Source organism: Vidua macroura, chromosome 4 (assembly GCF_024509145.1).
Source record: "Vidua macroura isolate BioBank_ID:100142 chromosome 4, ASM2450914v1, whole genome shotgun sequence".
Taxonomy (NCBI): domain Eukaryota; kingdom Metazoa; phylum Chordata; class Aves; order Passeriformes; family Viduidae; genus Vidua; species Vidua macroura.
In genome coordinates this window covers 18,413,405-19,566,837 of record NC_071574.1, presented here as the reverse complement: position 1 = coordinate 19,566,837, position 1,153,433 = coordinate 18,413,405, and the positions used below count along the sequence as shown (strand labels likewise).

The window sequence follows — 1,153,433 nt, the reverse complement described above, 5'->3', positions numbered from 1 at the left end:
ATTCTCTTTCAGAAAGTAAGAATTTGAGGAGGGTTTTTTTTGTTGTCGTTGAACCTGAATGCATATACTGTCCATTTTCAATTTGTAAACCTCTGGAAAGCCTGCACAGTCCTCTGGCTCTGGCTGGAAATAGTAGGTCGTGCACACTTCTTCCTCAAGTCCACCTTTGTTCTGTGCCCTCCAGAGAGGGAGAAGCACTGCCTCAGAAAGAGACATGGGAGATTCTGTGGGCGCAGACCTGGTAACAAGACCCCTACAGACCTCTACCAATTTGAGATTCTCCATCAGTTCAAGTCCCTTCTGCTTATTCAAGGCTAAAGTATTAGCAGAATGGTACAGAAAAAGTTAATTTTCCATTTGCTTATGTCACCAGTGATATCATAGTCCTGGCACACAAGTATCTCTGTACTGTAAAACACTCCACAGAATCAGAACATTCCTAGATGTCTGATGATAGACAAAAAGGCCCAACTTTGTAAAGAGTCAAACACTAAAAGGAGATTCTTCTGGAAGGCAATTTTGTCTTTCCCTAGCTTGTCCAATCAATCTCACCCAATCTTCCAAACCATGTCTGAGCTATTGAATATATTTCTGTGCTGTAAACATGGGACAAAGTCAGTGTAAAAATCTAGCCATCAAGTTAGCTAGACTGAAATATTTTTCTGCATTTTGTGTTGACTGGAATGAGAAAGAATTTATTTTTGGAGTACCAGATCACAGAAATAAATTTCTAAAACAAAACTCCTGCAAAACACAATTATTATTCAACTCATTTTAACAATTTGATAAATGCAGTGCAATGACTTCTGTTAGCTATTCTCCCAGCCAAGGTCTACTACATCATTAAATATTATTGAGTTGGGTCTGCCATTTTACTTGAAATTATGCGCCTGGCATTTTAGTCTATGCCCATAAATGCTGGAAATGTCAGTTATATAAGCATCCATCTTTTCCACTACTGTCTCCCATCAAACATTAATGGTAGGAGCTTTAATCCATTCTATACAGTCCCAGATATCTACATTTGCTAGGAAAGGAACTGTAACAGAGTGCACTGACAACTCACAGTAAGTAATTATTCTCAGAAATATCTCAGTAAACTCAATTTGCTCCCAGAAGTCTTTTAAATTATATCTCGTTAGAGTGCAATGTTTTTTTTCAAATGACAAGGTCACACAGAAAAGCAAAACTCTATTTTATCTTTATCAGAGCTTACTCCCCCCACCATAAAACTGTTATAACACATAATTCCAACCAGATAGAGATATTGTGTTTTACTGTTGGAGCTCAGGAAAGCCATAAAGCAAGCAGAATTGTTGTTTACAGTCACAATAAATTTGGAATATCGTATAGCATTCTAGGTGAGGCAAACACATCTACTGATGTCAGCTGAGAGGGAAGAAGTATTTTTTTATTATTGTTTTTTGAACTTTACTGGTAAAATAAATTTATTTTGGAGTTACACTAAAAAAATTTTCATGAATCAGAAAAGATTCATCTGAAGCTATATTAATATAGCAGAACATACACTTTATCTCATCACCCTACTTATCTGCCTTAGTGACTTTACAGCAAGAGGTTATAGAAAAGCAACACGGATTATGTAGTTGACCAACACTTCTAATTTTATTACAAGTCTGGATAGTTAGCATTCTTTCTTATAATCCCAGTATGAAGCCATGTAATTAGGAAAGTAAAAAAAAGATTACGCCACAAAAGTGGCAATATGATCACATTTTTTGTGGGTACTAAAGTTGCATCTTGTATTAATAGAGATTTCAATTTAACCGAAGTAGAAGCAGCCAAGCAGACTCTTCATTAAGTACATCCTTAATTTTGTTCCCATTTGAAAAACTATGCCCTTAAATGAATACACGCTTTTATTCTTAAATCCAAGTTATCTGGAACATTAAAAGAGTGCACCAAATTGAAACCGAGCAGCACTGGTGCATCTGAGCAAGTAACTACCTCCAAAGAAATTCTCCAAGGAATTTCTCCAAGGAGAATATCAGAGGATAAGAGTCTGCCAACACAGAAAACGCACAGCCCAGTTTGAGAGCCACTACACAGGGGATGGGATACACCATCCTTCTGCAAGCATGGGTAAGCCCAAGTCTTTCCAGAAATGTACCTAAATGAACACACTTATAGCAGAAGTCAGAAAACCAGAAATAATATTGGAAGAATAGATGTTCGCATAGTAGGGGTTTTTTAGTCCTTTTTGTTCATGAGTACATTTTACAGGAGTCATTTGGGAGAGCCTTGCAGGAAATTTAATGGGAATAGTAGAAAGACTGTCATAACAGTCAAGAAATATTCTAAGCAGCAGCTCCGATTCTATAAACTTCACCATCTTGCATTTTAATTATTTCCATTTTTTTACAATGACAATCACAGGCTGAGAATTACAAAAGGATACCTCCAACAGACAAGCCCATCCTTCCCACATAGTTTACCTTCTCCAAGCTCTACCAACAGAAATAGAAGCCAGTTTCTGACAAGGGATCTTCTAATGTTATATTTCCTTGCATTGCTAAGTCAAGACAACATATAAGGCAAACACAAAAATTAATGCCTAAAAGTACAGACCACAAAGCTATAAGTTTAGCTTGATACTGGATTAGAAGGGCTGAAAAACCTTCTTCAAAGGTTTTTGAGAATGAGAACATTAAATTAGTCAATTAATTCGCACCAATTTGATGGAAAGTGAAATGTGAGCTTTCTAAACACACCACAACTCCACTGTGTGGTCAGTAACAAGAGCTCAGGCAAAAAAAGCACCCAATATCAGTCCTTCAGGCTCTCAGTGGGCTTTCTGAACCTGGGTTTTGCTGCTCAGTTTCTGACAGCTATAAACCTATACCTCCCCAAAAGGGGAGGGTGCAAGGACTCGAATAAAATTTTGCTGACATGCCATGACTGCCTCTTGCTGCTATGATGGCATCTGTTGATATTTGCTACAGCTAGTAAGATAGAACCTTATCCTGTTTCCGCAGAGCTAGTAGTAGCTGAAATACAGGAGGGTCTGTGTATACAGGGGAGGGTGGAAGGAGTCAGCAGAGAATTAAAACTCTGTCTGAAATGTATTGTTTTAGAGGTCTTAAGGGAATAGAAGGGTGCTCACTTGGATGATACAGCTCTATCTGTTGAGAAATCTTTTCAGAGGGGTTCTCTGGACATGTTATGCCAGTGAGAATTGTGAAATCCTTTTTGAATAGGACAATGAGGGAGTCAGAAGCTGGGGTGAGAAAACAATTTCTCCTCTCCCAATATTTCTTTGATCTTCACTAAGGATTCATGTCGATGAAGAAACTTGTGGATGCAAAGCCTCCAGGTTTTAAGGGATGTATGTCCACACTCTAAAAATATCCTATGAGGCACCCGAAGGCAGCTGCTTGGGCACAAAGCAGAAATCACAGTGGAATAAAGCATCTTTCCTCTTCTGAACTATCTCTGTACATCAGGGCATAGAATTAGACTTGAGATTTTCTGTCCTTCAATCCCTCACACATGACAGTGTCTATGGATCACTTGGTGCAACAGTAAAAGTCATCCAAGACAAAAAAAGTTAGACAGAATAGAAAATTAAAAATTGCCACCAGAGAATATATAGATATAAGGTCATTTCCTACATCCTTATACTATTTAGTCTATAATTTGCATTATCAGCAAATACTGTTCCAATCTCATCTCTTTTCAGCTCTTCTATGTAGAACAGCATTAACAGAGTAAATTAATTAATTTAATTAATTTTAACAATGTCTGACCAAGCTACCCTGCTCATAGCTTCTCAGTTGCTGAACTCTGTGCTGACAACTCAGCAATGATTCAGACTGTTCAATAAAACCTGAAATAGGTCAAATCTGCCACTGATCTGTATCAGGTAACTTCATGAATTGAAGTTTACATCCCTGCAGATGTGGTCCACCTGACTTCATGAAGAGACCTGTGTCTTTTTATTCCAGACATAAATTTGGCTATCAGCAATAGGGGTGCTTTGATCCATATCAGCTAGGAGTTTGATCCCATGACTGCAAAAGACCTGAGCTAATTTATGTCACTGGAGTAAACTGGGGCAAACTCCTTTACCTGTAAAACCATAGTCTGAGCTCCCTCTTTCTCTAGCATCAAACGTTTCAAAATCAACTGAATTCTCTTCTTCATTTTTTATTATTTAGCCCAGTTCTTTATATAATACTCACAAAATGCTGATATATTTTAAGAAGGTTAGAACTAACCGATAAAAACGTTAAACAAACATAATTGGAAACCAGATTTATCTCTTTGTGTAGAAATATGCCTTGTGATTGCATTCGTTCAAGTTTTTTGCTGAGTTTTGACTTTTAGCTGAGACCTTCATTTTGTCTTGCCCCAAACAAAATCAGAATTTTTCAAAGCCAAAATGAAAACAACACATTCAAGCTCTGCACAATGACTTTAACTTGAGGAGGACAGACGCTTTCACAAAACCCACAGTTTTCTGTAGAAAAGCACTAGGATGGAAAATTTTCAGCCAGCCCTTCCAAATAACTGCATCCTTTCCTTCTGACATTTTTACCTGGTTGGTAACGCTTCACTCCACAGTGAATCCCATTGATTTTCTCTGAGTGAAGCAATGTCTGTGCAGTCAGTACTGCCAGACAGTGATGCCTGAGCCATACCACCCTAGGAGGACAGTCAAGTGATGCCAGCCTCTACAGACTCAGGAGGTAGGAGTTCCTCTTGGTTTCTTCCCTGCTTTCTAAAATTGAAGACGTACGGTTAGTAGCTCACCACTGCCTTAATTTATCCAAGCAGAAAGAGCATTTCTAGTGCTTCTAAGATTCTTCAGCTTATCAGACACATCATTCCTGTTGCAGCAAGGTAGAAAAATTATAAAAGAAAGAAAGAAAGGCCTCATAAAATCAAGCCTGCTCTGTTAGATCAGTGGCTAGCCTGTCAAGCTAGCACTTTGCAAGTTGCCATGTGAAAGCAATCCTGGTGTGAACAGTTTGTTAACAATCTATTCCTGGGTGCAAACAACTAGCACCTGCGTAAACATTAAATCATCCCATGAGACTCAGTAAAGAAAATATGTAAACAATTTAAGAATAGAGAGATTTGATGGACAACTAAAATACCTTTTACTAACCAATAGAGTAATTGATAAGAAAGCTACTAACCGATTGGAGTCACACATGAGGTCTGTAAAACTGTATAAAAACGAGTTATGTGAGTAAAGGGTTTTTTCCTGCATGAAGAAAATGGAGTCTAGTGTGATTTATTCTGACACATTCCTACCTCTGCAGGCTGTAATTTGAACTCAGAATAATGAGAGTAATAATGAAAAAGAGATATGTGTTTCAATTTGCTTTTTCTTTGAACTGAATTTATAATCAGCAGATTATCCAGAGGTCTTGGAGGATCTTCTCTGAGAATATCCAGAGGATGGTAGTCTCTGTCTCCTTACATTTTAAAGATTTCTAGATCTTTGTAAATCCTTAAGTGGTCAAAATCAACACTGAATACGTACTCTAAGAACTTTGAGTTAGTTCTGGCCAAGGTTGTTAGACTTGGAGCAGGACTCAGTGGGTAAAATATTATGCATTCTGCTCAGTTTAAGAGATCATCCTAGTCCCTTCTGCTTTAACAATGTACAAATCTGTGCAGTGAGCAGCAGAATGTAATCAAGCTTTGGCTACCCTTTCTCATTCTCCTAGTTGCATATTTTATTGCAATCCTACAGAGATATTAAAAAAAAAAAAACCAAAAACCATCATAACAGCAAGCCTGAAATCAATATGATTAGATGAAAAGCAAATGAAACAAACCAAATTACCAAAGCTGCTGCTTTTCCCCCCATTTTTTACCTTTTCATTACTCCTGTTCTTTTTATTGTATAGATTCCAATTCAGAGTTTTCAGAACCATCAGAAAACTGAAACTATCCTACTATGCACAAAGCTGTGCCACAAAAATCTAGGCTCTGCTGTTGCTATATCCCACTCTCAGACGTCCCTGCACAAATAAGTCTTTCAACAGAGCATTTTGTTGTCCTTTTGCCATTCTCACTGTGAAAAATCCCTCTAGGCTTTCACCAAACTGATGGATGATCAGAATTTTTGTGGGGCACTGATAACAACCAAACACAGTGAGTATTTCACGATGCAGTTTTGACTGTGGCTTGTATTTCACAAGTGCATGGAGAAAGATCACAGCCAGCTTGTTGCCCCTTTTCACCTCTCTGCATTAGTCAGACAAATCACTATCTTCATGACCATGTGGTGGAGGAAATTTGACACAGCCTGCAGCAGGGTTAGCTGCTGTGACTCAAACTGGTACGGGGAAAAGCTGCAATGGGATTATTTTCCCCCTGATTTTCCACTAACCAGCAGTGTCAGAGTCAGAGCAGTGGTCGGCGAGCGCCCATGTAATCACTTTCAAAGAAATCACATGGACTTTTACTAAACTCAGAGAAAAGTCTGTTGACTCCTACAAAACTTAATCCAGATTACATCCTACTACAGTAACGGGATGCCGACCTATAAACCACTACAAATGAAGTTGAACTTGTGCACTTTGTGTTGCTATAGCTAAGAATAGGTTATCACGACTTTAATGACCAATAGGACACATAAAACACTGTAAATTTTAAAGAGAATGATATAGCCAGTCTTTACCCTTTTAAATAATCTGCATCTTGACTAGCTGTCCAGTCTATTTTCTCCTTGCCAGTTATATTGAGGGGCCATAAACAGAAGGGAATGAGAATAGCCAGTAAATTAAAGTGCAGGCAACTGAAAAGGTCAAAGTAGTGTGCTTTATTATTGTCTGTCTCTGAGTACATGGCATGGCAAAATTCATACATCAGTCTTTCAAGAAAATAGAAACAATGAGAAATCAACCAACACGCATTGGCTATACTAAAAATTATGGGATTAAACCCAATTTTGTCTCAAAATATCTGAAGATATCAAGAAAAAAAAATCTTTTCTCTCTACTGCCTTAACTGATAGGAACTCAGAGAGGGACTAAACAATGAAAGCTTGCCTCTGTTTCAGCAGTACTGCTGAAAAAAGTGAGATTGCACCCTCAGCTGCAGGTTGCTTACTTTTTTCGTGTACGTCCTGCCATGTATCAGCATCAAGACACAGATCCACAGCTCTGAGTGAGTCTGTAGTTGTTAATGGCTTTATTGCATTCAGTTTCAACCAGTGGAGGAAAATACTAGATCTCAAATGGGATCTCTTGGCTTTCTGGCCTGTGCATCTCAGGAGTACCTGGCTTGGCCAGCACTGGTCTTTGAAAGCTGCATTAAGCCAGTTGTCATAACACACAGCACACAGGACACTTTGGTACCATTATCTGGGTAAAAAATGATTGCCCTTACTGAGAACAGCCTGTCTGCTTTTAGTCCCTCAAAGTGCAGCTGCAGAAGGACATTTTCCTTTAATTACACAAGCAAATAATTAGGAAAGGGGCTGGCCAGATGAAGTGTATTTCCAGGAATCTGTTAATTTTGAATGTTACTGTGAGTATAAGTATAGAAAATGAATTAGAGGGAGTTGGTAGTTTTGAAACATGTTATTTGTGATCAAGTCCACCAAACACTAATGAGACACAATGTCTTGCCTGCAGCACAGGCTGATATATTTTTTGTCATGTAATTATATATTAACGTGGCAGAACATACTTTCTACAATGATTTTCTTTCCACTTATCTATCTACCTATCAAGGGGGAGTGGGCTAGCAATTTGCAAAAAAAAACTGTCTTTAAACAATGATAAAAAATAAGTAGTGTCTGGTCTTACCATTTCTCTTAAAAACCTGACTAAATTTCAAGCTCACTAGTTTTTCCTAAAGTATGGTATGGAAGCTGCTTTCATGGCTGCTGGATTCATCACCACCATAATTTTGCTCTCTTACAGAATCAAAAACTGCTGTGTTTTCATGCTGCAACCACAAGTCTTGTGGTCAGAAAATGGGACCACTCTTGTGAGCATTCAAGGGTGTGAAATGGCCAGACAAGACACCTGTGTCTGGTGAAGCAAATTAGTAATGCTTACTTCTCACCAGATTTCAAAGAGGAGGGCGTGTAAGTCCTCAGACACACCACAGTGTCTCTTCCTTCACTTGGAGGAAAAAAGGCACATGCGATTTTTATGATGTTGTTAAAAACATGGTCTTTTGTCATACTTTGTTCAGATGCAGAGATAATTTCACCAAATTCTAGTCCCTATACAATGGTTTCCCCTCTCAGTTATTGCTGTTACAGATAATGAAATATCACTCAATAGCACAGTTCTGCACTAAGCCTTACTGAAAATGAATTAGCAATCTTGTCTCAAGATTAAAAATTTGGGGGTTTAGCTCAGGACAAAAGTTGTCTGTGGGACACACAATCCAAACCTGAGGGAGACACATCAGAAAGATAAAGCAGCACATAGATTTCTAGGGTTAGGAATGTAAATCCATTACATATCATGTCAGAAGTCAACCAGACTTTCCTGTAGTCCCATCGCAAAAAATCTCCTCCAGCATGGGTCAAGTGGGCCCTATTATCCTCAAAAGTGCATCCAACAGGGAATACATTTATGAAGCTGCAGTATATTTTCTGGAGATTTTCACAAGTTTCCCTTTGTCCTCAGCCGTTATCTCCACATTATGTGGAGTATGACAGTTCCCAGAAAGGATGCATCCCTTTACATCCAGCATTTGATCTACAGCAGAGATACAAAACCATACAGACTAGCACAGGCGGGATAAGGTGAATAGCAAGAAAAATGTAGTTTTTGGGAAAAGGTACCAAAAGGTATTTTTTATATCTCTTTTATATCTTAAAAAAACTTCTCCACACATTCCATAATAATAAATAAGGATCACAGATAAAAATATGAACTCTGGGTAATGCGTGCTATTTTTTTCTATAACTTATTAGCACATACACTGTGATTATGCTAAGAACACACCTATGTAACTTTTTGTGATGAGGAATAACTATTCCTTCATAAAATTCTAGGTAAATTATGTCTTTGCAACCTCTTATCTGAATCACACCTGAATATAAACTGTGGTTTTCTTCCTATTAGATAAAAGATAGTCTGGACTGATCATTACTCTAGGATCTGCCACTGGCTGGCCCCTGGTAAAAACACTGGCCTTGCCACTCACCCTTGTGAAAGCCAGTCCTTTGCCTCTTTGCTCAAACAAATGCTCTTTCCAAACATCCCTTCTCTCCTTCTGTCTGAAATTTCAATGCCTTGAACAGCCAACAGGGCTTTGCTGAAGCTGCTGGTTACCTGTCCAAACAAATGAAAATAATTATCATAGCATGGTTTAGATAGGAAAGGACCTTAAAGATCACCCAGTTCCAACTCTCCTGCCATGGGCAGGGATACCTTTCACTAGAGCAGGGTGCCCAGAGCCCCATCCAGCCTGGCTTTGAGCACTTCCATGCATGGGGCATCTACAGCTTCTTTGGGCAACCTGGTGCAGTGTCTCACCACCCTTACAGTAAAGGATTTATTCCTCATATCCAATCCAAATCTCCCTTCTTTGAGTCTAAAAACATTATCCCTCATCCACTGTATTCTGAATAAGTGACCATCTGCAGCTTTCCTGTAGACCTCCTTTAAGTACTATAGGGTCTTCCCAGAGCCTTCTCCAGCACTATCTGTTGAGAAATCTTTTCAGAGGGGTTCACTGGACATGTTATGCCAGTAAGAATTTTGAAATCCTCTTTAAACAGGACAATAAATAACTCTAACTCTCAGCCTTTCCTCACAGCGTTGGTGCTCCAGCACCCTGATCATTTTTGTGGCCCTCCTCTGCACCTTTTCTAACAGGTCCATGTCATTCTTAGGCTTGGGAACCCCAGAGCTGGATGCAGCACTGCAGGTGGGGTCTCACCAGAGAAGTAGAAGGGCAGAACCAGGTCTCTCAACCTGCTGGCCACGCTGCTTTTAATGCAGCTCAAAATGCAGATGGCTTTTTAGGCCCTGAGTGCACATTGCCAGTTAATATTCAGTCTTTCATCTACAGATTATCATTGTTAATAATTAATCATACATTAATTATTTTTGTTATCAATATTTCATTATGCTGCTGAGGAAGGACATAGTGAGTAATATAAAGTCAGGGCCTGTCACAACTGTTGCATACATTTTCTTCTTTTAGTTTGAATTCTAGCAGGGTAATAAGGTGATAGGAGTAAGTGGTATTCCTAAATAAGTGATGAATCAACAACTTCCATTGGGTAGAATGTGCCCAGCTCTTTCCTTACCTATTTATGACCTATAAAATTTGCTTTATTCCCCTGTATGAAAAGGATCAGCTCACAACCTCTCTTCTTTTTGGTTGAAGATTGACAGGAGATCATTGAAGGCTGTGAACCAATAGGTTACAGAAAGAGAAAATCTGATGGGAAATTCTCCCAGCCTTAACTGGGTGGAATACAAATTCAATTCTATACCAGCAATTAAAGCTTTAATTTTATCCCTTTGAAATCCTTCACTTGGTATTTGTCAGAGATTTGCAGAAAGTTACCTTCTTTGGACTGAGCAGATTATCAGAGGCTGCTAGAAAGAGACAGAACTTAGAGCATTGCTTCCAACAGAACTTTCTACTCTTTTCCAATTGAGTTTCTTGTCAGTCTGTGTCTCGTATTTATCTTCTTTTTCTGCTTATTCAAGCTGCCATACTTATGACTGAAAATACTAGGAAGGCTTTGGTCTAATCAAAGTAAATCCCCTTTTCAATCTCCTTTGCATAGGCAGTTGTTCATCAGTAGAGAGCAGAGCTAGGGGAACGTGGCTGAGGAAGAAGCAAAGAAAATGTGTTTCCACTGGCTCTCAGGAAGCTGGTTTGTTATCAATATATTGTGTCCCACTGCAAGAGGCTGCCCCATTGCTCACAAGCAGTTTGTCCTTGCTGGTTGTAATCTAAATACTTAAACATCCTTATTGAAGAGCCATTGCTGTATATACGTTTTCCGTCTGGGGCACCCATGGGGTTCTTTAGAAGACAACAGGTGAGAAACAAGCATGCTGCAAAATGCTTCTGTTCCTGATCAGGGAGGTGCCACTGCTCCAAGTACCAGCTGAATAATGAGGATTGCAAGGACACACAGCAGGCAGGCAGGCACTTCCCAGAGCCTGCAAGCTGATGCATTTACAGACACATCCTGAAGATGTGTCCCTTCATGAATGAAAATTGGGTAAAATAGCCACAGTTACTCAAGAGAAATGAAAACTATTAATCTTGCTTTTATATTTTTAAGATTTTTTTTCAACAGGTTCTGGTGTTGGCAAGAAGCAAGGCTTTTCCTACTGTGGTTGGTGGCAGAATTTCACAGGCATTTGTGAGTCTCTTCTGTAGTCCTCAGAAAAGAAGAACCAGTCTCACAAAGGTTTCTGCTTAATTGGAATCAGGTCAAAACTTTCCCTTTCTAGGTCAAACACTATTTTCTAATTCCAGATGTGAGATGCAAACAGTGCAATACCTCTGACAGCACAGACTAGTTCAAATAAAGGACAAAGCAGAGACTTGATCCCATACCCCTACACACACTGTCACTACAGAAGGAACAGTAACTTACTGCACATAACTATGCAGCAAAAAATTAGCAGTAAAAAACTTGAGCAAATCCAAAACCTGTCCACAAAGCGTTTCAGTTTTAATGACAAGAATCTGTTTTGACAAATTCTCTATCATAAAAAAAACGTGTCTGATAGAGCCGAGGCAGCAAAGCTGCTGTGTTTTTCATCATCTGAGATGTTCCCCTTCTGAAAAGCACATCTGCTGAGATAAAGGGATAATTCTGTCATGTTGGTATCTTACAACAAAGACCTATGTGAAAATTTTCCATCAAAACCGATAAGGCAAACTGGGATTTTGATTAAATAGGAAAAAACCACAATTTTCCACTAGAAGAAAAATCACCCAAACCAAACAGAAAACTTCTCAGGAGCTTTGCTACTGCAGTGCTTCAAAATAAAATAAATTCCTTCTCCTCCCTGGAATCCCACTCTACCCTGTTGGCCAAGCATCCTAGTTGATCTGTCCACCTCACAGATTAGGGATTATCCCTTGGACCTCTCTCCAAGGGATAATCACTGAAAAAGTACTTCAGAGAAGGTTGAAGAATGGAAGCATGGAAGAAGAGGGATGTACAACTTCAGGAAGACATAAGCAAAAAAGCAAACATAGGGGTTCATCAGCTTAATGTTTACTAGCATCATTCTAGATGTGTTCAGAGATCATTGCAAAACTAATTCATCTCTTATCCCTGCTCTAGTTATTTGAAAGTTGTGAGTAGAATATGTAGTGGAAAAAGTATTTCAAGCATGAGAAAAATGAATTGATAAGGATATATAGGGCTTGCGGTAGATTTTTATATGTTCCTGCCTTGAAGTTGGATTCATTTATGTGTTCCTACCTGACTTGCAAGCAGATTACTGCACTTTTCTTTGCTTGGTCATCTATTCAGGCTGAACTGAGTGCCAATTCTCCTCCTCAGTCCTGCATTCCTGCATCACCTACTTCTTGTATGGGCCAGTATCCTCCAAGAAACACTCCCTTGTGAAAAGTAGCGTCATCCTGGCATTCTCCACCTAAATCAGGGATTAACAGGGAATATTATTCCTCACCAAGACCTCACAAAATATTGTAAAAAGACATGGGTTCATCTAAGCTTGTACGTAAGGAGCCTGACTCTGGTGCTGATGCAAAGAATTATGTCTGTCAGCACTTTCAAGGGGATGCTAATCCACCTGATGACCAATCGAGCATACCAGGCAGGGGACAAGGCACAAACCTGGGGGGAAAAGTTAATTACCTCTCTGCTTCTGCCCCCTGTGCAGATGATGTTTGTAGTCAGCACCATTCTCTTACACTCTGGCTGTCTTTATCTCATTGCTTTCTCAGCCCAGGAACTGCAGACACTGCATAAAAAAGCTCAGTGAATTATACGTTTTGCATTTTTTTATATTTAAATGAGATTCATGTTTAAATCAGACTTTGGAGAGAGGTTCAAGGTTAAGTTTTTTTTAATCCAAATGTGGCTCTTCCATCCTTAATTTCAATCAGCAAAGATACCTCTGTTCTGCATTTTCTGACAGTTCTGGCTTTATCTTCACCAGCTGCTGAGTTGCTTTGGACATACTTAGCCTTTTCTCAGCTAAGAAAGTCAGCCTAAAACAGAAAAACCAAAAACACCAAAACAACAACAACAACAAAAACAAACAAACAAACAAAACAACAACCCCCCCAAAAAAACCCACAAAAACAAACAAACAAACAAACAAAAAACAAAACAAAAACAAAAACAAAAAAAAACCCAACAACAAAAAAGGGAAGATATAGGAAACAGACAGGTGGGACAATGCTGATCTGGAACCTTTTTCTACCCCAGCCACTGATGCAAGGTCAGCCCATTCTGAGAAAACAGCTGTCAAATACCATGTTGGGGGCAGCTCTGCCATTAACTCTTTCCTGACTAAAGTCACTCTGCCCACTGGACGTGCTCTGCTGCATTAACCAAGCCCGCTACTGCCCTCAATCCCACGCTAGTCTGGGGTGTGACACCTCTGCATCCATGTGCCACCAGCAAGGATAGGGAGGTAAAGCCACACAATCCAACTGTACTTTTATGCTTGCTGGCAACCCTTTTAATTTGCCCTAATTTCCCCAGTAAGCCTAATGAGAGTATTTTGTTAGAAAAAGGCAGAAACCCAACCATCTTTCTCTGAAATGAAGAAGCCAGAAATGGTAAACAAAGGATGCCTCCCATGCCCATGGAAACCACCAAGACAAGCTGCACATACAGGAATGCTCTGGACACAGATTCCCTAACTCCAGGCCCTTATATCCACTGCTGTGATGAAGGCATGCCACAGCAGGGAAAGTGCGGTGAGGTGCTGCATGCACCAAAGCCCTTGGATTTGGTTCAGCAAGGGAATAGATTTGCTTTTGACTGCAAATCAGGCTATCTCCTTCATCCTCAGTTTCTCTCCTGTCTGAGAAAACCTAATATTCTCGAAAATCAAAGGAGAATTATTCCAAAATCTTGAAAACTCCAACTATATGGCACTGTCACAGGTCCAGATTGCTGCTATGGCACATGAAGGACAGTGAGGTAGTTCAAGACAGCCAGCATGGCTTCAGCAAGGGCAAGTCCTGCCTGACCATAGTAGTGGCCTTCTGTGATGGAGTGACTCCGTCGGGACAGGGTAAGAGCTACTGATGTCATCTCTATGGACTTCTGTGATGCCTTTGACATGACTCCCCCACCACATTCGTCTCTGTAAATTGAAAAGAAAGGGATTTGATGGGTGGACTGTTAGATGGATAAGGAATTGGTCAGATGGTGGCATCCAAAGGGCAGAAGTCAACCACCATCCATGACAAGTAGTGTCCTTCAGGGACACTGGGACTGGCACTATTCAGGATCATCAGTGACACAGTGAGGTCAAGTGTACGCTCACAAAGTTTGCAGACAACATTGAGCTGAGTGGACGAACAGCTGAAGGATGGAAAAGATATTATAAAAGAAAGGCCTTATAAAATCAGGCCTTGCTCTGCTGAATTACCAACAGGCTTGTAAGTTCCCATAAGGAGAAATTAGTGGAATGAAAAACAGTTAACATAAAAACTATTCTTGTAGAAACAAGACCTACAAAGACAAGCACAAAACACCTGCAAAACCAAGAAATCTGTCCCATGAGAATCACTGTGTAAACATATCTAGAGAGAGAAAATTTGAAAGACATATTCAATAGCCCTTACCAGCCAATAAACTGAGTTTCACTGTATTGCTGACCAATGAGGTTTAACACCATGCCTTCTGATATTTCCTATAAATATGAATAATGTGAATAAAGAATTAGCTTTTTCTATGTGAAGAAACTAAGTCCTGACTGCTTATTAATGCAACAGAATGCCATCCAAAGGGACCTGGACAAAACCAAGAAGTGGGTCCATGAGAATGTCATGGGGTTTAACAAAGCCAGATTCAAGGTCTTGAAGCTGAGTTGGGGAAATCCCAAATATCATGGGGTGGGGGATGAAGAGATCCAGAGGAGTCCTGCCAAGAAGGACTCAGGGGTATTGGGGGATAAGAGGCTGAACCTGATCTGGCAATGGGCATTCACAGCCCTGAAAACCAGATATGTCCTGGATGATGTCCTGCATCCAAAGCAACGTGGGCAGCAGGGGAGGAAGGGGATTCTGCCCCTCTGCTCTGCTCTGCTCTGCTCTGCTCTGCTCTGGTGAGATCCCACCTGCAGAGCTGCATCAGCTCTGGGGTCCCACCACAGGAAGGAAATGGACCATTGAAATAGTCCAGAAGAGAGACACCAAAATGATCAGAATGATGAAGCACCTCTCCTATGAAGACACTGAGAAAATTGGTACTGTTCAGCCTGGAGAAGAGAAGGCTTTGGGGTGACCTAATTATGGTCTTCCAGTACCTGATGGGAGCCTACAAGAAAGATGGAGAGGGACTTTTTGTGACAGCATGCAGTGACAGGACAGGGGGGGAATGGATTCAAACTGAGGAAGGATAAATTCAGATTAGATATGAGATTTTTTACAATGAGGGTGGTGAAACACTGGCACAGGTTGCCCAGAGAGATGATGTATATCCCATTGCTGGACACATTCAAGGTCAGGTAGGATGGGACTCTGAGCAACAAGACCCTGTTGAAGATGTCCCTGCTCATTGGGAGGCTGGAACTAGATGACCTAAAAGGGTCCTTTCCAACCCAAACCATTCTGTGACTCTTCTGCAGAGACAGTCCTGGCTCAGCCCTCAGAGGAGGGGAGCTCGTGGCCACATGAGTTTGGTAGGTTATGGGAGCATAAACAACAAGGAATTCACCTATGAATTAAACTACTGTAATAATGGATTTCCTCTTAGGTGGGGTTGAGTTTAGTCCAGCAAAATGACATTGCATAAGACTTAAGTATTTAGACTGAAAAATGTGAATATCTGTACTATAATAAAGAAGCAATTTGCGTGAAGGGAAATTGCATTATGCTTATTCAAAGTCAAATTTATTTCTTCCCTTTCTTGTTAAGGATCTAATTTTTAAAATCCCAGCCTCAGGTCAGGGTTATACTTATAGGGCTAACTTCATATTTGGCAGTGCAGAATTCAAAATTCTTACAAAATTCCTTGCTTTAGTCAATCAACAGCCTAAGCCCCCTACTTGGGCCAAGAATTTTTTTTTTTTTTTTAATTAAAAAATAGCCAGAGGGCACGGAAGGCTTAAATTACTTGCATAGAGAAAAATAATTCTCTAAGAAACTTATTAGGAGATATGGCTTGAGAGCAACAGAAGCCCTTCAGACTAAACAGAAGTTTAATTTTTTTAAGATAATGAAGAGGAGGAGATATAATCTGGAGAGTTTTCTTCAGCTCATTTTGGACTGTCATTTTCTGCCCTGAAGCCATAGTTGAGTTACCTCTGAGGAGATCAAGAGAGAGTGGCTTTGGGGGAAGAGCCAGTCACTTAGCAGAATGGGGGAAGGACTTGTCTGTGTGGATCTAGACCAGTGTGGGCTTGTCCAAAATGTGCAAACCTTCGATTCAAGTCAGTTCCAAAAATAGAACCCAATGGTAGCTACAGCACATTGGCTTGCACATCAGCTGGCATTTTTATGACACATATATTGTTAGTTGGCATAAAGCACCTGCAAGCTCAAATACAAACAAGAGTGGCAAACAACCTCCTCTGCTCCCTAAAAAAATAAAAGGGAAAAAATCAAAATCCCAGAATCACACATGCCTTTTGGATTCCCAGAGCTGCACAGCCCTGAGGACCTGTAGTCCCCATTGCCTGAAAGCACAGTGACCACAGGCTTCAGCAGCCTATCTGCCTGTCCTAGAGGTAGATGCAAAAGGCCTGTGCCATCTGAACTCAGACAGATTAGAGCCAAAGAAGACCATGATTATAATTTTTATCTGGTAAATTGGGAGTCAACAGCACCAGATTGTGTTGAGTCAGCTGAAGCCAAGGGCATTTCAATCATAGTCTACATTTACAAGGGACTGCATTTACAAGTGAGTAACAAAGTCTACATTTACAAGGGAGTTGGGGAGTGCATAACTTTCCCTGGCTAAGCTGGTATGCATTTCCAGCAAGACAGGCTTTGACAGACAGGCTGTTCTGCAAATTCTGCAGTTTCTCTTAGGGAAGCATCAGAATATGGCATACTCTACTCCACTCCTCCCTCTCTTAATTTCTTCCTGATATCCCTCATTTTCATGTAAATGATGCAGAATCCTCTTGCACTTCACACAGTAGTAGCAACACCGAAAAAAAAAAAAAAAAAGAAATGGCAGATTAGGCTCAGAATTATCCCTCCTTTGAGAGGCAATGACCGCATAATAGTGTTACACTCTAGTTAGGCTTAAAAGCAAAGCACGAATTAGAGAGCAGATCATTTCAGTGACCAGACACGAGGCTTAAATGACTGTGAATTTCATGCAAAAATATGGATATGCTCATTTAAATACTAACAAGCTGTTGTCTTGGCCTATCTGCAGAATAGCAAAGGGATAGATGAAGTCTCAAACAGCAGCTGTGACTTTTGAACTACTCTTCTGCAAATAAATGAGGGAGACAGTAAGTGGGACAGATCAGCCTGATATGGGTAATACTGAATAGAAAACATAATGTCACACAGAAGGAAGTATTTCTCCCTCATCACCAGGACAGTAATTTGTCTTCCCTATTTTCTAAACGAGGACTTTCCTAGCTTTATGGAAAGAGCCCTGGGCAGCTCTCTGGGCATAGATGAAGACTAAGGAGCACCTATCACTCCAAATCCTGACCCTTGTTTTGCTAAGGAGTATGAAGCAATTCAGCTAAGTTGAACAGTGAGCAAAGCAAAAGGGAATTAAAATTTTGTGTTGAAACTGTTGCATATGCCTTAGACCTTGTGACACTAATAGATTAGAGCAGAGTCTCTCTATCTTTGTCAATGTGTGGCTTTTGGCTTATCTGCTCACAGGTGATCGATCCTGGATCAACAGCAGGTAAGTTGCCCCAGGCCAAGAGCACAGGCTGCAGTCCCCGGCTGTGAACATTTCCTTCCCACCCCAGCACGTTGGAACTGAGCACCAAACAGAGATTGAAGACAGCAAGGAGCTCACAAGCTAGGGTAAGCACTTACAGGTTGTGACTTTACCTGGATCTCACAGCCCTGCCCTGGATCAGGAACCAGTGTTGCCAGCTCAGAGAAGATAGAGTTGATCCAGACTGTGGACTGTTGACAGTTGACACTTCTATTCCATTCCTTTTGGACTTGCCCAGTTACAGAGAGCAGCATCGTGTGGAGGGCAGCGATGGCTGAAATAAAAGTCTTGACTTCACTAGGTGTAATGTAGCTTGGCACAACAAACAAGAGAAAGAAGCCTTCACTGTGACCCTACCAGGACTTGTGTCCCCTGGCCAGCCTTGCCAGAATGGATGATTTACACTGGAGATAAGCACAAGTAAAGTAGCCCATTAGAAGAAGATGACAGCTACCTAATTCCTTAACTGAGTTCATGTTTTGTGCCACTTGCACAGCCAGTCATCTGGGAGATGGCAGCAGAAAGTTGGGTGATGGCAATCTTTAAATCTCTCTTCCAGGTGAAACTGCCACCACAGCAGCAATGGTTTATGCTGGAACATTAAACTTCACACGGTGAGAGAGGAGCTGCACCACAAGCTCCATTCAAAAGCAGCTGTAAGAAGCTGTCACCTCTTTATTGTTAGTTACCAGCTCTGATCTTGCCCAGATGACCTTAACATTCACCAATGTATCAAAAATAATATAGATGTGACCTGGCAAGTTTGATCCCGTGACTGCCAAAGCTGGATTCTCCCTCCACACCTCCTATTGCTAACAACCTCTGGGATATAAAGAGCATTTTCAATGGCTCAAAGAAGCTTTTTCAATACAGAAAAAAAGAAAAAGAATTTCTCAAGCTGAACACAGAAATCCTGCAATGTGCTGAAATGTCTTTCATTTATATGTATTTTTTAACTATGGCCTTTAGCCATCTAACAGACCCTGTACAGATAGGTAAGTGTTACCCTTTCCAGACAGACACCTTGCCATCTCTCAAGCTCTCTGCGCAGTCTCCAGATCTTGCCTTTTTAAGGCCTTGAACCTGCTAGATAGTGGAAATGAAACCAAGCCCATCTCCAAAAGCACAGGGCAGCCCCTTGTACAAGATGAGGCAGAAAATGTGCTGGCAGCAACCACTTTAGAGACCCATGGCACACACCTTATCAGTTAGAGAAGAAAATTATATATTCTGCTGGGTTAATTAGGAGATTAAGAGAAGGAAATGCAGTCATGTTTCCCTGCTTGTTTAAAGGAGTGGAAGCTGGAGAGGGAATTTAATGTGGGGTTTCACTACAAGAGATAAAAAGTGACAAGGACATAATAAATATAACACCTTCTGCCTGAGTTGCCGGGGATACAGCATCTAGGAAAGAAAGACAGAGTGGGTGAAGTACAAACCAGTCCCAATTCTCACAGCAATCATTGCCACCAGAATGCATTCATGTTGTGCCATTTTCCATCTTGTTATAATCTTTGTCACAAGAATAAGGTTATTGGACAAGAAGGGCTTTTCCACATAGGGTTTAGCAGTATTGCTGCCGTTTCCTTCATCTTTTCAATATTCTGTAACTGATCGGTTTGCCATCTCAATTTTCCCTTGTTTACAGCCTCTGTACCTTGCAGCTGACCAGACAATTCAAGTAGATAAAGGACCACTGAAAAATCCCTGCCTTGTAGCACTCTTTACTGCCAGAGTAATCAAAGATCGGGGGTCACATATTTCAGCTGGTGTAAATAGGTGTAGCTTCAATTATGCCAGTTGGGTTTATGCCCTGCTATGAGCCTTGAGCAAGCAAAGTCCATTCTGCAGTCTTTTGAGTAGATCTACAGAAATGATAAAATAAAGTTTAAGTTTACATAAAAAGATACGGAGTTACAATGCCTCGTTCTTTGTGTATGGCACTTTTGGTGAAATAAAAAATTCTAAATAGATTCTACCTTAAAAAATTACAAATAATAAAGAGGAAAATCTTTAAGAGTTAAATTCTTTCCAACAGTTCCTGAATTCAGCTTTGCCTATACTGGAAGCAGAGTTCTGAACCTCTTCTTGGCAGTGCTGAGTGCTCTGCAAAGGCACAGAATTCTAAGCTACTTGTTAAAACCTGCCACACCTTAATGCTGCCATCCCATCTACTTCACTGGGCCTTTGAAGTACTCCTTTGGTCTGCAATTCCGTTTTCCTCCTGTAAAAATGAAACAATGGTATTTTTTCCATCTGGTTTACCTACACGTGGAATTCTTAAGGCAGAGGCTCCAAACTCCAGCATGCCTAATGTAACAGGCAAGTAATTTCAGACTTGCCCCATCGCAGCCTGAAACCACTGCCCACTACTAGTGGCAGAAGTTGTTAAAGAAGCTTCTCCTTTCAGGAGCCAACACTGACAGAGCCCCTGTGGCAGCACAAACTGCATCCCCCCTGCTGTGTGTGGAGCACCACATGGATATCAGTGTCCTGTGGAAGCAGCTCTGCCCAAACACATTTGTACAGGGAGGGCTCTTGCATGTCGCATCCTCACCAAAATTGCCACCACAAGCCCCATGCACCTCTTGGGCAGTGAGAATGTCATTTGTGCCCAGAGAGCAAGGGATCCAGAAGCTGCCCTCAAGCTCAAACCTGCCAGCTGATGTTGCAATTATCAGGCAGCCTGCAAAGACTGTATGGAAATTTATAGCAAAATAAGTAACTGGGGAGAGCAAAGCACTCCCCGAATGGGTGAGACACTTCTGCATTGATTACATCCAGTACGGACCCAGAACAGCAAAGGTCAGCACAGAGCTGCTCTATAGAGGCCGCTTATTTTGTCACTCTGCAGAAAATTGTTTTCTCTTTCCAGTCCTACAACAAAGTATTAAAAGGGTTACACTGTGTAGACATACAGCATACTTTCCAGCACACAGGATAAAGCATAAATGCTCAAAAAATTACAATATCTTTGAACCTTCCTGATCAATCTGAGTGAACTACACACATCACTTAAAGTTTACAATATGCTTCCTGACATCAAAGGAGGTGGGGGGGGGGGGGAATGCATAGCCTGTTTTTTAATCAGGCTGATCAGAAGTACTGCTGTGACATCTCCTCTATGGAGTTTCAATAATTCAGTGATTTTCTTTTAAATTGCAGTATTTTGTATATTTTAATCTCATTTTATTTGGCTGCCTTTGAATTTGTTTCCAGGGAACTCCTGTGTTAGATTCCTGCTGTTATTTTTTTGGTGGTGGTGGTTTGGCATTTTAGGTTTTTAATGTTCATAACAAACTTGAACTGGGAATGATGTGGTGTCATATTAGTAAAATCAATTACTTGAAGGAGATTCAAAAACAGAAGAATTATCCCCAAAAATCACCTTGTATCACCTGATCTGAATTATTATGGACTGATTTATCTCCCTCTGGAGTTAATTTTCAGATAATTTTCTTTATGCCTAACCAGCTCATATCCATTGAATAGAGGCATATAATTTAGGATCAGGGCAAAGACTTGCCAGAAAAAAAGCTGCTTTGCTTTCTTCATCTACAATGACTTAGTAAGAGGGGAAGCCCTTGATTTAGAGAGCTTATTTATTACATATATTTACCTCTTGTAGATCAATTTATCTGCCTTGATATCAGCTGGGCTATGCTGCTTTTCATAAAATCATGGAATGGTTGTGTTGGAAGGGACATTAAAGATCATCTCGTTCCAACCCCCTGCCATGAGCAGGGACACCTTCCACTAGACCAGATTGCTCAGAGTTATCCAACCTGGTCTTGGACATCTCTAGGGATGAGGCATCCATAACTTCCCTGGACAACCTGTTCCACTGCCTCACCATTCTCACATCAAATATTTTCTTTCCACTATCCAGTGTGAACCTACTATCTTTTAGTTGGAATCCATTTCCCCTTGTCCAGTTACTACATGCTCTTGTAAAATGTCCCTCCCTATCTTTTCTGTAGGCTACCTTCATCAGTTAAAATTCAGTCCCTGGATTTTCCTTTAATTTCCTAACAATTTCAGTAAAGTGCAAATTATGCTAGAATACAAAAGTAGCACAGCCTCTCTTCTAACCCTGTGCAGCAAGCAGAGGTCACTAGGTAAGCTTTTTCTTCTTTGCTTTCTGAATTTTGATTGTGGTTATTTCACAGCCTGGGTCTAATTTCCAACACTAATTTATAATGAAATCTCTGTATTTTGCTTAGCTCCTGGCTTTATATTTCTTGCTTGCTGGGTTGCACTGGATGTTGTTAGCTGGCTCCCTGCTGAGAAACTCCACATAATTGCAAAAAAAAAAAAAAAAATTGCAGTACCCTTCCCCAAAGAGTTTCCAGGTAGAGTTAGCTAGCAACTTGTTTGCCTCAAAATTCAATGCCATTTCTTATTTTTACCTCATCTTTTTTAACACAGAGAACAAGCCAAATGCCCAGACCTTAGTACCTAAAGAATACCTAAAATTTGCAATAATCAAGGACCTCATTATAAAAAGAGAGTTGGCTAAGTTTGGCATCAGAGCAGCTTGCTGGAATAGCCCTAAAGGCAACAGGATGTATGATGGTGATATTCAGAAGGACCATAAGCCATTAGATACAGTCAACAGTCAAGCAAGCTGACTGCATGAGGCACCCAGACACTTCCATGCAATCTCCCACCAAGAGTTCCCTGTGTTTTGGTTCATTTGCTAACACATAGGCTGGAGCCAAACCCCTTCCCCAGCTCAGTTTTCTGTGGGCGCTAGGAGCAGCCAAAATGCAGGCAGCAAGGTCCTTTCTGCAAGCTGGGAGCTATTTGCTGCAAGAAACAATATGACAAGATGTCTCCAAACCAAGGGCATTTTCAACATCAGCCCTTCAAGCTTCACTTAAATGCAGCAAGTGCAAGCCCAGCCATCACCGAAAAACAGAAGCCAGACAGGAGTAGCAATGTCACTGCCTAACCAGGGATGAGATATCCCCTTCACCAGCCTCTGCAGCGTGACAGGGCTGCAAGGCAACCAGGAACACTCAGCAGAGCACACAGCCACCTCCATGTCACTTGTTCCATCTCTATCACTCCTTCATGGTTTTAAGTTTAATGGATCATTGCTGGAGTTCCAGCCTAGCAATCCTTGCATCTGCTAGCCAATGGAATTATTCCCACAAGCCTGGGAATTATTCCCACAAGCCTGGCTGCAAGATCCTGCCTTTCGCTCTAGCCTGGCATCACCATTATGCTGGGTTTGATTTATGGTTAATATTCCTGTCACACTACAGGCCTTTGACACTCAAACCACATTACACAATTCCACCTACTGCTGCCAATAACAAGCATTGAAGTTTCAGATCCCAGCAGTTTGATATGTGAAGCTGAAGAATAGTTAGATTATCACCAGTTATGCAGACAGCACATTTGACAGAATTGCAATGATGTTTTCAGCTGTCAGTTATTGCAGCTACAGTGTGGAAACCACAAAAGGAGTGAATACACTGAATATGCACTGTGAAGACATTGACTTTGGAAGAGGCAGGCTTCTGGATAAATACTTTTTATAACATAATTGTGGCAACTCAAAATCATCACTTGTTTTATCTTGGCAGAGAGGTGGTTTTCCACATGCAAATTAATTATGGTAAGCTTGTCTCAAATCAATGTTAAGAGACATAGTGGGCACGATCGTTTTCAGCAGTGATTCTGTGCTGTAGCAAACTCCCATATGACAAATGTCTATAGTACTACAGCTCACCTCTGCAGGCAACAGGTGTAACTGAACTGCAATATCTGGTTGATTAAAAGAAATAAATCTTTTCCCATTTAAAAGATTTGCCGATATAAAGCAAAATCAAAGTTACAGAAGTCAACATTTCAACTAATATGGACACATCTGCAATTTCTCAAGACAGGCAATCCACATCACTGATCTCTTAAAAATTATGGTTTAAGTTGATTATTTTTGGGGCAGGGGGAGAGGAGAGGCTCATGCTGCACATAGATTTACTCTGATTATTTTAATGAAAGGGTAATACAGAAGCTTTAAAAGACACACATTATCCTCATTAATAAATTCTTTGAAAATAGCATCATTTCTTTGAATACTACATTTAGACACAACCCACAGTTTGTTTGCCCATACTACAAAATAAATAACATTTATTTTTTATTGCTAGCCACACACATAACACTTGTTGGTAGGTTCCTATTTCACTGAACTGTCAAATGTACCCAACTATTACTTTAATGTAATTTTTTCCACTTCTCTAATAAAACTTGGAACAAACATGCAAACAACAGTAGTACAGGGGAGTTACAAGGACACAGAAAGCTTCCCCTGGGTGCTCTGCTCCCATAAAATTATTCTTCAACTATTTAAAAAACTGGAGTGTACTTTATTTGAATATGTACCAGGCTGAGTATGGGAAGCTGTATTTAACTTCTGGTGTTACTGAAGACACAAATACAGATATTTGTCTTTGGTCCTGAAGAAAATTGGAGCATTTCAGCACAGACAATAGAAGAGCCAGAGAACTGCAATATCTGATAAGTATTTCCCCCCCGCCCGCCCTGCTACTAATCCTGCAGCACAAAAGAGTTCTCCTGAGTTAGGCATAACCAAACATTAGCACAAGCATCCAGAGTGGCTGTGGGATTTTATTTCTTGGAAAAACTCAAAACTCATCTGGACAGGACTCAAGAAACCCACATTATATGACCTACCTTGAACAAAGGGTCAGACCAGAGACCTCCAGAGACCACTTTCAAATTACATTATGCCCAAATTTCAGGAAGATTTTGAACTCAAGAAGGCTCTCTGCTACCACTTCCATGAATGCTGGAGAATCACAAATCATCCCCATCCCACAGTGAGCAGTCCAAGACAGGTAGATAAACAGCCTGTGCATTACTCTTCCTGAGACATGTTTTCCCCTGTGAGGAAGTGCTCTGATTTGCTTCAGATACTCAGGAACAGAACCTTATAGAAAAGGCCCATAACCAGCATTATCTCACTTGTGCTATTTGCTCACCACAGTGTGGATTTTAGATTAGGACACTTCATAAAGGTGAATTTCTAGTATCATCCAAAACTAATAACATTTTTGTTTGTTTGTTTGTTTGTTTGTTTGTTTAATTTGGGAATTATTGCATGCATTTCCTTAGCTGCTGCAAAGAGATTTTTGCAAGGAAGAAAAAAGAGGCAAGCTACTTTTTCAGGCAGCATTTCAGGTTTTTTTCCAAGATTTTTTTTTTTTTAGTGCAGTCATCAGAAAAAAGTCCGCTAATTTTATCACAGAAGAAGAGAGCTTCTTGGGGCACAGTAATATAAACCAATGTTTGGGATTTTAGGTTTTGTACTAACGGCTCTGCCACCCACAGCATTTTGACCAGCAGGCCCTGGGCTTGTGCTGCTGCTCATGTGACTCCATCAATAGCACACATAGTTGGAGGTTTGTACAGTGGGGATTTAACTCTTAAAAAATAAAACCAAAAAACCAAACGAGAAGTTGATGTTCCTATTGATATTGAAAACAACATGAAGAGCAAACATGCTAATAGCACAGGCAGACAGGTGTGCAGCACAAAGAATAAAAAGTGCAGCCCACTGTTGAGCAATGTGTATTCAAGATTTATTGATTCTATCTTCCACCAAATGAGAAATAAGTGAAGCAAATCAAAGCATAAGCTAAACGGAGCAGAGCAATGTGAGACCTGTGCAGGATGAGCAGCTCTGTGCCCACCGCCTGAGGCAATCTGCTGCGGAAGGATAACTGCCAATGCTAATCAGATGATGGGTTCCCCTTCCCATTAGGCATTCTGCTAACTCTACAGATAAGCATTCACTCTCCTATGGTTCCTTTAGGAATGCCAACTTGGGAGGCAGCCCTGCTTCCCTTCTACATTTCAATGTTTTTGTTATTCCTCGGTCTCAAGTGCAGTCCTGGAGATGCTGACACCACCACCACTCCCCACTCCATGGTACTGAGCACTAGCCAGCCTGCAGCAATGCACTGCCAGCCTTCCGAATGCTGCCAAATATCTTGCCCTTTTGAGAAAAATATAGGATCTTGCAGAGCATGGGCTGTCAAAAAAGTGTTTGCTGATCCCTGAATGGGTATAAGACTAAGTTACAGCAGGGATAGTAGAGTATGCAGTGGTCAGAAAGGTACAATTACTTCTTTGACAGGCTAAGAACCTTTCCTGTGCTCAGACCTCAAAAAGTCTTCAGGCAGCTTTAGCTGGTCACATGCATTTTTGTTTTATCCAGCACTACGACATTAAAAAAAAAACCAAAACCAAACAACACCAAAAAGACAAAACAACACCACAACAGACAGTGGAAGAAACACAATTGTAGACTGTACCAGTTTCAAGGCCATGAATCTCCCAGCTCATCTTATTCAAAAGTAAATACAGTATGGCTTTCTGGCAAGGAAAAGAGAGAAATGCTCTCTTTGGGACATCTCATGGGACCACAGAGCAGGAAAACACAAGACAGATTTTCCCCATGTTTGATGTTGCCAGCTGAATGGCTGGGCTGGCTTAAAGATCCCAAGCTCTTGGAAGTCAGTGGTTTCCCTAAGGCTTTGAATACATCCCGGGAACTGATATGTAAAATAATGGTCCTATGAGGGGAATGATGTACAGAGTAAAAAAAAAAAAACAAAACCTTCTGCATACTGAATAGGATTGATTCGTTCTGGTATGTGCTCGATGATCTGCTAACAAAAAAAAACTGTGTGCTTGTGTTTATATTCTCTATTGAAGAAGATATATTCCAGAATGAGTAATGTTATTCAACTGCCGAGTCAGACATGCCACTCACCATGTCAGATATATCACATACAAGCTCTGACACATTGCCTGCTAAATGAGACAGATTAGCTCTTCTTCTGAAGACATCAGCCTTTAACTGGCTATATTAACAACTGGGTCAGACAGGCAGCATGCTCAAAGTTACCACCTACAGATTCACAGAGATAATTTAGTAAGCTGTATCTTCACAGAGTGCCTTTCCCACCACGATCTAAAATGAAGTAAGCTGATGTAATTTGCCTACCTGGAATCAAACTCATTGCTGTGCAACAGGCTCTAATGGAGAATATATCACTTTTGGAGATTTGGCTTTCTGGGGACACACTCAGTGTATGACTGGGTGAAGTCACTGTCAGAAAATATTATGGTCTACAGTAGTTGCACAGTAATAGTATTTTTAATTTTTTCAGCAATGCTGATTATTACTGTTCAAACAAAGGAGACACCAGCCAAACTGCTCAAGTAACTGGAACCAGGGATTCAGCACTGTAAGAGCAGAAGTACTCTCTCTAGCATAAGAGACCCAGTATCAGCTTTTTGTATCAGAGACATCTCTGGAAAATTTATCAAGCAAGCAAACAAAAAAATTGCCCCCAGGCCAAGCAGAGCTCAGTGACTTGGTCACTGCTGATGCCTATACTATAGGGTATAAACATGTGTTTAAATACCTATTTCCTTAGAGCTCAGCCTCAGACTTAGTTGGTGCTTTAGTTCTTTAGGGAGCACAAAATTACCCACTACATGAGATGGCCTGGGGTTGATTTATTGCTGATATTAGCTTTTTGTGAGTGCGATAAGGGGGATTATAGGATATTATTCCCCATTTACCTTTACACCCATTTCCAGCAGAGCCACTGCAAATACGCCTTGGGAAGCAGGCAGAACAGAGAGACTAGGGATGAATAGGCTACCCAGCACTTGCATTTTTCAGTTCTGCATGATTACAGATGTTCGTCTCCTTTTTTGTGCTTATCTAATATTAACCACCTAAAAAAAAGGCTTTCTTTGCTTCCCAAGCCACGAGCTGAAATTAACAGGTACTGCCATGTAAACAGGGAATAAGGGATTTGTACTTTTACATTTTACTTTTATCCAGTTCAAACCATCCAAGAATCTAAACTCTTCATGGAAATACCTGCCAGGTGACACCCACTTGATCCATGCCAGCACACTTCCCTTCTTATGGCACCAGGAACAGGTCATACCTACGCAAACAGTCCCACATTCTGTTGGCTGTTGTTTTGTGAGGAGCAGGAGAAAGAACTGTTCCTTATCATCCCCCCCAGCAGGAAGCAACAGAGTTGTAACACCTGGGAACTAAGTCACAGTCCTCAGCACAACCAGGGCATTGTTTTGCTCTTGCAAAAACAATGAAGCATAACTGTATCTGCTATGCATTAACACAATACTGATCATACTGGAAACCATCAAGGGGCTCAGCTGAAAGATGCTGAAAAAGAAACTGTATGTTCATTCTAAGGAAAACAATCAAATACATGCTTTTCGAGGAGGCTACAGTCCTTGCTAAAACTTTCAGGGTTAGCACCAGGGATAGGACTATTCAAGAAAAGACTGCACCAATGCTGATGGACCCATTTCACTGTCAACCCTGCTGTTTAGAGGGGGCCTACTCCAGTCACCCCATCTCATGTCAGCAAAGCTCTTGTAGGTCACACACAGGACCACCCATGCTTGTTGCCACTGTCTGCATCTCATCAATTAATGATCATCTGAGTTAATCAAGTGCAAATAAAAAGTTGCAAAATGGTCAGATCTGGAAACTATCTATGCCAATTGCTCCCACAGAAAAGCATGGGAGCAGGGAGAGGTTAAGCCCTTCAGTGCCTCTGTTTATTCAACTGCTTAATAGAAGCTGAGCTCCATGGAAAATCTCATTCATGGTCTATAGTTTAATCTTGTCCATTTATTTCCTTTCAGCAAGTAATATTTCTTTTGTTATTTTAATCTAGTCTTTGGGGTTTAGTCTTTTACATTAATTTTAATATTCACTCTATAGAAACAAACTGGTATGTCAACTGTTTAAGCACGTGGGGTTCCAGCTAGAGAGGTTTAAAGCCGAGGTTTCTCTAAAACACAGAACCCTGAATAGAGGCATAGTAAAAGCCACACAGGTGAAGTGAGAGAATGCAAGTGATGATGACAGCACAGTTTTGTGATGAGGCCAAACATTACTAACACAAATAGCACTTGCAACTGCAGCAAAAAAAACAACTGTATTCTGCTTTTCTTTTCGTTGGTTTTGTGATATTTGGTTTCTTCCTCCTAACAGCAGCACAGTTATAAAACTTCCAAAAATTCATTTTAACACCTCTTCCTTCCCAGAATGGCAGTGCAGACAACACCAAAGTTTTTCCAGCAACCTTACTCTGGAAATAAGTGACTTCTATGGATCCCTGGCATTCAGCCAGTGTCAAACCATGACACCTGGTCACTAGCCCCATTTCTCTTGCCTGCAGAATCATCCAGAACCATCTACCCATTTTTGTTACAAATGTTGGAGAAGGAATCTCTAGAAATGGAGACAGTACAAAAAGGGATGGCCAAGGTGCCATTACCTCTTTTAGCACCACTGCTTTTTCAGTCGAACTACTTATAATGGGTCAACTTTCATGGCCCTAATAGTGGAAAACTCCATAATCTTCCTACTGCAGAATTTAGCTGTAATTTTTTACATTTCTCAGGCACAAAAGACTTTATTTGCTTCTCCTCTAGAAGATGCAGATGATGCTTACAGTTCTGCATCTTCCTAAAGAGTTGCATAGCCTACTGCCAAAATGAGAAAACTCCTTCAATCCCAAATACAAAATTGCTGGCATTCCCACACTGCCCAAGAAGCAGTGACTATAAATATTTTGCTTGGGTTTCACCATATATATTAGGAATGAACTGCAGGTCAAATAGTCTAGCAATTCACTTGCTAGCTTAGCAGCTTGAGGTTCTGCCTCAGGGCCTTTCACACCAGCAGCTATTAATTACAAAGAAATGTCACCTGTGCTGGTCATTATCGTTAATTATGGAATTCCTTTATTTGGTATCCCTGTGTTAAAAGCTTTTCCTATCACACTCCTTGCCCCACCACTCAGGACCTGGTTACTGTGATCATCACACTCCTAATGCACTGTAGAGTCTTAGTTTTCAAAAAGCCAGACTGCTACAATTTTATCTGCACTGGCTGCAGTAACACCGACTAGACAAAGGGCTAAACTTCTGGCCATTGCTGTCTTGCACTCTCTCATTTTACAGAGTTACCTGGGATTCAGGCTGCCCACAATCTTGATGTCTGTGGATTCAGAACTGTTCACCTGAGCCCATTGGGGGCAGATGAGAACTTAGTATCTGTGTAAAACACAGGATAGATGAATCCTGTAAAACACAGGATTCATGCAAGACTTTTCCTCAAACAGCAAGGGCAGCTTGAAAAGAAAGGAAAAGGGCAGTAAATCTTCAATGTTCAGAGCAAGCTACCTACATTTCATGGAGAAAAGTTTTTTATTCCATATGACCTGTGAGCTGCCTAATGTGCTGTGCTAGTGCTGTGCTTGTGCTTACAACACAAGCAGACAAGGGCTGAAGCAAAAAATGGGATGAAGTGCACTTTCCACGAGTGAATAAAAGCTGGAAACAATGTCAGGGTACCACAGAGCCCTGATGCATACAACTACCACAGTAACTGATATTTGTTTAAAATTTGAAGGTTTCCATTAAGCCAGTAAGGCCCAAAAGACCATCACATTTCCTTACTTAAAGACAATTTTGGTTTATAGTTTTCAGCTCACCCAGATGTAAGATTTTAAAGCTCTTCTCACTCCTGAGCCATTTCTCCACAACACTTCTGCAGGAAGGGAACCAAAGTGGCTGCTACTCAGCAACACCTGCATATGCCATAAAGCAAAAAATATCTTCCCAGTTCCAGCAAGAATTGCTGTAAGATGCAACTATCCTTGCAGAAAGTTATCCCTAATTGCCCCTGGAGGACACACTCACTACCCCTTAGGTATCAGTCAGCAATTTAAATCCTAAGTCCTTATTTCATAAAAACTTCATTTGTCCTGGAATCTGTAGTTTCTTTAGGAAAAACATTCAGGAAACATGTCTCTTCATAAATCCAGCCTAAAAAGTCCCTGTGAGCTAATATGATTGCACACTGTAGCAAATAATTTCTAATAATTTATGTATATTGTGACATATGATTATAACAGCCAAGGAGTTATCTTGAAAACTATCTGAAATGTAAGTTCAGCATGCCTTTCACTTCTTGAAAGTTTTATGTGTTCTATTACTGTGGGGTTGGACTCAACAGGCTAAATAAAACTTCCTCTTGCTTGTCCAAACTGATACATAAAATAACACAGGGGAAATAAGCATTTCTTTTCTACACAGCAGTACACACAAAATTTTTTTACTGAAAAAAAAAAGAGCTACAGCAGTCAAGCCTCTGGGTCATTCTCGTCTCTGTGAAAAGACTAGTTAAAAGTATATGTTAATGTTCCCTGCCAGTTTTTCTTCTCTTAGCCCTCTTCCTTCCAGGGCTTTCATTATGTTCCCCCTTCTATGTAGTTTTAAAAGGTTTGCTTGTTTGACAATTTTGCTGAAGGCAATTATGTTACTTGCTTTCTCCTGAGCTCAATATACAACAGCAGAAGTGGTACACTGTACATATGGTTAAGATCTGTTTTAAAAACACTTGCAGATTGCTATCAAATCTTGCTGTGTGGCTTGTCATTTGTGTTTTGCAGATTCTGTGAAGAAGCTCTAACACTCTGCTATGGGATAGTCTCTTGTTTGAAACTGAAGAGATGAAGTTTCTATTGTTCAGCAGAAGAGATGGTTCTGTATTAAACTGAAACAAGAAAAACATATTTAGAAACAAGTAAGGAAAATACACATCTTGGGATGACAGCACAGCTTCATGTGCTTCCTTAAGTGCTCATGAGTCAAGACTATTCACCTTTCTGATGAGAAAACCTTTCTTATTTTCAGTTTTTAATTACAAAAAAGGCATACTAAAGGTCATAAGGGGCTTCATCTCCAGGGCACTCCCCTCTGTGCATAACAGTTTGACATTCACCTGCTATTACCAGACTGCAGTACAAATCCTGCCGCAGGATTCAGCTGCTGTGTCTAAACCCAGCCATTTTACCTGCTTTGGAGTTATCAAAGCCAACATACAATTACACAAACAAAAGAGTTTCTGACACTTCTGAGTTCTTTCATTGAGCACATCTCTCTAGCATGTGGATCCCCTGGTGTACAGTCATACAGCTGAGCTCAAACTTCAGGTTTTCTCGTTAGTGGGGCACTGATAAGGTTTGAATCCTCTACTCGACCTAATATTTTCAGAAAGCAGGGAGAAACTCAGCATGGCCAAGACTCCTCTCTAAAATTAGGTTGAAATCAGCTAATAAGTTAAAATATTACCAAGGTGGAGCTATAATAGGGGATGGATTAATGAGACAGCAGTGCTGTGACTTCAAAATGAGTCACACTCTCCCTTTGCTGCTGTCCTATTGCCAACCCAAGTAACACTTCAAGGAGAGATTCTCTTTCTCAGCCACCATCTCAAAATAACCATTCTACTGGGGAAAAAAACACTGTGCCTACTATATAAACACATCTTCTTTGCACCTTTTTGGGAAAATGTAGTCAGTCAGAACCTTGGCATCACCATCATCCATTATAATCTTACAGGTGGGAATGTGAAACAGACATCCCCACCTCACAAAAAACGTGGGTGAATTCAAGAGAATTGAAGGAAATACAAGAACCTAAATTGCTTAAATTCAGAGAGTTTGAAATTATAAATTTAAGGGCACATTAGCTTAGTTTTTGTGTCATTTTTTGCTTATTTTAAACATTTTCTTTGTCAAACTGGCTTTCCCTATCAAGGGAATATAAAATTATATGCAAGTCATTTAGGTACACAATATATATTACCACAACATAAAGGGACATTTTGAAAGCTGAAATTGGAAGAACTCTTCAAGAAAAAGCCAGCTTTGGGAAAGTTATTTCTATGCATCACTGCCAAGTTTAAGTAATATAGTAATGACATGGGACTGGACACATAAAACACCATCTGGATAATTAAAATATACACAAAGGTGGTATGTAGACAAGTAACATCTGAATGGTAACATAGTAAAATGGCAAAAAAATTTAACCCTTCATGGAGATACTGATCTCAGAGACGTGTTACAGAAGAGTAGGGAAGTCAACTTCTCTAAGACTTGCACCAGGTGCAGGTCATACCAACATTTTAGCTGCAATTCTGCAGTGCATTTAATGCTTATGTAACTTAAAGCATAAGCTCTGTGCCTGTAAATCCTTAAATTCACATATAATACACTTAAGTGCTTTTCTTTACTTCAAACAAGTGTGCTGCTGTCTCTCCTATCACTTGTAAATCACAATGCATTTTCCTTGTCTCTTTACATCACTGTATATGTAGACTCACATATGTAGTCTTAGTGGAAGTCGGCCTTGCAAATCAAATGTGCAACATGGCCCTAACATTATAAAATCAGGAACAGAATTATTACAGTTGATAAAATTTTTTGTCAAGTTCCTAATAACTCAGTTCTCCATCCCAGACTGATCAGAAGGTGGCAGTATTTCAAAACATTATTTTCAGTTTTACCAGCGGGGCATTTATTTTTTAATTGACTACTTGTTCATAATGAATTTTATTATTCCTAACATTTAAAAGTCAAGAGCTGTAACTTCTAGTGGCTGAGGTGAGTGGAAGCAGTAACATGCATTAGGCTGCAATTTTAAAGATAATCTGGTGAATCCATTAATACGGGGAGACATAGAAGGCTGCATTTGCTTTCTAACTACTTTTATTTGCCATAAAATATTCATTAGATGCTTTTATAAAAACGACCACTCCTATGAAAGATGATATAAGAATTTCCAAGGTGTCCAAAGTTTGTTCTTGTTTCCATGCAGTGCCTAAATTCAACAATGTGTGGGGAATATTTTGGGGAAATATTTTGCCTGATTTGTACCCTGTACCTTCTAGATTGATATGAACTATCCCCTTGCACACTTCAAACTGCCACCCTTTGTTTTAACAACAATCACACACATTGTAAACTGCTCTTCCTGCTCTTGTGTTTGAGCTGCCACTGCTTTGTCTTCTACCATGGTACAACCCAAAGTGAATTTTAGCAGCCACCACCCTTTAGCACCTCTCACTTTACATCCACAGGAAAATTCACATTCTGCAGACATTCACTGAACAGCTTCATAGCAAATCTAACTGTGGCTTGAAGCTCCAAATAACAGCTCTGGATCACCCAGTTAGTGCATTCAGCAAAGGCACTGCAAACAAGGTGTGAGTCTACAGTCTGGCTTTCCCACATGCCTTCGTGTTCCCACAGTGAAGCTGTCTCATCAAATTAAAAAGAAGGTAAGAGAGAACAGGAAGTCTGCCTTCACCTGGCAAGTAAATCAGCAAAAGTTCTTCTAGAAATGAAAAGGATGACAGAAGAATCTGCCTCCAACGATATTGTTCCATTATTTAGTTCTGCTCACTTTTAACATGGTTTTGTCCATTAACTCTAGAAATACCATTCCAGAGTACAAAGGAGAGGGGGTAGAAGTTACAGACTAAAATACAGTTGCTCTGCTTTCTTTGTTATCTTTCTATCTGCACAACTACAGGAATTATCCAGAAAAGAGGAAACATTTTGTTGGTGATTTGTTGAGCCTACTTGCTGTGTCAAATCATCTGTGCCAAGATATTTAAGGAAATTAAATACCATAAAAACCACTCATGAGACTAAAACACAGTGAAAATTTCCAAGCCAACAAAATAGTTCAGCAAGCTGAAGTAAGGACTAGGAATACTACAGTATTCCTAAATCAGCCTCAGATCGCCATAGACTTGAACTAATATTCCCCAGTGTTCCTGGAGGAGTCTGTTTGGATTTACAAAAGCTGTTTAAAATAATAGAAACAAATAATATTATGAGTTGGAAGGGACTCACAAGGATCATCCAAGTCCAACTCATGGCCTTGCACAGAACAGCCCCAAGAATCACACCATGTGCCTGAGAGCATTCAATTTCAATGAATACAGATTGTCAGCTTCCCTTGAATAACACTGATCAAACTGACTATATCTAACATTTTGGGCTTACCTGGAACAACAACTTCAAATACTGGATGCTGGATATAGTTTAAATTTTACTCACATTGAATCAATGCAAACTAGAGATATTTAGTGGATTTACTCAATGGGTACAGCAAGACAACTAAAAGGAAGTTCCATCCACCTCTATTTTGATAAGGGAAAATTAGGCAGGGAGTCATGGAGTTAAAAATGTTGAATGATTTACATCCCCAAATAACAAGAGAAGAAAATGTATTTCTGTTTCTATTTCTTCAGAGCAATTAAGGCTGCCAGCTGCCTGGGCACAAAAACCCAAGAAAGCCCACTATCTCCTGCTAACGTTTTGTTATAGTCACTGCCTGACAATCATTTTTGTCAAAGAGCCATGTTCTGCAAACACTTGTCAGTGGTCTCCACTGTCTTGCTTTGCTCCTGTGGTGAAGCATGAAGTGAAACAGCAATGCAGGAGTATTACCACAGTTGCTTTCTCTTCTCTGACAATAGCCAGGCTTCTTTGGAAGGACCTCCGTGTTGGCAGGCTGCTTTTCATTACAACAAGTCAGCCAGTTTTGGATATCACATGCAGCTGAAAAATTGTGAGTAAACTACCACTACTTGCAGTAGGAACTGAAAAGGCTTTGACTTGCAGAAGAGAATATCACAGGCCAGCAAGAAATTCTCTTTTATTTAGATGGACTGGAGAGAAAATGAGGGTTCATGCCCTTAAATTGCAGTGATCTTTTGTTCTGTTATCTTCTTGTACAAAAGTGGGAGAGCCAAACACATTTCATTTGTACTCAGAGATGAGAGTTACCCTCGTGCTCAGTTATACTGGACAAAGCTCTATTGAATTGTCCAGGACAAAAGCAGTTTGTATGAAGCACACATTCCCCTTACAATGCCACCTGGTTTCTGAGGGACAACATTTGCAAGTACTTAAGCATCACTTTGCTTAGTGCTGCAGTGTTTAACCGTGGAGGAGCTCGACTCTTACTTGAACAGGGAAGTCAGGCATACAAGATTCAAAGCCCTGCTTGTTCTTGCCATTGCTTAGAGATTTTCTGTGCGGCCAAGGGCACACAGCAGTTCACCACCTCTTTCCATGTGCCAAGTCAGCTGGGTCTGCACCCACAGGAATCCCCAAAGCTCTACAGACACACCTTTAGGAACCCAAATTATTTAAAATCTGCCTCTAAATGTTTAAAGAAAACAAATCTTGTTAGGGGTGATGTGATGACAAAAGCCAGATGTGTTTGGAAAAGCCTTTTAGTTTCACAAGCATTCTACTTCATGCCCAGGGAGGAGTTAAAGTCCTCTCTGTAGAGTAGTTGATGCTAGAGTGAGTTTTCCTCCCACTGGTTCCCAACACACTCATTTTCCAGAGAGGGATGTTTTTGCATTGGCATGATGCAGATTGGAAGAAAGCAGCTCTTCAGTGGCTGTGCCAGGCGAGGCGCTGCCACACACAGCTTGACTGTGTTGATACTAAATGCTCTGATTCTCCTCCTAAATAACAGTGCTAAATTAAACAGCAAGGTGAAGTCTCTCATTACAAAAGGAGGTAGGGAGCATGAGGCATCTTACTGGGTGGGCTTTCCTATTTGCACCCCTTTCTGTTTTTCCGGGTTTCAGTTTTAAAATGGGTTATATTTTGCCTGCAGCAATTTCTTTTAATAACTGCAATTACTCTCTTCCATTGTTGTGACTCTTACAAGCAAATTAGGGAAATTCAAAGGCAATTTTCATGATTGTTTGTTGTCAGGGGCTTATGAATGGCTCTTCTGTTTCACTGGGATGTTTCATTAAATAAATAATGAGTGTGGCACAAGAGTCATAAACAGTCAGATAGGGATCAGTTAGTTTTAGGGACAGATGCCACTTGGTGCTTGGGTGAGCATGCAGGAGACACAGCAGGACTCCCTCCAGCTACATCTATTTAACAGCTTCCATGTTTAAGAAAGGGCAATTTTGCTCTCCTCACATGCAACTCTGCATCTTTAAAGATCTCATTTTGCACGTTTCTCACACCCTACCCAGAAATCCATGAAAAGAGGGGGTAGTGTTGGGAGGTTTCACATCCCCTCTTCTCTCAGTGCTTGCATAGCAGGCAGAGAGAAGTTGCAGGCCACAGCAAAGGGCAACCTGAATAAATAACACCAGGACTTTGTGCCATACTGTGTGGGAAATAACATTCACAATGTGAGCTTACAACAACAGCAAGACTACATTCCTGGAAAAAGTCCAAAGTCAAAGCCACCAAAAAAGACTCAAGCAACCATTTATCCTGCTCAAAATATGCAAATATGTCACTAAGTGGCATTCATCAATGACAGAGGATCAAGAACACATGCCAAATCATTTCAAGTTCAATCTGGCTGGATGAAAGTGAATGTACAAGGCAAACTTAAGCTAATAACTTCTAAATGTTCCCCCATCTCTGAGTTTTTTAGCATAAAACAGGACTAATTCCCACTGCCATTAATATGCATATATTTCTCTGCTAGATCACTAGCAGAGGTATAAAAGACAAGCCTAATGTTTTAGCCTGGTTTACTTTTTTAAACCTCTGATCAACTGCAATCATATCTAGAGAAGTGGGAAAAATCTCAGTCTAAGTTACATTAAAGTAAATTGGATTCAATAAATCCAGCATTGTGCTGATGTCCTAGTGGACTGTAGAGGCTCAACAGCATCAGGTATCTTTATAAATTTTCCCAGTGGGCACTCATAATTAGCCTTGAGTCAGGCATCTGCATGATCCTGAACTTAAATCAGTTTTTGCTGAATTACTGTACTACATACTTTTTAATGTTGATGAATGAAATGAACAGGGCTAATGCCTTTATTAATGTTCAGCTCTTTATTAAAAAGATCAGCTGGGCAGGGGGCTCGACACAGAGCTCGTCCCCACGGTCATAGCTTTCCCAGGCAGCTGAAAGGAAGGAGGCGTGCAGAGTCTGTCACTGAAGTCCAGAGCAGCAGCTGTCCCTTCTTCTTTCCTTATGGCACACCAGCGGCCAGAGGATGAGGAGGCGTGGCGTGCAGTCTGTTGCTGAAGTCCAAAACAACAGCTGTCCCTGCTCCTTCCGTGGTGGCAGCACCAGGGCTCTCTCTCTCTCTCTCTGTCTCCCTGCTTCTCACAGCCTAACATAGTCTGTTCTTTCTTAGGTGATGGCGACAGTTAAAAGTCAATCAGGGGATGTGTTTCCCTCTTCCTCAGCTAGGGCATTTGTCTAGACTCCTTTACTGTGTCAGTTTTTGGTTTATGGTCCTTTTTATTTCCTAAAAATACTCCCATGACCCTAAGGGGTTTTTATTTGCATGTTAGTCCCAGAATGGCAGTGTGGAGGGGTGGGAGGCCAGTTATCTCCAGGTAGTTTAGAGGAAACAAACAGAGCAATTAGCTAATTAGCATTTCAATATCGGTACTTAGCTAGAGATAGTAGTTTTTTTAGTGTTGCCATGGGAACTAAGAAGGCCCTGCCCACATCTCTGGGGAACACCTGGAAACTGTTCATTACAATGAAGGCAGAGAAAGGAGAAGTCTCAGCAAAATACCTATTACCTGGCTAACAATTCATATGCAGAATCTTCTCTGCTTATCTAATATCATTTGTGCAACATAGATTTTGTGCAACCCACCTTGGCTACAGACAGAAATCAAACCATTCGCCTCCTGAATAACTCAGTAGGGAGAAAGTCAGAGAGTGCTACAATATCTATCAAACCCTGTGTTCATAAAGTGCTCTGAAGAGGTCCTGATTCATAGACACAGATTGGCAACCCATATAATGGGAGATCTCTGGGAGAGAGAGAGCTTCTTCTCAGAGATCTATGCTTATGAGAATTTCTAAAAGCCCAGAGGCAAAAAACTAGCTCTGACAGAAGGAAATTAGCAAAACTCTCCTCCATCTTATCGCAAGGCAACTTGAGCCTAGTTCTGGAAATATTAATCTAGTCTCAGCAGCTCTTGTCACATAAAGACTATGGACCATAATCTAAATAACCACTTTTTATAACTTTTACTCAAGTATTCAGAATTATATTTATTTAGTGCCTTTGCAAGAGGCAACCATGCCCAGCTTGGTTCATAAACTTGTTCAGCCTCATGTTCTCCTGAACTCTCCAAGACTAAGAAAAATTTGCTTTTCACACATTGGAAATAAAGGTAGAAGTTCTGCTCAGAAAATAGCTATATATGTGCTCACTCAAAATAGTATGTAGGCTACTGATATCTCTACAAAAACAAAGAACATTTGTACAAAAAGTAAAACTGATCTTGTGACTCCTGGATTTTAGCTATGACGGTTTGAATCCCTCCTTGTAGCAGTATCTCATCACATCTTTTCATACTCCAAAGACCACAGAGACCCTACTGCTCACAGACTGAATGGGTAAAAGAGCCCTTTGCAACCTCTCTCTTCCACACAGCCATGCCAAGAGAAAGGTGATTTTTCGTCAGGGATCCTTAAACTTTCTGCCACAAAATTTCCAGCCCTGTCATTTGCTTTGAGATTATTCCCTATTTCTCTGTATTATGAAAAAAAATGAAGAAGAAAATAAGAAAGTGAAAGAAAGCGAACTGGTTCTGCATTTATTCAGATTTTTTTTCCCTAAAAACCTAAGCCTACATGAAGCAGAATAGAAAACCCTAGGCAAAAAAAAAAAAAAAAAAAAAAAAGTCAGTAAATCTACCCAGGAACATTTAGACCATTCCATAGCTTTGTTTTCTTACTCTCTGGTAAACTGAATTTATAAATTGAACTGAAGGCATAAAAATAGTCAATGCTTTCTAGAGCCATTATTGGAAACACCGAATGACAAACAACTCTATTAGTAGACAAAACCTGCAAGTCTTAACTGTGTAGCCTTCTGCATTCTTATGCTGGCTTTCCCATCCCTGGTCAATAGAAGCTTAGTTTATGATAATTTAAAAGAATTACACTGTTTACTGTAAGGAATCATAAACAGTGGTAGAACAGATAGAAAAAATAGGGCTATAGAGCGAAGGAAAAATAATGATTGTAGGCAGCCTGGACATAACCCTTCTTTACTACAAATGAGATTGTTGCCCGTTAAGCACAATTTTAAATAGCATGTGCTTTCCATCCCAATATGTAACATTTGAACTACTAAAGTGATGTTTTCAATACAGAGCTTTATCTAGCAAAGGGTCTGATCCAAAGCCACTTTATGTAAGAAAATTTTCCTGCTGATTGGAACAAATGAAGCCATGAAACAAGGACAACCACTACAAGTAGACAGAAAACTAAGAGGAGATATAACAGTGGTAATCATCTACATAAAAGGTTGAAGGAAAAAGGAAGGGGGAAATCTATTCTCCCCTTCCAAGGTAGACAAGATAAAAAAAGCAGGCTTAAGTTACAAAAAAACCCCTACATTTCACAAGAAAGAAAAGACAACAACTTGTTAGCAGTAGAGCACTGGACTTTGCAACAAGATCAAGCAGTGGTCTCTTTCCCTACCTTCAGAACTGCTACCAGACAGCTCTGAGGAGTGGCTGAGGAACATCTGGCTCTGCTTGGGCACTGAAAGATCCCTATCTGCCTCAGTTCTGGCAATTCTTCCACTATTGCAAATTGCAGCAGTTGGTTGCAGGATGAGAACCCCCAAATCCTTCCATGGTCATGAGTACCTAAACCTCCTCTGTTTTGCAGGGAAAGATGTGGGAGATAATGCAGTTACTAGCATCGCTCTTATCCTGGAGTGTAGGAAGAGGATGATCATTATGGATAGGTACTGGAATCTGAGACAAGTGGGATCCTTGCCACCCCTGCAGCTCCCCCACTACACCCATTGCTGTTTCTGGTAAAGTACACACATGCACACACACACATATATACATTGTAGAAAAAGCTGTGGGCTTAAAATGGACATTTGGCTAACAGAAAATGAAACAGGCAGCAACATATTCAACAGTATTTAGGAGATTTAGAGGCCTAATTCTGACTAGAAATGAGGCAGTCACTGCACAGTGCTGCTTCTGAAAACAAGACCTGTATCTCAGGTGACATAGGAACCCTTACAAATCCTATTGCAAATTTAAACTAAAATAAGAGCCAGTATACTGCCATTCACAAGGAAATTTTACGTCTCTTTTTACAGTCCTACTTGTCATTTGGGTGCCAAACATATATATTTCATAAAGAGTTGATAAAGAGTTAATGTGCATATTAGTATATAGTAAATCAGTTGTTACAGAGTCCAGCCATTTTGCAGGTTGCTTCCAAGTTTGGCCTGCAGCCATCTATGGCACCTTCAGCTGATGAGCTAATAACCTCTGTAATACACACCATCCACTACTTGAGCCACCTATGCTTTCAATCTATCATTTATTACCTTTTCTAAACTATAGATAGACCCTTAATATAAAGAATGACCATTTTATGTTTGCTTGCCTGAATATATACGAGCACTCAGCCACATCATTAAAATAATTTTACTGCTAAGGCATACCTAATATTCCAAACAGATAGAGCAGAATTTAAATTAGGAGGGGAGAATGAGATGGTGATTCCTTACAGAAAGGTTTGGAGATGTGACAGGAAAGAAGAAAATGGATTTGTACAAAATAACAAGTCCATAAAAATGTGAACTTTATTGGAAAATTTTCTGAGCTTTGACAGACTCTCAGTTTGCTTTTAGCTTTAATTATGGTTTTGCATTATCCTTGCAATTTCTGTGCTCTCCTGACCATGGGAGCAAAAGTACTGAAATACCACCACTAACATATGAGGTGTTTTTATGTCAATGCCAAAGCTTAAAAAAAGTCAGGTTTCTATTCCAGAAGAAAGTACATGCTACCTACAATTCTAAACTGCATCAGATCAGGGAGAACAGGTAATTAAGGCAACTGAGAACAAAAGAGGAAGAAGAAGGTTATGTTAAGAATCCTAACCAAATACATGCATCTACCTTTAATTTTGTTAAGGCTTAGGTCTGGAGTCATGGAATAGGAGAGGAAAGCTGGCTTTGTTTTCTACAAAGATATCTCTCATTTCATGATTAGAAAGAGGTCCAAATCCGTGACTCAAAGGAAATAGAAACAGTTCGATGTCCTCAGTGCTTTAAAATGGCTTTCCTCAAACATGGTGCATAAATATTTGGGTGGACAAGCTTGGCAAACAAGCACAGAGATATGAGAACATGGGAGGGTACTACTGCTCAGAGAAAAAAAGGACCCTATTTTTGAGTCTCCCTTCACCTACCTCAACATAAATAGTCCTTCATTGCAGCTGGGATATTACCCCTTATTCATGACACTTTTCACTTAAATTCAGCTTTATGCTAAACAAACACTGCATTTGTCCCCAGCATTTACAGAAAGATTTTCATCTTACCTGAAGACCAGTCCACAAAATTCCTTTTGTTGGGTGGCATAGTGGGGGTGGGCATCCAGTTATCCTCTCGTGGGGAAAGTGAAGCTCTCTCCTTTCACCTCTGGCAGTCTTGGTGGGAAACTCAGTTCTGGCAATTTAACTTACTCTCTTCCATGACCCCCCACCCCTTGCAGCTGGAGAAGTGCCAAGCCTGAAAAAAAAAAAAAAAAAAGACAAAAGAGATTATTCTGAGAAGGTGAGAGACACAGGAGCTACCTTGGAAGCCCTTGGTGGGGGCTTGCACGCCAACTATGAGATTTGACAGAATCTCCCCTTTGCCCTTCAGTTTACCACCTGCTCTGCTCTTCAATTCTTTTGCAAAACACAAAGTTGTGAAACTTCAGAAATTAAATCCATGCAATGAGATTTTCTTGCCTCCTTTTTCACAAAGCTGTCAAAATAATGATGTATTCATGGTGTTTTACTTGATGTGTGAAATTTCCAGCTCACAGATATGAATCAAAGCATTCTGTGCTATTTATCCTCTCAAAAGGATTTTGAGCTGCTTTCTTTTAATAGATAGAAACTATAATTTTAGAAGGTAGGTAGTGAAATTTCTCTTTACACTTGAATGGACAGCTCAAGGTGATAAAGGAAGTGCTTGGGAAGCACAGCAAGCAAAAATGTTTTATGTCCTGTTACACCACAGCCATTTCACATCTTGCCTGATTTAAGGGAGAATTTGAGGTGGAAGAATGCAGAGGATATGTGCATACAGCCATGTATATCCAGCTTTGCTCTCCTCTGGGAGATGCACACTAATTGCAACATCACAATTCAGAGCAGGGAAGTGGCAAGTCTGTGCTGTTATTTTGTGTCTCTGTCTCAGACAGACGTGGCACCACAAGCTCAGCTGTGCTGCCCAGATTTACTGCAGTGAAGCAGCCACCTTCTTCAAGGCAGTGGCTTTGGGATACCTTTAACTCACAGGCAGATATTAAGCAAAAAATACTTTAGCAAAATCAGTTCAGCCTGACTTGGTTAGTAAAAGATCCATTTCTGTTCCTCAATGACCTTTAAAACACATCAAAAACCATTTAAGAGTTACAATGGCTTTGTATGGAAAACACACTATTTCTTAATTTATTTATGTCAGATTAGAATGTGAAAACATCAGGCCAGGCATACAAAATGCATGATGAATTGCAAAGTCAGGCCAAAGTTCCCAGCTGAGTAAACTGGTGCAGCCACTTTGACTTTTTGGATTTGGATGGATTTATAGTCAGCTCAAGACCAAACCATATTGCCACAGAGATTAGAAGCCATGGGAATGCTTTTCTTTTTGCATTTACTCTTCTGCTTGAGCTTATCACCACTGTCAAACACATGTGGGACTTGTGCAATGCAGGTGTCATTTAAACAGCATTTCCTAACACTCAGATGAAGGTGGACTGAACCAGGTTTTGGGACCTCTCTACTGTGGATTTGTATTACAGGACTGAATAATCAAACAAATTAAAATGTACTCAGAACCTATAGAAATCAATCAAGAAGCTTCTTTGTTGGGCAGCATTTTTTTTTAAATGTCTTTTATATAATTTAGACTTACTGAGCTTCAGTAATGACATAAAAGCCTACAGCATTAATGATTTTAAAAATACCTGTCATGTGACTTTTCTACAAACTACTCATAAATGTAAATATTTTTTCAAATGTGCAATTCTTATCCACAATTTATTTTCTATTCCAGAAAAATCTTTTAACACAGCTGCAGAAGATACAATGCTTTTTCTTGAGATTTCAAACCTCCTGAGCAACCAATTATGTTGATTGAAAATTGGTTGTTTCCTTCACCAATTTCCCACCAATCAGGACAACATCACTGCACAGGTTCCTAATCAGGATTTGTTCAGGTGGATACAAAAAGGTTTATGAGGTCTTCTCTTAGATTACTTTGCGCTATTCTTTAGGATAAGAGGCTTGACTTTCAAAACAAAATAAATCAGCTCATAAGAACAAATTATATAGGAGTGATATAGAGGAAAAAAAGTAATTCCACTTACAGGAATAGTTACTGAGGATGGAATCTTCTACAGAGCATCTCCTTAGTGCAATCTTTTACAGAACAGTCCTGTAAAACTGAAAACAAAAAAAAAAAAACTTCATAGAACTTCTCAGTCATATCCTTTGAGAACTAAATTCTACCTATAGAATTTTACACAAAACAGAAACATACCCATTTATTTCCCCTAATTGACTCTGTTGGCTTTGTATTAAATTAATTAGGACCTTAATGAATGTAATGAAAATCTTATGTATTTCCTTCCTGTCTTCAGAGGCTTGACTTTAGCAAAAAAAAACTAGCATAACATTTCACTTCAGACACAAGGGAAACTACTGAAATGACTGTTCAGCTTTTACCCGAATTTGTTGGTGCTCTTTAAAATGCCAATGCTGACGGCTATTTTTCTTTCATAAAAGATGGGGCAAATATCTTGACATGTTTCTGGAACTAGTAAGCAGCTCCCAGGCATGCCTACAGCAGCAGATGAAGTTAATTCCATGCCTGTCATCAGACCTTGCAAAATTGGTTGTCATGTGCTGAAGCAAGTTATGGCATCTGCAGGGCATTGTCCTGCTGGAGATTGTGTCTGGCAGCAATGCGACATGAGACACACTGGGAATTACCCCCAGTCTGCACCTCACAAGCTTTTCAGTCCCTCCCTTTCTGCAGCTCCTAGTATAGACCCTTTAGTATATTCACAGCCCATATGACCTTGACATTTTTGGAGGTTCAGTTCTCCAAGTATTCCCTCTCTACCAAGATTAAGGTCCAGGCACTGAGTTTAGCAGTCTGCCATTTTCTGGTGGTATTGACTGCAAAAGACTCGATTGTTTTTCACTCTTTCACCTCTCTTTAAAACTACCCAAAACCAGCAGTAAACTTTGACAGGACAGGAATTACTGACTCCTTCTTGGAAGACACTGTACTTAAATGAACATGGAGAAGATTCCTTATAATGAAGATTTCCGCAGTAGAAAATCTATTTATTTATTAAGCAAATTGTCTATTAAAAATTTTCCATAGGAACACTTTAATGATGAAGTGCTTTGATTCATGCAGTGCATTTTTTATAAGATATTCTCATATTTGATACTGGTCTTTCTCTACACTTTCTGTGTCTAGTCAGGCTGTTGCATGTTCTTTTTTTTTTTTTTTTCTTTTTTTCTTTTTTTCTCAACTTTAATTAACTTGGCAATCCTTTTTTTTTTTTCTTGTTATGAAATGTGTTCCTTTCCCGTGAAAGCTGATTAACAAAATACAACTTGAGAAGTTAAAGACATAATCTAAGAAGAAGATCACAGGTATGAAAAGTATCCAGACAAGTACACACACACTGACAGAAAATTTAAAAAAAGATTAAAGAAAGTATTTATTATCCCTTGGATGCCAGGTATTATAGTTAAAGTACCAACAGCATAACTGGCCTCTGGTTATCAATGGGACTGCAGCTTGTTCTCCTCATTTTAAGCATATTTATCAGACAATTCTTTATTCAGTGCTGAGAAGCAAGGTATGAATAAATGTATGGATGTACATCAGTGCAAGCATGTCAACACTAAATCATTTTCAGCATGAAAGAAATAGTATAGCCACAGAGCCATCCCCTGCTTTGGTTGGCATGACAAATTTTGAAAGACTGAATTTCAGGGCTTAATAAGAAAAGAGAAACAGTGAGAGAATAAAGGATAAAAAAAAGGAAAAAAAAACCACCTCCAAACCCAGTAATTCTCCCTCTCTGTAGAAGCAGCTTCATGATCATGCATTTTCTAACCACATGAACACCTCCCCAGGAGCAACGAGTACATATGCCTTCTTTTCTTTTTTTCAGCTGGAACATTTTGAGACTCATATTAAGAACATGACCCTAAAGCTGTCAGTTGACTCCTTCCACCCAGCACAGTCCCAATGCTCTGCAGATTTACAGAGGCTATCACTGCAAGCTTACACTGTTGATTAGTAGGGACAATTTAGGCTGATAATCTTACTTCATTGCATTCGTAAGGATTGAGTCATGGGGGTCTTTTCATCTGCTTTTCATTTCCAAGAACCTGAGAAATTTTACCACATTCAGTGACTTAATAGATTATGTGGCTCAGAACTACATTCCACAACAGCAGAGTACCCTGGAGATACACTCACTTGTCATAATATATAAAGCTTCTTCCAAATCCATTGTGCATGGCTTTACACTGTTCACTGCAGGCCTTGAAGGAAGAAAAGACTCTTTTCTTGTCTCATTGCTCCCATGATGACATTTGAAAGCCAGCAAATGAAATATTGGAAAGGAGTCTTGGAGTTCTGTTATATATTTGTTTTTCTCTAAGAAACAGAGTGGAAAATGGCTTCACAGGAAGTTACATCAGAGCAGAATTATGAATGCTATTTACAGAATACCCTAGGCATTAATATTTGACTTGTGCAGGTATGCTTGCTAGAAAAGAAAGGTACACATCTCTTGTACAATGTTAATCAATACAACATCCCAAGATATGAAATTGCAGAGTCAGACACCTGTGCAGAAATAAAGAGAAGCTCAGCTACCAAGTTCAACTGCAATGAGAAACAGATCCCTTACAGCCTGGCTGGCCAGCTCTTGTGCCTCAGCATCAGGCACTCACATAGGTTTCAAATCATCTGTAAGCAGGTAAGCAGTACTAGTATCCATAGTCTCTTTTCAGGGAAAAGAAATTAGTGTAGATTTTTCTCCTTGGCCACTTGAGTTTTCATCAGTCTTGTTTTTTTTGGCCACATCATTAGAAAATTCAAAAAGAACATTTTTAAGAAGATAATTTCTTTGGAAGTGAAATGAAAGAAACAGCTCTTTCCCATGTGTTTTCACACATATTAAGCACACAAAATTGGGGATGTTGTCTTTGTCTTTTTTGGTTTTATTACTATAAATATAAAGAAATGAAAACGCCCTATCTAGCAGCAGCAAGAAATTTCTGAGTGCTGTTACTGCTGCAAGAAACCTCCTTCACTTATGACTGAATGATAGATTTAACCTCCATATATGGTAATGCAGAAGCTGAGTGACATTTTCATTTTATATCTGGGAAATTTGACAAGAGAGGCTCAAGCTAGTCTGCATATTTTCTAAATGTACTTAACTTGGCCATTTCAAGAATGCAAAATTCCCCTTATCTTTTGTATTTCAGAGAGCATCTCATGTGAATCCCCAGTATTAAAGCCTGCTCCTCCTTTCTCTGTGAATGCAGCCATTAATATTATATGACAGTAGTGGTTAGGAACACACAGGGGAATTAATGTCACTCAGGTGATGTTATTGCCTGAACACTGTTTCACTTTTCAACACTCAACGTGCAATCTCTGCTTTTTCATGTTTTCACCTCCATTCATGTATGGTGCATATGTGTGCATAAGTCTGATACTATAAAAGTATAAACTGAACTCTCCTCCCAACCCAAAACCCTGCTATGTGGGATCACACTGACATTGATATGCACAGCTGGATGACCGGAATACAGACTGCCATGAGAATAACACTGAATAGCCAAAACCACAAGTGATACCCAAGAATTTAAGGTGTCGCACCCCTGCTCAGTGGTTGGCAGTATGACAGCCCTCCTCATCTTCTCCAAGTTAATTAAAATACCAAGACATGGAATAAAGGACACAAGCAGGAAACCAAGAGCGGCAGTTTGTCCTGTTGCACACTCAGCTCAGATGTCAACTGGCAATGTAATGGTGAGGTCTCCAAGAAACCTCACCATCTCCTGCCTCTGTATGACTCTAAAATGTCTCTGAAAAATATGATTTGCCCCCTGGTCGTCAGTCAAGGGAAGATATTTTGAAAGCAGGCTGTAGGCTTGGCAGGACTAATTCTGAAACAACAGATGAGCAGCCCTCTGTTCTCAGCCAAGCCATAGACACTTACTTTGGTCAGGGCCTTACATAATCTCACCTTCTTACACACACCCCAAAACCAGTTGCCATGCTTCTGCCTCTCAGAGTCACTCCCAGTTGTGAACCTAACCAGAAAACACTTTGGTTCTCAGATACCAGCTAGAGGTATTTCCATCCCCATATATGTGTTACACACCATCATCTACCAAACTAAGGGCCACCATCACTGAGTGTTTATGAAAACACCCTTAGTTGTAGAACTTGTAATTCGAAAAACGTCATTCTAAAATATTACAACATACATAAAGAGTACTTGTGGCAGCAGCTCTCTGGCCACAGAGAGCAGGCACAGACTTTCCCAGGCATTTTCCTGGGGAAGGCTGTGAGAAGATCAGAGAAAAGAATGAGAAACAATTCTTATCTCCACTTGTTGCACCTGCTGTTGTGCACACATGGCATGTGTTGTGGAGATTTGTTTACCAAAGGGTGATTTCTTAACTGGAAACTGGATGGTGTTTGGATTGATTGACTGTTATGGTTGGATACTGGCGCAATGCTAGCGTTTCCATGAAAATGCACTTTTTTTAAATAAATGCTGTGAGATGTTATCAGGAACAGAGCAGAGCAGGCTCAAGCTTAATAATAAAGAAAAAAAAAAAACTTTATTAAACTACTACTAATACAGAAAACACATAAACTAAATCTAGGATGAAGACCTTTTAAACTACCCCTCCTCCTCCTAATTCTAAAAACACTTAGCTATGAAACATTACCTGGGATTCTTGATCAAATTACTACTCTTCAGGTAATCTATACTCAAACTATCAAGGGAGAGAGAAGTCTCTCTTGTACCACAGACCCCTAGGAAACACAGCTGCCCCCTGTGTTTCCCTGTCACACATGGCAACTGCCCGGAAAAAAAAATCTGCCAGTGTGACACTCTCCATTCTATGGCACAGTGCTCTCACCACCGTGCATGGACAGACTGCTCATAGGGCTCCTTTAAGGATGCTTTGCCACAGACCTAAAGATACAACAGTTCAGTTTCTCATCCTGGGACTACAGTCCCCCCCATTTTCCCCTGGGGCCGAGGGGTCCAAAAACAGGACTCATCTTCTTCCTGAAGACAGAGGGTATCACCATTCCTTCTTTAGCTTTCTTCGTTTCTCGCCATTCCTGTGCTGTTCGAAGCTGAAACAGGTCTCCCTGGGTCACTACTGCATCTCTCTAAAATGCAGTCTCCATTGTAAGAGATTTTGGTTCAGTCTATGGCTAACAAGAAAAGTCTAGCCAAAGCTACTTCATCATCTCTTCTCACCTAAATATTTCTTCTTCTAACATCTCAGTTCCCGGACTATCTCTCTTCTACTACAAATCAAGGAGGAGTAATACTTTTAAAAAGCCGTCATTTCTTGGAAAGGGTTAAAAGTTCAGACTCCCTGGACGGCTGATATCTCAGTCCAGTGTTCCACCTCTTACGCTGGCCGTCCCCCCCCCCGCCTTCTCCTTCTCCTCTGCCGGCAGATTTCCAGGTGCCGCCAGGCTCTTTGTCTTTTTCCCTCTTGGGGGGGGGGGGGCAAAGGCATCTCTGCTTCTCTCTACTCTTCCGTCCACAGGAGCTGGCTTGGTTCTAGACCCTCAGCCCTTCGGCCTACCCGGACAAGGCCGCGTGGCTTCCCCTCCCCCACCCAGCCTGAGGCCGGGCAGGGGAGGTCTGCACTCTCTGACGACCGGAACCAAAAGAGACAGTTTTCCTGGGAGTTCTTGCTTTTAACCCCCTGTGTTCTCAGAGGCGTGTCCATACTTTCAGTGGTCACTCTAGGTGCCAATATCCAAACCTGACCACTGATTGGTTTGACCCAACTTCCTGGAAAAAATTCACTTCCATGTCAAACTACGACACTCTACCCTTCGCCTCTGAGAACACACATTTCTAAAATTATTATCAAAATTACATTCAACACACTTCTACATAAAACAATAACCTATACTAACCCTCTACTTCTATATTGGCACCATAACCTAATACATGCTTTGCTCTTATTCTTTTTGATCCCATCTCACAGCTCTCATCTTATCTTCATCTCATCCTGCCTAGAATTCGATTCCCGGTCAGGGAACCAAAAATGTCATGGTTGGATACTGGCGCAATGCTAGCGTCTCCATGAAAATGCACTTTTTTTAAATAAATGCTGTGAGATGTTATCAGGAACAGAGCAGAGCAGGCTCAAGCTTAATAACAAAGAAAAAAAACAACTTTATTAAACTACTACTAATACAGAAAACACATAAACTAAATCTAGGATGAAGACCTTTTAAACCACCCCTCCTCCTCCTAATTCTAAAAACACTTAGCTATGAAACATTACCCGGGATTCTTGATCAAATTACCACCCTTCAGGTAATCTATACTCAAACTATCAAGGGAGAGAGAAGTCTCTCTTGTACCACAGACCCCCAGGAAACACAGCTGCCCCCCTGTGTTTCCCTGTCACACATGGCAACTGCCCGGAAAAAAAAATCTGCCAGTGTGACACTCTCCATTCTATGGCACAGTGCTCTCACCACCGTGCATGGACAGACTGCTCATAAGGCTCCTTTAAGGATGCTTTGCCACAGACCTAAAGATACAACAGTTCAGTTTCTCATCCTGGGACTACAGTCCCCCCCATTTTCCCCTGGGGCCGAAGGGTCCAAAAACAGGACTCATCTTCTTCCTGAAGACAGAGGGTATCACCATTCCTTCTTTAGCTTTCTTCGTTTCTCGCCATTCCTGTACTGTTCGAAGCTGAAACAGGTCTCCCTGGGTCACTACTGCATCTCTTTAAAATGCAGTCTCCATTGTAAGAGATTTTGGTTCAGTCTATGGCTAACAAGAAAAGTCTAGCCAAAGCTACTTCATCATCTCTTCTCACCTAAATATTTCTTCTTCTAACATCTCAGTTCCCGGACTATCTCTCTTCTACTACAAATCAAGGAAGAGTAATACTTTTAAAAAGCCCTCATTTCTTAGAAAGGGTTAAAAGTTCAGACTCCCTGGACAGCTGATATCTCAGTCCAGTGTTCCACCTCTTACGCTGGCCGTCCTCCCCCCCGCCTTCTCCTTCTCCTCTGCCGGCAGATTTCCAGGTGCCGCCAGGCTCTTTGTCTTTTTCCCTCTTAGAGGAGGGGGGCAAAGGCATCTCTGCTTCTCTCTACTCTTCCGTCCACAAGAGCTAGCTTAGTTCTAGACCCTCAGCCCTTCAGCCTACCCGGACAAGGCCGCGTAGCTTCCCCTCCCCCACCCAGCCTGAGGCCGGGCAGGGGAGATCTGCACTCTCTAACGACCAGAACCAAAAGAGACAGTTTTCCTGAGAGTTCTTGCTTTTAACCCCCTGTGTTCTCAGAGGCGTGTCCATACTTTCAGTGGTCACTCTAAGTGCCAATATCCAAACCTGACCACTGATTAGTTTGACCCAACTTCCTAGAAAAAATTCACTTCCATGTCAAACTACGACATTGACCAATTAGGTTAAAGCTGTATTGGACTGACTGTAAGGGTTACTGGGTTTCTTATTAAGTATAGTATAATATAGTATAAGATAAAATAATAAAGCAATTGATCAGCCTTCTGCAATCATGGAGTCAATGCTAATTATTACCTGGCTGGGGGCCTGCAGCGACAAGTACTCAATTAAAGAAAAAACCTATAAATGTAGTAATTTGTCACAATACTCATATTTTAATTGGATTCATTAGGGGTTTGTAAGTAACCTGAGAAGCAAAACACTTAAAAATTTGAGGATTACTTTTCCAGAAATCAATTAATTAGGGGAAAAATAAAAATGCTGTATGGAAACCTTCAAGCCAGCAGACCAGTGGACTGTACAAAGGCACCACCATGCTCCATCTCCAGCACACTGTTACAACCTGTGCCACAATTCCATGGGTGCATTGGTTTCCACACACGGAAACATACACCTGAGCTAAACATCAACGTGCACAACACACAAACTGTACAAACACACATGAGAGCACACCCACAAACACACAGAAGTTCCCTCTCTCCTATTTTCCTCCTCTAGTATGTATTTTCAGAGAGAGCACTGGTATACATGTGCAATGTGTATGACATGGTGACATTTGCTTCTAACAGCATGAGACTTTTGTTCTCATTTTGCTTACCTGTCACTTCCTCTTAATCATGCAACTGATGCAGTTATAACCTAATACAACTAGAAGGCACTGCCAAATGCTTAATAATTTGCAGACTTCCCTTCCTTCATTGCAGTCTTGGAGTGCAAGTGGCGCAGAAGAAGCATGCTTGAACTCGACCTGGACAGCTGCTGGAATAATGGCTCAAAAATTAACACCAACTAAAAAAAAGTGTTGAAGGCAAACTTTTGGCATGTGTCCTTTATTCCTTTGCAGATTTCAAGTATCTTCTTAAGAAAATTAATGTAAATAGAGTAGACTAAAATGTAAAGATCAGAAAAAAAGCACAAAATTGAGTATAAACAAACTCCTTTTGTACAGTGTGTTCACAGATGAAAAAGACTTATTTGTTGTTAAGATAATTTTGAGGTTCTAAGTAATGTTCAAACAGGAATAAACACAGATCAGTGTGGTTACTGTATTGTCTTTAGCTCTGCATCAAATCATTTCCCAGTATGATTGAGCCAAGCAATGGCAAACAAAAAATCCTGTTATTTCAAACTCACTTGCACTTCATTTAGTCCAGAAAATTATAAGCAGCTCAGTTGCTTCTGATTAAAATACACCATAATCAAAGCTGTTCCCAAAAATATTAGTTTGAAATTTTTCAAGTCTGAAACTGCCACATAAGCACCCAGTTCTACACCTGAAAAATGTCTGGAAAGCTGTGGCCCCCCAGTGCCAGTGACAATAGCTGTCCCATAAGCCCCTTGCAGGTGGCCTTCCCAGGCGACACACCAAACCTAATACCATAATAGGGCCATTCTTATGCTATGAGCCTGCCAGTGGATGATAAAGCACAGGGACTCTCCATACCTTTTTCCAAGCTTTTTGTTTCCTTTCTACAGGTAATGAGGATACCGGTGACAAATTCAGAACCTGCTTCCAGTAGCAAGGAAATGTCACAGAAAGTCCTTTGAGTGGTATCCTGAGAGCATTCTTCTACCCCAATCCATTGCCTGTACAATGAGCTTGGGCACAGAGTAAGAGATGCCTCACAGAGGCTATGATCCCATGGGAGAATGAAAGTAAGGCCAGATGTCTAGAAGAGTCAGGATAGGTACAATAGAGTACACTCCAAAAGTGTCTATTCACTTATGAATGTTACTAGGCACATCACTGCATTTAAATATAATCTCAGTTCCCTAGTCAAAGCTGGATGTCAATTTTTCTTCTCCCAGGAAGCCAGACCTCTTCAAAGCAAGGAATCAAGCATGTGGCACCATGCAGTCAGGGACCCTGCAGCAATGGAGGCTGCAGGGTGACTCAGGTAACCCAAGCACTTGGTTAAATTTCTCTCTTTTTTTTTTTTTTTTTTTTTTTTTTTTTTTTTTTTTTTTTTTTTTTTTTCCTACATTCCTACAGTTTGAGTTTCCAGTAGAAGAGTATCAATGGCCACATCTGAAACACCTCTTCGGTATGCTAAATGATGGACAGCTGGAGGGGACACAGCTAACTCCAAAGTAAAAGGTTAAAAGTGCCATTACACCTATCAGTCATGTCCATACACAATTGCTGATATCAATCTCCACTGAAGAGTGGCTGCAGAGGACCACAGGCAACATTTCCAGCTGCAGCTGGTACCGTCAGCCTTGTCTTGATTGCTGCAAGAGCTTTAGGAAGGCAGTTAGTACAACTGCATAAAGCTGACTGCTTATGTCATTTTATCAGCTTTAAAATGTGGTTAGGATAACTAATCACACTAACAAGGTAAATAAATATATGGAAGATTGATCAGACTTTCACAAAAAATGTGTGTGCCTCCTCCACAGACACGCCATCATCAGGCAGTTTGAGAAGGATCAAACACAGCTACTGCCCTTCTGCCATGAACCTTGGCAAAAAAAGGATCAAAATACTTCCTTATAAGCAAAGTCTCTTTGGTTTACTTTCCACTGTTGTTTTATCCTCCTTTGCCATGCTCTCTTTTATGGTCCTTTACTTTTCAATTAGAAATACATCCTGTTCCAAGCAGAAGGACAAGACACAAGTCCCACCAGACAAGACACAAAGCCCAGAGCGTAGCAGCAAGGCACGACAACGGCAGTGCTGGAGTGCTGGTGACTGGAAGCCAGACATGGGCTCAGACTTGGGCCAGAAATGCAGTGTGTCTCAACCCAGCCAGTGTTTAACTTTCACCTGGCCCTTTGTGTTTTGGACAAATTTTGCTTCTTATGCTGATAGTGGTTATGGGACTCTGAGCAAAACCAAATAAGTAGCTAGATGGTTTCCCTGTTAATAAACCTGACTCTTTTTTCTTGCTATTCTGATGCCACCTGAACACAGGCATGGTTATAAATCACAGGGAAATGTGCTATTAATCAAGGAGCAAGGATGTTCTACATGAAGAATGGCCATGCACAGGTAGAGCAGTCTCTTGTTTTATTTGTAGCTTCTTCTTCATAAAGAGGGCAAGCAAAAGGAGAAACTCAGAGTGGGTGAGTCCTAAATCCCAGCCCCAGACTTTTCTAGTTTTCTCTCTCTAGCACAGAAATGGAGCACACAGGAGCACTTTTCCCACCAGTGACAGGTGTCACTGACCAGTAGCTCTTACATCTGATTAAGGGTAGAGGTGTACAGTGATTCACACCTACCTGGAAGGCCCTTTTACATGGTCCTATTGACATAAAGGACTGTGGTTCATTCAAAAGCAAAGCTGTAAGAAGAGTAATCTCTGAAAGACAGATTTCTCTTCAAGTCTTTAAATGCTTTGTATATATGTGTGTGCATCACATGTGATGCATTTACTCTACATTTACTTGCAAGCACTTTTCTTTTTAAAATATGTTTTAAAAAAAACCATTAGTGGTAGTTTAGATGAGAACTTTGAAGCTACCAAGGCATTTTAATGGCAAAGCCATCTTCTGCAACTTACTTTATATCACTCTCTAAATACACCTTTCTATTTTGTTGTCAATTATTTCCTTCTGCTTCTTTGAAGATGAGTAAATGGCTTTGGTGATTTATTCCCAAAGGCATTTATAAAACCTGTCCTGGTAATAAACAACAAAACAGGTATTTTCTGATGTCAGCAAATGCTTATACTTATGAAAGGCCCAGGAATATATTTTCCAATTTTCTATTCAGAAGTATTAAAAACTATACTATTATTTTTATTTCACAGAATTATTTCTACAATATCTAATGTTTAGATGTCTGTCAAACAACTGAAAGTTAATTTTTCATTTCTTGATTGGGAAAGCATTTCGCACTCAGTTCAAATATATTCACATGGCTGTGACATAATTTTTATATTAATCCTTGCAACTGCTTCTGAATACACTTTTTGTCTCCTCTCTCGACAACGAAGCCAGAATATGGTTACATGATAAATTTTCTTGGCATTCACCTTTAAATCTTTCTGAGCAAATTCTAATAAAGCTATTTGTTATGAGGTACTTTACTTTGCAAGACATTTCATATCTAGTTGTATATATTTCTGAGACTGGCCAAAAAATCTGAAGCCTCATATGGATCTTTTAAGATAAACTCAGTGATAGTCTAATTCAATAAATATTTAGCCTGTAGTAATTTTTTTTTGCAGATTCTCTCTGCTATGGGAAGATTATATTCAGAAAACTGTTAAAATATGACTGACATTTCAAAGAATCCTTAAAAATATATTCATCTATATTAACTGCATCACATTAAGACCAGAAATGAGCTCATGGCAAGTGGCAAATTCACCATCCTCTACAACAAACAATTACAGGAGTGTGGAGCATATACAGAAAATCACATACCCTACAGCAAAGCAGGATATTAGATTTTCCTGGTTATAAGTAAGCCATCAGCTGGCTTATGGCTACACTATTTATGAGTTATGCTGTCTTTCAAGATACAGCTCACATTTTGCTTAATGCCAATGACACATTCAATTTAAATCAAGATATAGCAGAGAAAAAAGCTGCCCCTAATAAATGACTCAAGTATTTAATTTTTTTGGGGGGGGGTGGGGGGAGTGGTACTTCTTATTCTGAGTATGGGGAATTTAAAGGCATTTCAGAATCTTTGATTTCATACATCTGAGATTTCTTTACTTAGGGTGCAGGAAAATCACATCACTGTAAATCTCTCAAGATGAACTATCAGATCTGCAAGCAGCCAGGGGAATTATTTATTTTTAAAACAGGGATGATTATTGCTGATATCTGTGCTACAACAGTGGAAAAAATATTTAGGAATGTGCTCACTTGTAGCACTCTCATTACCTCTCCATCTGTGTTCCTGGTCCACCAGACTCAAGGCTTGTCACCAGCCCATCTAAAGGACACTAGACTAGAAAAGAGTGATATCAAAAATAATCAGTACTGCCTGGTTTAAGAAGAGACTACAGATACAGACAGCTGAGCTTGGAGGGAAGATGGCAGAGGGGTATTTTAACAGAGGTCTGTAAGATCAAGAAGATGAGTATGAAGCTGCTTTTGTTTGCTGCTTTTCTTATCAGCCAGATGGAGGCATCCAGGGAAATGACAATGCAGCAGGTCCAAAAGAAACAAGAGGTACTCCTTGCATACAGCAAAATAGGATATTACAAAAGCTGAAAAACAAGTGAATTTAAAAATGGATTAGCCAAATTTCTGGAGTCCAGGTTGCTTAGGTACTAGTAAACACATTGGCCCAGTTGTAATCCCTGCTCTAGGCAGACCCTTCACTAGAGACTGTCAAAAGCTGGGAAAATGTCCAAGAGGTGGGTCATTCATAACATGCTCTGCTTGTTAAATTCCCTCCCTGAGCATTTGCAAGGGGACCTTGCTTTTAGGTTTTTCTGTGCTCTCAATGTGCTCCAGGTAGTCTGCTGGGGTGGAGTCATAAACTGAGATATGCATCTGTCCTCCTTGCTCATACCTTTAGTGCTTTCCATAACAAACACTATTTTTGAATCTGCTTTAAGGAAGCAACTGGCCCTACTTCTGTGCAAACCATTCTCACACTTGTGCTTTTAGTTATTAAAGTAAAAAATCCATGGAAATACACTGCCTTTATGAGCCCAAGAGTCAAGAAACTGTCCAGTGGCCTATTGCTAAAGTCACAGCTGTGCTAAACCAAACCTGAAAGATGCTGCAAGAAAAGAAACTCTGGCTCAAATTTGGTGAAATTCATGTGATCTGATGAAATTACCATAACATTCCCAATGAACTTCAGCATACAAATTAAAAGGAAAAAAAAACAAGTAAGGAATACAAAAGAAGACATTTTCAGTGTTTTTGTTGTCATTGAGATTTGTCATAATTACACTCTAAATTCAAAGTAGACAATAGGCAGAAGTCTTCCACTTTGTATCAAGACTGAATCAAAAAGCCATCCAGATTTTTTTTTATAATGTTACAAATCTCTTTCAAAGTTTTAAGCACTGTGTGCCTATCAGCCATCTGCTAGTGTTGGATAGGATGAGTAGGCAAATAAATATTTTAGTGGAAATTCAATTAGTGGCTTGCTTTACCCAAGCAAAATAAAATCTCTTCATAATACTATGAAATACAGCCCGTTGCAATGGGCAATGAGCAAATACTTGTACTTAAGGGACTGTGGCTCAATTCCATTATCTGCCAGAAAAAAAGCTCCTGCTACTGCAAAGGAAGGAAACACACCAAAAAAAGAAAAAAATAAAAAGAAAAAAAAAGTCATTGTCAAAACCCCAAAGAAGGAAAGAAAGAAAGACAGTTGCAAAGCAAGAGTGCAAAGCTGGTTACAGTCCTAGAGCTGACAGCTTGCCTTAGAAGTGAAAGGAGATTCCAAACATTACCTTGAAGGAATAATACATGATTACAAACACATCAAAAGCCCAATCTGCTGGAAAGGAGAGAATAAAGATAATCAAAATAGTCTGAAAAATGCATTTTCTAAAAGCAACCATGAAATAAGTCCATTGGTAAGCTATTCCAATATATCTACCAGGCACTTAGTGGAGTACATTAGTCAAAGAAACACATTCACAAAAGAATATAGGTAAGAAGAGGTCAAACCTTAAATCAGTGCCAGTACATTGACTTTGGAGGAAGATCACCGTTATTTATCATGATGAGGGCTGACCCAGAAAAGCTCAGTAATAGCTGAGGAATTCCCAGTAATTCCCAGGAATCCTGACTCCATAAAAATGAAAAAGATCAGGTATTGCCTATAGAAAATATGTGTTCAAGAGCACAGGGCACACATGGAAACCACCCACGCCATCAGGCATATGCAGCATGCAAAGGGAGCACTGGCTCAGGAAGATGCACCAACACAAAACATCCACTTGTGTGCACGTAACACATACCGGGGATGCAGCTCACACCATTGGATTCTGTGTGAAAATTGACAGCTGCACATGTGTGCTTCCCATATTCTCCAATGCCTGCACTGACAGGCATTTTCCACAGACAATACATTCACTTTAAGCCTACTCATCTAATGCCTTCTTCTTTCTGTTGCCCTTTGCAGATCTTCAGACAGGGTACAGACCTGAAAAGAGATGGAGATAACTGGAAGACTACTGCCAATGTTTCATATGGGAAAAATGGATATGATCAGCTACTTCCACCTCTGTACCCACAATGTCATCCTAGCAGTGTTATATTCCACTAGAAATCACCTTTTCCTTACATGCACCAAAGCAGCTTGAAAGAAAAGGCTTGCTAAGCTAGTCACTGTTCTCTTAGCTCTTTCTGTACTTCCATGCAGGTCAGCAAGTCTCAGCCACTAACAATTTCACGTAAGCTGGTAGTTACCATATATTTTTTGTGACAAGAAAACTGAAAAGAAGACAGGATATCCATAACTGAGAGCTGCTCTCACTTGAAAGGCACCCCTCTCTCCTGGTAAAACAGATATCGAGCACATCTTGTGACAAAATTCATCTGTGTCACTTCTCTAATAAAAATACAACAGTTGCACAGTTCATTTTACAGCACAATTGATAAATCCGTAGAAATATTTCCTTCAGAGCTAATGGTGCCACACAAAAGTTCTCCAAACTTTTCCAAGAGAAAGTGCTGATGCTACCCTATCTGCTCAAGGAGAGGACTAAACAAGTTTGCCAATAAACCTGGACAACCCAAAGAAAAATCCAGCATCAGACAAGAACCTTAAGGAAGCTTTAACCAAGTGCATGTGCTTGCTGGACCTAGTGGGAATCTCGGTCTAGTTCCTGGCTCTGCTGTAAAATTCCTTTGTGACGTTGGTTAAGTTCCCTTAGCAAGCTGTCTTCTCAGTTGGTAATGAGACACTGAAATAGGAGGCTGAATGTCTATTGTGACATAGTCTTGCTTGCAAAGCAGGGAAGAAGAATGAGAAAATGTTTTCTGCCTGGAGTATCCAACCATGAACTATCCCTTGCAATGTGCAGCACAGAAAACATGTTGAGGCTTTGATGCTGGTCATGGTCCACTGACTGTATTTTAATACAAACAATAATGAGCAAAAAACATTTTTCAAAGAATCTTTTTCTGGCTGAGTGTAAAAATTACAAATGCAGTAGACAAACCCTCCATGTTCTTTAAACAGAACTATAAAATTACTTTGAAGTAGGAGAGAATGGTTTATTATTTCAAAGTGGTGCAGCCTTAAACACTGGTAAAATATTCCCCATATTTCCCCTCATTCTCTATACAATGGTAACGAATGTCATAAATCTCATTTTAATTCTAGTGGTATGTACACATAAAAAGGGCTATATTCATTCTGAAACCACAAAAGATTGCTCTGAATGAATCTCAGGCTAAATATATTTATATGCAGTGATAAAGCCTTATTCTACATTAAAATCACTCTGACAGTTTATGAATTCAAGGCTTCACCAATGTAAATAAAAGAAAGTCCAGTTATGATAAAAATGGAATTGAAAATAGAACAATGATGGAATAAAACTTTGAGGTAAATTAAAGACTCGATAAAAGTCTTCCATCCTCAATGAAAGGTACAGTGACAGCAGTGAGATTCTAAGTCACTTCATGTGGCTACATTTCCTAAGAAACTTTTTAAATGAATTATCCTTTGAGAGGACAGTCAAGCACACACACATAAGAAAAGATTATATTAAAGAGGAAGGTGACACGGTGTTGCTTTTTAGTATCGCTGCTCATGGTCTTTTCTGTATGATTCCTACTAAACAAAAGAGCCACACTACTCGAATCTCTTTGAGCTCTGAAAGCTGCTGGTGTGATCCTAACAAGCTCAGCTGACAGTGGCAGGCTGCCAAGGATGCTTCGCCAGCAACACAGCCCATGGTGAGAAGGGCTTTGAGATCTCAGCAGGCTGCCTTTCTCCTTTTCCCTTAGCCCATCCCCTAAGCCCTAAAGTGCATAGGATAGAAAATCACACCAAGTCACACTGACACTGAGGCTGAAGCATTGCCAAGCAGCCCCTGCATGCAGCTTGAAGTTCCAGCCTTTCCCAGGCACAATTCTTTTCTACTCTGTATGCCACAGCAATGTATTTCCACTTCCAGTGCTTTGACCCAGCCCTTACTCACTTCTGTAGCTGCATCTTCCCTTATAATGAGTCTTAACTGATCCATTGCTGGGTGTCTTCAGCTGATCACCTCAGACATCCCTGTACTTAGACAGTTTCCCTCCCTTCTCTTTTCCCCTACCAGTCACATTTCAGCTCCATTTCTTCACTTCTCTCTGCCCTATCCAGCCTCATGATCCAGGCTGCTGTTCTAGCCCCTTCTTCAACTGTGACCACTGCACAGGTTTTGGACTCCAGCTCTCCTTTATTTCTCTTTCAGTAGAAAACCCCTTCCTACACACTCTTATTCCCACTGGAAAAACATAAATCCCCTAGACTCACATAGGACAGAGGAAAGATTATAGTGTTCCCCAGAGCTTGGGCTAATCCACATCTGGTCCTTCCCAAGAAACACCTGCCTACACACAGAGGACAGGGGAAGGGAACTCCCTACTCCCAAATCTGGTATATTCTTCTGCACTTTGGGAAGAGAAGAGATGGCACAATAGAAAAAAGATTTCTTTTGGAAAATAAAAGACCTAAAAACTTCAGAGTAGCCCAGTGAATAAATCATTAACACTCTGTGATGCCCTCATTCCAGGTGAATTCCCAAGTTATGATTTTTTTTGGCCTAAATTTTTTTTTTTTTTGCCTTCAACTACACTTTAATAATCTATAAAAAATTAAACTCTAACAAGAAAAAATGACCAGAATAATGAAAATCAGGTGACCACAGCTGGAACCAAGATCTCTTCACCACATGTACTGGTACCAACGAAACACTTTATTTTTTTTATTTTTTTTTTTTTTTTTTTTTTTTTTTTTTTTTAGGAAAAAAATCCCTTCCTACTTAAAAAGCCAATGAAATCAACATGCTTCTAGAAAAAAAAAAAAAAAAACCCAAAAAAAAAACCAAAAAAGAAAAACCAAAAAAAATAAACCCCAGAATTGTCTGTGACACACAGGCCAGAGCTGGAAGGAGGGAGCTGGATTTTATTTTCTGTTTCCTTTATAAACACTGCATCATCTCCAGGTAAGAGCAAGAAAAGTGGGTGGGAGAAAGAAGTCAAAAATGAAGACAAAGAACTGTAAGAACAATGCAAAAGCAGGCAGATAAAGGGAAAGAGGAGAGGAGCAAGACAGAAAATCCATCTTGCCAGAAACAAACATTTCTTATCAGTTACAGGAAAGTGGTACCTCTGCAAAATCCAATTTCAAATGTCAGAAAAGAAGTGATAGAGAAGGAATGAATCACCTACATAAAGGTACAAGTTCCTTAATGATTGAAATTCAACACTGGGAGGTGCAGAGAAGTCTGAAGGACATGAGGTTTTGAAATGAAGATGGGGATAGCATTAGGAATGGGAAACCTTTCATCACTTGAGGTAAGGTAGTGAGTAGACTGAGCAGCTGTGAAGCTCCATTCATACCTCCCCAGGTCACGCAACTGTAGTCTGACTGCCAGTGACACTCTCAAGTATTTTTACACACAAGAAGCAGGTTAGTGACCTCAGATTAACACTAAATGAAGTTTCACCTTGCTGGTTTAGAAAAGCCAACACCTATTCCTCCTGTTGCTTTAACAGGTATATCTACTTGGCAATGTCATATTTCAGGGGATCTGGATTCAGCTCATACCCTGTACCTGGTCTCTGAAAGGAGATAAGCCTCATAATTAGGTTCTAATTAAGGCCCTTAAAAATTGGTACTTAAGGGCTTCCCTAAGGCTAGGATTCCATTTCAATATTTTCAGGTTCTTGCTTGTGCACAATGAATTGTAGCTGTATAGAGAATACACCACTACCCGAAAAGGGATGAATATTAATAGGGAAGAGAGTAAAAGAGAGACAGCCTAACAATAGTCACTGAAATCCTTTGTTACATATACCCAAGGCAGGGAAAGTAGACCTTCTCTGGTGAACTCTACATACAAGAAAAACAAATATCAGAAAATATCAGCTCAGAGAATCAGTGGCATACAGTAACCATAACCATCAAATAATAAATAGAACTTAATACACAATTTATGCAATAACAGAGGTTGTGTTTTAGGTTTTTTTTAACAAAAATAAATAAGACTGCAATTTTATGTCTCATATTTGAATCTAGATTAGGAAAGCAAGGTATATTGAATGGAAATACCCCTTACAGAATCAATCTGTATGAAGGTTTTAAGAGAGCAGGTAACAGTTACTTGGGACACAGCTACACAGCTTCTCAACCAGCTATAAGACCAAAGTATCACCATGTAAGAGAGATGAAGGCTTTACTGCCTACACTTCAAAACTCATAACAGCAACAGTGTGCAGTTTGCTTTTTTTACCCCCTTAAACTAGTTGGGTTTTTTTTCCTTGAAATAAGCAAAACACCAGAAAAATCTACATGTGGCAAAAATCCATGTCACCACAGCACAGAGCGCTGAATGGCAGCAAACTGGCTGCCTGCCATTCAGAATAAATGCATGCACCATCTGCAAGATGCTGGAATATCTCTTCTGGCCTAATTTTTGGAAGATGAGTAAAAAAAGGGACAGCACAACTTGGAACAAACTCTTTGTCCTGTCCAAGTGGGATTTTGCCCACGGGGAAATTCTGTGCTCAGCAACACAAAAAAACTTCTGGCTGCTCGACAGACACCAGCAAGGCAGTGTTACAAAGATTACAGCCAACTGTGCCCCTTAAGTGCTAGGCCATCATGTAACACACTTTCTCTATGTTATTTAAAGCATACACAAAACACAACTAACACAGAGCTTTTTGAGATACTGATGAAGTAGCATTTGTTCCTTTCAAAGCTTCTTTGACAAGACAACAATACTTCATGATGGGGAGGCTGTCACTATGAGATCATAGCTTTCCAGAAGTGTAAAACTCCCATTTCTGAAACTGCAGACCTGTCACATACCAGACTTGAAATTTCATGGCAGTTTATGTTTTGGTGGTTTTTTTTTTTGGTGGTTTTTTTTTCTTTTTTTTTTTTAATTCATTATTTTTATTTTGTTTTAAGGAACAGAGTTCTGTTCTTCCTTTGCTAAATCCAACCCAAGATTTAAAAAACGTATGTTTTTCACTTAAGACCCAAGGCTCTGCCTATTGTGAGTTTTAATGAATAAAGCAGATGTTTTTCTGCTAGGCTGACAGGGGTTCATTATTTTCAGGGCTTTTAAACAGGAAGAAGAACACCACTAAAACAAAACAAGCAATATTTTAAGTTACCCATATATGTAAAATGTTAGAGTGAGCTTAAAAAAGTTGTATCTCCTTGGGTCAGACTGGAATAATCAGGGAATTTAAGCTGTGAATTGTCACCAATTTGGATGAATTTCTCCTACTCAAAATTACCATAGTGCTTGCAATTTTACTTGCAGTGGGACTAAAACTCTGCAGTGGCAGTGGATTAATTTACATCAGGAGAACGCTCACTCTCACTGTGGATATAAGCAGCTGCCATTCATAATCTAGGGGAAGTGCCCACACTTGACAGGAGACAGAAGGCAGGGGTTTTTCTCAGGAAACACAGCTTTATGTAATACATTTGATGTCCTATTTTTCAGTCTCCAATCTTGCCAGCAAGTGACAGGAATCATAATAATGTGTGACAAATTACCAGAACAGAATGTGGGCTTTGCTGAGTGCTATGACACAATAAACAGGTTACTTTTAACACTGTAGTTTTAATATTAACCTAAACAAACTTATTTAAAAACACTTCCCATCCCTGTCAGTAGCTTAGTCCTCAGTCTTCATACCCCTTCTTGATACCTGCAGGACGCAGTGCAGCTGGTGGTTTACCAAAGCATTAGCTGGGTGATTTATGCTTGCATCAAAACTCTGTTTTACATATAGCTTCCCATGTGACAATTATCAGATTAGGTGAGCCAAAGGAAGCACTGGCAAAGGAATTCCCTTCAAGAGGATGCCAAAACAGAGCATGGGCATTTACCTTCTAATACATGTCCTTCCTACAGAACTCCAATCAGAGCTCTGGAGAAAATTACCCAAACAAAAGTCAAGGAAGGTCTCAGTGATTTAGCCTTGAAACAGAATTCTACACATCACAGATGAGGGAATAAGTCCTGCCTTGGATCAGTCACTGTGGTAGAATTTTCCACTAACACAATGGCAAGTGAGTAGCATCAAAGATAGTGAGGTGTTTGGTGGAAAAACCACGTTGCTGCAGCAAGAGAATGAAGTCCTATGAATTTCTTAGCTCTGATGCTGACTATAGCCCAAGATATTAGTTCTCTAAAGGTGCCTTGAACTGCTTACAAAGTCAAAGAAACTTGGCCCAAGAGCTACTACTGCTGCTACTTTGCCAATAACAATGACTATTTTCTAGTATGAGTGCAGTCCTGCAGTTCAGGTTTCCAAATCCCCCAATCAGTGAATTTCTAAACAATACCATAATCCCCTGAGAGTGCCTGCAGGAGCAAATATTTGAATACTTTGAAGTAGAAAATTTCTCTTTATCCACTTTCTAAAGCTTTCTAAGGAAAAAAAAATGGTTTGGCAATCTGTGACTGAGGAAAGCATTTTGCCTCTGGCTAATCCAGTTTAGAGAAAAGATGGACTCTTTCTGATCCTAACTTCTCCCATGGATTTGTTACACTAGTTTTTTATTTTCTTCCACTTTGGCAGAGTGCAACTCTAGAATTATTCTTTAGGTTACTGATAAGTTAACTTCTCCCTCTTCTCATTGACTGACTGTAGCTAATGGCTCTCTAATCATTTTAAAGACACCCCTTGTCATAGTGAATGCTGTCATAAAGAATTGTCCCAGGATTTTTTTCTACTGGGAAGTGAAATTATAACCTAGAGGGATGATTAAATCTTCTCTCTTCCTAGATAGCTTAAGGTAATACCATAAAGAGATCCCTAAGCAAGATATCTGTTCAACCTTTCAGCGTAACTAAAGCAGCACTTATTTTACTCAATGGTTCCAGAAAAGTAACATATTTCTCTTAGGAGGTCTCTGTGGATTTCTTGTCTTCATTACAATACTTGTCTGAAATTATTCCAGGGTGCCACAAGTACAGGACTGAGCACACAGAATTCCTGGGGATCAACTCAGAAGCTGTAACACAGGGCAGAATGACTGAGGGAGATTTAGCTCCTGTATAAATTAGCTAGCCTAGGCCCCTTTAGGTAGGGATGGAGACATGGGCCAAGCTTAGGATGAACTCTCATCCAGTCCTAGCTTAGGGTGAACTTCCTTCTGGAAGAGTCTTTCTCTGTTTTTGGTGGTTTTTTTTGTTTGTTTGTTTGTTTGTTTGTTTGGGTTTTTTTGTGTTTTTTGTTGTTGTTGTTGTTGGGTTTGTTTTTTTTTTTTGTTTGTTTGTCTTTTTGCTTTTTTGTTTTTTGTTTTTTTTTTTGTCACACAGAGTGCACACGGGGTTAGACAAAGCACACACCTCACAGAACTAATCTTAAACTAGAGAGATCGTCATTTTACAACCCAGCTAGATTGTAGAGCCAATGATTGGCTTAGCCAAGAAACTGCATTCACGAGAGATGAAAGCAGAGATAAGCAGCATGAACAAGAGCAGCAAGGGACCTTTGTATTAATTAAAAAGCTCTGTGTGTTTCAAAACCAGCAATCTTCTTTTTGGAGGGGTGTACTAACAGTACATTAGCTGGAACTGGACTTCAGTACTTCTACCCTCTGCTGTTTTAGTCTTCAGTCTCTAAGAAGCTTGGTTTAAGAATCAAAATTGCAAATGTTTTATTCCTACATTCAGAGAAACTTTAAAATAGAATAAGCATCTTCATAATAACAATTTGCAGACAGTATTCAATGTGAATGTCAGGGACAATCTAAATGTCAGGGAGCGAAAATATAATAAACTCATCTTTACAGGGAGAGAAGGAAGTGGAGAGACACAAGATCAAAATATGAGTCAGTTGGAATGGCAGATATTCAGAAAATGTCAATTATTTTTCTCAGGAAATATTAAGTATGTAGACTTTTTCTACTCATGTGGGGGTTGGTGGCTTTAGGGAGAGGAGTTGGGTTTGCTTTCCTCAAATTAGGAGTTTCCTTCATTTTGGAGTAGACAAAAACTGAAAGAGCTTGCAATTTTTGAAAACTGGAAAACCAAAAGGGTGGCAAGAAAATCACTCCCATAGATGGACAGTTTTTCTGACTGCTTGGGGGTGGGGAAGTCACTAAAACAACCTTTGTGAGAAATAAGTGGAGCAACTTCATGAGGGTAGAATTTGAGGAAAATTAACACTTCTATCCTTAATAAAAAAAAAAAAAGAAAGAAACAATAGTGAAAGACCTTGGAAGGACAATAGCAAGAGCCTAGATAGAGAAATAACAGTGGGTTTGTGGGTCAAAGTATTGGCCTTAATTTCTCATGTGCTTTTCAGTGACACATCTAGAAAGAGACAGAATTAGAATGTGTTAATAAGGGTTTGTATCTGACACCTTGGAGAAGGCATTCCACTGCCACAGTGGATATTAGATACAGACTCGAAGAAATTCTTATGTATAAGAAAAACTTCAGCCTTCTATTCAGGAAAAATGTAAACATCAAATACTGCCCATAAAACCCCAGAAGTTTAAATAAGAAAGATTTCAGTCAGGGGTGGGAAGGGAATTAAGGAAGAAACAGAGAAAGAAAAATCAAGATCAGTTTTCGGTTTGGTGGGATTTGTTGTAATAATTCCAAAGCTTCCTGCAATAGGCTTTATCAAAATACAGGATTTTAGCAGGAAATTTCCTACCAACTGAAGTGTGATCAAAGATAAGCTCCATTTTACAGATAAAGTCCACATTAACAAAACAGTCAGCAGAGATTGTGAAACCAGAGGCTATGCACATGAGTGATGGAGGGAACTGGTTTTGAACTTTCGAAAGGAAATAATGAGCAAAAGCTCTCAGATGAAATTGAGACAACCAATGTAAAAACTAAGCTCCAGAGAAAACATATTGATAGTGAGCTGAGACACTTTTGTTTTCTCCAACTTGATAGCCCCAGATGAGCATGTCTTGGTGATTTCCAAAGTCCACATTGAGAACATGACCTGCTAGCAACTAGCAGGCTCAACTACACCTTTTAATCTGTTAAGAACTGCTTCAAGACCTCCAGTTAAGCTGTGGATGATCCATCACGTGGTGCATGTGACCCTGCAAAGAAAAAGACTTAAGAAGCACTATATGGAGAGAACAATCCTACACTAAGAGAGGTGAAGGATGGCGCAGTCAATAAATCCTTTTCCTCTGTAACTTCTGTAATTAAGTAGAACACATTGCTCATTCTTATAATTCAAACATAATCCTGCTGTTGTCTTGACTGTACAGGATTTGCAGATTCTAACTCTTTTAATGACAATGCACCAAAGAAAGCTTTTTCCTTTGCTTTCACAGACAAATCCAGAATCCACATGAGGAGGGAAAGAATCCAGTGGTGTATGAGGGGTTTTGGCCTTATAATTATCTTTCCAATTCTAGCATATTCCTTTATTTGAGTTTTAGTTAAACAGCTTTAAAGACAGAGATAATGTAGAGGGGAGGAAGGAGGAGGATGGAGGAAAGGAGAACAAACTGCATTTTCTGCTGCAGAGAGAGATGCAGGAAACTGTCTAATGCCATGAAGTTTCACTAACTCCAATATTTACTTGCAGAGATGCATGCATCTGATGGAAAGTAGGGATAAAACCAGAGAATGGCAATAGTCTTCCTTTTGCTGATGAGTATTTACTAGTTATAGCCTTTGCTAACACACGTTTGTAGTATCCAAGCAAAGCCCTGAAAACATACCTACTATCACATCGATGGTTCTCCTGAACTTATTTTGTCTAACTCTTCAAGACCAGGATGAGTTCTGTCCTTTCCTCTTCTCCCTAACTTTCAAAAGTGTCAAGTAAACCTAAGCCTTTGTTGTTTTGAGGATTTTAATAGTCAGGCTTCCTATGTCACATAGCTCTGGGATTCCCACAGCAGCAGCTTCTACAGAAGTCTGCCCAGCTCCATGAACTGCTTCCTACTCTAAATCATTGTAGCATCACCGACTGGGGATGAAGAGGAAGAAAAGGTCTTTCTTAGTCATCCTGAAGCATGAGAAATGCCAGAAACAGTGTGTGTGTGTGAGATTGACCAAGAAATGTTAAACACCAATATGCTTTAACACCTTCCTGCAGGTGTGTCTCACTACACAGACAGAAATTGTAAGATCTGTTTACTGGGAATTCCACTTATAGGATAGCCTGTCTTTGATAGCGCCCATCATCCACAGTCAAAAGAGAAGATTGTCATCATGCTTATCTATGCTCTAGTGGAAGTGTAGAAATAATGACTTTCCCTTTATATTTTCCTTCTATACCACAGAGATGGCAAATCTTCTCCTTAGTGAGAGCCAACAGTTCCTTCTAACACCTTTGGCCAACCACATTTTAATGCCCCTGATTGTATAGATCTGCTACAGCTTAGAAAACTAAATGGTTATAGGCCATATACAACTGGATGGCAGGCTGCTCCTGGGGCACAGACCAGGAATTCTCCATCTCTGCTGATTTGTAAGGCAGCTGAGGTCTTGCTGTAATGGAAAACACTGTTTTAATTCTAAAAAGCATCAATAGAAAATGAAAGATTTGATACTTTTGAGAACAGAGCACTCTCCACCTGCTACCACCAAGGAGTTTGCTCACTCAGGTTCAGTTGTTTAGCAGCTGCACAAACATCTTAAGTAAAATGTATGGCATTATCTTTTCTTTTGAAAGTTGGCTTAATCTGATCAATAAACTATCACAGTTATGATTCACAGAAAAAAAAAAAATCTCTTGAGGCAATATCACAAAGCGATAGGTTCTTTTAAGATCTTATCCCAGATTCTCCATGACTTCATGTAAATGCAGGCTGAAGGCAAATACTGATGCCACTAAAAATGCTTTAGACAGTCAGTGATCCTTCCACTTGAAAGACAGATGCAAAGAGTTTCTGCTTAGAGAGGGCTAAAGTGCTTAAGTCTTATTAGGGAGCCTCCAACTTTAGCTAACTTGGCTTGAGACAGCTGTAAGCACTTTTTGGAAGCACTGAGAAAGTGGCTAACTGTGGAAGGAGAAACATGTCTCCTATTGTGATGGCTCTGCAGCCAGTAGCCTGTGAGGTAGAAATTCTTACTACTCCAAAAAGGGTTTCCCTTGGGAGCATCAGTGCCCTCAAGCTTGAGAGGAGCAGGACTTTTGCTCCACTTCCACTACAAGCCAGCACCTGGCAGTAATTCTTGTAAAGACTGCTGAAATAACATTTGGGAGGCTCTGGAAAAATGCACAGAGTTGAGAAAACACCTGTTTCTTTAGCACAGATGGTACTAAAAGAAAAAGGGATCTTGCATTGTTGCTTTTTCCAATGGTTGCACAAAAAGCCTCCAAGTCCACTGCTCTGAGCCTTATTTTTCTGTTTCTCAGTGCAGAGTAAATGGAGTACTCCTCATGCAATGCCACTGCACGAACTCATGAGTCATCTTCTGAAGACATCAAGACATTTTATGTGCTGACTGCAGCCTAAACTTAATTTTCCTTCTCTTGTGCCAGCTGCTGATTCCAAATCTCCATAGTCACAGAAGGTAGTAACTCATCTGAATCTTCTCCTATAGGAGTCACACACAGCCATGGAGCACAGAGGACTAATCCTAGTTTTCCCACCCAACACTGCTTTTACCCATTTCCTCCCTGCCAGCTCAAGAAATCACACCTGGAGACAAGAGATTACAAACTCTCCATACATGTAATACTCTTGTTGTGTGTTGGTACAGCACCTAACACCTCAGACCTCAGCTGGTATTCTTTCACTGTAACTACTACTCAAAGTTTGGCTGATGGACTGCAGAAAACTGAAAGCTACTTTCTCTTCACCTGAAAATATCCTAAGTCCCATGCAAAAGAGGGACAGATATATTTGTTTATCTACACAAGCAAGGACTTTAAATTCAAAGAAAGTGACAGTAACTCAGATAATACACAACCACCATCCAAAATTATGTGTTGTGTTACTGCCATTACTCTTTCACTAATCTGTAATATGCAGAAACTGTGAATTTAATGAACTTCATAATTATTTTGTTCTCAAAATTCCTTCCTTTTTGGTAATGACATTATTTCAAATGATATTTTTTACACTGTGTCCCTAGTCAATCATGTCAATTCCCTGAAAGATGTACCTCTAGTGAAATAGTAAAACCCAGAGAGAGGATGAGAAGTTGATTTATCTCAAGGACTTTGCACCTTAAATAGTCAGTAAAATATTAAACATCCCTATCAATAACAAGTGGACTGTATTATAAGCTTCCTCATAACTAGAGTTCTTAGGAACAAATTGACATTTTCCTGAAATGCTGTCAAGAATTTCATTTAATCCTTTTTATAGCAGTGACCATCAATCTATCTTAATGTTTGTTGGGGAGAAAATAATTGTCTTTTCTTTTTGGGAATGGTATTTCATTATCAGCACTAGGATAAATAACTACAATTCAAAGCAAAATAAGATGAAAATATCCCTGTATTTTTTTTTCCATTTGTTTCTTTTCTTCTTCTTGTTTAATTTCATGATGAAAAAAATTATAATTAAATTAAGCTTGATTCTTATTGAAATGCGCATCTTAAAGCAAAAGCAGAGAAATTACTTTCTTTTTCAAAGTTGTTATATCCCAATTGATCTTCCACACATTGGCATTATTATCTGATTGTGAAGATATATGCATTTATCAAAAGCTAGAGCCATCTGTCTCAATTCTATGTAATTTCATTACATATTCATAATTTATGTAGTCTGACTATGTGACATGAGATCCTACTGACTAGCAATTCTATACTTATTATCATTTCATACTGTATTTGGATGGACACAAGGCTGTTGACTTCCATTAATCTACTTTTGATGTAAAAATCATCATCTTGGGATAAGCCTCAGAGCTCCTGCATAATCAGGCCACTCTACTGCCTAAGTATAGAGGCACTAACATTTTTATAAAAAAGCCTGCAGCATTTATTCCTTTCACAACATGCAGATGCCTGCAGATGTGTCGGGGGTATGGAAGTATAAATCCCAGCAGACCAGCACACCTGAGTGTGCAGGCACACACTGCCCAAAGGTGACCGTCACTCTGCCAAGCATGAATGTGGAGGCAGGCAGGAGTTAATGGATGCAAGGAGAGATTTTCTAACTTCGGTCACAGTTGCTGGAAGGTCCAGCACAATCAGAGAATAGGGGCTGAATCAACCCACTGAAAAGTCAAAGGTGCTTAACTTCAGTCTATTAGTAATGCCAAACTGCTTGGTCATTTTGGAATGGGCTTTGCACAACCTGTTGTCTGGGCAACAATATTTTGGAAGCTTGGCAATGTAACCTGCCATCTTCTTAACCTTTCTAGTCATATAATGCAGACATTCCTTTTGCTCCACACATCCTTCGAAGTGGAGAGACATGCTGTGAGCCAGGCTCTCCCTGGGCACAAACAGCTGGCACCAGCTGATAGCCGGGATTGCACATGCTTCCCTGCTCATCTGCTTACACTGAAACAAAGAGATGACAGAGAACCAAGGCAGTTCATTATTCACATGGACCTGAACTTGGATTTTGAAAATTAGGTAAATTGATGGTAACCAATGCACAGGCAATTATTTGTCTACTCCACATGAATTTACTTTGACTGTATCCAATTCCAGGTTGTCAGCTATTTCTGTGAATGTTGTAGTCAGCAAACTACCAAGCAAGAGTATGTGCTTAAACACACAGCTATTGCAGAATACTAAGTTAGGATTTGGTTTTGTGAAGATGAATATTCTCTGGAAATCTCATTTTAGAAAGAATCAGACTCATCCTATCTGGAAAAACAAAGATAGGCTATGATTTGTCTGTCAAAAGGATGTATATCAAAACATATCTCAAACTGCACGTTAGGCTCACTTGAAATTTATGAAGCATCCACAGGGATGGTAAGAGACAAGATTTTATTCCCAATAGCTAACTCTCAGCTCTGCTGCTTCTCAGAAATTGGTTTTCATTGCTGTTTTCCCATCAGTTAAATGGGGATGAGAGCACTCACCTTCATCTGCAAATTGCTCTGATCTCTACCAGACAAAAAAGTCCTGTATCACAAATCAGCAGCAGTAACAGCCAGCTCAGTTACAGGAGTGACGAAGACTGATTAACTCATGAGCAGGAAAAAAGGGCTGCAGTTGACAAATGCACCTTGTCACTAACCAGAGGTCTGCTTGAGCAGTTCAGTGCACTGAGAAGGAGCCTAAATTCCCAGGACAGCTGTTGAACCCACTGGCCAAATACTTGTGCTGGATGCAGGGATTTGCACATAGAAAGAGAGTGCATAAGTTCACATGTGGTAAATTCATATCCCAGTTGATGTAGCCTCACCATCTTCATGCACAGATCTCATGCTGCAAGCTTCTTACCCAAGGAATCAGAATATTTTAAGTTAAAAGGCATCCACCAGGATCATCTAAGTCAAATTCTTGGCCCTGCACAGATCAGCCCCAAAAATCATACCAAGTGTCTTGAGGCATTATCCAAGTACTTCTTGGACTCTGTCAGGATGCTGCTGCAACCAGTTCCCTGGGGTGCCTGTTCCAATGCCCAACCACCCTCTGCGTGAAGAAGCTTCTCCTAATATCCAACCTAAACTTCCCCTGGCACAACTTCAGGCCATTCCCTCAGGTGCTGTCACTGGTCACCACAGAGAAGAGATCAGTCCCCTCTCCTTTGCCTCTTTCCAAGGCAGCACAGCATATTGTAATATGTGGAAATCAGGACCAGGAAAATCTAAGTGATGCTGACAAGAGTGATGGCCCCTGCTCCCAAACCACAATGTGGGAAGTCACATTTCAGCCCCCTGAAAGCATTAGGTCAGCAGTGAAAGTGAATTCCCATCACCACCTATACTAGATGGATCCAAAAACTAGGACTTGGGTCCCATGGAGAAGCATTACCTGATCAGCGATAAGTTGGCTGCATGTGATGGCATGTGATCTGACTTGATATGAAGCAGTATGACATGTCTGATCCCAGAGCTCAGTCGGAGAAGACAGAGCTACAGGGTGAAAACCAGCACCACATCCAAAGCAAATGGATTATTCCTGTGGGAAGCAGTGCAAGGCTGCGTACAGTCCTCAAGATCTAAACCTGCTAATACATCTTCACATGTCAAGGGTCTCAGGGCTCTCTAGATCTACAGCAGCACTGCCAAGAGACCTCAGCTTTGCATTCAGCTCTGGCAGCAGAGCAGACTATGCCAGCTTGGGGCTTCTGAGCACCACAATGCACTGTGCAGCCTAAAAATGCTGTAAATCACTTGGATGCTTTGGATGGGTAAGAGTTTTCTCACCCACAATCTTTCTAAAACTACCTTCCTGACCACTGGAAGCCATTAAACACTCCATTACATCTCAAATTAACTGTAACAGTGTGTTCAAGTGCTGATTTGGATAACTAAAGTACTTTTCCTTTCCTTACTGTGTAGGGAGAATGTTCCTTTCTGTGTTTTCTCAGTCTGATGCAGGTCCACTGAATGGCCGTATTCTTCCAAATAATGCTTGCCTTTACCTCAGCTCTTTAGGTAAATTTTCATGACTGAGCAATTTCTCCTCTGCTCAGGAGGGGCTCTGCTATCTTTGCTAAGTACTTCACAGTTCTGACTGTGAACAAAGCATATTTTAACATTTAAATTATTTAACTCAATGATCTGGTTCAATTCAGTTTATCCCACTTGTGCCTGTGATTACACACTGCATATAAAATGTCCTTCCTATACCAAAGTCAGAGATACTGGCAATGAACCCTCCTGTAACTCTGAGGTTTTGTCACATGTCGGTCAGAAGCAGGACGGGAACATGTGCCAAGCACCATCAAGAAGCTGGTAATTTCTAACTGCAGCTGCTACCTGTTGTCTTCAATTTACTTGCAACCCAAAGATTTCTTTTTCTCCTTTGTCAAGTGTGCCTGTTAGTTCTGATAATTATAGTGAATACTTCCTAAAAATTAAGCCACCTACACAAATCTGTCCCCAAAATAAGTGGTGGAAGTACATTATAACATCTCCCTGTCACTTCATGGGTATCTGTATCATCACTAGATTTATGTTCTAATGCTACATTATTACCTATTACCATAGTTGTTAAAACCTTACTTTTCATGCTAATGAAAATGATGAAAGACAGGGGGTTTGACATAAATACTGTAATAAGAACCATATTAATGTGACAGACGATTGCTCCTCTGTGACAGACTATGAAATCCTGTGCAAGAGTTACAGAAGGCTCATTTACATGTCTGCTCATCTGTCTTTCCCTACAGTCAAGCAAGGGACTCATGTTCAACACTGGAACAGAATGAGAATCATAAGATAGCAAAAAGGCACAAATGGTCATCCTAAAAAGAAATTCATCCCAAGGCATATTCTCCCTTTCTCAGGTGACCATAAGCACAAAATGTAAATTACAGGACCTAAGGTCAGACACCTAAGACCTCTTTTGAGGCATGTAATTACACTCCTCCAGGCAAAACTTCCAAAATTTAGGACAGAAGCAGCACTACAGGTGAAATGGGATTTGTGCTCCTAATTCTGTTTCGAAGTTGCAGCATTTTTCTTTCACTAATTTGACACAAGTGCTACTACCTCCCAGTTGTGCTACCACTCCAATTCTTTCCACAGCTTCACAGGCTGCAGATGTGTTCTCCTACTGAGGAATATTTGCTTACTATCCTCAGAGAGAGAGCTGGGTAACAGGCAGAAAGGGAGCCAAGGTAGTTTTATATTCCCAAGCACAGATGATCAGGAGAAGGGCACTGAAAGGCAAAGTGCAACCATTCACTGGCCATCTGCCTCCTGGAGCACTGGGTTTAGTCACAGAACACACACAACAATCATCATGTTATACACCAGTGGCTCCCTTTTTGCTGATCACACTCTAGCTTTTGGTCAGTTGTATCCCCACACTGATTTCAACCCAACCATTTACTTGGATTAGAAGATTATAGTTTTATTCCAACTCACACTGCTCCAGATCTGCTGACGCCACAGCAACTGTGACAATGGTGCTAAATTCACACTACTCCATCAGGAGACAACAATTCTCCCTATCCGTTCAAAAAACACCAAAATCCTACACAAAAGTTCAACACCCCATAAATTAAAGAAAATAATAATCCAGACTTGTTTCTATTTGCTGTCCACTTCTGAAACATTTTAGTTACAGAAATACTTCTTTTTCTAGAGCCTATTTGCAAAGAAAATAGCAATCACATAGATAATTTATTATTAAAACCCTCATTTACTGATAACATGCAGACAAATATTGCTTTCCCCATTTTTAACAAAGTAAACATGGTATCTGTTAGAGGAACGCTCTGAAGGCTCTTTGTCTTTTTCACATCTTTGCTGTCTCTCTATTCCCTCTTGCTTAATTTGGATTACCTTTTTTCAAACTTGACCATATTAGCATACTTTTCTACACTTCAAATGTTTGTTCTTTGGCCCTCCTTGAGCAAGTGGCTAGGAGTGATTTCTAATTAATTTTGAAAGGAGAATTTACTATTTTTCTCAGTGAGGGAAGTAAATAGGAAAAAAAAATTAAAAAAAGTTTTCTTTCATCCTTTTCTAATCCTTGAAAAAAGAAATGAAGTGAAATTTCTAGGGCTGATTGTGGCATCACCTCTCACTCTACAGTTTCACACATTTTGCTTTAGCAGCAGTTCAAAAGATCACCATCCTACATCTGATGCCTTCTGCTCACTGCAAATGTCTGCAGTACAGCAAGAAGTTAAAAACATTAAAATATTGCAGCACACAGGAACCCCCCAGACCCCATAAAATCCACACTAGCATGCTTAAGCTGAAAGATCATCAAAGAAAATTCCCACATTCCATTTTCTATGAGTATGTAAAAATTTAACATGATCAGTTAAAGATGAAATTTAAGCTTTTCTAGTTTTCATCTAGTTTCACCAAATGTGTCTGTATTTCAAAGCTTTCCTCTGCATGGTGGCAGGTCTGAAATTTCAATGTGAAAAGGGGCAAAGGCAAGATATTTAGCAATAAACTAGCATCCTCTGAGGTTCTAGCAAAACCCTTAAAAATGTCATGGGAGTTATGAGATGCTATACAGTGGTAAACATTGAGAGACAGAAACTGGCCCCAAAACTGTCAGAAAAAAATATGTTTTTTCTGTATGGCTTACTAGCACAATCTGCATGAAATCACATGAAATCAGAGAGGTAGGAAAGCCTAATACCAAGGGCCTGGTCTTTACTCCAAGTATGCAGCAACTCTGTCATGAAACAAGAATGGAAACTGAGCTATGATTACAGGAATCTGCGTGCTCAAGAACACCCTCACATTTTGGTCACCCAGCTCATTCTGCAGTGTTTAACCCATCACGTCATGTGCCCTGCACAAGGAGTCGCATTGCCCATGTTAAATATTGTATTTGTGTGGCACCTTTGTTTCCAGTCTATTTTTTATGAGTACAGAAGATACTGTCTTTCATGTCATGAGCTTCCCTTCTCTGTGGGATGCTGCAAAGTCAGCAAGCCTTGATAAAGCTGTGAAGTAGGGACCTTTGCATGACTGCAGGGTTAGTTTGGGACTCCTGACTCTTGTGCACTGGGGAACGGAGCCCTGACAATGATTTATTTGTCAGTGCACTACACTGACAGCCAAATCAGCCAGGGAGCAAGTAAGAAATAAAAGGGTAGCGGGACAATATTTGAGTTTGAAATTGTTCTGAAAATTCCTCATAAAAAAATCAATTACAACAACAACAACAACAAAAAAATATTGTGTAGTGGCTAAGGCTAGGTACACTGGCCTACAGCAAGGAGCAAAGTCATTTATCGTCAAGACAGTGATCACAGACAAAAATAGGAGTGCCCTTTCTTTTTCCCCACTTGAAAATCATAAGCAAATTGAGTTGCTAATTTGATTTCACAACTTTCAAGAAAATACTTCAATTATTGGCCCTGTAAGTTTGTGATACCAATTTTCAAGCAGCTTCCAAGACTCCCTTCTCAGACAAATTCTGAGTCATGAGTTTTAAATTGCAACTCAAAAAAAACCAAAACAAAACCAAACAAAAAAAACCCCAAACAAATAAAACCCCAACCCCCTCAACAAAACCCAACTGAAAAATAACTTCAGAAAACAGCAGAGAGGAAAACTGAGGTCACAGCAGACTAAAGCTCAGCTGCTCTGAAATATTTAAGAAAGCACTTTCTCAATTTTCAACCAGTCTGTGAGCCAACAACCCTTTCTGGGAAGGTACTGACTGCTCTTTCAGACACAGGTCTGACTCTATGCTTATACAGATGGGGAAATAATGGCTGCTAGCACCTTCTGGAAAATTAGCAATAAAAAAAAAAACAACTTGTCTTTGTGGGGGAAGCAACACAGGCAATGTGAGTGATTGGAGACTTCACCTCTAAATGTCTTTTTGGTGTTTTCAGCCTTGCTGCTGAACCAAGCCCATGAAGGATGTTTCTGCTCCAGTCAGCACATTGCACATCTCTGCCAAGCCCCTTAACCCCTGCTGCAAAACCCCTGCTTACGGTCTGGAGATCTGTAGAAGGAAACAGAACTCTGACTAATGATTTTCTCATTTTTAAAGCAAAATATGAGTTCTCAAAAACTAATAATACTTACTAGGAGCTTTACGCTATTTAACTTATAATAAAAGTTGTCTTAATTTTCAAGCAAAAGACTTATAATGTGTAACTCAATGCAGCAAGTTATATTTCTCATTAACAGTTCTTCGTAAGGCAAAAGTTCAAACACCAACAGGCATTGATGCCTTGTGAAGGCTGACCTAGAACAGAGACTAGGCAGTTAAAGAATAAAGAAGGTATTTATTAAGAAGCCTCAATAGATACACCTTGAGCAGCACAAGAGCCCAGCCAGGGCTACACCCAAGATGAACCCAAAATGGTCACAAAATGGATGACTGGTCACAAGGTCTCTCACTTTTATAAGTTCTGGTCCATTAGCATATTGGAGTTAATTGTCCAGTTACAGCTTTAGCCTATGAAGTCCCATCCTTCTTGTTTTTCTCTCTTCAGCCCACTGTTGTTTATGCTCTTGGGCCTGAAATTTGGATAATTTGTCCTTGGTCCCCAGCTAGAGAAGGAATTGTTTTGTCTCCCTACCCTGTGAAGAGAGCTTACCATCCCCTCATATGAACTGCACACTAAAGCAGCACAGAATCTGGAAAATATAAAAGCTAAAACCTGAGGCATCAGCATGACCCTGTGTTTATCCTTCCAAAGTGCAGGACCTTAAGGCAGGAGTGACCCATTCAAGAACCTTAAATGAGGGTTTGCCCTAAAAAATAGTCACATATAATCAGGATCTTCTTATTCAACAGATAGGCTCACCTCATGCATTCAGACACACCTGCTCATTTCCTTATGAAAAACTGACTTTTTATCACTATTCTTTGACAACTATTGGAACAACTCCCTGGGAATGAACTACGTAGTCTTTCCTGGAATCACACAAATCCTTTGTATTTTTCTATCCATCCCCATTCTGCCAACTATAAGCATTCTAAAATTACAAGTTAGACTGTAAAATTAGGAAACTTGCTTCACAAAAAAACCCCAAAAAACAGTGAAACAAAAAATCCACACAACAACAACCTCAACAAAAAGCAAATAAAGATCAATCCAAATTTTAAAGGTGCTGAGAAAAGAAAGAAGCAAAGAAGTAAAGTCCTTCTTTCTTACATTTTTTTTCCCTTTTTTTAAATCTTTATGGTCAATATAAGGGATTTCCAAGCATCTCTTTTGGGGGCTACAGATTTTGTTGAAGTGATTCAGAAAGACAAGAAAATGGATAATAATTCTTACAGATTTTATGATGGAAAAACCATGATATATCCATAAGAGATGGGAACACCATTCTCAGAGCAGTGGGTCCCCAAAGAGGCCTGATTTGCTGATCCTGAAGCTATATGTGAGTATGGCACTAAACAAGTAACTTTCAAAGCACAGGCACCTTTTGTAAAGGAAACCTGCTCCTGTGACGTGACCTACGAAAACTCATGAGCTAAGATAACTCTTCAAGGTAAAGGACCTGCTCTGGTATTTCCCAGCTACGAAATTTCCAGCCTTAAATGATGCTGCAGGAACAATCAGGTCTGAACACAGCATTCCACCAAAACACAGTGCCTAAAATAATAGTCCAGACATTATACACCCAGCAGACCATGGAGAAGAAACAGCATCTCCACAGGGTCTACTGGCTTTCAAGTGGCATCTGAATACTTTCCTTCCTGCTGTGAACAGAAGACCTGGAAAGAAAGCAAGGTGGGATGGCTCCAAGCCTCATTGCCCTATAAAAGCAATTTGTAGTAAAATCTACTGAAATAAACACAGCCAGGAGCTTACCTTTTAGAGCAGATTTTTTCTGTGCATGGAAATACTGTAATATAAACTTTTTTGATGTGAAAACTCTTTATATAAAATTGCAATGTTTATATCCAGGTCATGACAGAATAATGGTTTTGACTAAAATAGTTACAGTAAATTTTTACACTACAAAATGTTCTACATATCAAAAGAACTGTAAGTTTCTTCCCTGTCATAATTGTGAATGTCAGCGTGGAAGCTAATAAGCAAGCAATCTGAACAGATGTGGTGTTGATGGGAATCTGCTCATTCTACAATTTCACATTGTGCTATCATAAGTCAGCTGGGAGTCTAAAGAAACAGCCTTAAAGCTGAAATTCCTTCAGCATGCTGGTGTATGGCATGTGGGATGTACAGTTCTTGTGTCACATTTCTCTCTTTTTTCTTTTTCTTTAAATAGCAAAGTGTTCATAATATGTAAACACACACACACACAGAGAAAAGCCCAAAGATGCAAAGCTTTGATGAGCAATATGAAATAATTTCTGTCCAAAGGAACAATGAGCAATTTCAGGCACCCTCACATAAAAATGGGAAAAAAAAAGTGTAATCCTACAGAGTAGAAATATGGAAATATCTCATTTACTGGTGAAATAACTGCAACAGTACTCTTTCCAGGCAGCAACAGAGCTTTCACATGACACTTCAGAATTTTAATAAAGACAAGCATAGCTAACCTGCACAATTATTTACATTACATGTACCTAGACATTCCAACAGACAGTCTGATTGTCCAGTGCTGTCACTACAAAAATACGGGACATGAACTTGCTACACTCTGATAAATGTGGCCACAATGCTGGAAAATTTGGAAAATTCCAGAAAAGTGATTACTTGCCAGTATTCTTAGGTGGGCACTGCATTGATGGGAGTTTACAACTACCAAACAAGCAGAGATGGCATAGACGTGGTGCTCACCTCATTTCTAATTATTAGGGCATTTTGGTGACCTGTCTCATTTGCTTCCAGTAAGCTGGAGGGAGATAAATAGAAACAGACTTCAAAAAACCTCAGAATATCAAAATCACTGTTAAATTATTCACTGTATCAAATGAGACGGAGTGTCAGAATAAAATCTGTGAAAACTGTACTTTGGTTTGTAAAACCTTATTATTGTAGGGTTAAGGAGGAATTCTCCATCTTAACATTTAATTAAAATTAATGGGAAATGTTTAATTAAATTAAGAAACATGAGAAAATTCCCTTACACAACAAGATTTGTGATTACAGTGTTGCAGTAAGCCTAAACAAGGTTTAACATACTGTAGGGCATGCAGGACCAAAGCCTCTGGACTATTTTTAACATGTTACAGAACATTGGTAATTACAAATAGGAAGTGCTAATATACTCATGCCAGGTTCACATGGGGTATCTCATCAAATAATAACTGAACAGCTTCCGCTACTACAGGGTGATGCTCACTCAGTTTTGGGAAAGTACACACCTACATGATCAGCATCTGGATTCAGACTTGGGAGACTGGAATTTCTTGATAGTAAGACCAAGAGAGCAGGCTTACCATTATTATGAAGAAAACAAATCCAAAGAGAGAGTCCACCAGCTTCCCAACACTCAGGTCCATCTCTTACAACTATGAAGGTTCTATATTTCAACTTTATGATTTCCTACAGTGAAGACTATATGTGCATTAGAGGCAAAAATGCCTAATATCTGTGAGATGGAAAGGAAATTGTGAAATGTTTGTAAAGCAGCTTAAGACCCAAAATCTAAAGGAGTTATTAAAGTACCCATAAAAAACCCTAAGCAAGCACATTATAAACGGATGGGTATATAACAAAATCAACAGTAAACAGAAAATTTACAAATAAAAAGGCTTGACCAAAAATTCCTTGTATTCCCCTTGGGTCAAGTAGGTAAGTTTCCCCTGATACAAACTGATACAGCCTCACTAACATTACAGCTTTCTGTCCTCAAGTCCTGTGGATTCCATACAGACCCAATGTCATCTCATCTTCACCCTGGCACATGCTGAAATCACCTGGAAGCCACTAATTTCTGTGATGACCAAAACCACCATGAAGTAAAAAACCCAGCCCAACCAAAATATATATCTGAAACCTAAGCAAAACATTTACCCGGATAAATATACATTTAGAACAGAAATTATCAAACACTTTTATCCCACTGAAACACTGTACAAACGAGTGCTCTACAAACTAGGAAAGTATTGCCAAACAAAGCTATAGCTATGAATCTCTTGGTCTGTTAAGGGCAATCATTCACCTCTCCTTTCACCAGAATTCTGCCTTCTCTGTCATTTCACAAGGACTCATAAATCACCATAACCTCAAGCAAAAGCCCTACTGGACTAAATGCAAAGATAACAAAAGGAAGAGCATTTTAATGAGACCCATAATTATGCTGTAGTGTAAAATTCCTGAAAATTCTTTCAATTTTTTTTTTCATTCCCTCATCATCCTCCTGTGGTCTCTTTGGGGTTTGGATTTGGTGTTTTCGGCTGCTTCCCCTAAATAGTCTGATGGAAGGGCCTCCCAGCTCTGGGAACTATCTTCTTTGATACAGGAATTTATTTAGCACCACTTCCTCAGCACGAAGTGCTAAAGGCAGCTGACAGTGCATGAAGGCACCTAACTCAAATGGAAAAAACTCCAAGAAGATGAGTTCCTGTCAGTTCCTTTTGCATGGATAAATAGAAGTGAAGCATGTGGAATATCTGAAGACAGAAAAAAAAATTTAAAGTGTGTTTGATTATCTAGTTCTGTCTTCTTTTTCCACCTCCTTCTCCGATTTTCTACCTACTTGTTGTTTTTTTTTTTTCTTCAATGCAGTATGTAAATGAAAGAGATGTTAAACCAGTAAGGCTATATTCAGCTTTCAAAAGTACTTCATTTAAAAAGTGGAAGATTGTTTTTGCAGGGCAAAAATATCTGTCATCTTTAAACAAGAATTTGCAATCTTCATCTCTGGTTAAAACCTTAAACTGAAGAGTTACTTGAATGTACAATAAGCAGGTACAGTTATTTTGTAACAATAAGAAGAGGGAGAATTATATTTAATGCCTGACTCTAGCAAAAAGATCCTAAAGTAGCACAATCTTCTGCAGAATTACAACAGTTGCGGCACAAACTCTGCTACTCAAAAGAACCGATTTGCTTTCTTAGTTTTTAAATAAAAACGTAATAATTTGTGTTCTTCACCTGGACAGAGTCTGTAGTCTTCAATCTTTTGTCCTCACTCTAGACCACACTCAAACCGGAGGAAAAGTAAAAATGCCTCTTGAACTTGGGACAATAGGGTATCATGACATGTTGTCATGGTTTACATGACATGTAAAGCAGAACAAGTTTTCCACAGGTTTCCACAGCACAGACCTGAGCTTGCTGCCATCGGTTTTGGCAGACTTCTCTTTGACTCATGCATTCCACTATCACATTTTGTGACTTGTAACATTCCCTCCCACCAAAACATAAACAGTCATGAGTGCAAGAATTGTGTGCAATAAATGTTCAGCCTCCATGTCCGTCCTGCCTTTGGTGCCCACATGCCCTAGCTAAATGTTAGATTTGAGACACTGTGCCAAAACTTATGGAACTGATAAATTATTCTACTGAAACAGCATAAGACAGCCTTAATGGTTCAGGATACCTTTGGGGCACTGTGCTGGCTAGAAAATCATGACCCAGTCTTAGCTTTTAACTCATTTCAAATCATCTCCCCTGCATTAGTGAGTTTAAAATGTACTTATTATTCCAGCTATAACCAAGGAGAATTGCTGCTACTTCTTGTCACACAAACACTAAAGTCTAAGTCATGGTGGAGTCTAGTCCAAACACAGCCCTATTAAAAATGCTCTTATTTCTATTATCTTTAATAGGGATCAGATTTATAGAAGGGTGGGGTCTTGTCTCATGGCAGTGTGGGGCTTCTGAAAAGACAGGAGAAAGCAGCAGCATCTTTGTAAAAGGAGAGGTCTGTGCCTTGCCTCATAAAACCTTGGGCTTCTAAAGCATTAACTTTCTTTGACAGTATATTTCCGGTTTGCGCAGCTTTAAGCTTAACTGTCTGTCATAAAATTATATAAATCTGATTGCCCCTGTCACAGCCAGATCTGCTTTAGCTCTCAAGGCTTCCCATAAATGATGTTACTTATCCTTTAGAGATGGAAGTGGTGCACTGGCAGTACAACCAGCATCTCATTATGGAGCCTGATACAGCTCATGCCAGCTTTGCACAGCGCAACATTCGCTTGGGAGCACAATTACAGCGCAAAAGGCAGAAACAGATACCCAGAACTCAGGGGAGTGGACCTGTGTGTGGTCAGGAACCATGGAAAGCAGAGGGGAGAGATTGCTGAAAGGCCCAATTTAACCAGACAATTGTCACGGTAAACCCAAAACAGCTCCATTTGCTTAAAAGGGGCAAATTCCTGGAGAGGGATCAGCTGGACCAAAGCAGATTCCCATGGTGACCATGATACAAATCATGGCCTTTCCAGCTGCTGGGCCTAGAGAAGACTTCCACATGTTGGCTGGCACAATTTCTGCTCTTCAGCAGGATCAGATTGATGGAATATTTGTCTTCCCGGTGAAGTCAAGGCATGCTCAAGCACATACATACATCACACTAGGAGTGCCTCCCCCTTTTTTACAATGTTTTGCTCTCTATTGGCAGCTCTTGGATACAGGAACCACTCAGTACCTGGCCCTTCACTTCCTTCCCCATTCTCTTCACAAAAATAGAGCAGGGATCCAAGAAGGTCCAGTTAACTCTTCTGTCTCTGAGCCAAATGTTCATACATTCTCACAGAAAAGGTCTCCAGCAGTGAACAGCCTTGTTTGTGTTATAAAGTCAGAGTCAAGAGGGGAAAAATAACAAGACAAGATCTACAGTAGATTCATGAAGAATTTTCCATTTGTTTCACGAAAACGTACAAATGCTTCAATTCAGGTTCAAATTATTTCTTTTTTCTCCAATGAGATCTTAGGTCCTGTTGCACATTTACATTTTGACAGCCTTTAATTAAAGAACCAGATGTTACATTTCTACAGAGTCTCAAATATTACCTTATGTAGGCCCCACAAATTAAAAAAATCTTGATAAAAATCTGATTGAGTGACATGCATAGGCAGAATGATTACATGCAAGACTTTTTGACTGATGAATCTGTTTGAATTTGTTTTGACATTTGCCTTGTCAGAGGGGTTGTCACATAGGAGAAGAGTCCTTTAAACAAACCAGAAAGTGAGGAGAATTGCCACACTGGTAAACATTCTACGAAAGTTTCTTCCTAGGAATAAAAATAATGTTAGCTTTTATTACATGTTGTGTTTTTTAGCATAATTTTCCATCTTTGAGAAATGACTTGGGTATAAAATAAAACTGCAAATTTGCTACACTCGAGATTTTACTCTCACAAACTGCTCTGCTTTAAGCCGTATCTGCTGAAACCTCTATTTTCCACATGCCTCAGAAGTACTGCAAGGTATTACTGTACTGGTTCTGAGGGCTGTAAGTGCTCAAAAAAGGTTAAGGTCCCCCAGTGACAAGAAATACCACATGAATTCTCCACATGCTGTCAGAGCATCTACTAAAACCAATTAGGTCACTACTCAATTTCTCAATTTTTTCTTTAAGATGAGAGAAAAAAAATATAACCCCTAAAAGTTTCCCATATTATTCCAATAAAGCCAACTCTTTTAGCATATAAACCCAGTAAAATTATTGGAATGATGCCTGTCAACAAAACCTTTATATTAAAACAAGGATAAATAACATCAAGATGGTATGGAGTTGAGAAAATGTTTCATCTCAAGATGACTCTACTCATTTTGAACAGGTTCTTGGACTCATTTTAGGCTGTATTTAATACTGTAAGTCCTAGTGCATTTGAGTGTAATAACACTGAAACCTTGATTGTTATCTGCATCTCATTTCCCCACCTTAATTTAGGGCTAAAAATAATAGTTTAGAGCTTTAACAGCTAAAATATTTCCCCATTAGCAAAAAGCTAATTCCTGAGCTCATTCTAGGGGCAATTAAGCTGGAAAAGCAATTAAGGTTTCAGAAATCCCTGACAGTAGGAAAGGCTCAACCCAATATCCACAAGTACATGAAAACAAAACATATTTTAAGGTTATTAGAAGAAAATGGCCTCAGACTGTGGCCAAGAGCTCACAAAAGCAGATTTATTAATAGCCTTGCTGTGGGAAGCGTGTTTCCACCTCAGGTGTCATGTAGGTCCTGGAAAGCAAACTGTCAGCTCAATGCAGAGATAGCCCATGCCACAAGGTCAGCTGAGGAAATTTCCTGCTCGAGAGCAGCCCTCTAAAAGGTCTGTGTGTTGCCTAGACCATCCATTGAGTTCAAGTTGTGCAACCTGCCCAAGAGCACCTATCCTTTCACAATGCCGCCCTACAGAGGTTCCCTTCTTCAAAAGACCTTTCTAATGGCAGAAGCTTTTGGTCCTCAGACCCATCATCATCACCAGCTAAGCTACATCATGTGAAAATTTTGGGGTTTTGCCAGTTCCTCTCATTCTTCCTTACTCACGTGCTCCTTTCCCCCAAGTAGGATGAGATAGGAGGGCCTGGGAAGAAGACTGGAACAGAAATGAGGGGGGTTTATGTCAGAAAAGTCAGCTGTGTTCCAACAATCATCTGCATGATCTAAGAGGTGGGGGGCAGAAATATGACGTTTACGGGAAAGTCCTTGGGCACCTCACACAAAAAAACCTATTTTTTCCCCCTGAATTTCCCAACACCTATACACAAAGTAATTGACCTTCAACCTCATATAAACTTCCTCACCAGTCAGACTGAAATAAATTTGAAGGCTGGAGTCAGTTAAACCCCCTTTCCATGGAGCTTGCATTCAGCCTGAACTTTCAAGGTAAACTGAGATGGCCACATGAATGAGCTTTCTTGAAAGAGTGTCAGTATTTCCCATTAGCAGTCAGACTAAGAAAACAGTGAAATATGCTCCACTCAGCACTTTTGCCCTTTTGTAGTAGGTTCCAGCCAGCCCCTGGAAGGGCAGATACAAACACCAACAAATCAAAACCAGAAAGAGGAGAGTAGTTTTGGACTTCAGCTGCAAGTGGTGGAAGTGTTACAAAGCACAGGCTACAGAGGCATGTAGGATCAAGAATTCCTCATAAGGAATTCTTGACATGTCACAAAAACAAAGACAGGAAGTGTATTGCAACCCAAATCACTTAGCAGTTCAGAAAAACCAAGTGTGTGTAAGAAAAGAAAAATACTTGCAAGAGGGGTGGTTGGTTTTAGTGGTTTGTTTCTTTGGGTTTTTTAATCAACAGCAAAAGCCCCAAATCCCAAAACCCTTGCTGTTGGTGTCAGTATTTGCTGGTGGTTCTCTCTGACCAGAACCTGACTCAAGCCAACCAGTGTTTTTCCTGGATGCCAAGCTGCAGCAATTTTCACATTGCTGATGCCATAGTTCCCTTATTGGCTCCAAGACTGATAATGGCCCCTCCAGAACTAGGTAGTTATCATCTAAAAATAATCATCCCCAGCATGCATCCATGAATCAAGCCATGTTACACACATGGCAGAGAAGGGAGATACCATCTGTGAACCCAAGCCAGTTTATGCCAGCTGAACCTCCAATACAACTGCAATTCCCTGTCTCAAAACATGACACCCTGTACTGCAGGGTTTCCTTTGCAGCACTCATTATAAACAGTATTTAAAAACAGAAGAGAAAAGCTTATAGCCTAGATGATAGTATATAACAAATTAGTTGTGCTTTTCATCTTCTTGTTATATCTTTTCTAATTCAGGAATCTTTGCTCCTGGCACTGTTGCATACAGATTTAAAACGTTCAAACACATGCACATGCCATCTCTCCTCATCTTGTTTTCAGCTAAACTGCAGCTTTCCCATACCTATTAGCCTCAGAAATACAGTCAGCAGGAAGGCACCTCCATGCTCTCCTCACAGGAATAAAGATGTTTGGACAGCTCCTGGGTGTGCATGGGTGACCAAAAAGTGCAGATCATGTTGTCAGTTCTTGCTCAAGTCGGGTTCCATAGAAATTACTTGAATGAAGACGCCAGCCTGCTTGGCAAGGATAATAAAATTGATGAATAATGATACATCTTCCATGATAGCAGTTTCATTCACTGAACAGATTTGACAGTACAGTGAGGTTATTGTGCATTATTTTTAGTACTGGAAATCAATAGCACTATTGTCCTTTTCAGTTCAATTTGATTTAGATGAAGCTCAGTGTGCAGAGAATAATGAGGAACACTGCCTCATATTAAATGGAAGCAGAAATCATGTTCTTAGCAGGGTGTGTTTTATGATAAGGTGATTGTTCTGTGAACAGCTTCTTATTTCAATATTTTGGATGTTTAAATAGAGTGTGTGCTCAAGACAGATGGAAATCTTCTAGAAAATATATTTCCCCTGCACAAAGATGACAAACTCTTCTGTGAGGAGAGCTACTGTCAATATGGTTCTCAAAGGCTTCCTGTGGAGAGGATGGACACTGAACTCATGAGGGAGGAAGACTCCACTGGAGAATAATTGTGTGATGTGAGCATCTTTCCTTGCTTGAGTTTGAGTTCCTTGTTCTAGCAATGGCTTGAGCCTGGGGCTTCCATCATGGGAATGGGTACCCCAGTCTATCCTAGTGCCTCATTCTCAGTGAAGAACTTTGGAAACCTGTCGTTTTATCTTACTGAAGAATGGATTTTTTCACATAATCTCTTAAATGTCAAACATTTTTGCAAGGCAGAAAAACTGCTTTCTCCTAATCAAGGGAAGCAACAAGACAAATTTTCCTTAGAGAGCTCTGTCAGAGGACTTCAGTTTTCATCTGTTGATGCAAGCAGCTAAAAAGGTCACAGTTCCTCCCTCCACAAAAAAATGCAAGTTGCCTCCTTTGCTCTCCTGAACAAAATAGATACAGTGTCTTTGTATGGTAACGCTGGGTGACAAATTGCCCAATCACGCCTGGATTTTCCCAAGTGCTAGAAGATTTACTTGCCTCCTACTCAGGCTTTGGTCCTGCCATCTTTTGAAACTGCACCTGTCCTGTACAAAATTCTGCTCTGCATGAAAAATAGATGAATGAGAGGCCTCCTGGTGATGATTACATTGATACGGCTCCTATTACATTAGATATATTTATTAAATTAATTAAATGACAATAATAACCCCCTGCCCTGGTGTGCATTCCTTTAGAGCTGATTTCTTAGGTAGCTTTCCTGATTTCCTGAAATTATTTCCTAGGTAGCTTCTCTACCTGAGTTTATAAAGATCCAAGGGAGCCTGCTGACATCTGAGGACATGTGGAAGGGTGGCAGGACATGCAATGCTTCTGTCAGAAGCTAGCTGAATGTGAGATACCATGCCACTTAAACAGGGTCACTCAACAATTTGCATTGACCTGCTCTGTCCATGCAGCCCAATCAAGCAGCGAGAGATTATTCTAGTCCATAAGCTCTGCCAAAGAGTGCATGAGATGAGGGGATTTCCACAGACATTGAAAAAGCTGGAAAAGGAATAAAAGCTGTAGCCAGAGCTAAAACTAGGCTGGCACCTTGCATTCAGGGCTCACCTGGCAGTGATTCAGCATAAGCTGCAGCACTCACTTCTTGGGTTAAGCAAACAGACAATAAAGACCCCTTGTGCCAGTAGATGGCACTCAGTTAATTAATGACCTTCCCAGACTTATGAGCCAATTCTGCAGTATTCTGTACAATTTCTGCAGTTAATACAGAGCCTGCAGTTCTTTCTGTCTGCTCTGTGGAAGAAGCAGCATTTTGTTGACAGAAGACACTCAGCTCCATCCCTAGACCCTTTGCTTAACATGCGAGTGAAGTTCAGCTCCTCTCTGTACTGTCCTAACCTGTGCTGGTTGATGCTCATCCCACCCATCTGCAACCCACTCCTAGGCACAGGCAGGAGGAGAATTCCCTGCTAACCAGCCACCCCCTCCCCACATATCCACATATTCATCTGCAGCACATAACTGATGCAGGACCATTTTGTCCTGAAGACAAACAGAAGGGTGTGTAGGTTGGACTTGAGGAAGAAGTTGTACAATTACTGTTCACAGAAGAAGGTGACAACTTGCAGAATAACTCTCTTCTAGACAAAAAAAAACAAACAAAAAAACAAACAAAAAACAAACAAACAAACAAACAAACAAACAAAAAAGTCTGAAGAAGATCTTGCTTCTAAGAGCAAAGCAAGGTGCTGTAAGTTTTGAGTTACACATGGCCACCATTCAACACCAGCAGACCTGGAAACCTCCATCTCTCTTTTGCAAGAACCCCAGCCCCACACACCAGCAGTGCAACATCTTGGCAAGGCACTTTCTTACTGGACCAAGCATGAGCTACAACAAGATTTCAGTTCTGTCACACAGATTCAGAACAAAACAGCTGATCCTTTTGAAAACATGACACAAAGCCAGAGTTCTTCACTTAAAAAAAAAAAAAAAAAGCTTTGCAACAGATATTCTGTTCAATAAAATTGTCTGTTCTACCAAGGCTTTTCTCAGACAGCACACTGTTGAAGGACAACTTCATGGCAATTTTAATTCACAGGGACATTGTACCTGCAACGTTATTATATTCTTGCTGACATCATCCTAATTAAGACCACTTTTTCCCTCCTAAGAGGCAGCCTTGTCTATGGGCACCACTGGATACCTTCAAACAGAAGGCATTTCCTCTGAAAGCAGCATTTCTGTGTCACAAAACAGCAGATATCTCACTTGTTACACCACCTTTCTCCTTTGGATTAGAAAGTAGCAAAGGATCCTCCTTCACTTTGATCCTGTTTTGCCATAATATCATGCTTTACTTTTGTGTTAAGTATGTAGGACAGGAAAAAAAAAATCAAAAGGAAGAATGAAAGAAGGCTCTTGAAAAATAGGACACCATGAGTGCCTCCACTGGAGTGAATATAAACTAGACACCCAGAAGCAAGAGGGGGTGACACTTTCCACATGCTCATGCTTTTTTTTTTTTTTTTTTTTTTTTTTTTTTTTTTTTGGTTATCCCAATAAATAGCCTCACTTTGATGTCCTTCCCAAGCTGAGGTTCCCAATAGCAGACTACAAGCTGCATCCCATCAATTATGACAGCTAAATTCTCCTTTAAGGAATATTCACAGAACACAACTCAGGGCACACAGAGCTGAAATTCCAGGCCTGTCAAGAAAGGATGAGACAATTTATTGATTTCTCAGTTTGGAAAAAGCCAGCCCCCAGCCAGAAAGCTGATTTTTCTCATCAGACACTGATAATACACACTTCTGGTAGCTATAAAGCTTTCAAGTAATGGGGCTTCAGGCTGCATTACCAATCAAAATCCATTAAATGGTATACTTAATATAGCATAAAAAATATATAGGCATTCAAATGAAGTTTAATAAAATCTAACCCACTCGGAGTAACTGAAATTCTGCTAAAGCTTTACTAGAGCTTGAATTTATTCAATCCAAGTCAGTGAAAAGCTACAAACAACGTTGTTTAGAGCAGGAATGAAGAACATTTTCCATTAGACAGCAGGTGCCTATTCGAATTTTCTACTCCTCTGAATATATGATTTATGATGGGAGTGACAGATTCAAAATCTGGTCTGGAGAGTGACTGCTGTACAGGAATTCCACTTAGGGGAAGTAACTTCAAATTCTAAGTACTGGCAAAGGCTCTCCCCCTCCCTCAGTCTTCCTTCTGTGCATGTGTAAAATGCCTTCTAATGAGCACAGATTAGATCACAAGCTGAGCATGTCAACAGCAAAATTGTTGTGAAAAGGCAAATGTCTAAGACAGAAAAAGGAGGCAAGTCTCTGTGGTGCAAAACCTTGTCCTTCTTCCCTGCTCTGCACTAGTTTTAGCACTGTCTATTTTAGGAGCCATAATGCAAAAAAGCTCATCACCAATATCAAGCAATACAAAATAAGTTACTTAAAAAGAGTTAGAAAACTTGCATAGAAATATACATCTCTGCAGATATTTTAGTAAAAAGCTATTTTTTCACATGCATTTTTCCATAAGCATGAGCATAAAAATGATAAGCCAAAAATTCAGACATTTTATACACAAATGTGAGCTCATTTAAAAAAAATATATTTAAAACCTCTGCAGCTTCCCATAAGAACACAAGTACTTGAGCATACAGAAAAAGACAAATATTAATGGAACATCACTATGAAATATTGCAGTGGACCGTGCTGCTGTTAAAAAAACAAAGAGCTGGCAAATACAAAGATAACTGCTTCTGGTGTCCAAATAAGAACTTTGGATTCCAGTGTCCATTTCTGGATAAGTTGCTTCTTTCTCCTGTGTAACTGTGTGGCTTCATCTTTGAGGTACATGAGGGCAGAGGCTTTGTAAACACAAGAGAACACAAACCCCAGGTGTTTTTACAATTGCTTCTGCAGCTGTGCAAGCTGCACAGAAGTGGTTGGTCAAACCTCAAATTCTGGAGCAGTTTCAACCTTATTTCCTCTAAGAGTTGCTTTTCACCTCTTACTTGCTATTGATTTTGAGTGACCTCAGTGTCCATTTGTGAAAGAGCAATAATGCCTCTCATCCCACACCCATTTGAAATGGCTGATATCAGCAGGCTTTATACAGCTGTAAAGGAGGTACATTGCTGGGAGCTTTTATTTGTGGATTTGTACAGTCAACCAAGTGGCTTTTTATGGCTTCATAATGCCCCTCTCAAAAATTATTTGGGACTGCTTGGCTGTAAAGACACACATGCTAAAAAGCAGGGCAATTTGTATAGACCTCTATGCCCTCTCAGAGTGATTTGACAGTGCCTGGGTACAGCACACAGCTGTTACTGAGAAAATGGACCTTGTTGGTGAAGCTGACTGCATCCTGGTTTTAGGAACCCCTTAACCACCCCTAAGGTATAACTGGGTAAAGATACCTCTGTCCTCTCAGTAGCATTGTATTTGGTCTTCCACTGCCAAACAGTACCCTCTTTCCCTGCCTTCCCTCCGTTTTCCAAGCAGCACCAAGCTGAGAGGGGCTGTTCTGCCACCCACAGCTTGCCCATCGACCCTGCTAAGGCAGCAACAGGGCAGCTCTAGCCAAGCAGCTTCAGAAGAAGGAATCTGGGGCTTCTGGTGGTTTAACACCAGCTGGCAACAAAGTACCACACAGCTGATTGCTTACTCTCCCTTCATGCACGCTGGTGGAGAGGAGAATCGGAAAGAAAAGGTAAATCTTATGGGGTGAGAAGAAAAACTTTCACCAGGACTCCAGGGAATGTCTCCCATAAATTCTCCCCTGACACTCTACCCACAATGGAAGCAACATATAGGAGGGATACCCCCTTTAAGTAGCTTGTAGGAGCACAATGAACTAGGGTTTTGGTTAAATATGGTTTAAATTTAATGAAATGTTTCTATTCCCTGCCTTTACTTGTTGTACAACACTGGCCCTAAATCCATACAAGTTACCCCACATGGGCAGTTCTGAAAATGTTCTGTTTGCTAAATGGCTTATTTCCCTTGTCCCACTACAGAGTTTCTGGTACAGACACGCTTTTTCTCTTAGTAGGCCAGGCCAAAAGGCTTGGATAGTAAGTTTGTCTCAGAAACCACTGACTTGCAATCTTCTTTGCTGAAGGTTATTGAATGCAATGTCCATGCTGCAAAATTTGACAGATGAAACCTGTTATGTTGACTTTTTAAAATTAGTTTTCTAGAAGAGGTTGAGCAAGCAAAGAGGCACTTAAATTAGCACTTCACTGAGCTAATACACTACATTTTTACCAAGGTAATTAAAGACAGAACAATCTGACAATCACATTAAGGTCATGAGCAAAATCAAATCAATACATCAAGAAGTTCAAGTGATAAAATTATCAACAGATCAGGATGTAAAATTTAACAACACATACTGGCAGTAAATGCTAAATTTTTTGTTCAAACTTTCTTTTGGAAAAGGGCATAAAAATTTTTCTTCCTAGTTTGAAACCTCAACTCTACTTTCAGCATAATGTTCACTGACCTGACTGAGGAAAAGCACAGATGGATGGATTCTTATGTCCTGCAACATGACTTCAACGTTAGTTCTGGTCTAATGTTCTTGCAAGCAGCTTTAAGCAAGCACCAAGTTTTAGACACTTTTCTGCCTCCTCTCATTCCCTGACCTGATTCCAGGAAGTGTTTTGGAGTGCTGCATCCTTGTGCATGGACTCTCCTTTAATTCTAGCAAAGCCAAGAGAAATGCCTTGTTTCATTAAACTCATCTAGACAATTTCAAAGAACATCAGTGATAAAAGAATGACCATAGTCTGACTTCTATTATGTTTATCTCAGAACAATTTCTCTCTACCTTAACAACTGATTTCTCGTCCTGTCCTTACACCTGGCCTGCTAGACATATGTCCATGACTAAATTATGCTTTGGATAATATCTAGGAGGAGCTCTCTTAAGTACAGCCCTTTATGCTGGGAGTTCTGTAACCCCCTACCCAATCTCTCCTCTCTTCTTCCCTAAGGGATGAAGATAATTTTAAGGATACAGGCTACATTCATTTAACCTTCTTCTGATGCATGTGATAGACTGTCCATTTTTTCCAATAAAAGTGAAGGATAATTATTTTCTTCTTGGGTACCACAACAAAGGACTTTAAACCACACACAGTGAAGTTTCCAAACAAAGGGTATGATAGCTTATGAGTAACCACAGAAGTAAAAGTAAAACCTTGCTAGCAATGAAAGCTTTGATTTATTAATTTTACTCCTCGCTTGCCTGTGCATCACTGAAATGATTTTCATGACGTTCCTTCTTTTCTCAGAAGAAGCAACAAGAAGCCTTGCAACCACCACTTGGCCCTGCAGTACTGATACCTTGCACCACTGCTGCCATAAAGGTACTCACTGCCTTGCACCAACTCGAGCTGCCAAGTCAGGACACCCAAGAAGACACTCTGAAAATGAAAGGGATAGACTTCTGCAGCTACTTTCTTGTGATAAGGAAGAAAGAGGGACCACAGAAGAGCATGTTGATGAAGGAGGCGTTTGTCTGCCCTGGTCATTTTGGTCCCCTTCTTATAACCCATGATTAACAAATAAGGTACAAAGCTGTTTGGAAGTAGTTCACAGAAGAAATAATAGATTAGCTAAGACCAGTATGCCCACAAGTCTACCATCTTGTGTCTGATAAAGACTAGTCACAAGATACTCAGAGGAAAGTGAAGAAATACTGCTGTAGACAAGTTTGGCTAAATTTATATTCTATAAAAACCCTCCTTTTTATTCCAAGTTATTTGTTTAACCTTGAGTCTTCCATGATTAATTCTGCACTGCTTATAAACTTTTCATTTTTAGGACTCAAAAAATCTTCTCCTTTCCCAGCACTTTTTTTAAGTCTACAACAGCTTAAAGTCTGGTGCAGATCAGAATGTACTCCTTATTCTTAAACTAACTCACCCATAATGCAGGTAAACCCCTGCATTCACAGTGGAAGCCACTATCTCAGAATACTTATATTCTTAAGTCACTTTCTGAGTAGTGTGCTCTTTCCTGAATGCATTAGCACACAGAAAACTGGTAGTTGACTTACATTGTTTGTCATGCAGACATTGCTGTCTGCTACAAATATGCTACAAATTATCAACATTCCTGACTTCTCAATAAAAAATGAGGAATTAATCCGATGAATACCAAGTTTGGTTCGTGTCATGATGCTCATGGTGTTATGATCCATCATATGAAAGATTAAACAGAGTATGCTATGAATCAGATTCATTTCAGTCAGTGATCATGATGCAAATCTTTTCACTGAATAACTGTCTTCTTCCTGGGCTACAGTGGCTTTCTGTGCTTGCATCTACTTGCTCTGGTCACGGTTACATGTCCTGTTTCAGATCACATCACAACTAGCTGTGTAGCTGCCAGACAAAGCAAGTGCTATACACCTCCCATTGACTACAGAAATAACTGTTCCTTTCATCAAATCAAACTCAGGGGCTACAGATATTAACCCTGCAAGTGTCCAGCAGAAATATTTTTAATTTAAGGTGGGACAGGATCATAAATAATTCACAAGGAGTTATGACTTTATATTATCTGAGTAATATATCTGGGGGAAAGGACTAGAATCAGTGGTGTGGGTTATTCCCCTCTGAGATCTGCAATAAATTTCTTACATTATAATCTGTTATGAAAAATATTCTGGTTGTCACGCTCCATACACTGGAGACATTCTAAGTGGCCTGCCACTGTCTCCCCATTGGATGATAACACTGTCCAAATTTCTCATCATTTCACACTTTCACTCCATAGCTGTGTGCTTGTTACAGCCTGCCGCTATAAAAGTGATTTTTAATGGAAAAGATCTGACAGAAACTTTATGCTTTCTTGACAAAATTTTTATTGGGCTGAATACTGGAATATTACTGACGTAGTTTTGGGCAGGCAGCTATGAACTGGGGAATTGCTCTGGGAAGAAGGTGTGGAGAAAGCTTTTATTACTATCCTTATATCCCTGAAATGAAATGTCCTCAGAGCAGAGGAAGGAACTTGAATGCTGCTATCAGAGAATGCTATGATCCCCTGGGGCTTATCACCACTTGCATTATCAGGAAGAAGGAAAGTCACATATTTTTTCTCCAGAATTATAACACCCCCCAAAATCTCATGACCCTTTATCACCATAATACATAAATGCCTCCCAGTCTTGTAGTCACCCCAGCTGACACTTTCAAAGTGGGAAATGGGCAGAGACTAAAGAGTCCTGAACACATGGGCACACTCCTTGCCCTCTCCCTAATAAATGTGGTATTCAGGCCCTGTTGCATCTCCTTGCCCTCAGCCACCTGGGGTTCCAGTGCAGGGCTAAATCTCATCCTGTAACTATGCAAACTGAAGCCAAGTGTGAAGCCAGGCAGCACAAACTCTAAATTACTGACAACCAAAATCCCCTCCACATCTTTGTCCTCTCTCCCCATTGCTGCATGTCCTTGTACAGTTCTTTGTTCTGACAGAATTGTTTTGGAACACCAAAGATGAGAAAAGACAAGAAGAGGAAAAAAAAAAAAAACCAGAAGCTGTAGGGTTGTAGCAGTCATTGGTTAAGTTGCTCAAAACAAGCAAGTAAACAGCAGCATCTAAAAGCAAGCAAGTTTAATTGCAGTCAAACTAGGTAACAAACCTCAAGTAACAAACCTCAGAGAGTTAAGCATTCCTAATCATAGTCCAACCTTCAGAAGTCCTGACTAACTCTTGCTGACTTCTGAGAAGTAGGACATTTACTTAGTTTCACCGGGAAAAATGTAATGTCGAAGTCTAACATTCAGATGCAGCCCAAAGATGTTAGGTCTGGATTTGTGGAAGTATTTAAGGGCTTAAAGATGAAGATACAGACAGCAGCAGAATTTTGAAAAATGCCTAAGTACCACATATTATGAAAAATCCTCTGAAAATCACACTAGCTAGATATCTCTATCTTGAAGCTTCTAATACTGAAATGACCAAAGTTCACAGTCCCTCAATACTCTCTTACAAATACTGCTGAAAATCTGGCCTTTAAGTAGCCCAGGGCTTTTTAAAAGACTTAGAGAGTTTGATTCAGACACTGAGAAGGATTTACATGGCTATAGGACATGTAGGTACTTTGCTGTCTTAAATCTGGCCCTTGGTGTACATATTGCTCTTTTCCTGTATTTTTAATAGTTGTGCATTTCTGTAGCTACAAATGATATAAAAATGCCAATGCTACTTTATCAGGCATTTGTAAGCTGAAAAAAAACCCTGATAAACACTTAAAAGAGCCTTTTGATAAAGCCAGATTGACAGTAATTGAAATTGTGTGCTTAATCAAAAGTACTGCATAAAGCAGCAGACTGTATAGAGGCCTTTCACTGTTCAATAAGTATATGTTGACCTAGTAGAAATCAGTATCTATTGAAATAAAGATTAATTAAAATTTATAAGCAGAATTTACAAGAGTGAGCTATCCCTCAAGGGGCTACCTACTTATGTGAAAAGTATCTTTCACCAGTAGAAATATTTCAGAAATTTCAGCTAAGAAATGAAGAGCATGCATCTATCCCTTAATTCAGAATATGACTTTTTGGTCTAAAGACTTCTAACATATCTCCTGAGACTGGCAAAGACTCACACTCCCTGCAACATCATTGGCTCAGCTTTGCAGGGTAAGGATGACCCATGGGCATTCGATTCCCTCCATGCAGCTCAAATAGCAAGAGGACAGTACAAATTTACTTGAGGAACCTCAGCACAGCTTCCAAAAGAACAAACCAAAAAAAAAAAAAAAAAAAAAAAAAACAACCCCACCCAAAAGAAAGTAAAACAAACAAACAAAAAAACCACCAAAACTCCAAACAAAACAAAACAAAACAACAACAAAAAAATAAAAACTACCCACCCACTTGCTAAATCATTATTTCTCTATTACGCACTGGCACAAGCCTGTGTACCTCACATGCTTGCCATACTGTGGGTTACAGTAACATAGAACTGCTGGCAGGTACTAGAGGCACTTTGTCAGTCAAGCTACTGATTTACTATATTCAGTACCTACAAGTAAACAGGGCTGTGTTACTGCATTAAAGGATATTTAAAATGAAATTCTCTACTGCACACTGCCCACTGAAAGAACTGAATACTTAAGGCTGGCTCTTGATGCTCATAGTACCCCTAAAAGCTGTGACAGCAACACACTATTTACCTTGTCCAGACTAAAGCCCTGCTCACTGGAACAGCAGGGAAAATCAAGAAGAGATGTAGCAGCAGCTGATCATGTCTGAAAAGCCTTCACTCTGTGATAGTCTTGTTACAGCACTCACTGGGTGTCAAGCCTCTTTGCTGTGAGTTAGTGGTGTGAGGTTTTATGGATACAAGCAGACCAGTCAGGCAGCAGTCACTTGGACACCTGTCACCAGGAGCCCAAAGTGGTGAAAGCCCAAGGCCCAGCTTTACTTTCCTGACAAGCTGTGTCACAACAGTTGCTTCATGCTGCCAGCTTTTATATATCACAGGCAGGTCTGTCTGGAAAACAAAAATTCTATTTCATCACAAACACTCAGGCTCTGGCATTTTGTTCTGTTGCACAAACAAGAGGATATGAAGAACATTCATGAAAAAAATCTGAAGCAACATACAAACTAAACATGTTTTTCCAGAATAGTCAAAGCAACTTCCTGGGATACGAAAGACAAAGAAGAAAAACACACAGCCCTACAAATGCAGCTGAAAGCAGCCCTGCTGACTGTCCACAAGCCATTGAATCAGTCACTTTGTCCCCATCAGTGTTTAAGTATCCATTGTGTCCATGAAGAAAAAACCCAGCAAGACAGACTGCAATAAAGTTTTAAAAAATTTCAAGTCCCTGTTCCAAATTAGTAAGCAGATCTTTACGCTTGACAGCTGTGGGTAAGAATGCCAAGTAACTAGCTGTGCAGAGAAGCCTCTTTTCTCTTACTGGCTCTGGCCAGATACATCATAGTGGATCTGGTCTCGAAAAAATTCTGATTCAGAGTCTCATCAACCCCTTGGATTTGAGAGAGGATTTTCTCCTCTTCTAAACTCCAACTGGAACTATTAAGAAATGTCACTTAATAGACTCAGAAGCAGTGAGGAAGAGAAACCAAGGCCAGCAAAAATCTCAGCAGCTATATAAAAAGCAAAAGAACAGCAATTCAAAGTAATTTATGTTTTCATTTATTATCATAGTACCTTTCTGTACTCAGAGGGAGATTGAAAATAAATGGCATGCTCAAGTGAAATACAGAATGGATCAAGTTTTTGTGTTGTGAATATAAAATTGTGTCTGCTTTAAAGTACTCTAAAACTTCAGATGAAATTCTGTTTACATTTTCACATGAAGATCCTGCTACAATGGCAAGAGATATGCACTTTGGAGATCAGAGAAGACAGTTCTAGGGTGATTTACTTGAAATTAGTTGACTCACCCCTCACCAATCAACCTACAGCCAGTCTACTGGCTGAGAAGTTAGGTACATTAGAGAGTTCTGTTCTGATGGGCTTAAGCTACAAAGCACCAAGCTGTAGAACCCCGTCTTAATTCACAGATGGATCAAAAACTGCTTAAAAACATGGAAGCAACTACATAGATTTAGACCAAACACCCTACTCAGACTTCCACCTCTGACAACAGCCTGTGGGATGATTAAGAATGCAGATGTGGTCACTTTGTTTAAGAGAGTTTTCTCCTAATAATGGCCATGTACAGTTTAAAAATCTTCTCATTAGGAGGTTACAGCATAGTAAACTATGCTGTTTAGTGGTAACATATTTACATAAATTTCTCTAATTTCAGCTCCATAGCATCCTGAGGCATCAAGGTTCATATAGCATAATTATAACCTGGTATAGAGAACGCCTTTCTCTTATTTGGTTTTGTCATTTCTCTTCCCAGCTAGTGAGTTGTAGTCAAGTCAGTCTTTTCTGAAGGCATTCAGAATTTCATGGAGCTTTTTACCACCTGGTCAGCCAGGTTAATACACTAATTGAAGTTATTTGTGCATGTTTCACAGGCTAAAGTCAACTTCACCTAAATAGCAGTTTGACTGTCAAAGAGTGAAAGGACTGAGTGATGTGGATGGGTGACCTCTGCAGACCTTTAGCTATGGGACAGCTCCTTTGTGACTAAGGAAGACGCTTGAGACAGCAGGGCTTAGTGTGAAGGGGCAAAAAGTCTCACACTGATTTCCCCCTGCTTTACAGCTTCTGTATTTGTGGCCCACGCTATGGAAAATGTGATCTCTCTCTTCCTCCTCCTCCTCCTCCTCTACTGGTTGGCTGAGTCACTCATTATCCTGTTTCTGCTTCAGAATAACAGCCTTTGTCTTTTCATGGCTTGCAAATGCCCTGAAATGCCTTCTGCTGTTGAATTAAGAGAGGTGAGTCTAAAACAGGCTGAATTTGATGGCCCTCCAAGGCCTCTGCAAGAGCCATTTGGTGGGAAAGTTGACAGGTTTTCAGAGATAATGGTGATAAATGCAATGACAATTTGTGTACATGGAGCTGAGTCACCTGCTGGCCATTTTCGTTTACTACTGCTCAACAACCATTTTCTAGAGTTGCTGAGTGTTGTGTTGTTGGAAGGTTTAGTACATGTCATCATGCCTTGAACTCCTGGGCCAGGCTTTGTACTGTGATAAGAAAAGGAACAGCTCAGAAACAACCAACACAGGCCAACAAATTGAGTCTATAATGCTCCCAGGAGAAATTATCCCATACTGAGCTCTGGACTACTGTGACATGACACCTACTGAGATCCCAAAAGACACCATTTTGGAGGATCTGTGTCCTTCTGCCACAACCTTCTATGCATGAAGTCCACAGGAAGGATTAACAATCCCTAAAACACCAATCATTAGCAGATAAAAACTATAGACTGCTTGACTTGTGTACAATAACCCTTAAAACCATGCTTAAAGGGATACAAGACACACTTTGCTCCTTAAACCCCTGCAATTTTCAGGGCAAGTCTTGCCCCAGTACATATGAAATACCACTAAGATTTTAACTTAATCTTCCCAGGTAACTTCATACACTTCCTCTCTCCAACTCTCCTCCACACCCTGCTCTCCTTCTCACCCAAAAAATGTTCTCTAAAAGTTTATTTTCTTAGTACAAATAACTACTCTTTAAACACATCACAGTTTTAAGCACAGAGCCTCACTGCAAGGTCTAAATAGATGTAAATGGAAAGAGCAGGGAAGCAAGTTGGGGAGGTAGGCCTGCAGTAGGCTGGCAACCCCTATGCACCACCCCTGAGCCATACAGAATTTATTGACTTGGGAATAAAGATCTGGTTACTCTACCATTATACATAGCTAGCTGTGACCATTGTCAGGACACAGGAATACAGGAAAAGGTACCTATTCTCAGGAGTGAAGAGAAAACTGTCATTCAGAATCACTTTATTAATAAACCCAGAACACCTATAAATGTTCTTTTTACTCCTATTCAAAATTTGGGTTCTGTTTCACAGGAGAAAGAAGCAGAAAACAGAGTGTGACAGCACAGACTAACTTTCACCTATCCCACATTGCAGCAAAGGTTACTTTCCTCAATTTCCATTTCAGAAGGCATCCACAGGACCAGCTGAGCTTACTGCCTCATTGTGACCCTGAGATGCTGTGGCTGATTTAAGAAAATGAGAATGATGTGTCTGTGTGCAGCAGATCAATAGCAGAACCAAGAGCTCAGACCGCTGCCTCCAAATCCTAGCAAAAAACCACTGGCATTCTCAATGGTTTTTCCCCCTTTGTGTTTTTGCAGAGTTGTAAAGTCCTTGCACTGATTCACATCCATCTGTATTTAGGTGGTTTTTGCCAGTGACAACTATTTGTGTTCCCAACCACAATGCTTTGCACTGAAGAAGGTATCTCTGGAGCTTTTTATATGATGAATCAAAATCCACCCTCATACCTCTACCAGGTAACACTGACTGGAAAGTAAACCTGGTATTATGATATGCTTGATGTGTTTGTTTTTATAAAGTCCACACAGACATACATGGTAAATGACAAAGAAAAACTATTTTCCCCCTGTTTTCTGCCAGGTAAGCAAGACTTCCCTCTTCCTTAGTAAATAAGTTATGTTATGATCAGCATGGGAAATGCATATACGAGTTTTATAGCTTTGGTGATTTACTTCCAAATCTTTTGTTATTAAAGTATTCACTGCAAGATAGAATGGTTAATATTTTTGTTTGATATGCTTGCTTTGTCTAAATTAAAGAACAATTTGTTGATTACAATTTCAAACTCTGCAAGTGAAACTTCACACTCCTGCAAATACATCTCCAGTTGTTACATAAATATGTATGTTTCACATGCCATACATAAAATAACTAGACATTCTGTAGAAAAAATAATCAGACGGTTCATAACTGAGAACACAGTCCAAAATAAGACTAAATTACTGATATAGTTAAATAGACCTATCAATTATATTAAAACTTACTGAACCCACCTGTGCACGAGCAATTCTTGAAATTAGATTAATTTCAGAAGTATTCTAAATTAAGTTGCTTTAAGGGAGCAAGGCAGGTCACTGTCACTATCAGTTGGAAATAGTAGCCTGAACTGCCGTTCTGCTGGCAAGAAAGCTAAAAGTAGCAGATCCTACAGGGCGGATCCTATCCTCTGCTGTCCAGAAGAAAAGGTCTACCTCATGCCCTTGTCTTGTCACAACACCCTACACAGAAGATCTATCCCCTGGCAGATGTCAAAAGAAATTTCATCCCCATGCTCAGGCTCTGACCCTACAATGAACTTTCCTTACCTGTATCAAGTCCTCCATCACCAGATGCTGGCTGGGAATGATATTTTAATGGGATCTGAGCCCCTCTGTATGACAAACTGTCTTTCAAACTGTTACATGATAAATATCATTCTCAGTGCTCTGGATCACATTCCTTAAATTACATGACAAAACCGAGCAGCATGGAAGGAAGATGGTCATAACTGTCAATATATGCGTGTACAATTGATTCAATCCTACTGCTTTTTAAAATTTCTTGTTCTGATGGGAAGGACAGGAACCTGAAACTATAAACATCTGTTTGTCTTGATGAAACAGAGATTTTTAGGGTTAAGTTAACAAAATGAATTAAGCATTTATAATTTAGCTTGTAAAGTTATGTGTTGAATTTTAACCTTTTACTTAAGAAACCTCTGCCTGGTACAAAGGGCATAGGAAAATGCAAATTTCTGAAGCTTCTTGCATAAAGAACAATACCAGAAGAGGCAAAGAACTCAGATAAAGAAGCTCCTCTGTCTCCAAGCCTATCAAGACTGACAGACGTACTCAGATAAGCACCAAAAGACCAAAAGCGCACGCACAGAGAGGAAAAGTTCAAAAGTTCAATCATGAGGAAGACCACAATCTTCAGCCTCAGGACCACCAAGAGACCCCCGTACGACCACCACAGCAAACCACGTGTGCCCAGAAGGGCGTGGACTTATTTAGCATGAGAGGCGAGGACAGGCGGGGCAAGGGGTTGAATATGCATGGCAAAGTTGTGCAATGTATTGCATATGGAACATCTTTGAGAATAAAAGTGTGGGTCAGACTGAGGCTCGGGGCACAAGTTTTGGAGAGCTATCTCACTTGTGCCGGGTGCTGACATACATACCCACTTCATAACTACCCCAGGTTATGGAGTCTATCTATTTATTCCGCGTATCGCTTCATTGCATGACTACACATATGGGGGAAAAACCCAAGAGATATCAGAACCAATTCTTATTTGGGTAGTGGGATAATGTACATTAAAAGGCCTCTGTTTTAAATCCTTTCGTTTCATGGATGACATTCATGGTTTGGACCATAATTAGACTGGAATTGCAGCTCTGCTCCCCTTACTATTCACTCACCAGCATTTGCTGTGGTTGCATTCACATTCATTTTCTACTCCCTCTTTATGGATACTTCTGGCAAGTGAATTTCCTGGCAAGGATATTATGGAAGCAGCAAGTTTTAATTTAACATCAGAGAAACACAGACAGAAAGTGTATTTTAAACTCATAAACACTAACTATGCATAGCAGAAACTTGCTTTAAAGAACTACTCTCATTATACTCTGGACTCAGTAAAGTGCTGAGGAACATACCTGTAAGCATTTTATGAAGTCCCTTTGAGTTCTCTGATTTAGTATTTTCCTGAACTGGAACCTCCATCTGGGGAGAGAAACAATACCTTGCTGTAAGTGATGTGCCTAATAAAAATGAATCAGCACAGCTCGTATTTTGATTGCCAATTACTTGCAATCAGCTGCTTAGAAAAACTCACAGGGAAATGCTTAGAAATATTCATTAAAAATATTTGTGAAGATTTTCAAGTTTATACCAGAAAGAATATCTATAAATAATTTCAACTGAATATAGGAAAGAAAATTTAGAATTGTTGCCAAATCAGCCATGAGGTGAGAATTCAGATACTTTATTAGTTTCTATTCCATCGGTGATTTACTTAGCTCTTACTGTAAGGCTATACAAACTAAAAATTCACCTTGCTGTTTGAATCTCTAACACTACAATTAATACCACTGGCTAGTTTTGGAATATGTTACAATAAAATATTTTATTTGAATATATCTATATTCACCATCAAAAAACTTAATTAAGCCTCAGTTAGAACTGCTACTCAGAATTGAAGTTAGGCAGAATGTATCATAAATACTGAAGGAAAAATTAAGCCTATAAAAAGCATGGCAAGTAATAGAAAGGGAAGCAAGATAAATATTCAAAGCCATTTCCATTTCATGCACACTTCTGAATAACTATGAGAGTGGAAAGTACCAAAAATGCTAAAACAGCCATTAAAAAATAACTCTGACCCTTAAATCTGGCCCTCAATCAAGCTGAAAGAACACGCTTACACAGCATTTTTATTATGAGAGGATATTTAAAAGGTTCAGAGACAGAAACATTCAAGTTACAGTGAAAGATGAGCAGCTTTGCAAACCTAATTCTCTTTTGGGTCCTAAAAAATTTCCCCTGCTTCTTGAGAAGCTGGATAAAAGATTAAGCACAAATTAAAAGTTAAGTTGACCAGTTGTTCCAGACACCTCTTTTTCAAACAGCATTTGTAAAGTAATTGAAGCTATTAAGGGAAAATTTCTTATTTCATAAGAATTGTTTCAATTATTTTGATGAAGGATTAGAGGAAATGGAGCATCTTCATGGACTTTCTAAAGTCTGAAAAATAGGAGATTTTTTCTTTCATGGAAAATGAGTACCACTCTGCTCAGGGATACTGGATGATCTGTTAAAAACACTGTCTAAGCAAACAGCTGCTAGAAGTGTGTTTTGTTCAGTGGTCTTTCCATGTGAAAGTCACCCCATCAGCTAAACTGGCAGCCTGGGCTTCCCATCTGCTTTTGCTGATTGAGCAACGCTTACAAAACCACCTCACTTGCATCCAGCTGTGAAGATTTTAGCTGACCTTAAGGGCATATCTCCTTTCTCTCAAAGTTACTAACAGAGATCAGCCCATCACCTATTCACCATCGATGGACAGAGAGGAGTAATTTGGTAAATGCAGGGATGGGAGCTGTATCACTGCTTCGTAAGGGATTTATCCAATGGATGCGTAAGGAGGGGTTATGTTCAGGTGTCTCTAGTTCAATCACAGAGTAGAAGTGAGCAGAAAGATTTTAAAACAAAAAGGTTTTATTGCTGACACTAAATCTTGCCATTGTCTGCTAAATGTAGCAGGTCACAGCACATTACATTTTCTTGTCATGCCAAAACCATGGTCAAATTCAAGGAATATTTTACCACAAAAGTAAAAAAGATTTTCACTGCTGCTCCTAGTGACTTTCTAATTGTTGTCTTAGAGTTTGGCACCAGTTATTCTTCTATTATTTCTTTCCTAAGAGTAAAATATCATTTGTATTAAATAGGTGACAAAAATGTTAACTTCTTTTAAGGAGGAGAATGAAATTAGGAAGAAGGAGAGTTGGATAATGGCTGTATTATTCATGGGAATACATACCCAATTTATATAGTGTTGCTGGTATGCAATCTAAATTTGCTGTAACTCCAATTAAGCCCATTTAAGTAATGAAAAAAACTGCTCTACTGTGTCTGGTTATTACTGTGTCTGTTTTACATATCAGAAAGAAAAGCCATATTCCTAAATGGTATGGTCATTTTATAACAATTACTAGCAAAACTTTCCAAGGTGTAAAAGTCCTTCCAAACAGTATTATTTCTAGATCCTATGATCAGATTTCTAAGTACTGGACTGAAGCTTTGGGCAAAAATATCACAGATAAATTAAAGCTGCATGAAAGTATTTAGCTGTCTGTCTGGAGAAGATGGATTTTTTATCCACATTAACTAGCCCCCAAGACAGAACTTCCTGCAAAGAATCAAGTCTGCATGTGTCCCTATATTGGAAATCCATAAAATCAGGTAACAGCTTTGAAAAACTTAGGCATTTGAAGCCCTTTAGAAAATACAGAATAAGTAAAAAAATCACTTCAAGTTTTTGTAACAGGATTTAAAATGAGGTTAAACAAACTCAGTTCAAGACAAGAAATACCACATACTGGGAACCAGTTTTGGAAAAGGGGTAACCTGTGTGGTTTTGAAAGACGGTATGAGGACAGTAAAAAAATCATTAAATGATATATTAAGTCAATGTTTGCTTCTGCATTTTAACCAGTGGAAAGCAGACAACTCCCATGCTTATCACCACAATCAAGTGGCATAAGCCTGCGCAAGATGGGGTCCAATCTCATCAAGGACACAGAAGGACTGAAAAAAGAACTGCAGAAAGAGTGATAAGGGACTCTGCAAGTAACTCTCCATGAAGCTAATGACTCCAACCATGTAGGAACTCAAGCAGCTGTTAATTTGTATTAGCAGTATTCACTCACACCAGCATTTGCAACTCTATGTTCAATCCATTAGTTCTTTGCTAAGTCTTATGCAATTAATTCTCTTTCACTTTCTCAGCTTCTTATCCCTAGAACTACCTTTAGCAGGCCATTTCTCCTCTTCCTAGCTAGCAATAGATAAAGTAAATCTATTGAGTACAGTTAATGATAACTTTTTGGAAAGCATGAAACTTTCTCTACCAAATATATCACAACAGTAAATGTGACAACCAGCAAGCAGGGGAAGAGAGAAGCTAAAGAAAGAATTGATGCAGTGGGAGCTAGTTATGCAAAGAGTTGGGATCTTCCCACCTGCATGCCTTGTCCATTTGACTCTGCTTAGACAGCCCAAGTCCCTCCAGAAGGATTAAAGGAAAGGGAGGTTATTTGAGGGTCACTGCTGACACACTGCTTGCCCTTATATTTCTCAGGGAAATGAAGTCATCAAAACTAGAGAGGCACAGGCATATACATTCCTCATTGATCAAGACTTGATATTTCCTGGTCAGTACTTTTCTTTGGTGGTACAGTAATTTCCAGACACTGAATTTGTTAAGCAGCAAGTAAGAACAACTTTTGCATCCTCGGATTGGGTTTTAGGGGTTCTTATTTGTGTTAGCTAGCCGAGTCCTGTGTACCCCTGTGTATTCCCCCCGCCCCGTGGCTTCTGGCCCCATGCTGCCTGCCATTGGATTTCCCCCCCACCCTGCCACTCCTGTAACCACTCCCCCGTCCGGCCCCGGGAACCCCCGTGTCCGCCGCCCCATCCCCACGATCCTACTCAGCCCAAGGCTCGGTGTCTGCCCCTGTGGTTCACTGGTTGGTCGCTGTCCTACGTCATCATCGCGGCACCCGTACGGATCGGGGGGGCGGCATCTGCCCTCCCTATCACATCCCCTATATCATCCTGCTCCCTCCCGGGTCCTGGTGCCATTTCTCCCATGTGGAGTGGGAAGCCCGAGTCGCTACCCCCCCACCGCAGCTCTCAGCGACAATAAAGCCTTCCTGCCTTCCTCGTGGGTGATCTGGACATTCCTTCCCTCTTCATCTCGGACCCTCACGCGGGCGACCGAACCCAGCAGACCCCAACCGGTGTGCCCGTGCCAGCAGCACGCGGGAGAGAAGCGGTGGACCCGGAAGTCCGGGGGAAGGTGGCGCTGGAGGGCGTTGGAGTTGCCCCGGACCCGGGAGAAAGAGTGTGACGTTGCAAGCAACTATCTTTGAGTTTTGGTGGCACGAAAGATGACCTTGGTGCTTCACATTCGGTTATCAAAAAGAAATGAGGCAGGCCAAAGAAGGGGAAAAAAATCCCCCAACATACCAGATCATATTAGAAAAGACTCTACAGGACCACATCTAGATATAAAGAAACTGGGGAGCCAAGAGAGCAAAAATGTATATGCTATATTTTTCTAGACCTTCTAGTGCACAGAAAGGCTCAAGTTGTTAGGTCAGTTTTCAGTCTTACCCACTGTCCTCAGAAAAGTGTGTCCTCACACAAGGAACATATATGTTTCTGGCTTCCTGATTAAGATCCCTTTCCTGTACTTCAAACCCTCCCTGTCATAAATAATTTAGCTTCATTTTTCTCTTGTCCTCTTCAATTAATGCTTGTATATGCATGCAATTCAATTTTTTTATTACTTAAGTAGGGAATTATGAAAAAGGAGCTTTTAAAAATCAGAGCCAGTGTTCTTAGGCATGATCTTCCACTGGCCAGGTCCCACAGCCTTCAGTTTGTTTTTATTGGAGCAAGGGCCACCTCCAAAGTATTGATGTTTAGCTGTGCATGGAGGGGGATTGCTCTAGCCTTCCTTACAGACACCCAGGCTGGCAGGCTGATACAGGCAGCAACATCAGGCATGCCCCTCCAAAGAGGGATTCATGAAAAAATCCAGCTCCTCTCCACCACCTTCCTCACCCTGCCCACACAGTGTTGCCCAGTAAGTCAGGAAATACAGTACCCAGTAACAGACCATGGGCTTTGTGTTGAGGTTGCCAGGTCACAGGACAGAGGTACCTCTGGCTTGGTTTTTTGGAATGAATCTTCACTTTTTTATCTAGAGGATGACAGAACAATAATTTTTATGGAAATTAGAGGGGACAGAGAGCCAGTTTAGAAGAGGATGGGATGACAAATATGGATACAGTCCATCAAGAATCTGATCATCTTACAACAAGGTCAAATGCCCAAATGTACCAGTTTCTGAGCATGAAGCTGGGACATGACAGCTAAGAAGGGTGGTCACAGGCAATACATGAGCATGGGTGATAAAGTTCTGGAATGGTGTGCCCAGGGAGGTGGTGGAGTCACCATCCCTGGATGTGTTTAAGAAAAGACTGGATGTGGCGCTTGGTGCCACGGTTTAGTTGAGGTGTTAAGGCATGGTTTGGACTCGGTGATCATGAAGGTCTCTTCCAAGCTAGTCATTCTGTGAATTCTGCGAATAAGACCAAAAATATCTGAAATTTTAATGCCCAGTGCCACAACCATGTGCCAAGAATCTAAATGCCACTCCTTGCTCACCTAAGATATTTAACCTTTGCTCCTCCTTCAGCTAGGCTCCAGGCCTGCCAGCAGCATGGCTATGACTGAGACTGCTTCCATCATCAGCTCTGGGCTAAGTCACTGTTAGCAAAATGCCACAGCAGGACAGATGAGAATACAAGCTTAAAAATATGGTGCTGCAGTCAAGTGGTCACTGCAATTGCAGCTGCCAGAGGAAACAGGTTTAAAACAAAAGTGTCACAATTACGTGGCCATCAGATGCCTTATTTTGTGCACATAGGCATCAAACACTTCAGTGGGTACCTTAAAGAATTAATTAATAAAATTCTGCTCATATTGCCACACCTCCAAGCATCCCCAGTCGTTCCCCAGATATTGCTAGCCAAGAAAAATGAAAGGTAGGGATGACTGAAGTAAAAAGGGAAAAAATCCTAGTTATATATTAAATATTGATTAAAACTCACACTCTAGTAGTACAGGAGTGAAAGTTAAGGTCACTCAAGCTGTTAAGAAATGTGATTATCTCACATTTGTGCCAAGAAAACTTTAAACTAAGCAACACTACTTTGTAGACTATTAAAGTGAGTTCAAGAATCGGATACACATGTACATCACAAGATGAATGGATTATAAATAGACTTTTAAGATGGCAATAAAATCATTCATTACACTTCTAAAATGAAAAGATGGAGTGAAAAAAGCAACCAATGTAATAATTGCTATGAATATCCACAGCTGGCAAGCAGCTGGATTTCAAATGGGCTTTCTTTCCCAAATGCCAAGAGCACTTAATTCATTGCTGTGACTGCCTTTGTGAATTATGACTTCTGCAAACACTGTCTATTAGGGTGATATACACAGACCCTGCACATTCTGTGAGCAGCACACTGTATTAATCTGTGGAATAGCAAAACAGAGGGGATGGCTATGACCTACATCATCAGAGCCATCTCTACAAGAAAAACATTGACAAAAACATTTCATCAAAGATAAGCCCACTTCTGGAACAGTTCTTCTGGAAATTAAGTTGTTTGAAACAAAAGGTGACCTGTAGTAAAATTAAGACCCTGCACTCACGCTTTGGGAAAAAATACCTTATTTGTGAAGTCTGTGATTCTGCTTCATACAACAGTCACACACACAAGCCCAAATTCCCACTTGACCAAAGAGAACAGGATTAACTCAAACCAGAAAAGCCTCAATAATTTACAGTGATGTTTTCTCTCCTTGCATTAAATGTCTTTTTACACCTACTGCTATAAGTATTAATCAGTGTCTGTAAATGTGAGTGATACCCAAAATGTATCATCTTCCTTCCTTAATAGCACAAAATAAGCTCCATGTATCTGCTGGCAAAGGTCAATCTTGCAGCAGCAGGTATGATATCCCCAGGAGCTGAGTTCCACTGAGTGTTCTGGATAAGCCACAGAACAGATTGCTTTGGGCACCTCCAGAGCTAAGAGGTCTTCAGAGTCATCTGCCACAAATAACATCACAATAGTGCTGCTGCGGCTGCAGTGCTCTAAGAACACAGGAGCATGATCAAGTTTGCAATTACAGATCTCAAGATCTATGTCTATACTTTCCAATAAAGCTCCCCTATTCTTTTTCTGCTGTGAAGGAAAATAGATTTAGCTGGCCCTGCACTGCATCAGTGCAAAGATTAGAGGAACTCTTGCCATTCCTTGTTGCATCCCGGAGTTTGGGTTTAGATTAGGGTTTTTAATTTATGTTAAAATAAGTCAAGTTCTGTAATCCCGCGTTTCCCCCGCGTTGTTCCCCCCCGTGGTTTCTGCCCCCATGCTGCCTGCTGCCGGCTCTTACCCCTGTGCTGCTCCTGTAACCACCCTGCCGTCCGGCCCCGGGAAACCCCGTGCTGCCCACACGATCCTGCTCAGCCCGCTCTGGCTCGGTGCCCGCCCCTGCGGGGTTCTCTGGTTGGTTGCGGTTGCTGGCGTCACTGCCACGGCAGCCGCCCCTATTGGGCGGCAGGCCGTGGATCCTCTCGCCCCGCCCCTCTATAAAGCCCTATCCCGCCGGCAGTCAGACGCCATTTTCTCCCATGCGAGTGCCGGGAGCGGTCGCGTCTTTCCATCGAACCGCGCCATACGTGACCAATAAACCGTTCCTGCCAAGCACGGAGTAAATGGACAAATTCCTTCCTCTTTGCCGGATCCCTAGCGCACGGTAACAGCGGTTGGCCAGCCCACGCGCCCGAGACACGGAGCCGTGTCCGGGAACCCGCGGCAGCAAACCCCGGCAGCACGTGGAAGCTACGCCACAGCCGGGCTCCCAAGAGCCGCGTGCGGCCGGGGAGAGCAAAAACCCACGCCGCAATTGGCGCCCGAACGTGGGGCCGAGGCCAGCGCTGAGCTGATTGCGTGGACGGAGGTTCACCGCGGAGCTCCAGGAACAGCGCCGGGAGCCGCCGCCGCCGGCCAGGGGCCGCGCTGCCGCCAAGGGGGGAGCGCCGCCGCCAAGCCAGAGCGGGCAGCGATCCGCGCCAGACCACAGCTCCGTGCCGGACGGAAACCGAGAGCAGGGGCTCTCCAAAGTACGTCAGTGAAGTCTCCGTCGCCCACGAGGGACCAGACAGTGTGTCCCGCGTGGGACAGGAAGTGCAAACTTTCGCAGCCAGGAGGGCAGAAGAAAGAACACTTCCCGGGACTCCCGGACCCTGGTGGCAGCTTTTCTTTGCAGAGACTTCAGTCTGGTAAGTATTAGTCGTGGAAACGTGTCCAGCTAATACGGGGAGGGCTGGCCGTGTTCCCGAGGTTGGGACGTGCGGCGCGCAGCACGAACGGCAGCCGCTGGAGTCGCCTGCGTTTTTTTTGCTTTTTTTTCTCTTTTTTACTGCCCCAGGGGTGAGGTGGTTTGGGTGGAAGAAGCATGGGGACCGTGCTATCTGCCCAACAAAAGGAATTTTATTCCCAAGTTAAAGAAATCCTTTTGGTGAAGGGCCCCTACCCAAAAAATTTAGTGAAGAAATTTGTCCGGTGGTTGTTCTTTGCTTTCCCCCGTCTGTCTACCGAGGACGCGCGCAAACCAGAATTTTGGGAGCAAGTGGGAAAAAGGCTAGCAGAGGGGATCGGTAGGGATCCCTCCATAGAAGACTGCTTCCCTAAATTCCATTTGTTGATCACAGATGTAGTAAAATCAGACCCCGCGCGAAACTCGGTTGGGGAAAGGAAAGAACCATCCGGAAAATCTGTTACTCCCTCTGAATCTGTTTCCCCATCCCCTTCTCCTACCCCTTCTTCCCCTAACCTGGGTGGGCGAGGGGGGGCACCCCGTCAGTCTGAGACGCAGGGCAGCTCCACAAATGTGGACCGTGCGCCTGGCTCCCCCAAGCCACCCCGGCGTCCCCGCCTTAGCGAGATCGGTCGATTCGCTGAGGCCACGACCCTAAACCCCTTTTCCAATCCCTTTTTCCCAGTTGAAAATCCCAGTTTCGGCGCTACCCCGAGCAGTTCTGTTTCTTTAAACCCCTTTCTTTGTCCCCCTGAGGAGGCCGAGGCCACGTGGTCGATCTCTTTGTCTTCCCAAGATGGAGGGCGGCCACATGGCAGGGTCTCTTCTTCCCACAACCCCTTTCTGTTCTTTGTTCCTGGTGTCCCCGCCTTTGACCCAACCCCCACCTGCCTCCCTGTGGGCATGGGCGCCGCCCCCTCGGGAGTTCAGGTTACTCCCTCACCCATTGTTCTCCCTCGAATGGGTGTTCCCTCCAGTCCTTTGCATGTCGTCCCTGCTGAGTCATCGACTCCGCCCTCCTCCACCGGGGAGAGCTCTGCCATCTCCACCCCGCTGCCTGAGGGAGGCAGCCCCCGTCCTATTGCCCGTACCCTGTCCCCATCTTCCCATGGGTCCCGGAGATCCGGGCGGGAGGGAAGAGGGGGGAGGGAGGAGCGGGAACCCCTATCCCCATCTTCCCATGGGCCCCGGAGAGCCGGGCGGGAGGGAAGAGGAGAGGGGCGGGGACGGGAACCCCTACCTCCAAGTTCCCATGGGCCCCAGATGTCTGGGCGGGAGGGAAAAGGAGAGGGGGGGGAATCGGAGCCCCTGCCTCTGCAGTCCCAGGGTTCCCGGAGACCCGGGAGGGAGGGAAGCAGGGGGATGTGGGTTTCTGAGCATTTTCCAGATTCCGTGGAATGGGTCGAGCCGACAGATGAGAGGCATGTAGAGGGACCAGAGGTTCAGGACAAGTTTGTCCTGGAAGCGGCATCCATGAACACTGCTGCCTTGGATGCCGTGCCTCCAAAGAACGCTGGTCCGAAGCAGCCTCCAGCAAGACACCAGTGCTTCCACTGCAATCAGAGAGGACATTTTGTGGTTCAATGTCCGTTTCTGGGCAGGGCACCCCCAGGGACAGTGGGAGGGGGGAGAGGGGGGGAGGGAGATCCCATTCTCCCAAAAAACTGAAGGAACAACGCGCACCTGCCTCGCGTGAAGATAAAAGTAAGGCAGGCCACAGCACCTTAAGGGGAGCTGTGAGTTATCAAGTAACTGTGCAGGTGGTAGTTCAGAACATCGGGGTGCCTTTGAGCGTGGCAGATGACCCCACCAATCGGGGGGTTGCATCAAACCGCAGGCGACGCAAAAGAAAAAGGACCCTACAATCTCCTTAAAAAAATGTTTTTCCCCAAAGCCCCAGTCTGTGTGTGTCCCAAATCCCCATGTTTGTAATAAAGTTGTCCCAGTTTCCCTATCCCTAAACACCCTGAAAAGAACCAACCCCAGCACCATCTCCAGGCCCTCTCCACCTGCGTAGCAGTCACCGCAGTTGCAGCAGCAGGAGAAGCTGGGAGAAGAGGTCACCGCTTGAGAGACTGAATCAACACCACTGCTTTCTTTTTATATTTTATTAAGCGGGGAGATGTTGCATCCCGGAGTTTGGGTTTAGATTAGGGTTTTTAATTTATGTTAAAATAAGTCAAGTTCTGTAATCCCGCGTTTCCCCCGCGTTGTTCCCCCCCGCGGTTTCTGCCCCCATGTTGCCTGCTGCCGGCTCTTACCCCTGTGCTGCTCCTGTAACCACCCTGCCGTCCGGCCCCGGGAAACCCCGTGCTGCCCACACGATCCCGCTCAGCCCGCTCTGGCTCGGTGCCCGCCCCTGCGGGGTTCTCTGGTTGGTTGCGGTTGCTGGCGTCACTGCCACGGCAGCCGCCCCTATTGGGCGGCAGGCCGTGGATCCTCTCGCCCCGCCCCTCTATAAAGCCCTATCCCGCCGGCAGTCAGACGCCATTTTCTCCCATGCGAGTGCCGGGAGCGGTCGCGTCTTTCCATCGAACCGCGCCATACGTGACCAATAAACCGTTCCTGCCAAGCACGGAGTAAATGGACAAATTCCTTCCTCTTTGCCGGATCCCTAGCGCACGGTAACAGCGGTTGGCCAGCCCACGCGCCCGAGACACGGAGCCGTGTCCGGGAACCCGCGGCAGCAAACCCCGGCAGCACGTGGAAGCTACGCCACAGCCGGGCTCCCAAGAGCCGCGTGCGGCCGGGGAGAGCAAAAACCCACGCCGCAATTCCTTCCAGTCCTAATTTCTGTGAATCTCTAACTTTGAAACCACAACACAGAATACAGCCTTAACATTCCAAGAGGAGGAGCATTTAATCAGGAGTAGGATTCAGAGGTTCTAAGGAAAAAGCAGCCCAGATCAAATTACACCCTCCTACTACACAAAGTCCCTGTGGGCTGATGCAGGAAAGTTACTGTGGTTGCTGAGATGATAACTGAAGGGCAGGGCAGGCACAGGCTGTGCCTGTATTATTTCATCAGCCACAGCAGAACTTGGGCATCTGTGTTCCACTGCAAACACCAGTGACAGAAGCAGCTGCCTTAAAAGCTCTATTTAAAAATAGACCATGTGGACACATTTGTAGTGTGGCAGCATAGTATTTTCAGGAAAGATACCAAATATAAAGCTATCTTTGAAGAATAATAAGTGCCCCAAATTAAAAGGAGTAAAGTGAGTGAGGCATCTTATGAAATCAGAGCCTGAGTTTATATTTATTCAAGACACTAAAAAAATCCATTTTTTTGATTGCTACAATCTGCCCTAAACCAAATAATTTGGGGCTTGTCAGTACAACCTCCTAACTAGTGTAACAGTTCACCTAACTAAATATTAATTTACCATCACTATATTCAACTGGGAATCTTTGACCCAAACCTACCGAGTGAAATTACTGTCATTTCAATAAAGAATTCCATCCCTGCAGGTACTGAGCACACAGAGACAGACTCAGATAGAAGCAGAGAGTGTACTTTTCATTGTAGAAACAGAAGAGCCTTGTAGCATTGCCTGTGGTACTTACATATTCATTAGCACTGTACTAGGGTGCCCTGTGCTCTTCTGCTTTTTCCTTGCAGGACTGTAGCTCATATCCCCATACAACACAGGCAGGCTGACTAGCTCACGTTCACATGAGAGCACTGCCTGAGTGTGAAGCTAAACCTGCATTTCCAAATTGCAGACATGCCTGCTAATTCTGGCTAGCTTCCTTCCTTGGTAACATGTTTGTGTAAAGCTTTGTCACTGAGTTGGTGTGGTGATGGGAATTGCTGCAGTGTTTACATATACCTTGGGCTATCACAGTTCCCTGTCTGGCCATCAATCCATTCTCCTGGATAAGAAATGGTTTAATATCTGTTCTGCAGCAGAGATAAAAGCTCCCAAATAATCAGAATGGAAATGCTTCCATGAGCACAAGAACTACTCTAAACTACCCAGAGAAGAAGGAAACACTTCCTGTAGAATGCAAGACTCAAGGACTGAGCATTGAAAGTAAAACAAGAAAGACAAGTGAATTTAAATTTGTTTGGCATCTCAGAGCTAAGGAAGAGAGGCAACAGGCTCCCAGACAGCATGAGCCATTTGAGGCCAGTTGGAGAGCACTAACACCACACTGTTACAGTCACTTCTGGATGCATTGCTTTCCCTCAAGGTCAGCTTGCATATGGCTCACCCTCTTCCCAAGCCACCTTCCCCAGGATGTAATCACAGCCTCACAGGATTCAAACTTCCTGAGTCAGAGGTACATATATTAGCCCCATAAATTTCTCCAGTTGTTTCTTTAAAAATCACATAAACTTTCAGCATTTACATTGAGACAAGAGTCCCATGGGAACCTGAGTAAGATATTCCATATTAGATATGAGAATCATGGCAAGAGGAGGGAGTTTTATTTTTATGTAACCTAATTTGTAGCCTCCATATTGCAAACAAAGCCTTAAAGATGTTACTACAAAGGCTAATTAATGAGCTTTAAAAGAATTCATGTATTCTCTATGGTAAAATATTATTCTTAGCTAATTTTTAGGGTTTTTTTTTTTTAGTTTTAGACCAAAATTACTCCAATTTTCCAGTTTCTAGCATGATACTAGGCAGACAGAGAGCCTTTGTTCCTAATACTGCTTCTTAACTCTGCTCGTCCCAGTTTGTACCCTGTGGTATGTGGTAGTAAGAATGGAGAAACCAATTCAAAGCTGAAAATACATCAAAAGCCATATACAGCCACAGGATAGACAGAAATCAACAGAGTCCAAAAACTAGCATTTCTACTGTTAGAATTTGTATTAAAATACAAGTCCTCTGGGCTTCACCTGGGTGCCCAGCCTGTCCAGGGGAAAACCCTCAGAGGACTGGTCCGCGGGGAGGATGTGGCGGGACCCGGATAGCTCCACCGTAAGGACAAGAGGGCTCCGAAGTGGCTTTATTCCTAGAGGCTTTATTTCAGGAGCGTCGCAGGAACAGGGGGGTGAAACGGGGGGCACAAACTCTCCAGAAGGGAGCCAGCTCCGGAAGCCCCGAGGAAAGGCGGGGCTGGGTATTAAGGGCAAAGGAGTAGGAGTGGTTAGGGTACAGAACAGCCAACGGGCAACGGGTAAAGGGGGGGAAAACAGAGTGGGGTGACATACAGAGAACTAATCGGGGTACAGAGGAGGAGTGGTATTCTAACAGGAGCCAATGGGGGTAACAGAATAACTGAACTTTCTGGAACTGGGGAGTATGCTAAACATTGATTGACAGCTCTTCTGGGGTGGAGAGCAGCAGCTGATTTCTAAACTGTTGCTACCTCCCAAGGGAGAGCAGGAACCCCTCCCACAACTCCCCCTTTCTGATTTATTAAAAAAACATTCCCCAAGTTCCTCGTTAACATTTTCTTAAAGATAGTTAAGGCTACAGAAATTAAGAAAATAATAATCAAAACCCAAATTAAACCTTTAACGATTGGCACGGCCCACCCAGGAACACCCCACTGGGAGAAGGTCTTGTTCACCGCATCCACAGCCCTGGTTTCAGTCTTTAAGTCTTTGACTAACGCCTGGATCCGCTGGATGTTGGCTTGGATGGATGTGCTCTTCGATGTCAGATTGAAGCAGCACATCCCTTCAAAGTCCTCGCAGCTATGGCCGTGGGCGAGCAGCAGAAAATCGATGGCCGCTCTGTTCTGTAAGGTGGCGTGCCTGGTGGTCTCTTCCTCTGCCAAGAGGTCTGATAATGCGGCAGACGTAGCATTGGCCTGCTTACTCATCCAACACCCCAGGTGAGAAATCTCACCGAGGGCTTTTGCTGCCGCGTACCATGGTAGAAAAATAGAAGCGGCAACCCTCTTTCCCTCACTCCAATCATAAATTTCGGAATCGCAATTTGGGTCAAATTCACCATACGATCGCTTTTTGCGTGCCAATTGACTTTCCTTCTTCCAATCCAGAATTTGGGTTTTATTGGGGGTTAGCATCGTAAGCTTGCCAAGGCTACAGGGACCCCCTTTGGTATTGGAGGGGATCCCAGCCCACGCCCTGTCCCCACAGATGAGAAACACACCCCGAGGGAGCTCCTTAGGGAATGGGTAGGACTTGGACAACACAGGGCTTGTGTAATTGCACCACTCATTGATGTATTTTCTATTTGCTGGTGTTACGTCTTTGATGTTTTGCCCTGGTTTTGTTTGTGGGGCCTTAGTATAAAACCGAATACAAAAGTGGACCCTTGTGGACCCCAGTAGGTCCAATTCCTGGGGTTCCTGTGGTGCTTGTGGTAGTGTCTTCATCCAACTCATCCAGGAGTCCGCCGGGTTGAGTTTCATCCCCGTGAACGGAAAATCATTTTGGGACAGGGGGACTCCCACCAGGCATGTAGACAACGGATTGTCTACACTGCCCATGGCCATGCAAAGCTGTTTTTGTCCTATAGACTTTGCCAGCGTGACCCAGACGTTTTCCTTGGGCTGTGGCACGAGCCAGCTTCCTGCCAGGTGGAGCCATAAGATGGTGACGAAGGCAGCTGCAGGAAGCCGGTCGCTGCGGGGTGTTCTGGCTGATGTAATTGTCATCTGGGTGGTCGGTAATCTAATAACTGGAACATACAAAAAGAAGTAAGACCAAGGGTCCCCTCAAATCCCCATCCTCCCCCGTTTAAATTAACATTGAAACAGAAAAATGTGGGGTCAGGTGTGAGGGTAAGGGGGGCGAGGAAAGTGGTAGGACGGGAAAGGGTAAGGAATGGTTGGGGATGGGGTCAGGGGGAAAACTGTCCAAGCTGGTGGGAAGTATCGATTAGTTATCAGAGTCCTTGTGGCGGTGTCGATGGGTCTGCTTCCCTTCCTTTTCCTCCGACTCCAGGCGACGGTGGTATCCGCTGGAGCTGTCGTCTCGGGGGAGTGGTCCGGGGGGTGGCTTTCCTTCACGATGTCTTCCCGGTATGGTTTTATAAACTTGCCTGGGATCCACCTGGGGCCCTGTTCTGTGGAGACACAGCCATACCCTCTCCCCCACGTTATCAGCAGGTATGGACCTTTGATGTTCCTGGATTCAGGGTCTTTAACGAGCACTGGTGGTCTTTCTTTCAATTGTGACCTGGTGTTATTGTGAAAGTGGCGTAGTATCGGGGGGTTTGGCTTGCGGTCCGAACAGTTCATGAAATTGAGAACATATAGGGCTTTGCACAACATCTCTACAGGGCTTGTGGTGAGGGCCGAATCATTCTGCTGCTCTAGTAGTTTTTTAATTTCTTGATGTTTTCTCTCCACGATTGATTGTCCTGTAGGGTTGTGTGGGATACCTGTAATATGGTCAATGCCCCATTGTTGCACGAATTCCATGAATTGTTTGGACACAAACCCTGGTCCATTATCTGTTCTGATAGTTTTAGGGACACCCAAGGTGGAGAAAGCCATGTATAAGTGTTTGATGATATCCTTTGTTTTTTCCCCCATGTGGGTGGAGGCAAACACTGCCCCCGAGAACGTATCCACAGACACACGGATGTACTTCAGCCGCCCAAAGGAGGGAAAGTGTGTTATGTCTGTCTGCCAGGTTTCCAATGCCCCCAATCCCCGAGGGTTAACCCCCGTCGCTAAGGATGGTAAGGCGTGGGATTGGCAATTGGGGCATGTGGCTAAGATGGCCCGCGCCTGCTCCTTGGAGATTTTAAACTGACGGCAAAGTGACGGAGCATTCTGGTGGAAAAAGGCGTGGCTCATCTTAGCCTGCATGTGGACATCTGGCAAGGTGGGTCTTAGAACTGTAGGGTTTACAGAGGTGGAGGTGGCCAGCATCGCCAGGGCGTCTGCTCTCCGGTTTCCCTCAGTGATGTCACCTGGCAGGTCTGTGTGTGACCTAACATGCAGAATGTGATACAGTTGCTTCCAGTGTGAGATAAGCCAAATGAGTTTCGAGAGCAAGCTGTACAATGTTTTGTTGTGAATGTCTTTGAGCAGGGCATGTTCAGACCTTTCTGCTATCCCGGCCACATATGCTGAATCAGTGACGAGATTGAAAGGTTGTTGAAATTTTTTGAAGGCTCTCACGACCGCTGCAAGCTCAGTGATCTGGGGGGAACCCTGAACTATTTGGACGTCAGACTCCCACTTCTGACTATCCGGGTCCTTCCAGGTGATGACCGACTTGTGGGATCTACCTGACCCATCGGTGAACACTGTGAGAGCACCTTTCAATGGAATCTTACTTTTGAAAGATTTTGGGGCCAAATACAAGGTGTCTTTAAAAAGTTTGTGTTTGGGATAATATATTAAAATTTGACCAGGATAGCTGTCTACCGAAATCTGTAAATTTTCATTTGTTTGTAAGAGGAAATCCAATTGGTCCAAATTTAATGGTAAGTAGATGCATGCTGGGTCACACCCTGCGAGGGTCCGGAGGCGCTGGCGGGCCTTAATAATAAGTTTTGCCATCAATTCCGTAAAAGGTGTCACTGTTTTTGCGGGCTGGTGTGGGAGGAACAACCACTTTATGATTAAGAGTGAGTCCTTCTGGCTGTCGTCCCACTGGAATAAGAGGGCATGTAAGTTCGGGGACTTACCTAAGATGGCACAGTTGATGGGGAGGGACCGCATGACCCGATGTGCCTGGCGGGACTTGATGGCAGCCGCGACTCTCTCCAGGGCCTCACGGGCATCCGGGGTGAGGTGGCGTGGGGATGCCAGGTCGCCGTCGCCTTTCAGCAGTTGGAACAGCGGTGACAGCTCCTCTGTGGTGAGTCCTAGGAGAGGTCGGATCCACGTGATGGTGCCGCAGAGCTGCTGCAAGTCCCGTAGGGTTTGAGGGTTGTCCTTGATGGTGAGGGACTGGGGCGCGATGGTTCTTCCCGTGATTAGGAAGCCCAAATATTTCCAGGGGGATGACAGCTGGATCTTCTCCTCCGCAATTTGGAATCCTGAGTCCTTGATGGTCTTTATTGTCTTTTCCAAGGCCACTTTCAAGTAGGTCGCGTCAGCAGCGCAAATTAAAATGTCGTCCATGTAGTGCAAAAAGATTGCCTCAGGAAAGAGGGGACGGACCGGGAAAAGGACCTGAGCCACAAAAGTTTGGCAGAGCACAGGGGAATTTTTCAATCCCTGGGGCAGAGTGGTCCACTGATAGCGCTTATATGGCTCTCCTCGGTTGATGGAGGGAACCGAGAAGGCAAATCTGGGAGCATCTCCGGGATACAAAGGGATGTTAAAGAAGCAATCCTTGATATCAAGGATTGGAGAGGGAAGGCCTGGTTGCAAGGGGCCCATATCTTCGAGGACATCATTAAGCCTGCGTAGGTCTTGGAGCAGGCGCCACCTGTCTTTGCCAGGTTTCTTAATCACAAAGACAGGTGTGTTCCAGGGGCTGGTGGAAGGCATTAAATGCCCCAGGCGCACCTGCTCCTCCACAAGTTCATTGAGCGCCTTTAATTTTTCAGATGGTAAGGGCCACAGGTCCACCCACACCGGTGTGTCTGTTTTCCAATTGAGCGGTGGGGAGGTGCGCTCCGCAGTGGCCCAGACTAAAAATCCCACGCAGGACTAGGGATGTCAAGTCGGGCACCCCACTGGGACAAAACGTCCCTACCTAACAATTTGATATTGGAAGCTACCACAAAAGGCCTAATTGTGGCAACTTGACCCTCCGGCCCCTCCACACATACCAGATGTTTGCTCCGGCGGGAATTGACAGCACCTCCCACGCCGGAGATTGTGCCACAAGGGGACACCAGCTCCCAGTCGCGAGGCCACTCTGCCTGGGGAATGATGGTAACATCCGCGCCGGTGTCTGCCATCAGGTCTAGTGAGATGGACTTTCCCTGTAAAACAAAAGAAGTCTTAATAATAGGTCTCTGTCTGCTTACGTTTTGCACAAGAAAGGCCGAAGAGTCCAAATCCAAAGAAAGGTCTGTTGAAAGGTCCATGCCGGTGTCTTCTGTGTGGACATGCAAGATGTAGCAAAGGGCTAAAGCAGACCCCTTAGGCAAGGAGAATGGAGGCTGGTAACATACCACGGAGACGGTGAGCTCTGTCCCCGGCTCGAAGTAGACGACCTCTGGGATGATGGTGAGGTCATCCGGCGTGTTGGCGGTGTCTCCTAACAGCAAGACAGTGGTGGGGTAGTCACAGTAGGGCGGTGGCAGGAATCCTGCCGGGACGCGAACCAAGTCCTCATCTGGAAACATGACGTGAAGGCTGGTCCGGAGGACTTGGCGACAGGCGCAGTTCAGTTGCCTGGTTCTTCTGAGGAGCCGGAGCCCGTCCTTTTGGCTGCGGACATCCGGAGAAGTGTACTGCTGGGGCCGTGGTTCTCCGGGAGAGATACCAGCCTCGGGTGCTGGGATGGGCCATTTGGTGTCATGGCGCGGCCCATCACCGCGCTCTGCCTTCCGTTTCCCGGCCGATGGAAGCGGGGATTCCTGTATGTTGGTCTCGGGGAGGGGTTCTAAGCGTGGTAAGACCTATCTGGCGGCCAGTGTGGGCAGTTCGCTCGGACGTGGCCCAACTGGCCACAGCCGAAACAGCGAGTGTTCATCAGGTCTACCATCGCCTCCCCCACCCCTTTGCTCACCGCAAATGCCACTGTCTGCTCCATCGAAGTCGCCTTGGTGCACGCCTCTACCATCTTAGCGATGGTAGGCTCCGGATCCTGGGGAAGAGCCCTCAGGATCTTCTTGGTCTCCGGGTTGGCACTGGTCAGGGCCATCTTTCGCAGAAGTTCTTCTCGGGCCTCGACGTTCTCAATCTGCCTGTCGATGGCCTCCTTTAACCTGTCCACAAACTTGATAAAAGTTTCATCAGGGCCTTGAAGAACTGATGAAAAGTTTTGGAGAGGGGTGGTACCATCGGGGATTTTCAGCAGTGCCTCCTTCCCAGCGTCCCTTATGTCACTTAACAAGTTCTCGGGAAGGAGAATTTGGTCCTCAGGTCTGCTAAATTCCCCCTCCCCTGCCAAAGCTTCAAGTCCCTCTGCGCCGTCTCCTAACACCTCCCTGAGATCATACTTTGTTAGGAGAGGCTTAATCAATTTTTTCCAATGTATCTCCCACAGAAGGAATTCTGTGGGGGACAGCAGGGCCTTCGCTATATAGTGAAGGTCGTGTTGTACAAGGCAATGTCCCGAAAAGGTAAGGTCTAAAACATTTTTAAAGAAGGGAGAATTTCTCCCATAATCCTTGGCCGCTCTCCTCAACTCCTTCACTTCCACGTATGGTAACTGTTCCCACCTCGGCTCTTTTCCCCTCTTATGCACAACTGGTGCCGCAAATGGACCTAGATCCCTTGCGAGATCTAGGTCCCCATCCTTGATGGCCTCGGCCCGGATCCGGGCCCAGCCCTCCCCCGGCTTGGTTGTGGGCCGGGGGTTGTCACTGTCCTCATCCTCTTCCGAGGATGAGGCAGGACGGGCTAGGGCGCGGAGCCTCTCCCTTGCCGGTGGGTCCCGGTGCCGGGAGACCCTGCAGGCCAAGATGGCCTGCTTCCGGCTGGGCCTCTTTTCGGTTCCGGTGGCGTGGGAACCGGGGGTGGCATGATAGGGGGGCATGGCCTGACCCACCCACCAGGGGCGTGGCCTTCCGGCAGGCCTGTCCCACCCACCAGGGGCCCACCCAGGGGCGTGGTCAAGGAGGCAGGATGGGAGGGTCCCAACGTCACAGAGATCGACGCGTGTTGGGGGGTGGGACCCGACGTGGGGGCGGCAACCGACGGAGCGGGCGGAGATGTTACAGTGGCGGGAACCCGAGGGGGTGAGGAGGAGGCGCCCTTTTGTGCTGTGTGGCGACCGGCCACGAGGCCGTCGCCATTTTGAGGTATTAAAACAGCATTGGAACAGCCATGACAACTGAGGATAGAACTGGGGTCAGGGACTCGTGGAACAAGGGAGTGGGTAGCGCTCGTGCTGGGGTGGCCAGTCCCAACACAAGGAGAGGACAGGGTGGGATGGGAGGCAGCAGGGAGACGGCAGCAACCTTGTGCCTCATTCTGGCAGGATCTGTCTCCCGATCCATCCTTAGGGGAAGTGGGGTTAGGAGCGGCGGGGGCGGAATGAGGGGTAGGAGAACTGGGACCCAAACTTTCCCCTTTTGATTTAACTAAATTAAAAATGGAATCATAAATTGGAAAAAATCTCCCCACTTTAAAATTCCCCGTAACCTGAACATCATAAATGTAACGTCCAACTTTCCCCCAAAATGAAACAGAAAAGACATCGTCCATGGAGATGTCCGGAAAGTGTTCGAAAATAAATTTAACAAAAGATTTTAAAACCCCTTTTTTAAATGAGACATTCCCCAACACAAGGGCGGACTTAACTTGGATATAAAACTCCCGTCGTGCAGGGGAAAGGCGGTTGCCCATTTTTCCCGCTGCAAGAGAGATCCCCGGCCAAAGCAAAAGGAGAAAAGAAAAGAAAAGCCTGCGTCGGTTGCTCGCCTCGAGCAGCGAAACTCACCAACACCGGGACGCAGCGAAAAGAAGAAAGCTGTGGCGGGGCGGTGGAGTGCTGCCGATCTCGTGAAATCCGGCGCTTCCCCCGAAGCTGCAGGGTCGGATATCCACGAGTTGTCAGCAGCGCCAGGAGGCAAAAGCCTTCTAACAATCGAAGTACAGCTGCCCCTGGAAGCGGCGGCAAACGGCGCTTGAAGTCCCGGAGCGCGGGGTCACGGATCCGGACGCTCACGGGAGACGCTCCTTGGTGACCAGGGCAGTGGTCGCCGTGTTCGGGCGCCACTTGTATTAAAATACAAGTCCTCCGGGCTTCACCCGGGTGCCCAGCCTGTCCGGGGGAAAACCCTCAGAGGACTGGTCCGCGGGGAGGATGTGGCGGGACCCGGATAGCTCCACCGTAAGGACGAGAGGGCTCCGAAGTGGCTTTATTCCTAGAGGCTTTATTTCAGGAGCGTCGCAGGAACAGGGGGGTGAAACGGGGGGCACAAACTCTCCAGAAGGGAGCCAGCTCCGGAAGCCCCGGGGAAAGGCGGGGCTGGGTATTAAGGGCAAAGGAGTAGGAGTGGTTAGGGTACAGAACAGCCAACGGGCAACGGGTAAAGGGGGGAGACAGAGTGGGGTGACATACAGAGAACTAATCGGGGTACAGAGGAGGAGTGGTATTCTAACAGGAGCCAATGGGGGTAACAGAATAACTGAACTTTCTGGAACTGGGGAGTATGCTAAACATTGATTGACAGCTCTTCTGGGGTGGAGAGCAGCAGCTGATTTCTAAACTGTTGCTGCCTCCCAAGGGAGAGCAGGAACCCCTCCCACAAGAATTTTCTTCAATCTTAACTTTATTTGGAAATCTTACTGAAACCTAAGTATGAAGCACAGTCTGCAACTCTGTAAGACAGAGCTGTATTTCACAGTAACTTTTTTCCTATTAGTCACTAAGTTCTTTTTCATCTACATAATTTTTACAGCATTCCTTTTTTTTTAGCCTCAAAAGCTGACCTTAAAAGTGACAAAAACACCTGCTCCGGCACTTAAAGGCCACAAATTTAGGTATTTTCTCTTCATGAATTTGGCATTAAAACGGTTCCCTCTGCTTACATACTATATGTCAGCAAACAGAAAAATAGAAGAAAAACACATATATTTTTATGCCTCTTTTATATCCTTTTCACAACTGAATTTCTTAGAGGCTAGGAAATCTAGGAGCCAAGCAAATCAATGTTATGACACAGACCTTTCAACAAAAGACAGTTTGAACTTACCCTTCAGGCTCAGACACATTTTTTAATTTCCCTGCTGGAGAAAACTCAAGACTGACCATTCATATGTTAGAAAAGACAGACTGTGATCTCCTGATGTACTTTAAGCTGACAGGGCACACGCATGCAGCAAGGTGTGAGGTACAGGTAAGCAGCTGAATAGCTCTCTGGTTGCTTGCTCGGGTTTGGATTTTATTTTAAAGAGAAAAAATGCTCCATCAGCACAATTTTAGTCTCAGGGCCTTGCAACAGCAGCAGCCCAAATTATGGGTGTGTGAGCTTTTCTCTGATTGTTTTTTGTTTGTTTGTTTGTTTGGTTTTTTGCTTGTTTGTTTGTTATTTTAAGGAAAACAAGCCCATTAGAACAGCTGATAGAAATTAGCACCATGGCAAGTTCACAGTGGAAAGTCCAAGTTGGTAAAGCAAATTCAACCTGACAAGGGAACCAATAAATGATCCAGGGAAAGGTATTTTCTCAGCTACAAGAAGAAATGCAATGCTATGTTTGGAGCATTTTGCTGGTTAATGAGACAGATGAAGTGTGGTGAAGCTTTTGCTAGGCTGAAAGTTTTAATTTCTTGATTCCTGGTAATTCACTACCCATAAACACCATCCTTTGCATGGAACCTAAACTGTCAAAATGTCATTGAGATGGCTGACTTATTTGGGCAAGCCTCAAGCAAGGGAACCCTGTCTGGCTGGAGACTGTGGTCCTTCTAGAAACCCTTAACCATTCTGTTCTTTTAGAAAGAGCAAAAATATCCTAAATAAACACCCTGTATGTAAAATTCTGCTCAAGGAAAGGATAAACTGTGAGTGAGAGATATTAGACATATTGCTTAATACAGCATTGGAGAATGTTAATGTATATAGGACTTGGGAAGGAATATGTACAGGATACAAAGAGAAGCATATGACTGTTCAGAACACCTGATGATATTCTTAAGGGCACTTCAGCACTGTATAGATTATAGAGGCTCTTTTCACCTGAGCCTCCCACTAATAGATTATTCTATGCCAGAAAGAAGGGGGACACACTATGAACACTGCCAAACATTCCACACCTAAGCCAGCATATTTATAAATTTAGACTCCCTGGGCTTCCTACACAGTCAATAAAGAGAGATTTCTGCAAAAAACAAAACAGACTGTTTGCCAAGTTCCCTTTACAGTCAATGGAGAAAAATTAACCTAATTTGTGCACAAGAAAACTAAACTAGTTGCATTAAACCAAGAGGTTTAATGCAGTTAAACACTCCGCAGTTCAACACACAAGCAACTGTTTGAGCATACACATCTGGGAAGACAAGAAATGAGCTCAAATATTTCCAAACAGCAGGACAGAACATGGTCCAAGGTAGACATGTCAAAATATAGTGGTACCAGGACTTCCAACTTTTGTCTGCTAGGGCTGTACTTCCAGGAGAAAGTCCATAGTACATCCAAGAAAGCTAAACAGGGCAAAATAATCTGCATATCCTTTAAGATTTATGAGGATTGCCTCTAACACATGGTGTGAAGACAAAAGTAGAGATGACTGCAGAGAAAACATTTGTCTTCTATGTTGCAAGCTTGTCCATTCTGAATATTAAATATGGATAGCTGAGCTCAGCTTTTATTAAGCAACCTGCAGGACATCTGCCTAGTTTTTTTTAGCATATTTAACCTTCCTTAATGCTGCAGATTTGGAAAGGAAAATCATGTTATCACTGTGCTCAACTACATTCATGTCCTGTCAGAATCAAGATTTAACTATCTTCAACACATACTCAGTTGCTCCACTTGGCTGTATCAGTTACATTTCATCAACTCACACTTGCAAATGTCTTTGGGCAGAGACTTTGATCCTCATCATGGACACAGTGGTACCCAAATGGGACACATAGCTCCTCATTTTAAGGGAAATTAATCACCAAACGAAAACAGAAGTGGTTTCCAGACTCAAAAGGCAGTCCATAATTTGTTGGGGCATTGTTCTCAGAGGTGCATAAATAAATTAAAAATACATCAGTTTTAAAGGAGAAAAGTTAAATTTAAACCTTTAGCCCCCATAGGACTCCTGGAAAAAGACAGGTAGTAACATCTAGCAAGTCACACCAGAGCAGTCAGTCCGAGGAGCACTATATGATGAAGAGCAGATAAGAAGATCGAGTTCCTGGCCACATCAATCAATGGTTTTGTAGGACCCAAACAGAGAATAGAACAAAGTCCCCCAAATCAACAAGCAAAATGAGAGGAAATAAAACTCAGGAGGTAAAAAAAAACCAAAATGCCACCTTAAACCTTCTCTTAGTTCCAATTTGAAGCCAGTTTTGCAATAAAGGGACTGAAATTACCTAGAAACATTAGGTAGACTTTGGATTTAACAAAGAAGAAAATGAAAGTAAAGATTGGTCTGGAAAAGGGTGCATTGCACTGAGGAGGTCTCAGCTATTATCAGAACTTCACTAATGGCAGATATGTGATCTCCCCCCCATCCATTTCCTTTTCTGGTTTTTGTCTTCTTCAGATGATTAGTTATTAGCTAATTTTTTTTCTCCAAGACTGGTTTTGTGTTTTTTCTAAATAAACAAAGCAATATGCACTAGGGTGCCCTATTTCCTTGCAGACTACCTACCCTACCTTAATAAACTGATTATATATTCATATTAATGAGAATCTGTTTTATCTGCCTGTAATTGCTGCACTATGGGCCATGGCCCATTCCTAATGTCACCTACGCTGAATTAATAAAGCAGATATTCTCAGGTTTCAAAGTAAGAACTTCAAAGGTGAGAAAGTAAAAGCATGATTTTGTTAATGTAATCAGGAAACTGCACTGGAAACAAGGGAAACATAAATTATGTAAATCTGTGAGTTTATTTTGCATTGTTAAATGAGAAACTGTAGACTGTAGAGCTTTCTAGAATCAGCTGGACTGTTACTCAACTGAATATAAGCAGAACAAAGTCCTAGCAGCTTAAGAAGCTGTGCTTTAGGAATCAAAAGAGAATTTCAGAATCAAAGGAGAGGAAAATCCTTCCTGCAGTTGGTTTACCTTTTTTTTGTCTGCTTAAAAAAAAAAAAAAGTAATATGAACAAATGGCACAAATTGATAATGACTGACACGTGAAATGAAAAAAAAAAAAAAACAAACAAAAACAACCAAAAAAAAACCAAAAAAACCCCCCAAAAAAACCAAAAAAAAACCAGGAACAGAAAACTGCCATGTGTTGTTGATGAGTTGAATAGGGGCATTTCAAGAAATGAGATCTCCAACCAGAGCAGAGGGTTGCTAAAGATCAGCATTACCTGAAAAATTCTAATTCTGCATCATAAATAATAGTAAGACTATTTTCTGCAAAGAATTTGACCATGAAGAGTTGTTGCTTTATATGCAAGACAATCTCGTCTCCTTATCCTAACTTTGGAGTTAACAGTCTACTTGCAATAGGCAGATACTCATTCCAGTTTGCCAGTTTAAGCAGGAAGCAACATTTGCCTTGTTTTTGGTAACGACTTAAACCTCAAACATTGCACTTCTCCAGAGGTAAGTGTAGCAGCCAAACTGCACCTCAATTTTTAAGGAAGCCAGGGGAAGTTCAGCAGTTCCTACTTTGTTCCCACTCTGTCTATGATTCAGTACTCCAGTTACAGAGACTTCTTTCCTCAGATGAATCTTTCTTCGCTGCTTTCTTGATGCCTGCAGGGTGCTTCTTCCAACAATCTTCTGACATTCATTACTCCTCGAAAGATATTCATCCAAACACAAAGCCTTCAGTTCTTAGCAATTCCTACAAAGGCACCCACAAGATTCTCTGAGCATCATATGGGTGACCAGCAGCCCATGGCCTTTGGTTCATGTACTGGCATTTTGGGGTGTGGTCTCTTCTTTCCTTCATGGTGCTTTGACTGGAAGCCACTGAAGCCATTGCAAGCTCCTAGGGAGGGAGATCTGGGATACCTAATACAATTTCTATACAATACCTAATACAAATTCTCAAGCACTGGCTTTACTGCCAGACAGAAACATGCCCGCTGGTTTCCCTTCATTGCTCACTCTTGCTTGCAGACTCAAGGTTAAACACCTTGCAAAGTGTGTGATTGCTCAGAACAGCAAAAGCTTTTATTGGACTTTTCCTCTTTTGTAGCTTATGGCATTTTCTGTTGTCTGGATTACAAACGTGTTTTTGAACCAGGGAAGGTCCACAGGGATAGAGGTTTCTGGCAGTGCTCACACATTTTCTTATTGCTTTATAGTGATACATGGGTTTTGGCAGGGCCAGAAGGTACTTGAACTTTTTCAAATGTTGTGTCTAAAGGCACCATATTTGAGAATATGATTTATATGCAAGTGTCCTATTAGGAGTCCACAATGTGGGCAGCTTCTGTCATTCTGTCCTTTCTCTTAATATCTGCCAACTTTTCAAATGCATTCAGAAAATTGAAATAACTACATTGCACACAAAAATCCATTACAGCCTCCTCCTGCCTGTAAGAATGTGGTGAAGGTAGCAGAATTCAATTAAAGTTTCTAGTGCACTTTACCAGGAGGGCAATTTTGATGTAATCATAGACAAAATCAGATAGGAAGGTTGTCATAATGGCATCAAAGACATGCAGAGACAACACAGCTAAAGGAGGATCTCTGCTGTGCACTCCAGATCTAAAATACATTTCAAGCTACCCCTGAAGGCCTCTGCTTTGACCTATTACCCAGATAAAGCCAACCTCGACAGCAGGAGGAAATATTCTACCCAGAGTCTGGCGTTTTAGATGCTTTGTCATAAACAAAAGGAAATCAAAGACAGATTTTTGTTTTAGATTTTCCCATAAGATTCTCTGAATGAATATCATGATTCTGATGTTAAAGATTTTAATTAAAGTACTATAAATTAAAATCTAACATTTGTGCTAAATCTCATTAAAAATATGAGGTTGCCCTTTGTCCTCCCTACTACCTCTTCCTGTAGCCACTGCCAGAGGAGATAAGAAGTATCCCTGGAAATTTTTTTCCCCTGCATCGACATGTAAAATATCTCTTCAGGTCTTTTCAGGGACTTCTGCAGATTCAGGGATAGCAAGATCAGAGCCACATACAAATGATTTACACAATTAAACATGACTTTCAAAGAGAGGCTAAAACACCATGCTGATTTACTGATTATTTTCATAAGCAAAAGGTCAGAGGTAGACGGGATTTTTTTTTTTCCCAAAACACAAGGGCAAAACATAGACGGATTTCAAAGAATGCCAGTTGCTAGGGATGTTGCATCCCCTGATAATCTTGCCTCACCACATGAGGAGTGTTTGGGACTGAAGGTCCACAGATAAAACACCTACACGCATATAAAGATGTGTAAGAGCTGTGCACCAGCAGAATGATTTCCCACAGGATTTTTACCTACGCATTAATTTGATTTCACCTTCCCAGGTGCCATAAATGTTACCAAGGTCCCCTGCACAAGGAGGAGATCAAAGACATGCCTGCTATAGCAGAGAGAAGATAGCCCTGGAGAAACACCCAGAGTACCCCAAATGAGCAAGAAGAGCACAGTGGGCTCATGTCCCACTCTGTGTGCTGTTGGCTATGAGAGCTCTTGGCCAGTTTATCTATCTGTTATATCAGCATAGCAGAGTTCAGATTTTTCTAGAAACTTTTAAACGATTCAATTGTTGTGGGGAAGACAAGAGAGGGACCAAGATGGATTTTTTTTATAAAATCATGAAATGGTTTGGAAAGGGACCTCTAAAGGTCATCTAGACCAACCCACCCATAGTAGAGCAGGGACATCTTCAACCAGATCAGTTTCTTAAGAGACTTATCCAGCTCAACCTCAAATGCTTCCAGGGATGAAGCATCTACAATCTCTCTGAGCAATCTGTTCCTGTGTTTTATCACACACGTCATAAAAAATAATTTCCTTACATCTAATCTACATCTACATTCTTCTAGTCTATAATATTACCCCATGTCTTATTGCAACAGGCCCTACTAAAAAGTTTGTCTCCGTTTTTCTTACAAGCCCTCTTTAGGTACTGGAGAGTTGCTATGAGGTGTTCCCAGAGCCCTCTCTTCTCCAGGCCAAACAACTTCAACTCCCAGCCTGTCTTCAGAGGAGACGTGCTCCAGCCCTCTGACCAATTTTGTGGCCCTGCTCCAAGAGGTCACATCTTTCTTGTACTAAGTACCACAGAGTCAGGTGTAGTACTCCAGGTGGGGTAGAGAGGCAGAATCCCCTTCCTCACCCTGCTGGCCACTCTGCTTTTGATGCAACCCAGCATATGACATCCACTGAATAGTATATACATCAAATCTCTCCAGTTTAGAGAGAAGGTTGATAATACTCTATTTCTTGCCCTCAGGTTCTGGAGCAGCAAGAATTTATAAGAATTCTTTTTAGAAGTATCAGAGACACTATGCAGCCCATCTGTTCAGAGGATAAATATAACACACTGAGTGAGGCCAAAGGTCTGTTTCAGCCAATATCCTCACACTGACCACTACCAAAAGCAGATGTCAAGGTGAAAGGGCAAGAACGGATCAGTCATATTTGGTACTTCCCCCAACTGAGAAAACTTGCTTGGACTCTGGGGAACCACTTGTCTCCTGCATGAATTCATTCAGTCTTCCAGAGAAACCATGACATTTTTAGTACTCATAGCATCCTTTTACAAAGGCTTCTAGGGCATAATTAAATCTCACATGAAAACTATATTTGTGCCTTTAGAACCTGGACCAGAGGTCCTGTCATCTTTCCTATACCACTCAATGTTGTTCCCTACCATAATACTCCCAACAACACCTCATCAGGCCCTGACCATTCTCTGAAACCTTTCCAAGTTGCATCATGTTCTTTTTCAGATGAAAGGACCAGAATCACAAAGAGATTTCAAAATGCAAGCCACAGTTTTGTACAGTATCATGATTTTATTTTCCTTTCTATTCTACTTTTAATAATGCCAATACTGCTGGGCTTTTTGACTTCTTCTGAGCTGATGTGTTCAGGGAACTCTGCCATAAGCTCAGATCTGCCTTCCAGAAATGTAATGGCCAGTCCAGAACTCATCATATAATATGTGAAACTAGGATTGTTTTCCCTCCACACATCACTTAACTTTTATCTATGCGTAATTTGATCTGCCCATCTACTGCCCAGCCACTGAGTCTTATAAGGTCCGTCCATAAATTTCAGTAAGCCATCTTTACTATTTTGAATAATGTTTATTGATAGCACTAAATATATCCTTAATAACAATTCTCCCCTTTTCCATTTCATTTATGAATATATTGAGAATGAATAGATGAATATAAATGAGTATCAGCACCGATCCCAGCACAAACCCTTTGGACCTCCACTGGAAATTTTTTACTACTGTAAAAAAAAAAACCACAGAGTCCTATTTCCTTCTTATAACTTTTAAAAGTTACACAGTAAAAAAAAAAAACAAACCAAAAAAAAACAAAAAAAAAAAAACAAACCAAAAAAAACAAAACAAAAAAAAAAAAACAAAAAAAAAACAAAAAAAAAAAAAAAAAACAAAACAAAAAAAAAAAAAAAAAACAAAAAAAAAAACCAAAAAGCCAGGCTCAATAGAAGCCTTTATCTTAAGAGGAGTTAAAGGAAGATTTCCATTTATCAAAACATTTCAGCAAGGCAAAAGTTTACATTGACTAAGGCACAAAAGCCCAATAATCAGTCTGACCCTCCTCTTCCTCTCCCATATCAGAATGAATGTCAACAGAGCTAGAGTAGATAGAGTTCCAGCTGTGTAAATGTCTAGGGTTCGGGAGATTTTCCTGACAATCCATGATTTACAGTCATTATGATCAACCTTCTCCTGCTACCTAATTGTTATGGTCATTTCACACAGAAAACATGTTATTTTCCATACTCACACAACAACAGTCATCTCTACATGACACCAAACAGCTAAACAGAGTGGGAAGCTGACATCCATCCCCCTCCTCTCCCATGTGCCAGGAGCCATCTCAAAAAAGTGTCTCAGCCTCAGCAACAACAGCACTCAAATTGGTTGGCATTGGAGTGGGTTTTATGCAACCTGGTCTAGTGGAAGCAGTCCCTGCCCATAGCAGGAGGGTTGGAACTACATGGTCTTCAAGGTCTCTTCCATTCCTAACCATTCTGTGATTCTATGAGATGATAACAAGCACCTATTTAATACCAAATTTGAAGGAAACCCTGAAGAATCTCCATGCTGTAAGCAGCAACAGCAGCAACACAGACAACTGTAATTAAAACAATGTGCCTGGGTGACAGTGAGAGCAGTTCAGTGCAGTGCAGTGTGGTTGTAGCCAGCAGCACCACTGAAAGAGAAGCCAGAGAATGATCAGGGTGATTTTATGGAAGGTGAATGCCAGGAACTGTCCTGCAGTCATGAGCAAGATCACAAATTCCCCTGTAACATCCATCCTGAGGTGCATACCAGCTATCAGCACAAGACTGTAAGTATGAGGACTGCATTACTATGTTGTGTTTCTGGCTGTGCCAACCACACCCCAACCCAAAGGCCTGTGTATCATGTTACAGTCAGTAGAGAAGCATGCAAACCTTGTATTTTACCAATTTCAACACAAAACATCTTTCCTTCTTATTGCCCTTCATCACAAAGTAAAAAAGAAATACAAATAAGTTTAAAAAGTTATGTTTGAGATGGATATGTGTGGCTTCAATTTTGTAACCAAAATCTGAAAAAAATGCTGATTGAAATTCCCCTGCACTTGTTTACTCTGAAGAAATTGGGTTCAATTGTCCTCTTGCTGACACTACTCTGAAGTGTCAAGTAACTCTGTTAAAGTCAATGGAGCTATACTTAAATATATCCTCTGGGAACAAATTAGACCTGTGATTTTCATAGCGTGCAAATTTCCAATCTACTTCTACATGATTAATCACATTTTTAACATCTGCGGATAATTTTTTTCTTCCCAAACTAACCATCCTTGCACTGGCCATTGCTACCCTTTCACAAACACCATTTAGACAAATATTCACACCTACAGTGCATCAGCGTGGGAGGCGAGATATCACAGGCTCCATGGAACCGAATTTCCTGAATCTTTAAACTCTGAAAATCTTACACTGAAAAAATCATGTATTAAATGAATGAAAAGTAACAGCAGTTCTCCTAAGGTTCTTTCCCAACCCATCACTATCAGATTTTAATTTATAAGAAGGAAAACCAGAAAATTTCAAGGCAAGCATCAAAACTGTAATTAAGAGGAAATGCTTTGGTTATTTATAGCTGACTATTCCCATTTAGTAGCCTATACTAATTTACTTTTTATTACATCAATCTCTTTTTTGTTAGGAAATAAAAGAGAAAGTTAATCTTAGCATTAATCCTATCAGATACTGGGGAGGGGAATAGTTATAATAACTGTATCTCTGAAAATGGAAATAATATTCAACACAACCAGGGGAATACATTCATCAAATTAAAGATTACTGGCTACCTTCAGCATGGCAAGTGCCTATATTTAGTTGCCATTATGTGCTTATGTTGTGCAATCTTGGTAAAGCATTGAAGAAAGCTTTGTTTTGATTAGAACACTCTTTTAAAGTCTGCATAATCTACCACTATAGTTTGCACCAGTCACTTGAAAAATATTCAAGCACAAACCACAAAATTCCATAATTTTTTTCTCTTTCCCCTAAAAGAAATAACTACACTGTAATTCTTCCCCTCTCCATTTATAGTCTTTCTCCCACCAGACAGCTAACAGCCACATCTGTCCTTTAGGAAAAAAAAAAAAAAAAAGAAAAGGCAGAAGGCTGTCTTAGAGTATCTTCACACACCTTTCCTCTTATTTCCCCCCTCTCTCCAAAGGCAGCAGAAGAAAAATAAATATGCCTGAGATTAATTCTTATCACCAACCCTGCAGGGCTGTCATTTTAGGAGTTCCTGAAGCTATTTCTTCTGGCTCTTCCACCTGCAGACTCTGGGGGTGGCAATAAGGAAAAAGAAAAAATGCCAAAGGCTTATTCACCAAACAGCAATTAAATATGAAGTGGCAGTGCCAGCCATTGCTTGCAGCACCTGGCAGCAAAAACTGAGACGGCAGCAGGACAGAGGTTTGCTTTCCATCTCCTGATTGCTCTCTACAAGCCTTTTGGAGAGAGACAGAAGACTGAACAGTAGCTGGTACCTTAACCCCTTCTTTCTAGCTCTATATGCCCTCTTCTTGGCTTTCTCCTCCCTCTCCCCCTCCTCTGGTTCTTGCTGTCCATGGCTTTCCCTGCTCATGCAGGAAATCTCCTCCCATAAGGCTAGAGCAGGCACTGATGTCCTTCCATGGACTGCCAGGCTGTACCAGCTCCACTCCAGGCCTGGGATCATCTTATGTGCTTGGGGAACCTCAGCAGGAGGCTGGAGATCCTTCTGTTGAAGGCAAAAGCCAGCCTGACACATCTGTCACAGCGATGCTTTTCATAGCTGCCCTAATCCTTTGCCACTAGAGCCCATCTGTAGGCCTGTGTTTCTGTCCTAGGCAAAGGAGGTAAGAGAGGATACATCTTGCACAACTTTTCCCAAGCATCAGGATATGCAGCTCTGACACTTAAAAAAATGCCCAGAAACTCTTAAATCCCTTAGTAACACTGCTTGACTTCAAGAGCAAAAACCAAGAAAAAAACCCCTAAGTCAGAGCTAAAGGAAGCCAGGCAGGGTTCAACAGAGATCCTGTGAACTGATGTCACAGCATTTCACTCAGTCCCAGACAACGCCTCTCCAACCTCCCAACACCAGAGGTTCCCAGCACTACAGAAGAATCTTCCTGCTGGCTGCTGCTGTGAGCCTGCATGGGCTAAATGCTCTGCAGTAGTAGTGGTATGTGAGGAGGAGCAAGAGGTTCCCACTTCACTCTTGAAGCAGGCTAAAGGGGTCTGAGGTTTCATTTAGTCATCAGCAAACTCCTGAGTGTTATATACTGCAGGGGACAAGAAAATGAAATGGTTAATTTTTGAATAAACCCAAAATGAGGAATTGAGTCTATCTGTGTTGGGCATTTCTGGTGAGAAGGGAAGACAGGGGTGTGGGAGGGCAGAGGAGAGAGAGGGGACAACATGGGTGTCACTCAACAACATCTGTTTCTTCTCCACCTGTCTAGTAAGCAGGACTGCCTGCTATTCCTTGGCAATATTCTGAAACCCCTTTGCGTGCATCCAGGAGGAAGCACGCAGTAAAGGAAGGCAGGGCTCAGGGCAAGAGCTGGGCATGGGAGCAAGACTAAACCACAAGGGGGAAGCTCCAATGGAAATTTTCCTGCAAACAGATCCAGATGTCAGCCCTCCTCAGGTACCAAACATCAAATTAGGGTCAAGTACATAAATAACAGCCACCCTCCCGAGATTTCTCTCAGCAGCAAGATGAATTTCCAGTTGCTGTCATTACTTTGCTGCTGCATCTGAGCAGGAAAGTCAGGTTTTAAACCAACTCTGGCTCCTAATCAGAGGGAAAAAAAACCTGCCACGTGAAGCAATTATATTTCACTTTGAGAGTGTGTATTTTTTTTCAGCATTACCAGAACTGGAAAATCAAGATTGAAAGTTATCTTAAATAAAGTCTATGCCAAAGTATTTTTATATTTTCCATAGTTTCAAAAACATATGGGTAGCTCATATGCCACTTGAGAAAGGTTAAATGAATAGGGGACTTTGAAACACCTCAAATTTCTTCCATTTCATCTCATCTCCTTTATCATCATTTCTGCAATGATTCCAAAATCCCCCTGACATTCAGAAAGTGCTCAAAAGGGCAAGAAATGTTTTAAGACATCACTCCTTGAAAATCAATTGAAACCAAGTGAACAAATGCCTTGTTTTAGCCTGGAGAGTTGTTCAGAAATGTTCCTGGCCACAACTCTGCTTACAGATTTATAATTCAGTGCATTCCCAAGAATGAGCATAAGCAGCTGCTGACATGAGATTAGTCAGGCTCACATCTCTGCTTCTCATTCCAATGGTATCACTTGGCCATGACCCCTAGGATAGATGTGACAGCCTACATTCAGCCAAACAATCCAGGCCTGCAGATGATCTGAAGGACCAGATCCTCTGAAACTCATTAGCCAGAAGACACTATCTTGACACTGTCTTTTTTCCCCATGCAATTTCTGACAACCCTTGTGCTATCGCAGATACTTCAGAGAAGCAGAATACCTCAATATCTCATTTTTGAGACAACTTGAATACAATTCAGCTTCTAAATAAAATCTCCCATGTCACTCAATAGAAACAAATGTGGTGAAGAGAAAGGAGGAACAAAAAAAAAAGCCACACAAAACCCACCACAGTGAAAAAATGACAGCAGAGATGTGGTCGCTTCCAGGAAGGTACAAGCAGCAAAACATATGCAACCATTCCAGATTGCAAAAAATGTGTTCTTGTTTCACATATTAGATTTAAAATTGAAAGTTTAAAAAAAAGGACTGAATGCAGATTATGGAGTTTAACAATCTGAGCTAACAGCTAAACAACTAAAAATCACATGCATCTGTCATCAATTCATTAAAATAAGCTATAACAGCCAAGCATTTCCTAATCAGGTAATTAGTACCCTCTAATGCAATTAAGTTTACACAGCCGGCTAGCATAATTAAAAGACACCACTGCAACAGAACCATTATCACAGAATAAGTGTCTTTTGTCTGATTTTTATTTTTCTTTTGAAAGCTCTAGCCAAAATTGAATGTCCAAGGGAAACATGTAGATTCCATTTAAATGCTAGATGCATTTCCATGGGACATCAGAGGTTATTCTCAGAGTGGAAAAAGAAAAAAATCATCCAAGTGATACAGGAATATTATAAAACTTTATTATAATCATGCTGTTCTACAGTTTTGTTGAGGCTGTTGGCTGAATTTACCATCTAACTGACTGCTCTCCAAAGAGCTGGCATCTGCTCTTAGACCCCACACCAGGGAAAGTCTTACAGTGCTAGGAGCCAGCTCAGGGACAATTTATGGAGCAGCTCCTTGAGGTGTGGGACCTGCAAGCACAGGAGCTCTGTGTGTCCAGCTAGAGAGCAGACATCGTGGACATCACACTGAGGGCTAAAATTTAGCAGCAATAATCTCCCCACAGTATCAGCATACAGGAGAAAGCAGGCAGCTTCTGCCACTTGAACTCATGGAATACCCCTTTACTCAGTTCCTGAACTGGGAAGCTCTACTGGGATTTACAATAAACAGGCAATTCTGTACACAGCCTTTGGGCTGATCAAAGTTTCAGGTCCCACAGTTTTGTGTTCCTGACTCTCACATTCCCACTGCTTCCACTCTAGCAGATCCTTGCAAATACAATCCACTGCTTTGCACTGCCCCCCTCAGCCTGGGCTGCAATCAGATTCACAAGCCCAGTTGGCTCTTGTTCTAGTGATTAGTTCTGGATTATATTTCTCCTTCTGTACAGGGAGAACATCTCTATTTTAAGACTTGTGTTCCTCTCAGAGGTTGTTTCATGGTGCATCAGGACAACCCACTTACTTCTGACTGACTAAATGAGGAGAAAAACCCTCAAAAAAGCAAACATGAAAGGCTGCATATTCTACAGAAAGTTTTCTTTGAAAGTCAGATCCTGCAAGGTCCCCAGGCAAACTGAATATTTGTATTCAAGTCTACAACAGCAGGTCATGAAACAGCCTCAACCTCTTTCACAAAGTAGTTTTTTTTTTTTAAGGGTCTATTCCTGAACCTAAAATCATTTGCCTACACCTAGAGAGCTAGTAAACCAAATATTTGGGGAGATGGATCCCATCCTACCTACTAATGTCAGAAAGTAAACTGACCCATCTTGCAAGCCTTTTGCCCAGAATCTCTCTAGAGATGGGCCTGTAAGGTGCAGTAATTTCTGCTGAATATGGAAGCCAAGATGCCTAGCTAGAATAGATGCCACGCTTGCTGGCATGGCTCTTAGGTGACTTGCACACTCTGCTTCAATACAGAAGGATGTGAAGACTGAATTAGAGCAGGTGGACAGAAGCACCCTTGCTGCAGAAGAACATCCGTGAACTTGTAGAGGTATCTTTGCCCTGTGACAAATGAGCATTATTTTCCTATTGACTATTTGTGAAAAACATTTACATAATTTTTACACTGTAGAACTATCAGGGTTTATTTATATCCCCCAAGACCTGAATCAGGTCCAGCTGCCACCCATGATAGTGCAATTTAAAGCTGTGGAATACTGTGCAATGCAAAAGGAAATAAAATGGACCTTGGTAAAATGCAGTGCTCAAAAGGAACCACAACAGCTGTAAATGTGCTTGGAACAAGGAGAACCTGTGAATAATCCCTTTTTTAGCATTTTTAAGTCACTCAAACTCAAATGAGGTAGAGCTGGGCCAGACTTATGAAAAATATCATATTTTGTATCTGTTTTGTCCCCTATGTAGCCAAAACACTAAAAAGAAAATATTTCCACCAAGGAAATGTTTGCATTGGATTCACAGCAAGAGATAGGACCAGAGTTAAACTGACGACAACATCTGCAATGATTTAAATTTAAACTGAAATAAACCAAATTAAGCCACACAAGGGCCACCACTCAATAGCTTTCACATAGCTTCTCTTGTACGGCACTTGAAAAGCTGAAGGATCAAAAGAGCAAGATAGGTCTTGTGAACTCTGACACATACAAAGACCTTATTCAAAAGGCTGCCCACATGGAGGAGCTCTCAAAAGTCACTAAACTTGCCTGTCTTTCCTTCCTTGTAGAATTCTAGCTAGACTTGGGAAACCTCAATGACAACAGGATAATCCTGTTTTTCACCAGGAGAAAATATAATTACTACTTACTTTTTTTGTATAATTCAGAGGCCTTATGAATGGTGGGAAATGAGCATACGGATGTAAAACAGCCACTCAAATATTTTTCCGTATCATATTATCTCTGATTAATACAGGAGAGATACAAATCAAGAGCAAAGCTCCCGTGATTAGCAGGAGGGACAGCATGCTTCCGTTAGCTCTGGTGTCTCTTACCACATGTGCTGGTTCTGAGTGAGGAGAAAAGAGTCACTCCCATTACAGCAGCTGAACAGCTGGCATTGTTCTTGCTAGAAGGGGTTCATTTAGGGACCAGCATCTGAATATAGCCCTGGGGGCCATGTGGCTTTCTGAACCTCCTTTGGTGGGGCTAGTACACTTCTGAGAAAAAACCCAACCTCCCCCCTCCCTGCCCCAACCTAAAAAAACCCAGAGCTGCCATAACTACTGGGGTAGTTAAAAGCAGCAGGACCCTAATGAGAGTTAATTTCATTCACTTTGTTCTGGCTTCATTAGCAAGTGTGTAGAAGGATGGCAATAAGCCAACAACTTTTCAAGCTGTGTACCTGTCTGTAAATCTTCTTCTTCTCTCCAGGAGCAGGCCTCTCCACTTAAGACAACTTTCTGTCCTTGTGCTCCATTAGAACAGATTTGTTGGACAACAGGAGCTGTGGGGAGCCTTACCCAGCCTGCTTTGCAGCCTCCTAGATCTTTTGGAGATTAGCACACAGGGAGCCAATAGAACCAGACAAGCAGATCTCTTGCTGACATCCCTTCTACCTGCTTTCTCAGACTAGAGAATCCCCTCACCACCATCTCTCCAGCCAACTTGATTTTAACTCTTCAAACTGTCTATTTAGGATCTATCTTGAGGTGTGGAAGGGACAGAACACTACTGCTGGCTTCCTTTAGTCCTGGTGTATGTCAGCTCCATCTTTCCTGCAAGCAACTGAATCATGATTTAGGCAGGCATTCCTCCGCTGGAAGAAAATTCCAAGTAGTCAGAATTTATAAGTCTCAAGAAGCCAAGAGTGCTAGTTAAAATGAGCAGGGGGCACAATCTGCATTATTTCTTTATCTGTGGAGGTTTTTCCTAGGCTTCTTCACCTGAAACTGTGATAGTTTGAAAGAATGTGCATATTGCATCTGGCCGAGTGAGTAATAGAGACCTTCCTCTACCAAGCTCTCAGCTCTACAGGAGCTGATGCACACCTTATGGAAAAGAGCCAACCTCTATTCAGAGAATACATGAAAAGATTCCAGGGGAAAAAAGGCAGCTAAGAAAGAGAGGAGGAAAAGCTGCCCCCTACCCAAAAGGGAATGTATGCTTTCTTCCCATTTCCTGCCTGCAAAGGGAACACAGGGGATCTTTAAGCTGCTTTTCTCCTTTCACCTATCTTTCCATTGACCTCCTTAGGACCAACAAGAGGGTGCAGCAGCCCTTCCATTATGCCTCAACACAGTGATTTTCTGAACCATTATTTCCCAGATGGGTTTCCTCAATTTGCAGCCTGATGCACATGGCAATGGTGTTTTACACTTTTCCATGCTGCTGGAGCAGTGGCATTTACTTCTCTTTCCAATTACCTCTTTCTGCTAAGCAGCATTCTCCAAGCCTTAAATGGTATAACCTTCATCGAATAAAGAGCATTTTGAAGTCCAGCTCCTGATTCCTCCAAAGCATACAACAGCTAATGTTGCTGCCCGAATTCTAATATTGATCTTCTCCCTCTAGCTAAATTTGTAAATAAGAGACTGCAAATTCAAGATTTTAACAGATGGAAATAATTCCTCTGCATTTTTGTACTTGTTTTCCTATCTTTTCTCTCATCTAGCAAAGCATCTGACAAGGAATTTTTTTTAAGTATTTCTTGCTTCATCTCAGCATGTGGCAAACTTTGAAGAAACAGCTGAAGTTTCATGTGAGAAAATGTAAGCAATGTTTCAAACACATATTGTGTCAACACCTTCCTCTGTCTCAGTAAACCTGGGCTAAGGCACTCAATGCAAATCATCTCTCAAGCTGCTGAAAGAACTTTAATATGTTGACTGCAGTGCAGGCTTCCTCAGATTCGTAAATACAGATTTGTTATGCTTTGTTTTACTGCGTGCTTCAGAGAGAGCGTGCCCACACGCCTGCCAAATAAATACTACTGCTTCCTCTTGTACAAACATTGAGAGATTAAAATTAATTTTGTTTCACCCCAAAGGATCACAGACGCCTGAATGACTGATTAGCCTCTTCACATTCAAATCCATTTTATATTCAAATAAAAATAAAGTAGCTCTAAAATCTCATGGAAGCAGGATCTTTCACCTATAGGGAGATTTTGCTGCTCTATCTCTCCCCATCAGGCTGGTGATCATAAAGTTCCTGACCATATGTAGCTCTTTTGTTCTAACAAGATGGCTTGACAAATCCAATCATATTTACACGAGTGTGTGTGACCCACAACATTCACAGGAAACAGTTCTCAGGTCAGAGACAGGGAAAAGCTGCAAGAGCAATCAGGCAAGGTTAGGAGAAAAGCACAGACTCAGTTTTGCTGTGTGTTTTAAGCTTGAACTGGACTCAGCAAAGAGTTAAATTTGATTTCTAAGTCCCATCCAGGCTTCCTTTACAGCAGACTGGTAGAATGTGTTGCATTATAAACAAACTTCGGCAGCAAGCCTTGAGCCCCTGCAGGCTGCCCTCCTAATAACAAGTAGTCTGTGAACTTCCCAGCCTGCTTTCCTGCAGCGTGCTCCCATCCAGATCCTCCAGTGCCTAATTAAAGTAGCTGAGCTCCTGCTGCCCTCTTTTCCACTGTGGAGACATCAATTTGGAAGTCATTCTCTTCCACCACATCACGAGCTCTCACTTATGCTTCCAGAACATTCATTTTCCAATCTGTGCCCTTCAGCTAACTTTGGATCTAAGTGGCAAGCAAATTCAAGCGCTCCTGAGGGAGCAGGGAGTCAAACAGCCTGTGCAGCCACATGAGCTCTGTATCTTTGGGAAACTGCTCCTAAGTGTGGCTCAGGGACCTGCTGCCATTCAGAAGGGAGACTTGTCTTCCCTCATCCTGCCTGCACGCTTTGTCAGACCTGTCGCACTTTCTGATTTCACAGCAGCCTGTGTCCCTGCTGTATTTCTAGTATTTCTCCAGGTTTGCTGAAAAGCAGGGAGCAGGCAGGCCCATGTCTGCTCATGGTACCAGGCTCTGAATGAATCATTTTAGCAAGGATGGTCTTGTATGGTACAGGCCTTACAGGAGCAGACAGACACACACTGCCATGTGGTCAGCAGCTGGGAAGGTATCATGGCTTGCTCCAAGAAATATTCCTTTCTTTTTGCAACCAATCTAGTCTGTTTTACCACCTCTAGTCTGAGTTGGAGAAACCAGTCAGTGTCACCATGACTCCTCCACCTCCTGGATGACATTACAGCCAGCTAGCTCCTAAGGGCTGGATCTGACAGTGGCAAGAAAATGCTACCAGTGCTTTTGGGAAATGGTGTGGCTCATAATTTTCAGAAGAATTTTTGCATGTCACCTATAGCTTCTGTATGTGCAGAAGTCATCTTAAGGCATTTTCAAACTAAAGAATTCATAGTTTAGCAGCCCCTTTTTCATAGAAATGCTCTGTCTGGGCCCACAATTTAGGGTGGGCACAATTTCCAAAAGAGAGCTTAAACACTATTTTTCAAGTTTTTCCCTTTGTGGCAAATTCTCCTCTTCTCACTAAGCCTGAAAATTTACCTGCAGAGGAATGAAATCTACTGCACATACTCAGGTTGAAATCTTACTCCAGACCAGATAGGGAAATACAGCTGCAAGCCTCAGAGTAGATTCCTCTGTCAGTTTCTGGATTAGATTTATTAAATTATGACTTAGGGTCTCAAACTAATGAACTGTTGTGATATATTTAAAAGGGTATTTTTGCAATGGCATAACTTCAAATCCCAAAACGTGCCAAAAAACAGAAGACTGCTATGCCACAGCATAGAGTGACAGAAGATTATCAACTTGACTTGCTTTGTTCTTTCCCCCAGTGGGGGGGATTCCACATAGCGCCATGTGGTATCCATTTAATAAGTTAACAGACAGGAGTACAAAGGGTTTTGATTGAGCTACCTGTAATTGAAAGGATGTGCCTCTAACTCTGTGGTTCAGTGCTGCCTAGCTGCTTTATTGCAGCTAGCAGAAAAGCTCCCTTTGATTTTAATGGGACCTAGCATGACACTGATGCTGTACAAATCTCTTCCTAGATCTTGTAATATGGTGATTGCAAATCATATAAAATCTGCAGATCCAGTATGAGAGAAACTGCACTACATAAGGTAGCCTTTTATTACATATGTTTACAATACCGAAGTATTAGTATCATGTTTTCAGTCCAGGAGTTTCTGTTAACCTAAGTTATATGACACAAAATCATTATTTAGAAATCACACAGCAATTTGACATGGGTAGGAGGGGGCTCAGTGTCTGCCTAATGGTCCCAAACAGCATGAACAAGAATTGATGAATAGGAATCGTTAGCTTATTATTTACACAGCATTTCTCAAAACACCAAAGAACTCTACCAACTAAATGAAGACAGCAAACTATAATACAAGGAAAGGGAAAAATAACAAGTTTTAAAAATAAATTGAAATTATTCAGAGAAATCTCAATCCTGCTGCCTGCAGAGAACACCAATTACTACTGGTTTGCACGCACACAGCACACACATTCTTGTCCTAAAACAAAACATGCCTCCCTCTGCCATCTTCCTCAGCTAATGCCTTATTCCGTAACACCCCAGAACGTTCAAAATTATGGGCACACTGACTTGCATTACTGCACAGGAATTCAGGCTCCAAAAGAGAGATTTGCTTCATACAGTGATCTCAATGCTCTGAAGGAAGAAACATTCAGAAGAAGCAAGCAGTGTCAATGATTTTAAGAAAAAAATTTAAAAACCCACAAACTTCTTTTAGCATAATGCATCCCCCACCCAATGAATCAGAGAAATCTGAAATCAAAAAGAGGCACAACATTAGCTTCCTGTTTTGGACTACAGTGTACAAGTTTATAAACCTGTATTGCAGGAAAAATATTTCCAGCTGAATTCAGGAGTTGGAGTCTTGGTGTAAAACTGAAAAACAAAAAGAAAAAAAAAGCCAGTCTATGTGCCAGGCTGGCAGGGACTGTCACAGCAGGGAGAAATGTCATTGTCCCAGCTCCATTCTAAGCAGCATAGGGGCATCCAACACACCAGAGCTCAGCTGCCTGACTGGACCTCTGTTCTCAGCTACCTGCTACCCAGCCCTCCAGAGGCAAGATCTACTTGGGTCACCTGCCCCAAAACAGTTGCAATGGCACCTTGCAAGTAGGGCATGTAGGTGTCTTATCCTTGGATGCTTTGTGGCAGGGGAGATGAATGCACAACCTGAGTTTTATGTCAGAGGAACAATAGGGAGAAGCAAAAAAAACCCCTGATAAGCAATTCAGCAGATGCAGAAGGATGGTCTCCCTGCCAGAAAGAGGAGATACCCAGCAATGCCTCCCACAACAGGTACCTGGCCCTGAGGTGGAAGCCAGAATCTGAGCAAGAGAAAGAAACAAGCAAAGCTGTGAAAGCTGCTCTAATCTCAAATAGTTTGCCTCCTAGCAAGGGCTTAGCTAGTAATTGATTTTTTTTTTGGCTGAATAACTGGACTGGAAACCTCTGAAAATGTTGGTAGGTGAAAGCATGTGCAGAAAGAAGCTGATCCTAAAAAAAAAAAAAAATAAATTTGTTTTGCACTAAAAATATTTCTCCTCAAGAGTTAATGTAAAAAGCAAGAAACTGTTGTGCTTCATCCCAAACTTGCCTTGTTTACTTTTTAAATTAAAAGCTAAACAAATGAAACCTTAAGCTGAAATGAAAATATTGTGAAACACAACAGCATAATCTTTTGTTTTGAAAATATTCAAATCATGTGGGGATTTTTTTTTTCTATTTGTGTTTGCATTTCTGTTTCTGATAGTACAGAAATGCCGGGATTTTCAAAAATTAAACTGCCTGAAACACTTGTTTTGTAGCTTTAGTTTACTTAATGCAGCATCAAGTATAACAGGTAGATGGTGTGAGACACCCCAAAGAGCCTGAGTGATGAAGGTACATGGTCAGAAACCCTCCAGGCTCCCTCATGCTGAGACACCTCTCCAGTGCAAAACTCCCTGTGCCTTCACTCATGCTGATTGCAGTAACTAAGGCAGCACTAGGGCAGCAATAGCAGTGGCAAAACAAATGATCAGTACAGGGGAGAATTTTCATTTCAGGTAAAGCCTGGAGCATCTAAATAGAGCTCAGCATGTGCTTTGTGTTTGCAGTCTTAGTACAACTGCCATTCTGATTTCTCATAAATAGTCTAAGCGCTCGCTTTCTCAGAAATGTATCAAAGGCTGTAAAAGAAGGTGCTAGAACATTTAACTGCCAGGGCCCAGGCAAACCAGTATCATTACAGTGTCTCCAGTATCATTACAAAAGTCTCCTGGGGGATAGGTTGGACATAAAAATTCAGTTGGATCATTAGGAGCCGATGATTTAACCGAGAAAGCAGTGTAAGTCTCAAAGTTGGCAACAGAAAGGCATAAACTGAGTTGGAGGAATTATTTAATGACTAGTAGACCAATAAGGGAGGTATTTCATTGCACTGTAAGATACTCCACATCATAAGAAAACTGCAATTTATAAAATATGAATTGTTAGGGTTTTTCTACCCTGCAGCTAATTCTGGTCACGTCAATGGCCTAAAAATCTTAAGACAAACAAGCATGAACCGAAGTCAGAGGAGGCCAAAAGCCCTGAGAATTGAGCCTCGCTGGTACCATTCAGAGCAGAAGACTTTGCGGCCTGTGTAAGTTCTCTGTAATTTTAAACATATGGGAACTTCTTTGCCCCCTGTATAACCTGAGGATGTAGAGGATACCAGTGTCAGGTGCCTGAAGGCTGCATTCAAGTCCTCAGAGTCACTGGGATGAAATATTGTGCCTTGACTCACCCAGAATCTCGTATCTCACTCATCTGCATCCCAGGACATCTGCTCCAATTTCTTGTCCAAGTTGTGCTGCACACACACCTCGGCAAGCTGGGCCCTGAGTTGGTGCCATGCAGATGTGCAGCCTGGGCTGCCACACCTCTTGCCCTGGGCTTCAGGAGATAGGAAGCCCCTGCACTACACTTCCTCAACTTGCCCATCCCTATGCATGGAGAAAACTGGCACTGCTTCAGAGCACTGATGGGAAATGTGAATGAGGTACAGGCTATACCTAGTGCATCACACTTAGCACATTTAATTAAGACAAAATAATAAAAGCTGCCTTTTTCTTAGACAGATGCAGAAAATATATGCTCAGTCAGCTCCCAGTGGCTTTCAATGTGAATATAAGCCCAAATGTCACTTTAAGCCTTTGAGAATGGCACCTCAGAAAAAAATCAGGTATGCAAACACACAAAAAGGCCAAATAAACAAACACACACCAACCCCTCATTATTTTTTTCTCCCACCTATCTATGTACCAAAGATTTTCAGGACACAGTAGCATTTTCAGATCCTGTCCTTTTTTACTCTGGTCCAGAGAAGCGAAGAAAAGGACAGTCCCAGTGGCAAGAGTTCCTGAGTGGTAAGACAGTGAAGAATTCCCTTGTTGCTCACACCACAGAATGAAAGAAGGATGCCACAAGAAATGAGAGCATGTTTGGTCATGAGAGTCAAGTAGCCCAATTTGGCTACAAAAGAATCACACTGGAGTACTTGGTTTTGAAGCTCTATGGTGATTTCTTATTGTCTGTGATGCTGTTAGTCTTTTCCATGGCCCTTTTTGAGCCAGGTCACCCTCTGCATGTACATTCTTGACTCACAGCAATGGGAGGCACATTGAGGTAGATAAATGTCATGTAGATAAATGGTGTGAAGGGGAAGTTTTAAAAATGGCCAGGATTGGTGCACTGAGTCCTCTTGAAGTCACTCTGAATTTCAGAATCAGCTTTGAAGGGAGATGAGTGAATTCAAAATGGGAAATGGTACTCTGAGAAGAAATTTCAGACACAGTACTGTCAGACTGCAAAGAAGTAGAATACAGTCACTTCTGAGCTATTACATTTTTCCTCCTGTCCTCATGAGGGAGGATTCTTGGGAGAGAATAAATTGTTCCTAAGACCTTAATGGGAAAAACCCAAACAATACTCTTTGCAAAACATGTTTGCTTCATACTCTTTCAGCCATGCAAACATTTAATGAGTTTTGTGAAGTCTTCATTCCTGGCATTTTGAGGCTACCAGATGCAGTCTTGGTAATTGAACCATGACTTAGATTCCCAGAAATCTATATTAAAATGGGAAGCACGTGAGCACTAGAGAGACTAGTAATGTGAATAAGCGTACAGAGCACAAAATTATCAAAGTACTACCACCAATATGCATGTGACAAATATAGATCTTGGGAGATTAGATAGGAGTATCTCTATTGCTCATAGGAGCATTGATGGTGACAAGTCTAAATGGAAAGGCTCATTTCCTACATGGTCTTTTGTGCTAAATGTGTGTGTTTTACTATTTCAGTCAGTACTTGCTCTTCCTAGAACTAAACTTTTTTATTTGGGAGCTTAAAACATCATTAATGACAGTATGGTTTTAATTCTCTGCAGACTGAGATGATACTTGCTACCATTCAAAACACAAATGAGCTAAATTCAGAAACAAATATTATGGGCATTTGTTTTTACAATAACAATGAAGATCTTGCTATGTGCCTACCTGAAAAAATGTGTTCTTCTGGGATGGACTTCCTGGATGTTTACAGCTTTGAAGGTGGGCATGCTTCTGTCCAACATTGATTGAGAGGTGCATTCTGCCAGGGAACTTTCCTGTTTGTTGCAATGGAAATTGTTATCAAATGACTTCCAGTTAAAATAAAGTATTGAAAACATTTATTTTTAATATATTTAAACAAGGATAGGAGAAAAAGAAGTTTTTGAAAAATAATGTTTTCTGTAAAACATTTAGTGGTACTCCTGTTCACTCAAAACAGTCTAAACTGCAAAGATTGTTTTAGAGTAAATAAATGCTTAAATTCATTGTTATGATTTTGTTTACTGACGTTGAAATGTCTTGTAGTTCATAGGAATAACTTATTAACATTTGGAACAATAATTTGCTGCCTTCCTTAAAAATCTCAAAAAAAAAATCTTTAAAACAAACATTAGGGTTTTTAAGTACATTCAATGACAGTAAAACTCCATCTTCTGCTGGAAAATATATTTAAGAAATGAAATGCACCTGTTCATTTAGACTGTTATTTGATCTCCACTTGGAAAATTAAAATGTCACTGCTGCCTCAGAAAGGCATGTATTGCTATTATCACACATTAGGACTGAGTTAGTATCCCAAAACTCCCAGTGAGGACCAGACCATACTATAGACAATTGTGTTAAAACACAAAATTGTACATAATTCAAGTACAAATTTTATGGTAATTTACTGCTATTTTTTTTCCTGTGCTACAATGTCCACAGGTTTCTTATGTTTGTTAGGTTTGTGTGACCAAGGGAAAATCTAAATTAAGTAAATACCTAACTGGAGTAAAAATCTCTCGACTCAGCAGTTGTTTCCTGTGTACCTGAGCTACTATATTGTATTGTATTTTTTTTTTTTCTTAAAACAACATTAAAAGGGACTTGCTAGTTTTTTCTAAATAATCTAATGGAAATGGGTTCTAGTTTTGGCTGGGCTAGAGTTAATTTCTTCACAGTACTTGTTGTGGGCCTGTGTTTGGGATTTGTGCTGGAAATAATGTCAATAATTCAGGGGTATTTTGGTCACTGCTGAGCAACTCTTGCACAGCATCAAGGCCTCTTCTGCCTCTCACCCCACTCCACCAGGGAGGAGGCTGAGGGTGCATAAGGAGCTGGGAGGGGAACACAGCCAGGACAGCTGATCCCAGCTGACCCAAGGGATATTTAATCTCATATGGCATCTTGCTCAACACATAAATTGGTAGAAGGAGGAAAGGACATTTGGAGTGATGGCGTTTTCCTTCCCACAGCTATTACACGTGATGGAACCATACTCTCCTGGAGATGGCTGAACACCTCCCTGCACATGAGATGAGGTGAATGAATTCCATGCTTTATGTGTGCAGCTTTTGCTTTACCTACTAAATTGCCTTTATCTCAACCCAAGTGAGATTTTCTCACTTTTACTCTTCTGATTCTCTCCCTCATCCCACTGGAGTAGGAGGCAGTGTGCAAGCAGATGTGTGGAGTTTGGTTGCCAGCTAGGGTTAAACCACAACAAAAAGTCTTTAAAATCATATGAAATCTCACAAATAAGGAACACTTCAGTTGTTATTAAAATGACACTCCAGGATCTGGAGCATCAGAGAAAACAGCTAATGATTTAGTTTTTCCTTATCATGGTCTGACTCTGTTTTATGGTCTGGTTTTACAATTAATTAGTGAATGTGCTTGAATGAAAGGAAAAGCACTTTCCCTTCCATGTCTGCTGGATGCAGCCAACAAGCACCTGGATGTTCCAGATTTTGAAAGATTTTTTTACCTTATAACAAAGGCATTGATTTAATTTGGGCTGGATTTTCACAGATATGTATCTACAGCAAGATTGAGAGGTGCCTTGTACAAAACTCCTCCAGCTACTCCAGACAGAGGGCATTGCTGCCTGGGCAGGCTGTGGTACAAGAGTAAGCTCCATCACTCTGGTACAAAGTGCCTGGTGTAGTCTCTCTCTGACTGACCTAAGAAAAGTTAGTCTCAAGAGATGAAAGGTTTTGCTGCCTTCCTGCTTTTCTATGCTATATTTTTTAGCATATTATACAGGGAAACTTTCAATTGGCTTTCACCATTCTCCTTTGGTGTTTGTTAGAGTTTTCTAATAAATAATATATTCTGTCTCTGTTTGCCCTAGAATTTTTTTCTTTCTTTTCTTTTATTTTTCTTTTAAATTTTGGAGTGAGGGGAGAGTGAGGTGTGTGTCTGTAGTGCCTGGTATTCTCATTTTCTTTTGCTTTAGAAAAACTGAGCACAAAGAACAAAACATTATTACTGTAGTCAATTCCTTCAGTGTAGTTATTACAGCCATATTTGCAGTTCTGATAGCAAATTCATTGTTTTTGCTGCAAGGAAAGATCAGGCCTTGCTGGAGTGAGATTGTTGTTGTTCCTGCTGCTACATATTGGTACAGTGTGATTTTTATTAACAAGGAAGAAAAATGGGCTTGGAGCATTCCAATGACCAGACTGAAAGGAACACAAGCTGAAATATATTTTATTGTAATAGTATTGGCCTGACTCAGTGTTGCTTACCTACATTGTGTTAATATGCATGCAGCAGGTGAACTTGAAATGGAAGCACAAACATCCCTCCTTCCTGTTAAACTTTTCATACTTTCCACTGCAGTTTTAACCTAGGATAACCACTTTGCAACCGAGGAAAAAAAGAACCAAATAAACCCCACATGAATAACCAACACATCTACAAAACAAAATCTAAGGGCCTCTGTGTTCTCTGTCGACTCTTGCCGCACTCTCTGCCTTTCTCTAGCAATTGCAGAGATCTCTGACCAAATCCAAAAGGATGCACACCTTCCCTAGCTCCCTGCCATCTATAAGGACTTCACAATTGCCTGTCTCAAATCCTTTTAGGACTATGGAAGGGTTTTGCTGTGAAATAAGCACAGAATGGAGGGCAGGTTGGCCTGGCTTTAGGCCTAGCTTGGGCTGGCTGGCACATCCCGGGCAATGCATCCGACAAGGATTCTCATTGTGGCAAACTGCGTGCAGGGGCCACTGCCCATGGACATATCAGCAGTCAAACAAGGCACCCCAAGTTATGAGACAGATGGCATCGTCTGCCACCAAAACCCCCCACCTGCCTCCTCTGAATAAGAGTCCTATCCTGGGCCTAGGGGAAGAGGAATGAATCACTGCAAAGAACCCACAAGGAAAGACACCTCAGTTACCATGCTGAAGTCAGCTCCAACAGGGTGGAAGGCAATTCCAGCAGCGGAAGATTGCTCACGACCCACCAACTCAAAGAAATCCAGTGACCCAAAAGAACTGGAAGACTAAGCATGGGACTATTTAGCATTAGAAGCAAGAGAATAATTTTACCAATAAAATAAGAGAACTGTACATCGTTAACTCCCTTGTTTGCTAAGAGGTATAAATAGTGAAATGTTCTTGGCGACCTCAGGACTCTCACCACTGAGAAGCCCAGGGTGAAGAAGGACCAACAGGATGTCACTGGATCTGTGGGTGGTGAATACCTTCTGCTTTATCTCTGTCTCTCTGTGTCTCTGCTTCTCTCTCCCCTGCCTGTTTTCTATTTCTTTCTATTTTTCTCTCTCACATTTTATTGTTAAATAAAATCTCTGTACTACTGACTTTGGCATATGTTCTTGTTTGCACCTTTATTTGGGTAGAGACGTCTCTCAACAATCAAATCACTTTACTCTCAACTCCAGATATTCCTCTCTATATTCTTGCAGAAATCATAATCCATTTGCCCTGCTGAAATTTAAACACACAATGCTTGCAGAATTAAGACAAAAAATACCTCAAGCTGTGTGACAGAAAGAATCATAACCACAACTGATGTGCAAAGAGACTATCTCATGTTCTCACGTTCAAATTTGCCACAATTTGCTCATGCCTGTCAATCTTGTTTTGATTAGAACAGCTTCCAGGGCAGTCCCCGAAGCATTTGTAAATTAATCCTTCAAACAAACAAATATCTCACTGATGCCAGTAGTCCAGTTAAGTCCATTTCTCCTCTGTGGAAATCTCTGTAAGCTCTGAAACAACCAAAAGCCATGGCAACTCAGACAAGACACACATGAAATGTCTTTTTCAAGCTGTTTTGGGACTGAACAAAGGATCAGATAGATAATAACCTTTTAGAGAGTTAATCAAAAAACAGACTAGGAAGCACCCGATCAGGGAAGATTAATTGGGTTATATCCAGATTATACAGCTGATGCTAGGGAGAAATGAATTGTGCTGACACGTGTGCTAGGAACATTCCTCCTGCCCTTCCTTGAGCAACAACACAGACAACTCTTAAAAATATTTCTGCAGAGGTTTCTACAGAGTTGGATCTGCAGGTCTGAGTATGAGGAGGGTGCTGTAAAAAAAATTTAATAATCCAACTTTTTCATGAAACTCTGTTCTGGAGCAAACCATAAAAGCAGAAACAGTGAGGTGCAGTCCTTGACAGATTAGAGCTGATCACAACATTTGAGGAGCAGAAGATTTGAGACCTCACCTGGAACTACATCAAAGAACTCTGTGACCATGAAAAAGGACTCAGCACAATTACCCTATTCTGTAATTTAGTTTAAAATAAAATCAACTATTTGACTGGGGCCTAGTCCAGGAGATGCCTCAGGTTGGTTGCTGCCTACCCCTTCTGCCCAAACCCTTTCCCTGGCAGGTGAACTTGTGCTGTTGCAGACTTTCAGAGTGGTCCCAGACAGCACAGAGAGGCACAGGATTAGGTTATTGTGCCCAAGATAATTGCTCATGCACCAGAACATGGTGTAAATAACAAAAAAACCATGCCACCAAGTTACTTCTTTTCAAGCAACTCAGGAGCTTTGCTCATGGTTCTGAAATCCATTCCAAATGCCAGGCAGACTTTTAAGGCACTTATACCCCTCATTGGACACCACTCCTGATGCATATTCAGAACTGATCTTGAAAAACAAGCTAAAGCTTATACCAGATGTGAGCCTAGATATTTGCACATTCAGACTGGAAGTTCTGAAACCACAATATGAGCTGAACAAACGGTCACATTTAAAAGTCTTGTCTTCTACATATTCTGTCTTTGATACTAGACATTCCATAAATAGAGAATAGAGTCATATGCACGCACCTTGTAAACTATAGAGGAAAGAAAGTATTAGAGAAAGACACATCCTGTATCTCTGATCCAGTCCACCATTCACAGAGCTGTTTTTGTCCTTAAGTAACTTTGAAAACCCCAGCCTTGGTCTCTACCACAAGCTCACAAATTCCAAGTAACCTGTAAAAACAGCATACAGAAAGAACAATGGGATATAAGCAGTGACAGGACATGAAAAGCATGTGGGGCACACGTCTGAGAAAGGATGGTCTAATGTTCTAATACATTATTCTACCTTGTAAAAACTATATAGTAAATTGAGCATTTGTGCTAAACAACTAAGAAACCATGCACTACCCTAACAAAAAGGCCATCAACGTGGCAGTAATTTAGGCTGCCTAGGGAGGAATACTTTGTACTTGTCATATTTTAGAGCATGCAATTAGCTTTCAGATTGGCTGAAAACATATTTTGCTGGAGGTTGAGGAAAATCATGTATCAAGTGATCCTCAAAATGCAGCATTTACATGTTTATACAGTATCTTGGCTAGAATGGGTAAATGATAGAAATTTGTATACATCAGGTAGGAGAGAAAAAGCCTGTTTGATATACAGAAATTCGGAACACCCTCAAGATTGCAACCCAAAGCATGCCATTGATGCAGACATAGCAAGCATGTAAGTAGCAACAAAAAAAATCCATGGGGATATTGTGAAGGAAATCTGAAAATGCCAAGTTTTTTTTATTATTGTTACTATTCAGTCTCCTAAGCCTTCAAGTGACTGACAAAATTTAATCCCTTAATTAAATTAGATTAGGTGTTACAACTAATTTGGAAAATACAATCATATTAGCCTGTCAGAAGCATGGGGTTTATTGTTGGCCAGAGGACTCACAGTGAAGGAACCTTGCTTTGCCGGAATTACACAGGGTCTGCAAAGTGCCAACACAGACTGTATTTCAGACTTCAACACATCAGAGTAGAACACAGACCCAGCACCCTGTCCAGGGCAAGTTCTCATCCCACCACAGGATCTTGTAGTATATCTTCAAGTGCTCAAAAATCATGGCTGCTGATTCTCTGGAAACTATTTTCCACAAAATACTGTTTCTATTTTGTTGACTCAAAGCCTAAAACTCAAGGAAATTTGAGTGAAGTAGAAGCTCCCTAGGAACTTGAAATTGATTAGCAAAATGGATTTTCCGGTTCCCTCTAATTCCAATCACAAAACAAACACGAGGATTTCTATTGAGCAATTAAAATAATATTGGACAGGGAGGAAGGTGTCCACAAATTCTTCCTGGTATTGATTATTGTTCAGAAAAGTATTCTTTGTCAAAAGCCCCAAATCCTCAATGAATTGTTTTTGATTCACCAACATTTCAGTGTCTGCCAGACACTTCAAACTTAAGAAATCAACACTTTCCAGTAAAATTTCATTTTTCTGTGGAGATTCTGATTCCCCAGAATTACAGATGTTTTTGTGAGAAAACATTATGAAATGGCTCTTTGATGCCGATCAAAGAAAATTGATTGGTGGATATTTCTTACTGAGACCACTAACAGAAACACTATCAAAATCCATTCCAACAGCTTCAGACACAGCAGAGAGACCAAGAGCTAAATAAGTAGACCACGAGATTCCCCATTTTCCTTTTGCAGATTGCTGCATGGCACAGCAGTTCTTTTGTCCTCGCTTGCACAGTCCACTTTGCCTCTGTTGTTTGTGTGAAAGCAGGGAGTGAACCTGCAGGTCTGTTGTTCCAGTTTTCTCTGTGAGGAGGAAATTGTTTTACAGTGCCATAGAGTCTGCAGTGTTAATTTTATGTCTGCTATCTACACTCCACTCCTGTCAGTTAAAACAATGACTGACCTTGATAACTAAAATATGTTGGTGAAAGTAACATGTCTCAATCAATGACCTCAAACAGAGCCCTGGCAAGAGGTAATTCATATGTATAACAGACTAAAGGGGTAGAAAAAATAATGGCATAAACTTCAAAGTTGTTCCTTTTAAGCTCCATTCCAAAATAGCACATTGATGTGCCTCAGAGATGTAGTGATTAGATTATCACTAGAGAATATGGTATTAGTTTGGGGAGTTGTGCAGACATTATTATTTCTTTTATGACAGCAGTTAAGGAGTTCAAATCATGCACTGTGAGGCTTGAAATGGTGATTATACAGAAAGAAGGAAGAAGAAAAATCCCCGCCCAGGGAGTTTACATTCTAAATTATTCTCAGATACACTAATTATTAGGTTGCCTGACATTTAATCAATCATAGAACAATTTAAAAGCTTGACAGAAACTAAATATCTGCCTTTGATTTAGTATGAGCCGATCTCTAGCAGGAAAAACTTAAAACTGAATAAACTAATTATTATTCCCATTACCTCATCCTGAGTGACTCTCTGGGATGATAAAGCCATCTTATTGGACTTAGAGCTGAGAAATAGACTACTAAGGCATAAAGTTCTCCAGATGGATGCTTTTGGGGAATTAGTTGAATAAGAGAGATTTAATCCATCCAAAAGTCAGTATACTTAAGCACATGATGAACATAAAAAATTCTCTGCTAATCCAAAGTGACAGGTACTAATAGGGTACTTAGTAGATTAATAGTTAGCAAGCTGTGTTTGGGACCATGCTGTTTATTTCTATCATATGCTTAAACGAATGAAGAAAATAAACCCAGTCCCTTAAGCACATTTAATTCAAGTGGGCAAAAATGCATGATTTTACATCTAAGCAGGCAATTGAACCTGTAAGTTTATCTTTAAGATGCCATATTCCTTCCAGCTCTTGGGAGAAAGTGTCATAAACCAACTCTGGAAGAACTTTCTAATCACTGCATGTGGGGGTTTGCTGGTTTTCATTGTACTACCTTTTGTCAAAGGGAATTTCTCAGCTTTAGGGCACTGTCTTTTCAGGTCTTAATTAATACTGTGCACAGGTGCCTTGCAGGATAATCACAGTAAATCACACAAAGGGTTATGAGTCTCTGAAGGACTGTTATTAAAGACAGTCACATCACAAAGCAATAGGCTAGAAGGATGAAACTGTCACACACTACCCATTTTGGTTGGGGCTTCTCATATCTTCAATCTTTCCTTCTACAGAAGGAATCAAATTTATTTAACCAGAGGCTCAACCCTTTAAAAAAATGGGGAGATGGACAAAAATGCCTGAAAAGACTCTGTCTCACTTACACTCTTCTATGACTCTTTCTCACTAACACACTTCTATGACACTGTAAACAGTGCACTTGATGAACAGAAGACATTCCTCATACTCCTACAGTATTTTTGCAATTACAGTTTGGATGAAAATAGTGTTAGAGTCCAAAAACCACCCTCTGAAATCCCCCAAGTTGCCAGGTTGGCACCAGAAGTTGCAAGGGACTGGTGAGTAAAATGTAAAGGCAATGGTACTCTCTGTGGTTAAGAAAGAACCATCCCTCCTTTTCTCTGACTGCACATTAGGGTTCCAAATCTAAGAACCTTCACAACTTATAGTGCATGCTTTCATATGGTCCTGCACTACAGAAAATATTCAGTATGGCAATTTCTCCAAAACTGACAGTCTGCTAGCACTGCAGCTTCAGAGACTCCTCCAAAAAGACTGAGCCAGATATTGCAAGATCTTCCACATTTAAAGAACTAAATCAGGCTTCCCCTGTTGTTGGAAGAAGATTTAATAGGAGGATGCTCAGTGCATCTCAGTGTGCTCTTGGGAAACTGCAAGGATCAGTCTCTTGAGGCTGCTCTGCTCCCTGGCAGGCTGCTCTGAACAGCTCTACAAATCCTTGGGAAAAAAAGGAAACTAACAACTTTAATTTTCTCTAGGTACCATTTCAGGTCTTCTGTTCTCAAAGGAGATTTTTCCTCCTGCTAAGAAACTTTGTCCTTGAAATCAAACTAACAGATTTTCCATGCAGTGGGAATTCCTGTTTCAGCACACTCTAAGCAGTACTAATGCAGTAACACCAGAGGCTGCACAGAAGACTGAAAGAAAGAAATGCCAATGATGATAAAAACAACTACCAAAAAATTTCGCCCTCAAAATCTGTCATTGTAAGCAGAAGCAACATTTGTAGCAACACACCAAAAGTTTAGCTACCCCAATTTTCTGTATCCAGAAGTGGTGAGCAGAAGATATATAAAAGGGAAAATGCATGAATTTGTTAATAATTTAAAATGTTTTCATTTACTCCAAAGAAACTGAAATGTAAGTAGTAAAGGCCTTGTCTACATTTGAATTGCTTCCGCTTCTGTGGTTCTCTCACACTTATGCAACCATTGCATGCTGCCAAGGGGTACATTTTTAAGTCATAGAATCATTTAGGTTTGAAAAGACCTGTAAGATCACTGAGTCCGAATAAATATGCTGAGATGGAAATCACAAATTTACAAAAAATCTCTACGCAAGATGCTTCCTAAAAGTAGAAAAGGCATAATTGGTTTGCCAAGGGTCATGCTAGAGATACAGGATAGATTAAGGAATTAAACATTTTTTCTTAGGTACTATTATGCTGCATTGACTGACAAATCATGTTTCCTTTTCAGTCATAATGGCAAAGTGAGGTACAGAACCATAAACAAGAACAGTGGAATGTGATCACACTGTCATGAAAGGGAGCATGAGGATGAAAACATCTTGACTTCTGTCAACAGAAGCAAAACAACAGTAAACTAACAAGGAAACAAGGAAGCATTAACAAGTCAGGTATGCCATGCTTTCCTGGGCTTGGGTTTTTCAGGTGTTTATAAACTAGACACTGCATAAACTAAAAAAGCAACAAAACAAAACCAAAAAACTACCTCTGAATATCTGCCAGATTCATAATATGGAAGCAAACAATTCTCTTTGCTTATGTTGAGAAAACAGAGGATGTAAGTAAATAGGCAGAAAATGTTTTAAGACAGTGTCATCAGAGTTCAGGCATGAGCAAGAGGAAAGAAAGCACAGTTCCTAGATCAGAAAAACAAAATTCTCACTGTACAGAGCTACAGTGGTCTAAAAGTATAATAAAACAAAACACAGTTGAGTTTTCATCAACTAATATTAGCATACCAGAAAAGAAAAGCTACTCAGGAAAGCTTTTCTATTTGCTGGCCATACAGCTGAAAGAAAGTAGTAAGAATTACTAGTCAAAGGCAAAGCAAACTGTCAAAAACCTCAAAGATAAAAAAACAAAACAAAACAAAACAAAACAAAACAAAAAAAAAACCCCAAAAAAACCAAACCCAAACAAACACCCCCCCCCCAAAAAAAAAAAAAAAAAAAAAAACAAACAATCCCAAAACCCCCAATCATCTGTGACTATGAAGGAAAGGTCTATGATTTCCTTTTTTCAGTAGATACCATATTTTAATCATCATTTCAGGAGAATCCCAAATCTTGGCAATTTGTATACTTAGTTCATGGAGCAGAAGTAAAGACACTATACTGTTAAGGAGGTTTTAGCAGAACTACACCCAGGTATTTATAATCAACAGACTTTAGTCTCTGGAAGCAAAAACTGTCACTGCAGCAGAAGATGCAAAATTCCATCTCTGCAATAGATTTCAATCTCCATGTGTCTCAAATATTTCTCCCTACAATGAAAACCATGATAATTTAATCCAGTGCTCAGTGTTTAAAAGCTAAGCTGTCGAAAGGCACCTTTTCTCAACTTGAAAGGTTAGATTTTCTTTTGAAAAGGTTCTACATTTTCATCAGTGAGCAAGAGCCCCCCAAACAAAAATTTACTTACAGAATGTATTAACAGGGAGTTTCCAGGTAGAACTATAACAAATTCCAAGCACACCCTTTAAAATTTATCATTTTCTGCTGCCTCATGCTCAGGTGCACACCACTAATCAAACACAAAAACCTGCTTTTGCAATTTCTGGCTAATAATCATATTCTAGCAATCTACTTCTTGTGCAGGTAGGCAAACAGAATGGGGATGCAGAGATGCCCAGGACAGTCTGACAAACAGAAAGGTTTCTATAAACAGGTAGTTGCTGGTTTGTTTTTTTTTTTTTTCGTTTCATGATACATAAAAGGATCTTGCCAAAAGTCTTGACAAAGTCTTGCCAAAATTAAGGTAGCCTGTTTTGTAAATCACACCTTCTAGAGTCCTAAGTGTGAACAGTCCTACTCCACATAGAGGCATTCATCACAAAATATTTGGAAGGATAAATTCTGCAATTGGGAGAGGTATTTATATTTGCAGATCTAATCTTAGTGCAGCTGTTTTGTAAGACTTTTCCTACTTTTTACTCTTGCTTCCTAAATTGTTTAATGGAAGAAGAGTCTTTCCTTTCCCTGCCTAAGTGATACACTATGTTTTATTTATCTAAACACACAGGAAACAAGCACACCACCTTTGCTAGAAGATCAAACTTGCCCTCTTCCTTCCAAAAAGGTATTTGGTGAAGGGACACAGTATCAGTATCACACCACTACAAAGGAAACCATCAAGCACCGTTCTTCCTCAATGATAATCTACTCAACCAAAGACTATACACTAATTAGGAAGAATTAAATATGTTCTAAAGAAACTTGGTCCAAACTGCCAACTAAGTGCAACCTGAGCTTATTATGATTTTCACAAAACCAGGAAAAATTGGTTTCAATAAGCTTTATTCACCTTAACAGTCCTTTTTCTGTTTTGAGTTCTGGCCAGAGATGAGAAACAAAGCAGCAAAAATGCTATTAAAGGGGCAAAATGCTGTTCTTGCTGAATTTATAATACACAAAGGGTACATTACCTCAATCACTCTAATTTTCAAAATGACCAGTCTCTACCAGGTCATACCAACCTTCTCTCTAATTCTAATTTCTCTTAATTTAGGGAAAGCTCTGAGATAAATCATCAAGCTGTAGCTCCAAGGCTCCTTCTAAGAGGTTTTAAATGTGGGAAGACAAAGAAGAAAGTTGTTCTAGTACTTCTTGATTGCTTTTTAAAGCAATTTAAAAGCATTGAATGGTCTCTATTACCAATTCCCACAATGAGTAAAGCACTGGAGCTACAGCTCTACTTTCCATTCTTTGGGCAAGGGAGACGATGTTAAAAGAGTGATTGGGCATCCCTCACCCTAAAGGCATTAGGCAATGCTAACACCTCTTCTATGGAAATTAATGTAGCAGCAGTCTGCTTAGAAAGCTGAGAGACCAAGCATATCTTTGTGTTTTAAGTCTATAGAAATCAGGAGCTCATAAGATCTGCCACCCTGAGTAAAAGAATTTCACTCACTGAACCAAGAAATGCTACTGCAAAAGAAGAAAACAAAACAAAAAAACCCTACACGTTGATCTGAGAGGTTTTTCCCTTGAAGAATCTTTTCTTATCCTTCCATAAATCCTGTTGCTGAAAATCCTCGTGCCTCAAGCTTGCTCCTTTTACCAACAGGGATTTCTACAACATCAACTTCTAGTCTCTCCTTGGATAGTGGCAGACTTGTGCCTTGATAGAATTTTTCTATTTCATCTCCACAGTACAATTCCAGCTGGCAAAGCTTTCAACTAGCCATAATCACAGCTCTGCCAGCTGAGCATGACACTGTTTTCCTCTCTGTCTGGAAAAGCTGGTAATGGACCAGAAAAAGGATTGGTGCAAAATAGACCAAATCCCAGCATAAAGAAATAGCAAACATTAATTAGATCAGAACAGCTTAAATGTTCTTTTTACCAGACTGTAAATTTGTGCATAAATTGATTTATTACAGTTTGTTGAGGAAAAGTTCAATTGCTATGTGTTCAATCAACCTTGGATGGTCAATTGTTATTATCTTATATTTCACTTCATTGTTGTCTGTTACACTATTTGAATTGTCTTCAAAATGAAACACATCTAATAAAATGTCTAAAGCCATCCAAACACAAATACTACCAGAAAAATAAAACAAACAACCCAAAGAGTTTCAGGTTAAAACAGCCTGAGAATCATAGCTGCATGAATCCCATAATAGGATCTGAAGTTAAAGAATTATAAGACACATGTTCTGGGACCTAGGTCCCCATCAGATCACTTACACAACAGGATATAAGAATCATGAAGATCATGCAGCTACCCCAGTTACTGAAAAGTTGAAGGGGTTGTAAGATCTCCATTGTCATTCCTTAAAGGGATCCACTTGTGTAATTGTTTGCAGTAAAATCTAGGATCACTTCTTTCTATCTTTAGATGTTTTTGTGCAGAAGAGATAAAAAGAACTTCCTTCCCAAACAAAAACAAATGGTGATATCATCTTTCTATAGGTGATAAATTATTGATGTCACAAATACATTTCCTAAGAGTTTTTGCCATTTTTCAGTGCTTAATTTGTGAGAATTTGTGCTTAATTTGTGAGGATATGTCAAAAAATGAAACACTTACAAATCTTTGATGAGTTCTAGGTTCATCCCCAGAAAATCGGAAATGTCCCACTGGCTAAAACCCACGATTTTTTTGTGTTTCACAAAACATTTTACATTCCTAACACCAATCTTATGCAGACTCTGCAAGTCAAAAAGCAACACTGTGAATTTAAATAGCCCTGGAATGATTGTTACTTTTTTTTAATTGCTGTTGCACAGCTGGAAACCTTACCAAGGTCACCTCAGTAAAATTATACAAGTGACTGACAAGAAAAACAGAGAGAGCTAACTACAATAACTTAAGAAAAAAAAAAAAACAACTCACCCTGAGTAATCTCAATTAAGTATCTCAATCTACTGGAGGTACTTAACATAGCAACAGACTTGAGGAACTCAGAAGACAGAAAAACAACACGGTCTGAGGGGAGAAACTCAACACAATAGAAATTGGCAGGTGATACCAGCTTCATTAGGGAAACAGCTAATTTGGATTCAAGTGTCATAGTAATGAAACTATCCTCCAAAACCTCAGTCAGTAACTCCAGTAAGGTTTGTACAGAACTTTCTAACCTGGAAATTTTGCAGTTTGACTCATTTCAAAGCTCTACATTGACTTTCTAATGATTTCCTTCTGTAAGAGCATGCCATGAAGAGACAAAGGCAGAAAAAAAAATCTAATGCAGAATTTAAGTGAACTTTTTTTACTTCACTGTAACTGCATTTCCTTGTAGTAGTGGCAACACAATGCTTCCCAGTGCAAAAAGGGATTTAAATGTACTAGAGAAAATGAACATTTATACCCACACTGAAAGATAACTTACTTTTTCTCATGAACCAAATACAAAACAGCACTGTTCATTAAAAAGCAATTCCTTAAAAGCTGAAGGCTTGAAGGACACTGAGTGCAAATGTTACATGCCCTAAGCACAGCTATTGAGTGGCAGGTGTGGAGCTGCCAAACATGCATACAGTAAGCCAGCATTTTTGTTTCAGTGAAGAGACCCACAGTTTGGGCTCTGGATAATCCTGAATCTCACAATAGGGTTGTTCTACACATGCTAGATGCATATTGCTCTCCCCTTAAGCACCCCCTAAAGTAAGTGCAAGTCTTTGCTCTTAACTCAGTGACACAGTGGCTAAGGCTGTGGGGCTCAACTCTTTGTAAACAGCTCTAGGACTCTGGTAATAAGAACAGAACTTGAAAGCCCATTGTAGATTGATAAAAGCACATTAGGCATTTGATAATACAAATGCTACCCCATAGTTCTATACTGTGTCTCTCCTTCCACTGGGGTTATATGATGATTATTATTAGGAAAATAAAGTCTCATCTCTGAAACAGAATGTGTCCAAACAGGCTGTTATGATGAACCTTCCACTGCCAAAAGAACCAGGAAAAAGGTGAATCATTTCTTCAAATTCACATACTATATATCAGACAGGAACATATGAAAAATACATGTATCATTGCTGTGAAGAAGACTTTGTTGTGTGCCGTGGTTTAAAAAAGAGCTAGTTTCATCCAACCTAACTTCTTGCTTTTCCATTCAGTTTCATCACTGACTTGAGCACAATTCAAAAAGAGCCATACTTATCTTTGAATTCAGAGCAAAGACTGCTCTGTCTGGAAGTCCTACTGCTCCAGCACAAGTGTGCCTTTCTTACAACACATATATTCAGTTCACGTATCTTATTTATTCGTTTGTTACTCTCTCCTGTTTTGACCCTTATTGCTCTCTGGGAGCACCAAATGTACTTGCAAGAGAAAATAAGTTTCCACAAGAAAGGCAGCAGCAGCTCTGGGTTTCTAGGTCCCTGACAGAGAATTTAAACGCACCTGAATCAGATGTCTAGTGAATTTTATAACAAATGGAATGAAACTGTTCATGTTCATTCCTTCCTGCTGAAATACAGGTCTAATTTAAAAATAGGACCAGCCTGATCTTTGGATCATCAGGGTTGTTTAGAGGAAGCCTCCCTTGCCCTTCTTTAATTTTTTTGTCTCCCTCTGAAAGTTACTTACAATCAAAACAATAAACAAGTAAAACTCCATTACTCTGGTCTCACTCAAAAAAATCAGAGGGAAGAAAGGCAATGAGAAACCCAAGTCTTTGGTGAGACTGAAATTCCTCAACAATTTCCCAATTTCTCAACAGTAACTGACAGCTAAGAACAAGCATTCAGTGACATTTGGAAAATAACCTGATTCAACTTCACAAACCAACCAGTTTTGCAGCCTACCATTTAAAGCCTGTTGAAGTCAGTGGGATCTAGCTGGATTAGTGGAAGACATTGAAGTCTCACATGAGATTAGTTTTTCTTTATTTTGCAGTTCCATAAACACTCAGGAAGCAACTTCTCTGATCCATGCAACACACATGCCTTATAAAGGGGTGTTGGTCTCTTTTCCCAATTAATAAGTAGCAGGATGAGAGGAAATGGCCTCAAGCTGCACCAGGGAAAGTTTAGTTTAGCTATTGGGAAAAATATCTTCAGTCACCATCCCTGGAGGTATTTAAGACATGTAGATGTGACACTTGGAGGCATGGTTTAGTGATGGACTTGGCACTGTTAGGTTTATAGTTGGACTCAGGGACCTAAAGGATCTTTTCCAACCTGAATGATTCCATGGTAACAGACTGAGCCAACTGCCTGACACCCCTTTTACACTATTTTTCAAAGAGCTCTTTCAGAGCTTGCCCTTCCTTTCTGAAGGGGCTCTTTTCACTGATGGGGAGCACCCTGAGAACGACACGGCTCATCATGCTACTCACAGGCATGGCCAGCATGCCACGTCAGGTTGATTTTGCTCTGTGAAGCTCAACTCCAGCCTCCTAAGACCTACTGGGGAGTGCTTCTCTTCAGGATTTGGCACTGTCACAGCTCTGGAAGCCAGGACTTGCAGCAGTATCTATGCCACCAAAGGAAACAGCGAGCCCTAGCACAGACACAGAACCATCTAAAGAGTGCAGCTATTGGAATGGTTTGGGCATGGATTTGGCCAGGCCAGTTGGAATTGTGCCAGATAGTGTCAGGATGCAAGTAAGGCATTATCAGCACCTGTTGGTGGGTTTGATGAGGCTGTCCAATACAGTGAAAGAGGAAGATTTAGCAAACCATGAACTGAGCCATGCCCCTCAGCTTTACTTTTATGCCTGGGGAGTACACACCAGCCCAGTTTACTTGATAAGAGAGACAGAAAATTGGCACAGTTGGCTGTTGCAAATTTTCACCCAATACCCTAGGTGTGAGCAGAAGCCCAAGAAAGGGGTCTGAAGTCATCACTGCTACAGCTGCTGTTCATAATTCTGCACCAATAGAGTGCAGAATCCCTTGCTGGGATGGACCTAGTCTTCCACAAATGTTGCCATATAAGTGGGGTTTCTCCATGGCATTTCTCCATGGTCTGCTGCAGTCTGAGCTGACTGCAGTCACCCAGCTTTCTCATGCACTGGATCTTTGCGCAGATCTGGACAGCAGCCTGGGGAGAAATTGTGTTCTGCCCTCACTGTCATATGGTAGGGAGCAGCCAGCTGCAACCCAGAAGCCTCCCAATCCTGGTGAAGTCAAGGTCTCAGGCATTTCCTAAGGCAAGTGGGAGTCTATGAAACACGCTGAGACATTTTGCTGCCTCTGCCCAGAGCCCTGAATGCTGAGACCACAGCTCTGCAGTCAGCTCTAGCTCATCTCTTCATCTTACAGATCGTCCCAGCCAGCACACTCTGCCACAGCAATAGCAGGGCCCACGAGCATTCCTGACCAGTGTTCATTTTTCTTCAGAAAGATGCTGGAGCATAAACATCATTCAACATGAGCAGACTTTTCTTTCCTTTCCATAAAGAGGCATTTAGCTAGGCTTGGCAGAGGGAGGTAAGCCTCTGGGAAGACATTATCCTGACAGCAAACACTGGTGACTGGCTTTGTGTGCCTGTATGTGTGTATTTGGCAGACTCTGGATGCTAAATAAATATGGATTATTAATAAAGTGCTAGCTGGAGATGGAAAATAAGATTGAATGCTTTGTCTTCCAAGAGCTGTTTCGGGATCTTAGGGGGGAAATAAAGAACTAAGACAATGGAAAATGGAGAGCCACAGGGGAAGAAATGGGGTGGAGAAGGGAATTCAATAAAGAGGAAAATAGCAACAAGGAGGAGGCAGTAAATTTGGTTGGTTGTAAAAGAGGTTTAAGCAAAAAAAGGGGTAACAAAATAGCACTGGTATAAACAAAATGTCAAACACCTCTTGCCCCGCTGTGATTCAAAACAAGATATGAAAACACACTACATTGGCCAAGAGCACTTGTGAGAAACTGGAGAAGGAACAAGAGACAAGCAAATAATCTGAAAGGGAAAAAAGAAAATGCGAGAAAGCTGGGCAAAATGTGCCCAGAGAAGGAGCCCCCAAAACACAGAGGTGCTTTAAAGTGCTGCAGGACTCTATAGAAATGAGATGAGCCCCTGAAGGGCTCTGCTCCTGCCTTCACCCCATTGACATCCTACTCATCACAACCACGGGTTTCAACTTCTCTTCTGTGCCCCAAGTCAATGCCTGTACTTGGGAGACAAGTGCCAGCAGGTTTTCCTATCACTTTGCCATTTTTATGACCTAGTCTAACTCACATACTGCACATGTTTTGGAACCACGTCATCTCTCCTAGGAGCTAACCACACCATGGTTACTTCTGTGGAAGTGCTGTAGTGTCATACAGTCACACTGCAATAACCTAACTTTGCAAATTTCTAATAAAAGCATTTAGTACTACAACAATCCTTAAACTTAGACTACATGGATTTTAGCCAAACAAATATTTACATTTTATATTTCTTAATTAACAACAGGGCTACTTTTCTGGATCATCACATGACAAACTGTTACATCTATCTTTACATAGGTGTAATTTTTTTTTTTTTTGCCAAGCAACAAAGCACTTCATTAATTAGGTCTCTTGGGCCTAGTTTTCTTCTACTTGTGCTACAATAATCCTAAAGCTGTCATACAATTAATAAAGCCTACAGCTCAGAGTTACTGTCATATTTTTGAGCACAGCTATAGAGTGCTTCAAATTTGGCTGCTTAGACTTAATGGTCCCAGTGAGCAATCTTAATTTTGGAGACAGCATCTACAACTCTCCTGGTTTCAGTGGCTGGTTTGCAGACATAAGTAATAGAGAATCTGGATCATTTACATTCTTTTTATGTAGGAGTGGAGACCCTTACCTCCTAGGGCTCCTGAAGCCTAACCTGCAGCTATTTCTTTAATTCTCACCACCATAACTCACAAAAAAAACTTTTTTTTTTTTTTTTTTTTTTTGAAAAGCACATCGTATTAGGTTTCAGCTTAACTCATGCAGGTTTTGGTCTATCACCTTTGTTCTTTAAGATGAGATAGAGACTGAAACAATCTTTCAAGACAATGGCATCAGAAAAAGACCACATTGTAAAATAAACCTATTAATACCACATGACTCAATGCACGCATTACATAGGTGGGCTCACTGCCTCATTTTGCAGAAATCCACACATGCTGCCTCAAAGAACACTAATCCAATGTGCCATGAAAAACTTATCTACACATGCACACGTAGGCCAGGATGTGTGGAATGCCATGTTCTTGCTTCATAAACCTAGGTCAGCTGTGTTTGTGTGTCAGGGAGATGCCACAAACCTATGTCAACCATCAGAATTCAAACTACTCACTGCCACCAAGCAAAGATGAAGGGTATAAAAACTTAAAAGGAAACCTTCCTACTGTCAGCCTTACTCTGGAGCACTCTTACCAGCAGGGTCTTAGTGAAAAACTGTTCACAGTCCAGCAAGTCCTGTTCAGACAGAGAGAATGTATTATTCCTTTACCTTCCCCCTCACAGCAAGGAATGCATGATAGCCCTGTAAGGACAACTCAAAATGAGGCCCTTCTTAAGTGGCTTTCAGCCTTAGGTCTCATTTAAGCACTCATTTCTACCCCCATAACTGATGTTTTCTTCTTCTTAGGTATGGGACCTTTTCATGAAAGCATGATTTAATTTTTCAAGCACTGTATGATGCAGTATGTACTTCATGGCTCTTAATTTGAAACATATTAGCAGGTGCTTATAGTAGGTTTTTGGAGAAATATGAGCTGATTTTACAGACTTATGTGAATTTGTATATAGTTCGATAAATACGTCAGCTGAAATAAAATGTACTAATAAGGCAAGTCTTCATTATCCCATGCCAGCTAATGAGGTGGTCATTTGTATTTCCAATTAGTTATGTCTATTTATGACTTAGAAATCAGTCTTATGCATAACAATTCTGTTTGAAATGACATCAAAAGCCTGAAATTAAGGCATTGCTGCACACAGTGTGAAGGCAACAATGACAATTCTGTTTTGTTTTATTATTCAAAGAAAGAATTTCCAAGAAAAATGCCACTGGAGGTTAAAACACTATTAGAGATGTCTAGCATACAAAAAGCTCAATTCTGTGAACGCTAAACAAGGGGCTCTGCAAAAATAACTGTTAGCTGCAGAACTGATTTCAATCTTTCAGGCAAAACACTTGAAATATCTTTGCACAAAAAAACCAAAATGCATTGACAAAGGATCTCTTCTGCAAGCTTACTTACAGTTCTGTCCTTTGTCCAACACAAAGACAATTTCTCTCTTCAACAGACAAGGAAAGAATAGCTCAAAGCTCATGAAACTGAAAAAAAAAAAGTCCGTCCCCTCTTCTCAATTAAATATCAGTGTACTTTAGCATCACTACATATAAATATTTTTGAGCCCCTCTTATAAGTAGCATGAAGGATTGACGCTAGTCTTTGTGCAACAGCTTTCCCTTCCTTAGCCCCTTTTCTCTAGAGTAATCTGTATTTCTTAATGGGTGAAGGAAGTGACCATTGCAGTTTAGAAAGCCACATGGTGAGTGAGTAACAGCCTACTCACTCACTATGTTCCTGCAGGTGCTTTTCCTTGGTGGCCCCCTCTTGTTTTTTAGGGCAGCAGGAAGAGGACAATATCTCCTGTTTTTCTCTATTTCTGCTGGTTTGCTCTCCAGGAAGGGAAGGAAGTCTTTTATGTGTATTTCTCCAACCCAGCATGGGCAGCAGAGCTCTGCTATCCTGCAAAGTCGAGGCCGCAGCAGTCTGGGGCAACAGGGGTGAGTGTGGAGTTCCCTAACCCACCACCCTGCTGAGCACTCCCTACTTGCACTCCTGAACAGAGCTAAGGGCACACACACCAAGTGAAGGGCCTGAGCCAGGCAGGCAGCCACTCTTGCTGGCAGGACAAGTTCTGCTGCAGAAAAGGGATTATTCACATGAGCACAGACTGCTCCTGTGACACAGAGCGTGCAAAGGGAAGAACTGTGTGAGACCACTGTGCACGTCACACGCAGCCATTCTCAATCACCCTCACACCTGAGGACATGCTGCTGCCATCACCAAAATCTGTTTTCACTTCAGGCATTTAATGTTACACTCTTCCTGCCAAACAGTGCCTGCAGCCTAGGGATGAGATCCACTTCCTTCTCTTCCCTTTTTTTTTTTTTTTTTTTTTTGGTTTTGTTTTGTTTTGTTTTGTTTTTGTTTTGTTTTGTTTTTGTTTTGTTTTGTTTTTTTTTTTTTGTTTTGTTTTGTTTTGTTTTGTTTTGTTTTTTTAATTAATCTGGTTACTGGCAAAGGCATGCATAACCCACAGAGTGACAGGAAAGGAAAAAATTAAGAAGATTGCTGAAGAACCCCAAGACACCCTTCTTCCAGGTATTCCACCTCAAATTTCATCAACTTTGGAGCAGATGCTGCCTGCAGTGGAGAGCAAATCTTCAGATAATTCATGGCTGGGGATTTCTAGCTGCCACTGCTTGTCACCACATTGCTCAGAGGAGCTTATAAGCTTGCTGAAGGCAATAAATAGCTTCCTAAACCCTGTTCATTCATATAGTTTCTACTTTGGTAGCATGAAAGAATCTGCAGCCAACACAATGCAAACAGAACAAAATTTTCTCTACACTTTAGCAAAAGAGTTTTCGGTGTTGGAATTCAAAATGTATACCAAAGGTGAAAAGGCTTGATAGTTGCTCAAAAGGATTCCCTGTCTGGAATAGAGTTAGATTTGTTTGTCAAATCCATGCTCCCTAATATGCTGTGGCCTAACACTGTTCTTACCCAGCACTGTTGTTTCCTTGTAACATGTCTTGAGTTTAAAAATCTCTACCTATGCCAGTGAAGGAAGCCTGGCTTGACAGAGAAAAGCTGGTGACAGGCTCATGCAAGAGAGTCCTGCATGGCACAGAAACCTCAGCCCAGCTAAATGCTATGTCCAGGCTCCTCAGAGCACACCTGTCCACAGGGTTTACTCATGCAGACAACACACAGGAGACCAGAAATCAAGGGCAGTGGCAGAAACACAGTCATGCTGAGTGATCCCCTTGGTGGATGGGAGACCCTGTGAGAATGATCCTTTGAAAAAAACAAAAAGCCCCTGGCCCAAAACAGCTATCAAGCTTATTTCTTTCCATATCTCAGGGATCTGATCCAAAGCAACTGGTGGAGCCAAGTAAACCAGCTGCCTTTGAAAAGGGGTATTATTTCAAATCCCTTGGGGAAAAATATGTTCATCCCCTTAATACTGATCTCAGTAGGCAACCACAAGTGTAACTGTTTCTGCTTATTCCTCCCCATTCCTACAGATATATTGAAGCCTTTACAAGCAAGTAGGTTCTCTCTACTCATGGGAATATTCAGGTTAAGAAACATGTCTCACAAAAGAAGGTTAAGCATGAGAAGCAGAGGAATAGCAGCACCTCAAAACATTATTCCTGGAAGAAGAGCATAGGCTGTATATAGGCTCTGCATGAAGCTGTAGCTCAGAGTACAGAAAATCTTGGGAATACAAAGACAATCTGTTTGAACCCAGTCAGAAGCTAGAGCAGACACAAAGGCCAGGCTTTCCTACCAGCACTATAAAAACCTCAGTCTGTGTGCAGGACTCTTTTAAATGCAAAATATTAGCTAAAACATTATAGCAACATTTATTTTCTCTGTACCTTCAATCAGCTATCAGAGCTTAATTCTTTTACCTCAGTCTTCTCTGTAGCAAAATGACAGCCTTCCTTCCCTAATCTTGTATTAGGAATCTGCTACCCTTAAACGATCTCTGAGCCCACCACAAACATCCCACAGCCACTTTCTACCTTCATTTTCTCCTCTCTGCTTCTCTGTTCAACCTCTCTGCCCTGGGCCATAGCAGCTTATCAGGACTAGCCCTCTCTACTCCTAACAGCACAACAATGCAGTTTGCTGAAGTCTGTACCTGTGTGCCACCTATCTTTCTGCTCTGACTAAGGAATCAGCTTCTCTAAACCGCTGCCTGGGCTTCTGACAGCAAACATCTCGCTGGATCTCTGCCATATTAGCTTCCCATGAGAATATTGGATGCACCAAAAATGTTGGATGCAAGTAACAGTATGTGACCTCTGAGGCGGTGCCTGTGTGGTATTATCAGAGGGATGGTACTACTGCTTACTGTGCCAACAAATATGTCATTCAACAAAGACTCAGCAGAACAGTCTGCCAAGTACACCCACTCTCAGAACAACACCACCAGTACTTTGTGCAAGAGATTAGATAAATTGAAAAGAGTGCTTTTACTTCATGTGCTTCCTATCTCAGTCTCTGGGCTTATATCTGTATTATCTGATTAAGTGACTGTTAAATAACCCAGGCTGCCAATATAGGCTCAGGAAAACTATTTATCTTGATCTGGAAGTGTTGAAGTAATCTCCAAATATGAATTTCAACAATGAAGAGCATTATTCAAGGCATAAATGAAGCTCTGTACTAAATCAAATCTAGTTACATCTGATAATGTAAAAAAGAAAAAATACTTGAAAGGAAGATGCAGCAAACTCTCTTGCATATTGTCTCTTCTTTGCAGTACTCAAAGCCGGTAACAAAACTCAGTCCAGTCCATGTTACGAATGAGGGAAAACAATTATAAGAAAAGGGAAAAGGTTTGTGAGCAGGAAAAGGAATTAGATCACCTGAACCACCCCAAATCAGTTGTTTTCTCCACCTAGGAAGATCAAGTCTCTAAATGCCACATCTTCTTCCAATGCAGGCAGGGAGAGGAAAAATCCCCAAACTCTCCTTAAGAATATGAAAAAAATCTTCAGAACATAAGTTAAAATATTCGTATTACTCATAAAAATGCAATTTCCTTTGAAAGAGCATGAAATGATACAACACTACTAAAATATTAATGGGGCACTAATCTGGAAAACAGTTTCATTAGGAGAAAACAGCATTCATGGGAAAAAAGTGTTTCTTCTTATTGCTCATTCTGAAAGGAACTGGAAGCACAGCTGAACAACTGGTTTTGAACATATTTGCTCCACAACTAGCCCTAAGTCTCTGCCTGCAAAGACATGGGAAAGCATTTGTTCTGTTTGTGAAAGCAGGGTGAGGCTTTCATCCACACATTTTGGCAATGGTCTCTGGTTATATAATCATTTCCATATGCTTATCACATCTGAACAAGAGCAAAACATCATGGTACCAACTGCCTCCGTTTACATCATGATTTAGTCTTACATTTGGGTTTTTTGGTGAGGATGTTTGTCAGGGGCAAGTGAATGCTTTTCAAAGTACCTTCCACTCTCTAACACCAAAATCAAAGCCATTGCCAGTAGGAAAGGGAAAAACCTGGATCCATTAATTAAAAAAAGGTCAGAGCAGCATGAACAGAATCCTGGATAATATAGAAGGAACTGGCAGTTACACCAATGTTTGCAGTGGTCTGACATATCTCATGGTAAGACTTTGTTTTCAGTTACTTACAGCGTTGCCAAATTAACTGGTTGGCCAGCAATTTCCTTTACTAGGTGTCTACCCCAGACTGGGAATTTTTTGTTTTGTTTTTCTTGGGAATGAGGCTTCAGAGAAAAGAAAACCTATTCCACTGTTTCTAAAAGTTGGAAACATTTTATTACAAACTCCACATTTGTTTCTTTTGAAAATAAATAAGCAAATCAGATTTGAACAACTTTCTGACTGAGCAGCAAGGCTGTAGAACTGGACATCACAATTTTGTGGTCGTAGTTCTGAAGATAAGAAGTTTTAATTGATGTCACAGGAAAAAAAGATCCTGTGAAGTAGCATACTTGGTTGAGGCTTACAGAAATTCAGCAACATCTTTTACTTTTCACCCAGCATTCATCATTGCCCTATGGAATTTTTGTATTTTATAGTGCTATAAATAATCATAATAAACAAAGCTAAGGAAATGACACATGAACACACTTTTGAGTTAAGCACTCAAAATCTAAACAGTGCAACTTTAAGCTTCTTAATGCAACCTTGTTAAGGCCCTTTTATGACACCACCTTTGCTGTACAAGGTAATAATACAGCTAATTTCTGTTCTCTAGGACTTCTGAGAGCACCACGGGCAATGTTTGCTACTGTGGCAAACACTGAGGACTGCAGTTAACCCATACGTCAGGCTTTAGGAAACAGCAGGAGCTTTAAGGACTACAGCTCAATGCCAACACAATAGCTCAGGCCCAGAAATAGTCTTTTCAAACCACCCCAAAACAAATCCTTTCCTTTTGATTTTTCCCTTAATAAAATATTAACCTAAAAGTCAAGAAAAGACTTTGATTCTTGGCACAAATAAACACAGAATTATGATTGTCCAGACACTGAAGAGCTGAGTGTAAAAGTCAAAGCATACCCACCCAGGAGCAGAGAAATGTTCCTGCACTGTGTAGCTTGGATCTGGCTGGTGACCACAGATGGAATGCTCAGGTAATTTGGCTGTGTCAAAGCAGGCAGAGGACAAAAAGGAGTGTCTCAGTTACTGCAAACATTGGTGTTGCCACTTCACTCAGAAGACTCCTCAAAACATTTTTTTAATCTAAATCTAAATTATATCACCCACCCACCACCCTAGATTAATTTCAGATGCCCAGAAAAACAGATCACAATGCACAAAACTGATAAATTATTTTTTATGCAAAGCTGGTGAAATTGAGAATGACAACCATTTCCTAGGCCTAGGCAACATCATTAGACTTCTGATATGGAAATGCCCAGTTGATCCTCTATTCAGCTCAGGCTGACAGAAGCTTCAAGGAACACTTAAAGGGCTGAATCAGCTCAAACATGTGGAGAAGTTCATGTTTTCTCCAGCTCCCATCCAGCTGGGAGAGCCACAGCAGCAAGAGGTACTTTCCCAAGACTGAGCACACCTGGATGTGAAAATAAGTAGCAGCAATCAGACACAGCCACAAATGAGTTCCCTTCCTGTGTTCTGCTCTGTTAACACCACTAGCAAATTTTTTTGGAAATGATTAGAAGTGTTTGCAAAATGTTTTACACCTAATGGCATGCATCTCCTGCAGCTGTCTTTACAGGAAGAAATAAACATACAACCAAAATCTTCTTCATCAGTCTCTCTGAGAAAGCATTTTTCCAGTCTGAAAGGGGAAAAGCATTTTGTCACTGGAACACATTTTCTGTTTTCAGGCACTCCTAAGACAGCTCTCAGCACTGCACATAAAGAAGCAGGCTGAATCCAGCATTGCTGGTGCTGTGAACTAAGCAAACATTTTGGGGATTTTCATTTCTACCAAGCAAAACCACTTAATTATGGCAGCAGAGGTAATGAAGAAAAGAAAGCCCATTGTCAGAAGGCTGAAATTTACTCAACTGGAGTCCACACCTGCACCGTAAAAATTCCAACAATCTGCAAATTGAGAGGGTTGTTAAGTCAATACTAGAAAAAAACACAGGTGTAGAAAAAAAGAGAGACAAGCCTTACAGAAGTTACTTATTTATGTGAGAGAACAGCCCTGTTCCAGAAAGCTGACCAGCCAAACAAACCTGGTGATAGAGGGAAGAAGTGCTTTGCTCAAGGTAAGTGCTCCAGCCAGTGGCAGAAGAGTGACCCTGGGGCTTTTAGCTCCCAGTGGCAGAAGAGTGACCCTGGGGCTTTTAGCTCCCAAATCAGTGATGCTTCTATCAAATCATATCCAGAGAAGAGGACTAGAGCAATAGTTTGTACACTGCCTGCTTGTATAATCTACTGGAAAAGGTCTTGTATATTATGTATGATTGAAATGTATCCATATACAACAAGTACTGTCTGAGAGGTCCATCAGCACCCATTTGCACAGCCAATGCACTCCTGGGAGTTGTGATGCTTACTGGGGCTCATATCAGGGACATCTCCAAGAAACTGGAGGATTACAGAGTGATGGGTGAGGGACTCTGCATCACAGTGGGGGCTTTTTTATCAATCCTCCCAATCAGAGGGAAGGGGCTTCAAAGGGCCAGTCAAATCTAGCAAGTAACAAATGGATATAGGACAGATGCCACAGCTGGGGGCTCAGCCATGGGACTTGGTTGGAGAAACCTGGCCTGTTAGGGGCTGATGAGGTCCCCATGTGTCAGAGAAGGGAAAGAGCATCTTTTTTCATAGGCCTGCCCAGATGATGAGGAGGCTTTTAAACTGCAGTTGCTGAGGAAACTGAACTTCATCCCATCCCACTCCTGTGACAGTGAAAGATGCCCAGAGCATGGAGACGGATCACAGGTCAGCAGGAGAGCACCTGAGGCAAAGCACTTTGGGATTTCAGCAGCTCCAGCCAGTGAGTTGGCCTCATCCAAGTCCCAACTTACATGTCTCTATGCAAATGCATTTAGCATAGGGAATAAACATAAAGGGTTAGAGATGTGTGCACACTTGCAGGACTGTGGCATCATGGAGACATGGTGGGAGCCTCCTATGACTGGATTGTTGGAATAAAAGATTATGGGCTCTTTAGGAAGGACAGGCAGAGGAGACAAGGAGGGAGTGTTGTCCTCTGTGTCAATGACCAACTGAAGTGCATGGAATTCTACCTGGGGATGGAATAGGGGCTGACCAAGATCTTGTGGGTCAGGACTAAAGGGAGGGCAGGGACAGGTGACATTGTGGTGAGGAGCTGCTTCAGGCCACCCACTCAGGAAGACTTAGCAGATGAATCCTTTACAGACAGAGAAGAGCAGCCTCATGTTCACCAGCCCAGGTCCTCCTGGGGTACTTCAGCCACCTGGATATCTGCTGGAAGGCCAATGCAGCAGGGCATAAGCAATCCATGATGTTCCTGGATGCATTGAAGATAAATTCCCTGTCCAAGTGACAGAAAAACTAACAAGGTGCAAAACCTGGTCACAATCATGGTCACAAGTATACCATGTTTAAATAAGAGCCAAAACAGCTGAACCAAAGCAGCATGAGTAAACATGGATGGAAGGAATTCAGTGAGAGCTGTGTCCTGTTTGACAGTGAATTCCCATACACATCAATGCACATGTTGACTGTTTAGTTTTGGAAGAAATCTGCTACAGAAAGAGGAAGAAAATCAAAAAGTAGTGACACTCAAATTCAGAACTTTCCTTCCTGACCTAGGTACCATAAGCCAAGGTAGATTTGTGTCGTGGTTTGGCATTGCGCCAGTGTCCAACCATGACATTTTGGGAGCCAAGCAACAGAGACCAGAACCTCTCACAAAGGGTCTTACAATAGGATGAACTGATGCATCCTTAACATCTCCGAATGCTTAAAAGTCTGGTCCTTCAAATAAATACAGCAATGAAACTGCACATGTCCTTATTGAAATTAAACACATGCTATACTTTAGGGAAATGAGGGTGCTGGAAGAGGTTAATACACATCTGTCAGTAGTCAGAGTGTTGTGACTCCTTAGCTACAAAGGCAGATACCTGCCTCTTGTACAGTCAGCCTAAAGTATGTTCAGTGTACCTGAAAAGCCTCAAGTTCCCACATGATAAGCCAGGCACAGGTCAAGCCCAGCATGATTAATGAAAAGAAAATCTGCAGCTCTTCCCTGACTGGTTAAACATCAGTCTTCAAAGCCCTATGCTTTCTACCACTGTGTTAGGTCCATAAAATAACCACAATTAGACAATACAGATGTGAATAGCTAAATAGCACCATTCCAGGTAAAAAGAAATGCACATATTTGGTGGAAGAAGTGAAGCCTGAGTTACAGGTACTCAACAGCTACTGCTGCACCCTTACAAAGGAGTAAAACAAGCACCTTCCATTTTGTAGTAGGTGACAAAGTTAGATCTCAAATCCCAGAAGTTTATTGGGAACTGGAAGAAACTTCATTAATGTCTACATATCCTGGAAAGGCCAGGAGCTCTGGCAGGGACTTGTGGTGCTTCTCAAGTCCCTTCCAAGGTGATGCTTTTTTTGACTGTACTTTGTTTATTATTGGCTGACAATGGCAAGGGAAGAATCAGCTGGGTCTGCCTTGTTTTACACAGAGGAACACTATGATCTCCCATGATGATATTTGAGGGGCTTTCCTGTACTATTCCTTATTCCTACACTTCCAAATTATCCTGTCTCAAATGTGCCAGGCTCCTAAATTAAACCCTTTAAGGAGATTATGGAGACAGAAACTACATTCAGACCCTTGCCCTCTTTCAGAAACCTTATTAAATGGATGAAACTTACTTCCTTCTCATCTGTGATGGCAATAGTAGAGAATTTTACACTATTAGTTCAACATTTCAAAACCTTTTAAAACCTTTTCCTTTCTTTTTTTTTTCCCAAAGCAGATATTATCACAAAATCATACTCTAAAACATTACTCCATTTTTCTACTATGGTTGAAGAAAGGTAATTTTTAATTAAAATGTGCATTAAAAAAAAAAAAATCTCTAAGCTTGTCATATCCAGAAAACTTCACATTAAGGGGGGAAAGCTGAAAAAGACTATTTCTGCCAGAGCATGGAAACAGTGTTAAGGCTTCCCTCCTTAACACTGGTGCATGTGAAAATAGAACCAAAAATCAGAGCTTTCCTGACCTATTTAAACTATATAAATGCCCTTATTTTCTGTTATGGAAACAAATTACCATTCTCGCTGATGTCTGGAGAACTTATATGGAGAATTCATTGTTAAATCGTTTTATGAACAATATTCAACTCTTTTAGGGCTTCATGTAAGAAAGAGTTTCAAGACTTAACATTCCACAGAGACTCCTCTACTTTTAAACTATCCATGATTTTAAGTTCCATATTGTTGCATCCCGGAGTTTGGGTTTAGATTAGGGTTTTTAATTTATGTTAAAATAAGTCAAGTTCTGTAATCCCGCGTTTCCCCCATGTTGTTCCCGCCCACGGTTTCTGGCCCCATGTTGCCTGTTGCCGGACCTTACCCCTGTGCCGCTCCTGTAACCACTCTGCCGTCCGGCCCCGGGAAACCCCGTGCTAGCCACACGATCCCGCTCAGCCCGCGGCTCGGTGCCCGCCCCTGCGGGGTTCTCTGGTTGGTCGCTGTTGCTGGCGTCACCGCCACGGCAGCCACCCCTATTGGCTGGCAGGCCGTGGATCCTCTCGCCCCGCCCCTCCATAAAGCCCTATCCCGCCGGCAGTCAGACGCCATTTTCTCCCATGCGAGTGCCGGGAGCGGTCGTGTCTTTCCATCGAACCGCGCCACGTGACCAATAAACCGTTCCTGCCAAGCACGGAGTAAATGGACAAATTCCTTCCTCTTTGCCGGGTCCCTAGCGCACAGTAACAGCGGCTGGCCAGCCCACGCACCCGAGACACGGAGCCGTGTCCGGGAAGCCGCGGCAGCAAACCCCGGCAGCACGTGGAAGCTACGCCACAGCCGGGCTCCCAAGAGCCGCGTGCAGCCGGGGAGAGCAAAAACCCACGCCGCACATATAATTAATGTTTCTTCATTTCAAGTCAGTTACTAACATGAAAGGTAATTTGTGAAATTAGGCACTCCATTAAAAGCACTGTTTTTTCTTATCTCTCCCAGGATATCAATACTAAATTCACAGTCAAATGTTCTTTCCTTTGTATTTTGATAAAAGACTCTATTGACCCTAATAGATTATTTTGGAAGAACTATGTAGTAATGGTTCAGTTCGATGCTACTTTTTTCTCTAAATATTCAGTTCCCCCAGACAAACTTACAGAAATAAAGACATTGGAAAAAAAGCCTCAGCAAAGCACACAACAGAGGATCACTTAAATGTTACTTGAACAAAGACAATTAAACAAAAAAAAAAATTCAGGGGTTTCCCACCACAGTAAAAAATAAGTATTTTCCATAAAACATTCCTTTTGTTACTGCAGGTTTCATCGTTGTGGATTGTCTGAGTGACAAGGAGGATACTGCAGAGCTCCAGAGAAACAAATCAATAGTCCAATCCCCAGCAGATACAGGTTCCATGTGCCTCAGGTAGGGATACTGAATTCTCCAAATTAGGACAGAGCTGAAATTTTCTGCAAGAGCTTCATGGGCTTAAAGCACCAGGTGTTCAGAAACACTCCATAGTGTTTCTGAAGCAGAACACTCTTGTACAGAGAGATAGGGTATTTCAAATTTCAGCTTTTTCCCAGCCAGGATAAGTCTTTGCATAATGATTTCCATTTTTCTGCTTTATAGATGAAGCTGTGAGCAGTATCTTAGCACACTGGGAAAAAAATGCTTCAAGTAAAGCATTTGACCTTCAGTTACTCATTTTCTTTCAGTAAGTTTTAGGTTTAGAGAATATAAATATTCTTTAAACTCATATAAGCATATTGAGAGAGACTATAAAGGCTGTATTCTGAACCCTGCTCTCTGTGAGGTCTGCTGTCCCTGGAGGGACTTTAACTCTTTGGCATCTAATATCACCAAAAACTGCTAGTTTTCTGTGTACTGCCTTATAAACTGACCAAACCAGGCACAAGAAAGAACACTTGCTGACACATAATGACTAATTCTTACACTTGGTTATTTACAATCACATTTTCCACTGAAGATTTAAGCAGATTGATGGTTGACTCTATTGGTTGCAATAAGGTGTATTACAGGAGTTTCAACAAAATTCAGTAAATAAGTTTGCATCCAATATTCATCTCCTTTTTTGTTTTGAAGTATTGAGTATTGGATCAGCCCTGGCACTAATGGCAAAGCTACCTTTATAAAACCTGACAAGACACACAAATTATTCAGGAAAGTGGATTCCATTTTCAGGTATGACTTAAATTACCTTTCAAGGTAAATTTAAGCACAATGTGAGTAAACATCTAATAAGAATGGGGTTTTTTCCAAGGATGCAAGGAGTTAAAATATAGGAAAATTTTCAAGCCTCAGATGAATGTTTAGACACCTCTGAAATGCTAAAAAACAACTGTTCAGAGTCCAGATTTCTCTAGAGAAAATTGCTCTAAGTCTTTCAGTTTCATTTTCCACCCAAACTGTCAGATTATCAAGAAGACTCCCAGGAAGGTCTTTCCTATCCCTGCATTATCCTGTGCTATGACTGACAACCTAGGCAACAGAATACAAAGTACTCTAAGGTGACACCTAACTGGCTCTAAAGAAGTCAAAATACAGGAACAGATAAGGCAAATGCTACTCCAGGGGGTGAAAAAAGAGAGTACCCAAATAGGTGGAAAGCTCCTGACCTCAGCAGCAGCAGCAAGGCCACAGCAAAAACACTCAGCACAGTTTAGAAAGGATATGGACGCAGCAGGAGAAGGCCTGAGGAGAACAATAAAAATTAGGTATGAAACAGATGAGGAAAGTCTGCAAGGATATACATGTCTAGGCCACTGCTGAGATGTTGCTAAATACACAAAAGGTTGCTGCAAAGGAAATGACCTATTCACCACAACCCTGAGAGAAAGGTCAAGAAGCCACTGCAGAGATGCATCAAGCCCTAGGGAAAATACAGCATCAATAAGTAAATTAAAACTCTTCAATAGCCAGACTTTGAGCTGGGGGAGTTTAGAAGGCTGGTTCAGACATTCATATATGTGTACAATGGCAGAAGGAGTGTTGAGGAGACTAGGAACAGGAGAGAGAGCATGCATGTGAGAAGAGAGACCCAAAGAGCCAGCACTGCAAGGATCCAGCAAATCAGGGCCGGACTCCTGTTCTATAACATTTTCTGCATGCAAAAAGCACAGCTTAGACAATAAAGTTTCACTGGATTGTGTAAGCAAATCCACTCAAAAAATCAAACCATAAAAACCAATGAAACCCCCTTTTTTATATAGCACCGTCCCCACACTAATACAATTGAGATTTACAGTCCTACTGAGCATCCCTCATTATTAAAAAGGGTTTTCTAGTTGTGACCACATCTTGTTTGTTCTGTTAAATATTTAACCTTTGACAGCATTTAAACTGCAGGAGCTTTTTGAATTTTTCAAGTTCAGAGTGAAACTGAATTGTTCTGGTGGAACACAAATAATCAGCTCAGGAAAAGGTGTCACAGAGAATGCACAGTCCTATTTACCATCCCTTCTTTGAATAGCCACCTCATTTAATAACATCAGATTTGGCATTTCCTAGTTATAAGTATTGTGCATACAGTCATATGCAACATTTCAGTACTGGTCACTCCATCATTGGGCACGGCCCTGTAACCTTCCTGTTTGCCTACTTTATTGCAGTTCTACTGTTCAACAGTGCTGCTAGTTTTTAAATCCATTATGTTAAGGTCTTCCTAGCAAAATCTTGCTATTAACCAGTCATTTTCCACAATTTCTGTACCGTAAATAAAGTAGCAAACTGTCCATTAAATATGATATTGCTGTTTCCCGTCTTTTATTTGGCAATTTTCCCACTTTTTGCTAACACCATCAGGCTAGTTAGAAAATGAAGGTATGTGTTTCAATCTGTAGTCCTTCAGTTGAGGAAGGCTGATTTGTGACAGTCAGCTCTTAACTGTGACTTGATAAATTCAAACCAAAGGACCTGCCTGTAAGAGATGGTGAAAGCAATCCACTGTCAAACACATATGAAACCAGTGCAATGGGGACAAAACACTCCATGGATGCAGGAGCAGATATTTGGACTTCTCCAGGTGAAAAACTACCTTGTAGTTACGGACACTTTATCAAGATACAGCCTTGAATGGAAATAGTGCATCTGACATATGCACATAGAGAAACCAGAATTTATTTTGGAGAATATAGTTCGAACATCTAGATGTTAGTTCTGCCAGCCAAAGCCCTGAGATAGTCAAGCCACTAAGTACATAAAACCTGAGTTAAAAAACAGCAGCTCATGCTCAGTGACCATAGTTCTCTTCCTTTTTCATTCCTTCATTCCCACTGGGGGCAGCTTTCCCACCATGGTAACAAACATAAATCTTGCATGTCCCAGTGGCTGAAATGCTTAGGCATGTCCTCTCAAACCATTTGGTATCATAACGTTAAGGAAGAATCATCAGATGATGTAATAATCACCCAGACCTTTTCAAGGAGTGCAGAATTTTAATACATTGATATACAAATGAGTAGTACAGGCATACAGAAAACATTTTGAAGATCATAGGGCATAAATACTCGTACACTAATAAACACATGCTGTAATTTAGTTAGATGACACATGGGCATTTCAGAATCTAGTTTTCAGCAATGGTAGTGCTATTCACATTGATATAATGGATGCAATATTCCCCATAAACTGAGACATCCAGAAAGAATAATGATTAATTAAAGCAATGCTCTGAATCATGCTCAGGACAGACACACAGATCACTTTCATTGCATATAACCTCCTCCGTAAAAAAATTCAAAAAATTAAGAAAAAAAAAATTAAAAGTTTCCAAACTTAGCCTATTGAGAGACACAAAAAAGTGCATCCAAGCTTTGGGCTCCTCAGCATAGGAAGGACATGGACCTGTTGAAGAGAGTCCAGGTGAGGCCACTAAAATTATTAGATGGATGGAGCACCACTCCGAGAAGGAAAGGCTGAGACAATTTGGATTGTTCAGCTTAGAAAAGAGAAGGCTTCAGACTGACCTATTTGCAGTCTTCCAGTACCTGAAGGGAACCTACAAGAAAGATGGAGAGTGAACACTTAAAAGGGCATACAGTGACAGGACAAGGGGGAATGGCTTCAAACTGAAAGTGAGGGTTTAGATCAGATATTAAATTCTTTACTACAAGGATGATGAGGTAAATGAACAGGTTGCCTGGGAAAGTTATGGATTCCCCATCCCTGGATGCATTCAAAGCTAGGTTGGATGGGGCTACGAGCAACCTGGTTTAGTGTAAGGTGTCCCTGTCCACAGCAGAGGAGTTGGAACTAGATAATCTTTAAGGACCCTTCCAACCCAAACCATTCTATGATTTTGTGATTCACTTGCAATGTCAAAGTGGTCACATCAACCAAGTACAGTTCCCAGATTTCAAGCCTTAGTGATAAGAAAAAGTGACATAGTGAAAACTCAGGAGCTTCATGTAACATTGAGTATGATATTTAAAGGTAATATTTATTTTCCTTTCTTGCTCTTAAAATAAGCCTTTCACTGAATTAAGAACTACAGCTACAAGCCAGATGTATTTTCTTCATTAACATATTTTTTTTTCCATTGATAGAAAAAACACAGGACTTTACTTTCAGTTGTTATTTTTTCCTTACACAAAATCATGCCTGGAGAAACAATTCAATCACTGCATCATTGTATAGGGGTGTTACTTTTATTAAAAGATTTCTCAGAAGTCTGGTAACATTTATTGTTTAAGGGTCATTCCTTTACATGCAAAGTGCATTAATCGCCTACTCCAACTTCATCATGTTCCGGAAAATCACAGCTGGGTAAAATACTCAGCTGCTAAAGCTCTTTTATAACAAGATGTTAATTACTTTATTGTGTTGAGGGGTGAAAGCTTAATTATTATGGATTTGTAACCCCCCATTTGGCAATTTAGAACAGAATTTGTAGTATTTCTTTCAATCATCAGGGAGTCAGGCTATGCCATACACTAGGGCAGAAAGGCAGAATCCTTTTGGAAGGCATGTAGAAGTAGAAAAATCATACAGAAACAGAGTAGTCTCCAGTACTCCTTTCCTGCCTCTCACAAAACCCATACGGAATGTGGATGCACATTTTGGATTACACTCTCCATAAACATAAGTAGCTTGTTTTTACTGACTTAAGAGAGTAGTGGGAATTTATATCCACTCCATGTCTGAGCCAAATAAGAGTATTGAATGCTACCTGTATTTATCCATTCTACAGTGTTCTCCCTTCACCTATTTAAACATCCTCTATGCAAACACAGTAGCAAACTACCTTATTCCCAAGAAGCCACTTCTTTACTTCTTTTTCACTTCTCTTGGCAGATCCATTAGTGATCAAGCAGAGTTTACCCATTATTCACTGGAGGGTCTCAAGGGAGTGGTGTTCTGTGTGATAATTCCATATATAAATCCTGACAAATGAACTCTGGATGAAGCCATGGCTGCTTTCTTACTGGATTTACTATAATCCTTATAGTATTATAGTATGCTGTCTTCTTCATGTGTTTAATATAAAACTGACCTTTCAACATAAGGACATTAGAAATATAAGGAGGGGAAAAAATCTTAAAAATGAACACAGTGCATAATGTTGCTGTTTGGATTTCAAGTGAAGAATTTACATGCAAGTCATACATTACTGAACAATAATAATAATAAAAAAGACTACTGGCCATACTGTTTGCATTTTTGCTTTGTTTATTTTTTGCTGCACACCCTCAACAATCTGTTTCCCAATTGACCACAAGGCTTAAGATTTGGCCAACAGGGTGACCTAAGGTTTGGCAACACTGCTGCTTCAGAGACCTGTGAAAGGTACAGTGTCACATCCACGTAGCCTAGAAATGCCAAAAATACTTAGTATTACTTTTTACACCTGTTAACTGTGTAAACATTTTTGCAATCAATGCTAAGTTGCCCACATGTAATCTTACTCTTATTAGCTGTTTTACTGCCTCCAAGGGGTTCTGTTCCTCCACATTGTATTAAAATACAAGTCCTCCGGGCTTTACCCGGCTGCCCAGCCTGTCCGGGGGAAAACCCTCAGAGGACTGGTCCGTGGGGAGGATGTGGCGGGACCCGGATAGCTCCACCGTAAGGACGAGAGGGCTCCGAAGTGGCTTTATTCCTAGAGGCTTTATTTCAGGAGCGTCGCAGGAACAGGAGGGTGAAACAGGGGACACGAACTCTCCAGAAGGGAGCGAATTCTGGAAGCCCCGAGGAAAGGTGGGGCTGGGTATTAAGGGCAAAGAAGTGGGAGTGGTTAGGGTACAAGACAGCCAACGGGCAACGGGTAAAGGGGGGGAAAACAGAGTGGGGTGACATACAGAGAACTAATCGGGGTACAGAGGAGGAGTGGTATTCTAACAGGAGCCAATGGGGGTAACAGAATAACTGAACTTTCTGGAACTGGGGAGTATGCTAAACATTGATGGACAGCTCTTCTGGGGTGGAGAGCAGCAGCTGATTTCTAAACTGTTGCTGCCTCCCAAGGGAGAGCAGGAACCCCTCCCACAACTCCCCCTTTCTGATTTATTGAAAAACATTCCCCAAGTTCCTCGTTAACATTTTCTTAAAGATAGTTAAGGCTACAGAAATTAAGAAAATAATAATCAAAACCCAAATTAAACCTTTAACGATTGGCACGGCCCACCCAGGAACACCCCACTGGGAGAAGGTCTTGTTCACCACATCCACAGCCCTGGTTTCAGTCTTTAAGTCTTTGACTAACGCCTGGATCCGCTGGATGTTGGCTTGGATGGATGTGCTCTTCGATGTCAGATTGAAGCAGCACATCCCTTCAAAGTCCTCGCAGCTATGGCCATGGGCGAGAAAATCGATGGCCGCTCTGTTCTGTAGACAACGGATTGTCTACACTGCCCATGGCCATGCAAAGCTGTTCTTGTCCTATAGACTTTGCCAGCGTGACCCAGACGTTTTCCTTGGGCTGTGGCACAAGCCAGCTTCCTGCCAGGTGGAGCCATAAGATGGTGACGAAGGCAGCTGCAGGAAGCCGGTCACTGCAGGGTGTTCTGGCTGATGTAATTGCCATCTGGGTGGTCAGTAATCTAGTAACTCGAACATACAAAAAGAAGTAAGACCAAGGGTCCCCTCAAATCCCCATCCTCCCCCGTTTAAATTAACATTGAAACAGAAAAATGTGGGGTCAGGTGTGAGGGTAAGGGGGGCGAGGAAAGTGGTAGGACGGGAAAGGGTAAGGAATGGTTGGGGATGGGGTCAGGGGGAAAACTGTCCAAGCTGGTGGGAAGTATCGATTAGTTATCAGAGTCCTTGTGGCGGTGTCGATGGGTCTGCTTCCCTTCCTTTTCCTCCAACTCCAGGCGACGGTGGTATCCGCTGGAGCTGTCGTCTCGGGGGAGTGGTCCGGGGGGTGGCTTTCCTTCACGATGTCTTCCCGGTATGGTTTTATAAACTTGCCTGGGATCCACCTGGGGCCCTGTTCTGTGGAGACACAGCCATACCCTCTCCCCCACGTTATCAGCAGGTATGGACCTTTGATGTTCCTGGACTCAAGGTCTTTAACGAGCACTGGTGGTCTTTCTTTCAACTGCGACCTGGTGTTATTGTGAAAGTGGCGTAGTATCGGGGGGTTTGGCTCGCGGTCCGAACAGTTCATGAAATTGAGAACATATAGGGCTTTGCACAACATCTCTACAGGGCTTTTGGTAAGGGCCGAATCATTCTGCTGCTCTAATAATTTTTTGATTTCTTGATGTTTTCTCTCCACGATTGATTGCCCTGTAGGGTTGTGTGGGATACCTGTAATATGGTCAATGCCCCATTGTTGCACGAATTCCATGAATTGTTTGGACACAAACCCTGGTCCATTGTCTGTTTTGATCGTTTTAGGGACACCCAAGGTGGAGAAAGCCATGTATAAGTGTTTGATGATATCCTTTGTTTTTTCCCCTGTGTGGGTGGAGGCAAACACTGCCCCCGAGAACGTGTCTACAGACACATGGATGTACTTCAGCCGCCCAAAGGAGGGAAAGTGTGTTATGTCTGTTTGCCAGGTTTCCAATGCCCCCAGTCCCTGAGGGTTAACCCCCGTCGCTAAGGATGGTAAGGCGTGGGATTGGCAATTGGGGCACGTGGCTAAGATGGCCCGCGCCTGCTCCTTGGAGATTTTAAACTGACGGCAAAGTGACGGAGCATTCTGGTGGAAAAAGGCGTGGCTCATCTTAGCCTGCATGTGGACATCTGGCAAGGTGGGTCTTAGAACTGTAGGGTTTACAGAGGTGGAGGTGGCCAGCATCACCAGGGCGTCTGCTCTCCGGTTTCCCTCAGTGATGTCACCTGGCAGGTCTGTGTGTGACCTAACATGCAGAATGTGATACGGTTGCTTCCGGTGTGAGATAAGCCAAATGAGTTTTGAGAGCAAGCTGTACAATACTTTGTTGTGAATTTCTTTGAGCAGGGCATGTTCAGACCTTTCTGCTATCCCGGCCACATATGCCGAATCAGTGACGAGATTGAAAGGTTGTTGAAATTTTTTGAAGGCTCTTACGACCGCTGCAAGCTCAGTGATCTGGGGGGAACCCTGAACTATTTGGATGTCAGACTCCCACTTCTGACTGTCTGGGTCCTTCCAGGTGATCACCGACTTGTGGGATCTACCTGACCCATCGGTGAACACCGTGAGAGCACCTTTCAATGGAATCTTACTTTTGAAAGATTTTGGGGCCAAATACAAGGTGTCTTTAAAAAGTTTGTGTTTGGGATAATGTATTAAAATTTGACCAGGATAGCTGTCTACCGAAATCTGTAAATTTTCATTTGTTTGTAAGAGGAAATCCAATTGGTCCAAATTTAATGGTAAGTAGATGCATGCTGGGTCACACCCTGCGAGGGTCCGGAGGCGCTGGCGGGCCTTAATAATAAGTTTTGCCATCAATTCCGGAAAAGGTGTCACTGTTTTTGCGGGCTGATGTGGGAGGAACAACCACTCGATGATCAGGAGTGAGTCCCTCTGGCTGTTGTCCCACTGGAATAAGAGGGAATGTAAGTTCGGGGACTTACCTAAGATGGCACAGTGGATGGGGAGGGACTGCACGACCCGATGTGCCTGGCGGGACTTGATGGCAGCTGTGACTCTCTCCAGGGCCTCACGGGCATCCGGGGTGAGATGGCGTGGGGATGCCAGGTTGCCGTCGCCTTTCAGCAGCTGGAACAGCGGTGACAGCTCCTCTGTGGTGAGTCCTAGGAGCAGTCAGATCCACGTGATGGTGCCGCAGAGCTGCTGCAAGTCCCGCAGGGTTTGAGGGTTGTCCTTGATGGTGAGGGACTGGGACGCGACGGTTCTTCCCGTGATTAGGAAGCCCAAATATTTCCAGGGGGATGACAGCTGGATCTTCTCCTTCGCAATTTGAAATCCTGAGTCCTTGATGGTCTTTATTGTCTTTTCCAAGGCCGCTTACAAGTAGGTCGCATCAGCGGCACAAATTAAAATGTCGTCCATGTAGTGCAAAAAGATTGCCTCGGGAAAGAAGCGACGGACCGGGGAAAGGACCTGAGCCACAAAAGTTTGGCAGAGCACAGGAGAATTTTGTAATCCCTGGGGCAGAGTGGTCCACTCACTGATAGCGCTTATATGGCTCTCCTCGGTTGATGGAGGGAACCGAGAAGGCAAATCTGGGAGCATCTCCGGGATACAAAGGGATGTTAAAGAAGCAATCCTTGATATCAAGGATTGCAAGCTGCCAATCCCGGGGCAGCATGGAGGGAGAGGGAAGGCCTGGTTGCGAGGGGCCCATATCTTTGAGGACATAATTAACCCTGTGTAGGTCTTGGAGCAGGCGCCACCTGTCTTTGCCAGGTTTCTTAATCACAAAGACAGGTGTGTTCCACGGGCTGGTGGAAGGTACTAAATGCCCCAGGCACACCTGCTCCTCCACAAGTTCATTGAGCGCCTTTAATTTTTCAGATGGTAAGGGCCACAGGTCCACCCACACCGGTGTGTCTGTTTTCCAATTGAGCGGTGGGGAGGTGCGCTCCGCAGTGGCCCAGACTAAAAATCCCACGCAGGACTAGGGATGTCAAGTCGGGCACCCCACTGGGACAAAACGTCCCTACCTAACAATTTGATGTTGGAAGCTACCACAAAAGGCCTAATTGTGGCAACTTGACCCTCCGGCCCCTCCACACATACCAGATGTTTGCTCCGGCAGGAATTGACAGCACCTCCCACGCCGGAGATTGTGCCACAAGGGGACACCAGCTCCCAGTCGCGAGGCCACTCTGCCTGAGGAATGATGGTAACATCCGCGCCGGTGTCTGCCATCAGGTCTAGTGAGATGGACTTTCCCTGTAAAACAAAAGAAGTCTTAATAATAGGTCTCTGTCTGCTTACGTTTTGCACAAGAAAGGCCGAAGAGTCCAAATCCAAAGAAAGGTCCGTTGAAAGGTCCATGCCGGTGTCTTCTGTGTGGACATGCAAGATGTAGCAAAGGGCTAAAGGAGACCCCTTAGGCAAGGAGAATGGAGGCTGGTAACATACCACGGAGACGGTGAGCTCTGTCCCCGGCTCGAAGTAGACGACCTCTGGGATGATGGTGAGGTCATCCGGCGTGTTGGCGGTGTCTCCTAACAGCAAGACAGTGGTGGGGTAGTCACAGTAGGGCGGTGGCAGGAATCCCGCCGGGACGCGAACCAAGTCCTCATCTGGAAACATGACGTGAAGGCTGGTCCGGAGGACTTGGCGACGGGCGCAGTTCAGTTGCCTGGTTCTTCTGAGGAACCGGAGCCCATCCTCCTGGCTGCGGACGTCCGGAGAAGTGTACTGCTGGGGCCGTGGTTCTCCGGGAGAGATGGCAGCCCCGGGCGCTGGGACGGGCCATTTGGTGTCATGGCGCGGCCCATCACCGGGCTCTGCCTTCCGTTTCCCAGCCGATGGAAGCGGGGATTCCTGTATGTTAGTCTCGGGGAGGGGTTGTAAGGGTGGTAAGACCTATCTGGCGGCCAGTGTGGGCAGTTCGCTTGGATGTGGCCCAACTGGCCACAGCCGAAACAGCGAGTGTTCATCAGGTCTACCATCGCCTCCCCCACCCCTTTGCTCACTGCAAATGCCACTGTCTGCTCCATCGAAGTCGCCTTGGTGCACGCCTCTACCATCTTAGCGATGGTAGGCTCCGGATCCTGGGGAAGAGCTCTCAGGATCTTCTTGGTCTCCGGGTTGGCATTGGTCAGGGCCATCTTTCGCAGAAGTTCTTCTCGGGCCTCGACGTTCTCAATCTGCCTGTCGATGGCCTCCTTTAACCTGTCCAAAAACTTGATAAAAGTTTCATCAGGGCCTTGAAGAACTGATGAAAAGTTTTGGAGAGGGGTGGTACCATCGGGGATTTTCAGCAGTGCCTCCTTCCCAGCGTCCCTTATGTCACTTAACAAATTCTCGGGAAGGAGGATTTGGTCCTCAGGTCTGCTAAATTCCCCCTCCCCTGCCAAAGCTTCAAGTCCCTCCTCACCGTCTCCTAACACCTCCCTGAGATCATACTTTGTTAGGAGAGGCTTAATCAATTTTTTCCAATGTATCTCCCACAGAAGGATTTCTGTGGGGGACAGCAGGGCTTTCGCTATATAGCAAAGGTCGTGTTGTACAAGGGAATGTCCCGAAAAGGTAAGGTCTAAAACATTTTTAAAGAAGGGAGAATTTCTCCTATAATCCTTTGCGGCTCTCCTCAACTCCTTCACTTCCACGTATGGTAACTGTTCCCACCTCGGCTCTTTTCCCCTCTTATGCACAACTGGTGCCGCAAATGGACCTAGATCCCTTGCGAGATCTAGGTCCCCATCCTTAATGGCCTCGGCCCGGATCCGGGCCCAGCCCTCCCCCGACTTGGTTGTGGGCCAGGGGTTGTCACTGTCCTCATCCTCTTCCGAGGATGAGGCAGGACGGGCTAGGGCGCGGAGCCTCTCCCTTGCCGGTGGGTCCCGGGAGACCCTGCAGGCCAAGATGGCCTGCTTCCGGCTGGGCCTCCTTTCGGTTCTGGCAGCGTGGGAACCAGAAGCGGCAGGAGGAAGGGCGTGGCCTGACCCACCCACCAGGGGCGTGGCCTTCCGGCAGGCCTGTCCCACCCACCAGGGGCCCACCCAGGGGCGTGGTCAAGGAGGCAGGATGGGAGGGTCCCAACGTCACCGAAATTGACGCGTGTTGGGGGGCGGGACCCGACGTGGGGGCGGCAACCGACGGAGCGGGTGGAGATGTTACAGTGGCGGGAACCCGAGGGGGTGAGGAGGAGGCGCCCTTTTGTGCTGTGTGGCGACCGGCCACGAGGCCGTCGCCATTTTGAGGTATTAAAACAGCATTGGAACAGCCATGACAACTGAGGATAGAACTGGGGTCAGGGACTCGTGGAACAAGGGAGTGGGTAGGGCTCGTGCTGGGGTGGCCAGTCCCAACACAAGGAGAGGACAGGGTGGGACGGGAGGCAGCAGGGAGACGGCAGCAACCTTGTGCCTCATTCTGGCAGGATCTGTCTCCCGATCCATCCTTAGGGGAAGTGGGGTTAGGAGCGGCGGGCGCGGAATGAGGGGTAGGAGAACTGGGACCCAAACTTTCCCCTTTTGATTTAACTAAATTAAAAATGGAATCATAAATTGGAAAAAATCTCCCCACTTTAAAATTCCCCGTAACCTGAACATCATAAATGTAACGTCCAACTTTCCCCCAAAACGAAACAGAAAAGACATCGTCCATGGAGACGTCAGGAAAATGTTCAAAAATAAATTTAACAAAATATTTTAAAACCCCTTTTTTAAATGAAACATTCCCCAACACAAGGGCAGACTTAACTTGGATATAAAACTCCCATTGTGCAGGGGAAAGGCGGTTGCCCATTTTTCCCGCTGCAAGAGAGATCCCCGGCCAAAGCAAAAGGAGAAAAGAAAAGCCTGCGTCGGCTGCTCGCCTCGAGCAGCGAAACTCACCAACACCGGGACGCAGCGAAAAGAAGAAAGCTGTGGCGGGGCGGTGGAGTGCTGCCGATCTCGTGAAATCCGGCGCTTCCCCCGAAGCTGCAGGGTCGGATATCCACGAGTTGTCAGCAGCGCCAGGAGGCAAAAGCCTTCTAACAATCGAAGTACAGCTGCCCCTGGAAGCGGCGGCAAACGGCGCTTGAAATCCCGGAGCGCGGGGTCACGGATCCGGACGCTCACGGGAGACGCTCCTCGGTGACCAGGGCAGTGGTCGCCGTGTTCGGGACACCACTTGTATTAAAATACAAGTCCTCCGGGCTTCACCCGGGTGCCCAGCCTGTCCGGGGGAAAACCCTCAGAGGACTGGTCCGCGGGGAGGATGTGGCGGGACCCGGATAGCTCCACCGTAAGGACGAGAGGGCTCCGAAGTGGCTTTATTCCTAGAGACTTTATTTCAGGAGCGTCGCAGGAACAGGAGGGTGAAACGGGGGACACGAACTCTCCAGAAGGGAGCGAATTCTGGAAGCCCCGAGGAAAGGTGGGGCTGGGTATTAAGGGCTGTCGTGGTTTGACATAGAAGTGAATTTTTTCTAGGAAGTTGGGTCAAACCAATCAGTGGTCAGGTTTAGATATTAGCACCTGGAGTGACTACTGAAAGTATAGACACGCTTTTGAGAACACAGGGGGTTAAAAGCAAGAACTCCCAGGAGAACTCTCTCTTTTGGTTCCGGTCGTCAGAGAGTGCAGACCTCCCCTGCCCGGCCTTGGCCTGGGTGGGGGAGGGGAAGCCACGCGGCCTTGTCTGGGTAGGCCGAGGGGCTGGGGGTCTGGAGCCAAGCCAGCTTCTGTGGACGGAAGGGTAGAGAGAAGTGGAGATGCCTTTGCCCCCCCCCCCCCAAAGAGGGAAAGAGACAGAGAGCCTGGCGGCACCTGGAAATCTGCCGGCAAAGGAGAAGGAGAAGGAGAAGGGGGGGGAATGCCCAGCGTGGGAGGCGGAACGCTGAACTGAGATATCAGCCGTCCAGGGAGTCTGAACTTTTAACCCTTTCCAGGAAATGAGGGCTTTTTAAAAGTATTACTCCTCCTTGATTCGTAGTGGAAGAGAGATAGTCCGGGAACTGAGATGTTAGAAGAAGAAATATTTAGGTGGGAAGAGATGATGAAGTAGCTTTGGCTGGACTTTTCTTGTTAGCCATGGACTGAACCAAAATCTCCTGCAATGAAGACTGCATTTTAGGGAGATGCAGTGGTGACCCAGGGAGACCTGTTTCAGCTTCGAACAGCACAAGAATGGCGAGAAACGAAGAGAGCTGAAGAGGGAATGGTGATACCCTCTGTCTTCGGGAAGAAGATGAGTCCTGTTTTTAGACCCCTCGGCCCCAGGGGAAAATGGGGGGGACTGTAGTCCCAGGATGAGAAACTGAACTGTTGTATCTTTGGGTCTGTAGCAAAGCATCCTTAAAAGAGCCCTATGAGCAGTCTGTCCATGCACAGTGGTAAGAGCACTGTGACATGAAATAGAGAGTGTCACACTAGCAGATTTTTTCCGGGCGGTTGCCATGTGTGACAGAGAAACACAGGGGGGCAACTGTGTTTCCTGGGGGTCTGTGGTACAAGAGAGACTTCTCTCTCCCTTGATAGTTTGAGTATAGATTACCTGAAGGGTGGTAATTTGATCAAGAATCCCAGGTGATGTTTCATGGCTGGGTGTTTTTAGAATTAAGAGGAAGAGGAGTAGTTTAAAAGGTCTTCATCCTGGATTTAGTTTATGTGTTTTCTGTATTAGTAGTAGTTTAATAAATTTTTTTTTCCTTTGTTATTAAGCTTAGGCCTGCTCTGCTCTGTTCCTGATAACATCTCACAGCATTTATTTAGAAAAGGTGCATTTTCATGGGGACGCTGGCATTGCGCCAGTGTCCAACCATGACAAGGGCAAAGAAGTGGGAGTGGTTAGGGTACAAGACAGCCAACGGGCAACGGGTAAAGGGGGGGAGACAGAGTGGGGTGACATACAGAGAACTAATCGGGGTACAGAGGAGGAGTGGTATTCTAACAGGAGCCAATGGGGGTAACAGAATAACTGAACTTTCTGGAACTGGGGAGTATGCTAAACATTGATGGACAGCTCTTCTGGGGTGGAGAGCAGCAGCTGATTTCTAAACTGTTGCTGCCTCCCAAGGGAGAGCAGGAACCCCTCCCACACCACATGGGGAAGGTAAATTCCACTTTCAAATGATGACCAGGGACAGAATATAGATGCCACCCCATGCAGATAGGGTAGCATTATTTCCTGTTATCTGCAGCTGTGCAATTTCAGCCCCCAAAAAGTCCTTGGTATGATGAGTAGGCAGGAGACTTTTTTTTCATACACTGAATTAACTTCAGCAAAAGGGGCCAAATTATATAAAATCAGGACTGAATATCTTCCTCATTTTTCGCTGAAAGGATTTAACACAGGTTCCTATCATTCTCTGGAGAGACTAATGAACCTCATTGTTAGGAAATCTTTCTTGACATTTTCTTTAATTCTCTTTCAGCCTATTTGTATGAGTTACTTTGCCTCAGCACAGCCCAAAAAGCAATTCTTGACCTTTCCTCCACATTAAACTCTTTAATTTCATTTCAGAAACACTTTTTCAGAGGCAAATTGACCTCTGGCAAACATACGCACACACAGAATCAAACCTAAAAGCCAAACACAAATCATTTCAGTTGAAAGCAGAATCTGTGCCTGACTGTAGGTTCAGACCATCAAGCCTCTATCCTCACCAACAGCACAGGTTCTTTGAGGAACCATGACCCTTTCTCACCTGGCAGCATCCTGGAGGGGTGGGGGGATGGTATATGGAGGGTGGATTTGCAGAAGAAAACAGAAGGGTGAGTGACCTGTACAGCAACATCCATTTAATGGATGTATGAATGACTTGTTCAGGACTGCAATAAGGATGCACACACAAATCCTTTGAAAAACAAGATACTTAACCATACCAAATACATTTTGTTTGAGAAAGCAGTCAGATGGAATAACTCCAAACTGCTAAAATGAGCATCATAGCTTATAGCTCAGAACTATGCACCTGGATTATTTAGCTAAAAGGCAGCTGTGTGGAGTCACAAATGGACAGACCTGATCAGAATAGCTGTGTCATCCCAACCAGCACAGAAAGAATTAACATCTGCAAAATGAGAATTGGTCCCTTACTTTTTATGGGTTCCTTTTCCTTGAGTCTTTTGTCCTTTCCTTGTAAGGGACAATCTATCAGGTTTATTTCATGCCAAATAGAGCATTATGAGCTATATCATGAGACAGCAAGTGCAGCATAACAACCACTTCTGAGCATGACCTTTCTCATATAGGTACAATTTATAATGTATATACAATTTAAGAAAGTTTTCTGGAACTCATACTTCAGAAAGCAAAGGTGAAAAGCGTCACCATGGATAGCAACTCGGCTACTTTTAAAGAATATATTTTCTGTGATAGATCTATTCTACCTTAACTAAACCCTGTGCAAGCTCCAGTTATACCAAGTCCATGCGTTCCTTTCATTAAACATTTTTATTTTAAAATATTCTTCTTTCCCTAGTACTCTCCCCTCAAACCATCAATATTTCAGGATGAAGACTGTATTTTTGTTGTATATTTAGATATAGTGCTTGCAAAAAGGCATCCTTGTCACACATCTCCTTTACAGTACAAAAAAACAAGCAGTGAAAAACCTCATAGCTTTACATTTGTTGCTATTCTTCAGTCCTCTACCTAGATAAAGCACCTGTTTTGAGGCATTATCTGAAAACTCTTTTTTAATGAGCTTTCTCATTTCTATTTAAAAGCTAAATACTAGCTTGGTGATTTATTTTTCCCTGTGTTAGTTTGCATGTGTGTGTGTGGTGGGGGAGTTTATGTGGAAAAATGGCCACTGAATAATTCTGCCTCCAAATACTGAAAGTTTATAATTTGAAGTTGAATCCATGCTTTACTTGGGACTATATAAATTTTTTCTCCCTTAACACTCAGCAGAGTAGTTGCTCCCCATACTTATTAACCAAGACAAAAAATGCTGTCTTGCTATCATTCCCTGTGTATTCCATGAAGGTTTCCATTACCGTGGCATTTCTTCCCCTACAGGCTCTTCAATCTATGTATCTCACAGATACTTTGACTAGCTGGTACAATGGTTTTGCAGGAGTTTCTTTCCATTCTCAGGAGAAATTTAATCCATAAGGATACTTCTTGATAGTTCGCTTTCCTTAACATGCAACTTCAGTTCCAAAGAATTACCTGCTCTATCATTTCTATAGACCTTATACCTAAAGATAGCAGTGTCCCATTTTTTAAAATATTCCACCAACTTTCCAGAAGAGCTGTTATATCAGTTCCTTTAATTATAACAGATACTTCCTAGTCTTCTCAGGTAGGCCACATATATTTGAGGTCCTGTTGGTTATGTCTCCGTGTCCTGATAAATTGAGACTTCACCTTTTTAAACTTTTTGTTATTCTTTCTCTTATTCTTACCAACTTGTGTCCTAGTTTTGTCCAGAAACTTGAACTTCTCCTTGAAAGATGCTTCTCCCCTCAACAAGTCTACACTTAGCTTTTCCTTGCCTTTGGTTTTAAAACTGTCTTAAATTTTTTTTTTTTTTTAATTTCCATTTCAAGCACTGCCTGGCTGGCTCTGCATTGGCTCTCTCCCTTTGTATGGCCTCTATCCATTCCAATTTTTCCTAGTTTTCTAATGGATATGATATCCTATCCCTATACTATTCTCCTTTGAGCCATGACCTGATATTCCCCAGCTCCATCTGTCTCTGCACATGACACAGGCAGCATGTGAGGGAATGCTGTCTCATAGACTCCTGTTTCAAATCTACTACCTAAAATCATACTATGACATGCAATAATTCATCATTTCCTTCCATACAATGGAGACACACAGGAAGCTCAACTCGTGGCTCCACTACAATGTGACCTAAAATCTGTACCTGCCATGTTCTCACACATATCCGGTGAGTCCTTACACAGCTCACAGTGGCATTAAACACCCTGCTGCATGCATCCCTCATAGATTCCCAGTTCAATGACTTATCTCCTTCCAACAGCTGAGATATGTCCCTGGGTGTGTGTCCATAGCCCATGGTAATGTCAGACCATCATCCTGAGCTGTGGCTACTCGGGCAATCTTTCTTCCTGCTCACCTGGCTCCCTTCTTTTCTGAATTTATTCATTGCCACCAGCACAGAAATGCTCCATGATGCCTTCAGGTCTCCTTCACATGTTTCTCAGATTCTCTGAATTTCTTTTGTTCATCTCAGCTAAATCAGAAATACTCTGAAGGCCATGAGCTGCTGAGCACTACTTAATGTTAATCCCATCTACCAACAAGGCAGGTTCCATTCAGGATTGTAGCAGTCACCCAATGCCCTGAATGAACCAAACTCATCAGTATTTCTTCATAAAGTAGCTTTACTGCAACTAGACATGGAAAAGCTCAATTCATCCACTTCATCTTTCATTAGATATCCTTGTGATGCCTTAGGTTTTAGCTTCTATATTTTTCAGATTCTGTGCTGCTTTAGAGTGAAGTTCTGAGCTTCATATTAAGGGATTGTAAGCTCTCTTCACAGAGTAGGTAGAAAAAACAATTCCTTTTCTAGCTTGGGACCAAGGACAACCAATCCAAATTTCAAGCCCAAGAGCATAAACAACAGTAGAATGAAGAGAGAAAAACAAGAAGGATGGGACTTCATGGGCTAAAGCTGTAATTGGACAATTAACTCCAATATGCAAATGGACCAGAACCTATAAAAGTGAGAGACCTTGTGACAGGTCATCCATTTTGTGACCATTTTGGGTGTAGCCCTGGCTGGGCTCTTTTGCTGCCCAAGGTGTATCCATTGAGGCTTTTTAATAAATATCTACTTTATTCTTTAACTCTGTCTAGCCTCTGTTTTAGGTTGGCTTTCTCAGGACATCACTTGTCAGGTGTTACTTCTAAGCTCCTAATGAAGATGATGTTGCTTCTCCATATGCCATCAGTCCTGTTCCCTGCTCACAGGATATTATTATTTTAAGGGTGTAGCTGCCCTTTCTGAGACAGTCACTCTGAGGGGATGTCACATGGCCTTAAAAACAGGAATGAATTGAAAATTTCTGAGATACATTTGTGGTCTCCACAGCAACAGAGTAATGAAATCAGTGCCCCCTATGTTATTTCAAAAAGACACAAATATTGCTTGAATAATATGAGTCTGTAGAAGCACCCATCACAAGTTTGTTTGGTTTGAAATCAATGCTCCCTTGGCCTCCTTTCTTCAAGATAATTAGTCTTACCAATAATACCAAAAACTCAACCTTCCTCCTTTGCCTGTTTGGCTTAACTGCTCTATTCAGACTCTCAGGTATGAATGGAGTTCTTCTATAAATCATAACATGCACAAGTGATACAAGCCCCTTGTAAATCAGTCAGAATTCTCCAAAGAAGAGAGAGTTTTGAGGTCTGGCTCATTTCTGCTAATATTTTCGAACACACAAAAACAGTAGCATTTGAAATTATATCAGAAATCACATAATGAGTAAGGTTAAATTAAAAGAGAAACTTTTAAGGGAAATGCGGGCTGGGATTCTTATGACAGACAAATATCAGTTTTCACCAGACAGGTGTTTGATGAATTTTTTACCTTATCTGCTAAAAACATAAAATTAACTGTTCTGCAGAAGACTGAGCATAAAAAACTATACATGATTATTATACCTGAGATGTTAGCTAAAGTGAGAGATGGAATCAAAACATAGGGGTCTTAAAAAGGAACTATTTTTTGTCATATTTGAACGTATTTTGGATGGATAGATGCAATTGATATAATTTACCTGAAAGGGAAAATCAGCTTTCAGAAATTTGGAATTCTTGCCATTTTGGTTTCTCAGGTTGGCCAATGAAAACAAAAACAAAAACAAAAACAAACAAACAAACAAACAAAACCCACAAAAAAACAAGAGAACAAAACAAAGAAAAAAAAAAAAGGGACTCAAAAATCAATAGTCCTTCTATCAACACTGACCTTAAACACCAAAGCCATGTCAATAGTAGGACCGCAGGCATGGTGTGCAAGTAAGCTGGTATATTTAAAAGTTAGTATACACCAAAAGTCTTTGTATGCAAGGAGGAACACTTCTACAATTACCCCTTTCAGGCATCAATATCACTGCTGCAGGGCCTTACTATCTCTCCTTTCCAAAATCACAATCACCTACTTTAGATCAGTGCAATTAGCACCAGATGTTCATTTACACCTTCAGAGATCCAGGTTTGTAAACTGAATACTTCTGTGCTATGATAATGTCATTTTAACACCCTTAGCAAGCTTCTGGTTTTCTTCACCTCCCTATTTTAAAATCTGCTGATAATTGTAATCCAAAAATATTAAACTCAGAGCTCTAGAATTAACTTCAATCTTCAATGTTAATTGTTGGTGTGACCCAGGTTCCTTAAGGCAGGTGATCATCATCACAACACATCCTAGATACCAAAAACATCTACTCACAGCTGAAAAATATAAGACAGATCTGGGAGACCTGCTTCTTTCTGGGTAGGAAAACCTATTCAGATAAAATAAACTCTGTCTGTTACATATGTCAAACACTTCTCTGCAATCTTGCATAATCATAAGGCTGAATCATATTAATTTTTCAAGTTACAAGAAGCTGAAACCTCAGTACAATGCCAGGGGCAGATATTTTTTTGGCAGAAGACACGAGTGTTACATTTCCAGATTTCCTACAGGCTGAGTCCTGGTGTGCTCCAGCACTTCTGAGCGTTTTAGGATAAACTATTTCTTTCTGTAGGTTTCTAGGCTGAGTGTTTCAGACACCTTTTAGTGGAAACTGAGGATGTTGTCTCACACTGCCTCAGAAGGTGTTTTCATATAATTTAAGGAACCAATTAAGACACTTCTCAGTTGCTTTGTTGGGGATTTTTAAGTTTAGTTTTTACCCTTAATTTTTTTTAAAGTCTCTTCCAAAAGCTCATTTCCCCTACCTCTTCAGACATCCTGTGACACAGAAAGTAACTCAGAGCTGTCTCATGGGTTAACTCTACAGAGGTTAATGCTGGGTAGTACAGAGTAGACACGGACCCTTTTTGGTCCCTGTCAAGTCTAAAATTATTGACAAAACCCAAGGTCCCTTAGTGGGGGCCATGAGGAACAGTTCACAACATGTATTTCTCAAATCAGCATATGAAATTACAGGCATTTGATGAAAGCTTTAGGACATAAAAAGCAACCTTACTGATCTCACAAAACCAGCAACTTCAAGCTTCACATCATATTCCAAGCACCTCATATACAGAAGAGGAGTTTTTAAAACAGTTTGCACACAGTCATTACAAGACTCCCTCATGCTTTGTATTGAGAGGTGTGACTGGGATGGACATTAAGATGAGCCTGAGAACATCTCACTACACAGAATGTTCACCTCCCTTGATTTGATTCAAACTACCTCTGAAAGAATCAAAAGTGAGTTCACTCAGACATGGATAGCAAACAAGGCATTCTCAAAAAAATAAGCAAGCTGAAGGAGCTCTCTAAAGAGCCCCAAGAATTACCTACCTGGAAAGTCAGTCACCAAATTAGATATTTGCAGAACTGGGCACTTCTACTTGAGAAAGGCTACACAAAACATACAAAAGAAGAAGAGGGATGATGATGCACAGCTCTCTTTCAAAGGTATGAAACCACATAGCTAAAGAGTAATGTAGAGGCTTTCACTAAGAATAATGGGTCATGCTACAGTAGTGAAAATGTCAGTTGAAAACTAATGCTATGAAATAATTTCATAAAGGAAACAAGAAACAAGTTTCCTGACTGGCACACCTAAAATTAGACCACATTAAACTTTACAAAGGGATTGTCTCCTCAAACAAGCTCAGCACCCAAGAGCTCCCAGCTGATATTCTGGAAAGCCACAAAAGCCAAGTGTGAAAATGTTGGCACTTTTTAATTACTCTCAGCAGGGACTGCATTGTGCAGGCTGACCCCAAAGATAACTATCCAGCCCACACAAAATTCACTTCTCCTGCCAGTGTTTTACCCCTAAAATGAAAAACAAAACCCTCAGTGAATTTTGTGATCGCGCTGTTTCTTTTTCCCATCAAGATGTTGACTAAGCTTGATTAAGAAGAATCAAATTGTGTATGATGGAAAAAAAAAACAACCTGCTATAGTTTTAGATTGACTTTGCAATAACCTGTTCAGTTTGAAGATGATAATGTTGAATTAGATAATTACATTACACTGAAAGCATTATTATTACCGAAAATATCTTCTCTAGAGCAGCCAGTCCTGTCAGTATGTATACCTGTTATTTTAAGGTTTAAACCAGTGGTGAACACAAAGATGCACCTTCTCAATGAGTTGTTCAGATGCATCAGTCATTGCCTTTGTGGGTCTGCACACAGAGGCAAAGGAACATGAGATAGAATATTATTGTAGCAAACTGTCTCAAAGGTTTGATAAAAATATCAGGAAAGGGTTAAACCATGAGCACTGAGTCCTATGCCTAGCCTCTAGCAGCAGCTAATGCCAGGCTTCTCAGAACAAAATGCAAGGAAATTTTTTGGATGGACATATGATGGCATCTTCCCAGCTTTGAACGATACCTGTTGTAGAAGTTCTTTCCCTCTTCCAAAAGCCTTGTTTACTATTATCTTTTACCAGCACACAACATAGTATCCCTGTAAAATCCGAGTTTGTCTTTAATTCTGTTAAAAATTTCACCTATCAGCTTTTTGACAAAATTAGTTTCGTAAGTGAAATAAAAAGAAATTACTGTCTTTATACAGGGTTCTGCCATGTTTGTTATGATGGCTTCCTGTGTCAAAAATTCTGCTGGCCTATCCACAACTTTATAACAGAGAAAGACAAGTCTTTCCTGGAGTAGGTAAATCCTCTCTGGATTTACCCTCTGGATAAATCTCCCGATGCTGGAGGCTTTTCAGCAGTCAGCTCTTAGGCTGCCACATATCATCTTCCTGGCACAATGACAAGCCTATGACAAGAAGAAATTCATCTATGATACTCATTTTGGGGGCTTTTTAATCTTTGAAAGCAAAAGGCTTAGAGTGAGCAGTTTCTGAATTTCCTAGGCTTTTTTCAGGTAGATATTTCCAAAGATGGGAAAGTGAGGTATGTTCGTGGAGAACCAACCCTGTGATGCTGGACCACAGGAAGGTTGTAACAACCTGCTACTTTGCATTTATTAAGAGCACTTTTATCACACACACACTAATGAAAAAAGGCAGAAAGGCCAGGCACTCTTCAGATAAATAGCTAGTAATTTCAAATAACAAACCAAAGAAACAATTAAAAGGCTTTGGCAATAAAAGCTTAACAGATGATGCACTGACAAACCACTACAATTACAAAACATATTTTCAGTTAATATGGTTAGTATAATGTACTTTTCAAGCATTAATGTAATACCAAGGTGGCTGTAAATCACTTTATCAATTATTGAACCATAATAAAATATTTATAAATGGGCTCTTATTATCAAATGCAACTGTGATACTTTTAAACTGTGGCAAATGTAAGGGAATGTTCTTATCTTTTTCTTAACAGAAACTTGTGGAGTGTTAATAAATGGCATTGCTTTAAATCATGCTTTGCTTGCTTTGCATCTTCAGTAGTTCTGCATTAGTGGAATAATACAACTGAACACTGATTCCATTTTTCCACAGTCTGTGCAATAAAACAACTCATTTATTGATGTGAATTAGAGCCATCATGTATAAAGAGTCTAACTGGTTTAAGAGGTTTCTTCCATGAAGACAACTGTGACTGCGTACATTGCACAAAATTGTCGAATGATCTTCTATGAACTCTTTTTTGTCATGTTACAGTAAGAACTGGCCTTAAACCATGCATTTTTATTTAATTTTGGGGCAATCATCAGAACGAAAAGAGCATTTTTAATTAAATGTGTGTCTGAAGCTAAATCCAGTTTCCAGAAAAGCCAAGTGTTTGGCAAATAGCACCCTGAAAAACCTTAGGGGGTCCAGGGTGCTTCCCTCAGCCTATCTGACCAGCACCTGACAAAAAAAATCCCAAAGCAAGAATACAAAATACACAGGGTAAATCTGGACCTTCATTCCAAAAAGGAAACTTTGACCAGAAGTCTGTCTCCCAAAAAGTATTTTCAAAAGCTCTACTTAAATTCCAATAAAAAACAAAATCATTTTTGAAGCCTTGAGAGTCAGCACCACTGTCCAGCTACAGTAAAAACGATTATCAAGAGAAAATGATAATAATAGCAGTTAATCAGATGTCTCCTGAGTCCCTGAATGGAAATCACATACTTGCTTTTTAATGTTACAAGGTTAAAATTTTGAAGATATTCTTTTACAGCATAAGATGAAGAAAGCAGACCGGTTGGTATTACATTGCCCTTGATGCTGCCAATTGCAGAACAAAAGTGAACTACATTACCAAGTTGTACTCTTCCAAGCAAAAATTACTGTAGGTTTTAATAGGAATCTGCTGGTGTTTTCAGCACGAGGGGTGTGACAGGGGCTTTAGTTATCCTGCTCTCAGGCCAAGGAAACCATATTTTGGTTCATAAAGAGGGTATGCAAGGAAAGGGGGCTCAGGTGCCCAGTGATACAACAGGTAAGGAGCCACTCTAGAGATGCAGGTCTGACAAACATCCGCAGTCATTGACAGGCTACCGAGGCACACAGCCACACACATTCTTCTTGTGAGGGTGACTCCTTTAGCCAAAGTTCAAATACTAACTGCAAGGTGACACCATCAGAAAAGGTGTTGCTGAGAACTACCTCTGCTGATGCCACTACAGCCACAAAATTGCAGCTGTCAGAGCGCTTCTGAGCTTAAACCACCTAATCACATTCTGATTGCATAGTCCAAACATCATCTACAAACACTGAAGTGCTGCAGACAGCGCTGTTGTACTTCATAGAACAAATTGCTAAATACAGGTCTACTTGATAGGGCCAAATCACTATATTAGAAAAGCCTGCGTTACACTCCTCCTGCCCTCCCAAATGCCAGATGAAAAGCACGGTCCTCTCTCACAAAGGCTCAGGAAGCTCTCTGAAACATGGGGCAGACATTGTCTCTAATTTATGCCCATTTGGCTTATCAAAAAAGGAGAGCAGTAATTTTACTGAGTGCTGGTCATTTTTTTCAATGTTTCCTTCAAAGCATAAAACCTTGGAAAACCACAGCTGAGGTAAGAAGACATACCTGAGGTTGTCTGCTGCAGAGAAATGCTGCTTTTGAGCTACTGACAGCAAGGTTCCTCAACCCACTGCATCAGCAACCAGTTCTCAGCACCTGACAACTGAGCTCAGGGAGGGTCACAACAGGGCAGCGTGCAGGAAAGCTCCCTCTGGAAGAGAACAGCAGGCTGCCAGCAGTCTCTGAGCCAGCCAACAGGAGGGGTTACAGACGTGCATTTGTCCTGCAGCTCCCCACTCAGCACAGACGCAACTGGGAGCCTCTCTCCAGTACTCTGTCAAGTGATTCCTTTCTGAAGGCCTTCCCTGGCTCTATTTGCCATGACCAACCTGAGCAAAAGCCTTGGGCTGGGAGAGGTGACAGCACTGTCACTGTAAGCTCTTCCCTGCAGGGAGAGCAGCAGCACATCACAAAGCCTGCAGGAGAAGAGCACTTGGATGAAGGGAAGCCTGTTCAAGCATGACCAGAACAGCCTAGTCGTGGCAGGATTGCCCAGCCCGTTTTGCCTGCCAGCTTCTGGAAGGGTGTCACATCTGCTGGGTATGTCACACATTTGGGAGTACACAGACCTTATGAGTAAAGTAAACCTCCTGTTTTTTGTCCTTTGGAAAGGCTTCCCTTAATCTGTTTCAATCTCCTGTCAAAGAATCACATTTTTAAGTGTGCTAAGCAAGGCAAGCACAGAAAATACGTTTATGGTCACTTCATTTTGCCTCTTAAACACTGGGGCTAACTCAATTATCCTTCATTTTTGTTGCTAGACAAAAACATGCTTTTCAGAACACCCATTATCCTTACATCAAATTATATGTGTGATAACAAACTAACCATGTTCCTAAGGTAAGTTTTTCCAATAGTTAGGAATCTTTGCATGTAAAATTTCTAAATGTATTTAGCTTTGGTGTCCAGCCACTGAACTGTCATATTTAGACAGCACTTTCAAAACATGCAGTAATGAAATAACTTTGTTTCCACTGAAATTAATCCAGAAGCAGTATGATCACACATCTGTATAAATTACTCCTTCTCCCAGTCTGTACTTACACCTGGGATTGCTCCAACCCAGATGCAGCACTATGGAACTTCTTGAGGTTCTTGTGGGACCACTTCTTGAGGTCAGGTCCCTCTGAACAGCATCCCTTCCCTCTGTTGTGTCAACAGTTATAGTAAAACAAATCAGTGCCATTCTGCCCTCATGCACTAAATGGTAAAATCTTAAGTTTTCAGGTAATTTCACAAGAGCTGCAGCTTCTCTGCAGTGGCACAGCAGCCTCAGGGTGGGAGGAATAATAGCCAGGGACAGCAAGACAAGTGTAATACCTGTACATTACAAGTGCAGATGTGCCCTGTCACTCTGCATAACAACTTTCAGTCAAGCAACCTGACAGCTGAGTAGTTCCCAAAACAGTCCAAATCACCAATGTTCAATGCCTGCTCAGTTACAATAAATGTGCTGAAGACATTGAAGTGTCACTGTCATTCTGCATACAGAGGGTCTTGCAGCTGAAACAGATGCTTCCAAGACATGTTTTCAGTTACTGCCATCTCCCTTGTCATTGTTTGCCCTTGCCAGCAAAGGGTGTTTGGGAGAGGTGCTGATAACCTGTCAGAGAATGTCATGCTGCTCAGTGAGAGATTAACCCACCCCATAATCTTTTCATAGTTAACTTGCTGCTGCAGTGTCTTCAAGCTTGTTGTGGGAGGGAAAAAAATCCAAAACAGAATGGGCAGAGAGCATACTGACTACCACTACAAGGTAGTGGTATCCACACAACCTTTAGCTTGCATCAAGGAGATTCCCTTTAAAAGCTGAAGACTTAGAAAATTACTACCCTTGCAGTTCATCTCCTTTTTATTTGGGTTTGCTTGTTTGTTTTTTTAATTAAACCTTTGGACTGAAATCCATTTTTTTTTTCCTAATACAGTATTGTTGTTTCACAAGCATCACAAAAATAACTTGTCTGTAATTTCCTAAGTGGAACAAAGAATCCTTTATTTTCCTTTAACCACTTCTGCAAGCTTTGTTAAAGAACTCATTACAGAAACACTTCTGAATGAATGACAGGACCTAATAACATTCTTCATCTACTAGCAATACATGAGTGGGAATAATATTACTTAATTTTTCTGCAATAGTAGAGCACCTCTGCCACAAAGTTATGCTAACTCAGCCTAGTCTCCTCTTCCCTGGTTATTACAGTGACACTTTGAATGCAGATCTTAAATAAACCTAACAATTATCTACTGTTTACCTAACAATAGCTACATGATAGGCATGTTATACAGTAAAGATTTTGCATACTTTGCAGAACAGTCCCTGCTTCACTAGACAATTATTAAGTTAGAAAAGGGGCCCTATGTATTTAATGAAAGTACATCAAGGAAAAAACTGATCAAGTTTGGTATTAAAATGATCCCAGCCTAGTGGTTTTTAATTTTCTGCTTCTACTTTTTTTTTTTCCTAGCAGCTAAAATCAGAAATTTTTCTTTGTTGGAACCATTTTTGAAAGTTAAAGAGTTATTGCATTGCCTCAAATGCCTGAAGTTTAGAAAAAAACACCAACAAAAAGCATAAGTTTAAAAATAAATCATTTGGAAACCACTGGTGCTTCAAACAAGCTTTAACTCACAATCTGGGAAGGTAGAGCCTTGGTCACATTTCATTTTCAGTAAAACCTATGTAAAAATGTTCTGTCATGGACAGCTCCTGATGAGGGAGGCATGTGGAAGTGCAAAGGCTCTGCTGCATCCAAACTGATTCTGCGCAGTGATACTTAAATCCAATGTTTCAGCTAAAAAAATTAACTTGCTGTGGAAAATAAATCATCTCACTTCCTAAAGAACATACATTTCTAAGAGAGAAAAAATGTGCTATACTTCCCATGCTTCAAATATTCAGTAATGTTTTAAGTACATAAACAAAGCTTTTTAGAATGCCAGTATTGAAGGCATATTTTCCTTGCTCAGAGTAATCCCATTCCTTGTCTGTTCATGTTGTGATAAGTCTAAACTGCTCTAAGTTAATCACTGTGCCATATTTATAAGCCTTGGGTTGGAAAGTCTATAATAACCCTTTGAAAAAGAACTTCCATAATACATGCAAGTTACTACATAATGGGAAAGAAGCTTTGATTTCCCATATTTTTCCCAGCCTTTCCCAGAATACCATTTTCTCCTCATTAACAAGTTTTTATCCAATTCACCTCACCTTCTTCCCTTGACACATTCATCCTGTTTCATTAGGTATCTGCTACCTTCATGTTTTATAAGATAATGACACAAAATAACACTTTACAGAGAGATAGAAAAAGTACTTCCATGAATGAAGAAACCAAAATAACATCTGTAGCAACCCAATGTCCCATACAAATAACAAGAGGCTGGCCACTTTGAATGTTAACCAAGCTAAATCTGTCCACCTCAACTGGCCATTTTTTTTTCTTTTTTACTCTCTCTTACCTATGTGAGGTATGACAGGATGTTCATTAAAAACACAGAAACGCTGATATTCAGATACTGATATGGCACAGTCACAGGGTGGATCAAACATTCAGACATTCAAAGTTTGCAACAGAACACTGTTATGGAAACTTTGATAGATACATTAAAGACCACATTCAAAATATTCACCATTTCTTGTGGATCACAGTCATGGATGTTATCCATGTCCAAGCCCTCCTACTGTCACTAAGCTGACTGATCCTTAGACCCTTCCATCCAGGTCTTGCTGAATCTCTGAAATGCCAAGTAAGTACTTTTATTAACCTGGCTTTATTCCTTGAACTATCACCAGCACCTGGAAATCAGGAAAGCTGTAACATAAGTAAATCTACACTAAAACTCTTATTATATTCAAATGTCTTATTCATAAAGCTTTATAGTGCATTCCAAAACCTTCAGATCACACAAAAAGACTGTTCAGAGTTCTTCAAGCTGTCCTTCAGCCATGCTGCCACTCTGAAGGGTTAGAGGTGTTTCAAATAAACAGTGTGTAATTGTCAACCATCAAAATAGTTATTAAATTGGTTTATGAAGAAAGGAGCCTTGAGACCATGCAGCTTTGCTTTAGTGTTAAAACCAAGCCTGCATGAATACAGATTTCTTCATAGAAAACAGCATGTTACTGGAAAGGAAACAAATAGCTAACACACCATAAAGACTCATACTCCATTGTCCCTGCTTGGATTGTGCCTCACAGCTGGAGAGCAGTCTTGTGGAATAAAGATAATTGTCTACCAGCAAAGAAATAAGATACATACAGGCAGCATCCACTAAATATCTAACTGTTGATTTCTCTTTCTCTCACCATGCAAAATCAGAATGTAATTCATCAATTCACTTTTGTGTTCGAAAATGGTGACAGAGAAGAAGAGAAAGTGGGACTGTATGGAAAGTCATGTACATATTAAGTGGGTATTAACCTTTGAAAACTCGAGGTACTTTTGTTTTTAAAAAGCTGTGAATTCTGAACACAAATTACTGGAAGTAAAGCAGTGCCAGCTCAAGAGGGCATATCTACGCTGTGGTCATTTCACAGCCATTTTCTCACAACCTGAAGCAAACATTCTGTTTCCACAGCTGTTAAACTACAACCTGCCTGTTAAGAGAACTTTCCTGTCTGAGCATTCAGGATCCACTCTGTCAGTCACCTTCCCATCACCAGAGACTGTCACTACTGGGACCGAGGCCCCTTTACCATGAAAGGCTCCAGTGATAGGTGCCCTGCTTGACTCCCTGCACTCCTCACACACACGCACAGTCAGGCAGGTTTACTTACTCTTTGTTAATGGGTCAGTGACAGGTCATGGCCCCTTGCCACAGGCTCCAGTCACTTCCTGATATCCTCAGGACAACTTGCAGCTTGCACTCCAGCTGCACACTGAGCTACCTGCACGATGTGTATTCCACAACAAGGCCCCAGCCTAAGGAACTATGCCACTCAGAAATGTAGAGCCCTGGACATATGTAGGTCAGCTGGGGACAGTGGGGACAGAAGACTCTGTGTATCTTAGGGCTGTGATGCTATTAGAGGTTACAAAAGGTGAGTCCAAGAAAAGATGCCCTGTGGGTATTCTCAGCTCAGTCAGAGAGAAAGAGAAAAGTTTTCTAACCAGGCGACAGCCTGGGAAACAGTTGGGAAAGAATGTAAATAATTCTCTAATCTATCTTGTTATTCACATTGTTTATAGATATGTTCTGCTAATGTACGTCATTCACTGCCCACCAATGGTGTGACATGTTTTTACTCTAAGACCAATGAAATTAGTCTTCTCGATGCTCTCTATATATAGAGCGGTACATTTGAAATAAAGGAGAGAGCTCATTTTCTTAGCCTTCTGATCTGGAGTTCTCTGTTCCTGTCCTGCTCAACAGCGTCAATGCCCTACAAGAGAAAGCAGGAAAACATGACATTTAAGAACAAAACAAAAATCCTCTCTTGTAAAGTCCACATAGACTATATTAAATATTTCAGTAATTCCTCACTGCAGTATGGGCCTTGTCACTGTCTTTGTTCTTAACATTTATCCTGTTCCAATCAGGAATATAAATATAGATAACTGAGAAGGAAGTTAAACATCTGGTCTTCCTTTAAGATATTATCACTCAGGATGCATAGCAATTTCTAATGCTGCAAGACCTTTGTGATCTGAGCTTTAAGCTCTTAGCTTTTCTAGCTATTTTCACTATTTAGCTTTTCTAGCCACATGCTCCTCATCACCAGAGAATCCAAGCACTCTACAACACTAAAGCAAATATAGTCCCAATATTATTTTGAAGCAGAGACCTCTAAATATCCTTCTAGAGTAACTGCCACATTGTGCATTTCATTGTGGCACCACCCCCCTCGACATTACCTTCAGAGAGTCTGCCTTGCTGACAGTATGAATAGTACCTATGCTTTGCAAAATACCTCAGTGCTGCTATTCCTAGGCCTATGTAAATCTCTAGGTCTTGTTTCCAGAGATGCAGATTTTACCTCACATATCAGGGCCTCATGGCTCTAGGTCTCTACTAGCTCCTTCCACCTTCATTTCCAATAAGGGTTTGAAATGCAAATGGCATGCAACACTCTGTCCTACACCTTGACCACTGCAGCAGCACTTCAGAATCACTTTTAAATCTATTTAGTGTAAAGGGCTGATGAAATGGTTTAATATCTCCTGTTTTATGGGGCCATGCAGCACAGAATACACACTTAAGAGACATCCTGACCTCCCACAGAAAGAAATAAACCCAGTCACTGAATCTACACCAAGGCAGTCAGTGGAACACATTGCCCTAAGTCTCCTGTCCAAAATCACATAGACAGATGCGCTAGCCACAAGCACATCTCCAGACCTTCCAAGATGCCGCTCCTATTCAGAGATGCTAAAGCATCTCATGGAAGCATTCCCTCCAGGTATCATCCTTCTCTAATGTGCAGCTTTCATCTCCCTGACAGTTGAGAGTGTCTCTGTAACACAGATAAAAGTGACAAGGTCACCCAGGCCTTGATGTGAATCCTGTAATGAGGCATAGGGATGGCAGTATGTTTTCTTAAGGCTATTTAAGAAATGGAGACTGTAATCAATTATTGTCAGCTCTGGAAATGAGGCTGATACAGAAGATGAAAGAAAACTGATAGAGAAGCACAAAGATTTCAAAATTCTTTGAAATAGTTTCATTAGAAGATTTTTTCTTTTTTTTTTACTCCCATAATAACACTGAAATTCCAAAGACTACTTGTTTAAAGACAAGATGTCAGCTTTGATAAGAGATTTGTTTGGACATTCAGAAGTAAGGATACTTGCAAGCAACCAAAACCAAAGCAGCAACTTTCCACAGCAGGAATAAAAGAAAAACATAAATAAAAGAAAGGGCTGCAGGCAACTGGGCATCAGTAAGATATAAAGAAAATTTATTGCCATGCTTTTAAGATATGCACCTTAGTAAAAAAAAAGGCAATGAAACAATCCCAAGAGAAATCTGCTATAAATTCTTTTGACATGTATACAAAAAACAAACAAACAAACAAAAAAAAAAAAAAAAAAAAAATCTTAATCAAGGAAGGAAAAATGCCAGGGAGGATTCCACCATGACTAAATCCCAAGTACTCCTCCTCTTTGGAGTATATCCCTTTTTTGTTGTGATGGTTAAGTAAAAATGGAGTTCAATTGAAAGGGGGGGAAAAAAAGCTCTCCAGAGGTTTTGTTAATTTGCAAAGCTCTCTCTAAATTGGCCTGTGATCTCACAGTAGGTTTATATTAATGTACATTCAAAATGCAGAACTTGTGATGATGCAAAAGTATTAATTTCAGACTATTTCCCAATACTGCTTAGCAGTGAAAACAAATAAGAAACAAGAAAAAAAATATTCTATGGTTTTGCTACAATCCAAGTTCTTAAGCAGGCACAAACTTAGCAAGGCAGTGGAGCTGAACCCATTTAAACTGTCTTAACCTCAGCTCCTCATACACATCTTAGCCAGTGCAATTGCAAGTGAACATTTCAAAGTGGCATTAAAAAGGAAGCACATTTCTGTGGTAAAGCCAGTCTGAACAAGGCAATAGAATTCCTGATTAACACTCCTTTGAAAGAGGTGTTGAGGATTCCCAGACCATATCCAGGATAGAAGGTAGCATTCACTAATTAGGCCAACTCTTTTCCTGAAACATAAACATTTCAGGACATCAAGGAACTCACAGAATTTTGAAGGAGTGTTTTGAAGCACCAAAGTTTACAGATGCTATCAAACAGAAACATTTTTCCCATATAATTCCTTTTGCAAACACAGAAAACTGAGCATTTTGATCCACTAAATTTCCATGTACAAGCTGAACTTGGGAAACTGTACCAGGACAATAGGCTCTGGGAAGTGCAAGATAAAATACAGCTTCATTCTCCTTGATGGTAAAGGCTTCACTTTGCTGTGGTCTAAGCACGTGTCACAGTCCAATGAGGAGCCTGACTTTTTGTTGTTGAGCCAATAGGCAATTTTTTTCCCAGAATATTTTGGTAAGCAAACTGACTGTAAGCAGCTCTGGTCACTCAGCTGTCAAACAAAGCCTCCTGTGATGCTCCTCTCAGAAATGACAGAGTCCATTTTGGAGATGAAACCAGTGCTTAATTTTATCTGCAGTCTCAACACATCTGTCTTGGACTGAGCAGTCCAAACTTAGCACTCTGGAGAATAAAGTCTCAGGATGATCAACAAGGAGAAAGTCAGACAGGTGTGCCATGTTTAATGAAAAGGCAAATCGCAAACAACAAATTTTGGAAAATTCTTGATCACAGGTACCCTATTATAACTACTCTCCAATAGCCCTCAAGCATTTAATTCTCTCAGGTTCCTTGAAAAATTACAAAAGCCCAAAAATCCTACTCTTTTATTCCCTCAAAATGTGATAAGTTCCATGACTGATTGCAGCTGGGCGAAACACAGACCTGCAGGAAGTGACAGCTCCTCCCTGCTAGCAGCAAAACTGTGTGAACTGAAAGTTCTTCAACAAACTGCAAAACCTGTTGGGAACTAAGGGTGAGTTTGTGTGTGCTTAGCCCAGACTGATCCTGAGCTCTCATCCCTACTTGGCTGATTAAACACATCTAGACCCTTCACAGCTACTTTAGCTTCACCAGGGTAGAGTGAATAAAACCTAGATAGTCACTATATTTTAATGCATAAGGTTTTGAGAATAAAACACAGCACAGAGCTTCTTTATTTTGGGGTGCACTAACAAGCAAACACAATTTCCTTTTATAAAGCCTTTGCAATGGAAGAAGAAAGTTACAATACATCAGTTAAACTGAGAAAGAAACATTCCTTGTTTACTGTAGGAAGAAACAGGATTAATGTGTTCTAACTCATGATGTCAAAAGGGAAAATTCATAATTCATAAATTCCTATAAAAATTATCATCCCATGATAGCTGTTAGCTTACAGATGACAAGCCTTATTGCTCAAAACCCTCCTGAAATAAGACATTAAGTTGATATTTAGATCCAAATCTGTCCTGTTTTGCATGCACTGTTTTATACATTAAATAACTAGTTTGGCTGCCAGTCTTCTCCCAAGGATGGTCTTTGCTGTTCACAGAATGTCACACCTTTTTTTCATATAAATACCATGTAATTTTTATTTATGTTTGTTTTCACAGACATTCTTTTCTCTATTACAGCTGCTATGCATTATATACTCAGCCTTTCTTGTTGGATCAATCAATATTTTATTTACAAGAAAAATGCCTTATTTAGAGTGTGGGAGAAGCAATATGTTTGCTGAAACATCAGTGCATAAATAAACTGCTGAAGAAGCCACCTGAATAGGAAATTTTTCACTATGGAATGCTGTTCCATGAGGAGTGCAACTGGTGTTGTAACCAAATTCACTGGATGAGCATGACTTCACATAACTGCATCTGCCTTAGGGACCTCCAAGCCTGTATCATAAGCAGTGAAAATCCATCTGCTCCAACTAAAAGCATGCAGCAACCAGCATGAAGAGCTACCTTGGCATTTTCCCTACAGCTCTGAAGGAAATAGTCTACCTGCCCTAAGACCCTCTTGAATTTAGGTATCGTCTGTCCTGTATACAAACAGCATGGATGGTTTTGAAAGGGTCATTTTTGTTCCGATAAAAGTTGTTTTTGTGACAAGGTGTTCATGATGGGGACTTGGGGGTAGGGGGAAGATCAATATAGAAAAGAAGGAGGAGAAAGTAAAAGAGTAAAAGAAAAGGGTCAAGAGCTATTTCCTAGACCAGCAGGTAGCTTAGCTGATGACACATTCCCTTTCATAAGGCAGTAGGAAAACTCCTACAAATTATGTGCTATGACAGCATGTAACTTTCCTTTCCATACGCCATACAATTACTTTACTTCTTTTAGCACTCCAGAAGACTCATTAGTTTGGGCTTGAAACATTCTTTGGAGCTTGTGAAACTTCTCATCAAAAGAATTTTCAAAGACAGTACCTTCCAGGTGTCAATTCAAATCCATCTCATCAGAAATATTCCAGTCAGATTTAATTCTGCTACCTTATAGTGCCGGGAAGACATGATGTAGACATTACTGAAATCAATTATGCAAGATTAAAGAGTCTACTTATTGCCTAGTTTCTCCTTCCCATAAAGGTCCTTTGTCGGAAATCAGGTTACTTCCAACTCATTTTTGTAAGCTGGAGAGATGGAGTTCTTTAAAATTCTCACTACCAGAACTTTTGTCTAGCATTTGGCCCATTTTTTTTTGTGGTTCTTTCCTGCATCTTCTCCAATTTTTTTTGCCGATTTTCATGGTACGTATTTATATATATTATGTACATATTCATATTTAAATGAGAACTTTAAAAGAATCTGTTATTAGGGAAATTGAACAAGGTTTATGTTTAGGTAATTGTAATTAGTGAAGAACCTTGCATTATGTGTAGCTTGACTTAAGCCTTCCAATGTACTGCACTGCAGTGCATTTCTCATCATACAAGTACATCCCTCCATGTTTTCCAATGTTTACTCACTGTGTTTTATTAGCTAGCACAGAAGCTCTTGACACCTTTTTAGACACAGCTTTGAATAATGTGAATAGTTTACATTCGAGGATCTACTTCCTCCAGATTTTAATGTGTTTGGGTTTTAAGTCCTGTTCTATTTTTTTCAAATGTAGCATATCTTCATATTTGTGTTCAGACTAAGTGCTGGGAATCCCGTTTCAAGTATTTATCAGAAACTGTGACATAGAAAAAACTATGCTCTGTTTCTTAAACCAGTGTTTGCCTATTCCATAGCCCTAGTTTTCACATCAGGACAAGACTTTCCAGAACACACACTTTTCCTAATCATAGGATTCTGTTTGCAAGTAGCTGGATGAACAGGATTATAATGAAATATTTAAGGAACCATAAAAGTGCTGATGAATAGTGCCATTTCCCCCACTGAACTACTACAGGCAAACACAGTTTTTCATGCACACGTTCCCCTGCTGTCTGGGGGTGGCAGCAGATCAGGAGAAGGAACAAGGATGCTTTTTCTACACTTAGCATAACAGGAAAGCTCCCTGGATTCTCTAGTTGTTACAAGTAATAGCATAAAAATCCAACATTGCTTTACAATATCTCAGCCTCTCTTAGAAGCGAGCAATTTAACAAGAAGTGATGTTACTGTCTCCTTCATAAAGCATTTTCTGATATCAAGGGGCAAGACATAATTGAATAATGAGCTGTATTACATAGGATGTGTCACCTGTGCAATTCTGTAGCCTGGTCTCAAGAACTGAGCTCTTTTTTGTTTGAGAAAGTAGTAAACCATGAACAAGCAAGAATGAGTGGAAGATGAGTTTGATGATGATATTCTGCAGGAAATGGAGTTAGCAGCATCTGAAAGTACCCACCAGTGAATCCCACTGCCTCTGCTCCCCAGATTTCAGGCAGAACAGTAAGATGAGCTTGTAGAGGTAACCTCATTTCACTTGCTAAAAATATTTGCAAAAATACTGATTGAAATTTTTCAGAGCTTCAGGTTCCTATTTCTGCTTCTCTACTACAAGCAATATGTTTCCCTTCTTGATGATTTGATAAAAGGCTCTAATCCTGGTGGGAGTTTCAAATTTGCCAATGGAATAGAATATTCACACATGCAGTTTTGTTATTCTTGTTGGCTGCCCTGTCTACGCTATTCTGTGAACACTGTGTGAGATCTCCAGAACTGATCTAACAGCAGTTTGTCTTTGGAAACAGCAATGATATTAAAAATTTTGATCATTAGGATGCCAAATGTTTTTTAGGCAATTTTGGATGCTCCCTGTGCCAACATGTAAAAGGAGCACTGCTCAGTAGAACATGTATTCAGCTAGGAATATAAGCCTGAGTAACAATAGAATGTCTAGGACTTGGGAGGGGGACGAGCCTCTGCAGGATGGTGTGCAGAGGGCCATCACCGTGCCAGAAACCTGTGTAGATGTCACTTGAAATTTGAGGACACTGGGACCTGGACTCTTTCTATAGAATATCAGGTGCTTAGTTAAAACCACTTAAATGAGAATCAGTGCAGATAAAGAGCAAAAATGGTGTGCTAAATGACCCTCTGAAATGGCCAAAAAGAAACAGGACACCAAAAGCAGTTCAGCTTTCTCTCTGTTAATGGAAGGATGAGCAGAGCAATGCAGAAGTGCTCCCACTGCTAGCTAAAGCACTCCCGGTTAAGAATGCAGCAACGGATAAGCCTCAGCTCACTGCCCTATCTTCCAGGGACAACTTGGTGAGAGACAATGCCCTGCTGCAGCCTGGCTACCTCAAGGCATCGACATCATATTTACCACATGGGCACAGAGGACTTAAGCAGCAGGGTCTATATAGCTCAAAAGCATCAGCCTCAGAGCTCAGGGGAAAAATAAAGGATCAAGATATTCATGGAAAGATTTCTATTCTTAGAATAACCTCAGTATATGATAGAGGTTCAATGGATTTTTCTTTTCCACAGCTCAGGAACTGAGACTCTGTGAAGGATTCCATTAGACAATGCCTTCTCATTTTCTCCAGTGCTGCAGTAAATGGCTGTGAGAAAATTAAACTCAAATGATAAGTTCCTCTTCCGGGCTTAACTCTGTGGAAGGCCATATCTTCTTAGGAAAAGGAAGCCTCTCTGACATCCACAGCCAGAAGTGTTAGCATCTTTCTTCCCTCATTCATAAGATAAAGAGCCCTACAACCTCTAAATGCATTGCAAATGGACTTCACTGTTTATGCTTTATCTTTATGGTTGGAGGAGAATGCAGGCCACAGCATCTTGGTGAAATGACCTTTAAAATCATCTTATGCTGCAGTGGAAAGAGGCAAGATGCCCCTAAGCAAAGCTGAGAATACTCTGGCTCAACCTCTAAAAGTTCACTGTTGCAGAGGGAATAGAGGGCAAGAAGGAGTGCAGAAATTTGCAGGGAAGCTGGGAAAAATCTACTGATCTGTCAGGATGTTTGAGATGGGCTCCCCACTACAATATAAAATACAATGGGGGATGTTTTGAGTGTGCTTGGGTTGAGAATATAACTTTTTTCACAGAAGGTGAAGAAACTTCAGACAGAACTGTTTGTTCACCAAAGCATTTTTCAGGCAGCCAAATCCAGGAATTTAAATCCCCCTGAAATTGGAAAAGGACTGACTATATCTCCCAGCAGCCTAGCAAGTACTGTGCACATGAAACCCTGAGGGAAGCTAGGAAGGATCTAAGAGGACTAGGTGTGAAACAAGGACAGTTTTTTGAAGTGGGTCAGTCCTGGATGTGAGATTCACAGCTACACTTCCCTGAAGTCCTTAGGGGGAAAAAAAGCCAATACTTAAAGAGGCAGCATCTTTGGTGCTTGCATTCAGCCGGCAGCCTTTTGTAATGATGTTTTTGGGCTCTTATCCCTGAATTACTGTGAAGTTTTGCCTTCAGCACCTAAACATATTAAGAGGCTGTTTCTGTGACACAAGGCAGCTCAAGGCTCCATGAAGGACATCAGGACTTCAGAGTGCTTGGTGCAGAGATCTCTTTTTAAAATAGGAGAGAGGCTTCTATAAATAGCCCTGGGCAATCAGAAAGCTTTGGCCATTACATATGTTCTCTATACTAAGTCCTCAGCAAAGGTTTCAATCAGCATAAACCAAGATTCAATAAAGGGTTGAATCAAAGGCCTAGCCCTATAAACAGTCAATTTTGTGCCATGAAAGATGACATTTATTGAACTGCTATTTCTGTCCAAGCAATCCTATGGTGCTTGAATTTTAATCCATTCCTCAACGGATGATTGGAGCAAGCATAAAATAAAATGTCTGAATAAACCAGAAATATCAGTCATCAAATCTGTTGTCAAGGTTTCTTGCAGCCAGTGCAACCACAATAAAGCTGAGGGTTAAGTCAAAGCACACTGGAAATTTACTGCAGCCAAGCCATTTGTAAGCAGTGTTCTCTCATAATGCCTCAGGTTTCTTTTTCACCTTACAGAGGACGGTTCCAGAGCATTATTGCAGTGGCATAGACTTTGTTCCCTTTGTCACTGTAAAGCTCCATTTGTAACAAGCAAGCTTAGAGTCTCTGAGACCATTTTCTACTGAGAGTTGTCTGGCATTTTCAATTTCCTATGGAGATGTGATCAAATCAACAGAGGTTGCCTATAGCATCTTTTTCTCCAATTGGCTCTGAGAGGGCTGCAAAAAATATGTAATACATAGCAATCATGGCACAAAAAAATCAGTGACTGAAATATTTGCAGCTCTCAACAACTTGCAGTATTCAACAACCTCTCAACTACAGTGCATCCGCATTATCTGTCATGCAGAAACATTGCACACTCACTGCATATGTCCTTTATACTCTACTTTATCCAGCTTTAGGGTCTGTTCATGGGTTATTCATGCAACTCCACCAAAAGCACAGACCTATCAAGCTTTCAGAGTGGGACAGATTTCTAAAGATGTCTCTCCAGGGTCTGTGGAAAATCCTGCTCCAACTGCTGTGACTCAGTAGCTGCTAGGAATTAGCACTTGTGAGCAGGGGTCTGTTTGCAATGGAGGAGGCCAGGAGCAGTCAAAAGATAGGCCCAGATATTGCATCTTGCTTTCTCACCCTGAGCCAAAGAATGACTATCCTCAGGATGCTCGTTGTAGTCTCCTGTAATGGTGCATACAAATCAAACTCAAGTGACCCATCCCTCTCTCCTGAAACCTACTCCAGACACACAGGTTACTGGAAAGCATGAGTACATCTGATGTGCTTAACAGTGCCAGCTAAACCATGTCCAGGCACATCCTCAGGGAGAACTGTCAGAGAAACTCTTTGCTACATCATTCTCATGTGCTATTTCAGGGCCCAACAGAGTCCTGGAGAGAGCAGTGCCTGCACAAAAGGCTCTGCTACAAAAAGGATGCCATAGCCTCCCTCCCCTTCCCCCAAAACTGAAAGGAAACAGACCCAGCAGTATCTACTGGTCTGGACAAGCCCAGCAGAAGTAGCTGCCTGAACAACATACAAAATGGCACCAACCAATCTTTTCCAGCTGTGCAGCAGGGTAAGAAAGTAATGATCCCATTTCAGGAATACAACAGCAGTTATGCACTTGACATCAGTGACATATCAGACCCTTGAATTTAAAAGGCAGCACCAATTGCAGACCCCTTCAGTGTATCATTAACAACCTGGAAATTATTCATCTACTTAATTGCAAGTGTAGCTTGGTATCTGAGGACAGGATTTGATCATTAATATTTGACAAGCACAGACTTGTTCATTATTATGTTTTGGAGTCAAATTGAAGTGTTGAAAATGGATGGGCAGCTCTTAAGCCATCTCTAGCATGGCCTAAGGGAGTTGTTTTTTACCCTCCAATCTTAATGTCCTATCTCCAGCTCTTATCCTGGAACAGCACCCCTGTGTTAATCTAGTGCAAGATCAATATTCCAGCATTCATTCTCAGAAATGTTCTTGCTTATCACCTGACACTCCACCCCAGAAAAACCCCAAACAAACCGACCCAAAAAAGAAAAGCCCAAATCACCCACAACAAACCAGCAATGGCCAGTTGAACTCTGCTATCAACACTATCTGCTAGGATAAACACAATTCAATTTTCAAGCTCCAGCAGGTATGAAAATTCAGTACTGATATGAAATGAGATTAAAATTCAGTGCTACATTGATTTGTATTAATGAAGAATCAGTTAACAGGAAAATATCAAAGCAATCAATTGTTAGTGTGTCTTTATGGGATCAGCCTTATATAAATCTTGTGGAAAAGGTCACAACAGACCAGCAATGAATACCCTGTAGCTTGTGATGTTCATTCAGAAATCCAAAGCAGCAAAGAAGAACCATAGGCAAGGAAAATCTACAAGTGAACTTTTGAAGTCTCCAAGTAGGCAGTGTTATCAGGGGAAGAACAAGTTAGGATTTGATTTTCTGGGAAACAACCAATTTTCATATTGAAAAAGTTTTTATTTCAAATAAGAGAAACAAAATTGAGTTCTGAAGCTATATTGCATAAGTCAGAGGTAGACCTAGGACCCAAATATTAAGACAGTATTAAAAGAAGACTTTGCTTTTCAAAAAACCATCAAAAGGTGGTATAAATATGATTTTTATCTTCTTTCTTTTTAATGTAATGGCCACCTGACTTCCCAGTTGCTTGAAAGAACCATTACTTCCTGCATTTTTTATCCCTTTATTATTTTACTGGACGACATGGCTGCACACATAATTAAGGATTTAAAGAATGAATAGATATTAGCATTATGTAAATCATCATCATTTTCCATTAATGGGAACTGGTGGTAACTGCCTGTGAATCACAAGCATTAGAAGTCACACAGACTTATACATTTTTTTAAATTTGAAACTATATGCCTATTATAAATTACAATCAAAGCAGCTCTTTTGACTACCCTTAGATTGTTCCCAAGTCAATCTGTTGCACATCTGTTAGCTAAACTTTATGTCCAAGGCCTTTAAAAAAATATGGAATATATTAATATCTTGAATTAGGAGCGCAGAGTGCTCAAACGGTGATTATCCTAACCAAAATTAAAACCTCCAAGTTAACATTATGTATGTCTATTCAAATTACACTTAGCTAAGGTCAGTTATGAAAAACAATTGCCATCTCACCACTTACTACTTTCATCTGTCTTTTTTAATAAACTCATTACCAAGCTATAATTGGAGCAGTTCACTTAGGCCAGGTCCGGACAGCATTGCTTTTCTTAATTCTTCTTGCTCTGCCTATTTCCACTGTGGCTTGGGGCTTATTGCACTGACACTCCAAATAATTAATTCAACAACCAGGCAAGACAACAAAGTCTATTCTGGATGGTACACTGCACGGTTCTCTTGTTCTACATAAATACATTTTAATACCAGTGTCAATAAAATATATAAATCAGCAGCAAAGGCTAGTAGGACAGCCTTATACATCACCTTGGAGCACTCAAGAGTCAGCAATGAGGTTCACTGTGCAGCCATCCACATGACTGAGATATTAATGACAAATGTTCTTCAGCTACGTTTCTTGTAACATAATTTCTTTTCACAGTTCATGCAAAGAGACCAGAAAATCCGTTGCTAAAAAGACTGGACTGTTGATGAAAAGAGGATTTGGAGGACCCGCTCTAAAACTGGAAGCTAGGCACCTCATCTACTCTGTCTCTTTGGCTTCTCCCAGCACAACAGTGCTCCTGTTCTGTAGGATAAGACTGGCTGTGGAGAAGTCTTTTGGGAGAAGTTCCATGTTCCAGCTACACATGTTTATAGACCCTTCAGTGGACACACTAATATTACTCTGCTTAGAGCTCCTTCATGTCTCTCAGTATATTTTGTCCCTGCTACTCTTCCTCCCCATTAGTCTATTTTTCAAACATCAAAAACCAAGATTTGAATATTTCCAAAAATACCCACTTCCTGAATATCAGATTATGAAATTAATTTGCTGTTAAAAGAAATTATATCAGTCAACAAGTAGACACATAGCAAAAGACTTGCCCAACCTGTGTTTTTACTGAGAAATGAAACAGAAAGTAAATATTAGCTTGGAGTGCTATGGCAAGGGTAACTTGGCTGTATTGTCCATGATATGTAATGCCTGGCTGAAGACTGATATGAAAAGACAATTGAGATAACATTACATGTTCAATGGCATATATGATATATGTCAGTTCCTCAAATCTTATCTCAGATCTGCTCTGATAAAGCAGGACAGCATTTTGAAATCAGAGCCATGAGAACCATTACGACAGCACTGAACTGTATTACTTGCTGAAACAAACTCCTTGCCCATCAACTCAGCAACTCAGTACTACTACTAGTAGTACTACAGGTCGGCTTTACACCTGTGGCAGATGGACTTGTCTACATGACATCAGAAAAAGAAATATCACCCAGAGAAGTTAACAAGTTGAGCTAAGAAAAAGCAGACATTAGATGCTGGCTCCTAATTTAGGCTGCTGCTTCTCCTGACAGAACTCCCATACCTGATGCACAACAAAACACCAAAGACAAGTTATGCAGTCATGCTCCAAATGTTACATGGGGTTGAGTGCCAATAATGTGCTAATTCTAATTGGAAATATCAAAACAAACATTTGCAAAATGTCATTCAATGAGCCAGTGTTCCATAAGCCCCTACTGCGAGTTAGGATCTAGACAGTTAAGCCATTCCAACTTAGTTTCATTTGTCCTGCTTAAGTGAAATTGTCACATTAGTGACTTTCAGCAGAAAACAAAAGGAGACAGATGGTAATTGATAACTTTAGACTTACAAAAAAACCCAAACGGAGAATTTAGTGGTTTATTCAAAACATAGGTAAGCCACTTTAATTATTAAAGCCCAGAAGATATGACTGAAGGACAATCTATAGTGTAGTCTGTCACATTTCCAGATTCCACATAAAGAGGCTTATCCCCTTTCTCCCTTTTGTAAACCTTTCAGACTCTTGTCCATAAGGACAGTGAGACTGAGCTCGGTGTGTTTAATGTTTCCTTTACCCAACACATATATACTCAATACTGATGGTAGAATGTATCTGCTCCCGCCCCATAAAGAACACTTACAATAACTTCCACCAGTCCAGAAAAAGACCCTCTAGGGATGGGACACCCTTGCCCATTTTATTTCAGAAATGGACTGTCTTTTTCTCAACAGAAATTCTGCTAAGAGAACAACTGCAGTTCTCACTTGTCTGCAAACTTGTAGAGTGAGAAAGAAAAAGAAGTCTTTGGCTTCCACAAGATGCAAGTATTTTAAGTGTCACTGAATCCATGCCAGAACACAGCTCCAAGGTGGTCTTTGGCTGAAAGAGGAGCAAGATCAATAAGTGGCCAGTCCTTTCATAACAGTACTCTTCAGATTGGCCATTGCCCTTGGCACTGGTGCCAAATGAAAAAGAGAATCAGCCCTCTCCAAAACAAATCCAAAGTCTGTTTCAGCTCCAGATAAAATCTCATTATCAGCATGGTCAGACACATGTAGGCAGTATGGAAAGTTCCACTTCTGCAAAGAGCTAATGGATCTGCCCTGAAGGTCTCCTGAGGGAAGAGCTGTTATGAGAACTGGTAATAGTCACAACTACATCACTTAGAGGGTTCCAGAACTTCTGTTTCTGGATCTGGAATTAACCCAGGACAGCAGAAATGGAAAAAGGAGTGTTAATAAACCTGTCATCAATATGAGATGCATTACTGAGACCAGGAGGCCCACACCAGCAGTAAGGGCCATCCTCCCCAGCATCATACAACTAAATTGACCTTTCCACACATACAAGTTAGGCCGCAAAAACTACAGCACACAGCAGAAAGAGAGCAAAAGAAGTCAAAACTACCTACCAATGTTAAGAACTCTGAAGTAGCAGGGGCGTTGTTAAATGAAAATGCTTGGGCAATCTTGGCAAGCAGACACAGATACCACTATACAGAGGAAAGAAAGCAAGTTTGGACTGGCATTCAGCTGAGACATTCCCAATATTGCATGGGACTAATAATTTTCTGTATGAATTTTTATTATTCCCTCAGAGTCATGGAAGGAATAAATATGAGGTTTCATTTCACTTTAATGATTTCCAGAACGAGGCTCTGAAGAGAAAGTCAGAAAGCAAAAATTAGTGTTTAGTTATCTCTTGTAGTCTGCTCTGTGATACTGCTTCTGAAGCGATACGCAGAATAAATAGACTCCACAACCTGGGATAGTTATGAAGTGGGTATGTATGTCAGCACCTGGCACAAGTGAGATAGCGCTCCAAAACTTGTGCCCCGAGCCTCAGTCTGACCGGCACCTTTATTCTCAAAGATGTTCCATATGCAATACATTGCACAACTTTGCCATGCATATTCAACCGCTGGCCCCGCCTGTCCTTGCCTCTCATGCTAAATAAGTCCACGCCCTTCTGGGCACATGTGGTTTGCTGTGGTGGTCGTACGGGGGGTCTCTCGGTGGTCCTGAGGCTGAAGATTGTGGTCTTCCTCATGGCTGAACTTTTGAACTTTTCCTCCCTGTGCGTGCGCTTTTGGTCCTTTGGTGCTTATCTGAGTACGTCTGTCAGTCTTGATAGGCTTGGAGACAGAGGAGCTTCTTTATCTGGGTTCTTTGCTTCTTCTGGTATTGTTCTTTATGCAAGAAGCTTCAGAAATTTGCATTTTCCTATGCCCTTTGTACCAGGCAGAGGTTTCTTAATTAAAGGTTAAAATTCAATACATAACTCTACAAGCTAAATTATAAATGCTTAATTCATTTTGTTAACTTAACCCTAAAAATCTCTGTTTCACTTCTAATCACCAGTCCTGGGTGAGGAGTTCTCTGAGCTGTGTCATCAGCCTGGAGATGGAAAGGGCCTGCCCCACATGTAATCTGTTAGGTAGGCAATGGACAGGCAACAAAACCCAAGGGAACAAACTTGTCAGCAACTTTTGGTGGATTGAGCACACCATGCGGGATACTTACATCACCTTAGGCTGCTGCTTCTCCTGACAGAACTCCCATACCTGATGTACAACAAAACACCAAAGACAAGTTTCATTAAGAGCCCTGGATAAGTAGAATGGGAAAGACAATAGTATTTAGGTGCCTTCAGAGCAATAAAATCAGGATATAGCTAAACCAGATTTTTCTTTACACTGCCCAGGTACTGCAAAACTACTAAGACCAGCTTAAGTCCAGACTGCAAAGATAACATTAAGTTCATGGCTTTAAATACGCCTATCGTGACTATTGATGAGATCAGAAAATGCTTTATGATGGATGAATGCTTATCAGTGCATCCCTAGACAGTACACAATCAGGCAAATAATTAGCTTCAGTCCTCCCCGTTGAATGTGTACCAGTGATGAGTGAAGACTTCATAGAAACAAAGTGAAGTCCCTTAACAGCTGTGAGAAAACCTCAGCTGGTGACAGAGAGCACCACTCAATGTCTTTTACATTTAGGCCAGCTTAAACCCAGGGCCTTTGAAGATGAACAAGTAGATTTTAAAAATTAATTCATTTCACACAGAAATATTCAGATTACTTTTCCTCTAATGCCACCGAGTCCAAAGTCTGAGTCATTCCCCATAGTCCAGGAATCTCTGGGACAATTTTCAGGCTCTGAAAGATCACAGAGATTGGAGGATATGACAGACTAAGAAGAAGGTGAAAACAAGAGCACCCCTCTCTTCCCATTTCAGTACTTTCCCCTCCCCTGCCGTTCCCTCCGGCAGGGGCATGAAAACAATGAGTGTGGCACTAGTAGCACTCAAGGAAAGCTCATTGCACTAATGGCTGCCTTTTCCACAAGCCAGCAACATAGAATTTGATCTGAAGGATGTAACACATCATTGGAGGGTTTGGGGGTTTTTTTTGACTGAGTTGAGAGAAACAAATGAGCAGGTCATGTATTCAATCTCTCAGACAACATAGGAATGCCTCATTTGCTATAAAAGTCCAAAACAGTGACCTGGTTAAAGGCTAAGTGTTTTTCTAAAGGTGAAACACTGACAAAAGCAAAACATCATTTATTTTTAATTAATACCAGAATGGTATTTGATTCTTCTCTAAGCACAGCACAAGCACAGTACTATTCCTGTACCTGCTTGTCTCTAGCAAAAAGGTATCACTGCCTTCAAGTAGAAATCTAGTGATCTGGAAAGTGTTCTGCAGGCAACAGGCTGAGCAACACTGCAGAGTCACGGCTGATGGAGGAGCCCATTGTCACCTTCCCAACCATCTCAATTCCCCAGGGTGAGCTAAGCACAAGAGTGGCAACAAAATCCTTCCATGTGCTTAACAAAGAGCTTTTCCAGCTTTGCTCCAAGGCCATCTCTGTGGCAGCTGTATGAGAGATGGGGCCAAGCGGCTAAGAAGCCGCATCCCATACTGGGGAGAGGGCTGCCAGGCTCTCACATCCCAGCTGTGTAGATGCTCTAGCACTAAACACAGAAGCAGTGAAACAGAGATTTTTAGAGTTAAGTTGCTGAGCCGTGGGGGCTTGTAGCCATTCGGCACGAAGCTCGGATAGCTGGTACATCTGAGGGTCCACCAGAAGAACAGGAGGGACACTCGGGCTGCTGAAATCCTGCTCGTTTATTGAAGGGTCGCAGAAGGGGCAGACAGGGAGACAACGAGCAGAAGGGAGGCAGATTCCAAGAGCCCCGAGGGGTGGGGTGAGGATTCTTTTAACTGCGTAAGGGTAGGAGGGTTTAGCATACGAGGGTACAATCGGGAAAAGGCTAAAGGGAGGGGAAATATAACATTAACCAGTGGGGAAATGGGAAAGGAGTGTTCTTGGTGGAGGAACCAAAGGGGAAACATGGAACAGAGAAGATTCTAGGCTAAGGGGCAGACTTGAACAATAACTGACAGGACAGGGGGAGGGTACAATTCTCTTACAAAAGGGGGTGGAGAACTCATACAACTGCTGTTTCCCATGGCAACCCTAGACTGCCTTCCCCAACCCCTCCTCCTACATCTCCCCCGTTTTTATTTATTAAATAAGCACTTCCCAACGTTTTAAGCAACATATGTCTAAACAAAAATAAAGCAAGCGAGATAATGAACATTATCAGAAAGATCCAAAAGAGTCCCCTGAGGATGATAGCAACCCACCCTGGGACACCCCACTGAGATAGCAGTTTATTCACAGGGTCTACAGTCAAGGTCTCAGTCTTGATGTTGTCAACTTGCTCTCGGATCCACTGGATATTAGCTTGGATGGATGTGCTCTTTTATGCCAGATTGAAGCAGCACATTCCTTCGAAGTCCTCAGAGCCGTGGCCATGGGCGAGCAGTAAGAAGTCAATAGCAGCCCTATTTTGCAGTGTGGCGTGCCTGGTGACTTCTTCGTCCGCTAGCAAGCCAGAAAGGGCAGCGGACGTGGCATTGGCCTGCTTACTGAGCCACACTCGAGGTGAGAAAGCTCACTGAGGGCCTTTGCTGCGGCATACCACGGTAAAAATATGGATACCGCAACTCTCTTCGTCTTTCCCCAATTGTAAATTTTTGAATCACAATTTTCGTCGAATTGGTTATAGGATCTCTTTTTGCGAGCCAATTTATTTTTGTTTTTCCAATTTAAAATTTGGGTTTTGTTCGGTGTCAGTGTGGTAAGCTGGCCAAGGCTGCAGGGGCCTCCCTGGATTTGGGAGGGAATCCCTGCCCACACCCTGTCGCCGCAGATGAGAAAACCCCCCCTGGGGAGCACCCTGGGAACTGAGGAGGACCTAGATATGATGGTCGAGGTGTAATTGCACCAATTTGCTGCATGGTATCTCCGATCGTGGGGAGATACATCATGTCTTTTTACTTCTTGGGTACCAGCGGGGTGGAGTTTAGCCATTTGATCCCAGTCTTTCTGGGAGGGCTGGTACCTAAACCTGACACAATATGTTGCCTGAGAGGAGCCCAGTAGGTCCAATTCTTGGGGCTCCTGTGGTGCATGTGGCAGAATCCTCGTCCACTCATCCTAGGTGTCCACAGGATTAGGTTTTTTTCCTGCATATGGATAGTCATTTGGCGACAGGGGGACTCCTACCAGGCACGTGGATAACGGATTGTCCACACTTCCCATGGCCATGCAGAAGTTGTCCTGCTGCAAGGACTTCGCCAGCGTGACCCATATGTTTTCTCTCAGCTGTGGGACTATCCAGCTCCTGACCGGTGACAGCCAGATGATGGCGATCAGGAGCATCAGATGTTTCAGAGGTGTCCTCAAGGCGGCAGTCATCCTCAGCGTCTTGTGATAAAAGAAAGCATAACTGGAATGATAAATTTTCCTCAGTGGTCCCTCCCCAACCTCCCCCGTTTTTATTTATTAAATAAGCACTAAATAAAATTAGAGAAAAGGGATAAGGATTGAGGGAAAGGGGCGGTTAGGGGAAAGGAAAGGGCACAGGGGGCGATGGGGTAATTGGGTACGTAGAGTTCAGCGGGGGAAAGTATCTCCGGGTAATCATGACACGTGTGACGATATTGGGAGGAACGGTCTTTCTTCTCCTCCTCTTCCAGGCAGTGGAAACTCCGTCCAGCAATGAGGTGTTCTCGGTGGTTTGCACCAAGGACACGTTGTCTTGCTGAGCTGGCACCTCTACGAAGGGCTTGACATATTTCCCCAGAATCCATATTGGTCCTTTATCTGTAGAAACACAGGCATACCCTCTCCCCCAGGTTATTAGAGGGAAAGGGCCCTGGATAGCTTTGCATTCCAGGTCCTTTATCAAGACTTGTGGCCTCTCGGCGAGTTGCGCTCTGGTGTTATTGTGAAAATGGCGGATAATAGGAGGGTCAGGCTCCCTTTCTGAGCAGTTTAAAAAATTCAGGACATACAGGGCCTTACATAACCTTTCGGCTGGGCTCACTGTATTGTCCGGGTTATGTTGTTGTTCAAGGAGCCTTTTTAGATTTCTATGGGCCCTCTCTATTATCGCCTGTCCTGTAGGATTGTGGGGAATTCCGGTGGTATGGGAAATTCCCCACTGTTGCGCAAACTCACCGAAGCGCTTTGACGCATAGCATGGGCCATTATCAGTTTTTATGTGAGATGGGACTCCCAACATAGAGAATGCCATGAAAAGATGTTTAATGGCATCCCTGTTTTTTTCGCCTGCATGGACGGAGGCAAACACTGCGCCAGAAAACGTGTCAATCGAGGCATGTATGTATTTCATCCGGCCAAACGGCTCGAAGTGTTTTACATCTGTCTGCCATATCTCTAGCGCTCCCAATCCTCGGGGATTTGTCCCTGTAATGAGGGAAGGGAGAGCGAAAGATTGGCAGCTCGGGCAGGTAGAAACAATGGCTCTTGCCTGTGCTATCGAGATCTTAAATTGTCGCACAAGAGCTGGGGCATTCTGATGGTAAAATGCATGGCTGAGCTACGCTTGCCGGAGTATGTCTGGTAACGTGGTTGAAGTGGTTGCAGATATTTGTGTTGACATGGCTAGGAGGTCCGTGTTCCGATTACCCTCAGTGATCTCTCTGGGTAAATCGGTGTGTGCCCTTACCTGCATGATATGATAAGGTTGCTCTCTATGGGAAAGTAGCTAAATGAGATCAGAGAGTAAACTGTATAAATTTTTGTTTGAAGCTTCTTTGAGGAGGGCACCTTCGGCCTTTTCTGCTACCCCAGCGACATAGGCCGAATCAGTGACCACATTCAGAGGCTGTTGAAATTTTTTGAATGCTCTCACGACTGCGGCAAGTTCCGCGATCTGGGGGGAACCCTTAACCAGTTGGATGTCAGACTCCCACTTCTGACTGTCCGGGTCCTTCCAAGTGATCACCGATTTGTGGGATCTGCCCGACCCATCAGTGAACACCGTGAGAGCACCTGTAATTGGTGTTTTACTTTTAAACATTCTTGGGGCCAAATGCAAGGTATCCTTAAACAATTTATGCTTAGGATAGTGAACCGAAATTTGTCTGGGGAAGCTGTCCAAAGCAATGAGCAAATTTTCATTAGTTTGCAACAACGAGTCCAATTGATCTAATGTAACAGGTAAGTAAATGCACGCAGGGTCACACCCCGCGAGCGTTCGGAGGCAGTGTCGTGCCTTCATTATTAAAGTGGCTAGCAATTCTGCAGGGGTTGTGATTGTCCTAGAGGGCTGGTGTGGTAGAAAGAACCACTCTAAGATGACCAGGGGATCAAATGCTCTGTTATCCCACTGGAAGAGAAGTCCATGGAGGTGGGGGCACTTACCCAACACCGCGAAGTTCATGGGAAGGGTCCGGACCACGCGGTGTGCCTGGCGAGACTTCAGAGCAGCAGCAACCCGTCCCAGGGCTTCCCGTGCAGCAGGTGTCAGCTCGCGCAGTGAGGCGAGGTCTCCGTCGCCTCGAAGCAGACAGAAGAGGGGTGACAGCTCCTCCGTCGTCAGTCCCAGGAGAGGGCGGATCCAGGTGATCGTTCCGCACAGCTGCTGAAGGTCTCGCAGAGTCCTCGGATCCTCGTTGATGGTCAATGTCTGTGGCGTCACTGTCCTTCCCGTGATGAGGAATCCGAGGTACCTCCATGGTGCTGAGAGTTGGATCTTCTCTTCCGCTATCTGGAGTCCTGCAGCTTTGATAGCCTTAATAGTCTTGTCCAGTGTTGCCTTTAGGTATGTCGAGTCGGAAGCACAAACTAGCACATCATCCATGTAATGCAGGATGATGGCCTCAGGGAAAAGCCGGCGCACAGGTGATAAAATCTGCGCTACAAAAGTCTGACAGAGCACAGGGGAATTTTTCATCCCCTGAGGCAGGGATGTCCAATGATATCTTTTAAAAGGTTCAGCCCTATTCAATGATGGTACAGAAAAGGCGAACCTGGGAGCATTCCCGGGGTAGAGCGGAATGTTAAAAAAGCACTCTTTGATGTCTATCACTGCTAGCTGCCAGTCTCCGGGGAGCATAGAAGGTGATGGAAGGCCTGGTTGAATGGGGCCCATATCTTCTATCACATTATTAACCCTTTGCAGGTCTTGGAGCAGGCGCCACCTGTCTGTGCCAGGTTTTCTAATTACAAAGACAGGGCTATTCCAAGGGCTGGTAGAAGGTGTTAAATGCCCAAGTTTCACCTGCTCCTCTACTAATTTATGAAGCGCACTCAATTTTTCTGATGGAAGGGGCCACTGATCCACCCAGACTGGTGCGTTGGTTTTCCAGGTCAGGGGTTGGGGAAGTGCGCTCTGCAGTGGCCCACACTAAAAATCCCACGAAGGGCTAGGGATGTCGAGGTGGGCTCCTCATTGGGATAAAACATCCCTTCCTAATAATGTTTGAAGAGACAACAAAAGGTCTCACCGTTGCCAATTGTCCTTCCGGACCTTCCACGCATACAAGATGCCTACTTCTCAGAGAGTGGACCACTCCGCCCACACCAGAGATCCTGCCGCAAGGGGGCACAAATTCCCAGTCGCTGGGCCACCTCGCCTGGGGGATGATGGTCACGTCAGCTCCTGTGTCTGCCATGAGCCGCATCTGCACCGACTTTCCCTGGAAAGAAAGTTTGGCATCAATTAATGGTCTTTCTTTACATACATTTTGGGTGAAGAAAACATGTCTCTCTGTGTCCGGGTCATCGTGGGTGTCCAGTACGTAAAGCAAAGCAAAAGGATCTCCTTTCCTTAAAGTAAATGGCGGGTGGTTACAAATGACGGAGACGGTGATCTCCTCTCCTGGTGGAAAACACACTACCTCAGGTAAGATGGTGATTTCATTCGGCGTGTTGAAGGAATCTTCTAAGATGAGCATGGTGGTGTCCCGGCAGTCGTGGAGGGGGCCCAGGAGCCCAGCAGGAGGTCCTCATCCTGGAGAGAGATGGTGACGCTGCTGCGGAGGACCCGACTATTGCCCTGATTTAGGGTACCTGTCTGGGGGAAGAGGCGGAGTCCGTCCTCGTGGCTGCGCTGAATGCTGGACTTGGCCGCGCGGCCACTCATCCTCCCTGATGGTCGGGAGGCTGGGATGCTGAGAAGGGCCACTTGATGTCATCGCGCAGCCCCTCCTCACACTTCGCCTCCAGTTTCCCGCTGGCTGGTACTCTTGTCGCTGTAGATGAAACTGGTGATCTTGATAAAATGGGTTCCTAGGATATGGTCTTGGGGGGGGCAAGATAGGTTGTTGAATCTGTGGCCAGTTGCGACAGTTCACCTGGATGTGACCCAGCTGACCACAGTTAAAACAGCGCGTATTTTGTAAGTTTATCATGGCCTCTCCCACCCCTTTGCTGACAGCCAGGGCCACCGTGTGCTCCATTGACATTGCCTTTGTGCAAGCCTCCACCATCTGAGAGATGGTGCGCTCGGGGTCCTGAGGTAGTGCACGGAGAATCTTTTTTGTTTCCGAATTAGAATTAGAAATGGCCATCTTTCATAGAAACTCTGCACGAGCTTCTACGTTGTCTATTTGTCTCTCAATGGCCTCTTTCAGTCTATCAACAAAAGTAATAAAAGTCTCCTCAGGCCCTTGCATGATGGAAGAAAAGTTTTGGAGGGGGGTCTTACCGTCCGGTATCTTCAGGAGTGCCTCCTTTCCCGCTGTTGCTATGTCCTGAAGCAGCTCCTGTGCTAGTAGAATTTGGTCCTCCGGACTGCTGAACTCCCCTTCTCCAGCAAGGGCCTCCATTGCCTCGTCCCCCTCTCCCACCACCTCTGCGAGATCATACTTGCGCAGGAGTGGTTTCAACAGTTTTTTCCAATGAATCTCCCAGAGGTCGCATTCGGTGGGAGAAAACAGTGCCTTAGCAATATACCTTAAATCATGGGGGACTAGCAAACGTCCAGCAAATGTTAAGTCCAGCACATTTTTAAAGAAAGGTGAGTTTCTGCCGTAATCTTTGGCGGCCTTCCTTAACTCCTTCACCTCAGCGTATGGAATTTGCTCCCACTTTGGCTCCCTCCCCCGCCGGAGGATGACCAGTGCCGCAAAGCTGCCCAAGTCCCACGCCAATTCCAAATCCCCATCCTTAACTGCCTCCTCTCTGATCTTTGCCCAACCCCCCCCCGACTTGTTGGTAGGCCGGGGGCTGCCACTTTCCTCTTCCTCTTCCGAGGATGAAGCAGGCCGGGTTAGGGCACGGTGCCTCTCCCTGGCCGGTGGGTCCCGGAGACAGTGGGTCCGGCAGGCCAGGATGGCCTGCTTCCGGCCAGGCCTCCTCCTGGTTCCGGTAGCGTGGGAACCAGCAGTGGCAGGAGAGGAGGAGGCGTGTCCCGACCCACCCACCGGGGTGTGACTTTCTGGTGGGGGGGTTCCCGCCCACGGGGGCTGGGCCCACCTGGGGGCTGATCCCAGCCACAGGGGGCCCACCCAGGGGTGTGGTCAGAGGGAAGGAGGGGATGGGTCCCGACGCAGGGGCGGCACTCGACGGAGGCGGGGGAGGAGGTGGGGGCAAGACGGTGGGAATTTTCTGGGGTGAAGGAGAAGGAGGGGCACCATCTTGGGGCTGGTCTTTTTTCGCCATGAGGCAGGCACCATTTTGTCCCATTTGTTCAGTTAAGTCCACTAAAGAGCAACAGGGTTTCAAACTAGGATTAGGGTCTCTGGGGTGGAGGGAACAGGAATGATGTGTGTTGGGGTAGCCAGTCCCAACACACGAATGGGACAGGGAGGATCGGGAAGCAGCAGAGAGACGGCAGCAGCTCTGTGCTGATGTATGGCAGGATCTGTCTCCCAATTCACCCTTAGGGGAAGAGGGAATAGGATTGGGGGGGGAGGAACACGAGGTAGGTGAACTGGGGACCCAACTCTCCCCCTTCTTTTTTAACAAATTAAGAATGGAATGAAAAAGCGGAAAAAAACGACCGACTGAAATCCTCCCCTGAACTTGTAAATCGTAAATCTTTCTCCCAACTCTTCCCCAGAAATCAGGCACCAAAACATCTTCCCGTGTAGTAGCAGGAAAATGTTCGAAAATAAATTTAACAAAAGGCTTTAAATCTCTCTTATTAAAAGAAATGTTCCCTAAAACAAGGTGGGACTTAACTTGGATATAAAACTCCCATTGAGCTGGAGACAGGCGGTTGCCCATTATATCAGGTCTCACAGCTAAATCGCCCTCTTCGAAAAGGAAAATAAACCAAAAAAACAAAAAAGGGAGGTGAAGCCTGGTCAGGCGTAAGAAAAAGCGAGATAAGCATACCTCTGAAGGACTCAGGCATAAAACGGGGACATCGAAGAGGGGTCTGGTGGAACTTCTGCTGGTCCGAGGGCATTGCCGCTGCCGCGCAGCTCGAAGGTCCATCGGTTATCAGCAGAACCCAGGAGACAGAAGCCTTCCAGACTGAAAGGGCTACCGTCTCTGGAACTGGTCCCAAACACCGCTTGCAATCCTGGAGAAGGCTGGTCACAGAGCAGGCAATCTCCAGGAGACGGTCAAGGACTGGACTCGCTGGTGTGGTCCCTGTTTGGGCGCCAATTGCCGAGCCGTGGGGGCTTGTAGCCACTCTGCACGAAGCTCGGATAGCTGGTACATCTGAGGGTCCACCAGAAGAACAGGAGGGACACTCGGGCTGCTGAAATCCTGCTCGTTTATTGAAGGGTCGCAGAAGGGGCAGACAGGGAGACAATGAGCAGAAGGGAGGCAGATTCCAAGAGCCTCGAGGGGCGCGGTGAGGATTCTTTTAACTGCGTAAGGGTAGGAGGGTTTAGCATACGAGGGTACAATCGGGAAAAGGCTAAAGGGAGGGGAAATATAACATTAACCAGTGGGGAAATGGGAAAGGAGTGTTCTTGGTGGAGGAACCAAAGGGGAAACATGGAACAGAGAAGATTCTAGGCTAAGGGGCAGACTTGAACAATAACTGACAGGACAGGGGGAGGGTACAATTCTCTTACAAAAGGGGGTGGAGAACTCATACAACTGCTGTTTCCCATGGCAACCCTAGACTGCCTTCCCCAACCCCTCCTCCTACATTAAGTTAACAAAATGAATTAAGCATTTATAATTTAGCTTGTAGAGTTATGTATTGAATTTTAACCTTTAATTAAGAAACCTCTGCCTGGTACAAAGGGCATAGGAAAATGCAAATTTCTGAAGCTTCTTGCATAAAGAACAATACCAGAAGAAGCAAAGAACCCAGATAAAGAAGCTCCTCTGTCTCCAAGCCTATCAAGACTGACAGACGTACTCAGATAAGCACCAAAGGACCAAAAGCGCACGCACAGGGAGGAAAAGTTCAAAAGTTCAGCCATGAGGAAGACCACAATCTTCAGCCTCAGGACCACCAAGAGACCCCCCGTACGACCACCACAGCAAACCATGTGTGCCCAGAAGGGCGTGGACTTATTTAGCATGAGAGGCAAGGACAGGCGGGGCCAGCGGTTGAATATGCATGGCAAAGTTGTGCAATGTATTGCATATGGAACATCTTTGAGAATAAAGGTGCCGGTCAGACTGAGGCTCGGGGCACAAGTTTTGGAGAACTATCTCACTTGTGCCAGGTGCTGACATACATACCCACTTCATAACTATCCCAGGTTGTGGAGTCTATTTATTTATTCCGCGTATCGCTTCAGCAGGACCCATAAGCCAGCAATTTGCATTTGTCTAAGATTAATCAATTCTGACAAGAGATGCCAAAAATGCATATTTAAAATAACCAGCTGCCCAAATCTGCAGGAACACTTGCAGGATGGGTACATCCCACACTCAGTCTCTTGTTAGGGCTGGTTCAGAATTTGGGTCTCTCTAACCCCAAGCCAGTCCATCCTAGTGTGTGACATTCAACATCTGGCTAAATTTTGACAGCCCTAAATTTCAGAAACATTTGTCCCTCAAAAACTTAGATAAAGTAGATAAACTAATGAAACAAAGTAATATTTTCAGCAAATCAACATTTTCTATTTCACTAAATATATCCCAGACTGCTCAAACTGTGAGACTGTCTTCAAATGCTGCTTATATCTCCTTGGGAGAAATATCTTTTAATATTCTTTTCATAAAGCAACAGATTGTGACTTGGACCTTGAAACCCTGCAGCAGGGCTGAAAAACATAGGTATTTAATATGGATGTATACACATATGCTTAAAGCTCTACCTGAAATTCAGACTCAACCAGGTGATGCTCAAAATTACTTTTTATAAGTTTAAGTATTAGAGAATAAAAGAGGTAATTCACTGCACTATACTGTATATTGGCCACAATGCTGATAAAAATCACAATGCCATTTAAAAGGGGTCATTTTCCTTCTGTTCTCAGCATTCTTACAAAGAAAATCTTATATGCAGGTTTTGATCTATATATCACCTAAAATCAGCCATAGCTTGCTGTTCCTTCTTATTAAGAAAATACTGTAGTGAAACTCGGCATTCTTAAGACAGAATATAATTTTTTTGAGAAGTGCAACGTCTTGAAATCTCACAGAACCTTCCCATTTGTGAGCATGAAACAGGGGACATTTCATGTCCCACGATGCATGGAAGAACAGTCTAATCTGAATTGCTACTCTTTCTGTGACAATTTGCTTGCATTCAGACAATATTATTTCCCTGATCTGTGTCAGGCCACATGAATACATGAAATAAGCAGAAACAGACAACATCTCACATAAATATTGCAGCCACAACCTGATTAAAGGTGTCCCAGACACATATTTGTCACTGGTTGCATTCAATTTTAAACATTTTTCCCCTAAACAAACCTCGTCTCTTCTTCTCTCTCCTCTTCTTTAATTAAAACTTCTCTTTAATATAATCTTCAGATGCACCAAGGAGTACTCCTCTCTGGTATTTTATTGTCAAGCAATGATCTACTCTTGGTGGTTTCCCAGATCTCTTGCCAATGTAACCATGGAGACCTTGCCAGCTGCTGCAACATCTTGTGGAATTTTGTCTCTCTTACTAGCTTCCCCCATGGCAAAATCGTTATCCAAAACTGACTGCAGGATTTTATTTATTTTTGAAACACTCACAAGCTTGCATGCTCATTGTGCCAACAGCTGGATATGTTGCTCATTATTAAATAGCAGTATTTGCTATTTATGTAATAAGAGCATGCAGAGGAAATGCACAGATGTTATCAGGGAAATGCCTATATTCTAAAGTATCCAAGGGGTAAGACTCCATTTCATGAGACGCCCCATTTTCATAAAATAATACCCAAAAATAAAAATGCTCAATTAGCTGAAACAAAATGCTGTCTACATCCACTTTCAGATGATGTCAGAGCACAGCCTCTGAATGAGAACAACATGATCTCTTGAGTCAAAGGTTACAGAAGCATTGCCAGACCTACACTTAGCTGGCACGCCTACAACCATAAAAACAGGTCCTGCTACCACCACCTCTTTCCAGCGTTCTTCATTCAGTGAAGGTCAGAAGGAAAAATCAAGCAGGATGGCAAGAGGAAATAAAGTTGAGGAAAGGAGAAAAAGCACCACCACTCATTCTCTTAGACATTAACTCTCATGCTTTTCCTCTCTTTCTGTTACAGATGTCTCACCAAGAGTCTGATCCCATTACAAGACAAAGAAAGAGAAGAAACGAAGGGGAAGAGTGAAAGGACTAGACAAGGAGAAGAAGTTTCTTTCTGCTCACCTACTGTTCCACAGTAAGGGCATCTCCCCAAACCAGGCGGAATCTTTTGCAACACTTCTATAAACCAATAGCTAAAAGTACAGTGAAGAGTGAAACTTTAAACATTCCAGCAGAAGCTAGTCTGATCTTTGCTTGCATGATGGACAACAACATCTGCCCTTTTCTCTGGTGCTGAAGTTACCAGTTACTGCCAACACCAGGAGCAGAAACCAAATTTGGATTTTTTGCTGCTGTTATCTTAGCCCCTTAAGAGGCATTTATTTCTAATTCCTTTCAAGAAACATGATCATACTTCAAGAACAAGAATCCCTGCAGTGTTAGCCCATTCCACCCATTTTGTGTTCTTTTTCAATTTTTAATTTGAACAAAGGCTTCAAAAGTATTCTTCTTCTCAAACACCCCTAGGAAAAAGTAAAGCAAAAAAGCAATACTGACTGATTTTGCCTTAATTGACCCTTTACATTTCAAGCACTGCAATGATCTTTTTTTGGCTTTTCCTATTGCACTTATAAACTAGAGGTAGCAACTATTTTTAACAGGCATTGAAAAAGAACAGAAAAAAGCACCTGCCCCCAAAACTCACTATAAAACATCCTTACCTACATCTAATAGCATCTCTCCCCAGCTTGGCATATTTTCATATACCATCCAGGGGAAATAATCCCTCTGGCCTGTGGTTTGAGAGCCAGGAGAACACAGATATCTTCAGATCCACTTAAAACACTTCAGAGAGACAGTGACAGGAAAGGGACAAAGCATTCCAAACACTCTTAATCAGTCTGTGGTAAATGGCAAACTTTTCTGGCATTGCTGTGCCCATGGATATTGACAGAAAACAAGGGAAGAGGAGACTTGCGTGGAGTGTAAGGAAAAGACCTGTCAACAAGTGTTGGTAGCCTGAAGAGCCTGTCGGGAAATCTTAGTGTTTGGAAAAAGCTGAAGGCAATTCCACCTAGGTGAGACCAAAACCAACCAGTTTTCTGCCAGCATTTCCAGTCAGTTATGTCACAGAATCTGCTGAAATTGAAAAACACTACTGCTAGTTCAAGACACTCCAGCTTTTACATATTGTTTCTTGCTAGATATTCCCCCATTCCCACATGGTTTTAGGCAGAATATAAAGTGCACAGCTTCTGGGGCCTTTATAGCAAGGAGGAGCTTCTTCTATATTGTGCTGTCCAGTGGATGGCACTGTCACTTGACAGCCCAAAAACATAGGGCTGGGTACCTTTTACAGGTAGTGGAACATTTTCCAGAGCCCTAGTTTTACTTTCAGAGTTCATGAAGATACCTAGTTACTGTCAGTTTTATGTGATAAGTTTAGAATCTATTCTAATGCAAGATATAGAGTGTTCACACTGTACTAACATGCTGCAGTGATGTAGAGCTGTCCAACTGAAATCAACCTTTGCTCTACTTCAAAGCTCTCAGAGAAAGCTGAAGTATACCTGTTAAGTGCATAGCAGCTTGTTAAGCATGGGCAATCTTTGCTGAAGTAGCTCTCTGCTTGCATTTTACGAAGATATCCATGTCAGTCAAGAAGGAAGAAGGGGAACGCTACACCTATTTTTAAGGCTCACAAGGAAAAGATGCTAAAAAACAGCAGCTCAGAAAGTTCCACCTCTCTACCAGCCTAGCCTATTTCACTAATTTTTTAGTGAAAAACTTTGACAGTGGTGGTATGAACAGGCCCCTCATGCAGATTGATTAGTGGACTACAGCAGTAGCCTCAAATTTTTCCTTCTTCCCTCAAACCCTCCCCATTCCAGCCTAAGAGCTGTCAAAGGGTCTGGTCAGAAACAGAAGCCATGAATGATCCTCACCTACCATAAACATTATACCAAATGAAGTTATTTAATTACTTTGATGAGAATTCCTTTGCATTTCATTACTATAGACACATTTCCTTTAGATTTTAACTTGGCCTGATCTAAAAGTTCTATGAAGGCGAACACATTCATCAGTGTTTGGTGACCATTCACAGCAGATATTCAAAGGAGAAACAACTTATGCAGAGATGCATTAGCCATGAAAGCTCTATGACAGGGAGTGGGGTATCAGACAGAAAACCTAAAAAACTGAGACTCCTAGGAGAGTACACAGCACCTTAAAATCACTGATGTGTTTTTAGCATAGAGGGCAAAAGCCATACTTCCACTATAAAAGCAAACAAACACACACATGAAAAAAGCAAACAAAACCAATAATACAACATACCAACAGGTCCTCTAAACGCTCTCAGACTGGGACAGTTAATTTTCTACTACACCAGCTTATTTTTAGAAGGACAGTAAAGCAAGCCACAATTTTCACATTTCAGCAAAGGTAAACGCTTCATTTAAACTCACCCTACTAATTCCTGAGAAGACTAAAAACCACTCTGGCATTGCTGAGATTTTTAGTGGCATTCACTAGCTTAAATTAAGAACATCCTGTCTTCTCCACAGCAACACCCACCTACCCCCACACTCGTGTCAGCAACGGGAAGAAGCCATTCTACTTTGAGAGCTGGTGTAAATGGGCTTCTCACAGTGCTCATCAGCAGCCTGCAGGGACTGCTAATCCCAACAACTTCAGCGAGCACAAAGTGAGCACAAAGCCCACTGCTTGTGAAAACCTTGCCTCGTCCAAGTACATGCAAAACTGCTCATTGTAATTAGGATAAACCAGCAACTTTCACATTTCCCATATCTCCTAGGAGTGGCCCCTACCAGTCACAAATGTAGCGCAACCTGGGAACTTTTTCTCATCAGTTCATATAATCCACAGAGCACAATTTGAGCTCAAATAATCAAACCAGAATTAAGTTAACATGTTAAATCTGGTGGGGTTTTGCAATGAAAAAAATCAATTGAAAGTGAAAACATCAATTGGGTCATGTCAAAATGTTTAGAAATGTGTTTGAGCAGAAGATGAAAAAAAAAATCAGAAGAATTTGAGAGAAATAACTTACATTTTCAAAGACATTTTGTTTCAAACCTCCTTTCATTTCATTTTTAAAGATAAAAAAGTAATTTAATTTTAGGTTGTCCTAAGACAAAATGCAGTTTCTCCTGAAAACAATAGCCCCTTCTATTCAATTCAGTTTCTTTTTAAATGGGTGCAGATATGACAACAAAAGAAACTGTCTGGTTTTCTTCCCCCAGCATCAATAGGAAGAGAATGTGTCAAGTATGCCAAGGCCATCTGAGCTTTCTTTAGTTAAAGTGTAGCTATGTAAAACATATTTCCAACATATAATATTTTTATTTGCAACAGATGATAAAGTATTAATCAGACTTCAGGAAGAAATGCAGAGCTGAGCTCCAGATCAAAATCTATCCTGAAAGAATTAGCACACTCTCCTTCAGCAAACTTTTGATTTCCCATCCCTTTGGAGCGCGTATTCTCCAAGTGTTTATTGCTGAATTCACAGCAAATGAACCCCTCATGCGTTCTGTCCAACTTCCAATCTTACTTTCTACCTGCAAGCTTTCCCCAAGTGTTCACTAGCTCTAAACACTACAGCACTTGAGTTTAATGGCACTCCAGCTTACAAAACTCTTTGTGGTCATTAAGACAAAATGACTCAATTAATTCAGAAACTCAAGAGCATTCAGCTGAACTGATATTAAACCTCAAAAATACATGAGCCAAAGTCCATTTAGGAAAAAAGAAGGCAAAAATGAGTAATAAGAAATAGGCACAATTCAGTTTTAATCTAACTAACGCAGCTTAAGAAGAAAGCACTCTAATGAAGCACTTAATGACTAGTTAAAATTATTTTAACAATTGATGAGTTCAGAGAGAATTCAAAAGATAATTTCCCATCAAAAGCCATATGTAAAGTCCCACCTCTACCTATTAAATCCAAGAGTTTGGGTTGAGTTACTCTGCAAAGCCACATCACAGAAAAAAGAAGAGCAAGCAGTCTAGAGAAAGATAGCATTCTGCATTTTATATGTTTATGCACACACAATATGCAAACAGAATTGCTTTCATAGAGGCATAAAATTATCAGACCAGATATTAAGCCCAGTTCTTCTCAAGCATCACCAGAAGACTTACCAGGTTAAGCATGGCCCAGCATAGAAATTAATCCAGACTGCCCCTCCTTCCTATCCAGATCTCAAAAGCCAGAAAATTTTTCCCAACATGGTATATAAAACTTTTAAGTACATAAAAATTTTAAGTAGAATGTGACATAGAATTAAAAAGGAACAAGAATCACTAAAATCCTTGTAATAGCACAGACTTTGTCAGATGGAAACACTAAAATAATTCTAGAAATGAACCAGGATTCACATTACAGAGAAATCTTGCAACCAATTTCAATTTGAACTTATAGCACCCTGGGGCTTTTTGAGCATGCATAAGACAAATAAGGTGTCTACTCCGACCTCTTTTCCAGGTAATGCCAATATGCAAATCTTTCCAGGAATGAGGTGGGGTGAGGGAACCCCTGCACTTTAACAGTACTTCATATATTTGGCTGCAGCATACTCAAAATAATCAGTCAATTTCTGCAAGTAAACTCAGACCCTTTCATTCAGGTCTGAGCCCTGAGCAAAATATTGACTACCTCCTCCTGTACACATTTTCGTCTCTCCTGTTCCTCCAGTAGCTTAAAAAAGTGAAATGATGAGAGGTCAGAGGTTTACCCATACCTACTTGGTGCAGTGGATTAGTAAGTGCAATACCTGTTTCCATAGCAATGGAGAAATCTGACCAGCACTACAGCTCACCCTTGGTGTCCTATCCCCAATGCCTTGCTTCTCATTCACAGCCAGATGAGCTGCAGCTGGTTTTCAGCAGGAGCAGAGGTCACTCACCCGAGATTTTCAGCATGGGCCACTGCTCCACCAGAGCTGCTGAGAATGCAAGTCCTACCTGGTGGCTCCAAATTTATTTCCATCAGCCTAAAAGAAGGTGAACTTGTTCCTCAGGCCCAACATATGCCCTTTTTGCATGTTGCTGGTAACCTATTCTCTTTTGTGTTTCTCCTAAAAGGCAGGCAATTCCTCCAATCCTCAAGCACAACCCTTCTCCCTCTAACTCTAGTCATGTTATAAAGAGTGTAAGTCTTCTTTCTGATAACCACAGGGCCTGGAGTTTTGCTGAAGGTGGTTAGCTCAGCTCTGCTTAGGCAAGCATCCAAGAATCTGGACTCTAGGTATCATAAAGTAGGCCATGAGCTCATGTGTTTGAATTAGAAATATGTTCTATTACTTCACAGTATGAGAAATGCTGCTCAGCACTTCAGCTTTTCATCTAAACTGGCCGCACTAAAGCGGCAGCTCTGATACCCGATTCTCAGCAAGATAATTCTTTTACAGATGTTTTCATGGCAAAGTGATTTCCCTCGTGTTTCACTCCAGTTACACTCAGCATTGTTAATTTATTTTTCCTTCTACAAGGCAATAAACTGTTGCACATTTTCCCTGGAAGGGAGAGATATTAGTGATTTATTTTGCATAACAGCAAATACCAACCTCTGATACCAACCATTGATACAGATGAGCAAAACTACTGCAGAATCTTGGAGGTATCAACAGGGCAAATTGCAAAATATCACTAGCTTGTCACATGACAATAGCATTCTCTGCCTTAACTTACATCTTTGGTACCTTCAGAGCAATTTACTTGCACAGTGTAAGTACTTAAGCTGTATCTTTACAGAAACCATGATGTTTAATGTTTCATGATTGCCAGCTGTCTGGAATTGAGACTGAAAATATCCAAGTTACAGTAGCTATTCATAGAATAATTCCATGAGAAATAGGATTTGCCATGGTTGCAGCATACAGGCACCAAGGACATGAAAAGCACTAGCGGAGAAGAAATCTTCTCCCAAGCATCATTACAGAAAGCCAAGGCTTTCCAGGGTCTTAAAAGACAACAGGAAAAATGGTTTTCCAGAGGACCTTTCACTTCAGACAAGGCAAACTGCATAGAAGAAAAGCACTCTTCACTAACTGACCAGAAAAGCATCTATTTAAAGTTCAGACATTTCTGGTATCCCACAGAAGAGTGAAACTCTGCATCCCCTTCAAAATCCCCATATTTACTCCAGGTACTGAACAGATGAGGTAATAAGAGGAACTGGGGAGGAGGGACTGATTTAAATTGTGCTTGCTGCTAAGATAGGGTCCCTTCTCAACAGTAGTCAGGTCCTTTAATTATTTATAATTATGTGGAATTGCTGTTCTAGAACAGCACACAGAACTAAAGATGTGGGACCAGTCCATATGCTCTGTGGGAGGAAGTCACTTGAAATGTTTGTAATGTAATGACACAGGGTTAATTCTTTGGATTCACAGAGTCATCCTAGGCCTGCTAGAAACCAGCCAAGAAGGAAATACAACAGCTGCAGATGAAATATTTCCTGGCAAGTGCATGGTAATGGGCTTCTCTCCTGTATGCCTGCACTCAGAGGACAGGCGTACAGCACAGACACAGGCTGCTGTGCCCTGCTTTTCAGATAACAAAAACACAGGGGATAGGGAGGATTTCATAACTAATCACTTAAAAATGTCTAAAGTACTTCTTTGAAAATTTGTCATAAATAAGATAGAGAGATAGAGAGGGAAGTTTCTGGTGTAGGAGTATAATACAAGCAAGACTATTTCTTCCAGACTTTTCTGATGATTTGCAATAAGAAAATAAAATAACAACAGCAAGAAAAGTGAGAGCAAAGACAACAGATGACTGAATCCACATCATTAATCTGACAACATTTACCTTTTTGTCAAACTATTTTGTTCCCAAAATCTAACAAAAAATTCCAATACCTCACAAATTTAATTTCCCAGAAAAATGATTTTTCAAATAGAGTATTTCACCACTAAACCAAAACATTGTATTCTGCAAAAGATGGCAAAGATGAAATTACTGATCTGTTCAAACAGAGATTGTAGAGTTATAGTGTGGAATTCAGTACCTGAAAGCAGTAAGATGTCTGAATTCATCAGGAAAACTCATGGCAAAGTCAGATGATCTTTAGACCATCTATTTGAGAAGTCACGTAGGCTTCATCTGGGCAAGATGTTCTGACTCAATCTAATTCTTGTTTCTTTAATGCTAGAATCACAGTCTCCCACGTATGTCCCCTGGAGCTTCAGCATAATCAAAAAAAGTTGTAAAATGTCTGCATCTTGGAAATTAAAGTCACTAATACCAGCATGTCACATAAAAGAAGCAGGGAAATCACAAAATTGGCCTTTTTTGCCTCTCCAGTTTTATAAAACAAATACTTCGAAAATGCATACTTTTTTGTAAAGGTACCAGTACAAAGACACTGCTTTCTGTTTATACACAGTGAGCCAAAGAAGTTGATGCTCTCATTATAATGTGTTATTTTCTTGCTCCATGCCCTAAGGAATAGAAAAGTATACAATCACACTGTCCCTACTACACTAAATAAGTTTTCAGTCCATATTAAACAACACCTGAGGGAGGTTTCAGAGAGACACAGATCTGCCGGAGCATAGGAAGGCCCTGAAGAGGGATCTGCATAGACTGGATCAACGGGACAAGGCCAACTGTACAAGGTTCAACAAGGTCAGGTGCTGGATCCTCCACTTGGGTTTCATTCAATGCTAAAGGCTGGGACGTGTGGCTGGAAAACTGCCAAGAAATAAAGGACCTGGAGGTGCTTTTTGACAGTCACTGAACATGGGCCAGTGTGTGCTCAGGTGGCCAAGAAGGCAAACATAATCCTGGACTGTATCAGCAATAGCGTGTCCAGCAGGACCAGTGATTGTGTCCCTGTACTCAGCACTGGTGAGGCCACACCTAAAATCCTGTGTTCAGCTCTGGGCTTCTCACTACAAGTAGGACATTAAGGTGCCGGAGAGAGTCCAGAGAAGGGCAAAAGAGCTGGGGAAATATCTGGAGCACAAGGCTTAAGAGAAGTGGCTGAGGGAGCTGGGGTTAGCCTGGAGAAAAGGAGGCTCAGGGGTGACCTTATCGCTCTCTACAACTGCCTGAGAGGGGAGTGTAGGGAAGCGGAGTGGGTCACTTCTCCCAAGTAACAAGTGACAGGACAAGAGGAAAGGGCCTCAAGTTGCTCATGGGAAGGTTTAAATTGGATATTGGGAAAAATTTCTTCACTGAAAGGGTCATCAAGCACTGGAACAGGCTGCCCAGGGAAGTAGTTGATTCACCATCCCTTGAGGTATTTAAAAAGCTGTGTAGACTTAGGGACACCACTTAGTGGTGGACTGATTGTGCTAGGTTAATGATTGGACTTGATGATCTTAGAGGTAATTTTCAATCTAATCAGTAGTATGGTTCTATGATTATTGGGTTTTGCGGGCTTGAATTATTTAAGCAATCTGCATGAACATCTCAAATATTCAATCTCCAGCTTCCACTTAAGATACCTAGAAGACAGATGACATCCTTTAAAGCTGAGTTCTACCCCAAACCAAGGGCACTATGAACATAAAATTCTGTCCCACAGTGTCCCCAGACAGATTAAGGATTCTGTGCTATCAGCACTTCACAAAACAGTACTGAAGGAGACAAGTAATGTCTAGGTCTATAAATTTCCTGGTTAAAGAGAGAAATGAGAGTAAAAAAGAACAAGATAAGTGAGCAAGCTCAGAGATTTAGCAGTGGAAGAGGGCAGAACTTCTGCCTCAGAGATTTACCATGAAGAGCATGGTGCATATCATAACTATGTACCAGAGCCATCATCTCTATCAAAACTGTACCAGAAACAGCTTATCCTCAGAGAATCTTGGAGAAGTAACATTTTGTGCAAAAGAAGTAGACCAGGTGTTCCAAATGCCCATGAATTGCATTTAAGGTTACCTTTCACTGCAATTCCCTGGTAATTTCTTTGCACTGTAGGAACTATGATAACTCAGAGTTCACTGAATTTTTATGATGCCACAGCTGAGTCATGAGAGGAAGACTTACAAGTAGTGGGAACACATTCAAGCAGTTATTAGCTGTCTGGGAGAAAACTTGATCAATAAGAAGATACGATATTAAGAGGATTCCCTCTGTTCTGTTCCACTGCTCCTTGTTCACTTGATCCACCACCATTTTACGTTGCTACTTGCTACTTACGTTGATACTAGCAGCGCTATTGCTGTTTGTTCAATACAGTATTTAAGCAACATGCAGTATTTCAACACATCTGACCATTTCATGCTTTTTCTAGGGTTTGCCTACTTTTACTTTTGGTAAAAGTAAACCAAAAGCAAGACTACTATCTTTTGTTATCATGGGTTCTGATGAAATCAGAATCAGCTTTAATAAACTCTGTGAAAGGCAACCAGCAGGCTCAATAACTCATAAGTAAATAAAAAGGACACTTTCCACCAAGTTTTCACATTTTTTCCCTTCTAATAATATTTTTTCCTTTGAAAAGAAAAAGGGCATGGACAGGGAGCCTGAGAACAATGTGCCTTCTTTTAATTCATGAATGCTTGTCAAACTGTGTGCTATCCTAGTAAACCCTGCTGTGCTTTGTGTACCCAAGATTTGCAGGATAATCTGGGATGGAACATTCACTATATGAAATATCAACATCTCTGCCTTGGAGATTGGGGTGTTACGTAGGTATCTGCAGCATTCTAGAAGAATCAAGTTTATTATTCTACATTAAACTCCCTGTGACCACCTCAAAGACTGCAGCTCTTCCCTCTTCCTCTTAAAAGCTTTTTCTTATGAGTACGACCTGTATGAAAGTTTAAAGCATTACTTCAAGTTTCTCCTAAAGCATTCCCACAAAATTCAGTGCAGCTGAGTCATCTCATAGCCTAGACAAAATGGCCTGTACTGATGAAGAGAACAAGGTCCGTAGCAAGCTCTGAAGCCAAGAGCACCAAAAAGCCTCTTCCTCCTGCTTTGCATACTATAATACATTTGAAAAACAAACAAACACAAACCAACAGCAGCAGCAAAACCACCCAAAAAGCCACAAAACCACCCCCCACACCACTGAACTCTTGTCTTGCACACATTCAGTTGCACAACACAGTCCCTGAGGAGATGCTAATTCAATAGCTGGCTCGATACCGCCTTAAAAGCATGGCATGGAGCCAAAGAACATAAATTCTGTCTCCAGGTTTAGTGCTATGCTGACATGGTTGTACTGCCTCCAGACTTGGCGATAGGTCTGTCAAATCTAACTCCTTATTTCTGCTTCACAACTTGTGCACAGAGAAGGTATGTCCAGCATCTGCCAACACACAGTCACACCAGTTTGATTTTACTTCTGGTGAAATATTTCATTGTTCAATCAAGTGGGTGCAAAAAAGAAAGTGTGTGTCTAAGTGCAGTTCACAAATCAGCTCAAGTACATGTCTTCCAAGCTGGAATGAGCCAATTTTGACCAAAATTCATGGGCAGACACTCTCCTCTGAGACATGACTACATTAAAGAGATATGTAGATCCCAGGACTCCTGCATCTCAGCTTTCTTCCCCTTTCCTTTTGCTCCAGTGAGGTTATTATTTCCTGATGGCTTATAGCAGAAATAAATCTCCCCACTGGGTAACTAGAAAAGTACAGTCACAGACTCCATTAATCTTCTTTTCCCACCCTATGCACTTTTCAGCAGAGCCCTTCGTAATCTGTACAGCTCATGCAGAATCACAGAATCAACAAGGTTGGAAGACACTCTCAAGATCATCCAGTCAAGCCATAAACCTAAAGCTATCAAAATCACCCCTGAAACATATCCCTGAGTGCCACATCCAGGCCCCTCCTGAACACTTCCAGAGACAGTGACTCCACCAGTTCCCTGAGTAATTTATTCTAGTGCCTAAACACTCTTCCAGTGATTTTTTCCCCCATAAAATCTAATCCAAACTTCTCCTGGCAGAATACAAATATGGAAGCGAGTTTCTCACCCTGTAACCCAATTCACAGCGCAGCTCTGGCTGACCTGATGCACTTAACACCAAAGTTTATCAACACGTCTGTGAATCCTAAATAATAGAACAAAAATCAGAAGGTTGCCCTCATACTACTGAACACAAAGAATCTCCTTGATTGCAGGGCAGAATATTTTGCTCTAATTTCAATTCTACATTCAGTTACATGATGAAAGAAAGGGCTGAATGCTAACTCTGCCCTGACTGTGCACCCAGATCACAACAGCTTCTTCAGCCAGCACTGCTTTTGAGTCTCACACAAAGGATAGAAAGGAATGGTGATCTGTAGCTGCCACTTACCTGACAGTTCATACCTGCATTTGCCTTGCTGGTAATCTCAACTACACCTGCTCCCTGGGGCTGAGAGCCTCTCTGCCATACACAGACATAATCTAACCTGCAGCAGTCCTCATCTCCACAAATAACTTGGGGAAACTGCAGTTCCAGAACAGCTTGGGAAAGGCACTCCACAGAAACATGGGTAGTCTTGTGATCTTTAATATTTGCACCGAAGACCAAGCTCCTGGAATTCAGTTCCATGGGAATCTGAGCTTTTCCCAAAAAGGAAACTGCTAGTCTGCCTTTTTGCAGGGAATTCTTGAAGACATATTCTGAAGCTTGAAATGTCAGAGAAATTATAAATAAATAAATGGTTTGGAGTAGGATCATTTTTTAGCAGGTTAGTATGTTGTATCAGTCATCTACTTTGTATTCTGTAAGAGGAGAGAATAAAGAAATAATGTGTTTGATCAAATATTGGGAAACTCTAACTAAACAGGTATATTAGAAACAAGGAGTGCCTCCAGAAATGCAACATAATGCCACGTGCAGCCCTGCCACATCCTGTACACTCCAGCAAAGCTCAGGAGCTGGTCTGGGAGCATTGTCACTTAGGCACCGTGTAACAGATGAGTGCTATGTACCAGGGCTCCCAGAAGGCAAAGACAGTAAGACTGGGTATTATTAGTACAAAAAAAAAAGAAACAGCCTTCTTTGAAAAATGTGCCTCTCCCCTACTCAGCAATCAAGGCATGAGTGTAGCGTGAGTTTATCTGAGTTATTTGGTTTGGTTTTTTCATTTTGTTTGGGGATTTTTTGGCAGGGGGTGCTTAGGTATTTGCTTGGATTTGGAGTTTTGGGGTTTTTTGTTTGGGTTTGTTTTTTTGGGTTTTTTTTTTTTTGTTTTGTTTTTTTTTGTTTTTTTTTTTTTTAGAGAGATGGTGAACTGCATTTTAAGATCCAATTACACTTTTGCAAAATTCTGCCTACATTATTGCTACCTTCTCTGCTTCAGTATTCCTTTAACTATGGAAAAATATCTTGGCAACTCAGTGAGCTGGAGTTCATGATTTATAACCCATGTTTGGCAATTATGGGATCCATCCCCAGTTCAAGTGTTTCAGCTCATTTCTAGAGCCAACAGGTGCCAGCAGCTGGAATTTCAGAGCCATTTGAGCCATATTTAGTCTAGCAGTTAAAAGAAGTTAATTCTTCTGAGTTCATTCAACAAACTGATAAAAGCCATCCTGAATTTTCATAAATACCTAGATTATGAATTTCACTGAAGTATGGATTAAGCTGCCAAAAAAATTCGTTTCCCAGTCTGAAAAAGGTGGTTTCCCCCACCTTTAAAATTAAAATAAACTAAATATATATATATATAAATAGAAATTAAGTATATATATATATATATATATCTAAATTATTTTACTGCCCTACGGTGATGTTTTATAAAGCACAGAAAATCAGGAAAACCAGAATTTTACTGCAAATTAATTGTGACTCAATTTTCCTTTTTAAGAAGTTCTGGTTTTGATGCAGAACTGACTTTTGAGCTAAAACCTGCTCAAAAGAACATAGTGCTATATCATCTCCATTCTTCTGTGTCAAAGAAACTGAAAGTTGTACTTGAAAAGGACAATGAAGACAATGAAGAGTTAAAAATATGCACCATTTACTGAGAAAAAGTGTAGAATTTCAGTAGAGAATAAAGTATAATTGCTAGGCATTGATAAATTGTGTAAGAAACACTATTGATGATTCATACCAGTAGAACTTGCTGCTAAATAAACTCTGACCTTGATACTCAAGAGACCCACTTAGAACATCCTGCAAGACAATGATATATTTCTCCACACTAACCTTTGTTAGTAGTCTGCCTCTTCAGCTCCTTGAAACAAGCTAGTTCCAATTAAAGAGGAGAAGTGGAACTGTTTCATACATTTGTTTTAGTGACAGGACACACAGGGGTTATGATGTCATAGTGCCAAGAATATTGGGCAAGAAAAGCTGGGTTTGGGTTTTCTTTAAATTTCAGATATATATTATTGCAACACTGCAAAAAGTACTTCCTTCTTTATGGGAAAAAAAAAAAAAAAAGAATTAGAGCTATTAAAAGGAGGGAGAGGGAGAGAAAACAGCATTAGAAGCTAAAGCTTAGAGCTGAAAGGAGGCAGTTGTGGCCACTTTCCTAATCACCTCTCACCATGCAGAAACAGGGACATTATTTCACTTTCCACAGTTCAGTTTCTGAACTAAAATGTGGAGAGAACACAAAATTTCTCTGAATTCCAGCTTGTTAGGTCTTACCATCTGCATGGGGAATTCACATACAACATAGTTTGGATCTATCCCACCCAAAGGGCAACTCCCAGTAAAGGAAGAGTCACCAGAGAAGACCACCACGAGATAGCAGAATCTTCACAGACAACTCAAAGAGAAAACTGAAGTCCCTCCTGATGAAGGCAAGACAGACACTGGGGAAAATGAGAACAGAAAAAGACCAGCACATTTTGGATGCTGACCTGAACTCGGAAGTGGAGTGAATCAAAATTTTGAAGGAGCATCTGCAGCACACAGGAGAAAAGACTCAACACAGCTCCTCAACTGGCTCTTCCTAATGGCATTATTTTCCCACAGAATATTGAAGACTCATGTCCAAACAGCACCAGCAGTACAAGTAGAAACCATTATTTGCCAGTGTGGGGACTGAGGAGTGAACAATTTAATTGACTCATCCATGTCATTCTGCTGCAAACACTGTTCACCACAGAACACATATCCAGCAAGTGCTTGAGAGCCCCACCAAACACATCCCAGAACACTTGACAGCACCAAAGCAAACCAAAGCTTTCCCAGCAGTCTTTTTACAGACCTTTAGTACAAAGCACCAAAAGCCACACCATTGACAACAGAACAGGAGAGGTGCAGCGTGGCATCTATAGCCTGTGTCACTTTTCCTTTGCAACAGGAAAATTAATCCATAAAAGTCTTATTAGATGTATTTAAGATTCTTTGTTTGTTTCTGAGACAATCTCAGAAGACAGACAAGACTTACAGTGGGGGAAAAAAGTGAAGACTTTTAGACACACTTCATTGTCCCTGGATCTGTGTAGCAGGGAGAAAGGTGGAGGTATGGAATCTGCACTCCAGCATGTAAACTTCATCTCTGATGAACAGAGACTCCATCCTTTGAGGAAGAAGTTCCTGAGGAAGGAAGCTGTGAAACACAGCCTTTTATCCTAGAGCTTCAGGCAGTTTTAGGATCAGGATGCAAAGAACAGCCAGGATGGAGTTGCTTAGTGTCAAGCAGGGAGTCCACACAGCAAGTAGAGGACAGAGGCAATCCAGTCATGGAAGTGAACAGCTAGGAAAGTATGCCATGGTACAGTTTGCCAAAGGAATTGAAACACAGAGGGAGGCAGGAACAAGGGAAGAAGCAACAGTGATGGAAGCAGATGGGATATAGGGGATGTTTCATAGGGTAGCATGAGAGACATTAACATGTTTGAAAGCAAAGGGAAAAGACAATGTCTGATGCAGAGAAGCACTGAAGGGATGTAGGAAACAGCATGGCTGGTGAGGAGAGGGAACAAGCAGAGTCGAGGGATTTGCTTTCATCTCCACATATGCTGAAAGGAAGTCTCAAAACATTTAGTTTTTCCTGAGAGGGAAACTTTGTTCTCCTATCACATCCAAAAGGGAAAGCAAGCCTGGTGAGGAGTCAGTTCTGAACTTCCCCAGTGTGCAAGGCAATCTGCTTCAGGCTGACTTCCCTTTGTTTTTAAAGCCTGAGCAGCATCCTGCTATGCCCATGACTATCAAATAATGATGACAGAATCAAATCACAAATTAAAGAACGAAAAAATCCCTTGTGTTATGGCATTTCCTTTATGAGTAATTGGTGCTTGCAAATGAGGACTACTTGCCGTATTCCCAATACACAGGCAGTCATTAGCATTTCTGGTTCTTGCCTCAGTTGCAGTTAAACTGAAGCAGGAAAAAACTCAGCCATGGGAAGAAGTGATGAAGTTAACTGACAACTGTTTTCGTTACCTGGCTATTTACTTTTTAAGATTGGTCCTGCTTGCCAGGTGCCATTAAAAATAAATTTCAGGTATTCAGGATGGATTCCCCAGTAACTCTATTTGTTTAAGTGAATTAAATGAAACTCTTTTTCTCCTGCAAACATTCAAAAGGTGATGAAAAGGCCAAAAAACATTGATTGCTTGTTTTACATATAGAGGTATAGCATGCATAAACAATAACTAGCAGTAAATAAAAATATCTTCCTGGCTGCATAGCAAAAGTAATTTTAGCCAGTTGAATACTAAATCTCTTTCCTCCACCTCACAAGTTTTGCTTTTGTTAAGGACACTGCAGGAAATTTCATTATGAAATGAAGTTGGTAAATGAAACTTCAGCTACTAGTTTCTGTAGAAGAGAGCCACTGACCCCTTCAAACCCAAAGGCTCTTATTACAGACACTAATTGTTGCTCTTTCCTACTTTCCAGCTCTGCTGTGCCATTATCAGAAATTAATTCGCCTCATTTGTCACTAGCCCTTCTCAGAACAGACTTTTATACATTGCTGATGGTTCAAAAACTGCTGCAGTAGGTTTCCACAGTGACTTTTATGTCTTTAAAAGAAAAAGTGCACTTGAGGAGGAGTACATATAATGCACAAAACCTACTATTAAGCATAGGTTTTTGGGTAATCTTCCACATATTTTAAGGGATTGTGCATTTTCCATTTCACTTCATAATAATCTTCAAATCTTACAAGCTCATGGGTTTTGCACTCAGATGTATTAAAGGGAATAGACTTCCTTATGTTTCAAGTCTAGAAACAAGGCAAGGACCAAAGGAATCTCTAGCTCTTAGGAAACCATGCCTTGTTGAAACTCCATGTTCAGTTTGAGATGCAATATTACAAGATGCCCATTTTTCAATTGGGCATACAATATGTTTCTATTTCCACAATATTGTTACTTCCAGTACATATCACTCTGTATAATTTTGTCCATGAAAATTTCCTGAAAAACTGCTGGGAGTAGTCCAAATGAGTGTGGGAGAAAGGTTGAAAATGCATGTTCCTTTGAAGAATTTTAACCAGAATGCAGGACTTTCAAAACCATAGGCCTGATCTGTAATAAAACCAAAACATCTCACTAGTTGCATCACCTTGGTAGTGGTAAAGACAAACACCACCACACATATACAAATATCGTTCAAATAAAATAAATGGCAAAAAATAGTACATTTTGTTCTGAATTCATCCTTAACTCCACCTTCAAATTAAAGAATTCTGTAGGCCAGAAACTGTGAGACATGGACTACATTAATTTTTTTCAGAAAGGTGCCACAGTATTAGCATTAGCTATATCCAGACCAGCAAGTTCCAAACCTTCCCAAGTACCTGCTTTATATCCCTAATGCAGTCTCCAGTGTCCTTGGCTAAAGTACAACATCCCTACAGCAACTTTAACATATTGCCACAATACTCTATGCACCTCAGCTGCTTAATGTCATAAATTAATATTAAATAAGTGTTGGACATACTCATACCATATAAAGTGGGCAAAAGTGTCAAAAAATGGAGACAAAATTATCTTTCATGTCATATCCTTGCATGTACATAAAGCAAGCAAGTTTGCTAACACAAACCAAGCAGACTGCAGAAATGAAAACTATTTCAGATAATCAGTAAGATACAAAGAAACTTCTACTTTGACAATAACATAATTACAGTATCCTGCCTAAAAGGGTCTGCACAAAGCAGCAGATGCAGGAGTCATTGTGATCCCAAGGAAATACTTTGAAGGGGAGATTTTTCTCATATTAGTCTATCACTTTGCAATAAAAATGCAACACCTTTGAGGCAATGCATATCTTAGTACTTTCTATTTTGGGGGAATATTAACAGAGTGCTGGACCTCTTAGAGAGTTAATTTAATACAACATAAAAATTATTATACTCACAACAATAAGAACCTATGGAGATGAAATAATGAGGCACGATGCAGTGAATTACAGACATTACATTAATAGTGTTGACATTATTTGTGATAATACTGTAACATGCATTTCACAACATCATGCCCTAGTTTATTACAATAGAGAAGTGAATCTAATAAAAGCAAATCAGCTCTCACTGGACCTGAAAATATTTTTCATTCTCCAAAGGAGATCTTTAATCCTTCAAATCTTCTCTTTAAGGCTAGATCAAAATTGCTGTTAGGAAAGTTGGCCAAAACAGTGTTGACAGCTGAGGAAACATTAGGGGCTGGAGTTGGAAAGTAGAGATACTTGCTGGCTTTCTATTTCTTTTTAAGCTGGGTTTAAGCCTGAGTTGAAAACAACCTTCTCCCTTACAGAAAAATAAGATGTCCACATGAGCTCCAGTTTCATGCACACACAGGCAGGGCTGAGAATTTGTGCTCCCTCTGTATCAATTCTAAAAAGGTCTGCTGCCATCTCTCAAAGCTGCTTGCCCTTCACCCAGGGACCCCAAAAGTCCTGGAAAAAAAAAAAAAAAAAACAACAACTAAACAGCTCCAGAGAAGCTGGGTAATTTCTTTTCTACATCTGCTTTCTTCCTAAACCATAAAACACAGAGAAGGCAGCATGGCCAGTAACAACAAACAAGAACATTAATCTGCAATCTCAGAGAGTTTTGAAGTGGCTTTGTAGAAAAAGGTCAGCCCCTAGTGATACTGCTCTTACATCCCTACTAACGAAGCCATACATATCAATTTGGTAATGTTTGTCCCAGAAGGACAAGCCAGACTCATGGGGACCAGGTTTCACTGCAGCTGGAGCTTTTACTACCAGAGACAAGGGAGTACTCAAATAGATAAATGCCCTTCTATTACAAATCTCTTTCCTTTTTGGACACAGTCTCAAAAACAGTGATATGAAAAATTTAATCCATATGTAGCTATGGAAACAGTGGTATATTATTTCTTTCCATAGCAAGAAACAGCACAAGGGCAGAGAAGAACACAATAACATGGTCATGAGCAAACCTGCATTTAGAAAGAAGGCAGGATTTGGTCCCCCAGTTGCCCTGCTCCTCTGGAGACATGGTACAAGGCCAACACAACAGAATGAAATACATCTACTCTCCTTGCATCTCTGATTAGAACAGAGATGGGGGAAGGGGGAGGAAAGAAGGAAAAAGTACATCTAGAAAAAGTAAATGAAGTTAGAAACAGATGCAGCATGGCCTGGTGGACTTTCTTTGTCAAGCATACTCACTTGTGTTTTCTGACTAAGCCAATTTATTTTTATTCATTACAGAAAGAACAGAGAGGACTTCACAATTATTCACTAGATACAGACGTGGAATAAATTGATCTTTCCACATCATATCACTTCAGACTTAAAATACAGAGAGATATGTGATTAAATCAGTATTCTGAAAGGAGACAACACTCTCTAATAGCTGGCTTTAATAATCATAATTTTGCAACCCACTGTGCTTTGAGCATAGGAATGATTTAGCCACGTCAGAGACAATTACTCACAGGAAGAAGGTAGGCATTAGTATATCACAGTCTTTTTTCAGCTGTGGAAACTGAGGCCAAGGGTTTACTGGCAGCATTTACAAAAGAAAGAGGCACTTAAACACTACGATGCCCCTCACTTTCAGTTTACTCTTACAAGATTAAATGTCTTCTGAAACAAAGGATTTTAGAAAACCAAGCCTAATAACCAAATTTCTGTAAGGATGATTGAAATCACTCAAGATTCAGGGAGTCATCTGAAAGGTAGCAACTTCTTTAGCTGTCTAGTACTACCAGGTACGCTGGTAGTACTAGACAGGTACACTGGTAGTAAAGGTAACACATCTGTTACCTTTAACAACACACCTGACCCTACGACCAGGTTTGCCCATGCTTTTAAAAACATTACTCTTTCTCTGTCTCATTTGCAAGACACCTTGCCAGGCAGCCCTGCACACACAACGTTTAGATATCTGGAGGTTCCTGTTGGTGAGGCTCTCTAGTGTCAACACAAAGAGATATGTACAGCCTGAAAGCTCAGTTCCTTTCTTCCACACAAGTTTTTGTCCCTCAGTCTTGACTCTGAACACATCTTAGGTATGCAAACCAAACAGCTAAAAGAAAAACATCTACTCCACACCTGGAGTAGACACCAGCTGTGTCATATGCAAGGTTTGAGAGAGAAGGCGGCAAGGAAGATACCATCCTGGAGGTTAAAGAGCAACACAATATAACAGGGACTGTAACTCTCAGGTGATGATCTCTACACCAGCACATCACACTTCCCAAACACCTGCAGAGCAGGAATGACTGCATATTCCCCTCCTCTGGCAGTGTCTTGCCCTGTAGTGCTCAGGGACCTTGCTATTCTAATGGTAATATCTACATGATATACAAGCACTTCTTTTTCCCTAAATACCTTGTGAGCACAACACTCTCTGAGCAACAACCAAATCCTGGAGGTCTGTGGTTGCCAGAGGAACATGCCAGAGATGCCTGTCCTCCCTGTGTCTAGCCAAGATGTCATATTACTTAACTCACAGCAGCTGCTGAGAGAGGTCTTGCTAGGCACTTTTCTTGATTAACCAACAAACTCCCTCCTAGAGGCATCTGAAGTAGGAGCACTGTCTGTGAACTGAAACTGGATTTATCTGCCTTTCATTTTTTGTCCCTTATCTCCACTTAAATTATGCATTCCAGTCTGGAGGTGCACCCACAGAGGCTAATCTCCTACTGGTTCCTTTGCTAGGCAGCTCAGACCCTATCTCCAGTTTTAATAACTATCAGCATTTGACATTTGCAGATCAGGATGTAAATAGATTTAATGACAGTAGCACCAGAGCAGGTAGATTCCAGAACAGAAATAGCATTACCAGAAAATCTATCTGAAACTTTCTATAAAGCCAACAAAATGAACAACAAAAGTCAGAAAAGCCTGAAAAGATTCTAAAACTGGGCATCTTTACTACACACCACACTGTAAAAAACCTTCATTATCTTCCATGGGGAAATGTATTAGTAAGAAACAGTTACATCTAGTTTAACTATAACACAGGAAAGCAAACACTTTTTTGCTTTGTCCTTTAATCCTGAGCTCAGAACTGCATTTTTTTGCAATGCAGTTTACTTGGGAGAATTTTGGGTTAGGATGCACAGGACCCCAGTTCTCTCCCTGCTTGGGGCCCAGTGTAATGCTTGCCTCGATGTTAAACACTTCCTTGGTCTCTTGTTTCTCTAGTATGGCCTTCCTCTTTATCTTTTAACAAGTACCACGATAAAAGCTTTAAGGGTTTAAGACAGGTTATTTTGAAAATGCCAATGTTAGGATGATCCTGCTGAGACATGCTGAAATTACAATGAGGAGGACATGGCAGCCAGTTCAGAATTCAGGCACAAATAGCAATGACAGTACTATGAGCTAATCATATAATTGTATTGTTCAGTAGTTAACCCCAGCTTTCAGGTTTCAGATATTCTTGGACAGGGTGCCTGTCTTCCCTAGATATGAGCATCTGGAGAATTAGAAGGGAGGCAGGGGTCAGCTGTGCCAAAAAGTGGGGGAGCCACAGGGAATATCTTCAGGGATGTGCAATTGCCAACAAACAATTTACCAGTATGAGAAGAGGTTGGTGTCTGCAAGCAAGCAGTAGCAGACAAGAACAAGCAATAGAATCACATTTTCAAAATGAAGTATCAATCACAAAACATAATCTCCAAATTACCTATCTTGTCAGTCCAGTTTGATCCTGTATGCGTTCAATTTTTAATAGTGCAGCTAAGTTTCCTATACATCCAAAAACTATATATGTATTCCCTGACTTTACAGCTGAAATTGTTTGAGGTGTTCTGGTGCCTGGTAGTAAATGAAAGCAGCAAATGTTCTGTAATCTCTGCAGCAGTGAAAGATCTCACTGAAGGAACCTGCTGCTATGTCATGGACATTTGCAATAATCACATTTAGGAAGGGAATGTGACACCACTTGTTCAGTGTGATTGAGCTGTTGCAGAGGTTCGTGCTAGCTAATTAATCACCAGGACTGCTGAAGGGGAAGAATCATTTCCAGACAGATTTCAAAGCATAGCTGGAATAAGCCTGAGAACTTCTTGTGCTTTCCCAGTATGTGTGCAGAAAGCAGCAAATTGTGAGGCTGGCATTGATCCTTGGTGATCAGCAGTGGGCTAACAGTGAGGCACTATTCTGCTGGAGCTGAAAACCCCACCCCAACACTGAATAAACAATATTCTGCTGTGAATTTCCTCTGCAAAAAGAAAAATCAAGATGGAAAAATCATAGTAAATATCACACTCTGAAGTACAGTGACAGGTAATATGTGCAGTATTTAAAATATTTCAAAATTCACTGCTCTTTTTAAAGACCCTGGGTTTTTTTGTTCTCCTTAAGAAATGCATGGATTGACAGCTTCCTGTCATTAGTTTAGATAAGGTCTTGTTTTGCTATCATTAACAATTAGGTGTGATGAGTACATTAAAAAAATCTTCCAAAACACTTTTCAGTTCTTAAGGCTCTGATCCTATGAAGCTGTATTCACATGAATGATGGTAAGCTTACAAACAGTGCTTCTCTGTGCAGCAGAAACCTCAGTAATCCAGTTTTCAATATATTTCTATAGGGCAAAAATACTCTTCTTCTCAGATGACTGAAATTCTGCTCTGTAGGGGTTTTGAAGTGCAAAAACTGAGTGTGTTTTCATCAATGCAGTAACAACAAAGCAGGGAAAACACTGTATCAAAGAGGAAAAGAGAAAAAATGCTTTCTAGAAAGGATAAACAGCCAAGCAACAAGAGTCTGACACCAGCTCCTATCTTTGCTCAGCAAGCTGTGTGCACACCTACAGCCCTCAAAAGGCTGGACTGCTTGGAACTTGTTCCATCATCTTGCAAATCCAGAAGGAAGTTCTCCTATTGAATTAAGTGGACAGCAGATTAGATTTAGCACTTAGTAGACTACTTATTCCATACTCCATGAGACACCTGCTACATTGAACCACAATTTGCCAAATCTAGTAAGTGTCAATAGAGATGCAAAAAAGTAGACCAATTGCCAAAACTTTGGGACTCTGATAGAAATATCTTTATTGTGATTCCAGGAAGACTTTCCTGATTAGTCCCAGTGTACACATATGTTCTGAGACTCTCAGTCCTCCTTTCCCCTGGCTGTTACTGCATTCACAGACTTCCTCTGAATTTCCCTTCTGGCAGTTCTACTTAAGAACACAGAAATTTTGATTTTTTTTCTTAGATCAAAATTTCCTATGACATCCCAGTGTGGAACTTTTCTCTTCCCAGATGACCACTGCTGCTTCAAAACAGACTACAAATTTTGATTATGGAAACAACATGTCTGCTTTTCAAAAAACATGACAGTGTTTTCTCAAAGAGGTTGACCCTGTTTTGGAGCACATCAATTGTAATCTTTTTATTAAACCACAGCACAAATATCTCAAGGTTTATATTCTCTTTTGGATTTAAAATACTCTACCAAATTGGAAATAGGAAGATGGGGCTGAGGCGGGAGGAGGAAGTCCCTATTCTGTTGCTCTTCCCTCTTTCTCTTCCTTCCCTCACTATCCTGGGGTGAGGACAATTTACCCTAAACCAAGACAAATATCTACGATACACTATTCTGTACCATTCTCCAAGTAAGGACCATGAATACCTGTTTTCTCCTGAAGGCTCCAGGTAGAAATTAACATGCCAAAAGATATATTTACCTGAAGGCTAACTCCAAGGAATCATTCTCTCCCAAGGAAACAGTCAAGAATGTGACTGTCCCAAAAGGCATCATTACATGCTTCAGTAACTTTCTTACACTGAGGTTTGAAGGATATAATCTTTAAAAATTCTCATGCCCACATCTAAGTCATTTTCCTAACTGGCAAAAGATATTTGCTATTTCAGTATGTATTGTATTCCATACCAGGTTAAGCTGGATTCTTTCTGAAGAATTCTTTCTTTTCCCCAAAAAAGCATAGATTTCCTTCATCCAGGCATACTGATACTCGAGTTATTGATCTAACTCAGATGAAGCAGGATCTCCTCACCCCACATGAATCAATCCCTTCATCAGCTACCAGCAATTGCAGGGAGGAGGATGGGAGACACTCCTTGATTTCATTCACAGACTCCTCTCTGGGTACAAGGGGATTATTTTGCACCAGACTTAGGTGCAATGGAAGACATCACATGGGATTCAACTCTCAAACCATCTGTATGAATTAAAACAATGCATGGGAAGAGTTTCTGTTCTAGTTCCTTAACCCTACTCCAGCAAAAGGCAATTATTTCAAGTGTAATCCACCTTTGGGAGGAAGAGGAGGATTATCCATGTTGCAATGCACAGACAAGGAGACTGAGGTAATGGAACATTCTATTTGGTTTCCACCAAAAAAACTGTAGCATAAGAAAGCACCTCTCCCCAAGAGCAATCCGTGAAATTTATTTAAGATGCATTTGAGAATGGTTACAATCATATTTCTGAGCCTCCTACCAGTGGCAGCTATCAGGATGAAATAGCATCAGTGACACGAACAGCATGACAGCATTATATAAGAGATTATGAAGCTGTTTCAAACCTGCTTTGATACAGCATTAACAATCAGCAGGAAAAACTTTGTTTAATATTTCAACAACATGTTTAAAAGTTAAACACTTTCATTCCTCTGATGGTGCAAAAGCCTGAGTAGTACAGACACAGGAAAAGAAGGAGACATTTCAAGTCTTTTGCCTACAGTGTAGGACTATGACAGAAATCTTGTAAAAAACCATCCTTGCATCCCAACAAGATGGCTAGCATCAGCAGGAGACCTGATTTGCACCCATTTCCAATGCATTTCCTTATGGGCCCACACTGTTTTCCCTTTCATTCTCATGACTTGAAAATAAAAGTTTGGGTCTAGGCAAAGAGAAGAAATTTTATAAACCCCAAATAGGGACAGGGAACCTGTCTCTAGGCTCTGATATCTTCTGAGTCTGGGGCCCAACCATGGACAAAATTTATTTCCTTGAGAACCTGCAGCTCTCATATGAGAAGGACTTACTCTCCCACCTCAGGAAAATCTGCAAGACAGTAAGAGGGTAAGGCATCATATTAAGCCCTGGGGAAGATGGGAATTGAAACATATTGGAGGCAAATCAGTCAGCTCCTTGCTTGGAGACTGTGAAACCATAAATCAGTCTGGGTGAAAGTGAGAGTACCATCATTCCTTTTAATGATTCCCTTTCTCCACAGGCACACTGGCAATTCAGGGCAAATATTTAATTCCCTTATGATGTTAGAAATTCTTCCAAATAACCTCTGCATTTCTTTTAACTCAAGGCATGCTTCCTGTTCCAAACAACTCCTTTTCTTTTCCAGCTGTTCTGTGCTTTCAAAATGAAAGCACAAAAATACTCTGAAAACACAGACAGACTTTTAGAGGAGTAATGGTGGAAGTAATGAGGCTTAGATGGAAGCTATGAGTCATGGCAGTGCTCCACATAATTTCCTACAAATGCCAGATATGATGAGAACAGTTATTTCTGGCTGTCATATCCGCAGCCTCATCCAATGTGTGAGTGATGGTGAAGAGTATCCTCATGGTATCTTTCAATCAACAGGTTTTTTTTTGCCCCATCATCTCTTTGGACTGATCCCCTCATTCTAGATGATAAGTAGATAGTCTCTCAGTATTTTAACCATATGAAAGGCAGTATCTATTTCAAAATGGTGTCAGACATTTTTAAACACCCTGATAAACTGTATCACATTCTGAAACCATTACACTTGACTTCCTTTCCAGAATTTCATAATAAAGTGAGAGTAACATACAGATTAATCTGTGGAATTTTTCTGCTACTGTGGGTGAATAATAATAAACCAATGAATTTACTCTATCAGTAAAGTTATACCACTGTCAGGACGTATTATCATCTTGGGATTCAAAAGATCTTTCAGGTCCATTAAAATATTTAACATATCTGAAAAATTGTTTCTCTCCTTGGCATAAATCTGGCAAAGTAAATTCATAATATTAACATGAAGTGCACTGAATTTGTTTTATTACTGTTACTGCTGGAATTGTGATTACTAGAACAGAGATCTACCTCCTGTAGAAAAGGTCACAGGTCTGAAGTCTAGATCCTGGTGGGGATTAAGGAACACCACTGCAAGTATTTCCCTGTCATTTACTCATTGAAACACAGCCTCATCTTTTCAAATGTAGGTGTCATACTTTATTCTTGCAGTCTATTAATCAAAATCATCAGTCACAAAACCACAATCACATTATTGTACAATTAACCAAGTTTAGATAATTAGGGTAATGACTGCTGTATTATTTGGGTATTGTTACTGCAAGGAGATATGTGAACAGTCAATTTCCTACTGAATGCTTAATACATTTCTAAGAGGCTGTTTATGCAGTTTTTGATGGCACACTAAATCATCCAGTATTTAACTGTGGCACAAAGATTGATTCAGCTATGCAGTGGGAGTAGAACAACTGAATCCAACCAATAGCTGAAAAATGTGTAAGTTAAGCTATAAGGCTGCCATGCTAGACCTTAAAAGAATATGGAATCTTTTCCTATAAAACTAAGATCTAACAGGGTAAAGCCACTTGCTGGATCTAGGTAATGAGTCATGGCCAGGATTTTGATGTGCTTCTATTTTCTTTCTTTCTTTCTCTCCCATCCCAGTCTGTCCATTTTGGGATACCTTTTATTTTCCACAAACGAAGCTTTTGAAAACATGCCAAGTAAGGCACAGGTAACTGTTAAAATATTATTTTTTAAAAAAAGTAACTTCTGTGTTATTTGACACTTCCTATAAATCATGCCAGTGCCTTCAGCTACCTCTATCTCAGGTGTGTAGTTGGAGGCAGCAAAGATGGCACCAGGTCTATACTCCTCCACAAGGACAATGCCTATGTGGCACTTCACAAAAAGGAAACCCTCTCTGTGCAGAAAGGGCATCACTTGGATACAGTCCCACACTGCACCCTGCCCCAGCCTGGCATCCAAGTAGGGACACATGTATCCCAGCATGATGCTTTGCGTTGGGCTCAACACACTGTAATTGCCATCACACAGGTTCTACTCAGCTCCAGGTAAAACTTGAGCAGAAATCAATTATGCCTTTGTCATGCCACATCAGCAGGCAAAATGGGTGGTTTCAATCTCCCTCACTGCCTTGCTGGTCAAGATGATTTTGCTGCCTTCCACCACCTGTGTCTCTCTACACCTTGTCTTGATATGACAGGAGCATCAGCCCAGACACTCAGCTAGAAGCCTTCAACTTCTTCCATCTTTCCATCCTGATTGTATTAGGATCTCAATGCCTCAATAATTTCCAAAAAAAAAAGTTTTGCTTTCCCCTACTTCACAAAAGCACATAGTGACAGGAAGAGGCGTAATGGCTTCAAACTGAAAGTGAGTAGGTTTAGATTAGTTATTAGGAGGAAGTTCTTTACTGTGAGGGTAGTGAGGCACTGGAACAGGTTTCCCAGGATGTTGTGTTTGCCCCATCACTGAAAGTCTTCAAGGCTGGATAGAACTCTAAACAACCTGGTCTAGTGAGAGTTGTCTCTGCCCATGACCTAGATGATTTTTAAGGTCCCTTCCAACCCAAACCTTTCCAACATTCTATGATCCTAATGAAGAAAGTGCAAGCCCTTAATCAGAATTAAGGAAATCCTGATGCAGCAGTGTTCTGTGCATATCACAATGTTTATGTGCTGCAGAAAAACATCACAATTCACTTGTACAAGGGCCACATCCTGAGAGATATTTAGATACCAAATTGTTGTCTATTTATCAAGTGACTAAATATCTGGAAAAATATACCTACCCCTAACTGCCAGGGCATAGATACTAAGCTGTACAGCTAGCATTCCTACTGATTTCACTAGGAGCTCTGTATAGTGAAACCTTGCCTCCTCCATTGGCACATTTTGTATTTCTATCCTAGGGAGCTGAATTGAAAGTGTCACTCATCCCCTGCTACAGAAAAACTTTAACACTCTAGGTTTAGAGAATGCACAGAGAGAGTCAGTAATTATTTATTCATTTATGTATCTTTTATTTTTCATCCTTTGATTTCTGAGAATAACCAGCTAGATTTCCTGGCACAATAATTATAAATACTTCATGATAGTGTATGGATGTAAAAATTCTATTTGAAGTTTTGATGAGAGTCTGTGATGAAATGTTGGCGCATTGTTTTACTCATCTAGGGACTTCGATGCTACAGTAATTTTCAGAACATAAAACTTCTGCATTTATACATTACTTCCCACTTCCCTCATTACTTATCATTCATTTTTCCAGCTTGGAGTGTCATCTCCCAGCAGATAATTCCACCAATGTTTTTAATGTGGCACATACTCTTAAAAACTAGACGGAATAGAGCCAGACAAGGGGACATATACTTGGCAAGAATGCACGCATATGAAAGCTTATTGCAGCACTAGAAACATCAAGCAAATGACAAGCTGAAAGTTACCTGTACCCTCGACATGCAGAGAATGCTGTACAGTGCAGGAGGGAAATGTAGCCTGCTCTGTACACAGCTCCACAGAGGAAAAGAAAAGCAATTTCCAAGACTAAACTGCTGTTTAGCCCTGAAAATCACCACAAAGGTCTATACTTTTGTTTCCTACATTTTCCTCTCTAGTTTCTAGAGGCTGGATGACAGGGTTCTTAAATACGTGACACCAAAAATCTGAAACAAAGTACTTTTTTTAAGTTGCAGCTGCTGAAATAGAACTATAAAGTTATCAGCAATGCAAGGCTGGTTTTCAGTTCTGAAATTCAAGTTGGAGAAGCTTGGGCTGTGGCTGCAACTGGAGTCTATCACCTCCCCTGCACAGATCTTGCAAAAGGCATGCAAGAATATTGAGAAGAAAACTCATCCTAAAGGAGCACCTTGGACGAGAAAATTACAGCAAAACAGTGGAAACCCAACAGCCTGGCAAATGCCATACGGAGCAAGCTACAGAACACAAGAGGGAAAAACATACACAGAATATAAACTCCTTTTGTCACTGAAAAATGCATGCAGCAATTAACTCTGCTGAAAAACTTGTAATTCAAAGATAAAAAAGACTCAGGTTTTAGTCATGAGCCCTCTGACACAGCTGAGAAATATATCAGAGACAAGATAGAGCAAGATAGTGCTTAGCAGATGCAGCACAGGAAGAAAGCAGCAGAAATCAGATGGGCAAGGACATCAGGGTCAGAAAAATCAGCCAAATCTGGCCCTACTGCTCTTCAAGTACAGCTTCAGCTGAACCAGGATGAGAGGTGACTTCCCTACAAAACAGGAAAACCATGTACTGGCTTGCACAGAGTCACCCATCTTGTTTCAGAAACAGCCTTTTGAAGAGATGGTGCTGAAGCCTGAGGTGAAGTGAAAAGTTCAAAAGCAGTCTCTATGTGGCTTTTCTTTCCCATTCCATACTAACACCCAATTATCAGGCCACTAAAAATTTGCAAATCACACAAGCAAAAGGCTTGAAGTAGGGATGCAGAAGGATCAGGAATATGGGCCTCTGAAGTAGTTCAATCAAAAGCATTGGCAGCAATGAGCTGCAGTAAAAGAAAATGTTACCTTAAACAAGGGCAATGACAACATGGATTTCAGGAAAAGAAAAAATCCTCAGTTTTACTTCATCCCTTCAAAAATCACATCACCAATTCTGAGGCAGAGACCAAAGTGTATGTGTAACTAACTTTATCTTTCTTCCCACAGTTACAGATTTTACTACAATTGTCACCTAAACTTAGTAGTTAATTTTTGCATTTTACTCAATGCTTGTGATTTTTTTACAATGCTGGAACTTTCAAATCCACAGAAAGAGATAGTGTACAACCAATACAGAAACTTTCATCAGAAAGGTACCTAAATTTGCCAGAGTTAGGGAAGAAAGATGGCAAGAAACAGCTTTGCTCACTTCACAAATTATTCTCTCTTTCTGCTTCTTCCCAGAACTGATCTACCTCAAATGTGCTTTTTAGGCTTGACTCAAGAAAACATTTCCATCACTTTTAAATTAAAATAATAAAAAGAGTTCTTCCTTTGAAGTCTTCATTAGCATGCATTATATCAATTTCCAGCCTAGCAGTGACACTGACACTTTTAGATTTTCATTATGAATGTCAGACTCAGAAAGAACTAAAAACCACAATGAATTGACTCAATTTGAAAACACTCTTTAAAAATAAAAGACAGAGAAATTCTGATGAGAATGGTGAAAAAAACAGCCAAATCTTGATGGGAGAAAGTGCTATGCAGAATGGAAAAAGGGAAAGCCTTATTAAAAACCTTTAAAATCATACAGTTGGTTGCAATTCAGTTGCTTTCTGTCTAAGTCATGAAAAGTAAACCCTCAATCCCATATGCATCGAGAGTGGAAAAATCAGAGGCACTTTTCCGTATAAAGCACTTGATTCACTGAACCTTTACATAATTCACTGAAAGTACAGAGGATATCCAGAGAAATGTCACTCAAGATATTTTCCAGTGCCCCATTTGTAAAAAAGCCCTTATATGGGATTATGTAAATTATGTTAATATGAACACACTCTTATGTATGGACACAAACCTGTGCCATTTCTGAGGCGCACATACTCTGCCACATTTTTTATTTCATGAAGAACACAAAAACACGACTGCCAAGTTTTCAAGTTATCAAAACTACAAATGAGCTTTTTCCATTTGATCATTAATAAAAAAATAGAAACGGTAATAAAAAATAGAAATGGTAATGGAGTATATGCTACTTTCAGCCCATTTAAAAATACCTTTTACTTGATGCATTATGTTTTTATATATCCCAGTCAAATTAAGCAGAGTCTGGCAACTGCATATGGCAATCTGATTAATGCCATAATATGATTTATGTGCTTCATTTTAGTACATTGGGTCGTTCTGATTTTTTAAACATATTCCTACAGATGTGAATGAGCACCACATTAAATTCTGTCTCAGACAAAAATCTCCCATTGAGATTGAAATGGCTGAACATTTTCATTTAATGGGGATTGCTTAAGGGACTTGAGTCAGATATTTTTTAAAGGCAGCCCAACTGCCATCTAAAGGAATTTTCAGAAAAGGCAATACTAACAAATATCAGACATTTTAAAGACACTAAATAGACATTAAACTGTGCATGCAGACACATGAAACCTACAGAGGATCCAGATATTTTCAGACTTGTCAGTCTTCTGGGGTTACACCAATTTGTTCCAAAGTCCACTGGCATCAGTTTATCCCAGCTGAGATTTTGATACAGGCCCCAGTGCATTTTCACATTTGCATGAGCAACAGAACCAAAGACCATGTATTCCAGACAAAGATGAGATTCCAAATCAGCACTGAGATCAGCTAGCAAAGGCATAGAGGCAGAACCACAGCCTCACTCTATTTCTTCCCCTTACGGCAGGTACTAATAACACAAGATGATCGACTGGATCAAGCATCCTTCTTTATCCCTCAACCACTTTCAGCTACTGCTTGTACTACACACATGTAGGAACCTGTCAGGATGAAATTAAATACCTCTTTATACTGCTGAGTTCTTGGAATGTTAAGAGAAGTAATTACTTGGAGTAATGTAACTATTTTTTACTATGAGATTCTGTCTAGAATATTTTTAAAAATTTGTTAATTACTACCATTTTTAACAAGTCCACAAAACTGAATGAGAAGTCCTTACCTTCTAGTCCTTACCTTGGAGTTTTCAGCTGGCCCTAAGACTCCTTCTTCTCATGCTGAATGGTAAACTGAATTTAGCCATTACTGAGAGCTTTGAAAATCCAGCTCACTAGTTACTACTTGAATCCAAATACTTTCCCATTACAATAGTTTCAGAAATAACATGGGAAATTAAGATAAAAAGAGAGTAGGAATGAATAATCAAAATATTTGTTAGAATTCTGAAAATTTTCAACAAACCTCTATAACCAGGGGATGGAGGGAGATAACAGGCTAAAAATGCATCTAGACCATTCTCTTGACATTTTTTATTTTATAAATACACATTTTGTTCAATTTCAGATATTTCTGTTTTAAAGAATGAGCATGTCATGTTATCTTTTACACTATCCCTGCAAAAGCTTCTTGTTTTATCTCTTCTCCTTGTAGTTTTATAAATGTTTAGGCCTATCTGATATAAAGACAACTCAATTCATTAACCTTAATTATAAGGGATTGGAATCAAGAATTAATTTATTGCTTAAGTGTACACAGTAATTATTACTGATGTTAAAAGGGATATTTAATCACTAAGAGGCTCCTATTGAATTATTGCTGGCAGCATTGGCACCAGATTACCAAAACTGTGTCTTCAAGGTTCATCAGGATCACGCAGACATATGGGATTTTTTCATCTCTTTATTTTTACATTTTTCACTTTCCCTTGTTTTGTGAGCCAACAGAAATTTTGGCTCCTTGCTGCTGAGATGCCACTGCCAGCCATCAGCAAAACCATCCCTCTCTCCTTTAACTGTTTAAATTGTATCTGAACTGGTTTCCCAATTCATTCCCTATCATTAAAAAAATTCTTTATTATTCCTATTTTTCTGTTCAATGCCTTCTCCTCTAAAAAACTCAACACATGAAATAGTCAAAGCAATACAATCTTCTCTCCAGTATATGTTATTTTGGAATGACTGGTAAAAGTTGTGATCTCTTGCTTATTAGACATATCTGGGTTAATTAAAGGATCAAGAGACTCTCTGTATCAGGAAGCACAACAGAAAGTTATTACAGCTGCTGAAAGCAACATGTGCAATGTCTCAGCAAGATCAAAATTTTGGACTGTTGAGCAAGTAAGAGCTTACTCTGACACTTTGCAGTGAGGATCATCTGTCAGGAATCCACATTTCACCCTTTTATTACCTTTCCTCTGTCATAACAGGAAGTAGCATCTTAGAAATTAGATAAAAATTTCTAAGCAATTAGCAAGCAGCAATTAGAAATAAGATAATAATTTCTTCCACACCTTGGAACTTCTTAAGTGTTTATAACAAGACCATTATGATATTGCCTTTTTTTGTCTTATGAGAGTGATGTAATATATATCCATTTCAAAAGGCATACATGAACAGAACTTCACATATCCTATTCTATCTTGTCTAATTTTAAGTTGGTGGAGCTTTCTACCTAATAGATACACAAAGTTGTTAAGTCCAATAAAGCAGTCTTGTTTTTGTAAGGTCTTGCTCTAAAAAGAAAACCCAGTCAATCCTGAAATCAGAATGTGTAGCAATATTCTAATGCAAAGCTAGAAATGTGCATCATTCTTATGTAATGTAGAATTAAGGGTGAGGGTATTTAGGGAGCATGTTCTTACAGCAGGAAATGCTCCAGGTCACTATTCCTCTATTAAGTTATAGAAACAGTTAAAAAACAAGAATGATTCTTTTACTCACCTGTTCATCATAAACTCATTGGACTGGTAGCAAGCTGTCTAAAATATGTTATAACAAATAATGGTAAGCCACTTTACAGGCATAAGTATTATACAGCATTTACAGATTGTTTTCCCTATGAACAAGATGTTGCTTAGTTGCTTTATTAAAAAAAAATCCAAAAAATATAAAGGGAAAGTAATTCTCAAAAAATTAGTTTTTAACATTTATGAAAAATCAAAAAAATAGTATTTTTTCATTTACATATATAAGGAGTTCAATGCCAAACTAAATCTTGTTTTTCTTATTATTCTTTAAATTCTTCTAAAAGCTCTGTTCTATTAAGATCATTTTAAAATGAAAAAAAAAAATCCTGATTAATGCAAGCAACTAAGATATTTCTAAACTCTTTCCTTCATTTTATTTCTATCAGCTTAGCTCTCTAGCCAGCTCAGAACATATCCCTTCCCTTTTGGGGAAGTAGAAATACTAGATTATTGCAATCAGAAGCAGGAGATCTAGGAGAAAAACCCTAAAAGCCAGATTCTCAGTCTCATTTCCCTTTCCCTGCAGACTGAGCTCTTGTGTATTTTTTCTGGTTTTCCTGCAGATGCATGGCACAGTTTCTCAGGAGACCATGAAATGGCTAAAGCCATGCCTGTGCCAGCCACAGGAGGAGACTGGTCAGCTCTTACGGGAGTAAGACAAAATGGAAGCCCAAGCCAACTATTCCTGCTTCTGGTATCAGAAACATTGTTTGTAGAGGCTATAACTGATCTCTTCTCCCACTCAAAATCGGATCCAGTTTGCTCCTACTCCATCCTGGCTTTGTCATGGGCCAGTAGCATGATTTTCCCAAAATTTAGAATAAGCAAGGAAGGCAGTGCAAAGGTTTTGGCAATTCTCTGGCCAGAGCCAGCCCTTCCTCCCTGCACTTTTGCTGAACTTGAACAAATATCAAGCTTAAGTGCCTGGCTATGAACATGATATGTCTTTGGCAGACAAGTTATTTTTCTTCAGTCTTCTGGAAATTAAGCAGAGCTTTTTTATTTAGCCTAATGAAGATATGCCAAATCCGAAACAAAAATATTACTCTGGGGCAAATAAAAAACCCTAATTGCTCATAAAATGGCTTCTTGCAAATAAATAAATAAATTTTAAAGAGAGAAAAAAGAAAAAAAAATAATCCAGTGGATTCCTTCTTTCTATGTTTTATGGGAAACTAAGCAAGTCAGTAAATCTCAGTAGGAAGCAGAAATCTCCATTAGAAATCACAGAGGGTAAGAAACTCTCTGCTGCAGGGAGTTTGTCACAAAGCCTTCCAAGCTTAGGAACCAGCATGTTTATGGTATTCCAGTATTTGCTAACATGCCTCAAAGTCTGTAGAGGTATATTATAAAATTGTGCTTCTCTATACCTGTGTTTTCTACTGCAGCAGTACTAATAGAAGAGAACTATTAGTAGACAAAAAATATGAGATCACCACCAGTCTACTATTATTCTACAATTCTTATAACTGGTTGTTATCAAGGTGTGTATTTCCTACACACTACACAGCCAGTCTGTCATTTCTCAGAATGCTTTTTGGGAAAACACACACTGGCAAGGCAGTCCTAATGGATCACCTCACAGAGGTGATCTTTTTCTACCTATCTATGCTCACTCCTAGTCAGACTCTGTGTGTGCTAACTTGTGTCCAGATGCAAACAGTTGACATTGCTTTGAGAATTCCTTTCATCAGATCTGAATTTCACCTGTAATAAAATCCAGGAGAACACAAAGATGCCCTAAAGCTTCACAATAGCACACTTGGAAAAGAGAAGTTGCATCCCATTAAGTATGGCTTGTGTCACTATGCATTGACATGAGAGCCACATGACCTTCAAGTGCACGTTACCTATAAACACATAAAAATTCAGGAAATGCACAGTGTCTAAGATTAGGAAGCCAAAAGAAGGTGATCACCACATCTCCTTCATCTGATCTTTTTTCATTCCACCAATCATGGGCCCCACCTCCTAAGTGCCAGACAAGCTCATGACATTTGTCAGATCCTTAGCAGCTACTTTATAAAGTTTAGAGACTTCATCCACATTAACATCCACAGTTAAGTTGAGCTGGTGCTTAATTACATTCCCTGCCAAAACAATGTCTGCCTTATTCCTAGCTTCTGGCTAGTTTGTGTTCTGCAGAAACATGTAAACTTCAAATTAGTTTTTTTTTTTGTTGTTGCCAAGTTTTTTTGTCTTCCATACGTGAATGAATAAAATGCATTCATTTCACTTGCAAAATGGTTCCTATTGGGATAATAAAATCTCTATATCAGCTGACATGGTGACCTGTAATTCCAGTGCTGAATTGGACACCCTGGATGAGGAAAACATTCAAAAGAAAAGAAGCAGCCAAGTTGTGGGGAGGGAAAATAATTTAACAAAGTGATTTGATAAAAACTGCAAGTGAAATAATTTTTGCACAGGTCCTAGTGACTTGGAAATAAGTTTGATTAATTATCTTCACTTGCCAATATTTTTGCAGAAAGTGTAAAGCATGTGCATAAAGTGTACATATTTTATATAAATGCACATACTTGGCTATATAAATGCCGTCTTTGTCCCCCACTTAAGAATGAAGGCGATAGCATCATCCAATCAAAGGAAGAAGCAAGAGCAGTTCAAGGGGAGAATTATTTTTATTGTAAATTTCCAGAGGGAATTAGCCAATTTTCTGTATTATGATGGAATCAGCATATTGTAGATTGAACCTGTAGATAATGTCAAAGCAGAAGAGATGCTTTCAGCTTTATGTGCCTGCTGAATCTCAAACACAAAGGGTTGCCATACTTCTGTTTGCTCTGCAGTTTTCTCATCAATGTGCACATTATTGGACCTTACTGTGGTTGCAATGAATACTTCAGCCTAGCTGATGAAAGAAGTGAAAAATACCCCTTGGATCTCATGTGATTCAGAACTTGGCAATGACTGCCCCTCACTTCACTGCATGTGTGATGGTGAAAGAACAGGAAGGAAATGAGATCATGGTCATATTCAAAGAATTTTTTGAGCATGGATATATGCCATGCTGTTTAAAATATTCAGAAAGTCTTTTATTATTATTATTGCTATCCTACAATCTAATGCTGAATATGATTACTTCATACAGAAAAGAAGTTGGCAGGGAACCGACATAAAAATAAGGGAAATACTGAATATATAGGAAAAGCAAGAGAGCTCATAACCTTCAAATCCTGCTTCCCTATTTTCAATTAGCATACACATTTTAATATGTCTCATGCAATGCTCAGGAAAATTACACAGTGCCCTTCTGGATATATTTTATTGAAATTGGTGGGTTCAGTCCTAGATGTAATGAAATAGGCATTAGAAATGATATTTCACTCTTCAGGTTTGAATTAATTTTTAGAAAAGCAGGTGTGAATGAATAGGGAAGAGGATGGTACAGAACTACTCACACAGCGATCACCTAAAACTAGCATACAGGTAAATTTGGTTTCACTGCAGAAAGGGGATGCCTCCTAGTTTCCTACTGGAGTTCCTCCTATTTCTAGCTGTTGTCCTGGTTTCTTAAGAAGCAGATATGGCAGACCACCGCAGCTGCTAGTCTTGAGGGCACTGAGATAGGTCCAGTTTTGTAGGGCTGGAAACAGCATGATGCATTTTACATCCAGGAGGCTTAAAAAAAAAAAAAAAAAAAAAAAAAAAGAAGGTTAATAAAATTGAGCAGCCCCAGCAGCTACCTGTTAAGTACTACCCCCAAGACTCAGGTGTTACAGCTGTCTAGAACCAATTCTACCTTCTAATTTCAACTCTGGTACGACACACACACACCACCAAAGCCTCCTTATTTAATCTTCAGTGTGGAGTGAATCTGTAATTACTCTTGAATATTTCAGTCATTAATTATCTTGATCATTCAAAATGAAACATTGCTTTCAACTTTTCATTACTGCATGTTGTTGTTCCTTTGCTTGAAGGCTGGACACCTGTTACTGTATTTCTCAAACATTAAAAAACACATTACTAGACTGTGATCAGACTAATCCAGGTTTTCTTTGAGGAAATATAATTCATAACCAAGCATGTTTTTAAATAATAGCTTGATTTTCAGGTCTTCAGTTATTTTCCTCACAGTTCTCCTCAATTTTCTCACTGATTCTTTAGATATCAACATGAAAATCAAAGATGCATTCCACCAGTAGTCCTTAACAGCAACAAAGCACACTATAAACCTTGCACCCCTGTGGTAAAATTGATCTTTATACACTTGGAATTCATATAAGTATCTTGACTCATAAGCACTGTAGGGCACCCATCATTCAGTATCCCATTCATAAACCATCAGAGTGCCTAGCTACTTTCTGGAGATCTGATGTCCTAGGACAGAGCCCCCACTCATGCATGTACAGGGAACATTCTGTGCCTTTTCACAAAATTGTGCTTGAATGTACAATGTTTGCAGATCTGGAATAAGCTGCACGCAGACTGCTATGATTTCCACATCTTTTTTATTTGCTATTCCTTTAGCCTTAATGTCATCTCTAGATTTTATCAGTAAGGATTTTAGCTTTGTTTGATGAAAATGTCATACAGGCAGAGCCAAGGACTAACTCATCCAAGCCCCTACCCAACAATCTTAGATTTACACTTTCATTATAAGTTGTTTAATATCGACCATATTGATAATACTTATTTCTGCTTCTTAAGTTAAATGTCATGCAATACCATGTCTCTACTACATCTTTTCTGTAAAGTAGATATAGAAACACTTTTCTGCTTTTCAGAGATATGAAAGTCTCTACTGAAGCACTTTGATACTGTGACATTAACAGGCAACAAAGAAATGCAGATATCTGCTTTAAAACCATGACCATTCAAGTTTCTCACAGGAAAGTAAGTGTTGAAAAGCATTTACTGCCTTAGCACAAGACTTTATTGGTGGGAAAGCAGAAGAGATCACTATTTCTGAAAAGTCAGCCGCAAGAGTTTCTGTAAAGACAGAGTCCTGAAATGGGAGAGACCAAGAACTGAAGGTAGGGTTCACTGGTGAAAAAGCAGGCAAAGACCTTGTCATGTCAAAGTGCAAATACTGGGGGAGAAATATAAATATCTGGAAGGCTGGGGCTTAAAAATAGGTGTGAATGCAGCAGGCCTATACTAAGCAGCAGTGATAATTTTTCAGACTGGAAACAAAATTGTTCTTCAGGTCCTGGATTCTTGAAGGCATGCTTTCCAGTATGCCCTAGTTTGTCCAACTGCGGAAAAATAAGCATCAATTCAAATCCCTTGGTGTTACTGCCTGCTGAAACCAAGTCTTTCTACTGTAACCTGCAGAAAGAGTCCTTAACAAAATGCACAGTCTAAAGCTGTATGGATGAAGTTTCAAAACTGCTCAGCACCTCACAGCTCCCTTTGTTCTCCATGGGGGAGCTCTTCTCCCTTGTTCTGAGCGAGAGCAGCTATGAGCACTTCCAAAAGACAAGCCCACAATCTCAAAACCCCTTCAGTCTGCAGGATCAAAAATAACTTCTGCAATACATGTGAATTACAGTGAAAGGAGTGCAATTCACACCAAAGCTGTGTAAATAATTTATTCATTTATTTTTTTTTGTGTTGCCTCTTAAGCAAAATAACAAGGCAGTTTTAATACCCAGAAATAAATTGCAATAAACAAAAGTAATACCTGAGACTACAATAATAGAAATAACTAAAAAAAAAAAATTTAAAGCCTTTTTTTTTTTTCTGAAATACAGTGCATAAGCTTGCAGAATTGTTTCAAGCATAGCAGTTGTTTACTCAAAGAAGTGATTACCATAAAAAGGCAGGGGCATTTCTGACATCTGAGGGATTGTGCAGTGTCCTGTCCCTGTAACAAAGACACATAAGAAAATTCTTGCAGTCTCCCTCATCAGCAGCATCAAGAAGTCATGCATCATGATAGCAATATAATTGGAAAGAAAACACAGGCCCTTGTATGCACCCATTAGTGCTCTGTCCACTAATAAATCAATAATTCTGAGAGGGCATCATCTCCTTGAAGGTTCAGAAAGGCAGAGAGACAAGACAGCAAAGCACCTTAGAAGAACGTCTAGAGTTATCTTTATCCTCTGCAAAAGCACGTCCAGGCTTTTCCTACAGTATCTCTGCTACCTGAGACTCTCCATCATACCCAGGCAATACAAACTCTTACCAGTCTTATTGTAATGGTGTTTCACCTAACACATCTTATCTAAATCATCCTTTTTGAAGTTCAGCCTTATCACTGCTTGTCCAATCAGTGCAGCAGCCTTTCATAAACCTGCAAACAGTTACAGCTCTCCTTGATTTTCCCTTCACAGGGAAGCCCTTTCCCTTCACCAGTGGCAGAATATTCCTTCTTCACAGTGAAACAGAAGAACTATGAAATGAAACAGCAGAAGATGCAGTAGGTAGGACAAGGGTTTTGCTCCTCTAGGTCCTGTGATGAATGTGCTTTCTTTGTGTACAGAACTGAGTACTCAGGTACTAGTACTCATCTAGTATTTCTAGACATCATTTTAACAAAAAAGCCCCAAACTATAGGTTGGTGTTTCATCCTAGCTGGAGAATTGTGACCGGCCTCAACCGGCTGAAAATGCTGTTTAGCTTGTGATATACGCAGGTGCCACTCTCACACAGTGCTTACAAAAAGACAGAACCAATATTTACTTAGGAAACTGGGGTTTTTCTTGCTTGGTTCCCTCCACAAATTCCAATATAGTCAGTTTCTATCTAAAATTTTCAAGCTAGAAACATTACACAACAATAAAATTGGGCGGTGAGGGATGTAGTGGGGGTGTAGAGGAGACAATTAGTTCATGAATCCACTGTATAATAAGCAAGGTATGTGAATAAGCATGCTAATCCTTTCCTGGATTTCTTTTGCAGGAACTCAGCACCAGCCTATGCAAATGCACTGTAATTATTCTTCTAGTCTACAAAGAGCTCAGGTGTCAGTATCTGGTAGAAAACCCACAGAGCAGGTAGCTGTGATTTTTCTCTTTTGACATGCTCCTTTTTGCTGAGGATTTTTTTTTAATTGGAAATTTCTCTGGTGCGGGAAAAATGTTTTAATCAGGCATCAATCTTTAACTTAAAGATATAAAGTAAAAAAAAAAGAATTGTGACACTAAAGTACTTTGACATGATAAATTTCCAAATAGGACCATTCAGGGAGAATTTATGAGGAAATATTTATATATTTAATACCTTTTTTAAAAATTAAATAATATGTCTTCTGAACATCTTGCTTTTCCTTCTCACCTAGCAAAATAATCTATGGCATATTGTCTGCACATTGTCTCTTATCTTGCTATGTGGGTAAGGAGAGTTATGATTTTAAAGACAGTTTCTAGGTGAATTTCCAAAAACAAAAAAAAAGAAGGGAAAAAAGAATATATCAGTTACCCTCATAATCAGGTCTGTAAAAGACAAGTACATAGATTGCACTGTATTGCATGAGACAATCTTGCTTTGGGCAAGCAATCATGCTTGACATTCACAGCTCTTCTTCTATATCCAGCCTGTTCCTTAAAATCACTTTGCAAATGGGGTTTTCCAGAGTAATTTATGGCAAGTGGCTCACAGTCAATTCTGGATGTTTTGGAAAATTCCTCCAGCACCACCCATATCTTCATCAATCATAAAGAGACTTTCAGAATCTGCTGCTCTCCCTACTTGTTCTGCAGTGTCTCTGCCATGGCTAACAAATTTAGGTTTTCCTGTGGCTGCCAAGATACAACTTCACCTTTCCCCACAGTACTTGGGCTCAGGGAAATCCTTTCAGCAATATGTGTAAAGACAGGCGGCCATACAGAAGAAGAGGCAAAACCATGTGATTTTGTTTTCCACCTTCGATACAGCCCGAATGTTTGTTTGACACATGGAATGGCTAGAATATTAAATATGCTCCAACAGCATTTTGAATTTTGGGATGAAAGTATCTGATTACCATAAAAACAAACGGGCTCTGGAGCTCCTCAGGCTGTGATCCTGATAAGAGAGCTGCTGCTCTAAGAAAGCCAGACTACTCTCATAAACTGGATTTTATCAATTCACTTTTTTTGATAAATTAATTTGATTTTTCTTTTTCATAATAGATGAGATCATGGAAGTGACCTGAAGCTGAACAACAATGATAAAAGTGCAGTCATCTGTTGACAGAAGCTGACCATGGCTGAGAAAAATGTAGAAGTGCCAAGTACCAGCGCTGCTATCCCCTTTTTATGCTGTTTTAGTGCCATTACACATTTCCTACAGCAGATGACAGAAGCTGGAGCTAATCCAAAGAAGCACCACCCAGGCCAATGGACATGACCTTCACATCCCTGGTTGAACTAAAATAAGGGTGAACAAAGGCAATGAAACCACATTCCTGGACAGGTCCTTCCAAGTGCTCCTGCCCCTCTGTCCCTACCTTTTATCCCTTTCCACCTCTCATCCAGCATCAAGCTCAACAAGCAGCCTAAGCACAGCTGGAGTGCGCGAGCACCACTGAGGTACAAGGAATAACACGAGCACAGAAAGCTACAAGGAGCAACTGAGGGCTGGCAGAAGGAAATGCACCTCAGGAAAAGAGCTCTACTGTTACTCATTAGAATGGCACAAGCCAAACAGAGGTTGCATGCAGCTCAGGACTAACACAGGGAATGCACAGTGATCTTCAGAAGGAAATTGTCAGTCTAGAAGACACCACAACGTTCTAGTTGTATAGCAAATCCATGAATTTAAACAGTAAATCTGGAGATGAAATACCAAAGCACACCTCTGTATCTTTGGAGTTCATTTACACAGTCTGCCTTTGAAGTTCTAGAGCCAGACTTCAAAGATATACGAATGCAAAAATCCTATTCCTACTTGGGCAATTTTTAGAATTTTACCTTGTGACAATTAAATGAAATCTAGGTTTTGTGATTCTCTGGAGCCCCTTTTTAGAGGCAGTATTTCCAAAGCATTTAAGTAATTTAAGAATTTGGATAACTTAAGGTAAATAGCTTTTGGCAGAACTAGGAGGGTTACAAAGCTTAGATTCCGTTTGAAAAACCCACCATCTCCACACAGCAATCTGTTTTGATCACTATCAACAATTTTCTATTGTTAAATTGCCTTGTCAAAAGTAACAAAGTAACTAGCTTTGCAGACAAGGCACCGCACATATCAATCATTTCAAATTGCTGTGCTAATGTTTCTGCTCAATCTGTGTAACTGATATCGGCATAAATGTTTCTCTGTTTGTAAGGACAGGGTAACCAGTGCCAGGAAATCATAAATGTTTGTGAAGAAAGATACACAGATACCCAGGGGTTGAAGTTAAACCTGATGAGATTTGACACATTGACACAGCAGAGAGCTGAGAATATTTTCCCTAACATTTGTCTATTTGTTCATAAGAAATACAGCAGCAGCTCTGTTTGCAGATGTGCTTAATTTATTTAACTTTCTTCACCTGTGATAGAAACTTACAGAAAGTTCTTATTTGGAATAATGAGCAGATGAAATAAGTCAGCATGGAATAAAGCTGTAAACAGTGCTCAATTCTCAGATAACATGTAAATGCAAAAGGAGAGAGTGATCAAGTTCTTATGAAGCTGAGCAAATGCATTATTCAGTTATCTGTTATTTAATTCACCCTCTATTTTTCCTCACCTCTTCCCAGCAACTGCTGGAGCCAACAGTTAATTTTGATACACATTCCCTCCAGACAGAGGACCACCTGACTGCTGTCAGATAGAACTATCCTGTCCGAGACATTTAGAAACTTCCCATTAGGAACCAAGGAGATGTCACCAAAAGCCAGCTAAGTTCATCCACTTTGGATGTGTTTTGCACTAAGAGAGAACTCCGTCAGCCACAGAAAGAGCCCTGTTGGCTTAGATGATGTGACCAATACTGGGAGAGATCAGTTTGACTCTTGGTGGCTGAATGTGCTCCCTGGTTCCTGCAGTATCAGATGGGAACATCTGCTGCCACCATAGCAGAAAACTGATGGGTCAATTCCTAGGGCAAGGAAGAAAGGAGCATGTCTTTTCCTGTATTACAGCTCTTCTCCAGCTGATCTTCAACATGCCTCAATATGAGTCTGGAGTGTACACAGGGAGAAAATTACCTCTGCAGTGCTTCACTTATCCTGAAAGTTGTTAAAACTCCCTACTACTTTGACTGCATCTAAAATCAGTGTACCACTTGCATTGATAATGTTTTTTTTTGTGTGTGCTTTCACAGTAGAAGTATCAGCTCACATAAAGAACAACACTTTAGTTCAGTCAGTCTTGTTATAGTCCAATTTTCCAATGCATCAGAATATAATCACCAAACCTAATGACTTAATCTAACTTGCAATCTAACGCTAAACCATGCCATATTTCAGAAGACTCAGCTCTTCCACAGTAGTTTTACCCTGTGCCACAAGCCCAGGGTGTATCTCAGCAAGGCAGTAAAGGTGCATGCTTCTAACCAGTACATGCACCCTTCTCCTCCCATCCACTAATCAAACTAACAGAAGAGAACCTTTGCAGACCATCTCCTGGAAAATAAAGACATACTTCAATAAGTATGCCTGTGATGAATGAGGCCTTGGGGGATTCCCACATCCTATTAAACTTCTGTAGCTTATATGGAAAAAAATGTATAAAGGGCAAACACATATATGAACAAAGTTATAGAAGCTATTCAGGCAGGTTTCCATATATCTGAGTTATTACTATGCATTAATGGTTTTTAGTATTATTGCCCATTTCAAGTTGCAGCACAGTACTTACATTGTAATCACTTGCCTGTAAAATATGCCATGGGACAAATCACCACATTTGACCAAAATCAGCCGTGCTGTGTTTCAGAGAGCAACATGTAATTACAAAGAAGGGGCGTCAAGGACTCCAAACTTGTCAGGTTGATTTTACTATGGGCACAGGCAGCTGGCCATGCCAAAGATGCAGGCCTTATACACAAGGCAAAACAGATGGAACTGAGACACAAAAATATCCTCCTCAAACCCTAATCAGAAATTTTTCTGGATCAAGTCAATTCTCCCAGAAATTTGAATGTGACAGCAGAATCAAAGCCTGATTTTAGTCCCTCCTTTGGTTGTTTTAAGGGAGATAATTCTTAACAGTAGATCAGTAACTACTGTACAGAGAGGCATATGCTGACACTCTGGACACAGCAGAAGGGCTGGAAAACCTGGTTTCAAGGAAAGAGGAAGTAATTGCATGAGCTTTAAGATTTCCATCCAATATTGAAGGGGTTGCACTCAGAATTCAAGCCTTGTCACAAACACCTACTACTCAGGTTTGGGTACTTCAGAAACACTCCACTCAGAATATCTAAAATTAGTAGGAATAAATACAGAATGACTATAAAGCTACTATACAGTGCAGTAATATAAAGCAGGCATGCTTAAGCAACAGTTTAGGAAGACTGGCTTGCTGCCCACTGTTTTTACAGTGAAAAACACATAACTTGCTTCACCCATAAAGTGAGCCAACAAAACTCCAAATTTTGAACTATTCAGACAAAACCATCACTCAGAGAGCTGCAAGAAGCATCTTCTCACTGACCCACACACAATGAAATTAACTCCATTTTAATCCCAAGAAGAATTAAATTCTATAAAAACACCACATTCCAAGTAGTGTAGCCTCTTGTGTCCCCTGTCAAAGTCCTACTGATAAGCCTAGAGCCTCAAATGTTTCAACTTTTCTTTCTGACCTAGTAACAGTTACCAAATACCCAATACTTAGTGATTTTTTTTAATAGGACATTCAGCTGAGGAAGTCAAACAGCATAATCTTGACTTTCAAAAGGAATGAAAAACATCTTTAAGATGTTTCTATGGAGAAAAATAATTTTTTATGTACCTAGAGACCTGTGCCTTGCCAGTAGATCCTCCCTGCAAGTGGCACCAAGAGAAAGTGAGGATGCTTGGGTATGCCACAGTGCATAAATCACTAAGAAGGGATTTCAAAACTTATGGAGGGAGAACTGAAGCAGTTAAACACTAAGTACTTGCTGTTAAAATGAGAAAGATATTGGCAGTAGGACTTTTGGGCTCAGGTGTTAGGCAGGAATCCACAACTTCATTAGGAGTAAACCTGAAAGAAAAGTTAATATTTTCACCTTCTCTGCTGATATAAATGCTCCCTTTTGCATTTGATTATGTACAATTACAAGTGGTTTTCTTTCCTAATTATCCTTACAAAACACTTTTGCAGGATGCTTTCTTTGGCATTGTTTGATATTTGAATATCACTTTTCCATTTTTCTTCTTCTGTTCAGTCTATATTATTTGATTAGATGAGCATCTTTATGGAGTGTTCTCTGAAACTGTTTCTTCCTCCCTGGCTTTTCTCAGCACTTTCGAGTACAATATATAACAAAGTAAAGGGAAAGGGAGCTATTGATTATAACAGTATAACCACCAATACCATCTCCATAAAGAAGAGATGATAACAAACTGACCAAAGGTCAAAACTGACCTTAGAGGGTCTGTGCCATGCCAAAGCGTGTCCACACATGCAAGGGGTAGAGGGCACACACTGTTCACTTGCAGATTTACCAGTTATGCTGCTATGGAAATCAGCAGAAAATCCCAGGCAGCAGCCTAAGAAAGGAGAAAGAGATAAAATTCAGGCAGAATGAATAAACTAAAAATATCTGGAGTGTTGGTGCTAGGTACCATTTTGTTCTTTCCTTCTTTGATCCTGTTTCAGGAAGCTGAATGTGCACTGCCATTATCCACCTGAAAATATTCCTCCCTAAAACCTGAAGTACTATGGATATCTTGGGAGAAGCAGGAAGAAAGAAGTCTAGAAAAGACATGCTGCTTTATTTTACGCCTCAGAGCACATAAGGTTATGCAACCCCTGATGCACCGAAAGCACTACTCCTTTCACATCAGCTGTAAAAACTGCTGACCGCTCAGCACTATAATCCAGGCAACGAGTCACACTGAATTGACAAAAACCTGCTGGAAAATGGTACTTATAGCTTTTTATTTACTGGGCTAAATCCAAATGCATGCAAACCTTTGTAGCAACATACCTCAAACCCAGCAGCGCTACATCAGCCAACCACTCCTTTTTATGAGACCAACAGCATTTTCAACTAATAAACGTGGAATCCTGGAACCAAACAAGGTTAGTACTTGCACAGCAGGCAGCTCAGGGTGGTGGAATTAACTCCGCAGCAAAGTCAGCGTGTGAGCCTACCAAGAGGTGGCACTGGAAGGACATTTTATGGAAGGAGCCAGGCAAACTTCTGCTCCATGGAAGGATGTTGAGAATCAGCTGGCACAAACAGAACCTCAGGAACAGCCCGTGGTTCATCTCTTTCAACAGGCAGCCTTTCTACCTTGTTCTACAACTTCATCACACTAAGCCTACTTGCAGAGAATAATACATCCCCCCCTCCCAAAATAAACATCAAGACTGTTTTCCTGTTTTTATACACTGCTGAGAATGAATTGAAAATAATAAAGCCACTAGCAAAACGTTCACGTGTAATTCAAAGCTGCTACCAACTTTATGACCCTCTGCAAATTTGTGACAATTTCAAAAACCACCAGGAAGAGCAGACTTGGTTTTAGAGAACTTAAATCTACTAAACATGGGGATACACATCTCCCATGGAAAAATGCTAGCAATCCACAAATAGAATAGAAAATTGCTAATCATGGTATTAGAAGAGTACCTGTAATATTACATAGGGTACAGCACTCATGCTTGTAGAGCATATTTTCACACATATCTATGCACAAATGTATAAATACATTATGTAAATTCAATTTTAGACACTTTCCCAGTGAAACACTTTAATAATACACATAATAATATGGGTAGTAGTCCTGGAATAATATATTGGATATTTGTATTCTGTGGGAAGTTTCAGAGTCAAATCTTTCTTACCAGCAGGTAAAGAACAGCTCTCATTTTACTCTTCCTATCTATCCTTCCTTGAATTCTCCACCAAAGGGAAACAACAATTTCTGGTCAGCCTGGTTTTGTTTGTTTTTACCCATTCCAACAAACCAATTTATCACAACATATTGAAGGTTGAGTGGATTTATGCACACTTTAGTTCATTATTAAGTAATGACCTGCTGCAGTTAATGTACTCATAAGTAAATCTAGGTGTGTACATTTACATGACTGGAGTCTAAAATTAGATTACTCAAGGCAAAAATTTGGCTAGGTACAATCTAATTGTTTGTAATATTTTCTGCATATAAAGCATTTGAATTATTTTGAGTAGTTTATTTCTGAATAACGGTTTTGTGTGCCGACTTGTGTGCAGCGACCCAATCAGTCCCCAGACATATTATAAGATGGAAGTAAAAAGGACTTATTTTAGCTGACATTTCACATAAGCTTGGTCATTCTGTTTCATTGGGAAAAGCTGTAACAGCAGTTACAAAGGTTTACCAAATATTGTACAACTCTGGAATCTTTAGGTCCCTGCAGAGGTTTACAATTCATCACAGCCAAGAATTACTAGATATTTTATTTGAGAATACTACCATGACATAATTGCAATGGCACAGTTTTGAGCTGACATAAGTGCATAATAATTTACATCTAAGTTGCTAAAGTGCACTTAATTCTGGTTTACAGTCATTAGGAAGCAACAGCTTGGATTGATTACCTGGGGAAATTGAGATTTACTTGTTTGGTTTTTCCCTTCCAATAGACATCACAGTTAAAAGAAAAGTTAAGACCCAGTGCAAAAAGATTAAAATCCTCATAAGTATTTGTATGTCAAGCAGCTGAAAACTCACATTTCTTTTGCCTTTATGAAGGCAAAAAAATATATCTGCAAAAAAAGTTGAATTCACCAATTTGTTCCAACAAAATGTTATCAGAGTCTGTCACATTTCAATTACCTGTGTAATCAAATCATAAATGAAAATCACACAGCATTCAAAATACCTCTAATGTTCCAAGTCAAAATATATTCTTTATAGAGAGAGGTAACTCACATCATTATGCTTCAAATTGATAATCACAAGCAGTACCTATAATTAGATATAACTAATGCAATTTAAGGAAGAGAAAACTAATATTTAAAGCTAAACACTGAAAGTAATCTTGTTGCCTTCCAGTCAGTTACCAAGCAGAAAATGCACTGTCTCAGTAATTTATTATTAGAAACATCAGACTCTTAATCTATTCTAAGGACTTAGCCTTATATTTAAGGTAGTATTTCCCAGCTGTATTTCAAAACAACAAGCTTGCTTGATGCTTGCTGAAATAAAAAGCACAGAACTCCTCCACTATTACTATAAATGGATGAACCAGAAGAGGTGGAGTAGGAGCCAGTTGAAGACCACTGCAGTATAACTAATCAACAGGATCTCATTTTAGCTGTCTACACATAAACAAACAAACAAAAAAGAAGGATTAATTTTAAAGAAAAGTATAACCTTTGTGAAGTGACAGGCATTACAGAACCAAAAAAACATTTGGCATATTTTCAGCTAATGCATCTTAGAATCCCCAATTAATTGTTGCACCATGCAAATGACAGGACTCACAAATGTGCAGGCAACATTCCATGACAATGCCCATCTCCAAGTTTTGGGATTCTTCTCTAGCATTCTCAAATGATCATTTTACACAATTAGGCCTTTACCCACCCACAGTTTTCCTTCCTACAGCAGGCACTATAGGTCCCACTACCTTCTTGCTGACCTCATCTTATGTATTTATCCACCCAACAGGCTTCTATAGATAACAGTACCACATGTTAACACATGTTAACTGTGGAGACTCATACCACAGCCTCTTTCCCTTCAAATAACTCTAGGGTGAGCACATGCTTTATGGTCCCCTTGGCTGAAATATCAGGCAGAGATATCTCCAAGTAACTACTCAAGTAGGAGGACGGGCAGAACTTCCCCACCACTAGGACAACAGTAACAGCATCTACTAAGTGTTAAAGTTTCCTCCTCCCCTTAGCCACCTCCCAAACCCTGCAGAATTCCCTCCTTGCCCTCTCTCAGCCATGCTAGGAATAATAGCTGAACAAGTAATCGCTCTGTTCTCCTCTGAGCAGCAGCTGCTGTTGCTACTCCCTGCTGCCTCCCAAGGGCTTTTCTATCTGGTAACAAAACACAACACATAACCCAAGGCAACAAGGCAAATAGAGCTACCTCAAACTGCAGTTCTCTGAAACAGCAGTACATGAAATTTCACCATAACCTCAAGAAGTGAGTGTGCTTTCCCCAACACACAATTTAGTTTCAGTAACATAGAAGAGCCTCACTGATGCTTTGTACACATTTGCAATGTGGTATTTTTCTCATTTATTGCTAGATGATGGTTACACTATTTCCCTTCCCACACTCTAGGAATCATCATCCCTGTCAAGTTGCCCAGGGACAGAGAGAAGTCACATAAAAATCATGTACCACTAGTTACCATGACAAAAGGAGCCTAAGAGGGAAGCAGAAGGAAGTTGGTACCATTCTTCAGACTTATCCTGGGAAACCTTAAAAAGGACCAGAACTTAGACTGGATTCAGAAGACTGAAAAAACAGTACTATGTTATCAACGCACAAGAAGAGGGTCTTGTCATGCTGGCACCATAAGAGGTCTGTTCTCTAGAGCTAAGCTTCTCCAGCTCAGGGACAAGGGAAGCCTCCCGTACAATCTCCCAGACTACTTGCTGTGCTGTTACATGCATTGCTGGCTGGTGGGCCTGAGGTACTGTGGTTTCCAAGGTGATTTGTGGGCTGAAGGCCTTGCATGTACAAGCAGGAATACCAGTCATTTAAGCTTGCCTTATTTGTCTCAGTTTCCAAGTCCTGAAATACACACCCACGATGCAACAGCACTTCATATTGAGCATGAGTCATTCATCTGTAGGAAAATGGTCCAAGATCACTTCTACAGAGGCCATTAAACAGCATCTTCCATAAAGTAACTCACCAGCATGACTAATTGACACTTTTGACATCACACTTGATGCCTAGTTTTGTCATTGCTTAAAATAGCAACAACATTCTGAGTAGTATGTTCACAATCTTTATTTAATGACCAGTATGGCATGCAGAGCCCTCTTCCCACACAGTAAGAAGTGGAAGAAAAAAGTTTTATTACAAAGAGGACTGTCATATGAACAGTAGTGAGCTCTTGTAAATACACAGAGCTCACTTTAAAAAACAGTTCTACATCACCAAGGGAAAAAACTATGCTTTTCCACACAGAACTCCACAGTCTGTAAAATTTTACAGGAAAGAATACTACTATGTGGATGTTTAATTTCTTCCTTTACACAAAGTACCCAAAAGAAGACTGTTTTAAAGAAGCAATCTGGATTTGGCAGCAGGACAAACCATTCAGTTAGAAATCCTTCCTATTGCACCTACATGGTGTGATCCAGTATCCAGGTTAAGGTATTTTCTGAAGGTGCTTAGCATTCCCTTTTTTACTCTGCAAGACTATACACCTGACAATACAAAAAGGAAAATAGCTGCGGTGACAGCAGCAATTCTGCAACCTTTACTGTAATCCGAGCTTCAGCAATTTTCCTCAACTGACCCACAATTTCACATAGTGCCATCAGCAGCTCTGAGTAAACACCACTGCCCGCTGCCAGGCCCAAATCTAAAGCCTGCCAAGTCACAGAGTCCCAGAAGCATTTAGGTTGGAAAAGACCTCCAAGATCATCCAGTTCAACCTTTGACCGATCACCACCTTGTCACCAGACTATTACACTGAGTGCTACATCCATCCATTTCTTGAACACCTCCACCACCGCCCTGGGCAGTCTGTTCCAACCCTTAGCAACCTCTCCATGAAGGAATTCTTTCTGAATTGAAGTGTGAGCCTGTGTCATGCAGAGTTTTAAGAGAAGAGAAGCTGACAAACAAGAGCATGTACATTTGTGTTCACATGTGCATACACACACATGTTTGAGACCTACAGATGTTGAGACGTACAGATTCACCCCCTGTGCTGTAACTGCAATGTTAGCCTTGGGCAAAGTGGATCGCAAAGTCATGCATGTGAAAATCTATTGAAAGCTCAAAAAGATATCTTTAGTCCTCTCCTGTTTAAAGGCATCTAAAGGTTACACATTAAGTAAAAGTTCTTGTTTCTACTAATGTACCAAGAATGTTCAGAAGAGGAGAATACAAGAATGCCTTGCCACCTGAAACTGGGCTTGCATAAGGACCAAGGTATACCATTAAGCCCCTCAATACCTCCCAGTTCCACTGATTCCATGTGTCCCTGTGGCGGGAGGTCACACAGATCTAAGCAGGTACTGAGGAAGACAACTCAGCATCCATCAACAGCTTTTCTGCTGGACTGGATTCAATCCCATGAACAGTGAGGCAAGAAACACAAGAACACATAGGTACAGCCCCAAGCTGAAAATTCCATTTGTCTTCTACCAGAGAAAAAACCAAAACAAAACCACAAAGCAGCACTATGCACATACATATCATTTAAGAGATGGCCACGGAGATATGAAAAAAATTAGGCATCACACACTGATATGAGGAATGTAACCAGATCACTGTTCAGTAAGGAAATACAATTTTCTTTTATATAAATGGGGTGCAGAGGAACAACCATGGAAATATCCTCTGGGAAAAAAAATATAAACTGACATGAAAGACGAAAAAAACTGCTGAGGATTATTATTGCTCTGATACTTAATTTGGTGGTGTTAACACTGAAGTTCTTAGGAACTGCAACTTGTCAAACTTTAATACACTTTGTCAATCTTGTGAACAAACCAACCTTAATCTAACTGAAGGTCACCACTGAAAAAACCGACCTAAAACCAGAGATTGCAGAAAGAAGACCAGCCAGATGTGGAGAAATTAGCGTTATGCTTTTATAGCTCCCATGTTGATGAGTCAACAGCTGATGTTGAGTTTTATTGGACACACCATTGGTTTGTTAATAGCAGCAGTCATAAAAACCCTAATGAAGCCCCATGAGCACCCTGGCCACACAAAATCTTGTATTCTTGTGTCAGCACCTCGGAAAAAAAATCACATCTTTCCTCTATGATCTCCCATTTAATTATTATTTTGCTGCTGGGTTCCCATTTTGTTTTCTTCCACCTGTCACTATCCTTCACTCCAGTATTCTGACATCTTGAACTGTCAAGAGTCAATTGTGTAAAAGCTCTCAGACTTGATTGTCAAAATACTGAAACAATTTTCCTGTGTTTATCTTCTTTGCTCTGAGTGTTTGCAGTAAGCCTGCTTCCAGAATCAATGTTTGTGTTTTAGAGGCTATAGTATTAGCTAGAAATTTTCAGAGTGCAATCCTAGTGGTATTACAAACTATGAAGCAAGAACAAAAGAAATAGAGAGCTTTTTATAGCCATTTTTTGCTATGCAACATAGGAACAAATACTTCTTTTTCTCTCTCTCTCTCTGAGACAGTTAATTTAAAAAGCATCAGAAATTGCTTGCTTTTCTTGTTCAACAGGCAGGTTTGTAAACTGGACAGTGGCAATTCTTGTTAAATGGAAACAGTCTCAACACAGTACAGACTAGTTCACAGTCATGATGGCTGGGTAACAGCCACATACTCCATGATTTATGTTAATTTTAGCAAAGCCTCAGTGGTGTCAGGCCCTAAACCACAGCATGGGGTTGCAAAATGCACTTAAGACGTTCCTGCCTCCTGAAGAAATCTAATAATTAAATCAGTTCATGCTTATCTGTTAGTGTGGAGGTAGAATAGTGTTTGCATTGACCTTCTCAGCTGGTTCATCAAATCCAGCCTTCTGCCACTGTAAACACAGTGGCATTAAGTGATTCAGCTCCATTTAGAAGTGGTTTGGCAAGCATGTTGTCCCCTTTACACACATATATTCACTGGGAAGCCGTTTTAAAAGCTCACTCCCCTCCCTCTGCTATATCAAAATTTCCACCAGTTTCCAGTCTAAGCTAAATTTTTAGGCATTGATGGGCTTTTCTCCCACTATCAGCTGCTGTCATAGGACCTGAGTGGTTAATTTCTTTCCCCAGCATTTAACTCCTGCTATTTAGATAATTTTTTGTCTCCATATCATAATATTGTTGGTTAGAAAGTCACTTTTTCTAGTTGCCTAAAATGAGGACATTCTTTCCTTCCAGCCTCCTTGTCCTTGTTCAGGAATCCACCTTCCTTGATCAAGAGACCAGCATAGTGCGGGTGCACACACTTCCCACATCACCCCTTTCTCCTATGTTTCTTCTGTAATTATATCATTTTTTGAAGAAAATAAATGGTACACTGGTGGAAAAGAAACAGTCCTCAATTGTGGAACATACTGTGCAATTCCTACTGATCACTGATGATCTTTCTCTTCACCAACCCTTCCCATACATAACTAGTGTAAAGAACTTTAGGCTTATCATTTTGGGACAAAAGTGTCTTGATTAAGGCTTTTGGATTAGAAGTGAAGAAAGGGCTGGGAGTGAATTCCTGAAAGAAAGCAAAAGAAGATTTGCATTTTTAAAAAGAAAAAAAGAAGCATCTTGAAAAATCTCCTTTGAAACCACTTTCACTTGGTTTGCACATGGATTCATGCTGAATCTTGTTCCAGAGCTGTCTCTGCACAAACAAGGCAGTGTACACGTGGACTCAACAGTACAAATGTGCCTTTTCTTTGCATAGCAGAACTGAACTCAAGTAATGGATAAGCACAGATAGGTTGAGTTCAAACCAGGGAGATAAATCAGAGCATGGATATAATCCAAGTTGTCTAAGTTACGTAATTTGTGATCACTTTATTAGAAAAGTATTGTTATCTGCAGTTGACTTCTCTGAAACCACAGCCCCCAGCACAGGATATAATGTTAGCTGCTTCAACCCATACCTGAGAAAACCACATAAGAAGGTCTGACTGCCTTTTTTTTTTTTTTTATCTATCAAAATTAAAGTGGATGTGTGAAATGCTCTTTTTCTCCATACGAGCAATTTAACTCCAGAATGCAGGAACCCTTAAGGTACTCCTCATTTATCCACTGACACCACAGCAAAATTTTGAACTGATGTCTCACAGAGACTAGAAACTGAATACTATTTACACTGTACAGGCACAGGTTCACAAGCCCTATACTTTGTCTTTAAAGCAAGCACTCAATTTATCCAGAACTATGGAGTGTGCAGTTTCACACATCTATCAGCCAGAGTACAGGCTGCAGTGAAGTGCTGCGTTTTCTGAGATAGGAACATTTTGATGAACACTGTACGAGTGACTAGTGGGATCACCTATGTGTCCAAACAGGATGTATAGCACTCCAACACACATCTCATCCTTAAGGGCAATCACAGAGCATGGAGGGAGCTCAACAAGTCACTGCTCCCACTCCTACATGGCAAACAGCACAAGTGCTTAATATATTTTGTTACATTGTATCGTGAAGGTGAATACAATATCATTATTCTTGCCTATTTTCAGAACTCTCCCTTGCATCTAATTTACCTTTTCAGAAAAGAAAGGAATCTTCCTTCCCTAAGGGTGACTGAGAATGCTCTGTAAAAAAGGATGATGAGAGACCAAACAGTAAAGAAGAGAGAAAGTTTGACTGTGGCATGCAGTACAATTTCATGTACATCCGGTAAGGATCTCAGTGCACTGTTCTGTCCTTAGCAAAACAAAGCCATAAGGACCAGAATCTTCACTTATTATGTCCTTTCGAAAAAAAAAGCCAATCAGAGAAGTGCAGGATATGTCCAACCTAGAGACATGATAAAATAGGGTGGGCTCTGTCCCTCTTTGTATGCAGTGTACTCAACTCTTCTGCCAGAGCATGTGGGCAGCATACTTTCAGTGCTTAAGGTGAAGAAGTTTTTCCTAATATCAAGCTAAGATCTCTATTGCTTCCAATTAGATTAATTATTTCTTGGCTTAACCTCAAAAAAAGGTTCATTTTTCATTGTTCATTGGCCTTCTCTCATGAGTTTTTTATGCACGGGAAGAGATTTTTTTTAGATTAAACAAGCAGCTTTCTCTTCTTAAAGGTAGCACTTACAGCTTATAATTCTTGGTAAAAATGATAAGGAATCACCATGGGACTCTAAAGATGAATCTCCACACTCTCAGGAATACCTAAACCAGTAACACAAACAGGTTCACACTTTTGTCAAGTAGAGCAGAATAACTACAACTACCTCTCACACTTGACATTAACCACTCCTGTTTAAATTCCAGAATGTTAACAACTCTATTTCCTGCAGTGGCATCACCTTGTTACCTCTAGTGTGTATGCAAATAAAGAGATGGTTCTCTCCCCTCACTCCATATCCCAAACAGTTTTAAGATTCAAAGGGATCACATGTGTCTGAACAGAAAACAAATGTCTGAATGCCTTTAAGTTCAGACCCTCTCCATGACTTCAGGTAATTGTTTTGTACCACTCATCAATTTACACATGCAAAAAACAAAGCAAGAGCTTCTTTATAAAAGGAGATCTAGGAAGAGCATGGCAAAAATTGATGGTGTGACTGCACTTAAATGAAATTTTTAGCAAGGAGTGCTGTAACAATTCCTTCAAATTACCTATATCTGACCACTCCTTAATACTCGTCAGACAAGATCCAGAGCTAGCAGATAAGTTCACTTGGCTATTTCTTACATTTACTATGTGTCCACAGAATCAGGAAAAATATGTTCCAATAACTAAATGAGTTCTCTAAACCCAGTTCACTTGCCTGTCTGAAATCAAAATAAGTCTTCACAACCTCCATGTTTGCAAACTAATGAGCTCCTTGCAACTTCAGTCCCTTCTTCTATTGTTGTAATGATTTCTCTGTGGGCTCCATTTAGAGAGCATCAAGGTAGCTGTGTGAAATAGCCAGCATTCATGCTAGAGAAAAGCTACATCCATTTATTCTGCTGAGAACAAGTAAATTGGGTGAGAAGGTGTCAAGTGGTGAAAAATCGTCCACAGGAGTTTCTCCTTACTTTGAAGAATGCATTAGATATTTGATCTAGGTTTTTAAAAAACAATGAGATTTTTTTTTAATATCAGAACTATACACATTCTTCATTTAGACACAAGACATATAATCCAAGTATTTGAATGAAATGACATCAGTTCTCAGTAACAAACCAGATTCAATAACCTGAAAGGCTCTGCCCTGTCACCCTTTAGAGCTAGGTGAACAACTGTGGAAAATAACCCTGGAAAACAGCCCTACCCCAATTACAGTCCAAACCTGAATTAATCCACTAACAATTTAGCAGCTGGGGTTGCCTCAGAGCAGGGACCAGGGTGCTCTGAGTTTAATGCAGTTCAAAAGGCAGGATGTTCTGGCAGCAGGAGCTGTTAGATACCAGAAGATGACCTTTTCCCAGTCATAACTTTTCCAACTTCCTATCTCAACAGCAGAAGCACTACAGAAAGCTGAAGCCCAACTATACAGCAAACTGTGGCCCTGGATTCTGAGAGGCTGAGCAACACCCACATCCAAGTCCACTCATTTGTTTTATGAGGGAAGAGACAACATTCAATCCCCACAAGTGACAGCTTTTCAAGCTTCTGTCTTTGTGACATTTCTGTGAAACAACTGAGAACTGATATCCCTTTTTCATAAGGGGCAAATGACACACACACACAAAAAACCTTGTTCATGTGTTAGGATCAAGAAGATATAGAAGCTTAATAGTATGACTGGTACATTTAAAAGCCTATGTGCAACATAAAAAGCAAAGATTGTTACATTTAAAAACCTTTGTGGAACATAAAAATCAAAGGTTCTCACATGCTGTAGCTTTTCTGCAAGATAATTAACACAGTTGTTCACTCCTTGGCTACTCACACATCACTCACTGGCAATTTCCCAAACAAAGTCCAAGTAAAACACCTGCAATCCATAAGAAATCTGTGCCAAAGCAAGGGCAAATGCCAATATCCCAAGAAAAGGCCGTAAGTACCCTGCTGTCTTTCAGTGTAGCCCAAGTGTGTGCCAACAGTATGTGGAAGGTTCCTAGTTTGGAAGTCTATTTGTAGATCAGTTCCAAAACAAGGCTCTCTCTTGACCAGGATAGTCTGTGTGCTGCTCACACAGGTGAATATAGCTCATATGACAGCAGTTTCACCTTCTGAAGCCTCATATTTTCACTGCAAATAAAATTCACAGATAAAATGCTTGTAGTTACACTTGATTTACGAGGCTTGATTTATGCTGATGGCACTAGAAAAATCAGACTGCAGGTGTTGTGCAAACTCCTCAAAAGGGAAAGGTAAATTGAGACTTAAATTTGAGGTGTTAGCTGTAGAGCAGATTTGGACACATTTCCCCTTTTTAACTGAAGATTTTTAATGTCAAAAGTTAAGTAGCTCATCATTAAAATCAGAATTTTAATCTGGCCTCCTAACCACCACTGATACAAAAAAGACAGGCAAGAAATTCCAAAATGCACTTTGACTCCTCATTACTATAATTTAGAGCATTTAAAGGCTAATTTCTCCTCAAAGCACCAAAAAGGTAGGACCCCACCACTGACACAGCGGGGGCCACTCAGGTGGAGGATCCATCTGATCTGTCCACAGGATCAGAACAGGGAACACAGCAATAACATCCAATACTTTGGGGAAGTTTACTGTGGACTTCAGCCTACTCATACTACCCCCAAGCAGATGGAAGACCTTTCTGTGTGGATTAGATATGTGAGATGAGCAAATGATGATCAAGTTCAACATATGGGCTCCATAATCTATGACTTGGTAATGAGTAGCACTGCTAGAAAGGCCAGAGAACTGGATCTGCAGGACTAGACATGAGAGTCCCCATGGCTCTGTGTCTAATCTGTTTATATGCTCACACTTTGTGCTGTTTATATGCTGTTTATATGCTCACACCAAACAGCCTCCTGCAGGACATCCCAGTGTCAGGTGGACTGCATGCAGATCCATCTCCATGTGGGCCCAATATAATTTCCACTGTGATATCTAAAATGAGGCAAGTTGGTGTTTTCAATGCTGTCTCAGATCAGACATTGGAACAAGAGTCCAGTTAATTTTAGAGCCTTTACACCACTGAAAAGCATCTAGCTAAGAATGATTTCTTAGATTGCTTCAGCTGTGGTTTAGTTTTAACTAAATTAGGACTGAATAGAACTTATTTCAAATACAGAAATTCACTGTCCAATGCCACTGCCAAGCACAAGAGAGACTTATTCAGAGAAAATATAATTATTATCACAACGAATCCAACAAAAGATTTCCTGAGGCATTACCACAGGGTAATAAGGTTATGATCACTAGCAGTGATAATTACAGCTAACAGAGGAGTCCAAAATGCAAGCATGCCTTCATCTATCCAGCATCACCAGTCTCAGGTCATTGCTATTGACAGGACATGATAATCTGGAAGAATTAAGACCTTTCAACACTGCTTCATCACAACATGCTTGAATTATTTAGATGAAAACAGTTGCAGCATGTAAATTTTTACCATAAGATTTCTAACAGAAGGGATTTTATTATTGCTAGTTAATACATGTGGAAGTCTTCAAGGTAAGAGTGTACCATACACCAAGTTGCATCTGTATCCAAGCTATTTCAGCCCTTGTTTAGCATGTTTTCTTCAAGCTCTAAGTTTCCAGAAGTGTGATAACAGAAAGAAGCAGAATTTTCCCGTTCTCAAAGAAGGAACTGAGGTATGTGTAGGTGAGAGGCCCGGGGCAGGAGGGGTACATCCTACCGGTGGTAATGCAATCTTAAACATCAACAAGTCCTCAATCAGAGTCATTTGTAACCCATCATTCCTGATCACTGATTGCTCTTAAGTTACATGGCATACAGAGCCCTTGATAACAAATTATCCCCTTCATCTCTGTGCCAGAAGAAGAAAGACGTCAGTAAGTCAGTATACAGTAAATTTACTATAGAAAACACATTTAGTCCCTTAAAAATGAAGCCTCCTTGTCCAAGTTTGGACAGGATCTGAAAAAAAAATCTGCCATTCACCTAGCTCAGTTAAAAAAAACCCAAAAACAAAACAACAACAAAACACACACAATAAACAAAACCCCACACACTGCAATAACAAAACATTAAAATTTTATGCTGAAAACCTTACATGGCTATTGAAGATACATGATTAGATTGTAATAACTCATGCCTGAGGCATGGATTGAGTAGTATACATTCCCAAAGAATACATGTCAAAAAATATACCCTGTCAAAAAATTGAAGACATGAGAATGAAGAAACAAAACAAGCCTGTCATTCCCACTCCTGGTATTGGAATGCTCAGCATTTGATCTCCAGAACTCGGCATTTGATCTCCAGAACTGGGCAAGGGCCAAAGAACAACTTGCCTTTCTTTCCAGTTCCATTGCCTTGGAAATCCTTCTTTTGCTCCTCAGAACCAAGATCACCCTCTGGGTGAGGCAAGAGACTGACACTGAGCTATGGGAAATGAAAATTTTAGTGCTGTGGCAGGCGGGACTCGAGAGCATACTCAGCCAGTGACAAAGGTACCCCTAAGACAATCAGTGGGGACAGAGGGTCTGCCAGCTCTTTGTAAATGCCCCATTCAGTACTTCAGACTTGTTGATTTAGTCTGTCTGTTTACACTCAGAGAATCCAGAAAATCAAGAAGGAATGTATCGACTTCTGGAAAATATTATGCTGACTCATGACCTTAATGGAGGGGGGATATGCAGACTGTATTGAACATCTTTTTATTGCAGAAGAAAAGAGGTTGATATCAAAGAACACAAAAGGATAGGCAGAGGTTCTGGGGTCCAAAAGGCCTCCCCCACCTTGAGCCTGGATCAATGAGCTCTTTGTAGGCAGTAAGGGTCAATTAGAGGATGTTAACATTACAATGCTGGAAGATTCTGATGAGTGAAGGAGACTGGCGAAAAGTATCAATGCCTACCCAGAAGATCCTGTACTTCCAATAAAGCTGGGATACAAAGCAATAGAGCTTTTAATAGACAGCAGAGCCTCACATTCAATAATAATGAGCAGTAAAGGCCTGTAAGAAGTGTCACAATACTGATGGTTGGAGCAATTGGAAAAAGAACTTTGCAGCCATTCTGGCAAGCTACAAAATGTACAGTGGAGATATTAAAGTGCCTCATGACTTTATATATATATATATATATATATATATATATATATATATATATATATATATATATATACATATATATGTACATACACACACCAGAATGTCCTTTCCATTGTCAGGATGCAAGTTAAATGCTCAAAAAACTTTTTTAAAAAAAGTCTGTACAAGTTATACCCTCCCACAGGAAACAGCACAGAAGGCTTAAATCTGTTTACTAATGGACCAGACCTTGTATGAACCTGAGACTGACATCCCAGATCCAGTAGTGAATGTGGCAATCCCTCTGGGGGATGGGCTTCAGAGAAATCAGGCAAAGCAGGGAATGTGAACTCCACTTCAAGTAGAACTCAAGCGAGGAGCACAACCAGTGACGGTAGATCCTATTAGGCTGGATGCATGTAAAGGATTAGAGCCCTTGATAAATACTGCCATGAAGTATGGACTGCTTGGGGAGGATAAGTCTGAATTAAATATTCCTATTTTTCCAGTAAAGAATCATCATTCTCAGGAATATGGGCTGGCACAGAAGTTAAGAATCATAAACCAAATAATTATGAATATATATACATACACATATACCCCATCATTCCATTCCTTACACCTTGATAGCCTCAGTTCCAGAAACAAATGCTTCATGAATTGAAAACTCTACTCTGATGGATAACACATTAGCAAAAACACATTGCCACTGGAACAATGGCAAGGTTACAATAACAACGTAATTTTGTTGGAATATGTTGATGAAAGAAGATAAATCAATTGACAGAACTAACAAAATGTTAGAAAACAAAACAAAAAATCAGAAGAATGGTGAACTCCAAATCAACACATTCTCAGAACTACTGAAATTATGAGATCCTTCTCAAGAAGTTACATGAATAAATTCATGTGGGAACAGATGTCTAAGGAGTATCAAATTTTCTGCAGTTTAATGGGATTTACATCCCTCTGTAGGCCCCAGCCTAGCAAAAAGGTAAAGAGCATGATTAAAATGAAAACAACAACAAAATTTTTCGAAGTTTTATGTGGAAATTCAGATCAAATGGGTAGATGTCTTGCTGACTGCCTTGATGAGACTCACGAAAGACTGAGTCCTTTTGAAGTATTGTAGGAGAAGTCATATCCAGCTAAAACATTGGGCAATTGAAGCAATCAAATGCATTTTAAAGGGGAAGGAATGATAAAAGCTTATTTGCTTGTCTATTTTGCACATTTTATCATCTTTATATAGGTACTTCACCCAGCAAGCGCCTTTACCCTTGGCCATGTCAACTTTCAAGATGGAAACTTTATATCCACACTTGGAGAGATGAGTCACGAAAGGAAAAGTGAAAAAAAACTTATATTTTTCTAGTGGTTATGCAGATAGCTGTAGGGCCCTTAAAGACTATATTGATGCACCAAAATCAATCAAAAAAATCAAAAACTATATGTTTATTTTGTTCTTTCTAGTTACAGAATTAACTGTGTTTTTTTCAAACAGAGGGTGTGACTTCTAAGAAATGATCTGTGGATATGTCCATAAGTCTCAAAGGGGGGAATTTAATGTCAGCTTAGGTTAAAAATCCACAGAGAAGTTCACAGTAACTGTAGGTTGGTTTTGAAACCATGACAACAGAGTACCAGAGCAATGGAAGAGTGAAGAGTCCCCAGGAACAGAACACTATAAATCCTTATTTCACTGACAATTAATTGTTCAACTAGACTCAAGCAGAAACTGTAATTGAGTACATGATTAAATAATAACTTGGTGTTAGCTGATAGGATGAAAATATAACCTCAAGTTACCCCAGATTATTGTAATGCTAAAAAACAAACAACCAGGGAAATTTATATGTGAAAATGATAGCACAATGAACCAGAACAAGCCCACCACACAAGCATAAAGAATTTTGTTATATAATTGTGAGTGACCAGACACCTCTTTCTGTATTATTCATTCTTTATTCCCTTTTTGGATAAAAGGCTGCCTACTTCCTAGAATGCATGCTGGCAGCATTAGATGCCTGGCACCCTCTTCTGCAGAATGGTAATTAAATCAAATATCTCAAATCCTTTTGTAGATTGGCTCTTGAACACTGGGTGAAAGAACCCTGCTTTAGGGACAGCAGTATTAACTGGTTGCCTGTTGCTCTATTCAGTGGCTCCATCAAAGCAAACATCACAGTTGGATACCTCACTTTGGTTCCAAATCAAAGAAATTAACTGAGAAAAGCACCAGTGGCCAGATCAGGTTGACCACATTAAAACAGGAGGTCAGAAATAGAGAGGTTTATTTTTCATAAAGCATTGTGTGATGTTCTTGTTCAACAGGAGCCAAAGATGCTATTTTTGACTGCTACCAGGAGCACTGCATGGTTATTTCCATTTCCAGAAAAAAATTGGAGGATGCACATTTCCTGTGTCAAAGCCTGCAGTTCTGGGTACTCTATCAGCAACAACTGCCACAAGAGCTCAGCATATGAAGGACTGGAAAGAAAAACGTGGCAAGCTTAGCCCTAGTCCTCCTGTGGTCACTTCACAATTAAAAATACAAACCAAATACCAACAATTTTTTTTTTCCTTTTGTTTTGCTTCCGAAAAAAATCTACTAAATCAAGAAATTACCCCGATCCTGTTTTTATAGAGAGCTGTTACAAGTGCTAAATAGTTATGATGAAGCTTTTGGTTTTTCTTGAAATATACAGACACACTCTCATATAATTTCCAGATACTCTGAATAACTTTCCTCCCACCAGTTTCAAAGTGTATTATGTTATAGGCTTTATACCAAGGTCATCAGTTTGCACACAATGTAGATGTTAGGCTATTTTATTGGCGTTTCTGAATGGAAATGTCTCTTGACTATTGATTTGCAAACTCTTGAAAAATCTATACTTTCTTTAGCAGCTGAGAAACCCAGACAATATGGTTGACACAAACACTTTATGGTGTCAGGTACACACAACTATTATTGTGGAGAACTGTGCTCCAGTGGTTTTCAGTCTGGATTTTATTCAGCACAAATCCTCTCATCTCTGTCTTTCATGTGTTTGGCATTCCCTGAAACCATTTACTTAAGTGCCTATAGAAATGTAAACAAGCCATGAAATACCTCAACAATGACTGTACCTGACCTTTAGAAAGCTATTCTTCTAAATTAAAGAACACTTGAATGAGGACACCTTGTGACAAAACTTCCAGTAGGGATTAAAAAATGTCCAGGATCAGAGATTCTACCAAAGTCTTTGGTAAATTGTGTCCCATTAGCCCACAGTAGGGTTCTCCTTCGGTTTCTCTGTTAAATGTCTCACAGAATCCTACAAACAGCATCAGTGCTTGGGCTTTCCATTCTAGTTTACCACAAGTCACACAGCTTGAAATATGACTGTGCTGGCCATGGTGGTGGTGGCTGGCCATTAATGGTGACCATGCTTCTGCAAAGGGGTGCTTGAAATAAAGGGGTGTTTGAAATGAGCTTATGAAACACATGTTAAATTACTGACTCTCCACGTGAATCTGAGAGAAACTGAAGGTTCAGGTCTCATACCTGGTGAGGACCAAAATACCAGGACACTCCTGATGAAAATTGCATATTCACCAAGACAAGGAGACCCTTAAGTGAAACATGCCACTTCCCAGATGCAGCTGGCAATTCTAGAAGAGAAGAGATTGTTATGGACTGCTGACCCAGGAGAACAGCCTGATTTACTACCTTCATTTCTTGAGGAAACTCCTCCTCCATATTTTTCTACTCCATCCTTCCTTTGACCTTTTCTTTATTTCCTCTCCCTTGAAGAATTTACCTATCTACTCTGTAATTTTACTTTTTGTGCAGACAACTTGTGCTTCACAATTTATTTTCCTCTGTGGAACATGCTACTAAGTAGCTAAGGCTAGGGACAAGATCAACAAATAAAAGCTCTGGGGGGAAAAAAAAATTATCTCACTGAGAGCAAGGTAGAAAACAATTTCCATTCTAGTCCAGAAATCTCTTCCACTACAGAGCTGAAAGGAAATTTAAATAAATAAATAATAATAATAATAAATAGCCTCATGCATTTGAATGAATGAAAACAAAGGTGAATACAATGCCACCTTTAACATTAATACCAAAATAAATATTTAAAAAGCAACCCTCCTGAGAAGTCAGGAAAACACTAGGATCCTTGTGAATAAGTGATCCTCTATGACACCCACAGAAATAAGTAGAACAAATCCCTGGATCTAGCTGCAGGGCACTTCATAGCTGAACAACCTTTCCAAACAGAAAGGGATTCAGTTACCACCCGGGTTCAGCTGTGAAACACCCATCTGTATCTACAAACTGTCAGAGGCAGCGAACTTCAGTCTCAGGAAACATCCTGATATTTTGGTTGATGGCAGCAATTCAGCTAAACCAGCACGGTAAATAGAAAGGACTTATGCAAGGAGAATGGAAAATGTATGTTTAAAAATCAGCATGTGAGCCTAGGGCCTGCAAGTCAGCCAGAACAGCACCTCCACTGAAGCCTCCACACACTGAATGTTACAGATGGACTACCATTGCTCTGTGGTAGAGGGATGGATTTAAGCACATGCATTAAACATTTTGTTAAGCTTCAGCCTGACCTGCTGAGATGTATAAACAGACAGCTTCCACTCTGTTTAATCCATTTAAAACATGTCTGACATTTTCAATGCTGTTAACTCTGGTCTTCAGTTTCATCACTCAGCTGCAGTGGCTGAGCCAGCATTCAGGGCCCTACACATATATAATTATCTCTGCTAAGAAAAAGTAAGCACAGGAAAGCCCTGCTGGCCTTGGGACTGGAGCTGGGGTGAAGTCTGGAGGCCTAGAAACCAACCTTTTTCCTATTGCCGTGTGCACACAATTCCACCACCACCCCTCTGATTACTATACAAAAAACCTTCTATAATGGATTAACTTTATATCCTTCTCTTTTCCTGAGAATTCTTGTTAAGGAATCTCAATGCTCTTGTAAAACCAGAGCACAATCTGGTTTCTGTCACAGAAATCACAGTGCAGAGATAGATTTGTTTTCTGTTTTGTCTGTGTTGCCTCTTAGACTATGCTTTGCATTCCTTCAGATACTTTAATTTGGCTTATAATTAGACCCTGCATCCCTATCTTTGTGCACCTTTTCCCAGCTTCCTTTTCTAAGTGTGAGATCCTAACAATATTAACATTCTCCTCTGGAACCTCTTGAGATCTTAGCAGTAATTTCATGCACCAATAATGTTTTGCTTAAAATAAACAGACCTAAAACATTGGTAACCTGGGAATAATCAAGAAGTCACACGTGCCCTGATACAGAGCCAGGCTGCCTGGTGACCTCTGTAGTTGCGTCACTCATTACCATATCCCCAGCCAGCCACTTTCCCTCTGGGTGATGGAGTGAATACCTGTCCAGCTAAGCAGACTGAAAAGGTGTGACTGACAAATCAATGAAACCTAATGGGATGGAACCCAGGTGCCACAAAGGTTTAGGCTCACTGGTTTTGTTGTAGGAGCTGATGATCAGATTCCCGGTCCTGCAGCAGGAAACTGATTTTTACACTGGCACAACTCTAATGTTATACATTTCAAAGGATTCAAGGCATCTCTTGCATTCCTACTAATCACAGGTCAACCTCAGTAATACCATCCTGGACACAGGCATGTGAGTCTCCACTACTGTCTTAAGTAAGGCAACTATTCCCCTTAAAAGCACTGATGCTTCCATATCCAAATATCTGTCCACAGGCAGCACAGAAACCTTGGTCATGTGCTAAGGAATGTGCAAATGTCAAAATAATGTATTTAAGACACAACCAAAATGAAACACCACACACATACACACAACAATACACCATGCGCCTAAATTTTAATCCTGCAAACACTGAGACAGATGAAGAATGAGACAGTCTTCTGTCTTGGTACATACAGTAAATATCTTTGCAATAGCAAAACACTTCCAGGAATCCCTTACAGCATAGATGCCTGGTGGTTCTTCTACAAATTACAAAACTTGGCACAAGTGCACACAAAAAAAGCACAAGTTAGCTTTTTTGTTTCAAGACCATTTTCCTAATTGCAGCTGGAACTTCAAGGGGCCAGAGACCACTGAAACAGGGAAACTGATTATTCTGTGGTATTTGGAATCTTGGCTACTGGCAGGTTTTTAAGAAGTTTTCAAACAAATATGCACCAAAAAAACCCCACAAATATATCCTCTCTCAGATAAGAGGAAATGAGTACCTGGCCATTGAGATTCATCCCTGAACAATTTTTCTGGGATTCCATGCAATTTCCAGGAAAAAAAAAAATTAAAAACCTAGATGTGCAGTATATATTTTCCCAGAAATTATTCCTTGTTTTCCTAAAACTCAAATATAAGACATTTCATTCTTAAGTGTTCATGTCCTGAGGATTAACTTTCTACTCTAAGGTGGTCTAATAGAGAAAGAAAAGCTACCCCAAAGTTGAGTTCATTCATGGCCTTATAAGACACAGAGGTTGAATAATCCTCTGGGACTGATCTCTCCTGTTCACTGGCTTACACCAAAATCTAACTGCAAGCACAAAGAATCTCTGTTGGTCTGACTAAGTCAACAGGAAACTGGAAAAGGTTTGTAATGCTAAAAGGCAGAGAACAATACAGTACTCTTCACCTTCAAGCAAGTTACCTTATTCGTAAAATATTTTAATTCAATTCTGTTTCTATGGTCTTAAACACAACAAAGCCACTTATCTTGATTTCAGTGATCAGCTATATTTCTGAATTTGCTGTTAAACTAAAACAGAGAGAGTGAGTTTGTGGTTTTCAAAGTTGGGTTTTTCCCTTGTTTTAATGGTTTGTTGAAATCCACAAAAGAACAATCGTTTGCTCTCATTATGTTTCAGTCTTCAATTATAGCATGACAGAGGAGCAATCTTATTTCAAAATTACCTTTTTAATGGGAATAAGTCAATCTCATAATTTATTGAATTCTCAAACTTCAGCAACAATGGCAAACACTGTACATAAGTTAAATCAAGATAGCAAATTACAGCAAGCAATATAAAAACACAGAAATGTAATTAGACAGTTTCAACAGTTTTTCTTGTCAGGGCAAAGGAAAGAATGCAGATTAATCTGAAATTTATACTGAATTTTGTTGAATTCAGCCTATGAACCACCTCATGTGATAGAGTCAGAGACCTCTGGTCCATGCCTTGGGGTCAAACTATGACAGAGAACAAGTGCTTCAGGAAAAGTTGTTAAAATAGCTCTCATTTCCAAGCCTTCATAGATTCTTTCCCCTTGGCACAAAATAGATTTTATTTCTCCTTCTAGACTTCTCAGCTCTATTAAATACCACCATTTTGGGTATTAAAGACAAACCTCCAGTCTGTCATTTTGGCATTAAAAAGATGGTAACTCAGCTCTGCCAGAGACTTTGCTATAACCCTGAGCAAACTATTTAATCTTCTTTCTTCTCTCTTTATCACAGAAACTTAGATTGCAGCTTCTTTAAGAAAGAACTCCATCTTAGCAGACAGAGTAAGAGACCCTCAACTTAATTTGATCCTCTAGGCACCACTCTAATTACAAAACAACAATAATCAGGGAAATGATCAAATAATTAATGTGAAAAATAACCAGAGATGCATCTTATAAATTATTCAAGTAGCTGCAGTTATTAATAACTTCCTGGATTATTGAAACTAAGCCAACAATAAAAATCAAATTTATTTTTGCTACCACTTCCTTCTGTTACCATCACCCTGTAAGACTGAAAACTACAATGGCACATTTAACCTAAGTGTGGAAAACACCACTGCCAATTGCTGCCTTTCGACAGAAAACCTTGAAGAGGAGCTTTTCCATCACAATGATTTGCAAAGTCATAACAATATTTCTATGTCCATATTAAATTTTATAGAAGCCAATTTTTTATGACCAAATGTAAATTTGGGGCCTCTATTACATGCCACGCCATCTTAAAATAGTTCCAAGGTTATGCCGTCATCACGTAACTCTAGAAATTTGTAACCCTAATTCAAGCATTGGAAATGTAACAGAGGATGTACAGCAAAAGAAACAATGTAGCACCGAGCACAATTTTCTACTACAATAAACTGGGGAGTGTCTGAGCAGAAAATTCGTCTTTCATATTGTACGCATCAGTAGCCCATAAGTGAAGATCTCACTTCTATCAAATGCTCGAATGGTAATGGCTCTTGTGGAGCCACTTCTGAAGTGTCAGAAGAGAACAGCAATAGTTCTTTGAAGTCCTGAAACTAATTGCTTGGCTATCTGGAAATAAATACAACAGAGAAACCTGCTTCTGCTCCCATTCACTTGGTTCTCAGTCTTGTACCCAATCTTGGCTCCAGGTCCTCTACCCTCCGCTTCATTTGTGAGATCAAAGACAAAGCAGCACTCCTAGAAGATGCAACTTTCAATACAGTACAGAATAATAGGAGAAAAAAGCAGCAATAAAGCTATAAATTTCCTTAGTTGCCAGATATTAAGTAGAGCAGGAATATTTTTTGGGCTTTGTGTACCAAGACTGCTAAAAGGTCAGGAACTCCACAGACACATTGTCTGGCAAGCAGCTTGTTAAAGCTCGAGTTCTGCCACAGCAGGGCAGCTCTTGTAGTAAGCATTTCACAGCCCCACAATTCAGGTTGCCATACAACAGAAGGGACCAAGGACTCAAGACTTCTCTTGTACAGCAGCCACCACACACAGATGAAAAACACCGTTCAGAAAGCATCCTCACCTCTGCATCACACAGAAATATAACTCCACTTGGTGGGGAGACAGAAAGGCACACCAGAGAACCTGCTGGCAAGCATGAGGTTCAGCCAGTATCTCATAAGCAGGATAGCAATGGACTGCAAAGGTCTAAATAGACTCCCAAAAATCAACAGCGTTATTGAATATGCTGGCCTCTGGATGCTACCCATTTTTGCACGGTGAAACAGCATGATCTGTGTCATGTTAAGAACTGTCTCTGTGCACAAGTCTGAAAGAGATGGCCCATTTGTAAACGTTTCTCCAAGACAGAAACAATTTTAAAATACTAAAAAGAAAACCAGGTGAAAATGTCTGATAACTCTGTTTTACAGAAATTACTGAGTCAAAATCATTGGCTACTGCACTGGGGATGGCTCCACTATTCTTAGCAGCCTAGGTTTCATAACTACATAAAACATGCTCAATGCTCACTGTAGTAAGCGAATTTGCAATCTTACATCAGAAAGGGCACTCTTTCATGAGTTACACATGAGGACAAGCCGCTGTGCTAACACCACTGTTTCCAACAGCAAACACCTAACAGAAGGTAGCTAACAATGAAAAAAATCTATGCAGTGAACTCTGGGCAGAGACTTGTTAGCGAGTCTAACATTAGATGTACTGAAAAATAGTAGTGCAATTGTATTCCCTGTGTTTTGCTTCAGTCTGTGACTTTGCTTTAATTTGTTGGCTATGAACATCCACCCATGAAATGGCACACATGGTGATATCAGCCTTTTCCCTGGAGCTGCTTTTCAGGACTAGGAGGAAAATAAAACACAGTAGTATTCATGGCATGGCTCTTTCATTTTTCATGTCTTAGTGGCATGAAAAAGAGAACATGAAGGCCATGACTTGTACACTACATTTTTATCTGTATAATGTTTGGCAACCATGAAGTTTTGCACTATCTTTAATGGTGTGAATCTCATTTTCTGAGCCACCTTGTCAAAGAGCAGAAAGTAACTCAAACTTCTACATTGCCTAGAGACTGCTGTTTGACACCATAGCAGAAAATAAGAATTTGTACAATCAAATAACTGAATTGAAATGATAAATGTACATTTTTACTGATTTTAGCTTGTATCTCAGGTGCAGGGTGAAAACAATAACAGTGAGTTGCACTCACTGATAATTTAACTGATTATTCAGTATTACTGCAGGAAGCAATACAGGAAGTAACTTTTGGAAAATAAAGATGCCTTGTTTTTAGAGCAAGATACAGATGAAGTAGAGAATGTACAGGGACTGATTTTGAGCATGAAGAACAACCAACAGTAGGCTGCTACCAGTTCTGTAAGCACTGCTTAGGCTGAGACAGGGGTTCTGCAGGAAAAACACTAAAGCTAGATCATTCAGCTAAAGCTCCATGAGAAAATATGCATAGAAAAGGACAAGAGATCAACATAAACCCATGCAGAATTGAGAATTTTATAATTAGTTAGCATTTGATTTGGGAATTTATCCACTCTTCCCTTTTTTTTTCCTTCTTAAATAGGTCCTCAGATTATTAAATATAGCTTATTCTCTGTATAGGGAGACAAAAATCACACATATCCAATGAGAAGCAACAGCTGTCAGGAAGATAAGTCCATAGTGCATGGAACTGTCATGCACCCACGGGGATGGAAGGGACCTCTAGAAGTTACAGGGCAAACTTCCACCTCAAGGCAAGCTCAGTTTTGCCTGTGTCATTCCTGATCAATGTCTCTGCCTGACTGGCAATTAAAGAGCAGCCACAGAGACTTCAGATCCTGAGCAGAAAGTCTAATCCCTTCTGCTTTTTTTGTTGGAATGCTTTTTCTTAACCTTTTCTTCCAGAAATGTAAACAAATTCCCATCTTATCCACTGCAAACCTAGGGTATAGTGAATGAGTTTCCTCCTTTCTTTAAAAGGAAGATTATTTCAGATATGTTGATATTCTGATAATCATCACTACCCTTAAAGTGGAGAAATATACCTGAGAATTGTAATACATCTCCCCAGAATCCCAGTGTAAGATTAAGGAGGCAATGAAATAATAATTTCTGGGGAATGTCCACTCTATTTAAAATGACAATATTTTCACTATTGTTAAAAAAGAAATTTTTACATCGGGGTTTTGCCTCTAATGATTAATGCCACTTATTTCCTGGTCAGCATAAGATCAGTTATGAAATCTATTTCCATAAGACAAAGATATATTTATACTAAGAATAAACCAGAGCCATTTCATGTTACAAACATAATGCAGTCAGAAGTTTTTGTTCTGCTTTTAGCAACAAATGTCCTAAAAAGACTAAACATCTTTAGCTATTTGAAGAGATCTTTACATCTCAGAAGACAAATTTTCATTGGAAATAAGCAGGACTAGCCAACTTTCTCATCTGAAGGAATTAAAAAAAAAAAAAAAACAATAATGAAAAATCCTGAAGAGAAGCAGATCATAAATAACCCCCCTGCTTGCTTTGCTTTCACTGCATGCCTCCAGGGATTTCAACCAAAACTCCAAGGCTCTGCAAATTCTACGTGAGCCTTGGGGTCCCTACAATGTGTCCACCTGTCACAGTGGAGGCTGAATTGTGCATTTCCTCCCTGCACCCTGCAGACCCTGTTGTGACCTTCCCTCTTCTCAGCAGCCTGAAGCCTTCTGGGTTTCTCTACAAGGAAGATGAGTGTCAACTCCTTTTAAGGGACTAATTCACGCATGCAAGAAAAGGTAAATTTCTGTATGCATTTGTATAAGCAAGCTCTGGGTGAGAAAAATGGAGAGGGGGATTTTCTGGGAAGCTTACTGCAGATCTGAACAGAAACAGAGTTAAGCCAGTGATCTCTAAATCACAAAATCCACCAGTGTTAATTGTAAAACATAGCACCAGTAAAGCCAAGAAAGCTCAGTGAAGATTAAAGGAAACCATTTTTTAAGAGAAGCTATCAATGCTGTCAGTTCTCCAAAGGATCTAATAAGCCTCAAGGCAAACAAGCAGTCCAAATTCTGTCCCTCTGGAAAAGTTAGAGCAGCAGATTATGGGAATTTTGTCACATATGTTGAAAAAAGGCTACAGACTTGACATGTCTACACAGAAATGGCAACAGGCCTTGTTAGGCAGAGCTTTTGTTCTTGAATCATCATCAAAACTCTCCAGGTCCAACTGAGTGGTCTAGAGCCAGAAGTATTCATTGCTTAGATGAGGTCTTTTCCCTCAAAAGCATATGCCTGGCTTATTTAGCCAGACCCCGTTCCTCTGGGAATGGAACAAATGCATCCTCGTACAAAAGCAAGAAAGAAAGACAAGCATTTCCATCTTGAAGTAACTGCTCAGAAATACATTTGCGTATGAGGATGAGCTAGATGAGCTACACACATAGCACATGTATAATTATCCTCAAGAAGCAAGAATTCAAGAAGCTTGCTTTTACAAAATAAACGTGGAATAGCATAATCTAGCATCAAGGACAGCTGTGCTACTGCTGGCCCAGGGCCACAAGGGACAGACACCCAGCTCTCCACTTTCACCACCCCAGTGGTCTAAGTCCAGGAACCCATTGCATGCACTGCATCTATAGTAAATCTCACTGGGACAAGATCACTTATCTCTGAGACAATGCAGGCCTTTAACAGCTTTAGTAACAATATTTCAGCATTCCAAACAACAGAGCAACAGTGCTCAACATGAAAACTGTGAGCTCTTGTAAAATTCTGCATTGGGAGCAATGGTGATATCAGCTGGTCCCCAAAGAGCCAGACCCAATCAGCCACTAGGGAGGGGAGCATTCCCACAAGAAAGTGCACTGCCTTCTGAATGGGAGAGCTTTAACAATTTACTGGCATAAGAAATGTAATACTTAAGTCAAGTGTACTTATTTATAGCCTATTTGATTTAGAGATCCTAGAAAACAGAAACTTTTGTTTCTTTCCTAATATGACCCTTGACCCATCTCCCAACTGCATTTTAAATTTGATAGAGCCCTTCTTTCAATTTGACACCAAAATGAGGCTGTGGTGATTCAAGATTACCTTACATTAAAGTGGAGATTCCAGATTAGCTTCCAGTCAAAAATACCGTGGGACTGTGGTTCACAGTTCTACACTCAGCCTGCAAACATATTCTGGAAATATAAGACCCTAAACAACAGATGATATGGCAAAGCTAGTGGATGCCACATGGCGAGACACAAAGCCGTCAAGGAAAGAAGATGTCTCATAAAAAAAATTTAAAATGTAGTACCAAAAATTGACTATATTTATGTCATACTCCATAGAGTTTGGTTCCATTCCCAAATGTTGCTAAACCAATAAATCCTCCTTTCCTAGGAAACTGCAGGAACACAAAGGATAGAGGAAATGACACATAAACAATCTGTGTGTTGACAAGAAGGCAATTTTGTAATATGTTGTTATTTATGGCCAAAACTTCAGCAGATGGAAGATGCATCAAAATAAGAGTTTCATTTGGAACATGCAGGCCAGGGAGAAGTCTCTGCAGGCGATGTGCACCATGGGAAAACATGAGGGACTTCACAGCTAGAACTGTGCTACAATGTTTGTGGTGACATGCTGCAGACCAGGTAAAGATGCAACAGAGAGAGTCTCTCAAATAGGTGGCAAAAGGAGAAGTAAGAAGTGATACATTATTCAGAAGTGCACATACCCTGAGCAGGCCTCTTGCTTCCTGAAAAAGTGACCTGTCCTGCTGGAAGTCTGCCCTTTTGCTATACCTTCCCCCAGGACTGGTGACATCCCTCACTTTTATGAGCTCAGGTGCTGAACCACGATGGCCCTTGCTCTTTCTGCTGACCAGATTTGCATTTGTCACCCCACCACATTCATTAGACTTCCCAGGGGCCTTCTGCCTCGGGCACTGCTGGGAGCACATGGTGATACAGTACAGGAAAGGAATGGACTGGCCAGTGAGCAATATCCAGCCATAACTCACAGCACAGCACGCAGCTCCCAACAAATGCACTTATTTTAGCTGCATCGCTTTGCATCCCATTAGCTCATGCACAAAAGGGGAAAATAAGTTAACAAGGGAAAAATATTTATGCCTCCTCCTCTCACTCCCCACTATTTCATTTCATTCTCAATCAGTCTGGAAGCCCTGCTGGCATCAGGGCCCTGGACTGCTGACAGCCTCAGGGAGCTTTCACTATCTGAGAGTCCAACTCTCTGTTTTCTTCTCGACTGGCAAGGCCCCTTGGTCATACCATGGGACACAAGATGGAGCAAAGCAGTTTTAGAACAGCAGTCTTTTTCTAATAACTGATTTATCTTTCCAATCAAAGCTGAAGTTTAGGAGTTTCCCACACACTGAGGCATCCCCATGCATGCTAGGGTAATAAACCCCTCACCTCCCACCCGCTGGCAATTCAACTCCTCATGTCACATGACCATGTTCTCCAAGGATTAAGTTTGTGGTTTGGCTTCCAAAGCAGTTAAATGCTCTGTATGTGCCTTTTTGCCTCCCTCTGCTGACTCTGAGCTCATTAGCCAATTTCCTTTGCATTTGGCAGGGAGGAAGCGCCCTCAGAAACATTCTTTTTTTTTGCAGGAATTAACAAGAGAGCAAGTGAAAATACTGCTTAAGACCCTGGCTGGGAGAAGACTACACCATGAATGCTCCCTCTGACCAAACCTCAGCAAATTTACGTGGAGTTGCTCCTCAAAATACAAACACATAGGAAATTAGGGTTCATTAGTTCTGCTTCTCTCTGAGCTATTCTATTTTTTTTCTAGGCTTCCTACAGCTTCATCCAAACTCCATGAAGCTCGCCACAAATTCTGTCTGCAGTTTTTATCAACATTCTCTCTGCCTGGCAAAGCACCAAGGTGTCTTCCCCTCCCAGCACTTCACTGCCTGAAGAATGTGGATATAAACACCGTGTTCCTGCACCGTCTTCCTGCAAAGGGAAGATTCAGCACAAGGAGTGACATGGACGAAGCAAGGGGCAACAAGTAGAGGTTGCACCAAGAGAGGTTCCATCTTGATGCAAGAAATTTCTTACAGTGAATCAGCCAGTCACTGGAACAACCTCCCCAGGCATGTGGTAGTGTGTCCATCACTGGAGGTTTTCAAGGTGCAATCGGACAGCATGCTGGATAGTCTCATCTAGGCTCCCCTTCCCTCAGAGGGTTGAACCAGATGATCTTTCAAGGTCCTTTCAAAACCTTCATAATTCTCTAATGCCAAAAGAAAGGGTCTGTCAATTGCATCAATACCCAATCCCTCACATACCCCCAAACACAACTCATTCTGGGACAGAAACACCATAAAGAGGTTGGGGAAAAAAGTCAGGACTAGGGAAGGACTTCTTTGCTTTTGGTGATGCAGTTGACTCAAATGTGCAGTAAATTTCTGTTATGGAGGTTATTTCTGGCGGTCATACCTCAGCTCTTTATGCTAATAGTTGCTAGAGAACAGTCTTCATGTAAATGTAAAATCAACTACCAAGCAAAAGAAATCTAAAATATTGTTCTGGTTTACCTAGGAATATCTGAAAATTCAAATTAGATGTAGCTAACTGGTATGTCCAGGTAAAAGAGGAAATGAAAGTGTTCAAACAAACCACTTTCAAAATGAAGCATTTTGATATTTCTTTCCAAAATGTTTCTCTCTCCTCTGAGAGGTATTTTCTCTTTTGTTTTGGTAAAGTGTACAATTTTGCCTTTCCTTCCACTGACCAAAACAATATTTCACCTAATACCTTTTCCATGTTTTGGTAGGCAAAAAGGCTGCACTTCCTGCTTCACAAAAAATGCAAGAATAAACATTTCTCCATTCAGATCAATGAGTGGCTTAGGCTTTTTTTTAAGGAGAAAAGAAATCTGCGATTCTGTGAGAGTTTCTGTTTCTTTCCATACAGCTCTTCACAACTTTGCATACTTAAGCTGCAAATTAGGCTTGGAAAAGTTATGACTTCTGCTTTGCAAAAATGCAAGCAGGACATTTTTAGGTCTGAAACCTCAGCAGGCTTAGCTTCATTTTAATAGGAGTTAGGTCACTGTCACTATTGAGACTACAAGGATACAGACACAGCCAAACGCATGAGCTACAATAATCGAGCTGGAATGAAAAACTTACAATGTTATGATAACAGTTTAGTGAAAAATACAGACATCACAGCTTATTAAAAAGATTAGTTAAAAAGGTTATATAGAAAGCTTGCCAGAGTTGTTTTGGCAGTGAACACATGATAAGCACCCTTAAGGTGAACTACAGCAATGCTGCTGATGTCAGAAAGACATTTTGCAGAGAGCACTGCCTGATGGCAGAGCAGGGCACCTCACCTGGGCTGCTTGAAAGAGACAGCAGAAATATGTGCCTAAGAAGTAGCATAGAATAGATGGAGCAAAACTAAGGTAGTGTTTTGTTGATTTTTTTTTTTTTTTAATTAGAAGTCCCTTTTCCCCTGGGGATGATTATTAAAAACCTTTTTTTGCTGATTATAAAGACTAACCTAATTTTGAACCCATGGAAATTAATTGGGATTAAATTTTGTAAGCTACCTTGTCTTATTATTCTACACATCTTGTCTTGGCACCGACTGCTTTGGCTTTTGCAAGGGCCAGGACCCAATCACCACCATGCCAGCACCCTGCTTTCAGCCAGCCCACACCCCAAAGAAAGCCAGCCCACACAACCCACTTCTTCCTTTGTTTTCCTGCAACAACTCCAGAGGCACCTGCTTGGAGGAAACAGGGCAAGCCCATGTGGTGGTTGCCCCTCTTCTGTGGGGGGGTGCCACTCTCAATCTGTGCCTCTGCAGGAACAGTGACAGCTGGTGGCCCACTCAGCCAGGGTCCCCAGTGTGGTAGGTGCACAGAGCAGAGCAGCCATGGGGGCCTCGGGAAGTTTTCCCAAGTGACAGGAGTCAGAAAGCCTCATTCCCACTCCCTCAAAAATGGAATAAATAAATAGTTAAATCCTTGCACATGTCCCCCCTAAAAACATTCTTTTTACACAACTTCTCACCAACTCTCTACAACCACCTCCATGATTTTTCATAGCTGCACTTCCCTACCCTGGGAAATCTTAAACATTAAGATGTGGACAGGGAAAACCACGACAACCAAAAAAGGCTCTAAATCATGGCTGAACTTAAACCAATGGGTAAGTTACTCACTTTGACCCTTCAGGCATTGCAGCAGCTTCCATGTGTGTAAAGCAGCACATGGGGATACTCATCTACATGTTTAAAAGAAATAAATATACTTCTGCCAGCTAAACAGCCAGAGAAGCAGACAAACCAACATATTTTAATGCAAACAGGAATTTACCTGTTTTAGCTATTTTCACCTCAAGGATTTATAACATGCCCTGTCTCCCAAGTGCATTTCCTTCTCCAATGTAATTAATAGTCAGAATACTATGAAAAAGTTTACCAAAGCTTTTCAGATGAAAAATAAGAGAGAAGGTCATGCTCTGCCCATGCACCCGGCATTTTACATCAGGCAGCCAGCTGGGTTGCTTTGTCCCCATCGCCTTTCGTTTGTTTATCATGCCTGCTGTCCCAATTTTTCGCACTTAAAATGCACAAGGCAATTTTTGGAGGCAGAAACCAAGGGCCAGGATGCAGGGAAAGCAAGCTGGTGTAAATCCAGAGGTGTCATGGAGCCGTGGTGATTTACACAGTCTGGGCCGAAGGCTTGCTTTGCCTCTCCGAAGCGCAGCACTACTCGCGTGACCATAAAACAATAAATAACAATAATAAAAATGCCCTGCACACATTCTAACTTGAATAATTGCTTTCTGTCTCTTTCCATTCCCTTCAAAGTGGCAGCAGGACACAGCTACTCCCATTACTTGTAGCTGTGCTACAAGTACATTACTTTGCTAACCCAAAGAAAACCAAGCTCTTAAAGTCATACATCCCAAGAAACATTAGGAATGTATTTATACAACAAAGCAGAGGCACCTTGGCAGCAAGTGCCAACATCTTTGTGCTGCCTTGAAAGATCCAACAGGGACACAATGGCAGCAAAATAGATTTTGGCACATTAGCCAACTACTAATTTCTGAGGGAAGCCAGGAAGGCCTTCAGCACTTGCTCTGAATCTTCACCTCTTTCTCCTCCACTTCCAGTGCAGAGCCAGTTTGTTGCCTCGGACACCAGTAAGTGCCTTGCTGGCTGGTCACGCCAGACTAACTTCCTTCGTCACCAAAACAGATATCCAACTCACTGGAAGCATTTGTACCTTGGCTGTGGGCATCTTGCTGGTGCATCTTCAGTGGTTGCCTTGCCTATGTCAATGCAGTGCCTACACATTTGCTTGGGCTTGCTGTGATCACACTTATTTTGTTACTAAGAGCAAAAACAAAATTGTCAAAAAGATCCAGACAGGGAAACCATTGGCAGCCCTGTCACACAACAAGTGCCTCATTACATGATGACAAATGGTGACAGAGGAGTCTGCTGTTTTGCTGACCTCCAGCTGTTGCTCAAGCCTATTCAGGATCAGGAGGACAGAATTGGTATCTACTGCTTTAGAGGTCTAACTTTGGCCTAGGACAGTCACAGTTTCTCTAATCCTTTCCCTTCTTCTGACATAGCTTCCTGACCCAACTTCTGTAAGCGCAGACGTGAAGACAATGAAAGAAATAAATCAGTAAAGACCCCTGGGAAGCAGAAGAGGAAAGACAGTCTAAGAGACAGATTCATGGATGTAAGCATTGCAGAGAAAAAGGAGATGGGTAACAAATGGTGCAAGGAGGGAAAAAAATTTGAAATCCATGCAGATATATACCAGAATGCAGCTGGGAGATGCAAGGAGGATTGTCAGAAGATCTGTGCACTAATGTGGCCCTTCTGTTTATCTCTGTGAAAGTGCTCTTACCAATATCAACCCTTAGTGGCAAAGAGCTTAGGAGTGTGCAGGGAGTGTGCCACACAGATTAAAATGAGAGTGCAGAACTGGAGGAAGAGGGGCTGGAGAAGAGAAAAGATGAGAGAAAGAACAGAATCTTGCTGCTTCAACAAGCATGTGTCCCTGTGCAGTTTTACCTGCTCAGTGACATGCTGTTAAATTTCCTCTCTATCTTCCAGAATGGGAAAGTCCATACCTATGCAACCATGACAACAGCACACAAATACAATTATCTGCACAGTAAAACATGAACCTTAAGAGACTGATGAAGTCTGATAAAATCCTCTACAAGGTTTGCAGCATGAGTCTCTTCAGCCACTGGATCACCAGTATGAAGTCAACCACTACTGTACATTTGGAAAAATCTCAGAGGCTCATTCAATATTGTTGGGAACAGCTGAACATTTTTTGGTATGTCCAAAAGAAGCAAGTAAACAGAAAAAGACATGCAATAATAATAAGCTATCACTTCTTTCCAAACTTAGAAATATATTGACATTTTTGGTATTGTCATTATAGCTTCATACTAGTATAAGTCTCAACATCTGGAATAACTGCATTTATCCATTCACCATCACCTGCTGCCAGAAAAAGTTAAAAAAATGCACTAATGGCATTTAGCTTCTTTTGAATACTGTAGGAAAAACAAAAACCAGCTTCCCCAAGGTGGGAAACACCACAACAATTCAGAGAGTGCAGTTTTCTCGCTGGCTACAGGACATCTGGCAGTCGTGGTTTCAAGGACCTGAGGTGATTTACTGATGGCTCCAAGCTGCCAGAAACTGGTGTGAAAGTACAGTTCTGCATTAGGCAGAAGTATGTGGAGCCAGTCAAATACACCTCAGAGACAACCCTTCTAGGACTCTTTGCGGGAATAGCTTTGCTAGGCTGTCTGTAATGAGTTATTCTTGCTAACCTTTATATTGCTTTAGCAATCTAGAAGCTCTGAGCAAGATCAGAGCTTCAGTAAATTTTTGCACAGTATTCTCAGGCAGAATCCCTACTGCAAGCCTCTCTGGCTGAAAGCCTGGCACATTTCAGTGGAGCCAATATATTATATACAGCTCTGACCCAAGCAGAGAGCAGAAAGCCACACAACACTGTAAGCCTCTAGAGGAGCTTGACATAGAGCACAGGACTCCAGATTTTGCACCCTGCTGCACCGCCTGGCAAACCACCTACCTTCACAATAGGGTGACCCCTGTAATAGCAGCTTTGCAGCACTGGGCAATACAGGTAATTCTCATGAGCACAGAGACATGAAGTCAGGTACCAAACACCATCTGCCCCTGACAACTTTCACATGAAAAGTGCTTCCCAGTGGGGCAGCTCCAATGCCAAAACACACCTTTTGCTTTATCTCACCACAGGGTGCTTTACATTTCAGTGTCTCTGTACAGTAAGAGTTACCATGGCTTCCAAGATCCTATATTGCTGTTTTTAAATATCACCATGTCAACTAAAACTCTTGAAGGGGTTGCTGTGTTTTTCAAGGGGATTAGAAAACCATGCTTTATGACAATAATTATGTATTTTTTTCCTGCCATTGGTACACAGTGAAATTCAAATCAGAAATGGCACCTTGCAAAAAGTTGCACTTCAGGTCATCACAATTATTTTTTGTCAATTATTTGCTCTGTCATCCTTCCAGATAAACCATGTCACATCCTCCTCTGTAAAGTTTAGCTAGCATATACTGATAATTTTTTACTACATAAAGGAAAGGTTGTTGTTCCTATGACAATGGGGTGAAAAAACTAAAGGGTGACTTCCAAGTCCATGTAAACCCTTCTCATTATTCCCATATCACTTCACATTTGAGGCACAATCTTACTAAGAAGGTGCACTTCTTTTAAAGCCAGAGAGGGGCTGAAGGAATGTACAAGGCTTTACTTGCAGGACCAGGAGATTAAAGCTTGGGAACTTGAGGAGGGATTTTCAAAACAGCTCAGCTCAGCTTTGGAATTGCTTTTAACACAGCAGTGATAAGACTTCCATTGTCTACAAAGTGGGAAGTGCTACTATTTCACTTGGAGAAAGAGGATCAGCAGCATGCGATTTAAAAATGCTCAGCAGTTTTGAAGTTCTTGGTACCAGGAAAATATGTTTTACCACTTCTTAGACAGCAAGAAGGTTGGGAAATGTGGATTTGGGAATGCTACCTTGTTTTAAACATGAAAGCTCACAGCCTCACTGAAACACCTCTTAAGAAGATGGAATACTGAGCTGAACTTCAGCTACTGAGACATAAAATCCAGAAAGTCATCAACTATAACAGGGGACTGTGACTGTTCACACCAGCTTGTCCTCTTCTTTGTCTCAGTCTTCTCTAAGCAAATTCCTATTGCTATGCTCCAGGGATAAAAAAAATCCCTCTATATGAGAACATTGTGACATTATATTTTGTCCTTTACCTTATCTTGGGTAGAGACAAACTAAATGAAAAGACTGGAAACAAATGTCCTTAACCTCTGTGTCTTTATGGGATAAAGCCTTTCCTCTACTTCTCTAGCCCAACAACTTCTTGGGCTGAACCAACTTTATCCATTGCTGAGTGCAAAAAAAAAAAAACAAAACAACAAAAACCAACAAACAAAAAAAACAACAACAACAAAAAAAAAACCAAACAAAACAAACAAAAAAAAAACAAAAAAAAAACCAAAAACAAAAAAAAAAACAACAACAAAAAAACAAACTTGCAGAAAAATTGAAAAAGAGCAGCAGAACACTGTTAGCAGCAAGTAATTTTATATGGTAGCCAACTGCAGGGGTGGGGAAAATCTTTCAATGGCAGTGTGGTGAAGAGAAGATCAAACAGAAATTGGTAGGAGCAATCTTCTTCTATTCCCAGCTCTGTGTCCTATTACACAAAGATAGCAAACCTTGATCAGCGTAAAAAGATGCAATAAATGGAGGAGCTTTTGCTGCTGGAAAAGCTCCAGGTTAGCTGACTTGAGGGAAGGTAATAAAAGAAGCCTATTTGTTTTGATATGTTAATCCATCTATCCAGTTTCTGTCGAAGATCAAAGACAGAATTCTGGTCCAGAAAGACTAGTGGACAAGAAGGCTTATCAGAGCACAGGAACTGTCAGGCAGAAACAATTCTTTTAAACCACGAACTCGGGGAGTGTGGTGGGAGCAGATCAAAACATGAGTCCAATTTGCATCTGGTGAAAGTGCAATTTTGCTCACCACCACAAGCCACCCAGCTGTACCTTCTGCATTTACTGTCTGGATGGCAAGGGATCACAGCCCCCCCCGCCCCCCCCAACCAAGGGGTCCACCAGATGCACATGCTTCCATCTGAGCTCAAAAATGCCTTAGAGACTGAATCCACTGGTTTGGCACCAGTGGTGGGAGATCAGTTCACAGCGACAATGAGGAATGTTCTGGCAAATGAGCTTTATTTATCCTTCCTTCCTTCTCCAGAATGGATGAACACAGACACACTGTAAAACCACACCTGCAAACAGATGCAACAGAGATTCTTTACAGGCAACCAGGTCCACCCACAGCAATCAGTTTGAAAGAGTAGGGCATGAGTAGACACCTCTGGACACCCTCAGAAACACAGAGGCTACCACAGAGCACAGTCCATAACTTGGGTCAAATAATATCCATGTCCTGTTGTGGCCATGCTAGTGACTTCTGGGTACCTTAATTCTTGAAAGACAGGTCTGCTTTCTTCCCTGTGTTGTTTTCCCCTGCCTTAGCCTTACTGTTTTTTCTTTGTTTGCTTAAAAGGAAATGAGCCTAAGGCTGTGCTTGGTTTCTGCATATTTTATTTGATCATACTGTACTTCAAGTATTACAACCTTTCAGTGACATCAGGCTTCAGCAGCTCTGCTGGAGCTCTCTCACACAGAGGACAGATTCACTGCCTCCTGTGTTTTCAAAGGAATTTTTCCTCTCCTTTCACTGAGAATTATGCAGGAAGCTCAGCAGAACCCTCCTATATTCTGCAGAGACCTTTAATTATAAGTTTCTAGTAGGTTTCCAGCTACTATATTGTATCACCCAATGACAAAGTAAGATAACTTGGTGTCCCTTTGCCCTCCCGCTTCTTTGAGTACTTAAATTAACACTGTATGTCTGCCCTTAAAGGAGTGCTCCATCTTTAACCTTGAGGTATGTGCATTCCCAGTCTTGCCTGGGCAAGCCTCTTGTTCTCACCCTAAATGCAGCCCTGCTTAGCTTTCCCCAGTAAACTAACTAGGCATTTTTCACATACGATATGGAATTCTTTTAGCTCATCCCCAATGCCAAGAAAGAGAAGCCTACTGTCCCTCATGTAATGTGGATTTAGAGATTAAATTTTTGCCTTGATCCATTACCATTGAAGATCAAGACCATTCCAGAACAAAGTCAGTGTGAATTCATTGCTAAGGTTAAATCTTGATCTTGCCTTTTTTCCCCCCTTTTTTTCTGTCAGACTAGATTCTTTTAGATAGTCCACAGATGACAGATAAAATATTTCACTTCAAATGTGCTTGTCTGAATATAGTTGGTGTCACATGGGATTTCTGATTTAGTGGAGTAATAGAAAATGTACTGAAATTACATATGCATGTTACCCTTAATAAATTATAGCAATTGCAGTACACAGTCCAGTCACAATTTCAACATGATTCCCACTGCTGATCTCTGTAATATGCCAGCTGGCATGACAACAGGCATCCCTGATCACCAGGAAGGAGAAGATGGGTTGAAGCTATCTCAAACCCATTGCACTCCTCAAAATTCTTTTTCTGGTTGTCTAGTTTTTTAGTGTATGTTGGGCTGAACTACAGATTTTCTCCACTCCCAACCCCTGCAGGTGATGGTCCCCTGCAGGGAGAAAGCCTCTTTTAATGAGGTCAGGGAGAAATTCTGGAAAAATGGATACACAATATCTGCGGCTTTCAAGCAAGCTGATAGGGAGATCAAACTCCAGTGAAAAATAAGCAAAGACATGAAGAAAACTTTGTAGAAGACAGAGGTCCAGGACAAAGGAAAACAAACACAAAACCTGTCTCTTATTTTTTCCAGTTTCCAGCCACAGCAAGAAGCTGCCTCTGCCTTGAAGGCAGAAACAGCCACTCTAACAACAAACAGCAGAGTGGTTAATACTAAGGAACTCCAAGTTAAAACAAACTTTTAGGAGCTCTTTGCAAGAGCATGCAGCTACAATTGCACTGTGGCACACATACATTCATTTGAGATCTTCACAAATCAATTGTGAATCCCAAAGAGATGAGTTTAACGGAGACCAAAGAACAAGAAATTATAGTAGAGACCTAAAAGAAAAAAATCACACTGCAGGATGCAGAAGTTACATTAAAATCCAAAGTATTACTATTGGCAATCAAAACTCACAGCTAAAGAGGACTGATACCTAATTGGCTTTTAGAGCAAGCTTGATTCATATGCTAGATTCAGATTTATCAAGTCAATTCAGACATATCCTCCTTTGCATCAAATTGAAATCTATACTTGTGTTTCAACTTACCTGGTGGTGCCAGACAAGGAGCAAATATTAGTCCAGTCCAATTCTTCTGGAAGCCCACAGGAAACACAAAGCTGGTTAAGAAGCAGAATTACATGTTCCAGAGACTGAGGAATTTTTGCTTTATAAGACCTTTGTTCTCAGCATCAGTACTGACCTCACACTATCATGCACTTGAGTGAGAGCTGTTCAGGGTTTTCTTCTGCAGTTGGGACCACCAGCTGATCACCTTAAAGTTCAGGTGAAAGCAATCTTCAGGAGCAATGCCCTTGCTGAATCCTAAGGCTTGAGAGGTCTGGAAGGAACCTAGTTTAACTTATTTATAATGTGGGGCAGCCTGAGAGGAGGTAAAAAAAATCATAGCAAATAAGGTTTCATCAGTTCTGCTTATCACAAGTTACACATCCATAAATAAGAATTTCACTGGAAGATCTGATGAGCCTTGTTATCTGGATAACTCTAGGCAAAAGACCTCTGCTAGAGGTAACCAAATTCTTAAGGGTTCCCCTTGTCTGTTTTTGAGTTGAAATGACCTGAAATTGATTTCCTTTTTACATTGTTGAAAAACTTAATTCAGTATTCAAAGTGGAAATACTGCTGGTTTGGGAATATCTTCCAGGCATAACAGGATGTGCTGTAGCTTTTGGGAATTGAGCACACCTGCAAAAGCAGCATTCCCAGCCTCCATGTCCATCTCCACCCACTTTTGCTCACAGCTTTGTGGAGAAATTTCAGACATACTCAAAAACTCAGATAAGAGGTGGCTTACTCCAACCCTCTACTTTTAACACATTAAGTTAATTTGACTAATTTTGTTTCATATTGTTTAGTCATTTCATTCTTGTGTACTCCTCATGGGGTGAATTTCTTCCAAAAGTTATGCATTAGCAGAGTTTCTTCAGAAAAAGAAAATTTCATCTGCAATCCAGACACTACTGCTCAATACCAAGAAGCAGTATTTTTCCTAACAAAAACACTGTTCAGTTGAAAAATTTGCCATTCCATTAAGAAAAGTTAACACAGGATTTTGGTATAACTAGAACAGAACTGTAACTAAAAAGGTTATCTGTATAAAGAGTGGTAATGTTATGGAATTATATTGTTGCCATCACAGAGTTGAATTTCACAGTGTTTTGGCTGCTGCATCCAGAGATTAACTATTTTCTCATATTGTGTATTTTGTAAAGACTCAAGCTACACCTCTTAGGTGTAGGTTTTACAAGGAAACAGAAGAAATCTTTGTTTCCCGTTTAAATATGAAAAAGTCTAGTTTAACAATAAATGCTGCTAGAAATAATCTCAGTTGCTGAGAGCAACTAAAATTGGACTAAAATTCTTAAACAAGAACTAGAACTGGAATTCTTCTTGATACCTGAGCTAGGCCTAAATTGCAGGATGTGAAAAGAGCAGGTAAAACTATGTGGAAGAAAGAAAGTTGAGAATGACCATGAAATGAAAGGGAAGATAAAAATGGCATCCTAGTAGCATACAATACATCACCCTCTTTTTTCCTTCAAGCCATCCCAATAACACACATGAAAATGACAACAACAGAAACTCAGGATTAGAAACACATGTACCATTGCCTTTGTCACTTTGAACACTGCAGTATGCAGAGAGCACAACATAAATGTTTTCTTCTGCCCTCTTGTTGCATAGCCTGCATTGAAATGTTTTCTGCAGGTTCGGCACACAGTGTTGCTGTATCAATCAGTGTGACACCCTGTGGGTCAATGCACAGAAACTCCCAGATTAAGCCCTCCCTGTCACAGTCCTTAATGTCAATAGACATCAGAGCCATCTCACAGCATCTAAACTTAAGTTGCTCCACGGGTGGATGAACAGCATAAAGCCCTGTGCCAGGTCTGAACTCAGTCTTACACTTTTGAAATTCTTTGGGGCTTCCAAAACTCTCTGATGGATTTAGATCTCCAGCTTTCCTGAATGGTTTCAATAATAGCCATCCAGAAACTGAAGTCCAACTCTAAGGCAGCCTCTGTTATGTGAGGGCAAACACTTTGGGTCGATTGTAGATTTTAATACCAAAAATTTGCATCACACCTTCATGCATTTGCCAGCTCTGCTTAAGTGTACATGGCTCAGAGATAATGTGTTATAACATCGTCAATGGCGGGGGGCGGAGGGCCGGGAATAATTATTACTTATCTTTTAAGATTGAACAATTTTGACTTCAGGGAGAAAAATATAGCCATAATAGAAAATCTGTCTCCAAATGCTGCAATGTGACTACAGTCTGTGAGGTCAAGCTGGCCCTTCCCAAAATAATTAACTTCTATTCTCATCTGGAGGGAAAAGTTATTGACCTATAGCAGAAGATAAAGAGAGCTCTAGCATATATGTTATTTTATATTGTGAGCACTTAGCAAACCTATATGGCAACTGTGTGCTTAGCAGTGTAACTAGCTCTGTACAGCCATGCAAAATAACACAATTATCTTTGGAGGTAAAGGCAAACTGTCAGCTACATCAGGGGAGTTGCTATTAATTTTTGTGATAAAAAAAGCACTTCTCTCCGCCAACATATTTGATTTTTCAATTCAAATTGGAAATTCATCTTTGGAAACCACTGCTGTCAGTAATCCTTTTAATTAATAGTATCCAGAATACAATAATTTCTATATTCTGTACCTTAAATCAACTGAACCCTTACATATTGCATTTCTTTCACAACATATTAACTTTCTGGTCAGGTGCTCCAAAAGAATTTAAAGATGAGGAGCACTACCCTAAGAAAAGCAACAGATAATGCTTTAAGGTCAATCTTCAAGCCACTGTGTGGAATGAATTTGGCATCTACTGGATGTCAATGGAGGTCTGTATTTTATGTATGCAGGAGAAAGATGTGTGTTATTTTAAAACTAGATCCCATTACTGATTTTATTAGGATAATTTTGCAGGTTTTAGAGGGGATTGCTCTTTTCCCAGTATTATTATTCAGTGCCTTCTGGTAGCTGATAGAGGGAACTGTTACCACAAAATGTCAAATGCCAGTAATGCAGAGACAATGTCCATTATCTCTCTCACTTCCACTGCAGGACATATTCAACAAGTTTGGTGCTCCGTCAGGACTGGAAAGTGCAGGAAATACTGAAGGTAGTTCCAGGGATGGCAGCAGTGAGACCAGCATGATGAGAGAAAGGTTTTGCAGTGAAGTGGAACATCCCAAACTGATGCTTGGAAACCATGAGAAGTATTATGTTTAATTAGTGTGGCTGTGCAAATGATGTAATGAGGCATTTGAGAATGAATTTGAATAACAGTTGGATAAAAAATTAGTAATCAGGATGTCTGCCATCCATCAGAGGCCCAGGAGAGGGGTGCACAAGATACATTGTCACATGCATCAGAAATGTCCAGATATAGGAATACACACTGACACAAGATGCTGCAAAGAGATGGTGGAGTAGCTAGTTGTAAGGAAAATCTGGGCAGCTGCAAAGTGGAAAGCTGAGAATGGGGCAGAACCCCATAGCACCTAGAAATCCAGTAGTCCCTGATACACCAGTAGTTACCAGTGTGACAGCAGCTTATGATGGTAAAATTCAAGATTTCACAGAGTGTCTTGTAGCAAATGCACAGTTCAAGGAAGTGAAAGATAAAGGATGAGATTTGCACAGAGACAGCTCAATGAGGAAAATGCAAATTGCTGCTCTGCAGAAATTTCGAAGTGGTAAAGGTCATTATTCATTCACTAGCCAAAAGCAATGGCCAAAAGCTGGCTGACAGCACCATCCCATTGCTCTTCAAGGTCTGCAAGTCAAAACAGATAGTGAGTTATTTGGTGAGGGAGGGAATATCTTTATTAATATTAAATAAATTATACCACACCTCTGTTAGAATTCAGCCAATAGGCAATGACCAGACCTAGCTACAGTAATTAAAAGACTTCATTCATATCTAATGATCACACAGAGTAATAATCTCATTGTAAAAGGCAATCAGACACTTGTTCACTCTTCTTATCTCTGCTCCACATTTGTAGTTACTAAGAAAGGATCTGCCTTTGATCATCTTTTCCTGTGCTGCTCTTTAAGCCATTTCATTAAAGAGCCAGAGTTTCCTGGATTAATGGCCATTTGTCATTTCCCCAAATCAATCTTGCCTTGAGTCTGTTGAAACCTTACAAACATTTCCTCAAATGTTTTTTTTTTCAGAATTACAGTAATTACTAATGCTCAGATGAGGGGGTTTTATTTAAAAAGACAACAAAAAGCAAAACCAAACAAAAACAGAACAAAAAATCCTGCTAGAGGAGCTTCTATTTCTTATTGAAAGGAATGGAAATCTTAACCCAACTTTTATTTTAAAAAATAAATAAATATATTGATTGACTCTAATTTTGTCTGCAAATGTAAGAAGTTTTAGTTCTTTCAACCTTTCAATCTGATTATTTTTTTGGGTTGCCTCCAGAGCCTGGGCTCAGCCCATCTGTCACTGTTGAGCTCTTTACTATTTCTGTTTCATTTATATCTATCACATCTGCTTTTTAGGCTCAAGACTGACTGGTAAACTTTTTTTTTAAAGAGCCAAATATTTTAATAAAATCAGTGCCATGCTAAAACCTCTTTTTTTTTTTTTTTTTTTGGAGGGGGGAAGACTGCCACCTCCCCTGTCTCAAGGGAGCATAGCCATTTGGCTGTTCATAAGGGAAATTCAGTTGTCCATACGCAGTGTAGGGCTGAAGTTCAGTGGCAGAGCTTTTCTTCAGCATTCAGATTTACCTGGGAGCTGGTACTGCCATCCTACAGCTGAGGGGGAATTTTAGTATTTAGCAGGGATAAGAATTTTGATTTGGGGTTTGTGGCTTTTTCTTCTACAGACAGAAACAACTTTCCAGTTCTTCAGTGGCACAAGACTGTGAAGTGCCATTGGTCATCCCCATCCTATGCCAAGATTGCTTCCCATGCAACTCCAGCACGCTTGCTAAAAGGCATAACAAATTTAATACAAATCACACAGAGACCTCTCACCCTTTTCAATCAATCCATGCATTCTTATCCAGCAGGTATAATTTACTCCACTTTTACGGTGGTGGTGTAGAGATGACAAGACACTAAACATTCAGTAATTGTGTCAGCTCTTGGATACTAACACAAAACAGTGCTCTTTAGGCAGGTAATTCCTTTGCACATGGATTTTCAGAGCTACTAATGTGTTATTCATTAGGGTGACACCAGAGACCTAACTGAGGCTCTCAAAATGGTAATTCCAGAGCTGTTAGGCTATGACTGGTATCAGCTAAGACTATTAGGAGGCCCTTTTCCTAAGCAATGAGATGCAGGCAGAAACATGCTGGGCCATTCACCGTCCAGCTGAAGCTCCTGCAAGTGACAGGTATTTCTCACCTCTCTAGATCAAGTGGATGTGTAATTGCTGTGCAGTTTGGACAGGGTGGGTGCCAAAGGTGTAGCTAGCCTTGGTTTGAGGTTTCATGGCATGACACATTCCCGTCCCAAAATGGGCTAAAAGCACACATGCTGCTGCTAGCAAGCAGTAGTGGGCCATCACAATTTGACTTGCTCCTTGCAGCCCTCTTTGGTGAGCTTGTGCCACAGAGGAACCCACACACTCATCACATTCAATGTGAACTGGCCCTGTGAACTGGCTCCTGCTCTACCTCAGCACTGTGCAACCCACAACACTGCATTCTGGTTGTCTAATTAGATAGCTCCCTCAAATACAGCTACAGTTTGTAAATGTGATTGCATTGCTTTGATTTTTACTGTTTTAATAGTAATTCACCTAAGTGACTCCCGTTCAATGGAGAGGTGTACACAGGTCATGCTTCATTCAGCTGGGGCAGTTCAGTTCTATCAGCATTCAATTCTTGCAATGAAACCTTCCACAATTAGGCTGACCAGGACCTGCAAGATGAAATTGTGATAACAAACGACATTCTTTTTGAAAGAGGCCTGAAATGCCTGACTGACAAGACAGAAGGCAGCAGAGAGCTGAGGAATCAAGCCTCACAACAGCCCTTGTTAAACCCACAGTGAAGTAGCTACCATGCATCTTATTGAAACAATAAAAGCTGTTTTATGTGCATCCAAAAGACCAGGGGATTCAAGGAAATGTTTCTCACAGCTGAGTGGGTATTTCCCAGGACTTGTTGGTTTTATTACCTCATCTGTGTCCTTAGCTATGAGCAAAGTAGTGCTGAAAGCTCCCCATTTAAAGCAGGCCATAGCAAACAGAGATTTACCATCTCTCTAAAGCTTGTATAAATTTACTGTGGGCACAAGCTCAACAAAAGCTTACAAAAGAGGTACCTGTGGCTTCCAAATTAAGCCCATTTTCTCTAATTAGGCTCCTTCTTCACATTTTTCCTTTTCCCTCTACTTTTAAAATAGGAAAAAAAAAAAAAAAAAAAGCAGTGGCAATACTGTGAAAGCCATAAAATCCATGTGCTTATAGTGAGCAGGGACTTGACATGTTAGAGTTTTCCTGGAAGAGAAGTAAAAATTTCAGCTGCAAAACGGACAAGGGAAATTAAGTGTTCGGGTTGACTTGGACATGGTTGTGAGAAACCTTATCCATTTGCCTAACATTAATTTCCTCCTGGTTATATTCTGAAGGAGTTTATCCTCTCCTTGGAAGTTATTTCCTAGCATAACTGTTCATTGTTTACAAGCCAGTTTCTTTTAACTTCTGCTGACAGCAAAACCTCATTTGATCTTTTAATCTAATGAAAATCTTACTGAAAGCAACCAGCACAAAAGTAGTTTATGGCAAATGCTGTCCTTGCTAGGTTATCATTGCAAAGAGCAGTGACAGGTAATTTGTTTGTTAATGTTAGCCAACTGCAAATAAAAGACTTCTTCTAGGACCATTCTGTAACAGAGGACCTCTAAGCGAATAATTTTAATAAGTAGACTAAGAAGAGTGAATGGCTCTAGTAGTTAGAAATGGTTACAGAGCAAAGAACATGCTTCACATACCTTGTGCTGGACAATTAAATCTTGACTCTCAACAAGCCCAGTTTTAAAACTCTGCTTTAAACTCTCTCTACAGCACTGGGAGAGTGTGTACAGAGAGTGAAAGTTGAAAATCCTCAGTTATTTTTGGCTCCCTGTTTGGAATCTTCAGGACTAAGAGCATCTCATCATTCCCAGCTCTGTCACACAGGTAAAGGATACCTGTTGCCACTTCCTTAGGGAGCATGAAGCATAAATTGGGCAACCCACAGTCTGTGCCAAGCAGCAGAACTATCCTATCCTTTATTTTCAGCAACTTAAAATTTCAGCTAGTTCTCCTGGAAGACAGTGATACTCAGGGATCAGAGAGATAGTGGGTGGGGAGGGAAGAAATTCCATCTAAGACATGGACATTCAAAGTCAAGGAGTTGGTAGTTTCTAAATCCAGATTAAAGGGCCTAATAAAAAGTGCTTCAGATCTGAGCAATGGCCCAAGCACCGCACTAGGAATTACTCCTGTGTTTTATTTAGCTGAGCAAGAGGCATGCTTCTCTGGAGAAGTATGCCAATGCCTTAGACAGATCCTGCTCCTAAGTAAGGATCTCAGAGAGAAAGTTTCTCTTCATCCTCTTGGCCAGCAGATTTATGTACACTTATATGAAAAATTCCATTGTGTTGGGTGTGCACTGCTGTTTGCCTCAAAAGAAGGGTGAGCATGGCCATGGCATCTGGACCTATTAGCACATCAGTTCTTGGCAGCAGTTCTGCTGTCTGGAGAGGTTAGAGCCCTTCACCTACCCTCCTTCTCCCCACTGGGGCAATATTGCAGCTAAGCACAGTGTGAGTAGACACTCTTTGCTGACCATATTGCTCTTGGCTGAAGCAGAGTGGAAGGTACAGTGACGTCCAGGTGGGAGAGGCATTAACCAGGGCAGACTGGCATCTCTGAATGCAGCACCTGCAGCACTCAAACGCACTCCCAGTCAGCCAACAGGTATTTGTCTCCATAAAGCAGTGAAAAAGCATCGTGCTTTCAAACAGTCCCCTGTCCTGATTTAATTGCAAGAGGGGAAAAAGAAGTTCTACCAGAAGGGCAGGTAACTGAATCACTCTCAACTTACAGCCTGCAGAGATGAGCCTGGATAACCAGAGAGGCTCTTTCTGGTTCTAAATACTCATTGATCTATTCACTGCATGTTGAAAAACTTCAGGCTTTTTTTCTGTACCAACAAACCATGCTGTCATTTAGGTTGCAGCAGATATTTATCCCCTTCCTGCCTCTCCTCAGAGACATGAATATTGTTATGAACGCAAAGAAAATACCTGTGAAAAATAAAAGGTCTCACAGTCAGTAAAGCCCAAGCTGAACTAAACAGAACAGGCCTGGAAAATCTTCAGCTCTCCATAAAGACATCATATAGAGGCAACACATATATAACATGATACTTGATGGCTTCTTTGGTTTAGCAAAAAGAATTATTATCAAATTACTTTGAAATGTTTACACTGCATGTGAGGTTTTTCTCTATTTTTTTTTTTTTGTTGTTGTGTGCAAAATATGGTCATCTTTTATCTTCTCACAGAGATCTTGATTTTTACCTTTATCCAAAGTTAACAACACTAACCCAAAAATGAATTCAGTGAAGGTGCTTAACAGGACAATAGCAATAAATTCCTTCAAAATAGCCGGAGAAAATAAGGACTATTAAGACATGGAAATGATGGTTCAGAGAGGGTTTAAGTGATCATCTAGTAGTTGCTAAGCCTAATTTAAATACAAGAAGAATATCATGTTTCATCAGCTTCCATCTTCAGATTTAAGGGCTTCTCAAGTCCTCATTTATACCTGAAGTGTCACTGGCACATACATTAAAGCTGACAACATCCATTTACTGCAGCAAGCCGTTCAAGTTCATCTCCTTATTTTCTCCAATCATGTTAATTTTCCTGTAGTGTTCTTTGTTTATAAAAAAAGAAACAAACAAGCACTTTGTGTTTATTAATCTGAAGTTCTTCCACAAACATTTATGTGCATTTAGGAGCTGCACTTGTGAGCATTGCTGGCATTCAGTCCAGTTGTTTAAAATTGCCAGCATCTCTGATCCTCTGGACACTGCTGCTCCCCATCTCACAAAAAACCCAAACCGGCAGCCTTATAAAACAACCTGCCCCAAATCCTTTTCCTTAAAGGATGCTTAAAGTCTTAGGAAGCCTGCAGCCATCTGATGCCTAAACAGAAAATAAAATGAGACCTCTATCTGAGGCTCCTAGGCACTACTGTTGAAGGAAAGTCTTGCATCCTTTATCACCCTCCCTCAGCCATGGGAAGAAACTCTGGAGAAGACAACCCACACATTTTCCAGAATCCTCATTATAATCCTAATTTTTTTTCCCTAAGAAAAGTGGAACTACTTCTGCTCCTGTCTGGGAAACAGAGACAGCAGCAACCTTATGACTTGATTCTTTGGTATCTAGCGAAGCACATGCTCCAAAGAAAGCTCAGCACTGGTTTCCTGCCCCTGCTTGGGCCCCAGATCCCATGAAACCAATATCCTTACACATTTGCCACCTCATTTACAGGTGCGTGAGTCTGACCAGCTTGGAAATATGTTCTTGGGGAAGGAGAGAAGGGAGTCAGACATAGAAAGAAATGTCATAGCACCCTCACATCCTCAACACAGATGAAAAAAAAAGGGTCTTTCTCTGGGTCTTTCTCATTAGGGAAAGATTATTTCCCCCCAGCATAGGCAGAGCCCTCCAAACCAATTTACTTTTCAGAGAATCAGAGTGGTCAGACCAGCCCATCCCAACAGACATATGACGAAAAACAAGGAACCATTTTAAATTGTGTCAATTCATCACTGCATCTTAACCCTCTTGCTAGATAAAGCACAGCACCTTACAACAGCGGAAATACCAGGCTGCGTCCCTCACTGTTGTTAATTAGCTGCCCTCTGGTGATTTATGCTGGCTGTCGTTGCTCCATCCAGCTGTATTTTCAGTGCTGTTAAGAACACACTCCTGGTAAAAAGCTTCAGAAATTCCCTGTGGTAACACAACCATTTCTCATCCAGGTATCCTATCTGCAGGTATAGATCCCACTGACTCTGCACCAGCACCCCACAGCCATCCCTGGCATCCCAGTACCCCCTAGTACCTTTGCAGGAGTCTGTTTTCTTTCTTCTGTTCCTTTTTCCCTGTAGTCTCACCTTTGCCTAAACTCACCTGTCCCTTAAAGGGAGCCCTGCTCATCTCTCCTCTGTCTTTCTTTGGCTCTTCTTCCTTGGGAACTCAGCAATCAGGTGAACTTGAAAATGATTAATTTCTGGAATTTTTCACCCTCAAAGATCTGTCAAGCATGTTAAATCTTTTCTTTTAATATACCTCACGGTGGCTGTACTTCTGTGTGAATGAAAGCCTACAAGGGACCCGAACAGTGGGCATCTCTACCAGCCATACCTCATACTGTGCATTGCTTTGAGCAGAGACCTAACTCTTATACTACATCCTATGTCTTATTATTTGTGACTGTGCCTATGGCTTAAAGTAGTGGTGCATTCCTGCCTTCTCTATCATCTCTCCACTGTGCAGCCTCCATAAAAATCTTGGCTCTCCAAAACGTTCATTTCTGTCTCAAGCCTGAGCTTGCCCCTTCCTCTCACACCACAAGCCTTGCTGGGATCTCTCTCACTGTCAGACCATGTGTGAGAACACAGTTTGTTTACAAAAATGATGCTACTAGGGGACAGTTCATCTCACTCACAAGGGGAAAGAAAAATTAAATAAAATCTAAAAAAACCCCACCAAACAAAGGGATTTTTTGCCCCTTAACTTTTTTTCTTTATTTCCCTGACAGTTTTCTTTTCCCTTTTTTTTTTTTCCTCTGCATTTATTCAGGGCTCTTCTCTTCCTGCTGTCTTCAAAACTGTTATGCTCAGATCACATGTAGATCTATCTACATGTCTGAAGATAAGCACCAACAGAAGTGCTCATAAAATCAGCACCCTGATGAGATGAGATCATTTCACACATGCTGTTTGTTTCCTGTTATACTCGGGAATTTACAGTGGCTGCTGGCCACTATAAATACTGAACCATCAAGACAGCTTTTCATATATTTCACTGTAATAGTCAATGCTGCATTTTTGTCCTTAGAGTAATTTGATTTGTTGTAATCGATTTGGGTGGGTTTTTGTTCTTAATTAACTGCTATTATGATGCAATGATGCAATCCTTGTTCACAAACCAGATGCCAGAAATGAAATTCAGAACAGGGTAATAGAAAGAGGATGGAGGAAAGCCTTACTTGCCAGGAAGGTGAAGCAGTGAGCTAAGGAGCCAATTAGCCACACTGTTGATTGGTGTGCTCTCATTAGTGGTGTGAGGGGACAAGCTCAATCTTGTCAAGTTTGTGGCCAGCAACCTGCAAAATTAATTTCTTTGCAAGTCTTAGTAAAAAGGACATATATCAATAAGAGCTCCCTAGTGCTGTTTTGGCAGACTCTGCCTTTTGCTGGAGGTTGGGCAAATCTGCCCATCACTAGGTCATGTAGTGGAAAGCTGAGGCCATGGAACTTTACAAACAGACATTCACTGCCACCTCTGCAAAATCCTCACTTGCAGTCAGAGCCCTCAACTGCTCATGGACACACGCAGGGCAGAAGCATCTCCCACCATCAGTCTGTCAATCAGGCCAATGCACTTACCTTTGTTACCTGGAATTTATGCTGTTATAGCTCTGCTCTTTATTTGTTGTTGATTGTTTGTTTTCATAAGACTATTAAGACTGCTTAAAATGTCTTAGCTGGAACCCTTTTCAGTTGCTAATCTTGATTTTGGGAGTGGACTGAAACCGAGTCACACAATTTCTTCCAGAATACATAATCATGAGTGTTATTTCAGAGATGCCTTTTGAAAAGATTGTTGTACAAGTCAGAAGGTTCTGTAAGCTCAGACTTGAGATGAAAAGACTTTATTGGCAGCACTCTAAAATTCCCCACTGCTTTTGCAATGCTGTGGCAGCTGCTACTGTAATGATACAAGGTGTGTTCTGTTAGTCTTTTCCTGGTATTTCTACTTCGATCAGATAACAGTAAATGCAAAAACACCTGTGTATGTCACTTGAGGAACTAAGCTAGGTACTATTGATCACAAACAACATCTAGTTCCTCTTTCCTTTTTTTTTTTCTTGCCATGGAGAAACCAGTCAGTGGAAACTAGGTGTTTGAATCAAACCAGAAAAGGGTGTGCCTTTGGCAGTGATTTTTGTATGGGTTTTGACACCCTGTGGTTCAAATGCAATGGGTTGTCATTCTTTTCTGCAGAAAATGCTCTAAGCTAGTTTTTATGAAGCCATGGTCAGGATATTCATGATTGACCTCTGACCTCCCTCCCTGCTCAGGAGTCAAGAGTAGTACACAGATCAAGCCAGGTAATTTGTCTATCTGATCTTTCCTGTTTAGCCCAGAATTGTAGTTTCCATAAGGTAAAAGAGAAGTATTTATAAATTAATTTATTTGTGGATTTAAGCCACAGTATTTCTGTTTCCCACTAGAACATTCTAATGCACCGTTTTCCACAGGGGGGAAAAAATAATCTTGCTGAAAAAAATCCCCCAATACTTTTATAATATGTCCTAATAAATAGCTCTAGGCACAATCTTCCTTTGCCTAGAATGTATAATATTATCGAAGGTTTTTTCCTCTAGTCTCAAGAAGATAAGCTGAACTAAGATAATGGTAACTTTTCCACAAACCACAGCCTCCAGGACATTAGCCATTTTTTATCTTTTATGGGGTTGTCCAGGTGAGGAGTAGACAGTTGTCCTCATGTGAAACACTAATGGACTTACAAGGAAGAAGTAGTAACATTAACAAACTACTCAAGCCATGTGTTGTAAGGAGCATAAACAATGCTTTCCTCCTGGAAGAAATCTGTTCTGATCTTTCAAAATGTGGCGTGTTTGCGAAGGAGGCACAGAATAAATAAATGCAAACACTCTTGCTCTGTTTCAGACCTGAAAAAATTCTGCTTAATTAAGTAAGAGGAAACCCTTGCATCTCCAATGAGAAGCTAATCCTCTCTTCTTATTTCCTTTTGCCTCTCCAATTCCTTAATAACAGATGGCCAGAGAGGTGTTAATAATATTCCCAGCATACCCAATGGCAATACTGAGGAGATCTATATGCTGCTATTTACATTAATTGGCAACATTGCCCTGATGGACAAGCTATTATCTTCCTAAGCTTTAGTTGTCTCTGTCTGAATACTTATCTTTATCCAACCGGTAAAGTCAAGGTCCCACTCTATTGTTTTCTCCCACAGAGGGTGATTTATTTGATAATGTGGTTTCAAACACAATCTCTTCCTAAATTGTCCTATCCATTCCATTATTTCTTTTCTATTATCCTGAAAGTCCCAAAGACTAGGTAAAAAAATTAGGTGCCAAATTCACTGTAAGTTTAGGAATTCAGACTGACATCTCTAAATCCTCTTGATGAGATTTTGTGATGTCATTTTGTCTTTCCAATTAACTTGGAGTGGCGTACTGGTGATAAAAAGATTTGGTCAGTATCTGTCTTCCAGATATTGAGTAAATACAGGTCTCTCTAATTCATCTACACTTAGTCTTTGTTGCAGAAGCAATGAATATTTTTTATTTGATAAAGGTCATGCTTACTTTCTTTCCACGCCACAATAACACATTCTGTATGTGTGGAAAGTACCATAACTGAAGAAAAAATAAAATAGTCTGGAAAATGCTCTTGGGGAAAGCAGTTACATTTATATTATCAGGACAGGCAAGTCTTTTAATGCTGAGATAGTGTCAGAGCAATTCAAAGCTAAGCCACTTTATAAATATTAAATTTCAATGGAAATTCATGGTGTACTAGTTTCAGAATGTTACTTTCACGTGTCACTTAGATCCTGAACATACAGTCTCTGAACAGCAAAGGACTTTTCCAATATTAAGATGTAGGTGTCAGGTATTTCCTTGTAGCTATGTATAAGAACTTCTTTTTTTTTTTTTTTTTTTTTTTTTTTTTTTTTTTTTTTTTTTGTTGCTCTGCTTTTCTTCTGAAGGATATGTAAACTGCTTTCCTCTCAGTATCATCCTCTGCTCTCAAGAAGTGATCTGTGGCCCTGTTCTGCTGTTCTGTATCTCAGCTAACATCTAACACCCAAGAATTAGCAGAAATTCATAAAAAATCTCTCTTGGCTATTCAAGGAACAGCTATTTGAGCCCAACACTCTTTGTTGACCAGTGCTCAAGGCCAAAAAGCAAACCCATTTTGTCTGGCTAGCATCATAGCGAGCAGGCTGGAGTGTGGATCCTGCAACATTGCACCTTTGGCCCTGTTCACTGTGCTCAAGACAAGCCATTACAGAACAGGCAGAAAGGCTGGCAAAATTGCAACTTGACACCTCTGCAAAAATACCTGTGGCACCATCCCAGAAACAGTCATACATAAATGTCCTTTTGTTGTCATATGTGTAGAGTTAGAAGGGGACCTCTGACTTGCCTGACCAGCATGTGAGCACCTGCCTGAAGAACAACTCTTAAAAGCCTCACACAACTCATGTCTTACTAACACAGCCCCTAGGTGCACTTAGTTTGTCCCTTTCACGTGTTCATCCTGAAGGACTTAGTCTATCTATCTATGTAGTGCTGAGCGAAACTCTTTGTTACTGCCTTAAAAGCTGTGAAATAATGCCTTACTACTTCTTGTCTGGGGTGAGAACCTTTCTCAACTTTCAGGCAACATTTTGCAGACAGCCAAGGAGAGATCTGTGTGCTCAACATGTTGTAATAACTTGAAATCTTTGCCTCGAACACACAGTTTTCTCAAGAGCAGGGTCACTGTACTGAAACAGAAGAGAACAAAGCCCCAAGCTATCAAGCAGAGTACAAGCAGATTAGGAAGAAATGAAATTCATCAATACAGTGCCCTCTTGGTCAAAAGTTCACTAAGAGAGAAGGGAGCTGTACAATGCACCCATCTCCTTTTAATTGGCTTGAAGCTGCTTCATACCACACTCAAGCAGATGTGGTATCAATGGAAGCCATGCTAAGGCAGAAACTTTTAATTATTTTAAAATATTCTACTTCATCTTCAGGAGCTGTGGTGAGGACTCGACAGGAAGAGAGAAATATAAAACCAAAAAAAAAAAAAAAGAGAATAGGCTAATATTTTCTGGAGTAAATCTGTGAATTTACTTCCAAAACTCTTGTGTCCAGCGTTTATTACTACAAAGGTAAGTTGTTCAGCATCACAGAGGAAAAAATAAAAATGCTGTGAACATTTTTGAAAATACGCATATTTGTGGCTGACTCATTGTGTGATTACATGGGATTTATTTTTGTCCTTAACTCAAAAAATTGCATCTATCAGGAGGGAAGAAAACAGGCAACACAGAGCTTATAACAAACCACAAAACAACTGGCTGTGGATTGGATATTTGAGCCATTAGTTATAAAGCAGAAGTTAGACTGAAATACTGTCACATATATATGACAGCTATTATTCTTGAGCAGATTTAATCTCTCCTAGATAACTGACAGACAAACAAACAGCAGCTAAGGCAATAAAACCTGTTTCTCAACATGAGTAGGTCTGCAGTGGATAACATGGGTTAAAATAATTTTTATTACCTTCAATCTTCCAAAGTGTTATGTGGGGAAGCAGAGAGGTTCATGCATGTGCAATTGCTGTTCTCTGAGCCTCTCCTTCCCTCTGAAAAGGGTTGTGCATAATCAATGAGGGGTTGCTACCACAGGGCAAAGATGTATTGGCACTCTGAGTCCTGGGTGGCAGGGAGAGTCCAGAAGATAGCAAAGTAACTGAAAGAAAAAAATGTCTGAGGACACAAAAGAACTTTGCGCTTCTTTTTGCAACCAGGAGGCAACAAACAAGCCAGAAAGAAAACCCTCTGCAACAACATCCTATACAGGGCAGAAATGCTTTTATAGACTTCGTTGATTTAATTTTCTCTTAAAGTGCAACAGCTGTAGATCCACATCTAACAAAGCCTAAAAGCTGAAAATAAAAGTCCCAGGATGTGCCTGGGGTCTGTTCCTTTAAACCTACAGTTCTGGAAGACCATCTTAGAGATGAGACCATTGTGGTTATGTTCATGTGGCAAGTTTGAAACTTTGCTACAGATACCCCATGTAATGATGAACATCAGGTAGGTCTTAGCACGGACTATAACGTGTGACAAATGTAGAGTTAATAAGTGTTAAAAGGCAAAACCAACTTTCATGCTACCATGCTGTTAAAAATTCTTTCACATGCTGATTTGGCATTTCTCTCAAATATTTTACTGACCCAACCTTCTTGGCATGGTGAAATTAAGCCACAACTGATACCCTCTGGTAAAACACAGCTCCAAGTCCTATGTTGTTCTGGTACCTATAAGAAATAGAATGTAAAAAAAAGTGTTTACTATTGGCATAACTTACCTCCCGCTGCTGCTACAGGGCTCTATATCCTTGAGTTCAAAAAGAGACTGAGACTAGCCCAGTGAACTTGGACAGATCCCAACCTACATTTGTTTTCACTCTTATAAAGCAAGAGTGAGATCAGAGGAAATACTTATTGCTAATCAAATATTGATGTATTATAATAAAAAAATTAAAAAGTCTGGCCAATTATGCTGACCTGTTTGTCGTGTTTTTGCAGGGCTCCTCTTGGTACCTGTGCCCGCTGGGATTTAGTTTAGCACATCAAAGTGTCTGTCAGGATCAGCATTTCTTCATAGTGCTAACAGGATCAGTTGAACACTAATTCCCCTTCAGTGCACATATGTGGAGCATGCTAGAAAAACATTTCTCATTAAAAAAAAAAAAAAAAAAAAAAAAAAAAGACAAATTTGTGCTGGAAGGGGAAATAAGACAGAAAAAATAGGAAAAATCCCTGATGGCTAGAACCTAACTAACCCGACAGAATTAATGAGCACTTGCTACAAAGTCTCCATAGATTCTCTCACATGACAAATATCCTCATTTTAAAGCTCAAAAGTTACCTGTAAATTCTGCTTTTTGGCAGCATGATGTAGCCTTGTACCATCTCAGACAAGTCTCATATCTGCAAATATCCCCACAACAGACTCCTTCAGGCAAGCCCTTCTACACTCTGCAGACCATCTTGTATATCCAGATGGAGGAGAAGGTGCTCTCCTCCTCACGGGCTCACCATCCTGACATCACATTGAGTTGCCAGCTGTGCTGAGGCACCCAGATGGGTCTTGGCTAGTCTCTAGGTACATCCAGTGATGCCCGAGCCCAGACTCGTAGCACACACATCTGTTCTGATCACAAATGTCCTTTCAAAGACAACCCTGGTGGTGTCGGGGAGACTGGGCCAAGAGCAGCCCTTGCCTAATGTGTCAAGTGCAGGACATCCTTAAGCACTCAGAGAATTAGGGCACTGCTTGCCACTAAGCATGCTCATAACCATCCTGAAAGCTGAACTGCTTGATGCTATAAATAAATGGTTTCCCTTTTCCCCTGTGACTGTTACTGCATTTCTTTAAGCATCCCAGTTTAAAGTAAGCACAGATAACAACAATGTGCTCCAAGGTGCCAAATTGTACATAAGGGAAAGTCATGTGCAAGAGTGCAAGCTATTCCTGAAAGTCTGACAGACTCTCACAATGTTTCCCTTAGTTTAATAATAAATAATCATAACACTCAAAGCACACATATTACATAAACAAGCACTGGATGACACAAAAAAAAAAAAAAAAACTCATTTTTTTGGCTGCTGAGACTTAGTTACACAAACTACTTGCCAGAACTGACAGCTAGAAAGAAGATGGGATGCATCTTCCTGCATCTTGGGAGCCTTTCATCTAATTTCCAACTACTGCGGGTGCCTCTCATTTTGCTACTCTCTTCTTTTGACCCATTTAAGTTGATATGGCTTCTGGAGTTATGTGATAAGGATCACTAGGGTAGATGGAGCGATTGCAGCTGAGCGAGGACCTTCTAACCCAGAAGAAAATCCAATAACTTGACCAAAGTGCAGCTAAGGCCAGAAGTCTGAGCAATAAGGACGGCCTGAGGGTGTCCAGTGGTCAGGAATGGTCAGGGATCTTCAAAATCATCAAGCAAGGAGAAAGACAAACTTGGTAATGGCACTCTTGGTAAAGGCAAACAACGGAGAACACAATACAACTGAGTCAAAAATAACACAGATAAACCAGGTATGAGAAAGAACAAGCCTTCAGCAGCAGAAAGCAAGAATAAAGACTAATCTACAGAAATGCAGCTACAATCAAGTAGTGGATTGAGCAGCCCAGAGAAATCACTCCTGCCAGAGGAAATTTTGTCAGACTTTTAAAGGACAAGAGAGGCAAGATTTTAGGCTCCCAGGTTCTTTGTTCTGTCAAGTTGTGGAGCACTGTAGATCAGGACATAAGCAGATGGCTCCTGGCCCCTTCGGACAGAATATCTGTTATCCATGACAGCAAAAGTATTGACCCATCTGTGACTAGGCTGTGTCACTGGTTGTATTTCAGTCCACAGAATTGTGTTGCTGTTACTTGGAGTATTCACTGAAGGCAAACATATCATAATGCACTCTTGTTCTTGTCCCACATCTTCTCGTGTTCTTTATGGTCTCAGAGACCCTGGCAGCATCCAGTAGTTGCTGCTCCCAATTCACCTTCCTTTCCTTTTCCTTCTGGCTTTTCTTCCAGCTCTGGAAATCAGTGTGGCCATTTTCTTTTGCTCCACACATATGGCTTTGCATTTTGTTAGGCAGAAAATCATGCTGGCATTAATGTTGAGTTTGTTTTATTCAGCTGTTTTCCACTCCCATATGTACAAAAAGCTGCTTTTAATTCTCACCTCTCATTCTGATGTTTATATATGCCTCTGCTTTCCTGAGTTATACTTGTTTTATGACCTTCTGCTCAGTCAGAAACTTGGCAGGTATTTGCTGCATTCCTATGAGGAATATTTCTTTTATCTTCAGCAAAACTGCCCTGGAGATTTTTATCTGGATTGCTGGAGATTTTTATCTGGATTATACCTATGAACATGTCCCTGTGAAAGGAATGGGAGAGATTTCACTAGTGCTGGACTGCTTTCTGCGTCTGGATTTTTCAGTCAGTTTCAGAAGCTAATGAATAATGAAGACTTGCCTCAAACAGAGACCATCAGGTGTGGATGATAGCACTTCAGAGAGGGAGTGAGGGAAGCAGGAATAGTTTGGCCTTCAGAAATGAATACTGAGAGTAATATCATACTTTGACGCTTTACTGGCCACAGCTGGAAAACATTCTGCTGCTTTTTAAATATGAAAGTCATTGTAGAGTTATATTTCATAATCATGCACACCTTACATTTTTAACATTGCCGGGAATACTGTTTAAATGCCTCAGCACAGAGGGAGTGTTTGCCATAATATTGTCTCCTGAAGAGACATAGCCCACAAAGCTCAGTATGGTCTTTGCTGCCAACTGTCCTTTTAGCAAATGAATTCCCATCTGTGTGGGGTGAGGGCTGTGCTGAAGAATTTCACAGAAAGATCAGAAGATATATCTCCACTAGAATTACAGTTAAGTAAAATCTGGTGTAAACTCAGTCTATCCAACTTAAACACCAGCTCCTCAGTTTTGCTAACTAGTTTGTCATAGTTATCATAGTTACACACGCACACAATGCTTTGTATAATTTTTTAAATGTTTTAAATTACTGAGAACAAAAATAGTGCATTGAAGTTCAGATTTTGCAATCAGAGCCTCTAACTGCTTCCCTACTGATTTCATACCATTTATGCTTAGTTGTACTTTCTATGCTTTTATATAAGAAAGCACAAACGCATTGTACACTAGATTTAGATAATGCTTTGAATATAAACCTGATCAGACTGGAAGTTTGTACACATTTCATGGTAGGTCTGAAGGTCTTGAGCCATAGTGTGGAGCACGACCACATTACCCACTAGGTAACTTTTGTAAAAATGGAATCCCATAGTTTTGGGCTCCCTCACCTTTACACTAAATAAAATTTAAGCTCTTCTTGCATGCAGCCTTATAGCTACAGCATTCATCTAAGTCTTCTTTCTATTCTTTAGTCTGAATCAGGGCAATTTTTCTCTTTGGATGACTGCAGCTCAGAGGGCAAGGGTATGAACCTGCTTCTTTTTTTTTCAGCTACAGCTGGTGTGCTAAACCCCATGAGTTTAAGAAAACAAATATGTGGAAACATCACTAAAAGCAATATATAGTTCAAAAAAGTTATGATGTAGCATACATCATATTCTCACAGCAACTAACTCAATCAGAAATGTTCCTACTGGTCCCTATATAGTTTGGCTGAGGGCACCTCCTGTAATCATCAAAGGTGGTTATTGAATTGCAGACCATGAAACAATTTCTTTGGTACAGCGCAGGTGCCACTGCATTAAATCAGGATATCTCCATGCAATTTAACCAGTTGTGTATCTAACCCAAGGTGTCCCCCTTTTTCTGTTACTTACTAAGCCAGAGGGTGAAACACAGATATTTTGAGGGTGGAGTGTATACAATATTAAGTATGAGTAGCCCACAAATGCTTGCTTGCATCCCTTAGGCATTCACCCAGTGGCAGATTTGTAGTTTCCATTTGGAGCTGACCCAACTCTGAGAAATTTGCCGGGCTGTGACTCTCAGCTGGGTTCCCCATTTTAGTCAAAAGCAGCTACACTTTAAAAGCCATCCAAGTTTGTTGGGAAAAAGACTCCACATTCTACCTTAAAATAAGTTACACAGATGGAAAAATACAGCCCAGGTCTTTCATAATTTGTTCACGTTGTACAGAAAGGAGTCCTTAGCATGCTGGAGCAGAGCTTGGAGTACCACGGTTTTACAAAGTCGGAGTAAATTAGAAATAAAATGGATAAAATCCCCTCATAGTTCACTGTTAAAGAATAATCATACAGCATGCCTTCATGTCTATAGCTGCATTACAATGAAGGACACAATCAGTCTCTCAAACATACATTGCTAGCTTAGCTTATCATTTCCTACCTCTCAAACTGATCCTTCTGCCACTATTAAGTAGTTTTCCATTGACATTTTCTGTTCTTTTTCAATACACCAGCAGCTTTTGATGACATTGGCTGTTACAGGACTTTCAAAACTCCATCTTTTTTCATATGAGGAAAATCTGACTTTCTGGTATCTTTTCTTCTGCATTTATCCTTACAAGGTGCAGGTTTTTTGAAAGGACTGGATTTCTCTTAATGGATTCCTCTGGAGTTCCAGTCTGCTTCTGTAAAGCCCAGAAAGCACAGGTTGTGAGGAAGAGGAAGGTATTGCTGAATATGAGCCTTTTTTGAAATTTACCCTCTCTTAGGGTGGGGAAGTGAGGTGAGCTGATATTGCTGAAATATTTTTAAAACCTCAAGGATACAAAACTTTGCATTTAATGACATTTTTTGATGGGACTTCTGCCTATGAAGCACCTGTAACCTCTCCTAATTTCACCCTCATTTTACCTCATGTATTTATTTATTTTATCGAGCTGGTTTCTCTTTAACATCACTATTACAAGGAAGGTTGTTAACCTGTTATAGATCAGTTGAGTCATTATGCCCATCCTCACCTGCTCTTAATAATATTGCAATTCTGAAATTGGTAGTAAGTCATTCTAGACTTCTTTTCCCAGATATTTTCTTCTGTCGTGATGCTGTTACAAAACTGCCTGGCTGCTTTCAAGCAGTCAAGATTTACATGTTGGATCACAAAAAACAAAAGGCAGTTTCCATAAGAATGCCACCCCGTTCCTCTTTAGGTTCACAATGGCACTAAAAGGAAAATACACAGGGATTTTCCAAAGCAGTAGGTCTTCACGCCCAAGTGCAGTGCTCACAACAACAGAGTCCCTTACTCATGTTGAGCTCAGGTGCTGCTAGCAGCGAGGGTCAGCTGGCAGTCGGGAAGGACAAGCGTGGCCTGCAGCTTGCACATCACACTCCTCTGAAGGGCTGTGGCCCTAAAACTCCCAGGTCATGGCATTTGCTGCAATCTCAAATGCAGTCCCCCACATGTTGCTTTAAGGTAACAATCAGGAAACAGCAAGAATCACAACTCCTTTAGCCAGTGATGATTCCCTCTCTGTGCTCTAGCTAGTTAGGTAATAAGCCTCTGTCCTGGACTGTGGCATGTATCTGTGATTCAAGGCTGCTGTTTACTTGTTAATTGTCAGCACTTGGCACAGGTCTTGTGTTTGTGCAGCATTACCAACATCTATTTGGATGGTGTTACAGAATAGGATACAGTGTGGTCAATAACACTTCAAAGCCCTTTTTCTCGTAGCCACCATAAAAACACTGGTAGATTGAGAACTGCCTGAATGGCATACTCAGGGTTGTGATCAGTGGCACAGAGTCCACTTGGATGCCTGTCACTAGTGGTGTCCCACAGGGGTCATTACTGGGCCCAGTTTTGTTTAACTTGTTCAGCCATGACTTGGATGAAGGGGCAGAGAACTCCTCAGCAAGTTCACTGATGGCAGAAAGCTGGGAGGAGCAGCTAATTCTCCAGAGAAATGTGCAGCCCTTCAGCAGGATCTCAACAGGATGGAGAGATGGGCAGAGAGGAACAGTCTGAAATTCAGCAAAGGTAAGTGCAGGGTCCTGCAGGTCCTGGCAAAGAACAATCCCAGGCAACAGCACAGCCTGGGGGCTGACCTGCTGGAAAGCAAGTCTGTATAAAAGGACCTAGGAGTCCTGGAGAACAAGCCATCCATGAGCCAGCAGTGCCCTGGTGGCCAAGAAGGCCAATGGTATCCTGGGGTGAATTAGGAAGAGCATTGCCAGCAGGTTGAGGAGGATGATCCTGGCACTCTCCTCATCCCTGGTGAGGTGCATCTGGAGTGCTGTGTCCAGCTCTGGGCTCCTCACAGCAAGAGAGACATGGAGCTCCTGGAGTGAGTCCAGTGGACAGTGACAAGGATGATGAGGGGACTGGAAAACCTCTCCTAGGAGAAAAAACTGACACAGCTGAGCCAGTTTAGCCTGGATCAGAGAAGACTGAGAGGGACCTTATCAATGAATGTGATTAACTGAAGGGACCATATCAAAAGGATGGAGCCAGACTCTTCTCAGTGCTGCCAAGCAATAAGACAAGAGGCAATGAACACAGGAAGTTTCACCTGAACAAGAGCGGGTTACAGAGCACTGGGGCAGGCTGCCCAGAGAGGTTCTTGAGCCTCCCTCACTGGAGATATTCAAGAACAATCTGGGCACAATCCAGAGCACAGTGCTCTAGGGAAACCTGCTTGAGCAGGGAGGTTGGACCAGACGACTTCCAGTAGCTCTTTCCAACCTTAAATCACAGCATCTCATAATCAGTAAAGTGTTGACAAGTAGGAATCAAAAGACTTTGGTGGGACTGGTGGGAAGACCAGTAAGGACATGCCTAAATATAGGTGTATGTTTAAATACCCTCCTGAAGCTGAGCCCAAACATTTGCAGTTAGAATCTGAGCTGATTAGTACCCATAACCACATTAGATTTTTACTGAGCCCCTAATAAGCTCCTCCTTAATGCTGTGGCAAGGGACTAGCATACATTCACTTCTTATTCAAACACTTTGAAAATTATTTTGATTCCAGAACTAATTAACTGGACTATATCTTAATCATTCCTACTAGTATCATACAGACATAAGCAAACTATCATATGATTCCCTACCAGCCTGATATATTTTCAATTTCAATGTAACGAAATAATTGCAGTACCAATTAGTTAAAATGTAAGTATGAAAAAACACTGGATGGAGACATCTTAATTTAAATATAATCCATTAAGTAAAAACTGCTATTCTAATTAGTGATAATGTAGCACAATTAGGAAATAAAATTTGATTGGTACATTGGAATTTAAACTTAATTGGTAACTGCTATCCTAATTAGTAAATGCAATACGGTTTGAGCAGCGTTTTGTTGGGGGAGAAGTGCATGTACAGTAGAGAAGATGGTGAGGAAAGAGGTATTGAGAGAGCTGAGGTGGGGACTGTGGAGCATAGGAGTTCAGCCAGTGTCAAGCCCAAAGTCCTGTTTCTGAACCAGCACTGACCTCAGAGCAGAGGAGTTCGATCTCGCTCAAAACAGTTCATGTGAAGGATGGTTTGCTGTCACCTTTGGGCAATCTCTCCCTGCAGTTAATTACTTCCACTGCCCAGATGGAGTGTCTCACTTTGACATCTACAGTTTTCTGTGTCCAGATCTGGACTGGTAAATTTTGATAAACTAGGGAAAATAGATGTGGAAGTCAATTAAATTGAAGAGCTCAGCATTTTGAATTAGGAAAATGCAGAGTTGTCTACAGAGTGTCCTTTATGTAGACATAAAGGCACTCCAATACCATGGGTCTGCACTCTTAGAACAGGGAGGATATTGGAGGAAGGAGCTTCAGACCCAGCAGGATCTACAGTCTTCTTACAAAAGTATTGTAACATTTCTCTCAGTGGGAGAGGGGAGGTGAAAAAAAGTTTTGGCTGTTATTTTCATTGAACTCACTATAATTTCAACCTCTTTTTCCTGGAAAATATTTCACCTAAGCCCCTTATTATGTACACATACTTAGCACCATTCTCCATTGTATTACTTTGCATTTATTGACACTGGATTCTGTCTGCTGTTCTATCAGCTAGTCAATGTCTTCAACAGTTCCATGGCAAGTTTAGATTTGCATTTCTGGACTAGCATGAAAATACCAGGAAATTTTATTGCTTCCTAATCACTCCTTTTGCAATCACCTGTGACTATGCAGAACATACCAGGTCCTAGGAGCATTGTATAGACTGCCATTACCTCTTCAGTTCATTACTTATCTTTTAAGAGAGAAAAAAAAAAGTATTTGGAATAAATTAATTACAAACAATTAATTCATAGGAACAAGATAAGCAAATTAACTAACCTTTCCTCTCATCCCCTGATAGCTTTAAAAAACTGGTCAGAGAATGTCTGTCAAAAGATTTTTAAAATCTAGTACTTTGTATTGATTGGATTCTTGTTATTAATACACACATTGCAGACAGTTTCAATAGATTTGTATGGTAATGGCTTCTTTTATAAAAACTGCATAGTTATTTTTTTTTTTTTTCCTTACTGGATCAATTTATCCAAATGCCTATTCATTCTATTCTTAATTACAGTTTACACCAGATGCTCCAAGACTTTACTTCAAAAATATTTGTTATATTTACCACTTTCCATCCCTGTGGTACCAAGAGCTATTTAAAGAGTACATGAAAAGAACAGAGCTGGCAGGTCAACACTTTCATACTTACATTCCTTGACACCTCTTGTGTGAATATTAGTTAGCTTTTGCAATTGGTTACTATTCTTCCTGCTGATTTACCTGGAAACCTTTTCCATCAGTAATTTAATTAGAGTTAGATTGTCAGAAAAGCACCCCAGAAAGAGATGTTGCTATATGAGAAAGCTCCCTCACTTTACCCAAAATGAACTTTTTAAATGACTTTTTATTACATAGTCTGATCCTCTCTGGGTGCCCCTGACTGTGCCTCAATCATTTATTATCCCTACAGTACTGACAACAGCATCCCTTTTTCTAATGTGTGTAGGAGGTGGAAAGTGCATTTAGCAGGCTCAGCTCCACACCCACCCCCCTCTCCCCCTTTTTTTCCCCCCATGGCTCTTCTTAGAGTTTAGCATTTAACTTTCCAGAATTTGGGCATGTCTTTTTGTGTGTGCATATGAGAGTTGAAACATCATTTCTAGCTTTCCTTAGTGGGTCTTTTTACTGCACTGTTTGACTGTAATCTGTTTAATTTTTTTTTCTCATGGGTAACACACAGTTACTCTGAGCTTCCACTTAAAGCATTTATGCTGTAATCCAAGAATTTGACCCTTTTGACTGTTCCTTTTATGTATTTATTCCTGTCTGGTTTGCCTACATGGCTAGAGAGTAAGCTTTTTCATTCTTCCACATTCTCTTTTAATTCTCCCCTTTGAAGTTAAAAATGAAACAGTACATTCTCTGTTCCTGAATGCAAAGGTGGAGAAGCAAAACACCAGCATGCATCTGCCAAGCACAGTGTGGATGTTTTCTCTGCTCAATGTCTTCATAAATGGGTTACACAAATATCAATCAGGAATTTTATCAGGATGACTGGATTGGCTTTGAAGTAAGGGTAAGGACAATTTAACTGTGAATGTTTCCCTGCAACACTGTTTTTCTGTAATTTTACAAAATATATGAGGGCAATAAACACCAGGTGAGAAAGAAAAGCCTCTCATGCTGAGGGTAAAGGCTGGTACAAGAGCAAATAAATTCACCTAAGTCATTAATAAATCAAGACTGGCAATTCAGAAGATGGTTCATGTCTGTGAATAACAGATTTCCAATCAGAAGAGTAGGTTAGGAAAATGCTAACTAGTTTTAATAGGGGGATTCCTAAATCCTTGGGTAAGATCACAAGACTCCCTTTTCTGTGGTAGCAAAGGCTTAATTTGCTAACCTGAAAAAGGTGAAAATTTTCCTAGGTGGTTCAGGACATTTTTGTGTCCTTTTCTGTTAAAGATCCTCTCCTCTGAAAACTTCCGTTTTTGCTCCCCAGATTGAAAGATAGCTCAAGATCTGACTCCATTTTGGCAGTGACTTTGGCAACATAATTTACCACTGTCAAAAAAAAATTCAAAGATTTCTTTTGTTTGTACCAAGTCTGCTATTCTATAATCTCATTTGATGTTCTGGACTTCTGAGTTGTAAGACCAACCAACTTCCCCCTCACCACCAAACTACTTCTATAATTTTCCCACGTGTCTTCCCCTCAGACACCTTTTTTCTTCCCCACACCAAGCAGCCTTGGACCATTTAATCACCTCTTAGAGGAAACTGTTCCATACTACTGATAATCCTTCTTGCCTTGCTTTAGAGGTTGCCCAGATCTGCTAGATCATTTTTGAGCTAGACAAACAAATTTCATGCAGCACTCAAGATGTAAAAACACCATGTATTTAAACAGCAGCCTGGGGGGATTTTGTATTCACTTTTCCTAATAATTTTTAGCATAACTACTAACGAGGACCAAGCAGATGTTGAAGCTCTAAAACCTCTTTTTTCACTGGCAGCAGTGACTTTAGAGCCCACAACTACATGTGTAAATCTTTGAAGGTTTTTTACCCCATGCTGTTGTTTGCAATGTGTTTTTCACATCCTGCAGATAAAAAAGGCTTTGAGTCACCTCAATTGGCAAATTGTCATCTGCAGCATATCAGTCCCTCCCTAATACAGACCGGAAGCCATTCACAGACAGCTGCACCCACCCAGTGCTCCAGACAACTTATCAACCCAGATTTGGGATGTTTTCCTGTTGCAGTACCCTCTCAGATTTCCATTCAAGAAAGTGTGCACACAAGCATCTGTTTAATACCACTCTAATTAGCTAAATATTTAAGCACAAAGCAACCATTACACACCTAAAAAATTCTTTTCTATTCAGCAGGATTTCTGCATTTACTTGAATTTAAGTATAAACTTTGGTATTTTGCTGAGTGGAGATGCCTTCTTGAACACAGCTTTTATCAAATGAATTAAGCAAATAAACCAAAGAGATTTCCTAAATCCCAGGTTTTCACCTACTGAAAATGGGTTGAGTGTGTGCATAGCTTAAGAAATAAACAGATGAGGGAGTTGTCCATCAGAATTTTTTTCTGCCAGCAAACAAACACTGCTTTATTTTTCCTATGTGTGAATTGAATTGTGTTATTTGTGCTTCACCTGAGTCAAACTTCACTGATCAAGAGATGCAGACCAAGGGGAGGTCTGGAAGAGAAAGGGAGAGGCAGCAGCCCACCAGGCACACACATTACCAAATTTGAATTGAGATAAAACATTGGCATTGCTCCTGAGAACTCCTCTCTGACCTTGGCTTACTGCCACAGTAGTCCCTTGAGGTGCATGCACATCCCATGAATTGCACTTACGGTTTTTAAAAAATGTAATTATTGAGCTTTAGATTTCCTCTGATAAGTCAGTAATAAAGCCTGAATGCTGCCCTGCAGTTCTGCCTGCCCTTTGGCTGAGAGAATCAAGAGCTATTTAATCTACCAGCTTGTGTTTTAACAGGGAAGTGTTTCCTTCTGGTCTTATTGTACTGCCCAGGACATGGAAAACTGCACTATGCTTTGGGACCTACTGTAGTTTGGAGCAGGGACAGAAGTCTTCCTGCAGGATTTCTGAGTGCTGGCACCATGGTACAACTGCAGCAGGCACAGAAAACACAAAAATCTTACCAAAGAAGAAGGTGTTGTTGTCACTGGCAGCTGGAAGCCTGCATTGGGTTACATATGTGTATATTTGAACATGCATCAACATTTTACCAGTTGTGCACAGTACTGTTATTTCCAAAATCCTCTCCAAACTCCTTTTTTACTGTGCATTTTTATAGCCTCTAGTGCAACAGGGTTTGAGCCCCTGACCTCAGCTCTGAGGTAAAAACTGTGATTCAAAGACTTAATGGGCAGCCAACAGGTCCCTGCCAAACTAGTAATGCTTTTCTGCAGACTGCCAGGGAGAGCAGGGGCACAGGTAAGTGGGAGTAAGGGGCTCACTTAGAGTCACATCATGAACTAATGCTCGAGGGAAGAACATTACCTGCTTGCTTTGGGCTGCACAAATTGCATTTCTGCTACATCTGCATGAGCAGGAATTAGAATTTGCCTCATACAATGGACCTGAAATAAGCAGAGTGCTCGGAGTGAAAGGCTTTTACCATTAGGCCCGAGTGGGTAAGTAGTATTTGTACCTAGAAAATAATGGTCATGCCCTCTAAACACCCTTTACTATAATACATTTTGATTAAGCATTCTGATAAATCCCCTGATGAAGAGTAAGCCTGCCCTCATGCCACACTAAACACTGTGGAACAGCTCAGCTAATTTCAGCTGTCAAAAAATTAACTACCTAGACACAGCAGTCACTGGGGTAGGCTGTGCTCAGGAGAGATTCAGGGCTCAGGCAGGCTTCATTTCCCTCAGAGCTACCTGCCTCGCCACAGGAGAGGGTGATTCATCCTATCCTAAAATAGGTATGTAAACCTGGGATTTGCATCACGCTCTGGTAATGCTTTTCTCTCCTTCTCAGCTCCTGATGACTCTCCTGGGAGCCCAGACATTCAGCACTGACCAGCCCTGGGGCCAGTAGGCTGATTTAAGGTAAGTGCCAAACAATAAGCTTTTTCCCACCCCAAGTAGCCAACCACCTAAATTAACGAGTAGATTTTCAGAAGAAAGGTTTGCAGCTGTCAGGTCTCCTCCTCTGTGCAAGACAAGTGCCATCCTTCCTTACAGGCACGGCTCACAAGCAATTGCATTTCAGACAAGATTTTCTGCCAAGCCACAGGGGGATGTTCTCATTTCAACATACAATGGAGTGTGGCTTTGGCATGTTCTGTGCAGAGTGTATTTGACATTTTAATTGATGCCATTTGTTAATTAAGAAGGATAAATGATGACAGGGGGAGAGGAGGAGATCTTATAAAGAATGAATAATAACCTTGTTCAAAAGGTAATGAGACACTGGGATAAAATTATGTAAGCACTTGCAAAAATGTCTAAATTTTTTCAGAAATTAGGTGCTGCCCATCTTTTCCTTATCACAGACATGTCAGGGAGTGAAATTCATCAGCTGCTTACAACATGTGCTCTGTACTGAAGGGTTTTCTAGCAGAAAAAGCTGCGCATCCCTTAGTTAAGCAAGAACTGGTCTCCCGCCACGGCGTGGACTGGAGCTCACCATTCCCTTTGTCTCCGCTTACCATTACCACAGCTACCACCACGGCAGAGGACAAGGTCACATCACTGCCAGGCTCAGTCTGTCCAGCCTGGGCTTGCCCCCAGTTTTGCACAGAAAGATTCTAGGCAGAAGCAACTTCCCCCAGCAGCGGGGAAGAAAACAGTGGAGTTGGTAGCATGATGCTCAACACTGATTCCCTTTTCAGATGCACCAGCAGCTGTGTTTGGGGCTTGTTTTCCCTAAATGCTGTCTGTGTGTTATGCAAAGCCCTTTAACAGAGGAGAACAGAGCAGAGTCTGTTAGCCAGGAGAGCGGCTCTGCAGAAAAGCAGATCCAAAAAAGCCTTGGGTCTAGCTCCTTTCTGTGCAGATGCACATTTAAGCAGAGACAAAAGGAAAGACCAAGCAGAGGATTGAGACAGAGGAAAAGCAATTTTTGTCATCTGATGTAAGGAGTAGAGAAAAAAGCTGCCACATCCAAATTTCCAGTGTCAATTCCTGGAAACAGAAAACTCCCAAGCTTGGTGTTTTGTACTGAGAAGGGCTTTTGACATCTAGCAAGAGACAGATTTCATCTAGACTTTCCTGTCCAGTTTGAAGTGGCATTTCTGTTTCCTGCTTCTCTGCCCACCCTGACAGAAGCACTGATACTAGTGTCAGCACCTGTGTAGAGTATACCATAAGTCCCTATATGTGATAGGAACCAGGAAACCTGTACAGCTATGCTAGCTATTTACTGTGGTCTATAACAAGTATATTGTGTGTGTCTCCTAGGATGGAAGGTGAGGGAGTTTACAGAGTTTCCACGTCCAGGAGCTCAGCAACCAAGCTGCAATTTTGGAGGAGCCATCAGAGCACCCAAAAGATGCTGCGTCTCTATTCTGACTCTCCTGCAGAATCTGGGTTACACCTTGAGCATGTCTCCTGCCTTCCCCAGCTCTCAGTTTGCTTCAGAGGGGTAAGAAGGCAGCAGTGAGCATTACAGCAGCCTTGTCTGGACTCTGACATGAGCACCAGCACTAGGGCAGTGGCAGGGATTTCCACACAAAGGTATACTGCAAATTTGCTAGAAAACTTCATTTTCGACTTCCACTTTAAAAAAAAAAAGAAATCTGTGAAAATTTTGGGGTGGTGATTAATACTAGCTCCAGACTGGTGCAGGCTGATTGTTTGTGGGTTTTTTCCTATTTGTTTTAGGTTGTTTACTCAAAGCAATCATTTGTGTACCTTGTTGTTTTCCACTCCTTGCATCTGTTCATTTGTTTAAGTATGAGCCTCTGTGTTTTCCACTTCTGTTTCCTCTCATTACAGTGGAGCATCTGCTTAGCACTTAAAAAAATAAATCAATAATGATCTTATACCATGGAGCAGAAAGTTTTTGTAAACTATGAGTGAAGAGTGATTATTGTCTACATAATCCCTTTTATTATTACTATTCATTTAGACTTCAGTCTGACAATAATCTGCATGACCTTGACAAATATTTTTTTGGGAAAAAAGGTAGGAATTACATCCTAAGATAACATCTGAGAGAATCAGCCCTCCCTGAAAATCAAAGGAACAAGACTATTGTCTTTCCCTCCCTCTGCCAGTCATTTTAAATCCAGTATTGAGATGGGGATAGCCTGCAAAAGTTTACATTTTTCCCTGCTAGACAGATATCTCAAGAGAAAATGAACCTAGCTAGATGTGACCTAGCTGCAAAACCTCTGCAGAAAGCTCAGATGGGTATGTTTGTGCAGTGTGTCATAAGAAATGCAGCATCACTGTCACCTTCACCAGCCCCCTAAACCTGGCCAAAACTCTCCTTTCGTTCTTTACCAGCAGGTGCTGAGGGCTCTCAGAATCCTGGGCACTCTTCCCTCCCTATAGGAGGGGAGCTGGGGAAAGAATCCCCACACCCCTTTGCCTCCCTGCCTGCACAGGCAAACTCAGCCCTCCCTGGGCATGGGGACACACCATGAGGATGGTCATTTGACCAAGTGACATTTAGAGGAAATTGTCTTGCTGATTAAAGGTAATATGCAGTATCTGTGGAAAAGATATCAAGAGCACAGTGACGTGAGGCTGAGTGTCCTCTTGCTGCCTAGGAGCTACAGGCAAGAGTTATTCATTAATGTAATCAAGTCACACAAAATTCCATGACAATGTTGGGGAGTTTTGCACGAGTGATTAAACCAAACAACAGGTAGATGAGCCTCTGTCAGGTTTTGTAGCAACTGCCTGAATAGCCTCTAGGTTCAATTTTAGATCTAAGAGGTGATCCTGTTACCAGCAATCTGTCACAAGTGACTTTGAGTTCCCTTTCCCCATCTCTCTCTGGTGCCATCCAATAAATCTTTAAAAAAGCAAGCAAAGAACCCCAAAAAACCTTCTACGCAGCAACACCATTTGGACATCACATTAGGAAAGCCCAGTGCCTACGATGAAATATTCAGATAAAAAGCACTTGGGTTGAGTTGAGGGTGGACCAAAATCTTGTGAATCAAAATAAATTCTCTGTGTGTTCCTGCCTGTTTATGCAAAGATTTCTTTCTCCACTCACCAGACACAACAAAAGGAAGAGTTTCTACATAACAAGATAACACTTGTTGCATAAAAGTACTGTTCTTCTAATTAGCAGAGATATTCATGGCAGTGAGTGGAGGAAAGCTTTTTCCCTTGCCCTATTATGCTGTAAAGATGTGCTATCATTTAGAACATCACTTAATTAAATACTAGAAATGAGGACACTTTGGAATTGAATAATTCTTTTCTCCAACAATTTTTTCTAGTGTTCAAATATTGGTCTGAAAAAAAAAACCTAGCCTTGTCACAGTCATCTGGTACTTAATTGGTTTTCTATTTAGTTCAGTATTAAAGCATGAACTTTGAGGAAAAATTAATTCATTGCTCTCCAGTGTGGACAACTGGCAATGAGTGATTGTGTGGAAAGAAAGAAAACAACTCCAAGCCTTTTTAAAGCCCAAGATCTGATCTTGGCATCATCTCTCATCTTTTACAAAACTCTAGCTGACACGGGAAGTACATCTTTTCTCTGATAGCATTAAAGAGTAAACCGAAGGTAGGATTTTTCAAAGGCACTTATTGCTGCTCTCTTGATTCCCATTGAAACCACTGGCAAAATTCTTTACTCCCTTCCCAGAGACCAGAACATGCCAAGCACATCTGAGCACCCCACATACACAAAAATCAATAAATGCTGGTTTGTATCATCTGATGTGGCCGCCCAAAGGTCACCTTTATCAGCCAAATCCATCGGGGGGACTCCTCCCTTCGAGTTGCCTCTTTAGCCCCACCACACGGCTCTTCTCGTGGTGCCATATTTTTTGGGAAGCAGGAAACATCCTGCTGGTGATGCCTTTTCCTTTCAGCTTTGCTCCAATTCAGACAGTTGTGGAAGAGGATAACCAGGATTCCCCATGGCAGGAGAAGGGAGTGGTGGGATTACTTTGGCCTGCCACAGTGCGCAGGACAACACCAACCTCCATGCCAGGGCTGGGCAGAGCTACTTGGGGCCAAACTGGGAGTCAATTGTAGGAGTTAGTAGGGCATTTGGGGGCTGGCCTGAGGGGATATCACTGCACTACTTTTAGACAGCAGGCATAGGCACAAGCCAGATCAGCTGGAAAGTGATAACAAGACTTGTATTGACACCAGGAAGAGAGGGCTTAATACAGGGGATAAAAGACAAAGACCATCTCAGGCATCCAGGGAAGCTTGATTTTATAGAGCAGCTGCTGTCCCCATCCTCCCCTTGCAAGTGTCTTTCACAGATGTGTCACAGAGATGCTGGTCCCCATCCCTGCTCCTGCATCAGTGATGTCCTGCCAGGCAAGGCTGACTGAAGGGAAGTCACATGTGTGAGACTCTATTAACTAGAAAAAGCCCTCACAGTACATGCCTCTACCAATGTGCTCTTAGGAGAAAGGCAGCTTGATAGGGATTTTGGCCCAGTGCTAAAACCTGGTTAGCAAAGACAAGGCGAGTCACAATTTCTGGACACCTGTGGATCACTGTAATCATTAAAAACAACAGTCTACCTTGTTTTATTTGGCTGGTTATCATACAGTAGCTAGCATGGACTGGGGACAGCACTCTTCCTGGTGAGAGGGAGTAAGAGAGGGAACAGGGATCAAAAAGATGCTGCAGAATCAGTGAAGAGTTAACACACAAGGAGATTGCAGTCTCTTCATTAGCACCAAATAAGAGCAGTTTTGAAACACATGAAATGCTTTGCTGCACCATCTGTTTTGTCCAGCTAAATTCTCACATTAATCAACTTTATTCCTTGTGAGTAATTCCCTTATGGGAAATCTACTGAGCATGTTTAAATTTATTAAAACTATCACAGTTTATTAAGAGTCCATACCCAGTGTCTTCTGCCTTACGCACCTGATGAAGGGGAGAGAAAAACAGCTGTAATCACAAAATGGTTTCTCTCATCTCTGTACCTCCCAGTGTTATTCATGCCAGTAGTGGGTATTTGTTGCAGTGACATTTTTTGCATGCCCACCACACTGTGCCAAGCACCATGTTTCTCCAGAAACTATGTGCCAAAACTTTTAGAAGAGATGCAGAAATGGTTACATCTGGTTTAAAGAGGAAAACTCTCACCTGCTCTCCTCTAAGCTAAAGTACATAAGCCCATCCCTACTTTATAATATACACAAATTTACCAGCCAGCCTAGGCAGGCATCAGCCACTTGATCAACTCTGGATCACATCTCCCAAGACAGCAAAAAAGACTTTTTGCCTTCATTACTCTGTGCAGGCAACCAAAGGTAGGCAAAGAACAAGGCTGGCATCATGAGGAACCAAGGAACATTTGATGGCAGGACTTTGTATTCCAGAGGTCCTCACAATGTTCATCTCTGATAGGACAAGGAAATACTGAAATACTGGTTTCCATTAAGTTTGAGTTGCAGCTGCATCAAAAGACACAGAATTTTTAATGACAGAATAGTGACTAATTTTTCTGGTATGAATCATCACACCATCTCAGTTTCCTCACTTGTATTAGGAATACCAAAACATTTGTTTCTTATCAGTAAGGGAAATTACTTAATGTGTATAAAGGGCTGTCAAGCCACGGCCAAAGACTGAGCAAGACGGCAAAATCCAAGCCCCTTCTCTCAAGCCTGTCAAACCCACAAGTGCTGTCAGAGGAGGAGCTGTCTTATCCCATCAGCCACACTGGCAAAACTAATCCATCTCACACCATTGGCTGGAGTCACCCTTGTGGCTTCACCACACCCTTGGCTGCAGCAAGGGCACTGCAGGGGCATGGCTCTTTCTGCCCACTTTGCACCAAGACCAGTAACCTCTGTGAGCTGCCACGTCCCAAGTCCCCAGATTTTGTCCTCCCTAGACTGCAGCCCAGAGCTGTTGGGCTCATGCATACTTTAGTAAAGCTTGGTTTGCATGGCACAGAGAAATAGGAAACTTGAGCACAGATGGGTTTTTCCAGCCAAAAGCAAACACAGAGGCAATTGTCCCTGCAAAACTCCCTTTGCAAGCTGAACACACTCCATCCAGGCAACCTCTTTAATCTCTACTGGCTAGTTACTCCCTGCTGAATAAGCTTACTTCTCCTTGAGGGGGTTGCCAGCCTAACTCAACTCATGTCACTAAACTGGCAAACCCCACTGAAGTGTAAAGAGTCCATCCAGGGTTCAGAGACCCATTCCTGGGTAATTGTCTTCAATAATGACACATACACACACAAATACGAAACATAGGAAAGCTTCCCCTCAGGTTTGCTCAGAGTACATACAGCTTTTCACTGTGATGAATAATAAAGAGCTTGTCCTTTTATTCCCCTGCCCATGAATTAATCAGGTAAGGAAAAAGGGGGATCTGGATGAGTGCCATGGGCTAAAGGATAAAAATCCCATGCACACACACACAGAGCAGGGACATGCAGAAGTGCCATATGGAGAGCAAACAAGCTGTAGTGACCTTCTCAGGCTTTATCAAGTATTCATGGGAAGCAGGCTCATGGGGATACAAAACTAATAATAATGAACCCACCAGCATCCTGGCATGTTCTGGTTCTCCCTTCTGGCAGCATTTCCTCTCCATTTGCATGCCAGATGCCTGTCAGCCCAGCAGCCCAGCCTGCCTGGTGGCCTTCAGCCCTCTGCTATTACTTGGAGCTAAAGCAAAGGAGGGTGCAGCCATGTAGAGGATTTATTTGTATCCAGGCCTTTTTAAATAGAAAAGAGCAGACAATGTCAGACCTTCAGGGAGACATGGTAATCCATGAACTCCGCTAATTTAAAAGGTGAAGACCAGCACCTTGCAATACCAGTGTCAAGTTTTATACTCTTGTGCCTTCAACGAAGACCTTGGGGGTTTTTTTCCAGCCTCTGAGAAGCATGGTCATTAGGCACTTTCTGGAGATCAGGGAGGGCATATGTTACCAAGTTAGTGACCTCAGCCATGAAAGGAGTCATCTTATTAGAAGCTGGCCATTTAATCATAGCAAATTACATTTCTTGAAGGATTTCAGCCTTCAGTTTTCATTTCACAATATATTTCAAAGGAAAAATGGGACCTTCTAAACAGATAGCTGGAAGAATGAACTATGCAAGATGGGATGATTTTTCTAAAGGACAATGATCTATTTAAAAGCAACACAAATACACTGAGTGGAAGCAGTCAAAATTATCTTGATGTGACTACTTAAGAAAGCAAAATGCAGGCAAGTCTTTGCATCATCAGTGCTTTCAGTTTTAATCTCTCAGAAGTAAAGAGAAAAAATGACAATGTTGTCATTTCTTGAAAGACAGTGGCAGTATCTTGATTTTGGTATTCTTTGCTTCTCTTTGAACTGTTTTTTTTTTGGTTTTTTTTTTTTTTTTTCTCTCCTACATACTTCAGATCTCAAAATAGTTATTTTAAAATAACAGATGTAATTGCCTGGAGGTGAGATAGAAAGGAGACATGGACAACCCATATAAAGACTGAGGGCATGAATGGCTGGACAGCCTCTATAAAAGCAACCTGGTCACCAATAAAAACAGAATTGGATGTTTTTGAGGGCTTATATGTTGCAGAAAGCAACTTAGGTCAGTTGCAGTAGCTACCTGAAAGTGAACATTACAGCCATTTCAAAGAGATTTGGTGAGCTCAGAAAATATTTACAGCTATGTAGGGGTAGAGCCAAAGCCATCCCCCCAGCTTTGCCCCACTGGGCAGCAGAGGTTTTCCAGGGTGAACAAACCACTCTACCACAGAGCTGCTGCTGTGATTTCCCCCCTATACTTTAAAATGACTCTTGTATCTCTCACTTTCTCAGGCTATAAAGTGTCCCTGTGATAAGTTAAACAGTGGTGCTGTTTAACACGGAGATCTATAACTTGTGCTTGGGTGGCTGGAGGTAGGGTGAATATGTGTCGTGGGATAAACTGCATTTCTCCTGTATTTTTAACCACCTTCCTCATGCTTAGCCCATTAATCCAATATATATGGACAGACTTCTTATATTCCAGGCACCTGAACAGGTCCTGTTGCTAATAAAAAAAACCCAAACAAAATAAAGAAACAGAGATAAAAGCAGATTTTTTTTTTCTTTGCCCTCATGTGAAATTGCTTCAAGAAATTCACATTCATTTGCATTTTATTGGTGAATAAATTGGTATTACAGTGCTGGGAAATGCTGAGTGAAGAAGGCCAAAGAGGAGGCAAAACAGAACTCAGCTCTTCAAATACCTTGGAGGGGTGGGGGGCAAAGCTTGAGGAAAGAGGCAAAGAGAAGCTGGTAGGAATGGATGGAGATCTATGAGGTTCCAGGGATGAATGGGAAGACAAGGGCAAGGAGGCAGCCGTACACAAGAGGCAGTGCAATAACACATTAGTGATTATTAACTAATTTTAACCCTGAAGGTGTTTTGCTCTTACTCATTACACACAAGAATTTTTCCTCATGAGCAGGCACAGGCACATGTCTGCATCCTAACTCAAGACCAGCATCCACCACCTTGCCAGAAGCAGTCTCTGCCTTTGGACTGCCACACCAGCACACATGTTATAAAAACATCATGCTACAATTCCTTATTTTGTCCAAACCAGCTCCCCTTTCCCTGCACCAGGAGCTCCTAAACACAGGATTGTATCCCATCTGACCCATGGGAACACAATACGCTTCAGTTTTAATTCAATCCAACCTTTCCACTTGCTTTGGTGTTCTTTGCTCAATGTCACAGCAGGAGCAGCTTCCTGATTGCCTTGCTACATGTTTATAATTAATTCCTCTCAGGAGGATTACAGCCAATATTATTACCAAACACATTTCCTAAGTATTGAAGTAGGATTGGTTCCAAAAAATACATGTGATTTATTTTTTCCCTAAGGAGTAGACGTTTGTAAGTAGCAGATTACTGACATGCCACAACCAGAAAGCAAAACATAATAGCAATTAATACAGCATTGTGAAGGAAAGCCTGTCTGCTGCACAGACCTCTCAACAGCAGCAAGCTGACAGCACCCGTGTCACAAAATCTGTTGCATGACTCAAAATACCAAGAAAAATTAAGAGTGTGGGATTTAAACTCCTTGCAGCAGAGACTATCCTTTTATTCTGCTTTTGAGCAGCACTGGGCAGGCAGAGGTCCTGCCCTACAATGGGTGCTACGAGCATCAGCGCTAGGGATGAGGAGTAACGCACACCCATATTAAAGCACTGTGGGTGTTTCAGAGGAACCAAGGCCTTTTGATAGGATAACTTTCAGAATAAATTTCAATTTTTTCCTTTTTTAAACCCTCTTTTTTCAGAGAGAAAAAGAAGAGAGGTATTTTTCCTTTTTCTCTTAAAAATTCATGAAGTGCCCCCTCTTCCCCTGCTTTCCATACTCTTTTGCTTTAAATTCCCTCAAATATGTGACACAATAACTTCAGCTGAGATTGTCCTTAGGCAAAAGTAGCTTTTCCTAGGAAAACTGGCTTCTGGAGAATATACCTTTGACCAGCCCTGAAGGAACAAAACAAGTTGCCAAGCATGATTTTAAATCACTACTCTCTTAACACAAAGCATAGGAACTTATGTCATGGTCCTACTCAGTTCAGTGGTCATTTAACCCTATGCTTCCTTGATGAGCCAGTCTGTGAAAGGAATAGAGGGGTCTTGCTTAATCAAAAAACACTGCCTTGCCAACCCAACCCAACAGGTGCTTGCCAGAGGCATCTCTGCATACACAGAGAGAACCACAGCATTACAGCAAAGCTTCAGCTCACCTGGCCTGGCAGCCAGGTGTCCCCTTCAGCACAGCTCCAGGTCACATCCCAGGCTCTTCAGTGAGGGTCCTCCAGGCACCAGTTTGTGCATAGCTCATCTTCTTCCCCAGGGCTGCCTTTATGCACAGACACTGCAGGCTGAAAAGGGCACTGCAAGGTGCCTGTGGCTGACTTGGTGAACCTGAGCCCTGTAACTCTCCAGCCTCTCTCCCTCATTAGCTCCAAAGACAACACAAGGATGGTGACGAAGCATGGGGGCAAACCAGCCACCCTGAAACCCAGAGCTGCAAAAAGCCATGTAAATGAGGGCTGGCTAGCCCCTGCTTGTGGGTGATTTGAAAATCAATTCCTAATTGCCCCTGCAAATATAACCTCAATTGTTTCCCAGACAAAAAACTTGAGATCTTGTGCAAGAAAACTGCTTTCACTGAAAAATTACCACTGAAGATTTTAAGCTCTTCCCAGCAACACATAGCCAGCAGGGTTGAAAAGAAATAAAGAGGATCTGCCAGAGGATGGGAAGATCCCTCCAGCCCTCTCTAATTTATTCACTCACCTGTATAAACAGCACTTAAAACTTGACTAGGTGAAGAAGGTAGTCTGCAAATGTTGGAAAAACATTTTTCAAGGCACAGAAAGGAGAGAGAATCAAAAATTTTTAAGTGTGATTTTCCCTATTCCATTGTAGCTTTTACAATTGTTTCTACAGGCAAGCATGGGGCAGATGATAATTGGGGCTGTGCTTGTAGAAATTCTGTACATTGTTGAGATCTTTTCACAGATATCCCAGTTATTGCAGCATGAAAAACTTTCACTTTAAGAAAGTGTTTCTGCCTGTGAAAATCACTTTCTGAATCTTGAAATAACCGTGATAATAGATATAGAAACTTTTCCCCTATGATTTCCAGCATAATGACCTACAAGGTTTTTAGAACCTAATTAAGAATGTTAAAGTGTCAACAACCTTAACCTTTTCAGTACCTGATGCAGAATATCCCACAGGTGCTGGCAGCCTGTGGTTGCCACAGTTGCCTTTGATGAGCCATGCATTTGAAAGAATGGCATGCTACAATTAACTCTGTGGGTCTGGACTATGAAAAGAAGTGCTGGGATGGCAGGAAAAAGTGAACTCTTCACCTCCAAATTATACTAGTGGGACTGATTATGGTAATGCCAATTTAATAATACAACAGTAAGCTTGTTCTTCCCCTTTCCTGACTGAAAAGTCCACTTTGCTTCACAGTGTCTTTATTTTGATAGCAATGAACTTGGAGCCTGGCTCTCAGCCAGGTTTGTGAGCTTTTCCTATCTTTTCTTTTTTTTTAAGTAAACTTCCCTCAGTAATGAAAGTAAATTCTTGATATAATCATGACAGCAACCCAGCTTTTTTTTTATATAGCACTGACTACCATCAAATTATGGCTATTTAACTGGAGAACTTCTGGATTTTGGTCTCAACTCTTACAGTACTAGCTGGGAAGACACCACTGTATTCAAGTCTGGTTCTTCATCTTCTCCCATTTCCTTTTCAATTGGGATAGTGGGTCAGGTGGACCTATTGTCTCACCCTGTAGGACAATTCTTCCAATTTTCAAGACAGGACAAAAGTCACTGGACTTTTGATTTGGCTTTAAAAAAGTTTCCAAATGCCTCAAAGTTTGCCTTATCTTTTCCTTAGTTTAACTAACTGAGAAGATTTTCCAGTTTGTGATGTCTTGGGTTATGGCATGGGCGTGCATTGATTTTGTAGTACGTGGCAGTGGCTACAGCTTATCAGAAGTGTACAAATGTAAATGCTTCCCTGTATAACCTACAAAGTAGGGGGAACTTGAAATCATTAAGGACCATTAAAAAAGAAACAGATTTGTTAATAACTTGACTGCTTCCCTGAAAGCCTTAGAAAGATGAATTTCTGTGGTGTTTGTGAAGGCAGAGCAAGAGGGTTTTTGCTTGCTTCCTCAGCACTGTAATCCTGAATGTCTCCCAGCAGCAACAGCAGTGTTTTATATTGAAATTTGAAGTAATGAATAGCTCATGTTTAAAATGGCAAGTTGGTCCTCCTGGAATCAGAAAAACAGGGCATGATTTCAAAAATAACACATTTTGGATTGTCTGAATTATCGGTCTTTGACATCAATATTTTGGAATCACATATTTGCGTTTCCTTCCTGCAGTGTAAAAGCAGCCCCCTAGCTAGCAGGACTCCTAAGCTTTGGGTCTTCTTACCGCCTGTCTGTACTTTTAGCATTCCTAGAAGACTGCAGAAACATGTGGGAATCCTTAATGTGGAGGGTGGTTTTTAAAAGGTGCCTCTGGTGGATATGACTGCAGGTCTCCGCCCTCCAAGTGGTAAAGCTATTTTTGCACTGTGTTCCTCTGATTTAGGTTCATAATTCCTGTGGGGTTTTTTTTGGTTTTTTTTTGTTTGTTTGTTTGGGGTTTTTTGTTTGTTTGTTTTTGTTGGGGTGTTTTTTGTTTGTTTGTTTGTGTTTTTTGTTTTTGTTTTCTTTCACCCTCTGGCAAATATTTACAAGGACAGGAGAATGAGGCATGTCCTGTGGGTATCTCTGAGAGACACCTGCACTCTTTTTGTCATAGGCTGACCTCACTAATGCTTGTAACACCCAGTTTATTCCCACATTTATAAGTGAAGGCCCACTTCCCTACACAGTCTCTAGAGAGAAATACTATTTTATGAATTTCTAGTCAATTTTATGTACTGATACCTAAAACTTGTTCTAATTAGTCTCAGCTTTAATAAAGAAATGAGTGAAAAATCATCATGTTATGACAAATGAAGGTGGATCAGTTGCAATCTATATCAAGCATATACATTACCCCATATAGACCCATCTCATAACTATAACTGGCTAATCTGATTGCTTGAGTCCAATTATTTTAAGTACTCCTGGCAATCAATAGAGATTCATCCCTATAAACCTATTTGACCCCTTTCCTCAGTAAGGCATGATTACACACATAGCAGTCCTCTATTAACCTCTGACAGAGGCAGGAATTAGTGATCAAGTCTGACATACAAGTGGTGGAAAGTTGCCAAGCAGTCTCAAAAACATCCATCTTCAGAATGAACCCAACACTGTGGCCTTCTAAGAGAATAGAAATTCACCTCACAAGGTGGATACTAAAAGATAAGAGAGGCTTCATTGATCTTTCATTTCTCCCTACTGCACCATTGTTAATTGCAAATTATAAGAGGAAGATCATTCAACATATGCAAAGCTTTCCAATATTAACCTCAATAAGTGAATTAAGCAGCAATACTTCGCATAAAATTAGTGATCACTAATGGGTCAAGAAATGCAATTCATTCTCACTCTGGGCAATCAGAACTCTCTTATGATGGACCTCTGCAACTTACTGTAAGCCTGGTAATTGCTGCCCATTATTGCAATAATCAGAGTCTGACCTCAGGGATGAACCATACCAAACCCTTGGGATGAGCCACACCAAAATGCTACTGGATCAGGGCAGCAGCCTCCACCAGCAGTCCCATCCTTTGAAACATCCCAGTCAACAATCCATCCTATGCTCTTGAATAACACTAAGCATTTAAACTGCTTCCAGAAGAGCAAAGGGTTAAATCCATCCCAAGGCTATCCTGTTGAAATAATTATAAATCTGGAGCAGTGTTAATTAACAGCAGGCAGCTGTATTTCAGCAGTAAAGGTGTAATTTATATTGAAAATTTCCAGTTAACTTCTGAATCTCTTAGGCATTGCAAAGCTCAAGGGAGAGAGTAATTCTCTTTCTACAGGGGAAGGCATCAAGAGCAGCTGTGCAGAGGTCAGTGAAATAAAACTAGCGGAGAAAGAGACACAAAGCCTAGAGTATTAAATATAACCTTATTCCCTATCCCAGTGCAACTTGGTTTTGTGTCATGGGGAATTTGACATACCTGATTCAAAGGTCCAGGGATGCCAATAAAACAGCCTTAACAGAAGCCAATGTATCATGCTTTGAAAAAAACCAGAAACACCCAGAATCTGTAAAAATATTCCAAAAAAACCCACCGACCTCTACTCCTGATAAAAAGAGAAAGAACATACCTACAAAAGTATATTGCAATGCAGGAAAATTCCCTCACAGTATCTCCCACACTCACCCTGCTGAGCACTGGCTCACACAGGTTCTCTGAGGGCTGTTACAGAGCCCTGGGTGCAGTGTGAAGAAACAGTTGCACACCTGGCCTCAGCAGAAGGGAAGCTCTAATCAATGGGCATTGAAAACAGCTGGAGTTGTTTTCAAGCAGTGCTTGTAACGCTGAAGGCTTCTGCTGGTGCCTCCTCTATATGGCCATGAGGGAGGCAAAGGAAGACTGGAAGGTTTTTCTGATTAGATTGGTGATGACACCTGTAGAAGGACTTCAGTGAGTCACACGGGGCAAGTCTACATTGATTTTGTGCTTGGTTTGGCTTTTGGAGGTGAAAACCAGCTGCAACGTACATGTTCATGAGTTTTACATTTTGATGTTACCTATAAACTGGCATGTTATGGCACTGAGCCAGTAAGGTCAGTTCTATGAGGAGAAACCATAGGAGAAATATTAACCTCTAAGGTAAAAAACAAACAAACAAACAAAAAAAACCAGCATCTTCCTCACATTTGAGTGCATACTTTAATATTTGGGTTGAGCTGTGAATGGCAGATGAATAGTAACTGGATCCAAATTATCTTCCTCATCTTGCACAGATTAGATCCTTACAGTTCTGCCCTAAAGCCAGCTTGATGGCTCACATACTTTTTGATGTGCAGTGAGCTTGCTCTGTCCTTTCCAGTGCCGTAACTAAGCCTGACAGCTTCTGGTATTTATCCTCACATCACCCTGTAATGTAAAAGAAAGCTATTACTCCTTCCTTGCACAGGTGAAAAATTCATGCAAAAAAAAAAAAAAAAAAAAAAAGACCAACCCCAAAAAAAGAAATAAAAGGGTAGGCCATCAAGTATTTTTAAATTAATGGGAGTTAGACACCTAAACAACTGGGTGAATTTAGACATTAAAGAGTCATCTACTGTCCAGCAGTAATTCCTACTAATTTACAGATTTGAAGGCCTCCCTCCCCATTTGCTCTATTTTTATTTTTTATCCTGCTGTCCTGGATTTGGTTTGTGTCTTGTGTCCTAAGAGCCATATTATGGGTCCTTCAGCCCACAGCCAACACCCTCACTTCTCTCTGCTGCTTGCAGCAATGAGCCCACAAAGAGTGCGCTGCTGTGTTTTAATGATGAACTCCTGGAGCAACTGTCTGGGACCATGGGACTTCTGGGATACCCTGGAATAGTTCCTACCATTTCCAAGCCATCCAGGAAAAGAAACCATACTAAATCTCTGCAGACTAGGGAAATGCTAGACTTTTTCTCGGTGCAAACAGAAGGGATTTAGAGGTGCTCCATCTCACTTTTATTTCTGCAGATATTTTATGTCCTTAATGTTGTTGTTTAAAAAATGCAACACTGTGCTTTAAGTATGCACACTCATGTTGTGCCTGCAGACCCTTGCAATAAAACTGAGGGTGCCATCAAAAAAACCCAATCTAAAAGTTTATTTCCAGCATTTTTTTCTTTAAAGAGAAGACAGGGTAACAATTCTAGAATTCTGCTGTGAAATAATTACATGTTATATACCTTTTATCTTCCTCTGACACTGATCTCATGGGCTTCAACATAGTGGGGTTCTCTACAATTGAATGGCATGAGTATACAAGCACAATTTCTCTCCAGCTCCAGCTATCTAGATCTTATAACCCGCAAGACAGTGGCCACTTACATTTGAGATGGCCATAGAGGTATCCCTGCTGATGTTCAAAGAATGTGTTGTTCACCATAGCAAGCTCTGCAGGAAATCAAAGAGCTGTTTTAGATCCACCTGTCTAGTGCTGTTTTGTGTATATGACTAAATCCCCTATTAAGTTCTTATCTCCAGTGTCCCAGTTTCATCTCCCCCTATTAAATTGTCTCCCTGCCAGTCAGATATGATTCCAGAAAAGTCTTTCAAAATAGGATTTTTTTCTTTGCAAATCAATTCTCTCACAATGGATCAAGTGGGGAAAGAAGGCACAGGATGGTGGGAAGTCTCAAGGGAAAAAGAACTGAAAGAACATGTTAAAAAGAAGTTGCTTATGGAATTCATTCATTTCATACCTGACTGCTTCTCTTCGAATAAATAATTGCAGTATGCCAGAGACAGGAAAAGGTGTTGTTAGATCTCTTGGCTCTTCAAAACACAAAACCTGCATAGCACAGACATGATCCATAAAGGGTTTTAAGGCAATGCAAACACCTTGGCACCATGGGATGCTCAGCAACATAGTTGGAAGCACATGTAGAAATCATGACAAAAGCATTTAATGAAAGCTTCCTGGAACTCTGTGTGTCCCCACCTCCAAAGTGGATAATAAATCCCTTCTGCAAGATCTGTGTTCCTCCTTCCCGGTTTACTCTCTCTCCCTCACTGCCTCTCTTGGAAAGGACAGCAATTCATTGTGTGTGGGCAAGACCAAAGGTGCCTCAGGAAACTGTTCTTTCACACACACTTGTGGTGTTTTATCTCATCCAGTCCTGCACATTTGGTTGCATTTTGCAGCTTTCAAGAACTTCAGAGAGAAAGGCCCAGTACCTCATCCCTCTTAATAATGCAGAAATTTTTAAGGTATTTTGCTTTCAAACTGCTTTACTTTTTCCTTGTGTTGAGTCCCTCATTGTATCACCAAACTGGTAAGCTTTTTTCCAGCTCATACATGTAGTCAGATTCAAGTACTGGGCAGCAATGTTCTAGGAAGTCCCAGGATGTATACTCATTATTCCATGGTTTTTACAGCCTACGGCACTGTACAACTGCAAATAGGGTGACCCAAGTTGTCTAGGGCATTTCTCATACAATTAATCTCCCCATCCATCTTTAAGCACTTTCCTCCTCCTCTTAGCCTTTATGTGTGTGCCTATACATGGGCAATGACTGATGTGGGTCATTTCTGAAAAGAAAAGCAGGCTCAAATCCAAGTAGGTGCTTTGGGCTCTTCTTGCAGGTACTAAGTGCATAGCAATTTTATTAGTGAGTCACACACCTCTAACCAGCTTTCTACTAAGTGGTTGTTTTAGTATGTTTTGACCCATGAAAAAATGTCATATAATTAGGAAAATGATCAACTGAAGTGCAGGCACAGGTGTCTCTGCTTGTTATTCACCTGTGCTGCAAGATATTTAGATGGGAAACAGCAGATGTATGTGTGGTGCAGCCTGCAACAGCCCCAGCATCACCATGGAGGAAAATGCTCTTCTCAGGAACAACACTCAAAGGTGGGTTGCTCCCACCCTCCTTTTCTGCTCTCTTAGGGATCCAAAGCCCCAAGGAAGGCACCTTCACTTCTCTCCTTGCATTTCACTTTGGAGATCAATCAGACCAGACTAATCTTCCCTGCACATTGAAAAGCAGTGTCTTGGGTCCTTTCCAGCATGTGGCCAGGACTTTTCAGGGATTGCACCAGGGCAATGAGCCTGTGGCATTCTTACATCATCCTGCCCATGCTGAAATCCATCCTGCAGTTGCTCTGTGATTGCTGCCTTGGCCCACCTCACTTGGGAATAACTGATCACTCTGCTCACAGGACTGGAGAAATCCTTCTGGAGTTCCTCCTGCACCCAGAAGGATGGGTTCTCAGAGCTGGGAGCAATCTTCTGTGATAACTTGTGTAACAAAAAACCAAGCTGTATTAACTACACTAGGGAGGCTGCTTGGAGCATATGACTTCTGGCCCACACAGTCTCAATTTCTTACGCCACAAAATTAATTCCTTTGGAAAGAGGAGAGAATTGCCCTTTATATTATGTTTTAAAGATGACCCTGTGATTAAAAAGCAGATCTTATTTACTTTCAGATCCCAGCAGGATAGAAAGCTATACAGTTTCCTGTGTCTTGTCCCTGTTTAAGTACCCAAAGAGATATTTAATATTTTAAAGTACTAAATAATAGGTAAAGGATGTAAGGTGATGTCACTTTTCAAACCTGCTCCTAAGAGGGGAAATGCAGGTACAAAAAAAAGCAAGATTCAGCAGCAACTCCAACTGTCCCTGACCTCGCCAGCGCAACTTCTCCCAGTTAAAGGATTCTCCATTCACTTCAGGATGAGAGCAGCACTCCCAAGTAGCCCTTCTCTGAGGAGAAGGCATTTATTTCAGAACTGCTTTTGTCTCCTGCCTGCACAGAGTAGAGAGGTAGTGCTCTGTTAGAGGCCACTAAATACGAAGAGGAGGGATGGCTGCAGTTTGAACAAAAGACACAAACCAGGAGGTGGCAGATGCCTGCACTGTGTCCTTCTAACTGTGGCATCTGTTGTCAGTGGGCATCATCAGAAGCTTAGAGGAGAAGTAACATGGAAGAGACTTAATTTCTACCCACTGTCACATATTTGAAAGGAAAATTGGGTCTATTTCTCTCATCTCCACTACCAACAGGATTTCTTTTGAGCTAGCTACAAATTTCAGACTGCTTGTTTGACATGTTCCTTGCCAGCATCTAGGAGTCCCTTGGACTCTCCTTTAGCTTCATCTTCTACTTAGCTCTTTGAAAAACAAAAAAATCAATCATTCAGATGCAGCAGCTCCTACTTTGGACCTACCCTCCTTGGTTGATGTCCTGGGGCCATAAAGGGTGACACAATGATCAGACAACAGCAAAGCTGAGGATGAAGTCTGAGATCCATCTTCAGCCATACAAATGACCTTCAATGTCCCACAAATGTTCTCCCCAGAGACATCTTTTTTTCTCCAGAGCACTTCCAAGATGCTTCACCAGCTTTCCTAGAGCCTGCAGTGCTTAGCCCCTTTGGGGAATCTCTCTATGTCAATGGCATTCCTCTTTCCTTATTCATTCCTATTCAGAAGCTGGTTAAAAGGGCAGAAAGACTGAATTTGGGAACAGGGAGCTGGAAGATCTGGTCTCAAGTCCTGTGGTGTCTGGACATCAAAGGAAGGTCAGGTCAAGCTTTGTACTTGTCTCCTGAGTAGCAGCAGCTCCCATGCACTCTCCTCCAATTTACCTCACTCACCACCAGCCTTGATTTCTCCATGACTTCTTTCCAAATCTGTCTTCACATCAGCATGTTACTCACTGAGCCACTTTAAATGAGCAATTCAGCAGCTTATACCTGCAGAAATCTCTAAGGAAAACTTTGATCCAAATTTAAAGGTAATTTTATTTGTATAAATGCAGAAAACTTTCAAAGTAGTACCTGGAATCTTCAGTAATGGTGTATAATATTTCTAGTGAGAGTTACATTGGATCCACACAGGTTACACTTTACTACAGTTCAAAACACCTCTGTGAAAAAGATGACAATCTCAGAAACAAGCTGTTGAGTGGACTTCAGGGAGAACACTTGTTCAGGAAAGAATAGATCAAACCTTTAAAACCCGGACCCTGATGCTTCCTGATGGAAATGCAAATGTGACTGTAATTGGAAGCTGTCAGCTCCCAGGTAACAGTGGCAAATTAGGGTGAGGAACCAAGGTAAGAAAGCGAGGTTATAAATGGAGACACACTTTGCTGTCGCCAGGCTGACACAGTCATATGCGAAGGCTGCATTGCAGAGTACTATTTATAACAACACCCATTTGGAATAGTGCTTAACACTATGCCAGGTAGATTTAGGTTTAAGAAAAAAAGAAAAAGAAAATGGTAGAGGCTATATTTTTTCATTGAGTTTCCTTCAAGTCTCATTTCCTCCCTTCCACCCCCACTGTGGAATTTTGCCTGTGCCACTGCTGTGTCTTATTCCAGGGTGTTGGACAGGTGCCTTCACACCCAGTTTCAGTCTTTGCCTTCCACCCTTGTTTATGCAGCGCATAACACAGGTCACAGATTTTTTCTCTGCAGAGGCAACAAGAATTGAAAATGGAATACTGGCTTATTTTCCTCCAAAAGTCTGTTTTTAATACATATTCACACACTCTAGAGGCTTGTGGTTTAAGCTAGAGTATATCTTACCAAGATCCTAGTTTTCTGAAGGAGGATCAGGGGGTTTTCATGAGGCACAGATCTGTAGGAAAAAAAAAATATAAATACCTTCTCATGCTGATTTAGTATTTTTTCTCAGTTCTTGGCCCAAGATGAGTCTGTCCATTGTATGAAAACTGCTATGGATAGATGACCTCTGAATGCTCTTGAAGATAAAGAACAGGTCAGCAAACAAGGAAAGAGAGACTTGAATGGGCCAGTCACAGTAACACTGTGGGTAACACAGTTTGGTGGTGTAACCACCCAAACAAAGCCATCTCTGTCTAGGCCCAAACTATGCCCCTGTGGATGCACACCATACTTTTGGCTGTACACCAATTGCTCTTAGAGGTGCCTTGAGCTTTGCATCAGTCATGTGGGGAGCCTAAAGGCCCATGGGGTAGAGTACTTTTAGATGGCTAATATTAGATTAGATGGTTCCCACTGTTTTGGCCAGTTCCAAGGGCTCCTGAATTAAAATGAAGTATTTTTTCTGGCAGTTTGGGCTCACACAACATTAATGTGGTGCAGTCCTACCAGTTTAGTACCAACTTGGCATTGCAGCGCTTATGTGAGGAATGAAGCACTGGAGATGGGTTTTATTATGGGAGTTTATTGTGGGGAACAGAAGCCTCCTCATTCTAGGGTGGGACCACTGTCATGTTCAGCCTCCTTGTTTATGGCTGGAAAACATCTAAACATGGTAAGGCTATAATATTTACAGAGAAAAGCTACACAAAAATTTATTTACACAGTAAAGCACCAATTTCAGGGTACATTTTATTAGCAACAACAATTACTAATCAGTTAACTTGCTATTTCATATTACAAGACCTGCATTTACCATCCACTTCATCTGCTCCCTAAGGCTGGCATAGGTCAGCGATGCAACTTTTGTTTTAGATGGTGGTGCACATTTCTCCCAATTTCCATTGATTACAACTAATTAAAAGTTTATATCATAGAAAGACCATATAAAATACATTTAAAATCCATTCTAAAGCTTATGCCAGCAGTAAAATAGTTTCAATTAAAACTGGAGAGTGTTTCCCGCAATATATTATTATATTGGTTATGTTTTTTGGGCTTCCCTGCTTTAAAGAAATTTATTAAGCTGGAAAATGTCCAGCTTTGAGTCAGTTTTATCCCAGATTAGTTATATGTAGATAATTATGCAGCCAGAAGGACTTGCAGATGCGCATCCCCATGGAGTGGCTAAGTCTCTTTGTAGGGTGACACAGCAATAGCAAGCTTTATGGAAGGGAGAAAACTCTCAGAAAAGAAGAGGGAAGTTTTTGTCTTGCCCTGCAAGTGTGTGCAACTTCTACACCTCAACTGGCCACAGTAAACTGGTCAACACTGAGATTTCACCTTAGGAGCCAGCGGGAGATCCAGTGTGCATTTCTGTCCCCTGCACACTTTAGTTCATTCCCCTCCTGCTCTGTGTTAATACCTCAGCCAAAGTTTGAAATGAGCTGGGGCTGAGAATGTCCCACCAACCTCTGTGAAAAGAATAACACAGCTGTGGTTTCAAGGGATTTAACATACAAGTGCTTTGGGAGCTCACTCCATCTGGCATGGAGTGTCAGCCCATGGAGAGGAGCGTGTTGCACTGCTGCTTTGATTTTAACACTGTGCTTTAACTGGTGGAGGTGACAGCCCTGGGGCTGTGGCTTTGGCTCTCTGTGCACTTTTACATCTCAGCCTCAGGCTATCATTCTCTTCAGATGGGACTCGAGCTACTTAAATCCTTCAATGGTTTCTAAAAACCATAAGATATACTCAACGCCAAGGTCTCCACAAGCTCTGTTAGGTTGAAGATCAGACTATGGATGGTGTGTGAGGGTCTCTTAGAGTCCTAAATACTCCTCTTGTGCTTATATTCTTCTCTTACTTAAAGATAATGGCAGAGTAGATCTTGAGTCCAGATTGTTCTTCCTTGCCTCTTTTCTAATTTGGTGATTTCATGTCTCTTTCCCTCTGGGCTAGGCACATAACATGAAGCTTTCAACAAGAAATTTTGCTTACATGTTGCATGTACACAGTCCCACATGCTGAAGGTATCTCATCATAAACATCTTCACTTACTGTTTGCTATCACTATATGCCAATTTCCTGTTTAACTTAAAATATCTCTTCCTTCCATATTGCATAAAACTGCAATAACATCTACCATTACTGTTTTGAACATCACAAGTTACATCGATTTCTGACAGCTTTCCTTGGTTTATTGAAAATATTTAAACAGTGCACATTCTATAGCACTTGTTGTTGCTGAGCTGAGTTTCAAAGTGTTCAGCCCCCACATCACCCCACATTTTCCTTCTTGGACACAGTTCTAGAGGAGAGCACAGCCTACAGGATCTTGGGTTGTGGTCACATTTTTCACCATAGCTCTCAGCAGGTTCATGATCCATCATACAGCCAAGGGTAAGCACAGTTTAAAAAAATAAGTCAACTTACCTCTGACCGGTGTCACTCAGAGTGGTTCCACTTTTTTTTTTATTGGGCTGACACAAAGCAGGAGGATGTACTTACCTGCTTTACCCACTGCACTAGGTATACCAGGCAAAAAAAAAAACAAGTATGGGTGTGGCAAGCACATTTCTTTCTCTCTCAGGATTTTTTCATAGAGCAGGACAGATGAAAGGAAGAGAAAACAATTTCTATTTCTGCTCCTTGTTTTTCTCATGTGGAATGTGTTTGGAGAATTGTTTACCTGGGGTGATTGCTTGATTGGATTCTGGTGAGAATTATTTGAGCCTGATGGCCAATCAGATCCAGCTGTGCTTGGACTCGTGCAAAGAGGGTCACGAGTTGGAGTTAGATATGGTTGTTAGAACAAGCAGGTTTGTAGTTTTAGTATCTTCCTTTAAATAGTATATTAATGTATTATAGTATAGTTATAATAAAGAAATCATTCAGCCTTCTGAACTGGAGTTAGACATCATCATTTCTTCCCACTGGGTTCACCTGCATTTACCATATATGAGATCTTCCTATAGTTCTCACCCCATGAATGTTCTGCACTCAGGAGTTCTGTTGTGCAGGTTTTGTGAATGGCTATAATCTATGTTATTTTTCCTTTAGAATTTTTGTTTGTTTGTATTTCTGCTGAGATTTTTCTAAGCATCTTTTTCTTAAAAGCCTAAAAAATGATCAGGCTATATGTACTGGTGTGTGTATGTGGATAGACTGTGAATGCTGCCACAGTACCATACAGGAAACACTTCATGATCATATTCTTTCCAGTTCCCCCAAATATGCAGTCCATAACATAAGAAAATGCATCACCAGCAGCTTCCACAAAAGAGGCATTTTGTGCCTTGCACTACTGTTGTGATACTGAAAATTACAGCCCTATGGCACAGTCCTGAAGGATATTTATCTAACAGAATCTATAAAATAACTAGCTAGAATTGCTAATTTTTATCATATGGAAGACACTCAGAAGCCATGGATGGCAGTATAATACCAAAAAATTAAAAGTAAAATTCAAACTCAAAATGGGTACAGCAGAGCTCAAACCCATCCATTTTCTGATGCCTTGCAAAACAACTCATTCTCCTTCAGAAAGGCTTCCTGCCCAGGAGACTCCTGCCACCAATACTATAGCAGAGGAGGTCAGACTGGTAGGAAGCAGGCAGGAAAAGGTGCAAGAATCTATGCCTGTGTCTATTCACAATGAAAAGGAAGCAGATTTTTCTGAACATAATTACAAAACATGCTGGAGCCTGCGCACTCTGATGTGGGTGTACCTTTGCAAAAGCAGCTGAGAGCCTTGCCAGCTATCGGGCCTTCCTCACAGCAAAAAATGATTGCTCTGGCCCTCCAGTGTCACCTCCTTGGAGCATCCTGCTAGGAAATATCATTAATGCAGCAGACCACTGAGAGAAAAACCAGTGTGGATTCACCACACAGGGCCAGTGCCTTGGTGCCAGGCACTTCTATCATTGACTGCAAACACCCCCCTTCCAGTCTGATTTTTCCCTGAAAGGAATAATTATGGGACCTCACTGTGCGCACCCTTGCCTATCCACCCAAGGGTTGCTTTTTAACCTCTCTGACAATTTGTAGCTACACACAACAAATGGATCTCACACACATTTAGCTCCTACACATGTGTGACAGAGTTGGGTTGTACATAGGGGAAAATTCATCTCTCTTTAGCCCCTGGGGAAATGTCTAATGAGTTTTATTAAGCATCAGCATATCTGCACAGGAAAAAGGCAATGGAAACCAGGCTTTATAAATTTCAGCATGTGCAAAGAAGTCTCGCTTAATATACCTATTTGCAATAGTCTGTCTGGCCAGCCCAATCCTGGAGGGAGTGCAATGTCAGTGGATTAACTGTGCAGCACAGGTCCTGTAGATTATAAAGATGCTCAGCCTCAATGGATGGAGATCCTTAACTTCTGCATACCTCCTCTGGCTTTCTTAACACACAGCTGTGAGGCTGGGCTTTGCAGTGTGATCACAACTAAGATGTTTCTAACAAATCCCTAACGTAATGCACAACTTGTGTTTATTTTGCCTGATCTAGCAAAAGGGTTTACCTGGATAAAAGGCTGATTGGTTCTGATGAACTGTCTGCACATACCTAAATAGAAGCAGGGGTCCAAGGTTGTTGTTATAAAGACAAGAAGTTTCTGTGCACGTTAGAAACCCTCATATTGCTTGTAGCATCAACATGTCTGTGACTCTGGGGGAAAAAAAAAAAAAAAAAAAGAGAGCTAGTTATACACAAAATATCCAAATACTGGAATATGAAGATGATGGGAATGTAAGACAGGGTTTATCAAAAGTCTATTGCAGACAGATGCTGTGCAGTTTTCAGCAAATACTTTGCATTTTGGTTCTCTTCAAATGCAGCTCTATAAACAGCGAATAATCCCACTGTTAATGACTGGCTTGCTGTATTTATAGAAAGCCAGATGTTATTTAGCTATGGTGGGATTTAACAAGTCTAATAACTGGGGGCTTTTATCTTTTTTCTAATTCCCAGTAAATCAGTAAAGTTTTGTTGCACCAACAATCTCAAATGAGAGGGCATCTACTCAAGGTTCAGCAAAACCAGCATGACACAAGACAAGGAGGTGGTGCTTTTTCTAGAATAAGTTATGCAATTTAGAGAAAGAAGACCCAAGTGTAAATAGAAACAAATGTTCTAATCCTGCAGTGATTCATTGTAAGATAATTAATCCCCTCTCTGACTCTTTCCTACTTTCTCTGAATAGAGGCAGTGTTCCCACACAGATACACAGGAGCATCAGAAACATTGGGGCTCTACTACTGACAGCATCAGTTGACATTTCTAAGACACTGATAATAATCATTTACCTCTGGGCTTGGTTGCTCCTCATTTATTTGCTGAGAAAACGATTTGAGGTCCCAGCAGCTCTGGGCAGCTGTTGTCCATTTCATACACTCTTCTTCCAAGCAGGTAGTGTCAAGACTCACAACAGAGACAAGGAACAGACAAGGGGGGATTTCGCCCTGATTTTTAAGATTTTTCTAAAGCCTTCTGAGTTTACATTCTTGTAGAGAACTTTCTCATACAACTTTCTGTAAACAACCTATTGTTTTGCATTCCTTCATAGAGGCGGAGAAATTTGATGTACTGGTAGTTTGTCCAGTGTCGTTGGAGAGGTGGCACGTTCACCCTCCAATCTACTGGCACCTTTTGAGAACTATAAATGATTGGAGTCAGAGGAAATAAATTAGTCTCTTCATCTTGACCATAGCTGTGGTGCGTCATTTTTCCTTGTGTCATCTGGTGACAGGGGTAGGAAAGAGTAAACAAATGAACAGCAAAGGAGAAGAAGCCCTCCTGTTTAATTTATCCTATACTGCAAGAGAAAAGGAGCAAACAAAAACAAAGGTCTGCTAGCTCTGGTCTAGACTGGTTAGATATTACTTTGATAAATGTTGATGGCAGACTGATGAATATCAGCTATTAATGCTCTAAATCTTAACCCTACAGGACCCTTCACCTTTGCCGTCCTTAGGACAGGTGGCAGCCTCCATACTGAAGGAGATGCAGCTGCCCATGGCACCCAAGTAGCATTTTCTTCATGAACTTCCTGTCTTCTGACCACAGCACCACTGAACTATAGTGATCTCCTGAGGCCAGGGCCAACTCAGACATCTTTCTAAAATGCCACTTCAGCCTGCTACAATTACATGCAAGGCAGCATCACTTCCTTTGATAGTGGGAAGAACATTAGCTCTTGCTGTCCTTCTCCCACCCACAGGGAGCAAGAGGTTGGGGTGTCATCACTTTTACTTTTGAGAATGCACTGACAGACCACTTCCTCTACCTCCTTCAAAACCACAGTAAATTTGCCTTTTTGGGTACACACCTCAGCCTTTGCTCATCTCATTGAGGAGTTCTGCTCTGGTTGAGAAGGGGTTTTTATTTTCACAGACCTAAACTTTTTAAGGCAAGGTTCCATTGCCATTTACTGGCATTTGCAAGGCTGTTTATACCAGCTTGAGCTCTTTCATTTGGTGGGTTTTCTTTTGTCTCCTCTAGAAAGTCCTACACAAATATATTTGTGGCATTTTGTCCCTGCCCTGAGCCTTGCACAGGAAATATTGCTGCTTTTTCTCAGTCAGCTTCTGGCTGGGTATGTGAAGAAATAGAGCTCCCTCTTTCACAACTTGAAGCTGATTCTTTTCCTTTGCACAAGCCATATCCCAGCAGACATTACTACAAGGCTGACAAGGCTGCCTTTCTTTCTGGATTTACTTTGAACAAAGCAGAAATCCATACGTCAAATCTGTGATATATGTGGCTCACACTATCAATGTGTTAGCCTGGATTTAAAGAAAATACTTGATCACAGCTCCCAGGGAATCTTGAGGCACAAGTTAGGAACGATAGGCCATCTGTCCCCAGATCAGGGAGAAACCTGATGACAGGAGCTGTGTTTGCCCTGCTACCTTCAATGCCTCATTTTGCATCCTGTCTTTCATTACACTCTTTTCCTCTGTTCTTTCAGACTCCAGCACTCAGGCTTTTTGTTCACTCCTGTGGCAAGTAGGGTACATTGGTGCCCCTTAGCACACTACCTGTACCCCATGGGAGAAGGATGTCAAACAGCAGCCAGTCTCTCTGGGTTCAGAAGGTGCTGTACTCCCTTGAATAGATTAAATAAATTATGTGCTCAGTCTGCAGGGGAAGGCACTTAAAAAACAGTTCAGAAACTAAAAGGAAGCAAAGCAAGGAAACGTAGATGTGGAGCTGAAGAGCCTGCTGCCCTGTCCTGCAGAACAGTACCTTCCTTGTCAGGCAGCAAGTCATCTTTGGACAGCCTCATAACAGCAGCTATTAGCTGGATTGTGCTCCTTATTCTCAGCCTTCTCCCCCTTTAATCTCAGCTGATTTTGCTACTTAGTGCAGAGGAGTTACAGGCAGACGAACCTGTTGTTGTTAAGAGCCTGGTTTCCAATCTTGAAACCCTCTGTTCATGCACCTACATATGCACTTAGACCTAAAATTGGCACTTGACACCCACTGTAAGAAGTAAGTGCTGACAGGCTTTCTGAATAATCAGTGTGCAGGTGTTTAATTGCTGAATTAAAAACCTGATTTTGAAAATTGAGCTCTAAGTATCTGTATTTCTGTAACCAACTCTACTATCAGCTTCAGACATGCACCATGGGAAAATAGTCTGGCTGTGAGGGCCAATTCCAGCACTTTTTGAGTGCTCAGTCTCATTTTTGTGCCTCTCACATCTCATTTTCCTCAGGTGCCCTCCCCTTTCTGCCTGCTCAGATCCAGGGTTGAAAATGGCAAAGGGAATAACCAAAAGCAACTTAAAACTCTCATCACTTCTGCTTCTGGAAGTCTTCCCATGGATTCCTGTCCTTTCCAGCCTATGTAAAAATTTGGGGGAAGCAGGTAAAACCAGGGTTCATATCTCAGTTACCATTTCAGTGTTGCTTTTCAGCTGCCCTGAATGGCCTATTTTTGTTGAAAGACTGCAGATGGCATTTGAGCAACCAAATTCTTTTTTTCTTATTTCAAAGACAAAGCCTTAAGAGCACTCATGGTTAAAATCAAAGCTGGAGGAGGCCAACTAAGAGTGAAGTACAAGATTTCTAATAGCAAAACCCAGTAAGCAGCAGACATGCCAAAAAGCACTGTGACTTTTTTCCTTTTGAATTCATATAATCAGGCCTATCGATCTTCATGGAAATTATGTTTTAGGTAAAGAAGCTTTGCCAGGTTCACTGACAGGAACAGCAGAGTGTTTTCTGTCCTATGTTTTTAAAAGGGGTCAGCAGATGATACTGGCTCTATTCTGGCTCATTTTAGCACTCCACTGTAAAGAAAACAATTGTTCTGGCCCAAAAAATATTTAAAAAAAAACAAAGCCCATTTCACTGTTAAACAGCACAAGATTTCCAACACTTCTCTGGAAGGAAACTTTATGATCTGCCTATGAATGCTGGTTTGTCCAAAGATAAACTATCTGGAGACACTTATTATTAAGAGAAAATTTTGAGATTCATGTTACCCAAGAGCTAATATAAATGAAGCAGGGGAAAGGAAGGAATATTTTAGAAAGGAAGTTAGTGATGTAGGTAAGAGTGTGCTACAACAAAACCAAAACCATCTGTACAGCTGAACATGACCTCAGTACAAGAAAAAGCCTTTTTGTTTAAAAATCTTTTTCAAGAAAAGGAACCAAAACAGTTTTGTTGGCATTGAGTAGACACATTGGGGAAAAACTAAACTCCAAGTGCTAGACTTGTGAGTACATAAATTTCTGAGCATATTTGCTGAACATTCCTACATCAGACTCATATTTTGGACACTGATAGGTATCCTAAGTCCGGTTTTGAAGCTGTGCAGTTGTGAGTGTTTTGGAATTTTTTAAACTAAGTACTGGCATATTATTGGCCATTGCTGGCCCATGATGCCAGTCAGCTGCTGAAAAACAATATTCTCCTGTTTCAGCATTTACTCTTCCACCCACACACACACACCTAAGTTTAACAGCAACTATGGCAATATACACCAAGACTTCAAAGGCTGTAGATAATAAACACTCTTAGATTCATTACATACTGAAAACAAATGGCTTAATTTACAAACTTAGCTTTACACATGCACTTAAACATACCTGAGTGGAGCAAGACCTCAGGTTTCATATTCCAAGACCTCTGCAGATGGTTTAAGTTTAGGGCAGTACTAGCCAGCTGCAAGGAATAGTTCCTTTTGTTGCCATATAAAACTGTCTCTCCTTGTCCCATCTACCATACAGAGCAGCTCATCTCCAGCCTCCATACCTGGACACACAGCACATCTTACAGACAAGGCTTGAGAGCAAAACATGGGTCCAAACTCTGACCTCAGTCACTCCTTAAGCAGCATAACTATTACCTAACACAAGCACTTCTTACAGTGGAGAGTCTTCCTCCATCAGACTATTGTGGAGAGTGATCACATTTGAGTCTGTATTTTACATTATTCTCTTCTGACCTTCTCCTTTCTTTTCAAACAAGGAATTATTTTTCTTTTTAAGAAATGCTCCTACAGTGCCACTGTATCATGCTTTACTATTTTACACAATTGCCTTTGTAAGGAACAGTCAATAAAACCCACACTGCTGCTACAGATATTTCTTCCCATCCTGCATAGCGCCTACTCAAGGTCCCAAATGATTTCCTCATCCCCACATCTTGACTAGTCCTTTCAACAAAGCATGGCTTCCTCCTTTACTCTTTACTTCTTATTTTGAGCCTGAGCTTCATCTCTGAAATGACTCCCCACAGTCTCCCAAATGGAAAAATTCTGAATTGGCTCACCAGGAAGTGGCAGATATGTTTGAAGGAGAAACCAAAAAATGCATGGCACAGGTCCAAAGATTTGTACTGGTTTTCCTTGACTTCTGAACAATCCTTGGGACAGAATCCTAATCCCCACTGCTACCCCCAAGATTTTGCACCTTCTCCCACAAAATAGACTAGATGCAATTATACAGACACCATGGCTTCTGACATTACCTGTGCCTTCACAGAGGACATGCAGAGAATTGCCCCAGAAAGTGACAGCAAAGCCCTGCCCGACCTACTGGTCATTGTCACTGTTGTAATGCCAATGGCATGGGACAAAATACAGCTCATTTATCTCTGAATTAGACTGCTCATTGAGGTGTGAGGGACATGTGCAGCCTCTTAAAAATAAATAACTCTCATCCTTGGGGATGAGGTACAGCTCTCTTGCCTGGATAATGTGGTCAAGGCAGTCTTGTACACAAAGTCTTTTAACTTTGAGCCCTAAATTCACAGTTCTTTTTTTATCTTTTTTATTTTCTCTTTCTAAACAAACTGTTACCCTCTTTCTCCCAAGCACCACCTTCAGGTTTCCTCTCTGCTGCCTGCTCCTGGCAGTATCCAAGCTCCCCGAGACAGACTTGAAGTGTTTGTCCCTTAGCCCTGAGAAGGTAACTAATGATTGCTATTAGCAGTGACAGTACAGTGTGGTTTTTACAGCGCCTTGTTGCTCCTCCTGAAATTACGAAAGTTATTTTAATACAAATAGCAAACATATTTCCTTTAGTAACACAATGCATCCTATTTTGATGAAATATGTACTAAAATTATTCCAAGTTATTCAAGACTTTCGTTGCTGTTTATTTTCTAGTAATTTTTCTATAAGGAATACAAGCCCACTTTATTGTATATAACTCACTCTACATAGTAGTTCTTGTTTAAATTTAGCTTAGTCTTACCTCATACCCATTTAACTTTTCTGAAAGTTTCAGAGCAGAGATATCACTTATTCCCTTTGTTGCTTACACAGATATATGTCTCTAAGAGCAGCTCAGTTCAGTGAAGACTCAGACAGTGGCTAATTCAATCTTCTGGGTCCTCTGGAGCTTTGATGTGTTGTCAGAGCAATGGGAAAGCCATGGCTAATCTGAATTTGGTAAGGGATTTAATATCAAGCTTAGATGAAATAAATCAGATGGAAAAAATATGGCATCAAACACACATGGTGAAGTGATCATGGGAGTTAATTGGCAACCTTTCCCTTTGATCGTGATCCAAGCATCATTGAGCCTAAAAATACCAGGTGTTTGGTTTGCTACCTTAGGAAGAGGCATGGGGTATGTGTAGTCATAAAAAAGAAGTCATGATTTTTTAATTACTAACTACAATGCAAGAACTTTTAAAACTTGTACAAGTCTTGCCAAAGACCTTTGAAATCAAGCAGGCCATGATGAGGTGAATTTAATTGATGGTTTGGGTGCAACTTTTCTACATCAGAGTTCTCTTTGGATAATAAAACATTGACTACTTTCATTTTCCCTTTGGTTCATATTTTTTTAATTTTAAAACTTCACTATTCTTGTCAGTAAGAAACTTTTTCAGGTGCACATGTGGGATCACACACCTAATTATATTTGAAGGCAGAAATGCAGGAAGAAATGTTGCATTGTGGCCCACCAGCAGCTCTTCTATGCCACAATCCACACACTCTGTGGTGGGAATTCCTTTCAATGACTCTCATGCTGCTCAGCTCTGTTTTTCATGCCTTCCTACAGCCAACAGTTCAGTCATTAATACAGTGACTCTTTAGGAAGAATAGATATTTATGATGGTAGGATGGGACCAAAAACACTGCTGTACATATCAAAAACTCGCAGAATGGTTTGAGTTGAAAGGGACCTTAAAGATAATCTAATTTCAACACAGGGAAACTACTAGCATCTTCTCAGAGAAGCCACCCCTGTAACCCCTTTGCTACCAAAACCTTGTCATACAAACTTATGTTATGAAACAGTGAGTTTCTCTGATCCATCCAACAAGGCAAGCTCAGTAACTATAATTCCAGAAAATACATAGACTAATTCTGTCTCCAGAAACAGGGGAATCTAAATGCTGCCTTAGATGGCAAATTCTACCTGTAGCCTCACTGCCAACCTCCTCCCCTTTATTTATGCCTGCTCCGGGGACCATGCTTATAAGAATTCATTCATGGTCTTAAAAATGCACAAATTGAGACTAATAACCTATTGTAAGAAGATCCATACAGTGTATCTCTAAAACAGAACAATTGTAAGACTTCTTATGAGATATTTACAAACCAGGTCATAATGGATACAAAATAAATGCTCGGTATCCATAAAAATGTCTCCTAGAACATTTTAGAGGTCTGAACACATGACACACAGGGGGAAGCCCCAACCTTTTTCTGGCATGCAGCAAAACACTGGTTATAAGATCCCCTCAGACAACTCCTAGGCAATCTGATAACAATCTGAGCTTCTGGTGCTTATTGGAACTGAAGCACCCCAACCCTTTGATGTTTTCTCATCATTAATTAATTCAGCATCAATGTTAATTGCCTACACAACACACAGAATTTACAGTACATCGAGGACTCAGCCTGCCTGTTTTGTAGCTGGCTAACTGGGGTGTTTTGCTGCTCTCATTACTATTCTTGTCAGGCCAGACATTAAATAAAAGCAGTGACACTTTTCCTCCCCAAACACAGTCTGTTGTGGGTGCAAGTCAGATCTGATAGCTACCAGCAAGAGAAATGGACTCAACTGGCATCATGACAGAAGTCCACAGACAATATTTTTTCCCTTTTAATTATTAGCTTAGAAAGATAAACACTGACATTAAGGCAGGCTTAGAAGATGCAGCACAAAACCTTTATACAGACTCTCACTGTGGGGACCAAATTGCAAAAATTAATACAAACTGGGGACAAAATAATAATATTTGACAGATGTAAAACAAAACCATCCTGAAACAAAGAAGAAAGGACAAAAGGCTTCTTCCTTCACTGCAAAGAAAGTGCATCATTAACACCATGAATCACACCAAAGTTAGTCCAGGCTCAAACAGCTCCAGCAGCTCAGCAGCCAGCACAGTGACCCAGTGTGCCATACACCTGTAATTACAGCCTCCACAGCTCCCACACGCTCCAGATGTGCAGCTTTCTGTGCTCTGCTCAGGGGGGTGATGGCATTCTAACCCACAAGGTGCATATGTCACGGGTCATGGCCCTCCTGTGTCTTCCATGTGCTGAATTGCTGCAACATGTGACTCCATAGTAGCTCACCATTCGAAACTCATCTCTGGCAGCTCAGACTGAAGGGAGACTCTGGTCCTGTCCAGACCTGGCTGATGTTGGGTAGCTCCATAGGCAGCTTGGCCTCGAGCTCCTTTGCTTTTTCCAGCAGTGTCAAATCATCATCCCCCAAACCATTTTAGGGATGGGCCATCAGAGACTGACAAGGTAAACAGGTTTATCTTGATCTGTGTGCTTTACTAAGCCTGACTAGGTGCAATTACACCGTGGTTGGTGATTGCCTTGGCTGCATGAAAAGAATGAATGCCTGGCAGCAAGAGGTGAAGAGAGGGGAGGGAGCCCAGGATGGGGGAGTGAATGGCTTCATCCATAAAGCTGCAGCTGGAGCAGGACGTGTGAGCACAGCCTGGATCCTGTTTCGCAAGCCCTGTGCTCAGCCATTCCTAACTAAGCTACTGAAGCTATTTCCTTCTGCAGAGATTGCAAAAGGTTGGCAGCCTGATTCTCTTAAAATAACCAAGTGAATCTTTTGCCCTGGGAAGCAAGTTTCAATCTTTCTGGAATCTAGGAGTCTAAAATCCCACTAATGTTTGTGTACCCAGTGGCAGGGGAATGCAAGCTTCAGAGGAGATTTTGGCATCTTTTATAGTCCTTTTAGACTCCAAGGAGAATAGCAGAGATACTTTATGGTGTAATCGACTTTCCCCTGCTGTGAGAAGGGCATGGAGGGGCAGGTCCAAGATGCCCAGAGATCATCAGAAAAGCTGGTTTCAACAGCTAGACAAGCCAGCACACTGTACTTCAGGACTCTGCTTGAATATACTCTAAATGCCACAGCAGCTAGCATAGGAACTACTCAAAGGCCTCATTTTCCTGCAGAAAGGCAGTGTTTCACACAATCACCTGGTAAGCCAGCAACATTTCTCCCTACTCCAGAGAACTTGAAGACAGGTTTTCTGCCTTCACTCACAGTACAGAGCAGACCTACACAACTACCTCTGTGCCAGTCCTGTCCCTGTTTGACTTTGGATTTTTCTAAGGCTAAAACTGCAGAATCTCCTACACCTTCTTCCAGTACCACATTTTTGTGAGCCAGATGTGGGTCTTTGCAGGACCATCCTTCTTACCATGCCAAATGCATGGGGAAGGATCTGAGGGGCCAGAAGAATTTAATAGGCATGGCTCAAACACCTTGACATGATCTTGTTACAAATTAAATCACTGTAAGACTGGGCTGACTGCTGTAAGCTTTGGGTTTGTGACACTTTTCTCTACACCTTAAATCAAGTTTCCAGATCATTGTGTCAGCTTCTGTTTAGATGCTTAGAAGGCCTTGAAGTTCTATATCTTTTAATATATCCCAAATTTTGGGGGGGTTCATCTTGTACTCTGGCTCAATAGCAACCCAGCAAACCTTGCAGCCCTGAATCCAGAGTTACTTCAACATCCCACTTATGGTGTCTGTGGGTGTTCAGCAAGTAGCCAATAACCAACTAACTGCATTAATTTTCTCCAGCCTAGGAGAAATCCCAGCTTCAGCTTGTCAGGGATTATAAACAGAGGTTTTAGGCATACCTTTTGTCTTGCTTTGGTTTCCGGCTTTTATCATCACAGTGCCACTTTGGTCAACTGGCTTGTATCTTCTGTGCTGCGAACAAAGAAGGTGAGAATTTGCCATGTTTGCACTTAATTCATCACCTGTAATTGTTTGTGTGACCTGAAGCCTGTGGCACAGCATGGCATCAGTTTCTCCACTCTTGGCAAATATGAACCACACATACACTGAAAGAAATACCTGTGAGCATTTAATTCAGTGGCACAATGCACTTTCCTAAGTGCACTCTGAGCAGGAGATAGGTGGTCCTTAACCTTTTCTTGCAGCAGCTGCAAAGCCAACATGTGCCAAAGCAGATGAGAGAACTCTGCCCAAACAACACAACCCCACAACAACGGCAAATATTGAGTGTTGAGACAGAAACTTTGTCTGAGTGCTATCTTCCCCTCTTTCCAACATATGAACATCCAGCGAGGAGTCATTGCATCCTTCCAACTCCCTTGTCCCCCATTCCTACACATCTAAGCCAGCCATGGACAGATCAGCACTCAAGCTTCCTGGGCAAGGAATAAGCAATTAGAGCTACAGTACTAGGCTGCAAGCCCTTAGAGTTTCAGCTCTAGAAACAAACCTGCATCCATAGGCAGGAGGGACAACCTGCACATTTGGACATAGAGATAGTCCCTGGCTTGAGGACCAGGGGACAGTAAGCCATTCTGGCAGGCAGACTGAAGGGATTCTGGAAACTTGATTCCAGGCAGACTGGGTACAAAAAGGGAGGACTTAAGTAAGGTCAGAGTAAAGTCACATATAAAATATACAAATATACAATTTTTGAATCTTAAGCAAACAGAGATCCTGTTCACCCACTTACTCTATTTAGGAGCAGGAAATCTGTATCAGCATCTGTTCTGGGAAATACCTATGTGCCAGACCCGCAGCTCCACAAGAAGGAGAACTTTTATTTACGACTCAGTCAAAAATGGCACTAAGCCCAAAGTCATTAACCACCTACTTACTGGTCCATGCTCACAGAACCAAAACAACCTTCCCCCAGGAAAACCTACAAATCCACAGAGGTTAGCTCCAACCCAAGTGACTATTTGCTGGATCAGGTGCTATCTGTCCTCCTAAAATGAACACAAAAGTGGTATCATGCCCCCCAGCTGATTTAAGGGAACTTGAACCTCATGTATGGCAAGGAGATCCTACAGCACTCAGGTTTGGTACAAATGAGTGAAGTCACCCCCATACTTACCTGCCAAGGCTTGCTGTAGTCACAGAAATGGATGATTTGGATTTCCAGTGGGATGCACCTGCTTCTCTTTTTTGATTAAATGTCTCATATATTACATGCCTGAAGTCTCTGTGCCATGATTATCCCCTTTTGGGAGGTACAATCCCTTACAAATAGGGAAAAATTTGAAAAAAAAAAAAAAAAAAAAAAAACAACTTGAAAAGCCAAGGTTAAGTGGCACAGAAAGGTAAAATGCCCTCTCCAAAAGCATCCAAGAAACTGGTAACTGTGCCAAGTTGTTGCCTGTCTTCTCTTCTGCCTCATGCTGCCTTGCAGCATGAATTAGCCGTCTGGCCTCCCCTTTCCTTGTGCTTTGCTATGCCAGCAGAGCTGGGCTCCACTGTGTGCAGAGAGTTATATTTAGAGAGAAATTACTTCGGCCCTGTCTAGCCAAACAGGTAAGAGCAGGGGCTTTTGATGCCTTGCTCCTACACAATTAAACAGGAACAGCAGAGCTGGCCCTAACGCTGGGCACACTCCACTTCCATGGCCTCCAGCCCTGCCAACACCTGAGCAGTCATGAAATGGAAAACAGTGTGCTACCTGATGTAAAAATAGGTCAAAAATGGGAGGGAAATAGCAAGAAAGGGCAGTGGCTGTCATGTGCTTTTCTAGAGAGCTCTGGGGAAGAGGCAGCTGGTCAGCCTCATGTTGCAGCCCTCCATGTCTAACAAGCAGACCATCCCACCTGCACTCTGCAGCTCCACACAAAGTCTCTCTTAACAGTAGCTACCTGTTTGGACTGTCTCATGGTGTCACTACACATCACCCTCTGCTCTGGAAGGGTTTTTCCTTTCCCTTAAATCCTGCTCTTGGGCTCTGTCACTCTCCATCTCCCTCTTAACTTATGCAGTATGAGCACTTATGCCTGCAGCCTCTCTCAGCTTGTTTTCCTTCCCTGGCCCAAAGTTCTCTACTCCTTGCACTTCACTCTTAACGGGGTTTGCACCTTTGCTTTGGAGCAGGAGGGGTGAGGAAGGATAACAGAGCAGGTTCCTGCCAAGTCAAGCACAATGTACACAAAAGAAGGCATAGAGATGGCAGAGTGCATTTGCAAGCCTGAGAGACTTCACAATAAAATGCCTTTTCTTCTTTCTTGTTTTGTTTTGTTACAGGGAAATAGCAACTGGAGAGGATTCTCCTACAAGTTTTGTGTGCTGTGTTTGCTGACAGATGGAGGATTGCTTTTGAAGCAACCAGTCTTGATTTTGAAACCCAAAGACCACAAACAGCATCTGAAAGACCTTTTTCTCCCATTATATGCAGCAATCTCTTCACTTTGAAAAACACATGCAATCAGAGAGGCAGTTGTCAACAAGCACCAGTTCAGGTACTGAATTACAGCCAGTGGCCCTTGCAGGCACCTGCCCTTCCTGCTGGTGGAGGGAACATGCAGGGCATGACCTTGGCACACCCTTGGTACCCTGCCAGGGCCTTGAGTGTGCCTGCAGAGGGTGAATTGCTAGTTTAAGGGTGCTAGACTTGCAACAAGGGGAATTTAATGACCAAGGAGGACCAGTATGTTATTTTAAAAGCATGAAACTTATCCCTGCTTGGGATTCACAAAACTCCCTCATTTGGATATGGGGCCAGAAGTGACTTCTACTGGGAATCTGCTCCCCATATGCTGCCTCTTCTTCCTTTTTCCTCCTATCTCTGAAGTGGATTGTGAATGTTCTGGGGACAGGTATTCTCTGCATTCTCTGCCCAGAGATGTGATAGAGAGCCATTAAATACAAGATGTGCACCCCAGTGCAAGTAGCACCTGGCCCCTTCCTGGCAGCAAGCAGGAAATGCCACACTTCAACATAAGTAGCAAGAAAATTTTAAAAAGTTATCCCTGGTTTTCACTTTTTGTGCACTCTTACCATCACACCATACTAATGTAAAGTGTGTGAGCTTTGAAAGTCACAGCAGCCCAGGCTATGCAGATGGGTCTCACCGCACTAATTCAGGCTCATCTTGTATCTGCCAAAGATTTGTCAAGTCCCCTTTTCCTTAATGCTTTAAAAACCTCCAAAATGAAGGAAGTAAAATGCAAAACCACAGCAAAGTAATGAGTACAAAGAAGGATTTATCCTTTTCTTAACCATATGCACCATCCTTTTCTTTCCTTTTAATCACTCAAGCTCATCTGACTGCAAAACTCAAAAGGCTACATTAGCCTAACTTATTCTGTTGTTTCCCTTCCTCTATTCAATCAGCAGACATAACTTTCCTCTGGAGAAGTGAAGCTTTACAAGCTTTTGAAAAGTAATTCCTAATAAGGATAAATGAACAGGCTGCCTTCTCTTTCTCCTCAGGCAGCTCCCAGGGTATCTTTAGAGGAGGTTCTGTGGGTCTGAATTCAACACAACACTACACCCTCTGCAATAACCCCTCTCTCAGGAGCCTGGCACAGCCCAAGTGTGAGCAGAGACCACATGAGATCCCAAGGCCTCAGATCTCACTACTAACCCATAAGGACCCAAAGCCAAACCTTGCTTTATGAGTTTTTCTCCTGTAAGCAGGGCATTTGGCTCCTGGGGACTTCTCTCCCAAAACCCTCGCATGTGAACAGACAGTATAATAATTTTTTTTTTAATCTCTTTGTCCAAAGCTGGTGGTTTTGTTCTAAAAGCTCAGAGATTAATTAATTAGAGTATATGCACCAACATTCAGGACTTAAAAGACACCCTCCGACTGATATGGGTTTTTTTTCCTGTGAGGGTGCCAGGCAATATAAACACACATTTCTCTTGAAAACCCAGGTGAAGATGAGTTTAATGGGAATGCTGCCCAGAAGGCACTAAGCCCTTTTCCTGCTGAAGACTGGGCTGGCTCTAAAGCCTCTTTTCCACCATCTCTTGGAGTTTCTGCTGGGGGATGATGCTCACACACCATTATTAAGATGTGTTACTTGCTCTCAAATGAGAGTATGAGGATCATCACATAACTAATATTAACCAGATGTTCAAAGCATGATGCAGGTACCCTGGCTTATGTCCCCTCTGCTTCCTCAGAGACCAACGCAGCTCATCTGAGGAGATGGGCAGCAAATCCTGAGTAACCAACAGGCAAGGCTGCCATGAAACACCTTTCCTGAAGATGCCTGAGACTGAAAGCTGACAGAGTATTAACTTAACTTTTTAATCAAAATGAAAGCAGCTTATAGGGTTTTTTTCCCTACTCAATTATGCAAGCAAGGTATTTTTTAAAAAAGGATATTAGGTTACTAGTGGGTTTTATTTTAAAAAACATAACTACCTAATGTCACAGAACATCACTGCAGAAAGCATCTCTGTAGGGTCAAATGGCATTTGAAATCTAAGTAACAAAAGCCCACTTCAACAGTTGTTTTCACTGAGCTGCAAATTGATTGACAAATTATTCATTGCACACTCAGACATGTCTATCTTTCAGAAAAGAGAAGCAAGTGTAAAGTATTTTCTGCTGATTTTTATCCCCAAACCATTTTCCTCTCCAAAAGTATATTGCATTCAAAGAACTCCACCAACAGAAAAGTCATAAAATACCACTTCTGCTGACTTGTATTAAAAAAAACCCTTTTAAAGGGTTCAAATTGTGATTTTAGAACTGAAATATTGCTAGCCCACAAGCAGTTGGGAAAAATACATATAAATTGCAGTTCAGTGTTTTACAACAATTATATTTTAGCTCTTAAACTGACTTGCAATCCCGACAGATTTACTGCACATTCAAATTAACATACCATAGCTTACTATTGCCATAACTTTTATTCAAACAGTCATATTTCTAATGGCAGGAACTATGCTTTTACTGTTGGATAATTTTTGCTAAGTAAAATAAATACCCTGTTAGACTCAGGCTTTTCCCCATAACTCAGCTGGTAACAGTGCCACTCAGCAGCAAAAGCTAAATTGCTCTTACAAAGAAGTTGTGGCATCTTATATTTTTGCTCTTTAGGGGCTGGAGGCAGTAGTAATTTAAGAGTGGAAAGAGGTCTGGGAGTTAAAACCAATACACTGTTCTGGCCGGGGGGCCATTGTCTACTAACATAAAAATTAGTGATGCTTCTGGAGCACCTCAGTGGGACCCCACAGGTTTTTGATCAGCTCAGCACAGTGCCACCAATTTTCCTTTTTGGTCAAATGCTGAGTGTAGGCACAATGTTGAATGCAACTGGGTTATGGCAATACACCTTGTTACCATCAGCCAGATCCAACCCTATAACCAGCCATACCCACAGATGCACTTAACCCCGATGGTAAAGGGAAAATGCAGGGTATTGTGCGTAGGAACGGGCAAAATCACAAGTGTGGAGAGTGACTGCTATCACAGACTATGCACTGCCATGAGTTTATCGCATTTAAACATGTGCCATTTTAGTTTTCCTCTGGGCTTTTACATAGCTGATGTAAGCTCTGATCCATGTTAACCTTTTGCTCTATCCCTGCTCCTCACAAGCAACTTTGGCTTAAGGATTTGGCTGCTCTCAGTCTACAGACCAATAATTGTAGTTTGAGATAATTCCCACTATAAAGACTTTAGAAGGTATTGAGGTGCAGTGTCATAGTAATGCCAATTTACTTTTAAAAGACAAAAAAGCCCACAAAACTTTGAAAAGTATGTCATACCCATGACAAGCTGAAACCTTCTAAGGCCTCCAGAGAGGCTACCTGGAACAGAGGCTAGACAGAGCTAAAGGAATAAAGTAGGTATTTATTAAAAGGCCTTCAAAGGATACATCTTGGGCAGTACAAAAGCCCAGCCGTGGCTCCACCCGCGATGGACTTGAGATGGATGCAAGATGGACACCAGGTCATGAGTTTTCACACTTTTAAAAGTTTTGGTCCATTTACATATTGGGGTTAATTGCACAATTACATCTTTAGGTTATGAAGTCCCATCCTCCAAGATTGCTCTCCTCAATTTGCTGTTGTTTATATCTTTTGGACCTGAAGCCGCAATGGTGTCCTTGGTTCTCAGGCTGGAAAAGGATTATTTTGTCTAACTAAACTGTAAAGAGAACTTGCTAACACTTTATATGAAGTTCAGAGTTACACACTAAGGCAGTACAGAATCTGAAAAATATGAAAGTTAAACTTAAAGCATCATCTCAACTGCAGCGTTAAAAATTAATATTTACCGTTCACCTGGCCAGAGCTACAATACAGTGATACACATCACACAAAAATTAGTGGTTTGACTTTTCACACTGAAGTCGTGGCTCACAAGGCAAAGTCTGCTCTCTTCTCCATGAACCAGCTCAGCCATACCTTGTAGCACTTACACTTCAACAGTGTAAATCAAGGCCAGTATCCGAGAGGATATATAAAGATCTCATTTGTCTCTGCATAACTCACAGACTTGAAGTTAGCAAATCTAAAATGCAGGTGACTTTCAAATGTTACTGTTTAGGCACTCAAGAACTAAAACACTCAGAATCATCAGTTGTTTAACATGATTGATATGTTCCAAATGAAAAGAGATAGCTTTGGGGTTTTGGGTCAGATACAAACACATGCAGCATCTCTATAAAAATAAAATAGTACTACCATGATTTGACAGACACTATTTCCGTACCTGCAATCAAAATGGGCACTTCTTCAGCTATAAAGTAATTTTTTGTCTTCATTGCTAAGAAGCATCACTTCATTACCTTGGACCAATGCTGAGAAAGGGGAATTTATTATTAAATTCAAAAGATGGCTTCATTATAACCTTGCTGGTCTGTTGATATAGTTCACACATAAGCTACCATACACATACATCAGCCAATTTTTACCATTTGTCAATTTGGATGTCCCATATATCAGTACAGATGGGAGAAAAAAGTTATTATGTCCAATGTCCCTTGCTTACACAAAAGTTCATACTGAATTTGATGTTTCAAATCACACACTTGACAATTTTACTGTTGTCAGTGATAAAGGAAAAAGCTCAAATGAAACCAGTGTCCTTTGCTGTCAAACACAAGGGTATCTCATGTCTTGAATGCCATCACAGGCAGGAAATTGCCTGTCCTGGTTTCAAAGAGAGATTTCTGGAAGAAGAAGGGAATGACTTCTTGACAAACTGCACTCTTTTTGAAAATTGTCTGTCAATCAAGGAAACCAAATCTCTGATTAGATGTTAACTCTTTCAAGTTGTCCTAATGTTGTCCACACAGCATATTTAGGTGCTTTCTTTAGGACAACGATATTTGTCAGACAGTAACTTAGTCTCAAAAACATTACCAAGGTTTTTCAGCCAATGACTTCAATTTACCAAAAAATTCCTTGTCTGTTTTAATGACCATTTATTTATCATCTCTTGTGCCAAATGCGTTCATTCCCTCAATGCTCAAATAACCCTTTGATTTGATTCAGAAGCCTGTGAAGTGGCCACAACAATATTCACAGCTCATACCACACTTATGGAAACATGAGGTACAGGAGCCAGCTGGCAAAGGTAAAACTTGATAGCACAAGCTTGGACAACAGGAATGCTCAGCAGGGAGGCTGTGCAATAGCATCATAGCTTATAAAAAACCCAAACCACACAAAGAAAGAGGATCCCAGCACAGGGAAATCAGATAATGCAGGTTTGCTTTGTGACTGCAAGAGCACACATCTCCCATAGGCAGCAACTGGAGCAGTTTTGGCAAAACCCCTCTCTGAAAACCTGCCCATTCTGTTTAGAAACCCCACAGCTCCTGTTCCCAAAGATATGGGTTTATTATTTGTGTTTGTACAGTACCTAGAGGAGCAACACTAAGACTTTCACCAAGAACATCTCTGGGCATGACTTCAAAATAAATTTGAGCACTGAAGATAGAAGCTGTGGAGTTATAGAAGAGAAAGCAGGGAAGTTCACAGCAGCCCTTCCCCCTCCTCTCTAGGACATCAATTAGGACTGACCAAACTGTGCCAGGGAAAGTAGAAGAGAAATTTATTTTTTTTCCAAAATCGCACAAAATATTATTGAGAAATTATAAATGTGACGGCAGTGCTAAAAAGAGCAGCACATCATACGGTGAGAAGAGTTGGGATGTTGCCTACGAAAAGATGTTAAAAAAGTCAAAACAAAATCAGGGAACAGACACTTGTACTGCACTTCAAAGCTGCAACAACAAATACTAACAGGGTTATATAACCTTCTGCTTCAGGATTTAAAGTAATCTCTATGATAAAATTAATAAAAAGGTCAGATTAATCAGTTTCTGCCCACTTCACTCTCCCCCAAGGCAACTGGGTAAAGTGTTCAGAAGACTCTCAAACTGCTGGGAGGTAACTCACTAAACCTTTTCACAGCATGCTCTGGGTTTGATTGGAAGTGGGATTTCAACCCATGCATCATTTAGCTGCTTTTGCAATTTTTATCTGAGTTGCTCTCTACTCTGAGACCACATCTGGCAATATCTACAAACTCGCTCTACTCATGAAAATGTGATGAATACCAAGGTTTGCCAAGGAGATTCATATTAAATCTAACAGCTTTATAATAGTCAATAACCTACCTGTCAGGTCCAAGTATTTTATTAAAGACCATACTAATGGCTTTTCTCTAATATTACAATATTGAATTCTGTAGGTGGGCTGCACTGTGAAAAAAGAGAATGTCACATTTTCTATTTTTGTAGCTAAATAAATACATATATGCACAGGGGAAATCTACATAAGTTCACTGCACACTTTTGAAACATCACATGTCTCCTGACACACACAGTGGCATTTATTCTTCTCCATACACTTTGATTTCTGGGCTCTTTACCTTTCTCCTCTCTGCTGAATCTGGTCTGGGACAATCTCCAACTGAAATTGCTCTGTTTCACTCACTGTCAAAAATATTTGCCCTCCCTTCCTTTCCAATAGGGTATGATTACTCTTGACTAACATCAACTGGTGACTGCATGCTTTTTTGAAACATCCTGAAGTGGTGATAGCTAGTGAGATAAGCATGGGATGGGCACAACTGGAATCTCATTCATTTGAACTGTTCATTATAGAGACAAAAAGTCAAATGCCATAATTTAGGCAGCAACACCTTGCTCTACCTCCTAACCTAGTGTCTCAACACAACACCTAATCTCACACTACCGCCCAACACAGTTGATTCCTCCCATCTCTGACCCTTCCTGATAAAAAACATCTTGTCCTCCCTTGAGATTGCACTGCAGACTTCAGCTTCCCCAAAGGGCTCAGATTTCTCCCAAACAGGCATCCCATGGAAGGAGCAAATGATTCTTGGGTCACAAACACCATGATACATCACGTCATGCTCATAAACAGAACAACTGCTCCCTACAAACCCAGGACAAAGAATTTCCTACCTTAATCTGTTTGTTTTGCAGGCAGCAGACCAAAGGCTCAGCCACTGGACTGTCAGCATTGACTTGCACTCTCTCACATCACCAGAAGCAAGAGGAAATGCAGCTGCTCTTGAACTCCCCTCACTGCCATTAAAGGCTCACTGAACCTGCATAATTCCTGGAGGAGACAAGTACATACTCCTACAGACTCATCTTGCTCCAGAAGTTATTCCCCAGCACAGACTGCTTCCCAGCACCCTCAGCCATGGCTAGGGCCAGGGCTTAAGTGGGTGAACACTGCAGGTGGAGACCCAGGCAAAGCTGGAATAGGCAATTAGGGTTTATTAATGACATGGTGCCCTGATAACTTTCTACACATGGTGCACAAGATTGATACAGCTTGGGCATTTTATTTTAAAGCCTAAATATGGCAAGAGATGATGCAGAAGCCAAAGTTTTCAGGGTGGAGCAGAAACACAGTGGCTGAGATCTAGGAAACCACCTTTGCTGTGGTGGTGGATCCTGCCATTATCCCAAAGCAAATTCCTTGCTACAGTCTGGCACCTAGAGCAATATGTGTGGCTCCTCGTGTCAAAACCATACTTTTTCCATGTAATACAACCATTACTTTTGCTTTTTTGCTGGTGGCCAGAGAGTTCTTGCCCATTTCCACCAGACACAGGCAGCATGTAAAGATGAGCAACAGCAGCTAGAGAGCCATAAATGGAATATGAATAGTAAAAAGAAAAAAAGAATAAACGCCAAGGGTATTTCTCGATGCTACAAAGGTGTGAGTCCTGCCAGCCCCTTCTTTGCTCATTGTGGAGTCAAATTCTTCCACAGGCTTTGCATAAATAGTGTGTTTTGAGGAGAGTAAGATGGGAGAAAGAGATGCTTTTTATTGTGAGTTGCAGCTGAGTCCTGCTAAATACTGCAGGCAATGGTCCTAAATTGTCTCCCTGACTGACCCCAATGTGAATAGCTTGCCTGACATAGGGCTCATTTGGAAATGCTGGTGTTGAAACCAGGCAGGAACACTAAAGGTTATGGCTCCTGAGCCAACAACAGAAAGTGCCACATGACACAGCCCCTCAGGATGCTACCCAAAAGCTGGCAGAAGGAATCCTGCATGTTTTTCTGTAGGTACAACATGTGCATGCATGTAGGTGAGTGTATGCACGTATGTGAGTGTGTGCACACATGATCCTCTTGAGTTACTGTGAACAGCACAAGAAACACCAAGCCTTTGAGCCATCAGTCCCGAGGAACAGAGCTGTTCACCCTGCGAAGGCTTAGGGAGGGACACATCCCCGTCCATCTCCTAAGGTGTCCTCTCCAGTCAACAGCAAAATGGAGACCCCTCCACAGGGAGGCTTCAAACAGAAGCAGAGAATACACAGACTAAATACAGGCTCATTCTCCTTTTCCACTCCTCCCCCTAAATGCAACAACAGAAGGTTTAACTGAGGGCAAGTCTCCTCCTTATGATACAGTCCTGACCCCAGAAGCAGCTGTGTCTGGATGAAAGGCAGATGTTTGCTCCAGCCAGCTGGGGTCAGTGATTCAAAACAGCAGCCCACTGCCAGCAGAGCCCATAGGAGTGAGCAGAGCAAACCTCCAAAACATAAAACTAGTAAAAATGTCCAATGAGTAGACTTCCCAAGGCTCCCAGCAAGCCTTGTTGCTGTGTTGGGTCTGCCCTGATTTTGGTGGAGCAGCATGCTGGGTCCTGCTTCTGTCTTTAAGAGGGGGAAGTGGTCGGAGTTGATTTTCTCATTTGTATTCACATCAGATATCCAGCCAAACCACTGTGTGCCCTTTAAATGGATTAATCTACTTGCTCCCAGCATCGCTCTGCAATTCCCTCTCTGCCTGAGCTATGTGGTATTCCTCATCATGCCACAGGAGTTGTGTTCCCACTTCCTCTCCTGTCTGAATACTCCCATTGGACTGCAGGACACAAGACAACAAAAGCAAAGAGCTGTGCTGATGCTGGAGGCCTTGTTCCTGATGTAGCCAGCAAGATTTGTTGGCAGCATGCTCCCAGGCCACCCAGCCCTGAGCTGATGAGCATGGCATGCTCCTTTCTTCTCCACTTCCAAAAGCTAATGCCAAATGAGCCATCAAAACTTACAGCAAAAAAATTTAATTCATTTTGCAGAAACTAGATTTTTCCTTGTTACAATGCTATATAGAGAGAATAATTATTTCAGAAAGGCCTTTTCATACTCCATGGAGTATTAAATAGACAACACTGGATTTCCCTTAGTTGCAATTGCTTCCTCTGTCAAGGTAAACCCTGTGCTCAGCCCCCCTCCATCTCATCTTCATTTTGCTGGCTTTAGTAGGCTGCTTCTCCCTAAATGACTGAATGTGACCACTGTAACTAAGTCAATCATCCATCTAGAGGTTGATACCTGCATTTATTTATCTGGATCAGAAATGCTGTAGATAATGGGGTCACTAAAAATTACACTTTTCAAGCCACAGGTATCATGAGCCTGACTGGCAAAGAATGAGCTTTTAGATAAGAAAGGAGGCTTAGGAGGGTCAATTAGGTTAAATTGGCTTGGATCATCATCCTCTGACACACAGGCTTTATTAAAGCCTGTATCTGGAGACAATAGCTTATCTTCACTTCAGCACAATTATTTTTAAAATGTGGCCACACAATTTGGGGATAGCCAACACATGATATCCACTACCAACAAATCTGAGATTATCAAACATTTGAGCCCATCAGATTAAAAGGGCAAAGGTCATTTTGTAGAAAAGATAGGGAGGACAAAACCACTGTTCTTCTGTCAAGCTATGCTCAAGCCTCAGCAGAGCATGACTGGTTTGTGAAATAAAATACTGTGGGTCTGAAAGGAGCCAGTCAGCCGTGAGTTACCTGAGCCCTGCAGCTGAGCCCTTCCCCTTGGCGCTCAGATGGGGTTTCCCTAGCCTGAAAATGTTCCAGTGGCTCTAGCAATATCACAATGCAATCTCCTGTTATGAGCATTTGCTCTGGGGAAGGAGAGAGAAACCCCTCTTAAGTCTTTCTCAAACAGATTTTCTCATCTCTCTTTCTAGACATCTGTTTCCAAGTAAAAGGGAAAAATATGCTTGTAATGAAACTGGCCATTGAGCCCAAAGCCAATGAGCTGCTCATATGATGTTCTGTTCCCCAGAGCAGTCCCACAGCCCTTTCTTTGACAAGAGCCACAAGAGTAGGGTTCCTCCTTGTTTTTCTACTGTCCATCATCTGGTTTTGATGGAGGGTGCCTCACTGCCCCTTCTCTTCCCTGCTGAGCCACACATCCTTGCTCTGTGGGATCTGGCAAGTGCATTGCAGATGATTTGCTGTACCTCTTGGTTTCCAAACACCTGAGGCCGATCCTTAGGTATTTCAGACAAGAGGGAAGCCAGATTGCTAAAGGGAAGCATCCAGAATACCATCAGAATGAGTACACAGCACCTGGTGATCATCATCAGCATTTTTCTTGTTGTGCTGTTGCTCTCACACCTCATCTTTGTGTGTCAGGATTTGTAGGAAGGCATGGGAACTGGGAGCTCTCAAATCCCTGCCTCATTTCTGCTCCCTGATTGCCATTTGGCTTGGAGCAAGATATTCACAACCTTGCACATCTGCTTCTGAAGGCATCACGAGGACTCATCAGACATCTATGTTTATAAATAATGGCTTCTACAAACAGTATTGTGTGGTTTGCGGTCAGCACTACAGAGCTTGGAAAGGGCAACACAGGGCTTCTGATACATCCAAGGAATCCTGAGGACCACCACAAAGATGCCTTCCAAATAAATCCTGTCCTTGGAAAGAGACTCTAGGATGGGCTTGGAGAGTTTCCTGTGGTTTTGTTCTATTTATGACATTCTCTCCTCTGCCCCATTTCTTATATGCTCTTTTAATATTGGGGGGGAAAAAGATTGCAAAGATCTATCTTTTTTTTTTTTTTGTCACTACAAAGTGCAAAAGATTTTTGAGGTCCTCTCCCTGTTTAATTCATCCCAAATATACATGCATGATATCAGAGCATGAGAAAAATATCCCTTCTTTATAGAGAAAGCATGCAGTCATAGAACAAATTTTCTGTAATAAATGTCTGCCTTTTTACCATATATTTTATAATCTGTCAGATACATCTTATATGCATGTGCAATAGGTACACATTTAAAAAGAGAGAAAATGTATGCATTTTTTACCCATATTTAGCCTGAAGTGGCTTCATTATATATTATTTCAGTTTGCTGCTGCTGTGATTGAGAGCTGGAGAAAGGGAAGCCTACAAGCAGGGATCATGGGAATATAAAGGGAATTGGCATTCACAAGTTGCTGAGAAAGTCTTGGGCTTGTGACCTCATTTTGACTCCTATCAATGCCAAGTGTAAAATAATAGGCCGATTCAGAGCTAAATACCATCTAGATTTCCCACTGAGTCCATTAATTCTCTTCTTTTATTGTGGCAGAAAGCATTAAATACCTCAGATTAGAATCAGGGTTTCATGCAGGATCTGTATTCCAATTACACAGCATCCTTTCCCAATTCAAGACATTGTATTGATTTGTTTGGGGGTAGGGGGGATTCTTTTTTTTTTTTTTTTTTCCTGCCAACTTAAAAGAGCAATTTATTCTTTCTTTCTTTTTAGATCAAATTGCAGATGTTTTTGTCAAGCTGCTTCCTATCAGGACTGGTGCATGAGCAAGGAGAGCAGCTGCTCATGAAGGAATATGTGAGTAATGGATCTATTTTGTCTGGTCAAATCACATCTCTGCAATCTTTGAGGATTATCACCACCAAAGAGCTCCAAAGTGACACCTGCTAGGCACTGTCTAGCTAATTATTTGAAGCTCTTCTGTTTCTGCTGAAGTTTTGGCAGCCAGCCTGTAAAGTATGACTCTCGGCAGTGTTTCTACAATATAATGCTTCTAAGAATGAGACAAACTGCTTTTTCTAGCCAGTGCAAGAGACATTTGCCTCTCTACCACCACAAAAACAATATTAAGCAGCTGCTCAGTGCTGCTTTCTGAAGGCATTTCTGTCACTGATCAGCAGAATTTAATACCATCCAGATTTAATCCCTCAGACTCAAACTGGACTCCCAGCAGAGGCACAGGGTGTATCAAGGGGGTATTTTGAAATTCAAGTTCTCTCACAGGCAAGTGAGCAGCTGGAGCTATTCTGGGTTGAAATATTTAGCCAGGGCTAGATGAACAGTTTTGACAGGACAGTGGCAATTTCTGCTTTAAATTTTACTTTTTTTCACTCAGCACTTCACTCTTGTAAGAAGCCCAGAAAAGAGTTCCCTCATCAATCCTTTTTTTTTTTTTTCTCCTTTCATTTGGCAAACTCAGGGTCTCATTTGAGAAATGCAAGGAAAAGGACTAGTTTGGCTGGAAAAATGAGCAGTCTAGATGATGCTGAGAATGTCAAGGAAAAGCATCTTTGAAGTGAACATCACCAGTTTCTGTGAGGGGGCATCAATCATTCTGTAGCATCAATGAATTTCCTAGCAGATGGGAAATTGGTCTGAGTTCTGTAAAACAGTAGACTCACCCTTCCAGGCTTTGTGGTCCTTGCTAGGAGGTGAACACCTCTGAAGATGGTCAATGCACTCTGTGCTGTCCCAGGCTCCTAAGCTGGGTGCTTCCAGTGATGGTGAGAACCCTCCATGTCTCCTGTTCCACCTCATCCTTCTCTGCCCAGCTATAAAATAAATAAAGTCATACTGACACCGAAGTAAGTCAAAAAGACAAATGGCCGTTAGCTACTCTTCATAAATTGTTTCTGACTTGTGGTGGAGGATGTTTGCTAAGGTGAGTGGGAAGAAATATATGGTTATGCTGAATTATTCATAAAGATTTGCATAAAATCCAATATATATGTTACCAAAAGTTGGTCCTATAGGACAGATGGTATCCCCCCTGCTCCTGCTTTATTTTTTGTCACTTTGGCCCACAGCATCCTTCTACAGCCTTCATTTTGCAGTCTGTGCTCTACTCACTGCTTCCACAGTTATGTTTGCTCTCTCTTCAGCCCTTGCAAATACTGACCACTCCTCAGCATTTGCTGTCAGTTCCCAGTTGAACCTCTTCACCCAAATCTCTGTTTATCCAACCTTTTAGGTGACCCTGTTTTGGGTCATGATCTTCTTACAGCCATCTTCTTGCTAAATACACCTCAACTCCTCCCACCTAAACCAGGAGTGTTTGCCAGGTTGGACAGGATTTCACCTCACCTGCAGCATACAGAGAAGAGAACTCTGGAGAAACATCTCTCTTCACCTCAATGAATATATAAACAAATTCCAGAGAGGTGCTTTTCCAAAGTTTATTTTAACAGTGAAATAGTTTGCAAAACTGACACTCTCAGCCAAGCAATGGTTATTCCTTTTCACTCCTTACCCTGTAAAAAAAATGCCCTGCTGGAAGGAACTCTCAGTCTCAGGTACAGTGCAGGGTTTTGTATCCTTTTCCCCCTTAGCTGAAGCTCCTTGGCAGAGCAGAGCAGAGCCATATGTCCTTTTTGGCTTCAAAACAGGCTTCCTGGGGGAGATAGTCCAGTCCACAGGCTATTTTTTATAGGAAGGAGATGTGGAACTAGAGTAGAATAAGACATGAAACACCTCCAAGGTACCACCTGAAGAAGATGTATTTTAACCTGAAAAAAATATCTGATTTTTTTTTTTTAAACTCACTATTTTTGGGAATCTTAAAGCCTTCCTTAGACACCTCTTTCCTTGCTATCAGAGGTTTGGTAAAGTTATGCCACAACTTTGACATCCTTTGAACTTAAAACTAGAGATGCCAGGAACCTACCTCAGCTGTCCTTCACTAGCCATATTACTTAATAATTATTCTTAGAAGAGTGAAGTGATTTCTCATCACTCAGAAATAAGCAAGGCTGTAGGTTTGGTTGGCAAAAGTAATTTATCCTTGTTTCCAAAACAAATAAGCAAATCTGCATACCTTTTTCTTAACAGTTCTGAGCCAGAAGTTCAGCTAACAGCAGCTGGTATAACTCCATGGTTTTCACTGGAGCTGAGACAATTACCACTGGCTGAGTAATGAATTGTCATGAGTGAATGAGGAGTGATCAAAGAAACATTTGCTTTCAGTAACTTAAGATTACAAGTGACAGACCCTCATTTGGTATTTTTTTTTTTCCCTTTCAGTCTCAGCCCTACATATGCATAGGGAGATTTTAGTCAGAGATTTCTGGGCTTTTGCAACCATTTTATTTTTTCCGTATCAGCTTGTGTTCCACCGCAGATAATGGTCCCTGAAAATTCTCCCCCAAAGAAATAATAACTTCAGCATTCAAACTTATCTCAGCAGTAGATGGCACTGCGGGGACTGAAACCTGGAAGGGAAAAACCAAGACTCAAATTTTGCTCTCAGAAAGGACTGTCAGAATTATAATTGCTATAAAATATCCCATACATGCAGGTTACCCTAATAAGCATGTATTGATTATAAATTGTTTCCATAATTGCAATTTTAATGCGTGGAGTTTCAAAGGGCTTTGCACATGCTCTGTTGTGGAAGAAAAAGGCTGCATGACTGCCAGCAAATGAGAAGCCTATTAGCAATTAAATTTCGATTTGTGTATTATTTATCACAACACATACCTTATTGTTAAGGTTTTTTTGAGCATTTATCTGGCTTAAAAGGTAATGAAGGAGCTTTCTATTGTGGGAAGCATTTGATTTATAGCCTGCAAAATATTCCTGCTCTTACATAACAGGATTTCACTGAGTTATTTTCTAGGCATAATCTCTATTAGGTATTGTTATAAAATGCTGTTAATGCTTTCTTTAAGGCATGAACATGTGTAAAAGTCAGATGGACAGAAGGTGTTAATTGAATGTGCTGTATCTCTTTGAGAAAAGCTGAGAGAAAAAAGGGTTAGCATGATCTAATCCCACAGAAAAAAAAAGTGGCTTCCCATTATAAAGGTGGGCTCTTCCCCACCCTCAGAAGAGACCTCCATTTGATTTCAGATTCAAGTGATTCCCCATCACCTTGTCTTTAAAGCAAACCTTTCTCACAGCTCAGCTGCAAACCTGCAAGGTCCATTTCCAACAGTATGGGTAATTTTGGGGTGATCCCAGTCATATGATGTGCTTGTTGGTGGGCTAGCAAACAATCTTCTCTATCCCATGAGAACATTTCCTGCTTGGATACTTCAGCACTGCATCTAGAAACCAGGGGCCAGAATGTATGTCAGGGAGGGGATGTGCTTGCTGCCAGCAAGTCTCTGAAGGGCAAAGCCAGATTTGGAGCCTGGTGCTGAATTTACAGAGACACCATAACTGAGGACTCACTCCATGTGAGTGCAGCTTCTCTGTCAGGAGCAAAGGCTAAAAGGTTTCTGCTGTGGTTGCATCAGCATCCCAGATCAGCATCTTTGTCTCCTGCATCTTCCATCTCAGTACAGAAGATAATGGCTTTCCAGGGGGAGATTTCAAATCACAATGGCCAAACCTGTGAAGACCCAGGGTTGAACTGACAGATGTTTATAGCTGAGGAAACTTGGAACCTGCAGGTGCCATTAAGGCAATAGCTCTAGCACATCTCACTTCAAGGATGCTCTTCCATTCTTTTGATTTCCCTGGGATTTTAAGCTTTGGGACCTTTGTTAGGCAACTAACACCTCTATTTGGACCTAAAAACCTCAAGTCCAAGGAGGCATATGTCTCCTTTGCAAAATCATACACAAAAGCAGAAGAAAGGATAAATGTACTTCTCTGTGTCACAATTGTCTATATAAGTATCAGGCCCTGCTAGTCTTGGTAAGCAAACATTTGCTTAGAAGAGGAGGGGTAAAAGTTTTAAAAGCTGGGAGGAAAACCAAAAAAAAAAAAGACAAAAAAAAAATTACAAAAAAAAGGACAAAAAATACCAAACAAACAAACAAAAAAATTGAGCTAGATATTTCTTCTGCGGCACAACCCTGCCTGCATTTGCAGCTGCAACATGTGCGAAAACAAAAAAAAACCACTTAGGGCAAACTTTTCCAAAATAAGATAATCTTATAAAATATGCACTGAAACATAAGGAAATTAAACCAGTGTGCTCACTAATGATGTGTGTGCCAGTAGCTCGCTCTTCTAGGTGCTGCTTGCAGAAGTCACTGGAAAATAAACAGAAAGCACTGCTGCAGGCATTAATCCTGCACCATCAGAGCTAAACCATCAGAGGTTTAGCTAAGCGTCCCACATGCACTCACCAGCACCACTAGGCTAAAAACCAGTTTTGGGGTTGCTCATCTCATGCCTGTACCAATGTTATCCATCCCTTTGCTGCTCATCCTCATTTCTGAGGAATGAGGGGCTGCTCAAGGAGGTGGGACATTTTGTTCCAGCTCGGACATCCAAAGTGGACAGTTTTTCTTGCTTCTTCTATTTTCTCTTCCTTTTCAGTCTGTGAGCTCCTGAAACTGGAAAAGAGACATTTTTGTGTTGCAAACACTACTGCTATTTAACAAAAACACCCCAAAAACAAAAAAACAAAAAACCAACCAAAGAAAAAAGGCAAAACAAATCACCAACCATCATTCTGAGCGCACACTGGTAACTTTTGTCACCATGCCAGCATACGATTAAAAACAATGCAACAGAAATTACCTTTGAAAATAACTTACCATTTCCTTTTCAATCTTTTCATCTCCTTTCACTTTGCTTTGGTTGAAAAGCAACAATAGAATGTCAGAGGTGAGAGGAAAGACATTTTTGTAACAGAATTGTGGAATATGCAGCAGCTTGGGGAAAACCACTTCTTACCAGACTCATTTCTATTTAATAAATCAGTAGGCTTTCCTATTTTTATGTACACACATACATGTACAAATGTGCAGGTGGTGCCAGGATAATTTTATCTGCATTTACAGAGCATTTCCTACTTTGCCTTTGTCATCCTTGTTGTTTATAAATAATAATGATTATCCTGAATTTTCATTTCAGAAGCAGGTCATGCCAGGAATGTAAAGACAATGGCGACTCGTTTACCTGTGATCTTAAAATAAAAACTGAAATGTTCTGCCCTTGAATTGTGTTGTGTTGCAAGAAGAAAAAGAGTGTAGTGTTGTTGCCTTGTTTCAGTTTTGGATTTCCCCTGCTTCCAAAGGAATAAAGGGACTGAAGCACTAAAGGCAGCTGGGTAGCATGCATTACTGTTGTTGTTCTCAAAGAACAAAGCCTTTCTTTTAAAAGATTTTAATGTGTTTTACCTGCTTCCATCCATCTTCCACTCTCTTGTTCCTCTGTCTGCCGTAAAATTTCACAGCAATATCTTACACAGAGGGAGCTTCACTAAATGCAATTTTAGAGTGGAAAAACTCTTCTAAGATCTGGAGCAACACATGGGGTTTCCAGGTGTGGAGATTCAATCACTTCTTTTGCACCCATTTATCAGACCAAAACCAAACCAGGGCACTCAACTGGCTGCCAAAACATGAACTTGGAAGTCTTCATATATATATGCATATGTAAATACATATGATAGGTATCTTTACATATTATAAGTAATATATTACAATTTTTTAAATATATATTATACATTTTATAATACTGAACACAGTTTTATGGTTAGCCACAATCTAAACCCTAAAATTTTAATTTCATGGGGCTCTGGACAGAAGAAAATGAGAGTGAAACCTTTCCTTTTTTCATGTACAAAATTCTACCCTGGAGAGTTCTTTTTGATTTTTATTTCTGATAAAAATATCAGAAATATATTATTTTATAATAATATATTATATATTAATAATATATAATATATAAATAATATATTATTATTTCTGATTTACAGGATTTATTTCTGATTTACAGGAGGAGAGGGAGGTAGTAGAATATCTAGGGTGGGTGTCTCTGGTAGGGTTTTCCTTACTGTCCATGGCACATCCTCCCTATGGAGCAATGGGAAGATGGAAGGGAACTATTGGCTGTATGGGGAAATAAACATAGCTAATGATTTTGAATTTGCTGGCAGACAGTTTGGTGATCTTGCTTTCACTTCTGGTGATCTCCTTTACACAATTTTATCCTTGACTGTTCACATGCATCCACTCCTTCCCATTGGTAATTGTGATTCAAGGTGACTTCAGCACAAATCAAATCCACTTCCAGCAGCAGGGTCTGGTTAGTTTAGCAGTGGTGGGCCAGATGTTGGTGTAGGCATGACACTAACAGCTGTGAGACCCCCAAATCAGAACACCTGGAAAAAGTATTGCAATCTCAGCATAGGTGATGGCAAACACAGAACAAGAGATACTCTCATAACACAGCACTACTCTGTCCCCATGACTCATCTTGTTCCCCCTTTGATGGGAACTGTTTGAGAGGAGCCAAGACAAATGAAGAGGATCTAATTCCTTGGGAAAAAAAACTTGAGTAACGTGCTAAGCAGAGCTTAAACGCTTAAAAATACTTTTCCAGATCCATACGTGTCCAGCTAAGGAACAAGCAAGAGTTCAGCCCAGACATTGGTGCAGTACCAAAAAAGCCAAAACATGGGGACTAGCAGACTCAAAAGTAATTGCACATGGCACCTGAGCCCACAGCTTCACAAACACTGAGCATTCCTGCACTGCCAAGTCCAGTTTTGGTGCAGACAGAGTGTAGTCCTCACACTGATAAGGAGCTAGTTACCAGCTGAAACAGTCCACCCCAGATCTGGAAAGGCAACATCTTTAATATATTTTATCCACATACATTTATCCATATATATAGATAATAACAATAAATATGATAAATGTATCCGTTTAGCAATTAGCAACAATTAAAGGTGAAGGCACAAGCAAAGCAGGTAGTCAGATTTCACAGTGCCCAACTAGTGGTCCTGTCCCACAGACTCCCTTATAAGAGCAGATGGGACTCTCTTCTGCCTTGAATGAATTCAGCTTTTGCTGACAGTGAGTGGGGATTTTACCACTGATAGCAAACAGGAATACAGCTACATCAGTGTACATCAGTTTTTACTAATCTTACTCATGCTGGACTCAAGTGCACGTCCCTTCCATCTTATTTCTACAAGCATTGAAAGGTACTTAATAAAGCCAGAAGGTCAGGGCTCTTTTAGCACTGACCAGCCACTACAGGACCTAACCACCCTACTCACAGATGACTGCAGATCCAATTTTACATAAGATGAATAGCAAAACGCTGAGCCTTTGGCTTATCAATTTGCCTCATTTCCTCATGTCCCTGCATCTGTAACAAAGCAGGGGATAATACACCTTTCCTGCATCCATCACCTGCTGGCTCTCGTGGCTCTTGCCCAACCTATCTAGCAATTCTGGCACCCAGCCTCCCCTTCGCTACAGTGGCCTCTTTTGTCACTTGTCAACTAATTAGATCTCACAGGCACATTACCAGCATGGGCAGACAACAAGGCCTTGAACAACCACAGTTTTTTTATTTAAAAAAAAAAAACTACCAGATGTTTACTGGGTCTTATCCAAATGGATTTAATGGCAGCCTCAGCATGCTCCCAACAGAACAGCATCTGCAAGTCTCCAAACAGTGTGATTTCATTAATTCCTCAACAGGCTCAGGTTTCTACCTGGGGCCCAGATTTTTCTTGTTTTCCTCCAAACATTGTGACAGATATAAACAGAGGGGGATTGCCACTCACGCCACATTGCAGCATTCCTTGGCAGCTAGAACATTTTGCAAAGTTTTGGTGCATCACTGCTCCCCAGCATCAGAAAGCTAGTGAAGAATGCCATTGAATTTTGGGGCTGGCAGTATATTAAGGTTTTTATGAGTGCTGAATTGTACCTGCAGGATGAGACTAATTGGAATTATCCATTAAAAAAAAAAAAAGCATAGAAACTAATATGAAAAAGGTTACAATCACTAAAGGATGTGGTGGTGAAGGAGGGAAAGGGCACAAGACATATGGCAAGATTATGGTGTGTACAAATCCTTCAGTCTAATTCATTAGCAAGGCAGTTCATCTCCAATAATGGTGCATTACTGCCCATTAGTGTAGAGCAAGATTAATCAGCAAGTGATCAAAAAAGAAAGAAAAATAAAGGCACCTGTCTGTAAAGTATTACTGCTGTACACCAGTCATACACCAAAGCTGTCATCCCAGGTCTCCTGACCATTCCCAGTCTCCAGCAGTTTAACATCCTCCGTGCTTGGACTTGGTCAGCTTGGACTGCCCAGTGATGGCTACTGCAACACAGCACAGATGATTTATGAAGTTAAACTGGCTCAGGAAGCCCCTATTTGTCCACAACAATATTCACACCTCTGTTTCAGGCCAGGGGAGACTGAGACCAGGCAATATCTGCTACAGCAGGGCCTGGAGAGCCAGTACAGCTCATAAATCACTGCATCAAGGGAGAGGCCTTTATCAAGGCAACCCTTTTGTCTCTTCTGTATCTGATAGCCATGATTCTGCAATAAAGGCAGAAATACTGTTGCCTTCCACAGTAATTTACTACAGGGAAAAATCAGGTGGTAGGTTCAATACAAACTTGATAGTTATAACTAGTACTCAGCTGTATGCTGAAGAAGCTTGACCTTACCCCACAGGAAAGGAAGACAGGGTTGCTTATGGTGTTTTCCTCTTATTCCTCATCTGTCACTGCCCTCCTCATTGCCTTCCAAGTTCACTTAGATTTTACATATATGGCTTTTGGCACTTCTCTTTTCTCCAGACTTTTGTCCAAAAGAAGGCAGGGAAAAAAAAAAAAACCACCTCCCAAAGGAAGGATTGCCAGACAGCTTGCCAGAGACAGACATCTGTGATTTCTGAGACTGGCACGAGACAGAAAAAGAGTGGCAGCATCCTCGATGTGAAATGTGCATGCAGAACAGGAATTCAGGGGGCCAAGAGGACACAGCTAAGTTAAGGCATATCTTCCCAGTGGAGGACTGCTGAATACTTTACTGAGATTTTTAATTAACTTATTACAAGCTCATGGTGATAAAAAAAAAACAAAACAAAAACAAAAACAAAACAAAACAAAAACAAAAAAAAAAAAAAAACCCAAAAAAAAAAACAACCAAAAAACTATTCAGTGGCTAAAACTAAATTAAAGCTTACTGCACATGTCTTTTACCTGATGCAGTCTGGTAACTGGTGGGATAGCTACAGTAAAGAAAAATGCTTTTCTCTCTCTTGATAGTCCCCCATAATTTCCTTCATCTCAGCACCTTCTCTTTGCTTGCCTCTGCTCCCTTAAAGCTTTCTCCATGCAGAGTCTCTGGCAGCACAGAAAAATTAGAAAAGTAATATCTATAGCCAGAATGCATTTTATACCCTGGTGGCTACTGCGTAGAATGTTTTTCCATCACATCTGTAAGACACAGATTGCAGTATTAAAGAGAGGGAGGTCCTCTATCGTCAGAACATTGTGATGGAAATTACACATTTTGATCCACAGATGCTCCACAGACTTGCATGTCTCCATGCAGGTTTTCTTGGAAAAAGGCAGACAGAAAAAAAGCTAATACCTGGGACACTTTTGGACAGACTAAATTAATCACTTGTTTTACACAATGATTCAGTGGTAAACACAGATGGACACGGCTCCTTGGATGGGATAGGGTCAGCAGAGCAGTTGGGTCTTGACATGGTGCATTTGATGCCTTGTATGCCAGAGTAGGAGAGAGATGATCCCATGAGTTCAGAGAGTGCTGTATTACCAATGTAAAACAGGCCCACACTGTGAAAAATCCAAAACTGTACCCACCCTATGCCAGGGGCAACCTTGGCACTTTAGGAAAAGTGATGACCCAGCTGTGCTTGGCTTCCAGCACAGGACCCTGGACAGCCTTTGGCCTGGCAAAAAGGCATTATAGGAGGCTCAAGCAGTACCAGCTTTTTCTCCTGTAAGTGCTTAGCTGTTGTTTGGGAACCAGCTTCTTGTATCCCATTTCATTTAGAAGTAAAGACATACTGAAACACTGCAGGCTCAAGCTCTCTTCTTCAGAAGAGATTGTGATGGGAACAGCAGCTTTCAGTGTCTGAAATCATCTAAGAAAGGAAATACAAAGTCTTACTTTTCCTCAATCTGTGGTTTGATATCTTTCCTTTTCCTTTCTTCAGAGGCTGAACCCTAGGCTCACTTGCCACACTTGAAAAGAAGGGATCTTCAGAAGATCATCACAACCCCTACAACTCTCCCCTCAGCTCCCAATGCGATTTCTTCAGCTGAGGTATTCAGGGCACATTGCAAACAGTATTGCAATGGCTGGTAACTCTGCACCTACCTCCTTGAAGATGTTGAGGTGCTTAAGGAGCACCTTTTCATCTCTTCCACTACTAAAAAGTGCTTGTGTGACAGCTGTGCAAGGAGAGCAGAATGCAAGAAACTAGCAGTTCATATTCATCATACAAGCTTTACAATGAGAAGTTAATGGTGGGGGAGCAGAGAACTGAAAAGACCTAAACCTTTTTGAGACCTAAATCCCTCTCAGCTCATCACTGGCAAATATCTGTCACTGAATTATGATAAAGGACCATCTATCCTCCTCTTCTGTTGTAGGTTGTGTTGGTTTAGTCAGGGATCTTATTAAATATTAGTTAGTTTGGTTCTCTGTACCCCTGTTTTCCCTCACAATTGTTTACTCCGAGTCACTTACCACAGGAGCTCTTACATGTCAATCTTATAGCCACTCCCTGATTCTTCTTGAAAGTTCTGTATCAATCACCACACCTTTGCAATGCTATTTGTCCCAGAACACTGTACCCACCTCTGTTATGTTCCCATGGGTTGTTATGTTCTTTGTCACTCCCCTGTTGTCTGTCTCTATTAGGCGAGAGGGGTTTCCACCCTATCCACCCACCCCCCATTTAACCTACTGCTTTCTTTGTCCTGGCGCCATTTTGCCTTGCACCGCGCTGGGAACGGTTGTTCTGATCATCGCTGTGACCACGTGTGAAATAAAACGTTCTCAGGCAAGCAAGCAAAGTGTGCCTCTCTTGTCCCTTCGCTTCCTTGCAGCGTGAAGCTACCAAAGCTGCTTACCCATGCCGGAGCACTCAGCACTAGCGGGGAGGCAAATGCCATAACCCTAGAGCGCCCGTGCACGTGGTGGCTATAGGCTCACCAAAGCAGTGCCTAGCCGGGCTTCCCAGCTGCTTGAGGCTGTAGCGAGTAAAAGCCGCACTCTTCCTCACGCACACCAGAACAACAGAGGGGTGGAGACATTGGAGCCCATCTGGTTTCAGACATCTAAGAGCAGAGGTGCCCAAGGATCTACAATCAATGGGGAGAAGGGGCACCTTCAAGGGAAATTGAGCCCAACTGGCTTTGGACCCATCTTAAGACAGCATTGTAACCTTCAAGAGGGACTGGTCTCACCACTGGGTATCAGAGTTGGGACACGGTAGTCCCCTCACATGCTCCCTACTGCAATAGAAGCTGTGGGGTTCTGCAGCCCTTGTAAGGTCTTGACACTTCATCCACCTGCCAGAGCAGGCAGGCTGAGAGCCTTGCTCTTCAGGTTAAATCAAGAAAAAATGAATGTAAAATTGACAGCAATAGCAATTTCAGTAGAATGGCATATTACTAGTAGTGTTACTGCTTCCACTGCCTTTATTAGAGTGTATACACAGTGTGCAATAATGTAATTAGATTTCACAATGTGTAATAATGACATTTATGCAATGCAACAACTGTGCTTTAGAGAGGGGAATTGGTTCCCATTACAGAGCCAGCACGAATCTTGGGCCAATACTTCATACCTGACAGTGCATCTGTTGGGTCTCAAGTCTGGGCTATAATCCAGTAAAAGCTGGAGAAGTCTAGTGCAGAGTTTTTTTTCCACTGTGATTCCAGAAATGCCTCTGTGCTTCCTCCTGCCCCATGCCTTCCTGTACGGGCAGCATCACCAGAATCCAGGAGAACCCAGTACACCGCTCCTTCATGACTGGAATGCTCACAGGAGAAGACAAGCTCTTTTGGTAGAGTAGGGAACATCTTTATCTACCTTGGAGAAAACTATTTAGGAGCTAAGGTGTAGCCACAACACATGAGCCTACCCAGGTGGGAAGAAAATCACCAGCACAGCCTGAGACGAATGAGGGAAGATGAACCGCCATGGGACCGAGGACTACATAGGGCCCATTGTGGCGATAATAAGGAGACAAAAAGTAGAGGGATATTAAAAGTGCTCCTGATCCACAGATATTCACTGCACCCAAGTGCAGCTGCTGACATAGAGCCTGGCACAATTTACCCCTTAGCACAGGTGGGGCCAAATAATTTCCAGCATCACATCTCCCACTTTAGTCCCTGATGACTGGGCTGGAACACTTGTGGCATGTGCTAGAAAGGGCACAGCAGTGGCCACTCAGCATGACCTGCAACACAGTGGAGAGCAGCAGCAGAAATGCAGCCCTCAGCTCCAGACATAGAGAGCTTGGCTAAACCCTGCCTGGACAACGGCACCCCAAAGCATTGCGACTTGCTCTTGAAATCCAATTGTGACAACAAACATTTGATGCCTTCAGAATAAATAATTCTCACTTTCCATCTGAGTGGACTTGTTTTAAATGCTGCTTACTCTGTCTCTGCCATTAATGAGCACAAGTTGACCCACTTATTCTCTGCTGCATTTTGCACAGCAAATCATGACTTTACTGCAAAGGCACAGAATATTAGAGACACAATTTCATTGGCAAGATTTTTTCGCTTGTGAACCCGTTCATATTTTCCCTGAACATTTTTTTCTCCCTCATCTTGCTAGAATAGAGAATTGCTCTTTTGCAGGTCTACTCTCACTGCTATTCCCTTGGCTTGAGTGAAATATATATAAGATGACTCAGAGTTTGAATTCTCAGTATATGTTTCTAATACAAAGTCTCTGTGTGTCTGGGGACTTAAAGCAGGTATTTAATTTTAGATAAGAAATAGTGGTGACATCATGCCTTTGATTTCTTTGCTGGATATCTGTGCAGCCTGCACATGGTGAAGCTGTTCAGCCATAACACCTCATTGCTTTAAGGAAGATGCTTAATATTCAGCAGAAGTGCAGAGCAGCAGGCAGCCACTGGTCCTCACAGGTGGGGCTTAGGGGGAGTTACCATACAGTAATCCGTATGTAAGGGTAAATAAAGGATAGTGCAAAGAAAACCAGGGTCTCCAAGTCTCATTTTTGTACAGCTGCTGTGTCCCCAAGACAACAAAGCTCTAAGCAGGGCACATTAGCTTGAGGGTCAGCTACTCTTACCCCAAAGCCACCTTGCAGAAGTTGGTTTATGCCCCCTCAACACACTCATTGGAGTGTGTTTAATTTAGCCTCACCATCAGTGACTTCAACTTCCCACTGCAGCAGATGTTGGCAAGTGCATCCAAGCAGGAGAAAGCATGCACGTAACAGCTTCATTTTTAGCTTTACAGATGAAAAAAAAAAATAAAAAAGGCATGTCTTCATCTTATTTTGAAACATGACTAAAAGCTCATATGCATGGAGGGAAGCTTGAGGAAAAAAATCAGACTCCTGCAGCAACACCTTTTAGTTGAGACCATTTTGATGACATTACAGTGACAAATACTCAGCCCTTCCTACAATTTTATATCTTCTTAAACAGCAGGTGTTATCCAAGAAGATCTAGGAGAGCTATTAGCATAGATAAACAGGGTGTAAGACAGGAAATAAAATTTAATTGCTGAGATACGAGTCAAACTGCTGTACTTGCACATCAACAGAAACACTTAGCATGTGGGGTGTCTTACCAAGGGGTCCAACAGAGTCATCACTCTTCAGAACTCCAGTCACTCTTGAAACATCTTCCTAAAGTTTAATAGCCAGTTCAGCCAGGAGTTATAAAACTGCTGCAAACAGTATAATCTTCATCACTTTGGCCTGCATGAAGGAAATCCTCCTCAGCACGCACCCTTGAGCTTGTTAAGGGGTCTCTAAGCAACATCCACAGGTGTTCCTGTTACTTCTCCAATTAGGGACCAGAGTTACATCCAGGTGGGCACAGAGCTGATTAAAGCAGCTCCTAGCCTTCATACAACATACTTTTCTTGTGTTTACCTTTTTTTCCCCCAGCCTTTGTCAGGTGCTTCTCCTAATTGCTCTAAAAGAATAATGAATAAACCTGTAGAGTGAGAGAATTTGGTTTGTTTGGCCTGTAAAAGGGAAAGCTTAGGAGTAATGTAATAGCAGCCTCTTGTACCTGACAGAGCCAAAAAGAAACATGGAGAAGGACTATTTGCTGACACCAGTTCTGCAGTGATGGGTTCAATGGTTGTGAGGCACAGTTACCCCTCAGCATCACTCTCTTAGTATTCCCATCCTCTTGAAGGTACAGCCCAGGGTGCTGACATGCAAAGTTCACTCCCCTTTTCACACTGACAGCTGGCAAGTAATTTTCCAGGCCTACCTAATACTATTGTAATTTTTAATGTTAGTAAAATATGGTTGGAAAGAAAAAAAAAAAAATCACAAGTGTGAGGTATGGCTGAAGACTCAGCAGGGGTGTTTCTGCAGTTCCTCAGGGAGCAAGCAATTTCTCCTGACCCTGAAACAAGAGACTGTAGGTGACAGGCTTCTCTTAACATTTTTTCCCCCTTTCATTCTTTAAACTGTGAAACAGCATAATATCTTACTGAAGCTCATTGTACATCACCTTACTGGTGTATTGGGTCAGGGAGTCTGTGGGTAAATCCTGTGATGGGTAATGAAACATTACTTATAACTACATTTAAAACTTCACCTCTTCATTGCTCCACATAGTGCCACTTGCTGTATAACCTATGGTGAGCTGCAGCACTCAATTCACCTTCTCTGGACACTACTCATTTTATAGGTCTCTAACATGTCACTTCTTCTGTGCCTTTGCACTAAAGATATTTTTAAATGGCTCCTAACAGGAAGGTTTCTGCTTTCATTTAATAAATCCTTTATGTCTCCTTATTCCTTGGTCCCCAGGAAAAGCAGCGTGGTCCAAAGAAAACACATGCAATCAATTGGGAACCTGGGATTAAGCCTCCTTGGAATGTTATACCCTTAAACACTCATGGTAGCCCAGCCACTTTCACAGCTGCAATGCACAGTGAGCAGATGTTTTCCTTGCCCTCTTTGACCAGGCTTTCCTCAAGCAGGGGATATGGCCCATGTGATTCAGACACAATTTACCTGGAACTGGGATTTTCTTGTAAGATAAGGCAGCAGAAATCACCACACATGTCAATGAACTCCTGCCTTTGCACTGGCTGGTGGCTCTTTGTTGCTTTGCTAAACCTCCAGCATTTGTAAGCATTGGGACATTAATGTTGACTTTGACACATTACCACTCAGATCTCCTGTATTAGGGTTGCATTGTTTTTTATGTGAAATATTGCAGCAGCTAATTGCAATTACCAGAAAGTAATTACAATTACAAGAGAGCTTGTTGATTGCCAGTAGACAAAGACACTTTGGAAATCTTGGATTTTGCTATAGATGAAAGCCTATAAATTTTAAAATAGAAACCACGTTATCATTTACAATTTCTGTTTGTGAACAAATTCTGCTAAACAAAATTGGCGGCTGATTAAGTAAACATTTACACATAACTAAAACAGTGAAGATCTCTTCAGTTGTTGAGATGCAGCCAGTTCAGTCTCTCGTAAATAATACAGTGATGAATTCTGGCGTTACAGTGCATGATAAAGCTACCTAGCCTCAAAGTCTTAGGCAAACTAATCCATACATATGAATCAATCAGTTCATTTTAGTCATACCAGTGTTATATAAATGTCACCAAAATCAATGCTTGAAAGATATAACAGATTAATAAGTCCTCATGCGGTACATCTAACTGGAATGCAACCTACAGCAGATAACTTCACGCTGAACACATCTATACAAGTAGTTTGAATAAGTCATTTTAATAGAAAACTCAAGGGCAGGCCTGCAATGAGCAGGCGTGGATGAGAAAAATCTGGTCCATTATTAATTTCAGACAATGCCGAGTTCTTTTTCATAATGTACATTTTATTAATGCTTTCTGTGATAGCTTTTCATACCGGTTCACCACCAGGAGTACAGTAATTACAATGTATTAAGATTCGTTCCATGCCTGAGGAGTAAGGAAGTCCAGTTATGATATGGAAAGCAAGTGAAATGTCAATCAGTATTGACTCAGGGCTGGATTAAATCAAAACTCTGCCAGGTGGGGTTGGTTACAACACCTCCCGCACACAATTTTCATTGATTATCTGCCTCCCCCTCCTCAGTGCTCATCTCCACGTGTAACCTGTGTGCCATCAATATGGATGCAGTGGATGGGATTCATAATTCTTATTAGGCCTTGGGGTTGGTCTGGCTCATCTTCACAACTGTCAGTTGTGGGGTGTCAGCCTCTTTTAGGGTTAGAGAGAGAGAGAAACTTTGAAGGTTGTTGTAAACGCCTCCAAGAATAACTCTTCTAGACATAAAGGCATGGGTTTAAGGTACGAGATGATGGGATAGTCTGGGAAGAGGAACTAACAGTGAGTGCTCCAATGAAAAAGAATCCACCACTCAACCCAACTAGGGGAGTTCTGCTTTCCTGCAATCTAATAAAACCAGGGAATATATTTTTTCCTGTAATTGCTGCCCCTAAGTTTTCCCATGCTGCACCTCAAACCTCCCCAGGGTCAGGAAGCCTTGGGTTCAGGATTTAGCATTGCTCTTTGAGGCCCTAGAAACCGTAAGAATGGTCCCCTCATACCTGTGAAAGATCATGAACTTTCAAACATTTTTGAGTTATTTATTTTGCTTAATAGACTGGCTGACTTTCAGCACATTTCCAGCACAAAGTCAGGGTGTGTTGCTCATATCTTTCACTATTTTTCTTCTGGGAAAAAAGGTTAACAGCCTTCTCTGGGGAGGAAACCACAGACTCCCCAAGATGATGGTCACCTTGCCTGGGAATACTATACAAGGCTGCAGAAGTGGGAAAAGGAAGAAGTGTCCACATGTGGCAGATGAAAGCACAGTGCCTCCTGCACATTGGTTTGATAAATTAAAAAGTGTCCTGATAAATATATAAATCACTTGGCACTGGCAGTTGTTAGGTGTTAATGGTAACATACACAGCTGGATAACAGGAGCTATTCAAGTATTCAAGTGGAAAAGACTCCCTGCAGTTCACTGTGGACCACTGTAAACAAATTACCATTCTAGATGCCCACACCCCTCAGGAATTTGAGGCAGCTTCCAATTTCTGTTAGTATCCCACTGCCCATTCTTTGCAAAGGTAAAGGGGCTTTGGCCCCAGTGTTGTAGTAAATAGTGCAACAGTGGTTTCATGCTATCTGGCTTTTTCATGGGGAAGACACTTCACCTTGGCACTGCTTTCCTGCAAAATGCTAAGCTGAAGAGAGACTTCTATGTCAAGAGAAAATTATTTGGGGTAATTTTCAAAAATATCTGTTTTCTTCTCATGTATGGGCTTTTTCCTAATTTCAATTTCTAATTTAATTCTCTTTTCCTAATTTCCCTGCACTGCATGAATCTGAACAGTTGGACTCAGAGTAAATAAAGCATAAGTAAGCTTTGGGTGGTGAATGATGAAAAGGAAACCCCAAAGCTCCTGTCCAACTTCCAGGAGGTGCCATCCTGCCAGTGTCTGAGCTGGAGTGCAGCCCTGTTCTGCTGGCGGTGCTTGCAGATGACCACTGTTGTGCCACAGCAGGGGACAGTGGATGACAACTCAATGCAGAGCAGAGATTTATCAGCTCTCACTCAGCTAACACCATCCCCCTGCCTGCCAAGCCTCATTCCCTGGAGAGGTGGGGACACTACTCCACGCTCATGCTACTAAAGCTGGACCTAGCAGTGTTACTTACGACTCCTTGAATGTGTTAAGGTGGATAAAGGACAGTACAACACACAAATCCATTTTCTCTCCTCTCTCATGGACACAGCTACACAGTCACAGGGACCTGCACTGGCTGGCAGCCCCCCAAACCAGACACAGCCTTGCACATGCATTTGCACAGACAGAGAACAGAGAACTGCACAGACAGGCACTGGCTGACATGAACACAGAACATGTCTACGCATGCCTCCATTTACCCAGCCGAACAGTTGGCCCAAAGCCATTAATAAGCCTTCAGAGTTGTTTTTTTTTTTCTTTTTTCCTTTTTTTTTTAAACTAATGCTAAAAGCTCCCTCTCTGATGATTTCTGCCCATCCCACCCTCTCCCCTCCCACAACTGCACCAAGCAGTCCAAGTCCTCTGTGGGCTGTAGCTGATTATTTACATCAGCAGAGACCATGGGACCAATGAGTTCACCCTGTTGACAGGGATTAGGGAGAAATGTCTGCTGAATCCTCTGTTGGACAGTCCATTCTCCTGCAGGTGTCTCCTGCACCCGCGGCGATGGCAGAGCTTGGCTGTGAGAGCCCATGCCAGCCTCCAGCAGGCAGATCCCATGGGTTCCCATATAACCATCCCCAGCTGAGCTGATTGAGAAACGCTATCTTCAAGATACTAAGGCTCATTATTTTTCTCAAAAAAATATTTCTATTTACACAAGACAATAAAATCTGAGCAGCTTTCCCCCAAGAAACTTTGGCCAAGTGGAGCTGCTGCTGGACACATGCGCCGGTCTGAATTTACAAGCAACACCTTCACTTGACAGTACTCTGCTGGCACGTTCAGCTTCTTCTGGTGTAAGGACTACTTCTCTGTCCCTCTGGTCCTTCCCTTGTTGGATCTTCGCACTGACAGGTCTGTATTTACAACAGCAACCTGGATCCGGCAGGTTCTCCTTTATACAGCCCAGCTTGAGGGCATGGAGAGAGGCTCAGGATGGTGGATTAAGCACACTCAGCCATTTTTATCAAGTTGCAAAGTCAATGTTTGGAGCAGGTGAAACTAATTTCTTATTACAAAAGACAATTTTCACCTGTTCTGCTCATCTTCAAAAAAGAGACGAGCAGCCAAACACCGAGGGCACATCCCAGGGTGTTGCCATGCATGGGGCAGTGGAAATCTCAGCTGGGCTGTTCTCTTCTTGGGGATGCAAGGGTTTGCTGAGGATTTGGTCAAGGCCAGTTTCTCCAGTCTGTCCTGTAGTGAGATCCCAAGTGAGGGATGGGTGAGCTGAGGCACAGAGGAGCTGAGGCGGTGCATGGGTATGGGCTGGCCGGGGCAGGCTCATGGGGTCCCCAGGCACTAGATGACACTGTCCTCCATGGTGACTCGCCTGAAGACTGGCTCCTGCTTGGGCGTCCTTCCGCCTTCTGTGAAAAACAAGGGGAGAGCAGGTAAATCCCTGGAGCAGGACCCTGCAACCAATACAGCTATTTTCAAGATCATTTCCATCCCCAAGCAAAGCAGGGGATGCCTGGACTTGCCTTGAAAAGGAAGGCTTGCTCAGGGAAGGTGAATGTATTTATGGGTGAGCGTCCCATTGCGAACCTCCTCTCACCCTTTTTGCTGAATTTGGTGCTACAGTTTTGCCTGGCTTTGGCCCCACATGAGCCAGTAGTTTGCTGTACAGCAGCATCAGCCACTGCTGCCCACTGCTCTGCAGAAGAAGAGTGACACTTGAGGTGCCTCTTTGCTCCTCTGTGTTTAGCACATCACTGAGCTGCAGCCACCAGTTTGTGTCAACACAATAGAGCTTGTTTGAGCAAAATGCATTTTCTGTTGTGTCCCCCCACCCCTCAATAATAAATATTCAGTATAAATGACTGCAGAGTAAACAGATTTGTTTTGATATCAGACATTATCTGAAGGCCACTTTACATCCTGAGTGGTCTGCTTTACAGCTGCCTTTATAATCTCTGCAGCCCAAGGGAGGAAAGCGCCTCCTTTCACAAGCTCATGTTGGGAGGACACAGCCACACACACTTTGGGGTGAGCTCATACAGGCTTTTTTATAAATAATATTTCAGGGAGATTTTAAGATAGGCTAATCACATTCAAGAAGAATCAGGAGTTATTCTGGAGACATTTTCTAAGTATAAATAATTGAACTCTGTTTCTCACCCTCCCAAATATATGTTGCTCTCTATGGCATCAAAGGCAAAGTGGTGGGGGCAGAACGGACAACTTTTCAGGCATCTCCCAGCTTGGCCCTTTTGGCTGATCTTTTGGGGTTTTTCTGAAGAGGAGGGACTTGCATCCTTTCCTTGCTGCTCATCTATTTTTCTTCTTTTTTTCCTAAGTAGTGGGATGCATTTTCTCCTTTCATTTCCACTGCTGTTACCTCAGTGGGCTGCTTTGCACTGCAGTACAAACTGCCAGCAGTGGAAAATTCCTGGGCGCACAGTGTGTAAAAAATAAAGAAAATCAAAAACCTCACCCATTTAATATGTAGCACTCTTCCTGGCTGATATCAACAGCAGCTTAAACAATGAGGCCTTTTATCTCTAAGTTTGAATAAGCAAGCAAGGAAGTGGGTGAGGGGAAGGAGACCAAAGGGCAGAGCTGAGGTGCTTGCACTGAAAAAATAATCCTCTTCTATTTATCAGGAAGGGACTCTCTCAAAAAAAAAAAACAACCAACCAACCAACCAACCAACCAACCAAAAAAACCCCAAAAAATACAAAAAAACCAACCAAACAAAAAAACCAACAAACAAACAAAAAAAAACCCAAAAAAACAAAAAACCAAACCAAAAGGCTGCTTTGTGGCAAACCATTTAAACTTATATATATATATATATATTTTAAGGTGGGGAAACCAGGGACTGGCCAGAGCAGGCATCTGATAGCCACAGCAAAGCTTTAGCCTTCCATCACATATGGTTCTAATTCCCCATGACCTTGCACTTCTCTCCATATGCCTACAGAAAGCACCTGAGAAACTCTTTTTGGCATATTTCAGCCAGAGGACAAAGCCTTGCCAGAAATTAGGGGCTTTTTCTTTTAATACCCCCCCACCCAAAGTCCATTTTCCCATCCCGCCTTTGCAGCTTTTGTGCAACCAAATCCTCAGAGATGCTTGGGGCGCAGTGGTTCTGCTTTCCAAGTGGAATATCCAGACATCCTCCACCCAGTTTGTTGACTGCTTGGTTTTCAACATTCATCCTCCAAAGCCATTTTTCAGTGGATATTATCGCAGACTTGTGCCCACTGAAAGGCGAAGCCTTTGCTGCTGGTGGGACACAAAGGCTGCAGGGCCATTGTCTGGAGTGAGGTTTTCTGTCACAGGGACCCAAATTTAACTCTGCCTGAGATGCCTCCAAGAGAAGTGGGAGAAGATAGGCTCCCAGATAAAGATAAAACAGTTTAATTATTGCCATAATTTACCCATCAAACACCCTTCTGCTGGAAATAACCTTTCCAAAGCTGTAAAACAAGATGCAGTCCATTGAGATATTTGGTCATCTGTACAAATATTGCCAGCACACCAGCTGAGGAGGTTGTGCAGCAGCTGTGTTTCTGTCTTCAAAGTGGCTGTTTGGGGTTTTAAGCAGCACTGCTAAAATACCAAGCATTTGCTTTCAACACATTATAATTGCTCTGTATACAAATATTTTTTGTTTATTTATTGAGGTTTTAGCTTGGGTTTTTACATGTGTACAGTGTATTTAAGGAGTAAAAAGATAAGAAAAGAAAATATGTGGAGGGTAAAGAAAAGACAGAAAATACTTAGGATTTTTTTTTTCTTGGCATTTTCCTGAAGAAGACTATCAGCATCTGTCTGGCGTACCAAATACAATAAACAGTAAGCACCTATAAAAAGCTATTTTGATGTGAAAAAGGAAGACTTCCAAGCTATCCTGGCAAGTCTCAATATTTCAGCTTTAAACAGACTGCCTCTTCTGAACTGGGAAGATAAATGATCTGGTGTATGATCCATGCATCCCCAGGGCTTGCCAAAGACTTTGGAAGAGCAAAAGTGGCCCTAAGCCAGCTACCTGTGCTGAATGAAATGTCCCTCAGTCTGGAAAGGGGAGTGCTGCAGTCTTCCAGGGGTACTGCAGTGCCCTCCCCTGACTGCACTGCTAATGCCCCCACCCAGGACAGTCACTGAATAATCCATGGCTGCCTTCCCTGGGAGCACTAATCAGAGATTTTATCTGGCTTCAGCTTTACATTTCAGGATATCCTCCATGCCATTACCAGAGAGCCTGCAACAACATGACATTTATATAATGTTCATGATCCCAGACTATTTAAATCCTAAAATATTCATTAAATAAAATTTGCATAGAGTGTAGCTGAATGCAGCAGATAGTCAAAAATAAAGTACTTCTCTTTCTAGAGGTAAGGAGGAGATCAGGGTGTGATAGATGACCAAGCTTGTGCTCTTAGGTTTTCCTGAGACAGGTTTTTAATAAGATGAGCTATCATTCTATCCCTTTTGACTAGGCAATTCTTCAGGGTATTACATTCTTCATAACCTAGTGAGCTCAAGGGCACATGGGGGTGTGACAGAGAGGGCAGCTGGTCAGGGAAGGGGATACAGGCAATAGGGACACATAGACACAAAAGGACCCCCAGGAGCTCAGTGTCTCCCCTTATCACCACTGTTTCCCCTGGCCCTCTGAGGTATCCCACTGCTTATTACTTGGGGCAAGGGAGGAAGGAAAAAGACTGGTAAACAACTACAGATGTCAAGGAATTAAAAGCAAAGAAATGAACAGGACCATGGTAAGCACTATTGCCTATACAGTGCCTCCAAAGCTGTGATGAATAGCCCCCATTCCCAGCAACCCTCCAGCTACATGGTCTTTCCTGGCATGTCTTTTGCCTTGTATTTCTCCTTCATGTTTCAGGGATATCTTACAGTCTCTTCTGGCTCTTGCAGAAAATGGGTGGGAATTGCCTGCTGTAGTCAAGGAGTCCTTAAGCAGTAAGCTGATGTGTCAGCTCTTTATGGGGTGGTCTGCAATGGGAATACACAGGAAAAATAACCCAGTCCTGCACAAATTATCAGTGAGTGAAAAAAGGGATTCATAACCTGTAAAGCATACATTTTCAGGAAAATGCAAAGCATGGAGTCTTGCACTTCTCCATCCCACTCTCCCCACCTGAAAGACTTTCTGAAGGGGCAACTGAATCAATGGATTAATATTAACAATTCTCACTCCAAACATGCCTGGCAGCTCCAGCTTCCCAAAGGCGGCCCTGTGTATCAGCTCATGTTCTTGTCAGATCAAGCACTACCTGTTTGCCTCTATTTTGTCTGTTTTCAGCTGAAAGGGGGATGCTTGTTGCACTTGAATGATGAAGCTTTAATCTTCTCCCTATAAGCCAAATCTGGTTTGGTTTTCATTATTTTGTTTTGTTAAATGGAGCCCTAAAAAAGATCCCTTGAGTACAGGGCTGATTATCCCTTTCAACCCAGCCTACACAGTTATGTGCCCCAAGCATGAGTATGGATTTAACATCATAATCACTGCTGCATTTTCATCAAGTTTTTTTCTCACATTCTTGCCTTGGCTCAGCATTAAGAAATGCCTTAGAAGTTTTGCCACTCTCCCTCATACCCCAGGAGCATTGTAGGCACCGAGGACTTAACAGTGAGTTTATTTTCACATGCTGCAGTCTGCATAGAAGACACTGTTGCAAGTCATTTTAGAATTGTATATAGTGAGCTACTTATCAACAAGCACCAACCTTTACCATGCCCATAATCAACTGACACAAAAAAATCTGTTCTCAAGGCGAAGAAAATGCCAAAAATAATCTGCGTCCTGCTCTCCCTCATAAAACATTGCTACTATATTACAGTCTTAAATCATTTTTGGCTTAATAAAATTAATAATATATATTTTCCCTCTATTTTGTGATTCAGCTGTTTCCTAAGCCATAAGAAGCGCCAACAATGAATCCTGTGATGTCAGAGCAGCCTGGGAACAGAAATAATCAGCTTGAAAAGAAACAGCATTTTTTTTTTTTTGCAATCAAAAGTGCTAATAGGCACGAGTAGGCTGCCAAAGAGATGAGGGGAAAAACAGCCTGCACACTGATAAACCTGGAATACATAAAAGGGCTGGGGAAGAATGCCCATTTGTAGTAAAAGAAGTTAAAGATTTTCCAGTAGGACAAACCCATCCCATAGCAAATCCACCACTGGTTTGTTCTTGCAGAGTTTCAGAAACACTGGTAAATGCTGTGTTCATCACCTGGCTCCCGCTTTACCATGATGATATTTGCTAGGGTGTATCTCACCCTCTGCATGAACTCAATTCCACCATACCCCTTAAAAACTATTTTTTGAGTCTAATACAGTAAAAGAGTTTTCACTTTCCTCAAAATAAGAAGTACCTCAGTTATTTAAAGCTTCAGCAGCCTCTCTTAGGCTGCTACATGAATTGCTGTGACCACATGGGTGTGAGTAACCTGCTGTACCTGCAAGAGTGGATCCAACATGCACTATCCACTTCCATCACTGCTGGTATGCATAATAAAATGAAATAGGGAGGCAGCATCAAGAGCAAGAGCATAACCTGGCTGGCCAGTGACTACTCTGCTATGAAGTCAGGTGATTCCCCAATATTCCAATAGGAAATGCTCCCTTGCCAAAACCTAGACCTGGCAAGAGGCACTGCTGTGATCAATGCTTGGTCCCACATGGAGTTTCTCCCCCAGGATGTTTTGGCCAGAGTGGCTGCAGGAAGGACTCAGGTGACTTGAACCAGACTCTTTTGTAGGCCACGAATACGACCAAATACCACCAGCCCTGGTTCTCTTGCCCAACCAGACTTTGCTGAGAAGCACCAAGCAGTGCTGCTCCAGTGTGAGGACAGTTCAGGATAGGGTGGAACTGCTCCACTGATCTGCTGCTGCTGCAATTATCCACCAGCACTGGGAATATCTTGTTCAAAATGTGCCTCACCCACCTGCTCCAAGCCTTTTTGGCTTTTATCCAGCATGATAGGACTTGGACAGGTACAGTTTAGATGGAGGCAGCACCAAGCCCCTAAGCCCAGGCCATGGGAGGGCTTTGCAAAAAATCACTGAAATTTCATTACCAATCATATCCAGAGGTGGTTATTTCCCCTGTCAACCTTTCCAGTCTATTTTGTGGCTTTCTGTATTCCTGATTGCACTCAAAGGATTTGAAGGGGGAGGCTGGAGGAGCAAAATGCCAGTGGGACATTGGCAGAATTGGGGCAGGAAGGATGATGTGGCCAAGGATGGTGAGGTTGCTTGGCATATGCCCGGAGCAAGAAAATAAAGAGACAGCAAACAACGACTGAGAAGGCCTAACAGGGACTTGTTTTACTCTTTGACATGCTACCAGCAGTTTTTAATCTCAGAAAACCCAAATTAAAAAAAAAAAAAAAAGAAAATAAGAAAATTAAGAAAAGAAAAATATTACAATGATTAAAAGATATGACACATGAAACACTATACTCAAATCATCTGTGTGTCATCAGCTACTTTATACAGTAGGCACAAAACAGACCTAGAATCACCTGCAACAAATGTCAACCAGTGTTGTTCTTGCACCTGAACAAGTACCACCAGCCTGATTTTTCTAGTCAGCCACAGCTGCATAACCTTTGTGCTTAAATTTCTCAATTTAGGCCTCCTTTCTTCGGCATTGCTCACCCATGCTGCAAAGGAGTGAAGACTCATACTGATGACATTAATGGAGAGAGGAACAACAATGACAAAAAAAGAGAGATTAATTGTACAGTACATACATACAATATCTTCTAAATCGTGATCAGTTGTTTATTGGTTGGCAAACAAGCTTCACTTTTACAACAAATATTAGTAATGAGGTCATTCAACTGCCGAGACCGTACAAAATGGATCATAAATTAAAAAAAAAAAAAAAATGAGAAAAAGAAGAAGAATTCATACTCCGTGCTGCTAATTTACCTCCAGAAAGCCTATGTTACTTAAAAATCCTGTCAAATAAATAAATTTCCTGTTAGGAAAAATAATGAACAGAGGACTTTTTTTTTAATTAAAAATCACTGCAAAGTACTTTTTAGCTCACTACGCTTCAATCTATTTTCTTCTTAACCACTGCAGTACAAGTGCCTAAACCGGGGACCAGACTGAGCCGAGAAGGCCCTTTGCTCCTCCAGGGAAATGGCCGTCTCCTGTAGAACCCCCACTATGACTACAAAACCTCCTCTCAGTCCCTAGATGAGGGCTTGGCTGAGGGGCTATTGGCCAGAGATGCTTCACAGGATTATCATCATGATTGACTGGTTGTGCACTGACAATGAGGAAGTTTGCCCTGCTCTAGTCTGCCAAAAGATCTGCTGGCAACATGCCGGCTGAAAAAGGTTATACAGCGAGGAAATTAAAAGACTGCCCTGGCTGAAAAGAAATGGTAATGGTGTTACTAAAAATGGTCCTTAGAAAGTGATGTTTGAGGGTTTTTTTTTGCCCAGTGAGTTTTTCTGCTGGGAGGAGAAGGGGACAGAGGGAAGGAGCAGTGGAAAAGGCAAAACAAAATTTAAAAAAAAAAAAAGAAAAAGAAAGAATTATGAAAAACCTTGCTCCTACTGGTAGACAAACTTACAAGACCAGCACAACAGAAAAAAGTTCTTATTTTTTTTTCCACTACATTAACAGGGACGCAAGTTCTGGAGGAACAGAAAGCAGACTATATGTGCAATGCTAGTATCTGTACATTACATAGAAACTGTTTGCTTCTCTTTCTGCCATTAGTTTTTATCATCCGTTAATACAGCAAAATGTAAAATATGCCTTTAGCACAGGATTCTAGGATTCCCTTCTGTGTCATTAAATTTGTTTACGTTTTGTTTACTCCTGCAGCAAAGGGTGCTGCAGTGAAACCAAGTTGTGAGTGACCATAACCCATGGTGTGATCTGGATTGGTAAGAAAGAGTTTTGCTAGCTTGGTTTACGCAGCGCTCCCACCTAGATGTGTCATCGCTACTAGTTTCAAATGCACATTTCTGGCCTTTTATTATTATTTTTTCCCTCTTAAATCAGGTCCTTGGTATTAAGAGCAACACAGCATCAAGGATTGTTTAAACAAACACGGCATAACTTGAGAAGGCCACGAAGTGTGCCGTTATCTATCTCTTTCATTAACATAATGAAGTCTGTCTGGAGGGAAGAAGGATGGGAAGATAAGGGGGGTACAGCAGTTACTGTCCTCTCCGGGCTGGCCTAAAAATTCCAGTAAAAAAAGTCTGAGAATTTCCTTTTGAACAGCATGAAGATTTAGGAGTACACATAATATTACCACTGTTTGGATTAACTCAGAACGGTAAACCGAGTGTTACGGAGAGGCTTTTAGTTGTCTCTTTGCTTAATTTTTGCTGAATCTTCTATAGACTAGTGACCAAGTGAGCGGGTCCTTTTGCATTGCCATCTGGAGAGGTTCCCTCTTTGTTTGGCGGGACTATAAAACCGTCGCTGCTGCCTCGACCTAGCTGGTAGTAAGTGTGTAGCTGATGTACGTGATTCCTGGAGCCAAGATTGGGCATGCTTTTGTAGTAAACATCATCGGCATCGCCACCGCCGCTTTTTGCTGGTGGAGGATCGGTCTGGGTGCTGGCAGTGACGCTTTCTGTCATGGGCATGCCAGCCAGTGCGGGCATACTGGTGTAGAGAGAATCCCTGTTGGGCGACTGCAGGTCGTCCGTGTGCTCATTGGTCAGCAAAGGGAAAAAGCTCTCGCTGTTGTCTTGCGGGATGCGACGCCGACTGTAGAGGTGGGGCTGGTGGTTGTCCGCTGAGTACACCCGGGGAGGCAGCAGCGGGGCGTCCGACTCCTCGTGGATGAGCTCCAGGCCCAGGCTCTCCTCATGGGTGAAGGAGGTGGCATCATCCAGCACAATGGCATCATCCTCGCTCCCGCCGCCCACGCTGTTGACGAGTTTGTTCATCAAGTTGCGGCTCTGCTCGCTGGAGCGCTCATGGTTGTTCAGGTAGGAAGGGATGTAGTTGGAGGTGAGTTCCTTCAGGATCTTTTTCTCGAGGGCGTTCTCCGTGTGGTTGTACCCACGGTCAAGGATTTGCACGCAGTTGCTGAGGTACTCGCCGCTGGCGATGCTGTAGCTGTTGCCGTGATTACCATTCAGTGGTAGAGTATCCGTGACACTTGTATCCCTGGCATTGTTCAGAAGCCCCTCTGAAAAACATTACACAAAAGAGGGTGACTTGTACAAACAGGACACTCATGCGGGATGTGCACACTCAAACCCCCTTCCTATGCTGCTGTAGCTGCTGGGGCTGGGCAGCAAGGAGAGTGTCGCGGCCAAAATGGGAGGGCGCAGCTCCATCTAACCAGCTGATGGTCAAGGGCTTCCCACCAAAAAAAATGGAAAGCACTGTCAAGTGTGTAACTTGATGTGGCAACATCCAGCTGGAAGGATAACCTCTCCTGGCCAGCATTCTCCTACAGCTCTTGTGCTCTATGTACTTCTGGGGGAGCTGAAAAATTCATGACCCTGGGCTGGTCCCAACTGCCCTGGCCCTAGGAACTTTGGAGGAAGGGGGCAATTCCTCCCAGCTGAGGGAAAAGTATTTGCAGCCCAGGCTAATCATTACCAAAACTTTGTTTGGGAGTGTATCCTTCCTAGAGGAAAAAAAGTCTGCTCTCCCCTTTCGCTGGGCAGGCTGTCAGGATAAAGACACAAGGACTGAATGGCAGGATTCAGGGAGTAGCAAGGAGGAGGCACGAAGTGCTTCCTGGCTCAGGATTTTCTGTACCAAAGCTAAATGCCCTACCTCTTCTGGCTTAAGGGCACAACCAAAATTATTTACTCCACACTGGCCAGGTGGGGATTTTCTAATACAATTGATGTTGGAGGCAGCTGTTCTGGGGTCTTGTGAAACCTTTAAAAATAGCTCCTATTCCACTTGCAAAATTAAAGCAGTGGGTTCAGCAGAGGGTACAGCAAGTACCATCACTGCCATGGTATGGTGGGCTCATGGGAACCTGAGAGGAGTAGCAGGGTCTCGGGGTGTCACCACTCTAACTACCTATTGCATCTCCACAGGTGTCTCAATGCTGACAACTGAGGCTGGAGCTCAGCTCTTTCCCAAAGCACTATGGGAGATGGCAGGGAAGTGCTTTGAGAGCAATGCCAGCATGGGTGGGCAAGGGAGAAGAAAATCAGGCCCAGCAGTTAAGCCACCATGCTTTCTTTTTTGCGATCACTGGTCTCCTTGGAAGGAGAGCAGGCATGGGGATGCATGAAATAAGTTATTAACCTCTCAGCTAAGGGCTTCAGGCATTGCCAAAAACTGGCAAGCAACTCCCAGCAAGGCACAGTGGATCAGAGAAGCCATTAAACTGACCATTTGAGATGAACAGTTGCTCATACCATGCTTAGTACATGGCATGTGTACCTTCTGAAAATACAGGATTCAGTCTATATCTGCGATGGAGTAGTTGCTGTATGTCAAGGGCTGGAAAGCGCTACTGAAGGCTTCTTCTTGCTTTTGAATTAAATGCCCCCAATGTGTCGGTCACCTTTTGGGTTTCTGAAGCTTAGAGGGTGCTGCTGTATCCTGAGTTCCCCAGCAAATGAGGGAAATGCCAAAAAATCAACTAGCCATCACAGACATAGAGCAAAGTTGTTGATTTTCATGGTGAAAGCTCTCCAACCGAGTCACGATGCTTGGGGAGAAATGAAAAGTGAGCACTTTTGGGGGAGGGCTGTATGTAATGGGTGACAGGTACAACAGCATCTGTTTGATGGTTACGCTGAGTAACGTATGCATTGAGGCACTGAGCACTGCACTCCTGCTGCCAATGCACAGATCTGGGGTTTGGTGCAGAAATAAAATGGGAGGCATTGCAGATGAGAACAGAGTGGGGGCTGCAATGAAGCACACTGTATAAAAATGCCATGACGTTGCAAATAAAAACATGAAGTTGGGAAAAAAAAATGGATACACAACTAAATGAGAAACTATGCTGGGTAAACGATACCACAAAAATGAGAAATAAACAAAGGAAGCATCATCTAATCTCATCTATATATATATATATGTACACATACATATATACATACATACATACATACACACGCATACACATATATATACATGTCTATTCATAATCTTCTGATTTCAAAACTGTGAGATTAATTTCCTTTATTAACTACATTATCTATATGTGATGCAATAAAAGTGAACTAAAAAAAATTACATTTGATATGCAATGTTTAGCTTTACTCCCATACTTGTCTCTCTGTAGGGCTCTAAACGACAGCATGAAGAAAAGGAAAGAAAAAACAACAAGTAAGCTTACAGCGACAGTAGGAGAAACATGAGTAAAAAGCAAATTGATGATATGCAGAAAAGAGAGTTAACAGAAATAATTTCCACTGCCCAGAATACATGAATTTGTTACAAGGTTTATTTCAGGTTAAAAATATTGACATTTTAGACAGAAAAAAAATATTTTACGCACAATATTCAATAGTCTACATTTTTATTTAAAAAAATGATCACATTTAAACTGTTTTCCAATGCCATTATAAAATGTTCAGCGTGCAACACAAATGAAGAAATAATGCCAGGAAATTTAAGAAAAGTCTAAAGCTGGTAACGGTCATGCTTGAAAAGACAGGCACTGTCATCATCACTTCCAAAGTCTTAAAATGAATGGCTTTACTTACTGTTAGCTATAATAACTCCTGGTAGCTGAAACTGAAATCTGTTTCCTTGCTAAAAATGTTTTGCCATCCATCTTTTGCAACAGTGCTTTCTAAGAGTATGACTTTGCTCATGTTGGGGCTGCTGGCATTTTATAAACTTTGGTTAAGTCTGATTTTTACTTTAACCAAACATATGGCACAATACATGGACTTGGCAAAAAAAAGAAACAAACCAAAAAAAAGAGGAATAGTAGCTTGAATAATGGCATTGCTAAATGAAACTATTAAGAAAGGCTTAAAACAAGAAGAGTCAGAGAATAAGATGAAGAGGCAGTGATAACACTCAGCTTCCCACTCTTCAGTGGTCTATGGCACATTAGGTTTTAAGTAGAGCTTGTTAATGGTCATTAATGCTTGTGAACACCTTCTCTCAAAATTAGTTCCGACAAAAGGTGTTGGGATGTTTTCCTGCTTTGGAGGGACTGAGCCCAGTGTGTCCCTCAACTTCCAATGACAGTGAGCACTTGGTCCCACACCTACCACCTCCTCCTTCCTCTACACTTTGTGTCCTGTCAAGGAATCACTTATGCCACTGGAACATGGGATTTTGGAATTTTAGGATCTGATTCCCCACCTCCTTCCAAGGGTAATTTTTAGGACTTCCAGCCCCTGGTGATTGTCTGCCACAGATGTGGCAGCTTTGGCTTAAGCAGAGACGGTATTTTAAAAGATGTAACTAGGGAGAAGAAAAGAAACAAGTGGACCAGATCAGCCCCTTGTTCTTTAGGGTGTTCTGCCCCATCCATGCCAGCACCAGAGTGGTACATGAATGTGCAAAAAAAAAAAAAAAAAAAAAAAAAAAAAAAAAAAAAAAAAAAAAAAAAAAAAATCACAGCCTTAGTGATGTGAAATGAGTTAGCTGGATGGTGTTAGCTAAGAATGCCTCACTGCACGCCAACCACAGCCAAGCCATACCCAGAGATGATGACAGCATCTACTTTTACAATGCACTCTCCTGGCTTTAGCATTCCTGCTGGTGCAGCATCCCCAAAGGGCCACCAAGACCACTAGTCCTGGTTGGTTTTGCTACTCCTAATTTCTGCTGTGGGATCTCCTAATATTCACAGTTTGTAATTGTCCAGGGACCTAACCAGTTTGAAAACTAACAGCTATACCAGTTCTAAGGTCATTAACTAATTTGCAGCCTCCTGAAAAAAATAGGTTGGGTTCTGCTCCCTCTGAAGTCAATGGCAAAGCTCCAAGAGCTCAAATGAGACCAGGTTTGTCCCATTCTCTTTCTTCATCTCCCATGGGTGAAGCCTAGATATGTTTCTCTGTTACGTATCTGTGTTGAACAGAATAGCACTTGCAAAAAATTATGCTGTTTTTTGTGGAATAACATTCTGTTAGCTCAGGTAACTGTATTAGATTCTAATATTAAAAATTTGAAGAACACAAAATTATTAAGATACATGTAACTTCCATTTCTGCCCATATCACCTGGGATCAGTTGAAGCACACAGATCTGAACATCAGGACTCCCCTCAAGGCAAATGCTGACCCAGCATTACCTGTTACCTGTTGATCCCATACCTCAAGGTTATCATGCAAGAAACTTGTCAGAACATCAAAGCTCATTTCAACATTTGCAGTACACTGAAATTCCTAAAATTCAGAGCATTTCATGTTTAACAGTAGCCCCTTTTTAAAAAAGCGTTCTCGGAAACAAATTTATTGCACAAAGTTAGCATAGTTTAGGAAATTAATAAACAGCAAAAAGGTCAAACACGTGTGCTTTCCTTGTGCTTTGAATGCAAATACCCTACTGATACAGTTCAACATCTATTGCTGTCATAAACAACATGCTGCCATAGAGTACAAAGGGTGCTTTCCTGCTTGCATTATAACCGTCATTATTTTCCCTCTCTTGGATATCCTTTACTGGGAAGTGATGCCTTCATTGAGAGTGAGAGCTGACAGAGTGCTGGCACTCTTGCACTGGAATGCAGTGCTACTCTGCAGTGACTCAGCCACCTTACAAGTAAGACCAAAAAAAAAAAATCCCATGGAAAAGGGCAGAGCAGGATGGAGCCACCAAGAGACAGGAGCTGTCAGACCTCCACACTCCCTATCTCCTCCTCAGGCCCTACTTAAACACATCTGCCTCTCCCTCACAGAAGAGCCAGGGCATCAGCTTACAAACATTGTCCCTTCCCACAGAAGTCAGAGCAGAGACAAACATGTAGGTGACAAGAGAGTGATTTCCATAGCAGAAATCTCCATTAGGTACAACTGACTCTGCCTGTCTCTTTCCTGTTGCCAAAAGGAGGATATCAAAGATTATCTAGATTTACTACACCTTTTTTCGATTATTTTTTCCCCTAGTAGCACAGATAAAATGTAAAAATGCAAACGGCAGAACATTTCTTATCTCAGCTCTGCTCTTTGGAGCTGGCCTACACTTCTTGCTTCAACTGTCATTTTTCTTAGAGATCAAGGGCAGTTTTGTTTTATTTCGCATTTTACTCCCTGTGCAAACCAGAGCAATGCTGGCCACATTTCTCTAGGCCATTTCAAATGAGAGCAACTTTGGTGGCAAAGGCCAGTTTAGCTTCACTTACCTTCAGCGGTGTTCCTGTTTCTGAAATGAATGGTTTAACAAGGAAATGCGCTGACAACAAAGAGAGGAATGGATGTGTCTGACAAAACACACACACACATACAAGTCCAAAACAATACAAAAGCAAGGAGATTGAAAAAAAAAATCAAAATCAAAACACTATGAATGTTTTGAGTGAAACTGACAAGAGTCTTTCAAAGTGAATTGGATTGCTCATGGAAAAATAGCATCTGGAAGATGGAAAGATGCATTGAAATGAAAGGGAGGGGAGAGGATTTTTTTTTGTGCCCAGTTACAAAGAAAAAGGTGTGTGTGCGTGGGGAGAGAAAAAGTAAAAGGAAGAAAAAAAAGAAAGAAATGGGCCAAAATAAGCCACAGAAAATGGAATTCTCACTAGAAAAATTAGAGAGAAACTCCAGCACACCTTGTGCGTTGTACATGCTGACAGAAGGGTTGTTATAGACCGCCGATTCCCCGAGCAATGTATTATAAGGGTTGTTAGTGCCATGAGGACGAAGCAGAGCATTGGTTATAAGATGATTAGCCATGGCTCCTGGAGCAGCCCGATAGAAAGACAGAGAAAAAAAAACAACAAAAAAGGTCAATCAGGCAAATGTGGTATTAAAAAAAAGGGAAAAAGAACATTCAGAATGACAACAGTTGAAATAGTCCTGATTACAAGCAGCCAGCTAATTAGACTCAGAAAACTGTATGCCACTAAAGCAGAACAGATGTTACTGACGATGCACAAATCCAAACCAACGCAAAAGAAAATGTATCAGAAAGCGGATAAGCTACATTTATGGTGGTTCCCCAGTTGCTTGGAGTGTAAGCAAGGCTGCGCCCACATGCTTGCTACAAAGAAAGAAAGGAAGATGGCAGCCTACACAATGTGGAGGGAAAAAACTCTCCGGAAAGTGCCAAATGAATAAAAAAAAATTATATATATATAATGACTAACACACAACAGCACATTCAACTCCCACTATATGCTAGGATCTCTTTTACCAGTCCTTCGCAACACATCTAAACCAAAGAAGCAGAATTAAAGAGAAAGGATGGAGAATGCAGCCTCTTGTCTAAGAGGGCAAGTTTTCACTTCAGCTACTTCTCTGATATCACCATCAAGAACATCCACAACCATCTGAATCATTCTGGAAGGTGAGAACACTATTCCTCTGCCAGGCATTTCTATCAGGAATGAGAGTGGCCACAAAGTGATGTCTGGAGGCTCTCTGTGTGCCCCACAAACACCTTGTTTCACCACTCCAGCACCTCTTTGCTGCTGTTTCCAAGCACTCAGCTAACAGTTGTCCTTTGCTCTTTGATTTAGCCCTTGGAGATGCAGCCTCTGGACCTGTGCTTTTTGGGATCATCATGGCTTGGCAGGTGGCTGCCAAGACCTACTTCAATTCATATTGCAGCCATCAACCCAGGAAATAAAGTCTCCCCCTACCTTTCAGCTGACCTATAGGATGAAAAGCCTTGAAGCCTTGCTCTGAACCTCTTCTAATCTCCAGAGACATGGCCGAATAAAAAAAAAACTTGCCCTTCAGGGCCATTTCCACTGTGTTCTAGAGGAGGAAGGGTAACCATGGTTTTTAACCTCCAGGACTAAACTGTAAAGACAAAACCTTTCCACCAGAAAAGTAAGTCATTGGTGGGGCAACTAGAGCTAGTTAGGACTGTCAGAGGGCTCAGATGACCTAGCTGTCACCAACATCTGATAGCCTCAATTCAAAGAAGTAACTGAAAAGCTAATCCTCAAAACAAGTAACCCTTTCAGGAATGTTTTTACCAGTGTCTGAGGAATGGAGACCCCATTTGCCTCTTTTAGGTGTGGAGGTGGCCCTGTGCCGAGGTGAAGGCTGTCTTTGCAGGGCATGTAGGGCACTGGGTACAATCTCTTTGGATGGAGGTGCTGAGGATATATAAGCCCTGAGGGCCTCTGGCTAGTAGAAATCCCCTTAGTAGGGAGTTCTCTGAAAGCTCACACCTACTAATTATTTACAGAAAGGCAAAAACTGGCCAAACCTCAGGCTAGGTGGAGGTTGCCTCCTGCTGTGCTTGTATGCAGGCCTGGGATGACATTTCCCCATGTCTTTGCAGGTAGAGGAGGTAGAGGAGGGAGCAGACAGTTTCTTGCCTCTCCTCCATCCCCCAGCACTTCACAGCCCCAGGCGTATGGCATTAGCAGATCACTTAATCAGTCTTTTGAGCACAGGACAAAGTAGAAGGCAGTGTTGTATGGGGGCTGCATGCCAGGGAGGCTCCTCGACACATGCAGCTGGAAAAGAAAGACTTGTTTTTTCTCACCTGATATTTTTGTCTATGCTGATGGAAAGCAAGATGAGCTGCTGTGTTTGAAAATAAGGAAACAAAGCTGTCTCCTGTAAGAAAACATTATATGAATGCTTAACTAAGTAACCTTGAATGTAACTAATAGGTAAATGAGTCAATTCTTTGTTTTTGGTAATGTGTTTTCTCTCAATCTCACATACATCTGGGATGAAGGACTGTAGGAACCATTTCTCTTCTTGCACTAGTTTTATACCAGTGAGCACTAAGGCCATTAAAATTGTTTCTGCTTTCATTTCACTTTTAATCAAGCCAGTCTGTAAAAGATTCAAAAAGGGGCTCACTTTTATACAAGTAATGAGAAAGTCCAGAGTTAATGCCAGCCATAAACTCAAAAGTTATATAATCCTCCCATTTGAGATTTAACCCAATCTCGAACTCAGTCCCTATGAGAATTGATATTAAAAATATATCCACAGTGGGCTTTTGAGCACTTCAGCTTGAGGTGTCTTTAAATGCCTGCTGCTAGAAAGAGCATCTCACTCAATATATCCATAGCCTGATCTTGTCTAGTGAACCCCAGCATGCAGGAGCAAGCTGATTGTACCATGGCTGGGCAGGAGAATGTTTTGCAAGAGGGATGCTCTCAGACTGTGATAAGAAAGAAGGGATCAACCTGTATAAGCACTTAAATATAGGTTTTGCTTGCCTTCATTTGCCAGCGTAATGGGCTCTGGAATGAGCTGAATTTACACAAATATGGTTCTTTCAGCCAGCTTTTAATACAGATCCATGATTCTGAGTACAAACTTGGCAAAAAAAGTTGAAAATACAGAATAAGTAAGTAATTTTTGCTCTCAGTTGTGTAAAAGATAGGGCTTGGTACTACAGCCACCCATTCCTGTATGCAGCAACTGAGCAAAAATATTCCATCTTCTGCTTTCCTCTCCCTTGATTTCATTAAGATTTTTTAATTTACTGTTCAAAATGCCAATTTCAATGGCAGTGCTGAGTAAGTCTCCTGGTGCAAATCCAAAACAAACCCTTTGCTAACATGTTCAGATTATCTTTCAATACTTTCAGAGACCAAAGTGGGCCCTAAGCACTCTGCAGCTTAGGTTCCCATCATGGTGAACTGGTAAACTTCTTACCTTGTGTATGACACAATAACTTTGGCATCTTAAATACAAAATTACATGTAGTCTGTATTCATAAATTTGGGCCCTTGTTTCTTACTACCTGCTCTTGAGTTGCAAAATTCCCAGCCTAAAAGAGTGCCGAGAGAGGATTTCACCCAGGGTCCAAAAAGCCTACAGTTAAAGCTTTTGATAAAACAGTAAAACACCAAAAAAAAAAAAAAAAACAAAAACAAAAACAAAGCAAAAAAAAAACCAACAAACCCCTCATTATTTGGTTTCTCTTTCCCAGGAGAAAGAAAGAAAAATGTAATACCAGACATACATTTAAGTCTCATCCTGGCTTTTTCATACCACTTAATCATTGCTATAGCAACCAACGGGACTATTAGGAAGAGCAGATTAGGTCTGCAGATGAGGCAGGAGCAGAAGAAGCAGGTAGACTATAGAACTATGGCCTCATTTGCATGAAAATGGCCTTGGTAATAGAAAGCCAACAAAACCCCAATAAAGTAAGCACGGGATCATAGCAGCATGCTCTCCCAAAACACCATGGGGGACAGCAAAGACGGTTATTCTGCAGTCCTGTGTGCAAGTGTGCATCACTGGGGCTGCAATTACAAAGGTCAGTGCATATCCAGGGGCCCAAAAACTAGAAAGATGGGGCTGCAAGTGCCTGTCGACCACCTGCAATCTCCTCCCTATCAGAGCACTCTTGGGATGGGACCCCTGGCAGCTGTCAGGCCCGGCATTGGTGATGTGCCTAATATCTTCAGCAGGCAGCAGTAATCATCACTTTTATTTATTCACTTACTGCTGGATCCTTGGCTCTCAGCATCGGTGGTGCAACATAGACCTCTCCCAGCAAACCCCACAGCTCTGTGTCATTCTTGCTTTCCTACATTCCAGCAATAGCAGCCCCTATACAAATCCCTCCTTTGCCATCTGCTGAACCACCTAAGTCCAGCACACAGCTACCACTCTTTATTTAGATAGGGGAACTGCCTTCTATCCAGCTGTGCTGAATCACCTTCAGTTCTGCTAGTCAAAGGTACCCTACTGAAAGCAAATGCATTCTGTCTCCAAACCCCTATCACGTTGTGTACATGTGGGAGCATGAATTCAGGGTTGGAAAAAAGATGGGTTCAAACCCACAGGTTCACCTTTTTACAGCATGATGATATCATCACAACCAGCAAACATTTAACAGCAGAACTCACACCTCTACAAAAATATTCCCTGCAACCACACTGGTACAATTACAGTCCCAAATCTTCTTGTTTTCACTGGTCTTCAACCAAAGTTCAGAGCAAAACACAGTGACCAGGTCAGCTCTAATATCCAAAATTACATTCAAATTTGGGTTTCTGGAAAGGCCAGTGCTCAGTTCAAGGCTTCCTGACGCTAGATTTCCTCAAGTGAAGGATTTGCAGGCTGTGATCACAAGGAGAAAGAAATTATGGTCTTTCTGAAGTCAAGTATTTGCTGGGTAACATGCAGATGCTCCTGCCCCTCTCACAGCATCAGTGATCCTCATGGTTCAAGCACCACAGATCCAGCCGTACTGGATTTAAAAGGCCAGGAGAAGCCATGGCCTGTGCTCAGGGTGCAGGGGGAGATCTGGAGGGTTGCACTTTTGACTTGCAAACTAAGAAAAACTGTTAGGAAAACCAACCAGGACAAAGAAGATGAAGATCCCACAATTTTTAACATCACTGTAACCAGACACAAAGGATTCAGATAGCTACACTTAGCTGCTTTCTGTGGCTATGAAAGTAGGTATTATTTTAATGACAGTATGCAACCAAATGGAACCTTTTTCTTTTCTTTCTAAGGTAGAAATTGCTGTCTTTGATGCAGGACAACATTTAATGTAGAGATAATTTTTTGGAAGAGATTTGTGTAATGACTGTATGGAAAAACTGCACCTTGTTAAACACAAGTGTGGCTTATTCACTCACTGAAAGCAAAGGATGAAAATTATGATGACAAGCACATGTTGCCAGACTCTAGACTGCATCACTCAGGAAGAAAGTTCAAAAAATTTCTTGTGGGCAGCTGGCTGACAAAGCCACACAGGTTACCTTGAATCATCTGCATGGTCTACCCAGATGGAAGGGAAATGGATTCAACTGCTCCTCCAGATTTTCTGAATAATACTGTTACTCACCATGGCCCTGCCTGGCTGAAAGGGTTTGAGCAGCACTGCTTTAATTGGGATCATCTGTCTGAACAGGCAACACCACCACCATGTATCTTCCTTGACTTCTGGTCTTTTAAATTGCATATCAAAATATTTTTGGTATATGCATTTCAGCAGGGGATTGGAGAGATTCCCCACTGCCAAGAAGATGTGACAGAAGAGCAGTTTTGCTGAGAAAGGAGAATGGACCAGCTTACAAATTTAATTAGATGAGTTATTCAGTGCTTAAAAAATGTCCATACAAAATCAGTATTTTCCAAATTAAATGTTTTCACTTTTTGTTTCAGAAGACTGGCTGGTATAAAAACTGACCTTGATTTTTCATATTATTTCAATTTTTTATTAGAGCAGAAACAGAAATAGTTTAGAAAAAGCACATCTGAGTTATAATAAAATGTTTCACTGCCTCTGACCCAGCAATTCCAAAATGTAGATTTTTCTTGGGCTTTTTTGTTTGTTTCAGAAGGAAATATATGTACTGCTGTGTTTTCAATCAGTCTCAATCCTCTTTCCTCCCTGTTTTGCCAGCAATGTGGTTCCCCTTCCACAAGGTAAGGGAACAGTGCTATACTCCTGCCTGCTCTGACTCCTGGAACACCCAACTTGTCTTGTGGCTCACATCCACCATGAACCAGCTCCCTCAGCTTCTTGCACATCATGTCCTTGACTTCAGACTGCCTTGCAGGGACAAGTGACAGCCAGGAAGAACATGGACCACTCTCTGAAAGGTAGAACAGTTCCTGAGCTATCAGGGGACATGGTTTAGCTTGGACACAAATGATGTGGTAAGAGCTCAGTCTTCCTCTAAGTGTCCATTAAAACAACCCCATAACACACACTGCCTTACCCAAAGGGTCGTGAATAGCTCACACTGGAATGTCACTGGAATGGTCTCTCTGCAGTGATTTCAGTTTGTAAATTCTAGCTGGTTTTATACTTCACTCAGTATTAACTTATTCCATGTTGCTCTCAGGGAAACAAAAGTGGGTTTGTAGGAGTCAAAGCTCTAATTTTCTTTGAGACTTTCCTTACCAGCATTCCACTGTGTCCTTTTCTACAGGTAGAATTTTTACGTATTTAATGAATCCTGGTCTTCCATGCGTTCAAAATTTGTTCTAACAATAAATGCAATTATGACAAGCAAAATCACACATATTTGCTGGAGGACAACAGGTATTTTCAGTATTTTTCCAAGTTCCTTCCAATAAATGCTCTGACATTTAGATTTATCAAGCTCTTTTCTTATAATAGCCAACAGGATTCAGTTAATAAACTTCAATAAACTTCAATTTCTCTCAAATAGGTTTGTTGTCACTTGCAGCATCTAATCTATTCATTGTAAAGCTATTAATACTGACTGCAGTGAAATGGAGCTTCAGCAAATGAGGCTGTTAAGCTCTGGGCCATCTTCTGCCACATGAAACATCCTGTGCTTTCATGCAGAGACAAGGGAGTGAAAGTATTTCTTTGCCCCTTTTTTTTCCCTTCCTTTTTTTAGCAATAATTTCAGATGATAAACCCCTGCTGGATTATAATCTGCAGGCCATGTTCAAAACACACAGCTAGTGTGTTTTTACACCAATTTATCAATTTATAATAATTTATAAGTATTTGCTCACTCGTTAATTACTTTTTCAGTGCCTGGAGCAGAAACATTGGCCCAGGATGGAACATTTCTTTAATACCACCACTATCCCTTACAAGGGTTTACACCACATTGTATCTCCACTATACAGACATGCATCATCCCTAATTGTTCCTGTTTATGATTATTTCTCACTAAACCTGAGGCCTTGTCCAAGATGTGCACAGAGCCCTGCTTGTGGTGAAAATTGGATCATGCTTCCAGGAATCTATAAAAGCAGCTATGCTTTCTTCCTTCCTCCTTCACAGTCACCATATTAAGCCTGCTCTGCAGCAATACTCTGCCAGATCTAATACTCCCCAAAGCCTGCTCTGATTTCAGAAATTGCCTTGCCCTTACTTTTCCTCTTTAAAGCTGATCCACCTAATGACTGAACTTCCAATTATATGGCTGTCAATCCTAAAATCAAAGTCAGTTCATAATATCTCCCAAAGGAAGAATGTCATGTCACTCACTGAAATCACTGCAACAAATCTTAGCTAACTCAGTCCCAGGCAGTAGAGAGGCAAAATAAACCAGGAGAATATCAACAATGGGATTAGTTTTGCACATAGGCAGAAATAAGAGTTAAAACTCTCTGAGTTTTGATCCTTGATGCAGAAAATCATAATTTTTCTAGCATAAAATGTACAGCTGATTGAGAAGGGGGGGTGGGAGATAAAAACCACCAGAAGCAATTTGCTAGTCCAAAAGGCTGATGACTTCCCCTTACGATGAGAAAATATTCCTCTGCTGTCACCTACCTCGAACTTTTCTTTACTTCACATGTGATTATCAGGATGGGTCATTTTGAGGCCAGTTGCTGACATTTAGCCAAATCAACAGTTGCTTAACAGGGTTGCAGAAATTTTTGGCTTACAAACAGCAATCCCTTGTGACAGAACTGGTGCAATGGCATGTGGATTACTCCCTCCAAATACACCCTCCATCTGGGCAATGGGTCCCAGGAAGGGGTATCCATGGGGTCAGGGGAGGGTAAGTGTGTCTGTAAGAGTTACAGAGGGAACAAAAGAAGCAGAAGGGCAGGGGGGATGAAACCAAAGAGCTTCATTAGGAAAATGCCAGTGGTGGGGAGATGGGGAGGTAAAGGAACAGCCTCCTGCAATGGGTAAAATGGAAGTTTTGAAGTCCTGGTATAAATTGACTCTGCTATTTCTTTTGCAGGCTGTCCCTGGAGTTGTGAGCACTAATCCTAGCACCAGGGACAGTGAGCGTCCTTGAACACCAATCTGCCCAGTGAAGAGTAGGAGCTGCAGCATTCAAGTAGCTGTGGATGGATGAGATGCTGCAAAACAGGCCACAGGCTGCATTTGGATTAGCAGAGAAGTGCTGTCAGGGATTCTACCCTGCTTCTTACCCCTTGATTTCCACCAAACAACCAGCAGCTCCAAAAACCCCCTTCTCAAGTAGCAGCCTTGACTTAAAAAAAATAGAAACTGAACATCTAATCATATTCCAGAGAGGGAAGAGACTGGCACTGCTGCTGCTGTTTGTGGCTAGACCAGAGATCTCCAGGCTCCAGGACCGATGTACCCCTTGAAACACAGAATAAATTTCCCAGGACTAAGGGCTTTGCAATGTGAAGGACAATGCTCAACAGCAAGGACTGCTGCATCCCTCAGGTTCATGCAGCAGGCTGCCCCTGCCAACTCAGCAATGGTCAGCACAGACAACATTAGGCACTGACACCTCTCAGCACTCTGCACAAAGGGATAAGTTGGGGGGAGAGTGCCATGTTTTAGATTTGAAGCAATGACAATGAAGAAGTGAGATTTGCACATTGACAGATGATGGTCTCTGAATGGTCACCGAGGCTGCTGTCCCTGCCAAGGGCCATACCAGGTTCAGCTTTGATAATTCCTCTGCATTTACATCCGTCAAACCCTGAGCATGACTGAAAACAGAGCTGAAAGCTTTTAAAGCATCTCCAGGGGATATTCAGTTTTAAACAGACGCGGCTCTTGCTCCGCACCACATACCCAGTTGCGCAGTGATGGTACTCACAAGACCAAAGAGTCTGCAGAAGACAGACACTTTTCTTTAGCCCAATTGTCTTTGAGCTGTTAAGTGCTCAGAAACCAAAAATAATGTGTATTTTTATATCCATTAATATTTTGGTGAGTTCCCTTTAGGTATCTACAGCTGCATTCATGAACAAGGAGAGCAACTGCAGGCACCTTGGACATCCTGTGAGTCCTCTGCACTGAACCTGCTTACCCCAGAACCACAACAGGAACAAGAAATAATGGAAAAAAAAGTGACCATTAACACTGCTAACACCCTAAAATGATCTCTGTGAATGAAATGACATGAAAGCTGACTGACTTAACAGGAGAAACTGGGGCACTGTTTTCTGCCAACTGTAAAAAAAGACAACAAATGGAAAGAAAACAGATATTCTCTAATATCTTCAAGCCACGAGAAAAGCCATAGGTGTTACTCAGAGTAGGTAAGAAGTGTGTAGACAGACTGTGATAGATCATTTGGTAGTGTCCTCTGAATATCCTATCAAGATGAGCAGAGGCACTTCCACTTCTAGAACTTGGCTGCTTGCTATTTGTTTTATATGCAACATAAATTTAGCAGAAATCTCTGTGATGCCGGTCACATTAATCCATCAAGGAGCAAACAAGCATCTTGAGGAAGGCTGATGCATGACAACAGTAGCACTTCCACTGTCCAAACTTCCACCTTCTGCTTTATCTAGGCAGCAAAGGGTCAGCACTGGCAAATGGGTTATAATGAGCAGCAATTGCACTTTGAAGTGTACCAGGGATAGGGTTTGAGATCCCTGGGGAACCCAGTTCTGCTCCTTTCTTTTCTTTTTTTTTTTTTTTTCTTTTTTTCCTCCTCCCCTACTTGCCTGTGCTTTTTACCACACCAAATTCCACCCTGTTTTCACTGCTGTATTGGCCAGTTATGTCCACACCATGGCACCCACCACACCTGCAGACAGCTAAACTGAATCTTCTTGATCTTGCAGCACTGAGACACATCTAGCAGCCCTCATCTCTCAGCAGAAAGGGCAGATTTGGTGACCAAATCTTGACTCATTGCACTGTCTCAGTGTTAACCTATACCTCCTGTCTTCCAGAGTGACAGTCTCCTAACAAAGAATTTAACCTTCTACTGGTGTTTTCTAAATAACTGCTTCTGAAAAATGCAGGAAAGTAAATTCACCTGAAAACAATTCTGCAACACACACAGTTGTCCCTGCTGAATTCACAGTGCAGATACGATTTCAGCCTGGAAATCACAGCTTAATTATATTTTTGGGTGGGTGGAAGGAATTTGATGGGATATTTCATTTAGGAAACAATCAGGTCTCAGTTTGCTTAGAAATCAGGATATTAATGTTCTTCATTTTAATCTCCCTCTCTGACTCAGATTCCCACTGTTTGAATTTGAGCTCAATTTGTTCTGTTCATTATGAAGAAATCCACATGAATTTGACATTAACCTGCTTACCTCTGAAAACAGTAGCAATAATTTCCCTTTTTCCTGTGTGTCTTTCAGATTAAGTCTTTGTGGTTGACATAAAAACACAGAGGAGAAATAATAAAGCAAAGGGAAATCAAGTATTTATTCTGGAATGCTACCTAGAAGAGGAAACATGCAACAGCACTTATGCATTGGGAAGAAAAAGCAAGGGGGAGTGACAAACAATACATTTCCATTTTCCATTTCAGTCCATTTGCATGGGAGCAAACAGTGAATGATCACGGCTTTCCTAGTCAGGGATAATATTTGTTGTGCCGATACTTGGGATCTGTGGGCTTTGTTTTGACTCTGATGGGGTTTGCTGGCAAGGGCCTTCTCCCTCATGAATGGACCCTTAGGGCCTCATTGATGAATTTGTATTCAAGACTTACCATCCTTCAGGAAGAGCTGCCAGGGGTCCTGGGCTCCAATCTGCAACAGCTTTTAAGGTCCTTACAACCCCTGTAGGCCTCAGTGATCTTGATGAGACCAACCAGGAAGCCACAGTCCTGCTCAGCTCTGGGCATCCAGTCCTTGCCTTGTGTCTGGCTCCTGGCTGGATCTTGGACCTGCCTTGTAGCTCAGTTTCCAGCCCTGTGTCTGCCAGTATCTGCTGGTGGTCTGGACCAGGTTCACCTCCTCACCTTGTCCAGGGCTCTGCCTCCTGGCTTAATCCCCTGTGTTTAATGAACCATCACTGAGGGTTTGGACTGTGCTTGACTCTCCCTCAGCTCCCAGGTGTTCTCCCTCATGAAACAGCTCTGTTCTTATAGCTCCCTGCTGTTTCTTTTCTTTCAGACTAGTGGAGCAGCAATGCAGACCACCAGGAAGTGCCTCCAGGAGACCTCCATGAATGAGGGTGGTGAGGATGGTAAGCAGTATTTTGGGGGTGGATGGACATAAAGCATATATATCTATATCTATATCTATATCTATATCTATATCTATATCTATATCTAGATATCTCCAATAGACAAGAGGTGTACATACTCCTGTTTCTATAGCAGGATTGTTATTGGGATAAACTATTATATTTGCTGTCTAGTTTATAAACTAAAAGTCAGAGCATTACAGCAGGAGAAACACTTGATTCAACATAACACACTTCTGGAGCAGTTTCTATTCTCTATGAAATCTGGTGACTTTACTCCTAGCCCAGTTATTTCCCTGAAGAGGGAAAAACTACTATGCGCTAACTTGAACTGACAGACACAACTCCATTTGAGCATTTTCCTTTTACAAAACACTGCCTTGCACCAGTGACACAGTCCTTTGTCTCTGCTGCTCTTGAGCCTCACCAAAACAAGGAACAGGCCCTCCTTTAACAGATAACTTCCACTTTTCCTCTGAAAAAAAAAAATCATACCACCACCTCCCTTCCCCCAGCTTGAAAACTTGAAGGGTAACAAAGTACCACATAGTTTATAAAGATTTTTTTTCTCACCCAGTTGTCTCATATGCAAAGAGAGACAGTAATTACTGTATTGCCTCTCACCTAGACATGGATAAAAATAGGCTGGTGTCACATTGCTATTTCGTGCTATGACTACTTGTTTGCAAGGCTGGCTGAGCTATTCCAGAGCTTTTTGACATTAACACTCCAAAGGTGCCAACAGACCCATCCCTCACAATCCTGAGGTAGCCAACTGGACGTACCCAAAACTCAGGCAAGTTCTGTTGCTTTTCCTTCATACATTCCACTTTTGAGACTGCAAAGTACTGAACTCCAGCAAACAGTCCATCCTACATGCATTCCTTTTGTATTACTTCTTCAGCACTGGCATCCAAGTGCCTGCATTAAGATCACACACCAAACACCCTGCAGGCAAAAGGAAACTTCTTTTTCCCACTTATGAGGTAATCAGCTTGGTTCAGCTTTTACACTTCTGAAGTTTTCAGCACTAGGAAAATAAATGTAGAGCACAGTTTGGATGTGAAATACATGGAAGAAGTATGCAGCCAGACCCAGGGTGTGAATTGGACAGAGTTGCAGAGTGGGAATGCAAAGAGCAGGATTCCCTGTGGATCCTGAAACTGAGACCATGCTCATGGGCTGGACAGGAATGCTCTTCATTCAACAGTAAAAAAGGAAATCCACAACCAGTTTCTCTTCCCTTCCTCCTGATTTCAGTGGTATAACAACCCCAAATCCGCATCACTACGAAACCATAATGAGCAGCAAGGGGAAACAAAGCCAGACATACTTTTTATTAATCAATAATTAGATGCTACCTTCAGGAAATATCTGAAATAGTCTTTTATGCCTTAGGACAGAATAAAATTTTCATTACAGAACACATTTAATCAGGCATATTTGGGGTTATGCCTAAAATTCCTGGTGTCATAAATGAGAATAAGAGAAGTAACATTATGGTCAATTACTTTGGCAGGGAGAGGGGGGAATAGAAGATAAAAGAGAATATGGAACTGAAAAGAGCCATAAGCAGTGTATTACCTGCTAAATCAGAAAAGGACATAGCAGTATGTCTAAAGGAAGGATGCACTAACACAGACACCATATTTCAGACTGATGCCTAGGAGGTTCATGAAGGAAGAAGGGATGAAATGTCATACAGAAATGCAGGTCATCATACAGGAAATATGGATAGGCAGAGCAGTCTTGCCTGGAATGTTACCATGTGGCAGGAGGCTGTGAATATGACAAATGGTATCAGGGAAAAAACAGGTTTCAATGAGATTGTACCCCAGTTAGAGGGCTAGTTTCTGCTCCCCCAGCAGAAATGTTAAAACTCAGTGCTGGCCCAGGACATGGAGAAGTGGAGTTAAGCTCCAAGACCTGGATGCTAGGACAATCCTGGGGACAAAGGATCATTTTCTTCCTGTTTTAGAACACAGACTGCTCTCTGAAGGCTCTGGGGAAAATGCCAGCACACACAGAATGTTTAACGTGGGCTAATACAGATAATTTTGTGAAAATGGTGTCTAGGCTGGGAGGGCTGAAGTGGGAATTTTGAACAGGAATAGGACCCTATTGTATCAGCCTCAGGCAGGGAAAGCTACTGACCTGACAGTTCAAGGCTCGCGTTTGAATCCTCTGAGCCTTAATAGCATGCTTGTAAATAAAACATTAATGAAACAGCTCCTTTAAAGATGAATAGATATGTAAATATTAAGATTAAGACAAGAACTGTAAAAAACACATTGCCCCAGTGCTCTGTTCAGGCTGCAGTTCTCTGGAGAGTTTTCTCTGTGGAAAGCCCTAAGGCCACGAATGTTGCTTTTCAGCTGAAATAAACAGGATAAAGGGAGAAATACCTGGAGTTCATGAAGCTGGGTTTGCTGTTGATGTAAGGTGTTTTTCCATGTGGAACTGACCACCTGCTGCTTTGGAGATGCCATCTCCCATAGAAATATTTTTAACCTCCACTTTACAAATATTTCTGTTTACCAGACAAAATCCCCCAAAACCCAACAACAACAAATATTGTGCCTGCCTGTGTGAAAAAGAGGGAGGATGACTGTAGAATTGTAAAATTTACTCAAGTCACTTCAGTGTTCCACCTAAAAGGCTTCCCTTATAAGACACTTATCAGGCTGCTTCTGTAGCCAGTAGAGAGATTCAAGCCCTTCATGTGATTCACCTCATCCAGTGTTACACAGGGAAAATAGCTGGAGGAAACCTGCTTTGAAGATGCTTCCCCTGCCAGTTAATTTCCTAACTGACCTTTAAATAACAGGCACATATTGTAACAGGCTCTCACCACACTGGGATGAATATTGCCCACTTGAAACCTCTTCACCTGTCCCAGCTGAAAGTCATACTTCCTTCTTGGCCCAGAAAGATGCACAACCAAAAAAAGGAGGGATACCTTTCTTTTGCTAACAAGCCCAGAAGATCCTGTTTGCTAAACACATCCCTTGGTAACCTCAGCTGCATCAGAGAGCAAGTTCAACTTCTGTGCTAACTAAAGGAGCAAACATTTCATGCGTAACACATTTTGGTTTGCCACTGAGATTGAGCAGTGGGATGGATGGCTGAGGGAGACAGTGGCTCTTGGTAGAACCTTTGTGTGACAACCAATTCCCCCCTCCATTAGACCCAGACTGCTGCTCTGCAGTCTTTAGTGCAGAGACAGAGAGAGATGGGAGGGCAACGCATGTGGATAAATCAGGCATTTGCAGTAATGGAATCTTATAGTCAACTTTATTAATGAATCTTCAGTGCAAAGGGAAAAATACCATGGCACAAAAAAAGACCAGTGAGTTGAAGAACAGGACAGCTCCGTGTTGCACTGCCTTCCCCCTTTGCACTGATTTGGGCAGCGTGTATAATGCTCAGAGAACAGAATCATGTACCCCTAGTTCCCCCAGCACTCAGTTAGTATTACTCAGCAATCCTTCAAGCCGATCCTCAGGCAAAACTCACCCTAAAATCAGTGGGAATTCAGTGAGAATAAAGTTTGAATAGGAACCAAAGTCTCTACTAAATTCTCAGTTGAGCTTTGCAGACCAACCATCAGGACTGGAAATAAATTTGATTTTCATCATCATGAGAGAACAGCTAGGCCCAGTAATCCCAATTCTACCATCTCTTAATTTCAGCATCAACTCGACAGATAACACAAAACAGAGTTTGGCATCTGGTTGCTCAAGGTTAATTCATAAAGTAGCTGTACTGGAAGAGAAAGGAAACAACCTCTGAGGCTCTTTTTCTGGTATTCTGTTACTGCCGCTTTCCTACAGCTCCCTGAAAAACACTTGGTTTAAAAAAGCTGTTCAGCCAGACACCACATTTTGTTTGGCATATACACTTCTGATACCCTTTCCTCCACAGATGTCTATAAAGTTCACATCAGTCAGTTCTTCAAACTAGGTATATTAACACCAACACAGAAAATTTTGTTCCAAGCACAGTTTTTCCTTACGTCTATGTTCTGCTGTTCACTTTTGCTTCTGTAAAGATGACAGTATTGCTACATATGCAGGACAATCAGGACTCCTGTGATGCTTAACACAGGCTGTACAGTGCTGTAATGGCCCATTTTCACTGTCAGCAACGAAGCCTGACATGTCAGCAGCTTCTGGCACTAGCAGCTTTCTGAGGGAAAGGGGAGATTTCAACTTAATTTCATTGCTCTTTTTTACTAACTTCCTTCCAGAAATGAAAAATCTTGAAAATGCACTTTTAAAAATAAATAAAGAAAAGGAAAAGAAGGCAACAACCACATAAAATCTCCTCCCATTTATTACTGTAACATTTCTTGGGTTGTATAACAGGTTCCAGTGACATCTGGGGTGAGGAGGAAAAGGTAGGGGGCAAAGAGGCAACACATTTCAGACTCCTTAAAGCCATCAGAAGAGTTAGAGATATGAAAAACAGTTTATAATTACCTCTGTTGAGTGAAGCTGAACTGTTTATATCTCCAGTAATAAAGGAAGACTCGGACTGCTTTCGAACTGTGTCATTCCACATCCTACGAATCCGGCTCTGAAGGGGGATTGAAGCACAGCAGGCAATGAATTTTTAGCAGCTGTAAAGAAGTTTGTTTCTGCCTCACTAAGGATGGCTACTGGGCGTGTCTAGCTCAGGATGAGACTTGCTTCTAGCCAGCTGTAAGCAAGCAGTTGCTGTTTTGTTCTAACCTGCCTCATGCATGCCAGACCCTGCCAGACTTACTTTGTAACTCAAATGCCTACCTCAAAGAAAAGTGTATAGTTGAATTGCTTACATCTTAATTTAAAAAAAAAAAAATCATGCATGAGAGAAACCCAGACCCCATGCCAGCTACAGGTCTACCAATATAGCATCACATAATGGAAAAATAACCCACACACACAGAAGCATGTGTGCTTCTCATACTCAGACAACTTGTTTCTTATTTTTTGTGAAGTGTAACGGAAGACTTTATTTGTCTCTTGGTGTCCCTGAATGAGCAGAAGTTTTCTATAGCTATTTTCCATCTTGGGGATTTTAGGGGGGCAAAAAAAACCCCCACAAATTAATGACTTCTGTTCCCATACTGAAAAATCTGTGATGGTTTTGCCATCTGCGGTATAGCTTCTGCTACTGGCAAAAGTGTCCTGAATATGTTGGCCTTCTGTTTTGTTCCTCAAATATGCTGTGAAGTATCTGCCTCTGTGGCATTTACATCACTGTCTCACTCCTCCCCAACCAGACCTTGCAAAATATCAAAAAATCAGCCAAAATACATCTTGTGAACAGCTCAAACCCAATCCCTGCATGAAGGTGACTGGACCCAGGTGTCCCAGGGAAACTCTCCCTCACCTCACATCTGTGACTCTGATGGATGTTTTCCTTGGCTGTGTGAAAGCAATGGTAGGTGGTCTGGGGGACTAGGAAGCCTTTTTCCCATTGTGACAGACCACAAATCCAGTGGTTTCCATAGTAAGATTTTAGCCATGAGAGATTTACCAAGGCCTAATCATATGGTCCCAGGCTGAAAAGGCCTAGATTACTCATTAACCATGGAATAACAGCATCTCCTAATAATACATTAGACCTCTATAAATGGAAGTACCATGTGACATGATGCCTACGATTTTTATAGTAATTATTTTTCACCTGGACATTTAATTTATTAAATTTCTCTGACATGATCCATTGTAGATTAATTATTCTGTTTTCTGTGAGCTTCTCAGAGAATAAAGGGATCTTAGAAGCTTTCCTCCTCATGGTCTTCTCTATTTAATGTTAGGAGCTGATGTTTTCAACAACTCAGACTGATCTTCATCTATTCTCCATCACCTGTGTGAGGTTTCTCCTGGCTACAATAGGCCTTAGGAACTTCCATCCTTTCAAGGACATGCTTCTGCAGGCAAAATAATTGTCCTTAGTGCCTCAGACCTCACCTGCCACAACGGGATTGCTGCCAGAAGACTCAGTTCACCCTCAAAAGGGCTTGTTCTCTTGTGCTGGGACCGGTGAGAGGAGGGGACCATTAAAGTCAACCCTTCTTGGAGAGAAGAGCACCAGGACAGCAGCTAAGTTTTGTAACACCAGAGGCTTTCAAATCAGCCACCTAAATGTTGCTGGATATTTTGAGTTTTGGACATTACTGGGATTTGATGGCCTACTGGAGAGAGGTTCTATATTCTATTGCTTTTATTTGCTCTGCATAGCTACCAGACCTATGAAAACACCGAAACAGAGCTTTTGGATGACATCTTGGAAACCATTGCAAATAAATAATGATTTACTCCAAGACATAAATTGCAAATTAGGTTTTCCTGGAAAGTTATGAGCTGTTACTCACTGCATGTCTTTTATAATTTAATAGTGGAACTGTCATGTATAATTACTTCTATTACTAATACTGAATAAATTTGTGTTTGGTTTCTATTGATTAAGAAATAAGCTTCTTCATTTTATATGAACTCTTCATCCATAAATCTGCATCTCTACACACAAGTTAGCTTCAAAACTGCTAAGTGCACAAACTGCACAAAACCTGAATTTTCAGGTGACCAAAGGCAACAAATCTAGTAACATAGTGAGATAGTCTGACCCCAATGGCTTACCCTAAGAGGTCTACAAGCTAAAACAAATTGTGTGAGGCATAGAACAGACCAAACCACTAAATGTCAGAAAGCCAGCTCTTTCACTGGGAAGTCTGCTAAAAGACACTTGTAGACTTTAAATTTTTTTGCAAGAAACACACTCGGGGCTTATAGCACCATTCTTGTACATGTTAATAGTTAATAGTGACAACCTTCATCTCACGATTAAAGGATGCACTGGAATGTAGCACAGCTGACAAAACACTCCTACCTCCTGCTTCCTATGGAGAGCAGGCAGGACACCTCAAGTGATAACCACCCACCTGCCTCTGGAAGGCAATTTATATTCCCAACAGTTTTTATTCCCAACAGAATTATTCAGAAGGTTCTTGGAGAGGCATTTAATTGCCATCACATTTCAGGGGAAACCACTGTGTTGAGTTCAGATCTGGAAGTGAGGGAAATCTCTGCAGGTGCACTGGGGAGTGGCCTAAGGCAGCTCCTTTGGTGCCGAGAGGAGCTTTCCTCCCAGAATAGCTGAGAAGGGTCTTGGCATGGCCCTGGGACACAAACAAAAGGCGTGGGTTACCTGTGAACCTGTGGAATATCTTCCAGGTGTCCTTGACCCCGATGTTTTTCCGGAGCCGATAGAACTCTCTGTACTTTTCCCACTACAGCAATGTGTGCGCAGGCATTTTCCGTACTCTTTACGTACCTGGCCAGAGAAAGAGCAGTGGTGGTTAGCAGGCAGCTCCTCCTGCAGCCCACTGCCTTCTGATTTTCAACACAGCCCTTGATTTTTCCTCAGTGTTTCAGTATAACAAAATCTGCTGCAGTGTGTGGGAAAGCCTTCTAGTATCCCTTGCAGCTGAGCTCATGGCTGAGGATGTCACAAGAGACTGCTCCCATGCAGCAAAGCCGCTCGTTGGCACCAGCCCATTACAGCATCCTCTGAGGCACATCAAAGGAGTATGGGAGAAAGTGCAGGTACACTATTTATGACTGAAAATTAATATTGTTGTAGATTTGATATAAACTAGCATATTGGCTCATCAAGGTACTAAAAGTTATTCTTCTGGCAGGGGACTAAGAAAAGAGAATTCCAGAGAAACATATGAAAGCTATTGATTTTTTGTTAAAAAAATGTTTCTTGCAGTCAAATTGAAATTTGAGGAAACAGTAGAACCAGCAGCATTAGAGATTATATCCCCAATGCTCAGGGATGGCTGGAGCCTGCTTTTCCACAGCACTGTGCAAGCCAGTAATGTTTTAAATGGGCATTGCAGTCAAACCCATGCCACCTCCTTTGCTTCAGAGGAGCTACACTGCCTTGTGCCAGGACAGGATCTAACCTTCCACCAAGCTTCAGGTGTGACTTTTTATGGGCAGCAATACCCAGAAACCAGATGGGACAGGGCTGAAGGTGAGCAGACTGTACTGAAGAGCCAAAAGAGGGTCATATTACCCACAGACACAAAAAAAACCCAAACCATCATGCATGTCCAAAACACCAGTTGAAAAATTCCTTGAAGCACACGGTTAGCTGTACAATTTTGCCAAACTCTCCATAAGCATTTCACAACTCTGTGAAACTACTATTTAAATAGCAAATTACAGCTTTTTCATTAGGCTCTTCCTTAAGTGCTTGAGACAAACACATACCACAAGTGCCCAATATGCTCGAGTGCCTAATCAATCCTTTCTTGAGAGAAAATAATTCAATTGCTTTAATTAGCCACCCACTGCTTGCCTCTCTCCAGCGTTTTGCCAATTTTCTAGGCCATGATAGATAGAAAAGGAAAGAATTTTTTTTTCTCCCTTTAAATAATACCTCCCTCAGCTCTTAGGTCAGAGAGGTGCATCAAGGTGCATCCACCCCACATCAAGGTACCAGCTGCATTCTCCTTCCCTCTGTGCAGCCATAAATCAGGAACAATTCCACAGTCATCAGTGGTGGTTTAAGGGTGTAAATTAGCTTAAGACAGAAAAGAGAATGGTTCTGTCATGCTGACTGAGAACCCCATGAGCCGAGGAGGCTGTGGAGCAGTACAGGGATGCTGGGTTAGGAACTGACCCATTGCAGGGTGCATTGGAGGTGAGAGGATATACTAGTTAGAAGGTGCAGAAATTCAAACTCCTCTCAGAGAGGCACCTGCAGGTTTAATAAGCAATGGTGATGCTTCCTACACTCTTACTATCATCTTGCCTGGAAACTTTCTTACTGAAATATTTGGGATCATCAGCAGGAAGTTGCATCTAGATAAAGCTTTAAAGCTTTTTAAGATGGAAAAATCTGAGATGCAAAAACAAGGACAAAACTCTTCACCCCAAAAGTCTTCCTTTGGTTTCAAGAATGACATTTACACACAGCTCTGTAGATCCTTACAGAGGCATCACTTGCAGGGCTCACTTTTTATAATTTTGTTTTCATGGGACAGATCTACCTTGCCTATATAAGAAAATGTGAGTAACAGAGGAGCAAACCCGTGGCTCTCAGATGGAGGACAGATCTCAACATGGACCTGACTTTACTCAATAAGCCATTTCAGCAAAAGATACTGGTTACCCTGAGAAACTGGCACCAGTGTATCCACATAAAGTCTTCCCTATTGGTTCAGTAAACTGCCCTTTGAAACTAAAATGTACATAGCAAATTATCAGCAGACATGCACAGAATTGGAAAGCCCTGTATAACTGAATTTAAGTAGAGAACAAAAAGGTTCTTAAAAATACTTATTACTGATTGTCAGAGGCTGTACATTTGATCTACATAAACACAGAATTTTTATTCTGCTGTGTTTATTTTTCCCCCCTGGAGTTTATCTAAGTTACTCCACTGTTATCTTGCAAATGTTAATGGGGGCATACTTCAATTTCTACCAAGAAGCACTTGCTATGCTTGTTTTGAAGAAGATTTCCAAAACACCACATCAGACCCAAGCAATACAAAGGCTAATGAACTGCTGCAGAACACAGGTCCTTTACTTCTTAAAAAAGCAGGGGAAGCAGTCCCTATTATATCCCATCAACCCACATATGCTGTCACAGAAAGGGGTAATTTCCTGCAGGGACTACACATGAGGATGCAAAGCTCCACTTTGCTGTGAGCACTCAGTCATGTGAGCACTTTGTGGATGCTCCTGGATTCTCTCCCCTCTCACACTGGCATGCAAGGAAGGAGAATCTGGCTGACAGCAGGACCCTACAAACTGACAGCTGCCTTTTCCCTTGTCTCTGACACATCTGCCAGGACTCTGGCTGCTGAAATGCCACTGCCACATGTCAGAACCTCATTCCCCAGCATCTTGCTGGTTTCCAGTCTAAATAGCACCCTTATTACGTGCACAGAGATAAATCTGTGTGATACAAATTCAGGGCACACAGATGATGCTATGCTGTGGTTGTTAGGCAACAAAACACCTCGTTACCACCTCTCTTGCTGCTGGGAACCATCATCTTACCTTTTTCTGGAGGACACAATGGAAAATGAATATAAACATTCCCTGCAGAGAATTGAATATGGTGAAGAGATACGCCATGATGACTGTGCTCTCATTAATATACATGAGTCCGAATGCCCAGGTCAGTCCTAATAGGCAGAGTAGGGCTATTGCACCTATAACCCAGGACCTGTCAGGAGAAACAAAAAAAACAAAAAACAAAAAACAAAAAAAAAAAAAAAAAAAAAAGAAAAAAAAAAACAATGGGATTGGTTTTTCATCTACACAAAAGAATGCATGTGTCTACAGGCAGGAAGATTTTGCCCCTGGTTTTAGCAAGAAGAAAATAGCATATCAAAATAAATCATAGGGAGCTTTTGTCTTTGAGCTGAATGTAGTTTACAAATCTTCAAGCTTGAGGAAATACAAGGAAATGGAAGTGTTATGAGCATAGAAATTTATCATATCCAAAGCACATTTGTAACCACAATGTCTCTTTTTTAAATATGTAAAAGCAGTGTGCATGTAAATGACATGTGACATGTAGATGTTATTTCTGCAAATGGAGTGAAAGAAAACAAACCAAATGAAATGACAACTCTGATTGTCACTTTTTTTAGTGTCCACTGGTTTCACAGGACTGCCAGCTGGATTAGCTTCTTTATTTACACTTAACACCAAGACACATGTATTGCTGCATTTTAGCTAGTCTCCCATATGCCTGTAAGCCAGATAAACAGCTACAGGCAGGTGGGCAAGCATTCTCTGCTTGCCAGATCCACTCTACACAAGGATGTTCTTTGCAATGCTGCTTCACACTTCTTCCATCCTGCGATGAGGGGAAGTGTGTATACTCATACAGGCACTCACACACTACCTTTGCTAACGTGGGAGCTGCTGCCACACTTCTCCCTGGAGAAAAGGAGGGGCAATCCTTCATCACATGGGCTGTAAAACTAAGATTATCACTTGCTCCACCTCAGGAGGGCAGTGGGAGTAGAGATGTAGCCACTGCTTGTCTCCCCAAATGTTGTTCCGACAAATAGGGGGAGCAGGAGGTTTTTGCCTGCTTTCTCCCACTGACTTTCTACCTGGACAACAGAGCTGGGGACATGAGATGACTGCTGAATGGCCTGGGTTTGGGCATGTTTGGGCTTCCATCTGCTAAACAGAGCATGGGGCAAGGGGAAGAAAGATGAAGCAGCAGCAACTTGGGGGGAGACAAAGCAGTCCTTCAGAGGTCAACACAGACAATCTCTACTATGGAGATGCCATGGCAGCTACAGCCTTGAATCCTTTTCCTTTTAGCAGGGCTTATCACAAACAAAAGCATACCAATGTTGTATTCAAGTCTTTTGTTTGTTTTATTTTTTTTCCTTTATTGGAAAATGGTATTAGAATCATTGGTATTAGAATGAAAACATAGCATTGTCTTCCACTGAAGTTTATAAAATATGTATTATTTAACCACATGACCAGAGGAGCTCCCTAAGGTAACCACTTATTAAGACAGTTATTTAAAAATCACTACTATGGACCTAGCAGACCAGAACAGCTCCTTTGAAGCATTTCCAGTCAATCCCACTAATAAATATTTAGCGTGATGCAAACTGAAAATACACTCACAATCCTTCAAAAAGGTAGTCACTAAATAAAGCGACAGCTTTGGTCGCTTGGGGTATTTTTCTCCCTGAGATTCCACCATCAGTGAGAGCATGCTATTGTCCTAGTTGCATACCAATTAATAAAATACAAATAATTTTCTTTTTCAACAAAAAAGGAGAACAAATTAAGTGGAAAACCCCCCTTTTTTTCCTCTTTCCACCTTTCCCATCCCCAGATAAAAGCTTCCTGCATTTCCAGAGTATTTTAAAAATTATTCCCTGGAAATTAGAGAAGTATTCTGCTCTGAAGCACAGCCCATTCTTGAATCTGATTAAAGAGCCTTAGGCTGCAGAGGTGTACAGGAATTAAACAGTTATTTAGTGAAGATATGCTACCTTCAGTGATGGAAAGGAATCTGTGGGTTAGAAGACCCCCTACAGTGCACACTGCACGCATTAACAGTGTTGTGTCTCAGAAAACAAGACCCGGCGATAAGGAGGACGTGGAGATTACTGAGAATAGCTCCATCCCGCATCCGCAGCAAAAAACAGAACCAAGTGATGAAAGAGAATATGGGAATGGTGCTGAAAGAACAAATACAAAGGACTCTTCACCAGAAGAACAAACTGAAAGTCTACTGCAAAGTTGATTTGCTTCTATTTTGTGCTACTGCACATTAATTTTTTGGTTACAGGAGAAAGAGTGTGGATGCCCTAAGGTATATAATTTCTAGGCATTTTTGGCTTTCTTCACAGGTTTGGGGGTTGTTTTTTTTTGGTGCAGCTTGAGATTTTTATCTTGCTCTTTGTACAGACTTGCTGCTGCTTTTCCATGGCTTTTCTTTCCTGTAGTGGATTTTTTTTTGCAATAAAGAAACAAAAATATCCATTTTTTGGTGCATTTGAAAATCAATGGTTTACAATTAGGGACAATTAGGAGGTACTCCAATGAGTAAAGAGCCACCAATGCACACAGATTTGCTTGCACTACTCCCATTAACTAGAAAAGGAATCATGGGGATTAGCAGCCAAACACCTTTTTGAAAATTTGCTTCCGTATTTATACTACCATAAAGCAATCCCAGTGACAGAGCACAGTGGACCAGAGGCTGCTATTGGTAGAACAAGTCTGTACTACGTAGGATTAAATTGGGAGCTTTCCCCTTGAATTCAAGTAACATCCAATTAAAGAATATAAAGCAAATAAGGTGACAATTGGTTGGCAATACACATGCAGCACATTTACTCTGCACCTTAGCTGTATGCCTGACCATTTTCCTGCACAGTTTGCTCTTCTGCCTCAAAAGCGAATGACAGAAGCTTTAATGATTTTTCAATATTGATCTGACAGCTGGTTCATGAGACCACACTGATAAATGAAATTTATCAGCCATTCAGGTCATTCTTACTTGATGAAGGGTCTGTTATCCTCATAGCTAAAGAATGCATAGACATAAAGACAAGAACACCAACATTAGAAATATAATGACATAGAGAACAGAGTTTACTGCTAGCTCCCCTCCCTTCTCCCACCAGCCATCACCAAAACCAAAGGTGGACTGGCACCAGGTGCACCTAGAACACACCAGCCAGCCTGGCTTGCTGCCCCAGGGAATTGAAACATGACTGGGAATGCTAGCTTAATGCACAGAAGCAGGTATCGCTAGCTGTGTGCTGCAGCTAGTCCTCCTGACCACCATCCCACAGCTGTCAATGGACTTAGAGATATCTTTCAAATGTCATGGCTGTCCCTGGAGAAGACAAGTTTTGAAACCCCAGCACAGCCACCATAGGCAGCTTTCACGTGTTCAAGTGGCAAAACTCCACCACGCCTCCAGCCTGTGGGGCTGGAGCATGTTACTGGAGAATCTTTACTGCCATTTACTTTTCCAAAGTGGAACTTCCAAGTTGCCACATTATGAGTCAGATGCAGCATTCTTAAGATAATGGCATCAGGAACTTCTAAAGCCCTGGGTGACAAGGCATAGACCTATTTACTACCATTTCATGGGGAAGAGCAAAGAAAGGCCTCTGCCAGGCAAGGGTGAAAAGCAGCTCACTGCAGTGATGAAGAAACCAAGCTGGATCACTCAGCTCCTGTCACTGTGGGGACACAAGATTAGTTGCAGCCATTTTCCATGAGGAGTCTCCCATACCTTCTGGGACAGGCTGTGTGCCTAACCCAGCCTGTGTGGCCGGTGACGTGCAACAACTCCTAGGCCTCCTCTCCCCACTGACATGGAGCTTTTGAACCTGTGATCCCTTGCAGAAACCCCCATGGGTGCCAGAGATGGAGGATGGCTCAACATGTTCATCTCATTTCCCCTGTCAACACAGGCAGGGCCAGTCCATCCTGCTGAGACCTCCTTGGGTCAATACTGGCAACCTGCAGCTCCCCTACAATGCAATTAAATGAAATGAAGATATGAGACAATCTGGAGCTGTCAGCCCAGCAGTGTGGGCAGGAGCAGGGCCTGGATTTCTATTACTGTGTTCACAAGCATGCAGGTTTTATGGTAAAGACTTTATACTGAAAAGCAACCAGCACTAGATTATAAAAGTACAGAATTAGAATTGTTGCTGCTACTATCTAGACCTTCATAAAGTTTTTCAGCAATCCATAACAGCATTTCTTCAAGGCAGCTGAAGGTTCCATTTCATCTTTTGTACAGGCAAAATGCAAAACTGGTAAACTCGGCTTAAGGCTAACACTTCAAAGCAGCTCAGGAGAAAACCACTAAAAAGACCGTAGCAGTTTTTACCCTGTTTCCAACATGGATGTGTCCAGGACCCAATCCCCAAAGTAAACAGGTGCCTAAGAAGTGAGATTTTCAAAGATGCCTAATTCCCACGGGCCGTAGAATTTAGTGTCTTGCAGCTCTCATGAAATACAATCCTTTTCATTTTATCAACTCAAGTGCTGTAAGAAGCTTAACTATTGTGTTAGCAACAATTTCTGACAAAAATTACTTCAGCATGTTTTGGTTTTTTTTACCTCTGGTGATGTCTGTGAAACCTATCAGTGGTGCAGCAATACTGTGTCATTATCTGCAATACATAAAACCTATCACTTAGACAAGAGAAAAGCCTTGGAAGAGCCTCAGTTCCCAGAAAAATTGAGGTGCTGACTGGAAAACTGAGATTATATTCACTAGTAGTAAAAGCAAGTAATAGTTGAAACAGAAACTGATGGAAAATCTAGACTAGCACAGCCTGAGATGCTGCATCTGAAGTGCTAGATCCAGATTTGGTTAAATTCATCCAATAGCTGTCAGTAAAGGATATAGCCCATTGCATCCCTGCTCCCCCCCTGCCCAGGTAATGTCAGACTAGTATTCTCAAAGAGGAATTTATCCCTTAAAAGTAAGAACAGGTATTTAAGGCAGGTGGGGCTTCACCATTCCCTGAAGAAATGCATTTCTCCACTGACTGCAGAGAAAACTTGAATGATGGTTTAGGTGGAGGCTCCATTTTCAAATACCTGAAGGCAAAAAGTTGATCTTTAGTGGCTGCATTATTCACTGAACCTGTGAAATCTTACCTCACCTCCCTTGTGTTTCTTTGCAGCCCAGATGATGGATAGCAGATGGTCTACCAAGCTGTATAAATACCTAATTCATTTTCTAATCTTAAAAAAGCCCTGACTTTACCTTGGGGCAAAGACTTCTTAAGGTTAATTACACATCATGTAAAACTCTTTCAAAATCTTATTTAAGTTAGATGTCTTTCAATTTCCCAGAGTACCTTCTCCTTCAGCGATGAGAAAAGATTGTTCACATTACCTTCTATCTTCCTATATTTGGTCTGTATTTCCAGACCAATACTTAAAAAAAAAAAAAAGTTGTTAAAATTAACTACTTATATCCTTGTTTTGATGCTTAAGGAATTTCATAATAATTTCATCCTAAGCTCAGGAACCCCTTTTGCACTTTTAAAACCCCAAGAAATACCCTTTTGTCATCAGGAGACCGAATTGCTGGGATATACATGGACAGCCCAAAACAGTTACAGACAATCTGCAACTTATATGAAACAAATGACTTTCCTGTATCTGGATTAGCAATATCATGAAATGCTAAAGCTTTCACTTTTTCTGCAGCAGGAAAAGCAAGTCAAGAATTTACCTTCACATGAAGATTGGTTCCAAAATGCTGCTGAACAAAGAAACTCTGTTTTCAGAAAGCAGATATTCAGCTCTCATTTAAAAAGAATGATGGCTGGTCTTCTTATGCTTTGAAAAGAGCTTTTTTTTTGTTTGTGTTTTAATTTAACAAACTGTAGTTTTGAGCCACATTTAGAGTAAACCTAGGTCTTTAATAGAAGTCTACATAACTAATTGACTTTACATATTATCATTTTTTACAACCTTTTACAGTTTAACTTTACTTAACTTGAATTTATAACTCTTTTGACAATTCCAAGTATTCCCCATCTCTATGATAGCAGGAAAAGGCTCAGTAAGCATATGGACTGATGCCTTGGGCCCCAAAATAACTGTTTGGATAGCAAGGAAAAACACCACAGTGAGTATACAGGACCTTTAGTAGCTGTTAGGGGTGATGAAACCCAAATAAAAACAGATGGATGATGTGCCCCCACAAAAACATTCAGAAAGACCCATGGAATTAATTTTAACATGGTGCAAATAAAGCAGAGAGGCAGATGTTTCCTGCAGGCAAGCAGGAGGGAAACACAAAATAAAGTGTGCTATTGTGTCTCCCCACTGCCTGCCTGCCAATATGAAGTAGTAGGGATGTTGTGTTTTTTTTTTTTTTTTAATTTCAAGGATTAGGAAAGAGTGATTTATTGAAGGAGTTGGAAAGGCCAGCACTCCCCTCATAAAGCAAACGGGTTCATCGTTAATTAGTGAAGGAGCATCTTCATGGCGAGAAAAATCAATAGCAAGCAATAAAAGAGTGCTTAAAGGATTTTGCCTTTGCATTTTGTGACAAAGTTACCACCTTGACGGCATGAAGCCAAATGACTTCCTAATCTCCTTCCTTAGGCTGCTGGTGTTCATCACACAGCCTTCCAAGTCATCATTTATCGGTCTCATCTTCTGGCTCCCGCACTGTCTTTGACAGTAGGTGGCCAGTCCCCTCAAGACATCTGTAACCATCTCAGGGGTCAGTGAGCCTGCCACAGCTTCATTTGCAGGAGAAACTCCTGCCTTTACATGCCTTGAAGATCTGTAAAGGTTCAGGCTTTACCACCTGGCATAAGGATAATTTTATATATATTGAAAACCATAGCCACTTTTGATTTCCACCAGTAGATCTGCAAATATTGTTCAGACAAATGAGGCCACACCTTTCTTGGCTTTTGTGATGCCTAAGCCTATGATTTGGGGCAACCAGTGGCTAGACTTTTCTGCCAAAGGCAAAGCATCATCCCTTTCTGCTCAACTCACCCAGGGAAGTCATGTCCTGCTTTCTCAGACTTGTCCTTAATTATTGCAATTGGAAAAAGCAATTCTGTTAAGTTCATCTCATTTTCTGTAAGTAATTAATTACCCTCAGAATTGCTTACCCTGTTTATTTCCTTCCTCCTCACTTTGCAAAGGCATGGCACAATTATTCAAGCCACACTGATGTGTAACCACATATCTAATTGTTTCCACACTATATGGATTCAGCAAAGCCTTTAGACACATTTGTATTATCCAAATAGCACCAGCAAGGCTTGCTGACAAAGTGCTTAAAATGCATGGCCTTTTAAAACAATAATAATGATTTATGGGTCCACAGAAAGATTGTAGGTATTAAATATCTTCCAGGACACTCTCTCAAATCAATAACCACTGATTGATTTTTTTTTTTTTTAGATTCAGAAAGGACAATACATCTCAGTGGGAAGATTAGTGCATTACAATCACTATTCAACATTAACACAACCATCACAAAAACATAGGTAAACAACCAAATCCCCAAATCAAAATAATCAGGTATCAACCAAACTCTCCTGTGAAAAACTCAAACAGCAGCAGATTGCAACAAATGAAATCAGATGCTGCCTTCTTCATCTCTGTGGGAAAAGGCACACAGACAAAAGTGCAGTCTCAGATGTTTTTCCAGCACTGGCAGGGTTTCTGACTCTGAGGTGCTCATAAACTCGGCCCTTGGGCAAAATATAAATGTGCCATACCTTTTCTTGGTAGGAAGCTTGTACATAATTTGTTTTGTGCCAACTCCGAATTTTGTTTCTGGGTTTGCTTTAGGTTGGCTGTTCAATTTGCTCATGCAGAGATGCAGATGAAAGTTACATAGGAGCAGCACTGAGTTAACCAGGGGACTCAAAGGCAAAGTACTTTCTTACACAGGATGCAGGGGGATCCGAGACAACTCTTGGCTTGTTCAACCTGATAAAGAGGAGGCTGAGGGAAGACCTTACAACTGTAGTTGCAGTTTCCTCATGAGGGGAAGAGGAGAGGCAGGCACTGATCTCTTCTCTGTGGTGACCATTGACAGCACCAAAGGGAATGGCCAGAAGTTGTGTCGGGGGAGTTTTAGCTTGGATATTAGGAAAAGGTTCTTCATCTGTCGGGTGTTTGGGCACTGGAACAGGCTCCCCAAGGGAAGTGGTCACAGGACCAACCCTGAGAGAGCTCAAGAAGCCTTTGGAAAATGCCTTTTGGTGTTCTTCCGTGTAGAACCAGGAGCTGGACTTCAATGATCCTCAAGATATTCTATAAATCTATGATTCATTGACCATCAGGCTGTGAAGACACAGTACTCTCTCTAAAGGCCATATGAAACACATAGATTGTGGCCTGAGCTCTGGGACAATGAAAATGAGGGAAGACATTTCTAATGCCCAGCTCAGTACTCCATGGCTAATATCTAAACTTTGCAGAGGGGGAGGTTTTCCAAAGGAGGAAAAAGCTATTCCTGATCTTCCACCTCATCTTCCAAAGTGCCCAGATCATTTGGTTATTCTTGCAAAACACTGCTCTTAAGCTTTTTGGCGACAGAGAATGTGCTGTCTGCATGTCCCAAGCACTCTTCAAACACACTTGCTTCTCATCTAAGTTTATGCAGACCCAGACATTGGCTCAGGAGTCCTCTTGGTTCCCTAGGATCAGATCATCCTTTCCATGGATGATTCCTCTCCAGAAGCCATCCCTGGAGCTGCTGTGCTCTGACCCTGCTGTCCTCAAAAGTCAGAGGAGTCCAAAAATGCTGCATATAGCACATTTAGCTGAGTGGGAAGGAGAGATTTTTCAACACACTCTTCCTGAAGAGCCCACTCAGTTAATCTTTCTATTTTGTTAGTAGGGCTGTATGAAAATCTTTTTTAAGGGAGTTCACTCTGTATAGGCACTGTTGTTTTATTTAAGTTATAGCTAATGTCCAATCAGGACATGGGTACATGAAAACTTCCTCTCCACGCCTGCTGCTCCTAATAGGGAGTGTTCATGTTGCCAGACTCTCAGCCCTTACTCCACGAATCTGAGAACTCTGAAGATAAACGAATGGACCTTTTGCACCTAGATGCAGTGCTGGGCAAGCTCTCAAGAACTGGATCCCCTCATTGTACTGTGTCCCCCCTCTGCACTCCCAAGCAACCACAAACCCAGAGGTAATGAAGGATTGAAGTGTTGCTGTTCTGCAAGTCCAGTCTCGTGGGTGAACACAATGCAATATTCAGTTCCAGACCCTTTGTCATCACAAACTATTTCCAAGATGGAGCATTTTATGATTAAACAAGGAAGATCTGGAAACCGATAGAGGATCCTAAATCTCCATAGAAAAAGCTGGAATAATCCTTATTGTCTCCTGCTTTATTTTGTTTCTAAAATGGCTAGAACAAAGCACAAATTAATCTTCATTAGTGAAAGCATACCTGCTACAAATTATTGCTCTTCATTGGTAATGTAAGCTCTTCATGTCAAAGGAGAAAAAAAATCTTCCATTTTCAAAAGTCTAACTCATTCCTCACTCCACGAAACTCAGTATGTTTACTTTTTTCTGCATTTCAATCAGCTGAGTAAATAAAACTAGACTGGTAAACCTCTGTTCCTGCCAGCACAATACCACTGTGTTGAATCAAGGATTTAATTTAAACATTTCTGCAGATGATTTTTGGAAGTTCTATTTAACCTTTGTTTTCAATTTTCTACCTAACTCAGTGTTTTTTTTTTTTTTAATAGCTTAAGCAAACCCACAGGACTGAAACAACAAGCTAATCTGGGGGCTGGGATTAATCATGTCTCTTTAAATAAAATACATATGTTGAAGCACAAAAATGAGCAGATAATCACTTACACCCATACAACATATGGGGAGAGCAGGCTATGGCAACGGTTTTAAAAGAGGCATATCTTCAAAAGGGGCTTCTCAGTTTTGTGCCTGGTGCTCCCCATCCTTCACCTCCCACAACCTGGGCCAGACTCCCTGAAAGGGCCCAGACTGAGCTTTGCAAGGTTTTATATAGTAATAATCAAGGTTAAATCTTAACGTTTGGCTCCTACTTTTGGCTGTTAAGTTGTGCATTCTTAGATTTATTTCTTGCAAGCCTTTGAGTAAGAGACTTCTATGGAAAAAAAAAACACAAATAAAGGAGTACGGTGTGAGTTTTATTTCCACTCAGAAACTTGAAAGAACATATATGATTTTGTTTAATCATTAATTCAGGGCTGTGTGCCTTTAGCTGTGGCCACTTGAAACTTCCATGGCAGCCAGCAAGCTGAGGAGGGCTCGTTTTGGTCATTTGAGGATTGATTTCTGAAGGCTGCAATGCAGGACATTTTTGCTTTGTCCCCATTAATGGGATTTGAGCATGTGTTCTTGTGAATCTGGTCACAATGCCTAAAAACATCATCTCCTGTGTGCTCAGAATAAATACATGTTTTTCTAGGGAATTTCATGTTTTTGACATAGTGCTTATTCTTTCATTGTGGAAGATGGGATGGGAGCAGATTTCCACAAGAGGAAGAAAACTGCAGCACAACTGCAGTGACTAATGCCAGGATTAAACTATCTCAAGGTCCCTAATTAATAGTGCCTCTTTAGCAACAAAAGGTGCTCCCATCTAAGACCCTGGGCCTCCCTGTCTGAAGGAAAGAAAATTAAATTTCCAGGATGACTTTCAGGTGAGGTTCTACTGCACTAAATGACTTTTTTCCAACAAACCCAGGACTACTGCCTCACACGCTCCTCTTTGAAGGGGTCCCCAGATGTTGTGCTTTCTTAAGAGCATGCAGGTGGCCTATGGCACAACCCAAGCTATACCCTGACTAAACCAATAACACAATAAAATGGGACAAAAAGGGAAACAAACTGGCAAAGCCTTTTGCCTCTTGCCTGCCTTCTCATGGGTCTGCAACTGCTCTTGGCAGCTACAGCAGATGTATTGCTCTTCCAAAGTAAACAAAATAAAATCTTGTTGCCACATAATACAGCATAGAAGAATGTGAGGAAGTCTGGTCTGGCCTGGGGAAACACTAACAGACTCAACCACAGTCAGGCAGCACCAGGGAGAGAAGGGATGGATGCCTGTGGGAACTTCAAAGGAAAGGTAGTATCTGTAAGGAAGAGAAAATTATGGCTTCTGGTCTCTCCTGAGAGAGATCCTCTCCCCTCCAGCCATTTGGAAAAGTCCACTGTAACTTCAGGTGCAGCAGCTGCTCGACCCCCATTGATGAACCCTCTTAATCTGCTTGTAGGACTTACCTTTTGTTAGCTGAATGACTGCTCTCCCCTCCCAATTTTCCATCAGTTTTCCATGTCATTAACTAATGAGCCCCACACAGTGCACAATGAGAGCTTGCAGCAAAGACAAGAGCTCAGATTTCACTATATATCCTCAAGAGTGCATCTGGATTACCATCAGTGTAGCTCTTCTTTTTTTCCCTTCACTATAACCACGATGATTTGAATGAGCAGTATTTAAATGGCTGCAGAACAAGCACTGCACTGCCACACAATGCAAAGGCTTCACCTGAAACCCTGTTTTGCACAGAGAATGGTGGTTAAGCATCTGGAAATGGGGATGGTTTGTTGTGCTGCAACATCTGGCATGGTATGGATGGAAACCTGATGTGCAAGCTGCCACAGTACACACCTGACCACCTGGAAAGGAGTTGATGGATGGAAAATGGAAGAACTGTGCTGGACTATTCACATAGAATGTATTTTCCATTGTCACATGAGGCTTCCTACAGGGATGTGAATATGAAGAAGATTCAGTGTAGTCTTGTCTGTGACAATCTGAGACATTTTGCCCATCCAGCATCTTCCTGGCACAATGGAAAAGCACGAAGGAGAGCCTCTGGGCTGCTCGGCTCCAGAAATCACTCAACACAACAGCAATCTCCGGTAAAACAGCCTCACAGCTGCTCTCAAGAATTCCAGCTGCTAACACATCCTCATGAGGAGCCATCTGCTAGCAAGAGTGCATCAATACTGTACTGATATGCCTACAGTTTCCACCTCACAGGCTACAGGTGCAAGCAGCGCAGCAGGCCTTCGCGTCCAAGAAGTTTATGTAGTCCCTGGCTTGAAAAATGTGCCTTCCCTGAAAGCCTGTAAAGGCTGGGGGAATCAATCTTCCAAAACAACGCCTTCCTGGGTACATTTGTTGACAGCAAATTAGTTTGTGCTCAAGAGCCTTTTTGTGCACCCTTTGCATGCCACTTTTAACCTCAGATGGGCCAGGAGTGAGATACAAGTGATATGGGCAGAGCTGCCCAGGACTAAACAACGCTCCTCTCTGCCCATCTCTGCTCATCTGTGCTTGCCAACAAGCCACACACAGATGAAAGAACAATGGCAACAGTGGACTTCAAGTACCCAGAAAAAGCCATTGTAAAAGGATGGGAAGGAAAACCCCCTCCCAGTCTGTGTTTGGGGAGGCATGGTGAGAAGCTACACACACCACCCAAGAGGTAGCTGTTTGGGCATTCTTGTCTGTGTCACTTCATACTAAAGAGATCTTTAAAGGGCAGAAGAGAACCCCATTCTGGATGAATCCTTAAACATTCTGTGTAAATATACTGAAGGAAGACATCAAACAGAACTTTTTCCTAAGGGCCTAGGTAAAAGCATGCTACTTTTGAGGACGGTACCTCTTATGAAAAGGAAGCCAATATCTTCCTGGCATCAGTGGCAGGCACAGAAACTCTTGCAGCTCTGAACAACATATCCCACATACACAGGCTCACATCTTTTCCTGGCTACATGCCCCAAAAGCAGGACTAGAGCACGAATCTTGCTGTCTCAGTGGGCACAACCCACTGAATTGGCTCAGTACCAACCTGTCATATAGGGAGGATGCCACTGGAACAGGGTGAATGACCCACATATGTAGTTACCCTACTTCTCTCTTGAAATGCTGGGCTAAGCTAGGAAAGTTAACAAGGACAAAAATAAACCAGCTCTGTACTCATCAAATCTCTTGTTGGGTAACCCCTGGGTAACCAGTGCCCCACCGCAGGAATGGCAAAATCTCCCATGCTGGCACAATAATCCAGGGACTGTTCCTGAAGGTTAGGGAAGTTTATTTTTACAACTTTGCACAGTGCCTACAAATCTATCAGCTATACAACATCTGGGTCAGGCACTGCCCTTTGAATGGTTTTTCTGTTGGTGCAGTAATTAAAGGTATCCCAGGTGACACCTGATCCCTTATCAAGTTCATTAATTTAAGTGGAGTTATTTGGCTCTCTATTTTCTATACTTCACAATGTATTTCTAACCTTTAAAGTGACATAGGCAAGGACCAGATTGCAGGGGTGCTTATTAACAGCCTATTAAAATATTTTATGGCCTTTATTTTTATGTTGCCATAGGGAATCAAGTATTTTGCTGCTGTTAAACAGGCTCAGAATTTATGCTGCGAGAGCTTCACCACAGCCTAATACAGAGTAATGCTAGGAAATGAGCTGGGAGAACAAGCTCTCATTCAGCTCTCCATGTGCTGTAAAGCTGTCACGTGCAGATGGCAGCAAGGGGCCCTCCAATGCAGGCCTTTGGTTTGGTTTGTTTTATTAAATATGAACTGATACAACAAGACACAAGGCTCTGGGACCTGGGTGCCTTTGTACTAACCCTGTAGATCCATGGAGGGTAGCTCAGAAAGGATCTTTGTGGTCGCCTGTGAAATAAATGTTCTGTGGCTTTTTATTCCAGAACTGCAGTAACACATCCATGTTTTGCAACTGACTTAAAGCCAATGACTGTGCAGGAAGACCACAATCTTACCTGCAACAAGTCTATGATCCTATCTAGAAGACAACTATGATCGTACTGAAAACTTTTCTTGAGATTGCAAGCCCCTTGCTTCCCTAGGAAACCTCCCTCCAAGGTAAATTCTCCTCTCTGTTACAAATCTGCACTTCCTCCTAACTCTAGCACATCCAACACTGAGACAACACATGTCTTGAATTTAGAGACTTAATGATGGCCTGCTTAGGTATTCAGAAATTACAATCAAATCTGTTCTGAAATGCTTGGTTTGATAAACTTCCTGGGGTGAGTCTGGGGTCTTCCTGAGTTTATATTATGTTGCTCTTATTTTCTCAAGCATAAAAAGTAATTTGTAATGAAGCAACACATTTGGAAGAGTATCAGCAACATACTTAAAAGTATTTTAATTGCTTGTGTTTTCAAAATGTTTTAATGAAGTCAAAGCAGGAATAGACACTCATCTGCCAAAGAACCTATAAAATATTTTACAATGACATTATAATTGATGCAACTGGTTGTACAAATTCCTGGCATTTTCAACAAAGATACCAGAGATTAGCTCAAAAAGATTATTCAGTAGGCATTTATTATTTCTGCTTTAATTATAAGGGTTTTGTTGTTTTTCTTCTTCACAGTTTTTGATATAAATGTCATACTGTAAGATGATTTTCTGTGGGTTACCTTAGAGAGATTGTTCTCAGTGAGTAATTCCATAGCACTAATGCATGACAAGTAGCCATATTAATAAATGTTATTAAATGTACCATGCCTTTAATGCCTCATGCAAGACCAAATGACAGACTATCTTTCTGGGATCAATCCTGGACATCCAGGAGGGATTGCTCCTCTAATTTCATTTTATAGCAGAGCGATGGCAGAAGAAATTGAGACTCCCTGCAGAGCAGACTCCCTACAACCTGGGCAAACGAGGGCTCTGAGGGTTTCTGAGCTCACTGGAGTCTCCTGCATTTGTGCAGACTCCAGTTCCCTTTCCTCCCAACCCTAGAGGGAGAAGCTGCACCTAAGAAACTAAAACTTCACCCAAAGGACCATGCCAGGTCATGGCACACCAATGGCACTGCAAGCCTTGCCTGCTGAGGAAGTTTTTTGGGGGGCCCTGACCTGGTTTAAATTAAAGCTGCATCTGCAAGAGCAGCTCAGCAGTAATAACAGCAGCCTTGCTGAGAGCTGCCTTGCAAGTGTGCAATTCAGACATCCTCTAACGAGCTCCCCTTATGCCTCTTCTCCCTTTCCTACCATGAAAGAGAGAGGAGAACCCACTTCAAGCCGTGTTGCACCATGCTCTCCTTTCCTGGTTGAGCAGTAAAGCACTGACTCCCATCAATTTCCTCCTCCTGAAGCTCATTAGATGGTTTTATTAATTAGCAGGCTCCAAATCTTATCATGCACTGCACCTGAAATCTGGCTTGTGTTTTTGAAGAGAGTAATTAAAGCCAGAGGTAGCTGAATAAACAAGCACTGACAGAGACTAATACTCTACCAATATAATGAAGCAGCTTGCTAGACAGTAAGTTGCCCAGGCTCAGATGTTAACCCAGTACAAGAGCAAAACATGCTTTGGCTAGCAAGCACATCCACCTGCTGATGTGGGCACCCCCTGGTAAATCCTCAATAACTTTGCTGAAAGCACTATCAGACTCTGGGGGAAAATTTGGGTCATGGAATCTGTCAGGGGCCAAAACAAACAGAAAACAAGTAAGGCAGCTGCCCTCAGAGCACACAGAAGTCGTAATAATCAACAATTTCAACACCTTCCCTGTAGAGACTGCAATAATTAGCTGTTAATTATTGGGCACAATTTCCTTTATGTAGACTAGAAGGTTACCTGCTTCAAGGACAGAAAATGTGGTTTTGCCTCCTTCATGCAAAATTGAACTGAAAATGCCAACAATTGCAGCCAAATCCCAGTATAGTGCTTCATCAACAGCCACTTGGTATCTTTTAGAAAGCACCCTGCAGTGCCATAGCCCAAGGTATTATCCCTGGTTAGCACTGCTGCTGGCAGAGCTGGTTCCCCTGTTTCATACCTCAGAGGAATGAGGGAATAAACAGGAAAAGACAGAAACAGGCAGAGAAAAACCACTTACTTGATATTGTCAAGACATCCAGATTCAGGTTTCAGTATGGCAGTATGATGAAACATTTTATAGAGAGCAATCCCAAGGAAGATGACATTAAGCTGTAATGGAGGGGAAGGAAAAAAAAAAAGGATTATGTGACACAGCACAACATGATGGGGAGAAAGTCAGCTCATTCTCTGTAACAGATGGGTTACTATAGGAAATTAGCTCATGGTACAGCTTTATAGTGGCTGAATCACAGAAAATTTCTAAGCATTTTATAAAGTGACTTGGCCTGTAGATTACAGGACTGGTGATGCCACAGCCTTACCACAGCTGTGGCAATACTGATAGAAGGCTGGTTCTAACCTCAACTGTAGTGCTTCAAAGAGCATTACGGAAAATTAAAAATAATTGCTGTAAGGGCTTCTTTGTGTCTGATATGTGTGCAGTCATGAAAAATCACTCCACACATCTTACTAAGCCAGTCCCATCGTAATGAAGCATAAAAGCATCTTTTTTCTGTGAATACACCTTTTAAACACATTGTAATGGGGCAGATGGGCAGGGAAATCACAGCTGATGCTTAACACAATGCAAAGTTGAAAAACAAAAATAAAAAAGGGTTTGATTTGTTCTGTAAAAGATGCAATGGTGTTTCCATGCCTCAGTGGCGGCCAATTCCTGGAAGGGAGTTTCCCAAAAAGCCCAGTTTAGGATTTGAGACATAATCAAAAAGGGAAGATATCTTTTTATAAATGAATTGTTTCAGGGAAAAAAGCCCTCAATAGTTGTAGTTGGTGGCATGGCCCCCTTCCTGATGTGGAAGGCTGCTGAAATCCCTCCCAATTTGCAGGAGAAGCAGAAGAAGCAGAGACAATGTCTGCATTGAAGTGAGAGAGCCTGGTTTTCTGTGCTAGCCTAAGTCAAAACAAAGGATAGTTTATTTAAGCCATATTGTAGCGATTAAAGTATAAGAAAACTCCAGCTGTCTCTAATGTTGGGTTCTCTACCTTGTTGCTGTGTTAGCTGATATGCTGGCAATGTGCTAAACATGAAGTCACACAAGTTTCAACTTTTGCTGGTTAGGAAAAACCCTCACCAAACTTCTTTTCCAGTTTGGACTTTTCTTCATCCCCCCTCCCAATTTTCCCTTTTTTTTCTGGTTCTTTTTTGCTTTTTTGTTTGCTTTTTTTTGTTGTTGTTTGTTTTTTTGTTTTGTTTTGTTTGTTTGTTTTTTGCATTATCAATGCAAAACTTCACTCTCGAATTCAAAAAGGGTGTTAGCAGTGAGTGGCATCAAAAGAGTTTGGCACTTCTAAATGTCCACTGGTAGAAACGAAACTCTGCAAGTGCCCGTTCTGAAGCTCTCTGGTCCATTTTGATCAAGTATTTTGCAATGCCAAGAGCCTCTCATAATGAGGGTCTAATTGCTATGCCAGGTAGGGTCAAAGAAGAACATGCCTTCCTCAAATTAATCTGTGTAAATTAAAGAGAAAAGGGACAGCAAAAGTTTTATTTCTTGACCTGAGAGATGGAGTAGTTAATTAGGAGTTCTTACCATAATTATCAAGGTTGCCGGTCCTATAAAGCTCCAAATGAAGTAGGTGTCAAGTCGGAGCCAACATCTGTAATGAAACACAGGGGAAAGAAGGCATTCAAGGACTGCACCCAGGACATACATCAAGAGTGAGCGAGTGACAGAGAAGAATGTGAGCTGCAAAACATGCCGGTGGGAGACGGGAAATATTACATTGCTTGTTCATTTAAATGCTGAAATATGTGCCCAATTTCTGACAGCGCTATGGATGGAGTAAGATAATTACCTCTAGAGGAAGCTAGGAGAAAATGGCACAAGGCCTATTTGCTAAGGCTTTCTGCATCTGTTGGAAAAACTCCTTAAACTGTGGGTTTTTTTAAGGAAGGGGTCTGATGAACATCCACAGAGCTTCTTCTTTGCTTTATGCTCCTCTTTGCTCTCCAGCTCTGATGCAATGCAAGCTGTCTGTCAGCTGTCAAGCGAGATGACATTTCTCTAGCAAATACATCAGAGAAACTTTGGTGCAAATAGGCAGCATGAATTGGATAACAGAAGGCTGAGGTTTAATTAGGTTCAGCAACTTCCCCTTTAGAGTGTTTTATTTCCCTGAACCTCCTGAGTATTTTGTTTCCACTAATGTTTCCAGGGTTGCATATGGTCTGCGCTATCACAAGAAGTTGATTCATGGCCTAAAACTAAATTATTAATCGCTTAATTTCAACCACATTTAATACTCCCCACATTTTTAAAGCCCCTGGGAAATTACATTTCCATTCCTAGTTCATTCCAGGCGACAGGAAGATAAAATGGAAGTGACTCGTTACAAGACAGACAAATATAAATTCCAAGAAAGTTTCACATGATGTTTAAAATAATATCTTGTCGTCTTTGTAATGCTGCAAATCACAGTTCCATTTATACACAAAGGACTGAGAAAGCATAAAACCACTCTTATACTAAACATCCAACAGAATTTCATGATTAGGCAAGTGACAGGAGCTGTATATATGAATTTATCATGGTGGTGAAGATAGCAATTCTCACAAATGACAGCTCTAGTGTATGTGCCTAATGTTTTTTCCCTTCCAATGGACTCTGCAACAGGCAGAAAGGTCTGTGCCAGCAGCCCCATGGGAGATGATCAGCAGGAGATGCCTGATGAGAGAATAAAGCATGCCCTGAACCTCTGTGACTGGGAGAAGCCAAAATACGAATAAATTCAAATATGCAGAGAAAACTTCTCAGTTCCCTTCCTGACCATATAAATTTCAGGTCTCATCAGAGTTGGGGATGTATTGATATATACACACACACTCATAAGGCTGTTTGTCACAAATTAAAATACTGTCACTTCTGTAACTGTCATTCCCAAACTGCCTCTGCAGTTGTTCATCTAGAATCTTCATGTGATAGCAGCAAAATCTTAATGTGAGAGGCAAACAGAGGCTTTCAGAGCGATTGCTGGGAAATTTTGTTTCCTCCATGGCTGCTGAAGTTCAAGGTGATTTAGAGGCATCTACTGGAACAACATGAGTGACTCAAAATGACTTGAGTCTGATTCCCTATAGGAAAAGGTTTATGTGATCATGACATCTGTGTACCACCCATAATGACATCTGAAATGTCACCCAGTTGCAACTAGATTTGACAAAGGAATAGAGGTTTCAAGGATAATGAAGTCCCTGTAAAAAGTGCCCCCCCATTCCTAAACAAGGATGTCCGCATAGCAGCAGCTCACATATTTACACGGCATTTCAGACTTTATACCTACCCCATCCCCCTCAGGAAAAATGAGTATCTGGTGCTTATGCCTCAGCTGCTACATATAAATCACAGAATATGCAGCCCCATCACTTTTTTTCTACTGATAATGAGTGCTGGTGTGTGGGAGAGGACTCAGAGGGTTGTGGGGATTTTTTTTTTAATGAAAATATTTTGAACTTTTTTTTTTTTTTTGACAACCCCCAGCCCCTGCTGCTCAGAAGTTGGGAACACTGTATTTTAGTCACCACCAACTTGGTTTTCCTTCAGCATAAAGAGTGACCTGGATCTTGGAAAGTCTGGGGAAGAGGAAAAACATAAACCCTCTCTTTACTTCTTGAAGCATGGTGATCACACTTCAGTCACATCTGGTGCAGCTTGTTTTGAATGCATATAGGTTGGAACATGGGGAAAATACTAGGAAAAGCTGAAATACAGAAGGAGCAAAAAGCTGTGCCAGGTTCAGCAAAAAAGAGCAAAGCAACTGGTATCTTTTCCAGACAGCAAAAACAATGAAATTTTCCAGCCCACTCCCATAAAATATTTGTCTCTTCATTTGTAGAAAACAACTGAGTGACAAGAAACGGATGCTGCTGAGAAACAGCAGAAGAACTAGGTCCTGCCATCAGGATAAATGGGGGCAAGGCATGGAGCAAAAGGAACCCTAGGAGAGATGGCTTCACCTAAGGTGGAGCAAGCTTGTGATAAACAGAGAAGGATTTTTTAGGCCTCTCTGAGCACTTCAAAAAATGCCATGTAATTTTTTATTTGTTTGAATTGAAAATTTGCCTTTCTATGAAATTGTGTATGATACTCAGTCTTGGGGGACAAAAAAAAATACGGGCTTTTTGGTGGTCATTAGGAAGAGGTGAAACTCTGAACCTGTTTAAGTCATACCTCATTAAAAATGCAAATTAAAACCCAAACATTAAAACACAGGCCTCCTGCCAATTGTGTTGTGGAGCTGTAAATTGCTAATCAGACAAGTACCACACTGAGCTTTTCTTGCCTTAGAAGACAAAAACCCACACACACAATGAGCTGCACAAATGAGGTCCTCCAAATAAGGAAGCAAACAGGCAACTCACTTCCCAGAGTTGCTAATCTTCGGCTGCTGAGTTACTTGTGACCCTCCACGCGCAGCTGCGCTGTGAGCATGGACTTGCCACATTACGAGTTTAGGCTGTGCTGCCATTAAGCAAATGAGCTACTTCAGGGCTCAGTGCAAGGCAAAGGATTATCAGGAAATGTGTGTATGTAGGGAATACTGCTCAAAACCCCACTGCTTTTTTTAGGAGTCACCCCAATGCGTTCAGTTCTTGTGACAAGCTCTGTGGCACTGCTCTCCTTTACTTTTTAATTTCCTCCTTTTCCACAGTGGCAACTCACAATAGTCACCCAAAGCTTTGCCCAAGTAATAAAGACTACAAAGAGTTTACTCTATTTTCTGCATGAAGAGAAATCAAATACTAAACTATCCCTGGTGTGCATTAAATATAACCAATAAACAACCATTAGCTGCCATTGGACCATAAAATTTGAAGAGCCCTAAACATATCATGTTGTTCATGGGAGCTCAGCCGTTTGTTTCATGTGGCTGTACAGCCTCCTTGTCAGGGTGCAGTAATGGGATATGTATGCGCCAGACATGCCTTTCGAGGGTGCAATATAAGTTCTGCTTAATGGAGTTCAGCATCCACATAGCTCATGCTTCCTCCTCCAAATACTGGCAGCAGCACTGCAAATAAAACAAGTTCAGTGGAGCCACCCAAGACAGACCACATTGTTAGATGCTATTTTCTGAGCAGCATTTACATGCATGAAACGTCAGCGCCTGGCTGATGGACTCGGAGGCTGTGTACATACACAGGGCTTTCATTTTGCTTTCTGACAGCTGGATTGCTTACCGTGTATATCCTGCTTTATAGCATTCCAAAAGGGGGGAAGAAGGGGGGAGAAACAAAAGAGAGATCCTTTCCCTGATGGATTTGATCACCAGTGAATGAATATACCTACAAGTTTCTAAAATATATTGAACCATTCAAAGCATAGCTGCTTTCCTCTGCAATTTGTGAGAGGCTTTGATATGAAACCCAGGGAAGTATGGAAGTATGGAATAGCTTCTTGCTGCTGATTTGGGATGGCCTGCTTCTAGCATGACTCTCCTCAAAGGCTGCTAAAGCCATAATTGAGTTTTTACTAAATTTTAGATGCAAGTTATTTTCAAACTAACTAACTACAAATGCAAATACTATTTTCTTTGCATTTTGCAGCATTGCCTACCATGACCCTTGACATCATATCCATCGCGGAGATGGATGGATTTGGTTAACACACAGGATAAGGCAAATTATGTATCTTTAATATTTTTTTTTTTTTAAATACAATCCCAATATATTTTTTTGCAGCAGAACTTGAGCTGTGGGCATTTAAGACCTAGCAGCTGAAGATATGGCCTGTAAGAAATGGTAACTTGGATGTTTATGAGAGCACTGCCAGAATCTCTTTGGCAGTGTGCGGAAACCACACTGTCTGCAGTGGGGCTTCCTGCTTTTCATCTTCACTTGACAGGTTACAATCAGAACAAGATGAGACACAACATTTCTGATTTATCTGGGGGGAAAGGACCAAACACAGTTGAGCTAGCCTGAATGGGATGATCTTTTAAGGGAATCACTATGCTGCTGCTTAGTCACAAAAGTACATTAATCTCCTAATAAAAGGGGTTTGAACTATTCTAAAACAAACAAACAAACAAAAAAAGTAGGAAAAGGATCAATCCCTATCCTTGAATTAATTAAGTGTACAGGAGTATCTTTATGGAGCAGCTACTCCAAAATGGCAATATGAACAATAGGACATGGGACACTTCAGAAAATCACAAGCACCAAGTGAGGAGTAAAGCAACAGAGGGAGGAACAACTGCCTGTTCCTGGCTACGCAATCTGGGCATGTGTTACAGGAGGGTTGGATTTAGAAAGGAAATGAAATCAAGAAACCCCTACACTGCGTGTTTAAGCAAATCATTCTGAGATGTATGAATGGTGGCACCAAATGCCAGGCAAAAAACAAATAACACTAACAGCTCCTTAAGTCCTGCTTAAACAAATGCAGTAAATAATGGAGAGAGGCAAGTAATATATTCCAGAGAATGTTTTACAAAACCTGGCAAAACCAAACAACTTCTTGCAACCAAATTATGTATGCCTGGCATACAGTTCACTACAAATTCTAATCAGTTCTACCCTTCTAATAACATTATACTGAAAAATACATCATCATCCATCAACCAGATGGAGCATGATAGTTCTACAAAACATATTGTATGGTTTTTATTTTCCTCCATGAGAACGTGATAAAATTGTACATTCTGGAATTAAAAATTATAAATAAATATTTTAGATTTGCAAATCTCTGTAAATATTTATTTGCAAAATATTATATATACATGTTTAATCATTAAAAATACCACTTTGTGCTGTGGTGAGGGAGACATATTTTATTGGCACAGACACAGGACTGCTGCCTCTTCAATGCCAAGATAGCAAAGTGTTTGCCTTCAGTGAATTTCAGCCAAACTTTATGCCTGTACCTTCCATGCCATGGAAACATTTGGGCACAAGGTCTATTTGCAAAAGGTCTGTTTGCAAGGTCTATGGAAACAAGGTCTATTTGCAAAAGCCAAAGGGTGAACAGTGTGGAAAGTAGCCACAAAATACTACACTGCAAACCAGACAGGTTAGGACAGTGCTCCAGCAATGGCAGATGTCCTGTCCTTTCCAGACTGCTGGAATATGTTTGAGGCTCAACGTGCCCAATGTAGGGCACTGTGAAGAGCTATGTCCTCCACAGGAACATCACAGTTAAGAATATATTTGTTTAAAGGGACAAGGCAAACTGTTTTCATACCTGATTTAATAGGTGCTTATACAATAATATAGGGCAGCAAAGACGGCACAGGCTCAAGAAGGGGAGTGAATAGAAGAGCTTGTTGGGGCAGGAAGCAGGTGGCAACTGATGGAAAACCTTCTTCAAAAATGGCTGTTCTAAAATCAGCTGTTGTGTTACCTATTCTTTGCCCCCTAGGCCTGTAAAAGTTAGTCAAACTACTTTGGATAAATTGGTAGATATCCTTAAAAACTTACACCCTCCTACCCTTATCTGTGTGGGCCATTTCCTTTCCTTTCCACAAAGCGTGACATTTATTCAAATTCAGGTCACTGCTGTCCTACTCATGGGAGGAACACAACACAAATATCCATCTGGGATCCAAGTCTGCCTGCTGGCATGGTAATGGATCATGAGCAGTTCCACTGCTCTACAGATCTGGTTTTTCAAGAAATAAAGGTTCATATATACAAATACAGCTTCAGGCAAAAAATCTGCAGTTGAACCTAACAGAAAATCAAATGCTGCCATGGCCTGACCTGATCTATGCTAAAAAAAGAGCTTCAGAACCACCACTGGCTCATTGCTATATATGCCTTCGTATTGAGCCCTTAACTCAGTTAAAGTGAGACTGGAAAGGCAGACTGACAAGGGAAGAAAAAAAAGGTCAATAAAACCACATTGTTAATCCTACTGTAGCAAAGATGGCAAAGAGAATCAAAGGTTCAAGCTTCCCCTTGATTTCCATTTGATGGTGTTGCATGATAATCTAACTTGTGCTTCCATACCAGCTTCAGCAACATTTAAAACACTTAAGAATATTCATAATGATGAATGATAGAGCTGTTCTGATTTGCAAAGAGCCTAATGCACTCCACAGTCACCACCTATTTTGCCTGCAGGCTCTGTTAATTTGATAGAACAATTAAAAAAAAAGAGGAAGAAAGCAGTATTTTCATCCAAATAAGAAATACTCTTTGGTTAGAGAAGGAGAATCATGCAGATATAGTATCAAACTGAGACTAGGGACAGTCACCACTGCTGATGTTATGCAATGATGTAACAAAATTTTCCTTGAATGACTTCCCTAGAAAATACCTTTGCAAATCATTTCATAGTGCAGAATTTGTCCTGCAAGAAACACAGAGATAAGGCAAAGCATGCCTCCTGGCTGAGCTCTGCCTGAACAAACCCTCTGGGCTCCTCATGTCCATTTGTTGCCCCCACTCCCATCTCTCCTGAGCAGGTCCAAGCAATGCAAAGGTCACTCACACTTTGTCCGTGCCGTAGCTCCGGTAGTCCACTGCCGCCGACACGGCCACAATCAGCGCAGGCATGCCATACCCCACCAAATAGAAATACTTCCTCCGGGAGTGCTCGCTCTCAAAAACCTCCACCAGCATGATGTAGAGCTGCACCCCCTCCAGGAACATCCAAGTGAAAGCTGCCAGGAAGAAGAAGTGCAGGAGGGCAGCAAAGACGGCACAGGCAATCTGTGTGAGGATTGAAAAGAGCAAGGGAAGGTGTTTGTACTATGATTAATTAATGCAACAGTCAGGAGTACTCTTACTTGGAGACTTAATAAAAATGAAGGTGTTCTTGTCTTCCCTCTCCAATGGAAGAACTTCTTTTCACTTGGAAAACATGTGTGAATTGTTTTAAAATAGACACATATTTGCATATATAAGTGATGCTAAAAGATACAAAGGTAGGCACATACACCGTCAGGCAAATAAACACATGAAGATGTACATAGTATAGGATCATCTTTATAACCTGCTTATTAAACATACACACACATCAACAAGCAACACACATACAGCCCCTGAAATCACAGTAGGCATCAGCATGTGAGTGTCAGTTATCAGCTGGGGGCCCAGCCCTGTGAGGACTCGTGCATGGAAAGAAGACAGTGCTGGAATGTTTCTCACTGGTCAAACATTGCAGATACACTGAGACAAGAGCCTGTGACAGAAGCAGAAAGTGCTTTGTCTCTTACCGGCTGGTCAGTCCGGTTGATGCCGATGAGGAAGAGGAGCTCTGCCACGAAGAGGCTGATGCACAAGTTCTTGTGAATCGTGTTGCGGTCGCTCTGCAGCCCACGGAAGAAGCAGAAGGTGAAGATGCAGATCAGGAGGCAGACCAGTGAAAGCAGGATGCCAACCCATGTGATGAAGTCCAGGAGCAGGTCATGGACTGCATCACTGTGCTGAAGGTAAAACAAAAAAATCTCATCAGGTGCATGATGCATGACTTCTAATGCATCCTAGACACAGAGTAAGGTTGTCTGTGGCACAAGGCATCAGTACAAAAAGATTAAATGGACCTAAACTTGAATCCTGCAGCAAGAAAGCTGCAACCTGAAACACAGACTCCAAAGCATCTTGCAAGCTGCAGGTGCCTTGAACAGACTCAGACCCCAAAACCTTGCAGAAACATATGCTGTTGATGAAAATACTGAGATATCAGGGCTAGTCTTGTCTGCGGCTCAATCTTGCACAAGCATGGCAAAGGAGTGCCTGGACACACAGTATACAGAACCACTGAACAGAGTGATTCGAGTGTAAAAAAGCATTTCATGCTAACAACATCATGTCCAACAACTGCGAGTCCATTACAATCATTTGCTAACAGCAAAAAAAGACTCTCTTTAAATGTTCAGAGATGTATGAACTTGGAGGCTTTGGAAAGAAAGAGATTGCTTAAATTCTTTTTTTCTTTTACTACAGGGAAAGGAGAAAGGAAGTTTGATTTTTCTTTTTCAAATCCTGGAGTTATATTTTGGAACTCCTGGGAAGTCAGATTGATCCCGAGAACGTTACCCAGAAAAAAAGACAGACCTTTTAACACAAATTTCCTTTTAAACTAACAGAGCAGTGATTTTAAGACAGCCTGGAAAGTGACTGATTCCCTGTGATGAACTTTTAACATGGATGTACTTCAAAGCCATGCAAATAAAGCCAGTGCAAAAGTAGGCAACAAAGTGTGCGAGTCAGGATAGGTGAGCCTTGGCTCTGCTGACAAAACACTGCTGCATTGCTCCTGAGCTTACACTGCGTGTCTCTCATGGAAAGAGGAGGCACGTGATGAGACCCTCCTGGTGAGAGTATCCCACCATCTTCTTTCCTGTTCAGGCTGTAAAACTTGCCTGTAATTCCCCAAGCTTCCACCAGACGTAGTGAAATTACAGATATCATTGCTTAACAAAATGTAAACAAAACACAAGAAATAAACAGTAAGCCATGAGATGACTGCTTGGATGTAAGTCATTAGAGTCAATGAGCTGGGGAAAAGACTGGCTGGACATCTCTGGGGCCATTTCACAATGGCCCCAGAGCAGCTCGAAGCCCAACTTTGTACCTTTGTGCAAAGGTCATTGAGGGTAAAAACCTCCTGAACTGGTGGAGAAATTGGTGGAAGAGTAGGACTTGATGGGAGTATAGATGTACCTCCTTACTGGCTATCACCAGTTCACCAAGAATTTTATCAGGATCTTTCCTTGAAAACCACTGTGTGCACCATGTCCTCTCGGTCCACCAGGTGGTATTATAAATGGTAATCACATTCTCCACCATTTCTGGCATTTCAATGACTTAGGCATTATGTAGGCTAGCAAATACAACAGTGTCACACTTCAAAAAGCCAGGGCAAAGTGGAAACATTTTTCTCTCCATGGCACAAAAGCTTATGACAGACGGAGGGAAAAGGAGATTAATTTATCCATTTTCTTTGCCTGCTTGCCAATGATAAAGCCGCATCAAATGTCAGGCCTTTCCTGATAAACATTCTGCTATGTCGGCACCCACAAGAAACACCTCAAACCTTTCAGGTCTTTGGCTTCACCAGCATGAGTGATAGGCATCAAATGATAATGAAAGATGGGGAGTGATTCTCTGCTGTATCCCTTCCATGCTGGAAGTTTTGTCTCCAGGAAGACTTGGAGGTGGAGAGATGGAGGGCTCCTTTGCCCAAACCCCCTTGCATCTCTTTCCAACTATTTCCGATACCTAAGGAACTAGAGGTCACAAGTCCAACAGGGAGACAAGAAATCATTGTGTGCTTTCTGTAGCTCATGACAGAAATGCCTATTCCAGCCAGCTCATCCAGCAGCGCCCAGAAACCTGACAAGATGAAGCACATCATTTCCCTGGCAGCTGTGCGTTGCTTTATTTCAGTGTCATTTCAGATCATCCATCCCTCTTAACTCTGCGGAAAAATGTTAATGCAAACCTTGCACCTTGCAAATCATTCTTTCTTTCGTCTGAGGCTGCAGGGGAATGGCAGGAGAACATCTCCCTGAACAAACCCTCATCTGATTAGTTTGGCCTGCCAGGCTGAATGGACCAAGAGCTCTTGGGCTGGGCAACAGGAGAAGGCGGCTAATGTAGGTGGGTGCAGGGAGAAAGAAAACAGGCAGACGGTGGCCAGATGCACACACCCCACCCAAATGTGGCCAGATTCATCCATCCCAAGACAAGCTTAGAATGGTGCAGGGAAAATTCTCCAAGGGCTTCTTCTCCTAAGTGAGATAAGTCTCACAGGTCCCAACTCTTGCACCTCTTATCACAATATCCCACCTCTGCTGAATCTAAGACATGATGCAGGAATTGCAGATGTTTTTACTTTTGAAGAGGGATCCTACCATCTAGGTTCTTTGCCTTCTTCAGGGAAGGGCTGCTTGCCCAAGAAGCTCACCATGCTTAGCAGTAAATATGCTTCACTGCTGTATCATTATTATTATTATCACTCTTACTGCTTTTCTTTTTAATATTAATCATAAAGATAATACTGATTTTATGTACATAACACTATCCCTGGAGTGCTGGGAAACAACCATAAAAACAACTTCTCCATAATTACAAACTCCCTCCCCAAACTCAACAAACTCACAGAAGAACAAACGGAAAGGAATGATAACAATGAACTGGGAACAAGAGCAATTTAAAAACACCTCAGGGGAAAAAAATATGAATTTGTAGCTTTTCTAGTAAAGTCCAAGAGAAGAAGTGAGCTGAATTTTAAAGGCTGGGTACACTCCAGCCTGTTTGAGATGCCCAATTTCAGGTGCTACTGCAGAGCCAATGGATCAGGGAAGACTTGATAAGCACTGGCATCCTTCCCATGGCAGTGCCAACTGCTCCATCAGGGCAGGCACATCCAGAACTTTTACACCAGCAACTACAACAAAAGGCAACTTGCCTTTTTCTGTAGACTGAAACTTGTAAATTACTGCAATGTTACAGCAATCAGAATAATATAGGAAAGGGAACAATAGTGGTAACCTCTCCCAGTGCCATGAGCTTTTCCTTGCTATCACCTGATTGCTGTGTGACAAACAAGGAGCAGTATAACCTGGCTTACACAGTTGGTATATGGAGTTCCAGGGTTAAATATGCTACAAGGCACACCAAGATTTTGTATGTAGGTCTCAGCCTTCAAGCCTGGTCTCTTAACCATAGAAAAATACAAGAAGAGCAAATCTTCTCTTTACCTGTCCAGCACTGTTCCAAACTCTTTGACTGATGATAAAACAGCTTTGATGTGCATGCTAACCACTGAATCACAGCATGGTGAAGGTTGGAAGGGACCAGCAGTGGGGTTGTCTGGTCTGATCTCCCTGCTCAGGTCCAGCTAGACTCTGCGCCACTGATCACGACCCTCTGGGATCTGCCATTCCCAAAGATCCCTAGGAGTATCTTTCCAGCACCATGAAAGCCCTAGGGTCTCTAAAGCATGCAACATACATCTGAGACCACCAGTGTATTGACAACAGTCACCTCTTGCTTCTAAATTATTTTCCTAAATACTTGGGCAACCCGAAGAGTCCATGAGAAATACCAGATATCAGTCCAAGAGACAATTCCTGACAGCATCAACCAAACAACTCCTTGCCCAAATGCACCATGGCTCTCGAGACTGGTGCTACATGGCATAGCATGCAAGACACTGAGGTTTGTTACCACTAAGCTACACTCACTTCACAGAATAAGCTGACACACAGATTATTTTTAGCACAGGAGCAACTTACTAAGTAATTGAAGAAAAAACAAAAACCAAAACACTTCAGTGACAGGGTTTCTATAGTAAGTTTGCTTTACATTTATGATTTAGTAAACATAAAGCCCAGTGAAAAGAGATGTCTCTGGCTTTGGGATAAAGACCTGGTTTTGTTCCAGTGGGGCCAGGAGCAGTAGGAGGAGAGTGCTGACAGGGATTTGTGCAGGAGGAGTTACAGGAACACTGGTCGCAAATGCAGCAGGGTGAGCAGGCAGCCCCAATATTATCCAGGCTGGGAAAATCAATGAGCAGCTCTGGCAGTGCCTGTACACCACAGCTGAGCTAATAAAAACAAATCCCAGGGAATGTCAGCTTATGACAGAATGGCTCTCCCTGAGATGAACAGCCATTTCCTCCCTTATTAAAAACATCATCAGAAGAAAACAGCAGCCAAACGAAGCTGCTAGCAGCAAAGGACACATTCCTTTGCCTAATCTGTCCTTCCAGGAATGGAAGAAGTAATCTTTGGGGGTGGAAGAATAAGCAAGCAGTAAATAAAAACACAATGTCATCAAACTAGCTCAAATATGACCGCTCAGTGCCTGGTGGGAGCTGGCAGAATGCTGGGCTGGGCAGAAACCCAAGTGGGACAGGTTTGAACTTCTGTGCATTGCTGATGCTGTTTCTTTGATTTGTAGGTCTTTTGGAGCTATGCAGGGTCTCTCTGCCCTTTTTCCCCCCATCTCTGGTGGTGAGAGGATTTACTGCTATGACCTGGCTGTAATGCTTTGTTGGCTGTGTGCAAAGAGTTACTGAAGAGGCAGATGGTTTTGTAGATGTGTCAAAAGCACCAGCTGGCATACATGGACTGGGAGGAAACCCCAAGGATTCCCGAAGTACATCCGAGCTGGCTAAAGGCATCACCTGCTGTGGCTATGAAAGCATGAGAGGCTTTAAGGGAGCTTTTCCCCTTCTGTGGCCAAGAGGACTATGACCGTTTGCTTTAGCACCCATCCTCTCCATCTTCCCCAATGATGTACCCAGGGAGGTAGGCACCTGTGCTCCACAGTGAATACAGCACCCATGGACCTGGTATGCATTTCCTCTGGGCTATGCAAAGGTGATGCAATCATTGGCACCATCAGGTCCTAACCCAGGAACAAAGTGAGCAAATTCCCACCTGAAGCCTCTGTGCAATATTAATGTCTTCTGACTTCGGCCATTCACAACAAGGCTCAGATCCCTGAGCATTCCTACAAGGTGGTTTAGTCATCTTTTCTTTCCTTGCCTTAGTCCACAAAGCTGCCTTCATTTTCTGCATGGGCAACACATATGAGCTTCCTCCTCTTCTGCCCTCCTCAGCAAGATGAAGCCCTCCTAACAGAACTCTCTCCCACAAAATTCTCCCCAGAAATGCAACAGCCTTCCAGTGACTGCCAGAAGCAGCAGCCATTTTAAGTCCTAGAAACCCCCGTGGCCAGAACAAAGCTGTATGGGGACAGATGTGCATAGAAAAATGGATACAGACCTCACCTCACCATGTGTCACAGGCCCTACTGCAGATACAACACGTGGCAAGAGCCCACTATTTCCACTGAACTCACCAACCCCCTAGAATCCTAGAAACCCCCGTGGCCAGAACAAAGCTGTATGGGGACAGGTGTGCATAGAGAAATGGATACAGACCTCACCTCACCATGTGTCACAGGCTTTACTGCAGATACAACACGTGGCAAGAGCCCACTATTTCCACTGAACTCACCAACCCCACTGCAACTGAGAGGCAGCTAAGGTCAAATTCAGTCATGGAGAGGAGACTTAGGAAAAATAATTGCATCCATCATCCTGCTCTCCCACGATGGCTGGATTTAGGCAGCTCTGATTACTCACATGGCATCTCCAACAGAAGAAATGAGCTACAGCAGTTGTGCCAAACATAGTGTAGACATCCACCCAGCCAAGCTGCCAGAAATGTGAGCTTCTGTTAAAAGCCTGGTCGCAGCATCATCAGCTTCTGCTATCACAGCGATGTGCTGTCCTATCAGCCCAGTGCTGAGAGACAGCTGGGACATGGTTCCACCACACCATGGCTACTACCTTTGCTCAAATTCACCCTGCTCTCAGCCAGAAAGGAAGGGTGCAGCAAGACACAGATCAAGGCTTAGCACTTGCCAGTGTGAGCTACGTGAAGTTTAGAACATAGGATCAGCCTGCAATAACTCCAGCTTGCTCCTCTACTTCTTTAGGCAACGGACTATTACGTTCCACTTAGACTTCATATATTTTTATTCCTTTCTCTCCTTAGCTTGCCTTATGCTTCCACTCCCCAAATAATTAGCACAGTGTAATCTCTTTGTGGTAAAGAAAAACACCTGAAACTTTCCTATTAATTGCAACAGTCAAAATACCTTTCTTTTTTTCCTCCTTTCTATTTTTATTTAAAAAGAAGAGTAAGATCTGGCATTCACTACGTACTGATAAGCAACATTTATCTACCCTGGGGGCACCTTTGCTTATTCTGGTTTGGGTGGTTTTATTAATTGCACTTTCCCACCAACTCTGAACTTGTTTTCTGGCTGCATAATTTCCCCATGATACATTTAAGATGCATCTGCTGTAATTAGTATGATGCAAAGCACAAGCTTATGAAAAAACAACTTGTAAATTTTGAATAATTCTACAGCAATTACATAGGTAGGGTGGCTTATTTAATGATGGGATTTGTTCCACAGCATGGGAGCCACCACATTTTTATGTGGCTGGACAGTGGCTGGAAGGGGACTTGCAGGTGAGGGCCCACTGCTCTTCCCAGCAGTTATGCATCCTGCTTCTGTGCACAGCCAACTCTTGGCCTTGGACACTGTTATTTTACCCCAGTGGGTGAATAAAAAACTCTAAGCCCAACTTATTTTAACAGGCAGAAAACATCTTCAAATTAAATTCTCCTCTTAATCAGGTACTGTCCTAGTCAGACCAGAATTGATTCCAGCAACTTCTACTTCAAGCACACCAATAAATCCCTGCTGCCATGGTCAGCTGGTGGCATTTTCTGTCCCTCTGTACAAAGACACATTGCTTTTTCACACTGGAGAGCCAGATGGCCATCAATCACCTCTCCTCAGTGACACTACCTTCCAGTTCCACCTTGCCACACACACTCTGCTAATAATTAAACTGCAGCCCAGAACTCACAGAGCAGCCACCGAGATCCCCTCTGGAGAACATGCTCTTGTGCCAAGTTACCAGGCAGGGAGATCATTCATGAGCAAATGTGACACTTGTCAAATTGGTGCTCATTTTTGATTAGCAGGACTATGATGTCTGCTCCCCATGATGCCCAGTTTTCAGTCTCATTAGGAAGGGTGCTGTAGATACTCTTTAAGGCAAAGAATGTTGCCTACAGATCCAAAAATCCAAACAACTGAAGTCAGGAAACTACAAATCTCAATCATGGGAGAAAATAGTTTCTGTTGCAAAACTCCCAGAATATTATTATTTATTGTGAGGACAACAGTCCTTTTAGAGATCCTGGTCACTGGTCTAAGAGGTCTTGCAGAAGCACACTACATCATTTCCCCAAGGATCATTCCACCTCCAAGGACACTAACAGATCATGGAATGACTGAGGAATGCCTTTTTGAACCAGCCACTAGATAAAAAAAGGCTCAAAAGCATATCTATGAGCAGTGAGCGTGAGTCAATGAATGACAACTCCCATTTGTTTCTAAACCTCCACTTTTCCAAACTAGCAGGTATTGTGCTGCCAAGACTTTAAAATCAACTCATTACAATGGCATAAGAAATGTCACATAAGCCACCTTCTATGCCAAGAGCCACACAGTCACCTCCACCATGGAGTGAGACAGTGCAACTAGGAAGAGCAAGGTGACAAGCAGCTGGCAGGACAAGTTGCAAATGTCTGTATATTTATACCTGAAATATGTGTCTGTGTTATGTGGGAGGAAACCCTGCCATGCCTTTGCCCTCAGGCCAGGATGATCACTGAAGTGGACATGCCAGGAAGCTGTCCGGCTGTATCAGAGTCAACAAAGTGGAGTCACTTTGGCTCTGACAGCAATGGTACTTTGGCTGCAGCCAAATGATAAAACGTGACCTGAAAGTCTTGACGGCAGTTGTTAACACCCAAAAACAGCCACTAGCTAATAGCACACTTGCTTGGCACTCAGGAAGCTTCCAGCTGCAGCTCTTTCCATCCTGCTGGATGAACATGGGCAAGGAAGGATCTTACATACTTTTCCTGCAAGATGAGATAACAGCAGCTCTACTTGTCTCACAAGGTTTGGATGGAAAGTGCAGACAAGGCTGACCTATTTGCAGTTTGAGAAGAGGCTTGCTGAGCACTCGGCTGTATCTGCACCGGGCAGTAGGGATCGCCCCCATACACACCAGTGGAGTGGATCTCTATCTGCATTTCCCAGCTGCAGCCTCTGACTTCAGCGACTCAGGCATATCTGTTAATACCAGGTGGGTGATAATGAGCCAAACACACATTTCTTATGAAAATTCAAGCAGTTATAGGAAACTGGCAAAACCAGACCTGGACTGCAGAATGCCATTAACGTGTAAATATGTGCTTTGAATAGGCCTATTCTTCAGGCATCTCCCAGGACAATGGCACGAACATTTAATGGTGTGTTTCCTGGACTAGGACTGACTCCAGCAGAATAAAGTGGTTACCACAACTTGCAAGAGCAACAGATATATCCTGCCCCTCTCAGCTGGACCCAGCTGTTGCATGAAATGTGCCCCCAGGCTCCCATTTCTTTTTTGCAGAACTTTTGTCATACATGATGCTTATTTAATATATATTTTATTGCAGCTCTTCACATTCCTCTTCAGATTATTAAGTGGAACAGAAATACACAAAGCAGTGACACTGGAAGACTACTTGAGAAAAAGTAGTTTTAAAGCCATAAAATGTCGTTATGCTGGTCATGAAAGTGAATCTGAAAAGTTCTGCCTGCATGGAAGATGCCAATTCCATATCTAGCTCAGAGCTGTGGATTTTGCTGCTGTGCCAGGCACATGAAATGGAGAGATCACAATAAAGAAAATGACTAGGCCAAAATCTTTTGAGCATCAGGGCCTTTTCTTCTTTCTCCAGCAGTTTAGACTGTTCTCAACCAAAGACAGCCAAGGCAGCTCAGGAAATAGAGGATCATCTCAACCATTCTCCTGTTCTTGAGTAAAATCCCAAATGTGTGCTTAAATCCCAAAACCACTGCTACCATGAGGAACATCTACCTTCAGGATTAACAACTTTAGCTCCTGTGGGGTTAGTCATGTGAAAAGCTAGATTTACACCACGGACATAAAGGCGGGCAAGGGAACCAGCTGGTCATGTACTGGCCTCAAGTAGATGCCCAGTCTATACAGGATGGTATCAGAAGCTTCCCTCTCATGTGTCACACTCTGCATGTCTCTGTCACACAGTGAGATGCAGACAATGTATTTTCCCCTTGGTTGGAAGGAGGAAAACACTGTTGGCTCCACACACGCACCTCACACAAACATGTGTGGCAGTGTATCTGCAGCTGCCACCAGCAGGACACCCAACCTTGCACCCCACGAGATGGACTGCACACTTCTGTCCCCCCACCTTGCTACTCCCTGATGACACAGAGAGGACCCTATGAGAAAGAACCCAGCCAGGAGATGTTCTGTACTAGTTAGCAAAGGATATGGCAACAGCTAAACCTGCTCACTCACTATCCCCAGCTCAGAGCTGCCCATGCTAAGAACCCAAGACAGGCTTTGCAGTGGTGTGACTATTTCCTGTTTCACCACAGAGCAGAAGGAAGACTTACACCAGATGCTTTCTACTTTCAGAGTTACTGTCACACAGCAACTTCCCTGCTCAGCTCCATTAGTAGCAACAAAATGGTGCCATACATTGACTACTTTTCCTGCCCAGTGCATTGGCAGCCTGGGAATCTGCAATGCCTACCTTAACTTCCACATGTGCCATCAGGACTGCAAAGTTGGTGAGGTGGTTGCAGGAGCACGAGGTGTGTGTCTTGTTAGTTGTCAGGAGGCGACAACCCTGGGTGGACCAATACCCTGTCATTGTACGCTTCGTGTAGCTCCAGAATGAACAGTTTGGGTTAAAATTTTCTTCTGACTGCTGCAGGGAAGAAATTAATAAATGCAGTAACAATGATAGGCTCTCAGAGATTTCTAAATGCACTATTGAGACTCTTTGTAACTCTCACCTTTTAATTTTAGATAAACAATTAGTAGTGGTTTATACATCAAGTACTACTTGCCAGTACAAGAGAAAGTTAGATTGTTGCTGCACTCTTTGCCAGTGCAAACTTAGTTCTTTGTTCTTATTTCTGATTAATTTCTGACATTGACTAAATCCAACTCTTCAAAACCAGACTGCTTCATTTGCATTGCAGAGCAGAGAAATTAATTGCTTTAAGCAATCAACTTTTGCAACGACTGAGCTTGGCTAGCAGGAGGACTAGCTGTCCTCTTTCACTGTAATTCCACTTTCCTCTAAACTCCCCTGCCACCATGATAAAATAACATTATGGTCTATTCTAATTTATTGGTAGTTTTTAATTACAGAATGATGCGTGTCAGCAACCGAGCAATAGGCATCAGTTCAAAGGAGACACCTTCTTTACTTCTATTAATGCAATGCAAAGGACACCTTCTCCATAAATAACACAAAGTGCAAAGGAACAAAAGTATAATTCAAAATCTAATCAAGGACTGCTGGGGGCCTCACAGCAGCCAACTTTTGCATCATTTCATTTCAGAAACAAAAAAAAAAAAAAAAAAAAGAGAAGTGCTTTTTGAACTCACACACCTTGATGTGCTTGACAGTGAACACCACAGGATCAGCCAGGTAAACCTTATTGCTGAACTCTTTATTTATTGCTGCCGTGATGACAGGAGAGTTGACAATGACAGAGTGATTGGTTGACATTGCTTCTGTTCCCAACTTCATGCTGGCATTCTCCGTGGAGAGATAGGTGCCCAGGTTGTTGTATAGCACAAAAGCCACCCTGATCTCACCTAGAGAAAGGTAAGAGGTTAGATAGCCAGGTTGAGTCATCGGGGTGGCTTTTTGGTTTTTAGATTGCAAATCTTTTCTCTTAACCAACTTCAAACCTGCTCTGAGAAAATGTGAAAGGACCAGGATGCAGCATATGAAAACGCACCTCTTCCCAATTCCAGTGAGCACCAAGAGGTGCAACAAGCAGTCCTTGGATAAGAAGGGCAGAGCTCCTTCTTCCAGAAGAAACTTTAATAAGCAAACAGATGAGCAGAAGACAGACAGGGAAGGTGGGCTTATTTTTGGCACCAGTAGCTATAACTGGCTTCAGAAAAAAAGAGGCCAGGTGGTCCATTTCCCACCTGACATAATTTTATTCTCCTGGATATACCTGGGAAATATGTTTCAAGCTGACATGTTGCACAGATGCAATATAAAACTATAATTTAGTTTGGTAATAAATTAAGATTATCTCAGGAAAGTGTAGGGACAAATCTGGGAGAAGAAATCAAAACCTTTCCAACAGAATTTCAATCTCACATGACAAGTAAAACGAAATTTCAGAAATTTCATTTAAAAATACATTCATTCCATTAATTTGCCAATCAGATAATCAGAAAAACACCATTAGAGAGCCTGCAGAAATCTGAGTCTACCAGCCAACTGTTTTTAACTGAAACCATCCAGTTTGCCTTCTGTTTTGCACATTATTTCACAGCCTATAAATAGGAATGGAATGTGATTAGTTTGCCTTCATATGTATTAGTTGTGGAGACATATGTTTTTGTTCCTATATGAATTACCACAGCATTTGAGGAAGGTCAAGCACTGATGACTCCAAAGGTTCCTCCCAACCTAAATCCTTTTATGATAATTCCATGGCTCTTTGGTGACCTCTGGGCATGTGTCAAGCTGGTGAAAAATGATAGGGTTCTGCTTTGAACAGAACTGTGTTTCAAAATACAAAACTTTCCTTTCATTGCTGCCAATAGATAGCAGAGTAAAAGTCCTGCCCTGTTGGAGTTTTGCTACACATCTTGAGTGTTAAACTGTCTCTAAAAGAGATAATTCTCCTCAAATCCTATGTGCAAGCAAGACAATGGCAAGACTTTCTTTCTGAACCACCAGACCGAACTTTGTCTAAAATTTCTAGAAATTTTAACACATCTGGTCTGGTTGTAATTCTGCCTTATCATTCCATGTTGTTTTTTTTTTCTTTATACAGGGGAGGGTGAAGCACTGGCACAGACTGTCCAGAGAGGCTGGGGATGCCTCATCCCTGGAAGTGTTCAAGGCCAGGTTGGATGGGGCTTGAGCAACTTAATCTAGCGGAAAGTGTCCCTGTTCATGGTAAGGGGGTTGGAACCAGATGATCTTAAAGGTCTCTTCCAAGCCAAGCCATTCTATGATTCTGTGTTTTGCCTGCAGTGATCAAAGCCTGTATGTGAGTGTTGTCCCCTGCATAGAGATTAAATTTTAAAGGAACTCAGAAATAGGAGGATGTTGGGCCCACCACTAGAAGCCTATGAGTTTAAAGTTGGTCTACAGTGAGGCTGTAGAGATCAACAAATATGTCTGCTCAAACTCCTGATCTGGAAATAAATGGCTTGGCAGGATGAAGACCATTCACATATAACATCATCTAAAATTTATGCTGTATCAGGAGGTTCATAAGATACAGAAAGGCACTAAAGATTTAGACTCATAACAGTTAATCAACCTTTTCTGCCATGTTGGCTCATTATTAATATTTGCTACTATTGTTTCTTCCCAGAACTTCTTCAGATATTTGTATGGTACCCTGCTGTGAAGCAGTTTACTCAAATGAGCCTCTTATCCCATCTGAAGCCTCCTATTGCAGAAATCAGCAGTTAAAAGCACTTCTCTGGATTCAGCACTGTGCCACAGAAGCCCTATAATTTAAGGACCTGATGCATTTTTAACATCACAAAATACTTTTGAAGGCTGTGAATCACTTAGCAATATAATACATTCCCAGTCAGTCAACGTAGCTTGCAGTCAAGGGCATGAACAAATGACACCACTGTTAATTTAAATATTAACATAGCAATTAATACTTTACTTATAATGGTTAAACACAAAACAATGCCTAAGGCATGACTGCCTCATGAGGCTGATGTGGTCTGAGGTACCAGACCTACCATTTCGACCATTTTGCTTCAAGGTATTTGCTGACAGCTGAATGGTGCTCCCATGGCCCATGTTCTGGGGAAACTTCAGATCTTCCAGATTCCCATCTGTGCTTAGTCTCGCAACTTCCAGCTCTGTGTGCAAGAGAGACAGACACTAAGAAAAAAATCTCTGCTGAAATAATCTTCAACACAGTATTTCAAAGCTACAAAATGGTGTTCCAACCAGCTGAGAGGAGGGGAATTACAGTACCGCATTGTTAGAATGTGTTTGGGCTCCTATTTCTTTTTAAATCTTTGCCCTGAAGAAGTTTTAAATTTAATTTTAAAAAAAAGCACGCAAATAAATTCTACTCTCTGTGGAAGACAAAAGACAACCAATTCTTGTAAACAAGAACCTCAGGATATTAAGGACAACGGTTAAAATGAAAATCTGAGAATACTAGTTCTTTGCCACTGGCGATTGGTACTTTCTGTAAATGTTATCAGTGCTCAGGATCTGTATTCATGGAAATAGAAAGAAGAGTTGTTCTCATTTTACATATGCTGGTGCTTTCCATCATGCTTGTTTTTTAATTAAAATCAACAGTCAGCTGAATAAAGACACAAATTTGTATGAAATGAAATACAATTGTCTTACGATGAACAATCCCCCTGTGAAGCAGTGCTCTCATTGCTCTAGCACAGATTATACCCTCAAAGCCAGGAGTAATAAAGGCAGGTCAGGCGTTCATTTTCCATGGGATTTCAAGGGTAGAGAGCTGCCTTATTCCTTTAGGCTCTTTTGGAAACATTTTGAAGTCCTTCACACAAAGGCCCAAGACCTATCGAACAAATCGCTCTCCAATTAATCTAGGGACCAAGACCAAAGCCGGGCTTCACAGCGTTTACTCTTCCACTGGCTGCTCTTGGTACTTATGGGATTTGCCCCTTACGGATGTTGTCAGTGTTCTCCCGGACAATGTCTGTCTTCAGCAGGTTGTCAGCCAGCACGAAGGCACTGTCCTCCACTGTGTCCAGCAACTTGGTGGCTGCACGCTGCTGCTCGCTCGCATTCAGGTCCCTCCACGCGTTCAGAGCCTGAGGCTGCAGGAGGTTGTTCACCGTCTCCACCATGGCCTGCAAGGCAGAGGGATGGAGTGAGAAAAAGCTCCAGCAAAACTAAAGCACCACATACCTCTGACATATGCTTAGTCCCATCCTCCACACACATCAGTTTACAGGGGGATGACAGCATCTCCTTGCCCCACCCATTAGGGCAGGCTGCAATGGAGCAGGACAGCTTCTGTACCGTCAGATGGGACAGGGAGGAAATACTGATATTATTATAAATGCAGGCTGGGAATGGTGCTTTTCTGCTTCCATAATCATCAGCTGTGGGCTTCAAAAAAGAAGGAATTAGGGCAGGTGGGGAAGGAGGGGAAGGAGGAAAACGACAGTTAAGGAAACATGCAGGAAAACCCCATCTGCAGCACCAGAACTCAAGAGTAGGGCTGGGGCACTCAACGAAGGTATTTGGTATCTGCAAAGGCTGTGCTCCCTAAAACATTTCCTACCACATAACCTCTGGCAGGCAGCCATGAAGACACAGAGATAGCTGAGTTACACCACTTCATCCAGAGTAGCAGCAGGTGCCCATAGAGATTTAGATAAGACACTACATTTCAAATCACTGCATTCAGGAAGGAGTCAGCCCTGCGGAAACTGCTTCAGTCCCTCCTACAGTGTACCTTCTGCCCTGAGCTGCCATGCACAAAGAGCTCTCCCATGGATAACTTCCCACAGGTTAATCTGGATGCACACACAGGATCATGCAAAACTGCACTGGTCTCATGGCTGCAAAATTACTGCAGTAGAATTTACCCAGACTGAAGACTTTTCTCAACCTAAGTTCTCTGCTTTGTTACTAACCAGAGCTGACTCAACCACTTTTCAGTGAACATTTTTAATGAGACCAGCTGTACCAGTTAATAGAACTGATTGTACAGAGGAAAAGGATAAAAAATAAGCTACTTGGATCATGCTTTCTTCAGCTGGTTAGGGTCTAGTCACCAGGCAGGCCTACCCCACGAGAAACACCTCCACTGCCACCTAAGGCTGACTGCAGAACCCAACCTCCCATCCAAGATGAAATTGCTGTTTGTAATAATTTTCTGTATGCTGAGCACATAGGCATCAAACCCACACCTCTGTTCTGCAAGCTGATGACAGTCCCATGGGACTTCAACATTTTCCATGCTTAAAGTGTGCCCCATGGGCTCACTGTCATGGGAATACTTCAGTATTTACCCCTGATACAGTTGCTAAACCCATGGGTGGAAAGAAGCTGTTGCATGGCCCATTCCCCAGCAGAGCCCTCAGGAGGAGTGCTACAATGGCAACATGTGGCACAGAGAATTCTGACTCACTCACCAGTCATGGTCAGGTACAAATGAGCAATGGGAAGATACGGTCACATCGAACTAGAATTTATTGCTATAGCCACACGACCTTAACAAGCATTTCAATTACAGCAAAGTTCAAAGAGAAAAAAGGCAGCTAGAACTGCCACTGTTGGTGCTTTTAATCCCAGCAAAGATACTTTCCTTGAGTTTGGAAGGTTTCTCACACCATCAGGTTTCCTGTTGGGAGACTGCACCATAATTGGGCTCCTCTGACAGCACAAAGCTCCTACTTTCACAGTTACATTTATTCATGGTCAATTAACTCATTTGTTCTTATGCCAAATCTCATACCATCAGCAGAATGCCTCACTCATTTGGTCTTAAGTGGAAATTGATAACCATAAAGCAATTTTTAAAACTGATTATTAAACTGATTTTCCTGAATAGTCTGAAAATTATCTTACCACATTTGCCATGTACATACAACAAGCTGGTTAAAATTAGTAGTCAAGAAGAAACAGAAAAATCCATAGCATTTAAATCTGATATTTTTCTGTGTTTTAGAATTTGGAAGCCTGATCTCTGCAGCTTTTAATAAAATTTTGTAGTATACGTTGGTAGTTTATCTCTTCACAGGCAAAAAAATACGTGGTGTTCTTTTCCAGTGACCAAAAAGCTTGATTATTTTGTGGTGCAGCTTCTACACAACATGGTGTTTTCTTGTAAAGACCTTTTATGCCTGGAAAGCAGAAAATGAGGATTTTTCTCCCCTTTCCATGTTATCACACAATTTGCCTTACCTCTATTTAGCTCAGCTCCTGTCGGTGTCTTAAATTCTCTGCTAAAACAGCATCCTGCATACTTTTATCAATATCTGAATGGTGTAAAATGTCTTTGCAGCAGATCCAGCTCCTGGCTCTGGACAGAAAGGTAATGTCTATTCATCAGAATATGAAACAGATGCTAAAATATTTGTGTTATGGTGAAACATCTGCTGCAGAGTCTTTCCCTCAGAAAAAAAAAAATTATCTAATGCACTCGTACTTTTTTTTCAGATGTGCACATATGTGTGCATGCAAGTTTGAGAGAAAATACCAATTAAGCCTAATGTACCGCTTCCTGAACCATGCACACTCCCCACCCAATGCTGAGCATCCATCCTCTTGAAGTGACTAACCTGAAACCAGCCACTTCACCTCACTTTGGGTCTGGGGTCAAACACAAAACTCCAGGAAGATTTCCAAGGACTTTGGGTCATGTCCTTACCATGTATCTGAACGAAGCTGGTAGGCTGTTTTTGTTGGCATTACATCCAAGATTAATTTAGTCCCTAGCTTTTCCCAGAGGGTCACTCCCCTCACCTGTCTCAGTGCATTAATCAAGTGTTCCCCACATATTTCTGAGTGCAGCACTTCATTATGGCCGAGTGCTATGGGCTGGAGCCAAGGAGATGAGGTGCTAATGAAATGTTTGCGTTTTGGACAGGAGCTGAGGTAGGTGTTTGAATGAAACAAAACAGCTGTTATAGCAACAGTGCCTTGTGAGACAGAGATGCCAACTGGGAAATGTTGGGCAGGGGAGTGGGAGTTGTGGGAAAGCAGACACAAGGATAGGCCTGTGTCTTTACATTTAAGCTGAGCCTTTGTGATTTATGTGGGTTTGGCACCTGGTCCAATGACTTTGTGGTCTGATGAAGCTCCAAACAGCTGTGCCAAACCTCCAGGAAAGCTTCTCAGTGACCATCTGGAGGAGGATTAGCTTTTAGAAAAAAACCTTCAAAATGCAGAAGGCATGGGATAGGTGTGCTTGGGAGCTGATGGCATGATAGGTTTTACCTGAGATCCCTGGGGATCCTGATAAAAGGTGGGGACTTCCAGAGGGAGATGGGAAAGTTCTGACCTAGTTTCATCTCACCCCACTTCTAGCATTTAACATGCAGCCAAGTAAGGAGCCCAGATACTCTCTAGTTTCTCTCTCCCCACTGAAAGTAGAAGAAACTACCCCAAGGATTATCCCCATTTTACCCAAAATCACATGAGATAAAACCTATCCATAAAGAACTGAACACCTACTACAGAATGCTGCATGACCTCCACTGAAGACCCTGTTCTTGCTTCCCAAGCTAAAGAACTACCTCTCCTGTGATTTCTTCTTCCTCTGCCTGATCTTTCTTCCAAATGCAACTCAGCTAAGCTTCTTGCAAATAAAAATGTAGGGCTTGGAGCTCAAACATACATCAACACCATGCACAGCACGGCACCAAACCAATGCTGTGATTGCTTGGACTTAAAGAGTAGACAGCACAAGCACACAGATGCACCAGGAGATGGACAAAAGTAACTCAAATTAGATCAAGAGAAAGCTTTCATAAAGCACATCTCGCTTGTTTGTAGGCTAAGATCAAATGAGGGAAGAAGGGCATGGCAGAAGGGAGCCAAGAAGGCAGACTTTCCATTTTTCTGTGCTGAGGTACACATGAGCTTTATGCTCTCTGTGATGTCAGGGTATCTATACATGCAAAGCCAAACCCTCTAATTACCAGCCTGTAAAGAACAATCATCCTGGGTCACAGAACATTAGACACAGTGGACCTTTCATGTCCTCAGCAGTGACTGCAACTAGACATCAAGAGAAGAGCAAGACCCTGTTGAGCACAAAAGACAAATTCCATGACAGTGATGCCTTTCATTATGTGGTTATATAGAACCACAGATTGTATGTTCAATGCAAATAAATGTTAATAAATTGCAGACAGAGGTTCTTCCCAAGTAAGGGCATGTGCTCATGGTTTCTTAGTTCTATCCTGAGGTTACAAAGAAGAAACAAAATGTAAGCCTTCCTTCTTAGACTCTTACAAATTGGTATTAAAAGATGCAATGTAAAAAGGAAACTAATTAGAAGCCTTACAGTAATTATGCATTACTAAAAGGCCAGTTGCACATATCCCATTGATTTCCTTTGTGACAGCTGCTACATTGCATTAAACTGAATTTTGCTTGTTCATTTATTTTTCTCTTCTCTTCTCTCCCTCTAGAAACGTCTGGTGAGAGTACCTGGCTATCTGGCACACAGTTTAAACCTAGGAGGTTTGAACTCTGTATATATCCAGTGACACCATATCTATTTATTTTTCTCTTACTCTACCAACATCCAAGATACCGCTCTTTGATTAAAACAAATTTTGCAATGTAAAAATTGTCTCTTTATTGTCTATTTGTCTCTAAGTCTCTTTAACTGAGACTTAGCACTGAAAATCACTTGGAGACTGGACTGAGGTACTCAAGGAGGTACTAGGAGGTTAGAGGTATGTAGCAACCCTAACCTTAGAAAACCAGCAGCTTTCCTAGAGTTAGGATCTCTTTAAGCCTTTATTGTTAATTTTGGCCTCTTGCTGAGCAGCGGATGGAAGATCAAACAATCCCAACAAACCTACAGCTGGAGAAAATACTGCTTTTTGGCAAGTGAATACCAGCAGGTCCTACAGGGAATATGGGTTGAATTCTTCTGTTCAGTAATTTTCAAATATTCGGTTTGTCCTTCCTTACAAAGGAGCATCTCCTTAGGAAGAGACTGAACACACTGTACACTTTATTTAGCATGAAACTTACATCAAGGACTTACCTCCTATAGCAGCTTTGGGAGAATAAGGGTAGTGGCACAGTGCAATAAAGTACCACTTTTGCAATGACATCTCTAATTAAAACATCTGAATTTTATAACTTGCAAAGCCCTGTCTCATACTGCTAACACTTCCTTGATCTCACAGGAATATCTCATACAGTGCACTTTCAAAAATTAGGATATATGGAGCTACAGCCACGAGGTTTTGCATAGGTAGGCTAAAATCATGGCTGGTGCATGAAGCAAGCAGTGCTTTGGTACCCTGTGCCAAAGGTGTTTGCCAGCAGTCTCATCCAAAGAGATTGACTCATCCTTCCTGAGAACAGCAGTGCTCAACCTGCAGAGTACAATCATACAGGCACAGCCTCAGGCCTTGCTTAAGGCCTGAGTTTCTGGACCTGCCTGAGGTCTCCTCATACAGCTCCCAAAGAAATGCGTTGTCTTTATTTGAAAAATGAAAACACATAACTCATCCACTTTTTATAACAGCTTGAGGTTTTATGGCAAATCAGCAGAGAAAAAAGCACAAAACCCCTTTCAGACTTACAGTTTACAGTGCAAATGAAAAACCCATCAGAGATCAGATGCACTGAAATGTTGATATGGTACAATGATCACAATGTTATGCTCTTTTTTCCTTTTTTTCTGACTGGAAAGCAGCGGTACTTGAAAAAAGCTTACTTGTCTCCTTCCTCAAGAATAGCTGGTTTTGCTCTGTATTCGTATTAAGCACCCAGTGCTAAAACAAACCCTTTTCTTAAGCTATCAATATTTGCAAGACTCTAAACTAATTGAGTTAAAGGCACAATCAATGCCATTGACGACAAGTTGTGCTGGAAGTTGTTTGATTCTTGCCTCTGGCCAGAAAAAGCATCAGTACAAGAGAAACTCCCATTAACTCTGAATGTAGCTGGTACAGTAGGACGAGAGGACCAGCATGAAAGTATGGATGTGGGAACACAAAAACTTCTGGAAAGGTTATTGCATTGAAAGGGACCAGTTGAGGAAATGACATGTCTTTTTGGAGTGGCAAATGAACAGCACCTCAATCCCACTACACAGAGGTCATCGATCAAATGATTACACTCATCCGCTGTGTGGGACTTCAGAACAAAAAGAGATGCACATGTCATTTCTTCAGCTTCTTAAACAAAGAAAATGCCATTTGGCTACATGATGGCTTTAAATCCTACTTCTTAGCTGAAAAGTGCCTTCAAATCTGTCTGACAAGGCTCTTCATTCTTGGATGATTTCTTTCCTTGCCATTTATTCGTTTAAATCAAAATTTGCCTCTGGTCAAAGCATCAGGAAACACAATGGAGACAATTTCTTACAGGGAAGCCCAGCCACTGTCTAATGTTTTTTAAAAAAGCAACATGGTCATCACAAAACTGTTCTAACATTTAGTGGAATGGACAAACATATTTAGACTGAAACATATTCAGCCACAGTGAGTGCTTGAAAATAAATAAATCATTAGAATATCTACTGCTAATCTTTGCTTCTGCCTTCAAAACTAAGCCAGAAGCACTAACCTACATCTGGTACCAGAGTGATGACTGGCAACAGATGGCGTCAATTTTGGTGAACTGAGACACAGCCTAGTACTCATGGCAAAGACAAGAAGAGAACTTCCTGTAACCATGCAGAAGGATTTCTAAAATTGCTCCAGAGACTGAGAGCAAAGGCTCCCAAAAGAGAGCATGCAACCCTTTTTCTTCAACTATACAGAAAATGTTTTTGCTGTGGCTACAGGAACTGTACTGACTCAGAAATGGCCTGAATTCCAGCAGTGCTGAGAACTCACTGTAGTGAGAAGAAAGGCACTGACCTTTATTAAAATTAGGTCATCTACAAAATGCTTAACTATAGAATTAATGGTCTTTTACTAGGTATGCAAGGTTTGCAATCTTGGCCTTGAACTACCAATAATCTCCTAATGGGAGCATGCAAAAAATAATAGGCGATATGAGAAACAGAACAAGGTTACAAATTACAGGTTATGGTTTTGCTTTACTTACTACATGAGGAAGAATATTTTAAGGTCAGAAGGCATCCATAGAACTGACATAAAAGGAATTGATTGGGAAGAAGGAAATAACATACGATCTATTTCATCTAATGAGATCTTTCCCACAGAATAAGCTGAGAACTGCATTTATGAATCATCTGTATTTGCTGCCTTACTGTTTGGGATATTAAACCATACCAGCAACTGCTAGAGTAATTACACTAGGGAAGCAAGCAAGGCTGTAGCAACAAAGGAAAATGCCTCTGACAGAATATCCACAGCCTTCAAGAAACCTCCTGGGGAGTCTGTGGGACTCATCCTTTCCTCCAGTGGTTCAAATCAAAGGGACATCTCCTGCTGCTCCCTATGGCAATTTACATTCAGACTTTTTATCAGTGACATCAGGTACCAGGAGTGACTCAGACTCAAGCAGAGAGTAAGCACAGAGCAACACAGAAAACACTAGATTTTTTTTCTTAGTTTTGCCATGTGAGAACCTAACCATAGGTGTAGATGAGTTGTAGGTGGATGAACATGGGGTCACCTTCCTTTTTAACATTTATGCAATGAATTTTGGAGTCTGGTCAGAAACCCAAGGCTGCTGCTTTGATACTCCTCTCCCTTAACAACAGGCTCACCGCAGCAGAAACATGCAGGGTGAGGATTTCTAGTTTCACTCTTGCTGACACAAATCAAGTGCAGGTTTCTCAAGCTGTGAAGTATATTAAGTTCACAGAGTTTTAACAAAGGACTACCAAACCACTGAACTTCACTGCGAGTCACACTTCTTTCAGATGTCCTTTTAATTATATTAAATGAAAGTTTTAGGCACTTTGATGCTGATGGGCAAACATCTCGATCTCTTGAAAAAGCAGCTAAAAGTACTCCCTGTAGCTATAGGTAATATACAACATTGTATGCTCACTGCTAGCTAGTTTATTTCAGCCACTTTAACAATGATACCTCGCCTGATGGGCTGTGCAGAACAGCATCAGGAGTCAAGCAATGCATAAATCACCAGAGAACTCTCAGAGTTGTTTGACACACACGGCAGAGCTCTTTGTCATACAGCCAATTAAGTGACCAAACAAGGAACTTGAAAACCTTCATTAATTTGCCTCTTTTTTGTATAAATGGTGGTTAGAGTCTTTCTTGACAGAGGGGCAACAAGAACACAAGCAAACACAGCATAATTCAATTTGTGCTCCTTCTCAGAGCTACAAGTTTCTTTAGTTTAGTCTTCATGGAAGCTGTGACCAATCATGCAAGCAAGAGAGAACTAGGACAAACAGAATTAATCCACTTTAAATAGTACTGGCTAAGTCCCAGATGCACCTTTTATCTGGTCAGTACCACTAGGTTAGCAAAGAAAAAAAAAATAAAGTCTCTTCTGCTCAGGTCTAAACTTAATGCCTTGAATCCTCTGAGGAAAGCCTTTCAATTTTTGCTTAGTGCATCAATTCAAACAGCCCATGTTTCAAACAAGAAGCGTTCAGAAAACTTGCAGGAGAACCAGAAGGACAACTCTGCAACCTCCTGCCACTGTCTGCTACAGGGAGCTTGCCATCCTCTCAGCACCAGCTTTGTGTATGTCTCTGATGACACCTGCACCTAGAAATTCTTGTAATTACCACAGAGCAGGTGGCACCTCCATAATCTTTGCCATTTGCTATCCAGACCAGTGCAGAGCTACAAAAGAGGGCAAGCTGATTTACAGGACAGCTCAGAGGATGGAAGGAACCAAGAGCAGCAAACTCCATTAGATGAGAAAGATGCTGCAAAAGCAACCCTCTGCTGCCTCCTTCCACCCTTTCCACAAAGCTGCTAGTCACACTATCTGTTGTATTCACCAGCCTCCAGCTGTAAAACCACTCATACTGACTTTACAAAATAAACCAAAAGATTGGGAACCCTGTGAAGTTTTTGTCTTCCAAGATCCTCATTCCAAATGCAAATGCAATTTTACATGGGAAGAGGCCTCTGGTTTGGCACTGCAAGGAAATTCTTTGGCCTCCTGATGCCCCAGAGCTGCAGCCCACAAATCCAAGTGAAACAAGCAGGTGACCTCAGACTTTGTAATCAGATGCATGAACATGATAAAAAGACTGCAAGCATGGGTGTGGTATGAACCTTTAATAAAACCTGTGTTTCCAGTTACTAAATCAGCAAAATTCCCTCATTTTTCCCCATGTTTAAGTTTTCTCTTTTAATACAGCCTCACTTACTACATTGTGTGAGTACTTAGACTTTTTATTTCCTTTTACTACCCCACCTCTGTTCCTACAGGACAGGAGAATTGCATCCATGGCATTTTATGTTGGGGAGCTGAGACATATTGAACACATGACACTAGTTGAGGGGCATGGAAGATATCTGTGACACCAAACCCAGTTTCACAATCCCCAAAAGGAAAATGATTTCTGTTTTCTACAACTCCAATGCTTCAGTTGAAGGACAACAACTTTTGGAAAATGAACAAACATAAATTCTGAAAAAAATGGAAGAAAATTCATACTAGCTTACATCACAGACCAGCCACCAAACCAAGCTATGCTAATCAAATGCATCACCCGCTGTGACTCATTCTCCCACATGATGACTTTTCCATCCCCTTTCCAAAATAGAGTGCAAAATCTTCAGAAAGGTGGGCATAGGAGATGTAGATCTCTGCTCTCTAGAAGGCCACCCTCTTTGCTAATGGAGTACCTTCCTGAGGCCACTCTGCCACCTTTATATACACCTTGGCCAGCTCAGTCTCAGCTGACTATTAATTAGTATCACAAATTAAAACCCACCTAGCAGTTTCTTAGTTATCACCGTGACTGAAAAATCTTCCAGCAACTGTCCAGTCACTATATTAATATGTATTTATCATGCCACCTGCCGGGTTGGTTCTTGCTGGATTTTTGAGGCAAAAAAGATCATTTACCACATGTGAAACTAAAGAAGCAGCATTTTTAACCTCTATCTCCAGTCATAAAATCCCTGAGCTTTTAACTCAACAAATACTGTGAAAATGAACAAATTAAATCCATGTTTGTTTTAAAGGTACCCAAAGAGATGAGGTGATAATCTTATAATGCATTCCCAGTTTTATGTTTGAATAACTTGCAAAATTTCACCATCCACTTTGCATATTTATTTATAGTAATTTATTTTGGGCTTAAGAAGACTTTATACACCAGTTGCTACAGGGGTTCTGTCATGGCTCCTTAAATTGGTTAGCTGAAAGAAAACAGTAAGACTGATTTTAGCAATTATTATCTTCTCAGGTCACCGTCCTCCTTCCAAAAAAACCACCTTTCCTCAAAATCACTTTTGATATTCACAGTTCCTGGACATCTCTCACATAAACTTCATACTGCACCTTCCTTTGTCTAGGGAACATAGAAATGAAGGTACACTTCCAGCCCTCTGAGCCAAATTCAGCCACGGATGCTCTTCACAATAATGGGATCAGCATGAGCAGATCATGTCAGCAAAGTTAAACACTCTATTTCTCTGCCATCAATGCCATATGCCCCAGTGACTTCCTAAGTTCCATTGACTTTACAGAGCCCTGGGGGTCACCACTTAAGATTTGTTGGAAAATCTCTGCTAAATTCCCTCAGCCAACCCATCCATTTCAATTCCTGGTAAAGTTTGAGTAGCCTGTAACACGACTATGTGCAGTCACATCTAATTGCTATTACAGACAACCTCTCCCTCACTAGATTTTTTTTATGACTTTAGCCACACAATTCTCCAAATGGAAGCATACTGTATGAGAATATGTCAAGATATGTTACTTTACCTCCATATAGTACAAAGCAGAGCTGGAAAGGTTCAATTAGGTAATCTAATTCATTCTTCAAGCCCTCTTTTACAGGACTGTCCTCTTCAATATATGTACCAGATTTGTCCATATCCATACGTAACAGCTCAAGCAATGAGCTTTCACCGTTTTTTATCTACTGAAGTAGATGCATGATTAATGCTTAAACGTGCAAGCAACCTTTCCAAGTGAAAGGAAAGGAGTCCTTGAAATTAAGGGTAAGCTGAAGTTTTTGCAGAGTATTCAGGCTTTATTCTATCAAGGCCAAGCTTTCTGTAGGGTATATTAAACTCACCAATTGCTACTGTTTGAAAAAACACAACAGCAGGAGTGTGCATCGACTCTGTGGAGAATGCCTGTGCAGCCAGGGAAAATGACAGCTATGGATCATGTAGCACCCAATGTCCCCAACAGGACTGTGCAGCCCAGAGTCAAGGAAGTCTCACCACGTTTCCAGTGGTAGCAGTACACAAAGTAGCTAGCTTGGGAGTGAGCACTGCACTGCAAACTTTCCTAAATTCCTTCAAATGCCTGCTAGTTGCTTTCTCTGGGATCCCAGACAAGGGACATGTAACTCCATAACTCATCTTTATCCATTAATGTATTTGGAAAGGAAAAGGTGACTTTCTCTTGTGACATTTTCCAAAGGGAAGACAGCTTACCAGCACAGAGGGGTACTGTTTTATTTCTAACATCCTAGAAATCCAGACCATCTAATCCCATTTGCTAAATGAAATATCCGCTTACAAAATAAAGTCAGTACAGACTGTAGGGAGTGGAATTTTGCAGGAAAATGCAGGTACAGACAGTCCCCTCCAGAAACATAGAGTTCATTTATGCCTGTCACACATATACATATAAATAACGATCAACCACCCATAAGAACAATATCAACATTCACAAGCACAAGACATAGATTAGAAGGTAAAACATTCACATTTCTTAGAGCAGCATTAACTGACCTACAGAATACAAACAGATTTATATAAAAAAACACTGGAGCAAATGCTATAAGGCAAGGTGACAGGATTAATAAGATAACCCAAGGTCCCACTCCTGAAAAGCCCACAAGTGTGATCTTTCCAGAATGCTGGGGCTTGACTTTGTTCACATCAAACACAACGTAAGCCTATGAAAGTCAGGCCAGACCTGGGTGAACTTCATGAGATGTTATGTTCATCACCCTATGCATTGTTTGCAGCACTCTCCTCCTTCCAACATCTCTCTGTGAGACACTCTGCATTTCATTACAATTCTACCTCCTCCCTCATGCAAAGTGCTGCCACTTTGAATTGCTCTGAATTTAGAAGTGTAAAAGGGGAAGAAGGAAAACTAAGGAAATGCAGGTGGCAGTAACATGAATGACATGCTGTAAGCAAAATCCAGTTGGTCTGGAGACACCTCTGTGAGCAGCAGTTTTGCATTCTTTACTTGCACATCTCCATACTGTGCTGTTCATTCAGATGGCCAGATGAAACTTGTCAGATCTCTCTTGTGTTTTTTCCATTTTCTGGTTCAGAGATTTTGTCCCAAATTTTTGTCAAGTCTGAGAGAAATGGGGCAGGTCAGTGAGGTAAAAAATGACATTATTATCCTGTAACCTTAACCTTAGAACTTGCTGCCACAAAGGTGGTAATAATCAGATTATTCACAGAGACAAGACCCACTTCACAGTCATTCAGTCAAACAACTGGACACGTGTATTAAAAACACAAGAAATACCTGGACATAGGCCCTGCAAGAGCGCTCCCTTTTCTGAAGCTGAGTCCATAAAGAGAGCAGATTAAAGACAGAATAGAAAAAACAAGTTAGCGACAGAACAAGGGAAAAAAAATGAAGAAAATGCCTGTGAAAAAACCCTCATTTATCTCTTAAACAGCTCCTGTAAAACCAACCAAACTAAAGGAGTGAGCATTAGTCAGTAGTGGAAAACTGGAAGGACTGGCTCCAGAAATGTGGGTTAGTCCTTTTTCAGTGAAGTGAAGCACATACTGGCAGCTTTGCAAGAGCAGCTGTTAGATGGTAGAAGACTCTGAAGTCTTGTAGAAATACTCAGGAGATGATGTTTTCCTTACAGATTGGAGATCATTGTCACGTGACATTTCCATGTCAAACAAGGCTGAAAAGGATGAGGCTAATGGTTACTTGTATAAGAGGAGCATGGGCTCTGCAGTCAGACAGTGCTGACACCACAGTGAAATACAACCAAGCTTCAGATGAGCAGGACCAACCCCAGGGAACAAGACTTGTGAAGGACTGCATCCTGATACAGCCTGGACCTGTATAGTCCCATCCTGACAGAACTGGGGCTTGGCAGGCAGTCTGCAGCAGTGAGCTGGAATTGGTGAACTCTGCATCACTGCAAAGAAAGCTCACAGAACCAGGCTGCTTAGAGCCTGGCTTGGCTGGGTTTGTTTTTGCTGATGTGCCTGGTTGGAAATTGCACATCAACAGAGATTCAGGACAACTTGTGCTCTCAACACACAGCAGTGTGATCCCATTAGTACAGCTGAGAGCCAAATTTGTCCTCCAGAGTTTTGAGGCTCTGAAATAAACAAAAGAAAAACCCAAGTATCATGCAATGCCTAATTTCAATTTCTAATTCATCCATTTGTAACAGTAGAAATCTTCCTCTGGGTAAATCTGGCCAGTACGAAGACTTTACAGAAACAAATGGAGATCAAAGAAAGCCTTGCTGAAAATTACAGAGCTATCCACTCAGGGGTCTTCCCAGTCTGAAATGGAACAATTATCACCTTAATTAAGCCTGATCCAGTGGAAATCATAAAAGCTTTTAGTGACAGAAAAGTGGTTCCTGAAAGATGATGGCTTTAAAAAATTCTGATTATGCCAGTTTATTTCAATTCGTTGTACGTCAGCTTGTAAAAAAACCCACCAGTACAAAACAGCACAGGTGATTACTTTCGGATCCACAGCACATTTCCTTTAATGATTAAAAGGATATTTAATGACTTGTGCTTACTCTATTTCTTCTTTCTGACTAAACAGTACTAAACAAAACTCTTTGCAAATTACTTTTTTCTTTTTTTTGTAAATACTCTTGATCAGTGAAGGGGAAAATGGAGCAGTAACTCTGCTGCCTTTTGTTTGCCCAATACTACTTCCGAGTTGAATTCATGCATTCTTAAATGAACACAGAGCAGTTGCTCTTCTAAAGAATTAAGTGGGGAATGAGAGCAAGTAAATTACTGAGCCTGTCATTTGAATCACTGAGTTGCATCACTGCTTTGCAGGACTTCACGTGGTCCAGAATTTTAATGTGGAATGCAATTGATTTGTATGTGTTGCTTGTGCAAAGCTGATTGCAGGGGGAAGAAACCTGCAGTGGGGACCCCAGAAGTGACAGCTGACTCAAGGAGCTCTGCCTTGCCCAGTCTTCCCGTCCCCTCAGTAGCTCATTCCTGCCCCCATGATACAACCCCATTTCATGTAATTGAAACAAATATCATAAGGTAAAATAAAACAAAGATGAAAAATACGTGCTTGCAAAGCTGAATTGACAAAACGTTGGGTATGGCTGGGACGTACCCAGAACAAGAAGCACACTACAACCATGAAACCTGTTAGTAGGTGACATTAATTGCTGGCTTTACCTAATATTGTCAGACATCACCATCATTTCAACAAAGAACCATAGTATGATTATAACAAATAATGTTATGCTGATGTAATAGTTAATATAATTATCACCTACATTGTTATAAAAATGGCTGGAAGCAGCACTAATTAAAAGCATCAGGATAACCCAATTCACAGCACATGCAAAGCACATGAGATGCAGGAGTTCAGCTCCTATGCAACTGAAATCTCAAAAAATCCTGAAGCCCTTTGCATTTAAAACAGCATCAGTCTACAATAATAACTTACAGGAAAAAAGACCATGTTACATCTCTGAAAACCATTCTTCTTCATAAAACACCTAAGAAATTTCAGGTTTAGGATCACTTATTCCTCATATAATCTTAGGACCAAGTTCTGTTCATGCTTACATGAATGCCAGACCTGTCAGAGCCTGATATGCAGCTGAGAACAAAATTCTGTGCCTTTTTTTAACTGGGTGGCCAATATAACATGTGCTCATAGCCACCAGGGTCCAGCTGCTCTTTGTCCTGACAACCAGGCCCACACAATTCATCGTCAGAATCCTAGATAAGTCCTACCCCATGTGTTTACATGGGATTCAGTGATGAAAAGGGCTTCTCACTAAGGAAACCCTCAGCTTTAAATGCATTCTTACAGAGTCTACAGCTCGTTTTCTCCCACATCTGGAAACTCCTAGCACCTTTAGTGCTATGAAGCAATTCCACTTACTTCTGGAAATGACAAAAGGACTAATAATTCTTCTTAAACTGTGGGTACAGAAACCACACTGCTGTAATGCAGTTAAGGTGCTTCTGGGGCTAAGTGACAGGCTATTGCTAAAAAGGCCCCATCGCTCTTACCTTATTTAAGCTGCGGGCAGCGCTGTCCTTCCCGCCGGGAGTCAGGTTCCGAAGCTGCACGTCCAGCAGGTTGACAAGCTGGACCATGGCAGACACGGAGTAGGCGATGTCGCCGGCATACAGGTGGTTCCTGGTGTGCTCTGCCAGCTCCCGCGCGATGTTGGCAGCCATCTCCCCCGACCTCATCTGCGGCGGAGAAAGCAAAGGGAAAGGTTGTCCCCGGCTGCTGGCGACATGTCACTCCAGTGCCTTCCAACCCCACATTGTTAACCAGGTCAACTCCCCTCAAGAAGAAAAAGAAAAGAGATGAAGAAAAGGAGAAGGAAGAAGGAATAGAAGCATTTCCCAAGAAGTCAACTACAACAAGAGTCTTTGTGGTTTGATTATTAATAGTTTTTTGAGTATGGTTTTTCCAGTCAACCATGATGGCTTCAACAATTTCTTCTCACTTTTCTTCTCACTTTTCTTCTCACTTTTCCATGGGATTTCCATGCTAATGAGGGCTTTAATTAGCTTGTCCCATTGGCTTACTGTGCCACTTGAAAAAAACAAACCATTATAAGTAGCCTCTCCTGTTAAGAAAAAGCGGTTTCTGATTTCCGAATTTTATGTGATAGCGAAGAGATGATTTTTGTTACAATTCCTGCACAGAAGCGTTCCTTGTAAGAGGAGCAAAAATAGATGACATAACACAAAAACCAGACGAAAAAGTTCACTATTTCCATCTTATTGATTTAATAATCAGGTGCACATTTATCACTAAGCATCACTTGCCACTGATAATGAGGCTACTGTCTCTCAGCACATGTAAATGTATCCTAACTCTAGAGCAAAAGGCTCAAGCAGAGCCTACACCAGAAGGGAAAAGCTAGCAGGTCAGTTGGCTGAATATTCTACTAGAAGACTTGTATTATCTAGTTGAGTCACAAAATTCACAAATAACCTCCAGGGAAATTCACTGTGTCATTATTTGGGAAACTCTCAATTTTCTCTGTGCTTTTCCTCCTTTCTTGCTCTGTTTTGCTCTCCCTATCTGGTACTCCTTTCCTCTTCTGTGCCATGGGGATTTGGGACAGGGCAGTTGGCCCCATCTCCTTTTCATGAGCAGCCCACTACAAAAATACCACTGCAGGTTGCTGTCTTTTATTCATTATCTACCAGTCTGTGATCTGGAATGCAAATTCATGTGGAATATGCCTGGGACAAGGAGAAATTATAGAGGATAACACATAAATTAAGCTCCCACTTCTCTGTCAGGCTCAATGGTAAACTCTGCTGTGCTCTTCATATGAATTTTCAATTGTTTTATCTACCAACAGCTAGAAATCAGATATTTCTCTTGTTCCCTCACTTTCTGGTGCTTATTATAAAAGCAAGATTCTAGGGAAAGATTATAGGCTGAGCTTCTACCTCTCTGTAAATCAATTAGCTGAGTTATAAATGAATAACTTACTTCCATCAATTTGACAGCAAAAGCCAATCTGATTTAATGAAATCTAACTCAAGATGTTCATATGTTCATCTTCAGGGAATTAACGCATATGATGATACAGAGAAGATAAATAAAGGAGATAATGTGTTGTTCTTCCCATCAGAGCAATGATAAGATACATTCAAAAAATGAATTATTTCTTTCTTGTTACACAGAAGACTAATGCCATAGAAACCAGATCCTATTCTTACAGCTGCCTGCTCTCCTAAGCAGCTGAAGGAAGCCACGCATCAGCACAAAGGCTGAATTTTGACCTCTGCTGTTAGCTCTCAGAACTTGAAAGAATGACTGCATCAAATCCCTTTACATAAAGAAATCAATTTCAACATTTTCCTGCAGTTCACTGCTGAAGCTTAGCAAGTATCATGACACATTGTGTTTGTATAAACTCTGCAGAAAACTGTAGGAATTCAAGGTATTTTTTTACAGATACCCCACAGTAAAACCAAAAATCCTGCTACCCAATATTTGATGTTCACATTTTCCCTTGGACCACACACCTGTGCAAACTGGTACACTCAGAGAAAATGCAGCTCAGCTGCTACAAAGGCAAACACAAGTTTTCTTTCCTGCAGGCTGCTGCTGTTCCTATCTGTCTGCAAAAGCAATAAAGGCTGGTCACTAACTAACCCTTTTCCTTTTCTCTTGGACTGACCCTAAAAACTGCAAATCTGAGGAATTACACTGTGTCCAAATAAACAACACAAAAAATAGGCAGCAATGGAAGAAATGCCCAAGAAAAAGGCAGACTAAAGCTCAAGAGTCAATGAACTCCTGGGACATAGAAGTATTTATCCAAAGTTATTTTACACACCCAAGTTTCCTGAAAACACATATGGGCCATTCTTCTGGGAAAATGTTTTTGGCTGGCAGGTAATGAAACTACATACTAGCACTGACAATTCCACATCTAAACACAGTCACACAGAACGTGCAGCTACAAGTCACTAGAGCAGTGCTGAGCCACTCTTTCCACTCTGGCCATGTGCATGAGAGGGATGTCTAGAATGATGGCTGTGTGACATGTTAATGCTGATTTCCCCAATTCTTTTGAGCTTTTTCTGCTGAAATTGAAGTGTCTCCTATACAGTGCTGTCAAACCCAACTTCTCTTATGAGTCCCGAATGATGGCTGAATATTCCAGGGCTAAGATAAGTATCTGGTCTCTTATAACAACAGGACTCATTCTTTTTCCTTTTTTTTTTTTTTTTTTTTTTTTGTTAATTCTACGTAATGCTCAGCGAAGCTTACTGCTACCCAAAAGGATGCATTACTAACTTACTTCCTTTCTATAATTTACTTCTCCACATCGTTTTCTTCATTACTGCCGCATGAAAGATGAGCTCTTTATGTTATTTCTTCCAAAACATGTAATACTCTTTAACCCAAACACTGACATAGCTACATATGAATACAGGAACAACCCCTGGAGGTTCTACATGGCTCAAGCTGATATTGAGAGGCAAGTAAGAAGTAGGGAAAAAATGTGTAAGTATCTGACCTTTCTACTGTGAGGCTTGAGAACAATAAAGGGAATTAAAAATAATATATCTCACCCTGATAAAAACTACTTTTTAACATTTTCTACCTTGATTATGAAAAAATTAAATTTAAAAAACTAAATAGGATTCTGGGATAAAAGAAAACATACTGTTCAAACCAAGTCTGAAACCAAATTTTTGGTTTCTGTGGTTTTTTTTGGCCTATTTTTTCCTACCTTTTACAAACTGATTAAAAATAGTCTTGGAATGCTAATTCGAAGGAGTGAAAACATGTTCCTTGTCAGTAATGCCAACACACAAAACATAGTTTTATAGGTATGCCAAAAAATTTCCTCCCCTCTTCCATTTGAGAAGACAGGATTCAGGCCAAATTTACAAATGATCATTGGCACACCTGAAATCCCTCTGTGTAACACTGCTAACATTTTCCAAGTTTGTGCCACTATCTTGCACCTTCTTATGAGTGAAAAGACTGTGAAATAATAGTTTTTGGAGAGGACATGTTCTCCTGCCTGTTTCATATATGTCAGCAAATAGAAGCAGGGAGTTTTGTCTGGAAAGACAAAGAAAGACCCTCCTGCAGCATTGCTCACTGTTTCAGCCCTACCTTTCTCAGAAGAAGCCCAACTGCAGAAGAGGACAGTAGAATAAAAATGAGAGAAATTGCAGAAAAATAAGTATTTAGGGAGGAAAATTCAGAAGAAATATGCTGAGAAGGGAGCAAATGAACTAAAACACCAGTAGTCATAAAGGCAAAAGTATTTTCCTGCAGCCTTCTGAAGAGGCAAACTGATATAAAAAATAAAAAGATGGCATGAAAGACTGAACTAGGATTTTTAAAAACAGTAACATACAGATGGATTGGTCAGCTGGAAAGACCATGAAGTTGATGCTTTTTTGTGGAGGAACAAACATCTGACAGGTTTCACCAGGCACCATTAGCTGCCAGCAGTCAGGTAACAAGGCTGTAAGAGGGGCTGTGGGCTAACTTCTGACACTGCAAAGCTTTCATGGCATTTTTCTTTCTCTGGCAGGAATTTCAATATATGTGCGTGCATTCACAGAAAAGAGTCAGAGCAGATCTACCATCCAATCCTTTTTTATTTCTGAATCACAGAATCATTTAAGTTGGAAAAGTCCTCTAAAATTACCAAGTTTAACCTGTGACCAAACACCAAAATGTCAGCTAGACCATGGCACTGAGTACCACATCCAGCCTTTCCTTAAACATCTCCAGAAACAGTGACTCCACCACTTCTATGGGCAGCCCAGTCCAGAGCCTAATAACCCTTTCTATGAAGAAATGCCTCCTGATGCAAAAACCTAAACCTCCCCTGGCACAGCTTGTGTCCTCTTGTCCTTTTGCCAGCTGCCTGGGAGAAGAGACAATGCTCTCCACGGAGTACAGCAGACCCAGAGAACACTGAAAAAGTGGCTTTGAAACCATGGTATTCAACCAACTTAAACTGCATTTAATGACCCTTTAATAAGCTACCCTCTGTGGCATCTGTTCCATCCAATTGATGATGGTGCTCTGAAAACAGACTGCCAAAAGCAACTTGGATGGAGGATTTGATCGTGCCATCATCAGGACTGCAACTGCACCCTCAGACCTGGACACGACGATGACATAAAACCTCAATCTCTCTGTAGATCTACCAAGCAGATCTACAAGACCTCCGGAAGGTGCTATGAATCCTAAGGTTCACCTGGGTTTTTGGGAGTGCATGATTCAGGCCACTCAGGAGGGCATGGGTGGCATGTGCTTTAGATTTACAGATTGAGGCTTTTTGTGCATTCGTGAAGGGCACAAATTTTTCTGTTCTGCTACAAAAGAGGCCTCCTCTCTTCCAGAGGTTTGAAGCTGAGCGTAGCAGTGCCTGTCCTCCCAGGCAGCACCCACAGCTGAAAGCTGCAGCAAGGAAGAGTTGTGTTCAGCAAAGTTACATGCTGTGCTAAGGATGGCACTGATGAAAGCAAGAGGCAAAACAAATAGGCTGAGACTGAACATGTGACCTCACGATCAGGATGATGCAATGTATCCAAAGCTGACCTTTTTGCTTCCTGTTACTGCTTGACTCTAGAAATAACCCAGGTAGCAGTGCATAATTCAATCACACTGGCAAGTTCATTCCCCCGCTCCGTTACGAGGGCACGGTAGGCACCAACAATAAAGTTAAAGTAAATGTCAGGAGGCCAATGAATTGCTGAGGAGAACATTTGTTCTGATCTTCCATCCAGCACAATAACTCTAATGGAAGCTAGGAAATGGCTGTAAAACCTAATACTATGATGGAAGCAGGCAAACACCCAATCTACAGTCTGAGCACAGCAGGAGAAAGAGAAGAAGTAAGTAATCATTCTTATTTCACTACACAGATATGAAAGCAAGCACAGCATTTCCCTACCATCCTTTCTTGCTTGGCTGAAATCCCTCCAGGGTACCCATCACCGTTCTTCCTGAGCAGTTTGGATCCAGCAGATGTCAGATTTTTGGGAGACAAAGCAGATTAAAAATGAAGACACGCTGAGCAGGTATGAACCCTGGCTGACAAAGATTGGATTTTTACCCATTTTGTCAGCTGTGCTGCAGCTGCAGTGGGCTGAGTGACCAGGAGAGCTGGGGATGCAGGAGAGCTGAGCTGCAGGGTGTAACCAGCCCTGTCCTTGCAGCACAGCTGGCTTACTGCTCCCTCTAGCTGTCCCCACAGCAGCAAGAAGAGAAGGTGGCTTGACTTAGAGGAGGAAGGTTCCTTTTCCACCTTCAGAGAGGTGCTGGAGCAAATCTGCAAGCTTTGGGAAGCATCTCATCCACAGCAGGGATGTTGGAAACCAGTACATGATTTATGGATGAATCAGTCTCCATCTTTAAATGCAGTGATGATTTTCAAGCCTCTTGCTTGGGCAGGGAAACCAAATGGCTATTGGTTATTTCATAAGTAATTTAAAACTGTACTTACTATAAGGATCCTACTGAATCTTAAAGGCAGGGCATACCCATGTGCCAAAAGATGAGCTGGTGGGGAATAAGACTGACCTGGCTGAACAGAGAGCTTTGGCTGGAATAAGAAAAAAAAAAATAAGGAGAGATTATGGCCCTCTGGAAAAGGGTAGGTAACAAAGGAGGACTACAAGCATGTTGTGAGGTTATACAGGGAGAAAATTAGCAGGGCTAAAGCTCAACTAGAACTTTGTCTGTCTGCTGCCATAAAAGACAATAAAAATGGATATGGGAGAAATATAGTGACAAAGAATGAGGAAACGGTTGAGGTGGCAGTTAATGCCTTCTTTGGCTCAGTCTTTAAGACCAGTTGTGCTCATGGTACCCAGCACCCAGAGCTGGAAAACAGGGATGGGGAGCAGAAGAAAACTCCCACAATCCAGGAAAAAAACCAGACCTGATACACCATTTACACATCCACAGGTCTATGGGGCTGGATGATATCCACCCAAGGGTACTGAAGAAACTGGCAGAAGAGCTTACTGAGTCACTTTCCATCATTTATCAGCAGTCCTGGCTAACTGGGGGTGTCCTAGTGGACTAGAAATTGAAGATGTGATGCAATATCATGGAGCAGATTATGCTGAGTGCCCTCACATGGCATGTACAGGATCTGGACATGACAGGCTGGATCGATGGGCCAAGGCCAATGGTATGAGGTTCAATAAGGCCAAGTGCAGGTCCTGCCCTTGGGTCACAACAACCCCATGTAGCGCTGCAGGCTGGGGAAGGGTAACTGGAAAACTGCCCAGCATAAAACATGAACCAGCTGTGTACCCAGGTGGCCAAGAAGGCCAATGGCATCCTGGCCTGGGTCAGCAATAGTGTGGCCAGCAGGGCCAGGGTGGTGATTGGCACGTATACTTGGCACTGGTGAGGCCACACCTCGAGTGCTGTGTCCAGTTCTGGGCCCCTCACTACAAGTAGGACATTGATGTGCTGGAGTGAGTCCAGAGAAGGGCAACAGAGCTGGGCAAAAGTCTGGAGCACAAGGCTTATGAGGAACTGCTCAGGCAGCTGAGGGTGTTTAGCCTGGAGAAAGGCTTGGGGAGACCTTATCCCTCTTTACAACTACTTGAAAGGAGGTTCTAGTGAGGTGGGTGTCAGTCTCTTCTCTTGGTAAGAAATGATAGGACAAGAAGAAACCACCTGAGGATGCACCAGGGAAGCTTTTTATTGGATACTAGGAAAAGTTTCTTCACAGAGAGTGGCCAAGCATTGGAACAGACTGCCCAGGGAAGCGGTTGAGTCATTATTCCTGGAGGGATTTAAAAGACATGTAGACATGGCACTTAGGGACATGGATTAGTGGTGGATGTAGCAGTGCTGGGTGAATGGTTGAAGCCAATGATCTTAGAGGTCTTTTTCAATATAAATGTTTCAATGATTGCAACCCCAACACAAACCCCTAGGCGAGCCTTGCAAGGCTTTCCCCTCAAAAGTCACTCCTGAAAAGTCTTGGTGTTTTGTTACAGCTGTCATTGAGATTAGGTCACATATCTCAAGATCCCAATGAATTCCCACTCAGGCAAAAAACTTAGATCCAGGGTCATCTCATAGATCCTCCAAGTCCTTTCTACTGACAGGTAGAAGGTATTCAACACTGAACATAACTAAATTCCTTCAGAAAAAAAAAAATAAATCTAGTCCCAGTTGTAACCTGCTGGGCATTTCTGAAAACTTGCCTGTTCAATTTTAGCCTACTTTGAAAGCACATAACAAATTAAATGGGGCCCATTTGTTACGCAAATGATAGCTAGGGTTTCAAATAAAATAAGCCTAAGCTTGATGGAGATTTCATCAGTGCATGCTATTATTTCCCTCTGCTAATGGCTAACAGCCTAGTCATCTTCACCAAGCAGAAAGAGGTCTCCCAGCTGCCTGGGTGAATTATGGCTGGAGTAAGTAATATTAACCCCTCCAGGGTAAGTATGTTGGTCATAAAACAAAGAGCTGCACACAGCTGCTAATGCCAGCAAAGGCAGCCTGTGTTCATCAGCTCACTGGGTGTACAGCAGGAGAGGGACAGAAGGACCACAGGTTTTGTACTGGCTGTGCTGTATCACAGCAACCCCACATTAACTGACGTTTTCCTTCGTGGAGGGATGGGTATAAGCACAGATGAAGCAAGATAGGGATGACCAATGTCATCAATTCACAGATTATTAGGTCTCAGTTTAGATGGGGGGCAGAGAGGAGACTGTCCAAGAGTCTTGTCTGTGGGGTGACCCCATCCCACTGACCAGTGGCTCTTTGGGAGTTCTGTGTCACAATTGTGCAGCAGCACAGCTTGCTTGCAACACCAGGACTTGCTTGCTCTGGCTAAAGGAGTGAATAAATCCCCACAAATTGCCATAATGAAGATTCAGCCCACAGACTCCGTGGCGTAGACACACATCTGATCTCTGTTTGCAAGAAATCAGCTGAAAGCACCACTGCTCATTAATAACAAAAATGCTCAACATATTGCTACCAAATAAGCTCTGCTTGTCTCGAACTTCTATTGTCACATGTTAAAGCACTTTTAACACTAATAAATGATGAAGTGCTAGAAAACATTCATCAAGGGACTTAAGAGTCAAAAGATAAGCATTACTGCAGCATTGTTTTCTATTCCACCCGTTCTTTAATAATTTGGGCAGAAGATAAAAACAGAAAGTCAGAGGCACAAACCAAACATTTCACATTGAGCCTGCATTTCTTTGGTAAAGATTTCTTAACTATGGGGTTTATCCTGTGCTTGCATGACATGAAAAAATCCTTGAGGATGCATGAAAGGGTGTTTCCTTTTTCAACAACTCAGTACTTTCCATATGTCCACCCACCTCCTCCTCCCTCTTCTTCCTTTTCTTGCCATGAACAAGAAATGTCATTTGCTCTAGTTTAATTCCACTCTTCAGTCCCTCTCCTTTGCCTTCCCTTACCCTCTCTGCCTTAATTTTCATGAGAAACTTGTTTTCCCCTTGCAATTCTTGGCTGCTATGGATGGTTAATGCTTTATGTGCGACTGTTGATCCTTTTGAGTTCCTCGTGTGAGAAAACCAGGGAGCTGAGCAAGGTCACTGTGCAGACTCAGAGTGGTCAACACATGGGAGGGGTTTTACCTTTTGAGTGATGTGGTTGATCCAGGGTGAAGAGCAGTTGCTAAGATCAGGTCCTTGGGGTTCCCAGATACCATCAGGAGCAAGACACCGGAAAGTGGCAACACCTGTAATAGGAAAGTTGCTGTGTTCAGTGTGACTGGTTTCATTTTGCCCCCAGCACCCTGTGTCAAAGTCTTCTGGGAGCTTATTAGTGCTCAGGTCTTGAGTAGGACACTTCTGAGTCATCTCAGTGTCCTAGTCTCCCATCATCTTGGTCCTTTAAGGGCCCTAAGATATAAAAGACCCATGATGTTGTGCAGGAATTTAATTTCTAATTTGGCAAACAGCAATTACAGGCAGAGGGCTTGCAGGAAAGCTGCCAGGTACTAAGAAATCAGAAGTAGATCTCAAACACCGAGCCAGCACCTTCAGTGCTCTGCCCCAGCACTGGTGATTTGGGATCAGACCCCGTGCCTCATTTTCCTTGCTGCTTTATGAAGATTTTATGGCTCTGAATCATCATTACAACATTTGGGTGGAAACACACAAAAGTTTGAATTCTACAAATGCCAAGATATATTGCTGGGGTTTACTGTCTGCCTCCAGCTGTCAAGAGGGACTTTAGAGGAGTGTTTTGTTTGGGAAGAGCTGCCCAATCCCTGCTGGAAAAGACAGCAAAATGCCTCAGACCCTTTCAGACAAAGAGAAGTGCATCACTGCTAATGTATCACAGCTTTTAATAAGTTGTGTGAATCACTGAAATTAGACATGGGAAAGGCTTACTGGCCATCTTCTATCCATAACTTGGGCTATTATCTTTTCCTTAGTTATTTTTATCCAGTCCTTAGCTCTTGTGCTTAGGAAAGGACTCCCTGCATCCAGCCTTCCTTTTCCATCTTTTCCTTTTTACAGCTTTGGTTCACAATATCCTTTCCCCTTTCTAGGAATCACATCATACTTTTTGCATTAATTTGACCAAGTAGGGCTGGGAAAGACAACAAAAATGTTATTTACCTATTCTCACCCGTGATGCCTTTCCATGCTCCTCATACTTTAACATATATTTTATCAGTCTGTCCTCACCAAATTCCAGACTGAGTCAGTACTCATATACACAGGTGTATATTCTCATATTCTCCAGGAGTGGAGAATTAACACAGAGTCTTCCCTCTGCAAGTCAGATCCCTTCAGCCCTCATTTTCAGGTAATTTCCTCCACTTTTAAGATTTCTTCTTTGGAAGAGAACTTTTGGGGCTTGACACCAAGACTAGCATGAAAAGTAACTATTTTTAGAAAACTGCATTTGTTAAAACAAAGCAAACTGAATCATATGCCAAAACTCATTCTCAATGCGATTATGTTTCAAATTGAACAGAAAATTTCCAAAAGCAATATTTTTCAAGGAAACAACTGCAGGAAGAGCAGAAGAAAAGGAGCAAAATCCAATAAGCAATAAACCATTTTGAAAGATTTGGCTTTGTTTCTTCCCCCCACTTTCCCAGCTGATCATACTGGATGCTGGCTGCAATTTAAAAAAATCACTCACACTAGTTCAGGAACTTCAAAGTACAAGTTTTGTTTATTTTTTGATTGATTTCATCCACTGTCCCCTCTTTTATCAAAACAAGAAAAGAATTAGCCATCAACACATCAGTCAGTGAGCCCAGGGACTACAAATACAGGCAAAATCAGGTAAGGCACATTGTACGCAACTTCTGGAAGCAGAGGCTCTTTCAGCACATCAAGCATAGCCCCACAAGGTTGTCAGTACTGGTTGCACACTGACAAGATGTCACAGGAAGTGAAGACAGCCTGCTGTGTCCTCCCGCCCCTTGACTCACCTATGGAGCCCAAAGGACACGGCTGCTTTGCCAGCTGGCCCTGCCGAGTCCGGGACCACATAATGTCGCGGGCTTCCATGGGGTCGCAGCTCTCTGCCCCGGCCGGTGGCAGCTGGGAGGAGGCGGGTGGCAGGTGCGTGGTCATTTCGTTGAGGACGTCGGCCATGGGGGACGGCGTGCTGGTGCTCCTGTTCCTCCTGCCCGAGGCCGATGTGGTGGTGGTGCGGCCGGTGGTGCTGGTGGCCACACGCGGCGTGGTGCTGGCAGTGGTGCTCCCCGGGCCCAGAGCCCCTGATGTTGATACTCCTGAAACAAAGGCAGAGCTGCTTAGAAAGAGGAAGGGACCAGGACTCAAGCCTAGATCCTGGGGATGTCTCCTCTGATGACTCCAGGGCCCTGCAGGGTGTGACTGGAGCTACGACTAAGGCAAGGCTTTCTGCACAAGCCGCCTTTCAGAGAGAAGCTGGAGCAAACAGTGAGAGAAGCACACAAGGGGGTAATGATCACTGGAGCACAACTGATTTTCCAAAAACACTAACATCTGATGAAAACAAAGCAGCACTTTATGCCCTCACCATTTTTCTTCCTGGCATTTTAATGTAAAAGTCTTATTTTCCATTTTTTAGGAAACACCTAGCAGAGAAGTGCTTTAAATTGTTAAGTGTTGCTGAAGACCCAGCTGGTTTGGACAGAAAAATGTTTTTCATGGTGTAATAAAAAAAAAGAGCAACAAAACCCAACAAAACCCAGAACCAAATCACAAATGCATTCCCAAAATCAAAAGTGCACAAAGAGATGAACACTAGGCTGCACTCTGGAGCAAGCCATCAATTTTCTCTGAGGTTTGTGCTTTGCTGCACCATCCCAAGAACAATGCCTGGCCCCTTGATCTGCAAGCCACATGACACAAGCAAAAGAACACGTCAGCCCAGTCAGATCCTTGAGACTTTAATGACTGCAATGAGCAGTCAAGCAGCAAGTGGTGGGGAACATGCTTTAGAAGTACATTAATCCACTGTACATCCTGCAATAGCTGCAACAAGAACTGAGTGTCTTGGGAATATTGAGGGATGCCCACCTTACAATTACCTTATTTAACCTCTTATTCAGACCAAGGTGCTTGCACAGACTGGAGCTTCACAGGGCTTAACCTGAAATATCAGGTGGGGAAACTGAAGTAGGCTGCCTCCAGCTGCTCCCACCTCACCCCTGCCATGCCATATCACACATAGCTCATGGAAAAGCTTGCTTCTCCCATCTCCTTTACCACTCTCAAAGATAAGCACCCTCCAGTTTCTCTCAGCATAAAGCTTTTACTCCAGTTAAATGCCAGATATTCTCAACTGCCCCCTCAATCCCTGTCGGGGAAAACGTTGGGGCTGACTGTGAAATGCAGGTAAGGAAGCAATATGAAAAGGCTTGTCTTGATCCATTCTCACTCTAATTTCCATGCTGTAACACCTCACTACCATCCCACCTCTTCCAGTATCCAAAAAGCCTTCAGTCACTGTTGCTCCATGTCCAGCAACAGGAAACGGAGTTTCTACAGTAATTCACCTGAGCACCAGGACACTAATCTGAAAACAGATCTCCAACACTCAGTGATCAGATTTTCCAGCCTTCTCCTGGCACCTCCCTTTCACCATGAACCCTGAGATTGAATGAACTCTGAAAAATACAATGCAAAAACATGTAGACCCCGACAGATTTCTTCCAATTTCTGCTTAAAGCTGCACTAGGCCATCAAGCAATGATTTTCCTCTGATGTTAAAGGGAGGACTAACTTGTAGAGAATTTCAGCAAATATTATATTTTTACTGCAGCAGGACTTAACACAAATATGTTTTATTTCTTCATAATATAGATTAGCCTGGTAGATAACAACCTGCAAAATTTTTCCCATTTACTCTTGCAATAACAAGTTATTTTCCTTCTGAAAAAATGCCATGCACAAAGGAAATGAGTAGATACAGTGGATGCAGTTTCAAAGTCAAAGCTAGCAAACCTTGTTTAAAATAATTCTTACAGTCATGTGTGAGCGTATAGAAATATATACTGAGCACCCTGGAGCTCGCCTTGATCCACACACAGGAGATCTGCATTTTTAAGCCTGGTTTCCATTGAAAATCACTGAATATCCCATGACATGCTGTTTTTGGAATAGCTCTGGCAAGTTTACTGTAGCAGATAGGCACAAGGGATTTAATGGCATTTTCCTTCAGCCATAAAAAAATGAGCTGTTTTATCTTATATAAAACCCCTGGCACCAGTATCAAAAACTCTTTGAGGGCTTGTTCTTCCAACTTTTTTCTTGTTCACTGGGCTTTCTTGCTGCTTTTGAAAATAAACACATCCACCATTTACACAGGACAAGTTGTAAGACGACATGAAAGAGCTGCCTCCAAGATGCCTAATGGAGTGAGACGGATGGGGTACCACTGAACTGAGTTCAAAGGTTTGATTATTCAAAGAGTCAATTTGGTAATGAGCTCCAGCAATCATGATCACCATGCTAACACCACCCAGTTTTTCACCAGGAAGCACCACTTGCCAATTTTGCTCACACAACCGTGTGCTTCAAAAACCAAGTTAATTGGTAAGGAGGAAAAGAACAGGGGATCAGATCATTTACATATAAATGATTCTCAAATCCAAGCAAAACCATGAAGAGACTGCAACCTGTGTAAAAGGACCTAAACCCTATAGCACAGAACAGATTAACTTAGGCTGCCAATAAACTGTGAATTTTTAACTTGGGAGAAAGCAGCACTGCAGCACTGCTTCAACAGAGGGATACTTCAGATGATGTTTCACAAGACAATTTTTGCTCCAAGACAAGTACCTTTAAAAAACACCAACACTACTACAATTAGAAATGTGTAAACTTAATCATTTTATTTTCACTGTTTTTTTTTACCATGCATTGCCATATCAAGACCTTGAAGTTTTTTGATAAGACTCAGTTTTTATTCTTTACGAATCCAAGACTTTGCTGACTTTGATTCCCTGAAGCACAGCACTGGGATAGGAATTTTCAGTGCTCCCAAGAAAGCAATTTATGGCTGTGGGAACATTTCTTCCCCAGAAACACCCCGAAGTGATACTTCACTTTTTTCTTCCCTGCTCTATCTAGCAAGCTGGCAGTAACAACAGAAGACTGAGTTTTGCCATCATTCAGATTAAAGCTGCAGTCGTAAAAAAAACAAACCCCAAAACATTTCCAGCGTCCACAAGGGAGCAATTGCAACTCCCAGAGAAGCCTCTCTCTACTCAGGGTACATTTGACTAGCAAGAAAAAAATAAATTTTCAGGTTTTTCCCTTCTCTCTTTTATTTCCCAACCTCTACATAGAGTTCAGGCTTGTGGAAGCAGATTTTTGCTTGGTGGAAGGAAAATCATGAGAGGGATTTGCTCATAGGGAAAAAATCTCATATGAAAAATGGACTGTCTTTTCCCCCATTTCTCTCTGTTCCCCTTTACTGAAGTAGTGACATCACAAGTGACCTGCACTTTGTATTTGCCATGAGGAAATCCACCACATGCCATATATCCACAATGTGGTTAGATGCTCTGCTCACCTCTTCCTGGTGCTCCCAGACATAGGAGACTGCTTTCTCAAATGACTCTGACTAGTGTTTTCCTATGACAAAAGCAGCTTTGATTGCAAGAAAGGCTATTTGCTATCTTTTTTCCCATTTTTTAAAAATTTTGGCACCCAAGTCTCCAGCCAATGACCTGGTGTACTCAATAATACTTTATAAGAGACATCATGCACTTTCTGTCCCATGAATGAAGATAACTTAGGTGCCCCTTGAGAAAAAATTGCAGAGAGAATTTCCTGGGTGAGGCTCACTGGCTCTGGCAGGGTAAGAGATGACAGGAGACATCCATCAAGCTGTCTCCCTGGGATCACAATCCAAAGGTTCAGCCTGCAGGCTATGTGCTACATGCCAGCACTTGCTCACGTAATTGGAAGGAGAGGCTGCACTCCAAGTTCCACGCTCAAAGTCCAAGCAAACCATGATGACTTCATTCTCTGGTGAGTTCTGCATTCCTGAGCCTGATGCTCAAGGAGATGGGATGGGGCACCAGCAGCCAGGAGTCCCTGCCTGCTCCCTGTGCTGCACCTAAAGCAGGGCTGGACCAAGTGAGGTACAACTAATCCAGCAGCCTAAGAGCAGCAATCCCAGGGCTCTCTTGAGCACGTCCAGACTCCATTATTTACACATGTTGCTGCTGCATGAAGGCAAATGGAGCACTGAAGGAGTTGGGAAGGCTGTGAGAAGCACAAAACCTGGAGGTCCCTCCCTTTTCTCCCTCCCTGTAGTTTTGCCCTTTTCATATTTGGCAACCACATCCTTTGCTTACAGAGTCCCTTTTATCATTTCTTCTTCTACTGAAAGATGGTGCAAGTTGTATTTACATAGCAAATAAGAAGGTTTAGGCATGCCTTGAAAGAAGCAGCACAAAACCGCACAAACCTAATACAATGGAGGATTATATCACAGCTGTTTTTCCCTTCCCTGTTGCATAAATGCATCTCATGGTAATTAATTTTCTACAGGCATTTTCCAACACATTTCAGAACATCTTCTGAAACTCCCTAGAAAAACAGTAATATTTGAAAGTAAATATATTCCCATTTTCTTTTGCCTTTTCTTTTTTAGTGTGTTTTTTTTTTCAAAGAACTCCACATGAGGTGACAGAAAAGGATGATGAAAAGAAGCACCTACACAGACAACACGAACTCATTAACACACTGTTGGATTGCAAAGTTACACTGAATCTACGTTAAAGACATCACCCTGCAAAACCTTCTCATAGTAAATGTCTGCTGGAAGACCAAAAGCCACATGCTGGTGCCACTCAAGAGCTGCAAGACAGGGAATCGACAAGGTGAGATTAGCCCCTAAATTATGTACAGCTCCTTCCACGTGTTTGAGAGACGCTATGATTTATTTTTACTGCAGGCAAAGGCCAAGTCGGCCTCATATCAAACATCTGAACAGTTCTCCCCTCTGCTCACACATGCCATTATTTTGGGAAGCTGAGCCAGAATCCTGTGTGTGAACATAAGTTCACACGCTGCTTTTGGGGCGGTTGGGATTGTGGAGCTTTATTTACTGACACTGACAAAAGGCTTGCAAAACCCATTGATGGAAAGACTACATATGCAGTGGCCCCAGAGTGCTCAACGTGGCACATTGTCTTCAACAACACAACTGCACACAGCCCTGTGCTGTGAAATGGGCACGTGATACAGATCTCTTCCTTTTCCTCCCTCTTAACTAACACAAGGGAACGAGGGAAATCAGAGGAGGAGGATGGTGCATCTGAGAGAAGGAAGATCCATTCCCTTGTGGACAGCTGACAAATGGAAAATCACTTTTTGGATTTTCTTTTTTTCCTACTTCTTCTAGCAGGGGATCAGTTTTTGTGCCCAAGGCTACTCTGCCCACATATGAGTGCTCTGCTGGGCTTGTGCAGATGCTGCAATGGATATGGGCCATATGTTGCGTTCCTGTGCTAAGAGGAAACCTACAGCAGCAGTCCAAGACATGGTGCAGACTCAGTTGTTTCAAGGCACTTCAAGCTGGAATCACTTAACACACTGGGACTTTCCTCTGAGTCTCAGCATTTAACATAAACAACAAAGAATGAGAGCCAAAGTGGGTGAAATCAGCACAACAGGCTCAAGTTCACTCAAACTGCCCCAGCTCATCCTTTTCACTGCACTACCACTCTCAGCAAGACAGTCAATACACTCAAAGAGCCACCGAATGCACAGAATTTCAACAGGCAAAAGGTATGCCTACCAGAGTCCTTTTGACTCAAAATTCTGCATTTCTGACAATGATAAACAGTTCATTCCACATGCTGGATTGCTACAGAAAGGCTGTTCTATCAAAGGCATTCTCAGTATTATTGCAAATTTCTAGGTTTTGCCTGAAAAAAATAAGAACCCAGACAGCAGCCTGACTGCATTTGTGTGAAATATCAACTTTTATGTTTCTGTGGGACTTCTGTGGGGGTGTGCATGTGTCAGCACTTAATACTTTTTCTGTCTCCAAACAGCTCTTAATGTCAGGTCCCCAATTTAGTTGTCATTTGAATAAAAGAAAATACATCTTTATTTTCTTCTTTTTTTTTCTCTCTGACCCATTCTTCTCCAAGAAACTACTGATAAAAATATGTAACTTCAGAGACATCAGACAAAATTTTAGCTGTTATTTTACAGCACATATCTAGCAACACCAGGAGATGAATGGGTACAGCACAGGAGCATCACCTGTTGTCTTCACCATGGTCCTCTTCTATCAGAAGACAGTTCCTAAAGTCTTATCTCCAGCTTCCTGCCCAGGACTTCTGCCAAATTCACCTTTGTGAACCTCTTGTACCCTTTGGCAACCATCCACTGAGGGTATTGAAGCCTTATTGCTTGTTCCAGACTTTGATTCTGAATGCAGAATGCAGAAATTTACCTGGACCATTGTGCACAAGACACAAAAAACCTGAGCATTTCTTTCAACATCATGCTGTAATGCTTTTAGAAATGCACATGAACTATGCCCATAGGAAAAGATTACAGAAGAGATGATCTAATAGACAGTAGATCAGGATTTATTATAAATGGGCAAATCTAATAGTTTTTAGAGTTCAGTTCAAGGGCTATTTTTAGTCACTCTAGCTTCAATTCACTCTAGTTCTCAAAAATACTGTCAGATGTGGTTTCAGTTACTTTGAATTTCTGGATTTGAATGTATAAAATCTGATTTTTTTTTCCAATCCACATGTAGTTTCACACAGGGAAATAAAAGATGCATACAATCCTTTTTTTAAGGACATACCAGCTGTGTGTTATTACTGGATGTATGGAGTGAACTTCTAACCTCCTCAACAATCACTGTCCCTTGGCATGATTCACATCCATCAGAGCCAGTGGTGCAGATCTTATGCACTGTCTTCCAACCTGAATCCTTCAAATTCTATTAAAGAGAAGCCTGGAAGGAATTCCCCAGTATCCCATTGTTAGAGAAATCACTTTTGATTTCAGTAACAGGTGCTGTCAGGTTTTCATTCTGACCACATTAGAGTGCAGACACGTGAGCACTGCATATTCACAGCTTGAAGAGATTTACTGGAGACTCAGAGTGCCAGCTTTTTGGGGTTTTGGTGTTTTTTTATCTTTTAATTAATTAAACCACATATGCTCTATCCAAGTAAGCTGAAACATACCTTTTCATTTCTAGGCAGAACAAGCAAATGTGTAGCTGGTAAGAGAGAAATCCAGTTTTTTCCCTCTGTATGGCAACGGATGTAATGTGTGTTTTCCACTTTTTTCCTGCACTTCTGCTTCTTGAAACGAACAACTTGTGTGCACTATGCAGAGGCAGTGCCAGATGGAGCCAGTCTCTCTCCAGCAGTTCTCCACCTCTGCATTTGCAAAGAATGGAATCGAGTGCAGGAATCATAAAGTGACTGCTCACGCCCCAGCATTTTCTCATCTACCCAATCAATGTGATGAGTCCTTTGCAGAGCCAGAGGCAGTCAGCTTGTACCACTGTCCAAAACATTTCTTCAGTTACAAGCTACAAACACAACTTAATAAGAGAAAACCATCATGTTCAAATAGTCACTGTTCAACTGTGTGTGTAGTATCTCCAATCTAGATGTTAGTCAGCAAGATGGCCAATTGCATTCAGACAAATGCCTTGGACTTTCTTAAACATATCATAATCTGCCTGTGAAATGGCTCGTTAGTTGCTTTCCAATTTGTGAAATGGTTCAAATGCTGTAAATAAAAAAGAAATTGGACAGCTTTCAAAAAGGACAGATTAGACTTTTCAATTCTCAGTATTCTGTGCTTCCAAGCTACACTCCTGTGATCTCTGTATTAATATTCAGCACCTGATGCTGTTATCTTGAGGAAGAGGGCACAGAACAATCGAGCCGAAGGAGACAATCCACTGGAACTACATTAGACAATCCACTGGAACTACATTAAATCAGCTCCCTGGCCCCACAGTACTCATATGTACAAGGGGTGTCAGGGAGAGATGGATGAAAATTTTCCTGGTCCCACCTCCTCCTGTCCAGCATGGCAGATTAAAAGCAAAAAGGCTGCTTTTTGTATTACAATTCACCTCCCATTGCACCACTATCCCTTGATCCCAGCTTCTCTGAGGCTCGGGATTTGAGGTGCCTCCTGCATTCCTGTACTGGGCATCCAAATCAGCCCTGATGCTCAGTGTTTTATGTGTAAACACACTCTGAGGGTGGGCCGGTCAGCTGAAATCAAGGAGAGGAAAAGGAATAAACCATAACATATCAAAGGTGGAGTTACAGCTGCTCACACCCTTCTTCCTCTAACCCATGTTAGGATTGACTTCATTAGCATGCAGATCATACTGCTTTCCCAGACATGAACTGGAGACCTGACAGCAGGCCCTGATGTCTGTGATAGCCATAGTCTAGAGTAACAGGAATTATAAACCTGCCAGCACAACCTCACCTTTTGCCTTTCACCAAACCCATCTATTTTCTCTTCTTGCTACCCACTAGCTATTTCAAACCTACTTTAAAATCCAAAATTCTCCAAAGCTACTCCAAAGCCACCAAAGGTGCTTCCTCTCTACAGGGCATTTGCTCCACTCAGACTCTGACTGCACTGGCTTCTATTTTATTTATTTTTTCCATTTATTCTTGTTCCTGTGAGGAAACCAGCCTGAACTGTGGAGAGAGCTGACTACTGAAACCACCAGAAATACAGAAATGGTGAGAAAGGCTGCCTTTTCTCATCCTTTGAGCATGTCCTGGTGCAGCTTGGTATGGATGTGCTGTCAAGACCCCTCCTGAAAATCAGAGGGCAGGCATGGCTTCAGCCTCTTGGCCACATCTTGGTTTGGAGCTCAGGTTAGTTCAATCCTCTCCCCAAACTTACTAGTGGCTTGCTTTCTACCCCTGGAGACACAGATGGAGAGGAGGGAGAGAAGAAAGAAGCCTATGCTAAAAGAAATATTTCACGTAAACCCATCCTAGGAAGCTGACAAAACTCCCTTATCAGAATATCAATATTCAGCTACTTTCAGAAATAAAGCAGTTTCCCTGAAAAACATAAAAGGCTGCTCAGCTCCCTTTCTAAACTCTTTATTACTTATGTAGAAATGTCAATATATTGTAAAGCTCAATCCTAATAGCTGTATTCATCCTGGCTCAGGGATCTGCCTAAACAATGCTTAACTACAGCACCGGTGTCTAAATTTGTTTTACAGATATCTGACTTATGCAGAGGGCTCCAACAAGGAGAACACCATTAATATTATGAAAAACACATTTACTTCAGCAAAGCAGATTAATAACAAATAAACAAATTATGCAATATACAGGGTGTTTTAAGGTGAAATGAACTGGGTAGGACTTTCAGGGATCTCCAGTTTTCCTAACAGACTTGAGTACTGGACACAGGGACCTTAGTGTACTATCAAGTCCATGCTGATATTCTAAAAAGCCTGGCATGCAAGCAGCTCTCACACATGTTCCAGAGGTTAATTTTTCATTTGAGGGAGGCCACTGGGGTGCTGGTAGCAATGGTGAATATTCATTCATATGCTCAGCATCTGAGATCTCCACCCTGAAGGCTCCAGGGCCAGAGGCATTGCCATGGCCAGTCATCTCAGTTGAAAAGTCACAGTAGAAACCTGAGAGGCAAGAAGGAACAGCCTCCAAAATATCAGAAAAGGAGGTTTTACCAAATATTTTTTTCTCTGAAACATTAAGGGCTACCAGCTCTCATGAAGTCAGCTTTGGCCAAGCTGTAGTTTCAGACTCTTAGCCGAGGGCTTGATGACAAGATGACAATACATAATCCCAGGATGGAAAAACTTTCAACATTGAACATTTGTAGCTTTACATCTGTCACCTTTCAGATTATTCTTGTTAATGGATAGCCCAGACCAGCACATTGCAAGGTCAGCATGTTTTCTTGTGTGAAGCCAAAGAATATACCCATTGACATTTTAAGACTCAGAATTGGGCCCACAAAAGAGAAAAGATATTAAAAACTTATAAGAAAGTGAATAGGAGTACTGAAAAGCAAGTATTTTAGGTCAAAGTTGTATGCCTACTTCCCCAGATTTGGCACGTGGTTTTTACATGCAGTCAGGTGCTAAAGTTTACATGCCCAGGGGAATTACTGGTCCAAACCAGAGGCACCAAATGCACAAAAGAATGTCCAGGTGCTGCTGTGCCAGACTAGGAATTTTCCATAATGTACTCTTGGCCTGGAAGGTTAAACTGCACCTGATCCACTTGGGCTACCAACAAAAGCATTGCAGATCCTCACAAGCAATAATCTCAGGAAGTTTGGAACTGGTAGGAAAAAAAATCAAATAGGATGACACAAAAATGAAAAAAGCAAACTGTATCCTTTAGAGATTTTTAAGCTGTGCAATATCCTTGCCTTTTTATAACATCCATAAAATTAAGTACCTGATGTCACTGCAAAGCATAAATTTGATACTTTGAACGAAAGAATGATGTCTCTCATAAGGAGAAAAAAAAGGGGAAAGAGAAGAGTGACAAAGAAAATCTGACCTGGTCCAATGCACATGTCTTAAAAACATAACTGCTAAATAGCTACAGTTGTTTTATAGACAAACACAGACATACAGACTTAACTAAATGTGAATGCATCTCCATAGGACAGCACAATTCAAAAGCGTAACAGAAAAACAGGAGGGGAAAAAAAATAGTCAAGCAGTATGTATTCAATTCTAAGTACAGCAGAGATGCATATATACTTAGAGATGTTTTCTTACCTTCAATCTAGGATAAAACTACCGCTACAGTGCATGGCCAAAGAGCTGCTATATGCTTCTAGCACACAGCCTAAACCTCATTTTACAGCTCTCACAGGTAACATAAAATAAATGCACCAGTCTACAGTGATTATTAGTTTTCCCTCTCTTCGGTATCAAATATGTTCAAATGTTTTTGTTTTGTAAATTTTTTTACAGCAGACCACTTAATACACATGTTGAGACCTGTAATGTTATTAGCCCTGAGCCTTTCAAATCCCATGCATGCATCAAGAAGTTTCATGAATTTGCAGGGAAGAAGTATATTAGTTTTTCTAGTCATTGCAGTGCTTCACAGGTACTAAAAACTCAAAAGCCCTAATATTTTACATTATCCAGCCATAACTCTCATTTTGTTATAATACCAAACAAAAATCTAGTTTACTTATGTCATCAAAAGCAACTCTTCTTCCATTATCTTAAATATAAATGAGAAAAACCATGCAGCTGAAGCAGACAGAATAATTTATGATGAGAGGAGATCTGTCATGCCAGTAATACTAAAAAAAATAGAGCATAACCTTGAACTCATTTGGAATTGAAGGAAAAAACAGACTTTCTAGGGTGGTGGTCAGGCTCAAGATGAAAAGGGAGGAAGAAGGTGACCTGTGATAGACCTTCATGGTCAGCACTAAGCAAGTCAAGAAATGCTTAAACCTTCAAAAAAATATTAGACACATTTTGTTGCTTTTTCTTCTCTAGAGGCTAGAGCCTAGCTGACCACAGATCAGAGACACGGCATTCGTTGGCATGGCATTCCACCTGACAATGGCTCAGCAAAATACAAATTCCAAGTGTAGGCGCTGCAGTGGCAAGCAGCTCATCCACAATATTTAGCTGGCACAGAGATTGTTCCAAGGCAGAGAGAAATGTGGTTTTACTTGAAGAGAAAGGGAGAGATCTGATTTAGGAACCTGAGTCAGCCAGTTTATAGACAATAAAAGGTAGCATCAAAAGCCATTCAATTTGTCCAAGAGCCCAGGTGCTCTTTGGAGGTGCAGGAGCGTACAGGTTGGTGCAATGCCACTGCCTTCACTGTATCAACATCTCCATACCTGAACCTCTGCTGAAAACTGTGCCATCCATCAGCAAGCAACGTCTGATTTGTAACCCTGAAAAGCTCAGTGTCTGTGACAGCAGATCTCCAGGCTACTGCAAGCATCTCAATTATTTGCTCGCCTGTCCTTGGGGTGTTTAGTTGGTGCTGGGGAAGGCTTAAGCCTTTCCACGGATAACCAGAAAATCCAAAACTATGGCACAGATTCTAATAATGGAGTAGCGGGAAGAGGCAGGGGAAAACTCCATCTCAAGCAGCCAACCTGATGTCCTTATTTCCTTCTCCTCCTCCAGAGGACATTATTCATCACAGTCCACAGCACACTCCTGGGAAGTGCTGAGATGTGCCAAGGATTACAGTAACAGAAGAGGTGGACAGGGAAGGCTTTGATCCTTCCGTGTTGCTGTATAAGGAAATTATTTGCTAATGCAGAAGAATGAGCCCTTCTTTCGATCCAAGTAATTCCATGAGGAATCTCTTTCTACAAAGTCTGAAGCTCAGACAAGGTATTGGGCTTGAGGGACCAGTCTTCACATCTTCTGTGCCAAGCTCAGCATGTCCACGGTACATTTCTGAGCGCAACATGCAACTCCCTAATCCTCTTGGCAGCAGTCACTCCTACAAGGTCAGTCCCCCTGGCCTAAAAGATGCCTTTCCAAATTAAGCTGTTATTTTCCCTTATTAAACATCAAATTTGAGCTAAAACAGCATCACTGATTCAGTTAAACCCTCACTGTCTGCAGCTCTTGTCCAGAGCAGAGTGCACAGAAATCTCACAGAGACCGAGATGCCTGGTCACACAGACTCCAGTGAGCTGCAACTAAGGGAGATGCAACTTTATTTTAGCAACATGAATCATTTCAGGTCCAGGGACAGCAATGTGAATCGTGCTTCCTGGCTGAGCTTGTGTCTTCAGTAACAGCAATGTGCATACTGCACTGAAGAGTCAAGAGTGACAATAGACACTGCTACCTACCAGGGCACCCTGACCTGACACTTATTTGCCACAGATGGCTTTTATCCACTGGCAGCTGCTGATTTATGTGAGGATAGGGATGTTTGGCTCCAAGAGGAGGTAATATCCACTGCCATTTACCACCTCTGAAGAAAATGGGTAGAAATTAGGAGGACAGTCAGCTCTAGATCCAGCCAGCTTTTAAACAAGGCCAAGCAGTCACTGGATTTCAGATCTTTTAAGCAACACAGGGTGAGTATGTTCTAACAGAAAGGAAATTTTAAGTGCGTGCAAAGAAAACTAAATAAAACACATAAGGAATGGGCTGTATTTAAAAGCAGATATTAGATTTTTTTTTCTCTCTTGCACACAAAGCAAAGACTGTTCAAGGATGTTCAGCAATCTGTTTGGCACCTGAGGTGTGCAGGACTCCACTAGCAATATAACAGAATATTATCTGTCCATTTCTGTCAAGCTGAGGCAAGTTCACTTTGTGGTGTCTGCCTAAATGAAAAAGAAAAACCATGACAGAACTGACCCAGGCCAGCCTGAGAGTATGTTGGATGGGATAGAGCAGAGATGAAGAAAAAGGAAAAGCAGATGCAAAGGGTGTAAAATGAGAAAGAAGCCAAATGCAGGGACCAAGCTGACTTAAAAATTCCTTCCCCCTACAATCAATTGTTGGGCCTTTCTAAGTTGCTTTTTCCTTTTTGATAGTATCTAAATCTTAAAAACAGTCTGACTGGATGAAAGCAGTACGAGTTAAGTCAGTGTTACTGAATATTTTTCCTTTGGAGACAATTTCTTTGCAGGGATCCTCCAAGTGATGAATGCAGTGTTATATTTCCTTCATCAGCCAACAGAAACATTGCAGTGGTGAGGCCAAGCCCTTGCAGGTGATAGGATCCCTGCTGGAAATTCAGGCTAACATTCAGAAAACCCCCAGTCTCCCTCTTATCCAGATTTCTCTCCCTGCACATCAAATAAAATCTCATTCATGTGGAACCTGCATTACAGCTCTCTGGGCACAGTGCTGGCTCACCTCCACTAAAAGGGATCTTAAATCTCTATTTTTAGCTCTTTTCCTCATCCCAGGTCAGTTCCAAAACTAACCCCTGCCTGTCTCACTTGTCATTGCCTACAAACCACTTCTAATCTGCCCCTTGGGTAAAGAGCTGCTCCTTCCAGTTTTATTTCTCTATTGTCTTCCATTTGCTTTCCTTTCCCAGAAAAGGAAAGGGAACACATCATCACATGGAACTTTCCTCAGCCTCATGCCCGCTTCTCAGCTCTCTGTTCCCTTAACTCCAAAATGAAGGATTCTCTCAAGGTAAACTATTTTGGATATCTCCTTTACTTGACATCTGACGCCCCTCAAAGTCCAGTGGGCACCGGATTTGCAGTGTGGAGTGGCATCTTTCTGGCTGATGTGCCGCATCCCAGTGGTAATATTTGCTGAATATTTCTCCACCTTTGGAAAACCATAACCAGCAGGGAAGTATTAAAGTCTGATTGCAGGGTGGAAACTTCATTCCCCCACACCCAGAACTGCCAGATGAACTATTTGTGTTTGTGTGGACCTGTTTGTATTTACTCTTCTTCCTCCTCCACAAAACAAATTACAATTAAAGTTAGCTGCATCTGATCAAACAGCACATGAAAAAGGACGTCATAGTAGATTTGCACTCAAAACACCTATTTCATTATAACTGGCACTCTTTTAAAGGTTTGGGATTTTTTAAATAGCCAAATTGAACCAAAATTGATACCCATAAAAACATTTGTGATTTGACCTTTTACAAGTTATCTGTGTTCAATCAGAAAAAAAGAGCAGGCAAAAACCTGTTTTTTTCCAATGATAAGTAAGCATACTAGAAAAAAGAAAGAAGTATCTTATGAGACACTCAGTTCTCTAATAACCCAACTTGAAGTCAAGGGCATCCTTCTTAGGCCAGAATACATTTTATTGAACAAAACTTTCTAATTAATTGCTGACAATATAACAGCTGTGTCAGTAAAATTTTCCACACTGCCTGTCTCTCCTTGCCACTCTGCCATGCAGCAAGATGGGAGCACAACAAAGCTCTGATTAAACCTTCCTTCTTGCAGGGCATCCTCCGTTTTCTCAGTGAAAAATGTGTTCAGTCCCCACTGTCCTTGGTGACTAAAGTTAAGCCACCTGCAGCAGGCGTGCAGCTGGCACATAGAAATGGCATGAATGATGATAGGTAATGATTTAGCCATCATGACCCATCATTTGGGCAGCCAGTCAGAGACACAGATAATGATTAGTCTTACTGCATTCATGCACAGAAGCTTTAGAATGCAGCAGGAGCAGCTGGATATTTATTCCACGCCTACACTGTTGGAGGTAGCATGAGGTGTTGGGGAAGAAAATGTCATCACACACCTGGCAACGCCACAGCATCCTCCAAGAGCCCTCAGGTAAAGAAAGGCTCCTCATTTTATTACCAGGCTTGTAGGCCAAGGATGGAAAGAGTCATGGAGAGCTGAAAAAGTATTTGACCTCTGAAAAGCGAGACAGCTACCCAAATTCTGTCCTGAGAACATTAATAAGTTGAAACAAAGATGTGCCAAGGGAGAGAAAGTCAAGTATGTGCTCCCTGTGGAGCTCCTGCTCCATAGGTCAGTGAAGGAGCTTGTGAAGCAGATACAAGTTTAGTTGCTTCTGTTGTTTGCAATTAATCCCTTTGAAATGTTACAGTCCTAACCAAATAAAGAAAATTGCTTGGGCACTGAATATTTAGAAAATCACTGTCCCACTGAGAGCAAAACAGCAGGGAGGATGCAAAGGGAACGGGCTGAACTCAGTACAGATTGAGTCCTGTGCAGCCTGTGCCATTATGAGTGGGTCAGGCAGGACTTCGCAGACTTCTCTTTCTCTTCATTTTTGCACTTCATTATTTTCCCCATGGGAAAAAACAATACAAACACAGTGGGTACGACATTTAGGTCATGACTTTCATAAACAGGATCCCAATGTTGGTCTCTGAACAGGTGACCTGATTTTTAAAAACACTAAGAAAGCACTATCTCCCAGTGCCTTAAACAAACAGTGGTCTTTTGAGTATCAGGTTATTTAGGGGTCTGAGGCTTACCTTCAAATCAAGTTTTATCTTCTCATATCACAGGCTCAGTACCGACTCAAGAGTCCAATCTAATGAAGCTGCACATGGGAGATGAGATCTAAGATGAACCCCCAAAAAATAAGTCTCCCAATTCAGTCAAGCCAGCTGGGAAATCCTGAGTGCACATTAGTGAGCAGTGACTGATGTATTTACACCACACTTCAAATACCTAAAATTTCCAGTAAACCACAAACATCCTCATACACCTCCAGGAATGCTCGATTTTGCAAGGTGCTTTTCCTAATCTCTGTCTGAAGGTCTTCCTCTTCCATGGTGGCAGAGGGAGCGCAGTGGATGGTTTAGCCCATAAATTTTAAATAGCTCAAGATGGCTTAAATCCCTCCCATGGCTTGCTACCTCTATATACGTCTCTTTGCATTTCCTGGACAGAATTAGAAGCAGGGATAGCCTTTATTATGGTCAAGTTAGATTAGTGCTCATGGTTAGAACAGTATCTCATGGCTAAGGAACATCTGCTCCAGATTTGCTTTGAAACACCCAAAGAGAGCCTGTCCTGCCCTATTTCTCCCCAGTCTCTGGCAGAGAGCCCCGCACCAGTCTACGTGTACCTTCTGCCTCCCATGTCACTGTTCGAGTTCCAAATAGACTGTCTTTGGTGCTCAGGAGGAAAAAAAAAACCTCCTTTCTTATCAGCTTTTGAACAAGTTTTACTGCTGGAAAAAGAATCTCTATCCATGTATTTCTGAATATAGAGGACGTACTCTATGTATCTTTAAAAAAAACACTATGTGAAATGGAGCATTGATGGGTTTTGCATCTGAACTGAGATTGACACTCTGAAGTATTTTGGTTTGCCTTTTTACAATAAAAACTGTATCAATTATTAGCAATAATACAACACATAACTTAGGGACATGGAGTACCACATACTAAACTTGATAACCTGGTAGGGCAGAGCATGGCAGTAAATATCCCAGTTCAGTACAGCTTTTATATCTAGACTTACACTTAAGAGCCGAGCATGAATTTAACTCATTTCACAGCCAGAGACACAAACTTTTAAATCCTCATTTGCTCAACTTCCCAGGAGACAGAAAAAAAAAAAAAAAGCCACATGAACACCAAAAGATGAGGCAGGACTAACAGAGGGATCCAGCATCTCTCCCAAGCAATGCTTACCTAACAACAGAGATTTGTCAACCTCAGGCCACATGACAGAGGACGAGAGCATGTGAAATGCATTTTGCTATACACTAGAGAGCAAATGAAATAGTATATTAGGGGTCAAATGCTGCAATAGCACAAGACTGACCCTAGTCTATCTCTGTGCCCCATCAGTTCAGCCCCAACAAGGGCTGAATCTGACTTAATCTTTCACACAAACACCACCAAACATTGTTTCAATTGAAAAAGGCTTAAGGTGAGATTTACTTTTTTCCATGGAAGTTCCTGCCAGAACCACTGTCAAGACTCTTGCATGACAGATACTAAATTATGAACTGTGTTATATTTATTTTCAAATGCAACTAACTAGTTTATTTGAAAAAGATTTGCATCATTCTAAATTTTAATTCAGCTCTTTTTTTGTCTAAAATAGGTATATTGTTCCTCTGCTGTCTCACTGTGCTGTAGTTGTTGAGGTTTTCCTAATACTACACATAGACAAGTTGATATTTTTATATACTTATGAAAAATAGATCAAGCTTTCTCAAACCTTATTAATGTTTGTCCCCTCCCTGCATCAGGAGCATATCCTGGTGACAAAAAGCTAAGTAGAGCTGAAGGTACAGTGTTACAGACAAAGAACAATATGAAGGAAATATGTAACAGAAATAAATTAGTCTCTTAATGAACAAGGACCCTGTTTCTGAATAAATGTCCTAAAGAGGAAAAAATCTGCAATGAAAACATAAGTTTTATAAAACATAGCTAATTTGCTAAATTGCCTCAGAACAGACTGGTATTTTTTTTCATTAAGATTTCCATGGTGATACCAGTGTTCCTCACATAAAGCACTCCAAAAGCCAATAATATAATATCTGCTGCTTTTACACCTCACTGAGACACCTGGCAGACAGCACTTCACGACCTATGCTTGTCTTCCAGGTGCTGGAGGTGATGATCCAACTTTTTGGCTGTTTGATGAGAAGAGATCCGTGTCCAATTCTTGCTATTTCCAGTTTTGTGATTTTTCTTTCAGCTGCCAACAAATTTTCAAACATATGATATGCCACAGTCTTGTGGTTTGGACTTCCTCCAGCACTTCACTAACATCTGCCAAATTCCTGTTAAATCCAGCACTGGTTGATGAGCACTTTCCAATGGTGTGAAACTTAATGCAAGTAACTAGTGGAAGCTTGGGAGCAATTAAATTTTAATCAGAGGTAAGTTCAGTTTTCAGCATTGTGAGTTATCTCTAGTGTCTAAATAGCTAATATCTATAATAACCTTCTTCTCCTCTTGTGATCAGCAGCACGGAGACACAGAAGGGGAGAAAAATAACAGCTTAAGAAGTGCCCTCGCCAAGAAAGCCACTCGCTATATTAATAACCTATGCAGTCTTTCTCTCTGACATGCCATCTCCATCCCAAATTACTCAGCCGTGTTTTCCAGACGGGTCCAAGCATCTGCCCCTCTCCTGGCTGCCTCTCCTCAGCCTCCTGCCCAAGATGGGCTCTCATGCCCAGCTCTGTGAGCAGGCCTTTTGTCTCTCTGCTCTTCAGTGTGTGTCAGGCCAAAGGAGCAGGGCTAATATTTCCTTTTGAAATCCCAGACAGCTTCCTTTCACCTTCCTTCCAGCACACACCAGGTCCTTGATTGTGAGGAAACCTGGCTTTTGCCTGGTTTCTTGGCCTCTCCCTCCAGCTGCGCCTGGAGCAGGGGGACACCCCCAACATTGCTCCAAACCCCTTCTCCCCGTGGGCTGTGAAATTACAGATCTCCTGCCAAAGTGTGCCTAATCCACAGCCTTCCCCATCCTTGTAAATATGCAGGACAGCATGATGGTTTCTCATAAAATAAACCAAGCCTTTCTACTGCTTGGTAAGTGACACATGCAAGTTACAGTCCTTTTACTATACTGCCACAGTAGGCTCAAAGCTTTCCCACTGCTCTTCCAAGTTCAAAAATCCCCTGTTGCCAACCAAGAGCTATTTCTTTATGCACTCCAGCAGGACCAACATAGCAAGCAGAGCTCAGCACCTCCCAGGCTGTTCTTAATGGAAAACATAAGCCCCAAAACAGAGGTTGATGGCTGAAGTCTGGGAAGCATTTGGAGAAGTAGAAGGATCCCTGCATAAGCCACTCTTTGGTATGAAGTATTTGTTAGAAGGTGGCCACACCATCAGAGCCAAGCTTCAGGGAAGCACAAAACACAGCAGTGGGCTCCCTGACCTCAGACGGCTCCATAGAAAGCAGAAGAGATAACAGAAGCTGGTGAATTTTTTTTATTTCTTTATAAGTGAAAATATCCTAAACACCCTCAGCATGTGCAGCCTGGGGAAGTTAGATGAACAGCTGCCTGGAACTGAGCACTAATTCATCCATTTTGCTCTCTGTTAATGAATACAGACAATGGAAAATCAGTAGATGCAAAAGCCCCAAAATTTTTATGGATTTACAGACTGATTTTCTGTACCTCATCTAGACATTTTTATGCCTGTGCAAAGTGATGGCACAGTTGGTGTAAGTACTACCAAATTATCATAGGGATATTTTTACCCTCTATTTCCACTGGTACGGCAAATGGCTGCAGGTGTCAAAGGCAAAAGAAAATGTGCCTTTTAGCAGAAAAAAGGGATATTCAGAACAAAAATGAAATGAGTTTGCTGTCCCCACTACTGTCTCCAGATAACATGTGTGGCTATGTACTGCTTTATCTACAGAAAACTGTATTTCCCTCTCTACCTCTGCCTCAAATTTTTGACATTTAAAGTAGTGTGCGACCACCAGGACCTATTTAGAGAAAAGCAGGAGGAGCATCAGTCCCAGCTGCAGCCCTGTGTTGGAACAGCCTCTTTCACATTTCTTACCTGGTAGGACATGCACCCTGCTGTGCATTTCTCTTCCTACATTACAGCCTGACAGCTCAAATCCAGCTGGATTAGTGACAAACTGCACTGGGCTCAAGGGGGGATTGAGCACAGAGTGAACAAACCATGCTCTGACTTGCACAGCCTCTCCGGTTATATATATATATTTTTATATATATATATATATATATATATATATATATATATATATTCCGGTTATAAATTTTTTAACCAAAAAAACACTGTGTAGGCTAAGAGAAACATCTTCATAAAATGTGTGTGCAGCTATGAGACAATTTTCTTTTTTCAGTTAACAGCAAATTTTGAGGCCATGGTTATTATGACAAGACAAATATTCCCATGTGCAAATGCAAAATCCCTTTGAAGCTGAATAGATACACCAAATCCAAAGTACTGCTAGGAAGAGGGAAGGGGAAATGTCACTTCCTGCCAGGCAGTGAGGATAATGCAGCCCAGCACAAAGCTATTACAGTATGCACAGATGAATAAACTATCCCTCTTCAAAAAATATATAGAGAAACTCCTCACACTGCTTCGCAGACTTTTAAAATAAGAAGGCACCGGGAATCATCTGCTCTGACCTCTGTGGGAACCAACTGGTACTGTTTCAGGCCCTGTGCCAAAAACTCAGGCTCTGGGGCTTGCATCACTGTCAGACTGGTCCAACTGCTGAATCTGCCTGCTGAGAAAGCAGTGACTCTCATCCAAAAATTGGCCTGCCACCCTTTATCTTCGATAGGGGCACTCAGTGCACTGAGTTACTACACACCTACGCCAGCTAAACCTCAACATTATTAAGCAGAGCCCAAGAGACTCACTATTGATCTGATTTGGTGACATTTCTGCACGCACACACACAAAATCCATAGACAAACAAGCAGCACCACAGAAATTGTAGGTCAAGAACAAATAGACAAAATTTTCCCCTTTAAAAAGATGAGCAAATCCCATCACTCTTCCAGGTGAAATTAGCTGTGTCTATATTTGATACCTAGAATGCAGTGAATACCACTGTCTCCAAAAACCATGGCAACCTGAAAATGTGAGCAATGTTTTTTTCTTTTTTCCCTTTTTTTTTTTAATTTTTAATAGTTCTTCACACTGCTGAAATTCCTGCATTGTTTTTTAAGATAACAGTGTAGTGCCTCAGAGGCGCCAACATGGAACGTGGCTGCTGGATGAGCCATTAATAATTTCAGGGCTTTGGGAGATTTTGCACCATGTTTCCTTGGTTTTTTTTCACTCAGCTGCATTTAATCAAAGACTGCAGCTATTCCTCACTCACAGCCAGTATATCCATCTGTGTGCATTCACCTTTGGAAGGTTTTTCTATCTAAGAAATAGTCACATCCAGCACTATGAGGTGTTTGGACAGCCCTTTTTTGTTTTTCTAGTGCTATATAACTTTCTTTTCCCAATAATTTTTTTTTTTACCTTTGTCCACTTAAAGGTGAAATACCATCAAACAAAAGCCAAACAACAACCTGCATTAGGGCAAGAGTCAAGAGAGAGTAGTAATTTACAGCTCTCTGCCTGAAGCAAGAGTAGAGATTACTGCCATTTAAACCCACTTCCACCTTGCAATTTCCACCATTTCCTGCTACTTTGCAGCCTGGTGCATTAAAAACCAAAACACCAGAGCCGAGGTCTGACTTGAAGAGAAGCCCATCTCATTCTGCTTGGGAATTACATCATTTTTCAAGGCAATGTACATCTTGCTGTGGACAAAATTAAGTCGAATAAAATCAATTTCCGCTCTGACATTATTTAAACATGACCACAATCAAATAGAGTAGAAAGCCAAATGAAAAACCCAAACACTAAAGTGATTTCATAGATGAAGGCTGAAAAGCTCCACTGATTTGAACCCCTCCTGCTAAAGACGGATGCCCTCCAGTATATTATGATCTGTGCACTGTAAAATTCTGTGGATTTTTAGCTATACTCTTAATTTTAAGTGGATCATATACTCCACACTCCCTTCTGCAACAGCTTAAATCTCACCATCCGATTATCTCTTTCTGTAATACCACACTTTTCAGAATAGCAGCACACCAGCATTGTGAATAAACCCCAACAAAAGAAATTTAAGGACAAAAGAAGTATTGAGGGATGCAGCCTCAATAACTACGCAGTGGTTCATTCTTGCTTGCGGCTGCTGCTGTAACTGTGTGAAGTACCTTTGCCTTTTGAAAAGTGCTGCATGAAAAACTCTCACTTATCCAGTCAGTAATAGCAGCTTCTTTATAGATTTCTGATAAACTGCATTGGTCTTTAACTGGACACAGAGGGGAAAAAAAAATCTTAGTATCTTTGGACCGATAAAAGTTGCCTATATATTTGTTTCTTTATTCTTCACCCACGTAGCTGCTCACAGAAGCTGCCCATCCCCTGAGGTTGCAATAGAGTGGCAAAATAAATTTTTGCTAAATCCTTTCTGATCTCACAGTGATTTGCAATCCCTAACTCCAAACCCTCTCATCTAGCATGGTCTCAAACACACCCCCTTTGTTACTCATCCCGGCAACCCTGACAGAGCTTAAGGAAACAAGGCTCATGACCAGATGCATCTATGTCATTTAAATACAGGGATGTAGGTACAACAAACCTTGGAACAGCAAATTAAACGTTAGGATGTGCTTCCTCCTCCCTGCCAGCCAAGCAAGGCAGTGCATGGGGAAGCAGTAGCTGCATTACCACCCTGAGGACACAAAGAGCAGAGCCAAGGCTGCATCTCAGTCCTGCCTGCAGATTGCAAAGAGTGTGTTCAATCCTATTCCTTTTTTTGCTTTGCCCTTCTATTTCTGCCTCCCTCCCTTTTCTGGGGGTTGTGCGAACAAATGATAGCTCTGTGAAAATCAGAGAACAAAGGGAAGATCAAAGAAGCAGGTAGCTAGATCATTATGTATCCCAGCTGGGACAAGAGTCTAAGCCTCCGGAGCTTACTTGCCAAGTTGTTTTAGAGTTATGCCAAGAGAGCTGTGGCCTCTGAAGCTTTCTGGCATAGGAAGTGTTGTGAAGCAAAGCAATGAGGTTTCCAGTGCTGCAGGAGGGATGTCAGGCTGCAAGAGCCATCAACTACACAGGCATCTAGTTAATTCAAGTACAATTACAGTCAATAAAAGTTGCTTGTTACTTACATTTCTTTGGCATCCGAGTCCAAGAGATGCAGGTTTATGTACTGAGGCCCTCTGGGGCATGTGGGTGTGTGTGTGTGTGTGTGTGTGAGATGATTTTGGGGCAGAAACTGGGTTTGCTAAAGGTCCAACTAACAACTCTGAGGTGCGCACAGGGCACTCTCCCTGTGCTGCACCACTCCAGGGACAGTCAGTGCCTCTGGGAAGAGGCTGTATGTGGACAATATGTTGGAGATCAGGCTGGAAATGTGGGTCAAGAAAACACCCTAGAAATACCACCACATCCCCCCCTGATGGGATCTGGGTGTGGAAAAATGCAAGGACTGTAAGTGTAGCTTGGGTTCTTCACTAGGAGCCCCTTCTGCTCTGCTTTTTCTACCTCTGTGTTTGGAAATGCTCAAAGGCACAATTTTGATGGATGGGACAACCTTGAGGATGGAGTTCTCCATTCTCGCTGCACATACACCGTGCTCTGTATTTTTCCAGCATCTCTTGCACAACTGAATACAACAGCCTCTTGTTTTGTCCTGTGTTGCTTTTCCACCCACATTTTTCTTCTTCTCCTCTTTTATTATTTTTTTTAAATGTTTTTTAAGGCTTGTAGCTTTGAGCCACCTACAAATGAGGGTAAAATGCTCTGTGCTAAGATGTTTTCCCTCCTTCCCATGCTAGTGTTCTCTTAAAACCCAAACCCACGCCTCTGGGAACATGTTTTCTGAATCTAATTTATAATTGTCTAAGCAAAGAGAACAGAAGGAAGATGTTAATTTCACTAGCTACTGATTGCAAAAGTCAATACTCCTTGATCCATTTGTGCTATTTCTCATCTTGACAATTCTTCTGGAAAAAAAAATAAAATGTCAAAAAGTGCAAAATATTTTACCCATGTGTGCAGATTATCAACAATGGTGCCTAAAGAGCACGACAAAAAGCATTTTGAAGTATAAATCCATTTCTTTTCTGCATGAAAAGGACAGGACATGTATTTCTATCATTAGCTGCTGATTTTGGAAATATTTATACATTAATTACACTGTGCCAGCAATAATTGCCCAGCTCTACAATTGCCTTTTCTCTTTCCCTTCAAACCTAGAGGTTCTACAGAACCAAAAAACCATTTCCCATTACTCAGAGTAGTACATGAAAAAAACAGCCACAAGGTTAGGGGATGTCACAGTTAAAAAATCACTTTCTACAGAAACTAGATATATGTGTGAGTGCATTAAATGACTAATCACACAACCAGCACAAGGAAATGTAAAAATAAAATCTGCTAGCAATGGCTCCTAGGCCATGCCCAACTTTCCCCACTGTTTGGAAGGACAGCCCTTTATTCAAACCATGCCACAGGAAGGTGGCAGAGCAATGCCTGGAGATGAGGCTGGCCACATTGCTCCTAATAGGATTATCCAAGTTAAAGGGATCCTGCTTTAACTATTTGGGCATTCTGTCATTCCTTCAGGAATCACAGACTTTTATTTCTCTAAAAGCTGTCTTAGCTCTTGCTCTTGTGTTCACTTCTATTTGCCTGGGCAAGCACAAAAAGCAAGAGAGACAGACTGACAGCCCTGAGGTGGGCTAGTCCCTACTCCATCACTGTTGCCTGCTCCCCAGCACTTCAGCTCAGCAGCAAAATTTAGCATCACTCCCCCAGTTTCTTGCAATGTAAACACTTTTATATGATTAGTGTGTGCTCTACAAACACTACAGCAAAACCAGAAACTTCAGGTACTCCGACCACCGTGATGCCAGCAAGCAGGAGAGCCTATCCTGAGCAATGAGAACAGGGCTGTGACTGTGCATGCAGGAACTCACTGCTTCATGGGGATTCAAGAAGATGGCACTGGATCTCATTAGATGTTTAGGATCTTAATTTTTTAGTGATTTCATTGGCCAGGTAAACATCAAAAAGAAACCAGTGGTCATTATGTGTAAGTCAGGTAAGAGTTTGAGGGTCTGCCTCGGCACAAAGGTCTCTAATTAAGTGCATTAAGTGAGCAGACAGGACAGCACAGCCCTGGTGCTGCAGCAGAACCTTCAGCTGACCCCAGGAACCATTTCACTGAAAGCAGCAAGCAGAGGAGAATTGACACAGGAGTCCTTCATGTGAAACCAGGGCCTCGAGATTTCACTGTGAGCAAAAAAAAAAATCTCTTCCCGCTTCCCTGCCACTCTCCTGTCTCCAGCCTTTGTTCACTCCAGTAATGAACACCTTTGTACAAATAGCTGTAGATTAGAAAAGGAATTAACCTCCAGACAAAGGAGAAGCTTTATTAAGCATTGCAGTAAAAGAAAACAGAGAGGAAGTACAGGTTAAAAAAAAAAAAAAAAAGACAAGACAGCTGCACAGACTTAATTCAATTTTTTCCTCTTGTAGGTCATTTTACTCAATGTAAATTCCTTTTTGTATTTGCACTATTTTGTTGCTGAGGCACTGCCCATCAACAGAAGGGTTTTTCTTGCTTTCCATTCACTTGTACTTTTTTTAATGCTTTGCATTACAAGGCTTCCATAAAAAAATTTTTAAAAGCGAAACAGATTTAAATTAGACTTTGGAAGTATGCCATTTCACATACTTCGCCCAAGAGAGCTTCAGCTAATTAAACAAATGATTGCAAAATACTCACAATGTCAACCCTGTCAGCTTATATGCAAAATATCTACACCAAGGTGTGGTTATTTAACCAAACACAATGAAAGGAGCAATGTCCTGTGAAGATAAGCACAAACTTTAAGCTGTAAGGGGGCACTTTTTAAAACCATGGGTGGATCATGGGGAGAACACAGACTTTTAATATCCCAGCCCATGGCCTCAGGAGCCAGCAGGCACAGTCACACCAATCTGAAAGGGACAGGAGCTGACGATTTGGGCGGCCAGGATAAGGAGACTTCAACACATTCCAAAAATGGATGAGCACACTGAGCTGCTCTTGACATTTCGGCTGAGCTTTATATTACTGCTAGGAGGACAGGGTAGGAGTAGTTAATAATGAAGGAAATATCCAGATTTTTGCTGTTAAATTGCAGCAGCTCAGAGCAAAAGCTGGAAAGAAGCAAGCAGATAGAAATAGGTGCCTGGAGTAGGAAAGCAGGAATATAAATGTTATGGTGATTAACCTCTGCATAGTTGCTGGAGGCAGTGAAAGTTTCAATTGTCTAAAGCTAAAGGATTTTAAATTTCTCTATACATAAAAAGGTTCTTAAAATCCTCCCCCCCCCCCAATTTTTTCCATCCCATCTTGCCTTCCTCTAGGTCTCAATGTCCACCCTCTCTGCACAGAGCCTGTTGCCTATTTCTACCCCCTGCTACTCTTTATTCCTCCCATTTTCTTCTCTCCAACACACACCTCCAGCATGAAGCACACAATGACTCTCAGCACTGAGTACTCCATTCCCTCTCACCCCTCCATCCTGCTCTTGTCTCAGAATATGTTTAATTTGCCCAAGAAAGAGACAATTCCCAGGCCAGGCACTTTAGCTTCCAGAAGGATTTTATGATCAGGTGCATGCAACAAGGTCTAACATAAATTATTGCAGCCTTAGCTAGGAAAACGTAATATTAACTTTCCTAAAGCCTTGTTAAGGGTCACAAAAAAAAACACTGCATAAGGTTTCAGCAAAAAGGACAGTGAGGATAAGGGAGGAAAGGTTGCTGTGCTCATCATAGCAGGGTCAGAGGCTGAAGCTGATGTTAAAAAGCACTAACGGAGTTGGGATGTTGGCAAGCCTCTGATGGGTTTCCTGAGGACCACTGCTTGCTGTAGCTCTGGCAAACAGGACTGATCTCAGCTGGGTGGACCTGGGTGCTCAGCACCCCTGGATTTAGGAGATGAGATTAGCAGGGGATAAGCCTCACCCACCTGATCCAGGGAGAAACCCAGCTCTGTTGCACTGAATATTTGAAAGTGTGAGACAGTATTACAAGGCAAGCATTATATATTTTCAGGTGCCATGACCATGATAACCCTAAGAATGCTCCTGAGGACATTATCCCAGCTGAATCAGCAAGGTGCAGGGCACAGCAGAATTGAGCTCCTACCCATCCAGTTCTCCTTTGTGGTTGCTTCATGCCTTGGCAGCAGTATTAATGAGAAAACAGTTTTGAAAGGGGAAACTCAGTTCAGAACGTTCCTTCAAGAGAAATGCAAAGATCCTTCCTTGTTTATTTTACTTGTTGTAAACATTTTCATAATGCTTATCAATACAGTCTGTAGAGTGTATTTGTTAAAATAAGCAGCATGGACATCAGTATCTTGCCCGGGACTCTGGCCTTTTCTCTGATCCCATACACTGGAGCTAATGGATCATTTGCCATTTTACTTGGTGGATGCTGCTGGCCACACTGCAGGCTCTTAGTGAATCAAGATAAATGAATGACAAAGTAGCAAAATCACATAATAGACACCAGCATTGGAAATGGTCAGGAAATAGGAATTAAGGATGAATGTTCTGTTTACATGATCCAAACACATTAAGGCATGAGGAAGCTGTGAAATTCTTCACTGTACGTGTTTGGTAAAAGTATTCAGCTTGCTTCTGCCAGATTCCCTCTTAGCAGCACTGGTTCCAGATTCCAACTTCTGAGCAATTTTAAAGTTCAGTGAACAAATTGTTTCAAATGTTTGGTTTTGTCCCATTTTCTGTGTGAATTATTCTCAAATTCAAGCTTAGTTTTTGCTTCTAAATGTGAGCAACAATCTGAAGAGGCTCTAATCAAAATGGTGCATTAACTTCTCTCCCCACCCCAACTTCTTCAATGTACATAACCCAGCCTGCATAGTTATGGTCACAAAATATTAACATAATGTACCTCTTCCTTAGCAACAGCTATAGTGTCGGGGGAATGCAGCCCATAATAATAAACCTTGATCTAGAAGCACAATAAAATATAAATAAGCTTGTTCCACTTCAGCAGCACACAGGATTGCACTATGAAGGGCCTTCATGAATTTAGAAACCTCATCTTCTTTTTGCTCTCCAACACAGATTATTTAGAAGAAGATTTATGGGCACACATTCCCTTTTATTCCTGAAAATGAAATGTAATTGTTTACTCAGTAACAGTGTTATTTTGCTGCACGCCTACTAGTAAATTTGTGGGCATAATACAGCCACATACACACTCATCTGTGGAAAGCAGTGCTCATGAGATAAACATGAAACCAGGACTTTGAGAAAATCTAAAGGGGAGACTGACTGCCATGAGAGCATCCATAGTTGTGGTCACTTTCTAAAAAGAAAGCTCAAGCAATTTTCTGGGGAAAAAAAAAAACAAACTAAAAAACCCCCCTAAACAAAACAAACAGCTGCAGTGAATTACTACTAATTAGCATGATTAATCTATAAGCCTTTCCCTGTACCTGTGTGCAAACAGCCCAGCATCCCTGGCTGGGTAAGGGCTAAGTCTTCTTCTTGCCCCAAGTTCAGCTGTTTTTCTCCATCCCTGAAAGCTCCTTGGCCAACAACCCCACAGCTGCTGCCACCTCATGCTTGCTGGCCCTCTAACCCTTATAATTACAGCTAATCAACCTTAGTATCTGTTCTTACAAGATCTTTCAAATACTGTTTCTTGCGCGTTTTCAAGGAGAACAAACTACATCAAGCTAATTTGAAGGCAGCAACAAACCATTTGGAACTAGAGGATAGCAGTCCTCTTCTGAGCAAACACTGCAGTTTTCAAGCCAAATTTACTTGGCTGAAAATCATAAAATATGAGGACTCTTATGAGGGAGCCAAGTTACAATCTTAGCATGGTGTTCCATAATCAGTAAATCCGTATTTAGTAAGCATTTATTAAGGCTGGGATTTCCAAAAACACTTTTTAAGAGTGAGGTACACAATTCACAGGTATAACTTTCCCTCTGAATGGATTATATCACATCACTAGGACTCCCTGCACCAAACAAGACACAGAGAAAAGAATCAAAATTCAACAATCCACTTTGAGGAAATCCAGGGGCCAAAAATGGCTCAAAATCCAGACATTTTATAAAACATCAGATCACTGTCTCTGGTGGAAATCTCTCATTTCCAATAATACCTTATTCAGCCAAAGATGATTCCAAGAGCCAAGTGCTGTAAAAAAACCCTGCTTACCTACAGCACAGCTGGAGAGCCATCAAATAAATACAAAACTCTTTGACTCAATGCTGTCAGGAGTAGTATGTCTGAGCCTAACATGATTTGCTTGTATGGGAAATCATCTGCCTGCCTTTCTACAACACTGCTGATAAACTTCTACAAGAACATGGTAAACTATATTTCTACATTTTACTGGAAGAGAGACAGACTACACCACTGGATAACCCAGGCCTTTAGAAGTTGCTGTTCCTAACTTGTCATTAACTAGAACATTTTTTACATTTTTTACATTTCTAACATTTCTTTTGTAAGGTTGATTTGCTTGGCTGGCTTTCCAGGGACTAAGCTGCTTGTGGCAGAGGGTTCCCACAGGAGGTGTTACCTCACATCATGCGCCTTTTTAACATCTCTGAATGTGTAAAATGAAGGCCAGTAATGTTTCTCAATCCAAGCACTGCAGACCAATCCTAGTCTCTTTCACACAGGCATGTGGCTTAGGAAATCAATAAACCTGAAATTTGATCTCTCATATGATTTATTTGCCATCTTCTCCCATTACACAAATATAAATATAACAGGCATTTTTCTGCAGCCCTGAAATGATTCAGAATTAATACCAGATAACAAAATGGACCATGTACCAGGAGGGGGAAAGTTACAGTAAAAGCTCCTTCCCATTAATGGGACCATTCATTCATATGCCCACTATTCCACAGGGGAGCTGGACATAAATTATGTATTTGACATCTAGTTATAGACGATTATATCTGACATAATGAAGTTATAATGGAAGGAGTTTGCACATTGTTTGGTTATTAAGTGCCCATTTCTTGTCTCTGCAGCAGGTGCAATGGTGATAGGCCATACAAATCATCCAGAAGAACTGCCAAAATGGGTTCCCTTACTGATAAAGCACCTCACATGTTTATTAATTTAACAGCTTGTCTTATGTCTCCCCCATCTGCTCATTTAAAACAGTTATTTGCCCTATAAATATTTCAGGAAGAGAAGTGTAGCCAAAAATTAGTCTGGCAGAAAACGAAAAAAAGAAGTTTGAGAAAGGGTCTGATGCTATATGCAGCACTATACTCTTTTTTTTTTTTTTTTCCACATTGAACTGGTTCAACAGCTTTTTTTCCAAGCTAGTAACAGGACATTCACTTTAGATTAGTGATGCTTGAGGGTGCACCACCATAGCTGACTCTACTTTCCAGCTGTTGCCACTGTCAGGTGGGTGAAAACTTCCACCACTGATGGAGAGTGGCAAAACTCAGTGCAGCGGAAAATGAAAGCCACTGTCAAAAGCATCTCCTGGATGCATGTCCATGTCCATTGTTATAAATGACAATAATAGTACTGGCTTTCACATTTCTGTATTAGCTTTTGCATATCATAATTAATCACAAATATTTTAACACGGTACAATTTGTATTTCCTTTTAACTGCTTTATGGTACAGTGTAATCTGTCAGTTTATGTATGCACCGTATAGCTTATATGAATAGTAGTTTGATAAATATATCAAATCTTAGGCTGTAGCACAATATTAAAATAGAGACTATGTGATGTTAAAATGCTTTTATTCATGTAACTAACTCAGAGAATGGTGTAAGATAATTAGGTGGTTCCTCACATTTGTGGACTATCTTATGATAAGATAACAGTGACAAAAACCAGAACACCATGAGAAGAATTTACCGACTCTTCAGGGAGTGTAAAAACAACAGGATAGAGCCACAAGAAGAAATAAAACATATTGATTTAATCTGAAGGATGGCATGCAGACAAGTCAAAGGTAAAAACCAAGCAAAAGAATTCATGGAACAACTAAACTCACATTTGAACATTTGAATATGTATAAACTCTTATGAATATGCATATACCCACTGTAATGCAACAGTATCTAGAGAACATTGTTTTAAGCTAAGGGTGTGGCTTTTTACCGGTCACCTAAAACACTCCAGCGCTAGATATTTGTCCCTTTTTATCCCTTATTAAACTTTAAAAAAAATCTCAAAGAGTGAGCTCTGTTTCTCACATCCATTTTGAGCTTATCAGGTCACACGGTGGATTCAAAGGGCCTACAGAGAGTAACATTTCAAGGTATCTTTAAATCACAGTTCAGGCTGATCTCCATAGCAAAACTCCTTTACAAGGCAGTAGCCAGCTAGTAAAAAGAAGCTTCTTAAAAAGTGCCCTTTTAATTTTTTTTTTCAGATGACTAAGAATAATGGAAAAGTTGTTAAATATCACTCAGACTATTCTTCCCCCCTTCCCCAAAATCCTTAAATATTTTCAAGTGTAAATACTTCGAGCAGTTTCCACCAGAACACAGGAGTTAGCACTCCTCCTTGAGAGACTTTGTTAGCTCCAGCTTTCTGCTAGAGCAAATGCTGTTATCTTATAAATAAACAGCAATGCCCCAAGGTGCTCCTGTGCAGTGGAAACACACATTCCAGAGAAATCAGAGCAACAGTTCAGCACCACAGTGAAAACCCAAACGGTGAGCAGCATGCAATTAACCCTTTCTAACTGTGGAGGGCTACAGGATGCAAGGTGGGATCTCATGGATGGCAACAAGCAAACAGGAGGAGTACAGGCTGGTTGCAAGATTTCCAGGAGCTCTGGTTGTGATACTTGTTAGCCCCATACCTAATGAGAAATTAATAAATATGGAGCATGGTGCATGTTCAAAGCAGCTGCCTGCCCTAGGAAAATCAGTGTAGCCCACAAAGGTGGACATCACAGTACAGACCTGAGCCACAATGGGAGATTTTCTGAGAGCGCTGCATAAAACTGAGAAAAGCATTGTATCAGAGCTCATCCATCCCTCCACCATTTTCAGGACCCAAACAAGCTCCATATCTGGCAAAAGATTCCTTCATCCACATCCACCACCCTGCCCAAAACCCACCCCATTGCAATGTTGACCTGTTTGAAGATGGATATCCAGCCTTGAATGAGGCTTCCTATCACAAGGGAAAGGAAAAAAAAAAAAAAGAAAAAAAGAACAACTCAAATAAAAAAACAAACAAACAGCAAAGGAACACAACAAACAAATCTCTGTAGACAGATTCAAGAACAGACTTTGAAACAACGCAGTTGCAAAGTCATAGTACACTTGAGGCTTGTAGTCGCTGCAAAACCTTCCCACTGATGGTGCAGGTGTGGTGATAATCACCTCCCTTCCACCCAACACCAATTATCTGTCTGCCTCTTACACACTGCTTTCCTAAAAGCCACATGGGATAAGAGGATAGTGCTGGCTTCCTGCAATGAGCACTCACACTCCATGCTGGAATGCGGGGGATGCTGTAGTGGGCTCAGGACAGCCAAAAAGGGGAAGCCCTGAGAGATGTCATCCTTGAAAAAAAGGCTGAGCAAAACAAAGTACATGACCAAGAAAGAGCAGGACACAATATGGCATCCCACAATTGCATAGGGAAAAGGGAATGTGGGTCCTGAGCACAGGAGACCCCAAATAGCATTCACTGCATGATCTTTTCTTGGCAAAAAGGCATCAAATTAGCCTCTCCCCTGCACTATTCCACCTGAAAGATGTGAGGAAAATAATATTGCCTTAAGAAGTTGGAAACATATAGCTAAATCAGAAGGAGCAGGATGAGTAAAAGCAGTGAGAGCAGCAGAGGGACACTGTAAAGGACTCCTGAGCTGAGAGAATGCCTTCCCCAGGGAGACTCCAGCAGAAAATGAAAAAGCCTGGAAACAGAAGGTGCCTGGCCAGCATTGGCTCACAGCAGGGAGTCCTGGACAGCATTTCTCTCACAATGCTGGACCAGGGGAAGGAGAGGCAGGCAAGCTGGTGTCTCAGGGCCTGGTGAGCACAGGATACATGACCCCACGTGTCAGCCTGAATTAAGGCAAGAAGTGCCACTGGGCCTCGCTGCCCAATGCTCCCCTTTCTCTGGACCTGGGAAGGAAGACTGGGGCTGTGCAACAAGCCCGGCTGTCAGATCCTCCTACATCATCTGCAAAGCCATCGACCTTCTTGGGACCTTTGGGAGGGAAAAAATAAATAAGACTCAGAATGCATACTTACAAAAAGCCTACTCTATTTTTGGTTATAGGATTTCACTGTGCTTCTGCTGTTCAGGACAGGGCCCTCCTCAGAGACTGCAAATGCAAAGAGGGGAAGAAATGGCAGAATGGATCCAGGTTTTAAAGAAAGAAAGCACAAACGGACATCTTCCCCTAAGATGGAGAAGAAAGGTGCAAACCCAGCAAAACCTCTGGCTCCTTGATGTGCTGTCTAAGGACTAGGGCCAGATTCTGTGTTTATGGAATATGAACCTGATAACTGAGGTTTACAGGAAAACCTCCAACAGTGCCTTAACATGGTGCCATAACAACCTCCCTGGCTAAAGAAATCTGCACAGAAGGATAAGAACTTCCTGTGCCTCCTTTATTTGATATTTATTTCTGGAACTGGGGACCAGACCAGAGTTTTGCTTACCAGTTAGTGTTTAGAAAATGTACTGACTTCAAGCATATCAATCTCCAATATAACTACTCTCTGGACTTCAGCTTAGAAGGAAACCTTTACAAAACATCAGCTCAACAGGGCAGGTGAGTTTCTCAGGCTCCCTAACTTTAAATACCATGCATACATTTCAAATTTAATGATTCCACATATACGTTAAAATCTGCCTCTACACAGCTTTATAAATCGTTTTAGTGCACATATTTGGTGTGTTTAATTCACTTCTTTACTGTGTTTTAGTACCTGGCAGAATCAAACAATTAATTTAATTTATTGCTATATTTGATAATTCTATAAAATCCCTTTGGCCAGAGAATCAGTGTGACTCTCACCTATGAAACTCCCTGCTATTGTCAGTAACCATTTTTAAACACACGTTTAATCTTCAGTCTATGATATCACAACTAAGGTCTCAGCTATGCCTGGAATTATTCTATACAAAGAAGGTGTAAACACTTGCATAAAAATCATGCAGTCACATCCAAATTGTTGGATTGAAAGGAGGTGTAAAAATGGTAGTTAACAGTGCTTCATACACGGAACTAATTTTACAACAGCCTCAAATTAAAAAGCAGGTGGGGACTAAGAAGTGTCTTGATGAAAAATGCTGATTCAAGGCTTCATTTCTATTCAGTGATGTACAGTGTCATTACTGGGTGGCTGCACAGAGCAGTGGCTCAGGGTAATTACCCTGTAATGCACAGTGACACTAATGTACTAGTAAACTAGTGCAGTTTATACCCTATTCACCATCAGTGTCAGGACTCTGAAAGGCAGGTAAAAATCCCCTGCATGCATAAACAATGTGTGTAAATGTCACCAGTGATAAAATTTTTAAAAAGGAGAAGGAAGAGTCAGTTACAAATAAATCTGTCAGCTGAGAATTGCTACTGCATAGACCCACAGGAGCACTAAAGCTGTATCTTTTTTTGATAATACAGGAAGGAAAGATGCTTCTCTTAAAGCATATTAGCCAGGTTCTATTTCCATTTCTTACAATGTATGGTGGCTCCTTCTTTTTGCCACTCTGAGTGCAAAGTTGGCCTGCACCTGGTGCTCATCTTAGTGCAAGGGTAAGCATGGAGGGGAAACGAAGAGCATCAAAGGAGTAGCCAGGAGCATTAGTGGTTTATGCTGACTGTCATAATGCTGCTCTGGTTTTAGAGATACAGCTACAGGAAATGTGGAGGATCACAAGCTTAAGAACAGGTGTTTTTGACTCCTTTGTTTGAAACAGCCCTTGTGGATGAAGCTTGGAACATGACCCAAGCATGTCCTAAGGTGACGGAGCCTTCCCCGGATGGGGGTGACTCCGGATGGTGGTAAAGTCTCTCCTCCAACCCGTGCCTTCAAAGAAAGACTCAGTAGTCTTCAGTCGTCCGGTCTCAAGGCAGTTTATTGCATGTTATCTCAAGGCACACAGACTCCCTGACATTGTCCCTGACTCTGTCTGTCCCCGTCTCTGGCTGTCCCCGTCTCCCCTCCCCGAGGGGCTGGTGCCATCTTTTATATCACACATTACGTATTAGGTGTTTATAGTTTTTCCCCAATGCCTACTACCTATGTTGAACAGTGACTTTCTACTCTAAACCAATCTGTGAGTGCCAACATCACCAAGAACATGGAGAATAGGAAGAAGAAAGAAGGAGGACAGGGCACGCCCAAATCCCTCCATCTTAGAACCTCTGACCCCCATGTACAAACCTCAGACCCCCCTGTACAGCACTCAAAAATCCTACCTTTCACTTTGTGACTACTTCTATTATAATATCTAAACTTTTGTGATTTCTTGTTCTTCCTGCAAGGTTGGTAAATTGTTCCATGGGTCAAGCTCAAGACCACAGGGGTCCCTGGCCGCCTGCCAGGGTCTCAGAGGCTTCTGCCCTGGGCCCAGAACATCCAAGAGTGTCTGAGGGACACCTTGGGTTCCGACACTAAGGTGTCAGAAAAAGCAGACAAAAAGGAATTATAAGCCTAATATACTTAGGGAAAAAATATTATTACAATACTCTAATGAATTTTGAATGCTGACACTAGAAATGAGGCAGCAGAGCTACACATCCCACATCCCAGGGCCAGAGGAAAGCCTTGCTCTTCTCCCAGGAGACAGTGCCAATTACTACGTTTTTAACAGCCCCTAGCTATCAGCTAATAGATTGATGCCTCCAGAGCTGGCTTTCTCCCTGGCCCTCTCCTATTAAGTTACACAAGACTACTTAAGTCCTTTTACCAGCTCACAACAGCAGTAGTATCAGTTCTTCCACCATGAGCAGCCCCTTCTTCAAGATCTGTCAAACAGGGGGGTATAGGCCCTGGTGAAAGCTGTCAGTGTAGCAGTTTATGTTGGATAAAATTTATTTTACCCTCTCTGCAAGCCCTACAACTGTTCTGCCTGACCTACTTTGCCCTGCTCCTGGTGGCACTGCCGTTTATCTTGTGGATGTACCTCTGCCCTCATGAACAGCAGATCATTGAAGAGTTTTGTTAGTCTTTAGCTCTTTCAGCTTGGAGAAAGCAAGACGCGGGTTCTCTGTCCTGCTGCTGTTCCAGAATCCTTTAATCTTCTATAGTCTGTTCAGATGCCAAGGCAAGAATTTACATTGACCTATTCTAAGTAAGTTCTGATTCATCACCTCAATGACAGACTAGAGCAAGAAGGTCCTGCAAGTCATAACTGTCTCTGCCTCAGTAGAGTGCTCTGCTATAAAGCAAGGTAGTAAATTTTACCACAGAACTGGAGGTTTTCAAATTACTTAGAAGAAGCTGATGATCTCAAATGCACATGTCAAATCACAGGGTACTTCACTTAAAGCTGAATGGAGCTTGTGGACTACCAGAAGATTGTGCACAGCCAGCCTGACTCACGGCAAGACCAGATTTGGAGAAAGAACTATGAATCTGGCATCCTCACACCACCCATCACGTGGTTCCACCAAACATTTTTCAATTAAGAGCAATTAAAGAAACATGTGCAGACACAAACACACACCAACAGCCTTACAGTGTTGTGGCAGAATGGTGACAATCACCACAAAGGTCAATTTGGTACTCTTTCTGCCACTGTAGCGCCCTTGGAAGAGTGAGGAAAAAGGAAAAAAGCCCAAACCTAAGGTATAGAATATCTCCATATTATATTACACTTTGGCTGTCCTCTTCCTCCCCTTTTCTTCTTCCACAACATTCCCTGGGTTTGATGTTAATATCCAGATGTAGAGTTGACCAAGAAATCCTTCATATTCCTGTATGATTTTTGCTTTGCTATCATCTATTCCAAGAAGAACAAGCTATTTACTTTGATATCATACCTGAATACTGGCCAGCCTAACCAAAAGGAGCAAAGGGAGGTGTAAGAAGTCTGCACCACCACATATGCTTGCTTTGGGACAAGCTCATTTCCCCAGGCCTCAGGGGCAAATACTGGGGGCTCAGCCCTAGGGAATGATTCTCCAAATGGGGCAGAGAAATCAAGAGCTTGCATTCATATTGCTTTATTTGCACCATTCAAGCCAGGTACCAGTCTTAGCAAGGCTATTCTGCACTTACTCTGTACATATTGGCTACCAGCATCGCTCCCAAGGGCAATCAGCCCACCAAAAATTTAATTAATCCTCTGTAATGAACATCTCCTCACCAAGTCTAGGGAAAAAAACCTCAAGCAACAGCAATGAGGACTGAGTCTCGGCTTGAACCACTGTACCCTTTACTCACTTGAAGGGCAGCTGAAATCTGCCCTTTTGCATTCTGCCAACAGCTCCCTGTGCCTTTGCCACCACCATTAGGAAGGAAAGGTGCAAAACAGAGGGAGGGACCTAAGGCCTACCTGTCCTTGCAGGAGTAAACTAACAGGGAGAGCCTTCACCCTGTGAAGTGATGGGATGTTCAAAGCTATGTAATAGGATACACGGGACACAGTCATCCTACATACATCTCTCCTGCAGGAATCAATTTGCTCCCCAGAGTGTCCTTGGATGGAGGGTGACAACTTGGCCATGGAGGCTCAGTGAACAAGTGAGTGATAGCCACCCATGCCTGTGGCTGGATTGGAATGCAAGTAAATGGAGACTGTCCCACTGACTCACCCTTGGATGGCGGTCTGTCCAGATCCGAATCCAGGTGGATCGGTGGGGCAATGTAGGAAACCTGCCCATGGTGAGCCTGCCCTGTGGACAAATAAGTGGTTTAGTTCTGCTGTTTCCTACAGAGATCTACTATCAGGGCTACAGTCAAATACACATAATTTGGATTAAAAACAGGTTTGCAAGTATTTTGTTCTGTATGTTTTTCACAATGAAAAACATTTGTGGAGGCACCTGGTGACAAGCTGAAACCACTTCCACCTCTCACTTCTTCCTTGTAGACATGGGTACTCTGGTGAACTTTAGTTACACGTGCTTTACCACTACTACATATACTTTACACCATGTTCTCTTGAAACGTGTTCTCTCTCTCTCTATATATATATATGCTATGGAAGAGAACCCAATTTCACACAAGCCCATTCAATCTGTTAATCTCACTTTAGGAGGGAAACAAGTGTTCCTATGTCACAGCCATTTTTGAAGGAAGCATGGTATGAAGCATAATCCCACCTGTTTGTCCCACCTGCAGGAGACACATCTATCATTTTCAGAGCTCAGCATTGCTTTCACATGAGTGGAAGCTTTTTTGGTTTCTCAGTTGCTAAAGACTCAATCCTTCTCCAGCAATTTAGAGGTAACTATATTGAGAAACTTCTATTTATAATAAATACATTTTTTATAATTCATCTATTTACTGTACCAATTTACAGGGTTGTTAATCTCTTCTTCTAAACATGGAAAGTTAATGACACATAGATTATGATAACAGTTAGAGTAACCTTCCCATTTCAAGTATTATTCGTTCTGCAATAAAAGCAGTTGATTCCTCTTAAGAGACACATTCCAAATAATTAATACAGCTCCCTGTTGACACTTGCTGTTGTTGCTCCAAGCAATTTCCAAGCTAGCGTCACAGGCAGAGGAGCAGCAGTACAGTCTTCAGGCTTCTTTGTAATGACACTCAGGAATACCACAAGCACAGTATGGTGGTGCACATAATATGTTGAAAACATCTCTTCAGGGAGATAAAATATTAATGAGAAAGAGGAGAGGGAAAAAAAAAAAAAAAAGAAGTGTGTCTGAATGTGCAGGTTATATTTACTGCTTTACACTGAGGATGACTCAGATAATTTGCATTATTAGCCATTACAAGAACTGGACATAATCCAGATTTAAAATCTACCGACACATCATAAATTCTGTATTTGCTTTTAAGTGCTTTAACATGGGAAATTTGCTTCAGGCAAACCCATAGCAAAAAACAAGTTACTCTGCTTTCCTCTTCTCTTTTACATGTTAAAAACCCATTTGATGTCATTAGTGAGCAAAAGTCGTCATTTAATAGCTGCTTGGTTCTGCAGCAGAAACAAGCAGATGGTCTTCTCTCACTCTGAGCTGCTCAATGTGCAAGGATGATCAGTGCCCTTATAGCCACAGAACAGTCTCCCCCTTTGCTGCATCAAAGATACCACTGAAATGTAAAACAGCTGAGCTTGGCAGGAAACTCTGGAAATCACCTAGCCCAGCTCAAGGGCAGCAAGAGCCCATAGCAACTGTCCAATCTGATTTCCAATGTCTCTAACGATGGAGACTCCACAATCTCTCTGGGCAATCTGTACCAGTGCCTTGCCACCCTGATAGGAAAAGAAAAAATAGAAAAGCTTTTCCACTATCTGCCTGTAAGAAGAGCCTGGCTCCATCTTCTTTATTCCCTGTCATCATGTACTTATGCACATCAGTAAGATCCCCTGGATGATCTGGTCCAGGCTGGATACTCACAGCTTTTCAGTCCATCCCCACAAAGAGATGCTTCAATCCCTTTATCATCATTATGGCCCTTTGCTGGATTTGCTCTGGGCACACTGCTGACACATGGCTTTTGGGTTTTTTTTAAACCACCTGGTCTTCCTGGGAGCAAACCAAAAAAAGAATTATTCTGGAGGCTTAAACGGCTAGGCTGGAGTAAATAAGACACACCCATATTACATGAAAGACTAAAAAACATCTCTGAGTTTGTTTAGACATTCATTACAACTGAGTAATAACTGTGGAAGCTTATTATTGCTTTATTAAGGCTTTTACTTTATATGGAGGAAGCAGTAGCGTCAAAAAGCTCTCTAGTGATAAATGAAACAAGTTGCAGAAAGCTTTTATCTATTTGCTGCTGATGCAAAACAGTACTTCCAAAAAAACAAATAAACCAAACTTCTGTTACTACTACTACTACGACTACTGTGTACTACTAAAAAAAAAAAACCCAGACTTCTGGTAGACTGCACACTTCTCACTATGCTAATAAATCAAACTCTGGGTTTTAATATTCCTTCTCCAAAAAAAGCAATGCAAACAATTGTTGTGATTTATTTTCTGGGCATGAATGCTAGCTCACTTGTTCTTCAGCCTTATCAGAGTGTTCAACTGGAGAAACAAAGGATCTCCACTATTACCTTATGAATCTTTTTAATCAATGGAATCACATTTTTGCTTTGGTTTTACCATTATTGCCAGTGGTGAACTTTGAGACAGTTGAGGGAAGGGAGGCAAGGGGAAGTGTCTGAAGCAAGACCTGGCAATGGGGCTGGTAAACAAACACATGGTCTTCTTCGCTTTAATGGCATTAAAAGTTCTGCCACTCAGTTAAAACCCAAAATTTTACCCAATGTAGCTATGAAAGGTTTTGAGACTGATATCACTGGTACAGCTCAAGTTGATCTCAAATATTGACAGAACGAGCTTTCCCAAGTGAGGCCAACTCCCAGTCCCTGTGGAGTGAGTTTTGCAGTTTCAGATGCTTACTGCAAGCCCAGCCCTAGGAATGAGGGACTCCCTCTCTTTAGTTCCAGCTGCTGTAGAAAAGGACTTTAAAAAATGGATGTGAGAGCCTTAAAAAAAAAAAAAAAAAAAAAAAAATAGAAGGCAGAAACACTCCAACACTCCACACCTGTCTCTCCAGTCCTTCAGCTGTTTTCTCTGCACATTGAATCTGAGCTGACAGTGCTGAAGGAAAAAGAAAGAAGACTTCTGACAAAATTCCAAAGGTCAAGATATCTCTGTTGCTAATGGGAAGTTCAGCATGCCTTGTATCAGAACAGCTTGCATGGCCTTCTCCCAGTCCCACCCTGCCTATAACCATCTGCTCTTTCTGCAGCCAGCTCCCAGGTAAAAAAGTAAACAGCAATCAAATGTAATCATCAAAGTAATGTTTGATGAAGTTGCCAATTTTGCACCTACCAGCTCAGGTTATGTTCTATCCTTTATCCCTCTTGCCTGGAGAGGCCTGTGCCCATGGTTCCTTGTGAGAGCTAATGCTGGAAGACAGCTGTGGATCGTCCCTACCCTGCTTTTCTTGCACCACAACACAGGGATGCAGGTCTGGCCAACACTGCCTAAATATCAACACCATCTCAGGTGAGACAGGGCAAACAGCAGGTGTGGCACAGGTAGCCAGAAGTCTTCATAGCAGCCAGGCCACCTGCATGTGCTGTGACAATGTGAAAAAAAAAAACCCATGTTTGGTAGAAACAATTTTGGGAGCAACAATATGGATATGACCTTGAAAGTCTATCTGTTGACATGCCCTCCTCAGGTAGAGGAAATGAGAAAGAAGTTTGTGAATTAGAAAAAGTGCTTGACTGGCCATTATTTTCACGTTGACACATGAGAGATATAACATCTTTTAAAAAGCCAATAACTTAGAAGAACAACGATAATGTTTTGTGGAGACTGAATGAAACATAATAGCTTGGCCTACGGGATTTTTTTTTTTTACTGTTTTTTTAAAAAAGGGATCTGGGTGCTCACAGACAGAAAATAAAATCCACACAACTTCAAAAATCTGCCCCTAAGTGATTTAGTCATCTACAGATGCAATGATATAAAACTACAGAAAAAAAATCTGCAAATGCATGGACTAACCAAGAAAAGTAGCAACAAAGAAGTCTCATGTGTGTATCTATTAAAACCACTTCCTCCTGATCCTTTTTGGAAGCATACCCACTGTTTGTAGCACCTGGGAGGGAAGGCCTTCCTCCTATCCTGGGCCACATTTCCAATGCTGGTGACATTTGATTTTTCTAGAGTACAATGCATACTGTCATGTGTACACTTGGGAAACTTATCTGCCTGACCCCTGCTCATTTTCTGCCTGAGATTTTCCATCAGAGAAAACCTGAACAGAAAACATAAGACTGAATGATTCAAACACCCCAAAACAAAGGAAAAAAACCAACAACATTTACCAGGTTAAAAATAAGGCTTTTTAAAACATTTGATGTCTTGTCTCCTAAAGCCCTCGTGATGCCATGAAGATAACCACAGTCACTTGAATGAATGTCTCTCCCTTTTCCCTGCTGCTCCTTTGCTCAATGCCCATGGTGGGTATGGACAGTTGTGCACCTGAATCGCAGTTCTGCTCCCACACCTGACTCAGATCCAGCAGCAGCAGTAAGAAGCCACCAGAAGATATATTTTTTTAAACAAACATGCTTCAGACTCTTTGTTCTCAAGGGATGAGAGTCCCTTTTCTTTGCTGTCCTTACCCAGAGGCAATCACTGCAACACATTTTTTTGCTGTCATGTCAGATTACTCTGATTTCCACCCGTTTTCCAGCCTATTTTAGCATTCTTTTGTCTTCCACAGGTTCACCAGTTCCCAAGATCCTTTTTAGACAACCTAGTCAGCATTTCATGCAGAGGATTTAATTTAATTTCATGCTGGTCTCTCTGATGACCTGTGTTCCCAGGTACTGCCTCTCCTAAACCCCCTCTTCTCTGCACCTCTGAATGCAGGCATCTCCATGGATTTAATCCCTCATCTGTTAGTCCATTTGCTTGGATCATTAATTAGGTAATATGCATGAAACCACACATCCATTCCCGAGCCTTTGATTCCAGTTCTTCACATATTTTTACTTTTTTTTTAAAATAACAATAGGATGGACACATACCAGGTATGCAAAATACATATTCTGAGGAAAAGTCTTGGGAAACATAATGACAGTTTTACTAATATCTCTACTGGTAAAATATTCTTTACATGCTGTGGCTTTTTTTTCCCATGTAACTGAAAATAATAATTTTTAAAAGCAGTCTAGTTTGTCTGTGATGATCTGATCTATAAAATACAACATTACTTTTTGGGCACATTTATGTAATTCTGTAAATGTTAACATGATTTTTTCTTAAATCCAATTTATTATCTAGCAAAGGACTACATATACTTTGTTGGAGTGCAGCTTCTAGGATCATCACACTCATCCTCTTTCATTTTCAAAACTAGTTATTATTTTTCTTGCCCTTTTTTCTCCCCTCTGTTTGAATCCCATAATATGTAGGCATATATAAAAACATATGAAAAGAGAAATTAAAAAGCTGGTGGGCTTGTTAACAAACGCTTTTGACATGCCATTAAACAAATTTAATTCAGACCTATTACTCTGCATATATTCAGACTTCTGGCAGCCTTTTTGTCTGCCTTTCATTTACAAAACACCATTCCCTCACTGCCCGCCCTTTTCCATTTTGCATTAAAAGCTTTCTTTTTAAATAATGCTTTTATAAAGCCATTCTCTTCCTCAGACATGTCAGAGTTAGCACAGATTCTGTCCACTGCTTCATTTATTCATGGCCTTTTATGGAGTGTCTCTCTTTCATCTGTACATTTCTCTTTCATCTCTCAATGCCCTTTTAACTCCTTAGGGTAGCAGCAACTCACACTCTCCCTCTTCTTCCCTCGCTCCCACGGCCATTTCCCCGTGCTTCCCTTGAAGCCGTGGATGCTTCTGAGTACAAGAAAACCCTCTTTTCCAAGAGGAACTCTCTGACTACATTACCTCTGCTCCCTTGCTATTTTGCCTCTTGTATTTCATACTGGGAACTATCGCAAGCTTAAAGGCACTGGAGCAGGACAGAGTAGGGTACGTGCACTGTGGCTTCCATGAGGGACAGCTGGCTCCTGGTCACGTCTGCCTGTTGAAAACAGAAAGTACCAACACCAGCAGCCTCAATGGGCTACGGCCGAGTTTCCCAGTACTAAAGTAAACTCCAGGCTCAGTCAAGGCAGCTGGCAAATGCAAAGAAGACCTTGGATGCAAGGAAGAAAGGTCAAAGAATGTGGAGAAAGGAGTAAACTGGGGAGATGTTTGGCTAAGTCCCTGTCACACATGCATCTCATGCTTTAGAGTAAATGCAAATCCAAAAGCAGCATCTGGCAGCACACCTGCATGAGAAGAGGTTAGCCTAAACTTTTCTGAGGTAGTACTATTCCTGTTTTTAATTTTTCACAACAAACAGCCCTAACCATGAGAGAGGAAGGACATCAAAATGACCCTTTTTGATGACCAAGTTGTCCTTCATGTAACAGCAATTACCTGACAGCACCAAGGCTAGGTTTGAGCTACAGGAAAAAATAAGGACAAAAATAATGCCAAAGGAATGGGCTAAAACCTGAATATTATAGCAGGTAAAACAACTGGAAGCTTTTCACTAGTGGCAGATGTGTATTTTCCAAGAAGTATTTGGGACTCAGAAATTCATGTTCCAGCTGAAGTCAGAGATGAATGAGACTCCTTAAAGTCACACAAAGATTCCTCACTTTGATGTGTGATCATCATAATTTGTTTTTAGGTGAACCTCATCCTTCTGTTAAGGACTTCAAAACATTTGAATTTAGCAGCATCTTGGCTCCAGTGAAGTTCTGCATCCTGCACTGCATATCCCAAAATCTACACTGTGAGAGGCTATGAGAGTCTGGTATAAAGGTTGGGAAAGAAAAATTTAAAAACCTGGGAAATATTTCACACATGCCATGATAATTAAGCTGTGTTAAAAATCTCCTGTTTTCCCTGTCCCCTTGCCATATGGCAGCACATGCAGGAAGGCTGCATCCAGGTCTGGCTTTCCCCAGTGCCCAAAGAAGGGACCTGACCTCCAGGGCTGCACAGTTTTTGAGCTTGTCTCCTCACAGGCCTGCTCAGCAGGCTAAAGAAACATGACATGTTCAATTTTTCTTCCCCTCCAAGATGTGCTTGCTCTGCTATGAAATACAATTTATCAGCCACCTGTACTGAAAAACATGGGAGAGGAGGAGGAGGATTTTGGTGCAGAGGAAACAGAGGGATTTGGAGCAATGCAGTCCTCACAGCCCTGGAGCAGATGACAAATATTGGTCACAACCACCCAGAGCGGGTTTAGCAATGGTGACTACAGCAAAACCCAGCAAGATTTTTATGCCACCTCTCAGAGATTGAATCTGATATGAAGAGCTCTGTGCCAGCTCCTGCTGTCCTTACTCTGTTCTCACCCCAAAAGTCAAACAGGGCGTTTCCAACCTCCTACCTCCTTACTGGGTCAAGCCCAGCCTGTTCTGGTTCAGGTGCGCCTGAAAAGACATGGGATGAAAAAGTTTAGGGAAAACCCAGCCAAAGCCATCCAGTCTATCTCTGGCAGAGGCAAAATCATTCCTTATACTGCTTTGAAAGGTATCTCCTTGGGGCTGTCCACCTCACACTATCAGCTGCTGAGCAGCAGATCTCATAATTAGAAGATTTTGCTTTAGTTTTCCCTTTCTTTGGGGGGAAGGAATATTGCTATTTCTTTTTTTCTCCCATCTCTTTTAGCTGGGTGCAGCTCTTAATTAAGCCTGTAGCCTTGTGTTAGAACTGAACTATTTCACAGCACTCTCCTCTCCTCTGTGACATGGCCAGGCATTCCCATCTCCTCTCTTGGAGCAGATCTGGCAATTAAAGCAAACACAGAGTGAGGCAGAGCTGATCTGATGGAAAATGCCCCACTGAAAAGAATAGTTACTAGTTTTCCACTGGCTCAATGAGCAGAACCAATTCAGGCTGCTGTGGCAGCAGTGCCAGATCTAAAGCAAAGGAAAGGGCAAGAATAAAAGAGCCAGGGGTGGGATGGGGACAGCTATCAGTTTAACCATAACATAAAGCCACATCTGGGAACAGTAGTGGCATTGTATCTGGACAATCCCTCCACTCCCACACCAAACTATACCCTCGCCCCAGGGAGACTCCCACCGATTGCATCCTTCCTTCACTGCCTTTTAGACAGCTTTAAATTCACCTGCCAGGATAATTTAAAGAGCAACTCTAGGTCAAGGGGTTTAATGAAAGCCAAATATGTTACAGCATACAACTCCTCGCAGGCAGAACATGGGACGCAGCCCTGTCATTTTCTTACTTATGCCACTCTTGTTCATGCAGAAAGGGGAGCAGTGGAGTAAAAGAAGAAACCAGGCACTAGCTCTTGCCATGCTGAGCTTAAATTTCAGTGGCAAAGCATCCAGGGGGTTTGTCAGAGAAATCAGCTGAGATGCTGGATTATGACGTAGGAAACATGTCCAGAGCAGACAGGTAGATCTGTGAGTCACCTGCCTGGAGATGGTAATTGAAGTGTCTCGTGGTTTCAGATACTGTGTGATGTGGTCCAAGAATTTGTCACTCTCCCCTGGCTCCATTTGTGATAGCCTACAGCAGATGTCCCCTCCAATTTTGTCTTTATTTTCCAACCTTTATACCTCTGCATGTGTAGCACAACCTCCATTTCCACCTTGTACCTCCCCGGTTCTGCCTGTACTTCTGCTGTGAGCTCCCATTTCACCACAGGCCTGATCCCCTGCCTCTCAAACTGCATTGTCTTGTCCAGCTTCATCAGCTCCATCTTCCATTGCTATGTGGCCAATACACCACACAAACCTTAAATCTTATCTCCCATGGGTTTCTGTGACTATTCCTGACTGCAACTGCAGCCCAGAAAGGGCTGTCAAACAATAAAGCATAAAAGCATCTTCTTCATTACAGGTATTCTTAATCAACTGCTCTCATTAAGGAAGTGCAAAGATGAGAAATCTGCTTTCCCTGTGGGTCAGTGCACCCTAACTGCATTAATCACTTTTTTAGATCTGCATCAGGAGCCCTGAGACAGGCAGTGCTGCCTGCCTGGCTCTGCATTCCTGCCTGCTGTCAAGCATCAGCAGTGGTGCAGCAGGACACTGCAAGAGGGGACAGACTCCATCTCAAAGGGAGTGATCAAGCAGCAATCGAGATTAACACAACATGATTTGATGAAGAAATGAAACAAGAGTGGTATTATGCTCTGTGACCTAAAAGAACAGGAATCTAAGCCATCTTGTCTTTCCTTTTTTTTTTTTATTTTCTTCTTTCTTATCTTTCAAGATAGTGAAACATCTTTCTCAACATGAAGGATATGACTGCCTGTACAGAGATTTTGACAACTCTCCTCTGAGTGCTAAAATGCTGTCAGCTGAAAAACTGAGCTGTTTGGGCAAATTGATCCAACTCTGACAGACTTCCTCTCTGTTTTCATGTTTTCTCTCTCAATCAAAAGCCTCCTAAAGAATCCATGTTTTCAGTTCAATGTCAGGGAAAGGGGGAGAAGAGGGGAGATCGTCTGCTTTTGCTGCACTGTTCATCATTAACCTAGCTGGATGGAGAAACATGTGAGAGGAATAGGAAGGTCTCAGAAGTCTCTTTCATCTCCCCATTGCACACAGATACAGGGTATGAACACAACAGTTTCACATATATAGGAACTGCATATGGACTTTCTGACTGCCACTGAGGACAGAATCAATACAGTTTGGGTGCAGACACGAACAGCACAGGAAGCTGAGCTTATAGGCCTGAGTTTATCTCCAATGCCCGTAACAGGCAAACTGCTAGATCAGCCATCCAAAGAAAGCCTTATGGATTTTTTTTTTTAAATAATCATTAGGAATCATTTTCCCCTTCCTCAGCCCAAAGAAAATGAAATCAAAGCATTTTTAAACCTTGTCCCTAGCTGTGAATATATCTGTAACCTTTCTGCATCAGTGACAATTCTGAATACAATTTTTGATGGCCAAATCCTGGGAGCACTCTTACCACTTTATAGCAAAGATTAAGCACGCTCCTGTCACAGTCAGTAAAAGAGCATCTCTTTCTATCACCTCAGTTGGGAACTCCAGAAATCTCCAGTCCTCTAAAGTGAAGCAATGCCAAGCAGCCCAGAAGTGCTTTGCAAAGACAATTTAGTGCTTTGTTGTTTCTGCACTCTTTTCACCTTTGCATATAACACAGTTTTATAAGTTGGTGACTGCTTTTGTGCTTATAGGGTCTTTCTCTAGTTTTTTGAGTTAAGTATCAAAACATTGTGATGTTCATTTTTCCTCTTTACCCATCTGAGGAAACCCATGCTCAATGTGGCCAATTTTTTTTTTTTTTTTTTAAGACTTGTGAAGCAAAATTACTGGTTTACAGAATCAAAGAGATTTGAAGTCTGTAGCTTATGAATTTTACTTCTGGTAAAGTCAACTATGGACTTTATAAACTTCATTGTATCCCTTTCCATTCCTCTGCAAAGTCAGGAACGACATAGAAGATTTTACTGTCTCTTCCCTTCATGCTGTCATTTCTCCACTTATTTATTTCCTCATGGCCAGGGAATATGAAGTTTGAAATGGGTCAGAAACTGCAACAGCTCACAGACTTCTGAATAACTATGCACGGAACATAGGTTCATACAGCCAACATCTACAGACCAGATGTTTCATACAAGGTCAAATATAATTTTTTAGCATCAGATATTCTGTATTTGGGACCTGCATTCCTTAAGGCCCTTCAAGCATGTCTCGGGATTATTCTTATCTTAGTTCCCATGATGTTACTGTAGGCCTTTGGATGACAGTTTTGATTATAAGTTTGCACACTGCCTAGAACAATAAGCTCCTGATTGGTACTCCTTGAATAATACAAATTAATTCTCGCCTGAGCCTCCCTCGCCCTGCATGAATCATGCTGGATGTCTGCCTTCTGCAAGGGCAGCAGACAGGTCTGCTGGGGCACTGCTCTGTCTGCCAGCACTGGGCAAGGGTCCCGAGGTGCTGCCAAATTTCCTGATCCCAAGGATCTAGCTGCATACGTGCAGGGGAAGAGGCTGTTACACTGTATCACTTCTGATGTGCCTGTCAGACCCTCCAAAAGACTACAGGAAACATATAGCATGACTCAAAATGAGACCACAGAGTCTGAAAAGTACACCCAAAAGGTTGTGTGTTTCAGCCAAGTTGAAAACTATTTCAGCTTGTTCAGCTTGTTCAGGCTCCTGTTCTTTGCAGTAAAATACGCTGCTATAAACTTAATAGACAGCTTTAGTTTAGAGTATTTTCCTTTACAACAGACAACACTCAAATTGTCCTTAGTCATACATTCTATTGCCTATGAAACACAATTTTCTTCCCTTTAGACTACAACCCTTTAGTTGCTTTAATGAATGTACAGATTTACATATTTGCCACCACTTCAAGTTAAACTTACTCTCACAGGCTAACCCTTAATTTTGCATTTAAGTTTCTTAAATAATCTCTTTACTGAAGAACTGACAAATCCAAGCTTCAATTATCTGGGCAACCTGGCCCTTATCAGGGACATGAAGCTCTTTCTTCACCCTCTTGTAACATAAGCAAGAAAGGAAGACCACTTGTATTTCTGATTAGGTATCTGATCTATGTGGGATTCTAACTTCTACAGAATTAGCTTCACACTGAGTCTCAGTAATGACCACCTCATTATTTAGGAGCCCAGGATAGATACATGCCTTTTCTTACCTGGATCAGAGAAAGGATAGAGCAACCCCTGTTTAATCCTTCTTTTGTAGGGTTATATCTAACCCAAGGGTTATATCACTGGGTTATATCTAACCCAGTGGCTTTGGGGACACTCAGAGGAAGGTATGATTTCTGGGTCGGCACCTTGGGATCGAATGCAGTATGAGTAATATCAGCCATTCCAGCTCTAATTGACAAAATAATTTCAAGTAACATTGGTTGAATGGCTTGGTGACTGCTACAGCAAGAATTGTGTGTACATAGGCATCTGATAAAAGAATACTTTGCTTTCAGTAACTTGCATTACCAACTAGACCACTTGCTGCAGAGGGATTCTAATGCAGCATAATCTGCTTAAGGAAAAGAAATAGAAGAAATAAAGACAGAAAATTTCCAGTGTGGAAGTACTTGCGACCCCAACATGGAAGTGACACCTTCAGAACAGTATAAATTCAGCTTTCTAAATCTAGCTCCAAGTCCTCAAGCAAGCCAGCTGAGTACTGCGCAAGCCTCAGACAAAACTTCACCTCCTTTCCACAGCCCCTGTGGATGGACGAGAACGCCACTGATGAAGGTGGCTGTCCTGCTCCTTACGCCAGTTTGCCCTTTCAAAGTGTGTTAAAGCTCCTTGGCACAGGTGACTTCTTTGTGCAGGAGTTCAAGCTTTCATTGTGCTTTCCCTTCAGGGATGTCCTAATTAGAGATGGGTTTTCCTTCTCAAGTTACTGGATTTAAGGAATCATGCTGTTGTTATTTCCAGGTCCAGGCAAATTAAACAGGAGCAAAGATGGACAAAGGGGAAGAATAGAGCTGGGGGGAAAAGGCCCCAGGCCCCCGCCCCACCCCACCCAAGGGGTTGCAGGGAAGAAAGGGACCATACCCTGATGCATCCAAAAAAAGGACAAGAACACCTTCACAGTAGGTTGGTGACCTTGGCATCCAATCCTGTGTCCCTATGGTCAGGGAGCAAGTCCTCTGAAAGATTTTCCTTTGCAAGACACCAGACAAACATCTCCAATTAGTTTCATAAAGATGAGAGGCCAGATTGAAAGCTGTCTGTTATTTGACACAAAGGTGGCTTTCTGCTCAGGATAGAAGTTTAGAAAACACAAAGATTTTCATTAAGGTGTGGGAACAAAAGAACAAAGAAAAAGTGGAAGGCAACGAAGTATCTGTGCTGTGGATTGAGGGCAAATACCTACACTTTCTGCTTCAGAAGATGGATGAGCAGGGCTGCTGGTTGTCCCCAGGTACCCAGTCAAGCTGATTACAAAGGTTACAAATGACTGGAACAAGCTTAGAGCACCCAGGACAGCTAAGGAAAAAAACACCTGTGAAAAAGCCTCATTTTTCAGATGTTTGAAATGACATTCCTCAAAAGTCAGTGCTGGGAAGACATTTCATGTTCAATCTCAGGCATGTACAAGTCAGGAGTGGCACCCCAAAATTCTGCGATTACATCCTCGGACTTTTAAACTAAAGGAAAATAAAACCCACAAGAAATAATCAATATTACAGATTTAGGTTTTTCTTTGCTGTGCCTCAAAGTCTTCAGGACTTACACTTTAAAGCTTCTCTTTCCACTTAAAAATGCAAGATGACTTTTATACATTTCAACAGAACTGAAAATCCTGTGATCACAGAGACTCTGGATAAACCATACCTGACCTCAACAATGCAGTCACTAGCACTGACAACCCTGAAGTTACACTTCAGAGGGCAAATTGTAGAGCAGTCTTTGTGGAAATTTGTGTATTCTGGAGGGCATTTAGAAAATGAAAGCAGAACACATTCTCAGAAGCCCAAACTCCCGGTGGTGATCTGGTAACGAAGTCAGGCTGTTGGATTTGGCACTGGAGCAGATGAGCACTTGTGTTCTCTGTCCTACCAGCTATGCTGGGATAACCTCTCAAGGAAGTTAGTGATGAGTTGGGCATGGGAACATCACTGTACAGCCACAGCACCTGGGCAGCTGCAGTGTGCTTGGATTCATGGCACCCTGAACCAGAGCCAGACGTTTTAGCTGCTCGTGGTGTGCACAGGACACACACAGAGCTGCTGAGACAGCTTGAGGTGTTCAGCAGGAGAAATCGTATTTGAAACACGAGTCAGGTTTTGATGAAACTGGCAATTAAGCAAGCAAGGAGCAGCATGCCCTGCAGCTGCAGAGATGAAAAGACAAAATACCAATTCCTTTGGTGGTGCAAATGGCTGCAACTTTGCTGCCTTCAGCAGGGCTGCACTTTTCCATGTGGAGCCAGCCCCCTCCAGCCTCAGACAGGACTGTGATACAAATAGTACTGAACTGCATTCAGCTGGGAAGAAGCCATGGTGCAGGGTGGCAAAAACTGACACTTTACAGGGGTTTGCAACACAGCAATGAGCCAGCAGCAGCACCCATCTTCTATGCTGGCTTCCTCTCTCAAGCTGTTGGTGGACTCTTTTACTAGGGGCAGCTGGGCAAAAAGGTAGCCAGACAGATACCCGGTGCTACCCTCTGCCCATCAGAAGCTGGCAAGGGTCTTCTGTTTATAAAGTTTAGCCCATTTGTGATCAGAAGCTTCTCTGAACTAATATAATACTTTTCAGTGAAGTCATGCATCTTACATTTTCAGTGGGCACAGGACAAAGGAGAACTTCGCTATTCTGTTATAATCTCCCCAAGTCAACGATCATCTACCAAAATTTCATTGAATAGGAAGTCTTCAAGATGAAGAACTTAGGGTCATTTTAGGTTAGCAGTCCTGCTGCTCAAATTTTAGCTAACAATATTGTCAGAGGCAAATTAATGCACTGGAAACATCAGAACTGATGATGGTTAAACTATGTTTAACCAAAGGATAAGCTGCTGACAGCGATTGTGTAGACCTTTGTGCTCTGGTCTGCATCTAGTTTCAGACTAAAGGTCCAGAATTCAATTTAAAATACTATGAATGCAGCACTAACATGCACAGAGAAAAGCAGGTGATAACCTTAGTGTGGGATACAATGGATGAGAAAATATCATGACTGTCTGAAGATGACTTAGATGACTGGGTAACAGCAAGCATCCAAGCACTCAGGTGAGACTGCGATTGGAAGAGGAGGACCCCACAATATGAAGTGGAAAAGCAAGCACTTAGAATGGCAGAAAATTCAGAAAGAAATTCAGCTCAGCTCAAGAAGATGCAGGGCCTGGATCCATTCCTGCCTCTTATTCAGAGAGATACCCTGGAAAGGCACCAAGGGTGATTTTCAACTGAAGTCCTCTGTGCTTAGCTCTCACACAAAAAGGCCGTACTGACAGTTAACTCCACTGGCCACCTCTCTGTCCTCCCTCTACCCCTGGCATGTGACATTTTCCTGAGTGTTTCAGCTCCCTTCACTGATTTGTTCTTAGCATGATGCACCCGACCATCAGAAAACCTGGCACATGATGCACTCCCTGCTAAATGCCAACCCTTCCATTCCAGCCAGGAGCTGAATCTCAGCCCGAGCATCTAGCAACACAAATGAAACACAGAGCTTCATCTCAGCAGATAAATAAATACTGGGCAATCCTAGTTAACTCTGGCTATCAAACACAGCCAGGGTGAAGCACAGAGATCTGCTCTCTATGCACAGCTAAGGCACTGATTTTTATATAGACAAATATATCACCACTGGGCAGAGTTACAAAACATATTCTAACATGAGATTTATGAAGATAAAAGACTCCCTCCCAGAATTTCAAATAAGTACATCACCCAGTAATTTGCTTGGCACACTTGCTCCTTTTTCTCCCAAGGCAAAAAGCAGGATGTGTGATTCATCTTATTACCCAGTGGTCAGCAAACCTAAGACTCTTTGGGCAGTTCAGCAAGCACTGCCCAGTCTTTCCAAAATTTCCTACTTGCAGATGAAAGTTATGAGCTATGAGAAACATAGTTTCATGTATGAAACAGACATGATATAGCCATAGGGATAGCTAGAAAAACAGGGAATATTCCTAGTTACATCCCCTCTAGGTAGATAATCTACAGTTTCCCTGCTCTGTCTAAAAATGCAATGAGTCAAGGATACAAGGATCAAATCAACAGCACATTCTTCTGGAAAGGCTGAGGGGCCATAATGTCAGTCCATACCAGAAAAAGAACAGGTCAGAAAAACCTGCTCACCAAAGGAAATTATGATGTGCAAGGATCTATTTTTATTATAACCTGGAAGAAAAGACTGAAATTTATAAAGGATTGTGACTGTCACACAATATTGACTCAAAGGCCATCAAAAGTTTCATTTCCTTAGAACTGATTTTTTTCCCCTCTTGGGTAATACTAAAATGTTTTATGTTTAAATGTACAGTTTTCTAAATCTAATCCCCAGGGTGGTATAAAAAACCTTCAACCTTGATAGAGAAGGAGGAGGTTGAGAGCCGCAATGCCCCAGCTATTGCCACCTGGCCAACTCCTCTCCAGTCTGCAAAAATCTGTTTCTGAATTTCCATCAGGCTGATGCTCTTTCCTTTTCAAAGCCATGTGTGTACTTGGAAACATCAGAGGCTGCAAATTACTGCCTAACAAATCCAAACAGTCTTACCATGTCAGAGTTAGAACTGAGTCTTTGCTTCACTAAAAACTACAGGAAATTTTGCCTAATTCTGGGACCTCTCCATTCCCTCACAATCTTGCTGCCCCTCTCTGGTCTGGTCTAGGCCTTTTTCCTCTCCTGCTAAGCTTGGTATTGGCCAGCTGATGCTGTCTGACAGGGCCAGGGACCTTCACTGCTTTGCCAAAGCTCATGTAGTCTTGCCTAGAAAAGAGGATCCTATCAGACAGAAAATAGATAAAGTGATAGAAATATATAAATTCCCTATATTGCATTTGGACTGATGTGAAAAATCAAATTAATTAGGCCTGTATAATATCTAGATGTCTTGAGTCAGGGAAGCCTATCAAATGTTTATACCTATGTGAATTGCTTGGGACAGTTTCATCCAAGGAGAAAAAAAAAACTCCTCTATCTGTGTCTTCTGTGAGAACAAATGTGTATTTACCATGGAAATCTTACTTTTTCAAATATATCTCATCAACACACAAGTATCTATCTATCTATACATGTAAAGTGTGCACAGCACTGCTGTCAATAGTGCTCCCTGCAGCAGTAGCTTCACACAAGTCTGCACTTAATGTTTGATTTCAGATACAAGATGAACAGCAAATAGACCTAAATAAACATCTCGGAGATGCAGGCATGGCTTTTACCAAGTCAGCAGCCACCTCACATACCCTCCAGATGCCTGATAACCTCCCCATAAAAGTGAGGCAAGGTTTTTCTGGGGAAGAGTTGCTTCCTGGGGACATGGCCACTGATTTCAAGTTGGCCTTTTAATCTGCTAAAATTGACGAACAGGGCTAACCTTGACCTGGAAGCCCATGCAAAAGGCACTAGTGTTTTTCAATAGGTAGTGAAACCAGGCATATGAATATCCAGGTAGACAATACCAACTTTTTCTTTAATGCTCTGGAATTGCCTAAAATATTTCCTTTTTTAATAATGCGATCCAGTTTTCAGGCATTCAGTACAACAAATTTTACATTGTTAATAAACACATTTGTCTAATGAATATCTCTTGGTAAGCTTGCCTGTAATTCAGGAAACCCAAGTGTAGCCAAGATAAAAATATGCACATACTAAAAGCTCAAATTGAAGAGAAAAAAAATCAATTCAAAGTTAAATTACCCATCTTAAATTTTGTATAAAGCTACTAGAAATACTGACTCTTGAACTCCAATTAACCTCTAGCAATTAAGCCAGAAGGGAAAAAGATTCTTCAGAGTTATCAGGAAGAGGGAAAAAAAAAAAAAAAGGAAAAAAAAAAGCTTCAAAGAGCTAATTTCAGCTTTGGTAGGGACGTCATCATCGCTTAAATTCCCATTCATGGATCTGTTGGGCTGATTAACTCATGCTTGTCCTAGACTCCTCTGGGTTTCTTTTTTCCAGGCATCCATGTGTGACTGCCTGCTTGTGTGTGGCATTTTCCAGCTTCACTTCTCAGGGATTAATCGGCATAAGTGCTTGTCATGGTTAAATAGTTTTATTTAATTTGCACTGTGTGAAGATATTTCGGCAAAAGGGAAAAATAATCAACATTTAATTGCTTTCCCCCCTGTTATAATGAGAAACAGTTGCACTCCTTGGGGACTCAGCTGGGAATAGAACATTACTTAATTTTGTTGTTAAATATGCAATAATAAGAAAAAAAAAATTTTAAAAGTCAATAATCAATCTCTTGCAGTAGGAGAGTGACAAGCCCAGCACAGATTAAACAGACTTCTATTATCAACAGCTGAAGTTTATAAAGATACTGAGGGGACAAGAAAACATTGACACCATTTCAGGAAACACCCAGAGGACTTTGTTACAGGTTTCTAAACAAACAAAAACTTTTACTAAATGCCTCAAAGATGTCACTTCAATCAGTCATGCCAGCTATGGGAAGTATCACCTTTAGTGACTGGCCATAGTCTGTGCCTCACAAGTTAAAGTTAAATTTCCTAAAACTTGACCACCTCTCCTTTCTTCTAATTTCAGGCAAAATTATTAATTTGTTTTCTATGGATTCCAAGTGAAAAGAAAGGCTGCCTTAGCCCTCCTCTTCCCTTGTTGTCATCTTTCCTTACATATTACCTATCAGAAAAGGGTCCAAAGGTTTCCAAGGAAGATGAATTAGAGAAATCCATTGATGCATGTCATGTTTTTTATGATTATTCCTTTGGTATATTAAAATCAGCTTTCAAACTGGAGTAGGAAGAGGACAACCAGGTCATTGTAACATGAGCTTCATTTGGAGAGGACCTGCTTTTACAGCTCTGGCTTTACTCACTAAAGAAAAGACATTCCTCACAGCTCGGTGGTAACCAACTGTAGAAGGAAACTACGTATCACTTCCCTCTACCCAAGAAGACATCACAAGGAGGAGATTTAATGAAACACGTAGGGGCCATGGTTCAGCAAGGGGACGCTTGCTACGTTGAAGGTACAAATCAGGTTGCCTAGATACCCACAGCCCAAAACTCCCACCGGCCCTGCCTTATACCAGCTAGCCTCCACAAGATTTTGCAGTAATTTTGGCTAATTCCAATCATTTTCCTTTGGTTACAGCTTATGTTTACTCTGCCAAGAACATTGTGGCAATGACTTCCAAACATGCACAGGACCATTTTGGTCACAAATTCTTCTGTAAAGGGGAAGAGAGGACTTCCCTAGCCTTCCTTGATACATGCCCATTTAAAGGGTTCCTCTCTCTGATGAAAGGAGAGGGATACATGCCTACCCGCACACTGCTTAACCTAATAAAGTCACAGCCTTGATAAAGCCTCTCTCAGGTGGTTATTAACCATAAAGAAAATACCCGAAGGTGAAGTTTATCCGAAGTATCACAAAACATGGTGTTTGAAGGAAAAAGTTACATTTCAATTTGAATTAAGGCACTGATGAGTGTGGGAAATTTATGTCTGCATATTAAGAAAATCACACCCCCTTTCCACCAGAATTTGCCAGTATATCTTGCCATGAAAAAACTAGTGTTAACAAGACTCCTAACACAATTAATTAATTACCCAATTACTTCTTGTATCCTCTACAGCTGCTTTCCTTGCATCATCATCTTTTTTTACAGTACACACTCCTTTAAAAAGAGCATGGGAAACAAAAGCAGGAAAAAAAGACAAGCCAACAATCAGAACTCCCATTTGGAATTAAATCATTCAATACCTTATGCAAAAACTGCTGGAACAAGTTTTGCCATTTCCCATGGACAGATGTTCCATTCAAGAAGAAAATTATTACTTGATGACAAACTGCAAGGTTTAAATGTTACTCCCTAGCACTCTGGTTCAAACAAAAATGGAAGTGGCATTAAGAGAGCAGTATGCAAGCTCTGCAGACCGGTAATTTCCTTTACTTAGAAAACAGAGTTTATACACACATTTAGTGGCACTCATCATAAAGTACACATCTGAAAGTAAAGGCTTTCTTGATTTTAGTGTCCAGAAAGCTATTTTTCTCATTGCTAGTGAATTATTTGCTATTTTGGTCTATTCAGGCATTTCCCACTTCAGTAACAAGTTTCTAAAATCTTAAAAAAAATAAAACAAAAAATCAGACCTACCACTAACTCCCATAGAAGGCAACCTCCAGAGCACTGCCTGAGCAAGGTCCAAAGGGTACGATTCAAGAAACACATTTTTACCTTTTTATGGGTGGTGCAAATAGGCACAATCAAAACATTTATAATGCGAATGTTATTTTCCTTCTTAACTGAGGCAGAGAATATGCAACCAAGAAAAGCAGTCAGTGAAGTGAGGCACTGATTGTCTGGGTGCCTTTCTGGAAGGTACACTTCAGTTAAAGTCAAGTCATTAGGCTCAGCAGAAGACGAAGTGGATGAAATTCAACTGAATGCATTACAGAGGTCAGACTAAATGAGCTAATGGTCCCTTCTGGTCTTAAAAAATCTATTAATCTAATTTAATTCTCTGTTCTACTCCTCATACCAGAGTCAATTTGAACTCATTTATATGAAAAAAACAGATTATGGCAGCCTTACACAACACTGTGTTCTGACCATACAGTTTTAGGCTACCCAAAAGCTTCATTTACTCCCCGCTGAGCTCAGGAGGAAGCTTGATTTACCCATAAAGAGAACTTACATTTACAAGCAAGGCACCAGCCACAGGCACCTCTCCCAACAGAATGTTGGATGAATGTTCACCTTAGGCTGTACAAATCAACCAGACACTTGCCAGAGCACTCTCCACCTTGGCTTGGCTTTTTGGGTGATGGCATCCTTCACTCAGCCTGATACTTGCCATGGAGAAGAGCACAATGCTTTCATCAAAAAAATCTGTTCCAGTCATTCCAAGGATATTTCTTGTGAATAACTTGTAACACACTCAATATTGCATCAAGAAAATACTTGGCAGTTACTGTCCAGTGAGAAAAGCATGCACTTAGGAGGAGAAGGCCAGAAATATTCCCTGCTGTTAATGTTTCCACGGTACTCAATATGGTCCTATCAAGCAAATATATTTCATTATCCCTCCTCCTCCTCAAAAAAAAAAAAAAAAAAAAAAAAAAAAAAAAAAAAAAAAAAAATTCATTCCCTTTTTACATTTTCTTTTCTTCTTCATGCAGTTTTCCCTCAGTATCTCCCTCCTCCTGGAGCCTCTGTGTTCACATTAACATCACCAGTCATTTGCTTAATTTGGCAGTACAAGAGTGCAAAGCATCACATGAATCCAGGCTGATCGACCTTAGTGAGCCACAGCATCCTCCAAGCACGCCTTGGATACAGGGAATAATTTAACACAGAGGAGCAACTGAAGGCCAGTACATGGGGGCTCACAAAAGCTTTACTTCACATGGTAGGTTGGAAAGATCTTAGGAGTGGAGTAGAGACCTCATCTCTGCTGGCATGTCTATACTTGATGTTGCCTTTACTTTTTCTCTCTGCCTGCAGCTTAGACAACCGTTCCCCTGTCTCTGTCCCAAAAATCAACAGATGAAAAAGAGCTGCAGAGCTGCCTAATACCTCATCTCTCCAGTGGTTAATTTATTCCAGCTATTTGAGGGAAGCATGAATGGCACCCCAGTAAGCCAGCTCAAACTGGTATAAAGGCAGCTGTTTTTCCCATCTTCTGTCATGACCACTGTATAACTTCTATACTTTTTAGCTCTGATGTTTCTTTGGGTTTTTTTCCTCCTCCCTTTTGAGTCTCAAGCAGGTAGTACTTTGTGAAAACAGACCCAAGGAGCTATGTAACATAAAACAGCGGTTTTCCTCTTCAGTGCCAGTCTTTTCAAACTGAGTCCCATATTTCAGTGAAACTTCCCCTGAGTCCTGTTTCCTCTCAGCACATTTTAATCATGCAAAAATCCTATTTACAATGAAGAAATCCCATTACAGTGAACAATCATGACGTTGTTTTCTTGGACACATCTTGTTACCTAAGCCTTTATTGTCTCCTTTGCATTCCAATCATGAGCACACCCTTAAAGATAACCTTTTCAACATTAAAATGTAAGGCAGATATTGCAACCTAAATTCATATGGATATTCACCATTCGTTCCAGCTTACAATTTATATATTCTCTTTGGATGCTTCAGACACAAATCAGTAGGTCAAAGGGCCTCTCACTGGCAAAATGCAATTCCTTCCAGGACAAACAGCAATCTACTGCAGACTTACTCCTGATCCTCTAGCCCAAACTCCCACCAAGCTTCAGAGAATTTATCTGAAAAAAAGCTGAGCTGAAACTCTTCTGGGATTTTGTCCCAGAAAGCTTTTCACTTTATCAACCTTTACTTTTGCACACCTGGTGGACTCACCTGAAAGAAATCAACACTTCTATTCTTGATTTTTTTACAACTCTACTCTCTTGCTTTAGCATAGTTACTAATAATAAAATGCACTTTGAGAAGGAATGCTTTGAAGTGCTTACTACTTCTTTCTTTCCTTAATCTGTGCTCCCCTTTCATGGGCATTTCACAGACCTTCATGGCTAGTCCCATTTCTCCCTGAACTTAGAGATCTTCAAACTAGCTACCAAGATTCTTTTTGCTCCTTCAACCTAAATCCCCTTACTATCAGTAATCAATCCAATCCAACCCTACCATGAGAGTTCAGCTGGATTTAGGAGGATAATGCTGACCCTTCCATTCCTCATACATGCCTTGGGTATGCTTCTTATCAGCACTGATATACCTCTGAAAAGTTGACTCACTGCTGGATCTGAAGGATGGGGACGTGCCAAGGACAGCACCACAACTGCCTGAAGTAAAGGGAAGGCTCTTTAAAGCCTCCCCTTAAAGGTTCAGTAATTTTGTAGCGGACTCCTAAAGAGCTTCTTACTCTTTTTTAACTCAAGTATAAAAGCCGAAAGCAGGGCATCCAATCCCTGCTTTCTTTGACTCTAAAGCAGAATATGGCAGGGCATCCATATCTGCTTTCTCGGTTAAAAAAAAAAAGAAAAAAAAGAAGAAAACCTGGCATAGCAGCACTGAAGAGTGCTGGTGGCATCTAAGAAGTTAATTAGCAACATTGAACTAGACTTTAGGAGAAAAGTCTTAATAAGTGTTGCTAAAAATACTACATTAGTCATTTCCAGAACAAACACAATCAGTGGCAGATGAGGGAGGAGAGCAATCCAGACCTGTGAGCAACCATGGTGGAGGTATTTTCAGTGGGGAACAGGGATAAAGACTGCTCATTTCAAAAATGCAGTAGCAAAAAACCAAATCCAGAATAACTGTGTCCCAAGCCAGGCTAGTGACTCTGCAGTCAGGCCATACCAGAACCACAAGGAGCAAGTGTTTGCCCCACACAGGGCCTCGAGGTGCACAAATGTGAGCTGCATTGAGAGGGTAATGCCTTGAGAAAAAGCCTGGCACATTATAATCTTGGTTTGGGCTGGCAGGAAAGGAGCTGGCAGAGGCAACAGCTCAAAAATGTAACATCCAGGAAGGAGTCTCTTGGGCTAAACCCCCAAACCCATGCAGACCCCCATCATTGCACACAAGCCAGCTAAATATGCTAGCTAAGGGACAAATGATAGACTAATCACTAAAATCATGTTTAAAAACTCAACACTCAAAGGCTGTCTCTAGTACACAATGTAGTCCCTTTCTCCTGCAAAAAGCAGCCCTGGACATTTGCTATGTGTCACCTCTTGCTCCCTGCTGCTGGCAAACAGCTCTAACCCAAAGTGCTGGCACATTCACAGCTGGGTTTGGTGCTAAGTAGACTGATAAGCCATGGTTGAGGTCAGCATGACTCAGTGGTCTTGAACTCAATGAAATAACAATTAATCACTACTGAGGCTGATTTCTCATGCTGAGAAGCTTGCTGCAGAAGAGGAAAAGCCACTATCCTTCACTGGCAGCTAATGCTTTTTTCCCTATGCAATCACCCCCCTATCTGCATCCAATGCTTGCTGCCAGAAACAGCTGTCTCAGCTTTTCGGACATGTTCTTGGCAAGGTCCTTTCCCCCTCACAGTGTTTGACAGGATTATGAAGTGCTGAAGCCTCAGGCCTCCTTTTGTTTTGAAGCTTAAAAGTGAAGTTTTAGCTTAATCATTTTGTCTCTTCCTGTCCTTCCCCTCCTTCAACCATCCTGGCTGCCCACCAGCCCAGTCCCCAAGCACTCCCATGGGAACAGGACCCCAGCCCATGGATATAGGCAATGGCAGCAACTGACCTATGAGGATACAGTAGTATCCCGGTTTAGCTCATGGTTGGGTTAGATCTGCTGTACCATTTTCTCAGGGTTGTTTAAACAGGTGCTTCAGAGCAGGAGCAGTGAGTGAGCTGAGGAAGAGGAAGGCTGCTCTAACTCTGGTAAAGTTATCTGCTGTTCCATGGTAGTTTTATTTAGGAAGGAGGAGCAACCACATATTTATTTGTACTGAAGAGATGCTGAAGTTCATCCCACTGTGCTAACCAAACAGTATTAATATTCATGACATGCTCTGCAAAGGCAGAATTTTGAAGCTGAGTAATATTGCACTTTTTAAGGGTTTTTTGTGAAGTGGCAGACAAAAGAGCTCAAACTCCAGCTTTCCAGACAGAAAACAGAAACCCCTAATTTCAGAAGTCTAGTGTGGTATGATGCTTTTTTACCACTTTCTATTCAAACACTGCTTTACAAAGAGGGCAAATTTAAAACAGGATAAAAATTAAGAGACAGACCAGGCCTCAAAATGGAGTATGAATGCAACACTGTCCTCCTGCCCCTCTGAGCTTAAGGTACTGTCTGCCTAACAAATGTAGGCTGAAAGACCTGCTTTGTTGTAAAGGATGTTCTGCTTTTTTCACCTCCAAGCTCAGACATCCCTTTTTGCCTGAGATAGCAAAAAGGGACTGAAATATTCATTGACTAAATGGAACATGAATATGTGGGCAGATATTGGTGGATAAAAGTCAGGGCTCCAGTCGCACTACACGTTTAGCAGAAGCTCCTGAAAGTAAAAGCTTATCTCTCTGAAAGCCTCCAGCAACACATGCAACCAGCAGCTGTCAATGTAAGCAATGAGCAGGAACAGGAGTGAGAGAGTCAGGGATGCTCCTAGGTGGGAGAAAAACATCTGGAAAGTAAAAACACAGGAGAAGCAGCAATTAAACACTCAGCAGCTCCCTAAAAAATGGCCTTTGTCCACCAGGAGAAGCTGCTCATCAGAAAGGCACAGCCAGCCTTTTAAAAAGCAGCCCAGATTCAACTTCAAAGATAGCAAATGTGGCTTATCACAATGAGTTCTCAAAGCGATAGCAATTCATACCCTGTGCACAAGTGGGATTTAAGATCCTGCAGCCCTTTTGATGTGTTCCTTGGCAAGGAAGTCGGGCATCAGAGACGAGCAGTGCAGGAAGCAGCTCCCAGTTACATAATGAGCACGTGACAGCTTTGAAATGTTCAAGTTGCTCTGCCCATTACCCACATTACTCAGCTGTCAAAGGAAAGGCCTCAGATTTATGATGTGAAAATTACATTTTAACAAGGTGTCATATGTGTTTAAAGTCCTTATTCATCACCATACTGCAGCATCTTTTACCCAAGACATAAATGCACTTAATTAGCATATTATAAGGACAGACGGTTTACCTTATCTGCCTTGTGAAACTGCTTCAGGAAGAAAACACACAAAACAACCCAAACATTCTGACTGAATAAAATACTTGCAATCACATGTCAAGAGAGCATCCCACAATACTTGAAAAAATGTGGAAGATAAAAGTTTGACATGCATACTCTGGGATTCTTAAAATATCACAGATATCCATGCAATTTCTGTATCACATTTGATTACCAGAATGGCTGTCCATAGTGTTAACATGAAACATGCAGAAGCCACTTAAGCACATTTAGGCTGTATTAGAAGTTCTACAGATCATATCAGCATCTTCCTTATGTACTGGGCATATTTATTTATTAACTTCACACATCCATGGAGCAGCCCATATGGTAATGCTTGGGTCTCCTGGACAAAATTTAAAATACCTTCTTGAAAATAGGAGGTCTGTGTGTCCCATGTCACTAGGATCGGCTGCTGGGACATCCAAGGCCAAAATATGCACAAAGGGATACTTAAGTTGGTTCAAGTTCTTCCCTGGACTTCTCTACTATGGGACATGCTCCAGTCCCCACTTAAGCACCCAAATGCTCAGTCAGCATATTCTGAGCCCTGGCAAGAGCTGCCAGCACTAGGGCAGCTCATACATTTAGAAGACAGAACTTGTGGTCTCTGTGATGCCCAGAAACCCCTGGCTGGTGTCCAGGCAGGAGCTATGCCTGCTCAGGGAGACGCTGAGGCACAGAACCAGGAGATGTGTGTTTGCATGCAGCACAGCACTGGGAAGCAGGATGGGAGCACTTCACCTTTTTGGAGAGGAAAGTTTGTTGATATTTTCTTGAGTTGATTTGCACAGAACGTATCATAAGTGAGTCATGATTAAAACAGGTAACTCTGGTGAATATCAACTGATTAGGCTGCAGAAAAAATTCATCCTGTCACTACAGCCTTCTGTTTCCCTCTCTGGTAGGACACATAAAAAAATAACCTGAATACTGTTCTGGGTTTAACTTGTTGAAGAATGAGAAGAGATGCAGAGTTGTCCTTACTAACACTTCAAATTCACAAACACAATAGAAGCTAGAAAGAAATAACTCAAAACCTCAAGAGCATTTATGAAAAAGCATCCTCCAAAAAGCTCATTTTAAGGCCAAACGGCTCAAAGAAAATACACTTCAAAGGCTTTTGGTATCTTCAAGTTCACTTCTTGAGGGCAGACATTAATGATAGGTTTCTTGGGACTTGCAGACACCGAGGAGTGTTTGCTTTCAAAACCACTTTTGGGAAAAATGAAAACAACCCCAGACAAAAGGGAAGGAAAAAAAAAAGAGCAGGGTAAAACCCTAAAATGCAGCTTTTCTCATTTCTGACAAAAACGAACAGTTGGGTTTAATTCCATCAAGAACCTTGAATTGCTTCAAGATCAGCTAAACTCAGCTTCCAGCACTTCAAAATATTTTGTTTTCCCTGGTAACTTCAACTGCTGCAGAAGTTGAGCACAGAAACTCCAGGATTTGACATTCACTTTCTCCAAGGAGTAAAAGCTCATTTTTTAATATAGTAGGTGAGAGAGGCTCTGCAACAGTGAAGATCTCAAATATGCTCCAAACATACATGCACAGATCTTTAATTAAAAATCACAGAAAATGCTTCCACATTGTGAACAGTAAGAAGATGCGAGCCCCGCCTTTCCTATACATTAAGAAACTCCTGCCAACTCCCAGTTTCTCTGAACAGTTTGGGAAAAGACTGGAAATGCTTGATTCTAGGTGAACTGCAGTCTCCAGAACCTGCATTTTATTTTACATATCCCTGAATTGTATGATGCAAGTGATTTCTAATAGGTTACTGGCTATTTAAGTAGTTAAATATATCACTTTTCTTGTTATGACCAATTTTTGCTTTTAAGTGCTCTTCTAAAATTTCACCCTTAATTGTTTTTTAACAACCCATATGTTCAACCCATCAATTTTACAATCCTTCTTTTATTTTCTAATTAAGCTGATATTGTTTACAAATTTTGCTACTCAAATGGAAATGCCTGCACCATGGAAAATGCCTGCAATGAACATGTCTCTAATATGAAGAAACACTGATGATTTTTGAAGAGAAGAGTGACACATATCCACAGTGCACTCCATTAAAAAAAAAAAAAAGCTAAACAAATCCAAATAAAAATATCCTGGTTCTTCACTGCTTTCCCAGCATTGTATCAGCTTCAGTTCTTGCTCTTTGGTGAAGGAGCAAAGTCAAGCAATCAGATATTTAGTGTTACATGTAAAGCAATGCAGCATGAAATTTGGTGCTAACCCAAAAAAAGGGTAGTACTGAACTTGGAAGAGAAAGTATCATGCAGACCTGGTCTCCTGGCTCCTCTCTGCAAAAAAGCCTTATGTCAAGCAACTATTTCTCACCTGTTCAACTCAAAATCAGTGCTTCTGTTTCACTGATTCATCAAAAATTGTTCCCACTAATCAGGCTATGTGGGTAATGGAGCAGTAAACTCCCTTAGTGAAGTTTTTTTTCTTGTCTTTGAAATGTCTTGGCCCATCCAAGTTTTCTCATCAAAAAATTCAGTGGCTGTCAGAGCAGACCTCTCAAAAGTCCTCTAAACTTGTGAAATAGTGAGGTAATGGGATCCTTATGCAGTTTTGCCAGAAAGGAAATCCTGACAATTCTCAGAGAAGAAAATCGCAGGTAAAATTCAGCCTTTTATCCATATTACAAAGCTTTGTACAAAATTTGCACACAGGGAATGTCAGAGAAGGCTCACCACATTCCCTGACACCAGATTAACTCTCTCATGCCCACCATTCAAAGCTAAGAATTGCTTCAGCTTCCTGTCTGAGGCACTGGGGAATTTTAAATTCTCATCCAAACCAGAGTGAGTGGCTTCAAACCAGAGTGACACAAAGATAAATCAAATCCTTGCACCTCACAGGCTTTCAGCCCCCTGCAATGTTTTCACCTACTCTCCCACTTTACCATCTTACATTGTGAAAAAAGGGAGAACAATTTCCTTTTTTAATAGATTTTTTCCTTATTTTAGGTTTTTCACTGATTAAAGCTTTTTTTTTTTAAAAAAAAAAAAAAGATGCTATTACTGACAATGGTCACTACATGAAAAAGTACCAGCAAAGAGTCCATTATAATACCTGGAAATAATTCTCTAAAAAGGAAGGAAACTCTGTGAAATGGAAGGGATGCAACTGATTTCTACTCCTTGGGGATAACCAATAGCTCACAAATTGCTCTGCCTCACTCCACCACCCAGAAAGTACATGCTTATCATTAAGTTAGGAGAAGGAGAAGTATTACTTCATTTTTCACTCATCTGAGATCTTGCAGCGGTCAACATCCTTGAAAATATCTCTACTCCTTAACAAACATTCAGCTCTTGTTCATCTGCTTCTTCAAGATTTTCTTCTCCCCTTCCTTACATTTTTGTAAAAAAATCACAATTTCACTGCCAGTTTACTACTTTTATTCCAGCCCTCCCCAGATTTTCATACCCACAATTTCTTTCAGCATCTCTTGATCCATTTTCATTTTATATGGGTAACAGGCTGCACACAGGAAAAGAAAATCTCATCAACACAAATCTTTTCACTTCTCTTTTGCAATCTAAAGCCTTGAATCCAGTCACCCACTTTCAAGTTTCTTACTTACAAAAGAAATGTTTCAGAAAAAGCCATGTTATGGATTGAATACTTTACTGTCCAAATTATATTAATTCTGCCTTTTTTTTTTTAACTTTTTTAGCCTTTCAAAGTACACAGTCTACCACAGGAACTACCTAATACTACATCACTACAGTAACAGCCATTTAAAACCACTGAGCAAATTCTGTTTGGAAATTCTTGCAACCACATACAAGCTTGACCACAGTGCAGGCTAAGTCTTGTTACTAGTAAAGTGGCAATTTTGTAATTGCAAAATGATGATGGATTTGATAAAGGTAAGGGAATATACATAAAGTAACTACCAGCACAATTTCTAACAGGAAAAAAGGTGGAAAAGCTGGGAAACCTCGGGGGAGCCAGATGATCCTCTAAGATAAAATATAGGAAGTCACAGTATGCCATGAAATGCTTTAAAAAAGAAAGAGAAACTTTACAGAAAATAAAGCAAGAATTTAGAGGATTTTGTTGATTCTCCTCCTATCTCCAGACACACACTTGTGGGTGAATGCTCACATTTTCAATTAGGTTCACCTCCTCTAAAAAGATAAAACTCCTCCAGCTTAATGAAACAAAGTAATTTAAACTGGCAGGCAGTTCTCCTCCAGCTGTTTGCAACAACAACATCTTCCATGCTTTGTTTTGTCAAAATTCCTGCAGAAGGGAAAAAGATCTGATCATGTATGAAAGAAATTCGATTTAGGAGAAAAGACTGCTATCCCTGTGAATAAAAGCCTGGGTATTTGGAAACTGTTTCAGGCTACTTATGTGTAGATACTCCTTCATCCACTTCATTTCAACTAAGACCAAAAAAAAAAAAAAAAAAAAATCTGCACATATTAATGTCTTAATAACCATTATAGGTCTGTGGTGGGGCTTTATTTGCAGAAACTCAGCCAGATCAGTAAGACAGGAGGATACTTCAATTTTCAAAAATAAATATAGAAAAAAAAAAAAAAAACAAAAAAAAAAACCCAAAAAACCCAAGAAATAAAAAAACAGAAATATTTTTTGTTTTGTATTAAACTCCTTACCTGCTCTGCTGTCCAGTGGGCCAAAATCCAAGGAGTATTTTACAACATGATAGTTGTTCCATACATACAGGAGGTTGTCCCGGGGATTATAATCCACAGCAGCAATGTACTGGTAGGAATTTGGAAAGGGCACATCCACCATGCTATCCTTGCTTTGGTCAGTGTTATATATGTAGTCTATTTTATTCCCTGTGGCTTCGTTGTCGTCATCTTCGTACACAGACTTCACCACATATAAAATCCCACAGATCATGAAGGCATTAGAAGCTGACCTCTTGTCATAGGCAGTATCCCACGTCCCTTCGATCCTTAATGTGTAAGGGTTCAACTGGCTAATGACTATTTTGCCATTATTTTGTTCTGTTGCATAGATTACCCAGAGCCCGTTCTCATCCACGGCCAGGTCTATGTCGGACTTGCCTCCCCAGCGGTAGGGAGAGGTGTCGTGGTAGTTGGCATTGGCTATGATTGCCTCCCCGCTCTTTATCCTGGTCCGCAAGTCAAACTTGACGATGTTCCTGGTCCGCTCCTTGTTGAAGAACAAAGCCCCGTCGTACACCACGAACCCCGTGCCGTCCACCCGGTGCGGGAGCTTGTAGGTCGTGGTCGGCCTCCCAGCGATGAAGTCGTCCTTGGAGGAGTATTCTGTCAGTGTGTCTGTCCGGTACGGCGTCCAGGGCATGTAGTAGATCTTGTCAGAGGCCTGCAGAGGGTCCTTGCACCAGGCGCCCGACTGGTGGTCAGACTCGAATAAGTGTTCACTCTGGTAAACTCCTTTCAGCAGTCCAGGGCAAAGAAAAACTGTCGTAGGGGAAAAGAATTTAAAAGAAAAATGGAATTAATGGCAGTTCAGGGGTGGCTGGCCCAAGAATCTCAACAGCTTCTAGTCCCGGAGCAGAGGACACTCGTGATGAGAGGGAACCCAAGAGCAATGCCTTGTAGCTGGAGACTATCCTTCCTGCCCATCATGTATCTGGAACAAGATTTGCCCCACCAAACTGGGTTTTTTCCCCCCCTGCTTTTTCTATCAGCTGTGGCTTGTTTTCTTATTGCTTTTCAAATCTATTTTTACAAGTATACTTACTTGGACCACTTGCTTTTGTAAACTCTGAAATGAGTATGTGCCCCCAAAGGATTTCTGGGTTGGCATTTCCAAATTATATTCTGCAGTAAATCTGTACCTACTAGGTGAAGGGCTAAATTCCAAGGGAATTGATCCACATATTTATTTGAACAGCCCACAGAAGAGTGGCCTAGAAATGGAAATAAGAGAAAGAAATTCCCATCCTTACAGCCCAAGCGATATTAAATATTTAAAGGATACCAACAGCAAAGCAGAGGTGAATCCCTTAGCAACTCAGAAGAGCATTTAAAGCGAAGGGAGTGTTGGGGGGGAACACCCATCTGGAGTATAACTAGGAATGAGACTTTCCAAGCTGCTACAGGACACATGAAACATGCAGTCCACACAATTAAAAACGAATGACATATGGATGCTGAAAGGAAAAGACAAGGAAGAAAGGAAGAAAGGAAAGAAGGAAGGAAAAGAATAAAGTTTACTGGAGAGGAACCCAATGTCTAGATTTTAATCAGTTAAAAAATGTCCTGTTAAATATAGTAGTAATTCAAACTTAAAAACATATACCTTCTATTGTTACATGAGAGGAGCACAGAGGAGCAGTTTGACTAACTGGGATGCTTTGCTGCTCAGACTTCGGGAGGGGGGGCTGGCAGGGTCCAGGGAACGCCCAAGACCTGGGAAGAGGCTCAGCCACTGCCCGGCTGACCTTGGCCCCACGGGAACACCACCACCCAGGGGCCAGCCAGCTGGATGGGGAGGCATAAGGAGGGATGCTGTGGAGCAAATCTGGCCCTTGCCATCCCCAGCAGCACCCTCCTGGCCTGGAGGTGCTGCATATGCTTCGGTGGGAGAATATTGGTTGGTTATTTGGAACACTGATCTCCGCGATCCACGAGAGGCACAGTGACCACGACGATGGGATGGGCGGCAGGGAGGCATGAAGAAGTATCCCACCGCGCACTTCCAGCAGCACGGGGCTGGCAAGATGGGATCCCACATTCACACTTCCTGCTTGGAGCATAATTGATTATTTTTTGTAAATTCAGAAATTGGTAATGTTGTCTAGAGAGCAAGACGGGAGGAAAATCAGATTTAATAACCAGTATAAAATGATATAGATCCATTGGAGTCTAAGTAACCACGTGGAGTTGCTGAAAAGGGGGTGCCATTCCCAAGAGGCTTTTATGCCATAATCAGATATACTTATGCACATATATATATGTATGCACACCTTCCAAGTTCTTTGGGGCAGGAAACTGAGATATCTAAGCCTTTGAATATAAATTTAATGAAAAAATAAAGGTGGCACTGGTAAAAACTTTTCAGCAAATATGAGTTATCTGGTGAAGTTGAGCAGCAGCGATACTAAATAAACTTTAACAAAAAGGTAGTGAGAATTAATGACAAAGTATTTCAACTAAAACGTTAAACTGTTAAATAACTTAGCCTACACATAAGTAATATATATATAATTTGAAAGGTATTTAATTACCTTTTTGTTCCACTTCTATTGTAGAGAGAGAGGTAAAGAGAGAAAGGAGAAAAGAGAATAGATTAATGGTACTGTATTGGCCAGGTACTTTTCTTTACCTCTTTCATAAGAAAAGGAACATTTATTAATTTACTTTGGTATGTGAACATTTAAATATATATATATATATATATATATAAACCTTTCCTCTGATATATACACTGGATAATATGCAGACAAGCTGAACAAAATACAGATAAATTTTAACTTGAGAAAAATCTGGCAGAAGAAAAAAAAAAGCCCAACAGTTGGGATGTAATGAGCCCCCTGGACTCTACCTTGTCAGCAGCAACCTCGGACTAGTTTCATAGAGCAAAATGAAATATCCATTAAGTGAAATATGACTGATACAGCTTTATGTATAGAATAAAAATTCCAGGGAGAAACTTTATAGAATATATATCTTCATATGTTTTGCCAAAATCCTGTAAAACAGAGATCCCTACCTAAAATAGGAGAATATTAACTTATGACGTGAAAAAAAAAACTTAGGAGAGTCAAATGAAGCACATCCGTGGATGTTCGTAGAGTCCTGTCCTTTGTCTTGGAGAAACACACTTTAGTAAGAGTTGGAAAAAAGCACTGGAAACATTGTAGCACTTATAAATATGATCCCGAAGATTCACAGTGTTAACGAGACAAAAATATGTAAGCACTATTTTAAAAGCCCAACCCCAGAACTTGCTGGATATTTTAGTATGAATTATTCATCGTGCATCATAATGCTGCTGAAGAGACTGTGTCCCTTTGGACAAAGCCCCTTTCAGGTGGAATAAATAAATGAAGTGCACTTATTATTTCCTGAATGCTCAGTACTAGTTTCTATATGTAACAACCTCCTGCAAGAAAGTTTGGGGGTCCTCATCCAAAAGCCTCCTGTAGTTGTGGCACAGTCCCTGACTTCTTCCAGCATGGTGGTGACCCAACAGTCTCTGCACCCCCAGCCCTGTGGTTTGCTGGTTCCATGGAGCCTCTTCCCTGAAGGTGTCAGAGAAGACAGGCCCCATGAAATAACAGAGGGAGAAGTGAGAACTTGCCAGCAAACTACGATGGCTTTGACAGCTGAGAGATCCCTGTTAGGAGAAGTGAGACAGGAATGCAAAGATGCACACATGTGCTTTGGTTTTGCTGCTCAGAGTTCACTCCAGCTCCTTCCAGACCAAGACACCTGCCAAGTGTCCTCTGGTGCTGGCATTGCAGAACTCTGCATTCAAAAGTCTCATTCATTTGGATGGGAAATTGCAGGCTCGGAGGAAGGACAATTTCAGGGTAGGGCTGCAAATGCTCTGGCTAGACATGTGGATCTACACGTCCCTATCCAGAGAGGCATACAGCTGGAGCCAACTGCAGCTCCCATAATGAGTGTTTCCAAACTCCAACAGCCTTTTTTACCTGGGCTTTGATTCAGGCTCCTTTCAACCTCATAACAGGATAAGGTTAAAGGCAAATGTTTTCAACATGTGGCTGTCAGGGCTCTAGGGATCAGAGACAATGCATTTGAGTGCAATCTGGGTTTGCAAGGGAAGGAGCCAGCAAGATTAAAAGGCTCCAGACACAGCAGCTGGAGAAACCCACACACCACTTGTTCTCCCCATCCTGGGTTGTGGCTGGTCACAGTTAAGTAAGGTATTCAGAAAAGCATTAAATGTCCCTGGCAAAAGCAAGAAGGCAACATTACAGATCTCCAAATGTATGGCTTCACACTGATTCCCCTGGCTGATGGTATACAGTACCTCTGGCAGCATAGAAGGTAGTAATTTACATTTCCAAATGTGCAAAAGCTTTTGTAATGCACTCAAACAACAGTGTGATATTGTAAATCAGGGAGAGAGAAGCTTCTAGAGGAGATCATTTATTTGTGACCAGCTGATCTGAGTGACCTGAAGTGATTACCCTTATCCTGAATAGCTCGTGTCATTAACACTCAGTGCCATATCCAGCTCTAAAATTCCAAACACAGATGTGTTTTGGTGACCTTGTGAATGATGCTTCCATTGTTCGTGTCACAAACACCTATTTTCCCTCTGCTAATTTAAGACTTAATGCTTTTCAATTTTAATAATTACTCAGCTTACATTGGGGCACCATGTTCTTCAGACAGGTTCCATGAGAAGCTTGGAGGATTTAGATCACTGAACAATATTAAAAGAAAGGGTCTAATTAGCATCTGATTATCCCTTCAGTTATACAACATACCACCACAAAACTGTCTTCATAAAGCACTGGTAGAATTTTTTTAAATTTTGCCCAGCTACAGACAATTTTACATCTCTGTAATGCCTGTACCAGTCTACAGAATTTAAGTACTGATGACAGCACAGGGTGCACCCTACTTACCTACACAGATCTACAGAAACGAAACAGGCATATACAACTTTTATTCTTATAGTGAGGTCTTCCATTCCTGCTGTCACTGCATGGGTGGAGAACAAGGGTATTTCACCTGATTCTCTACAGTGGTTGCCAGTGCCATTGACTTCAACAGTGTCAGGAGTCAAAAGGAAATCAAGGACCACTTGCTGTGTCTGAGGGAAGTTACTAACAAGACTTTCCACATACACTGGTTTTCTCATGATTCTCCAGATGGAAGGAAAACTGAGGACAACATACAATCATGAGCCACTACAGCCTGTCCCCAAGCAGACTCCTACTACCCGTTCAGAGAAATCGCACAAAAGCAGTAATTAATTGTTCTTAGTATTGCTGGGTTGAGGCACACTCTGGCAAAATTAACACTTGAACAACATTAGCTGCTCATTTTCTTATCGCCACATTGAATTGCACTCAACTATTTAAGGCACAAGCACACGGTGGTGGAGACTTATAGAGAGCTGTCTCCCTGGCACTGCTTCAAACCTACACAACAGCAGCAAAAAACTCCTGGAAAAAAAATGTGAGTAGGGGAATGTTAAAAGGCAATTGCAAAAGTAGTGCAAAAATGTGTGCCCTGTACTTTGCTAGTTGTTTGTCTAATTTTTCTTTTTTCAAGGCAGATGTTTAATAGTGGCATAAGTGACATTCACTCCCTGCCCCTGTCCCTCACAGATCTGATTGATTTAATATACTCAGACTAATAATTAATACACTCAGCACTAAACACATAGTTAATGACAAACCAGAAGGACTAAAAAATCCAGGTTTTTGAGGCTGACCTTAGAAGCATAAGCTGCAGCTTCTCAGCCATGCTGAGAGTGTTTTCCATGCCAGACATGGCTGCTGTATCTCACACCCACAACCAACTTGACCACATGCATAGGCAGGTGAAGCTGAAAAGCAATTTATGTGTTTCTCCCTAACACACAGCCCCATCTGTGGGCCCTAGGTTGAATAGGAATATGTCTCAGAAGCTACAAAATCTACCACGGCACCACAAAGCACACCCACGTAGAGCCTGCTCACAGGTGAAAGTGCTCTTCTTTTTTGAAGGCATGGTTGAGTTCTGGAGTCACAGTAAAAAAAACAAGAGGCACGTTGAAAATTCAGGGCAGCAGCAGACCTGAAATAAATATGCCTAAACCCAGGGAATGAAAATCACAGAATCACAAAATGGTTTTTGTTGGAAGGAACCTTAAAGACCATCCACTTCCCCCTTAAAAATCACCCAGCAATGGGCAGAGACACATTCAGCTATGCTAGGTTGCTCAAAGCCTCATTAAAACATGAAAATACTTTTTGAAAAAAAAAAAAAATGCATTTCAAACCCACTCAACCTCCATATATGGTTTAGCAGAAGAAAAGCTAAGAGAGCTAGCTTGGCATTTATATGACACACTCTGGCAACCTGAAGTTCAACATGCTGCAGAAGTACCCATCTCTGATTCTTTTTCTTCTCCCCAGTCATAATTAAAGTGAAAAAAGAGACCACACAGCCAAGTTGAGCACTCACTCTGTGCAGCACAGACACAAAACAAAGTACATGGCACCATTTCTCTCATCCACCCACTCCTTCTGGGAACGTCTGGGGTCTCATTGCAGCACAGGTGGGCGGTCACCAGACCCCAATAATGCCTTGATAATGGGAACACAGCCACATCCACTGCAGCAAGCTCCATCAGCAGAAAGTCAGAAGATATTTTGCCTCTAGGCAAAGGAAACCAAACAGCAATACAATGGTCTTTGGGTTCACACCCTCCATTGCAACTATCTTCTCTACAGAAGACACAATGACCAGCCTTTGTCCCTAACCTCCACATCAAGCTGTCCCCAAGTCACAACTAAACTCCAGTCCTGTCAGTCCCAGTGAAACACTCATTTTCTGAGCTTTTAATGTGAAAAGTTTGAACTTGCAATGGGGGAAAACCTCTTGAACCTTGGCTCAGGAGCAAGCACAAAGAATGGAAAAATTAGGTTTTCTGAGAGTATTTTACAAATACGTAAGAGTAATGCTATTTTTCCATTTTTTTGCCGCCAAGTCTTCCTTTACTTTGATTTTTCTTTTTTTCCTCAACATGATGGGTTTTCTAGAACACATTTAAATGGAGAACAGACCCCATTAACATTACTGGAATTTTTGGTCCAAGAGCAACCTGACACTTGAATGTAAAGCACTCAGACTTTCATTCTCCAGCCAGAGGAATGAAGAAATTATTCTTATCAAGTGTATCACCATGAATTATCATCCCTGTGGCTGACAATTTCTCTTATGAAAGAACATTCAACCTTGAGCCTCTCTGATGGAGTTCTCCACCAAACATAAATGATTCTACAAGCTAAGCTTTAAAGTTTGCTTAGGTTGAAATTACTACAGTGGTGGGAGAAACTTAGTTTGTAATATTATTTTAAGGTCTCAATAAACAGAGTACTTTCTTCTTCCTGGCTGTATGTAACTATGTGTGCATGTTAGACTCCTATAAAACTGGGGGGAAAATGGGATTTATTGCACAGGAGACATGCCTGCATTTTACAGCAAATGAAGAGTTAATCCTTTGTTTAATAAAAGAAAGGAATAATCTCACTTGCTTAACTTCCAGATTACGTTTTTCCTATAATATCGAAGCACCAGTAAACAAAGGTGCTCTATGAGTACTCTGTGCTACAATGGCTTCATGTAACACATTCCTGAAATTATCACCTCCTAATTAATCTTGCTGTGAAGTACAGATATTGGAAATGTCAATAATCTATGCTTTCATGAACCACAACCTAAATTAGATCCTTAAATATGGTATCTATAGATCTGCAGAAATCAAAGCTGTCATTTTGCATAAGTGGATTTTTTTTTCCTCCTTAGATTTCCATTCATCTGATAAATTTGTGAAACCTTTCAAACCATTAATTCGGGCTTCCTTAAAATGTCAGTGCTTTCAGTCTGCTTTTTAATACATAATAACTAAGTTTAATAGATGTTCACTAAAATAAAACTAAGGATTATTAATGTTAAAACACCTGTCAGTGTAACTTAAAGTCATCAGGACCCAGGAAACCACTAATATACATTAAGTCTTGTCCACTAGAGGTTTCTGTGAGATGAAAAAAATTATGGCTTCCTACAAAATTGCCTTGTGTATTACAGATCAAACTTCAGGCTATTTTGGGAGAAAGCCCTCATTTTGTTAAGACATTCATATAATGGATGACTGGCATCAGAGGCTCAAGCTCCCACATGGACTCTCCCACAAAACCCAAGTAATAACAAATGTTTTTCCATGGCACTGTCCCCTTGAGGCAAATTTTCTATAAGCTTAAATGTGATTACCTCATTTCCTAATTTTAGGTACCAAAGCACACAAAAAACTTATGCCTTTAAATATTTTGTAAAGGGAGAACAAAAAATCTCTCCAGCAGAAAGTAAATGAAACTCAGGGATTCTGAGTTTTGAGATTAAACAGATCCATGCTGTGTGCCTGGCCCTGCAAAAGGAGCAAACAGCGAGCTGGTTCTCAACGATTTTGCAAACATTTGAATTTCCTGAAATTCTGTGAATAATTTCTATTCTTTCTTTGCCTTTCTCCTCTCATTATTATTCCAGGTGGCAGTCACAGTGACTGGCTTCTCTGAAGAAGCAGACATTTAATCAGCTTCAGCAGATACTGAATGTGATTGTGCTGCACTTCTAAATGTATTATACCAAGAGATAAATATTTCTTTCTCAAGTAAAGATAATTCACTTAAGATAATGAGACCTGAAATATACTGCACTGGAAAGAAAAGAAACAGCAGGAATTGTTATATTTAAAGTTCATCTTCAGAAGGAATATCTGATTTTTTAATGTGTATAAATCTCTTTTGTAGATGAGATTTTATGCTTAGAGCACCATTTATTCAAAGATAAAGAGACCTGAAAAACAAATTCATACCTGAATTTGGGAAACAAAAAAGTTGTTTATGCTATTCAAAGTCTTTGTCAAGAGCACTGGCCACCACTCACTATCCTCACAAATAGAAAAGTTGCTCTCAACTTGTTGGGCACCAGAATTTTCCTTTGAAATCCACCAATTTAAAAAGAAGCAGCAAGATGAGCAAGCACAAGATGGGGAAAAAAAAAGGATACAGTACAAGTACTGTGCAAAATTCAATTAAGGCTACAGGTCATTCAGCCAAACTTTCCCTGGCAGTTGGCCTTGTATTGTTTCCAGCACAACAGCAGATGAGTGAGCCACCATTAAATTACAGCAGAATCAGCCACCTGGACATCATTCTCCTACAACAAAGAAAAATTGTAAAAAGTAAAAGCACAGCTCCAGAAAGGGAGGTAAGCACTGCAGGGCTGACTCTGCAGCCCTTGTTCTGTTGCCTGTGGCTGCCTCCTGCTGCCAGTGAAGAGCCGGATGCTGAGCACCCATCAACCTTTTGCAGCGAAGGACAAACGAGATGCAGAGATCCAGTCTCCCCAACACAGACATGAATTACACCTCAGCCAGGATCTAAGCTTCTTTATAAAATAGAAGAGGCATGTGCATCTGTGCATTACTTACAGCTCCAAGCCTAAACTAGTAAAAAAAAAAAAAAAAAAAAAAAAGAAGAAGAAGATAGCTGAGCTTTTCCACAGAACAATTGTTTAATAGTACCCTTCTGAAAAAGGTCTGGGGGCAAACTGAGTATCAAGATATCAAGATGCTGCTCCCCTCCATCAAGAAAGGCTTCTGTGCACATAGAGGTGGGGCAAGAGGTGCTAGCACCAAGGTTTGATGCTCCAGGGATGCTAAGTGTGGTTTTTCAGGGCAGGAATGTACATCTAATTCCCAGTGCTGCCAGCTCAGCCCAGGAGTGCTCAGAGACAGGGTATGGAGAGACAAACTGACATAATGGTTAAAGACCCACAACAAAATAGCTGTTTGGGAAACAAATAACCTTGTCTGGTAAAATCTAACCCCAGAGAGCTCTTGTAATCAAGTTTGAGTCTAGGTCTTACTCTCTTTGCTCATTCAGCCATTGTAACTGGGTCAGGTAAATAGACCTGGATAACCACCCCACTTGTTCCTTCTTTTGGGATTTCAAATGCACAGGAATATCACATGGCAAATGTAGCTAATAATTATTATTTGTATGGGTTTTTTAAATATATTTTTTGCCTCCTTACCTGACTTTAAAATGAAAGAAATCCTGAAGACTCTTAAAAATTTGTCCTCATCTAGGAAACAGCTAAATCTGGGATGTCAAAAGCCTGACAGAGCCATCCAGGCAAACATTAGATGTCTTGCCTTAAGCAATAGGTGGGAAAGGAAAAATATCTTAGGTGGGAGAGCACTGAATTAAAACTCCTTGTCTTTCAGTCCGATCTCTCTCCAAAGAGGAATAAACTGTTTGTCACCCTGCCAGCTATGAGACTAGCTATAAAATAATAGATTCCACAGGCCCAAATGAGGCTAATCATGATTGCCAAGGCATGTCTGAGCTGTGAGAAGTGAGTGAAATCTGATGCTCTTCAGAGAAAACATTTATTGAAAAGCCCTTTGCTCTGCAATAAGCCTTGGCAGTTCTCTCATGTCTTGGAGTACCTACCATATTTCTCATTTGATTGCAAGGCATATTGCTGACAGCAGCTGCTATGACTGAGTTTCCTTTAATAACGCTTTGGTAGGTAAAACACCACTTGTTTTTAGCTATTGAGAGAACGGTCAGGAAGGATTTTGTATCAACTGCCTCCGTTAACAGTATTTATTCTTAAGTGTCTCCAACTAGATACTGTAGTAAAATGCCCATCAAAATCAGAAAAGGATTTCCACAAAAACAAACAAAGTGACACCTTTGTTTCCCCTCTACGAATTGGCGAAACACCTACAAAGTAAACGGAAAGGTGGGATTTTACTGCAACCACTTCGGAAAGCAAGTGAGGAGCAGGAGAAGGAGATGTTAAGACTTCAGACCAATCCTTTGGAACAGATTTTACAATCTGGTGTAAAATTTAACAACATCTGCTATTTAAAAAGAGAAGATGAAAAAAGGAATCAAGGCGTGCCTTCTAGCATTTTTAGGCTGAAGTAATTAACACAAGTGTGCTGTACGTGTGTGTGTGAGCACATATGTGTACATATGCAGAGGAGTGGCTTCCAACATTTTAGGATTTAAATAATTAACCCAAGCATGTCTCACATGCACATACGCTCACATATTAAATGCAAAGATACTGGCACAGCTCACACTTCGAGGCACATTCCTAAAACACTCTAAAAGAAATTATTCTGACACATCCCATCAGCACACTGCTAAATCAAGTATTGCAGAAAACTGCTTGGAAGCCTTCACTTCATCTTCTCTTTTGCTTCAGCCTTCAATTCTCAGAGTCAACCAAACCTCAGCTGAGAGGCAGATGTTTCAGGGGCGATCATGTGCTGATGAATTGTGAAAGGCTCCCATGCCTTTTCCCCAGCTCATGCTCCAGATGTGCTGGGGGATGGGAGGGATCGTATGCACGCCTTTGCAGTGTAAGGCAGACAGGCACGGCCACCTCCTGCAGAGGTACGGAGCAGAAGGTAACACTGAATGTCGGGGTGCCCCCCTCCACACCCCTGTGTGCTGTGCACCAGCATCCTCCTCACCCTCGGCTTCCCTCATCTCCCGCTGCACCAAGCACTCATTAATCCCTGCCTACCCTCACATATTTGGGGAGCTTACCGAGCAGCAGAAATGATGCCAGGAGTCCCTGCAGTGCTCTGGGGACAGCTGTGACAAGCCAGCCTGCCACCAGCTGGGGCTGCCACACACGGGCACTGGGACAGGCTGGCGCTGGGCGGTATGTACTTAATGAAGCACACAGGTAAACCACTGAGGGAGTATCTTGCAGCTAATGTGTGCTCTGAGCCTAAGTGTGAATAGAGAACCCTTTCTGGGTTTCAGGATTTGGCTGCCAACTGCTTGAGTACAGAACTAAGAAGGATGACATTGTATTTTATGCTTATTTTTAATGAATCAAGTACTGATATAAAGCAGGAACGTAGCTGGAATGAACTGTCATTTAAAGGAATACATCTGAGACCTTTAACTTGCACAGTATATTCAGGGAAGTAAAAATATTATTGTGCTTGGGAGAACCACACATTACAGCAATAAAATATATGCAGTGAATATGTAGAAATTTCATACTATTTGCAATGAACTGAATATTAGGCACTGCTAAGACCTATCGTTTCACAAAAAAAAAGAGACTACTTTATTTCTAATTTAAAGCATAAGAATTTATGAAGATTGAGGAAAGTCTTTTGTGTGCTTTTGCAACAGCTTAACTTCTAATGTATTACCTATTCAAAAATCAGGATCCTTGAGTCTCTTGCACATTATTTACTGTGCACATGATTGGAGCGGTCAATGTGTGGTGCCCTCTCTACTTCATAGCCAATGCACCTATTTCCCCATGGCATCAGTAGATATAAAAAAAGTAAAAAAAAAAATCTTGCTTAAAGAAAAAAAAAAAGAAGTGAAATGAAACACACTCATTTTGGTATGAGATAATTCAATAAATCTGTCTACTTTGCTAAGGCTTAGTTTTTATGTAAAACACACTTACTTATCTTGCTAGATTCAAAATGGCAAAAGAATTAAGGGTAAGGTTCAGTTTTCAGTCCAGCTTTTAGTAATCTGAAAATAAACAACAGTGTTAAAAGGAATCCTTAAGAGATCTAGGGGACAGGGCCAGATGCCAAGGCTATGCCTGCTTCACATAAAAACACCCTTTCTCTCTTGAAATATCTTTTGGATAATTTAGATGACGCAAAACCTCAAAAATCAAATTACCACATTGCCAAAAGTTCCCAGAGGGGCATCAATGGGTCCATGCTTATATGGTAACTATTCTGCATTCAGGAGGACTCATCCAACAGATCTGATGGGATTGTGCCATGGCCTGAACCCACAAATAGCACAAGCACAGCTTACACCATCTCCTGGGAGAGGAGGCTCAGCTTCCCACCAAATTCCTAAATAACTTTGGGGGTGAGAGGGAAGGGCTTTTGAGAAGAGTTGGACCAAGCAGACATGCAATAAGAAAGGCTGGTGAAAAGGAGCTAAAATTTGAAGTGAAACAGATTAAGGAGCATCACCATTAATGTATGGAAACACAACCTAGAGAGCATCTGTCAACACCCATCTCAACCCTCAGCCAGCACAGTTCATAGCTAACTTGGTTTGCTTTTTCCATGTTCACCTCCCAGATAGAGGACACCAGTATGATAACAACCCATGTGTTCCTGGCAGTGGCAGTGCATTACAAATTGAGATCATACTCAGGCACAACCTAACAAAGGTTTAGTCAACTATTTGGCCTCAGCAGGCTTGTGAAAAACTGGGATGTTGTGCATCTCCCTCACAACCTGAGGGCAAGAGCAGTGCCGTTAGTGAGGAGCTCTACGGAGCCACCCCACTGCCAGGAGCTCGCATGGAATCTTTCACAAATTCATACTTCTATAAAAATTTAAACAACTTTCAGTGCATTACTATGTTCTCTTAGAGCTAATTTACAAAATAGAAGAAATAAGAAGAAAGTCCCAGTGACGGCTCTAGCTGAGTTGACTGAGGTAGAAGACCTCATCTTTAGTTCCACAGACATTAGTCTAAATTAGCAGAAGACAAACCCATTTTTAAAAAAAGGGTTCTCTGATTTAAAGAAGCAGGTACTCAAACAGCAGTTTCACAAAAATCATGGCCCATATCTCAGTTCGACACCGATGTTTGTGAGAATAGCAGATTGTGTGGGACCCAAGACACAGAGACAGGATGGAAGTGCAATTATTACTTCGTCTGAGACTGCCCTTCTCTGAAAGCTCAAGCGAGAGTTGCTGGGGGCTCTTGGCAGTTGGTGCTGTCTCTTCCAGTGCCACACTCAAACAGAGAAAGGAAAAAAGATGGATGGGACACCTCTGGTGCTGCGTGTGGTTTCAAGTCATGGGGAACCTTCTGAGAAAGGCTATGGTGTTGGTCTTGTCATGACCAATAGGCAAGAAATGCAAGCAGGAAACAGCCAGCTCTGTTGGCCTCTGGATCTTTTAGTGGACCTGCCCCTTTGAAAAATACACCTTTGACTGATGGCTTCTGGACTCCCTGTTCCATGCAAAGAGTAGGTGTTAACGCAGCTCCTCCCTTCAAACTCGAGCAAGTAGTATTTCCATTCTACAGATAAGGAAGCCAACACAAATGCCAATACCTTGAAACTCTGACAGAGCAAGAAGCAGTGGCTTGGGACAGCTGGCCAGGAGTTTAAATCACTGTCCATTAGCTTAGAGCAATTCTTGGTTCACAAACTTACTAGGAATATTATCACTCAAGTCTTCAGGATGACAAAAGGGGAAAAAACAGGGATTTTTGCAGTTTTTCCCAAGTCATGTCACAAAGCCAGAGGAAAAGTGGACCAGATGCTTGTGGCACAGTTTGTTGTGAATTAAGCAAAACCAAAGTGTGTTTGACATATACACAGCTGTGTGTGAACACAAGGACAGGAAAAATATGTTAAATGAAAAACTAAGATGACAAGTCTGGTACATCAGAGCTCTTCAGAGATCTGCCTGTCCCACAGTAAACCTCCATTTGATAAACATGTCTCATTTCTTCCTGAAGCACAACCAGAGCCAGAAGAAAACACCCACAGTATTAACAGCATGGGCACATTTAAATCTCTTTCTATTCTCTTTATGTTTTGGGAGGAGTGCATGGGTGGTGGTGAGAAAACTAAGTGTAAGTTAAAAAAAAAAAAAAAAAAAAAAAAAAAAAAAAAAAAAAAAAAAAAAACCAAACCAAAAAAAAAAACCACTAAAGTAATAAAATACTACCTAAATACGTGTTTTAAAATCATCCATGATTCCCATCCAAAACCACATGCCCCTTTGGATCAGAACTGTAATTCTGTCTCAGAAAACTTATCACACTGCTTACAATTCTGGTCATCTCTGACTGCATCACAACCAAATATAGAGGGAAAGTAACAGCCAAAAGGAACAGGCCTTGTTTTCCTAAAGTAAGGCATTAAACAATCACTTCATTACTTACATTCACAGGAAAAAAACTGCCAATTTAAAAACTCCATACGTATTCTCAACTTGTCATGCAGATTCCCTTAAGTGAAGGCCTTGAGAAATAAAAAGCATTTTACTTGCCTACAGTTAGAAAACTAATGAAAATACTATTTGTAATGTAAAAAATTTCTAACGCATTGGGGAAGAAAGCTGGCTTTTTCATGGATATACCTTGTGTTTTGTTCCTCTTAATCCTATTTTAAACATAAGTAACACAGATGTTGCCAAACTGCATATCTGAATGCTCCTGTTTTGCATGCTGGGATTCATAATTTAGTCAAAATCGTGGATCAACAAGCCAGTGATAATATTTCCACTGTGGGTGACACTGCCATGATGGCAAAGACACCAGATGAGGAAATGTCCTGTTCTTTTTTATGGTACTTATCCTGTAGCAATATCCCAGGGCCAGAGCAGAAATAGATAGCAGTCTACTACTAAGTGAGAAAAGACTGTTCTCCCAATAGCTTACAAGATAAACAAACAACATAGTCAAGGTTAATTAAAGACTGATTAATATTTCCATTTGGGAACGGTGGCAGGAAAATATTACCTACTTTGTCCAAGGAAGCTGTGGCAGAGCTGGGAAATGGTGCCAAAACTGGCTTCCTGTGCTTTAACCATAGTCCAAAATCAAGTATGAAAACCTGCAAGCATAAGGAGCAAGCAAGGATGCTTTCCTCAAGGGATGATCACTGCAAATGCAGCTGTCAGCATCCCTCCAGTGTGCTGTGTGCAGCATGGCAAGGTCACCTTGCCCAGGTCTTTTTAAGAATGGTTGGCAGAATACAGCACGGTGGCCTCCCTTTAGACAGACAGTAAACAGGTATAAGAGAGAATTTTTCTTTTCCTCTAGTCCCACAGGTTCAATGTTGTGAACTCCTGTGGATCGCATTTGCTCAGGAGAGAGGATGTAGGCTTTGAACACTGATGTCTTGTCAATGAACTCTGAGCTACTTTCTCAGCTGTGCTACCCATCTGGGTGCCTGCCTGCCATCAGCTCTGCTGAAGAATGTCTGGTCACAGGGAGAACTGCTCTCAAGAACTGAGGTGGTTTGTTACTTTACAGCATTGTTTTCAGGTGTTGGCTTGCAAACTGGCCAAGCCCTTCCTGGTGACAGCCTCCCTGTGGATCTGACTCTACACCTGAATTCATCAAGCAGCAGGAGGGAGTAAAGTGTGCAAGAAATGCTCCTCTGTGTCCATCAGAGGAAGCAATATCAAAAGCTGTTTCTCTTCCTTTGAGAGCTGTGCCTGGCCTCAGTCTTTCCAAGGTTAAACTCCCAGAACTGGCTGCACTTTGGAAAGCCATAATTTTAAAGCTGGTGCACAACACAGCTGCTTCCTCTTTTATACAAGTCAGGTTCCAAGGGAAATGTCTACAGCACAGACCATGGCCTAAGAGCCCATTGCCTTCTGGTCACACTTCAACCCCCCCATGATGCTGGCAAAGGCTCAGAAGCTGCTCACCCCAGCACCCTGTGGTCAGGGCAGCTGTCTTTGCATGAACCTGCTGGTGGTGCCCATCCCACGAGCAGGGATAGCCAAGGAGGTGATAGCTTCATCTCCACCAGCATTGTTAGCACCAATGAACCATTGTCAATAAGGTCTGAGGCAGCTGGGGATGGGAACAGGGATGCTGCTTGATGGGCACCAAATACAAGCAAACAGCAGGGGGCTGGAGCCACAGCCCCTCTACAAATGGTCCATGGCTGTCACCATCCTTTCTGTTTCTTAACAACAGAGCACCAGGGCATTTGGTCATCTTACTGATGATCTTTCCCCCCCATTTCTGATGTCTGCACAGCAGAAGGCTCGTAAGCTGCAAGGTAAAACAAAACTGGAAGCAGATTTGCATGTACACACTTGCTCTAGAGCTACTCCAGACTGGCAGATGCCATACTGGGAGAGGAAACATGTCTCATGTCCACTACCAGAGCTGCACCAGATTGCAGTGGCTCTGAATAAAGGCTTTATTGTTTCCTTTCCTAGCAATGCCAGCAGAGGTCAAAGATCTCAAAGATGCCACCTTTAAAAACACACGAACCAGAAAGACAAGAAAGTGGAAAACACAACAGCAAGAGCTGGAGTTCAGGATCACTGAGAGACCACATTGGGGTGGTATTCACTGTGGGGAAGAGCAAAATGAGATGTTTAGGTGCTTAAGGAAAATAAATGCCAAGATAGACAGGCACCAGTGGGGCACAGCCAGTTAGGCCCTTTATTATGTTCTCAGCTTTCCCTGACCATGACTGCAAAGATAGCCTAATGCGGTGAGGCACGTGACATGCACACAATGGCTTCAGAGTCACGAGACCATCCACTCCGAATTTTCCTACGTATAACAGCAGGAATCTAGCCATTAGATTATACAAAAAGTAATGTAGTATAAGCATGCTGTGGGGACTGAGATAAAAATTAACACCAAACTGGCTCCCCATCCTCCTTGCCACCCCTGCTTCTCCCAAGAGACAGTGAGATGCAGTTCCTTCCAGGAAAGGGTTAAGCAGCTCTGCAAAGCACATCTTGCCTCCCCTGTTTGTATTTGGTGTGCTGAGAGGACTCCAGCTCTCAGCAGTGCAGTCCTTGGGGAGGAGCCCCAGGTGCGGCTCCACACTCCAGTTTTTGTTGCTTTCTTTGTTAATAAATCTGAAGGGAACTTTGGGTTTTGTACACAACACGGGCTTTACAGAGCAGGTCAGGGAAAGCTCCTGCTCACAAAGTTGATAGTGGAAAATGGCACTGCTGCACACAATATCATCACGCCTGGGACCTGAGTCTGGAGAATGCTGAGCTTGTTGACTGTAATCGCAATTTTGCTTTGTTTTCCAACCTTTAGCCACAAAACAGCTACGTTTCACAACAGGAAAACTGAGACAGAAGAGAGAGGCCATCAGGTTAGGGCATAACTGAGCTTCCTCCTGGACCATCAGGATTCATCCAGGTCACATCCAGTCAACACAGAGTTTGCAATCATGACCTTCTCTGGAAATTACAGCTTTGCTTCCCTGCTAAAATGTTTTATCCAGCAATGATTTTGCAGCTTCATGAAGCATTCCTGATTAGATTTTCAACACTGTTACACATGAGGTCTCTTGTACAGAACAGTATCTATCCACACAGAAAATGTGAAAATCGCCATTCAGCAGTTTTCACTGCACATTTCAAAGGAAAATAGAAATAGAAAAGTCCTATTTATAAAAAAAAAAAATCTCGACGTGTTTGGAAACTCTTTAAAAACAACGCTTTTCTTTTTTTTTACAAGTGCATTTATGCAAACAAATGTACAAATTAAGCTTTTTTAAGAGCAAAAAGTATCTCTTCGCACCACATACACTCAGTAACTATAAGCCACAATTTAAATCATCTTTAGCACCATCATAGGCTATTGCCCTGCAGTTTTAGGGCAAACAAAGAAGGAACAGAAAGTTTTCAACTGGTCCAAGATTAGAATTGGAGATGGGAAAGATGCAAAACAAAAATTAGTTTGTCTCAGGGAAAGTCCTCTACTGGAGATTTTAAAGACAGCAGGGGAAGATAAGAGGAAAGATATACATTATGACCAAACTAATCTAATCAAAAATAATGTGGAGTCTATTTATTTGCTTTTCTAAAAGCAATATCCAGCAGATAGAGGAATGTAAAGTGAGATCTCATACCCAGGGAATAGAAAAGCAGTCTGGAGCACAAGCATCACACTGTAAAGCATTGACAATGTTTCCTTCCAAAATCCAGCACAAGGGAGTCAGGTCATCAGCAAGAAAAAAACAGGACTGATGAACAACCCTGCAGGTCTTGCCTTTCCCTCCCTACACCTTATATTGCAACACTCCCACACTAAGAATGAAACATCTACATGTAGCTGGTCCATATGACCTGAGGGTCACGGAGAGCTTGCCTTTCCTTAGAATGACATATTGCAAGTAACAACATCTCTTCAAGTATTCCTCAGCGGTATCAACAAGTTCCATTTTTTGCAGGGAGGACTAGGATCAAGGACTAGCTCTTCTGGATAAAAAGAGAAAGTGTGTTCAAAAATTCTGAATAATTACAACTGAACCTTAAACTGGAATTTTCCTTTTTTTTTTTTTTTCTTTTTTTTTTTTTTTAATCAGTTCCCTTGCAAGGCTTACATGCCAAGCTTGTTATTTTTCTCACTCATCTTTTTGCAATTACGCAGTTGCCTGGGCAGCCAGGCATAGTGCAGGCAGCAGGCAGTGTCCACTGCAAAGTACCTCTAGCAGGATAAGCATCAGTCATGGCTGCATTAATCAACTCCTGCAGGCTAAGCCCTGCAGAGACATGACTGGGTTTTCAAAAACACTTAACTCCTTCTGTGTGCCCAGCCCCAAATATTCCCAGCTTTTAGATCAATTGCATGTTACAGGGACACACAAAAGAGTATGTGTATTTCCAGCAATTCCTTGGTACCAATTTTTAAATCCAGGTCAGTTAGGTTTGGGGTCTGGCAGACCATGATGCTGGAAAAGCTCTGCCATTAGGTACTGGGCTGCTAAGAAAACTTAATCTCTGAACAATCTGATTGGTAACTCCCTGAGAAACTAAACCAAATTTTGTTTGGATTTAAGCTAAAAGTATGGCTACAAGCAATGCTGAAATTCTGTTTTCAGATCCATACCCCTTCAAAAATCTGCCCAAATGGCCCAATGGGAGCATCCACAGGTTCAAAATTCAGCCCTACATAATGGATTCTTTCTCAACTAGAAAGACAAGTGAGTGAAGCCAAGCTTCTCTGTGTGATGTCCAGAGCATCACCCAGTTTGCCATGCTTTTTTAGAGCTGCCACACATCACCACAGAACCATCTCCACTGCTGCACTGGGTAAAGAGAGACGTCAGGCTGCTGCTACATTTTAATTAATTCATGAAATTATTCGTTTTTTTCAAATAAAGTATGTTTTAGAGCAAGAGATATTTGCATTTTTCATTTCTTTAAATGGAACTAACAAGGCACATACATAGTAAAACCTAAAATCAAACGAAAAAAAAAAACAAAACCTTGCAACATTCATTTTCTCTTAGGCAACTTCGATTCAAGATTATTGTAGCACATTGTCTTTGGAGCTTTAATGCCTACACGTTTACAGACCAAACCAAATCACTGTTGTTTTGCTTCAAAGAAAACCTGCAGGCTGAGAAAAGAAGGCTCTAATTGACTTTTTTTTTTTTTTAATGAAAAACTGAGTCCCCAAATTCTTTATGCATTAAAATGAATTTTCAAACTGATGTTTATCATGTGTGCAATTCTTTCCACAAATGAATTTTTAATTCTGGATACTGGACAGACCACACATACAGAGAGCTTGCCCAATGTTTTTAGAAGTAATGGTTGCAGTAAAAATGTCAGTCTGAAAAGGAAGCAACAATTCTGTCTTCCTCTGCTAATTACATAAGTTTCAAAATTATGTTAGGACATTCATTTATGGCCAGTGTTAACCAGGAGTCACACAGCTGTAGGTCAGAGTAACTATGTGCATTTAGAAGCAAGTCCATCATTTTTGCATATGATTTTTCTTTGTTAGTAAAGAACAGTTTTGCAGTGAATATATACCATTAGTTTCCAATAAAAGCATATTCCTCCATATTTTTAGATCCATTACACACACACAATTCATTCTGGAAATGTCTGAAATTCAGCACGGTGGGCTGTATTTAGAAACAGAAGTTCTCAGTTTGATGCTTTCTTATTGATCATTAACTACCACACAGCTGGCAATGAAATCAAGCCCCCAGCTTGATTTAAAGATGACATTCAAGTTGACTGATTAATTGTAAATCCCATGCTCTACAAGCCAATATCCTCCTGCATGTTACAGTAGAGCCTCTGCTCCTGAAAGGCGAGGTCACCTGCAAAGAATAGCATTTGGGTTTAAGAGGCTGAAGCTTGTAAAGCTACAATCACAGCTGTGCAGGTATATTTATCATAGTGTAAACAAGAACGTGAGGAATTAAGTGGAAAGAATAAAAGGGGAGATGAGAGGTGAATTTTCAATAAAAACCTCCCTGAATTCAGGCAGAGGAAAAGGAAAGTGATAAATAATCTCTCTGGAGATAGCACTCATCTTGACACTTAATGGTATCGATACACCTAATTTCCATGGACTGTGACATCATGAGAAAGACTGCAAACCTTGGGTACCTGGGGCTCCTTCCCACACATCCTGAGTTCCAATGAGACTGTCATCCTGCTCAGATTTATGCAGCACACAAACTGCATGGCAAAGAGAGCCAGTGCCACATTAAATGCAGTAACTCAGCGCTGGGCCAAAAGGATCACAGGAAGGATGATCACAAGTTGGAGCAAAGAAAGAGAAGGGTGCATCTTTTATGCTCTTCAAGCAGCATGATTTGGGTAGCAGGAGGTGCAACTCTTACCAAGGTGGTCATCAGTACCTAAGCCTGCCTTTTCTTATCCTGAGCTCCAGAGCACAAAAAAAAAAAAAAAAAAATCCTTTAGGCCTTGCATAACTATCACCACAATCCCACACAGGACCCACAAGGCATCAAATTCTACTTTAAAAAAGGCTTTTACATTGGAAACTTTTTACATACAGATCTGGGCACAATACAAGGAGTTTGTCCCACTGTCAGCAAAGAGCACTGCAGAATTCCTCTAGTTTAGTCTGATAAAAGTGACATAAAGTTGATTTCTTCCCATTAAAATAAATATCAAGAGTACTGCTTAGGGAAAAAAAACAACTTTATGATTAGCTTTAGAGCTTTGTTTTGATTTATTTATCTTCTTTGCCTGAAGAGAAGGTTGTGCAAATGCTGCACTGTTAAGGGAAAGAAGTCCAAACTTTATATAAGGGCTTTTTGCCCAGTGTCTCTTGGCATGCTTCAAGTTTGAGATTGCTTTGTATGGTGAAGTATTACAGAATAAGATAACACTGTGTTATCAAGGCACTAAGGAAGGGCTTTGCACTAAAGAAATTCAGCCAAAATTCCTTTTCAAGGAGAGCAGAGAGTGCATTTGAATAAGCACTAAATTCAGCAGGGGAATATCTAATATGATTGGTTTTAAAGACACAGAAATGAGTATTTTGCTGTGTTTTGAATGTTAAGTGAGAATTTTAAAACACCAGAGGAAGAAAATAAATGCTTTATAACCACAGTTTCAGCCAAGATGCTGTAGCAATTTTATAAATCAGAAAATAAACAAATTATTGTGATTCTATTTTTGAATGGCTACTATCACAAAATACCTTTGGCTCATTTGTTTTGGCAATGTATCTAGATTCTGCATCATAAACAGTAAATGTTTTTGTAGCAAATTGTGTAAGAGCAATGAAGATTTTTAAATGGACTTTTCTCCACCAAATTAGGCACCAATCCTGCAGATACTTCCACAGTTTGTTTCCAGATAAGGCACGTACATAGAATTTTGTATCTAGAGCAAAACCAGGCACAAGCTTAAGGGAATATAGTTTCCAAGACTTTTGGTCCAATTTCTGAGGACTGATACAGTTCATCTGGATTGCTCTTCAAGAGCCCGGCTTTTAGCTGCAAAAGCCTTTCACCTGCTGTATTTAGAACAATTATTTATTACAGAGCAGTTTCTAAAGTAAAGCAATGCAACAAATGGGGATTAAAAGAAAAACTGAAGGACTACACAGTATTTTCTGCAAAGCCAGGTATCTGACAAAGCACTAATCAATATCATCATGATATACCATGATCTCAGGCTACAGACAGTTCTTTGCAGCAACATTGCACAAACTTCTTGAAACTTCAAGTAAGAAGTTTTGCAGAAATTCCCTGTCCCAAGGACTCTTGGGAAAGGCTGATCGATAGTTGTGCTGCAAACACAAATTTCACCCTTGCCCAGACAGGTGCAACTCCCAGCAAGCTGAGAAAGAGTAGGATCCTCTTAGAACGGAATTGATGTCTGCACACAGTTTTCCGTTGTGCAATATTTCATGGTCCTCATTTTTTGGTTATTAAAATAGGATGTTATCCAACAAGTGGAGGGGAAAACAAGGTCAGGGATTTGGTTCCCATCTCAGAAGTGGCAGCTAAAGCTGCTGAGCAGCATGTGTTTCTTGTTTGAAACATATCACTTATTCTTATAAACAATAATATATACCATCTGTTGCAGCCATTCATAATTGATAAGATTTGGGCTGGTTTTGACTGCAAAAGCCCATTTCAACATGAGTGTAGATGTTCAGATGCAAAAGTGTTGCAAAGCAATTTGCATGAGCTTTCTTACCACACATTACACCAACAATGTCCAACTGCCTCCAGGCACTCACATGAGGCTCTGGACACCCCATTTATTATTTTGCTGGGAATCATCAGCATCTTCTCATGGCAAAAATGGTTTATCTTCAGTTGGAATTACCATCTAGAGTCCAACTGTTCAACCACTTCAGGGCTGACTAAAAACCAAAGCATAGTATTAAGGGTGTTGTCCAAATAATTCTTAAAGACTGACAGGCTTGGGGTATCTAACACCCTTCCAGGAACCCTCTCCAGTGCTGGACCTTCTCAATAAAGAAATGCTTCCTAATGTCAAGACTAAGCTTCCTCAGGCACAGTTTGAACTAATCCCATGTGTCATATCACTGGATGCCAGGGAGCCGAGCTCAGCACCTCCCTCTAACTCATCCTTTCCTCAGGAATCTGTGGAGGGTAACAAGGCTGTCACTTGAACTCTTTTTCTCCAAACTTGACAAATCAAAAGTTATCAGCTGCTCCTCACAGGAGCAGTCTTTCATCCCTTTCACTGGCTTTGCTGCCCTCCTTTGGATGCGTTAGAGCACCTTAACATCCTTTTTATATTGTGGGGTCCAGAACTGCACACAGGACTCAAGGTGGAGGCTGCATCAATGCTTAGTACAGCGGGATAATCACCGTTTTGTTCGGCTGGTTATGCCGTGTTTGATGCTACCCAGGATGCAGACAGTCCTCTAGGCTGCCAGGGAACTCTCTGCTGGCTCACACTGAGGTGTTGTCAACCATCACCCCCAGATCCCCTTCTGCAGGGCTGCCACTCCCCCACACCAGGCAAAGAATCCAGCAATTGTTCTTGTCAAATTTTGTCCCATTAATCATTGTCTGATGCTCCAATATATCTGTACTCCCTCTGCAATACCTCTCATCCCTCAAGAGAGTTAAAAGCAACTCCCAGTCTGGGATCATCAGCAAACTTGCTGATAGTGTATTCCCATCCTGTATCCAGATCTTTGATCCACTAGGCAAATGACCTTGTCATAGAAGAATACCAGATTACTTAAACAGGGATCTGCCTGTGTGAACCCAGGCTGACTGTGCCCGGCAACTAGAATATTCTTTAAATGCCTGTCAATAGTACCCCACTATGATCTACTTCACAGGAACATGATCTACTTCCAGGAACTGGAGTTAGAGTAACAGTCCTTCTTATAAATTGGAATAACATTAGCTACCTTCAAGTCAGCAGGGACCTCCCCAGACTCCCAAGACACTTAGTAAACGATCAAGAGGGGTCTTGCCCTAACATGTGCTAGTTCCATCAGAACTTGTCAACATTCAGCTGATGCAGCTGGTCCCTTACAGTCTCACAAAAAGAAAGTCACTGCTCCCACACACTTACGGTCCTCCAACTGAAAGGACCAGGCAGCCCAAGGCTTTCCAGGATTATTAAAGAATTGGGGAACAAAAAGTAACATTCAATGCCTCCACTTTATCTCCATTAGAGGAGTGATCACATTAAACAAGTGTCACTCCCAGTGTTTTCTTTAGATCTTCTTTTGCTATTAAAGTACTTTTTAAAAAGCTTTGTGTTATCTGCCACAACACTGGCTAGTTTCAACTCTGATTGAGATTTGGCCTTTCCTGTCTTCTCCCTGTATGCTCAAACCACAGCTCTGTGATCTTCCTTTTACCAAGGCAAAATGTAAATGATTGTTTTTTGTACTTTTGTACTTTTTTGAGACTTAGCCACTTAATTTTGTTTCTGAGACAAGACAGCAGAACGGACCAGTCCTCTTTGAGAAAGACACGCTTTTCCTTTTCTCTGGAAATCTTTCTATATTATCATCACTGCACCACAAATTTCTCCCAAATGTGAAGGCTCAGACTCATGCTGTTTAATAAGCAAGGCTGCACTGATTTAAATACTGTCCAATTTCACTCTCTGCATCCAAATTCCCTCCAACTCAACAAGAAAACTCCCAGGTGTTTCAGTGGGCTCTTATCAAAGGCATGTGCTGAAAGACAACTACTATACCTCTATTAAGATGTTTAAAAAAAATCAGAAAATACCATCCAAAACTTAAGACATTAAACTTATGACAATTGACATTAATTGTCATAAACATGACAATTGAATGAGGTCATATTTTTAATGGATTCTATTAGAAACACTGACTTTTTGTTTTCAAAGTACCAGCCACAGAATGTAGATTTGTCACTTTCTGGTAATTACTAATATCCTCCCCCACCAGAGTCATCTGGAACATATTTAATTATTGACTTCAGTGGAAATGTACACGGCACATGCTCACTCTTCTGAGTAAGTCTTTAAATGGACAAAGGCCTATTTGTTTCTCCTCTGAGACCCCATCTTGAGCACATAAAAGATCCCCCAGATTAGGCTTCTGTTAGTTGCATACACCATATATAAGATGCAAGCACACAAGCTGACATCCATCAAACCTTTAAGCACATGTCTGGCTGGGAGTGTCTCAGTGGTGCCAATGGGAAAGGCCGAGTGAAACCAGGGCTACAACTGTGCCTTGTACAAACACCCACGTGGCAAGTTTATCCCTGCTTTACAGCTTGTGCCTCTGCATCTTATGCCCTGGTATGCATCAGAGCTGGCTCAGGTGTGCCTGTAGGATGGAAGCATCTTTTCCCTGCTGCATTTTAGTAGCTGCTGCCTCCACACCTTCAGCTCCATACTGATTACTGACTGAAAGTCTTTCCTGTTTCAGGCACTGCCAAACCTGAATGTAAATACCCAAAGCAGCAGCAGCAGGATACAAATGTGATTATATTTACGCAGGACTAATTTCAGCCTGTGATAAGGCAAAGACCACCAGTAGAGATACCATGTAATTTCATACCAAAGACAGTCACTAGCCACTCCATTCTGCTCTCCTACATGAGGCTAGACTATGAAACTCATTTATCTTACAATTTCAATGTTTTGAGCCACGTCTTACTAATAAAAAAATATCTCCAACACCATCTAAACATTGTTTCCTAAATTTTTCTTCTCAAAGTCAAATATTCAAACTCAAGTCTGCATTTACTCCACGGACTTTACATTACTTCCAAGCCTTCAGTTTTGCTGCAGACACATGGGACCATCTTTTAGGGCTGCATTCAGAATAGAACTTAAATGCACAATTTGCTGCTTTAAATAGTAACATATGTGGAATGATGCCAGAGTGGTTCCTATACAGACATTAAAGGTAGATTTCCAGGGAAGCTCAGCTTTCATTAGGGCACCTAAATATAATGGACTCATTTTCAAAATCCCAAGAGCATAATAGTTCCTGTTCTGTTTAGTAGAACCATTATTTTGCAGATCTGAACATCTGAGGTTTCGGAAGCTTTCAGTTTCGGAAGCTTTCAGGTGCATGAGTGTGCATCTGTGTTGTCCTGCAAGCTATTGTAAGGGATGAAATGGAAAAATGTGAGATTATTTATTTTTAAAACAATAAAAAGGACAAGGCCCCGACACAGCCTTTCCTGGGATAAAAAGAAAGGACTCGGCTGGATTATGCGGTAACATGCCAGCCCCAGCTGCACCAGCATGTGCACTCCAGCAAGGGACAAGACAATAGTTCCACTCACAGACACTGTTCAACACACACAAAAGAGAAGGAAAAAAAACAACAGAAAAAAAAAAGCCAAACCATAGTTAATGAGGTGCAGCTGAATAATACCTTCATAAAAGCAGGGAGAGAAACCAGGTAGACGTCATCTGCAAGATAAATGAAAATTATACATCTCTGAGGATTGTCAGTGAAAATTGAGATCTGGAAGGGAATTTGCTTTTGATATTGGAAGGGATAAATACCCACTGTAAATCTTTTTATGTGGGCTTGTAGAGCGGAACAGAGAAATTAAAGATAAATGAGATTAAGGCATTTTTTAAAACTACATTAGACATTTTTAAGTAACCCATGGAGTGAAAAAGGACTTTGGAGGAGGAGATTAGTTTAGACCCTCAGCAATACATTAATCTGTAAAATCAATTGGAATAAATCTTTTCTAATCTGAATTGGTCATCATTCCACTTCCCATCCCTTCACCCTGCCCCACCCCCTCCCCCCCCCCCCCCCCCCAAAAAAAAAAAGCCCATAAGAACATTTCTGCATGTTCTGGCAATCAGCCTAGATAAGTGACATGCCATGACTATTTTTAGATAAGAAACCTCTAGAAATAAGTTGCAGGATTTGTTTGGTGTTTTGTTTTTCAAAAGGATACCCTGGGGAAGGCCCTTTTGCCTTAGTCTTCCACAATTACTCCCATTTTACTCCTCTTGGAAACAGAAGCTAACAAAAATCAATGTTGGTCTCCTTTGCCAGAGCTTGAAGTGCATACAACCACTGTGGTTTCATGCAGGTCGATATTGCTAAAAGTTGACTGGAAATGTTGTTAGGAAGAAAAGTGGAGGAAATGAGGGAAAGAAGTAATACATTCAGATGTATTTGGCTCTCTTCCTGGGAGCCCTTTTAATATAAAGAAATTCAACAAAGTTGTATTTTTAGATCTGAAAAGATGCATTTTCGTATTTCACACACTAAAGGGATTTGCCTTAATATACTCAAATTTCCCCCCTCCCTCCTCCTCCCTCGTGTGCTAGAAGAAATGAACTTCAATCCTCAACTTAGCCACTGGATATACATATTCTGTTCTCCCTATTGACCAGAATAAAACCCAATAAATGTATTTCATTTCTTTTGTGGATTTATAATAGCACTTGGCAAGGATGGTCTTAATCTCCTTACACTGCTTGCACCAATGAAAGAAATCTTTGCAATACTTCTTATAAGAGAAATTAAAGGAAAATAGGAATAAAACCTGGAAATATAAATATTATTTCCATGAATATCTGTTATAAAATATGAAATCCATATCAATGTGTCCAGAGGATGCTTGCACAATTTAGGCAATAGGTTATTAAAGATGGGAAGAAATATATATTTCCCTTAATGATGACAGAATTGTTCAGAGACAATTGGGAAGTGTGGGGTCACACTTAGACAGCAAATTGGTGGCAAATATCTGTAAGTGTCACATCAGAAAGAGTTGAAAAACATGGCTTGGTACAGATGACCTAAAGCCAGGGGGGTTCTTCCCATTTGTGCTCCAGAAAAGCGTTTGCAGGGGTCCGGCTGCTATGTTTTGCCAGTATCTTTATTAAGGTAGCACAAAACTATTTCAGATACTACAAATATGTCTCACTATTTAGATACGGAACCATCAGCTGAGAAGGTGGGAGGACTGCAGCCTATTACTTTATTGAAGGATAACCCATATTTTCATTCTTATTTCTATGCAGTATTAGCTACAATTCCATTTTTGGCTGAGACAATATCAGTTATTTACTACACTAGAAATGGGTGTGACAAAGATGAATTTCTTGAAAAAAGCTAATGAATTCATATAGCATCAGGTTATCAGGAACCTGACCCAAAGTTTCCCTGCAATTTAATGACCTGCAATTCAGACTCAAAGGCCAAAGGCAGTCGGGCAACAGATTGAAAGATTTTAAGTACCTTTTAGTTTAAATGAGTAGAATCAAACCAAACCTATACACTTTCTCACTAAAAATTCAGCTGCTATGGGTCAGGATTGGAAAGGAATAAATAGTGCATAGAAGTCACACAAGGAATTAAGTTACCCCCTTACACTCATAATCTTCATAAAATAAATTACACTACACATCACAGTTTCCCACCTTCAACTTCCATAATAAACGAATTATAGAGGCCCTCAGGAGAACTGACAGGGCTCTATATCAAGAAAAACAGCCTATGTGAGAATCATATAACAGACCTACACTAAATTCTTTGACTTATTTAAAGTCTGGTTCTCCACATTGCAAATTTTCTGAGAGTGAGATGATGGTGGGGAGAGATGTGAATTTTGCCTCTTGTGCTCTACCACAGAAACCTTTTCATATTCTTAAAAAAAAACCAAAACAATTTCTCCCACCTGAACAAGCTTAAAAATATAATAAAAATATCAACAAATGTACAATCAAGCATCCCATGATCATGTGAGAAGTTCATAGGTTGCCCAAGCTGTAGTACACTCCAACTCTCATCCACTGCAGCATCTCAGACCTAAAGGAGTTGAGCTTACCACTCTGGTGACTTTTCTGATAAAGACAGCTTGTGCAACTCCAAGACATATGGGAACAAAACCTGTTGTTCATGGAGATTTCCAGAACCAATGTATGTTTTAAAGACAGAATGCATCGGTGCACGGATGCATTTCAACACTTTAAGCCTGGGACTAGGGAGAGGTGAGGTGGTTCAGGAGGTAATCAGCTAAACACCCAGGAGAGAGCAAGAGAAAAAAAATTACTTTTCACACAACGGCTCATGTTGGCATGGGTGGAAGACATGAAGAAGTGTCCCACTACCTAGAGGAAAGGACAGAGATGACAGGAGCCAGCAGGAGCTGGCTTTTCACAGAACCATGCTGGAACTCAGAGATGCACCAGGTAGTGATGGCCTTCCTAACTATGGAGATTCCCTAACATGTATCTAACTTCTCCACACAATAAAATCCATTATGTTCCTGCTGGCAGCAGACCTTCATACCAGTATGCATTAAAGACACACTGGAAACCACCTAACTTCCTTATTTTAACCCAAACTCATCTCATATTCAAAAATTAACCACGTTGCCATTTATTTCATTGTGCCTTACAAAAATGTTCATTTCCCTTTGTATCAGGCTACTTCAACTTTTCAAAATACCTTTATTTCCCTAGCTCTTAGCTTTCCTTCCCTTCTTGAACATTATGCATACAACTATTCAGATAGGTCAGCCTGCAGATTTGCAAAGGCCCATAATATCAGGTTATTTTAACTAAGAGTGCTTTCCAATGGGCACTCTCCCTACAAACACAGAGTAAAAGAAGACTGATAAGGGAAGCAATATATTCTTTATTTCTGCCTCTCTGGATTAAAAAAAAAAAAAATCAAAAACCCAACAAACTAGCAAGCAAAGCTGTATATTTAAGTGAATACAATAAAGAGGCTTTTTTGACTGCAATGCCAGGAAATTGTAAACATTGGAAGAAAGGCAATTTGTCAGCAGGAGACAAAGACTCTTTGCGCAAAAATAATCAAAATGGATAATTAGGTCTGATGTTGGGTTTTTGGTTTGGGGGTTTTCTTGTTTGCTTTTTCTTTGGTTTTACTTATTTTTCCCAGCCTGTGCACAAAAATAATGTATTTAACAAATAAAACAAAGGAGGCCAGGCTTCAGGAGGGAATTCACTCATTACTGGCCGAAATGTCAACAGTCAGACTTAATCCTTTGGGAACGTTTACCATTTTCCCTGCTGGGCCTTGAGGGACCAAATTCTCTTGGGAGAAAACAAAACCAAAGCAAACATAAAAACCCAGGGCAAAAAAGAAAAGCAGAGAAGCTGCTAGTCCATTTGTTTAACAAAACACAGCACTGCTCTCAGTGGGCAAACACTGCCTTCTCAACCGATGGAAGAGGCAGCAAGAAAACGCAGAGGGAAAACCTAGAGGCCACATAATGGCCTTACAGCACTCCAGAAATAATTAAGAATTGTATTCTAGGGAAAAGTGGTCTCATTAAACTGTTTTCAGATTGCAATTTTGTCCCATCTTCTCTCCCTCTCTCCCCTTCTACTAGCAATGTTAGAGGAATGAAAATATCAGTTTGCTTTCTAGTGCTTGTACTCTCTTAAAAATGTCATTATTCAATTATCTGTCTATTCACTGGCCCTAAGGTCCAGCAGAGCAGATATTGTGCACCTTCATGTAATGTTTTTAAATGCATTTCAGTCCACTTGTGATACAATAAAACTTTATTGAATTCTGTTCCCACATCACACTTACCATCCCTAACTTTTATTGATACGTGAGCCCATCTACTCTTCTATCAGCAATAAAAGGAATCTTTCTAGCAAGGCTATGACCTTTTCTTCCATCACTACAGCAACTGGGAAATGTGATTTCAGTTCCACGTTTAAAAAGAAAAAAAGTCCTAAGAAAATAAAGGATGAAATATGCTCATGTGTTGTTTTCTTTTTTTTTTTTTTTCCTTTCTCTTGTTAGTATTAAAGAAGAAGGAAATTCTCTGTAAGCACCAGAGATGTGTGGTGCCTTCACATTAGCCCACACAGAAAGAAACAGAATGGAAAGAAAGAACAATTCATCCTTCCCTGGAAGCCACGAGTATTTTTCCCTTGTAAGAAACATCCCTTTGAACAGATCTCCCCAGTAAAAGCTGATGGAAGACTGGTGGCCTGGGTGTGAGGCAGGTTATCATCACAGTGGGATATGCCATGCCCGAGGCACCCTCCTGCTGCTGCCATCCTTTCCATCAATGCAGCAATGGTCTTGTCCTCATTGAGTCACCACCCTTTTGGCACTTTGCCCTATACCATAGCTTAAATTTTCCAACTCCCTGTTCAAAAACCAGACTGCTTCTGAAGGACAACAGTGCACAAGTTATTCTGTGACCTCCAAAACTTATAGATTAAGGGAACTGGGAGCTCAGGATAAACTGAAGGTAAATTTGACTCAGATACACCTAAATCCTCTTTTCAACACTGTGCTGAATCCTTAGAAGCCTGTAAGGTTGTCTCTACAGGGAAATGAGCAGAAGAAAGCATTCCAAAATACCTCTGGTGCTTTCAACTCATACCATTTTCAAAATCTAAATGAAAACTAAATGCAGACAATCCCTAAATTTCAGTCTAATCCAGTGGACAACAGCTGCTCACATGTTGGAATTTCCCCCTCTTCTGATCTGGAGTGCCACCCATGAAGGGCAGTGCCACTGCCATGTCCCACGGAGCACATGTGAGAGAAAAGGGAGCCTCAAGTGGGTTGTTCACTCTATTCCTCTTTCTCAGAAATACCTGCAGAACTACTAAAACATGAATGCTTTGAGCTGTAAAGTGTCACACACATACAGAGGCAGTATTAGCAAAAATAAAGGGTGGGTTTGGGTTTATCATGTTATTGATAGAAAGTGTGTCTGATTAGAGTGACAACTAGCTGGGCAGCTCTCCCAACACCACTGCTCCTGAAAAGCTGGGTTCTCTTGCTGGCCACTGGTCTCATGTACAGCTTTGAATAAACCACTTGTCTGCTTTCTGTGCTGGCTCATGAGTAAAACAGGAAGGCCTTTAGCATATTACAAAGGTGAAATAAGAAAAATTTCACTCCTAGATGTACTGGCACCATGACAACAGGATTGTACAAGCACCAGAAGATGACAGTGAAGTGTTTCTGCAATGAGAGTGTTGACCTAGCTTTACAAAACCACCTCCACCACTGCTGTTCCCATTACCCATTTAACTCTGCTCTGTAAAGGGAGAAGGGCAGAGGGAAGGAATGTAGCAGGAAACAACAGATTACTGGATCAAGGGGACCCTCACCATATCAGGTTTCTCATTCTCAAACACAGCACAAATCACCTCTCCACAATGAAACATGTTCACAGCTCTGGTAATGGCAGACTGCAGGTTTGCAGTAGTACATATTCAGTTGAAAACCATGGACAATCTCTTTTGGTCAGTAATTATTAAAAGCAAATACAATTTAAGAGAACTGGAGTAGTAAATTAAGTATTTCAGAAGCGGCAGTACCTAAAGCAAGTGTTAAGAGAAAGACATGCCATGTGCTAAGCCCTACTTTGAGAAAGACAAAATTATTTGGATGATTTTTTTCTGATACCAGAAAAATAGGACAACTGATGCCAGTGAAGCCTGACAAATTAGGTCTGCTATCTTTTTACCTGCTGATATCACCTACTTTTCACTGTCAGAAGGCAACCTAAGAAGCCCAAATGTCCTGGAATGACTGTCCCTTCTAGCAGAAGGCTGCTGCTACCAGATAAAGCAACTACAGGATCAGGAATATGAGGACTGGGCTATCTGCATAATCATCCCTCATCTTGTGTACATGGAGAGAGTAACTGCAGCCCAATAAAACTCTCCTTATCAGGGCTATCTCTAGTGAATACAGAGGAATGCAGTGTGTGGGGTAATGTAAAGAACATTTTACAATATATGAGCTACCTAGTTAGAGAACATTTGTATTTCCCCCATCTGAGAAAAAAGGGGGATGCTTTCCTCTAGAAAATGATATGATCTAGTGGTGGAAGAGTTAAGAAATAAATAATAAAATCTCAAGAGAAACAGACTAATGAATGGAGTTTTAAATCTTCCAAATTTTTTCTTTGGGGGAGCATATAAACTAGCACTATACTGAGCACAAGTGCCTAAGGTCAGTCCTAACAACATCTGTTAAAGATGACTCCCAAACCCTCTCCTCTTGAGATGCACACCCTCCCTTCTGCTGCTCAGCCAACACTTGGGTAAATCCACTCTCTGTCCATAAAGAATAATTTGAAATTGTGAGGAGTAACCCAACCAACCAGACAAAGGCAAGCTGGAATTGCACACAAGTACAACTGCCTGCTGAAATATTAATTCCTTTATCATGCAACTGAGGTGCTCCTTTAGCAGATGGCCATATGGCAGACCCCACCACTCACCAAAGGCTGGCTGCACAAGGGCTGAGGCATGTGGGTTCAGTGACAAGAACTGACCTCTGACAATAACAGGGCAGAAAAGAAGGAACAGATTTCATCCACCAGGCGTGGCTTTGGTCCAGACATGCCTCTGCTGACATACTTGCCCAGAGCTGACATGTTCCCCATCACTTGGATGGCTTTCACTTATGGGACACTCATGGGGCCCCCGTGGGGAACATCTATAGAGTTAATCTTGAAATAGAGGCAGCAACAAAGCCAGGCAGAGACTGAGGCAGGAGAAGAATAAAATGGAGCTCTAGGTTTCCCACTCCATGTCAGCACATGAAAGGACACAGTTTACCTAAACACAACCTAGTTCACTGGTGCTACGCTAAATAACAACACATGAAGATTTGACCCAAAGTTTCCTAGATAACACACAACAAGAACAACCTCAGAAGACTAGATCCTATTTCATCATGTGCTCGCTCTTTATCTTTCCCCGCTAACTCTACTTGCAGAGGCACTATATTTGATTCATAAAGAAATGAAGGAAACAGCCATCAAATCTCCTACCTTAATTGCAAAGGCAGAGTGTCAGTTGTCATCTTTCTCCTCCCTACATTCAGATAATTAAAAAATACTCAATCCCCACTGTACATTTGCTACTGAGCAACGTCTCACATGAGTTATTCTACATCTTGTACGCAGGGCAAATTAACACTTTGGGGTGTAATACTGACACACTGCCTTTCTCATAAGGCACCACTATTCCTCTTTGTTTCATGTGCAACAAAGGCTGTGGAGGGGTAGCAGGTAATGACTACTACTTTAACAGCCCAGTCTCTGGAGGGAACAGCATACCCTCATGCAAATATAAATCACAGGGAAATACAACCTGCTGTGATAAGTTGAAACCAGTCTTCCCTAACCCCTTCCATGCACAGTGTTGCTTCTGAAATGAAAAGCCTCATTTAGAGTGGAATAACTCTAAACTATAATTTGGAGTATATTCTGCTTCATAGGGTAGATCCTAAGCCCTGATGTCAATCTTTCCGTGAGTTTAATAGCTCACCCCATAAAAAGTATTCCATTGCTGCATTTAGAAGCTTCACAGTTTTGTTTAGAAAAATCAAATATGGACACACTGAGACTGCTGCCAGCATAGTATCCAAGTCTCTCAACAGAGAGACTCGGACAAGAGAGGTCCCCTTTACTTAGAGAGGTGGTCTTGGAGTTTCACAGAAACCAACCACCACATAGTCTTTCCAAGCTGAGGCAGCAGGCAGGTGGCCACCTCCTGCCTGAGGGATGGGGACCACCCCAGGGGCTGTAAGCTCTTGTTTCCTCTCTGGACAGGGTGCCTGTCATTGCTCAGCCACATCTGCTCTCCTGCAGCCCATGCTTGAGGCAACAAAGATGGTCTTAGTCCTCAAGCCAAACTCTGAGTTTCAGCAAATTGATGCCTCCTGTTGCTCTCTCAATACAACACCGTGGGTTGAAAGCATACATTCCCATACCTGCTTTATTATTTTGAGAGTGTGCTACAATAAGCTTTGGCCTGAAAACCTGGAAATGGCACTGTTATTCACCACTCAGCTCTCTACAACTGCTAATAAAAAGTGCACTTCTCATATTATTGCTATTTCCTTTTTCAGGTACACCCTTTTTGGCAGTAGGACCTTAACCGCACGTAACAAATTTGGCTTTTACAGAAAAGAAATTCTGGTGTACACAACTTTTTGTAGCTCTGAATTTCCCACTTGGCACATATATCTGTCATCTCAGGTGACTGGCTTTCTACCCTCAAAAGTTCAGTCTCAATGGCTTGCCTGTAATTTGCCTTCATAACTTTGGAAGCTTATAAATTAGTATTTTTCTACGATCAAACATCAAATTACCCAAAACAATAGTTTCCTACCTCCTTGGTGATACAATACTGTATTTAAAGCACTTATCAAATGCCACCAATTACGTGGACATAGGTCAGTCGAAGCACACTACTGTGAGATTACAAGCATAAACCTCTGTAAAGAGAAGCTGTAAGCCAGCAATAGTGCTTCACTCCTCTGGCGTGCCTTCTCTAATGGGGTTTCCCAAGTGTTTTCCAAAAGATGATACATTACTGTTATGCTGTACAACACAGGAAACATTATTAGGATATTTTTAACCTAAGCACAAACCTGACACAGAGAACCATGTTTCATATCTTATCAGCTCAGTCTCATATGATGCACATGGTCTGCTTTACTTGCCCTTGAGCAGCAAGAGACAAGGTCAAGGCTGTCCCAATCTCCACAATAAATCTCTACTGAAATAACAAGTGCAAATATATCAGGATACATACTGTAAGGGACACACTCATACTGCACTTCCAGGTACTTGTACGTCCCAGGGCATGGGTCTGGAAACACATCAGGGCCGGCAACAACTGCACACTGGGTCCGATTACTGCACCTGGAAAGCAACAAAGATGAGAGTCAGAAAACAGACCAGACAGAAGGACAGAACAAGAAGCTGAGTGGCCCCTGCAGTGTCAAAAAGATGCAGGAGTGAGGACTTCAGCATCACCTGGGGGAGCTCAGCAGTGAGCACACAGAGGCTGATGGCAACACCAACATCTTCATCAGCTTATTACCAAAAGAGAAGAGGCACGGTGGCACAACCCTTCCCTCCAGGAGGTATTTCTTTAATACCAGCATCCTGACCAAACAAAATGCAGGGACTAAACCAACAATGGTGGCAAAAAATAATCATTGCATCTTTTATAGCAGACATAACAATATGTTTGCAACATTTTTATGAAGTGTTCCCACAAAACCAGTTATCTTGTATAATACTGCTTAAGCCAAAGCAAAGACTAGAAACAACAACACTTGAGAGGGAGGAAAAAAACATCACCAAATAAACTGTCTAAAAACCAAAATAATGTTTTCATACAAGGCCTGTTAGGGAAACTTCCCAGTCTGATCATTCACTTTTGTGCCTTGCATTAGGCACAGATGGCTAAGTTTTAATCCATTATTCTGCCCAGCATGGATGCATCTCCTCGAATGAGATACATTTTCCAAAAAGCTTGTTCTCCATGAAGAAGACACACAGAAGGAATGACCCTCCCTGCAGCAGTGAGCATCTTTTCCAGCTTTAGAGCACACACACAGAGGTTGGGTTCTGCAAGATGCTCTTCCTGAGGCATATACGGGTCCATGGGTGACTGACTTGTGCATGTGTAGAAACCCACATTTGCCTCTGATTTCATGGGACAAACACCTCTAATGTACAATTGGTGATGCAAAAATATTTAGCAAACAGTGATTATATAGAGAAAAATCTTCTGCTTCTTTGTTTAAAGAAAAAAAATATTATTAGTCTTTGATTTTTCTGTTTTTGCATGCCAGAAATAGACTTCCTAAGGGCTAGACAACTACATTTATTTTCTTTAGGATTCTGCCTCCTCTGATGTGAAGTAGGACCCCTGACCCTCCCGCTCTTCTGGCAGAAGCTGCAACATCCAGCACAGAATTAATTTAGGTCTGCAGTAGAAATGCTTCATGTTCACCTGAAGCTACAGTTTGTCAGCATTAATGCAGATTTTATTTGACCCTATAAATTAAAATTGATTCATTAGCGACTGCCTTAAGCTCCATAATTTCTTTAATTTTATGGAAAGAATAATAAGAGGGGATATGCCTCCTCATCAGGCTGGATATGAGATAATCCAGAGGGCTGGGACATTCTCATGTTTTCTAGCTGAAAGACAGTAGTTATCACAGCAAGTGACTAGTTCTGCTATATAGACAGAAAAATAATTTTCTTAACAAAAAAAGATAACTGTCCTCAGCCATGCTGGGATATCACAGGTAGCCCAGACCATGCAAGTGGGCAGTTTTCCAGGAGAGGCTTTGAACATCATCCAAAATTTTACTTTCAACAAAAATCCTTTTGATGGGCTCAATGTGCCTTTCAAAAAGCAATTTCACTGGTCTAATCAATAGTCTTCCTGGCTGAAGGGACAGCACTGGCTACATTACACAGAATAACAGCAATGGATCAAAGATCCCTTTCAAAATCACAAGTAAAGATCCAGAATTATGAGGAACTGGAGGTGGGGGGAGGAGCAAACACATTTAGGGTTCATCTGTGTTGTGTTTTCTTTCTGTTTGCAAGGAAACGCTTGCTTTGAATGGTCAAGCACTTCCTTCCTTCCTTTCTTTTTAATGCAAGAATTTGGACACATAAAACAGAAGTGAAAACACAACCTGGAAAGTTGTCTGTGAACAGCACGGTTTTAACCTCCTCAAATGCATGCTGCCTTCTGCAATATCACCAAAGACACTAAAAGTTTCATGATACAAGGGTTTGAATGGGGAATGCAGGATGCACAGAAATGCAAAAGCTTTTCCCCCCAACTCTGGGACATCCTGAAGCCCCCCTACACTTTCCTGGAATAGGGGACAGCAAAGTCTACCAAACACAGGAACTTTCAAAGAAGGTGAGATCAAATTATCAGTGCCACTTTGGGGAGGAAACACAGAAAACCAAATGAAAAACTCCCAAATAAAATCACAAATACTACGTGGTGTCAAGTACCTCACAAAATTAACTAAAAAAAAAGGGTTCATATTAAAAACAAACAAAAACAAAAAACCAAAACAAATTTAAAAGAATGAAAACCAGAAGAACTCAGCCTCCTCTCTTTTTCACACTTCTTTCCTATGGGCAGCAAAATAGAATCTGGCACTTGGCATTTTGAGCCTCCTTTTATCATCCCAGAGTGAAACATACAGGTTTGTCATTCCAGCACACTTAAGGTATGACAGCAATTTACACTAAAAAACATAGGAAAAAACCTAATACCTAAAAAACCTAATCTTCGATGAAGTATTACTGTCAGACATCAGGCTATGGAAATTTTAAGGGGAGAAAGAGGTAAAAACCACTCATCATTAAAGCTCTGGTTGCTCTGCTTTCGCTCATGCATTTTATCCCTTTTACAACAGCTTCTTGGTCCCTTCAGCTTTGTCATATTTCTTTCCAGACAGATTAAAGGCCCAGGTGACACTAAGTGACATGCAAAAAGTGACACAGGAAAGGAGATATGTAAAAGATGATGAATCTGTAGCCTTGAAAATTACAGGGAGAAAAACCATAACATATTCATGCCATACTCCATTTTCAACAAACCAGGCCATGAGCTTTTCCTTGTAAACCACTGGATTTTACATGGAATCTTGGGATTCCTTGGCACCTGGGTCTTGGCAATACTTGCTCCAAACTCCTGCAAATTGTGAGGCTCAGTGCTGGGTACTGACCTTTCCAGTAAATGAAGCAATTATCTTTTTTTTTTTATTCTTGTTTTTTTTTTTCTGTCATGTCCTGTCTGCCACTGCCCACCTCACTCCATTCCCCCTCCCTTCTTTTTTCTTTTAATTTTTCTCTCTTTTCTTGAAGGAAGATCTTTGCCAGCTACTGGAGGTACAGCTTGCAATGAGAACCAGCACTGCAGCAGCTGATATGGAGCTGGTAAGTATGAATCTGTCTCCTCTACTGGGCAATCACAGAAACACCTCCCTTAGCTATACACGTAGCTCTGCATCACACTGGATTCCTCTCCAATAATGCAGGAACTGCTTGCATTGCTGGCTATAGCATAACTTTAGCATAACCCCAGAAAAATACAGTCACCTTTTTCACACCCATCTATATATCTTATTACTGCCTTTACACAAGCACCTCTTATTTCTAGCACTGATTCATCAATTCCTTCAAAGAAAATCACTTCTTTCCCCATCATTGCCCTCATGCTACAGCTTTTCCACAGCAATCCCTGACCTCTTGGAGTATTTCCTCATTCTCCATATGTTCTGATGCCAAGCAAACAAGAGGACTGTGACAGGACTCTGGTAATTTTAGGGGACCAGATAGAAAATTTTATGCTATTAAAGAAACAGCATTTTAAAGGCAAATGTTCTGGAAACACAGGAAAACTGAAGTAGCCCCTCAAGTGTTTTTAGTTCACCCTGTTGTTGTTTATTATGAAATCTGACAAGAAATTTATAGTCATCTCTTTGTGTGTGTGCTGGTTTGTTTTATTTTGCAGCCCTTATTTCTATCTGCCATCATTCTCCTTTTCCTGTTATGCCCTGAAGTGCAAGGTGGGCACATGAGTAGACACTGCTTCTCAAAGACCCTCTCCATGTCTTGGGCCACTTCCATAATTGCTGCTGGGGTTTGTGGACACTTTCTCTGAACCAAGAGTGTCCACTCAGCTCAGCAAGACCAACCAAGAGACTAGAAACCAAAGCAAAATCCAAGATCAGCATTTTCAGCCCAACTTCAGCCACTGATGCTCATCTCTTTCTGTATGTGCAGGAAAAAAGAATACTACAAACCCCCCGAAAAGTCAGTCCAAGGTACTTGGCAGCCTTTAAGCATCCATCATCTAATAAACCTAAGTTCATGTTATTCACATCTATGTTTTGGAGAGGAAAAATCACTCTACTGGGAAAAGTGTAAATTGTTGCAGTTGCAAGATTATTAAAAAAAAAAAAAAAGACAAAAATAAAACCAAACAGAAAGAAAGAAAAAAAAAAAGTGTGTGGGGGGTTCCCTATGCATTCCTTCCAGCTGCATTTATTCCTACTTGTTAAGTTCCCCATTCTGTCTTTCTACCTAGATATGTGGAAAAATATTTAATCTGGAAGCAAGGTGCCAATCCAGTATAACAAATACATTGTAACAGAAAACATGGATTATTTTTGCAGAATTTCTCCCAGTTCCAGTGGAAAACGACTTTCAGGAGTTTTAATGTGAAACAGGAACAGTATTTTATACGTCATTTGTTTTGCATTTATAGCAGTGGGACTGAAGGAAACATTTGAGTTCAGGACCGGCTGCAGGGCTCAACTCTGCTTAGAACTCTGTTCAGACTTTAACTAAAAACAACACCAAAACTTCATTCCCCTTCAGCAAACTGCAATTTCTTCTCCCTGGAAATATCTTAGTGATTTTTAAGTGACAGGGTCATCTTGTGATAGCAAAGCAGAAACAATTTAGACGTAAACAGCTGCTTATTCCTGCTGTGATATCTTTAATTATTTTTTTCGATGCTGACATTGTTAATATATTTAGCAAGAGACAACGAAAGGAAAAAAAATAGTTTGGCGGTTTATTTTCAGGTTTTCCAGAAACCTTTAAAGCATAGACATGTCAACATCATCAGGCTAGACATGTCTGTGGCAATACATTTGCCAGAACAAAAATGCAAAGGCAGCATAAAATAAAAGATCAATCCCAAACAAAAGCTTTTCAGCATTAATCATCGCAGATGCAATACCAGCAAGTCCTCCAACTCCCCACCTAGGAGGGGACCACATAAACCGATGCCTAAACCACGGAGACAGGCATCTGTTGTGCTGGGGACATCAGGAGAAGAGCAAAGAGAATCCATGCACGGCTCCACAACAAGCCTAGAGGCTCAAACATTGATTTCATCCCAACACACCCTCCTTCTTATCCTCCAGAGACAAGCCCTTCAGAGATGAAGCAACAATTTCTGCAATGCCAGAACCTCTTGTGAACATGGCACAGTGGAAGCTACTACATGGGGAAGCCACCTACCTCCTCTGAATCCACAGATTGTCAGAGTCCAGACTGGGTGTTAAACATCCTGAGGATGGGAAAACTTCACATCCATGAACTTAGATTTGTAGAGCATGTACTGAGCTGCCATATCCAGCCCATGCTCTGCTAACACACCCTGCTCATAGCTGGTGCTACCCTCCACCTACAGCAGCTTCCAGCAAGGGATCCTTAATGCCCATGTGTGCCAACCAAACCACTCACCTGTGTTTCATGAGCACTGGCTGCCAAAAAAACAAGGCACTCTTTCTCTCTGCCCTCAGCTGAAACACCTACTTTACACAGACTTTATTTTTTTCTGTAAAGACAAGGCAGCCATTGTGTGCCCAGGCACACTAATATAGCCAAGACATCAATATCTAAGCCTCTTCCTCAAGGTCTATTATGCTTTTCTAATGGTTTTACAGTAACAGACAGACTTAATTCATTATCCTTCATGGCGATGCTGTAAGACATCCTTTTCCTTCCCTTGCACACAAAAATCTCCTCTCTGGATGAGTGCTTTAAGAAAGAGGCTGTCACAGCAAGTAAGTTAGCCAGGAGTGTGTTCTCCCCTGTCACTATATGATATTTCCAAATCAGTCCTTTAGGAAGAGCCAAGAGGAAAAAAAAAAAAACCAAAAAAAACCAAAAAAAAAACCACAAAAAAAACCCAAAAAAACAACACCAAACCAAAAAACTGGAGAAAGTAAACAGGAAGCAAAGAAAAATACCACTAAACAGGGGAGCTCACGTGATGGATTGGAAATAAGGGGGAAATTAAAAAAACCAAGGCAAGCAGAGAAGGGAGGCACAGTGGAGATGGGAGAGGGGAAAACAGATTTGTAAGCCTCGAAAAAATACTTGGGTTCAGTACATTTGCTTTCAGTAATGTGCTGCACAAAAGCGAAGCTAAGTCCGTCACCTGTTTAGCTTCCAGAAACAAAGAATTCCTCAATTCCTCAACAGAATCTTTTTCTGCCTCTGCAAAACCTTAAAACCTTAATGACAGGGAGATGAAAATCCAGTTTCTCTAGCATTTTTTTTATTATGAATGGGCCTTTTTATTGATCTTTCAGAGCACTGAGAGGCTGGCTTTCCAACCTCTGCTGCAATATAATTATCTGCGGTGTTTAATGCTAGCACAGACGAGTCCCACTACACAGTACATTTTGTTGTTTTATTGACAGGTTTTAATTATCCAGGTGTTAGAGCTGTCAGATAGGCTGCTTCTTATGTGATCAAACTAATACAGGATGAGGCAAAGCACTCTAATTGCAGCCTCCCCTAGTGCCTCTGTGCAGAAATGCCAATGAGAAACTGCTATGATTATTGCAAAATCTTATAAAATTTGATGGGAAAAGGAGTCCTCTTTCTATAGCTCCAACCTATTTCATCCCCCTTGATATTATTTTATATTGAACAAAGGAAAATTGAAGGAAAACAAGCCTCCAAAACCACCCCAAAACCCCAGCCAGCAAAACACCAGAAAAATCTTGCAGAGCCAAACCAAATATGAGCTGCAAAGGTCACCAAAGGGACTACCTTGATATGTTATGGAGAGCCTGGGAGCAATAAGGAAAACAGGTCCTGGAAATAAATTAAATACTAGTTTTACAGAGTAAAAAACAAAAAAGTAATTGCACTGTTTCAACTCATTGATAAGGCCCTTAAAATTTCACAAGAAGCATTTAATAGCAAATTCACAAGACTTAAGAATTTTTAATAAAAAATTTGGGGCACCCCTGAACATGGTTTATCTGCTGAGCTGCCAGGGACTCCCCCAGCCAGTAATATGAGGTCTAGGGCAGGACCTGCCAGTGGGGGTGATGTGATTCATCATCAACCTCCAAATGAGAGTTTCCCCCAAGCAACAAAAGCTTTTTCCTCTATGCTTTGTCATGTAGTATCTCTTACATTTTATTGTTTCCTTGGATTTCTTTTATCCCATCTCCTTGCAATTAGCACAGTGAGGAGAGGAGGTGGAATCCCCAAAGGCAATGAATGTGTAGAGCAACAGGTGAGCTTGCCAAGCGGCCCGTGCCCATGTGCCAGGGTGCAGCACCCCTGCAGCTACAGGAAACAAGCCTGGTGAAAGAAATTCTCATCCTTAAAGAAAAAACAACTAAACAACAATGTGCCCCAGCACAACGGGTGTATTTGGACAAAAAGTCTGGGTCAGCATGGAAAACAGATCTGCACTGAGCACATCTCAAGCAGTCACAGTGTTGCTCCAGCTGCAGGGAAATGAAGACACAAGCAAGGCCAGGTTTGCAATGCAGGCTAACATTACTGGAGGGTCCTCAGGGCTAATCACCACACCAGCCAGGCCTTAAGACTGTAAAGCTCATCTTTTAAAGAACTGCATCTGCCCTTTTACAGGTACTCTGGTTTTTCCAACTCAATAAACTTCTGTAGCAGCCTAATAAAAAAACACTTTACACTGTCGAGGTACCTGGAGAAGAGAACCAACACCTAAAACAAACCAACCAACAAAAGGCTCATCAGTTTAGCCAGACTTAACACTAGTTAAAATAACTGTGAACAGAAAACAATCTGGTTTTTAATTAGGGCTAGAAGGTCAAATTAAAGGCTAAGGGAGATCTGGGCTGAATTTCAGCTCCACATTATTTTGTCTTCATTGCTGTTTTAACACAAGTTAATGTGAGTTAAAGCCCATTTTTTTCTTCTTTAGTGCAGCTACCCAGAGCTGGGATAGCCAGAGCAAGCTGAAAAGGGTTCTTTTCTCTACAACAGCTCTGAAGTGTGTTCAGACCCTCAGTCTACCATTACCTGCATGTCCACTGAGCCTGCAGCACAGGGAGCAATGCTCTGCCTGACACCAAAGTGCTGCAGCTCTGTAGCACTGTGAGGTACAAACCTGCTACTCAGCACTGGCTGAGCAGGAAGCAAATTTGAACATGAACACTTATAAATGTTTTAAATATATTAAGAAAAAAAATCGTAAATAAATATTCCACCCTATTTTCAAAGGAAAATCCAGTATTACTTTCACCGTATCCCTCTTTGCTAATTGTCACTTTACTGCTGCCATTTACTTTCACCACCCAGTGCCCCCATCCCAGCCACTCAACAATTGCTGCAAAAGATAAAACTGAAATCAGAGAATATTGTCTCTGAAGGGGCTGAAGTAATCTGTATGCATGGGCTGGTAGGTTTAATGTATTAGCCTTTCACCTCTGCAAATAGGGTTAAAGAAATGTTTGGGACCAAAATAATTTATACTGCACTCCATCTCAAATTTTACATAATAAGTGAATGAAACAAAAATGAACACGTCCAAACAGCACAGAAGGTCAAGGCTGGGCAACTCCCTGATGAACTAAAGAGTGAACCAAAGGCACTTCTGCTTCTATAACCCAGAGCAACATCTCTCCTCATTGCTCTTGCCAATAGCACGATACTGAGGTGATTTTTAAGAAAAGGTCGATAGATTTTAGTTTAGGTGGCAATTGGCCCTCAGCCTGTTGGGGGGGGGGGGGGGAGAGGGAGGCAGCAGAGTACAGTAAGCTTCCTGACCAAATGAAACACAGGATCAACATGTGACAGGTTGTGACTTTAGCACCATGGCTAAAGCAGTTCAGACAAAAAGATAGTATTAGTGAGTAAAGAAACAGTCTCCAACAGCCTGCCACATCATGTGCTATTAATACAGAATCTGTTCATGGTTCCCGATTTTGTACAGCACCTCGTGCAAAGGAGACTTGGCCCTCTCTGTGCCTCAGGCATTAAAGCAAGAAAAATAATAACCAGAAACAAAACAAATTTTCTCAAAAAATAATCCTGAAATGAACTAAGTATGTTATTCAATATTCAAAAGTGATTTCTTTTTTTATTTTATTCCAACACAACCAATGCTGCCTCTTTGATCTTCAGCACAAAGCTTGAATAAAGGCAGCCTGCACTTTGATTCTCAGCTCCAGAGAAATCCCAGTGTCACAAAACCTTCATATGCTTCCCCACTCTGCATTGCCCAACCAAAGCATATTCAGAAGCAAAAGGTAAGGGGGGGGGGGGAAGCCAAATCAAATGTATTGAAACCACAGTTGTGAAGTTGCTCAAAATGTCTAAACATAGCACTGAACACTTTGTGGCTGCATGCAACAACATAGGAAGGGATGGAAGGAAGTGTTTTTAAAAACATATGCCTAGCAGCTCCAGAGAGGGTTTCTTACACTGTGCTAGGCACTAGGCTGGGTGAAGTCTAATCACACACCTCTACCCTCTCACACCCCCATTCCTTCCACACTTGTCCTTCCTAGGGCAGTTTTCAGCACATCCATCCATCCATCCATCATAAGCTAAATATGCCCACCAGCTCTTCTCCTTCCTCACCCTCTGGTCACCATCCTGAAAGGAACACAACTTGTTCATTACATACCTTATCCGACTTTAAAACATATATTTAAAAAAACCAGAGATTTGGCTAAAAAAACTCCTTTGAGAAAAAGTCTGATAGGAAAAGGTGTCTGAACATCTGCAGGACAACAGCTGGTAGGAATGGAGGAACAGGGCTTCTGCAAAACCTCAAGTCTTTTTTGTGACTATGTGGAAAATACTTTGTTAGTAGAGGATTCACTGTTTCATAATACAGAACCCGCCTGAGAATTAAAGAATTACACTCACTGTACGTAAGACAGCTTCCTTTGAGGAAGCTAAACACAAAGGCCAAGTTTTCCAGACAGCCTCTGCCTCCCACCAGGGCTGGATTCTTCCAAAGAGCTCGGTTCTTTCTAGAGGAGCTACAAAAAGGCCCAACTGTTAAAGCATGGCCTGCGACTCCTCAATTCTCATGGGGAGCAGTTGAAGCTGACAGCTATTAAGCATTTTTCAGACAGCAGGCTGTGTCACAGAGTGCCTACTTTGGTAATCTAACCCAGAGAGTCCCATTGGGAAAAAAAAAAAAAAAGCCTGCACGGGATTGTATGGGAGCCTTAGGTGGGACAAAAACTGGGAAATCCACATTCCAGAGCATGGAGCATGTCTCTGGCAAGTCAGATTTAAAATATGTGACTGATGCTGCTCAGACATACTAGCTGAAGTCCAGGGAGATGGATGAAAGGGTAAAGATGCAGGATAAATTCATCAGATGTCTCCATAAATCACTTCTATAGTTAACATTTGTTCTCTGCTTTTCATTACTTACATTTCTAAAGCCACTGGGTGCCTTGCTGCAGTGGATCTAATAAAAAGGGAGATAAATTTTAACATCCCTTTTTGAAACATGTTAAAATGATCTCGCTTTCTTTTGAATGGTAATGGCAACCATTACAAGAAATACGATGTCTCAAAACAATTCACTGGGGCTGGAAGAGAAAGCAGAGTCTCACTGTAGCCTGGAAATTCACAGCCCTGGTCACCACCCCAACTGGTTTAAAAGATTTTATTTCTGACCCTAACGTTTTGGGCAGCTTTGTCACTGAAACCTGCCCTTGCTTTGCACAGACTCTCTGACTCAAGGGCAAAATTCCATACTTGAGAAGAAAAGGAATTATTTTTGGAGACTGGCAGTTTGGAAAAGAATCTGAGCTGCCTGACAGCTGTTCAGAGATATGGGATGCCAGAAGGATCCCAGTGGAGCATACAGGATTACACCCATGCACACACAGAGAAAATCATTAAAGTTTCTGTCTCTGAAGTTTCACACTTAATGAAAGAAAGCGAGGGAGATATCTGGAGAATTCTTGGGTTATACTGACAGCTAATGATCCTCCTTTTGCCAAGAGGACACCCTGGGAAACTCACTGGCAGTGATGGAGGGGCCCACAAAAATACCAGTGTATCCAGGCAGTGTGGAGAGGGAGAGTAAGGAGTGATGCCCCTCCAGTTCTCCCTGCTCCATCCCCGGGGGTGTCAGGAATAAAGAAGAGAGCCTGCTGTTGGATGGCTGGAGTTGTTCTACAACAGAAGCAAGGACCTTTATAACCGAGTTTAATCCCTCACAGGTTAAACAAAACAAATGACTGCACGAGTGAGCAATTAAAAGAGAATTCCACAGCCAGCCCTGGAAGAGCCTCGTCATTGATTAATTAGGTTCAAAGGGCCAAGACTAACCTCACAGTCCCCTGAGAAAGAGACAACTTAGCCCCTTCCAAAACAGGGAAGAAAAAAAAAAAAAGGAAATAAAATATCAGCATCAGCATTCCTATTTAACACTGGAGCATTAGTTAAACAGCTGCTGAAGCAGTGAAACAATTACTTGGGACTGATCCACATTCAGCTGTGTTTTTTATTACATTCAGGAGAAACTTAATTAAGCTTCTGTTACTTAATAGAAGCACTGTTTCTGCCATGCAAAGCCCTCAAATTTGTCGGTAGGGTTTCCCAAGAGAGCATAGCTCCCACTATCACATTCCTCCTGCCTGCATTTGAAGGCTAAGATGATGGAGGATGTTTTCATGCATTAATGCTCCTTGGGGGGCTCTAGCTCTCTCTGCCAGCTGTCACCAGGGTGGAGAGGACCACAGCCACTGATACGTGCCCTGTTATCTTAGGAGACCTATTGGACACCTGAGCAACATGGTTTATTCCCAACCACATCATGGGCTAGGTCATGAGTGCTTCAGCACTGCCAGGAGGAAGGCATCAACTATTCACTTTACTGCAACAAGCAAAAAAGCGACCTGTTCCTGGAGAAAAGCAAACAAACCCAAACATGCTGCTGGCCTTATAGTTGCCCACAGGAATGATCCACATCCTAGGAAATTCAGAGGCTGAACAGTCCTTTACAGGCACCACATACCATTAACAGGGTCTGAGCTGGGTAGCAGGAGTGCACAATCAAGGGTACTCCTGTACTAGAACATGTGAAGTTTCACCAGCTCATGCTATCAGAAAGACTCCCCTAAACCATCTACCCAAGGATTGCCTGGAATATTAAGGTTTTAAAAGATTGGAAAAGATTTCCTGAAAGGGCCATGCCGTACATGTGACCTACACTCACTGACTGTAACTCTGCCCAACTTCTCTACAGGATTATCAGCCACATGCTATATCCTAACCACCCTCTCCCTTAAAGTGCTTGTCTTGCCCTCCTCCTGCCCTCATAAAAACAGCTCCTCTGCTCTGACTTACCAAAAGATCCAGTTTTGAGGAGAAAAATCTGTCCTCAGCTTTGTAAAAGTAATGAAAGCAAGCACTTAAACTGCAAAGTGCCAGACAAAAAACACTAACCAGCTACTCAGACTCTCTGGACTTTCACTGAACTGACTGTGGATGCTCAGACAAACTTTGGTGAAGTAATGGGAAAATTTCTCCCTGGGGAGGGAGAAAACCCAAAAAGCATCACTTGCTGAGCGGAGCCCATGGCTCGAACAGCTTTTCACCACTGGCACCATGACCAGAAAACTTCTGAACACACCGACTCACGCCGTTTCCCAGCCAAGGGTAACTTGCCAATTGGCTTTTGGCCCTATTGAACTCTTTGCTGGGTGCTTGTGACCCTGAAGTTACTCCTGGATGTTCTGACACATCCAATTCCACATGTGCCCTATTGACATTTATATTCATAAAGCTCCCTTTTCTTTCCAGGAGACAAAGGCATGGGTACAGAGGTGACAGGCACTCACCAAGAAGCAACTCCCCCAGTCATGCAACACTGTGGCCCCTGCATCAGCTCAGCATCTCACAGCAAGTAGCTGTTAATAATGCCATGACACCTCCCAGAGTTTAAAATCACATGAAGCTCTGAAGTCTGCACACCGTCAGGACCATTAGTGCCAAGCACGCTGGTCTGATGATGCTTGCAGCTACTTTGTCTCTGCTCTCTGAAGTAATTTACTGCCACAGATTCCATTCTGTGGATCTGAAAAAACTGGATTTAATTCCATGGATGGCTGTAAAGACTTAGTTTCCAGCCTGTAGCAAAGCACCCTTATGTTGGTGAAGTCCAAACCTTTTCTCCTTGCAAGGGGCTCTGCTTTTTCTGAATGGTGACTTAAAATCCTGCAGTACTTAGGTAGTCCATATTGCAGTTTGGTTGTAATAAGGGGCAAGTGGGGAACAGATCTCAGGTGCTGAAGAATACGCAGTCAGGGGTGAGGACATCTCAACTCACCTTTGGGGTCAATAGAACTCTCTATATTCACTACTGCTAACCCTGATTGCAGTGAAATAATAGGTGAGTGACCACATTTTATTCTCTTTGTTAGTGTAAACAAGAATTGCTTGTTAAGACACAGGTGGCATCCAAATTCTCCCTTCTTTTTCTCAGTGCATACATCAAAAGTTAATTCTCTTCCAAATGTTGAGAATATGAGGCTTTCCCTCATCTGGGCTTTTGGCAGACTTCATCTTACTCCGGGCTTTTTGAAATGTCATATATAAATAACCAATGCCCCTCATGGTACTAAATTAGCCAGTACAGACATATGGACAGGGTTGAGAAAGTTCACTGTGAACAGACTGACAGACAAACCCTAAAATATTGACCAACCAGGAAATTTTCTCTGTCCCAACCAGTCTCATCCTATGTGTCACTCCCTGCAACCATGCAGCCTGGGAAAAAAGACTCTTTAGTTTTCCACCTAATGGCTATTCACCTGCTGCGGCCAGGGGCTGTGGCTTGATCCTGCAGCCTCTGCCTTGACAAATGCTCTAACAACTCTCTCAAAACACCAGCAAGCCTCACCTCACTCACTCTGACACAACTGAGCAAATAAATAATGCTATTTATGCACAGCACACCATTTGTCAACCCATTTGTCATTTCTGATCTTTCATTGCTCATGCAGTAAAACTATGTGGGATTTTATTCAAACCTGCCTTGCAGGTGTGATGAATGCTTTATTTATACAGCAGCATTTCATCTTGTGCAACTGTAACTATGCATACACAAGCCTCGAAGTCCCTGTGTGGTGTAAGTAGAAGGTGTAAAGACAGATGACAACTAGAGGCAGCACCATAATTAAAGCCACAGGGGGAATCATGGATGGCTCAGCTAAAACTGGGACAAGCTTGCCAGGGAAAACACACCACTTCAGATGAAGCATTCACTCTCCATCATCAAGCAAGGGGGAAAACATGGATCAGTTCCCAAAGACCCTCTTAAAGGTCAGCGTGACAATGTCTATCCATGCCCAGCTTATCAGAGCACCCATGACATCAGCAACTGCTTTGCCTAGGGAGCACATTATTTCCAAGCAAATCATCTCCCATTGATTCCGCCTGCCAGAATTCTGGTCCAGGACCAAAAAACCTGGAAAAAGACACTCCTACAAATAACCACTTATCAGCCATTAATAAATTCCCTTGGGTGGTGTCTGCCAGTGGCCAAAAGCCCCGACAGGAAGTGGCAAAGGAGCCCCTACTAAGATTTCTGTTGTGAGGCACAGCAACCTTATGTGGGACATTGCTGCTCTTCCGCACCACTGGAAGCATGACACTGACCTCCCTGCAAAGTCTTTTAAGAGCCACAGAAGAAAAACATATATATATGTATATATGTATATATACACACACATACTACTTTTATAACTATTTAGTGACCTGGGAAATCTGCTGCCCGAACCTGCTGAGATCTACAGGGTCTCTTCTGGAAGTAAAGCTGTAAAGCTCTGTTACAATGAAGGACACCATAACATCTGCCTGGTTTCTGCTTTGCATCACAGACACCACAGTAAGGCTTGAGTGGCGCTCACTCATGCCATGGAGCACACCAAATGTGTCCCTGGCCCTTCATAACTATTTGACGCAAATAGGGCTGCAGTAAAAAGAGTAAAGGATCAGCCCTGAACTGATCCCTTTGTTTTCTGGGAGGAACTTCCTTGGCGTTTTTTACTGTGTGAGCAGAATCTAATCAACTCCAGAATGATCTTCCTGGCAGCTCCTGGCCGCTTCAGATAAATGTGCAACACCTATTATCAATTCTTGTATTTTTGTGGGTGTGGGGTAAAGTAAAGGTGAGAGAAATAGCTATGGACCAATTTCAGGTATCTTGATATCAAACCACTCCTTCCTCCACTTTCTTTTTAGATTTCAAGGGGCAGGTGGGATTCATAAAAAACTGTGTAAATAGGCATCAGACTCATGTTTATTGCCTAAGCAATAGAAGATTAGAATTGACAAATGGAGAGGTTTTTGGAGACACAGATGCTACAATAATTTTAATATAATTTGGATTTCCAAATCAGTAATTACTCTATCACATATTTATAATTTTGTAGACACTACTAGAAATGCTGATGTCTTTTTCTATGCATAGTAATGAGCAACAACAAGAGCTGTTAATATAAAGCCTGTAATGTTTGTATTCATATGTAAATAGGTTATGTAAACGTTTTAGACATTTCTCACTAAAACACTGAGTTCTAATCTAAGTGGCTCCATTCCTAAACTAGAAAATCGCACTCTGCATAGAAGTTGTTTACTAGTCTGTCAGCAAAGCCGCCAAAGCAGTGAGCTGCATTTATAGAGGGATTTTCATCTCCCCATTAGACACAACATCAGAGTAATTGACAAGGTATAAATGCCCAGACAGATATGCAAGTTGTTATTCAGAAATTTGATTGCATGTGATGTCATACATATTCAGCACACACGCACCTTCAGTGTTACACATGTACAAGCACTGTTTCTGAGCACTGAGGAATGCAGTAGTGTTTAATTAAACTAATTTAGTTAAGCTGATACAAGCCCTGGTTAAGAGCGACAATCAGTTTAGTTTCTACCTGCTCCTAATTGACTAACATGTGTCTCCAACAAAGAGTAAATTACACAAATTTAAACCCACAACTTTAGTTAATTCCAAGTGATGCTAGAGACAGAAAAGAAAAAGAAAAAAAAAAAAAAAAAAGGAAGTGGACTAGAACACTCCAGGTCAATCATAGGATGGTTTTCACCATAGGATGTCACCATTTTTCTCCCCTCTCCTTCCCCACAAGCTGCAGTCTGCATTTGTCCCAGCTGGTGCATGGGAAGCTTGGAGGAGTGGCCCTTGGGGCTTACACAGCCCATTTGTAACTCAGCTGGAGCATGCATACACAACCACAGCACTGTCCTTTAGAGGACCTGCTGTGCCTAGCAAAGTAAACGCCTGGGCCCCTTTCCTCTTTGAACACCATACTACTAACTTGCGTTAACTTCAGTGATACTTGCTCTCAAGAGATACTTGCAATCTCTCTGTAATGCAGAGAGGATTGCATCTTGAGCCTTTTTCCTTGGTGTGTCTAACAAACCATATCCAGCCTCATCCTTTTCTCTTCTTGATTGTATATATTTGCCAAGATGATTTAGTGTCAGTAAAGGCTTTGGAAAGACAGTTCAGAGACTCCCAAGGCTCCAGTACAGTACATGAGTAACTCCTATTTGTAGAAGAGACGGTAGATGTATTCTCTTCATCAGCAAAAATAAAATGGAAATGACAATAAGGATACAAACATCCTGCTGTTGCTGCAGCAATTCTCAGCATGTTCTACCATCTAGGGATAATATTTTCAAGATCAGTTTAGTCCTTTGCTTTTGATGAGGCTGTCAAACACTGCCAGGGGCAGCTACTGGTGTTTTGACCTTGCTCTCTTCTGCCTTCCCTGCTCCTCCTTCATCCCCACTTTCCCTTTGTTCCACTTTGAAGTATTTGTACACCACTCCTGGAATGGTATTAACAATGAACTAGCCAAAGTATATTTACACGTCATGCAATCACAGCTTTGCTCATCCTGCCCTCTTAACTACTGCCTTCAAGCAAGGCAAAGTAACATCAGTCATGCCACGAAACAACAGGGAGAGAAAAGCTTGACATCCATATCCAAGCACTTGAATTATTGTCATTTCCCTGGTGAGCCACAGTGATGTGGAATGACCTGTGACAAACAAGGCAGTTTCCAGTGGAAACTGGGGGCAGGGGAAGGCAGATAGCTCTACAGGAAAAGCATAATAATTTCTGCAGGCCACAAGTGTAGACCCTATTACGCCCCTGCCAAGAACAGCTACTCACATGAGTAAAATTAAGAGCACTACAGACTAGGTGAGTAAATCCATGCCCACTTTGTTTCCAAGGACAGAATTTCATCCTGGTAAGGTTCTGTTTGTACAGTGGAATAGCAATATCGATTGCAGCATTTATTGCAGTCCCCCAGTGCAGGAACACTGAAGTGAATCAAACCCACTGTGGTTTTGCCCCTGTGATCACCTTTGTGCTAAGGGGTATTGGGATGCCCAGTGCTAAGAAACTGGATCATAGGCTGCTTTAGATTTTTATTCCCATTCCTCTTGGATGTGATAAACGGTCAGCACTTTCTAGTGATGATGTAACTGCTAAAGCATGGTTGCACCTAACAAAAACATGGGAGCAAAAGTTATTTTGCCTGCTCACCTGGAACTTGTTGCATCAAGTGAAATTTGCAGACAAACAGAGAAAAATTAAAGTTCTTTCTTCCTGTGGGGGAACCTTCATCTATAAATTTTAAGAGGAGAAAGTAAAAAATGGGCCACATGGCACATTTGCTCAGCAGCACTGGTGATCTGACATCACTGTGTCACTTAAATATAGCTGTACACTGATCAAATCTGATCAGACTTCTCATTACATAACCTCTTTCAACAAGGACAATTATTTTTACAAATCAATCCAGTGATCCCACTGGGGGACCAAACTTCCCTCTTGGTTTTAAAACATCACCCCTGACCTGATGAGTTCACTGTCTAGCATACAGACTCGGTAAAAGCCTTGACGCTCAAAATGATGCTCTGAAATCAGGGAAGCATCCAGGACCTTTGTGCCATCTGAGAGTGAGAATTTTTTCTGAAGGAGTCAGCCTCTGTTCAAGGTCTGCACAGGGAACTAAGCCAGCAAATCACTTTAACTGTCTCTATTAGAAGTATCACAAATGATGATGGTTTAGTATTTGTGTTTAATAAAAACAATTCTTGCTTCATCAAAATCTCTTTTTTGCATAGCCATAATCAAACTAAACCTATGCAACAACCTCATGAAGTAAATGAGGCTGGTAAGAGAGGGCTTGTTGCTGGCAGAGCTTTCTTCATCCTCTATGTAAAGCCAGTTACCCAGGCAAAATAAATTATTTACTGACAGGTCTGTGCTGAAATTAGGAGTCCTAGTGGTATGGCACAACTTCTTCCTGTGCTGTTAACCAACTGCACTGGCAAAATATCTAGCGCAGAGCAGCCTGCAGATCTGTGTCCACTGGTGTTTTCTAAGGATTCTGCCTCATGTCAGGAAAATCCTATTCAGACTTAGATTCCTGCGGTGCCAATACATCCTTAAACATCTGTTCCTAAGACTATCCCTCCGCATTACTTCACAGCATAATTACAAAGGCACAAAGCTGGAGTATCCCTCGCCACCCACTCCAAATCCTCTCTCACACTGCCTGCTTCTTCCCATATTTCACTCCATTTCAGGCAAATCCTGATTACAGCAACACAAAGGGAATTGGACAACTTTGTTCAGACTCAGCCTAAACAGACTGAGCATTTCTATTCATCAAGGCCTCTGCTTGACTTTTTAATTTTTTCTTTTTTGATGTTAAACAAGGAACTAGGAAATTTGTAACTATTTCACCAATTAAAAAAAAATAAATTACAGTGCACAAGATACTAAGAAACTCCATTCTCTCCCTTTTACAGATATTGGTGCTTTTCCTTCTTGCATAAGTGTTTCTCCTCCGATATATGTTTAGGTCCCTACTGAGTGATCCAAAATCCACCTGGCTGTGGGTGGAAAACATGAACAAAAACTGAACAAGGAAAAGGTTCCTAATTTCATACCATAATTCAGATGGCTGCAAGGAACATTTGACTTGTCAACTCATCTGTTTAATCAAAGAACTTTAATCAAACTGCAGTTCCAGAAACCACAGGTTAATGTGGACAAACAATAAGAATAATTAAAACACTCAATCTGTAGATTGTGTGTCATCAGCTCCTATGTACACTGGAGGTTTGAGATACTTTTATCTTGCATATTTAGTGAGCTGGATCCTTAGCAAGACTCAGTAAATAAAGTTCCCATGGAACTATTGCTGATCCCTGATGAATACAGAACTATTACCTCCAAAGGCTGAACTGTTCCAGTCTCCATGTTTCTTCAGACACACATGCATCCACAGGAACAACCACTGTATTGTTTCTTATCAATGCAGTTAAATACAAAGAGTTGTCACAGCCAAATATCTTTGAGGCACTGTTTTCCCTTGGAAAATGATGAACTGTCGAATCAAAACGCTGTGTGGGAATATGTTGATTCACTTAGCCATTCAGGAAAAAAACTTTCCAGTTTAAAATGTGTTTTATGTGCTCTTATTAAAATTAATTACATAGCTTTGAAAAGCAAAATATTCTGATTCAACAAACATTTCAGCAGAAAGTCAGTCTTCTGGACAATTTAGAAATATTTGGTCTTGTGTTGATTCAGAATTGTTTTACACTGTCATTGCAATGGCAGAAATTCCTGTAGCGGTTGAGAGTGTTCTCAGTGAAAGCCAAGTAATCTAGCCCTCTTTCACCATCTTCCAGGCTATCTCAAATTGATGTGAGATCACTATATGGTTCCTCAGAATATGCGTCTGTATATTTTTGAGAGCTACTACACATCCACTGATCCTCACCAACTCATTGGCCAGCCAGAGCCCTTCCTTGGTCCTCAATTCTGGACACTTAAAGAATTTCAGAAGACAGGCTGAGTAGATTCGTGGGCATTAAAATGCAAAAACAAACACACACGAGACACTGAACTGCAGCCTAGGAGGAAGAAAGCCAGAGACAATCAGGCAGGCTGCTTTTGCAGGCTTATGAGAAAAGAAAAAGATTTCAGGTTTGTCCAACTGCATTGCAATGCCTTCTAAGATCAGCGGTTTACACACTGTTTCTGAGGCATACTCTGCTCCTGCTGGCTGCTTTTTGGCTGCTTTTTGAGGGAAACTCCATGATTAGGACACAGCACTTGAATTCCACAGGGCAGAGGGATTTGTCTGACAGCAGAGGGGGAAGGAAAAAAAAAAGTGAGCCAAAGGAGCTCCTTCCTACTCAGCAAAGAACTTGAACTCCTACATGCTTACCAGGATGAGGGAGGATAGAGAGGTTCAAGTTTCACGGCATTGTTTATGATGTAAGAGAGACCCCTTGTGAAGGAATCTGCAGGAAGACCTATGAGGAAGGGTAAAACAGAATTGCTCAACATGAAATCCTAGATGATGTTACTGCAAACAAAATGAAAAGTCTAAGTGTTGTTACCCAAGAAGCATTTCCCAAGATGTCAAACAAGGTTTGGAAAATGGAGAAGTGGCCACTGGAAAGGTGAGAAAATTATCAAGGCCATCTTTCCTAAAGTGTTAAAAGCAAAAATTGTACTGGCAGAAGATTAAAGTCTACATTTCCCAGTAACTCAGGAGATCCAGAGGGACTGAAAAATCAAATAAATGAGATGTCCCCTTAGGGATGTTGGAGGGCTGCAGCAGGCACAAGAAGACAAGGAAATCTTTATTAATTTGCCCAAGACTGCACTCATAATCAGTAGGACAGACATTTTAGGTTATGCCTCCAAACATCAAAATTATGAATTGGTGGTGAAACCAATGTGTAAGTATAGACAGACTGCAAACTTTTTAAGAATAAGGGTTACAACTGTTTGGTTACAAAGGTAGTAATTTTACATTTTTCTCTGAAGTTTATCCTTCAGTCATTCTTGTGAATTGGAAATGTGCTGCCAGGACCAATTTATTATCTAACACATTGCAACAGCTACTGCTGTTCATTAGGAGATGCTACAGCAGTGTTTACTCAAACATTCAATAAGAGCAATTTCACTTCCCACCTTAGATGGTTTATTCAGGTACACACTGATATTGATGCTAGCAGGCATCAAGTTAAAAATCACACATGAGAAACATAAGCTTCCACCTGTTTTACCCTTGTATTTTATCACTGAAGATCGGATAAATCAAAGCAGTGATTTTTTTTTCCTTTCTTCTGCTTTTAAGCATATTCTACTGTATGTTGTTTTTACTTAGGTCAGGAGATGGCTATATAATACATCAGACATTTGCTTTTGCAGACTTGGGAAGGAATTTAATCAGTACATGAATGAGGCTTAAAGAAACAGAAGGCTTCCTAATGCAAATGCAGCTGTGACTGATAAGAAGGACAATGGACAGAAATCCTTGACTTGATTAACTTAGTGACCTAGAAAGAGGGATGTGTCTCATTCCAGCAGGGCAGAACAGAGAAACACTCATTAACTGTTCCTTCTGGCTGAATGGATCCGCAGCACTCACTTCCGCACCCAAAGGAGCCATTCACAAGAAACTTGGACACACTAGGGAAGCCTTTCTTTTAGTTTCTGGCTGTACAAAGTCAAACAGAGGTACAGACTTCACATAAATAAATGTCTTTCTCTCTCCCCCTCACCCTCTCTCGCTCCCTGCTTTGGCTCTTCAGATGGTTCAGCTGGTCCTTAACCACATACAGTAAGAAAGATTATTTCAAAAGGACTTGAATCACTTTGATGTGTTGTTTTAATGGGATGACTTTTCAAAAGATATGCAAAAACTCTTAACTATTTCATATCTGTACATGCACTGTGTACATCTCCCTGGTAATTGTATGGGAAAGAGCAGAACTCAGCAAGGCTAATCTTAGTAAGACCTTTAATAATACCCCAGATATATCTTACACCTTTCAAAACCCTGTGAACAGCAGCTAATTAAATCTCTCAACACTGTTCTGGTACAGATGGGTTAAGAGTAGTTATCTCTGTTTTGCAGGTGGAAGGAGAGAAACAACATGACATGCTGTAGAATTTAGAAGCTACAGTCATTTCCTCCTCCAGATCATGGCTGTAAGTGCACACCCCAAAACCCCACAGAGCAGCCCAGTTTGCGTGAGAATAAGGGGTCACAGACTACCCTGGGGGAGTTTAGGCACTGAGAGAGAGAGAGGACACAAACCCAAAAGCTGCCTCCTGACCCCAAGGACTCCTGCCACAGAGCAACAATGCTGAACAGCACTGACATTTTTACACAGTAAAGAAATGGAGCACAAAGGTCTCGTAAAGAATCAATTAGATATTGCAAGAGAATGCAAAATAAAAGTGTGGGACACATAGAGAATATCAAATGGAGAGGAGAAAGGCAGGAGCATGTTCTCCTAAGGCTTGCTCATGTCCCCACTGCAGCTATCATTGGCCTGATTGGCATGCAGGAGGATGGGAATCCAGAAGTGTAACAGAGCTGGAAAGGAAGCCAGGTCTTCCTTATCTTGCCACGGTGGTCCCATTCCTCCAAATAACAGAGGTTTGGAAAATTAATTAACATGCTGAAAGAAAGTCTGACCACAAGAGCAGATTTCTAATTAGCTACTGATAGTGCTGGCAGCCTGCTTTAGAGTCAAGGCTGACTCCACTGGCCGCACACAGGGTATGGCCCAAGACTGAGTAAAAAGCAAACAAACCCGGACACCATTTACTCTAGTGATTCACGGATAAGAGGGCATAAAGAGCACATTAACACTGCCTGATGACATGGCGGACTTGCAGCATATCACCAAGGATCCAAATGGTGCTTCCCAATCAAAACATTTATGTCTTACTGCCTATATTAGCTACACATCTTTCCTTCACTCATCTCCAAACAACAATTTAAAAATAGCACACAGAGTCATGAGAGCTCACCTAAGCCTGAGCCCTGCTTGGATAATATCACTAAGCAGAGCTCACACTTGGCTAAGGATTGAAGGCAGATGTATTGGGGAAGGCAGTGGCAATGCCAGGACTCTTCAATGGATGGAGCTCTTCCACAATCCTGGACTGGCAGTATGAGAGTTAACTATTTCTGATGATCAAAAGGGCAACAGAGATCTTCAGGAGTGTCACTGCTGTGTCTGATCCCAGAGAGCTAGCTCGGATTTCCACAGCAACTTGAACCTCGCCACTCCCACCAGCACTACCAACCTCTCCCCTCATAATGGAAGTCTTCTCTTTTGGGGAGTCCAAATTCAGGAGGCTCCCCTGAGGCTTAAATATGTTTTTCCAACCATATCAGAATCAGAGCAAGATTAGTAAGAACTGAGGGTACAGCAGCAATTTAATGGAGGAAACAATAGGAGTCAAGCAACAAGAACTGCCAGGCACTGAGCAGCAGAGAAGCTGAAGGCCACTTAAGCAGAGCTCAGTGCAGTTTGCACGGCAGGAACATCTCAGCTGCCGGGCACAGCCGTGCACTGAGGGCAGAACAAGGTGTGTGAGGGATCGGGGGCCAGCTCGGCACAGCGCAAAGCACACAAAGAAAGCCGTAAGTCCTTCCGGCAGGGACAAAGGAATGGGCCAAAAGGGGGATCCTGGCTGCAGGGGAAAGTGGGAGGTGCCAGCTGCTCCTGCCAGACTCTGAAGGCACACGGTGATTGATGGGGGACAGGCGAGTTGCATAAATAAAGGAAAGGAACTGCGAGGAGAAGGAAGAACCAGTTAATTTAGCCACAAGCGACTAACACAGCCAAAATTGTGCTAGGGTCAGGAGCCAGACAAAAATTAGGAGCTTTGACTTGACAGGAAGATGCTTGGCAAAGGGAAAAGACAACCCAGTTTCTTCACAAAATGTCCATGGAAGTGGAGGCTGCTAGGAAGAACAAAAAGAGCATTTTTTTTTTAGGAAAAAAAATCCAATCCACCACAAGGTGTAAGGAGAAAGGAGGCAATGAAGGAAATCTGATCTTGAAAGGGAACAGGGAGTAGAGTGCCTGACATGAAGCTGGAAGGATGAGTTAGTTAGTGGCAAAAGAAAGAGCCAAGAGAGATTTATGAGTTTGGAACAAATAATTTAATTACAGATGGAACAAATAAAGCTTTCACCTAAAATCTACTTCTTAATGCATCTCCCAGATAGTTTGGTGTGTGCCCCGCTGATAAGGAGATAGTTTAAAACAACAGAAAAGCACAAATCTCTGAGTACCTAAAACCAGCAGTTTGTGGGTCTTATCCTGCTGTGAAGACTCTGTGATTACAGCCAGCCACATCCAAGCCACTGGCGTTTAGGAGGCAGGAGAGGCAGATCAGACCCTGGGAGGAGCAAAGCTCTAATTCCAGGGAAGCAGCTGGCAAGGGCAGATGGAGGCAAACACCCAAACAGAAATAGAACCTACAAGAAGTAGCCTCTACACAGTCACAATTACGGGCACAGGCCAGGCCTGATTAGAGGGAGGGGAAAAAAAACCAAACCAAAACAAAAAAAACACACCACCCCACCAAAAACCTACAAATATAGCCTGAAACTAAGGGTGGGGAGGGGGAAGCTTTAGTGCCAAGGAAAATTCAAATTGTGTTTAATTCCAAGCAAATGACTGCAAAATTGCAGGAACCTCTCTAATCCCATTACTGACACCTTATTTTTCAGCCACTTTATCTATTTTTTTTAATTTCTTTTTTTAGTAGGAAGAGAAAAAAGATTTTATTAATTGAATTAATAAAATCCCTTGTTGACTCCAGTCCATCCTGGGTGATAACAAATCCTTTCCAGATGGATTGTAATTTCCATTTATTCTTTTATTCCTTTGCTGACCAGCAACCCACAGAGCATGAGAACTCATTTCTATGCATCCCTGGCTTGGTGCTCTTGCACCAGGGGTGATTGTAACAGCCCTTTAAGTAGCTTTACTCCATTTTGAGTCCACATTCAAAATCAGCTTCCTTTAGTATTCACAAATAAACATGTCCCAGCCTCCAGTCCCATTTGTTAAAACCTCTCTTTCCAAAACTTATCCAAAGATGTGAAGAATCTGCTTACATTAAGTCTGATTCAAAAGCTGAAAGCTTAAATTTGGAGAGGCACTGTGTATTGTACTGTGTTGTATTTACCAACACAAATCATATTTTGGGGATACTCAGTGTAGCCATGAACATATGTCTGCATGGCTAAACCACTGACTGTGGCTGCTTTGTCACAGATTTTAGAAAACTGTATTAATATCATGATCAAAACTTGCAGGAAGTGAGTGAGAAGTGCCATCCTTATAATAATAATTAAAAAAAAAAAAAAGGACTGAACAATCAAGAGTAGAAAATTCCATTTTAGTGCAGATTATTAACTAACCTCTTTTTACATCACAGGATTCCCAACCTTCAACTGTGCCATTAACCAGGCTCCAAAATGATGACAGCAGCTCTCTTCCCTCTTTTCTCTCTCTCTTCCCCTTCCCCACACGAGGCAGCCACAATGAAGACCTCCATGGTCAAAGACTGAGTGAAGGCTCCTCCTAAGCCCAATGGATAAGAAAGGTGGAAAGAGCAATACAGACAGCAGCTTTTCTCAGCTGTTTTAAACAATATATCCTTTTATCACCACTAATGCTGTCCTGCATCAACTTGAAAGAACAAACTCTTTCTCTGTTCAATGATAGTTAAGGGATTAAACCAGAATTCCCTCACTGTAAGCAACAGCCACACACAATATGAATTCCTCAACCTAAAGTAAACCCAAAGAAAACATTTATTTAAAAAGAAAGGATGGATGGGAGGTGGAGACACTGAAAATCTCTGTCAAAAAGGAATGTTAAAGCCAGTCAGCTGTTGAAAACAAAGTAATAACAGTTTATTAATTTACAGGAGAGAACATGCATTTAAACTTTAGCCTATTTTTCCAGGAGCTGCAAAGGGTCTTGGGAGTCCTAATGGCATAGCCTAGAGAGATGACCCCACATTAGTGCAAGGGCTTGCTCAGGCTGCCCATTTTGGGCTCCCCAGCATCCACAAAGGGGAATATTCAGTAAAATGACAGTGAGGGGGGGTCTCAAAGCCTGATGCAAATAGCTAGGAGAGATGCATGAAGACTGTCTTAATCTTTCATTTTGCATAAGCTGGCACTTTATCAGTACCTTGCGCATCTCAGGGGGCTCAGAATGGAAAGGAACGTCCTGAACCACAAGCCCACATTAAGGCATACTTCATTAGATCTGGGCTTCCTCAAACAAAGAGAAAAAAAACTTCTATTCAGACAAGTCAGAAAAAAAGCCATAACTTTCCACTTGGCATAACTACTCCAAAACAGCTCCAGTTCCATTAATTTGCCAATGTTTAACTACGTGTGCACATAAAAGCAAGTAACAGCAGCACTAAAAGCAACAATGAACTGCTATGTTAAATTACTTTTGACTCCTCTCTTTAGTGGTCACCCAACCCTGCAGCAAGCCAATTAAAATATGTTTATCTTAAGGTTAATAAAGAATAGCCTTGATAAAATAAATCAGGTTTATATTCCCTAATTATTTTTTGCCTTTCCTCAGATGGCTTACCTGTGCTTATTAAAATACCATTCCTGAGTACCTACAGGTAGACAGCTAATGATTTTAACAGGAAAAATATTTCAACCACTATTGTTCAACTGTTGACCACATCTGTATCAAATCACATTCCTAATGATAAGAATTTAATTTTACTGAGCAATGTGCTCAGGGATATGCTAACACTAAGTTCCTAGTTTCAAGAATAACTTATCATATAGGCATATGTAAATAAATGCAGACATCTTTTTTCAAAAAAACACTTAAAAATACACACACCTAAAACCACATAGATAATACAGAAACAGACAGGTGAAACTGCACAGTACAGGCATAAAGGATCCAGTAATTTACACAAATGTTTACACAAATGTTTGGGTTTAAGCTGTAGGCAATGAGGCAACTCCCTTCGACAGAGTATCCAGCTGATTTTCTGAGCAGGAAACAAATGAGCAGACAGTCATGGACATGAAGCTGGAAGCTCCCTACACTCTCATTGAAATGCTGCTTCAAAGATGTCTTGGACAGAGATACCTTAGTATTCAAGGCAAGGAAATTGTCAGTGCTACACAGACTGACATTTGTCTTCTTTTTTATTCAACCACAAAAATAGCTTTCACTTTTGTTAAATTCTCTTTGGTTAAAAAGTAAAAACAAAATTCAATACACCATCCACTTAAAAAAAATTAAAAAAAGAAACAACAGCTATACTAAGTTAAATTAGAATCAAACACAATACTAGGACATTTCTGATGCTAGGCATCTGAAGAGAGTGCACCCCAACCAAAACCTAGCATAGATTTCTTAACTGTGGAACAATCTAAAAAAACTTTGACACACCCCTCATACTGTATGTTCTTTGCAAAGTAGCTCTCAATTCCCTCTCCTCTTTTGGCTGTCAAAATGAAGAACTGGGAAGCATTTACCCAAAGATTGGCAGAATCCGTCGAAGATTAATGGTGTAATTGACAGGAAATCTAGTGTGTTTAGACAGCAGTGACTGACATCAGCCTCTACAACACAGCATGCCATAATTCTTATGCCATTATAAAATACGTCCAAAAAAAAAAAAAAGAGTCCAAGTTCTGGCAGCTTATAATGGCAGCTTGCTTGGATATGACCAAAAGTAGCTTCATCCAAAAGATACAGAACATGGATCTTCTCTGTGACATATTAAAAATGAGTGTGTGGCTAGTAATATGTAAAAGACACTGAAACAGAGACTAGTAAGCAGTGGAGCTATACTGGAACAGTGGCATCACTGTCACAAAAGGAAGTGGAGAATATCATGTTCTTCAGATAGAAAAAATACCAAGAATAACTACGTACAAAGCTTTCCAACTCCAATGAGTGCCAGATCATTAGTATTCTTGACTCAGACTGATAGTGAAGAAAAAAAACCTGGAAGTTGTGAGCAGAGCAACAAGAAATAGAATGAGAACAAGCTCAAACCACAAGGTGAATTTCAATATGCAGTCCTCACCCAATGGGAGCTTAGTCAAGAAACACAAAATACAGCTGAAATATTTAATGAAGTATAGCTCTCCACAAAGGCATCTGAATATACTGACAATTGGAATCACTCAAAGTCTGGTTACCAACTTTCCTGACAAGCCCTCAATGTTCAGCAGCTCAAACTTACTAGATAAAGCAGTTTTCTAACAAATATGAATTAATATCATCATCAAATGGCTGGAAGGTCTCAAAATAAAGACTGTATTCACTAACACTAGTATGTGCAATATATCAAATGCAGTATCAAAAAATGCTTGCAATTTAACTGTCTAAAAAATTTTAGATTAATTTCCTTCAAGATTTATTCCTGTGATATATATATAGATCTAGCATGAATGTTCAACTTTTGCATGCAAACTATGTTGCATTTTTGCTGGTGTTTTGATTTATGATTTTTTCAAGATGTCTCTAGGCAGACAAAAGGTTTACAACTCCAAGCTGCCCAGAAGGCATCTGAGAATATCTATTGGGAGATAGGTTTTCAAAGATCAAAGAAAAGAAACTTCCTACCCCACAACCTAAAAATATTAATGTTCAACTGAATTATCTCTCGCGGTTTTTGGCTGGCATACTTAAAAAGTGCATTGTAACCAAATTTCTCTCTCCCTCTGTCAGCTTGTCACCCAGAAATTCTGTAATGCCAATGCAAGTTTGTAGTAGCAATGATATAATAAACTTTAATTGTGTAAAGGATATATACAAATTCAGGCAAAGTCCTTTACTACATTTCTTGAGCAACTGTTTGATGTCACTCTTCAACAGGCTGAGAGAGGTGGGGCTGTTCATCCTGGAGACGGCTCCAGGGAAACCACCTAGCAATCTTCCAGTACCTAAAGGGGGCTTCTAGAGACTTGAAGAGGAACTTTTTACAATGGCATATAGGGATAGGAAAATGGAGAATTGCTTTAGGATGAAGATTATTAGATTTAGATTAGATATTAGGAAAAAATTCTTTTGTGTGAAAATGCTGAGGCACTGGCACAGTTTGCTCAGAAAAGCTGTGACTACCCCATGCCTGGATAAGTCTTATACATAAGAGCATACACCTACTAAGATTAGTACTATAATGATAAAGAAACTCAAATTAATTATCAGTTAAAATTAGAAATTCTTTTTTCCAATATCTGTCATACCTTAAAGGAGGATTTTACAAACAAAAACCAAACCAAACAAACAAAAAAACCCACCTCTGCATTGTAAAATGCAGTGTAAAAATATTATTGTAAAAATCAAAATGGTCAAATACTAAACGCTTTCATCAGTTAGAGATTAAAGAGAATAAAATGGCCAGTTTGATAAAGGTGGAAACAAAATCACCAACTGGAAACTTTAGAAAGCTGCTCCAGAGTTCATCTCTCTGCAAAACTAGGATATCATTAAAGCTGGTACAGACCAGCTGCCCTCACAGAAGCAAATGATGGCCCTGATCCTGCAAATAGCTTGCGAGTCCTTCCAGGACTAGAGTGGATAAATTGAAATAACTTACTTTTTCTCTGGCTTGTGACTGCAGGATCATCTATATTCTGCACAGAAGACAATCCATTGCAGGCAGGCAAACAAATTAGATACTCTTGGGCTTTGCAAACTGAGGCTGTTATTTATCAGTAACAACTGCAGTAATTATGCTGCAAATGGCCAGCTGTTTAAATTACTCAGGTATTTGTGTTCCAGGCAGACTACTGGGAAATCTGGGCACATGGAGTTTTAAGGAAGAAAGTCCATAGTTCAATAATTGAGTTTGATCTTATTAAATAGAGAGAAATCCTTGGGAAGGAAACAAACACATGCAGATTGAGGGGGAACCAAGCCCATGAACTGTTTACAACAAGTGGGCACATCCTATGTACTCCTCTGTGAAGCAACAACTTGACTAATTGATTTAACTGCTGATCTTCGTTCTGCCTCCCATCCCTGTTTGCTCCCCTCTGTGCCCAGCACATCTGCCTTAACTCAGAGCTGCTCCTTGATGTGTTCTGGCTTCCTGGCCTAAATTTAAGTTATACCATTTTGTTCCACATTTCCTTGTCACAATGCATTCAGGATTTACCGTCCTGCTACTGCTCCCAAAAAGATGCTGTCAGATTTTGTGCAGAAGAAATCTGCACACAAGTTATTGAAACCACATCTCAGATCTGCCCCAAGAGCAGCCTTTTGGGAAGGGATTCTAGGACAAACTTCTAGGAAGTGATTCAAAAGGATTTCAATGCATGCTTGTTGAGTAGCTACTTCAGAAACTTCAACAAAAGCCACTGGATACAGAAATTAGGTTAGTAACTTATGCTACAGGACACATTAACTATCTTAGCAGTGCACACATTCCTCCAAAGAGTGAAGGCGGGGGATTCCCAGCACACAACAGGTGATAATGGAAACGTGCTGCATTTTCCCTTGGGTTTAAGGGCTGGTGGATTTTTTAGGATCAGTGTAGCTTGATGATTATACTTGGTATGTTATCATCAAAATACCATGGAGATTTCAAAGGCTTCCTGTGCTAGTCCATTTGACAGTGTTGGCAGTCTGCAATGTTGCGGTCGTTAAATGAACTACATTACATTTACTATATAGCTCAGGGAAATAGGAAAACAAACTGACTTACAAAAAGAGAGACACAGAGAGGTTTTTTCTCAAATGGCAACCTGATAGGATATCAGTTAAGGATGGAGCCTTAAATAAATAGTTAAGGATTCCAAATAAGATGTGATGACTTCCTTACTGCATTAACAATTTCCATTTTCTTAAGACAATGCTGTGATGTTCCCCAAGAAGTTCTTGGATATAGAAGTGCTAAGCCTTTGCTCTTACTATTACTAGTCAGTTTTCTTAGACAAAAGCTTCAGGGAAAACTATTTTCCACTGCTGGTACCCACACTTTACTCAAAGGGTTAGTGATCATGTATTTGTTGCCAACTCTCTGTCAATTTACTTTCCAACTAATTTAATACATCTTGACTCTGAGGTGTTTTTTATTTTCTCCCCTGCTGATATCAGAATGTCAGAGATCAAAAGCTCATTCCCATCTTCCAGCTTGTGCTACATTCAAGTAAATTACCAGATATATTACAGAAAATTTACAGCATTCATCCAAACACCGTCATAAGCAACCCAACAAAGCTCTGAACACTGCAGAGTCGGGGGCACTGACAAGCCAGGGCTGGAAAGCCAAGCTAACTAACCATGAAAATGTGTCTCCTGTACCTAGCAGGCACTTACAGATGTGTGGGCTGGAAAGAAAAACCAAAATCCTATGGGTCAAGGGGGAGGAGGCCTGGGGGATGGAAGGCAGTGTTAAGGGAATAAAAGGGGAAAAAACGATACAGAGGTTTTCTTTTAGCTTGGTTTAATAAAGCTAGTAAAGAAATTTGTAAAGCTTTGGCAGGTCTACATGGTTTTTAACCTGTTCTTGCCCGCATGTGTGAAGAAGGCCTTTCAGAATGCTCAAAAGAAAATAATGAGCAAATGTCTAGTAAAGATTAGGTCAAGCATTTCTGGCTCACCTCTCTAACCCTTTCAGCACAAGCTAATCCTCCTTTGGCACTGAAATAAAGAAATACAAACAGAAATCTTTTCTGCATTGGCTGCCTGCCTAAACTATAGTGTCTGTAAACTTTCATTGAAAACCCTGTTGGAGTGAAAATTAATTCACTGAAGACAATTCATTGCTCCAACAAGCGACTCTCTCATAACAAGACATACCTGACAGCTCAGCTTGATGACCTATGTCAGAGGAAAAGACACATGTATATATAATACATGGAAACACACACAGAAAATGGGGCACTGGGGTCCTGACTTGCAGTTTGCAAGAATACTTCAAAGTACGAGACCCATGATAAGGGTGATATTCTCCAGGGAAAACGTTACAGGACAGAATTTATTTCAATTCCATCTTAAGTGCTCTCTAGTGCACACCAAAACCACCCCTCTCTCCAGGATTGTAGCACAACTATGTCCATGGCTCTAGGTAATTAGCTCTGATATCTTGAAAACAGTGAGAGAAATTAGCTGTGTGAAGGGATTAAAAGCCAGCACCGTGGGTAGGATCAGACTCTGGATCCCAGGATATTCTGAAGAGAGCATCATCGCCACTTAAACAACAGTTAGCAAGAAATACCTAAAAACTCTGACACAAAGAAAGAAACTTTAATGCAGAATGTAGATGCTGCCTGTTATGACCATCAGAAAACAAATCAGGGTGAAAGCACTAACTGAAAAAATATCAATACCTTTTTATTCTAATTTAAAACATTACAGAAATGAACAGGTTGCTGGTTTAAGATTGCTGTCATATTAAGTCATCTGGAAGACTATTCAAGATATCTAGGCTTCCCTGCCCCCCAGCTTGAATGCAATTGGTATCTCAAAACAATTTCAGAAATACTTTTGAATAAACCAAAACTAGCTAACAAGAAGGAAATGAAATGCTGGAAAGTCACCATGGCAAACCCAAAAGGACTGAAGCAAAAAAATCCCAGCTGGCAAAACACCAAATGCAATTTCTGACCATTTCCCAATAATTTCCATGCCATACATCTTCAAGCTATTCAACTGTACTACCTATCAGATGAAATGTCTGGATGGGTGGGAAGTGAATAGTGTCAGAGGAGTTCTTTTTTAGGGGCTGAACTATTCAGTGCACTTAAAGGAGAAAAAAAAAAAAGTAGGACAAAAATAGAGTAAACCATAAAGGGTGATGGATAATTTATTACAAGGAGTTTCTCCTGCTTTTCTGGGAGGGCTGCAGTGTCAAGCGCCCAGGATGAGAGAAACAACTCAAGACATAGATCTTGACTGTTACTGGGATTACAAAGACAACAGCTTCCACAGAGTGAAAACTGTCAGATTACAGTAGGCAAGCAAGGGATAACCAAAGGTATTTAAATCAGATGGTGAAAAACTTGTTTTTCCTTTCATCCTTCTTACTCTTCCCCTCTTTTACTACCATAACTGGGTTAACATCAGTTACCATCTCACTCTTTCCCATTGTGCACTACAGTGGCCATACGGCAGGCACACCTGCCAATTGCACTGAAACTGAAATGGTGACCAGCAGACAGATACTTTCCATTAAGTTTATATGTTTTTTTCCCCCAGTCCTTTTCCCAATAAACAGCAATTGAGTTCATATTGCTTGTGTAAATCTGAAATATCCAGCACCAGGTTATAAATAATGACTGTTGCACTTCCTGGGCCAAATTTTTCAAGGGCTCAGCTCCTGTTCAGAGCTGTTAGGTGAACCAGTCCATCTTTAAAGGGTCTGGTGAAATTAAGCCTCACTGCTATTCCCCAAGAAAGCTACTTTCGAAACTTACATGCCACCTTCTCTTCAGTTGTCAAAACAGAACTCAAACCAATGCTACAATTCTTCATCTAGAGTGGAGGTTATACAAACTGTAATTGCCAAATCCCTCAAAACACTGGAGAGTCACATGTTTTGTCACTATAAGCACACAGCAAAAAAAAAAAAAGTTAGGTTTAGTTAAGTTATTCATCTATCAGCCTCATTTAAGAAAGAACAACATCAAAAAACCCTTAGAGATACTTCCTGAACACACAGTAAAATTATGTGTGGGTCCATTCCACAGCTAATTGCATCTTTAACTACTCCTGTGTTTTCCTAAATCTGCTGAGTCTGTCCATAAACAGGGGACTTATACCAGGTGTATTATGCAATAGAAAAGAGTTAAAATTAATCTTAAAAGCATTAAGAAAATATGGTAAGAGCAGTGGTGAGAGCAGCCTGACCACAAAGAGCCAGACAACTCAGGCTACAAAATCCACCTGAGATTCTGCCCTCTGTAAAGCAGGAAGTTATTTGAACTCATGTTGATGCTGCCTGGCCTGTTTTCTTTCATCTGTCTACTCCCTTGATATTTCTTATTCTTTTAAATCCACATACAGTCCTTCTACATTTCCCAGGTCAGGTATTTCAAAGCCTCCTCCCCGAGCATGCCACATGCCAGAGCTGAGGCCATGTGCTTCGGCAGTGAACACTGATGCAATGAGAAAGGTTATTTTACCCACGGCTCCTTGAGCATGTGAGGGAGCTTACTTTTACTGGGAATGCTCTGTTGTCACCTTGGCTGCAATCCTACATTAACATGACATGGGAGACAGTGATAAGCTACAGCTCCCACTTTAGCTTTTCTTCACAGAATTAGGAGCTCCACATCTTGATAAAATTACACAGAATATGTTGCTCGAAAATGAAAGTGATTTTCCAGCCTTTGATTGCTGAAAACATGCTTGATAAATTGAATGGGAAGGCATAAAAAAACAATGGGGATGTAGCTGAGAACAAGAGATGTTAACAATGAAGCTCTTATGTGAGGAGGATTCAGGTCATCAATTTTCCTTCAGTATGAATCAAATACTGTTAGCAATGTGGACTCAGCTCCACGATAAGACGCACAGACACGCTTGAGAAAATTAATGCTTTGCCCCTCGTTGCAGAATTTACAGCATTTAATCGACCAAATGGAAAGGCAGAGGCTCTTATCAACTGGAAAGCAGGAGGCGTGACAGGAGAGCAGGCTGCAATATTGAATGCACAGTGAAGTCATAGGGTTACTTGCGAAGCCACTCCAGTGTCTCAGTGGTGCTGAGGTTCTCGGAGTTAATTAAATTACATCTCCCTCGTGGGCACAATCTAATTTGGGATGTGATAGAAGTAAGGGAAGGCCTCCATTTTCTTCCATGCCCCAGAGGACACAGAGTATCACTGAGTTAGATGCCTCAGATCCACATCAAGGTTTGCATCCTTACGAGTGAACGCTCCTGCCTTCACCCACAAGATTTCCTCCTCTTCTTACTCAGATCACCCCTCCAAGCTCCTTTCTAAAATACTTTCCTAGAAATCTCTCTCAGTCATGCTGTGGCCTTCCATCCTTGCTATCCTCCCCTTTTATAGTGACCAAACCTGTCTGCTTCCAAGTCGTGTTTGCTACATGCCTTGGCTCTCTCATTGCTCTCTAAATTCAGTTTGCTAGTAAACAACACATAGCAGGTAGCACCTGCAGCAATTCCCTCACCTCCCAGAAAAGCTTCCAAAACAACAAAACCAAACCATGCATCAGTGTACAAGATGATCTAGTTGTTCATCAGGCTTTCATTCTCCTTTCTTCTCTCTCAAAGGTGCTTACAGTATCTTTTTTGAGTCAAAATTTCTCCAAGAGGCAAAAGGACTTGTCAGACCAAAGAACTATGTAACACAGATGCAAGCCTTTATGTGCAGAATAATCACAATTAATTAAAATTAAGTTTCTGCTAATATAGACATTGTCCTTCTTCCCCATTACCTTCTAAATGGTGGTAAAAAGTATACCATGTGAACTTTACAGATTATCCAGTATGTTTCTTTGGCATCTATTGATGTAACCATGCGTTTTAATACACAAGGATGTCACAAACATCCAATTTTCTAGTATTTCTTCAGAAACAGAATTTTATTTACTGTTCACAAGTAACCTCTCCCATATAAATTAATGCTAAAATAAATCTATAGCACCCATTTCCACATCAAGCAGCATCTAAGCAGAAAATAGAGCAGAAAAAGAAGCTATTGGCAGTAACAGTTTCAAGCAGCTATCCAGGGGACTTCTCCCTACTCACAACACTGATCTAAACACTGATTTGGCACACAAAAAGCATCCTCGGTAATCTGAACAGAACCTGCTGGTACTTTTTTTTTTAAATTATGTTCATTGAGTCACAGTGTCTTTTGACTTCTGGAGAGCCAGGAGGCAAATTTATTCCTCTAGTATCTATGGTGTCAGTCCTCCCAACACGTTCTTCCCAGAATTTCTGCACCAACAAGCATTTCAATCTTTCTATTGATCCACAACACACATTAAAATGGCCTGCAGAGGAGGAATTGCCCTGTCCTTACTTTATTCAATACCTGCCATATCATAAGGGCAAAAGCCTTGTGTCTGGAAATGATAGAGAAAAGGGACCAGTTACAACTTCACACACAATACAGCAGATTCCTGTCACACCCAGCTTTCCTGTCCAGTTTGATCTCACTAACCCTCCATCCATGAGGATGCCTAAACTCTCCTGCTGCCTTGATGAAGCCACTGGGCCCAGACAAGGATCTCCAGTGCAAGGGGGAGGATCTCCCTTGCCCTGTGCTACTCGTGAGCGGCTGCTGTCAACGCCACTGATGCCACACTTTGTGATCACTTAGTACAAAGTTGTCATCTCTGGCTTGGTAAAGATCCATGGTTCTCCCAAATAAACTCACTGATTTGTGGAAAAAGAGCACTGGGGGAAAAATCTCTGGAAACAGTCTCTGCATTTCAAGATTAGAAATCCAGTCTTCCCTTGAGCCCTGTGGGAATTGCCCACAGGGCTGTGATCTAAAGGTGGCATTTATCTCCTGACAAGCTGAAAGAAGAGCTTTAATCGAAGAATAACATAATCAGGAAAACAATGATTAAAGAATAATTCTCGTGCTGTATTTGCACGTCAACTAACCCCCTAAAGCAAGGTATAGATCCAGACACATGACGAGATAATCAACTTTTTAATCATAGGATCAACTTTTTGAATGGCATTGCTTCTTGTTTCAGAAAACAGAATCTACTGCACACCTCAACTGAGAGAAAACTTGTTTTCTTCAGTTTTTTTCTGAGAAAGCACACCAGAAAAAATTGTAGGAACATACAAAATGCCAGAGGCTTTGACTATACAACTTTGCTCCTGCTGCCCTGCTGAAATTCTCATTTGTTCTGTCACCCAGTGCAGGCAACTGAGGTACACAAGTACATAACCCTTACTTGCAACTTAATTATTGACGTGAGTAGGTCTCTAGTTTTCATTTTAGGGCAACAAAGAATGAGAATTATTCAATGACCCACACCTTGTATGTTTCTGGGTGGAACTGGGATGAGGAGTGGAGAGTGTGGAAAGCTGTCCTCCCTCCTCTGTTGAATTTCCAAATGGTTTGTTGTCATGGGAAAGGGAATCAAAGCTTTCGGCCATGCCACCATCCCCCAGAACTGCTGCCTTTGTGCCTCCCAAACTTCAAACTAGTTCTACTTCACCGTGCAAGACAGCAACTTCAGAGGCAATTTTGGGAGTCTATACAAAAAAATAGAAAAGAAAGAGGCTCAATTTTGAGTTCCCTGTAAGTCCCACAAAACACCTGTGAGCAAACTGCACATTGTATGATTTTCAAGACCAAGGTGACAAATTCCTGACCATATTACTGGGGCTGTCATAGAGGCAATTAACCAGTCATCCAGAGATAGAGATTATCAGAGAATCCTGCTGTCAGCAGCAATCAAAGGCATCAAATACATCTGCAACAAACAGGAGCAGCAGAAGCAGAAAGATCAGTGACATCAATTGACTCCAAAGAACCTACAGGAAAAGCAAATGCCATGGACAGGGAGGAGGAGATCTCTTTCTACACATAAGAGATATATAAACCTTAAAAACCCCAGGTGGTGTTCACACTGAGAAAAGCAAATGCACAGAGCTGGCAAGGCTGCTGGTTAGAAGAAAAGAAACCTCTACTATTTTCCCCAAGGGTGCCCAAAAGCTCTAAGACATTATAAGGATGCCAAAAACAAACAAACAAACAAACAAAAAAAAAATTTAAAAAGTGAGGAAAACATGCATAATTTTATATATGGTGAAACAGGACAGAAGTAATCAGAGGAAAGGAGGCAAGAATTTCCTCTGAAGGCAAGTTTTACTATAACTGCCTGCTTCAGGACTACTGAATCCTAAGCACTCCTTCAGCCTAATTTCCATAAAATAAGTATGGCCTGCTGAACACTCAATTTTGAAAAAGAAAGGTCTTGACAAAAGTTAAAATGTATAGTAATAGCATATATTTGCATATAACATAAGTGGAAAAGTCATGAGCAAATAGAAAATGAGTACCTATGTGACCTCGTCTAACAAATCCAGAAGAAATAATTCCTCCCATCTTCTTATAAATCCTTGGTCAGCAGTGTTGCTGTACACATCAATAAAGCATTATACCATCCTAACCAGAGGATCAGTTCTATCCCAGCCAACCATCTGAAAGCTTTTCAGGGGGGGAAGGGACAGCCTTTGCCCCTATCCTTATGTCCACACACACTCACACCCCAATTATAACACAATTAAGTACTTCTTTGTAGATGTTCCAATTCACAGCTAAAGTTCCTGCAGCTTAGAGTAGAAAGCCTTCCCACACCTACAGCTTTGGCCTTCTTACAGGTATGAGTAATAAAACACAATCTGAGAAACAGCCATTCAGGATAAATTCTCCCTTGGAAAAGATGAAAATTTCATTCTCACCCCAGAGACAAACTGAAGTAGTCAGCAGTATTCATGTATTTTTGCTAGCAACTCAATTAAGCACGCAGTAAGGATTGCAGGGTAAAATGTAGCATGTATTTGCATGCATGTAAAAATGCAGACTCAAAGAGTCTTAAAATGCCCTTATAAATACAGCAAAAATAGATCAATAAAATATTTTTAATGACTGTTTATGTTTGTATAACAACTCATTATTTCAATTCTCCGCATCAGGGATTTCTTGTTTCTTTCCTCTACCCCTTAAATAAATCTAAATAAATTATACATTTAAAAACAGGCTATGCATCTATAACAACAGAAACAAATTTCATTTAACATCCAGCTGTCAAAGCCAGCCCTTCTGTCACTCTTTATTCAAGTCTGTTCTACATAATTCATGTCATCTTAATTATTTCCTTCTCTTTCTGGGTAGGATGGCACTTAAGGACGAGCCACTTACAGCACAGTCATTTCCTTTTGAGATGATACAACTGCGTGCCATGATCACTCACAAAAAAAACCCTACACTGATATTTTAAGGTCTCCAGGTGGAGAGTGATGTATATGCAGATGCTGTCATGATGGGACCTCACCTAATCTGCATACTACAGCAATAAAAATAGCAGTTTATATGCATAATACTGAGTTTTAACACAGACATACTGTGCTATTAATAGCCTCCCTCTTTGCTTCTTTAACTCCTGTATGAACAGATTATGACAGAGTTCATGGGAAGCAGAAGACAGAAGATGAGAACATTAGCTCAAACCAGACTGGTATCTTTTTTCTCTCTTTTTTTTTTTTTTTTTTTTTGTCCCATTAAATCCCCAAAATTAAAAATTATTAAGTCTCAGCCAAGTTCCTTTTTTTCCTCCACCACTCTGTGCCAATAATCAATTAGCAGGATTTACAAACAGACCTTTAATCAGAAGTACACTAAAATATGTCTAAAGCAGTACAGGCATCACTCTAGAAATATCCTATCCCATTTGCACAGGATAAATAATTAAATTGTTTTAAGCAGTCTAATCTGTTAATGCCTGAGAGGCCTTAATTTTGGCTACTAAATTTCAAGAAGCTACTTTTGTCAATTCAATATAGTTAATAGCCATAAACCAACTTCCTCACTCTACATGACTAATGAATTTACTACATGATGGAGAAAGCCAATTCCTTGAATTAAGGTTTCACTGTATAATGCTCCTCATCCTTCCTACAGCCCAGCACATTTCTCTGCCCTTTCTGTGGCCTCCTGAAAGCTGCAGCAAGGGACTTGCAAAAGTGATAGCCTGGATCCTGCTAACATTTGCTTGCAAAGATGACCACCGTGATTCAGGAAATGTTCTCAGGTTAACTGAGCTACTAAATCTCAACAGCGCTTTGCATCACCCCAGACCTTCCAGAATCAGGTTCTCCATGCTCCAAAAACACTGTTAGAAACATCATTGATCACACCCAGGCTCCAAACAAATCTGAGGTTGCTTCCAGTGCATGCAGTCCTGTACTTTTCACCCTGCTCTGCTGCTCACATTGCCTTGCACACCATCTCAGGTTACTCAGAGCCTCAGCAAAGCATGATCATTATTTACTCAAAACTGAGCTGAAATGGCAGCAAAAGTCTCCACTCAGGGCTGTTGCTATCTCAGAGCACAGCTCAAGGCCAGGAATACAAACACAGATTGATCTGCTAGCACTGGCAGAGCCACATGCACAGACCAACAAACATCAGGGGATTCACCTCATTAGGAGCTGGGAAGATTGAAGGGGCTGGACACAGTCACAGAACAAAGTCCCTGTAAAATATTAACTTAATTCCATACCAGCTGACTGTGCAACATCAAAGAAATCCCAGCTATATGATGCTCCCCAGCAAAATACAGATTGCCTCTTCAGTGCCAAAAGAGGACAAGCAAAAGAGTATTTTACCTACCCACCTGCTTCCCCACATAATGCTGGCAGTAGGAAGACACTGCAAATAGTAATTGCCCTCCCTGGGGGTGCTGTCCCCATGGGAGGCACTTGCTGGTGCAGCCACACAAAGGCTGTCTGGAGCACAGCAGATCCTGAGCACTTCCAAATCAGGGCATTCCAACTTCACTTTAGGGCAGTACAGGACCTACACCTCCACACAGCCTAATAATAGTCCCTGTAACCATATTTTTAAAAAAGGACATAAGGATTACTTAGAAATAATCAACAGTAGCACAGGTTTCACAGAGAAAACACAGTGATCACCTGGGAGCAAAAGGATGCTGAGAAGTGCCTAAGAGGAAAGAAAAAGTCCAGCAGAAAGTAAAGCCAGGAGAAAATGTAACAGCTACTTCTGATGCTGAATAATGAGATGATAATCAGATGATAATCAAATGAAAAGTTTGGGTGAGAAGGAAAAACGTAAGCAGTTGGAAGTCAAAAGCTAAATTCTTGGGCACGTTATGAAGCCAGCTCCCTTGATCCCATTTGCCTGCTATGGTCTTACATACAGTGGGCAGAAGTGGGATGTACAGTCACAGTGCGAGTTCATTGATCAGCAGTCATAAAAGTTTGGAGGTGCTAAGCTGGAAGTCATGACACATGTGTGGGACATTAAGACTGCAATTTTTTAGCATTATATGTGACATAGAAGCATGGGCTTAACAGATTTCCAGGGCAGCACAACTTTCTTGCTTTCTTTGCATTTTTGAAGAAACCGAAATGACTAACATCTACATCATAATACAATTTGGATTTGCTGGTCTGCTGCAATACCTTTGGGGTCTTGTGGATGTTGCTCCTGGTATCAGCTCTGAAGAGACTGTGTGTTGCTTCTGCTTCCTTCTTGATAGTAAATCAGCTCTGTTCTTTGTGCAAGTGCAAGGCAAGAATTGTGCTGTTTTCTCTTTAAAAAAGTCTGTCATTTGCTATTTTTCTGTGCACATGTTGCTGTACTTTCTCATATGCACATCGTCCTCTACATATATGCAGTCACTCTAGATGTATATACAAACATGCCAAATGTTGCACATTAAAGAAATGCATATACTTAAAACAGCATACTGTGTCCTGTCTATTTTGCCAATAGCCATCTGGGAGAGGGAAGGAAGCATAGAGAAATACTTCATGTAACCAAACTAGACTTTGTACACTTCTCCAGAAAGAAAACCTTCCGGCTACACTTTCTTTTGCAAGTTAACCATTACTGCAATAGCTTTACCCAGATAAAGACAACAAAGCTGTGCCATACGGCAACCAACTCCAGCAGGCCACCACCTTTATTTTCAGTGTATTTTTAAATAACACAGAAGACAGGACAGGCATGTTTTCATAACCTTTACAAAAGACATACCCCTGTAAATGTCAGTATCTCAATTTTTTTTATTTTCCTATGTGGTCAACATATTTTTGTACGATTTTGCTCTAGTTAAGCCCTCCCATGGACCACCAACGACTGATGATGGCTCCTTTCACAGCACAGGGATTTCAAAATTACCCAGTGTTTACTTCAGGGCCTCATACTCACAGCTAAAGCCCTTCAGCCATTCCTGTAGCCAATGCTAAACACAACTTTAAATTAGCACCACAGGCACTGCAGCTTTGTTTCTCTTCTTGCTGAGCAACACTGGACTGTGACCAATCTGTCCTACAGATTTCCTCCTTCCTGTAAGGCCCCTAATAAAATTTGTGATTTTCAAAAAGTGGTATGCTCTTGATTCCACATTCCTCTTTCACAGCTGCATTATTCCTGCTGAAACAGTGGAATGAAATTATGCATGGAAACTCTGCTGAGAGTTTTCCTCTTCATGGAAGAATTAAAAATGCTCAACATGCTCAGAATTCAAATCAGAACCAGAAGGGCCCCTATTCCATATACATGTTATCAATATGGTGCACATTTCGAAATCACACATATTTGCCGTACTTGAGGGTGTCCCCCTGGGAGGAAGGGGATTAATATGTAACCTTGGGTTAAAAGAGGTTACACAATCAGGACTTCCCATACCAACACTGAGGAAAGTAAATTCATGGTGGAGATACTCTGCTGCTGAAATGCAAGCAAATACTGGAAGAAACTAACATGATTAAAATACATGAATTAATTATTTTATGCAGAAGAGCCCCAAAACACAGATTTGGCAGGTATACTCTTCAAACTCACTTATTTATTCATTAATTCTAGTGGCCCTGCTGTATTTTGTGAATTATTCTCCATAATTCAAGCAGACGTATAAGAGTTCCCACATATTTTAATACACATTCTGGAGCCTCAAAAAAAAAAATAATTTGAACTATGTATCCAGTTCTGTGTGTGCATATTTGTGTACATCTCCAAAGATGACAGCTGAAAAGGGGAATATTGGGTTTTAATCTCTTAATTATGCTTTTTTCCCCCTCCCCTCTTAGTGCATTAATTTGGCAGTAAAGATTTCTGCTCTCAGCGAAGTCTGAGACAACAAAGCCTCTCGGAACCCTGATTTTTGGCACCACCACACTCCTACTTTATGCTTGAGGCTACTTCCCCTCTGACTGATTCTTAATTTGAATAAGCTTTCACTGAAGACTGTATCAGAACTGCAGCAAGTTAATCTTATTAAACCATATGAGTTTAGAAACTCATAGCTTGATGTTAGGCAGGCTGTTTCCAAATTGGTATACTTAAGATCCAAATTAGATCATGAGCAAAATATTAAAAGGCACTAGAGCCATTTAAGAGTGAACTTCCATTTTGAAAAGAAATTTCTGGACATTGAGACCTCAGGAGTTGTGCCAGTTCAGTGGGAGTCAGGCTCCTGGCTGCAATGGGTCCTTTTAAACCTTTAAAATTTAAGCTATGGAGAAAGGAATAAAGGAATTTATTTCATCTATTGTCAGTACAAGCACAAATACATGGGTCATTCTGAAGGATACTTTATGTATAGAAGGTTTCTACACCAAACCAAAGCTTCCTGATAAAAAACATCTTTGGGGCACACTGTGTCAGCTGTGAATCTGTTAGCTGATGCAACAAAGTGCCTTTTAAGCACTATACAACAAAATCTCCATCCTCTTTCTCTCCCTTTATTGCATAGAGTACTTTTGGATTTTAAGTGTTTACAACTTCAGTATGCCTTCAGACACTTCTGGGCATAGAAGGCTTCCCCGCCTCAGTCAATAGACACGGAGGAAGTAGTGATTACGATGCTTGGCTCACCAATCCATGTAGTTTGCAGCAAAGTAGGTGGTGGGTGAGTTGCCCTTGACTTCCAGTGATTTGGTGAGGTGAACCACTGGGTGCTTTTACTACCTGGATGCCATCCAGGCCACAAAAATGAGGAGAAAAAGAGACCTCTCTCTCTGTGCAGAGATTTCCCGGAAGGCTTCTACCTCCATGCTGACTTCAGACAGTTCTTGCCACATGCACAGCTACACAGGCACCAAAGTGTTCTCTGGACTGCAGCCCACCATGATAGACACTACCCTGCATTGTTTGGTGCCAGGCTTTAACTCCATCTAGCTACAAGTGCAGCTAATCAAACAAAATTCAAAATTGATTTTCCAGCCGACTAATCCACTGCATTGAAGGTGACCTATATTCTTTGCGTGTATGTATCATTAAGGGATTCAGGGTTTTTTTAAGGTGTCTTGGATATTAGATGCCTGTCTTCAGCTGTGAGCAACCTTGCCAACAATTAAAAAGGGTGTTGAGGTGCACTTCTGACCCTGGCAGTTTTTTTAAAGACATCTTCTTTGCTCCCTGAAATACCAATGATGACAATGACTCATCTGCATTTGTATGTGAAATTTTCCATGATCCATGGGAAAATCACTTGGGACACCAATTTGAGCACACTTCCAGTCCACCAACATCTGTGACAAGGTTATAATGCTCCACTATGTGTCACTAAGAACCTGGATGCCTGTAACAAGTACTATCCTCTTTCCAGAACTAACCTTGCTCCCTCCAACCTAATGGACACTGATATTTTACTCTACACATTTGCTAGTATCAAGGACCAGACTTTCCTTTTTCATCAGTACTAGCTGGCACCACTGTAATCATTTAAGTGGAACAATCTGTTCCAAGCAACCAAGAGAACTAAAAATTTATTAGGAGCAGAGCAGGCCTTTTGGGGGAGGATGCAATTGTATTTGTGTGGGTGTAATACCAGAGTCAAAAGGGATATTCTGTGTAATTCAAAGCCACTTGGGAAAAGGAAGAGCAGAAGCAGGCTTTACAGAGAGAAATGACATCAAACTCTCAAATTTATCACGTATGTTTTTCTCCCTCTTCTGTCCTTTTGGGTTTGCTTAAAAATGAAGGGTATTCAGGGAGAACAACAAGAACCTTCACACACTTGTAACAAAAATCCATACCAACTCCCACAAGAAGAAATATTTGAAAGCGCCAAAAAAGAAAGATCATCATGTTCTCCCTTGGAGAACAGAAAGGTTAGAAGCCATATGACAAATGGATACAAGCTAAGGAACAGAAATGGCAAAGGTAGCTTGGATGCCTCTGTCTCCACAATGAGGAAGAATGGCAAAGAAATTAAGTCCTAACACGAATTTTTGACACAGGAAGCTATTATCCTGCTGGACTTAGAGATCCTATAAGTCACCATGACCAGGGACTTAATGAGACTCAGAAAGGATTTGACCATTTATACAGACAGTAAAAATACACAATTACAATCATGGCTGAAAATCTAGAAAGGATACCAAAAATCTTGGGCACTGGGGTGAAAGGCCACCTCTAAATATGAGGGATCAAGAACAAAAAAAAGGCATGGGAGTGGCAGAAATAGTCCCTGCCTGCTATGGGATGCCACATCCTGCCTGAAGGAGGCAGGAAAGCAGGCACAGGGGCAAAACAGTGACTGCGTGGGAAAAGTCTATTCCCATTCTGGCATCTTTCCTTCTGGCCAGCTCAAAATCCTCCCTCCTTCTCTTGCATTAGTTTTATTGTTCTCTATTGTTGTCTTGCCCATAACTCAGTCTTCCATTTCTCAGAGTGTCTCTGTGATAAAGTTTTTCCCTTCCTTGTCACCCGCCCTACTCTGGGTAAAAGCATGTAATATACTGCCTGCTACCAACTGCAACTCTTGGTAACAGACTGAATGCTGAGGCCATAATTCAGTGTGGAGACTCCACTACTGCCCATAAACCACTCCCTGTCTCCCAGTTTACGATGTCAGCAGGACTCAAGCTGAATTAAGCCTTCTACTCAATATAACTGACACCAATGTATGATCTTATACATAATGCATAGAAGATGACTCTAATCAAATTCCATATCCTGCCCTTTCTTTACATCACAAATGTGGCCTGGCATTTCTTATGCACTCCACTTACTGATACATAAAATCCTTCTCCTGAATTACAATGGGCAGCAAAACCTGTTCTGGAGTCACCGCTTCCAGTAACTGTCATTCCTTCCCTCTTTTTCCCAAAGAGGTTGAAATAAACTTCAGTTTATCCCTCTAACAAAACTCACACCTAAATTTAAGGACCACATTGAACTGACCATCCAGGAACATTGCCTGCATCAGTCCTATTTTTGATGCTGGCAAGCAAATGGTTTGTGTCTAATGGACATCTTTTGCCTGTTTGCATTTGGTATCAGCAGAGTGACCACACAAAATGCACAGCCACGCTGTGGATGCCAAATTGCAAGCATGCAAAGGTGAGGGAGGTCTGCAGGGAATGCTTCCAGCCCTGCAGAGAGGCACAGAAATCCCAGGCACACATGCAGAGGGTGTGGTATAAGCCAGTGCTGGTTTTACACGTCTTGGAACAGAATATGGAGTTCAAGCTCCAAAGATTCCACAAACGATGCAGTCAAAAGTGTGCTGAATGAAAGCTTTGAAATGTCCTAGAGAATAGACAATCCCCTGTGTATAAACCCAATTTCGACCTCAGGCACAGACTAACTGAGCTCTTTTGTACATGAAGAAAGAAAGAAGCAAAAGAAAGTGATATAGACGCATTAGTTCAAAGCCATCTTACCTCACACCCCTCAGACATTATTCCTAACCAGAAAACCAACTAGAGAAGTGTGCATATATCTTTCTAATCAAAAGAAACTTTCGCTTTGTTATCTTAAGATAGTGTAAGTCCACTTAGCTGGAACAAACTTTATAGACTATCTTGCAATGCTTTGCATAGATTCAAGCCTTGTGACAAGAAGACCAAGCATCTAATGGCCAATTCCTGCGACAGCCTCACATGACTGCCACATTCAGGTGGATGGAAGATGCAAGAAGACTAAGCAAAAGCATCTTTGATGTTTATCACTTCAGCTACTTAGCTTATGGGCAGGAGGTGCCATGGGAAGCATGCAGATGCCTGGCTTTAAACTTTGCTCTTTGGGCACTTTGGATAATGCTTACATGGTACAAAACCTGTTTCAGCCAAAGTAGAGAACAGCACCCAAGAGCCTAAAGCTGCGTCTTCCCTAAGCACCCTTCTTGTGGATCCAGGACTCTGCTGCCAGCAACACATCCATTCTTCCTCAACCCTTCCTCCCACATTAACAATTGAGCTGCTGCTCTCAACAAGCCTCAAACACTCAGAAGAAAAACAGATGACAGGAGTATGTTTCACGTAGGTCTTCTCCCAGTAGCAAAAAGCTACATGTGAAAGGCTGCCAAGGGCTGGCTGGTTCCTTCCCTCTTACAGGCTCAAGGTGGCCACTTCCACACTAGTTAAGTAATGGATGCAGTAATAAACCTGGATTTTTCCTGCATGGTTTTCAGCACATCATGTATTCAGAGATTCTGAGGCCACTTCAAGATATGATTTACCCAAGAGATTAACCTGTGTCTTCCCTTTGTCAGTTAAGGCCAGGGTTGGGGGGGAACTGGAAAGAAACAAAATGAAATAGCTGGAAAAACTGAAACTTAGAGAACAGCAAAGATTAATTCCTCCAGCATGCCCACATCAAGGAGGCCTTTCCCTTTGGCCACAGGAGCTGCTTGTTGCACATTGCTTTCTTAGCTCAAGTCTGGATTTTCCCAAATGGCAATGCACTGGAGTCACATGCTAACAGCAACCAAAACCCGATAGCCACAACACAACACTGCCATCTAATTATTTATTTATTGTAAGTGTGGTGTTTTATAGCTGGCCACAGCTACCAATTGGTACCCAGGGAGGCCTAAAGCACTATTTTTGATCTACAGAGCCTTCCACAGTTTGGAAACTAATTACCTTCAAAAGTTACTGCCTCCTCTTCATCTGTTACCATGGCAGCTGCAATTACCTGAGAAGTTTGAGTTAGCAAACCCTGATTTCCTAGGGTACCAGGGCAGTTCCAAGGGGCTATCACTTTAAGAATTTACTCCAACATCATTTTCAGGAAAAGAAGAGGTAGGATAAATTAGGACTGTGTAGGCTGGGAAGTAGCAACCTATTTTAGAGTGATTCAACAGCCCAGTGCATAAAACCCCACTAGGACTTACTGTTGTTGTTTGGTAATTTTTAATTTTTTCCCTGTCTTAGTAATATAGCATGGACCCTTGTCCCAGGGTCAAGGTTCAGGTGAGATTAACAGAATTCCCTTAATTTTAAAATCTTTCCACATAGTAAGAAAATAGATAGTTTAACCAAGTGGTGAGTCTTGTTTTCTAACCTTTAAAATCAGAATCCAGGAACATGAGTTTCACTATTCTCCACTGATTTCTACTGGTTACAAAAACTGTTTAACTGAAACATTAGTATTTTTCCATATTGATGCTTTTCACGTGGAGATCTCAAAGCGCCAGACTTAGGCTTCCCAGAAAGCCTAGCTTCCCATTGCAGCATCTCAGTCCTTCAGAAATGTACTTCTCATGCCATCTGTATGGTAACAAATATAGAAAAATGAGTAGTATCTTGGCAGTCTTAGCAAAATGTGCTCAGGAGGCGGAGGAGGGTGGTGGGGGGTTCCTACCAAATAGGGCATTCAGTATCTGAGTCAGAGGTGATGACAGCATCTAAGCAGGGGGCTGTTTTCTAAGAAATACACCATTAATTTTTTAGAGCCTGACACAAATGTGCTACAGTTCAGCTGAAGCCACCCCCTTGAGTCCTGCTGATGGCCTTGTCAGTACAGAGCCTCCAGGTCTGCAGCTCTCCTGTCCTCTGCATCTTCCCACATGCACTGCAACAAGCTACTTAATATACATTACTCTAGAAGAACATCCCAAAACTAGTCTGTTCAAAACCAGCCGCCATTTTATGAATGACCAACATGAATGAATGAACTATCTGTAAAATACAGGTAATCCTGCCTCTTTATTTCCCAATGCAAGTGAAGACCACTGACATTTGAGAAGTGTCTTGAAAAATCACAGGAGATGATAACATCAATAACAGCATGTCATGAGATGCAATAATATTACAATAATAATGGCACTCATTTCAGACTCTTGCATTTTTCAGGTCATCAACCAAAAACATTAGCAAAATAGCCCTTCAGGAGATGAAAAATCTTTGCAGTGTAATGCAAGCTGCTTCATTCAATTTATTTATTCTCCCCTATGCTGTGCAAAAGTGCCTGCTACCATCCCTCCAACTACCAAGAGTAGAATTGTGAGTGCCCCTTCTCACATAAACAGATTAGGCCCTCTGATGAAACTAAAGGGAAATCTAAGAGCAGCTGACCACAGTCGTACATTCCTGCAGTCTTGCAGTTTTTCTATTTTTTTTTTCCTTTAAGTCTTGACCTGCAATCTTCATCAGTGATGTTAACACTGAAACCACAGGGACAAGCCATGCAGATCAGACTCAAACCTAAAGGAAATTAGCTCAGCTAAGTTACTGAAGGCCCAGCAGGACATTTAGTACCTCCCAGCTGTGCCTCCCTTCAGGGGAAAAGTGAGGAGATAGCTGAGCAGCTTTCAGCAGCCCTCATCTCCAAGTCAGAAGTGGTAAGAGCAGCATACAAGAGCTCTGCATGGCTCTGCTGTGGCAAAAGGCAAACGCTGCCTACTTTGCAAACTGAGCTCTCTGGTTGTTGAGAGAGATGAGAGTTCCCCAGCAAGAGCCTTCCACATCTTCTAGGGCAGAATGAATCTTGCTTTGATCTTCAGAAAAATTGCTGAGACCTGTGAACATTTCTCCCATCTCTTCTGCACTGCCTTCTGGTTTTGCCATTTTGCCTCATTATTCCATCCCTCCTTTCCCTCCTCCAGATTAAGAGTAGCAGACAATGGTTGGGTTAGACAAGGATCCAAAAAGCAAAAGGAAAGCCTTGCTCTTCTTGCCTTTAGGGCAAAAAATCAAAGTGCTCTGAGTATGTGTACCTACATGTCAGATACTTCCTACTGTTCCTACTTGGACTTTCCTCCTCCCCCCCCCCCCCCGCCCTTTTCAACATTTGAGGTTAAAGTCTATGGAAAAAAATGTTCCAAACTTCAAAGTTAAATGCAAAGGTGGTACTGACAGCACAAAGTTCTGTGAGCATACATGCAAAAACCTGATCCCCTCTTCTTTCGTCCTTTGCTTTCAACCCAGGATGCTTCCTTGGTGGGAAGCATCAACAGGAAATTCAAGAGAGCACACCAAAAGCTATTTTTTTCCCTTTTTCCTTTAAGGTGTTTTTAATATACTAAACTGTCTTAACACTATAAAAACAAAGGCAACTCTTACAGGAATTGAAGGCCACTTTTCTCTGTTGCTCACAGAGAACCCTGGCTGTTGGAATGGATGATATGTTAATTTTGTGGCACAGTCAATCAAGGGAGGCCATAGCAAAGTCTCCCATGGTACAGTGCACACAATTTACAATGGGCATGGTTAAAATTTAATTAATTGTTACAGGCTTTGCAAAGATGCTTCTCCAAAGCAAACATGCTACAAAAGACATTTTTTTCTCATCACATCTGAAAAACTTCAGTTCATAAAGCACACTTTCTGAGCTGTTACGGACAACAGCTGCTGGGATTTTTGAAGGAGGAGCTGGCAAAATTAAAAAAAAAAATAAAAAATAAAAACCTAAAACAGGCCTCAGAGATTTAATGTCCTATAAAATAGCTCCGTACAAGCTGTTTAAATGTCCTTTACTTCAAGCAATATTCCCAAGATTGTAGAGAGTTTTAGGGCAATACTTGCAGCAAGAACTCCTTGTATTCCCTCTGCTTAGGGGGCTCCACAAACACACCGTAAGATTTATGCCTTTCCCTTTCAAAATAACCTCATGTAGTCATCTGCAAAAATTAATTTATATAAGCATACAGAAGAAAGGAACATGTTAGCTCAGGCTGTTGGGATTTTGTTTTTTTTTTTTTTTTTCCAGGTTTTCTTCAGTGGGGGTGGGCTGGGGGAGCAATCACTAACATCTACCATAAATCTGCTCACTCACAGCCCCAGCTCACACACTAGCACCACCTCTGTCTCACACACACTTTCCTTCCCATCTTTCCCTCTCTCCCTCCCTACAGCCACGCCAGAATGAGTCTTGAGTTGGCCGTGCAGTGTTGCTGATTTAAATTTGCCAGTAGTGAGACAACTTCTTATAGAGCCTACAAGGGGACTGTGTATTTATGAATGCAATAATTCATCAATGCACAATAAGCACACACTGCACATACCACTTTTCTTTCCTTACACAGACACTTTCAATTACCATGCAGGTTTCACTCACGACAATCTTCAGTTCCCAGCAGCTGCTCCCCCACCCTGCTGCATTAGCAAAGACAAGCTCACTGTGTTAGAGCCTGCATTCATCTGGAAACCCACCCAAATACTGCTTGATTGTTTAATTTTGAAGGTAGAGGTTTTCAGAAGAAAATTCTATACTTAGTGCCACAAATACTAGGCTGTCACAATTTTCCTTTTAAACTATTTTTTTTTCAGAGGCTCAGCTGTAAAGTGTACTCAGAGCTGGTTTGCATCTTAAGAACGTATTTCATTTTAATAGCTTTTCATATAATAGCTTTTTCATATTTAATAGCTTTATTTTTAAATTGTTTCAACTCTCTGAATTAATGGAGACTTAAAAAAAAAATAGACTGACAAAAATGCAAAGTCGAATATTTTCTCATTTTTTACACGTCTTTTAACATCAGGCTTATATTTATTTTCAAGAAACTCAATAGTACCCAATAATAGGACTGCACATCTTCTCCCCCCTTCAGTGTCCATCCTCTTCAGCACCATTTTCTGCTGCCCAAATGGAAGAACAGAGATATTTTGCCACAGAGATGAGTCACTCTCTGCTAAGCCATTTGAGCCTGATGATACCTGGAGGTGAGTAATCACCAGAATTTTTCATTGCAGTGCCACGGGCACAGAAGACAATTGTGTGCCCTCCCTGACCCAAGGGCCAATGTTTATTGCAGACTTGCTGTAAGTAGAGACTGATCAGAAGGTTGCAGAGCTCTGCATTTGGCTCAGGAGCTGCAGCCTAGAGGACACTAATAAATTTAGATACATAAAAATATTAATACTTTATACTCTGTAATGGGCCACGAAGGGGATGACACGGCTTTATTCTGCCAATATGTAGAGGATTAAGGGTTTCTGCTTGAAGCCACTAACAACCTGAACAGAAGAATTACAGTAATTCCACTAAAACCACATGGAATCCAAGGGACTGGCTGATGGCACTTTGCTATCCTTCCCCACTTCTCTCGAAAATGTAGCTGACACAACTCTATAAACAAGAATTCAACCAGCTACCCAAGGAGGTCCAACTTAAAGAATGGTCTTAGAGGAGCCATGTGCAGCAGCGAGGACATTTGTCATGAGACTTCTCAACATATTGAGACCTAAATACTCAACATGGAGCAGTTTCTAAAGTCAAAAATAGCAGTTAGCATGTGAAACACAGCTGCATCTCATGTTGCTCACACCAGTCCATTTTAGTGCAAAGCGTTTCACAGCAAACAACAGCAAGATGCTCCATTAAAACTCTGCACTGCTTTAAGCCATGAGGTCACTGTTAGGACCCAAACACATGTTGTCATGACATCAATTAGCAACACTTAGCCTATGCCAGTGCCATTATTAATATCTTGAAATACTAATCTCTATTACTAATTAACAGTCAAATGCACTAAATAATTTTTCATGCATTAGGAATGTATTACTGAATTCAATTACATGTCAAGAGCTGTGACTTATGAATCCTTCCCTATTTGTGCCAGAAAATATCCTTAAAAATTCAGCAACATTTAAAAGGCTTTTCATAACCAAGATACCTCTATATTGGAATAAACTGTTAGGCCCTGGCTCTGCAAGCAAGACAGGAGTCTGTCTACATGTCTGACTGTATCTCAGTTACCATTTCCAAATGCAGCAGCCACACTTAACAGCTACAGTTATTATTGAGAAATTTAGCAATTCACCAATGAGAATACCAATGCTTGACTAGAAATTCAGATCTTCCCTAAAACTAAGCCTGGCAACACAGGAAGGAATGCAGATGCCTCTTTGCGTTTTGAAAACTGTAAATGTTATTCTGAACACAAAATATTGATTGTTTCAAGGAGATTACTGGCCTTCTGTTTGAACACTGCACGAGAACTAGTGAATATGTATTTTGAGAAAGATTTCACTTCTACATTCATTAAGAGCCTTTATATTGAGGTATTTCAGAGGGAAAACTGGGACACAGAGAGAATAAAATGACTGATGAGCAGTACTTACAGGAAATGTTATTTATATTGCGTGATGCTAAACCAACTCGGTTAAACCCACAGTTTAGCAATGATAGCTGTAATTCTGTGCACATACACCCCGACTAAGCACCTGCATTTTCTCACACAAACACGCACACAAACTGGTGTGTACACTCCGAATTAAAAAAATCGACAATCAGCAAACAAAGAATACTAAGTACTATACCTTTGAGTCATAATCTTATAGGCATCTGGCAGATAACAGCGGATATTCTCCATCTGAGCAGGATCAGAGTCACAGATTTTATCATCAGTCCTGCCGTAGTTGGCACTTTCGATCATGATAACATCTGTTCCTGGGCAGCGCAGCTCAATGGGGTAACTCTCACAGGACAGCTCCCTTCGGACCACAGCCATGGGCACTGGGGCACGGCTGAAAGCTGCAAGGATTAACACAGAAACACAGTCAGCAGTGGCTTTCCACACCGAGGCTAAAATTAAAAGCGGAATCACATTCAGCAGCAGGCTTTACTCATATGCTGTACTGAGATAGTTTCGGTACCAGGTCTGGTCGCTGGCTTGCTGGCTGCCCAGAGAAATCACTTCTCCACTCAGTGACTTGATTTTCTCATTTCAGAAACAAGCTATAGATTCCTTTTATATAGGGCTTTAGAAATCCCTTATTGAAACAGGCAAATAGCAACTATGGCATCATTATTATTTTGACTTACCAGGTGAAAAACTATTGGGCTTTGATATGTAAAATTACAGTCCTGCGTTGTACTTGAACAAGCAAAGAACATTTTATGACAACAAGTAATCCAAGAACTAGGAACCTACCTGCTCAGCAAGATTGCACCTGTCCTACAGCAGATGTAATAACATCTGTATTGTTCCTGGTCTTTTTCTTAGACCTTAGAAAAAGTCATTCTAATGGCTTTTGCTGTAGCCTGCAGCATGCCTGGGGATGGTCTGCAGGTTCTGGCAACCATCCCAAAGTCTGGGCCCTGTAGTGATACTTTCCATGGAAAGTCCAATTTAGGGGACACCAGATGATTGAAGTTCAGTCTTAGCTTTGCACTGGATCTGCCTATATGGTCAAATACCTAGCAAATACTTATGAAATTAAAGAGCTCTCAGAAATCTTACCTGTTTTAAAAGAAATCCAGGCTACAGTTTGCAAAAGAAAAAGAAAAAAAAAAAGAAACACACTTTGAGATGCCTTGAAAACAAAGCCCTAAAGTATTAGTAAACAATGCCACTTGACAACAAGCAATTGTATTTCCCATCTTTACAGCCTCTTTGATCCAAAGATCTTAAACAGCTTGATGAATGTGAATCTGTTAATCCCCAAATATCCATATGAAGTAACTACACATTGTCTTTCTCAACTCAGCCGCAGAAGGGTTTTGCAGCTTCCAGATGATCTCATGGGAAATCCACGGTGATGCTAGGAACAAAATACTTGTTTCCCAGCCTAGCACACCAGTCACAAGCTGAAATAAAAGCCAACTCCATTTCTCCTTTATTCCAGAAGAATGAAAGGAACCATAAAGGTTTCCAGATATAGGGATGATGTGCCCATACCATAAAGGTTTCCAGATTATGTGCCCTCCCAGCTACATTTGTACACTTCCAACCAGAAAACTCAACATACAATCCAAGCCTGTCTCTATGTGATGGTGAGAAGTGTAAGACTCCAGTAGATCCATGGCCCATCTGATACCAGGCATTTTTCAACAACTCCCTTTTCCTCCTGGCCCCATTATAAAAACACTAAAATACTCTCCCCCTAAACCAAAAATCCCATCCAATGTTCTGCTGGTTTGTTCCATAAAACTTCCCCATGGTACATGCACACTAAGTTTGCTTATGGAAAATAAGATTATATTGATGTTTCTCAGAATACCATTTGACTATATCAAGGCTGCCCTGTGTGTCAGGCAGCAATCCAACACATTAACTTCCATGAAACCTTCCATTATTGTCAGTTGTCTCATTTATGTATCACTGGACAGATTCTCAGATTCCGATTTCTGTAAATCTGCAGGGATTACTTCGATATCAGACCCTCCCTGGTGTGCCAGAGTTGTGGACTAATTGCAAACTCCTAAGACAGACGCATGCTTATTCTTGAATAATAGCTCACACAATTAGCACAGCTTTAGGGTTTGGATCACTTGAGATGTCCTCCTTCCCTGAGATCGGAGAAATGGTTTTGCCCTGGGCTCATATTGCACCATACATTTGTGTAACGCAATAAATTCTCACTGCCACCAGATTCTCCTGTTACAAGAGGAGGAAAATGAGGAGGACAAGCGTGAACCTCTAAGGTGCACTGCCGCATTCTTACCCTTGGCTTGATATCACTAGTCAAGTACAGGTGAGTGGAGGAAGGACAGGACAATGATAGAGACAACATTTGATAGAAGAGATAAGCCAGGCAGAAAGGCAGAGTCAGCAGAGCTCAGCAATTTTAGCCTGCCCTAAAAACAACTTCAAGAGGTATTAAGTTTGCTCACAGGGATCTGTCCACAGAAGCCTGCAGCAGGCTCTGCTCTGTCAAACACTGGACTCTATAGCAGAAGGCCAGTGCTGACCAAAAAACTTCTGATGCCAGGATTCTCGTTTTGGAAAAGAGCTGTGGCGAGTTCTCCTCTCAAGCCTGTTCTGTGCTAAACCTGAACATATTGGTGACATGGGAGGCAGAAGGTTTCTAGCAGCTTTTGGCAGAATGCTGAGGCCAAGGGCTTTCCCTCCTCCTGCCATGTGCTTAGATGACTCCTGTTAACTGCCAAAAAAATGACAAAATGAGGTTTACGGGCAATATTAGCTGTTTGGAGCTATGGTTTTGCCCAGTTCTTTGGCAATTTCGATCTTTTTCTCTGGAAGGTTAACATAGCCTATACAAAGGGCAAAGAGAGTCGGTAATACTACTTTATTTTTTACAGTTCCCACTACAGAATACAAAACATCTGAGCCACACAATTCAAAAAGTGTATTTTTGCTCTTAATTCCTATGTTTTGGGTTTTTTTTCAGTAACTATTCTATATCAAAGAAAGACATTAAACACGTGAAGGCTGAGGAAAACCCTGTTTAAAATCACAAAAAAATTAAACGTCTGAGAATTCACCCATACAAAAGTGGTTTATTTGTCAAATAGCAATACTGTACAAATGCAACTAACCTTAACTCTTGCGTTTTGCTGGAAATAAGACATTAAGAATTACTAACAGCAAGTTACAAAATCATTAAAGATATTTCTCTACCTCAAATGAGAACACATTTCTAGTATCATGAGTGTGTCTCCTGTACATGCAACTTTACAGCATTGATCTACTAAAATTGGATGCATATCAATTCCAAGGATGCCCCCTGAACACTCCAAACCAAAGCTGAACACCCCTTGCCAAAATAACAGCGCATGTTTTATTCTCTAGTAAAGGATCTCTGCACAGATGCAAACATTTCTAGATTCAGCTTTAAACTTCCTGGAATTTAACTTTTTGCCTTTCACATAATCACTTGACTGCTTGCTCTAAGAACGACAACTTTCACTTACAGACACCTCCCTGTGGTATCATGGAGTCAACATTTACATTTATTTTCTGGATAAAAAACAAAAAATTAAACACCCTGGAAAAACTAGAAGCAGCTGAATACTGTAATACAGTATGATCTCCTATCATGCTTTCTCCTAAAGCAATAGGCACATGTTTTCCATTCTGCCATTGACCACCAAATCATTCGCTCTGCATGGCTTTTTTTTCTACTTCAGTATCTACAATAAATACTCCGAAGGAAGATTAGAGCCTGGCTGTTTATCTCCTTGTAAACACGTTTTTTGTTGTTGTGTCAATATATGATAATCTTACTTAATCATTTTTACTGGTTTTCCTGTAAGGAGCAAAGATATTTTGCTTTTTGCTGTGAAACAAGATACATCGAAGCCCATCTGTGAAATACACAGCACGATTGTATTAATTCATTAATACACTTTCCTCTCCTTTGAGCAGCTCCCTATCTTTACAGTCTCCACTGAGCTCCTTATTTAATCTCCTAAATAAGTGACCTAATTGTTGGCTTGAAGTCAAGAGGAGCTGATGGCTGCTCACTACTTTGACAAACAGGTGTCTTTTTCCAGGATCCTATGTGCAGACAGCCATCTAAGTACAGAACTTTAAAAGAGTGTTTTTCAAATTATTTAACGTTTAAATGTGTGCCAACTCGAGTTTTTTAAGTGCGGCCATTTGGTGGAAAATAATCCTCCAGAGCTTCTGCAGGGCAAAGTGAGAGCACTGAGGGTGAAAAGGCAACAGATAATGACAGGATTTTATCTGGGCGATTTAGAACTCCTTTGTCTCTGCTAATTTCAGGAGCTGGAAAATAAAGTAAGTCATCAAAATCTTGTGCTTTTTCTCCCCCTCGCTTTTGACCTCAGAACATAATTGCCTCTTGTCATGCCTGCAGGGCACGGGCTTGTAGTTATCACTGTGTGCTTAATCAAATGCCGAAATAGCCTTTAAATTATGTGTTTCCTTGGCTGCTAGAGACTTGTTGAGCTTTGTTACATTCAGAGGCATGATGGTAGTAGATGTACTTTTAAAAGAAAAATGTGGCTTGATGCTTTTAATTAGGTTTTATATGCAATTTTCCCAGCAAAATCATGTTCTGGCTCAGAATTTTTAGTGCGAAAATTCAGTGCATATTTAAGGGCTGTGAAACAAAAGCTGGAATTGTAGAGATAATTATTTTCACAAGCTCTGTATATGATTTGGTCTGCCCAGCTAAGTATCTGACTTACTGTTCCCAAGTGCAAACAGAGCATGCTGGGGGAAGAGGTTTCCTAGTAATTTGGAAGAATGCTTCTGTGTTTGTAATTTTGCAGTATTTAATACTCCCACAGTTCACCTTGGCTCTGTGGGGAAAAAAATCATAAAGTAATAATAAAAAAAGTCCCCCTCCTCTTATTCTCAAGCCTACTCAGGTGTGGGTAGGAGTGGAAATCCCTTTCAGTCAATAAGTCAATGGGCTTTGTAGGGCTCACTCCACATTCTGAAGTACTTTTCTAAACCAGGGCCCTACTTTTGCCTGTTAGGATATAAAGTCTCCTTAGTGCATTAATTGTTTACATCCAGACATTGCTCAGTATTTCTTCTCTGTCTCTCTTTTCCTTAATTCAAATTCTTCTTGGCCTCTGATCTCAAGAGCAATATTAGTAGAAAACTTACCTTTCAACAACCTTGAGTTAAAGATGGTGACAACAAACATTTCTCAAGCATCCAACATCCCCACTTCCCAGTATTTTCACAAAAAAAGTTCTGACAAGCTTAAAATAGCTTAGTTGGTCCAAAGTTCTCTGACATCTTATGATAAATATACAAATACGGAAATACCATTCTTTCACCCCCACTTTCTCTACAGATGCTGACGATAAAAAAAAAAAAAAAAAAGAAAAAAAAAGAAAAAACACAAGCAACTTTGTCTTTTCTAGAGGGACAAAGTGGAAAAGCCTTTCTTCTACTCTCTGGCTACAGTGGGGTTAAAGAAAGGTGAATCCTACAGACAAAGGCTGGTGCCAAGAGATTGCAGCAAATGCTTGTAACATCCATATCCAGCTCCCCTGGGGAAGAATTGAAGACAGCCAGTGTGGCCAAAGAGCTGAAGCCATCAGCAGTGCAAAGCTGGATAGTCCTGGTCCCCATTCCCAGCTCTCCCCTATGTGCCTCAGCTGATTGCTGTCTCATCTATCAAAATCTTATCTCCTCCATTAAGCACTCTAAAATCTGCCATGGAAAGGAAGAAGAGAATTAGTTGCATCCTCAGAAAGTGAAGCATGTGGCTTCAGCTTTGGTTTCCCGACATGAATCAAATACCCACATCCTCCTAGATCATCTTGGGATTTCTTATTTTATAGATTATATCAAAAGCAATTTGCAACTTTCCTTTGGTCACCTTCACCTTGATCCCCCTCAGCCAGCAAACAGCCAGCGATGAGCAGACTTCACAAACTGAAAGAGCATCTTTTTACATGGTGGGATGGAGTATACAAGGCTGGGCAACACCCCACCAAAGCAACCAAAGAAAAGCTAAAAAATAGAAAATCCTCATACATTTCCCTGTGCTGTTTATGTGAAGGTTGAGGTCAACTACCTTAAGGTTCCATAAAATGCTTACCCTATCTCCATTATATAACACGCAAGGGACACCTGCTAGGGATTTGCTCCCAGCTTCTACGAATGAAAATAGTAGGGATGTTCATCTGTAAGTTTATACCTGATGCTCTACCCACAATTAAAAGGATTCACAGAAGGTTGTCGCAAACATAGAGAGGATTTTATGTAGGGATTGCCAAAATTCACACACAATCAGTGAATTTTCCAAGGTGACACAACTATGAATACAAACAGGAGCACAAAAAACTCCAAAACCTAGCCAAGTCCTAAACTGAGTATCTCTGAAGGAAACGTCTGTCTCTGTGTATAAGCCTCATGGAAAGCACCTTTTATTTCCATGGCAGATCTCTTTCTGCATTTCTAGGTGTCTTAAGATCTCAAAACAGTGAGGGACAAACAACTGGCTCTTTCCACCATCCTCTGGATGCCCAAAAAGCCCAGGGACAGCAGCCAGAGGATTAAGCACCAGAGAGATACATCCTGGGGTAATTCTATTGCTCATTCTTCATACAATCAATACTCCTCTCATCTCTTTGCCACGCTCAGCTGATAAATATCCTTATTCTCTCCCCTTACATTCCCAAAGCCTTACACAAAGTATGGAGAAGCTTTCCTTATGAGTAAGAAGCATTAGATTATCTTAGAATCTCTCAGTATCTTCCTAGAGAAGAGAAAAGAAACTCACAGACAGTGGGCAAAGAGTACTGTGGAAGATCACCAGAAAAAGACAACAGTGAAGTGGATGCATTTGCACTCAGGGGCGAGTGTTAACAAGGGAAATCGGTCATTGCAAAGCCCTGGGGGAGAAGAAAATGAAGCGATAAAAGAACAAAACCACAGAATCAAGATGGTAGCTCTGAATGGAGGAGCTTGACAGGAGGAGGTGACTGAGGCACTGTGTGAAGACAGCCCAAGTCAGGGAGACCCAAACCAAGCCTGTTGGAGGACGTAGTGCACCAGAATACTGCGCTTCCCTTCTCCGCCTCCATTCCCACCTTCTGGGGCGCACGGGTTGTAATCTCATTAGTGAGTGATGGGAAACTCTGGGAACTGCAACAAACTTGCCTTTCAACAAGGCCTTATCCTCACCTATTTCCCCCTCGTGGAGATGTGAATACCTCTGAAGCTGATCTCTACACCCGAGCAAGGCGTCACCAAGGCGTCACCAAGGGTCACCACCCTTCCAAGCTGCTGAAGAGGCAGTGCCCTAGGGTAAGTGCACCTGCCAGGAGAGTGTTGTTGAAAGGAAAAGGGAGCCTGCTTCTTCCCTAAAACAAACCTTCCTGTCTCCATCCATGGCTCCACTGCTGGACATGCTTCCAGCTCTGTACTTGCTGCACTCCTTTATGAGGAAGGGAAAGTCAATAATTCACCAAGAAACTAAACCAGTGGGGGCAGAGGGAAAGGATTTCTGCTGGGCTGATAGAGTTCAATCAGCTCAGAAAAGGTTAGCTCAGGTCATAGTAAGAAAGCAAAAGATTTTTAAAAGGAAGAGAGGCTGAATTTAGAGTGCTTTTCAAAAAAACATGACAACCTACTTTCAAATCAGAGGTCAGAAGCACAGTCCCAGCCTGAGCTAAATGTCATTTTAATTAATTTAATTAAAGCAGAAGAAACAAGTTGAGAACAACAGACAAATATAATGTGGCCTCCAAGGGGATGTTGAATGCAAGTGCATTAATATTTAGGCCCTATCACAGGAAAAAAGCCATTCCTAAGTATCTTTTCCTTTGCAGTGGGTCATCTAATTTGTAATGAAAGGCACACATTAGATACTTAGACACAAACGTTCTTTAAATTTACAGGCTTCTTTCACGTGAATTACCTTTCAAGTGTAGGAAAGCTGTGCACACATAAGTATCAGAGTTTAAAGCCTTGCACTAAGCAGTGGTGCTTAATTTCTATAACCAACTCTTATAGTAAACTTGCCTTCCAGCCGAACAGTGACATTATTAAAATATCTAGCTTTTATATCCTGGTCCATAACTTTAAGACATTTGTATTCTCAATAAAAGAAGCATTAGGTTCTGAGCCACAGAGACCAGTCCTTTTTACAAATCCATACACCTCAAATATCACTGGGTCCTTAGTAAGGAAAAACATGCCACTTAGTTTGTACCCAACTCAAAGTTAGTGTCGTTACAATAGGCATTCAACGGTCTTCAACAAAAACCCTCAAATCAGAGAAGCTTTGATTTTGACATTGCTGAACAGCCTTGGTATCTCAAATTTAATACAGCACAAGTTAATGTGAAGTGAGTAGGATTTGAGTAATAACAGAATTTGCCCCATTTCAAATTACTCCAGTGTAGGTTTTAATTGTAGCCATTAGTAAGGTTAATCTTTAATCTCATATAAAAACTTTTATAAACCACCATAACAGGTAAAATCATAGAGACAGATAAATGAGCATCAAGGGTTTAGCCTAAGAACATTAAGTAAAAAAAAAAGAATCTGATAATAATTTTCATATTTCCTATTATATAATAAGTTAATTTAAAATTACAGTTTGTTTTTGTTCCCATTTAAAACACTAGCTTAAATTCATACCCTTTCTAAAATAACACAAAGCTAGAATAGCTTTCCTGTTACCAGCAGAATTATTTGAGGTTTGCCATTAGAATGGGCTTCAGTAGGATTTAGTGGTGGCCTAGCTGGATATTTCCCAAGTGCTCTTCAGCTCTTGTACCACTGTGAACTGGGAGGTGGCAGCCCTGGGCTACAGGAAGCAGGATGAAGATAACTGGAGGAGGCCAAGACACAAATGCATTCTCAAAAGTTGGAGATGAAACAGAGCCCAAATATGATTTTTATCTCACAATAGGAGAAAAAAAATGGGGGTGGGGAGAAAAAGAGAAGGGGGGAAACCCCAAACATAAAACCACACCAAAGTAACTAACTGACCCCAAAAAACAAAAAAAGTCAGGAAGAGACCTGGTGAATTCAGCAGGTTCAGCAATTCTTCTAAGGCTATTGAAAATTAGACAGGTTGGATGTATTTGGAGTTTTGCTGAAAAGCTGCAAATAATAGATTCCTAGCAAGAAATACCTTTGCAAAATTTTTAATTTTGATTTACAGCTCCCTGAAAAGGCTCTGAAGGGGAACATTAAAGCTCTTGTAGAAATATCTGCATTATTACAGAAATGATGAACAGCAGAGTGGAGATTACTTTGTGCTGTTTACAGATTTGTTTATCAGAGCAGTAAATCTATTTTTAAGTTTGTACTGCCTACAAAGGAGAACCATGTGAAATGTGGAGAATTGTCCAGAGAAAAAGGCAGGCAAAAAAGAATTTATGCCGAAGTATTAGAGCCTAACACTCAAATATCTGTAGAAAAATCTGAGCCCCCAAATATTTACCATTTAAAACAATTGTTTTATATCAAAGGCTAAAAATGACACCTTTAGCATTCATTTTACAAGAAGTTATCCAGACCTCAAAGACTAGCCATCTCAAGGAAGTAATATGGCTAAATCACAGATCATTAATAACTGATTTTTTTTGTGTGTTTTAGCCATCAGAGCTCCTTTGAGTCTCTGCCATAAATAGCAACAGGGAATTTGTTCTTTCCACTAGCCATAACTGTGAAAGTTTTATAAAGAAGTCTGAGACTACCTTAAGATCCTGACTTCTCAGAATTGCATTCCATTATATTTTTTATATATATGCACTTCTTAAACTTTTAGAAAGGCATGGTGCATTTGAAACAGGCAAAATGGCAAGCGTAGTTTTCTACATGGCAAAACAACATTTGCCCTTACTGAATTTTGAGAAACCAATGGGTGCTTCTTACTGTAGATTACCTGTGAGTAATCTACAAAGACAACCCAGTCCCCAGGTGCTGAATGAGGTTTTCCATAGCATGCCACATATGAGCTCCATCCCAGGAACACCGGCATGAGATCCAAGATCCTTTTTTGCTGATACACTAACAAGAATCACAAGTAGGCCCTGCCAAGCCATTCTTTGCAGTCTTCTGAATCATGACTTCCAAACTCTGTGACGTTTACTCCCCCTCCTCCTTTGACCTCAAAATATCAATGATTTCACCTTGAAGTTACTAGCAGCTTCAAAGAGCTTTTCAGAAGCATTTACATTCATCTGAACAGTGGCCAACTTTATTTACTTCCCCTCAATCTTAAAAATAAAGAACAGTAGGAGAATTAAATTTGGGGAATGAACTGAGGCATGCACACTTGCTCCAGGTAGAAATATACCTGAAGTAAAAGCAGATTTTCAATGAATTCACATATTTTTGCCCATAATACCCCTTTCTCCTCAGTAGAAAGTAGCAAAACATTAAAACTAATTAATTACCTCCAGAAAACGGTTCACCTTCTAGGAAACACAACTATAATCGTGAGTGATGAAGTTTCCTATTGTGCCCACCTGCTCACAGCAAGCACTGTGCTTAATTATTTTCCCACCTAATAACACCTGTGCAAATATTACTCCAGAAAGACTATATAGCTTGATATGGGTGTGTGTTGATATAATACTTACATGCATGCAATACTGCCCCCATCTCAAGGTGAGTCACATAAAAAAAAAAAATTAAAAATCTGAAATAATGCACAGCCGTAGACTCCCAGAAATGCCCTGGACTTATCAACTGCTTCCCAGAAAAGTCATGTGAACAGCTGAGAGCTTCTGGGCTTTGTAGTAGGGAGAGGATGCTACCCTGTGGTACCACCAGGACTCCCATTGCAGATCCAGGGCAGCCAGGGCACAACAGTGTGGCCAAACTCACCTTACTGCATTTTTATCTGCAGTAAAACACTCTGAATTCTGCCGTCCCACACCCCACCAGCTGTGGAGGTGTCCCAGGATAAAAGTTTCTATTAATCTTCCACTCCAGCCCTCAAAGTGGTTAACAATAGCCTAATAAACATTTTAAAAAGTAGCAATAACAAGTGTGAGTAGTCACAGAGACATTGTGCTCAGAAAAAAAAAAAACAAAAGCAAAACACCAACCTCATACTGGTTAAAAGCCAGCCCTGCTTTACAGAAGTCCTTAAAGCACTGGATATCATGATTCATTTCTTGTTCTATGGGAAACTGTAGGGTTCCTTTGCAGACACCCACGTGCATGACTGAACAAAATGAGGGTCTGTGCCCCAAAGGACACTTTAAAGAGAAGAAGAAATGTGTGCAGGTTAGGAACAGGAGCTACAGTGACACACAAAAGGATAGTCATGCAGCATGAGCAACAAACAGGTGCAGATACTACGCTTGAGGGCACAATACTCACCAATTCAATGAAAATATGGCTGAAAAAAAATTATCTAAGTTGCTTCAGGAGAAAACCACTGCAAACAACTGTGATGGATGGAAGACTCTTTTTCAGCCTTTTTTTTTTTTTATACACAATCATTAGACTTGTTTCAAATTGTCCTCCTTCAAGAGGTAGATGAAAGAAGTAAATCTTTTGCTGATCTCTCTGCCAGCAAAAACCAGGATATATTTGCCCAGTCTAATCAGAGCGAGATAGTGGGCCCAAAGGCAAAGAAATATTTTTGACAAAATAACCTGATGAAAGAGTCCATTCCTCCTTCTCCTGTAAATAAGGTGTCAGAGAGAGCAGGACTATTTTCAAGCCCCAGCACTGCTGTGACACAGAGGATGCTCAGGAAGAAGGGCACAGAAAGGGCTCTTGGAAAACCAAGCACTTGCTTAGCACTTGGTAAATCCCCTGTGCTGTTTGCCTCCTAAAGGGTTTTGAAGCATTCTTTCAAGTAGGAAAAAAGAAAAGCGCCAGAGAAAGGTTTTTCAAAAAACTTTCTGGGAGATTATTCATTAAATTTCTAATGTAATTATGTTGCAGTACATTTAAGTGCACTTTCTAAATAGAATCTGACTTCTATCTAACAAAGGATCCATTTCAAGCATTTTTTCTTCTATCTATAATATCCATTTCCTTTTTTACCTGTTTCAAGCATTGTTCTTATAGAGTTATTTATACCTCAAATTTAGAATTTTCTTCTTTTTCTAAGAATAAAATTGTTACATATTTCCATCATCTTGTGCTCCCTTTTCATATTTGAGGAAAGAATTCTGTTGCCACTGTCCCTCCAAAGGATTTTTTGGAGCACCAGGAAAAACCTTCATAAAATAAGTCAGATTTTTCTACTTACAATTCTTCTAATGTGCCCCATTATTCTGTAATAAAGCTCCTCAAACTGTGTAGTGTAAAAAAAAAAAAAAAAAAAAAAAAAAAAAAAAAAAAAAAAAAAAAACCACAACAGTTTTTCAAGGGGTAACAATCTGGGCAAAATACAAAGGGTTACTGAACAAGTTTTGTTAAGCCAATTTTTCTGATGCACTGTAATATTAGCCCTTACTGAATGTGTTGATCACAGACAAAAAAACCGCAAACAAACAGAAGCCCAACTAAAACCACAAACAAACAAAAAGTGACTCCCCAAAAAATCGACAAGAAACAAAACCAAAACCAGCATCAACAAACACACAGACGTCTATGAGCAAATAAACACAAACCAATTTTACTTGGTAAGAAAAAAAGATCACAGTCCTGACTGGTAACACAAATATTTGAGGGTTTTAGCCTGGATAGCTCCTCACAGGTTAAAATATTTAGCACAAAATTAAACAGAGAGGAATATTTAAGATTAAAAATGAAGACAGTATACTGAGAAGTCTGTTTCCACATGACAAAACCCCCAAGTCTGCAATCATGAGAAATGGCTTCTTTTGTTAAATAGTCTACCCTCTCTTACAAAAAATAAATTCAAAAAAATTGCAGCAGCGTAGTTAACAAGTACAAATTACAGTTTGGAAACACAAACATGCAGCACTAAAAGCTCAAAATACTAATGAAATAACAGTAGACCATCAAACTAAAAAAAATATGCTTGCAGAATTTTTAAAGAAGTGTCAGTATTTTTAAACTAGTAAGGTTTGTGGGTCAAAGACAACCAGCTATTAAGCACAAACTGAACTCCCTACAAATATTCAGTAACTCTCTCCAATCTGTATTTAGAAAGAGGCAAACAGAAATATTCATCATTCACAGTGATAAAGAGATGCTTTCTGTTCTAGCAGATATTTGGAAAGATATTAATAGCAAAACACCCAGTATTTTTCAATCTGAAGAATGGGAGTTTGTAAGAAACCCAAAACCCTCTTAGGAATCCCCCTGCTGTTTTTTAGCTTGATTCTGGGCACTGGCACTTTGCTACTAACAAGCATTAAAAAAAAAAAAAAAAAAAAAAAGGCATGACAACAGAAGTCCACTTTCATACAAGAAAAATGCATTAGCTGTTGCTTCTCAAAACCTAATGCAAATGTGGAACTGTCATCTCAACTGAAGCATTTCTGGAAGTTCAGCAAGACCCTCAACAGTCCAAAATCATTCAACATACTTGTCGATGATCTGGGAGAAAATAAACACAGAGCTTGCCAAATCTACAGTCAGTGCAAAAACTGATGAAATGTTAAATAATGACACAGACCTTGTCAGTTTTGCCGATTGATCTACACACTACCTGAGCAGACCATGCTTGAACACAGACAAATACAAGTCCATGTAAGAATACAAGAAGTGCTCATTATGTGAGACCACAGACTTGCAAGGAGTCACTCTGAAACAAGACTGTTTCCATAACTGATAACAATTTGAACAACTTGCAGTAGTTCAAAGGGCAAACGTGATCTCTGGAAGTATGAGGAGGTGAATAATAAGTAGAAGTGGGAATGGGAAGATGAAATTGCCCTGCATATGGTATTAATGAGACCATTTATTCTTGGAACATGTACACGTTGTGGTACCCTACACTGCAGAGGGTTTGTTCAGAAACTGAAAGGGTTTGCCAAAGAATTAAAAAAAAAAAAAAAAAAAAAATCAAGCAGAGCCTGGAAAGTCAGTTTAACAAGTGAGCCACCAAAATTATTTAGTCTGTTTAACTGGTCTAAAAAACTATTCTAGTCTGCAGGTAGCTACCAAGGGAAGATACTTCTCTTTAATCTAGTAGAAAAAGGCAAGCAAGATCCAAGATCTGGAAGCTGAAGTCTAATACATGGAGATAGAAAAAAGGTAATATTTTTAACCATGTGAGCAAGTTACCATGGAACAGCTTACTTATATAGATATGATTTGTTCCTTATCAGCTGAAGTACCTAAACAATGACTGAGTATTTTTCTGGAGCACACCGATGCCTGATTCACAAATTACTGGGTGAGATCTCTACTGTGCAAATAGTCTGGCTTGTTGATCATAGGAGTTTCTTTTTATTTTAAGGATCTATGTAGATTTGGGAGAAAGTGAACAGGAAGAGGAAAGGGGCATTTAGCTGCATGGAACTCACTGAATTTATTAACTTAGAGTAAAAAAAAAAAAAAGAAAACCCAAAAAAGACTCCACTCTAAAAAACTCAACAGCAACAAACCCCAAAACAAAAAACCCAAACAAACAACACAAAACCTCCAGTAACCTCTTACTGCAGAGCTGGTGAGCTTATCCACAAAGACAAGGTTTTTATACTGCCATTTGAGGTTGTAAATATTAAAAAAAAAAATAAAAGTTTCAGAACAGCTTCTTTGAATGCCCAGGAATAAAAAAGGGCAAGGAGGAAGAAGGGACTTGCTTAATGCAAACCAACAGATGGGATTTTCAGTCAGAGGCTTGCTTTGTTTTCATAATGAGCCATAATCTGTGAAATCTAAAACATTTTTTATTTGCTGCAGTGAGACAAAGACTGCAGTTATAGCATGTGAATTGTTCTCTCCACCCTTCATCCTTACAGAAGATAACAATGCAGATGCACTGGACCTGGAATAATCAGCCAAAGTTTAGAAGGATGGATGAAAGTGTAGGTATGGCATTATATGTTTAGTAGGTTTGTCTGTCTTGGGTGGGTTTTTTTTCTTCCCTTTAATTAGATAGCCTTCCACTATGGCTATCTAATAAATTAGTGTAATTCTGTAAAGGATATTAACTGCCTCTCAGTGTTATTAGCTAGTGTACACCCTACAATATTAAATCAACATCAGAGACATATTGGGGCCTGGTGTGATGTTACTGGGATGGGTTGAGGGGCATTATTCCCTAAATCCTACGTCCCAGTCATAGTGCCGCAGGTGCTCCCTACTTGGGCATTGTTCCATGAGTCGTCTCTGGTTGTGCAGCTCCTGGTGCCAGCTGTGGGAGCTGCAGAGAGCCAACAGCACTGCAGAGAAGCAAGGTCTGTGTTCTGCTGGCAGCTCTGTACCCCAGATCTGTCCCTCCCAGTTATGCAAAGCAGCATATATATATTCATATATACATATATATACACACACACATCATTCCTATATTACATCCGGTTATATTACACACTCTATCACAAAATGGACAAGTAAGCAATTCTGTGTTAAGGCACAAGCCAAGAAAAACTTAAGCTACCTGGAAGCCTGGAGCTGCAAATAGCGGCTGCCACGTATATTGCTTATTATATTTCTGAAGTCCAAAACTGAGGTTTCAGAAACATCAAACATCTACTTGTGGCTTCTCAGCACACTTATATCCCCATAACATTTTGCAATATAAAATACTGACTTCTATTCATACGTATTTCCCCATGTTATCAAGTCCACCTTCATATTAAAAATAAATGAATTCAAAATGTAGACAGCTACATATATAAGCACTCTGCTTCAAAGCCATACTTCATCTTTAAATAGCAGCAATCAATACATACACTATATAACCTAAACAAATTTCTATTATGAATTCCTAATGGATGCATGCTTTGGTCATTTTTATTACTAATATATTATTGATTTACAGAATACATTACCACCTTAGGCATTGGGATTTGCTGAAGTCCTTACACTGTGTTTGTAGTTTTAGTCAAAATATGAGTCAGAAGTCAATACCCCATTTACCACCAGCACAGCCCCACTACAGAGTTAGATATTTAATTATGGTCTGACTCTCACAGTGGAATCATAGGTCTTACATTGGCACATATAACTCATAGTTATTAATGTAAAATTATCCATGAGGCCTGCCTGCTTGTCTTTCAGTCTATTGCCAAAACACTTTGGGAGTCACAATTTGGACAGAATTTGCGAAAACACTGGCAGCCTAACCTTGCAGATCCCTTGCAGGGCAGAGTTTCTCTGAAATCAAAGCACCCACTTGGGCTCTTTTGTTCTGAATCAATGAACAGTTTCTCACTGTTGCCATTCACAACAGGGAGCAGTGACTGACTCCTGCAGTTGCCCAGGAGAAAGGGAACCAAACAGCTTTCTTTGATATGAATACTAATACCAGCAGACAGGGAGAAGACAGCATGCCAATCAGCCCCACACTACCTCCATGCACAGGCTGAAGATAAGATATCAGCTGCTGCTCCTTGAGGCTTCAGAAGAAGCCTGTAATAAGATGGGCACATCATAATATTGTTACAGAAATCAAATCCAACGTGTTTGTTTACTGCTACAGGCAGAAATGAGGAGGAAAAAAGGATTTTGGGTTACGGTTACTTTGGTGAAACTATGCCACATTGTTGGCTTGCAGATCTACGTCACACGCATCCAACAACACACATGTGATTTGCCAGAATATTATCACACTTTGGGCAAGTCAGGATTTCTGTCAAAAGCCAAGCACAGAAATGGCAGAGATGCAGTATATCACAAGCATCACTGTTTTTTCAGCTGCTCAATGACACAACTCTCCTGTAATCTGTAAATAAATTACTTCCAGGGAAAATCCAAAGTAACATATTGCTTTTCTGGTTTTAATATCTTTTAAGAGATGGATGAGAATCTATCCCTTGAGGAGAATAGTCTACAAGGAGGGAACCCTGCTTCTCTCGGTTTCCTCTCTGTCTTTTTTTTGTTTTCAAACTGATGTAGGTGAGGACAAAGGAATAAAATACATACAGAGTATGAGTGCTTTGCACCCTTTTTGCAGAAGAACAAACAACTGCAACAGAGACAACAGTAATCAAAAACACGCCTGAGAAAATAATAGCCACAAAAAGCAAAAGTCATATCAATTGCTTAGGCCTCTCTGCACACAGAAGTTAAGTGAGGTGAAGCGAAAAAGTTTAATTCACTGAGCTGAGTAGAACTAAACAAATGAGCCATCTAAAAAGTGGAAGATCAGCTCCTAAAAACCTGCCTACAATGCACCTTGTCACACCAACTTTAAACTGTTTTTTTCACCCACTGTCCCATTCCTCACCTAAAGGCAAGGTGCTCACCCCCTCCTCTTTCATTTATTTCTCGCACATGGATTCCAGCCAAATTTAGAAACCAGCTCAGTCTTGGTCTTTGCTCCAAAACCAAAGGGGACAGGAAAGCTTCAGCAGTGTGTTGAGAGGTCCCTGAACACAACACATCCATGAGGGGAAAACATCACATCAGTCTTCCCTGCCTTGTCATCACCCAACCATATCTCTCACTGTGATAACTTTAAAGACCAGCCACATAACTATGCAAGAGACCATCCTAGTAGACACAAAGCCTGACAGATTCAGAACACACCCAGCAAAGGCTCTTCCAGACTAGGGTAGGACTCTTGAGAGACAGGACCTTTTGCAAAAAAAGCACCACCTTTAGAGCAGTACAGGAAAAAGCTTCCAAAGGTTCTGCTGACAGACATGAGACATTTTATGAGCAGCCTTTTCTGCTTCTATCCTTATTCACCAGTGGCAACAAGAAAACACGATCAAATATAAAATTATTCTGATGCCTGTTGATGAATCTGTCACACATGGAGACAGTCCTGGAAATTATCCTTGCTTCACCTCCCCCTAGAATGGCTTGTGTCCAGGACCCCTAGGTTATAGAGCAATTCCCATTTTTGTGAATGCTTACTGCATCACCATCCCTTTCAACACATGCATGCAAAGCATGGTGAAGCTGGTAAATAATGATAATTTATTTTATTTCTATGTATCTTGTGCCAGGCAAGGACATGACAAAACATCATGCTTCTAAAATTAAACCGTATTTATTATCAGAATTAAACAAAGAGTTGCTGCTTTTTTACCGAACTTCAAAGCCACAGGCAGGAGTTTGTGGCAGTTGTTTCAATCAAATGTGCTATTTATCCAGATTCACACTGAACAAAGCAATATGTAAGGCACACCAGAGCTGGAAAGCAATATTTAAACAATATCTCCCCTTCTCATTTTTAAACACACAGCCAACACTGTCTCCATTGAAATATCTTCCAAACAAAACAAATTCCTTACAAAATTTTTTTTTTTTAATTTCTTTAAATGCAATTTAAAACAGCTATGCAAAATAAATAAACAAAGAGAACCTACAGGAAACCTTTCATTCCAGCCCAATGAAAAAGCTTAGTTGAATCCCACACGGTGGTTTAAGAGGGTTTTTGGGTTTTGTTTCCTTTCCCCAGCTTTAATTGTTTCAGGAAGGGCACCAGAGCAGAGAGGCAGGAGGCAGGAAATGAGGAGGCTGGAGGCTATCAGTAGTGGAGAGCTTGGCTCTGTTGGGTAAACCTGCCCATACTCTGTATCGTCCCACCTCTAGGAATGCACAGACCTTGGTATTGCCCTTCCCAGTGATCATGTTTGGCAGCATCTTTGTGCTCCTGCTTTATGAATGCCATCATCTGAAAACCCTTCCACCATAGGTGAGGACATTCAGATACACCACAATACTTCCTGAAGTCAGGAAGCTGAGGGACTCATCCAGGTCAGCTTGGCATACCCTGAGCCATGGCTGTTTTTGTCACAAGTTAAGCAATTGTATTTTCTCCTTGGCAACAATAACAGCTCCTTTTCTGCATCTTCCTTAATGGCCTTGGACTGGATCAACTTCTCAGTTATCTAAAAGGCTCTCTTGATGCTGGCCAGCCACATACCAAGGATGGGGCAGTTTCAAAGGATGTGATGATTTCTCCACCAGCAGTACTTTATCCTTCAGAAGCCACAGAGAAGCATGGATAGAGGGAGTAGGAGACAAGGCTGAGACAAGAGGTTTCTTTTTATTTTTATCCTTACATTGCCCTGTAGACACTCAAATCCTTTAGTTGCATGCCCACATTACATTCAAATACTGGACAGGGCCCAGACATCTGCTCTGCCCCCCTGCCCCAGGGTTGTCCTAGGATTACACCCATGCCCTGCCACAAGCGGTATTGCTGTGTGTCAGCTGCATGAACCTCCAGGCAAAAACCTCTCCACTTACATGAGCTTGGTATCACAATATGCCTGCATTTGCCTGCAAGGCACAGAATGATTGCACTGTATCTCACCAAGGCTTGGTCAGATTTACCTAGGCTTGTATTTTCCATTTATCAGTGTGGCTGGGATTACACAGCAGCTGGCCTGGCAATCCAGAGCAAACTGAACAGGCTGTTGACTCACAGCATAGCTGTAAAATACGGCAGTGAAATGTCTGGCAACCTCCTCCAGCACCACACACACAGGGAAAGTCAGTCCCTACCTCCTGCACTCTAGGTTCCTGCAGCCCAGGTCTGCTTCTGCATGAGGTTTTCAGCCCTTCACTGGGTGTTTCAGTCAACTTTCTCTCCACCCTCCCTCCTGCTAACCTACATGTACGATGTGGATTCAGTGCTAGGGAGCCTTTAATGTCCCCAGAAATTATGTGCTGGAGTGAGAATTGTCCCCTCTCTAAAGGAGTCAACGCAGCCTTCTTACAAACTTTGGCTCTGGGCAACAGGAGCAGGGCTGCGCCCTGTCCTGGGCAAGGACACTCCCAAACCCCAGGCAGCCTTGAGCAGTGTTTCCAGAAGCAGCTTCCCAGCCCTACCTTCAGTGTCACTGTTCTCCCAAAAGCTGGTAAGGAAATTTTACAGTTGTTTTCTTATCTTTATCCCCTGGGGTGGTGCGTAGCTACGCAAAAAGGGCAAAAAGCTTTGTGAATCCGAAGTTGGAGTTTCGTTTCTGTATTTTTCTGTATATTCATTCCTCCCCCTGAAGCTATTCCCATTGGACTTGACCTGTAATGTATTCAGGCTGGACACTGTCTCTATTGGTTTTACCTTATCACCTATATACTCCCTGTAGAAGCTGTAACCAAACCCCTACCCAGGGTCACTTGTCCCTGCGGCATTCGAGCTTTCTTCGAACTGCAAACAGGTGTCCTCTCTGGTCTCTTTGTCTCAGTCCTAGTAGCATTCTTAGAACAGTGCAGCCCGTATCGCACGAACCAACTGCTACCTGGATTCTCGGCAGAGATCCAGGAGCAGCAGCGTGTGTTGCCTAGCAATCCCCACCCCCCCACCCCCGATGAACCGCTGGCCAGAGGTGGGAAGAACAGAAGCCAGGAGGGGACAAAACAAAGGCAACAATCCCCCAGGTTGCTCTGTGCACAAACTCACATCTGCCTTTCTCTATCACCCTGCTCCTGCAAGGGAATTTTGTTCAAAATTAAAGGGTTTTTGTGCTTTTGAGATCTTGCATACAGCTCTTTAATTTAGTTTGATGGTGAGAGTGGTGTTCTTTTTCTTCTCCTTTTTATCACACTCTCATTTGATGCACAACAATTCTGCTTTGAGCAAGAAGTTGGACTAGGGACTCCGGAGCTCTTCAAACCAGCATGGATGCAATTCTTACCTCTTGTGGACCTCCCTGGCACCACCACACACCTTATGCTTCTTTTTCTTGGTAACAGCCCAAACCGAACAGTTACTTCAGGAACAGAATTAGTAAAGGTAAAACTACCACTCTGTCACACACCCAGGCTATTTTCACAGGCTGCCTCTCTCTTGCTTCTCTTAGCCTGGCTTCTTTCCTCCTCCTAGCAGGGACGTTGCTATGGAGATTTCTTGAGAAACAAAGAGAAAAAGGGACGCAAGAAACACAAAGCATGGAGAAGGGTGTGGAGAAGAAAACAAATGTATCTTTTGTGTTAATAAATCCATTTCCCCCAAATCTTTACCTGGAAAGACATTGATGAAGAGACTAGATCCTCAAACATTCCTGCTCTGCAGCACATCCCCCATCACATGGCATAGGGACTTTGCAGGGTGGCAGTCCTTGTGAATGGCACTCCAGCAACACACAGATGCTGAAGCAGAGTTACACTCATGTGCATCACAACAACCAGTCAGAAAGGATCTTAAGACCTTTTTCCTCTCTTTTAGAGCTGCTGAAAATTCTTTAAGTGATCAGTACAGGCTTTCAACACTTTCTCCAAAAGGCCCATGTGGCTCTCAAACCAAAAGAGATGGGTGGGCAAGACAGAGGAAAGCAGACAAGTCAAGGAAAGTGAAGAAAGAATAAAAAAAATTCTGAAAATACAGCAGCAAATAACATCATCTCCATTCATAGCAGTACTCAGGGTTATTCAATGATCCTGCCATGATTTATCACCAACACGCTATCAGGATGAAGAGAAGCAAGGTCTAAAAGAGATTAGAAAATAGATATTTGTAACTATACCGAATGCTTCCATTTTTCCAGATTATGCCTTGCTTTAGTTTCCTCAAAACAAATGCCAGACCGTGGTTGTTGTTTGGTGTTTGCTGAACAGGCTGGTTCAGAAATTTTGAACTTCTTTGGTTATTGACCTTGTTATCTTATTTCCATCATATATGCTGATAGGGCTATGTAAGGATCTTAACTAGAGCATGAAGATAAATGCAGTCCCTAGTCAAGGCTATTTTACACATTTATGCAGGCTCAGTTCCCACAGTATTGGGGCACATCTCAGGTTGTTCTGCCTGCCATGCAATGAAAGACAGCTCAGTGCTCCTGTCCTCACCCTATAAACCATGGTCTGAAAGGATTATGGGCCAGGTCCACAAGGAGTCAGAAGAACCGGCATGACCTTTGGTTCAAGGACTGACATGGGACTTCAGCCAAAACCCAATACTCACTCTGGTGCTGCATCTTCCCTACAAGCCTCAGTTCAGCAATGCTGTCAGCACCTCTGGTTGCGTCACTGCTGCTTTACAGCAGCACACAAGCACCTTGGTCCCACTCATCTGCCACCTCAGGGGGCTTCTTGACACACAGAAATGAGCCCAAGCATTTCATCAGTGGTCATATGGCAAGTCAGTGCAAAAGCAGGATCCCTAGCTTAGCTGTTTTCACCAGCTGAGAGAGCTGGAAATATTGGGGGAAGAAAAGTGACTGTTCTGCCTCTCCCCTTGCCTCCATGACAGCCCTCAGGACTGGTCAGAGTGCACAGAGGCAGCATCCTGCTGCAAGGCATGCAGGTAAAGGAGCCCACAGGCACAAAGCCCCATTATTGAGCAGCAAGTTTAACTTGGAAAAGACATCAGAGAGAGAGAGTTTTGACATGCCTAGCTTTGGTAATAGTATGAAGAAGGTCGGAAGGTAACAGGAAATAATTATTCAATACTCTTCCTAATATCACAAATAAGGGAAGTCAATGAACTACTCGCAGGTACAAGGGTCAAAAATGAGCACAGTGATGTATTTTTGCACACAACAGTGATGTATTTTTGCACACAACTTACAGCGTCACTGTAGCAGGATGGTGTAGAAGCCAGAGACATTCAGAAAGAACTAGAAGAATTCCTATAACACAAGGTCCACCAGTAGCTTTAACCTGACAGTCCAGATGTTATCTCCAGATTAGAAAGTCTTTACATCAGACGATCACAAATGTGCCATTGTTCTCATACTACTTTTTCCTTCACCACATCTGTTGCTAATTACTCCTGGAGACAAGACACTGGGTAAGCAAGTCTTCAGCCTGACCCAGTAATAATTTCCCTAAGGATGTTCTCACTGCTTGGAACAGAAGAAAGAGTAACGTGTCTCCTATCATCTCCTGAATGATTGTGAGAAAGAAGGGGAAATTAAAGATAATTAACTGAAACTGACTTTTATCCATCTATTATTCAGGGGGGAAAAAAATGGAGAAGTACATGTGCTGTTGTCTTCTCCCCTGCACCCTATTGCTTTATTAAGATATCATTACATCAGTGTAAAAAGTTATTTCCTAAAAAGATAGATTTTCAAAGAGTCCACTAGCCTACCACACTTTCCCGGAACTCTGTGCTAAAACTCCTGTTGAGTTCAATGATAGCCCTGAAGGGAGGGAGTAATGACATCAGAGGAGAACACATCTCACATGCCAATGCTCCAAATAAAGCTAAAAATCACTACGGGAAATATTCAACAAGAACCCTACACACACTATCTGCCTCTATTACTAATACCTAATGACTCAACCAGAACAAACAGATCTTCAATACCAATACACCCAAGCCAATAATCAAGTATAATCACAGGAACACAGCCTGGCTTGTCATCCACCCAAAATCACTGGGAACAGGGGCAGACTGAAGACCTCAGCTCCAGGATATCCTTAGACTCTGCTGTGGCATAGCTAGTCTTGTTATATATAGGAGTGTGACTTGTATAATATTGTTATGTACAGGTCTGTATTTCTTTATGCCACCAAGTCACCACCCTTCAAGTCAAGGAAAAGAGACTTGGCTGACAATTAACTTCCTAACTGTTTAGTAAGAATAGTAGTAGAGCAAAAGAAAGGAACCCTATCAGTACAGAAGAAGTTGCAGTTTCAGCTCAGCCCAGACTAGACACCACAGGAATCCAGTATACTTAGCATATTACACTTTGCTAAGCTACCATCTTCCAGCTCCCACAGGTGGGTGCACATGGCAATGAGCAATGCCCATTTAATCCAAAGTCTGTATTCAGATCTCAAGATATCCCCCAAAACAGAAAAGCCAATCCCTGCGAAAGTGGGCTCTTGCTCTGCTTCCCAGTTACCAAAATATCCTTCCCAGTCCACACCCTGCTTCCAACCCTGCAGTAACCAACAACATCTAAACCTTTTCCCTCCTGTATGTGGACCAGCACTGTAGGGGTTAATTATAAAATACATACTGATAAAATCACATCTATCCCACACACAGGCAGATGTTGCAGCTGTGAAGGAGCTCTATCACTGCATAAGAAAAATTAATTGTGGTACAAGCCCTACCGTAAGCTCTCAGCAAAGTTACACTGTAACAGTCAAGTTCATTTCCTGACTTCATTTTCTTCTTGCCATTTCAAATTACCATTAAAAAAAAAGATACAATATTTCTGGTATATAATAAAACACTTTCCCATGATCTTTAGCACAGTTCTATTAATACACATCACTTAGCTTTTACAGCTTCTCACAGCAATCCTCATGTGAGATCCACACAATAATTCAGGAAAGGTTTGCCCTCACTTCCTCACATGTACCATAGGCACTTTTTCACCACATTTTAATCAAATCTGCAGATTGCATAAAACTAACAAGATATTACTTTACACTGCCATTCAAGATTTGTCTACTAGAAGAGAAGAAAGAAGCTTACAGAGTGGCACAGATGTGTAATGCCATTTTATAAGTATTTCAAATATTTATAAATATATATATACACACAATGAAAATAAAGACCTGTAGTGAAATACAAGGGCAGCCTATATAGGCACAATAGCAATCAATTTCAGAAAGTAGCTAAAGAAGTTCTCAAATAACAAAGTCAATTCAGAACCATCAGAGGAAGAAAATCACTGAAACAATTATTTTCACTCGCAATAAACAAATCAGCCAAAGAAACCTCAGAAGAGTCACTCTGCTTAGCAGAAGTTGCTGAAATCAAGTGATGTATATCAGCATCCAGTTGAAAATAAAATTTAGGCTTAAATAACTGGTTACTTCATTAATCTTTCTTCCTATATCCTACCATAAAGGAAATGGGAATTGGAGGTTTCTGGCTGTTTGAAGTTTCTGCACAATTGTATTTTAGGACACTGAAAAATATGTGCTTTCTAAAAAATATCAAGTATTATCTCTGAAATTTAGTGCAGGGCATGGAAATACAGATACTAAAAAAATCACTAAAGATAAAACAAAAAGCAAGAGAACAGCTACCTTCGAGCCTGGTCCAGGACATTACCTAATCCAGGCATCCGAAATGATCAGATCACTTCTGCCCATATCTCCTTTCAGGCAATGAAGTTTAAATAACAACACCTCACTGCTCATCTGCAGGACAAGCACTCAAGCTGGGTGAGGGTTAGGACAAAGTGACTCACTCAGGGGCTAAAATTGTATCCAAGAAGCAGCCAACCAAAGCTTTAGCAGCTATCCCACAGATGTTTCAGGCCAGTGAACTGCTGATCCACTGCTGAGACCAACAAGATTTGGAGGGTGCTCAGGACCTTGCAGAACAAAACAGCACAAATTTACAGAACAGGGTTATTGTGTGCCGAAGTGAAGAGAAGTAACAAGCATTCAAAAAAAACAGAGGTTTCTTCCTTCTGTTACTGTAAGCTCACCATTTTAGAATGAGATTTAAAAGATGTAGAAATTATGATAAAAAAGCCTATCACATTTCGACTAAAGTAAGAAGTGAAGATCTGTATGTGTGCTGCTGCTCCCAGGCCTGGTGGCACAACGGGGTAGCCCCAAGGATGACAAGAAGTCACAGGTGGCTGTCGGAGACCACCTTGAACAGCTGGAGAGCCCAGCGTGAGCTGAAAGCCCCATCAGCTCCAGGAGAAACACTTTTTTTGGGATAGCCACTGCTGCCTGGCTTTGAAGTCCCCACCAAGATGAGGACCCAGTGACCAAGGGCTGGAGGAAATCAGCCTTCCATTATATCTTTACCTGCAAATGAGAGACCATGACTGTGGCCAAGCCCTGCTTCCAGCAGCCAACCAGAGACCTATGGGTTACTGCAACTGGATGTATTTCTGCTATGCTCACCTGTAAGAGCTCTAGACCCACTTATCAAGTGGTGTCTTCTCTTGTAATGTGTTATACCTCTTTCCCCATCTGTATGGGGGAAAAAGAAGGTAGAAAAAAAAAAGCAGCTTCTTCTGAAAGAAGCATGAGTGTGCATCCTCCAAGGTCTGCCATGTGCACAAATGTTTTCCCCACAATTATGTGGGGAATAATTATGCATATAGCATGTGCCTTTCATGCCAGACAACACAATACACTTACAAAAAAAAAAAAGCGTGCTACCATTTAACCAGATTTCATAATTTCTCTTGCTCCAAAAAAAGCACAAAAAATTACCTGTTTTACATTTAGTTTAAACCCAAAGCTCTGTAGTTTAAGTCACACACACACTTAGTAATACCAAAAAAACTATAAAATCCCCATAAAACCTACAATTTTATTCTAGCATTCATGCACTTGTTTTTATGCTTTACTTGACATACACGTGAATTAAGAAATTATGGTTGTCAGGTTGGTGTTGTTCACTATGTACAGCTCCCAGAAGCACTGGCTGAGAATGCTCTGAAAAAATCTTGTTCTTTCATCAAAAAATGGTGATCTGTCAAAACTAAATCTGTTCATGAGAAGGGAAATGCTGAGAAGTATTTTTGGAAAAAGGAAAATACATGCAAAACAAAAACTTGAAATTGTCAGAATGCCCAATTTAAACATATTTTCAATGAAGAGATTAAGCTAATCCTGAATGCTTTTACATTTTCAAGTGCTTATTTTTCTATCAACTTTGAAAAAAGTTCAAATTAAAATACAGTGCTTCCAAATGCTGGAAATTCAGTATTTTCATTGAGGATTTCTCCTGCCCTTTTCTCCACTCCCAAATTATACACTGATTATACTGGAAACACTAACATTCCAGTCAGGATGGGAAAATTTTCCTCTGTTTTCCCCTCAAAATTATTTTGGCATGATCAAAAAAGCCTCTGGCTTTTCTTAGCAGATAGGGAATCTGTACTGTCACAGTGATACACACAGCCACACTCTACTGAGTTCCTTTAGGATCAGAATTTTATGGAACAAACCATCTCTAATGAATGTTAAAGATGAGAAATAGGAAATGGTGTAAGAAAAACAGCCATGTTTGTCATAAATTTCAATTTCTTAGAGAACATCAGGAAAAAAAAATCCCACTGCCTACAGCAAAATCTTTCCACAAATCATACATTTTAGAACTCAGCTGAAGCATAGGAAGACAGAATCCAATTTCTGTTTCTGGTGAGCGTAACCTCTGACAACAGCAGCAACAAAACAAAAATCTGGTCTCAGGTGAAGCCATTACAGCTACAAAACCATCAAAACCTTTTTCCTCTGAGCTGAAATTACCACTGCCATTTTTATCCCATGCTCCTGACATTCAAGACATCTGAAAAAAAAAAAAAACAACTTCCTTTCCAGTTCCTGTCAAACACTGACTCAACAGGGAAAATCTGAAATGCAAGCATCTACTTGATCGTTCTCCATCAGAACCATATGGAGAAAAGACAGCATTACCAGGAGGTCTTACAGAACTTTATTCTCTTACCTGAATGTTTGGGGTTTTTTTTCCACGTCAAATAGTTTAAATATTATTTTGCGGCCTCGCCTAGTTGGAGAGTTGTGAGATAAGGTACACCATAAAAATCACCATTCAAAAGGCTGCCAATTTAGGGAACACAAGTTATCAGAACCGTGGTAATCATCACACCCTTTAAAGCCTGGCAATAGCTGGATTTATGACAGCCATAGTAACAACTCACTGTTGTTTTTAAAATAAGGTGAGACATGGCAAAAGAGATGATGGGGAGTACCTGAAGACCAGTTTCTGCAGATGACCTTTGGGGTCACATTGGGTTGTGACATGGGATCTGGCCCCTGAGAGTGACAGCAGTGGGCAACTCCAGCAGGTCACAGCTGCTGAGCACCCAATTGTACCTTGAAAACCTGAGTCCTGGGTTATCTTTGTTACTGCTGATAAACTCCCCCCACAGCCATTATTAGCTTTTATGATAGTTTTGAAGACACAGTCAGTGCTATGCATGTGATGAGCATTGTGTTAAAATGTTTTTAATAAATGCATGGCTTGATATTCCTGCTGGTTACCTCCCTTTTGGCTCAGCCACATCCCTTCCATCTCTGAGACTAGTGTGAATTTCCAACACCAGCTGTGCTAAAGCATTCAGTTTGAGCTGACTCCCCTGCAGAGTCTCCCACCTTCCACAGGGAGAAAGTTTCAATCTCATCTGGGAAATGAGATCACCCGCTACTGCAAGCTTTGCCTCATATTTTTGCAATGCCCTCACTGCTTTGCACTTGGTCTGGGGCTAAGTCCAGACTGTCAGCTGAGCATAGAGCAGAAAACTGAAAACTCCTGTTTTTATTAACAGCAACCTGTTAACTAATCAACACCATGAAATTAAAAAAAAAAAAAAAAAAAAAAAAGGGATTTCAAACTTTATTCAAGACCTACTTGGCATGTAAAATTACCTGAAGCACAAATGTCAGTTGATATAAGTATATCCTGGTTGCCACTTGTGGAAAGGTAGATAAGCCACTAAGGTCCCCTTACTATCATTATCTCCAAAATCTGCATGTCTCCAGAGCCAGCTGCAATTTCAATTCTTTAACCAACATCATGCAATGGCTGCAGCAAAAGTCTGCAAGTGTGATTCAACTCTGACAAGCAGCTTGGGCATGTTTGTTTGTTTAAAAAAATGAAGTAAAGTAAAGGCATGTCAGGGCTCTAATTTTATTGTCTCTGTAATTTCCTTATTAAATGTGTATGACATATATACACAAAGACTGCAGGTTTCCAGGGTTCTTCCACAAAACGAAAACAGAAAACAATGCCTCACTGCCAGTCCCCTGAAAAAATTAGCCTGTAATGTGAAAATCAGCACAGGATACATCTTTTTTTTTTCTTTTTCTTTTTTTTTTTTTTGCATGTTATTGTAAGCAATAGCTCTTTGGGCAAATAAAGCACAGTTGTTGCTGTGCAATTTGATAGCATTTACTTGAGCTGCACAAGTGTAACTATCCACGTACGAAAAAATTTACTTCGCCATGTTTTCTCCAATACAGAAGATAAATAACCACCTTTCTTAGTTCTCATTTACTAACAGGAATTTTTTGACGTATAAATACTGCAATATTTTTGTTACCAGGAAGGTAATGTTACGGTAGGTAAACCATGAAAAAGAGCATTTCTGTTCCACAGATTCCTAAGCAACCAAATTCTGCAGTCTGTTTAAAGCTGGGCAACAGATGTAAAGGTTTCTTCCTTGCTACCTCTGGAGGCAGAGCCCACCACCTCTGTCACTGATTGAGTACTGAGCTTGAAGAAAACATTTGCATGTACCTCTGCAACAACATTGGCATCACAGCAAAACCCAAACCCACGCACATTTTAGAGATAGTGCTTTTTAAAGTTTATGCTGTGTTGATCAGATATCCACAAAATGACCAAAGTTCTAACATGTTACTTCCTATATTCCCAGAGATTCCAATGTCAGCTGAAGTGCCTACTTTTCTGGATCCAGCTGTAGCTCCCTAAAAATGCCCACCTGGGCAGGAGCTGTGTGCCTGATCAGTAGGCAGCGCGTATTGCCTGCCTACAGCTCCCCTTGTGCTAAGGGATTGCAGAAAAAACCTGGTCTACGCAGAGAGTCTACATCCTTCCAGGCAATGTGCCCAGCATCCCCAAATGCCCTCGCCAGCAGTGCAAGCTCCAGATAGAGCAATGCTGGCACTCACATTAACATACCCAGCAGTAAATATCCGAGCCCAGTAACTTTTCAACACGCTACCCCCTTCTGTTGCCCCAAAACACACCTATAAAATGCTACATTCCCAAGTTGAGCCCAGATGCCTACACAATTAATGGAACTGTCATTTATCTCAATGTTTTTGACATTAGTATGGCACTTCAGCATCCTGCCAATGATATAATGCCAATAGGATCAGATCTTGTTAGGCAGGGATGCAAGGAACACCGTTTCATGAATTTTTTTAATGACCTTCAGTATTCCCCCATATCCTGGCTGTTTCATCAAAACTATAAAAAAGACAAAGTTTCAGCAAAGTCAGAGCTGTTCTTTTCACATTACTATCACTACATAAACATCCACGGCAGCCTTCCCAAGCAAATAAAGGTGACACAGATGGATGTCCCAGAGAACTTAATTCCTGACATATTTTGAGACAAAGAGCCACAGTTCAAGCATTTGAGGGCAAGGGGTCACCCTGGAGACAAGGAAAGAAACAGACAGGAAAGGTAGAGAGAAAAAAATAAGCTATCCAGTTTTTTTTTTTTGTACAAAAGGCAGCTTTTGGAAAGAGGAGGGGAGTAGGTAAGGAAGAAGAAAGAAATGTTTCATTGACATATAAAGCAGGAGGAAATAATAATCTCTGCCAAAATGCAGGAAGAAAGAGAAAGCCAGAGAAGAGACTGATGAGAAGGAGCAACTGTTGTGGAGAGCATCCTCATGTGTCTTGCTCAAAATGTCAAGACAATCTCAGTGCAACCACAGCACATTTAACTCATGGCACAGAGGGTTTGCAGCAACCTTGAGCGGGGAGATCTGCTTAAAGGACCATGAGCTTCTAACATTTAGAAAAGTCCTTTGGAAACAATACAGCCCAAGTCCACTGCATTCCCCTTGGTTGTTAACTCCAAGCCTCATTCCTGCAGCTCTTTCTTTACCAAATTATTTACTAAGTGCATTAACATAAATGGAACTGGAAGATTTATTTTTAATTAAAAAAAGAGGGAAAGAGAACTAAGCACACTGTTAATATTGCCAATGCTTTTCATGACTCCATTAAAAAATAAATTTTAAGATTCACCTTTAGTAGCTATTGTAATAGAGCTATTTTTCATTGACTCAGTGAAATTCCTTTCACATTCCTTTTACTAGGAAAATTGAATGTAAAAGCATATCCGATTTTTTTCTAAAGTAGATACTTCCTCCAATAAGGAAGCAAAACAACTAAATTATTTATCTGCCATGTATAGGAAGAGTGAAAAGAAAATTAAATCATTAGCTTTCTTCAAAACAGGAAAAGAAAGAAATTTTTCATGCAATAGTTGTTTCTTCAGTTATGAACACTGCACCAAATTGTAGTCCACAGTACAAAGTTTTTAGGAGAATAGGAGGCATTTTCTGAATTGAACTGAGGCACTTTCAGAATTGAACGTCTCTGTCTCCCAGGTCTTCTTGCCCTGCCTAAGACATCCCAACAACTAACATCTCTCCAACTCCTGGAGAGCAGTAAATCTCCAGGATCCCTAGTCCTGAGGGATGAGGTCAGAGCCAAGCTACTGGTGAGTTGCCTCCACGGATCTACCCAGGTATTAAAGTCAGATGATCCACACAGCCTGTTAAGGAAGCTAAGCCAGTGAGTACCAAAGAGATGCATTTTAACTCCCATTATCTCCCTTCATTCCTTGTAACAGTCAAGGTGGATGCATCACAAAGCTAAAATAAACTGCAAGTTTCTGAAGCTGCTTCCCAGTAATCCAGGTTTCCCAGCATCCACCATGCATATAAACTGCTATTTACACCTATTCAGAGTGCCTCCATGTCCCGAAGTGCCATGAAGACTAGGCTTTGAGCTAATCCAACACTTGCTGTACAAAGGATACTAAACTGCAAACAACTGCAAAAATCTAGGCAGAACAAACACCTATTTCCTCCCTGAAGGAAGACTTGATTAGCAGAAACAAAAGGCTATTACACTTTCAGATAAGTGTACAAGGGATTACGTTCTTCTTATAAATATGAAGCAGAAAGAAAACATAATCTGTTTCAAGGACAATAATTCAAATAAGCAAATTTAGAAATTCTGTTTCATTTGATACCCACATCTACATTTCATTGCAACCTATTAAACATAGAAGGCTAAAACCTTTCAAGGAAATGAAGTGCGAAACCATTCAGATTACATCTCTTAAAAAAAACCCACTCTCACATAAGTGCCTTCATTCGTTTTGTGGTATCACCTACTCTGTCCTCCTCACAGAACAGCACCAGCAATATAAACAATGACCCAAGACCTTTTATGAGCCCGTTAGCAGGTATGCCAACACAGAAGACAACAAGAGCTGTGGCTCACTGAGAGAGAGAGGATTCTGCTGGCAAACCCAAAGGGTGACAGGTCCCCCTCCTCATCAGAGAGAGTCCCTTGGTTGGAGGGCTGCCAGCCGAGCCCAAGAGACACAACCCAGGCGACCAGTTGCTCTCCAGATCATCTTTCCAGATCTCCTTTGGGGATTTTGGTTCAGTGCCACTCGATGTAGTGTCAATTGTTGCACAGAGGTCTCAGAACAGCTGTCAATCAACAGATGCAGGGCACAGCTCACCCAGGCAGAGCACAGCAAAGCAGGGCTGCTCCAGATGCCACTGGTCATGCACGGGGTTGGAGTAAAACACAAGTATCTCCAGCCCTAACATGACAGTAAATTGAACAAAGCCTGAACAAGGCCAGGACACTGCCACAAAGACTAGCACATGATCATCCACATACAAACTGATGTCCTCACATGGGTTTTCAGCAACAACTTCCTGCCAACATCTAGGTAAGGCAAAGGGCTTAGGACAAACCAAGGACCACAGCCTGTAAGTTAACTGGGGACAGCCAGACTGTTTTGAAGGGTTACCTTCCTAAGAACAGCCTGGCCACACCACCTACCTGAGAGCTAGAGAAAGTACTAGTACAGCCAAACAGGAGTATGGGCTCCTGTCACCACAGTTCATTTCCTGAGCAAAGTGTGCATCTGACACCCACTGCAGTCCCTGAAACATTGCCAAGCATTTGGACACTACCATGGCAAAGGCAACGTAAGACCCTGAAGTACACAGAATTTTGCTGTTCTAAAAATAGGGGTGGATCTGATCACTCCTGCCCAAGAATGAAAAAGTAAGCAATTTCTACAAGTAAAGGATATAAGAAGCTGAAGATAGTTCTCAGAGTAGGCAGACAACCCAAAGCAGCCTTAAAGACTAGACCAGCCGTGCACTCACAGCATTTATATTCTGTTTTTACAAGGGAACTCTTTTCAGCAGGACTCATTATTTAAAATCCTTCACATACCCCCATGCAATGCAGTAAGAAAGGTTAAGGTTTCATTCCCCTGGTGAATTCTCAATGTAATTTGACAAGGGTAAAGCACTGTTCTTGTTCATCAGGTTAAATACAGACCCTGTCACATCACTGGAGGTGCTGGACATCAGGCGCTCTTACAGTCCACCACACATTTTTGACATTATGTCTCTGTGTGCTCATGTTTCTTGCAAGTGATGGTTTGCAACAGCTTTTATAAGATGGCAACAGAGCTAATATTTGTCTCTGCTTTCCCAAGCACAAACTATACCCACTTCCCTCATCACACGTAGATAAGGCGACCACAGCAATAGCTCGAAAATTTCGAATAATGGCTGTAATCCTCAGAGTTTGAGGAGGACTGTGAGATTTGAGCTGTCCAGAGCTCCCATAAAAGTAATCTAGCAATGACACTGCTTCTGGCAAATGATGCTTTATAGCACCTCAAAGGACTGAGGTGCACAAGGTTTCTTGTATCCATGTGATCTGTCTTGTCTAAATCAGTAAGCAAAATCAAACCAGACCAAATCATGCACTCTAAGTGTAAGAGCCAAACAGAGCCCTTCATCTCACATAATACAACAGCAGTGCAGAAAAAGCAGGAGGGCTAGTGCAGCATTTTAAAATAGATTTTCACCCTGTACAGAAGCCACAGGTTGGGAACACATCGCCAAGGGCTCATTTCTGCAGCATGCCATGATACCAACAAGGAGGAAAGTGTGTATGATGGCCTGCTTGCTTCCTGCCACCCTAACACATACCTCCATGGGTGCCACACACGTGGTATGCCTCCTGTGCAGCCCCAAGAAGTGCTGGAAAAAATGCCATCAAGAAGATCAAAGATCAGCACACAGTCAGATCCCTTCATCCCAAAATTTCAGCTTCTCCTGACTGTCCTTTGCTCTTCTGAGTAGTCTGGTTACACAGCAAAGCCCTTGTCACTGTGCAGAAGAGGAGGTGAGCCCTGCTCATGCAGGGTAAACCCCCCTCTGTACTTGAAGTGGGAGCAGCAAAAACAATAAATGCAGACAGACACAAACAAGGCTGCATCTTCATACAGCAGCAGCAAATTTGAGATTTCCAAAATGAGAGGTGTAAAATAATTCTCATCAAGAATATATCAAGACCCAAATAAGCATGTAAGGGCAGCCTCTGTCTGGCAATTACCCCGGAAGAGTGCAATGTCCAGTCACCAAAACCACAAGATGTCACATCACCTGTCTGCTGTCACAGTTCCTTTGTTCCCACCACTAGCTCACCCAACAGAGATAAAGCTCAGTTGGGCCCTTCTACGCACACAGTGACCGCACCTCCCCAAAACTGCAGGCACACAGTTGAGTCTGATGAGGTCCTGGGAAACCACACAGTGAGACAAGAGCTGCCACCCTATTACTTGCTCTTGGGAGATGCAAGCCATGTGTGTTTCTGAACAGTCATTCACATGTGATTTTAGTAATTGTGTATGACCTTCCACAATAATAACCACAATCAGTGGTGGTGTTGATGTTAATTACTTAAGTTTAAATACAAAACATAATGAGATTATTTGATTCTATTTTCAGACAGTTTTACCTTGAACATTAAACATTATCCAGCTTATTAAAAAAAAAATCAGTTTAGCACAGTCATCTTAAGGGACTTGCATGTTTTAATCATCAGTTTTAATTAGGCTAAAAAATAAAGTATAAATAAAGGCCCTTTTTGAGGCACTCTCAAAAGGCACCAAAAAGGTTCCATTCCTTATTTGACTGAAGTGCACATTATGTTAAAGTGTTAATAAGAACAAACAAGAGTAACTGAAATCAGTCTCCTCCTAATTTTCTTAATTTGTAGTAGAACACTATTCTAATTAATAATAGACTTCTAGAGAGATCTGTGTTGACAAATACACACAGGCTGCACTCCTTTACCTTTCTGACATCTTTCCTTTGATGCTGATGTACAAGGTGCTTCCATACCTTTTTTTCCTACAAGCTGCTCAGCATTAAAAAACCTGCATTTTTCCATGAGTCTTCTGATAGCATCTGACTGTCCCACTGTTTGTGAGCTACAATAAATACTGGTATTTCAAGACAGAGGAAGTTAGTAACACCAACACAATTCTACATTAAATGCATGCTGAAACAAATGCACTTTGCAGCCAGCTGTACAACAGAATTTGGGTGAAATAATACATTAAAAGAAAAAGGATATTGTTATTCAGATTTGAATTTTTTTCTGTCTCTTAGGTCTTCAGCTTAGATGCGCTGCTTACAGACCTGGGGCTGTCACTTGACACAACAGTCTGAATCACCCAAAGCTACATCTAATGTATCATGTGGAAGAATGCATTTGGTGCCTAGGAACAGGGCAGACCATGAAAGCCTTTGGGGCCTTCTCCTGCACTCCATACATTCTTCTGGCTAAGTGACTCTGGCCAAGCTTGTCTTACAGTAGGTGTAAAAGAACATTTAGAAGTGAAATCTGGACAAATCACCTCATAAAATGTGAAACCCATAAAGATGAGGGGTCTACATGCTTGCTGCCTCTTTGTAAGATACAAGCTGTTCTTGTGCTTGTAAAACCTGTCCTCCTGCACACACCAGCCTAAGCAGGTAAGACTGCTTAGTCAAGACTAGAAAAATAATCTACCTAGTAAGCAAAAAAACCCACAAAAACCAAACATTCCCATCTATTCCTCAGGTATATTTGATTCTAGCTACTGCCCAGTTGTAATCTATTTATTGTCTTCTAGTGTGTAACTAGAGCTGATGAAAGAGTTGCCCTGCAATCACTACAATCACATGTTCTGCTCGCCTTTACTCTAGCTCCCCAAAACCTGCTATACACTGACAACAACAAATGGCATCCAACACTAGTAGGTGGAGGTGTTCCTTCACTAAACTACCCCATGATGTCAAATCAACTGAATGTATTCCTCGAGTATTCCTTTAATTTCTTTCAAAATCTTGTAATCTCCTTCAAAGCTCATCATTTTTCCTGGTTGTTTCAGCCCTTGAACTCACTCATGTTTCAGCCAGCAGCCCCTCAAGGAGCAGCAAGAGTGACAAGCTAGCAAGAGGGAAAGGGGCTCACTGAAGAAGAGTAAGAAGACAGCAATGCAGGAAAAGACAAGGAGCATGAAAAGTGACTGAAGACTTAAGAATTTTGCACGCAACAGCCCAGTCAAACCACCTCTGTAAGGAAGACTTTCCTACTACTTAACTGCATTCATTATCAACCTCACTTCCCCTTTATAGCCTAAATCATTCCTCAATATAACTCAGGTTAAAAAAGATGCAGGCAGTGCCTCCAAGGAAGTCTCTCTCCAGGGACCACAACCCTGCCCATGTAACCCTCATTGTTACTCAGTTAATGAGTAGCATGAATCTCACAAGAAGCAACTAGGAAACCAAAACAACTGTGAGAGAGAACTTCATAGAATATGCATGTTTGTAGTCATCAAAGTCAAATTCTTATTTGTTTTAGAGAGGCAGTTACTTTAAATCAAAAGGCTCCCTGCACAAAACTTGAGGGCAATACAGATTTTTTTTTATTTTTAAACACAAGTTGACAGTCTAAGGTAATCACTTATTTCTACAAAATGGGTCTTTTAAGAAAAACACTACATATCACAAGGCATGCCAAAAAATATCTCAAGATATAACTCAATGATGCCAAATTCAATCATGCAGGAGATGATTTTTGTAATTTATTGTGTTGGAGTTTTTTTTCCATTTAAATACTCTAGTCCCCCAAAAGCAGTCCTGAAGTCATTTAGGAAGCTTATTGTGAAATAATCCAGAAAAAAATTAGGCTAGAACATTTAAAAAAAAAAAAAACACACAAAAACAAAGCACAAAAAACCACTAAAAGGCAAAAATTAAACATTTCATTTCATTTGGACTCACAATGAAATACAATTTAATCCAAGCTGGTTTGGGTCAAGAGTTTTCCTCTGGTTAGAAGTGTCATATTAGTTAGAAAATTGATCTCCCTAAAATGACTGAGAAGAAATCACATTTTCTTATATTGCTCAAAATCTGGCCTGGCCATCAAACAGTCAAACTCCATTTTTCATGTGCATTTTCTTTTTTCCATCCACTGAGGGCAAATGAAAGGTAAGAGGTTTCTAGGAGCCCTCACAATGACAAAGAGTTTTCTTAACAAGCACATATTGAATGTCTCCGCCAAAACTCAGACAACAGCTGGCTCTGATGGGAAAAAATCACTCTGCAGTAGAAAAAAAGTCAAACTTAAAAACAGAGGGGGGTTTTAATTAGTTTTTTTTTTTTTTTTTTTTTAATTAAAATCATGAGCAAAGTGAATTATTCCTTGTGTGGAAGGTTCCAGCATTTTCATAGTGTCTTTAACATCAAGAATTGCAGTAACTATTTGCATCTTAACAGGCATCTGTGAGTGTATACTATTGCTGACAACAAACCTACCTACTAAATCAGCTGATCCAAAACTAGGGAAATACTAAAGAAAAGCCTTTAAGAGAAGGATTTACTTAAGTATTTTTCCTGGATTATTTTTGTGGCTATACCCAAAGAACATTCTCCACAGAAACGGAAAAAGAGCAAGGAATAGCTCAGACCTTAGCAAGCACAAAGATGCTGTGAACAAGGTCAGGTTTAGCAGATTTTATCTCAGTTCTTTGGGAAAGGGTATCTCCTGTACCATATGCCTCTCCCATCTCTAGTGATGCACACAGAGACCAGCTGTTGCTCCTATTTAGACACCACTCTATTCACCAGGCAAAAAAAGCATCACCTAGAGCAAGGAATGATGCCAGTAGAATGTTATTTTGAAAATGACTGCCTCCTCAATTTATCATCATCCAAGACCAGCCAGAACAAGTAAGCAGTCCATTCTGAAAATAAATGGATTAAGCAACAAAAAAAAAAAAAAAATCCTCTGAGGCCAGGTGAAAAGGGAGAGAGATTGCCAGGGCATCAGAGTTTGACAGCTGCTGTTCTTTGCATTCTCTTCTACCTGAGACTGTCCCAGTAGAAGGCACCTGGTGACCAAGAAGGGTCCCACATGAAGCACATCCTGATGTGTTCAGAAATCAATCCTCATCCAGAGGACAGGGCAGGGCCCATTCCTGCTGATGCTGTGCAGCATCCCCAGGGGTAGATTTACAGCAGTGTTGTGACAATTCTTTGTTTCCCTCCTGCAGCTAAATAACCTTTGGGAGGCACTGTAGCTGTAACCACAATTCTGAAAGTTGATCATACCACCACAGCAAACAGAATGGCAACACCTGACTGACAGGCACAGACATTGGCACTAGGAAGATTAAATTAAATGAAAAATTAAACATACTAGAAACTACCCAGCCTGCCAAGATATTTCACAATTATCCAGCAAACTGTCCCTGGCTCTTAAGACTTTAGAGTACAACTGTGATAAAGTTAGAGCACCTCAGCACTGTGGGGTATCTAGTCAGATTCACCATACCAAGGACACTTGGATTTTAATATTTCCCATTTTTTTCATCATAGCCTTTGCTGATTTAACCTTGTACCAGCAGCAGAATAAAAGGTCAAAGAAAATAAAAATAGCACAGGATACAAACACTCATAGTATCTAGCATACCCATAAGGTACTCAACAGACCACATGTCTGCATTGCAAATCATCATTGATACATTCTACATATGTGAAATTTAAGGCACTCAAGTTATGATCCAAAAGAATACAAAGGCAATCTCAAGGAAAACACAAGAACTAAAGTATCAGCTTACTGCTAATTCGCTGTGCTGCAAACTCCTGCCTAAATGCAAATAAATGCTGTGTCCTTTAGGTCAGGTAGATGAAAAGTCTTCTACCAATAAGAGGCATCTGTTAAATTTGCACTATAGAGATTAAAAACATTTGCAAGGTAAATCTGAAACCCCAGACTGAAACAACACTGTGCTTTCATTTAAACACGTAACTCTGCGTGGTTACTATAAAGCCCTTCACTCATACTGTAATTTAAGGACCGTTTGGATATTCTGTTTGGAAAAAAGGCGTCAAATTAAGAAAAGTAGTGTCAAGTCCAGAAACTTTGTAAAAACGAAGCCCCATCTGTAATAGCACACTATAGGGTTTTATTTCAACAGCATTATTATGTAATTGTACTGGTGCCATAGCATTTGTCTCAGAGACCGCCAGCTCTGTGAAAAGACTCCCACAGCATCCCTGTTCCTGTCCGCCACAAATGCTGGTGACAGATTACAGGCAATCATCAGCTAACACTGTAACACAACTCAGGCTATGATGGTCACATGAAGCACATGGCTGTATGAGGTCTCCAGACAGAACCTGCCTGGTTGCATGGGCAGCCCACACTTCCCTCACTGCTGACTTCTGACATTCAAGGCCAGAGAGGGCTGTGACCCCTGCAGTTCTCCTCAACCTTGCTAAAGCAGACAAAATTGGGCCAGCAGATGCCATCCACACAAGCAAGCAGCAGGCAATGGCAAACCAACTGCATACCAGTTTTGGTTTTGTTTTGTTCTCCAAGGATTTTGGACCTAATATGAGATCATGTAGATCAATCTTGTAGATTGTGTCTGCTGCACAGTATCCCTCTAACCACTTTTAGCCTGTTGTTCCATTTGGAATCCCACCTGGCAAAAAAGGACAGAGAAAATAATTCAATTTATGCAAGTTTCATCAAAGGAAGGAGCCTGCCAGTGAAGGAGACACCCGACACTACCTTCTACAATGAAGGAAAGAATCCAAAATACAAATTTGTCTCTCTTACTTCTTTTGCCCATGAAACAAGCTGACTTCTCAGAATTATAAAGTTTATTTAACTAGTAACTTACTCAAAGGCCACAACAGAAATCTCTATTATTTTCTGCAAGTACAGGAAGTGATAATTTTTTTTACTTATCAGGCCTTTCTTTTCAGGCCTTGGACATAGGTATGCCAGACATCCTGATGTCATTGTGGGATGTGCACTGAAGTTGCAGGAAAAGAGTTAAGATTGTTTCTTATGTCCCTTTCTTCCTGCTAAAGGGATAGATTTAAAGTGCCACACAAATGATCCCGGCCATCACATAACCTCCAACTCAAGTAATAAATTATTTACCACAGTCTCCTGTTTGAAAGGGAGTCAATTAGTTAACAGCCCATCAATTAATACTCAGCAAGGAACAATACCAAGAGAGGAACTGGTCTGAACAGCACAGCTTTTGAAACAGAGTGCTTTTAAACCAGATACTTCCGTGTTCAGGCCAGTATCTTGCTTCACTGAACATCTATTTCAATATATAAGCAGCTACATTTGCTAGCAAGACATCCTGCTGACACCTATTCAGTCCTGCCCTACTTTGGCATGACAGCCCTGTGTGTTCTGCAGGGTTCAAGCGAGTGCTGGGATATATTCAAAGGATTATAATGTGATGTATCTGAGGGCATGAGACAAAAGCTTTATTTCCCAGAACAACATCTGAAGGGCAGCATCCCCTCAAGGGAGGACGCTGGAAACAAAGTTACCCTGGAGACAGTCTCTGAGGAATAGTGACAATTCTCCCCAGACAAGATGATCTGTTGCGTTGGTATTTTAAATGAGGGGATGGGGTGGTCAGTTCTCCACTCTTTGTTTGGGAAGCAGGAAGGAAAACAAAGGTGAGGGAAGGAAAAATAATGCTAGGAGCTTATTGCAGGGTCTTTACAAAAAGAAAAGCCCATCACTCCCTCTACTATACAATAGCATCATTTTACTGTCAGGACATAAATAGCTTTCTCAGTTTCTTGGCATGACTTTCTCTTAGATTTTGCTTTCAACCCTGCAATCCAATAAAAGCAGAGCTCAGTCAACCTCTCTGCTCAAGAACTGAGCACCCAGCATTTATGGTCTTCATTTTGCCAAGCCTTCAGACAAGGAGCCTTCAGACACCTGTGTTCTTCAGACAAGGAGCCCAACCAGGAGAAAGCACCACACATACAAAGCCATGAGAACTCACCAGAGGCATCACAGCAAACTGTGTCAAAATAGATTTTTTTTTTTTTTAATATTGTCAAAGCCAGGTATTCTGCTTTATGAACAAATATTCACCCAGGCTTCCCCAGGAAAAATACCTTTCATTACTATTATTTTTCAGCTCTACTTAGCTCTTTCCCACAGCTTTAGCTGCTATTTCCATTGCTTTCTAGGTAGCATAACTAAGGTTACTAACCATTTCATATGTGCATTTGGCTTCACACATAATGCTCTAGAGGTGTAAGCATTATTACTACATAACCACCAATTAAGAGATCTATAAAAATTAAGGAACATTTGACAGCTCTGCAGCTACCACTTCTACAAGATACTCAGATTGCCATATCCCATTGCAAATCCCAAAACAAAATCCCCAAACCTATAAATAAATAAAACAGAAATAAAAATCACACACTGCAGTGAAACGTTAAAATGGACTTGGCCCCTAAAATGGTTGTGAGTCTAACTCTCACAGAGTTTCATACCTCACAGCTCCTTTTGACTTCTGAGTTAATCCTTTTTAACTCAATGCATTTGCATGAGTGCCAGAGAGACTGATCTCATCTCTTGGTACCAACTTTTCTGTGCCCTAAGCTTCTCACCATAATAGCGTTCCAGTGTGATATTGGATACACCAGCCCTCCTCAAAAGTTATTCTTGATTGCATTTTGCCAACTGGCCAACAAGGGATAATGAAATTCAACATGTAAGCATTCCCCCACCAAGAGCTGGAGAATTTCACATCTGTCATATATTTACTATTCAAAAGAGAAAGGCACTGTATTTGTGCAAGGGCTAGGGCTCTGAGAAAAAGGGCTGTCACCAGATGTTCCACAGCTGAGAGTCTGTGTAGCCTCAAGATGTGAGGCTGATCAGTGCAGACCCTAAATAATTAAGTTACTATGCTTTGCAAGAACTGCTGGCTGTTTAGAGGAGAAACAATTCAACATCCTAGTGAGAGAAAGGCAGAAAGAGCTCATATATTATATAGGTGAATGAGGGACAGCCAGCATTACCAGGGCAGAATGCACAGGACAAAGTGGGAATCCACATCAAGCCAGACATCAAAAGAGAGTAGTCCCACCTTCTGGGGCCCGCTAGGAAGATTTTGGCACCAGTGCCACAAATGAGAGCAGAGAGCAAATAGTCTAAGCCATTTGGGTTTCTATTAAACAGCGTTCCCAATCCTGTTTTCAATTAGGATCCTCAAGGACAATCCACAGAGACTACGAGGTTCATCCATTTTGTGCCTCATCTCCTCCATCTTATTGTCTTCCAGCTCTTTAATCTTGGGCTCCTGTGAATTCAGGTATGCAATCTGAAACAAGGACTGTAGCTGTCAGGATGCAAGGACGTGCTTGCAGTGCCTCACGACAACTGCTCTCTGTCTGGAGAGGTGACACTGCTAAAAAGACGCACCAAAACAGCTTCTTACAAATAAGAGCTCTCAAAATTTAGGCCCAGACTTGTTTTTTTTTTAAAGGTAAGGAAGTTGGAGCTTTTCTGAAATTATTTTTCTTATGGCTGTCTGACACTGTAACACATGACTTCCAAGCACTTTCATGACCAGGGCTCACAAACTCTAAGGTGTCTGCTGGTGACAGGAATTCATTATGTATTTGGCATTTGGCCATGAGGCCATTTTTTTCTCCCCCAATAAAATTAAGGAAAACAACTAAACATTATTAGATTTTTTAGTCCTCAGAATTCCCCCAGAGCAATATCTAATGGTAAGATTTTTAATTGCACATGCCTATAAGATTACAAATTGTGATGACAGGTTGGATTTCAAGTCATGACAAAGACATGAACACATGTCAAATGTTCCTTACCTTATCTAAGTTTAGACAGACCAGCTCGCTATGGGTTTATTTATATATACAGTATGAAAATTACATTTAAAGGACATAAACATCTTCATACGTACATAAACACACACAAAAAAATAAAATCAAGTGATCTGGATTTTCCTACAACTCTTACAAATAAGCATTCTTCCTTGAAAACGTACTAACAATTACATGTACACAAAATTGAGCAGTGATGCTGGCAAAATACAGTTTGAGGTGATAAACAGGACTTGGCCATGAGTCTGTCTTTCAGAGTGGAGACTAAAGGGGACTCCTGTTCCCAGGTACACCTGCCAGCCCCGGTGCTGACTGCCCTGCTCCAGCAGAGGAGCGGACACATTAGAGGGAGGAAGAGGATACCTCTGGAGAAATTCACAGCAAGCAGCAGTTGGCAGTGTTAGTACCAGCCCCTGGCTTTGTGGAGCACCACCATGGTTTTCCCTGCCTGCAGAGACTCTGCCACATGGATTTGCTCACCCACTTCTTTGGCTGGAAGGGCACAAAGCTCCTAGCTCCTCTCCAGCCTGACGAAAGTAGCACAGCCAGCCACACTGCCTTGCTCATAAGCCAACAGGCATATCTCCCCCCCACCACTGCAGAGATAAGTGCTGCACAAGACTGACATACCAAAGCCAGTTTCCTTTTTGTCATCTACTCTCCTGATACTAAATCAGCCCTTACTGCAGCCTCCAGCATTTCAGTAATAGAAACAAGACACTGTGCATTCAAAGTTGGAGACAGATCTTCAGCAACAAGAGCTGTAGAGGGGGAAAAAAACCCCTAAAATTCCCATTTAAATCAGCAGCACTGATGGACTTCTGATTGTTTGTAGAAGAGCTTGAAGAGGATCAGCCTACCAAGAGAATAAGGACCAAGCACAATGCTGTAACTCTCAGTGCAGGGGAGCAGCCCACAATCTAGTGAACTCACCGCAAGAACTAAGAGTTGAAAGATTAGCCCAGGGTACCTTCTCCTCCATGTTACACTCCAGCTTTCCCCAAAGTAACTCCTCTGGGCTGAGCAAACCGGATTCAGAGTGCATTTACAAGGAATCACTGACTTGCCATGGGATTTAGAGCAGACCCCAAAAACATTTAGGGCATGGGTTGGACTTTAGGACATAGGTTGGACTCAGTGATCTTGAAAGTTTCTTCCAACCCACTGATTCTGTGATTAAATGAACTCAGTATTAAAATTCTATTTTTATTTATGGCTCCACATTCTGGAGATGTAAGAACATGTGACAATTTGACTGAGATTCTAAAATCCATCAGGCATCTCACTTTCCATAGATTATGGTATAGGAGGGAGTGACAGTAACAAAATTACATATTCCTAGTCCTTACCTCTTCCTCTGCCCATTCTAATGCACAGACTGTCTTAAGAAGGATTTTAAACACCTGTGAGTCTTACAGGAAACAAATTTACACCTCAGGATGTGTAACAAGGCACCCACCACTATCAAGCACTGCAGAAAACAGCCCAACACAGCAAAACACAAGGGAATGTATAGCAGTACATGCTGCTGTGATTATAATTCCCTGAGTTTATGTGATGCATTCAGTACTGCACTGTAACTAAAAACCCACCAGCCCAGGCCCATGCTTGCTACAATGGGCAGATTGCAGTATCTGTGTGGTGTTGGCTAAACACCCATTGCACATCCCACAGCTTGAAGCAGAACCATGACAGAACAGGGCTCATCCTGCCATGCCCTGGGAGGAATATTCCAGGGAGGCTGCCCAGCAAAAACTGTTTGATGAAATCAGGGAAATTCCAAGTGAGGAAAATCTACTTAAGTCTCTGATATGCTTTTCATTTTTCCCACACCACAGCATCTTTCCCAGATGAGTCACTCATTGAGCAGCAGGAAATGTCTTCCAAATTCAAAAAAAACACATCACCAAACACATCCAATTAAAAAAAAATCATGATCAATAAAGGAAACAACTGAACAACAGTCAATATGCCATGAGGTAATAAATATCAGATGGCTCTAAGATTCATTTAACATAGTGGAGCTGATTAAATGGATATTAGAGATATCTTCTAGGGAATCAGCAGTTTCATTTGCAATAAAGAGCTGCTTCTTGCTGGTTTTTGCTGGGCAAAGGTTGCTCTCCCCAACAGGAAAACAGCATGTCTGCCCAGAACTCATGGGAGCAGGTTAGCAACAGCTGAGGAGGAGGTGCAAGAGTGCAGGTGGCCATAATTCATCACCTCACTGTCATTCTTTTCTCATTTTAGCTTAGAGTACTTCAACATGCCTAGCTTCAATGTATGAGACAACTAGGGCCAGAAAACTCTCAGAAGTTTTTTTCTTTTTTCTATCCAGCTCCAATGGTTTAAGCTTAGCTGAAATGGTTTTCTCTTAGAAAAGAGAAATAACAACCCATTTGTGGGCAATCCTACAAATTTTCACATCCAGAAAAGAGATGTTCCAGCTGCATGAAAAGGATGGGCACAGCAAGCTTTTGCACTTACAAAAAGCCTGGCCATGGCTTCCACCTGCACTGCTGGAAAGGATGTCTCTGCCCTAGCATTAGGCAGCTGCTTTGTCTGTAAAGATATCCTTCGGTCCTGCACTTCTCCATTCATTGGGGGAATGGATGCACAGCCAGCCCAGAATGTCCGGATCTCTCTCCTTGCCAGCTTCCTGTCATTTTCACAAAAATAAGCTTTTATCTGGAACCTTAGCCTTAACAAACTAGACAGGAATCAGCAATTAGCCAAATTAAGGTAACAATGCAATAGGTGAAAACAAATAGGGAATGGGTGGGCAATTATCTCCCCCTTTTCATGAGGATAAGGAAAGGGAAGCTGCTCACTTCTGCTGCTCTTTCTTTACTGCACCAGACTCAATCGACCTCTGCTTGTCCCAAAAAACAGTCCTTTTGGAGTATCTTGCATGTACAGGAAGATCCAAGGCAAAGTGCCCTCTCATGCGTAGAAAGCTGCAGATGTGAAAATATTCCTGGTGCTCCATGGCACCTCTGGGTATTGGCTATGGGATGCCTGTACCCATATTAGTCACTTTGACACACTGTTTTTCAGACTTGGTTGCTTAGGACTATTAACTCCAAAAGGATGCATAGAGAGATTATTCACATGTTTAATTGGAAAAGTCAGGCAAGCTTTTTTGGTTTTTTTGGGTTTTTTTTGGTTTGGGGTTTTTTTTCTTTTTTCTTTTTTTTTTTGCTTTTTTTGGTTTGGTTTGGTTTGTTTTCAAGCATTTGCATCTAATGCCAAACCACTGAACCACTGTAATTGCATCACTTACATGGAAAACCACTGTGGTTTTTCATTGGGATGCTAATCTTAATACCCATATCCATCAGACGTGAAACAGCTCTGGCCCCATCAATATCCTGATGAGTTGTAAGTTGCTAAGAACGTAAGTAAAACTTATTTAGAGAGTAACTGCCTTGAAAGTACCCACTTTTAATAGCAATCCCATATTTATTTTGTGCTTAGCTATGACAAGACTAGTGAAGAATAGGGCTATCTAAAGTACTTGCTAGCCAGGAACTGCTACAAAAGAGACAGACCTTGGATAATTTCAACATCCTCCTGAATTCCAAGAGAAAGCCAGGCAATACCCCAGAGATCCTGTCATTTCAAGCACATGGCTTCTCTTAATTCTTTCAAAACAATTTATTGGGAAGAAGGTTTTAGCCTGGTTTAAGCACCCTTAACTGCATGAGGTTTGACTTTTCAATTAAAAAAAAAAAAAAAAAGCATGCTAAAGGTTTGTAGAAAGACAAAGGAAAAGGAAAATTAAGAAAGACTTTTAAGGCATTCATGGCTCTTTTGTTTTTCCTCTCCAGTACCACCCAAGCTGTTTTCAGGTTGGCTTATTTTTTCCCTAACACATCAGCCTGATCCCTTTCTGATGCTTCTCCAAATTGCTGCCACCAAACCACCTTGTCTATTTGCTCAGCACTTGCTCAAAATGACCAAAACCCAAATGCACCAGACATTACATTTGCATAGCCTGAACTGGGAGAAGATTGGAAGGCTCAAGACACTGGCTGCAAGCTAAGGTTTCCAGATCAAATCAAGACTAGGTCAGAAACAAAGAAACCTACTCATCCTAGCAACTGCCTGGCAGCTGATACAAAATGACTACTTAGAGTTAGGTCAGCTTTTTCAGACAGCAGACGTCAGCAGCATGACACCTATTCATTACCTAGGATTATTAAAAATAGTAATTTTTCAGGATTAAACAAAACTCCTTATTGTACAAAGCTATTTTCTTCTTTGTGAGAAGCTCAGCATTGCACTTTTCAGTTCCGTTTTTTAAAAACTGACTTTTCTTAAAGAAGTTCACTAATAAAAACATTTTTACAATCACAGTAAAATATAATAGGAATTAAATTATGGCACAATAATTCACACTTGACTGCACAGAGGCCGTTTGGCCTTCATCTTTGTGTCTGAATGTGCTGGGTGGGAATTACTGCACTATAATTCACATGCTGTCACATCTTATGGCTTGGCTAATGCTTGAAAAAATCAGAGCTCAGAGCTGGCCACTAGAGAACAGAAATCAGTCTTGTCAGGAAATTATTACAAATGACAGAAGCATCAGATATTTCAGGCCTGAAAGGTAACACAGCTTACCCCCTTCCTGCTGCTGTGAGAGCAAACACATTTTCTGTTGCTGCAGTTCAGAAAGAAACCCACATGCACTGCTACCATACACCATACATGTTAAAAACCATCAAACATTTAGGATGGGAAGGGACTACCCCCCTGTTCCAACCCCCTTGCCATGGGCAGGGACACCTCCCACTAGACCAGGGTGCTCAGAGTCCCACCCAACCTGGTTTTGAACACTTCCAAGGATGGGATATACAGCTTCTCTGTACAACCTGTTCCAGAGCCTCACCACCCACACAGTGGAACTCTTTGGCTTTGTGGAACATCACAACTTTCCTGTGGCCCCTTCTCTCGGGTTTGTTTGGATCTCTCTGGATGGCATTCCATCCTTCAGGCACGTCAATGCATCACACAGCTTGGTGTCAACAAAAAACTTGCAGAGGATGCAATGAGTTGATCCCTTTTTCCATGTCACTGATGGAGACATTAAATAGCCCTAGTCCTGATATGGAACCCTCGGAAGAAAAGGTCTTGTTTCCTCCCTATAGCAGGAAGATTCTTTGAGCAGACACATTTGCCAAAAGCTGAAAGAAAAAAAACACATTACAAGAAAATCCATTTCAAATCTCCCTCCCTATTTAGTGTGAAATTTAGACATGAAAGAAGTGGGTCCGCACACAGACCTCTGCACTGCATAATGGCTTAAACAAGAATTAAATAGTGGTTAGTGTTAAAAAGGTTGATTTTCACCCTCTATCAGTTTATAGATTGATCTGTCATCAGATGGGGAATTTAATATTCTCAATTTTAGTGTAATGCTGCTAATGAAAATGCTGTCATTTATACAGAGAACAGCCACCCCCTTTTATCAGGAAAGCCTTCCTCGATCACTTGTTCCACTATGGAAAAGGTGGCACGCCTGCAGGTAATACAAATTGCCAAGAATAGCAAACATTATAAATACTTCAAGGATGATTAATCTTTAAAACACTGAAGTTAGGCAGAAGCCTGGAAGTCAACTTGGCTATTTCACAACTAATAAAACATGTATCTTGTATTTCATTGTGACTGTATAAAGAGTATCGTAGTAAAAGGCAATTATCCGCCATTCACTAGCTAACATAACACTTGTACAAGTATAAAAGAAACACAGTATGTATTTTAAGCAGTGACGGTATTTTCACCGTATTGAAATAGTAGTGAGGCAAACGTTCAGCTCACATTAAACAGCACTCTGTCACTGAAGACCAGCCTGCTAGCATCATATATTCCCCCAAGATAGATAATGCTGCTTGCTTTAACAGAATCATTGTCACCAGGCAACTACCAGTGCTGTTCAGTAATAAATATTTCCACTGTTCCCACAGAAACTGGCTCAGCATCTGGACCTGCTAATGCCTGGAGAGATCAGCCTGACCTTGGAGTGCCATCTTTTCACAAGGATGCAGCCCTCGCCACGGCTGTCTCCCAGAAGCATTGCAGAGATGGAGCAGAAGCTCAGAGGGCAGGAACAGGACAGCAGACGAGGCTCTCTTCCTTGCAGCTGCAATGACTTGAAAGGACTTCAAATTTCATTTCCTACTCTGAGAATGATAAATTAGTTCAGCCCCATCTCAAACTAATTCTCATATGGAGAGACAAAATGGCATCTGTCCCCAAATGCAGGAAGGTCACTTCACAGCTATGCCACAAGACTGCAAAAATGAATTCTTGGAGGCAACTAGTTTTTTTTTGGTTTTTTTTTTTTTTTTTTTTTGTTTGGTTTTTTTTTTAAGTTTAGAACTGGGCCAGCAGCATCTGTAGTCCTGCCAGTTTGGTGCTGTCAAGTATCGGTATTAGGCCTTAAGCTTGGTAACAATACCAGGCTCCAGGACTTGACAGGCTTTGTCTGAACTACAACCTATTTTAGCTTAAACTTAGGCTCTAATCTCGTAACTTATTTGAGAAACTTTGCTGCGCTTGCAACTTCCCCTGGGATGAGATAACTTTTGTCTAGTCTGTCCTAGCTGCAATGTCAGATTGTCCTGGTTTTGGCTGGGATAGAGTTCATTTTTTCTTAGTAGTTGGTACAGTACTATGTTTTGGATTCAGTATGAAAATACAGAATCACACTGATGTATGAGACTGGAGGGAAGTAAGCAAGCATCTGTGGTGCTTAGTTGCTAGCTGGGCTTAAACCATGACACAGATACCTGTTGTTTGTCCTGTAATTTCAGCCAGGTTCTGGTTACATTATTAACTTGTTCTGACTTCAGTTTAGCTTAATGTTGGCCAAGTGTGTGGTTCTAACCCAAAAATCACATTGTATAGCAAAGAAAATATTAAGGTATTTAAGCAATCACAGCAATGACTAACCCACCCCATGGATCATCAGGAGAGAAGAGTGTGCAACCCATTAATAAATACAGGGTTAAAATATATATAAACAACCCCAAGCAACTGCAAGCCCAGGAGGAACCAAACCCCAGAACTTTGCCCAAGCAGGATTTGGGATGCTGACAGCTCACTCTCATGTCACAAGCACAAGGCAAGAGCTTAGCAGCAAAAGAAACAGGTTCACAGATAGTCACACCTGTTGATTTTATTGCATTTGTAACAATCTCCAACAGCAACTGGGCGTTTTGGATTATTATTTAATTGGAAAAATAAATGGTTGTCCCTTTTTGGATTATGAAAAGAAGCAGAGTAACAACAATTAACTCTTTCTTTGTTGCCCATCATATAATTAAGACATGCAGTACAGTCCTTAAAAAATAATTTGCAAATAAATAATAATAAACCAATATGATGGGATGATAAAGATCTTTCCATACAACAGGCCTTCAGCTCTCTTCCAAAGCCTAAAATAAGTTGTTTGGAAACGTGCAAAATTTCACCCCACAGTAATCACTGTGGTATTCTTCCTATCCTGCTCCTAACAGCATGCAGCTCTCAATCCCTTTATTTCTATTATTATTTTTATCCAGCAGTCTAGAAGTCTTAAATCTCAGCTCTGAGCCACACACGAGCACGACAGCAATGTGACAGAGCAGGTGTACATCTCTCCAGACTTGCAAACTGAGCTGCTGCCTGTCATGTCCATCTCATTTAAAGTGAACTTTTGACAGCGTTCATTTGTGGGTGAAGAGAAATCTGCTCTGTTTGGAGTCAAGGGGAGGAAGGCTGAGGAAGAGAACAGCTGTTCATTCCAGAAAATGCCTCTTGGAAATCCACCTGCTACAGGGAAAGAGGATCCGTTTGCCCAGGTGTATGTGGGGGGAAACAAACCAAGAAGCACTTTCCCAGGGTCCAGACCTTCAGATGCTTTGGGAAAAGCTTCCAAGAGGGGCAAAAATAAGGCAGGGGTGCCAAAGTCCTGTCCCCTTAGCAGAGCCCTTGCCAAGGATGAAGAAGGCTCTGCTTTTATTGTTATTGCTGATGGTTTTATTTTATTCCTTGGTATTATTTCAGTCTATCTTGTGTAATTCTCTGATTTTGTATAACAGGTTTAGTTTTAGGCAACAAATGGATTTACAGGCTTTGCTGTAGCTTAGGAGATAGTTTTTGGATAGTTTTTTTAGGGGATAGTTTTTGGGGGTGCTTCTACACTGCTCCAGGTTGTGGCATAAGTTGTAAGCTATTTTCCATTCAACTCAAGGGTAACAGTAAAGAAAGCAGCCACTACACAAATCTATTATCTTAAGTATTTCATGTGGCTCAATTTTTTGGTGAGCTATGATTCAAAGCAGTCTGGGCAAAACTAGACAGTGCTGTGCCTGTGCATTTTGGATACAGCAGATTAATATCATCACTGAGGAAATGCAAGGACTCATGACCTTTTCCCCTTTCATGATTTCTACAGCTTATCATCAAGATGATATTGTACCAGGGCACTATTCTGGAGGATTACTTTACATCTTGCAGATCACTGAAGTATACACCCTTTGACTCCATACCTGTTATCACTGCCCAAGACACACAATCTACTCCAAGAAATGATACAGTTAAAGCAAAAATTAAAAAAAAAAAAAAAAAACCAAAACAAAAACCACAAAAAAACCCAAAACATCAAAACACCACCACCACCTCTGCAATTTATGAGATCACTGGTCTAAGAAATCTGTCTGTAATGCAGCTACCACTACAGATTAAGAGGCTGTGTCAGGAAACTCAAAAAGGGAATGAGATGTAGCAAGGTCAGTCTGAAAAAGTAGTTCGTATCATCTCCAGCAATCACTACAGCACAGGAGTCATTCCACATCATGAAAGAGGAACTCAAATGCTTGATTCTTGTTAAGCATAAATTCTGAATGCTTTCTGCATGCAGTCAAAAGGGATTACTGAAAGAGAAAACTTTAAAAAAATAAAAAGCAGGGCTTAACTAGGCTATTTTCATAAGGAAGGTGAGGTTGTGGCATGTGTTTAAACAGCATGCCACAATGCTGAGATGGAAGCTGCATCCTGGCCACTCAGAGATCAGAACAGGGAAAGCCAAATGAAGTTCTTTGGCTCAGACCAAGGCTGTTCTCCCTCCCTTGTTCAAAGATAGGTGTCACACTTCCACTAGCAGCTGATCAGATAGTGTGGGTGTTGGGTAGATGGGTGATGGTCAAATTTACCACCACAGCAAACACCCTGTACCATTTAGTCTGGGGAGAATCATAAAGGCTAGAAATATTTCCAGACGTAGTTCCTGCACCCCTGGCATTTGCTCATCTGTAGTATAATATGACTCCTAGGATACTTGTGACATTTTCATTTACTGGCACTATCAGGCAGGACTTTCCAGCTACAGTGGCTGAGAATCTTAAGTAAAATTGCCAGAGGCATATTTACACTAATAATTGCTTTCACTGCTAATACTACTTAATTATAAAGTTTTACAAAACATTTAGCATTTAACTTTCCTGGAGAGGATTGGAGAGCACCTTTCTGAATAGCTCTTTCATTCCACTCTAATTGGTCAACCCAGTTTAAACACTCATTCTAATTTTCAAATCAGTGAGCAGGAGTCTTGCTTAAAGAACAATAGTACAGATAGCCTTTGTCCCCAAAGGTGTTATATAAGAGAGGTTGTGCTCTGTAGATATGTTCAGCCAATCACTTTTTTTGTTTTTTTATCACCTTCTTTCCCGTAAAATTTTTCTCCTAGAAGCGTTTTAGCAAAGGATCAGTCAGTAAAGCTCAAAAAAAACTGATGAATATTTTAAAAGCAGAGGCCCACACCTTACATACAGGGAGTCGTGTCATTTACAGACATGCTTCCACTGGCCTTTAATTAAAAGGAGATCCTTGGTAGAGTTCACCTTCCATTTAAGCATCAGAAAAATTAGGCAGACAGATTTTCCCAAGTTCTGCCCTGAGCATTTAGTACCCACCACTGCTAACAGGAGCTCCTCAACCCGTCAGCACCTGTGAAACCTGGCAGCTTACTTCTAGAGCATGCACTTGGGTTTCTCATATCAAAAGAACCCAATAGGCCTCAAAATCTTATTTCAAAGAATTACATGTGTCACATTTCACTTAAGAGTTTCCTGGCTAATAAAAGAGATCAAATTTTTCTGCTACAGCTCTGTACTAAATTTGCATGGCAAGGTTTTGGGGAGTGAGGGGCTGGTTACAGGGGTGGCTTCTGTGAGAAGCTGCTTGAAGCTTTCCTATGTGTGACAGAGCCAGTGCCAGCTGGCTCCAGGACAGACCCATCACTGGCCAAGGCTGAGTCTATCAGGGACTGCGGTAGCGCCTCTGGGATAACATATCCAAGAAAGGGGACAAAGCTGCTGCTTTGTGTGACAAACAGCTCTGGAGACAGGGTCAGTGAAGGAAGAAGGGCAGGAGGTGCTCCACATGCCAGAGCTGAGATTTCCCTGCAGCCCTTGAAGGTGAAGCAGCTGTGCCCCAGCAGCCTTGCTGTGGCTCTGTGGCGAGAGAAGCCCACACTGGAGCAGGTTTACTGGCAGCACGAGTGACCCCATGGGAGGAATCCATGCTGGAGTAGGGGAAGAATGTTAGGGCTCCTCCCTCTGAGGAGGAAGGAGCAGTAGAAACAAGATGTGATGAACTGAACACAACTCCCATTCCCTGTGTCCCTGTACTGCTGCAGGGGAGGAGGTAGAGACAACTGGGAGTAAGTTCACTTTACAAAGAAGGGAGGTGGGAGGACAGTGTTTATAATTTGCCTTTATTTCTCATTACCCTGACTTGATTGGTAATAAATCCATTTTTCCCCAAGAAAAGGGAAGAAAAAGTCTGTCTAATGTGGTAGCTAAACTCAGAAAAAGAAGCCTTTATGTGTCACCAGAGTTCTTTGTTTCAGTAGTTAAGTCATAACCTGGGAATCTCAAAGACATGAGGTGCAAGCAGGGAGACAAACCAACATCCTGTAAAGAAACCCACACCATTAGGAAAAGACATAGGAAAAAATCCTTGCTATTTTCTCTTCCCTTCCCACAGGCACATTTACACCATCTCTCACTCACCATGGGCAAACGGTGTTAAGAGCATTGTGAAGAACAGCAGCTGTGATGACCACATGACTGTGAAGAAGAGCTTGAAAGTATCCCAGCAAACAAGGGCTCAAATAAAAAGGTGAGCGTCCTCCTGCACGTGCTTCCAACACTTCAATGGTTGTTGGCCTTCAATTCACATCCAAAAAGGGGAAAAAAACCCGATCAAAAATAATAATAATAAAAAAATATCCCACAACCAGTATCCAGAGTCTGAGACCTACAAATGAGAAAGGAAAAAAAACTGCAGTTAGTAAAACTGTAAGCTATGTGTTTTCAATCAAGTCTTGCTGCGTTTCTTTGCTGCCAGCTGTAAAGGCAAATGTGCCTTCCCCACTCTCTGCCCTTCAGATGCATGCACATTCCTACATAAAATAGGAATTAAAACTTATGCCTGTGCAGAGGACCAGTTACCAGTTGGTGGATAACTGTAGAAGTGCTCTGCTTCCTCTCTCAAAAGAGGGCCCCAGACAGCAGTTTTGAACAAAAAAGCTGAGACTTTTCCGTCCCTTTTGCATTTCTGTCATGCTTCCAATGTGGATGCTAACGGCAAGATACCAGGCCAGGCAGTGGGATTAGTAACACAGCTTGGGAGTATTTCCACTGATGATATGCCAAAAAGAGACTCTTTGTTTGAGGTGACCTGTATGGCTTTTAATGACTGCATCTGGACCAGGCTTTGAACCCAAATAGAGCCTAAAGTCACCTTTATCCCATAACCAGCTACTTTCTAGTCACTGCCAGCTACTCACTGCTAGCTGAGCTCTGCAGTTATTTATTGTGAAATTAAAAATAATGGTCTTGTCCATCCCACGCGCTCACAGGAAAGCGTGGGGAAATCTGAATCCATGCTTGAATAGAAACATTCGCTCATTTAACAGGAGAATGTATTCCAGCTTTCCATCATTTTAATCTCTCCAGAAGGGCCTAGATGGCCACGGTGACTCAAACTTGGCAGGAAAAAAACAACTATACAGAGTTAAACTGCAGCATCAGTTTGAAACTTAGCTCCCCACTGACTTTGAAATTATAAGGAAATATGAGGAATTGAAAAGTACTTTACATATCTGTTTTGAACTACTTAGACTCTGCAGTCTTCACAGTACTGATCTAATTAAAAATCTCTGATCAACCAAAGTTATTCTTCTCTGAGCACAGAAGCTGTTTTTGCCAGCTTTTGTTCTTACCCAAAACCAAGTCTGAGCCAAAAAGCTGTATGAAAAAACTGCGCTGCATGCCATTGTGATGTGGGTATATTTCTGAAAGTCTGGCATGACAAAGTGGCCTTTGTTTTGCTTCCTATCTTTACCGATCAACTAAATAAAACCCCATATTGTTCAGAACCAAAGTCTATAAAGAAGCTGCATTTTTTTAAATAAATATATCTTGTACTGCCAAGATTTTATTTTCTCACTTGACTCTCCTCCCCAGTCTGTCCCTGCAATTTGTTCACTCAAATGTAGCATTTAGTTTCCATAGCCCTTTTCTCATGTCTATATGTGGGGCTACTAAAATATCCAAGGTCAATCTGCAGTCTAGTGGCTTCTTTATGGACATCCTTGAAATTAAAACTTTGCTCAAGCTGGGACTAATCAAAATGGTCATTGATAATATTAGAAGTCTGCTTTTCAAATAGGGAAGAGCCTCATGAATATTTTAAATTATACATTCTAAACAGTGATCAAGTTTTCCATTTATATTTTAGTAGGCTACCAGTACACATCAAACTACAGCACTGCCATTATTTATGCATGCTTTTTCTATAGCATCCTCGCTAAAGTTTCAAAAGTGAGAAGCTTTTTGTGCTACAAAATTTGAAAAGGCATATGAAAAAGATGGGTGAAAGCTATGCAAGCACAGGTACACTTCCCTGAAGCAAAAGCTCAGTTAGGCAGTGAAAGAGTGAAGGTTTGTTTTCAATTTTTATTTGTTCAAACTGAATCAGTTCTGAATAATCTAAGCCTGTTAGAAAGAGGTAACATTATGGTGCAGTAAAAAGGTTTTGGGTGTATCTGAAGAAGCCACAAACTAATTAGGCTCTCTATCCCAGAGAAGGGATAATTGTCAGCAAAATACTTACACAGAACCCTTTAATTTTTTTATCTGTCTATACATTCCTGCATGATAGGATTCTAGGATTTTTTTTTCCTATCATCTCACCAGCTGAGGCTGAATGAGCAAAGCATTCACACACCCTCTGCACAGTCCAAACACTAATTTTAGAGAACTAATGTCTTGGAACCACCAGAGCCACAAATAAACATTTTATCCTCCTGGAAAGTACATTATTGAGTCACAAAGCTCCTGTGCCAAAGAGACAACAGGACTAGCTCGTCATTATGCACCATTTACTCCAGTTGTAAATCTGACCAAATATTCTCTGCCCTACCATCCTTCCTGCCAGAGCAGAACACTCCAGAGCTGTGGCCTGTCAGGTGGTGTCTGCATACCCTGGCTGGCACAACCCTGTCCTTAAACTTGAGCCTTCAACTCAAGCTCACACAAATATTACCAAATACACAATGTGTCTGGAGACACGCCAGCTGTGTTTAACAACACAGGGCACCACTAGATTAACCAAGTACATTGGAATGCTGCAAAATTCTGGGTGGGTTTGTATTTCATGTAATCGAATAATCACAGTGTGTTTGAGAACTGGGTATCTGTAGGGAAACAGCTACATAGGAAATGAGTGGAACAAGTCTTTTTCTTAATGGTCACTCAACTCCCACAGGCAGCAGAAAGAGGCCTGAAAAACAAAATTCACTTCATTGTTGGATTACCTTCAGGTAAAGTACAGCCAAGGAGAGAAACTAGAGAAAACTGTTCACTATCTGTGAGCTGTAAAGCAGAATGTTACCTTTATTGATGCAAGAAAGGGATATGCTATCCCAGAAAAAATTTAAGGACTTGACTTGAGGGGTTTGGACTTTGACCACAAAGATGATGCTGCCTGCATTGATTTAAGAGAAAGTTCTTCTGCTCACTGACCTTTATGCCCAAAGGGCTGCTCCTGGTGCCTTCACAGTCTGATCTCCTGCATCACCCAAAACAGAACTGCATGCTGGCAGTTCCCAAAAATCCAGCTCAAAGTGCTACTGACAGAATAGGAGAAAGCTAAATAAAGGAAACTAAGGCCTCGTAGTAAAAAGATGAGCAGTGAGGTATTCATCAAGGCATTGTTCATAAAAGAGCATTATAAATACACTGACAATCTCAACATCTACCCAAGTCTGTTCTTCAGCAGTTGATGTCAAGCAGCACATGGAGTATTTTCTAAGCTCATCTGTTGACAGTCTACAGGGAGGGTGAAAAAGAAAAGGAAACTAGTTCATGTGGTGAGTGAACAGATAGGCTGAATTCAAAGCAGAGTTCAGAGCAGCACAAGTCAAACCTGTCAGAACTCCATTTAATTACTGCCTTCTTCCAAACACAACCATTTGCACCTGCACAAAGCTGCTCCCTACCCTTTTCACACAGCAAAAGCTGCTTCAGGTATCCAGCATTTTCTAGACAGGGGAGAGGAGAGAGTGTCTTACAAAGGGGCCCATTAGCAAGACACATAGGAATGCTGGGGCTTTCATATCCAGTTTTACTTGCAGCAATTTCCTCCCCACCCCTGAAAATGTGCATAGCAAAACTAGCTTAAACAAATACAGGATTGTTTTATACTTCTTAATAGAAAAGATTCCAGCACTTATTCTCCTCCTTTGGCAAAAGCCACCTATCAAGTAAGAAATAAGTGTGATGTTTCAAACAAATATTGTTTAAATTCACTATTTACGAGGGAGAAATTTTGGAAGTAATTAAACTCCTTGAAGCTGATGGTCCAAGCTGAAACCATGGGTGTAATTCCCCATTCTCAGCATCAGCTATTTGAGATTATTTCAGGCAATATATTCAGAATTTTGTTAAGAGAAGGAAATAACCCAGCAAGAAAAAAATAAAACATGCAATATCTGCAAAATTAAATTAACTGCAATTTAATGTTAGAAAATTTCTTTAAGTAAGAGAATAAGCTGTATTTCCACTCCCATTATGAACAGCTAAAGGAAAGAATTTCTGCAATACATTTGGCCATAAGTTGTTTGCAAAACACTTTCTTTTTTTATTTTTTGCAACATTGCTAAAAAGGAAAGGTTCTGCTCCTCCAATCTCTTTCTACCTTTATCATAATTCAATTCATTTTCCCTGTCAGGTACTCAGGATGTGGCTCCCTGGTCACTTTGTGGAGGCAGCAACACAACCTGCCATGTAAAAGGTCACACAGACATTACCAACTGTACAACACAGGGGGAACAGGGCAGGAGCAAGCTGCACTCCTGGCATTTCCACACGCGCTTTCACTCATAGCCACTCACTGAAGTTGCTGCTACATGGTCATTGATAGACAGATTTTTCCAAGTGCATTTTTAAGAAGTCAGGAATATGTTTCTGAGACAAACTGAATTGCCTGTAAACTTTTATCTCTGTCTGCATTCAGCCCAGGAGAATGTTCATCCTATACCACAAATACTTATGAAGTCAGAGTTCTCACCGAGTTCAGAAAAAAAACCACTTTTGTTTCTCAAAATAATGAGAGTTGGCTCTTCATTTCAGGTTTTAAGTTTGCCAGATGCAAGGAAGCACTGTGAGAGAGCCAGGGAGCCTTCTTCAGGTGACAGGACATACCAGCTTGTGGCTTCAAACTGTTCACATCTACATGTTCTCTTCCTGTACTGCAGACCCTGCTTCTGCTCTCACACCTCTGCTGAGATGGTGGACCCTGAAGGAAATGACTCAACGTCTCACCCAGTATGTGCAAAATGACACGGTATTTCTAAGCCACTTCTTCCAAGAAAGATTTAAAATGAGCACTTGCACCTCTATTGCACTTAACTGCCATTCCTGTACATTAATATTCATTTCATACATACTGTTTGAGAATCCAAGACCATTCTGCTTGTTATTTCCTCCCTTATACTTGATGTAGCACTCTGGAAAGTAATTTTAAAAACCTTAAAACCACGCAACAATGACAACAGTAAGTTGTCTAATAAGTTTATGTTTATCCTGGATTCTCGGGTATCACAGCAGTGCTACTTACACTTCCCTGAAGAGAGTAGCCAGGGCAGCAAGGAGCCACTCTCAGCTCAAACCAGGCTCATCAACCACCTGTTTAGGCTATAATTCAAAGTGACAAAGAGCTCTTTAGATGTTCTGCGGGTTTTGCTGCAAAATAACTCTCAAGTGTTAACCGAGTTAATTCATTTCAGATTAATCAAGCCTTTGATGAAAGCACACCCGAATACAGACCAGCTGAATATAGTAGCTCTTGGGGTTTTTTTCCTGTGTAGGTGAAATGGAGCCTTTTGTGCTGTTCCAGAGGTCAAATAGGGAACTTGAGCTATCAGCTGCTTTCTGGTTTTCCCATTCAATCCAGAATCAAAGCAATTTCAGCAGAAAAATATAATTATGCTAACAGTGAAGCCATTCACACATCTTGTGACTACACATGGAAGGATGAGGGGAAGTAACAGAGAGAAAAAAAATAAGAGTCTTGAAAATACGGTCTAGAAGCTTAGAAAGAATGTACTGAATTGTACATCTGAATATCACAGCTACTGAATGTTCCAGACTTTCTTTAAGTGCCTGCTGGTTATCCTTGGCAATATAATTCATCACAGATTTCAGAGGAAAGTACACCATTCACAAGGTCCCTGTGTGTGTGCAAATATATGTTAACACATGCAAAATTTCAAAAGGTGCAGAGTATCATGTGAGGATGTGGTAAAATATGCAAATGTTTGTATTGCATTACAACCCCAGATCAACGGGCTTTCTGAAAACTGATTACAAAAAACTTGGTACTCTCACTGCTTAAGCACCACCTGCTAAAGCAGATCACAGCTGGCAAGAAGCATGTCAGTCCCTCCACTCCAAACCCATCAGGGCAAAAATAACCCTGCAAGTATTGGGAAAAGCTATACAGCTCTTCACACAAGCTGCACAGCACCATAAACTTCTGACCACCTGGAACAGTCCTGTGTCACCACCGTATACAGCAATCATTGCAACAATCTTCTGAAAAATTTTGGGGAGGTGTTCCCATCTTTCTCAAAAATTTATTATACCTACATAATACACCCATCTTCCTCAAATGTTTTAGTTGATAGCACATCTTTATAGAGGGAAAATAATACATAAGCAAGCACTCTTCACAGTATTGCCAACAGTTATGATTTCATTGCAAAACTCAATATGTGGCAGATCCTTGCAATAATAAAAATTTCAGCTTTCTTTTCAAGTAAATTTCTCCTTGCAGAGAGAAGCTTAAAAAGAGGACCAAAATACCGCTCAGAGTCTCAGTAAACCAGTGGTAAATAAACATAATTCAGCATACTTGATTTGAAATTTGCATAACTTTTAATCAAATCTCTTTTTTTTGTTTGTTTTTTTTGTTTTTTTTTTCCTGTAAATGTTATAGGATGTTGAAAGTCTGGGTCTGACAATACTCTCACAATGCTTATTTGCATTCCACAGAGCCTTCGGCAATTCTTCTGTGACAAATAAAACATGTGTGGTGCATGCACTGAAAACGCAGACAAACTTATCACCAGGGTCAGCATAATTTTAATTTCCCTTTGCTACCATAAACTCAGCTTATGTTTTGAGGCATCACCTCTCCCACACATCCTGGCCCCATTTCTTCAAGAGCCTTACCATGACTGTAATTGTGATGGCACAGATCCTGCACTGGGTCTTGCTTTACCGTGAGGAAGTGGCAGCCTCCAAAGAGAAAATTAGTCAACGGAAGTGACAGAAAGTTCCATGAGAGTTCAAAGAGGGGAAGCGCAGTCTGATATTGGGACCAGAGGAGGACTACTCCTAAATGCCTCTGGATGCAGCCTTTAAAATATTTTTCAATATTCATTTATCTTCCCTATCTCTCCCTTCCTGCTATCTCCTTCATAGCACCTTTAATTTTCTTCCTTTCCTCTTCCTGGCAGTAAAGGACTTCTTTAACTTGCATTGCTCCAGACTGATGAGCAGCTGCAGATATACATAGAGAGCGTTTAGTGACATCTACCTTCACTACAAGGATGGGATTTCTTTTTGAGGTGTGCAGGGGAATGCAGGGAGAAGCCATTTCTCTTTTGCCTGAATCCATCAGGAGGCAGCCCAGAGCACATAGTAGTGGCCTCCTTCCCTCTGTGCATCAGTCAGGAACAGCTGTTTGCTCCCCCAAAAGCAGCATTATATCAGAAGTTTCTTACTTACAAAGATGACAGTGGACCACTTTTTGTGAGCCCGGCAATGCAGAAAAGGAGGAAAGGGCTGACTTGTGCCCACCCTGGGGCACTCTCCTTCACAGCCCAGTTGGCACCACAGTTCTTTGCTTATGAAAGTTAAAGAGCATAGTTAAAGACATTGACAGCTACAGCGAATTGAGCAATGCTGAGCTGAAGCACAAAGCCTTGCCCCCCACCTTTGATGGCTTGTTTCATGGGACCTGACAGATAGCAACACCTGAACCAAAAATACCAGGATTATGACTTCATTTCTCATAGGAAGCAGTACTTTTGACAATGCTGGGTTTCCTCAGCTCCAGTCACTACTTGCAAATATGACTACATGCAGGAATAAAACAGGGAAAAGGTACCACTTGATTGAGGAATTGCAATGAAAACAGCCAGGAAACTGTAATCTACTTCCTATGTGTAAAATGTGCATCCAGAGCATTTTTTATCTTGTTCTTGCTTAGTATCCTCTTCTCAAATGGATGGCAGATATTACTTGTTTTACTCTAAGAAAGTGTAAATTTCCTTCACTTTTTGTGCTGATTAGGAAGCTAAAAGGCAGTATAAGGAGGGATAATAACTTTTCTCACTGAAAATGTACTGGTCTTGAAAGACAGTAACAACAAGAAATCACCTTACACACAACTCTATGCATACATGCACAATATCAAGTGGAAAAAAAATTGCTAGTAAATGAGATTAATGGCAAAAGCCAGGTGAACAACACATTTTTAAAGGAGAGTTATCTAGGAAAAAGATAAGTTTAATTGTCTTTCAGATCTGTTATGATATAATAAATGTCTATTAATGTTTAGCAGCAAATTGGCTTTTAATGATCATTGCTATTTTTAGCTGGTGGGTGACACTTAGTTTAAATATAAAGCAGATTTATGCTTTGCACACCAGGATGACTTTCTCAGATGACTCTCCTTGATTTAACCTCTTCACACCCCACAAGACATTTAATATAATTTTATTTCTAATAGACTGTGAGCCAATAGGATTGTATTTGCTACTACTGATGCTTTCAATGAGAAATAAAATCAATGAAGTTTATGCTGAAGATAAGTGTAAGTGATTAGTTAAGTGTAAGTGGCTTGGAAAATATCAGGAGGGCTACATTATTCAAGCAAATAATGCAAATTTTAAAAGACTCTGGATTGAAGTAAAATCTATTAACAAACTCCTGACCTTGCTGTGTTGGAAAAAAAAATCTTAGCTAGAATTTATTCTTTTGGGTCTACCTCAAAAATGAGCATTAGCAGGTGAGAAATCCTGTCACATTTTTCAACACAAAGCAGTCAACCTTAAACATTCATACCTACAAGGAAAAAAAATTAAAAAAGAAAAAATCTTTTTAGACCTAGAGACAAAGAGCAGCCCAGTAGGTTGCTAGGAGAAAAATAAACAGCACTTGATGTCGTATAAAAAAAGTGGGCAAGCAAAGCAAAGCCCTGCATACACTGCCTAGGAAAGCAAGACAGGAACACAGAAGCAGCATTCTGGCACCACTTAAAAAAAAAAAAAAAAAAAAAAAAAAAAAGATATGCATACAGAAGAATAAAAGTTGCATCTAAATTTCTAGGTGTGGTATTCTCGAGGGAGCTGCATACACAGAAACAATAGCAAAAGCAATAGGGCAAATTAGTGAACAAAAAGTAGTTATAGTTCCCTAAAGCAAATGTCTGTGTAGTAATAACCAATGGCCTGTTAATGAATTCTGTTGTGCATTAATCAAGAGTCGAACCTCTTTGATCTTTGGAGGGGAAAATAAAAAGAAAGATATTTAATTACTGCACTCATTTTCTGCATGGATACTTTTATTATTACTTATATTCTACTAACAGAGGTTACCATCTCACCCAAAGCCTAGTTACGGAAGGTATTGGGCATTCTCACAGTAAAAAACAGTTTTCTTCCTCCTTACCCCTTCCTCCCTCACATTATCTAAACAAAGAATGGCATGAAAACACTCTTTTGCAGAGAACAGAGCAGCTATGTGTGTGTGCCCTTCAACTCTGAAATCAAGCTTCAGTCAGTTAGTGGACCATTTCCAGCTGATTTTGATAACCAGTCATAAATACTCAACATCTCCTTAACCCCTGCAGAAGCAGCCCTTCAGAACTGCACCCAGTCTAATCCCTAAGGAAAATACCCCTCAAACACAAGCTGAAAGACTGCAATTTTTTTTATCTCCTTCCTAATGAGGAGCATCACATTACTACACACAACAGTGACTTCAAATCTGAAAGGGCAACTGCATTACAGCTGAGAGTCAACACTTCTCATGATACTACGAAGAAAACATCTTGTATGCGAAGCTCTGCACAGATGAAGTATTTATATAATACAGATCACACACACTCTCTTCCCTTCTCAAGTGAAACAAAGGCCAGATATTTCCAGCTGAAACTACAAGAGGGATCTTAACTAAACAGAACATTTAAACCTGGATGGAATTTCACCAAGAGCTTCCAGCTGAAGGCTCCACTCTCACATCCCAACTTGGCATCCTCACAATACATATATGATAACCAGCTCTTCTCCAAAGTGACTAGCACCTTAACTCTTGCAAAAAGTATTTTAAAACCAAACACTTGCTTTTTGCAAAAGAAAAGCAAGTTTTGCAGAAGAAAATCTTACTCCAGTAAGCATGTGTGCTTTTTTAATGGGTCCTATCAAGTTTTTAAACAGTAAAATACTTGGATGAGTGAAAGGCTAAAATTAATTAATTCCTTGAGTGCTTTCTAGCAAAAATTAGTTGTGAGGACAATCAGGATAAATGTGCTTAAGATAATTGTCTTGGGTGCTGAGTAAGGACTATGAGACACTTTTCCTCTTTTCATACCTCATAGCTGAGTATCAGAGCAGCCACCTAAAGAGAAAATGCACCTGCTGTGAAATTTGCCAGTATAACATGTGCCTGCCTCTGTAAGCCTCAAACATATTTCTTACTGACCTATTACACAGTAACAACCACTGAGAGGTCCACCAGAAAACCAAAAGCAGGCTTTACTAAAAAAAGTTAAGTCCCAGAAAATGATGCAGTGTCATGTAAAGAATAGGAAGGGGAAAACCCCAAATTAAACCCAGAAAATTCTTCAATACTTTTCCCCCCCAGTTAAACCTGAGAGTCCTACTTGACTCCCTCTGAAATCATGGGATTGGAACTTCTCTTTCAGCTATCTACTGCAGGACAAGAATGAGCATTCAGTAACAATGCTGTCATCTGTAGTTTGTCCAACTGAAGCAACAAACTTCCGTAACATTTTACATTTTAAAGTATGCACTGAATTTAGAATAATCAAGAAAGGATTCTCAACATTTAACTCAGTCACAGCTATCTGGCAAAATTAAATACCATTGAATACAGTCAGACTGGCTGTGCCACTAGAAACTCTGCAATGAACTTAATTATTCTGCTTCCATTATTTATAAGGAAACAGCAAATAACCTCATTTCCATATATCTGAGTATAACAGCTGTAAAATTTACAGTAACACCTTTATTTGTGGTATGAAAGTCCACTTCTGATTTTGCTCTTAATGTCATGCTTCCACCTGGATAAGAAGTGAGATGTCTCACTAGTCAAGGAGTAACATTTAATTGCAGGAATCATATTCAATTCCAAAGAAGAAATGAAGCACCTCTGGCAACTAGAAGGCAAGATAATTAATCTGGTGTATGGGCCTGTCTCTTTTGATATTTTGCAGGGGACTCCGTAAATACCAAGATGTAGCAACGTTTGATAGGCAACATGAATTATTGGGGAAGAGGAAGTCTTTTGGTACCTCCTGAAATGTTCCCTGTGAAATGTCCCCATTTCTCATTCCTCTGCAGGAGAAGGTTTCAAAAGCACTGCTGCTCCAAAGCTAGCTCATCTGAGGTCACTGGCAAAATCCTGCTGACTGTTGAAGGAAGATGTACAATCAAGAGAGAGCTTTTGAAAACATCACCCTAAGCCTAGTAAGCAGCAAGTAAAACCTTTGTTATTTAAGGTTATAGCTGGAAGTGAAACTGCAATAAAGTACTTCATTTGATTATCTGAAAGGCAATTCACTGTAAACAACAAACAACAACTCTCTACTACATCTTTACTTTGACTTATTTTATGTAAGTGGACTAAGCACTGTAGTTTATAAAACAAAGGGATAAATGACAGAAAGACAAACGCTAAATATTTTGCTAAAGAAATCACTCTTCTGTTCATTTTGTTCTCCCTATAAGGGAGATTCACAAGGCCAAAGCAGCAACACTGGGCTTCAAAAGTAACCAAAATTGGCAAATAGTGCAGAAAGATAGATAGTGTCATTGTTTAGCACTTGGCATCAGCATGGATCTGAGCAAGCAAGAACACAGATTGCCTGTGATGGGAAAATCTATCAAATGTAAAAGAGCCAACTGATGGCTAAAATTCTAACATTAAGGTCCTTTCATTCATTGCTTACCTTCCATTTACATTAGTTTCATGTCCAGAGCAAAGGAACCCCAAAGAGGCACTGCCTGAATTGAAAGAGATCAAGACCTTCTTACCAAGATCCAAACTTACCATCAAGGAAAAAGCTCAATATCTGAAATTAATTTTCCCTAAAATACCATTTTTCCATTTGAGCTTTGCCTATACTGATTACAGAAATATGGAGAGAAGACTTAAATTTGTTTTCTGAGAGCAAGAAGGGGCGGATTACTCCCTGGCATTGGTGTCCCTTCTGACCACACAATCCAACACTGCCTGTGCCCAAAGCTCACTTGCAGTGCAAACACAGCCAGTACAGTTCAGCAGTGCATCATATACAAGCCCACAGACTGAGGTCCCAGCCAGGGCTGTCTCATTATGGAAGAAAACAAAAATAGCATTCCTAAATTGGATGCGATCACCAGGAACCATTTAGCATCAAATGCTCCAAAATCTGCATGTAAAAAGCCGAAGCACTGCATGCCAGATTTCAGGCTGTGGACAACCTTAGGGGGAGAGAGCAGGAGAATCCTAACGGGACAGTTTGCTATCAGAAATTTATCAGAGTTCATGCATTATTTCTTCCTCCTGCATTAGGAATTAAACTCACTGATGATGTGGGGCTCAGATTGGCAGAGTGAAGCGGGGGGGACAGATGACCCAAACAAGCACCTTGTTACAGCCAGAGGGAGGGGAAAGCAATTTTTGGCAAAGACCTCCACTAATGTCAGAGGTTGACATCCTCTTCATCCATGAGAGGCTTGTTGAGTGTCACAGTCACATATTGACAGCAGGAAACAAAAATGCCTTTTCATGTTAATCAGGTTGGGAAATTTCCAAGAGTTTCCTCCCCTTTTACAACTGCCCTTGTTTTTTAAAAAACCCAGTACTGAGACTAACACACTGCACTCCCAAACACAAGAAAATCAGGTGGTTTTGCAAGCCTGAGTCTTTACAAGTCCCATCACTTGAAGAGGAAGGAGTTAATCAACTCAAAGACAAGGAAATCATGCTGGGTTATCCAGCAGCAGAACTGAATTTCCCTCTGAAGCACCAGAAGTCTCTGGCTCACATGACCGGGTTTGCCAGGACTTCTCAACCAACCTGCACATACCAGGGAAATCCCAACAAAGTTACCTTTATCTCTTCCTTGAGAATTAAAATAATGTAAGCTCTCCCTTCAGAACACAGAATATAGAAATTTGCTCTTTACCCAAGCATTTGTGACCCAAATGACTTGTTCTGAATTTTAAATTTTCCTGAAAATAATTATAAATTTCAATATTTTATAAAAATTGGGTTTTCCTATTATCATGTTAGAAATTACTTTCTCTGCTAATGTTTCAATCTATGGCACTTCATTTTAAGAAACTAAGGTGCTCTTAACAGAAGATTTCAGTTGTGTTGAAACATTCTGGCTGATACAGGATTTTGATTAAGGAAGCCAATTTGCTGGAGAAAATAGTATCCCTGGATTTTTTTCCCCTACCCAGAACTGACAGTAACTAAAACAATTTTCCCTCTAGTCAGAGAAGATATGTGCAATGTGATGACTCAGAGCTCTGTTGCATAAAATGGTCAGACCATTGGGCAGCCTTCTATGAGCTGAGAGGAGAACCAGGAGGAACCACCATGCTCCTGAAGATGAGGCTGCTGCTGGAAAGCTCTCCATGTCCCTGATTCCCCCACCATTTCTGCTGTTCTTCCCTCAGAAAGAGGGCAAGTCTCTTCTTCCCCATCCTCCTCCAGTGCAAAATACACACACATTTTCAGGTCAACTTTCTCCTGCCACCAAATATACTTCAGCCTGCATATGCTGCACCATTTTTAAATACCTAGACCCTCAATCCCATAGGGCTCAGCCCCCAACCCGCTGACTTTTCTCTGAGAAGCACTGCCATCAATTCAAGGCTTTCATTACTGTAAGGCAAGACTGAGAGGAACTACAAGGTGGAGAATAGCTGAGGACACAGACCTCCCTAGAATTCCCTTTATAATTAATTAGAAGTTAGCCACAATTAAACCAGAACAGCTAATCAGACAGTGGGGCTGCTCCCTGGTGGCAAGCTCACAGGTACCAGCAGTAAGGATAAATGCAACATCCTCTTTGGTCTTCCCCACCAACTTCAGCATTCCTTGTGCAAAAAGGCACCAGGGAGGAGAATCACGGGAGTGGAGCATTTTCCAGCACTGCCATACAAGCACTGTTCTCTGCAAGACTCTCTTGTGTTACAGCTCCCCCTATACACTTTAGTTTCCTACCTGCCTTGAGATACGTCCACCAGCATTTAGCTTTCAGACAAATGAGGTGCCAGACTGTTCTTTCACTGATCTTTCTCTGACCTAATCTGGGCCTTGCTATTCTCATCCACAAATGACTGGAACTAGAGAGGCAGAGTCAGTCTTCCCTACCACGCATGGCACCACTGGCCAAGCAAACGCTATAGCTACAAAGCTCACGTCAGGAATAATTGGGAGTAAAGCTCAGGGTTGTCTTTCAAAAATAAAAAAGTGAATCCTGAAATGGTTAACATACTTTGGATCCACAGGACGTCCTTGTGCCTCCCTCTCCCACAGCATTTATGCTACCTTTCCTTGCAAAAACAGCCAGCACCTTTTATTCATTTTTGACTACTAATCTTCCAGTCAGCAGCAGGCTGTTATCCAGTTTAAGTGAAAATGTCAGTCAGGCCGGTTCACCCCACCTAATGAAATCATTGTCACGTACATAGTTTCAGAGAATACCTGCAGACCACACTTAAGACTAAACCAGGCCTTCGCAGTCCTCATAGCCCTTCAGTCCTCTACATTTTCTCACTGTAATTTAAATCAGCAAAGTTCTTTGTGAAAGCTGCCACCTTTAAAACACATTCCTTTATCTTCTTTACCTCCAAGCGTCTGAAAAGGTTTTCCCATATTAAGAAAAGGGACAAAGAGGAATGCTCAGGAACACCACCACATGGTTATCTGAGGCAGGACAGAAACAATTGCCAGGATAAGCAGCAAAGCCAGAGCTGCTCATCTTCACAAAGCCAGTAATTGTGTCCATAAGGCCAGCAATTTCAAAGGCAGCCTGCATGAAAATCACTATGAAATGAAAACATCAGACTCGTGTCTCTGTGGTGTAAAGCAAAGTTATGCTGCATCCACAGTGAGAAAATTAAATCAATACTGTTCAGGGGCAATATTGGGAAGCCACTAACCGAACGAGCAGCAATGTGAACCTTTTGATTCTGTACAGCTATACTTCCATGCTTCTTTCTTCACCTTCTGAAAGATTTCCATCACCTTGCATTATGTAAAACTGGATACTGTAACTCCTAATTAATATTTCCCAAAAACCTGAAGTTAAAATCAGACAATTACAAGGATCCTTGGTAGCATTAAACATTAAGAACAAAAGTTAGTTTTTTAATTATTCTGCTTTCTTTAAATTATCAGGCTGAACACTTAGTTAGAACAACCTCAGGCAACTCAGTAAGGCTACCTGGACGGGTTTGTGACACTCAGTGCTCCTGCTGAGCACACAGGTGTACAGACAAAGCACACTGCTAAGTGGGGACAAAACCAGGCAAAATTAATGCCTGAGTTGACTTCATTTTGCATCCAGAGATGGATAAGCTTGTCAGCCGCTGGAGACTTGCATGTCCCTGTCTTCCTTCCAGCCAGGTGAAAGGCTTCTGGGGACACACTTACCTTCCTCTCCCTCCCCACACTGCTCCCCTGGTCTCAGAGTGAAAACCAGGGCAGGATTAGGAAAGAACTGGAGGATAAACACATCGGTAAAACAATAAATACAATAAATACCAGCTAGACAGCCTGGAGGGTCAGGAGATGTTTAGGAAGATTACAAGTTCAAAGACCACAGCAGCAGCAAGTACTGACAGAAAACATGCACTGCTCCTTCTGAAAAGTACAGGCAAGTTGCACACATATATATTGTGCGTAGATACAGTTTTTCATACAAAACTTTAAATTTAAACCTTTTTTTATATTTTTTCCCAAGACTCCTGGAACATGAAAGCACCTTACTACTGCTTTCCTATGGCAGAGTGCATCCCCACAGAGCGCTGACGAGGAGACCTGGTGTCAGAGGCCTCCACAGGGAATTCCTTAGCTAGTCAGAGATGCAGGGGTTTTGGCAGAAGCAGCAGGGGTAGCAAAGGGCTGCACAGGAACCCCCCCAACTTACCAGCAGCATCTCAGGGTGATTACCCTATGTGGTCACTGTGGCCACTGCCTGGTCTTGCTCCATCCCCTCCTGGTGGAGAGCAGCAATACCTCTGGACACCAGGACCTTCTCTTTGTGGCTGCACACCATCCCCAGGTGGTGTGGAACCCTCCACCACCAGGATCCCTTGCTCCTGCAGCCACTCCTGACCCCAAGGCTTTCCTCTGATGACCCTCAAGGAGCCATTCTCCTCCCCCTACATGTTGCTGCTCAGTCCCCATGGTGACCCCAGTGCTCAGGCTCTCACAGACCCAGCAGAGCAAACACAGGCCCCTCACATTGCTTTCAGACCCCAGTCTAGGGCCTATTACCTTGTCCAAGAGGCCATGAAATTGCTAACACAGCTTTTCTGCCAGGCAGGAGCACTATTGGTTTGCAGATGATTCTTTTTCTGAAGCCATCACAGGACACCAAAGTGCCCCAGGCAGGCCAAAAAGTGTGGAGAGAACAGGGCTGCTGTCCTTCAGCAAGTGAAGGGGACAGACTGCATTTAAATAGTCAAGCAGCACCTACAGAGGTACTTTAAAAACAACACAGCCTTAACAAAAGCTGGCCCAAGGTCAACAAGGCTTCCCCTTCTCCTCCAGAATAATCAGATTTTAAACATACCCTTCAGAGAAATGGTCCAGTCATTAACAGTAACTGTTTCTTATGTGTATCAGTAAAAGATGTAGTGCTACAGAGACTAAATGGGACTTACAGAAAAGAAGCCATAAATCTTTGTCAGCCTCTCAGAAATGAACACTTAATACAACTAGCTTGGAGTACTTCACTTCTCACTCAGCCAAGGTACCAATTATGGCACCACTATGATATATTTTAATCACTGTTGTGTTAATGGCTTCCACGACTTATTTTATCCCCTCTCTGCACTAATGACCTGTGCTCAGTCTCATGATTCAAATACTTCCCCCTTCCAGCTGAATAAAGCAATCTTTTGGATTTCGACCTATGATACTGCTGACCTATTCAAAGACATGTGAAAGGACTTCAGACACTTGGACCTACAGCAAGTTTGGGTCTAGATACAGTTATACAATGCAACCAGCAGTCACTTGTTTCCCTTTTTTTGCCCCTAATTCAAATCCTGTGTTTCCTTGCTTTTCCTCCATCCCAGCACCCAGAGCTTTAATTTCCTTATCAGCACTTCAAGCCTTTTTTTTTTCATGTTGTAAGAGTGTGTGTAGAACCAATATACTGCTTAGGACCACAAACAGAGAGCTGCCCACTAAGTCTCCCCCAGCATCCCTTGAGTTACTAGTTGGGATTAATTTAGCAAGCAGTTTTACAAGCTCAAAAGGGGGGGTCCTACCACGTTCCAGGGTAGCAAGAAGCCTCCTTGCTTCTATGAAACTTGGCTCACCAAAACCAGACCAACTAGAGATATCCTGCATCCCTACATCCTGCCTGTGACAGAAACACATCACTTGGATAATTCTCCTACAGCAAGGGGATCAGTCACAGTGTACAAAGTGATTTGGGTAGCCTGGGTTCCTCCAGATGGGATCAAGGGTCTCCCAGCAGTGTTAAAAAGCAGTAAATCAAAACATCTTGAAGAAATTTCCCCTGTTCTACCTAAGCCAGGGAACTTCCTGTCACAAGAGGGTGATGAACCCAATTCACAAAAGCAGCAGATGTTTATATCCCAGTCCCTAATCCTCAGGAGCTCACAAAATCCCTCTGACCAGGTTCTCCTGGAAGTATTTATCAGACAAGCTGGCAATCTCTTTGCTGCTCAGGATCTAAGGAAATGAGAGAAGAAAGTCACACACACGCACAAGAATTCTCACATTTGTTGGAACAGCAAGTTGGCAACATGGAATCAAATGGATTCTAACTAGTTTTTGCCCCTGAGAAACTTACGACAAAAGTCATCCAAGCAAGAGTATCAGAGACGACTTCTATGTTAACAAAAAAATAAACAAATAAGCTTTTATTTATCTCTTCTCCCTCAATTTCCATCCCATCACCTACCTACATTCTTTCTTATTTTTTTTAACATCCTTCCAGCTATCTAAAGCAAAAGTGACTTTTAAAACCTTTTTTCTTCACAAAGATGCAGTGGGTTCAAGTCATAGCACATCCCGCATCAGTCTTTGGAACACCAGGCTTCTCAAAAGCCTCAAGGAAAATTCCTTAATAAATACCCCCAGTGCCCCCCCCTGCATGAGAGCAGGTGTCTTCTAGTGTCATGGTTTCATCCTAGACAACAACCAAGCCCCACATAGCTGCTCATTCGCTTTCTCCCAAGTGGGAAGAGGGAGAGAATTAGAAGGGTGAAAGTGAGAAAGCTCATGAGTTGAGATAAAGACACTTTAATAGGCAAAACAAAAGCTGTGCACATAAGCAAAGTGAAACAAGGAATTCATTCCCAGCTTCCCATGGGCAGGCAACTGTTCAGCCATACCCAGATCAGCAGAACACCATCATGCACAATGGTTACCTGGGAAGAGAAACACTCTCGCTCTACAATTGTCTCCCCCTTCCTTCTCCCCCCAGCTCTATATGCTGGGCAAGATGCCATCTAGGAGGAAATATCCCTTGGGTCAGCTGGGATCAGCTGCGCTGGCTGTGTCCCCTCTCAGCTCTTCATGCACCCTCATCCTCACTGGCAGAGTGCGGTGAGAGGCAGAAGAGGCCTTCGTGCTGTTCAAGCGCTGCTCAGCAGTGACCAAAATATCCCTGAATGATTGACACTGTCTCCAGTACAAATCCATACCAACTACTGTGAAGAAAACTAACTCTAGCCAGCACACATACCCAAAAGACCCCTCACTGTCCTCCACAAGTGGCAAAATCTCCCTGAGAACCGGTTTTATATTTGGCAGAGCATTCAACACTGCTGAGACAGCAGGTACCTCCTGGACTCTGGAGCCCTGCAGTGCCTTGTTTATGAAGCACCACCATATTCTACATGAACAGCGGCCAGTTTCAGGACTGGATCATGGCAGTGGCTGAGTAAGGAATGGTCTCATGAAACACAGCAACACCTTTCATGGGGGGACTGCTTTTTTACTCTCTGCCTACGAACTCTGTGCCATATGGAGGGCTGGCGAAAGGGAGCATACAGATGTCTGGAGACATTATAGTTACTATGTTAACTGCCTGTGAGTTAATTCATCAGAAGGTGATCACCCTTTGTTCTGGTAAGAATTTAACTTTCTATGCAGCTTTGAGAGGTTGACAGCAAATCACTATTACACAGTTCTCAAAAAGTACCAGGTGATTTGCAGCCTTGATTAAAAGGCATGATTCTTGACCTCAAATACCAAACATTAAGCAAAACCTACAAAAGCAGAAGAACCAAGAGGTTACAGCAGCAGAAAAGGAGAAGAACTGAAGGCTTTCTCGGCAGCCATGCAGGCTCTGTGCATGTTTGCACACTCAGGTAGAACAGTTGGATTTACAGTGGTGCACAGCTATATGAGCAAAAAGTGCTGCTACACTAAGAGAAGTTTCTTTTTCTGCATTCAAACAAAGGGGAAGTTTGAAGCACTTGAACTAACACCACAAAAAACACTCCCTCTTTTTAAAACAGGGATTTGGATGTGCATTCCATAGTAAGGAAAAAAACCCACCAGATAAACTATTTACTTTTCATCAGTGTTTCACAGAGACTGAGCTCCCATGAGATGTCCTTTGAGTCAACCTGAGTTCATTTCCTGTGGACTACGAAGAGCATTAAATGCCCATGTGGTTCTTGGAAGGAAGAGAACAAAACCATTTAGAAAATCCTTTCCAACATTAAATCTGATTCTGGAGTTCGCATCCTGTAAGCAACACTTCCTGTGAAGGAGTAGCCATAGGTAGTACAAATCTGCAGTCTCACAAGAAGAAGACTGAAGTTCAAGTGAGAATTCAGCTCACAGATAGGCACAAAGCCCAAAACTCATCACACTGTTTGGACGCACATAGAAAAAATGAAGTCACCTTCACCCAACATGAAGCTGAGGGGAAGCTACCCCAGCATCATCTTCACCTGAGCATTGGATGGACTGCCAAAGGGGAATCATAGACATTTGGTCTATGGGAGGAGGAAGAAGTCAACTATTTCTTTTCCCTGGAAGGCAGGTTCCAGACAGAACTTTTCAACAGCACTTAACAACACAGACATCTCAGAAAATAGATGATAGAGTAGGTTGGCAAAAGGGATGGGAGCTGGTAGTATTTTTCCCTCAGATTGGCTACCAACATACCTATAATTTAGACAAGCTGAATTGATGGGACAAGGCCAGCTGCATGGTGTTCAACAAGAGCAAGTGCCAGGTACTGCACTTGAGTCACAACAACCCATTGCAGCACTACTGGCTGAGGGAGAGAGGCTGGAAAGCTGCCCTGTGGAAAAGGACCCACGGGGTACTGGTCAACAACAGCTGAACACAAGCCAACAAGTGCCCAGGTGGCCAAGAAGGCCAATGGCATCCTGGCCTGGATCAGCAACAGTGCAGCCAGCAGGAGCAGAGCTGGGCACTGGTGAGGCCACACTTCAAATGCTGTGTTCAATTCTGGGCCTCCCACTACAAGAAACATATCGAGGTGCTGGAGCGAGTCCAGAGAAAGGCAATAAAGCTGATGAAGGATCTAGAGGGTAAAGTCCTCTAAGAAGCAGCTGAGATTGTTTAGCCTAGGGAAAAAAAAAGGCTGAGGAGAGACCCTACTTACTCTCCACAACTCCCTGAAAGGAGGTTGTAGCCAGGTGGGGTTTGGTCTCTTCTCGCAGGAGAGAAATTGACAGGAAATTTCCCAGGAAACTGACAGGATGATAGGAAGTGGCCTCAAGTTACATCAGGGGAGTTTTAGACTGGATATTTGGAAAAAACTTCACTGAAATGGTTTTTGAGCATTAGACTGCCCAGGGAAGTGAAGGATTCTTTGAGGTGTTTAAAAAGATGTGTAGATGTGGCTCTTCAGGACATAGTTTAGGGATGGACATAAGCTAGGCTTATGGCTGAACTCCATCTTATATGTATTTTCCAACCTGATTCCATGACTCTAAGCAAAGAGGCTTCTCTTCAGCACAGGACACCTACCCACTACTTTTCCCCAGTTGCTGTTCAAGAGTTATTAACTTTTACCCAGTCCATGGTTGTAGAAGACAGCACAACAAAAAGACTGCCTCTGTAGAAGCAGCCTTTGTTAAGTCAGGTAGGAGGATGCCAAAAAAAGATATGTCAGACTGGTAGGAAGACATAGACACACAAAAAAGAAGAAGAAAAAAAAATAAACAGTCATTCTTTATGTAAGTAGCAATGTGTCCTGACACTTAGCACAAGGTAGAAATGATTGTTCCCCTCCTTGGAAGAGTTTATCACTTACAGTGGAAGGGGAAAACAACTTTAAACCACGTTCAGAGAAATGAGAGCTGTACAGTTTAAAGGATGAAAAAGGCATCATTTGCCAGTCTATCATCTATTTCTTCTGGCACTTGATGAAATCTCACCTGCCTGCCTGTTTTGTTTGGGCTTTTTTACCAAAATTCAGGTCAGTCACTCTCCCTTACTCACAGTCCCACAGCCATTCTGAATACACACATCAAAGCATCAGCTGAAAAAATGAGCTGCCAGACACCCGTGCAATGCAGGTCAGGCACATAAGCATTTTTCTTCTTCTTTTTGCCTGTGTAAAAGGCCATGCTTATTCGCTAGAATGCAAATCCCAGCCACATGCAAGATGGCAGAGAGAGCAGGCAACCAGAAGGTGCCATCCCATGGTGTCACCAGTGCTGTTCCTGACATAGAGGTCACCTCCCACAGGAGCTCCCTTCAACAGGTGGCAAGGATGGCCAACAACACTGGCACACTGGCTTTCCCCTCCCCACTGCCAGCCCAAAACACGCCTGATCTTCCCAAGGACCTTCACAAGAGGTTTGTTAAATAGGTGATTCTCTGAAGGAAAGAGCTTGGGAGCAAAACAGACTATGATAATAAACGAAGTGTTCACAAGGGCTTTATCTCCGCAGGGGAGGGATTTGTTGGTTTTAAATTCTCAGCCAGTAGACGATGAAACACCTCTCCCTGGGGTTTGCTGACCCACAGTAAGCAGCATGCATGTACACCCGCATCTTTATTATGTTCCTCTTACTTTAACACAGTTTTAAAATAAGCCAACATAGACTGCCTTTAAGGCAGAAGCACCAGAGTAACAAACGCAAGGCCAAACTTAACTTTTCTTGCTTGCTGCAATGCCTCCACTCACCTGCTTATAATATATGCACAGATAAGCATGAACATGGGACAGGAACACAAAAATATCTGCAGTATCAGAAGGCAGGTACCAAAAGCTGGAACCTCCATGCTTGACATTGAGCTAAAATAAAAAATTAAAAAATAAAAGTAGGGCAAATGCTGCCTTGATTCTCTGTGCTTTCTCCACAGCGCTGTCAATCCCTAATGCACTTGAATCGCTTGTTTTGCATGCCATTGCTCTCTAATATTACTGTTGTTTGCTTGAAAAATTAGGATTTATATTTTTTTAAGGGAGAAAAAACATACACACACCCCCTTTAAGGACTGACTGGATTTATCCTTTAGGCTTTTCAAGTATGGAGACAGGGAGATGCCTCCTCCTCTTACCACAGTGCTGATTTTTTTTTCTTCTCATTAAGCTGTGCTTAAGGCAAAAACAGTCAGTACACCCAAGTACCACAAAACTGCCTTAGACAGACAAGGATTTAGCCTTAGCAGACATTCTTTCATAATTTTCAAGTGCTGTGTTATGGTCTCATCCAAACTGCACTCAGCCACAACAGAGAAGTACTCATGGGTATTAATAAATGAGGAACTGAGCTGCAAACATGAAACATTATCTTGGACATCTTGGTTTCCTTAATTAGAATAATAAATTTTAACATAAAAAAACCTTATTTGTGGAGACCAAATTGCTTCTACTGTGATTGAAGGAAAACTGTGGAAATCAGGCCAAAAAAACAGAAATGGCCTGCAATAAGAAGAACAATGCTGCCTGTAACAGCAACTTATTCATAAACCCAGCATTAGAACTTCACCTGTCCCAAATACCCTGTTCTGAAACAAGACATCATATTCCTTGGTCAATGTGTACACACCCCTAATTCCATGGTCAGCAGGACCTCATTGGTTCCCTTGTGAGATCTATCTCAACCTGCTCCTTCCTGCAGGACAACAGCAAACACATGCCACAAACCCTGGCATACCAGCACACGTTCTCACAGTAAGCTGCCCATGAATGAGGCATCTGTCTAGCTGCAGATGTCTAGCCTTTGGGAGAAAGCACACTTTACATTTCTGAATCAAGAACTGCAATCAGCAAGTCTGGTGCAAAAGCCTAAACCAGTCCCCTTCCCTAGCTTATTTTAGTTACCTAAAAGAAAAGCAGACAGCTCTTGTTTATCTGGCCATCAGTCAGTTTCAGTCTACATATATAACTACTAACAAAAGTGCTTTGTAAAAATATTATCATTTCACAAGCATGAAAAGCCCCACAAATTGAAATAACAACCATACAACTTTATTCTTTGCAAAAAAAAATTTAAAAACCCAAAAACAAACAGTATAATATCACATTTCAAAGTCATTTGGGAGAGATGAGGGAAGAAAAAAAAAATCCAAACAAACAAGCAGCTAACCAACAAGCCTCCAGAAAATACAAGATTATCTGTAGGAAGTATAGGACAAGAGGCAGAGAAGCAAGACCCCAGCACTTCCCATCCTCAGACATGCTCCTGGCACAGGGACTACTGTAAGCCTAACGATAACGGGAGAAGAAGGAAATGATTTCTTGGCAGGGTTCTGCCCAAATATATGTAAGAGATATAACATATTCTTGAGTACAAGGAAAGGTAGGAATAATAGCAAGGCTTACGGACTGCCTAAAACCCAGGCTACAGGAATCCAGAGAGAAGCATCTTGGAAAAATAAAAGAATTGTGATGTGCTAGAGGCTAAAACAAAAAAAAATTAGTCTCTCCTAGCTGTAAAAACCAGTAATAGCTAAATCCAAAGTGCCAGGCAAACAATTCTCCATAACTTACATTTTATAAAACAAGGCACCAAGGCACACAATGGTTTTGAAGGTGGAAACATGGAAAAAGATAAGGGACTGGTGGCAGAAAACAAAGGAAATCACTGGCTATCAATTAATCCACTAGATTACAGCTCCTATTACTCCACAGACATCTTGCTTTGAGTTTATTCCTTGTTCAGATTACTTTCCAATATTCCTGCTCCAATTTTAACCCCCTCACAACACACACACTGCCAAGAGCCTATCGATTTCAGCAAAATGGTATGCAGAGCAAGCGGGAAGGTCAATGCTGCCAGAACCTCAGCTTTGGGAACCTTCCAGGTAGAAGCACAACTATACCAAATTTCTTCCTGCTTGTGCTGGTCAGGTTGTTAAAAGCACTGTGTTTGTACCATGTCATAAGGCCCCTCTGAAAGGAGGAAAGACAGGTCAACAGGATTGTTTAATGCGGACTCAATAGCTACAGAAGAGAGCAACCCTACTGGAAATGGGCTATTGCTGGGAGCTGAGTTACAGTCACCATTATTTCAGTCCTCAGAGAGCTCAGCAGGCCAGAATACAAATTAAAAGATTATAAATAGCACCAAGCAAGGGGTTTTGTTACCATGTCTGAGGCAGCACTCTGCTGACCTGCATTTAGGTTTCACCACAAATCTGAAATTCAGCTCAAGCCCCCAAGAAAAGTTCAAGCAAGTGTCAGCACCACCCTAATAATGGTCATGACTTGGGATAATCTGCTTGCTTTTCTCTCACAGTGCCAGCAGAGTATTTATAACTTCAACTTGAAGCCAGATGTAAACGGATGATTTTGAACAGTGTTAACTCAAGTCCTGATGTTCACAGAAAGCATTCAGAGCAGCAAATCATTCCCTTCCTCTCAAGGGAAGAGAGAGGGCACAAAATCTCAAATCCATAAGCATGTTCAAGCTCTTTAAGTTAAGCATCACATCCAATTGGAAGTGCTTGACATATTCCACCAAAAGTAGAGCTTTCTTCCTACCCTGCTTGGTGATGAGAAGTTCCTTGAAATGGGAGGGGCAAGGCAAGGAGCAGGGATTTAGGAGCCTCTGTCCTGTTTATGCCTCTGCAACTCATCTGTGATATGTCCTTGTCCAGCCTCCCTGACGTACTTGTGCTAAAGCTTGTATTTTGTTTAATGTCACATTTCCAAAGAAGAAATGTTCTAGTTTACTTATAAGCCTCAAATTGACTTTCTGTTCTTTCAGAAAAGTACTTGGGACCATCAAGAGGGACCTTGTTGACTATGACTCAAAGAATTTACCTTAATTTTTGGGTCTTCCATTTGCAAATCAAAATGTTTTCCCTGGAATAATTTTAGGTGAATGAAGATTTCAATCCTGGCTCTGCGCACCACTGCCCTAGGTGGTGTAACATCAAGTAGCCAGAATCTTCAACCTCAATGAGCTCACGATTTCCATATAAACAGCTGATGGCAGGACACCAAATAAACTCCAGTGACTAATCCTGCCTTCACACATGAACAGGTCATCAGAATAATGGATCATTTTAATGACTGGGCTCTTCACAGTCCTGACTCATTTCAAGTATGACAAGTGTCAGTATAGCAGCTTTGAATTCATGGTCATGAACCCACCAGTTTCCAGCAAGAGCAAGATGTCTAAAGCCTTATCAGTTTTAAGGTAAGACAAATGCTAAAAACAGACCTCTTAATGCAGTGCTTTCCAGATCAGAGTGGAAAGTTTCTGCTTTTGATATTCGCCTCCAGAGTTTTATCAGAGGATCTGTGAAAAGTGACTGGTCTGAACAAAAGAATCCTTCACAATTATCTAGAAGCCTTTAGAAAAGGCTGATGTTAAATGTCATATTTTATGCTGCTATCTCACAGGCCTCAAGGAAGAACAGAGCTTATGTCAGAGTCGGTATTTGTTTTTCCTTCTGCAGAGATGCACACTTCAGTGGGAAAGCTTCTCCCAGAAAAGATACATTTCTTAGGCAAGATAGCAACATGAAAAGCAGGATGCTTTGAAGAGCCCTCTCCCCCTTTTAATTACAGACTTTCAATATATCACTTGGGTAAATAAAACCAGATTATTCCACCAATATTCAAGCTGATCTGGGTTTAGCACTCAATAGCTCTCCTCAAAACCAACAGGATTCAGAAAATCAAGCTGCTGAATGCAAGAAAAGGCTGCAGAATCTGGCTCAAAGGGAATCAGTAGAAACAGTAGCCTCTCAACTCTACAGAATTCATTTAGTGATAACACCACCATCACCACTGGCCTGCTCACAAAGGCCAATCTCTGCTTAAGGACACCGACGCTCTGGCAGACACCTCTACTGAGCAAGGATTCAAAACTTCCCAGGTCTCTGGTGCTGCCACCTCTCCTTCCCCACCACCTCCAAGGAATCTGCCTTACTCCACACACCTGGCTCTGTACCTGCCCTCTCTGACTGCTGCCTTTCCACCTAGGCTGCTGACATCTGTCTAACCTTGCCGATAGGACGTGTGACTAATCTACTGTTTTGCAAACACAACCAGACTTGCAGCTCTTCCCACAGGCATTTACCAGCATATTTTGGGAAATGGTTTGCACAGACGGCAGCAGGTTGCTGGAAAACCATTTAATCCTCCTCCATGTGCTTTGGAGACAGCATTATTCTTAGAGATGGCAGCACTGCCTTGATCTGTTGTACCAAACTACAGATGTATCAGCCTTGGTATTATTAGACAGTGGCAGTTTGCCCCAAGGGAAAAAAAAAAAAAAACAAACCAAAACCAAAAACCCTACAACAAACCAGTGCCAAGGCACTTTTACTAAGCATTGGTCAGTACGAGCATGCACCTCCCAGCAGGAATGCCAGAAAAGCCCTGGGATGAGCAGAGCTGAGATTACACCACAGTGACAAAGGTTGATCTGCAGTGGTTCCTTCCAGACACACTTCCACAAACAGCAAGGAACAGAAATGATGCTCAAGGGAAAGTGGTCATATGGCTGCAGCCCATGACTGCTCCTGCAGCAAATTGTTACTGCGCATCTAGGGCCAAACCCCCTTGTGCCCCCCAGTTGGCTTGGGGACAAGGTAAGCCTCCTCTGCTCCCCAAATCACCAAAAATCCACATGAAGGCCATCAGCTGGACATCCATGAGGGTCTGGACCCCACCCTGCAGCACGAGCACACACAGATTTCCAAAGCCCAATTATTTTCTTTGGCTTAGACAACATGCTACAATATGGCTTGTGGTATTTTTCCTCCCTAAGGATGTGTCTCAGCACTCCAAACCAGCAGGAGCTAATAGCAAAGTGTTGATGCCCATTCAAAACTATACTGCAGCTCTTTCTCCCCTGGGGATTCACTGCCATTGTCCAAATCTAGGAAATGTCCCATAACCAAACCAAAAAACCAACAGATCTTGCAAGGAGGACATTCACCTGTAATGCCTCCTTCAACATCCTGAATTCAGAGACAGAGTAAGTGTTGGAGATATTTCAAATTCCCTTAACCCACTTTTAAGAAGTACAGCCTGTTCAGCACTGCAAAAAACATTTATTTCAAGAGGATCCTCAAGTCATCTGTCTGAGAGTCTACACCTGGGGGCCAAGCTACCTGCAGCAGTGTGCTATGAAATGAGAGGATCACAAAGCAACAGCATAAGGAAGCAGTTATGACAGAACAAAATGTCACAGCACAAACACTGGACATGCCTTAATTGTCATCTGGAAACAGCAAATTTTTTCTTTTTTTTCGATTTAACCAAACAGCCTTCCTGCCCTAAAAGCCAGAGGGCCCAGCCCAGTGCAAAGACATGCACTGGGCACTCAGATGACTCGCATCCTATAGCTAGAGAAGTACCTGTGTATAAGGGCACATCTAGCTGAGCTGCTTTCTTAACAAATTGCAGCCACAAAAATTTTGTACATTTCAATGAAATTACAAAAAAAAAAAAAAAAAATTAAAAAAAAGATAAAAAAAAATAAAGAGAAGAGGGCGAAAGTGGAGCAAAGGCTACACTGAAAGCATTGTATTAGAAAACAGGCTGGTGGAGCATGCAGCAATGGCAGAGGACTTAGGGCCTATATATTGGAGTGATTTTGTCAGCTTTTAAAGTGAAAAAAAATGCACATAACTTGTTTCAATTTCTAGGCTTTAAATAATATAAACCCCATACTTTCAAAAATGCAGGAGCCTCAAGGCACAGACATATTTCTGTCAGAGGTGCAACTAACATGTCTGCATACCTGCAGGATGCTTAATCAATCTGACTCAAGTGCCAGAAATTGTGACAAGGGAGTCTTGCCCCACCACAGCTTCACTGCTATTGCTGCCATGATAGACTTGATGAAAAGTAGGTCTCACACTACAATTATAATTGCAATTCACAGTACCAGCATGTTTGTACTTCACAGACTTTCAATATACTTTAAGCTCATACAGAATAAATCTTCCTAATTAATCCCACCTTTAAAGGTGTTTAAGTGATGGAGAAACCTCATTTTCAACTACTTTCAGTGGAGCTACCAGTCCTGACAGGCATGCAGCCACAATCTGAAGGCATGAGGGGTTTTGTCTGCTCTGAAGGCAAAGACATCAGATTCTCTCCTGAAGTGCCTACAGTCACTGCCATTTTCTGCTCAGAGCTCACCTTCATCTGTTGGTCCAAGAGCTACAATGCCCCTAGGACTGGCTTGCTGGCAGAGCTGGCAACCCCAGCCAGTGCCAGCAAAGAGATAAAAAGAGAGATCACCTCTATAACCCATACAGCATAAACCCATAAAAATTTATGTTAAAAAAAAGGGAAGAAATGAAAAACCTTCAAGCTGTTTCCTAGATTACTAGGCAACATCCAGCAAGCTGCTTCAGGTACCTTAGTGATACATCATTGGGAGCTAATTATCTTCTCCTGCCTTCTTACCATCAAAAAGCATTCCCCTTGGGGCTAAAAATGTGACATTGCACTGTAGATGTCAATCTCTTTGCCGGATAGTTAGTTGTGACAAATCTTACAGTACCACCTTGTACCCCTGCTCTCACACAGTACATCAGGCTCATTTCTTCTGCTGTACCACCTATTTTTTAATGAAAGACTCTTGCATTTTTCTGTTGCCAGTATTTGATACACAGCCAGGTCACAAAGATTAATCTGGTAATTTTATTTTCATGATTAATTATTTTATGATGAGCAGTTTTTTCCTCCACATTTCATAAGAACAGTTATTGCCCTGCCCTTAACTAATCACATCAAATTTGATCTCTTTTGTCAAACTCTGACAAGTTGAGAGTAAAGTCAGAAATGAGCACTGCTGCACATCAGCTAAGCTTAGGGACAGTAGAGATAGAGAACTGACAGTCTGTTTTGAAATTAGCTCCAGAGTCAGCCCATGACCACAGGAAGACATCTTGTGCTACAAGGAGAGAAACTCAGATTAGCTGGTTGTCCTGAGCCCCTTCCCGTGGCAGGGAAAGGGTGATGAGAAGAAACAAATGCAACCACCTGACCTCTAAAAAGAGAAACTCCTCTTCTTTCTCTTCCCACCTCCCTGCTTCAGATCCTAAAGGGATGCTGCTTCCAATAGCGCCTCACTGTGCCATGCCTTCAAAGTGCCACTGAATCCTCACTCAGGTGACAAAAGAAGAAATTGCTATCAGGGATTATAGCCCAGACAGCAGTAGCCACAAACAACCTAATTTTCCCCAGAGGCAGGCTGTGTGTGATTTTTGTTGTTCAGAGCCATCTGCAAGAAACTGGATATTTGCAAATAAAAGGAGATTAGGGCAAGACATTAATCCAGCATCTGCTGCTCATTCATGCTGTCCCCTGAAAGAGAGCCCAGATACAACATTTAAGTCACAACATTCACTTCCAAGCAGCTGGTAAATGAAAAATTAAAAAGAAGAAAATAAAAAAGAAGATAGAAATTAATAGGCACACAAAGTTGTAGTATTACTTCTTCTACTGACTAAGTTCTAGGAGGGCAGAAACAGGTGGAACTGTTAAGAAAACACAGTGAAATTCTCTTTGGGGAAGGACAGCTTTCCCTTGGCTGTGCCCACCCATGCACCAAGCCCGAGCAGAAAAGACACAAATGTGGAACAGGGTGGAAACAGAAACAGTGACAGCTTGTCCAGAAACCCCTGTTCTGAGAAAGGCCTCATTTCTTGAAGCCTACCAAAACAGCACAACAGGGCTATTGTTCCCAGAGTTGGATGGCAAAGACTCCTGCTACCCTTGGGAATTGTTTCCACTTTTGGATGGAAGGGTGCAGCAGAAAATCATCCACAGTCTTCACAAAAAGATCTGCTCCGTGCAGATCTACACACTACACAAGAGAGCAATGGCATCAACCCAGCAAGCTCACTTCTAATTTTTATTTGTTTTCTTCATATTCACAGTAACTATGTGGCTGTCAGTGCTGCTTTTCTGAGAAAAAGAAAAAAAATAATTTTAGCTTGGGGAAAAACATCCAGTTCAGAAACACAGATGAAAAGCATTTGATCTCTGCATACTGTCTGTTTTTCTACCAGCAGCCACTTTTCACAGAGGATTTTGCCTGACAGAGCTGATAACCACTCACCACTGCTCAGATTTTGGGTTTGATACCTTTCAGATGTAGCGGGCACATTTGGCATTCAAAGGCATCGCACACATGGCACCACCTGCATCCTATGCCTGGGGAATCCAGAGCACTTTTTACATTACAAACGCTGACTGTCTACCACTGCCATCTGATGCTTTCTATTCAGCTTTTTTTTCGGCCTAATTTCATTTACTTTAAGATGGAAAAGAGATGGTTCATTAGCGGCACTTCCCACAGCCTACTTAAAAGCACTGATGAGCTGACACACATTTTCATAGGTTCAGGTTTCATCGCTTTACCTCAAGTTGCATCTTTTTAGCAGAGAGCAACAAGCCAGCCAAGCAAGAGCTGCCTTACAATGCCTATCCCCATCACCTTATTCCTACCCACAGCACCTCTGTAACCTGGAGTATTTTTACCTTACTAGTTCAGGAGCGTCCTGTGCTCAGCAAGCCAAACCTTCCTGCCACCAGCATTCATTTCACTTACAGCTGGAAAAAAATAAACCAATTTTGTTTTCAAGAGAAAAACTCAGGTCAAATTTCAGACAAGAGACCTGGACAGTTAAGAAAGACACTCAGGCAGCACCCTCAGAGAAAACACTCTTTAGTCATTTCTGGAAGAGACTTGAAGGGGTTTTAAGAACATGAATTTCAAATACATGGAAGAGCTGATAGCTGGTCTTAGCCAGTCCCACCACTGCACACCAACTAGGGGAAGGGCACAGTGACACAGCCTAATGGGATGGCCAGCTGGTGACACACAGTGGGGAAACATGCAGGATAGCCATGGGAGCAGCTTGGGAGCAGGAGGTAGCTTACTCCAGCCTCACATGGCCACCTCCTCTGAGATGACCACTAAGTAAGTTGGCTGCAATTCCTGGAAGAACCGCCCTCCACGACACACAATCATTTCTCACCTCCCTCTTCCAGTTCTGTGAAAGCAGCCTAAGCATCACTCTCCATCCAAGCAACCTTTTGGCATCTAAGTGGTATTAAAGCCACCCTTGCATTGTCATGCCATTAGCTTAAATCAGTGTTACAGCCAGTTTCCCGATCAATGAAATGCAGAAACACGACTGCAGGAAAGAATTATCAGCTGTAATCCCATGATTACATAAATCCCTTTGGTCAATCAGTTATTAATGGCTGTTATATTTATTGGGGTTTATAGCAGACCTACAAACCTGAGCCATTAGAAGTAGACACCAAAAAGGACACTATAAAAAAGCTGTTTGATTACTGACTCCTCACAGCAAGTGCTGACAGAATACAAATTTGGCTCGCTCTCCCTCCTGTTAGCGAGCCTGCTAATGAGCTTTCCAATTAAGAGCCAATCTGAAGACCTTGGAGGGGAAGCTGTCAAGAACATGAACTCCCATGCCTCTGAGCAGCTGCAGGACTGTCGAGGGGGCCACCTTCAGTGCTTCTGCCAATGCCACCGGCTGATGCCTTCATCTCCCACAACTCATCCCCCTCACCCAGGAAATACAAACACTTGTCACGCACACATATTATGGCTTCTAAGGCATGGACATTGAAAACAAACACATGCTAAAGAGTAAAAAAATCCTCCCTTGCTCCTGATCATTACAGAGCTTTTACTAGGTCAAATGCTAGAACTGCTGTGAAAGTACAAAAGCTTTAAAATAACAATGAGAAGAGTCATTAATTACACATCATAATGTCTATCTAATTATATCGGGATGCATTTTGTATTTTTGCACATGTATATTTCTATTTAAGGAATCAAGGACAGCTTGAGCAGGAGAATTTAGGCTCTTAGCTCCATTTGGATATTTCTGTGTATATTCCTTCCCTCATAAGCAATTCACTTAATACAGTTAATAAAAGGAAAGGCAAAAGCACAAATCCTACACCAGTCCAAAATCTCTGGAAACAAAACTTTCAGTGCCAGGAACACATATGATCCACTTCAGTCACAGCAACACAACAGGACAGGATGCTAGCATGAGAGGGCTGCAGGCATCTCACCTATCAGTCACTCCTTTGACTACCGTGGCTTGTCATTTAAGCAATCTCATTTCAGAACCACTCAGTACTGCATTTCTTTCTACTTTTCTTCCTGCCCAGTCCTTGAGTGGCTAACTAACAGTGGCATTTCCAACAGAGAGCTGTGACCAACACGCTTCCCCCCTAAAGTAACCCCTGGTGACTGCTCATAGAGGGTAAAGTTTATTACAATGTTCATGTTCAAGAGACTGTCAGAAGCAGGACTCTGGCCCAGGTTTTCTTCTGGATTTTTCTATCTCCCATTTAATTCATCACACCACATGATGAGTAACCCTCTGGAAATAACCTTTAGCAAAAAGCTCTGCTACCTATATAAAGAAATGGCATCGTTTCTCTGAAAATGTATCATTCCGCTCAAACTAATTATGAGAAAGCTGGTGCTTAATGAAAGTTTGCTTTAATATGACTTATACTATTCATAAGTTTGCTTTGGACAGCATCCAGGTTTTTTAAATTAAATATTAGCAGTCTGTTAGCCTATCAAACAAACCTAAGCATGTCAAGTTAGTATTTTAATAGTGTTTTTTCTTCTCCTCCCAACCTAGGTTTGGCTTCCTAATTGACTTGCTGCTTTAAAGTCAGTAAACTCGAAAGTCTGAGAAGAAGATGTCACACTTCAATAGTTTAGGAGTGCACACTTTGTCTGGGTGATTGATGGACCAGATGTGTGCTGAGGAATGCCGCAATGTTTCTTTCATCATTTCTGCTTCTCATGAAGCTGAAAACTGGACTGTTGCTAAACTTCTTTGCTGCTAGAACAACAACAACAGTAAAATCCTCATTCATTATAAATGTAAAATCCACCCTGGCATACTGAAGGGCTGTTACTGAGCTGACACTACTGTGAGCACCGACCAAGGTGTACGTGAGAATTTATCACCTAGGATGCGGCTAAATCTATGCACCAGGCATGCTGGGCTCTCTCTCTGGCTCATTACACTCCTTTCCTGGTTATTGCCAGCCCCAACCTGTTTGGTGAATCAGATATGGAAGAGTTGCAGAGACACAGCAGCAAAAGGTCCTTCAGAAGCACAGGCAATAAATGGGGTAACATTCACAGGTGACTTGTAAAGAAAGACTGAAGCGTTAATCGAGGGTTGTGCATCTGACAAAAGGCACAAATGTAGATAGAGAGCCCTTATTAAAGCAATATTAAGTAACTTTCAGAGTGCTTTTCAACTGCAATCATTTACTTTCAGTCCTGCCTAATCAAGTAAAGGACTGCAACATTTCTGATCTCAAGATGAGGGCTGAAATGTATAGAAGGCTTCCAAATGTGTTTCCAAAAGTGTGCTCTCCAAAGCAACTAGTACAGACTACACACATATTCACACACCTCTATCAAAATTCCCAGTGCAAGAACAAGTTATTTCTGACTGCAGGCCCTGCCAGTGGGATGTGAAAGTCAGGCAGGTTCTCTAAAGCATTGACATAACACTTATTAAACGTTTTACATATAAAGCTTAGTTAACAAATCCGCTGACAACGCCCAAGTCGGAATAAAAGCCTGCTCCCTCTCCAGAGCAGGGCAGCTCTCCCAGATTAAAGGAGAGCAGAAAGGTATTGAAACTCACTGAGGTCAGGCAAGGGGGCTGGCACACATGTGGGTACCATTAGAACAAATCTGCCCAGAGTGTCCCAGAAAGAGAGGACTGCAAGAAATCTCTGGGGATGCAGAGTCCAATGCGCTCAAGCATAAGCAGTCAGAGGAAGAATGGGCAGGAAGGATCAAGAGCACTGCCAATACCCTCAAGCCCTGAAATAGCAGAGGATTTGTTAAATCCCAGAGAGCAGCCCTGGCTGTATTCGGCAAAGAAGGATAAAGCAAAGCCCCGGCAGTGCTGGCAAGTCTGGAGAGGGTCATAGTCCCCCTTCCTCTCCCCACATCTGGGGAACACAATTCAAGATGACAAGTAGGGCTGAGCAGTCAGGTAGCCCAACATTTTTGTGCTCTCTCAAGGAGCCACAGGCCTACCCACAGCTGAGGCACTGGGGGTTTCAGCAGGACCCAACCTGCACTTCAGTTCAAAGTCCCTCGCAAACTTAAATGGGGTTGCTGGGTACTTCATCCAATAAAATCCTTAGTGTCCTGCTCACATGAACCTGTTCCATTGCAGAAGCTATACCTTTTCCCTTTTTTTTTTCCTCTCCATACTATCCATGAAAAAAGAAAAAGCTGCTGTGCTTTATCCAGTCTTGGATATGTAATGCTGACTGCATTACATACCAGCAGTGAGGTGGACTCACAGGCAGCAGCTGTGATTTCTCCTCTGCTCTCCACACTTCTAACTTGCACCAACTCTTGTGTATCTTTGCATTTTAGGCATACCTCTGAGACTGCTCATTTATCTACAAATCATCCTCATCATAATTACAAGCCAGGAATGCCATTTTTCCTCCCTTGCTCTATTATAGAGAGACAGAGAAAATGAGGCAGTGGTAACACTGAATAAGCAGGGACATGCCTCAACTTGGCCTTAGGAAGAGTCAAGCCTGGGGCCACCCAAAAGCACAGTCCCCCTCTCCTTTGGGGGCTGGGGAGATGTCCACACTGCAGTACTGATGATATTTCACTCGGCAGCCTGCAAGTACAACAGGGATTCAGCCAATATCCAGGGAGAGCTTTGCTGCCTGGCCATGCTCAGGGCCATTTGCAGGACAGTTGCACTTTCCTTTGTTCCCCATCTTTTTTCTTCAAACCTTCCTGGCATTGCCTTGCTTCCCCCTCCCATGCTCTGGCAGGGATGCTGAATGCTGATGAGACAATACTTGATACATCTTCAAGCACTTATTTTCGGGCAATTAACTTGGCATCATAGAAGCACTTAAGAAACCTGGCTTTCCGGAGTGGGAGACAACTGACTGAAAAGCTAAGCAAAATAGTAATTTATTGTCAAATGACTAAAAAAGAATGGGGGGAAGGGCGGGTGGGGGGGAAGAAACCAACACTTTGATAGAAAACGCTTGCTGCCGTCAGGCCAAATCTGAGATCTCACAAAAGAAAGCCAATCTAACAGTTTCAGCAACCATTAGGGCGAGTCCAATACTGGCCACTATCAATCGTGTCTAAAACAATTGAGTTTTGCCATTCAAGGCTGGATGCTTTCTTTTCTGATGTCTCCTGATTGAATGTCATCAATGCATCCTTGGAAAAATTAGCCCAGGCAAAGCATCTATCTATCTATTTAGATAGAGAACATTACCCTAATGTTCCAAAGGTTTACCAATCACCATGTGGTCTTTCATAACTGTGCCTGCTATAATAATGCTTTTCTACATTCAGAACCCATTATCAACATTTTACTTATTTACCTGGTCTTGAATTAAATTCAAGGGGGGGCAGAACCATAAATCATTAATTCAATTTTCCATAAACCAGAAATTTCAAAGTTTTCCTTTGTGGTGTTATTTCGCTGACCCCAAAATTATACTTCAAAGATCCATTTGCCTTTCATCCCTTAGATGCCAACATTAGGAACGGGGCATGAAAAAAGCCAGCCTGGCACTGCCTGAGCATTCCCTCTGCTTGGCACCTGAATGTTTCCTCATATTCCCTAGCTGGCTTTGGGAACAGCGGGTGTTGTAAATAGAGACAAGCCAATCTGAATTAATTAATAGCATAAATTTATTTTGCGATCGCGTAACAATTTCGAGTTCGAATTTCCCCAACCGCAGCTCGGTTGGGTCAGCCCACAGTCTACAGAGAGCTCTGGGTGCAAAACGGAGCCCGACAGAGTCAGTGCCTCCTTCGAGTTTTTGCACACCACTGTATTTCCGCAGAGGGTTTTTTATACTTTTTATTTCGCCTTTGGTTAGAAGTCATTGTGGCAAGCTGCATATTCATGCAGTCTTCCCTCACAGAGAAGGCATTTTGGCCGCTGATGTCTTCTGAGCACCAGATCATCAGCCAGTTATGAGTCCAGATGTCCCCCTCCTTGTCCTCCCTCCTGGTTTTGAGTCTGGGTCCCGGCATCGAAGCCACCTGCCTGTGATTCGCTTGGGTGTGACCTAATAGCCAGCTTTTTGCGGTCATTGTTTTCTGCTGGCTTGGGCTTTTTAAATGCTAATTAGGTGCCCGCAACTCAATCTGCGAATTTCCTTTCGCCTTGGTTTTTCCAGTAACTCTAAAACATTTTGTGGCTACAGTGTATAACATCTATAACTACAGCTTATTACATGCAACCCCAACTGCACGAATTATACAACAGCGGGGATTTTTTATATATCACAAGCATGTTGATTTTGCAGACACAGCTTCAGGTTTAAAGTGAATAAATAAATATTAGTCTTCCCGTGCATAGTTTACAGCTACCTTGCACATTTTAAAAACATTTTCCACTTCGTAGTTTATCCTACTGGCTATTTCAGCTACCTTCCCCCCCCCCCCCCCCCCCCCCCCACTATGTCTAAGTGTTGCTGCCAGTGAGCAACATCCTGGAGCTGGAACTCCAATGGAACACAGTGCTCCTGCAGGCACAAGGGCTGGGGCTGCTTTTAGCCCCCCATTAGGTCAATGGGAAGAACGTAGGGACAGGCAAATAGGGCAGTAAATTCCTATTCCCCATGCTTTCAAAACCCAAATTAAAAATGTTTCCTCTTGCCTCACTAAATTGACATGATGATGTAAAACACCAGCATATGAAAAGCCACAAGGTACATACAGAAAAACCTGACCTGCCACCCTTCTATCTGTCAACCCACACAAAGAAGCAGAGACTTCAGACTTATTCCCATTAAATATTCAGTGTTATAAACCAAGCCCTCCCACCTTGTATAAACACATCACAGCTCTTGCACAATAACATCCTGCTTGCATACATTTACATTATTCCCTCAAATGAAAAAAAAAAAAAATTCCATGAAACATTATCTGTGCAATCCTCCTAGAAGAGTTTAAAGGAAACAGAACCTAAAATAAAGGCAGACAATATCCTTAAGAGGAAATACCTTTAAGGTAGATAGTTCAGGTGGGACATACAACATTTCCAGGGCTCAGGGGTAAACATGAAGTCACAACCCTCTATGTAACATACAACAAACCCAAAGTCAAGACATGCAAGAAATAGAGACCTAGCCAAACAGCTCTTCTTTCCTAACCTGGTTGTTTCTTCCTACAAATAAACACTCATGCCTCATAGCATGAGGTATGAGCTGGGGTCACTGCAGAGACACAATGGGGCAGGGGGGAAAAAGTACCGGTCTTGCTGTTTTCAGTAAGAAATTAATTTTAAGGGTAAACATGAACACTTAGACCAAGGCTGAATTATCAACTGCACAACACCAAGCAGATGAACAGCATTTAGGAGGCACTGTTACACCCTTCACTTTCCTCTTGCAGCTCCAGCCCTATCATACACACCTGGGTGCACTGGGCTTCAAGAGCACCAAACCATGACACGGACCATTGCAGTCCTGCTTCCCAAGTATCCAACACACCAATTCTGCCACTGTGAAACACTCTGTAACTACAACAGGTTGCTTAGGTTTTATCCATCAGTTTTAAATGCTGCAAAATACAAATTACTTGCTCCCCTGGACTTCCCTCACACTTGTGGGTATGTTCTTATCTTTTTGTTTAACTGAGAATGCCACACATTTCAGCCCCAAGAGCATCAAGAGGAAACCACAAGCTACTTTTAGGCATCATTTTTATGTGAATTAAGAGATAACTTTTAGGTTGTTATCTCTTAATTCACATAGCCATCCTAGGCTTCACAGGCTACTGTCTTCAAGCACCACCTGCAGCGGAGGCCTATCCCAGAGCACCAGGATGGGACAACTATTTAGCCATAGCCCTCTACAATGCTTTCCCACACTCAGGCAATCCAGGGACTTGAAATTAAGCAACACAGAGTTCTGTATGGAGGCCTTTCCAAACTAACTGTCTTCATTAGCACCAATCCAGCTGCAAAAATATCAGTCAAGGCTGCATTAAAGCCAAATCACACAGGTTTTGTTAAGAGAACCAGAGATACTTGACAGGTAGGGTGGGCTTTTCCCTCTGCTGTTCTGGTTTTCTTGGCCTTTCCATCCTCCTCTCTAAGTTTAAAAGCTGTCAGCAATTTAAAACAAATTACTGCATAGAAGGTATGCACATACATATCTGTGTGTGCACGCACGTAAGCCAGGCAACTCAGTAAGTTTCTCTTAGGGAAAGAATCCCACTGCAAGGGGCTGGACTCGGTCCTTGATGGCTAAAATGTGGCATTTGCTAATTACAGTCTTAGGCAAAATATTACAATGAGGCAGATGTTTCTCCGGAAAGAACACAGGAACCATTATATTCCAAAAGAATCAAGTTTGGAGATGCTTTAATCTCCCTGCCCTGGTGGCCCAGGTAGCACCCAGCTTGTAGACTGGAACCTTGTCATTGCCCCAGGCAGGGGAAGAGGGATTTTAGGCCTGGTCTTCAGCACTTCAGGACTTTAAAACAAGCACCCTTCAGGAAAGGCAGACAAGAGAGTTTCCCTTTTGATAATTACATCACTCAGGTATGCAATCACCCTACAAACTGCCCTGCCTACATATGCCAAATAGGACAGCTGCTCTCAACATTTCATCACGGGTTTGCTACAGGATTAAGCAATCAAATATTTTTTCTGCCTTTCTTCAAGGCAATACTAAGCCACGTGTCTCTCTTCTCTGCTCACACATATGCCATGATGAACCAGCAGCATGTGCTGACATATATGATGCTCAAACTTGTTACACAGATAAGAGACACACTCCATCTCATTAATTCAGGGTTTCCACCTGCTCAGAGAGATGCATTTTGTCAAAACCGAAGCTTAATTCACTCAATCTGCAGTACAAAAGACTACTGAGAATAAAAAACTCTTTGCTGGCAAAACCAAATGAAATGGAGCAGAGAAGGACATAAATCCAGAGCCTCAGCAGGATTGAAAACACCACTTGCCATCCCCACAGGCTTCGTAACCCTCGTGAGCCTGAGAGGGATGGATTTCAGCATGTTAAGATCCTAAGAGAATACTGCAAGAAATGGGACACTGTGGGTGGTTATATGATCTTCTGGTTTACCAGATAATTTTGCGAACTCCCCCAAGCCTTTCATGGCAGATCAGTAAAGGTTATTATGGACATCCACACTTTGCTGGGGATTTTCAAGTCTCCCAACCAGCAAAGGCAAGTTCCTGGGCTTTACAAGTACTGCTGACTGGCCTGTCCACCTGTTATATTTCATGAAGCTTGAAATGAACAAGCAACTCATGGAGAACATAAAACATAATTTTGTTAGAGCAGTTTGTCAGCTCAGAAAACTCAGAACACAACGGGCTCAAGGTGTTATTTTAATTTCCACTGGAGGTGTCACCCATGGGGTTTACAAGGTTCATCAACCAACTCACACCCACACACATCTCGTAGTATAAAATTTGCTCAGGTTAGAAGACCCCACCATAATCAGAACAGAGATTCCCATCTGCAAAAACTTATAGCAGCAACAGGAAAAAAAAGGAAAACTATTACATATATTCCTTCTGTAATGCCAGGGAACCTCAAACTCACTAAGTACATACTGAGAGAATCCAAAGCCAAAAGATAAGGCCTTTGACTGCTCCTTAGATGCTGATGCAAAAAGGGAAGAAAATGCAACCCAGCACTTTGCAAACTGGCAACCAACCCTGAAAGAAGTCTTCATGTACTCCCGCTAAATGAGAAAAACAGGAGCAGATTGATGTACACTTAAACAGGGCCTTTGTGAATATTAGAAGTCCTTTAACATAGCCAGAAGTCTTTTCTGAAAATGCTTCAAACCCTTCATCAGCATAGCATTCTCCTTTTCCCAAACTATTTTTTGGTCAAGAGAAAAACATGTCATACCCCCCAAAGGAAAAAAAAGCCCTCTAATCCCCACCTCCTTCCTCCAGGAATTGGTCTGGAGAGGAAAGCAAAATTAAAAAAAAAAAAATTATATTCCAATTGCTTCATGGTTTTTCTGTAAAGTTTTAATAACTTCCTCCAGCTTGTCCACTCAGTATATCTTATTCAGAGTATCCAAATGAAATTTCAAAAAGTTCAGCAGGACTTCTAATTGCATCATTTAAAAAGGTTCTCTGTCAAGGGCCCATGCCAAAAGCAGGTTAGAGACTTTCAGATCAAGGATACTTCATGGGTAGATAGAGTTTTAGACACAAATAGCCAAAGCAAGAGAGCACACAGAACTTTCATACACTGTGGCTACTGGGTGTCTATTAAATAAACACTTGGGTGTAATACAGCACATAGTTTTTAATATCCTCGCTGTCTTGTCTCTCAGAAGTGTTCAAAACATTGCTCATTATACATTTCTGTGGAACAGGCAGACTGGAGTTCTTCACATCTTTGTGAACACGCACATTTCAACAGACCACGAGTCTGCGCAGCACAGAGGTGTCAAACGAATAAAGAAATAGACTGCCTCCCAGTGAAGTTCAAATAAGGGAAGCATTTAATTATGCATACTTCTCCAATGCTTTGGAAACTGCTTTTAAAGGAGAGAAAGTGTCATAACTCAAAGGTATTTACTCTAATGAAAATCTACAATTGTTCAGGCTGTTTCCAATATATTCAAATAAAAGAAGATGGATTGAGGTTTTTTTTCCCTTCAAGAATAACACTCAGGAAATTACATCCCATCCAACCCTTCCCCCTCATCTTTTTGTCAGCAAATCCTATAAACCCACAAAATACCCAGAATTAAATGCTAAGGTTGGCAATCTGTCATTGACATATGTTCCTGCCTTTTTTCCCCCACCAAGTCATGAGATAAAGCTGCAGTTTCAGCTTTAGCATGGAATTTCTTAGCATCAGTTAGTATTTGGTGGCTTCAGTTCTCCCCTCCTTCCCTCTTCTCATCAGTGTGATTTACTTTGCTATCCCACAAGCCAATTTTTCAAGAGTCACAACCCAGCTTCCAGATACTTAGAGGCACTGCACAAGAAACAGCCTGCTCCAAAGTAACACCATCAGCTTCCAAGCATGACACCAGACAGCCCCGTGATACACTGCCATGACAAAATAATTCCTTCCCTTTGGGAAGCCCTCAGCACATGCTGTCTAAACATTATTTACAATTTCAAGTGTTGCCTTATTTATGGCTGAAATTCTCCCTGTTCAGAAGAGAGAGAGACTGAGTAACTTATTAGGAATGTTCCTAGGGAATGGGGGAAAGGGGGAAATGAGATCAGTCATAACTCCAGAAACATTTACAGCTTTTATGCAAAATTTAAAATTGGAGCATTATCAAAAAAAAAAAAAAAAAAAAAACAAAAAAAACCTAACCCAACCCAAACAACCTCAATCTGGTAGTTTGCCAAGCTACAGGTGGGTTTTGTAAGGAGGGAGAGGATTCCAGCTTTCTTGTTTGGAGAAGAAAGGCAAGCATAACTTCTGGGAAGATTAAATACTTGAAGTGGATATATTTACACAATATGTGGGAAGTGTGAACAGATGCTACATAGGAGGCCCTTCTCATGACAGCATCTCCAGAACACAAGACAGTTTTTCATTTGGATTCTGTTTGTGTGGTATGGTGATTTCTTTGCAAGACACAAAAATGAATTTTTACAGAGAGTTTTGCAATTGGAAATACCGGCTTCTAAGGCTTTTCAAATGAATCTATTAATAGTTTTTTTGGTAGTTAATAGAAATAATTATTGTTGTCTTCCTACATATAGATTCTATTACAGACTGACTGTGTGAATATTGAACTTAAAACCAACATGTGTCATTTTCAGCAGTAGTAAATACAACTATTCCTACTGACATCTCCCATGGTTACAGATGCTCTACACAGCTGCAAACTCAACCCACACCCTCACATTCCCAAAACTCTGGCCCACAATTTTGCTTGCAGCAGAGGTTTTCAAATCAATGGCAAAGAGATTGTTTCTGGCCAAGTTGCTTTGGAATAGGAAAGGTATAACAAAGCTCACCTGAGACCAGATGGGGAAAGAAATCAGTGGGCAAATTAGGAAGAGCAAACAGGACACACACCACCAGAACTTTCTGTGTTTAGCTGGTGTTTATAAAGCAGGACCCACATCAGTAATGACAAAAGAATGATATTATGATTTGTTTGGGTACAGCTACAGACAGCACCACTTTGTGAAGAGCTAGCAGCTCCCAAATAGCTGACTTCCAGAGAGTTCAGTTAAATATAACCCTACTGCCCGAGCCACAAATAAAATCTATTCCATTTAATGTGATTTCAGTTAAATCTGAAGAGTTAACAGCCAAAGAGCTGCATATTGATTATGCCATTCTTATGAAAACGACTTTGAAACAGCACCCAGAATCCAATATTTTCCTTAATTCCATTAAGTTCTGCTACCAAAGGCTTTCTATTTATTTTCCCTTTAAAGTACCCAGTTCACAGGTATTCCTTCAAGTTCCAGGCAAACCCAGGCATTTACTGGCCCGTACAACAAATACATGCATACAAACATATCCCCATGCACACACTTATTTTTCCACATTCCTTTCAATATCTTTAGGGTAGAAGAAATATAAAGGAGACTGAATTTGTTTCAGTGGCTCAAACCCGCAAGGAAATTTTGCCTGCTATGTTTTCAGGCTGTCACCTAGACAAGAGTTAATAAAGGCTGCTGATGGGAGCATAGTCTCTGCTTTACAGGAAAAGAGAGAAATTAAAAAGAAAAAAGTGATATGCACATGCCTGAATACCATTTACACCACAGAAAACACTTAGCTAGATAACATCTTCTAATGCTTCACAGTGATTTAGCTCTCTACCCTGAGGATTCATAGGTAGATAGGCAGGCAGTTCTAACACTCTCCCCTAGCTCATTAAAAATATTAGTCAGTGGGGTCTCTCTTCTGAAGCTGCCTGGAACATGATCAACATTTAAGAAATCAAAACTGCTTCCCACTGAGGTCCACGTGGTGCCCATTCTTGTGCACAGTTGTAACTAACTCATAAAACTGGAAAGATATTTTCTTCCATCTGTCACTGCAGAAAAGCTAAGAAGGGGAGGGGATATCCCAAGATGGTCATAAATCAGACTGTGTTATTTGCTGTACTTATATCTTTAACTAATCTTATTAAAAAAAAAAAGTTCGTAACGTGCTGTTCTTCTAGATACCATAAATTGACTATGGGTATCATAGTCATATGCATATAAGGTTGAGCTATGGAAAGGGTAAAAAAGAGAAACACTGAAGAAAACCACACACCAAATTGACAACTGAGGTCCAACTTCTCAGCTGTAGCAGCAAATTTTAATAAGTGATTTTTTTTTCTTGATGGGGCTCCTTAGCGTAACAAGCAGCAGAGGCAAAAACAAAAAAATCAAAGAAACCTTTTATTACGCTCATGAAAAACGCTAAGGGGTAATGGCTCATAAATACAGTCCTGCCCACTTCTTCCATCAAACTGTCGGCCAGGAGATGCCCTGAATGTTTGCTCACTGTTTGCCCTGTCAGTGGATTTCAGCTCCACCAAAATCAGACCGAGAACCACACTCATGACAAAAAAATATAACTGCAAGAAAAAATAATCCAGCAACTCCCCTTATGTATGAGACAGTATCTAGACAGCTGCAGATGAGAAAGCCAGTGATCCCGCCTCCATAAAGATGAACAACCTTCTCCCTGGAGAAGGCTTGAGTCCAAGAGACAGCTAAAACCTCCTTTAGTTCTGATGCTGTCCTCTGCACTGCCTGATCATCTTCCAAAGACAAAAGGAGAAAGCAGGTGTGGTAACATTTATTACCTTTTTTATCCAGTTTAAGCATCAGGAGAAATCCAACTGCAATATAACTCTTCACAATCACCTTTGCCAGGAGAGCACTACTTCACTTCTTTTAAGGAGATGCAGAACTTCTCATGCAAACTTTAGTAGCAAATTCTAATTTTTTTCAGATTCCTCCTATAGAAAGCTACTTGCTCTAGTAACAGTATGAAGCCAACCTGCATTTTCTGTTCACTTGGCTGTATTTTCCAGTCCTTCTACCACATTTGGAGAATGGGCATATGTGGAAGGGAGAAGCTGTGCAGTGCCATAATTTTTGACTGGTTCATCAGCCTGACTGCAAGTTGCACAGGTAGAGTTGCCTAAAATGGTGGCATCTAGTTGAAAAAGAGGTCATGATTTAGTGCCAAATTAGTATGCGAGCAGCTAAGCATGACTAATGCCAGGCTCAAGCATAATACTCCTGTCTTCACAAACCCACGAGCTGCCTTAACCTTTCTATACAAAGAACTGTCAGGAGAGACACTATCAACACAAACCAAGTGTGCAAATCCTGTAAATCACATGAGAGGAGAAAAATGAGCTGCAAGAAAAACAATGTATAGACATATTATATGTTATTCATTCAAAGGAGGAACAAGACGCCAGTAATTATGTGTTAGCTAGAAAGGCTGATCTCAAGATGGACCTAATCATCAGCAAGAGCTTCACTGGGGCTGGATGTCCCAGAATTATGCCTGCCCCCACCATCCTCTCTCTTTCTTTGCATAGAAGGTAAGTTAGAAATGTAAAAATAAAAGCACAGCCCTCTTCCACACCCAGTGTCTTCCTCCTCTGCTCCACATGGAAAGCCTTCCTCTTTCATGCTCTACCTATCAGGTCAAAGAAAAAAAAAAAAATCAAATCAATTTTTCCTTCATTTCATGATTTTTCTCTGTACAAGTTACTGACATGGAATAGCACCTACCTACAGTTGAGAACTAAAATGCCTAATGCAACACTCAAAGCTACCCCAGACAAAGTCCCAAGCAAAACTTTGAAAAAGCCAGGGGGAACAACTGCTATGAGAAAAATCCCTCCTCCCTCTTAGTCTGACCCAACAAAGCAGAGCAGCACTACTTCCTCTAGAAATATCCCTCAATTCTGCACTTCAAGACATCAATATTTTGGCCGAATTTTCAGCCCTCTGCTGCACATACTGCACTCCCTATAATGCAAGGCCTAGGTGTACAGCATAAGTCAAAGCTGAGAGTACAAATAGCTGGGCAAGAGCAACAAGCAATCCATCACTGAATGCAGCTTATTCTTAACAAAGGTTAAAAAAAAAAAAAAAAAGAAAGTTCTGAAACCCACATGGCTTTTAACTTTGGTTTGGCACACAGCAGCTTAGTTTCTGGTCACTTTGCTTATGTGTTCCTAAGATCCAAGCTCGCTCCCAACATCACGTTGTCTCCGTTTCTCAGTTCACACGACTTCAACTCAATAAGCAGCTCCAATCCTCAGCAAACAGATGCCACAGGCTGAGGATTGATCTCAGCTTGCATCCGACCCCAGGGTCCTCTTTGGGGAAATGCCACAAGGAAAGCTGAGTGGGTGTGAGGGAATGGCATACCTGGGTTACCAGGATCAACATCTGGCTCATAATTCTGCAACACAGTTTTGCTTCTTAATGCTTTGATTTAAAAAGTGCCTATTTAGGGATCCTTAAAGATTTTAAAGCATGGAAAGAGGGGAGGGATAGGATGAAACACTACTTGTAGCATTTTAACAACTAGCATGTTTCCACCATAATCATTCTCTCAAATTCAGGGGGACCAGGCTTTAAAGACAAACACAGGTTCCTTATAATTTACTGGGAAAGCCCCTAAGAGAAACAATATTAAAGATAACTCATTAACGCATAAATAAAATATGGACCTGTTCTGCATGGGCAGACCAGACACAAACTGCAGGAGAGGGTCCAGCAAGAAGGTGGCACCTTCAGTGGCCACAGTTCAGTGAAGATAAATGAAGGTAAGGCAAGGAACAGCATAAGCTATACAGAACTGTACACAGCACCACTGAAAGTACAACAACATCTGTCCTGTGCTGCATTAAACTTCCCCTGGTCTTTAAAAGAACTGACCGTTCATTTTGTGAATTAACACTACCACTGTTAAAGCTCCTGCCCATGGCCATAAACCAGATTTTGTCTGACCTCAGAAACTGAGCCAGCCTAGGTTTGGCTCCTGCTTGGGTGGAAGAATAGATTGGGATCCTGAGCACCTGAAAGCAGAAACTGTTGTTGGTCAACTGATGAATGTTCAGCTGTGAGAAGAATGAGCAGAATCAGACAGGGAGCTTTTAGCAGCAGACAAAGACTGGATGAGAAATGGTATTGCAAACACCATTAGTCTACAGGTCTTTATTACAGCACTGTCACTTCTTAAGTGCCTGATGTCATTAGAATTATGCCAGCACCAAACCATCACAAAAAGAAGAGACAGGAACATAAACTTTGAGTTTCATCTGTGAGTTTATGAGTTTTAGAACTTCTGAGTTTGCCTCACCATGAAGCTGCCATTTGAGAGAGATAATGCCACAGTGCATGAATGCTGGGCACCAGCTCAACTCCAAGCATGACTTCAGAGTCCCTAAGCTGGTCCCATGTTAAATAAATCACACACAGACTCATGCTGAGTTGCCTCCCTGCTTCAGAGTCTAAAACAAGATACCAAATTGCTTAATGTGCAAAAATTAAGCCGCTCTGAAATTAATTATAAACATTTGCATCACTTAGCTGAAATTTACTGACACAGCAATTTCAGGAGTCAGATTAAAACTCCAGCCTGTCCACCTGAATTTCTCTGACTTAAGAAGTTAATACCTTGTCATATTACAGGTGACATGCTTGCCTCATTCCACTTTGCATAGCATTAACTACTGATTTTCTTCAGTGCTTTGGTTGGAAATAAAATGACCTACCTACATGTTTGGTATGAACAGTACCATGCAGAAACCAAACCCAAACAGCCTCATATAGAAGACATGTGATAAGGCTTTTCTTATTTTAATATATTACATATATATATATATATATATATATATATATATATATATGTGTGTGTGTGCATGCATGTGTATGAATACATACACTCATACATACAGGGGTAGTCTGCTGCCAGAATGCTTTTTTTTTTTTTTTTTTAAATAGTTGGCCTGGCCTCTTATGTACCAGGAACATAAGCTAAAAAATGTTCTTTGAGCTTTCCCTTAAAGAAATAAGATAAGTTTCATGCCTGTACTCCACTGTGTTTCTCCAAATGGGATTACACTGTAGACTTGTAAGGCTACAAAACTAGGGAACTTTGTTTCCCCTTTCTGCCTCAGTAGACCTGTCAAATTAAAATAATTCTTTTCTCCCACCTTTTGTCCATCAAGCCTACCTACACCTGTATATTTTTCAAGATGGAAACTGTTTATAATCAAGAGGCTCTCACCTTCAACCTCATAGCTAAATAAGCACTAGGTGCTCTGCCGTCATTTTAAACTACAAAAAAAAAAATTTATGAAAATTTACAAAGAATTAAAAAATTCCACTAAAGGCAGAATATTGCATGATGGGTTTGCAGAAAGGAACAGAAGAGTTCATTGAGGGCTCATCTACACTGGAAAATAACATTGTGTTAAAACATGATGCTTAATGAGTGCCATTAACAGCTGGTGTCATCTGGCACTGTTCCTATAATTTTTTTTCCAACAATACTTGCACAGATTTACACCAGGCACAGCCCTCCTTCTCTGTGTATATGGGAACAGCTGGGTGAAATCACAAATGACCTCTGAGGGTAAAATACTTTAGGACATTTCAAACAGAACTGACTTAAACACGTTCCCTCGGTGGGGGGGGGGGGGGGGGGGGGGAATATTTTCAAAATGCTTTTCCAGACCTAAAGTTTAGCCAATCTAAAGCAACACCAAGCTAGAAAGAACCTATCCTATGCCTGCAGAAGCCCTAGATTTTCAAAAGAAAAGCATCACAGAAGAAACCATCAAGCCAACACAGGGTTTACACTCCGTGGCTTATATATACAGAGTATGCAGGCTGGCAGCACCTGAAGAGTGAGCCATTCTGCCACGTGCTGGCTTTGGGTATAGGATTTCAGTCTGTTTGCAACCCATAACCATGTATATCTCACCTTACCTCCTTCCCAACACATCTCCAGTTCAAGACAGAGCAAGTGTGGGGAGAGGGGCAAAGCACAGTCACCACCTTTGCAACTCTTGTAACATTAAACAAAACATTGTTCCCATGCTACTCTGTGAGAAGTTGTTGAAGATGAATGAAAATAGCACAGTGTTTCTTGGTTTGCTTGCCCCCTCCTCCCTCCCTCAATTTTGTCTCTAATAAATTAGATAAGGAGCTTGAATGCAAGCAGTTTTGTTGGAGGAAAAGACTTTCAAAAACATGTTTATCCAGCCCTAGCAAGTGGTGCAGACAGGTCATGACATAAAACTTCAGCTTGGGGGCCAAAAAAAAAAATCATGGAAGGTCTGATACGTGCTGTTCACAAGTACAAGAGCTACAGGATTTCCCTCCTCCTCCACTGAAACCCTGCCTACATTTTCCCATACCTTGTGAGTCAAAATCACTTTCTCCACATAACAGAAAAAAATTCTCCTTGAGTAAGGAAAGCCCTGCTACGTGCAGAAGAACAACCATGGTGAATGTTTAGGTTGCTTAAGACAGGCATGTTTTTCTTTTCCCTGTAGCAAAATTGTTTAAATGCATACGAAACAGTAGATTGATTGTCGTAGGTAAAAAATGACTGCTCCTTTTTCTTTCCTTGCACTAACTTACAAGTCATAAAAAATAATAAATTCAGACTTATGTCCTGATAAACAAAACCGCAGTGGAGCATGGCATAATTTCTCCTCTTTTGCTGCTGCCTAACTCAGCTTTCTTAATTCAGGCCATATTTAATCTATGTGTAGGAAATCCACATTTGTTTCTAATAAGAGAAGGAAAGTAATGAGATGTCAAGGAACCGTTTCCTTAGGCCAGAGAGACTTCAAAGGTGAGTCTGGCAGCTTGTCCTGCGTTTATTGTTTGCGTCAAGCTTAAGATTTTCTAAAGAGCAACTGCCCATTTAAAATAATTATAAGCTGCAACGTAAACCCAAAGAGCATATGAACATATGATAAAACACTTACACCATCATCCAAATTTCTACATCAGCCCTGTATCAGAGAACACATAGCTCCAGATGCTGGATTAAAACAGTAAGTACAAGCTGAAAATGAGCATATAATTCTTTCAGCTAATGCAGAAGGGTCATGCTGCTTAATGCAAAAGCAACATTAAATGAAACTATGGACTACATTGCCTCAACATATGAGCTTCAACCACAGACACTTCTGGTGTGCCTGTCCTGCAGCAAGAGGCAGAGCCTCCAATAAAAAAGTATTTTCACTGAGGGATTTTTCTTTTTTCTTCCTCTTGATTATTATTTTTGCCAAGCTTCTGAGTTATAGCAGAGCTGAGAAAAAACAGGAACATACATCAGAAAAGAAAAAAAGACACACTGCTTATTGCTTATGCCACAGAACTGTACTGCTCATTCATGCTGAGTCTTGCAGCTCCTGAAGCCAGGGCAGAGGTTTGTCCAGGAAGGGGAAGCCCTTAAAATGAGGGCTGCAGCAGTACAGAATAAGCATTAGAATACAAGTTTAATATTAAAAATCTAAAAGGGCTTACCTCTGCACCAATAAATACAAAACAAAACAAAACAAAAAAAAAAAAAAAAAAAATCCCTGCAAGGTCCACAATACACAAGCACTGAGGCAGACAAAATTATAAAATAGGCAGCCAATCTGTGTATCACAGGCAGCACTGCTAAACACAAAGCATACCTTCTAATTGATTCCATTTTCTATTGTGTGTCTGTGTGCATGTATTTATGAACACATACACACTTTATTGTTTATCATCTCTCAGCACACACTCTGAGTCAGGAGATAGAAGGAAATATGTTTGAGCAGTGTTTAAAATGACACCCTTTACAAATGAAACCATCTAAATCCGGTGTTAGAGAATTAATGAGCTTCTCATGTAAATCACACATAATTTACAGTGGAATTTGTTCTTATGCCAACAGCCAATTGCACTGCATAATAATGAAGGCAGGGCTTCAGAGACACACCGAGCTCACTAGAGCCTGTTTGTGTCGTACCTCTGCTTTTCCCTGAGCAACTAGAACACCCTTTCAAAGTGCAGTAATATGAGGCTTCAAATAACACAGTTTTCATCTTTCACCTCTCCTTTTCACTTCTGGCTGAGAAATATTGCCACTATCAGGAACACTCATTTTAAAAGCTATTAATTCACACTGAAAAACATTTTAAGTTTGAGCATAGCCTCATTTTGGGTTGAATATCTGAAGCAAACACTAAGCCTTTGTAACACTGTATAAGGCATTACCTGTGTTTTAGGCAAAAGGAGGAGCAGTAACAGCATCAAGGAGTGGAAAGGATCAGAGAGAACCACTGCACACCACTCAAGAGATGCAACCAATGGTCAAGGACTCGGTGCCTTATTTCAAACATATCAACTTATTTGACCTAAATTCCATTTCTGTTGATTGAGAAAGCCTTAAAAACCTCAAAAAAACAGCCCTGAAAAAGCCCATTCCTCTTTTTACTGATAAGAAATATCAATCACTAAACCCCTGACTCACCATCACCTTCAGCAGCCTCCTCTCGCCATGACCAAACAGGAGCACTCCAACAAGCTGGTACAAAACAGGATTCCCTCCAGCACCCAAGATGGGAGGCACCTGAGAGGAGAAGAGCTAAATACCTCCTCCCCAGGCACAGCTGAGAACACAGCTGAGAGCCATAATGCCTCCATCCGACTAACAAGGCAGGGCTGGGAGCCCAAATTCAGCACTGATGAGTAGTGGAACTTCTCCACTGTTGCCCTGAAGCTGTAGCACCAAAGCAAAGCAACTTCTTGGTCAGAGTAATTTTCGTTCTTTTTTCGAGGATTTACACACTGTGTGGGTTCAAGAGGTGCTTGAAGACCCACCAACACTCCCAGGATGCAGGAATGAAAGCAGCAGTGAGGGGCATGATGGAAACACCTAATTGTCCTTCCAAAGCCACAGATATAAACCTGCATCTGCACCACCTCCACAACCTTTTGTAAATGTATTTACAAGGGCTCCCCTGTCTGTCCCTTTCTATTATTACAATGCATTCGTATTTGATGCCTGAGCAATAGAAAAGGACATTTCTCTATTCTTTTCTACCCCTCTGCCCAGCAGCCACACAGAAGAGCTCATTAGTAACATCACTCTCCCCCTAAGCCCTGGCAAAGGGAACCCATATTATAAAACCTGGAGGGATCATCACACTGTCACATTGTGTGATGCTGTGCGGGATGAAGCAATAAAAGCAGGATTTTTTTTTTTTCTTTTTTTTTTCTTTTTTCACAAAACAAAGCACACATTCTGCTTCAGGATGCTGAAGACTCCCAGTGACAGCAATCATTGCTGTCAACAGAAGTAAAACAGTAGCAGATCAGGAAATATGCCTGGTAGTGCAACTTCTGTATCTGGGGTGTCAAAAGTCCAGCCCCAGCAACCAGAAGAGCATTCTCAGGTACTCCATATCCCCCCTCACTTGTGTTTCTTCTGCTGAAGGTCCCACCCACAAGTGCTGGTTGGGATATTTCTTACTACTGGACACTGATTTTAGTGGCGTCCTAAGTGGAGTTCTCCACCCTTCTGCCCTCACTGCTAATGGCATTGCCTGTCCAATCCCATTCAGTTGTCTTCACTCTTTTGAGATTTCTCTGCTGCCTTTGCTCATTCCAAGCCTTCTCTGCCATCCTGATTGGTCAATAACTTTTATAAGTACCAGTCATTAAACATCTAGCTTTGAGACAAGACCATGTGCCCGGTGAAACCAATAAAACTCAATGTAGGGAGTACAAAGTATGTCTTAGAGACACATAAATGATGAAGTACCCCTACCTTCAAGTGGAGCCAAGATTTTACCTTAAGTCCCTGCTTCTCAGCTTAATTATTTAAATAAATGAGCATTTCTTATTTCACTGTTGGTTTAAAAATCTGACATCCAACAATCATGAAGGTACACCTCTTTTGTCACCACCTTGTCTATTTCTTTGTTTTTCTCACTGAACTGGCCCAGCAAAACCCCTGGAGGTTTACAGGGGTGAGCTCCACTCTGTCAGAGTGCATTCATGATATTCTGTGGCTCATTTTGCACAGCAAATTTTGCACAAATACTCTTGAAATTTCACTTCCATTGACCTGAAGTTCATCAACATCAAAGCTTGTGCCAAGTCCTCCTGGAAATCCTACAAGCCTATCCCAGCTGAGTAGCAACTGAACAAACTTCTTCCAGCCACCACACAGATCTGGGATTTTCTTCTTTATATGATTTCATAAAGGTATGACACAGGCTGGAAGCAAAATGTCCAGGCAGCTCCCGCTGCCAGACCATGAAGTGAGTCCCATACTCACCTGAAATACTTATTAAATAAAGCTATACCAATATCAGCCTTTTTGCCCAAGGGTGATCAGGAAATAATGAGTTAAAGCTCTTAAGTAGCCCTGACTTCTCATTTGCTTATCTCAGTGGTCATTAATTGGTCATTACTGGTGGAGACAGAGACCCCTAATGCAACATGGGCTGCACACTTCCACGTTGTCCTACTCTTACGAGGGATTCATGGCAGACAATAAAAGTGTAATCTCATGCCATATATTCACAGATATTCCCCTCCCACAATAAAATAAAAACAAATAGGAAGCTAATCCCTGTGAAATGGCACTTCATGAATAGAGCTGCTAAAGGGGGAACAAGCATCCCTTTCCCTCCTTCTCTTTGCAGCCTTTCCTCAGGTCCCATCCGCTTTTTACACAGAAGTAAAATTAATTCCTGCTCTTGTATTCCTACTAATGAATAGCAGCCCAGAATTACAAACATTTACATAATGGCCTAATTTTTAGAATCAATTAGGAAATTTTAAGAAATCTTTCCACCACCAAGACTCTGCACCAAGCCAGGTGCTTTGCATGTCTCCCTTGCAACTGCAAGCAAGCTTCCTTTGACTTGCGGAAGACAGGCAGCATTCCTTCAGCTTTAAAATCCATCAAATTACAAATATAATGGCTGCATAAGCAAATTCATTGCCTTGAAGGTTCAGCAGATGTTTCAGCAGATTTATATCAAATTTGGGGGGCCCAAATTTGGGAGCCCACCCCACATAAATAGTGAAGTTTTTTTAAAATAAAAAGCACTTTTTCTCTAGCTCCCCCAGATTTTGGAGTGCAACTTCTTTTGCCTGTTTCCTAAGGAAGTGAGAGCAATGCAGACACTCTTTTTTGGGTCTCTTAATTAGCTTCACTCCCTCTCTTGTGCCTCTGAATCCAGGGAATCTTTTCAATCAAATCTGAAAGAAGAGCATAAAGATAAATTGGGTTTTTTTATGATTTGTGGACACTGGCAGCTGGACAGAAGAACAAGTGCCAATCAAACTGCTGTCTAGGGAAAGCCAGGTAAAATACAGCTGTTGGACATAACTTGAAAGTGGATGAGTGACTAATTAGTAGAAGCAAGTAAAAAAAATTAAAAGCTAATGTTTATCAGAAAATGAAAACAACAGGATTAAACAGAACAGGAACTATGACACGCTGCACACAAAATCTCATGTTAAAATCAGCTTGAGTGCTGTAACCCAACTCATAAAACCAGTCTCCCTGCAGCTCCAAGTGGTGCTGTTGTGTGCTGGGAAGTTTGGCCATGAAACTCTCCCTCCTTCCAAAAAGGTTTTATTACAAAAACATTTATCAGTATGAAAGAAGCAGCCGAGATGACATTTTCTTCCTCTCCCTGCTTCTTCCTTCTCCCATTTTATCTTCCTCCTTTTACTCCCCAGGGATACTGCTGGCCGCCTCACTGTGGTCCTGCTTACACTCTGTTGTAATTCTGCTTTAAGCATGATCCCAGCAGGTTATTTAAGCTCACCAAAAGCCAGGGTACACCTGGATTCCTAAGGCTGTCCTTTACATACACATGTTTTCCTTGCTGTATCCAAGAAGGGGCTTTTTATGGAGCTCACAGCTCCACAGAATGTTTTATCCCTTCCTTTCCAAGCACTCACATTTTGGTTACTGCAACACCCTCTCCTGTGGTCTTGCAGAAAATCATCCTGCACATATGTTTTCTTTAAAAATGCTTCCATGAAGATCCTTTCTGCACCTTGTTGCTTTGACCACATCCCACTTCTCTGTTTTTCTTTTGCGGTTACGTCTGTTCCACACATCCAGAATAAACGCTGTGCTTTTAGCTCCAGGTTTTTTTCATGGCTTACCTCCAACTTGAAAATCACCTCTACTGCTACCAAGATGTACTTCTACTCTGCCATGGCACCTTTTCCCCTGAACTTGTATATTTGAAAACCAAACGTGTTTTCTCTTACACTGGCATGCAGAGAAGAGAGACACACTCATTGCTGGAAAACTGGAAAACCCTCTCTGGTCCTTCCCTAAACCCCTCCCCTTGCTGCAGTGCCAAAGATAGACCCCACACCTGTTTTTAGAGGGTCAAAAAAACCACTCCTGCCCTTGTGAATGTCACTAAAATCAACACATGCATCTCCACTTGCATTTATTTGATAGATTTTTAAATAGACTCTGCTTTCTGGCATGCTGAGGCTGACATCACTGATGTAGATCACTGATGTGGATCTCTGGCCCATAGCCTCCCTACACCCCGTCTATGATGCCTTACAATGTGGGGGCTCTGGGGCAGGCCTCCCTCTTTGCTCTGCAGCCACAAAGCACAGAGCACATCTGGTTCTGATCCATGTCTGGGCTTCCTAGATGTTACAGGAACCGGATAATATTTGAATAATAGCAATAACATGCCCTGCTGTTTGTTTTACGGCACCTTTGTGGTCGTCAGCATGTCTTATGTGTTACTTCAATTTGCTCCTTGCTATCTCTAGATAGCAGTCTTGCAAGAGTCCTAGAAAGCCTGGTTTCCCTTAAAATCATCGAGAATCCAAAGGAAAAACTTGAGGAGAGGTGGTTGGCATTCCTAGCAGCTCTCCTCCAACAGAGTTTTATATCCTTGCTCTCTCCCAGCTGGCTCACCTCCTGCCCTGTTTATTTGCAGCAGAAGGCAGGAGGAGCCCAGATTAATAGAAAACAGGGAGGTTTCTGGCTTTCATCAGAAACCACAGAGTTCCAACCAGCATGGTCAGAAGAAACCACTTGACAAGGGGTTTGCAGGACAGCAAAGTGAAGTCGCAGGGATGTTTGCAGGAGTGAGCCCAGGAGAGCAAAGGGCTGCTTCAGCAAGGGCAGCATCCCTGCATCTTCAAGAAACAAGCATCCCAGAGAGAGGAAAACTGGTTTTATGTACTTTCTGAGTTCTCAGGCTCCTTTGAAAGCAATGTAAGGAAGTAATTTTGGGAAAACAAAAACAAACAAACAAATGAACAAACAAAAAGGCAAAAAAAACCCCACAGACAGACATTAAAATTATTTTCTCTCTGCACACTGTATATCTTGATGAGTTATTTGGCATTCCAAGCCTTGTGTCTGCAAAGAGAATAAAGGAAGACAAAATGTTCTGCAAATGCAAATATACAACTCTACATTAAGCTGAGTATCTTCTGATATCTCTATACAAAATGAAAGCAGTGCTTAAATTTTAGTTCTGGAGTACCTGAACTACGCAGAGGAAAAGCAGTTCTTATAAACATCTATTATTGAGCATTCTGCAGGATGACACATCTGCTTATTAATATACAGTAGGCTGGAAGGCTGTGGCTGTGAGTGATGGATTCTGAAGTACTGCCTATGTACATCAAATCAGATCACTTTTTGTCAAAGGAAAAACACAGGTCTGGGAAACTGAGAGTGGGAGAGAGAATTTTTCACAACAAAAATATAAGAGTAATAATTATTAGCTTCCACTGTTACTGCAGACAAAAGGGCAATCACTTTAATTCTTCTGCATCTTGGCAAGCCTCTTATTTCTTAGCTCTAACAATTAGCGTGCCAAATTAATGTGAACCAGGATGCAATTACTGAAGAGCCAGAGGGGCGGGGAGAGACAGGGGCAAAATGACTGCATGCTCAAATTATTTCACTTTAAGGAACATCTCAGTGAAACCAGCTCAGGCACATTATTAATGGAGGTAAAACATCATGGAAGAAGAGATGTGAATCTAGGCCCTCCACTCCCTCTCCTATATGTGCTTGGTGTGAAAGAGAACTATTCCTACATCTCTACCATGGATTTTATGTTTGCCACTGCACTGCTGATAGGAACCAATAAAAAAACCAAATGTTTCTTCTTTGTTTCCAGCTGATGTCCATTTAAGACATACATATATCTCATGTCACCAACATCCTCAAATCTTAACAATAGGTTTCCACAGCTTTTCTTTTTAAAATCAAGTATTAGACATGTGTGAGTTCTACAATCTTCTACAATTATGCAATCTTGCAGTTGCATAAGCTTCCAGCCATGAGAAAACTACCATTTTAACTGAAAAAAGTATGTTCTGCTAGCAGGTTAATATTCCTATAATTTAAAAAATGTTCCACTGGAGGGAAAATAAAATCTAAAATAAATTTTCAGAAATTAAGATGAAATCCATATACTTAGTGGTTTTGTTTCCAACTACTTTTTCCCCATATTAATGTTTCTCATACAAACTCTTACAAATGGACCCTGTTAGCATCTGAAGGGGAGGGATGGTGGCAGGACATTCACAGCAGCACAAGGCAGTCAGAGGACAGCCTGGAAGGCGGGAGGACTTCAGGATGAATACATTCAGGACTCTATATACACACAGGTAGCACCTGTGTATACAAATCACATGGTGATTTTTAATCTTTTTCAGCCTGCAAAATTTTTTTTAAAAATATTCCAGTCAAGCTCTATATATACTTTGGTGTTACTGAAGAGGTCCTCAATGCCCTTATGGCCATTGAGATCACCCAGCTCAGAGTGGCGGGGGTGTGTAAATTTGCAGTTGGGTCAGGTTTGCTCACAGAGGGGGCAGGGGTTTGTTGGCAGCTGCTCAGGGAGAACAAACGTCTGGCCTGGGGTGTAAGGGTAATTTTGCACTTACTTCCCTTCTCTAGCGCAGCACATACATATACATTATCCACATAAGCATGTGCATGGTTATGTAAACCTTCCCAACCAAAACACTCAACTCCACATCCGTCTTTCTCTGGGGAGCAGATGAAAGAGCATGTACAGATGTGCACCACTGGAAGCTATTTGGAAACCACAGCAATAAGGGTGATACCAAGAAACAACTGAGGAGAGAAAAACAAAACCACACAAAACCAAGTCCAAGCGGTGCATCCACCTGAACCAGTCAGATTGATCAAACAGATTTGCTTTTAGTTAAAGATTACCTTAACTGGAGTGCTATCAGTCATATATGGGATACACAATACACATTTTTAATAGTGAAAACACATTAAGGAAGAAAAACCATGAGAGAGCTCCTCCAGAAACCCTAACTGTGAACTTCCCAGCACACCAGCAGCTAAGCCCCTGCCTTAATCATGCATGTGTTTTGCATTATTTTTTACTGACTTTTCAAACTCATAAAATGAGAAAATAAAAGAAAATCTTGGTGACTAGCAACACAACCAATCTTTCTGGTCCTATAATCCCACAGACCTCTACAACACAGTTTTATTTTAAACACCTGGGTAATCCTGTTGAAGTCAGGGAGATTACTCATGGATGTGAAGTCAAAGACATGACTCACCGGGTGTCCCTACTGACAGACAATGAACGATTCCCATGGAGACCCTCTTGAAATACACAGTCAAATGACAATTTTTTTCCCCACACTTTTTTAAGGGAAAAGCTAAAATAAGAAACCATGCAAGCATGAGACACATCGACTGCTCATCTCAAGTCTGTGGAAAATCAGAAATATCTCAAAGGCAACTGGGGAGCCAGGGATGGGATGAAATGTTAATGCAACCCTTTCCTGACCCACAGTCACAGTGTAGCAGCTAAAGCCATAGTGGATTCTAGCAAAAATGAATATAACCTGCAGCATCTTTACAGAGACTGCAAAATGCAGGAAGGTCACTGACTAAGTAAACATCAAATTAATGATTATCTTAATTTATAAAGAAGCAGGACTAGGAGGAAACCAGGCCAAGCAATTTCTATCTCCACTGAGGTAGGATCATATCTACCTGTTTGAGCTGAAGGGAATCAACTCCTTTCAACAATAATTCCACTTAAGGTCCGTAACTATCAGTCTGATGCCCTGGAAGAGACACATATTTCACAGATACCTTTTTTCTTTTTCTTATTGCTGATCTACAATTCAAGTGTGGACTTCTTCCAGCTGTGATTATTGTTTAAAGTCACATGAGCCCAGGTCTAATATTTCAGGCATCCAGGTTTGGGTTCTTTAATTGCAACTTTCTGTGACTTCATGATTTATTCATCTCAGGATGCACTCAAAAGTCTAGCATATCGCTGACATCCCCACGCAGCATACTGTTAGATTTAAAATTTCATAAACCACCATGTACTTGACAAGTTGAAAAGCTAAAAAGGGTTATAAGGCAAAGGAAAAAAAGCACATTGAGCTCTGATCAGCTCAGCCCCCAGAAATCCAGGCTTTTCGGAAGTGCAGCACACAGTTCACTATTAAAAAGGGAGACGCTATTACAATATTGTCTTTATGGCCCACGTTTCCCCATTCCTCAGATAAGCTAAAATACATGTCTCCTCTTTAATGAAAGCCATACTTACTTCATACACGCTGGCTATAAACTATCAAATAGGGTCTCTGTCTAATACATAAATTAAGTCTTGCTCGCAGATTTTTTTAAAGACCTTTGAAAAGAAAATGGCTTGTGAGGCCACTCACTCCTGCGTGGCCACATGAGCAGCTAGGAGACACCAAAACCTGCCCTTCATCCCCACACAAATCAGTGATCACCTATACACTGGGTTCAGAGTGCTCAAGGGAAAGAGAGGAGAAACCCTGCACATTTGGAAATGAGGGTCTTAGTCCAAATGACTATGCAAGATGTCTTCTTTAAAAGAAGCTCCTCTGCAGAAAAGAACTGCCAGCAAGTTCTTCCTGAGAAGGTTTTTATGAGGGTCAATTAAACTTCTCAGCCTACAGTCAGCAGAAAAAACATTACAGGCAGACACAGACAACATCAGACAGAACAAAAATAAATGCATAAATATGACTTATATCTTAATATATAATACCTTACCAACATCATAGGCATCAAGTTGTGCCCTATAAGGGCCACGAGACCTTTTTTTCAAGTCTACTGAATTATCCCACCAGCTTTTATATGCTCCCCCTGATGCCTGGAACTTTTGCTATTCACAAAGCAGGTCTGCTCTGACGAGCAGGCAATAAAATGACATACAAAGTACATGTCTTTTCATCTCACCAGTGATGGTGCCGCGCTCTCACATTTGCCCAGGATCAGCGTCAGCTACCACAGGTCTCCCTCAGAGATGAAGGGGTTTTGGCCATACACATGAACCACCATGTGAAGGTTTAGAGGATGACAAAACTGCCTTTCAACCGGTTTTCAAGTCTATAAACAGTACTTTCAGAGCTGCTTACATTTCTGTTGTCCTGTGAATGGATTTCTTCAATGGGAAAGCAACAACAGTCATTCACTTTCATCCCAAACAAAACAAAAGGACCACAGCTAAACCAGAAACCGTTTGTGTACAGCACCAGAATATTTGATTACCACTTCTGAAAATATACCTGCATAGCATGAAAAATCTCCCAGCGGACCACGCTGCGCTGTGTTTTTATTTTACAAATGCAAATTGAATTTAAGCAGCTTTTGCAAAGCCTGTTTTGTTAAGAAAATCAGCCAGCAATGTGATGTAGCCCTGCCTCTGTTTTGCCTACATTAGCAAGGACAGGCTCCAATCTGCAGTATGGGGCAGGGGGTAACAAACAGGCAGACAGTGATTTGGTTTCTGCACCAAACTCAGAAATTAGGCAGGCCATGGAAAAATTTCAAGCTCACTTAGTGAACAATAAGCTTATAAGAAAACACATATTATTACAAAATGGGCTGCAGTGGGCTCTCCTTGAAAAGCGATGCTGCAAACTCAAACAGAAGTATAATTTAATAAAATGCAGTGAGATTCAAGCAAATAATAAAACCTGCTGTGATGAGAAGACCAAATGAAATTGCTTCTTCTTGTCCATTATACCTTTATTTTTGATTAGGGAAACAAAAGCTGGGAATCAAAATGTCAGGCTTTTTCATCCCCAATGGGTTCCAATGGATACTGAAAAGGGAGAAAGTGCCTTGATCCTGGCAAAGATAATTAGCATAACTTCAGAGCGAAAAACAGGTAGCTGCAGTCACACAGCTCTCACATGGATGCAGACTTCTGCAAAGACCCTTTAACAAAAAGGCAAATATTATCCCTAACTTGATTTCTAAAATGAGTACATAAAAACACATTCATTTCATGCACTTTCCATGACACTTCATTACCTCCCAGAAAATTATATGCACTGGCTGTCTTCTCTTCCATGCTAAAATATACACCGCACCCTACGCTGGCTCTTGTTTCTTACACACTGCATTTTGAAATATGGAGTAGAAACCTCCTCAGGCAGAGGATAAAGGAAATGTATGACTCAATAAAGCTAACTGGCATTACGTGCAAAACTCTCCTCGTGCTACGCTCCCCAAACTCTTACCCTCTTTCCGCTGAGGCCATTAAAGCTGTTAAGTTGGGTTTCTTGCAATTTCTGTCCCCATGCTTCTCAACCAAGAAAGAAAAGGCTGATTGAAAATCTCTGATCTTTCCTGAAACAATACTCACGTGGATCTGCCCAAGTGTTTCAGCAGCAAGTCTGCTGTCATGAGCCCTCTCTCCATAAATCTGTCATCCCTGGTCCACTCCTCCAAGCACCACTTGCATGGAGAAAAAGCCACGTTAGTGGATTACTCTTTTAGTTACTCTTATTTGGATGCCAGTGATGCCCAGAAGGCCAAAACCCCAGCTTTGTCAAGTATTTTCTTCAGTCATCCTCATGTGAAGCTCACTAGAGTAAGAGAGTCTTTTTTCTCCTCTTTCACGCCAAAAAGTGACTGTGTTGGTGGTGGTGTTGTTTAAGGACAAAACATGCCATTAGATCACTCTCTAAACTGTCAATACAACTGCCTTTCACTAGGACTACCACAGCCTATATGGATAAGATGATTAATCACTTCTATTGTACCAGCCATTATTTCTAATTAAAAACCAACCCATAAATACCTATTTTATCGCTAGGTCTGTATGGTAAATAAATTCAAGTGGTCAGTAAAACACTCACAAAGGAAATTACATTTAAAAAATGACTTTTCATTTCCAAGTGTATCTTCTTAATTAAAATGGCTGTTTCCCATACATATCCCAGCAGCACAATCTGCAATAATTTAAAGAGTCTTTGAAAGCACAATTCTCAACAAACCCATTAAAGTAACTTCTTACCATCATCTGTTCAATCGAAAACTAGAGCATTTTAATATTATACCACACTTCTCAATGTTGACACTTTACTGCTTCTCTGTCTCCCAGCCAGGCGGTGAAGAATAAAAGCATGAGCAAAAGAAGAAACATGCAAAATGTGCAACCTCCTAAACAGGCAACTTTATACATTCAGATTATTTACCCTCCAGTGCTGATGACAGACACAAATCTGTATGGTAATTATATCAAACTTTCTTTCCAGGAACATCTCAAACCTAAGGGGTTCTTGGGGTACCTTGGGGCTTTCCTGGTAAGGAAGAAAAACCTTTTTTTACAAGTGCGAAGAAGCTACTAAGAAGGAACCCCCCAGGGTGGGACTGTCAAGCCAAGACACGGTGTGTGGTCGGCACGAAAATGCAGATGTTAATACCCTTCTAGTCATCACTTCACATCTAGCACAGTCATAACTTATTCTATATACACAGAGCTGTTACACAAATTCCTCTGCCTTAGAAGCCCCAGAAGGACCCATTCCACAGAAAGCAGAGCAAAGTCCTCCATTCCTAATGGAGCATGTGACAAAGAAATGCAGCCCTGCTCCGTGGTACAGCTACAGTGACCAGGGCAGAAAATGGGACCCAGAATCCAAGGGGTGTTTTTAACATTTGAGTTTCCAGAGGAAGAAGCAGAAGGACCATGCCGGGCACGGGCAACGTTTACATTGCAAAGGAAGGAAGGAAGAACAGTTCAACTGAGACATGAAAAAAGGCAAATGCTGCAAGCGAAGCACAAGCTGAACTGCCATCTATAAATATTTGAATTATTCTATGCAATATTTCAGAACATAACAAACAGCACTGGGATTTATATTAAAATGATCCCTCTGTGTTGTTCCTGTATGTGTGTATTAATCATACATATTCTTCTTTAGTTGCACTGCGTATAAAATTATAGATCATATAAAAAGCTAAGGACCAGAGTTTCAGAAGTGCTCAGCATACATTTAGATACTGTCAGCAGAGACTGCTGGAGAAATCAGCTGACTTTTTTTTTGAGGACAGCAAGGATGTCAGAAACCACCATCACACTCTTGAATTTTGCTGATACACAGCCTGGATGTGAAGACTTTCCCAAAACAAGGCCACTGTACGTATGCTCTTAAGTGTGTGCTAAATGCACTTGAGAAAACCTGACCCTAAACAGACAGTTTTACCAATGCTGATTCTGCTAAAAATCACAACAAAGCCATAACTTAACATCTAGCCCAACTACAGCACACTTGAAACACTCATAATGTGCCATATATTTTTCTAGTTATTTATTCTTTAATATAAACACTTAAATTAATTACACGTTCTGTCAGAGATGTCTAATACATAGGTAATCTCACCTATAAAACACTGCTGTGCTCTTCTCTGTAATCACCCCCACCTTTTGAAATTACCTTCAGATGTTTGTTAAGGGACATTAATGTCTCTGAAATCCAGCAAGAGGTAAAATGTTGCACTCAGCTCAGTGCCATGTATATAATTCCTGCATCATTAACTGGCAGCCACTAATTTTATCCTTAAACGACAACACAATTTTATGGGACTTTTCCAGAGACCAATTATTGTAACTCTTACTACTTTGGGAGGACACAAAAACCCCTCAACTGCATCAAACCAGTCTATCCTGAACTGCAATTCTTCAGCTCACATGGTTTTATAAGGCCTTAAATGCACTGCTGTGGGGGTTTACAGCGTGATTCTCCAACTGCCTGGACAGGCACACAGCAAGAACAACTCTGGCAAACTTGCCTTCAGCACCACTTCCACTGAGATACAAAGATCTCCTTGGGACTAACAAGCAGGCAAATGCTGGAGTGTACTGCACAAAGCTGCACTGGACAACAGAGCATGGAAAAGCTGGCTTGGATATATAGTAATGTGCACTGAAAAAGGAAGATACAAATGTGATTTTAACTAAAACTTAATAGATGACCTTTCTAGCTTGGGATCTGTTGAAAATTATCTCTTGGAAATTATGCAGGAGGAAATGAAGACAATGAATTTAGTGAGAGGTGTTTTCCCTATTTCATTAACTGCAGGGTGATTACCAATCAGTTGTGAAAGTTATTAAAGCAATTTGTAACTTTAGGTATCTAATGGCATTTATGCAGGAGGGAACTGGCAATCAACATTACCTAATTCAGCTTGAGGCGTTTCTGGTTTTTAATATATCATAAGCGAATTATGGCTGTGATTCTAACAATATGCCACATTTGAATCTGGCTCTTAGTTTGTACTGTTAATTTCCTCATTTTAATTTGCACTGACAACCAAGGATGGCGTAAGACTATTTCTCACCCTCCTTGCCTCCCCTTTTTAACATATAGTCAAGAAACTGCTCGATACCCTGTTTTTCTCTGGAATAAATAAAATTCCTCCTGAATATGCAAAACTCCTTCTAAAGAAATAGATACTTAAAATACTTTGCTCCTACTCAAGTGGGACTCCTTAATTCCCTCACTTGGAACAAGATGCAATAGAAACAAATCTGGATCAAAGCCAGGTGAGGGGCTGCTGTAACAAACACATGTGCTTTATTCCACACCAAGTTCATGAGACTTCATCACCCAGATCTTCCTCCACCTACTTTTTACCCTGTCCAGACAGACTTTTCCTCATCAACAACCTGATGAGTTACTGAAGTTAATTGAAAATTAAAGCACAACCAGCCAAACAGTTACCTTTTACAAAATCCCAACTAATTAATGTACCAAACACAAAATGTTTATGGCAATCATTAATGGGTTTTCTTCTTGTTGTTGTTTCTGAAATGTGGAATAATTCTAAAAAATCCCAAATAAAATAGACACCACATAGCTCTGCCTATTTGGTTCATAACTGTCTATTACAGGCTATTTCCACCTACAAGACTATGGGCTGGTATGTTCTCAGTTGGCACCCTTTTGCTAAGAAATAACTGACATCTCAACTGTCTGACATTTAAATATAATATTGACTTTTGAACTGCTATTTTAATGGCATGTCTAAGCAGCATGAATAAAAATGTGCTGTGCAGAAATAGATATATTTCCATCACTGAAAAAACCCAAAGAACTCAACAAAAAACCCCGTTCCATGGGACTATTTTGACTGCAGTAATCCTATAACTGTCTTCTCCACTTTCTAAGAATTTTTTTTTTTTTTCCATTCCAGGTGTGACAGTAAATCTGTCTTTCTCTCATCATTTTTCCAGACCCCAGCCTATGGGCATTTGCTGAGGTACGTGTCTTCATTTCTGACACCAAGTACTGCTGCATTTTGAGGAAGGTTTTGGGAAAGAGTCAAACAATTGTACATGTTTCTGCATCCTCACAGACATGATACACATATTCAAATAGAAATGAAAACATCATAAATTTTTTTGTTTTATTGACTTGCCACCAAGTAGCTATTGGTACAAACAGGGAGATCTGCTGGCTCCTGATACCGCTGCAAAAAAGTATCCCAATTGAAGAATACTTTCTACGATTTAAAACCTGAGACCTTCTACTCTTCCCTCTTTATAGTCAGCAGGTTTAGATGTCCAATCTGAAAGCGAGGTGCAATTAGTGCCTACAAGATGGTGGTTAGGGATGGAATTCACAGGAGTGTTTCTCCACACAGGAGAGACTGAAAAATCATCCTTGTGTTCTGGCATTTTCCAGGCTATGCCACCTCTCCATGCTGAGGAAGGATGAGCACAATTTTTCCCTTTAAGGGTTTTCATTCCACATTCCCCCCGCAAAAAATGCAGTGTTACTGCAGGAGAGGAAGGTATGGTGGGGCAGATAGCAAGCTGATTTGAAAATGACTGAGAAAGGTTTTTTCTCCCTACTTATAACTCTCCCTACTTTAAACTTACTGAAGTTTAAAATTTGAAATGTTCAGGTTGGCTAATCCCCTCTGGGGCTTTGCATTACTAGTTAAAGTTATGACAGCAAAAAGACCTGGATTAGAAGTGGTTACAAACTTCACCTTTCTGGGAGATAAAATGGATGGGACAGCACACAGGGGAAAGAAGTTTCAGAAAAATCCCAGTCTTAATACCGTGACACAGGTAATACTGCAAATCCACTGTGCTGTTCTGACTGCTTTTTGAGGGGGGGGGGGGGGGGGGGTTATATCTGCACTTTAATGAACAGTGAATGAGTATCTGCATAGGTAAAAAATACCCACAGGGTAGCTCAGTCCTGTGGGTGGGCATAAAAAGGAGTTAATTGGGATTTAAAAAAAAAAAATCTGTGGCCATCAGAGAGAATAAGGGAAGCATCCTTCCAGCTGTAACTCCAATGAATTAGGACATGACTGAAGGGGAAAAAAACCAAATGTTTAGGGGTTTTTCAGCTGTTGTGACACACAGGAATCCTGATCTGTAACCCAGCAATCCACACAGCCTCTCTCCTCCCTGCAATTGCATCGCATCATGAAAACCACTGAACCAAATTCACAACCTAACATGGGCAGTTCCAGTTATGTAGCACTCCTGTCCTCAGGGAGGGAAGAAAAAAAAAAAGGAGAGAAAAGCCAAACAAAACCAGGAGAGACAGGTGAAAAAATACTGGGGAAAAAGCCAAGAAATAATTAGTCTGTTTTCACACAGTTATGCATATAGCATTTATGTATGTATTCCAGGGGAAAAAAAAAAAGAGGCACAAGTTGTAGGACATTTATTTTGGGCATTTTCTAAAGTGCCTCTTACTGCCTTATACAGAAGTAGTTTTATTTGTACATTGTGCTGATTTACAGCCCTCTTTCTAAAAACAAAAAAAAAAACCACAATCCTGCCTATTCTCTGAAAGAAGGTTTAAATGTTTAAACCTGTCACTTCTTCAGCAGAATTATAAATTGGTCTATGAAGCCAGCAAGAAATAAAAAAACGAGGGAAATAAAAAGAAGTCTTAAATGGGTAAGTCGTTTCAGCAAACTCTCTACTATCTCTTTTTTACATTACATGAGAAATCTAATTAAATGCTTCATGGGGGAAAGGCAAAGTAGTTCTCAGGCTGACTATATTTGACCTTTTTTCCTTCAAGGTAATAAACAAACAAACAGGATGCTAATTATTGTCTCAGCTTGAATTTGCACTTGGAAAAAAAAAAAAGTTTTGCTTAGCTAAGACTATAGGGAAAGGTGTAAACTCTCAGGAACTTTATAGTTCATCGTGACTTTGTTTTGGCTTTTGATGTCCAAAAAAGCATTCACTCGGGACACCTTCCCCAAGCTTGTAGTTGGAGCAAAGCTGAGCACAAGCATCCAACTACTGCCAGCTCTACTCTGACCTGCACAACTGGAATCCACTCGGTACAAAACTCAGTATGATCAGCAGTGGATATATACTGAAGAACAGCGCTGCCAAACATGCCTCTGATCAGAGGGGAAAACACTGAACTTGTCTCATCACCAAGGGAATGGAATAATTCAGTCTGAGTTTTGGAAGACCGCATCAGAAGACATGCCTTTTGGCTTGGCAATATTCCCACTATACAGCTATTGATGCAAACCACAGACTGTAGTCACCTAAATGACTGCTTACACCACACTCTCTGGTTAGAAACCTCCTCTGAGGCTGACCCAACCATGTCTCCTGCACCTTTCTATACAGCCATGTGGGCAGCAGAAATTAGAGTTTAAGGCTGCTTTTGTGTAAGAAAAAAGGCATTTTCTTTCCCTCTCTGACCTTGAACTCTATTAGGGCACACATCCCCTTTAATCCTCTTCAGGGACATCCTCAGTTGACGATGATGGCAAACCTCCCATCATCAGCTTGAGAGTGGGCCAAGATAACCTTCAAGATAACCTTAAAACCTTCAGAAAATTAAAGCTACCACAGGGAGCCCTGAAAACCTGTGGGAATGAGAAGCCCAGGTCCAAGGTTCTTCCCTTGTACAAGTGTGCTTCAACACTTCATGCAGTCAATCCAATAGATATATTAATCAATTAAATGGTATTAAGCCTTGGGAGTTGCTAAGACATTCTACTTGCAAAGCTCTTGGATTGTGACTATCCTGTTTTCCACACAAAAGCCAGCTCCCTACCACACATACAGGTGAGTTTTTTGGTGCAAAGTAGCACAAATACTTGCTGTGACAGCAAACTCAAAGCAAAGAAAGGAAAATGTTCCCTTAATAGCACTTGATGTCCACACGGTAGAAGTATTCGGTCACTGTCACGAAAATTTTCTAATTCGAGCTGCAGCACCAGGAGATTTGTTTAATACAAACACCATGGATGTATCCACCTGTTCACCCTTCAGCTGAGATGGCTATGCAGCTTCCAGGAGCCATGCCATGGGTTTTGAAGAATACCTCACTGGAAAGAGTGAAGAAGTCCTGCTCAGGAAAACACTTGCACAACATGACCCAAGCCTGGGCTACTTGAGTATTGAGTGAAAAATGAATCAAAAGCAACAGGTCAAGGCACAGTGAGAAGAAACATGTAGAAGAAAATACAAACAAAAAGCCTTTAAAAGAAATCAATGCCACAAACAGAGGTGAAATTACCAATGCTTCTCCCAGTGCCACTGGTTTTTTGCTCACTTTACAAAAGCTCATGAGCCATATTTTGCCCAGGAAGGCAGGGTTCAGCAGTGAATTTAAAAAAAGTCAAGTCAAGGGTTAGGGAATAGCTTCTCAAAATATAATCTGTTAGATGCAGCAGAGAAAGTGCTTTTAGAGACATAAAAAAGAGTTATGAAGCAGATTCTTTACAACATGTTGAGAAAGAACTTTTGTTTGGTGAGACTGCATCAAGTACTTCTTTCTCTCCTTGTTCTGTGCACTGGCACTTAAGTTACAATGAAAAACAATCCCATGCACCTTTAAATATTTCATTGTTTGAATCAAAATGGCTCTACTATGCCTAAAATGGACAGAGGTTGGTTTTTATCAGGAGGTACTGCAGCAAATCTTTTGGAAATCTTTTATCAGTGTTCTACTTTGCAACATCCTCGCTGTAAATTTTACCGTGAAGAATTCATTACATAACTAGATGTGGGTCTACCCAATTTATTTTTGCTTCCTGAGAGTCCAAACATAATTCATGATTCATGTATAAATTATATCAGGAGCAAATGATCTGAGTGCAAACTTCATATTGCATTAAAGAAGACTGAGCTGCTAACTTCAGGGTGTAATATTTTCATTTAAAATGGAGAGCAAGTATGGGAAAGACTTCTGAGCTTCCCTCAATATGTCAGAGAGTGAAACAGAGCAAGCCCAGAGGGTGAAGCCTCTGTCAGGCCAAGACAATGGAAAATAAAAATGTACATTAGTAAGCATGCAATTTAAATGCAAACTTCAGTTATACCAATCCAGAAAATGTTAATCAAGACAACCAGCCAGCAGGAGCTGGCACTGCAGAGAGTTATCCATTGGGGTGTTGACAAAGATATTCCCTAATTTCTTTTTTCCTCTCTCTCGGCAGGTGAGTGTATTACCCAAAATAGCAAGAATAACAGGAGTTTCTGAATGCTAAACTCTTATGAAAAGGTTTTACACCCTTAAATCTCACTAGAAATCATGCTTCTCATTTTCAAAAAAGCAAGATGAAGCTTCCAACTTTGCATTTCTCTCTACCTTGTTTTTTTTTTCCAGAAGGGCAAAACTGAGCTAGCTGGAAAAGATCCACACATTTTGACATTTAATCAAAACTCCAAGATAAAGCATTACGCAAAAACAAAATTCCCCCCAGGAAACCTACGTTATTTCAGAGACTGTGAAAACAAGTCAAAGCTATCTTGGAAACAGTCTTCCATCAGCTGGTCTACTACAGTCCTTCTGAAAGGATTGAAGTGTTCCATTTTCTCCTCTAGTCCATTTTCCCTTGACAGAAAACCTCGTTGCTCATCTACCAGTGAAGTCACACGGCTGGAAAGCACCCAGAGGAAGGAGTCAGGCAGGGAGCTCAACTGGCTATGGAAAAGTCATGCAGCACTTGGGAAAGACCACCAAGCTCATTAAGAGTGAGCCAAACCTGCAGGTTTTAACAGTGTTAGATTCTTCTGCATGATCTGCACTAGAAATAGCCTTCCTCTTTTGATTTTTCCAATTCTTCCCTGAAAAAAGTTGACATTTTCTACAGCAGCCAAATCCTCTTCCCGTTCTGCCTTTCCACTACTGAAAAACAGGTTCAGCTCACACACCTTACAGCAGCCCCAACAGGACAGGGCTGGAGCTATGGCAGGAATGGACATCTCCCACCAGAGATATCACAGCCCGTCACCAGTGAGCACCTCCCTTACTGGGGCCAGAGAATCCTCACACTGGAGCACAGGGCCTACAGGCTCCTTGGGATAGCACAGTGTCCTCAGGCATGGCTGAAATGGACTCAGACAAGAAAGACAAAGAAAGAGAAAGCCAGAAGATTATAATGACCCCGTATTTGCTGACTCACTGAAAAACACCTAAGAGGGCTTTACAAGAGGCAAGCAACACTTTTACTCAAACTGAACCTTCATTTTTTCACAGAGCTGCCATCACTTACACCTGGGACCAAGGAGATTTGAAGAAAAGGAAACTAGAGATGGGAGATTAGAAGAGAGGAGATAGTGACCCAAATATTGATGCTAATGGAAAACAAGAGACTGGGAATACAGGCAAGTCTGACTACAGGGAAGCTCATGGAGGATACAAAGCTGATGAAAAATAGGTTTAAGTATTTTAGGAATTCACTCCTAAACCTTCTTTGAGGGCCTGATTCAGCATCCACTGCACTCAATATAACCATGTAAGTGCAAAACCACACACTAGAAAAGAAATTACTTATGGCTTCGTAAGACTGAAAGAAAGCATCAGGCTTCTTTTACCTACAGGAAATTCAACCTAGCCTTCCTGGAGAAACCCACCGACAAAAATACTGTCCAATCTCTCCAGAAGAAAAGACATTTTATGCACGTACAATCTTGGCCTATTCAGCTCCCAGCATTCAGCACTAAAATACAGCAAGGTTTTGACAGTCAGAAAGCCACCTAATGCTACCTCTTCACAGAAAATTATTTCCAACATGGATGTGAAAAGGTCTTTGTCATGTTGTTCTCTAGACTCATCTGGAGCAGAACTGAGCTTGTAGAGCCATTAAAATGCCAAAATGCCACCACAGCTAACAGGCGCATAACTTGCTGTTATTTTTAAGTGAATACAGAAGTGCTTTGAGAAAGCAGTTGGAGGTTACTGAAATACCAAAGTCCAGTAATGGGAAGAAAACATCCAGAGCATTATGGCCATGGGCTGACTGTGAGGTCCTCTGCTTGCTGCAAACCAAATCAGAAACGTGCTGCAACAAAGGAGAAGAACAGAGTTCACATCCCATGTTTCAGAGTGACTTTTGGAAAGCAATGGCCATTGCTGTGAGCCATGCCTTCCTACATCACAAGTGGAAAATTAACCACTTAAACACACACACACACACACACACACACGTAAGAAATATCCCAGTTTCTTATTTACAAATTTCTACTCTAAATCAGACCTTTGCAAATAAAGTAGAATTACAGAGGCCTGCCAGGAATACCAGTGAACAACTTGAGTTACGATGTTTCATATAAACCAAATCATGGCACTCAGATCATATGTAAGCAATTTTTCTGTAGAAAATTGGTTTTTGCAATTCTCAAGCTCTGCTGTAATAAAACTCTCTAGTGTATTTGTATGTCCACTGATTCCAGGGACTGATTTGTGCTATATGTTTGCAATTATTTGGCAAGGATATACCAATGACAAAACCCTTACGACTACACAGGCTAAGCTCACGTCTTAAAGAACAATGCTTGGAAGTGGGTGTTTTTTCATATTAATCCTCCATGCACTTTAAGTAACTCATGGTTACTTAAAGTTTTACAATTCTAAAAATTCTTTGTAGACTAAACCAGATGTTAATCTTAATTTCTAAAAAGCCTTCTTGAACCCAACAGAGAGATAGCACCATTGATTAATAACCAAATTTTCTGTCATGCCATCTTTGAAGGATACTTAAGGAAAACTCCCTTGTGAAATGTACTTTTGAAACATTACTGATGTCTGGATTTCTTTGATTTTCCTCGCACTCCTTTCACTGCTTACACTCTATAAAAGCTTCTTTGCATCCTTCAGAAATTGTCTTATTAAAAAAAAAAAAAAGAATGAAGTTCCTAAGTAAGTCTGACCCTTTGACTAAAATTACAGTTAACAAGCTATGGGACTGAAATCCATCTCCAAGGCAGATGCACGAACCCAACAAAGTAAACTGGAATAGCTACTGTTGACCTCAAAAGCACCACAGTTTGGCCCGCTGCAAACTTTACAAGAATTATTTAAGAAGTCAGTCACTAAACACCCATCCAGAAATCAAGCAAGCTATTCAAGGTTTACTCTTGCTGTATCTTTTAGGTAATATGAGAACCATCCTTAGCTATCATTAGATTGGGAATTTTTAGGGCCTCAATAATATCACCTAATATAAAGCAAAACATGTGATGGCCAGCTATTAATGAAAGAGCATTAAATATTTAGACTGCTTTGCTGGCTTGTAAAATAAGCCAAAATTAGTGCCTCACAGCATTCCACCCCAGCAGGATATTATTTTAAATGTGGCTTTAAGCAGCAGCAACCTCTGCAGCTGGGACACTGGCAAGTATTCTGTTTGGTGGAAGACCTAGGAGTGTTGGCCACTGACATACAAATTTACATTCTGGAATCTAACACCCTCTCTCAAGTCCTTTAACTGTTTATCCTCCTCTTTGTCATCTTCCCTAAATCCTGGAAGACACAAAGCATCTGCCAGGAGGTCACGCTGAAATCAGCAGGCAGGTACCATGGAAGGGCTGCTCTAATCTATGATGGCTCCAACCACACAATGGAACTGGCACCTTCCTTGGCTTGCTTGGTGCTTGTCAGCCAAATGGCAAAATGCAGTCTGATTAGAGGCTGCTTTTTTCTGCGAGTGCCAAAATAAAACTTTCGCCTTCCAGAGGGACACAGATTATTTATTAGCAATTATTTCTCTCGAAAACCCTCTTTTCCAGGAAATCGTCTTTTCTCTCTTCACTTCAGAAAGTTTACACACAGCTTTCCAGGATGTCACTAAAGTGCGAGCAAACTATTTACATTCCTGCCATATGTGTATTGATACCCTGCAGCTGTCTATCTAATTTACAATTAGATACCAAACTCCTGCTTGCATAACCATTTGCATGCTTCCCCATTACATGTTTTTAACACAGTTAAGCAGATGTCATTTTTTTATTTTTCAAATCTAGCTTATTTTTTTCTTACCTTAAAGTCTACATATTTCTCCCAGTAAAAGAGGAGACAGATTAAAAAATAAGCATTCAATACCCTGGGTATTGGCAGGTTATAAGAGAGAGAGCACTATCTCCAGCCTTGTAGGTTTGCAAGATAACAGCTGTACAAAGTCACCATCAAGCTGGCCTCATGCAGACAATTGTCCTGCACTGAATGGGAGACTGGATCAGTAACTCCACAGATCCCATCCCATGAGCTCTCCTATAATTTCCACATCCTGCCCTACTGGCACAGGGAAGGAAACAGCATACCCTGCTTCTTTCTGTACTAAGAGGTAAGACCCAAGCCACACACCAAGAAACACAGCCCTCCTCCCTAAGAGATTAAGCCTAGTTTTGCTTTCAGAGCTCTACAGACACTATAGGCATTAAAACTCGAATTCTGTGTGCATCCATGTGCCTGCTTTTAAATTCAAGCATGTGCTGTGACTGACTTCACAAGCTGAGCAACTGAACACAACAGCAACACTCCTTAGAGCCACACTGCAGTATCATGTGCGAAGTAACCCACCCCACGGGAACAGGACCTGCAGTTCCACTACCTCCATGGTATTTCTTGAGTGTAGATTCAATATCCAACCTCCCAATGTGCCCCTGCAGCTCAAAGGGAAGATACAACTGAGACAATACGTAAACTCTATGTGCAGGCTGAAAGCTGGAGCATAGAGAAACCTCTTCAGAAACTGTGGATGAGCACTGTGTGTGCACATGGCTCCTATAAAGAACAAGCAAGTTTGGTCTCCTCACTCATTTGGTATCCCCCAGCATCCCTTCATAATTGTCATGCAAAGGAGGATGCAACCTCAGCAAGGCCTGGGGAAAACCTCAGCATATTTGTCTCTGCAACGAAAGGCTGACAGGTATTTTTCTAAGGCTCCAGGGGGAAGCAGGGAAAAAATTAATTTCCTAATCCAAATAAAAGACTTGGAGCTTTTAATTCTGTGTTCCATACCTGAACTAGTATTAAAATTATATACACATATCAGAAAAAAGCTAATCAAGTTTTCCTTTCTGGTGAAACAGCATTCTAGATAGAAAGTTATTTTAGATTAATTAAAATAAGTTACATTTGATGAAAAGAAAAAGTCTATTTTTCCTCTTTTCCTATTAAAACACAGTAAGAGTTACAACTCTAAATGCAAGACATTGAACACAAAAAAAAAAATATTATCAATTCTGCAACTATCAAGAAGACATCCTGACATTTTCCAAATCATTTTTGTCTTACTTCCACTCAAAAGAAAACCCCATTAAAATTAATGAGCTTTAATAAGCAATTTTGTTTTGAAGAAACAGCTTTTTCTAAGAGAAAATTGTTTCAATGGATTTTTTTTTTTTTTCCTGTTTTGATCACTAACTAATTATTTGAAGACACTGGAGTTCTCTGATCCTGGACATATGACATGGATTATAGTGAAACCAGCTGGAGATTGAATTTCTAATTCACATATGGAGCTCATGACCCTCTTTATGAATCATCACACCGTTTGTTTAATATTTAATGCAACTCTTAGTTACTCTGAAGAAAACATTGAACAACAGGGGCCTATAAAATTAAAATCACACAGCAAAATCGCAGCTACTTGCAAGCCCTCTTTCTTCTTTGGGACTTCATCACAAATCTGTCTGATCTAGGTTCATTAAGTTTATTTTTTCACTCTCAAGATGATAAGATATGATGGAACACTAAAATGTCATATGAACATCTTTGATTATAGCTTTCAAGCCTCAAGACATCCAGCCTCGCCTTTCATGCAAACCTAGGCATGGTAATATCTTGAGATTAAAAAGAAATATTTCTGAGCATGCTAATCTATTGAAATCTTAGGAAGAGCGAGAAATTAAAACTGTGCAGTTCTAGATAAAATTTTACTATGTTAAATGCATAGACCATGCACACTGGAAAAGCAAGTATCTCAGTCATGGTGATCTCTCTCTCCTTGGCTCCTTAACTCACCAACATGAACATTAAACTCAGAAAACTATCAGTAGGATCTTGGAGAATTCAAACCTGCCATCAGGAACATTTTATCTACCTATTTTGGCAAAGCTAAAAGAAATACACTTTTCTAAATATATTGGCACAGCTTCTAAAAATTGCCATGGCAATAAGTGCTATTAAATGGGTCATGTGAGAGGTTTAAAGCTTGACCACCACATGCTCACCTGAGCAAGATCAGCAAAGCCATGCCAAAACCCAGCTGTTCACCTATCAACCTGAATCTGTCTGTTGCTCAAAGACCTGTTTCTACTCAATATGAAGACCTCTCTTGTCTTCAGCTTTCAGGCCAAAGCCCAGATTCACATCCAATGAGCAGGATTTCTTTCCAGCCATGTTATTTTCTGGCATCAAGCATCCCTCTGCCTTTCCTGCTCCATCAATGCTCCCACTCTGACTTACCCCCATCATATCAAAAAATTCCACACATTCTCACGCCTAGAAGCCTGTTTGATTGATACAGCAAGAATCAAGTCATATAACGCTCACATGGTTCTCTGCCAATAATTCAGCATCAGTAGGCACAATCTTTTAAAAGCTCATTTTAATATAATGCCTGGTTGAGTGGATTTGATGTCTGGAGTTTTGTTTTCCCTCAGAAGCGATGTTCCAGGCAAGTCTCAAGGCACAGGCAGTGTTGATTGCCTCGTGCCAGAGTGTGTGCAGCTGGAAGATGCTGGTGATTGCTGCTGCTTCATAGCTCCTGCTGCTCTGCCTGTGCAGAGCCAGTGGCAGGGGATGGGTGAGCACTCCTCGTCCTCTCTAGGGCAGGTTACTGCAGCCCATGCCAAAGGCTGCTGATGCTGCCCTGAAGAGAAGATGGAAGGCTTTCCCACAGTCGTTTCTGCAGCTCTGTTGGGCTTCTTCACTCCTGCCCAAGACAACATCCGCATGGGCATAATGGTTTTTCGCATGCAAAGAGCCGCCAGTGTAGAGCAGAGCACTGTGCACCTCAAAATCTGCATGTGCTGTAAGTGGTCTACTCATTTTCCAAGTGAAAAGCATGCAGCTGCAGCCCTGACTTCTGCACAGCCTCCATGCCTCAGCAGTGAGCATCCACACAGCATCTGCCTGGCTGCTCAGTTACCATCTCTGCAAGCTTGAACCCATCTGCAGGGGTAGATGTGGAAACAGAAATCCCAGGCTGCCCATCTACCCAAGTAGGGCAACAGCAACATTCTTCCACTGAAAACACCAAGCACCCACTCACTGGAAAAAACAGGTAGCTAAAAGAGATTTTTCTGCCATGAAAGCACCTGTTGTACCGTGCTCTGCTGAATTATGTATGTAAGCATAGACCTTCCAAGCCCAGCAATGCTGCCCTTGCCATCTCTTGTGGCTCTGCAGTTTGCGTAACTATTCCAGAAGCACCTTTTTGTATGCTCCCCAGCAGAATTAATTAATGTTTGCACAGTACTTTGAAGATGAAAGTACTAAGTGACTGCTAAATATCAGGCCAGATTCTCAGCTGGTTTAAAAAATAGCATTTGCAGTGCAGCATCTGGGCCAACAACCACCCTGGCTCATTAGAGAGACTCTGTAGCACATGTGGAGGAAAAAAAATAATTGAAAAAAAAGAAAAATAAAGTAGAAAAAGAAGAATATATGCAGAAACACAGCACTGAAGTGATAACCTTCATGCCTTTCACAGAGTCCCTTTTTCTGCAGGAGAAGAGTACAAATCTGCAGAGCCATGACACTGTTCTCCTTCAAACCTCCTTAAAACTCACCTCTACTGAGATGCCTACAAATCATTCAGCACTGATTAGCCAGTTGATGTACTGTGACTTCTGCACATTACACTCACCATAACCATCCTGCTCTTAATGTTGGCCCACCCCATCTGTTTACTCAACCTGCTGCTTCTTTCCTATCCTCTGCCTTGAGCATTTGCAGGTTTTTCTTTCTTTTATTTGGCGTCAGGCCTAGCCAAAGGATACACTGACACTGACAAAATGTCTTCCCAGTCTTTTGCAGGCTCCATGTAATAAGGACATGCAAAAGTCATTCTCAAAGGATTAGCCTCAATAGGTTTAGACCCACTTACTCAGTGTGTTCCTGTATAAAATGGTAGATCATGGAAAGCAACTCATGACATTTAAGTCACACACAAGTAATACATAAGCATCTGTGTGTTTTTACAAAAGGCATTGTATTGCTGCAGTTCAAAGGCTAAACTTCCTGCTTATGCTATGTTATTATTTTTTTTTTTTAATAGCAGAGATTGCTCTTAAAATTGTAGATATGTGGTCCAAGAAAAAAAAAGAAAGAGAGTAAAGGAGGCACCTGCAGACTGCACTCATCTCATGTCAGGACACCATGACTGATGGGAGAAGCACTTCCATCAGCTGGACATGTACAGGATGAAGCACTAGCAATGAGTAATTTCTGAGCATGAGGTATCAGAGTGAGTCATCTCATCAATCACAAAGGGACCTATACTGCGTGACTTGGACCTGGTCAAACCTCTCATCATAACCATGTGATTTGGGGGCCAAATTCAGGCTCACTTCAAAAAACATAACTCCATTTATTTCAGTGGGAAGTCACGCACACAAAGGGTGTAGATACTCCTTCCATGGCCTCAGTAGACCTTATATTTTTGACTCGTTCACTAAATCAGTCACATGCACCATTCACAGAGATACAAGAGGAGAACTCTCAAGGTTTTTCCCACATACAACAGCAAGACTCACTCAAATGCCTAAAAGAACACTTAACTTTTAGGTATTTAAATTAAAATATTACTCCATGCTGTGAGATTCCAGTGAGTGCTACAGATCCCAAGGTCACTACCTTTGTAAGTATGTTGGGATTTTTTTTTAAAAAGGTAAATCCAACGAAAAAACTGGGGCCAGCAGCCGCAAGCTTTTCTTCTGTACCCCCTTGGTGCAGCAGTACTGATCAAAACATGAGAGGAGAAGATGCACCTACCCACCCAAAAACAGGGAGGCTGCCCATATACACACTTTGCCAGTAGCAGAGACTCAAAGATGCATCCATGTGAGTTAACTTCCAACCCTTGTGCCTTGGGCAAAGCTGGATATTATTCCATCTGGTTGCAGATCTTTCTTACCCAAGTCTGTTTCATGCTTCTGCTGTCCAAATGAAGCCTCTCTCCATTGAGAAACATCCCTTCTTGCCTCTTCAGCATGACTTAGGCTGAGGCCCTGCACTCATAGCCCTAATCTCCAGAGAGCTGGGATGAGATTTTCAAAAGCACATAGTGTTGACCTACCTCTGCTCCAAATCAGTCTGATCATATTAGGTTAACTATATTTAAGTTTGGCCATGTATATTTTGTAATAATAAACTTACCCCAAAGAAGTGCTGCTGCTTTAATACAAGATTACGAGACCTACAACTATATTTATGCATCTCAATAACAAATCAGATTTTCCAGTTTCAGGTCTGTGGAATTATTTTGGAGCATGTTGAATATTTAGCACTGGCAGAACAGAGGTCAATGCAATTATGTCCCCTCTAAATTGAGTGCTAAAGAAGCATTGCACTGGAGACCTTAAGGCTCAAAACTCCAAAACTAATGCTTAAAATTTATAAAGATCTCAAGCCAGCTGGACTATACTTTTTTTTCAGCATACATGAGTGGCTCTGCACAATAAAGACCTAAATACCAATACAGGACTTTATCTTTCACCTCCTCCTTTTTTTTTTTTTTTTTTTTTTTCCCGAAGAATTGCCAGGCAGTGACTGTTTCTAAATGGTACAAGAAGTGACTGTCAGCTGTCACCAGCATTTTTCCAACACACAAACACTGGAGAGCCACTTCTCAACTTAGTCCATATGGCACCTTCAGAAAGACCAGAGTAATAGTTCAAGAGTTTTGGCCACAAAGCTCATACAGAGTAGGCCTAAATGCACTCTTACAGATGAGTTGGTTTTGGGGTTTTTTAAAATTAGTATGTTGGATCATCTTCTGCTGCATTTTCTCTTTTGATATATATATATATATATTGGTATATATATATATATATATATATATATATATATATTTTAACTGAATCCATAATTGGTCTATCTAAATGATTGACAGCAAAGGTGAAGGAATAGTCTGTTAGTCTTGACTGCTAGAGTAATGAATAGAGAAACTGACATGTTAAATTTCTTCACCTCCAACTGGAATTATAAATTATAGACTTCTTTTAGATTATCATAATACCAAGTTCATCTTAAAAATAGAAATGATTCCTTGAGGGTGTATTTATAGTGAAAAAATACATATCTAATGCTGTACTTAGCATATCTTCATATTTTAATAAAATTGGATTGATTGCTCCAATTTTGTTCATATTTTTGGAAATTAAAAAGCAGAATCAGATCGTCTTACATTTTTTACAAGATCCATCGTTTTGCTCCTGCAGGACATTCTAAAATTTTCAAAAGCTCTCTGTAACTTAATATATCCTTATGCTCTCCCTACAGCTGCTTGGCACATTGCATTTTCCTAGTTCGGCCAAGGGCCACTTTATCTGAGTCTGTACAAACTTTGCAGGGAGTAGAACTGGGATCTGAAGAAGTTTGTGGAAAATAAAGTTTCTACCTCATAAAACCCCCTTAATTCAGCCTTCATCTCTAAGCAAACAACTTCTGGGAAACAAATCATTGTGTCCAAATGAATCAGTTTGTGTGAAAGCAAACACAGCCCATCAATAAAAGCAAAGCAATAAACCACGGGGAAATGTCTCCAAGCCAGACACAGCACATGTAGACAGACTCTCCAGTGTACTTTGCATGAGAGGGAGGGGAGAGAGCTTTTTAAACTTCTGTCTAAATTAGACTTAAGTTCAAATCATGCTGGTGCAAAATCTCAATGCCTAGCTCCTAATGCCTTAACTGTCTGTGGAATGCAGAGAAGACAAACCTGATCTGAATTGTGGAATGTCATGAGGAGGGGGTTTCTGGGGAGGGGGTAGATGCAGTCACCCAGGCCCCAAGTCCTGTCCTCCACCCCAAAGGAGGCCCAGGCAATAAAACTCTCGATCTGCCCCAGATTCTTGACAGCATCTGTGGCAGAGCTAAAGTCACATCAGAGCAGGGGCAAAGGGAGACACCTTGGCCACAGTTCTTTCTGTTCACCTGAGTTTTCTATACCATTAATGTACACAGTCCTGTTGGCAGTGCTGCTTCTTACTGACATTTCTTTCTTCCACAGGAAAAAATCAGCCTCAAGTCATCTGCATGATGAATTCCCCTTCAGCTCTCGTAAGTGCTGCCTGCCTTCAATTACACTGGTGTGCCTTGAACTTATAAAATATTTTCAATTTGCAGAACAGTTTTGACATGGGGAGAGAGGAAGGGACAGCAAAGAACAGTACGCTTCAAATAAAATTTGGCACCATTCAGGATCTCTTCCACCTCAGGAAAAAAATCCTCTAAGAACACAAATAAATGTAACTTATTAAGTTAGCAAGGTATCTTCTCCTAATAGTGCAATTAGCTTTCATAGGAGATAGGCCCATGTACTGTCTTGAGAATAGACTCTCAGGCATATATAACCACGTAATATCAGGCACACTTCTCTCAAATTAAGGGAAGCATTTGTCATTTCCAGTGCTGACACTGAAAAAGCAGTGTCGTAAATGCTTTATTAGCATAGACTCCCAAGGAATCTACTGAGCAGTGCCTTTCAAGAAACAAAGCCCAGCACTGACTTCTGCAATTCCCTTTTCACTGTCTGAAAGAAAAGCACTGCTGGGGAGCATCCTTTGCACAGAAGGAGGCAGCAAGGCCCACAACATTGCAATGAGCTTGTTAACAAGTCATGGCTATGACATCTGAATGACTTTGAGACTTTATCTCTTGTAACCACATAAGGAGCCTATGCAGCAGTCCTATCCCATCCTGAACTCCCACAGACATCCCGAGCTCATCCCCTTGCTCTACTGCTGTGCTCAGTACAACATGCACACACACACCTGTGCATCACCTACTACTCTGCACATTAGGCAAAAGCAACTTTGTTTTACTTCAATTATTGCAGACTTGGTAAATTGTAGCCCTTATCCATCAATAGGATAGCCTTCATTAGTCTGTTCCCCATCATTTAATGTGACTATAAGCCATCACCAAACAGATGACACTGACTATTTTAATAATATCCTGTATTCACCAAATGGAGAAGAAAAGGTATTATTTTGGTAACTGTTCCATGTTTGCCACCAGATACATGACAGAAATGTGTCCAGGAAATGCTTACTTGCCCAGTATCACCCACGGACAGGTAAGTGCAGACACTCTTCAGATGCAAGGAAGCCACTAGAAAAAAACTGCACTGAGAGCAAAGCCACCACATGGACTGAAAAAAAAGAAAAAGCTAATAAATTCTGCCACACCATATCCAAGCATGCAGTGTAATGCTCTACTGCACGCTTACAATTAGTATGAAGGTGTTTTGTTGGTATCAGCACAGGCTCAAAATGCCTGATTCTTCCTGAAATGAACAGGGCTAATGCCTTTATTAATGTTCAGCTCTTTATTAAAAAGATCAGCTGGGCAGGGGGCTCGACGCAGAGCTCGCCCCCGCGGTTGTAGCTTTCCCAGGCAGCCGGAAGGAAGGCAGCGTGCAGAGTTGGTCACTGGAGTCCCGAGCAGCAGCTGTCCTTTCTCCTTTCCTTGTGGCACACCAGTGGCCCGAGGATGAGGAGGCGTGGTGTGCAGAGTCTGTTGCTGAAGTCCAGAACAACAGCTGTCCCCGCTCCTTCCATGGTGGCAGCACCAGGGCTCTCTGTCTCTATCTCCCAGCTTCTCAGAGCCTAATATAGTCTGTTCTTTCTTAGGTGATGGCGATGGTTAAAAGCCAGTCAGGGGATGTGTTTCCCTCTTCCTCAGCTAGGGCATTTGTCTAGACTCCTCTATTGTGTTCAGTTTTTGATTTATATTCATTTTTATCTCCTAAAAATACTCCCATGATCCTAAGGGGTTTTTATTTGCATGTTAGTCCCAGAATGGCAGCGTGGAGGGGTGGGAAGCCAGGTAGTTTAGGGAAAACAAACAGGGCAATTAGCTAATTAGCATTTCAATATCGGTACTTAGCTAGAGTTAGTAGTTTTCTTTTAGTGTTGCCATGGGAACTAGGAAAGCCCTGCCCGCGTCTCTGGGGAACACCTGGAAACTGTTCATAACAAATCCCTCCTCTACTTCTTTGATCGGGCTTAAGCCCGCATCAACTTACAGTCTTTGGCTTTTTAGGGCTAACTTCTTTTGGCATTTGTATGCTTTTACTCAGGCCTGAGGGTAATTCTAGTGTTCTTTAGAAACCAAGTTTTTTTTAGGTAACTCCTTTGGCTAAAGGACACTTAGTCTTATTAAACAATTACCAAGTACTTAAACCTTTTCTATGGTACTTTAACTCAGAAACAGTTATTAACACCTTACTGTATATCAGCCTCTAGCAAGTCTTCTTTAAAGTTAATTTTAAGTCCTCTGGTTTCTTAATTACTGTCCATGCACAAGAGGAGGCGGGTGACACTGTTGGGTCTGGTCTGGCGTCTGGGGGTGGCACTGGTCCTTTAACTCTGGTGACGTGGGTCCAGCCTTTTTCTTGGGTCCGTACCGCAGTGTGTGTGGTGAGTAGTACCTGGAAAGGTCCTTCGAATTTGGGGGTTAATGGAGTGGTAGTGTACCAGGACTTCATCAACACCCAATCCCCAGGACTGATGTGGGCATTGGCGTCCAGAGGGGAAGTTTGGGAGAGATACCCCTTCTTTCGGAGGCCTTCTAGGGATTTTCCTATGACCTCTAAATATTTCTGAGTTGCTGCCTCCCCTTCCAGATAATCTGCTGTACTGAAAGGGGTGATTAAAAAAAAAGGGAGTCCAAACATTATTTCATAGAGAGAGACCCCTGTGTCAGACCAAGGTCTGGTTCTGATGCGCAAGAGAGCGAGAGGTAAACACCTGAGCCAATTCATCTTTGTTTCTTCAATTAATTTAGTTAACACATTTTTAAGAGTTCTATTCATCCTTTCCACCCTTCTAGAGCTTTGAGGATGCCATGGGGTGTGCAACCTCCACCTTATCCCCAGGGCTTTTGTTACTTGATGTAAAGTTTGAGCGACAAAATGTGGACCTTGGTCCAAGTCAATGTTATTGACTAGCCCATATCGTGGTATGATGTTTTCTAAGATTATTCTTGCAACTTCCTGCAGTTTCCTTTTTGGTTGGGAAAGCCTCCACCCAGTGAGTGAGGTGATCTACGATCACTAGTATATGTTTGTACTTTAATTTTCCCTTGCAGGATCAAATTTTGGGCTTCTTTTATCAGGATTGCTGCTGCTGCTGTGATTACTTTCCCACTTAAATACATTCTTAGGGCTTCTTTGAGCAACTCATTGATGTTCTTTGCTTGCCAGTCATCTATCTTTTCTGGTTTTTGCCTAATATCGGGTCAGGATTTGGTGGCAAACTAGACCTTTAAGAGGACTTGACCCTCTGGGCTATCTGGGTCTATATTTGAATATAACTGGAAATTTCGTTTTAGTTGGTTAAGCCAAATTGCCGGGGTCTCATCCTTCTCCTGAGTACCATCAAAGGCCAATTTTGTGTTGCTTCCCCTAGGGATACTCTTTGATCCCTCTTATCATGAGGGACCTATAGTCTCTCATGTTTTGCCTACCTTCTTGTTGGCTGGGACGCCAGCTGGGGTCCACCAAGGGCATCCCCTGGTTCCCTGGGGGCCCCAATCCACCCTTTCTTTCCCATATCTTCACCCCTAGTGCTCAGATCATCTGGACCTTTCTCAGAAAGAACAGAATACTTAGAATAGCTCAGGTCTCCCCAGGTACAAATACTCAGCCCTAGAAACTGGTCCAACTGCCTAGATATTCCAACGGGGTCTTCCACTAAATTTCTTAGCTCTTTCCCAAATCCCCAGACTTCAGAAGCTGCCAAAGGTGCATCCACAAACCTAACTCCCCCAGCTGCTCTACCCATAGGAACCCCTCTAAGGGGAAAGAGCCCCCCCACCCTTGGTGCTTTGGATCGGGTGCTACAATACGGCCCTTTTTCTAAGGCACCAAGCAGGGAAATAGTAGTGGAGAGAGACACTGGAGGCCAGGGGGCATGCCAGGTGATGAACCAACCCTGGGCAAAGGTGGCCTCAGCTCCCAAGTGGGAGGAGGCAAGGAAACTCCAGCTGGAGAAGGGGAAGAGGGAGTTGGGGAGATGGTTGAAGAAACTAAGGGAAGGGACGATGAAACAGAGGTGGGAAAACGGGGGAAAGGAATCAGGGACTTAATAGGAGGGGCTGAAGGACCAATTGGGGAAACTGTTGGGGAAGTAACAGGAGCAGAAGGGGACAGGCAATCGAGGGGGTCCCATTCCTTTATTTTTCTAGTCTCCCCCTCTCTATTCCCTTTGTCTTCCTCTCTATTTCTTTGTAACTTGCATATTCTCACAGTCTCATTATTTATCGAATTCTCCAGCCAGCAAGCTGCATGAGATAGTTGTTCTATATCAAGGCCCTCTCTTCTGATTACACATCCACTGATCTTGGGTTCCATACCATGGCCACTCTCCCCGTAATTCTAACTTCGGCCATACTTCCTATACTGTAAAGTATCATCTTACTCTTGTCTAGATCCTTCATGATCTCCCGAGAATCCCATTAGTCTAACAGTTGCCCCAAGGGGCTGTTAGGGGGAATTCTCTTTGCTTTGGAAGGATTTGCTCTTTTACTATAACCTCTTCCCATTTTCAGGCCTCAAAAACAAAAAACTTAAATAATATATACCTTAAATGGTGCTTCTATCTAAAATGGAATATACTGACAGGCAGCTAAAGCTCATCTGGCCCCTCCCAACTTCGTATTTTGAATCACTTGACTAGACTTAATCTCTTTTAACTAAATCCCCACTCTTGGTCCTACCCTCTTGGCATTTTACATTGTCTCTTGGCCAGGACAATCACTAGTCACAATCTCGTCTATTGTCTTCTGTTCTTTTTCTCTTTGGCCTAAGTTTTGAAATTCTTGATGGACTTTCTAGGCTTGTACCCCCGCTAAGTCCTGCCCAAACTCTTACTTGGCCTTTTGCCTAACCTTCTTACTAGGCTTGGGAAGCTTCGTCTCCCTGCCGAGGTAAGGTCGAATGTCCTGCCGAGCCTTACATTCGAACTCCGGCCAAGCCCCCTTGCCTGACTCTCCTACTAGCCTTGGGAAGCTTGGTCTCCCTGCCGAGGTAAGGTCGAACGTCCTGCCGAGCCTTACACTCGAACTCCGGCCAAGCCCCCTTGCCTGACTCTCCTACTAGGCTTGGGAAGCTTGGTCTCCCTGCCGAGGTAAGGTCGAACGTCCTGCCGAGCCTTACACTCGAACTCCGGCCAAGCCCCCTTGCCTGACCCTACTAGGCTTGGGAAGCTTGGTCTCCCTGCCGAGGTAAGGTCGAACGTCCTGCCGAGCCTTACACTCGAACTCCGGCCAAGCTCCCTTGCCTGATTCTCCTACTAGCCTTGGGAAGCTTGGTCTCCCTGCCGAGGTAAGGTCGAACGTCCTGCCGAGCCTTACACTCGAACTCTGGCCAAGCCCCCTTGCCTAACTCTCCTACTAGCCTTGGGAAGCTTGGTCTCCCTGCCGAGGTAAGGTCGAACGTCCTGCCGAGCCTTACACTCGAACTCCGGCCAAGCCCCCTTGCCTGACTCTCCTACTAGGCTTGGGAAGCTTGGTCTCCCTGCCGAGGTAAGGTCGAACGTCCTGCCGAGCCTTACACTAGAACTCCGGCCAAGCCCCCTTGCCTGACCCTACTAGGCTTGGGAAGCTTGGTCTCCCTGCTGAGGTAAGGTCGAATGTCCTGCCGAGCCTTACACTCGAACTCCGGCCAAGCCCCCTTGCCTGACTCTTCTACTAGGCTTGGGAAGCTTGGTCTCCCTGCCGAGGTAAGGTCGAACGTCCTGCTGAGCCTTACACTCGAACTCCGGCCAAGCCCCCTTGCCTGACTCTCCTACTAGGCTTGGGAAGCTTGGTCTCCCTGCCGAGGTAAGGTCGAACGTCCTGCCGAGCCTTACACTAGAACTCCGGCCAAGCCCCCTTGCCTGACCCTACTAGGCTTGGGAAGCTTGGTCTCCCTGCCGAGGTAAGGTCGAACGTCCTGCCGAGCCTTACACTCGAACTCCGGCCAAGCCCCCTTGCCTGACTCTCCTACTAGCCTTGGGAAGCTTGGTCTCCCTGCCGAGGTAAGGTCGAACGTCCTGCCGAGCCTTACACTCGAACTCCGGCCAAGCCCCCTTGCCTGACTCTCCTACTAGCCTTGGGAAGCTTGGTCTCCCTGCCGAGGTAAGGTCGAATGTCCTGCCGAGCCTTACACTCGAACTCCGGCCAAGCCCCCTTGCCTGACTCTCCTACTAGCCTTGGGAAGCTTGGTCTCCCTGCCGAGGTAAGGTCGAACGTCCTGCCGAGCCTTACACTCGAACTCCGGCCAAGCCCCCTTGCCTGACCCTACTAGGCTTGGGAAGCTTGGTCTCCCTGCCGAGGTAAGGTCGAACGTCCTGCCGAGCCTTACACTCGAACTCTGGCCAAGCCCCCTTGCCTGACTCTCCTACTAGGCTTGGGAAGCTTGGTCTCCCTGCCGAGGTAAGGTTGAACGTCCTGCCGAGCCTTACACTCGAACTCCGGCCAAGCCCCCTTGCCTGACTCTCCTACTAGGCTTGGGAAGCTTGGTCTCCCTGCCGAGGTAAGGTCGAACGTCCTGCCGAGCCTTACACTCGAACTCCGGCCAAGCCCCCTTGCCTGACTCTCCTACTAGGCTTGGGAAGCTTGGTCTCCCTGCCGAGGTAAGGTCGAACGTCCTGCCGAGCCTTACACTCGAACTCCGGCCAAGCCCCCTTGCCTGACCCTACTAGGCTTGGGAAGCTTGGTTTCCCTGCCGAGGTAAGGTCGAACGTCCTGCCGAGCCTTACACTCGAACTCCGGCCAAACCCCCTTGCCTGACCCTACTAGGCTTAGCTTGCTTGCCTTCCTGCCTTTCTGCTTACTCGGGTTAGTGCCTGCTCTGACGGGGACATCCTGCCCTGCCTTCCAGGGACATTCCCCTATCTGCTCTGACGGGGACCTCCATCCATGCCTGCCATGGACATCCTACCTGCCCTGTTATCCTGTCCTGCCTGCTGGGGTCATGCCCTCTGCCTGGCGGGACTTGCTGCTCCTGCTTGCTAGGACATCCCGCCCTACATGCCCTGTTATCCTGTCCTGCCTGGCGGGGACATGCCCTCTGCCCGGTGGGGACATGACGCTCCTGCCTGCTTGGACATCCCACCTGCCCTGTTGTCCTGTCCTGCCTGGCGGGGACATGCCTTTTGCCTGTCAGGGACATGCTTTGTCTGCCAGGTACATGCCCTCTACCTGCCAGGTACATGCCACTCCTGCCTGCTAGGACACCCCGCCCTACCTGCCAGGGACATCCCACCTGCCGTCCTATGCCATCCTGCCGGCGCCGGGGACATGTCCTCTGGGACCTCCACATCCCACCTGCCCTGCTGGGGATATTCCCCTTGCCCTGATTGCCAGGGACTTACTTTGCCCATAGGTCACCTCCACACGCTCGGAGGAGGGCCTGCTTTACTTCTAAGGAGACGCCTCAGTCGCTCCTCTATTCCATTCGCTTCCCCCGGTTCCCGGCCGGCCCCTTCGCAGGAGTCCGGAAACGCGGTACTAGCGGGTCCCTCTCGCTTCGGGGGTTGGAGCTGCTGGCCCCCGTCTCACTCACTCACTCATTCGCTCATCTCCCGGTTTTTCTTACCCATCCGATGCTCCTCTGCGTTGCTCGTCTCACGCGGATCCTAGGGTCCGAAGGTAGCCAGCAACTCCCGAGGGTCCCTCGAAGCAGGTGGTCGAGCTGTCCAGCTGTCTGGGGGTCCTCTTCGGGCGTGGCTATCCCGGACGAGCCCCCAAATTGAAAATGAACAGGGCTAATGCCTTTATTAATGTTCAGCTCTTTATTAAAAAGATCAGCTGGGCAGGGGGCTCGACGCAGAGCTCGCCCCCGCGGTTGTAGCTTTCCCAGGCAGCCGGAAGGAAGGCAGCGTGCAGAGTTGGTCACTGGAGTCCCGAGCAGCAGCTGTCCTTTCTCCTTTCCTTGTGGCACACCAGTGGCCCGAGGATGAGGAGGCGTGGTGTGCAGAGTCTGTTGCTGAAGTCCAGAACAACAGCTGTCCCCGCTCCTTCCATGGTGGCAGCACCAGGGCTCTCTGTCTCTATCTCCCAGCTTCTCAGAGCCTAATATAGTCTGTTCTTTCTTAGGTGATGGCGATGGTTAAAAGCCAGTCAGGGGATGTGTTTCCCTCTTCCTCAGCTAGGGCATTTGTCTAGACTCCTCTATTGTGTTCAGTTTTTGATTTATATTCATTTTTATCTCCTAAAAATACTCCCATGATCCTAAGGGGTTTTTATTTGCATGTTAGTCCCAGAATGGCAGCGTGGAGGGGTGGGAAGCCAGGTAGTTTAGGGAAAATAAACAGGGCAATTAGCTAATTAGCATTTCAATATCGGTACTTAGCTAGAGTTAGTAGTTTTCTTTTAGTGTTGCCATGGGAACTAGGAAAGCCCTGCCCGCGTCTCTGGGGAACACCTGGAAACTGTTCATAACACTTCCCACTCCACAAATGCTACGCAGTGACAAAATCTGCTCTAATAGCTGGATGGCAGCACTTATGTTTCCCATTGGCCATTTCTGTAACCCAAAGAGAAGCAGCAGTTCCAGAGCACGATTTGCATTGTAGATGGGCAAAATCACCTTCTGAGGTTGTTCGTGTTCGTCAACCAACCAGGACAAGGCTCTTCATGCAGTTATCCTGGCAAAGATTCATCTTCACCCAGCTGGAACCCATCGGTGATTCCCCTGGGCTAGGCTCCAGGTGGGGGACAGGAGGACAGCAGTAACAGCACTCAGTGCTGCACAGTTTCCAGCTTCTCTTCAGCCTCCACTATTTAATATCTGGAACATCTAATATTAATTGCACTTAACAGCAAACTGTAAAATAAATGTGAGGAATGCACAAATAAACTCTGGCACAAATAAACTCTGGCACACCCTGCTCTTCACTTGGTTTCAGCTTTACCATGCAAAGTTTGAAACATCTGTTTCAAACATACTACAACCAAGCTTTGCAAAATCCATCAACCTGCAAGCCTTGGTAACAAAACCAGTCCAAGAGATGTAAGTGGCAATCTGAGAAGATACTCCCCAGGAATTAGATTTTGTAAACAAACATTTCAGTTAATTGCTTTCTTGTTCTCAGCACAATGAAGGCCCCATTTAGCCAAAGCATTTGTCTACAGAGCTTAGTTTCTTCCAGCTAATGAACGTTGATCTTGTCATAGCTTCATCAACAGGAAATGCTAATGGAGAGAAATGCTTAATATCATTTCAAGTGTTTAAGTTACAACTGCAGCTATTAAGGCAAATCCATTTTACCTGTTCCTCCTCAGGCTCCCCAGTGAGACAGATTTAAAAGTTTCCATGGGCTGAAGTGATTCATAATGGCTACACAGATGAAATAAAAAGCTTTTCACCATTAATTAAAGCCAGCGTTTTCCAAACCCAAGCTGGTCATTTTGCAGGCACAACACATAATTAGCAAGGCTCATTTTATTTCGTTGCCTTCACAAATTAGTTCACTTCTTAAAAAGCAAGGTGGCTGCCTCCAGCAGCAGGGATAACCATGCCAACCAGACCGAAAAATAAATCTTTTTCATCCACTTGTAGTCCATGGCAGAAAAATCCAACAGGTCCCCTAGTTTTCACTCCCGTTAGTGGTTCTATGCAGGAATCAGTGTTGCTCCCTGTGGCATCCCCAACAGGAGACTCTGAGGTGCAACCATTTAAGACAATCACGTCCAGTCCTGTGAATGTAGTTCTTGGCAACAAGAGACGCTTCCTCTATTTCAACTTTTCAACTGCTCAGTCCAAGTACAGGACCTGCAATAGCCAGAGCAGTGAGGAAGAGAAGGATGCTTCCTGCTCCTCTACCTGTAGAGGAACTGCACTGGGTCCCGCCCCAGAGACATCCAAGGCATCTTCATGGAGAGTGCTTTGGAGACATCACAGTAATAAAAGCAGGGGATGATGATGTGTAAGAGATGCTGGACTCATTCGCTCACACAGAGAACGTTCTCAGACACCACCTGCCTTTTAAAGCATGACTGTTTCTTTCTTTGCGTGGCTCAGGCTGCCCCTCAACCTCTTTGAGGAGCAAATTCTCCACAGCAGAGGCTTCTGGGGGATGCACCTGCCAAGATCCCAGTTTTGAATAAGGCACCCAAAATAGTGGTTGGAGCCCCTGGTACCCAGACAGAGCACGCTGCTGGAAGCTATTGTTGAAAATAGTAAAGTTATTCTCATGCAGATTTTAAAAGGCCACTATTTATGCACATAAATCCTGAAGGGCATTAGCAGTATCACTGACACACGCTGACAGCCAGCCCAGCTTTGGGAAGGGAATAAGCAGCAGCGACTGCCTGAATAATTGATGTGTTTTTACTCTGCCCCATGGCCCAGTTATTACATTGCTCAGTCTCTTCAACTGCCTGTGGTTTCTAAATTAATTAGAAATCTTAATGTCGTGGCCAACCAGTTAAAAAAAAAAAAAAAAAAGAATCAGAGAACAAAAGAAGAGAGCGCTTCCCATGCCCTTGAGCCTTAGGATTTCTTCCTTCGGTCTGGCCACACAGGAAGTAAAAGCACAGTCTCAATTTCTGCAGCTTTGGACCCCACTCACTGATGCTAACAGCAGCACAGCACTAAATCCACTCCATCTGCAAAAAGCCCCCACTGCATGGGGGTGAACATCCCCATCAAAGTCACTGCCTCTGTAAGATGGAGCAAAGCCTTTCCTAGGGGCTGACTCATGCGCAGGGCAGCTACTGTGTCTTCTGCAATGAAATACATTTGACACATGCCTAACCCAGCCATTGCAACCAAGCGCCATGCAGCACCAAATAAAAAGACACCACTGCAGTCTGGAGGAATAAAAGAGTTCATGGCTGTTCTGCTCACACAGCTGACAGAACTAAATGACTCTCTGGGATCCTGTTCAAGGGATGAAAAAAAACTGTGTGACTACCTGACCTCACAAAAGACGAGATCAAATACAACAATGTGAGTCGCCATTTTTTTGCTGCATATATACCCTTACCTACTTACAATATTGCTTATGTGAAACTTTAAAACAACACCTATAGCTTTCAAGAAACCCAGTGGGAATAATTCCCATGTTTGAGCCACATTGCAATAGCGCAGGTAGTTGTGTTTCAAGGCCTCAGAAAGCACGTAGCCATGATGAATGTGGGCATGTTTTTAATCTCTTACTTGCAAAAAGAAATACTGCTTTTTTCAAAAATCCCTTTACAATTGTCCCAAAAACATAAGTAAGTATAAATGACTGAACTTGTAGAGGTAATTTTAAATTGCACGGTTAACTTAGACTAATATTTCATCTTCTTATAAAAGAGCAGTGAAATACCAATGAGACTCAACAGTATGGTACAGTCTTCCTCTTTGCTAGTACATCATGGCATACTGTAATCTGCACCACCTTTCCATTATTCCTCTTGGAAAACTCATTATTTTAAAGAAAACCGATTTTTCAGCTTTTCTTTTTGACCTGGATAAACAGACTTATACTCAAGAGCATTGAACTGTCTGACTCCCAGTAAAGTTATCCTACATTTCCCATAAATGTCAAATGCCCAAACAGGACAGTCGCACAGGAGAGAAATGGTCTGGTGATGGTGACAGAAAGCACTACAGAGTTTTAAATGACACCATAAATCCAAATGGAAGTATCCAACAAAATGAATGCCATTTGTTAGCACATGGAAGGTAGTTCTAAACAATTTGACCCCAAATACAGGACAATGTGGTTCTCCAAAAGTTTAATGCACTTTGACCAAGCATTATTTGCTCCAAGAGCTTCTTCTTCTGTCTGCTCTTCTTCCTCTGCTGTCATAATTTTGCACTCAATTGATGCATGCAGAGACCACCACAAGAAAAACACACAAGGTTACACACAAGTTGCAAATTTAGGCCCTTGAAGTGTTTTTCAACATCCTTCTTGAGACAACACTTCCATTTGTAGGGTGAGAAGATGGACTTTCAGAAAATGGTAATGCTGATATATGGAGAACGCAGAATTGTTCCACCCTATGCTTTGTCTGTGCTTGTCATCTTGGCTTCATACTAAAATGCATGTGCTAATTATCAGCATTGTGGCACTGCAGATGTAGTGAACACAAGATGTCACTCACATGCATTTTTAAAACCCAAGCAATGAAATTAAGTGTCTCGTAAGAACATGTCACATGTTCATACAGGAAGTTCCCTGACCCCAGCAACATCTGCTGTATCCCTCTCTTTATATCCATGTTTTTAAGTCTCACTAGGCTTGCTCTACTATACTCAGATTTAGACCTTCACATTATATATTTATTTTGTCCTTCATAATGATATCTACTGACACATTTTCTTATTTTAAAGTCATTATATTAATTACAACAAAAAACTTACTGAAAGGCTCAGCTCATGTAGATTCCTCAGCTTAACCCCAGTAAGAACCAGTAAGAATCAGTAAGAATCATGTCCAACACAGACTTTAAGGCAGAGGTGAGTTCCTGGTCCCTCTTCTGGATCACTGTACAGCTGAAGGGATGTACCAGCTGAACCACGACCACCACTCTTCAACATGGCCATGCCTGCCTTGTCCAACTTTTCCTCCAAGGAGGAAAGACTGCAAAACCACTCGAGGCCCTGTAGGGGTGCTGACCTCTCAGCCTTGGAAAGAAGGTAGAAGAAAATACAGGAGATGGCAGCAGTACAGAGCAGCACAGCTCTGCTCACTGCTTTTTGGAGCTTACTCTTTCAAGATGCAGCCCCTGGCAAAGTGTCTCATGAAAGTTTGATGAACAGCATTTTGTTTAACACCAGCAACTGAGCCACAGCCCTGCCAAGCTGTGTTGCACCAACAAAATGTCATGACCCAGGAGGATCAAGAAACTTGATTGCAAGAGGCAGGCTTGCAGGCAGCAGAGGAACTCACACCTCTGGAGCAGGGTGCACCACCTCACAAGCTACTCAGTCACTGAAACATGAGGAGGCTGCTGTAACGCTGATGATCACTGATCCTCCTCCGACACTCGCCCAGCAGGCTGCAAGGCTCCACCAGGCAGTCTTGCAAACACAGCCAAGTCTGTAGCCCTTTTCCCATTGGCACATATAAACCTTGATACCTTTTCCCCCCTCTTTTACCCTTTTCACTTCTATTGGTATTGAAAATATTCACAGTATGCTCTTCCCTACCATTTGCTTCAGCATCTTCATGCTCTGCTGCTTTTGTTCCCCTGCTCCCTTTATGTAAAGGAATATTCTCATGAAACAACTGCGCCTGCATAACTGAAAATATACAAAACCCATATGCAGAAACAGTGGTGGAGGCTCATGCAACAGGATCTGGTCTAAATATTTTAGCACAGCAAACAAATGAGGCTCAACCGTATGGTCCAGTAATTACCTTTTCTTGTTCTTCAGGTGCGAGAAATCCACACGTTATTTTTTTGCAGAGCACTGTATTCAACATTTCTGGAAACAAAGAGAAAAATAAAACCATTTTAAAACGTTTATACTGGCCTCTGAGGACATATCAGGCACTCATGAACTTTCTGCTATGCATTTACCAGAGGACAGAACAATGAACAACTGATTTTGGTCAACCGAACTGATTTTTGAAAAGTAAGAATTCTTAATGTCTATGAAGAAGATCTCTGCATGGGAAAACAGTAGTAAACCATACAAAACAATGGTCAGAGGAAAAATCAGTTGACAATATCACTGCCAATAATTAAAAAAACCTTAGAGATTCAAGTAGATCTCAAACACGGATGCAGGTGTTTAAGTATCTCTTCCTACAATGTGATCTGGAGAAACTATTGTTAAACCAGACAATTTATCAGAGGTTTTTAGAGGTCACTGCACCAGAATAAAAAACATTTAGTTTGAAAGAAGTTAAATTATGATTGCAAGGATAGTAATTCCTTTTCCTTGGCAGCTACAACTTAATATTTCTCTGTCCCTTTACATCCTCAGTATTTTCTTCTAATTACAGTGTTAGATGCTAAATATAACATTAATTGACAAAACAATGAAGTGGATGGATCCAGGTCAGCCTCCTGGAAGTGTTGGATTTATTAGGATTAATTACACATGAAAAATTGTTCCTCACAGTTGGGATTGTAACAAATGAAACTTCAGTGAGAATCAGTCTTGTTAGAGTCAAGCTGGATGGCACAGGACTCCAGGACCCCATCCCAACCCAGTGAAACAATTAGACAATATAATTAAAAACCCATGCAAGGGAAATAGCAATGAGTCCTGCCTGAATTTTGCTTCCAACATCAACTAGCTCATTTTCTGCAACCTGTAGGGGAGAACACAGGTCATGTTATTTGAAAGAAGTGTATTGAAATGAAAAAACTTTAAAGGCTGATTAAAAAAGGATCCAGTGTAAAATTGGGGCCAGTTGTTCCAGTTACAGCAGTGAGTCCCCAAGCCTTTCCCACCCAGGGTTCTAGCACAGCTTTCACTCTGATGCCATGGTTCCGCAGCCTGGACCACCCTACACTGTCAAAAATTTCAGACCAAAACAAACGGTCCTGAGGCTCCAGTTTCACATCTGAGCGAATCCAGAACAGTCTTACTTTAATTTTCAATGACAGAAAAAGGAAGTTGCACCCCAGCTCTAAGCACTCCTCAGCAGGTCCTACCCTGCGAGCATGAGAAGAACGAGGCCAAAGCATTGGTCCCTAACGCATAATTCATCTTATTTATGTACTGAAGGAACAATTGCTTGCATTCAGTAACCTTGGAAGTCAGACAAGTAAATTAAAACTTAAAACAAGGCTTGAGAGTCCAGCATGCATGCTGCTTTTTGAGTGATTTCTCTATAATAGGCAAGTATGGATGCTCTGGAAGAAAAAGAGACCTATTCCAGCTTGACTGTCAGCAAAATTGCCTCTGTAAGCAATAAACAGGCTTTGGATCATCTAGGAAATTTACAGGCAAACTCGGGATAAGGCCAGTTATTATTCCTCACTGTACAAATGAAAAAGTCTCTAGATGTACAGACTATACCCATTTTCAGCCTTGGATTTTGACCAAATATATACAGTTTCAGTAGTGTAGAGCAGACCAGGCAACATCTCATAAGGACATCGATATACTTTATTTCCAGGAACAATGCCATTTGTTTAGACTACTCTGCTTGTGCTTTATAGCAAAACCTTTACCTGGTTCCAAGAGGCTTTTGGAGAATAATTTTCAGTTGATGGCAGCAGTACAGAGCAGACAAATTTGCCTGGTTTGAAGAAGTTAATGTTTGTTACCCCATTGCCTTGCAATGGCTTTTAAAATAAAATTAAAATAAGATCTTTGTTTCATTTATGATACCCCACATCTTACTTCTGCTTGAAGCATAAAGGACTAGAGATAGCACAACATACTGTGGGGTTTATGGCTCTCCTGTGTCATTTTGGGATTCAGCACATGTTCTTCTCCCAGCTCACCTTTATTTTATCATAATGTGAGTGTACTGACTGGTAAATTGTTCTTGCCTTCCCTTCCCAAATGTCAAATGTGTAACCTTGAGTTGGCCTCTGCCACATGCATATTTCTATGCAGATTTCAAATGCAGATTGGGGAATTCTTGTTCATACAGGGATTCCTGCAAGAGCAAAGATCTTGCAAAATACTTTTTAGAGAGCTGACACTCACTGGCAGTGGTGCACTGCAGGAACTACAGGGATTTAGTATTAGCCCTAAAACAGAGAATAAACACACTAAAGAAAGAGGCATTGCTTTACCTCTGACTCCTACTAATACTCAGAGCAGTGGAGCTCCTGCCCTTTATGCAAGGGAACCTTGTTTTGATCCTCTTTTACTGCTTTCCACATCACTTGACTAACCTGATTGCCGTCAAACCTACAGTGCTTCTCAGAAATTATTTGCTGCTTCTTCCCCAGTTCTCCCCTGGTCATACTCTGCCTGGACAATTTGCAAAGTGGTCTCTCTCAGGCTGCTAAGGAGAGGGGAAATCACCTCTCTCCCTTGCTTCATCCCTCATTTCCCTGGATCTCTACCTGCCAAGTTTACTGCTGAATGAATAATGGAGATACTTCAACATAGCCCACTTTTACTAACTTGATGCTGGTGTTGATATTTCTAAATCCTCTGCTATGGTGAATAATGCATCCAGCCAAAGAGGACAAGGCCACATTGCTCTGCATCACAAGATACCCCAAGAAGGGTAATTAATCTGCAAACTTGCATGCTGCTGCACCTCCATCCCAAACCAGAAGCTGCTAATAAGGAGAGCAATGATAAACACTTTATTTTGGCAACAGCAAAGGCTAGGAGGAGAATCCATCAAGATGGGTCACACTCAAGGATCTGTCTTCACTGTAAAAAGCCAAGCAGCCCAATTTCTGTGGTAAATGCTCACAACAGAAAAGAATATGAAGTTTTAAGCTAGGAGGAACATGAAGTTTTCAGTAGGAGGCTTCTGAAAAAGCCTTGTTTGGTAAAACATATCAAGCACCTCACTTCTTGCTCTACAGAAGCAGAGGAGTGAGCACGCAAGGTCAGCATCATGCTTTTGGGGATGAAAACCCGCATGGAGCAGCACTGTCCTGCTCCCGGACATCTCTGCATCAGCCCAAGGAAACCCAATCAGCAACTTTCACCCACAGTGACTTAATTAACAGGCACCCTACAGATTTCTCCAAATCCTCCACACTGACACCCTCCATTACCAAGCTCTTTTGATGAAAGTGATTAAAGCTAACAATTATAATTTCTTCTAGAGATGCCCCTAGAGGCTTTAGTGAGGCTCAGACTTCATTGTTCACAGAACACAATGCAAAGAAATCTCTCTCCTGAAGAGCTCATCCTCCACAAAGTCAAGGCAATCAAGGAATAGCAGGAAGAAAGGCAAGGAGTCAAAAAATTTTTGCTCAAGGTCAAAAAGCAGGCTCCTGACAAAGCTAGAAAAAAACCCACCTCCTCTGGAGTACTCATGAGACCATGCTGACTCTCCAGTACTAAGCTGATCAACTAATACTCTTTATTTATCAAGCGTCAAGAGCAGGTGAAGTAGTTCAGTGTTACTTGCTGTTCTGGTTTTGATCATGCCTTTTTGCGATGGCTCCCCAAGCAAAGCTAACCATGACAGTGAAAGGGTTATCTCCCCTTCACATTCCAAAGAAATGCTTCCCATACTTTTTCATACATATTACTGCCAAATCAATCCCCCTCAATTTTTAAATTCTTCCATCAATGCTCTCAACAAAGAATGATTGCTCAAGCACCCTTCTCAACCTTGTACTTCCAATTTTTTAAAGAATGGTCAATCTCAATATGCATAATTATAATTGCAAATTGATAATTTAATCTTGCACGCTTCTGTTTTAATGGGATTATGTACCGTCAAATCTCTATAGTAACATTTAAAGTAAAAACATCCTACGTCATTCATGTGTGGTTTAGATATTTAAAACATTAATAGAAACCTGTGATATTACAAAAGGCTAGATTTCTAACTACCTGGCTCAGTTATGACATCATAAATCTGATTTAATCTTCACTGATTACTAAAAAAATCTTTCCGATGCAGTATAAATGTGATTTGATAGAATTTCTTGACATACAATTCATCAGGAAGAGAGTGGCTCTGTTGTGCTTTGTACAGGGACAGAACAAAGCACAAGTGTGCAAAGTGAGCTTTTAATCTTTGCAAACTTCAGTGCATAAAATATTAAAAGCAATGCTAAACTAATCTCTGGCAAGAAGTGCAGGCAATTCACTACAACTCGTATTACAAATGCCTTTGGTTTACCATTTAAAAAACATTAGAATCTACCATTACATTTGGGTATCATAGTGCTGTACATTAACCTCTGTAATTTTCCAACATGGTATATTGCAGTAACACAAATTAGGCTATCTGGCAAAAAAAGCTTAAAAAGACACATTATTTAAAAAGAGCAGACAGGAAAGCTCCTTGCTCCTTCCTGCCAAAGACAGCAGGAGAAAGTCCAGTCCTCTTTTCCTCAAAGCAAATAGTAAAATCCCATTAATTTCCCCTGGAACCGACAGATCTGCAGCATCTGGGAAAGGATTCAGTCTAAATACATTGCAGACATAACAGATGAATGATTTGGGGGAAAGGGGTTGCCTGCTCTCTTTTAACACTTCTGTGTAACAGGAATGGAGCAGGTCATTTTTGTAAGCTTGAAAATGCTTTGTGAGCTTTCAGCAGGATTTTCCCTTCAGCGATTTTTGCCTTCTGTCTCCATTTTCTTCCTGTTCATAGACTTAACAGCTTTAAAATCTGTTGAGTGTACAAGATGCTTAAAGCCTACACTTGATATTTACTGTTGTAGGATGCACATGGATGAAATATTGTTCTCCTACGATTAACAGGAAAACATTTACATTTCTCATGTTTTGGAACAATTATGTCTTCTTCTCTAAAGAAACAGACCGGAAGCTAAATTTTCACTTTCACATAATATGGAAATTTTCGTAGCAAGGTATCTATTTCAGGTACTGAAAAATAATCATACTAAAATGCTCCTTGTGTTTGCAAATTAGTCTAATTTCCATTATGAAATTCATCCACTCAGTGATATGTCTAATAACTAAACAAGAAAGATTTTATTTGGCTTTGTAACCGTTTTCAAAGATTCTTTTTTTTTCTTGGTGGGATAAGAGACTTTTAAAAATATGAAAAACACCACGAAAGAAGAAGGAGAACACAGCCCAACACCAAGACAGCAACACTCACCCAGGGCGTGTTGGAGTCCTGCTTCTTCTGTGCAGGATGCAGAACACACACTCAAACCTTGCTGCTTCCCCTACGAGGCCACTGACTTGCTGCTCTCCTTCCTATAGAACTACTTGGCTCCTTTCCCTCACTACCCACTTTTAACATATATGAAGCTCCATCCAAACCCAAATGCTTCTGTTAAATATATTGAGTTTGAGGAGAGAAAGGTCAGCTTCATTTTGTCTCAGCTGGCTCAAACTCCCAGCTGTCAGGACCAATGGGTGCTGGGGTTAAGCGAGACTTTTTGAGCTTGTCTTTGAAGCAGAGAGCAGCCATTATTTCAAGCTGGTATCCCTGAGATATTTTTTTCCAAGCAATATACTGGTTCCAAGTGGTTTTTGAAGCAAGCAACCAGGCAGCTATGTGAAACCCAGGATCTGGTATTGGAAGATCCAGAGAGCTCCCTGCAACAGCAAGGTATTTAATGAGAGAGGCTAAACCTAATCCTGGTTATACGTGCCACAGCTGGATTTCTTCAAGTAGGGGCTATTACACTGGCACACTGCTGACCAAAATCTTCTGTTTCATGTAAACTCTCTGCAAAGACTTAGGAGATAAAACTGATTAATCCTAATTAAAATGAAAATCAAGGAATGACACAGTCTGTTGAATCTACTTGATGAATCAAAAGCTTCCCTCATTTCTATGTTAATTGTCTTTTTACAAATGTGCAGCCCACTCATACGCACAGAATAATGTTTTCATATTTTTCTTCACTTGGAACATTGCAGGACAGATGTTAAAAAGCAACCAGAGCCCTTCTGCATTATCAGGCCCCTGCAGAAGTGCCTAGCTGGGTGCTGACTCCTTTCTCAGACTTCTCATTGCTTTAATTAAAAAAAAAAACAAAACAATCCCAGCCTGCAGCAGTGTAGCAGCCCAGACACTGAAGGTACAAAAGGACTGGCACCAGGTAGGACACAGCGCTTTCCAGGATGCTGAAGGTGTTCGAGATGCCCCATTAGCATTGAGCAGGGAGTAAGTTAAATTCAACCAACACAAACACACAAAATCCCTGCTCTGCATTTGCATGAGTCTGATAACACTTCCATGAAATGTCACCACTCGAGTTTTTATCAAAAACCTACTTGCACATAACACCGTATCACAGAGAGGACATTTGGGAAAGCAATCAACCTGCAAAGACGTTCTTGAAGTACGGAAATGCAGAACAGACCCTTTCAAGGACAGTTCAACTTAGGACGGCAGTGATTTAAAGAGGAATGAACCAGCACACTGCTAACACCAGCCAATTAAGAGGTGGAATGCATAGAAAGGTCTCTATAGATATGTATGTAACACATTAAAGAGATCCACATTCCCTTTGTATCCAGTCAAAATCGCATCTTGCCTATACTTGTAGGGGGGCAAAACTAACCTAAGTGGTAAAGGCACACTGGACAAAATCCAGAATCTGCTGCATTACTTGCTTAGACACCATTTATTGTGGTTACATTTTATTATACAGTAGTAAAAAATTACAAGGCAACATCCTGTGTTATTTCCCGCTGGGATAAATGATACAGATGTACTATTAAACCTCAAAACCAGCACCAGTCTGCCAGGCTACATTCCATTTGTGTCTTTATAATGTGTCAATAGGCTGACATTTATGCCTTCTGATGGTAAAGCGAATTATGTTATAGACATTTAAATATGCCATAAAATGCCTAGCACTGCACAAACTTTTAACTCTTCCAATCTTTACCAAAACAACAGACACAAATCTAAAATCTCACCAGACACCAGCATCTAAACTTAGAACACACTGGTTTCCTTTTTTTCCATGCTAAATTGATTTTTGTATTGCTGTCAGCCCCAGCTGACACTGGGAAGGCACTCATGAAGGTCTGCCACAATTTGCAGCTCAAGGGCATCGTAAACCATGGAAATGCACCAGAAAGGGATGGTCCTATCGGGATCTCAATGCAGGTCACACACTTTATGTGAACTAAGCCATGATCTAAGCACAGTCAGTGGTGCTGAGGGTTTGAGGGACATCAAGCTCAATAATTCTGATTTTAAATGAACTCTCTCTGCTTAGCCACCACCAGCTCCTTTGAAAAAGCCAGCCTGGTCAGAAATCAAGACAAAACACTCATAGATTGGCTATTAAATGTCCTGTTTGTGAGAATTGTCAAGATAAAAACAGGGACACTAGCATACATACAATGGATATTTTAGGCCCATCATATTCTTGCATTAATGCCATTCACCAAAGTTTGTTAACTTGAAATGAGGCTCTAAGATATGCAGGTGGCAAAACCAGACTGGGGAACAAAGAAATTCATCCTTTGGGCTAGATGGTCAAAATTTTAAAATCCATCTACAGCCGAATTATAGGGGCTGTCTTGGCTAGAAGTAGATTGGAGTAACTGGAAGTGGTGAATGGGGATGCATAAACAGCAAAACACAATGGGTTTGGTCTAAAACCAAAGAAGTCCCAAGGCTGTGGTTGAAGCTTTTTTTGCACACATCAAATTCCTCAGTAATATAAAAGATAAGCAGGCAAAAGCAAAAGAGGAGTTCAGAAATATGCAGCCTGGAAAGACATCCTGGAAGGAGGGCTGCACGCTCCAGTTACTATCCCTCTAGCAACTAGCATGTGAGGATAAGGAAAAGCTGCAAACATACCAACTCCAAAGTATTCTGTAGGGATCACATCTTGAAATGATTGTAATCAGAATAAGGGGTACTGATGCTTGAGGGACTTGTTTTAAAAAACACCCTTCAAAGGAAATTATCATAGAAAACAAGTCTGAGGTATTTTGCCTCTGAGAACATTTAGACCTTATGCATTAGAAATGCAGCGGCATCAGATATTGCATTGGGATTGTCCATGATCAAGCTGCAGGCAGGAAAATGCCAGGCTGATCCACTTCATTACAGTGCTTACCATCAAAATGTGGCTGCTTCTCCACTCTGACAAGTTTTTAATTGCATCTAGAAATTACCTTCTACTTTGAATTTCATTTTGAAATTGTGTCTAATAGAGGCTGCTCAAGATAAGTTTGTCGCTCTTCTAAATAATTATTATTAATGTAACACTAACATCTTTCCCTGGAGTTTACACCACCTAGAGTGTCATTAAAAATGTCCTTATCATTAAACTTAGCACCAAATGTGACTAAAATGCAGAATTATCCTGACCTTTTTTAATTCCAAGTGGCTTAGCAGTCACAGTCCTCCTCCAAAAGGAGGCCCACCACCTTTTCTGTTTTGCTGACATTAGTGAACCTCTTTTGAAGGACAGAAGAATTCCTTCCCACATCAGAGCACAATGAACACACAGGCCCAAGCTTAAATAACACTCATAACCAAAACTAAAGATTATTAACAGGCTGCATTGTCTCAAGACAACACAGTTCAATCTGAAAGTCACAAGATGACCAGATTTTCAAGAGCACCTTCTACAAGCTCATTCTATGAGCTTTGCATCCTGTCAGGGAAAATACCACATGTGAACAAAACAGTGAAGATTGCCAACTTTGCAGTCTTGACAAACCATGAGCCTTGGAAATTCTGCACCACCAGGACCTGAAGCCACCAGAAAAGAAGACGGTCTCTATGCAGACACCCTCATGAAATCAACTATCCAACAATCTGCTACACAAATTCAATGAGAAACCTTCCAGTTCATGATGAAGATCTTAAAAGGGAAGGAAAATAAAGGCTCCTGCTCCTTCTAAAGCAGAAAGTAAAATTTTCCCAAAAAGAGGGGCTCCAAGGAAACTACACAGTCATGCCTGAAAAAGTTTTCTTTTGATTTTCTATGGGCAGAGCATCCCATAGGTTTTAAAGATCTGTAAATGCAGCTAATTCAGACATTAAAGAATCTCTGTAAATGTAAAACAAATAAATGAAAAGTAGCATGAAGAAGTCCATGAGAGGAAAATTCTTAACCAGTGTCACCTCACAAAATTATTAAGCAATATTAGGATTCAATCACCTGAGGCATGAAAGATATATAACGACATCTCTGGCTACAGTTGCTTTGGAACTGACTTCAACCATCTTTGTTTTATTACCTCAGATAGCATGATGTCATCAGAAGCCTTTTAATGTCTTTTAAGACCTTCTCTAGTTTTCTTAAATTATTAGGTGTGAATATGTGCATGTGTGTGGCATTTCTTTATTCCTGCAACCATGTGATAAACTGCAGTGCCACAAGATAAATTGCATTCAGTTTACAAATTTGACCTCCTCACTTGAACTCTGCCTGCTAATCCATTTCAGCTGGGACTATTTCTAATATGCCATACCTCCGAATAGCTTTCAAAGAGCTGTAAGGTTTTTTTTTTTCTTTTTCTAATGTGTGTTTCAAAATGGATTTCACATTAGAAGTGTTTTCTTCTTTGCATCAGAAAGTGGAACAGATTACAAGCAGATGGACCCTGACTCCTGGCAGCTCCAGGATCAAGTGTCAGACACATCCCAAGCCAAAGGGGAACAAGAGCTGCTGTTGGTGTACAGGAAACTTTTGTGGTGTGGGGTGCTCATACCTTTAATGGTGTGCCTCCAACAATATCTGCCACATACCTGCAGTCCCATTAAAATCCTCAGGAGTTATCCTCCTGCAACACCCTAAACAGTTTTAATGAAGGTTTAGGCACTCAAGCCTGGCTTTCACATATGTCACCTCATGTCATGCAGGTGAAGCATCACCCTACCATACAGAGCTCTCAACTAAACCAGGTGCTGTGCTGCTATCTGCTCAACTCCAGGCAAGCAGTTTGGGTAATCCTCCATTTCCATGAAAACGTCTGGAATTCAGAACAAATGCCTCAATGTGTGCTGTGATACAGAAAGGGCAACTAATAATCAAACCAATTTTGGGTTTCCCTTTGGAATAGATGAATGTATTTTAATTGTTGTTAGTTTTCCAGAGGTAGCACAGAAGCAGCTCTCCCTAACAGATGTTTTCTCTGTATGTTTGAGAAGTTCACTGCTTTTCAACAGCTTTTTTTTTCTTTTTACTTTCTAAATTTCCTTTCTTGGTTCCATCCTAATTTTTTTTAAAAGGTTAACAATAAAGTTTTGTTTGCATTTAGCCAACATAAACAAATCACCTCTCAACTACTCACCACAATTTTTCACAAGAAGGACAAGAGTAAGTTTTTTAATAACTTGCTTAAATACCCGTGACAGAAGAGTCCTATTGCTGCCAAGCTACCACTTGCGTGTGCCATGCCTGACCAAACAGCAAAACTGCCGTTTTCTTGGCCTCTCCTTGAATCTCAGACAAGATGGATGCTCAGAGTAGCACTTCCCATTCAGCTGAAGGGTGCCTTTTACTAAGCAAAGCAACCAACTGCTGAGTTTAAGTATGAGCTTAACTATACATATGCTCTAAGATACCAGGAGCCGCCAGCTCACGCTGCCACACCATCCCAAATACAAGCTGTAAACCTCAGCATTACTCCTGCATGAGGAAAACAAGCCAGCCCCCTTCTCAGCTTCACAAAAGTGAGAAGTCCTAGCAGTCCAGCCTCCATAAAACTTGTGTGGATGAAAATTAAGGATGTGGTAAAGGGCCCTTGCCAGACTGGGGTCTTGCTGTATTTTTCCAAAAGAAGTTTGATGGCATCAGATATATAAACATGACTGGCTTAAGTAATTAGACTTGCATTTGCTATAAACTCTGCAATCAAATATTCATTTCATTCTGCAATGTCATCAGTAGTCTAACAGGAGTAAAAGCAAATTAAAAATGCAGGAAAGTATTCCAGGTAATCATATGCTTTTTTAAGGAGCTAAATTACTTATTTAAATTAGAGATACATTGAATGGGTTGGCTGTGAAAAAAAAACTATTGCAGGAACTGGCAGAGACATTGGTTTTGAGTAAATCAAAACTTCTGTGTGATGATACTTGATAACAAAAGCACCAATTAATAGGGTAGGGTTTTTTTTACCAATTCCAAGCCCACATTATAGACAGTTTCTACTTCTAGAAAACTGCACGCAGTTGAAGCCAATAGTAAAAACTTGACTACCTTCTAGGCATGTTGGTTTTGGCTGGTATGTTTTCCATAAGCCACATAAATTATTAACCCTTTTTCAAATTAAAAAAAATAAATAAAGACATTAAGAAAAAGTGCACTTTTCTTGGGTGATTCTTTAAGGGCATTCTGTACATCGAGGTCTCAAAGGATAGCACAACTTTATTCACAATTGACTTGTGTTTAGATATATGAAAGGAATAATCAACTCTTAATATGATGACCACTGCTCAGGATTTCCTTAACATGGAAGAGATCTTACTAATAGTTTGACCTGAAATGAAGAAGGCAAACCTCAAGTAGTTAGAACAAAGAAGTGCTTTAAGTTTCCCTTCTTTTTGCATAAACCATTACAGAGGTCATTTGGTCAAAAAACTTCAGCAGCTGAACACCACAGAGAAATGCATCTTCTGAATCTGCTCTCTGCTGAACCTCACAGAGTAAACCCCATTCCGCTGCTGCTTCTTCATTGATATGAAAGAGTATAACCAGAGACACAGTATCCAAAGCATTTCACCAGAGCAAGAATACTGGTTGAAAAAGCATTAAGTGAATGACAACAGGAGACCAGAATTGTTTAAACAGTATGAGGAACAAAAAAAAGTGCAAGTCAGTTAGCAGAATATTTAGAGGCAGTATGCTTTCATTCAGTATTAGATTCATCAGTAAATACCGTGAACAGAAAAATTAAAAAATGTTTGGCAGAGTTAGGATTGAGAACCACTCTCTTGATTGACTGGAAGTGCTGGTGAGACTCTAATGACCTAAAAGGAAAGACAGATGGGAAAACCCATGGCAGGTCCCAGATGTCAGTGGCTGCTTCACACCAAATTGCTGGGGGGGGACCCCATGAAAGCTGAGGGGAGAACCAACCTGAAAGGCAGTCTGTACACACACCTGACCAACATCACAACTCATGTTCAACTTTCTCAAGTTGCAATTTATTAGCTGTCTGGGATCTCCTTGAACACTTATCAGATACATTCACACCCATTCCTACATCTGGAACAAGTGACTCCACTAAAGCACATCACGATAGGGTGATAAGAATGATAGCAGCTGGTCTCAGCTGGGATACCAGCAACCCCTGATGGCTGATGTACATTTCTCACATTCATTCTGAACTGCTCTAAGAGGTCCCAGTGCCCACAGTGCTAAGCAAACTCTAAGCAGTGGATGGTTCTTCAGGATAAATGCAAGAAGCTCCTTGCAGAAGCCTATCTCAAGCCCTTGCTTAGTGCCACCAGCACTAAAACTTCTTTGTAAGACCTATCATCACAACTTCTGGACTGTACTTCAGTCATTCACACAGCACCAGCAGAGAGAGCATAGCAAAAAATTTGGGCTTGCAGCATTGAACAAAATGTGGTACATAAAGGAAGCTGACAGGAAGGTGCATTTTTGCTGAGCAGTATCCGATAAATAAATTATGAAGAACTGTAACTGTTAACTATGAGAGACAGATTTATATGATAGCTAAAGCTTTCATAGTTGAGGAAGGAATGTCTAATAAAACAGCATAGCTGTGATTTAGTACAGTGTTTAAATTCATCATTACATATATTTTGTATTTCTGACTGGTCTTTGCTACCAAGTCATATATTGGCTTTGCTTGATATACCTATCATTTTTTGCATATGTAATGAGCTTATCAGCTTCCAGTAGAAAAGGCAATTTTAGAGCTGTCTTCTCCAAAGGTTTGCACTTAAATATGCCGGATGACTCATCTGCTGTACTAATAGACACAGTGAATCCAGCAAGGTGAAAAATGTTAAAGGCTGAGATTCTGCATGGCACAGTAGGAGGACGAAGAACACAAAGACATTAAACTGAGAGGGACTGTCTTACCCAGCAAGGCTTCCTGGGAGTGGGGGAAAAAACACCCAACAAATTTCCTCATATATTTCTATAATTTGCTAAGACCTTACAGGTCCTTGCATGTCACGCCTTGATCATCCCAGAAATACAGGCTGAGGTTCCCCAAACTGGACCTAAAGCCTTCAGTCACTTGGATAAAGTGGCCAAGAGTCCCAATACAGCTTTGAACATCCACAGGAGCCACTGAGGTTTTAGCACGTCTGAGATTTGCAAGGCTGTGTTTTAAAGCCTAGCTTTGGGCAGCATTCCCCAGAATCCTGGCCCAGCTTCTCCCATTTCCAGGCTGGAAGGGACTTACGGTTCAGCTGCTCTGGACTTCTGTGTAACACCAGCCAAAGGATTTCAGCTCAGTGCTCCAGCCACAGTGAGTGCAATCATTGATGGTCAGTCTGTGCCTTGCTCCAGAAAGAGGGAAATTAGTGGTAACTCCTGTTGCAAAATTTGAAGGGTCAGGGGAGAGCTACATCTAACTGTGATTACCCTTCTCAGTATCATCACCACAAAAGCAAAGGAATCTGCAGGATTTGGTGCTGCAGTTACACCACAGAACCACGTATGAAGACATCTCAGTTGAATACTGCAAGATTTCTTTCTTAATGAAATCTTTCCCCCATACTTTTCAGAAATATTTAAATAAACAAAAACAGAAAACCACTACAAAAACTCTTTGTCCAGTTGCAATGTTTTGAAAATAATACCCAAATCATGTTTCTATTGGATTTAATTCATGCTGAAGCCCAAGTGAACATTTAGGCAGCATTTATCATCTTCAGAGCACTGTGCAAATGCAAGTTAATGCATGATTTGTGGTCCTGCTCAGCAGGTCTGCGGCCCTCTAATTCCTGAGTATCTACATCCTTCAGCCTAACTTGAGTCTGCACCCTGGCGAGCCAACAGCCACCCACCACCCAAGCACTGGCAAGCTGCAAGTGTTTCACATCATCAGCAGCTCTAGACACTCTGCAATAAAATCCTGCTGCTGTTCATCTCTGTCTCATAGCAGACCCTACCTTGCATAGGTCACTTCTCAGCTAAGATTTAGTTAACACAGCTCATAAAATACTATTCTATCCACCTAAATAGCAAAGAAAAGAGGGGATAAAGCCAGATAAATAAAACATTTTACAGAGATCTTTTGGAGCATTTTAGCAGTGCCTCTTTCTTTCCCCAAATAACACAGGACTTATCCTTGAAGATGCTTACGAGTTAGCTTTCCCTTTTAATCACAGCACGTTGGAGAGTAAATAATCATAATCGTCTTGTACACTGATGACTATAAGAGGAATACAGTAAGGGATATGGCCCAGAAAGGAGCTGGTACATCTCACATTATCAGGAATGAGTAAAACAGAGGCTACATTAAAAGGAAAGGCAGAGAATTTAGTATGACTGCAACATGGGAAAAACAGTTTCTGACATCTGCCAAGTATTTGTCTTTTGTATATTGTAGCATATTAGCCTATGTCCAAGGGGGTTCCCAACCCAGAGGGTTAAGATAGGAGGCTGGATCACAAAACCAACCACTTGTTACCATAGAAAAGACAACTGTATTCCCTTGAACTATGACAAGCCAAAGGACACTCCTGCTTTTCTGAAAGCATTAATGCTGCTGGTATTTCCCATGGGATTTGAACTAGGGACTAGATGGAGGGCAGGCGAGGCACAGGCCCCCATTTCCAGAAAAAGGGCAAAATTATTCAAAGGGTTAGAGAAACAATTTGCTAGTCCTGTACTGCAATCAGAGCCATATAGCTCTGAAGTTGTCTTTGGGATATTTGTTACACAGAATTTCCTTCAACAGCAGTTAAGTCTGAAAGTACTTCAAGGCTTCCAGGTCTTTGAGGGCAACCAAGATGGCATTTTTGACAGCAGGCAGGAAACCTCCTAAGTAATGCCCTGTGTTGATTATACTTGTCATGGTAGGATTTCACATGCTTCCTGCAAATACAACTCCCAGCAAGGAGTAGCAGCACAGACAGATTTCCAGGAACTCCAAATATCAACAGGCAACTGTGAGGCACAAGGGACAATGCTGCTGGGTGCACCTGGTGCTCCTCCCACAGCTATGTTCCTCCTGGCTAGCACAGTGGTTTCACCGTTATATTTTGTGGGGAATAGAAGCTGAAAGCAGACAATTTGGCTGAACCCTCAAAAGGGAAAACAGAATTGATTTGCAGATGTTACATAACAATGCTCCTTTTTCTCCTGTTTCCTCTCTTGACCTCCACCATACCTGCAATGTTGCTCAGGACCCTCTGAAGTCAAGAGCAGAGGTCCTCACATGAAAGATGGGGATCTTTATCTATCAGTTAGCACTTTTCCTGCTATCAAAACTAAAGAAAACCCAGAAACTATGTACACGTAAGCAGTGAGGAAAAAAATGCCATCTCTCACTACTACAAGAAATGGACATTTAACACTGCTTCACAAGAACATGTGGAGGCAGGACTCTACATTGATCGTTTCCCCTACAAACTAACTTCCTAGAATGTTGCAGTGCCTTGAAAAGAAGCAGCTGGCACAGGGCACGGAATAATGGAAGGTGAGGTGTCGCACTGCAGCAGGTTCATACCCACAGCAGCAGGGATTGCTGGCCCCACTCTGGCACTTTCAACACAAGGATAACTAGCTTCAGCTTATCATCTGTTCCCCTTGCTTAAGGCCAAAAATATGCTACACTGCTTGGTGAGCCCAAGGGGGAGGCTTTTATAACTACATTATGCATTAGCCTGGAAATGAGACAACACTGGGAACAAACTTAAGAGGGAGGACTGAGCAGACTTTCCAATTCCTTCACAACGAAAAAATCTCCATAAATACCAGTAAGGCATAAAAGAGAGAAAGCAATGGGACCCCAAAACACAGGTTTGCTTCCAGAGTCCACACAAACTTTTTATACCTTTTAGCCATTTCATTTCCCAGGGAAGGAAGAACTGGCACACAGAGGCAGCAGCACTGCACTCCTCTGCAGGGAAATTGGACTCACATAACTTCTTAACTTGACTGGGAGGCAGCAACGGAGCCCCAGCAAGCTGTGTGGAGCCAGTTTGCATCTGGAACCAAAGCTGCCTTCCCTCCTCAAGAGAGTCACCATGGCAATGTCAGCAGGCACTGATCAGCCAGGCTTCCCTTCCTTCCTCTGCTGTGGATGAAGTCAGCCAAAGGCAGCTTAAGGCTTTGGAGAAATCAAGAACCCCAAGTGCCAGTTACTTTTTTTTCACAGATAAATAAGAGCAAAGTGCCCAGAAGAGATGCTTGGTCACTGAAGTGTGCAGAGTCATGGCATGGGGCTGTTTACTCCAGCCAGAGAGTCCCTGCAGAAGGTTGGATGCTATTTTTGAATCCTGCAGGCTGATGAACTAATTCCTGAGGCACGGAGCCTCACAAGGGACTCCACTGCAGGAAGAATGAACACAGCTGTGCAAGGAAAAAGCATATTCAGCAGAATATGGCAGGGCTCGGAGGCACTCAGAGCCCAGCAGGCAGAGCTGGCAGCACCCAGCAAGATGAGAGCAAGCAAATGCTGGGAGGCACTGGGCACTCAGCAGCACTTCAAAGAATCACACCATCATGGAATATCCTGAGTAAGAAGGGACCCACAAGGATCATCGAAGTCCAGCTCCTAGCCCTGCACAGGACTACTTAAGTGGAAACCTACCAACTTCTCTGCTGCAGTCCCTGGCAAAGGGAACTGATCCATGACTCTGGCCTTCCTAAACTGGATGCTCCCATACAAATGATACTGGCTATTTCCCATGCTGCCAGATGCCTTTTCTCCTTTCTCCTGAATGGCAGTCTGCATTGCTCCTTTCCACTCAATGCACACATTTCCAAGAGCTTTCTGTGAAGACCTGAGCTGTCTTGAGCAAGAAGACGCCCAAAGCATTCATGCCTTCCCAGTCACCAGCAGCAACTTTTTCTCTTTTGGGCACCTCCCATCCAACAGGAGTAAATCTGAGAAGCTGAAGTAACAGTTGAACTTTCAGAAAGATAAAGGAAAAGTTGAAGTATATGAAGAGAGGAAGTATAAGAACTGAGGCTTTCCACTGGAAAAGTTTAGTGCACATAAATCCACAACTGAAGTCAGGGGAGCTCGTGCTTCAAATAAACAGAGCACAACACACACTCTCTATGAGGGCAAGTCTGACCCCAAAGCTGAAGCTAGTAGGTAGAGTTCTCCAACCTTGACTTCCCCATCTGTAGAGTCACCCAAGCAAACACAGAGATAGACAGACAGACAGATATTTTGCAATAGTCAGGAGAAAATAAACTCATCACTGCTTCTGGATCACAGTGATACATACATCTGAAACTAACAGCACAAAGAAGTCAAAATTATGTTAACTGTGTCTTCAGCATTTCAATACTCTGCAGGTATAAAATATGAGGCCAATAGCCAAGGGAATACAAAATACTGTAAAGGGGCTCACTATATATCAATTTTCCCTTCTTATACCAGTGGGACAGGGTTCAGGATGTGAAGTTACATAGCAGTGTGGAATTACTAGGGGACACGGTTGAGGTGCCCATTGCCCACTGATTTCAGGCTTTCTTCAAGTCCTTGAGCACTTGGCTCTCAGGAAGTGTTTCAGACAGAATTTACCCTCTGCTACCAAGCAGGTTAACCTTGCTGAGAGGGAATTGTTCCAGGGAAGAGGAGACATGATTACTTACCCGATTTACTTAAATTTCCTACTGAATATACATATATATACACACACACATTTAGATGCATAGAAATATATACATATGTGTATGCATGTATATTCAGAACAACTGACACACCATGATCTTAGGACTAGGAAACATAAGGCTTTCTTAAAAGGATGCACTGTTGACTTGACAGGTTCCATTCTAAAAAATTAAATCAGAAAATATTTTAAATATTCTACTGCCAAGGCTGCAATTCGATGCTGAGATTCTCATACCCCTGATAAAACTATTTGGTTTGGGGGGGTTTTCTTTGCTTGGAGGAAAACAGAAAGCCACAAACAACAAATCTTTGAAGCACAGAGGGGAAACACAAAGCAAGCAATGTAAAACCAGATACCAACCCTTCCAGCCCATATTTAGGTAGTATTTACAATTGCAGCTGGTTGGGGAAAAAATAATAATTAGGCAATCAGGTCACTTTAAGGATAAAGCATGGCCCTTTGACTACACACAGATCCTCATCTTGACAGACACTTAACCTATCTTTGAAGGCTGCAGAGAGCTGACTAAAGAGAAACACAGCATTTCACCATTCACTCCAAATTATGCTTGTTTGCTTGTTTACTGGATTATTTTCAAAGGCTGCAATAAAGGCAGACTGCCTAAAGGCTTACACTGGATTTCTTTGCCATTTTGCTGCATTTAAGGCCAGAACAAAATGAAGAGGTTTTTTTTCCCTTTTTTTTCCATGTTTGGTACAACTCCACTCCAACCATCTGACAGCATGTTGGATTGCCTTGGGCAAAGATACACTCTAGTAGGTTAGGAGAAATAAATTGCACAGTAACATCTTATAACCATCTAAGTTGGGTTTTGTATTCAGATATTAATAAAAAGAAGTTACAGTAAGCACTGAGATCAGGACAATGATGTTCATCTGCTACAGCAGGTGATCCCAGACAATTTTCCATCAAGGGTAAAAATTCCACCTTTTTTCTGACAGTATTTCTAACAGATCCGGAAGGGATCTGGCTACCTCATGTCCTTGACCAAGAAGGAACACCATGAAATGATCAGCACCTTGCTTGAAGCCTCTTCGATGCAGCGGTGGGACGCACTGCCACAAGGAAGTGCTTCAGCCAGTACTCAGGAATGCAAGGGAGCAGCAGAGATGCTGAGAGTGGCAGAGCATGGAACACAAGGCATGGCCACACACAGGTTCTTCATGCTCCAGGAATAACAGGACAGCCAAAGTGAGGAACATCACCAAGGATGCACCAAGAATGCTGTTTTTTGGCGTGGAGCTACATCCAGTGCCTTTGCCTGTCACAGCAAACACTCTGCACACTGAACACACACACAGCATCCTGGCTGATTTGTCTTGTGCTTACAGAACACTCTCTGCTCCTGCCCTCTGAAGATTACACTTGCTTTCTGTAGCCAGAAAATGAAATTACATTAGAATCAGTAAATTTGAGCCTCCAAAATTCTGACACATGGGTATTAGAGTAAGATTCAAAACATTAAAATAATGGTTGAAGGATAATTTGACCTGTATAACCATACATTTTCTCATACATTTATAATTGTTTCCATGGGGCAGGGCGAAAAGAAGAAGAAAGCAAGCATGAATTGGAATAATTTTAAAAATTCATGTAATTTTTTTCTTGGAATTACCTTGATCATTAATGACAAAGACATTGTTAATTCCAGGAGAAGGCAGAATAGGAATATCTACTTTAAAAATAAAATTAAAGAATGGTATGTAGCAAAGTACCATTCGAAGATTTTAAGCTTAAGATTAAGGATCTTATGGCTACACTTATCCTTCACAGGCATACAACATGGATTTTCAAATTATTTACAAGGAGTTAAAGAAAAATTTGTGATTCAAAATAGGGAGTGGGGGGGAGCGGCAGTGCTTTACTGGGGAGACACTAAATTTTCTTGATGTTTGGATAGGTTTATGTGTTTACTACCCTGCTTTCCACTCACAACAAACACACGTTTTAGCAACCAACAGTTGGAAAAGCAGAAGCTGCCAGTGAAAGTCAAATATGACATGCAGAAGGCATCTTTTTTTTTTTTTTCTTTTATGCTAATTCAGAAAAGAAAACCTTCATCCTTTAGACCCTGGGATTAAATAGGTATCTCTGAGTCCCTCGTTATCAGATAAGCTGCCACCCAGGGAAACCACAAAAGATAAGGATACAATTTTTGGCTTTCTCTTGAAAGGGACCATGACCCTTCCTCCAGTCCTGAGTGGAAGGTCCCTGATGGCCCAGGCAATACCCAGCTATGCCCAGCTCTTGCCTCACTACCAAAGTCATGAAGAGCTGAGGAAGTTGCCAAAGTGACAAGAAAGGGCAACGTGCTGCCTCCCCAATGCACAGCATCACCTCTGGCCACTGGAAACACGTACATCCCTTTTATTGCCAACTTCCCACAAAGCAAGCCTGTATTTTAGCTATTCTAGCAGATGATGAAACACTGTTTATTAATCTCCAATCACTTTTAGAAATGATAGATTCCTGAGAGTCACTGGAGCCCTGTTGGTCATGGCAACTGGCGATTTTAGAGAAAGCAAAGAACCAGATGAATTTGCTTTTAAGAAGACTATTTAAGAGCCACTCAGTCTAATATGGTCTATAACCATTCCCCAGCAAGTCTAATTGCAGACTTTCAAGCAAACTTTTTGACATTTTGTTCCAGTGTATCTGTTCAAACCAGGATGCAACAAATTTTGTAGAAGTTTCAACAATGGCTCTTAATGGTGGAATAACACCTCAAACTTCTCAAGGGTATGTCAGGTTAGGTTTTTTGCTACTCCATTGAACTTTTAACATAGCTTCAGCAAATAATGAGTTTACAGACTGAGACTGTTCCCAAATCCAGGCACCTGAAGATAGTAATGAAGTAAAAATGCAAAATGCCCACTGGTGGAGAAAGTTACACATTACCCATCAATCATTGCAGAGACTGACAGTCACAGGAGACTATTTCAAAGCCAATATGGGAACTGTATATGCAGGAAAGGGTCAGGATGGCAATAGTGATAAAGTGGGAGGAAAGCAGCATATAAGCTATCATTCATTATTTTACTACTATCAGAGTACCCAAAAATCCCAGTGGAGTCCTAAGCTCCAGCCCACTAAATACTGCACACATGTAAAGTAGAACCCCTTCTGCCCTGAAGAATATATATTCAATAAGTCTGAGGACAAAGACCATGAAAGAGGCAGTGGCGCTGTCCCTGTGGTGCAGATGGCCAACCAGGGCAGGAGGAGGTTATGCCCCTTTTGCAAGGTCAGATGAAAAATCAATGGTGTGCAAGCACAAGTCATCTGAATTGCAGTCTGGAGTCCACTGCAAGGCCAGCCCTCCCCACTCTCATGTCTGGGCCAGCACTACTAAATGCTGTGCTTAGGTACTTTGTGCATCCTCCTGAAGTGCTACCATGAGTTGGGAATTCAGCAGGGAAATCCTTCTGAACAACCTGTGAACAACTGACTGTGCCCTGAGCCTCTCTCAGGATATTCAGACCCAACTGATACAAGACGTAGTGAAACAGATACCAAGTGTGGAGGAATACATGTCCCTTGAGGGATGCAAAATCTTCTGACAACTAATCAAGATCTCTCTAGTTACAAAACTCTGTGCTGCACTTGGGACTCGCTCATTTGTAGCAAAATTACCTAAAAGTAGGAAGGACTCCGTTTGCAGAGATAACGGTGGCACAAGCCACTAAAACCACAGTGGTCCACAACAGAAAGAGAAAGAAACTCAACTTTGTAGTGCTCTCTGGAAAAGCTCATTGTGGCTCAGCAGGATGGCTCACTAGGGGAGGAGCAGAATGAAGCCCAGCAGCATTGTTACCCCTGGCCCCTAAATGTAAGAGCATGCTATGTTCTCTATTCCCATTAACTTGCACAACTATTAATATCCCATTCCTCTCTGGAACAGTGGAGGATGGTGAGTCCTGATATTTCAGGGAGTTGAAAACTGACCCAAAATCAGTAAAGTTAAAGCCTTACCTGCTGCAAATGCACTTTACTGTAAACGGTAAGATTTGAGTGGCATCTCTGTAGCAGTTCCCTGTACTAACTGTAGATCAACTGGGTGTTTTATACACATTGGTGAAAGGATTTTTCCTTGTTTCTTAGGATTATCATAGCAAAGAGAACATACCTCATCGTATTCCTTCTCTGTCAATCCCAGCTATTTATCACAGAGGCTAAGAGTTGACCCATTAATGGGATAAGGATTCCTAATCTATCAAGAATATATGCCAACAACTAATCATTAGATCCTCTGTAAGCCTACACATTATTTACTTTTGACATAACACATCGTACAGCTTTCTCTTTTACTCAAAAATCATTTCTAAACTCACAATGCAATTGAATGGAAGAAGATGGCTACAGAGGGAAAGCTGTTTAACACCAGAAGAACCAGAGAGCCTGTATCTGCTCCTCAGACAACTTAAATCAACACAGGCAGTGACCTGATTTCGGTGGCACTAAGCTAATTTGCATCAGTTGAACACCGGGCCCATTATCAACAGATTTGGAAATGAGCAAGCAGATGCAAAAAACTCACTTGGCATTGAAAGATTGGCTGTAAGAGGCTTTTACAAAGGTTTCTTACTGAAGGTTTGCTTTTTATGGCGTCACTAATGAGTACCTAGCTTCCCCACAGAGTCTGTGTATCAAATGCTTGTGGATTCTATGGCACAGGGTTCTTCTTCATGGTTACCAGCATGGAAAGGGTTTGACACATAGGTGATTTTCGTGCACATCCCAAGGAACCAAGCTGCTTGGGAGAAGGACAGAAAGAGCTTAAAACAATGATGTACTTTCCCCCCTTCATTTATGGTACCAATTCTCCATCCCAACACCCATCCTGCAAAGTTTCAGCTCAGAAAGAAGCTTGGTCATCCAGACTTGTTTGTTTTTACAGTTCTGGAGGAGATGATAATGCAGAGTCAAATAAGAAGATAACTTCCATATTTAAACAGCTACAAATACTCTTAGCCTATTTCAGGAGCACAGGGAAGATAACACACAGCTCCACTTTCCAGGCTTACCATGCTAAGAGGATAAAATGAGAACTCTTGTTAATACTTGTGCCTAGACAGTAGAGCATTATGGCTTGGATTCACAAAGGGATTTAGAACTCTAAGTCCCACTGAAATCAGGATATGAATGGGACTTAGGGTCCTAAGGGCCTTTGAGAGTCCCAGTCTAAGTGCCTCCTCCTTTTGAAGCCAATGGGAATAATGCCATGGCATTAAACAAGGGCAGAGCCTGCCCATGAAGCTTTAACTCTATTAGAAGACACAGGGTTATCTAGTGACAAACAGGCACAATGCCCCTGGTGAAGAGACTTTGGCCCGAATGCTTTTAAAGCTTCCACTGCGCTCCATCAATTGGAGCTGAAGCAAAGTCCATACATGTCAATGAGAGCTTTGCAGCGAGATTAAGATTTCAGTCCAGGTCCTCGAGTCAGAGGCAGAGGATTTGTCACTGGGAAGACAAACTGTGCTATTAGCAAGCCTGGACCACGCACTATTACTGCATAAAGCTCTTTGAATAGGCAGGGAACAGTGCACAGTGGTGTAGTTTCACCCCTTGGTTTTCCATGATTAAAGCTTGGCATGCCCTAATCCACACTAGCTTTAAAAACATTCCATGAAGTAAATGTAGCCACGGCACTCGCGCTTCATTCATTATTGCTATTTTGAATACATTTTTAATAAAGATCAGTGGTATGTGCTCCTGTAGAATGAAACGGGGTTTCCCAATACAGGTCACACCAGCACTACTGACATTTCCTACACTAGTAAGGGGAGAAAAAAAATCCAGCCTACCTTCTGTACTCCTGAACACAGCATAGGAGAAATATACGGCATTATCTAAGCAAGTATCAAGTGTTTAAATATTATTAGCTGCTACTAAACTCATTGTGCTGGTATAGTATATCTCTTTTGCTTGTACAACACCAGAAATGTAAGACAAAGTTATACCAAGAAATGACCCAATGGAAATCATTTGCATGGTAACCAAGCACTTAACTTGATGCCTGCAGTTCCTCTTTCCATTCCAGTAGACCCAGAACTTCTCTATTAAGGCTGATACACAAACTGCTAAGTGCTCAGCCTCATCTGTGGCACTTTTTTGTTCTACTTGGTCCACAACATATACCCAAGAGGACTACGACACTGTTTTACGGGACACAGTATTTTTGACAAAAGGACTTCCCTTAAAAAGCATCCCTGAAATCTTGCAGTGTGTGCTGTAGACAATTTGACATGACGTCAAAAAATGCACATCATCACTGCAGCAATGCTATCTCAACACCTAGAACATGTAGCTAAAGCTTCCTCTGCTCTACCTAGTCAGGAGGAGTGAAAGAAAAAAATTATTGGTTTTTTTTTCAAAAAGGAAATCAATAAACACCAGCATTTCATCTCTGCTCAATTTAGCCCTTTCTGGAAGCACAGGTAACTCCTGATTTGGCAGTTGTCCAAAGTGTCCAAATTCAGACAGTCTGATAGCCCTTTCAGTAGGGTTAGTCTTGGTGGAGACAATAATCAGGCCTCCCACGACAAATTTCATTCAGCCAGCAGTGCTGATTACAGGAGTGGTTCGAATCATCACACAGTATTGACCAGAGATCAATTTTCAGCTTGAGGTATTGTGAAGAACATATAGTACACAGCTAAGCCAAAGGCAGGGAGTAAGGATTCAATAGCCTACCCAACCATGTCAAATCAAAGCCTGAACAGACAGATGCTACAATCTCTGCCCCCTGAAGCCCATGGTTTTAAAGATACAGCTTATGATGAAATGGAGCCCAAGGAACTATGTTTCATCATTAACTTTTTGCTGCATCATTAAAATTACCATTTGGTTTTCCACCCCAAATTTATTTCAATGTGACTTCATATTAAAAAAACAAAAGACAACTTGCTCAAACAGATCTTCCTTTGATCCCTCCTCTCCTTAATCAAAACTCTCTGAGCCAGTTAATGACAGCCCTTCCTGCTGCAGGTGCCTCAGCCCCCAGCAGTACATACATTTGCCACCTCTACCCATGCCAGGAACCACAACTTTCAGCTCTGACCCACACCACCACTATCTTTGTAAACAGGGAACACCTAGTGATGCTCTATGTTCCCTGAAAACTCCATCCTGCCAAGCATTGCTGGATACTTCTGGCCCTTCACACCTTTAAGAAAAAAAAAATAACCACAGAGGTAAGGAAATACAACATGTCCTAAAAATAGTCAAAGAAAGAAAAAGGTGCTTCAGAAGGGATTCCTTTCCCAGTTATGCTCACTGTCATGTATATTACAAGATCACCATTTCTGTAGAGCATTCAAAGAGGAACCAGGGCTTGATCCAGCTCTGTAGCAAAGAAAAGAAGGTCAGAGCCCATTTTAGGACATACAGCTGCATAGGTCTCTCTGCCAAGTACCAGCCCTAAGGAAAACAGCTTTCACTTAGGGAAAACCTACACTAAAAGTAGTTTTCTCCCTTACTTCTCCAGGCCCCAGTGCCTGGTTGCATTCCTCAGCACACAGGAGGATGCTGGGATTCAGCATCACTGACACTGGGAAGGGAGAGAGGGAGTGGGGCAAAAACAGACACAGAGCCTTGCACAGGTGCTCCCAGATCTCCACAGGCACCTTCTGGATGAGAGAATTTGCAATGTCTCAGCAAATGCAGAATTTGACAAGCCAGTTTGGAAGCAGGGGGCTTTGAGCTGGAAAAAAATATGAGTTTTACTTGCAGGGGGAGAAACTGAGAATCAGGAACAAGTGTGGGACTTGGTCTGTTTGCACTAAAAAGTTACAATATCTTAGGGTAGTTTTTGTTCAAGTGTGCAAGGGTAGAGAGCTTAATCTTGTAAAGATCAGGGATTCTTCACTTTTTTTAATTAAGGTGTTTTTTTACTCATCTATTATTTATGGGACCTATTTTAGTATTTCCAAGGGCTCAAAGAACAGTAATACAGAGTGTCTTTTAAAATGGAAGAGAAATTTGAAAATGGGTAATCTAAAAATCATATTGAATCACAGGAAAAGTGAATTTAGCAACCACAAAACTGCTTACGAAGTCATTGAAACCACTGTGCTGTAACAAGCTGTGGTGTAGCAAGGAAGGACAAATTTCCAAATTTCTCCACCAGTCTATACTCAAGCCTTATACAGAAAATAAAAAACCAAGAGAAACTCACAGCTAGAGCAGGTTAAATTCTAATCCTTCCTAGTCAGCAGCTCTACTGAGTTGACTTCCCACATCCACACACAAAAAGCAGGAGCTTATGCACATGGAGCATTTCAACGTTCTGCATAAGATCCTACTGTTTCTCTTTAATCCCTCATTTTATGTTTTCTTCTTATGTTTTTTTAAGCCAATTAAAGTCCTCCTATTTGCAAAACTTACTTTTTTTTTTTTTTTTTAATCTTTAAGAGTTCTGGAGTCTTTTTTGTTTTTTCTACAGTCTTATTCCCCTTAGTCTTAATAAGTAAAACATAAAATCAAACCTAATTTGGTCATGAATGGGTAAAGAAATATAACAGTGGTCTAGGGAAAACTATTTAATGATCCCATGCAAACCTAGCTATAAGACAAGAACTACCAACAGGAATTAAAAATACGGAGATGTCAGAGGATGGTTTTGGGTCTTTTTTCCTTTTGCCTATTCTTCAATCTGTCAAAAAGTTAATGTAAGTCAAGGACCAAAATGAAGTAACTAGGGTAAAAAATAGTGCTGAATGTTTGAAACAAGACAGCGAGTTCAGTTTAAGAGACTCAGCTTACAGATCCCTCATCTACATAAGCCCTCAAACAATGATGTGTTCTAACAGAATGAAGTGCTAAAATACATCTGAGCTGCAAACAGCAGATTGGTATCCTGCAGTGACAGAAAATTACTGCTGGATGACAGGGCCTTGTATTGCCTTAAAGGAGTAGAAGATAAGAGTATTGCTAGGAAATGCAGGCTGCTATACAGTAGAGTATGATGTGCACACACCAGAATCAGAGGTCTCTCTTATTATTCTGCTGTTGTAGCGGCCAAGGCATGCCAAATGAATTAAGCAATTTGACAGCAACTTAGAAGAAAACATAATTTCAATTTAATAAATAAATAAATAAATAAACATATATATATATACACATATACATGGCCTAGGGCTTTACAAATCACAGAGTTCATTAAAATATTAAATGAGAAATTTACCTGCTATTTTTACAAGTTGCCCTCTACCCTCACAAATAACAGAGGATCTCTTTGTACTTTTCTAACCTCAGCCAACTACACCAGCTTTTTCGGAAGATATTCCTGTACCTTTATTTTCAGCTCCTCCATTCTGCAGTGCTTTGTGTTATGGTGTAGCACGTTTCCCAGGGCTTTCCCCTTGCATTGTAATGGACAAAATATTTGGATTTTTCTACTTCTCCTTACTATAATAAGCATCTTTAGTCATCGACTTGCTTGCTTCAAAAACAACTGCTTTCAGTGCACACAACAATTTGCCATCAGAATATTTCTTTAAATGCTGCACACTTGTCATTTAAAAAAAAAAATCTTGTATTTAAAAAAAAAGTAAGTTGGACGTCTAACAAGTGTGACCCACAAAATCTCCACTCTGCTGGAAAATCACAGCCATGACACTCAAATTTAATTGTTTCTTATCTCCTGAAAAGTTCATCCACAGTTGGCCATTTTAGCTATCCAGTGATACATTTTAAAAATAAGAATTTTCCTTTGTGTTTCCTTTGTGTAATATGAAAGTCTCTGTTAATTGAACAAATTCAATCAGCAATCCTGCAGACTGGCCAAAGCTTGCATGAAAATGAAAAGGACTCAGGTAAGATAAACAATCCAACACAACTCCTGTTTCTACATGAAGAATTTACTGCCAGTCAAAATGTCAGCACTCAGGGGCACATGGAGATTGCAAAAAAGCTGTGATTGCTCCACACACACAATTTCAGCAGATCCTTCTTCTTGCTGTTACCTCTGCACCTTCCTCATGACGTGATTTACAGCTAGCCTGATGAAGATCAGCCAGCTATGGCTGAGATACAGAAACAATCTGGTCCATCACTGAGGAGCACTGAGCACCTCCAAAATCTGTTCTGCGTTAACCTCTGTGCCTACTGATGGATTGCAGTGCCCCGGGCTTCGACTGATCAAGGGTCTGTCAATACTTCCCTGGAAACAGCCTTCCGTCCTGCAGCACAAGGGCTCATTTGAAAGACCTTGTGTTGATTGCTAACATGTGTCCTCACTTACAATATTTTATTTCATGCTGAAATTCAGATGCAGTTATGATTTTAAAACACTGTAGCTAGCAGTGGATTTGAATGGATAAACAGACTAAGCACAGTTAAAAGTCCCACTGGGAAGTCTTAAAAAGACTAATTTTTGAATATGCAAACACTTTCATGTCACTCAATCCTGATAAACTCCAGTTGCAGGAGCCCACAAGATGAAGGCATTTTGATACTAAACAAAGCGACTAACTGCAAGAATAGTAACTTAGAAAGGATTTATACTGAGGAATTTATCCTGTGCAAGTTTCCTTTCAAACACACTGCTGCTTGGGTTCTCCTTCTTTTCCAAAGACCTTGTATATTGTTCTTTTGTGACCATTTTACTTCTCCATAGTAGTTTTTACCATCTGCATTAAACTACCCTACGTATTCCCATCTTTTTTGCACTAAATGGCGTAAGTAGAAGAAAAGGAAACTATTTCTCCTGACATACACAAAGTCACACAAATAAAAATACTGTTACAGCTGAAAGGAAGAATTTGCTGCTTGCTTTGTTTGCATTTAGAAAGCCTATCACAACTAAAAGTACACCTTGCCTGGTAATACTAAAGACATGTTAGTGGCAATGCACAGGATTTGCAAAATTATTTCACTCTAGCTTAATGCTGCAATCAGAAGTAAAAGGACTATCAGTATCTTGAAAGGGTAGGGGGTGATTACAGACATAGCCTTCTCTAGGAATGCAGGCCAACAGGGAGCATTTGGAGCAACCAACCCTCAGAGAGATTTATTATTAAAGTCAGGGCCCAAAACCAGTTTGGTTATTGACAGCCAGGGTGTGTGTCCTACATACTGCTGTACACAGTGGGGGTGGGGGTCACACCCTGACCCAGCTGCACACTTGGATTGAGCAGCTCTTCCAGTGTTCTCATCCTTGCCCTTGCTGTCATATTATTCTAAGTATTATGGATAATAAATCAGGGGCTGCTAAGCTCTGACTGAGCCTTCCACTAGCATTAAACTGACTTCACTGAGATTGGAGGAGAAAAAAATCAGACCTACACCATAAGGCAACGTGGCAAGAGGCAGGGATGGCACAGATATGGCAAACATGGCAGCTTCTCCTTGGCGTGAGAGATGCCAGAAAGCCCCACAACCCAAGAGAGGGGATGTGGCTCCAGCATCTCTTCAGGGCAGGAGACAGGACTGACTGCAAAGCTTAAGAACACAGAGTCCATGTCAGTGCATCTGTCCCTGGATGTCAGCAGATTAAATAAATATGGCCACAAAGGTCTGCAGGTTAAATGGAAAGATGTTAAGTGGCCCGGACTGCAAGAGTGGGGTGGGATGGCTCCTTTGAAATCCATATGTTTAAATTTTACTTCCTCTCTTGTTAGCCTGATTTGAGACCACCACCACAGTGCTATTTTCTCATTTGGCCAAATGCACATAGACCATTTTCAGAAATGGTTTTTGTCCTTGAGAACAGACACACAGCATCTTTTCATGGTACCTGCAGCTCACAGAGATCACATACAGCTTTAGAAGCAACTCAAACCAACAGGTTAAGAGTAGTCTAAGGAGTCAGGTCGCAACAAAGAGTCATCCAGCACTGACTGAGGACACTCTGAGCTCACTGGTGACCATCAACAAATCAGCAGGAACGTGGTCAAACCAAGAGTACTGACAAAACTAAAATCTCCATTATTGTGTTCTGTTGAGGAAAACTGAGACAGAAAGTTGAACTAAAATGCCTTCCCGGTGATTTATGGCCAAAGCTTATACACTCTGGTCAAAGAAAAGAAGTCTGCTCAAGGTTTTAGCTCAGTTTTGTCCTTTGCTTAAAAAAATAAACAAGTGCTTGAATGCAAATAGTTGACAGCGAAAGAAGAAGGTTGATCTCTTCAGCCTCTCAAACTTGCAAAAAGGCAAACCTGTTTTTTTAGCATTTAAAATACATTAACCCAAATAATGACTCATTTACTCCTTGATTATTGAAAGATGATTGTGCACATTAAAGTATTTTGTGAATCTACAACAATAAAAGACTATGATGTCATTTTAGAGAATGTGTAAGAATTATCTTTCCCCCAGATTTCTTATTAAAAAAATCAGGAACTTTTCTCCAGAAAATTACTTCCTCTCTGAAAAAAAAATCTTCAACCTGGAAAGGTAACCTTATGGTCAGCAGAAGGATGTGTGAAGGATACTGGAGCAAGGAACAGTACGTGTAAAAACACTGATAAAAGGAGTAAGATCAGGTACTTGAATGTGAACATAGTAAAGGTGCAGGCCCCAAAAAAATAGGGGGTTGCTACCTGAAAGCACAACACCTGCCAGGCAGTTTCTAGATCATGGTACAGGAGGTGGTATCTCAAAATAGTGCTCAGTCAAAAGAAAATGATATCCAATTTATATCCAATGTATTGCCTGATTAGCAAAGACACTAATAGACGTGTGCCTTTCCTTCCTGAATGAAACAAGTTAGCAAAGACCACCAGTTGTGCTAGAGAAAAAGGATTTCCTAAGAGCAAATAAGCAGAAATATGGGAAAGCTCAATCCACACCTACACTATGGTGAAGTTTCTCAGCTGTGGCTGAGGCACAGAAGGCACATATAAATCCAGTGTAAAAGCAGATGTAAGAAAGCAAAAAGAGGATCAAAGTTCATATGAACAAATTGCAATAGTCAAAAAGTCAAACTGGTACTTCTTAACTCTGCTGGTATCTAGATCCAAGGCAGGTAACAGGAAAAACAAGTGATTGGGGTAAGTAAAGTGCAAAATACAAGAAAGGAATTTTCCCTGAATAACATGAAAACTCACAGACTAAAATAATCAAAATGCATCACATATAGGAGATCTAGAGATCTCAGAGTTTGAGTTTGAAGGGGCTGCGCAGAGGAGGATACCTGGTTTCATGGGTCACCGAGCACATTATAGACAAATTAATCTGGATACACTGCAGAGAGGCTTCCAAAACTAGAAGCAAGGCCTTCAGCTCTTACCTCTTCAAAAGGAGAAGAAAGTAGAAATGCCTCCCTGACATGCAAGAAGTACTCTGACAGCTGGAAGAGGCACGCACCATACGAGGAGATATCAGTGAGACTCAGAGCTGGGGGAAATCACAGAGGGAAATAACCATGTAAGAGCAGCTGCTCCTAAGACAGAGTGGCAGCTCTTCCCTTCCTGGAGGACTTTGCCACATCTGTGTACAGCTGCTGCCTTTGTCAGGGAAAAGGGATGCTGGAGTACAGGAAACTCAGAATGTGCTGCCAACAGCACCTTGCCACCCTGCCCCATGTCCAACCATCTCTCCAGCAGCTCCCAGCTTGCTGGAATTGAAAGCATAGCTGTTGCATCACACTGTAACCGAACAGATATGGATTTTTACACAGTCTTCTTTATGTATCTTTAAAGAGTGTATTTCTGGAATGCTTATGGCATATCCATTCTAGTAATGAGACTGGAAGATAAGCTATTTGCTCCCACACTCATAGTAAGTTTAATTCATGGGAAAGTTGCTGCAACTTGATACCTTGCCAGTCTTACACAATACATCTTTGTAGCCCCAGACCCTCTCAAGGACCAATCGCTGCTCAGAATGCCACAGCAGGGACCCTTACAGGGTGAATGGAGAATCCTACATAACAGACCTGCAGAACAGCCCTGATGGACAGGCAGGTTTGCCCAAGGGAAACCAAATTTTAGGGTACAGGAGGAGCTTCCCATTGGGCACAGTTAAATGCTTGGAGAGAAGGGAGAGTCTACAGCCCCCATGCCTACCTGCCTCTCCCCCTCCTGGGGTGGCACAGCTGTAGGGGTTCCCGGTATCCAGATCATCATTTCCCAGCAGTTTCCAGGCTAATGACTCTTAAACAAAAGATTCAGCTGCCCAAAGGCTGGTGACTAAAACAGAGCCATCAGCAGCCTAAATACTCACCAGGCTCCTTTTATAGTTAGCAGAGATTGAGTAAATATAGTCAGGGGAATTCAGGGAGTGATTCATCTTGACCCAGACAGAAGTGTCCAAATGCATGTACAAAAAGCAAAGTGCTTGCCAAGAGGTCAGGCCAGCAGAAATGATGCTTGTCCTCACAGCCTCTGCATAACTTGTGTAGCTATTGCATAAAGATGTAATTATGTTTCTTCTCAGACTTCCATTTAATTTTGCAAAGAGTGCCCCAGCAGCTAAACTGAGTAAAACAGATGAAGGGGATCAGACCTCACCCTTCACATCCAGGCTGCATTCCCGACTTTGAAAAGGGAGATGGAACACACCTCAGCATGCAGACTCTGCAGACAGTGTACACACAAGGCTCTGCCCTGCTGACAGAGCTCTGAAACTGCATCAGGGTGCTGGGGAAGGTCTAGAAAGCTATGGCACAGACAGGCATCACTCCATTTTTTTAGGAAGCTTATAGTAACCTAGGAAAAAAAAAAAAAAAACGAGTGGGAAATCATCGACTCATTAAGGATGGAAAAGCTCTCTAAAATGCATAGAGTCCAATCATTAACCTAGAACTACCACAGTCACCACTAAACCATGTCCCTAAGTGCCACATAAACAGAGTTTTTAAACTCTTCACAGTGATGTAGATTCCACTGCTTCTCTGGGCAGCCCATTCCAATGACTCACCAATCTCTCAGCGAACAAATTTTTCCTGATGTACAATCTAAACCTCCTCTGGCCATTTCCTCTTGTCCTGTCACATGTTACCTGAGAGAAAAGACAGATCCTACCTTTATACAACCTCCTTTCACATAATTTTAGAGAGCAATAAGATCCCCCTTGGTCTCCTCCAGACTAAACACTCCTAGCTCCCTCAGCTGCTCCTCATTAGACTTATGCTCCAGACCCTTTCCCGGTTCTGCCGCCCTTCTCTGGACACCCTCCAGCACCTCAGTGTCTTTCTTGTAGGGAAGGCCCCAGAGCTGGACACAGCACTCGAGGTGCAGTCTCACCATTGTTGAGTACAGACAGACAATCACTGCCCTGGTCCTGCTCGCCACACTGTTGCTGACCCAGACCAGGATGCCCGTGGCCTTCTTGGCCACCTGGGCACATGCTGTCTCATGCTCAGCTGCTGTCTCCCAGCATCCCAAGTTCTTTTCTCCCAGGCAGGTTTCCAGCCATTCAAATTCTGCAAAGGAGCTTTCCCCATCAGAATATATTGCCTTTGGTTCTTTCTTTATTGAGCATATTTAGCTCTAGCACAAGACACATTTAGATTTGGCCATGAGGACTGCCACCAATCTCAGTTTACAATGTGCCTTGGGTGTTCTGGGGAAGAGAGGAGGGGATTTTTTATGTAGGTTCACAAATGCTGCCTGAAAGACCTGCTAGAAGAGCCCTTTGCTCCACTGGTGAAGCCCAGCATTGACTTCACCCAAAAAGAGCCATCACTCACACCACCTCTCTGACTCTCCTCCAGGCAAGCATCAGGGGGAAAAAAAGGGCATTTCCAACATCACTGTATGAACACTAAGAAAGTAGATAAACATTCTAAAAGCAAAGATCGGGCAGAGAAATGAGTAAGAGGTGGAGCAGCCAGGGAGTGACTAAGAACGATTTTACAAATAATCAGGCTGAAGCTGCTGGACATGGAGGCTGGGGCCCAGGCCACCTCAAAGTCATCAAAACCATGCCCTTTTGAGATGCTTCAGCTATGTAAAAGCATAGGCTGAGCATCCTCTGCAGAGACTGAAGCAGGGAGGTGTAGAAATAGAAGGAATAAGGCTGGGAGCCAAACTGGGGCGTAGGGGGTGTGGAAGGAGGGAGGATAAGGCACTTTGCAACATGTCAAGTTAGGAATGTGGCTCACAAGGCTTGTTGTTTGGGTTTAGAGTTGCACAAGAGGTTAGGAAGCTCAGGTCAACACCACCTCCAAAAAAAGGCCAACAAAACATGTAATATGCAAATAATTGTCAGTTCTGTTGCCACACAACACCCAGTTAAGAAGGGGCTCACTTGAGTTACCAGCTCTTCAAGGAGAAAAGAAAACACAGTCTCTTCAACAAAGGTGCAACAGTTGAGGACATTTTCCATTACTCAAAAGAAGGAAAAAAAAAAAAAAAAAAAAAAACAAACACCAAAGAAACAGGAAAAAATAGAAGAAAACTAAATAGACAAAAAACTGCTTGACCATAAATATGGAGTGGCCACAGCACTGTAGAGGTGAGCAACAGTGGAGACTGTGCAGATCAAAGCTCAGCTTCAAGTTGGAAAAGCAACACCCCCATCTCCAAGGCACAAAGGAGGTGGCAAGGTACAAGGAGCTCCTGTTGCTGGACTAATATCTGAAAACTAATTATGTCACTTGGAAATACAAGCTCTGTATGCTTCTCAAATACATGCTCTGTATTCAAGAAGAACATCAGCTACAAATAGAATTTAAATGCTTTTCTTCTCCCTTTCTATTTTTTGTTGCCCAGTGTATGTAGGAAAAGGAGCGAGGCCAGCTGGACGTGTCAAGAAACCTGTGTCCAGACAGTGTATTCATGCTCACAGAGAAAATCTTCACTAAACCTTTCCAGACCCTGTCTTACAATTGGCTAACACCAGTCTTTGGGAACATCTGTTCACTTCCATATTGTTCTCATGCTCACTTAAAAAAAAAGAAAAAAAAAAGTAATAAAAATGAATTAGCTTATTTTTTTTCTACCTATCTCCCATAAACATCCAAATTACTTCCTCTAACAGAAAGAACTATTTCCACACAATCAATAGTGGTTTTCAGTTGCACATGGTACTATCTGTGTGGGCGGGAAGAGTTCAGCAAAAGGTGGCAACATCATGCACAGCCCGTCTGATGTATGGAAAGCTATACATCCCTGAAAAGCCATAAGGCAGCTTCCCTTTGCTCAGCCGAACCAGCATGCAAATTTCACTTAGATGAATGAGGCAACAGCATAGGCACGGTGTATCACTTCAGATTTTGGGACAGAATGACATCTGGATAAAGCTATCCTGGATTAGTCTGCTACCAGGCAGATTGCAGCACAGATACCTTGCACGATGGGATGCTGATATTTGCATACTGCATGGGAAGCCAGATAGTGCCCTGTTTGCACAGGAGATGGAAGGAATAATCCTGCCTCACCCTGAAAATTACATTCCTTATCCTAACTACAGAGAAAGAGTGAAGCCTCACACTAATATTTTTATTAGGTTCTTGGATGCACTCACTTGAAAAAAAACAAAATAGTTGCACTAAAAGACACACATTTGCTCTGCTGGTCACTCATTTGCAATCCTGCTTCCATACCACAAATAATCACTTTGTGCTTGCTGGGCTGTGTTATCTCCACAGCTACGCACATATATGCTAATGCACCTGCAAAAGCATGGCAGGTGAGCATCCCAAATCCTCCTGTTAAATGAATAGAATACAGAAAAGGTATCTGAGAAACAAAACATATTTTAAAAGCACCAAAAATTGGGCAGAACTGAAGTGTTTGGTCGCATCAAAAACATAATTTCCCGAAAGGCCAGGTTCATTCCATAACAGACACTGAATAAATCCAATCACTGACTTCAACACAGGGATATGTCAAAAAGTAGAAGATAGCCACATTGTTCTTCACATGCAAGAACCTCTATTTATTATTTTATTATTATTTTAATGCAGAAGCAGTTGTCCCAGTGCTTATTATTTGGCTGAATGAGCTGAAGTGAGACTCCCCAGGCAGCTGCTGACATAATGAATGATTGTGTGGCGAAGCCCAGAATGTGAATGATGAAGAATTTTGAAAGGCTCTGGAATTTGTGAATAACAAAAGTAGCTACAGTCCCCAAAATCTCACCATTTGTTCTCAGCAACAAAGGAGGACTCAAAGGCCTTTGTTTAACAAAATTATTCAAAAACAGGATACGAAAGGAATTAGGGGTTATCTCTACTGGCATAATACAGCAAGCAAATTGTGTCCCCAAGTAGGAAGAGTTATGAATGCATTCTGTGAACATATTGTTAACTAAATTACTAGGGTACTGTTTCTTTTATCCCTTTTCCAGTACTGTTACCATGTTTCCTGTGTCAGTAATTCTCAAGGTCTTAGGGCCTTTCAACCCAGACTCTGCCAAAGGGGAGCTGCTTATTCCACAGGAGACTTTGGTCCTCCAATGTGCAAAGGAGAACTATCTGACCATACAACCCCGCTCCTCTCAGGGTTTCCAGCATGATGTCTCAGCATATCTCTTCACCAATATTAAAAATACTGTACTTCTTCACCAGTATTAAAAATAAGCACAATTACAATTATCCTAAATAAATATTTGAGTTGTAAAAAATACAAAACACCAAACAAACAAAAAAAGCAACCATGCATCACAATCTTATTAATGGTGTCCAGTATGGGACAAGAGCTTGATGGTGCAAGGCACTGGATGCTCTAAAGCAGCTTCCTTTCCCCTCAAGGGGGAAGAAGCATTCCAGTTTTGGAGCACTTACTGTGGGGAATACATAGGAGCTCGGTGAAAGACAATTGAACCTGATGAAGATTCATGCCACACTGACAAGTGCTATCCAAACAAATATAAATTCAATTAAAAAGACTGTTGTGTGAGCAATAAACTGAGAAGTGTTCTGGATCAAGGAGTGGAAAGCCAGCTCACCCGTGAAGGTTGTCAGGCATGAGGAATTAAGACAGCAGACACAATGCTGATGCTGAAACCAAAGGCAGCCACCATAAATCAGAAGGATGGCACTCGTGAGCAAGGGGAGGAGGGACCAACACCCACTAAGGGATGCATACAGCTCTGCTCCCTCCTCCTCATATTTGGGTCCATCAGCTGAGGGACTGGCAAGGGTTTAACCTCCTGCAGGCTCCACTGTCTGCTGGATGAGCTCCGCAAAAACCCTGGCCATGACACACACTTACAGGGATAACATCAAGGACTCCTGCACAGGATGATTACATGGTTATCTTTCCTTGCATTTAGGCATTAATTTTATTAAATCATGCACTTCCTACTGCAGCCGCCAAAGTCAATAGTACCTGTGGTGTTTCTTTTGCCAATTGCTATAATGCTGTAGCTGCAAGCAGTGCAATAAAACCTGCTTGTGCTACACTGACTGCCTCCAGTCTATGTGAATTTGGCAATCCTTTCAAAGGAACCAGGCTTTCACCTTGGGATGCTACTCAGACCTGGAAAAAAAGGTCACCCTGACATTAATTTTTATAGATGCCTCATCAGCTCATCCTGTCTCTCCAAGAAAACACTGATTAGACAACAATAAAAATGCAGCAGAAACCCATGGCTAAAGAGCATCTTCAGCTCCTGGCCTCCTTCAGCCCCCTGGGCAGTACTCAGAGAACAAGAGGGATTCATCAGTATATCTTTCTAAAGAATTCAGTGCACCTTTGCTGACACTGGGTACTAAATATAATTGCTGAAAATTATTTTTTTAATGAATGGTGAAATCAGTACTATATATTCCAATTCCAGGAGCTGCACTAGAATTTAAAAAAAATTAAGCCACGTGATTCATGGTAAAAAAGATAACAAGATATGACAGCCACATTGAGAAGTTGCCTAGAGAACGTAAGGTGAAGAAAATATGCTATCAAATTGTCATGCTCAACATGAAATAAAGCCCCTACAAAACAATGCAGGGCTGAAGAGGCTGGAGATGTATGTTTTCTGACATCTCCTGAAATACTGTTTAACACCTGTTATTAATCCTGCTGCCTTGGCACATTTACACCATTACTTCTTCCATTTCAGCTACAAATTCAAAGGATCACACCTGAGCCTGGCATTAACCTATGGAAGCACCACAGTCAGAGCTAACCCATCCTGCATGCTCAAAGGGAAGCCTGCTATCTAATTCCATTCTTGTGAGGATTGACTGACATGGACTCCACTTACGCCATCAAAGCAAAGCCAGTTTATTACACAGTTTACCAGTATTTATAGGTCACTACATTCGTACAAAATTTTCCACTCTGACTCCTTTGTCCCAGTCCCCTTAAGAAACACAATCTTCTGATTATTCTTCTTACACTAGTAATGACTTTTGTTACTCTTTTGCCAGTAAAGTCCTTGTTGCATCTTGTCCTTCATCAAAGCGGTCAGTGTCAGAGGGTCAGAGTGACCAGGCGTGGTATCTTCACTTCTGTTCTTGCCTTGAGTTTATCTCTCCCTTGGCCTTCACTGTACCAGGGCCAAAAGGTCTGTGATGCTACCCAGTTCAGCTTCTGCAGCTGTCTGATTTCCAACACATTCTATTTAAGAAAACTCCTAATTACAGCCCCAGACCTATCATCCTTCCCTGTCCACCCCACTTTAGCCTTTTGCTTTCACAAATGGTAATTTATGGACAAAGATATATGGCGTAGAAGTGACTATTTTAGCTGCTCGTTTCCATTTTCTTAATATATTAAGCCTCCAAAAAAGCAGTGGAAAAACAAAGTTTTCACAATTTGCTTTCTAAAATTGCCAGAATGGTAAATAAGCACACCAGAAGTACTGAAAATCCAAGAATGTTACAGAAAGTAAACCACTAAAACATGGGAGAAGATGCCCCCAAACAGAGCTGGTCCTCCCGGCTCAAAATTCTCCATTTATTACTAATTTTTTGCACTGGGCATCACTTGCTCCACACCACCCTTCTAAGCTCTTACCAAAATTCAGCAGAGATTTCACCATGCTGAAGCAAAAACATCTCTCCACTTGGTTCTGCCACATCAAAAAAAAAGACCCTAACAGTTCATACAAGAGCATCACAACCTTCAAGACATGACTGCCTTCAAAGCCCTGACATCCTCCAAAGAAATGTTGTATAGGAAGAACGCAGTGAAGCCACACGCTCTGGGGAAATGGTTCTGCTCTTACCATGTCAGCACCTTCACCATCTGCATAGTGACCCCAACAAGAAGCTGGAGTGCCTGTCCCAGAGAGCATCCCACCAACAAGTCACAGAGTAAAGTAACAGAGCCAGCAGCAGCTTGGGAAAAATCAAGAGCTGGGTGCTGGTGACAGCAGTCCATCCTCGGTCAGGAATGCTAATGTGCCTCTTTTCCCAGCATCACCCTGCCAACATATAAAAACTGGGTTTAGCCCCCAAATTTTTCAGCTGCTTCTGATCTCAGTGAACATTAATGTGTGGACAATAGGCTTAGCCCCTACGTCCCCACTGCTGTGCCCTGTGCATGACCTTTAATTGGCAAAGGACACAACGGGAGACAAGGGCCAATTCAGAGCTGCTCCTGCCAACCATGTCACTTCTTATTTACTCTTGCCAAAGCACAAGCACCATTTGTCTGGGGACAAAAAAAAAAAAAAAACAACAGAAAAAAAACCCTCAAAAAACGTATGAATTTATTTTGTTTGAGCTCCATAAGAAGATGTGAATGATTTGGGCAAAATGAAGCTCCAGCTGATCTTACTGCAGTACACAAGCAGTACCCACAGGGCAGAGGGGGAAATAGATACTCAGCATGAAGGAATACTCTGGCATATATTTTATTTCTCCAAGATATCTAAGGATGGTATTTTTACTTTATGTAATAGGAGTCTATTAAATTTCATGTTGTAAATTTGAACTCTCCCAGTAGTCTTCAGGAGTACTAAAAAAGGAATATCTCATTGGTTTTCCACTCTCTCTTCTCAAGTTTTAGAGCAAAATAAAAAACAACAACAAAATGAGGTCTGCTCCCTGATGAAAACAGTAGACTCTACTACACTTCTTTGTGTTGGGAGTCCTATTTCCCAGGCCCCCTGGTCCTTTCTAGCTCTATTCCCCTGGCATCTCTAGACACTTTCCTTCTCCTCCCTCCATATTTCATGTAGAAGATATTCCATTCAATTTAATAAAGATGGAGAGTCACCTAAGTGGGGGCTGTGCATAATTCAACTTCAGTACTCTGTGACTGCATTTCTATTAGAACAGTCATAGGCTAAATAAGTAAGAAGGAGCAATTTTCTCTCTGGGAGACACAGCACCTTTTCTATGGCCCAATCACCATTTTATTATGCTGGTTGCACAATGCATTTTGAGGTTTGGAGCACTGTCTGAAAAACTGCAACATTTGTTCACTTATAAATGAAACTTTCCCAGAGCAATACAATACTAAACAAGCTATCATTTCTTCAAGAGGGTTGTTTTTCTTTTTTGCTGATGATTTTTATGCTAGCGGTGTACATTAAAGGTAGCCTCACCAGACAGGTCTAGTGCATTAGAATGGAAATGTCAATAGGGTGAAATAGTATGTGTCACGTTAAACAACATTATTATGTGTATTTATACTCCAGGAGGCAATGACCACAAGATACAATGCAACAGCAACTTTATCTGCCCTTTAATAAAAACTTGCACTTCTAGCAAGTCAGGTGTCACGGCAATGCACTGCATAAGACCTATTACTGGCAACAGGAATGGTCATTTATAAAAATGTTATACTTAGAAGTATGTGTTATGGTTACACAGCAGGTCAAGAAGATAAATTCTGGAAATAATTTTGCCTTAAAAAGTGAATGTTTAAAGTCGCTCATCTTGTACAAATACATTGCTTAGTGCTTCTTAAATTTTCAAGATTCTTATCATGACACCTCAGCTATGTACACGTGGGACTCTAAAACTTCAAAATGATCAAGTGAACATTCCTTCCCTGCATGTCATCTCAAGCACCCACCAAAGAGGTCAGTCTGAAGCCCACAGGGGTGTCAGTCCACACACAGCTCCAAGTTAAAAAGCATTTAGATAAATTGCCCAGCACAGCACAATCATTATTTCACTTGTACCTTGCCTAATTACCTGCATTTTTACACTGTTTTCTCTCTGGATACAAATTATTCCTGCTTAAGATATTGAAAAGCAGACTTCTATAACTCAGCCTTAGTTATCTGAGCTTAAAATTTATGGAATTGCAATTATGCTTAACAGACAAAAACTCCTTTCAAAACACAGGCTAGTGTAACCAAGTTAAATGAGAAAGGCCACAACCCTTCTGATCTGCAAAGCAGGAAAGGGTTTATTTAAGCCACTACCAGTACCCACTAGCTCTGCCACTACTAGGATGGGAAAACAATACAGTGCTATTTCCCAAGTGGCCCTGAAAACAGACATCCTTGCTCAGTGCCAAAGCTGTTGCTTGGAGCTGGTACAGCAGCAATGACCTTAAAATCTTGCTCTTTTGATCCTCCTTTATGAAGATTGCTTACCCACACAGCAGCATGAGCCAGCTATTAACCTAACTGGCCCAGGGAACAAGCTTTCACTGCCCTTCACCTCCTCCCTATCCTCCTGGATCATGGGATAGAGTTTTGTGCATACCCTAAATATCAGCAAAGCCGTTTTCTGGAAAGGGAGGAGGTTATCAACAAGCTGCTCTGGGAGGTCCTGCTCAACAGTTCAATGTGATTCAGATCATAGCATCTCCCTCCAATATCTCCATAATTTTCTCCTTTTCTCAGGGACTCTGAGGGCTACTGAAATTTTAATGACCTATTCATCTTGTCCACATGTAGGAACAAAAATATCTAAAGAAAAACATAAAATTATTTTACTGCAAGGATGCGTGAAGAGATCCAAATAGGACCTCTATTCTACAAGGAGACTTAAGTCCTGCTTAAGTGGCTTTTCGCTCACATTCATGAGCAATGCAAACAAAAAACCATCAAGCTACTAGGAAGCCCCGGTCTTACTTTTTTTTTTTTTACTATTAGTAAACAAATCAAATTTAAAAAAAAAATTAAAAAATCATTAGATGCACCAGGTAGAGCATTTAACTGGGAGATAAAATTCTCCAAGAACGTTTTCACACATGAACAACTATGACTAGATGTCTTGACAGGGAGAGGCTCAGGGATATGAGCATCCCTTTTTGGTACCAACAAAAAGTTTCCTAGAAAGCCAAGGGGACGGAGCCATTGACAAGAAGGTGGCAGCTTTTTTAAGTGTTTTATTAGCCCTTGAGGAAGGGCAGACCAAGAGACTTTTTTACCTTCATGTTTTTTCTCATCATATCCCAAGCCTTGGGAGGGGAACGTGCCCTCAATTTTTGCTCACCCAGCTTTAAGTAATTATCCTATAAATTGTGGAGGGCTCTTGTATCACTTAGCAAGCACACTTTCCATCACCAGCACCACATTACTCTAATGTTACAACCACAGACAAAATTTCCATGGCTCAGGGGGAGCACAGCCAAATGGGAAGGGAGCCAAGGGCACCTACATGACTCAACATATCACTGTGCCCCAGCTCCACACCTGTAAGACAACAGAACGGGAATAATTCCATGTCAAAAATTAATGACGTTATCAGCTGTGACAGCAAAGAGGGTCAAAATATACAAGCAAACAGTAAAAAGCTCCTTCTATATCCAGGGATGCTCAAATTTCTGTTTCAGAGTAATAGAACTTCCTCATCAGTTGCAAGTTATTCTGTTGACGCTTCATGAGCAATGTTAGGCCATTTAGAAACATGAATTAAACATTGAAGTAGAATTAATAAATTATTATTATAAATTATAAATAATCAGACATTTTGACAGCTATCATACAACTGCTACTAAATGAGAACCCATCCCTAAAAATTAGCCAAGACACAGTCAAGCAACAAGCAGCTGTTCATGTTTCCATTCTGAGCAATGAACAAGTTTTAACACTGTTTGTCTGACAGAACCATCATCATCTACTATGTGAAAGTGAAGCAGCTTCAAACCTGATACATGCCAAAATTCAGATGTCCAGCTCTCTTCACAGTAAACTAGACAGTAATAAGAACAGGACCAACTGGTCCTCAAATTACTCACAAAAGGGGACTGTATTTAAAATGAAGAGCTATATTACTTCTTAGTAAGGAAAACTACAAGTTGAATTGCATCACTTATGCACCAAGATAGATGGATAAATGCAAAATATATTAAAATATTGCACTTCATTTGATAGTGGAGACAAATAAGAAATGCTTACCTGCACAGCAAGCATCTTTTTACAGATTGCTTTAGCACCATCCTGATGATGCATCACACATAAGTGTAGAAAACTACAGACCTAAGCAAAGATTTACTGTATCAGCACTTGGGGAGTAGAGTGCCACGTAAGTTGAACAGCAAAAAAGAAAAGCCACTTTGGTGCACACATCTCTGTCTCCAAATGGAGCAGGAAGCACAGCTGGGGATCTGCCAAGGCCGTCAACTCCTCCGTTCACCCAGACAGACTAATGACAACCAGAAGAATCTTTGGAAAGGTCAAAAGCAACCTCACTCAGTAAAGCTCTTGCCGCTACAGGCAAGGTACATCAAAACTAACAGATTGATTCAAAAGTCTCTCTTGCTGTAGAAAGCTGGCTAATACTTTCTGAGACAAGATACTGAACTCAGCTAAAATGACATCTATCCCAACTCGGGACAGATCTTGGGTCCATGCTCAGATGGAGAGCTTTACAGTAGGAAAATAAGAATCAAAGCCAGCTCCCGAGGGACACGTTATCCTTGGCTCCCAGGGCAGAAGAGATGAGGAGAACTCATCACCCACCTTAGCAATAAATGAAATAACCACCCTCAGGAATTCACACCAGCTTGGGATCAATTCACACTCTGTTTTCTAAATCCAGCATGTAACTTAGCCTCTGCCATAATGGCTTCATTTTCATATTAAACTCAATGGCATTTTGCTACTTAAAAACACATTTATAGTATCAATTGATATTTCATAGAAAATCAAGATTGATACCACCAGACAGTCTGGAATATAAACCAGAAGTGCTACAAAAATCGCTTATCGAATGATTACTTGAGACTTAGGAATAGTTAAGAGAGAAATCAGGAATCTCAGTGCAGCAGCAAACAGCCTCTTTGCAGAGATGTTTGCAGCACTGTGAAACATCAAGCCAGCAAATCCTTCCTAAACTAATTGTGGTTGTTTCCAACTTCAGAGTCCCCTTCTTTGGGGCTGGCAAGACTCCTTTCCCAAACTTCAAAGGTGCAAGACCTCAAAGATGCTTTATTGGGTTTACACTGGCCTGCAGACCTGATGTATGGGGTTGATACTGGCCAGCAGCCCACAGATTCTCACACCTGGCCAACAGACTCTTGCATAAGCTAGGCTTTGCTCCAGAAGCTGCAATCTTTACAACCTTTTCAAAGTAAGTATTTAAGTCTCTGAAAGTTTTCCCTTTTGAAGAAACCTTGTGCAGGGCTTAACAGGTCTGGGGGATCTCTGTAAATAAAATTGGTGAGAGGGGGGATAAGTGTGTGTATGTTTGTTTAGGAGGGCTACGTTACATCTTTTACACCACCCTGTATTTTAAGGCAGGAAAATCTGCTCAGAAATGCTTTCAGAAAGAAGCAAAAAAAAAGATTTTTGAGTAAAGAAGAGCTAAATTTAGCAGGTGAATCCCTCAGCTTTTCTACAGCACCCCAAAGCATGCCAGCTGGCAGCAGTATTCAGAAAACAAACCCTTAATTCCAATATTTAAGGTCTAACAATTGTTAAATACTCCTAGAACCAAAACAGGCTCCCTAGGTTGAATTTTTTTTACTTTTTATTCAGCTTGTTCCAGCATTTATTATTATAGATTACTTTTAATCACAAACCACTAGGAAATTTCAGACCCCCTCTGGATACAATACATGAAGCCAAGGGCAGTATGTCATTTATACACCTCTATCCCAGGAAAGCAATGCTTCAGAAATATTTTTACAGGCACTCAGAACCTTCTAGCAAGTTTAAAAATGTTGTCACACCGAGGCTGTGATTCCAGGTAAGAATCCAGGGTAGGAACATGTCTAGCTTTAACCCTGGCTTAAGCTAGACCAATGAACTCCAATGGAAGATTAACGGAGATGGAAAATTGTAGTCATGCTCTGTACCACTATTTTCAGCAAGTACTCAGCCATATTTTTTTCACTGCTCTAACATTAGAGGCAGATTTTCAAAAGAAAAATACAGTCTATCTTTAATGGTTTTTCTGGCTGGACCCCATCAGCAGCAACAGAAGCTGGCAGAAACCAGACAGCAAAGGATAGATGAGGATTGTTTTAGGGAAGAGTTATTTTCACCCAATGTAACTCTTCAGCAGACAACATTCCTGCTATGAGGCACTGTCCTGCCTTTTGAAAGTTCATCCAGCATTTCTCCAAGGAAACCCTTCTAAAATCCACTGCTATGAGATTTACTGCTGCTCCTGCCCCAAATGGATGGGTTTGTACAAACAAAACACTTAAAAAAAAAAAAAAAACCCCAACCAACCAAAAAAACCCAACCAAACAAAAAACCAAAACCACACAACAAACTAAAAATATTTTTAAAAAGAGATGGAAAAAATGCATGCCAAGATCATAGCTTCACCTGAAACTGAAATCAGATTTTTCTGCATGCAAGGCATTACAGACATGTACCTTGACACGGACAGTCAGCAGTAGCCAAGCTGTAGGTGGGTTTAGCCCTTCCCAGCAAGCAGGATGCAACCAGCCCTGCAGAAGAGCCTTGGATCCCACTCAGTGTGAATTTACTTTGATAGTCAGGTAAGAATTTATCTGCCTGCTTGCCTACAGAGTGATAATGCATGCTGTACTAACTGCAGAATGCTCTTCTTCTCCTCAGTATTTGTAATTAAGGTTTCTATATCACTTCAGGGAAGCACACCTACTTGTGGGTTGCCTTACTTTCAGAAAAATGAAGGGCCTCCATGGTTTCTACTATGAAACAGAAAAGGCAGGGAAAAATGATCCTGGGCCAAAGAAAGTGGACTTTAAGTTGTACATAAGAAACCTGCAATCATTTCAGATTATCAGCAGCACCTAAGCAACTTAGAAAAACAAATTCCCACAGCTTCCACTGGTGGGTCTGCCTCTAAAACTGCTAAACATGATTTCCGTAAGTTCTTCATTAACATAAGCACACAAATCCCACTGACTTATAAAGTGCCCTAAGTGCTACCAGAAAGAATTTTAAAAGGTGTTTAGGCTTCTATTTCATCCTGAAATCAACAAGAATTAGCCGCAGACCTTCAAGAATACTGCCCAAGGGCAATGAACAATTAAACTTTCATGTTATTTAAAGGAGATTTTTAAAACTTCATGGATTACTGATCATTTCATGTCCTAGCCTGTAATGGATGAGAAAGAAAATAAAAGGAGGGATGGAAAAAATAATAACAAAAAAATCCAGGAAAAACCCATATTTTCTCTTTTCTAGCAATGCTTTTCTTTGCATTACTGATTTTGAGAAACATAATGGAACTACAAAAGTAAAAAGTAAAAACTAAATCAGTAGAAAGGTTTAAAAAGCTCACTAATACACTACACAAAATACCTACATTTATAATTTCTGCTAACTTTTCCACTGGCATATTCCACGGTTTCTTCGATCTCATCAACACAGAAACCAGCAACTCAAGTACTCCCATTGAAAGATCTTCTTTCAAAGAAGGAAAGGAAACATTGTTTTCAGAAGAGGCTAGGGTTTTTTTTTTTGAGATAAAAAGGAAGATACCAATGCAAGAATTCACCATAAGAGGTAGTATTTAAATGGGGGATATTGTCTTTGACTAAGAGTATTTCAATACCTGGCTGGGCAGCACAACCTACATGGCTCAGTCTCTGATTCTACAGGGAGGGCTGGAAATCAGCATATGGCATCTACTGTTTCCCAACCTTCACGACTGTCTGCAAACCTTGCCTAACAACTGGCTGCAGCAACAAACAAATACTTCAATAACTCCTGAGATAAGTGTTTCAGCTCCTGGAAAACTGGTTGGGTGATTGTGATGCAAACCATCACCGACTGAGGCAGTAAATACTATGGAGGGGAAGGGGTAGGCGGTGGAGGGCTTTGTCCATCTCTAAAACGGGACATTCAGCATTCCTAGCTAAATGTTTGCCCTGTGGATATGCAGGAAGATTAATAAAGTCAACAGCCCAGAAAAGCTCGGCTGGCTCAGAGCAGCACCCAGGAGCATCACCCTTGAGTAAACTTGTGAATGGCGTAGCCTGATTTGTGTTCATCCTCCTTAGGCTTAGAGCAATGGGGAAGATGAAAAACTACCTCCTCCAAGGAGTGGAGTCTAACATTTAAAAATGCAGTGATATCACTAGCGAAAACATGAAATAGTTTACTGAACCAGTTATAAACTTTTCTCCACAGAAAAGATAAAATAGGAAGATTTCCCATAAATATTCTGTGTAAAAAACAACTGAAGCTATTTTAGAGAAAATGAAAACTGTGTTTTACTGCCAACATTTCTGATTAAACAATTTACGCAAAAAGCCTATTTTATGATGAAACCAAACTTAAAAACACTGACATTATTGCAAAACATATGTCTTCTGCAAAGATATTAAAAGCAAGGTAGTAAACTTGTGCTCCATTTTATTCCTTTTAAGGTTAAACAACCTTTTTCTTTTAAGAGTAAATTGAGACTCGAAGTCCAAAACTACTGCTTTTAGAATACAGGAGTACAGTAGTTTCAGAATATTCTCTTTGATTCTAAACATACTGTTTTCAAAACTACCAACACAGAATATTTTTATGTATTTATGCTCTGTACTCAGCAAGACCAGGGCTCATGCAGAAGGACCAATTTGGGAAGAGGAAAAGGCAGGGTATTTTGCTGTGTTACAGTGAAGAGGAGGAAGAGAATTTGCCTCAGTCAAGATTTCCTCCAAAAGCCCTGCTCCCAGTTAGCAAGGGATATTGCTTTATTTCTTGTTTCCTTTCCACTACGTGAAGCGGATTTTTAAAAAGGTATGTACTGATAAGCTAAGGGGGAATGGCTTCAAGCTGAAAGAAGGCAGATTTAGATTAGATATTAGAAAAAAATTCTTTACTGTGAGGCCAGTGAGGCACTGGCACAGGTTGCCTAGAGAAGTGATAGACACTCATCCCGGGAAGTGCTCAAGGCCAGGCTGGATGAGGCTCTGATTAACTTGGTCTACTGGAAGGTGTTCCTGCCCATAGCAGGAGGAGTGGAACTAGATGGATGATCTTTATTGTCCCTTCTAAACCAAACCATTCTGTGATTCTGTCATATTCAACTTTTCTTGCTTCTTGTGTGCACACACTCTCAGTATATTTTTTCCTTTAGACAAGTGACTTTCTCCCCGTTCTTCTCTGCTTTAAGACATTTTTCTGAAGGAAACAGTAAACTTCAAACAGCTGGAGCACCACCCAGGAACACACAAATGCTACTCAGGGCAAGACCCTGTGCATTAATTACAAGATGGCAACCAAGCCATCCATTTGCCGATATTTATGTGCAAAACACCTAACTGTGAGGTGTACAAAATTTTTGGGCCAAGAGCTCCACATCAGCTTCTCTGCTAGCCCATGCAAAGCACTGCTGCTGTATAAAATGCAATGACTTTCCACCATGCAACAGGTGAGCCTCTAAGCCAGTAAATATGGCTAGCCCAAGTGGCTTAATGGTTAATGCCTGACTTTCACCCAGGAGCATTTAAATGCAGGGAAAACAGTGCACTGTGCATGCCAGCTGGGAACAGGAACGATGAGTAAATTTTTGGCAGGGCAAAGAGGGATCAGCCCCACAACTACTCGAGGAGGTCTCTGAGGCATTGCCCCTACTGCAGGCCACTGAAAGCACATTTAGAGAGCCAATGCCCTACCAAAGCCACCTGCAGTGCCAGCCTGAGTGGCAGACACCAGGAATTCCTCCCTTTGGAATGGAGGAACTCTCCATCTGTGCATCCCTGCTCCTGTGCACGCTCTCTGGAAAAGCAACCCCAGCTCGTGGCCACACCAGAAGCAGCAAGCAGGCAACTCAGCAGCATTCACCTCTCACAAACAAAGAAATCTGATCATCCTCAGTAATTTCCTTAGGATAGATTGCAGCAAAAGCCTAGAGCAAAATTAACTGGATGTTCTGTCAAAGCCACTAGACCAGGACTGAACTCAAAGAATTATGTTCACTGATGCCTTCATATTTACTTTAGAATGCAGTCATTTTGATGGGTTCATGAGGTAGAAGATCTCATTTTATGAAGGTCTTAAGGGACAAAAGGAGCAGAAATATAACATGCTGCTGTCTCAGTCAGCAAAATGATCACAAAATTACTTTACAACTGACTTTCAAAAGTACAAATCCAGTTATTCTGAGTAATTTCAAGCCTTTTAAGAAAGATACATAGTGCTTCAGATTGACCAAAAAAGCAACAAACTCAATAAGTATGATTGGGACAATTTTCCTTCCTTGTAAAATGATGCTTCTGCACATAACCACCTTCATCTCCTTCAGTTCAAGAACAACTTAAGGAGCACAGCCTACCAACCACACAACAAAGAACAGATTTCATCTGCAATCTAGCCACCAATTACCCCAAAACCTTCTTAAGATTCACTGGGTACCAACCTAGGGTCTCCTTCACCTCTTTATTAATAATTTCTATCCAGAATTAGCAAAACACCTAAAATTCCAAAACTTTTAATCCCACACATGTAATTACTTGCCTGCTTGGCATCAAAGTTGTGAACCAGTCTCTTTTTCAGGGCAACATTAACACCAGTAAGCAGAAAAAGTGATTTTCCGTGCTCTTTTATCAAAGAACCTTGCTAGTAATGCCAGGATAAAGCTTTGGAAAGGCTCCTCCTCCCTGTGGCACCAATGCTACCCCAAAAGGTGGACAAACACACAAACAGGGGTTTACAAAAAGCTTGTAGGAGGAACTGCCTTGGATATGATCCTTTCTCTGCAAGTTCCGTACAGTACAATCAGAAAGTATTTTCCTGGCAATTACTTTGCTCCCCAGCCCTGAAGTTATCACAGAGCTCTAAGTCTTGTTTGTATGCAGGAGGTGTGCTGGGGAACAACAAGAACACTGCTGCCCCGTGTTGAGACTTTCCACACTGACTTTACTCAGGCAGAAAAACTTGCTGTGAGCACAGCTGGGTGCATCAAGCAGCAGTGGTAAAAAGGAGAGAGCTGGGTTTTCTTTAATTCTTTTTGCCTATTTCCATTTGCAATACTTAAAAGGTGATGCCCTTAAAATAATAATCATTAAAAAAAATAGAAACCCACTTTTTTCCTTCACTTAAATTGATTGATTTCTTAATTTCTGACTCCATCACATTTTAATTTCATTTTCTACTCTTTGCTTTTTGTGCAGCCATTTTAAATAAAACCCTTTGCTCTAATTTAAAATACAAATAATAAATACTAAATAAATAAATAAAAACAACAACAAAGCCCCAAGAATTTAAGGAAACTGAAATTAAGGAATTTAGTTAATTTTAACTCCTCTGTGCTTGCGAGAACAAAAACCCAACTAATGCAATAAAAGCAACACAGCCTGACTGCAGTTAATGCATTACATCTCTAAGAAAACCCTTTTTTTTTTGGTCTGTCCAGTATCTTCCCTTTCTCAAGCCCTTTCAAGGGAAATCCTCCAGCATTACAAGCTGAAGATTCCCCTCAGGAGCGTAGGAAGGGGGTTGGAGCGGCATTGCCTGGGGTCACCCATGGCTTTCAGGGAAAGCCAGAGCCAGCACCCAACCAAGGCCAGGAAGATCTGAGGTGGAACAGAAGCCAAGGACCCCTGACCTGGCTGAGGCACAGACAGCAGAGATGCTGCTGGTTGATGTCTGAGGCAAGAAGGAGCTATTTCTGCAAGCCCCAGCAAGCCCAGGAATTTAAATCCCTTCCCAGGAATCAATGTCACATGTGCCTGGTGCTGCCCTGACGTCAAGGACAACCTGAATTAAACAGGGATGAAACAATTAGGCAAAACACATATTGTAAAATTATCAAAGTACATCTGATATCTGAAGTTTACAACGTTACAATAACTGCAACATCTGCATAACCTGTCAGAAGCAATAGAAATAAATGAACGTTGCTGTTATTATTGCTGAAGTTGTCTTTAAACCCATTACAATCACCATAGCCTCAGACCCAGGGAGGAGAAAGGTGGTGTATGACACTTGTTATGATTACATGAGGAATCTGGTCAAGCTGGTAGATACAGCCTTTCAAGCAGGCAGAGGGCTCTGGAAAAGCTATTATTTCTGGACAAAAAGAAGGAGGGAAGGAAGGGGAAGGAAGGCAAAAATTATTGATTCTGCATTTCCACTTTGAGCAAAACTAAATCCTTCCCCTGACAAAAAAAAAAATCAGAAATCAGTTTTTTAAAAAAAAAATAGTAAGTATGAATGTGGCTCACTAGAAATATATAAACTAGAAAAATAAATAATAAAAAGGAAACTCAAAGCAAATCTTGCAGTCAGATCAGAATACTTAGGTCTGTTGTCATTAAGATTGATTTTAATGGATAAATGTTGGTTTTGGCATCCTGTCTCCTGCCCAGAAACACACACTTGAAATTTCTGACTAATATTTGCATTTCAAATTGCCCAGAAAGTGATACTATCTTAAGTTAGGACCCTGTGACCTGCAAAGCAAATAGGTAAACTTGGGGGTCCTAGAGGAAGGAGAGAAGTCTCTGGAAGAGAGAACTGTGTCCTGCTCTTGTTAGTTTTGCAAACATGTACAGGCAATGCACATACCCAGGTATGTAAAGAGGTATTTTATCACTCCAAGCTGAGGAAGTGGAAGGTATATATGCATGTGTATGTATGAGTACAGGAGTACACACATGAGTACATAATACTCATATATATATGTATATATATATATATATATATTTAATCTGCATCCAGTATAGGCACTAAGGTGTCAAGTAAAGGTCCACCCTCACACCCAGACAGATCTAGCCCAAGCATCCTCCCATGCTAAGCCAGAGTAGGACACTGCTGCTCTTCCCCATTTAAGTGAGCACTGCAAGAGACTCCTGCAGAGCACAGCAAATCCATTCTCCGAGCACGGTGTTTTGATGAATGCCGAACAACAGGAAGAAAACCGTGGCCAGCCAGGAGTACAAGGAGGCAGAGGATGATTTCAATAGCCCCCCTCTCCTGCCTTGAAGCCAAACACCAGCTCAAACACTCAAACTGGGATCTGAGCTGACTCTCCAGTGCAGCAAAGCATTAAAAGATAGTAATCACTTGGCGTAGTGACTTTCCCCTCCATCAGAGGAGTCAAACACAGGTAATTCATCTCACCTGTAAAATCACCCAAAAATAAATTAGGACTGGCTGCAGCCCCATAAGACTGCCACCCGTCTTTAAATCAGACACACACAGAGCTCCATAAAGGATACACCTAAAGTTCTATATAGGACATACCTAAAGCTGAGCTCCTGCATGGTTGTTTACAAAACTGTGAAGGGCCAAAAAAGCTCAGCAGACCAGGTGTGAACCAAGAAGTGTGCTTTCATTACTGTGAATCTTCTCTCCTCCACAGGCAGGACTCTTGATTGATAGAAAATAAAATAGGGAGGGAGAGGATGGGGCAAAAGAAGCTCTGTAGTGCCAAAAGCAACCCAAGTAATACAAGTAACCCAGATAACCCAAATAACCCAGCTTTGACTTGTAAAAATGTAATTTTTTTTCAGGGTTCTATTCTTTGCAGTGATTCACAGCACTGTTCCTTTCACAGCCAGCAGCAGACAGCTTGCTCACCAGCTCTCTCAAGCAAATTGGTTTGCTCCTAGGGGCAAAAGCAAGTTCTTTTCTGAAGAAATCCCCAGGACTCAGCTTTTAAGGATTATTTTCTGTACTGGAACTGTTTATTATCTAAATACATTTCAGGTGGCTACACATCCATCCTCCCTCTGATGACCTAACTATATTTCCACCTGCAAGCGAGGATAGTTTGGGGTGCACTTGTGGCACACAAGGTTGACAAAAACAAGTCATCATCCAGCACTTTACAGTTAGAACTCCTGAATGTAGCTTGTGCCATTGCCAAGCTCTTCTTTTTAATAATGTATCTACTCTTTGATGCTGCAAAGATCTTCCAGCATGTAATTAAGTCCAGGGAAGTCCTGCAGGCAGCAGTAAGATGAAACTGATACAGTGCTATGTAAAGTCTAGCATGTAGGTTATACAGTTGGTGGGTATGTATAAATATATATATATATATGCATAAAATATCTTCATTCCTTTACACACCCATGCCTTCTCAACATATTATTAATAGCAGCAGAGCTTGGAATGCTGCATACGTAGGAACACTGTTGGTGTAACATTTTGCATGTTTATACTCAATGGATATTTGTGTTTAACTCTGCAGGGCATTTCTTTTGTATCTCTGTTGAGAAAATATTATTAAATGGTAATAGCCCCCCTTCTTGCAGGTGGCCTGCAGATTTTGTGTGCTGTTAAAAGATTAGTTACAAATCAATCTGGAAAACAGGGTAAGGACAAGGTTCAGTAATTTAATGAGAGCTCTGATACAGCACAGTCCTCCTTTTGAAGTTCTCATCTTTTTTAAGGAAGCTGGTGACATCGGAGGCCAGAGACTGCAAAATCACTCATGAAAATCTCACTGAATTCTGTGAGGTCAGTCACACACCTAAGTGTGGCAAAAGTATTTGATTCCTGTCAATTGTAGCCATGACTCTGAATTCATGTGAATGTTTCTCTGTATAATTCTTGAAAGAATTCTTGAGAAATTAGTTTACTGTGTCAAAGATTAATGTTCAAAATTTCATGTTACAAAGAATAAAATCACAAGCCTCATTGCCACTCAGTGAGACCAGTGAAGTTGTTTTACCAGTGTTGAGTTGTTTACCAAAGTTGAATTTACCAGTGTTTATATAAAGTTGAACACTACCTTCTGATTAAAACTAAAATGATAAGAAATGAGCTGAAATGTCAGCCAGCATCCCACAGCTCATCTACAGCATCACAGATTAGAATTTTAAAATGGGATATAAAGAAATATCTGCCTGCACACAGCATGAATATGGAAGGCATTCAGATACCAAATCTGTGTTCTAGCCCTTCCTCCAAAATTCTGTAGCTTTTTCATTAGCAAGTAAATAAGTATGTGCAAGAGCCACACTGTGCTCCAGCAATGAATAAATGACCCACAGCAACCCAGATAAACAAATCTACATGCACATCTTTTCCTCCCTCCCCGAGACAGTTATTATATCCTCTTTCACTGACTCGATGAGAATAAATTCAAACTCCTACAACTTACTGAAGGTAAACCATCACAGGGCTAGAAACGCCAGTTTTTGGCTGTGTGCTGTGGTCCAGAGTGCCCAGCCCTGCCCACTGGGGCACCTGCACCTAGCACAGCAGTCCCCCATTTCTTCCCCAAAGCTTAGCTAAGACAAGACTAAGTATGTTCCTCCCAGAGACAGCAAACCAGTCTCAGAGGTTCTAAAAACACTTGTAATGAAGGTTAGAACTTTCCAGACAAAATCTGTTTCTCATGCATTTTTATTTATTTTTATTTTTATTTATTATTTATTTATTTATTTTTATTTATTTTTGGTATTCACGATTTCCTGGAAGTGGTCCTGGTACCGGGCTGTATTTGCTTCTCCTCTAAAACCAATGGCAGCACATTTAATTATTTACTGTAATTTGAACTAAGCATGGCTCACAAACCATGCTGCAAATTTAATCTCTATTTCACCTAAGAGACAAAATTAAGTTTGAAAGAAACTGCTCAGAACAAGGCAGACCTTTAAGCAGCTCTGCAGTTCACTGAATTTGGTTACTAAAAGAATATTAAAGTGAGAACGAAGGGGATAAATAACTAAGTTAATCCCTATGAGCTTTCTGTGCAGTCAGTCCTGACTTCCGGCCACCTCAATGACATTTCCGGTGTTCAGTGCTTGAAAGTCATGAAGCAGCACCCAGTAAGACCAGGTGAGTGATTCACAAAGTAATAAATGCCTAAACACAAGAAGTTTGGGAGTCTCTTCACTTGTATTTGGGTGACATAATTTTTAAGATCCATAATTAAGTTTCCCAGGCAGTTACAAGGCGAAGCAACCAATGTGCTGAGATTCCCCTGGGATCACACAAATCTAAGTGACAGGGCTGGCGAAAAAGCGTGTACACTGGAAGATACATGATAAAAATGATGATAAATTGGAAACAAGAGGGTTTTCACCTGGTGCAACAGCACAGTATGAAATTTGCGATTTCCTTCATTCAAACTCTATCCCAAACTCTGTTGTCTAGAACAGCACATAATCAAAGTATAAAGAGAGGGTGTAAAACAGGCTTCCTCATATTACAGAGACTTCCTTTCTTATGGTGGGTCTTCTTGTAAAGAATCAACATTAATAGGGTCCCAACTGGGAATTAACATGCTATCAATAAATAATAAAAGCCAGCACGAGAGAAGGAGAAATTTATGGCTTTGTCACTGCATGGAAGGAAGCAAAAAAATAATAACTAAAAGAAAACTGGATAGTGCTTGCAGTACTATCTTTAAGAATAAAAGCACTCCTGCTGATAGAGCTGAGATCTGCAGGCTGTCAGACAAAGATGGGGACATTCACTCTTTCATTTGTATCATTGCTCCTTGTACCAAGATACTTCAGAGCGGGTTCAGAGCAGGGTTTTGGTCAGCATTGTAACACATCCTAAATGAACACAGAATGCAATAAATCTCCACCCATAGAACTCTGGCACTACCAGCACTTGGGCTGGATGGCCAGACCTCAGCTAAGCTGCACCACACATCGCCAAACCCTGGCTGCTCAGAAAGGCAGTGTACAATACTCACTGCTGTCTTCAACCAGCTCAGCTCTCAGTGAAACAAGTGTGACTCAGAGCCCAGTGTTGCCAAACTGGGACACCTCCTATGAAAGCGCTGCTTTCTCTACATTATTTTTAGCTTTCTAATTATACAGTTACCAAACATAACAGGAAGGCTGAGTGGGTCCCTCCTTAAGTGGGGAAAAAAAAAAGTGGCAGCAATATGAACTAATTGAGATGGTTTCAATAAAGAAAAAAAAAAGTGACTACCAGCATAGGAGGTGATAACACACCAAAACCCACAAGTCTGACAGAACAAAGATCTGCAAGAGCACTGTTCAGGTAACACACAAAAACCACAAGCTGAATGCAAGACTCCCGGGGCCAGCTCTGTGCTACTCTCCTCCCACAGAAAGCATGGACAACCTGAAAATTAAACCATAACCTCTTCATCTATCCCAGGGCAGGGGCTGACATTTCCAAGCACCTGGTGAGCTGTCAGCAGCCAGAAGCAATTGGTATAATAGACTGTCTATCAGCAGTTAAGCTGTATCATAAGCTAGTAGTAATATCCTATGATGGTGTCTTTTAATTTATTTTTAGTGCTGTAACACCCACCGGCCCAGGAAGAATACATTTCCAAATGGGTCTGCTGGCTCACAACCTCATCGCATTTCCTCTCTAAAAGGGTTATAGGCTGCTGGCTTCAGGGTAAGGAGGACTGAATATTTACAGCATGGCAATTGCTGGGGATAGCCTGAGCCTCTAATCACTCTGACAGCGGAACCACCCTTTGTCATCACAACATGAAGCCTGATTGCTCTTTTCTTGCAAAGTTTAGCCACAAACTTTAAAAATATGGATTTAATGCAGTTCAGATGCCTCATGTGAAGTCAAATCTAAGAGAAGGGTGCTGTCCGATTTTCAGATTTCCACTGCAATGACTTATTTCAACTTCTACATGGCAAGGCATGCCTCCACAAAGCCTAACAGACCAACTGCTAGGATTAACTGCTGCAGTTTGCAACATATTCCTTTCTCCACTGCCGCATGAGTTCACAGACCATGACAGCCTCAAGTTCACACTACATAAAGTTATCTTTATATCATTCAAAAATCACAAAAAATCATTAAGTGCCATCCAGTTTTTTTCCTCAAAGCTCTATCATAAGAGTGAATTAAAAATTCACACACAATGCTGCTATCCTCTCTCCCTTAAGGGGCTCCTTCCAAAAATATGTGATTTTTATTGAAAACAAAAACAAATTTTAAAAAGGCAACACAGGCTGCCTCTGCTCTGTGCTCCCTCCTCTCCCCTCCAAAGCCCCATAGATTCTCTTCTCATCTGGCTGTGATGTCCAAGCAACTTCTTTCTATCAACTTTAAGACAGCTGGATTCAGACATAGCTATTTCCTACACAGGATTTTGTCAACAGGAAAGAATTAGGAAAAAAAAAAAGAAGCAGTTGTAGAAGGACTTGTCTTTGGAGCACAGGGCTGAAATGCATTGCACAACACAGCATCCAGACAACACAGCAGCTCCTCCACATGTGCTCTCATCTTGCTTACTTGAAGCTCTTATTTCTTTTCTTTCTTTTTTTTTCCCCTCTCCACTTGAAGGTTACTATTTCTGCAGGCCATTGATGTGCAGTCAGAGAAAAGGACTTTACAATACCAAAAGAGAAAACCAGAGCTGGAAAAAGGTCACACTATTACATGTCAGGAAGCTTGTTTGGTCCAGTTAGGTCCTTCTCTGACTGCAGGTGGTAATTTTACCTTTCCAGACAGCAGTTTATCTTAAAATAAAATAAAATGTAGCAGATGTCACCAGAAATTGCCAGCTGTCAGAGTTCCCATTTACACAGGCTCTGAAAATAAAGGCTTATCGCACCACACGGCCGCCTGAATTTCTTGAAGCAATGACATCACTGGCAGCATCCCTAACTAAAATGCCAGCTTCCACCCACCCGACTGTCACACTGAAGTTATTTGCCATCTCTTTCCAATGGCTAATTCAATGAAATAAGAGCAATCTCTAGAGTAAACACACATTTTATTTCCAAATCTAACATCATTTAGTACTAGCTGTCTTCAAATGGGATGAAAAAGACACAGTTGCCATTCCTAAAAGCCATAAACCAGTTGGACTGGGGCCACTGGAAAGCTGGTAGGATTTCATCCTTCTACCTACTTTGTTGAACCAACTTTGAAGGCACTGGGTACACACTAACAACCAAATGTTTTGTGGTAGCTCTGCTTTTTCAGGATCAGCACAGGTATTAGAACTGTAAGAGGCATCAAAGAATCACCAGACTGCATCTCCATCCACATCCTCCATATGCTCTTGTCTCTCCCAAGGAGTCAATGCTCAGACAAAGGCAGTACCAATCAATGCTTGGCCCCCATCACCACCATCTGGGCAAAGGAGGCCAAAACACTATTAACAGGTCAGCAGAGATAAGCAGGACAGGAAAGCTGGCAGGAACTCTCAGGGAAAATACAGAAATACTGAATGCACTTTAACGGCAGTAAGAAGCATCTCAAGAGGACTGGCACAGGCAATCTGCTAAGCTTCTCTGTAGAGAGAATTCATCTTATTTCTTGAGCAGTCTATTTTAAGACAATTTCAGTGACCTTACTTAACAGAGATTATGCTGTGTTTCAATTAATTTTTACAGCATTATAATTAATATTTTGGTGTCTGCTGGAAAGCACGCTGAGCTATGTAAAATCCACATGTGCGGCGAGATGACAAGTGCTGTTATCAAGGCGGAAGGAAGGAGGTAAGAGCCCTTCAACCTTGCCTGGCAGGGCAGAGCAGCAGCACCCCTCCAGCTGACTGCTCCTGTGAGGGTCCAGCACACAGAAACGTGGCAAAGGTCAGCACTCCTCCTCAAATAACCCAGCCAGTATCGCTAGGGTGGGGATATTTTCCCAAGCCAATGAATTCCCACATGCACCCACACCACAAGCAGAGCTTCTCCTCACCACCTGCTCAAATAACTGAGCCCCAGAAGGTGAAAGCAGCCAAATCAGCACAGCTTATACACACGCAGTTTATGTAAGTACAGCCTTTTTTTTCCACTCAGAGAGCCAAACCTTAGCTCATCTGGTCAGATACACTAATTCCTCTGTATGCTGATCACCTCTCAAGTAAACCATTCTCACACCACTACAGAGGCTCCTTTTTGTAGGGCTCATTTCTGCTTCTGTTTCATCCCTGGGTTTGCAGGAGGACAGAAGACATTGCATGATAACACTCCTCCAGATCTCTGCTCCTGACACATTGCACCTCCAAACCAACTTCACCCTCATTCACTCAAGGAAAATTGACTTATATACACCCACATTAATAAACAAGACTAAATTGATGGGGCGCTGAAATAACTGGAAGTTTCTGGGCATGCTGTTACTTCAGGAGCAGTGTTTTCCCCTCAACACAACTTCAAATACTCCATTTTGATTTCTGCTATTACCGTTTCAATGAGTCCCAGCTGTTGATGCTTTTACCAAGCAGGATCACGGCATAACTGTGCAAAAAGATTCACAAGCACATCAGCTCCACTTTTTAAAATCTCAGACTCAAAACAAAAAATCTTCCTAAAAACTCGGAACAATATGACAACAACTGAACTGTACTTCATGAAATTCAGTAACTGTGCAACATTTGAGCACAGCCATGAACGTACATTCAATTCATCCAAATCTTTGCAGGAGATTTTGGTAGGATGCTGCATAGATCAAGTACCACCAGCAGTGTTGCTAGAGGCAGTTTGAAACATTCTTCTTGAATTTGTAACACATCAGGAGTGAGGGGAAGACACACAGGGAAAAATTCTAATTGTGACAACTCAGGAGTGATGATTTGTGACTGAGACGTGATCTGGCACAGAGGGCAAGAAGTCCAACTACAGGAAGGGGTTAACTCTCTGGAAGCAGGAATGCCAGGGACAGAAGGACTTCTTACAAGGGAAAGCAGTTTCCTCAGCGGTTTTGTAGCCATCCTAGAACTGAAGCTTCAGGGGCTGAGCTCAGGGACACCTTTGGGCAGCACAGCTGGGCTGGGGGTGGCCTATGCAAATACTCTTGGGATTGGTGCTGGAGGCATTTTTGGCATTTGCTTGTGATGCATCTTTGAAGACTCCCTGTGGAACCAGGTACTTCAGTAGGATTCTGCACATATACTTAAACACAAACGTGTGCTTAATTTGCCTCAATGAGCATCACTAAAATTTCCTACTAATTTTTTTTAACAAGTTCTCAAATGAAAAAAAAATATATAACAACTGGAAATTCTGGCCTTACCAAAAATACTATTACATAACAAACTCAAGCTTACACTTCTAACTGTAGGTTACCTGTATTTGTGACCAATTGAGTTATAATATTGACTCTAGGCTTGAACCTCTTCAAATCACCAGTCAAGACCCTTTTCCAGGACAACCCTTTATCTCATTGTTGGAGTTCTTCTCCCCCAAACCACTTCTAGTACAGTCTGACCTATACAGAGCAAAGGGGGGGGGGGGGGGGCAGCAGCTGTGTGGGTGCAGGTGGGAAACCATCAACCCAAGCAATGACAGGTAAAAGAAAATTAGGTGTAGCCTAATGAACAACACGAGCAAGTGCAGACACTGTCCACTTCTTTGTTTACACACACAACCTTCCTTTTAATTGGAATGGTGTAATAAATTGAAGTATTCAGGACATTGCAAGCAGGAGTAACATCCACTGTGAGCTCCAGCTTTACTTTTTTCCTCACTCTGAAATAAATTAGATGTGCTGCTGATAGAACAAACTGGTTTACACCTCTATGAACACACCAAACAGGAAAAGTTAAGTTTAGTGAGGACTCCAACTAAAATGTTGTTAAGGTTTTGTCATGTGCTTTCAGCTATCAATGACTTCCTTGCCATCGCATTTAGAAGCAACATGAAATACATCTTACATCTCAGGTTCAGAGTGACAAAGCAGTGTCAGACAAAGCAAGCACCTGAGGTCAGCTCGGCTGTTTGCATACAGCTGGCTTGTTCCTAGGACACGAGGTTCTGTAAAACACTTGTCACAAACCAGGGAGATGTGTGCAAGAACAAGTACTTTTTGTAAGACTCTCTTGCTGCCATAGGAAAAGAAGTGATAGCACACAGTTAATAGCTATTCTGACCGTAAAGCCGAAGACAACTAACAAACTAGTACACTTACTGCAAGACCTAAATTCTCAAAGTATTAACCATTGTTACAGCCCTCTTAAAAGTGGATTTAAAACAGGAAGGAACAGAAGAAGAGAACAGGAAGGAAAAAGAAGAGCAATGTTGGCCTTAGGATTGAAGTACTGATCCTGTCACAAGCAAAAAGCAAGTGCCAATCCTATATATTTTCACCTCCCCTGCCATGAAATCATCTATGCTCATTCATCCTTATATTTCAGTGACCTCTTAGAACCACAGAATAATTTAGGTTGGAAAAGATCTCTGAGATCAAATTCAACCCAGCACTGCTAAGTCCACTACTGAACCATGTTCCTAAGCACAACTAGGCATCTTTTAAATACTTCCAGGAATGGTGACTCCACTACTTCTCAGGGCAGCATATTCCACTACTGAACCATGTTCCTAAGCACAACTAGACATCTTTTAAATACTTCCAGGAATGGTGACTCCACTACTTCTCAGGGCAGCATATTCCAGTGCTTTAAAATCCTTTCGATGAAGATTTTTTTCCCTAATATCCAATGTAAACCTCCACTGGTGCAACTTGAGGCCATTTCCTTTTGTCCTGTCACTTGTTACTTGTGAGAAAAGACCTGAACCCCACCTGGCTACACTCTCCTGTCAGGTAGTTGCAGAGAGTGATAAAGTCTCCTCTGAGCCACCTTTTTTCCAGATTGAACAACCACAACTCCCTCAGACACTCCTGTTAAGACTTGTGCTCCAGACCCTTCCCCAGCTCCATTGCTCCTCTTTGGAAACAGCAGAAAGATCCGTGAACAAATAGCCTTGAGAGCCAGTATCTACAAAAGGCTTTCCCGCAAAACCACTTAAAAAAGGGTGACATTGTACAATTCACTAAACAACATATTTACTCACAGGCTGACTACATATGTTGTACTTAGATGTCACAGCAGATTACTCACTAATTATACTAGGAAAAACCCAAGCAATTACTGCAGACTCTTTCTTCTGGTGCAGAAGAGGTCGGAGACATTCATTTACATGACAAATGATCACACCTACAACTAGCAGTTGTAGCTTCCAGCTGTGCTTCCAGCACAGAAGGACCCCTCCTCCAAAACAGTGCCATTAAATAATCTTTTTTTTTTTTTTTTTTTTTATCACACTAAAAGCTGAGGATGTATCAGAAATGCAGAGACTGAAAAAAAATTAAAAGCTCTCGCTGTTAAGGAGTCAGTTTTTTTAGGCCCGTGGTGCAAAAATCAAATTGTTTCTTAATATTTTATCTGATATTTCAGGTTGATAAAAACTTCTGCTACTGAATGAAGGAAATCATATTACCAGGGCTGATAGTCATCAGAAATATTTTGAACTGAATATGTGAACTGCTTTTAACCGAGTTTAAATCAATAACACCACTACTGTGGTTAGTTTTATTGAAGTGTACATTGGAATAATATAATTTCAATTATGTTATGATGACAGTATTACCCTCTGCTATGAGCTGTATTTATTCAGCAGGAATGTGAGATGTGCCACCTCTTCATTTGACAAATCAGACACACCACTGCTCTTAATGCTATTTTATGGAATGATCATTGCAGGTTTACACTGCCACGTATGCACCAGGCTCTTCCCTCAAAAAGTCAGCACCTTGAAAAAAACTTAATTTTGAATGGCATTTCTTTTTCCTTTCAGAAATAAAGCACCATAGGGAAGTTCAAATGCAACCACACAAACCAACACAAACCAGCATATGTTAAGTGTCTAGGATCCTTCATGGCTATTTCAAGAGAAAACAAGAGATCCAAGCAGGGGCTTGGAAGCAAGAGAAGGTTTGTTTGTGGGGGGTATGCTTATAAGCATTATTTATACATGCAAGACGACAGCTAAATCCTAGGAGAGAAAAAAATACTAAAATAAGTATTCAAGGTTCATTTCTATGTTTCCTCTCAAAAGATTTTAGTTTTTAAAGCATCATTTCAGATTTTAACTTGCATAACATTTGTCTTTGTCTTTTTCAACTCCAATAGAGTTTAAAACCACAAGGAAGTGGCAAGCACAAATAACTAATCATCCTAAAACAGCACTTGTCAGAGGTGAATTTCAGAGCACCTTGACAAAGGTCATCAGAATCATTAAATGCATTTTACTGAGGTTTAGATGCAATAAGGAAGAGTGATGCATGCACACAAGGCAGGAATAGAATTCTGCTCTCCTACCTGGCCATGGGAGCACTGCAAACTCATTCTATATCATAACATTATGACCATTATTACAGACGTGCTTTATGGAAGGCTCCCTTTTTCCCCCAAGCGCCATTGACCTGTGAACTCAACCTCCATTCCTGTAATACCTACAATTAAGTAGCTTTTATTTTCCTTTGATGTATCAAAAAGCAGAACTACTGATTTTTGTCTACTTGTTTGACTAACAGTCACAGAAATCACCATTGTCTTCAATTATCTTAGCAGGATAAAAAAGGATTTTGTTTTTCCCTTTGCATGGATACAATGCTACTGAATAGATTTCCTCACAATCATCAACAACCAGCTTTTAAGTCCCTTATTAGCCAGTGATGTTCTCTTTCCACTAACTTGGAGTCACGCTTGTTTTTCATCAGCAGCAAAGGAAAGGTCTCATTCCTAGGAGACATCCAGATTACATTACTTCCTGTACCTGGGTCCTTCTGACTTGTGATAAACTCACTGTCTGGCTTCCTCCTATATTCACATACAACTCCTCCAACATAAACCCTCACTTCTGCAAACAGGTATAAAGGCAATGCACCTTTGTTCTTTAAATACAGCTGAAGTGAGACTCTTAAGAGCCCCAAATGGCACCTGCTTCAGTTAGGTCTCTTCTACTCCAAATATCATTCCCAGAGACATCCATGTCCATGCACACTGCTGTCACTGCAGTCTAGCCAAGAACTATTAGCACTTTGCAGCTTTCAATTTAAGAGCATCAGTGTGTGACAATTAGCTATATTAAATTCTGTTAGGCCAACAAAACTTATGATTTAGCTAACAGAACTATACCAATAATTTATATGTATTTTTTTATCAGCGATTAATCCACTAGACTTCATGCTTTGATCGTGATACTTGTGGGTTTCACTTTTCCAAAAAAACCCATTACAGATATGCAGGCAAGTGCCAAGTTACACCACTACCTATAATTTCATTCTCCTTGCTGCCAAAATGAGCCTGGGTCTTTTACTATGCGTACAAATGCTAATTACAGCTCAACACTAATGCTAATCCTGACATCTGCTAATTAAAAGATCACATCGTCTGCAGAGTCAGCAGTGCTATTCAAATGAAAACATTAATCAGTTTAAAATTAAAAAAAAAAAAAATCAATCAACAAAGCAGGAATTTTAGTCCTTGGTTCAATTAATATCAAAGTGCAAACTGGGAGTACTCAAGAGCAAGTGTCAGTACATTCTTTGGGAACATCTAATGTTCAATGAAAAGGAAAACTTTCAGCACTGTGTGATTTTTCTCTTCTCAGTAACTGTCCACTTTCTCCCTTACAGCTTCTTTAATCCCCCCCTCCTCTGCAACCAGAGCACCTCAGAAACCTAAGACCAGCCCACACCAACATCCCACAGTCAAACCAAGGCAAGCACAAATATCTACATGTGTACATTCAAATATCTAAGAAGTCACACTTAAGCTTAAGTGTGGGGACCACTCTCCCTTACAGCTCTCACATGGACCTACAGGATCAGGGCTGTCGTGGACAGCTACAATCCATTAACACATTCACTAACAATGTAATGGACAGGACAGTCCAGATTTGCTTCCCATTTCAGCACACACATTAGGCAGGGAAAAAGGATAAAGAGCAGGATGTATCCATCCCATGAAATAAACACCGAGATCATAAAACCCCACCAAAAAGTCTACACATGCCTGGACCTAACACATCTTTAATTCATCCATTCCTACCTCAAACCCTGCTGTTTTACATCTAGTCCTCCGTTCTTGTTTTTTCCTTTAAGGGATGTCCATCCATTCCTCCTGGAAGAACCCTCCTGCACACTATCTTCACTCTCTCCATGAACTGAGCTGCTACTTTCCAGACCCTGCTTGCTGGCTGATTCTGTGATCAATTTCTTCAGTGCTTAGAAACCACGGTACAGGTGCTCTACAGACAAAGTAGCTCTGCTCAGACTTCAGATTATAGGGACATTAGAACCAGGCAGACTACCCCAATTTCCAAGGAAACCAGAAGAAAATGAAGGTTTTAAAGAGATGAAGGGAAGGTGCAGCACATTGGCATCCCAAGAACAGCCGTCTCCTACAGAGTAATCTTTTAAAAACCATGTTTACTAAGTGCCAAAAGGATGTCCTTTGGTAAAGAGAAATGGGAAGTCACCTCAAAACAAAAAAAAAAAATTACCTTGTCTTAGTGGGGCAATACTCCTGCAACCCTCCAAAGAAAGAAAAAAATTCCAGTAAAGGAAAAAGCCCATGGAGCAACAGTAGCTACCAAGGCAGCACCAGGCAAGAAGAAAAATAAGGTTTTTCATTCATTTAACATGCTGCTGCTCAACATTTATTTAAAATAGTCTGCATTTATTTTGCTGAAGCTCAATAGAAAAAAAAAAAGCTCCTTAATTTTTTTATACAAGTTAATATTTGTGTTTATAAGGAAACCAGAAATCAGGTTTAGTGACTTTTTAACAATGTTAATATGAAAATGCTCTTTTGTAAGATGCCAAGGTTCCCTCCCTTCTCAGCTACATGCCCTGCAATTGCCATCTTATCTGCATTTTAAAATTTCCACTCTGGTGAGATCTTACACTGTAATATATCTTTAGCTAATAATACACTGCAGCCAGTTATAAATTAATCGCATTGATAAAAGGTCTAACAAAGTTACCAATATCACTCTGTAATGCATATGCAATATTACCAAGTCTTATTTGAATAGAATAGGCAATTCAATCAAGAAAAAATGTGACAGAGACTTCCGACTGCAAAATAATCTTAAATCATTAATGAAACTAAGAATTTAATGTATGCAAATTAAATTATATATGCATATTTCAATGGGCTAAAAGTTTGTGTGCACACTTTACTTGGGAATCTGCCTTGTGATACGATTAGAAAGAAATGGTGACAATTCAGATTTTTTCTTACTTTGGACTGTAAAATGTTTATATATTTTATGTTCACCTAAAAAGGTACAAAACCCCATCAATTAAAGCCAGGCTGCAGATGGTATAAATAGACTGCAGCCCCACTAAAGGTGCTATAAGCACTGTCTCAGTACATCATTTGAGGTTCAGATCTCACTGGTCTCCACGTGTAAAAAGGAAACAAAACTTGAGGTTATGAAAAACCTGGCACCAGCCTGCACAGAATTCAAAGAAAATTCACGACCTCTCCTCATCTGGTAATCAAATTCAGCAGCAGGTTCAAAAGTTACCAGGGCATGGCATAAAGGACATTGACCTGTACAACCATTAAATAAGCTTTCTCTCCTGGCAAATCACTTTTTAAAGACAGGAACAGAATATGTGGTAAAATATTAATCTTATTGATTGTGCTCTAAGGAAAAAAAAAAGATTAGAATCTGATTGCAGAGGATATGACAGCTTGTGGCTACTAAACATCTCTTCAGAATTACTATGTTGGATTTTTCCCCTTTTTAGTAAAGCAGGCCAGAAAAACATTCCCCTAATTAAATGTCAAATATTTTTGACTTCTGAAATCAACCCAGTATTTCCTTCTATAAGCCATTTACTGTGAAGACAAAAATCCAGGCAGGCAATGGGCCCTTCAGGAAAACATTTTTACCGCAAGCACAAAAAATTATATTGATAAAAATACACACGTATGTTGCCACAGTGAAAAGCATCTGTTGGAGCTCAAGGCAGAAAACAAGAAATAAGATGTCATTTTCCAGTTTGAGGTAAATGTACTAATTTAATACTGACTCCTTTTTTAATTTTGCCTTTTTTTTTTACCTTTTTTTTTCTCCCAACAGATTAACAACACTCCTAAAGAAGGTATCACAGGAGAGGGGAAGTTCTGAGGCAGATGCTCCCACCGTGTCGCACCACATCCAGCTAACACAGAAATGGTACCCAAGGAGCCAAAACTGAGCAACTTCATCAGGGGCACAGCACCAGCAACTTCTGCCAAGATGCTGAGCCCTCCCCATCGGAGGTAAAAATCTGGTTTTAGGCTCAAACCCTGGAAAGCCAATGCTCAGCTACAAGGGAGGATTTAAACCCTATTAGTGCATCTGTAAAAAGCTTTGTTGAATTAAAGCTCTGCCCATTTACACCTCTTCCTGTTATCATTTCTCCCTGGGCTATCACTAAATCACATAGGATCTAATGACCTAATTAAAACACTCACAGCATTTCTGATGCCAGCTTTCAACACAACTAGTGGCAAATGAAGGTTAATAACTGGCAATTATCATACCCCTTCTAAAGATTTTGTTTTTAAACAAAGGAGTGAAAATATAAAAATAAATTACTGCAAGGAAACAGCAAGCATACATGCCATTCCTGAACACTGCAAAAAACCATTCACAGGAACAGCAGTTGTGGCTATAAAAGCTAAATATTAAAAACATTCAATGCATTCAAGCAGGATGAATCTTACTGTAGAAAAAGCTATCTAAATACTAGTTTATAGTATTATAATATTTATATTCTAATTTTATAGAATTAGAATTTTATAGAATTATTCTAATTTTATTCTATTTATATTATAATTTTATATATATTATATATTCTATATATATATATAATATATTATTTAATATAGAAATAAAAACTGATATCTTGCCAAGAGACAACTACTGAAGTGCAGATACAGCTACTGAAGTGCTTCCTGTAACTTTTCGTTGTTCTGTAAAAAGCTGCTTCTTTGCTACACTGCCTTTCATATACATTATGCCAACCAATCCCCATGGCCCATTTCTAGTCATAGAGCTTCAAACTTACATGCTTTAAAAAACAAACAAACAAAAGACAATCTTTAAAAACATAACAATAAAAAACTCCCACCTAACATAACACTACAGAAGCCTGAGCAGCTTCATGATCAGTTTATATTAACAGCTGCTGTAAAACCAGGGAAACACAAGCCTACATTAAAATAATATTTGAGGTTTTCACAACAAGAGACAAGCAGATTTACAGAAATACAAAACAGTATTCAGAAAGGAGTCGGTGCTTGGACTTGTTTATTCAAGTGTATCCTTCAGTAGGAAAGGCTGCTCATAATGCAACACCTCAATGCCATTCAGGCTCAATCAATTCTTACAGAGGCAGATGCTAAGTTGCACTAGTGTATGGCAAGCTCTAACCAGAAATGCAGCTTTCTCCAATAAAAAGATTTGTTCAAATTTGCAAATATTAGGAAAATCACTGAAAATAAGATTCAACTGAGATAAAATTAAGTAACATCTCTTGAACCCTGGCTCTGTCAGAAAGTGTTGCCTGAGAGAGTAACAGAGATTTTGAACTCAAACTTAGGAACTTTACAGATCTATAGCCTTCAAACTGCTCCAAGTCTTTTTTAACGCTAATTAATTTTTTCAAGATGAACACACATGTCTTTGTGACCTCAAGAAAATTTGGGGAAGAGGTCTGTGCAAAAGTAAGTCACTTGGCCACTGGAGTACAATGCTGATTTGAAAATAAGTACAGGTGTTTAATGCACTGATAAATCCCCAGCAACTGGAGCAAAATAACAGGACTATGCTGTAAACAGACACAAAAACAACATAAAAAACTGTAATGAAACAAACACATAGTTTCAGAGTCCACAGAAGGCATGAATATACTTCATAATCAGTGATTTGAGGCAAAAGGACCAAGATCGGGGCTACCAAGTAACCCTGAAGAGAACATTCTCAATCCCCTCAATCAGAACTGTTCATTTCCAGCTAAAGTGGCTAAAACTTTCAAGCAATAATAGCAATATTATCCATTTCTTTTTCTTTTTTCTTTTTTTTTTTTTTTTGAGGTAATGAATCATACAAAATCATTCATTGGCTCTAACTCCATATTGGTTTCCTCCAATTTCTTAATTAGATCTGACAATTATTACCATAAAGCACAAATTATTTTAAGTGACACTGAAGTAAACACTCAGCAACATCTGCTTTGTTTTCACTGTTCATTAAAACTTATTCAGAACAACAGAAGTTTTAAATGCTCCATCACTAGTTGGTATTCTGTATTTAAATACTTCCATCAGCTCCCCTCAGAAAAAGCAACATATGCCGTTTTCCATCAAGACTAAAGAACAAAGAAATCTCCCTTGCCCTTTGGATAAGGGCAAAATCATCCAATGGCACCACAGAACTTTACCAGCTGCTAAAAAAATACAAAAAAGCTCAGCCACCAGCGCGAGACTGCTACTGTACGTTTCTAGAATCCCCATCTCCATCCAGTTCAAAAGTCAAGACTGTTCAAGGGTTCAACCACCGACTTAAAAAATTAAAACCAACAGTGTGGAGAAGAAACCAGAACCAAGTAATTAGTAACAGGGTTAGTGAATTTAGTGCTACGTATCTGCAATATTGATGGATTCAGGCATGTGCCATGCATATATAGCTCTGCTTTGGAGATGCAAGATGCAGTTTGCTGTCACACCCCTCTTTCTCCAAAGTGCTGTACAAGTTTTAAAATGAATTTGCATGATGATGAGGCTCAATTTTGTTAGTTTTCACTGGACTATATTAGAAACAGTATGAAGAAAGAGAATAGAACACACCTTGCTAAGCAAGTTAGCGTACCACACACACATCTAGAGAATCACAGTATCATCAATGTTGGAAGAGACCTTTAAGATCATCAAGCCCAACCATCCCACACAGCACTGCCACTGTAACCCCTAAACCACTAAATCATCACCCAGCACCAGATCCAGACATCTCCTGAACACCTGATAGTGGATCCCATCAGGGGCCACAGACTTGTGGGTGCGTAACTGGCAGAGCAGGCCACTAATCATTTCCTCATGGATTATACGGACTTCCCTCATTTCCCCATCACCAACTTCAGCTCTGAGAGCTGGGTATCCTAAGGACAGCTGGCCCTGATATTGAAGAGTGGGGCAAAGGTGGCATAAAATACACATACATGCATATATATGTACACATTCCTACTCACACATACACATGTATGCCATGCTCAGTGCTCCCTAGGGCAGGAGACTTAACCAACACACTGGGGACTGACCTTCAGAACACCTAAGACTGGAAACAGGAAGGTTGAGAGAGATTCCAGTACCGCAGAGCAAATATACACACTTTAAGCAGCTCTGCCCTGTCCCACAGCTTGTGCTACTACTATGCAGCCACACAAAAATTAGCTGTAAACCAGCCAGGAAGCTGATCCCAGGTGAAAACAGCCTAGCGAGATTACAAATTCAACAGAGATTTTAAAATTAGAGCTTCATTTCCCAGCTTGGTTGCCCATACAGCCACAGAAACAGATGGGAAATGAAGAGGGTTGATTTAGGGGTGGAGGGGAAACAGTCAAAACTTGCATTGGAACATCTGTCCAAACTGCAGCTCTCAGGGAATCAAGAAAGGAAGGTAGAAAAAAAAAATTCTGAGTTTTTGAAGAGACTAGCAGGATTTATTCATAGGACATAGCTTTGTTAGATAAATTATTAATTTGCCAGTAATCAGGAGCTTAGGGCTACATTCTGAGAAGCTCCTCTTCCCACCCACTGGCTCAGCATCTGTGGGCACCTACCCAAGGGATGCCTTCTCACACAAGTCAAGGCAGATTCATCTCCCAGCATCTGCCTTTTCAGACTTTTATGTCTGCAGCCCTTGAAAGGAAAAGGGAGAACAGAGGTGTAATTGCTCAGGTCTGCAGGTTACTCCATGCTCTTGAGGAAAAATAGCCCATGCTATTTATGAGTCCCGCTCATAACATACATGACTGCACAGGAGCTAACAGGAGGAATCACTCGTGTGCCACCACACTTGCATTTATTTTTATGATATTTAAGGTACATGTCTTATACCAGTTGAAGTGAGAGCTCCTCCTGGGTACAAGCACTGTGAAGATCAGGGACCATTTAAATTCCTCTCCATGCACTTTCTGATGGATCAGCTTTGCTGTGCCAGGTATCAGCTTATCACACAGATTCACATTTGAATTGGAAATGCACTGCAAGCCAAGGAGAGTAATTTCCTGGGGTGGGATTCACCTTCTCCATCTTAAGGTATCTGCAATGTAAATGTCTCTATCTGAGTTTGGCACCTTAGGCTTCCTCTACAGTCAGTGAAGAGAAATAATCTTTTTAGGATGCAATTCATCTGACATATTTTAAAGGTCTACATGAGAAGGAAAAGAATCATGTCTCAAAAGTGCCTGCCTCTTTCCATTAGGCAGAAGGTCAGTTTAAATGATTAGCTTTCATACAGACATCTCACACCAGATAAACAGAACCTACCTCATCTTTCTGCTTTTAAAAAACAAAACCAACAAAAAATTCACAAAAAAACAATCCCAAACAAACAAACAAACCCACACAAAAGCCCACCCCAAAAAAAAACCCCTAAAATCAAAACAAAGACCACAAAAGCCAGACACACTGATCCCATGGCAAAAGTGGGATGCAGAATAAAAGAATAAAATTATAAAAATACCAATTAGCTACTCAAACAAGTCAGAACAATGCCCACTTCCTGTCCACCACACTTCAGCACTGCAATAAAAGCTCACTGATGAGCCAGTTAACCACACCAGACTTATTCACTGCCTACAGCAGTGACCAGCTGACTGACCACCAAACGTATCCCCATGGATGCTCCCTAGCTGCAGCTCAGCCCAACTCATTGTCTGGGCAGATACCACGACAGCAAGGCAGGCTGCTCACTGGGACCTTTTTCTAGATACTTGACCAGCTCAAATAATTTTGTTCAGGAAGAGAAAAAGGCAAAGTTGCACAAGCGCCATACTCATCAAAAAGCAGCTAGCAGAAGCTCAAGAAATTTGGAGACAAGGTTAGTTGTAAGGAAAAGCTAAGCATTTGTCATTATAAAAATATACACAGGCAGGATCCAAGCACCAACCACTATTTCTGCATAAAGCAATATTTTTTTTTTAAATTGTTATCTTTATTCCTTTAATAGCTTAAGTATAACAGGTATTATTTCTGGAACAGCAACAATTTCTAAGGTATCTCCGAAGTTCCAAAGCCTTTGGCACATTGTGATTTTGGAGAAGTTGCTATATACTTGCAACTTCCCACTGGACTGTTCAAATATCATTTTTAATCAGTGACATACTTAGAGCTGTCCAAAGTGAAAAGACATGAAATTATAAAGGTCAGCATGTGGACTGAAGGAAGTTCAGCAGATTAATCATGTGGCACAAGGGGATTATACCCTGTCACACTTGTACAACTGAACTCAAGTGTTCTGCTGCCTGGTCCTGCAGGAAACAATCCTGTTAATCATAACATCATACATACAATACATAAGAGGTGCATAATAACCTCTAAGTTATCAGGTATCAATAAAACAAAGTGACAAGACATTGTACTTGTAAATGAAACTTTAATTTCCCCCATATTTTAGCAATATTACAAGTCACCACTAGATTACTTTTCAAATGTGTCTCCATGTTGAATGAAGCAGATATTTGCAAGCCTCTTCAAGCTGATTCACCCTTTACTTTCCCAGGCAACCTCTTACGTGACTAATGTGCAGGAAAATTCAAGTCCACAACATTCAGCTCTCAACTAGAGGCTATTTTTAATTAGCAACAAACACTATATCCAAAGCCTGTATCAGCAGCAACTGGCCTGAATCAACACAGAGTTTTTGAGGAAAACAAACAAAGCAAGCCCACACAAGAAAACTTCATCTGGCCTTAACCCAAGCATGCAAACTAAGGGACATTTCCATATCCCTCTGAAGATTTCACTGCACTGGCCAAAGCCAAATTAATAAGGGAAAGACAGCTTCTTCTCAGTTTAAAAACAGAAACTGTTTCTTTACCATACCCTTACCTGACAAGAACAGTACAGAGACAAGCACAACAAAATCATATCAATGCAAAAAAACAGGAAACACATTTTTCATTGATCTGATATCCTAAAGTGTAAATAACATGAGAACTGATCAGTAAGGTGGTGGGAAAACTCAGAAGGGAAGAAGAATGAGCAAAGGCCCCATCCATCTCTTCATAATCTCTTAATTGCATCCAGAAAATGGAGGCAATCACAATGCTGCCTCCTCATCCTCCTCCATCGGCACACGCTCATACCATTTTTGCCATGATGTGACACCAGCATCTAGAGCTGAACACCAAAGGGCAAACATTGCAAAGCTACATCAAGATTTCACAATGTGATTTATTTGTGGCTCCCAGCAGGTCTTCCCAGATGATGAAGTGTCTTGCCAGCAGCTGAAATCTTGATACTGAGACCACAGACCTGCATTAAACAAAGCGTTGCTCCTGCTATTATTTTATCCCATCCTGCTCATGAACGATGTCCTCTTGATTAATTTAAATAATTGCTCCATGTTACAATAGCACCAGTAGATACACATTGATCATCTTTACGTACCCTGGATGCCTGACATAATGAGTCTGGAAATGAAAGTGAAGAAACTAAAGAAAATGGAGTCAGCATCCAGCTAGGAAAAAGCTGGAGTAGCCAGGAATCAGCCCCTGCTTTGCTGGAAGGGAAGACACATTGCCAGGACACAAAAAGATCCTCCTTTCTCCCTCAATCAACAGAAAATTAGCAAGGAGGCTGGAAACTTAAAATAACTACACAGCGACCTTTGAACGTTATTACTGCATACACACACAGGTTTAACTGTAGGGCTGTCATTGGTCCCTTACTCCCTAACACAAATTAGCTGTGTTAGGCAAAAATTCAGCAAGAAATGTCACGAAGTGCAGTAATTAGTATGCACTGCAGCTGGACACCTTGTGCTGCCTCCAACGTGGGCACTATCCCCTTCCCATAGGTTTTGTAACATCTGGCAAGGAGAACATAATGGGACAGTTACTTTTCCAGCAGGCTGTGCTTTCATATGTAAATTTCATCTCCACGAAGGACTATTTTAAAATGTTTGGGTTTCTTTTTTAAGGCTAGATTATAACCTAGCTTCCACACAGGTACCCAGATGAAACAAGGCCTGTCTGAGTACCTCACTGCAAGAGCCAAGCCAAGACCAGAGCCAAGAATACCTGTCATCCTTGTGCAACCAGTAGAATGGTTATAAACCCAGCTCTCCTTGCCCTTACTCTTCCTCTTTGTCTGCCACCATCCCAGGATGATGATTTCATGGCAGGGAGTTTCACCAGCCTCAGAACCAAGCCAGCCCTGGGTGTAAGATCTAGGATGCTCAAAATGGATTATGTTTGCTGGCCTTTGACCTTGGCTCTGGGCTTGCAGTTTCTGCTAAAAAGACAATTCATATCCAGCTGCAGATGTATGGAAGAGCCCCTTAAAATATGATGGTCAGTGAAATGCTTACAGGCCATATTCTTCCTCAGTGTACCATATACACAAATCACCTTGCAAGGAGAAATTATCCCTGAAGCTCAGGCAAACATCATGGCAAAATATGCAGGGCTCACAGACACATGAATTCCTGTACTTCACACCCAGCCTCACAAATCTGTATTTGGCATCTGGTGGAATTAGCTGTGCACTAGGAGAGAAAAAAATATATGCATAATTATAAGTTATTAGAAAGTCCTGAGAGCTGTCCAGCTCCTAGGAAAAACAATCCCCTTAACCAAAAATCAGAGAAGGTGAGCAGCTGGAGCATCAAACACTGGAGGCTCCTAAGCTGGCACCTCAAGACACCATTAAGGCATGGAGCTCACATCTTCTCTCCTGTAAGGAAAGGTTTTGGGTTTAGCTGTAGAAGGAGGAATTACTAAATCACCATCTAACCTGATGTAAAGACAGCTGTTCTACAATGCAGGGAAGAAGTGGGGGAGATGGGGATTGATCCAAACACAGTTTTGAAGCAGAGGCACTCTGGGGTTCTTTTCCTTTAAAAGTGGAATCCCCCCTTCTTTTGCAGGGGAAGACTAAGTTCCTCAGAAAACTCACATATCCAACCTCCACAGCCCACTACTGAAAAGGAAAGTTTAAAATAATATACCTCCAGGTACTCATGTCCTCAGCTTCATATTGGGAAATGCAAGTCATGTAGCTGTATGTCAGCACCTGAAAAACCTATGCAGTTCACACATTCAATGAATTTTTATCCTGCGAGTTGTATGGAAAAGAACAATGAACTAGACCGTTTTGTTGGAAAAACAGATACATGGCACTGTATGTCCAATCATGTTTCAAAATTGAAAGCTCCTGTGGAATATTTTTCCCTGGTGAAGGGCTCCACAGTAGCTATGCCCAATAAAAAAACATTGTGTTTCAATCGTTTAACCCCAGCTGGCAACAGCTGCTCTCTTGCTCCCCACAACCAAATGGGGGAGAGAATCACACTAAAAGTGAGAACACTCATGGGTTGAGATAAGGGCAGTTTAATAGGTAAAGCAAAAGCTATGCAGGCAAGCAGAGCAAAACAAGGAATTTATCCACTACTTCCCATGGGCAGCCAGGTGTTCAGTCATACCCCAGGTAAGCAGGGGTTACTTGGGAAGACAAAAAGCCACCACTCCAAATGTCTTCCACTTCCTTCATCTTCCCCCAGCTCTAAAAGCTGAGCAAGATGCCATATGGGATGAAATATCCCTTGGGTCAGCTGGGATCAGCTGTCCTAGCTGTATTCCCCTTCCAGCTCCTTGTGCATCCCCAGCCTCCTCACTGGTGGGGTGGGGTGAGAGGCAGAAAAGGCCTTGATGCTGTGCAAGAGTTGCTCAGCAGTGACCAAAATACCCCTGAATTATTGACATTGTTTCCAGCACAAATCCCAAACAAAGCCCCACAACAACTACTGTGAAAAAATTTGCCCAGCCAAAACCAGCACACTGATGATAAAAACAAGTGAGATGAGAATATTTATCCACTTTTCACATCTTCTCCTTGTTGGACACAATACAAGAGGTTAAACATCCTGTGGTGAAGTCTCCCTTCGTCTCACTGATTTGGAATTATCATAAAACATAGGACTGCTTAAGGACACCAGCATTTATGACAGTAGTCAGCTACCATCAACTACATCAGCATTGACCACAGGAGTTAAATCCCTGTTTGGGGATTTGTGTTTGTGGGTTTTGATTTCTTATACTTCTACCAAGTTTAAACATCTCAAAGCTCTAGCTAAAGGATAAGATTACTGATACAGAGCTAGATAGATACGTGCATCACTTGATATGCCAAACCATATGCCAACAGGAAAGTCCTGAAGTGTGTAAATCTTGATCTGAAAATTCTCGGCAGAACTAGGGCCTGAATCTGCAACATATGACAATTTCCCTACATCCTATTCTCACACCTGTGCTCTTGTGTTATCTTCTCCCCCCAATCACATTGCAAAACCCTACACCAAAAAAATAAAAAGCCCAACCCCCAGAACACATTGCACAGCTGTCTCACTGTCACATCTATTATTCAAGAAAGGTCTCATTGAATAAATGTCTGTTCAGAGGCTCTAAACAAATTTCATTTCTGAACACCACTGTCTGTAGCCCAGCAAGCCATTTCACCAAGATAAGATCACACATTTAATCAAATGCTTCAAAAAAACACACCAAGTTTGCTTAATAACATCAAATAATAAAAGTGCAGCACTGGCAGCATACTAATTTTTAGTGCTCTTTCTTCTTTGAGGGTTGTCTCAATAGTCAAGGTCAACCGTACATGGGATTTCTTCTAATTAGGCCTTCTGGTAATGGAAGACCTGCTTACTCTCACCACTTAGCCATGGTTTTCCCTACAATGAAGACATCTCTCTTTCATTTTAAATTAAATCACTGCAGCATCCCACCCAAGTACGACAGACAAAACTGCGTAAGTCTGCTAATTCAATAGAGCACATAAACGAAAGAAAAAACACATCTCTGTGGTCAACAAGCAATCATCCGCAGAAATGTCTATGGTATAAAAGGAAAAGTGATTTATAGGAGGAAAAAAAAAAAACAAAATGTGATTATCTGCTTGATGTTTAACTATAGCTCCTACTGCAGTACAGCACAGACCTATTTTCAGTAAGAAATTGGGAGTGGACTTGGGACCCCTAGGCCAAAATACACTTTGCCCTTTATTTTATTGTAGTAGTAAGAGGAACCAGCTCAAAAATCCAGCATTATGTTACTATGCATTGCAAAATACATCTGTATTACTACAGACCAGACTTAAATTGTATTCTTAACTAACTTGTCTATTACTCTGTTTACTAATAATTACTTATTTATGTATTTAAGTAATCAGCTTTACCACAATGACAACTGCTGAAGTAGGCTTTGCCCCCAAATTACATGAACTTGGGATAACTGTGGACTCTTGCTGTGCTCAAGCCTGCAGCTTGAAAAGAGTCAAACAAAAGCTGGCATCCTCACCCTTACAGCCTGGCTCATAGGTTATGCTGGGCTGCCCTTTGCTTCCTCGAGATGAGGGAGCAACAAAGCATAAAGGCATTGGAGAAGACAACCCCCCATCTGCTGCTGCCAAATCTTAAGACAAACAGTGAGGCAGCTCTGAGATATATTCCACACCATATCACATTCTCTCTGTCAAAAACATCCCTGCAGACACTGTGGAGGTCCAGATTCTCCCCTTGAACAGGAAAAACTGCAGCTTAGTTTAAGCTGGCATAAACAACTGCTTGAGTCTATTGGCAAACATCTTTCTCCATGTTTCAAACATCTTGAGTTTCACCCAAGGTCTCAGCTCCACTGCAAACAAAGGGCTGCTCAGTTGGGAATATCCTCATGTGCTCAGTGATGTGTGCCTGTATTTCTCACCAAAACAAGGTTACTTACATAGGTATCATTCCCTTGTTGCAGTGGATATCGTCTACCTCAACTTCAGCCTTTAGACACTATCTCTCACAACATCCTCACAGGCAAGCTCAGCAAGTCTGGAAAGGATGAGGGTACAGTGAGGTGGATTGGGAACTGGCTGAACGGCAGGTCCCATAAGGTTGTAATCACTGCACAGGGTTCATTTGGAGGCCCATCACTGGTGCTGTCCCCCACGGTTCAATACCAGGTCCGGTTAATCAGTGACTTGGACAAAGGGGCAGATGCCTGCTTAGCAAGTTCAATGATGACAAGGCAGGGAGGAGTGGCCAATTCCCCAGAAAGATGTGCAGCCCTTCAGCAGAAATCATCTGAAAATCAGCAAAGGCAAATGCAGAGTCCTACACCTGGGGCAGAATAACCCACACACCAGCACAGGCTAGGGCTGACCTGCCAGGAAGCAGCTCCATGGAGAAGGACCTGGAGGTCCTGGTAGACAATAAGCTGCCCATGAGCCAGTGAGTGGTCCATGTCTTGTGGCCAAGCAGGCCCATGGTATCCTAGGGTTCATTAGGAAGAGCATTGCCAGCAGGTCAAGGGAGATGATCCTGCCCCCCTACTCAGCCTTTGTAAGGCATCACCTGGAATGCTGTGTCCACTTCTGGGCTCCTCAGGACAAGCAAGGAGCTCCTGGAGTGAGTCCAATGGAGGCCAAGAAAAAATGATGAGGAGTCTAGAGCATAAAGGGACTGAAGCATTTATGGAAGAAATTCTTCACTGCAAGGGTGGTGAGGCACAGGCACAAGTTGCCCAGAAAGGCTGTAGATGCCCAGGTAATGAGTGTTCAAGGCCAGGTTGGATGAATCATTGATCAACCTGGTCCAGTTGGGAGGTATCCCTGCCCATGGAAGGGGTTTGGAAAGAGACGATCTTTAAGGTCCCTTCCAACCCAAACCATTCTAAGATTCCATTATTATGTTTCTGTTACTGAGATATAAGTAACAAGTTAAGAGAGCTGGGCCTGTTCAGTCTTAAAAAGATGACCAAGAAGTCATCTCATCAGTGTCTGAGTATCTGAAGGAAGGTGTCAAGAGGATGGAGCCCCACTCTTCTTGCTGGTGCCAATCAAAAGGACAAGAGGCAATGGGCAGAAACTGAGGCACAGGAAGTTTCACCTGAACATTAGGAAGAACTTTTTTTACTGTGTGGGCAACCGAGGACTGGAACAGATTGCCAAAAAAAGATTGTGAGTCTCCCTGACTGGAGATATTCAAGGACAGACTGGATGCAAACCTGTGCAATGTGCTCTAGGATGATCCTGCATCAATAGGAAGGGTGGAGCAGATGACCCAGTGTGGTTACTTCCAACCTTATCCATCCTGTGATTCCATCATTTCAGCCTCCCTTTGAATCAGTGATGTTGTACAGAACAAGGCTCCCCACTCCTGCAATTGAAAGGCCTCGCACAGTCTTTAGAAAGACTCATTGCAAATTGGTGATCTACTTAAGATCTATAAAGTATATTATGATTGTAATTGTGAATCCCTTGTCAGACGGTCACAAGTTATCTCTCTATGCAGCATAATTGCTATATTTCAAATACCTATCAGGAAGAATTTTATTCACAGAGGTATATGTCATTTTGGAGTTGTACCAAATAAAGCAGCAATTGTAACATTACTTTCCTCTAAAAAAAAAAAAAAAAAAAAAAAAAAAAAAAGACACGGACATTCCACACACCTGCATCCATTAAAGATAATCCAAAATGACATTTTCTTGAAATCTGTGCTGTGGGAATTGCAAGTGCAGTAGTCACATCATAATTTCCCTCGGAAGGAAGTGGGATAGATACATCAAATTCTCCAACTATTACAGCTTATGATTGCAATATCCAAAATCCAAAGGAATGACATTTTAGATTACACATACAGTTCCAACAAGCTTTAGCTGAGAAACAATGTCCAATATAGAAATCTGTGGTCTGCTGGAAACAGGAATGGCTGATCTCTGGATACTCCAGGTAAGCCGTCTTCTACAGAATTACAGACCAGTACTGTGTACCTCCAGAGAGATTTCACATAAAAAAAACATTCAGGATAGAATCCCAAAATCTTTTGTAAATGCAGGGAAAAAAAAAGGAGGGAGACATAAAAAAACCAAACCAAACAAACCCAAACCAAAAATGCAAAAGAACACAGCAACAGAAGTGGTAAGTAAGGATTCACATTACACAGCACATATGGGTAGAAAAAACCACAACATACATCTTGCTGAAAGAAAAACAACCAAACAACAAAAACCTGTGCCCTTTGAAGCAAGTGGTGGGAATTTGTACCATTTTGAAATCATAATGTTTCAGTCAGTAACACACATATGCAAAAGCCAACCAAAAGAAAAGGAGTTAACATGATCCCTGAAATTCTCAACTGTCTCCATCAGTGAGATGTATTCAAAAAGACAGCTACAAAGGGGGTTTTTTTTTCCCCTCCTTCAGCAGTCTTTGGAACAGAAAAAAATAAAAATAAAATAAAAATAGATAAAATAAACTAAAATTGTGGGGGAAAAGGAAGGGGGGGGGAAGAGAAAAAATCCAGAGAGCTACTGAAAATGTCCTTACAGGGTCAGCTGTCACTGGAATGCATTTGCATATTCAAGGTACCCACCCATGCAGAACATTAAAAACTGGGCTTGGGTCCCTCCCCCATTTTCACAGGCTTAAGCCATGGCTTGGTTTGCCACACTGAAGAGCAAGGCAGGGCAGCGCCTCTGCAGGGCTCATAAACAGATACCCACTGATGAAACAGAACAGGGGCACTGCTTCTGCTTAGGGCCTCCCTTGTCTCCTGGTGTCCTCCAACACAACACGCCGGCTTTAGCACTAAAAAAAACCAGTAAACAGCTCAGCAGCCCCCAGTGCTGGGCTCTTCTGAGCTAAACTCCCCATCTAACCTAGGCCTGCCCAAAGTTAGGAAGCATACTTATAGCTAATACGTCCCTTACTCCTTGCTCAAAGGAAAATGTTGACATTCCCAAGTATGCTGCAAACAGCACTTCTGCAACACAGTGAAGCTTCTCTTACTCTGAGGGCAATGAAAAAAAATCTCATTAAGGTAGGCTTGGGATCAGCAACTTCAGAATGGAAAAAACCTGCTACAATAAATAAGCAAGGACCAGAACTGACTCTGATAAAACATGTGGTTGCTCAACGCATCTAAAAATGTGGTTATGCTATTTTGGTGTTGGACTACTAACCAAGCAACTCAGTTAAAATTTTACAACTGCAGGCCCATGCACAAGTTATTGTCCATTACTGCACCTACCAAAAAACAACCAGAAAATAAACAGAGTTTCCAGCAAGACAATTTAAAAAAAAACGAAAAAACAAACAACTCTTTGCATCAGCATCATCATTTCACAAACAAAACCAGTGTATGCACACACATGGACATACATATGTGGGTACATGTTTTGGGTACAGGTGCAATTCTCAGATTTCACCTAAAGCCAAATTCTTTTTCATTTTGCCAAGTTTGACAAAAAAATCAGAACTGCGTCTGTTCCCCAAATCATGGTATTTGTATGTCTATATATGTGCCTGCCCATGATAAAAAGATGTTCTAAGACTGCATTAGTCAGAATGTTCCTATTCCCCGAATTTTAAACGGTGTTCATTGATGTAGTGGCCTCACCTCCATAAGTAGATTCTTGGTTTTTAGGGAGTGGCAAAGGGACTTCCTGTAAAAACTCATATATATTGTGTGCAGTGACTCTCACAAACTAATTACTTGCCCTTGGTGTAAAACCACTAAGAGTCTTACCCAATGGGGCCAGGTTAGACTAGGCCTCCTTTCAGAACAGTGCTGTGCCATGCTGGCACCTTTGAGCAGAACTTTGCAGTAGGGCAATTCACAGGTAAATTTTAAGCATCACTTCTACAGAAGCACTCTCTAGAGAGTCCTATTGCATTTAACTTTGCATTTCATGTTGGTCCTTTGTATTTATGACACCTTGTTCTAAGTTTCAGAAACGCATAGCTCCATTCCAAAGTTCAAAATCAATGGCTTTACCTGACATAAATCAATGCAACTGCAATCAAATCAGTAAAGCTCTTACAATTAATAGTAGCAAAGCTATAATCCAAACTACTCAAAATACTGTGCATAATATTTCAAAGCTGTTCCTTGACAGGTACCTATTGTAATGAATTGGAGGTATGCTACAGGCCTCTGAAGCATTAGGTTTGTAGCCACTGAAAAAAATTCCTATGTAATTACTCACATATTGACTAACACGCTTTAAAAAAATAATTTTTAAAAATCCTGGCAGAGTAAGCACCAATGTAAAGGTTTATTACTTTTAGGCATTTAAACAAAATCTACAACTTCATATTGCCTAAATGGGATAGCTGCCAAACTCCTCTTTGCTTTCTTCAGAATGCTCTCTATTTCATGACCCTTACAACTCAAAGCTGTCAAGCCTCAAACAATAGTGTCTTTATTTTAATTTTGGACTGTTTTCACAAACACATTTTAGAAGTGTACACAGATTTCTACTCTTCCTCTGTGTTCAATGCTTTGTTTGGCCTGAAATGCCACCTCTGGCAAAGACATTACAAAACAATTACTAGAAACTTGATGCTGAAGCAGGGGAATGTTTTTGAAAAGATTCCACATCTGAGATTCTGGAGCTTCTCTTCAGAAGATACCACATGTGAGACTCTTGAGCATCTTCCCTTCACAGGAAAGCCAACAGAAGTGCTCCACTGACTACAGTGGGAGCTCCCATGACAGATGCATCAGTACCTCCTTCAGATGGGAGTGGGCCTGAAGAAGTAGAGATGAAAAGTTCAAAAAGGGAGGGGAAAAAAGACTCAGCCAGAGGAAAACACAGATTTCAGGCAGGCTGAAAAAATCCTGAACTGAGCACCACTTAGTAAGTAATACTGTGGTCCACAACACTATTAAAATGACATATCTACTGCCTGAAAAGACTAGCTACCTTGCTATAGTTACAGATGCTTGGTGCAATGACTAGTAAAAGCATCTGCCTTACAGGCAAAATCAGAAAGCTCTCTGAAGACTGCAGAAGTAAAAGCTGTAGTGCCAAGGTGTCTTTAGAGAAGTTGTCTTAAAAATGAACACTTAGCTTGCAGGCAGAAATTTCAGACTGCACTGTAGAGATTATCTAGTGAGGAACATAAAGAAAGCATTACACTGCAAACCTGGAGGCCAAAAACAGGCAATGAGATAACGTCCTAGATAGAATCATATCACAGATTTGAGTAGGAGGTGGTTTCCTTACCATTAAGATAGGCAAGAATTAAAAGTAGATGCTTAAAGACAAAGTTCTCCTTCTACTTCATCAGCTTGCTCTGGGAGCTTCTATTGCCACTAGGCACCAGGATGAGACCAGAGTGCTGGAGCATCTCAAAACCTACAGAAACACGACATACTCACATGCATCCCAAGGAGGGATTAAAGAGCCTTACATTAAGTGCTGGTGAGGATCATGACAAACATTTGGCAAGGCAGGCATGACCCCAGGAGATGAGGCAGTCAGAGGCCAGCACGTCACACCCCCTTACTGGGACAGGTACATTCCTACAAACACAGCATACTGAATTCCTGCAAATGACAATTTCTAGCTCTCCATCCTGCAACTGAAAGCACTGCCTGAAGACATAGCAGAGACTGAAGTGTGGATGTACACTCAGAATTTGGCATCATGGTGCATTTTTCATATTCCCATCCCAGCAGGAGGGCATCTATTGAATAAGAAAAGGACCAGCAGGGAAGAAATGGGTGTCCATAAACATCTCTCCAGAATGTCAATGCTCACCAGTACATCCTCCCCCAATAAGCAGCCCATTAGAAGGGGAAGACAAAACATTATTTTGCAGTGCTGTCCTGATGTTTCAGTATTGTCCTCAGCAACCCATCAATATTGTGATGTCTAGACCATCACCACTCCAAAAAAAATTAATTTTTGAGTTGTTCTTACAAACCTCTTGTGATGTACAAGAAGTCTCTAGGGAATAAAAATTTTTATCAAAATCACTCCAATCGCAGCATTTGGCTGTTTCCACAACCACCAGGTAATATAATTACAACAGAAAAAAAAAAAAAAAAAGAACTTACTTAAAGCACAGAAAATCTTTATGCCTATCCTCCATGTTTTAGCTTTTCCCTGATCCATTCTTGCTCCCTGAATTCCATCTCTTTCATCAATCTTTAACCCATCCTTTATAATGTGTCACACATTAAATTGCTTCCTAGTCAATCCACACCAGTCCCAACACTATTAGTATTAAAATTATTAATAAATCACCCATTCCTAGGACTTCTTCATTTATGAAGACTTCCCTCCCCCGTGTGCATGAATAAATGTGTTGATGATGCATCCACTCATGCTCTGAATATGAAAACCCTGACAGCAGCATCAGGCCCTCCAGCTGAGTGCTGCCCAAAGCTAAAGGTCATGCATATTCCTGTTCAGTTCTGGCTGAGCTTTCGCTCTACCTGCCTCTAAATATCTATTTATTTATTTTTCTAACATCCCTGCAACGCTGGGCTGAGATGCCCAGCTCATCAGTCAGCTGGCTGATGTGCGTGTCTGCATTTTCACCTACAAACCTGCTTGCACTTCCCTCCCAGCCAGCAAAGAGCACCCACTTCATGTTTGCACCCGCAGGCACAGGGCAATTTGCTTTCTGTTTCAGGAGGAAAAAAGCCTTTCCTGCAATCAGTGCTTGGATAGGCAAGCTGAGCACCTCTGCCACATCACTCTAAACCGGGAGGAAGGACATGGTCCCCATGGCATCCCAACCTGTCAGATGCACAGCCAAGCAAACAAAGGAGGGGGGTGGAGGGATGGACCTAGCAGGGCTCAGGGACAAATTCAAATATCCTAGGCTGAGACATAAACTACTTCATCTCCGGAGGGCACTAAGAAACTGAAATGCAAGCTCCTGCTTTTGTCACAAAAAAACCATCTCCATGAGGACTCGGTAGCCTCAAGTTAATAAATACTGTTAAAATCTCACTGCCCCACAAAGCAGCACCCAATGTTTTCACTATCATCAATCAACACTGTCATTTATCTTGTTCTGGAATTCAATGCAAAACTAAAATACCTTCTCCTAACCACCCCAAGAAGAAAAGGGAAAATACATACTTATTCAATAATAGAAATTATATGGAACTCACAGGTGAAGACTAGCTTTATAGAAACTTCAGTCCTTTTGGAAATAAACACACCAGAGATTTGTGTCCACTTTATTTTTTGCTAGCAGGTAACAAGACAGCAGTCACTTTATAGTAAATCAAGCCTAAATAAGAAAGAAGTACTCTTAAAGAGCAGGAACCGGAGCAGCCTCAACCACAACAAGGGGGACTGACTCCTGTTCTCTCAGAGCAGTTTAATCTTTAGGAAAAATACACAGCTTTACCATGGAGCCCTAACCTGAATTTTGTCACCCAACATTGGCATGGATCTAAAGTGATGACTGCAGACTTTTTGACAGCAGCCCATTTTAACCTGTAACACCTGGTTTACTCCCATGAAAAGCTCCACGGAAGAATTCTCCCTAATGAATGCACAGTAGAAGCCTGTTCGTATTGCAAACCCCTGGAAATGATGATAAATGAGCTCTACAAAGCACATGCTACTACTCAATACCAAGCAGGCAGCATTTGCTGTGCTCTTAAGAGGCAGCATTCCACAATGAAAATGGAATTTATTTCTTTTCAACTCCAGGGAAGATTTCTTTTTGGTCAGTTTCGAAAATTTTGATCCTACATTCTGGAATAATGAATGCTGTAATACAGTGAGAAATTGCAGCCAGCAGACTACCTCTCTGACTTATATCAAGAGACAGATGGCATTTTCGCCTTTTGCCTTACATCTCAGCCTCTCTCTAAGCAGCTGGCTGCCTAGAACCAGAACTGTGAGAGTGGAAATGGCAATTAACTCCTAAGGAGTGATCTAAACAGGAAAGTAAATACAATAGACGTGGGTTGTTTTGGCTAAAACATAATGAACTCCACAGTTGACAAACAGAAACAATACATTGCTGTTGGCCAAAATACGAGTTGTTTTAACTACCACTGAGAAGAATCTCATGCCTATCAGGAAAGGGAGAGAAAGAGAGGCTCCTTTCCTACCTCGCCAACCCTCAAGCAAAACTACCCATCTGCCTGTCTGTAGGAGAAAGGGTAAGGAAAAAAGCCCAACTAAATGTACTGGAGGTCAGCGTTACTTCCCTGGACAACTCCGGATGCAAGCCTGCTGATCAAACTCAGTCCTCGAAGGCAATCCCCCAAATACCCAGGGCACATCTCTGGGGTAGTGTAGCTACATCTTCATTAGCACTAACGGGCACCAGTTGGAGGCAGGCTCCTTAAACTGGGAAACAGGGTTGCTCTCCGGCTGATGGTTCCTCCCTGCCATCAGCCTTACAACCGGTACTTCCAAGTTACGCGGTCAAAAGATGATTGCAAGGGAAACACAAATAAATAATTAAGGGAGCAAATAAACAAAGGGTAAAAAGGAAATAGGCATTAAAAATACAATTCCAGCTCTACATACCGGCCCTTACTCAAAACAAACGCCAGTCCTATACGGACAGGAGCCAGCAAACGCAGCCTTATGGCAGGAGGTGCGGAGCTCTGCACATCCCTACCTACACCGAACGTTTCGCTCTCCGGCTGCACGGGAAGGCGAAGCTCCTCGCGTCTACCTGTAACCCGGGGCTGCTGGATTCAGACCTCTACCCTACCCCCTCACCTCCACGGGCAGGCAGCCCCCAACACACACCCACAATTCGGCAAATTCCCTCCCACTCATGCCCCCTGATATCCAAGAAAGCAATCGCTTCTCGAGGCACCCTTCAGCTATTAAACAGCAACGCAGATCCACGAAAGAGTCGGCATGAAGATGGGGGAAGGGGGGGAGATTGAGGAAACATAATGAAACTCACGAATTCCTCAGTGTAACACCAGCAAACCCCCCGGTCCAACGTGGTGCCTTTCACAGAAAAAAAACAAGGGAGAGCAAGAACAAAACCTACTAGGTTCCCCCACTGTCTTTGCCACCCTAGCTGCCCACAGCCAAACCAGGCTGGAGCCTACAAGGCATTTCCAAACAAGATGCACATCCCTTGTCTCCACTGTCGCCCAGCATGCAGACCCAGAGAGATGCTCCCCCTTTACCTGGAGGATCCAGCCTCCCTGAAGACAAACTACCCTTATTATAGCATAATTCAATCCAAGCGTGCGCCCAGGGCGGCCGGCACCCTTCAGCCCAACGCAAGCGGGCAAGGGAGCAACCGAGGGCCAGGTAAGGGCTGCTAAGCATCCATGTGCTGGTTAGTTACCTTTAGTCACCTCCGGCTCCTGAGATTCGAGTCCCCATCAGATCCTCAACAACCTGCAGCAGGGAGCTGCTGCCACAATCCAGCCATTAAAACCAGGGGTGGGAGTAGGAAGCAGACCTGGCCACAGTACCAAAGCCCCCAGCCAGGAGGAAAAGGGGGCCGGACGAGAAGCACGGACGTCCCTCAAGCAAGGAAAAATTAAGAAAAAAAAAAATAGAAAGAAGTAAAGTCTTTCCTTTTTTGCCGTGTTCTTCTGCTACACGAGCTTCCTCCCGGAGGACGAGAGTGTGTGGGGATGGGGGAGGCGATCGCTCCCTCCTCTTCCCCACCGTTGCCGACCCCTCTGGACGAAAGCCCCGCTCCGATTTACCTCCTCCAGGTAGGCAACTTCAGAGCAAGGTGATGTCTCCGGAGTCGGCGCCACCGGCCAGGCGATTCGGATGCGGCAGAGTCATTGCCTGTGCTGCTGCTGCCGCCGCTGCTGCTGCTGCTCCTGGGGAAGAACAGCTGCTGCCGAAGAGACCACCAAAAAAAACAAAATAAAAAAAAAGAGAGAAATCTTCCACCATGCCCCTTTCTCTTCCTCTCTCTCCCCTCCAGCACCAGCCGCTCTTCGCATCCGCTCCCCTGCCCGCGGCCCCTCGCTCCGCCGGGGCTGGGGGACACAAAGGCGCCCGCGCAGAGGGAGGCAGGTCGTCCTCAGCCCCCCGCGCTCCGCAGACACCCTGTATCCTTCCTCTTCTTCCTCCTCCTCCCACTGCGGAGACCGCCAGCCCCGGCGCGGCGCGGGCGGGCGGAGGGGGCGGCTCCGCGGGCGCGCCCCGCGCGGTGCTCAGCGGATGCGGGGGGGCCGCATGGCCGCCCCGCCGGCTCGACACGGCTCGGCACAGCGCACACGCTCCGCACACGGGCAGCGTACTCCGGGGTGGCGGGACCCGCGTCCCCAGCAGGGCCGGGCCGGGAGCGGGGAACGGGGCCCGGGGAGGAGGCGGCGACGGGCGGCGCGGCGCTGCTGCCCTGCCCGGCGGCGGCCGCACGGAGCCGGGCGGGCGGCGAGCCGAGGGGCGGGGGAGCGCCGAGGGCCCGGATCTGGGTTGCGCGGACGCGGGCTCCACCTAGCAGCCGGCCGGCACCGCAACGCACCGCCGCGTCCGCACTGCCCCGCAGCCGCCTCTTAGCCCGCAACCTCTGCGATCCAGCCCCCCGCCCGCCACCACCTGTCTCGCAGCCCCCTCCGGAAAGGATCCCGCACCGCCCAGTTGGACACTCCGCCCGTGGCTTCCCTGCCAGGTAGCCAATCGCAGCCTCCATACAGGGCACGGACCCACTCCACACTGACTCTCCCATGGCCCGATTGGCCGCTTGGAATTTTGTCCCCATCCAAGCAGCCAATTGCAGCCTGCCTTTGCGGCACCGATCCATCACCTGTGTAGTTGCTCTGCCCACTGCTGCCCTCCCAGAAAACTAATTGCAGCCTGTATTTGCAGCACAGACCCTAGATTCCCCGGCTCACGATTAGCCTCTCAGCATGTTGTCCGCAACCAAGCAGCCCATCAGACCACACCTCCTGGTCAAGGATGGTCTCCCTGCTGCCCAGCACAGGCTCAGGGCAGTCTGGCATCAGCTGGGGCAGCAAGACACACTCTATCCTTGCCCTGGCACACCTAGGAGGTGGGAAACATGAACCCACTCATCTCCTGAGAGTCAGGAACCTCCAGGAAAGAGGACAAGAAGCCTTCCTTTGCGTTAACGTGTAATCTTAAATGCTTGCGTGGGACCTCCAGAAATAATGGCGCTTGGCTGGAACATGCTAACATTTCCCTCACAAACCAAATTGTTTGTTTGTTTTGGTTTGTGAGGGAAGGACCTAAACAAATTAAGCTCTTTTAACAACAAAGCAAACAAAAAAGTAGATTTCTGACAATCATAGTTTTCTAATTGCCTGACTGCTGACAAATGCAACACACCACACTTTAGCCCAGTGACCAGACCTACCTGGGGACTTGCTGCTGCACTCCCAGCTTTGACTGTAGCCAAGAGAGCTGGAAGGGCCCAAATGAGGCCTCCTGATCCAACCCAATGGAAAATATACTCAGTTAATTATCCTGCTCAGCTTTTTCCTTAACAAGCTCCTAAATATCCTTGATGATGGAGACCTTGCAAGGCCATTCTTTTAAATGGGATAAAGGAATTAAGTAATCTTGTTTGTTAACTCAGACCATGAATCAGGAAGATGCTCACACATGTTCCTAGCTGAATTTCTAGTTAGACAGGCACAGAAATGTGTATTTAATGTTAAGAACTGCTTTCTGGATGCATTGATGTGCAGTGGAAAATTAGTACCAATAAACATAAGGGATGTTTTCCCATTAATAAAATCAGGGCCCAGTCACTGACCCTGCAAAAATAAAGAAAGAATATCAACTGTGGTCAGGGAAGGGAAATCTACAATTTTTAACAGGTCTTTTTCAACCATTTCCATTTCCAGTAGATGTCTGCAAAGTCATGTTAGAGAACACCTGTCCTTTTCCTACATGGCTGCAGAACAGTCCCACATGTCCAAGTGAATTATGCTCAGTCTTCTACAATCACTTGACTTAAGAAAAAGTAGATTTCAAAGCAATTTAAAAGCCGTTGTTCTTTGGACCTTGCATTTGACTCATGAAAATTATTATTTCCCAGTGGAGAAAGCCCTTGGAGAATCTACTGCTTCATCTTTGGGAAAGTCCTTTGTGTAACAGCCTTTCTTCCAGGGTCTGCATGGAGGAGAAAAACAAAAAACGAAGCAAACAAGGAAAACAACAACCAAAAAACTCCACAAAACCAACAAACCAATCCCACCCCCCAAAAAGAACCCAAACTAGCAAAACCCTCTAATCTGTAATACTGCTTCTGCTGGGATGCTCAGAGATATGAGATATGAGATTCTTCAAGATACAATTACCTCTCTGATGATATTCACCATTCACCACACATGCTCTGGGAATGAAACAAAGCCCTACAAGTTGAAATTAGATTTCTTCTATATCTTTAAGCTGTGTTTTAATGCAGAGATGAAAATGAAACCAATGTTCAGTCAGCAAGTAAAGAAAAGACAAAAAAACACTAGGCTAAAGTGTGGTGGTGTGTTTTTTTTCCCCTCTCATAGCATTGCATAAAATGAGGATGGAAAAAGCCCAATAGATTGTGGGGGGAGGCGAGGAAGAGCTTCAAAATGCCACCAGCCTGTTGTGCTGTTGGTGCTTTTTAAAATCATGTCTCAGGCTTAATGCTGTGAGTCAGCCGAGAAAAACTTAGACACAGAATAGTTGCAGTAGGTTGTGCAGTTGTCTCCAGAGGCAACAGCAAGATTGTTCTCCAAAGAATATTTCCCCAGTATTTTGTCCAGCAAAACTTGAAATGTGTCCAGGGATAAGGTTTCCACTAATTCCCTTGAGTGATTACTCCCCAGTCTCATATATCTCACCATTTGGAAGATTTTCCTCCTGTTCAGCCTACATTTTTGCATTTCTTAATTTAATACTATTACTTGTGGTTATGGCCCAAATTAATCAAAGTACTTCAATGCATGCTTAAATTTAGTATATGCTGAAGCACCACTGAAATCATGGACATTGGTGTTTTGCAGGGCTGATGGATCTGCATGTGTTTTAGCACTGTGGTGAACTGGGACCATGCATCATACAAAATAATTATCTTTCTCTTACATATTTTTAAGCCATTATCTTTCCCCTGCTTAATTATTGATTAGATAAGCTATATATTTAAGCTACTTAATCTCTGCTTGTGTATCACTCTTTCCAAGAGTCATTTTTCTTTTTCAGATCTGAATTCCCTGAAACTCTTCCATGTTTTTTGAGGACGAGTAATGAGGTATTGCAATTTAATGACATATCCCAGGTGTGATTACATAAAGAGCAGTTATTCTGTGCAGTTGGAGGATATAACTTACCTTCACTAGCAACCCCAAAGCGCATTGATTTGTTGTGCTGCTCTATCATTTTATAAGACTCTATAATCTACTCCTATTCTTTTCCATATCCATCACCCCGGCATTCAGTTATTTTTTACTTGCATAGGCAGACAGCCTTGAGGCCTTGAAATTCAGTGTGGTGTTTTACGCTGGGAAACCTGTAACAGAACCAAATTGCAACCTTAGAGAGGTTTCCAGAACACTTTCTTCCAAAAAAAAAAAAAAAAAAAAAAAAAAAAAAAAAAAAAATCTCTGTTTCAAAATGTATTATTTGAATCTGTTCACCCAGGATTTTGAGTTCCCAATCAATTTACTTCAGGAGGGTTTGTCACACATACCACCCTGGCACCATGGTGTCTGTATCGTTTGTTGCTCATTATTCCATTATCCCCCAGGTAGATGTGGAGCTTTAATGATAATTTCATTATTTTGCGATGATTTAAAAGTGGGTTTACTGAATTGTAATTGACTGTTATTCTGATTCTTTTCTCCTTTTATTTTTTTCTTTTTCTGAATATATGTCCTATTTGCTTTCTCTCATATTTCCATTAACTTCCATAAACAACTGTCACTGAGCCATTACATTCTGTAATGAACTACCTTATTCTCAAAGATGCATGTCATCTGGACCAATTCATGGATACACATTTCTGTTTTCAGCACTGTTAACAGTTGTCCTACATGAAACATACAATGTTTTCTTTACTTCACTATCAAGTATTATGGTTGGTTTTCACCTTTTTTTTTTTCCAATCTGAAGTATTGTCATGACAAAACTACATGAATTTTTAAAAACAAATGCTGTGGAGTGATACAAATAAACATCACTGACTTCCTACTATAGATCCAGCAAAACTCAGCTTATCTCTGATAAATCCACATTTCCATCAGAAAATCACAATAATTCAAATAGATAGATAGATAGATAGATAGATAGATAGATAGATAGATAGATGGTAACACTGAATTAGACCTCGACAGACTCCACATTCTGTGTTTTCTTCACCCCCATCATCATCTCCTCTGTACTCCTGATCTAGGAAAGCACCATAAGATCCCTCCCTGCAAAGGAAGCACCTCATGTTTTTGCATGCTGAATTTTCCCACACTCATTTCTAGGCACAAACTTCAGTGGGATTGTTTGCACTGGGCTCAAGCAAAATTCCAAAATAAGGAGTAATTCAAAAGCAGAAATCAGCGACAAGGGTCACACTTGGTCTGACTTTTTTAGTCTCTTCCTCCTAATATGTACCTTCATTTGGATTCCATTTTTCTAGTTGCAAGAATAACTTCAAAAAATAACAAAATACCTCCTCCCATATTACATCGAAAATGCAGCTAATAATGATTTAATTTTGAAAACATGGGCTGTCAAAAAATGCTTTCCACTTAAGGGATAGTTTAAGCCATAGCACACTGGCAACTGTAGTAGGTTTGCAGTACCATGGCACCAACAGAAAAGCCTAAAGGAGAGAAGGTGCCATGGAATGTCTGGTCCCTAACTTTTAGCTAACATATTTCCTTGCAGCCAGTCCATGTCCAATGGACCCATCTGCAGCAGAAGATGGGTTCTGAGTCTCTCAATAATAGTATGCTGGTTTCAGCTGGCGTAGAGTTAATTTTGTGCACAGAGGCTATTATTGGGCTGTGTTTTGGATTTGTGCTGAACACAGTGATGATAATCTAAAGATGTTTTTGTTATTGCTGAGCAGGGCTTGCACAGAGCCAAGGCCTCTTCTATTGTTTGTACAGGGAGGCTGGGGATACACAGGAGGCTTGGAGGAGACAGAGCCAGGCCAGGTGACCCCAACTGATCAAAGTGATATTCCAGACCATGTGGCATCATTCTCAATGTAAAAAGTGGGGAGAAAAAGGAGGAAGGGGGGGACATTTGGAGTGATGGTGGTTTTCTTCCCAAGTTAGGTATGCTGGGGGGCCCTGGTCACTTGGAGATGGCTGAACACATTCCTGTCCATGGGAAACACAGAATTAATTCCTTGTTTTGCTTTGCCTCAGTGCGCTGTTTTTGCTTTTCCTATTAAACTGTCTTTATCTCAACCCACGGGTTTTCTAGCTTTTGCTGTTCCAATTCTCTCACCAATCTTACTGGTGGGAGAGTGAGTAAGCTTTTGCATGGGGCTTTGTTGATGGCTGAAGTAAACCATGACAAACAGAAATATGCCTGATTTTCTTTTGGTGTTCCTACTCTTTGGGTGGGCGTCAGTACCGTTTCAGTGTTTCCTGAAGTGGAGGCAGTAGGGATATGGAAAGACTTCCTGGCATAGATAGGGTGTTGCCCTGAAAAGTGTAGTATTTAGTCCAACTGGGAAGGCTGTGCAAGCACACTGTGGAACACTGGTGATGACTTGTTGACTGGTGGCTTAGACATGGATTGCAAAGTGGCCATGCATAAAAGCTATCTGAACTGTTGACTTGAATCTGTCCGTAGTCAAGGTAATAAGGCAATTAGACACAAAAATCATTAATAATTTAGCTTAATTGAAACCTAACAATACAGACTTCCTCTGCAATTCCAAGTTATTTCAACTGTTTGGAAAGCATGACCTGTCTCTGTTGTTCTAGTACATATGTAATGTGGGAGGAAATAAAAATTGTCACTAGAATTTAACTTTAAAGAACTTGTATTGTTTTGGTTGTTTTTTTGTTTTGGTTTTTTTTTGTTGTTTTTTTTTTTGTTTGTTTTTTTGTTGTTGTTGTTGTTGTTTTTTTGTTGTTGTTTTTTGTTTTGTTTTGTTTTGTTTTTTCCACTAATTTGAACCCATGAATTCTCTGATTCTATTTTCAAATAAAGGTTCTTTTTGTGTGTGGATAAATTAGGCTGTAAGATGTGACTGGCTGTTGTAGAGCGGGAGTGGGACTTTGATGTAGAAGTCATGTTAAAGCAGATGGGTGTGCTGAGCATGCTTCAGGCTAAATGGGAAGAGCAATTAAATGCTCTTCCACACAGTTATTGCTGAAACAACAGGAAGCAGAAATAGCAGAGTAAATAAGCTGTGCCATCAGAGAGGTTTCCCAGGAACTGACAGCAAATTTGGAAGCAAAAAGGTTTGTTGGTTGCAGCTGCTGGTGAAAGTCACAAAAGTTCAGGGAAACAAGGAAAAACCCCAATAAACAACAAAAGCATTATCTTGGTTGAGAAGGAGAAGAAGAAGAATGATTTTTAGGACCGAAAAGGTGGACAGTAATTTCTGGGCTGTTTGTTGATTTACTCTTGTAGTATTAATGAAGATCAGATGTTCTTTGAAACAAACCTAACAACAGACAGATATTTGGTGCCCATACTCCTTAGGAAACTGACCTTAATCTATAGGGCACTTGAAGACATACCTTGCATGCTGCAACTTAGCATAATTCCACCAGCCACGATCATGGAGCCTTGAGGCGCTGCAAGAAACCAACATGTCCCAGCCATGAGAAAGAGTGGCAAATCCATCAGCATCCCTCACTGTGTTACCATGGAGGATGAATTATACTGATGTCCAGAAGGTAAGGTGTTGTAGTGTGTTTTGTTTAAAATTCATGTCTGCCCCGTTTTCCTCCTTAATCCCCTCCTCTCCCGAGCTACCAATCTTCCCAAGGTCCTCCCTAACCCCCTCCATTCCAAGTTGTCAGTCCTCCCTTTCCCCACCCCTTTCTCCAGACTGTTCCTTGTCAATCCTCCCTATCCCTACCCTTCCTTCCAGAGTGTTCCCTGTTTATTTTGTTATACTTGGCACCCTATTTGTTACTTTGTGTTATTCCACTCCCCTACTTCTCCTGATAGGTTTATAATAGTTTAGTCCCACTTTAGACCACTCCCCAGCTTTACCCTCATTGTTTAATGTTCCTGCACCCCTCCTCCTGAGTTACTGTATAAAACTTCTGTTCGCCCCCCGGCTCTTGTCTTGGGGCTCCATCTTGTCCATCCCAAAAATACATTCTGGTTTACCCCAAGACCCGTGTCTTCGTTATCTGTCCCTGCGCCGAACCTGTCGATAACTGGGATTGCAGAACTCGCAATCCCAAACTTGCAGGTCGCGCCCCTGCATTTGCCGCCCAGCACGCCCCGCGCGATGGCGTGCTGCGGCAGTAAGGTGCCAGTTCACGTTGCTTGCTGGGCTGGAGAGAAATTTGAGCTACTGGGAGAAATGTTGTGTTTGCCCTGAGGACTGCTGGGCACAGTGCTTTTGCAGTACTATTAACTATCCATCCAGTAATGCTGATATCATCTGTAAACACTTATCATACCTATCTCCTGGCAAGCAAGATAAGAGAGAAAAAAACCAAGGGAAAATACCACTCTTGTTGCAACACTGTGGGAGGATTTAAAGCCATTTGGGAACCAAAAGTAGGAAATTATCACAGCTGAGAAATTGGTGTTTTAAAGATACTCTCAGAGGACTTTGACTGCCATAGTATAAATTTAGAATTCACGGTATTAATGGAAAAAATCTAAACTGAACAGGAAATTAACTTTCTTACTTGAGGTTATGCTGCAGTGGTAAAGTGATCTTAATTGTTTTTAAGACTACATGCTATTGCTAAGGGTAAATCAGGTTTCAAAAAGGAAGAAATCAATAACACAAAGACAGATTTTGAAGATTTCAAATAATAAAACCAGGTAGAATGGTTTGTATCAAATACAACAGAAAATCTCTTCAGTGAAACATGCATAAAGTTAAGTCTTGAGAGGATACCTCATACATACAATTTAATGAATAAAAAGCATAAATTAAACAAGATTGGGTCAAAACATAGACAAAGGGATTATACCGAAAATCAGAGCTTTAAGAAATGGGTGGTTGTGCAGACACATGCAATTGATCTTTTTGGTCTTCTACGTGACCTTTTTGCTTCCTGGACTCCGTTTCAGAAATCAGTAGAATGATTTTTTTGTTAAGTTCAGTTTTCTTTTAATGCATAGCAGCAGTCATTGAAATAATAGCTTTTTTTACCCCTACTGTAACTTGATTGGCATATCTTGTTTCACACATTCATTTTATAAATCTTTTAATGCTTCCTCTGATTGAGTCACAAGAAAATGATCCAAGACAAATGGGCAATCTAATCTTCAGATAGTTAGCACAGTACCTGGCAGCTTTAGAGAAAGCAAACAAACCACCAAAATGTACCAGCAGAGGCACCCAACAGGAAGACATGACTGAAATGCAGAAAGGGTCATTGGATTCCCACCTGATGACTGTGTGAAATGTTTAGTAGTCCATTACCAAGGTACTGATACCATAACAGTGAAAAAAGGGTGACAGTGCCAGGTAGTCTTGAATGTTTGTAAGTATGGCTATAGATGTACCCAGTTAGTTTTGTGCTCATTAGGGCTGTAGAAGAAAAGTCTTGCTGAGACAAATGCTGAAAGGGAAAGAAGAGTAAGCAGGATGTACCTAATGTTTTTCTTGAAAGATAACAGGATGGACTATCAAATGTTACCAACCAGCACACAAGAAAAGGGGCTCAGGGACCTCACTATTCAGCCAAATGGAAATTGGACAGCAATCAGTATCTGGAGCAGATTTCAAGAGTTTTTCAGGTGCATAATCTCAGCAAAGACCAGCGGGAATTGTGTTCTAAAGTCCCTTACACAATAATCCCTACTTTTGCATGGCTATCAAGAAAAATAACAAACATATGGTGAAGACTGTAGGTAGCCTGACACTAGCATGTGTAAAATGTGTAGAGGTGGCATCTCTTTAAGCTTGAACTCATCACCTGGTAACTTTGTCTGAGCAGGAGTTTATTATTCATAACTCTAAAATCTACCTCATTTCATCGTCCAAGCCGTACAATCAATAATTCAAGTATGAATTTTAGAAGATTTCCAAATTAAGCCAGATACCCTAATGTATAGGACATACCACACCAATTAGTATACACAACAGCTTCTGAGTGAGCCAAGATGAGAGCAGCATAGTGATTTGGAAAATATGAATATCATTATGCTGAAGAGATGCTTAGAGCAGTAGGTAGGGAATAAGGTTCAAGCAGTGAGATTGCTTTTCAGATGTGACCCTCAATATATTTTGAGATTTGTATCCAATGCCAGGCCCCTGTAAACTAACTGGCAAATTGATGTCCTGGATCAATTACCAGGCTCTTTCACGGAACATAGCTAAACCCCTAAATACCATTAATATTAGTAGAATATAAGAGCTCCCAGTTACCTGTGTTATCCAGTACCGTTTTCCTCAGGTATATTTTATTCAGTTTCAGCTTGTTCAAATGATCTGTGCAAGGAGAGAAGTGCAGTACAATGTTTTTTGCACTGTTGTTTACCTGGTGCCACATGCTTGTTTGTGACATTTTCTGGGCACTAGATGGCCTGGATGTGGCAGTGGAGAACATCATCAAATATAATGCAAACAGCAAAATTCATGCTTTGTGGTGGTCAATGCAGGATGCCTATCATAAATTTAAATCTAGGTTATAAATTACATGCCTTATGCTTTTTGGAGCACTGACATAGAATTGCCTTTTTTAACAGGGCTCATAAAACTCCTTGTAGTTTACATGTACTTACATGTTGAAGATCGCAAGTTTTTGTGTGCAAAGAAGGGAGGAGTCATCTCTCCTGAAATTTGTGGTCAGTCTAAGGGCAGTGTAACATCACTGGCCCCACATTGCTCTCTTTCAAGTCAAAATATGAAAGCACTGTGATGTATCCGTTTTTTGTTGATTTGTTTTTATTGATGGTGGATTTTTTTTGTTGGATTTTTCATTATTTTATTTTGTAAGTTTTATTGTTTGGTTTTGTTTGCGTTCACCCATTTTTCTTTTATTTATATAGTCTTATTTACTTTTAATTAGTTCCACTCATTGCCCTGTTGGTTTTGTTAAATACTAGCTGTCCACACTCATCTTTTTCTGTACTTAAGGTCTTGGACTAAGGATTCCTGATAGGATTGTTGATCTTATTGATGAGCTAGCTGAGGTGTTATTTTTTTTTTCTTTAATGTGGCTGTCCTTTACCTTGGAGAGTTCAAGACAGTGGGGTTGCTTGCTCCTTGGTGTCCTTCCAAGGACTGACATACAGGTGGAGATTCTGTTGCTTGGCCCTGTGACCAAACACCTGCAGACTGCTGGCTTTTCTCTTGCTGACCTTGAGCATCCTCCTCTTACAAATTCCTGTCTGTCTTTAACACCTTTGAAGACAAGCATATTTACTTCAACACATGTGTTGAAAGGGAAGTGTCATCCCTAAAGAAATAAAGGTGTTGTTTTATTCAGGAAGGGAAGTAAGATACAGCCCTTCCGGTGGGGATCCACATTTTCCTCTTTGGCTCTGTATCCCAGCCCACGGGCTAAACAGAGGCTTAAGCAGAATAGTCCATTCAGGCTGCAAAGCTGAACCTGCATATAAAAGCTGAAGGGAATGGAATGGCCAAGGCAGAAACCTGTGTTTCACCTCTTCAGGCCATATCTGTACCTAGCTGACCTTGATGCATAGTTTTTCTGTACAAAGAATACTGGGCAAGGAGAGACCACCCACTTCATCAAGCTGGATCTCATTGTGTGGCAGACACCTACACTTCAATGTTAATCAAAACCAGCCAGGTTTTTATCTGTAGTATATAAGTGCTAATCAGGAGTATATATTTCTGTAGATGTGTTAGCAATATCCAGAGGGCACTGTTAGTGCTGCTGTTGTCTGTTGTCTGTTTTTCTGTCATACCATCCAGGTTTTCAGAGGATCCAATTCAAATCCAGCTATCAGTCAGTTTTGGATGCTATTATCATGTTTTATATTTGGTACTGGGAAGGTGCATGGTTTATGTTTGTGATGTGCACAGTATTGGTTTATATTTATCTTTATTTATTTCTATTTTATTTATATTGGTTTTCCCAGTAATTTTTAAGTAATTGTAATTATGTTTTCTGTGTCATTGCTAGTCATGTGTGTTTGTATTATGCTGCATTCTCAGTCTGGTATTTTCAAGAAGTGGATAAGCAGTGTCCATGCTGATACAGCCTCCTTCCTTCCTTTCTAAGCCCACTATGCTGGATCTCCTAGCATATGCCTTATGGCCATTAGCAGCCAAAAAAAAAGTCTCAAGGGGATTTTTATGCATCAGTATTTCTTACTTAGACTAAGATTGCAACAAATCCCATATTACTCTTCTATTGTGATGAAGCCACTTGTATTTTGTAGCTCTCACAGAATGCCTGGTGCCCAATTTGACAGCCTTTTAGGTTGCACCTTTTAAAAATCTCTAGCTGTATTGTTATGATCATAAACCGAACTGCTAATAGTCTCCAAAAGCTGACTGCAGTTCTTATGCTCTGTACTTTCTTCCCTCTATCTTCATTTTATCATCACCCATGCAAAGAGCCCATTCCTTTGCAGCCATAATTAAGCTCTCGGTTTCTCTTTCCAGTCCTTCTCTGACAGCAATTATCATGTCTTATTTTTTGTAGTTGCTGAAGCTGTCAATCCACAATGCTTCCCAGGAGCCATGTTCAGGTTCACAGAAGCAGGAAGCAAGCACAGAAGAAAGTCCCAGAAGTCGGTCATCATTTTAAAGATAAGGTCTGATCAGGGAGACACGGCTGCTTAGTTGGGGAAGATTTAAAAGCAGCATATGGTTAATGTTCAGGATATAAACAGCTTACACACACACCTTGCCACCACACACGTGCTCCAGCTGTCCCCCTAAGCACACATTGCAACAACAGCACAAGCACTTACGGTATTTTCCCCCAAGTACTCTTTCACCCATTTAATTTTCAGGAACTTTCTCAATTACATGTGGAGGGGTTTTTTTTTCCCAGCTAGTAATGCTTTCTGTATTTCTGCTGCACAAATCTGATGCTGTTTCTCCCTTGAGGCCATTTAGATGTTGAACATCCATAAAAACAGCCCTACTAAAGCCAGGTGAAGCTGCAACCCACCACCCTTCTGTGTCTGGCTCCATCTAACACTGTGACTCTGACTCCCAAAAACTACCATGTCCTCTCAAGTCAAGTCTGACCATAGCAAGAGTCCTAAACCATTTGCTCATTTATCAAGAGGAAGCTACCCCATAGTTTCACCACCTTTGTCATTCTCCTCTGAATTTTCACCATATTTTGTTAGCAGGTGAAGGAGCCAGAGTAGCACACAGTGTTCAAAATGGGTATGAACTTTGTGGTTGTACTGGGGTTTAACAGTATTTCCTGTTCTCTATCTGCTCTGTAAAACCTCCTATGATTTTACTCAGCATTTTCCAGAATTAAGCTGGTGTTTTCATGGTCTTGCTCCTGAAAGTTACAGCCAGCTTAGAGCTCATGTTGTTCATTTGAGTCTTGGATTACTTTTTCCAATGTGCATCACCTTGAATCTGTTTCTTCAAAAATAACTTGGTCAGCCCTAGTTTTCACTAGCTTGACCAACTTTGTTTTATTGGGATCTTTTTACTTTTACAATTGGTCCTTTCTTAGACTGTTTAAAACATGGGGAACAGCAGAGCTCCTAATACACAGTTTTTAGGGACTCCATCAGTGACCTCCATTCACATCAAGAACAGCCATTAACGCCTACAATTTTTATTCTGTCTTCAACTACTAACATATCCAGGCACCTACCCTTACTGGAGCAAGTTTTTCCAGCTAAATTGATCCATTTGCCCCCAATCTACTTTTAAAGAATCAGATCAGATGTTTTTTTCCCTCTATGCTAGCTCTCATAGGACATGTAAGGCACCAAAAGGTAGAAATACCAAAACCAATGGTGTGGTATGAATTTTGTACTCAAAATAAACACAACATATTGTCATATAAATGATTGCCCTGCTATCAAGAAATATTCCCCTATTCTTTAAGAACAATTAACTACACAAGGTTTACAGTACTGGAATGCATTCACTTACAGACAATGTAGAATAATTTGCAGACGAGGTTGATTGTGCTGACATAGTTTAACTGAAAAATAAAACAGAGATACACATTGATTGAAGCTATCTAAATAAAACATGAATGGCTTCTAATGAAAGCAGCAGGCAAAATAGCACTTTGAGGCCTCAGCAACAACATTTTTCTCAGTATGGGTTGTGAGGTATCCAGAGCAAATAAGGTTCCTTGAATCAGTTACTAATTTATCACCTTAATGCACATATTTTCAAGTTTATGGATTTATGAAATTACCTTTGGTATTATTCACCCCCCTCACCTCTAAACCTCTAGAGTAACAATTTTACAGATTGTCAAAAATACTGATAGTATAATCAATGGGGTGCTGTAGGTTATATCAGAAGAGCTGCTGTCTCTCTGTGATACAAACAATGCACCTCACTGTGCAGCACCAAAAATCACCTTTTGCTCTCTCTGCCACTCTACCTAAGGCTCATCAGCTGGAGAAAACAGGTCTATGCTTCCTTCAGTCTTCATTGCTGTTTCCACTGACTTTTGTGGAACTACTCTGATTGTCTGGCTACCGATGCCTGGTGATGGATGGAAAATTAATCTGAGACATGCCTGTGGTTCTTTTCAAATATGAATGGAATATTTTTATTCATTTGATATAGTGGGTTTTTATTTGACACCCAGGCATTTCACTTCTTCTGTAGTATTCCACTTTCTTTGACACTGGCATGCAGTTCCTTCCAGCTACCAACAGATTTCATTATATTTCTGTTTACTTACTCTTTAGTATCATTAATGAGGATGTTGACTAAGTCAAGACCTGCCAGTAATCTCTGTGTTATGCTACCTGACAGTGCCTCTCTGTTTTATGTGCACTTATTTAGCACTACCCTGAGCCATGGACATCTTGCCAGCTCTCAATATACTTGAGAGCAAAGCTGGTGAATAATTTATTAACTAATTTGTGCCTTATGTTCCTGCATGAAATACGTATCAACAGGCTGATTGTTACTGATTCATTTCTTACTTGAAAAAATTCAAGAAACACTTAATGCAAACATATTTTAGTGTGTGTGTTGTTGGCAAAGTTCAGCAATATAATCTAGACTTCTAGACTAATACTTTCTCTGATGTGATTCTGTTATTCTGTTTATATATATATATATATATATATATATATATATATATATATATATATAAATGTCCATGGAGATTTATTCTTTATGAGATGTGCCAGAGATGCCACATTTCTTTTACCTTTATGTGTTCAGAGATAACTGTGTTGGTACTGGCTTTTTCTTTTTTTTTTAAGGATTTATTTCTCTTTGAAGCAGTCCCAACTCTTACTTTTGTTTTCCTTCTGAAAATGAATCTCATATTCACCTTTCACTAATATATTGATCAGTCCCTGGTTGTTTTTCAGGTTTCAGTAGTAATTGCTACTGAAAATTGCTAGTAGAAAATCAGATTGAATTTTTTCTTGAAACACCTCTCATTGGGAAACTGATTTTTATTATGTTTTTCTAAAGAAACTATCTATTCAGTCTTTAACTGTTTTATCCTTGTTAGAAAGATGATTTTAGTTTATCAAACAAAATGTATTTTCCAAGGATTATTCAGAAAAAATTACAATGTTATCTCTTTTTTCCCCTCTTGTATTTCTTGGGTGGGAAAGTGGGAGGTAAATCATCATAACACCTTGAGATCATCTAGAAACAGTGATTTGCATATGTATGTATATTACTCTAATATTAATACCTGCATTTCTTCATATAATAATGCTTATTAATACATGCATTTTAAGGACTCTTCCTTAAAATGTTTTTTGTCCTTCGTGTTCTTTTCAGTGAATTCATGCCCTCCCATAAAAAGCAAAAATTTGCTGAAGCCTCTATAATATAAACTGATACAATGCGCACAGGGAAAAATACATCTCAGTTTGAACTCTGTTGCGCTCAGCCCACTTGGACTTGCCCTGCACTTTCAGGTTGATGCAATATTTTTATTTTATCACCTTAGAGTCACAAGCTCCTAGGCAGTGGGTCAGTCATGGCACAGAAAGAGCTGCCTCTCGCAGGCAGGTGGAACAATTCCTGTACATCAGCCACTAACCACAGCCCAGCCTTCTGCTGAGAAGAGGACATTTTATTTCAAGTGCCTAAGAGCAGCAATCTCGTTGAAAAAGGTTGCTATAAAGTGACAGATGCTTCACCATCATTCAAACAGGATGAAAAATAGCAGGGGAAAAAAAACCCCAACAAAACACAAAAAAAAAAAAAAAAAATCCCAACAACAGCAAACCTAAAATCCAAACAAAACCCAGATTTGAAGCACAATGTTGCAGTACTTCAGTGTAACTTCTATTTTCAGAAGGCACTAAAGAAACTGAAGCACAATAGGCAATGATTTTTACATTATTCACAACAAAAAGTATTTGTAGAATAATGCAAATATACAGTGGCAGCCTGCAGGCTGTTGTTGAAGGGTAAATGTTTACAGGAACGCTGGGTGTGAGGCTGTATTGGGTTTGCATGGCACAGTTCCTGTAGCGGAGGGGGTACAGGGGTGGCTTCTCTGAATAGCTGCCAGAAACTTCCTCTTTGTCTTGCAGGAGGGAGTGGTGGGGGGGAAGGTGTTTTTAAGATTTCACAGAATGACAGAATAATAGAATAACCTAAGTTGGAAAGGACCTATGAGGATCACCAAAGTCCAGCTCCTGGTCCTGCACAGCACACCCCAAGGGTCACACCACGTGCCTGAGAATGTGTCTAAATATTTCTTGAACTCTGTCAGGCTTGATGTTGTGACCAGTTCCCTGGGGTGCCTGTTCCAGTGTCCAACCACCCTCTGGGTGAAGAACCTTTTCCTAATATCCAACCTAAACCTCCCTTGACATGTCATTCCCTTATCACCAGAGAATAGATCAGTGCCTGCCCCTCCACTTCCTCTGTGAGGAATTTGTTTTACTTCTCATTATCCTCTTCTGATTTTGATTGGTGAATGCCAAATTCTTGATATTTGACTGTGCACTTGAAGAAACTAGAAGGCAGCTGTACTTTGAGAAACATGGGATGTAGGAACAGAAAATCCAAGAGAACCTACTTTTTCATGACTAGGGAAAAAATTTCCAAGACAATCCTATTTTCCATTGATAACTTACTTGCTTAAACATGGAGTTCAAATCTGACACTTAGAAAAACCAGATAAAGCAGCTATAGTGGTGGAAAAAAGACAAAAAAAATAAACACCTACTTCTGTAGGGGTTCCTACTCCAGTCACCAGTGACCCACACAGGAGCCTTAGGAAAGGCTGGTGGAAAGGGGCACGTGCTAATGTACACAGCTTATTTGCCATACTCAACTGGTAACAACTTGTCAGAGCACTAATCTTACTATTGCTCCAATATGTTAAATTATTTGTTAAAATTTAAAATGTGTTTAAAATACATGTATTACGAGCTATCCATATATTTACACTATAATGAAATTAAAAAAGGAAAAAAAGGTGAGGTGATTTTGTTTCTTTGATAATCTTTTAACTGCCAAACTCTTCCCATCCACCTCACAACAGCATGGGATAGTCAACCTTCCCACTTACTGAAAGCAGTGATTTTTTTTTTTTTTTTTTTGAGCTTTTTGCAAGCTAAGGCAAAGCTGCTTTTCCTGGCACGGGGTAGAGGTCCAGGAAAACAGAGGCTCCCTCACATTTGCTTTCAGGCTCTTGGAGAACTTATAAATTGTGACTGCTCTCAGAAAAATATGAATTTAGCAACCACCTTCTTTGGGAATGGATCCTTGGCTTGTGCAAACTGTCAGAGCTGAGTTGAAATCAGTTATGCAGTGTGGCATTTTGCTTCAGCTCCATGCTGTAAGTCATGAAATCCCAAACTGAGAATGGCTGTGTCAAAACCCTTGAACCACCTGCTCAGCTAGAAAAGCAGCAAAGTCTAAGGATTTATCTATATTAGATGTACACATGAAGATAATTCTGGGAAATTAAAATCCTGCTTGGGTGAACTTGCGCATTTTGGTTCTGGAGGAAAAGAGGGCGTATAAATGATTTGTGTGCAAGATCCAGTGCCTTTCAGTTCAGCTGAGATGACCACATATCATCCTTAGCCATGAAAATCCTCCCAGCGGCCATAAACTGTTCTGTATGTACAGACCTTATAGTGTAGCTGCAAGTAACAAAAATCATCCTAGCAAGGGTCATATTTTTATTTTTCTGGTTTGCTTTTGGACCATAGAGTCACCAGAAGGCATGGACAGCAGGAAGAGGGATTTATGTTCCCCGTCTCTTCCAATCTGAGAACTAGAAGGCATCAAATAAAACTAGGTAAGGCTAGTTTTGAAACAGAGAAAGGAAATCCTTTTTCACAGCACTTGGCATTAGAAATGGGGACTCAAGGCCACGGGACAGTGGAGCTGCTGTTGACTTATGCACATGTGACAAAGCAATGGGGCACATTCAGAAGCAAGAACTGCTTGAAGAGTTGTCAAATGCCAAGCCTCCCACACCAGGTGTAGCAATGCACCCTGCAGCATCTGTGAGAGCCCTCTGGTGAAGCACCACTCTGTGCTTGCCCTACCCATATTTCACTGGGGAGGATACTGGAGTGATCAGCTGATCCACTACCCATTTTCTTATATTCTGGTTGTTCTATGCTGTAGCTCTGCAATATGACTCTTACACTGTTGTCTGTTGGCAAATTGTTTGTATGGTGGATGGACAAAACCACTGGATTCTCTGGAGAGCTGAACTTCTACTTAACCATCTTCTCCTTGTTCTTTAGCTTGTACTTGAGTTTTGCCTCTGCATTCAGTTATCTCTGTTCATAAAATTTACCCAGACTAATGAGTAGCCCTGTGTTAATGGAAGCTCTAGTTTTCTGTGGATAAATTATTTAGGGGGAGGAGGAATGGAAGACTGTCCTATATTGAGGACTAGGACTTTTAAAAATAAATAAAAAGAAAATAAGTCAAGAGTTAACAAAAGATTACTTCATCAAAATAAACACACCTAAAGGAACAAAACATTGTAGAAACATCCATAAGCACACCTATATTAGTGAACTTGAGACATTTCCTTGGGAGGCTAATGTAAAAAAGTATGTTTCCCTTGTGAAAACATCTGTGACGATCTCTGCTTGTTTTACCATTTTTCAATTAATCACTTTTAAAAATGTGTCATTCCCTATCTATATGGTTTATTCAGGCTAAAGTGTATATGCAGTCCTAATTTTTGCTCCATTCCCATGGCAGTCAAAAAATCACTATCTGATTATACCCTAAACTGGGAATTCAGGTTTCAACTTGATTTGTTGTTTGAGGGATTCCTTTTGTTTTTCTTGTTCTTTTCTTTTCTTTTCTCTGTGGAGAGAACTTATTGTTGCCACAGCCATGCAACAGAGATGATTCATTCTGGATGGGAGAAATCAGCTTTGTCATGATGGCAAGGTTACTATAGGAATTTTATCTTGCAGGATTTATATTTTTATTATATATTTGTTTATTATATTTGTATATACTTTTATTCTATCCTATCCTATGTAAATGTATTATGTACTTACATAATCCAATAGGAATTAGACGAGTCTAATTTTGCTGATGGTTACTGGATCTCCCCAGATATTACAGAGCAGAACTTCACCTGGTGTGGGAAGCAATTCCATAGGTGGTAGCAGAGACTTTGACAAGTTCTGGTTCAGCCTCAAAGATTTGAAGACTCTCTGGCTTGTTTTGAACAGCACAACTTCTGCTTGTAGGCATTACAACATTTTTCCTTGGTGAAAATAGATTCTTATCCTCTGGTAATCCTGTAAATTTTCCGACTCCTCTGAACTTGCCCAAAAGTGGCACAGCATTTAGAAGGAGCCACAATTTCTCAGTAAGGGAAATTAATTATCCATGCCACCCATTCCTGAGCTTTCCAAAAATAAAGAGATTAAAGTACGGTTGTTTTCTGTAATGTCAATACCTGCACTCTAAGAATTAGAGGTATTGCAAGTTATTTGACTTAGCCCACCAAAGGTAATGATGTTTTGTTACCATAGGGAAGATTCATGCTACATTTATTAATTAATAGTTTTGATTGTACAAACCTATTCCTTTGTGCTGTGATGAACTAGCCTGGGAAACCAGACATGGGAGTCATAAAATGGGCCTGTCAAGAAAAAACATGTGGCCAAGTTGGGGTCAAGTCCTATTTAGTTTGCTCTCTTCAAAATGAAGCAAGCATTTACCTGGTAGGAGTGATCAGGCTGACATGTAGTAGACTATAAGAATGCTAAATAGAAAAAATAATGAGAGGTTATCACTATGCCCTCGGATTTGTAAGAAGGGGCACCTGTATTACACCAACTTTTGGCCTGTTTCCCTTCCTGAAGGCAGGCTGAACTGGCTTAAATGGGAATTGAGAAAACCCAACACTGAGTATTTTTCAAAAATCTGAAGAGCAATACACACTAGCACAATTTCATAGTACCGGCTCTACAGCTAAAACAATGCACTTCATCATGCCAACATCCCCTCTTGAGGCAACCTTTGGAAAGTGATTGCACCCAGCACATTAAAATCTCAATTATACAAGGAAACTAGATTTGAACTAGATGTTCTTTATGGTCCCTTCCAAACCAAATCATTCTATGATTCCACATGTTTTGTAACCTATCTGAAGCCTGTGAATCTTCCTTGCTCTTCAGTCTGTTCCTTGGAATGAACATCAAAGGATTTTTGAGGTCTTGCCACTGGGATTCAGAGCCCATGTGTCCCACAGCCCTTTCTTTCAAATTCTATCGTAACATGGCTTTGTAACATCTACACTATATACTACACAAGAATAGGGGATTTTGCCTAATTTCCTGAGTTTTATAATACCTCTCTGCTCAACTGGCCAAAAGACACATATTTTATTTAGAATGAAAGTTTTCCTGTTCCTATTCTTGCCTTCAACTAATACTTAGACTAACACCACTTCACAGTGACCATGGTGAGCCTGTATTTTTTAATGAGTCCATGTATTTTTTAAGAGGCTGACAAGGAACATCTGTCCAGACAGGAAAAAAGCTGTGGAAAAAGTTCCAGGGATTAAGTTTTCTGCATTTTACATTATAATGACATTTCCAATCACTTGAGAACTGCATGATTGCCTTTCATAGCTCCTGGGAATCTTGACTCAGTGAGTGAGAAATGTACTTTTAAATAATGGCACTCGTTCTAGATTTTCTCCTTAAGAATGCATCGGACCTTAATGAATCAGCTTTTTCGTGCAATCCCAATCACTGTGTAAGTCTGCCCTCTGACACTGCCTGCATGCAAATCCTTCATGCATAATTCTCAGCACACTGAATTCTTTTGGTGAGATGTCTGCAGGTTGCTGTCATTGTCAGTAGCTCTCCTGGTCTGCAACTTCACTGCCCTTTTAGCTGTGCTTTTTATTTGTTTTTTTTTCCTGTTGATACTGGGTTTTTGGCTTTCTGATACGATATAATTCTTAACTAACAGCAACCATATTCCTCCCAACACTGACAAAAAAGGCTCTTTAAAGTGGAGCAAGGAGAGGAAACATGGCACTGGTCATTCAATCAGTCTTTTGTCTTGTACTTTAGAAACATTAATTTACATTAATATATGCAATTCCACAGGGAGCTCTGAGTCTTATCAGCCTTATGAATCTCATGATTGACCGTGGCTCCTACTAGAGTTTGGGCTATGCAGCTGAAACACAAAGGTGAGCCTGACTTTTTTAGGATACCTGGAACAAAAGGACTCCTTCTTCCTTTCCTGCCTGTTGGGGGAAACTGACAGGAACACTTTGAAAAAAAGTATTTCAAAACTGCTTTGAAAATGTGATTGTCTAGAGACTGAACCAGGGAGAAAGTGTTTTTTGGATTATCTAACTCCAGTTATTACATCATGCTGGTACAAGAGGTGAGCTAAAAGCTAGCAATGAGCTGGCATTTAAAGCAGCTATAAAATCACAGAAATGCAAGGCTTAGTCTTGGAAGTTTAACAATGAAAACTATCTGATTCCTACTTTTATTTCCTGTTTTTATACAGAAGACTTAAATGTTATATAAGATTGTTTTCCCATTGCACATTGCTGGTCCTGCACATTTCCCATCTCCCCAAGCAGTACTGGTGGCTCTGCACTGCTAAACCCGTCAGACTACTGAGAACATGGGTCTGGAACAAAGAATGATCTACTCTAATTACTTTTCAAAGCAATTGTACTTAAGAAGCACATTTATTTATTTATTTATTATGAATATTATGAATATTATTGTTTATTTATTTATTATGAATTGTTATGTTTTCCTTTATCCATACATAATGAATTTATTACAGTTGGGCACTTTAGTACACCCTTGTTTTCAATTTAATTGGATTCCCTTTAATGCCCATATTTAACCTTCAAGCTAAAAGGTTTGATATTCCTTTGAGAGTTGTATTTTCCTTTTCCCATATTACACATTTATATCTCTGTCTCTGTTGTGAAAGTCTTGTATGTTCCAGGTGGTTAAGAGGCTAAAAACCAACTAATTTATGCATGCAATTAAATAGCTTATTATAAAAAGCTTGTCAAAAACATAGAACTAGAGTCAATGTATTTTTGAACTTCGAAAGCTACTTTCATGTGGAAAAGAGTTTTAAAATTTTAGCTGAATACAAAGTTATTTTCTGAAAGAGGTCAGCTTTAAAGATGGGATATTCTATTAACTCTTTTTTCTATTTTCTACTTTATAAAGACAAGATGACAGCAGTTTGAGATAAAACCAGAAATGTTTAGACCAAAAAATTGAGGGGAAACAGAATTCCTAACAATGTACTGAACTAATTTTTTTTAAAAACAACTAAAATCATATATCAAATCATGATTATATATTATGAAAATGACTATTTTTTCTTTCATCTAAATATTTTTAAATCTCTTGAAATTTAGAATTGCTACATTTAAAACACACTGAATGGAACAATAAATTATTCCATTGTTTCAATGCCTCCACAGAGGTCAGAATCTATGTCCATACTGACAGTTCCAGGAACTTATTCCCACATCCTCAACCAACTTTGTTGTTGCTGCTGAAGTCATTTGGAGTTGGTTACCAAAATACCTTGGCAAATGTGCTTCTTGGTGCTCTTGTAGTGCAAGACTACTTTGGATATTTCTGACATCTTCCTTCAGATTTGTCTACATAATTTGGTTGATGCATTAAAAAAATTACAAATACCTAAAGCATCTGGGATAAAAATTATGTTCATCTTATCTCTTTGGTGATTCTGTCATACATCTTTCTATAGTTGAATATTAAATAATTTGGCTTTATTTAAGTTTTATTAGCCTCTAGATACAGGGATATGATATATTAAGACAAATAGTCATAAAACTGTTTCAAAAGAATCATGAGATCTTGTTGATGCTGTGTTTCTTCTCTTTTCATGATCAAGACTAGAGCATTTCAGTCATGCAATCTACCAGCTGTTGTTCATATTTTCAGCAAGAGGTTTTCACAGAGCTGAAACTTTAAGAGTTTAGGAGGTGGCAGGCCTATTCAGCTTCACTGATATGTCATTAAATGCAAATGTCTACATTAGTACAGCTTTAAAGTTCAAAATTCAAACATATAATTAATGAAAACTGAAAGCTAAAGTTCCCACACTGATGTTAAATCAATCATACTGCTCAGATTATGCACATTCAATTGTACATTGAATTGCAGAAACCAGGCAGTTGAATTAATATCTGCACACTCTAGCCAACTTCAGCAAAGAGCCTTAGCAGCTGAATTAACCAGCCCCAACTCTTTGAAAAGTAAGCCTGGACCAAGGGGAAGAGACACGGGGACTAAGGATGCACAGATGTGTGAGACTACAGTTCACATCTGACTTTGGAGTGCTACCTGCTCTTTTCAGAGTTTTGAGTTTTCACTCAAAGAAATGTTCCTAATACATTTCTCCATGTCTCTGCCGAAAGGTTTTGTCCTCCCTTCTGCTTAGACACAAAGCAGTTCAGACAAACAAACAAACAAACAAACAAGTTTGTAGCAACAAAATGCCTAAGAGATGCATTTTGAGACAGGAATTTTATTTCTTTGGTCTTGAGCTGGCAACCTGAGCCTGTCTAAGCATTTCAATACATGACCTGTACTAGGGCCTGAGGGCACTGACCATGCTCCTTGAATCTAAAAGACAAACTGATTTCTGCTGCTAATTTAAATCACAACAGAAAGCAGCTAAAGAGTTAGGGAGGGTACTGTCATAACAGGGAGTCATGCTATTTTGATTATCCCAATTTTATCCCACCATTTCATATCTATTTATTATTACTGCTTTCTTTGTCCTCCAGTCCTGCAGCCTACTCCAAAATTCACACTTATGTCTTATAGGAATCATATCTAGAACAATGAGTTCTAAATGTAAGGAATAGTTTATTTCCTTACCAGAAACTGGCACTTTCAGTGGGAAGACTAATAAAGCTTCAGTCAACTGTCAACCAGAAGCCTCCATCTTTTGCTTAAATACTGTGCAAAAGTCTTGTAGGCTTTATTTAGGATTATTGTAGGATTTATTACTGGGCGTATTACACACCACACACATTCACCCTTCCCCACCCACTTACAGCTTCAAAGAATTGAGTGCCACATCAACAAGGGTATTCACAAAGCATTTAGTACTTGCAGGACTTGAGCTGCATAGGATAAGGAGAAAAAAGAAAAAAAAAAAAAAAACAACAACCCAACCAAAACCAACAAAAAACCAAACCAGACAAACCTGTAGTGTAATATTACCCAAGAGATGGTGATGTCAGCCTGTTAAGCTTCTTGCACAATTTTATAAGTGAACATTTTTGTTCTTGTAAAATGGAGTTAATTGTTTCCTGGATTGCTTACGACCCATTCATTTTTTATAAAGCCAGCATTTCATTTTCTAGGTCTGATTTCTGATTATTCAGGCTTTGCTTTAAGCTGCATAAATCCAAATACCATTCTGGTTTGATAAATTCCTATTTTGCTTCACTTTCACTGGAATGGAGCCTTTCTGAAAAGTATTTTACATTATGGAATATTAAACAAACATAAAAGTGATAATTGATTCACATATTACCAAAATGAAATATTAGTTTTTTATACACCAAAGTGTATAAAAGCTCTAAGTTTTGTTTTGCAAAGTATTTCTTATTTTTAGGTAAAATCCCTCCCCCCAAATTCAAAATGCTATAAATTCCTGCAGAAAAGACATGTAGCAACTCTATGTATTTCAACTGACTGATTTACAATAGATTAAAACAGTGAATTGTGTGAATAAGGCTGCTAGTTGACAATTTAAATTTAAATGTAATATATTTAACTTGCAATTTTCTACTGAAGTTTAGGAATTTTCTGTTTGGTTACCCAAGCAAATTTAAGTATGCTACACTACTGCTATCAAAATTGTGACCAATATTGCCCTTTCACATGCATTTTCCAAAGCAAATATCTGGGTATTTGCCCCAGGACTGTGTCAAATACTGTCTGTAATTGGGTGCTAAGCTATGATGAGGACAGTCCTTCCGGTCCTGGGTGTCCAAGGGGAGCTGCAAGTGGCGTGACACCCTCAGTGTTACTGGAGGCTGGTGAGGGCAGCAACCTGAAAAATGGCCACAATCCCATCACAAGATACTGGAGTGTTTACTAATGTCATAAAATCATAATCACAAGGAGGAGAAAATTATAAAGCAATTATAATACCCTGTGCAGCTTGAATTGAACTGTGGAGGATGTCTTGTTACTCTATTCTTGTCCCTTTCTTCTTCAAGCCGCAGGGAAGGATGCAACAGGAAGCCAAAGTATTTAGTTTTATAGAGGAGTGCACTCCTTCCTACCTCCAGCTCAAGCCCCAAAGAGTTTCAAAGAATCAGAAAAACAGGTAAATCAAACCTCTTAAAAGAAATAACACGTTTGTTGGGTGGCCATCCTATACAACCTGTTTATGTGTGACACCCCAGCAAGAAGAGGCTGAGATTGTTACAGAGGATGGCAAACAAAAAATAAAACCAAAAAAACCCAACCAACTAACTAAACAAAAAAAACCCCCACCAAGGCAAACACAGAGCTTGGGATTTGAAAAATACTTGAAAGCTTTCTGTCTGAAGGCATGAATCTGTGTCTAATTAATGAGGAAAATTTTCCTAGGTACAAATTATCCTCTAACACTTTTGCTCTGCATTTTCTTCTACTGTTGATTTATTAAAAAAAAATATGGATATTGATCTAGCACCAATATCCAACTGTGACGGACAAAAACTCTCTAACAGTTTTAAAGTTAGAAAGTGTATGTTTATTGCGACGCCGGACAGCGTGCGGGATAGCTCCCAAATACACACTGCACCTTTCAAATGATTACAGAGTCCTTTTTTCCACACAAGAATTGAATACCCAAAATGCAAATACATATTCATCATTTTGGTACATCCCATTCCTCGCTTTCTATGCTAATCATTTCAAAAGCTATTAAGCATGCGCAGTTTGTTCCTTGAAATGGGCCGGTGGTCCCTTTCATGAGGAGGGGTCCAAAATGAGGAAGTAAATGAAGTCTTCCTCATTCCGACCTTTCTATCTTTTTAATGCAAATATGACAAATGAACCTTGGTAGAACTCCCATTCCTTGTCTTCAATTGGTTTCAGAACAGAGGAGGCCCACAATTGTCTTATGTTCCTAAAAGCTATTTGTCAGTTTCTATATTCTTCATTACAAACCCAGCTAACTAAACATTGTGTTGACAAGCAATCAATTATTAGTTAACTACTAACTCTTAACTTCATCAAGGCCTACTTACAGAATCTTTTTATTTTAATTAACTCTAGTAAGGATTGTCTCTAACTAAAATCTTAGCTCCTCTAAAATCTCTAAATCTCTTAAAGTTTATGTTTCACTGTCATCATTTGCATCCTATTCTGGATGGCCCATGGTCATACGGGACCAGCAAATCTAAAATGGTAGATTACAGCATTATTTCTGCTAAAATCTTTTCCTTTGTTAGTTTCCTAAATAATCTGTGTGTTTATCTGAGTCTTGGTGCATCCAAGATGGCAATTTTCACACACAGGTTCCTGTACATTCCTGTCTCATGGAGGCCCATACAACCTCAGTGTTCTCAGGGTTATATAAAAATAGCAGCCTCATACAGATGTGGGGTATACATTTCAGAAGGTCACTTTTTGAAGTCAGACAATGAATGTTGAATGAGGAATAAACAAATACTTGACCAAAGAAGCACACTGAGGACTTCAAAAAAATATGGACAGTAAAAGCCCCTAAGCTCCTCCAGGAGGTATTTATAGACAATTCAGGCAGGAACACTCTCCTGGTTTGCATTCAAGTTTAACAGCAGCATTCCATAAATAGGCTATACAGACAAAAGGAAAGCATAACTGAAGCCTAAAGATAGAAGGCTGTTCTTTCAGAGTTGCAGATGTTTTCATCATTAGCTCAGTTACAGTAAGCCTTATTTGTGTGACTTGAAGTGGCAAAGAGGTGACAAAGTCAAACTCCTTGATGTTCAGTGTCTTCAGAGCACTCATATAGGTAACACCCTTTAATTCTCTACTTTCTGTCTTGTTTATTGGATTCTTTTAAAACTAGATGCTGTTAAAGATAAAATCACTTATTTTGCTAGGAAACATCATAAAAACAAGTACTCCACATTAATTCACCAGCCCCACTTAAGACACAAATCACACAAGCTCAACAGGGCACATCCTCCCTTCAGTTCTAGCAGCATTAATGTGGCATACAAGAGTTAATTCAATTAACTTCATCTTTGCAAAGAAAAGAACATGTGTTGGCCCAGATACCCACAGAACCTCTGTGGAGTAATGTCAGTGCTCTCATTAAGGCAGGTTGCAATGATAATTATATTGTGGTGGGTTGACCTTGGGTGGCTGCCAGGTGTCCACCAAGCTGCTCTATCACTCAGCTTCCTCAGTTAGACAGAGGGGACAAGCTACAACAAAAATCTTGTGGTTGCATTAAGGACAGGGAGAGCACTTGGCAATCACTGTCATGGGCACAGCAGATTCTGGCAAAATTAATTTCTCCAATTCACTGATGATCTGTGCTTTGGCCAGCATTGGGGCCTTCTTGGAGGTATCTGGAATTTTCCGACATGGAGACAGCTCCTGATATCTTCTCATAGAAACCACCCCTGCAGCTCCCTGCTACCAAAATCTTGTCATGTAAATCCAGCAGGTCCCAGTTGAAAAAAATCTCCAATCTTGCATCGGAAATAATAATCTGAATTTCTTATGCTCCCTGGCTAAATGGCTAGTATGTTTAGTGGAGAGAATAGAAGGACTCCAGGCACTGAGTTGTGCTTTTTCCAGAAGATGTCCCGGACACAGGCTGTTTAAGTGTCAGGATATCCAGGGCCTGGATAGCAGCAAATTGAGCTGTCAGATGGGTGTGGTGCTGGAGGTAGTTCTCTGGTGTGTGAAGGACTTGGAATTAAGTCCTTAATCTTCTACAAGCAGTCCAGTGTGACCTTAGCAGGCCTTAATTGCCCATCTGGAATACAGGATGCATAACACTTCTCTACTTGATGGTGGTGCACTGAGAATTGTTTCATTGAAGGTCAGGCACATGACACTAAGGCAAAAGGAAACCTAACTATAGAAGACTGAAAATACTAAAGGTAAAAAAGAGTTTGCCTGTACTATATTTCCTCACTAATGCAAGAGTTAGAGCAAGATTTGATCAAAGATCTATTCTAGAAGATAGTACATAGCAATGATGATGATTTGTGTCGCAGAGGTGGTGCAGCAGATGGTGACATGAGACAAAAAGGTGTTATTATGTTGCTGATTTTTCTTCAGATTCATACTCTTTTGAAAAATCTTTATCTGTGCATAATCAGTGTTAGAAAAGAAATATGAAAGAATGGAGAATACTGCAAAACAAATGCATTTAACCAAATGTTATCAAATAGTGAATAGAACATAGGATAACCATATGCGTGTTTTATTAAAGTAGATTGACAGCTGAAAAGCAGCCTTTGTTAATAAGATATTGTCAAAAGGTCAATAAAATGCCTCCCACCTGGGAATCCTATGCACACACTGAAACCAGTGTACCTTTGTAGAAAAATCCGTGCTAAAAAGCACATTAAAATCTGGGACGTGTGGAAAGTAGGAGTCAAAGTGCCTAAACTTTACTCACTGATATTCCTTAGAGCACATAGGTCCATTTCAGGTCCATTTCTCTCTATCATACTCTATAGAGCTGTAAACCTGCTGCAGTGCATGTCTCTCACAAGAAAGGTTGAGACTCCAAGTCAAATAGACATGGACTTTTGGGGAAAGACACTTTGTTCATACCAGAATACATTTTCTTCTAGAGCTCTCCTAATTAAGGGCTTCCTACTTTTTTTTTCCCTGAAGACTAAAGCTTGCCTTTCTTTGAGTCAATGGGAGTTTTGCCGTGAATTTTAGCAATACCAGGATTGTGGCTTCCATGTACTTGCATTATTATTCTTTGCTGCTCTTTCAGACACCACTGAGCACAAAACTTGGTATCATAAGCTTCAGAAATGGAAATCAAATTAAAAACCCAAGAGATATTGCAACTCAATCATATAGATCAGCCACTGGCCCTCAGATGGGACACAGAATCTGAAGGGAAAACCAGATGCAAGTGTCAGCAGCTGCCCCTGAGCTGCCCTTACTTAGGTGGGCTGGAGGAAGGCTGAGCTGCAAACATCCTGACTCTTACCCACAGCTGCCTTCAATCCTGATACTCCCCCTTCTGCTGCAGTCTTGATCTAATTAAACTGTCATCACACTGTTAAAGTAATGCTTCCTGGGCATTTTATGGAGCTTGGATGATGTGGAAAAGGGGAAAATGAAGGATTCATTGAGTCCATGACACAGGGAATCAACACAAGGCATGTTGGTATCTAATCCCACCATAAAGTTAAAATAGATTTAGAATGAGATAAGGGAGGGAGGGAAAAAAAAAGGAATGTTTTTCATGATGAGTTTATTGCCTGACCTGTTTTCATAGGGGGTCATGGTCAAGCTTGAAATCATGGCTTTGAAGGTTTTTGTGCTTAACAAGGAAGAATTGTATCAGCTCACAGAGACAGGAGCTGTGAGCTTTGGTCCCAGCAGTGCCGCAGAGGCTGTTTACCTTGTGGGGCACCAGGACTGAGAGGTTTTGCCTGGGAGAGAGGAGTGCACAGAGGAGCCATGGCAGTGCTCGCTTTCCAGGCTCTCCTGTACCTCTGCCACTACAAAGGATATACACTAAGACAGCTTGCTTCCATGATTCCAGAAGGAATCCATAAGGAAACTGAGATTTTACATCTTTTCCCCTTGACTGCATTGCTTTCCCCCCTGCTACCTATAATTTCCTTATTTTTTCTGACCTTGTGCAAAGAATTTGTGTGCAAACACCTCAGAGTCAGCCAAAACCTAAACTACATGATTTGCTTTTTTCCTACCCCAGTGGCTTCTTTTACATTTTTAGGGTTTTTGTTTGCTTGTTTGTTTGTTTTGTGGTTTTTTCTGTGTGTGTGTGTGGGTGGTGTTTTTTTGGATGTTGTTTTTTGGTTTGGAGTTTTTTTGAGATTTCAAGCTGTTTTCAGTGCTTAGTATGTAGGTTCCAAGTTCTCAGCACTTGGTAACTCCACACCTTTTATTTTCAATTGTGGCCTCCAGTTCATTTCAGCACACCAAACATATTTGTACTATGTGTTAGTATGGTATGAAGGACCCAGCAGTCAAATGGCAAAAAAACAAGGTTTGAAACTGCATTTTCACAAAGCTGTTTTCAGGATCCCCAAGATTTTCTAATTGTGCAGATAGCAAAATCTGCCATTACTCTCCATGCAAGAGTGCTTATTTCTGGTAAAGGCCCAACATCTGATGGAAGTGTGGAGTCTGATGGTGCCTAATTAGGCCTCTAGCTTGTGTTCTGCATGCAGTAAAACTCCCTGTTGCAAAACTGGCTTTCCTCTGCTGCATCTACAGTACCAGACACAACTGGAACCCCATGGCAGCAAAACACGTGCAGCACAGGAGAAATGGCCAGCTCCTGTGAATGATAAAGATAGGGCTCCACTGCACATGTAATGTGATGTGCCCTGAATAATACCTTGTGCATATGCCATGGATGAAGAGAGGTTTCTGAAGGATCATCACACATCTTCAGACCCTGGGTTGAGCTAATGGCTGCTGCTCTGATTAGTATCATGATATTGTTTTTTTTTTTTTACATCTCAGAATGTTATTAATAACTGTTTATTTTCTAGGTGGTAGCTCCATGGAGGTTTTAAACATGCAAAACATCATAGCTGAAGGAGTCAAGAGTGCTCACACAAGTGTCTCACCCAATATCACACTTGCGACAACTCAGGCTTGAAATGGCTGCAAATAAAAGCATCAGGAGAGAAGGAAAGCGGAAAAGCAGACCCACTCCCATTCATGGGAACAAAGGTATTTTCTGCCAGATACCTTTATAAGTGCTGAAGCGATCCCTTGAGGATCAAACAGAATACATCTTTAGGGAATTCTAAATGCACTCGCGTACTTGCTTTCAGTGCTGGCGCGATGGTGACAGCCGAGCCGTCACAATAAGCTACCTGTTGTTAGCCTGCACTCAATCATCAAAGCCACCTGAGGTGCCTGTGTGTAGCCTTTTAGTTCTCACTGCTGTGATGTCTTGTTACTCAAAAGAAAGCCACTGAAGGGAATATGACTGCCAGAACAATAGCACGCTCACGCTTCTATTCCAATTACCACAGTACACACAAAAAAATAACATTGTATTAAGAAAAGCAAAAATTAAAAACCTAATAACATGAAGAAAAAGTTGGAACATATCCAACAGGACATTTCTCTGTCAGAAGATAAGGCTTAGCTAAAATCAGAATACACTTTGGAAACGTGTCTATCCTGATAACATTTTTCTCAGAGGCCGGTTAACTCTCCAGTAATTGTTGGAATTGAAATAGCATGGATTTTTTTCTATGCTCTGTTCCTATTGATTTTGAAAGTTGATTCAGCCTATTTAACTTGTTTTATAAGCATACCTCTCATATTAATTGCTCCTGGATTACTGCTGTTGGACATAAATACAAACATAGCCTAGATTCCCTATATGCCCTTCCATTAATTATTCTGATCCACTGCTTTGCACCTTGTATACGTATTTAGGCTGAAATAAAACAAATTAGTAACTAACAGATCACTCTGAAATCAGAGAGAAGCAAATCAGAACAGAGACTGCTCCCTGGAAACTGATCCAAGGATACCTTAACCTAATTGTAAGTTTAAAAATTTTGTTCTATATTTGTTATGGGTGTGATTTTTAATTGCACCTTTTCTCTTTTTGTGTCACTCAGAGAAAAAGGGGCTATTTGAAAAACTTTTACAAATATTCCTTCCTTGCTGCTCCAAATAAATGAAAGTCTAAACTTTTGGCATAAATGTTCTTTATGGCAATTTTTAAAAAAAATTAAAGCCATGAAAATGATGCAGAGACATAAAATATTTGGTTCGTTCAATGTCATTGAATAAGATGTGGTATAGTTTTCAGTTCACTATGACATGCAAATTTTATGGAGAAGTATGGTCTTTATTTAGCCAAAAGTCTCAAAAAGAAAAAGCAAAAAAAAAGTCATGTTGAAGTCAGATGTTTACCTAAATACAAGACCACAAATGTTTTTGGTATTACTGTAATAAGAGGGGATTTGTGTTGATGTGGCCAGATTGCTCTAAAGGAAAATCTGATCCTATCTTTAATGTTCCTATTTAGTAAACACATCAAGTAATATTCTGAATATGCATTTAATGGCTTTTATAACCTTTTACAAACTAATTAGAAAATAAGCACTACTTGGAATTAGGCAGTCATAATTAAGCTGGGGAAATGCAGGTATGCACTAGGTCTAACCAGAAAATTGATTTGTTGTCTTCCAACACTGAGATTTTTCCTTCTGTTGCACTTTGGACTTGTCTATTTTAGCCTAAGCAGCCAGCTATCAACACCAATCCCACCTCGAGTGAGAAAACCCAACCTCTACGAAGAAAAGCTTCCAGTTTCCAAAGCCACACTGGGCACATCCCTGCGCCAGTTCACAGGACTGAATACAAGAGAGTGGAAATGGTCCTAAGCAGCAGAATACTCAAGAAGCCTTGCACACTGCTTGCTATTGAGGGAAAATTGGATGCCGTCCATGGGAATCACCCCCAAATTTGTCAAAGGGTAATTATTACTAAATCCTATTTATATTAATGATTATATTAATAATTGCATATTATTAATTGCTACACACTAATTGCCTGATAATTAATCGAAATAATAGATGTGAATTGTTCTATATTATTTAAATAAATTATTATATAGAATTTAAAGAAGTAAGTATCGAGAAAATATTTTAAAAGCCTGGACACCAGCAGGTGATGCTCTGTCTGGCTTCATTGGCAGGACCTGGCTATCCAAAGGCCGTTTACTTCCTGGGGATCGCTTGTGCATGGCTCAGTGGCACACTGACCCACGCTGACCCACCAGTGGGACTGGGGAGAAGCACTTAAGGATTTCCTGTGCTGGGGAAGCCTTTCTGCGAGCCTCTACAAGCGTAGTGTCCACAGTGCTCCCTTTGCTCCCTCTACTGGAAAATGCCTTTGAGCATATGGAAATAGTCACAGAGTCCAAGCTTGGCCTCTCTGCCAAGTCTGAAAGCACCCATTAAGACACCTTCCTGTAAATTCGGAAGTTTGCCGAAACACTTTTGGTAAGGAGAGAGAAAATTGCCTGCTACCAGCAGACACAATGGTAAAGGAAACTGTTCTCGAGTTCTCAACTAGCAGGAAAGGGAGAGCCTCCAGGATCAGCTGCTGCTCAGATTCTGTTTCCACGGCTCTAGTGGTAGCTTTAATTATTTCTGCTATCCTCATTAGAAGGAGTATGCAAAATACTGCCTACTCTTTCTTTGCAGGGGGTGTAATAGAATTTAGGCAGAAAAACTACCTGGGAATCTTGGAAAAAAAGGATGAACAGGGAAGTGGAGAGGGGTCCCTCTCTTCCCTGTCAAATTCCTTCCCAAGCTGTAGCTGGCAACAGGACTCAGAAATTTGCTTTAGAAAAGCACAGCTGTAACCTGCCTGGTAACATTAGGGACAAGGGTAAGATGATAAAGGTGATCTACCTTAAAAGTGAATGCAAGTGTAAGATGGTAGATAGGGAGCCACTTTAGCTCTTCCCAGATTGTTATGATATAAACAGTGCTGCTTCAAATAAAACTAATGCTTTAAATTGTCATAGTCTGGTGTATAATTAATCTTTGCAGCATCCCTGCTAGACAGGAAGCTGTCACCAGTCCAGGTCTACAGAAGAGAAAACTGAGGCAGGAATATTGAGAAGCTGGTGCTGTGATTTGTGATTTCAGACATCCCCATCTGCTGTCACCTTTCAATAAAACCAGGTGATAGCTCATTGTGTCTCTATTTATGAGGGCTGCAGTGTTTTCCAAAGTGCTAAGACCACATGGTAGTGAGTGCCCTTTGTCCAGCAGTTTAGGACATGGCATTATTACAAAGACTCACTGCCCTTTAAAACAAGACAGCTAAGAGGTAGCACTAAAACAATGCCAACAGTTTTAAGTGGAAGTTAGTGTCTCACAGCCTCCCTGTAACCCATGTCCCTGCTCAAGCATTACAGCCCATCTGTTCCCTCAACTACATGTTAATGGGAGATGTACTGTGCCTGGGAAAATCAGGACACATCAAGGACAAGTTGACATTTCCAATGCAGAATTTCCTCTCTGATCTTTAAGATGTCTTTGGTACCCTGGTAATTTTGAAATTAGACAGGGACTATCACAAATACTTTCCGCATTTTCCAATCCAATTTAGCCACAAATATTGCAGTGTTTCATTTTTGGTCTGTAAGTGGTGGTGTGTACAAAACAAACTGAGTGGTTTTTGAGTCAAAAGCTTATCCTCACAAATAGTTTCTGTGGGACAGCAGACCAGAAGACTCACAGTAATCTGTGTATTCAAGCCTCACTTTCAGAGGAAGAGACACAGGAGAACCATGGGTTCACTGGGGGCCACTGGGACTTCCATAAGACCCAGTTCTGGCCCTGCAGCTGTGCCCCTGTACGCCCACTCTGCTCTCTTTATAAAGTCAGAGTCAGTCCCAGATCCTACTTTAATAATTATAGACAGAAGATACACAGAGGCTATTATTGTCTCTACTACAACCACAGTGGAGACTCAACTGATGCAATCCAAACCACTGCCTAAAGTGAAATGGGCACACTGAAGAGGAGAACCGGTGTAGGGGCAGAAGGGTGGGTAGAAATAGGAAGAGCAAAAAAAATGCTTTGAGTCTCGACAGCAAAATGAGAGTATCACTGAGGTGGGAGGGGCAGAGATGGCTGAGAGGTGCAAGGAGATGGGGAGAGGTGCATTTTCCTGGAGCCTCCCACCCGGGCACATCCCCCATCCTGCTGTAGGGCACAGCCACCTCCCAGAGCCACCATCAGATTTGTCCCTTGTCACTTCGTGGCTGTGTCTAGTCTGTCTGGCAGGTTTTGTAGTCTTGCTGCAGGCTTTTTTGCAGGACAAAATCAGCTTCAAAAGCAGGACCCAGTCCTAAGGTGTCTCAGAAGGGGGGTGGGAGGCAGATGCCCACTCTCCCTTGAGTCCTCAGGGGCACAGGGAGGCTTCCTCTAAAGGCCTGTCCCTGGAACTGAACATGATATAGAACTGTGCTCCTTCATCGCTCTTCTCCCATTTAAGTGAACTTCCCTAATCTCACCACACAAGGGAAAACAAAAGTAATCTCTTTAATCATGGTGATAGTTGTGGCACAGTGTGATTATAAGGCAGGATAAGGGTGTCACAGATATTGTAGGTGACTTACATATATCTTGCGGACAAGATGACACCAATAAAATTTATAAGCATGAAAATCCTGTCTCTGAAAGCCTCACTCTCACCTTCCAATAATTCAGTGGAACTCAATGCTATGTGTGTAGTAGTGATTATGGAGTAAAGGTTTTGTACCACAGGAGTGGATGAAGACAGAAGCTGTACAGACATTTAAATGTGCCTGGACAATCTCCTTGAGAGATCCAGTTTGAGATCTGTTTACTTGATTTACAAGAAACTGGAGACAGCCCATGGTAGTGATTTACAAGATTTTTAGAAGATTGATAAAGCTACAGTATTCTGTGCTATTGAACACAGCAGCAGTTTTTGTCCCAGACAGAGGATTACAAGTAGGTTAATGAGTTGTTTAAACATTTCAGTATTTTATTCTTTTTATGCACATAATTAAATGAGGAAATAAAAGACAAATACAAAGTGATCTTAAAAATAAAGAAACAATATGAAAGGGAAAGGAAATTAGAGAGCAAGAAATTACACAGCAAAAAATAATGGCTAGAACAAAGCGATTCCCATACACAGATAAATTATCTGGTGTATTTCATCTCTTTGTACTTGCAGACTGTCTGTGAGTAGATCATGACTTCTTCAGAGCTAATAACACTTAGAGCTCCACTAATGAATTACTGATCATTTTCTAAGCTTCATAACTTAACCTCTTTTTTTTTTCTCTGTGCATGGAAAGTATTTGGTCTTTCAACTGTAACCCAAGAGAGCCCCAAAACTCACTGCCACACAGTTTCCTGAATCCTGTAAGCATCTGCTGTAATGTCTGTGGGCATGAAGTTGCCAAAGCCTTGTTTAATACTTCTGCATCTGCATCTGATAGCCCTCTGGCTTTAGTACTCAAGAAAACACAAGTTGTAACTGGGGCTTTTCACATATCCAGGTTGTTTTTGGTGGCTCCCTCCCGTGCCATAGCATGTGGCGTCAGCTCATCCCCAAATCACCTTAACTAAGACATTTTCAATGAGACCAGTTACCTCCTTCCACAGGCCCAGTAGAAAATTAAAATTCTACCACCTGTCAGATTTGCTTAAAAGCTGTCAAAAAGGCCCAGAAATTTTGGAGAGAAAGATAACAGTTGAACTGCATGACTGCCTAGCCTTTCTTTCTACAGGAAAGTATAATCATAAAGAAATGATCAAATTATCATTATCATTTACAACTTGCAGAGAAATACTTAAAAGGAAGCAGCTGAAACACAGGCATTGCATGCAAATGTTCTCCTTTATCTGGCATGGTTATCAAATAAAACTTCCCATAACTTCAGTGGAAGCGAGTTGGCAAGGCAGGCTGAACGTGTCCCTTGGTACAGTACAAGATGCAATTACAGTATGAAGTAAAACTGGTAGAGATGAAAATCAAATATTTTTCTCACCCCAATATTAACTTGAGTACAAAAATCTGTGATCTATTTCTGTTCTCCAGATATAATAATTTAAGAAACTACTCCAAAACATTTTCAAAAAGACATTTTTTCCCCAGCTGACCCACTACAATATTGTAGAACTCTTATTTGGTGCCTTTCTACAAAGCCATGTGGATTTGTTTTCAGTGATTTATCTCTGTTACTTAAGAAGACAGTGCTTTAGCTCCCACTATCATAACAGTCTTGAGCTGTCTTTTTGCCTAACTGGCCACTGATCTTATAACCATTCTTGCTGCCTATCGTGCTCTGCACTCCATTGATTTCAGTACAGCTTTGCTAGGGTACAGAAGCATGGGTTAATAGCCCCAGCTGCAGGATTAGAGTTTATAGGGCTCTCATATGGAGGCAGTTGAAAAACACCAATTATTTTTCAGAGGAAAGTTTTTAATCTTAAAAAATGCCATTGAAAACAGCCTTTTTTGTTACCAATGAAAAATGAAACTGAAAACAGAAAAGACTGACCAAAGCAATAAAAAAGTGCATTTTCCCCTATCTTGTTTTTCTGTATGATTTGTTTTCAAAAAACAGGGAAACAAGAATGATGCCTTTCCCATTAAAGCCCATTTCACACAGAAAGTCTTGTTTTGAGTGAAAAGTTACCAGATAACTTCTCTAAATAAGGCCACAGGACAGCTGTAGGGCCAAAGGATTGTCACATTCAGCAGTGCAACCAGTGCAACCAATAATCCCTTTAGCTCTGCTCTTACTAAACCACACTGCAGTGCTGCAACTATGGAAAGCCCTTGAGGAAAGCAATAGCTTCTAAAATACCTCTCTCGTGTCATGTGAGTCTTTTTTTTTGGCAGCCTCTCATTAAGGCCTGCCCAGGCCCTTTCTTGCTTGGGTTGCAGGTTTGGGAGAGATCATAGTCAATACTTGCTGCTATTTGACTGGAAGACTGTCAGGCTCAAAGTAATTCTTTCAGTGACACTCTCAAACCTTTGAGATCAAAGGTGCTGACTGAAGTTGGTTTTCACATCGAGATTACAGCATTATTTGATTTCATAACAGTGTAGTTCCCAGAGAAGACATGAGTCGATTATGCAGTCGTTGCAGGAGTGCCTCAAATCTCCCAGGGAGAGATGTATCCCATAAAACCAATTTTAAAGAAAGGGCAATTGACCCTAGTGGCTTTTTTTTTTTTTTTTTTTTTTTTTTTTTGTGGTGGTGTGTTGTTGTGGTTTTGTGGGTTTTTTTTGGTTTTTTTGTTTTTTGGAAAACTGCAAGTCCTATTAAGATGCTGTGGAAATAATTGAGCCTGACAGCCTGTGGCTTCAGTAAACTCTCTGCTGGGGGTGGGGGTAAGTCTAGAAGCCAGCTGAGGGCAAGGCTGTGGATCACAGACCCCACACTCTCATTTGAAAGGTACACTGCTAAAACAGAGGCCGCTTATGAGACTCCAGGGAGCACTCCACAGAATTTTGCTGCAAGTCTACAGACAAGTTCATGCCTCTTCATACAGTGTGGGAAAGAGGTGCAAGTTTATGAATGGAGACAGAAAAGAGTGGGACTTGGAGCTGTTTAATAACCACATCAGAGCTTAGAAAGTCATGTACAGACAGTGCCAGGTCAAGTTAAAGACCAGTAAAGGATACAGTCTAGCAATGAAGGCTTCCAACTGCTGTATGGCAAAAATTACTGATACATACTTCTTACTGTAAGATTTTCCTTACCAGAAGAATGAAAATAACATTTCCCCAACCCACTGTTGTGCCATCCTGTAGGCACAACTTTCTCTGCAGAAAAAGGTGGGTAAGATAGAAAGAACATCTAGGACACACTAGAACTTGTTTTTGAGTCTATAGATCTCCTCTTGGGCAGGCAGTCATGGAACAATACTTCACATTAGGAGAGGCACTGCTGTTTAGAAATCTTTATTCTAGGTTCTATTTCTAAATTGCATTTAGAAATCTTTGTTTAAAAGTGAGTATGTAATAAATTTCTGCATTATTTCTGAAATTGCAATTGATATATTGTTTTCAGAACATGAAGACAGACAGACAACTGGCCTGGGGGAGTAAAATGGCACAAACAACTCCTTGAAGTTAAAAAAGGCACAGTAAAATATCTAAGGAGGAAAAAAGTACCAAATTCATTAGTCATTGTTATTCAAGGGTTAAGTGTTGTGTAACTATTCACAGTAATTGATGTTTAATAAAGAAGGAACAAACTTTAAATCTTTCTTAGGTGCTGGGTCTAAAACTGAGCCATCAGCAGAGGCTGCATGGCAGAATCCCAGGTCAACTGGGCTGTGTATGCAAAGAAATGACCAACTTTCCTATTCCAGCTCATAAACAGGAAAGAGATCTGTTTTCACAAAGGATGGCCACCAAAATGCTTCTTTCCCTAAGCAACACATGAGAGACATAACATCTGAATATTAGTAGAGATGCTAACTGAATGCTCCTCAGCCCATCCACATATCCAGCATCTCAGGCTTTTGTAGAAATAATTACAAAATGTGAATTTGTGTATCACACAAATCAGACATTATACTAGCTTTAAATTCCTTTTGACAAACAAATACTTTGAAAGAAAGGAAGTGAAGCCTCTGAAGGAGTATAAAAAGCATCAGGTACTTTTGCACTTGAATGTGCTAAAAGCTTATCAAGTCTCTTTTTCAAAGAACAAGACCACTTTGAGAATCTGGTCAGCGAGCTATTAAAACCAAAGGGAGTTTGAGGAGCCCAGTGACGGAGGTGGCATCACTCTCAGGTACAGGCAGCCAAAATTCAGCTGAACTCAGACTCAGACCTTCATTGTACCATCCAATTCTGCAGAATTAACTGTGCACATAAAAGCTGGAAAATAACTAATTTTTGTCCCCCCAAAGACAAAATTCAAAACAGATTTGAACTTCTTTGATAGCAGCTGCCAGCAGGACAGTCCTATATGTGAGACCCAAGGCGGGAGAAGATAACAGACAGACAGTTTCTTGGAAAACAAGACAGCAATGAAGCAGCAGAAGAAATAGAAAGAAATAGAAAGTATTTTCTTACTGTATATTGCTGAGAAGCCTGTCTTTTGCACATAGCATTGGAAAATTTAAGAATTCCCTAATGAGAATGTACTTAAACTGGGTAAGCCTACAAACATGTGAAATCACCACTAAAGACACTGTCCCCACCATGTCATTAAAGGAAAGATGTGGTCTTCAACAAACATCTTGGCTAAAGCAGCACTGGCTGCACAACAGTTTGGAGAAGGCACTAAGTATTGAGTCTGGGAGCACAGAGCTAAAACATAGTTGCATTTATAACAGTCTCACAAACTGCTCTTTTCATAGCCAAAAGGGATTTTTTTTGGTCCATTTATTTGTTTTCAAAAGCAATTGAGTCCTCTCCTGTTATTACCCAGCATGTGGTATGTGAAACAATCATTGAGTATGTAAAAATAAGCATTTTGAACAATACATGTATTTTATTAAGCCAAAAGTGGCACTCTGTCAATGCATTGATTTTAAGCCAGCAATGGGCGGCACCAAAGCACTCAGGATGTGTCTTCAGAAGCAACTTGACCAAAAAGAAGAAAGGTTTCTAGTGGTTATTTTACCTCTGCCCCACAGCCTACCACTACTTATATTTACTGTCTTCAGTCTTTAGATGAGTTCCCTGCTTACTCTCCAGACACCAAAGCCTGCCTTTCTCCTCAAAATAATTCAAAACTGCAGGCACATTCTTTTCTTTGTAACTTTTTTTTGTGATGCTGTAGAGATCTGTTGGGGACAATATTAAGAAATTCTGATTTCCTTTCAGAAAAAAAGGATTGAATTTGACCTTGTCTGTCTTACTAAATCACACTCTGGTGTCTCGCCTCTTCCTAGCCTTGTTTCTCCTTGGCTGCCCACCTTCAAGTGGCTTTTCCCTGGAGATGGTATTTTGGAACCAAAGCTCTGGATAGTTCACTACCTCAGAAATTTCTGCAGCCAAGTTTTGAGAAGGGCTGGTTTGGTGACACATACAGTGGAATGAAAATCATGTATTACTGATGAGGATCTTTTTTTTTACCTGGTGGCACCAGGAGATGTTTGCAGAGACTGACAGTGTCTGAATACTTATATTTTACTGCAGGTATGCCTGGAAAAGTCTTGACTTTGTGTCAGCTTTGATTGAGCATGGCTTGTCTCTCTTACATGAGACTTTGTGACAGGTTTTCTGTCTTCCCAGCATGCTTGTGGTAGGTGTTCTCAAAAGTTGGTGGTTCTTATCATCTCTTCCTTTAGTCTTACTGGTAACATGGATGAAAACATCCCCCTTTTATTTTGTAAGGAAAATGCTAATTTCCTGCATAATGATTACAGATAGAAACATCATATCCTACAGGGAAGAAATCTCAATCCCTTGCTTCAACATGTTTTCTTGCTATATTCCTGTATCACTCTTTTCTCCTGTCCAGGAAAGAGAAATGCTCAGGACAAGATGTACAATCAGCTCATTTATACCAGTGCCCATAAAGTTAAACTCATCAGAGCAATTTCCCAGAAAAGTGCTAACAAAACGGACCGATGACCTACACATGGGATCATAATAGCAACAGTCACAATTAAGTAGTTTACTGTACATTAATGTTTTCATATCTGCCCTTCCCTTCAATAAAACTTTAGGAAAGAGCATAAGTAGAAGAAACAATAAAAGCTTAGCCAGACTTCAGTTTAGTATCAAAGAAGGTATATAATTCTGATGAGCCTCTGTGACAATCTCAGCAAGGAGATGCAACCCTAAGGGGCATTTTGCCTGACAGCTTGAGGGAAGGCAATGTTATCTTGTCTCTTCAGTAATGCCTTCCTGAACAGCAGCTGTTCCCAGCTCCACAACACCAGAGCATGGTGGATTGAACAAATATGCCCCTCTTAGACCCCATGCCTTCATTCTGGCTTGCCCAGACATCATGAAGAATGCTTGCATGGGTGACCTCGTGGCTGCCTACAAGGCTGCCAGGGTCTGCATGAGCTACAGATGTTCTGTGCTCAGATACCCAGGAGGGCAATCCTTGCTGGAGCTGCACACACAATGAGCAAGAGCATTGTTCCAGCAGCTGGTCAACTTCAGATGGCATCTTTGTTTCTCCCCATTTTTTTGGCAGACACTTTCCCTGCTTTCCAGACTGGGAAAAACTGAGAGGATGGTAAGCAGCCCACCCTCCAAGAATTCAAATAGCTGCCAGAACTGGTCCCCAGTGATGCCTTAGAGATGTGAGTTGAGCAAGGATGCAAGACCAAGAAACCCAACCCTTCCCTACTATATTTCAACTTCAGGTTTTGCACAGTTGAAGGAGTAGGCATCAGTCCCCCACTCAACAGCAATCTGCATTGCTTCGCTGACTGCACTGGACCTCAGGTACAGACCCAGGATTTAGCCCTGGCTTTTCCATCACTGTATCAGCTGATTCAGAATATTGACTTTAGTAGCTGAAGAACAGATTTATACATGTCTGTCTCCCCACTACAAATCAAAAGAGCAAACTGGTTTTGCACCCTGCAAAAACACAGCCTTCTCCTGCTGATGCCAATTCACAGAAAACACTGCTTCAAATACATTAAGGAGGCTGGCAAAAACTATTTTGTACAGATGAAAGGTGGGTCTAGAAGTCTGTCTTTGATTTTGACTCAAAGCATGCATTTAAATTGAAAAAAAAATCACATTTTCCTTTGAGCTTACACTTTATTATTTCCTGCCTTACAAAAAATGAATGGTATTAATAAACATGGCAACATGAGGAATTCAGATTTTGATGCTTTTCTTTGCAAGAAATATAGACACATGACAAAGCACAAATAGAGGCACAAGTTAAACCTTGGAGAGGTGATACCAACCTGCTTCCTGCTCCTGATAACTGGAATGCAGGAAGCAACTGCTTCTTTACACAGGATGCACTTTTCAGGGACTTTCACCCTGGACTCTGATTGCTTGCTGGGAATAGACTTGCCAGCATTTTGCATCACTTTGTAGTGGGTATGGACTGATGGCTTTCAGGACACAATGCAAAATGCGGTTGCTATTTCCTCAGGCTGCTGGAGATCAGGAAAGATAGAGTGATGACTGTTGTTGGATGTAATATCTGTTTATCTTTCTGGCTACTTTTTTTCTGATTATAAAGATAGCAGAAAAATTGTTAATTTAATGTGCATCTGGAGCAGCTAGAGGCAAGGGCTTTCCCCAGTGGTATGTCAATACAGGTAAAGAAATGAAAAATATCAGGACTATGATGCATCACAAAAAATAAAAACCATTTTATGTGCTGCAGGTCTGATCATTCAATCCAGACTTTCAGCTTTACCTACAGACACCTTTGTTTGTCTGTTTAAGTCACCATTCCAGAAATTAAATGGATGAGAGGGCTGATAATTGACTTTAACTCTCTTCCTCCATGAGCTGCCTAGAGTGGCCTGGTAGCCAAATTGCTTGTAAGCTTGTGTAGTTGTGAGAGCTGTCCCAGTAGGTTGCAAGACTTTAATTTAATCTCAGTCCTGGCCAGATAACTAATGGGAAGTGATCAACCAGTTAAAGATGTTTAATCATATGGAATACTCTGAAGTTATTTACAGCTATGTGGCACTGAGCTTCCTACCCTGGCACTTAGTTCTTCAAACATATTCACTGTCCAAATCACCCAACTGCAGCAGATGGGTAAAACTGCCCAGTGCCCACCAATGACTCTGAAAAGCAACCTAGTCAAAGCCATCTGCTTTTGATCATTTTGATTAGGGCTGGGTTACTTAAATTCTCTTGCTACATTTCCCAGTTTCAGAATTATGTGAGGCATAATATATGTGTGGTGGCACTTACTCCAAAATAAAAAATATTCTGCTCTAACCCTCAAAACAGCTCCAGGGGTGCAAGCAAGTATACATGCATATATAAATACATTATATGAAACTGCTCTACAAGAGATTCATGGTCACCTGCCTCTTCCTCTTTCCACTGCTCTCATTTTGGTAAATACTTACCTGCTATTACCTAGAGACTTTGCTTCTGAAACAGAAACACCTTCCCTCTAACATTGCTGTTCAAGTCCACATCCAGCATGAAACAATGCAGATACAGCAGTTCCTTAAAATATTACCCCCTACCTCCCTAAAAGATGGACAGAAAGTTTCTTTTGTTCAGAGAGACACTACTAATATTTTCTTGTATCACACAGCACAAGCCCTACACCAAATTTGCACAATAGTGGACACAAGTTTAAATAATCTCTCTGTGTTTTACCTGCTGCCAGTCGGTTGTTCAGCAACACAGAGATTTGCACCAGGCTCAGAGGTGTTAGCTCTCCCCAGTATAATTATGGTGACTTGGCACCCTTTTCTGCTTTCTCCAAATCAATTCTTCAGAAAACAAATGGATGACTCAATGAGAACACCAAACCACATCCTGAGACTATTTGACCTGGTAATTAGCAAGCACCTCTGTGAGGAGTGATGGAAGTACTCTTGTTTTCAAGAGTAAGGGATAAACCTCCACGCTGATTAGTGAACAAAAAGGAAGTTGACAAATAAGATGCTACTAAGAAAAGGTTAAGGTAAGGTCTTCCTATGGAAAACTGAACTAGGAACAAGCTTGAGATTTGAACAAAAAGTGATGTGGGAAAAGAGAAAGTACTCTACAGAGAAGATTTATTTTAGTTTTAGTATTTTAAATTCCTTCCATGCATGGAAAAAGGTGGAGACTTCTTCCCAAGGAAAAAAAGGCTACATCCAGGAACAATCAATGAAGAACAACAGAAAAATGCTTAAGGAGTTATCAGTGTATAAAAGGCCAAGTCAAAAAGAAAAAAAACACACTTAGCACGTGACGTCCTTATGGATTTTAAATTACAAGATCGCAGAAAACATGTCATTGCAACTTCAGGAATCTTTTCTTCATCTTCAAATGCCCTCCTTCCCCATCCACAAATTTCACAAAGTACACACCTGCATTTTTGGCTAAAGCCTTTAAAAATGTACAGCACAGCCTTTCCAAGTCCCACAGAAAAATTCAAAATGTTGTGCAGTAGCTGAATGCAGAGCTTCCATTTAAGTCTGCATTGTGGACTCCACACCCCCCATGGGGAGTTTAAAATATGGTTTCAATTCCAAACCAGCATCATTTTAGGGACATCTTTTGCCTTTATTAATGCAGCCCAAGAGATGATACCCCTATCTATTGAAAGCAGCTTTAATAAAAAAAGAGAGTATTTTCAATAAAAACTAAACAATTAATTGGACACTTTTGAAAACAGGTATATTGTATCCTCATCACAGGGTTTTAGCTCCTTGATTTTGAAACTGATAAATAGGGTGTCCTTATATTCTTTAACTGTCCTCCAGGGAAAGCAGTTTGTAAAGTGTAAAAATGCTCAGGCACAAATATTTATCACAGATCCAATAAGATTTTATGTGCCTTGTAACTACAGTGTTACATGTTTTATGCTCCTTCAATCTTTGCTTTAGACTACATCCAGTTTATTCAGTAGAGATAAATTCACAACCAGTGGAGATCTGTAAACAATATTTTGTTACAGCCCCATGAATATTAGCTGCCATTATTTCCCCTGTAGCTTCAGTGAATCTTTATTCTTCCTGAACGCACATTGTTCATGTTCAAAAAATGCCTGATACGAAAGGCATAATTAACTTCATTTTATGGGATTTGTCATGTTTACACCATTGTCAGTCCATTAGAGGCTAGCCACCATTACAATTATAAGTACCTGGCTAGTTCATATCATACAGTAGGTGCTGCTTTGTAGAACAGAACATCTTGTCCTTCTTTAAAAATATAGCACAGTGTCACAAAACCAAGCATAAAGATATGCTCCATCCTGCCCCTTTGATATAAAGACAGTTAATAGAGGTATTAAATATTGCAGCTTTATGTGTAAAGCTGATTTACTCCATACAAATCAGTGCAAATCACTCATTGTCTGGGAAGCATGGATTGAGTACTTCTGTAGCTGTTGGAATTAGGATTCCCAGATCCAGGCTTCAGTGCTGGCTGGAGCAGAGGAGTTTTACATTCACCACACTGAGGCTGTGGCTATCTGAAAAGAAAAGTGTGGCACTAAGCAACCACTACTGGACTACTCCTTTCTCTCTCTGTGTCAGCATGTAGGAGGAACTGGAAATGGGAATTAATTTGACTGCAAAATGAAAGCAGTGCAGTCAGGGATGTGGGGTAGGGGAATGAGACGTGTTGTGAAGTAGCCATGCTTTTGGCTGTTCAGTGCAGGCTAACATGGACACATTCACCGCCCTGACAGGGAAACTGCTACATCCCTTCCAGCACAGGTGGATAGGGAAATGGTTGTCTGTGTTGCTGCATGAGAGAAGGCTGATGCTTGAAAATGCACAATTGCCATTTTCTTCCATGCTTTTTCCTTGGAGTTTTATGCCTTTATCAAGGCTGTATTTCTCCTTTTGGATCCTTGGACCTGCTATCTCTTTCTCTCATCTTACATATCATTTAGCTCATGGACTTTATCATATCTTAATGACAGTTAGTGAAATCAGACAAGGTCACACAGCTGTGCTGCTCCACATGGAGCTTTGGATAAGCCAGCTGAAACCTAGACCGAGGGTTGGAGAAGCTGCTTGTTTTATCCATGCAAACTCTGTCAACATCATCTGTGCTCTGGCAATAGCTGTGTTAGCTTCCAGCTTCCGCTCCCTTCCCCACTCTCATGGCTCCTGTGCTGCTTCAGCAGCCAGCTAAACAGAGCTCTCCCCCACTCTGGTTAGGAACAGAGGTATTTTCAGTTCAAACTTTGTTTTATAACAAGGCAATAGCAAGTAGCATTTGCTTAGGTGAAGGTATCTTAACTGCCTCTGACAGCTGTGCTGAGGAGATCATAAATAGGCCTGCCACAGCCTGTAGGCAAAGGCACCATCTCTGTCTGACAAAGAGGCAGGGCACAAACCACACCAAGGCTGAGGCAGGCGAGGTATTACCCTGCTGCTGATGGAAGCAAAGCAGGAGCATGGCCTTGATGTGTGTACAGAGCTGCTACAGAGCATCCCTGCTCTGGTAGTGTACATGGCAACTTCAGGGTCCTGCTCCCAGCCTCATAGCAAGAGATTTTTCCTTAATGTGTGTTTAACTTTCTGAGGAGCAAGTGTGGCTTTGGAACAGTGGTCAGCATGTCTGGGTAGCAAGGTGCCCTGACACTGCAATCTGCAACTTATTTAAACATCCTACAGAGACATTTGGCATTATTATTGAAAAAGATGGCATATTCAGGGTATTTCTAAAATAATTTGGAGACATTAATTACCTTGCAAAGCATCCATTACCTGCAGGCTATTATAATAAATAAGTGGCATAATTATCGAACTAATTGTCCAAAACAGTAATTTTAATGACTATTTTTGCTGCTGTCTTAGCCATCCCACTCTGTCTGGAAGCCCAGCAGCATCACAGCTCCCTGACAGAGGAGACCCCCACAGTTCCTTTTGCTTTGGGCTTTTTCCTCAGGCCTACCTTCTCAGCACACCTTTCCCCTTTCCACATGCCTGTCCTACGTGCTTCAGCAGCGCTTGTCCACCGTCAATAACGCAGCAGCTGCAGCCAGTGCATTTTTTCACATGGCCTACTGCTGTTTCCCACATGCCACAGTCTGTTCTCCCTGGCTCTGTCTTCCTCAGCAGAGGGAAGAGGAGGCATTTCAAGCCAAAGAAAACTCATAGTGTGGCTGTCCTGTAATCTGAGATGGGTAGAAAGAACGAGCAATATTTCTCACCCTATTTTTATGGCTGTAGTCACCAGGCACTTCAGTTGCTATCTTGGGGTATGTTACTCAAAGAAGAGGCATTGAATAACTCAGGGGATAATGATTTTTTATTGTCAAGTGATCCAGCAGTACAACAAACAAAGTGCTTCCATCTTCTGTGGTATTTGATTATCAGCTTCTTCCAAGTGTGCCCAACAGGGCCATATTAACTTGTAAAGAAAAGATTTGAAAGACTTTCAAGTTTACAGGGAGTTGGACAACTCAGTGGTAGGGGAAAGGAACAAAGGGAAAAACAAAATGTAGAAGTGTCCTGCTGAAAGGCTTGGCAACCTGCCATAGCCACAGGAAAGTAGACAAGATGAGGAAGAGGAACAGGTTTTAAATTGGAAGGGTCACAAAGCTGCAGATATCCTGGATTTTTCTTAAGATGCTGTCACTTGGTAAAGACTGATGTTCCTAAGGTTCATAGACAAATGTTGTTTGAGGAGAAAGTGAGTGAGAGGTTAGACTGGCTAACCTCGAGAGGTCCCTTCCCTCAGCACTTCTGTGGTTTAAAGAGCTGGATCACAAAGGACCAAAGACCTTTAGTCATACACAGGTATCTAAGAGCAGGATGAGGACAGACATGGCACAGGATGGAGAACAAACAAGAAAGCAAAGTATAGTTTTTCCAACCAAAAAACTGAAAAGTAAAAACAGAGCAGCCATGGCAACTTTTTGCAACTTTCCTCTTTCTTCCTGCTTTCAGAGGCAAGTCTACAGGCAACCTTTTATGTTATTTATTTAAAGATAGCAAAATACTCTTGAATTGTCAAGAGGTGAGCAATTGTAGAGGTATTCAGCTTCCTGTCTGTTGTCAGGTGGAGAGGATTGCTCACCTTCCTCCTCCTTACTGAAATTAGTCATGAAGCTCCTGGTGACTTCACTGAAAAGTAGTCTCAGCTTTCAAACACTTGAAAATCTCCGTCCTTCAATAGGCCGGTAAATTTAAGGTACAAGGAGGCCAAAAAACTACAGAAAGAAACTTTTTGAGTTTAGAAAATGTGAGGTGTTTTTCAAAGAAAATATAACCAAAAGAAAGATTATTTCTTTCCTGTTGGAAAAAAAAAAAATCCCAAAACTGTCTGTCCATGCACTGTTTTTTCTTCTTGTCTTAAAAGCAGCATTCCCTACCATCCACACACACATAGAATGAGCATTTTATATGAATATTGGCTCAGGATCCAGTGGATAAATCCACACAAAAATAGCAGTTTTCTGTTGTATCAGTTCTGCGGGAAATTTCTGTGTTTTCCAAACCCTTTAGCGAGACAGGAAGAAAACACCAAAAGACTGCCCCAGCAGCTTTCATCCATGCCATCTAGTCCATCTATTCCAGCTACAGAGGTGACTCCACAGTTGACAGGTCAGGAACATTTTAGCTCATTGAGGCTTCTATTGGGCAGAAAGCAAATGGGATTGGAAAAGCAGATGAGATTACTGATCCATCAATTTCAATTCCCTGCAAGTCTGAGGAGCTGAGCCTTGATAGCTTCTGTGTATGGTGCCTTCTTCAGACCTGAAGAACATTTGTACATTTTCTACTTAAAAAAAAAAATCTTGCTAAAATGCAGTACAAAACTTTATTATAAAACACATTGATGATTGTCACTGGTGGTATCTGCAGCTTGGTATAGAAATCTTCACTCTGTGCTATCTCAACTAAGGTTTCTTAACATTTCCCAATATACTAACTGGATTTCTTTTTGAACATGTTCTCCTCTACAAGATTAGGTTCTGTTTATATTTTTGAAAAAAACATATTTTCAATGAGATAAAGGGTTTCAGCAGTGTCTCAGCAGCAACAGAGTCACTGAACTAGCGGGCAAGATCACAGCCTGCCCTGTTTGTATTTTTAGCAGGTTAGATTTGGTCTGACAGCACATAATGTTGTTGTTCCCAGATCCTTGGCTGATTGCTTGACCTGGTTTCTAACCTGAGTAACCTTCCTGTGTCTCCCTCAAGCTGAACAGCAAGGACAGTATGCTCTGTGCCATCTATGCACACCATGTGATCCATTTTGTCAGGCTATAAATAAATAAATATTTAGTGTAGAGATTTAGCAAGGGACTGCTCATATTTTTTTCCATATTGACCACATATGGAAAGACTACTGACTCAGAGATGTTATGAATACCACATCCATAATTTTTGTGCCATTGGGGATAAACTATCTGCTGTCACTTTTGCTAGAGGCTTGTGATACTGGTGGATTGCACTGGTGATTCATCAAGTGGCATTTGGCTGCATTTGCCTTACATTTTGCATTGAATTTTTCATCATCTTTGTTCTTCAGAGGCAGAGACTTAAATCAATGTTCTTCCTGGATTGGACATGTGAGCATCTTTGAATGAGCACAGCCTGTACATAAGACCCTAAGCAACCTCTTGTCTCTGCATGTTGGGATCACAGGGAACTCTAATATTTTGCCCAAACTTTGGGGATTTTTTTAGGCTAGTTTTGGTAATTTTTTTCCCTTTTTCCCTTCCCCCATTTTACTGGAAGTCAGAATATTGTGGGAAAGGCTGGGGATGGAGACTGAAACCAAGATGACAAATAGCAGTGAGTTAGAGTAGATGAGAGGAGCAACTGGCAAGGCAGAGGGTTGCTGTATCTTTTGTAGATAAGGCAAACAGAAGCAGCATCAAAACTGTTAAGCTGCACATTATTCATTTTTATATGCTGCTAGTAGTTCCATTGAGCCCTTCTCATCACCTTCCATATTTTTAATACCTTCTGGTAATGTGATAGCTCCTGATCACTCCCTTAACCTCTGCAGACCAGAAAAAACAATATTCAGAATATTCAGAAAACACTGCACAGTTTTCAATAGGCATTGATAAAAATAAGGTGCTTACAAAAAAAAAAAAAGAAGACATTAAGATGTTCCTGTCATTTCTTCCAAAGAAAGCAGAATTCCTTTAACAGGAGGAGGAATTTCCATTTTATAAAAACTCTGTGCCTGCAAGAACTTCATTGCAACATTAGATATTGTAAGCTCAGATGTCTCAGCCTAAACAAATAAATGGCAATATTGAATAGACAGTCAAAGAATCACAGCTCTCAGGGAAACATCCAGTGTCTCAGATAATAAATCACAGGGAAAATATTAAAAATAAATAAGGACGATATTGAACTTTTACTCTTCTGCTTCCTTGCTCTCCCAAGAAAACCAGGAGGAAGTTATCCCTCATGCAGTTCTGAAAACTAATTTTAGGGAGGAGGTATCAATGCCACTCATAGTTTAATCAGCCGTGTGCACCATGGAGCATTGCAGAAGTGGATGCTACAAACCCCAAGTCTTTGTTGAGATGATTCACTGCTGCATTACTGCATTTTTATCTGTGTAACCAACTGATTTCAGCATGAAACTGGAATACTTCAAGGATGACTCACAGCCACTACTTTAATTTCAGTAGAGGTGGCATGGAGACATCTAGGAAAGGAAATTCACAATTTAAACTCCTCCTGTCCTTGGAGCAAAACACTGTTTAAAAAATAAGGCTCTTTCTGAAGAGTTCTGATCAGAGAGTAGAGGTTAATGGCTAAAAACCATACCTTTAGAAAGCAGATTAAATGCAGCCTTTAGAAGGAAGTGTGCCATCTCTTCCAGACATGATGGCAGGAACCTGACATTTTAAGTGTAGAAATAGGGGTGGTTTTGAAGCTGAAGTTGGCATTAAGAGGCTCTAGAGTTTCAGCATTTTATGATCTCCAAGAAGTTGATGAAAGGGGATTTGAGAACATGTTTCACTTCACTCTTGCCCTTCATTACATAGCATTAAATCATTCCACTAGTCATTTTCAGAAGTACCAAGAGAAAGATATTTTCTACTTTGTGCATAGAAAATAATTCTTCCCTGAGAACAGCTCAGAAAAGCCCATTTCTTACCCCTGCTCCTCTCTAGTGCTCTGTTCACACTAGTTCACAGGGCAGCAGAGCAACTTCTTTTAATTCCTGCCATCTCATGAACCCAATGAACTAATGATCTCTCTTATCTTGTCTCCTAAGAATTGTTTTGAACAGAATTAACCCTGAGTAACTAAAGGTCTTCTATTTCTTAGAGGGTTTTGCCCTGTGTGGAAAGAGCTATTGCAGACTGTCTGAAACAAACATTAATGTATAAACCCTAAAAACACAGGCATCAAACTGCATGAAAGCACAGACAGCAAGAAACTGCTTTGAAGCTCTAGCAGCTTGACAGCAGAAAAAAACATTTTTGAAGTGACATTCCTGTTCCCTAGTGTGGCTTGCAGAGGAGAGCCATTGAAGAATTCTTGGCATTAGCACCACCTGTGGGGTCTTACTGATACAAGGAATTTTATCCTGATTTGGGGAAGGAAGAATTAGAATAGAGCTGCATCCGGCAGGAGTAGGTGCCTTCCAGTCTTGGTGGAAAAATCAGCATAGATTTTCAGCAGAATCGTGACCTGCCTGTTTCACTGAGCCCCATTTTGCCATGTTTGGCAAAAATATATCATCTTGTCAACAGGGGATAAAAAGGGGAAGAGGAGGAAGAAACTACAGCAGGAGTCATACCAGGAACTGACTCATGGTATCTTCATAAGCTGCATTGTCTGGATTGTGTGGCTGAGCCCTGACACAGTGAGCTCTGCTGGGAAGCCACACACCTCTGCAAGAGCACAGTGAGATTAAGCAGGATGGTTATACCCGTAGAATCACTTTAGGCTTGTTGCATAATCAATTTATTCACCTGACTATTGCCAGGCAGTTTCTCCTTGGGAAAAAAGCACTTAAGGAAAATATTTTATGCATCAGAGCCATTACAAAGTTGCAAGGGATGCAGGATATCCTCCATAAAAGTCCTGGACAGTTTGTCAAAACCTGAACTGGGAGCCAGCCTCTATTTCTTGAAGAAGGACAAAGCAGCCTTTTGCTCCCACAGTTACCAAAGTAATGCGATCAAAACCCTCGTGCTGAAATGAGCCCTCATTTGTCAGTGACCTAAGAGACCAGATATTATAAACAACTCAAATCCCTCAGATAATTGTTTCTCTAACAGCAAGCAACAAGTGATGAGAAACTGGTAATAAATGCACACATTTCCACTTCTACTTGGAAAATCGCTCAGCAGAGAAAGACCAACACCAACTGCCGATGTGAAACGTGTGCTCCGAGTATGGCAGGAGCCCATGAGGGTGGAGGATGGCTGGAAAAGGAATAAATGGCACAGTAAGTCCTCTCCATCACTGTATCTCCTTATCAGACCTGCTGGGATAATTCAGGGGTCTGTCTGACTTGCTGTAGGGGCTTCATGGCAGACTTCTCTGAGCTGACAGCTTAGTCTATGCATAGACTGTGCTGAAGGAAATCAATTACAGGGCTAATGATTATTGGCAAGAACAAATATGAGCTAATGTCTTATCTGTGTGGGCTGCTGATTCATTACTAGCTCATACACCAAATATTTTAGGCACAGGGAAAAGCTTGATAGAAACATCTTGACAGAGCTGAGTTTGATTTTGCTGTATGCAGTGCCCTCCATGCTGGACATGGTCATTTGGAAAGGTTAAGACATCCCATAGTTAGGGTTTAACATACAATGTGTACACAGCTTTAGGACACTTTGATCAGACAGAGCAAACACAGGACACTGCACACCTGCACTTTAAAGTAATTGATGCCTTTATACTGTAACTCAATATGTGTGGCTCTGTCCTCTGGTGATTGACCAGCTTGAGATTTTCCCTTCAGAGGTAAACAGCCTGAGGGCTTGGTAAAGGTCTTATAGTCCCAAGATGTGGTCCAAAACAAGTCAGAAAACATTTCAGCCAGCTACCAACATAACCAATGTAAAACAGAGGTTGCTTAAAATCAAAACTTTAGTCTTTAATTATCCATCAGCATCATTCCTTGTCCTCTTTTCCTGTAGCTCTGAAATAAATGCTATTGAATTTCATTAATGATGGACATTTACTGCATTTACACCTACCTCCACTGCAAACAAAGGAAGACAGATTTAAAAGCATTCCTGTCAGATCAGTTGTGGGGTCTGTTGTCCCTGTTGCAACTCATAAATTTTAAAAGGGACAGTTCTCATCTCAGAAAGTCCCACAGTTGAAAAAAAATAAAAAGAAAAAACTCCAGTACTCTGAAGATGCAATTAAGAATGCAGCAACACAATTGTATTATGTAGTTAAAGCTTCAAAGTGTATACTGCTTGGATTTTGACCTTTTAAAACTCCATTAAGCTATGTAAATACAGTATCAAGGAATATGCACTGCTCACAAGCAGTTTGTAGCACGGCTTGGATGCCATACTGCCAGTGGGCTGACACTGATGAAGCCTCTTTATTGATCTGCACAGAACAGAACCACCATGGAAATTGTGTTATGGCCCCCCTCCCCCTTTAGTGTAATATTTCTTTGACTTCATCCTGTGGGTCAGCCACACAACAGTGCAAAACCTCTTCCCAAATATCTAACTTAGAAACTGAATTAACACATTTGCTGTTAAGGCTTGGCTTGTTCCCACAGCCTGGAGAAGGACAAAGTAACAAAGGGATACTTATGTACATCTCCCATGACATCGCAACTTTTCCATGTTTAAATTATCTGCCTTCTGCTCTACTGTAGCAGCTCTTTATTTTGTTTCTTCACATATGCATTTATCTGATGCATTAGGAAAAATAAATAGTTTGGCAATCAAAGGACCAGATGTAAAAGTGGTCTTACGAAGCAGCTGAATTATTTCCTGCAGACAAATCACCTGGGCCATGACCTTTTCTACGCTCATTCACCCACCTAAGTTCTATTGAAAATGCTCACTGTTCCCAAATATTTACCAGATAATTGGTGGCAAGGAAATTATCCAACACTTCTCCTGGATTACTATTCTACCCCTGATGCAACACAACAGTCTCAGAGTGATCAATTTATGCATGCGGATTTTTAAAAGGGGAACAAAAAATCTCTTCAAACTTAGCTATACAAAAACACTATCAGGAAGCCAAAGGGCCCAGGCTACACAGATTTCTTCACTCATCATATGCTACAATTGGTCTCTTCTCAGATCTTTTTGGTAGTGCTTTAAGTTTCAGCATCCTTTCTGGGACAATAAACAAGTGAGTAATCTAAGCATCAAATAAAAAATAATTGATTTCCAGACCAATAGTTCTATAGCAAAATTGGACCCACAGGACTAAAAAGTGAACCTTTAATTAAGGAAAAAAATATAAACCAAAACCAACCCTCTCTGAAAGTCTCCCCACAAACATAGTGAGGTCAACAAGTTTTTTTAACAAAAAATTTTGAGCAACTTTTTTTTGCTTTAGGCAACATGCTTTGATGAAGGCAGAAGGGATATGAATCATATTTGGGCAGACCCATGTAGAAATATACTTAATGTGCAATGAGTGCACAATTGGACAAACTAAAGTTCCAACAAGAATATGCTTGCGCATAGGGTGAACTCAGCCTTTTTACAACCTTTCCCTGAGAATCCAGAACTGTGCAAGCTGAACTGCTTTCTGTGGCCTTGCATTCAGCTCAGAGCTGCCAGCATAGGTGAAGCATAAATGATGTTGAATAGATGCTATCAGACCCTATCTGGCTAGGACAAAATTGGTAAGGACACAATCTGCATTCATCCAGGTCTATATATTAAGTGTAATTTTGGCTGATCTCTTCAGGATAGCAAACATGGTATGCAGCCTTTGCACCTGTAACAGACCCAAGAGTCCCCCTGCACAACACCCCCCACACTCTCTTTCTCTCTCTGACAGGTAGGAAAACACTGGCAGTGTCATCCTAGAGGGGACCTCTGTTGGAACAGTAAGGGAGTGGAAGAAATAAAAGCCAAATACACAGAGAAAGCACTGGCCAAAACAAGGTGGCATCAAAGACTTGTTCATTTCAGGAATAGCACAACCTGCCTGCAGTGAACACAGCTGGGAGGACACATGAGTGGAAGGAGAGAGAAGCATTTCCAGTTTGGATGTGCTCCCAGGATTTTGAGTCATGACACATACAGCTTGCCAAAAGTGCTCCTGCAAAGGGTAAAGAAGGGAAAGGTGAATAATTTTAGGCATTTTCTCACATTATTTAAGCTCACAGCTGAATTTGGTTCAAGTTCTTGTGCCTGAGAGGTAGAAGCCCCACTGCCGCTGCTGTAGCCATAAAAATCACAAAGCCCACACAAGGTCCATCCAAACTCAGCTAAGTCATGTGGCGGCATTTATACAAGGTTTTACTTTCCAGCACTGCCAAAATACAACCCAAGCTACACCATAGAGGCAAGAGCTGAGAAATGCTTTATACAACCTTTTCTCACCTCCACCACTCAACTCTGTTAAAGCATTTTCACCAGTATTAGATCCCTGTGCTGGGGGCTTTGCAGAGTTCTTTGCTGACTACAAATGCCAATGTAGTCTTAGGCACATCTTTAACACATTTCACAGTCACCCTATACCAACAGAAGCACTTCATCCAGTCCATACAAAGCTTCTAGCAGCTCTTCCTCGCCCTTGCACTCAGACTGAGATGCAGCACACAGCTTACAACTGCAGAGCAGATACTACCTAACTTTTCTAGGCATCCTTCTTCCAGCTGCATAATCCTGCAGAGCCCACACCAAAAACTGTCCTTGATTTAAGGGCTGCATTTCTTCATCCTGCTAAAACCACTGCTTCACCTGTGGTAATGCCCTGCTCCACCTCCCTAATAATTTTTTTGGGCAAGTTTCTTCACTGATGCAAACCAGTGGAGCCACATTGATTTCAACAAGGCTCTGCTGGTTTTGTCAACTGAAGACATATTTCCTCTGGCTACACGTTGCTCAGTGGCTTTCCCCTTTTATACTGGCGAGTTACAAAGCAGTGTTTGCAATTATGCATTTCTATCACAATGTACAGCTAGGAAATTAGTCTTCTGAGGCTTTCCCTCAGTTCCCCCGCACTCCCTGCTCCGTCCTTGAAAAGGCCATTTGAGAATGCAATATTAATCATCTGCTGTGCAATAATCTTGGAAAAATGTAATATATTCTGGCAAGTCGCAGGACCTCCAGAGGAGCTGCCTGTCTCTGAACAAGCAGCATCCATCCATTATCAGGCAGTGACAAACACAGCTCCTCACTTATTTGCCCCATCAGCATGCAAACAGTGACTCAATTAAATTGTGAGAAATGGGAGGAAATTATCTGTATTAATAAATGGTGAGAGCATGAGATCATTCGATTTCAGAAAATAAGATCAAAACCACTGAACTCCCTTCATTGTCTCATTTGATACCTTACCCTTGCTGTTAATGCAGCACTGGGAGTAATTAAGCTTGCAACGAAGTTTCACAAATCACATCACTCAAAACAATTAAGACAAGCATTTTGTGAACATTGTCATCTGCCTTCATTAGTGTTTAAAGGTCAAAGAAACATTTCATTAGAAAAAAAAGAGAAGGTAAAGAAATAGATAAACTGCAGTACACTCCATGGGCATGTCTGAGAACAATGAGTGCAAAGAGTAAGGGTTCAAGCAAAGGAACACACAGAATCCCACCCACCTGGATGGCAAATGCTGTGGACACTCTCACTGTGTCTGGAAACCTTAATCAGAGGGTAGAACCTTCACATCCTACCTCCTATAGGGCAGTGACAAGATGTGCTGCCCTGGACCCAAACTGCTTCTGGTCTGATCACACCTGTAGACAATAAAAAGAGAGGTCAAAGAAGACTTTAGGAGTAGTAACTAGAAGAGGATTAGCAAGAAATGAACTAGGATTGCCCCTAATGTAAACTGCTGTGACTGAAATGTAAAAGCTCTTTGAGTAGGAAAAAAAATCACCAAAATGTAAACTCAATTGCACAAAAAATGCACCTAAAATTCTGCCAACTTCTCTGGTTCTCCCTCCCATCACATTTCTTGCTGGGAAGAGTGGTAAAAATACTATCATGGGAAACTTGTTGTCACTAGATTTTATTTGGTGACAGGTTTCGGCACAGCTAAAAGAGCCAGTGGTGGAATCCAGCTTTAAAACAATTCCTTATCTGCTATTATCAGCATACTTTAAAGAATGTAATTAGACTTCAGCAATAATATCCTCTTAATTATAGCTACAAGCCCCCTCAGATAGGGAGGAAAGCACATTCATCTTTCCTGTTCCTGAAGTGCACTAAGTGATGGGAAATAAGTGAATTTATGGAGCTCTTACAAATAGCTGTCAGATGCACTCCTACTTAGTTTTATTTAGTTGAATTTGTTTCTTTGGATGAATTTGGGAGAAATTTACTCTTGAGAGGAACAAAGTACCTTTTTCTCTCAGACAATCAGCCTGGATGTTTGATTAGGTATAGTTATCACCTGGTGTTAATGAGCCAAGGGGAGGGGGAAATCAGGCTGGTATAGGACACGGCTGGGAAGACTATTTTCAGGTGTGTAGCAGGCTGAACAAGCATCACATAAAAACATACGTGTCTTTTTCACTTTTTCTTAGAGTGCAAGTCAGTTTCAAGTCAGGACACAGAAAATTACATTTCCATAACTTGGAAGCAACATGTTTTGGAGTGGATGTGATTCTGCTCACTAGTGCCAGGTAGTTTCTGAGCAGTTAAAATGCTGTCACCTGCAGTCATTTTAATTTACCATTGCATTGTGCTGAGATCCCTTCTTGTGCTATTTGCAAAGGGCCTGCTGGGTGCACAGCCTGACCAGTCCAGATGTACCATTTTAAGAGTCACCTCTCACTAGGACATCACTGTTGTATTGTGTATCTCTTTGTAACAGTCCTGTAATGGTTTGCCCCTTCACCCCCCATTGTCTCCCAATGGTTACACCCTGAGCTTTCCCACCCTTCCCCCAACACCAATCTACCTGAAAATGCTCAGTCCCCTCCCTGGTACCTTGTCCATCACTCAGCTCCTAATCCCACTCTCCCAAAATCTTCCACCTTGGGCACTGAGTGAGTGGACGAGTGCCAGGGGTCCCTCCCTTAAACTTTCCCCATTGGTTTGTGTGTCTGTCTGTCGTTTTGCCTTCCACTCCCCCAAACTCCCCCATTGGGTGGTGAGTGTCCCTTCCCCCTTGTCACCGCCCTGGTACTTGAGATGATTGTGAGAGCCTCGAGGCTACTTTTGGCCGCCAGGACAATGGCGTTCAGTGTTCCCTGGAGCTTGCATTAAACCTGAGACTTTTTCCTTGGCCTTGAGTCGACTCCCTCATTACCTCCTCGGACGCTGCCTCTCCTCCTAACAAGGCAAACAGCGAAGCGCTCTGTCTTAGCCGCTCCCTGAATCTCCTCGAGAAACAGGGGAGTGTCCCCTGCTGCTGACCGTGCCTCGGCAGGGCTGGCAAAGCCAGGGAGCTTCAGAGTAGGCACGGTGGCACATCACTACCATCTCAACCTGCATCTCCAAACTGGAGAGGAGAGAAGAGGCTGGGAACAAGTCACTGCCATCAGGACTGATCTCCATTTTCAAAGACAGTGTAAGCAATGCTCCATTGCTTGTCTCTGGCAATGAGAGAAGGCAGACATTTTTTTGCCTTTTTTTTTTTTTTTTTGTCTTTTTCCTCAGCAGAGAATAACAGTTTTTAAAGTAAAAACATTTCACAGGAGGATGTCAATTTTAGGAGGGTTTTTTTTTTTGTTTTTTTGATAGGAAAATGTTTAAATGAGCCATTTCTGTTTTCTTTGGTTTTGAAAAGGCATGAATGTTTCATTTCAATAATATGAATGCACCTTGTTTCTACTTTTCCAGTTCTGTTTTTTTCAGCTTGCATGGCATCATCAAATATGAATGATAATACTGAATTTACCCATCTCCTTCATTACATATATCCCGCATATAATTTTGCTAATGAATTATGTAATTCAGCCATTATCAAAATTAAATATTTTTTTATTAGTGAATGAGATGTTTCCATACTACTTGAGGGAACAGAGTAGAACCCATCTTGAGGAATAATTTCTGAAAGTTCAGAATTCATTTTTACCAGCATTTTTGGTTTGTGACCTTTCTTTCACTAGCAAGCTGTGAAAGCCACTTACTTCTGCCAGTGGCAGGTGGACTGTCTCTCTCCGGCCAGTTTGAACACAATAGAATGTGCCACTGCCTGGATTTTTTCCATCATGGATTGATTTCTAGGACTCCCTCAGTAGAGGATATGCCTTCTTCTCCTCAGTGTGTACATATGATCTATGAGATGCCAGCTGAAATTCAGGGTACATGAGCACAAATACAGAAAAGGGGTTGAAGAAGGATCTATCCAATATGTTGCTGCTTCTCCTGCTATATCCCTGAAAATCAGACCTGCTCTGACTGAGGTACCTATTAATTTGTAACATGGGAAAACTTCCAATTTGGGGGCATTAATTATTCAAAATTAATGAAGTGAAGAAAAATACATTCATCAGCTGATTGTTCAGTACAAAATGTGATGAAACACAATTTCTCTCGTCTCAAATAAAATGAAATCAGGAAAATACTTATGATAGTAACATGAAATTCCACAGTTATATCAGCAGAAATGTACGTAGAAAGGGAAGAGGTACACAGCTCTTGGTGGTTTGAATAAATTCTCTTAACTTTGCGAACTTCAAATTGAGCGAACATAGTAGCGTATGTTTTGGAAATGCTGCTTAGTTTTACTGTTTTCAGTCTTCTTCACTAACTACTGCAAAAATAGAAGAACATTTCTCAGTAATATCCTGGCCTTTTCCTTTATGACTGCATTTTGATTACACACAATATTGTCCTGTAAAATTACATTTCCTAATCAATAAGAACCACTAAAATAATTTCAAAGTATCATTTAAATCCAGTCCTAATTTGATTTTACCCAGCATCTGCTTAAGCATACCACTTAGCATGCAATTTCATTCCAAAAATTTGATCTGTCAAAATAGCATTCTGGAGGACTATTTTTACTGGCTGTACCTCAGTAATCCTGTGTCAGGAGTACTCCCTTTACAAGTGAAAGGATTCCTTTCCCTCAGCTGCTTCCCTTGATAGCAGTCTGGTCCTGGTGAATAATTTGTTTGTTCCTTTTCGCACATCAACGTGAGTAATGAATTTCCACCAAGTCTCACGGAGTGCTTCTAATTGCCTCGTGAATGCATGTTCTAGGATGCTGGTTTCCTCCACATAAGATCCGGAATACCCTGTGCTTTCCTCCACAATCCTGCTTTTAAATTCCTTGATCTGACTTCCAGAGCTGGAAAGGGAAGCTACTGACATCCACATCTCCCTAGGGATGGGAGCAGCTGGTCCCATCGTTAAAGTCTGGCCTTCAGGAAGTTAATGTCATTGTCACCTCCACTGAGGTACCAGCCATGAGTTTAACAAATCTGCTGGTGATGTGTGATTCCTGGTGTGTTGGTTGATAGGACAGGATCAGAAGCCTCCACAATCAAAATTAGAAGTGCTTCAGCTGTTTTGCAGTGTGCTCAATCAGCAATATATATACCAGAAGTATCCACTACATTCTTCCACTGCTTTGTTCATGCTCTGGAGCTAATGGGGGCAGCAAAATGTATGTCAAGGTCTGAAATAAGCCTCTGGTTTTAAATGGTTTTGCACCAAGGACAGATAACCTCTCCCAGCTTCTCTTTTGTTGGTGTTTCAGGGGAAGTTAATGATTCTAAGCACCTCAATTTTTGGACATCAGACTTGATGCCATCCTCAAAAGGAATGGAAAAGAGAAAGAGCAGAACACACATCTCCAAGCATTGGACCTCTTTGAGGCATTTTGTTTTCTGTTTCAACAACCGCTTCTCACTTTCAAAAGACTCATCTATATTTTTTGACAAAGTCATTTTTCAGTGTAGCACTGCCTTAAAAAAGCAAAAGAAAAATATGAACATCTAGGATGTCCAGAAATCTTTTATCATGTCTAATAATAAACTAAGGATTAGTTTTCTTGTCATTCAGCTAAATATTTTGAATTGCAAAAGTTTCTAGGTGAGTTTGTTTTCATGTAGCTTTAAAAACACAACCCAGATACTTCTTTTGAATGCACAGGTGAGCAACTGACATTTTCTAACCTGATTGCAATTATTTTGGAACACATTTTATACTTTAATTAATTATAGCATGGGTCAAAATCAGAGAGACTCTAGAGAACCATCACCCCTTTAAATTCTCCACTATGCAAATGTAATTTTTTTTACATTTCACTTTTTGTTTTGGTTGGTTGGTTGACTTGGTTTGGTTACTCTCTTCCTGCATTAAGCAACTTGGAAGAATGGCTAAATGCAAAAAAAGCTTTTAAAAGGGATATATTCTTTCCAAATCTACAGAAAACCCTGTACAGGTGAGGTGCACAGTTAGGTATGTAAGAGTAATCTCATTAAAGAGGATTAGGAGTTAAAAAGCCCTCTCTTACTGTCCCATGCAGATGCAATATCAGCGTGGGCGCTCCTCATTTGTTTATGTGCCAAGTAAAACAGGTTATCTTTTTTTAGCTTTGCTGCTGTAATACCTCTTCCTGAGGTGTCCTGTTTCCAAAATGGATCTTCACATGACCTGGCTTTTGGTGTTGTAATTCTTGGCCCTGCTTCCCATCACCTGCTGCATCAGTTTGCTCTGGGAATTCCACAGCAATCACATCCAAAAGTCACCTCCACAACTTTGTGTATGGGTTATTGCTGCCAGTCTTTGACAGATGGGATAAAAATCAATGAACCACAAACTCACACTCACCAGAAATCCTGCACCATCCTAGGGCTATATTCCTTGACTCATGATGGCATAATCTTTTTTCTCTGGGCAACCTGGTCCAGTGCTTCACTGTACTTTGATTAGTACCTTTCCTCTTGAAAAGCCTGCAGAAGTTGGATACAATTTTTCCCTGTTCTGGTCAGTCCTTTTTTGATACATTTGGTCTCCTGGACTTCTTCTTAAGCATTTGGTTCATAACCTTTCTGTGTCATGGTGAAAATATGATGATTTCTTTATCCCTCTATGCTCTTCTGCCCTCACCAGCTATCTTTTTTAAAGTCTACCTTTGCACAGCTGGAAAATATGATCTTTGGGCAGAATTGGTTAGTCTGACCTACATGGGATAAAGGTGAGCCAAGAAGAATATGTGTAGCACCTTTCTTCATGGGAAAATTTACTATCAAAAACCCCCTAATGCTGTGCAAATAAGCTCACTTCACACATGTTCACTGAGAGGGAAAAAACTCCTCATAATTGTAAATTTTATAATTTTAATGTTGTCAAAGCCAAATGTCAGTTTTCATTTTGAAAAGCATTTCATGCTACATTCTATAACATTGTCTTTATTTTTTAATGGTGAAGCAGACAAAATTTCCACTGTTTTGTTACTATATTTCTTTGTTTTTGTCCATTTTCCTGAGCTCGGACAAACCTTTTCAGCATTTTCTCTCATGGAGAATTTTTAAATAGTCAGCTTTAGGTCTCAACTAAATAAAAGAGGATGTCAATAATCTCAGAGTCCTGTTCTCCTCAAAGCACTGGAGCAGTACATCACATTAGATGATTATTTGGTTTCCCTTGCCTTTAAAAGGTATTAACCTATTAATTATAAGTCAGCTCATAATTTGTCCTTTAGACTTTAGCTTCAGTTTAATTTACCTTCTTTTTTTCTTGCTGTTTAGGTCATCCCTCTAAAATGGACTAAATCTGCATCTATTTACTTTCAACTTCCTTCTTTGCAAATATTTTTCCTCTTAATTTCTTTCTGTGACAGCACTCCATCCACTTTGAGTGTTAGTTTTTTTTCAGGAGAAATCAGAGGCTACCCTGTATTTTTCTTGTTGGACATTTATTTCAGACAGACTTCAGGCTAGCCCTTCTTGCATTGTTACCTCCACCTTGTAGCAGGTGCAGGTAACAGTGCACGATCATCCTGGCAGACAGTTGTTTGTTACCTTTACTGCATAACTAGGAGATTAGGGAAGATAGGACAGAGAAGTCTCACAAGGCAGCCATTGTAGGTGTTTCTCCTAGAGCAGTCCTCTGAAATTATCAAAATATCTGTCAAAAAGCTATTCATATTTTCTTTGTCTCTTTTGCCCAGTGTTTTATGTACACTTTAAGTCATGAACAGCCTCTGTTCACATTCACAAGAACCAGGTCTCAGTCCTGTACCAAAGCCAGCTGCAAGAGAGCTCATATCACAGCCTTAAGTATAGTGTCACTCTTGATATCTCCTCACAACTTATAGTTCTCTTAATAAGTAAGGCGAAAAAAAAAAGTCCATTCAAGATCTGAAAATATTTAATTGCACTGGTTGGTAGCATTGCAAGTCTGCAGCTCTCATCTGTCTGATACTGCAAGCTTGTCATACCACACCAAAGTATTGGTCATGTGCACTTTAAAACATTTGTGCAAGCCAGCTGGTTTGCATACGGGAAGTTATGTCATTATTCAGAACACTGCAATTTTACAGTGCCTGGGAGGACAGCAGTGTGCTTAAACACTTCTGGTTGCACTGGTGGAGTTTCAGATCACTTAACTGTTGGTATAATCTTTACATAGCTTCACATAATCTGTTAGAACTAAATTATGCCATATCTTCCTGCTCATATTATTTTACTTCTAGTAATATGTCATTCCCATGCATTCAGAATCTCTAGAGTTTGCAGCTGAGAGTTTGAATTAGGTGTGTCTACAACTCTGGAAAATAGATCTTCCATCTTATTTTCATGTTTGGATTCAATATATTATGTTGAAACAATTGCTTTGCTCTGGGATCTATCAATGTTTTCTCTTTCAGGGTAAGAGTGGAACTTGGATCAGTCACAAAAAGTAAATGACTGTGAGCATCTTGCATGAAACCTACAGTTTGCTTGGTGATTCTGGTGTTTGTTCAATGCACAGGAACTCACACAGAGCAATGCCATCACGTATCTTTTATGGACCTATTTTTGTACATTATTTTGTTCAGGATGTGAAGTATTTTGCACAGGAATTTAAGTGCTCCTGCAGCACACACTCTGTAATTTCAAGGACACCTAGGATTTCCTTTTTGTCTCTCTTTTTGGCACAATGCACACAAATGTTTCGATACCATCCTGCCTGTGCTAATAGGAACTAGTAACATTAAGAATTTTTTCTGGAAAAACAATACAGCGCTTTTTGCAGGCACTAGGTTAATTTCCTTTTCCTTTCCCTGCCCTGTCCTCATAATGGCTGGACAGGTGAAAGCAGAGGTGAGCCTGAGGCAGCTCAAAGTTTAAAGCTCAAAAAACCATCCCCAACAGTGCTGAGCAAGGCAGAATGATGCATCCCTGCACCCCCAAGTAACTTTAAATGTGGCAGCCAGGTGTTTTTTTTATTTGTTTGGGGTTTGGGTTTTTTTTGTTTGTTTGTTTGGTTTTTTTTGTTTTTTGTTTTTTTTTTGCTGTACGGTCTGTGGTCAGTGTTAGGGAAAGCTGTTTGTTATGGAGGTGTCCAAATGAAGGATGACTCCTGCCAGGCCTTTGACAGAGGCAAAAAAAGCCTCATTTCCTGGCTAACCAGGAAAGACAGAAGTTCTGAATACATTATTTGTTAAAATATGCTCTTACTTGGATTTTGAGCTCATTTGTGCATGAACTGTCATTTAGTTTTGTAACTAGGCAGTGACTACGGAACTGACCTAAGAATGGGTTTTCATTGAAGGTGATGAAATGTGAAAACAAATAGTAGTAACAACCACCAATGCTGCTGGACTGCACATTTAGTCTCTGAGTGCCCCAGAATTGCACCCTTAGCCAAATGGAGATAATGCTTGAACATTTATGGAAAGTTCTTGGAAATGTATGAAAGTGTGTTTTCACAAGCAGCTTGCTTGGTCAGGAAGTGTATGAAAGCTTGGAGTAATTTATGGAAATAACCTCAAAATATCCTGATTCTCCATACCTTTCTATGCCCTAGCACTGCCAGGTGTTGTCAAATGCTGGAAAGAAGATCAGATCAGTTCCTTTGTCTTTCTGGCCTTCTCTGTTACAAAAAAAGGATGCAGCACTGAAAACATAAATATACCGAATCAGGGTTATTGGTGCCCAGAGCATCATGAGGAACAACAAAATCCTGACAGCCTAAAGTGGTGACACACAGAGCATTCAGCACCTACAACAACCTTCTTCCCAGAACACCTCCCATGTGAAGCATCCCTCCCTTCCTATTTCCCCACAGAGATGTCATCTGCAGCTTGGACATTGAAAACCAATCAGCTGCAAAAAACTGCCTTGGACACGTCAAACTGGGCCCAAAAATGGAGTATCACTTTTTTTTTTTTTTTTGTCACCTTCAGTTGATACAAAATAGGTGCATGCATTGGGAATCTGGCTGCTGAACTCTGGTGTGAGAATCCGTACTGAGCACCTGCTTTTCCTTAAGTAGTATATCTTGACAAATTACATAATCAAGAGCACGATGATCCAGAATGAATCTCACAAAAATTAAGTCATGTTCTAGTACATCCAGCACAGAAGTGGGAAAAAAAGAAAGTCTTTTAAACACAAAGATTACGGCAAGCTGAAGTCCTGTACACTTGGCAATCTCAGTTATCAACAAGAAGTTAAATAATGACAGAGTACATGCTTGAATCCTACGGTTTGTGGTTTTGAGGCCACATGTTGGGCATTCCTGGTATTTTCTGCTTTTAAAGAGGATGAAGATTCTCACCTCTGCTGCCTTAGTATTGGGTGAGTGCAGGCCTGCACTTAGCAGATCCGGAGAGAAAACAGCAGGATCTTCTGAGATCTCTGGGTCTGTAACAACCTCTAAATCATCACAGTGCTCCTCCCAACTTGCTTAATCAGATTTTTCAATCATTGCAGGAGTCCAAGTGGAGCACTTTATGTGCATTTTATTAAGCAGTGAATAAAAGAAGAATATGGCTTACTCAGTATGTACCTCAGAAGGTGTGAATGCTTGGCCTGCCTGCCAGTTAGCTGCTTGTGCATGCAGAGAGCAGCTTATATTCACTCTGAATGCTTTTGTTAGATAATAAGAAAAAATATTGCCACATGTATGCAAAATGCTGTTCTTAAAGACTCCTCACTTGGCCAAATCTGAGCTCATTTTCACAAGGATCTCCACAGGGCTTTCTCAGCTAGGCATGCCTCCCTTGCCAAGCTGGGTCTGCTGGCAACCAGCTCTTGTGAACTTCCTGTAAAATCTCTTACAAACTGAAGATTAGTCTAAACACCAGGGGAAGTGCACTCTTTCCCCCTCTAACACAGCATGTATTCATGTTTGCAATATAAATATATTTGCTCTATGTTTGCTCTAGCTCTGCAGAAAAGTTCCAATTCAGGAGTCAATAACAAAAGTATTATAACAAAATAACAAAATGTATCATTCAAACGAGATGGTGATTTTCACTCTGGGTGCCAGTAGCATTTAAACTGTGGTAAATACAGTTGCATCTTTCTCTACCCATTGGATAAAATTGTTAAGGCAAGTGATCCAGCTGATTTGCAGTGATTAATACACCTTTCAAGCATGTTTCCCTACCCTGAATCACAAGGATGGTACAAAACCATACTCCTAGTGCTGCATACCTTTTACACTAATAGCTTAATTCCCCACTTTCCATGGGCCTAGGACACTGAGATACAGATATCCCTCCACCATCCCAAACTTTTGCAATGGCTTGCCCTCAGCTGGGGACCACAATTCTTCTGCTTCAGGGAGCCAGCCAGATTCCATGAGAAGATATTTCACCTCACCAGCTTCATGTTAAAGATGATACATAGTCAGGTAAGCACTCACATGCTTTCTTTGTCCAGGTTTTAGATGAGCTGTTTCCATGGAAATAGGTTGTTTCTGCTTATAGATGCCTGTATTCTGCTGGAAACCCTTGTTTCAACATTTGTTGTTGTTGGGTTTTTTTGTTGTTGTTGTTTTATTTTGGTTTTTTTTTTTTTTTTTTTTTTTTTTTTTTTTTTTTGTTTGTTTGTGGGTTTTTTTGTTGGTTTTTTTTGGGTTTTTTTTTGTTGGTTTTTTTTTTTGTTGTTGTTTTTTTTTTTTTTTTTTTTTGCTGGGAATGGCTGCAGTACTCATCTTGAGAGCTCATTGTCCTTAACTTTTACTTTTCCTCTTAATTTTATATACAAAAAGTTTAGAAGATCCACCACTGATTGACAGAAATTATTTGCAATGCATGTATGGGTTTAATGAAAAATAGCACACAGCATTAAAAACACATGCTGATGATTTTAATAGTAGCACATTAGCAAAGCAGGTTAAACATTTTTGTCTGCTTCTTCAATTTATCTGTTTCTTTTAAGAGTCCTCTTCAGAGAAAATCCTTTTTAAGAAAAAGATAGCAAGTTAATAGGAAAAAAAAAGCACTTTGCCAGAAATAATTCAGGTATGTCTTAACATCCTTTCAAAAAGCTAACCATTTCTCTTGGAAAAAAAAGAAAAAAAAAGGGAAGGATTTGCTTTTTCCTTCTCATTTCCCCCAAGGGGAACAATAGCAATCTTTAGCAAACTGCTATAAGAGAGAGGGAAGAAATTCCATTGAAAAATATGGCAAGAAACAAGGTATTTTCAACCGCATCACTAGTAATGTAGCATGTCACAGGACTGCAGCAGCAGGCATGTTGCTACACAGAGACAGGACCAATTAGAGAACATATATCAAAGAAAAAGATACCAAAGAAAAGTGTATGGCTTCTTTCTTAGTTTTTTTGCTATGTCTTATGACTGCATGCAATGTCTTGATAGTGGTGAAAAAATAATAATAATAACCATAATAACAACAACAACAACAAATTTTTCTACTATAATCTGGGGAATCTCTTAGAGGAAACTAGTGAGCTGGGTCTAATGATGCCTTTGGGAAGAAGACTGGTATTGTTTTCATTTTAAACATGATGAAAATGATAGATGAAGTGTTTAAATGATGCAAAGGGAAAAATCTGTTTCCCTCTTCACTGAGGAGGTTTGGCATCAAATATCTCAAGATAGTTTTGTTATACATGAGAAGGCTGCATTTGGGGAAGAAGTATTATGTCGTTGCAGGATAGCCCCCATAGTTCTCTCTGGATCAGTTAAGTTAACAAACTAACTAAATTCATGAGTTTGGCTTCACAGAAGCACAGATATTAAATGGATCCCAAGACAGGCACTGTGCTACAACCACAGGTATTCAAAACTGCAGCTCCTTGACAGGGGAGATGCCATGCAGATTTTGTCATGAAACAAGGGGATTTGGGGATCTAAGTGCTTCTATTGATAAATGTATTTGTTCCAGAGGAACAGAGGTGGTGTGATGATACATCGTAGCAAAAAAAGTACATTGCAATTACATTGTGATGCTCCTGTCATAGTCATTAAGTACTCAGATTAGCTTCACTGTCTCCCTCAATTGCATCAATTAGAGCTCTACATTAAATTTTCTGGGGTAATTTTGTTGGTTGTGGCACGATGAAATGGTGCTTTTACCTTCCATATGCTAATTTTCTTACTTGTATTTGTACTGCTCCCTTTTATTAGCTATGGTCATCCTCATTACTGTTGTCCAGACCTTGTCCATGTTATAGCCATATTCATTTGCCTCCTTCCACTGTGCAATGAGCAAGCCCTTGATATCTGATGCAGCTGAAAAATCAAGCACAATTCAGCTATGATTTCTCTTCAATCTGTACTTCCTGGCCCCATCTCCTCTTTCACTTTGTGGAGATTTCTTCAGCCACATCTGAGCATCACCAGAATAAAAGTAGAAATGTTTTGCTGAAAGCAGTTTTTGAATACATGCTGTGAGTTTATCAGCTCATCTGTGCCAAACCTCTTGAGGTAAAACTGATCCTGCATGGGCAGGATAAACATTCCCTGTTGACATGTTAAGTTAGCAAGCCTGCTGAGTTATCCTGGGTTATCTTCCCCAGCACTGGAGGTGGAGATTTGAGGTAGACACATAGCACCACATCATTAACCTTCACAAATTTGCCGTTGGTCTGTGAATTATTCTGTTATTAAAATATGAAAAGCAAAAGCAAAAATACCCCAGAAAATTTACCTGGACAACTGTGTTTGAAGAACAGAGGATGTGAAGTTTTGCATTTTTCTGTGGCAAGCAGACAAATAGTTTTCCACATTTTTAAATCAAAACAGCAATATTTGTAGCATCTGCTTGACTGTTTTAACCATCATTATAACAAATGACTATTCAATCAATACTAAAGAGCAAGAATTATCAGTTTGGCTGCAGAACCTCTTTCTATACCACAGATTAAAATTATTTGCTTTCCAGTGACTCCTTTGTACAAAGGATTTGAGCTCTGCTAGGGAAGCTGTTTTGGAGTGTGGAGTTGCTGCAGAGCAGATGCTGGGAAGCTGAGCCCCAGCTCTGCTTCTAATTACATGGGGACAGACTTTAGAGGTTACACTGTCTTGGGTTGCTGCAGCTTGGCAGCAGCCAGCAGCAGCATACAGGACCTGTCCTTGCCGCTGCTGAAATGAAGCCACACATCTGATGTCATGTGACATGTCTTTATGAAACTTGAGTCTAGTGTAGGTATGAAAACTCAGCATAGACACTCCCTGTGCTTAACCCAGTTGGCCACTGGATCTAAAATGAAGGGGAACATGTTCTGAGACATATAGCCGTTTAAAATGCTGCCATTTGCAGAATTCTGTCTGTCCTTGCTGTATTTTCTTTTTGTGCTCTGATGAACTCCAAGCATGTTGAAGACAGAAAAGTATGTAGCAAACTGGCTTTGTTATAGGTGGCACCCATTTCCCTGTGGGAAGCTGTCTGTAGATTATTACTTGAAATCCATGTAATGGACCTGTACTGCAACTTGTACTTCCAAACCTTAGTGAAAACACACTGCCTTATTTCTAAAACATGTTTCTATTTTATTCATTCATTAATATTCCAAACAACCTTTAAAGTTAGAATATAAAAGGAAAAAATGAAAAAGTTCTTCAACACTTTTTTGGTTTTTTTTTTTTTTTCATTGTGATATTCAGATTTAGTCAACAGTAAAAGATTAAAGGTATGAATGCCGTGAAAGAATAATTTTATGAAGCTGCCTGACATGATTTGTAAAGTAAGAGCCCTTTTTTGCCTTTCTCTGCTCTCTGATTTATCTTCAGCACGGATGTGTCAAAGTTGCCAAGTCACATTTTTTTTTGTAGACTGAGAGAAGGCTGTGTGCATTTTATTCTCTCCCTTAGGTTAAAACCAAAGACCTGCTAAGTCTTCATGGTAGTTAAGGACCATCTTGCCCTTGGTTTCAGTGAATTAATGCTATTAATGTTAAATAATCCTGTTCCTAGATGTCAGTGAAGAGATGTAGGGGAGATCAGCCGCTGGTCTGGCTCTTCCCCTCCATGGGGCCTGTCCAACTTGTGAAGAGATAAACAGGGTTATCCTGAACAGAGAGACCTGCTTAGCCTTTGCAGATGCTGGGTCAGGTTCTTGCCAGCACACAACATCCCATTTGCAAGTATTCTTTTAGCTTTCCTACATGGTGGCCCAGGACAAAGTGGAGTTTGAGTCTGATGCTTGAGATGACTTACTGTGGGCTTCTCAGCAATCTGAGCAAACTGAAAATGGACCATCTAAAATGTTGCTCTTAGCAGATATTATTTACAGTCTGTCTGACAAGATGAATCCAAAGTATAAATCAAACTTTGGAGCACAAATCTCGTTAGTTGCCATGTTAGTAAATCAGCTCACCTAAATAATCTTGAGCTTTTGACAATGATGATGCCTTCTGGATTGAAAATTCAGCTCCTGCTTGTGCAGTGAACTTGATCTGCTGACATTTCAAAGGATTGAGATCCTATTTCTGATGGTTCAGTTTATTCTCAACTATAAACTACATTGAGCAGCAGTGAGCTGAATACAAACAGTTGATGTTCAGGTCTGTCTCCTCAGACTAAGTAGAGTAGGTTAGAGAAACTGCGTAATTTGTATGTTTTCCAGAAAAAAACAAGAAATAAACATGGTAATGTGGGGAGACAAATAACACAGCACACATAAAGAATGTTCCAGGGAACTGCTTTTATGTTTAACTTTTCCATTTGGAAAGAAAATCTGATGTTTTCAATCGATACCTCCAAGCTTATTCCCAGAATGAAAAGCCTGTACTAGAGAGAAGTGATTTCTGCTTTTCACTGAAGGTCTGGTATTGTTTGACAATAAATTGTGTTCTATACAGCTTCAATTACTAACCCACTCAGATCTGACAGCCCTTAATTATCTGAGACATGATCTACTAAAATCTACATCTGGAAACCATGTCAATTTTTGCTTTTGGCATTGGAAAGTCTGACTTAATGTTAAACACATACTCTTAAATGCAAAGCTTTGGGAGAAATTAGTACAGCTGAATACCCTTCTGCAGATAAATGTTAAAATAGATTTCACAGGCCTTTTATTTAATAGTTACAATATTTCACCGCATTTCCATGTGCTGTATTCTCTCCATATATCTATTGGTTGATATTGCATGTCCCATAGATCTGATGCTTGCTCTTCTGGGATCCTGTCAGCACAGCTGTAATGGAAAAATGCTCCCCAGGACTCAGAGCTTGGTTGTTTTGTCACTTCTGACTAGGCTGTTGCATCCCGGAGTTTGGGTTTAGATTAGGGTTTTTAATTTATGTTAAAATAAGTCAAATTCTGTAATCCCGCGTTTCCCCCGCGTTGTTCCCCCCCGCGGTTTCTGGCCCCATGTTGCCTGCTGCCGGCTCTTACCCCTGTGCCGCTCCTGTAACCACCCTGCCATCCGGCCCCGGGAAACCCCGTGCTGGCCACACGATCCCGCTCAGCCCGCTCTGGCTCGGTGCCCGCCCCTGCAGGGTTCTCTAGTTAGTTGCGGTTGCTGGCGTCACCGCCACAGCAGCCGCCCCTATTGGCCGGCAGGCCGTGGATCCTCTCGCCCCGCCCCTCCATAAAGCCCTATCCCGCCGGCAGTCAGACGCCATTTTCTCCCATGCGAGTGCCGGGAGCGGTCGCGTCTTTCCATCGAACCGCGCCGCGTGACCAATAAACCATTCCTGCCAAGCACGGAGTAAATGGACAAATTCCTTCCTCTTTTCCGGATCCCTAGCGCATGGCAACAGAGGCTGGCCAGCCCACGCACCCGAGACACGGAGCCGTGTCCGGGAACCCGCGGCAGCAAACCCCGGCAGCACGTGGAAGCTACACCACAGCCGGGCTCCCAAGAGCTGCGTGCAGCCGGGGAGAGAAAAAACCCACGCCGCACTAGGCAGACTCGAGTTTCTGATAGATTTGCCTCTTTTCCAAAGCTTGTCAAGTTGCTTACTCTTCAAGTGGCCATGGAGGAAAAAAAATATGTACTTTACGTATATAGCCAGGGATGTTGCAAAACCCATTTGGGTTAGTGAATTAAGACTTGACCTTAGCACATCTAAGGTACTAGCTAGACCATCCATTAATAGATTTTCTCATCAATATCTGAAATGTGGGTGCCAAGAGGATGGTGCCAGACTCTTTCCAGTGGTGCCCAGTGACAGAACAAGGAGTAATGGCCATCAACTAAAACACAACAAGTTCCACCTCAACAGGAGGAAGATTTGCTTTACATTGAGGGTGGCAGAGTACTGAAATGGCTGCACAGGGAGGTCATGGATTCTTCGTCTCTGGAGACATTTAAAACCCACCTGGATGTGTTCCTGTGTCACCTGCTTTAGGTTACTCCCCTCTTGGCAAGGGGGTTGGAGTAGATGATTTCCAGAGGTCCCTTCCAAACTAATGATACTGTGATTTGAGGGCTGCTGATAAAAAACAAAACCCCCCCCAAACTTTCAGAAAAGCAAGATGGTAGCACATGGAATAAAGTTTTCCAGTCTGTGTGCATTCTGAGTATTTTTTGCTGTAATAAGATCCTAAAATACATTCCTGGACTATTCACCAATAGCCTGGTTGGCAAAATTGGCAACTGCAGAATGTGCCTTCAGATTGAGGGGGTTTTATCCCATACTTAAACTGGTAAAGAATTCCAACAATTTCAGAAAATAAAATTTTTCCAAGCTTAATTAGACTAAAATTTTTAACAGCTTCTCAGTTCATATTGATAATTATAATAATGATAACCATGATTATGATGGTGATATGATAATACTAATTGTAATAATAATAAAAACAACAGCAACAGTAATGAAAATAACTTGTTGCTTTGTTATGGACACACCTGCTATGCTGATTAGACATTTACTGATAAGGATAAGTTCAAACCCAAGTGGCCAATAGTATCTGGCAGTGCAGATACTACTGCAGTTTGGAGAACAGCTATCATACAAATGAAAACCAACAAAGCCTGGCATTGGATTCTCTATCCAGCCTGTTGAAACCCAGTGAGCTTTACTGCTGAAATCCTTTCAAGACTGGTTAGAAAGCAATGCAGAAGAGGGAAAGGACAGGGCTCTGCATGTGACATAGTTACAGCAGACAACTTTTTTTTTGCTCATCACATTCTTACTGAAGCTCCCAAAAGTCTTTAAATATTTAAGCAGAAGAGTTGAGAAACTATTTCTCTCAGGGACCTACTTATGGCAACAAGGTGTTTCTGAAGGTAAATCTATACAGTCTCTTCCATCATTATGAAGAAGTTGAAGGACATCCTGGGAGTGGTAGGAATATCAGTATTGAAAAAGTGAACATTCACAGTGTCTTCCTAGCTCCACAACAAATCTGCTATGAAACAATGATTTGTTTCACTTCAATATTCCTTAAAGTTTGCAGGGAAAGTTCCTCAACCTGCCCCAATTCCTGGGTAAAAGTGCTGTTTTGGTGGGATGTAAATCCACATCACCCTGACCATTCTGTGGTCCATCAGAGCAGACATTGCACTGCTTACTGCTCCAAATGTCTGCCCAAATGCTTTTTTCCTTCTTTTGGCATAAACCCACCAAGGTTAGAGAAGTCACACAGGAGGACAGAACCAAGCCACAAGGTTTTGCACAGCAATTAAAGCAACTTTATTGAGAAGTGTCTGTTGCTGTCTTTGGTGACTGAAAGAATACAGAGCCATGTTATTTCTAATGTTCAAATTCTATTTTGCATTAATTCATACAGGCAGTTTTGCTAGTAGCAAACAAAAAAGACAGAAGTCAGTCCTAGTGAAAACGTGATTTAGCTAAAAGGCAAGTGAGATATTTTGAAAAAATGTTTAAAGACTGTGTCTATCCTTATTTTCCATCAGGGTGTGCTTGGTTCATATTTTCAAATTGGTCCTCATAAATTCAATTTAAGTGAAATATGTGATATTAATATAAAGCCATATGTTGGCAGGAACTAAATTTTAAGGTAAAATCTCACATATTGCTATGTAAGTGCAAAAAAAGATCAGCGGTGTGTCAGAGTGTGGATCTACCTAAGATCCAACATGCAAAGCACATTTCTTTTGTAGCACTCAAGCACAAGTTTGATGGTATTTATGTTCCCCCACAAAAAGACAAACCAGGGCTGTGTCATGTTTCATGGCAGTTAATGCATTTTAGTGGGGCCTCAAGATTAAAATATGCAAGTGTCTTGAATTAACAGTGACAGTGTTATCTTCTATTGTTTTATATACACGTTTACAAAGGACACGATTTCAAGTAAGATTTGGCACTCCACAGACCTTTTTGCCCTCTTCTGAATCTTGAAAAACTGCTGATATTGAATCTGTGTCTTGGCTTTTGTTTTTGTAGCAACAATTTGATGTCCTCGTTGTGGATTTGTGATTTCATTGCAGTCTCCAGGTGAATGGAGGATTGGTTGTTAAAGACCAGGTTTCTGAAACAACAGCAGCCAAACAGTTGAGGGGAAAAAGACCTCAACTTCATTTGGACACAAAATCTCTATTCTTCTGAAGTTTATTTTTTAAGATATAGTTATTTACTTATTAAAGAAACAAAATATTTAATTTTAATGTATCTCATTAATAAAGAGCAAAAACAGTTAATTATTTCACTTGAATACATCTGTACCTTTCTGTAAAGGGCTGTATTTTCATGGTTCCTCCCTTGTTAACATCTTAAAACAGGGGAGGTCAGATTAATTTCTCTTTAGTCCCTAGATAACATCAATGAAAATATTGAAAATGTCCTATTTTTTCAAGTCCAGAAGCCATCTGGAGTTTTTTGGACAGATCTAATTCCCTTCTGATTCTTCCAGTACCTTCCTCACTTGCTAGTTATTTTTCTTCTCCCTCTGTTTACATGCAGCAAAATTATTCCTGCTTCCTTCCATCTCCCTGGTGAGCATAGATGTAAGGAAGTCATTGAGATTCTAGTTCTGTATGCTTGCCCTGTCTTTCAAAGCCTACAGTGTTCGCTCTGCAAGATTACTGCTTTATATGACTGCAGAAGCTTTTATTTGTCTTCACAGCTTATGCTGGCCTGATTTCATTTTTGCTGGTGGTTGGCTAAGGCTATACTTTGTATTCCCTGACTGACACGAGGTTAGTGTTTCATCTACAAGGTTATTGTCTTCACACCCACTACTTTTCTCTATCAGTCCCTGCATTTCCCTGATCACCTGTGTTTGTTGCTTTACTATTGATAGTAAAAGCTTTTCCTTAATGTTTTTTTTTGCTATGCTGGACACTTGAAAAGCTGCTTCTGAGGGCTCAGCTCTCCTTCCCTCTGCCTTATTCCTCTTTTCTCTAGCAGCTGGTTTTTACCAATACAAAGTTTTCTGCTTTTCTGCCAGATTTTAATGGTTGAACTGGACACTGACTTTCCATTTTGGAGATTATCCTGCTCTTTGTTTCTGGCAAACACAGACTGACACGTGAGAACCCCACGGAGTTATGTAAGTGTTCAGTTCTACTGGTGTCTGATCTGTAAAATATGATTCTGATTCCCTATTGCTCTTAGTGTGTATCTATATTGAATTAGGTGGTTTCTGCAGACAAAAGGGAACAAAATATGGTGACGATTAAATAGAGAAGGCAGAGTGCTGTTTTCTGTCCTCCTGCCAGCTCTTTCCTCCCAGTCAATGACTCTTCATGCTCAAAAGTGCCAGAGGCATTGCAAAGCCCTGCAAACATCCTGGGGTTAATCACCACAGTGAATGGACAGGATTTTCCCTGTGTGTTTTGATATAGTTCAGCTTGAACCATGTGAGATGATCTACAGGGTGCCCTGGCTGTTGCACACACGCGCTAAGGAAAGCCATGTCTTGGCTGGAACTATGCAGCTAGATAGGGCATGCTTATACCATCTAGTACCAAACTCTGTAGAGAGGGGATTGACAGGAAAACACTTTTTTACAAGTGCATCTGCAAAGGTAGAAAGAAGGAAAACAATCTCATGCTCAGGATAAGATACTGGCCTCAGCCTTTTTCCTTCAAAAGCTGGACATTTAGTTCATCATTTCTCTAACAGTGTAGAGGTTAGAGCTGTCAACAAAGATACGCAGCAGACAGTGGAGAAGGAGAGCTGTCCCTTTGGAAACTTCCCTAATCATCTGGCAAGAGGCTGTTTGAGCTGAAGTAGCTGAGCTGCTTAAAATTTTCTTCTAGCAGAAGGGAATTCAAGTCCCAGGGACTGGCTGTACCAGGAGAGGAAGTAGAGAGGATGGCATAGCTGGCAGAGCACTCAGGTGACAAAGGTGCAAGTGTTGTCTGTCCTTATGGAAATAATTCTAAGTTTTATATGAAAGAATTTCTGAAACAAACCCAAGAAACTGTTTCCAAAAACTGATTCTTAACAGCAAAGTTGTAATGGTTTTCTTCTGCTTTCAGTTTCACACCTTTCTTCCTGCACTATTTAGGCAGCCTAAGTATAGCTGCCTGGGAACCCGAGTTCTTCCTGGGGTGAACAGGGAAAGCCACTGGAAAACAAGATCCACCTTTGCATCTCCTGGATTTCATTCTTCGTGTTCACAAATAAAGAAAGCCATTGCACAAGAAGGGTGAAAGATGATTGAATACTTGTGATCAGCTTAGAAGTTAAAGGACTCTTTATTACTGATTGTCCCCTTTTTTCCCCCAGAAAGTAAGTCAATATTTTCAATGTCTTTATCTGTAAAAACAACAAGAAAAAAATCAACTATAGTAACTTGTAACTTTGGAGTACAGCAAATGTCCACATCGAGCTCACTCCTTATGTGATGGCTCAATTCTACAGCTTTGCCAAGTACCTGCTTTTGGCTGGAAAGAGTGTTTAAAATGGTGACTCCAATCTGCAGCTGTAGGTATAAGCAAGCCATACACTAACTCTGTGTGAATAATCTGACCTAGCAACTAGAATATTTTTTAAATTAGATGGACTCAATGTTTAGCTTCTGGGCAGTTCCTTTTTGATTTACTCTGAATCCACAAATCGATCTGTGAACAGCCATTGCTTTCACAGAGGGATTTGATTTGTGGAATTATGGGCTAGATTCATCACACTGATGACAGATAGATTTTCATACTTTGGATTTTATTAATGGCATGTTCTTTGCTTGTTAACATTCAAAGGAGATCAATCACAAGGTATTCTGGTGCTATTTAGTTTCTGTGGAAAAGGGACACCATATGTTGAGGCATGAGTAGAGGTCAGTGTGTATCAGTCTCAGAGAAATACAATACCTTACTAACAGGAAATAATTGGAAATGGGTCCAAATTTCAGCCAATTCAAGATCACTCTTCTCTTGGAAAAATCTATGTGGACTGAAATGCATTACTCTCAATGCTTTTTTGTTCACAATGTTTTTGTTATCTCCCACCCCCATCTAAGAGGAAAAAATGTAAAATTTGTGCAAATATACCTTTACCAAGCACTCCTGGTGACCAGTCCTATGCTCAGGTTTCTAACCCCCAGTGCTTTTCCACAGCTATGGGCTTACACAAGTGAACTCTCACAAGAGTCTCAAAGCCTAGTATCCTACTTATTCTCTGGAAAAATCAGATGCCACTTCTTCAAGCATGCACCATTTAATTCATTGAACCTGTGCCACAGTAATCAGTACTATTAGGGGAAATGGTATTGCCTTTCAGTAAACTTTTTATACAGCCCATGATATGCATTTTCATTATTTCTGGAATTCAATACTGTGGTTTAAAAAGTTGCATTCTCTATAAAAATAGGTGATTGAATGAACTGCATGGAGGTCTGGCCAGCTACAGATGACCAAAGAATGCTGAAGTTCAGCAGGACAGTTTAGTGTAAGATCTCTGAAATAACTACCAAGTATTTTTCAATACTGTTCACTTAGGTTGAACTCCATATTACAAGAAGCCAAAGCTTCATGAACCCAGACAGCCCTGTTTTTGGGAGCTTGTGATGAGGTGAAATGTTTACTTTGCTGTTTGCAAACTCTTCAGAGCATGGAATCAGTTTATTAACTTCAACCTCCAGCCAATTGACAAGAGCACAGAAGGCACAGGTCCCTGGGAGGTTGCCTTAACGAATGCAGGAGGCTGATTAATACATTGTCCTGGCTTTAATGTTAGCAAGTTTCTTAGCAACAGAACTGCTTCAGATGATCACAGCCCTCATTTGGGAAGACTGGAGTATTTAGTTGTCCAAAGGACACTTAAAATAGATTATGGGTTTTTTTTTTTCTTTTTTTTTTTTCTTTTTTTTTTTTTTTCTGGAGGGTGGGGGGGAAAAAGATGGCAAAAAATAAGTTGTCAAAGACTGGTCTAGTTCCGCTGCACAGTGTTCTTTTAACTGTGACATTGATTCCCCTTTTGGCCTTTTTGAGAAACAGAGCCATCATTTTTTCCCATCAGACCTTTTGCTCCTATTGAGACTGATGTCTTTTCCTTGCTCATTGATTCCCTTTGAGCTGACCGGTTTCTGTCACATTATTTGGGAATTGCATGCATAATTTTGAAGGGAAAGCTGTAAGCAAAGAATAGGCTGGCACACAGAGAAAGTGGAAATACATAATAGGTATTTTGTGTTTAATCAGAAGCAAAGGAACAGATTTTATTCCTCACAAGTTTTTCTTTTATACTGTTATAAATGTTATTGGATGTTATATTCTTACACAAAGACTAGAACTACCTTAGCAAGTGCTGTAAAAAAACAATGGAATCTTTGTTTTCAAAGATGTTAGGCTGTCAATTTGAAGGCATTAGTTATGGAAAATAGAAGTGCATTTGACCCTGTTTGAGAGTCACCTTCCCTGGAATCAGGAAAAAGCCTTGAGCTCCTTGAACAAGGACCCTGAAAAGCTGGCTTGATGGGATTTATCTGTGTAGACACATGCAGATGAGTGTTTGACTTTGTAAGCCTGACCATCTATCAATTAAATACCCAGACAAATATAAATTTGAAATATTATTTAATTTAGACATATTTTCTTTTAGAAGGTTTTCTTTCCCATTTTGGAAAATTCAAGTCAGGCTTTTCTTAGTAAATTCCTGATCATTTTACAAAAGCTGTGAAACAACATGTAGAACATAAAATATAGGTAATTATTTTGTAAAGGCATGATTGCAAACAGCAGGACAGTGTTTTCTAAACCTCCAGTGCAGAGGCAGCTCTGATTCTTTCCAGAAATCTCATGTAAGAATTCTGTTTGCCTCAGCAGGATCAGACCAGACCGTTGCTGGCTGTTTTCAAAATCTTATCCTGGGAAGTCTCTGTTTCCTTTTCTCTACAGGAAAGAAAACATAAAGATGCAAAAAGAAGCCAGTCATGCTTTCCACAGAAAACACAATTTTTCATGGATATATAGTAGCTGTAAAGAATGCACCTTCCAGGGCTCAGGGGTTAAACTTAGAGTGCTGCAACATTTCAGGCTCAGTGAACTTCCCTGAACTACCATTTATATGGTGGCATCCATAATTTCTCCAACCTTTTTTGTGCTAAATAATACCTTTACTGTTCATATTTCTCCTTAGAGATGTACATTTTTATTAAAATATTAACCTGATTTTACATATGGTTTCAATAGAAGGTGCTTTGTGTATTATTCTTATCTACTACTATCGACACAAAATAAATTTACACTTGCAAAGACTTCCTTGGATTGGAGCCATGTGACTGCAGCTTCAGGAGTGCATCAGGTGGCAATGAAAATGCAGATCATCACAATTCAGATTGGGGCCATCCCCCAGGCTCATATCAGCCTCTGCAATCTGTAGTTCTGTGGGTGTATTGCAGGATTTGGGATGTACTGAGCATGACACATACCTTACCTCATAAGTTCTCATTTGGCTTTTGGCCAAATGATACTGTAAGTGGAAAACACTCAATTAGATGAAGATACATGTTAATGAACTGCCTGCTACACATCACCACTTGGAAAAATCTTATGCTAGACACTTGATAAAAAATACAGCTTCACATATGGCAACTTAAAAGACGGTCTTTTTGCTCTGTAGTGAGGAAGGGCTGGGTTCTTACAGGCACTTGCTTTCTTGAGGATTAATCAAATTGCAAAGCACACATGTAAACAACTGATGATGGGATGCAGCCTCTGCATCCCAGGTTTCCCATGTTAGCCCTTGCCCTCTCTGTTGGTGCAGATCAGGAAAAGTGCACACCAGCCTGTGGCAGACATATTCTTTACTCCCAGTGGCAAGTGGTTCAAAGGAGGGGAGAGTCTCACAACGCTCCCAACCCCTTCAAAGTTCCTGAGCAGTTCCTGGAATCTGCAGAGGTGGATTGCATCACCCACCTCTCTGTAAATAGCAATGCCTCTCTCAGTGTAGTCTGTAAGCACAGTGGGGTAAACAAATGTTTTATCTTTTTATGAAGTGTCCTCTAAGTTCAAATTACGTCAGCATATGATTCATACAAAAGCAGACAGAAGAGAGAAATCCAGTAATAGAAATCCATCTCTCCTCCTCTGCTAAGACACAGTGACCTTTATGAATATCATGTTTTACTACCTATATTATGTGGGAGAAAGCTGCAGTCTTCTTTCATATCTTATTTTGGAAATTGTTAAAGAAAGGGAAGATTAAGAATAAGCAGCAACCATAGAATTTACAGATCACAGGTCAACTGTCTTCTTCCTACTCAACAGAGATCATGAGGACTATTGTTTTCATTTCTTGAATAGACTTGCATTCTTATTTGTTCCTTTCACTTCAAGGGATTCATTCTCCCACTGCTATCTTGGACCTTCTGCACAAAGCTTCTTGTTACAGTTCAGGGGCTGCCTTGCATGTTCCTGATCTAAATGATCCCTTCCTGGAGGAAAGGGCAGGTCTGATGCTCCTAAAAGTAAGAGGAGGAAGAAGAGTGAGGAAGAGGAAGGACACTGAAGTTTTCCAGTGAGACTACCAATAGCTCCTCCAGTATTTTTGACACTGCTCAACTCTAGTAGTAGTTGAGTCACAGCAGAGCCTGTGCCAGGTCTGCCAGGGCAGCATATTCCTGATTCGTAACAACCAAAAATCTCTGTGGCCTTCATGCCCTTCATCTTTAAGTGCTATTCCCCCATTCATGTTTTCTCAGGAAAAAAAACAAAAAACTTTTGAGCATTTGGGTAATTTCTTCCTTCAGCAGACTGAGTGGTGCATATGTTTTTAGGTTAACCGGTACAGGCCATCAACTCTCCTCCCTAAAAGGAGGTATTAGAGTGGAGACCATTAAATAAAAGCTCCTTCAAATGCTTTAAGTGGTTGCTCTCATATGCTTCTGAGCACATTTTAATTCCAGTTTCTACCACTAGACTGAAAAATTCTTGCTTGAAGCCTGATGGGTTCTTGGATTTGTCCTTAGGACTTGCAACTAAGACACAGGCTCCTTTTATTTTCACTGTTTATTGGGGTTGCTTGACAAGTTTTTTCAGTGGTGGGGCAGGGTTACAGGGATAGGTTCTCTGGGAAGCTGCCAGCAGCTTTCCCCCAAGTTCAACAGATCTCCTTTTTCTGACCCATGAGCTTTTTTTAAAAATTTCTCTTCCTCCATCTATTTGATGAGGGAGAGTGAAAGAGCAGCTTTGGTAGATCAAACCGTCACACAGCTCTAGAAGCAACAAGTTGAGATTAAACTTGTTTGTCCAACTTTACGTAGCTTAAGTGTCTCAGTTCTTGATTTTGTGCCTGGGTCTGACTGCTCAGATGTACATGATTGTTCGTGCCAACACATTTCACCTGGGAACAGAAGAATCCACAGCAGCAATGGATTAACAATGCCCTTATCGTGTACAGTTACAACCCACAGCAGAGTTTCCCTTCAGCATTGCCAAACTTCTGCAGACATGAGCAGAAAATGCAGGCACACATGGGAATATGTAGGTATAATAATAAGTGTCTGAATTGTAGATTATTTAAATAATTAACTCAGCCAGCTACTTGGTGATCTATCTTGAATTATTAAATCTCTGGAGATGCATGCAGAATTAGATTTAAAATGACAGGTATGCCTAATTACAATAATTGCCAGGAGAGCATTTTATTACAGACTTTTGTGGTCTATTTAATGACTGGTTTAAGTGATAAACTAGTTAATCAGCAGAAGAAGCCTTTGGTGAAGTTGTGTAAATGACACTAGACTGGAAATTTTTATGGTTTAAAGCCTGTGGCTTTGCCATTGGGACTTTCTGAGGGTATTGATGAAATTTACTCTATATAGTGTCAAAGGAAATTGAAAGCAAGAAGGCAGAAAGGGGTTCTCCATGTATTCATGGGCCTTTGGTTGCAGTGATATTCAGAGTTTCTGATACCTGGTATGTCTGAACATCTGTGCAAGTAGGTTTTTGCTTATAAAGATGTTTTCCAAATAAGATGCATACAAGAATAAGTCTGCAGTGACCGTATGGCTGTTGAGACTCAAGAGACTTCTTGTGTGGTGAAGTAGAGAAGGTGTGGTCAATTTGGGGCTTAGGAATTTCCAGAATCACAATTGTGGTAGAACCTCTGAGGATCTTCTGCAAAATGCCTCGCTGAAAACTCCCTTCTATGGTCTGGGTGTCCTGGAATGGTCCTGGAAATCTGCTTTCAGATAATGAAAGCATTGAAATGAATGTGTGCCACTGGATAAGTAACACGACATAAGTATCAATTCATTACAGAAAAAAAAGTATGCCAATGATAGGAGAAAGAAATACATTTGCATCAGGAACATAAGTACTTTCCATGGTATTGCTTCCTATGCAGGACATTGATCCTGCACAAATCTTTTAATGAGAAAATCTTCTCATTAAAACACAAATTAGGAGAGTTGTATGAAAGGCCTGAAAGACCTGGGAAGTGATACTAGTGTTTCTTATCGTCTAGCACATCTCCCCTTTATCCACATGCAGTTTATTTAGTAGGATTTAATAAGCTCAGTACATTTTGGTTCTCAGATTTAAAGAATAGAAATAAATATACCCTGGAACTCAACACAAATTGTAAGGGATTTCACACCCTTAACCTTGTAATCCTTGATTATTATAATGTGGATAATAAATTGGCTAATTTTGTCTACAATATGGTTTGTCAACATCTGCAAGAGTAATACATTTTGAATGTGAATATTCCAATTAATGTATTCTTCATTTCTTTTTATTCTTTTTTTCTTTTTGCAGAGTCCTAAAATGCACTTATTTAAAGATTATTTTAATGACTTCATTAAGCTCTCAAACATCCCTATCTGTTTTTTTTCCCTGTTTGGAAGGGAAAAAAAATGGCATTTCCTACATTAGAGCTACAATGATAGGTCAAAGAGAATTCTCCTACATAACAAAATCAATGGCATGCAGAACTAGTAAATAATATGAGATAAATAATCTAGATTTTGAAGGTCAACAGCATGCCTGTGGGAGAGAAAAATGTATGCAAGGATTACCGTTCAAGTACCATGTGTGTTCTGGAAGGTCCGGTTACAGATGTTATTCTCCAGTGAATTCCCAGAACAGGGAACAGTGATGAGTTGTGCCTCCCCAGATGACTCTAATTAATAACTCAGTTGTGACGACAGAAGCGAGTCCAATAGGTGGGCACAGAGTGACAAATGTAGCCTTACAAGAACGTGGCCACTGCAGCCAGACATGAGCTGTGGTGTGAGCTGGGAGGAAGGTGGGGGAGGAAAGGGACAGAGAGGAAATCAGTGCAACGAATGTCTCCAGCCTGCCTGTGCAAGAGAATATTACTGAGTAAAATCCCCTAAAGAAAGCTTGTGGTCTAAGCTTGGCTGTGGGGATTGATCAGCCTTTTTTTCCTCTGTCAGAAAAATTGCTGCATTTTAATGCTGCCTCCAAATGTCTTAAAATTTTTAATGTTAGCATTACCATATTTGACTTTCATATGTGACTTGATAGGCTTTGAAACTCTATGTCCTGGCTGCAACATGAAGACAGTGGAAATGAATGAAAAAAGAGAACAGAGAGTGAATGTGGTGGTGGTGATGATGGAATAGAAAAGAAAGTGTTGGTTTGGGCAGATAGAAAACAAACTTTTATTAAACCAAAAATCTAAAAGGAAAGAGTGGAGAGTATTCATAATATGTTGGCAAGCTTTAAAGTAAATGTGTTCTCCTAGGGCTTCAGATTGTTGATTTTCCCCCCATTTTGAATTATGAACAGCACTTCCAAGTAAAAAGTGTAAAACTCTACTTAAGAAAACATTGAAGTACTTTGATGTTACAGACTACAATTTTTTCCTCAAAACATTTTGTCAACTTCAGCCCAAAAATTCATGAACTGACATTTTTGAGCTTTTTATCTTCTGAAAAAAATTTGCCCAGCTGTATTTTCAGACTTCGGTGATGAAGAATACATCTACATCCTTCAAGTCTCAATGCATGTTTGCTGAATTGATATCCTAAACTTTATTAATGCACTGCAGTGCAGCAAGCTTCAGGCATCCACCACACTGTTGTATTCCAGAAAGCACTTCTGGTTATAACAGTTCCTAGGGATAGCAGTTCTCAAAGAGGCCCATCCAGAGTTGGGTTTCCTCTATCTCTGAGTTTCATTACATCTAGATTTTCCAGTGGAGATGTGGGTCACTGTTACCTGAATTTAGTTTACTGAAAACCAGCTTATTTTAAACTGCCTTCTGCAAGGATGACAAAGAGACCATGGATTCTCCTATGGTTGCAGCATAGCAGAGCTATGCAGAAAAAGTGCTCCGCTTTGACCAGCTGGGTTAAGTTGCAATTGTATTTAAGCACAACATGTAGGAACTATAGGAATGGAGACATCACCTCTAGCATAAGGAGAGAAGATCAATGTTTGCATTCCCAGGTTTACCATGCCTGGTGAGTACGGCCATGCAATTTCAAGCTATACATGCTGTTGAGGTAGCAGCAAACACACAGCCACTTCGATGGACATGGCTATTGAAGCCTGAGCCCTCTCCTGAAGCTGGCTGGAGCAGATTTAGATAGAACCAGAAAAACACTGCCAAGAATCCCACCTACTGTGGTCCATCACTGAAACAAAAGCAGAGTATCTCCATTTTGCACATCTTCATAGGAATTTGAGAAACAGAGTGGGTGCCAACACATTGTACTTCTGAACAGTTGCCTTGCTGTGATTTAAAAAACCCAAAACTATCAAAATGCTCTTTGCTTTGCCTCCACCTTTGTGCTCTAAGATAATATTAGAGCCTGCCAGTTTCTTCTAAACCTGTTCATCCCCTTTCATTACCCTCAGAAACATCTTTATTTGCAAATTTTTAGAATGCATGAAATTATACACACTTGATTTCTGCTAATACTCTATACCTGTATTTTATCTGCCAATTACAGCAAATAGAAAAATCTAGACAATCATGAATGCAATAAGATAATGTCTTTTAGCAGTAACTAATTAAATCATAAAACAAAACCTGTTCTATTTAAGGGATAATGTTCATGGCACTTGAACACATCAAGCAGTAAGCTGTGTTTGTAGTTGATTGAATGTCAGAGTGAATCTGAAACATCTGATAATTGCAAAAATAATTTCATGCAATATACTAATAAGATGAAAAGATAGAGTTTCACATTTTTTTAAGTACAGATGAGAACACCCAGGACATACAAAAAGAAGGAAATGTTTGCTCCATAGGTCTATTAGTGAGCTGTGTGGATGTGGATGAGGACAAGCATTAGCTGAGCAAGGGGTGTTATACACACCTGTGAGAGCATTCTTCTGTTCCTGTACTGTGCCAGGGCTTTCACAGGACAAAAAAACATACTAATTTCAGCATGGATGGCTTTGGTTTTGAGAAATAAGAGATTATATTAAACACTCCTGTCAGTTACTGAAGGAAGGGCATGAAGCACATTATGACAGTGTATGGACAGGTCTAGCTAATAGCTCTCTGCATCTTAAATTTCTTCTCATGATTATAGTCTGATAAATTAGGTTTCGAGTCTTCCCCTGTCTTAGTCTCAAGTGCTGCTGAGAAGGTTCACCACAAAAAGCTGACTTTTAATCCCAACATAAAACAGAAAAGTCCTTATTGCATGGCATTAGTTTACAAAGGCTAGTAGGATGTTCATTCTTAAATATAATTATTGTCAAAGATCATGCATGGAAAGGAGATGTTTCATTTACTTTTTTCTGTTGCAGAACTATAAACAGCATAGTGATTTATTATAAACTTGCTGTCCTTTCTTGAGTCACAGATCTCAAGTTTCCCTGTATAAATATTAATGGCAGCAATCTGTTTGGTGTAACGTGTAAGCTGTTGGATCACACAGGCCCATATTTTCCGGACCCAACCTCATTTGCTCACACTTGAGATTCCGCACCCTGTTGCGTTGTCGATAATGTCAGACTCCTTGGAGAGGGAATGTTGTGCACTCTGGGTCTCACAATTGGCTCTCATCCTTCTCCTATCATCACGCAACTCTATAAAGTGTCCTGAAATGGGAGAAATCTGGCTAACAACATCTCAATGCCAGATAATTATCAGATGGTAACTACCCACGCTGATTACCTCTCAAATTAGAGGGGGAGTTTAAAGATGAATTTGTGTGTTTATGTGGGGGTTGAGCCTGGGGCTCATCTCTGCCCAGACTCCTCAGCAGTATGAAGTGCAGGTATTATATTTCCTCTAGCAGGAATGCTAACTGAGAATTCCTAGCTAGAGCACAGAAAAAGAAAATGGGCCTCAGTCCAAACTGTTTTAAGAGGAAGGAAAAAAAACCCAATGTGTTTCCTAACTTGGCTTTGGTTCATGTTTAACATCAAGGGAAGCTATTGCTGCTAGAGGCTCTGTACTGAAAGTTGTTGCATTCATGCAAGTTGCACTGTCCCCCTTCTGTTGCCTCTTGGCCAAGTGGTGTTTCATTTCTGGGTTTGTAGCAGTTCAATATACATTACTGGAGGGAAGGTCAGGTCACAGAACCCAGCCTGATGCTTTTTGCTCACTTAATGGGTAAATGCTCTGACTACAGACTGGAGGAAAGAAATGGGAGATATAGTCAGTCAGGTAGGAAAAAACCCAGCCAAGTCACCATTTAGACCTTTAAGGATTTCCAGCTGCTCAGTGCTTTACTTTATAGAAGAAACATCAAAGAACATTGACTATCTTTGTAGCTGAACTCCTCACAAGTATGGGTGACTATATTTTTAAGTTATCTTCTGATATAGGGCACAAATTTTTCACTGAGACTTCTATTGATGTCTTACCAAGCTGCTGCATCTATCAAGGGAAATCAGAATATTACCGACGAAGGTGTTAATTCTACACCTCAGATTTTTAACTAGATTAACCTGTATTCAAGCTGGATTCTTCCAATCAAAGCAACAAGGGGATCTGTGGACAGATGCAGAAGGTAAATGTCACCACTGTACCTTGGCCCTAGTACAAGGGAGTTATTTCACAGTTTCTACTATTACGAGAGCATCCAAGCCTCATTCCAAAACATACCTGCAGTAGACGTATCCATTTCCAGACCTCAGAGGTGTTGTGGGTCCCAAGGTCATTGGAAAGTTCATAATTTTTATATTAGCAAACAGAGGAATAAATTCTCATTGGCTACACAATTCTCTTATTCTATTGTTTAAACTATTCCCTTGCTTCTAATGTTAGTTAATCCTGTGCTCAGTCTTTCTCTTCTTTTGTGTCGGTGGGTTTCTTTTGTTGAGTCAGTGAGTTGTGCTCTCCTCCTGCTGGAATTACATTATTTCAGCACAGTTGCTGAGTTGTCTTTCCCTGAGGATTCTTTGTATCCATTATTAGTGTACCTCTGGCTTTGGTTACCTCCTCCTACGTCTGAGATAACACTTAGACAATAGTATCAACTTTATCTTATCTCTTATCTCAAGCTCCCATCAGATGGCCAGTAAGAGTTCTAGGAATCCATGGAGGCAACTTTAGGTTAGGGGAAAGAAGGAGGAAGAGGGGAGGCAGCTTTGGTGGTCTCAGATATCTGCCACATTGGTCCCATCACTCGGGGTGATTTTTGCTTAACACACTTTGCCACAGCAGGAATTTGTGATCTTAAGAGTGTTTGAGAGAGGCAATTGTGAACTCCTTACACTAGGAAGAGTAGAAAAAAGCACAAAAAATGTTTTGTGGTGGTTAAAGATGATTAATTAATCACTACATTAATTATCATTTTAGTTGGAAATATGAGACTCATAGGCCCAATTTGCCTCAGTGCAGTTGAAACAGGGATGCAGTACAATCTACTGTTCTAGTGATTCCTACATCAATACTAAAGAAATCTAGCTGACACTTGCCGTCGTGTCCACTCGGCAGCCGCTCGAGTGACCCAGCCAGGTGACACGGCGACGGCAAAAGGCACTCCCTTCGGTTCACCGAAGGGTTTTCAAGGAGTGCCTCCAGAGGAGAGACAGGATGGCAAACCCACTGAAGGACGAGGCTGACTCTCTTCGGGGGCGAATGTCAGGCTTTATTAGAGATCCTAGGAGCTCCAACAAGACCTAACCCAAGCCAACCAACGAGAGCCCCGAGAGGGCCTCTGCAACAAGGGGGAGTGGAAGGAGAGAACAACCAATGGGGTAAAACTGGGGAGTGGCTTTCGAGGGAATGGATAGGGATAACAACCTATTAGGGGAAGGTGGGGAGGGGTCCCTGGTCCTGATCCAATCACTCGATGCCCCTGATGGAAGTTTCTAGGTGGTGGGAATGGGCTGCCGAGTGATGGACTGGGCACCAGGGAGGGGACATGGGAATGACTCAGCAGTTCTGCTGAGTCAAGGGGCAGGCTTAGGGAGGAGTGACTGGGGTTGAACCAAAGGGATATGGGGGAGTAACAGGGACAAACCATCTTCAAAACATGGGTAACAACAATAGTATAAATGTACCTAATAAAACACAATACAACAATTCCCCCTTTTTGTTTTAAAAAGAAGGGAAGGGAACCCAATAATTAAGTAGAACTTGAAAACTAAGAAGAAGTGAACTCCATCTGACGTAAATACTCTGATTCCGGGTACAGATCCCCAAACCACGGTTGTTGAGTCGGCGCTGTTTCATGCCATGGTTGCTCCTCTGCCGGGGTCTCCTCTGGTGGTGTTGACATGGAGACCCGGTTCACCTCAACCATGGTGTTTATTAAGCTGATGAGCATTCGTTTGAGGACACTGAACCTGATGATGATAACAACCAAAACAAACAAAATTAAGAGTCCAATGTGAAATAAAGACTGCCCAACCCATGAGTCCCCATCCTTCAAAAACATTCCCCAGCCAGTCTCCTGATTACTTTTTAATGTCTGTTATCATGTTCTGCATCTTATTTATTGTGGCGTGGATGTCCTCAGCATGTGATGTTAGATTTAAGGAGCAAAGTCCTTCAAATTCTTTGCACCGATGATTGTGGAGGAGGAGGAGAAAATCAAGTGCCGCTCGATTTTGAAGGGTGGCTTGCCTCGTTATCTCCTCATCAGATAGGAGGTCTGAAAGCACAGCTGATGTCAAATTGGCTTGCTCAGCTACCCAGCACTCGAGGTGAGCCAATTCCCCGAATGCTTTGGCTACGGCCACCCAAGGTAAGAATGTGATGGCCGCAACCCCTTTTGGCTTTGACCAATGGATAATTTCTGAATCATAATTTGGGTCCAGATTCTTTAATTCTCTTTTTGGACGAGCCAATTGACGGGTCGCATTTTTCTTCTGCCAATTAGTGATTTGAGTCTTGTTGGGTGTGAACAAGCCCAACCGGCTGAAGCTACAGGGGCCTCCGATCAGATGAGGGGGGATGCCCGCCCAAGCCTGGTCCCCACAAATTAAAAAGGTGCCTTTGGAAAGGGAATGGGGTCGATTGTCCGGGGTGGATTTCAAGGGGATATGGATTATTTTTCGGCACCAATTTTTTGCGGTATAATTAACATTGTACTGCTTGATTTCGGTGAAGGCACGGACTTGGGGGTCAGGATCAACGGCGAAATGGATGCAAACGAAAGCCTTAGAAGAACCTAAAAGGTCTAATTCCTGGGGGAGGTTTTCCATGACTGGTAATTTCCTGACCCACTCTTTCCAGGGGTTGACTTCTTTGATTACAAAAGAGCGGGTCTTCCTTTGGGGGGATACAGAGGTCTTGGGAAAAACAAAAGGGAACTCATCTAGGTTCAATGGGATCCCCACGAGGCAGGAAAGCATAGGGTTAGCAGCGGAGGAGGTAGATAGGCAAATGTGGTCCCGATTCATAGCTTTGGCCAGGGTGGTCCAGACGTTGGCCTGAGGCTGAGGGACTATCCACGCCTGCTGGGGATGTAAGATGCTCATCAACACTGCAAACAGGATGAGGCTCATCTATGTTATGAGGGGTTGGGACATCACCAAAGGAATTCTGCAGGGGAAACTGAAACATGACAGGATTAGAAACTTATAAACCTTAACTTCAAAGGGAGGACCTCCGGCGTCGCCTCCTCCTCCACGCCGCATTGCCTACCTGGGAACTGTTGGTATTCTTTGGGAGCTTTGGGATGTAAGGCTTGACAAACTTAGAAGGGACCCACTTCAAACCTGAGGGAGTGGACATGCAAGCGTACCCATGCCCCCAAGTTATCATATCATAGGGTCCCTCCTGCTCCCATGTCTCTGGGTTCTTGACTAGCACAGGAGGTCTGGCCTTTAGGCTGGTTAGCGCACTGTTGGTAAAGTGCCTCACGATTGGCGGATTTAGATTTTCAAAAGAGCAGTTCAAGAAATTTAATGTGAACAATGCTCTTGACAACCGGACCGGGGGGGGCTCCACCTTCATTGTCGGTTGTTGCTGGTGTAAAATCCTCTTAAGACTCTGGTGGGCCCTTTCCACCATGGCTTGACCTGTCGGGGAGTAGGGGATGCCGGTCTCATGTTCTACTCCCCATTGCTGCAGGAAGCTTCAGAATTCCTTGGATTTGTATGCTGGGCCATTGTCTGTTTTGATAACCCTCAGAACGCCGAGCATGGAGAAGGCCTGTACTAGATGTTTTTTTGTATCTGCTGCCTTCTCCCCTGCGTGGGCAGAGGCGTACACTGCACCAGAGAAGGTGTCAATGGAGACGTGCACGTATCTCAGCCTGCCAAAAGACGTGACATGGGTCACATTCATCTGCCACACCTCACAACTATGCAACCCGCGAGGGTTGGCTCCAGCACTTAAAGAGGGTAGGGAATGTGATTGGCATGAAGGACATGTGGCCACAATGGCCCAAGCCTGTTCACGAGTAAGGTGGAATTGGCGAACCAGGCCGGGTGCATTTTGATGGAAGAGCTGGTGGCTGATCTTAGCCTGTTGGAATACGTCTGGGAGTGGGGCCATCGTAACTGCTGTGGCTGCGAGGGCATCGGCGCGCCGATTGCCCTCGGCAATGAACCCTGGCAGGTCTGTGTGTGACCACACATGCATCACATAATACAGTTGCTCTCGGTGGGAGACTAATTTTACCAGTTTTGAGAGCAATTTATACAGGGGAATGTTGGACACCTCCTGCAATATTGCATTCTCTGCTCTGGACACTACACCTGCTAAGTAGGCCGAATCTGTCACCAGATTAAATGGTTCAGAGAACCTCTCAAAGGCTCTGATGACTGCAGCCAACTCAGCTATTTGGGGTGACCCCTCTACTTCGGCAACATCCACCTCCCACCGCTGAGTCTGAGGATCCCTCCAAGTCACCACTGACTTGTGGGATGCTCCGGATGCGTCGGTAAAGACTGTCAGGGCTTTGAGAGGTGTTTTACTCTGAATGCTTTTAACTGATAATGTAAATTGAACATCCAAATTGAAAATTTTGTGGGCCAGTCTCTGAACAGAGATTTCTCTGGCGTAGCTGTCCAGTGCGAATTGCAGGGCTTCGTTTTCCTGAAGCAAGTGCTCCAAGATTCCTTTTGAGAAGTGGCTCGATTCTAATTTTAGAGGGATGTGAATGCAAGTGAAGTCAAAGCCTGCTAACTCCCTGATCCAGACCCTGGCTTTCCGGATCAATTCTGCCACCAGCTCTTGTGGCCGCGTCATTCTCTTGGACCGTTGGTGACTGAGGAAAACCCACTCTATTATGGAGAGCGGGTCCCTCTGCTCCTGGTCCTTCTTCCTACCCTGGATGATTTCCCACTGGAAGATCATCCCGTGGAGGTGTGGCAGCTTGCCCAAGATGATAAATTTGAAGGGCAGGCCCGGTTGGTAACGGTGGGCCTGCCTGGCAGACATCGTCTCCTGAACCTTTTCCAGTGCAGCTTTCGCCTCTGGGGTAAGAGCCCTAGGAGAACTCGGCTCCTCTCCCCCTTTCAATAAATTGAAAAGGGGGGCTAGGTCCTCATTAGTAATGCCTAGCCAGGGTCTTACCCAATTTAAAGACCTACACAGCTGCTGGACATCCGCGAGAGTCTTGATGTTATTCTTGATGGCCAATTTCTGTGGCACAATGGTCCGCTTATTTATTTCCAGGCCAGGTACTTCCAAGGCAGCATCCGTAGAACCTTGTCCTCGCGAAGCTCGAACCCTGCAGCAATCAATGCATTGATTGTCAGTTCAAGCGCGTGGGTAAGCAGATCGTCAGTGGGGGCACAAACAAGGATATCATCCATATAATGATGTATAATCACGCCCTCGACGGCTGCACGGACAGGGGACAGCAAGGAAGAGACATACCATTGGCAAACAGATGGACTGTTCTTCATTCCCTGAGGGAGAACTTTCCAATGGTATCTCTTCCTTGGAGCTTCTCGGTTGATGGTAGGTGTCACCAGATGACACAAGGAAAAACGATGCACCACAGCTTTGGTTACGATGAAGACACTAATTTATTTTCTCTGACTGCAATCTTTTATAGTTCTCAAAAGGTGCCAGTGGATTGGAGGGTGAACATGCCACCTCTCCAACGACACTGGACAAACTACCTGTACATCAAATTTCTCCGACTCTATGAAAGAATGCAAAACAATAGGTTGTTTACAGAAAGTTGTGTGGGAAAGTTCTCTACAAGAATGTAAACTCAGAAGGCTTTAGAAAACTCTTGATAATCAGGGCGACAGGTAGGAACCGAGAAGGCAAAACGTGGGGCATTGTCAGGGTGTAGGGGAATTTGGAAAAAACAATTTTTTATGTCTACTACTGCCAAATTCCAATTTTCAGGAAGCATCGCGGGGGACGGCATCCCAGGTTGGAGAGAGCCCATGTCTTCTATAACTTTGTTGATTTAGCGGAGGTCGTGAAGGAGCCGCCACTTGTCTTTGCCTGGTTTTTTTATGACAAAAACGGGGGAATTCCAGGGAGATGTTGTTTACTGGATATTCCCTTTGGGTAGTTGCTCTGCCACGAGCTCCTCAAGCGCCTTCAATTTTTGCTTACTGAGCGGCCACTGCTCTACCCACACTGGAACATCGGTTTTCCAATTCAGTTTCTGCGTAGGGCACTCATCAGTGACCGCTGCCCGAAAAACCTGGGGAGTCGGGATGTCAATTGTGACTCCCCATTGGGCCATCAGGTCTCTCCCCTACAAGGGTTCCGAGTAGTCTAAGACGAATGGGTGTATAGAAGCCAATTGCCCATTTGGTCCCTCAATTTTCACGATGCCTTTTGACTGTTTAGCCAATTGAATCCCTCCTACACCTTGTACGTGTCCAGCCACATTCTGCAACTCCCAAAGTGACGGCCACTCCCGAGAGGGAATGATCGTCACATCTGCCCCGGTGTCTAAAAGTCCTCTCATGTATTTGTACTCACCTCCCCGACACAGCCCGCACGAAATCCTGGGCTTTTCTCTTCCCAGCACCCGAGTCCAACAAACTGTAGGAATGGACCCCAGGTATTCAGGGTCCCATGGGAGCTCAGGTACTGGGAGAGCTTGAGCGATCACTTGGCCCTTCGGCAGGTACACCGGAGGGTGAGCACAGTGCAGCCATACTACCAAATTTCCCGGATCAGCTGTTACCAGACCCGGGGCAATGGTGATGTCGAGAGGTGTGTGTTTGGTGTCCCCAAGGATGATGTACTTACAATGGAATTTCTTCCAGGTCCCGGGTGTCTCGGTGTCTATGGACACGAACCGCCAATCGCTGTCTCTTAGGTGTAAAGATTCTGTCAACACCAGCCTGAAAGAGCCAGAAGAAGCGGTGATAGTTAGGATGGGGTTAGGGTGGTCTGGATGTTCCCCCAAAGGGAATGATAACCCCACAGCTTCTCCTGTGCTAGCCGCTGGTTTAATTGTAGTCAAGTCCGGTGAATAAATGTCCATGTTCCCAGGCAGGTCCTCTAACTCCTTATCCCTCCCCGCAGATGGTACATGACCCACCCCATTTGTGTCCTTGCGCAGGGAGGCTGTGCTGGCTATTTAGTTTTTTTGTTGAGTTCCTTCCTTGGGAGGGCTCCTTTGCCCTTGTCTCTTTTTAAAATCAAAAATCTCAGTTCTCAAGGGACAATTCTGGACCCAATGCCCCTTCTGGCGACATAGATGACACAGCTGGTCCCTGTTGGTCCCTTTTGACGGTGGTCCCTGGAAACGCCGAGGTGGAACGGCTGGCGGAATGGGCGGCGGCTTGATGTTGGCCGTGTCTGCAGCAGAGATCCTCCTTGTAGAGCGGTAGCGGTCCTGCTGATCCTTCTGCAGGATGGTGACTTTTCTTTCGCAGACCTCCAGCATCGAGTGGAGGGTGGGGGTTGGATCCAGAGGCAGGCTGAGAATGGCGGCTTTGCAGGGCTCGTTGGCGTTGAGCCTCGCCATCTCAGTGAGGATCCCCCGCTTGGCTTCTTCGCATGGTACCTGCAGATCGATGGCCTTCCGCAACCGCTCTACAAAACTTACAAAGGACTCAGAAGGCGACTGTTTAATATAGACATAATTATCTACTGGCGTTTCAGGCTTAAGTTTGAAAAAAGCCTTTTCAGCCGCCTTCAGACTCTGTTGCAGAGCCCCCCTGGGAATTTTTTTGGCCTGCTTCTGCCCTGACACCCAGTCTCCTTTCCCACATAGTTGGTCAAGGGATAGAATCTGTCCCTCAGCGTCTAGTGAGGTGTCTTGGTTGGCCCATAACTCCGGCAACACAGCCCGGACCTCTCTCTCCCATGCCACCTCCCATAGCATAAACTCTGTTTGCATAAGTAGGCATGAGAAGAGGGTCCTTAGGTCTGCTGGAATGTACTCATTGGATGTTAAGGTTGCCTTTAATAGACCTCTAAAATATTCACTTTCTCTTTTAAATTCCTTTTGGGCCTTGCACAGTTCTTTAATCGTTTGCTGAGGAATCGGCGACCACTGGGCAAGGAGCCTACCCTCCGGCTGCGGGACGTATGAAACCGGCGCAGCCGAAAGGGTAGGAAGGGTGTCAGGTAGGCCTGGGTTCCCACAACCCCCCGCCCTGGAAACCAAAGCGTGGGAACCGGAAGGAGGGTCGTGAGAACCGTGGGAATCGGGGGCGGGGCCGGAAGGGACGACAACGGGACCAGTGGGAGGGGCATTGGGTGTTGACGTGTCTAGATGGGTGGTGACATCGGTGGGAGGAGAGTTAGGACTGGCGGGAAAACCAGAAGGCCGGAAGGGGTTGGGTTCGGGAAGGATAGGGCTTTGGGGAGGAGAGGGAGGAGGATCACGGGAAGAAGAAGGAGAAGTGGCGGGAAACGCCGCGTGGTGCCTGCCATTTTGTGCCTCTTGGGGGCCATTTTGAGGTGAGATGGGATCAGGGACATGGAATCTAACTGAGGGTTTTTGGGAGGGGGCTGTACATTTAGGGGAGATTGGGGGACGGGAGAGATCCCGAGCAGTCTAGCCAGGACTGCCTGAGCGAGGGTCGCAAGAATTCTGTGGGGAGCCGGGGAGACGGTGGCAACCCCGCACCGAATGGCGGGTTGCTCCCCTCAGAATTCCCGAACGAGGAGCAGCGGGAGAGGAAAGAGGGGTAGGATGGGACGAACCGGGTTGTGAACTGGGGAAAAGTTAGTCATTGGATGGCTGTCTCTGCATTTCATTTTTGACAATATTACGAATTTGTAGGGCCAGATATGTGAATTTAGATAGGGATGGATCCCCTAATCTTAAAATTTCATTCCCTATCCTGTTCCAAAATGACACTTGTAATAATTTTTGGGCCGAAACATCAGGGAAATGCAGGGACAACCACCTGACAAACTTCTGAACTTCAGATTTTTTAAACTTTTGTTCCCCCCCCGAAAGGATGCCCACAACTTGGTAATAAAGCCTCTTCTGCGAGACAGACAGCCGTGCACCCATGCTGTCAGATGTTGCAAATGTCTTGCAGACCCGATCCCCAGCCAGAAGAAAAGTAACAATCAAAAGGCAGTCTGCCCTGGCTACCCAGCAACCTAACTAGAGGTTGCTTAGCAACCTGCCCAGTAAAACCAAGGAGAACCTCCCTCCCCCGCTTAAAGGGAAGACAAGGAAGGGACCCCAAGACAGTTGGGCTACGACCCGGAGTGGGCAGAGTTACTTAGAAAGACCCTCAACCTCCCTTAAAAGAGGAGAGATTACAAAGAAACACCTTACCCAAGTTGCAAACTCAAAGCCAGGGCAGGAACAGAAAATCCAGGGCTGGAATGGAAAGTCCTTGGCTGGGGGGCTTCAGTGGGGGTCTGACCTCTTGGGTGCCAGAGAGGCTACCAGACCCTTCCCCGGGAGCACCACTCCCAAAAACGGAGTCTGCTCCCACCGGGGGTAGCTTGACAGCCACAGGCAAAAAGTCTGGAGCCACAGGAGAGCAGGCTAGTCCGCCAGGAAAATCCTAGGGAAGACGATCGGTCCCCTGAAGCGTCTGGTCACCTCCTCCGTGGGGTCCGGCGGTGTTCTCAGGCCCCACATTGGGTGCCAAGCTGCCGTTGTGTCCACTCGGCAGCCGCTTGAGTGACCCAGCCAGGTGACATGGCGACAGTAAAAGGCACTCCCTTCGGTTCACCGAAGGGTTTTCAAGGAGTGCCTCCAGAGGAGAGACAGGATGGCAAACCCACTGAAGGACGAGGCTGACTCTTTTCGGGGGCGAATGTCAGGCTTTATGAGAGATCCTAGGAGCTCCAACAAGACCTAACCCAAGCCAACCAACGAGAGCCCCGAGAGGGCCTCTGCAACAACTTATAAAGGGGGGAATGGAAGGAGAGAACAACCAATGGGGTAAAACTGGGGAGTGGCTTTCGAGGGAATGGATAGGGATAACAACCTATTAGGGGAAGGTGGGGAGGGGTCCCTGGTCCTGATCCAATCACTCGACGCCCCTGATGGAAGTTTCTAGGTGGTGGGAATGGGCTGCTGAGTGATGGACAGGGCACCAGGGAGGGGACATGGGAATGACTCAGCAGTTCTGCTGAGTCAAGGGGCAGGCTTAGGGAGAAGTGACTGGGGTTGAACCAAAGGGATATGGGGGAGTAACAGGGACAAACCATCTTCAAAACATGGGTAACAACAATAGTATAAACGTACCTAATAAAACACAGACACTGTGCAATTAACTACCATGTTGGCAAAACTGGATCAGGATCATTTTTATTACCTTTACCTGTGATTATCTGCATGTTAAGATGGTTAAAGCCACTACATCTCATTTCAAGGTGTATGATGGTGAAGACACAGGTCAGGTTTCTCAACTGACTTTCGACGACATTCCCATCTCTGCTTACATTTTCCTTTATATAGTAGTCAAAAACTTGGGAGTATTCTTTCAGCTCATGAATTTAAAATTTTAAAATTTAATTTATTAGGAACTTCCGCTGGCATAACTTAGTTTATAGCCCCATTAGCTTGGGTTGCTTAAGTGTTACATGAAATAACAGTAGCATAAAGACAGATTTCTGAGGTGCAGAGCCATACATTTTGACAGCATTTTATTTGATGAAAGTAAATAGTGTCATTTTCCACTTTATGAACTCCATTTGATATGCACTCTGGTCTTAAAAAATTTATTGCATTTGAGAATGGAGAAGATGGACTGCTCAAATTCTCCATGACCAATAATTTATCAAATCTGTCTCCCGTTTTTTCTACACATACAAAAGCCTGTTCTGCTAATGTCCTCCAGTGTTTAAAGCTAATGGACTATATTTGGGGTATTCTATTATCTAAGATATGTGATAAATATTAAGAATGAAAGATGCCTTCTGAAAGGGCAACAGGATTTATTATTAATCAAAAGAATAAATCAGTTTTTCCTCTGCTATGTCAATCCTTGTCTATTTAAAAAGGTTGCCAATGTTGCAGTTCTCTCGTTATTAGTGGAGTTCTAGATGTTTCTGTTCCCGAGGGGTTTTAGAGAGTTTCAGCTCTTCTACATCTAGCTCCCTGGAAGAGGGGCAGATGCTTTCTCTGGTTCAGGGCTCAATTCTCCATGTTGATAACATAATAATGCTAACCTAGAACACAGCCTCCTCTGCAGTTCCCACTGCTCCAGCCACCAATTTTATCCTCTTAACATGATGATAGCATGCAGATTTCTCTGTACCCATGGTAAGCAGAGGCAGCCCTAATTCCACGGATTCACCATCTCCTGATGGGCAGAACATGAGGCTCATTAGTTATATGAGGCTCATTAATTAGGTGGGTCTTGCAAATCACACCAAAAAACTTTGGCATAAGAATGATGTGATCTGTATAAATGTGATTGCTGGGAAACACTTCTGGATTTCCAGCTGGAAAGACTTAGTGCCTATTGTTTCTGGAAAGCAAGTTGAAAATACAACTGCTCCACACAATGTGCTTCTCCCGATGCATCCAGGTAGAGGATACGAGACCTGCTGAACCTTTTATAGAGGCAACACCTTTGTGAAGAAACACTACTTTGTGTTGATGATACATTTGAAAATAAACAGTAGTGTTAGATGAGGGGGACACCTGTGACAGTCAGGTTTCTAGTTGGTACTTTTTTTTTTTTCCCCAAAATATAACTGTGCTCAGTGCTCCCAGCTGGCTTTTCTCCCCCAGGGGAGAAGAACACCCTCACACTGTAACATGCTCCCCCAGCCAGGGTTAAGCTAAAATTCTCAAATAGGAGGAAAACAAATTTCTCTCTTTAACACTGGTCTGTTCAAAGATCAACACTCAAAGAGATACTGTCCCATCATCCACCTTCAACACCAAGCTGAAGGAGGTGCCTAATTTTTTAACATCTGAAATTCTTACTTGAGTAGATTTAGATATTCTGCTCTAGCTGAAGCCACTCATGTCATACAGCGATTTTAATCCTCTTTACTACCCATGGTTTGAAGTCTATTTACACCTGTATTGCTAAACTAAAATAGCATGAGGAAGGGGAGAAAATTAGAGGAAGAAAACAATGAGAGGAACTTAATATAACCTCAAGTCTGATGCAAAGACCTCATTGTGGAGATAAAACACTTTCGTTGTTTTGCTGCATATTTTAGGAAAGAATAATGTCTTAATTCTGGGCCTGTAAACAATAAAATTGCCTTTGAGATGTTTAGAAGCCTTGGTCTCTGCCACAATAAAATTATACAGCACAGAATAATTATTTTACAGTCAATTAAGTACACTAAATGTGCATATTTAGGAAACCTGATTTAAATGTCATCTGTACCATGCTGCATCTCGACCATACCACAATTCTTCCATCTGAACCAGAGACCAATTACTTTGCTAATTAAGCTCAGGGGTTCAGCCAACATCTGAAGGAGTGCTTGAAACTTTTGTTTTGTCATAGAAATTATGCCAGCCACCATAACAGGGCTTGGCTCTTGGTTTCTGCTGATTCCATAAAGCCAAAGGGGAAATTCTTCTGTAAAGTTCTCTTTTATTAGCACTACAGCTCAAGCTCCAAATAGGAGCCCTGAACCCTAAAGTTTTCTTATGCAAAGAATTACATTTTTCAATCATGTAGTCTATCAGTATTTTTGCAGCAGACAAAATTCATGGCATGCACAGGTATTCAGTTTTTGATAATGGCTGAATGATGGCTTATGAAAGCTCTTATTAAGAAAAATAACATATTCATTTACAAGTAATCCAGTGTTATGGGAATTTCTCCAAATGCTATTATAATATTAGAAGGATGATTAATATTATGGCACACATAAAATTCTTTCATCTTTTCTGGGACACACGTTCTTTTGAGTCTATGACTGACTGTGAAGAGGAGAAAGATATCACTGCAGGAAGGAAAGTGGGTTTTCCTGATTTCCCTCCAAGCATTTTGACTGCATTCTTACATATAGAATGTCTGATTTGGTATTAGACTAAGAAAAGGATACAACTGACTTCAGACCAAAACAGAACAAGAGTAAACCAAAAGACTGAAATACTATTAGTATTATTATTAGCATTATTAATAGTATAATAATAATAAAAATAATATTATTAGTATTATTATTAGTACTATGACTACTACTACTATTGCTAGTAAAAAAAAAATAGGCTGAATCTTTTAAATAAATGTCAGACATTACTTGAACCAAGTCCCAAACTGTCATGTCGCATGGAGATCTAGTTCTTCAGCACTTTCTCTAAAAACATTTCGTTTAAAAAAATATTTTAATGAAACATCTTTCCACCTCGCTCTCCCTCCTCACCTTATATGCTTAATATTTACTAGGTTTTCACCCCATCACTTACAATAGGCAAACACAGACATGAGCAATACAATACAAAAGGCCATCAACCACTTGGGGCTGTTATATTTAGCAAGGCAGATGCTCCCTTAGTAGCACTTGGCTCCACTTAACATTGAAAATACAGCTGTATTATGGGAAAGGAGAAGGAAAATTTGTAGTATTACAAATCTCCTACCCTGTACTGTGATCAGTCACAGTAAATCTCTCTCTGAAAATCTCTCCCACATTAGATGTTTGTGAAAATATAGGTATCACTTTGTCAGGCATGTCAACAACAGATGACAAGGATGATCTTTTTTGATTTCACTGGGATGCTCTCAGCTTGCATAACCAAAGATTGCTAACGTCTTTCAGAGTGTCTGGAATGTTCCCTCACTTGTTAGCTCCTCAAACAAAACATCCTTTTCTTCATTCAAATAACAAATGGATTTAAGACATTTTCCGGAAGTAACCTGGGCTGTCCCTGTTTTTCATCAGGAGCTTAGCAGCGCAGTAGAATGAGTATTCAGTGTGATGAATTGGGTGTAGGGTGAAGGAAAAAGATAAATTAGCACAGACACTGTCAAGGCTTCTCTGGTAGAAAATGTTAACGATGTGCTTGGAGTTTCCTGATAAGTCTGTCAGATGGCCCATTACTGGAAAAAATCTTCCCTTCTGACACCATGCTGATGTGATTGTGGAGACAGAAATGGGAAGTAGTGGCACTTACAAAATACAAATTGCAGGTGTTTTTTCTGTCTGGGGTTCAGATAAGGCATCGAAACAAAAGTTTCTCTGCTTTCACTCTCAGACATGCAGTCACTGTACCTAGGCATGAACGAGGTGGAAGGGATTGTGCAGTGAATGAGACTGATTTGCAGGAGTATAAAATCAGAGTTGTGCTCCTGCCTGTACAAATAGAGCTTTATTAAGCTACTGTATGGGGGAAATAAGATCACAAGCCAACTCATTGGACTTGCTGAAAACACTTCATAATTACTTGCACATTTTTAAATCTAAGTTAAATATTAAGAGAAGCTTTGAATCCAGTTGCTCAGAGCAAACATTTCCCAAAGCTGAGCAAAAAAAAGGAGAAAGGGGCCAATCCCGTTTGTTGATTTAGGTGTGGAATTATTTCTACATTCTTTTAATTTTAGGCAAAAGATTAGCAATATCTGTCACAGATTGCTGAGGACTCTACATTAACTCCAGAGGCCAAAGCACTTTTGCTTTGAGTGGATATGCTATTTCTGCTCTGTAACATTAATTCTCTACTCAAAAGCAATACAATTCTTCTAGTTAACCTTGAAATAAAACCAGATTGATTATTTCTGACATGTGGTATTGAAATCAACACCCTGCTGTGGAAGAGGTGTTGAAGAAGGGCCTCTATCTTAAATTAAATACTGTTTCCCTTGTGTAAGGAAGAGATTAAAATCCCAGAAATTCAAACTCTGGCAATTTGATAATCAAGAAAAAGAGATAGCAGAGGCTTGACCTTTCAGCCAAGCACAACATCTTTTCTAGCAGTTGTATTTGTTGAAATGCTGCCAATTACTAAAGACTAGCCATTGCTTTCATCCAGCTGCCTGCCTGCCATCGTTCAGCAGAGGCAGTGTAAATACTGGCTTGAGAGGGAGGAGCTGAAGTGAAGATGGATGATTGCTCCAACCCCCATGCTAGAGGAGAATTGTTCCTGGTGTAGAGGAGCCCTTTTGCCTCTGCATGAACGCAGCCCAGGTCCAGCTCTTGGGTGGAGCCAATTTCCAGATAGGAATCTCTCAGCACTGGTCTTACAGGATGAAAACAGGTGCCTATCCATTCAGATAAAAGAACACAGCATTCCCATTCCAGCTCAAGAGCAAGTAACAGCAGAAGGAAATCCCAGACACCTATCTGTATAAGTGTAGGAGCAGCTCTGGAGGGCTTAGTAACTCCAGAGCATGGTATAATTTTCTCTCTCAATATAATAATATATAATGACTATATAATATTCCCTGTAAAAGACTTTGTCCTGGGAAAGGAGTCAGAATAGTCCACATGTGAGCTGCTGAAAGGGCATTTGTAAAGTGTAAGGTGTCATGAATGAATTCAGTAAAAGTTACATATTTGTTGTGCCCCCATGTTCATTCCAATTGTACCCCCCCCTTGTCATTTCTCCCACTGTGGATGCCTCTCCCTGTTCATTCCAGTTGTGCCCTGGTTGTAATACACCCCCCTGTTTGCTGCTTCTATATGCCCCCCCATGTCCCTTCCAACTGTACCCTTGTTGTAATACCCCCCCCCCCCCGGTTGTTATATGCTTCCCCATGTTCACTAAGGTTGTATAATACCCCCCTGTTACCCCTTGTTGAATCCCTTTATTGTTACCCTCATTCAGTCCCTCGGGTATTGCCTCCGCTGCTCCCAAAGTGGCGGCCGGAAACAGCCTCGGCAATATGCAAATGAGGTAAAGCAGAAAAAAATCCACCAAAAGGGCCTGGAAACACCAAACCAACGTGGAAATTTGAGGAACCAAGTGGCTAGACCTAGTGGGAAGAGTCCTCCCATACCATCAATCGAGTTTTGGCGGTCACCACCACCTGAAGGTAGCCAGACCGAGATGAGGACCCTAGTCTACGAGCCAGGAGATGTTTTCCTAGGCACGCCCTTGAGGACGGAAGCCCCAGTTCTGCTGTGAAGCACAACTGTTCACCTCCTTCTCTGCATCGCCAAAGGGAGCAGTGGCGGTGTGCACGACCCCTCGGGCCCCCACCCAGAGCTGATCACCTAATAAAGGCCTTTTTAAAGGAGCTGGTCTCCTGGCCCTTAATTTACATCATAAGGCCTTAATGTCAGTGTACATTTTGTAGAGTTACTGCATCTTTTCCAACTGCTAGACCACAGTCCAAGCTGCATCAAAATGATAATTTTTCCCATGGCCATATGAAAGAAACTCTGTCAAAAAGGACTTTGCATGTAAACATCCTGATTCCAAATCTGAACAGTTGATATTCACTCACAGATTAAAATATTGCAAAGCAAGTGCACTACAGAAAATCAAAACTGAAATAAAACTTGAAGAGTATTTGGCAATTACAGTTTCACACAGACACAAAACATGCAAAAGATTGAGAAGTTCTCAGAATCAAAAAAAGGGAGCTAATAAAAAAAGGGAGCTGATAAGCTGATAAACCTGATAAAAATGGAGCTAGAAACACAAGGATCTGTGGAATTTATTCTGCTCCCCAGTAAGTATGATTTTTAACAAAACAATTATACGCTGTGGTGTTTTTTCCCCCACAGGACACCAGACTCCTCCAAAGCACAGGAAGGATAATGTCTGTGGATGGATCAGGCTTGTGGAGTGAAGGAGTTTGTTGTTTGTGGGCTTGCCTTCTTAAATTTGATTAAAACCTTGCCAAAAAAATTCTGGCATCTCTGTACTTTATAAAAATTGCTTCACCAGATGGTTATTATTCAGCTTGTGGGGGAGGCACTGGGGGAGTTGTTTAGGAATATGGAACTTTTATGCGCACATGTCACCAAATTAATAAGGACTGCTTCTCTCAAAGAGGAGCGGGATTGCTACAACGTATGGGCTAGAAAGAGTAGAGCAGCTCCTGTGACTGCTGCAGTTACCTTGTTCTGGCTGTGTTCCATCAGCAGTGTGAGATGTGCCACACAGACAGCTGGGAAGAGGCAAGGATGTGGGACATAGAAACTGTGCTAAGGATGTAGGACATAAAAGCTGCACCGGTGATCCAGCTAGACCAGGATACCTGTAGGTGTTGACTGGGGACTCTTGCAGAGATCCCTGAGATTACCTCACTTCTTGACAATCCCCTGTTACTGGATGAAAGTGAAAATGGAAATTTGCTTTGACAAAAGGAGAGCTCAAACACATTTCTGAAGTTGAGCCAAAGGTCCAACTGTTCCACAGAGCCTAGTGAGGAACATGAAATTGCAAGTGTGTTATCCTGCAGATGGGGGATATAGCCAGGAACTGGTTTCTCTAAGCTTAGATTTACATAACCAACCTTTCTGCTGAGAAATTCCCCAGTGTCAGATTTTGTATTTCTTTCTTTTTCTTTTCTAACACACTCAGACTTCCATTTTCTTACTCTTTCTTACTCAAATTTTTTCTTTTTTAAATTGGAGGAGGACAAAGAGAAGAAATTAAAGATTAGAATTTTCATACTAAGGTTGAAAAGACTGAACACCTCTGCACATAGGGGAGAATTTGCAGGTATTTTCTTGCTCTGAGACTGTTATTTAGGTGGGGTTTCCAGTGAATGAGTTTCTAATGAGCCAGACTAATTTCTTTAAGAAGTTCAAATACTGCATGGTCTGTATGTAATCTTTAATTAAGAAAATTTTCTTCGCTAAAATAAAAAGAAAATTTAATCAAGAAATGAAAGCATTCTAACACAAGTGGTCAGTGATATCTTGGGAATATGCAGACTGTTATTTTTAATGGCTTGTGATGAGTGCAGAGTTGTTTCCTTGTATTCCTGTGACAAAGACATGCAATCATTCTGCACCTCTGCACACAAAAACAGTGACCAAAGATTTATATGGATACACTACCACATGCTTACATCTTTATTCATTTCCTCATGTAGTTGCACCAGAGCCCTGTTTTATCTTGGCTCAGTGAACAGCAGCCAGCAGGTGTTGAGTTTGATAGATTTGTTTCCAGCCAGGCTTTGTCTGTTTTGGAGTCACACACTGTATTTTTTCTGGGTCCAATTCTGAGCGACTGAAGCCAGGAGTTATATCTTATCTTTAATCATGGCTCAGGCAAAATCTGTAGGATGTTGTGTCAGAAAGGGATCTAAGTACTCCAATAGCATGAACAATTATTATTTAAGATAATTGATTTCTGTAGACAAGGACTATATTCTGTAAAGAAGCTGGTCCCAAATGTGGGTGCTGAGTACTTCTGCTACGTGCACCCTCAGTTTAACTTTGCACAATAAATTTGAATAAATGTGTGTGGGTATGGGGAGGAGGGGGTCTTTCAAAGTGCTCATCACTGTCATGAGTCTGCTGGCACTGATGTCAGGAGCAGACTCCCTCTGGAATTCAGATAGCTGATACAGGCCAATGCTAAGTACTTCTGAAAATCCCAGCCTTACAACCCATTTATTTGCATGAATCCATTTCCTTGGAAGATGGAAAACTAAACAGGAATTTTAGAGGCATAATGCTACTGTCATCACAAATCTTGCACACTCACCTAACATCTTTCAACCTAAAGAGTATAAATATGCTCAGGATATACATGGAGTGCTTGGATATCCTGATTAACAAGGGAATGCATCAGGGCATTCTGCGTGGCAGAAATGTGTTGGCATCTCTGACATGCATCAGTTGCTGAGTTACTGAACAGTGTCTGCAGCTGAGCCTTTGAGCAAGAACATTAAGATGAAGCTCCATTCTTCACTATTATCTCATGAAAAGTTTAATATTCACACAAAGAAACTAGGGTATCACTTTTTGAACTGTTATCTGGCTGATCCCAAATCACTGTTTACCTACTTTTGCAGAACAAAGGCACAAAGTGACCCTGCCAGAATAGGTAGGACAGGAAGTTAGGGATTTTAGGGACTGGTAAGCATTCATCCCCAAACTTCATAGGGTGCACATTTTCCTCTCTGAACAGTGGAAGAAAACTGAGATTTTATATGCATGGAAGGATAGAGAACTGTTATCATTATGCCCTGATAAACTTTTATTTTATAGCAGAAGACAAATGACCAACATAGACAGGAATGAAACCAGATGCTATAGGAGCAGGAACCACAGTAGCACTGACTCTGTAAAAACATGTGATTCCTCCATATTATGTGTCACACACATTGCCCTCTTACAGTGCATTGCATAGGCTCCTGAACTCAAGCAGTATCTGGGAATAAAAGGCTGTCAAAGCAAGAGTTATCCACCAGAGGAAAGGGAGGAAGGTTGCCAGTGGATAGATGCAGGTATTTGTCTAAAACTGGAGGAGAAGCAGGAGGAAAAAGTCAGGAAATGAGAGAGATTCATATGCTGTGACCTACCAGAGTAGAGAGGCAAGCAAAAGCTTACCTAAAATGTGGAAAAGGGAAATACATTTGGTGAGTGGAAAATAGCTGCCAGCTGCAGACTTTCAGAGTGAGTTTTAAATATTGCTGAGAGTACATCGCTCAGAAGTTAACTGAATCTTCTGGGCATAAAATTTCATTTAGCACATTGCATTAAAGTGCTGCAGCTTTCTGCAAGAGTGGCAAAGTTTCTTACACAGGCTTGTGTGTTACACCCCTTGTGATATTTGGCAAATTTGTGCATAAAGGAATCTGACATGCATCTCCCAGGTTATTCCTCCTTCCAGTCAGACAACCACATGTGCATAATCAACGGCTAAACTTTATATTCTCTTGGCTTTTATTTCTTTTGTACTTTCCTAATTAGATCAGGAGCAAATTTAGAAATAGCTAGGAACTAATGTTTTTCCTCTCCAAAAGTCTCAACCAAAAGCAATTTATTTTGTTTTCATAGCCAATTGCAACTGATATATATGAGTCTTTTGCCATAAACCTGATGTGCTTTAATTAAAAATATAATTAGTGTAAGTTTCCATTTAACTTAAAATCTATTTTAAATAGGAAAAAGTTTTCTCGCAAAGTTTCTTAACCAAATTGAAGAAAAATTAGGTTCTTATGGTAATACAGATTTGTCACAGCACTTGTCACCCTGATGGACTTGGAAGTCAGACCTTACTGGGAAGTAGCTTGGGAAATATTTAACAGTATACCTAAGGCAGTGGATGGATTCAGGTCAGAAGTATAATCTTTCAAGTTATATCAAAGAAGACATTTAAATATAAAGATATTACTTTAGTTGGAACCTCAACCTTGGCACAGGCTTATATCTTACCTGAAGGTGGTTTGTAATTGTTTAACATGCCACAATTCTTTTTCTGAGTAGTCAGCAAGTAGGTACAAAGACAAGCATTATATGAGGGCTGTTTCCCTGTCATTCAGAAATGTTCCAAGTCTTGTTAACTTTCCCTTTAAATGATTATCAAAGAGTTAAATATCAATGAAATGCCTTTCAGAAAGTCAGAATGCATAAAAAAACAAGACCTGTTTGGATCTGAATTTTAAATGCATGATAAAGCACTGATGGATGTTTTATTAGGGTTTTGGAGATTTTCTCGCCTTATTTTTTTTTTTTTTTTTTGGTAACTGACAAAATCTGACAAGAATTTTGGCTAGGAATTTTTCAGAGGCCTGTTAATTTACTGCTCTGTTTATCCGTGCCTTCTGTGTGCAGCTGCAGAGCATTATTGTGTCAAATGTATTAAAATGAGGCACTGATTTAGTTAGAGAAACTCTGCAGGAACTGATGAAAGCAATCTCTTGAAAAACCAGGGAAATATGCTTCTCCAGAGCTCTTAAAAGGGACATTTTGACAATGCATCAAACAATTTGGAAACACAAATGAAAACCCACAAAGCTGCTGGTTGGTACTGCCTAGGTCGTTATCCCTCTGTAATGTCATAACATCATAACTCAATCCTCTCATTCAGAATCCATTCACATGTGTTTAACCTGACGTCTGAGTTTAGGCCTTGCTGATTTCACTGGGAGTTAAATCCACGCCTAAGTTCACAGCAATATGAGAAATACAAACATTAATTTGAGATGCATCAGATATGGAAGAAGCTGTATGCTGTGAGTATGCCTGTTGGGCTTGACAATATTATCCTTGCACTACAGGGAACCTGGCACCTTTGATCCTAACAGTTTCATTGGGAATTAGACATTTAAATAACTCTTGAAAACCAAAACAACACAGTGCTAAGGTGTTTAGGCAGCTAATGGTGCAATCCACACTGCCTGGTAGGATTTCTAAGTTTGGTAATGTACTTAGTTTCAGCTGGTTTAAAAAAATACCCAAACATTGCAATTCAGTAAGTCAATACCTTTTAGCAGCGAAAATGTTGTTTCCTTATTAAAATATCCCATTCACATAAGTATCATATGATTTGTGTAATAACATGTTGCCCATCTGTTCATTGTAGCTCCATTTGGATTAAGGGAATGTGAGACACCGTGCTAATACTTGCATTATCTTTTCTCATTGTTTTCTGGTCTGAAAAAGCTGCAAAACATTTGAAAAGAAGACAAGCTAGGTGTCTAGTCTTCATAGTGTGTAGTAGAGTGCTGTAGTAGGGCTTTAACTGAGCACACATGATCATTGCTTGAGGAAAGAGCAGGGAGGCACTGCACTACAGTGAGCTGCTGTTCAGCTTTTGCAAGCAAGCACCCCATGTCCAGTGCATTTTTGGTGCATGTGTATTAAATATTGCTGGAGGTTTGGTGTGTCAGGAAGAACTCACATGGATCTTACATGTTATCCTGACCACAATCAAAATCTGAACAAATGCCAGAGTGCCCTCTTCTCTCCCCTTCCTTTCTCACCAAATACTATAAATGTGAAGGTTGCTCTGACAGGCACTCTAGCATCTCTGAAGTTCCAAGGAAGGAGAATTCCCCTTGGCTTTGTGCATCCTGATGCCTCTCTGCAAGCCCCTACCCACAGCTTCCTACTGCCTGAAGGGTTAAAGTTCCTTGCACTCTTGACTTAACTTCATATAAGCACAAAAGTTTTACTTGTCAATGTAAATAACTGAACCCTCTTAAAATCCTGTTAAATTCTTTTCCTCAACAATTTCCTGTGACATTGAATTCCATGTACTGATAATGTGCTACTTTAAAACATTTTCCCTTCTGTTTATTTCACATTTTCTGCCTGTCAATGTAATCAATTTGTCTCTTGTAATTGGGACTGGCTATGGAGGAATACCAGATCTCTTTCCCCTAAACTATTCATTATTTCGGGTGGTCATTTTTATACTCTTCCTTCCTAAACTAAATGGCCTTGGTTGTTTTAATTGTTCTCAAAATTTAATCTATCTTCCACTCTCTTATGCCCTGTCCATGCAAAACTTTACCATCTGTGGCACACAGGAGTTTGGATTTGAGACAGACTACCCTGTGCACAGTATTAAGTGGGCGGGGAAAGTATCACCAAATCATAAAATCCTAGTCTGATCTAATATTTCTTTTAGCAATTCTTGCAAATTTTTATAATTTTGCCCAATCACTTCCTTGTTCTGAAATCTCAGCAGCATGCCAGCCTGCAAATGGTAAGTGCTAGATCTGTTCCTGAAATACTCTAGGTAATTTAGATCTCTAGGTAATTTAGATCCCAGCAGTGTGTAAAAAATAATTAGGCTTTTTCTTGCACTCCATATCACTTCACATTTATCTAATTTAAATTGTAGCTGCTACCCAACCTCATTGCTGATAGGTTTATTCAGTCCTGTTTGAGTGTAGATACCAGCTGTCCTAGTTGCTCTTGTTTTGTTAACACTGAATTAACAGAGCCTTTCTTTAGTCCCCAGAGGCAGAGCTAAAGGGATGATGGGGTTAATTTCAGATACTAAAGGTGAGATGTTAGGTAATTATTTGACCTGTAATTTGCCTCAGATAGAACATCTGAGATATGTGCAATCCTTGTTTGTCACAAAAGCACTACTATCAGTGTACCTAGGGAAGAATGTGTGAAGTTTTATTGTTTGTTTAAGTTTTTTTTAACTTTTCCAATTTTTTAAATTATTTTTTGCTAGCAGAACAGTGACAGGTCAGTTCTTAGGTCTCTGTGAACTCTTTGACCTAATCTTGGAATCATGTCTTCTTTCACACTCACTTATCAAAACTTCTAGTGAGGTTTCTTTGAAGCTATAAAAAAACTGTGTTTGGGTTAGAGGAAAAGGGGATGAGAGTGACTAAGAGATAATGCACAGACTGGCAGTGTATGCTTCATTTCTGTATTAACTGAGTGAAACATGGATGTTTTAACTAAGCTTTTTTTCAGATTAATTCCAATGAATTAATTCATTGGAGCTTTAACCGAAAATATCCACAGGTAGGTGCATATGGATTTAAAATAAATGTAATAGTAAAATGAAGTAAAGTGTTGTAAAACTACCTCAGTGTTTTTCACATGGTCTGTTACCATAGCACCTAAACAATTATGGCATAGCAGCACTGGCAGCTGGTGCTAGTTTTGAGAATATTTCTAAATTCTTTAATAAGAAAGTTCTGGATTTTATATTAACAGGCTTTCAAGCCATTCTTATTAGCACCCACCTACCTTTTTTGATTGTGTTCAGCAGATTTTTGCACAGACCTGACAGGATTCTGTAGTGAAAAAAAAAAAAAAAAAAAGAGAAGCACCAAAGATATAGCTGGTTTTCAGTCTGGGATCATTGGCACTGCTGCATGGACTGCATGAAATACAGGCTATCCAAAGTGCAGCAAGTATCCTAATACAATGCAGTGTTTGGTTTAATTGCCTGAGGAACTTAGTTGTATCATAGTCACCATTAATGAACTGGAGTGCCTTGCTATGTTAGCAGTTTGATCACTGATAGTGAGACAAACTGGCAAAATTTGTTTGTGGTTAGCAGTATTTAGTAAGCATTAGATGCTTTAGGTTGCTTTAGATTAGGTTGAATGAGGTTACTTTGACATTGTTATCTTCAGTGCATCTCAGGTTTTTAAAGAAATAGTCATTGGAAAGAAATTATGATCTGCTGAGATGACTGTAGGTCCTTCAGAAGCCTTGCAGTTCCTAAGGTTATATGTCTTTCTTCACTCACCTTCCCTTGAAAGCAAAACAGTCAGGTTTTTGTCTTATTTCATCCAGAAAATCTAAAATGTGTAGTTTAGGCATATTCGGTACTGTCTGAACCTGCTTGAAATGGCCAAAATGGGCTGCTGAGCAATGCTTCAGTCAGTCAGATTGTACAAACAGGACAACATGGCATAACTAGACAGTGTGCGGTGCCAGTATTTTGTAGGAATAAGACTGCCATAATCTGTCATGGATAACAGTGTGGTGATTGAGCTGCTTGTGCTTAGCTGCCCATTCCTTTCACTCTGTCTCAAGAGACCATCAGAAGAGGAAGCTCTTGGCTGGGAAGCTGCTGAAACAGGAATAGCTGAGCCAAGGCTGCAAGAACAGGAATATAGAGTCTGGATGTAAAAATGAGCAGGAAACTTTTATTGTCCTATTTTGACTCTAGCTGCTGTAAACTAAGAGAAATTCGACAGTCCTAGTCCAGTGATTAAAGCAAGACCATCTGGATAGAAACTGACTCCCAAACACCAGTGCCAGCTCACACATCTTTCGTAAATATTTGTGGATGGATTGTCCAACTCATCCAAGATCTGTATTGGAAACATTCACTCCTCTGGAACTATAGGAACTGCTGAGCTCAAGGAATTTACTCCTGCATTTTGTTGTGTAAATTTTTTCCTCAGTCCTCCTTCTGATGGACTTTTGAGAGTTGAGAGCTTTTATTATTATTATTATTATTATTATTATTATTATTATTATTATTATTATTATTATCAGAAATTATTGAAGAATTGCCTCTTGTGAAATTCCTTGGAGCTTGTAGGAATACCACCATTAAACATTTTCATGATTTGGAAAAAGAAACCTGTAAATTTCACCCTGTGAAGGAACAACAGTTTATTTATATTGTGAAAAAGCTGACTGGAAAGGGAATGTTTGATAAAAACCCCAAGTCCTTGTATTAACTACAGGCAGCTAGGGGAGTACCATGAATATCTTCAAATGGTACATCCCACCTGCCCTACACAAAATGGCATGGTCTGCCTCTGCAGGGAAATGTCTCCATAGTATAAAGAAGAAGCCTGGTGACAAGATTAGCCAAAATCCCATATGGGGCTGCTAGAATAACTACTTTATGGTAAGAATGACCATTTAAATATTCAGCATAAAAATGTGGTATCACAGTGTTTTTCTGTAAACTACTCTCAGCAGTGCTTAAAACACAGTCCTTACATTGTGATTAGGTCTACAGACAAAAATCTAGAATGTCTTCATCCACAAAGATTAACTGAACAGGATGATGGAACTTGAAGGAGATGCTGCATCTCCTGCCTGCAGGATGGAGAAGACTTCCTTCATAAACCACACAAGTTAAGCCAACTTCACCAGGACCAGCCTAGTTTTGACATGTGTTACCTGTTCACATACCAACACCACACATCATGGAAGCCTCCAAGACTACTCTGAGTATGTACAACACAGAGAGTAATCCTCAGAAATACAAACCAGTCAACTCCTTTTCATTTTCACATATAACTTCACATTCCATATCTGACAGTGAGGGCACAGCTGCCTCATGCAGAGGATTTTGCAGTATGTTAGTCTTGCAATGAGCCACCTTGAAAAAGATATTTTAATTTAATCTATTCCATCATGCTCCTGCTTACACTTAGGCTGTACTTCAGATTATATAAATGACACCTCTTTCATCTGGAGTCTTTCCCTGAAGTCCACCACAAATGCAGTATGAGTCCCAATCTCCTTCAACAGCCCTCCAGCCCTCAGTGTGGATCTTTACTGAATACTACAGCAGTTCTCTGATGGACAAACACATCTAAACAGATTCATAACACATGAACATCATGGGTAAGCACTGCCCACACATCTCCACTCTTAAAGTGCCTTGTCCTCCACTGGATCATTACAAGACCTGGAGCTTACATATCCTATGTGTAATATACTTTAGCAAGCACATGGAACATCCACAAGGAAATTGCATGTGTGAAACCAACCAATCAACGAACACCAGAATGAGCGAATAATTGATGGAAAACAGACATGCTCGAAGATCTGAGAAAGAATATTTCTTACAAACCCTTTGTTTAATTTTTTCGTATTCAGTTCTTATCTTGAAGGGAAGCCTGAGAAATGCCTCAGAATAAATACCTTGGAACTAAAACTCATAATACTATTGGAAATAAGGAATTTATTAGAGAAAATATTATTTTTATAGCACATTTCATAGCACTTCTTGTTTCCATGACTGCTAATTCTCTCAAGTTCAATTGACAATCAATCACCCCTCTCCTTTTCTCACAGGAGATACATATCTTATAATCTGTTTTGCTGCAGAAGTTTCTGAGGTACCTGCTGCATTTTCTGTCAAAATATCTAACTGATTAACAAATTCAAAGTGGTTGTTCTCAGCCTCCACGAAACTCCAAAGACCTCTGCTTTTCTTTCAAGCTTGAATAAGAGCCTGTATACTTGAAAGCTTGTCTGTTTTGGCTATACCAGTAATTTAAAAAACTGCCAAAACACAAACCTCCTTCTGGTTCAAATCTTGCCTGGCTTAGGAATACTCTTTTAGAATCAGTTATATAAGATGCACTTTAACACATTCAAGTCACGGGATCACAGATTAGTTAAGGTTGGAAGGGACCTCAGTGTTTATTCATCACACCGTTCAAACTGATTTTAATCACCAGAAATTCGACTTCTTTCCTTTGCAAATATTTCTGAACATGAAAACAATTTGTTAAATTGGATAAAGCTGCCTGCAACCTATGCTTTTAAATAGAGTGAAAATACACTTTTTTTTTCCAGTGGTTGCACTTATTTGCTTGGTTCTGATCTTACTCTTTCTTCTCTGTGGTTTGTTTCATGACTGAGAAAAAGCCCAATATGGTCGACTTGATGTTGTTGTAATGGATTGGGTAAAATGTATTTTGATTTTTTTGTGTATTTTGTGGCTGGCAGATGTGCTCAACATTTATCTGAAGCAGCTGTGGATACAAAGGTGGGTCTATCTATTAGTTACTGTTTACTTGAGGATATTGGTGATGGCTTTGGTGGTAGCACTGGTTCTGGGCTTTGAGATTTAAGGCTTGGCAGAGAAGTGTCTTCTTGTCTCTGGGGAATAGAGAAACTGTGGATATAGGCTCCATAGTGGGAATGTCCTGTCTTGTGCCTTCATAAAAATGCTTTTCCTGCCTGTGTTTCCCTCTGTAGAGCTATTTGTTTGAATGATTTGTTGGTACTTAAAGAGCAGACCAGTGTATAATGCTGTCTAATGTCATCAATTTTCTACATTTCAAACACACTTGGATAAACCTTTCAGGGAATAAATATAAAGCCCAGCAGTTGCAGCTTAAATCACTTGTACACAATATGGTCTATTTTTTTCTTAATGTATCTGCACTTGCTGTGAGGGAATTGGGCTAAATTTGAAACAGAGAAAGTATGCTGCATTACATTTACAGGTTTCACAGCATAGGAGATTTGGAATTGAAATACTTTTTCACCTTCCCATCTCCTGGATTGACTGGTCATCTGAAAGAAGAGAGAATATCATTAATTCAGACAGTGATAAGTGTTGTTAGTTGGCACATCCAAGTCCAGAATATCAAAAAGATGAGCAACATATAAGTCCTCCTGCCCTTAAATATGGTAAAATGTAAAACATCCCTGAACTGTGTGCTGTACCAGCTGATGGCTGGGATGAATCAGAGCAACCATATGGCAGGGAGGGAGTTGAATGATGAAGCAGGAGGCTTAATTTTCTAAGCTTAAGAAGGAATGTCAAATAGTCACCAAAATAAATAAATAAATAAGTAGATAAATTGATATTGGAAACTGTCTGAGTTCAAAAGAATAGTGCTTTGAGTAGGCTACATACACAGGCATATCACACAAACATATCCTGTGTTTTTAAATGCTGTGCTCATCTGCTCTTTTGAGCAGCCTGTCGAACACATTGGGTATATAAATATCCTGCTCTGTGAAACACACTGTCTGCTGCTTATGATTCCAGCAATGATAACATGAGCTGGTTTGTTGTGGCAGGGTCACCTCAGGTGCAGTGGTAAAGCAAGGGGATTTCGTGGCACATTTGGGATTTTTGTGCATAGGGAGGAATCACTGATGTTATTTCATTGAGACACTAGAGTAGAATATTATTGTGCCCCTTAATTTAGACACAGCCTTTGTTGGTTTAAGATTACAGTGTCCTTTTCAGAGTACTTTACTGATGCAGCAATTTCTGGGCTGCTCTGTGGCCAGCTATCTATTAAAAACCTTAGGTAAGGCCTCTGACATTTTGTTGTCAAATAAGAGACAGACATTGCCAGCACGTGAGAGTAAGCAGGAAGAAGAGATTAGTCTTTTGATGGATTAGAGCTACCTGATTTGAACTTTAAAAGGGTCCTGTCTGTTCAATATCTCTTTAAAGAAGTAGCACTAGATTTATCTATAATTTTATGAATATCTATAGTCCTTCCTGTTAGCTATTTCACTTTATAAAAAAAAAGCCTAGATGTACCTTGAAATGAACAGGGCTAATGCCTTTATTAATGTTCAGCTCTTTATTAAAAAGATCAGCTGGGCAGGGGGCTCGACGCAGAGCTCGCCCCCGCAGTCATAGCTTTCCCAGGCAGCCAGAAGGAAGGCAGCGTGCAGAGTTGGTCACTGGAGTCCCGAGCAGCAGCTGTCCTTTCTCCTTTCCTTGTGGCACACCGGTGGCCCGAGGATGAGGAGGCGTGGTGTGCAGAGTCTGTTGCTGAAGTCCAGAACAACAGCTGTCCCCGCTCCTTCCTTGGTGGCAGCACCAGGGCTCTCTGTCTCTATCTCCCTGCTTCTCAGAGCCTAATACAGTCTGTTCTTTCTTAGGTGATGGCGACGGTTAAAAGCCAGTCAGGGGATGTGTTTCCCTCTTCCTCAGCTAGGGCATTTGTCTAGACTCCTCTATTGTGTTCAGTTTTTGATTTATATTCATTTTTATCTCCTAAAAATACTCCCATGATCCTAAGGGGTTTTATTTGCATGTTAGTCCCAGAATGGCAGCGTGGAGGGGTGGGAGGCCAGGTAGTTTAGAGAAAACAAACAGAGCAATTAGCTAATTAGCATTTCAATATCGGTACTTAGCTAGAGTTAGTAGTTTTCTTTTAGTGTTGCCATGGGAACTAGGAAAGCCCTGCCCGCGTCTCTGGGGAACACCTGGAAACTGTTCATAACATACCTCTTTGCAATTTCTCTGAGTCCTTTTAATATACCTTGTTCAACACTGAATCAATCACAGTGATGTTGCTGAAAGGGAGTGGGGTGGCTTATTTTGCTTATTTCCACAATCAGGGAACATACTCCCTCAGCCTGCAGAGCATCTCCAAAAGCACTCCCCTTCCTGCTAGTCTCACAAGTGATGATGAGGAAAAGCACACTTCCCACTTTCTTCCTGAAACTAAGAGCATGTTGTGTGATGTAAAAATATTTCCAAACATCCATAACTTTGTAATCTCAGATCATTGCTTCTTTTCTCAAACCAAAAGCAAAATCCTAGTGTTTGGAGTTTTTTTCCCCCAAAGCTGCTGTATAAGCCAAGAATTCTGTATTAGAAGAAATGTTCTCAAAGAAAACTAGATTTCTGGTATGTTTTAATTGTCAAAATATCCCCTCTTAATGTGGGCTTATGTATACTATGGACCTATTGAGCTGCAGGAAACAATATATTGGAATTAATTTGGGGGCTTTGTGGCATTTTGAGGAACTCTTGTTATCCAAAGACTCATCTTTTAATTTCTGCATGGTGTTTGCTACCATAAAGAGGTCAAGTGAAGTCAGTAACTGTGTGGGGGAGACTTGCTGACAACAGCAGTCACGAAACAACTTCCCCTTTTATTCTCAGGGTCCGTTGCCCTGACAGAACAAACCCGTACAAAGAAGGGGCAGACTGGTTTGTTCTTCTCTCAGAGAGCCATTGAACATGAAACGAACTCCTAGTGCCATGCAAAAGTCACAGACAGCACAACTGTTATTAGGGGATAATGGTCTTTTTGTAGTCAGCCATGGGCTCAGTGCTGTTCTGCTGACTGGGAGCCCCGCTGTGTAAGGCATGATAAGCCTATAGCACTATCCATAGCCCGCAAACAGAGGAATGAACCTATGACCCTCCTTTCCTTCACTGCCGCAGAAAAGCCACCTTTCTCATGCAAATGTGCCTCTTTTGTTTCCTGGTCTTAGCAGCAATGGTGTCATATATTCAGCCATCTCTTATTTTCCAAAGTGTATAAAGCACCCCTGAATGAAAGATATGCAGGGGTTTCAAAAGAACTTCACGACTGCCAGCCAGAATTAGAGTCCAGCATTATTAAATATCGTGTGTCTTGCTCACACTACCTTCAAATGCATCCCTTGGGGTAATTGTTAGAATACGTGAAGGTAGAAAAATTGTCACCTCCAGAGCATTGGGATCTCTAAAATGATTTTGTTTATTTTTCATTTTTTGGGTGTGTGATTCAATATTAACTAAATTTTATCAACCAAGATATAATGTACTGCTTGTCAATATCAGTTAAAATCATGTGGTTTCAATAGGAGAGACTCATTGCAAGACTCATTTTCTTTTGGCACCCAGCTGTACTTTGATTTATTGAGACAGGATTGCTTGCCAGTTACCACTGTAAGTAAGACCATATCCAAAACAAAAAAAATTACAAGAACCTGGAAAGCAAAACCTGTGGCGCTCAATTAAATAACTCTCCTTTCTTTTAAAAGAAAAATTCTTTCAGGAAATTTAGGAAATATACAAAAGTATTTTGGAAAGCAATTTATTTTTAAATTGAAGCTGAATGGCTTATTAACCACTGGTTAAAATTCTGCTGTGGTAGGTTGACTTTGTTGTCTTGCTTTTCAAGAGGGAATAAGAATCTGAAAGTTGAGCAAGAAGAAAAAAAATTGCAACATTTCTGTAACATTTCTGTAATACAACAGGGGATTTTACAAAGCATTCCTTTGTTCTATATGCCAGGATCCAGCCAGAATTAGCATGTTCTAAAAATAATAAGAAAATCTGTTAATTATTTATGTCTGCTTACTTGACTATTCACTAGGATGTGTTTGTTGTCACTGCAAAGACAAAACTCAAAAAATTGCTGCTACCAAACCTGTTCCAGTATTTTAGTTTGTTACATCAAAAAATGGACCGGAGTAGGCACAAGTTGTAGGGGAACATCATTTTCAGCATGCAGAGGACAGTATGGAAAACAAATAGAGGGCAGCCAAAGCTGTAATAAACAGAATTTATGAACCAATACATGTACATCAGTTGTATTTGTTAGGCTCTGAGCCTTCAAAGATTTATGTCAGGGGACTACTTGGAGTACATAAAGTCTTTTAGTATCACTTCCTATGTTGTCTCTGGGTGTTGAATTCAGATGTTTAGGTGTCAGTTGCAGACAGAACTTATCAGTATACAGATAGGTAAGAAACAATTTTATTATTTTTTTGTTAAAAGAGTGCCTCCTGTCAACTTACACTTCTTAAAGGTAGGTCAGGTCTTCAGCTGGCACAAAGCAGTACAGCTCAACTGAGGCAAATGAGTCTTTCAGTGTATGCAGAATGAGCTTTTACTCCTAAAGAAGGCCTTCAAGGCAATAAACAATACAACAAATTAAATTTCTCTGCCAGGAAATACCAATCACCACGTTAAAAAAAAAAAAAAAAAAAAAGTAAGAAACCCAGGACTCTGGAGAGGACTAAATCAGAAGGAGATAATAATATTTGGAAAGTGAAGATGGATTTGTTTGAATAGGGCACCTATCTTGTCACAACTAAACCTGGTCATGAAATCAGTACTCATCTGTGTGAGTTCCCCAAAGATTCACATGGGGAAGTATACCAGGTAGCCCCCTAAAACATGAGAGAATCAGATGCCTGTGAAGTGTGTACGGAGTGCAGAAGATGCAGATGAATATTAAACTTTAATTGCCCAACAGAGCTGCATACCCATCAGGCTGTCGGCTTTTCAGAAAGGTGTTGCTCTACATTAAAGTATATTTTTCATTTTTAATTTTTTTTTTTGTTTTGGGTATGCTTTGGAGTGTATTTTTCACTTTATGCAGCAAAGCCTGTAAGATTCTTTTGACCAGATAAAATAAACTGAAAACAGATGTGACCTTCTCTTGTAATGATTCGGGTAATTGTCCTGGATAGCTAATGCTGAGTGATGTACAGCAGCTGGGGAATGGGCACAGGCTTTCTAAGTAAGGATGTTCTCTTTTTTAACATTAAACAATTACTGCATAATATCATGAAAGTTTAAAAGCTTATGAAGTGCACTATCTTGCATGATTTCATGTAATGATTCATTCAGGAAGTGGAGCAGTTTGTAAAGTGTAAGGTTTAATTTGTTGATTACTAGAAAGTATTCAGTTAGATTACAGAAAATATTAATGAATTAATGCTCTTTTAAAAATCTTGCTTAATGTTTACTCTTCAAGCAGTGACACTTAGAAAGTTTTACATGATGCTAAGCTTTAGACTTTGGGTTGTGTTCTTCAATTGCATTTTTTATCCACTCCAGTGGACTCACTTGGAGAATAGGGTCTTAATGGAGGGCAAGTGACAGTTTGAGCTCTAAGTCCAATTTGAATTCATCTAGTTGTTGAAAATAACAATTAAAAAAAACAAAAACAAAAACAAAGCAAATCCCAACTCACGTAATGTGTCTTTTCCTTCCAATCCGTTAGTCACTATTTCTGATGATCGGTATCCAAAAAAATCATGGTAGAAAACAATCAAAAGACACCCTTGCAAATGCTGAATACCCACCTTAAATAATCTGTTCCATTTATCCAGTCATGATCACTGTTAACAAAAGAAATGGTGTCCTCTTAGAACTCAACTTTCTGATAAAGACACGTTCAGGGGCTGACTGTGCATTATGATAAGGTGTTTGTCACTGGAAGGAATGAATTCAAAAACTTCTGATGTCTTTTGACCAAATGGACAATGCTTGTTATTTTTTGTGACTGTGCTTTGTTGATGTCAGAAATACTTTAATTATCATGTTCAGTGTAAAATGAAAGGCTGAGCGATAACTACAGCTCAGAAACCAGAGGGTGAAAACCAGAGTAGATGGAGGAAAGGGTGTCAGCAGGACCTCTAAAATGCTAAGTTCTAACAGCTGAATGCTGCAAAGCTTTCTCTCTATAAGGCTAGACCTACAAGTTAGATCTCAGTAAGGTCCAGTACCAAAACAAGCGAACAGCATCTGCCCTTTGTCTTGTAGTCCACTAGAATATATTTTTCCTCATTTTTGTGTTGTAATTTTAATTAAATTGTATGTCGTTGTTTCAAAACCATGTATATTTTGTTACATATCCTCTGTTACCTAAAGCTATAGTGTAGGGGAAACAAAGGGAAAATAAATGACACCTAATAGCTTCCCAAGAAAATAGTCTGTTTTTACTAGAAGGAAAGGGAAGACAGAGACATAAAACAGAAAACAAAGATTTTTATGATGGGCTTTAAAATAAGAATCATAAAAGTGATGATGGGAGCAAAGAAGTCAAAAAAGTTGAACCTGAAAGAGAAAACAATATTTAGGAATGACAACAGAGAAGAAAGTATTCCAAGGTCATATGAAAAGGATAAACAGAGAAAGACAAGGAGACAGAAAGGTTTTGTTTGAGCACAGCAATTTCTATCACAATTCAGTCAGATATGCAAAGAATAAGGAAGAAATGCAAGAACAAAACAAATAAATACAGTAACTAGAAAAGCACAGATGTGCACAGTTGTTTTATCTCTGCTGAAACTACAAAGCAAAAAGAGGGCTTTTGAAGAACAGATTTTTTAAAAAAGAACAACAGAAACCTGCCTGGCAATTCATCTGACTTGCAGAAAGTTTAGAAAGGATAGTAAAATAAACTGTGAGTGTGTTTCTGACCAAACTTGATCTCTGGCGAGAATGTATGCCTGCTTTTGCTTGAAAATGTTGTCTGGTTAAATCCTTATGCAGTAATAATTTTCCGCACATGAGCATAGAAGACTGAAAATCCTGATATACAAATGGAAGCTTGGTATTGTTTCTCAGTTGCTCTAGCAAACCAGAAATATTTCATGTTATACTCAGTTCAAGCAAGGATGCTACATAAGTCTCTATGTACTTCCACAGTAAAGAAAATAGGTTCCAAAACTTCAAGGATACACTGCCATGTATTTGGAGCTTGTGATCACATTACAAGGGTGCGATTTCCAGGCTACTTCTTATATTATGACACAAAGAGCAAGCTTTTCCCTTAAGAGTGCAATTTATGACAATATCCCAAATAACTTTGGACAATTGCCTTTCAATAATCTCTAATGTAATACCTAGCACAATGCTGATTTTACATCTATTGGAATAACACAAGGAATACATAATAGGCTTTCTGTGAAACGATGAATGATACCTTCAGTCATCTGGAAATTGTTGTAAGGTTTGTATTTGCACTACTGATTTTCCTAAAGTATTCCTATCAAGCCTTCAGTACAAAAGACTTCAGAGTACAATAAGCCATGTACACTTGCTTGTCTGTGTGACATGTCCAGAAACTTATACCTTTTTGTTTGCTTGTTTTGGTTTGATTTAATTTTGTTTTTTTTCCCCAAAGGGAAAACATTTTGAGTCCTGTAGCAGTGACAGGCATACTAAATAGCCTGTCTCTGCTACTCTCTGCTACTGCACAGCCCATCTCTTTAGCACTTCATATGAGAAGTTTCATCTGTCCCTGGGTGTTGCGTCATATCCTGAAACATCACTCAGCAGCACAGCTTCTACCTGAACAATTCCCCAGACTTGTTGCAGCAAAGACTTTATCTTCAGATATTGAGCTCTCATTTAAACAATGCATAATGCTTATTTCTGTTTCAGCAAGATCGTTTCATTTTGGCAAAAAACTGGCCATATGCATGGACCCTAAATTATGAATTATCTTCTGTCCAAGCAGTACTGATCTTCCCTCTTCCAAAACTATTGGTGAGATTATTGAACCGTCTAAAGTCCAGTGTAGACAGGCCACTCCTCTAGGAAGTAGAAAACATGTATGAGAGGCCCCCATCCCAGGCAGGAGTAGAAAACAGCAGTCATTTCCTGGGTAGAGCCATGATCTTTATTGACAAAGCAATTTGTGGTTGAGAATTTTTCAAAATTCCAAAATTTTGTTTACAATGTCTCATTGTTTCTCAGCTTAGTGGCAAAGTTCACACTGATGTTTCTTCTTTTGGACAGCTGTCCCTTGAGAATATTTCTGGAGTGTTGAACTTGCTCTAGACTTCAGAGACTCTTGCTCACAGCATCGTGCAGTTGAGTTTTGTTCTTAACAAAGGGCTGGGGCTGTAAAACCACTTTGAAACCTCTGCAAGCTGACAAGATTTATTCTCTGGGCACAGGGTGCATTTTTCAAGGCGTTACAAGTAAATTATTAGTTTATGTGTTCCAATGAATTAAACTAGACTACTTAAAAGACAGGGAAGTTTCATGGTGTGGGCATGCATAATTAGAGCAGCCATGCAAGATAATTTCTCTTTGCTGATGCCAGTGGAAGACAGGGAAATAAACCATGGTGTCTTTACCAATGTGATTTGGTTTAATCTGGGCCAAAGGTATTCAAGTGCTCTTGTTGAAATGACAGTGGTATTGCATGTTATTCCAAAGCAACAAGTTAAAATTTCATTTGTGCCAAGAGGATGCACTGCCAAGTCTTGGTGTGTTTGTACTTTCTCACGTTTATAACTGAATTTGCTGGGCTTGTTCATTGTGGATGATAACAAAGGAGATTCATGTGTTGCTTCACTTATTCTAGAGCATATAAAATAAGTTGGAGCTTTAACAGCTACTGGCTCAAATCAAAATCTTTTAAGCCCTTAATGGGGTAATTATTTTACACTTACCCCTTGCAGTGAAAGCTAGTACAGAAATATTTTTCATGCTATAATCACTCTTGGGTACATCTGAAGAAACTTGTGGGGTTCAGTCCCATAGAACTGGTCAGCAACCTCTGCCAATGTTGTTTGATATTTTGGCTCCCTACATGAGATTTGAACCTTCAAAACTTTTCATGGGATTGATCCCAGATTATGTTGCTCATCTTCATAATATATACACAACCTGAGATGTCCTCTAGGTTCCCTTTGTTGTCAAGGAAATTTGGTAGGTGCCTCTCTTCAGAGATTAATTTATGCATTTCCCTAGGACCAACTGTGAATGAATCCATTTGGTTTCAGCCTGGACAACTTATTTTTGGGCAAGCAGAGACTGGGCTAGAGGAAACACACCCTTGTTCTCCATCTCCCTTGTGCACTGTAATGGAAGAAGCTGAAGGCATTTCTTTCTTCCTGAAGTCTTTCCCTTCTTCTGAGTGCTGCTTCTACAAAGAAGGCAAATCTCCAGGAGAAGCACCTGTATTCACACTCAGGTGTCACTCCAACTGCTGGGAAAACCTTGCAGGATCCTTACACAACCTACACGCATCTGACAATATTGGGTCATGGGTCCTATAGTCTCCTCAGCACAGTTATATGTACATAATCTTATTTTGTTATTTATTCTCATTTTTCTCCTGATTTCAAAACTTTATTCATGCTGAAAATATTTATTTTAGGACTTTTTCCCTATAGCATTTGCATATAAACTGGAAAATTGCCATATCTTTATTATTTTCAGATTTACAATTAGTTTAGCTTTTGTCTGATTTTTATTTAATGTGGATTCCTGTTCTTCCACAGTACATTTTATCTCTATGAAGCCTGATTTCAGGCATATTTTCACCCTCCTCCATATTCTACAGAAGCAACACATTTTGCTTTTTTTAAGATGTGTTTTCAGCTCTGTCTCAAGATTGGATGCTACTTTTCTTTGTGATCATTGCAGGAAGCAAAAAATAAAAATCTTTCATGCTCTTTACTCTAGTTCAGTATTGGTTGAATTTTTAAGGCTTCTCATGCCCTCTCAGTTTTGCTTTCACTGTGTGATTTGTGACCTGGTAATCTGGTCCACTGAGCACCAAGCTTTGTTTCTAACATGTTGGGACTGACCTATCTCTTTTCTGCAGACTGCCACCACTTTTTTTCTTCTAAGCTTCAGTCAACGACATCTAGTTATATTTTCTGTATGACTCCTCAGAAGTCCTTGGGCAGCTGATGTTAAATTATGAGTGTTGCAAACTGTCCATCTCTATAGTAACATGTTTTGTGTTAATGTAAAATCCCTGGACTTTTTTAAAGGCTTTGGTTTCATGTACAAAACTTATCTCTCAAAGCTGGTATTCTTTCTGGTCATGCAGGAAATTTTGGGACCCACATCTGATAAGCAGAATTGTTCTTTCTTACCTCAACTAGGCTGTTAAACAAATCCAGTGGAAGTGCCTTAACAATGCTAAATTTAACAAATCCTCTTTTCTCTCAAACATCAATTAATTTTCATACCCAAACAACCAGTGGATTTCTACAGCTGCACTGGAGCTTCTCCTCATATCCTTCTCCCTGGTGGTTCTCTTTCTCGTGATTTGGCAGTGTCTTTGTGGCAAGCTTTAGGGTTTCATCACACAATAAAAATGAGTCTTCATCAGAGCAGCAGATTCACTAATATAAAAACCAACCAAAAAGAAAAGCAAAGGGTAAGAATGTGGCTTTATCTCCTAGTTACTCTAATTAAAACTGGTGCTGTTGTTAGTGGATTCTGGGAATAAATTTCCTGGCAAAAAGAAAGAGGAAGATATTGTGAGAGTTTTCTGGCTGATCCATGTAACTTACTGGCACACCACAAGGCCTTTGACCTTCATACTTCAACATGAATTTGGGTTAAAAACCTCTAGGTGGTTCAGCCTTCCAGAGCCCCCAGCGCTGATTGTGTTCAGCAACCACACAGCATCACAACACAATAAGGAAGCCCACAAAGCTAAAGCAAAAAAAAAAAAAATCCTTCTTCACTGTCACTTGGTAGAGGTGATTACCAGAAGTTACTGATACCTTTTGGCTCAACCCTGCTGCCATCATCAATATCCATAGGGAAAAAAATAGTGAAAAAAACCCCAAAACATACAACATTAAGTCTGGCATTTCAAAACAATGCTATTAAAAAGCTGATGGCAATTACAATCTTAACATCACAGCCACAACTGTGCACATACCTCTACCTTAAACAGAAATCACAGGCACTATGAAAGCTCAGGTATAAATATCAAATTCCCTGTGGTTTTTTTATGACCTTTTTTTAGGATTCAAACAATTGTTTCTTTTTATCTGAAATCCTCCAGGTCTGTGATGCCTTAAAATGCTTAATATATTTGACATGACACATTATTCTATGTCACTCTCTATTGCACAGGCTGCTTCTTCAACTAGTAAGACAAATTGTCACGAGGGAGAGGCATCAAGAGGAAAGAAAATATGCATTTTAATTTCACCAGGGTAGTCAGGATGTGAAGCAAAGGCAGGTGTGTTGTATGTGTGGAAGTCTGCAAAAGTAAAATCTTATTACGAGATAGGGAAATGGAAAATCTGGGGGTGTTTTTTCCACAGTCTGGGACATCTGAGTTTTAACTATACAGGACCAGAATGTCTAAAAATAATATTGTCCCCAATATGGTCCCAATTTTTTAGGTGTGCTTAGTGCAGATAAATGGAAATTTTTAAGAGGCAAACTGCCTGAAAATGCAGACATGTAGAGTGCCTTTGAAAGTGGAGCATCTTTTTTCTTTTTTCTTTTTTTTTTTTCTTTTTTTTTTTTCTTTTCAATTGTAATAATGCATGCATAGTAGGGCAAGGCAGGTAGATGGGGTGATGGTGGTGCCTTGTAATGAAGTATAAATCAGGAGTCCAGTGCATCTGGATGGGCTGTGGTATCTTTTTCACAAAATCACTGGCAACAGGGTGGCATATAGGGAGTAAGAAACAGGAAATCATCAGCAGGTTTTGTTCTGTGATTTGCCTCAGCAATACCATGACAATATTGGCTGCATTCCCACAGGGCACAAAAGCAGCAGTTCAGGAAGCCTGACGTTAGTTCACAGAAATCTGATGATACCCACCGAATTTCCCATTGCTGTGATAATGCAGCTCCAGCCAGCTGCTAAATTTCCTTCTTGTAAATCCTTTCCAAAGTATAAGGGAAAAATATCCACAGTGAGCAGAGTCCAAACCAGACCAGTCTCTTCCATTCTTCAACCTGTAACATATCCAGCTGGACTTTGGAGGTGAGATTGAAGAAATTATGATTTGTCCAAAGTTTGACAAGATTCCCTTGTCAATCAGTTTTAAACACCTTTTGTGCCTTTATGCTTCCAGTAGCTGTCAGAGGCAGGTGTAGACTGAAGCAAGGGTGGTGCTGCCTCTATTAGAGAGAGCATTTGGATAAGGTCTGCCATATCAGCCAGCAGTATACCTCATTTCCCTTGAGAGGTTTGGGGGAAACCTAGGAAGAAAACAGACAGTTATTTGCTGCCTAAGTACTTCTAGCCCCACACTTCGACTGTGTGTATTCATAGGCACTATGAACATATGACTATGACCTACAACTGAGTGGGTTAAGCTTGAGATCTGAATGTGATAAAGATGAAAAGGAGCACTCTTACGTGGTCTGAATGGAGTTGGATTTATCTTTCTGGTCTCTGGACTAGCTTTTATCCCTTTTTATTTCATCCAGTTACATCTGTTTGTTTTTTTCCTCACTTTGCCATATATATTTTCATGACTCGACTCAAAGCTTTCAAGAATGATGGTGACTTAGAAGAAGAGTTGTTAAATAATACAAAATCATGAATTTTGGATATGGAACATTCAGATATGGCTAGGTTTTATTTCCAGCTGAATTTTTTGGCCATTTGGAAGGAGAAATGTAGGCACACAGGCTGGCATTGCTGACATCCCATCAACTTGTCAGATCAGCAGAGGTCTGGCTTGACTATAGTCATGCAGAAATGCCAGTCAAATGGTAACTATATTATAATCCATAAATCTGACTTTTGGGATTCCCTGTGAAGGTACTGCTCTCACACAGCAAATCAGATATTTCACAAAGCACTGAACTTGAAAGGACAAAACACAAGAACATATTTCTAGGCAGAAAACACTGGAACAATATGTGTGTCTGCTCTACAACTTCACTGAACTCTAGGATCACTATCAGTGTGCATTGTAAATGCAGCAATTATGTTCTCTTTGACAGGAATATCCCAAGCAAGTTACTGAAAGAGAGGATTATGAAATTGTTGTGCTTTTTAGCAGGTCTGAGTGCAGGACTCTGTTTGCAGATAGCAGGATCACTGTTCAGAGTGGGCTGTTACCAACTGTTGTATTGTGTCTTTATATCTCTGTAACAGTTCTGTAATGTTTTGCCCCTTCACCCCCCATTTTCTCCCAATGGTTACACCCTGAGCTTTCCCGCCTTTCCCTCAAAGCCAATCTCCCTGAAAATGCTCAGTCACTCCCCTGTCCCCTCCCTGGTACCTTGTCCATCATTCTGCTCCTAATCCCACTCTCCCAAAATCTTCCACCTTGGGCATCGAGTGAGTGGACGAGGGCCAGGGGTCCGTCCCTTGAACTTCCCCCATTGATTTGTGTGTCTATCTGTCCCTCCGCCGTCCACTCCCCCTAATCCCCCCACTGGGTGGTGGGCGTCCCTTCCCTCTGGTTACCGCCCCGGTGCTTAAGACAATTGCGAGAGGCTCGGGGACACTTTTGGCTGCCAGGACAATGGCATTTAGAGCTCCTCGGAGCTTGCATTAAACCTGAGACTTTTTCCCTGGCCTTCAGTCAACTCCGTCATTACCTTCTCGGATGCCGCCTCTCCTCCTTACAAGGTAAAGAGCGAAGCGCTCTGTCTTAGCCGCTCCCCGAATCTCCTCGAGGAACAGGGGAGTGTCCCCCGCTGCTGACTGTGCCTCGGCCGGGTAGGCAAAGCCCGGGAGCTTCAGGCAGGCAGGGCTGCAACCAACCATATGTCTAAAAAGAGCCCTAAATCCCTTATCAGGCTTTAGATTATTCACTAATTTTGCCCTAAAATTTATATTTTCTCTTTGTGAAGAGCTCATACTCAGTACATGCACATTTGCTACCTTTTCGCTCTGGTATAGCAAACTAATATCAAGCTTTGTAAAAATAATGATTTATGAAAGGTAATGAATGCTACTTCAGCTTTTGAAGCGATACGCGGAATAAATAAATAGACTCCACAACCTGGGGTAGTAGTTATGAAGTGGGTATGTATGTCAGCGCCCAGCACAAGTGAGATAGCTCTCCAAAACTTGTGCCCCGAGCCTCAGTCTGACCGACACCTTTATTCCCAAAGATGTTCCATATGCAATACATTGCACAACTTTGCCATGCATATTCAACCCCTGGCCCCGCCTGTCCTCGCCTCTCATGCTAAATAAGTCCACGCCCTTCTGGGCACGCGTGGTTTGCTGTGGTGGTCGTGCGGGGGTCTCTTGGTGGTCCTGAGGCTGAAGATTGTGGTCTTCCTCATGGCTGAACTTTTGAACTTTTCCTCTCTGCGCGTGCGCTTTTGGTCCTTTGGTGCTTATCTGAGTACGTCTGTCAGTCTTGATAGGCTTGGAGACAGAGGAGCTTCTTTATCTGGGTTCTTTGCCTCTTCTGGTATTGTTCTTTATGCAAGAAGCTTCAGAAATTTGTATTTTCTTATGCCCTTTGTACCAGGCAGAGGTTTCTTAAGTAAAAGGTTAAAATTCAATACATAACCTCTACAAGCTAAATTATAAATGCTTAATTCATTTTGTTAACTTAACTCCAAAAATCTCTGTTTCATTTTAAAGTAAAATTATTGCAGCAAGAATGATATTTTTTCAAGTTGTCTCTTAAATCTGGGATAAAACTCCGTATTCTCACTTGAAATGGGCTTGCAAAATTCCCAGGCAAAATGAAAACAATCAAAAGCCAAAAGAAACTACTTTTCAGTTTTGAATGATGGAACTAAAAACAGAACAAGTGTGCCAGTGTCGGGCTTCATTGTGAAAAACAGAAAATACAATTTGACAAGGGAGTGGCCCATTGTATTGCTTTATTAGTTGCTTTTGGTTGGGGTTTTTTTTTTTTTTTTAATTTGGAAAGTTAGCTTTCCATTTTTAACATTCAGAAAGCTATTTCTGAGAGACCAAAGTAATGTCATAAAGATCCTTTTGTAGGTCGACTCTCACCACAATGTATAGCCAGAAAGCATTGCTTCATACTGCTGGTTCAAACACTGCAATATTCCCTCCATCTGACAAATGAAAACAGCTCAGAATGAAATAGATTAGAAAGCAAATAGTTTTAAATATGCACATGCATACATTCTTCCATACTCCTGTAACTCTGCTGATTATCCAGAGGAAATCTCCTTGTATTGTAAAGTGTTGAATTTTTTATCAACTTAATATCTCATGTGTTCCAGGTGGGACATTGTGAGATGGACTTCAAATCAATTATAGAACGACAGATCTGGAGAAGACAGGCCTTAGATTAGATGTTGAGACCAGAAGTTGATTGTGTTTCAAATCAACTTAGATTGTCACGTGACAGTAGTGAACTCTGTGTCTTGACAAACTTAAAAACAAGGTGGGCATCATACATGCAGCTGGACATTTTACACCCAAAATCAACTCCCGCAAAAGACCCCAAACAAATCCAATTAAACTCCTTAATTAATTTAAATATAAACTCTGCATTCTGAATACAGCCACTTCATCCCAAGGTGATGATACTGAAAATGTGAAGTAACTAAAGTTAAAACGTGAAGTAACAGATGGCTAAAATACAGGCAAAAGTTATTAACATAAATCCAGAATAATCCTAACTATCCTTTCTCAGACTTTGCAGAAGTGTCCTTATTCATTTTTAGCATGATTGGTACAATTTTCAGTCTAAGATTTTCCAATATAAAATGGAAGAAAATTATTGGATAAAGTTAAAATAGGCTTTAATGACCATGAAAGCAGCCTACAACTACACTGTGGAAGAACAATTTGCTATTTCTTCAAAATATATACCAGTCTGTCTATCTGTCAACGCCCTTAACATAGAGTATATATAAATTTGTGTATCAAAAAGAAGTACCTAAGAGTTTGCTTCTGACAGGTGCTGAATGCCTGACAGAAGAAGCTCAAAAACTGTCAGGATCCTACTCAAAATAGATTATTTTCACAGACAGCAGAATAACTGTGAAAGAACATTCCTAACCTCAAATAAATACCAGTTTACCAACTTCACTTTCTGATCTGAATTGAAACAACACAGCATTGTTTATACATAAGACATGTCCTACAGTTTTTCTAATTTTTTTTGTATTTAATCTTTGAATTTATAGACAAAAATTGTTAAAGGTTAAGTAAAATTTTGTTTGTTTGTTTGCTTTTATGTGCAGTTTCCCATAACTGAAACTGAAAAATTCTCATGAAATGCTTATTAATTTGCATCCTGTCCCAGAGTTAGGATTTGACTGAGATGCAATGAGAACATTTCTTTTGACATCAAAGTGGTTCAGAGGAAGTCTCTGACTAACCAGGTAGAGAAGTGTCTCCGAACTTCTGCTGACCCTTTGTAGTCTGAACTAGAATCAGATACTCAGTTATTAAACAGATATTAAGATATTAAACAGTATGGATACCTTTACAGACCCCTGAAGGGCAGCCTTCATTACTGATCTCCCTCTGGACACTGCTGGTGTTGACTGCTCTCCAGGTGCAAACATCTATCCAATTCCTTGTCCATCATAGAGCCCACCCATCAAAACCATATATCTACAATTTCGAGAGAAGGATGTCATGCAGGGCAGTATCAAAGGCCTTACAGAAGTCCAGAGGAATGACATCCATAATTTTTTCCTTGCCCACTGATGGAGTCACTCCATCACAGAAGGCCACAAAGTTGGTCAGGCAGGACTTGCCCTTGGTGAAGCCATGCTGGATGTCTCAAATCACCCCCTCATCCTCCATGAGCCATAGCACAGCTTCCAGAAGGATCGATTCCATTTAATTGCTTTAAAGTTGCCTTTGCAGTCATTTTACATGTTTACCAAGTCAATTCTGAAATTCAAAATAGTTTTGTGTGTGCATGTATACTTGTTTTTTGTTTGACTATTTTTGCAAACTGTTGGAAATAAACTTCAGATTGCACTGACATATCATACAATTTATGCAGAGGAAAGTATTTAAACATTCTTTCTTTTCTTCAGATGAGATACGTGTTTAATGCAAAATATTGAACTCTCTGTGTGTGAGACAAAGTAAAAAAGAAAATTCACATAGCTTAACACATTCTCCACCAGATCTTAGTGCTTAATTTTATGGAGATTAGCATATAAACACAGATAAATGTAACAAGACACATCATTGCTGAAGGCCACTAACATTTCTGCATACATGAGAAAATTAACTGGCACTACAATAACTTTGTTGGGGAGCTATGCCCAAGGAACTCCCTGCATATTTGATTCTGAAATACAAATTACTTTATTCTAGAATTATTATTCCCTCCTGGAAGCAGAGTAATTATTCTGGAGTAAAATTGCTTTTATTCTGGAGCTGGATGTCTGCACTGGGGAGTTATTCTAGAATAGTTAAATTATACCAAAATAGCAATAATAGAAGTTATTACAGAACAGCTATGCTGGTTAATTTCCCCCGTGTAGAGCAGACCAAAGGTTGAGTTACACCAGAATGTATCATACATAATTATGTGAGTGATTGCTGTAGAGTAAGACAGATTTTAAAGGGAATTATTCCCTTTAAAGACAACTCCTTATACTCCTCTTCATCTCCCTCTTCCCCCCTGCCCCAAATAACATCCCAATTAATTAAGCCCTGCAGCTAAGACAGTTTCAAATTAAAAAAAAAGGAGTAAGTTCCAGGGCAGGACAGCAAATTATTGTAGCCAATCCCATCCAAACTAGAAGAAACATCTACAACTGGCACTACGCTGTTTACTGTCTCATACGTGTCATTCACACTGGATTGTCCACCTTTCCATTCAACAGTGACAGCTATCATCACCCAGAAACACGAAACCCTTTTGTGTCGGTTCTTCCTAAGCTGTGGCTGTTTCAATGGATTTCACTTTGTGTCCTGGAAAGTGCCAAACCCCAGAGTACACAGTGTGAATCTGCCTTTCTGAAGCAAGTCTTGCACTTGGTGCCCCATCCTTAGCTAATGAGAAATGGGGGAGGGAGGAAAGAGGGAACTTCTAGCACTTAAAAACAGCTACTTTAAGGTAATATAGTGAAATAAACTAAAGGTCTGTAGGCATGATAAACCTCAGATTTGTAGGAAGGCAACACGATAATGATAAACTTGTGGGTTTTGTCAAGCCTCTCCCTCCTGTCAAGCTTTTCTTTGCCTTTCATTCCTGTGACTGGATAGTTGGGTGAAGTCCAAGATTTCGACTTCATTAAAACTAAGACTGTTCCACACAGTTAGGGCTGTGCATCAGTTATTAAAGTAATAAACATCCACTTGCAGTCTGTTCTGCTGCGATGACTCCTCAGGGGTATTACATGAGCAGCACTGTCAGGGGCGCAGTCCCGCTCTGCAGAGGTCTGGCATGGCTCTGGAAGCCTCTGAAAGATTTATGTTATCTACACAGAAAAACAGGTCAGAGTAAAGGTCTGTGAGGGGAGAGGTGAAGGGGAGCTTGGCGGTGTCTGTGTGTATCACAGTGTGAAAAAAATCTTGCTGCAGCATGCTGCTTCTGAGTCTTGAGATCTAAGTGTTTTGATGGGTGTGTCTGTCTTCCCTGCCTGTCTTCTGACATGGAAGCTCTACTTCCCATGCCAAGCAGTTTAATGCTTGCAGACTATGCAGCCTTAAGCCCTTTTTTATGTGCTGGCAACCTGCTTGCAGTATGTTAATGTTTTGTTGATGCTGAATCTTTGCTGGCTCTCATTAGTTTTAGTAGGATGAAATCTCACTTGTGAGAGATAAACAATGCATAACCACAAACATGATGCAGGTTTTATTTTAGAAGTCGCATTCTCATCTGCTCCCAGCTGTTTTTCAAGTAATTGGATTAATCCTACAAGACCCAAGACCCCAGGACCTTCATGATGTCCCAAATCAGTTGTACATTTAAAAAATCGTCCCTAGAAAGGTGCTTTGTGGCTTGGAGACCTCTGATGTTCACTGGTGAATTGAGTGCCCCTGTGTGCTGCATTCTAAAACTTCAGAATAGCTAAGAAACAGAGTAGAAAAAGCTAGTTATGTATGAGAACTACAGTTATGTTTGAGAACTACAGTTCTTTTGCCCTGTAAAGAGGTTATACGACTTTCTAGCTTTCAGACACCTGATTTCAACTCTGTAGACTGTCAGCCTGTGAAAACAAGACTTGGGTGATCATGCTGTCAGTCCATATCTATTTGTCTGTTGTCCTCTGATAGCTTTTGTACATGTTGATTGGTGACAGTGAAGGGGACTGAGGAAGCCAAAGTCTTACAAATGCACAACAGCACCCAGGATGGGCTGGTCTGTCAATGAATCAAGTGAGACCTTCAAGAAAGGAAGCACGTAATCTGACCCAAAGGGAAGTGGATCATTTATTCTAAATGAGAGGGCCATTGATCCATTTGGAAGTCCTGCCCATTTAGAAGCCTGATAAATGCACAAATCTGGTCCATAGTTTATGCTGAATTTCACTTCAAGTTTTGTCCTCTTTATATTTGTCTCACCAGCTCTCTTGAGTTTAAAATGTTGTGTGTGCACATTCCTTTCCCTATTGCTCCTCCCAGACAGTCAGGCAAATTGCACATGGGTGTTACCAGCAATGTTCTAACATAATATTTATCAAAAATAGATGACCTGTGTTACAACTTTGTCCATTATTTCTCACATAATTGTTCATCAGTGTGATGATAATAGAGGGTACTACTGTAGAAAATGCTCACTGTTTGGCTCTCCCAGTAATCTGAGCTCAGGAAATTTCATAGTACCTTTATGTTCTGAACAAAGACTGTATTTCATCATCAGAATACTGCTTCTTCATTCTAAGACTTTGACACGATTGTATTCAAGTTTACAATTCTAGTCTTCTCTTAAGAGGTTGTAACAACTACTTCAGCTTATTAAGTGTCCTTGCTATATATACATAATACTTTTGGGTGGTGAGGCAGAAATAATAGGTAGGAAATCATACCGCTGCAATCATACATTAAAGTGATCACCAGATTAAAAGCTGACACACTAGTAAGTCATAACAGAGTAACAAACCAGATAAAGTAAGTGACTCCCAGCTAATGACCTTGCTGTAGCTTTCGCAAGAGAAAGGGAACTCTCACAGTGGTTCTCCAGCCTCTACTCCTCATTGCCCTTGTGGTGTCAGACACTTTTTCTATTGCATCTTTTTGCTTTTAAATTACAAACTTTTTAATGCTTAAGAAACACTGTTTTATGAAATAATTATTAAACTTTAAATCAATTAAATAATAGCTATACTGTCTACATTTAAACTCCTTGTTATGGAAAAACTCAGGTGAATATTTTTTGTTTCACTTATAGTGTCTCTTCTGAGAAACTGCAAGTCTGTGATGCCCTATCCTTTCTTTGACAAAATGTCATGCATGCCTTTGTTTAACATGGTCTTACATCTCTACTTTTACCTTATACCATTCTCAGTAATTGAGGGTCTGAACAGCCACTTCTCTGTACTGGCACAGAAGGGTTAATGAAGAGAAAATGCTGAATGTGGTCTGCCGGTTTAAGCTAAGTGATGGCTTTGTACACAGTATGGTGCTACTGATGGTATAGTCAGGCTGAAAAAAATCAGCATTTCACTACCTGGCACCTAGTTTTGGGCTCTTTTAAGCTCTGGGGTAACTCTGAAGTTTCTTTACCCTTTTATACTCATGTGACATGCTGATGCCAAGTCAAGATAACTTGAATTACTATCGTATGCCTAAACCTCCCATTGACAAGTGACCCAGCAGTTCTCATAAATTCAAAGACTTAGATTACTCGGTCTGCTATGACCTTTTGCTGTTGTCCGGGTGTGACTTTATGATGCTTGTACCCCCATTCGTCTATTTAGCCCAGAAATAAGTTTTGCACCTTTAAGGCTGGTTCCAAGAGCAAAAGGGGGGAGAGGAGAAGCACAGAGTTTGTAATCAGAAACTGCACTGGCTCCCCTACATCCTTCTCCTGGACTGTGTTCTCTGCAGCACAGACAGTGAGAGAGAGCTCTCCTCTACTTTTAGTTTTTTTTTTGCTAGCTGAAGCAGAGAAGTTCCCTAGACTTTAGCTTTTATTTTTCTTACAACTGGTTGAAACTACTCTAAACTAAAAGCCCAGAAGAGCACTGGGAACTCGCACCTGTGTCCCACTAAGGCCTAGCCTGGACCACAGCATTTCCAGTGCCGGAGGGACTGATAATGGACTGAGTGAACCAAGCTACAGCCCATGAAAAAAACTTTCTGAATTAGTCATCTCTTCAGAGCAGAGAGAGGTTTTATTGTTTAATATTGTTCAATTTTTGTGCTGGTGAATGCTTTGCCTGTTAAATAAAGAGTTTTTTTACACTTTTCTCCAAGAAAATATTTTCCTGAACAAACCATACTGTTCATACTTCTACTCACTGGACTATGCCTTTGCAAAGACTGAGCTACAGCTAGGAAAGCAAGGCAAGAGGCTTCCTGCTAGGCATTCTTCTCCAACTATTACCCTTCTATCCATAAACCACAGATCTGAGGACTTTTGGGTTCTGCCCTTTAATAGCTTCTCAGTTTGCAAAACCAGATTTAAGTAGGACAGCTCTCTTCCCAGGGTAGATTTTGACAGATACTTGCACATTAAATGTCAAAAAGAAGAGAAATTTTCTTGCTGGGGTCATTTGATATTGTACTGTATTGCACAATGCAACTGCTTATCTTGGGTTACAGAGGTTATTTGCTGCAGGGGAGGCTGAGAATGTCATTAGAGCACCATGCCCTGAGATAACCCGCAGCATATCATTAAACCATCTAATGACCCTATGGCCCATTGACCTCCATCACTCATTTGCTAACAATGTTTGTTATTTACAGGCACTAGGGAAATTACTGTTCAGTTATTACTCAACCTTCTCTTGCTGCTGCCATCACAATATCTGGTGATATCCAACAGGAAAAAGTGTAGAAAGCTAGTAAATTTGCTTTAAAGATATGATCTGGTGTGCAATATGATTGAAGTCTGTAGATACATTTATTGAGTCCTCCCTGTTGTCATCACCCCCACCCCACCAAATTCAGTATATCATTCTGGTCACTGAAATAATATTTTCACTAAGCCATGCCTTGCCATCTAGCTTTGGGTTCCACTGGATGACATTTTCTCTTAAAAGCATGTTATGCAACAATCTGGAATGAAGATAAATCCAGTGATGGAAGAAGCTGAATACATAGATAATTGGTACTTGTACAGAAAATGTCACTTAGCCCCCAGATTCTTAAAGTAAAGCAATTGGGACTCTTAAATTACTATCTTTTTCTGCAGATGTGAAGTATTTGTAACCCCTCATATTACAACATTTCTTCCATTGAACAGGGTATTTTCAGAGGCATTTAAGGTTATTAAACAACTAAACCTTACTGGAACTGAAAGGTACTGGCTTGGATTTTTGTTTAGTTGTGAGATTTTGGAAGATAAGATAAGGTAGTTGTTTATTTAAACTATTTTGCAGTTAATATGCAATAAACAAAACTGGTGGTGTTTTCAGAAAATATTAAGCTTTCCTAGTGGTAAAATGTCTATTCAGCAAGTTAAATTAACCTGCTGTTTTTCCCAAGTATGAGCAATTGAACTTTCTTTTGCAGTTAGTGAGGGCTAATGAAGAACGTGAAATACAGATGGAGTAATATTCCAATCACGTGCTTGCTTGCAACCTCACAGAGAGGGGTATAACTGTCTTCACTGAATTATGACAGTACAGAACAAGGCATTGTGTACTGCAAGAATTAATTAGCATTACTGGCTCCATTTGAGGGTGACCAGATGTCCACAGCCAAAGCAGGACACCTATCTCTTTGTTGCCAAGATTTCAAAAGGACAACAACGTGCAAATCAAGCCAAATTATGTTTGAACTGCAAAAATTACTTCAGCTTTTGGGATTTTCCTTTGCAAAAGGGAGTAATAACATAAACAAGTGGTGTTTGTGCTTGAGAGAGTCTGATTTTGTTACCGTACCTACTGCAGTTTTCCTTTTAAAGCAGGCTTGAGTTTGCAGGGTTCTTCAAAGTCTCATTATTGCTTCTTCAATTTCACTTCTTCACCATCTGTAAAAGAGGGTTAATAAATAATAATATTGTAAGTGTAACAGTGTGAAATACAAAGGAATATGTAAAGAATAAATATGTAAGAATAAATAATCAGACCAGCTAAGGACATTCAGGTCATCAGCTCAAATCAGTCTATAGAATACCACAGTTTAAGGATAGTATTAACAAGGCATGGTACTAAGTGACCAAATAGCATTTTCCAAAGCTGAATAAAGGTGCAACCAAACAGAAGGTCAGTTTTTGTCATCTAATAATACAAAACTGATCATAATCCAGGGTACACCAGCAGCCGGGTAAAGCTTAGCATGATGATAGACAAATGAATTACCACAGCTTAATGACATCAGCAGAGCTACAGGAACTGACTGGAGCAGTTTCCTTTGCCACCAGCAAATGCTGTCTAAAATGCATTAAACTAATGTGTTAATCTAAACCACAATGAACTTGATACACTGCAGTAATTCCATTCAATTTTGTGTCACAACCTCTCCAACTTTTCGCTAGGTTTTATTTAAGCCAATGCAGGTTTAGTCACTGACTTCAAAACTCCATATGCCCAAAACAGGGATTCAGTGGAGACACTCCATTAAATGTTTCCTTCATCAGATTCCAGAATGAAGACCCTCACATTCAAATCCATCTTAAAGAAATACTGGGTCAAAACCAGTCCCTTCACTCTCATTCACTCTAGTCAGTCATTTAGTAGAAGAACTCCCTATGAGTGCCTCTATTTTACTGTTGATCTTCAAGATGTACCATGATATGCAAGAACTAAGTTCCTCTGAAATATCTTTTGCAGTGAAACTGCTACCATACCCCTCCATAAAGTAAAGGTACTATTTTAAAGCTAGGAAATATTATGATAATAGTCCCTCCTACTTTTCAGTACAAGTTTGAGAAGAGGACCCAACAGAGATATTTTATTTGCAAGCTTATCATGAAGATTTCAAAGGGCACAGAATCATGGTCCCTGCTAAGTCATTTAAAGGGTTAAGTTTTCTTCCTGTATAAAGTGTTCCCTTTAATCTGGGATAGTCTTGCTTCATCTCTCAGCCATAAGAGTTCATTAAGTCTCCTCCTGATCTGTTAATAAGCCACCTATTCAGATCTCTTTATGCTTCCAAGTGTGAAACTACAAACTCATTTTGAATGGAACACTGGCTACTTTCTCTGTTATCTTTTACATCTGTGGTCAGTGAAATCTTATCAAGAGTGGACATGTAATTAACATGAAGATTAATGGAGTAAATGACTTTCATCCAAGCAGAAGCCCTGTGAAGTAGTGAGACAGTAACAGCACAGACCTTCCCTGCAAGGGACCAGCACAAGGATTTCTTTGTAAACAGGTGCTACTTGGTGTAGCACCTTAAAAATAAAATAGCAGAACTGTGATAAGGGACCATCTTCTGGGAAGGACAGTGAGGCATGCTTTTGTTGCAAATGGGTATAACTCAGCTTCTTGGGAAAGAGAACTCACATGGTGCAAAGGAGCTATGTCAAAGTGAATGATCCTAGGCTCCTATCTTCAGAGAGTGGATAGGCATGATGAAGAAACAGCACTAGGGAAATAGGACAGCACAGTATAGATGTTATAGGTGGATTTCAGATCAACCATCTATAGAACCACTTCTGTGGGCTCTGTGCCTGTTTTTAACTATCAGATGTCCTTTGAGGGTCAATTTATAAATCTGGAGAACCTGCAAGATATGGGAGGTGGAAAAGGTGTGCTTAAATTACAAGACCATCAGGGTGTGATAGCCCTAGACTCTACTTGTGGGTCAATATTGCAATATAATCTTGTGTCTACATGGAAGAAATTGGGTGGAGTGGTCATAAAGGATGTGGAAGGGAAAGATGGCACTCTGGTGTTCTCAAATCAAAGCAAGGCATAGGACTGGCTTCCTGGAATTTGAACAGATCAGTCAGGTGAGCTTGTAAGTAGGAAAGGCTTACCAAAAACTGTATGTCAGAAATCTCCTATTTAATAATTACCTGCAGACTGTGACAAAACTACTTCTTGTCTTTGTCTCAGCTTAACCAAAGAGGCTAACAAGTGTGAGGCTGACCAGTCAAGAGCCCAGTGAGGGGTCCAAATCCAAACCACAACAACGTGACAACAAATTATCATCTTTTAGCTGGGATTTTATCTGTTTTGGATGTTAGCTCCTCTGGATCCCATCATTAAATGCACAGCAATCTGCTTTCAACAGTACACTTAATAATTGGAAAGTGCTAATGCTAACTGTGCTGGATACCAAACTTCTCTTTGGTATCCTTCAGTACTTCACTGTTTCCTTGGTAGTCCTCAGAGGTGATAATTGTGTGTAGAGTGGATTTTCTGAGGGTTTTAGTTTTAAAAATCTTAGTAGTTATTGTCTATTTCTGTCATAGCTTTTACGGTGTTTCAGTCAGTGATGTCTTAACAATTTTTATTTTCAAATTGACAGTTCCAATAATGATGTACTACTCAGGAAATCTGTAAATCTTCTGGTGAATAAATCCTCTGTATATTTTTGTTTCATGTATTTGGCAGCATTTTAATGGGTTTAAAATTACATTTATTGTTCGTAATACTGTGTGACAAGGGATGGATTCCAACCACTCCTTTCCCAGGAAACATAGCCTTATTATTTGATACTGCTTTTACATATAGGCTACTTATCACAATTTAAACTTGCCCTCTGACAGTGATTCACATAAACCTTGTGTACTCTGTGGCCAAACTGGGAAGCTCAGCAAGCAGTGAGTATTATCAGATTCTCATGTTTCAAAGGAAAATATATGGATTATGATTAAATTAAAGCTGCTGTTCCTGATCACCTTAATATTGCCCAGTCCAAGAGCATCTCCCACTGTGACCCACATGGAGCCTCTCTGTCTGACCATATCTACTTTTCACATGCATCTGACTGCAGCAGGGGAGGAGGGAAGTGGGAGGAGGAGTACAGGACATCCAGCATCTCTCTGCTCTTAGGCATGCCAAGGCAAAATTTTTCTAATGAGTCCTAATCGTTCTGATTTGTTATTCAGATCTGGTTTTGTGTCTGAAAGAATATCCTAACCTGCTCAAGCAGACTCACCAAGGAAGCCAACATCACAGGCATATGTCATGGGAAAGGTGACGATATTGCCAACCACAGGATTGCACAGGAGCCCATTCCATCAAATCCTCATTCAGGCCCCTTAAAAATCATCCTCCATCTTTATGTAATACCCTTCTTCATACTGAGAGACTGCTGTGAGAGGCTTTGAAGACAGTAGGGGTCCGGGGATTGCCCACAGGATTTTTGATTAGCTCCCATAAGTTAATCATGAATCATGATTGCTTCTACCCACACTTACCTATTCCTGTCAGAGCTACTCTTAGCAGCAGTTTTGTGCTTTTCTAGCTTCCCACAGAACTGAACTGTCATCAGGGAAACATACAGTCCTTAACAGACCCTCTTATCGAATGAGTGGCCCTAATTTCAGTACCACAGCAAATGCATTCACTGCACAGCTTCTTTGTAAGCCATGTTCCACTGGAATGCTGGCCTGTTGGGTAATTAGCCAGCATGGACCAGTCAGCTTAAAAATGGGCTTTCATGCATTTCTCTCTTCTCCCTCCTCAATGACTGTACATCCTGTGTGTAACCATGGATGCTACTAACATGTAGTGGCACGTTAAACTCAGGACACAACTTCCTCTCTTCTCTCTACCTGTGGTAGCCCCATCACCCCCACTGGCCCAGGGCCATCAAGGGAAGAATGTTCCATCCAGATTCCTGTCACTTTTATTCACCACCCAAAAAAACCCTAATCAAAACAAAAAAACCCAACAAAACCCCAGAACAAGTGAATGAAACATTTTCATTTCAAAGTGTTCCAGAAAGGGCACGGAAAGTGACAATATTGCAATTCAGTCAGAAGATTTTAATTTACATTTGATGCTTTTCTCTTGTGATTTAGAACTGTCTGTCCTCAGTATTCCTTTATTTAGTGTGTGGGTACAAGGGCAAGAACCCAGAAAAAATCATTTTTTCTCCCCTTCTTTTATTCCTCCTGGTGAAACTTGCAGAACCATTTTTGGTTTGTTTTTTTTTTTTTTTTTCCAAAAAGAGAAAAATAACAGAAATGGGAAGGAAAGCCCTTCACCCTCTAGTTTGAGCAAAACAGGTGTTGGCCTGTTTTTACTCCAGTGAGCAAAAGTGTTGTTACTGCTGAACAGAGTGACTTTTTCTGTAAAATAGAACTCTCTGATGTGGACATTATACCAGCATAACTAAAATAGAATCAGACTTGTTTTCTCCTCACTCGCAGTAGCTACAACTGCCAATGTTTTCTGTGCATACAAGCCATCCTAGTGTCATACCTGGATTGTGGTTTTGCAGAACCCTTTGAGACAGCTGTCCTTGCCCATTAGTTTCAAAGCATTTCTGTGGTTGCCTAGAGAAACATACAGTGGGGTGGCAAATGTAGTGTAATCTGGCTATAATGCCCTACTGCCACTAAAGACAGGAAGTTACACAGCATGGAAAGCTTCTGGCTTGCAAATACTCTACAAGAGACCCTAGTGAATGTGAAGTCATAGAGTTAATTTCAATCTACTAGAGAAATCTCTGTTTATAATGCCAGAAAAGCTAATGGTAGTATCAGCCTGGATGCTCCCATTTTTATCTGTTTCAGAGTTTTATTTGCTCTCTTTTCTAGGTCAGATGATAATAACTTACCAGGGAGCTGTTAATGTGGAAGAAGGTATACCACAGAAGCCTAGAATCATAGAATCGTCATAGAATCATCATAGAACTATCATAGAATCATCATAGAACTATCACAGGATCATCATATATTCATAGAATGGCTTATGTTGGAAGGGGCCTTAAATATCATTTAGTTCCATCCAACCCCACTGCTGTGGCAGGGATACCTTTCACCAGACCATTTCACTGTATCATACTTTCACTAGATATACATCCTCACTCTGCTTTTTCCAGGGACTGGGGCTTATAATGAACTGCCTAACTTCTGTGTATTTTTGGTCTTTATTTTTTTTTCCCTTTTTTTTTTTTTCTAAAACTTATTTACCCTTTTTTTTTTCTTTTTAACAATCTGTTAATATTTCAGGATTCACACTATCAATCCCATTTTCCCAGACAGAAGTTAGCAGAGCATATGGTATAAACCGTATCAAAACTCAAATAGAAGAATCATGCATGGTAAAATTTGCTAGAATACAATCATCATTAAATCATCCATGAAGTTATACTGAAATTATTTAAGAAATGATAACTTTGATGTTATTAATTTTGACTTAGAGAGACTAATTAGAACTTATTCTCTTTGTCACTATGATTGATACTCTATTGTCTTGGCTGAAAATCTTCTGTTGGAAACACTACAAAATATTTTGAAGAAATAATAATAAGTGAAATAGGGGGTGAGTAATATCAACTATGCTAAGTTTAGTGATATAATTTCTCTCCCCCATCAACAGCTATTCATACAAGTCACGTCTAAAGATCACAATTATTATCGTGTGATCTGTTCCACTGAACATAAATGTTTGACTTTCTGCTGCTATCCATAAATTCCTTTGCCCTGTATTTAGAATAGTGCTGTGAGCACTTGTTCTCTTCTAGAACAGATTGTGAGGGATGAAGAGATTCATATTTCTTGCAAACAGCCACCCATTGTTGGAGGTTAGTTTCCTTCCTCATATCCTGGTATGGATGGAAAGAGAAGTTTATTCTTGGCAGGACTCTCCACATGGTCAGATTTTTCCACTTTCCCAGTAAAGGCTTTTGTCTCTGTGTCTAGAAATGAGAATAGTCTCAAAATTGAGACAGGCCATTATGTAATGAGATCAGAAGGAAACTCTTTCCCCTATGCTTGTAAGCTTCAATTCTGTCTCTCGCTACTTATTTTTCAGGTGTGTATCCTCATGACCCAAGGCAATCCATAAATTGTACATTACTAAAAGCCTTGAAATAGCTTGAGATAACAGATTTTCCTGTAACAAGAACAGACTGAAAAATTATTTCCAAGAACTTTTTTAAGTTCCTGTATTATTATGCAATTATTCCATTTCATCTATAATGGCACAACCGTAAGACAGGAGTTCAGTTGTAACTGTTTGGCACCTTCAAGCAGGCCTTTCCCTCTGTATGGAGAACTGGGTTCTTTTTACTTAATGTGATTTTTCTAAAATGTTAGCCATCTTATCCAAACGATTCCTTTCTCCTGTTTGTTTTATGATCTGTGGACAAAGCAACCCACAATGCCTCAGCAGGCTGAATTACCTCTGTAATTTTCAAAATTCCTTGAACAAGTGCCCAAAGAGTGTCTAGCTGAGGCAAAACACCAATTTTCAGATGATAAAACTTAGACAACATGAGTCCTATCCTAAAGGAACACAAATTGCATTAAGAATCTTCCAAAGTATTTTTAAATTCTTATCATTAAATGGTGTTATTTACTTTTGTGAAGTAAACTTACTTGTCAGCGTTTTATATGTGAATTTATATGAAGAGTGTCTTCAAATATATGGGGTATTTTTCTAAAACTGGTGAGATCTTTGAAAAAGCTCTTGTTTGCCTTCCTAATTCTCCCTTTGCTGCCATTTAAGAGTGGTGAAAAATGTGCTCACTCTAACTTGGACAGAGGTAGTCCAAACTAATTCTATGCTTTCTTTCCAAGTAGTCTGATCCAAAAATCCATTGAGGTCCTTGATGTTTAAATTGGTTTTGGCCTCCAATGGAAACATATAAGAGCTCATTTTGTAGCTTCAGGCCTTGTGCTAGTACCCAGCATAAGTGCTATTTATCCTTTCCATGCATAGAAATCCAGTTAAAAGAGGCAGCCAATTATTTTGGTCCAATTTTTCATGGTCTTCATGGAAATGAAAGAAGGGAACAAAATCCACTTATTAAAACTGGCACATCTCCATTTGATTCAAATGGGTCACAGTTCATTTCATACATTTTTTTTTTAAAAGTGCTTCTATTGGGAGAAAAAAACAGGAATAAGATTTATCATTATCTACTATGATGAACTTGTGGATGGACACCAGTTTTCAATGTACTTTTAGAATATTTTTCTTCTAAAATATTAATAAGTATGTTAAAATGGAACTTCTTCTGTTTTAACCTCTTCCTGGACTACCACAGCATATTCAAGATGACTAAACCGTTCCTAATTCAGTTCTGCATAATTCAATCAAGCACATCCAATTAGAATATTAGATGACAAAACATAAAATAAGTTAAAAGATTAAAAAAATCATACTTCCTCCTCTAAGATTAGCCATTTGAGAAAAAGCTTATTAAATAAAACCCAGTTAGTGACACAGTAAAACGTTCCAAATAAAATCTCCAACTGTTACCAAATTGAATGTTCAGACCTTGCTACAGATGAGTAGACATACTGCTCTGGCATGGGTTTCAAAATATAATGATAGATGTCAATCAGGGAGTCTTTATGTTTTAATACTTGAATTTTTCACTGTCTCCCTTTATCCCTCCCTCTCTCTCTTTTTTTTTTTTTTTTTAAATCTTCAGTGATCTTATTAAGTAATGGGTTTAAGTTTTTGAACCCATCACTGATCATAATGGCCTCTGTGTCTCATCCAAGCAGACCTCTTGTAACCTCTACCAGGATGTGGAAGAAGAAACAGCTCCTTCCTTACACCACCTTTTCTATAGCTGTTGCATAGATGAGTGTCTCGACTAACTTTATTTTTTTCCTTAAACCCTCCATTTCTCCATTATAGTGAGAGCTGTGTGTTGATTCTTCCATAGAATAAATATTCAGAGGTCTGAAATCCAAAACTTTATAAAACATTACTTGAAAACTATGTCCTTGTAAGTGCATTTGCAAATGTCTTTAACCACTGTGTGCGCTATCATACCTTTGAGACAAATCCTTTTCATTCTTGGACTTGTTTTTAAGCTGAATTTGTTTTACAAGAAAAGTTGGCCAGACAATAAGAACTACATTTTTGTGGCAGTGTTGGGGCTTTCCAGTGCAACATGCTGCAGCTGGGTCAGGGCAGCCCCTGGTTTCAACACAGGCTGGGAGATGAACAGATGGAGAGCAGCCCTGCCCAGAAGGATTTGGGGTGCTAGTGGATGAGAGGCTGGACATGACTCAGCCATGGGCATTCACAGCCCAGAAAGATAAACACATCCAGAGTGGTCAGCAGGGCAAGGGAGGGGATTCTGCCCCTCTGCTCTGCTCTGCTCTGGTGAGACCCCACCTACAGGGCTGATCAGCTCTGGGGTCCCAGCACAGGAAGGACAGGGACCTGTTGGAGTGAGTCCGGAGGAGACCACCAAGATGACCAGAGGGATGGAATTCCTCTCCCATGAGGAAAGGCTAAGAAGAACTGGGATTGTTCAGAATGGGAAAGAGATGATTTTGGGGTGATCTAATTATAGCCTTCCAGTACCTGAAGGGAGCCTACAAGAAAGATGCAGAGTGACTCTGAGGGCATGCAGTGACAGGACAAATGGAAATGGCTTTAAACTGAAAGAGAGTAGGCTTAAACTAGGAAGAAATTCTTTTCCAGGCACAGAAACAGATTGCCCAGATAAATTGTGGATGTCCCATCCCTGGAAGTGTTCAAGGCCAACTTGGATGAGGCTGTGAGCAACCTGGACTGCTGAAAGGTGTCCCTGCCCATAGCAAGGCTGTTGGAACTAGATGGTCTTTAAGGTCCCTTCCAACCCAAGTCCCTTCCATTCCATGATTCTATGGAATTTGTCCTTGTTCTTCATTAGAACAAACAGTTAAGTTAAAGAGAGAGTCCAAAAGTATGTGGGAATGAGGAAATTCACCACTCTACACTCCAAGAGCCTATACTCTGAATATAGGATGAAATAATTTCTATCAAGAAGAGAAATTAAAGAGGCATATATCTGAAGGTATCACAACAGTTGGAGCAAAACTTTCCCTGAAGTATTTTCTTAGCATTTTTATTCAAATCATCAAGACTTATATGTAAGAGATGGAGCTGTGACTTTTATAAAGCTTTGAAAAGTGTTGCAAGTATTCTTTTATGAATAATTTTGTTTATTTTTAATTTCACTGCATAAATAGACAACATTTTCTAGCGTTGTCAAAAAGCCATTTAGGCAGGATATTATTTTAGTGCTCTGTTTCTAAACTCAGCTATATGTCAGAGACTGTTCAGACCTTCTTAATGCTGACTGTAATTGCCATGATGAAATTTGTGGCTATGACCTTTGAAGTAGGTTGGCTTCCAAGAAAGGAGCAATGATTCCCTCTTGACATAGTGAACCTCAAGCAAATATTGCCAGAATATACACCCATTATTGCTGACTATTTGTGTCAGTGTTCTTTCCCTCCATGACACTGCTATCTGTACAATAAATTTCCCTCCTTTAGGTCACAAAAATATGCTCTGGTGAAATGTTACAGCTGGATATTTGTCTAGAATTGTCAGAGATTAAATCTGGTTAGATTTAACTTAACATGGTTAGAGCCACAACAGCAACCTCAAAATAGATACCGTATTTGGACTGCATTTTTGTTACTCTTGGACACAGCTGCAAGGATCTTGGTGAGGGGCTACAACTAGATTGGGTTGTTCAGGTGCCTTTCAGCCCTCTGCTCATGTGTCAGTGGTGAGATAGAAAACTCATGAACTGGTGAACATGTCCACAGCATTAAGGAACTGAAGATTTCATACATGTTCCCATTCCACCTTTGAATTGAAGTAAAACTTTTCAATGCTTTCCTTCCAGCCCCAGTAAAAAAGGCATGTCCACTTCTTTCTCCTCAGGGACTAGAAGATTAGATCCGCTCTCTCTTTTCTCTTCTGGTGGAAAGTATCTGGTTTTGCATCTCAGTTCTGTCCTCCATGTAAGATATCTATTGGGGATATTTTGGGGTTTTCTTTAAATGACAACAAGTTTTCCAGAAATTGTTGTTAGGTTTGTGCCGTTGTGTCCACTCGGCAGCCGCTCGAGTGACCCGGCCAGGTAACATGGTGATGGCGGAAGGCACTCCCTTCAGCTCCCAGCGGGGTTTTCCAGGAGTGCCTCCAGAGGAGTGACCGGACAGCTACTCCACCGAAATGACGAGGTGGACTCTCTTTGGGGGCGAACGTCGGAATTTTAATAGCAGCTCCCAGGATCTCCAACAAACCTCAACAGACGCCAGCCAACAAGAACCCTGAAAGGGCCTCTGCAACAGTTTATAAAGGGGGAAGTGGAATGGGAGAACAACCAATAGGATAGAACTGGGGAGTGGCTCTCAAGGTAATGGATAGAGGTAACAACATATCAGGGGAAAGTAGGGGAGGGGTCCCTGGTCCTGATCCAATCACTCGATGCCCCTGATGGAAGTTTCTAGGTCGTGGGGATGGGCTGCCAAGTGATGGACAGGGCACCAGGAGGGGACACAGGAATGACTCAGCATTTCTGCTGAGTCAAGGGGCAGACCTAGGGAGGAGTGACAGGGGCTAAACCATAAGGGTATGGGGGAATAACAGGAACGAACCATTCATAAAACATGGGTGATAACAACAGTATAAACGAACATAATGAAACACAATACAACAGGTTTGTTTGGTTTTAGTTTTGGTTTTTTTATACATATCTGTGATTAATCCTAGTTTTGATGTGCCATGGAGGCAGGCAGCCTTCTCTTGCCTTAGGTGATAATACACAGCCTACTTTTCTTCTTTTCTTGTGTTCTCTCCACACACAAGTACCAACAGAGCTAAGCCATTGTAAACAAGAGTGTAAGAGCAAGAGCCTTGAATAACCGCTGAAGAAGAAAGATTTACTGCTGAATAGATGTGCTGGCTGCCAGCACCGAGATTTATTTTTCAGCTGTTCTTCAGGCTGTTAAATTATCAACAGGTGTTCCTAACAGGGGAAGTGGTACGTTGTCGGTGCCGCAGTGCTGATTCATTCTCACCCTGAGTACACCAACACACATTCAGAGGGAGGTACTGTGGCAACAAGACTGTGGCAGGCAACCTGCAATGTCTCTTCTTCCAGACACCATAGTTGTGCTCTCTGAATTTGCTTCTCCCAGAGGTCCCACTTTTACAGCTCTGTTGGCATCAAAATAAGGTACTAGTAGAAGCCCATCACTGAGAAACTGGCTATTTGTCTTGGAGTTAGTCTAAAAATTTCAAGGAATCCATGCTTGCAGGCCAACTTCTTGAGGATTAGATACAGAGATTAGCATAATTCTGAGTTTAAGTTAAGAAATCTTATATCACTTAAAGCAGGGAACTGAGCCTAAGTTTCCAATTTTACAGACAAATGTCTATTCTTATGGGCATTTAAGTTTCTTTCACATATAACATTTAAGGCTCTATTAAATTTCTCTTCACAAACAATCTTCAAATATGGATGTCATAGAATTATAGGATAGTTTTGGTTGAAAGGAACCTTAAAAATCATCCTGTTCCAATACCCCTGATGTGGGCAGGGACACCTCCTACTAGACCAGGTTGCTTAATGCCCCATCCCCTTGAACATTGCCAGGGATGAAGCATCCACAGCTTCTCTGGGCAGCCTGTTCCAGCATCTCAGCACCCCCACAGTAAAGAATTCCTTCCATATATCTAACCTGTATTTTCCCTCTTTCAATTTGAAATATATTTTTTTTAAGCAAGATTATTACTTTCAGGATAGCCTCGGGCCATACACACATCAAAGAAAAAGAAACTGTCCAAATGTGCTTGTAACTAACACAAGCCAGTATCCAAATATGCTAAACTCTTCTGTGAACATGTGAAACAGATGTCTGAATCAAAAAAGGCAACTGGACCACAAAACAGGCTCCTACTGATGGTATCTACCTGTGTAATAAATCAAATAACACTACATTATCTAATGGTCTCTTCTTGTTTAAGAAACAGATCTGTGATTGTGATGCACATTAGGAAAACCATGGCATTACCTCATTACACTCGTGCTTCAGATGACAGATGATTACAGATCTGCTGCCTGCATGTCCAAAATCCAATATATCAGTTTAAGAAATTAGTCTCATATGTAAGGTATGTGTGAATATGTGAATGGTGGCAAGGTTAATGTGCTTTAAAAACTGTTTTTTAAGAACGGCCACTGGTGTCAGGGAAGCAGTGGCAGTGTGGGCACTGTCTTGCAGAGCTGAATCTGATGATTGGTGCATTCAGGCCTGTATTTGCCCTCAACAGCAGCTTTTACTTTCTATTTCACAGGGAGATAAGGCTAATGAACAGAGAGTCAGACCTATATCCCTTCTAAAACACTTTGCTGTTGATATAATCCTGTTGCTCAGGATTGTTAAAATCCTGAGGATTTTCCGTATCTGTATCTTACTCTGAATGCTTCTGAATACTGATTTTAACAACACTTTGTAGCAAGGAGCTTCATAAGGGAATGTGTAGGATGGGAAAGCTTTTCTCATGATCAGCTTTCAATTTTCCATATTTAGATTTCAAGTCTTGTTTGTGAAGAAGATTTTCTTCCCTTTACAGCACATTTGGGCTCTGTGGGTACCTTTTTCATAGCAGATTCTGAATTTTTATTTTCTAAAATTAGTAACATGAATGTTTGACTCTCCTTAAATAGATTTCTTTACACTTATTTAATTCCCAGAGACAATTTCTATCTTTGGCATATAGTTCTTTGTGAAGAACCACATCTGAAGTAGCATTTTTAGTGTAGGTTTTCTTAATTATCTTTAAATTATTGTAGCTGTGCTTATCTTGGGTTGGGGGAACAGTCTAGCTCTTTTTTTTTTTTTTTTTGATTAAATGGCAGATAAAAGCCTAGTAAAAATACAAATTATTCCTACTGCATATGTTACTTTGTCAACATTGAATTCCCTTCCCATTGCAGTTCCCAGTTATTTAGTTTGCTTAGGTGTCTATAAAACTTCGATAAAGTCTGATATAGACAAGGGAAGGTAAACCTTTTTTTCATGTGATGATTTATTCTCTTTTTCAAATTTTACAAAAGTTTTGGTTCTTCTTTAAGGTGAGATGAGTTTGTATGGCTAACAGTAATTTGGTCTCTTCACTAATGAAGAAGACTTTATGTTGCTTCTTTGGAATTACAACAAAGACTGGGCAAAGAATGAATTTTGCATTAAATTCTAAACAAATACATGAACATGTTTATCTGATGAAGCTAGTTAAAAATTGGATGTAGCTTTCTAGATGTAGCATTAAGTGTCAGTACCTTTTTAGCCAAAAAAAAAATATCGTTATGCATCTTCTTCAAATGTTCTTTGTATTCAACTCCATTGAAAGCTCTAGTGTCAAAATGGGGCAAAATGATAATTTTATTTTAATCTAATGTGCCATTTACAGTAACTGTATTCAGATCTCAGAAGTCACAGTATCTATTGTACATTATTCATCACCTCATTACTATGGCATAGTTTCAGTAAAAGCAGTCAATTTCTATGCTGTTGATGAGGGCATTTCCACAACTCAGTTTACTTATTTTAAACTGAAACTTATTAATTTCCCAGATTTATAATGCCTAACTTGAAATAATTACAGTGAATCTCTGATGTTTGGTTGATCTCTTCCTTAAATTGTTTCAACACACTTAAACCTTCCTGTCACTTTTAGGAATTTTAGCTGTTAAAAATGCATTTTCAGGGGTCAGATGAGAATCCACATGTTGTTAAGGTGGCTGCATGGTTGATATCAGGAGGATTGCCACTTTCTGAAATTTTTAAACAGCCTCCCACTTTCAATAACATATTTGCTCCATGGGAGCTGTTAAGAGATTTCAGGACTGGAAAGGCTTCAGGCCATCAAAAACTGAGATTGTGGTGGGCATGAAGCAAACAGTTCTTTAAAATGCCTGTAATGTTCAGAACACTGTATGGCAGTGGTGCCATGAACAGACACAACACATACAGCTGCCAATACTCAGCTCTGTGCAACTTTGCCACATTTTAAGGCCTCCAGTCAACACTTTTGACAGCAGTTTGTCTCAACTTGATATTTTTATTACATTTGCCTTATATTTAAGTCACAGATAAATGATTAATTTAATTAGGGAGGAATTAATTCTATGGCTTTTTTTTCCCCTTTTTTTCTGTAAAGTCTTAGCTGTTCCCAGAAAAACTGCACTTTTTGCCTCTGAAGAGAACTTACAGCATGGCTGGCTGGTGTCAGAGGGATGTGTTTCAGGCAAATTTTGTGTCCAAGTTTAAAGTGTCTGACAAATCTGCCTTGGAGTGAGCTTAATAGAGGTTTCCTTGTGCGCTGCATTGCAATCCCTGAGGACTCTCCCTGTTCTGGCCACTCACAGGGCCAGTACCCCAGGAACAGCCAAAGGTGGGGGTGGGCATATGAATTCCTTGTCTGCCCTCCAAGTGGCCCAAAAGAGGCACTTTGACATGCAGGGCTGAACAAAGGTTTCACAGCTACTCCTCCACAGGGCAGCCAGAGAATGCTGTGACAACTGACATGGAAAGCAGAGAGACTTTAATTCTTACTTTCCTGATTTGATTGTGGGGAGGCACAACTGGAGATGCAGAAAGAGAGGAATAGGTTGTATCCCTCTCTTTTAATGGGGGCAGTGATGAGCTGCAAGGCTAGATGAAAAATTGCATAATTGCATTTAACATTTCTAATTAAAATCTACCCAGACTATTTATCTCACAGTGACTTCAAATGCAGTTTTCTTCTAATCACATTTCTCTCCCTCCAAAGCTCACTGGGGCCCAGGACAGGCAAAATTTGCTCCTTGCCTAGTAGCAGAATGAAAGTCCAAAATCCTAAAGGCAGGGATTTCTGACAGATGGTGGAAGTGCACACCACACACCGGTATACTGCATATGATTTTGACCCTCTCAGCATCAAAGATATTGTGTTTGGTATGTTCACACCATTACCTATTAGCAAGATGTCAAAAAGTCAGAGATGTCTAAAACACGTTGGACTGATATTTTTGCCTGGCTGTAGTATCTAAACTGATAGTAACAAAGGCACTTGATGATTAGGCAAAGGGACACATAATGGCTATAATTGCTTGAAATTCTTTAAAATAGATGAACTGTAAAAAGATGGCATATGCAGAACTCATAATGAGACTTATGTAGAATAAGGAATCTGTGTGCATGTGTTTGGAATGTTATGGCCACTTTGCTGGTGTCTGCCATGTGGGAGTAGTATATGAATTCAAGATTTTCTATCACACCACTTCATCACATATTTTCTCTGTGAGTTTCTATGTGTAAGTACATTTATGCATCTGTATCTCTCCCCGTGTACTTCTATCTGCAATGAACATCTGAAGAAAAGAAGCATTCCTATTTTTCTAGGTTTTGAGGGAATTGTCCCAGTTATCCTGCTTATCAGGAAAGAATGAAATGATAATATACAAAACAATGCCTGGATCAGCTTTATTCTATTTAGATTCTATGCATAAAATCCATCCACATCCCCCCTCTCCCCTGTCCCATTGCAACATGTGAGGAACCTCCATTCCCTGACTAGTTAAATATTTGTCACCTTGGCTAGTTTAACTTAGAAATCATTTCCCCTTAAACCTCCTACAATATCTATGATTCCAACCCCAATGATTCCTCTATTCTGTCACTACCAATCAAGCTCACTGAAAAATCATATTTTTATTGTTTCCAAAGCTGACAGTAAGATCTATGGTCACCAAAGAGAAAGGTTAAACACTTTTCCATCTTATTATTCTTTTCAGATAAAATGAAGCATCATGAAAATCCTAGCAGTCCTCAATGCTGTCATGCTAAATTAACACATACTTTTTTAAGGAAAAGCAGAAGATATTTGAGTAGTAACTAACACAGGATTTTCATTTTGTCCTTAATTGTAACAGACAGTTGCTACTTCCTGTTTTACTTTTCAAGGATGTTGTGTTTGGTTTGGAGATGCACTGGAAGTATAATGTTTCCAGGTCTGGAAAAGAAAAGAAGTGAAAAACCTTTCAGTCTGGGAATTCACCTGTCCAGTTAGAAACACTTCTTTTAAATCTCTCACATGAAATGAGTAGAGGATATCAAAAGAAATGGAAGTTTATTTCAGCAATTCATATGAGAAGGTAGGCATGAACAGCATTAAGACAGTGTATACGGAAATACTTTATTTAAAGATAATAATTACTCATAGATTTTTAATGCCTTGTTTTAAGTTCTACGTCAATAGATTGCTTGTAATTGTGTGTAACATTTCCCACTGACATTTTCATAAACACATATTACGTACGCTGCTCTTGATGGTAGCATACCCTAAAATATCTGCTAATCAACTATTAACTCTTCAAAAGCATTTAAGATTTTCTTTGCAACATGTAGGGAAGGCAAAGAGAGCACAGTTGCCATGTGAAAATATATATTAACTAAAAATTTCAGTGACCCGTGGGGGTAGGTATTTAGTGTCAGTTCTTTCATCCATTTTGAACATGTTCTTTTGTCTCTGTTTTCAGTACGAAGAAGTCTAAAGACATCCTGTTTAAAGATGCAAAGAAGGGCATTTTCTGCTTTTTCTGTAAAATGAAAGTTATTAACTGATTCATTATTGTAAAAGAGAATCACAAAATGGTTGGGGTGAAAGGAACCACTGGAGGTCATCTTGGTCTAGCCCCCCCTGCCTCGGCAGGTGATTCAGGATCTTTTCTAGACAGGAATATCTCCAAAGAGGAACACTCCAGAGGGCTCTTCTGGGATACCTGTGCGACTGCTGTCACAATCACAGTGAAAAAAGTTTTCTTGTATTCAGAGGGTAAAAAACCTCCCTGTTTCAGCTTGTGTCTACTGCCTCTGGTCCTGTAACTGAGTACCACTGAAAACAGCCTAGCTCCATCTAACTTGCACTATTCCTTCAGATATTTGTGCATATTGGTATTGATTAGGTCCCCATGAAAATAAAATACAGTATTTTGGCTTTTTAATGGTGATTTCAACTTGAAACAGATAAATTTTAAAAGATGCCTATCAGTGGCCTTTGTCAGTGGCATGGCCTTCAGCAATGACATCTGAATGCCAAGCCTGACTTAATTTTTACAGAGAGTTTATTTATGTCTTAATGCTTTCTATTTTCTTTTATTCTAGCTACTGCCATTTGTTACATCTGTAGAAGCTGACCTAGAGCTTTTATCTCTCTTTCTGCCCTCAGCAGTACAGGGGCCTTGTGGCACATTGGATGTTCTTTTCTTTGAAACCTTCCCCTGTAGTACAGCTCCCCTATTATTCTCATTTTGGTCTAACCTATCCTACACTTGGCTGCGTTTCTCACAACATCCTGATTTTCTTGCCCACTGAAGTTTGCAGGATGCAATCTGGGGCTCCTGTCTGAGCTACTCAGGGAGCTGCAGTCAGGACTCAGTTAAAAGAAGACCCAAGTTTGTTCTAGATTTTGTTTCAGCCTTTTAGAGAATCAGTCCATGCTATACAAAACATTTTTGCTACTGGTCTCTTCACAGGCTGAACCTGTGTCCTCGTTATGGTTGGCTGAGCCTGTGAAGGGTGAGAGTTTCACTCTGGTAGCACCAGTGATGAATTTTACAAGGAAAAATCACCCGTTCTGCTGTTTCTACTTCCTCTCCTTTCCATTAAAAGGTTCAATCTCTTTTGTCCTTTTTTCTGAAGCTTCTGCTTCAGTTTGTCCTGTCCTCTGAATTGCTTCTCTCATTTAACTATAATTTGTGGGGTGGACTCACAGATGCCACAAATACACTCCATACCTTTGTTTCTATTTCTGTGCTATTTTGGTAAGGACAGAGTACTGAAAAATAATAAGAAAAAGGTTTAAAACTCACTAGCATTCCAATTATTCTTCCACATATATTTTTTTTTATTTTTCCTTTTCTATCCATTAATTGCTAGGGTGTTTCCCTTTGTGTTTTAGCTGTATTATATAGAGCCCCAAGCTGAGGATCTCTAAAGGACCACAGAAAAAGGCAGATGTATAAGCCAGTGCTTTATTTCTTTTAGGCCCTGGTAGACAGAAGAGTGCAGATTGTGTGGAAAGTGATGGATGATGGAAAAGGAGTGCTGATTCACAGGAAGGTTGGGAAACCATAGCAATTCAACTAAAGCCAAATGATGTTCGGAAAAACAGTTTTCTAATCAGGTTTGGACATGCTTATTGTAAAGAGGCATTTCTAAGTGGAAAAATAACCCTCTGCTTTTAATACAGGAAGTGGAGAAAAGAAAAAATGAAAAGAAAGAAGATTTTCATTTTATTTTACCCTGTAACATATTTGTCTTTGGTCCATTCATTACTTGTTTGTTTGTTTCGGGGTTTTTTTACAGTTTATAACATGGTTTTCATTCTTTCTTCTCATACTTATTCCCCTCAGCCCAACAGAGTTAACGGAGATTCTTAGTATTTCCAGTTTCATTTCAATGGGTAGGCTTGGTGGAACAAAGGATTATTCAAAATAATCAGGATGGACAGATTCTGCCCTGGCACTTTTCAAAGGATTCTTTCTCAGGGTTAAAGAAAGAGAAATATTTTGGCTGACTGTCTTCTTTAACTTCTGCCTACTTTGTATTTGATATTTGGGAATTATCCCAAATGCTGTCCAATTCTCTAAGGGGCTGCCTGAATAGGAAATGTCTCTTACATAAAGCAGTGTGGCTTTAGGGGAAGAATTGCTGCTTGGTGTGTTGGTGTGCTTTCTGCTGATGTAGTGGGGTTCAGTGCTTTATAACTGTCACTTTGAAATTTTTCTGTGGACTACTAATAAAAATGGGGATTAGGGAATACTGCTGATCCCACTCCAAAACAAATATTTCTACAGAGAGAACTAACATGCAGTTTGTTTGTATCTGCTTGGAATTTAAAGAAGGTGCACTGCAAATAAAATGGCAGTGGATTTACTACAAGAGGTTTTTTTCACTTCTGTTTTGCCTCAGCCCTACAGGTAGTGGTACAAGACTTGCAGTTGTTCCAAATCCTTCGCATACTGATGCTAACTAGACTGACCTCCTTGACATGCAGTGAGAATGTTTTTCATCACACAAGCAAGAGTAATTTCCATTTCTGCATTTTAATTTTTCCCTTTTCGCTTTGAAATTTTCTCTTCTATCAGAAGTAAATATTAGTTCTATAGGTTTCAGATAGTCAAACACACACATATAAATTGGTCGGTTTCTTTGAGATTTTATGAATCTCATCCAGTTCTGTACGTTTTATTCAAAAATATTGATAAAATTAGGCTCAGAGTTTACTGGCAGTCATTGCTTCTGGAACCAAAGATGTGGAAGAGTTAAATTGCAAGCACAATTTCTTTATCCAAGATAAAGTGGGTAAGACCTGTAGGTGTACACCAGCCTTAAAAATTAGGATTTGCCATTTCCTTTCCAAATGAAATAACTGTCCAGCATCTCAGACACAAACATTTAGACTTGGGTTTCCAAAGGGTTTAAATGGATTTTCAGATAAGCCCAGTAAATTAACATTGGAATTTCTGGGACTGCTGTATGTTTTTTAAAATCTATCTTCCACGTAAGTTTTGCAGAAGCATTAGGTTTATTCTCCTTTTTCTGTTTCCTCCATAGTAACATACTTGCTATTATATATTAACATATATATTATATAATATATTATATATTAACATTATATAATATATTAATATATTAATATAATATATTAATATTATATATATTATATTTGCCATTGCTCCTGAGCCAGAGAAGGTTTGTTGTGTGTTGTTTTTAAAAAATATTGTTGCTTCGAGATTTATAAAATGACCTTCAATCTGGCTTACTTGTTGTACTTCCAAGTAAGAAAGAGTTATTTTTATTCCCTTGGGGAACTGCTTAATTGGGATGTATTAGGAAATGTATTGTGTAGTAATAAGAACTGTTTATATAATATGAAATAAAAGGATTAACCAAACCTACCACAGTCCCAATAGAAATAATATCAAATATCTTCAGTTCAAGGATGTATGCCAGGCTAGGGGTTTTTGGTTTGGGGTTTTTTTAATAGTGAGGATGTTCTTCTTTTGTTGTGAGGTTTTTTGTTTGTTTGTTTGTTTGTTTTTTTTCTTTTGAAAGAATAATCTTCTGCCTTTCTACTGTATAAAATGTTGTCCAGATAGGCAGAACTGTACATAAATTATTCTTTCAGGTAACTATTGTGACATCAAGGCTGTCTAGGAAATTGCACTGTCATCTGAAATGTTCAGCGAGAAATGGGCAGCCATTTTCTCAGAGAAAAAGGTCATAAAGGGATGAAATAACGATAATTAATAACAATTACTGTGTCACGCCTATCCTAGGAATTTTAACATTATGATCAAGGCCTAAAAGGAGGCAGCTCCTTTGGAAGGAAAGATTTGTGGCTGAAGTCCACAAACCCCACAGGTATTGCTTCCAAGAAGGTGGATTTCATCCCCTTCTGAGGCACAAAGCACTTGACATTGTTTTACTTTGTCAATAATGAAATATTTGCCAGCTATTTAGACAACCTGTGCGCAAAGCTGTTTTCTGATTTAGACAACTCCCTTTGGTCTTCCTTGGTCAAATGCACCAAAATGGAAAACAGTGGCTTTCCAACACAGAGCTTTGGAAACACAGGCATTTAAATATCACCTTTGCTGGCCTTGCCAGTGAGCTTTCATTTTAAGGATGGAGATTTCCATGTGCATCCTTCTGAGCTCCATTTGCCCTTCCTAGAAAGCAGGAAACAAGCCTGTGGGGTTCTGCTGGTCAAGATGGATAGAAGGGGAGCTGGGCAGTGCAGAGATGTTGGGGAGAGAGGGGAAGGAAAGCTGCCCTGGAAGAGGAAGAAGCATGGATGCATGTATTTGTGCTTCCTGGCACCTGGTACCTGCAAAAACTGATGCTAAAGCTGCAGAGGAGGAGTGGAAGTGTGGGCAGCTGGGACAGAGCAAACAGCAGGATCGGTGGACAACTGTGGTGGAAATCTTGCTGCATTCTGTTCCCACCCAGTCTGATAATGAATGCCAAGCATGTGTGTTAACATTGCTGAGCTAATTATCTCTTGGCACTATGATGGCAACAGTTTCCAACCTCATGCTGAACTGTGTGGGTTTGCCACAGCTATGAAATTCTATCAGACAAAGAAAAATTAAAATTTCCAGGAAAATCAAGTGTACATACAAAAAGTAAACCCCAGCAGGGCAAGCAAAGCACTTGGGCTTCTCTAAAGCTAGCCTGGGGTACAAAACTGTGTACATCACTTTGATTTATTCAGATGAAAAATTAACCAACAGAAAGCAGGACAATGTTGGAAGTTCTACTTGAAGAATATCCATGCCGGGAGAAGTCAAATAAATTGAATATTATTTCTGGTTTTCTTCTCTAAAGTACTCAAGTGGCATGAGACAAGAATTCACATTCATGGAAAGCTGTGAGATGAGAGAAAGTCCTTGGTGTTGAACAGTATTATCTGTCTAGTTCTTGGTGAAGAAGACTTCCTTCTCTTTTCAGAAAACAGCATTTTTCAGTATCGTCCCTTGAGAAAGGACTTAAATTTTGAATATTACCTGACCTTAACACAGCCATTTCCTGAAAGAGGAAAGAACTCAAGAAGCAAAATTCTGTCTTTCCAGAAGCATGTTAGTTCAGCAAGTCTTTGGAAGCGTGCAGTAAACATGGAGAACCTTTCACTTATAAGAGCTTCCCACTGGGTATTATGGATTTCAGTCTAAATCTAACAGCTTTTGAAGATCCTCCTCCTACACTCTGTTCTTGTTTGGCAGCCTCTACTCTAGTCATATGGAACAAGGGATGGTATTTCAAAATGTTGTGGTTAGCTTGTACAACTCTATTGTCCATCTTCTGCATGAATGTTGCAGCAACATTACATATGGCTGCTGTCTAGGGGGCTTTTAGGAATTTAGTCAAAAAGACTCTGCCTTAGGCTATGAGGTAAAGTTAGAAGAATGAAATCTTGAAACAATTTAACCAAAGAATTTTTGGCATACCCATACAGTATTTTGATTGATCTGCAGCTTTGGTAAGAGAAGACAAAAAAATAGGAGGATGTAGGAGGATAAATAATAATATAGAACAATTATAAGTGCCGTTATTTATTTATATTAGTAGCTCTACTTTAAGAGCTATGTTCACTTCTAGGTACTTAATCATAAAAAGGATAATGCAGAATTGAGGTTCAACAAGAATGAAGAGGGGTATGGGAAAATGCTAGTAAAAAAGGTGGTTGAAGGTACGTGACTGCTGCAGTTCAAAATAATGCTGAAACTGCCATTGATCTTAATTGAACATAATTAATGACCAAACCAATCAAATGTGACACAGTAAAATCATAGAAAATAAGAAAAGGATATAATAAAAGGGGAACCTGAAACTGCTGTGCAGAGGAGAAACTAGGAACTCTAGACAGGAGCAAGTAAGCTTGAACTCTCTGATGAAATGAATGCTTCTGCATAAGATGCACATTAAATTATGCTTCTCACAACCATCAGAAGCTTGAAGGCCTTCAGCCTCTACAGGGACTAGGAGGTGAATGGCCTCCTTATTAAAAAGCAAAGAACCTGAGCTGCAGTGGCACTTCTAAAGCAGCATCAGATTGTAAAGGCTTCAGGACTCTTCCAAACACTCAGACCTTGAGGCATTTGACATCTTCTTTGTGGCAGATAAGGATAAACATTATTAAGGTTCAAATTGTGTCTCTTTCTTCTTACATGTAAGGTGACAGTCCCTCTCAGAGGAACAGGAGTTTGTGCTGGATGTTTTGGATCTGCCAGGAAGCTCTTGAGTTTCTACAGCCTAGTGTAGGAAAACTCCCGTGTCCCATTCTGTAACTCTTTCTTTGCAGGGCTGATTGGTGTTTTTGCTCTTTGTGCAGTCACGTGGTGCCATTCTCAAAAGCTCCCTGTTAAAGCCAAACAACACAAGTTCCCATTTGTGTTTCCAATTACACGTGTGCTTTAAATCACCACTGGCAGTCACAGAGCTGACCCCTGTCTGCACCTCTCAGACACGGGTGAGGCATTGTTTGATGTCAGCTTCGCAGGCTCCTGCTCAGTAATGCACGGGGGCTCTCTCTGCCCACGGCCATGATTGGAGACAAATGCCTATTTCCTATCCAGTGATCCTAAGACAACCTAGAGTAGCAGGTATGCTTTAACCAGATTGTTTTCCAGAGGGTTTGGTGCTTTTTGACTGTTGTCTTGACGTTGTTTCTGTCTTTGATAACTGTTTTGTCCACTTCATGAACGTGATTTTTAATTGTGAAACTTTTGCCTTTAGCAAGTGGGATATGGAAAAGAAGGCAGAAACAATACAAATTAGGATGGAGTTAAAAATAGGGTAAAGATGATTGTTTTGAAAACATTATCTGGAAGAAAAGGAACAGTGAGGAATAAAAAATGTGACTCAATCTGTATAACATTGTGTCCTGTGTCAGGTTGGGCAGCTTCCAAAAATCCCTTCAAACTAACTTTTTAGTTGATGCTGTGTTTCTTCATGTCATATAGCTGTAGCATGGGCTTTATGGCAGCATGGATAATACCCAGACAAGAGGACAAGGATTTCTTTTGCACAGTGTCTTTATATTCCACTCAATTTAACAAATTCAGTTTTTTTTTTTTTCAGCTTAACCTTACTCATGAATTCTGTGAGTCTTCGCAGAATTACATGAGCAGTATCATATCACTGATGTGAAGGAGCTCCAGTTTTGTGTTGCATGTCCCCATTTTCAGCATTTCTGAAAATAAATTATATCAATAAATTTTGAGGAGCTAAGGCTTGGTATCAGATGTGGTAAGTTATAATCACTCAGCATATTTTGATCATAAAGAGAAAATTCAATGCTCTTCCTGTCACTGCTGCAAGGGATCAATTGTTCTGACAGATGTACACACTTAGGAAGTAGGAGGAATGAAAATGTTACTAATATTAATTAGTGATGACTGCATTTTACCATAGGAGGATCTAAAGCAAGCAGATTCCTGAGCTGCTTATACTGGACTGTCTTTTGCCTTAAAAAAAAACAAAAAAGAAGGTTTTTTTTAGCCCCATGAGACACAGGATGATGCACTTGATTTATTATAGCAGAGCCTTAAGTTTGTGACTGCTACTTGTAATCAGAAACATTGTTTTGCTTTGGTTTTCTTTTAAAAATAATATTCTGTGTTAGGATCAGGTGATTGATGTGATTCCAGTTTAGTTTAACTTGTCAGATTGTGTAATGTAACCATAGGATATGTGTAGGAGATGCATGACTGGCTCTGGCTGACTCAAAGGTGATTGTGCCAAGGGAATTTTATAATTATCTACTAGAAGAAAGTGAATTTTCAAAAACATTACCCAAATTTTAGCTTGGCTCTTAAGCAAACACATTTTACTTCTAAGCCATTTACACGAACATATTCATTTCATTCCAAATCTACTGTAATTGTTTAGGAGACATCCGCAAATATACCAAATCTGTTTTGCTGTTATTTCATGCTAAAAATACCAAGTCTTTTGACAGAGAATTCCAAGGGTTAGGAAAGAAATTTATTTCTTCCAGCATTTTCTACCCCTAGTCTAGGGTATGTGAGCAATAAGGCCTCTTATAGATTTGGCTCAGTCTTTTATGTAACTTCCAAGTTCATCTCTAAATTAAACAGTTGCAGTCTTTTCCTTCACAATGATCTATTGAACATCTCTCACTTTGTCGATGGTTTTCTTTTTTTTTTTTTTTCCCCACACTGTGGCAGGATGTGTCCCGTTTCTTTCTCCCACTGCAGTCTGCTTTATCTGCAGTCAATGGAGAGAAGTGTAGGGTTTTTCTGCCACCATTAGGGTGGGAGGTGTACCTGCAGCCTCTCAGAAGCAAGGCTGGAGGGGGAACTTGAAAAGGCAGAAGGATAGGGACTGAAGAAGCATTCTCTTTTGTCTGAATAGCTTTAAGAATTTTGGAGCCAAAATAAAAGAGGCTACAGCCCTTTGCTCTTGCCCTGCAGTGCAGGATCAGGGCAAAAAGGCATCATTGCAGGTAAAATAGCAGTGAGTAGGGTGAATGAAGCTTTCCACTTAAAATGAATGAAAAAAATTACTACGAGCACTGTGTTTGCTCCTATCTGAAACCAGAAAGTAGCACGAGGGCAGATTATCAGCTGAAATTCCTGGTAGAGAAAGCACTTTGCTGGTACTATTTAGGAAGCACTGTATAGCTAATGTAAGTGTAATATCATATCTAATCTCTGAACAGAAGCTGAGCTTCCCATCCTTGTAAATTACCTGCCAGAAATGGCCTGCATTGCTCTCAGACATCTGAGTTCATGGTTTGTTCTAACATATCAGTAAGGCTTGCTGCAAACTGAGTGACTCCTATTTGTCACCCAAAATCTTTGACATAATGACACCATGAGATGTATTTCCAGGGTCCTGTCTTCACCACAGACCAAATCAGCACTCTTCAGAGTAAACCCATCCTTTCACAATTAGCCTTTTTTTTTTACTATTTTGAGATGATAAAAAAAAATTACCTTTTCTTTTATACAGATTACAACCAAACACAGGGAGAAATGTCACTTTGTTGGAATTGATTTTTGTTAAGTCTGTTTTATATTTCTTTTCATTGCAATGAGGAATCTGTTTTGATTTTTTTCCCCTTGGGCTTTAAATACTACTAGCATTTTCCCAGAAATCAGTATAGATGTGTCTCAAGATTCTGAGATTTGTGATTATTAAAATATGAAGTAGTCAAACATAGTCCAATTTAAACTTTAAAGAACATTTGTCTAAGACTGCAGCCCAAGAGAAGCTGGATGAGATCAAGTGTCCTCTGAGCCCTGTGTACTGTTTTTTTTCCAAGAGGAAGAAGAAATATTCCTTTAAAGAGCATGGAGGTACAAAATTAGTATTAGGGTTGAGTTGTATGTCAGGCATATTTCTCCCACTGTTACTCCTGAAGAGGACTTGTGGCTCCCCAGTAATCTCCCTCCCTGGCAGTAGAAGGATCAGGTAGAGAAACCTGTGTCTTACTCAGCTGCTTATTGATTCTTGACAAGTCACCTAACATAGCTCTGCCTTAGTTTGCCCACCTGGAAAATGGCAATGATGATGTTTTGCCTTTGAAAAAACATTCTGGGATCTGCAATTAAAGGAAAAAATTGTGGCTACTTATGGCTGGAGCATTCTCCTTTGTTTCACTGGCCATCCCTAAGAGTCTCTTGTCTGTATATTGCTACATATATGTCCTTGCCCAGCAGTGCTAAGAGTTTATGACAGGAAGAATTTTGGAAAATGTTGCTGTCCCTTTGTAAGGATTATTTCCTTGCCCAAATTTAGCAATAATTGGCCATTTCTTGCAACCACTGTGATGAGTACCCTTCTAGACAATATATAGTGAAACTAGGCCTACATGAAAACATAAGGATTATGGAAAATATCTGTAAGGGCTTATCTTTCTTAGGTAATGGCAGGAAGCTGATTCCAGTGAGGAATTTCTATAGTACTGGTTTATTCACTGAAATGAATCAAAATTCTCAGAATTATGCCTCTTTCAACAAATGGCAAAATAGCAGACGTGATCAATTCCCTGTTGTGTTTTGGTTTGGTTTTGCTTGATTTCATGCATTTGTTTGTTTGGTTGGTTTTGTTTGGTTTTTTTTTTTTTTTTTTTTTTTTTTCCATTTTTAGTACTGAATTATAAGGACAGTATGGGAATACAGACAAATCCTTATCATATCCAGTAGTGTTGCACCTGCCAGCTAAACTGTACAGTCCCTTCCAACCCAAACCATTCTTTGGTTGCCAAATTTGGCACTGAAGCAATGCATATAAAGAGGACTTGGATCCTCAGGAGGCCTGGCTGTTTGGGAGGTTTCTCAGAGTGCAGAAAGGAAGCTGTGTAAGTTGACATGTAAAGATTTGTCATTGATTCAGAAGGCAACTCTTCCTTTTTTTTCAATGGGATGATAAGGCAAGACTTCCTTGAGGTATGTAGAATTATTGGACTAGAAGTGGCTTAAAACTGCACAGTGAAAACATTTCCTTGAAACAGTTATGAATTTGTTTTGTTCTTGTTCTGATGCTGAAGTTCTATGAGATTTTTATAAGGTGTTAGTGAAATTACAAATAGTATTAATATGGAAGTGAGATGAACAGACAAGAATTAGTATTTCTCCTGTGCAATAAATACTCCTATATATCTGTATATAGTGGTCCACACATGACAATATAGCATTTTAATTTAGTATGAAGCTGAAAAGGTACCAGAGAGTGTCTCTGAGGGGATATAACCATTTTCGAAAGTGATACTTTTAAAATGTGTGTATATTCTCTGCCAAGGAGAGGATGCTGTGAATAAAGAAGGGATAACAAACTGTTAGACTAGCTTTGTGAAACTGGGTCTTTGATCCTAATAATAAAGGACACCAATTTTACCTCTTCATCCTCTTCATGTCGCCCTTTGATTTTATTGAATAATTTTAATAGGGCTAGTCTGAAACATTTAAGAAAATAATCCTTGTGAATGGGGCCTTTCCAAAGATGGTTAACAGCTTGTGTTATGGGCTGCTTGTCTCCCACACTGGTCAGGAGAGATGGTTTGTTTTTGTAGCTCTCTCTTATGCCTATTTGTGTTGTGTACACAACAGGTACAGCTGTGCCAACAAGGAGAACCTTATAGTGTGATTAGAACCCTGAGGCAGAAGATTTAATGAAGATTTTTAAGAAACTGTTTTCCTCTAGAAAGACAATTTTCATTGAACACCTTATTCTAGCTCTACCCACCAGGTAAGTAGCATAACAGAGAGAAGCTGTTCTTGGCAAAGAAAAAAAAAAAGAAAGATGAAAGCTCCTAGCTGTTTCATCATAATTACTTCCCCAGAAAATAGTAATAGACTACAGTATATAGAGTCTGCTTTCAGTTTTCTTTCTTAGAGATACATATATTCTGCTGTAGTAGCTATCCAGTTTTTAGGAATTGTTTCACTAAGAGGGAAACATTGAGTTTGGGACAGAATTTACGTTGTATGACATTTATCTTAGGACTTTCTGTTTTGCAGCTGCATTGAAGAATTTTTAGAGTATGCATGAGTATCAGGATTAGAAAAATGCCAACAAAATATTTCTTCTTGTGACTAAATTAAAAAAATTAAGATTGGTTTATAATTGAAAGAGAAATTCCACCATGAATGAGGGATGGATCCTCAATTTAAGAACAGAAATTTGAGATATTTCAAAATAAAATCTGATGTCCCTTGATTCAGTGGAAACCATCCAATTAAAAACTCTTTTACTTTACCTTATGTGTACTAGATGACTCCAGGTAGATTCCTGTCCTTTTGAGCTAGCAATGTCAGTAGCACGTCTCAATCAACTTCAGGGTCACACTGTCACAGCTTCAAATTTTGCATGAAACAGTATGGAGTGAAAAAGCAAATGAAAAAGTAAGAAAACAGGAATGTTTTTTTTTTTTTACATTCTCATGGATTTGTACAGTTTTGAGCAACTATTCTAAAATTATCAGGCAAAGTCATTAGCATTGCTTTGCCTCTCAAGTAACTGCAAAGTCTATCATCAAGTACATATGTGGAGTTTAGGCTGAATATAGTGAATAACATAACCTTATGTCATTTCTGATTCTGTAAACACTCACTGCATGGAGGGACTTGTCTAGTTTTTGGGTTTAAAAGGAGATAGCCTACCAAACTACATAGATCATACTCTCTAGACCACATTAAAAGTGTCATTCATAAACTGCAGCCATCTATCCGAAAGAATAATTAATTCCTAGGGGCCAAATTCAATACTGCAGAAACTCTGGGGTAGTAATGGCATTACATCAAGGTGAATTTTCCCCCATTTAGCTAAATATAGCTAATTGAAAAAGTTGTGAAATAATCGTGAAACACATGTATATTTAAATTTAAGAAAGCTTTCAAACAATTTATGTTTGCAACTTATTGTCTTTTCACTCTTCAACGGAAAATAAAAATGCACAGGCAAATTCCAAGAGACTGAATGCTGACTCTCGTAGCTTTGTGTGCCTTTTTCCACCTTCTCCTGGAAACTACGATGAAGAAAGATAGAGCATGATTCACAGACTTTCCAGGAGTCTGTCTATAGATAAGAAAATAGAAACAATCAAGCTTGCAGATAGCAACCTGCCAGTTTCTAATATTCTTGGGGAAAAAAACTTTTTCCAATACAACTGCAGTTTCCCAGTGAGAATATTTTAGACTTGTTAGATGGAAACTTTTAGTTTTGAACTGCACATGAACAGAAACATCAGAGGGACTGTAATATCTGTCCTCAACAACCAGGGGAATTTAAGAAAAAACCTCAACCCAAGTCAAAACAGAAAAAAACTTACACAAAAAAAAAAAAAAAGAAAAAAAAAACCAACCCCCCCCCAAAAAAAAAAAAAAAACCAATTTGAAAAAGCCCTCCAAACAAAAGCATCAGCTACTAAAGAGAATTTTGCTAAATGTTCTTCCCACATTCTTGCAGCCACATTCCACATATGTAAGACACCATATCTCACTGCAAGTTCAAAATTGTTCAAGGAAAAGTCTCCAAGTTGTTAGGAGCAGAGGGAAAGAGAAGCAACTGCCTGTATTCTCCTTATCTTGTAAATATACAAACTCTCATGGTATTACTTAACAATAGCTGTCTCTATACGTGGTCTAATTCCACCCTCTTAAAGGCCATGTGGATTGTGGAAGATGCAGCTCTTGCAGTGTTACTTTAGCTTTGGAACTGGTGGATTTTTTTCCTAAGTAGTTGCATGTCAGAAAGTCTCACAGAATGAAAAATACAGAAGAGATTTTAATGGAGGACTTTTTTGAGGAATGCCTATTTTGCAGAACCAGTTTCAGAGATGATGAATCTATTCTGTATAAACCACTAAATAATGGAGCAGAAGACCTGCCTTTTGTAAAGAAATTAGAGAGGGAGCCTAAAAGTGAGGTAGCAGGAAGCTCAATATATTGTGTTTCATTTTCTCACTGCGCTGTTTCAAATTTCCATTGCAGTAGATGAAGCTAAAGTGGAAAACTAAGTTAGAAGAAAATAAGAGAAAATAAATGTCATCCATTTTGAGGAGATGCATCCTAAACTCCAGAAGAAAAATGGAAATAAATAAAAGCAAGTACTTGAGCATGTTCACAATAGAGAGATAATTTTTTATATAGCGTGTATGATAAAAATCATCAATACTTTAAACCATCAGAAAGCAATCATGCTCTTCACAGTATAACTAGTTTATCTACCATAAATCTCAATAAAATAACACTTGATTGAATAAATATGGAAAATATTGAGATAGGAACTATTCAGAGCAGAAGAATAGGCAAAAAATGGAAAAGGACTTTCCAATGGTTGCTGCTTAGGTAAAGAAGTTTCCTTTTTTCAAAGCCACACATTTCCTTTTAATTGCAGTGAGCAGTGCAGGTGACTTGCTGGGATCATGCTTGCTAGCCTTCTACAGGAGATATTCCTACTGAACTCCTATTTGAACTCTTAATTTCAAAGGGGTAGAAAACGGAAAGACAAGTGACCATGGTTACTAATGAAGCGCCTTTCAAGATTCCCAAACTCTCTGTGGGGATGAAACACTACTGAACGTATGTACTTCTGCAGTCAGTGATCCCATGCAAGAAATTTTAACTATTTGTGCCACCTGAGATGAAGTCACCATGATGCTTTCAAAGGCTTTTTGTAACCTGATTTTTGTTGGCCAGAGTAAACTTTGTAGAACAATAGATGAGAAGAGACAATGTTTGGTTCCCTGTTTTTATAGTCTCATTATTTGCTGCATAAGGCATACATTTATTGTCCTAAAGGGTTCTGTACAGCACTATGTAGGTAACATTAGGAGTATTTTCCATAATGAAAAGATGTTGGATGAACTATGTGACATCTGGAACACAGAATGGGTGGATTAACCTGTGTTCAAAAGAGTGGTAAGTATAAGCTAATCATCTCAGCCCTTCTTGTAATCAACAGAGAAAGCACTAAAAACAGAGGTTGATTCATTCCCTTTCAACAGAGATGGGACGAATCACCATCTGGAGGGTGAATGTCATATTCTATCTAAAGTTCTAAAGTTAAGATTCACAGAGGTAAATCCCAGCCTATTGTGATAATTTTAAATCACATAATAAATCTCTTTCATTTGTCCCTCAAAACATAGATTGAAATGACCTTTCACACGGTGGTAAAAGTTAACCTTAACTTTTTGGTGAGCACTCTTTTGTAACTTTCACAGTCCATGCAGGAGACCTTCCCCAACACATGTGCATTCATTGCCTCCACAGGAGTTTCAGCTTTGCAATGAATGAAGGTGCCAGCAGTCCCAGTCTGCTGATGATTCAGAGTATTTTTGGTAACAATCACCCAGCCACAGCTTGTTAAACAGATCATCCTTGCTCAATGACTTGTATGCCACGTGTGTGGTACATGCTAGAATCTGCAGCAGCGTTTGCAAGGTGGAAGCTGCTCAGAGCCAAGCTCCTCATCCTTGCTTGCAGAATTGATAATGTCATTCAGTGACACCAGCTGGTGTTCTGGCAGGGGACTACAGAATACAAGTGAGTTCCTGCAAGGTGGGAAAGAGTTCTTGTAAGAGCTCCCATTCTTTTCCCAGTTTGGTCTAGATCTTGTAAGTGTGATTTCTTTTCATGAGTTCTAGAGATGCCACCTTTCTCTTGTCTTCAAAGCTGGCATTTTGTATGCCAAAAAGTTATGGCAGTCATGCAGCATGTATGTTCTATACATTTATCCCAAAGAAAGGAGCTACTAATGAATTTTAGTGAACCTTTTCCAGGTACTGTGAACATGTTGGGCAAATACAATCCAGCTGAAGCTGTACCAGAAACAAGGGTAGTTGTGCCTTCTGCAGTGATTATGACTTTTCTGTGGCCATAATAGAAGCATGGAAGGCAAACCCAGTGAAATGTCCTTCTCGTGAGATAATTTAGGAAGATAACTTTCCTCACAGTAGTCTTGATAAAACATCATTCAGGGATTTTGAATGTGGCCAAATGCCTTCTTATCACCATTTATTCTTTAGACTAGACTCATTAATCAATACTACAGAACATGTGTCTTGGTATGGTAAGATTCCATCTTAACTCTTTATCTAAAGTGTCAGTGTTTGAATTTTCTCATAACACTTTATCTGATTTCGCCATACAGTTTGAACATGGCTGTGAGGTATGGTGGTTCTTCTCTGGTCTCCATCTTCCCACTTCAAGCAATAGTTAGTATGCTTCTAAGTAACTTTTCATCTTCCATGAAAACTAATTCTTTTATATTATATTTACAAAATCTTCCTTTCTGTATTTATCTGAGAAAAAAAAAAAAAGATAAAAAGATATTTCCATTTAGTCATCTGAACATGAAATTTCCAGTGAAGAGTCTAACCCTCAGAACCATAATATGTAAAGACTGTACATATACTTGCCCCTCTATTCTCTGTGCTCTGAAGTATATAAATAGTAATAACTGATTGATCCAGCTGCCCACCTATTCTACAGCATTCCCAATAAAGCTGCAGTGTCTCAGTCTTAACATTAAGAATCTTCATGACTTTAGGTAGTATGGCTGCCTTGTATTGCTCTTGTCTCAGAGGAGTGCTCTTTTACTCAAGTTAGATGGTTCCTCACAGTTCTTTGTTTGAAATTCTTCCAAAGGAGCTTGAAGACTCAAGGGGGAAATTATTTCCAAGCTGCTCTAAGAACACTCTTCATATATGACATTATGATTGGGTTATAACGACAACACACTTCAGAGCTGCAGTTTGATTGCAAATCTCAGATGCACTCAGAGGCATATTCTATACATTAATATCCCAAGTTTACAGTAGATTGGCCTTATATTATTTCAAAGTTGCATGGTTTTGGTTTTTTTTTTGAGGTTGCTTCTTTGGCAGAGTGCTTCTAGGCTTTTCTCCTGCGGCTTACCAAGGGCTGAGTGTTTTAGGAATCCACTTGCTCAGGACACAGGGTTAAAGAGGTTTCAGCACTATTCCCATTTTTGTGCTGGGCAGAATTAGCCATTGAGTGACTACAGACATCTTGTCACTTTTCAATGCGCTCACAATATGCCCATTAATACTAATGGGAATCTTTCACATGCATAAGAGGTGGAGTGTCTTCTCTGTACGTTCAAATAAGCAATTCCTTGGTCATTCATTACTCTGTTTCCACTGAAACAGGAAATTTCTATTCAGTAAATGCTTACCTCAGTGATAGTTTTGAAAGGATTTATTTGATAACTGGAAGGGGTGAGGTGGAGGGAAAGAAAAAAGGAAGGGGGAAAGAAATATTGGCAAAGGAAGAAAGGGGCCAATAAAACCAGGATGCAGGTTGGGTTTTTTTTAGCTAACTATTTCCTATGATCTACTATTCTTGCCTTCTTGCCATTTTCCTCTAAATTCAGAAAGTTTGCAATGACCTCCTCACAACAGTTTTATCAAAAAGAGAAAGCATGCTTCCAGGTATAATGTCTGATGGACAGCAGCATCCCTCAAACAGCTCGGCTTTACTCTTTGTGGGGAAAGAATAAAAGGAAGACAGGGAGTAAAATGGAATTTCATTTCACAGCAGTATTTGCTTGCCCAAATCCATACAGCTATAGCTTATGCACTCAGTAAAACACCTCTTAAAATAGAAATGCATCTACAATAATGGTATGAAATTTCCTCCTGCTGGAAATGTTCAATTTATGGTCAATATTTTTCCCTAAATCTGGAAAGTGGTAGCATAATTTAGATGAATCTGGGGAAAACCTCAGCAGCAGAAGAATCCACTTACTCAGCAGACTTTGGAGATTTTGCCTCTACATACCTAAGGCCCACATTTTCTCTTCACCAGGACTTGGTGTGCTTTAGAGCCCAATGACTAGGCTAGGTAGAAACAGTCTTTTCAAGAACAGACTCGTTCACCTCTTTAGGGCCTGATGTGACCAGTGCGCCTTTGCATCTCATGCCATGGCACTGAAAATACCCTGTCTGGGGCAATAATTTCATAGAACTGCAACTCAGTGCTGTCTCTGGTGACACACACACCAGTCTGGCCACGTAAGGCTGGGACTCTGTGAGGTTGTTTCTGATTCCCTGTGACTAGTATTTATTTATGTTTAAATATATGCCATTGTTCCTTAGTGGTACTTTATCAGTGCTTTGCATGAGGACATATCACAAATGCAAGTTGTGAGACTAAGGAAATCCATATGTCCTGCCTGTTTAACAATTCCCTTAGTTTCACATGGGAACACTGTCGCCTTCTGCTGAGAAGGCGGGCGACCTGGTTTCAAGACACAGCACGGCGACCCGGCCTCGCCCGGGTCACTCGGGCCACAGACATGCACAGACACCAATGTGGTGGATGGTCAAATGGCGTTTATTATCTCATCTCGTGAGGTTAAATAGTCAAGGGGGTCTTACTACGTCAAAGGGGGACGATGGGTCCGGTTAGGGTTAGTAAGGAGTGGAAAACTACTGGAGTTAGGAGGGACTGCATGCTTCAGGGGTGATTGATTACCTATAGCAGGATGAGGGGGGAAGGGTCTTGCTTTCCGTCACATCCCGAGATTTTCCGTTCGCCTGTCCCTATCTACCACAGAACACTCAGGGGCAATTTGAAAATGTGGTCTTTGAGTAATATTTCTGAACAGCTGGTGGTCATAGAACCACGGCAAATGATTTGTGGAAGGTGTTACCTGTTGGATATCATGGTAGAAATGCCAGGAACCGAGTAATGGTGCCTAACATGCCTCTCTTCTCCCCAAAAACCCGTGGATTACTCAGGAAAAGGGCTTTCCGCTTCACCATGTTGTCAGATACTACCTTCTCCTCATTGTCATGACAGTGGGGAGGCAAGAGTGGCCTCCACTGTGCTGACAAAGGGTAGTGGAGACAAGGCTCAGTGCCTAGAAATTAATAATGTCTTGTAAGGAAAAGTGGATAGCAGCTTTCGCAGGTGGAATAGGACGCTTCTGTATCTCAGACTTCTGTCTCTCCAAATGCTGAGTATTTGTATATGGAGAAGAGAGACGTGAGAGACCTCATTAGATGACACCAAACCAAAAATTCCCATGGGGAATTTTTTCATACCATGTTTCTCAGGAGGATGTGATGGGCTGTGGATTAAAGCCAGGGAGGAAATGGCAGACCCACCTGAAAACTCAGAGGGCACAAACATCCCTTGAAGGTGTTGAACTGCTGGACTGCTGACTGCTGTAGGATGAGTTTTTCCTGTCTTCCTGTTGCAAATATAAACTTTCTCATACAATGTCTGAGCTTACAAGTTTAAAGCGGATTTTTAACTTCATTTTTATCTGCTTGCACATGACTTGAAAGTCAAACAATACAAATGAAAAGTTGTATCAAATTAAATTGAACGGTCAAATTAAACAGAAGAAAATTTTCTCAAAAAATGAGTTCTGGTCTAGGAGAAAGTAGTAGAGAAAGTAAATAAACACAAAGAACAGTGATCCAAATCTCTGAAACAAAAATGAGAGCTAGTGTGTTAAATGTTTTATGGAAGGGTCTGGGTGTGTGTTTTCTCAAAGATGATCTGTTCCTTGGAATAGTAGCAGTGTTTGGTAAAATGCTTATGGAGTTGGAATCTGAGCAGTTCCCCAATAATCCTGCTGCAGAGGACATCTTTATCTATACTTATGCGTGACTCAAGGGACACTGGTAATGCTCTACTCTTTTGTGATGTTTATGAGCATTTTATTAATATTTTAGTTGCAGTTAATGGATGTTCCACCAATTTTCCTCACATGTTAATAAGCATTTGCTAAATTTTTAATTTCTGTGGCTGCAAACTGATAAATTGTTTCTAATAAAGCCCTTCAAAACTATCCCTTTTTATCCTTCACAAGCTTCAAATATATTTTTAGACACAGTAAGGGAAAAGAACTTTGCAAAATTTCTGTATTTTTCCAGTGGAACATTTTCAAGTTGTTCATCTTTTACAGCTCTCCTTTCAGGGATGAAGTAATAATTTTTGCTTATAGAACTCCCATAGGAATTTTTTCACTGGCTTAGATGGATGGTTGATGTAGCCAAGAGATGCTCTTTAAAGTGGACACTTAAGCTTGGCTGCTACTGATGTGGGCACAACTAAGTTCACTCTCACAGATGAGGTTTTCTGGAGATATTTCATCTTTCAGACTCACCACTTTCTATTCTCCTGGTCTGCTTCTCTCTGCTATACCAGATGCTCCACTGGTGGCTGCACACCCCCATGTATTTGCTGACTTTACGTTGTAAACTTCTGTAAGTTGAAAGAAAAATAGGAAGGATCACATTGTCATCCAATTTAGAGAGCTCAAAAATATTTTCTGGAAGTCTCCTCAGAACACTTTAATGAATACTTACCAGGAAATTCAGTCTTGGGAAGATAGATGCCTTCGTAGTCTAAAACACGTGGTAAACTTCCTGCTGATCTAAGAGAATTCACTTTGGGAGTGAAAACTTTTACTTCCTTTGCAAGAGCAAATCTAGGAGAAAATATCCACAATGTTCTGTGAAGGGCTGACAAGGAAGGAAAAAAGTGGATCATTTGCTATTTAAATTAAATAATTTTTTATCATATTGCACTGAGATGAGGTGAATAAAGGTCAGTGTACAGCTGGCTTTAATTTTCCTCTTTTCTTGACTTAGTCTAGAAAAGACTGTGAGGTGTAGAAAAAGCTCTAAGGCTAATACACTGCTGAAAGATACTGCTGTTCTTACTGGTCAAATTGTTTCAAATTAATTTTGTTTCAATGTATTGATGCTTGTATATTTAATACTACTTAAAAATATCTATACTTTGTCCATGCCAGACAAACTAGACGTTTTCTCTTCATACTGAATTTGAACACCACAATGTAAAATTGGTGGTGATTACTCACATATGGGACCTCAGCAGAAAATCTATGGTAGAAATTATTTTAACCTTAACATTGGTAAAATCTATGACTAATGCAAAAACCTGTCTGAGAATTAAATTATATCCAATAATTTCACTGTGGTTATTTGTACCTGTTCAACTTTCTACTCCTTCTCTCTCCATTTTCAATGCTAATGTTCCATTCACAAACAGGCTGAAGACAACCTAAAAGAAGAATCCTGCAACTGAACCACCTTTGCAGTTTACTGTGGGCTTACTCTCTTAATAGCAAAGACCTCTTCCACACAAGAGGTCTGTATAGAATCCAGCAATTCTGAAGAGATTTGTAAAGTACTTGCTGTGATTTTTAAAAGTTTTAATGCTTGAAGGGGCTTTGTTCTGCTTTGGCTATATACTACTACTACTTAAGGAAGGAAAAGAGTCCAAAACCACACAGGGTAATCTGTTCCTCCAGGAATTTAAACTCTGTGCTAATAGTAGCTTCTCAGGAGTAACTCAGCCTTGAGTCTTAACTACTCAGAGTTTAGAGAAAAATCCACTGATAGTGTTGCCTCACTCTTCTGAAAGTTTTTCTGAGCTCAAAAATGCAATATAGCAAGTCTGCTGAAAAATCAAAACTTGTCTGCATGCTACAAATTGGAATTAAGAAATGTTTATGTAATACTTCCTGCTGGTAGCTCTATAACAACCACAATTGAAAATCTCCCTTCTAAATAAAGGCATTTAAATATATGCAGTGAGTGCTAAGTGGCCAGATAACCTGTGTTTCAAGTGTGTGGATACATGCCTCAAATGTGTGTGTATACACACAAACCTGTGTGCACACACAGTTAATGAGTTTTCTTTCCTGGAACAAAGCTCTTTCAGCACATTGAGTTCCTTATGTCAAAGAGAATTTTCAGGTACTAGTGGTTTAGATAGCACTGACCATATCAAACAGTGTTGTTTGATCCTGTCCATTCTGAAATCTTTAACATCTAACACCAAAGTCAGCTTTCATTCTTCCCATGTGCATCCTCCATGTGTGTCCATCCTTGTAATGAACTTTTTTGGCTGAGCTTCAGCACTTCAAGTTTAAGAAAAAGAAAGAAAAAAAAGCATCCAAAGGCAGGCAACAAATCTGGTGAAGGATCTAGAGAACAATCTTTTGAGGAGCAGAAATGGGACCTGGGATTATTTAGCCTCGAAGAAAGGAGGCTCAGAGGAGACCTTATCACTCTCTATGACTGCCTGAAAGGAGGTTGTAGGAAGGTCAGGACTAGTCTCTTCTCCCTGGTAACAAGCAATAAGACAAGAGGAAAAGGCCTCAAGTTGTACCAGGGGAGGTTTAAATTGGATATTAAGAAAAATTTCTTCACCAAAAAAGTAAGGAAACATTAGAATGGGCTGTCCCAAAAAGTGGTTGAGTCATCAGCCCTGAAGACATGTAGGTGTGGCACTTAGGGACGTGATTTAGTGGTGAACTTGGCAGTGTTATGTTGGACTCTGTGATCTTGAAGGTGTTTTCCAACCTAAATGATTCTATGATGCTGTGATTCTTTCAAATCAGTCACATTTCCTGAGTTAAGAGACAAAGCTACAGCAGATCTGAGCTACGGCAGATTCAATTCCTGACCTTTACAGGTTACATCAAGCTGCTTTGCCTTCATCCTGGGTTCTCTTGTCTTGCAGGCATGGTAGTAGACATATTAGTTTTGCTCCTGTAGCAACCAGTAATTATAAACCCTTACTTCTGCTGAGACTCTTGGGTTTGGCCCAGTCAAATTGAGGGGACTCAAACTGAGTGAGTTTACAACAGAGATTGGAATCATTTTGATGGAACCATTAATATAACTCAGAGGGTTCAACTTTTACAGGAAAAATAGAGCATTTTGGTGGAATACTTTCATGATCTTCATGACATTTTTCCTCAGGAACTGCAGTGGGTGGTTTCTAATATTGCTGTTGATGAAGGCATACACTACATGTAACTGAAGGTAACAAGACATGCTTTTGCATTGTGAGTCTCCCTTACATCCCCCACAGACCTTCAAGCTGTTCTTTGGAAGAACTAAGCTACGTATCATAGCTCTTACTGCTGTTGCTCATGATCCCTACTATGGCATAAGGACCACTATGGAGGCCAAAATGTTCAGGTACTTCAAGTGCATAAGCTCAGCTTCCCGCAAGGGTAGCTGCTGATCACTGCTAGTGAACAAAATCAGGTGATTAAAAATCAAATGTCAAATGAAATTCCTTTTGTTCATGGAGCACAAAGACACCCAGAGCATGCACTGCTAGTTCCTGTGGCCCTTTGGTCATGACAAAAGTACATGAATAATTTACTCAAATTTTAATGGGATCAACGCTTGCTTACAGCAGCATCTGGGAGATTCCTATTTTCTCTATTTTTCTATCTGTTTAACCTGCTGATATTTCAATTAGATGATCAAGCATGGGAGAAAAATGGATTCCCTTCCCCATGAAGACATACTTCTTTAGTTATGCTAGTAATTTATAGTAGCTTCTTTTCCACATGCTAGAGATGTTTATTAATTTGTTTCATCTGGGCTCCTTCCTCTGTTCCTGCTTCCTTCTTACCCATGAGAAAAGTGACTACCTTCTTGCCACTTCTGTAATATTCATGTTTGCATTACTGGAAGAAAAAAAAAAATCAATGTTTTCCTGATCTTTCTTCTCTGCTGGCAATAAAAAAAGAAAAATCTTGTTTATTTTTATTTTGTCCCTTATATTTTTTTTCATGGACTATTTCAAGAACATATTTTTGATTCTAGAAATGGATGTGTTTGAAATCCAGCTGGAAATTTTGTCATAGCCTAACAAGTTGTTTCTGGTATCACTTTAAAATCTATGAACACAAATGTGTAAAAGCCAAGCTCCTTTCATAGGAATCCTAATTTGTATCTTAACATATTCTGTGACACATTAATAGTTTAGATTGTACTTGCCAGGTAACAGAATTTCTTTTAGTGAAATCTTAATTTCATTACATATATGAAAAAATATATTCTTCTGTATTTATATTAAATTTCTTATGCAGTTAAAATTATTTCCAAAAAGATTTATTGGATCTGTAGCCTATATTCTGCCTTTCAGTCATGGACTCTGCAGAATGATAAATAGTATTTAAGATTCAGGCAGAAACTTATGAGTGGAAAAATAAATGTTCATATTGAAACATGTGGGCAAACAGGATCTCCTTGAGTGTGTAGCAGCAATGGTTTGGATTTCTGGTACCCCAATGCTCATGCTGGGAGACAAATTCTGTTGCCTGAGCTATCTCTGTTATGAATCTTTTTCCCCTGCTTTTGACCTAAGGAAGGAAATATGAGAATCTGATAAAAAAATAAAAGGAAAAGTGGAAGGAAGTACTAAATTGTAGAAAAAAAAAAAGTGTGCAATTTTGTGTGATAAGATTGTTTTTATTCTGGATTTGCTCACCAAAAGGACTGAAAAGATCAAGGGATTTTCTCCCTGCAAGGAAATAAAACTCAAATTGTCACAAAAGGTTTCAGCTGGTGTCCACATAAGGATCTGGTTCAATATAAAGACTGAATTTTCAGCTAGTAAAGACTGAGAGCAGCCAACTGTACCACTCTACAATGTATCTTAAGAATAGTGTGGGGTAAATATGAGCAAATTGTAATGATGCTTTGCTTTCTTCTGAGCACTGAATGGTCTGCTCATCTACCTTGTGAAGATCAGTCTGTGACTTTCTGCTAAGCTCTGAAAGTACACAACAGGTCTTAAATCTAGGGTGAGCTACACAGGTCGCCTCTCTCCCCTCTGACACACACAGGCTATGAGAGAACATTTAACAATCTAGTTTCACCAGAGCTAATCACTTCTCTCTGCAGGGAAAGTCAGGCAAGTTTCTGTAGCTGTACGTCAGCATCGACACCAGCCATCTGGCTCCTCAATCTTTTCTCATTTAATGGCACTTGCCTTCCATTAATTGTTCCAAGGCCATTTCTGTTTTCCATTAGCCCCTGCTCTTAAGCAGATGGTTTGAAACAATTATGTTCAACAATATGAGTAAATTTACAGGCAAGTAAAGGCTGAAACTATCAAATAAAATGGCTGCCTTCACTCTGATGTGGACATTAATATTCCTGTTCCTTTGGACAGGACAGTTTTTCTTGATCTCTTTAGGCTACTTGTGGCTGTGCTATACCTCCCTGTCATGAGGTTTCTACTTGTGTGCTCGTCTGAATTCTGCCCTTGTTTATGAATATTATCAGAAGCAAACTAATTCCTTACTCAGTGTCTGAACTTGCTTAATTTTTACAGAAACCTCAAGTACCCTTTTCCAAGTAATGATGTCTATATGAGTAGAGATAATAGGAAGTGTTCACCTTTAAATGTATTGTCATTTTCAGAGAGCAGAAAACAGGGAAATGTTTTCATTTGCATTTTTTGTTTCCTGCTACAACTATCACTGGTTTTACCAGCTTTATAAGCCACTAGTGCTTTTGCTGCAATTGTTCCTTCATAAACCAAAATGCAGATCAGCTGAAAATATGACATGGTTAAAGTGATGGTAACAAAATTCTTGATGTAGTAGCAGATGGCTAATCAGGCAATATCACTGCAGGAGCAAATTATGTGCCACTGGCATCAGCACCTGTAGCTTTGTACCCAGGCTTTGAATAAGAAATGCCAAGCAGTGTGGCTTTAAGTTTTATGTTCTGACTGTAATGACAAGATAGACATCTGTGAGTACAGGTTCTGCTTTGAAAATGCAATTCAATACTCAGGTAAAAAGGTTTGGGTGCAAATTTTGTCAGTATAGATGTGGTTTCTTTTTTCTTTTATTTTTGGAAACAGATGTTGGACTGTAGGACCAGTATGGGGAAGGGAGCAATAGATTTTTGTGAATATTATGGTAGTTCATGATTCAAAGAGAAATGAACTTGTTTGCAATGGCTCTGAGAGTATTCATATCCATGACTCTGCACCTAAGGATGAACATGGTCTTGCTAAATATGAGAGTGGCTCACAGTAGAAGGCCCATCTAGTGAAGTATTCTCCTCTTCATCCTGGGTGCTACTGATCAGCAGCAGATATTTACACAGGAATATGAAAAATGAGAGGAAAGGCAATGTTCTTGCAGGGATCAGATGAAAAGCTATACCACTTCTATTGTTTCCTTGCACTGCACCATCCTGTGTTGCATGAATATAATAATTATTTTTGCTCATTACTATTTCAATTTTTCTGTCTTCCAAGTTTTGCTTGTACTGTGTTTAACACAACAGGGAAATACACATCAGGATCTGATGAAAATATAGTTGTGTCTTGGAAGAGCTCTGTATCCTGTTTCTTCATCTACGTGTGCTGTTACTTTCTCCTCTGTTGCTAGTCCAACTGGGATACAGGAATATGCATTGAGTTATTTTCAACAGAGAAGAGACAAATTAATTTTCTGCTACAGAAATCCAAATTATTGATGCAGAAAAGTCCCCATCTCAGCTGTGGAGGAGGATTGGTTACTGCAAACACAAATATGTCACTTTTACTCTCCTAATTAAAAATCCTGTTCTTTAGAATACATCTGGGTAAAGAAGGTAGGAGTTTTCCCAAAGGAAATAAATCAAAACATGGGCCAGATCAAACTTGTGCATATAGAATCATAGAATGGGTTGGAATGGAAGGGACACTGAAATATCATCTATTTCTGAACCCCAGCAACGGCCAGGAACACATTCCACTAGCCCAGCTTGCTCATAGCCCCACCCAACCTGGCCTTGCACTTGGCCTTGTTGAACTTCGTGAGATTCACACAGGCCCAACTCAAGCCTTTTAAAGTCCCTCTGAATGCCCCTTCTCCGTATGGAATCAGCTCCACCACGCAGCTTGTCACCTGCAAACTTGCCAAGGACATCTTCAGTCTCATTACCTGTGCTGGAGATGAACATATCAAATAGCACTGGTCCCACTGCGGACCCTTGAGGAACCCTGTCTATATCTGGTTTCCACCAGTACATTGAGCAGCTGACTTTAACTCTTGGATGAAGCCTTCCAGCTATGTCCTTATCCATCTAACAGTCCATCCATCAAACCATATCTCTCCAATTTAGAGGTAAGATTGCTGTGGATTGCCATGTCAAAGGCCTTACAGAAGTCCAGGTAGATGGCATTCACAGCTTCTCTTCCCTGTGCACTGATGCTGGCATTCCATTGTCAGGCACCATTTGCTCTTTGTGAAGCCCTGTTGGCTTTTTTGAATCACCTTCTTGTCTTCGGTGTTTCTGTTCCATGGTCTCACAGAGGGGAAGCTGACAGGCTGGTAGTTCTTTTTTTTTTTTTTTTTTTTAGAAAATGAGTGTGGGGTTTTTTGCTTCTCCATTCACCAAGGACTTTGCCTGACTGCTGTAACTTTTCAAATACAAGGGAGAGTGTTTTGGCAGCTATATAATCCTATTTCCTCAGGGCCTTGGTACACATGAGCTCATGAACTTCAGGTTCCTCAGGTGCTCTCAAACTGATATTCTCCTATAATGGGAGACAATGGGATCAACCTTTCCTCTTCACAGCCAGTTCAGCAGTATTTCATTTTGACACTCTCTGCAAGGTCCTTTTCTGCTCATTACATGCAAATCAGACCATTCCCTCTTTATCCTATTCCTGGGAAACTCACTTTCTGTGTGTCTTGCAAGGTTGTACTATAAGAACTGCAGTGCATGATGATACAGGGACTCAATCATGATGGCATTTAAAAGGACCTGAAGAGGCAAATTTTTGGGTCAAGATGAGAAAGGTGAAGTTATTTTCAGTGGGACACAGAAAACTCTTCTTGGAGTCACTTTCATGCCTACTGAGAGGATCACTTGTGTTATAGCTATTGTTTCTCCATTTATCCAAAACTGGGCTAGACAACACCCTCAAGGTAGGTGCATCTGAGAATTAAAAAAAAAAGAAAAAGGTATTTATATATTCTCCATGTATGTATGTACCCACCCACAGACAAGATTGTTCTTATGGATGTGGTCTCTTCATGTGTCATTGCAGAAGGGCTTGAAGTTTCATCATCAGAATCTTAGAAAACCACTAACCAAACAAGGCAGTGCCCACTCCAGCTCTGATATCTTTTAACCACTGATATCCACAATGACTTTTTGCACGTACTTGGAGTCTTGCAGTATGTGTGACATAGTTTGTGTTGCTGGGCACTCTGCTGCTGACCTGCCTAGCTTACCTAGGAATTGGGTAAACTAGGTGAACTGGGCTTATAATGAACATATTTCTTCCTTCAGGAAGGATGAGGACATCTGTGATGGCTAACCTGTATTTTTGCACTGACTGAGATGCATCTCATTATAACATTCTGAGGGATTGATCATCTTAAACAGAAGTGATTCATAGTGCTTTAGAAGCAACTTCTATTCAAATTCCATGCATTTTCAGAAAACTGACACCCTCCTCATCATGTAGAGGTGTGAAAGTATGGGTGCATGCTGATATCATGGCTCTTTCATGAGCCAGAGCAACAGGTGATTGCTCATCTTCTTTGAGGGCTCTCCATCTTTGTTCTATTAGCAGGACACATCTGGTGCTTCCACAAAGGGTTTTCATATGGAAAGTATTCTCAATAAATCTTCCATTCTTCTTAGTAGCAGCAAGGTCCCAATTTAAATTCTGTACTAGTTTTGGGCTTTGCTGTTCAGAAAAGGGACAGGATGTGATAAGGGATGACAGGTGTATAAATACCTGATGGAGAAGGCTAAGGAAGATGGAGCAAGAGACTTCTTAGAGGTATCCAGTGGTGGGACAAGAGGCAATGGGCACAAATAGAAATATAGAAAATTCTGTGTAAAGAATAAAGTCTGTTATCCTAAGGTTGATTGAACATGGGGACAAGCTGTGTAGAGACATAGTGCAGTCTCCATCCTTGGAGATCTTAAAAAAAGTAATGGAGACTTTAGGCAACCTTCTTCAGCTGATCTTGCTTTGTGTAGGGGACATTGACTACATGACCTCAGCGCTCCCTTCCCACTTCAGTTATCCTTTGATTCTGCAAATGGTTTTGGGCACTCCTTTTTGCAAATGCAGGCGTTAGCCTGCATTTAATTCTCCCTGCCCATCCAATATATATTTCTGGTTTTATTATATTTGTGTGGCCACACAGGTATGGTAAATGGATATATCTATTCTGGTGAATTTTCCAACTCTTTGTACCTACAAATTAGTTTTGTTGATCTTTTGTTGTGATGATAATAGAGTAATTTAAGGTCCTGAAATACCTAACATTGAGTGCTTTTAATTGCCTGTTTCACCACAAGGCCATTGTAAAATAGGAACAAATATCTTGTGTTTGGCAAATCAGAAATTGTTAAAAGGGTGAACATGGTGGCCATGCCCTGAGCTTGCTCTTTCTTTGTGAGTAATGCTGATTGAAAGTGATAAATGGCATATGCAGCTGGAGGAAACTCTTTGTGAATAATGACATTTTTTTCTTCCATGAATCAGTGTGCATTGTCCTGTTGTTCAGTAGGAACAAATATCAGGCTCCACAGTCTCAAAGACAATTCCAGGTTGGCTGCTTGTAATAATTCCTCTCCAGATGACAGCCTTTAGGACAGAGAATACCATCAATATGAAGAACTGAAACTTTTGTCATCTTCAAATCCTTCAAAGGCATTGAATCAGTTGGTGTCAGCCCAGCCAGATGACCAGAATTGTGTGTCTGTTCATCAGAAATGGTTTCCAGCTTTAGCTGGTGCTACAGAAACAGTTTGGAAACAGTGTTTACTTGTAGTTTGCATTTCAAGATAAGGAGGCACCATGCTGGCTGGAAGCCAGCACACTTGTGAGGTTCTAAGGGCATGAGAAAGGAGGGCTCAAGTTAATTCCAGGATGGAACTGCAGCACGTGCGGTTGTTGAGTCCTTGAATATCCATATTTCCACTCCTCTGCTTTGCTCTATTTAAGGAGTTTGCTGGGCTCAGCATTATTTTGCAAGTACTGTGAAGGGTGCCGTTTATCTGACATTGCTTTTAGCATGGGACTGGAGGTAAACTGAGGTCCTTTTGCCATTTGATCTGCACGACATTGCTCACTACCAGAGACAACTACCTTCCAAAGAGGGTCTGTGAAGTACTTACAACTCTTTCTTGACTTTCATCTTCTGTTATAAATGCCTTGTAGTCATGGTTTCATTATAAATTATATATAAATCTTTCAAGAAATGCAAACTGAAATTGTTAGCTCACAGTTTCCCCATTAGAGAAATTAATCTATAATATCAGATTGACAGTAAGTAAAATTAATTTGTTGAATGTGTAAATTCAGTCCAAAAGTTCATTTTGATCAATTGAAAGATTTCTATTGATTTCAGTACACTTTGGTTCACACCCTTTAAACTGTAGCACACTAATCTAAACATCAGGGCATTCAGGTATCTATCTAGTGAAAGTAAAAGAAAACAAACCACATAGTGTCATTGTACATCACATAGTTATTTTTTGCTGATCTTAAAAGAACTGATCTGCATTTGCTGAAGATTTTATATGTAAGAGAGAAAATACATCCCCCAGAAGCTGCTGGTCTGAAAAAAAGCTAATGAAAAATTATATTCTCTAATGAATGAAAAAATGATGAAAATGTAATGAAGATTACATGTATATTGCATGGCAAACAACTTCCTCCAAATTATTTTGGAGGGCCTAACTGCATAAAAAGAGGAAGTTAGGTGTTCTTGCTAACACCCACATCTTACTACACAAAAGAGAAAAGAGAGATAAGGTGGAAGACTGTGAATCTTGTACTTAAATTTAGAAGAAGGAAAGGAAAAGACAGGGGCTATACATCCAAATGGTCTCAAAAAAAGATTGATTCATTGTGAAATATAAAATTTATAAAATTCTGTCATGATACACAGGAATTCGAGCAGGTCCAAAGAAACCTATTTAAAAATCTTTATCATCGGCAGTAAGATTAATATGGGTGATGATTTCTATGAACTGCAAAAGTTTGTTTTTCTCTGAAATTATTAGAAGTTGGAATTTTTGGCTAAGCATTTTATTTGGGATCCATTGAAAACTCATTAATATCGTTTGAGAAAGAGAAACCTATTCAAATCCAAGTGAAACCTTCAGGAAAAGAGCCTAAAATACTGAGTAAATATTTTACTGAATATTTAAAATATTTCAGTCTTCACAAAATTAATTTTTTATTTCCAAAATATTTGAACTTGCCACTCTTGAAGTGCAACTTTCAATCTTTTGCTTTTAAAATGTTATTCTTCATTAAAAAGTATCCTTGTAGAAAACAAAAGAATGTCCAGATAATAAGTAACCCATAAACATAGAAAATAATACCCAGTGTGAGGGTGAAAGGGAGAGAGGAGCCACAAATTTTGCCATATCAAATATTATCAAGTACAAAAGTCCTGCAAAGAAAATTCTCTGGGCCTAATAGAAAGTCCTTTGAAGTCAGTGGGAATCTTTTCATTTACTTCAAAGGGCTTTAGATCAGGCCTTATTACAACAGTATAAATAATGCAGTATGAATACAGAGAATTGGGACTTGGCACATGGGTGTTATGAAATCTAGAATATTGACTCATTCTACATAAAACTGGTCATAATAACAATGGTTTGGAAAAAGAAATCTCAGACACAATTAATCTAAGTAACAAAATTATTAAAGTTGTTAACTTTAGAGTTAATAATCTTGATTGGGCTGTTAACATTGGTGGCAGCAGTTTACTAGACAAAGAAAATATTTCCTTTTTGACTACCCATAGTTTCCATTCTGCTGCACATATTCTTGGAGAAAAAATAAGTTTATTTTTAAAAATGGCAGTTTAGGTCAGGTTTTTAAATGCTTATTTTTCTTATGGATTCTACTTGTAGATTAGTTTATCCCTGATTCTCCAATTATTTAATGTGACATTTCTGGAAAAAATTGATCTTTTACATAAGAATGAATTGTAGTGTCACACCATAGAATTGAGCACTTTGGCTATTCTTTTACATTGGTCTTTTTGATGAAATCTTTCAAATATCTATGTTTTCAATCATGACTTCATACTTCTGTGCTTCTCCGACTTTTAATAGTAACTTTGTTTACTTTTAGCTTTGTTTTCACTGTTACATTTCTGTGCTGTGCTATTTTGCCTTCGTATCAACACAAATTCCATCAGCTCATAAAGGAGCTGTGATTAAATAATAACTGAGAGTCTCATAAAGTATTCATTAGTTCTCTGTATGTCAGAGTCATACTGTAGTACTCCCAGAGATGATAATTTGAGAGGCATGGAAGGGGTATAATCTGCACATCACTATCAAATTTAGCAAGTGCAGAGAGAGCAGAATTACAGTTCCTTGATACCTAAACTTGCCCTGATTTAGCAAAGCATTTGAACCCATGTTTAATCTTGTATGTACACCTTAAGTCTATTGAATCACTGCGTAATGCAGACTTAAGTTGTCTGATTAATATAGAGTAAATATATACTTTAAAACAAAGCATGTGTGTTAAGTTCATTTATTAAATCAGTTTTCCACGGTGAGCTATCTCCTGGAAAAGCCTTTCTCCAATTTTCTTTTTGGAAGCCCATTTTTATGTGTTGCTTTTTTTTTGTTGTTGTTGTTGCATTTTTTTGGGTTTTCAGGGGTTTTGCTTGTTTGTTTGTTTGTATGTTTAATTGTCGTACTTTTAATATCAGAATATAAATTATAATAGAGATAAATGCTGTCTAGTTGATTTGTTCATGTCTCAAGGGTTTGGTTAAGAAAGCGTGACCTTTATTCTAATTTATGCAGGGAGAATATCTCAGCTTAAACTGCAATAAAGTTTTCAACCCCTTATGACTCTTTTTATTACCTTTCAAACTCCTTTAGGAATCAAGACCATGTGCTTCACAAACCCTTCCTCACTCCAGATGCCTCACTGGAAATTGATTTGGCTTTCTGCTGAGGATGTTTCTGAACACTGTCCCTCAGCGTATCCCACTTTGTCTGGGTGGACTTTGATTTCCCTTGAATCTACACATTGCCCAGGGGAAGCACATCCTCCCTTGCAGTGAATTTCAGTACATTTCCATGGACACTTGCCTGAGGCAGATGGTGAGAACCAGCAGCCACACTTGCCAGTGGTACTTCATGAGCCAATTCTGACTTCCTAGAGAGAGGACACAAAATAACACTTTTTTTATATCCCAGTTGACAATTCTGATGCTGCTCCTTCAAATAAGTAACTGGATCCACATTTATCAGTGGGTAATTTAATTTCACTGGGCACATTACTGCTTAAAATCCCAGAGCTGGGTTGAGTTGCTTGAAAGATGGAAGCACCTGGATGGATACCACCCTGATTTAGAGCCCCACTAAACACATGCATGTGAATTTGTCTTAGATTTGTTTTGCGAGTTTGTAACTAATGTATCTTTACCTTTTTGCTCTGAGAAAGGCGAAGCTCATTTGAAGCTTATTTTTATTATGAAATAGATGTGATTAAATAACATGTGTGCTCCTACTTTAAAAAAATACTCACGTGGCTTCCCTTATGGAAAAAAAGTCCTGATTTCCCACTGTAAATAACTGATAATTTCTGTCAACTCTTATCGATTATAACATTTAAAAAATAATGATCATGTAAACTCCTCTTCTGTTTTTCTGTTTATCTTCTCCTCCTCCTCTTGTTTTTCTTCATCTGTTTGTTTTTGTTATTTTGGCCTCTGGTCTCTTCTTGTATCTTTTTGAATAAACACACTCTGTCCTGTCCTTCCTTCTCTTTTCCCACTCATCCCCTCCTTTTTTTAACTTCCCTGATTTTATTGTTCTTTCCCTTCCACCTCATCTCCTCTAACTCCACAATCTCATTTCAGTAATGGCTGGTATTGCTGCTTTCACTCTCTGCCCACATATCACAATGGAATCAATTCATCAGGTTTCCTGATTGAAGACTCTTCCATCTCTACAAAAACTTTGGCTTGAAAGTGATACTATGCTGTATCAGCTGTAGTTGTCAAATCCTGGCACCATGACAACTGGTGGCACACAGGTTTTATTCTAAATTTCTGCTCACAGAAAGGAATCTTCATTGCAAATACGGTGTGTAGGTTTTAGAAAAAAAAAAATCTCTGTAATTGTTCCTGCAAAAATCTTAAGTGCAGCTTCATTTATGTGATATGTCCGGGAAATAATAGATTAAGTGCTTCAATATGTAAGAATATGTAAGTATGGGAGACATTTTGCAGAAGATGACTCCCATGCTTCCTGTTTTTGTTCAGAGTGTAGTGGGGTGGTTTTTTTGGTGGCAGCAGGTTTACTGGGTTTTTTTAATCCTGTCACCAGATTACAAAACAAACTCTATTGATAACAAAAAAAAAAAAAAAAAATATCTTCAGCTAATCACATGAATCCATGAGCTCAGGGTAAACAGTCAAGGATGAACACCTTGATAAAATGAGGACTTATCATGGCTGTTAATTTTTTTCCCAGAATGAATTCTGAAGCTGTGAATGGCAAATTAAGAAATAACAAAGAAAACTATAAAGCAACACATTAAAAGATTCCACACATTTGTCAGTAGAGCTTAACAGCATTAACACCTATGTCAGCAAAGGTATCTATCCTACAGCAGTTTAATCACAACTGTCACAATGAAAACCTCATTTTGTGTTCCACATGTGACTTTTGTGTTCCAGAAGATGATTTCATAGATTGCTCAAACTTCCCATAAAAACCAAGATCCTGCTACTCCTTCCAGCTACTTTGCTGCTCCTTTTCTGTTCATCAGAGGATGAAAAGGAGAACCCATATTTATTAGGTCCCATTACCATAACCTCTGTAGCCCCTTTACACCTGGTAACCACTACACTTTGGAAGAGGGGAGTTTTCTGTCCAACACATGGTTTAGAGCTCTTTCTGTCCATGTTTTTTTTTCTCTGCTATCTCCTACTTCAACAAGAGTAAGTCAGTTTTGAGCAAGGAACCTGTGTTTGACAGTACTGGCACAGGTGCTATTTTAAACTCTCTTTATTCTTCAAAACATGTAGAGGTTAATTAGCCTTTACAGCTGATTAAAACTGTGTATATTAGGAGAGGGCCATGATCAAAAAGCATGTGAAGAAATTTATGACTGACAGGACAATCTTCTATGACAACATTTATTCTTATACATCTAGTTGCCCTCCTGACACCATGTTTAGAACTCAGGTTAAGCATTGTATATCTCATTAGGAAGTGGATGCTGGGCATGTTCTGCAAGAGCATTGAACTTTAGGAGCTGATGGCATCCATCTACTCCATTTTCCCTCACTTTTCTATCAACAAAAGATTCTCCCATTGTGTTCTTGCACCAAATCAAGCTTCTAGATCTGGAAAAACTGTGCTACTGTAGAGTTCTACTAATTGTGCTTTTTTAGCCTTGCAAAATATGACAGAAATGAGTCTCTGAAAAGTACCTGAGATAAAATCTGAGCACAGTTGACAATAATAATAGTAGTAATAACTGATTAATATTACATAAATTTTATTTGTCCCATCCTCTAGTGATAAAAAAATTATTCTCTTGTATCGCCTCAAATAGGATTATTCCCCTACTCTACTTCAGTGGAAAGGAATGATCTCCAATGAACAAAGTGTTTAGGGGATCAACATCATAAATAAAAATAATGTATTTATTCTGTCCAGGATATTAGGGAGTTAAGACATGTTCAGGAGGTCTTAGGACACAGGAATCTTCTTGCTGTGGCACTCTTTCTGAGAGGGGTAAGCAAGAACACTGTGGCAAAACAGCTTAAACTGAAACCTGGGAAAGATTATTACCTGTAGCTTTTTTGAGGGAGGTGCTCTTTGAGCTCTCTAAAAATGATGGAGTGCCACTATATGGACAGAAATATATTCAGAGATGTGAAACATGGAAAGCATTGATAAACACAGCTGTACTAGTTATGCTCAGAAGTCCAATCTAGTGCCATTTTCTGTTGCCAGCAAGGCATGTATGACACTTCCCTGCTCTTGGACCACTTGTAGACCAGGGCTTTTCCTGACACAGTTTGTCTGTCTGTTTAGAAAAGTCTTCATGGTTCTTTCTTCCAATCCTTTCATTTCATGTTTCCTTAAAATCCTGACAACCTCTTTCAGAAACAAGGTCCTTTGGAAAGATGTTGAGCAGGTAATTTTACCACCCGTTGCCTAAAGAACCACCTCCTTTAATTTGTGGCTTTGCTCTCCTCATTTGATACTCTTAATGCTTATACTGGAAGAGAATGAATAATCAACCCCTCTCTATCCTCTGTACGTTATTCACAGTTTTTTATCCAACATATCTTCAGTTGTCTCTTGCTCAGGGTAGAAAAATTCAGTCTACTCAGTTGGTCATTCCTTGCTTGAGAACTGCACCAGAGTTTCAATATCCCTTGCTACCTTTTTTAGGCTTTGTCCAATTTCCAAATTTTATTAAAATGGTGTGAGAACTGTGGATACGTATGGTGACATAATTATCTTTCCTGGTTCAGTGAACAATTTTCAAGAGGATCATCATAATTTAAGTATTTCTGAAAATTAGCAGAATTTTTACTTCAGAACAAACTCCCAATTCCTTCACAAAGAACATCAGATGTCTGACATTGTGTCTGTTGTGACCAGTTATATGAAAGTTACAATCAGAGCTCCATCCTTGGAAGAAGTGTGGGAGATGTGTAGTGATGGCAATGAAAAATGGAATGATAAATGTCTTCAGAGAAGAGACTCCATTTTAGATGCTGCTGCATAATAAAGCACAGTCTTTGTGTGAAGGTGATCCTTTGGTCCTCAAAGTTGCATAACACTTCATTAGACAAATACAAATATCAAGTTCTCATCAGAAAGTGACAGTGATGGATGTCAAATGGGTCTAGTGGTAGGCTTGAAGTACTTATAATTCACTCTCAAAGTATTTCATTAATACCTGTATGATTTGAACCTGTTTGGAGTAGTTAGGTAGTCCCTGACTGACTTCGAGTTCCATTTTTCATCGTTTTTCTTCAGATCTCCAAAGCTGATGAATTAATTAATGACTTCTAGGAAATAAACAGGAGACTACAATGTCCATGAACATTACTAACCTGACAATATCTTTTCAGTGGCAGCTGATCATGGACCAAATTTTTGTCCATATCCTAACAGAAGAGGATTTTGTAGGCTGTTAATATTTCTCTCTCTCTCCAATTATCTTTCCAATACACCTTTTCCTAGAGCATAAATTTTTGCCAGATCATTGATACTGTTCTGCAGAAAGTAGTACAGAAAACAAATTTTACTTTGCATGCTGGTAATTGGTTCGCACAAGAATTTACAGTGATTTGTGTCATAATCTTTCTAATTTACACCTCCTACCTGCCTCTGATTGCTTGTAAAATCTCCAGTCATATTTTTCAGCCACTTTAAATAGCTTTAATTTCAGCCTGCAGACACAAAGGTGGCATATCTATAATAGAAGTTCCAGACTTTTAATGAAAATGCTTTTTGACATAAAGACAATGTGTGATTTTGAGTAAGTAGCAGGCATATGAAGATCAAAAATTTTGGTAGGGTCAGAAATGCACAAAGCATATATGTGTAATGTAATTTTTCCTAACTTAGACTTCAATCAGATTATTTGCATGTTGTGTCTTGAAGATGAAACACCTTTGGACTTTGATTTGCCTCTGGGTTGAAAGATGCAATCACTCTTTGTTACCATGTAGAAACTCATTATATGGTGGAAGATACTTAAAAAATTAGAAAAATGAAAAAATGGATATGGAAGTCAAGCTTATTTTTTCTTATTTTTTTATAAGTAGAAATGTTACTTTTAGAATAAAAATTTAAATTTCTTCATATTAGCTTGTGTCAGTCTATGTTTGGGATTTGTGCTGAAAATTGAGCTCTGGTCTCTTAGGATGGATAAGCACTTGGGAATTACTGGAGGAATTTGTTATATACTGCTTGCTCGCACAGCTTTTGCTTTACTTATTAATGTATCTTTATCACAATCCACAGGTTTTCTCAGTTCTGCCCTTCTGATCCCTTCCCCACCACGTGTGGTGGGGAATGAAGTAGCAGCTATTGTGGTTGCCAGAGGACACCTTCTTATTCCTTACCTTTTTGAAGAGGGAAAGGAGCTAGAGCTTTCTTTACATTTGGATTCTTATTAGGAGTATTTTATTAATCCATCTATTTTTAGCCAGAATCCAACAAACTATGATGTAGTCATTAGCCAGTGATAGTAATTTTCTGCATTTTTCCTGCACTTCAGCAGTGAAGTGAACTTGACACAAATGTTCCTTCCCTTAATGCTTGTTTTTCCTCATAAGAGAACTGGAAGATGATCCTTGTGACCTTTTTGAACAGAAGAAACATTGAATAACATCAAGTGGCTATTTGCAGTCTGACAATTTTATTAACTTTATCCTCTCTGTCTCCTGCAATCTTCAAATCAAATTTGCCTCTATGGGGCACTGCTAGAATTTCTATTTGAAATCAGAGGATTGGAAGAGGTCAGACAGACATCTGCCAAGAGGCAAAGCAAAGAGAAAGATAGAACCAAGTAACCTAAAGCAATTCACATTATTGAGATGATTTGACTTGTGGTCACATCTGACTAGTTCTGTTGGCAAGGAAAAAGAATTGTTCCCACGAAACGTTTTTGAACTGAGAGGAAATGACTGCTTATTTTATTTTGATGAAACAATGTTTTTTAAGAAAATCATAGGACTGTGACTTGTGACTGAAGGCTTAGGCTTGGCCCTACCCTCAGCCTTTAACTGGCCTTAAATAAGTTCAGCCTCTGAAGCTCAGTTTTTCCTCTGTAGAACTAATTTCTTACCTCCAAATGCATCTTAAGGATTGGTGTCCTCATATGTGAAATATTGTTGGGTCCTCTGTAATGGTGACTATATATTCAAATGTCCCTCCTGCCAGCATTGACAATTCCAAAGCAAAAAGGTTTCTAATATCCTCTGCAGTTCTGGTGTTCTGGAACTCAGTGACTTGGAGAAAAATTTCCCTATTCCACAGGAGTACAAGAATGTCTTTACAGTGCTCTCCTCAGAAACTCATCCTGAGATAAATCCAATTGTTTACTCATGAGGAAAAATATCGTACTCTCTTCCTTTTATTAAGGGTCCTACAAAAACATTTCATCTGAGAGGCCAGACAGTAACATTTAAATGACTGGGAAGCAATAGAATGTGGTAGAGAGAGAGAAGGTGAGTTTCCAAAGCCTCCTCTCCATGCAGCACATCTCAGCACAGCTGTCCAAGGAAGCAGGCTGGGCTGACTGCAGAGCTGTAAATGGACTGACTCAAAACCCCTGACAGCCTTCCTGATAAAATTTGCTCTGCCGTGGTATAGTCCAACAGGGACCAGCCTGGAGCCACTGGACCTGGTGTGGGTGCTAGTGGAGGTGTTTTTCGTGCCCCAAGCTGTCATGGGGATGAGGAGACATGAAAGTCCAGAAAGATGCTCTAAGCTACTGAAACAGATGAGATGGGGATGGAGGGGAGAAGTTTCTTCTGCCTGAGTTGCTTGGGCTTATCTTTAACAGCCTGAATTACTTTTACTGTCATTGCATGGAATGGCAATACATGAACACAAACCAAGAAATGGTTATCATCTTTTTCTAGTCTCATAGCTCATTACAATATTGCAAAAAAACCCAAGAAATGTGCTTACATGTGTTATTAGTTTTCTGTCATGATGGCACATTACAATTACCTGGAATGTGATAATTTCCCAAATATAGAGCAATAACAATAAAACAATTAAGTTGCAACTTATTAATGCAGTTGTGCTGGTAATTGCTGACTTAACTACTCAAATTTGCCTAAGTATACAATGATTTGTAAGAAATTCCTTAATAATGTAATTAAATTGTGGCAAATTGATCAAGATGAGCTTTATAACCTGGAGATATTGTTTGTAGAAAACTATTTCTCTGTTGTTTCTCTTATCTTTGACCATTTCTTCCCAACATTAATAATATCAAGGTGAAATCTGCCATGCATCGTGTACCTGATTTTGAATTTTTTTGCGATCAATTTGTCTGCAGTTCACTTAGCAAAAACTACAGGTCCTTTCCAGGTATTAAACTGTCTCTGATTCAGGAATAAGTTTAGCAGTTATCCATGTTCCGTGTTTTGCCAAGGAGATAAATAAGAAGGGAGAGCTGATATGTAGAAGACTGATGTTCTTTGCCCCAGTCTTCAATGGCAGTCAGGCTTCCCACATCTTTGAGTCCCTCAGCTCCTAGGTGGGGGTTGGGGGACAGAAGTCCCTCTTGCTGTAAGCAAAAAGCAGGTTTGAGACCACCTGATGAACCTGAATAGCCTAAGTCTATGTGATCTGATGGACACTCTTAACAACTGAGCCAGCAAGAACCTAATGAAATTCAACAAGTCCAAATACAAAGTACAACACCTGGGCTTTTATCTTCTAACTGCTATCTTCTTGGAGGTTTTTTTTCAATTTTTTTTCTCCCCTAGATGAGCTTCTACCTCCCTGGACAATTTGGTCTGTAAAAGGCCAAGCAGTATGTATTTAACTTATTTTCTTGGTTTAATTTGCAGGAACTCCAAACCTGTGATAACCCAGCAGACAAGAATCTGGCTCTTTATTTCAGACTGTGGAGTTCTGCTGGAGATACATGCCCTGAAACCTTTGCAATAAAGAAGTACTTGGTCAGAAAGGGCTACCACACTTTGCTGAATAAAGATGATTTCCTGAATATGTGTCACAGTGGTTTGAAATCATGAGGAACTCTAAAGAAGTTCCTTTGATAGCTCAATCAGCAAGAGTCACATTTTGTACCTAGGGAAGCTGAGAAGCAGGAAACGTGACTCCCAATTTTATGAGGAGTAATCCTGAGACACATTACTCAGGCAGTCCTGGAAGTGAAGTGGAGCCAGTATTGACATCAGTATTTACTTACCTAGCAACAGGTCATACCCATCCTTTAGTGGTATTGACACTGTAGCTGGATTTTAGGAGAGCCTTTTCTAGGCACAGGTTCAGGTACAGTAGCTTTCCTGCAGATTCATGTGTCTGGTGATGGTTTGGAAGGTAAAACAACAGGAAACTTATAACAGACGGAAGGTGTACTGACACAAAATCATCTTGGAAGCTCTGTAGCTTCTTTCATTAGGTAAATGTCCTCCAAAAGCTAGTATGGCCTTAATAAACTGCTACACCCATTTAGCACCTTTTTTGAAGGAGTCTAAACAATTTTTAATCTCTAAAAGAGGTGCTTTTGTCCTAATGCTTCTTCTGACAGTCACACAGCACTATTGTTTGGACAAAAAAGGTTGCTAAAGAATATTCTATTTGTTTTTCGATTCCTACTTCTTTTCCATTTCCAGTGAAGTCTCCTTGTGTGTAAATTACTTTTAAAACAGCTTGCAGCACACCTGCTCTGTGGAGTTATTCCCATCCCTTGCTGAGAAGGGCATTGAGATGCCTGAAGCCAGAGCACAGTCCATGCGCTCAACAAAGACAGAAAAACGGAAAAAAGGACAAATTGTAACCAGTGACTAATGCTTCTCTCTCCCTCCCCCTGCATTTTACCCATTACCTACGAGCTCTGTTTTCTCCTAATTTGTTTTCTACATATAGTTCTCTCAGTTGTGCATCTGCCTAGTTCACTTTTGCTGAGGTAGCATCCACAAAATCTCACGCTGCAGTTTGCTTCTTCCTTGCACTCGTTCTGTTTTTCATGAATGTCTTTGGCAGACTTCTGCTACCATTACAAAATATCTATCTGTTTTTGCTTTAATGCTTATGAACCTATCTGCTGATAGTGAAGGTTTGCTTTTATTTCGAATGGACCATCTCTTGCCTTTTGCTTTCTGATCTCGGCAGTAAGCAGCTGTTGACACAGAGCTGACCACAGCAGTGAGACAAAAGACAAGGTACTTTGGACAACCAGGGGTCAGAGCTGCATGTCTGCTCTGGCAGACTTATACAGGCTGGGTGTGAAAGACTGAGACAGAAGTTTCTGAATGGGCAGCTCCGAGGCTATTTGTTGTGTTTTCAGCATTCTCGCCGCCCTTAACAGGCTCTAAGCCACCACTGCATGGCACACACTGAGAAGGGTTTACAGGGGAAATCTCGGTCACCCAGATCAGCTGCCAGGCTGCAATCAAGAACTCATCAAGACTTGAATTAATGCATTTGATGTCTGTACTGTTTAACTTAAATAGATAAGAGACCAAAAGCTTTGGACCTTTAGAGGAGAAAGGACAATTATTTCCTTTGGTTTACATTAAAAAGAGACAGGGGCACTACTTTCTCTCTTTTCTTTTTTTTTCTCTTTCAAAAGGGATATAACATTTCAGGAAATTCAGTCATAAAAGACTAAAATGAACTCACAGAAGAGCTATGGCTGGAATTTGTAAAGTACAAAGGAAAAGGCAATTAGCTACCCAAATCCTATTGAAAGTCAATAGCCTCAAGCCACTTTGAAAATCCCAGCACATAAAACTCACTAAAAGCAAACTCTGCAGTAAATGTGAGTGAAGTAGGGGAGCAAAGAAAGGAACAGAGAACAGAAGATATCTATTAGGCAAAAACAGGTATGGAAGTACATGCTGTTGATACAGCTATGATGGAAACTGCACATGCACTCAGGTTTACTTCACTATCTCATAACAGATGTATTGCTCTGTCCTGGCTTGTAAAATAAGCATATATGCTATTTGCCATCTGTTGGGAAGTTTTCTTATCTCTTCCAAGAGAACAATGTCTCCCTCTGGAGAGATATCTTCTGTTAATGTGCCATTGAATGGCTCACTACATGACTGATAAAGTTACATCATCCCATTGTAAGATGCTCCACCCAGAGGGAGGAGCCAAGCATCCCTACCTGCATAAAATCAGCATTTCTTGAGACAGCAACTCAGCCTCAGCCTCTTCACTGGTTTCCCAGAGGAACACCAGGCCCATCTACTCTATCACCAGACCTTCAGAGAAAACTAAACCCTTCTACTGGATCATCGTTTCAACAGCATTTCATCTGCCAGTCCAGGAGCAGGAGGAGCAGCCACCATTTAACTGGACTATCACTAACACCCTGACTCATCAGGGTGTCACGTTTCTGACTCTATCAGTAATTTTGTTTATACTAATTACATTTTTTTAAAATTTATTTTTTTCCTAGTAAAGAACTGTTATTCCCATTTCCATATCTTTGCCAGAGAGCCTTTTTATTTTGAAATTGTGGTAATTTGGAGGGGGGGGGTTACCTTTTCCATTTCACGGGAGGCCCTTGCCATCCTTCAGACTCCTGTCTTTTCAAACCAAGACATGCTCCCATTGCAAATGAACTTTATCACTCTTCCTTCTTTCTTCTGTAAGTTGCCTGTAAGTCTATTCCAATCACTAGGGGCGTTTGTCTATGGGCAGCTTACAAACTACTCCAGTGATTGTTAGTGGACACACTGGCAAAAAGCTTTTTTGTAAGGAAACAACACTCCTGAAAGGGAGTGGCTTTGCGGCTGGACTGCAACAAAGCACAGAAATTTTTGTACCTGATGGTTCTTTCCAGAAATATGCATGTTCCAGCACCCAGATGAGGGTTTTGGGTTTTATTGTCTTTTTTAATGAGGTCCATCCCCTCCTGTGCTTTAAAACATGGCAATGTTTTATGGCACTACTTTTATCCATCTGTGATGCCAGAAGAGTTCCCTTGTTCCCTCAGCTGAAAATTGTGGATTTTGCTGTGGTAGATGGCAGCTGATATGGTTTTGAGGAATGCAGGTTTTGACAGTAGAGCCTAAATCCTCCATAATCCCTGCTTGAAGCACATATGACTTTCGGTGGAGCTGAGCACACTGGCTTTGTTGCTGAATGATGTGTAACCCTCTATTAATTAAATAAGCAAACGTCCACAATCACTTGCCAACACATCCTATTATCACGAGGGGTGTAGGATGTCACTTTTGTGCAGACCATCTGGAAATGTGAGCCGCTGCTTCAGCAGTTATCAAAATCTTTTCTCATGAATTTTAATTTCACTAATAAGTGTTACCGAGTAATTGCTAAGAAAGGTTTTGGGGTGATTTGTCAGCTGATTCCTTTGGAGTAGGACACAATCATTTCCTAGGATGCCATTCCACTAAATAAATAGCAGTTCAGTCATAAATCAACAGAAGAGAAGTGTAGAAAATGCTTGAATTAGGATACAGTCATAAAACCAAATCCCAGTATAAAAATGAGTGGTTGTTTCAGACTTTTAAGAGGTACATTTGATATTTGATGGGAGGGGAGTTTTATTATGGATCACAGCAAAAAGGGTGCACCTAAATCTTTTTGCACTGACTTAGGTGATTTGCCTCCTGCCTTTCCTCTTTAGTTCATTCCTTCCATGGCTATTCAGTGAAGACGCATTGCATTTCAACTAACCTGCTTTCTATAAGACTAGGTAGGTATGATTTTTTAATTAACTAGAATGTAATAAAATCTGGCTTATCATTCATCATGATTAGCTTAATATTCTATTAAATGAACTTTAAAATGCTGCCAGAAAGCAGAATGCACATCCAATGAATGGCTGAGATGCCTGTGAAATCCAGTTAGTAATATCTGGAATAATTTTACCTTGTGTTGATGGACCATTTTGGATGCTATTATACTCCACATGTGGCATCCAGGAACCACTTCTCTGATGTTAGCACTTGGTCTTTATTCATGCACCCTGTCTCAGCACTACAGCAATGGCTGTTTTCTTCCTTAATCTTAATGGAAGGCCTGATCCAAAACTTGCTGAGGCCAATGAAAAGCCTCTCATTTATATTCCTGCATTTTGGACCAGGTCCACATGTTACAGTCGGCAAGATAACAAGCATTCCTAGACCACTGAACCATCATTTTGACAATTATGATAATTTTTTTGTTATTTTCAAAGCAAGTGACTTTCATGAATTATGAGAGTGATTACAGTATTCATGTCCTAGCTGGGAAATGCTGCTTTCCCTAGCACCAAAGAATCCACTGAGCTGTGCTATCTTATAGAATCATAGGATGGTTAGGGTTGGAAGGGACTTTAATCATCTAGTTCCAATCCATCTCCAGGACAGAGACATGTATAATAACAACAATGGATCACAAAAAGACTCTTTGTGGAAAAAGCTTCTTGGTTTGGAAACAAAGCATGACTGTCAACTGCTTGATACCAGTGTTACCATGTTTGGCAATTTTGCAAACAATACCATGTTTATTCATCATTTGTTGCAGGAAGAACAAAGAAATATGAGGCTATGTCCTGACAAGACACAAACCTTACAGTTCACCACACCACATTATTTTTCTCAATTCATATTAACATCCCATGGCATTCTGAAGGACTAGTAGTCCTTTTCTCAAATTTGGGCTCCCAGATACTTGAAGATGGAGGTATTATCACTCTGTGGAAGAAAGTCTCATAGTAAAAAGGATTTGGGGACTCTGGGCATTTATCCCATGGATAATGATGAAGCTTTGTTTTTTGAATATGATCTGAAACATTCTAAGTCATTAGGAAGTAACATTTTGTAGCTTTCATTGATTTTCACAGTGAAATTCGGAAGCATTTCCATTTTATTATTTTTGACACTTGAGATAGCTTTATACTATACATATAATAATAATATAAATGGTGATAAAAATATATCAGTAATAAATTAATTCATGCATTTGTATTGTAGTAATTAATGGCATCCTGTTGTACTAAATACTGGACAGATATCATTAAGAAGATTGGTTTTCTCCTGAGGCCTCCCCTCTTCAGATAAGCTAGTTAATGTCAGAACCTCAGGAATTCTCTGTAGTCCTCATCAGAAAGGACACTAATGTTTGCTTGTTTCTCTAAACCTTATATTTTCTGGATTTATAAAAATTAATTCCAAACTAGCTCTATTGGTATTTCATTCAAAATGTTAATCTGGCAAGAACCATTTTTCCTGGAATATTTGGCAATATATTCTGGTGTTCTTCTGGCCTAACACATCCTGAGATATGAACAATATAATTTGTTGGAAAGATGAACATTCATATTTAAAAAATGGGTATTTGGGTTTGATTTTATGGCTGTGGGGCAGAGATTTGTTTCCTTATTTTCCCATAGCTAGGTTTCATGACATCAAAGGTCATGTTAGACAAACAGTGTCTAGAAATAGATGGGCAGTAATGGTTCAAATGTTTAAGGAGAGAAACGGATGTTGACAATGAATGCTGCATGTAAAGTATGAAGGACTTTGTGTTCACAAGAATCAAAGTGAGAAGGAGTATAATAATTAATTTTCAGAATTTTATTAAATTTAACTTGCTCAAATTCCAGCTTATGAAGAAAAAATTTTCCCACACTGGCTTTGTGTTTTCAAAATGGCTTATTTTTAGCTGAAGCAATCAACACTTGTGGCTCTGCTGACACATTTTGTGATGAAGAACAGAGGTTTGTTGATAGGGAAATCTTGCAGCATGGTTATGTCCGCAAATACTGATAACATGGAGATTTCTGCAATGAGAGAGTCAGATAGGGCCATCTTGGAGCTGCAGGTTGTGGAGCATGGGAGGAAGCCATCCAGTCTCCTGCTTAGCTGTTTGCTCACAAGGAATGTCACCCAACATTCCCAGCTGCTCTGTCTCACAGATGGTGCCACCCCCATATTACAGAGAGGCCTGGGAGTGTGACAATAACTCTGCTACACTGGCTGCTGTGTGTTACTAAATGACACAAGCAAAAACGACGCACCACAGCCTTGGTCACGATGAAGAGACTAATTTATTTTTTCTGACTCCAATCTTTTATAGTTCTCAAAAGATGCTAGTGGATTGGAGGGTGAACGTGCCACCTCTCCAACGACACTGGACAAACTACCTGTACATCAAATTTCTCTGCCTCTATGAAAGAATGCAAAACAATAGGTTATTTACAGAAAGTGGTGTGAGAAAGTTCTCTACAAGAATGTAAACTCAGAAGGCTTTAGAAAACTCTTGATAACTAGAGCAACAGCTGTGGATTAGCTGGTGCTGCCACTTTTCTCAGTATTGTGGCTACCTTCCATATGGTGCCATGGAATAATCCCTTACCTAACAAATCCCACCAAGTCCAGCCTGAGTTGACCAGAATAAGATCTACCTGGGTCACTTTCACACAAGCTACTGTTACACAATTTTCCATGCACCACTTATTCTCTGAATTTCCTCATGAAGCACGCAGAATCTTATGATGGAGGTCAGGGTGAAGCAGTAGTTGTTGAACATCTCTCAAAACTTCCAGCCTGGATGGACCCATTTCACCAGCCCCTTGTTTTGGCTAGCTCTACAGTAGCCACGGTTTCCAACAATCCCATTGTCTGGTCACTTGAAGCTCTGCACTTAACAGAGAAGTAAACAGGGCAGTGTTTCCTCAGAATTACAGGAACAACTGTATTTTTGATAGACCAAATTATAATGGCAGTTGTGCTGGGAGATTGTGCCATTAGCATCCTGTCAGTCAAAGTAAAACACCTTTTTATCAGGCTTCACAGACTGAAAGAGAATTGTGGCCTCACCTCTCCCAGTTGGCAAACATAAAACTGAAGCAGCCTTGGCATGTTACATATGTGGGAGATTGAACCATGATAAAGGAGGAGGACAGTTTCCAGCTTGGCAAGCCCTGGAGGCATGCATCTGTTCTCAGGCTGAGCCATCTAGTTCCATCTCAAGCTCTGAATACTCCTTCTCCCCTGGCACCACCGGAGAAGCTCATTATGTAGTACTATCCCTTTCCTCAACCTGTCCCCCAAGGTATGGAATGAAATGGCCAAGTTACTTTCATTGCAGAGGTAATTATCTACATTTCATCCAGCAATAAGGCTTTAGCAGAAATACAAATGGAGCAGATTTGGTCTATTGAGCAGAAAAGGGAAAATGATGAAATGTAACAGCTCAATTTTGTTTGATACCCTGCTGCTGTTCCTCCATCTCAGTTTAATTCCAGCCTCAGTATTCCAATATAATAATAGCTCAGTGGCTTTTGCTACAAACCGAGCCCTTACTGAGGTACTCAGCAGCCTGGAGCTAAGGGGTCTGAGGCTCTTCTAAGACCCCACAGCTGATGTAGGTCATGGCTTAAGGGTTGTTATGTCACTTCACAAGTACTGACCCTCATTAACACAATTGTCATTTGCAGCAAAGGCATAATTAGAGTCTAGATTTTAGGCATTGGTTCATAACTGTTGCTGATTGCTCTGTGTGCATACTCTGCCTCTTGTGCTCTGCCTTCTCCATTCATCACTCTTCAGTGGGAAATGTTTCCAGTTACATGAGTGACTTACATTCAGGCACAGACACATCATATCCTGGGGATAATTTTAAGTCTGTTGTAAAGACCAGACTTAATCTCTGTGCAAACTGTAGGTCTCCAGGTGTAGGTGGTAGGTGGAACTGGAAATATATTTTGCATTTTGTGTCTTGGTTTAGCACTGGTCAGGCCCAGAGAGGCCTCCATGTACAGGCTGGGAGAACATCAAGTGGAGAGGGCTTGATGTTCAGCCACAGTAGACACACTACAGACAGAGCTTCCTTCGCAACAGCTGTGTGCCAAGAACATGCTGACAACCCTCTTCCATTTCCCATCCACAGAGTCATGCTTTTTAAGCAGAAAAGTTAGAAAATTGTATAATTTTTATGCCCTGTATTTATTTTAAACTACCCTCTTTTGCACAGCAGGTGAAAAAATGCCAGTTCAGAAAGCTGTCTTTGTAGTCATAAATTGTTCCTTTGAGTATTTAAGGAAAGATGTGCTTATCAAAGTTGAAATAAAAGTTTATTAGCAAGTAACACTTAACTTTAAAATTACATTTTATAATTAAATTTTATTTTGGCTCTGCTGTGTGCCAGAAAGCATGAAGGTGTGTTTGTTATGCTCTCAGCAGAACTTCCCTGAGGATGGTTGTCCTATGCTGGTGGGAATTAGGGTGAGAGAATGGCAAACAGTGCAATCCCAGATAGGCTGGGGAATGGGTGTTTGACAGCAGCCCTGTGGAGAAAGACTTTGGGATATTGGTGGCTAAAAAAGCCATTAAGAAGAGCACTGTGCACTCACAGCCCCAAAAGCCAAGTGTTTTCTGTGGCCATCAGGCTGACACAGGTGATTCCCCTCCCTTCACTTTGCTCTCCTGGGACCCCAGCTGGAGTACTGTGAACAGCTCCAGGGTTCCATTATGACCCATTAGAGCAGGTCCCAAGGAGTGCCATGATCATGATCAGGGGCCTGCAGTACCTCCCCCATGAGAACACTGAGGGTTGGGATTGTTTAGCCTGGAGAAGAGAAGGCTCTGTGAAGCCTTACATCAGCCTTTCTGTACCTAGTGAGGGGTCTACAAGAAAGGTGGGGAGAATTTCCTAGGGATTGTAGCAATAGGATGAGGGGTAATGCTTTGAACCAAAATAGCGTAGGTCTAAACCTTAGACTTAGGGAAGAAATTCTTCACTATAAAACTAGTGAGACACTGGAACAGTGTCCACTTCTCCACAGCAGAGAAGTTGTGGAAGACCCATTCCTGACAGTGTTCATGGTCTTGTTGAATGGGGCTTTGCAAAATCCTCTCTAATGTCCCTGTCCATGACCATGGGTGTATGAAGTAGGTGGTCTTTGAAGGTGCCTTCTCACCCAAACCACTCGCTGTGATGGTTTGATGATGATGATAATAATTCTTCCTGGATCTCAGTTAGAAAGGTCCAACAGCAGCTGGCTTAATAAAACAGCTGTTTTAATAAAATAGATAGATTGAAGGAATGAATGATAGATAGATAGATAGATAGATAGATAGATAGATAGATAGATGAGCATATATAGCGAGAAAACTACATCCTTTCAGATTATGGGAACTCTGCTTTTTTGCAGCATTGGGCAGACCCTGAGTGGATTTTCCCACAGTGCAGTTGCACAGCAATTGGTTCATCTTTTTGGTTCATGGAGAGAGAGGGCTTTAGTACTGAAGTAGTTTTCCTGATTACTTAACATTTTAGTATTGAGCTACAGTACTGAAGTTTTGCTCAGCTGCAGTACTTCTTGATGTCCTGTTTTCCTGACTGCTTTCCAGTATCGATTCATGTTTCATTGAATAAAGAATGTCATTGAAATACACTCAAATTGTTATCCAATCAGGCTACCCAGTGTCAGATATGCACATAACTAGTTTAAAGCTGATCTGTACTGATATCTGTGCATATATATTGCCCTGAATAAGGACACAAAGGACAAATCCAGCTCTAAGTGGTGATGCTGGACAATTTTCAGTGGCCACAGTGGGCAACAAGAGCCATTGGTCAACCCAAAGGATTAAGTAATAAGTAAGTCCAAGAGAATAAGCCAAAAGACTATAGGAAAGCTTAAATCAACTTGTTGGGGAGAAAAGGGATAAACACCAAGTCCCCCATCAATAATAATTATTTACTGAAATTTTGATATTTTAATAGAGTCACTGTAGGTAAAATATTTAATGAATTTTAAATGTATTTTACACTGAGCAAGGTTTTAACTTGATCTGTTGTTCTTATTTCTATTTCCTTTTCCTACATATTATTTCACAAGCAAAATTCACAGTTTGTCTTTCAGACTGAGCATATTTCTCCTTTTGGTGAAAAAGAAAGAGAAAAAGTCAGGTCAGATGGCTTGGTACCCCAGTTACTAGAGTGCAATCTTTTTTTCAGAGATGTGGGAAACCACACACATGAACAACAGGAGGGGAGAAAGAGTAAATAGTGCTCTTCACATGCAAGCCTTATTTGCAAAATCATACTGACCTATCTGACAGACACAACTACAAAATCTAGGGGACAGTGGTATTAATAAGGCACTAATTGAAAAAGAAATATTTAATCTGCACACCTTTTCTAATATATCTTTCTGTAAATCTGCTTTCAGAATTTATAATCACAGCTGTAAAGACAGAAGGTGCTAAAGAAAATGCAGCTCTCACTGATGCATGTCACAGGGCAGACTGTGATAGCTTTAAATCACAACAACGTAGGATGTAGTCATGAAAAAAAATACAAATCTGATTAGATGCATGCAACAGCTTTGTCTACTTAATACCCAGACTGAGAAATTAGTGTTCATTCAGCAAACTGGTTTTATTCCAGCAGTGGGAGTTTTCAATTACTAGAGCTAGATCAGATCCAGGGATAATTTAGTATCAGCACATTTCTGATTGAAGGCTTTGTGCCACAAAGCATCTGACAAGGCTAAGAGGTTCTTTTCTTATGCTATTTCCTCACAATTGATTTCTCTCCCTGCTTTACATTTTCACAAAATTAATATTTTATCTTTGCTAATTTAATGCCATTCTTACTTCTGCTTATGTGTAATTTCTTTCCTCTTGGCCAAAAAAAAAAAGTCCTCGCTGGTGCAATTCACATGCAAGAAGACTGATATTGACAAGAAGGATGCCAGAAAGAGCAAATCTTTTCTTACAATTTGTGATTCTTCTCAAACCACTGACATTTCAATAACATCTATTTTGAGTGTCAGCAATCTTCCTAATCCTCTGACTGTAGTTAAAATCTTCGAGTTCAAAGACAGAAACAAAGTATCTAAACCAGCAAAAGGAAGGTGTTCACAGCTAAGACCAGTTAATATTTCTTATGCTTCCACTGCTCTGTCAGAGTGTGGAGCTGTAATTACAAAGCCTTATTGGCAGCACAGACTAAATGAAAATCATGTGCTCCTTAACAGGAACTGCACCAGAACTGAGCCTCCATACTCATAGTTTAGTCCCTGATAGTTGCTCAAAGAACTGTGATCCTTTTAAAAGACTTGTGCAGTTGCTTCCAGTCCTACTGACTGACAAGAAGACATCCTGCCTAAACTTGCCAAGTGCATTTACTGAAAAAGCAAAAATAATGACAAGAGAAGCAAGGAACATGTCAATCAATCAGCAACCTGATTTTGGTAGTTGCCTGTTTTCATGCTGTTAGATTAGGGCAGCATTTAGCAAGGGGCTTGTGCATATGAGATGTGCAAATGCAGACTTGCCCTGCATTCTGAGCTGCTCCCCATTATCCTACATAGCCAGTGCAAGGACAAGTTGGACAGTGATGGGGACCTGTGCCTGCCCAGCTTTGACCATGCTTGATTTTCCAGCTGCTCTCTTGTCAGCACAGCCCAATCTGCTGTGGAGCTCTGCAGCAGGAATAACTATCAAACAGTCTTTGAAAACAGCAGCATTTTACTGTGCTGCCAACTTCTACTAGGGTTGTAACTATGCTACAGAGAGATAGTAGAGGTTAACAGCTAATTGCAGATAATTTTTAATAGAAATATGTGTACATGTGTACGCACATATATTCTGGCAGCTTTCTAGATGCTGTTTTCTTTTTTTTTTTCCACTTAACCCCTTTCATACAGAAACTACCATGAGGAAGATGGGCTGAGGGCTAGGTGTTTAACCTTGGGAAAACCTGACAAGAAGGAGGTGAATGCTGAGGGAAGAATGTAATGGGGAATGCACAGAGGGAAGTAAAATACTTAGGCAAACAAATGATTGAATCAGTGACTGGAACAACCAGGTCTCTGCTAGAGATTAATATGAATGAGATGCTGTGCTTCATTGACTGTTTACCTTATTTCTTTAAACATCAGTATTGCTTTTATTTTGCACTTAGCTGCAACTTGGTATTTAATCTATAAAGTCATTATTAGCTGAATGGTGATTGAAAAGCAGCAGGAAGATACTCTGATTATGCCTTAATTATTGCCCTGCACCTGATCTTCACAGAGAACATATATAGTCCCACCCTCCCCTGTTGCTCTCAGCATCTTGTATCTGAGTCATAACTAATGTTTTTGCATGTGTCTAAGAAAAGAACTAAATGTGTTTCTATTGATTTCCAGAATAAGCTGTAAACCTACAAAGCTTTGTTTGCCTTCCCCTCCTTTCTGGTCCTAGGCATCAAAAGGAGATATTTGGTTAATGGCTAATTAAAAACTTCCATTGAGTAAGCTAGAGCTTTGTAAATCCACATCTTCCTCCCTTCATACTGTTTGGAATCAGATGAAAATTTTGAATTTGCATTTTACCATGTTGCCAAGTTTGCATTGACACAACTGGAAAGTTTGAAGTAAACTGAGATAAAGCAATCCAGCAAGTTCTTAAACCAAGGGATATGAAGCATAAAAAAAATCCTCAACTGTACTTTCAGATAGAGACTTGAAGATAAATACTTGATAATGAGGTGCCATGTTGGTTTATTAAATCATGTATCATTTTAAATGTCAATCCTAATGAAGGCACAAAGAGCTATAGAAAATAGAAGGAGTCAGTGGTTTTTTATTCAATGAATATGCCATCTGCCTTTCTTATCTCCCAATGAATTTAACATTACCATCTTTGTAATTAACACTGACAAATAGCACAATCCCAGGAAACCAGACAGCAAGACATAGTGGATCCATTGCTGAACTAGCATGGGGCCACAGCTTGGGCCATGTGGCTTTCTGGCAGAGTTATTTTTAACCAGTTTCAGTTCCTACCCATGACAACAGACAAATAGGAAGACTACAGTCATAGAATCACAGAATCATTAAATCTGGAGAATGACCTCTAAGGTCACTGAGTCCAGTTGTTAAGCCAACAATGTCGTGCTGTCCTGGTTTCAGCCAGGGTAGAGTTAATTTCTTCTCAGGAGCTGTTGCAGAGCTCTGTTTCGGATTTGGAATGAGAATGGTGTTGATAACACACTGATGGTTTGGGTTTTTGCTAAGTCATGTTTATCCTAAGTCAAAACTTTTATACCCCCTTGTCTCATGCTCTGCCAGTGAGAAGGTTTGCAAAAGAAACTGGGAGGGAGAACAGCTGGGACTGGCGACCCCAACTGACCAAATGGATATTCCACACCATGGAATGTCATTCCCAGTACATAAACTGGAGGAGTTACCCAGAAGAGTGGCTGATCTAAGCTGGGGAAGGGTGGTCTGGAATCAGTCAGTGGGTGGTGAGCAATTGCATTGTTAATCTCTTGTTTTTCTCTTTTATTATTATTTACCATTATTACTGTATTTTACTTTATTTTCAACTATTAAATTGTTCTTATCTCAACCGTCAAGTTTTACATTGATTCTCCTCCCAATTCCACTAGGGAAAAGAGAATGACATCCACCTCTTCACAACTTCCTTTTGGATAGCTGTAGAGAGTGATAAGGTGTCCCCTGAGACCCCTTCCCTTCAGACTAATCCACCCCAGGTCTTTAATCTGCTTTTCATAATACATGTGCTCCAGACCTTTCATCTGCTTTGTTGTTCTTCTATGAACATGCTCCACTCCTCAATGTCTTTCTTGTAGTGTCACCCAGGTGTATGCACATCACCAATAAAACCTGGGAACATCTTCCTCAACCTGTAGTTACACCACACTCATGCCAACATTTAAATCCCTGGAGGGGAAATCCACGTCTGTATAGGAAGGGGGATCCTTTCCAGCTCTGTTATTCCAGCTCCTTTATTTCTTTCCTACACTCTCATCAAAGAGCACAACAGATGCAGAGTAAATGTCCCTTTCATGAGACCCTCATAAATGTAATGATGCCTCATAAATAGTCATGATACCCTTGTAAAAATTCATCAGTGGGAAATACTTAGGCTGAAAATTGGAAGGGGGAGATAGTTGTCTTTTAAAAGAAATCTTGTCTACTTTGTTGAGAGTCCTCATCAACTCTTTATTTGCAAAGGACATTGCTGGAAGATGAATTGTTAGTTTCAGCTCCTTCTACAGTGAGCCATTAGAGAGGCACTGATATGTTAAAAGTGGACAATTTTTAGTGTTTGCAGACTGGAACAAATGGAATTAGCTTTGTACCACTGCTTCTTAAAGAAGAGAGGAAATGCCAAGCTATTTCTCTGTTACAGAGAAATTCACCTCGCTGCAGTTTTGCTGATCTGCACAGGAGAGAGACACAATTTACCACTAGGGCAGTCACCAAAGCTTCCCTTGTTGCTTACATCCCTAGGAGATACCACTTGGGCTACTTGCAAATATTTAGAGATTCTGTGGTGGAAAAAGAAAACAACCCACAAGGCTGCCCAGAAAATTGCAAAATACATGTATATATATATATATATATATATATATATATATATATATATATATATATATATATAAAAAGAAAGAATTTCGATTTGGTAACTTCAGTCCTGCAACTCCATACAGATTTCAAACTATTTCATCTGGTGACAGGTCCACATTGAAAACTATAGGGCAGTCAGACTTTCTGAAAAATCTATTTCTAAGTCAGGTAAATACTGATAACATGATTTTTCTTTATTTAACTTATAAGAAAGGAGAAAGATATTGATATACATTCACTGACTAAAAAAAATAAAAAAAAGGATAGTTTAAAAGGGCAATTAAATTTTATATAGAAAATTAATAGTTCAAAAATGATTTGCAGTTTTGGAAGTTTTTAATTTTTAAAGGGTTCTTTAAATATGGCTCACTTTGTTTTAATGGGCAAGACCTACTTCTTTTCTTTTATATACCTTTCCACTGTTAGGCTGTCTTTCTCCAAGAAAAGGAATGAAAAGCTAAGATAAAACAAGCTATTCTAATTAATTTTTTAGCAAAAACATTCATAAGGGGCAAAAGATGATTGTTGAAATTATTTAATTTTGTATGTTGTGGCAAATCAGTGGCATTCAAAGAAGCATTAGCTCTTTTGCAAAAAGATAATTGGAAGAAATATCATTGCCACAGGCCTCTTTTTGATCAAAATTCCCCTGAAAAAACCCAAAGCACACAAATTTCCACCTGCTCTACTAAGATATTTTTCAATCTGAAAATCTTTGCTCAAGGGTCAGTGGCCTGTCATAGTGGCAGGATAAGATGGACACAGTTTTATCTATTAACTTAGTTTCTTGTGTGACCCAAATGATCAGTTTACATGATTCTTGGCAACCATGTCACTTCACTGGAACAGACTAGGTTTCACTACTAAGAACCTCAGCCAAAAGCACACTTCTCACTGGCTATGCCAAGCTTTTACACAATTCCCTGTGCAGAAAAGGAGCATCCTTCCCAACAGCTCATTTAGTGAAACTTCCAGCCAAGCACTTGAACACTTGCAAAGAACACAGACTAGAAAAACAAAGCAAAGAAACACTTCCATTGGCTATGAAAGGTACTTTTACTAAGTCAGTGTAAGCTTGGAAAGAGTCATTGAAGCAAGAGATTGTAAAGCAGGGACAGACATGACTACTAGGTGAATTATAAGATTAAAGAATGCTACAGAACTGGTCTAGCCTTTCCAAAGGATCTCTTGAATCTTTTCCTGAGGGGTCAACCAGATGTTGTTGCTTGCTTTTTTTTTTTTTTTTTTTTTTTTTTTTTTTTTTTTTTTTTTTTTTTTTCTTTCCTGCACAGATAAACAGATAATTAGGTCAGTAGGGGAATCTTATCTGCAGAGCTCTGTGCTGGCATGAAAGAGACAGGCAAGGTTTTACCTGTAATCATTTTCTGTTCCCTGCTACAGAAAGGAGCCAAAATGCTTTTGCCTTCTAAAGCCTGGACCTTCAGAGTCCAAGGAGAAAACATAATTTTCTGCTCTGCCTGACTGTTACTATACAAGCGTGACTCTCTTCTCTCTCAAAAATACAGCCCTGTTTAAGTACAGCTGTTTTTCTCAAAGTTAACTGCCTGCTTTCTTTGTCTCTCACTAATGAAATCACAGAATCACAGAATCACTAGGTTGGAAGAGGCCTTCAAGATTATCAAGTCCAACCTATGCCCTAACACCTTAACTAAATCATAGCACCGAGTGCTACATCCAGTCTTTTTTAAAACACATCCAGGGATGGTGACTCCATCACCTCCCAGAGCAGACAATTCCTGTACTTTATTACTCTTTCCATAAAAAACTTTTTCCTAATATCCAACCTATATTTCCCTTGGTGCAGCTTGAGACTGTGTCCTCTCGTTCTGTCAGTTGCTGCCTAGAGAAAGTGACCAACCCCCACCTGACTAAAGCCACCTTTCAGGAAGTTGTAGAGAGTGATAAGGTCACCTCTGAGTCTCCTTTTTTCCAGGCTAAACCACCCCAGCTCCCTCAGTCATTCCTCATAGGGCTTGTGTTCCAAGCCCCTCACCAGCCTCATTGGCCTCCTCTGGATGCACTCAAGCATCTCAATGTCCTTCTTAAACTGAGGGGCCCAGAACTGGACACAGCATTCAAGGTGTGGCCTCACCAGTGCCGAGTACAGGGGAAGGATGACCTCCCTGCTCCTGCTGGCCACACCATTCCTGACACAGGCCAGGATGTTGTTGGCCTTCTTGGCCACCAGAGCACACTGCTGGCTCATGTTCAGCCAGCTGTCGACCAGAACCCTCAGATCCCTTTCTGCCTGGGCACTGTCCAGCCACACCGTCCCCAGCCTATAATGCTGCAGGGGGTTATTGTGGCCAAAATGCAGGACTCGGTACTTGGACTTATTAAACTTTATCTTACTGGACTCTGCCCATCCATCCAACCATTCCAGATCTGTCTGCAGAGCCCTCCTACCTTCCAACAGATCAACACACACTCCCATCTTAGTGTCACCTGCAAATTCACTAATGAAGGACCCAATCCCCTCATCCATGTCATCAATAAAAATATTGAACAGAACTGGCCCCAGCACAGACCCCTGAAGGACACCACAGGCGCCTGGCTGCCAACTGGATGCAGCACCGTTCACCACCACTCTCTGGGCCCGGCCATCCAGCCAGTTCCTAACCCAGCAAAGAGTGCTCCTGTCCAAGCTGTGGGCTGCCAGCTTTTCCAGGAGTGTGCTGTGGGAGACAGCTAAAGGCCTTGCTGAAGTCCAGACAGACAATATCCACAGCCTTTCCTGCATCCAAGTGGGTGACCTGGTCATAAAAGGAGACCAGGTTGGTCAAGCACGATCTGCCTGTCCTAAACCCATGCTAGCTGGGTCTGATACCCTGGATATCCTGTAAGTGCTGTGTGATGACACTCAGTATAAACTGTTCCAGAACCTTACTGGGTACTGAGGTCAGGCTGACTGCCCTATAATTACCAGGATCCTCCTTCCCACCCTTTTTGAGAATGAGCATCACTTTGGCCAGCTTCCAGTCATCTGGAACCTCACCAGTGAGCCAGGACTGCTGGTAAATGATGGAGAGCAGCTTCACAAGCTCATTTGCCAGCTCCCTCATCACCCTGGGATGGATCCCATCTGGTCCCATGGATTTATGAACATCCAAGCGGCTCAGCAGTTCTCTGACTGCCTCCTCCTGGATAACAGGGGAACCATTCTGCTCCCTGACACCATCTACCAACTCAGGAGGACAATTGTCTGGAGGACAAGCTGTCTTCCTACTAAAAACTGAGGTAAAGAAGGCATTGAACACTTCTGCCTTCTCCTCATCTGCAGTTACTGAGTTCCCTCCTGCATCCAGTAGAGAGCAAAAGTTGGTCTTACCCTTCCTTTTGCTGTTAATATATTTGCAAAAACATTTATTATTCCTTACAAAAGTTGCCAGATTAAGTTCAAACTGAGCTTTGGCCTCTCTAATTTTTTTCTACATGCCCTAGCAACCCCCATAAATGCTTTGTGATAGACCTGACCCTCATTCCAAAGATGATACATTTTTATACCTAAGTTCCTTCAAAACCTCCTTGCCCATCCAGACTGGACATTTGCCTCGCCAACTTATCTTTCAGCACACAGGAACAGTCTGTTCTTGTGTGCTCAAGATCTCTGTTTTGAAGCCCACCCACCTTTCCTGGACTCCTTTGTTTTTAAGGGTGGCTTCCCAAGGAACTCTCTGAATAAATCTCCTAAACAGGCCAAAGTCTGCCCTCTGGAAATCCAGTGTACAAATCTTATTGGTGCTCCTCCTGATTTCACCAAATATCAAGGACTCTATAATTTCATGATCACTGTGCCCCAAGCAGCCTCCAACCACCACATCTCCCACCAGCCCATCTCTATTTGCAAACAACAGGTGTAACACAGCCCCTCTCCTGGTGGACTCACTCACCAACTGTGACAAAAGTTGTCCTCCACACACTCTAAGAACTTCCTGGACTGCCTCTTCTCCTCTGTATTAGGATCCCAGCAGATGTCTGGTAGGTTAAAGTTACCCAGAAGAACAAGGGCTGGTGATCCTGAAACATTCTCCAGCTGCATATAGAATGAGTTGTCCACTTTTTCTTCCTGGAACCCAGACCTTTAATAGCTTGCCAGAACATTTCATTCTGGGGCAAATCAATGAAGCACCCCTTCTTAGAGGTATTGAGGTCTCTTAGACATCTCAGGAAGCTCTGATTTATCCAAAGGCAGAGGAGGAATCAGTGGATTCTCCTGACCCTTTCCTCATTGTCTGTCACAACAGGAGATCCAGCTCGCTCCCCACCCATCAGCTGGAAGCTAGGAACCATCTCATAGATGACACTCCAAACAAGTGTGACTTCCAGTGGTTTCATTCCACATTATTTTGACTTGCAAATGAGTTTATCTGCAACAAAATTTGATGTTCCAGAATTGTAAATGTGCTAGAATATTCATCAGATGGATACAGAATATTTCATAGTTTGCTTCAAAAATCCTCAGTATTCCACAAATTTTATCCACACAGAGGAACATAATTGTGATAGGGACATCCAGTCAAAATTGCTCTATTTTCTGAAATCTGTGGTTTGCAAGAAAGTATTTATGGATATATTAAAGACTAAGGATTGTTTGTAGACATTGCTCAGTGAATAATTTTGAGTACCTTTGAGAAAATTGTCTTCACGTTGTGAACACTTCACTAATGGAAAACAGCCAACATTTATAAATTAATTATAAATTATTTACTCAGCTTTAGTCACAGTCTTCTTGTAGAGGAAGAGGAAAATACTCTTTGAAGTACTGTTTGATTTCTCATCTTTTGTACTATTAGTGTTTTATTGCAGAGGTGGTTGTGGAATGATCATGGGACTGCTTAGATCTATTTCTTTGGAGGATTCTTTTAGAAAATCTTTGGGCAAATCAATTAGGGTAAGCACCACTCAAGACCTCCTACCAAATTATTGGCTGGCTGTACAAACCCCCTTCTTTTCCCAGCATTGAATTAGGGCCTCTGAATTGAGGGCCTAAGATCCCTGCTCCATGCACCACATGAAGCTGCCTTGTCTAGTTAGTCAGGATACTCTTTTGAGATTTTTGGCCTCCACAAAGACAAATGACAAAGTACTTCCTAAAAAGAATATCTCCTCTGCTCTAAATCTACCTCTGCCCACCTGAAAACAGCATTGAAATTGTGCTATTTACTGTTGTCCAACTAAAGGCAAAAGTGCTGTCCTTGGACTGCCCTCAAAGACATGTACCCTGTGAAAAGGGACAGAAATGGTTCCTGTGGGCCTTAGAAGGGCACTTTGCAGCACTGCTTCCACTGCTTGCACCACTTCCACTGTTTCCACTGCTTTTACCATGAGCTTCATGTCTCTCCCACTGGTCCCTTGCTAACGCAACACATGCAAATGGTCATGATCCATGGCACTGCCATGGCAGACACTATCAGAATATAGAATAAAAAATGCATCAATGGCAGGATAAAGGTTTGAGTTTTACAGCCAAGCGATACCAAAGAAGTGTTTGATAAATAAAATTATGAAAAAAATGAGGGATTTCCTGAACGGTGCTTCATTATTAAAACAGACATATGAGAAAAAAACAACAGCAAAACTATTTGGCCTGTTTTGGGGCAGGATAGGAATGCTCATATTTATGCAGGGAACATAACTGTGTACATGTCAACCTACTCATTAGAGGATATGAAACTTTCATTGACAGAAAGATTGTAATTACAGTATAACCATCTTTGGTCTGGAAACAATTATCTGCTATGAGCAGGGAAGCAGCTTACTGGTTTTTTTGCATTCTTCTGGGAATTAAATTTGAAGCATTAAAAGAAAAGAAATCAGGAAAAAAGCTTCGCAAAGATGTGCCTTAGTGTTTGCGTATACTAAGCAGGAAGAAGATAGCCCATTTTTTCTTCTACCTACATGTCATGTTACAGCTATACAAAAGCGATGATCAAGTGCCTGATCCCTCAGCCACAGTAACAAATCAGCCACAGGAGTGAAGCTACAGTCTCAGAGGCTCTGGATTAGTGTCACAATTTACCTGGTAAAAAGCGAGTGTCCTGAAGAGTACAGAAGAGGATGAGTTTCTAGCAGGTTTTCCTTTCAGCTGAAGGCAGAATTTTTCTGCCTTTACTCTCTACTCTGTAGAGCATCCTGCCTAATACCTTCCAAGCTGTGTAACAACTCTCTGGCCTTTTGATTCAATGTCAGTCCCAAGGGGTGCAAGTGCTTTTGTAAAGTGCCTTTCAACATACAGGAAGCTAAGCAGATGATGTGAGCTTTTGAAAAGTTTGGAGGCGTAGCTATGCATACTTATGTCTGTCTACTATAGGGGACTCAGTGCACCAGGTTTTGTAGGAAAGCTGACTTGTTTCTTGTCTAGAAACAGGTGCTTGGTTAGTGTTAAGGTTTGATATTGGCATAACGCCAGTGCCCCCATGAAAATACACTTTCTTAATAGAAATGTTGTGAGAAGTTATTAGGAATAGAGTAGAGTAGGTTTAAGCTTAATAACAAATGAAAAAACTTTATTAAACTACTACTGCTGTATAAGACACACACACTAAATTTAGGATGAAGACTTTCTAAAACAATCTTCTTCTTACTTAATTTTAAAAATACCTACAGTGAGACATTACTTGGGATTCTTGATTAAGTTGCTACTTTTTAGATAATTAATACTTAGTTTATTAAGGGAGAGAGGAGTCTCTCTTGTACTATAGACTCCTTAGGAAGCACAGTTGCTACCTTCTGTGTTTTTATGTTATACATGGTAACTGCCTGGAGAAAATTTGTTAGTATGACCCGGGTTTTTTTATGTTACAGTGTTTTTACTATTATGTATAGACAGAGTGCTTATAGGGCTCTTTTAAGGATGTTTTGTTACGGACTAAAAGAGACAACAGTTCAGCTTCTCATCTTGGGACTACAGTCCCCCCCATTTTCCCCTGGGGCCGAGGGTTTAAGAACAGAGATCATCTTCTTTTTGAAGACAGAGGGCATTACTATTCTTTCTTTATCTTTTCTCTGCACTTGCTATTCTAGTGCTGGTTGAAGCAGGTTTTTTTGGTTCACCACTGCATCCCCCTAAAATGTAGTCTTTATTGTAGGAGAATTTGGTTCAGTTTATGGTTAATAAGAAAAGTCTAGCTAAAAGCTACTTTATTATTTTTTCTTACTTAAAACTTTTTTCTTCTGATATCTTAGGTCTCAGACTGTTTTTCTTCTACTATAAATTGAGGAGGAGTAATAGTTTATAAAGCTTTTATTTTTTAGGATAGGGTTAAAAGTTCAGACTCCCTGGACATTTGAAATCTCTGCTTAGAACTCTAACTCCCCCACTGGGCATCTCCCCCCCCGCCACCCCTTCTCCTTCTCTTCTGCCGGTAAATCTCCAGGTGCCGTCAGGCTCTCTGTCTCTTTCCCTCTCGGTGGGGGGGGGGGGGAGGGGGGAGGTGAGCGGAACAAAGGCATCTCTGCTTCTCTTTACTCTTCTGTTTGTAGGTACTGGTTCGGTTCTAGTCTTTCAGCTCCCTCGGCCTACCTCCCTCAGTCTGCATGGCTTCCCCTCCCCCGCCCAGCCTGTGGCTGAGCAGGGGAGGTTTATACTGTACTTTTGACGACTGGAACTAAAGAGACTGTTTTCCTGGGAGTTCTTGCTTTTAACCCCCTGTGTTCTCAGAGGCGTGTCCATACATTCAGTGGTCACTTCAGGTGTTAATTAATATTTAAACGTGACTACTGATTGGTTTGACCTAACTTCTTGAAAAAATTCACTTCTATGTCAAACCACGACAGATACAAAGCCACTGACATAAAATGACTTATTTTTTAGTACTGTGAGCAATGTGACAATACCACTTGCCTGTGTGTTACTAATAAAGATTGAAAATCAATAGGAATAAAAGCCTAAACTCAACTAAGTCTAGATGTGGTGCATTGAACATTAGGGAAGAATGTGAGCTTCTCAGCTCTTATTGTTAAACCGTAAGTATAAATGAGACTGTTTCAAGCTTATTTTTCCCCCAATGTATATTTACATATATATAAGTGTTTCCACACTCTTTTATAGCACAACATTCTGCAACAGTAATTTCCTCTGTGACATTACTAAACACAGAAGGGCTGAACAACCACGTATATGGATATAAAGACATACACACATATATGTAAAGACACACAAGTATAACAGAACCCAAAGATTTTCAGTGCCATCCACAGATACTTAAGTAACAGAAATTACTACAGAAAATGAGGTAGCAGGAATTTGGTCTGCCCCAGAGGACCTCAAAACTGCTTTGTCCTTGAAAGCTTGGAACTTGCCATTTTCAGTGCCAGCCAGGACAAGGGGGGACAATTCCCTGTGACCCTACTCCTGGTCCCCTAGACTCCTAGTCTCCTAGACCCTACTCCCTAGTCTCCCTACTCCTAAGCACCACCTGCTAATTCCTGGGCAACTGTGTGGAAAGCTGACAGCCCTGTTGCACCCTATATCTAACAAGAAATTCAGAAAGGTGACATTTAGGTGGAGTGGTTCTAGGTTATGTCCTCAGCTCATTCACGTGATGTTGGAATGTATTGTCATGAACACAGAGAAGAAAGAATAGCAAGGAAAAAGGGAGATACCATTTAGGGCAATGTAAATCACTGATGCCTGTGCCTTGTTCTAGTGAAACATCATAGAGCAATGTTCCACTAGCAAATATATAGAATTTAAATATTTCTCATGTTTAATTTTGCATCTTCTGGGGTGAAGGGCACACTAATCTGCATGGAGCATTCTTCATCTGATTAATTTCATAGATTGCATCAGGTAAATGTAGATTTATTTCCCGATTTATATGTAAATTTTAAAGAAAGTTGTGTTGGTTATGACCTTGGAGACATGGGGTACCATTTTGTCACTATCTGTAAGTCACTGCCTTGTTTTTCATACTTCAGTAAAGCATTCTGGCATAGCTTCTACATTGTTCCCTTGCAACTGAACAGAGAAATGTTTAAAGAAATATAGAATGTTAGTAAACTCAATGTAAAAAAAGCAAAGCTTTCAGGTTTGCTTATTTCTGAGAGAAAACATATCTCATTTATATATTTTGGTTTTGACATGTAGGACAATATAAAAGCCTTTGGAAACCTAGAGTTCAAAGGGAAATTAAAAAACTAAACAAAAGCAAGATGTTTTTAACAGTTATTTAAATACTTTCCTAGCACTATCCTCCACATGTTGGGGAAAGATAAAAAACTGAAAAACAGCTTTATAGTAGTGACCTGCAATGTTACTTAGGGGCTACTGAGTGGAAGGAACTTGTCTTTTTCTCTCATATTACAGCTATTAGATGCTACAAAGCACTGAAAATGATACCAAGCTCCACAGATACCAAAAGAAGGATGCAAAAGCCCTGCATTATTTTTTTTCCTCAGAACTATAAATGAATTATTCTTTTTACTAGACCTACCAAGTCCAAAAGCACATCTTTGCTACTTTCTATCAACTGCTGTTTACATATAAAATGTAGAGTAAGAAATCCCATTGTTCCTAAAACCAATGATTTGTCCTGCTTCCACGCTATCCTTTGGAAATTTGCACATCAAAAATGCTTAGTAGGAGGTCCACAATGCTTTATGACATATGTTTATATGTTTAACTCTTTTTGTCTAAGCTGCCCATCCATCCCTTAAATTGCCTTGTTGTTGTCCCTTTTCTCCCTTTGTTTTTATAACATTTTTAAAATATTTTTTTTACCCTCTCCCTCAGTTAGGTTTGAATGGTATGATATGTTTAATTATTATTGCATTGTCATGGTTGGACACTGGCGCAATGCCAGCGTCCCCATGAAAATGCACCTTCCTTAAATAACTTCCTTAAATAACTAAATCCAGGATGAAGACCTTTTAAACCACCCCTCCTCCTCCCAATTTCCAAAAACACCCAGCCATGAAACATCACCCAGGATTCTTGATCAAATTACCACCCTTCAGGTAATCTATACTTAAACTATCAAGGGAGAGAGAAGTCTCTCTTGCACCACAGACCCCCCAGGAAACACAGCTACCCCCCTGTGTTTCCCTGTCACACATGGCAACCGCCCGGAGAAAATCTGCCAGTGTGACACTCTCCATTCCATGTCCCAGTGCTCTCACTACCGTGCATGGACAGACTGCTCATAGAGCTCCTTTAAGGATGCTTTGCCACGGACTCAAAGATACAACAGTTCAGTTTCTCATCCTGGGACTACAGTCCCCCCCATTTTCCCCTGGGGCCAAGGGGTCCAAAAACAGGACTCATCTTCTTCTCGAAGACAGAGGGTATCACCATTCCCTCTTCAGCTTTCTTCGTTTCTCGCCATTCTTGTGCTGTTCGAAGCTGAAACAGGTCTCCCTGGGTCACCACTGCATCTCCCTAAAATGCAGTCTCTATTGCAGGAGATTTGGTTCAGTCTATGGCTAACAAGAAAAGTCCAGCCAAAAGCTACTTCATCATCTCCTCCCACTTAAATATTTCTTCTTCTAACATCTCAGGTCCCGGACTATCTCTCTTCCACTACAAATCAAGGAGGAGTAATACTTTTAAAAAGCCCTCATTTTCTGGAAAGGGTTAAACGTTCAAACTCCCTGGACGGCTGATATCTCGGTCTGGTGTTCCGCCTCCTATGCTGGACATCCCCCCCCTTCTCCTTCTCCTCTGCCGGCAAATTTCCAGGTGCCACCAGGCTCTCTGTCTCTTTCCCTCTTGGGGGGGGGGGAACAAAGGCATCTCCGCTCCTCTCCACCCTTCCGTCCAGGTGCTGGCTCGGTTCCAGACCCTCAGCCCCTCGGCCTACCTGGACAAGGCCGCGTGGCTTCCCCTCCCCCACCCAGCCCGTAGCTGGGCAGGGGAGCATCTGCACTCTCTGACGACCGGAACCAAAAGAGAGAGTTCTCCTGGGAGTTCTTGCTTTTAACCCCCTGTGTTCTCAGAGGCGTGTCCATACTTTCAGTGGTCACTCCAGGTGCCAATATCCAAACCTGACCACTGATTGGTTTGACCCAACTTCATGGAAAAAAATTCACTTCCATGTCAAACCACGACATGCATTTAAGCTAAAAAAGTTAATAAATGTACGCAGGGACAAAACTGACTAAGAGAAATGTGGTTACTATGGGAATTTACATTACAATTTAATCTGCTGTAGCATCTAAAGAACCTCTAGGAAACGCAAGGAGACATCCTTTAATGCCAGAATTGCTTGAGCTACTCTTTACTTCTCTTTCTGGGGTCAGATTCTGAATCAGTAAATCCTTCTCCCAGTTTCACCAAGAATACTCAATGCGGACATTGGTAAAATCTGTCACAAAGGTTTGGGTTGGGTGGGGGTGTGTTTTTTTTCCTGATCCACACCATCTCACGTTCTTTGCAGATCAGAAGTTAAGTGAAGGACTTTTTGGGTTTGGATGTGAACTGGACTAATTCCTTCATTCTTTCTCTGGTTAGAATATCAGAAGTAACTAAAAAAAAATTCAGAAGCTCATTGAAAAATTAGAGTAATGAGAATCAGTGCAATTCAAGAAAAATACCTCCCTAGAAGACTAATGCATGATAAAAACTCTCCACAGGAAGACAGATCTGCAAAATACATTAAAGCAACCAGTAAGAAGGACTCCCCAGTTCACCAGAAGGGGAATTCAGTATCTGGGTGTGGGTTTTTCTGTTTCCTTGGTTGGGTTTTCCCCTGAACTGCGTAATTACTTCTGATCAATCTCTCTCTTAGATACAATGTGAAAGTTCATTTTCACCTAAATTTATAAGATAAAATTTCTCTCTTCACCCCTTATGCCTGCAAGAGGCCATGAAACAATAAAGAGGGATTACAATTTAGGAGAAGGGGATTATTTTACACAGAGCTAGGCTGTGAACAAATGCTCACTAAGGTGTAATTTTAAAAAAGGGTGGGTATGTTCAAAAGCCACCATAACTTTGAAATATGAATACTTGTTCAGTGTTACAAACAGAGCCATAAGTATAACTTATTTTAAACGGACTTTTCTTTGCTAAAAAAGAAAAGGGAAAATAACCTACACTGCTCACATATTTTGTATTGCTGAGGTTTTTCAATCTTTCCAAGAGAAAAGAAGATACTTGATAGTTTTTAAAATTCTTTAACCAACATTTCTTCAGATTGTGTTCTTTACAGAAAGAAAAAAAAATCTTTCCAATTTGAGATAAAAATTAGAGATTAATCATGAGAAGAATTAATTGCAAAGGATTTGCAAATTGACTTGTCAGAATACTTGAAATGTCTATATTTCTATCCCATTTTAGGCACAAGGATAATTCTATTTCAGAGAAGAAGATTTGATTCATTGTGGCTTTTAATTTTTTTGCTTTATACCCTGAAAGGCAATGACCATTTAAGAAGAAAAAAATAGTAACATGAAATCCTTACTCTGTAATTACAATCATTGGAAGAAGTATTTGACCTTCTGAGATTATTAGGAGAGCCACATTCTCAAGGTTTTGAAAATTTATTTAATTACTAAATGATACATGTGTCTACTTTTTCTTACAGTCTTGGTTTCCTCAAGTAAATATAATCATGGTTTTGCTGCATAGTTAACCAGTGTTAACTATAGTTTCAAAAGAAATTCATGACCATGAAGGTTTTCCTTTATGTCACAGAATCCTTTTTCCAGTGAGGTGTTCTGTATGTACATGGTCTTTATATAGGTAAATATTGAAATGCAGACTGTCAGCAAAAGACAAGTATGTGCAGGTCCTCTGGCAGTCTGGAGGGAAGTATTCAAAATCCCACCACTAGGGTGTATCCCAGATGGTCCTTTGCTCTCTTCAGAGCTCAGTCCTAGCTAAACACAAGGCAATTTTGTCCCTTGAGCAGTGTGTTCCTGGGCTCGATCTGCCTGCTACCGCACTTCGAGCTGCCTTCAGTGTGCTGCAACTTCACTTCAGTGGTTTAATTTTGTCAACCCAAAATTTCGTGCCCAACTGAGGTTTTCTTCTGCTTCCATTTCCTAAAGGCTTTGCAAGGTGCTTGTTCTTAGAGAGCGTGGAAACTTAGTTTTGAGAGAACATCAACAAGGAAAAGGACATTTCTAGCACTGACTGCTTGTCAGAGGAGGTTTGCTTTTCCCAGCAGTCGGGTTTTGCCATGAGGAGAAGTCTCCAACCTGCTTGGACTTACATAATAGGGAAAACAGCTCCAAATTCTTTCCCCCTCCATCCTCCCCGCTACTGGGGTATAACTGATCCTTTGTCTCAACCACCTCCCTGACCACTGGCCCAGGCTCCCAGTGGAGTTTTCAGGTGCAGACTGCATCTATTCTCTGTTACTGTTAGGTTTAGAACACACATTCACTTACAGACTCCAGACAGGGTGAATATCAAGGTGTATGTGAGGGGCAATTTTCATCTGCAGGATACTTACAGCATTCCCAATCTGCCCAAGCAGGAAGATGACCTGGCTTTCCTCACCAATTACCACATTAACAAATACAATAATAAAAAGAAAAGAAAAAAAAAAAAAAGCCCTGAAAACATGTTCTTAACTATTTTCTTAAGGATGCCACTAGCAACTGGTGGAAGTTTGTATAGTTGTACAGTTATACAATACTTGATCACAGTAACAACACAAAACCCACTGTTTCAGGCAAAATACTGTGAAATTGCAGCACAAGAAGTAAAATGTTCCCCATTTTTTGTTATTGCCTCTCTCCATCTCAGTTGTAATATATATAGTCTAAAAAAGTTGTCATCTATTGACCTAAGGAAAAAATATGCATGTCTTATATCATCTATTGGATCAAATCACACTTTTCTTCTCCTGCTCCTCCAGGCCTGCATTTTTAGGACTGAAGGACAAAGAGATTAAGATAACATCTCCACTCCTGTGATGTTACTTGTCCCTAACCTTGACTGTGCAGCAGTGAAGGCAAGATAAAAACTTCATAGCATGAAAGGAGTAAGTAGAAATCTGCTACCCCTTTGCACAGACTGAAACACAAAAATTCAGCTGTGGTGTAGGCATGCTGAGTGTGCTATATCCAGGACAAATAACAGTACACTGCCACATATTTCCTGAGTCTTCACTGTAATGTTGTGTGGCTGCAAAGTTATAGGAAGCAAGGTTCCTTAATCGCTCCAGCAGGAGCTGATGGAACATGCATGTGTCCTGAATTGTGACTCTCATAGCCCAGTCTGGTCTCAAGCCCTGCCTGCAGGGCCTGAACAGCATTCTTGCCTTTCACACACACCAGGCAGCAGATATGTAGCCATGGACTTTAATGTGGATAACCTTTGTTGCTTCTGTGTTATTTCCAAGGTTCCCCTGAATTTATCAGGCTGATTATCTAGCCTTCCCATAGAAAAAAATATAATTAATCTCTTCCTATCATATTCTCCTTGCACTGATTTAATCAAATCAGGCATGGAATATCTTTGAAAGATAAACCAGAATGAGACAATGTGCAAAAGACCAATTGCACAATTGAAAGACCCAAGCCCCAACCTCTGCTCATCTCTCCTATCACCCCATTTAGGACATGGACTTTCCTGGGCTTGTGCCCTCAGTATGTGCATGCATTCCTTTAATGTTTCAGCTTAATAAAAATTGTGACAGTCCTTCAAAGAATATACCCTGGGTTTTTTCAGAAGAAAGCTTATTGTCCCTACAGTGGCCTGGGATCTGAAATTACCAGCTGAATAACCATGGACAAGTCATCTCATTTTCACTTTACCTCAGTTTCCTCATTTTGAAAAGCCTTTGAAACAAGACACTGGTGTCACAAAATATTTAAGTGTACGAAGCGACATGTTATCATACACTAATATAAAAGCAGGTTGTGTATTTTTATCTCCATTTAATTTAATACACTGTGTTATTTTCTTCACACAATATTAATTCATTGTCTCATGGAAGTTTTGTGTAGCTCACAATAAATTGTATTCTGACCCTTGCTGATAATCCTTTGACATTATTTCAGCCTAGCTATGTACCATATGAGTTATTTCAGTCTTCTCATTCTCTATCAGCATAAAGAGAATTTTCATTCACTATCTGGGCTTCTTTCCCTCACATACCTATGAAAGCAATCCTTACTCAATACATCATTAAGATCTGCCCCCCTACCCCAAACCTACAGCCATTTCTAATGTTTGTCTCAATAATCTTTCACTGCTACGTTTTTATGGAAGGGTGTAGAATGTTTATTCTTATCAATAATGTAAGAGCTGGTATCTGTTTGTGTCTGGAGAAGCAATTTTTTCTGGGCCTGTGCCAAGCTATCTTCAACAGCAGTGAAAAATATTACCATCACAATTGCATGATTGTGGTCCATTATAATGGAAATAACATAAGCCATGTAGAGAAGCATTTCAAAGCACTACATTTTTGTACAATAATCTGATTTGGAACTATCACTAGCTGAGGAAAGACGACATGAGGATTAACATGATACCCTCTGTTAATACAGACTCTCATGGTCGGACCGGGAACAGTCAGATAAATACATTTGTCTCAACCAATTCCTACAGATCTAAGGGAAGCCAAGAAAGCAAGGCTGAGCTCAGAGGAACATAGTGCATTGTGACTGAAGTCAGCAAAAGTTAATCTGTTATCATATATCTGATGACAATTTCTTCTGAAATGGTATAGAATATTTTTTTGAAGATGAAATCATGAAATGTTTCAAGGAACCATGTTTCTTGCAAGCTTTCAATCTTTGTGGCTTCTCTTCTGCTAGATTTGGATTTCACAGCCTGTTAGAATGTAAAATATCATTTTCCCTGTCTTTAGCTCATTTATATACCACATCTAGAGTGTATAAAGGCAATCTGATACAGAGTCTACAAACCTTAGGCTCAGCACGACAACTAACAGCTTCAGAGCATTCAGGGCACAACATGGTCTAACTATCTGAAACAGCACAGAGACACTTTCTACAGTATAGCAAATATGCCCAAGAATCACAGCCCAGGAAAATCGAAATAATTAAAAGATAGTAAGAAGCTCAAGATTTTAAACACCAGGAACAACATTTCTATAACTACTGATTTGTTTGCTTCTAATACTCACCTACTCCCTACATACATCACCTAGTGACCAGAAACAAATTCCAAACTTCTCTGTAGCTGTCAGTAGTTGTCCCCTCACCCACCTCATGCTCAGTCCTATTGGATTCTGTCTGCATGCAGAATTTAGGCCTCCCACAGGATGATGCTGCACTAGAGAATATTATCTGGACCAGACCTGGAGCCATACTAAAAGAGACCTTGAAATTAAAGAGAGAAGGATCCTTCCTGTTCTGCATTTGATTCAAAGTCTTTTATTTAAATTGCAAATAAAATTTTCCTGGAACAAGGACTGAATCTAGGCTTCATCCCCCCTAGGCTAACATCTTAACCTTGTGTTCCTGCTTGCTTGATCTTTCCTCTTCTGTTCATCAAAACTATAGCCATACAGGACGAATATTTCTCGAAAATGAAAATGGTATGTGGGCCATTGCAGTTAACAGCTACTTTGAAGGCAAGGAACTACCCTACAAAAACGTTTTATTGCCCCAGAACACTGTCATATGGTAAAACTACAGAACTGGAATCTCTTCATTGATTTATCGTGGTGCAAGAGCAATCATTTTTCAAACAGACATTCAGTGAAGAAGAGAACACCAAGAGTCAGAGTCACTTGAAGTGACAGACTTCAACACACTCCTGATTTAATGCAAACAGGTTCCCTGTTCCTGGCTGTCATCAATGCTTGTGGGAACAGGCTGGCATTATAGACACAGCACATAAAATCACATGACTTGCCACAGTGACTAGAAAGATAACACATCATCAGCATATCAGAGAAATTCATCAACACACACAGGATTGAAGGAGCTTTATTTACATTCAGGGTAACTCAGCACTGAGTCACCATGAGTGTGGCGAATGAGGGTGAAGATGAGCAGCACCCAGAATTGATGGATTCGCCTCAACAGGCAAAATATCTGTTGCACAGTGACAAGGAGGAGAAATGAGATAATGAGAAGAGATGCAATTTAAATTGAAAATAAATATTTTATCAAGCCTAAGAAGTCTTGGTAAGGTTGTTACTCATTATTTCAAAATAGCAAATGGGTAATTTAGTGTTCTTTTGCTGTGTACAAGTATGATACTGGCTCTGATACTGGCTGAGTGGTTAGTTCTTTCTTTCAGGACTGAAGGAGAGATCTTCAAAAAGAATACTTTTACATGTGCCTTAGAAAACAGCCAGATGTAAAAAAGTTTTTGTCAGATACGCTTGGAAGAAACTGCTTTGAAAAAAACTGACCTATGATATTTTTCAGGATTTTTCAATATCCTGCCAGATGATAGGGTGACATACTCTTGTATATAATCATGGGAAAAAAAGCTGCAAAAATGTCATTTTGGGGCAGCCTCAGAGATAGACAGGCTTGCCTTCTTCCTTGTTTGGGGACAGCTACCTCCTCATGGTCCATGCAGGACATTCCACTAGACTTTTCCCTCTTATTCTATCAGACAAAATTCTTCTAAACAGAAAAAATAAGCACATTACACTTAAAAATTACAAAATAGATATTGGTTAAGAAGTTTTTTCTACTTTATTTTTACAGGAACAATTCAGAAAACCTGAGAAAATTTTTGGAAATTTTTCAATATTGCCAAATAGATCTTTGGGTTTTTTAAAAAAAAGGATTTTAATATATACCAGGGTGCAGCTGGCAGTCTGTGTTCCAGGGGCCATGTGCTGCTCAGTGAGGAAAGGTTTGAGCTGGCTGCACACCAGGAGCAAATGTAGCCACACATATTCACATAGAGAAACCTGGACATGTATTTTCACCAGTCTGGCCAAATAGGCAAAAAGATGAACTGTCTTGGTATCTTGCTGGTGTTATCAAGGATAAGCCAGGTGATGTCCCACAGTTTGATATAGTCAGAATCCTTTAAGCTTTGGAAGTTGAACCAGAAATGGCTCTTCTCATTGTAGTGCTCTTTTTCAGTTCCTGTTTTTATCAGTTGTGCATCAACTACCTTTGCAGTTTTATTAGATGCTAGCATCTATATTTGGATAGCCCTGGGACATGAAGTGTTTATGCTTTTTTAACTAGGGAGAGCTTCCCAATTTGGTGGCTAATGTAGACAAGATGGGAGGTAGTGTTAGGGGAAATGTGGTTTACTGGAGTCTCCCAGAGTTGCCATGACAGTGCAAAGGGTACCTACCCTCTCCTTGGTGCTGGCTTACCCCTGTGACAGTGGTTCCCATTTCCCCAGGAGCTGTCACCACTAGACTTGGAGCTAAAGTTTAGGAGTTATCACGAAAAATGTGGAGCCAGTCTGCTAGTGACATAGACTGGGGGAGAAACCAGAGTAAGACAACCATGTAGAACTCATACACAACTGATGAGAGTTACTAATTTTTTCTGGTGTACATAGTGGCTACAGCTACACTGAAAAGAAGTTGATGGCTTGCAAGGCAAACATCCCTAGTGTCTATGTTATTTTTAATGCAGTCTTGAGTCAGGTCAAGCTCAGGGTGTTCTTCTGGAAAGTGATATTTGGTTCCCTCCAGGGCTTCCCAGCTGCTCAAATGCTGGGATATGTCATTGTTGCTGGACTAAACACAGAGCCCCAGTATTAAGTAAAAAAGGAGATAAATGTGGTTTTGAACAAACATATGGCTTCACCTTCAGTAACACCAACTCCATTTTTGGACAGGATGTATGAATACCTGTACAGTACAGGGATTAGATCTCCAGAGAAGCTAGTTCTGATCCAGGCTCTCATCCTGACTTCAAAGCAGCTCTGCTGCTCTCTACTACCTGGCATGTCCACTTGAATGAGCAGATTTTCAGATTCAAGAACCTGTCTGCATGGTTCAGGCCATAACTATTTCATTCAGGCACACAGTTTTGGTAGGAATCTGACCATTCAACTGGTGAAGTGAGCAAGAGGATGGACTGCTGTAAGAGAGAAAATAAAAGGGAGAAAGTTTGCTCACAGTAAAACACAAGGGATGGGGGGGAATATGTCTGGGAATTGGATGTTTTGTCTCCTCTCTGGATAAGACTACCATTCTCTCATGGAGCACGCACTGATTTTTGTTGTCAAACAGCCTTCAGCAAGTGATATCCTGGAGCTGGTAAATTCTATTAAGAATTCTCACATTTTTATTTCCAAAAACTACTGACAGTTTTTTTTCAGGTACCAGAGTACATCAAATCCCATCCCTAGGATCATTAGCTTACACTGGCAGAACTGAGAGATTGGCATAAGGCAGGATTAGCAATTACGTTAAAGATTCTTGGCATGCCATTCCTTCACATTCCACTTGCAATTAATTATGTCCAAGCCTACCCGATGTGATGTTGAGGCCACTTTAGAAGGGTAGCATCAGCTTTTGTCTTGACATATTTGCATTAAATATAATGACTTTACTTTTTAAAACAGGAAAAGAGAGGATTGTTTGGGCCAAAAATGATGCAAATAGTCTTTTTCAAAATGTGATACTCCCAAGTGTGTAGTCAAACTCAGAACAGTTACCATGGTAACACAGTTCGGCTTCTGTTCCCCAACTGGATGATGCAATACTGATTAGTTATGCTCATGTTGGGATGGTTTATTTGATGGATTTAGTTAAAAAACAGCTTTTAATGGACATGTGCATAGATTTCGTCTATGCAAAATTTATATTATTAGATATTTATATTATTAGGTATTTAGATTAGACACTAAATAGATCAAAAAGCATGTGAATAAGGTCAAAGCAAAATTTTTTTCTCAGTTTTTAAAAATACTCCCAGTATTTTTCTACATTAATTCACCAGTAGTAATTGATCCCAAAATAGAAGCTTCAAGTGAGATTCTTAAAATTATTTCCTACCATTACTCAACATCTTACAGTTTAGTGTAAAACTTCTTTTTTTTTTTTTAAATTCCATCAGATTTGGGCCATTCCTAAAAACATTTCCGAATGATCCTGGGAAACACCTCTGTAGGTGGTGAAAGTTTGCTCTAGACTCATCCTTAAGATCACTTTTAGTTGTGTGTGACCTCATTTTGGAGAACCAAAGGCAGCAATCTTGAATTTACTTCTACACTTCAAGTTATGCTTTACCTGAGTCTAAGAGCAAGGTAGATTCCAGCAGTCCCCAAATGAATAATGAGCCCTAAATACACTTGAAGACATTTGAAAGACCCAGAGGCAGAGGGGCCTCTTTGCATGAATCCCAACAAAAGATATCTAAGTACTTCAGAAAATCCCACCTGGCACATACTGCACAGTTTCAGGAGCCCAAAGTCTTCACAAAGGGGATAATTTCAGGTATCTCATGCTCTTCTCAATAATGAAGTCTGTGGCCATCAATCCACCCCCTTCACAGCAACTCATCCTCGATTCTACTCACTCCTACTGATCATCTTACATTCCTTCACTTGATTCTCTCTTACTTACTTGATGTCAACATCTCAATCACCAAATAACTCAGGTTGGAAAGGGCTCTCTGGAGGCCTTGGGTTCAAATTTTTTCAAAGCACAGCTCCATCAAATAAGATTTTGCAGAATCTTGTCTTCTCTGGTAGAGATTAGTTACAAAATTATCCAAGGATGGAGACTCCACAGCTTGCTCCAATTCTCAGCTGCTCCCACTGCAAGGACTCTTTTCTGTTACACCTCTTAATTATTAGCCTGTGCTGCAGTCTGTAAAGCATTGTTTCTTATCCTTGTGCTGCATACCTGTTTGGCCTCAAATTCTGTGTAAAGTGAAAACGGAGGGTTCATTTGACCAGATCTTTCCTCCCACGTGTCTTCACTATGATGCTTTCACAGATGTTTTGAAAATTAAGGTGATTACAAGGTATTTTTAACACTCAATGTAGTAGTGATATTGCAGAAGGACAGTTTTCTGCCTTAGCAGCAAATCTAAACACATGGGGGTTTTACCACTTTTATCACATGAAGAACTTTTATTTTTTCATGGGATCACAATTTACTTAAAAGAACTTCTTGAAGTTTTCTGTTCCACAGTGAATATATTTTAAAATGTAAATATATGCATAATATAAGCATTCATGCTGACTCAAGTGGGTTTTTCAAGGTATCCCATTAAATCTAAGCATATGCTTAACCTTTATCTAACTAGAAGCAGCCATCTAAATTTCGATTTTTTTTTTTCCTGGCTAATTACTACTTGCAATTCAGTTCATAACTACCAAATGGAAATCTTTCAGAAGTGTCCTGATTTTGCTTAGGTGGAATATCCTGCACCACACACTGCCTCTCTACCTTTCTGAGAAACTTGTGTCATGAATGTGTATGAACAAGAAAGCACAGCTAAAGCTTATGGCCTTATTCTTAATGTTTTCATGTTTTTCTTTTTCCTGATGTTTAAAGCAACTTAAAAATAGTCTTCAGTATGAGCTTAGTGTTGGGAAGGGAGGAATAGTTGCATGAGTTTAAGAGTGATGTTTTCATCAAATCCCCTCAGCAAAACTGTTCATTTGAAATGTGCTTATGATGAGAAAATTGGGGTGTTTCTTTTCACTCCTTGAGTTTTCTAGGAAGCTGTTTCCATACTGAATGTACAGTGAGGTCAGGCATGGCAGCTGTGGATGACAAGCTTTAGAGGTGCAGCACAAAATGTGTCAAGGCAAAGGTGGGTGATCTTGGGTTCAGCCTGTGCTTTGAAAGTCCAGCTGGCAAACAGCTGAACTTCACGTCCTGAGGAGGCTCCTACTTTATTCCCCTTTGCTAACAGGGTGGCCATCTGGAGAGATTACATTTAAAGCTTTCTGGAAAAGGAGTCTTTCACACTGCAATCATCAGAAGAAACTATTTTTTCATCTACTATAGGAGAGTGAATGAAAAGGTACTGCAGAACCAGTTCTTTCAATTTACATGTAGGGAAAATAATCTAGCTGACATTATGGTAGTTATCAATATGTATTTTATGGACCATATTTGCATTGAATCAGACTGTGTTTCCACTCACACAGTTTAATAGTATGTGAGTCTCTCTACAGGGATTGCATAGGGTTGTACTAGACCTGAACTTCATCTGGAATGAACTGGGATAACCAAACCAAAGGACATGTGATGGGCAGACAACTGCAAGTCTGGCATGTTCTGCACAGATGTAAGGAAAGATATATCTTCTTTCCAAATGGGAAACCCAGCAAAGTAAGGTGTAACCACCAGGCTGACTAAAATATTATGTATTGGAAAAATACAAGGAATTTGGAGCCTCAAATCCAGTAAAAAGATTCTCTCTGTTTTAAAACAAAAATTCCCGTTAAAAAAAGTTTCCCTTAGTGTACAAAAAAGCTTCCCTTTGTTTCCTAGTGGGGTGGTATTCAAAGTTTTAAGTTCTCATTTCTCACATTTTCAATCCTGACCTCTAATGCCACCCAGGCTCCTTTGGGAAGTGTTTGTCTCTTCTTTTAGAGTCTATATACTGATCTTAAACTAAAAACTTGTGGATACACTCACAGTGTTGTCTGGTCCAATTTGGTTCTCAGTTTTTCTGGGTGGAAGCTCCAATAAAACAAGGCAAGGTCCCTGTCCTGCACTCATTCTCATTTTCCCCCAGTGGATTTTGGGTTGGATTAGAAAACTTTTTATGGACATCACATTTGTGCAGGATCTGTACACTGAGAATGGTCCCAGACATGGCACCAATTGCTCCTCTTTCTCCTTAGTGCTAGTGGCAGCACTGATCTGACAGTGCCGTATCTGAAGTGCTGTGATCAAGGCATCAATTCATGTAATCACTTAGAGATACAACACCATTACCTTATCTTTGGAAGATGCATATTCCCATGAGAATCCCTTGTTTTGCACTGTTAATTATTGTTGACAGTGATCGGCAGATGACTCTCCCCTTATACAATTTCTTTCTTTGTATTCCTTTTTTTGGAAGCTGCCAGAAGCACTTGGTTTAGAATTGATACATACTCCAATACTGATCAAATACAGCTTTGATTTCCCTTTGTTTCCTTCTTCTCTCTATCACTGGTTCAGTTACATTTCAGGAATGATGAAAAAGGCTGGCTGGGAACTAATTATAAAAAAGCAAGTTGGAAGAAATACGATTTGTACCATTGTCCTTTATCTTTCAAGCAGCTAAAATAATTGCTAATATTTCATAAATGAAAGGGAAAAATAAGATGCAACTGTTAGAATTGGGCTGTATTACAAATAATGGTTACTAGGGAGATTTCAAGAGATCTTAATTTGGGAGCATGAGAGTCTTTCAGATGAACTGAGCTCCTAAATCCCCCCCATAACTCTTGAAAAATATTCCCTTGAGTCACTAGATCTCTTTAAACAGTACAGTAGAAACACAGAGGTCAGTATCTTGCTTGAACCACAGGTCTGACCTGGTTCCTAAGTGACCAGGGCTTGCAAACTGTGGCCTTTCCATTCCAGCACAATGCAACAGGCTACAGACTCATCTGCGTCTTCTCTTACACAGTGCTTTTCCAGGATATATTCTTTTCCTGAACGAGCACATTTCTGGAGACCTTTCTGTTTCTCTGTAAATTTCTAGGCAGTTGATTCTCTTGCTTCCTTATCTTCCATCCCAGTTCCTGCCACTGTTTCCTAACTTTCTCTCATCCACCCATGGCTGCCTTAGTGCCCTCCTCACATTCTGCTTTGGTCCTGCCTCTTGTTCCAGCTGTACCAGCAGGTAGTCCTACGTAAGAGGTACAGCAAAATTAAATCATTTGAGACCTGCTTTGAGGTCTTTTCCCCCAGTGCTGGATTGGTTCAAATGGTGAGCCACTATTTCAGCTAAAAACTAGCACCATTACAAAACAGAATTCCTACAGATTTTGGCTCTTATGATGCATCATTATTGATTTTTCAGTTGCTTCATGTTGATTCATCTCAACAGAAATGTGTATTTTTGATATAAAGTAAATCACTGGTGCCCCCATTTTAGATTTGTAATTTGAGAAAATAGCCTGAAGTAATGAAAGGCACTTTTGAAAACCAAGGCTGCTTTCAGTCTAAGCAGGCTTGGAGAGTATTTCTTTGTCACATGGCAGTCACTGTCAGTTCAGAAGGAAAACTTTCTTCCCCCGGATGATAGCAAAGGTATACCACAGTCCATGTCTCCAACATCCTATCCCTTGTCTCTAGTCTGTGCTAGTGCTGACCAAAGATCTCTGGGGCCTGAGAGTGGCCAGAAGAGATATTCTAAGGAGGTATATCAGAAGTCAAACACGCAGCAACATTTCTGCCATGTGCTTCCCAGCCTCCAGCTTTCTGATATGGATGTTGTTTTTATGTCTAACAAAGCCTCACAGTGTAGTTCTCTTCATTAAGTTTTCCTGTCTCCACTTGAATCCCCTAAACTATTTGCAGCCAAGCTTTGGCAGGGAGTGCCACACACAAGAACTACCTCTTGTTTGTAATCCATCTCCTGCTATTGTCACCTGACAGTCCTCATTTCCCTCATAAGAGACATAAGGAGCAGTCATTTTCCTCTCCACTCACACCAGGGGCACTTACAAAACATCCAGGAGCACAAAGCACAAATCTTTTCAAACAAGAAAACAAAGTTTTCTCACAGTTTCACACATATTTTAAATGAAGAATGGTGATGATGAAAGAAAGGGCTCTTGAGCTGAAGAGTCGTAATCCTGCACATGTAGGAGATGGCTGCACTTAGCCTTGAATGGGCCTCTATGGAAGGATCTATGGATGGTGAACATTAACAAAGCCCCTGCATACTGTTTGTGAGTTTTCATGTACATTAAAAAGTGATAAGCTGGCCACCTACTGTTCATATTTTTGTATCAGATGGTTTTGTCTCACATCAAGAGAAACTAAATTAGTTTAAAACAGATGGCAAACTGTTGGCAGGAGCTTTAGAGGCATCAACAATTGTAAAGTAAAGTAGGACTCATAGGACAGATGAGAAATTAAATACCCAGTGCTAGAAAGTGACCTGAAATTAAATCCAAGGTATAAGCCATCACACAGCAGGATGTTGAAAAATTTCCTACAGATCTGCATTCTGCAACTAGCTCCTGTCTCTTTCAAGGACAGAGCAAAAGTCCCAGTTTAAAAGAAGATTGCCCTTTTGAGAAATGAAAAGTCACACCCAAGTCTGGATGAGGTTATTTGCATGTTTGTCACAGACTGTTTCAAACAGAGTTCCCATCACTCCTGAGCCAGGTGAGAAAAACTTCCTGGTATGACAGAACAGCTGAAACAAAACAGAAAAGCAATTTATAGTAATAAAAGACAGTCTGCCAGCCTACCAAACAGGAGTGTATGAAAGATATTTCTGAAACCCACACACATCTAGGTTATGACCTGCAGGTCACCCACTTGAAATCCTGAGTTAACACCTGGCTTAGGAAACTTTGCCGTTGGAATGCACTGGCAGGTCAATAGGCACAAACATGCTGAGGGGTTACCACAAATGGTGAGACTGAAAGTCTTGCATTTCACCTTGCCTCAGAGCAGTGTCCTGAGCATGGGGGCTGTTCTCCCTCTGGTGCAGGAGCTGCTGCTGAGATGAAGAGCACTCCCACATGACAGTGAGCCTGCCTACAGGCTAAACCTGCTGCAGGAGATGAGTCTGAAAGCTGCCACGTAAATATTCGTGCTGCTTAGCAATGGAATCACAGGTCAAGGGCTGTTTAACTCAGTCTTGAGAAAGCCAGTCAGCCAGACATGCAGAGTGACAGCTGTTATGTGGCTCTCAGTTGAGGCTGGTCCCACAAGCTTTTGTCACAGCAGAGCACTCTTTCTATGCACCAGCTAAGACATCCCCTACCATTATTTTCACTGCCAATAAACCACCATCCCTAAACACAATTGTAGCATCCATATTCATCCCTTCAGGACACTCTGAACTTTTGATCATCCTGACCTTTGGTTCTCAACCTTTTGAGAGTTCTGAATAACTGCAAGAATATACTAATTTTGAGGAAATCCAAAATAAGTGCTCGGGCTTTATTCCTTCCATAGGCACTGACAAGTTAAAAATTGCTCTGTGTCACATTAAGGTTGTTTAACGCTTTCAAGAATTCCCAGGACTTCAAGGCTTCTCTTATTCAGGGAGATAGAAGTTTTCTTCTGCATAGATGTATTTTAATTATCACCTAGCTAGTAAGAGAGAGAAGGAGAAAGACAGTCCTTCCTGAAAAGGGTAGATGTGCATTCAGTTTCTCCCAAGATCAGTCAGTTCCTTTTCCTCACACTTTCTCATAACTCTCTGAAGAGCCAAAAGTCCTCTGCAGATGAGCTTAAGTTGAACCAAATGCTTTTCAACCAAGCAAGTTTTTCTTAAGCTGTTTGTGTCTCCATACACAGCTCTATTCACAGCCCTCCTGGACTCCTTTTATGGTATCCAGATCTCCCAGTTTCTCCAAAGAAGAGTCATGCTTAAGTGGAATCAGCAGCTGGGTTTCCATTTTCATGTGAATGGTTATGTGCCACTGGTTTAACTGATTTGTCTGTTTTTTTCCTGCATCACTGGGATGAAATTCTATTTCAACTCAAAAAAGTTGCACTTAAAACAATGTTGACGTAATATTTTGATTTTTCACATTCTTTTGTGCACCCTTAGAGTGCAGTTGTTGACAATACCAGAGAGGTAGAGATGACACATTTGAAGGAAGGGATGCCATTGTTATTGTCTTGGTTTTTTTATATCTGAGCTGATGTCATATGGTATGAAGCATTACTTTATTTCAATTTGTGTCATCTGTCCTAGTCCTAAAATTTGGTGCCTTTATGTTCATGATCTCCCTTTTCCTCATGTAGTCATGCCCAAAATACAACACTGCTTATATCTGCATCTCCAGTGTCCTACTGGTGGAAGCAATTTCAGGTAGTAAAAAAATAATCTTTTTTTTTTCCTTGAACAGAAATGTTGATCACAGTGCACACACAATAAAGCATCTTGATCTGACCTGGGTTATGAATGTATGTTCAAACAGTTCCCAAACTCTCTCAGAACAGCAAAACTCAAAGCAAACCCTCTAACCCAACACCACGCTGAGGCTCCACAAGGATGTGGATCTTGCTCTGTTTCCAAACCAACATAGCATAAATCCAAGATTCCTTAAAGCACTTTGGAACTTCAGTGATTTTGACCTGAGCCTCCAGGATACAAAAGAAACTGAGGACAAATCCCATTTTCAGGATGACTTTTGATGTGATGATGACTTTGCCAAATTCCGCTCATCACATTCAGGGTGCAACCTGGGCTGCAAACCCTTTCCTTGAGTGCCTGACCTGGGGACAAAGCCAGCTTAGGATAAATTGCAGTGAAATCGGAGAGGATTTTGGAGCAGAGGAATACCAGTAGGATTAGTACACTGTCCCTGCAATGAAAAGCAGCCATCCTCCTCCAGAATACACGACCAGCTTGTCTGGGCACTAGCTCAACCTTCAGAAGAGTTTCCCTCCTCTTTTTATCACCCTCCTCTTTCCAGAAGGGGCACTGACATCAGCACGTACCAGGTCCATACGGCAAGCACCTGATTCAGAGAGGTGTAAACAGTGCTAAAGCCTCACAAAAAGTCAGAAAAAGATCAATTTTCTTTCTAAAGTTACGCGGCACTTCCATCACAACACCCTCAAACATGCTGCAAATACACAGCAAAAAACACCCTCTTTAACTACCATCAAGACTTTCCTTTTACTTTTGATTTGTTATCTGCGAGATTCTGGTATATGGATTGCCTCTACACAAGTGAGTTTGGATTTAACTGAATTTTGTGTTTTTCCCTAAATACCTGGAGGCAACCTGGCATGCACACCCTGTGGTATGAATTAATATCTATTACCTCTATCATTCTATTTAATTCAGCTAGCAGAACATCCAAGTAAAAAGGCTTCTTTGGAGCTTTGAGCCTGTCTAAATGCCCCAGGTGTTTTCAATTTTTTTATTCTCTATGAAAAATGTATCCCCGAATGATAAATCATTGTGAAAAATGAGTAAATAGCAGATCCAGCTTTGTTCATTAACAAACAATGTGGTCTGTGAAAACAGGATATGTCAGGCTGCATTTATCTAGCTCATCCCTTCTTTTTAAGAGCAGCCAACATCAGATCCTTCAGACAGAGGTGGGAAGAACCAGGACAAGATAAATTTGCTCAACCAGTGATTCTGCACTCATCCCACAGATCCACTATGGTGCCTCACGCTGTGGGGTTTGAACATGATACCCAGGCCTATGAAATGGGAACAATAGGATGGGAAGCATGGCACAAAGGCAAGTATCATAGATTCAGAGAATCGTTATGTTTGGAAAAGGTCTCCAAGACCATTGAGACCAACCTTCGACCAAACACCACCATATCAACTAAACCACAGCACTAAGTGCCTCATCAAATAATTTCTTGACCAATTCCGGGGATTATGACTCCACCACTTCCCTGAGCAACCCTTCCCAATGCTTGGTACTGTTTTTGGTGAAGAAATTCTTCCTGGTGTCTAACTGGACCCTCCACTGCTGCAGCTTGAGGCTATGTCCTTTTGTCCTGTGAGAAGAGGCCAACCCCCACCTGGCTACAATATCCTTTCAGGAAGTTGTAGAGAGACAAAAGGTCTCCCTGGAGCAGTCCCAGGCAGGAGGACAAGACATGCCATGAGGGAAGAGGGAACACAGTATATTAAGCCTGCAAGCCAACCTGCCAAAGATCTGCCAAAGAGTGTGGTGATGAGATTTCAGACACACAACTGGAACTGCAAGAACTTTGCCTTCTGCTGCAGGATGATTTAGAGAGTTCCTTGATTGAAGTCATATTGTTCTGTTCAGGGTGAGCTGAGCACCATCTTGTAATATGCACCATTTCTGCTTCAGTAAGAGAGAAAAAAGCACCATGTGGCTCCCTTGCTGGCAGAGAGAGCAGGAATGATTTGCAGTGAAACATTTCAGGTCTTGGTGATTATTCCTGAAGCTTATGTGTTCATCACATATTAAATTAGTAGTTCCACACAAGAAAAATTAGTAGTTCCACACAAGAATAAATAATAATGAAGAAAATTACTGGATGGAGAAGAGAGAGATCAAAAGCAAGGCTATCACAAATCCCAAGGTTAGTGAGAAATGAGGCCATCTTGAATTAGAAAAAAAAAAATTAAAAGGACAAAAGAATCCCCCCGGGTCTTGTTTTATTTCATGCTTTTAGAGGTTCAGCTTGTCAAGTTATTTGGAATCATACTTAATACAGCTTTCCAAGCTACCTCTTTATCCAGAAATTAAAACATAAGACAGAAAGGCTTTGAGCATCACATTTCTGGAAAAAAAAAGTGCAGAGTAAAAAAAAAATTCTCTTTGATGAGAGAAAATATTCTGAAAATTAGTTCATTGAAACATTGATTTTTCAGTCTGAAGAAGTCTCTCATTTGAATTCCTTGCCATCTTTGAGATGTTTGCTTCACTGTATGTTTTACTACAGTAAAACAGTAAAGAAAGATGCAACGAAGAGCGGCATCAGGACACACTCTTTCCTCTGGGTGGTTCACACTTTGCTGGAAAAGAGAACACATCTCATGTCAGGAAAAGGTACGCAATCAGCTCCAAGAGCACTTAAGAAGCCAGGACACAGAAATAGTGTGTGTGTGGGGGGGGTCTAACAGCCTGTAGGCCCCATCAGCATTTATTATCCAAAAAGGAGATGTGATCATATAAGAGGCTGCACTGTGCAAACCACCTATATTTTCTTGATTATATTATTAGTATTGTTATCACTATATTATATTGATTGTATTATTTTCTTGATTATATATTAGTATTGGTTAAAATACTTGGTTAGAAAGAAGAGCAATGGAAGCTGAGCTAGGACTTTGAAAAGATTATTCAGCCCTCTAATTTTTTTGTGGAGACAAAATTGAAAGAAGAATGATAAGATACAGAGAACTGTAATTTATCTTGAACTCATCAACTGAACAGCAATTGCTTAAGAGGCACATTACAAATGCTATGATAAGTGAGAGTATTATGCTGGAACATGAACTTTTACTGCAAAAAAAAAAAAAAATCTATATGATATGCCAAAGAAACCATATTAACCAAGTGATCAAGAGTGCAGGTTTTGCTTGATTGCATAGTTAGAGAAAATTCACATAAATCCCCTGTGGTGAAAAAGCGTAGTAATGAAATTGTCAGTAACTGGTATTTACCTGGGAATTGGTCTTGAGCTTTCTATGATGTGTATGAGCTCACCTTCCCCATTTGGCTGTTCTCACAGGGCAATGCCCTCAAGACATGATGATTTGGTAAAGTCAAGGATGTAAAAAAAGCAGTTGATCTGCAGCAAAACCTTTTCATGGCTGGGAAAAATCACTTTTGAATGGCTTCAGAAAAATCAGAATGGAATAAATACGAGCAGAAACATTCTACAGCTGACCTGATTTTTTTTTAATTTTCTTTTTTTATTTAAGTGATTTCTGTACTTATTTTACATTTACAAAAATGTCTGAACCATGCAGCCAGAAACAGATTTGGAATCACAGCCTTATTCCTGACACAAAGTCCTCAGAATAAAGGCAGGATCTTGCTGGCTCATGCAGCAGCACCACACTGCTCCCCCTCAGCTGATGGGACCTGATCTGACATTACAGCAGTGCTCTCAGGGCCAAACTATTGGAACTGCATTTTTGTCATGTGGCTGCTGAATTTCTGGCTCTGTATTTTCTGGCCTGTACTTTAGTCCTTAGCTAAACCTTGCACAAGCTTTCCTTCAGACATGAGTAGCTCAAGGAAGTATCCTGTTCACAAGGCACAGCTGAAGCTGAAACATCATGTTTGCCCACAGCAATAAGCCTTGGCAAAACATGAACATAAGGGATAAGATCATCAGCTACTGTGAAAAAGCTGTTGAGGATCTCCTCCTGTCTTCACAGAAAGCTGGGAGCCAGGCAGTCCCTTGTGGACACTTCAGCTGCTTAACACAGCACTGCTGCACCAATTAAATTCCCTGTCACAGATGCTAAAACCACCAGAGTTGCTTAAAAACTCCAATCAGCACCATAGTAGTGATATCAAAATGGTTATGGTGGTGTGTGTGTTTGATAGAATGTGTCCCTCGAGAGCCAGAGTCACTTCTGCTCTCTAAGACCTAAAAAGTTCTGTGTGTTATTGGGGGTGGTTTCTTTCTCTTTGCTGAGTGGCTTGAAAGGCACAAACATTTGCTTGGCAGAGCAAATGTTGTAGGATATAATATTCTCAGAGCACTTCAGCAACTGCTCACTAGTTATGCCAGTGGCTAATGGCACATTAGCTGAGTGCATTCAAGGAGATGTGTACTACACCTCTAAGTGGTCTGAAAGTAGGAAAACGTTTTGTAGCACTGGATGTGCCAAGTGCAGAGTAAACCAAAAATGGTGGGCCCCCCCTTGAAACTGCAGGCCTTCTTTTAGTGAGACCAAGTGAAAAATACAGTCATTTGACTCTGGAAACTCTTGGATTTTGAGAGGTTGGTTTGTCTGTTTAGGGTTTGGCAAGAGTATTCTCAAGGGAGCACATCTGTCTCTGCCATGGTTTGGGACTGAAAATAAGTCCACTTTATCATTCAAATTCAAAAATTTTTGAATCCAGTGACAATTCTTGAAAAAATTAACAACCTTTTAATAATAAACAACCTTTTAATATGACTATAAGCTGTTTCAAAGCAGCAAAAATTCTGTATAAAAGCAAGCTGAGTGAAGCATTCCCGGTCTGGAAGTTTGCTATTAAGTAATTTAGATAACAACTGACATTGCCAGATACGTTTTTTTTTTCTGTTACTTTGTTCATACAGTAAACATTACTCTTTAGGACCCTGTTTCCAGAACAGAGGTGCCAATTTTGCTCTCTCTGTTTGGATATTTCTGGGTCCCTCATAAGCCTATTTTCAAGTGAAAACTCCTGGGTCAGATCTTGATGCTCTGGGCTTGATCTCCACATGCCTAAATTGGTCCGTTTTCATGGGAAGAAAGAGAGGTCTGTGGCATCCAACTCAAGCCCACCAGATTAAGGACAACAAAAAAAGGATTTGCATCCACCT

At 41.1% G+C, this 1,153,433-nt stretch overlaps 1 protein-coding gene and 2 long non-coding RNA genes across 4 annotated transcripts; 2 read left to right on the top strand and 1 right to left on the bottom strand.

Annotated features, from left to right (window-relative positions):
- The first annotated feature begins 351,211 nt into the window (after positions 1 to 351,211).
- On the top strand, positions 351,212 to 353,363 carry LOC128806744 (uncharacterized). Its single transcript, XR_008436929.1, has 3 exons — positions 351,212 to 351,295; positions 351,376 to 351,446; positions 352,800 to 353,363. It is a non-coding gene; the product is annotated as an uncharacterized LOC128806744 (long non-coding RNA).
- Positions 353,364 to 425,548: 72,185 nt separating this feature from the next.
- On the bottom strand, positions 425,549 to 912,588 carry ADGRL3 (adhesion G protein-coupled receptor L3). Of its 2 annotated transcripts, XM_053975251.1 has the most exons (25): positions 912,039 to 912,588; positions 824,885 to 824,952; positions 731,241 to 731,487; positions 677,613 to 677,826; positions 624,508 to 624,617; positions 588,390 to 589,190; positions 558,470 to 558,550; positions 520,643 to 520,948; positions 518,823 to 518,926; positions 509,724 to 509,909; positions 506,983 to 507,021; positions 494,366 to 494,549; positions 493,443 to 493,565; positions 491,092 to 491,300; positions 490,222 to 490,398; positions 480,256 to 480,465; positions 479,529 to 479,749; positions 472,629 to 472,695; positions 471,095 to 471,186; positions 458,211 to 458,237; positions 455,219 to 455,387; positions 452,347 to 452,472; positions 449,631 to 449,727; positions 433,941 to 434,069; positions 425,549 to 428,417 (listed from the first exon to the last, which is right to left on the bottom strand). In XM_053975251.1, exons 3-25 carry the CDS (start codon positions 731,293 to 731,295, stop codon positions 427,612 to 427,614), a joined length of 4,533 nt encoding a protein of 1,510 aa, XP_053831226.1. In that variant the 5' UTR covers positions 731,296 to 731,487; positions 824,885 to 824,952; positions 912,039 to 912,588; the 3' UTR covers positions 425,549 to 427,611. The 2 variants fall into 2 exon arrangements, with proteins under 2 accessions (XP_053831226.1, XP_053831227.1); XM_053975252.1 differs by lacking the exons at positions 433,941 to 434,069; positions 458,211 to 458,237; positions 506,983 to 507,021.
- Positions 644,949 to 650,054, top strand: LOC128806046 (uncharacterized). Its single transcript, XR_008436694.1, has 3 exons — positions 644,949 to 645,053; positions 646,520 to 646,593; positions 649,855 to 650,054. It is a non-coding gene; the product is annotated as an uncharacterized LOC128806046 (long non-coding RNA).
- Positions 912,589 to 1,153,433: the final 240,845 nt, after the last annotated feature.

What these genes read in the sequence shown, in the direction of transcription:
- ADGRL3 (XM_053975251.1), bottom strand. Translation starts at nt 731,295, where the DNA reads ATGTGGTCATCACAGCTGCTGTTCTTCACAATGCTCTTAACACCGTTT. An exon ending in CTTGCAGGGCCTATGTCCAG is followed by an intron (nt 494,550 to 506,982) that starts GTATTTCTTGTG and finishes TCTGCCTTGCAG; the next exon opens with GCCATGGTGGAGACGGTGAA. An exon ending in GGATGTCTTGACAATATCAA is followed by an intron (nt 458,238 to 471,094) that starts GTAAGTGGTTTT and finishes TGCATTCTTTAG; the next exon opens with CTATGAGGATAACAGACCCT.